This window comes from Mus caroli, unplaced genomic scaffold (assembly GCF_978045245.1).
Source record: "Mus caroli unplaced genomic scaffold, Mus_caroli_1 scaffold_8, whole genome shotgun sequence".
Taxonomy (NCBI): Eukaryota; Metazoa; Chordata; class Mammalia; order Rodentia; family Muridae; genus Mus; species Mus caroli.
This window is the reverse complement of record NW_028227263.1, coordinates 49,354,678-50,508,110: the sequence shown is the minus strand read 5'-3', so window position 1 is coordinate 50,508,110 and position 1,153,433 is coordinate 49,354,678. Positions and strand designations below refer to the sequence as shown.

Sequence of the window (1,153,433 nt, the reverse complement as noted above, 5' to 3'; positions counted from 1 at the left end):
AACAGGACTGCTGCTCTGATTCATGACAGGTTGGATTTACTGCATTTAAGCAAACTAGTAACTTGTTTTTAAATCACTGATCTAGGAGGGTAGAGAAAATATGAAGGCTGGAATTGTCATGACTCTCTCTGCTTTTCTCTCCTTCCCATGAGCTCCTGTCACTACACACATCCCTTCTGCATTCATGTCAGAATTAAGGGAGGATGGGGCAGGGTCTGGGCAGCTCTGTCTCTATCATTTTATTAGAAAGGCAGTTTCCTCAGCTGAGCCTACAAGAGGCTTCTGCTTTCATGTCAGGGTCCCAGAAATGAGCTGCCTATAAGGGAAAGTGCAAAAGTTTCCACTTGGCTCTGAAACTCAACAGTCGGCAGTTGAGCAGCAACAGCAACAGAGCAAGGAGTCAGAAATAGCTTTTGCTTAACCAGTGCTTCTCAACCTTCCTATGCTGTGAGCCTTTAATACAGTTCCTCATGTAAAAGTGTCTCCCCGACAATACAATTATTTTCATTTGCTATTTCATAACTGTAGTTTGCTGCTATTGTGAATTGTAATGTAAATATCAGATATGCAGGATATCTGATATACAGGATATCTGATATTTTACCCCTGTAAAAGGGACATCTATTTGTCCAAGGGGTTGTAACGCATGGATTGAAAACCACTGGCTTAGTCATTTAAGATGCTATCCATAAGAGTGTAAATGCAAAGAAAATGGTGATATTGCTACATGCCGATAAGAAAAGTAATAATCACAGTAGATAGATAGACACAGAGCTTACATCATGCATCATGGAGAGGAAAACAAAAATATTCAGTAAGCATTTTAAAGAATCAAGGACGTAGAGAATAGAAACTGAAGTAAGCTCTATAGAGCAATACCAAATTGGGAAATATTAATATTGGAAAATATTGAATTTTTTGGAAGATGTACAAATGTGCAGACTCTATATGATAGCAAGAGGAATGTGATCCAGACAGACAGACAGACAGACTACTCATTTTTACACATGTTATACTTATAACTCAATCCATGACTCTGTCTCCTAGAAAGCTGTCTACAGCCAGTCATCAGAAGATGGGTGTGAGGACTGCCATGGTACAAAATACTTTTAAAATAAAAAAAAACTTAAAATGATGCAAATATCCATCATTAGAAGAATAAATTATAAGACATTCATACAGTGGGATATAACAAATAATATTTAAAATGTAGACCATGTAAAATGACTTAGATAAACCTTAAAAATCTATAACGAAAGAAAGTCTTTTTTTTTCTTTGTAAATTTGAATTTACTTCTTTTTTTTTCATATAAAACTATTTTTTATTACATCTTTTCCTCAATTACATTTCCAATGCTATCCCAAAAGTCCCCCATACCCTCCCCCCTACTTCCCTACCCACCCTTTCCCATTTTTTTGGCCCTGGCGTTCACCTGTACTGGGGCATATAAAGTTTGCATGTCCAATGGGCCTCTCTTTCCAGTGATGGCCGACTAGGCCATCTTTGGATACATATGCAACTAGAGTCAAGAGTTCTGGGATACTGGTTAGTTCATAATGTTGTTCCACCCATAGGGTTGTGGATCCCTTCAGCTCCTTGGGTACTTTCTCCAGCTCCTCCATTGGGGGCCCTGTGATGCATTCACTAGCTGACTGTGAGCATCCACTTCTGTGTTTGCCAGGCCCCGGCATAGTCTCACAAGAGACAGCTATATCTGGGTCATTTCAGCAAAATCTTGCTAGTGAATGCAATGGTGTCAGCGTTTGGATGCTGATCATGGGATGGATCTCTGGATATGGCAGTCTCTAGATGGTCCATCCTTTCGTCACAGCTCCAAACTTTGTCTCTGTAATTCCTTCCATGGGTGTTCTGTTCCCAATTCTAAGAAGGGGCATAGTGTCCACACTTCAGTCTTCATTCTTCTTGAGTTTCATGTGTTTAGCAAACTGTATCTTATATCTTGGGTATCCTAAGTTTTGGGCTAATATCCACTTATCAGTGAGTACATATTGTGTGAGTTCCTTTGTGAATGTGTTACCTCACTCAGGATGATGCCCTCCAGGTCCATCGATTTGGCTATGAATTTCATAAATTCATTGAAAAAGTAAGTCTTATAAAGAAACTTACAGAAGGCAGGATCTATTATAAGATCCAAAATAAGTAAAATAAAAATCCTTTTTAGAACTACATAAATGGGCAATTATTTTAAATTGTTGTATGTGTATATGTGTGTGTGTATGTATGTGTGTGCACACATATCCATGCATGTGCATGCCACAGTGCATGTGTGTGGGTCAGAAGACAATTGGGCTCAGTTGTCTCTTCTACTGTATGGCTTTCAAAATCACATTCATGTTCTAAAGCTTGGCCACAAGCACCTTTATGTACTGAGCCATTTCACTGGCCCTAAAATAGTTTTCAAATCAGAAGAAAGTTGAACAAAAAATTAGCACAGTTACCCCACGGAGGAATTGGGAAGAAACATGCAGTTCAACCAAGCTGGAAAGCTTTGAATCTAAAGGTGGGCAGAAGCTTCATAAGTATTCATTTAGTTTTATAACTGCCTATACCTTACTTACAGCCCTTTCACTATGAAATACTAGGCTATAAAAATTTTAAGGAAAGTGAGCTATCAAACAGTGGAGTGACACAAAACAACTCTAAATTTCTGAATACAGAAATGGAGATACATGCAAGCATAAAATGTTATATGTAGATTAATGGCTGTTTCCTCCTAGTAATTTTTCTGCCTTGTCCAGAATCCACAATGGATATATATTAGTTGTAAAAAAATATATAGAGAAGTAGATGTCACTGAAAGCTCCTAACTAGAAACTCACATGCAATTGTTTGTGAGTTCCTTGAGTCAGACTTTGAAAATTATCCCTAAAACCGACTTTCTAAAATGTGTTCAGTGACTCCCAAAACAAGTTGCTCAATGACTTTGATTTTCCCCTAGATTTGCATTATCTCTGATAAGAAATAGTTTCTAAAATATTTCTGAGTGATTATCATAGAATAGGATCTTTCATTGCAAATGAGAATGGTAATGTAGTCTATTGTTTAAAAAAAATTGCCTCTACACGGTTTAAATACTCTCTTGCTCTTCTCCTAAGATGGGAGTTTGTGTTTGCTCCATGGAGACAAAAATAAATTAGAGAGCTGAAAGATATTTTAATTGGCTTTGGCTGGTTTTTTCCTAATTCTGTCTTCATTATCTGGGCTAGCAGAGCCCTCCTTGGATCTGTGCATGTGTTAAGCAGCCCTGTCCCTGCTCTCTGCTTTAGATGTACAGGCCTTAGTCAAAACCAACATCAGTGGCTTGGAGAGTTCAAGTTTCTTCAGTAAGGAAGCTTCCCTTTAAGATGAGAATGTGTGGTGCATCCCACAACAGCAAATCTCTTGATTGGGAAAATAGAATCTATAAATTTAAGATGGCATCAAGGGTCTTGTATTTTTATCAAATATGCCACATCTTTTTGGCTATGAAAACATTGCTCACATCCCCATGGACATATACCCTAAGATTCCATGGATTGGGGACTAGGTTTCCAAGACTGCCTCCTCTTGCAGAAGTCAGTGACAAACTCCACCTTGTTTCATCTGTGCTTCTTGCCAGCAAGAAGCACAGCTTTCTATACACCCCTCCTCAGACTTGATTGCTTTCTAGAGGAGTTCAGAGAGAACAAGGACCAACTTAGTCTAGGGCTTTGTTACAGAAGATGATTACAAAAGACATCAGTGACTGCTTCTGTGGTAGTTTGAATGAAAATGGCCCCATGGGCTCTTAGGGAGTGGCACTATTTAGAACTGTGGCCTTTTTGGACTAAGAGTGCTCTTACTGGAGTAAGTGTGGTCTTGTTAGAGGAATTATCTCATTGGAGATGGGCTTTGAGGTTTCAGATGCTCAAGCCAGTCCTAGTGTCTCTCTTCCTGCTACCTGTCTATCCAGGCATAGATATGTCATTTACTTCTCCAGCACCAAGACTACAGGCACACCACCATGCTTCCTACCACGATGATAATGGACTAAGTGTTTGTACTATAAGCCAGCTCCAATTAAGTGTTTTCCATTGTAAGAGTTGCCATGGTCACGGTGTCCCTTCACAGCAATCAAAACCCTAACTAAGACAGCTTGCACCAGTGAGGCACATGGGAAAGGGAACAGGATTTCCTTTCCTTATAGGGTATGGTGTCTGAAACCTCTGATTCTTATGGACTTTTATGGGGTCTACACAGACATAACTGATAAAATCATTAGCCATTGTGAGCAACTCAGCCATCACTTTGATTGATAGTGGGATGTAACATGGCCACATTAATTAGCTGATAGTTTCTCACTGTTAACTTGTAGCATCAAGAAAAGTAAACAAAAGATCTTTGAAGTCCATAATCTAAAACTATAAAAGGTGGGTCTAAGTTGATGATTCAGTGGTTAAGGGCACTTGTTGCTTTAGCCGAGGACCATGGTTTGGTCCCCAGCATTCATACTGGGTGGCTCAAAATTGTCTATAACTCTTGTTTCCAAGGATCTGTTGCTCTCTTCTGGCCTGAGCAGGCAACAGGCATGCATATGATGCACATACATACATACGGACAAAAATTCATATGCATAAAATTATGAAACAAAATCTTAGAAATGTTAAATACTATAAAACTAAAACATTTGGGAGTTGTTAGGCCACTGGTGTGTTCCTGTTGTTGTTGTTGTTGTTGTTATTGTTGTTGTTATTGTGTTGTTGGTGGTGGTGGTGATGATGGTGATGATGGGGAGGGGGTGTAGACCAAAGGTCAACCTCAAATTTTCTGAGTCTTCCAGAGGGCCCAAGACCTGTATGCCCTGAATCCTCTTGAGGCTCAATTTTACACCAGATTCTAAAGGCACCAATCAGTGTCCACGTTCTGGGGATTTATAGCCAGGTTTATGCTCTTGGGTGGTTACATATTTGGCCTAAAAGGAAAAGAACACCTATAGTAAATGGCAGTGTAAAATAAACATTAATTGTGACCCCATGGGAGTTAGGCCTTTGAAACGATTGATTTTGTAGTCTCATGATTTTGTTCACTGAGATAAAAAAGGGCATTTTATCTTACACACTTGTGTACTCTCCCCTGCATTGCTGCGCTCATTCTCCTGACATTTTACTTGGGTTGGGGAAATGAGCAGAGCACAAGGAACCTGTATTTGCCCCTTGTTGGTTTCCCAGCTCTTTCCCCAGATCGCTTGTTTGCAAAGACCCTCCAGAAAACTCTAGTCAATCAACAGGACTCTCAGCACTGACACGGGTTGCAAATCTGCAGGAGAGTAAGCCCTGCTTAATAGTAATAAAGGTGTGATTAAGGAAATAATCTGATAAGTGTCAGTCACATTTTGAGATGTTATTATTCCTTGAAACTTTCTATTAGGGGTTCACTTCTCCCCCCAAGAAAAATTCATTGCCTATGGCCCCAAGTGAAAGCAGTTATACTTCCACTTTAAATGATGGTGTGTGTGTGCACGCAATTCTAACTCCTTAATTTACAGTTCTATGACTACTCCTCTTCTCCAGTCCTTTCTCTCTTTCTCTCTCTCTCTGTCTCTCTCTGTCTCTCTCTGTCTCTCTCTGTCTCTCTCTGTCTCTGTCTCTCTGTCTCTCTGTCTCTCTCTCTGTCTCTCTCTCTCTCTCTCTCTCTCTCTCTCTCTCCACACACACACACACACACACACACACTCCAACAGTATATATAGACATGATATAGATTTGAAGTCAAAGGTTCCCCATCTTAAAAAAAAAAAAAAAAAGAAAGAAAGCTCTAGGCCAGGCTGCAAATTTGTGTTGATGACATGCAGTTATTCAATAAGTGATCAGATAGAACTCAGGGCGACCAATTTACTATCTGACTGATGGATAGAATAAGGTTCTGCCTGGACCATTGTCAAAATGCAAATGAATTTTAGCTCCAAACATTCAGGAAAATGGAGATTGATGGTGGAGCCAGTTATTGCTCCCATTGTTCAAATGGGAAAACCATTGACTGATGAGCAGGGCTGAGGGGCGGACAAGGTCTGGGCAAGACACTGCAGGAGCTGGTATTTTCTGTCACTTCGGCATTTAGCAGGGAACTCTCCTATTATGATAAGGCAAGTTGAACACAGAATCAGACTCTCCTACTAACTTTGTCTTTTCATTGTTGATGATGATGAATAGAATAAGAGGTGGGTAGGAGGGTGGATACAGAGGCAAAGGGGAGAGCACTTCACATTCATTTCTTTACAGTAACCTTTCCAAGATGTGACTTCCATCTTGACCAGGATCTCTTCCTCCCTCCCTTCCAAGTTCTAAGTGCACACACATTCAGAGAGAGAGAGAGAGAAAGAGAGAGAGAGAGAGAGAGAGAGAGAGAGAGAGAGAGAGAGAGAGACTCACACATACACATCTTCAAAATAGGATAGTGTTAATCCTTTGTTAGCTTAGAGAAGAATTCTATTCCCTATGCACACTCTCCTGAGACATTCATTCCCTATAGGCACCCTGAAAACCAAATCCTGTGCCCCAGTATCCTGTGTACAGTATTAGAGTGTTATAGGCAAAACTCAAGTCTTTAGAAAAATTCCCTTTCCATTACTCATGCCTTGCACATGTTATCAAGCTCTCTATGCTCAGTTCTCATGGCCAGAAAACAGTTTATACACTTATTTATTCAACAAATAGAATATGCAAAGTCTTGTGCTAGATGCTGAGGACGATAGTGATCAAACTTTGCCAAAGTAAAATGTTCATGAGAACAATGGAGTGAACATTGAAAACTATGTGTTTTAAAGAACTTACATAGTTATGAAGCAGGTAGACACTCAATAAATAAAGCCAAACTATGCTCAGAGAATCCTGTGATGAAATGAGGTCAGAGACATATAGTCCCTGGAAGTGTTGAGTATGAAATACGTATAACCTGGCAGACAACTGCAGGGAGCACTGCTAGCAGAGAACTAGTAGATATACCATCCAGCTCCATGCCACACTTGTGAGCATGGTGGACGGTGTGTTAGGGTTTTATTGTTGGGATAAGCATCATAACCAAAATCAAATTTGAGGAGAAAATATGTATTTCACCTCACAGATTATAATCTATCACTGAGTAAAGTCTAGGTAGCGACACAAGACAGGAGCCTAGAAAAAGGAACTTTGAAACAAAATCCATGGCAGGGTGATACTGACTGGCTGGCTTTCTCCCCATGGTTTTCTCATCCCAGTATGTTATACTGTTGTGCCTGTTCAGGAAGTGTTCATGAACTCCAAAAGCAACCAAGGACCTGATTCCAAGGCAATCGCACTAGGGTCTTTATTCACGCTCTAGCTTGGGCTCACCGCAGGATGGGAGGGTGAAGCCCCAAGCCCTCAAAAGGACAAGGATTTATAGGAAATGACAAGCAAGTGAGTGGTTTCTACCCTGACAAGCACATAATTGAATGACTATTATGAGCCAACATGGGTGCTCTGGAGCAAAATCATGAATGATCACGAACAGTCTGAAAGTACATCTGGAACGAGCAGACTAATCCTGAGTGGCTGTTGCTAGGGAATAGTTAGGAAGCAGCTCTGGGGTACAGGCCAGAGACAAGTTATGTGCTTCTTCCTGGAACTTGGGTGCAGCTTTGGGTTTAGCTGCAGGTCAAGTCCTCAGGCCCTTTTTAAAAAATGGAAGCCAATCCCAAGATGGAGTAGGATTGGCCTCTCAAAACCATCCAGAACTACCCACCAGGGTGATAATGCCTGCTACGGAATGGGCACACCTAAACAAATCAACAGTCAAGAAATTGTCCTATATGCTTGCCCATAATCATATCAAGTCAGGTTATTTTCTCAATTGAGGTTCCTCCTCACAAATTATGTCCATGTCAAGTTGACAGAAGAACTAAGCAACACAGATGAAGATGAAGCTGGGCACACCAAGTTGTCAGGAAGCTTTATGTAGTGGGCCTTACAAATCTAAGGCTGGGGTATTCAAGTGATGAGGAGATACACATTCAACAACAGGCCCTTTTATCAACAAGGCAGAGATAGTCTGAGATTATTCTAACCTAACTGAAAAGGAAGGACTCAGAGAGAAAATGGAGACAAATGGGCACGCCATTAGTACTGAGGTGAGATCATGAAGACCCGAGCTTGCACAATAACTTTGAGAGTTAAGAGAAGTGTGTGGGTAGAAAAAAAATCAGAGAAACTCACAGACTTAGACACACAGAATGCAAAGGGAAAGTCAAAAGTAATTTAGGCTCTGTCTTGGGTAGGCAAGATCAAAGCCTACCCAGTCTGAGAAGAAGTCAGGATAAAAGGCTGGGATGCAGGGAAAGTCATGCACATATCTGAGTTCCAGGAGGGGAGGACTCTGATGCTTGCTGCTCAATGATTCTCTCCCTAAACTAAACCCAGGTATTTATTACCATATCTTCAGTTGCTGCTTCAATAGGTGTCCAAGAAATGCACATCTGTGGAATGGAAAACAGAAGGAAAGAAAAAATAAAAAAGGAGGGAGTAAAGGGGAAGTGAGAGAGAGGGAGAAGGGAAGGACAGTGGGGGAGGGTGATGAAGAATGGAAGTGAATAAGAGAAGGAAGGGAACTGAGGAAGAGGGAGGAAGGGGAAATAAGAAATGAAGAAAAGGAGTAAATAATAGTGTGTGGAAGGGAAGGAGGGAGGAAGGGAAAGACGGAGGAGGGAGAAAAGGAATGATATGGTGAGAGGGAAAAGGGAGAAGAGAATAGGACAGTAATGGAGAAAAGAAGAAAGGGCCTATCCAACAATTAGATAAGCATCAATGGCTGCCAGCTTTGCCCAGCACCTCATATGCTATGGGCATATAAATTGTGTTCTAAGATCTTTACCAGCCCTACCAAAAAGGTAAATGAGAGAAATGTGAATTTATCAAGTGTGTGCCATTTATGAGAACCAGCTAAATTCCACTTTTCCTCTCTTCATCCTTGCTGCATCCCTCTGCAGTGCTCTGCAGGATTTGCTGAAGACATGTTACACTGCTGGGGTGTTCTGGGCTCTCTTCTCAGGGGATGGCTAATAACTGGACTCTCATAACTGATCCCCTTCTGTTGCTTGATATTTGCCCTTCCCATCATCCCTGCTACAGCTGCTGTATTTTCTGTTTTTAAAACAGATTATAGCACTCAGCTTCCCTCACCATCCCTTTGAGCAAACGCTCTCAGGTACTACCCTAAGAAACAGCTTCTGGTTTCTGACTAGTCTCAACTTGTTGGTCAGCCTGCCAGCTGGAGACTACAAACGTAGGATGACTAATAGAAGCCTGGCTGCAGTGTCTGCCTATGAGCCCAACACGCTCAAAACATTTTCAAGGATGCACCATGGCTCACTTATGGAAGTTGAGCTTAATTGCGCTTAAAATACTGCTAGTGGAGAAGAGTGCTGGCAGGGGCCTGCTGGGTGGAAACAGCCAAGACAGACGAGTCTCATAGATCACACCTGGTGGGACACAGCAGTCCGGCTTGCTCCGGTAATATCCATCAGCACCTGCTCTCCAGCACAATGGTTAGCAGACTACAGACATATACTCGCATTTCTTAGCTTAAATGGCGGACTCTATATCTTACTTTGTGATTTCTAATCATTGTCCTCTGAAATGAGACATCAGGAATCCCACAGCTGATGACGCATCTAATGCTCCACACAGATTGATGTCTGACAGCTTCTGTGTTAGAATTTGGACTCTGATCTAGGAAGGCAGATCACACAGCAGCTATCCATATGGAATTCATGGGAAGGGAGTGATCAAACGTTTTAGTGTCTGAAGAAGCATTTCGTGTGACCCAGCAATTTTCACTGTACAAATGAAAGTGTGCACAGACCCTTTTCCTGTGTTGGTGTGCATCTGGTGGGATATTCATGGGGGACTGACCCTGTAAAAACAAAAGAGATAATGTGGTTTTCCTTCAGCCTTGGCCCTCACTCTGTCTTTTACCCACCTTCCCCCCAGTTCCATTTTTCTCATCTCATTTTCAGCAAATCACGGGGGAACAGGTAAACCATGACATCAAATTCAAAGCCATAGCTGCTCTTTATTAGCTGATTAACCTAAAGCAAGTAGTATGAGCTCTCTTTTTCAATTTGCCTCTGTATAAAATGAAGGCTAGTATCTACTCCATAGAACTATGTAATAAGAGGTAATATGTGCTGGTAAGGTCTAAATATGTTGATATATGTATTACCCATACAGTCATGTTAGCCTATAGTAGCTACTTAATAACAATTAGTCTCTCTAGCTCAACAATGATCTAATAACTCTAATCAATTTAAAGGGGCTAAGATGATCTCCCTTAGATGTATGCCAGAATACCCTTACACGGAGCTTTACAGCTTACCAATATAAAGGCATGTCAAGGATTCCATATTGATAACATATATGGGTGTGTTGGACATGGGTGCTTTAAGTAGTCTGATCACAGAATTTCATTGTTTGCTTTCCTCAAAGCTTAGGAACCCTGTGAACATTGATCATGTCTTGCCACAAGCCTCAGCATAGTGTATTCTGTGATGCCTGTTGCAGGATCAAAAGGATTTTAGCCAGTGAAGAAAGCTGTAGTATGGAGGGTGGGAGCACAGCCCTGCTGTGTTGAAGGAGCACAGCAGAGAACATGGACTGATGATGACACACAGGGATGTGATGATTCAAATGGGCTGGAGTGTACTCCACACTGGACCTGGATGAACTCGGCAAAGTTCTGATATCACTAGGACCCAGAGACACTCTTAGTATCCCACGTTCTACAAGGTAAACTGAGGCCCAGGGAGATCACAGCTCTAGTACCTTGCCAAGTGAGAATTGGACTGAGGGTTTCAGACACAGCCCTGGTTCTCACATGGTTGGCTGAAAGGAAGCTGACACCTGGAGTTCCCTGTGGGCCAGTAAAAAGGGAACTTGACTTTGACACTGGAGACTCAGTGAGTACAGGCTCCCCAAGTGTTAAACTAGGGCAATCAGAGTAGATACCCAGTTGGTCTTAAAATAATATATTTCTAGTGCACTTCCATTACTCCTATTTCTAGCTTTGCTGTCGTCACAATGCTTCTCCAGTTACAACAGAGCTGTGGTGGAGTTCTTGCTGTAATAGCCAAAGAAAATCAATTTAAAAAAAAACATGTTTGTTAGTGTGAATTATGCATAAACATTAATATACTTAAGTATAAATGAATTTAAATGAGTTTCATTTGAAGGTTTTTTAAACACTGCAGATGTATAGATATACAGGTTATATATATGTGTGTGTGTATATATATACATATATATATATGATAGGATTAGGAATATATCTAGAGACTAATAGGCTGCTTAATCATAATAACAGCAATAAATAAAAAATTGCATAATTATCTCATGTCTGACACTGTTACTACTTATGTGAATGATGAGGAAACTTAATATATTATCCCAAAGATCCCACATTATTTGTCATCAGAGTCTGTGCTATTAACCCTGAAGCCAAACACAGCAGACTCTCAGCATACAAATGTTGCATGAATAGACCAAATATTTGAAATAAAAATAGTATCTAATATTTGTGTAAGACTATGCTGTGTACCTGTCATGCCCCCATTTCATTAAGAAATGCTGTCTATTGGGAGCTTAGGTTGTCCTCAAGAAGGTCAGCTATGAATAGCAGGAACAAACTAATAACCATTTGAAAAGAGGATTAAAAAATACAGAGTACATAAAGCATACAAAGGGCCATCCCTTCTTGATGTATGTAAGGATGGCAATGGGTTCTATTAGAGTTACTTTACATGATGCTGAGAAAAGACACCTGAATTGTATCTTGGATACTCCTAGCTTCAAGAAGAAAGGAAGACCAATGTGCAGATAATTCAATCCTTCTTAGAAAGGGGAACAAAATACCCATGTAAGGAGTTACAGCGACAAGCTGTGAAGCAGGGACTGAAGGAATGACTATCCAGAAACTGCCCCACCTGGGGATCTATCCTATATACAACCACCAAACCCAGACACTATTTTGGATGCCAACAGAGCTTGCTGACAGGAGCCTGATATAGATGTCTCCTGAGAGGCTCTGCCAGTGCCTGACAAATACAGAAGTGGATGCTCACAGCCATCCATTGGACAGAGCACAGAGTCCCCAATGAAGGAGCTAGAGAAAGTACCCAAGAAGCTGAAGGGGTTTGCAGCCCCATAGGAGGAACAACAATATGAACTAACTAGTACCCCCAGAGCTCCCTGGGACTAAACACCAACCAAAGAAAACACATGGTGGGACTCATGGCTCTAGCTGCATATGTAGCAGAAGATGGCCTAGTCAGTCATCAATGGGAGGAGAGGCCCTTGGTCCTGTGAAGGCTCTATGCCCCAGTATGGGGGAATGCCAGGGCCAGGAAGCAGGTATGGATGGATTGGTGAGCAGGGGGAGAGGGGAGGAGATAGGAGATTTTTGGAGGGGAAACTAGGAAAGGAGATAACATTTGAAATGTAAACAAAGAATATATATATATATATATATCTGACAAGAACAAAGTAAAGAAAGAGGATTTGTTTTCCTGAGGTTTTATTTGATAGCACAGTCCATCTTTTCAGAGAAGCCATGATGTCAGAAGCCAGAGGTGGCTGGTCACATGGTATGAGCACTCAGAAAGCTAAGAGACTGTGTTAATGTTCTCCTTACTTCCTGTTTCACTTAGTGTGGGACCCAACCTTGCACTGGAATGGTCCTTGTATATTTAGGGTGTGTCTTCTTAATTCAGTTGATCTCATCTAGAAATTCCTGAAGTTTGTTCCTATGGTGATTCTAGAAGCCACGAAGTTGGTAAGCAAGAATCGCTATCATATGCCTTGTAGATGAGGTGCACCTGACATCCCTGAAGGGCCTATGAAGACTGAAATTGGATTGAAGAAGCTAAGCACAGAAAGAGGGGGAAAAGAGATGTGGGAGGGGGGAAACAGAGACAAAGACAGAGACAGAGCTGCCTACCAGTGAGATGCATGTAAAAGGCTGGGAATGGAATGAAGAATTTCTTCTTTTTTTTTTCTTTTTTTTAAAATTAATCATTCCATTTGTTTACGTCTCAAATGATATCCCACTTCCCAGTTACCCTCTCCACCAACCCCCCAATCCCTTGATATCCCACTTCCCCTCCACCAAACTCCCATCCCACATCCGCCCTCCCCCCTCTCTTTTACCTGTATGAGAGTGCTCCCCCACCCTCCCACACTCTCCTTCCCTACCATTCCAGCATCCCTATGCTGAGGTATCAAACCTCCCCAGGACCAAGTCCCCCCCCCCCATTGCTGTCAGTCAAGGCCATCTTCTGCTACATATGTAACTGGAGTCATGAATCACTCCAGGTACACTCTTTGGTTGGTGGTCTAGTCTCTGGGAGAAGTGGGTGGTCAGACCAGCCTATGTTGTTCTTCCAATGGGGTTGCAATCTCCCTCTGCTCCTCCAGTCCTTCTGTCAGCTCCCCCAGCAGGTTCCCTGAGTTCAGCCTGATGGATCCAAGCATCAGCCTCTACTTTAGTCAGTTGCTGGCTGGACTTCCCAAGGAACCGCCACACTAGGTTCCTGTCAGGAAGCACCTCTTGTCCATGGCAACAGTAGAGTTTGGTAGATTCCCCAGGTGGGACAGTCCCCAGTTGGCCCTTCCTTCAGTCACTGTTCCATGTTTTGTCCTTGTTCTTCCTTTAGACAGGAGCATTTCTGGGTTTAAAACTTTGAGATTGGTGGGTAGCCCCCATTCTTCTTACTAAGAAGACTAAACAGATGTATGACTATGGGCATCAAGTGGAATTGTAGGTTCCCAATGCTGAAACGTTGTATTCCTGACTTTCTTGAACTTTTCTTCAATTTCCTAGATGACCATGCCAGATTTAGGTATTATCCCTGAATTAAAGATGACAAAAGTAGGGAACAGAAGAGCTTCAGGAGACACTGGCTGAGACTCTTCCCTTCCCAGAATTTATCAGTAAACATGTTCTTATGTTGTTAGCTAGGGCTTTGTCCTCTGGCAACTCCTAGCTGCAAAGGAGTCTAGGAATGAGAAGAGTTGTCTTCCAAAGATTCTATAGTATTAAGGAAGTAGAGTAGGAATGGAATTTGACTTAGAAGCGGGTACACAGGGTCCCAATAATGGTGCTAATACCGAGTGTTCTCTGTGTCTTCATTCGTGTCCATGCCACAAGCATTTACCTTGTTCATTAGAATGCTTATTACAACAGACCTCAGAAAGTCTTTCTTTTGCTCATGTTAAGGAGATTTACCAGTGCCTAGGTTCAGTCATTTTCCCAATTCAAACATCTGACAGGGGGCAGAAGTGAGCACTTGTACTTAGTTCAAATGTCCATCCACACCCTTTTATGGGAGTTACCAACTGATCAATCATGTGTCTTATTTCTGTGTACTCTCATTGGTATTACTATTCCACAGGTGAAGAAGTGTAATCTCATAGAATTTAAAGTCAACTTTCCTGAAGGTTGCTGAACTGAGTTTCATAGCCTACACTGCCTTCCTCATCTAAACACTTCCTTTCATGCTGTGCTATCTTCAATAGAATTCTAATAGAAAACAACTCCAGGCTACCCTGTTCAATTCACCACTCTCCTTTACTCTCATCTCTGGTCCACTGCTACTAACCAGGGCCAGGATTTCAGCACTGTAAAATAAACCCATTCAGAATCCAACAAGCAATCTCACACATTTTCTTTTTCATATTTCCCTTCCTAAAATGTAAGTCATATTGCCTAACTGTCTGTTTGAAAACTTCCCTGGCTTTCCACTTTTCAACAGGTTTTTCGAATTTCTTAGTAAAACCTGGCCCTCCTGGTTTCCCTACCCTCACTCTTCTGCCTAGTTATCCTTGCTTCTGACTCATTCTTTTGCTAAGTCTGGTGCACAAAGTTTGTTTTTTATAAAAGTACAGGTTTGTTCCAGGTTAATTTATCCAGTCCAGGGAGACCTTGAAATGGAAACTCAAGTTTAGTCATTGCTATAAAGAGAATATATTCCCAGTGGGAGCCAGAGCAGAAGTGAAGGTATGAACCAGGGTGGGAAGATGAAGGATGCCTAGCACTCTGTCCATTAGTCAATGTGTCCACAGAGGCCTAAATGTCATGTAAAGCTTATACCCCATGTACTAATCTCAAAGGGTATTCTTTGGTCTTGTCATTTTCTAATGATTAGGTTAGATGACCCTGCCCTCCTATTCCAAGAAGAGACTTTATAGAAGTCCATGGGAAGTTTTCAGCATCAACCATTTCTGGGTTCAGATTAGGGTGGTAAGTGGCCTTGGGCAGTACTCTGTCCTCCTTTCAAAACCTCAGTGACCCCATCTGCCAATAATTGATAACTGAGCTGTCTCTTGGTGTCACCGCAGGCCTTGAGAAATCCTAGGAAGGAAGGGTAGAAACATTGGTGTTCAAGTACATCCAGATCTAATCACTGAAGTCCCGTGGTTTTGATGGGGGGGAAATTGCTTCAAAGGCGTAACCTAAAAATCACCAGGGCAGGACTCCCAGCCAATCCATAAGGACTCTTAAGATTGCAGTTTGTTTCATCTGGTTTCCCTTTATGTTGAAACAGGGAGAAAACTTACTAAAACACACTCATGACAAGGAAGCCAAACTGCTTATGTGCAGTGGGATGCAGAATTGCTCACCAAGGGTGACTTAATGGGACTAGGAATCAGCAACACAACTACATGGGCTAAGTCCCAGCCTCAGACTGCTGAGCACAAATGGCCTAGGCTTGAGGCTTAGCCCCAATATTAACTTCGATGACCTTGTACAGGTCACAGCAAGCTATCTGTCTTTTACCCAGCTCTATAAAATTGGGCGTGGAAAAAAGATGCTGGCTATAAACATGAAGATGTGAGAGTAATTTTTTAAAATTATACTTAATTTTAATTATTTTGCCATAAAATCACTGTAAAAGGTAAGTTGGATTATGGGTGTTATTAAGTTGGTCCTTCATACAATAGCCAAAGTCATAGGAAGTCCCTTAATAAATATTTCTGTCCTCAGGAACTCACGTTCTAGCGGGAGAGGGTGACATGCGCATAAATCACTCTAATACAAGGTAAATAGTGGTAAGTACTATAGGGAAGGCACAAGCCAAAGGCCCTGGGGATATGGGAGTTGGGAGATTAATTTCTGCAACGCAGATCTGAAAAGGTTTCCTGAAGGAGATAGGATTTGGGTAGGTCCTTGAAATCTTGAGAGAGCTTTGATTTATACAGCCTTGTCTTGTGGCTTTCGAAGCATGTGGCACTGTCTCCTCTCAATTGACTCTGAGTCCTGAAAGGTAAGGACACTGATTATCACCTCCCATCTCTAGCTCCCCAGCAGAAGGTCCAACAGCCAATCATACATTGTTTTATAGATGTTGCTTGAATCTAATTAGTAACTCTTTTTTTAAAAAAGAAAGTGTCAGGAGATGTGGAGGAGCCCTACTAACAGTATCAGTAGTGTTTAATTGATATCGGGTGTGTGTCACATGGTCTAATGCAAGGGCCCGTCTTCATACAGCACACTGTCCATCCCCTGCTTCATTGGATAGGGGACTAAGGTCCAAAGGGAGCATGAATTATCAACACTGAGCCCATAGCTAATAAGTGGTGTGCCTAAATTTTTTTCACTGATCATTTGTATCCTGCACTTATGGTCGTCATGGCATAACACGGCTGGAAAATGAAGATGATGTTTTGCATAAAAATTCTAAGAATAACAGGTTTTCTAATATTTCTAGTGGAGATTAAAATCTGTGAATCTAACAAATGTCTATTGGCCAAGGTTCTCCAGAGAAACAGAATTAATGGGGTATACATCAATAGACAACAGAGGCAGAGAAAGAGACATTGAAGTTTGTTTTACTTTAGCTTTTATTTATTGAAAATATATTCTCCTTTCATATAATACATCCTGGCCAGTTCCCTCTCCCTTCACTCCTCCCAGATCCTCCCTAACACCCCTTTCCTCCAGATCCACTCCCCCTCTACTTTTGTCTTAGTTAGGGTTTTACCTCTGTGAGCAGATACCATGACCAAGGCAACTCTTACAAGGACAACATTTAATCAAGGCTGGCTTCAGAGTTTCAGTCCATTGTCATCAGGGTGGGAGTGTGGCAACATTCAGGCTGACATGATGCAGGCAGAGGTGAGAGTTCTACATTTTCATCTAAAGGCTATTAGTTGAAGACTGGCTTCCATGTGGCTAGAAGGAGAGTCTTAAAGTCACACCCAGAGTGACAAACTTCCTCCAACAAGGCCACACCTCCAAATAGTGCCACTTCCTGAGTCAAGCATATTCAAACTACCACAGTTTCTCTTCAGAAAGGAGCAGGACTCAAAGAGACAAAAACCAAACAAGACAAAATAAGATACAATAAGACAAGGCAAAAGCTCTCTTATCAAGGTTGGACAAGGCAATCCAATCTGAGAAAAAGAGTCACAAGAACAGGCAAAAGAGTCAGAGACATCCCTGTTCTCACTTTTAGGAGTCCCACTGAAACACCAAGCTAAGACCCAAAACATACTCAGAGGACCTGGTACAGAGCCAGGCAGGCCTGCTACCTGCCAATTTAGTCTCTATGAGCACATATAAGCCCTGCTTAATTAATTCAGTGAGCCATGTTCTCCTGGTGTTCTCCAGTCTCTCTAGCCTCTAAAATCCTTCCTCCCCTCTTCCACAAGGTTTTCTAAGCTCAAGGAGAGGGACATAATGGAGACTTGCAATTTAGACTCTTTCTCCATATAATGTCTGGCTGTGGGTCACTGTACTCACACTCATCTGCTGCCATAGGAACCCTTTCTTATGATAGCTGGACAAAACACCAATTTATGAGTATAGCAAAATATCACTAGGAATCATTTCATTGATTCTTTTTGCCTGTTGTGTTTTGTTTTACCCTATGTTTCTAAGGTATCCAATCCCCAGTTCCTAGCTATCCAGGCAGTAATAGGCATGGGCTCCCTCTAGTGGTATGGGTTTCAAGATAACGAGACATTGGTTGGCCACCCCAGCAAATTCTGTGCCACTATTGCTCCACAATATTGTGAAGGCAAGTCAGATTGTAGATCAAGGATTTTGTGGCTGATTGGTGTATAAGGTTCTCTTTCAGTAGTAGCCTGCAGAGTACGGTCTTGCACCAAAGATATTAGAACATAGGGGTAAGGGCTCCATGCAGGCACCAGTTCAACCTATGTTCGATGAGCTATGTGGATGTTATGTTCAGCAACAGGGTTCCACTGTCAGCTTTGCGAAGTGACCCTCTGTCCTAGCATCAGCCTGGGCTCTTTGGGGATCACCATGGAAAACATTGGCTCAAAAAATGGACTTAATTGTCCATTTTTCTATCACTAGGGTCACCATCATAGATTGTGGGAAGTTTCCATTGGACTATTATTGGTTTCTATACCACCCCTAAACAATCACCAGTTTCATCTATCTCTGCACTCCCCCTCCATACCCACTACCTGGTACCTCCTGTTTCTGTCCCTACCTGCCCCAGTTCAGTAGGAAAATCTATTCTATTTCCCCTTTCCAGGGAGATCAATGAGTTTCCCCTACCCTACTCTCTAGCTACCTCTCTGGGTCTGTAGATAACAACTTGATTATCATTTACTTAACAGCTAATATCTACTTATAAGTGAATTCATGCTACCTTTGTCTTTCTGGGTCTGGGTTACCACACTCAGGATGATTTATTTCTAATTGTCTTCCTTTGCCTACAAATTTCATGTCATGGTTTTTTAAAACAATTGAGTAATATTCTGTTGTGTAACTATACCATATTTTCATTATTTTTTACTTGAGGGTCATCTGGGTTGTTTTTAATTTCTGGCTATTACAAATAAAGCCACAGTGAATGTAATTGGATAGGTGTCCTCTTGGTAGGATGGAATATCTATTAGGTATATGTCCAAGGTGGTATAGATGGATCTTGAGATAAATTGATCCTAAATTTTCTGAGGGACTGACATTGATTTCTGTAGTAGATCTACAAGTTTGCAGTCCCACCAGCAATGGAGGAATGTTCCTTTTGCTCCATATCCTTGTCAACGTGAGCTGTCAATTGTATTATTTATCTTAGCCCTATTTACAGGTGTAAGATGGACTTGCAAAGTAATTTTGATTTGCATTTCCCTGATGGCACAGGATGCTGAACATTTTTTTAAGTGTTTCTCAGCCATTTGAGATTCCTTTATTGAGAATTCTCTCTTTAGAACTGTACCCCATTTTTAAGATGGATTATTTGGGATTTTCAATATCTAGTTTCTTGAGTTCTTTATAAATTTTGGATAGTATTCTTCTACTCTTTTAGATAATATGAAGTTGATAAAAATATTTTCACATTTTGTAGTCTGCATCTTTGTCCGATTGACAGTCTCCCTTTACAGAAACTTTTCAGTTTCACAAGATACCATTTTTTAATTATTATTATTCTGTCCAGAAAGTTGTCTCCTGTGTCAACGTGTTGAAGTTTATTCCTCACTTTCTCTTCTTTTAGGTGCAGTATATCTGGTTTGGGTTGAGGTTTTTGCTCCACTTAGATTTGAGTTTTGTGACAAATATTGATCTATTTACATTATTCTACTTGCAACAAACAGTTTGACCAGCACCATTTGCTGAAGCTGCTTTTTTCCAAGTGTGTATTTCTGGCATCTTTATCAACAATCAGGAGACCATAGGTGTGTGGACTTGTGTCTGGATCATCAGTTTGATACCCTTGACCAACCTGTCTGTTTTTATGCCAATACGATGTGGTTTTGATTACTACAGCTCTATAATACAACTTGAAATTAAAGCTGATGATACCTCCACCAGAGCTTTTATTGTTCAGAACTGTTTTAGCTATCCTGTTTTTTCATTGTTTGTTTGTTTGTTTTTACATATGAACTTGAGAGTTGTCCCTTCAAGGTATATAAAAAAAACTGTATTGGAATTTTGATATGGACTGTGTAGAATCTGTAGATTATTTTTGTTGGGATGGCCATTTTTACTATGCAATGCTACCAATCTATAAGCATGGGAGATCTTTCCATCTTCTGTTATCTTCTTTAAAAACTTGGAGATTTTGTCACACATGTCTTTTACTTGCTTAGAGTTACTCCAAGATATTTTATATTATTTGAGGCTATTGTGAAAACTGTTGAATTCCTGATTTATTTCTCAATCCATTTGCCATTTGTATAAAGGAGGGCTGTTGTAGTTGTTGTTGTTGTTAATCTTGAATCCAGTTGCTTTGCCAAAAGTGTTTATCAGCTATAGACGTGCTCCTTGGTAGCAATTTGGGGTCACTTATGTATACTATCATATCATCAGAAAATAGCAATATATTGACTTCTTCCTTGCCAATTTTATCCCCTTGATCTCCTTCAGTTGTCTTATTGCTCTAGATACAATTTCAAATACTATGTGGAATGGGTATGGAAAGAGTGAACAAACACCTTTGTCTTGCTCCTGGTTTTAGGGGAATTGCTTCAAGTTTCTCTTGATTTAATTGGATATTGGCTATAGGCTTGCTATAAATTCCCTTTATTATTATGTTTAGCTATGTCCCTTGTATTCCTAATCTTTCCACAACTTTTAGCAAGAAGCAATGTTGGATTTTGTCAAAGGCTTTTTCAGCAACTAATAAGATGATCATGTGTTATTTCTTTATGTTTATTTACATGGTAGATCACATTAACTGGTTTTGTAGGTTAAACCATTCCTGTATCTATGGGATGAAGCCTACTTGATTGTGTTAGATGATTTTTTGATGTGTTTTTGGAATCTGTTTGCAAGTATTTTATTGAATATTTTTGTATCTAGCTTCATGAGGGAAACTTGACTGTAATTCTCTTTCTATGTTGAGTCTTTATATGGTTTGGGTATCAGGGTAACTATGGCTTCATAAAACGAATTGGACAGTGTTTCTTCTGGTTCTATTTGGAAGATTAATTTTAGGAGTATTGGCATTAACTCTTCTTTAAAAGTCTGGTACAATTCTGTGCTAAAGCCATCTGGCCCTGGGATGTTCTTGATTGGGAGATTGTTAATGACAGCTTCTATTTCACTAAGAGTTGTAGGTATATTTAAATTGTTTATCTGGTTATGATTTAACTTTAACAAGTGGTACCTATTAGGGAAATTAATCATTTTTTACATTTTCCAATTTGATGAAGAACAGGTTTTTAAAGTATGTCCTACGAGTCTCTAAATTTCTACAGTGTCCATTGTTATATCTCACTTTCTGTTTCTGATTTTGTTAACTTGGATACTCTTTCTGTGTCTTTTAGTTTGCTTGAATAAGGGTTTGTCAAGTTGATTTTCTCAAAGAGCCAACTCTTTCTTTTATTGATTCTTTGCATTGTTCTCTTTGTTTCCATTTTATTGAATGTATCTCTTAGTTTGATTTTATCTTGCCATCTACACCTCTTAGGTATGCTTACTTCTTTTTGTTCTAGAACTTTCCAGTGTGCTCTTAACTTGCTAATATGAGAATTCTCCAATTTTTAGGCCCTTAGTACTGTGAATGTTCCTCATAGTGCTGTTTTATTATTGTTGCAAGTATGGGTAGGTTGTGTATTCATTTACATTGAGTTCTAGAAAGTCTTTCATTTAATTTCATTTCATTATTTATTTCCACTTTGACCCATTTTCATTCAGTAGAAAGTTTATCAGTTTTCATGAGTTTGTAAGCTTTCTGTTGTTTCCGGTTTTGTTGATATCCTGCTTGAATCTGTGGTGGTCTGATTGTATGCAGGCAGTTATTTCAATTTGCGTGAATCTATCAAAATGTCTTTTGTGCTGAATATGTGGCCAGTTTTGAAAAAAGTTCCATGAACTGAGAAGAGGGTATACTTTTTGTGTTAAGTTAAATGTTCTGTAAGTATCTGTCAGGTACCTTTAGTTTATAACATCTATTAGTTTCAATGTTTTATGTTTAGTTTTTGCATGGGAGACCTGTCCTTTGGTGAGAGTTGAGTACTGAAGTTTCCCACTATTCATGTGTGAGTGTCAATACTTGATGTAAGCTGTAGTAGCATGTCTTTTACATACGTGGTTGCCCTTGTGTTTGGGTCATAGAAGTTAAGAACTTAAATGTCATCTTGGTGCATGTTTCCTCTGATGAGCATGTATTGCCCTTCCCCATCTCTTTTTATTAATTTTGGCTTGAAGTCTATTTTGTTAGATGTTAAAATGGCTACATCAGCTTCTTGTTTCTTAGGTCCATTTGCTTAAAATATCTTTTTACAACCCTTACTCTTAGATAATGTCTATTCTTGATATTGAGTTAATAAGTCTTGTATGCAACAGAAACCTAGATAATGTTTTCTTTTTTTAATTTTTTGTTAGATATTTTCTTCACTTACATTTCAAATGCTATGCCAAAAAGCCCCCTACACCCTCCCCCAGCCCTGCTCCCTTACCCACTCACCCACTTCTTGGCCCTGGCGTTCCCCTGTATTGAGGCATATAAAGTTTGCAAGACCAAGGGGCCTCTCTTCCCAGTAATGGCCAACTAGGCCATCTTCTGCTACATATGCAGCTAGAGACATGAGCTCCGGGGGGGTACTGGTTAGTTCATATTGTTGTTCCACCTATAGGGTTGCAGACCCCTTCAGCTCCTTGGGTACTTTCTCTAGCTCCTCCATTGGGGGCCCTGTGTTCCATCCAATAGATGACTGTGAGCATCCACTTCTGTATTTGCCAGGCACTGGCATAACCTCACAAGAGACAGCTATATCAGGGTCCTTTCAACAAAATCTTGCTGATATATGCAATAGTGTCTATGTTTGATGGCTGAGTATGGGATGGAATCCCGGGTAGGACAGTCTCTGGATGGTCCATCCTTTTGTCTTAGCTCCAAACTTTGTCTCTGTAACTCCTTCCATAGGTATTTTATTCCCTATTCTAGGGAGAAATGAAGTATCCAGGATGTTGGTCTTCCTTCTTCTTGATTTTCTTGTGTTTTGCAAATTGTATCTTGGGTATTCTAGGTTTCTGGGCTAATATCCACTTATCAGTGAGTGTGTATCAAGTGAGTTCTTTTAATGTTTTCAATCCCATTCTGTTACTCTGTGTCTTTTTTTTTTTCTGAGAAATTGAGACCATTGATACTGAAAGAAATCAATGACCATGATTGTTAGTACCTATTATGTTGTTGATGTTGTTGTTGTAGTTGTTGTTGATAGTGATGATGATGATGATGATGATGATGATGATGCAGTGGTAGCCAGGGTGTCAGTAGTGTGGGTTTCCCTCCTTTTGGTTTTTCCTGGTATGAGATTATTGACTTCCTGTGTTTTCATTTGTATAATTATCCTCTTGGGGTAGAGTTTTCCTTCTCGCACATTCTATAGGGATTTATAGATAGATATTGTTTAAATTTGACTTTAACATTGAAAAATTTTATATAAAAATTTTAATTGAAAATTTTTCTGAGTATAATTGGAGTTGGCATCTGTGGTCTCTTTGAATCTGCAAAACTTCTACCCAAGCCCTTCTGGGTTTATAGACATTTCCTTCTTTATAAACATTTTCTTCTATGCTTTTGTTGAAAATCTTTTCTGTGCCTTAGAGTGGGGTTTTCTCCTTCATATATTCTTATTATTCTTAGGTTTGATCTTTTCATAGTGCCCCAGATTTCCTAGGTGTTTTATATCAGGAATTTTATAGATTTAACATTTTCTTTGACAGATACATGCATTTCTTGTGTCATGTCTTCAATGCTAAGATTCTTTCTTTCATCTCTTGTATTTTGTTGGTGAAGTTTGCCTCTGTACTTTTTGTTTGAGTTCCTAGATTTTTTTTTATTTGCACAATTTTCTCAGTTTCTGTTTTTATTTATTGACTTTTCAATGACCATTTTCAGGTCTTGAACAGTTTTATTCATTTCCTTCAACTGTTTTTTTTTTTTCTTGTCTTTCTTTAAGGGATTTCATTCTTCTAGCTTTTTGTTATTTGTTTGTTTGTGGTTTGTATTTTTCTGGATTTCTTTAAGATTTTTGTTATTTGTTTGTTTGTGGTTTGTATTTTTCTGGATTTCTTTAAGAGATTTATTAATTCTTCTTTAAGGACCTCTATCATCATTGTACAGTTGGTTTTCAGATCTTTTTCTTCTGTTTTGACTATTTTGGAATATCCAGGATATGCTGTTATAGAATGGCTTGGCTCAAATGGAGACATATTGTCCTGGGTTTTATTAATTTTGTTCTACGCTGTCATCTAGGCATCTGGATTTGGGGTGAATATAGGTCTGGGTGCTGATTTCTATATTGGTCTTTGTTGCATGGGTGCTTTCTTCTTTGATTTACATTTCCTTTCTGGATTTTCAGAGAGTGTGTTAACTGTTTTACTGGCCTGCTTGACTCATGTGTTCATGGGTAGTATTTGGTAATGTTGGAGGCTAGGGAAGGGGAGGCCAGGAGATGGGTTGTGGGATCCACAGCAGTCATGAGCAAGGAGATGAGGAGGCTGCAGCTGGTGTTCTGTTGTGGTACTGGTGGTGATGCCAAGGATTGGGTCTAGGGAAACAGAGAAAGAGGGAAAGGTCTATAGGCAGACTACCTGGTTTTCTGTGAGGCTTATTCTGACACATTGTCCAACAGGCAATGTGTGGGAGATAGCACATTCTGAATTCAGAGGGCAGGCTTCCATGGTAAAGACTCAACATTGCCAAGCTTCTCTGTGGTATCTAGGGCACAGACTTCTTTTCTGGAGAACTTCAATCTTCGTTCTTAAAACCGTCAGAGAATTGGACGAAGTGCACCCACACCAAGGAAAGTAATTTACTTTACTTTGATTGTACCTCTTAATCCCTAGTACAAATATCTTCTCAGCCATGTCTACACAAATGTTTGATCAAGCAACTAAAGATCCTAGCCCAGCCAAGTTGACAATCAGCCATTGAACATGGTACACAAAAATGGATCCCAGAAAAAATTTTATATGTAAGCTACCTTTTTCAACACATTTCTGATTTTTTAATTAAAAAATACATGAGAATAACAGAAAGAGTTTGAGAATCTGTGCATTTGTTAAGCAAATTGTAAAATGGCTGCTTTTTAAAAATTCATATAAGCATAAAAAATTCAGAGAATATAAAATGCTTGTGCTTGATTTAAACATCAAAATATTTTATGCATATTTGGTTTTGAGAGGATTGTTCATGGGGAAGTATATTTGACTCTTCTGCTATTTGCTTAGAGAACAGTTTTACAGAGAGTTCTAGAATTTCAGCTCTGAGAGATATTGGGTGTTACTTGAGCGGCCCCATGTGTCACACATGGGTGCACAAGACCCAGAAAGGACCCCCTAGTTACACTAGTGACAACAGGAAGAAGGAGCATCCATTAGACTAATTATCCAATCTTATTACAGTGGGGAGAGGACAAATAAACATACACAAATTCCACATTTCTCACTACTTGTTTGCATGAGCAGTTACCCTGCCAGCTGTGGACTAGATGTCAGTTCTCCTCAAAGGGGCTGCATGAATTGACAAGGATTACAGGGCAAGTGGAATCACTGCCCCATGGAATGAGGCAAGACTGGGGTACTCTGAGATAACTGGCAGAAAGAGCAGAGAAGGGGAAGAAGGAAGAGAAAGTGAATTGTGTGTTGTGACAACATCCTTGAGGTGATCAGAAGACCAAAGCTAGGAGGCCAGAGGACATGTTCTCAGTTTCAGGTTTGCCTTTCTTCAGCTTTGAACTTGCATCCTTGACTTCAGTCCCCTCTTTTAAATGAAGAGGGAGGGGCTTAGCTATATAAAGGGAGGGAAATCAAAAGACCAAGTTATAAAGGCTAGCTCTGTCACTTAGAAATGGTCTGTCTTGAAGCAGTGCATGGAGACTCTCAAGTGTCTGCCCACAAAGGGAAATTAAACCTCTGCCTGGGATTTAAGATGAGGTCCTGTGACGTGTCAGACCCAACATTGGTGTTCTAGAGTGGTGACAAGTTATGGCTCTCTCATTCTTTCCTCCTCATCCTCTCCAGGATGACATCCCAGAGGTCTCAGCTTCCTTCCAACCCATTCTGACTCTTCCTGTTCCTTCTCTAGTTCTCCTCTCTATGCAAGCACTCAGCAGCTCCTCATGGAGGCAGCACTGAGTATCAAGGGCTCTGCCGAGAGCTTTTCCTATTGGAACCAGCCTGTTTCCCCTAAAGCTACAGCCTCAGCTATAGACTGGAGTTGGTCCTTGCCTGCAGAAGAACTATCAAAGCTTCTCCTTGAAGCCTTGCTACATTGTTTCCACCCCAAACCTCAGCTCTGGAAATCTTTGCCAAGTCTGCATGGTGAGAAAGCTAGGAGCCTTGCTAGGAGGCGTGGAGTGGAAGTCTCAGAGTTGCTCCCAACAGCCAGTGCTGCTGAAATATTGATGATTTCCCTCCCACGCTGTGGAATCCAGGTGTGGCTGCCTTTGTGTGTCTCTCCCTTAATAGTAATAGGGTCCAAAGAACACTTCCATTGTTGAGGTACCAGTGAGGTAAGTTCTCTTAAAATGTCTTCCCAGGCTCTAGTGATATCTGTAATCCAGTGTTGAAGCTGGTCTGTGGGGGTCTGATCCACCCCACCACAGATTTGCCTAGTGGAAGCTGAGGCAGGGACCATGAGCTCTCTCTGGCAGAAACTTCACAGTGTGATGTGGGGCCTGGGAAGAAACTGATTGCAATCTGGGTGTCTGAGGCTGGGGACTCACTGGGTGAGTCACACTCAAGTCTGAGCTCATCCAGGCTTCATGAGTTTGCAGCACTGTTCATAAAGCCAATGTGTGAGTTACAGGCTAACAGGGCTGTCTGACAGCTTCCTGTTGCTGAAGCTCCTGATCAGCCCCACTACTCACGCCCACTGTCCAACATCTTTGGTTTCCTTTTTGAAGTCTAAGGCCCTCATTCTGCAACTTTCCTTGTTAGCTTTCTGTACCTGCTCCTTAGCTGCGCAAGAAAATAGGGTGTCAGGTCCTGAGCACAATAGTACTATACCTCCAGACCCCATCCCTAAATAGATGAACAACCAAAATGTTCTCTATCTATTCCCCATGGAACACAACACACCAAGGCCTAAAACCACCAAAAAAAATCTTGGACCCCAGCATACTATGGCCCCATCTGTAGCTCCCAATCCCTTCTCTACTACATAGATGTGGAAACCACACCCCATCACCCCACAGGTACTTAAGAATTAACCCAACTTTCTTCCCAGCTGAGCCACAGGATATAATCAATGCCAGGAAGACAAAAACTGTCTCTAATAGTAACTACCACCCCAGGCATCTTTTAGCATTCCTTTATTGTTTAAAGAAAGAACTGAAGACCAAGAAGAATTAGGAGATTTGCCAAGACCCCACACTGTATGTGTATATAACATACCCATGATCTTGGCCTTTCCACTTCCTGCCATGGCTTCCTCCATGCAAGCGTCTCCTTGGCCTGAGATCTCACCAGGCTCCGTCTGGCTTAGTTTTTGCCCAGCTTCCTAATAAATTAGGCACCAACTGTTCTTTTTGCTTAGTGGATCACATTCCAAACACTCTTCAGGATAGAGCAAAACACTCTCAAGATATTCAAACTCTGTCTCCCTTTGATCTCCTTTGAGCTCAATTATGAATTTTCAATGGTCTTACTCTTGGTGATCCCCCAGGAGGGTCCAGTCTTGACTGAATAAAAGACTGCAACATACAGCAGGCTAAATCTCAGTATTATCTGGGTAAGCCTAACTCTTTCTGTTGGCTCTGGGTTTAGAAAGATGACAAGACACAGGAAAATGTGGCAGAAGAAGTCATTGGAGTATTTGAGTCAAACAAGATAAAACATGTTTTAGGTGTGTGTTTTAGTATGGTGGAACCCCTGCAAAAGGTAGCTGGCCGACCCTGCAGTGCTCCCAGGGACTGGACCATCAACCAAAGAATACACATAGAGGGACCCATGGCACTGGTCATATATGTGGCAGAGGATGGCATTGTTGAACATCAGTGGGAGAAGTGGTTCTTGGGCCTGAGGGTGTTCAATACCCTGAGGGGAATGCCAGGGTGGGAAGACAGGAGAGGGTGCATGGGTGGGGAGCACACTTATAAAAGCAGGGGGAGGGGGAATGGGCTAGGGGGGTCCCGAAGGGGTTACCTGGATAAGGGAAAACATTTGAAATGTAAATAAAGAAAATCCCCCCCCCAAAAAAAAAGAAGAAGAAAAGGAAAAGAACAAGAGAACTCAGCAAAGGAAACTGGTACTATCAGATCACTTCCCTCAATAACACTTCAAAATTCAAAAATAAATAAATAAATAAGGCAGGCATAAAAAAGCATGGCTCCTATAATGTTATTTATTTAAATTTCAGTTGCTAGGTTCATTTAAGATCAAGTCTTATGATTACATAGTTTATTTATGGTCAAAAAAAAAAGAAAGAAAATCCTAGAACTTTGATTGTATTAGACTATTTGCTTTTAATAAAGAGATCAAAATAAAAAGTATTAAACATGGAAAAGAAAAATATACCTGGCTTCTTTGAGCCTCTGGATGCGCCCGGAGAAAATATGGATGCTGGTCATTACCTCTCAGGACTCCTGTGAGCATTTGGGAAATGCTACTGACTCCTCTGTTCTAAGCTAGAATTCTATTCAGAAGATTTTGCTCACTGACTCCATGGTTTTACCTCTCTCTAAAATGGGGTATGTGTGTATACATATGTATAAATGTATGTGTGTATACATATGTATAAATGTATTCATGTATGTAGTCCAGACTCAGTGATAGGGGAACAAATGGTCTCTGCATAAGGTCAAACAGCTTGATGTCAAGACCCTCCCCTCCAAATCAGACATTGTCTTTCTTCTGCCTGCCACCTGCAACATTCCCTGGTACCAATCCTCCATATCTCTGCTTTGCAATGCTATCAGTTGAAAAGCATACACTTACTGAGTCCCTCTTAGGGCTGTTCAGACAAACCAGACACTGTCTTAGTGTTTATGTTGCTGTAACAAAGTGGGTAAGGATGGGTGTGGTATAAAGAAAGGAAGTTTATTCAGCTCGTGGTTCTGAAGGATTGAGAGTGTGACAGTGCCATCTGCTCAGCTCTAGTGAGACTTCCTGCCGGATGGCATCACAATGGTGGGATTGTATGTGGGAGAGAATGAGTAGCATTATAGAATGGCACTTCTTGGGAGGTTCTTACCTCCTGAATGATAACCATTTTTATAGGAACTAACCCACCTCATGAGAACATTAATATCTTCCAAGGGTGAGTCCTATGACCCCATTGCTTTCCACTAGACTCCACCTCTCAAAAATTCCAGTACATAGCAGTGCCACCCTGGGAACCGAGCTTCTAGAGATGCATCTAAACCATCGCAGGAACCATGTATCGGGAGGAAACAATGGTTATGCACAAAAATTCCCAAAGAGTATAAGGATGATATTAATACGGTTCTCTGACTGAGTAAGTTAAGAAACATGGGACTCAAGATTTCTTCCTGCAGGACTCCATGCCTTCCACCTGCCAGTATGCATTGGCCTATCCAAAACTGGAATATATGTGCAGCATCTCTCAAGAATATTTGATATTGAGCAAACATTTTGGAAGCCGTATGATGAACTCTGAACTCGGTGTTCCATTCAGTGGATATGGGCCTGTTTCCACAGCACAGAACTTGCTCACCATCTTCACTCAGCATGCAGTGCAAGAGAAAGATGACGGGGGACCCTGACTCAAACAAGCGAGTAGGTGAGGATTAGCAGCTGTGGTTGTCCTCTTACCTCTGCATTCCCCAAGTGGGCACACACTCTTACACATGCACACACACATATTCTCTCTCTCCCTCCCTCTCCTGATACACACACAAATTAAAAAACAAATCTTGAGCCAGATCATGATGTCATCAAGTGAAAGTACTATGGGATGGCTCAAAGAGCCCCAGAGCTTAGAGATGTTACGTATGGTGCTTCTGAAGGCTTATGAGGCAGTGAACAAAAGTAGCTAGCTTTTCTCTCTTCATTTCAATTTTTTAAACTATGTAAGCAGTGGGAGTTGCCAAAGGTAGAACCTAGTGTGATGGCTTGAGATGCAGAGCCTGTCACAGCCACCGCAACGTGTATAGTCTACTGTGTTCTGAGCAACAGCAATCAGGCTCCGCATCTTGTGGGGTGGGGAGAATTCTCAGGAAGCCCATGCCTGTGGGAGCAGTGTGGGCCCCATCACAGCTCTGTGCTTCCCTGCAAGCTGGCTATTGACCTCTGTGAGCTTTCTATGCTACAACAGACACCCAAGCTCATGGACTCATAAAAGAAAAGACAATGGTCTGCTTATTCTGGCCCACGGCTTGGAACATGTACCTTCCATTCCTGACAGTAGAGTCTTTTGCCTTTGGGCCTGTGGCAAGGGCAGCAAGTCAAGGCAGGAGCACAAGGAGGGTATATAAAGGTTATCATCTCATGACTACTAGGAAGCAAAGGGAGACTGAAGGGACTAGCGCCATCCTAGCCTGCTCAGGGGCATATTCCCTGCTAGGCCCTGTCTTTTAAGTTTTGCAACCTCCTAACAAGGGCAGTCTAGAGACCAGCCTCCCAACATGTGAGTATTTAGGAGCTGTGTGTGATTTGCGCTATTGCTATTCCCATTCAAAGATTGGGAAGCTTCCACCCTGAATCTTCTTTCATGTGTGGCTTTTCGAGAATCAGCCTCCATTCTAAAACAGGGTATGATCTATGTCTCTTGTTTCTTCTTTATCCTCTGGCTCTACCACCACCACCAAATAAACATGCTGTACATAAATGTCACGACCAAGGCAGAATTTACCGAGGAGTCCACAAGACAGTGTTGAGAATTTACGTGACACGCCATCCTTCTCAAAGGGCTTTCTTGATGTTTCTTATCTCACTCAGGCAGGCCTTGATTATGCTGTTTTCTCTGGAACATACCCTCCCTGCCCCCTGAATATACTCATTTATGGAGTCTGAAGCCCAGCTAGCTCTGGGCTTTTATTAGCAGATTAAAGTCCGGGCTGGAGGATGCAGGCAAGTGGACAGCTCGAAGTCATTGACCTTGGTATCACAGAGGCGGTTCAAATCCTGGCTTTGCAACTTCCCAGAGGAGGAATCCTATTCAAGTCACTTTGCTTTTTCTGGACTCAATTTCCATTTGAAGATGAAACTAACAACCCATTTTGCCTGGTCATTTTGTGAATAGGATCAAAGCAAGAGGAGGCAGGGAGCCTGCCACGTGGCAACAAGAAGCCACTCAGTGAATGCAGTGACAGCAACTCAGAGAGGGACTGAGAAGTGCCTGAACACAGATGGTGACTGTTAAAAAAGGAGGTGGGGGAGACAGGTGCATGAGTCAGTATGTCTCAGCATAGACTGTGGCTGCTCTGGAGTGAAAGCAAGCGATGACAGGTCTCCGTTAAAGAGATTAAGTGCTTGGCCTTGCATGAAGATCTGGGTGCCACTCACGATGGAGCCTGACAGCTGAGCATCAGGGACTGCTGTGGAAATAAGCCAGGTGTCTCCCAGGACCCATGGGGGTTGGGGGTGGCAGATAAAGGGTTGAATTAATTAATTAAAATAATAGCTGGAGATCTGTTTGATGTTCATTCAGATAAATGACAAGGCCACATAATTGGTGAAGGTGGAGGGGAATTTTTCATGAGTGGTGTTTGACTATAAGTTGTAAATCATCTTTGGCAAAGTGAGAGTTCTTTCTCTGCTTCATTTGTGGGTGCATGTGTTTGGTGGCGCAGGATAACTACTGAAGTGTAAAGTTGGCTTGTCTTGGCCTAATTCTCAGCCTGGTCACAAGTGACTGAGAAGAGCCTATTGCCAGGCTTAACTACTGGAGAACAGAACAGGAGCTGGAAGCTTCCGGATGCTGACTAGCACTTTGCCGTGGAAATTCTTGGCTTTGAATATTTAGACAAGATCCCAAGTCTGATTTAAGCCTTCAAGTTTGGCCATATTATTTCATATGGGTCTTGGTAATTCTTTCTATGTAGTAGGTATGAGGACTACCTTTCTGGATTTTTCTAAGGTACCCATGAAGCTAACATAAGGAGAAGTGGTACCTGGCCCATGGCTGCCACTCAAGTGCACACTGGTTTGCCTTGCTTAGACATTAAACTTGAAGTACTTACATGTCTGTGTGACTTTATATTGGATAGAGAAGGGGGAACATAGAAGAGAGCTCAGAATTCTATGTGTGACTTCAAGTGCCTATGCTCTGCTTCTGAGTATATAGGTAGGCCAGAAGGAGTACTCAGGGCTAAAGGCATAGTCAAACAATGCAGGGCTTTGGTAGGCTGCATTGCAAGACTGTCACATGACAGAAGAAGGAGAAAAGAGATATGGGAATGAAAAAAATGAGGAAGAAATAAGTCTAGGAGGAATAATGAGTTTTAATGTCTCTGAGAACTGAGGAAAATCAATGTACCATGTGGCTGAAAGATGAGACTGAGAATATGGGTGACACAGAGAAGACAGTCTTGGAGGTACTACTGTATGCTAATGAGCTGAAGTCTGGGATTATCCTCTGCCCTACAGGAAGGATGCTGGAAGGACAGTACTTGGCTCCTAAGAAATATCTGAAATGGCAGACTGGACAGTCTGGCAGGGTAATTATTTTTATCATGGTAGGTGGAAGAGAAAGATTAGGGGACATTGTTTAGTCAACCACCATCTTGATGCCCACCTACTAAAGATCTTCTAAGAAAACCAGGGGAAAACCAGATGAGGCCAGAAAGACCCTTGTTGGTGCACTAGGGGGCCTTTGCACAGAACCCAGACAGTTCCTCTCATGGGAACACCAGTTTTCTTATAAGGCTTGGCTTGAGTTTCCCATATTATTGTGACAGAGAAATGGCTTACCTTAACATGGTTTGATCATCTTGTTTAAGAAGTCTTGGCTCCTTAATGCTATAAGTGTACCTGGGAGGCCTGGAGCTCGCATCAGGCAGAAGATGGCAGAAAGAGCAGAGTCCTTGGACGGTTTCCCAGCACTCCCAACTTATTTACACTGTGACTTGACCAAATAGCCACAAAAGTCTGGTCCTTCGTTTCTCCTCAGCTGAAAACTGAGAGAGCATTGCTAGTAGGGCTCTTTTAAGAAGTCTTGGGTAGCAGAGAGTGTTGTAAAAGCCGATTCAGATGTGAGAAATTATGAATCGCCAGCATGGTAAAGTCAAACACCAGCCAAGATGTATCGAGTTCTGTTAAAAAAAAATTGATCAAACGTCTTCATATTTTTAGACTTGGTTTTCCTCCTTGAATCTCAGGAAGCAGGTGCTGTTATTACTCTCATTTCCCAGGTGGAAAACCGGAAACTATGCCTGTTAGAGCTTACCTGAGCAGGGAAGCCAGAGCCATAAACTGAGCCCATGCCACGTCAGCTGATTTTGCTACTGAGCTGGGCAGACTTGGTCAATCCTGGAAGAAGTTTTCGCTTCTCTGTTCTGCATCGGAAAAATCCTGTAACTGGATTATCCCTGGGTTCTCCACTATTTCCTCCTTCAATACTGGCAGAGCTAGCATGGAAGGCCACTTTGGACAGCAGATGAATTAAGAAATCAGTGAATATTGCTATCTCCCTTTCTGAACCCCAGAAAGGAGAGGGCAGCTATGTTTCTCTAAGTCTTGGCTTAGCCTAGAGTGAACGTGACTGGAGAGGGGCAGTAAAAGAGTGTAAGGGTGGCTGGGAAGATGAAATAAAGATAGTAGAGTGCTTGCCAAGTGAGCAGAGGGACTTGAATTCAGTTACCAATACAGATGTAAAAAAACAGTCAAGTACCTCTATTCCAAAATCTAGGGAGGCTCTCGAGCCAGCCCGTCTAGTGAGCTCAGCAAGCTGCAGGCTCAGTGTGAGACGATGTCTTTAAAAATAAGATCAGCGAGCACAGAAGAAGAAATGCAGTGTCAACCTCTAGCCTCCCCATGCACACATGTGTAACATGAACCTAAACATGCGTGTACCCACACAAATGAAGCAACAGAATAGTTACAAGTCTTGACAAAGGCTAAAAGAACATAACCAGGTGATCGCAGATCACAACAAAGACACAGTGACAAAGGGTCCCATGAGGCAGTGTTCAGATTAGAATGAAAACCTGTGTGTCTGGTGGTGGAGGGAGAGTGCTTTGCATCTCCTGACACGGGCTGGAGGGTCTCTTTTGAGGATGAGGGCCACAAAGAACTCTGGGGAGGTTTTACTTGAGGTAAATAAGGGAGTGACAGTGCTATTGCTTTTGCCCAAAGGCAAGTGTTGCTTGCATATCTATCTAATAAGTACGAGGAGAACTCGGTAAGGCCTAAACAAATCTAGTTTTTCCCCTCCCTCTCTGACCCTGTGGATGTGGCAGTCTAGGGAGGAGAGAGAGATGGAAGCCTCTCTTTTCATCAGGGGCAAAAGAAATGTATGCCACAGAGATGGGTTGGAATCAACACTTCAGCTTCTCTTTTCCCACAAAAAAAAAAAAGATTTTAATTTTAACATGAAAATTTGATGAGCAAATATGCAGCCTTGCCTGGGTCGATATGGACATTTCAGATGCATTTACTGTCATTACTGAGAGAACCTCCAGTCCGTGGACCATTAAGACAAAGCACTGAGGAAATTAGCTAGATCGTGCTTAGGGTAACCACTCTGCGGGCATTGTGGGAAGAGATGCTCTTCCTGCAAGTGGTGGTTGGTAAAGGGATGTTTCTGGAAAATGGCCTTCCGAGGAGGGACAACAGATAATCAGAACAGATAGCTGAGGGGAAGAAGGGGAGAAGTAGGAATTTGTGTAGATATAGCCACAGTCTCCTCTCTGTCACCAGCAAGCTGAGGGACAGATTTGTTAAAGTATTAATTGCGTCCCTACTATATGTTCTCAGTGTGTTCCATGCACGGACTATTTCAGAATCAGCAAATGGAATAAAACCCCTGTCCCAGAGGAACTTGTTACATTCAGGTGGTGTAAAATTGTCATAAAGGAATATGTCTCCCCAAAATGCATATGAATCCATAGGCGTCCAAGTGGCAGGATGAGAAGATGGGGCCTGAAGACATTCTCTAGGAGAAAAGGAGACAGGGTCTTGGGCATTTGTTATAGGATTAGTTATAAGATAGGTATAAAATGAGACAGGGGCACTTTCTCACTCCCATTCAGTCTTGCCAACTCATAGACACACAAGAAAATGGCCATCTGTGAGCCAGCAAGTCACAGGTCTCTCCCTAACCCTGAGCCTGGTCGCACAGCTTCCAGAACTGTGTGCAGATAAACCTCAGTTGTTTATTTCACACCGGCTGCATCCTTTGCCATGGAAGACACAGATCACTAATAAATATGTATTTCAAACACACAGGATGCTACCTCGTGGGAAGTCCTGTGGAGGAGTTGAAGGAGAGGAATAATCAAAATGCTGGAAGTGGGTTGTACACAGGAGGAGGCTGTGACTTTCAGTAGCAACTTTAAGAGACCCCCACTCCACCCCCACATTCTGAGCCAAGCCAATGGCTAGCCACAACACAGATGATAAGAGCCCAATTTTCCACAGTGTTATTTTTTCACCAATTGTCATCAAAGGAAGCTAACCCCCAGCTCCACTTGTCACCAGCGGGATGACATCAGGCCAGTGCTTCACAAATTCTGCTGTGCACTGGGATTACCTTGAAAGGACAATACGGTGGTGCCGCCTTGTGAAGAAGATCTAATTCTCTAGGTCCAGTGTTAGCTTGGGAATCTGCATTTCTCATAAGTCCCCTGCTGCCACTGCTGCCACTGCTGCCACTATTGCCACTGCTGCTAGACTGGGTCCTCATGAGAGAACCTCTGCACTCTATAATAAACCCCTCATTGCCTTTGTTTCTCGACTATGAACTGGGAGTGCTAATTCCTCCATCACAAGGTGGCCATTAGCGTTAGGACACCCAGTTCTCAGCAAGTGATGGCTGCTGCTGCTATTTGAGTCTTGTCAGCAAAGACATAGTGTCACATCCCTTCTCTAGGAGAGAATGCCCTGGGATAAGCAAACAGGCTTGGCAAAGATGGCCCCAGTCTGCTCAGGAGTTAGGGCTACCAGGTGTTTGCTAGAGATAACAACAGTATGAGCAGCAATGGAAATCTTGGCTTCAGCTTAATGGGGAATGGGCAGGTGAGGGAGCTTGATGGGGTGTTCTGAGCAGGAAGAGGGGACAGGGCTGGAAGAGAGAGGATGCTTATTCGGGGCACTGTGTGCATCTGATGAATGTAAATGTGCACCAAGATACGAAGGACTTCTGTGAGCTGTGACAACATGCTTGGTTTTAACCTGAAGTCATGAGGGAACTGATGAAGGATTTATTCAGGAAATCGTGTAAGTGCATCAGACTCCTTAGGGGAAAACTGCTTGAAATGGCACAGAGAAAGCACTACAATAAAAGAGCTGTGTCTGAAAGCTGGGAGACAAATATCACAGATTATAATGGGGAAGGCTAGGAACTTTCATAAAGACCATGTCTGGGAGAAACTGGCACTTGCAATCCAGCCCACCGTTTGATTAATAGATGTCTCTGTCATAAGGCTGGGTTTCACCCAAAGGAAAACAGCTTCTGATAAGTGTTTGCTACAAAAACTTAAAGACCAGAGTTTCGATTTCTAATACCTATGTCAAAGCAAGGCATGGTTGTATGAACCTATAACCTTAGCACAGAGGGTCAGAGATACATAGACCTAGAGCTAACTCACCAGTCAGTCTAGCCAGCAGGTGATCTCCAGGTGCAGTGAGAGACCGTGTCCAAGAAACAACACTGGTGTCTTAGTCAGGGTTTCTATTCCTGCACAAAACATCATGACCAAGAAGCAAGATGGGGAGGAAAGGGTTTATTTGGCTTACACGTCCATGTTTCTTTTCATCACCAAAGGAAGACAAGACTGGAACTCAAGCAGGTCAGGAAGCAGGATCTGATGCAGAGCCATGGAGGGATGTTACTTACTGGCTTGCTTCCCCTGGTTTGCTCAGCCTGCTCCCTTATAGAACCCAAGACTACCAGCCCAGAAATGGTACCATCTAAAGGGGGCCCTCCCCCCTTGATCACCAACTGAGAAAATGCCCCACAGCTGGATCTCATGGATGCATGTTCCCAACTGAAGCTCCTTTCTCTGTGATAACTCCAGCTTGTGTCAAGTTGACACATAAACCAGCCAGTACAATTGGGGAGGGAACAGAAATCGATGAAGATGCCCAGCATCAATCCCTGGCCTCTAAGTGCATAGTCCCACAAGTGCATATGCCCTCACACTCAAGTGCAAAAACACACACTTATAAGATGAACTTTGATATCTTCAAGGCTGATACCATCTTGGATCATTCTTGAAAACTCAGCAAGCTGAAAGGCATCCTATTTTGTAGAACAAGGTACAAACAGCACAGGCCCATGATCCAGCCACAAACTGGAGTTTCCCCCTTCTGGGAATACATTAGACCCTTCTTAGCTCCTTGAGATTGCTTTACAACTTCTTGGATGAAGTTCCATATTACTTATCCTGTGGCCTTACTCACGGCCCTTTTACCACTTTTTCTGGGGAACTTTCTCAGATTCTTGCTGATTCAGTGAGTTGTCTCCTCCTCTGGATTTTTTTCCCCCCAGAAACTCATTCATCTCTGCCACATTCGGTGTCTTATATTTTAATGCACATGTCCATCGTCTCTATCCCCCTTGTTTATTGCTGCATGCCGGCAGCTAGAAGTGAGCCTGCCTGTAGAGCAGGTTATCTGGATGAGTGAGTGAGGGAAGGAAAGGCATCGGTGGGTACATAGAAGAATGAAGATTTTGCTTTGTGATCAAAAAGAAGCCCTGTGCCAGCAGACTTCATATGATGAGTACTTTCCAGAAGTCCCAGGTGGCTGGAGCCTTAGGCTTATTCACCACTTACCTCAGCAGTCATACCTTTCCAGACTCTTCTCCCCAGCTCTTGGTCCCCACCCTGTTCTCCCTGGCCCTGGGCCAGCGCTGCTTTGTTTTTGTGGGAGCTCCACCTGGCTCCAAAATACAGTGAGACATACCTCATTACCTGCTAAAGCACAGTACAGATGCTCGGGGCCAAAACAAACACTCGCATCCTTCTGCCACTGAAGCAGGACTTGGGAAAAGTCACAGAGAAGAGGTTGCCTGATGCTGCCTGCCACATCTTTGGGCATTCTTTGTCTCCAAATTCCTTCCCAGAAGGAGTGGATTAATGTAACAGTACACTGACCATACAGGAAACAGGTTCTTTTCAATGCCATGGGAACTTAAAGAGTTCTAAGCCTAAGGTCTTCCAAATGATGCTCAGTTGACAGCTAGACCCAAATTTGTAACATCAAAAGCGGTTGACATTTATAAAAACTTTTGGAAGTCAGTGCTAAAATAGGACCAGAGCTGAGATGTATACATTTGTCTTTTCACTTTCAATAAAATCTCTGTGGTCCCTAGGAGAGACCAAAACCAAGATATCAACTCACTGTGGACGCCACAGTCTGATCTTAGCATCATTAGTGTAAAGATGGTCAGGATTTTTAATGCTGGAATGGGTACTTGGGGGGATACCCAATAAGTGACCAGAATGAATAAGTAAATCAACAAATAGTAAGTGACCAAATAAAGTCCCTACATCATTATGCAGCAACACTGATGTTCAATAAAATATTTTTACAATTTTCTTTTCCCCACCCAATAACTTTTTATTTAACTTTGACTTCTTCCCTTTTACAAACCTTGGAGACCCCCTCCTTTTTCATCCCACTGTTCTAGTATCATTCCTGTGGTCCAGGCACTTTCTTCTAGGGCAAATGTTCCTGGATGACCCTTTGCAAAAAGGTTTGGTCTCTGTTATTTGAGCATGTCTACCTTTTTGAAAGTGGGTAGTCTAGAACAGACATTGAGAAAATGTAAAGTTGGGATTGGACTGTTTAGCCTCTCTGAAAGGATAGCATGAAGGGGTGTATTGTAAATCCTGCCATGTGAATGGAAAACCAATATTCGATTCTCTTCAGTGGCCTTTCCACTTAGTCCCCTTATGGAAGAGTAAGAAATGGAACATGGGTGTGAGAAGCACTCTGGGGTTTCCTGGAAATTTCTACTCATCTCCTGTCTGCTCCAGTCTTGCACCTTGGATCACAGAACACACCCCTTGTTAGAAAAGTTTGCTAGTAGATCTGAAAACTTGTTCTCAGGTGACTGTGGAGACCAAAGAATCCCTCTGTATATCAGAGTGACAGATTCTTTACTTTGCTCTTAATGGAATGTGTGTGTGTGTGTGTGTGTGTGTGTGTGTGTGTGTGTGACAAGAATGGAGTGGGAGGGAGAAACTCAGGGAGCTAAAGAGGAGACAGGGATAGCACAGAAGCAGGTCAGCTACAAGGTCCACTAAGTGAAGCCCAGTGAGGACTCTCTTCCACAGACACAGTGTGTGTTCATCTGCCGAGACAAGCCATGGAGAGATTTTCTTTGTCTTGCAACAATTATTAGATGTTACTTTATAAAATCTAGATTTCAGGCTCCTCTTAAAATTGTGAGATTGTGGAAGGTGGAGAGATGGATCAGCAGTTAAGTGCATTTCTGCTCTTAGAACCCAAGTTCAGTTCCCAGAACTCATATCTGCTAGCTTAACCTGTAACTCCGGTTTCAAGGAATCTCATGCTGTAGCCTGACCTCTGTGAGCACTGGATGCACTTGATATACATACATACATACATACATACATACATACATACATACATACATACATACACACAGGCTCAGGCACATTCACACACATACATACACATATACACACTTACACATACATGTAAAATAAGGAACAAACCTTTTACAAAATCTGAAATTGGTACAAGCCAGGTGATTGGTGCTATCTTGTATCCCTATGGGGCTCATACATTCTAGTTTGCCATAGTCCTCACCATTCCCATATGTTCTGCATGCCTCTCTGGCCCTCTTCACTCATGAGCACTACCAACTTGGCTCCTGTCAGCTTCTGATTTGCAGTGTTTGAACAAGAAAGAAAGTGAGGATAGGAGCAGCGAGTCTTACTCTTAGCCAAGAGCTCCTAGGCACAGATCAAGTGCTGTGACATCACTGGGCTAAAGTAGCATCACTCCCATTTTAAGCCTGATAAAACTCAGACTCAATTAGGGTCAGTGTCATGACCATGGCAACAAGCAAGTAGATTGTGGAGCTCAGACTGATTCTAAACTCTATACCCTCTCTGAACTATGCCAAGCACTCAATAGCACTCAATGCTCCCGCACCACCTCTGCCTCTGTCTTTAGACTTGCTTTGATTCTGAACTTGGATGCTGACCCAGAAGGTCTAGTTCATTTGCATATTAATTGAATGTGGTCTGAGAGAAGGGTCATCAGTTCCAGAGCACAGTCGAAAGGCACATTTTTAAAAACCCTAGACAAGCCAATGTGTCATTTGCTGGCTCTTGACTAAGGGAAAAAGAAAGAGAAATAATTAAGTTGCCTGAGTGTTTGGACTTCAGTGTTCAGACCACTAATTGTCAAAGGCAAGAGACTGATCATGGAGAGACAGGAGGTCTGCTTTACCACATCCAGAGCCCCTATTGGTTGTAGACATGACAAAAGAAGCTACAACTAAGGAGGAAAGTGTGTGTGTGTGTGTGTGTGTGTGTGTGTTGTGTTGGTGGTTTGAATAGGCTTGGCTCAGAGAGTGGCACTATTAGAAGTTGTGGCCTTGTTGGAGTACATGTGGCCTTGTTGGAGGAAGTGTATCACTGTGGGGGTGGGCTTTGAGACCCAATGCCTAGCTGCCTAGAAGACAGTAGTCTTCCCCTAGCAGCCTTTAGGTCAAGATGTAGAACTCTCAGTTCCTTCTGGTCCATTCCTGCCTGGACACTGCCAGGCTCCTACTTATATGATAATGGATAGAACCTCTGAACCTATAAGCCAACCCCAACTAAATATTGTCTTTTATAAGTTGCCTTGGTCATAGTCATAGGCATGTGTGTGTGTGTGTGTATTTAAATGTCTAAACATATTTTGAAAAATGTGACTTAAGCCCTTAAATGGATCAAAGAAATTCTTTAAAAAACCTGGATCTCCCTGTCACAGGAACCTGGGGAGCCCCACCATGGTTGCTCAGTTTGCTTTCGAATCAGCTCATGATTCATGTACCAAGTATACAAAGATCTTACCATGTACCTGAAACTTCGGGGTGTTTACTTTCTTATCGCAGGGACCTGTAGTCATGCTTCACAACAGGGCTGCTTAGACTTTTCCCATGTGAGACACGTTTTCACTGGAGAAATTTCTATGCGGTGGGATACAAATGTTGAAAATGCATTTACAAATCAAGCATTTACTGATGATAAATCATAATAAATTTTATTTTGAAATAATTATTTGCTATGCAAAGAGCTTTACCCTGTATTAGGATGAAAACAAATCTGCATGCTAATGAGATGTGTGGCTGTGCATGTTGATTTTTACATAAAGATAAGATCTTGGCTGAATATCTGATGCTTCGCAGCACAGACCATCTTCAGAGGGTTGCAGGCTGATCAATAGTTTGATTTTTATGATCATCAATGCTGAAAACTCAGCTTTGCATAAATAAGTAGTACAAGATACAGATGAGTATCTGGGTCATTTGGGTAACTTGGAATTTCTGTGCTAATCCCAAGTTAAACTCACATAGTGATTTGTGTGTGTGTGTGTGTGTGTGAGAGAGAGAGAGAGAGAGAGAGAGAGAGAGAGAGAGAGAGAGAGAGAGAGAGAGACTGAAGTCATCAATTCAAGCAGAAAATTTTATATAAAACATATTAACACAATGAAAGCCAGAGACATACTGATTTGATACTTAAAGCCTGCACTGGCTGGTTTTATGTGTCAACTTGACACAAGCTGGAGTTATCACAGAGAAAGGAGCTTCCCTTGAGGAAATGCCTCCATGAGATCCAGCTGTAAGGCATTTTCTCAATTAGTGATCAAGCGGGTGGGCCCATTGTGGGTGGTTCCATCCCTGGGCTGGTAAACTTGGGTTCTATAAAAAAGCAAGCTGAGTGAGCCAGGGGAAACAAGCCAGTAAGAAACATCCCTCCATGGCCTTTGCATCACTTTCCTGACTTGCTTGAGTTGCTGTCCGGACTTCCTTTAATGATGAACAGCAATGTGGAAGTGTAAGCTGAATAAACCCCTTCCTCCCCAACTTGATTCTTGGTCATGATATTTGTGCAGAAATAGAAACACTGACTAAGACAGAGCCTAAAGACTGACATTTGGAAAACTTTTAAAGTTTTTGTTCTCATGGGAAGGTGGTGGGTCATATAAATACCACATGCCAACAGGTGGCTCCAACATTTTTTTGTTCTTTTAATTAAATCATTACATTTCTAGATGGGCAGTAAACTGAATATGCAGTACAAATGCTGCAGGTCACAAGGTACAGTAGTCTCCTCAGAGAGGAAGTGTGTGTGTGTGTGTGCGTGCACACGCGAGCGCACTCAGAAGTCACGCAGTTCAACATAGACTGATGCTGATAGAAACCCTAGATTCACCACACATTTCATTTTTTATTAATTTTTCATCATTGTGAGTTCAGAAACCTTTACTGTCTCTAATTTTCTAATTAAGAAGCTGGGCTTTCACCTATGTCTTACCCCCATTTCAAAGATGAGAATGCGGAGTTTCAGAGAGATTTAACTAGTACCCTTTCCTCAGTCCTCTTCCATAGCCAACTACCGGCTACTTTTGCTAGAGATTTACCATAAGTTACCAGAGATTTACCATAAATTACCAGAGACTTACCATAAATTACCAGTGCGGTGAGGACAGTAATAAGAGACCAAATTCTGATGTTGGTAACCTAGGCTCAGAGCCTCACGTGCAGAAACAGAAGCCCCTCTGAGAGCTACGTTTCTTGTCAGAAGAAGAGAAACTCTGGGTCCCTGCATTCTTGTGAAAGCAAAATGCAGGATGCGTGTGAGCAACTGGTGTATCCTGAAAACCCCAAAGTTTGCTGGTAAACTTTCATCCTGGGCATGTACACACATATATAAACATATTCTACACCTTAAATATATATTAAAGAAAAGAAGAATCAAAATGAGACTGGTAACTCAGCGGGGATTTTTCCATTATGTCTCCAGGATTTGTGGCTGGAAGTAAGGCATAGAATCAGGAACAAAGCAGAGTTCCAGTAAGGTCTAGGATGATTTGCACATTATATTGCAGAACTATCCTTGTTCTTGCCTGGATCAGCCAAGGCTAATATAATACATAAGTGTACAGGGTCAGAGGATGGATGGGTAACCAACTACATGAGAGAGGCTGAGATATAGACCAGAAGACCAGAGCCAAGTACCACAGAAGGAAACAAGATGCCAGTTAAGTCTAAGTGAAATTCTTTTAAGAGTCAACTTCATCAAAATTACCTGAGCCATTTATCTGGGGAAAAAAAAAAAGACTCATTGTTGGGATACACTCCAGGTATTCTAGATTAGAGTTTGTTAAAGTGCAGTAGTCAAATGCAGAGGGGGAAGTGGAGGAAGGGAAGTGACTGTATACATCTTTCCTAAGTAATTCTTGGAGAACCGGGATTAGAAACCACTTTTTTACTGTCTTCCCCAGTGGGGAAATGATCAGGAAGGGTTTTGGATGGTGGTGCCCAAGGATTAGCCTAGGCACAAGGCCTGTCTCACTCACTCTTAGCTGTCCTCTGGGACAGAACACTTGAGGTGCCAATGTACACCATTGTTACATCAAGAGACACACAATTAACAGGAGGAGCGGTGAGTTCTTAGAGGGGAGGTGCTCCCAGTAAGTACCTAGCCAAGTGCTTGGTGCAGATAAATCTCTAGCAATGATTAGGCACTGCTGGTGGCAAGAGGTTTAAAGGCGAGAGATGTTAGGGCACTCATGGGGACCACAAGAAGTCAACAAAGCAAGTGATCAGATTTCCTGTTCTAAAACTGAGAAAAGACTGTAGAGCTTAGGGTGACCTAGGGCTCAGTCCCTGTTCCCAGCCAGTACAATTTAGGTCCTCCAGCAAAACTAACTGTCCATGCCTAGAGAAAACCCATGACATACTCCAGCTTTAGCTATGATTGGCCTAGGTGGGATTTATATAGCAGGGAATGTACTGCACACAACAAGAAGGTCAGGGAAGGACTGCCCATGGGAAGAAATCCCTCTCCCTAGTGTACCTCAGCTTGGGGTTGGCTCCACATGTTAAGTGGCATGCTGACACCACTCGAGTAGGCAGATAACTTTATTAGATGAAGGGTCAAGTGCAGTAAGATGCTTGGAGGCTTTTAGAAAAAACATTAGAAACATTTACCGTGACGTTATTGACAATCTGGTTAATAAGCTGCCTGGACTGGCTTGATCCTGCTGGAGTCAGCAGCTTGCTCTTGGCTTGTGTTTTCCTCCTCCTCTCGGGGCCCCCCAAGGTACTTGGTGTGCACCTCCTTCCTGATGATTCTCACCTGTGCTTCCATTGGGAGTGACCTCCCACTTCAACTAAAAGGTTTCTTCAAGGGCATTAGATAGTTCTTTCTGTCTCTGTTTCTTTTATACTTAGAACCTATTTCTGTTCTTCCAATGTCTCTTGCTTTCCTATATCTTTCCTTTTTATTTAAATTGTTCATACAGTATATTTCCCCCTATCTATCTATCTATCTATATATATATATATATATATATATATATATACCTATCTCTATCTCTATCTCTATCATCTCTATCTCTATCTCTCGACAAAACCTGTAAATAGAACAAACAACAGCTTCTCGATTATGAATGCAAGACTGTGTCAACTTCTCCACCTTGGTGCCGGGGTTTTGTCTGGTTTGAACCTGGGCCAGTCTTACATGAGCTGCCACCGTCACTGTGAGTTCTTGTGTACATCTTCCCTGCTGTGTCTGAAATATGCTGTTTCCTTGGAATTACCTCCCACCTCTGGCTCTTATATTCCGTCTCCTCCTCTCCCACATAGAAAGGTTTGATAAAGACATCCTATTTAGGACTGAGTACTCCTATTTTCTTCCTTGACTTTACACTCATCCCAGAGCATTTCCCTCTGTTTCTCTGTCTACAAAATAACTGAATGTCAAAATTCATACAGCTTATAAAATGCAACATAGAAGGAAGTCTACCTGATTCTTGCAGGGTAACTAAAGGACTCCTTCTTACCCCAACTTCCATTCTTAGTAGGCAAAGGCATCCTCACACTAGGTAGATGAGTCTATACCTTTGGTTATGAGTGAGTAACTTTCATAACTGCCCACCACTTAACTGTAACTCTGAACTGGTCAAGGTTCAGTTCCCTATGAAGGCAAGCATTCCCATGTCTTCTTGGGCCCAGCATTCTCACATGGAAAATGAAAGTAGAAGCAGTCCCTACATTCCACGCTTGTCTAAATGCTTAAGATAAAACTCTAAACTGAACGGATACACAGGTCTTTCTTTTCATTCCTTCACAGGCTTTCCAAGTTCCAAATACTGTATCCGAACTGGCACATTGGCTAACTGCAGCTGATGCTGTTCAGGGAACATCAAGTGTCCAGTGGACAAAGTACTATCCCAGACACTGCAAGAAGAAGGAACAATGTGTCCCCCTATCTCTGATTCTTCATATTCCCTAAAAGAAGACATAATCACAGGCTTTCAGAACTCTGATAAAAAGTAGAGTGCCCACTGCTCTGAGAATAAAAACAAAGAGTCAGTTATCTTAGAGCACCCTATGAAATTGCTTCAAGCCGGGCGTGGTGGCGCACGCCTTTAATCCCAGCACTCGGGAGGCAGAGGCAGGCGGATTTCTGAGTTCGAGGCCAGCCTGGTCTACAAAGTGAGTTCCAGGACAGCCAGAGCTATACAGAGAAACCCTGTCTCGAAAAACCAAAAAAAAAAAAAAAAAAAAAAAGAAATTGCTTCAAGGCTATATTACTGCTCACAGACATCTACTCTTTTTCTGGGAGAAGAATGTATCCCCAACTGTCATTGATGGCAGACTTGGTCATGTGACTGACTTAACCAAGGAAATGCAGTAGAAATGAATATGCTCTATCTAAGTAAAAATTCAGTATTTGATCCTCCCTCTTCTGATTTCCCTGCACTCTGATACTCAGTTGGTGAGCTGAGCTGTAGCTCCCACAGAAAGAGTAAAAGAATTCAGGGGAAATAAAACAACTCTTTATATATAGTAAGCCACTAAGATAGACAACAGGGCCATTTGTTACTGGAACACAACCGACCCTATTTGGACAGATACAAACTAAAAGATTAAGGTATTCCAATTCCCAGGCAACTGCTGAGCCAAAGAGTGGAAGGCAGAGTGAGCTCTTAGTATCCCGTGGAATAAAGTCTTGCAGAGTGGAATTGAGTGTCTTAAACTGAGCTGCAGATGGCCAAGAATGCACAATCAAGAAGTTTTGACCTTATCAAACACTCAGAGGCCATAAAATCACTTGACCAGAAGAGTGACAGGAGGAGAATTCCTGCCTCAAAGCCAGCAGATGACCTTGCAATTGATCCACTCACCAGAAAGGTGGAGGGGGCTGAGAGCTGTGGAGGGCGGAAACATTGTTGGCTTTGAAATTCCTGGCAGGGTTGCTTGCATAAACCCATAGCAACGATGCCCAGCTCAAAACCTCAGCCCAAAGATATTTATGTGCATGCCCACAGTAGTCTAATTACTCTGTATCAAGTACCATGTATCAAAATACCCTTCAAGATTATAACAGGTTTAATTAAATGCACAGTGAAATCCACTTAAGATGAGCTAATTGGGTAGAACCTGATTTTCCTTCCCACTGCATCTGACAGACCTGAGGACATCCAAGGGAAGAGAAAGCACACACAGAGATGATGGAGAGGCAGGGGTCAGAAGCTGCTGTGTTAGGAGTCATGGCAGGACTGATACTTCCCAGTGGCAAATGTGTGGAGCTGTGAAGGGCTGGGAACAAGCCCAGTGACAGCAGTTGTCTCCTGTCCTAGCTAGGACATTATTCTATTTTGGCTCCTGCCTGTACTCAAATCACCCAGTGTGTCTCACCTGAATGACTGAAATGGCCTCCCAGTCAGCAGCCAGATGAGCCTTTTAGGACCCAAGTCAGATCATGTCAATCCTCTACATAAGATGTTCCAAGGGCTCTGAACTCATTCAAAATAAAGGCCAGGCAAAGTCTTGCCCATGACTCACAAAGCTTTATATTATTTTCTCCTACCCAAAGGAAATTCTCACCCAGGCATGAATGGCCTGGTGAATGAGCTTCCTCCCAGGTTCATGGCAAGCAATGGTTTTTAAAGCCTGATTGCCCCATACTGTTATGTTGCTTAACAGGGACACAGGAAAGGTAGCTCAGCAAGTTTCCAGTCTCTTTGGAAACACACACACATAGACTCTGATACTAGAGGTCAGCCTGACTCCCAACAACTGAAAAGGAGGCATGAAATATTTAAGGGCTACTAAGATTAAATACCCACTCTGGGGAGTCAGTTTTCATGGTGACTATTGGTTTGATTTTAACTATTTAAATAAGGGATTCATTATGAGTTTTGTAAAACTTTGATAGTTTTTTTTTCCAGTTGATTCACAAGTAGTATGTAATGCCTATGAGACATTTCAGACCTAGACACACTAATGTCTAGGTTGGTCCGAGAAAAGCTCTGGTCCGACAATTCCAACCCCTCTGACCATGACATAGTAGCCACCCCAGATAGTACCAGAGCAAAGAACCAAACATGTCCTAAGAGCAAGGCAAAATGCCCTGCCCAAAGTACCAAGACCCCCTGCCTGTAATTCATCTCTATGGACAGAACAGTGTCCTGTGAAGTGTTGGGCCAGACAACCAGGCAGGTCCTGCCAACCAGCTCCACCGTTCACAGGTTCCCCAGATCAGATGAAACAAAATTCCTTGAATCTGGTTTCTCTGGGAATGCTCCCAAAAGGGTCACCATTGCTGCTAGAACCAGCAGCATGTTGGCTGTGGCACTCAGTGCACAGCGAATATTCACTCCATATTAATAGATCAGAGTTTCCTTCTCAGAGTCCAGTTCTCGAACAGAAGAAATTGAAGGAACCATGGTTGTGTATATTGAGGATAAGCATCAGAACAAAAAGACCTTTTGTCTCTGTATCCCTGATAGATGAATGCATGAGAACCCCTGGAATCAAATACTACAATCAAATATTTAATATAGTTCCTACTGTCTTGGTGAAGCTGTGTGGACAGCAGACAGACTATCATTGTGGCCACTGACAAGTCAGAGACACAATGAATTATTTATGATTTTTGTTCCACACAATATTGAAGACTTTGTATTTTTGAGTTTTGCGTACTATTAATTTGAAATATGTTAATAGGAGAGTTGAAGAATAGGAGAGAGGGTAAGGACAGGTACAGGGACTTGTTAAAGTAGGCTCTCACCACCAGATGGCCAAAGGAACAGAGTTATAGAATAGTCTTGTAAATGACCTTTGAACCTTTTTCTCATGTTTGATAATTAAACCATTTCTCCCTTCCTTTTCCTCCCTTCAAAGTGTCACATATCTTTGCTCTATTTCAAATTCATATATTTGTTGGTGTGTGTGTGTGTATGTGTGTGTGTGTGTTTGTCCCTGATAGCACCTGTGCAGTCTCTATAATGTATAATTTCAGGGCTGACTATTTGGTATTGGTATTGGTATTGGTATTGGATAACCAACCCAACTGGTGTGCTCTTCTCTAGTGAAGACTATGTCTCATGCTCTCAACACTCCATAGTCTCCTGTAGTTCTTTATCTGAGACAAGCAGAACAGGAGTTTTGTGAGCCATTTTGCAAAATGAAAAACTGTGTGGATTTTTGTTATAAAAATATTAAAATTTTCAAGATGGGGACAGCACAGCATTCAGTTTAGCCTTGAGTGTGGGACCAGAAGTGTCTGAACAGCCTGCAGACCATGAGCTTGTTTGATTTAAGTTTTCAGCTAATTTGAGCTGAGTTGAAGTAGTCTGAAAGACCCACCTTGACACAAGCAGCCTGCTGGTGGACACCTGCCCTTCCATTAGGCAGGTCTATAACTCCATAGACAATCCTGACTGACTGCCCGAAACCTGTCTTTCTGTGGTTTGAATGTAGATACTTTACCAGAGTTCCCTGTAACAAAGGCTTGGCCACCAACCTATGGTGTTTGGGAGAGATAGTGGAATATTAGATAGTGAAATTTGACTGAAGGAAGTTATGTATTGAGGGTATACCCTTGGTGGTCAGTCATTTGGAGGTTGTTGATCCTTTTGCTCTTTTTGATTCCTGGATGACATGAGTGTGGTGGTTTGAATAGGAATGGCCCCTCATTCACTCATGTATTTGAATGCTTATACATATGAAGTGGTACTACTACTAGTAGGTGTGGTTTTGTTAGAGGAGGCATAGACTTACTGGAAGAAGAGCATTGGTGTGGAGGCAGGATTTGGGTCTCCTATGCTCAAGCTCTACCCAGTACGGAATTTAGTCTCATTCTGCTGCCTCTGGATCAAGATGTAGAGAACTCGGCTTCTTTTCCAGCATTGTGTCTGCCTGCATGCTGACATGCTTCCTGCCATGATGATAATGGACTAAACCTCTGAGACTGTAAGCTGCCCCCAATTAAATATTTTCCTTTATAACAGTTGTCTCGGTCATGATTTGTCCTCCCAGAAATAAAACCCTAACTAAGAATGAAGTTAGTACCAGGGCCTGCAGTATTGCTGTGATAGGTCTGACCAGGGTTTTGTTCAGAAGAACGTGCTTTTGGAGGATCTTGATTTGGAAAGAAGTGGAATGCTTTAAGCAGGGGTCAATGAGCCATATTTGTAGGAACATGGAACACAGTGGTGCTGAGGGTGATTTGAACTGTGGGGGCCTGGATCGAGAGGTTTCAGAGGAGAAGAATTTTAGTATGAAGTCTAGAGCCTGCTCTTGTGATATTTTGGTGAAGAATGAGGCTGGGTTTTGCCCTTGTCTGAACAGTCTGCCTAAAGGCTAAAGTGAAGAGATTTAAATTAATTGCATTGACAAAGGAAATCTCAAAACAGTCTGGTATAGACTCTGTCCTGAGGTTCACTCTTAGGAAAAACATTTTGATGAAACAGACCAGGAAAAAAATACAACATGTATGGTTCAAAGAGTAGTGGGGCACCAGGAAGTGGGATGGAGCTAAATCTTGTGTTCAAGGAAATAAACAGATTAAAGATATTAAATGGAATTAAGGGAATGGTGATCTCAGAGCAAGATCCCACCCAGCTAAGCTTCTATTTAAATTCTCCTGAAAAGAAATGAAAGAAAACCTTAGATCCATGTTTGGTGGTATACACCTTTAATTCCATCACTCAGGAGACAGAGGCATGCAGATCTCCAAGTTCAAGATCAGTCTACAATGCAAGTTCTAGGACAGCCAAGCTTAGGCAGTGAAGAAAACCACCAAAAACAGAGAGCTGGTGAAGAAGTGACTGAATATTCCCAGCAAGAAGCAGAACTTAGAAGCCTCAACCTTAGAATCAAGGATAGAAGAAAGGGGAAAGGGGTCATGGAATCTCACTTCATGCTAAGGAAAGTCTCTGGGGCCAGATGTGTGCATGAAGGCCTAGAGAGGCCATTGTGTGAAGGGGTGAAAGGCCATTTTGTGAAGTTGTGAAGATGAAGCCTGGTTTGCCTTGAAGACCCCAAAAGGTTTAAGATGCCAGAGCTATGGAATACCTGCCAAGGAAAGCTGCTAATAGAGAGTAGGACCAGATCAAGAGAAAGAAGTGTGTTGCAGTCAACAAAACTGAAAGGAGTTGGAAATAGGAAGAACATTTTGACATAAGATGTGAAGATGCAGAGTTTGGAGTTTGCCCAGCTGGTTTTAGTCTAGGTATGGCCCAGTATTTCCTCACTGTGTTCCTTTCCTTAGGTTTTAGAGTGGTAATGTATATCCTGTGCCATGATAGATTGAAAGTATGTGATCTGCTTTTTGAATTTGATTTTATAGAGGATTACACTTAAGAGATTGCATGAATCTCAGGAAAGACTGAACTTTCAAATATTGTTGAGACTGTGATAGACTATGGAGACTTTTGAAGATGGACTAAATGCATTACGTTATGGCTACAAGTCTATGGGTGTCAGGGAGTGGGATGTAATGGTTTGAATAGGTTTGGCCCCCATAGACTCATGTGTTTAAATGAATGTCCCATGGGGAGTGGCACTATTAGGAGATGAAGAGGTGTGGCTTTCTAGGAGTAGGGATGGACTTGTTGTAGAAAGTATGTCACTATTGAGATAGGTTTTGAGGTCTCCTATGCTCGGGCTCTTTCCAGTGTGAAACCCAGTCTCTTTTTGCTGCCTTTAGATTAAGATATAGAACTCTCAGCTCCTTCTCCAGCACCATATCTGCCTGGATGCTGCCATGCATCTCACCATGATAATAATGGACTAACCCTTTGAAACTGTAAGCCAGCTTCGATTAACTCTTTTCTTTTATAAGAGTTGGCATGGTCATAGGGTCTCTTCACAGCTATAAAACCCAAACTAAGACAATGAGTCAGACAACTTTTCCTCTATGCTATTCTGCCTTGCTGTAGACACAAAGGCAATGGCACCAACGGACCACAGACTAAATCCTCTGTGGTCCAGAGTCAAACTCAACTGTAATTACACATAAGGTGGTTTTTCTGGTATTTTTGTCACAGTGGCTTTGAGAGCTACATAGCTCAGGTCCTAAGATTCTGTTCTTTCTTGTCACATCTTAATCTTTCGTATTGTTGTTGCTGTAACAAAATACCTGAGACGATTATTTATTCAGTATAAAAACTTCTTTTAGCTCACATTGAGAGATAAGTTTCACACTGGGTCTTGGAGGAGACAGACTGCATCCAGGACATAGTGCCAAGACTCTGACAAGCAAAGAGAACCTTAATGCCTCTGTCTTTTTTCACTCAGTTCACTGCTGCTATGGGGACATGTGCCTCTGGGATACTGTTAAGATGTGTGGCTTCAAAAGGATCATTTCACTGGTCCCTCTCCTATCTGATCTTCCATCCCTTTCTCAAAAAAAAAAAAAAAAAAAAAAAAGCAGTAAGACTCCCATGGGTGCTATTAGGAAAGAAACAGAAGAGAGAGAAGTCCTCCACCATCCATCCTAAGCCAGCACAGGACTTGGCTTCTGAGCCCAGAAAACTGCTGGGAGCTCAAGAGTTTCCCTTTGGGCCCTAGCATACAGGGCAGTGGACATTCAGTAAAATGGCTCAAAACCACTCTACACTCCCAGGATCAGAGGTACAGATGTGCTGTGGAGAGGCTGATATTCAGTGCCAGTGGCCTGACCTCTGTGTGCCCTGGCTTCACTCCTGTCATTGCCTAAGACAGACCTGTGCTCCACACAAATATTTCTTCTTAAGTGTTCTCTGTACCTCTGGCCTTGCAGCTCGGCCCTGGCTGATTCCTCTTCTAGAAGGAACCACCTACATTGATGGATAATTTCCCCTTAGCTCTCAAGGCCCGCCTTGATCATTGATACCTGATTCTCACCTGTGCTCTGAAAATAATCACCATCACTGATGGCCTAACAGTTTTCTCCTGCCTGAAGAGTGCTTCTTCAGAAAGATCAGTCTCTCTTGTACATTGCTCCAACATTTTATTTGAAACCCTCTTCCATTATGATGCCATGGATCCTTGACTCTTATTGGTTAGCACGCTTCGGTTACAAATCGCTGGTAACTTAGCTTTCTATTGTTAATGGTCCCAGGCAGTTCAGTGGCACATAGCTCAGGCCATGGCATCCTCACGACTTTCCTTGCTCCCCTTGCTCTGGACTGCCCTCATTCTTTTATTGCTTCCTTCCTAATAATAAGAGCTTGAAAAGGTCTTAAGGTTCATACCTCTACTTCCATTGCAAGTAGATCCATGGAACCCTTCAAGTACCCTCTCCCCATAGAGTTGTGATGTGTGATTTTTTTTTCTCTCCTGAAGATTTGGCTTGAGTGTCTCAATCAGATTTTAGAATGAGCGTCTCTAACTCCATGGCAGGATATGGAGCACCATCCAAATAGCAGGGCCCATGAAAAGAGAAGAATTTGGGGGGGGGGGGGGAACCAACACACATTTTGATGCCATAACAGATCTAGCAAACAATTATTGACCAAATGGATGGACTTTCAGTTATATGAATATAGTATGAATTTCTAACATTTAAAATATACCAAGTGCTTGCCAATGTGCCTGTGATACAGTAGGATCACCTAGACGTTTGTTAAATGAATTAACAAAAGAGAAGACACACACTATGTGTCAAGGATGCTAGTCAGTAGCACATCACCTTTCTTCTCTGCTTGGTTAGCAATTCCTCAATACATAGTGTGTATCCTCTTGGAGTTGTTAAGAAGCAGCCTTGAATAATAAGAATTAAGGGGGACCTTGAATAATAGGAGAGAGAGATGATGAGGACTGAACTAAAAGTGAATACAACAAAAGAAGTGGACAGGTTATTTGCAATTAGCTAAACATTAACTGTATGTATGAGCAAAGTCTCCTTCAAACTGGAATGAGCTGCCTATTACATACTCAACTGTAAAATCAGGATAAAACTTTTTTGTTCAGGTTTCAAGACATAGAAATGAATATAGCAAGTATGTATATATCATCTCATTGCTCTTGTGTCTATTTTCATCATTGACATCCCTACTGCTTCAAGAGTATGTGAGTTCACCTCTTTCTTTATGCCAATATCTTTTTTTCTGAGCTATGTTGGCCAACTGTTCATCCTTCAAGTGTGGCTGCCTCTACCAAGCTTTTACTGAAGCCACATGGAGACACCAGCACTTGTCATGGGCCTCTCTCTCTCTCTCTCTCTCTCTCTCTCTCTCTCTCTCTGTGTGTGTGTATGTGTGTGTGTGTGTGTGTGTGTGTGTGTGTGTGTGTGTGTTTTTCTCACTGGCCTGAGATGCCCTCTAGGTCAAGTACTGGACATATTTTGAAATAAATCTCCAGTAACTAATAAGCCAATCTCTGTTCTGAATGTTTGCTATATGAATGAATGAACAAATGAACAAGTTATAGAAAAGTATCTACTCGTAAAATATTAGGCTCCAAGTTGTTTCAGAGATCTTATAACCCAATCTTATTTAGTTAAAGAAAAGGAGCAATGACAAGTCTAGAGCCACCATGTAAAAGCAGATATCAGGACTGGAGTGGAAATACAAGATCTCTGGATCCAGACAATCCAAGCTCTCTAGGAGGCTGCCCTTAGGAAAGCCTCGGGGAAGGCAAACAAGGGTGTGAAGTCACATGAGGGCAAGCCTAACGTGGCATTTCTCCAAGTGTGACTGGTGGAACACTAGCATTAGGACAGGGGTGATTTGATCAAGTGAGTTCCGAAGTTCTATATCTCATTTCCCTAGAGATTCTCAGTACTCTACCACTGGACCAGGAAAGAACCCCATCTAACACAGTTAACTCTGTTTGACTCGAGCATCCTCCTCCTTGTTGTTTTGTCTTGCTTTGTTGTTTGTTTGTATCATTTCCCTAGAAATGTATGTATGCACGTTCCAGGCAATGAGATCTTGGAACAGCCGTAGGGAATATCTGCTTCCTAATCTTGTTGCAGAACTGAGGTCTTCTGAAAGGCAAGATAACACATCCTGTGTCTAACAGCCCAGATTTATCACCATCTTTTGACTGACTTGATCAAATAGTTATCTAGTAGCATTACATGTTCTCAACTCTCCCCCAACTGCTAAAGGATTAAACAGTGGCACTTTATTGGGTTCTGGGCTGAGTTTTACAGTGAGAAGCTTTTGTGTGTGCTGCCTCCTGGGGGTACTGACAATAATAGGTTCCCAAGAATCAAGTTCACTTGTTCCCACCAGGATGACTTAATGTCCTAGACCACGTTGCTATTGTCCATTATAATGCAATTCCCCATTATTCACTGTGATCCAGAGAATGATCTATAATACCTATCCTCTTGACTTCAAAGGAGTCTGTTAAGCACATAGCAAGTAAAAGTACAGCAATAATTAGCAGACAGTAGTTATAAGCAGTGGATAGATAACAGAATATCATGAAATCAAGCATCAGCAACATCCAGCAGAGACACCAAGTAGCCCGATCAAAAGAAATCAAGCAAAAGGACCTTGCAACTGGGTACTTGCAACATTCAGCAGGAGTTGGCTGGGGAAGAAGTAGTCAGCTAGAGTTCACAATCTAGTCATTCTAACAATGAATGACCAACAATAGGATTCTGGTTCCCACTACAGGCATTTTTATGCCATGGAATAAACAGTAGTAACTGGGGAACTGGTTTACTGTCTATTGGTTCTCATGGGCATATAATTTTAATACCTTTAGTTGCTTGCTGTTTTTCTCCTTCCCCATTTCAGACGCAGGGGCCCAGAGTAACTTGGATAAGGGGCCTTGAAAGAGATTTTGAGCCAAACATACCTGTGTCTCAAATGAGGGGTCTACCCTCGTTAGAGAGCCAATATCTCAGTAACTTTAAAGAACATGTGACAGACAGTTTACCAATATGTTGTATATTATACCCATATTTATAGGATGTCTTTCCAGTGGTGACTTCTGATCTCTGTTTTCACAGTGCGAGACTTTACATTATGGCAGGTCCTTGGGTGGCTCTTGATAAATGGTATATAAATAAAATGAAATTTAAAACGACTTTTAAGGCCTTGCCTAACCAAGTTGTCACATGTAGTCAGAAAGAGAAATGGAGAAATAGTCTTGCTATCCCAAAGAGCTTAAAGTTTCTTCTCTTTCTGGGCTCCTCTGCTTTTCTCTCTACATCGTCTGCTGTGGAACCCTGGCATTAGGTGTGAGGTTTGCAGAAACTGGGGTTCCCCTGGCTGCAGTGTCCTTTCTTCCTTTAGCCTGGCTGCAGTCCTAGCTCACATGTCAAGCTAACTCAAAAAGCACCCTCTTTGTTATTAACGTCCCCCAGCAGTGGACTTGGCAGCTGGCTCATCTCCAAGGTGGGGCTGATCAGATCGGGCTTCAACTCTTAGAACCTCAGCTCCCAGTCTCCCCTCACTACAGTGCTAAGGTGTGAGGTCTTCATTCACACCTATCTCCCCTCTAAAGCAGCATTCTGGCATTTAGTATTCAAGCACAGGCTTTGAGCCCAGTAAGATGAAATAAAATTCTAAGGCTGGAGCTGCCCCTTTATTGCCTCTCTATTTCAAGGGTAGAACAGTGTCACCAGGCATAGTCAGCAGTGGCAAGGGCAACTAAATGAGACACCATAAGGGCTCTGCAGAGTGGAGTGAAGTGGAGTGGAGTGGAGTGGAGTGGAGTGGAGTGGAGTGGAGTGGAGTGGAGTGGAGTGGAGTGCACTGGATATCTTGTGTGACTTATGGCAACCTGTATTAGCTTCATTCCCAGCCAATACCCTGATATATAGGCATGTGTACATCCCACAGCCTAGCCAGTGTCATCACCACCCTGCAATAGCTTGCACCTTTCTTGTCCCCTGCACACTCTAAGCCCAGAAGGCACATCTCTAATTTCCTTCTTCCAATGTCACTTCCTTCAAGAGGGACCCCCAGGTCACAGCTGTCAGAGCAGACTCTTCACTCCCATGTTTTAGTGTTTTCTTCGTTTAATTCTGCTTAACTAGTCCTTTTATTGGCCTAGCATCCCCTCTTATCTTTCTACCTTTGATTTTCAAAGTATATTCCCAGTGACTACCTCACAGTCAGCCCTCAACAAGACTGATAAGTGAACAGATGAAAAGCTGAAAGGATTTTACAATTGTAAGACAAAGTTCCCATCACAAAATAAAACCTATTCTCAAAACAATAATTTTGCCCTGACAGAGCTTCATGTAAAGAACGTTTGTGGCCTTGATATGCTAGGCCCCTTCCTGGTTGGAAGAACCACCCGTGCTTGCAGATTGGTATTGAGAGATAGATGGGCTGCAACCCTCCTCTATGTGGAAATCAGAACTCTCCAAATCGTAGCATCTGTCATGTGTTCCCACATGCACAGACCAGGGGCATCGAAGTAACCCTTTCAGAGTTTCTTGCAAATCCTAGCTTGTTCCCCTGGAAGGAAACAGGTTGCTTCTGGTAGGTCTTTAGACCAGGAATTGTCATATTCATGACCTGATTTAATCTTCACAATAAACCCTTGGGGAATCCATGCTGGTTTGCTTTCCTCATACATTCATGCATGTGTGCTAGCCCATGCACGCATGCACATATAAGCCAGAGGCAGATAGCAGGTGTTTCCTTCAATTTCTTTCCAGCTTAATTTTGAGAAAGGACATCTCACTGGACCTGGAGCTAATCAAGGAGGCTAGATTGGATGGCCAATGTGGCCTAGGTATCACCCTGTCTCAGCTGTTCCAGTGGGGTTACAGGTGTGGACTGCTGCACCTAGCATTTTGCATGGATGCTGGGAACCCTAGCTCAAGTTCTCATGCTTGCATGGCAAGTTCCTCACTGGCTGGGCCAAATCACCATGCCTAGTGTTATTTACTAGAGAGAAAGCAGAAGGCTAGAAGACTTGATAAACCAATTATGTGGCTGAACATTTGAATCCAAATCCAGGTCCTTTCTCTCAAGCCATGTACTTCTGATGTCTACAAATCACTTTCTTCTACAAAGCTTTCCAGCAGCACCGGACAGCTGTGGCTTTGTTATACATACCAGATGCACACAGCAGCCACCACCCTCACCTCTGATACATCAAAGCCAGAAGCCCATTCCTGGATTGCAGGCGGTCATTTCTCACTCGTGACTGAGAATTACCTTTCACGCTTTCCCCACTTTGGCAAAACTGTTCTATATTTATTTCATTGTTATTAACATTTTCATCATTCTAACGATTATTCAGTACATACCAGCTGTCTCCGATGAAACATGCAGGAGATGAAAAATCTTTGGGTGGGTTGGTGTGTTTCAAATTGTTAGTGTATTATTCATTGGTATATTAATATTGCATGGGCTGTATTTTTATATGCAATTTAAAGAACAGGTAGTTTGAAATGGGACTGAGACAATATTGTTGGATCAATCAGAAGCTCCGGCTTTCACTCAGAGCTTTTAAATGATCGCTCTGATCTGCTGGGTGAGAGAATATGTTGTCAGGAACGTGATGCATCTGCAGGGGGATGTTCGCAGGAAGGACCTCTCAGCCTATACCGAGAGTGGGACTAATAAAGTAAATGCTTTCTTTCCACTATGCGGACTCAGAGGAATTGGGTCTGGCGGATGGCTAAGGCATCCTCACGGGGAGCTGTCTTGGGCCTGACAGCCACAGGAAAAAATAAAAATAAAAGGAAGGCAGATACTGAGACTGCCCTGTGGTCTCTGCTGTGACTTTCTGAAGCTACTCCCTTATGGAGAACACAAATCACTTGTGCATTTTTATGCAAATCCCCATCTTTATGCAGTGAAACAGAGTATGTGTGCTAGTTCCAATCTGAGAGATCAGGAGAGGCAAGCCCTACCTGCATTCGTGCAGCTCCCAGGGAAAGGGCTGCTTCATGCTGACCATCAAAGGGATGCTATATGGTGACCCATTTCTAGGCACTATTTTACTGAAAGTTACCCCAGACTCTTGAAAGCAAGGAGTACTGTAGAATCACACTATTTTTTGTAGATGCCACATTGAGGTCAGAACCATCTGACACTAGTCTTTGTTCTCACCCTCTGTTCTTCCCACTTAAACATGTTTCATGGAAGCCTCCTCACTATTAGTTACCCCCACTGCAGCTTCAGTCCAAAGACTGCTCATCGTCTGGATGCTGGAATCTGCGCTTATCTCTAGATCGCTGTGTTGGAAGAAGCTTGACATTAGAGAGTCAGAAGCTCTTGATGGAGTCTCAGCTGAGAGGACCCCAACAAGTCTGCCTCCACTCCTTCTGACACGACTTTTGGGGGTCAGAAACTCAAAAGCCTTGGGGATCAGAATAGCAGTGAGGAACCTCACACCAGAATGCATGTTAAATAAATGAAGGATTTTATTGATACAGGTAACAAATGATACTGGAAAGCAAATGGCATGACTGCATAAGCTGTAAACTAGAAGATAATGGTGGGTATTTTTAGCATTAGCTTGACATAGGCAGCTTTACTCACTAAAAGAATTCATTAAGTTTAGTGTGGTATCTATGGATACTTGCAGGCTATAGACAGGAACTCCCAATAACCTACTCAGAGAGTCCTATCATTTATCTGAATGAGAGATATAGCTAAATGTTTGCTTTGATAAGCTGGATGTAGGGAATAGGGAAGATAGCTCAGTCTATAAAGTGATTACCTAATAAGCATAAGGACCTGAGTTCAATCCCCAGAACCCACATAACAAAAATCTTGGCACAGTGGTATGTGTTTGCAGTCTCAGCACTGAGAAGCACAAACAGGTAGATCCCTGAGGCTCACTGGCCAATGAGCCTCATCGACTCAGTGAACTCCAGGCCAGTGACAAATCCCATAGCAAAAGCAAGAAAGAAGATGTCACCTGATAAGTGATACCCAAGACACATGCATACACTGCCCCCTCCCCATGCACACACAGACATACACTAAAGCAGAGATGAACATACATGGAGTATCTTGATGCTGAAAAGAGCCTCCCTGATCATTTAATATAAACTTTATTTTACAAAAGACAGAACAGAGGGCCAGAAAGAAAGACTGGTGGGCCAAGCTTTTCCCATAGTACATAGATCTTACTTGCTACTCTGGGACTCCAGGCCCTTGCCAGGCCCTTGCTGGAGCTTTCCAGGCAACCTGGGATCTGCTGTAGCAGCCAGCCCTGGGGCCTTGAGTCCTGTGAAGGCGCGAAGCAACACATATGGGAGTGGCAGGAAATGACAGCACTTGGAGCTTGGCAAGAGAAAGGTTACAGTGACCCTCTTGTTTAATTATTGCCAGCCATAAAATAATCTATCATTGTATCGCTATCCCTAATGACAGCAAGGCAGAGGCTCACTGGGGTTCTGTTCTTCCTAAAACCACATCCACGTGTTGTGTTCCATGTAGTGGGCAGAGAGCTGCAAAATCTGCTTGGCATTGGCATCACCAGGCTTCCTTCATTCATGTGTTGAATCTTTTATTCACTGACTGATAAAATGTTATTTACAAAATGTAACATATACAATGTGATTTCTTTCAGCCAAGCATCACGGGAAAGAATCTGAGATGAATTAGACAAGGGTCCTCAGTAGAATTTAGGGGAAAACAACTTCATATTTCATGGGCATCTACCTAGGGCCTGGCTTACTGAATCCAGTGTGGGAGTAAAGAGATATCTCATAGATAGATACCTGAAACTCATAAAATCCCTTGCCCAGTATCGCCCGGGAAGCACGCCATCAAATCAAATCCAGCTAGACCTATTTTCTGTATCTTCCACTTACTACTCCAGTATGTAAATGAAATCTTTACCAGACAAAAGTGTTCCATCATAAATAAATGACAAGACAGAGTGAAGGTGGTGTGACCAAAGAGGAAAACAGTCTTATCTGTCCTCCACGTTCTTTCTCACCTGTTTCCTCTTCTTGCTCCTGGAAGCTCAGACACACTAGAGGTTACAGTGATAATGGAGCAAGGTCTCTGCCACTTGAGAAACTGTTTCTCAGTCTGGTCCTGTTACCCATCCTATGACCTCAGCTCCTATGAAAAGCAGATGATGAGTAAAAATAAATAAAAACAATAACAGCTTCTTTCTGTTAAGCAATTTCTTTGCTCCAGGCACAATCATTGCCAAACTTTATCTCTGAACTTCACAGTTAACCTTACATATAACCTTATATTCAGAGTCTTAATACAAGAAAGAAAGAAAGAAAGAAAGAAAGAAAGAAAGAAAGAAAGAAAGAAAGAAAAAAAGGATGAAAGAAAGAAAGGAAGGAAGGAAGGAAGGAAGGAAGGAAGGAAGGGAGAGAGAGAGAAAGGAAGGAAGGAAGGAAGGAAGAAAGGAAGGAAGAAAGGAAGAAAGAAAGAAAGAAAGAAAGAAAGAAAGAAAGAAAGAAAGAAAGAAAGAAAGAAAGAAAGAAAGAAAGGAAGAAGGAAGGAAGGAAGGAAGGAAGGAAGGAAGGAAGGAAGGAAGGAAGGAAGGAAGGAAGGAAGGAAGGAAGGAAGGAAGGAAGAAAAAAGCGCAAGCCTCCATTAGGCTCTCCTGGTCTCCATGGGACCAGGTCTGAATGTCAGCCAGTGTCCTCTATGTGTGCCTTACAGTCACCTGTCTCTGCGCAATGCTTTGTCTAAGGCAGTTACAGTTGTCATTCATGCAGTACCAATTACAGGTCAGATGCTATGCAGTTCTCTAGTATGCACAGAAGGAGGCATTAAACTCAGGAAGAGGTTTAAGGCTCAGATAGTTAGCAATAAAGAGCTAGCAACCTGCTCCATCCTCAGACCCACTTGATTAAACCCTCCAAAGTAAAGCTTTGCATCTTGACCTTATAGCATCTTCTGTTTCAGAGAGCAGGGACTCTATCCTGAGGTTGCTCTCTCCTCTGAGCACTGTCATCCATTCCCAGTCCCCGGTGGGTACCATTTGATGGATTGTCAACTTACATCACTTTTCTATGAGCATGTTCAGGTTTCTCCAACTCTAACCTCCCCTCTGACCTTCTCTTCCTTATTGATGCTCTGTCTTCACCCTTCTACCTGCTGAGAGTTGGCTGACCTTGCACTCTCCCCCCCTCACCCGCTCACTTCGACATCCTCAGCAACCCTTCGTCTGCTGCTCCAGACTGCTAAGGATGTGCCCCCAAAGGCCACCAGAGACCCATTGCTCATCAACCCTGGTGGCCTTTTAGCCTCACCTGTACTGACTTCACGGTGGAACTGGCTCTTGCTGAGCTGTGGCCACCTCCTGCAAGTCTCCCTTATCGATTTCCTGTGACCCTATGTTATTATAGTTTTCATTTAACCCAACCAGCGATTCTTACATCAAGAGGGGAATCTAAATGTCTTCCCATGAAACTGATACCTGAGTAAGGAATCTCTTCAATAGCAACCACTACAGGACGTCACCTTGCAGTTTCCAGAAGCCTACTTACAGTAAAGCAACCACTAGCTCACACCTATTTTCCTGCTCTTAGTATTTATTTATCCATTCTCAGGGGTTCTTGATTTTGATTCCCAATATTTAGGGATATTTTAAATTAAAAAACATTTGCATGTTTTCTAATTAAAGATTAATAAGTAAAAGTCTAATATTTATGCCCCATCCAACTAACATCCGCTGCTTATTCTCAGGCCCATAGAAATGTGCATATTTGCATAAATGCCATTGGTGGTGTTTTACCTTTGAAGTTACCTTCAGAACCTTATGAGAGTTCTCTAGTTCGAACTTTACAAGCATACATAAAACTTACTCCACATGCAGCCATAGCATCTTCACAGTGCAAGCAACCTCTCTTTCTCATTCCCACATCTGAGGACAATTCTATTGGCTGCCAGGATTCTTTCATTGATTTGCATTTATCTGCTGCATTGAGCTTCATTACAAGTAAATCTTTGTGGGCTCACATGTGCACAATGAACCTTCGTCTGGGTCAAATGATTCCTATTAGTGTAGGACTGATTTTACAAAACTTTCCAGGTAACATCGGGGAAAGAGCTAGTTAGCCATCCGCCAATGAGGAGGGCAAGACAGCCTGTCCTCTAACCTCACAATGAACACCTTTGCTGTCTAAAGTGTTTGATGATCTGGACAATAAGAAGTGTCATCTCAAGATACAATTTGCAAAACACATGAAACTCAAGAAGAAGGAAGACCAAAGTGTGGATACTTCATTCCTCCTTAGAATGGGGAGCAAAATACCCATGGAGGGAGTTACAGAGACAAAGTTTGGAGCTGAGATGGAAGGAAGGACCATCCAGAGACTACCCCACCCAGGGATCCATCCCATAAACATCCAGCAAACCCAGACACTATTGCATATGCCAGCAAGATTTTGCTGACAGGACCCTGATATAGCTGTCTTGTGTGAAGTTATACCAGTGCATGGAAAATACAGAAGTGGATGCTCACAGACATCTATTGGATGGAACACAGGGCACTCAATGAAGGAGCTAGAGAAAGTACCCAAGGAGCTGAAGGGGTCTGCAACCCTATAGGAGGAACAACAATATGAACTAACCAGTACCCCTCAGAGCTGTGTCTCTAACTGCATATATAGCAGAAGTTGGCCTAGTCGGCCATCATTGGGAGGAGAGGCCCTTGGTCTTGTGAAGATCATATGCCCCAGTACAGGGGAATGCCAGGGCCAGGAAGTGGGAGTGGATGGGTTGGGGAGCAGGGCCGGGAGAGGGTATAGGGGACTTTTGGGATAACATTTGAAATGTAAATGAAAAAAATATCTAATAAAAAATGAAATGTAAAAAAAAATTTAAAAATTAAAAAAAAAGAAGTGTCATCTCTTTGTTGCTTCAACTTGAATTTCAGCATGGTCATCTTTCACATACTTATTGGTTATTTAAATCTTCTCTTCATAAATTCTCTGCGTATAACTTTACCCTTTTTATTATTTGTTTTTGTGAGTGTTTCTTTTGTCTCTTTGTGCAAGAAATATGCATACAGACATACTTACCTAGGTCCCTATAACCTTATGCTATGATACCTAGCATTGCTTTATTTTGTTTGGACTATGTGGTGTTTTGTCATACAAAGATGTTAAGTGCTTAAGAATTGAAGTAAGATCGAGAATTGACAAGTGGGACCTCATGAAACTACAAAGCTTCTGCAAGGCTAAAGACACCATCAATAAGACAAAAAAACCACCAACAGATTGGGAAAGGATCTTCACCTATCCTAAATCAGATAAGGGACTAATATCCAATATATATAAAGAACTCAAGAAGGTGAACTCCAGAAAGTCAAATAACCCCATTAAAAAATGGGGCTCAGAACTGAACAAAGAATTCTCACCTGAGGAATACCGAATGGCAGAGAAGCACCTGAAAAAATGTTCAACATCCTTAATCATCAGGGAAATGCAAATCAAAACAACCCTGAGATTCCACCTCACACCAGTCAGAATGGCTAAGATCAAAAATTCAGGTGACAGCAGATGCTGGCGAGGATGTGGAGAAAGAGGAACACTCCTCCATTGTTGGTGGGATTGCAAGCTTGTACAACCACTCTGGAAATCAGTCTGGCGGTTCCTCAGAAAATTGGACATAGTACTACTGGAGGATCCAGCAATACCTCTCCTGGGCATATATCCAGAAGATGTCCCAACCGGTAAAAAGGACACATGCTCCACTATGTTCATAGCAGCCCTATTTATAATAGCCAGAAGCTGGAAAGAACCCAGATGTCCCTCAACAGAGGAATGGATACAGAAATTATGGTACATTTACACAATGGAGTACTACTCAGCTATTAAAAAGAATGAATTTATGAAATTCCTAGCCAAATGGATGGACCTGGAGGGCATCATCTTGAGTGAAGTAACACAATCACAAAAGAACTCACACAATATGTATTCACTGATAAGTGGATATTAGCCCAAAACTTAGGATACCCAAGATATAAGATACAATTTGCTAAACGCATGAAACTCAAGAAGAATGAAGACCAAAGTGTGGACACTGTGCACCTTCTTAGAATTGGGAACAAAACACCCAGGGAAGGAGTTACAGAGACAAAGTTCGTAGCTGTGATGAAAGGATGGACCATTTAGAGACTGCCATATCCAGGGATCCATCCCATAATCAGCTTCTAAACGCTGACACCATTGCATACACTAGCAAGATTTTGCTGCAAGGACCCAAATATAACTGTCTCTTGTGAGACGATGCCGGAGCCTAGCAAACACAGGAGTGGATGTTCACAGTCAGCTATTGGATGTATCACAGGGCTCCCAATGGAGAAGCTAGAGAAAGTACCCAAGGAGCTAAAGGGATCTGCAACCCTATTGTTGAAACAACATGATGTACTAACCAGAACCCCGGAGCTCTTGTCTCTAGCTGCATATGTATCGAAAGATGACCTAGTCGGCCATCAATGGAAAGAGAGGCCCATTGGACTTGCAAACTTTATATGCCCCAATATAGGGGAATGCCAGGGCCAAAAGAATGGGAATGGGTGGGTAGGGAAGTGGGGGGCGCTATGGGGGACGTTTGGGATAGCATTGGAAATGTAATTGAGGAAAATATGTAATAAAAATATTAAAAATTAAAAAAAATAAATAAAATGGAAACTCAAAAAAAAAAAAAAAAAAAAGAATTGAAAAATAGTTACCAGCCGGGCGTGGTGGCGCACGCCTTTAATCCCAGCACTCGGGAGGCAGAGGCAGGCGGATTTCTGAGTTCGAGGCCAGCCTGGTCTACAAAGTGAGTTCCAGGACAGCCAGGGCTATACAGAGAAACCCTGTCTCGAAAAACCAAAAAAAAAAAAAAAAGAAAAGAAAAATAGTTACCTTTCCTTTCTGGTGTTGCTTAGGAAAGTTGCCCTGACTCCTAAGATTTTATAAATCTTCTATGTTTTAAGGTCCTTTCTATTTAAACCCTTTTCATTTGGACTTATTTTTGTGTATGATATGAAGAAGAAGATGCAATAATCATGTTCCTGCTTGACTTGAATCTTCAGTCCTCCTCCTTCTGTTCATCTCCCTGGACTAACTCTGCCCTTAGGGCTACCTGGGTCAAGGTTAAGGCTGCAGTGTGCCAAGGCTAGGTCCAGGCTCTTCAGATGTCCCCCACATACGCTGATGCTCTAGCCTCTGACTGGGCTCCAGAGAATCCCATTTGAGAAAACCTGTGACATTTTATTTTAATTGTGGTAAGATTTGGTTTTTTATCTCTTCCTTTACAGTTTACACTTCTTAATGGTAAGATTTCCCACTGAAGCTTAGCAAACGCAAATAGCCTATACTTGTCCCGTTGAATTCCCATCACCACACCTCACGTGTCAGTGCCCACGGCCTCCTGAGACTACAAAAGCTTCCCCTCTGCTATCTGGAGCCACCGCACGTCGGAAAGCATTTTGTCCCATTTGTCCAGGGACAGGCGCATGGGAAAATGCCACTCAATTAAGCCCTTTTGGGTTTCCTTAGAGCTCTTGCCAAAATCATAATTGCATATTAATTTGCAACTCAAGTGAGTTTTCCTAATTGCAGCTAGGGGAGGGGGTCGAGGACCCACGTGTGTATCAGAGGGAAGACAAGATGCTGCTGCCTAATGAGCCTCTGTAGGAAAAGGTCAAGGTTAAAGGCTTGCTTCATCAATCCTTAAAGGTCTGATGGGGGTGGTGAACTCCCATTGGAATTGAGCTCATTTTCATATATATACACTCTAGGAAATAGGATTGAGGGGGCGGATCTGAGCATACACAAGACACTTCCCACCACAGTCCCAGAGTGGAAAATGTAGTGCAAGCCACACCCTCTATCTTACCTTCTCTTGTTCAGTCAGGTTTACATCTTATCATCTGTAGAATGGGAATGAGAATTTTCCAACGAATGGATTCAAATTAAATGGATCATGTAAAATTCCTCACCCCACATGTAGCAATTAAGGAGCCTAATAAATGACAGCTGCTATTTTTATCTTATTGTTCCTATGACTATATAGTGTCAGGAACCACAGTTGCTCCAGCTTTGCAAAACCAAAAAGAAGAAACTCATTTGAGGAATGTGAGTAGAAATGGGAGGGACCAGCACAGCTTTTGAGATGATTTGAGCTCTGGCAGAAGGATGGGTGGGCACAGGCTAGCAATGGAGAATGACAGTTTAGGAGCCAGGGACCTAGAAACAAAGGAAAACTCTTTGGCGTTTTATCCTTAGGATAAAAATGCACATACAACATCTCTCCTTGCCGGACACTTGGGACAGCGACTAGGAAGCAGTGATTTGCCTGAACAGACCATCTCTCTTAGGTGCCAGAATCCTGACTCAGTGTGCATGCATGAGCGTGGGGACTCAGTGTAGGTGGCCCGTTTCCATGCTCAGAAGAGCCCTGAGAAGGCAGATGTAAGCCTTGGCTGTGGGGAGTGTCCACCCTTCTTTACGTTTCTGCTCTCTTGTCTGCCAGATCTCCTCACATAGGCAGATTCTTTTCTTTTTTTTTCTTTTCTTTTTTTTTTTTTTTTGAACCCTTGATGGTGCAGGTGCCTTCACAGTCAGCTTTTCTGGGCAGTTTCTCTACAGACATTTCACAAGAGAAACAGAAGCTCAGACCTTTGCAAGACAGACAAGGTGTTCATTTAATTTCCTCAACGAATATCGTATGCCAAGTGTTGTTCTGGAAATGAGGCAGCTTTGACAAAGAAACCAGGCAATAGCCTGCTCTTAGGAAACTCACTTCAGGAGGGTGCACAATACGATAAGCTTGGGACTGGTAAGGGACAAGAAGAAAAAAAGGCAGTTATAGGGGGCCTGAGGAAGGAGAGATGGTGAAGGGAATGGCAGGAGAGGCCAGACGGAAAGGCATAATTCATAATGAAGAAAAGGAGAGTGGGAAGGAATTGAAGTTGGAATCAACTTGTTTGAATTCTTTTCATTTCTAGAGTTCAGTGTGATATTTCAACATGTGTATACAGTGAACACTATTCAAACACTTTCTCCCATTATCTATGTCCCTCTTTCCAACCCCTAGTAATTACCATTCTACATTCAGGTTGCAGGGAGGGGGTTGTTTTGTTTGTTTGATTGGTTGGTTGTTTTGTTTTGTTGTAGGTTTTTTTCTCTTTTCTTTCTTTTCTTTTAGGTGAGGATAAACCATTAGTAGTTTGTTCATCAATTGCTTGGGGATCTTTTATCTGCTCTTCATCCCCGTTCTTACCTCCTGTCCCTTCTTAATGACTTCCAATACCTCTTTGTCTTCCTCGGACAATACAGAGGAAATAACTTTACCTATATTAATGACAGTGTGGATCAAAAGTTCTGCTGCTTCTGAAAAGACCTCATCATAGGCTCCTTTGCTGATGCACAATACTTCAGAGTTTGCAAACTCACCGGCCTTGTGCCCTCTTATTTCAGTCTTACGACAGCCTCACCTATCATCTAACCCAGCCCTCTGCTGCTACACATGTGGAAGAAAGCATAAAGAGGAGCGTCATGGCAAAGAACGACAGCAAGCAGTAGATAGTAGCCCTCAGGCCTCATTCTTTGGTCTAATGATGCTTTTCTCTCACATTCAGTGGGTTTCTCTGTCAGTCTCCAGCAGCAATGGGGAGAAGAGATGGTGCCATTTGATGATATGTTCTTCACTAAACCAGAAAATAGGACTCAGGAAGCCAAAGGAGCCTATCCTGACTTCTATAGCCGGGCACCCATGTTCAAGTTCTTAGATGTCTATCCATCCTATGGCTGCTTCCCTCCATGATACAGTTGTGGTGTGATGGGAAGAGGTCAAACTATGGTGTCAGACCAATGTGGATTTAAATGATGGTGATTTCCCAGTCTCTGTCTTTTCTACCTCTGTGTCTTGGTTTTTAAAAAATATCCAGTGATACCACAATTGCTTTTGTCAGAATTTCAGAAAAATATCCCCTACGAGCCTCATCTTTATTTATAACGATTCCACTGTTATTACTGACATACTGAGTCACATGTGGACTGGGAATTGGGTGGTGTCTCTTTGCCTGATAACTCCCCATCTTGGTCATATAACCCTTGAATTAGCCATGTTGGGAAAGGGGAATACTAAAGGGTCTCTAGGGTATGCCTTTAAAAAAGAAGGTGCTAACCCTGAAAGACATATAGCTTGGACCTGCAGTTTATGGGCAGGAATTTAGTTGTTCCATGGATGACAGTTGCATATAGCTTCAAAGAGAGGTAGGGGCTAGGTATGATGAACACACCATGGCTTGTTTTCTACACTGCTTCACAAAGAGAATATAAGCATTAAATAAGGGCAGATGTTCAAGTGTCTAGCACAAGGTATCATGAAGTGGCAGCTGTTTGGTAAGGAGGCAGCTGGCATCATGATAACATCATCAGCACTGAAATTGACTCAGGGCCTGAGCAGGACTAGGACAACAAAAAGCACTCAAATTCCCTTCCTTCCTGAGCCCCAACTCACCATGAGCAGGAGGAGGGTGGTAAGGCATTGCTCAGGCTCCTTTCAGCTCAGTGAGGGTTCCCTCTCTGCATGGTTCTAATTAATATTTAGAGTTATACCATTTAGGTGAAATGATCGATCCCTTTTCGGTGATGATTCCAGGTGTCCTTTATAAATAAAGATCTCCTATTTAAATAGGGGTCCTAAGGACTGTAACATCCGAAGAAGGTCTCCTAGGAAGCTGGCTGTCCAGTCAGAACAACAATTTCTGTTATGAGAACCTTACAGGAAGGTGGGTTCCAAGCATCCCTTCTTCTAAAGACAGTTGCAAACCTTACCGAAGATGTTATTTTTGGAAAGGCATCACATGTGATGTCTTTATCAGAGATTCTTTATCTGACTCATGGTACAACTGACTAGCAGGCCTCCTTGCCAACCACAGTGTAGAACAAGCAGTGTAGAATTGGAGTAATGAGTGATTAGCTTCTCATGGACTGACTTTCTGTTTACAGCCAAGCACTATTGCACTCTTTGAGATTTATTCTCCCCGATACTCTAGAATGATAAGTACTGATATTGCACCCTGTTTAAGATGAAAACTGACTCCCTAATGTAACTTACTCATAGAACCCCTACTCCAGATGTTGACACTATCGGGATACATGTATGTCACCTGTGTCAGTTTGATGTTCTTTTAGTGATTAGAGAACACTCAACTACAAGCATACAGGAGGGAAAGCATAATTGGGCATATAGTAGCTATAAACTATAGTTGATGAGAATGGGTGACCATACCACTTCCAGGGTCATGTCTTGGACAGATCCCAGCATTAGCCCACCTCCTAATGAAGAAAAGATCACATAAGAATATCCTGGAGTGCAACAGGGTGAACACTGTTCTGCATGCTTCTGCTCTAGCTGAGACTTCCTACGGACCTGAAGGCAGCCTGGGCAGACTAGCTCACTAATGCCAGCACCGTCCTTTAATCCCTATGAGCTGAAGAAAAGGCCACCATCTCCTCACAGGCAGACTGGTCCCCAGATCCCAGAATCCTGCAGTGGGGTCAATGCTGGCACTGAAACAAAGTCAAGTTAATAAGGAGAGAATGACAGCTGACATCCATCACAGTGACTTCTAGTCACAGGGCACGATTAGTCTCATTCCACTTATCACAGTACCGTCCCTGGGTATCCACCTTCAGATTTATTTTGCACATGAGATAACTGGGGCTTGGTAAAGCATGTGATCAGCTAGAAAGCTTAGCTTCTCTGGAATGAGATCCTATATTATTGATGACAAAATCCTATGTCCACATTCGAACATACAACTCACAGATGATTCGACTCAGGTATATTATTTGCCAAATACTAAGGATATGAAGCCATAGAGAGATGTAAACCCTCTCTGCAAGGTGCACAGGATCTGAATTATATTTTATGAGAAACCTGGCCAAGGGTTAGGAATTTCTGGAAACTCACAGCAGGACAATGAAGAAAGAATGCTGACTTGGCCACCAAAGAGGAGTGGCCGCTACTCCCCACCCTCTGTGTGACAGAGAAAAGACCCATTCCCTGGGTCTCCTTGACTTATAATTATGAGACTAAATTGTTTGTGTTTGTTGCCTTGGTTTCCTCACTGGTAGATGGGGGATTTAATAATGTCTATCTATCTTACCAGTCTACACTGAGCATTAGGTAAGTTAGTAAGTCAATAACTATTGTCAGTCATTCAGTGAGTCATTAGTCACTGTTACTCATTAAGTGAGCTATCACATAATGGCTAGGACAGTGCCTGGCACATGGTTATCATTCCATTCCTATGAGATCCTAGTTTTCATAATATTGTCATCATTAGAAAACTGGACCTTGAGTGGGAACGTCTCCCATCTCTGCACTTCCTACACCAACACAATCATCCAGTCTCACTGTCTCAGAGTGCCTTTGAAAACCCAGGCAGGTTCCTGAGGCATGTCTATTGGATGGCCATAGAGTCTAAAACGAGCCAGAATGGGACTAGAGAGATGGCAACTATGAGGACGTGAGTGGGGATCCAAGACTCAAGTGAGAGCTAGGCATGGCGCTAGGCTTCTGAAACCCTGGTGCTGAGAAGACAGAGAGCCAGATCCCTCAGCCCTCTTACCAACCAGTCTAAATAACTGCTGATCTCCAGGAGCTAATATAGCTATCACTGAGCTCCTCAATACAGCGAGGGACAACCTATGTTTAAAAACAGCAACAACAGTAGTGCACAGTAGAGACAGACGCTCAACATCAGCCTCTGGCCACTACATGGGCATACACATACAGATGTGAACTCACATACACATGAGTACATATACACAAACACACATATACACAACATGCATATAGAGTGCACCAGAGTGGAGAAAGGGGGTAAAGTTCCATAATTAAACCAGCCACCTGTGTTCTTGTTCTAACCCCTCCAACTCCACCTTACCCCCTGCCATCCTATCCTAAGATACTCTTGAGACAGGAGGTTTATTTTACAGGTTTTGCCCGTGCCCTCCTAGAGAAAATGCAGAGTTAGGAATCCAGGATGCTTACAGTCCCTCTTTGTCATATGAATTGGTAGAAGGGGTAGAAGGACAACCTTAAAACACTGAAGAAGTTACAGTGAGTGCTGGCTGAGTTGGACGTGTAGGGAGGGGTTTCAATGACATCTATTTCCTCTGTCCTGGTAACGTGCTAATGAGCTGGAGAGCTCTGACTAAATGACATTTCCCAAAATGAGTTAATTAATAAACTGATTTTGGGATGATTAACAAGGGGGGGGGCACGGTTAACATGATTTTAATGGGAAAGCGTCAGCGAAGCACAAACTCATTAGTGCAAAACTATTTCCTGCCCCAGCAGGCTTGTCACATACTACGTTTTATGAAGGAAGCTGGAAAAGCCAAACTGATAAGGATCGGGCTGTGAGTAGCCCCAAGTCCCTAAGAGTAACACCCACTGAGGAGGAGTCCTTCATGGCCATGGCAGAGTCCGGCAGTTCCCCTAACGAGTGAGGTCCACTCACATCTCCTTGCTTCCATTCATTTGTGGGTTGCTAATATGCATGCTTAATACTTAGGTTAATTAAGCCGTGTGTTATTATCAAAGAACAGAAATAGAATCCTGTATAAACTAGCTGAGATAGCTCCCAAATATGATAAAATAATAGCTGTAGCAATGAGTACTATTATCATAAATGATATTTACAATGCACTTCTTTTCCTTGTCTATAAAAAGGAATCCTAACATTATCATAACCTGAAAAGTCATCACGAGATTGAGGATTGATCCTTTAAATCGTTCCTTCTCTGAGTGCCTGCCCTCTGCCAAATACTGTGCTAGTAGATTCCTTTGGGATGAATACCATTTCAAGATTATGAAACTGAGGCTTAAATGAATAAGGCAGATTCTTATATACAAAAAAATAGTTAATAAAGCTTAATGTGCACATATCTCATCAATGTCTTCTGAGTTATCTTAGGAGATAGGGCAGCCAAGTGTTACTACCCATTGCCCTGGTGTAAATGGAAAGGACTAAGAATGACTTGGCAAGCCTGAGGATGGTATGGCTTGCCCACTGTGTCAATTCCTTTTTCCTTAACTGTCATCAAATACCTTCCAGAAGCAACTTAAGGAAGAAAAGATTCATTATCGATTACAGTTTCAATTCGTCATGACTGGGAAGGCTCTGTAAAGCTCATAGTGGCCAGAGCATGTGCCAAGGCTCCTCAAATCTAGGTAGATGAGGAAGCTGAGGGCTTGCATCTGAGGCAAGATCAGGTTATAACTTCCAAAGACCAGCCTCCAGTGGCCCACCATTACCAGCTATGCCACCTACCTTGACAGTATCACAGCTTCCCAAACAGTGCCAGTAGCTTGGGACTAAATATGAGCCTATTGGAGACATTTCATATTCAAACCATAATACCCACCAATAATAAAGTGAGGTCAGTGTATATGTAGGTGTGTGTGTGTGTAGGGGTGTGTGTGTGTGTGTGTGTGTAGACCATGAAACTACTTGAGGTGACACTCTGAATCCAGTCAGCTGAGGTGCCTGAGTGGTGGGAGGTATATATGACCAAGCCTTGAATATTTATTACAGACCAGGCTTTATGCGTCGCTCCTGCTGCATCCTTACCACAGCCCCACCCACAAACAGGCACAGCAGGAAGAGAAGGTCCTAGGATCTGTCCTACCTTGCAGAACAGAATCCTGAGGCTCACAATGGTTAAGTAATCTGTGCATGTTTTCAGAGTCAAACTGAACTCCAACAAAGAGTCCTGAACTCCCCTTTAACTATCATAGTAAAGGCCTATGTGATAATCAATGGGCCTCGCCCCTTTAATGCCACTGGAAAATTGGTTCAAGTTCTCTTTTAACTCTTGTCAGAAGCTCAGTACTTTCACTGAGATTTCTGACTGTGCATTATCTCTGGACCCCCTTTTGTCTCTCAGGAAGACTACCTTATAGGTCCATGGCAGAGCTCAGCAGGTAAGCAACCTTGTAACTAAGCTCATGAGCTGTTCACTGCCCCCCCCCAAATCCACATGGTGAAAGGAGAGAACCCCCCAAATCCGCATTGTGAAGGGATTATAGCTCCTCAAAAGTGTCCACTAATTTCCACATACAAGCTGTGGCACACATGACCCCTTCATATACAAAAGAAATACATAAAATGTGAAGAAAATCCACATCTCATCTGAACTATTAATTTCTGAAGAAATGCATGTCTCTGGATCTCTTGGCAAGCAGCAAACTAATTTCCAGAGCTTTCCTGGGCTGGGGCATGCAGAGTGAAGTGACCGTGCCATAGTAAGATTTCCCGTTGAGTTTTCTGTAATTCTATGGCTCAGTGAGGTATGTGCATACATCTACATCTGCACAGAGCAACCTCAGTCTCCCATGTGAAAAAAGAACACAGCAGTGTGTCAGCAGCCTCAAAAGCCAACAGCCTGACCCCTTCAGCAGTCAGCCAATTGGCAAGAGCTGCACTTGAACTTTCTCCGCAAACCCTTTCAATGGCTGAGACTCATCACCTCTGTTGTAGTCTGAAGCTTTGTTCATGACGATGGCTGCAAGCTTAAAATTTCTTTGAGGGATTTTTAGTAATCTTCAATCAGCGGTTCTCAACCTTCCTAAAGCTGTGACCCTTTAATACAGCGCCTCAGGTTGTAGTGACCCCCAACCTAAAATTATTTTCATTGCTACCTCACAACTATAATTTTGCTACTGTTGTGTGTGTTATATGTAATATAAATGTCTGATTTGCAGGATAACTAGAATACAACCCATGTGAAATGGTTGCTTGACCCTCTCAAAGGGGTTGAGACCCACAGGCTGAGACCCACTGTCTTAAAATGTCACATAAATGCCCACATCATAGACCATGTCATTGTTTAGATATAAAAATAATGACAATTACTTGTCAATAAACTTATTTTATTTTTTCTTATCTGACAACTCGGAGTTTTAGATAGATAGATAGATAGATAGATAGATAGATAGATAGATAGATAGATATGCCAAAAAGTGTACCCAGAGTTTCTTAACAGTGTACACTCCCTGTCCCCCTGACTTTCAAAAACAGAAACAGAAGAAGGTTGTGATTATTGTCATGCATTTTGGTTGGTGAGATGAAGATGCATTGTGATGAACATACTCATATGTTTGGGCTGTTTGACCCCAAGGCCTGCTCTACTAAACAACCCAGGCTTAATGCTGCTCGCTTAGTGCCCATCTATTTATTTACATACTTTATTGAAAGAAATGTCTATATCTAATTTAATAAAGCCACACTAAGGATTGCACTTAGCAGGAAGATGGTGTAAGAGCCCAGCTTGCTATAAGAAGCCAGAAGCCTACAGCATCTGAGACATCATGCCATCAGACAGAAAGATCCCAGAGGTCTCTAGTCTGTCAGGAGGCCTTGTACCCCTGGAATAACACAGCCTATAGAAGTAGCTCTCTCCAGCTCCTGTGTTAACCCCCCTACCCAAGGTCTCAAGATATCACCATGGTGATTGGTCTGGGATGCAGTGTAGGCAAACACAACCAATAAAAAAAGAAAGAAAAAAACCTATAACTCAGACAGTATGGATCTCAGCAAGCTGTCCTCAGTCATGCATGAAAACATCTCAGGTGATTTGGATAAAACACAAGGTGACATGAGCTCTGTGTAGGAAACTGACTCTTTACTCTCATGGCTGACCTTGCTCTTCTGTGGACATACAGGATAGTTTTCGTAAGCGATAGAAGGCTTTCAAAATGGAGAAAGAATAGCTTCAAGAAAGTTTTTCAGGGGTGGAGGAGACAGTTCAGTCAGTGAAGGGCTTGCCTTGCAAGCATGAGGACAGGAGTTCAACCCCCAGACACACATACAAAAGACAGCACTAGGGGCAGGGCAGAGAGAGAGACAGAGACAGAGAGACAGAGAGAATACCTGTGGTCATAGGCATCACATATACATGAACACACAAACATATGCACATGCACAGACATACAATATTTAAAGCAAAGGTAGTCACTTGTGGCCACCATTAGGTATGACGTTGACACCAGCATGTTGGGGAATCCTAGCAGCATAAGATCCATGAATCCTAACAGCCATGTATAGTGGGAGTTGAGAACATGAGTCACATCAGAGTCAGGCAGGCTCAGATTTAGAATCCAAGTTAGATAATTTCCCATTGTGGGGTCCCAATAAATTATTAAGCTTTCAGCACAATGCTTTTCCCCTCTACAGACCAAGAATAGCAGTGTTTCCAAACAAGCTTAGTGTGAGAATTCATTATGATTGACAGATTTAAAGCTCATGCACACTAAGTTCGAGTGTACCTCCTCCTCCTCCAGCTGTACAGCCCCTATGTTCATGTGGCCATTCTGCTGCATAGGCTATTTCTCCTGACTACAATGACCTCCATCATTTTATGCCTAGAGAAGTCCTCCATAGTCCAGCTCAGAAACGACTTACTCAAGGAAGCCTCCTAGGTTCACCCTCTGCCATTGAAGTTATAGCTTCTACTTCTATTCTCAATAGTCATTTGTTCACACTAGGAACAGGTGAAGAGTAAGGACCTCTGCAGGCTCTAGAACCATCATGTTAAGGGGTTAAGGGGTTAAAGGGTTCAACCTGAATCACGTGCCCTGGTGGAACAAAGTAACCATGTGACCCAAGTGACTGGCAAATAACATGCTGAGTGTGAAGTGTCTATGTCACTAATGTCTCAGTGAGCAATTTGGTCCTTCCTGTGGAAGATGAAAGAGGAAATACTGAAATGGGGAGAAGAAAGAAAGGAAGTGGGGGAAGAAAAGGAGGAAGAGGATGAAGAGGAGAGTAGCTGCCACTACAGGACCAAGCTTATCAACTCAACTACTCAGGAGGTTGAGACAGGGCATCTCAATTTCAAGGCCTACATGGACTACACAGTGAATCTGTGACCAGCCTGGGCAACTCAGTGATACCCTGTATAAAAACAAAAAATAGAAAAGAGGGCTGGGTGTATAGCTCAGTAGAGCGCGTCTGGGGGTGGGGGGGAGGCAGGTGGGAAGCAAAAGAAGAATTCCTTCCCCAAGAGAGGAAAGTCTGAGCCAACTATAGAAGTCAGGTAGAAAGCTAAGCAATCCTTAAGACCATCTCAGGTTGGAGAAAGGAATCCAAGGTGCACTCAGGAACAAGTTTGTGCCTCACACTGTGCAAGGTTGATTTACTGGCGTCAGATCCCAGCCAATGTGAGAGGGAATATCATGCCTCTCTTACATAGATTATAGCTAGCCCTGAGACTGAAGCTAGTTAAACAGAAATATCCAAGGATGAGAGCCTCATAATGGTGGAGTTTCAGTTTGAACCCACTCTGCTCCCTGCTGTTCCCCTTCACACCCCTCTACTCACATTTGCAAGTAGATAACCTGGGAGCCCAGAGCGATCACTGCAGATCTAAGTGACACCATCTCTTTGATTTTTTTTAAAAAGGCTGGTGATCCTTTCATCCCCAGCATTTAGACACAGCATGCAACAGCCTGTTATTAATACACTGACACCCTGCATTAGACTCTGCAGGTCAATACCCACTCATTCTGTCATATTAAATGGCCGTTCAAGTCAGAGTGGACGAAACTCCAGTTGCAGGGCTCTCACTATGAACATGAGGCAGAGCTGATCACTTCTAAGGCTAAACAACCCTGACCGTGGCCCAAGACCAGAACTGTTGGGTAGCTAATTGCCTTCCCCTTCCAAAGAGCCAGGCAGGCAGACAGCATTACCCCCACCTCCTCACAGCAGTTCTTCAGTATTTCATCATTCTTGACAGGCAGCCAGTCCATCACTGGACCCCTTTCATAATTTGTATTGATTTGCATTTATCCACAGCCTAGTCCATTTCCAGACCATTTTTTTTAATGAGCAGAAAAACTGTCATTTGGAGTTGACACAACTTCAAAGCACCCATGTGAAACTCAAGGGTGTTCATCCCACTCACCTTGATGGCTCTGAGATCAGTCTAATACCAGCAGCTTGAAATGATTCAGCCACAAAAGCAACTGGAACTTGGCTTTGACTCTGCAAGTCTGAGACACTTAACCCATGGTCTGCTGTCCAGAACAACCCCATGGAGACTTAAAAAAAAAGCACAGGTCACAAACTGACAGACTAGACCTCATCACAGAGGGCAGGAGGTGCTCTGGGCCATGTGGTATTTTTAATTAGAGCAAGTTGGCAAGATGAAAGATGTTCTAAGATGTCGCATATCAAATTTCCTACTTTCCTTAGCATTTGAAGGTCTGGAAGTGATGAGCTTATGTGACCACCTGATGCCTCTCCGCTGTTACTGGCAGGTTTCTCCTAGGTACACAGGTTCCTAATTCATCACACGTGCATTGCCATTGGTCCCTTGTGACGTTTGAGTGTACAGCCTTTACCTATATGGATATGGATAGGACACTTCTAGTCTGAACTTTGGTTTTCTCACTTGTAAACTTTAAAATGTGGTTCTATTCGAGATTTTCTAATTTAGGCTAGATGTTCTACTAGGCATTAAGAATGTGGTGATAAATTAGAGACCATGCTTACCTCCAAGAAGATTTGGATTTAGGAAGATACATGGACATCATATATTTCAAAATCATGTGTTAGTAAGCATGAATGCAAGGATATTCAGGGTGTGGGGACACAAGGAATGGCCATCTCTTGCTATGTGAAGGAAGACTAGAGAATATTATCCACAGAGGGATGCTCAAACAGGGATCACAGGAGGAACCACCCGTCTTTAGGCAGTGAGACTCACTGAAGCTTTTGGAAAGAATGTGGGAGATTCAGAACCAAAGTCAATTTGGAGAGCACTGGGCACAAGAGCTCTGCCTGTCTTCATGGAGTTCTTGGACTTGGTCCCAGAAGGTTGTTTGAATGAAGAGACACAACTCACTCTCAGAATGGAATTGTGAGTTCTCAGATATTTCCAGCCTGTGACAGATTTGATGGAAAGCAGGTGGATGTGTTCAGCAGGAAGAGATCTTCAAGGTCAAAGAGGCATGTGCGATTTCAGAATTTTCAGACGTCTGGGAGACTGTAAGAGAACTGAATCCATGTGCCAGCTGGTCAAAGCCCACAAGGAACATTGAAATACCAGCTTCCATTCACGTCAGACACCAGGCAGATAATGTAGAGTACTAATCTCATGTTTTCTATTTTATCTCAGAGGTATGGAGGATACATTGGTGAACAAGAAAATTAAAAACAAAGCTTAGCTTTGCAACCATGCAGAAGCATGTTTGCAGTGGTCCTTAACAAGTGGATACATCAGTAAGGATGGAGACAAGCCAGGGATGCAAGGCATGAAGAAAATAAAGCTGGGTGTTATGGTAGGAACTAGCAGGGGATACAGTGAGGATGGGAGGCTGAGTGGAGAGCTTCTCGAGATAAGGCTATACGGGGTTCCACCTGAAAGAGAGGAAACTGAGCTTGGGAAGTACTGAGGGGAGAACGTTGATAATCTCACTGGCCACTAGAGGTGTCCATGTCATTGGGAGACCAGATCTAAAGAAGGAAAGCAAATGTTTTGTGTTGCTGTAGCTTCCTACACGGAATAGTGCAGAATGGTAGTGATTCAAAGACTCCCTTCTACCCCTATGATTTCTTTGAATCATGAAAGAATGTCAGAAGGGAAAAAAACCACCAAGAACCCCTTTAAGCTTCTCCCGTGTCTATTTTGTGTTCATGTTCATATTCCCCATGGTTTGTGGTCAGCCCATCTACATGGAGAACCCAGGAAAATATCAGGATACATCATAGGCTGAGAATAGGTCAGGTGCTCTTCAATGAGAGTAAAATAAGCAAGACCCAGGATAAGAAATCAGAGTATGGTATCATATGACTTGTATGAATTACCTTTGCCTTTCTTGTACATGACAGACATTATTAATAGATTGCTGTTCTCTTTCCTGCTGGGACCAAATGTGACCTCAGAATCCTTCCCAACTTATGGTTTCAAGCATAGACTATAAATCTACCAAATTCAAAACAACAGGGAAGATCTATTTGTTAGGTCACATCTTTAGTTATTCATAGAAGCAGTGGGAGGCATTCTGATATAGCCAGGTGAAAATGAAAAAAAAAAAAAAACTCCTCTTTTACCCAGTTAATGTGTGTGGCAATATCAGATTCACACACACACACACACACACACACACACACACTTGACCATTGATTGCCTTATCAGCCCGCACTTAATAGTCTCCATGTTAAAATAGTTTTGCAAGGTAACTACTACTTTGAGATCTCTAGAGAGGGACATTCACCAAGCCCCATTGAGGACCTGTGTCACTGACTCTTACCATCTTAGTTGCTGCTGGTGGAGAAGACATAAATTAGCCAGGCAGAAGTCTACATATAGTGATCAACTTGCTAAGAATTGAGGCTCTTGACAAATAAAGAAGTGAATACAGGACCCCCAATGAAGGAGCTAAAGAAAGTACCCAAGGAACTAAAGGGGTCTGCAAGCCTACAGGAAGAACAACAATATGAACTAACCAGTACCCCCCCCCCAGAGCTTGTGTCTCTAGTTGCATATGTAGCAGAGGATAGCCTAGTAGGCCATCAGTGGAAGGAGAGGCCCTTGGTCTTGCGATGATTATATGTCTCAGTACAGGGAAATGCCAGGGCTAGAAAGTGGGAGTGGGTGGGTTGGGGATTAGGGTGGGGGGATGGTATAGGGGATTTCGGGATAGCATTTGAAATGTAAATGAAAAAAATATCTAATAAAAAAATTGAGGCTCTGACACCAGATGCCCAAAGTACATCGGCTCTGCCATTTAATAGCTGGATAGTTATATCATCCAACTCACAAGGCTTCAACTTTCTCATATGCAAAAAGGCTAAAATAAATGTTGTCTACTGTGTAGATCTGGTGAAAGGTTATCACATATTTAAAAATCATGTCCAATACAGAGTGAGACATTCATGTGACTGTGCATGAGTAGATTTTTTTTTTTAAGTAGAATTTAGAGGGAGCTATGACTGCAACAAAAGCTAGGTGGGAAGTCTATCTATGAGTAGTTAGGAACCCAAGATAATAGCCAGGAAGATCCAGAGGAGGTTGGGTGGGGGTGGGGTGCTGGGTTTCAATGAAGTAGAAAATAAGCATGGTAGATTTGGTTTCATGATCCCAGCTGACTTCATTTATCACTTGCCTTCTCTGAGGTCTAGTTGTCTCATTTGTGACAGAGGTACAAAGGCTACTGTCCATCTCTTACCCTTGATATCGGAACACATAGTGAGCATCAAACAAGTCCAAGAAGAAACTTAGAAAATGAGACATGCTGCCTATGAGTGGAGTCCTCAGAACCAGGGCAGAAGGAGAAAAGGAATAGAGATTAGAAAGGAAACATGTTGTCGTGTCTTCATAGAGACTGCAGGAGAGAGCTGAGGAGACACTTACTGGTAGAAGCCCCAGTCTCAGAACATGATGCAATCACAGGCAGACCTAGAGATAGAACAAGATGCTGCTCGTTTCTACATGAGATTGTTAACCTGGTGACCAAAGGCAAACATCAAGGAAAAAAATAGGAGTATGACCCTAGGACCATGAAGACAAGAAAAAGTGAGAGACCAAGAACAACATGGTATTACAGAACAGATCTGTTCAGTCACTGGATTATAAAAGGTCCTAGATCCCCTGAAGCTATAGATATATTTCATTTCTTCTTAATGTGTGTGAGTGCATGTCTATGTGTAGGTGTATTCACTGGCATGTGTGCCCACAGAGGCAGAAGTGGGCATTGGAATCCCAGGCATTGAACTTGGATCTATAGAAAAGTGCCGTACTTGCTAACCTCAGAACTCTCTCTCCAAGCCCAGTTTTTAAAAGATTTCTTGATTTACTTAGTTGTTTTATGCATGTGTGTGACACTGATTGTATGATTGCCTGTGTGTATGTGTGTACTTGAGCTTATGTACAATACAATGGGCAGCTACATGCAGAGGCAGAAATGTGTCAGATCTCCTAGAACTGCAACTACATGCAGTTGTGAACTGAGTTGCAGCTTGATGTGAGCTGCCCAATGAGGATGCTGGAAACCAAACTCCTGCAAGAATGGCAAGTGCCCCCAACAATGGAGTCATCTCTCCAGGCCCATGAAGCTGTAGTTTTCTACTTGTATTTTCTTGGTGAATGAGGAGAAAAGGTGCAAGAGAACAGAGCCTTTGAATAGGTTCCAACTTAGTGGTTTTATCGGCTTGGATTCCACAAAGCTTCATTTAAAGGGATAGCTAGGCTACTTTTCAAAACAGATTCAAAACCACAGACTTTAAAGAGCAGAGAGATTGCCTTATAGAATCCTAATAGCTTAGAATCAAATGGCCACCTTAAGAGCCATCCAATCTATCTTCTCCAACGAGGGAAGCATCTCCTATCACCTGCTATGGAATCATGCAGCTTCTTTTTGGGTACACATGCTGGCAGGAACATCACAGTGCAACTTGTCCGACTGATGAGGCAAAATCCCTTCTGTCATCCTGAGATGAAACCAGACTCCCTTCCTCCAACTTCTATCTAGTACACTCTCATCTCATCCTCTAAACCTCAGCTCCTACTGGCTCCACAATAGACCATCTCCTTCTTTAAAGAGCATATCTGCTTATGCCACACCCCACAAGGGTGAGCTTACTGCATAGAGGAACCACGCTGAATCCACTGCAAGGCACTAAGCCTGGGAAGGAAAAGGTATTTAATACATTTGTGTGTGTGTGTGTGTGTGTGTGTGTGTGAGAGAGAGAGAGAGAGAGAGAGAGAGAGAGAGAGAGAGAGAGAGAGAGAGAGAGAGAGAGAATACGGATAACAAAGGAATAAATGGATGAATACGTAGGCCTTTACGGAATATTAGTTCAATATCTTCATTCTGTTAAAGAGCAATCTGAATTCCAACTAATATAAGTTTCTGAATAATGTGTGGTGGCAAAGAAAGAATTGGGCTCTGAATACATAGAGTGAATCTCAGAACTTGAGACATGGCCCTGGGGATTGAGGCTTTGTAAACATGAGAGTTCTGCCACCCAGAACAGAGAAGCAGAAAGGTGAGGAATGGTCTGATGTCACACAGGCCAGTGGCCACTCAGAAACTAGATTCACTCTTCACATGTCATGGTTTGCTGGTAAGTCCCATAATGTTTTATTGAGTATGTGCTCTAAACAAAGCTCTGTGCCAGGCCCTGAGGAGGAGTCAAAGATGATCATATGGCCTCCATAAATGTGTGCATTCATGACTGCCATGGACATTCTCAGGCAGGCTATGTGATACTCTATTGCAAAACCATTATTAGCAAGGGGCTGCGATAAAATCATTCACTCCATTTAGAAAGAGCCCAAGTCTCATGAAAAAACAAGCATTTGACTTAGACACCAGATGATTGAGGAAAGTAAGCCTCAATAGATGAAGTATTGAAAGGACAAAGAAGGATTTGGGCAACTGGACATGGATAGAACCATTGACGGAAAGAATGTTTCAGCAGTGGCCAGATGCCTCACAATGCACAGGTTCAAGACCCAGCTAGGACTTCTTCTGTTACCACCTAAAGGAGTAACAGACGAGTTTGCATGGTGAGACCCATATTTAACAGTGTTGGGGACACCTTGTCCTACAGTTTGTATTCCTGAATGAGGAAGGCTAGATCTGTTAGTCATTAACATTTGTGTTCAGTGTGAATCTGCCATTCAGGCCTTAAAAATGTCCCAAGTATTTTTGGTAGACTGAAAAATTGACATGACTTGGACCATAGAGAGTCACCTCTGAAGCTAGAGGTGGGGGATGGTTGACCATAGCTTCTTTTTTGTTTTATTCGGTATTTTCTTCATTTACATTTCCAGTGCTATCCCAAAAGTCCCCCATACCCTCCCCCCCCACTCCCCTACCCACCCACTCCCACTTCTTGGCCCTGGCGTTCCCCTATACTGAGGCATATAAAGTTTGCACAGCCAATGGGCCTCTCTTTCCACTGACCATAGCTTCTGGCAAACTCTACAACAGGGCTGGGACTGAAGAAGCTTCTCTTTCCATAAGTTGTTATTGGGGTGTCTTTCCCATGGGACACAAGTTTCCCTATGCAGATGTAGTGAAATGGTGACAGGGCCATCAGTCCTTGCATCTTCACTTCTGTCCTCCAGGATCTTTGAACAAACACCTTGAACTCTCTGACCTTCAACCCCAGTTCAAACTAGGAAGGATAACACATATCTCAAATGGGTTATTGAAAGAATTGAAATGTTATCTTACAGACTGCTCTTTCAGAGGACTTGGGTTGAAGTCGCAGCTCCCATATGACAGCTCACAACTATCTGTAACTCTAGGGTCCAATACGCTCACATAGACATACATGCAGGCAAAATACCAAAACACATGAGATAAAAATAACTAAATTTTTAAAAAAGAATTTAAATGTTGAGCCCAAAACTAGCAATAAGTAGGAAGTCCTTTCTCTTCCCCTCCTCCATATAAGAAGCCAAGGCTCCCCTAATTGTTTCTCCAGTACCATGTAATGAGGAAAAATCCCACGAATGCCCATTACCTGTGTGAGTTGAGGTAAGATAGCATCTACACACTTGGCACAACTTGTTCAAAGCTTTTCACCTGACTTTTCCTCAGTTCCTTTCCCACCCACCCCCGAATCTCAAGACACAATTTTCCTTTTTGGAACAAGGGGTGAAGCTCAGTAGCAAGCCTGTGACTCACCATTCTGCAAGCAGAATACTGAATTGATTGCTCTGAGGACTACAGCTGTCACTTAACACAGCTCCTCGCTTCCTCACATTTAATTGATACAGAAGTCAAAGTGCTGTGGATTCCATTTGCCATTGATGCATAAAGTGGTCCAGGAACTCCTACTGGAGCTGAGAGTCTGAGGAATATGAGTCACTCAGGTCTGGAAGGAGTGCTGGAGAGAATCTCGATAGTGCCTGGCATGGTACACAAATGCTTGCAAACCACTTACTCATGCCCATGTATATATTTTGCCTCAAATATTTCAAAACTAACTATTTAAGATGGCAGAGGGGATCAGGAGTTAGTTCAGTTGGTAAGGCACTTGCCTTTCAAATGAAATGACCTGAGTCCCACCCTCCAGCCCCTGCATTTAAAAGCCAGGCACGGTAGTATCTGCTTGTTGTCTCAGCACTGAAGATAGGAGAATGCCTGGCGCTTTCTGAAGAGCCAGCCTGCCTTGCCTATTCAGCAAGGCCCCTGGCAATAAGAGACCCAGTGTTAAAAAAAACAACAGGAATGGCTCCTGAGGAAGAATACTGGAGGTTGTCCTCTGGCCTGAATACACTAACAGATATATACACATACACACACATTCATACATACATACCACACACACACACAATGTGTCTTAAGTCATTGGCACATGTTAGCTCACTTAATCTCCATAGTAGCACATAATTACTTAGTACTTTGTATAAGAACAATTTTTACCTATGAACTTGAGAGCTCCAAACAGATGCTTGACGCCACGAATCTCAGAAGCCAACAGAACATCTCTATCTCTGCTGTCATGCTCCTAGCTCTTTGACCTTGAACAATCACCTGAGCTTTTTGGGTCATCATTCTTTTAATCACAAAATAGATCAGAGCTGGGCCGTAACTTGGCTGGTAGAATGATAGTCTAGACTGCAGAGTCCTGGTTTAGGCCCCCAGCACTGCATAACCAGGACTTGACAGTTACCACTGTGCTCTCCAGGACTAGAAAACTCTCAGGTGGGTCGGAACCTCAAGGTCACCCTCGGTTGTATAGTTTTAGTCCCTATGTGGAGCAAATGAGACCCTAACATGAAAAAATAAGGATGAAATAGTGTCCCTTCGTAGCACTAGGAAAAATCACTAGGATAGAGTATAAAAGTTTACTAAGTCAGCTGGTACATAATACATGGACATAGGATATTAGGAATTATTGATAAGTAATTTACCACGACCATGGAGCTGGTAATAAACCCTAGTCTGCCTGAGCAGGAAGCCAAAACAACCTGCCAGGCTGTCACTTCTCTTTTGCCTCCCTACAACTTGGTGTGATCTTTATTCCCTCAGGCTAGATACTAGAGATCCAGGGAGAACCTACTCAGGGAAGCAGAGCTGGCAGAGTACAGAGCTCATAGCACAAGAGTCTGGACCTCTGCTCCAAGGAGAATGGTTTGTCTCTCATGGCTCTGCTCTGCCTTTTCTTTCTGCAAGTACCCCATGTTCATCATACCACTGGGATATCCAAAACTGAGAGAAGAGGCACAGCTTGCCCAGTGAAGGTCAGGTATTAAGTGACAGAGCTGGGGCTAGACCCATATCCTAGACCATATTATCCTCATTGTTTCTCATGTACATTATATTACAGATCAGAGAGACTGGGATGTGGACAGACAGGCAGACAGATGACAGAAATTGAGCAGAAAGGGACAGACAGATAGAAATGGACATAGACAGAGGAATAGAGACAGGAAAAAAACACAGAAAAGGAGAAAGTCAGAGACTTTCTCTTACTGTATGTTAAAAACACCTTTGAGACTGGTCCTTTGAAGAGGTACTTAAAGTGATGAGGACTTGGTAATTTTAAAGGGAAGAAGGTGAATACTAATACCATAGCAACTACTGGCACGGTTCATTAGCAAGTCTGAGTAAATGGTGGGGGGGCAGGGGGTGAGGAAGAAGTAGGGAAATCAGAGCTTGGTCACACTTACAATCATCCAGTTGGGTGCCTGCCCTCTCCACCCGCCTCCTGCAGAAAGAGCTAGGGCTGCAGTCAGCATTTGCCAGGGACGTTTGTGCAACTGAAGGTGTGAGAATCAACTAATTGAACACTCAGCAAATGGAGATGAGCATTTTGCAGATGTAGTCTCTTGTGGATTCTGGGGGTTATTGTGATCTCACCTGTTCCTGTTGAGCATCAGAGGTGTTCTAAACAGGAGAGCTGGAGGATGCCTGAGCTTCCAGCATCAGAGAGGGCAGAAGAGGTAGTATGATGCAGGCCAATGAACCACCTCGCTGAAACATCAAGCTTGCAGTGCACAACTTGACCAACTCATTCCCAGCATAGCAAGTCCTCTTTACCTGGTAGTTACTGCAGGCTCTATAGGGCATAACTATTTGCTGGTCTTCATCCACATTTATACTCCTAACCCTGGACTTAGGCTTAGGCCTTGTCCTGGTGTACCCCTCTGATTAGTAGTCCCATCCGCAGGCCCAATCCTCCTCTGGGAGCTCGGTCTTCACAGACTCCACTTCACTAGTGATATCTCATCCCTCCCTTCTCTAAATGTCCACACTAGCTTCAAGTTTCTTCTGTTCTTTGAAAACTCATTTTTCATGGGACTATATAAGGAAAACAAAGACACCTAGTGACAGTCCATACTTTCCATGGTTTAACACATGTGTAATTCAGTGTAGACTTACTACACCTAAGGACAACTTGGGCTGACTCATTGCTGCTAAAATCCCAGTTAAAAATACTAAATCAGCCAGTCCAGCTAAATCAGTGTGCTCCAGGCTCAATGAGAAACCATGGTTCAAAAAGTAGGGAGGTACACAATCAAGGAAGACATCCAACATTGACCTCTGACCTCCTTGCATACACCCACATAAACAGGTCCATACAAAACACACACACACACACACACACACACACACACACACACACACACACACACACCAGATTGGCCACTGACTGAATCAGGGTACATAGCCCAAAAATGACTTCATTCATTGGCCAAGCAGAGGCCCATATACCCATTCTGTAAACAGCATATAAGCAGTTGTTTTGTGTAAGGAATTGTTAGGTACTGAAAATGCAACTGTCAACAAAGCAAGGTCCCTGTCCTCTTAAGACTTTATGGCCTTGGAGAAATAGCACTAAGTGAAAAGAATGAATAAATTATAATGATAACTATATATTAAATGGCAGGTTAGTGGGAAGTGCTTTGGAGAAAGAGGAACAAAATGTGTCACCAGGACGTGTGGTAAGGAAGGAAAGTCTCATTGTAAATGATTGACTAGAAAAGTCTTTGTGCTAAAGTCACATTTGAGCAGAACCCAAGGAATGTATATGAGTAAGAGTGTTTATTAATTATAGGTATCAATTTGACTGGGCCATGGGATGCCTAACTATTTGGCCAGGCATTCTCCTGAGAGTTTTTCCCAAGGGTACTTTTATGATGAGTTTAATGTGTGAAGTAGTAGATTGTGGAAGCATATGTCTTGTTCAACCAGATGAAATCCCGTGCGAAACAAAGGCTTCAACTTCTCCAAATGAAAGAGAATCCCTCTGCCTCGTGGGGCTTGGCTTTATTTGGCCTTTGAACTCAGAACATCTCTCCCACATCTTGCTTGCTGACTGACAGCTGTTCTTGGGACCTGGTGATCTGTATAACCACAGTAATCCAGTTCACCATAATAAATCCTTCTCATCCCACATCATCAGCCTTTCATATTTATTGGCCTCATATCCATGGTTTCTATTAACTGCAGATCAGGAAAAAATTATAACTATATTGCACATAGTCAGATATTTTCTTATCGCTGTTCCTTAGGCAACACAATGTAACACGTGTAACACATGTCTCCATATTTATGTTGTATCATTTCAAGTGATCTAGAGATGATTTTATGTAAATGAGAAGCTGTATGCAAATTATACCCAAATACTAAACCACGTTCTATAAAGGGCTTGAGCATCTCCGTATTTAGTATCTACGGAATTTCTAGAACCAGTCTGACATGGTTACCAATGGCTGAATATGCATCCCTTTCTGTTCTATGGAGAACTGTGATTAATACCACGAGCCATGTGCATAGTTTTAGAAGAGCTCCCAGCCATGGGAACAACTTAAATAAACACCTAGAGGTTACAAGCAAAGCTGAGTGACTAAGGAAGGTAGCCAAGGGTGAGGCCAAAGTCCTGGCTGTCTGAGGGTGGAGTCTCTTGAAGCTTATGAAGAAACTGCATTTTCCTCCGCACATAGGGAAATTTTCCAGTGGAAAGGCGATGGGATCTGACAGTGTCTTTTAAAGGCAGCTCTGACTGAGCTGAAGACAAATGGGCTGTTAAGGGGCTGTTAGAGTGATCCAGAGAGAGATGGTGGCTGAACCAGAGAACTGCCAGGAAAGGTGAAGAAATGAGGATATCTAGGTACAGCATGTGTGAGTGAGATGTGGAGGAGGTCTAGGCTACGGTATAGATTATGAGCATCACCATATAATGAAGATGGCTGACATCACCAAAGGAGACTCACAGAGATACAGAAGGTCCAGGACTGAGCCCACAGCCTGCCAACACTCACAGCATCTTAAGTCAGTTCACAGGATAATGAGCAGTACTTCGTCCAATGAAATAGAAACAAATGGAAAATATCACAGTGCTTTGAATGTGGTGTTCCATGAAATATTTTCAACATAGTTCTAAAACAAATGTAGGTTTGCAGATGGCTTGTTTATGTATCTGTGTGATTGATTATATATGTTCCAAGTGAATTTATAGCTTTACTAAATGATACACACACACACACACCCATACACACACAACTTATGATTTAAATATGAAATGTCCATAAGCTGATGGGCTTGAATGCTTGCTCCCCAACTAACAGTGCTCTTTGGGAAGATTTTAAGACAGTTATGAGGTGACACTTTGCTAGAGGATAAATGTCACTAGAGTTAAGTCTTGAAATTTTATAACATGTCTAATTTCCTGTTTAACTGTTTAACCTACAGTTGCAGTATAAATAGCTGGTCTCCTCAGATGCCTCCCCCACTGTATCTGAGTGGGACCCCCTAAATTCTAGGCCAAGCTGCTTCTCGCCAAGAATTTTTGTCACAGAGATGAGAAATGAGAAAAAAAAATAACTAATACAATTTTTACAAGGCAATTGTGACAGTTTTACACTGACGTAGGACTAAACAATTACTTTTGAGACATAGTAGAGTCTCCTTGCTTCTGAGCTCTAAAACCAAACTATCTCTGCTTGCCCCCAAAAGTAAAACCAAGAGCACAACCTCACAGATAAGGAAGCAGAAGGGAGAGGGAATGTTTCTGTGACTGAGAAATGAAGGCAGAGCCAGATGCTTACTCTCTGCAGTCTCCTTCTTCTGTTGTAGCGACACAGTCTAGTTCTGCTCCCTTATGAGCTTATGCACAAAAGCCTATGCTGAGTATCTTCCTCACAGCATGTAAGTTGATCCCAGCAAAGATGTAACTCCAGCAATGAGCCTCACTTCCGAGCCCCTCTATTTGCATATCTGTAAGATGATTCTGCAGCAAGATCCTTGGATATGTTCAGAGGATTGGAAAGCATTTGGGCTCCATCAAATTTTCATTAAATGCTTCTTGGAAGAGGGCACAGCTGATGTTCTTTGGTCCCCTGCAATTTTCTGGGTGTGCTGGTTGTACTGGCATCAATCTTGTGGGTGACAGACTTCAGTCTCTGGGGGAGGCCCAGGCCTCATCTCCCCTCTAGAGGAGCCCAAATTGGTCTAGAGAGCCATGCACATTTAAGTGCCTTGAAACAAAGAAGAGACTTTGAAGGGATGAAGGAAAGGAATGAAAAGCATTAGACTGAAGCTGTGACTGTCTTCCAAGCCATGCTTCTGATTTCTGATTACCAAATCCACCTCTCCTGCATCATTCAGGGGAGATGAACACAGGGTTGTCCTACCACCAACATGGGAGAGAAATGCAAAAACACAGACTGGGTGAACTAGTGGCTCAGAACCAGGTTCTAGAAAAATGTCTCTTCTTTCTCATGGGCTTTTTGTTTTAACCAAAAAGTAAATGGATGGGAACTAAAAAGTTGGGTCAAGAGTTAAAAGCAGAGAGGACCTGGGTTGGGTTCCTAGCATCCACACGACCATCTGTACCTCAAGTTCCAGGGGTGCTCTGAAACACTCTTCTGGCTTCCAAAAGAAGCAGGAATGCCCCGTGATATGTAGATATACACATATCAAAACATACACACACACACACACTAATAAAAATTTTAAATTAACAAAAAATTTAAGTGATGATTTTGTAAGGCTAGGAGGGTGCCTTAATTAGGGTTTCCATTGATGTGAAGAAACACCATGACTAAGGCAACTGTTTTAAAGGAAAATAGTTCATTGGGGCTGGCCTGCAGGTTCCGAGGTGTATTATCAACAAGGCAAGGAGCATGGCAGCATGCAAGCAGACATGGAGCTAGAAATGGAGCTGAGAGTTCTATATTTTGATTCAACTAAGCTAAGTTAGACTGTCTTTCAGGCAGCTAGGAGGAGGGTCTCAAAGCCCACCCCTACAGTGACACACTTCCTCCAACAAAGCCACACCTATTCCAACAAGGCCACACCTCCTAATAGTGCCACTCCCTAGGCCAAACATATTCAAACCACTACACAAGGGCACCAAAGGAAACGTAGGTTACAGGAAGGTAGTCCCACACCATGTTCCTGGGACCTCTCCTATTCCAGACCACAAGTCACAGGTACATTGGACACACTGGACACACTGGAATCAAATGGCCATCACTACCCTATCAAGCTGACAGAGATTGGGCCCAAATCTCCTAATTTTTTCACCTCTAATTTTTCTTCCATGGGCACTACTTTGGCTGCTACTTCTATTCTGTATAACAGCATCCATGAGTGTATATGCTTGGGCGTGGATTTGGGGTAAAAGGATAGTGGGGGAGGGTAACTAAGAGGAGTGGATAGAGGGGATGCTGTGGTTGGGATGTATTGTAATGAGAGAAGAATAAATTTTAATAAAAGTCAGCATGAGATCCCCTGGGTGTGAGCTATCACGTTAGTACTGGGAATAAAACTTGGGTCCTCTTGAGAGAGCAGCAAGTGCTCTTACACACTGAGCCACCTCTCCAGCCATTTGTCCCCTCTAAAGTTCTAGTCGTGTGCCTGTAAGTATCTATTTGCTATCCCATATTTACATATCCATTCATCTTATCTGTGTTAGCCCCTGCTTCTGGCCTCCCATAGCAATTTTCATACATCTCTTTGATTTTGCTTCTAAAACTTAACACATGTTTCTGTCCATTCAAAAAGAAAAACAAACAAAAATCTCAACTTTCCAAAAGACAAGACCTAGAAGCAAACCATATCTGTGATTTTTAGCCTTAAAGGCATATTTGGTGCTCAGTGCCCCAGTGATTTTTCTTGGTAAAGTAATCAATTCAGTTGAACATACATTTATTAAACTTAGAGTGTGCACCAATTGGAAGCTGAAGATACAAGTAATTCCCTGACTTGACATATCTCACACTCCAAGAATGGAGAAAAACATCTGACAAAGAAACCCAAAAGAGTGACTACAAATGCCAAAGTGTATTACAGTTACAAACTCAACCCAATAGAGGAGGAATATTCTAGGAGAGAGTAGAAATTCCCAAAGGGAGCTTACATCTGAGCGAGGCTTAGAAGATAACTAGGTTTTCAACAGATGGCTAGGAGCAGGTGAAGAAGAAGAACTTCGGTAGAAGAGCAAATAATAGTGACAGTCAGTAGCAGAGTCACCCCAACTTCAGCATATCATTGTCAAGGTTAAGGCTATTGCTTCTGTGTTGCAAGTATGGTACCAAGTTTCCAGAGCCTTCCCACTAACTGTCAGCTGAAGACAGTACAGCTCATTTTAGCCTTCCACTTGGGATAAGTCTCAGACACAATACAAACCTACCTTGGGGGCTGTGAGCAGCGAAATAAGGCTGTGTTGAGGATAGTGTGCAGGAGCACAATTGATATTCATCCTTTTCATTCTTTAAAAAACATTTCTTCCTAAGGACAGTTGAATGTAATTTAACATCTTAAGCAATTTGTTCAAATGAGCCTGCCTGCGTTGCGGAGCAGAGGGGGTACTCTAGAGGCTACGCTACACAAGAATGTAACCGCAGAGCAATCCTGTTGATCAAAAATGAATTAACCAGAGAAGGCCAAGAGTTCTGTGATCAGAAAAGATGCCATCACAGGAAGATGAGATCATTAAGGATGTGGTCTTAGGAAAGGCAACGAAAGAGAATATGAACTAGAGGTTCAGTCCTACAATTCAAGGGGTATCTGTGCAGATCTGCTGACTGTGTGTAAGGCCTTTGCGAGGCTATTGAGGTGAAGATGGTGAGGAAAGTTCCTTTTAACTCATTTGTGCTTGAAGGAAGTAAGGAGGATTTGTAAGGAGAAACCAAGCAAACTTGAGCACCCGCTGCATTATCAAGCACTATCAAGACACTCACTCTCTCTCTCTCTCTCTCTCTCTGTATACATGTATGTACATGTTGGTTCATGTACCTGTGCGCATATGGCAAGGCCAGAGAGGATGTCAGGTGTCCTGCTCCATCACTTTCTGTCTTACATTTAGACAGGTTTCATTACTGATAGAGCAGCTTGGCAGATCAGCTAGATTGGCTGGCCTGTGAGCTCCTGGAATCTGTCTATTTCCTAGCACTGCGGCTGCAGGCACATGTGACAACTCCTTACTTTTGAGTCGGTACTGAGGAGCTGAACTCGGGCTCTCATGACTGTACAGAAAGCACCTTTCTACACTGTCATCTCCCCAGCCTTACATCCCCTATTTCAATACTGTGATTTGATTAACTCATTTTTCAGATAGGGGAAATGATAGATAGATAGATATAAAGAAGTGTAAAATAAACCACAGGTATAGTCTGCAGTATATAGTATATGCCTATAATCCCAGCACTGGAGAGGCTAACCTGGACTTCAAAGTAAGACTTTGTCTCAAATAAGAAAAAAAAATCTTTAATGAGTAACTATCAGGCACTGTAACAGATGCTGAGAATATAATAATCAAAGATGAAAGGTGTGGTCTTTGATATCACCCTGTCCATGGTCAAAGTAATAGGCATTCCACCAATTAAACATTTAAGTAAATGTGTCCTTCAAAACTTAATGTCTTGAAGGACAGGAGAAGTAGCTTTCTGAGAAAGTATGACAAATGACTTATCACTTAAAGAACAATGCCAGCAAAAAGCCTCCTGAGACAGTAGTGGCTAAGCTGGAGGAAGGTACTGGAGATAGGCTGGGGGTGGGGCATAGTTGACTGCACTGTAACTATTACACCTTAGCACACACCCAAAACCCCTGTTGAAGGGAAGAGCATGAACTATGGAACTGAAAGCAGAGCTAGAACCCAGGAAGCCAGGGAGGTGAGAGGTTGATGAGGGGCCACAGGCACATGCACGTCTTCAGTTTTGCTCTACTAGAAAGGGGAAGCCATCAGACTGTGATGTGAACTCACTGGCACTTTAAAGAGATAACCCTGGCTGCCATGTAATGTACGTAATGGACTGAAAAGAAGACAGATGTTTGTGGAGTGGCCAAGGCAGAGGCTACAACACTATGTAGGTGGCCTGTGGTTGGAAGCTTGGCTCAGAGTGATGGAGACAGATGCAAGCGGGGTGATTTGGGAGATACCCAGAAATGAGATGGACATTGCTCAGAGATGGCTGAAGAATAATGATGGTAAGTAGAACAGGACAGCATTTGGACAAGCACACACATTAAGACAAATGCTCACGTTGCCAACCAGTGCCTGCTTTCCAGGGATGCAGGACAGGACAAAATGCCACACCTTTAAAACTGAGCACAGTCTAAGCTACAACCACAGATTTCAGGAGTATGAACCTGGGAGCACTTGCCTCGTGGCCCCACCTGGGGTCAACCTTACCTATGAAAAAGTGGGTGTGTGTGTTGCTGATCCCATGCAAATTCTTGTTGCTTCTTACCTTGACCCATGACTTTCTGGATAAAGCCTGCTTGTTGGGAGGAAGTTTCCAGGGAGTGGGTTCTCATCTCAGGATTCCCTCAAGCACGTTTCAGTTCTTCCTGTCAGGGCACTGGCTCACCATATCCCAAAATGCACTTGTTAAAGGAGTGGGCTAATTTTCCAAGTGTGGAAAGGTGTGCTGTTTCCTAGGAATTATCACATGCCTCTTCAAGCTGTGACAAGTTCTTAGTGATATGTTGAGAGTTCTATCATAGAAAGTGAGGAAATCTGAGGAGATCATCTTCTCTTACCAGTTCCTACAAGGAAAATTCTGGATTGACCTTTGCCATCAACAATATTTAAGTAGATATGACACATGTTCAGAAGTCAGGAGTTGAGAGTTTCCAGCTACTAACTCACTACAGACACAGAACTCAATCTCTTGCCCACAGGTCTCCTATCTCCAATGATATGGGAGGGCTCAGTCCTTCCAGAATCGAGATGTATCCCTTCAGCTTCTTGTGACAGAAGGAACATATCTGTCACATGTGGTAGGAACATAATAAGCTTATTCGGGCTATCAAAGTACATACTAATGCTTTCTCAGTGAAAGACAGAATGGCATAAGAACAGGGGACTCTAAAGCTGGAAAGGGTTCTGGGAAAACGAAGCCTGAGTAGTGTCATTGCTATGTAATGGGCATCTTGAAAACAACACAAATCAGAGAGAAGGAGTGAGAAGGGACATGAAAAGCAGCATTTTGTTCTCATTATAATGGTAATCTTTGTGTTGTTTGTTTTTATATGTGTATGAATGTCTACATGCATACAATATCCTCAGGAGGCCAGAAGAGGGTGCCAGATACCCAGAGACTGGCAGTACAGTTATGAGCTGTCATGAGGGAGCTGGGAATCAAACTCAGGTCCTTTAGAAGAGCTGCTGGTGCTCTTTATCACTGAGCCATCTCTCCAGCTCCAATAATGCTAATTTATACTCTGGATCAAAATCCTAGGAAATTCAAAGAAATTTTAAGGCAAAGAAGGATAAGTACCTGCTGACAAAAGCAGACCAAGTTATTATAAGAAGACAAAATAATACAATTGGCTAAAATCTCTGGTGAACATAGACAAGAAAATATTCTCTAGAAAATATTAGCAAGCTAAACTCAGCAGCATGTTAGAAAGGTCGCATAACACGACCCAGTGGGATTTGTCTCTGGAATACAACTATAGTTCAACATGAAAGTCAATTCACAGCATGTTACATTAGCATCAGGAAGGATAAAAACATGTGGACTAGATACAACCAGAATGCATTGTTTGGAAATGTCAAAAAAATAAAAAATAAAAATATTTTCAAAAAGAGGATAAAGACCATAATATCATCTTGGTTAATGCAGTAAAATTTAGAAAATTTAATTACTTTTTATTATGAAAAACTTCACAACAAGCTAGGAATTGGAAAATTTCCATGATATGTGAAAAACCTACTAACAGCATCATGCTCAGAAGTGAAAAGGAAAGAGCTTTTCCTCTAAGACAGTGGTTCTCAACCCGTGGGTTGCAAACCTTTTGGAAGTTACCATAGTCAGATACCCCGAATAACATTTTTATATTACTGTTCCTAAGAGTAGCAAATTATAGTTATGAAGTAGCAACAAAAATAATTTTATGATTAGGTGTCACCACAACATGAGGAACTAAAGGGTCACAGCATTAGGAAGGTTGAGAGCCATTGATCTAAGACCAGCAACTAGGCAAGAGGGAGTCTCACTACTTCTAGTCAATGCTTTATGAGAAACCATTGTTGGGGTGATTAGACAAGAAAATAATCACAATCCACCAAATTAGGAGGAGGTCTATTTGCAGATAAGATTACCTTACATGTAAAAAAACAAAGCTAGATATATTGTAGAATTGTTAAAAACAATAAAAATATAAGCTTGAAGATAGAAAACTTCACATGGAGTGGCCAGAGGGTAGCCTGCTCAGTTGCTACAATCAGGCCCTAGGTATGATCTCCAGGATCAGCTAAATAGGTAAATAGGTAGATAGGTAGATGGGTGGGCGGATGGATAGATAGATAGATAGATAGATAGATAGATAGATAGATAGATAGATAGACAGACAGAGAGACAGGTAAAATTTTTGTACAGAAAAAATGAGTAAAAAAAAAAATGAGCTAGCTTAGCTGGGAGTAAAATTAGGTCTCATTTACAATAGTTCCCAAATGAATAAAATGCTCAAGAGTGCATTTAAGAAACTTAAATACATTACTCATTTCTTTATTGGTCCTTTGCATTTCCTGCAGCACAAACTGGCCTGGAACATACTACATAATTCAGACTGGCCTTCAACTCCTGATCCTTCTACTTTGCCTTGCATGTGACAATTACAGGTCTGTGCTACTAGCCCTGTCAGAAAGAAGTTACAGAGGAAAGAACTAATGAAAACACATCATGTGGTCATAAATTGAAAAGATTAGGACTGTCAACATGTGCATAATATCTTCAAAAGAAGGCTGCACATTCAGTGATGTCCCTATCTAAATAGCAACAGCAAGTTTTGCAGAAACGGTTTAAAAAAAAAAAAACAAAACAGTTTTGCAATCAAAGAGTAAAACTGGATGTATAACATTTCCTGTGCGCTAGCGCTTTCTCTCTCTCTCTCTCTCTCTCTCTCTCTCTCTCTCTCTCTCTCTCTCTCTCTGTGTGTGTGTGTATGTGTGTGTGTTGTGTGTGTGTATCTGTGTGTGATGAGTATGTGACCTCTCTATATATATTTCTGTGTGTGTATATAGTTAAAAATAGAAATACCATATGATCCACAATTATATTTTCAGTATTTATCCAACTAATTAAAATAAGAACCTTGAATTACTGTTAATCTCCTGGTGTTTGTTGCACAGGATAGTCATGGACATATATTGTATATGGTGTACAAATAGCACAAACAAGGAGTATAAATATGTATTAATAGAATAACAGATTAGGAAAGCATAATGCAGAGGATGGTGTGTTATTCGGCCTTAAAAATGAAATTATTTAAGATGAACTTAGGGAACAATATATTGACCAATCCAGACCCAAAACAAGTATTCAATGATTTCAATTATGTGAGCTATTTAAAATTATCATACTTGCATTGGGTATGCCTGCCATTCTTGGCATAGGAGAGAATACAGGAAGGTAAGTTTGAGGCCATCTTTGGCTGCACACAGGGAGAAACTCTACATATACTAAAGAAACTCCTAACTACATATATACAGGTGTAACTGTGGATTAACACCCCCCCCCAACAGGAGAGGAAACCAAAGGAAGGTAATTACAGGTGATTAGGAACTACAAGGGGTGGGCAAAAAGAGGTGTGGGACATGGTAGAGGAAAGGATTAGAGGGACAGCTACAAGCAAGTAGATGAATAGTACTCAAGGGGAGAACCACGAAAGCATACTTTGTTCACAAATGTCATAAAGATAGCTAACAGCCTTTATGCTGATTTTTTAAATGACTTGAAGGGGACATGTAAGAAAGAAGAAGACTATGGTAGGAGGAAGATAAGAGGGAAGAGTTACAGTAATCAGAGTGCTGTGTGTGTGCGCTTACATATGTCAAAGAATAAATATTTTGATGAAACAAAAGAAATAGCAAAACAAGCGATAGTTCACTGGACTCAAAAGTAGGCAAGCAGCCTTAATGGAAGAAAGTAAAGAACTGAGGTTACTAGGATACGCCTAGAAACAAACACCCTTCATTTTCTTCTAGTTCTTCTTAGTAGATCATTCACATTGCTGACATCATACTCTATGCACACACTCTTCTTCAGACATTTTTGTCACATAATTACTAGATCTCCTCCCATGTTGGAACCAGCCTGCTCCTCTTTCCAACCGAGGGTTCACTGACATTGGAAACCACTGTGGTGGAAATGTTTATACCATAGAAACTGGCAAACGGTACAAAGTGAGGGCAGTTTGTTTTATTATGTTTTTATTCAATGACTCTGTTGTGAACTTTATTGTACATCATGGCTGCATCATACGCTTCTCACGGTCTTAGAACTTTCTCTGTAAGCAACTTGTAATCATTATATGGTGATGATTAGTTCTCATTTCTAGACATTATATTCAAATATCTCCATGATGGATAATATTCTAAAGAACAAATCTTAGTATAGAAAATGTATTCTTATCTTCAGTATAGATTCCCAGACCAAGAATTATTAGGTCAAAGAATATTAACATCATTTGTAGGCTCTTGAGATTTCATGAGAATTCTCTTTCCCAGTGATGGAAATAAGATAATGACAAATTTAAGAGTTCATTGAAAACACGGCCATTTTTATTATATAATTCAATAGAAGGGCACACCGGCAGAAGGAAAAAGGCAAAATGGCTGCCTCACTGATTTAGTACAAGACAGCAGTTTTTAAAAATTCCCTGTTGAGAGAGAAATCTCTGTTCTCTCTTCCTGTAGGCCAGGACTTGACTTCTCCACAACTCCCCATCCTATGCATTTAGGGCACAGAACTTGATCTAATGAAGAATTTGGAGGTTAAGACTGTCTTCTTCTCTGATCATGAGCTTACCCACCAGACTATCTGTAACTTTGCACCTCTCAAGAATTGTGAGGTGCTTTATCCAGCTGTCACCAAAGAGTTCCTTCAGCAGGAGATGAGAGCAGATTCAGAGACCCACAGCCAGACATTATGGAGAGAGAGGGAGGGGGGAGGGGGAGAAGGAGGGGGAGCCTCCATCAGGTCCCTCCCTTTGAAGCTCTTGGCACCCAGCAGAAGAAGGGGAGGAAAGACTGTAGGTATCAGAAGGGGCAGAGGACACTAGAAAACATGACCAACTGAATCAACTAAGCATCTCTCATAGAGAGTGAAGGGGCAAGCATGGAACATGCAAGGGTCTGAACCAGGTCCCCTGTATAAATGTTATGGCTTTTAGCTTATGGACCTCATAAAATGAGAATTTTCCTTGCATGGCCCCAAATGAAACTAGGAGACGATTAACTAATTTACAATGTGATAAATACGTTATATGGCAGGCCATTATCTCTAAGACAGAAACAGTTTGTGCAAATCAATTAAAACAAATAAAAGAGCTAAGTACTTGGGCACACTAACATTTGAATTCATTGTCATACCCCAATGTGAAGACCTTCCACAGTTAAATTCAGAGAATACAAGCATAAGGAAAATCTTGAGGTATCAAGGGCTCACCTGGCCAGTTCACCGGCATATCTGGTTATTTGATCAATGCTTGTGATTAGCACTAGAATTACCCAGAAGTTGTTATCTTCTAAATAGAGCTAAATTCCACCAAAAAACACATATTTTTAAAACAACACGAGACCATGTAATTAATAGGCCATGTAGTTCATGGCTCAAAAGACAGAGGAAGGGAAATTAAGGATGCAATAGTCTAAGGACAATTCTTGCCAAGCAGATGGCTCCTCTCTGCTGAAACGGAAGCTCAGTGGATGCTGCTCACCTCCAAGGTTCCTGGAGGCTAGTTCACATTTCCTTGAAGTGTTTGGCTGTTTTCTGAAGCTACAGGAAACTGGAAACGGGGTGAGAGAAGCACCCCGAGCCTTTCTTTGTTCCTGCACAGCAGACTGCTGTCAAGACTCTAGGCTATGTATAGATTTGAACGAGTTAGTCTTCCTGAAAATAAAATTCAGAGCCAGGGAAAAACATATTCTGGTTTATGGTGCATTTTGTTATGTAAATTGCATGATGCCACTTAGGTGAGGTTGCGATCAGTCCCCATGTGTATGCTGAGGACCATTCAGCATCTTTTGAATCAGATGAGGAATAACATCAAAAACATTATCCCTAGCCTCAAGAAACTGAACCTTTGGGTCACTCTTCCATCTGGTCTCAGAAGTGATACCAGGGCTGACTTCTACAGAGAAGGCCTGGGAAGGACAGTGACAATAGTCCAGGGGGAGACCAGGCAGCCAGGGATGGCAAGACCAGAGCCTAGGGGTGACCTAACAGAAGCAAGTACGTGAGCCAATTTTTTTCTCTGCAATTGGCACTTGTAGCCACTCAAGTCAATTAAGGAGCATCCTGAACATGTTAAAAATGTATCAAAAGTAAAAGTTCCCAGTCAGTAGATGTGATGATCCAATGTGGTTCCTAATCTGGTATTTTGAAAGTGAATAAACAGAAACAAACAAAATCAACCATTGCTTTATCCTTACCCTACCAGAAATCAATAAGCCTTTGCTTTTAGTTTCCTTTCAATTATTATTATTATTATTATTATTATTATTATTATTATTATTATTATAATACACACATAACACAAAATTTAGCACATGAACTATTTTGAGTGTGCGTTCAGTAAGAGTGAATGCATGCACATCAGAGAGCAATCGTTGGTCCTGCCCATCTCCAGAATCTCTCCATCATTCTCAGGAGAAATTCTGTACCCATTAAATGAGAGTTCCCCATCCCTCCTATGCCTGGCCCTGAAAACCAAATTTCTCCTGTCTCATTGACTGTAACTATTATAGGTACATCATATAAGTAGAATCATTCTCTCTGTTTTATTTTCACAGTCATTCTCAGTCATGGTCCCAGAAAAAAAATAACAGATGGCATACAAAACTGGGTAGTTGAAAAATTATAATTGATAATTGAATTTAAGAAAAGGAATACAGATCCTTCTCAGCTTACAACAGAACTACATCCTGATGCATCGTAAGCTAAAAAAAAATGCACTTAATAAACCTAACCCACCAGATGCTGTAGCTTAGCCACATGGCATTGAGTCATTTCTCCTTGTGGTCTAGTGGCTGAGAACTGTCACTCACTATGCTGTCCAGCAGCTCCTTGAGTACTGCAAAGATCACCCTTCAAGGATGTGTTCTCCTGAGGGTTTACTGCTTTCACAGCAGCACGAAGTAAAGCATCCTAAATTGAAGTCACAGGAGGAGGACCACATGCATGTATAAGAAACTGTGCAGGTATGAGAATACTCTAGGGGCAAACATGACTGACATGACTATCAAGATCAGGGAACTGTTAGCAACTGGAGATCATGTAAGATAAACACATACCTATGGCTGTGTGGAGAAGGCCACCATCAGGAGCTGGGGTTGTCACAGAGGCTGAAGCCAGCTTCCAAAGATCAAGCAGGGAGTGCACCATTGGTGTTGTCCATGAAGTGTGGCTTCTATGGATACAGTATACCTGGAATCTAAAGAAAAATATGAACCATGTGAATTCCTTTGCCATATACTAAGTGTGCATTGCTGTATGGTGTGCAAAGGTGAATGTGCAGAAATTTAAAAGGCATGCAATATAAGGAAAAAGCTATATGAGAGAGACTACGTGATTATCCGAGTTGAAAAAGTACCTCATGGTCTGCTAGCATGAAACAAACACCCTGAACTAGGCTCAGTAGAGCAAGGAACACCAAGTTTATATAGTTGTCACCACTTTCCGATGGACACCAGGTTTATATAGTAGCCACCACTATTCCATGCACTTCCAGATATGAACAATTCCTAACCTGGTCTTTTTGGATTGCACCATACAAGAGGATTCTGAGCCCTAGAAAAGGTTGCTCCCTGTATCCCTAAAACTCTCACATATAAGGACAGTTAAATTGCAGGTTTCCCTGCCATCTCCTCAGTCCTCACCTCACCTGACTTTTTACTCACCCATCACATCCATCAATATCATACCCCAAACCTCCATAGGGAGACAAAATACCAGAAGGATAGGAAGCTTGCAACCACAAAAAGGAACATGAGTGTCCTTGTGAACAGCAAAACTCAGGGAGCCCTAGGAGAGGAAGAGCCTCCAGATTGCAGGGCTGGGTGCTCAGAGATGCTTCCTGAAAGAGGCCAATGTTGGACAAACCTCTGAGGTTATGCCAGACTGCTGGCAAGGACAAAAAAAAGAAAAGAAAAGAAAAGAAAAGAAAAGAAAAGAAAAGAAAAGAAAAGAAAAGAAAAGAAAAGAAAAGAAAAGCAGACATTGCAGGCTGGCAGAGCACAAGAGCTAAGCATTTTATCATCCCTTTCTTCACACAGTAAATATTAATATGTGCTCTGTCACCGTGGGCTGTGATTGGTTCTCAGCACTTCTGTCCGGGAGCATTGTGTTAGATCCCTCCCCACCCCATCCCCCATGCTAATTGGCTTTCTGTTGCTTTGACATATACCTAAGGAAAATACATGTAAATAAGAAAATTTGTTTTGACTCATGGTTTCGTAGGTTTTGGTCCACTGTTGACACAATTGCTTTTAGTTCTGTGGTAAGACAGAAATGTCAGTCAGAAGAGGATGGAACAGAGTGGGAATACTTACCTCATGAGAATCTCAGAAGCAAAGAGAGAGGAAGAAAGGGCCAAAGGTAGAATATATCATAGAAAGTCATGTCCCCAAAGACCACCTCCTCCAATTAGGCCCACTTCCTAAATATTCTCTCACCTTCTACAACCCTCTCCAGTGCCTCTGGCAGTGGAGTGATTTGTCCATGAGTTCACAGCCACAAAGACACAAGTATCCCTCAAAACCTTTGTTATGCTAGAGTTCAGTGCCTATAACATGTAAATGTTGGCATGTACTTCAGATCTAAATCACAGCACTCCATCAAGCATCCCCCTGAAAAGGAAAAGCTCTCTGGACACACCAGTTGTCTGCTACAAGCTAGAACCAGTGTTCAGGAATCTTGTCTCAGCACTTCCCTAACATTCTTGGAAAATTCCAGGAAGAATGGAGGAAAGTCTTAAAGATGGCATCCCTTCCCCAGACCTGGAAAATCCAGTAGTTTTATGTAGAATCCAGTGGTTGGATGAGATGATCATGAAGTCTCCTCCCAGCTCTGTTGTGTTGGGAGTTCTGCTTCTCATGCAGAGAGCCTATTCTGGTTTGTTCTCCAAATGAATATTCAAATTTGATGCTTCATCTGTTTCCAGAATCTTATAAATCTCCACTCTGCTTTGTCCCTTCCCAGGACTTAACCTACCTTCCTGGAGTCCCCTTCCCCCCTTCCCCTCCCCCAGAGAGAGAGAGGGAGAATGAGAGAGAGAGAGAGAGAGAGAGAGAGAGAGAGAGAGAGAGAGAGAGAGAGAGAGAGAGAGAGAGAGATTGAGAGAGAAAACTAGCTTGCCTGGAAAGCCTACCCCATTCTTTCATGGCCACTCAGACACTCTAGCTCAGAATTTTAGCATGCATTGATGAATTAAGTCCTTGTTTCTCTACCGATTTCTTACTCCAGAACTATTTGAGTCTTCCTCCAATCATCTCAGCAACACTAAAACTAACTCAAGACCTTTTAAAGAGACTTTGAGGTTTAAAGAATGTAGCGTCATGTGGAAGGAAGGTGAGGTATTGGAAGAAGTCCTACAGGGTCATGAGATCACTAACATTGTGACCCCTCCCACCTTCACACTGACCCCGCCCACTGGCTCTATACCTTGGCTTCTTCTTAGCCATCATTTGTCCTCCACCTAACTTTTTCTTGCCATGTGGACCACTAGTAACCCTGCAATCCCCTCTCTCCCTAGTCTTTGATTTTTCTCTAACAGAACCTCTCTGTGAGTGGTTAACTACCTCATACGCCCAAGTTAGTAAATGCCATTGCCCCAGCTCTTTCTGCATCAGATCCCATCATGGGTCCCTAATAAATGTTGACCAGCTACTTTTGATATTTGCAATCCACACTCCTAAGAGGGAAGAGCTATGAACACTGCCCAGGACTTCAGAGACCCAGCATGGTTCCCGAGTTTCCTATAAAGTAGGTCTGATTTATAGGAAGTCACCAAGACTGACTTCTATCTGTAGAGGACAATGTCACAGTGTCAGACTGTTTGGTGATCCCCAAAATAAAAAAGGCATTCTCAGATGCAAATGCTGAAACCTTTGCCTGATGCTCAAAAGGCATCAACTGTGGACGCTGTTTTCAAGGATGACCTTGGCAGAGTGCTTCCGGGTATCACCCAGAGGCCACAGCTCTCAGGTATGTCTGCAGTGAACCCCTCTGTTTTGAAGGAACAAGATGTTGCCATCTGTGTCTTGCTGAAATGAGCATCTAGAATCTTCTCCAAGGACAAGGAAGGCCCTGGCCGAGTGGGACTGGTATAACTTCAGTGGCAGCCCTGTGAGGAGGGGACCTCACCACAAACTGCTTCTGCTCCCAGACACCAGGTTGATTGGAAGATTGATTTCTGGAAGGCCTTTGTAATAAATTGTTCCTCTCCTTGCTCACAGGAGGGGGCCAGCTGCTGCTGGCTTTCCCAGCATGGAGGGCACAACTGTGGATTTAGAACGCAGAGAGAGCAGATGGGCGGCCTCTCGGCAGCTCAAGGATGGCTGCCAATTTGGGTTTGTGCTGCCATTTGATCTAATTTTTTTCTCTCCTGATGTTCATATTTTGTGATCTGTGGAGGAGCATGGTATCTGAGAAAGAGCACCAGGCCAGAGAACCAGGCTGGACGCAGAGTGCCTTCCTAGGTGTTCTTCACAACCCTCTCACTCTAGTTTACAGTGTGGCTGCAGAAATCAGGGCTCTCTGTCCCATTGCTGTCCCTGCTCACTGTTCATGGAGGCAAGCAGACCAGCAGCCACCCAGTGTCATGTTGCAAAGGCTGTGCTGTGCACAGGACACTGTACCTACATGGACTGTTGAGTGCTCCATCTCAAGCAGGCCACTGATACCCATGGAAGACTTGTAAGAGGAAGGGATGCCTCAGTCAAAGGCTGGAAAATAAGTAAAAGAAGATCTTGCCAGACAAATAGATCACTAACTGCCATTCCCTCCCATATGTGTTCCATCAGAGGGTTCTGGGAGAGATAGACACACACTCACATCAAGAGATCAACAACACATCAAAGTAAGCAAGAGGCAGCATGAGATGATGGACACGCCCCAGATCATTAGTCTCACTCCATCCATCTGGGATGCTATGACAAAATACTTTATGATGCATGCCTTATTAAAAAAAATAGAAATGTATTTCTTACAGTTCTGGCAGTTGAAACATTCAAAGTCAAAGTACAAGCAGAATGGGTGTCTGGGAGAGACCCCTTCCATGGGTGGTCCCTTCCCATGGTATCTGTACATGATGAAAAAGGCTAAGCAGCTTTCAGAGACCTTTTGTAAGGGCATTAATATCATTTGTTAGGACTCTGTCTCCCTGACTTAAGCAGTTTCCAAATGTCCCATCTCCTAACGTCACCTTGGAGGATAAGACTTCAACATTTGAAAGTGGGAGATACACAAATTCTAGCTGGAGAGGGGGCTCTAAATGTCATCCTTAATTGCTTGCCAGCTTTGGGATCAGCATTTGGATCCATAAGAAATAAGCTGCGTGAAACTTCTGAGCTTTTCTCTACTGTATAACAGGGAATACTAAAAGATCCCTGGATTAGAAATCTTACCACACAAACATAAAGAATTACATGCACAACACATGCCTGGAAGCCTAGTGGTAGGAAAGTGGACGCACGGGGACCCCAGGATTAACTATCAGCCTTCTAGAAGAGCTGATGAGCTCAGCCTCAGTAAGAAACTCTGTCCCAAAAATTATGGGGGTGGGGAGATTGTTAGAGATACATGGCATTGAAAACTGGCTACCATGTATGCACATATGTACAAGGGCTCTCTATACATTACACACACATGCACACACACAAGCACACATCTAAAACATAAAGAATACTACATATAAGATAATATATTTTTTAGGGCTGTGGACATCATTCACTCCTTTATCAATAAATGTATGGTGTGTCCTGCATATGCCAGAGATGCAGATATGAGTAAGAGATTATTATTACCCTTGGAGTCTCCACTGTAGGCCAGAGACAATCATCGGGGGAGCCGAATAGTAAATCAATAAAGTCAGGACAAAGCAAGCCAGATAACAATGAAGAACAAGAAATTAGAAGTTAGAAACCGGCCTGAGTAGGGCCACAGGCCTCATCCTGCCGGATCAGCGCCGGGGTAGCGGGAGCACAGGGTTGCCTGACACCCGCCAGCTACCCACGACCCCCGCCGCAGGATTTTGGGACTGCTGGTGAGTGGAGCACAGCTTCTGCTCCAATCCAATTGCGCGGGACCTGAGACTGCATTAGTTAGGGAAGCAGAAACCGGCCTGAGTAGGGCCACAGGCCTCATCCGGCCGGATCAGCGCCGGGGTAGCGGGAGCGCAGGGTTGCCTGACACCCGCCAGCTACCCACGACCCCCGCCGCAGGATTTTGGGACTGCTGGTGAGTGGAACACAGCTTCTGCTCCAATCCAATTGCGCGGGACCTGAGACTGCATTAGTTAGGGAAGCAGAAACCGGCCTGAGTAGGGCCACAGGCCTCATCCTGCCGGATCAGCGCCGGGGTAGCGGGAGCACAGGGTTGCCTGACACCCGCCAGCTACCCACGACCCCCGCCGCAGGATTTTGGGACTGCTGGTGAGTGGAACACAGCTTCTGTTCCAATCCAATTGCGCGGGACCTGAGACTGCATTAGTTAGGGAAGCAGAAACCGGCCTGAGTAGGGCTACAGGCCTCACCCGGCCGGATCAGCGCCAGGGTAGCGGGAGCGCAGGGTTGCCTGACACCCGCCAGCTACCCAAGACCCCCGCCGCAGGATTTTGGGACTGCTGGTGAGTGGAACACAGCTTCTGCTCCAATCCAATTGCACGGGACCTGAGACTGCATTAGTTAGGGAAGCAGAAACCGGCCTGAGTAGGGCCACAGGCCTCATCCGGCCGGATCAGCGCCGGGGTAGCGGGAGCGCAGGGTTGCCTGACACCCGCCAGCTACCCACGACCCCCGCCGCAGGATTTTGGGACTGCTGGTGAGTGGAACACAGCTTCTGCTCCAGTCCAATCACGCGGGACCTGAGACTGCTCTGGTTGGGGAGGCAGAAATCCGGCCTACATAGGGCCACAACCCTCTTCCGGTCAGAAAAGCACCGGGGCAGCTGGGGCGCAGGGTCAGCTGACACTCACCAGCTACCCACAACACCCGCCACAGGATCTTAAGACTTCTGGTCACCTGGGCAGCTGGGGCGCAGGGTCTGCTGACACTCGCCAGCTACCCACAACACCCGCCACAGGATCTTAAGACTTCTGGTGAGTGGAGCACAGCTTCTGCTCCAATCCAATTGTGCGGGACCTGAGACTGCATTAGTTAGGGAAGCAGAAACCGGCCTGAGTAGGACCACAGGCCTCATCCGGCTGGATCAGCGCCAGGGTAGCGGGAGCGCAGGGTTGCCTGACACCCGCCAGCTACCCACGACCCCCGCCGCAGGATTTTGGGACTGCTGGTGAGTGGAACACAGCTTCTGCTCCAATCCAATTGCGCGGGACCTGAGACTGCATTAGTTAGGGAAGCAGAAACCTGCCTGAGTAGGGCCACAGGCCTCATCCGGCCGGATCAGCGCCAGGGTAGAGGGAGCGCAGGGTTGCCTGACACCCGCCAGCTACCCACGACCCCCGCCGCAGGATTTTGGGACTGCTGGTGAGTGGAACACAGCATCTGCTCCAATCCAATTGTGCGGGACCTGAGACTGCATTAGTTAGGGAAGCAGAAACCGGCCTGAGTAGGGCCACAGGCCTCATCCGGCCGGATCAGCTCCAGGGTAGCGGGAGCGCAGGGTTGCCTGACACCCGCCAGCTACCCACGACCCCCGCCGCAGGATTTTGGGACTGCTGGTGAGTGGAACACAGCTTCTGCTCCAATCCAATTGCGCGGGACCTGAGACTGCATTAGTTAGGGAAGCAGAAACCGGCCTGAGTAGGGCCACAGGCCTCATCCGGCCGGATCAGTGCTGGGGTAGCGGGAGCGCAGGGTTGCCTGACACCGGCCAGCTACCCACGACCCCCGCCGCAGGATTTTGGGACTTTTGGTGAGTGGAACACAGCTTCTATTCCAGTCCAATCACGCGGGACCTGAGACTGCTCTGGTTGGGGAGAGAGAAATCCGGCCTACATAGGGCCACAACCCTCTTCCGGTCAGAAAAGCACCAGGGCAGCTGGGGCGCAGGGTCGGCTGACACTCACCAGCTACCCACAACACCCACCACAGGATCTTAAGACTTCTGGAGAGTGGAACACAGCTTCTGCTCCAATCCAATTGCACGCGGGACCAGAGACTGCATTAGTTAGGGAAGCAGAAAAACGGCCTGTGTAGGACCACAGGCCTCTTCCGGCTGGACCAGCACCGGGGTACCGTCAGCTACCCACGACCCCCGCCGCAGGATTTAGAGACCACTGGTGAGTGGAACACAGCTTCTGCTCTAATCTTTAAATAGTGACAACGATAACAACTAACCCCAGAGATTACCAGATGGCGAAAGGTAAACGTAATAATCTTACTAACAGGAACCAAGACCACTCACCATCATCAGAACCCAGCACCCCCACTTCACCCAGTCCAGGGCACCCCAACACACCGGAAAAGCTAGACACGGATTTAAAAGCATATCTCCTGATGATGATAGAGAACTTCAAGAAGGACTTTAATAACACACTTAAAGAAATGCAGGAGAACACTGCTAAACAGGCAGAAGACAATGAAGAGAAAGCACAAAAATCCCTTAAAGAATTGCAGGAGAACACTGCTAAAGAGTTACAAATCCTTAAAGAAAAACACGATAACATAATCAAACAGGTAGAAGTCCTTACAGAAAAACAGGAAAACACATCCAAACAGATGATGGAAATGAACAAAACCATACTAGACCTAAAAAGGGAAGTAGACACAATAAAGAAAACCCAAAATGAGGCAACACTGGAGATAGAAACCCTAGGAAAGAAATCTGGAACCATAGATACGAGCATCAGCAACAGAATACAAGAGATGGAAGAGAGAATCTCAGGTGCAGAAGATTCCATAGAGAACATCGGCACAACAATCAAGGAAAATGTAAAATGCAAAAAGATCCTAACTCAAAACATCCAAGAAATACAGGACGCAATGAGAAGACCAAACCTACGGATAATAGGAGTGGATGAGAATGAAGATTTTCAACTCAAAGGACCAGCAAACATCTTCAACAAAATTATAGAAGAAAACTTCCCAAATCTAAAGAAAGAGATGCCCATGAACATACAAGAAGCCTACAGAACTCCAAATAGACTGGACCAGAAAAGAAACACCTCCCGACACATAATAATCAGAGCAACAAATGCTCTAAATAAAGATAGAATACTAAAAGCAGTAAGAGAAAAAGGCCAAGTAACATATAAAGGCAAGCCTATCAGAATTACACCAGATTTTTCACCAGAGACTATGAAAGCCAGAAGATCCTGGACGGATGTTATACAGACACTAAAAGAACACAAACTCCAGCCCAGGCTACTATACCCAGCCAAACTCTCAATTAACATAGATGGAGAAACCAAAGTATTCCACGACAAAACCAAATTCACACATTATCTCTCCATGAATCCAGCCCTTCAAAGGATAATAACAGAAAAAAACCAATACAAGGACAGGAACCACGCCCTAGAAACAACAAGAAGGTAATCCCTCAACAAACCTAAAAGAAGACAGCCACAAGAACAAAATGCCAACTTTAACAACAAAAATAACAGGAAACAACAATTACTTTTCCTTAATATCTCTTAATATCAATGGACTCAACTCCCCGATAAAAAGACATAGACTAACAAACTGGCTACACAAACAAGACCCAACATTTTGCTGCTTACAGGAAACTCATCTCAGAGAAAAGGATAGACACTACCTCAGAATGAAAGGCTGGAAAACAATTTTCCAAGCAAATGGCATGAAGAAACAAGCTGGAGTAGCCATTCTAATATCTGATAAGATTGACTTCCAACCCAAAGTCATTAAAAAAGACAGGGAGGGACACTTCATACTCATCAAAGGTAAAATCCTCCAAGAGGAACTATCAATCCTGAATATCTATGCTCCAAATACAAAGGCAGCCACATTCATTAAAGAAACTTTAGTAAAGCTCAAAGCACACATTGCACCTCATACAATAATAGTGGGAGACTTCAACACACCACTTTCACCAATGGACAGATCATGGAAACAGAAACTAAACAGGGACACAGTGAAACTAAGACAAATTATGAACCAAATGGATCTGGCAGATATCTACAGAACATTCTATCCTAAAACAAAAGGATATACCTTTTTCTCAGCACCTCATGGTACCTTCTCCAAAATTGACCACATAATTGGTCACAAAGCAGGCCTCAACAGATATAAAAATATTGAAATTGTCCCATGCATCCTATCAGATCACCATGGACTAAGGCTGATCTTCAATAACAAAATAAATAATAGAAAGCCAACCTTCACGTGGAAACTGAACAACACTCTTCTCAATGATACCTTGGTCAAGGAAGGAATAAAGAAAGAAATTAAGGACTTTTTAGAGTTCAATGAAAATGAAGCCACAACATACCCAAACTTATGGGACGCAATGAAAGCATTTCTAAGAGGAAAACTCATAGCTATGAGTGCCTCCAAAAGGAAACTAGAGAGAGCACACATTAGCAGCTTGACAACACACCTAAAAGCACTAGAACAAAAGGAAGCAAATTCACCCAAGAGGAGTAGACGGCAGGAAATAATCAAACTCAGGGGTGAAATCAACCAAGTGGAAACAAGAAAAACTATTCAAAGAATCAACCAATCAAGGAGCTGGTTCTTTGAGAAAATCAACAAGATAGATAAACCCTTAGCCAGACTCACTAGAGGGCACAGGGAAAGCATCCTAATTAACAAAATCAGAAATGAAAAAGGAGACATAACAACAGATCCTGAAGACATCCTAAACACCATCAGATCCTTCTACCAAAGGCTATACTCAACAAAACTGGAGAACCTGGATGAAATGGAGAAGTTCCTAGACAGATACCAGGTACCAAAGTTGAATCAAGATCAGGTTAATGATCTAAACAGCCCTATATCCCCCAAAGAAATAGAAGTAGTCATTAATAGTCTCCCAACTAAAAAAAGCCCAGGACCAGATGGGTTTAGTGCAGAGTTCTATCAGACCTTCAAAGAAGATCTAATCCCAGTTCTTCACAAACTATTCCACAAAATAGAAACAGAAGGTACTCTACCCAACTCATTCTATGAAGCCACAATTACTCTGATACCTAAACCACAAAAAGACCCAACAAAGATAGAAAACTTCAGACCAATATCCCTTATGAATATTGATGCAAAAATCCTCAATAAAGTTCTTGCTAACCGAATCCAAGAACACATCAAAACAATCATCCATCCTGACCAAGTAGGTTTCATCCCAGGGATGCAGGGATGGTTCAATATACGGAAATCCATCAACGTAATCCAGTATATAAACAAACTCAAAGACAAAAACCACATGGTCATCTCCTTAGATGCGGAAAAAGCATTTGACAAGATCCAACACCCATTCATGATAAAAGTCTTGGAAAGATCAGGAATTCAAGGCCCATACCTAAACATGATAAAAGCAATCTACAGCAAACCAGTAGCCAACATCAAAGTAAATGGTGAGAAGCTTGAAGCAATCCCTCTAAAATCAGGGACTAGACAAGGCTGTCCACTTTCTCCATACCTATTCAACATTGTACTTGAAGTCCTAGCCAGAGCAATTCGACAACAAAAGGAGATCAAAGGGATACAAATTGGAAAAGATGAAGTCAAAATATCACTCTTTGCAGATGATATGATAGTATATATAAGTGACCCTAAAAATTCCACCAGAGAACTCCTAAGCCTGATAAACAGCTTCGGTGAAGTAGCTGGATATAAAATTAACTCAAACAAATCAATGGCCTTTCTCTACACAAAGAATAAACAGGCTGAGAAAGAAATTAGGGAAACAACACCCTTCTCAATAGTCACAAATAATATAAAATATCTTGGCGTGACTCTAACTAAGGAAGTGAAAGATCTGTATAATAAAAACTTCAAGTCTCTGAAGAAAGAAATTCTAGAAGATCTCAGAAGATGGAAAGATCTCCCATGCTCATGGATTGGCAGGATCAACATTGTAAAAATGGCTATCTTGCCAAAAGCAATCTACAGATTCAATGCAATCCCCATCAAAATTCCAAATCAATTCTTCAACGAATTAGAAAGTGCAATCTGCAAATTCATCTGGAATAACAAAAAACCTAGGATAGCAAAAACTCTTCTCAAGGATAAAAGAACCTCTGGTGGAATCACCATGCCGGACCTAAAGCTCTATTACAGAGCAATTGTGATAAAAACTGCATGGTACTGGTATAGTGACAGACAAATAGACCAATGGAATAGAATTGAAGACCCAGAAATGAACCCACACACCTATGGTCACTTGATCTTCGACAAGGGAGCTAAAAACATCCAGTGGAAGAAAGACAGCATTTTCAACAAATGGTGCTGGCACAACTGGTTGTTAACATGTAGAAGAATGGGAATCGATCCATTCCTATCTCCTTGTACTAAGGTCAAGTCTAAGTGGATCAAGGAACTTCACATAAAACCAGAGACACTGAAACTTATAGAGGAGAAAGTGGGGAAAAGCCTTGAAGATATGGGCACAGGGGAAAAATTCCTGAATAGAACAGTAATGGCTTGTGCTGTAAGATCGAGAATTGACAAGTGGGACCTCATGAAACTACAAAGCTTCTGCAAGGCTAAAGACACCATCAATAAGACAAAAAAACCACCAACAGATTGGGAAAGGATCTTCACCTATCCTAAATCAGATAAGGGACTAATATCCAATATATATAAAGAACTCAAGAAGGTGGACTCCAGAAAGTCAAATAACCCCATTAAAAAATGGGGCTCAGAACTGAACAAAGAATTCTCACCTGAGGAATACCGAATGGCAGAGAAGCACTTGAAAAAATGTTCAAAATCCTTAATCATCAGGGAAATGCAAATCAAGACAACCCTGAGATTCCACCTCACACCAGTCAGAATGGCTAAGATCAAAAATTCAGGTGACAGCAAATGCTGGCGAGGATGTGGAGAAAGAGGAACACTCCTCCATTGTTGGTGGGATTGCAAGCTTGTACAACCACTCTGGAAATCAGTTTGGCGGTTCCTCAGAAAATTGGACATAGTACTACCGGAGGATCCAGCAATACCTCTCCTGGGCATATATCCAGAAGATGTCCCAACCGGTAAAAAGGACACATGCTCCACTATGTTCATAGCAGCCCTATTTATAATAGCCAGAAGCTGGAAAGAACCCAGATGTCCCTCAACAGAGGAATGGATACAGAAATTATGGTACATTTACACAATGGAGTACTACTCAGCTATTAAAAAGAATGAATTTATGAAATTCCTAGCCAAATGGATGGACCTGGAGGGCATCATCTTGAGTGAAGTAACACAATCACAAAAGAACTCACACAATATGTATTCATTGATAAGTGGATATTAGCCCAAAACTTAGGATACCCAAGATATAAGATACAACTTGATAAACGCATGAAACTCAAGAAGAATGAAGACCAAAGTGTGGACACTGTGCACCTTCTTAGAATTGGGAACAAAACACCCAGGGAAGGAGTTACAGAGACAAAGTTCGTAGCTGGGATGAAAGGATGGACCATTTAGAGACTGCTGTATCCAGGGATCCGTCCCATAATCAGCTTCTAAACGCTGACACCATTGCATACACTAGCAAGATTTTGCTGAAAGGACCCAAATATAGCTGTCTCTTGTGAGACGATGCCGGGGCCTAGCAAACACAGGAGTGGATGTTCACAGTCAGCTATTGGATGTATCACAGGGCTCCCAATGGAGAAGCTAGAGAAAGTACCTAAGGAGCTAAAGGGATCTGCAACCCTATTGTTAGAACAACATGATGTACTAACCAGAACCCTGGAGCTCTTGTCTCTAGCTGCATATGTATCGAAAGATGGCCTAGTCGGCCATCAATGGAAAGAGAGGCCCATTGGACTTGCAAACTTTATATGCCCCAATATAGGGGAATGCCAGGGCCAAAAGAATGGGAATGGGTGGGTAGGGAAGTGGGGGGCGCTATGGGGGACTTTTGGGATAGTATTGGAAATGTAATTGAGGAAAATATGTAATAAAAATATAAAAAAAAAAAAAAAAGACTTCTGGTGAGTGGAGCACAGCTTCTGCTCCAATCCAATTGCGCAGGACCTGAGACTGCATTAGTTAGGGAAGCAGAAACCGGCCTGAGTAGGCGCTGGATCAGCGCCGGGGTACCGTCAGCTACCCACGACCCCCTCCGCAGGATTTAGAGACTGCTGGTGAGTGGAACACAGCTTCTGCTCCAATCTTTAAACAGTGACAACGATAACAACTAACCCCAGAGATTACCAGATGGCGAAAGGTAAACGTAATAATCTTACTAACAGAAACCAAGACCACTCACCATCATCAGAACCCAGCACCCCCACTTCGCCCAGTCCAGGGCACCCCAACACACCGGAAAAGCTAGACACGGATTTAAAAGCATATCTCCTGATGATGATAGAGAACTTCAAGAAGGACTTTAATAACACACTTAAAGAAATGCAGGAGAACACTGCTAAACAGGCAGAAGACAATAAAGAGAAAGCACAAAAATCCCTTAAAGAATTGCAGGAGAACACTGCTAAAGAGTTACAAATCCTTAAAGAAAAACACGATAACATAATCAAACAGGTAGAAGTCCTTACAGAAAAACAGGAAAACACATCCAAACAGATGATGGAAATGAACAAAACCATACTAGACCTAAAAAGGGAAGTAGACACAATAAAGAAAACCCAAAATGAGGCAACACTGGAGATAGAAACCCTAGGAAAGAAATCTGGAACCATAGATACGAGCATCAGCAACAGAATACAAGAGATGGAAGAGAGAATCTCAGGTGCAGAAGATTCCATAGAGAACATCGGCACAACAATCAAGGAAAATGTAAAATGCAAAAAGATCCTAACTCAAAACATCCAAGAAATACAGGACGCAATGAGAAGACCAAACCTACGGATAATAGGAGTGGATGAGAATGAAGATTTTCAACTCAAAGGACCAGCAAACATCTTCAACAAAATTATAGAAGAAAACTTCCCAAATCTAAAGAAAGAGATGCCCATGAACATACAAGAAGCCTACAGAACTCCAAATAGACTGGACCAGAAAAGAAACACCTCCCGACACATAATAATCAGAGCAACAAATGCTCTAAATAAAGATAGAATACTAAAAGCAGTAAGAGAAAAAGGCCAAGTAACATATAAAGGCAAGCCTATCAGAATTACACCAGATTTTTCACCAGAGACTATGAAAGCCAGAAGATCCTGGACGGATGTTATACAGACACTAAAAGAACACAAACTCCAGCCCAGGCTACTATACCCAGCCAAACTCTCAATTAACATAGATGGAGAAACCAAAGTATTCCACGACAAAACCAAATTCACACATTATCTCTCCATGAATCCAGCCCTTCAAAGGATAATAACAGAAAAAAACCAATACAAGGACAGGAACCACGCCCTAGAAACAACAAGAAGGTAATCCCTCAACAAACCTAAAAGAAGACAGCCACAAGAACAAAATGCCAACTTTAACAACAAAAATAACAGGAAACAACAATTACTTTTCCTTAATATCTCTTAATATCAATGGACTCAACTCCCCGATAAAAAGACATAGACTAACAAACTGGCTACACAAACAAGACCCAACATTTTGCTGCTTACAGGAAACTCATCTCAGAGAAAAGGATAGACACTACCTCAGAATGAAAGGCTGGAAAACAATTTTCCAAGCAAATGGCATGAAGAAACAAGCTGGAGTAGCCATTCTAATATCTGATAAGATTGACTTCCAACCCAAAGTCATTAAAAAAGACAGGGAGGGACACTTCATACTCATCAAAGGTAAAATCCTCCAAGAGGAACTATCAATCCTGAATATCTATGCTCCAAATACAAAGGCAGCCACATTCATTAAAGAAACTTTAGTAAAGCTCAAAGCACACATTGCACCTCATACAATAATAGTGGGAGACTTCAACACACCACTTTCACCAATGGACAGATCATGGAAACAGAAACTAAACAGGGACACAGTGAAACTAAGAGAAATTATGAATCAAATGGATCTGGCAGATATCTACAGAACATTCTATCCTAAAACAAAAGGATATACCTTCTTCTCAGCACCTCATGGTACCTTCTCCAAAATTGACCACATAATTGGTCACAAAGCAGGCCTCAACAGATATAAAAATATTGAAATTGTCCCATGCATCCTATCAGATCACCATGGACTAAGGCTGATCTTCAATAACAAAATAAATAATAGAAAGCCAACCTTCACGTGGAAACTGAACAACACTCTTCTCAATGATACCTTGGTCAAGGAAGGAATAAAGAAAGAAATTAAGGACTTTTTAGAGTTCAATGAAAATGAAGCCACAACATACCCAAACTTATGGGACGCAATGAAAGCATTTCTAAGAGGAAAACTCATAGCTCTGAGTGCCTCCAAAAGGAAACTAGAGAGAGCACACATTAGCAGCTTGACAACACACCTAAAAGCACTAGAACAAAAGGAAGCAAATTCACCCAAGAGGAGTAGACGGCAGGAAATAATCAAACTCAGGGGTGAAATCAACCAAGTGGAAACAAGAAAAACTATTCAAAGAATCAACCAATCAAAGAGCTGGTTCTTTGAGAAAATCAACAAGATAGATAAACCCTTAGCCAGACTCACTAGAGGGCACAGGGAAAGCATCCTAATTAACAAAATCAGAAATGAAAAAGGAGACATAACAACAGATCCTGAAGACATCCAAAACACCATCAGATCCTTCTACCAAAGGCTATACTCAACAAAACTGGAGAACCTGGATGAAATGGAGAAGTTCCTAGACAGATACCAGGTACCAAAGTTGAATCAAGATCAGGTTAATGATCTAAACAGCCCTATATCCCCCAAAGAAATAGAAGTAGTCATTAATAGTCTCCCAACTAAAAAAAGCCCAGGACCAGATGGGTTTAGTGCAGAGTTCTATCAGACCTTCAAAGAAGATCTAATCCCAGTTCTTCACAAACTATTCCACAAAATAGAAACAGAAGGTACTCTACCCAACTCATTCTATGAAGCCACAATTACTCTGATACCTAAACCACAAAAAGACCCAACAAAGATAGAAAACTTCAGACCAATATCCCTTATGAATATTGATGCAAAAATCCTCAATAAAGTTCTTGCTAACCGAATCCAAGAACACATCAAAACAATCATCCATCCTGACCAAGTAGGTTTCATCCCAGGGATGCAGGGATGGTTCAATATACGGAAATCCATCAACGTAATCCAGTATATAAACAAACTCAAAGACAAAAACCACATGGTCATCTCCTTAGATGCGGAAAAAGCATTTGACAAGATCCAACACCCATTCATGATAAAAGTCTTGGAAAGATCAGGAATTCAAGGCCCATACCTAAACATGATAAAAGCAATCTACAGCAAACCAGTAGCCAACATCAAAGTAAATGGTGAGAAGCTTGAAGCAATCCCTCTAAAATCAGGGACTAGACAAGGCTGTCCACTTTCTCCATACCTATTCAACATTGTACTTGAAGTCCTAGCCAGAGCAATTCGACAACAAAAGGAGATCAAAGGGATACAAATTGGAAAAGATGAAGTCAAAATATCACTTTTTGCAGATGATATGATAGTATATATAAGTGACCCTAAAAATTCCACCAGAGAACTCCTAAGCCTGATAAACAGCTTCGGTGAAGTAGCTGGATATAAAATTAACTCAAACAAATCAATGGCCTTTCTCTACACAAAGAATAAACAGGCTGAGAAAGAAATTAGGGAAACAACACCCTTCTCAATAGTCACAAATAATATAAAATATCTTGGCGTGACTCTAACTAAGGAAGTGAAAGATCTGTATAATAAAAACTTCAAGTCTCTGAAGAAAGAAATTCTAGAAGATCTCAGAAGATGGAAAGATCTCCCATGCTCATGGATTGGCAGGATCAACATTGTAAAAATGGCTATCTTGCCAAAAGCAATCTACAGATTCAATGCAATCCCCATCAAAATTCCAAATCAATTCTTCAACGAATTAGAAAGTGCAATCTGCAAATTCATCTGGAATAACAAAAAACCTAGGATAGCAAAAACTCTTCTCAAGGATAAAAGAACCTCTGGTGGAATCACCATGCCGGACCTAAAGCTCTACTACAGAGCAATTGTGATAAAAACTGCATGGTACTGGTATAGTGACAGACAAATAGACCAATGGAATAGAATTGAAGACCCAGAAATGAACCCACACACCTATGGTCACTTGATCTTCGACAAGGGAGCTAAAAACATCCAGTGGAAGAAAGACAGCATTTTCAACAAATGGTGCTGGCACAACTGGTTGTTAACATGTAGAAGAATGCGAATCGATCCATTCCTATCTCCTTGTACTAAGGTCAAGTCTAAGTGGATCAAGGAACTTCACATAAAACCAGAGACACTGAAACTTATAGAGGAGAAAGTGGGGAAAAGCCTTGAAGATATGGGCACAGGGGAAAAATTCCTGAATAGAACAGTAATGGCTTGTGCTGTAAGATCGAGAATTGACAAGTGGGACCTCATGAAACTACAAAGCTTCTGCAAGGCTAAAGACACCATCAATAAGACAAAAAAACCACCAACAGATTGGGAAAGGATCTTCACCTATCCTAAATCAGATAAGGGACTAATATCCAATATATATAAAGAACTCAAGAAGGTGGACTCCAGAAAGTCAAATAACCCCATTAAAAAATGGGGCTCAGAACTGAACAAAGAATTCTCACCTGAGGAATACCGAATGGCAGAGAAGCACCTGAAAAAATGTTCAACATCCTTAATCATCAGGGAAATGCAAATCAAAACAACCCTGAGATTCCACCTCACACCAGTCAGAATGGCTAAGATCAAAAATTCAGGTGACAGCAGATGCTGGCGAGGATGTGGAGAAAGAGGAACACTCCTCCATTGTTGGTGGGATTGCAAGCTTGTACAACCACTCTGGAAATCAGTCTGGCGTTTCCTCAGAAAATTGGACATAGTACTACCGGAGGATCCAGCAATACCTCTCCTGGGCATATATCCAGAAGATGTCCCAACCGGTAAAAAGGACACATGCTCCACTATGTTCATAGCAGCCCTATTTATAATAGCCAGAAGCTGGAAAGAACCCAGATGTCCCTCAACAGAGGAATGGATACAGAAATTATGGTACATTTACACAATGGAGTACTACTCAGCTATTAAAAAGAATGAATTTATGAAATTCCTAGCCAAATGGATGGACCTGGAGGGCATCATCTTGAGTGAAGTAACACAATCACAAAAGAACTCACACAATATGTATTCATTGATAAGTGGATATTAGCCCAAAACTTAGAATACCCAAGATATAAGATACAATTTGCTAAACGCATGAAACTCAAGAAGAATGAAGACCAAAGTGTGGACACTGTGCACCTTCTTAGAATTGGGAACAAAACACCCAGGGAAGGAGTTACAGAGACAAAGTTCGTAGCTGTGATGAAAGGATGGACCATTTAGAGACTGCTGTATCCAGGGATCCGTCCCATAATCAGCTTCTAAACGCTGACACCATTGCATACACTAGCAAGATTTTGCTGAAAGGACCCAAATATAGCTGTCTCTTGTGAGACGATGCCGGGGCCTAGCAAACACAGGAGTGGATGTTCACAGTCAGCTATTGGATGTATCACAGGGCTCCCAATGGAGAAGCTAGAGAATGTACCCAAGGAGCTAAAGGGATCTGCAACCCTATTGTTGGAACAACATGATGTACTAACCAGAACCCTGGAGCTCTTGTCTCTAGCTGCATATGTATCGAAAGATGGCCTAGTCGGCCATCAATGGAAAGAGAGGCCCATTGGACTTGCAAACTTTATATGCCCCAATATAGGGGAATGCCAGGGCCAAAAGAATGGGAATGGGTGGGTAGGGAAGTGGGGGGCGCTATGGGGGACTTTTGGGATAGTATTGGAAATGTAATTGAGGAAAATATGTAATAAAAATAAAAAAAAAAAAAAAAGAAATTAGAAGTTATTATAAGGGCGCATGTTCTGCTGTATACTTTGGGAAATGCTCCATTTTTTGATCTCTTCAGAAGCCCCCTGTGGTAAAAAGAGAAGAAGGAGACAGGACACTCCTCCATCTCAGAGGCGAAAAGAAATTCCACAGATGACTGACTCTCTGGCCTTGGGACTCAGGGTCTGGTGACCATGCTTCACCAGCCAAGGCTGGGAGGTGTCATCATGAAGATCCTCCCTGACTCCTTCCTCTCACTCTGTGCATTTGCCTTCCTGCTCCTTAAAGAGAATATTCATTTGCTCCTGTGGCTCTGTGGTGAGAGCTTGATTTGCAGGAGACAGGAGGAACTATTTGAATATGCTTTTGAGGGAGAGTGTTTCAGGGAGAAGGCAACTTCATGCTGAGATACCTGTTGGCAAAAATAATTCATGCACAGAACAGGGGTGAATATTTTTTTGAAATTAGGATTTTGTTTCATGGAATATTCATTGCATTTGAGGCTATGTTTTGCAGCATTTTCCTGTCTTGCTACAGATCCGTTGTGAATCACAATTGGGCTTTTGGAACTGTAAGAGAACCTCTATTTTAAGCAATATTCATTTATTAGTTTATTGTTAATGATGATAACAAAGCATTTTGCATCCATCCATTTTTTTCATGCATTCAGTCAACAAATGTTTACTGAGCACATAGCCTGAAGGAAATAATGTTGTAATTCTTTATTGCTGAGACAGTTGTTTACAATGTATAGAGGGGAAGATGTATGTTGGCTCGTGATCTCAGGGATGTTAGTTCTTGGTTGGTTTGCTCTGTGATCAGGAAGCTACAGTGAGACAGAGCGTCATGAGGAAGGGCATGGTAGAAACAAGATGCACACCCCGCAGTGGCCGAGAGGAAATTAAGAAAGAGGAAGTAGCTGGTTACACCCCTAGTGATGTGCACCTTCCAGCTAGGCTCTGCTTCAGAAAATCTCCAACTCTTCCCAGAAGCACCACCAATTAAGGACCAAGCCTTCAACATATTTTATGTTCAAACTACAGCAGGTCCAGTGGGTAGATTTTAGCATATGGTAATAAACAAGACAGACAGAGTCACCAGCCTGGAAGGAACTTAAAGTCCATAGGAAGAAGGCAGTAAATAAAAATGAATATTAGTATATGATCATAATTAGCATGTTGCATATGACTATGGAAATGTATTATTAGTTGCATACACAATGAAAAGCAACTGAAGAAGGGACAACTTGTTTGGGTTGGGAGCTCAGAGGCTGCTTGTTTACATCTGAGTGGATCAGAAATATTAGCACTCAGCTCACATGGGCTCCCCCCACCCCCACCCCCACCTCCCATCTATTTTTCCTGGGTCCCAGTCCCATGGGGTGGAGCCATGCACAGTCAGGATGGGTCTTCCCTCCTTCCTTAAACTTCACTGGCAAAGACTTCAACCAAAGTGTGCCTCATTAATTTCCTGGGTGTTCGTTAATACAGTAGAGGTGACTATTGAAATGACCCATCACAGCAAGGGACAAACATTATTATTGGCATGGCACAGAGGTCCAGCATACTCTGAGAATATGGTACCTGGGAACCTAACCTAATTCGAATTTTAGGAAAGTTTTCTTTGATGATTTTTATCTTTCTGCTGAGATTTGAATGATGAGCAGGTACGGAGTGGAAGAGAACACTTAAATTAGGCATGGTAGAGGTGAGTGTGTTAGAAAGTCTCCAGGAACAAAGGGGTTTCCACTGATATGGAAGGCAGCCAGTATGAGTGTTGCGTAATCAAGAAGATGGAAAACAAACCAAGCGAAAAGCACTGTGCCCAGTGCTAAACGGGCAAGATGGAAGGAGAAGCCCAATGAAATACAACAAGTCCCTGTGGGCAGCTTGACTACAAACAGACCTAGCTAGCATCCCACACTCAAATTCCAAAAGCTTTTGAAAGCATTGCTTTGCCATCGCCTCCAAAAACTTTGGGAGATGATACATCACACAGTCTCATAGTTAAAGAATCACGATACTCATTATACGTATATACACAGCACTGAGACGGTCCACAAGTAGGAGAGATATCCTGGTATTCCCATGCACTAAGGCTCCAAAATGTATGAGGCATTGGCACTTCTAAAGACTCAGTTTAAGGAACTGTGGTTTAGGACACTAAGATCTTAGATTTTGGTGAAATTCTGAGACATTTAATAGCTGTGGACAAATTGTTCCACTTCTTCAAGTCTCAGCGTTCTCACCTACACCATAGCCATCTGGACAGATGCCTCAGATCCTTTCTGTGAGGACTACATACAAAGCATGTGCAAAGTCTTTATTTCACTGTCTAGCATTACAGAATAATTTGAAACTTATAAACATTAACCAAGACCATTTCTTTCATATAGTACCAAATAGACTAGATCACACTTCACACCATAAACCACCATGAAAAGGGTTTTTTTTTTTCAGAATTAAAATCAAGTGCCTACAGTTAATTTTTTAAAAACCTATTATGTTTTGATTCAATATGGACAAAAAGAATTATATCATGATGAATTATGAAGAGAGAGAATATACTAAAATTATAGAGAGAATAAAAAGTAACAAAGAACGTAGGATCAAATTAAGCTCAAATTTATCAAGAATAAGACCAGAAGTTATGACAAGGGAGAGCTGTTTTCAACATTTTGAAAGAAAATCGCTTCAACAATATAGATTCTTACTCAGTTAAACTAGAAACACACACAAAAAAAAATGTTTTAATGTAAATGGTTTGTATAGAACTTCCTTAGGAAGCTGCCTTGAAACATAACTCTTATCAAGGAGTTACAGAGAGTAGAAAAACAAAATCACAAAATAATTTCCCCCAGATGACAGTCAAATTAAGGGCCCTTTACTGCTTATACAGTATCCCCCTTCCAAACGAAACAGAAGGGCAGACTGTCAGAGAGGGAAAATATCCAGGAAAAAATAAATGGATAGGTGGGGTTTTTAAGATTTACTGATGGGTTAAAGTCAGAGATCCTGGAACATGTGAAAGAACACTGAATATATGCTAAAATGTAGAAATGAGAAGTAAAATAATTACTACCCTTAGAGGGTGGGAAGCGAGGTGTGATACAATGAAGAAGATACCGTTCGCTGTGTATAATACCTACAAAATCACAACAAAAAATATCCATCAAACTACTATAGAATTATGTTCCAACATGAAAGGACATCAATGATAGAGAAACAGAGATATGACAGAGACAGAGAGATTTAGACAGAAACAGAGACCGAAAGAGACAGAGATAGGAGAGAGGGGTGAGGGATGGAGAGCGTCTTTATCTGCTAGCCTTCGTTTGCTCCCCGAGGAAGGCAATATCTAAAATTAATGAATCAAGCAGCCAATGTAGGCTGGGAGTTTAGCACAGTGCTAGAACACTTTCCCCCAAATGTAAAAAGTCCTGACTTTAGTCTCCAGTGCTGCCAAAAGGGGGAAAGGAAACTAAAATAAAAGCAGATATTGTACACATATTATTTAGCAATTGAGAGATTAATATCAGTAGCAACCATCAGAAGAGACAAAGCACAGGAGCCTAGAGACTAGTATTTGCTTTCTTTATGTTTTACTCATAAAATTAAATAAAATGCTTATCGCGTGTGTTTATCAGGAGTATACTGTCACTGAGATTCATTCCTTCTACCATATGGGGTCTGGGCAGCAAACTCAAATCAACAGGTTTGGTAGCCAGCACCTTAACTACTGAGCTGTCTTGCTGGCCCAGGCGTGGGGTTTTCTGAGACAGTGTTGGACACTGTTTAAAAATATGTGCCTATTAGTTTGAGAAAAATGTCAAACTCTAAATAAAAACTCTAGATATATAACAACCAAAGTTACAGTTGTGTAAAATTCTGTGTATGAATGGCCAGGGTTGTTAACAAGAGCACAAAGATTTGAGAGCATACGAATAAAGTCTGGGTAAACCGGGCAAATGCTATTGTTAATGAACCATAAGCCAGAATCAGCTGGGTTCCAGCTTCTTGTGTAGAATGAGGGTAAAATGGATCCCCTCTTCTAGGGCTGTTAGGGAGATATCATGACAGACTATATCCTTAGCACAGATTCGTGTCCAATGTAAGTGTGAATAAAGGATGGCAGCTTAAGGAAAGGAGAGAGGGAAGGGACCAGCCTTTGTGCAGCCTAAATTGTGGGAGGAAGTGGCATCCACCCAGCCCCCCCAGGCAGCGTGTCTTCTGTTCAGGCTAGCCTCTTAGTGACCATCCACTTAAAGGAACTTTGTCAAGGTTGACAGGCTCAATTTAATATACATTAAAAAGAACTTAGCCTGTTTCCTCTTGTCCGAACAGACTGTCAGTGTGGGAGAGAGGGTCAGCTTCACTGCCAGGTTAGGAGACATGCTCAAGGAAAGCAGTCCCATGGTCCAGCGCTTCTCTAATCATCCCATTTTGTTCTCAGTGTCCAAGCTCTCCCTTGGAAAACGCATTTGCAACCCCTTCTTTTCTTTCTTTCATCTTTTTTTTTTTTGGTCCCTGACGGCCTGATCCTACCAGGTGAAAAATTCTTCTCTGGGCATGATCAGGCTCTTCCAGGCCCCACTTTACAGTCCCATCTGAGACACTAAGGTTAAAATTAAGTACTACCAAAGTATTCAAGCCCCAAGGAGCTCTCCTGAACTGTGAACTTTGTGATGTCTCCTTTATAAAGGAGACCATGTTTTAGAGGGTGGAAATGCATATGTAGCTATAAGTTGTACAGTGAAGATTAAGAGCCAGATTTCACTCAACTCCAAGTCCTGCATGGGTCTCCAAAGGTCACTCTATTTGACCTTCCAATGTGGTACAAGCTCCAAGGAGAAGGAGAAAGAAATATTGGGTGGATCCCAGCATTTTTGCTTCCTAGTTCTGCAGACTTGAAATAGATACTTGATCTCCCTGACTTTCAGTTTTGTCATCTAAAAAACCAAAACGGGATAATTGTTGAGTTGGTCCTTGCCTTGCTGATCTCAAGGTTAGCACCACCAAAGTGATCAAGATCAACTGCGTGTTCAGAAGCTGAGTGGGAAGTAGTGGTGCCCATCAGTCAAAAGGCCATTGACAACAAGCCTCTTCCCCAAGCCATGCCATAATGCAGGCATGCCTTCTCCACACCAGAAGAGCCAAGTCCTTCGGACCTAGTGACTGTAGCACAGTGAGGCTCAGCTGGCAGCCCCACTGCCACGAGCTTGGATGGCCACCTCACTGCTCACGTCTCTCTAGTGCTGCCATTCATTCTTTGTTTCCACATTTTCTAAGGCTATCCCCAAAGTTGCAGAGCCAATTCCAATTCCCTTTTCTCTCTATTTCATGATCAACTCTACACAGCTTCTATATTTGTTCAGTAGCCACCAGGCATTTTTTTCCCTGTAACAGCCAGACCAGAGGATGGGAGCATAGCCAGCAACCATAAGTAGGGTCCATATCCCTTCATCTTCCAGCTGCTCCATGATGCCCTTCAAATGTCATAATTCAAACTCAGTAGCTCCTGTTATCATTGCATTTATAATTATACCAAAAGGCTATCTCTTGTTTTGCCTTTGTAGTAAATACCTCATGGCCAGTTCTTGATCAATGGCATGAATGAAGAAGGAGAACAAAAAATGCAAGATGATTTCTGGGAGGAAGATGAGATGGGGAGAAGGGAACATGAAGCCTCAGGAGCATAAGAAGCTAGAGCCAGAGGCTAGAAAGCCAAAGAGGAGGGAGGAGCAGGCAGCTCTTTAGCCTTGCCTGCCATTCTGAAGTCATGCATGACACTGGGACAACATGCAACTGTTCCTGCCTTGTTCTCAGCCCTGGGATCTGCTCCCATGCTATCACTCCCTTAAGCAGGCCCCAATGACTACTCATCCTCACTGTTCTTATCTATGAAACAGGAGTGCCATCAACTGCCAGGTGGCATTGTCTGATGATTAAAGTCAGTATGATCAAGACATCAAAAGCAAGGATTTAAGATGCAACATGTAGCAGTGCTCATCCAATAGTCACTAAAAGAATGATCAGTTCTGACAGTCAGGGAAAGATAGCTTCCATGCCCCCACCCCCACCCATTGATCCAACACATTCTGCTGCAGGGGAATGCCATTATTCTAACTGTTGCTCTCAGGAAAGAAGTTTTGCCCTCCTGTTACCGTTCCTCCTGTGACTTCTTTTCATTAATTTTGTTGCAGTTGTTCAAGAAGCATTTTTTTTTAAAAAAAATCATGCAGACTTCCAGATTAGCACTTGAAAGCAGTTGAAAATTCATAAGCAAAGCCATCAGAAGAAGTGACAGTTTCCCCAGGGCTGGGCTTACAGCCTCTGCATCACTGTGGGCTAAAATTGCATGCTAGGAAGTGGGATATGGTTACCTCAAGCACAGCCACAGGTGGATGTGACATCAGTAACTCCAAGTCCTCTTGGTCCACCTCATCCTCCAGGGAACCCTTCAAATTCCTAGCTCCTGAGTGCAATTAAGTACATTAAACCAGTTCCTATAATTGAGTTTGGTTCAATTTCTCACTTTAGACTTGGAAAATGATGTGTAAGGAAAGATTTGCATGCCTTCCTAATCAGCCAGCGTTGACAGGGGGAGGATAAAAGAAAGAAGGGAAACTTCTGATCACTCAGCCATGAGACAAATGCCAGCAATGGTGCCAATCTAATTACTAGTTACTACAGCTTCCAGGATTTTCTAAAGTGGCACCCTAGGTCTGAGGACCTCTATAGTCTAGAGGTCACTGGCTTCTCACTTAGATATTTATTCCCTGCCTTCCTCTCTATAGGGTCACTTCAACTTGCTTATGTTTTCCAATATTTCTCAAAGTCCTCTCTAATTGACCCACCCTTTGTTGGATCCAGGAATTATCCCTGAGTACAAAAAGCCTCAGAGAGAGAGGATCTGTCAGGGTGTGACTCAATCCCACTTCAGCATGGAGCTAAGTTTTAAGACAATAGACAATATTTATTTCATGGGCATTAGTTAGAACAATAAATAATGTACTACATAGCACCCCCAAATTGTGCGGAGGTTACATAGCCTTTTATGTGACCCCTGTCTCTATCATAGTATGACTGGTCCAGCATTAGTGTTTAGAAAGGATGTTGTATGAAGGGATGATGCATGAGATTCACTCTGTGGGTTATTACCTATTCTCTCACACACTGGTCATCTCTGACTTCCACCTCAAGAGCCTCTGACATAGAGACTATGATGTATGGATCACCACTGTGAACATGGAACTTATTTGAGAGATAATTAAACAGATGATATGAAGATCACAGTGGGTGGGAGGGGAGATAGTGTTTGAGGCACTCAAGTTAGAGGGAGGTCATGGTGGATGGGGAAGATGTGGGGTGTGTGTGTGTGTGTGTGTGTGTGTGTGTGATATGTGTGTGTGTGTGAAATGTGTGGTCCTTTCAGACTATAAAAATTACATTTTTAAAAATGAAATGTTATTTAGAATGACTGAGAAAATATGTGAATCAAAATGAATAAGTGAACTGAATGATCTCCAAGATCCTTCCTTACAATTCTATAAAATCCTTCAAATGCTAACATGCATATGCTTTGTATGAGGGACCAAGAAATATAGAAAGGTGTGTGTGTGTTCATCCAGAAAAGGCTTCTTAGAGAAGACGATTCTGTGTCTTTCAAAATATCACCCACTAGTTAACTCCATCATTTTCCAGACTTCAAAAGCAGCGTTCTTTTGACTTAGCTATTGGTTGAACTAAAAGCTTGTGGCCTCTATGCAAATGTACAGGTCCAAGGGCTCAACTGAGATCCATCTAGAATATTCCTAATTTCAAGGGCAAAAATAACTCCGTTCTTCTCTTTTTAGTTCATATTAGCCTCTCTTTTTTTCATTATAATTACATGATCATTATGAAAAATTGAAAAACCCAAGCAAATTTCACTCCCACTGAGAGTTCAGCCACTGTTGACATATTAGCCCATTTCTTCCCAGGATGTTTCTTAAGCAGTTATACTTTTTACATAATGTTATTGGTATTTTTTCCTAAAAATTTGTTCTGCTTGATTTTGCTTAACATTACACCATGAGCATCTAACCATGCCATGAAAACATCAGCTTAAATTGCTACAGAGTGTTCTATGCTAGACAGATGAATCAGGATTTACATAACCAATCCCAGATTGGACATTTAGGTTATTTTCAATATTCATTATTATAGCAAGTAGCCCGATGATGGACATGCTTGTATAGAAAGCTATATTTGTATTTCTGATTAGGTTCTGAGAGCAGAAGAAGAGAATGAGTGGGTCGAAGATGTGGACAGTTTTCACAGTTACTATTCAAGACTAGATGATTTTCTAAATGTGTTTCCCTGAGATGGACTCCATCAAATAGCCAGGAAGGCTGTTTCTCTGCAGCAGCCACTTTGACTCCTATTGTCTCCTGTTGACTTTGCAACTCCACCTTGTCACCACCTCAAGCCTTCCAACTCCTATAACCCTCTCAGCAGTAGAAATCTGCATTGTGAACATTAGTCATCACTCCAAGCTCAGTGTAAGGCATAAGGAGAGAGGAACAGAGGACCAGGGGAAGGGAGGGAAAGAGAGAGGGAGAGAGAGAGAGAGAAGAGAGAGAGAGGGAGAGAGAGAGAGAGAGAGAGAGAGAGAGAGAGAGAGAGAGAGAGAGAGAGAGAGAGAGAGAACATTCAGAGAATTCCCACAATAGCACATGGCTATACACAAATGTATATTTGGCCTGGCCAGGCTGGTGAGATGACCAGTTTGAGTCCCAGAATCTAATATGAAGGAAAGACTCAACTCCTGAAATTTGTCTTTTGTTCTCCACTCCTCTAGACCCATGCTATGGCACATGTGCACCTGTACTCCCTCCTTCCTTTCCTCTCTCCCTCTCTCCTTCTCTCTCACATGCACACAATAGGGATTATTGTTAAAATGTAATATAAAAAAAGTAATCTGGCATTCACATCAAAAATCAGTGCTGCAGAAACCTAACATCCACATATACAGGAATGAACATAAACTCAGCCAACACAAAAAATTAATTCAAAAGAGATCAGAGGCCTAAAACTTTAGAGATCCTAAAGGAATCCTAAGATTATAGGCATGAGCAAGAACTTCTGAGAAGGACTGAACCAGCCCAGGAAATTATCCCAAGAGTTGCTGAAGGGGGTTGCATGAGATTTGGAAGTTCCTCCACAGCAAAGCAAACAATCATGATTGTGAAAAACCAGATACAGAGTGGGACTATAGCTTTCCCAGCTGTCTTAGGGTTTTACTGCTGTGAGCAGATACCATGACCAAGACAATTTTTACAAGGACGACATTTAATTTAAGTGGGACTGGCTTATAGGTTCAGAGGTTCAGCCCATTATCATCAGGGTGGGAACATGACAACATCCAGCCAGGCATGGTGGAGGAGGAGCTGAGAGTTCTACATCTTCATCTGAAGACCACTAACTGAATACTGACTTCCAGACAGCTAGGATGAGGTTCTTAAAGCCCATGCCCACAGTGGCACACCTACTGCAACAAGGCCACATCTCCAAATAGAGTCATTCCCTGGGCCAAGCATATTCAAACCATGAAACTAACTGTACACCTGACAAGGGATTAATGTCTAGACCTTAAAGAACTCTCAAAAAACACCAAAATAGCAATTTATTCAATTAATAAATAGATAATGAGCTATTATTTTTCAAAAGAAGAAATACAATTGGCCAAGGAGTACTTGAAAAACTATTCAGCATCCTTTAACCATCACAGAAATGTAGATTAAAACCATATTAAAATGCTATTTCAACACATCCGTATGGCCACCACAGAAAAAAAAAGAAATGACAAATGCTGGTGAGAACATGGGAGGCAAGACTCTACTCACTACTGGCTGGAACATAAACTTTTGTAGCTCCTATGGAAATCAGTATGGAGGTGACCCACAAAACTAAAAATAGAGCTAGCACATGAACCCAGCCTTCTTACTCCCGAGGGAAGGACCCAAGTCAATTTGCCACAGAGATACTTGCTCATCCATGTTTCTTGCTGCACTATTCACTAGCTAAAACCAACCTGGAAGCAGCATGCCTATCAACAATGAATGAATAAAGAAAATGTGGTACATATACACAAGTCTATTTTAATCAGTGATAAAAAAAATCATGACATTTGTAGAGGAATAAATGGCAGTAGAGTTAATATTCTAAGCAAAATAAACCAGGCTAAGAAAGACAAGCATTGCATGTTTTCTCTCATTCACATTCAGAATCTAGATTGAAATCTGCAGTGGTGTGTGAGTATGTGTGTGTGTGTGTGTGTGTGTGCACATGTGCATGCATGTGAGTCTGTCTGTGAGTATGTGTGCACGTCTGTGGGTGTGCATGTGAATGTGAGTGTGTCATTATGCATTCATACATTTGCATGTGAGTATGTAAAGTAAGGGAGTCAATAAGATAAACAAAGAGCTCTTGGGGGAGGGGGGAGGGGATATTTGTGAATGACTCACCATGCAGAAGGTGGATCTAATAGAAGGAACTACTTGGTGGATCAGCAAGAGGGGGCAAGGGAGATGAGGGAAGAAAGGAAGAGATAAGTAAGAGCAAAGCATACTGACATATATGTATGCACAGTCTTCTAACTGAAAAATTAGTTGAAATTTTCTTTTCAAAAAAGATAATAGTATGAACAGTGGCAATACTGACAGAGAGGCCAGGATGACTTCCTGATGAAGTAAAAGTCAGGGAAAGAAAATTTCCCTTAGACACGATTCATTAGACTTTCCAAGGGCATGGATCAAGTATCTCTATGATGCATGACAGAGCTGAAGTTCAAGCATAATCCTGAAAAGGTGAGCCCGAGAAGAGATGACTTATATATAGGAAGCTCCCAAAATGATCTTTGATCCCAAGACTTGACTCTAGAAATCAAATCCAAGAGAAACAGGTACTGGGGAGAAGGTGGACAGCTGCTGGAGTCAGAGGCTGGTATATCAAACACCTGGTTCAGTTGAAGAAAATACTGGAGAAATTTGTCCAAGACTAACTGGGGACTGGGGGAGATAAGATGGAAGCAAATTCCCATGAAGTGTTCTGTATGCTGTAAGTGCCTGCCTATGGACATGACCTTGGGAATGGAGTGGAAATGTGGAGACTATTAAAGATCTAAAGTTCATCAAGTATTATAAATGATAGAGAGAATCAAAGATTTCTTTGAGATTGCATGACCCATGTAAATTACCTACATGGGACTCTATCAGTTTTATACATGAAAAAGAAGGATGTACACAGTGTACATCACACTGTGAAGTCTTTATCTAGGACCCATGTCATATCTTAGTTGTAGCATGATGCCTTTTCTACATTTCTGCTTTAAGCCATAGTAATAGAATATGTCTAAGACATGGAGTATTTTCTCCACTAAGTTTCCCTCTTCCCATATGAAGCTTGTGTCAAATTGACCAAACATACATACAAAGACTAATGAGTATATCCCCAACTATTAGTTCTGTCTTGAGAGATAGTCTCACTGGCCATGGATGTTTTAGGCCAATCACTGACACTTAATTTCTCTTTCCATTTCTCCATCTTTAAATTGGACAGGACACTAAAGTGGAAACTTTTGGTTTCTTTGGTAAGTCAATTATGCCAAATGATGTTTTGCTGGGGCAAATGGGTGAAAGAATGTTTTCCTGAAGCAGACACAGGTGAAAGGATGTTTTGCTAAAGAAGAAACATGAAGCAAATACAGGTAAAAGGTTGTTTTGCTATAGCAGACACGTGAAAGGATCCATGATGTTTAGAAGGAATATAAATATGATCCCACAGACAGCAAGAGCTGGAGCACTTTGCTCCACCTCACTATTCTTTCCTGACAGTGCGCGTGTATTGGTTCGCCTTACATTGCTTTGCTGAGCTTCACAAGTGGTGACTTGATAGAGAAAAAGTCACCAAAGTACTTCTCATGCGGTTCCTGTGGCTTCTTGCTGCTTCCACAGTGGACACTGGCAAGTTGGCAAGTCTTGCAGTTTCTTCTGAATTGAGATGCCATTGCTGATTTGTGAATGGTGATTGCTGAATGGACTAGACTGCCACAGCTGATTCGTGTTGGTGTTTTGTTAAATGGACTGGATGCTGATATCCTGACAGCTAAGATTGGACTCAGCCCCAAAGAACTATTTCTAAACAGGCCTACTTCCCCTGTGTCTAATGACTTTTCTTTCCCACTACCTCTGAGGGTGGTGAGCTAGAGGAGAAATTTCATGCTTATTAAAGTAGGTTGAGAACATTTTATGCCTACGGGACACCACTTTTTCTGCGTTTCCTTGGAGTCATTTTGAGGGTGGCTGACATAATGTATGTGAAGGATGTTTGTGAATGTCAAAATACTCCTAAACACAAACCAGGCATGTATTTGAGTTATGAGGTTCTGTGAAGGGTGGTAGGGGAAGAGAGAACTGAGTAAAGAAATTTCCAAAGGCCATTAAGAAACTCTTGTAAAAAACCATGTGTGTGTTCCTGTGTTTATGTATACAAGTAAGTGCATAGAAAATGGAGGCCAAAGAACAACCTGAGCTGTCATTCTCCAGGCACTGTCCACCTTATTTTGAGAGGAAAGGGTCCTTCATTGTCCTAGAAAGCTAGCTAGTCAGTTCCTGTCTCTGTGAAATCTATGAGAACGGTCAACTACTCTTGTTGTTTAAAAGCTCTGGTGATAATGCTCATATCCCTGTCAGGCTATTTACTGAATGAGCCATCTCTCCAGGCCCAGTCCCTATACAGTTTTAATTCAGGTAGTAATGGTGTGAGACTTAAAATAAGGTACCACAACAAAGTGAAGACAGGATGGAGATGTAGAAATTCACAGAGAACCACATAGGCTAAAAGGCAGCCTCTAGGGTCAGGAACCCTCCTGCGACCCGGTACTACCTGAGCTTTAATAAGTGATACCTTCTCTCTGAGTTTTGCCTTCAGGATGGTTTTGCAAATTTATGTTAGTGCCTGCCTCGAAGAGCTTCTGCTGAGAATGGAATAAATGGGCTGAGACACAAATAGTGCCTGATTTTCCAGGTCATTTATACTGACAATAGAAGTAAAGATGGGGTATCACTCAGTACATAGAGTGCTTGCTTAAGATGCTTGAGACCTGCAGTTGAGCCTCAGCACCAAATACACTGAACATGGTGTCACACACACACACACACACACACACACACACACACACACATACACACTTGTACTTCCAGCACTCCAGAGGTGGAGTGAGGAGATAAAAGTTCAGAGTTATGCTGGGCTATGTAGTGAGTTTAAAACAGCCAGCCTGGTTTACAAGAAGTCTTTCCACAAATTGAAAACAAAGCATAAATAGGAAAGGGTCTTGGAAGCATTTTAGAAGTAGACCACATTCTTTATTTACAGTTGAGAAATAAGAGATCAGAGAGTCAAAAGGTCCTGGGTATCCATGGAAATAGATATGGCTGCCCTGCCAGAATGTGTGCCCAGTTGTTTTCCAGTAAGAATGCTCATGCTTGACCTGCCCCCCCACCAGGCTGAGGCAAAGAAAGTTAAAATATTTCCTCATTCCCTCTCTCTCTCTCAGATCAGATCCCCTGGCCTGGATAGCTAAAAAAAAAAAAAAAAATACTACGTAAAAAAATCCATAAATTCTTCATCATTTTCTACTGCCATTTATAAAGATTAATCATTAATATTTGTAGACATGACAGAGCTTATGCCTTGGCCAGCCTCTAACAGTAGAGCATTACACATTCTAGTTTTCAGAATACCTCTCTTTATACTCTTATATCCAAGGTAAAAACATTCATCCATTATGATCAATTTGTTGAACAATCTGAACTCAACAGGGCATGAAAAAAAATGTTGAGGTTTTTCTTTTCTTTTTTTTTTTAACAGAATAGCCTTGAACTTACTCTGTAGTTTAGGATGATCTTAAACTCCTGGTCCTGCCTTCTCCTCACAAGTTTTGGGATTACTGATATGTGCCACCACACTTTTTATACTGTTCACATCATCAAAATCAAGACCTTGTACATGCTCAGCAAGCATTCTATCAACTGGCTATATCATCACCCAAAAGTTTTATTTCTTCTATGATATCCACCATCCTTTGATGACACTGATATGAATTCCATACCTCTCAAGTGTAAGGGAACAATCAAAAATGTCCAAACTTGGTTTTCAATTTCAGTCTCACATGCTTATGTTTAATTCTTGCCCCTCCCTTATTTCTCCAGGCCTAGTAGGTCTTGGAATAAGCAGGTTGTCACAGAGATAGACAGAAGTAGGGATACTCAGAACTTAAAGGAGAGATCTCTGACTAGTCTAGTACCATTATGATCATTTGGAGCCAAGCACATTGTCCTCTGCACTGTAAATTTTCAAACATTGAAGCTCTCTTAAGTATACATGAAAATTCTTCAGGAGGTCTGGCAGGCAAAGCTGTCAGATGAGGAAGTGACAGAGCTCATGCCTTGACCAACTGCTACCAAACATATCAACAGTCCAAGCTTCCATCCGAAATAGTCTACCATGTGGCCTCTTGCAGCTAGCCCTTACTCCAACAGCCATTATTATTGGATAAGGCACAAAGGATAACTCTAGACTGGCTGTTGTTTAGAGTAGACTCTATGTCCCATATCTCCCCTTCATGAGCTTCCATACACTGAGAATATAAGCTGCCCACCTGATCCCTCTCTCATCCCAACTATCTCTTCTGATATCTACAACCCTACTTAGGCAATCATACAATACACTATCAAACTCAGGGCAGGGACAGACACAAAATAGAAAGGAGAAGCCTGTTTGCCCTTCTAAGTGAACCCCTAGACTTTCCCTCTGCTTATGGGCTAAGGTAGTGACTCACAGCTGAAGGAATCCCCTCTGTCTCCTTAATCTGTTCAGACAAGTTGCAGTTTCAAGATGTGGTCAAGAATGAGATGGATGACCTTTGAGCATTTTTCTTAGAATATAGCATTTCTCACCCCTCTGTTCCTAGCTCTGGATTCTGGTAGAAAATATCCCCCTCCTTCTAATTATCCAAACAAGTATTCATGATCTTCCCTCTGCCCTTCTCTTGAGTGGAAAGGATCAAATGCTTAGTACTAACTCCAGGATCCTCCTTTTTGGACAAAGCCAGAAAAGGTAACCATGAGAGCACAGGGAGTCCAGCGAGCTTGCTGCAGCTGATTCCTTTGAGAACACCCAGAAGAGAAAGTCTTCAGAGAATCTGTGATGTACAAAAAAGTGCTCGCCAGCAGAGTGGTAGAATGGACCCTGTTTACTGCAGTATCTTGTACAAAATGAACACACTCTAGACTCCAGCATTTGATTGTTCATTGTAAAGAGCTGAATTGCTTGTCAATGACCGGGAATGCCATTTGGAACTAAGACACTGAAATGGGGGTTGAGTTTCAGGCTTCTTACATTGTCTTTGCCAAAGCACAGCTCCAGAGTGCTATTATTCTCATTCCTATTTCTAAAATGTACAAATGAGCCAGAAAAGGGTTAGGAAGATTTTGAAAATTTTTTAAATTAACAAAGAGCTTCCAGACTCTAATTCTAACATCAAGATCTTGTCTTTAAGGCCCGGGGACATGGTGTGTGAAGTGTTTGCTGTACAAACAGGAAAATCTGAGTTTCATTCCTGGAACCCATGTGAAAAAGCTGGACAAGGCGGTGTGCTCCTATGAGCTCTGTCCTGGGGAGACAAAGACAAGAGAATCCTGGATCCTCCTAGAGTTCCTTCACCAGCCAGTATAGCTACATAGACAAGTGTTAGGTTCATTGACAGTTTTTTCTGAAATAATAATAATAATAACAAAAACAATGACAATAGTGTGTAGGGTGTTAGAACAAGAGAATAACTGAGGAGGCTATCAGTGTTAACCCCTGGCCTCCACAAGCACACACATGCATGTACACCTACACACACACACACACACACACATACACACACACACACACACACACACACACACGCATACATATATTTTAAAAATCTTTATTTTAGATGCTATTACTATGTAATATTGAAGAGACAAGTGTACCATAACTTATGAATTATTTTAAAATTGAATGCTTCTAAAGATGTTCTAATATGGTCAAAATCCATCTCTGTAAGTTGAATTGGGGGAAACCTTGAAGATCAGCCTGAAGGGCAGCTAATAGCCCTCAGATGTCTGTCCCTTCACCCTGACTATAGCACCTTATAAACAGAGCTGAGAAAGACCAGTCATAGTTAAATTAGCCATGCCTCTGCATCTGAAGAACCACCCAGAAGCCTCTCCTAGAGAGACAAAATGGCTATTCTTTGGAAAAGTGGAATTACAGATCCTATTTCTAAACATAGGTGCCCAGAGAGTGGAGCTGACTCTGGACTTGAATCTCACACCATTCCACAAAGATGAATCAGCAGCTCTGCAAGCAAACAAAGCAAGCATGAGCTCCACAGGACATCAGAGCTGTGAGAAGCCACTAAAAGCTGAGGCTCTTTCCCAGAACCCCATTACTGGGTGCTGTGTTAATGTCCCTCAGGCCACAAGGTTCAGAATACTCCTGTGGCTTAGCCTGAACAGGGGCTTTCTGGGCTGGAGAACATTCTAATGGAATTTTCTGTCTTCTCATCATGTTGAAAGGTTTCCAAGCTCCTGTGGCTTTATCCACTTCTTCAGATTTCTGAATTCATATCCAGATGAAATACAAAAAAAAAAAAAAAAAAACGCTGTATAACACATCTATCCAAGCAAAATGTGAAAGTGTATATATACTCCAATAACTAATTACTGTTTCTTATAGCTTATTTTTGTTTCTTTTTCCTTTTTTCTTGCATCTATTGTATGCCAGGAAATTTATTACATCTCTTTTGATCCAACTATTGTCCTGTCCAAGCATCAGACCTTTGATCCCCAATTTATAGATGGAAGAAAGAGGATTCAGTGCATTATGACCATTCTAAGGCCTCAAGATGTCTCAAGGCTGATACTGTAGTAAAGATTTAGGATGGGGCTACAGCTACCTCACTTATGACAACACTTCACAGGTAATGCATCTTAGGTGCCCCAACATCCAAATGTATAGTTCAGGTGACAGAGGGCATGAAGCCAACACATTTTGAAATCATTTAAGTTCTTGCTCTATGAAGTGGAGTGGGAAAGCACACTCTACCTTCCCACCCCCACCAATGGGAAGAAACTGTAGAAAAGAAACGGGGTCTCAAGGGAAAGCACACTGATAACTCTGGACCACTCCTCATCTGCACCAAGAGTGAGCAAAAATAGCCATAAAAGCCTATATCAGGTGAGGCGCCATGATATTCAATTCATCCATGATGAATTGAGTCCCCGTGGCAACAAAAGTACATGCACACATTAAAAACTCAGGGCTAAATTATTAATGACACTTTGCATGTATGTCTTGGAGAGGTAAATGGCTTGCCTGGGATCACCTGCTGAAGAGCAGAGATGACAAGTTCATTGTGGTTGTTGTTTCTCCCATTGTTTTATCTGTTCCAACTGGTAACTCTGGTCACATTGTCCTCTCACTGAGAACCCTCCACCATCTCAGAGAAACCTCTAACTCTACCATCATTCCTTACTACCTATTACAGCCCACCCTTTCTTTTGACTTCACTCTATGGGCTTCTGTGGGCATGTGTGTTTTAATTGCTTGGTCCCCAGTTGGCAGTGATGTTTGGGACATTATAGAACTTTCAGGACAAGAGGTTTACTAAAAGAGGTATATAACTGGGGTGGGTTTTAAGGATGTATAGCCTCACTCCATTTCCAATTTGCTTTCTCTGCTTCCTGTGTGTGTGTAATAGAAGTAATCTCTCAGATCCTGCCATGTGCTGCTATACTGTCCAGAGTGATGGACTCTTATGCCTCTGGAACCATAAATGAAAAATTAGTGTGTGTGTGTGTGTGTGTGTGTATGTGTATGTGTGTGTGTGTGTGTGTGTGTGTGTGTGTGTGTGTGTAAAGTCAGGGTACTTTATCATAGAAAGAGAAATATAACTGGAACACTACCTAATTCAGCATGAAGAGCTTGTTATCAGTGCAGGGGCAGCTGGCACACTGTGCTGCTTTCCCATGATGTCTTTCATCTCCTGGTCTTCTACATAGGATGGTCCATAGCATCCCAACATCCCTGGGCTATTCAGGACACCATATCTTATCCTTGTCTATCTTTTCCCTTCCCTTCAGTTGTACTCACTGGTAAGAGCTATTTTGTTCTTCGAGGGTCTTCCCCCCATATTTCAGTTGAACTATAAATGGCTTTTACTAAGGGGACATCTTGGGAAACATATTCTGTGTCCTCTTTTCCTAATATGTTTCCATAGCTAAATGTCCTAACATTACCCCTCCCAAGTGGATTCTGTTTAGCAAAAGGCAAAAGATTCATATGCTCTGAGGAGAAACTAGAGTAGTTTCTTATATTTAAATTGGACATTTCATCTCCTTTAAACAGGACACAGGGCATAGATTCAAGTCCTTCATCATCCTGTTGAACTGTTATAACATTTGTGCAGAAAGAAAAAGGATATTCTAGGTGTTGGAACCAATATGGAGCCAAGTTGTACTGAACTGTACTTAGCATTACTGCCAGTGCTTTAACAATATTATTTCATTTTAGTCCTTACCCATTTTAATTAAATTATTTAATACTATAATCTTCCATTAGCCTATAAGGAGACTGAAGAACTTCATGGGTTTAGCTTTTAGAAGTAGATAGATAGATAGATAGATAGATAGATAGATAGATAGATAGATAGATAATATAACATTTTCCTCTTTTTGGCTCTTCTAAGTGTGTCATGACAATCTTAAATTTTCTAGATTCCAGATGATTTTATGCCTTGTGAAGGTCAGAACTGTAATCTCAATTCCCTTCTTCAAGAAAATTAAAATAATTGGTGTTTCCCTTCTCATTTGCTCTTCTGCATCTCTGTTATTATGCCAGTTGCTGAACAAACATGCCACCTAAAATCATCACATCTCCTCCATTTTCCATCTGCTTTATTGGTTTCTTTAAATAAAATATTGCTGTGGTGAATAATACCACATAATTGCAAATGTGCGCATCACAGTTCACTGCTTCAAGTGGCCTCCCAGAGCACTCTGATGGGAAACACAGACTTGAATGGCTCTCTGAAGTGCCATGAAGTCACTTGGATATGGTTCATAGTCCACCTCTCAGCCATGACAAATGCCAATGCCAACACCTCCACTGTTTATTAGAGCTGGAACTGCCCAAGCACTGAACTAATAGGGCATAGAGCAACCAAATATGGGCACTGTCTACTGCACCACAGCCATCTAAGATGGACAGGGTAGTTAAGTAAATAGTTAACTGAACTAAATATGAATAGACTAAAGGAATGGGTAAGGGACAGATAGTGTGTTAGTTACAGGTCTCATCGCTGCTATAAAACACCTGACAGAAGCTGCTTAAGAGGAAAGAAGAATGTGACCCTTCAGTGGACATTTCAACAAAGCTGACAAGTTCTAGGAGCAGGAGTTTGAGGCAGCCAGTCGCATTGGATCCATGGACAGGAACAGAGAGATGAAGGCAGATGCTCAGGTTTCACTCTCCTTTTTATTCAGAACAGGATCCCAGCCTACAAAGTGATGGGTCCTATGGTTAGGGTGGATTTGCCCAATTCAATTAACCTGCTCTAGAAACTCCTCAGATATGCCCAGAAATGTATCCTCTAGGTGATTCTAAGACCTAGTAAGCTGACAATATTACCCATCTTCAGCAACTAGGTGGTTTGCTAGATAAATACTATGGATGAATAAAAGAAGGATAAAAGATCCTATGATATTCATAAAATCTTACAACTTCAACTGTCATTTGGGTTCGGTTGGGTTGGGTAGAACATATATACATACATACAACACACACACACAAACACACACACACACACACACACACACACACACATATATATATATATATATATATATATATATATATATATATATATAACATTTGAGATGTGGAGGCAGAATGGAATAGAATTGAAGACCCAGAAATGAACCCACACATCTATGGTCACTTGATCTTTGACAAGGGAGCAAAAACCATCCAGTGGAAAAAAGACAGCATCTTCAACAAATGGTGCTGGCACAACTGGTTGTTATCATGTAGAAGAATGCGAATTGATCCATTCCTATCTCCTTGTACTAAGGTCAAACCTAAGTGGATTAAGGAACTCCATATAAAACCAGAGACACTGAAACTTATTGAGGAGAAAGTAGGAAAAACCCTCGAAGATATGGGTACAGGGGAAAAATTCCTGAATAGAACAGCAGTGGCTTGTGCTGTAAGATCGAGAATCTACAAATGGGACCTAATAGAATTGCAAAGCTTCTGTAAGGCAAAAGACACCGTCAATAATACAAAAAGGCCACCAACAGATTGGGAAAGGATCTTTACCTATCCTAAATCAGATAGGGGACTAATATCCAATATATATAAAGAACTCAAGAAGGTGGACTCCAGAAAATCAAATAACCCCATTAAAAAATGAGGCTCAGAGCTAAACAAAGAATTCTCACCTGAGGAATACCTAATGGCTGAGAGGCACCTGAAAAAAAAAAATGTTCAACATCCTTAATCATCAGGGAAATGCAAAACAAAACAACCTTGAGATTCCACCTTATACCAGTAAGAATGGCTAAGATCAAAAATTCAGGTGACAGCAGATGCTGGCGAGGATGTGGAGAAAGAGGAACATTCCTCCACTGCTGGTGGGATTGCAAACTAGTACAACCACTCTGGAAGTCCTCAGAAAATTGGACATAATACTGCCGGAAAATTCAGCAATACCTCTCCTGGGCATATATCCAGAAGAACTTCCAACTGGTAATAAGAACACATGCTCCATTATGTTCATAGCAGCCTTATTTATAATAGCCAGAAGCTGGAAAGAACCCAGATGTCCCTCAACAGAGGAATGGATACAGAAATTATGGTATATTTACACAATGGAGTACTACTCAGCTATTAAAAAGAATGAATTTATGAAATTCCTAGCCAAATGGATGGACCTGGAGGGCATCATCTTGAGTGAGGTAACACAATCAAAAAGGAACTCACACAATATGTATTCACTGATAAGTGGATATTAGCCCAAAACTTAGGATACCCAAGATAGCTGGGCGTGGTGGCACACGCCTTTAATCCCAGCACTAGGGAGGCAGAGGCAGGCGGATTTCTGAGTTCGAGGCGAGCCTGGTCTACAAAGTGAGTGCCAGGACAGCCAGGGCTACACAGAGAAACCCTGTCTCGAAAAACCAAAAAAAAATAATAATAATAATAATAATAATAATAATAATAATAATAATAAAGATACCCAAGATATAAGATACAATTTGCTAAACGCATGAAACTTAAGAAGAATGAAGACCAAAGTGTGGACACTATGCCCCTTCTTAGAATTCGGAACAAAACACCCATGGAAGGAGTTACAGAGACAAAGTTTGGAGCTGTGATGAAAGGATGGACCATCTAGAGACTGCCATATCCAGGGATCCATCCCATAATCAGCTTCCAAACGCTGACACCATTGCATACACTAGCAAGATTTTGCTGAAAGGACCCAAATATAGCTGTCTCTTGTGAGACGATGCCGGGGCCTAGCAAACACAGGAGTGGATCCTCACAGTCAGCTATTGGATGGATCACAGGGCTCCCAATGGAGAAGCTAGAGAAAGTACCCAAGGAGTTAAAGGGAACTGCAACCCTATAGGGGGAACAACATGATGAACTAACCAGTACCCCGGAGCTCTTGTCTCTAGCTGCATATGTATCGAAAGATGGCCTAGTCGGCCATCACTGGAAAGAGAGGCCCATTGGACTTGCAAACTTTATATGCCCCAATACAGGGGAATGCCAGGGCCAAAAGAATGGGAATGGGTGGGTAGGGAAGTGAGGGAGGGGGTATGGGGGACTTTTGCGATAGCATTGGAAATGTAATTGAGGAAAATATGTAATAAAAAATATTAAAAAATTCAGGTGACAGCAGATGCTGGCGAGGATGTGGAGAAAGAGGAACATTCCTCCACTGCTGGTGGGATTGCAAGCTAGTACAACCACTCTGGAAGTCCTCAGAAAATTGGACATAATACTGCCGGAAAATTCAGCCATACCTCTCCTGGGCATATATCCAGAAGAACTTGCAACTGGTAATAAGAATACATGCTCCATTATGTTCATAGCAGCCTTATTTATAATAGCCAGAAGCTGGAAAGAACCCAGATGTCCCTCAACAGAAGAATGGATACAGAAAAATGTGTTATATTTACAGAATGGAGTACTACTCAACTATTAAAAACAATGAATTTATGAAATTCTTGGACAAATGGATGTATCTGGAGGATATCATCCTTAGTGAGGTAACCCAATCACAAAAGAAGTCATTAGATATGCACTCACTGATAAGTAGATATTAGCCTAGAAACAGAGAACACCCAAGATACAATTTGCAAAACACAAGAAAATCAAGAAGAGGGAAGACCAATGGGTGGATACCTGGTTCCTCTTTAGATTGGGGAACAAAATACCCATGAAAGGAGTTACAGAGACAAAGTTTGGAGCTAAGATGAAAGGGTGGACTATCCAGAGACTACACCCCCCGGGATCCATCCCATAATCAGCCACCAAACCCAGACACTATTGCATATGCCAGCAAGGTTTTGATGAAGGGACCCTGGTATAGCTGTCTTGTATGAGGCTATGCCAGCACCTGCCAAATACAGAAGTGGATTCTCACAGTTATCTATAAGATGGAACACAGGACCCCCAATGGAGAAGCTTTAGAAAGCACCCAAGGAGCTGAAGGAGTCTGCAGCCCTATAGGTGGAACAACAATATGAACTAACCAGTACCCCCAGAGCTCGTTTCTCTAGCTGCATATGTAACAGAAGATGGCCTAGTCGGCCATCACTGGGAAGAGAGGCCCCTTGGTATTGCAAACTTTATATGCCCCAGTATAGGAGAATGCCAGGGCCAAGAAGCGGGAGTGGGTGGGTAGGGGAGCAGGGCAGGGGGAGGGTATAGAGAACTTTTGGGATAGCATTTGAAATTTGAAATGTATATAAAGAAAATATCTAATGAAAAAAAAAAAACAGGACACACTTTATAGGAACAGAGGGGAAAAAAAAGAAAGGCACAATCCTTCTCAAACATATGCTAACAGATGTCATTTCTCCCAGCCTTAATTTATCGATCATAGACTCACAAAATGGCAGGCTAAGTAATTTCTTGAAACATGAACCTTAACAAATGGGATGATGCTGATCCTCACTGTCTGTGCTCCCTGGAAATCCATCAAAGCATTGGAACTTTCCAAGGCCAGTGGTTTTTGCTATTGTTGTTGGTTTGTTTCTTTGTTTTGTTTTTGGGTTTTGTCTTAAATTTTTTAAATTTTATTTTATTTTTAATTTATTTTTACACTCCATATTCCATTCCCTGCCCCCCTCCATTCACCCTCTGTCTCCTCCCCACCCTACCCTATCTGCATATGGACACCCCTAACCCCCACCCAACCTGACCTCTAAACTCCATGGGACCCCCAGTCTCTTGAGAGTTAGGTACATCATCTCTGAATATACACAGACCTGGAAGTCCTCTACTGTATGTGTGCTGGGAGCCTCCTATCAGCTGGTGTATGCTGTCTGTTCTGTCTGTTTGGTGGGTGGTCCAATGTTTGAGAGATCTTAGGGCCCAGATTAATTGAGACTGCTGGTTCTCCTACAGGGTCACCCTTCTCCACAGCTTCTTTCAGCTCTCCCTAATTCAACAACAGGGGTCAGCTGCTTCTGTCCATTGGTTGGGTGCCAAATATCTGCATCTAACTCTTTCAGCGGCTTGTTGGGTCTTTCGGAGGGCAGTCATGATAAATTCCTTTTTGTGAGCTCTCCATAACCTCAGTAATAGTGTCAGAAGGCCAGCGTTCTTGACAAAGTGTAGCCCTCCTCCTAAGGCCACCACCACCTCCACCCTCATCAGTATATCCTGGGAAATCATCAGAAATGCAAATTCTTGAACAACTCAATCAAATTGATGAACTAGAGATTAGGCCAGGAATCTGAGCTCTAAATTCCTTCCAGGAAGTGTGGTGTGTGCTAAAAGTTTGAGAGCTACGGTCATAGAAGGATGAGACCTTGGGACACAAGCATTTCTTTTCTAACTGCAAACATTTATAGAAGCTACTGAGGCAAGTCTGAAACTCAGCACTCAAGGAACATTCACAGAGATACACAAAACAGTCCATCCTAAAGAAACCAATAGTCTAGCAAAATTATAAATAATTTTGCTATTTAGCTAGCTAAACTAAGAGGCAGAAGAGTGGAGTGTCATGCTACTGGACAAGAACTGGGCAATAGAATCATCTCTGGGGATTTAAAAATTATGTATCCCAAGTAGCAGATTCAGAAGTCTGGGATGGATTCCAGCAACCTTTTCTTACGTGAGAACACTGGGTCGTGACAATGAGCACGGGTCTGAAGCAAGACTGGGTTGTGCCCTATGTGAGCTCTGTGTCCTTGGGGTAGCTGGATATTCTGCTCACGGACAGAGGGCTAGTACAATGATTACAAGCATGGGCTCTGAAGAGGGACTCCCTGGGTCTGAACTGAAGCACCACAACACACAAATGATGTAGCCATGGGTAAGGTACTTCAGTTCTCTGTGCCTCAGTCTTCCTCTCTAAATGGTAGGGATGCTCAATAAGTTAACTTAGTCTTAAGATTAAGTTGGTAAGATATATATGACTTGAGATATATATGGTATATGTATCATATATACGGGACTTGAATCAGTAATGTAACATAGATTTGTGGTGATAATGATGATGATAGCTTCAAATGAAGATAAAATAATAACATTTAGATTACAGTGTTCTTGGAACAGTATTAGATAATAAAATACAAAAAATAAGGAAAGTTTCTTTCCATTTCTATCTTAGGGTCTAACTACACATTAGTTTTCCTTCTATGTGCATACATCATTCTCTGAAAATATACAGTGGAGAGAAATACTTTGTCAAGGAGTTTTGGGTATCCCAGCCCCTTGCATCCACATGGCCCAATGGATATCTTCACTTCTCTGTAACACTCCTAAGCTTCCGCTTTGCTTTGGACTTCCGGAGAAGATCGGTGTAGTCTATCTCCTGAGCTTTGAGGATTCAATCAGAAGCCTTTCGTTTTAAATAATCATCTCCACATGCTTCTGCAAAGCCCTGTGCTTGTGAATTGCCTGGAAACCTTGATAGAAAGCATGTTCTGACGCGTAGACACAGGACTGGTCTTGCGAGCCCACCTTTAAAATGAGCTTCCAAATGCTGCTAGTTGCCAGCACATGCATTGCATGTGGCCTCCACACTTCCACAGGAGCATCCACATATCCTCAGACTGGTCTAGATTTCATTTGCAAGCTCCTAAAAGCAAAATAGCACAGTAGCAGAAGTTCTAAATCCAGAGAAGGAGGCCAGGTTCTGAATTCTGCCTTATCTTCCCATAAGGCCAGTGACCTTAAGAAACACATTTCTGAGAATTCCCAGTATTTTCTAACTATATCTCCTTAACAGGGCATTATGAAGTCTAGGTGATATGCATTACATGAGAACGATGAAGATCAGAAGTCTTAGTGCAAAATAAAGATCATTGACAAGCCTATTGCAAACTACGCATACAAATAGTCTGGTGCCTTGTTAACCCCTTGAAGGGAAGGAACAGAGCATAAATTTCTCTTTCTTCCTTTCTCATGTTATACTCATTCTTGGATTTGAACATTTCTGAATTATTCAGTACTCAATATAAATGAGGCTGTATCAAGAAAACTGAAGGGGTATATTATGAAGGGATCATCCAACTATACCCCGTAGTTGAATCTGCTCTTAAATCTGCCTTACTGACTGCTTTTTATAAATAAAGTTTTATTGGAATGCAGTCATACACCTATTTGTTACGTATTGCTTAAACATGTTTTCATTCTCCCATGTCAGAGTTTAAGAATTGTATCCGAAACCACATGACCTGCAAAGGCTTAATGATGTTTGTCATCTGAGACTAGGTTCCATTATGGCTTCTAGGACTGTTGAGATCTGAAGGAGGCCCAGTTTCCAGGAATAAGGGTCAAAGCCATAGAGGAGAACTGAGTTTCTATGACTGTGTGTCTGCTCTGCTCAGAAAGATGTAACAATGAGAAGCTGCCTGGCAGAGAACCTAATGGGCCTGTTGATGCCAGAATGGAGTTCCAACGTTGGTTGAGCTCCATATGAATGTCCACAAAGATCTCTGCTATAGCCACATGCAGAATCAAATGTCTCCATGACTCCCCTTCCTTCCCAGCAATAGAAATAGAAAAGGCTCTGTGGTACCCTGTTACATCCTTGCGCAGGTGTACCTTACTAACGAAATCTAAATCACATTTGTGCCTCCTGCCATGAGCATTCTGGGAAAAAGGCTTTGTAGCTTTCAGGCCAGAGCACCGTAATGTGTCATAGAAAGTGATTCAAACTGACACTAGACAAATCGGTACCCCCCCCCAAAAATCTTTGTCATAGTGCAGGATTCTATTAAAAAAAATTGCAATAGGCCTGGGGAGGCTGTTAAGATGCAGATATTTATTTTTCCAATTCTGGAGGTGAGGAGTCCAAAGTCAAAATGCAGGCAGATCCTGTGTCCAGTACATACACCCACAGTGGTTTGAGAGATCTATCTTTGCCTTGTATCTATACATACTAGAAAGAAGAAAGGGCATCTTATAATGCCACTGTTCCAACCACAGGGGCTCCACATTCAGAAGCCAGTTGCCCCTGGTATCATCTCAATAGAGGCTAGGATTCCAACTACAAAGTTTGGAGGAATACAAACATTAGTCTGTAGGAGTCACCAATTGGCACAGGATCTGTCTTCCCTTCCTTGGCTTCTTTTTTTTTTTTAATTTTTTTCTTTTTTTTTAGTTAGATATTTTCTTCATTTACATTTTCAATGCTATCCCCAAAAGTCCCCCATACCCTCCCCCCCCACTCCCCTACTCACCCACTTCCACTTCTTGGCCCTGGCATTCCCCTGTACTGAGGCAGATAAAGTTTGCAAGACCAATGGGCCTCTCTTTCCACTGATGGCTGACTAGGTCATCTTCTGATACATATGCAGCTAGAGACACGTGCTCAGGGGGGTACTGGTTAGTTTATATTGCTGTTCCACCTATAAGGTTGCAGATCCATTTAGCTCCTTGGGTATTTTCTCTAGCTCCTCCATTGGGGCCCTGTGATTCATCCAATAGCTGACTGTGAGCATCCACTTCTGTGTTTGCTAGGCCCCGGCATAGCCTCACAAGAGATAGCTATATCAGGGTCCTTTCAGCAAAATCTTGCTAGTATATGCAATGGTGTCAGCATTTGGAGGCTGATTATGGGATGGACCCCCAGGTATGGCAGTCTCTAGATGGCCCATTCTTTCGTCTTAGCTCCAAACTTTGTCTAAGTAACTCCTTCCATGGGTGTTTTGTTCTCAATTCGGAGAAAGGGCAAAGTGTCCACACTTTAGTCTTCGTTGTTCTTGAGTTTCATGTGTTTTGCAAATTATTTCTTGTACCTTGGGTATTCTAAGTTTCTGGGCTAATATCCACTTATCAGTGAGTACATATCATGTGAGTTCTTTTGTGATTGGGTTACCTCACTCAGGATGATACCCGCCAGATCCATCCATTTGCCTAGGAATTTCATAAATTCATTTTTTAATAGTTGAGTAGTACTCCATTGTGTAAATGTACCACATTTTCTGTATCCATTCCTCTGTTGAAGGGCATCTGGATTCTTTCCAGCTTCTGGCTATTATAAATAAGGCTGCTATGAACATAGTGGAGCATGTGTCCTTCTTACCGGTTGGAACATCTTCTGGATATATGCCCAGGAGAGGTATTGCGGGATCCTCTGGTAGTACTATGTCAAATTTTCTGAGGAAATGCCAGACTGATTTCCAGAGTGGTTGTACAAGCTTGCAATCCCACCCCCAATGGAGAAGTGTTCCTCTTTCTCCACATCCTCGCCAGCATTTGCTGTCACCTGAATTTTTGATCTTAGGCATTCTGACTGGTGTGAGGTAGAATCTCAGGGTTGTTTTGAGTTGCATTTCCCTGATGATTAAGGATGTTGAACATTTTTTTTCAGGTGCTTCTCAACCATTCAGTATTCCTCAGGTGAGAATTCTTTGTTTGGCTCTGAGCCCCATTTTTAATGGGGTTATTTGATTTTTTGGAGTCCATCTTCTTGAGTTATGTATATTGGATATTACTCCCCTACCAGATTTGGGATAGGTAAAGATCCTTTCCCAATTTGTTGGTGGCCTTTTTGTCTTATTGAAGGTGTCTTTTCCCTTACAGAAGCTTTGCAATTTTATGAGGTCCCATTTTTTGATTCTCGATCTTACAGCAAAAGCCATTGCTGTTCTATTCAGGAATTTTTCCCCTGTGCCCATATCTTCAAGACTTTTACCCACTTTCTCTTCTATAGATTTCAGTGTCTCTGGTTTTATGTGGAGTTCCTTGATCCACTTAGATTTGACCTTAGTACATGGAGATAGGAATGGATCAATTCGCATTCTTGTACATGATAACCGCCAGTTGTGCCAGCGCCAGTTGTTGAAAATGCTGTCTTTTTTCCACTGGATGGTTTTAGCTCCCTTGTCGAAGATCAAGTGACCATAGGTGTATGGGTTCATTTCTGGGTCTTCAATTCTATTCCATTGGTCTATTTGTCTGTCACTATACCAGTACCATGCAGTTTTTACCACAATTGCTCTGTAATAAAGCTTTAGGTCAGGCATGGTGATTCCACCAGAGGTTCTTTTATCCTTGAGAAGAGTTTTTGCTATCCTAGGTTTTTTGTTATTCCAGATGAATTTGCAGATTGCCCTTTCTAATTCGTTGAAGAATTGAGTTGAAATTTTGATGGGGATTGCATTGAATCTGTAGATTGCTTTTGGCAAGATAGCCATTTTTACTATATTGATCCTGCCAATCCATGAGCATGGGAGATCTTTCCATCTTCTGAGATCTTCTGAAAGATCAAGAATTCAAGGCCCATACCTAAACATGATAAAAGCATCTACAGCAAACCAGTAGCCAACATCAAAGTAAATGACGAGAAGCTGGAAGCAATCCCACTAAAATCAGGGACTAGACAAGGCTGCTCACTCTCTCCCTACCTATTCAACATAGTACTTGAAGTCCTAGCCAGAGCAATTCAACAACAAAAGGAGATCAAGGGGATACAAATTGGGAAGGAAGAAGTCAAAATAACACTTTTTGCAGATGATATGATAGTATATATAAGTGACCCTAAAAATTCCACCAGAGAACTTCTAAACCTGATAAACAGCTTCAGTGAAGTAGCTGGATATAAAATTAACTCAAACAAGTCAATGACCCTTCTCTACACAAAGGATAAACAGGCTGAGAAAGAAATTAGGGAAACAACACCCTTCTCAATAGTCACATCTAATATAAAATACCTTGGCGTGACTTTAACTAAGGAAGTGAAAGATCTGTATGATAAGAACTTCAAGTCTCTGAGGAAAGAAATTAAAGATCTTCCTTGGCTTCTTTAAGCTTTCCAACTAGGGCTTCATCACAGTGACTCCAAGCCTGTCCCAACAGTGTCCACAAGGGCTCTAGGTCAAGATGAAGTAATAAGTAAAAACTGAACCCAGTCTCTGATGGAGCTTCTCACAATTAATCATTGAGTCACTTATATGTACAGCCTACCCACAGCCACGTGGCCCTTGAACAGCAAGCAGTGTGAATATTCTTAAAGTGTTGGAAAAGCCATTGCTTTTACCACTGGCCTTGATTCTGAGCTAAATGTTTTCTGAGGTAAAACTCCATGGTTCATAGACAGTCATTGGGCACCCCCCAAAAAATAATAATGGGATTTTTTTGAATGCACATTGACCTGAAACAGCTACTGTAAAAAAATCCAGCATTTGATTAGCCCAAGGCAGAGTTAGAGGAGACCTGGAGCTTCAGCGCCATGTGATAGCCAGGCTTTGAATACAGATTAGTGCAAGGCCCTGAGTCCTGCAGGTTCCATTTAATTCCCACATCTACAACCCTTACCGGGTTGGCACTAACCTGTCCACTTGCCTAAGGCTTTAGCCATCCCTCCCAAAATGCCCCAGGAGCCCCCATCTCCCTGCAGTTTCACTCTGAAAACTGAGAAGATGACAGGAATGAGAGGCCAGGAAGATAAAAACAATGTGAAATGTGGAGATTGGGAGCTTATCAGCCAAACAGGACGTGGGAGAGAAAAAGCAATCAACCAAAAGCTCTTATCAAAATCTCCCCCAGGGAAAGGCTTGAAAAATCCTATCGTTGCTCAAGGAAAAATTATCGGATTATTACAACGGAATCAGGTTTGCTATGCTCCCTATACACTGAGGACACACACGTGCTGGAGGCCGCTGAGTGTTTGTCTTAAAAATTACGTTTAGAAACTTGAAGAGGGGTGTCCTTCACAATTAAGACAGAAATCACACACACACACACACACACACACACACACACACACACAGACTCCACTACTGTCATAATGATTACTATACACCCTTAGCCATATGCTAGGTGAATGCTGTTTTGTTCATTTCTCTTCAAATGCACCATGCTAGACATGGCCATGTCATCTCCAAGGTTTAGCTTAGGAGACCAAAGTTTAAGCAAGTGCTCAAAGTCACACAAATAAATGAGCAGACTAGGATCCAAATCTATCTTAGTCTACCTCCAGGGGTCATTTGTATAAATCCAAACCTTCAGTGTAGATGCCCTTCTAGCTTCTTAAATTTCATTTATGTATGTGTGTGTTTGGAGGTGAGTGGGCTGCTAAGGAGAGTCGGTGCTCTCCTCCCAACATGTAAGTCCTGGGAATTGAACTCAGGTCAGTGTTGGCAAGCACCAATACTTAAAGCACCTTGCTGGCCTCACCTCTTCTAATATGTGTGTGTGTGTGTGTGTATGAATGTATATATTTTATTTTTCCTTTTATTGAAAATTGATACTTTTCTCATATAATATATTCTGATTACAGTTCTGACTCCCTCTCCTCCTCTCCACCTTCTTTCCCATCCTGATCCACTCCCTTTCTTTGTTTTTTAACCATGAAATATAGCAGTTAGATTTATTATTCAGAATGTTTAATTAAACTGTAACTTGTTCCATACTGAGTTATCCAAGACTAAGACTTCTTAATGTTGCTTACAATAGCTATTTTTTCTGAAAATATAGTCAGCACTCAAAATTTTTGTTTTGAGTGATCAAAACATAAAATGAATGTATGAGTCATGCTTTCTAAAATTGAGATATTTCTATATTATATATAGTAGTATTACTACAGAGTTGCAGCTTTAGGAAGATTGAGAATCACTGATTGAAAGCCTCAGTGTTACATGCCTGTCGCTCTAGTTATGCAGGGAGCTGAAGCAAAAGGATTGTGAATTGAAGGCCAGCCTAGAAAAACTTGCCCAAGAAATGAAAAAGAGTAAGTTCAACCGCTTGAGTGTTCATACCATCAGAAAAATATGTTGCTGTCAAAATCCTTGGTACTCTTTGGTTTTGTTATGCTGCTGAAGAAGGGTACTCTTGAGGACTTCAGCCAGATGCATATGAAGTATTGATGCCTCTTCTAGTTTCTTAATAAAACTAAAGGAAACTAACTCAAGCTTTGCAAGATAGCCGAGAAAATCCTTTTGTCTAATTTCAAAGTGAAATTCAGTCAGAGGAAAGGAAAGAGCCTGGGGTGAACCCTGAGAACCAGGCAGAGGGAAACAGCAAGCCAGCCAAGGGCTAGACAGAGAGCTGCTACCTGTGGAGCCTTCTGAAGGAAAGCACTTTCCACATTCACTCCTGCCTTCGGAACCTTCAGAATCACACAAGAGTAGCAGGAATAGAGATGTGCTATTTAATTCATACATCCAGCTCTTTGTCCCAAGAAGCAATCTGTGTTCTTTAATTGTGCAAAGTATTCATGATCAGGTGCATTCAAAGTGATGTTGTGTTGAAGGGAAGCTAGTCAAAAAATGTTCTTAACTCTCTGTCATTAAACCTATCTAAGCATTTTACTGGAGGTAGGGGGAGTTCCATAAAGCTGCATGTAGAGCCAAAAGGTAAACCTGGGATGTGTTCTCAGATCGGCCTCCCTGCATAAGAATGAGCTAATTGAGATCGATGCATGGACATCAGACAAGGCTTACCAACATGTCAGTATCAAGGGTATAGAACCCTGGGTCCTAATGTCCTTTCCAAGGGCTACTTCTGTCTCGCTGTAGCTCATAAATTGCTCTGGTCAGAGGTGCTGCTCAATTAACCCCAAGACTCAGGGAGGGAAAGGGAGACCATAATTGAGCATTTTTGATGCAAATGGAAAAATTGCCTTTACTATTAAAAATTTGAAATTGTATTTTAAAAAACAGGACTTTATTGCATGTTTACATTAACAAAACAACTAGAAGATGCCAATGTGCACAGAGCTACTGTTTCAGTGAGATGGGCTCATACACACTCATCTGCTCGTTATTACCCTTCTCTGTGCTTCCGAGACACTCCACAGTTAGTACAACAGCCCCCCGTCTTATTTATAATCTTCATTCTATTTTTTCTTTAACATTTGGTCAATTGCAGTCCAAAAATGGTAAGTGGAAAGTTCCAGAAAAGGCTATTGATACATTTTAAATTGGACACCATTCTGAGCAGACTTATGAGATCTTAGAGAGTCCTACTCTGTTCGCTAGCATGTACCTTCCTTCATTCTGGCATACCTCGCTTCCTCAGGCATCAGATAGCCACCATGGTATATAGAAAGGGTTTGCCTTCAAATAACTCTTAGCTTACTTGATAGTGAGCCCAATGTACACACATAGTTGGATCTGTCATAGAGATTCTTTAAGAGCTTTTTTAAAAGTGAAAGTGTGAAATTTTCCATTTAAAAGCTAGAGGATAGAGGCAGGAGCACATGCGCAGTGGTTAAAGTGCTTGCCCTACAAGTGTGAAGGCCACAGTTTGACTTCCCAAAACCCATTTAAATGCTGGGTGAGAGTGACAGTGCCTATAATTCCCACCTGAGAAGGTAGAGACAGTGCCTGTAGCTGCGGCTCTAGAACCTCCAATGCCCTCTTCCGGCTTCTGCAATCATCTGCACTTGCACGGACATCCACACACAGACACACAAGCAAACACATAAGTAAAAATAATTTTAAAAAAAAATCAGTTTCAAGGAAACCATTAAGAAAAATAAAACAAAAGAAAACGTTTGTCGCCGGGCATAGTGGCACATGCCTTTAAGTCCAGCACTCAAAAGGCAGAGGCAGGCAGATTTCTGAGTTCGAGGCCAGCCTGGTCTACAAAGTGAGTTCCAGGACAGCCAGGGCTATACAGAGAAACCCGGTCTCAAAAAGAAAGAAAGAAAGAAAGAGAGAGAGAGAGAGAGAGAGAGAGAGAGAGAGAGAGAGAGAGAGAGAGAGAGAGGGGGGGGGGAGGGAGAGAGAAAGAAAAGAAAAGAAAGAAAAGAAAAGAAAAGAAAAGAAAAGAAAAGAAAAGAAAAGAAAAGAAAAGAAAAGAAAAGAAAAGAAAAGAAAAGGAAAAAAAGAAAACGTTTGTCAATCTCTATTGCCTCAGATTTGCCAGGGCCGCTGAAACAAAGGACCACAGAACAGGTGATTTAGTTGATAGACATGTAAGCCCTTCAATTTCAGAAGCTAGAAGACCGATATCAAGGTGTCTTCTGAAACTACTCTCCTTGGTTTATAGATGCCATCTTCCCATGACTTCCCACGGTCTTTCTCCTGTACTTCTTTGTCTTAATCTCCCTTTTCGAAAGACCTCTGTCATGTCAGAGTATGGATCACCTAAAAGACCTCCACTTCATCATTGCTTTAAACATTTACCTCTAACTTTCCAAATATGGTCACATTCTAAGCAATCTTGTTAGTCTGCTGAATGTGCACTGTGAGGGAGGGCTGGGGACTCACTACATCATATTATGCCTAGTGAGGTTCTCAGTTAGTAGTAAACGCTAACTGTGCTGAGCCTCCTCAGCCAGGACAGTAAGAAGCACACTTTGTGCTCTGTCACTTTCTTTCTCCTTCACCCCAAGAGACTTACAAACAGTGTACTCGAAATTACAAAGGCTCATAAGGATACTCCAAAGAAATGGAAATTAAGTCTTCCTATTGTAGCATCACTTTAACATCTATCCACTGACTTCAGGGAAAGTCTTTTATACTCAAAATGTCATTCCCTTATAGTTTGAGGTATTTCTCTATTATGCAGTCTCCTAACCATAAGATAATAACAGTCTCACATGTTAAGTATTGACAACATCATGGAAACTGCAGAAAAAGGCATGAAGCCATGATAGAAATGCTATCGCAAGGAATCCATGCCCAGACACCAGCATAAAGGGTGTGATGGCAACGAGATTTGACACATCTTAATTTCGAAATGCCAATTCCTCCTGTAAATCCAGTCGGCCCTCCTCCCTCTGATGTGTTCAGAAAGGAGTCTCAAAGCACACATTTCCAAAGCTTATCCAGAAGTGAGACAAAGAAGGAAGGACAAGATGTCCCTGTGAGCACCCGAAAAGGGTGCTCATTGACTGTTGGCCTAACTAGACATTAATGGCACCTTAGAGGGTGACCTGGACTCCAAAAATTCCTAAGTTGCCACTCAAGAGGCATCAGGGCTAAGGTAATGTTTGATAGGCATTGAAATCCTTTCTTCTTACTAGGGAGTATCATTGGCCACATTATATAACATAACCGCCCCACACACTCTGCTCCTGTGCACATCAAGGTGTTATTCATAAGACACTATCTTAGCAACTGGGAGACCTTTGGGAAACTGTAAACTAACTCCCTTCTGTGGCTACCCCATATCTCTGAGCTTACCCATTCCCACATCAACTTCATATTTAAGTCAGCTGTTTCCCAGACATATATATGGACTTTCCCTCCTCTACATCTTTACATCTAACTGATCCTTTATTTTGGAATATAGCATTATCACAAACCATCATTTGTTTTTAAATACCCAAGTTAATGCCACGTCTGTGAGATTCTACTCAACTCTCCCTGTTTTACTGAACGAAAGCCATGTCTTTTTATCCTGTGCATCTGTAATGTGGATTCCCACGACCTAAAATATAATAGATGAAGAGATGCTAGAACGATCTCACAGTGTCATGGGCCTGACTGTGTTAAGTGATGTAGCATTTTTACATGCCATAGTTTATAATTTCAACAAAAAAAGAGGCTGGGAATGTCAATATCAAGGGCCTAGTAGGGCTTGATAAACAATGACTTTCCTTTTATATTTCTAACCTATGATTTGTTGGTAGAACCAAAGAGAAATGTGGGTGAGAGAAAGTGAGTATCAATAAGCCTTTAGCATCTGTCCTTCAAAGGTTTACTTTGAAAACAATAATAGCATGTGTTATTGATGGACCACTTATCTATGTCTAAGCACATGCTTGGGACCTTTGTAAAGGAGCTTACTGCTAACCTGGTGAACTAAGGATTTGCCCTATGATCTCTTCCTAGGAGCTACAGATTTCACTATTTAGTAGATGACTCTTTGGAGCCAAACCATTTAGGTTCCAGAACTCAAAAAGTTAAGTATATTGGGGAATTTCAATTGGTCACCTCATCTTTGGTTTCTTCATCTGAAAGATAAGAATAAACTTAGGACCCACCTTACATGGCTATTGTGAGAAATGGACGGTATATAATACAAAACCACTGAGATAGTGCAAGTAAGAGGCTCAGCGCAGAACAAAAGCAAAAAGACAGCCATGTTACAGCCCTGGTCTTTTTACACAATGTATATGTAACAGAGCTGAATATGGGTCCAGTATGCCTGACACCAATACAACCCCATGAGACCATTCAATGACACCTAAGTAAACAGTTACTCACCCCATTCTTCTTATAGGAGGCAATAAAAATGCCCAAGGAGTATCCCCATCCATCCTAAAAGAACATAAGAAGATGCAATCTATATCCACCCATTGGATAATATGGATTTCTTTCCAGTTGTTAGTAAAGAAAAAATTCCTCAACGCCACATTATTTGTTCACAGTTCCTATAACTGAGAGAAGTAAAATGTCAAGAAGAGATTTATTTTAGTTTGACTCAAACTGAGAGGAAGGAGGTAGGGGTAGTTTATAATTAGAGTGATCATAGGACAGTTCGCCCTGGAGAGTCCCAGTTTACCCAACTTGTCCCAGCCTGCCTATTAATAGCACTCCCTTTCATTCCCTAAAGGATCCCAGTTAGGACAATAAATTGCATGTCCCCTCTCCAATAATGGAAAAAGCAAGAGCCTTGGAGCCATGGAGATTTGAATTCAAATCTTAATTCTATCCCTCGCTAGTTGTGCATCTGCATTAATTCATATCACCATTCTGGGCTTACAGTCCCCTCTTAAATGAATTCCCCACTACCTGTTTTCTAAGGATTTGTGAAAATTCACAAAATGAAAGAATTCTAGAAACACTTGGCACATAGTAGGTTCTCCGTGCTGGTGAATTCTCCTGCGCTTACTCTTCCCTTGCCCCATTCACAAACCCCACTTAATTCAAAAGCACTTACATCTTTATTTTGCAGTTCATCAAGTGCCTCTCATATATTGGTTATATATTCAGCTAATTCAATTCAGCCCTCATGGGTGGAAGAAGAAATTTCATCTCTTAAAGGTGATACAAGTATTTTTGCAGATGTTATTAATGCAGGGCAGCTTAATATAAGCTCTGTAGAGGAAATAGGGGAGGCCTTAAGGTTCATGACAGAGTGTGGACACCTCTGTAGATTGGACTTTCTGCAGGAAATAGGATTTGGAAGAGGTTCAAAAGTGATGGGTACATCTGCAGAGTTCAAGAAGACTACTGAAGACAAAATAGCCCAAGGACAGGGTAGTAGAGAGTGCTTTCATAGAATGGTGCTAATCCAACTTAACTAAAACACTGGGTACATTGGGAACAGATTGTAAATAGAAGGTCTGAAATAAGCTGTGGTGAGACACTGATGGTCCATGAGGAAGTCTGGTCTTGCCAAGATGAGCCTTGGGAACGGTTCGCTGGCAGCTGCTGAGTGGGAGCAATTACAGGGCCATGCAGAGAGGCAGAAGGTGGGAAGCCCAGCTATGGTGCTATTGTACAAGCATTGTTCAGTCAAATTGACAACCAAGAGTTCAGTTCAACTAACCTCTTCAACCCACAGTTCCAGAAAACAAGTCTCTACTAACAATTAAGGGGGCCAATCTATCTCACTTCTAACTGCGAATCTTAAGAGGAAAGTAGGTTCATTTATCCAGTTTCTAGTCATACATCCAAATTGTTGGCAAGCCTTGAAGACTCACGATCCTCCATCTCATATAGTAAAGGACATTGCCTCCTGTTTCCTTTTGGAATTTCCTCTAATTTTCCCTGTATTTTCCCAATTCTTATAGTGCTTTCATCTCTAGGCTAACTCAAAAACACTCATCTGTGATGTTTTTGTGCTCACTCTGTTTTCCATCTTGGCTGCAATATCACCCTGAACTCTATTCAAAAATGGAGCCTAAGAAAGTGGTCTGTATTTATTCTTGTAGAGTAATATAAGAGAGGAGAGGAAGGAAAGGGCCAAAATAAGAATTTGATAGTGCGTTGATAACCTTAAAAGTAATTGGTTGTCTTTTCAACTGCAGTGATAAAACACCGTTACCAAATATATACATATCACAGGAAGGAAAGGTTTAGTTCATCTGACAACTCTCAGGCCACACTCCATCACTGAGGGAAGACAGGGCAAGGACTCAAGGCAAGACATGAAGCAGAAGCCATGAATGTATGCTGTTCAGTGGCTTGCCCTCATGGCTTACTCAGACTGCTTTCTTATACAACTTAGGGCAACCTGTCCAGGGTTGGTACCCCTGTAATTGGCTAACTCCTCCCATATCAGTCATGGATCAAGGAAATGGTTCACAGGCTGGGCACAGGTCAATACATTAGGGACAAGTTTTTGTTTGGGGTTGTTTTTTTTTTCTTCCAATTAAGGTTCCCTTTTCCCCAATGGCTCTAGCTTGTGTAAAGTTGACAAAAAAACCTAACCAGAACAACTGTTTCTCAATGCTACCAGAACCAGGAACTCTAGAAACTGCAGCTCAGAACAGGAAGAAAGAGAATGGGTTGTGATGAGGTTTGATCTGTTGGTATGGATTGTAATGTTAAATATTCCTCCCCCAATGTCTGGTTGCCCCTAGGCAAGACGCTCTTGTGCCTTTTACTTGGGAATTAAATGATCCAAGGTGAGGTAAAAACCCTAATTAATTTTAACTACAACAAGCATATAGTCTTCAAGTCCTTCCCATTTGACAAAGATGATCCCACATCTGTTAACTGCTCAGTATTTCCTAATTGCACATCTCACAATATGACAGAAAGCACAAGATGACATCAACCAGGGTGTCAGAGACATCCTAGGAAAACAGTAATAGGCACATGACAGGAGACCTACAGTGAGTCGGGTACTGGACCATGTGATCACCTATGCAAGGGTATTAGAATTTTCAGTAAACCAACAAAATTATACCAATTCATACCACAAGTGCCAAAGACACAGAGAAAATCCTAAAGGCAGCACAAAAAAAAATGGCAGACAAGACTGTAAAAATTAATGTCTGCAGACTTCCCATCTTCCAAATGCAGTAAGGGGAGGTCTGGTCTAGAGGCAACTCATTCCAGGTATGACACAATGTAGTACAGGCCTCTGCTGCCTATCTCTCATCGATTTCCCACGTCAACTCAAGTCTTCCTTCAATGTGCAATACAGCCACTTAGGCTCCAGCCACCATGACCACATTTTAATCAACAAAAGCAAAAAAAGGGGGGGGGGTAGAGAATATCCCATTCCATTCTTTAAGGACACATCCCCTGGCCATCACATAAACACTGATAGAATTATGTACATAACCATAGACAAAGGCAAGGAAACTTGGAAATGCATTATTTTTTAAGATTTTAATTTTGAATTATGTATATGTGGGAGGGGAGAGTATATCCATGTGAATTTGGTGACTGGAGACCAGAAGGTGTCTGATGCCCTGGAATTGGCGTTTCATGCAGCTATGAGCTACCTAGAAGGAGCTGAGTACTAAACTCTGCTCCTCTACAGTAGAACCAAGTCTCCTAAGTGCTGAGCTATCTCTCCAGCCCCAGGAAATAAGTTTTTATTCCAGTGGCCATGGATTCTAATAGAACTCCAGGGCTATGTTGTTAAGGAAACTACAGAGAGCAGATATTAATCTTGCCATAAATATTAAGCTATGTAGTATGCATTGATCCCATTCCTTCTTGACGCTATTAATAAGACATAAGCTACAGTAACCAGTAAATCCATGCAGATAAAATTAAGGGGCTGATAAAATGATCTGCAACAGTCCTTCCACTTTTGACTTTTATTTTATGTGTTGCTAGGATACACTGACACATAATAGGTCTTCTTTCATTAGACCAAAAGTAAGCAAATTATAGCCTAGAGGCCAAATCTAATTAATTATAAGATTCGAAAGTAAAGTTAGTTGGAACACAGTTGCATTCATTCTACTGAATATTGCCTATGATTGTTCTCGTGTAACAATGGTAGGGGTGAACATCGTGATCAGGCCATGAGACCTGAAGTCCTTATGTCCTGGCCCTTTGGGAGGACAGTGTGGCAATTCCTGCATTAGACAAATAAAAGAACTCTCATGACCAAGCAATTCAAGAAAACTTTGTTTTCAACAAAATGTGTTTTTCTTCTCCTCCATCCGAGTCTTCTGTAAATTACATTCTATAGTTTGAAAATGAATACACCAGGAGCTTAATTTCTAAAGATTTCAAGGAAAACAAATGCAGATGTTCTGCCAAAAACATGATAGAGTGTTTTCTTGACTCTTGAAAAAACTTTCAACTGCCCTTGAAATCTCAGGTTTAAACACAATAAACTTCCTCCCTTAGAAACCGAGCTGCTGGGGAAATGACTGCTTTGGAGCATATCCCAGAGAAGCATGTACACACAGCACAGAGGCCTCACAAGAGAGATTTGTGTTTGGAGAATTCTCACATTAAAATGAGTGACCATAAACCAGGCTGGTGGTTGAAAGAAGGAGCCAAGCATGGCTTCTCTGGGATCCAGACTAAAGAAAACCATCAGCTAGAGACTAGCTCTGAATGAGGTCACAAAAAGTTCAGACTGTGTGGAAGGAGACATGTGTGACAGATGTGCGGCTGTCCCTTGATGGGTGAAGCTCAGCAGAGGGTAACACCATCAGCACTGCCCAGAGTCAGAGCAGCAAAGCTTGTTCGTGGCTTAAAAAGGAGGGCTTGCTTCAATAAGATTCATGGAAAATGATGGACAGGACCCAGCTCCCTGGGCAGGACACTGAAAAATGCCATTCAGTGTGTCCTTCCCAGCAAAAAGCCACACAAGAAGCCTGTATTTACTCAAGGTCTGTAAGGCAAACACTCAGAACATGGCTTAATGACCACAGAGGCTCAATCCCCTCTGGTAGACCTGGGCTCAAACATAAGCTTCTAAGAGGTGAAGTCAATAGGTTGTTTCAGTGTTTCCATTTACAGACAGAAATTTTTAGATGCCCTACAAAATTGTGATCACTATTCGTAAGTGTTTGACAAGTGGTAGGTGTTGCTGTCACCATCACTATTAACCACCGTCATTACCACTGTTCTCTCTACCGTCATCACCACAGCTATCAACATTGCAGGCCTATACCGGTAAAGCTACCCTGTACCCATTGGTCAAGGCCTATCTTGGGATCTAAAAGCCATGAATTGGAAGACTAAATATATCTTCAACTGTACAAAGGAACAAGGGAAATACCTTAAGAGTCAGAATTCAACAGCAGCAGATTTTGGTACTTTCTGAGATCTCAGAAAGTTTATGTTCCTGTCATGAGATGAAATGTCTATGGGTGTGAGGCACATACAGGGCAAGACAAACAAGGCTCTCTGATCAAATGTTACCATGCCCTGCTCCCTGTCTTTATTCCAGAGTCTGCTCAAATTCTTTTGTAGGCAGCCTTTCTCTGTAACCCCAAACAGGTGTCCCCTCTGGCAAGACTCACCTTCTTCCTCCCTCCTGGGCTTCACTTGCTCTCAAATTCTTATCATTTCCTGATACATTATACATTTTGCTATACATGTATCTCAACGTATGAGAGTGTAAGTTCAATGAGACTGGAGAGTTTTCTTTGTTTTCCAGTGCTTCTGCATATAGAACTGTATCTTAAACATCAAGAGGTATAAACCGTCTATTGAATACTTTTGAATGAACCTAACCCACCTGCCTCCAGGAAAAAAGAAGTAATTTTGTTTGTGGGGGGCATTCAGGGTAAGGGAGATGAAGAGCTTTCTATACAATTGTCAGTACCTGAGCTAGGATGCCCAGAACCCATGTACAGAGGCAGGCAGAGTAGTGTGTTCTTGTAAGTCCAGGTCCTGGGAGGTAGAGACAGGAGAATCCCTCAGGCAGCTACATTTGCCAAATTGGCAAGTCTCAGTTCAGTGAGAGACCCTAACTCAAAAATGGAAGTGGAGGGCAATTAAGGAATGACCCTTGGCATCAGTCTGAAGCCTGCATGTGCACACATGAGTGCATTTAAACACAAACTACATACACACACACACACACACACACACACACACACAAGTACACACATGCACATACAAAGCAGGCATTCTAGAAATAGTAAAGAAAAAGCAGCCTTAGATGAAAAGGAATTAGGTTGTTCTTTGGTAACAAGGGAAGAGTGGCCTTCGCATACTTAAGCGATGGATGGCATTGCTCTACAAAGTGAACCCTAGTCCCATGCTACCCTGCCACAACCTAAAACAACAAGAAAACCAATAACAAGCAAAGAATAATGCTTTTTGTCTCACCAGAAGAAAAACAACTACCTAACTCAATGAGTTTTCAAGCATTTTAACCCAGTAAAGCCCAAGGCTCCCAGCTTAAAACAAACCAAAGCAAAAACAAAACAAAAAAATCTAAAAATATATGTAGATATAGGTTTTTTTCATTTGTTTTTATTTTAAGTTCAAATGTGGTATGGGCTTGCAAAGTCAGTCAGAACAGTCAGGTTGTAATATGGCAACCTTCAATCAACCTCAGTATCAATTTGATTTCCCTATGTTGTGTAGTTTCTTCGGGCCCTGGAATACCCTGACTTGCACTGTAAGTAGCTGTGCAAGGCACATTTTTAATGGCTTGCCTTGCAATCTCAGGTCGCTGCTCAAATCAACTTCTACAGAAACTTCAAAGAGGAGAAAAGGGAAATTTTCTTTTCAGAACTGATTTGCTAATGACCTCTAACGACACCTTGAGTTTCTATTCTTTTTCCACATGAGTACCAAGGACAGGAAAGGAACATCCAAGAATTACAATAAACATCAAAACTGGTCCTAATTCAATAGTTCCACATAACAAAACATTTCAAATGCAACTGCTATTTTTTACCCACTGTCCATTTAGTACAAATGAGAGAGAGCCAAAAATAGAGGCACCTGAGCCTTGCTAGAAATAGATCACACAGCTCTCCACAACACATTCCACATTGCAAGGGGAAAGGAACTCAGGTGGGTAGCATGCAGAAGCCTGACTTTGGAAACAAAACATGTGCAGCTACAACTGTATGAGCTATGATGCACACATTCAAACTTCAGCATGTTTGCCAAAGGCTACAGAGGGCATGGAACCAGCCCTCCAATTGTCACACACCCTACACACACACACACAAACACACACACACACACACACACACACACACACCCCAATCCTCAAACTTATTTGTAAGCCTTTGACTAAACTGGAGATGCATTTTCATCTAGGGGCTGGATCTAGCTTATCCCCTAACAGGCAGGCATCTATCTTTGCAATGTTGACTGAAAAAAAAAATGTGTGTGTGTTTGCTCCCAATCACCTTTGATCACTTTCCACATTCCCAAGAGCTCAGGTTTTTGTATTCTTCTGTTTTGTGAGAAAACAACAACAAAAATCAAACAAACAAAACTTTCCAAACTTTCTAATGAGGCATTTGTAAGACCTATGGCACTTATGTGACATCTTGAGATCTCTGTATGAGTTCTTCTTCACCACTGTACCTGACTGACCATCAAGCTGCATGGTGACAGAGTTCTCCCTTCACAGCAGTTAGCCAAAGAGTAGACTCTGAGCTCAGCCTAGCTCAGCCTAGCTCAGCCCCACTCACCGCATCTACCCCATCTCTACCTTGGAGTCTCAGCCAGCCCCTGCTGAACATTTTTATGAAAGAAAGCTCAACACCCAATTATCATCACCTGTTTTTTAAAATGATTTCTCTGTTTCTTTGAGTTGATATAATTTTTATTTAACAGACCAGGCTTGCTTCCTTTTCTGCAGAACTACCTACTCTGAGAGAGCCCGTGTCTCTCCTGCTATATCTCTCATGTTCTTCATCTGCAGTTCCTTTAATGAATTCCAAGAAGCCAGAGAGGATTAACACAGAACTTGCAGAATTAGGTGATTTCAATGGAAAGTGTTCTCAACACATGACCAGATTAGCAAAAATTGAGTCTCAGCTGTGTGACCTTAGACCCATGATATAAACTCCATATAGCTCAATTTCCTTACCTACTAATCAGATATAGTAATCACAGTTAGGACTCCTACTGGGATGAGCGAGATTTGATGAACAGCAATGGTGGGTGAAGTTGGCCCTCCTTTTATGTTCTGTCCATCCTTCCTAACTAAGATTCCTACATCTTATTCAAATGGCCACTGTTCTAACTTCATGAACAAACCATGTTTTTACTTTGATGTCTGAGAGAGGAATTCACACACACACACACACACACACACACACACACACACACACACACACAAAGAATTTCAGCATTGAGTATAGGAGTTATTGCCCCACTATGGGGTCGGCTTCTCCTCTCACATCTGAAAAAACTCACATCACACATTATTCACAATTATCAAAGCTAAGTGTGACGCATCCCCATTCTTGTGGAGTTTAGTGACTTAACACTAGGGGTAGAGTTGCCTGGGACCAGGGCAGTGGGGTTGATGGGAAGCTGAGGGAAATGTAAATGTAAAAATAAAGACAGAGCATGCATGTTCTTTTGCTGGCATTTGGCAGGAAACAGACCCAGACCACTTTGTGGGATTTTCTTCCTTCTTTGCAAACAAGAGGATTTGTAAGTGGAGTGAGTACCAGGAAAACTTCCAGGGAAGAAGCTCTGAAATAAAGCTCTCAGGTTCCACAAAGCACTGACTTGCATTCTGCGGGGCTGGGTCAGCTAACACAGTACAGTGGGTGTTTCCCGGTGCTCACTGGCTTATGAATATTTAAAGGTAATAAATGTCACAGTAAGTGTTTAACGATCTTGTTTACATGTAAAAGTCCTTGAGAAGGGTCTATTGAAGATGAAGCTGATGCCAATTTCAAAATGTCTTTATTCGCTCATCCCCTCCCCACTTCTTGGGGGACAGAAAGGTGTCCTTTAGTACAACAGGGATTTGGGGAATGCTGAGTCTTTCAACTTGACCATGGGAAAAGTGTTAAAATTAGTAGAGGTGTTAGAATTTTTTTCTTTTGGAGTTTTATAGTTATTCAAATGACACCTTCCCGTACTATTGAAAACAGAGGACAAGAAAGAAAGAGAGGGAAAGAAAGGAGGCGTGAACGGAGGAGGATCTCCTGTTCTCCTAGTATCAATACTTATTGGGGTTCTAGAGTTCATCTAGTGACCAGAGGAACCCAGATTAGACTGTGGATTTGTGAGAAAATAACCTCAGACTTGAGCAGGGCAGAACTGGTAACAGATTGGGAATGATCCTGGGAAATTAAAAGATTCCCAACATCACCCAGTGCCATAATTGTTAGGCAGTAGAGAGACTCCGATTCCATGAAACAACTGAAATTGATGCAAAAGTGCCTGGCACACAGGTGCTTGCCATGTGCTTACTATAACATTAGAATTGCCCAGCATATTCACTGTGCAACCTGCATCAAACAAAAAGACTTAACCTATAGCAAGTGAGCAAATCAACAACATGACCAATGCTATAGACAGCCAATATATGGTTATGGATCTCGAGTAAGAGATTACAGAAAACAGCCACCAAAGGTGCAACAACTTAATGAGTTAGTCATTTGTTGTAGAGCCCTGCCCATGTCTGAGTTAACAACTCAGTGTCAGAGAGAAAAGATCACTGTGCCTAAACCAAGAGTCTGATTTCCAACTCTCCATAGCTGTGTGCAAGAACTTCCCCATGATCTTATTCCTGTCTGAGCTCTGGTTCCCCTACTTATGTGCCAAGGCTGAGGAAAACATAGTTATAATCATAGGACTAAATGGTAAGCTCACAAGAACTGTGAGATATTCCTGCTTAATTTTCCATTACCCCCCCACACACACACACACACTACCCTACTCTAAATTTATTTACCCTAAAAACAAAATTTAATACCTCTAATTCAAGGTCTCTCCCATGGTACAGTACTAGGGAGAACATCACACAGGAGAGCTCCCTACCATAGTCACTCAGAACTGAAGGGTTATCATTTATATCACAAAAGGAGCTGCCTGTTTTCCTCGATGACAAATTTGATCCTTTCTACTCCTACTGTTGACTTGACAAGCTAACCCAACTTTAATTATTTTTCTGTAACTTGACTTTGGTCTTCAAGAACGGTTACAATGAGTGGATACCATATAATGAAAGCCAGTGCATCGTAAGCCACAAAAGTAATTTGGAACACATAAAAAGGCCAGAATAAGCCAGAAGGTCAAAAATAAGCCAGAATATACTGGCTGTCTGGAATGCTAGCCGCATTCTTGAGAGACCCAGTTTTAACTTGAGACTCAAACTAAATGAATCCACCATGATCTCTAGTGATCCTATGACTTTGTTGACAACCATAGCCAAGAAAGAAGCCCCGTTCATCATAAACACTGTTAGGGGAGGAGACTGAGTGTTTTCTACTGAGATACAATCTCCTGGCACTTGACACTTGGGGGACAGCCTCATGAATCTCCTCAAGCGATGTAGTGAAGAGGGACCTCAGCAACTTCCCTTCAGAAACACAATTCTGAAGACAAATAGAATATCATTTATCAATGAAGGTCTAGAAAGTACAATTGAACTGCAAGGCCTTCTTCCAGTGGTGTTGCTTAATCCAGGAACAGCATCTATTGTGGCATCAAATAAACTTGATCTTGAATGCTGAGCCTACCTTCTTTCCAAGGGGCCACAAGAAAAGGGCCCTGAGTCTTCCTTATCTGGGCTCTGTAGGAAAGAGTATGGTGATCAATTAGTGATGCCTTACATGACCACAGGAATCAGAGAATGGTAAAGACTCTAGATGCTAACCTTGGCCTGGAACCAAAGTCTTCATATGCCCTTGGCTGACAACATGCCCAGTAGCCCTGTCTTTTTCTTAAAGATTTAATTTTACTTTATATGTATGAATGTTTTGCTTACACATCTGTATATGAACTGCAACCATGCCTGGTGCCCACAAAGGTCTAAAAGTGGCAGTGGGTCCACTGGAACTGTAGTGGCAGACAGTTGCTAGCTACTGTGTGGATTCAGAGAGTTGAAACTGGGTCCTCTGCAGTAGCATCATGTGTTCTTAACCACTACATCATTTCTCCAGCCCTTCTCTGTCTTCTCCTTGGACTTGAAAAAGTATCTGAGATAAGAAATAAGAGAGCAAGAATAACGGCCAAAGCAGAGCATGTGTTACTTAGATAATAACACTGTAGTTTATAGACAGAAAATTCAGAACCATGTCCACATATTGTACACACACACACACACACACACACACACACTCACTCACTCACCTTGAAAGAATATACATTACCAACTAATTTGATACAGTATTTTCTTGATATCTATGTGTCTTAGCAATAAGGCAAATTTTGATTGTTAAAAAAGAAAATAATAAAGCACATATTATACTTCCCTCTGTATGTCATGGACTGTCTGTGTTGGCAAAGGACCGTTGTGTTTCCTAGACATCACTGGCTCTCCTTCTGTCTGTGTGTGCTGCACAGAGTGCTATATGCACACAGGAGACAAGTCTCCTCCCGTGAGATCTCTGTATCTTGTCTCACTCTTTTCCATTCCATGACACATACACTTAATCTCTACTATGTCTGCTCCTAGATACAGTCTCAAGGGTTGCAAAGAACACATAAGGAACTCAAAAGAAAACCCAAATTCTTACACTTGGCTCTCCAGAGTCCATCTTCTCTGAGTTAGTTTTGCCTTTCAGAACACAGTATGTGAACCTTCCCAAACAGGCTTTCAAAGGCAAAGTGCATATGCTTAATTGCCTCAAAACCTCTTAAGTTTTAGCTGATTTAGCTTGTTAAGCTTTTTGTTGCACATAGGTACCTAGTCCATAGCATCATGGCAGACACTCTGCAATGGAAGTTCTGCATTTTCAGTTTCTGTATTTCCTGCAAGTTGTGATTAATCAAAGGGATGGCCCCTCCACTGAGCACTGTTAATTAGTTGGACATTTAACATGGAAACCTCACAGCAAGGGAGCTGTGCGCTTGTGCCCCACAGAGTCTGACTCAGGCCCTCCTGGGGCTATAGAGAATGAGTTCGTTTGCATGGTGAAGCACCCCCCATTGATCCAAATGAGGCACCCTGATTGAGCAGGGCTTTTGGCAAGAGAGCCAGGATGCTGGGGCCTGTGACCACAGAGATAAGAAGAGCCAGCCCTAAAATACCCCATCCATCTGACACTCTCCCCGTGCAGGCATTCTTATTCTCGTACTGAAAGTCCAAGCCAAGAAATTACAGTCTCTGAAGGTGACCTCCCTAGAAAATAGCCATCTAGAGAAGAAGCCTATGTCCACTCCCCACACAGCTCTCTCTGTGCCTGTTTGCTGCAGCGAGCATCACAGTGGGACCTAAGAGAGACCAATTAAATGGGACCACCCAAGCCCTTCTCCAAGGAATCATACAGTCTAACAAAGAAATCCAGAAAATAACCCAAAAGGGGGAGAGTCAGTGCAAATTACTGTGTAATTAAAAGTAGCCCCTTTTGCTTTTGCTTTCTTATGGAATGGGGCCTAATGTGATGTATATCAGGATCATGTCAGCCCTAAACTCCTTGCTTGAGCTTGCTGGAATAGACAGGGTAGGCAAAAACTGAGGTTCCAAAGTCTCATCCAAATTATTGTTTCTGCTATAGGACAGGTCTGAAATAAATGGCCCATTATTTAGCAGAGCCTGTCATTGAGTCTTCTGACGTGGCAAGATGAGTTTTCAGAAAGGAGGGAGAAGTAAAAAGAGGGGCTAAAGCAGCGAAGCCTTCTGGCAGAATAAGTACCCACTCACCAATGTGTTATGAACAGTAGTTTAAAGGAAACTCAAGGGGAAAGGAGAAATACAGACCAGACAACAAAGGAAAGAGAAGCTGTCCCAGTCACTTACCATATTAAGCCAAAACTGAACATTGAAAGCAGAGGGATGGAGCAAGCTACGGTAATGATGCTCTCAATCCAGAGAGAAAGAGTGGAAGGAGGGAAACAGGATGGAGAACAGAGATGGGAGACATTTGAAGTCCTCACTGCCTCGATTTGCATTTTCAAGTCAAATTAAACTTGAATGCCAAAAGCACAGAACCTGAACTAATCTCCAGTTTATGTGTAAGATGAGTGAGAGAGGCTGAGGAGATAACTTGGTTAGTAAATGCCTTCTTTGCAAGCATAATGATAACCTGTGTTTGGATTCCATAACCCACATAAGAAGTCAGGCTTGGCTGCATATGGTTGTAATCCTAGCAAGGAGACAGAGACAGGAGCATGTCTAGGTCTTGTTGGCTATGCAGCTTAGCCAATCAGTGAGCTCCTGGTTCAATGAGAAACCCTTGTCTCAAACATAAGATAGAGAAGTAGTTGAGGAAGACAGAAGACACCTGGCCTCCACATGCATGCAGGTTCACAGAAACCCACACACCTACACAGATGTGTGAACACACACGCACACACACTTAAAATGTAGACCAAAGAAAGTGTATGCTAAACAAAACAGATAATAATAGACTTTGAACTTACTAGAACACACAGCTTTAAACTTGATTCAAGAAACTATTGACTCATCACAAATAACAGGTTATGTGTAGTAACATAGTTGGGCCTTTATCCAACTATGGTTTGAATGCAAAAGGTTGCCATAGGCTCATATGTTTAAATCTTTGGTCCCTAGTTATTACTACTGTTTGGGAAGGATTAGAAAGTGTGGCCTTGTTGGAGAAGATATGCCACTTGGTATAGATTTGGGGGTTTCAAAAGCCCATGCCAGGTACAGTCTTGCTTTCTCTGCCTGCAACTTGCAGAACAGATGTGAGCTCTCACACACTTCTCCAGTACCTTGCCTCTCTGCCGGCCATAACATATGTTCTTCTTTGTAAGCCGCCTTGGTCATGACGTCTCTTTACAGCAACAGAACAGTAACTAAGAACCCTAAACCAAAGACCCTGCTGTCCAGAATTTGACATTTCTCTCTCTTCAGAGGTTTGTCAAATGTTCTGGATAATTCAGGCTCCAAGGTCCAAGCCTCTGTCCTGAGACTTTTTGGTTCCCCTGTAGGTTATCAATGGTTTTGACTCTAAGTCTTAAACAAAAAGGTAGAGTGTGCTTCAGAGCACATAACACAGTGTTACCTGAACATCTGGTACATCTAAAATATCAGCTGGCCTTCCTGAGGTGAAGCTGGAGTTCTCAGCACAGTTAAATACCCTACTGCTGCTCACCTGGAAGAGAGGCACATAGAACCACCCAGAGTCTGTGGGTCCAGTATCTGCCCTTGGACATTCCTGTCCTCTATATAATAATTAATGTTTCCTCTGTCCAAGGGAGTGAAGAGTGCCTGCCATAACTCTCCTATGTGTCGGATACACGGGATTTTTCCTACAGAGTGGCTGTCAGTCACTCTAAGGGACCTTCTAGGACAGCCCAGTGAAATGCCTGTCAAGACCAGTAAGTGAGACTACCCAAGCCACTGTCCCAGTCCCACAAGTGCACCTTCAGACTGAGTGGCGATGTTTCCCCAGAGTGACATTCTGTCCTGTTTTCATAGCTTGTCACTATTATCATTGCTTTTGCTGTCAGCAAACTTGTCATTCCCAACTTCACTCCAGATCCACAAGCTTCTACCTGCTGCCTTAACAAACTGGGTGGCTTGAAACCCCAGAAGTATCATCCTTGCAGCTGGAAGTTTAAGATCAAAGTCAATATGCTAACAAGATCCTGCTCTTTTTTTTTTTTTTTTTTGTGGGACTCAAAAAGAGAGGGGGCAGAGAGAGAGAATCTGTAACATACTTCTTTCATGACTCCAGTGACTTCTGACCCACCCTGTGTCCCTTGGCATATAGATATGTCACTCTAGCCTATGCATCCACCCTCCACAGTCCTCTCCTCCCCGTGTGCATCTTTTGCAGAGCCCCTCTTGCTCCTCTTTGGAGTAGGACCATCTTAACCTAGGATGACCGCATCTTAGTGATATTGCATATCTAATGGCCTTAACTCCAAATAACATCAGAATCACAAGTTCTAGGTAGACATAAACTTGGGAAGGGGGTGGTTATGGATATGAATGCTATCCAACTTACCAGGAGACTTTTATCAAGTATCGAAAATGGTAAAGAGAGAGACTGCATCACCCTCAGAGATTAGCTCCACATGAAGCCCTGTCTGCTTCATAAATGAAAAAACAAACAAACTAACAAACTAACTAACTAACAAATCATACTGGGAAAAGAAAGTTTATCTGGGACCTTTGTTATATCTGGGTTCTAGTCTGATGCCTGTTCCACATTTTTACTTCAATCAATAGTATTAGAATACTCATTCATACTTATGTTTTGATATGGGAATTTAGTTTTCCCAATAAAGTTAGACTCACTTACTGGTTTATAAGTAGGAGTAGCATAGTTGTATGCTTGGGGCTTAGTTATAGTAAGTACATAATAGAATCAGTATAGTAGCTTTTCCTTTCCCACCTTCTGTTTTCTCCAAACTTCATAGTACCAAACAAGACCCATTAAGAATCATCAATAGGGAGGAGAAGCTGAGATTGGGAGGTAAAGTAAATAAATTAATTTTCAAAAATAAAGGGAAAAAGGAATTATCAATACAGGTAAGGGGTAAAGTACAGTGAATCATGTCCCTGTTCTGACAAATGCTCACTGTCCGCAATACCATCTACTCTCTTCATGGTGTGTGTGGCTAGGCTCCATTTAATTCAACAGCCATTAATTGAGCAGTCCCCATGCATCAGGCACTAGCCTAGGCATTGAGAGCAGAGGCAAAGTATTACAAAGTGGAATCAGATACAGTCCCCACCATCCAACAACGTGGAGTCTTGTGGTGTATTAATAGTGAGCTGACATTCAAATCACAGTATGATGGATGCTTCAGAAGAGGGGAAAGTAGAGTGCTTTGACAGGAGCGACAGTATGATGGATTCTGCCTGGGGAGCAGAGAGGAGTTTTCACCAAGATGCCATTAGAATGGGGCCTCTAAGAGAAACAGGAATGAGGGGGTGGAAATAGGTTCCTGGACAGAGAAAAGAGCAGAGGCAAAACACTGCTAGGAAAGCAACTGGACCTAAGCTAGAGTCAGCATTGTCATGAAGACAGCAAGTGGAGAGTGGTGGGAGATGTGTGGGGAGCTGGGGAGACTGGATCCAGGCCACTGTGAAGGCTGCTCCTTGCTAGAGCAAGGCAGGGATTTGGCTACATCTCATGTGTCTAATACCACTCGTTTTTAATTCCAGTTCCCCACACTTGCCAATGATGTTCCATAAGCAAGTTACTGAGTCTCTTGAAGCCTGCATTCAGCCTGATATGAGGGAATACTTCCACTCCTGGCTGCTGTAAAGATTAAATAAGATCATGACAAATGTAGCACCCAATACAATAAACAGCTACCTGTCGATTTACAAAATGAATTTCTATGTTCTTGAACACTGACTTTTGTTTATTAATGATCGTAGATCAGTTACACGGGGGATGTTTGAGTGTTTGAATGTTGTATCTTGTTTTGTTTTGTTTTGTTTTTATCAGACTGTCAGTAGTCACTAAAAGTTTAAAGCAAGAAGTTCATTTTCAGCCCAGTGATAGGACCATTCTAAGTCGAGACAAGGCTGAGAGGAAAAGCAGGTGCTTTCTGGATAAAGCAGGACCCAGGCTGACAGGATGGGAGCTGAAATGAACCATCTAGACACCACAGAAGGAGAACCAGCAGGGTGTAATGACTGGCGGTACTGTGAGCTACATACCCAGAGGGGTTTCAGTCTTTGAATCATTCATGAAAGCACAAAACTTGAGCAAAAAAAAAAAAAAAAAAGGTTCTGGAAGGAAAGGGGCAAGTCCAATTTTAAGTATCTATGGAAGATCAGGGTGACAATGCCATGCAAGACACTGGTTCTGTGGATAGGGAGACTGGTGTCATCAGCATATGGTAGCAATGTATGAAATGACAGGTCCTACCCACCAAGAGTATGGATTGAAAGATGAAAAGCAGGCAGACAACATCCTGGGGACTCTAAAAGAGGAGAGCCGTTATTCAAACAGTATCTGCCTTGTACATTTTAAGTCAGTTCACCCAAAACAACCTGTCAGCTATTGTCCTCAAGTATATATGAAAAGAGACAAAAATCACGACCCATCCACAGTAATAGTCACAAGTGAGCTATGGAGAGCCTATACTCTTGTCTCTTGACATCAGTGTAGGCTCCTTCTGCTGTGCCATGCTGGCTAGCTCAGGATACAGACAGCAAGAAGCTGTCATGGTAGGTGGTGCTTGTCTGACACCCTTTCCTACCCCAAAAGTCTGCTCATTTTTCTCTGTTGGCAGAAATGACCTGGTGACAGCTCCCAGCCAGCTAATGAACCAGCAAGAGTTGTCTGCTGTGCCTTCTTAATTTCCCCCAAATGTGAGTTCCCCACACGTGGCCACAACTCTAGGCAAAATGCATCATGCTCTCAGCTAGAAGCCCGGAAACCACGGGGAGACTGATGGGGGCACCTGGTGTGCAATCTGTGGCTGTGTACTTGAGCAGAGTCTTGGGTTATGATTAGGAAGGAGAATAAACAGGATTACCCAATATTCCTTCTGATGCCTTTAAGTAGGTCTGTCAGGGCACCCCGCCTCTCAAGCTCTCCTGAGGACAGCAGCAAAGCACCCTCATGTACTGCCTGGGAGTTCACAGGGACCCGTGCACCATGGCCTATGTGCTGTTACTGTTGGGGTCAGTTCACAGACAGGTGCTTTCCTCTACTTGGTTCAAGCTCTGTACTGTACTAGAAAGCATGAAGGGATAAAAAAGGTGATCAGATGAACCTCTGCCTAAAGAGGCTGTTTAGTGAAAAAAGACTCCAGGCCTTCTGACAGACATCTGTCTCTTTACACATATACAATATGTATGTGGCACCTCAATTCCAATGCCCAAAAGCATCTGTTAATGGTGCCAAAGCCAGACTTGTGAGCCCTGCTTCAGGACCCACAGATCTGCTTGCCCCATCATTACCCTTTTCTTGCAGAATGGAGCTTCTCTCAAGCTAGTGGCTTCAGCTGATTTGTAGGTGCTAATTATCACTGCTGTCTTCCCTATTTCGATGTCCGACCATCCCATTGCCTCTTTCTTCAAGGGAGACCTTAAACCTGACCGTCTCCAACTTCTAATCATTTTAGTTGGAGCCATTGTCAGCTATGTCCTTTCTCCAGCCAGATTTCTAACTCAGATGGTCTGATTATCACCACTCTCCAATCTCCCCTAATCTGTTCTCTACCCAGAATTCTCAGGAGCCTCCTAAGGACAACGCAGATCATGTTATTCTCTGTTACTAATCTCAAAGACTCCCGATCCCCCTGTGATGCCTGGAGCAATCTTCAGATACCATCCTAGCTTTCTTTCTCCATTTTTCCCAGGCTGACTACACTCATTAGTCACTATACCCTCAAACCGCTTGACTGTTTCCAGAGCATTTATTTCCACATGAACTTGTATGTGCTGTTTGTTTAATAACCCCTATAATTTAGCACCTCCCCAGAAGCAGAGATTCTGTCTCATATACTATTCTGTTTCTATCATCTGAATAAGATTATTCATATAGTGAATAATTTGGTCTCAGCTAGTAAAAATGGGACCTGGAATTATTGAAAACTGCCATTCATTATAGGATGGAGAGGTCTCCACATACCCCTTCCCCAAATTAAAAATCACTTCTCTGAATGAGGGACTACAAGATTGCAACCACATGCTGGGCAGAAAGACAGTGATAAGACATTAACCAAAATAATGAAAGGCTCTGCAGTTAATAGGACTGTTGTTATTTCTATAGAGACACACCCCCTCCCAAAACGCCCAAAGATTATTTAGCAATAGTGTTGATGCTGGAATTTGGAACAGTCCATTGCAGGGTTTTAATTGTTAGGAACATGAGCACAGCCATGCTCAAGCTCACACAGCCTTTTTAAAAACATTGTTGAAGTGGAATGATACAGAGTTGTCGGATTTTTTAAAAAGAATAACATGATTATACTACTGCTTTTCAAAATGCATGATCCAGACGTGAAGTAGATCATGCCCTATGATATGACATGCAATCATTCTTCAGGGTCTGGCAAATTAAATCCACGCTGTCTTCATGTCCAGAATGTTGAGCTGAAAGAGCCCCTGTGAACACCTGCTTGAAGTTCCTTGGTCTCCAGACATGAAAGCATAGATTCAGGGTACCTTGGTTTCCATTTTGTCCAAGGGAAACTCTCTTCTCTGCTCTTAAAATTTCCCAGACTTGGCAAGATTCTCCCAGCACCAAAGAAAAAGATGGATGTCCAAGGAGGTATTTGAAAGTGTATGATGCCATGCTCAGCATCTTAAGTGGTGAGTGTCCACACGTACAAAATGTCCTTTCCTAGGTGCCTTGGCATTGTATAGCACACAGCAGAGACAGGGAGACAGAAATAGACCTATCTCCCAATAATGGGCAATTATGAGAGATCAAGACAATTCTTTTAAAAGCCAATCTCTTAGAGTAAGAATAAACAAAAGTCGCAGCAAGTGACTAGAGAGTATTTACTAAGCAGTGCTTTGAGGACTCAAGTATAAAAAATTTTGAGCTGACAGTCACGTAGGGGAGGCACTAATTTCAAGTCCATTTTACAGATGAGACCACCGAGGACAAGACAGGCAAAAGCTCTTAGTCAATGTGCTGAGCTAGGGAATCATGGAATAGGATATGAGGATATAGAAGCCTTGCCTAGAGTTGATGGTGTACTCTACCCTCTATACTGATTGGGCATTCAGAGATTAGTCCCTCCAATTAACTGAGAGGTGCCATGTCCCCAGGGAAGGAACACATTCAGAGGAGGAGAAGTTCTGACAGCCTGTTGAGTATGTTTCCTGATTTCCTGAGATGCAAGCCTCATTGACTCCAGGAAACTCTTGTTTCCCTATTATTTTACTAATTTATGTGACTCCTATGCATACATACACATGCATGTGTATAGGTCAGAGGACAACCTTAACCTCAATTGTCTGACCCCATTGAGACAGAATCTCTCATTGGCCTGGAGTTCACCTATTGACTAGATGGGCTGGTCTATGAGGCCCAGGATCCTCCTCTTCCCGCCTCTAGCACTGAGGTTGCCAGAACATACCACCGGGGAAGCATTCTTGCATGGTCCTAGGGCTTACATCTTCATGCCTGCAAGGCAAGTGCTTCTCTCACAAAGCTAACATCCCAACCTCCACTTTCAGATGAATTTATTCTTAGCTGGTAGAACAAACAAAAAAGCTGCACATATTTATGAGGCATCATATAATACTTTGATACATGTACTGTGTATTTTTTTAAAGCATCTTTCTCCTCAAACATGCCTTTGTGGTAGAAACATTCAAATATTTACTTTGAGAAAAGCATTGGACATTATCTTTGGCTGAATAGTATTCCATTGCGTATACACACCACACTTCGCTTATCCATCCATCATCAGTTAAAGAGCACTGAGGCCATTCCCATCGCTTAGTTCCTATAAATAGTACTGTGGTCAACATGAGAGGGTTGATGTCTCTTTATACTGATTTAACTTCCTTTGGATATGTTCTCAGGAGTGAGATTGCTGGCTCGTGGAATAGTTTAATCTTTAGATTCTTGTTTGCTGTATTGAGTATACCAGTTTCAATCCCACCAATAGCATGTAAGAGGTGCCGCTCCCTCCACATCCTTGTTAGCGCCTGTTAACTTCTGTCATTTTAGGGATGCCCATGATTTCTGGACTGTAGGGATACCTCACTGTGCTTTGGATTTGATTTCCATGGTGACAGAGATGTTGGCCATTTGTTTTTCATGTAACTCTGGCTGGTTCTATGACTTCTTTTGTAAGATGTCTATTCAGCTCTACTGCCTAATTTTTTAAATTACATGTATTCTTTGAAATTTTCATATGTGTAAACAATGCATTATGATTTCTTCAAACCTCCACCCCACCCTGCTTTGTCTTCCTTCTACCCTTATCAGCCCCCTCTACTGCCTACTCCCTTTTTCATATCCATGCACTTCTGTTTTGTTTGGAAACCAAGTGAGTTTAACCACGGCCATCTGTGTGAATGTGGGTTTGGAACTCTCCATCGGAGCCTGATGGGATGACCGGTGGTTACTCAACTATTGCCAGTTTTTAATTGGGCTATTTCTGGTTTTGTTATTATTGTTGCTTTTACTATTAAATTTCTGGAAGTCTTCATGCAGATAATTTAACCCCTTGTTAGTGGCATGGATTGCAAATGCTTTCCCCCCATTCTGCAGGCCAGATCATTGCTCAGCTGATTATTTTCTTGCTGTGAATTATCTCTTAATTTGATATAACCTTGTGTACTGTTTGCTTATCTTCCCTGTTTTGAGGTCCTACTTAAATCATCTTTGCCTATTCAAATGTCTCAATGCATTTTTCCGTGTTTTCTTTCTAAAGGTTTATTCTCTAAGGTCTTTCACTTTAATCCATTCTAGAGGATTTTTGTGACTGGTGATGGATAGTTATCTAGTCTTGTTCATGTGCATGTGCACAGCCAATAGACTCAACCAAAAGTCTGTTAGAACCGTTGGTTGAGTAAATGGTGTCCTAGCCCCATTTACTGAATGGGCTTCCCTCAGCTCAGCATGTGTCTCATCACCCATATTAAAACGTGACTGACTGTAAGTGTGCAGGTTGGTTTCTAGGCTCTCTGGCCTATTCTATTGATTATCCTGACTATGAGTGGCACATGTACACTGCTGTTTGGTTACCATGGCTCTGTGGTATATCTTGAAATCAAAGAGTGCAATGCCTTTATACTTTTTATTCAAGATGACTTTGGCTTTTTGGGAATTTTCTAGTGTCATGCCAATTGTAGGGATTTTTTTTTTCATTTCTATAAAGAATGTCAATGGTATTTTAATAGGTTTACAGTGGATTTTTTAATGATATTAGATGGTATAAAAATTTTTACAGTACTGATTCATCTCCTCCATGAGCAAGGGATTTCCATTGTCCTTGTTTGTGTGTTCTTTTTAGTTTCTTTCATCAAGACTATAGTTTTGTCTTACAGACTGTGTGTGCTATTTTTATGTCAACTTGACACAAGCTGACGTTATCTGAAAGAAGGGAACCTAAATTGAAAAGAGCTCCATGACATGCAGCTGTAAGGCGTTTTTTTTTTTGTTTTTTTTTTTTTTGTTTTTTTGTTTTTTGTATTAGTGATTGATGGGGGAGGGCCCAGCCTCTTGTAGGTGGTGCCATCTGTGGGCTAGTGGTCCTGGGTTGTATAAGAAAGTAGATTGAGCAAGCCATGAGTTGCAAGCCAGTAAGCAGCATCCTCCATGGCCTCTGCATCAGCTCTAGCCTCTGGGTTTCTGCCCTGTCTGAGATCCTTGTCTTGACTTCCTTTGATGATTAACATCAATATGGAAGTGGAAACCCAATAAACCCTTTCCTCCACAGCTTTCGTTTTGGTCATGGGGTTTCATTACAGCAAAGAAACCCTAACTAAGACACAGATCTTTAACCTCTTTGATTAGATTGATCCCTATGTATCTTTGTAGCTAGTGTAAATGGAATTACACTTTGATTTCTGGGTTGTTGTTGTTTTTTTTTTTTTTAATATAACATTGGCATATAACCACTACTAATTTTTCTGTAGTGATTTTGCATCCTGAAACTTTGTTGAATTCACTTATTGGTTCTAATAGACTTTTGGTTGAGTCTTCAGATTTTTCTATACACAAGAGCACATAAGATGCAAATGGTGGCAATTAGATGTTTTTTTCCAGCTTAGATGCCCTTCATGATTTGCTCTTGCCCGATGGCTCTGCCTAAAATGGTATTGAATACAAGTGGGAACTTACACGTCCTTTTACAACACTCTCTGATTTCCTGATTATATTCAATGCTCATCGCCAGCCTTTCATATATGGCCTTTATTACATAAAGTGTGCATTTGCCACACTTCTACTCAGATTTTCATGAAAAGACATATTTTCTCAAGTGCCTTTTCTACATCCTTTTACATGATACTTAGTAAAACTTTTCTAACATTTATCATGGGAAAGTAAAAGATATCTGGAATATGAAAAAAAGAGAACTCTATAGTTTTTGAAATTCTAGTATTTTCTAGCATGTTATATATAATCTTGTCACAATCCAGTGAATGAGGCTCTCTGGGGCTCAGGGAAATGAAACTGCCCTCCCCAAGGTCGTGTAACAAACACACAAGTGTTTAACTTCTTTCATCTGTTTGACCCTACAGTCCTTGCTCTAAAGGCTGTGACACACTGCTCCTCTGGTCATGGTCTCACTCTGAGCTTAACTGTCAGTTATGTATTGAATCCTGAGGGCACTCTCCAGAGTATATGAGCAGATACAGAACTGGGTTTTTAAACCTCATGTTGTCCTGGGCCCAATTTAAGCTGGCAGACCTGAAAAGAGCTGAGCTCTCTCAGGCTATTTGTAAGAACAGTCATCACCTGGAATGATTTTTGCTGTATCAAGCCCCTCGGTGTAACAGTGCCAAACTATAATTGTCACATTGAGCCTTGTATGAGACCCACACTCCTCATGCAGCAAGCCATTCATTCTTCCTCCACAACTCACCCCAGTCTTCCCTCCACCATTGGTAAAATTACGATCATTAATCTCAATGAAGAGAAATATCAGACTCTGATTCCCTCGCCATGGGTCACCATTATTCATACTTTAAATATCTGGTAGCACTAGATGACAAGTGTAGAACGAGATACCAGGAGAGGGAAGGCTAGGATAGGCACTGCTTTTATCTACCTAGGTGGCCACCATTGAAATATGAACCTACCTGTTGCCTTGCAGAGTCAAGATCTAATGCAGACTCAACTCTTAAAGTCTCCACAAAGAGAACTGATTCCTTGCCATCAGCCCTCATGGTTGTGTGCACTTGTGCACCAACCTGCTGCCAAGAGCATCATGTTGGTCTTTTTCTGAAGGTGAACAAACTCACACACTCTAAAGACCCATACAAATCCACTTCCCGATCTCTCCAGCCAAAGGAACATACCAAATGTATATCCTGTGGGTAACTCTGCCCAACTCTGCTAGGTTACTAGTTGAGAATCAGCCCTTCTCTGTGCGGGGCTGTGCAGTCCTGGACAGTTCAGTGAGTACTCCCAGCCAGATATATTTACAGTGCTATTGTCAGGAATTAGGGGAAGGGGAGGAGGAGGACAAGGAAGAAGTGAGATCAAAGAAATGCTTTTCAGCTTGGGTTTCGGTGCACGAACAAGCTCCACCTGGTTAACCACAATAGCACACATTCTTGCTTGAGACACCTTTGATAAATGTGACAACAGAAACATTTCATCATTTGACCAGACTCTGCACAGTGCATGGAATGTCTCTTGTCAAGACAGCTCAGAGCAGGCTTTGGCAAAGGCATAAAGAGCCAGGGTCACTATGCTCTCAAACCTGGGATACTGAGTAATACTGTGATATAACCTGGCTCTGTGCCTCAGTTTCTCTTTCATAAAATTATAAATGGCACAAACCTATGTGTATGCTTACATGTGTGTGCACATACACATACACAGGGTGGGAGGAGAGATGGAAGATGGAGGGAGAAAGCTGTGCTTTAAAATACTAATGTCTAAGAAAAAAATGTTCATAAATGGCAAAAGTGAAAATTCCTGGAAAATGAACTTAGTATTCAGCAGCCATCCTGCACAGTGCATGTGTGAGGTCAGTTTCATGCACTCTTATCTTCTCCAAGTATGACTAAACACTATCTTAAAGCAGTGAAACCAATCTGGACCTTTTGTTGCCCCAGCTTTTATTCCCCCCAAGATGTTACAACACTTCTAGGAGCATTTCCATTCCAGAATCATTCGGAAAGGCTAAAAGGACAAGAATCTACGAAACCAAGCCATCCAAGAGACCCAAGTCAAGAAACCACAGTCTAAAAGAAGGCACGCACACCTTCTTAAGGGCAGTAGATTATGAGGGTTCAGTGTGCAGTCTCTAAGCTCACTGCTTCCTCCTACCAATTAGAGAGAATCCGAGGAAAATCAGAGTGTACTTATTACTTTTCTTGTTGCTCTGGGGGAAACTGCATGACCAAAGCAACCTAAGGGAGAAAGGGTTATTCTGCTTCCCATTTGAGGGTACAGTCCATCGTGACATGGACTGGTGGCACATGCCCTTAACCCTCAGGAGACAGAGGCAGGTGGGTCTCTGTGAATTCAAAGCTAGCCTAGCCTACAAAATGAGTTCCAGGATGGCCAGGGCTACACTGAGAAACCCTATCTCAATAAACTGAGAGAGAAGACTGGGGGTGGGAGGTGTCAATGTTAGTTGTTCCAGTTTACTTCTCCTCTTCCATTCAGTCCAAATTTCCAGACCATGAGATGGTGTTACCCATAGCTTAGATGAGTCTCTTCTGCTGTTAACATTTCTGCAAATGGCCTCTTAGACATACCCACCGTGTATCTCCAAGGTGATTCTAAATCCCATCAAGTTGAGAACCAAGGTTAACTGTCATAATCTTCAAAGATCTAGGAGAGAATTACAGGAGTTATGAATGCTTGCCACATGGTAAGCAGCCAGCAGCTATTACTAGCTCGGCAAACCAAGTAGTCCAACAAAAAGGAAGTAGGAAATTGTCCTGGCTCTGGAAATTCACAAGATATGAGGAGGAGAAAGAGTAAACATGAAAATACCCTAGCAGGAGTAAGCAATCAAAATTCACTTGGATCTATTTTTTTTGTTTGATGTTCTGCTTTGGTTCCATGTGTTTGTTTAAACTTTTGTTTAAGTGTGAAATTCCTTGCAAGTTTATTCATTTGAACACTTGGTACCTAGATGGTAGCCCTGTTTTAGAAGGTTGTGTACATTTTAGGAAGTGGGGTGTGGCTGGTGGAATGGCCCAATAGGGGAAGTCCTTGAGGGTTATAACCCTGCTTCCAGTAACCTTTGTGTTCCCTGGTCTACCGAGATGTGAATACGTTGTGGGTCATTCACTGTCATGATGGAAGTTGCTCCAGCTTCCATGCTTATCCTTACTATGATGGACTGTGCCCTGTGCCCTCTGCCCTCTGCCCTGTGCCCTGTGAACTGTGAACTATGAACTGTGAACTGAAAGAACACAGTTCTTTCTTCCCTTCTAGGAGCATTCCCGTTCCAGAATCCTTGTGGAAGGCTAAAAGAACAAGGGTCTAGAAGTCCTTCCTTCCCTTTAAGTGTCTTCTTTCAGGCATTTTTTTCAAAGCAATGAGATAATGATGAATACAGAAGGCGTTGGGTTTGCCTTGGGATTTCTGTTCCTCAACTGGTATCTTTTATTCAGTCATAGTTGCTGCTGGGGTGGTAGGGTGTGATAGGAGCTCCATGGAGGTGTCAAAAATGAGCAATGATAAAAAATTAACATTAGGAAATGCTTTCAAGTTTATATGGCATATTTATACCCTCCAGCTCATTTGCCCCTCAAAGCAATGCATGGAGATGGGCCAGACACAAAATTTCACATACAGCTTAGTACACACAGATGGAGAAAGTGGTTCTGCAAGGAATAAGGAAAGAAGATGAAATTGGAGACTATGGAGCAGTTATTATATGTGTGTTAAATGGCTACCTGAGCTACATGCCAAAGAGACAGAGCTAAATAAATGATGTTTCCTACTTAGGGAAGCTGTCTTCCCTGTAATGGGGAAATATAGAGGGGAAACCAGCCATCTTGTATATGCACAGGACCAATCACAGTCATCAAGGAAGCCCTTGAAGGAAGTGACAGCTAACCTGGGAAAACCTGAGTGAGAGTTATCCAGAACTACAGAGAGGTGGAAAGAGGGTCCCCTAGCATCAGAAGAAGCTAAGCACAGAAGGCCAGTCACCATAGCCATGTGAAGATAAGAATGGGTTCTGGATCCCTGGAGCCAGGGTAAGAGGCAGGGCAGGGAGAAGTGGATTGTGAACTAGACTGATGGAAGGACTTGGGTTACTGTCATTTGGAGCCCTGCAGGTCATCCTAAAGAGGTGGGATGCTGTCTTGTAGGTTATGGGCTATCTTAGATCATTCTGGCAGAAGGAAAAGGAGCAATAGAAAGAATATAAGCTGAAGGCAGGGAGACCCATGAACAGGCCAACTCAAAGGTCTAGGGCAATGCTAATAAAAGCCTAGGCAGGGCCATGGTCACAGAGATGGAAGACCTGAGCTGTCAGGAATTGCTAACTGCCTGGATATGGAGAAAAGAACCCTCGGCATCCTTAAGGTTACTACTGACTTACATACAAGTGTCACCTTGGGAGGCAGTGATCAGATAGAAATCGAAAATATAATGGATGGAAATTTCATGCAACAAACCTCTGAAAACTCAAAAGACAGTTCTGAGGTGCTAACTGCCGCATACTTTTTAGATTTTATTATTGAAAAACTCCTGTTGGATGCTTCAAAAATGGCATGTTAAAAAAAAATTACCTACTCAGATGGAGATCCGCAGGCCCCATAAATTCCTCGTCAGCTTCTGCAGACTTATGACACGCTTTTAAAACATGAGGGAGAAAAAAAATTAACAGGCGAGGGGATAGTGACATTTTGTGCCAATCACTTTACAAACAACCTGACTTTGCTGATGGGAAAATAGACCTTGAAAAAGCCCGATTCATCAATAGAGCAGAGGTCAGACTCCAGTAAATAAAAGAAAATTGCTATAATTGCTGATAAAATGCAGCTTTTGTCATTTCATTTATGCATTTCAATTGCAATTAGATTAACAAGGATTTCAAGGGGGAGAAATTTCCATTGCAAACTACCTTTCAGATGAAACAGGCAGGGAGCTTCAGAAATAGCTCAAAATCTTACAAGCAAGGGGCCCAGAGGGACAGCCAGGGCCAGGTCATTATTTCCATAATCTTCAAGTCACATCTCCAGTGGAGAGGTTTCCTGGGGTGCTTCGAGGAGAAGGAGGAGCCTATCAACCTAATTGTGACACAAGCAATAAGTGGGTACACTGCCTGGAGGAAATTTAAAGACAGCAAGGAACCCAAAAGTCCAGAGGCAAGAGCTGATGGAAACACCATGGAGGGGTGCTTCATGATCCCCATATTCCAGCAATTCTAAACACTATCAGTGATTCCTCCCAGGGGCCCTTTCATACCATAGCCCCTCCTAAAAGCCAGCATTTCTACATTGAGGAATGTTTAGCTCAACTGAGACTACAGTGTTTGATAGACACTCACTTACCCAACTCACCAATTTAGCAGATATTTAAGCATTCCCCTCCTCTTCATCACTATCCTACGAGGTAGCAAAGAATCCCAGGGTCCAGAAAAGTGAACAGACTTAAAAGAAAAAAAAAAGCCAAATCACAGACAAAATCTTAGTTTGAATTCTAGACTACTTGAATTTCATAACCTATCATTGTTTCCATCTTTTCAGCTCACTGACCATATCTGGTCTGATGCATGCTTGCTCTTTGTTCGGAGTTCCATACTGGACAGGTTCCACTCAAGTCTCCCAGGCTTCCTCCAGGACTGTCTGGGATGAAAGTTAGTGGTGTTGGGGAGCGGGGTTGTATAAAAACCCAAATATGATGCTCTTTCACAAATATAAGCCCCCAAAACAGGCATTCAGTACCCCCAAATTAATATGTTTACCGACGCTTATAACGGAAACAGAGATAGTTCTATGCCAGTGAAAGAAGGAAGGGAGAAGAATTGCACAGGGGGTGGGAGGAAATTCATTTTCCAGTGCAGTCAGATTAGGAGACCTGATTCTTTAAAAAGCTGAAAGATGCATGAAGACAATTCAACAGAACTCTCCTGTTCGTGAGAGCGCAATGAATTTGATTCTCCAATGATGACCATGAGGCCAAAAGGCTAGAACACCCATAACTGGGTCAAGGTCCAGTTACCAAATGTCTCCACTAAGGGCTTCTCACGCCTCTTCCATTACACAAGATAATGTTCACCTGTGCTGGCTAGTTTTATATCAGCTTGACCCAAGCTAGAGTCATGGGAGAGGGCAAAGCCTCACTTGAGAAAATGTCTTTATAAGATCCAGCTTGTCTTACTTAGTGATTGATGGGAGGAGGTTCAAGTCCACTGTGGGTGAAGTCATCCATGGGCTGATAGTTCTGGGTTCTATAAGAAAGCAACCAGAGCAAACCAGTAAACAGCACCCCTCCATGGTGTCTGCATCATCTACTGCCTCTGGATTTCTGCCCTGCTTGAGATCTCCTCTTGATTTTCTTAAATGATGAATAGCAATATGGTAGTGTAAGTCAAATAAACACCTTCTTCCAACTTGCTTTTGGTCATGGTGTTTCATCACAGCAATAGTAACCCTAACTAAGACATAAATAGATACCTAATCCTATTCCAACCCCCATCCACATACTGAAAAAAATAAAATATAAAAACACTGTATATTCACTATAGAAATCATATTTCATATGCTCTTAGTATATAGTTGCTGGTAGTTGGTTTTCCATTGTTATGACAAAATAACTGAGCAAAACTACTGAAGGGACAAAGGACATACAATAGGTCATGGTACCAGCCCATCGTGGCAGAAGGGCATGAAGATGAAAAGGTAGGGCAACTCAGTCATAGTGGCTAGAATGTCCCCCCACCCCCATTTTTATTCCATCTGGAATAAATCTGATAGAATGTGGCATGGTACCAACCACATCTAAGGTAGGCTCCCCACATGGGAAATCTCACAAGCAGATAAGTTTTTATCCATCTTCTAGGCATCCAATCAAGTTGACAACCAAGTTTAACTATTGTGTATCATCTCTAAAATCCTGTAATTACTAGCTGAGTTAAGGTCATTTGTAACTTTTGGCTCACCAGCTAACTGTCCCATGATCACTACAGATGGTATGATATGAGTTCTAACAGGCTTAGGCAGCCCGTTCTTATGGCTTTAATGTATGTACACATCACATCTTTTTTGTTTTGGCTCTACTCCAGTCTCAACCATTGCCTACAGATTTCCTTGGCAGAAATTCCATACTACTGGCAACTCTATCATCCTTGGGTCTCTACTTTAACTTAGTTTCCAACCTCAAAGTCTCACAAGAATTACCTGAAGGGGCTCCCTTCAGGGATTCTATCCTGGAACATGTTCCCTAGCCTCCAAGGCTTTCCTTCTAAAATCTTAATATTAATTATAACTCTATAATGCACATATTCTGCATTTGTATAGGCACAAAACCAGCACCATATGGACAGGGCCAACTTCTGCCACCAGTGTGAGCAGGAGCCTCCTTTGCCTGGAACTTGGCTGAAGTTGCTTCCAAGTTCTCAAATGAGACATCCCTGGATGCATGGGTAAAAATACAACACCCAGGGACACTCTCTTCTAAAGAAAAATCTTCAAAGTGAGTTTTGCACCCTGGAGTCTTCTATGGGTAGGGTTTCACCGATTCCTAAAGTGTCCTTAAGGGACCTTACCCATCATTCTAGTGCTTAGACCCCATTAATTAAGGCCTCTTTTTCTGCCTGCCTCTCTGTGTGTGTGTGTGTGTGTGTGTGTGTGTGTGTGTGTGTGTGTGTGTTCTCCCTTTCTGGAGAGCCATCATATTTTCACATATTTCCATTCTGCTTATTGTTCCTGATTTTCACTGGAGGCCTGACTAGAAACATATAGCAGCCCTGATGCTATACCACCTTAAAATTCCATCAGTCCAATAAGGTAGGTCATTACATTTGACTTTGGTTTCATTAGTAAATTATCAAGACACTAGTAAAATGTAGACAAATTCTTGGCCAGGCTATAATTCAAGTTGTCCTTACTCCAGCTCTTATCAGAGTACTTATTCCCATCAGAAACCTCACCAATGCAATTTTTTGCTAGCTGTATTGCTATTGGCATTCTGGTCTTCCAAATTCCCACAAGTACATTCAACTATTCTCTGGTTACAACATTCTCGGGCCTTTAGTCCACAACTCTAGACCCTTACAAATTCCTCCTGTAAGTATGTTTCAGGTTTGCTCACAACATTCCACTATGACATAAACTTTCTATATTAATTACTTTTATTCATGATGATAAAAGTATTTGACAGAAACTGCTCAAGGGTTCATTGAGATACAAAGTTTCAGCAGGATTCATTCCCTTGATGCTTGGTCTTATGGACTTGTACATGGAGGGCATCTTGACAGTGAAATCATGTGGCATAATATATTCATATTCCAGGGCACCATAAAGCAAAGAGCAAAGACAGACTCAATGACCAGGTACAGTTTCAAAGCTCCACCCTTAGTAACCCACTTCCTATAGTTGAACCACGCCTGCCAAGGTCTTACCGACTTCCCAAACAGCACCAGAATCTAGGAAATAAAGATTCAAAGCTCAAACCTGTGGTGGACATTTCGGATTCAAACCATACCAATTACATAAAATGTCAATTATAAATCTATGTAAATAGCTACAGATGTATAAAGATGCAATTTTCAAAAGAACATTAAATAGTCATGCCAAAGCTTAAATAAAGATCTGGCTTTGGTACAATACTGAAACTGAGTTGTTATTAATTTAGACTAAAGTTCTATAAATTAAAGTAATAACCAATTCTTAAATGGCTCCAAAGAAAGAAATTAAAATAGATATTAAAAAATAGAAGCTAGTCAAAACAATAGAAAAATGTATCTATTGTCAAAGAAAACAGGAATGGACAAATTTAGAGTAAAATAAATATGATGTATACATATATATGAAAATAGCAAAAGTAGCCCTTCCATATAAGTCAACATTAAATGTTAATAGTCTAAACTTTCAGATTAAAGCATAAAATGTTTTTTTAGAATTTACTATATACTGCCAATAAGTGACTCATATTAGGCTGAAAGACTGAAATGATAGAATTCTAAAACATATACACAAACAGCCAACATTAGTTTCAAGAAGACAACTAGAAAAAGAAAACTTACCCAACATCATAAACTAACTCTATCTATACAGAATTTAGTACTCAATGTTAAAATTTTAATACTAATACTAATTTTTAATATTTAAGTTCATACGAAGCAGTTTCCATAGGTTAGATTATAAAGGAAATCAATAGACACTTTAAAAAGTTAACATCATACAGTTACCATAATGAGATAAAATTATACATAAATAACAGAAATTAATATAGACTATTAACAAATATGTAGGTCAGAGATTCTCAATCAGAAGTTCCAAGATAAATTAGAAAGTGCTTTGAGATAAATAAACATGAAAACACAACATATTAAAATACAACAGGATGTAGTGAAAGCTGTACTCAGAGGAAACTCAGCCCTTTCAATGCTAATATTAAAAACAAGAGAAATCTCAAATAAGTAAAACTTGAAAAGCTGAGGAAAGAAGACTCAACTCTAACTAAAGCTACCAGAAAGAAGAATATATTAATGATGAAAATAGAGATAAAATATTAAACAAAAATATTATTATGGACAAATCAATAAAACAAAATAATTTTTCTTTGAAAATACCAACAAAACTGATAGATCTCTAGCAAAAGTGAGAAAATAAAAAACTGAAATTACTATAATAAGAAAATTATGGACATTATTACCAACTTTACAACCAAAACAAGGATTATAAAAGAATATAATAAATTTCTGCACGCTAATAAATTAAATAACCTTCATAAAATAACCACATGCCAAGAAGCATCGAACATGCAAAACTGACCCAAAAAAGGGAAATGGATTCTATATATAGACCTACAAATATATTTAGTCAGTAATCAAAAAACTCCACAGAGATGTCGTCATGAGAGCAGACACCTGTAACCTCTGACTGGGGAGGCTGAGACAGCAAAGACATGAATGTGGTTCCAGCCTAGGCAATAGAGTGAGATCAAGCAACTCTGAGACACATAACTAGACCATATATGTAAATGAGAGGGACAAGAGGGGCGGGGCCGGAAACCAACTGTTTCACTAGCGAATTGTATCACACCTTAGATGAATTAAAACCAATCTTTCTCAAGATCTTTCAAAATTAAAAGAGCGGGCTGGGAGATGTAATCAGAGAATAAAGTGCTTGCTGAGCATTGTGGCATGATAGTATACATTTTTAATCCCAACACTGGGGAGGCAGAAGCAGGCAGATTTCTGCGTATAAGACCAGCCTAGTCTATAAAGTGAGTTCCAGGACATCTAGTGCTAGGTAGAGAGACCCTGTCTCAAAAGCAAACAAAAAAAAATTGTTTAAAGTACTTGCTGAACAAGTATGGGAACATTTGAATTCTAATTTTGAATCTTAAGAATCTATATAAAGCAAGAATGTGGACCTGTGATTCAGGTGTTTCTACAACAAGATAAGAGATGGAGACAGGAGAATCTCCACCAGCAGCACCACCAAGCTAGTGAGCCAGGTAGCCTGGCATGTGCAGCAGAGAATAAAAATAGACCCCTCCTCAAATAGATTAGCACTGACACCAAAGTTTGTCCTCTGACCTCTACATGCATGCCATGGCATATATGTGCCTGCACCCACATGCATGAATGTGTGAACACACATGCACATCCATCATAAAAACATACAATCAATGTAAAAAAAAACCTATAAGAAAACAAGTATAGGTGGGAGTGGGTTTACCAGGTAAGAAGCATTTATGGTAACTATATATAGCTAGCAACATATGTAATGACAATCGTATACCATCTCATCTCCCAAGATTATGTACATTTTTTACCTGTTCTATTTAACATAGCTTCAGTGTCATCAGAAAAGATGAAAGTTTCAATGGTGCCTGGGTCATAAGGGAAGAGGTAAAGTCATGCATTTTTATAGATGGCATCTTATAGGACATACTGCAGAGACTACTCTAAAAACCTGTATAACGAATGATTTCAGCATGATTGCAGGGTATAAGATCAATAGACAAAAATCAATTGCCATTTTCCTACAACTTTGCAATAAACAATGAGTTCACACTGCATCCCAAAATTAGATTAAGAAAGCAATTCCATCTACAAGGCAGTAAAAAATAACAAAATGCATGGGAACGCATTTAACAAAATGCACACTCGGAAAATTGCAAAATGTTGTGGAAACAAACCTAAATAGATGGGAATACATCCCACATTCATGGATCAGAAGACAATTTTGTTAGTATATTTCTCCTAAATTGATCTATAGTTTCTATACATTCTCAGTCACAGCACAACTAGATTCTTTGTGGAAGCTAACAAGGAGATCCTAAAGAAAAATATATGCATGCAACTAAAAAAAAAAGCCAAAATAAGAGACAGAAAAGAGAGAGACAGAGAGAGAGAGATAGAGAGACAGAGACATAAAGAAACAGACACAGAGACACAAAGACACAGACACAGAGACACAAAGACACCAAGACACAGTGAAACAGGGAGACAGACAGAGAACTCACACACCCTGGTGTCACAACTCACCACAAAGCAATGACAATCAGAAGAGTGTGGCCCTTCTCAGTGACAGAGGCACTCGTACATCAGTGAGATGTAACTGTCAGGAGGAATGAACCATGAATCCCAAATCAAAGCATTTTCAGTAAGGGTACCTCGTCCATCTAACTTGGTAATAAATATCCCTTCAGGTGATGCTGGAACCACTGCATTGTTCCAAAAAGGAATTGTTTTTAAATGTTAGCTTTTACTTTAGAAGAAAATTAGTGTGATAACATTACGGCCCCCGATGGCTAGTGGAGTATTAACCATGGTAAGGCAAACACAGAACAGAGAAAGAATCTGATGGGTTTGCCTTGATTAATGTTAGAGGACACTATGAAGAAATGCCTACCTTCAGAATGGGAGAAACTATTTGCAAACCTAACATTAAATGAGCATTTAATATCTCTGACATAGGAGAAATAACTCAACAACATAATTTGATTTTTACAATGTTACATGGACTTGGTAGATCTTTCTCCAAAGAAAGTATGCAAATGGCAAAAAGATCACATGGAAAGAAACTCAACATCATTACTCCTTAGGGAGATGCAAATGAAAGCTATGCTGAGCTGGTGGGCTATATGCTTACTCGAATGTTTATTATTATTGAAGTAGACATTAGAAGTTTTAAAAAAAAAACAGTGAAAAACACATTGTTGAGATGGGGAGAATGTGATGAATACTCAAGCTTCATATATTGCTGATAAGAATATGAAATAGCTTAGACATTATGGAAAATAGCCTGACAGTTTAACATAGAATTATCGTGGCCGTTTCACTATTATCCGTAATAGCCAATCTTCCAAATGCTTAACAATTGGTGAATTAACGTTGCCTGTCTATACAATGAAGTGGGTAGTATTTAACCATAAAAGGTAGTACATTTTACAGGGTGAGCCTTGAAAACATGAGAAGAGGAAGATGGTAGGATACATGATGATTAAAAGACAACATATTGCAAAACTTCATAGATGCCAGCCATCCAGAGTAGATAAATCTGCAGTGACTGGAAGATTATTGATTATTAGGGGAGCTAAGTGGGGAGGTAGAATGCTGAATAATTATAGGTTTATTGTAGGTGCAATAGAAATGCACAACATTGTGAGCAAATTGAAAGCCAAGGATGTTTACATTTTGATATAGTTAATGTGGACTGAGGATATAGCTCAGTAGTGGAGGGCTCATGTATAGGGGGCCTGGAGTGAATCCCGGGTATGAAAAGAGAGGGGGGACAAGTAGGCAGCCAGGAAGGGAAGGAAGGAGGGAAGCTGAGGCTGTAGCTAGGTAGGAGATTGACTAGCATACACAAAGCCCTGGGTTTGATTCCAGGACCACACAAATAAGGTGTGGTTGAACACACCTATATAATCCGAACTCTCAAGAGATGGAGGCCATCCTCTGCTACACAAAAAGTTGAAAGCCACCATGGGATAGATAAGGCCCTGTCTCAAAGTGGAAAAGTAAAAAGGAGAAGAAAAAAATAATAAACTAGTGCAAAGGAAAGTGAGAAATAGGACCTTCAAGGAGAGTCGGGACAGTTGCGAGGGTATGACATCTACATGCTTAAATTGGATAAAATGTGACACCCCCCCCCGCATAAAACATAATAATTTTAAGACCAAGGAGAGGAAAACAAAACACCTGACAAAAAAAAATTTTAAATTTGTGAACATTTCAAAACATCAAGAATTGAGCTTTAAGACAGACCAGACCTAAAGAATAGGAGAACAAGTGAGGCAAACGCCTGTGCGTGTGTGTATGTTTGCAGAGACTGGTATAAAGGATGAGCAGTTCCACAATCAATAAAGTCAACCACAGAGAAAGTCTAAAAATGCAGACAGAACAAGGAACACAAGATGACCTCTACTTGAAGAAAAAAATTCAACCACTAGCAATTAAAATGAAGCCAATTAAATGGTTGTAAAAGATTTTCAACCCCTTCAAATTGTTATTCCAATAATAACACTATTAAATAACAACAAAAAAAGCATACTAATCTATTGCATGTATTAGCACAAGCTGCTGCAATCTTGCAATCTGGGAAGGCGTTTAGCTACATGAATCAAGAGCCTAAGTCTATCCAGACATGCTGCAACTATATGCAGCATTTAAAACAAGTGAGGGAAATAGACAGGGGCCAGGATGAAACGATTGTTTTTACTGCAGTGTTATTATCTTTCAAAGTATTCGTGCACATTGAAAAACATTTCAAAAGTGAGTGTTAAAACAATCAACCCAAATCTGATCTTCTAGTAATAACCATCATTAAAAGCAAGGTGGCATTTCATTCTGCTTCTGCAGCTATAGACAGAAAATGGGTAGGTGGGGTTCTTTGAAAAGCACTGGGTAGATGGAAATAGCTTGGAGCAGAGTCACTTGCAATGCTATAACTAGGAAAAACAAGCTATTTTTTTATGTATTTATACACAAAAACACATAGAACTCGACATTAAACTGGAAGATTAGTAAACTTCAGACACCTGATGTTTCACCATAATAGATTTCATTTATGCAACCCTTTTTAAAACACTACAATATATTTGCCAAGCACTGCACATCAAGAGGCTTGGAGCAACAGCCACTCCATGCCTGAGAAGTCTCAGGGTCAAGAATGGGATGTGAGGCTCCCTGGCAGGAAGGAATGTCTGTAATCTCAGCTCTTGAGCAGGAAGATCTGAAGTTCAAGGTCAGCCTTTGCTACATAATGAGTTCTTGGCTGGCCTGGGATACATCAGACTCCATCTTAGGAATCAACAGCTAAATCTAATGAACATCAATTTTTTTTTCAATTTTGCAATTTGGGGAGTAGGGTCAGGTGTCTGCTGGTGAAATCTTTTTACTCCAGCTCCTCACAGCCTCTGGGATGGTCAGATAGATGGCTGGCTTCTTCCTGTGTTCAAGTCTATGCCCAACTTTCCCCCTACTTGTAAGAGCACTGGTCATATTGACTTAGCATCTGCTCCTATGACCTTATTTAAATTCTGTAATGACCCTGTTTCCAAAACTGTCACATTCTAAGGTAATGGAGCCTAGGGCTCCTATTTAAGTACTTCAACATTCAGTAACAAGTATGTAAATAAAGCAAGTCTCCTTCCAGAGAGAATTTTTTTTTTTTTTTTGGTTTTTCGAGACAGGGTTTTTCTGTGTAGCCCTGGCTGTCCTGGCACTCACTTTGTAGACCAGGCTGGCCTCGAACTCAGAAATCTGCCTGCCTCTGTCTCCCGAGTGCTGGGATTAAAGGTGTGCGCCACCACACCCGGCCAGAGAGAAATTTTTAAAAGAAATTTTTAAAAGATTTGAAAATTGTGAGTCTGTTTTCTATTATGATCTTTAAGAGCATCGAATGATCCATTGCTGTGAAAAATGAGAAAATTAGCACTTCTACAATGTTCCCTCTTCCTGTCTTCTTTTTTTCCTCAGGGGTATTAGTAATTTTACTCTATCAATATTTACAATATTTAAGTTCTATGGTATAACAGAATAACTTGCTATGATTTTTCAGCCATAGCTTTCTATTTGTTGAAAGCATTTAACTTAAGAATATTTTCCTTAAATGCTTTTCTTTGTTTTATGTCATTTAAACTGATGGAATACTAATCAGCAGTCATTCCCAGGCATCTGTACTGGTAGAATTGTATCTTATGGTAAACTCAGTTTCATCATCAGCCAAACTATTTTTTTATAACATAAGATTCATATACATTCTAACCTGTGACCCACAGACCACATAATCCCTGGGATAGTTATCACTTGACCCAACACAAAGTCCTAAGCTTGGTTAAACATCATTAGGGCTGGGGATGTAGCCCAGGTAGTAAAATTCTTGTCTAACATGCATGACACCCTAAGTTCTATCCTCAGTACCACATAAATACGTAAAATGGGCCTGGTGGTGCATGCCTATAATCTCACTTTTTCTGTATTTTTACTCTAGAGGTAGAAGCAGGAGGATCACAAATTCAAGGTCATCCTTGGCTACATAGTGAGTTCTTAGTCAGCCTGGCTCGAAAAACCAAAGCTAAAGCTAAAACAAACAAAAGCAAATGAGATTTTTTTGGGGGGGGGCATGTTTTTTTATACTCAATTGTAAGTTTCTCCAGCATAAACCCTGTAACAATGGTGTCTCAATGTCATAACACTCTACGTGCCTATAGATCGGTCATTTCTGTGTCCTCAATGCCTTGAAAATACACCCATTTCCTTCTTGGACTTGTGTAGAAAATATAATTTAGCTGGGCACAGCCACCTAAGGTCACACCCTCTCACTTGATCCTGTAGACATTGTTTTTTTTTTTTTTAAAGATTTATTTATTATATGTAAGTACACTGTAGCTGTCTTCAGACACTCCAGAAGAGGGCGCCAGATCTCGTTGTGGATGGTTGTGAGCCACCATGTGGTTGCTGGGATTTGAACTCTGGACCTTCGGAAGAGCAGTCGGGTGCTCTTACCCACTGAGCCATCTCTCCAGCCCTGTGGACATTGTTTACGCCCTTGACAACGTCTTTTCCTCTCATGCTATACACAACATAAGTGGCCGGGGTTTCAACAGAGTGGTTTTCTCTGGAAGAGTGATCAAAGCTGAGTTTGTATGTCTTATGTTCTGGTGCTTGCTTTGTTGGTATTTTATTTATTGTTGTTGTTATTATTAGTGTATTTGCGTTTATATGGTATGTGTGCCGTATTATGGTGTGTATGTGTGTGAGTGCGAATGTATATGGGTGAATGAATGTGCGTGCCATGGCCCATGTAGAGTGGTAGAAGACAATTTGCGGGAGTTAGATCTCTCCTTCTACCTTCTTAAGGCAGGGACTCTCATGCTGTTTCTGCCCTGCTACCGATAGCTGGCCCAGTTCCCCTCTCTCTGCCTCCAATCTCTCTGTAGGATTGCTAGAATTACAGATGTATGCCATCACGTGGGCTTTTTACACTGGATCCAGGGAATGAACTCAGGTTTTCAGGCTTGTGTAAAAAGTGTTTTTACCTGCTGGATCCTCTCCAGGCCTCGATGATTTTTTTTTCCCCTTTATGCATCCGTGGTGAGTGGTCAAGTACACCAGCGCTTAGTGCCTGTATTGTGGTTCCCTAGCAACACTTCAGGCTCTGCTGTTAGCTTCAGGTGTGTTTGTGTTTGTGGGGAAGTCTGAAGTCAGCTGGACTTCTCTCTTTGAATTCAGCTTATTCTTCTCTGCTTAGTTGCCAGAAAGATTTTTTTCTTCATTTTTGGAACTTAGTGGACACAGGGTATTGTTCGCATCACCTGATCTGTCACAAGGTATCATTCGCATCACGTGATCTGTTTCCCTCAAATGAGCTCCACCCCTTCGATTCTTAAAGGATAGAAGGAACTATTTCTTCTACATCACCTGTCACTCCTCAGCAGAGACGCCATGACTCTGTTGCCCCCTCACTGAGGACCATAATCTCTGTTCTTTTCAGCAGCTTTCATTGTTACTACAGCAAACCCTTTTTTATATGGCAGCAATGCTATTTTCAGCTGTCTAATTTAGTTATTTTTGTTTGTGATTTGTTATTTCCATAATACTGTAGTTTTTCATCATTTTTCTTAACATTGTAAATTTTCTTAATGTCTTGCTGAGTTGGTTGTGTCATTTCTTGTTGAACCTGTTTGATGAAATTTAGGACGTTAATGTTCTTCTAGTGCAATATAAAACAGAAGTGTTCCTTATTCTTTGAGATGTGTTCCTTCATGGTTGGGGTTTCCTTTATCTTTTTGTGAACAATTTTCTTCTCCTCTCCCCCTTGTTTTTCTTCCCGTCACCCCTTTCCTTTTCATGTTCCTTCCTTTCTTGAGGGTGAGATGGAGTGGGGGCCACAGCACATTTATTCAGCCATTGAATGGTTTCTTTGCTTGTTCTGAGCAGTTCTAAAGAGGGTCCCTGTTCCCTGGATCCCTCTTGTGATATCCCCTATCTCTTTTTGTCCCCATTCTAAAATAATGACCCTTGTATGTCAATACTCAAACCTTTTCAATAGGTGAAGGTATTACTTTCCAGCATACATCACAGAATGGACATAACACTCTAAAAACAAGCTAAGCTACCTTGGGGATAGGAAGAACAGCCTAAGAGGTCTTCCCCTGGACACTTTGCTCACATGTTCACATATGAGGTCCCTTCCCCCTATCTGACTTCTAGCCTCATGTGGCCATGTTAAAACACCACCAGCAGGAGCAGAGTATTTCCTTTAATTTTATCACATTAAATAAATATGCTTTCTTATTCGTTTCTAGAGGATTTGGGGGGGCTGTAGAGATGAGCAGATTTTTAATTAGCTGCTTTTTATTTAGTCACGAATTAGAGTGGACCAATTGTGCAGCTGGCATAGTTAGAGTTGTTCCATGTAATTATTTAAATGAGTGAAGAAGCAAGGAGAATCCCACTCTTCAATAACAGAAGATTGCATAGATAAACTAGAATAGACCTTTATAGTTGAGTATTAGTCATGAAAATATGTTTGAATTCAAATGAGAAAATAAAGTTTTCACAATATATTAAACAGGGAATCAAGCCATATGTGCAACATGAGCCAGTTATGCTTGGATTAAATATCTAACCAAGCAGAATAAATCAGCAAACACAGTATTAAGCCCTGAAGTCCCCACAGTGTTGATGGCCATTATTCTGGGCAGTTACTTCACCTCTGGAAAGTTTCAGCTAAACAGAAACTGCTTGAAGCATTTGAGAGGAAAAAACAAAAATGTGCTTCAAGAATCCCTTCCTGGGGCTGAACAGATGGCTCAGTGGTTAAGAGCACTTGCCACTCTTCCAGAGGACCTGGTTTTGACTCCCAGTTCCTACATGGTGGCTCACATCCCACATGCGATTCCAGTTTGGGAGAATCCAGTGCCCTCTTCTGGCTTCTATGGCTCCAGACATGCATGTGGTACACTTGCATATATGTAGGCAAAGCATCCATATGCATAAAGAATTTAAATATATATTTTTAATTACACAGTAGATAAAAACCTAGGAAGCAAAGAAGAGGTGACTGGAAAACTTAATAGCAAGAAAGTGAGAGCCCTACACCTCTGAGCTTTAAAGCAAAGGACAGCTAAGAAGGGAACTGGATGGGGAGATTAAGGGTTTTGGTAGAAATGAGAAAGGTTTCAGGGGCTGATGGGAGGTACATGGGGCCACCGTATCTAATTATATTATATATCTTATTATATTTAAAAATGCATCTATAAAATGACAGTAAGACCCCAAACCAACAAAAACAAACAAAACAATAATAACAAAATAACAAAAATAAACAGAAGATAGCATGATGCCTCAGGGCTGGGTCCCCCATGAAAGTAGCCACAGGTCACAAACACAGTACCCTGCCACCAGCCTACCGCTTCCCTGCAATTAGCCCAACTGAAGAAGACAACCCTGCTACAAAAAAGGGAAGAGGTATTCAGAGGTGAGCGTGAGAATAAAGAGGCTCCCACCAACACTCTCCTTTCCCATGAATCCCATGGCAGGGCTCATTCGGGAAATAATAGATATACAGAAAGCATCAGGACAGGACTTGCCTGGGAAGGGATTAATAACTTTTGGGATTAACGAGGGGAATCTCAGGAGGATGATCCAGCTAGAGAGCAGGAAAGCATTCAGGCAAAGGCTGCCGCTGACTAGATGACTCAGAACCTACATGAAGGACGCTGACTCATAGAGCTTACTGTGCAGGTGTGCCGTCAGCTCCATAATCGTGAGTCCCTACCATGTTTTCTCCACCTAGAAACCCCATGTATACTAAACAGCACCCCACCCTCAGAAGTACCTCAAATAGAGGCCTGTAAAGCTCTGCTTGTGCCCCTGGAAACCATGACACGACACCCCTAATATTTAGGATTTCTTAGCAATCTGCCTCATCCCCTTTTTTCCTCTCATTCTTACAACTGCCGAATGGAGTGTGGGATCATAGCCACCAAACAGCCTCCTTATTAGCATCAGAACTATAGTCAAAACACATTATGCTTGGCTAATACATTTATTTTTTATGTAATGGAAATGCCATCAAAGCACAGTTAATCGGAATTGAATTAAATCATAATTGGAGCTCTTGTGCACAAGGAAGAGAAATTATTCTTTATTGTAGCAGATGGAAAATGCACCCGTTGTAATTTACTTTTTAAGCGAAAAGCCATTTTTATCCAGAGGAGTGCATCTCAGCCGCACTGGATCCCAGTGTCATCAATGCGGAGACACCTCAATGAAGAGCCGGAGCTGGAGCCGCCTGTGGCCTGTGTCCAGGGCTCTTCCTGTGGAGAGGGATGAGGGAAGTGCTTTGATCTAAAGCACCAGCCTGCCCAGCAGGCTGACCTTTGCCCCTCTCTGAGAGGAGAGTGTTCCTGCATGCGGGAAGAGGGGATTCTGTAGGAAGTGAAAAGGATGTATCGGACATACCAGTCTCTAGGTCATTCATAGGAGACAGAAGTATAAAAAGAGGTCCCATTTCTATGCTGTTTGATCAGTCTATTCTTCCAACCATGCTTGACCTTAAGAGTGCAAGAAATACCTTCTAACGTTACAATTAGATACCCACAGTGCCTTCCCACAGTCATCTCAGCAAGCGCTCCAAAGTCATGCCTGGGGTTTTAGAAAGTTCTTTGCAAGCTCCCTGGGCTCTGTCCACAGCAGATCTGGATACTATTCTGTGAGCCTGCAGCACTCTTCATGGTAAAGAGCGACCATGCTTCTGTGGGTTTCCAGTGGACCTATATAAAGCCATGCCTCTTGCTCCCTAATAGCACTTGAGACCATTCATATAACTATATGATAGCGCAGGCCCAGACCAAGCACATACAGGACACATTGGTATACATATGTGCACACATGCATGTATGCATGCACACACACACACACACACACACACACACTGACATTTTTCTGGCAACACTGCAGTCACCAAACTACAGATTTCTTCCTCTGTTCTTCACCTAGGTATCTGCTGGGAGATTTTTTTATTCTCATTTTATTTGAGAACTCCATCTCCTCAAAATGGTTTGAGTATTCGAAAATCATTCTCCTCCTCTGTCATTCATAGAGCGAGAATTTTGAACATTACAAAGAGGACCAAAATCTTGTACCGGGGAGTGAACCGAACATATCACATGACCCAGAATGGCCCTAGGCAAATGCTGTTCCAGCCTTGTGTTCCCAGACTTCTAAGCTAACATCACACACAGCAGAAGGAAAATCAATAGAGGCCCCAACTCCAGGGCTCTCTGAGGCATTGCTGGCTCCCTCTGAATTTTGTCCACGACCAAAATGAGCCAGAAATGGCATAGGATACTGTTGGGTGTTTAAACTTCTTGAGCTCATCTTGCAGGTCACATACCTGCTGTTTGAGTTTGACCCTCAGACTGAGGCATCCTTATTTATCAGATGAGGACAGTGGGGTTCAGGGAACTTGGTTAGCCTGTGGCATTGCATGTGGTGGAATTGGCACAGCAATCACACTGTGTATACGTTCCTTCTGTCTCAAAGTTCTGTATTCTTCCACTAGCATCCTTTACTAACAGGGATACTTATCCCAATAGATACATTGTTTCAATTTTCACTGTTAGTTCTTTCATCACCCAGTCTGAACTTTACATTCTTCCTTGTTCTTTCAAGTGTTGGGACTACAGGTGTGTGCCACACAGTGGTAATGGGTTGTTAAGCAGTTTTGTTGCACAAATATCGTAGAATGCACTTACACAAATTAAGCTGGCCGTAATATAAGTGAGCAGTTGTTGAGTAAATGCTTTTAAGTAGCACATGCAAGACTATATGCGCATCTAGACCAGGAGAGCAGGAAGTACAGTATGGAAAGGAGGAAGAGAACACATATCAGAAAGGAGCATCTTGTGCCCACTCTCCTGCCAAAATCACCGACTGTGGGCAGGGACCAGACAAGGTGAGAGAACCTTCCTAAGAAGGAAGGCTGGGATGAAGGGAAGAGCATGGCCTTAAACTTCTAGTGCTCTGGCTTTTTTCATATTCCAGTTCCCATACTTCCCAGCTGTTGTCCTTGGAAAACCTAACTAGCTATGGGAGACTGATTGCCCATGTACCAAATGGCAGTATTAATAATATTTGCCTCATGGGCTCTGTAATAGATAACAAAATATGTGAGTTCTTAGCACAGCACCTAGTGTGTAGCAGGTACACAGTAAGAAATCACTGAAATGGGTGGTTACTGCATAGTAACAATACTGACAACATTAAACATCATGCTTAGCAGATAATAGAAGTGCAATAAATCCATGCCTTCCCAAACCAAAGCCTGTAGGCTTCCTGCAAATTCAACCTCTGAAGGTCTGGATTCTACTATTAGCTGGTTCTCTTAGTGTCAATATGATATTAAGGGTTGTTACACTACCTCTCTGGACACTAATTATTTTTTCTTTCCCTAAACTTAAAGAATCAGATATTTACCCAAAAGACGCCATACAAACACGACACAGAGATATTTGCACATGGTGTTTACTGTGGCATCAACAGCTAAGTTATGGACCCAGCCCTCAGATCCACCCTTTAAGACAATGGGAGAATGGATGAGAAAACATGGTACCTATGCACAGTGCACTTTTGTTCAGCCGTAAAGTGGAACAATTACAAATCCACAAGAAAATGGATACAACAGGAGATAATCATATGACATGTATTAGGCCAGTCTTAGAAAGACAAATGTCATATGTTTTCTCTCATATTCCTAGATTTCAGATAGATAAAAATGTGCATGAATATATGATATGAAAGCAGAAATAAAACTGTCTAGTGGTACAAAGGGAACCGATGAAAGAGGAAGAGAAAAGAAAGGAGAGGGTGACAGAGTGTAGAGAGGACAATGTTGAATATACATTATATGCTTCCATGAAAACTTTAAAATAATTTAATTTTTAAAATAAAACTTATGAGATCAAGCCACTGGTCATCAGTCTTTGACTGGAGTGTCCAGTGTATAATATGGCAACAGTCTACATGTACCCAACTGTACAGGGAGACTTGTATTCCATACCATCATTCCTATGCCCCAAACAGGCATGGATAAAATCTGCAGACCGCTGGCATCAACAGAACGTGGCAGGATTGCCCTACAGCAATGTTTCAAGCCCCTAATTCAACCATACAGAGAGGGGGTCTGACCTTGAACATGTTTGAAACAATCATTTGCTGTCCTTTCCCCATCAAAAAGCAAAAGAACCACTTGTGGTAGGCAGGGGTGGAAAGAAGAGTTGGGGGGATATTTATTTATTTATTTATTTATATTAGATGTTTTCTTTATTCACATTTTAAATGTTATCCCCGCTCCTGATTTCCCCTCCGAAAACCCCCTATCCCCTCCCCCTGCTCACCAACCCACCCATTCCTGATTCCTGATCCTGACATTCTCCTACACTACCACAGAAAGCCTTCACAGAACCAAGGGCCTCTCATCCCACTAATGTCCGAAAAGGCCATCTTCTGCATCATATGTGGCTGGAGTCATGGGTCCCTCCATGTGTACTCTTTGGTTGGTAGTTTAGTCCCTGGGAGCTCTGGGGGTACTGGCTAGTTCATATTGTTGTTCCTATTATGGGGCTGCAAACCCCTTCAACTCCTTGAGTCCTTTCTTTAGTTCCTCCATTGGGGACCCTGTGTTGAATCCAATGGTTGGCTGAGAGCATCCTTCTCTGTATTTGTCAGGCACTGGTGGAGTTCCTCAAGAGACAACTATATCAGGCTCCTGTCACCAAGCACTTGTTTGTATCCACAATAGTGTCTGGATTTAGTGGTTATATATGGGATGGATCCCCGGGTGGGGCAGTCTCTGGATGACCTATCCTTCAGTCTCTGCTCCACACTTTGTCTCTGTAACTCCTTCCATGGGTATTTTGTCCCCCCTTCTAAGAAGGATTGAAGTGTCCACACTTTGATTTTCCTTCTTCTTGAGCTTCATGTGGTCTGCAAACTGTATTTTGGGTATTCCGAACTTCTGGGCAAATATCGACTTATCAGAGAGTGCATACCATGTGTGTTCTTTTGTGACTGGGTTACCTCACTCACAAAAGAATATACATGATATTTTCTAGTTCTCTCTACTTGCCTAAGAATTTCATGAATTCATTGTTTTTTTTCAAGATGGTTCCACGTGGGAGAGGTTTATTATGCAGGGATAGCGGGGTGTCGAAGAGGGTAGTAAGGCAGAGGAGAGGAAAAAGAGAGAAAGAGGGGGGAGAGAAGAAAGAGAAGAGAGAGAGAGAGGAAAAGGCAAAGTCATTGTTTTTAATAGCTGAGTAGTATACTCCATTGTGTAAGTGTACCACATTTTCTGTATCCATTCCTCTCTTGAGGTACATCTGAGTACTTTCCAGCTTCTAGCTATTAAAAGTAAGGCTGCTGTGAACACAGTCAAGAATGTGTCCTTATTAAATGTTGGAGCATCTTCTGGGTATATGCCCAGGAGTGGTATAGCTGGATCCTCAGGTAGTACTACATCCAATTTTCTGAGGAACCACCAGACTGATTTCCAGAGTGGTTGTACCAGCTGGCAATCCCACCAGCAATGGAGAAGTATTCCTCTTTCTCCACATCCTCTCCAGCATCTGCTGTCACCTGAGTTTTTGATCTTAGCCATTCTGACTGGTGTGAGGTGAAATCTCAGGGTTGTTTTGATTTGCATTTCCCTGATGACTAAGGATGTTGAACAGGTTTTTAGTTGCTTCTCAGCCATTCTGTATTCCTCAGTTGAGAATTCTTTGTTTAGGTCAGTACCCTATTTTTTAATAGCATTATTTGGTTCTCTGGAGGCTAACTTCTTGAGTTCTTTGTATATATTGGCTATTAGCCCTCTATCAGATGTAGGGTTGATAAAGATCTTTTCCCAATGTGTTGGTTGCCATTTTGTCCTATTGAGAGTGTCCTTTGCCTTACAGAAGCTTTGCAATTTTATGAGGTCCCATTTGTCAATTCTTATCTTAGAGCATAAGCCATTGGTCCTGTTCTGTTCAGGAATTTTTCTCCTGTGCCCATATGTTCGAGGCTCTTCCCCACTTTCTTTCCTATTAGTTTCAGTGAATCTGGTTTTACGTGGAGGTCCTTGATCCATTTGAACTTCAACTTTGCACAATGAGATAAGAATGGATTGATTTCCATTCTTTACATGCTGACCGCCAGTTGTGCCAGCACCATTTGTTGAAAATGCTGTTTTTCCCACTGGATGGTTTTAGCTCCTTTGTCAAAAATCAAGTGACCTTAGGTACGTTGGTTCATTTCTGGGTCTTCAATTCTATTCCATTGATCTACCTGTCCATCACAATACCAATACCATGCAGTTTTTAATCACTATTGCTCTGTACTACAACTTGAGATCAGGAATGGTGATTGCCCCAGAAGTTCTTTTATTGTTCAGAATAGTTTTCCACTATCCAAGGCTTTTTCTTATTCCAGATGAATTTGTAAATTGCTCTTTCTGACTCTATAGAGAATTGAGTTAGAATTTTGATGGGGATTGCATTGAATCTGCAGATTGCTTTCAGCAAGATGACCATTTTTTCTACATTAATCCTGCAATCCAGGAGCATGGGAGATTTTTACATCTGAGATCTTCTTTGATTTCTTTCTTCAGAGACTTAGAGTTCTTATGATACAGATCTTTCACTTTCTTAGTAAGAGTAGCACCAAGGTATTTTATATTATTTGTGACTATTGTGAAGGGTGTTGTTTCCCTAATTTCTTTCTCATCCTGTTTATCCTTTGAGTAGAGAAAAGCCACTGATTTGGTTGAGTTAATTTTATAGCCAAACACTTGGTTGAAATTGTTTATCAGATTTAGGAGTTCTCTGGTGGAATGTCTGCAGTCACTTAAGTATACTTTCATATCATCTGCAAATGGTGATATTTTGACTTCTTCTTTTCCAATTTGTATTTCTTTGACTCCTTTTGTTGTCTAATTGCTCTGGCTAGGACTTTGAGTACTATATTGAATAGGTAGTGAGAGAGTGGGCAGCCTTGTCTAGTCCCTGATTTTAGTGGCATTGCTCCAAGTTTCTCTCCATTTAGTTTGATGTTGGCTACTGGTTTGCTGAATATTACTTTTATTATGTTTAGGTATGGGCCTTGAATTCTTGATCTTCCCAAGACTTTTATCATGTAGGGGTGTTGGATTTTGTCAAATGCTTTCTCAGCATCTAGTGAAATGATCATATGTTTTTTTTCCTTTGAGTTTATTTATATAGTGGATTATGTTGGTGGGTTTCCATATATTTAACCACCCTTGAATCCCGGGGATGAAGCCTATTTGGTCATGATGGATGATCGTTTTTATGTGTTCGTGGATTCGGTTTGTGAGAATTTTATTGAGTATTTTTTGCATCGATATTCATAAGGGAAATTGGTCTGATGTTCTTTCTTTGTTGGATCTTTGTGTGGCTTAGGTATCAGAGTAATTGTGGCTTCATAGAGCAAGTTAAGTAGAATTCCTTCTGTTTCTATTTTGTGGAATAGTTTTAGGAGTATTGGCATTAGGTCTTCTTTGAAGGTCTGATAGAACTTTGCACTGAACCCATCTGGTCCTGGGCTCATTTTGGTTGGGAGACTATTAATGACTGTTTCTATTTCTTTAGGGAATATAGGACTGTATAGATCGTTATTCTGATCCTGATTTAACTTTGATACCTGGTATCTGTCTAGAAAATTGTCCATTTCATCCAGATTTTCCAGTTTTGTTGATTATAGGCTTTTGTAGTAGGATCTGATGTTTTTTTTTTATTTTCTCAGTTTCTGTTGTTATATTTCCCTTTTCATTTCTGATTTTGTTAATTTGGGTACTGTGTCTGTGCCCTCTGTTTAGTCTGGCTAAAGGTTTATCTATGTTGTTGATTTTTCTCAAAGAACCAGATCCTGGTTTGGTTGATTCTTTGAATTGTTCTTTTTCTTTCTATTTGGTTGATTTCGGCCCTGAGTTTGATTATTTCCTGACTGGTATTCCTCTTGGGTGTATTTGATTTTTTTTTTTTTTTTTTTGATGTTGCTGTTGTTCTAGAGCTTTCAGATGCTCTGTTAAATGGCTAGTGTATGCTCTCTCCAGTTTCCTTTTTGGAGGCACTCAGAGCTATGAGTTTTCCTCTTAGCACTGCTTTCATTGTGTCCCACAAGTCTGGGTATGTTGTATATTCACTTTCATTAAATTCTAAAAAGTCTTTAATTTCTTTATTTATTTCTTCTTTGACCAAGTTATCATTGAGTAGAGCATTGTTCAGCTTCCATGTGTATGTGGGCTTTCTGTTGTTTTTGTCATTAATGAAGACCAGCCTTAATCCATAGTGATCTGATAGGAGGCATGGGATTATTTCAATCTTCTTATATGTGTTGAGGTCTGATTTGTGACCAATGATATGGCCAATTTTTGAAATGGTACCATAAGTTGCTGAGAAGAAGGTATATTCTTTTGATTTGGGATGAAATGTTCTATAGATATATTTTAAATCCATTTGGTCCAAAATTTCTGTTAGTTTCTCTGTGTTTTTGTTTATTTTGTGTTTTCCTGATCTGTCTGTTGATGAGAGTGGTGTGTTGAAGTCCCCCACAATTATTGTTTGAGGTGCAATGTGTGCTTTTAGCTTTAATAAAGTTTCTTTTATGAATGTGGGTGCCCTTGCATTTGGAGCATAAATGTACAGAATTGAGAGTTCTTGGTAGATTTTTTCCTTTGATGAGTATGAAGTGTCCTTCCTTATCTTTTTTGATGACTTTTGGTTGAAAATCAATTTTATCCGATTAGAATGGCTACTCCAGCTTGCTTCTTATAACCATTTGCTTGGTAAATTTGTTTTCCAGCCCTTTAATCTGAGGTAGTGTTTGTCTTTAACACTGAGGTGCATTTCCTATATGCAGCAAAATGCTGGGTCCTGTTTACATATCCAGTCTATTAGTCTATGTCTTTTTATTGGGGAATTGAGTCCATTGATGTTAAGAGATATTAAGGAATAGCGACTGTTGCTCCCTGTTATTATTGATGTTATTTCTATGTTTGGGTGGTTATCTTCTATTGGATTTGTTGAAAGAAGATTACTTTCTTGCTTTTTCTAGGGTGTAGTATCCCTCCTTGTGTTAGTGTTTTCCATCAATTATTCTTTGTAGGGTTGGATGTGTGGAAAGATATTGTATAAATTTGGATTTGTCATGGAATACCTTGGTTTCTCCATCTATGGTAATTGAGAGTTTTGCTGGATATAGTAGCCTGGGTTGGCATTTGTGTTCTCTTAGGGTCTGTATGAGATCTGTCGAAGATCTTCTAGCTTTTATAGACTCTAGGGAGAAGTCTGGTATAATTCTGATAGGTCTCCCTTTATATGTTACTTGACCTTTTTCCCTTACTGCTTTTAATATTTTTTCTTTGTTTTGTGCATTTGGTGTTTTGATTATTATGTGATAGGAGGAATTTCTTTTCTAGTCCTATCTATTTGGAGTTTTGTAGGCTTCTTGTATATTCATGGTCATCTCTTTGTTTAGGTTAGGGAAGTTTTCTTCTATAATTTTGTTGAAGATATTTACTAGCCCCTTAAGTTGGAAATCTTCACTCTCTTCTATACCTATTATCCTTAGGTTTAGTCTTCTTATTGTGTCCTGGATTTCCTGAGTGTTTTGGGTTAGGAACTTTTTGCATTTTGCATTTTCTTTGACTGTTATGTCAATGTTTTCTATGGTATCTTCTGCACCTGAGATTCTCTCTTCTATCTCTTGTATTCTGTTGGTGATGCTTGCATCTATGACTCCTGGTCACTTTCCTAGATTTTCTATCTCTAGTATTGTCTTCCTTTGTGATTTCTTTTTTTATTATTTATTTTTTTATTAGGTATTTTCCTCATTTACATTTTCAATGCTATCCCAAAAGTCCCCCATACCCACGCCCCCAATCCCCTACCCACCCACTCCCCCTTTTTGGCCCTGGGGTTCCCCTGTACTGGGGCATATAAAGTTTGCAAGTCCAATGGGCCTCTCTTTCCAGTGATGGCCGACTAGGCCATCTTTTGATACATATGCAGCTAGAGACAAGAGCTCCGGGGTACTGGTTAGTTCATATTGTTGTTCCACCTATAGGGTTGCAGTTCCCTTTAGCTCCTTGGGTAATTTCTCTAGCTCCTCCATTGGGGGCTGTGTGATCCATCCAATAGCTGACTGTGATCATCCACTTCTGTGTTTGCTAGGCCCTGGCATAGTCTCACAAGAGACAGCTATATCTGGGTCCTTTCAGCAAAATCTTGCTAGTGTATGCAATGGTGTCAGTGTTTGGAAGCTGATTATGGGATGGATCCCTGCATATGGCAATCACTAGATGGTCCATCCTTTCGTCACAGCTCCAAATTTTGTCTCTGTAACTCTTTCCATGGGTGTTTTGTTCCCATTTCTAAGAAGGGGCAAAGTGACCTTTGTGATTTCTTTATTGTTTCTATTTCCATTTTTAGATCCTGGATGGTTTTGTTCGGTTCCTTCACCTGTTTGGTTGTGTTTTCCTATAATTCTTTAAGGGATTTTTGTGTTTCCTCTTTAAGGTCTTCTACCTGTTTACCTGTGTTCTCCTGTATTTCTTTAAGGGAGTTATTTATGTCCTTGTTTATTTATTTATTTATTTATTTATTTATTTATTTATTTATTTAGTTTTTCGAGACAGGGTTTCTCTGTATAGCCCTGGATGTCTTGAAAATCACTTTGTAGACCAGGCTGGCCTTGAACTCAGAAATCCACCTGCCTCTGCCTCTTGAATGCTAGGTTAAAGGCGTGTGCCACCACGCCGAGCTATTTATGTCCTTCTTTTTTTTTATGTTTATTTTTATTTTTATTTATTTTTTTGATTTTTAATATTTTTATTACATATTTTCCTCAATTACATTTCCAATGCTATCCCAAAAGTCCCCCATAGCGCCCCCCACTTCCCTACCCACCCATTCCCATTCTTTTGGCCCTGGCATTCCCCTATATTGGGGCATATAAAGTTTGCAAGTCCAATGGGCCTCTCTTTCCATTGATGGCCGACTAGGCCATCTTTCGATACATATGCAGCTAGAGACAAGAGCTCCGGGGTTCTGGTTAGTACATCATGTTGTTCCAACAATAGGGTTGCAGATCCCTTTAGCTCCTTGGGTACTTTCTCTAGCTTCTCCATTGGGAGCCCTGTGATACATCCAATAGCTGACTGTGAACATCCACTCCTGTGTTTGCTAGGCCCCGGCATCGTCTCATAAGAAACAGCTATATTTGGGTCCTTTCAGCAAAATCTTGCTAGTGTATGCAATGGTGTCAGCGTTTAGAAGCTGATTATGGGACGGATCCCTGGATACAGCAGTCTCTAAATGGTCCATCCTTTCATCACAGCTACGAACTTTGTCTCTGTAACTCCTTCCCTGGGTGTTTTGTTCCCAATTCTAAGAAGGTGCACAGTGTCCACACTTTGGTCTTCATTCTTCTTGAGTTTCATGCGTTTATCAAATTGTATCTTATATCTTGGGTATCCTAAGTTTTGGGCTAATATCCACTTATCAATGAATACATATTGTGTGAGTTCTTTTGTGATTGTGTTACTTCACTCAAGATGATGCCCTCCAGGTCCATCCATTTGGCTAGGAATTTCATAAATTCATTCTTTTTAATAGCTGAGTAGTACTCCATTGTGTAAATGTACCATAATTTCTGTATCCATTCCTCTGTTGAGGGACATCTGGGTTCTTTCCAGCTTCTGGCTATTATAAATAGGGCTGCTATGAACATAGTGGAGCATGTGTCCTTTTTACCGGTTGGGACATCTTCTGGATATATGCCCAGGAGAGGTATTGCTGGATCCTCCGGTAGTACTATGTCCAATTTTCTGAGGAACCGCCAGACTGATTTCCAGAGTGGTTGTACAAGCTTGCAATCCCACCAACAATGGAGGAGTGTTCCTCTTTCTCCACATCCTCGCCAGCATCTGCTATCACCTGAATTTTTGATCTTAGCCATTCTGACTGGTGTGAGGTGGAATCTCAGGGTTGTTTTGATTTGCATTTCCCTGATGATTAAGGATGTTGAACATTTTTTCAGGTGTTTCTCTGCCATTCGGTATTCCTCAGGCGAGAATTCTTTGTTCAGTTCTGAGCCCCATTTTTTAATGGGGTTATTTGACTTTCTGGAGTCCACCTTCTTGAGTTCTTTATATATATTGGATATTAGTCCCTTATCTGATTTAGGATAGGTGAAGATCCTTTCCCAATCTGTTGGTGGTTTTTTTGTCTTATTGATGGTGTCTTTAGCCTTGCAGAAGCTTTGTAGTTTCATGAGGTCCCACTTGTCAATTCTCGATCTTACAGCACAAGCCATTACTGTTCTATTCAGGAATTTTTCCCCTGTGCCCATATCTTCAAGGCTTTTCCCCACTTTCTCCTCTATAAGTTTCAGTGTCTCTGGTTTTATGTGAAGTTCCTTGATCCACTTAGACTTGACCTTAGTACAAGGAGATAGGAATGGATCGATTCGCATTCTTCTACATGTTAACAACCAGTTGTGCCAGCACCATTTGTTGAAAATGCTGTCTTTCTTCCACTGGATGTTTTTAGCTCCCTTGTCGAAGATCAAGTGACCGTAGGTGTGTGGGTTCATTTCTGGGTCTTCAATTCTATTCCATTGGTCTATTTGTCTGTCACTATACCAGTACCATGCAGTTTTTATCACAATTGCTCTGTAGTAGAGCTTTAGGTCCGGCATGGTGATTCCACCAGAGGTTCTTTTATCCTTGAGAAGAGTTTTTGCTATCCTAGGTTTTTTGTTATTCCAGATGAATTTGCAGATTGCACTTTCTAATTCGTTGAAGAATTGATTTGGAATTTTGATGGGGATTGCATTGAATCTGTAGATTGCTTTTGGCAAGATAGCCATTTTTACAATGTTGATCCTGCCAATCCATGAGCATGGGAGATCTTTCCATCTTCTGAGATCTTCTATAATTTCTTTCTTCAGAGACTTGAAGTTTTTATTATACAAATCTTTCACTTCCTTAGTTAGAGACACGCCAAGATATTTTATATTATTTGTGACTATTGAGAAGGGTGTTGTTTCCCTAATTTCTTTCTCAGCCTGTTTATTCTTTGTGTAGAGAAAGGCCATTGATTTGTTTGAGTTAATTTTATATCCAGCTACTTCACCGAAGCTGTTTATCAGGCTTAGGAGTTCTCTGGTGGAATTTTTAGGGTCACTTATATATACTATCATATCATCTGCAAAAAGTGATATTTTGACTTCATCTTTTCCAATTTGTATCCCTTTGATCTCCTTTTGTTGTCGAATTGCTCTGGCTAGGACTTCAAGTACAATGTTGAATAGGTATGGAGAAAGTGGACAGCCTTGTCTAGTCCCTGATTTTAGAGGGATTGCTTCAAGCTTCTGACCATTTACTTTGATGTTGGCTACTGGTTTGCTGTAGATTGCTTTTATCATGTTTAGGTATGGGCCTTGAATTCCTGATCTTTCCAAGACTTTTATCATGAATGGGTGTTGGATCTTGTCAAATGCTTTTTCCGCATCTAAGGAGATGACCATGTGGTTTTTGTCTTTGAGTTTGTTTATATACTGGATTACGTTGATGGATTTCCGTATATTGAACCATCCCTGCATCCCTGGGATGAAACCTACTTGGTCAGGATGGATGATTGTTTTGATGTGTTCTTGGATTCGGTTAGCAAGAACTTTATTGAGGATTTTTGCATCAATATTCATAAGGGATATTGGTCGGAAGTTTTCTATCTTTGTTGGGTCTTTTTGTGGTTTAGGTATCAGAGTAATTGTGGCTTCATAGAATGAGTTGGGTAGAGTACCTTCTGTTTCTATTTTGTGGAATAGTTTGTGAAGAACTGGGATTAGATCTTCTTTGAAGGTCTGATAGAACTCTGCACTAAACCCATCTGGTCCTGGGCTTTTTTTAGTTGGGAGACTATTAATGACTGCTTCTATTTCTTTGGGGGATATAGGGCTGTTTAGATCATTAACCTGATCTTGATTCAACTTTGGTACCTGGTATCTGTCTAGGAACTTCTCCATTTCATCCAGGTTCTCCAGTTTTGTTGAGTATAGCCTTTGGTAGAAGGATCTGATGGTGTTTTGGATGTCTTCAGGATCTGTTGTTATGTCTCCTTTTTCATTTCTGATTTTGTTAATTAGGATGCTTTCCCTGTGCCCTCTAGTGAGTCTGGCTAAGGGTTTATCTATCTTGTTGATTTTCTCAAAGAACCAGCTCCTTGATTGGTTGATTCTTTGAATAGTTTTTCTTGTTTCCACTTGGTTGATTTCACCCCTGAGTTTGATTATTTCCTGCCGTCTACTCCTCTTGGGTGAATTTGCTTCCTTTTGTTCTAGTGCTTTTAGGTGTGTTGTCAAGCTGCTAATGTGTGCTCTCTCTAGTTTCCTTTTGGAGGCACTCAGAGCTATGAGTTTTCCTCTTAGAAATGCTTTCATTGCGTCCCATAAGTTTGGGTATGTTGTGGCTTCATTTTCATTGAACTCTAAAAAGTCCTTAATTTCTTTCTTTATTCCTTCCTTGACCAAGGTATCATTGAGAAGAGTGTTGTTCAGTTTCCACGTGAAGGTTGGCTTTCTATTATTTATTTTGTTATTGAAGATCAGCCTTAGTCCATGGTGATCTGATAGGATGCATGGGACAATTTCAATATTTTTGTATCTGTTGAGGCCTGCTTTGTGACCAATTATGTGGTCAATTTTGGAGAAGGTACCATGAGGTGCTGAGAAGAAGGTATATCCTTTTGTTTTAGGATAGAATGTTCTGTAGATATCTGCCAGATCCATTTGATTCATAATTTCTCTTAGTTTCACTGTGTCCCTGTTTAGTTTCTGTTTCCATGATCTGTCCATTGGTGAAAGTGGTGTGTTGAAGTCTCCCACTATTATTGTATGATGTGCAATGTGTGCTTTGAGCTTTACTAAAGTTTCTTTAATGAATGTGGCTGCCTTTGTATTTGGAGCATAGATATTCAGGATTGATAGTTCCTCTTGGAGGATTTTACCTTTGATGAGTATGAAGTGTCCCTCCCTGTCTTTTTTAATGACTTTGGGTTGAAAGTCAATCTTATCAGATATTAGAATGGCTACTCCAGCTTGTTTCTTCATGCCATTTGCTTGGAAAATTGTTTTCCAGCCTTTCATTCTGAGGTAGTGTCTATCCTTTTCTCTGAGATGAGTTTCCTGTAAGCAGCAAAATGTTGGGTCTTGTTTGTGTAGCCAGTTTGTTAGTCTATGTCTTTTTATCGGGGAGTTGAGTCCATTGATATTAAGAGATATTAAGGAAAAGTAATTGTTGTTTCCTGTTATTTTTGTTGTTAAAGTTGGCATTTTGTTCTTGTGGCTGTCTTCTTTTAGGTTTGTTGAGGGATTACCTTCTTGTTGTTTCTAGGGCGTGGTTCCTGTCCTTGTATTGGTTTTTTTCTGTTATTATCCTTTGAAGGGCTGGATTCGTGGAGAGATAATGTGTGAATTTGGTTTTGTCGTGGAATACTTTGGTTTCTCCATCTATGTTAATTGAGAGTTTGGCTGGGTATAGTAGCCTGGGCTGGAATTTGTGTTCTTTTAGTGTCTGTATAACATCCGTCCAGGATCTTCTGGCTTTCATAGTCTCTGGTGAAAAATCTGGTGTAATTCTGATAGGCTTGCCTTTATATGTTACTTGGCCTTTTTCTCTTACTGCTTTTAGTATTCTATCTTTATTTAGAGCATTTGTTGTTCTGATTATTATGTGTCGGGAGGTGTTTCTTTACTGGTCCAGTCTATTTGGAGTTCTGTAGGCTTCTTGTATGTTCATGGGCATCTCTTTCTTTAGATTTGGGAAGTTTTCTTCTATAATTTTGTTGAAGATGTTTGCTGGTCCTTTGAGTTGAAAATCTTCATTCTCATCCACTCCTATTATCCGTAGGTTTGGTCTTCTCATTGTGTCTTGTATTTCTTGGATGTTTTGAGTTAGGATCTTTTTGTGTTTTACATTTTCCTTGATTGTTGTGCCGATGTTCTCTATGGAATCTTCTGCACCTGAGATTCTCTCTTCCATCTCTTGTATTCTGTTGCTGATGCTCGTATCTATGGTTCCAGATTTCTTTCCTAGGGTTTCTATCTCCAGTGTTGCCTCATTTTTGTTTTCTTTATTGTGTCTACTTCCCTTTTTAGGTCTAGTATGGTTTTGTTCATTTCCATCATCTGTTTGGATGTGTTTTCCTGTTTTTCTGTAAGGACTTCTACCTGTTTGATTATGTTATCCTGTTTTTCTTTAAGGATTTGTAACTCTTTAGCAGTGTTCTCCTGCAATTCTTTAAGGGATTTTTGTGCTTCCTCTTTAGTGTCTTCTGCCTGTTTAGCACTGTTCTCCTGTATTTCTTTAAGTGTGTTATTAAAGTCCTTCTTGAAGTCCTCTACCATCATCAGGAGATATGCTTTTAAATCCGTGTCTAGCTTTTCCGGTGTGTTGGGGTGCCCTTGACTGGGCGAAGTGGGAGTGCTGGGTTCTGATGATGGTGAGTGGTCTTGGTTTCTGTTAGTAAGATTATTACGTTTACCTTTCGCCATCTGGTAATCTCTGGGGTTAGTTGTTATCGTTGTCACTGTTTAAAGATTGGAACAGAAGCTGTGTTCCACTCACCAGCAGTCTCTAAATCCTGCGGCGGGGGTCGTGGGTAGCTGATGGTACCCCGGTGCTGGTCCAGCCGGAAGAGGCCTGTGGTCCTACTCAGGCCGGTTTTCTGCTTCCCTAACTAATGCAGTCTCTGGTCCCACGTGCAATTGGATTGGAGCAGAAGCTGTGTTCCACTCTCCAGAAGTCTTAAGATCCTGTGGCGGGTGTTGTGGGTAGCTGGCGAGTGTCAGCTGACCCTGCGCCCCAGCTGCCCCGGTGCTTTTCTGACCGGAAGAGGGTTGTGGCCCTATGTAGCCCAGATTTCTCTCTCCCCAACCAGAGCAGTCTCAGGTCCCGCGTGATTGGACTGGAGCAGAAGCTGTGTTCCACTCACCAGCAGTCCCAAAATCCTGCGGCGGGGGTCGTGGGTAGCTGGCGGGTGTCAGGCAACCCTGCGCTCCCGCTACCCCGGCGCTGATCGGGCAGGATGAGGCCTGTGGCCCTACTCAGGCCGGTTTCTGCTTCCCTAACTAATGCCTATGTCCTTCTTAAATTCCTCTTTCAGCACCAGGAAATATGATTTTACATCAGAGTCCTGCTTTTCTGGTGTGTTGGGGTAAACATGGTTTGCTGTGGTGGGAGAACTGGGTTCTGATGATGCCAAGTAGTCTTGGTTTCTGTTACTTATGTTCTTGTGCTTACTTTTTGCTATCTGGTTATCTCTGCTATTAGCTGGTCTTGCTGTGTCTGACTTTGGCTTGTCACTTCTGCAAGTCTGTGTACTCCTGGGAGATCAGTTATCTCATGGAGGAATTTGGGTATGGAGATCTGTGGTATACAGTCAGCTCTTGGGTGTAGATAGAGATCAGAAGGATCCTGTCCCCATCTGATCCTTGGATCCTGTGTCCTGATATCTCTGTGAGGGTCCCTCTTGAGCCAGGAACTGAAGAGAAGTGGTGGTCTTACATGTACTTGCAGGTGTGTAGGCACTCCTGGAAGACCAGCTCTCTCCTGGTGGTATTTGTGTCTGTAGCTCTGTGGCACAGGATGACTCTGGGTACAGACAGAGACCGGAAGACTCCTATCCCAGGCTCCCCTTGGTTCCTGTGTCCTGAGGGTTCTGGGTCTGTACCTCTGAGCAGCAGTGGTGGTCTTACCTGTGCTCACAGACCTGTCTGCACTCCTGGGAAGTTCCCTCCCTCCCATTGCTATTTGGGTATAGAGCCCTGTGGCAGAGGATCTGTTACAGGTGGAGACAGAAACTGGAAGTGAACTTTTCTACAAATATATAAAATGCACTTGAGCTAGCAAATAGACTTCTTAAATCCAGAGTGACTTTTTTAACATTTGATAGTAGAGGCTTAATTCCCTGAGCTGATGACTTCAGTGGCCATGTTTTAAGCACAAATGTATAATATTGTAAAACTGTAAACCCAACACGAAAGAAAAAAGGCATGATTTTTAGTCACTTAAAAATAGTAAGAACTGGCCCCACCTCCACACCTAACTATGCTCTTCACCTTTCTCCCTATGCACTGCTTCATCCAAACCCTCAGGTTAATATTCTCACCCACTCCCCTCAGTGTGCCACTCCCATGCCCACCGTCACCCTTTCTCTACCTCCGTGGCCTGGTATCAGCCTCTCCCATGGGCCCCCTTCATCCTCCTTGCTCCTCACCATCTCCAGTACAGCCAATGGGGAGCTGTGACAGTGTCTTTGTTGTGTGGGAAATGCTGGTTCTCATACCCTGTGGGTTTTACAGGGTGATTTGTCAGTGTCATAAGGGATGAGAAGTCAGAGAAGAACCAAAGGGATTGAGCAAATCTAAGGACCACAAATCGACCATGGAGAATACAGTGGGGAGTGGAGGTTCTGAGGATGTAGAGATGTAGCTTCATTGGTAAAGTGATGGATTTGCAACCATATTGAGTTGGATGCCCAGGAACCACATATAGGGATAAAGGGGGACAGCATGGTGACACAGGTTTGCAGCCCCATAGCTAATGAGGCAGAGACAGAAAGATTCCTAAGACTCAGTTTTCTTACAGCCTTGTTTTGGTAAGTTCTGGCCAATGAGAGATCTTAGAAAAACAAGCTGCCTAGAGCATCTGAGAAATGATAGCTGAGATTATCCTCTGTCCTACACATACACACAGAGAGAGAGAGAGAGAGAGAGAGAGAGAGAGAGAGAGAGAGAGAGAGGAGAGGCACAGTAGCAGAAAGCAGAAAGCAAATGAAAAAAGACCATATCTGTCCCACTTAGAATTTGGACGAGGCTGGCCTCTTGAGCATTATGTAACTTCTTGAACCGATTTAGATGCTGCCTCATTCTAGACAGAGTTTGGGGAATGTTACCAGAAAGAGGGCACAGGCTGTGAGCTTACATGTAAAAATAAAAATATTAAGAAGGGGGACAGCAGAAAGAAGATGTAAAGAGTTCTTTGAATTGGAATGGGAGAACACAATGCATGGGATGGGAGCCTGGGGACTGGATCACTCAAACAGAGAAAGAGATGGACCCCTGGGGAGGGAGTCCTGTGAAGCAGGGGAGCAGAAAGCCCTTCCTGTGGCAGCAAGCTTCTTCCTCTCTGCAAATCAAAGACTTCCTACAGCTTCCACTCCTCAAAGCCTATGGATTAGGAAGCCCTATGCAATCACAGAATGATGGCAGCAGTGGCTACTCCCAGGGAGCTAGTGGAAAGAGGCAAAGCCTTGACCCTGCAGGACAACCCAGGGCTGATGTCAAGCCAGGCAGGCAGGATGCACTTTGACCAAAGTCAGGTTATCAAATTGGCATTCACTTACATAAAAATATTCTATTCTGAAGGTTTGCTTGGTTAGAAGGGACAGGATTATTGAGCTTGGAAATATGAAAAGAACATATTTTCGGGTGTTGCTTATACAGGTGCCCCCATCAAAATATCCAAGTTCAAAAATATTTACAAAGTCACATTTTTGTTTCTATGTTAAAAAAAAAATGCTACGTTGATGTACTTAAGCACCTCCTGGTATATCTCTGACAATCCCTAGAGATATTAGCAACAGGGAACAGGTGTCAGTGGCCCTGTCTAAATCTTGTTCTGAATCCAGTACTCTGGTACTCAGTACTCAGGGTTAGGAAGATGAGTTTAGTACAGAATTAGACTTAGGTGACAGGCAGGGAGAACACCACCACACCCAATCAAGCAGGTTCCCTATCCCTCCCCCATCTCAGTAAGGCTAGAGGAAGGTGAATCACTTGAGATGCAGTGAGATGCTGCTAACCAGTTAAGGGCACTTGCTGCTGTAGCAGAAGACCTGGAAGAACCTTGGTGGTGGCTTGCAACCTTCCATAACTCCAGATCCAGATTAGAAGCCCTCTTCTGGCCTCCATAGGAACTATACACAAGAGGCGCATATGCATACAATGCAGGCAAAACATATACATAAGACAAAAATGAATAAATCAAGAAAGAAAGAAAGAAAGAAAGAAAGAAAGAAAGAAAGAAAGAAAGAAAGAAAGAAAGAAAGAAAGAAAAGAAAAGAAAGGAAAGAAGGAAGGAAGGAAGGAAGGAAGGAAGGAAGGAAGGAAGGAAGGAAGGAAGGAAGGAAGGAAGGAAGGAATTCTGCTAGAAAGGCTAGGGATTTGGCTCAGAAGTACAGTACTAACCTAGCAAGCACAAGACCCTTAATCCAGTCCTCAGCTTTGAGTTTTAAAAAACAAAAACAAAAACCAAAAGAACCGAAAAAAAAAAAAAAACAAAAAACCAACCTGCCCATAGTGAAATTGGTAGTCAACTAGCAGTCCAAACACCCTTGATCATCAAACTGCCACCTCTGTGAGCTTTCTCTTGGAGATTGATCTATGGGAGCTAGTCCTTTTGACTCAGTTCAGGATGCCAGCTTGGGGAATGGTGCAACCCACAGAAAAGGTAGATCTTTCTACATCATTTAACCTAATTTAGACAATCCCTCACAGACTTGCTTAGAGGCCCATATCCTTGGTGATTCTAGATCCTGTCAAGTTAACAATCAATATTAACTATCACAAAACCTGGCAAAAACAAAGAAACAAACAAACAAACAAAAACTACTTTCTATACCTCAGTTTGCTTATCTTCAAAGTTTAGGTACTAATTGTTCATGATTCATAAGGTTTTTGTGAGATTAAATGAAAGAATGTAAATTATGTGCCTGGGACTACCATTAACATATCTAGAATGTTCAGTGTTTACATTAGAGTCATTGTAACTCCTTATAGTCATATCCTGTATAATCCTCTCCTGCGTGAACAATAGGTTAGACTCAAGACACTCATGAAAGAACCATTTTCTCCCTCCTTGGCCATCACTCTTAGAAGGGAAGCCACATTTAAGTCAACTCTGTACCCCCAACAGCATGCAAACACACACCTGACATTGTTCATGGAGACAGAAAATGATTGATAGACATAGAAGTGGTGACTAACTGACAGTTAATGAAAATAATCAACTCATCATTAATGCTAAAGCACTTTTATGTCTGGAATATACCAAGTCCCAAAAGATGCTCCACAGTGATGATGACGTCTTAATATATCTTTGAGGGGGAAATTACTGTTTACTCTTCTCTAACACTCATAGCACCGGATGAAAACCAGTAACAAAACTAAATAAGTACTTGGTAGTGATGGTGGTAATGGTGATGATGCTTGGTGATGTACAACTAGGTAACAGTGATGGTGATGATAATGTTGATGATGGAGATAGTGATGGGGATGATAATTATAACGAGCTACTAAAAGGACCCCACCCATTTCATTCTCTATCTCTCTATTTTTTAAAGAAAAACTGTATTGCATACTGTGCAAAGAACATACAAAAATAAGCTCATTTATCATTCCCCTCTTAACCCTGCAACCTAGTCAGTCATTATCTCCATTTTTGTAAATGAGAAAATCAGAGCACGCAGAGAGCTAAAGTCCCTAATCAGAGGTCAGCCATGGGTGTGGCTTCTAATCTGAGTAACTCCTCCTTCTCATGCCCTCTATACACACCACTAAGACAAATCAGCTTCATTCCTAAGGGCTGCTCAAGGGATATGGCCCTTATAGTCTGAAAAAATGTTCAAAATAACGGAAGACTGATGACTCTAGTCCTAGCTCAAAAGCTTGCCTTCTCTGTAGCCTCGGGCCAAGAGTTTAATCACCTCACATTTTTTGGTTTCCTTCGTCTATAAGCACCAATTTACACTTACCTACACACAAGGGTGCCGGGAAGATTAATCGGATGCGGCAGAAGTGCCTTTAAGATGAAAAATGTGGATTATTTGCATCATTATTTTAATAGTCTTGGACTTTGCTATCCCCAGTTTGCACGGACATGGATAGCTCAGAAAATGGAGATTGGTGAGGTTCATTTTCTCCAGCTTCACCTCTGAGCAGATCAAGGAAAGCACAGCCCCCAAAGACCTGAGGGTTAGAGAGGTTCTCTCTCCGTGAGCCTGGGTGTGCATGGTACCTCAGGACTGATGGCTCCCTGCAACTGTTTGAGAAGCTAGACCTTCAGAACAGTCATCTACCAAATGACTCCGTAGCCATAATATGAGCAGCCAAGGCTGGAACACATTGCTGTCTCTATAGATATAGCCCAGCATACAGTCTCATATGCAGTGGTGCTCAATATATGTGTGTTGAATGAGGGAGTGGGTGAGGGAGTAGGTAAGGGAGGGGTGAGTGACTGAGTAAACAGGGCCAGGAAATGTCAAGTAGAGAAGACACTCAGGAGTCTCCTCTGGGGGGAAAAAAAGTGTCATCTCTCCTAGCATAGACACTGAATTCCCCATCCTTAAGGAATTCGCCGCCTAAGAGAAGAAACCTCACATCCACCATTAGTCATGGTCCAAGGAATTTGGGCTCTGATAGATGTCTAGAGTTTCCTGTGAGCAATTGGTCTCACTGGAAGGCAGTCAGGCAGAGAAGGTAGCATGTTGCTAGAGCCTAATGAGTAGCATCTCCCAGGGATGTGGAAGGAAGTCTGTTGATACTGAGCAGGAACTGCACGGAGGGAAAGTTGATGCAGTTGGTTACTGTATCAGTAATCCTACTTTCTCCTGGAAGTACTGGGACTGTAAGCAGATGAATCAGTATGGGGGTGTATGTGAGGAGTCTCTGCAAGACAGGGCTGACTAACAGAAGCAAACTACACTCTCATAGATGACCAGGAATTCTTTCTTTCCACAGTGAGGCAGAGGTATGCTCTTTGCCCACAAGGGGCAGCTGGCAACCTGGAGTGAATTCCAAAGAGTCTTGAATACCACACTCACATTCAGGAATGTGGAATGTTCCCCTTACTCTGTCCTTGTATGGTTCAATTTACTGTTTGAAGCAAAGGCTTTCTCCTCCTAAGGCTCTCTTTCCTCTGCCAGGCCTGAGGGCACGCTCATAAAATGTAAAATCTGTTTAAATAATTAAACCTGTGGGCAAGAGCGTGGTCAGGGTGGAGGACACCAACCTGTGACACCGTAAATCACTGCCAGGCTTGGGACTTGGCATAGCCTAGCTGAGTGGAGGAAGGCGTGTGCTCAAGCCAGCCTGTGGCCTGTGGAAGAAGCGCCAAGTCAGCATCTCACACTTGGTTTGGGATGAATTATGGAGCTTAGATGGAGACACTTGCAGCCTGCCTTCTGACAGATGATACAAGGCTATGCCTCCCCTCTCCCCCTCTTCAAGACCAGATTGGCTTCCTCTCAGACAATCAGTAAAGGGATACGGACAGAAGTCTGCATAAGAGAACTTTGCACTAGAAAGGGCCTTCTGGATCCAGTCAGACCTAGGCCCTCCTACCCTGGAAGCATACAAAACTCCAAGGGTCTGTGGAGAGCAGAGGACTGGAAAGAAAGATACTGTCACCAGGGTCAGACCCTGTGCTCCCTGCCTTCCCGCAGGGCCTCCCAACTACTCCCTGAGTTCAGACTGAGCTCCTACTATGTGCTGGACTCTACATATACACCATTGCAATCAGTAGGCACACAGTCCTCTAGCAGCAGAGCAAATAGGCAATTCCACCCCTCAGCAATGAATCTGAAGAGGTTGTTTAGCCTCTCTGTGCCTCAGTTTCCTCATCTTTTTTAATTTTTTTATTTTATTTTATTTTAACTAGGTATTTTCTTCATTTACATTTTCAATGCTATCCCAAAAGTCCCCCATACCCTCCCCCCCACTCCCCTACCCACCCACTCCCACTGCTTGGCCCTGGCGTTCCCCTGTACTGAGGCATATAAAGTTTGCAAGACCAATGGGCCTCTCTTTCCAGTGATGGCCGACTAGGCCATCTTCTACTACATATGCAGCTAGAGTCAAGAGCTCCAGGGGGTACTGGTTAGTTCATATTGTTGTTCCACCTATAGAGTTGCAGACCCCTTTAGATCCCAGGGTAGACATTACCTAGGTTGGTAAAGCGCTTGCCTAGCATGCATGAAAACCTGCAAAACCAAACCTGTGTGATCCAGTCACATGCCTATAGTCCCAGCAGAGCAAGTGGGGACAAAGGATCAGAAAATCCAGGTTATCCTTAGATGCCAGCCTGGGATATAGAAGACTGACTTCAAAAGCCAGCAGAAAGGAAAGGAATGCAAAACTGGGATCAGTAAGCGAATAGGATTAGTTTGTGAGGAGCTCATACATGTCAATCACTATGTGTCAATCACTTGAGAGTACTGCCTGCTCATGGGGAAAAGCTGTATAAATGCAAGTGCCAGTGACCACACAATTAGCCAATACACATAGACCATCTGCCCATGCCAAGTTCTGGGATGCATGCCTTTTTCATAACCTCATTCATTCATCCACTTAATAAGTCTTCAGAGCACCTACTACTGGAGCTGGAGAAAGGTCTCAGTGGTGAAAAGCAATGTCTCCGCTTCCAGAGAGCTGGGGTTTGATTCTCAGTAACCACATGGTAGCTCAAAGCTATCTATAACTCCAGTCCTGGGAGGAATCTAATGCTCCCTTCTGGTCTCTATGGACACCAAGAATACAAGCACTATCCAGAAATACCAAGTGGGAGATTTGCTCTACAGGATCTCATTGATTTGTACCAGAGACATTCATGACCTTGGACCTTGGAATCCATGCCAGGTCACACACAGCCTTGGATCTGTGTTGTCTTCAGTTTTATCAATGTTCCCTATATTTGATCCCCAGTGCTGCCATCACAATATGTCACTGACTAGGTAGTTTAAATAATGAAAAGAATTGTCTCTTGCCTCTGGAGACTACAAAATCAAGGTGGTGTCAGGTTTGGTTTCTATGTCAAGGCTTCTAGCGATTTAGAATCCATATTTGACATCACGTAGGTTGGGCATGCCCCACCACCCTAACCTCTGCCTTTATTTCTACCCAGCATACTCTATGTGTCTCCATAACCAAATTTGTCCTATTTACAAATAATCAGACCATTGTGTTTGGAGGACCTGCTTTAATAGCCCAAATTTTAGGCCAATTACCTCTAGAAAGACCATCGGGCCAAATAAAGTCATACTCCGTGCTTCTCAGATCCAAACTCCATCACAAGCCCTTCACAGTAGCCATGCCATCTGTGGGAGGGTATTCATATGCACACTTTATAGCCAAGAGCTATATCTCCAGTATTCGGGTCTACATCGAAGTCTGCACTGCCACTAAGATAGCTACCACCCCAGGAACTCATCTTCACTTTTTCCTGGGTTCCAATTCAAGGGAGCCCTACTTCCCTAGCACTGGGCATCAGACTCACAGAGCTAATAAGCTGGGTAGCCTCAGTACAGCCATCAGTATAGCTCACCACAGAGAAATGGACAGTAGTGTGATTGGTTGTTTTGAGGATCTAAAAATAGCCTGACACTGCCTAGCTGAGAGGGCCATTGGGTGACACAGCCTGTCCCCAGCACACAAAACAATGAGGGCATATTTCAGGCTCTGGCAGAGGATTCATAGGATAAAGTCAGAGGCAAAAATCAATGAAAAGTTCACCCTTAATGAGAAATGACCTTCATAACTCCCTGTCTCCCCAGAGTTCCCTTCACAGAATATTACATTTTTTCATATCTAATTCCATTCCATCTATCTTATCACTATTGTGGAAATATTAATAAAGCTGGTATTGTTTAGGGCCTTTAATTCCGTGTGTATATATACATATATTGGGCTAAAACCTATAAGATGAATTGTCGGCTCCTTCTCTCCCTTTATATCCTTTTGTTTGGTTGTGTGGGATCCTTGATGCTCGTTTTAACATTTTTTAATATCCTGCAGGCTAGGCTGACACCCTGGTCCTTTGCAAAACTTGAGTACCCCATTTGGGGTGCTGGGCACAAGCCTTCTCATCCCACCCTGCCTCAGGCCTGAAGCTCAGACTTGCCGCAGCTTCTCTACTTCATCATCCTCAGCTGGCATGAAGCATTTGTCTATAGCCCCAAATCCCCAGAAGGTCTCAGGTTACCCCATGCAGCCCCACTCCATCCCTCTCAGGTTTTCAGTGAACCTTTATTCCAAGGTAGACACACCTGTCAATTGAGAACATCTGGTTGTGTCCGAGTTCTGTTCTGTGAACTTAGCTTTGGCCTGAGTCTTACCATTGTGTGTACACAAATGCCTGGACATCAGCATGGCCTGCCACTCATCCAACACCTACAGTCCTCCTACTCATTCTGTGTCCTCGAGGAAATGGCAATGTCTGTGGTGTTAGGTTGCTGTTACAGTGAGTAGCTAGAAATCCCCGTGGCTCACAGAAATGATAGATTTGGTTACTAATATAGTATAGCGCCCGAGAAAACTAGTCTTTATCAAATATGGGCTCTTCTTTGTTTTGCTTTTTACAAACAAGGCCAGGAGTAGCAAGGGAGGGAGGACTGGGGATAAAACAACATTGGTAAAGAGCTAACTATTCAAGCATCAGGACCTGAACTCAGAACCCCAGCACCCATGGGAAAGCCAGGTATAGCACTATGCACCTGCAATCCCAAAGCCTTAGAGGTGGAGACGGCAGGATACCTGTGGCTCCCTCACCAGTCTGTCTAGCCAAATTGATGGGCACCAGATTCAATGAGAAACCTTGTCTGAAAGAACAAGGTGTAGAGTAACCGAAGACACCCAACCTGGCCTCCACAAAAGGGCACATACAAACATAAATGCATTCATACACACAGTCACATCCATTACCTTACCTGATAGCACAAGGCAGAGACTGAGCAAGTAACTTAACCACTAATCCATAGAAAAAGAGGCTGACTCTCCCAGAACAGCAGGAAACCAGGCATGGAGGAGAGCTGAGATTTCCTAAGTCACTGACATATCAGTGACTTGGTGATATGTCAGTGACTTAGAAGGTAAGTGATCGCCCAAAGTTGAAGCTAATGCAGTCTCCTCGGTGTCTTTGTTACTCCCAGGATTTCCAGGTGCCATCTATATATCTCACAGTCACACATATTTTAGTTCATAATTAAGTTCCTCTTTTATAGAGTGCTATTGCAAAGTTTGCCATTAACACATTGGCAAAGTGTGAAACTTTCCTCAGACAATCAAATGAATAAACATTCCTCCAGCATCTCCCACCGCCCTTCTCCCACTGCCCCGAAGCAGGGCCACAGTGAAGGTAAGAATGGCTTCTAATGGAAGCTTAGTATTCCTGTGCTCAACCTGCCTGGACCTTTGAGCATCCAGGCTGCCTCCTTTATCTCCTTGCAGTCTTCCTCAAAGCTCAGTGTCCAGCTTACCTTCTCCAGCATCTTCTTTAAAAATAGCTTCCATTCCCATTCCAGTCCCTCCCATCTCTCTTCATCTTCAAAAATACTAAAGGAGGTTCCACTTATTCGTGTGTCTCCTCTTCTCCACCAGGATACAAGTTCTAGGAGAGCCTAACTTGCAGCCTGGTTTGATTACTTCCTTAGCCTTTTGCTGGACCCAATACTATCTGCTTAATAAGCATTTGTTGAGAAAATGAATGAGGGAGGGAGAATGAATGAATGAATGAATGAATGAATGGGCTATATGGTAGCCAGTTATATTATTTATAAAACATTAATTCCATGAAAGTGCAGACAGAGGAATGGCACCTAGGAGGGGTACGTTTTGGACATTGAAAACATGGGATCTTATTTTAGTCTTTCTCCGTTGCAGATCCAGGAGAAAGAGAGAGAGAGAGAGAGAGAGAGAGAGAGAGAGAGAGAGAGAGAGAGAGAGAGAGAGAGAGAGAGAGAGAGAGAGAGAGAGAGAGAGAGAGAGAGAGACGGTGCTCCAGGACCTGGGACTAATCTAGGCAGTTTTCCAGTTTGGGGAAGCAGATGATCTATGTTGGCAGCAGTGAATGCTTCCAGCAAGTTAAAGAAGCATTCTTCGTGTATATTTTACACATTGTGAGATGCTCTTTGACCTAAGGATTCTTTGTTCTATTTTGCAACAGCCAGGCTAGAGATTTACAAGTCCCCCAAAGCCCTGAGTTCAAACCTCATCTCAACTATTCCTTAGCCAGCATGGTTCTCTTTGTTGTCTCCATAGCAAAGGGGGTGTTGTGAGGGTCAAATGAAGCAAAGATTATAAGGTGTTTATCACAAGGCCAGGGACACGGGAAGTGCTCAAAGAATGGCTCTAGGCATCTATTTCAGAGCCAGAAGATCTCCATAGGAACCCCAGCTCCTCTCCTCCCTGGCTGGGTAAACCTCGAAAGCTGTTTAGTCTCTCAGGCCTCAGTTTCTGCATCCACAAAATGGATGAGCACTGTGCCTACCTATCAGAGGCATGGACACTGCATGAGTTAAAATAGCCACAGCACACAGAAACCATCCTGGCATGCTATTTGTGTCACAATCACATCACATATGGTCAAGGCCACCTTTTCTGGGATTAACTTTCAGGTCAGGATGCTTTCAGGTCAGAAATTAGCTTCTTGGGGACTCTGGCAAGTCTCACAACAAACACTTATTGAATCTCTCTCTGTGTTTCCTTCACTCTTATCTTCATATGGGATGTATGCTCCCCAGAAGTTGTCTTCTGAGTTTTATCCTGAAGCTGATGTAAACAGATGCAGAGGCCCACAGTCAAACAATAGGTGGAGCACAGAGTCTTGTGGAAGAGCAGGGAATCGAACTGAAGGAACTGGAGGGGTCGAGGACACCACATGAAGACCTACAGAGTCAACTAACCTGGGTCTATGGGGCTCCCAGTGACTGAACCACCAACCAAAGAGCATACAGGGTCTGAATCTAGGCTTCCTCCACATATGTAGCAGATGTGCAGCTTGGGTTTCATATAGGTCCCCTAACAATTGGAGAGGGGACTGTCTTTGACTCTGTCATTTGCCTTTGGATCCCTATCCCCTAGCTGGACTGCCTTGTCTGGCCTCAGTAGGAGAGGATATGACTAACCCTGCTTCAATTTGATGTGGCAGGGTGGATTGGTACCCATGGGAGGCCTCCCTTTCTCTGCAGAGAATGAGGGAGGGATGAGGTGTAAGGGTGGGACTGGGAGATGATGGGGGTGCTGCAATTAGGATGTAAAGTGAGTAAATAAGTAACTTTTTAAAAAGAATCTAAAAGCCTCTTTCCAGAGGAGGTGACTTTGGGGAACTGTCAGATTGCCCAGTGGCACATTTTAGGGGTCAAGTGGAGACTTCAGATAAGTGAAAGCTACATATTTAAGATTGTTGTTCTTTCTGTCTGGGGAAACTCATGAAGAAGTATCAGGAGGGAAGCCCATGTGAAACATTCACATGAGAGAAAGCCACTCTGGGAGACAGCAAGACCTATGAGCAGGCAGTAGCCATAGGAAGCTCAAGGATGCTGGTGTGAATCAGACTTGAGAGGAAATGGTGTGCCTGAAGGTGATCTAGAAAACAGGACCACCCAAGAGAGAAGCAAGGCAGAGAATCCTGAGACATAACTCCAGGTCCAGACCACACAGACCTGAGCCTTCAAACTGAACTACCCATAAAAGAACAACCCCTGGGCACCACAGGGCCGCTGAGCAACAGCAGGGTGGACAAATGACCCTATGTACCAGGATGAGTCTAAATGGCCTCCTCACATAATCTGTCTTGGGGCACTTGTTGTCCTGTCAGCCTTACACATGTATACTTATACACATGCCGTCACTCTGATACCTCTGTTCCTTCTACTCAACCTCCTGGGGACATAGCATGTAGGAAACACCAGCCCATTGGAGATGAAAACCTCTAACAGGGGAGAGGAGAGTTCAAGGCTCATAGTGCATGCCCTACTGGCCGTCCTTCTCTCACAGTGTGCCCTTGGGAATTCTGATTGTCTCTCTGGAACTCCTTTTCTTCATCTGAAAATGTGCTAGTCTACTCCATTGCATTTGTTGTAAGGATGAGCTGAGACACGGGTCAAGTGCTGGCAGATGGCCCAGTGACAGGAATAATACATCAACTTCTCAATAGATGCAAGTCACCTCGGTTCCTCGTGCTTTCTCCCCAGCCTCATCTTTAGTTACCATCCATTCTAGAGGGACATCCTCCCACTTCCACTACACAGAAGGGGGAAGTACAACTCAGAGAGGGTGATCACTTTACTCCTCTCCGTTTGGATAACTAAGGCAAAGGAGGGGAGGGACTCTTATCCACACTTTACTCTGCATTCTCCAGAAAGAAGCAACAAAGAGACGGGAGTTTGTGGGGAACACAACTTTAAGGAACTCACTCACACTTCTAAAGTCCAGATTCTTCAGCCATTAAATATTCAGGGCACAGGAGCTAAGGAACCCTGGTGCAATGAAGTGCCTTTGAGTTGAGGACTTAGTTCAACAGTCTAGACCCTGGTGACTGTGACCCTCTCAGCTAACTCTTGGTTCCCTAGAGAGAGGGCTATACCCATCAGCCAAGCCTAGAAGCCTTGTCTTTGAGAGAGAGAGAGAGAGAGAGAGAGAGAGAGAGAGAGAGAGAGAGAGAAAGCAACAACAAAGAACTAGAGTTGAAAGTCACAGGCAGGGCCCTTGGAGCCCAGCCCTCAGTGGGCAGGCAGCCTTCCAGCTTGGCATTCTCTTCTGGCACCTCTGTGTCCAGGCACTAAAAATAACACACCCGATCTCTCTGCAGCCAACTGAGCTCCCCAGCAAGGACTTGCGCCCTTTACGGCCAGTGAACATCTGCTGCCTCCTGACTGCTGTTGACAATCAAAGCAGTGGCTTATCTCAGTGGGGACTATTACCTAGCCCAAAAGGAGGCCCCTGAGGCAGCCCCTAGCTAAGTGGTCTCCCAGTCAGCTGTGTGATCGGCCAGGACCCTGCCTGCAGGAGGTTGGCCATGCAAGAGTAGAGAAACCAGGTCACAAAGAGGGATGTAACTGGAGCCAAGAGGGAGAGAATGAAGAAGGGCATAAAGTGCCTCCTTCCAAACCTAGAGCTGTCTTGAGCCAAAAGGGTGGCATGCAGAGGTAGGGGAATACTAATGAGCACAGATGTAACAGCATCCTCTTGTTGGTAGCCATATCTTCCAGACACACAAGTTGAACATTGTACGCAGGCCAGGATGGTGGGCAGGGCTGGGACCTATAGGCCTCAAAGGAAAAGGTATGAGCAGTTAACTTCCCATCACTTTAAGAAAATACCAAGGATAATCCAATTAAATAGAGGAAAAATTTTGCCTCAAGGATGCAGAAGTTTTAGTCCATGCTCACTTGACCAATTGACTTTGGAACTGAGAGCAAGCTCTACATCATGGCAGGAAGCATGTGGCACAAGAAACCACTCATCCCATGCAACCAGGGAGGAAAGAGAAACAGAAAGGCTGGTCTCCCAGTATTTCCTACAAGGGTATACTCCACCTGACCTGCTTCTTGACTTTGGTCCTTGCCACCTAAAGTTTCCATTACTTCCACAACCTCCTAGTAGCAACAACAGTTGGGGACAAAGTCTTTAATGCAGAAGACTTTAACAGTGCACTCTTCCCTAATTCGTGATTCTTGCTGCTCAGTGCCAGGTGTGGCCTTTTCACTCCTTCATCTTGTACTCCAGGCTTCCCAATACATCTGATTTCCCCAATTTGCTCAGGCTGGGGTAGCTCTGCCCCACTCCGGTGTCAAAGGATGTCAGAACAAGCAAAGCTAACTGCTTGGAGACTATGCCAGGCATTGTGCAGTGTGTTTTCTATGCATTCAGTACTTCTCCCATTGCTACTAATGAAGTAGGGTGCAGACCAGCTACGCTATTGTCTATGGCCACCTAGGAAATAACCAAGCTGGGCTTAGGCTTGGTTTTCCTGACTTGAAGGCTCTTGTTCTTGACAACTCAAATTCAAAGGCCATCTGAAGTTCATTAATCTTTGAGGGATTTTATAAAAATGGACCCCATCTGGATTACCCCTTATCTACACCTGACTCCTGCTCAGATTCTGTGAGGCCTCAGAAACTAAAATGATTCACAGTACTCAGCTTGTTCTGCCCCATCTGGGCTTTACGTTCCTACAGCTGACCAAGGAAAACCAGAGGTAGCTTTCCATCATCTTGTGTCCATGTTCTTGGTCCACTCCCAACTCATGTCTGCTAGTCGACCCAAGGTGGAAAGATCCCAGGTAGAAACATGGCTTTGAACTTTGATTGTCTCCAAAGTATGTCAGTGCTTTTGTAGCAGGCTGGTAGAGAACAGGCCTTCAGTATAACAAAGCAGTCTACAAAAAGAAACTAAAGAGGATTCCCCCAATCTTTGGAACCCTGACATATCTGACTCATAGGACCTATCTTTTGAATGTCCTTGTTATACCACGTCACACCCCTGACCCACTTTGTCCTTTACTTTTCCACTTGATATCACAACTTGGTGTCCTTTCAGCATAGTGGCCATCTTCCTCTGATGGCAGCTCTTCAGATAGTTTTTTGTCCTTTGATAGATTGCCACCAATGGGTTAAACCACCTTCAATCCTCTTCCAAAGATCTGTCCCTCCCAGAAGTCATCAATGACAATATTCAGGAGCCAAGGCTAGAGTTAGATGGCTCCCTCCAACACTATCTGCCAGATCCCAGACTCCCCATCTGGAAACATAGAAGACTAGGTAGCTTGTCTCCCTTACACACGGAAGAAATTAAATACAATGACACAATGATAGTAGGCAGTTGTAGTACCCAACTGGAAGTAAGCCTGCAAAGCCTACAATGAAAGTTATGGACATAATCTTCTCCCAACTTGAAGATTTTCATTTGAAACAGGGCCTCACTAAACAGTCCAGAGTGTCCCTGAACTCAAGATCCTCCTTCCTCCAGCTCCTAAGTACTGAGATGATAGGTGTGCACTATCACACCTACCTCCAACCTTATACATTTCTGAGGCACTGTTTTTGTGCTTTGCTGTATCAACAGACCCATGAGGGGACCCAAAATACAGTAGACACTAGAGGAATGTGTTGAGAACAAGTAAAAGAATAAAAGGGTGGATGAACAAAATAGATAAATAATAAGAGTATCCTAGACACCAGAAGGACATCGTGAATCATCCTTCATGCTTATTGGTCTGATTTCAATTTCTAGCTAATCACTATGTGTATTTTCTTGTTTTTGTGGTGCTGCCGACAGAAGAAAGTACAGTCAGTTCTGTTATCTTACCCCATATGTGTTCTGAAAAATCACTGTGCTATGCAAATTCACCCAGGGACTGGGGTGCAGAATTTAGAAGAAAATGGAGGTAGAGCTATAACACTCTAAAATTTCTCCAGTAAAGCATAATTTTAAAAAACATACAAATTGATTCCCAGTAATAAAAGGTAACATTATTTAAACTATTTCAATGGCTAAATAGTAAACCACCATGGCACTTCATTTTGAGAAAGCCCTATAGCTTGAACCTGCTGGTAGAAAGGTGAGATAGTAGAATTATCATCTGAAATTAGGTAGGTGGTTGAAAAGCCAGATGTGCACAGATGTGGTTAATAGCACACACATTTTTTTTAACCTTTCTCATTGCTACAACAAAATACCTGGTATCTTAGATAGGGTTTTATTGCTGTGAAGTGACACCATGACCAAGGTAACTCTTATAAAAGAAAACATTTAACTGAGGATGGATTACAGTTCCCAAGGTTTAGTCCATTATAATCATGGTGGGAAGCATGGTATCATGCAGGCAGACTTGATGCTAAAGGAGCTGAGAGTTCTACATCTTGATCCTAAGGCAGCCAGAAGGAGATTAGCTATCCACACTGGGTAGATCTTGAGTAGATTTATGAGACCTCAAAGCCAGCCTCCACAGTAATACACTTTCCGATAAGGTGACATCGACTTCAACAAGGCCATACTGCCTAATAGAGCCACTTCATGGGTCAAGCATATTCAAACCACCACATTCTATTCCCTGCTCCTCCACCCCCAATAAGATTGTTCAAGCACATGAGTCTATGGGGGCTGTTCATATTCAAACCATCACACCTAGCCAGAAGAAATTTAAGGAAGGAGGTTTATGTTGGCTTATAGGTTTAGGGAGCACATCCCACCTTCTAAAGGGAAGGTGTGGCAACAGGAAGAGGGGAGAGGTTGGCTAATCATACTGCATCCACAGTGAGAAAACTGAAAACAGGCAGTGAGGCTGGGCTATAAATCTTCAAGGCCTGCTCCCAGAGACCTACTTCCTTCAGCAGGTCTCTGTCTCCCAAAGATTACACAACCTTCCAAAACAGTGCTACCAACTGGAGACAAAGTAGTCAAACATAGGATGTTGAGGTGGTCACTTCAAATTCTAACCACAACAACATATGCAAGGAACTAAAGTGGATGAATGATATTTGTGTGTGTGTGTGTGTGTGTGTGTGTGTGTGTGTGTGTGTGTGTTCCCACATACTCTGTTGATTTTAGGCATCACTCTGGGGCTTTCCAGGAGAAATTTCTGTCATGCTCATGTTGCTCACTAGTATCAATTGCATGAGAACAAAGCCATATCTCCAGAATAGAACCATGAATAGGTGTTTTGATACTTGTGGTTTTTTTCCTGTTAGTATTCTTCCTACACTCCAGAGAAAGAGAGAGAGAGAGAGAGAGAGAGAGAGAGAGAGAGAGAGAGAGAGAGAGAGAGAGAGAGAGAGAGAAGAAAGGTCTAAATTATTGTTGCCCCTCTCTCCACATAACCCAGCTTTCAACATGGGCCTACTGAGTACATGCTAACCTGGAACTACAGAGACAAAGTGCAGATGGCCCCTTGCTTCACATAGCTTACAGTCTAACACTGTATTTAAATGAGAGCCAGAGATTCACAGAGTGCCTCAAATGGAATGTTCCACCCCTGGGCAGAGCTTTCCAAGTTCCGTAATGCAGCAATGCTGAGTGCCTCCTTGCCAGGGTCAGCTCTCACTGCCATAAATCCTACTGAAGGTTACAGCTCTGTCTACTTACTGTGTACTCTGGGGCCCTGCCCCTAAAGAACTAGAGTGCTAGATTAGCAAGAAGAGAAGCTACTGCTTCCCACTGAAGGCTGGGCTTGTTCTAGGAATGTGATGGGTCACAGGTGCACCCATGCGGAAGACATATTTGTCTTGACTGCCACTAAGCTTTCTATTTGTCCCCAGGAAGGGTCTTCTTCACATTAGGAAATTGGACCTATGCAATAACAATTTACCCACCCACCCCCTAAAATTCTCCAGCGGCTTTTCTATCTCTTTTTAGCCAAATACCATACCCCTCACTGTGGTCTAAAAGATGCTGTGATTGAGTCCAGTGCAATGTCCAACCTCATTCAACAGTACCCTCCACTCTTGCTGCAGTCTGACCACTGTGGCTGTCTGTTCCTCATGCTCTGATCCTTCAGACCTGTCTTTCTTTCTCCCTGGAATGTCTTTCTTGGACATGGGTCTCTTATCCTTTCTCTTAGAGTAGCCTTCTCGGGTTGTTATCTCAGTGTGATCTTGCCCTTCTTCATAACTTGGACCATAATCTGTAATTGTTCTACCCATTCAGCTCCAGTTGCAGCTGTCCCAAATTGCCAACTGCCTTCAGGCAAAGGAGATTTACTCTGGATGGTTTCCCAAGTGATGGAAAGTCTGATGTGGGTGGGCAGGGCTGCATTCCTTGCAGAGAACTCTGGGACGGGGAAGTCCACTTCCTCTGCCCTCCCACAGTCTAGCAAGAGGGTGCTTTCCTCTGACGTGTGGCCCCTCCCATTTTGGAGCTGTCAGTCACAGCTATTTGACCTCTGTCTCCAAGGCCCTACCTTCCTTGTGACTGAGAGCCTGATGCCTCCCTTTTCTAAAGACTCTTTCGATTGTATCGGACTCACCTGGATAATCCAGGTTAATTCTCCATTTCAAAGCCACAACTTAATCACATCTGTAAAGTGTCAGGTAGCTTTCAGAGGTTCCAGGGATAAAGATGAGGAGATCTTTGGTGGGAGCCATTATTTACACCACCACAGCCTTCTTTCTTTTCTATCTTCCATGTCCAAGCTAAGCCTTAGGAGACAAGGATCTTCTTTATCTCATTCACTGCTGTCTCTCGGGAATGGAACATAAATCCTAGTACATAATAAGTGATCAATAAATGCAGAGAATAAAGGGATTGGTGGCTGAGAGTTTTAGTAAAACTGCAACCAATTCCCACTTCTGAAATAGTGTAAGAATACACAGTATCCTAGTAAAGAGGATTGGGGCTCAGAATGTACCCCAAACCTCAAAGCTAACAGTGTAACTATAGTACAAGTTGCACCCTTTCTCTAGTTCTCTGTGATCATATCTATAAAGTTGAATACAGAAAGAAAAAAACTTAGCTCCAATACTGTAAGTATTAAAGATCATAAAGAAGAAAAATGCCGGGAACCTGGGCCTTCCACTGCTATGCTCATTCCTGATGCATAGATTATAGATGAGCAAAGCTGTCTAATGAGAAATTACAACATAAATAACTAATGCAAAGCATGTGTGTGCTTCTGGGCTGCCATGGGCTGAGGGACAGGGTAGGGCACAGACCCAGAGCTTCCTCCACTTGAGGAGCCAGAGAAGGTGCAGTTGTGGATGTTAGGGAGTGCCCTAAATGGCGGCTGCAGGAAAAACCAGAATGGGAAATGATGAGATTGTTCCAGGAACCACATTCCAATAAATCCCCCCAGCACAGTGGAGGCAGAAAAGGGAGATGCTAAGAGGAGCCATTTGCAATGACCATCTGGCTTGTTAAAATTGATTAAAGGTAAAAAGAGAAATCGAGATCTATGTCGGTGGCATTAAATTACTCTTCAGACAAGCCAGTCCATGAGCTACAGACTCTCCTTGCTGCAATAGCTGAAATATCTGAAGACACGATTTCAATTTATAAAGAAAATTCTTTTTAAAACTCCACTAAGAGCCTGCTTCATTGAGAAATGTTGAGCATTGCTCAACTGCTTTATTAAATCCTTTTTATTTATGTGTTAGGAAGGGCATGGTGACGTGCTGCAAAAATAGAGCAGGCTCTGCGCCATGTCCTTACTGGAGAGTGGAGACAGCACATGCGCATGCATCTTCAACCTTTTTCAACGCTCAAACATTTTATAATGATTTAGGAGAAGAGGAAAGAAACAATAGGCTCTAAGGTAAGACACTGGATCCCCATGCCCAGTCCACTCAGCTCCCTGGCTGTGGGACCTTGCCAAGGAAGGGACGTTTTTGACCCCAGATTCTTCTTCCCTAAAGTGACAACAATCATGACCACCTCATTGTATGACCCGAGTGGTGACAAAGGTAGAATTTACTTTTTGTGTAGCAGAAATGTCACACTAGAAGAATTCATGGAGTCCCCATTCTTCAATGAATGAGAGACCAGAGGATGGTTTAGCACCGTAGATCCCGGTGGGATTGAGGTGCTCTTGAGCCTTAAAGACATGTGTATGGTAGTCCCTTCTCTGGGCCTCTTTTGTCTTCAAGAAAACAAGAGTTTTTGTCTGGGACTCCTGCAACAGTTTCTTCAAGCCTGCCAGTCTCCACCCTCCCCATCCCCATCCTCCAAATGCTTCTGAAGCCATATTTAGATGCATTGATCAGTAAGGATTAGCAGCTTCTGCCATAGACAGGGCTGTAGAAATAGCACAGACCATTTTTATTTTCCCTTTAGAGTTTCTGACTTCTGAAAAGATTGTTGATAGTGTTGCTTCACAGCAGTCCCCTCTACACACACACACACACACACACACACACACACACACACACACACACACACACACACACCCATACACACAAAAGCATCACTAATACTTCTGTCTGCTCTTCAGGCAAAATAATATCTAGTTCTTTTGTTGTTTTTGATCTCTAAATGTGTTTCTATGCCGTGATGGCCTTGGTCTGTGGCAAGGATCTGTTTATGGGATTTTCTGTCCCATTCCACCCTGGGGTCCATGAGGACAGAGGCCAAGAGTCACTGGGTGAAAGCATGAAGGAGGCCACCCTGATGGCTGCATGAGCTTCCACTTTGATTGACCTCCGGCTGGTTCTACCACTCCAAGAGCCCCAGACCTCAGGCAAGGTGTCTGTTTTCTTATCTGTAAAATGCAGTAACAGATCCTCTTGGAATCCTCATGGGAAGTAGAGAAAAGTGGATTTGAGAGACCCTGAAACTATTCAGAGGCTCTGAGAGGGAAAGGCAGGAATGAATAACCCACATGATGAGAAGCTGGGATCATCAGGATGTGGCCAGGGTAAATTTGGGCGGGTTAGCACAGTGCTGACAGTAAAGTCTTGGAGTAGGATGGAATAAAGAGTTCTTTTCCACAGTTCTGCCCCTACCCCTCAAACCTCTCCAATACACACACACACACACACACACACACACACACACACACACACACACACACACACCAGTGCCATGTAAGCTCCCTTTCCTGGAAGGTATTCTTGTTTGATCCAGACTTGTAGATTGGAGAGCTTGCTAATTCAAGGTAGAACACAGGTTGTTACCGGTTTTAACAGCACAGCATTAACGGCTGTCCTTGCTCTTCCTAGCTGCACTGGACATCAGGAAAGTAACTGGTCTTAGCAGCTGGGAAGGATGGAGAAGTCTATGCTCAGGGTAGCATTTACTTTCTTTGATGGAGGACCTCTTCCTCTAGGGCCATAAGGAAGGTTTGGCCATGACCCGCCACAGGAGGGAGCCCAAGAGACTGAGGCTAAGGATAGCAGAAGCTGGAGCAGAAGGACAGAGACCTGCTGAGAACAGGTCATCTGTGTTCTAGGTGAGCTAGGGTAACCCTTGAAAGGCTAGTCTGTGCCACTGAGGCCATAGAGACACGAGGCAAACAATGCAGAAAGCAAGAGTGGGTAAAGGCGGTGATACACCTTGAAAAGCCGTGCGGCCAGGCCTGCAGGATGAACTTAGCTTTCCCAGCTCGTCTGCAAGCTAACCTGAGCAGAGCAGGGAGGAAGCAGGGGACTTGATGAAGCCCCTTGAAGTAGCCATCTATCCCCAAGGACACCCTAAATTCACTCACGAGGGGGAAGCAAGATTGCATTCCACTCAGAGCTGCTTCTTAATACCGATGAGTTGTAAGATGAGCATTAGCACAACATAAAAATTATGATCATGATAACAACAATAATAAAAAGGGTTTAAATGTGTACAGCATGTTATAGTTTGCAAAAATGCTTTCCCATTCATTAGCTTGTATGTGCATCATAATAGCCCCCTGAGAAAGGCAAGATGATGGCCGCTAGCCATTTTATGGGTGAGGAAAGGACTCAGAGGGCTCAGGGATAAAGTGACTGGCTAACAGCTGGTGGGAGGTGAGATCTTTACCCCAAGCTCGGGGCTCTTTGCCAAGCCTTCAGAGAAAGGCTTGGGCAGCCTTACTCATTGCTCTGCGGTTATCACCAAAAGACAGAGTGGGAGCCATCGGTGAAGGAAGCTCAAACTCAGAATGACTTCTCTTAAGCCTCCCACTGTGTGATTTGGCTCATTGGATTTGAAACGCATCGCTGGATACCTCTACCACCACTGGTCAGAAATAAGCCAAGTCGGTAGCAGGGGTTCCAGAATTCAAGCTCCTCTGTTAGTAAATATTTGGGGAACCACACTGATGACTCCTTCAAAGACAAGTGTGCAATTCACCGTTCAGGAGCAAAGGAACAGGAAATTGGAAGACCCCAAAGCTGCAAGGCATCCAGAGAGGAACAACAGAGACACAAAAGAGGGATTGAGGAGAATAAGAAATCTGGTTAAGAAAGGGCAAGAAGGGGGAGCTAGAGAGATGGCTCAGAGGTTAAGATTACTTGTTGCTGTTGCAGAGAACCTGGGTTCAGTTTCTGGCATTCTCATGGTGGTTCACAAGCATCCTTAACTCCTCTTTCAGGAGATCTGACTCCCTCTTCTGACCTTTGTGGGCACCAGGCACATAGGAACTCATACACATAAATAAATCTTTAAAAGAAAATGTAAAGAAAGGGCAGGAAGGATGACCAATAACGAGGAGTGAAAAGGAAGAAAGAGGGGGAGAAGATTAGTTTGAGAACAAAAGAAATAGGCACAGCCACGGAGAAAAAGAAAAGGGGGTGGGAAGTTGCCTGGCTTTGAGTAACAAGGAAAGCATGTGTTTTAAAGAGGCGATTAAATATCTTATTCTCTTGTCCCTAAATGTAAATGTTTCTGTCTCCTTGGGAGTTAATCAGGCTTAAAGCAATTCTAAGCCTTAAGGGCTTGGCTTAACCGCAACAAAGAATGTGTCCAGCATGCTGACCTCTGTCGGGCCAGTATGTAAAGGCAGCAGAGAAAAGAGATTAAAGAGCTGCCCTCACACCGGCGGGGCAGCCACTCCTATCAAGGCATCTCCAGCTCCTACCCCCACCTCCACCACCCACTCCCCTGTCCCCAGCGGGCAGAAAGCTGACCCACCAACGCAGCTGTGAGTCAGGAGCCTTTTAAGCACGCTTCCACACCCTCTGCCTCTCTAACAGCTACCAGAGGAGATGGAAGGCAGCTCCCAGGCTGAACAGAATCCCCATTGGCTGAGAGGGTGGTAGGCGGGGCATAACCCTCAGGGGTGGAGTCTCTGGCAACTGCTTGGCCTTCTGGGCCTGTGGTAATGAATATTATAGGAACTTCTCTAATCACAGATCCTGCTGTTTCTTCTGTTTGCTATTTATTGTATTTGTGGTTTTATTAAAATCCTGCTACATAATATATTGTTGTGATTTTTCTAGCTTAAAACAATTTGCAAGTCAGGAATTTGGAAAGAGTAGCAAAATGGCTGGTCTCTGCTTCTCAAAGTTTAGGTCTTCAGACCTAAAAAACCAAAGTATGAAAACAGCTAGGAACTTCTTCACTCGCATATCTGTGCAGCACATACGAACTATTGGCTGGAGTAAGGCACTAGAGGCTCTTTCTGTGGCGTAGACTCCCTCATCCAACCATTGACATCCTACATCCTTCAAGGAAAAGAAGAACCAACACCCAGATCTTGATAGAGTTGGAGGGGGTGGGGTAGAGGTAGTTTCCAATAGAACATGCCAGGAAAATGAACAGCTTTGAGAATGACATTCTCCTTAAACCACTACACTTCTATCAGGTACCATTGTCCACCTAGGAATGAGGAGTCTGGTCTTTGAAGGATGAAGTAATGTATCCCCGTTTCATCAACTAACAGTAAGCAAAGGGAGAATTTCACCCCAGTTGCTCAAAGAATCCTGATTCCATATTGCCAAAGGCATCTTGAAATGATAAAAAGGACTTCCTCTTGTAGCCCTTGCAGCCACACCGTATGTGGGACAGTGTGCTGAACATACTTTGTTCTTTTCTTTACTGACCAAAAAAAAATGCTATTATATGTTGAGATTACTCTGTGCAAAGACTTGTTTTGCAGCTGGACTTTTCAGAGTCCAGGGTGTGTCTGTTTTATAATGGAGACTAGGGAGGGAAGCAGTCACTTGCTCAACCTCCCCATGTGACAAAGAGTGGCAGCTGGGAACCTGCCTCCTGTTCTCTGACCAGAGAAGACTGTCAGATGGTGCGCCATGCAGAGGCCGTTGTTTGTAAACAGACAGTGTTGAGGGGGCCTGGGGCTCCTTTGCAGAGATATAAACTTTTCTAAGGAAGCCTGAGCAAAAACAGGACATAGAAGAAGACTTTTGTCTCACTTGCAGACTTTCCAGAGGGTGTGTGTGTGTGTGTGTGTGTGTGTGTGTGTGTGTGTGTGTGTGTTAAAATTGTGTGCATCTGTGTGCATGTTCCAAAGCCAGTGGAAACGACATTGGGTATCCTGTTCTACCACTCTCTGCCTTATTTCTTTGAGGTAGGATCTCTCACTGGAGTTGAAGGAGGCTGTCAGCCAGGGAAGCCCCAGTAATCCTCTTCTCTCTGCTCCCATGAGGACACATGCGTGACCATGCCTTGCTTTTTAGGCGCCAATATCTGAATACCAGGCCCTCACACTTGCAAAACAAGCAATCTGGAGAGATGCCCACTGGGTCTATCCCTCCAGACCTGATTCCAAGGTTATATTAGGAGACACCCTTTCCTTCTCTGATCTACATAATGCATAAGTAAGGAAATAAAACCAAAGGCTTTGGGGGTTCTCAGAGAAGAAGAAAAAGTAAACCCTCAAATAACTAGACAAACGGAAGACAGTGACAGAGCATAGAGTGCTATTCTGAAAGAGAAGGGGGTGAACTCTCTAAGAATGGAGATCAAGAAAGGCATCCTAGGATGCATAGCGTTTGAGTGGGGTCTTGAAGATAAAGAGGATTACATGGTGCAGTGATGAAAGACAAGCCTTACTTTCCCAGTGTCTTACTTCTATGTCTTTGCAGAGCTGAATTCTCAAAGAACCATCTCCTTTGAAAGGGTCAGAATCATACTTGTCTGTGAATGACTAGTCAGTTCAAGAGATATTTTCATCAGAGAACTCAGAGACAATCAGGAAACTTATTTGCATAAAATCTTTAATCAAGTTCCAAAACCCAGACCCCAGTCTTACCCAAAGTAAGATTGCATGTTGTAAGACCCATATTTTCCAAGGACAGATGTCACTAAGGACATATACCTTATATCTTGAGATATACCTTATACCATATACCTTATATCATATCTTGAGAGAGCAGTGAGGGGGCAGAAGGGACATCTGTCTAGTTCTGTACTGAACCTTGGAACTCAAATTTCATGTGGCCCCATCATGCACTCTCAGCCAGAACTTCCTACTAGACCACTTGCTAAGGGACCTTCAATAAGTCCTTCTGTTTCCATAAACCTACTTGCACTGCTTTAAGGCAGGAATTGTGTGGAATTAAATACCAAGGTTCTATGGCACCTTTAGGTTCTCAAGGTTTTTGCCAGCCAAACATTTAGAACCACCCCTCACTGACTCAACAGTAAAGAAGCTTACTACCAATCCAGATGGCCTGAGCTTGATTCCCAGGACCCACACAGTGGAAGGAAAGAACTGACTCCTGCAAGGTATCCTTGGACCAGTTCACAAGTTGCACACATAAATAAAGCAATAAATTTTAAAGAAGTCCATGAAATGATATTCACAAACACATAACTGCTTCTTCAAGACACATATCCAAGCAACCACCTACCCACGTCTGTGTTCAGTCACCTTTTCTTGAGGCAATTTTCAAGGGTCTATTTTTATTGTTTCAGTAATGTTGAATGCATCATGAAATGTGAATATTAGAAACAATAATATAAAATAAAAGCTTTCTCTGCCAAGTGCCTAATAACATTGAGGCAATAATAAAGTATAAATAGAAAAAAAAACCTTGTATTGGTATCTTAAATGAACATTAAAGTCTACCTTATTTTGGAATTATACTGGAGAAAAAAATGATAAATAACACAAATTAACAAAATATCCCTGGGTTTGTAGCACAATCCCAGCCCTTGATGAGGTGGAGGCAGGAGGACCAAGAATTAGAGGTTAGCCCAGGTTACAAGATACCCTGTTTGGAGGGAAATGATCAAATAAAGAAAGTAAAAAAGAGGAGGAAGAAAAGGGAGAGAAGGAGGGAATGGGACAAAGGAAAGGAAGGAAGAGAGAAATGGAAAACAGAAGAGAAAGAAGAGAAAGCAAAAAATTAGCTGTGGCAATAATTGATTATGTAGCTCAGAATGTTACCAGGAAATGCCTCTGAGACCTGGGGTGGACATTTGTGAGCTGGTATGAGGTGTGGCTCTATACTTAGCTGACAGTGACCTCTGGCTTCACCAAGCTACCTGAGAAACTTATGAATGAATGTAGGCTACAGGAGATGTGCTGCTCAAAAGGCTATTGTTCACCTCTGGTTTAGTGCTGATGCTGCTGGCTGTGTTAGCAGTGTTGTCAGACCATGGTTACTGTGTCACTAGCCTGGGTTTGAAGGCTGAACATTTGCTGTTCTGTCAAAGCAGAGTATCAGAAGCAACACTGTGTCCATAGCCAAGTCAGAGGCCAGTCCAGAGCTGCGCTTTTTAGTGATGGGGCGGGCTCCACCACCTCTCTAACACTCAGTCCCTACCTAAGAAAAACGAAGACACTGGAAGGGTGACTGATGTCATTGTGTGTGAATTCCTCCATGTGGAAGGGTGACTGATGTCACTGTGTGTTAGCCCCTCCATGTATGTCCTTCACTGTGCATATGTAGAGACCTCCGTTCCTTTTGTGTCACAAGAATGGTTTTAATAATGAAGATTATCAACTGTCTGCCTCATTCTGCAAGAGGACATGGGGTTAAATGGCTCAGCAGAAAGGATTGGGAAAGTGCTGGAAACTAAACCTTTGCCTGTGGCTGGTCCTCCCCTGGGAGGTTGTGAAATGGCATTGCCTGGGGATTTCAGAGCAAGGGTGAGGTGGCTCTCCTGGTTCACTTGGGGAAAGGCTTCACGGAGAGAGAGCTAGTGTCAGTACTTCACAATGCACACAATGCCCAGGGCTCCCTGGCTCACCTTTTCTGTGTCTTTGTAGAAGCCCTTCCTTTTCCTCTCCCAGGAACACCCCTGGTCTCTAGCATAAGGCTCTCCACTAGTCCCCACTGACTGTGATAGTTCACACACAGATTGTGAGAATGGAACCAAAACTTTCTGGGTAATGGCCAGTGCAACCACCTATCTGAGTGGGAGAGAAAGGGCAGGGTAAAACAGCCTTCGGCTCCAGCTCAAATGTGCACTTAAAGGACTGACACCCCACTTAGGAGTTAGGTCACAGGCTGTTTGGTCAACATTGGGATATCTTACTTTATATTGTATTAAACCAAAAGAAAAATATGATTCTGGGTCTGTATCCCCTCCTCTACCACAACTATATGAACCAAAGCTGGTAAGTGACCACCCACCCACCGTGTTTAATTGGGATAAAAGATCTCCAGTTCACAACTGGTGTACCTGCACATCTAGGACAACAGTTCAAGCCCCAGTCTGTCCCCTCTGGGGAGTAGTTTGAAATCTGTAACTAGGTTTATGGACCCTGAAACAAGCGGATGGGAGGTTTAATCATGTTTTTGCCAGATATTGGATTTGGGGTTTTCAACAAATTCCTTAACTTCTCAGATCTTCAGTTTCTTTCTTTTTCAAAACAAATATAAATTAGTTCTAACCTTGTAAATTGTGGGTAAGGGTTGGGATGATACATTTAGTAGGGTATATGTGCACATAGTAGGCACTCAGTAAATACTGTTTAGAATCATTATTATTGTGGTTACCTTCGTCATCACTCCCAAGTTCACTGGGATACCCTGTGAATGTCATTGGAAAAGATTACACACTGATAGGCCAGGAGTCAACCTCAGTTAACCTGTTCCTCAAGCATGGTGCCACCATCACTGTGAACCAGAAAGCACAGGCCAAACCTGGGGAGGATTTAGAGGCACCTTACAGTGAGTAGATAAACAGTTGTACAGAGCACTCCCATCCAACATGAAGGCTCAGCTACACATTGGCATGGCTGGCACTTCTCACATCTTGCTTTAATCAACTCCACGAAATGGGTGCCATTATTGTCTCTATTGCACATACTAGAAAACCAGACTAAGAGAGAGATGGAGTCAGAACTCCAAGCTAAGAGTTCTTTCTTGATGACCGAAGAAGCTTCGGGAAGCATGGTCCCAATAGGGCATTAGAACACAGCTCTAATGTAAAACAAGAGAAACGAATACATATATATAGATAGAGCCGTGATCTTGAGCACCAGGCACCTCAGGGTCTGGAGTGACCTGGAGTAGCCAGGATGATTTCCTGGGAGTCAGAAGCTTAGTCATAGCATTCTTAGTAGGGGTCTCTATGCCTAGCCCCACAGCTTTCTTCTGCAGTAACTATGCCATACGTCTGCTAGAAAATGAACTGAGTTTCTCTTGGTGTACCTAAGTCATTGTATATTAAAGTAACATCGACTGGTGATTTAACTAAGAAACACACTTGTTACAAGTGTGGAAGCTGGAAGCTAGAAGTCCTAGGTCAAGGTGTCAATAGTCAATCTAGTTTTTTGTTTGTTTGTTTTTTGTTTGTTTGTTTGTTTGTTTTGGTAAAATCTCTCTTCCTGATTTACAAGTGGTTGTCTTCTTTTTCTCTTTTGTATGGCAGAGATGGGGAGCTATATCTTTTTCTCTCTATCTCTTATAAAGCCACTAATCTCATCTTGGGGGGGTCCCAGCCTCATGGCCTGATCCAATACTAACTGCCTCCAAAAGCTCCCCCACTTCCAAATAGCATCACACTTCAGAGGACGACTCAACAGATGAGTCTAGAAAGGGACACAATACAGCCCATGGCCCTACACAGCTGCCAGATGATAAGTGCTCTGGCTGATGTGCTGTGTGGTTGTGTCCTGCATTATCCTCAGATGGGGAGTTTCCACGCTCCTGTCCTGCCTCCTCCTGTGCTGCACTGCTGATGTCTTAATATGAAACCTGATACACATGTAAAGGATACAAGAGAAAGAAAGGGAGAGGAACAGCTGTGTGCCTGCAGGGTGGCACACACAATTTGCCAGGTCAGGTGAGTGCTGTCTATAGACAACCCACAGAGGCTGGCTGGTGGTGGGAAGTGGGTATAGTCTCCATGGAGACAAAGAGCCTCTCACCTCCTGCAAGGAGCCACAGGGTTCTACCTTGGCACATAGGATGAAGAGCGCACAGGTCTGGAAACCTTGCCAATTCCTAGACAGCCTTGGGGAACGTACTGTCCCGCTGACCTGTGTGCTCACTATCCACACACTCACTCTCAAATTCATGAAGGCCCAGTTTCCCTCTTCTGGAAATTCCTTCCAAACCTGTGACAGTATAGCGCAGGATATGAGGGAAAGGCAGACTTGGATGTGACCTCTATTTCTGCCTCTTTCTGGTCATGTGACCTTGTCCTAATCACAGCCTGACTGAGCGTTGTTCATATCACAGATCAGACTGAATACCTTCTGCCTAGGTTCATCTCTCACCCGTGTGATTTCTCACTCCTCCACCCAGAGACACATCATTCCCATGCCCTCACCCCCGGTATTTCAGGGTGGGGCCCAGAAGAGACAGATGCTCACTTTTGTTTTCCTTCAGGTACTTGGGCACTTTCATCTTCCACTGTGTTTGAAAGGACAGAAGGTTTTCAGTCTGGTTCTCAGACAACGGTGTTTTGAAATGGCCATGTGTTAACAGCCAGACATTCTCAAAGCCACCAGGATTAAGCCAGGAAAGCCATCATCGTAACCCATAGGATTGTGCCCTTCCCACTCAGCTGTCTTGATGCGCGCGTGTGCGCGTGCGCGCGCGTACACACACACAAACATAGAGTGAAAGCAACACCAGCAGATGAAAGACCAGTCATTGGAGTAGACCGGTCCCTAAGCTACAGACACTGAGGAAAAGAACTAGAAAAGCCCCTTTCATTTCTGGAGATCTTACAACAATGTAGAGGGAAGTAGGCTGGGGACCCTCAGGAACTTAGAGGTGCAAGAGACTTCATTCTGGGTCCCCAAATGCATAGTGAAAAGTGTTACCATGTTACACTTACAAGCAAGTTAGCAGCATGCTTGGAAAAAATTCCAAAACCTTTATTCGGCCTATTCTATGTGGCTCTATCTACTATGTCTCATCACACAAAACTCTAAAGGCAGTGTCTTAGCATAACAGCAAGTAATGTCTATCACATCACACATGGAAGAAACTAAACAAAGCAGAGTCTAAATGGCCTAGCAAAAGAACGTGTTTATAAACCGTAATGTTAGCCATAGTGAAAGCTAAATAGCCCAGAGAACACTCTCTGTAGCCTTGGAATTCATTCCAACATGGAAATCCCAATGAGTCAAAGGAGAAAAAATATGTTTGTTTACCCAGTGATTCTTCCATTCAATAAGCATTTATTAAGCACCTACAGTAAACACTGTACTGGGTCTTGGAACTCCAACAAAGCATCAAAAATACTCTATCCTAAGCCAAGGTGGGAGTAAGAATTTTGATACGACATGTAGTTTTAATATCATGGTATCTTGCTGCATGTAAATTAAACTTAAGCCATATGCTACGCAGGGAAGAGAACCCAAAGATATCTAGGTTCCAACACGGAGACCTTGAGGAGGTAGCCATGGCCAAGAACTGTAAAGCAACTCAGCAAGCTGGGAAAGCACAAGGAAAAGGATCCATTAGCCCGAGTATTTCCTATGTAGTGCACAGCCCTTGCTGAAAACTCAATTTTAGCCCAGTGGGGCCTATTTTGGACTTACATGCTCTGAATCTATAAGATGATAAATGTCTGTTCTTTGGCATCTTTAAATGGGTGCTAATTTGTTATAGCAGAAAAAGGAAACTAATTTAAGTAATTGCAACTAAAATCATTCAGTATAGAAAAGGAAGGGGTTAGTAGAGAATACAGAAAAGACATATGTAATCTAAGTATTTTTTGTTAAGACCATCTTTTTTATTTATTTTTTATTAGATATTTTCTTCATTTAAATTTCAAATGCTATCCTGAAAGTACCCTATACCCTACCCCCACACTCCTCCCCAACCCACATACTCCTGCTTCCTGGCCCTGGCATTCCCCTGTCCTGAGGCATATAAAGTTTGCAAGACCAAGGGGCCCCTCCTCCCAATGATGGCCAACTAGGCCATCTTCTGCTACATATGCAGTTAGAGACACGAGCTCTGGGGGTGCTGGTTAGTTCATATTGTTGTTCCTACTATAGGGTTGCGGACCCCTTTAGCTCCTTGGATACTTTCTCCAAAGGGGGCCCTGTGTTCCATCCAATAGATGACTATGAGCATCCACTTCTGTATTTGCCAGGCACTGCATAGCCTCACAAGAGAGAGCTATGTCAGTGTCCTGTCAGCAAAATCTTGCTGGCATAGAATCTAAGTATTTTAAACGGGGTAATACTTCGATGTACCTTGCTAGCAAGGTGTGCTTCACATCAGTCCTGATGCTTTTTTTTTTCTATATTTGCTCTCAAATCTGATGCACAACTTTAGAAGAGTTTTGGAGATAATGATAACTCTGTGCAATATGCTATACTGTCTGTCTTAGTCAGGGTTTCTATTCCTGCGCAAACATCAAGACCAAGAAGCAGGTTGGAGAGGAAAGGGTTTATTCAGCTTACAATTCCATACTGCTGTTCATCACCAAAGGAAGCCAGGACTGGAACTCAAGCAGGTCAGAAAGCAGGAGCTGATGCAGAGGCCATGGAAGGATGTTACTTACTGGCTTGCTTGCCCTAGCTTGCTCAACTTGCTTTCTTATAGATCCCAAGACTACCAGCCCAGAGATGGCACCACCCACAAGGGGCCCTTCCCCCTTGATCACTAATTGAGAAAATGCCCCACAGCTGGATCTCATGGAGGCATTTCCCCAACTGAAGCTCCTTTCTCTGTGATAACTCCAGCCTGTGCCAAGTTGACACACAAAGCCAGCCAGTACACTGTCCCTAATTTCACAACTTAAGACCTAGACAAGGGACATTCTTCAGCTTCCCTTCTCTTCTCTTGGCACTGAATCCATGACTTTTATGCTAGTCAAGCACTATACCACTAAGCCACACCCCCAGCCCTAGTGGCATCATTCTGTCAGAAGGGAGAGCCCCACTGAGTTCACCAGGTATGAACTGGAGCTATGAAGTCAGACGAATCTGAGTTCAGCAAACTCTGGCCTGATCCTTACCAGCCATGTAACCTCAGATAAGTGTCGCATCAACCCTAACCTCAGTCTGGATCTGTGCAATGGGAAAAACCTGGTGACCTCTACTACTCCATTGAAAGGTGGCTGGGTGTGCAGAGTCCCTGGTGCATAGCAAACTCCTAATAAATGGCTGGAGTTAATGCAGTCTGAATTACTGTTGGGATTGTCTCTGCTGTTGGGATACAATTGCCCTCCAAAGGCTAATTTGCTTCCCAGATAACGTGCCTGCTTCCGGTACCTATTGCACAAGCTTCTTAATAAGCTTAGCAATCTTGTTATTAAGTAGATAGTCTTGCAGGGAATAAAGAAGAGGGGGATTGTAAAAAAAAGGGGGGGGGTCCTTGTAGTCAGAAGGGTGAGTGTCAAGTATCTCAATCATATATAAATGGGACACACAGAAGGGAAATATATGCCACAGAAGACAACTCTGAGAGGTAGACAAAGAACTAGACCCCTTAGACATTTCCAGCTTCTTCCCCAGCACACGAACTGTCTGTGACTATAGCAAAGCATCAACACCATCACGTCAGACTACGATCACTGAGCGCCCTATGTCAACAGGGTAAATACGAATGGTCTTTGCCCCCTCCTCCAGCAATTTCTGCAGCATTGATCTCCCAAATGTAATTTCTGAAATAGAAATATCAAGTATTTGAATACATGCTTATGACATGTAGTGTGGACGTGTGTGTTCTCTGTGCAGCTAACCTTTAAATATTATCTTTCCCCTGCCAAAAAGGTATTGCAGTTAAAGCATGCTCCACCCACCCACCCCCAAATTAAAGAATTATCTTTTCTACCTCAGCCCATGGTTAAACTAAAAAGGCGGTCTCTTCTTAGCTGAGTATAGACTCTTCTTCCTTCTAGAATCCTCTGAGTTGTCAATGTGACACACATTGGTTCTAGGTCCTCAGTGGAACCAATCATTGATCTTTTCAACTGAAATGTAGAAATAATCCCAAATTAATCATTTGTTGGTTAAATTGAGTGACATACTAAGTAGTCAATGGGAGACAGTGAGTGACCCCTCTCACTCAGTGCCTTGAGGAATGAGGAAACCTAGGCATTTTTTGTTGACTTTGGTGAGAATTATAAAAAATTATATACAAATTTGTTAAATATTTTGTACATAAGGCAGAGTCCTTTCCATGAACTTGAAATACTACCTCTGTCCTTCCTAGTAGATAATATTACTGTTGTTGTTGTTGTTAGTGTTGTTGTGTTTATTGTTATGATTATCATCGTGATTCTCAGTTTGTAGATTAGCAAACTGATATTGGGGGAGGTACAATAACTTATTCAAGGTCACATATTTAAGAAAACGTGAAGTCAGAACTTGAACCCTCATCGTGAGATGCCAAACACAGGCTCTTCTCCCCACCTGCCATGCTCCAAGAACGAGACTCCCATGAACCATATTCCACAGAATACACAAACTAATAGGAGAGGAGGGGCAGGAAGCTGCATCTAAGCTCCCAGTCACCTCTAGGTACTGTCAAATATCCCCTCAGTCTACTGGCAAACAGAAGGAAGGATTCTTCCCCCTTGCACCTGAGCATTCCCCCTGGGAAAGAGCCACAGAAGCCGTGGTCAAGTCTCATTTTGAAAAGAACTCTTTGGCAACAATGAGAGTTAGTCGTTACTTTTTATCAAATACCAGGTTCAAATGAGTTTTCTCTCTCTCTTTTTCTTCCTTTAAAAAAAAAAACAAAAAACAAAAAAACAAAACAACCCCACAAAACAAAAGGGCTTTTATCTAAGAAAGTCTCCTCCTCTGGGGTTCCTCGTGTCTGGTTTGTTCTTTCCTTTTGTAGCTTCAAAGGTAGTTGTTTTCCTTTGATTTCCAGGTCTGTTCTCACTGTTACCTTACACTGAGCATACCTTGGGTTCAGAGTTTGTCTCCTCGTGTGTCTCCAAAGGGCAAGCTAGTGCCCTACATGCTGTCGTTGGTCCCCCAGTAGCTCCCTTTAAATGAATGACTCCCCGTTACCTAAAGTGTAGAACCATATGCATTATCATTTTAATAGACAAAAAGTCAGCACAGTCTATGAAAGGATTCATGTGTGTTCTTACACATGTGTACTTACACTGTGTGTTTGTATGTGTGCATATGGTTTTTTTTTATTGACATCTCCAACAGTCCAGAGAGGGCGATCACATTTAGCCTCCCGAACTAGCAACACTGCTGTCCATTGCATGGTCACTAACATCAATCATTCAGCTGCTTGTAGGGTGGAGGGGGCCCTATAGTGGACCTGCTATTGTTCACTCCGTGCTGGAGCACTAAATTGAGTGGGAGCTGGTGTCTCTTTCTCTGGCTATATAAGAGGGAGCTCATTTCTCTTTTTAAAAAAAAAGTAAAAAATTGTGTTTATATTTATTGTTTAACCCACACAACTAATTCTTGGAACTTCTTTCCTTTTTAAAAATGCCCTTTAATGTGTCAAGAGTCATAAGGAGGAGGAAATGAAAGTTAATCAGAAGTTCTTGTTGCTAGAGATGAAATACCAACATACCTACAATTGAAGTTGTCAGTTCCTGTGCCATTTGTAAGTTCAATGGTGACAATTGTAAGGACTCCAGCATTGCCCCCCATGGACTCTCTTGCCACCTACTGCCAGTTGTTGCCATGTTTGCACCCCTTCTCCCTGTCACCATCAGATTACACCTTAGAAACAACATTTCCCCTGCAGCTTTAGTAGAGCATTCAGGGTATAAACCCAGCATGCAGTCAGCCACATTTGTTGGGAACTCTTCCTGCTTACTGCCACAGAAAACCCAAGCCCTAGGCCATCCTTTGTGGGGTGTAGGGGGAGGGGAAGGAGGAGGGGGAAGCAAATGGTCACACCTCAGACATTTGTCTTTCTTCTAGTGTCACTGAGTCCTTCAGAATGTCTCTCCTGAGCACAGGCTGGTCACCCTTCTCACATTCTCCTCTATCTAGGGCATGCCTACCCTGTTGTCTCAGTCGGTTCAGGATGATGGTTAAAATGCTGGGGCCTTTTCCTGCTGGATGCTGGCAAACCCCTGTTCCATCCTTGTCCTACCCCCTTGCCCCCAACAGTGATGCTCTGTCTTACTTAGCCAAGGAGGGGCAACTAAGCCAGAAACAGAACCTGGGTGTCCTGAACAACAGACATTTTCCTCACTGTTTGAAGGCCTTAAATCCAAGGTTAAGGTGCCAGTAGGATTGATCGCTAAGGCATGCTGACTTAGCTTGCAAATGACTGCCCTCTTGCTGATTCTTCATAGTTGGGACTCCCTACAACAGCCGCTGTACCCTTCTGTGTCTCCATCTCTGTTATTTGCAAAGTCACCAGATTGGGTTAGGATTCATCCAAAGGCTCTCATTGTAACTTGTCTACCTCCTAAGGCTCACTCTCAGAGCACAGTGATGTCACAAGGTACAGGGCCTAGAAAAAAAAAAGGGATATCGTCCAGTCCCTGCCATTGTCTTTGTTCATTCTAGCTGGGCTGCTGATTCTTTATTTCCCACCAGGCCTGTAGTCATGAATCTGGAATATGAGACCTGAACCTGCCATGTTCTTAAGTTCTCATTTGCAAGCACAGACTGTGAAATCTGTCCTGTGAAGATAGTCATGACCTGTAGTCCCTGCTGTGTAGCACAAAGGGTGCCATTGATGTTTGGTGACATATTTTTATGTCCTCCCTTCCAAAGAATTTTAAAATAAAGAGGAAGCACTATATACTATAAGCACATATTATATATAACCCTAAAATTAAATCCTCTCCCTCTCCCTCACACTTCCTCTCCATCTTCCTTTCCCTCCCTCTCCCCGACCCCCACCCCCGTGTGTGTCCATGTTCCATGTGCACGTGCATGCGTGTGCATGGGGAGACCAGAGGTCAATGTTAGGTATCTTTTTCTGTTGCTCTCCCCTGTATATCTTTGAAATAAGCTCTTTCACAGGACCTACAGCCCAGCATTTGGGAAGACAGGCTGGTTAGCAATGTTCAGGAGTCTCCAGGTTTCCACCTATCCCAGCAGTAGGTCACAGGTGTGTGCCACCCACCGAGCCCAGGTTTTATATGAGTGCCGGGATCTGAACTCTGCTCCTCAGGCTTGCAAGGCGTGTACTTTACCAGAAGTTATTTCCCCAGGCCCCACATTTTTACATATTCTTTTGAAGACTTGCTGGACTTCTGTTCACATTTCAAGTTAGAGTTTCAAAAGCCAGCAACAGCTTAGGACAATGACCCTTCATACATCTCCCAATGAATAGACCTTAAAAAAAAATTACCACAGACAATGGATAAACTTCATGAGCCTGTGTATGCTGACAGATCAAAGCAGAGGTTCCGGACTCACACAAGCCTACAATCAAACTCTGTGCCTACCATTTATTAATCGCATGATCTTGGGCAAGCTTTGCCCCTCAGTTTCCTGGTTAATAATGGCATCTGGCTCAAGAGGCCACTGCCAGAAACAAGTGAGAAGGCATGCATGGCCTATGTGGGAGCACAGACTGCTTATAATATGGGGCTCCCTCTCCTCTCAGACCATACACCTGCCAGTCAGAACCCTGCCCCTCCCCCTGCCACTCCCTCCCAAAGGGGCTGCCAAGCCCAGATCTTGCTCAGTTCCTAATACAATCCACCCTCCCCTTTCACCCAGTGCAGAGGGTTTGTGCAAATCCTATGGTAATTGATTTCTTTGGCTGATTCACTTGGCAGATTTTTACATCTGAAAGACTATTTGACAGTTTCCCTGGGCATTTCTCTAGCCCCCCCTCACCCAGGGGCTAGAAACCTTTGGGAGACTAACTTCTGGCTCCCCTGGTCCCTGGGGGTCCCTGGGGCAACTCCGGAGAGCAGCACCTTTGCCTCTCTCCCTACCCTTTACAGAGAAGGAAAGGGAAACTTGCTGACAGGGTTTAGGAAAGAAATCTGAAAAGGAAGGAGGGAGAAGACAAACATTTATAGAGCACTGCTTTTAGTCTTGCCAGACTTTTGACATCAGTGACCCCATTTAGTCTCCCCAGCCACTCAGAGGAAAGAGTGGGAAGATTTGCTCCTATTTTATTTTATTTTATTTTATTTTATATCTTTTCAATTGAGACAATTCATATTCCCCTGGCAGGACTCAAACCCATGCACAAGGACAACCTCCAACTTCAGGGTTCTACAGATCTTATGGGCATGAGCTACCACTACCCATTTCTGTGAGTCAGAGCTTTGTGTGTGCTAGATAAACACTCTACCACCTGAGCCACAGCCTCAGGCCAATTCATGCCCATTCTACAGATGAGACAGATTCAGAGAGGGTGGTTAACTAGTGAAAAGCCACACTGGCTGAACTACACTAGATTCAAGGCTGATGCTCTGTAAGATTAAATCCAAGTTCAACACTCTTTCCCTGGGAGACAGGGGAAGTCTCTCAGATCTCCATACAAATTTTCCTCACATCCTCTTTGATCCTGGAATCCCTCATCTTCCTCCTTGTGTTGAAGTTTAGTTCCTTGTAGCTGTGTCTACTGCCATCCACTCTCTGTTCAGGGGTTCACTCTTTTGCTATTGTTGATTTTTGAAATCATATTTTAATTGCAATTATAATTCCCTTTTCCATTTCCTCCTTCCACACCCCTCCCCCTCATATAACTGTCCCTGCTCTGGCTCAAATTCATGGCCTCCTTTTCATTCATTGTTATTGTATATATATATATATATATATATATATATATATATATATATATATATATCCCTAATATGTTTTCAGGACTACCAACTGGTATGCTGTCATTCTTTTTTTTTCAGCATATCATAGGACTTAGGATGTATCTTCAAAAGATGAAGAATTGCAGGAACTTGTGCATAAATAGATGAACATTTACACCTCAGACAACAAATCTATGAATCAGTGAATTTAAAATGATTTATGGGATGTTTGGATGGATGGATTGATGCATGGGTGGATATGGGAAATAAAGTAAATGCTTCATACATGAAAAAAAATGAATGTGTGCATGTTTGGCAAGTCTATAGATTACATGAAATGACAAATAGTTGAATAAATGAATCTTGACAAATAATAATACAATTGAACGTGTCAGTCAGTGAGTGAATAAAAATGTATGAGAATACCAAATGGGAGGATGAATATGTAAGGGAATAGGTAAATTAATAAATAAAGCAATTAGTGCAAGGATGAATGGTGAGTACAGAACAGCTGATGAATTCACACATGCAGGAATGAATGAATGAATGAATGAATGAGGGAAGGAGCCAACAGATTGGGGGCATGGATGCCTTCCCTATTTTCCTAGGACAGTTCCACCCACAGTGCCCTGTGATGAGAAAGCCTGAGGTACTGGGACCAATGAGTTTCCAGCAATCAGCTTTAAAGTTGTAGTTTCAAATCTGGGGTTAAGTCCCACGTGCACACAAAAGATGCATCTGGCAGGAGTCTCCTACAGTTCATCTCTTAGGAGCCACGCACAAGTCAAGACAGTGGAAACCAGGGGCATAAGACCAGGAACGCTGCGCCCAGTGTCTCAGTTCCCAGTCTCAGCACGCTGCTCCATCCACGTCCTGGAGCGCAAGCAGGCACCCACAGGCGAGGAAATTAATTCTTTCCATCCAAGAACAGCCTCTTGTAATGAAGAGGCTGCTGCAATATCTTTGCAACAAGCAGCAACCCACATGTTTGATTACAACAGGTTGAGCCATTCCACGCTCCCCAGTGCCAGGGCTCAGGGAAAAAGAAACGAAAACACCAGCACAAAACATGAAGCAAGAACACACGCTCCCTGACAACCAGTATCGGGTGGGGATGGGAAGAGTCCCGAATCTGGACTCCTTCACTTGACGCCCGGCCACTAAGAGGCATTCTTTCTCTGTGCTTCCTTTTCTCTTCCTCAGACTCTGAACTTCAGCAGTTTTGAATGACTGACGCATCCCTACTTACCCCTGGGACGTAATTCCTGCAGGATTGTGGCAAACTAGTATTTCAGGTTCCCTTGGCAACCCCGGTGCCCTGTCTCCTGAGAACTGTGCATCCCCAGGACCTGAGAAGACCTGACTTCTGGGTAAGAATCTATACTTTTCTGATTCTCTGCTGTCCCCGCCCCCTGCAGCAACCTGACTGCGTCTTGGATGGGGAGGGGCTGGCTGGGGAAAAGGATATGGTTGAAGTTAGAAACCACAAAGTGGAAGGAGGAAGACCCTATGTGTTTCAGTCCCTGGGTGATAGGGCACGGGCACGGCATGTAGATTCCTGGAATGAAAAACTGCTTGCTTCCAGTCTTCAATCCTGTCATTGCTTGTTCCATGATGCAACTTTTGAGTAATCGCTGCCACCTAGGACTGGGTGCCCATTTAGCCTCGGGCGTTTGTCAGTCATTGAATTAATCACTCTACTTTGACACATGCTGGAAGGCGTTACTCTCCCTCATAGCTGTGGGGAGCAGGTGGGGGATCAGGACCTGAGCAGGCCCTGTGGTGGCAGTGTTGGGGGGCAGAGCTGTGTGGATGGTGGAGACTTCCCTCACTGTGTGCAGAGTAAGCACACTTCCCAGGCATCAGGAAGTCTATAAAGCAGGCCACCAAGCATCAAAAGGTTTTGCTTTGTTTGGGGAGGGGGTGGAAGAAGCAGAACCTTGGCCTTGATGACTAACTCCAAACAGCAGCCTCTGAGAAAGACAGTGATGTGCAAATTACTGATTTTTATTGGACACTTTGGGGAATATAGCTGTTTGTCAGGAAATGAAAGAGAATGTTTGTGCTTATAAAATTATATGGAAAATCAATGTGGTGTTAAGTATATTTCTCAGTTGTTTGAGTCAAGGACTGTTCTCTCGCCAATTCTAGCAAACTCCAAGGGGATGGCAAGGTCCCAAAGTGCAGCCATGGGAGTGGATGGAAAGGTCAAACCTCTGTTTCCTACCGCCCTCCATCTTCCTGGTGTGTGTCTAGTGACAGGAAGGGACAGGGTGGTGAAGGCTGGGCTGAATGGCTAGCACTGCATCTCAGCAGCTGCACTTAGCTGCACATGGGAGTCTTGGTGCTCCAGTCTCTTCTGAGTTCCACTTTAATTTATGGATCTCTGTAATATTAAGCTTCTGTTACAGATGGGGGTGACCCTGGGGGAAGCATGTAGCAGGAAAGGAGACCAGAGTTATCCAAAACTTGAGTGAAAATGGAGTCTGCATAACTTCCAGGTTTCAGGAGCCACCTCCCATGGGTAGAAGTGTATTATGGGACACTGGTATTACGCAGTTTGACACAGGAATAAAGTGAGGGTGTAGGAATAGACAGTTCTTTTGCCCTCTTCGTAGGTACTTGACGTTGCTTTATGACTGAGAATCTTTGACTGACTGGGTATGATGCCAAAGAAACTGGACAGAGAGCTCTCAGAAGATCAGAGTATGAAACCTAACAAGCTACCAACAAGAGTTCCACCTGTGACTACAAGTCTTGTAGTTAGAAACCACACTAGATAAAAATATAAATACTTTCAAGATATTTAATGAGACTCACACCTCCATTTCTAACCCATATGCCACCTCCCCGGGTTCCTCTGTGTGGATACTTTGTTTGCAATTATAAGCCTCTTAGTTTGTTTCAAGCTAGCCTTATTCCCTTTATACCATTAGGACCCACTTGAGTTTGTTGTGATCCTCCTGACTCAAATTCTTGAGGACAAGGATAACAGGTATATTTCACCATGCTCAGCCAAAGAAACTTCTTCTTTTTAAATTAATGTTATTATTTGCACTACTCCATGTGCCACAGCACACATATGATGTTACATTACAGAGGCTACACTGATCAGTGAAGATAGACAGCTGACTAGATGAACTGTAAGTTTTATTTTCTCTTACACGTATGCATTTAGTGGGGTAGGGGTGCTGAGCCATGGCACTCCCATGGAGGTCTGAGAACAACTTATCAGTATCTGGCTCTCCCCTTCCACCATGTAGATCCAGGAGATGAAATGTCAGGTTATCAAATGTAGCAGCAAGCTTAATCTCCTGGACCTACATAGTGGAAGGGGGAGAGCCAAGCATTAATAAGTTCTTCTCAGAATCCTCTCTCCATCCCTTCAAATGTTCTTTTATGTCTCTTACTTGCTGTAGGTTAGGCAGGGCACTCCCCTTTTATTGTGCCTTGGTTTCAATTTCAAACTAGGTTTTTACTTGCTTGCTTGGTTGGTTGTTTTTATTTCCCCCTTTGATAAAATTGTGCAGGTAATTAAATGCAGTAATGCATGTCATATAAGTTGATCTTGATATTTCTCACAGCAGACATACACTAGTTGCTGTTGCTACACAGGAAGGTGAAGAAAAACGGTATGTTTAGCAAAGTGTCCTGCTGTTCATATTCAGGGCAACTGTTGTGAAGTAAATAACGAATTTCAAGTGATTCTTTTTCAAAGACCAAATGATCTTTGCAAGTATCTAAGCTCAGTCCAAGGACTACATGCAAAAGATATCCACAGCAAAGCTAAACACAGCGGTAGGATCAGATGGTCCCCTATATCAGGCATCTGCTTCAACATCTGTACATTAGGTTAAAGCCCAGGAACTATTTGAGAATTATAACATACGCACAGCAAGCTTCAGGCACCACATAATGGTATCAGCTATTACACTAGCGATTATTTTTTGGAATTCATGATTTGAAAGCAGAAATATCAAAGAAGCTACAAAGCACACATCTGTTTTTAGCATGACTTCCTTACTACATGGGCACTGATTTTTCCCAGGCTGCTTTTCTTTATGTGTCTTCTTTCATTTGTGTGTATGCATTATGTGTATACATTTATATGATAGTTCCTTATTTTCTAGGCAATGAGGTGGAGATGGCTAGAAATAGTATCTGTATTTTACTCAAGTATTAGAAGTTTCTCAGGCACTCAGCTGTGGTGCAGCCACAGCCCAGGCATTACAGGTTGTGTTAGTAACAGAATTTCCTTGCTGTAGAGCTTTGGAATTTGGGAGAGAAATGTATTTGGTTGACAAGACGTTACTGGCCGTGACTGTGGCCAATTGTAGTCATAGACCCAAAGCATTCTTGCACAGTATTTTCAGGCATGAAAAGAAAAACACATGTCCCTTAAAAATAGAGACACGATCCAGGGATAGAGAATGTCATACTCCTTTAAAACCAGCACTTGAGCCACAGATGTAGGTGGACCTCTGTGGGTTCAAGGCCAGCCTGATCTATGTAGTCAGGACTACACCTTTAGTGAGACCCAATCTAGAAATGAACAGTAAGTAAACAAACGGTCAAGCATGCTCAGCTTCACTCACGTTTCTATGGGTAGAAAGGAGTGTCATAAGATGCCTGTATTCTTTGCTCTGCCCTGGAGCCTGAGAATGAGGATTTGTTAGTGTTAAGTTGAGCCTCGGTTTCAAAAAGAGTTTTGAAAGTTCCTAAATCTCTTAGAGTATACAGAACAAAGTTCAGAATGAAAATATAAGTGGGCTACATATTTTCCAATGTACATACAGCTGCATTTGCTTGCCAAGTTTGCTCTGTGACTTTATGGCTCTCCCAAATGGACCCATTCCTCTCTGCATGGCCAGAAATAACTGCAATTTATCTACAATCTACCTATCTATCTATCTATATACCTACCTACCTACCTACCTATCTACCTATCTACTTATCTATCTATCTACTTATCTAGCTAGCTAGCTACCTATCTAGCTATCTATGTATTTATCTATTTACCTTTCTATGTATATATCTATCTACATCATGTATATGTGCACACACATAAATTTTAAATTGTTTTTCCTGTATGATTAGATTGTCTTCTCTGATTGGGGGAGGGAGAGAAGCAATTATTTGAATGAAAGAGAAAAGTTTTTGTTTTATTTTTAAGAAAAGAAACATATCCATTATAACAAAATCCAAGCCAATTAAACACCAAACCAATTAAAATACACCATGTTACAGGTAGAAATATAACACAATGTGAATTGTGGCTATTTTTGCATAGTAAAACTAAAATTTCCTTTCTTCTCTGTTTTTTCATACTTTCTCAATTTTGTGATATATATATATATATATATATATATATATATATATATATATGTATGCATTTCATTTAAGTAAAAGTTTCCATATTTTTCAAATTATTATATTAAGTGATGGTGCTCTTCCAGAAAAAAAATCTGTTTCTAACTATTAAGTCACATGTACACGTCATCTTTCTGAGAGCAGATGGCTCCTGTGTGTGGTGGCCTACTTCTAAGCAAGTGTCAAGTGTCACAATGTCACACCACATTTTGCAAGGGCTTGGGGGTGGGGTGGGGAGGAGAATACAGCTTAATGGTCGAAAGCTTGCCTAGCATCTACAGTCCATATGAGACTCTGGGTCCAATCCCCAGCAACACCTAAGAAAACAATCGTGCCCTCAGCACCTGACCGCTATGTGTTGCCAGGAGTCAGGGATGCTCCAGCGGTTTTGTCTAGCTTCAGCTCTTGGTTAAGATCGAGGTTAAGATCTAGGCTTGCTCCCATTGCTGGTTCACTTAAGAAAGTTCCCCAACACACGCTGCCACATATTCATATTTCCAGAATACCACATTTCCTCCACCAGGCATTGCCATTACACACTTTCGAGTTTCCTTCACTTTGGTATATGCAATATCTACCGGACATTCTTGAGCAATCAAGATTATATGATGCCTATGTGCCCTTTCTAATGTCATCCCAACCATTCACTAAAATGTTTCCGTGCCTATAGAGCAATACACCTGTTGTAGTTTACTCAAGTAGTTCTCTTTCCAAGATTTTGGCTTCCTCTGAACCAGGTCTTGTTGATAGAAATGATGCTGATAAACATAACTCATACTTCTATTTCTTAAATGATTTTCTTAGTATAGAATTGAAATTTTAAAATAATTTTCTTAAAGTATAGGATTGAAATTAATGGGTCAGAGAACACCAACACTGTAAAACTTTTTAGAGTCAAAAAAACACAAGGCTAGACTGTGTGTCTGTGAGGCAGGTCTGTATACATGAACCTGAGAAGCAGGGCACCACAGCCCACATGCTTACAAACACCGACAAAACTGAGAAATGGGACAGCATAGCCCACATGCTTACAAACACCGACATTCATCTTCTTCACCTTTGACACAGAGCCTGCAAACATTGCTGCTTTCCATATTATTTTCATTTACATTTCTTTGATTGTTCCTGAGATGAAACTCTTTTTCATGTTTATTGCAGATTGTCTATACTCTTAATTTTCTGCCCTTGTCCATTTTTCTGCTGATTTCTTTTTTTTTCCAATTCATGAAAGATTCATCCCTATTAAAGATATCAGGCCTTTGTTGGGTCTATTATAAACATTTCCTTCCTGCTACTTGCCTTTCATTTTTTAATGAATTTTGGGGCATGCAGAAATCTGTTTTCTGTGATTCAAGCATGGCTATCTCACGCTGTGATGCTTTCTTCCCTTTGTCATCCTTAGAAGTGCGCCTGCGTTCAGAAATGAGGTCCCCCCCATCAGCATTTTTAAGTCTTTTTGTCTTTTTAATATAAAAATTAGAGTATGAGCCAAGGCCCAAGATGAGACACATGAATTCAGCAAGAGGTTCTTTCTGCCTCTTGCATCATAAGGACCCACAGAGCACTGGCTTCCCAGAGTGCTTAGTGGTCTGGAGACATAAACACGGGTGAAAGATCCAGCTTGGACCTGCTAAAAATTCCCTGGGATGGGGAATTTTGAATATAGGTATGGGTGTTTGAGTAGCAAGTGTGGTTTTAAGTGTTAATAACTGATAAGGTAAAAACAGCAGGGCCTCTGTAAATAACTGATCCTGAAACGTCAGTCGGCCAGACTAAGTCTGTGAGTCTTCCTCCAGTGAGCCGGGCTGCTGGAGAGCTATGGCTGTGGTCTCAGGTGGCAGAGAGGAAGCTAAATGATTTGGAATTAGATCTTTGCTTTGGGTCGCATGTGATGAAGTCCATTTTCCCTTGTCGTTCTAAGGCAGTGGCTTTCAGCTCAGAGCATTACACACTGTAAATTCTATCCATGGGGGTTAGGGGTGGGAAGAGAGGTGGTCCAGGAACCCCAAGCAAGATAGGCTACAATCAGAAGGAGACTGAACAACAGTTTCTGGCTAGGTCACTTTGAGCCTCAGTTCTCTTACCTATAAAATGGGTATAAGAGGAGTCAGCTTGCCTAGATCTTGTAAATCAGTGGTTCTCAACCTTCCTAGTGCTGTGTCCCTTTAATATCACCACCCATATTGTGGTGATCCTCAACTATAAAATTACTTTCGTTGCTACTTTATAACTGTAATTTTGCTACTGTTGTGAATTGCAAAGCAAACATTTCTGGAGATAGAGGTTTGTCAAACGGTTGTGATCTAGAGTTTAAGAGTCACTATTGTAGTGAGTACACTGCACCACACACAGCAAACGCTCCAAAAATGACTTGCTTCCCAGTGTCTTTGGGGTTCAAACAAGTTGTATGATTCCTGCTCCCGTACATGCTTCTCTTGGGCCACAAAAAGCTTAATTTCCCCCCCCAATCAAAATGTGAAGTTTCCCTTTTAATCTCAAAAAAAAAAAGATTGGTTTTCTTCAAATTGATGATGCAGTATATTTTAAAGGGGGGGCTAGGGATGTGGTTCATTGAGTAGATGCATTTGTTATGGAAGCCAGAGGAGCTGAACTCAAATCCCCAGCCCCCAGATATTTTCAGAGCTGGGCAGGGTTGAGTGCCTGGGACTGTTACCTCAGCACTGACAGGCAGCAATGGGTGGATTCCAGGGCCTCCTGGACCATCCCACCTAGCTAAGTAGCACATTTCTGTTCAGTGAGTCACCTTGTCTCAGACACAAGGTGGAAAGCACTGGAGGGGGACACCAATGTCCTTCTCCAGCTTTCACACGAGCTTGCATGACTGCATGTACACATATGCATAGCCCACACGTGTCATTCACACCATGCATGCACATACCATAAATAAAAAAATAAATAAAATAAATGGATGAATGAATACACACATATGCATACCCCACACGTGCCATTCACACCACGCATGCACACACCATAAATAAATAAACAAATAAATAAACAAATAAATAAACGAACGAATGAATGAATAAGGCACGACAATGTACTCATGCCTTACTGCACATTCAGTGACATCCCGTATTTTAAAAAGTAAAATTCTAAGCACCCTCAAAGTCTTGGAAGAATCAGGTATATGTGTGTAAAGACACACAGTACCCAGTACCTTTGCATTGAGAATGTGTCAAACGTTCCTGGAACTGGCCACCTAGTTCCCTGATTTGCATATCACCCAAGTATTGATTGCCCTGTGGGATGATACCTGTTTGGCATTTCACTATAAAGAGTTACTTTGTTAGGGAGGGCCTGCATAATTATTAATTTTTAACCAATGTTAAATAAACTTTGACATATGATGTATGAGGGAGACATAAAGAATGAAAGAATGGGAAAGCAAAACTGTAACTCTTTACTGAATACCTAAGCGCCAGGCACTGTGCCTGTCTCCTTGGCAGGAAAGAAGGGTCGTGGGATGGAGCAGGAAGAGGCAAGAGTACCAACATTGCTATTCCAGTTCAACTGCATTGGGAGGAAGGTATAAAAATGTGGGCTTTCCAATGGCAATGTCAGATGTAAGGACTCATCTAACCCTCCTGTCTCTTCCTGAATGCATTATGCAGTGGTGTTAGAATTCTTAGGTATTTGTGGAGCTGACCTAGGTGGCACATTTAAAAATCAAAAACAAAAGATCCTGTGGGCTCTTGTCTACATGTACAGAGCTGTGATGGTGCAGGGTCCCCAGGGTACCAGAGACGGAGGTGGAGGAAACAAGTGCTCATACTTCCAATCCCTAATTGCAGGAAGAGTCCCTGGATGCCTACACACTTTCTTCCCTCACTCTGAGACCCAAGAAAGCTTAAACTCTCTTCCTCCTCATCTTCCTCTTCTACCTCTTCCTCCTCCTCCTCTTCTTCCCACTCCTCCTCCTCAAACTCTTCCTCCCCCTCATCTCTGCTCTCTCCTCCCTTTTTCCCTTTAATTTTCTTACATAAGGAAGCAGGTCTAATGACCTGTCTCAGTGGCCCACAGCTAGGAATAGTAGGAGGAAGATGTTGAGGACCCTTTGTGAATCTGAGAAACAGGAGGAGGGCTGCCGCCACTGCTTTTTCTTCAAGCATCATTAAAACAATAAACTTGGGGTGAAACCTCTGTTGTGCATGGACCCCTCTAGCACAGAATTACCCCTGGGTCCTTCCATATTCCGTGGATGCCCCTGATTTCTTCCGTCTGTACACATTACTAAATGGCCAATGAGGGCCAGTTTACCTGTCTTTATCCAAGATAGATGAGCAGTGCCTTCAAGAGATGCCCCACATAAGTGGAAGTGCAATGTGTACAGAGACAAACACTCCTTAGAAAACTGGAAGTCTGCATCATATTGTCTGCCATGCCCTTGGCAGTTGAGCAGCGTTTTGTTCACTAGAGACTAGAATAATGTATTATGTATAGGTTTGCTCAGGAAATTGTTATGTTAGGCATACTAAGTTTAAATGGGCAATTAACATAGATCATGCTTACATGTTTAGTCACTTAATTTACTTTTTAAAAAAAATCTCTAGTGTGATGGGCTAGGGATAGAGCTCAGTTTTTAGTGTGTTTGTTGAGTATGCATGAAGCTCTGGGTCCCACCCCTAACCCACATAAGCCAGGTAACACACACCTGTAGTCACAACACTGGGAAGGGAGAGGCAGGGAGACCTCCTCAGCTACATAGCAAGTTCAAGGCCAGCCCTAAGCTATGTAAGACTCTGTTCATAAAAACAAATGAAACAGAAGGTTGAGGAGATGGGTCAGTGAGTAAGGTGCCTGACACACAAGTATAAGGACGAGTGTCTGGATTCCTAGTTCCCATTTTAAAAAGCCAAGCAGGACTGTGTCTGTCTGCAACCCCAACTCTGAGGGTGGGAGTAGGGGGCCAGAGACAAAAAGATCCCTGGAGCTAGCTGGCAAGTAAATCTAGCTGAATCAGTAATCTCCAGGTTTGATGAAGAGACCGTGTTTCAGAAAATGAAGGTGGAGTGTGATGGAGTAAGAAACTGGGTGTAGGTCTCTGCACTCCATACTTATGTACATACATGTGTGCACTACCCCACAACATGAGCATGTTCACAGGCATGACCTGTGATAAAAATAAAATGTAGTGTGGACACAGACCCTGGAGGGAAACCTTCATCTTCTGGCCTATGCCTGCGTAGGCCCAGTGGGCACACAGCAGAGCCAACCAAAGCGAAGCATAAAGGCCCAGCGTCATCCAGAGCTTGTGTCTTGGCCAACGTTCAACAGAGTAAGAAGTACTCCCTTCATGAATGCTGAACTGGGGGCAAAGGAGAACTTTTAATCATGCTTTATTGGAGACAACTTTTGCCTCGTGGAACCCTGTCTAATCAACATCACTGGGAAATATATATTTCTTCTGACACAGAGTTGCAAATTATGCCTTCACCCTCCCACCCTAACCCTCACCCGGAAAAAATCTAGCAGTGTAGAAATGCTTCCATATGCTCAAAGCTGCTTTCCCCATTCTCATTGAGGGGAAATAAAGAAAAATGGTGCTGAGGAGCCAGTTTGCATATATGAGTAAACACTTGGCTGGGCCACACGTAGAGGGAGGAAAAGCAGGCCACAGTGCTGGCCATAAAGAACGCTCCAAGCCTGTAAGACTTTGCTCATGGTATGTTGAAGCTTTGCTCCAGAATGGCCTATTCACTGGAATGTAATTATAACTTACATAGGTTATGGAAATAATTTAAGACCATAGGGCTCAAAGTTCCCGAATTCTCAAACATCGAAGCAGGGAGTATGGATGATATTATTTGCCAATGTATCACGGAAGGGGGCAGTAATCTAGCCTCTACTCTGGCCTATAGAGTTGGGTGGTCTTGAGCTTGAGCAGGCCACCAAATCTCTCTGGGTTTCAATAGCATCAATGAAATGCAGGGACAATAATTAATGTGTCCGTATTGCAAAATTGACATGCAATTGAGTAAGCAAAATCCTTTGCCCCTAACTCTAAGCTGAGGTTGGCAATGCTGGTGGAGCAGTGAGCCGGCCTTCGGGACCATGGACCATGTTCCTTGAGTACTGTCTGAAGCCAGCTTTCACATGACTCCCACAGAGTTGCTGGTTCTTAGCTTCAGATGTGTCATCTGTAGTATAGGGTCTTCAACTGCACCGAATTCCTCTCACTTGGATGGTCTGTATGGAAGAATCTTGCAAACCACAACCCCCCCCCCAAAAAAAAACCATATCTACATTTGATCTCCAGGGTATACTCTGGGGTTGGCATAGCGGTTGGCACGTTGTAAATACACCATAAATATTTGTGGAATGAAAAAAAAAAAGCCCAGCAAGAGAGCGATTCTCATGTGTCCCATTGCCTCAGACTTTTGGCAGAGCTTGTGATGGGCTCTTTTCAAATGGAAGTCTCCGTCCGATTCAGTTAGTCAAGTTATTACTTGTGTGCTTGTCTCTCTAAAGGAACATGTTGGCCATTTCTTCTCCTCTCTGGTTTGGAACTGATGTCAGAGGGGGCAGGGAATGTGGTTTTCATCAAGCCTTGTGATTTGCCCAGAGACACAAAGCTGCTAAGGTGTCCAGCCAAAAGCAGAACTTAGGTCAGGCTGACACAAAGCTTGCCATTTCGTGTTCTGCTGTGTAAATCCACTTACCAACCTCAAGTTCAGTTGCTGTCCAAAGACACTCTGAAGCTTGCCACCTTCTCTTAGGAGCACAGTGCTTACGAGAGGTCCAAAGGACACTGCAGGTTGACATCGTGCTCTCCTTATACAGGATTGTAGGGAAAAAGCCATCAGTGGCCCCATATTGAGAAATGATTCCATGAGGTAATCATACATTTATATCAAACATCTGAACCATGTTTAATATAATTACCTAATCAAAAAATTTTATGGGTGGGGATACAAACTACCATGCCCAGGCCCCTTCCTTTCAACAGCTAGAAGAGCCTTCTAGATCTTTCAAATTGATATTTTCAATTGAATGTGTGCAAAGATTTTGCAAACCAGCCATGGTGGTAGGTACCCAGAATGCCAGCTACTTGGGAAACTGAGGCAGGGAGCCGACAATGGGCTACCTAGTAAGTTTTAGTCCAACCTAAGGAACTTATCAAGGAAGACTCCTTCTCCAAATGAAAATTTGAAAACAGGCTGGGGATAGAGTGTTTGCCTAGCACAGGTAAGATCCTGAGACCAAAGAATACTAATAACACTAATAATAACAATAGCGATACTCAAATCTCCACACTGTTCCCAGATCTATACTACAGTTCTTGGCAGACAATCTTCCCCCGCATCTTAACCCCAGCTTTAGACATTTCTGCTCATCTGACTAGCAAAGCCAGAACATTTCCCTTCTCTGGAAAGGGTTGCCTGCTTCACCAGAAAGGCCTGACCGCCTGAGGGCTTCTGCAATGGCTGTCCACATGGTTTTCTTCTGCAAAAGAAAAGAAGAAAGTTCACTTCTTGTCACACATGGCTTTGCACTTTAAAACACATTGCATGCAACAGTAACATCATTTCATCTAATTAATGGCTATCTTGGGTAAAGTGCAGAATTCAACTTAGAATTCCGAGCACAAAGTAATTGCTGCAGATCTATGTGCAGAATGTTACCGAAACATACAGTAATGGGAGTTTTGACAATACCGTGCTTTTAAAGCCTTTTAAGAATACCATGGGCATGTCTGCAAGAGAACACTGTGAAATGAGAGTATTTAAAATGCAAATATGGGTATAAAATGGAACTGATCCTTAACCTTTGTCCGTGGCAGCCACTATTGGCTAAATCACTATCCACTCTTCTGCCTTGACCAGATTTCTTCATTTATTTCAAAATTTATTCTTTAAGCACATGCTAGACATTGGGCATATGGTAGTCAACAGTCCTGGCACCCTGAGGTCTCTGGAACTACAGGGGAGACTAATGTTGAATAAACAACTATTTGTAATGCCGTCTTGCTTGAAAATGGGCAAGTATAGGAGTGGGGTTTGAAACATTCTTCTTGGCCTGGCAAGATGGCTGAGTGTTAAAGGTGTCTACCACCTAGCCTGATAACCCAAGTCCAATGCCTGGGACACACTTGATGGAAAGGGAGAACATATTCCTGCAAGTTGTCTTCTGATCTCCACATAGACTTTGAACTGTACACACATGCACCCTGAACATGTACATGTGCACACACCTATATAAATAAAACAATTTCTTTAAAAGGAAGTGTCATTCTCTGGGTCTAGTACAGACTCATCTTGGCTGAGTAAGTGAGTAAGGTAGACTCACTTCTCTATGTGAAATGCCCTGCTCACTTGGCCTGCAGAGAGAACTGAAGCCCCCACCCCAAACACAATAGATACTTTTCTATATTCATTTCGCTGACTACATTTTAAGACCTTTAGAGTTTTTTCTGTGCCTGGCCTCAGTTTCCCCATCTGTGGAGATCTATATTAGTACATAGCTCCTAGGACTTCCTGAAAGGATTTAAAGGATTCATCATACAAAAAGCATTTAAAATAACACCCAAGTTCCTGGTAAACACTGGCTCTTGCTGTTGTTGTACAAATTTAGTCATTTATGCTTGAGTGTTGTGTTTAATTCATATGCCTTCTTCTCTAGTTCATAAAGTCTTGAATTTCAGGACCCTTCATTTATGCATCCGTTCACTCTAGCACTTCGCAGAGAATTTGACCCTATTGTAGATTTCTGCCTCAGTTCCTTTCCTGCTGCTGTGATAAAATACTGTGACAAAAGCAATTGCAAGAAGGAGGGGCTTATTCTGCCTCACTGTTCAAGATACAGTCCTTTGTGTCTGTCTTAGTTAGGGCTTTACTGCTGTGAACAGAAACCATGACCATGGCAATTATTATAAGGACAACATTTAATTGGGGCTGGCTTACAAGCTCTGAGGCTCCGTCCATTATCATCATGGCAGGAGCATGGCAGCTTCCAGGCAGGCATGGTACAGGAGAGGCTGAGAGTTCTACATCTTCTTCTGAAGGCTGCTAGCAGAATACTGACAGCCAGGTAGCTAGGACTAGGATATCAAAGCCCAAGTGACACACCCACTCCATCAAGGCCACACCTCCAAATAGTGCCACCAACACAATGTGCAAGAAGTCAAGGCTGCTGTATCGTGAAGTAGTTGGCTAGACTATGTTTACAGAGAGCAGGGAATGTATGTTCAGCTAGCTTAGCTTTTCTGATTCTGTCCAGCCCAGAATTTTCTCACCCATTTTCTGCCCATGACTAAAATGGTTCTATTTCAGTCAATGATCAGAACAAAGATAATGCACCACAGGTGTACCCACAGGTCCATTTCCCAGATTATTCTAGATTTTGTCAAGTACACTAGAACATGAACCATCATGGTATCTAAGCAGTGTTTGTTATAAGAACATAAGAGTAGTGAATACCCGCAAGCTGTGTGCCTGGATCAAGAAAAGTTAAGTCAAAATATTCTAGGAACACAGTTCATCCCCCTCCCATATAATTTTGTTCCCCTTGTTGGTAAATAAAGAGAGAAAAGAAAGAAGTGCATGAGTCTATGGGACGATCATTTGATATGCTCTTTGTCTCTTCTACATAAATGGGTGTGCTCCTTGAGTTCTGAGGACAACATAGAAAATAACTGATATTCCTTTCGATACAGCCATCATAGTCTTTGAATAGGAGAACAATGTCCTGTCTCTCTTACTTTAATTATACTGAGCTGCATGCATGAGAGTCACATAACACGACGCAATCTTCTTTTTGTCAAGTGCCTTTCATCTGGAGCTACACCCCCAGCATTCAAGTTAAGTAATAAATAATGCAGCACAAACTGTTGGGGGAGGGGAAGAGGGGAATTAAATAACTAAAACAGAGGAGGAGAGCCGTGAGCATAAAGATCCTCTCATCAGATTACAGGGGGCCTCCAACTCCCCATACAGACTGGATTGTTTGGTGGTGGTAGAGACAGAGGAACAGGAATGGAGATGCAATTTAGCAAATGGCTGAAACAACGGTTTTGATTTCATGGTGGTGACATAGTTACGCCACACTTGTCATGCTGTCTTGGCGCTCCAGATACACCACACAGGTTTTTACTCAGAAGGACGTGTCTCAACAGACAAACTGCTGCAGCCCCACCTCCCCACCCCGTATTGTTTAGGGATAATCTGAATGTCAGTAGGGCTCTGATGGGCTCTGTGGCATCCACCCATGTCTAAAAGGGAGAGAGGGAGAGGCCTGATGTTGCCTGGTGGAGAAGGAACCTTTGTCAATACTCACCAGCTGCCAAGTATTATCATAAGGACTTCATAAGCTCTGGTTCAGGCTTGGTAAACTTTGGCCAGATCCAAATTTGTCTGTGGCCTGTCTTTATACAGCCCAAGAGCCAATAATGTATACTTTTTTAAAAAAATTAATTTTAAAATCAAGGATAATAAATGTAAGAATAATTTGTAACTATGGGAGGTACTTTAGCTCGTAGAATGATTATCAAGCATGCCTGAAGCCCTGAGATGGATCCCTAGAAAGGTAGAGGGAGGAGGATCAGGAGTTCAGGGCTATCCTTGTCTACTTAGGGAGCACAAGGCCTACCTAGAATACACGAAGCCCTATCTCAGAAGTAGAGGAGAAAGAGGAAGAAAAGGAAGAAATTATGCGTGATTTGCAAGAAGGCTGCTGGATGCTACTCCAGCACATTAATGCAGCCTGCACAATAACGTGAGCATTTATTATTCTCACTGAATAATCTGGACACTGGGTCTTAGAAAGGCTAAGTACTTACCTGATACTCATGCAGCTCCTCCCTCTGACTGAGAGCCAGAGATCAGAAGCACAAATCCTTGCAGGACTTAAGTGGGAAAACAAAACAAAACACCTAATGTGGACCCAGGAGGACTAGGCCAATGTGGAGGGCACACAGCCCATACAAAAGATGGCTGCAGTCTCCTTGTGCATAGTGAGGCAATAAACATAGGAGTGTAGAAGCCTCTTGAACATAATATATCTTTCCTTCACATATATTAAAAAATAAAATAAATGGGGACTGGGAAGACAGTTCAATCAATAAAATGTTTTCCATATGAGCCTCAAGACCTGAGTATGGTCCTTGAGAATTCAAGTGAGAAACTTGAGCACAGAGAGCCATGGCAGAGGCTCGGCCATAGATACATCAGAGACTTGGCTATAGATACATCAGAGACTTGGCCATAGATACATACCTGCACATAGCTTTGGAGGTCACAGACATCATCTGCTTCACTTGCCTGGAAGTCAGCTTGAGTTGAACTTGCTTCCAGAATGGTGAATTCTAGAAGAGTTGATCAAGTGGCCAAAGCAAGATAAAGATGCCAGAGAGTAAGGATTTCATATTTCTAGGTCATAGGCTATAGGTAGCAACTGACAGAGTGACCCCTGTGGGAGGGTCTTTTGCATATTTCTATGTAGGGAACACAGCATAGCCTTGCTGAGCACTACAGGGAAACAGTTCCATGCTTTGAGAGATTTGTTTTAATTATTACAGTGTGTGTGTGTGTGTGTGTGTGTGTGTGTGTGTGTGTGCACGCGCTTGCCATAGCACACGTGTGGAAGTCAGAAGACAGCTTGTGGGAATTGGTTCTTTCTGTCTGCCACGTGTGGTCCAGGCATTAAACTTAGGTCACCAGCCTTGACAACAAGCCCCTTTATCCACTGAACCATCTCTCCAGCCCTATACCCGGAGGTCTTGTATGCTCCAGCATACCTGCTTAGAATGCCAGAGGGTTGTATTCAGAGAAGGCACTAGAATCAGTGTGGACAGTGAATGATGAGGATACACTTGGCTCAGCAAGCAGTGAAAAACCTGTCCTCAGAACAATGGTAGGAGAGTGGTAGAATCGTACCAAGGACTCCCGAGCAAGGGCATAGTGAAGGCAGGAGTGCCCACCGTCCTGTATATGCACACAGGAAGGAAACAGTGAATATATCATGGTTCTTATGATCTCATTTGTGCCTGAGGGAAACAAGATTGCATGCAATTGGGGCATCCATAGAGATCAATACTTGAAATCTGGTCCTTGTGGTAGCGTCACAGGCATCGCTTGGGAGCTGGTTGACTATGCAAACTGTAGCCGCACACCAGGCCTGCTAAGCCAGAATCTGTACAGTAACAGCGCAATAACAAGATTCTCAGTGGCTTGTGACAACATTAAAGTTTGAGAAGCTCTGGTCTTGTCTGTAGGAGTACTTACTCTGGGGTGAACTAGACACTCTGACCTTGTGACCTGCCATGTCTTTATTGTGTGATAGTGACCTAAAGACTTAACTCTCTACACATCAGCCTGTTCCTTTCTAGAACATAATAGTAAAAATATACATGCACAGATGCCTGGATGCTCAATTGAGACAACATTAGAAGCTCCTTAACATACAATAAGTTCCTGCTAAATATCAACTCCTGTCATAGCCGTCACTATCACCACTATTACCTTTTATAATTCATGACTTTTCATTGAAACATTTATAAAGGAAGATCCTCTCCTTCCATGTAGGCCTCATCATCTTTATCATTGACCCAGTAAGCTTTGGCACCAATCTAGCCAGAAATTGTAATACTGAAAATATATGTGACTGGCATTTATAGATATTCTTCAAAGAAGCAGGAACTAAGATTACTGGCAAGACATCACCCTGGTGGTTTTCACAACTATAAGACAGACATGCTTATCTGCACTGCAATGTTGAGGGTGCTACTCAGGACCCCCAACTCCTTCACAGGTGGGATAGTCAATGACAGAGCCACGGGGCCACTCAGAGAAGGTACTCAAGATTCTGGGTATAGCTTAGTGAAGTCTCTGCTGTAGTCTCCTGCAGCTCATGGAGGTTAAACACATCTTTAACTCTTGTTTCTTCTATAATAACTACCAACACTACTCCACAAGAAAGAAATATTAAAAGAGACACACAACCACAAAGGGAAAAAATAGCCAAGAAGGGAATAGTATTTTAAAACTAGAGCTGGTGAAAAAGAACCAACTGACTCAGCAGACCTGCCAATGTGGCTCCTAAGCTCTCTGTAGGGAGAGCCTGTGGGTATCTGGCTGTCACTGCAGAGCTCCAGGGATCCTTAGAAATGGGAAGCTTGGAGCACTTTTAACAGAACTGGTCTGGGAAGAGTTGAAAGTGGACAGGCTGATGAACTATCTCTGGCTTCACCTCTATCCCACGCTCCTGGGTACCTAGCTGCTTGCCACAGTGCTCGAGACACCCTGGATCCCTGGGATATCTGTCTAATAAAGGAAGTTACAATATGCTGAGAAAAGGAACAAAAGTAAATGAAAACTGTTTACAGTGGTCAGACCAGCTCTCTACTTCTCCCCCATGTTTGGCATTTGGAAAACCTTAGCAGTCAATATCTTCCTCCCTTGAAAGAGACTGAAATACTACTTTCTAAAGAAACCAAGAAGCCTGTTATAGAGTCACCAAGAAAATTACCTTGCCAGGGCATCCCACCAGCAGCAAATATTACTCTAGAGCTTGGACTGTTCAACTGTCTTTTATTGTTTCTGTTGTTGTTGATTGCACATATACACACCTAGACCATCCAAATATGAGCATACTCATTAAGTAATGAACAGTTAAAGGCTGCTCTCATTCTCTCTCTCTTTACATAAACCTGTATTAAAACCCTTTTTCTTACTAACCTCAAATTTAGTGCAAAGGAAAAAAAACACATTTATACTATACAAATACATATGCAAGCAACTCTAATTAAAATCAGTGGGTTATTGACAGAAGAAAAAACTTAAAGTAAGAGAGCTCCCTTAGGAGATAGGGAGAGGGTTCCAGAGTGAGGGGGAGGGTAAGATAAAATTGGGGTTGAATGTTGTCATCATACACTATATGTGTGTATGAAATTGTCAAAGAATAGATAAACCTCAAAGAACACAGAGACAAGGATAAGAATAGCATCAACAGGAGTGTTCATAAGATACATTGTTAGCATCCTTAGAGATGTACCCTGCATGAAATAAGGAGGCTATTTAAAGAGAAGCATTCAAGCAACCAAAACAGGCTCCTGACAATTAAAAACATAACAACAGACGTGAAAATGTCAACAGAAGGGTTAGTAGGCAAAACTGACAAAAATTTCCCAAAAGTAGAGCAGAAAGACAAGAATTTTGAAAATAAGAAAGAGAAAATTTTAAAATGAGAAACCGTCTATAAGTCCTAGTATTTGGTTATGTTAAAATTTGAATACAAACAAGAAAAAGATTACCAAAGAAATAATCAAATAATCAAAGCAAATTTTAGATTTTCTAAAGGTGAAAAAAAAGAACAAAACAAAACAAACAACAACAACAAAAAAGCCAGCAACAACCTAGCACCGTTGATGAAATAAGGCCCACTGAAATAAGGCAAGCATCCTGTGACTTCTGAAATTGAAATCCAGGAAATGGGGACAGGATAGATGGCTCCAAGTCTGGCTACCTGAGATGAATTCCTGGGACCCACATGGTAGATGAAGAGAATTGATGCCAGCAGGCTGTACCCTGGTCTCACCTAATCACCATGGATGTACACACACAGACACACACACACACACACACACACACATACACACTTACTCAGAGAGAGGAAGGGAGAGGGAGAGAGAACAATGAATAATGGTAATATTATTTTTTAATCTGGGAAAAAGTGCTCTTAAAACTTCCAGAGATGGAATAAGGTAAGAGAGTCATACTCACAAGACAAAATCTGGACAAAGAGACAAATATACCAGACTCCTTAACAGCACATAGAAGACAAGAAGCCATAAACATCCTGAGAATGACAGAAAAATGGTTTCCTTCCAGAGTTCTAGGACAAGTCAAATCAGATATACAGGTTTCCATGTCCTGCTGCATGAAGAGTAAAACAAAGAGGAGGATATGTGATCACAGAGGTCTAAGTGCAACCACTAACTAAAGATTCATCACTATCTCCAGGAATAAGGTAAAGGAGATTCTAAAAGAGTGTCCAGCTGCAGGTCAGAACACAACCAGCCCACACTGGGGCAGAGGGGATGATGGAAAATGAGAGAAACACACATACACACACACACATGAGAGAGAGAGAGAGACAGAGACAGAGACAGAGACAGAGAGACAGAGACAGACAGAGACAGACACAGACACAGAGAGAGAGAGACAGAGAGTTGGGGGATAGAGAATAAAGAAAGGAAATTAATAGATTATTTTATAGATGGGATATATCAGGAGGCTTATAGGTTGGTGAAAAGTTGGGGAATCAAATAGTATCGATCCCCAAAATGTTGAACAACCATGAAAAAAAAAAAGACACAACAGGAGAGACACAAAACTGAATACAAGAAAACTATATGTGCACTATAGAAGATGATATGGCTTAACTGAGAATAATTTTAACAAAATCATAGCAATAAAAACAATGACACAAAGTATATTAGTACTTTCAAAAATCGAAAGCAATCAAGAAATTGCAAAGGAGGTGGGTTATTGAGAAATGTAGAAATAAAAATGGTTAGAGACAGCTGAAACAGAAATTATTGCTCTTAGGGAGAAAGGACATCAATCCAGGTGAGATGGTGAATTACAGGGCAAGGAATGTCCATTTTGCACCAGATCCATGCAGGACATTTGACTTTTAAAAACTATGCTCATGAATCACTTTGATAAGAGGAAAAGTTTAAAACTTTGTTTTTGGTCTGTGTTTGGTTTCTACTGGTCTTTACTAGTTTAGATCCCTACGCTCCTGTGAGGTAGCTAGCATCTTCCCCATCCCCAACAGCCCCAGTCCCAACTTCCCACCCCACTGTGGGACAAATCTGAGTAGAGGTATAGTGGTTTCATAGCCCTGTCCACCCACATGCAGATTCTGTGAACAGCAACACCAAATCACTGGCTGTTGGGCTGCTCAGGAATGCTGAGCAGAAAAGGAGCAGCTAGAAAGGGACAGGGCAGGCAATTCCTCCCTAGCCTTTGCAGCTCATGGGAGGAGTAACAGAACTCCCAAGTCCCTCGTGCTGCACACACATACACTGAAATTGAATACTATTTATTTTATCAAATTTCTCTCCAATGTTCAGTTATATGTGGAATCCTAATGGTCATTCACACACTGCTGAAAATAAGTTACTTATGCACTTCTAAAAATATTGGTATTTATGTCTTTGGGTCCCATCCTGAAGGAAGTTCTGGGACAGCATCATAATTAAGGGAGAAAGAGTAACAAAGATCTCTCCCTACAGTCAAACCATACAGTGATGACCACTGAAAACTAGTTTTATGCATGGGCTGGGGCACTCGCCAACAAGTGGGCAGCACTGACTTCTACCTTGAGTTTGTGATCTGAGCTACCTTTTCTTCTTGCTTGCCTTGAACTCATGAAGATCCAACTGTCTCTGTCTTCAAGCACTGACATTACAGAAGTGTACCATGACACCTGGGCTATTTTTCTGACTTATGAAACAATATTCCTATCCTCTCTCACAAGAATGCTGTGATCATGAAAGATAATAAATATTTTGTAAATAGGACAGCACTCAGCGGATGTCATAGATTATCATTATTCTAGCCACGTGTAAGATGGGTAGTTTATAATATTGTAATTTATACCATCTGGTTTATTTTCGTGATTTCTTAGTAATGGATTTTTTTTCATACCAAAATTATAAAATGGGCTCATTGTGGACATTTTGTAAATAATAAAAAGCAAAGAAAAATAATCTAAAATTTATGCTTTATTTCACTATCAAGATTATTACTACTAATCCATACCTCCTCTCTCTCTTTCTTTCTCTCTCTCTTTCTCTCTCTCTCTCTCTCTCTCTCTCTCTCTCTCTCTCTCTCTCTCTCTCACACACACACACACACACACACACACACACACACACACACACCTTGCCTACTTTTAGGAGATGCTAAAGAGTCAGCTTGGAAATCTGGCAACTGAAAGGAAAAATATCAGAAATGTACCCTACCTTTTTAAGATAACCAAGGAGTTCATGAGAAGTCATTTCTCTTTATAGAAGTATTCTGCTAGAAAGTGAAGAGGGCGTGATGGACGATCACCTCTTCACAACCTCCAGTGGAATGATGAATCTGGTCAATGAGCACCAAAGGCTGCTAACATCACAAAGACAGATGGAAGCACACTCTACCATCTATAAAGTGGTCCTGCCAAAAAGTTAACTCTCCACTGGACCAAGCCTCTAGAATGAACTGCAGGTTTACAGGAAAGAAAAAAAGAATATGTTAAAACACTCCCAAAAGAGTATAATCAGTAACTAGATTATAGGACACTCTCTGGGATAAATCAGTAACAACTCATTTACAAGAGAAGAGAAATAGATGGCAGGAAGCCTGTAGATCAAACGGAACCCAGGAGACCTCTCAGTCAGTTGCAGCCTGTGGGATTCACTTGGATGGCTCCACAAACAAACAGACTAGGAAAGAAGACTTGTGAAACTGGGTGATTTGGATAGGCACTGGATACTTTGATACTATTAATGAATTCCTGTTGTGTTTTAATATAAAACCTATTACTGTTAGGCATTGTTAAAATATCTCATATTTATAGTAATGGCTACTAAAATATTTGTGGGCTAAAGGAAATAGTTTCTAGAATTTTCATTCAAATAACATGGGAGGGTGTAAATTGACTTCAATAACGAGACTGGATGTGAGCTATTAATTACTGCAGCTAGGTGATGGGTATAGTCAACTTACCCACTTTGCTTGGAATGTGCTATAATTCATTAAAGAAAAGTCACAAGACTAATCATGGCAAGTCCTTCACAAATTCATTAAATATTGTTCTCTGACCTCTACAGGTACAATATGGTCCATGTTTGTTTTTTCCAAAGTGACCAAAAATCTTACCTTCTTCTTGGTTGCTTAACAATTAACAAATATGAAAGTAACAATTTAATTTACCTACTTAACATTTGAGGGCAAATGCCCTGTGTGTTACCTTATGCTATTTACCTGACATTTATTTAAATGAATATTACCACAGCTTCTGTGATCCTTACGGTCATCTTCACAAAGTGTCACATATGGATATGCTGAAACAGCATATATCTGTGAAAAATAAGGGTGTGTGTGTGTTCGTGTGTGGGTTCAGATAGTCTGTACATAGTAAAGTATTTGGAATAGTGTTAGGTCCTATTATTGTATATATATATATATATATATATATATATATATACACACACACACACACACACTCACACACATTCATGTTGTTAAAGCCAGAAAATATTGGATGATGGTGACTTGGGAGTAGCAACAGGATCTTCAAGAACCTAGTGTGTGAACACTTGTAAAGTGCCTGGCCTGTGTAGTGTGGTGACTCACACCATAATGGCTCTGAGACTTGATTGGAAGCCATTCTTAAAGCTTTAAGTGTTTGCTGTTGGTTCCCTCCTTGGTTATCTCTGCCACAGGTCCTAGACCAATGAAGTTCTCATAAGGCCACAGAATTCTGGAAGTAGGGGATGGAACTGATTTTGCAGAATATCAGCCCCAGCTCCTGACCCATGGCCTACCTCGAGTATACAAGTTAGACCTGTGTAGGTGGCAAGGAAGCCTGTTAAGCCAGTGGCAAGATGCAGCGAGAGGGAAAGTGGCAGGATGGAGGCCTGAGGAGCAACAGCCTTTGTGGAGAACATTACAGGGCATCAAGCAGGCTGAAGAGATGGAAAGGCATTAGGATTCCTTTGAGGAAAGCCCTGGGAACCACAGGTGAGGTCAGCTGATGCAGAACCACTGCATGGTGGGGCGGTGGGGACGGGGAGAAGGTGGCTACTCAGAAGGAATGCTTCCTTCTGCTACAAAATTTTGCCAGCTAGTCACCTTTGACCACGACAGATGCTGCTATTTTCTGACCAGTGTTTTCCCTGCTATCTGGGAGCAAATGTCAGTGGAAGGGCACAATCTGACATCAGAATGATTACGTGCTCATCCGAAGCTCAGCCCCACTGCCGGAACTGCATGCCCTCGAGGGCAGAGAGTATATCGTTGGCATGAAAATGGAGTGAATTAATGGAAAATCCCCAGCTTTCACCAGTGTACATGTACAGAGGCTTTCGTATGCTCTGCTGCACCAGAACAGCAAGATCTCACCTTCATTTATTCATTTCACAAGTATTTACTTAACACCTACTTGGTGTCAGGCATTGAGCACCACAGTAGCTAAGACATAGGGTGGTCATTTCACTCATGCAACTTAAACGTCTTGCACCTTGAAAACAAAAGGCATGTACAAACAAGCAATTGCAACTCCATTGTGAGATTTGCAATGAAGGACATAAGCAGGGTAGTATCATGAGAATCAATGTGTTTGCCTACCCTCAACAAGCTTAAATAAACCATAAATGGCACTTCACTCATTTCCTACTAATATCAATAGTTCTATCCACCTAACCAATGCAGTGTGTGGTCAGGTATAGTCAGTCACCTAACCAGTACAGTGTGTGGTCAGGTATAGTCTCACCAAGCCAGAAACTACCTTTGGCATTCATCAGTCCTTAGACTAGGACCTTAGCAATTTGCATAACTTCTCTGTTTCATTTTTAAATTACATGTATTTATTGCCTATATGTGCATCACACGCATATGTATGACATGCCAGGATACTAGTGTGGACATCAAAGGATGTCTTAGTGAGAGTTATTATTGCTGTGACAAACACGCCATGACCGAAAGCAACTTAAGGAGAGAAGAGTTTGTTAGACTTACACATCACTGCGCATCACTGAAGAAGTCAGGGCAGAAACTCAAGGCAGGAATCTGGAGGCCGGAGCTGGTGCAGAGGCTATGGAGGAAAGCTGCTTATTTGCTGGTTCCCATGGCTCCTTCAGCCTGCTTTCTCACAGAAGCCAGAACCACCAGCCCAAGGCTGGGGCCACGCACAAAGGGGTGGGCCCCGCCCTCCCCCACCAATCATTCATTAAGAAAATGCTTTACAGCCTGCCTGCAGCCAGATCATATAGAAGTGTTTTCTCAGTTGAGGCTTCCTTCTCTCAGATGACTATAGCTTGGATCAAGTTGACATAGCACTAGCCAGCACAAATGACAATGTATGAGAGTTAGTTTGCTCCTATGTGGAACCCAGGGCTCAGTCTCAGGTGGCCAGATTTGGCAGTAAGTTCCTTGACTTGCTGAGAGCCTTTTGCTAGTTCTTGCTTAACGTCCCCGTGTCTCAGTTTTCTCACCTATGTTGTGGAAATAGTGACTGTGTCGATCACATGGCCTGGAGCTACAACTGAAATGAGGTAACCCTCTTTGCTGTTTTTCAGAAGTGTTCAGGCCATGCAGGCTCTATTAACATCCGTTTCTTAATTCAGTGAAGGAATTTTTGCTAAAGAAGTGTAAAAGCCAGATAGGCAGTAAGGAGCAGAGTGGAGGACAAGATCCAACCATTTCCCTAAAAGTGTATTTGTGATGATCCTAGGGTGTGTTCCCCTTACTTGCAGACAGTTTAAGTCGTCATTTATTCCCAAATACCAGCTTCTCTTTCTATCAGGCAGAAAGACAGCTCACGGGTTGAATAGGCAGGCAGCACAGAAATTCACTGAGTCAGCTGGCCAGAGAGTAGTCATGGCTTCCTCTCTTGCTTTTTACAAACGTGGTTGAGCTAGAAAAGGCCAGGAACCTGAGGGTGGGGGGTGGGGGCGTCTTCTGACACCAACTGTCCATACGCTGCGGAGCCAGCGGGGGGGGGGGGGGGTGGGGGGGTGGTCAGTAACTCCCGCGCCCTTTCCTTGGATAGCAAGAGGACCCCACAGATGATACATCCGGGAAGCTCCAGGCCACACCCAAGGACTTCCAGGAACCTTCCCGGTTCTCCTCAGCCTTTCACTACTACTGTTCAGCGTTCAGCTCTGACCATTTCTAGGCGGTGCTCCCTTCTCCATCTCAGGCTCCCCCTCAGGGTGGGTGAGGAATGGAAAGAATTGCAGATGTGGAGGTTGGGGAAAGACGGAAGGACTCGGCTTGCTTGGGTGCTGTGCTATTGTTATTCAGGTTAAGGAACATCCAGGCTCTTATGCTAAATATCTCAAGGGGGTGGGCATTCAATGGGGAGCTTTTCTGGGGAGCTTTCTGCTTACTTTTAGCTGCCTGAAGCCTGGGGGCGTGCCCTGACCCTTTCCTTACCCTCTAATTGTGAAAGTCTGCTGGGGCCTATCAGTGGGTATCTAAATCCTAGGTAACCAGCTTGGCATTTGATGAAGTATCAGACGGACAGCAGGCATGAAGCATTGGCCGTTCTCCCTCTGTGATCCCTTGCCTGGAATTTTCACATCCAGCAACCCTTCTGTAGTACTGCTGGTCTCCAAACAGAAGTTGTTATTTTTTCAAATAAATATGTTTCCTAATTAAAACTTGCCCTTTAAAGACTCACACGTTCTTGGCCCCACTCTATGTTTTCCTTTCCTTGTAACATATTACAGAATCAATAAGGGCAATGCAAATATCTTTAATATATACAGCTCCAACGGCTCTAATAACGCATCTGCCTCCACACAATCGCCCTCTCCCCTCACCAGCCCAGCTGATAATTTCTGCTGATTTGTTAAATGCCTTGGTATTTCACTCTGGATGATAAAGCCTGGAAGGCACTTAGCTCTTCAGGGGAGTGGGGAGGGCACATTGAAAAGGGACAAAGTGGATGGTGGAGGATTCCAGCCATGTCTGTGGTTTTTATGACAGTTCTTATAAACAAGGAACAATTAGTATCCGAGGCAGAGAAAGTACAGGAAGAAAGAAAGAAAGAAAGAAAGAAAGAAAGAAAGAAAGAAAGAAAGAAAGAAAGAAAGAAAGAAAGAAAGGAAGGAAGGAAGGAAGGAAGGAAGGAAGGAAGGAAGGAAGGAAGGAAGGAAGAAAGAAAATGTCTATTACTCATAACCCCACCATTCTCAGTCAAAAATTTGACAATATTTTTATGTTTCTTTTCTTTTGTTCCTTGGTTAATTTTTGCTAGAAGATTTCAAAAATATAATTATCAATTTTGAATTGTTTTAAATTTTGTTTACAAAATAGCAATATCCTAAGGGAATGAAAACTAGACCAAAATATTATTTGAGAGTATACGCATAATACTCTAAAGAAGGCTGTTCCAATATTACTTTTCACACTTGATCTTTTATGCTGTTTTTTGATCTTTTTATCTCTGTCTTCATTATTATAAATGATGTAAATCTTTTGTATATTATACCGTGTCCCAGCCTTTGGTGTAATACACTTACACTGAGAAGGTCTTGTCTTGTCTTGTCTTGTCTTGTCTTGTCTTGTCTTGTCTTGTCTTGTCTTCCCTTCCCTCCTTCCCTTGCCTTCCCTTGCCTTCCCTTGCCTTCCCTTGCCTTCCCTTGCCTTCCCTTGCCTTCCCTTGCCTTCCCTTGCCTTCCCTTGCCTTCCCTTGCCTTCCCTTGCCTTCCCTTCCCTTCCCTTCCCTTCCCTTCCCTTCCCTTCCCTTCCCTTCCTTCCTTCCTCTCTCTCTCTCTCTCTCTCTCTCTCCCCCCCCCCCCCCGCCCCTCTAATGTCATTTGTTTTCTGTGGTCTTAGAGAGCCACACAGGAGCAGGAACCAATGCACTTAGCAACAGAGTTGGACTATCATCTGATGACAATGGACCTCATTTCCCCTCTAACACCTCTACTTCCTTCTGAATTCGTTCCATACTGCAAGGAATTCTTCCATCATCCACCAGGATAAGCAAACTGGAGAAAGACTGTTACCTTTAACTTCTAGCCCAGTCCCCTCTGGGTGGCCACCCAAAATGCCCACCTCACCTTACAAACCTACTTGCTACAAACCTCTTCTCTTCTTCATGACAAATGCCTTAGTTTACATGAATCGCTTACTTGTTCCTGTCTTTTGTCTTCTCAAACTACCCCATTCCTTCTTTTCCCCTCCCTCCTGTTTCCAAATCATCTTGTTTCAACTGTACTCAAGATCACATCCCTCTCAAGCTATGAACCATCAATAGTTTCCCCCCATGCTTCCTTCAGACCCCTTTCTCTTCCAACCATGCCTACTGCTCTAACCTTGATCCAGTCGTGGCCTACAGCTTCCCTTGTGCTTGTGCGGGTGCCTGATGCATTTACCTGTCCTGTACTCTTCCAGGATGAGAACACAGCCCCTCCCACTTCACACTCCAGCCTGCCCTGAGAAGCACCTTCTGCTGGAAGCTTCCCCTTGCCCCCTAAGCCAGGGTGGACAGACCAGGCTCACGATGCCATTTCCAGGCATCACACCTTCTACACTGTGTCTCTTTTTAAAGACAAGGATTGGCCCTACTGTTTCTTTCTTTTTTGAACTTTCTAAACATTTCAGAGGCATGTTTATTTAAATGAGGGGGAGGAGCCTCCTCTCTAACCACCCAAACTAGAAATTAACATGGACGTATCATTATATAATTTAAATTTTCTTTAACCTATGCCAATTCTTCTACTAATGCTCTAGTCAGGCTCACATGTCACATTTATTGTCATAACAACTAAGCTGTTTCTTTATTTGAGACTACCCTGGAGCCCTCTGTTAGGACTTTGCTGTTCTTGAATAGTGCACAGCACTTACACGGAATGACCCTCAGTTTGGAGTTGTCTGACACATCTCAATGATTAGATTCAGTTACTTATTTGTTGTAGAGATACCACAGAGATGGCATTATGTCCTTCGCTATGGACCACACCAGGGGGCACATGGTGCCTGTCACTATCCCTATGGTGTGAACTCTGATGTTTTGATGAAGGTGGAGTATGACAGAATTTTCTGGTCTAAAGCTATCATTGTCTCCTTTGAAGTGATCTGCATCCTGTTTGGAAATACTTTGAGAATGTTTGAATATCGAATTTCTCATCAACATCCACTGCTTTCAAATGCAAGTCTGTTTTCTTACCACCTCAAGAATGTGCAGAAGCTGAAGGCTATTTCCAAAGTTTTCACTCTCAAGCACCCCCTTATTACCCCCACCTCGGACCTGTTGTTTTTTAAAGTCTGTAAGTGCCTCTCTCTCTCTCTCTCTCTCTCTCTTTCTCTCTCTCTCTCTCTCTCTCTCTCTCTCTCTCTCTCTCTCTCTCTCTCTGTGTGTGTGTGTGTTCTTTTTTTTTTTCTCATTATGCTTTTATGAGATATGTCTAGGACACTGAAGTCCAGAAGGCAGGAATGATTGGCTTCATACCTAAGCAGCCAGAGCCCCATTACACACCTGCCAAAGACTAAATGGGCAACAGATACTCATTGAAGGACAGAATGTGACTGCCCTTCATGATGGTAGCCAGCATTTGATGTCTGCAGTGAGGACACATAGTTGATAAATGCCACCCAAAGGCTTGACATTTCAGTTAGTCTCAAAGGCTTTGTCGCTGGTCAGTTTTCACTCATCGTGAGGATTTTAAAAATAGATTGGGCTGATTGTAAGGCAGTCTGCCCACATCGTCCCCATTTTTGCCTTTTTGCATGCAGAAGCGAGGATGTACTGAGACACCTACTACCCTAACTTTGTGATCTGCACAGAGTCTCCAGAGGCACAGAAGCCTCTTGTTGTTGTTGTTGTAATAGCCAAACTTTCCTTCCACGTGGCCTGGGAATCAGTACTGGTCACCTATCCATCCTGAAACACTTTTTATAAAGGTAGTGGAAGATGGGAGAAGGAAGCGACCTCTGAGTACTCTCTATGCACCGCAGTGCTTTCTGTCCATTGTTCACTCTAAGGAGGTGGCTAGAACCTGTTTTATAGGTGAGAAATTGAAGCTAGGGCAAGGGAGTATGAAGCAGGCTTTAAGGAGGGAATTTCTTTAGTTTCTCCAAAAAGCCTCCGAGTTCAAGCGGTGTCGCCATCACAAACAAATGCTCTTCCTTTGGTAATGTGCTAGCAATTACGATCCAGACTCATAAAGGACAGAAATTCCTTGGACTGTATTCACTGTCATCCGTCCTCTCCCCCAGTGATTGCCATCACGACTCCGTAGCTGTTACCATGGTTTTGGGGAAGCTGTCCCAGGAAGGAAGTTCTTTCTTTAAGGCATCTTGCATGCCCAAGGAAGGAACTGTTAATTACTCCTGGCAAAACCAACCCAGGAAAAGTGTTGGAGGTGTGGAAAAGTATTTCAAGGGGTTAGGCAAAGAGCAGGGCCAAGGACTCCAAGAGAGGTGTGATGAGAGAGAAGAGCCCGGCTACACAATATACTAACACCCAACTCGGAGGTGGGGATGAAAACAAAAAACAAGAGGGGAGGAAGTAGAGAAAAGTAAGGGCAGGGAAGGAGAAAGTTTTCGAAAGACTGCGAGGAAAGCGAGAAAGGAGGGTCAAAGAGGAATCCGAGAAAAATACTGAAGCACTTGAGAGAATTCCAGAAAGAAAATGAGATGAGGAAATGGAGAAAGCAGCTCAGAGAAAGGGAGGACGGAGATAAGGGAAGGCATGGCACACAACAGAGATGGGTGAGCGGATAGGAGGCCGAGTGGGCACGGGGGAAGGGGGCGCATCACCTGTGTGGCGCCCCCCGGTGCCGTGGTGAAGCCCTGTTCCAAGCGCCGCTCGGCTGGCCTCGTAGGATTGGCTCCCGCCTCCCATTCATGTAACCTGCGTGTGTGCGCGTGTGTGCGCGAGTGTGTCTCGCTCGCTCGCTCGCCCTGTGTGTAAGAGAGCGAGGGAGGGGGACGAAGGCAGGCAGGCGAGCAGGCAGGGAGGGGAAGAAGAGGAGGGAAGCTATTAAACACACACACTCACACACACCCGCGCGCGCACCCCCGCCCCAACCGCCCCCCCCCCCCCCCAAGCCTCGGGATTGCAGCTGTTACATGTGGGGCAGCAGTGCTGGCAGGAACGCCGGCCGGGAGCGGCCGGGAGCCGGAGCCCGGCGTGCGCGCGCGGCTGGAGGCTCCCTGGGGCTCCGCTCCCCGCGGGAGCTATTGTTGGTCTCGCCGGAGCTGAGCTCAGAACCCGGACCTGCTCCGTCTTGGGCGCCTCAATCCAACTCGCGGAGCAGCGGAGCCAGCGGCGCGGTGCCTCGCCTCCCCGCCGTCCTCGTCCCCGCTTCCCCGGCGGTGGCAGCCTGCAGCCACGGTAAGGCGGCGTGATCAGCTCTACGGAAAAAGCGCCTTGGGGACCACGGCGGAGGCTCGCCAGTTCTGTCGCCCCTCTCTGCATTCGCAGGTCCGGGCAGCTCAAGCAGCTTGCTGGGGGCTCCGGGAGATGCTAGCCTGCTTCCCTGCTCCGCACTGGGGAGGGAGGGAGGAAGAGAAGGAGAGCGGGGCGTCCAGGTTGCCGACAAGGCAAGGAGCCTCCGCCACCGCAGCCCCGGGAGTCCGCTGCGGACTGGAGCCTGGGAACCAGTGTTGGGGGAGAGCGGAGAGGTGGGAGCCGGCCCCAGACTCTGGACCGCGGGTGGGATGGAGGTTAGCTCGATCCAGGTTCGTGTGCTACGCCGGGATCCCCTTCCCTGCCACGGCCCAGTCTCCCGCAGCCCCTCTGCAGACTCGCCCGCCCCAGACTCCCGGAGGGCGCTGGAGGAGCCCACGAGGCGGCGCCGGGCTCCCGCTCTGCAGCCTGCCCTGCGGGGCGAGAGCCGGCTGCAGCGGCCCCGGTGCGCGCTGCGGTTAGAGCCGGTAACCCGGGGACGCGACCCCCAAGCCGCACGCCCTCTGCCACCCGCTTGGCTCCTGCCCATCCTCGCCGGTCGCGTCGTTTCTCGTTTGGTTTGTCTCAGAACGAGTTGAGGACTGCAGGCGCCGGGTAGACTCTCTGGGGGTGCAGGGCTGTGAGTGTGTGACTACTTGCACCTCCAGCTTCGGGAAATATGCTGTGTATTGAAATGTGATCTCTGGGCTCCTTAGTCATTTTCCTAGTGATTTAAAAATGCAGTCTTTGCATCGGAGAAGCGGAAGAAGGTGGTGTCGCGGAGTATGTGTGTGTGTGTCCACACGTAACCCAGGAATATCCCAATAACTATTGGGGGAGGGGGGTAAAGGGTGGTATGAATGGTCAATGCCTCTTGGCGGGTCCGTAGGTGGGTTTCTCTGGCCACTGCCCTCTTCTTCTATGCCCTACCCGCCCCCCCATCCCCCGCCTAAACCAGGTTGGAAAGTACTGGAAATTCAATTGCGTGGTCTCTAACTTTGGAATTTGGTATCCTTTTCAGCAGGAGACGTTAAGACGATTTCTGCACTTGGGTCTGTGTGGACGAGAGTTTTACTCAGGTTAGGTGTAGAATCCGCCTCAGACCTGCACCAGTCCCCTACCCAGTCGTCACCTCCCCTCCACCCCCCACGCACATACAACACAACCCTGGAGAGAAGGTTTGTACACATGCAGTTAACCGTAAGCCACCAACGCAGCTATAAGGACGCAGAGTCAACCCGGGGTTTGCGGGCATCTGAGCGCACTATTGGCGTTTGATTAGCCCTGGAGATCACCCTACTGCTTTGTAGAGGCGCTGGTGGGGCATGCTCGTGATCCCCAGCGCCGGGGCCAGAGGGTGCCTCTGTGCTGAGCTGTGCGGCCGTGCTCGGAGGATATCTGCTGAACAGTATCGCGGGCAATTATATAAGCTGCCTCAGTGATCTCCCAGATCTGTATTGCAAGCACCCGGCTCTTGAAAGACAACCCTGAAAGTTTTACTGTTTGGGGACTGTAAGTACCTGGGAGACCCACTTGGGGAATGGGGAGGTGGGTATTTTGTGCCGAGGTGCCCACTTCTGAGATGTGGGCTTTGGGTGCTAAAGCTCTGTCCCCAAGGAACCGGTTACCGAAGCAGGGACTGAGTGGGTGGAGATCCAAGATTAACCTGTGAAGAAGAACGGGTCAGGATTTCTTTGAGTCCGTGGAGCCCTGAGATTCAGGAGTTGGAGGTGTTGGGGGGGGGGGTGTTGGATGGCCTTCCAGGGAACGTAGTTCTCGGAAAATCGGTGTTCTAGGCAGCCCCAGGACTCTTTTCTTGGCCCCTCCCTGGCTTTAAACCCAGCGTCCTTCACCTGTTTAGTAACCTGCCTCCATTCCCTTTTAGAAATGCCCGGAGACGCCAGGCATCCAGGCCCAGGTTTGGGGTGTTTGTGGTGGGTTAGGAAGTAGAGTACTGGCCTCTACGGGGTGCGGGGGTGGGCAGAAAAAATTATTATACCTAATGCGGATGCTATGAGAATGGGTGCCTGATATGGCTTCTGTTCCCTCGCCTCCCTCCAGGACTGAAAACAGTTTGGTTTCAACTGCGCTCCTTTCCACTCCCCCCCCCCCCCCATCTCGCTGCCTCCCTTCGCTGCCGCAGCCTGTCGCACGTTGATGGGCTTTGATAGAGAACCACAGTAGTGGAGTGTTTTTAAATCTTGTTTTTCGCCTGTAGAGGGAAAAGCTATCCCAGCCCTGGCAGAAAGAACCCTGAGGAGCGCTGAAGTCTGGGGCTTGGTGGCCCTGAACTCCCTCCCCCAAGTCAGATGATAGCGTGCATGGGTGGGGAGGGTTTTGTTTTTGCCACATTCCGGCGTCCTGAAACTCCGCATCCCCTCCCCCCTGAAATCCCGGGTCTGTCTGAGTGTGTTCGGCTCTGTAAAATAAATCCTCCCCCGCGCAGACCTGTGGGGCTGTTCGGATTTCCTGCCTCTGCCATGATCCTTAACAATGCGATTGCAAAGCCAGTGCAGGGCTGGGAAAAATCCCCAGGTGCCGACCAGCCGCGTCTTGACCTTGCTGAAGGCGCCTTTGCCTGGGTTGCCGTAGCGGCTCTGGTCCAGCCGCTGGGGCTGGAGAAGGAGTGCACCCCGGAGGCGGCCGGGTTCTCACCCAGGGCACGGCGGGAATCGGTTCTCCGCCGGTTTGCTTGGGGGAGGGGATGGGCTTGGCGGCAACCTGTTTCCCAGCTCTTGGGGCCCAACACTTAGCTTCCCAGCCATGCTGCTGGCTCCACGTGACTAACTCGCCTCTCCATCAACCTCTAGAAGCCTCCCGGATGGGGTTTCCAGGATTGGCTGCGGCCCTCTTTCCGCCAACCTGGGACTGGGAGCCCTCGGCCTTGGGGCTTTTTTTGGTGGCCTGAACTGAGCTCCGCTCTGAAGGGGTGACGGAGTGGGCGGGGCCTAATCACCGAAACCCGAGCTTTGGCGGCCAAGTTCCGACCAGGAGCGCTTCCCAGTTGGGGAGCACTTACCCCCTCCCTTTCAATGCCTGGCCACTTTCTTTAAGACCCTGGGTGCGCTCCTGGAGGCCTGTAGCTATACTTCCCGGCTTCCCTAAATGTTAAAGTTAAGAAGACTGTTTTCACAGGTGGTGGTAGCGGCAGCAAGCGCTTTCTCTCTCTCTCTCTCTCTCTCTCTCTCTCTCTCGTGTGTGTGTGTGTGTGTGTGTGTGTGTGAGTGGAGAGAGAGAGAGAGAGAGAGAGAGAGAGAGAGAGAGAGAGAGAGAGAGAGAGAGAGAGAGAGAGAGAGAGCAGCGCAGTGGGGTGGGGTGGGGTGGGGGTGGGGGTTCCGATCAGGCCATACTCTAGCCTGAAAGCCGGATTTCTCTCTTTCTAGGAGCTGTGGGACTACTGTAAAGAATCTGTTTTCTTTGGTGGGGTTGACAAGGAAACCCTTTCTCCTAGTGGGACTGGGTCTGTGCTGCTTGTCCGCTCTTGTGACTGTTTAGAGCGGGGGATGCAGCTGTATCTGATTCGGTAGCAGCGAAAAGCTGCTGGAATGGGTCTTAGAATGAGTGGGATTAGAGGCAGGACAGTTTGTGAGATTACTGTTCTGGGGTGGAGAAGGTGTCAGGGATGGTGAGATTCCATTCTCTAGAGATTCCTCATGTTCTTGGGTTGCCAGTCCTGCTTTTAATCAAGTCTTCTCCGGGTGGAAGTAGGCTTTGGGCATTAAGCCATGAAAGTGCCCTGTGGAGGAAAGAGTCAGTCTTTGCTCAGGGTTGGGGGTTCACAATCAGTGCTCAGTTTAAGGAGGAACCCTGAGAGTACAGCAAATGGAATGATCTGGAATGGTAGGCAGTGAGCAGAGGTTTCAACAGAAGGGTAGGTATTGGGTTAGAGGACTCTTTCCATAGAGTTTAATTCCTTTTAGTATAATCCCTTCAGCCTTTTGTGGGAGCTTGTTAATGGGGGTGGGACTTACAGATTTTGGGGATTGAGACTATGAGGTCTTAGACAGGTTTTGTGGGGAGGGTCACTTCTCTTCTGCAAAATATGATACTGCCATCTATTCTGCTGTTCTGTAAGAAAGCACCGGCACCCATTGAACCTCTGGCAAGTGTCACCAGTGAGCGTTCTTACCAGCTTCTTTCAACTTTCTCCAATGATGTACATTTGTTGGGTGAGGTTAGGCATAGAAATAAATCAACAGCGCCTAAAGAACCAGCAACATTGCATCCAAAGTCTATTTAAAACCAGCTTCAAGTGCTTGACACAAAAATATCTTCTCTTTTCTTAGAAAAGTCATTTCCAGTTTTGTTAGAATTTGTGCTTTCATTGGGTCCCTTTTTCCTGACAGAATTCCATCCTTGTGCAGACTGGTGTATTATATAATCTGGTATTTTCAGATCAGAAGTTACAACTCTGGGAAAGGAGGTGATCAGGAATTTAAGCAAAAGATTGCTGGGCAACCCAAATGAGGGACTTGATGTAAGATGCTCATTCACACTCTAACTGGGATGGAGGTTGGGGGAGAAGGAGATTGGGCAAGCCATCATGCAAATGCTCAGCCAAGTCCTCTGCTGCCTGCTGCTCCTATTCTGACAGCTGCTCCACCCAGGCCCAGCCTTCAGATGCTCCCATCCCAGAATATTCTCCCACATCCATCCATCTATCTAAACAGTGACAAACAAAGACACAATGGGGTTTAAATCAACCCCTTGCGGGTTTGATCCGAAAAGCTTCCCTGGGTAAATCAAAGTCAATTTTAGGTCCAAGGGGCCAATTTTTACCTGACTCCTTAAATAGTTTATCACACAAGTTTATTGTAATCGAGAGCCAAATCACTCCATCCACTTTGCTCTGAGAGACAGCTGTAGGAGCCACTTTGAAAGTAACATGCCCTAGATCCCAGGCAGCTAAGCAACACGGATTCCCAAACTTAACAACTTTCCACAGGAAAGTATTTAATAAAACTTGTAAATACAAATGTACATATGTGTATATGCATGTTTGCACAATACATATGTGATGTGTACTGTATGGGATTATGGGTTTATTACTTTGTGGTCCTTTTCTCTGTTTGCTCAGATTACCCAGCTAAAATGTTATCACTGAAGGAATTCAGACAATAGAGACAAAATCAAAATCAAAATAAGTTTAATTGATGTTGGGGTTGCATCTTGAGACTCTATGAGTACAGAAAAAGTGAGATCATATAATATTTTGAATGCTTGTTTATATTTAGTGATAAAGCATATAGATCTACCCTGTACCCTGTTTTAACTCCCCTCCCTCACAGCAACAGTTTCAGGGGCAGTATAGAGCCCAGATGTTTTAATATAGCATGCTTTCATTAAGCCAGTCCATACTTCTTGATTTCTTGTTTATGTTTAGTATTTTATTGTAACATAACTACAACAGTCAACTTTGTACATTTCACAGGATTTTAGCGTTTCCTCAAGACAGATTCCTAGAAAGTAGGGTTGTAGAGTCAAAGGCATGTGCTGTACTGAGGCTCTGTCACACTTGAGAAGCAGAAGGATAAACTGTGTTGTCTACATCTTTTTAACCAGAATCTGTTTACTTTCCAGTCCCCTCTAAGCTTGGGAACTGAAGTGGTGGGGGAGGGGAGGGAGTCACATGCAAACCTCATAAAAAGAATCTGAATAACTTTGCAATGTTTTACTGAACTGATAGGAAAATCCTTTTTTTTTTTTCTCCAAGAATATTTTTCTTCCCTGGTTGTCTTGGAATCACTTTCTCTGAGGCTTCAGCCAGCAGTGGAGTTGAAATATGTAAATATGTTCCTCAGCCTTGTAGGTGGGGTTGGCTTCATGATAAATGACAAACAGTTCCCTGGATAAGTGAGCATGTATTCCAGCACTTGCTGGGAGTGGAGATCCACTCTTTCCTTCTTCTCCTTGACTCAGAGCCCTTCCATTGACCTAGGAGGTCTTAGGAAGGGACAGTGAAGAAGGAGGGTGTGGTCAAAGAAGCATGGAGGCCCCACCTGCTAAATGTCTTTGCACTGAAAATCAGCTCCTTGTTTGTGTTACTATCCCAGGACAACAGTAAATAAATCACTCACTGTACCTTCTTGCTGTTTGAGTTTCTTGTCCCCTCACGATCCACTTCAATCAGAGGGTGCATTTGTCAGGCTTGCTCCTTCCCCCAGTTGTCTTTCTGTGACCCAGAAAAGATTTATTCCCTGTGGTTACAGGACTTGTCACATGACAGAGAATTCTGTGGAACTAGTAGGAGAAGCCTCCCATTTCCAAGGTGTCCTTATCCCCAGCAGGATAAATCAGGAGTTCCCTTAGATCCCGTAAAAAGGTCACCTAAGGGCTATTGAGTGTCAAGTGTCACCTGACATGGAGTGGCTCTGTTGGTCACTGCCTCTGACTTCAGACAAGGTTGAGATGCTGCCTTTGATGCCTATAACACTCTGGATTCACCTAGGGATGTGAGAGAATGTGTCTTGTCTAAACATCAAATCCCAGCTTTCCTTCTGTTTGGAAAACAGAAAAAAGGCCCCAAGTGAAGCAGTCTGTCTGTAGAGCAGTGGCCTCTGCCCACTTCTTTTCCCCGTTTATCCTTTGCTGGCTCTGTGGTGTGGGAGATGGAACATCAGAGGGTATCAAGTGCCATCACTTCACCATTAGCATTCTCTGGAAGTCAGGCTTCAAAAACAAAAACGGAGCTTCTCCTGGGTCAGGAGGCATATATACCTGCAATCCCAGTACTTAGATGCCAAGAGTTCAAGGCCAGCCTGGGCTACCTAGTGAATTCAAGGTTGGCTTGGGCTCCATAGAGAGATCTCTTTTTTTAATTAGGTATTTTCTTCATTTACATTTCCAGTGTTATCCCCCAAGTCCCTCATACCCTCCACCCCTTACTCCCCTACCCACCCACTCCCACTTCTTGGCCCTGGCGTTCCTCTGTACTGAGGCATATAAAGTTTACAAGACCAATGGGCCTCTCTTTCCAATGATGGCCGATTAGGCCATCTTTCCATAGAGAGATCTTATCTCAAAACAACAAACAACAAACAACAGTTTTTCCCCCTCTGAAAAAGTCTATTTTTTTTCTCTATTTTTTTTTCTTGCTGTGAAATAACTGGTGGTTTCTGAAATTTTGGTCTTCAAACCCTTTGGAAGACAAACAAAAGGGTTGGAGCTTTGTATATACCCCGTTCATTCCTCAGTTTTCCTGTCTCTGAACTTACCTTTGGAGAGGAGAGTAGGCTTGAGATACTAGAACCAGCGTTGCTTGGAGTTGAGTATGTATCTATACCTAAAGGACAATTGTGTTTATAAGCATATTCTGGTTGAGTGCGCTGGAGGAATCAAGAACCTGAATTTCTCACCAGTTTGCTGCTGGATTTTAGGCTTTGAGTCTACAGTCCTTACGGAGGGGTTCATTTCCAAGCACCTTCTCTTCTGATGTTCTTTTAGAACATGACAATAATGATCCCTGGACACAGAGAAATCCTAGCTGTCCTAGATTTGGGGGCTTGCATTATAGAGTGTCTTTCCTTTTGGATCTTGAGTAGCATCATTTCCACAGACATAGCTAGAAGGGTAGGGTGAATCATTCTACGCTGTGAAGGAGTGAGAGACAGGGACAAGAACCAAGGGAAGACCTTTCAAGTGCCATTGGTGTCTGTCCTGGGTGAGGGAGCTTGGGAGGGAGGAGCTGTTTGCCCAGCTTCACATGCCTGGGACTAACATTTGATAGTAGCTCTCTCTAGCTCTTAACCCCTCTATTCCATAGAATGGCAGGCTTAAGTCTTTATAGAATAACACGTAATCAAAATCCAATACTTAACAAAGTGTTTGCTTTTAGAAGAGTTTCTCCTTTTGTATTTTTTTTTCTTCTGGGCCAACTTTGGGAGTAGATCAAGACATTTACAAATTTGCATCATTATCATGTAAGCAATTAAAGTGCTTAAGAGCTTAAAAGCAATTTGTTCAAGTTGGTTAAATATCCACCCTCCCCAATCTTGTTTGTATTATTAATTTACTCATCAAACTTGTGATATCAGCTTCACAGTGAAGCCCATTTCAGTATCTGCTTATTGGCAGCAAGGTCCCAAAGAAAGGGGTTTGTTTTGAGAAGGTCCACAGTGAAAGGACCCAGTTCAGGATGAGTCAGGGAAACCAGCATTTAACTAAATAAACTCAGCCCTTCGTTGGCCTTTGGATGAGAACGGGTTGTTTAAACGTTTTATTAAGGTGCAATTATTCTGAGAACCAGTTAGTAATGCAGCTCTTTGCAAACATTAATTAGCTGATCCCTACATCACCCCACATGACTGATAAGTAGCATTAGCCCTCCATTTGAGAGAAAAAATGGACACAAAGAGTTGAGGGGGTAAAAGGCCAACTCTTGCCCTGATGGAAATATGGTAGTGGCAGGTGGAGTTGGGAGACTGAGTTCTTCTCTCACTAATATGTATTGCAGTGCAATCGATAGCACACTGTAACTCAGTAGTCGCTAGTGACATCTGAAGTTAAATTTAACTAGAATGCAATATAACTAAGACATTCATTTCCTCAATCACTGAAGGCATTTCTCAAAGGTTCAAAAGCCACATGTGGAGAGTGGCTACCAGAGTAGACGCTTGCAGTCATAGAATGCTTCCATTGTTGTGGAAAAGACTCAGAGGAAGTACCAGGTTGGATGACAGGGATAATCAAAGAATAACATGAAAGCCCTTGCCATCATAGAACTCAAATATAAAACTTCTCCAAACTGGCTGACACACGAGAAACACTGAGCAGCCCAATCCGTGGCCTGTATACATTGTAAGATTAGCATCCTTTGCCTCTTTGAAGACTTGTGCTACCATTTATCACTTTTCTTATTAGCCAAGATTATTTTTAAGACAATGCTGGATCCTGGAGAGGATGATGGGAGACAGGTACTCTCCTTCCCTGCTGGTGAAAATGCAAATTAATATACCCTTTTAGGAAAGCAATTTGGCAGTAACTGTCGGTAGTCTTAGAAACACTTACTCCCTTTAGTCCAGTATTCCAATTCTAGGAATCTAGCCAAAGAAAATATTCAGAGACAGGCAGAGAAGTTTTAAGAATAAAAATGTTCACTGCAGTGGTATTTATTAGCTTGGGGGTGGGGGTAGGAATAGACTGGACAGAGTGTCCTGGAGCCAGACAGTGGAATAGTATACAAAGATGAAATATTGTTTTATTTTTTTATTCTGTTTTATTTTCCATTCTCCTGCCCTTCCTTCCTCTCTTCCTTTTTGTTTGTTTTGTTTTGTTTTTCAAGACAGGGTTTCTCTGTATAGCCCTGGCTGTCCTGGAACTCACTCTGTAGACCAGGCTGGCCTCGAACTAACAGGGATCCTCCTACCTCTGCCTCCTGAGTGCTGGGATTAAAGGTGTGTGCCACCACTGCCCGGTGGCTTTTGGGGCTTTAGAAAACAGGATTTCTCAGCCCCGGCTGTCCTGGAACTCACTCTGTAGACCAGGCTGGCCTTGAACTCAGAAATTTGCCTGCCTCTGCCTCCCAAGTGCTGGGATTAAAGGCATGCACCATGTCCAGCTTCCATTTATTTTTATTTATTTATTTTGAATCAGGGTTGCTATATAGCTTCAGGGATCCTCCTGCTTCTAGCAACCCAGCACTGGGAGAGCAGGCAAATCTACACTAGCTTTGTCCATGACTGCTGAGGTCCCTAGGCTGGCCTAGCTCTTGCTCTGTAGTTCAGGCTAGTATTAATCTTGCCTTCCTTCCTAGCCTCAGTGCTAGGATTACAGACACACACACACACACACACACACAGAGAGAGAGAGAGAGAGAGAGAGAGAGAGAGAGAGAGAGAGAGAAGGAGGAAAGAAAGAGAGAGAGAGAGAGAGAAAGAAAGAAAGAAAGAAAGAAAGAAAGAAAGAAAGAAAGAAAGAAAGAAGGAAGAAAGAAAGGAAGAGAGAAAGAGAGAAAGAAAGAGAGAGAAAGAAAGAAAGAAAGAGAAAGAAAGAAAGAGAAGAAGGGAAGGAGGAAGATAGAGAAAGGCAAAGAGAAAGACTATGGTGACTTGGATGAGTAAAATAGGGAATTGAGAAGAATATCAACTTTGGAGACTGTGTTCAGAGGAAGAACTGCTTCAGACCCTTAGCCACCACCACCTTTCTGGCACAGAAACCTTGGATCAGCCTTCTGTACCTCTCTGTCCTCGTATATAAATAAATAATAGAAAGTGCAGTCAATCAAGCTCACATATCATGGCAGGGAGGAGCCAGTGCTCACCTTACAAAGATCTAGCCCAAGCATGTGAAGATGCAGAGGACAACCTCAGGACCCGGTGTGTGCACTGTCTAGGATATAGACATGCATGATGCTCCCTGGAGATGTGTAGGACCTTTACTCTCCAGAGGAAAGTAGAAGATGGCTTGTGGTTCTGTGATTCTGACTGGACAGGCTTGTGATTGGCAGTGCTGAACCTGGTACAGATGTGGCTGATTGTGGTCCCCATCTGTCTCTGGGGCAGGCTAGGAAGCGGGTCTTCTGCCTGCCCCATTGTGTTTATGAGCTTCCCAGCAGTGTATAGCACTGAAATGCTGTGTAAGCTCCTTGCTGGCTCCCACCCTTGCTGCGCCTCTCTCTCAAGGAATAAATAAAGCTGGAGTGAGTGCCTTGTTTACAGGGTTGACTGATTAAAACCCAAGGCGCCCCTCCCTAAAGAGTAGTAGTCTTTAGCTGCTAAGTGACAGTGGCTGTGAGGCTCAGTGTGGAGCCACCTTCCAGGAAGTACCTAGGACTGTAGAACAGTGCTCTTACTGCAGCCTTGAACAATCTCCCAAGCTCTCTCCCCTGGTATCTGAAAGCAGCACTGAGTTTGGCACCACCTACTCTGCCCAGCTTCAGTGCCTTCTCTCTGTGGGACCTTGATAAGCTACTTAATGTCTGCATGCCTTAGTTTCCCAGTTCATCAAATGGGAATAATATTGAGAAGTTGGCAGGGTTCTTAGCATGGTTATTGGGAAAGATCGTTTATGACAAGCATAGGAGTCCTTGGTACTGCTGAGTTAACATGAGAATTCCCAGAACCTGAAAAGTGATTTATTGACTTTTAGCTCTGTAGTGGATGGACTTGCCTGGCATTGCAAGGCTCTGAGTTCAATCCTCAGCACCACAGTAAGCAAACAAAACAAAAACAAAAACAAAAACAAAAAAAGAAGAAAGAACAGGAGTTTATTGAGGTATAGCTAAGTTCTGGCTTCCCTTTCCTTTCATTGATGATGGTTCCCTTCTGTGCTGTGGTTTTGTCAAGTGGCTTGGAGGGCCTGGCAAGACTCGGGAATTGCCAACACATGTCACTTGGTAGCTGTATGCATTCAAGCACAGTCCTTAGAAATCTCTGTTCACCCTCTTTTCAGTAATAAAATGGAAAATCAAAGTCTCTGCCTCCAAAAGGTTTGTGTGGCACTTGTATAGTATCTTTTGGTCAGCATCCTTTGTGCCAGTGGTGGCCTTTGGCACTGGCATATTTCTTCTTATTCCCCCATCTGCTCAGCTTCGGGTTTTGTGACCTGCTTCTGAAGCCCGTTAGAGCACATCAGTGGTGGGAACATGTGGGGCTGGGGAGGCTCTGAGACTTAAGAGGGTTTGAAGATGCTGATTTTGCAAGGTTATACAAGCCTAGCTCCAGGAGGACCTTGGATGATGATGGTACCTGTAGAAGGTGAAAGTCAGGGATATGTGGAGTAAGGTGAGCAGTTCACCCTGGTTCAGTATCAACTGTCCTTTTGCTCCTTACACCCACAAAATCATAAAGACTCTCCCTCTGCCTCTCTGAGTACCTACTCAGTGCTAGCTTTAGTTTCTAGTATCACTAGAGGTCTCAACAGGCATTGCTAACACCATCCCTGCAGTAGACTCACCTGAAATGTTCTTACCAAAGACCAGTTTCTTCTTTCCCCATAAATGTTCTCTGTCTCTCTCTCTGTCCTTGTCCCTGTCTCTGTCTCTGTTTATCTGTCTGTCTGTCTGTCTGTGTCTGTCTGTCTGTCTGTCTGTCTGTCTCTCTCTCTCTCTCTCTCTCTCTCACTCTTTCTGTATGTGTGTGTGTAAGAGAGAGAGATGGGGAGCCAGCAAAGCTATACAGCTAAGGCTGAGCAATGACACACAAGAGTAGAGCTTCATTAAATGTTCATTTCATCCCCTTTCCAAAGAAGCAGAAAGGATCCCATATTGGGTAATTTATGTATGAGGTGAGTGACCTAATTCACTAAATCCATGGGACTAGAATATGATAATCAAGGCTTTTTGCTCCGCCCTCCGCCCTGCCACTGGCAAACTGGGGCATCTCAGTGGGAGAGTCAGCATTCTCCCTCCTCCTGTTCTGTTCCCTCCAACAGCTGCTTTCTGCCTGGTGGAAAAGGCCTTGCTTTGCCTGCAGCTGTCAGGATAAGCCTTTGGGCTACTTCTGCTCTTTTTTGTTCTCTCCTGGGCTGTGCCCATTAACCATTCCTGAATAATCCCCTCAAATGTGCAAGGTCACTTCTGGATTCCCCAGGTAGAAGAGAGGATGTCTCATTTCTTTCAGCATGTCAAATGCACATCTCATGGTAGTAACCTTCCAAAGTTGTGCTGAAGACTTGTCATTGTGGAAGAGTCTGAAGACTCTGAAGTTTGAAGGGTTTGGGGATTTTCTTGTTGACAGTACAATTTGTTAAGAAGTCCTTGGCAGGCAAGATGATTTGCCTCAGTAAAAGTGCTTGCTACAAAAGCCTGATAACCTGATTATGAGTTTTGGAGTATATGTAGAAGGAGGTAACATGTTCTACAAGTTGTCCCCTGACCTCCACACATGTGCCATGGCATATATGTCTCTATCCAGTCATGTGCACACAGACAAGTAAATGCTAATACTGTTACTACTAATGATAAAAGTGAAGACATTCTTCACTCCTTTGGATTAATTTTTCTGGAGATCATCTCAAATCTACATCAAACTGGGAAACTGAGTTGTACTACAGAGAGGCCCTTGAATGTCAGATGCAAGAATGCTTTTCTGTAATCTCAGCAACTTGATGTTCTGAGGCAGGAAGATCACACATTTAAGGTCAGCCTGGACAACATAGGAAGGTCTGTCCCAAAGAACAAACAAAACAAAATAACAAACAACACTTGTTTGTTACTTCTTGAGACTTGTTAGGATACAGGTCCTCAGGATGGTAGAGATGACTCAGTGCGTAAAGTGCATGTCACACAAGCAGGACAGAGTGTGGATCCCTAGCACATACATGAAAGCTGGCCACATTGTTTTGCTCCTATAACACGAGAACTGGAAGAGGCAGAGATAGGAGAATCCCAAAGGCTCCCTAACCAGCCTTAACCAAAATGGTGAGCCTCAGGGTCAATGCTAGACTCTGTCTCAAAAATAAGATGTCAGGAGATAGTTAAAGACATCCATTGTCAATCAACCTCTGGGCTTTAAATATATATGTAGAGACACATGTCCTCATATGTCTGTGCACACTAGAATACACTACACACAAACCCCTCGGCATACACACAAACACAGATTCTTGTCCAGTGCATTGGAGAGTTGACTTGAGAGTCTGTGTTTTTGACAAGTTCCCCAGAGATACAAATCCTGATGATGGACATCCCCTTCCTTGCCGAGCAGGGATCTCAAACTTGATCTTTTTCTTCCTCATCTCCCCATGACTGTAAGTACCAGATGTGTATGCATCTGGACACCAGGATTGCTGTGGTGTCTGTCGTGACAGCTGCCATGTGCCAAGCAACATAATAAACAGTGGCCATCATCACCATACCAGGGACAAACTGCACTTACAGCTGCTCTTCAGGCTCCCTTAACATCCTTAAATGCATTCAACTTTGTGACATATTGTGGAGGAGGGAGCAATTTTATTATTAAGGTATTACTTTAAAAATTTTACATATTTTTTCATGTTTGGGAACAGGAAATATAGTTGAATGATAGAGTGTTTGCCTAGCATGCATGAGACCATGGGTTTGATATTCTGCACTACTGAAATTTTAAGAAATCATATTCTTATTCATGTGTTTCTCCTTATGACAGCAGTAACCAGAACATTAAGGAAGCCTAAGGTAATCGCTAAGGGAATGAAAACAACACACAACCCTGTAGCTAAGCAAACACACTTGGTCTTTTCTGATATTGCTCTTCTTTACAACTGCTTGAAAAATGTTTTTAGATTTATTTATTTTTACTTTAGGTACTTGAGCACTTTGCTTGCACGTATCTATGTGCGCCACATGCATGGGGATCAGCTGAGGGCTTCAGACCCCTTGGAACTGGAGTTACAGTTGGCTGTGGCTCATCTCTGTGGCTCCTTGCCTGAAATTCTAATCTTCATCTACTCCTATTCTCCCCTGCCACACAGAACAACTTATATACATTATATACATTACTTTCTGACTTTACTATTAGATAATTTTCCATGCTGTTACATTTTTCTCTCCAGCATGCCACTTAGATTTGTAATTTTCCATCATAAGGATGTGCCATTATTTATCTAATTTCCTACTGCTGTTTCCAGTTCTCCACCACAGTAACTAATGCTGAGGTGCACATAACTGGGGGCTTTCCGTTTATTTCTTTTGCCCATTTTCTTTACTTGAAATTTCTAGGTCAAGGATGGTGTGGCACTTGAGAGCATTTGATGTATGCTGCTCATGGGACCACAGAAGCAAGAAGCCAACTTAGGTTCCCCTAGACTGAAAGGAGCTTGATTGAAGGTGTTGTCATCATCTCTGTGTTAGGTTGGGAGTTGCACCATGGGTACCAGGGAATCTCGGGACATCTTAGAGCAGACAGTGTCATTGCACTCTGCCTCTGGACGTGTGTTCCAAACTGTGTCGTGCTAGGTACAGATACATTTTCATTCCTGAATTCCTGTGTAAGTGAGCAAGCAAAGTAGAGAAGAAAGTTGCTTGTGGGGTCTCCCAAACTCTAGCTTCAAGTGTCTAACCACCTCTTTGATGTTTCTCTTGAACGTCTTATGGCTAACTTGAACTTTATGCATCTCAAACTTGAATTTTATGTGCCTTTTTATCAAATCGTTTTCTGTCAGTAGTCTTTGGCCTATCTTGGCCAATGGGAACTACATTCTCTGCTTCATAGGACCCAAACATTGGAGTTGCCTTTAGTGCATGGTTTTTGTTGTTGTTTGTTTGTTTGTTTGTTTGTTTCCATGTCTGCATACAGAGCCATCGGGATATCTTAAGATGGTTCACCTTCAAAATAGACCCAGAAACTGACATATTTCATCATTATATTTACCATCTGGGTCCATGTTCATCTTCTCTCATCCAGATAGTGGTTTCTTCTTGTCATGGGTTCCCTGTCAGTCCTTGATCCCTTGCAGTTTCCAGTCATCGTAGCAGCTAAAATGACCCTCTTGTTATATCTACATTAGATCCTGTATTAAAATGTAACTCTGATCTGCCCCTTCCCTGCTCAGAGCTCAGCAAGGGACCCATACTTGCCTCGGGGCAATGGTCAATATAGCTCTAAAGCCTCCAAAGCCCTCTCACCAGGCTTCCCACCCTTCTCCTGTTCAGATCACTCTCTTCCTCACTGTGTAGCACATCAGGCCCGTTCTTGTTTGTTTGTTTGTTTGTTGTTTGTTTTGTTTTTGTTTTTGTTTTCGAGACAGGGTTTCTCTGTATAGCCCTGGCTGTCCTGGAACTCACTTTGTAGACCAGGCTGGCCTCAAACTCGGAAATCCGTCTGCCTCTGCCTCCCGAGTGCTGGGATTAAAGGCATGTGCCACCACACCAGGCTCATCAGGCCCATTCTTGCTTCAAGGCTGTCCCTCTGCCTGGGTTGCTTTCCCCTTTATATCCCCATGGGTAACTGCCCACTTCCCCGTCTCTGCTCTAATATCATCTTCTTGCCAAGCCTTAGTCTGACAATCCTGTTGCAATAAGAACCCTGCATCCATGCCTGCTCTACTGTTCCATGACTCCCTAACCCTTCTGTATGTTTTCTTCTTTCCACCATGTTAAATGTTATGCTCTAGTATTCTTAACAAGATCACCCTAGCTGCTATAAGAATAATCTGAAAGAAGGGGGTGGGTCAAGGGCAGAGCATGCTATGTAATTTACTTATTTCCTACCCTTATTGGCTGAAAATAAATAAAGACTACCCATATAGGCACAGGCAGAGACTGTTTATTCAGAGTTTGTTATAACAACAGAGTCAGCCACCATCACTTGCCTTTGTCAGGGCCTCAAAGGCAGGCAGGAGAGTAGGCAGCCTCACAGTGAGAGTAGGGATGGCTTCCGGCTTCTCTGGAGGCTGCTGCAAAGGGAAGTGTGCTAACTAGAAGCCAGCATCCTTCAAGTAGAAAGCAGACTTTACTTTGTTTAATTTCAAGCACGGGTAATAGGGAGGGAAGCTGAAGGGTCAGGGTTGTTGGTCAATGGTTTTTGTATCTGATCTGGCTGTTCCTCGTTCTGTTCAGCTCATTCTCTTGTGGATACTATTAAATCTCCATATATATATATATATATATATATATATATATATATATATATATATATATATATATAGTGTGGGTAGGTGTGTGTGTTCCTCCACACAGAAGACAGTGTTTGTGAGCCAGGTCTCTCTATATACCATGTAGGTCTCAATGATCAAACTCAGGTCATGAGACTTAGCAGCCAGTGCCTTTTCCTGCTGAGCCACCTCAATGGCCATCAATTTAATAGAAGGTCCTGTAGGGTCAGCAGGGACAGCGCAATGTCTATAGCAGCAACCTTGCTTCCCACAGTGAAGTCTTCTTGTTCCTTATTCCCAAAGGTAGTTCAGAGAGGTCGGACATCTTGCCCCCAAAGTCCTGACCCATAGTGAGCCAGAGAACTAGGTCCATAAATAAATCTACTTGGCCCTAAAGCAAAATGCCCCTCACCCACCCCCCCACCCCCGTGGAGGTTTCTACTTAGTTCATGGAAAATGGAGGGGGCAGGGAACTTGCCCAATGGCAGAAGCAAGATTCCTCCCATCTCCAGAGGTCACTAAACTTTCAGGCAAAGCTTTGAGTAGGCTCCTACCTTCATTGCTGAAGCAAACCTTATTTTCAAAATTAATTTGTGCTCTTGGAAGGCCCCTTTAAAACACTTTTTTAAGATTCCAAATACGTGTGTGTGTGTGTGTGTGTGTGTGTGTGTGTGTGTAGTATGGGAAAGTTCATAACGGACTTGAGTTTGGGTGATAGCCCCATAGCATCAAAATAGGCATGTGTGTACATGTGTGCATACACATGTGCATATTCAGGCCTGCCTCTAATTTCCAGAACATCCTTGGAATTCTTCAAATTTAAAGCATTGCCATGGTAACTCTCACGGTTGTCATTCCTTGATCTATTGTTCTCACCCCATCTCAGTTTTCCATCTCTCTAATCATTGCAAAATGAAGTTCATTTGTGCAGAAATGGACTCCAGAGACAAGCCAGCAGGTGTCACAAGGTTCATATCAGAGGCAGGGACTGAAAGCCAGGTCCTCTGCTGCAGACTCTGCTAATGAAGATAGTTAGGCCTTGTGTGTGCTGAGCCATAGCACTGCACCCAGTGTGGCAGCTCTGCCAGCAGCACTTATTATGCTCCATTGTCTGCTGAATGGTGCCAAGTTTGATTACAGGCCTGCCTGGCTTTCTCTTCATTACTTCCACTACTCCAGATCTCAGCAGCACATAGTCAGGACTTTAGGGCTAACTTCTCATGGGATTATCCTCAGTTTTTCCTCTGGAGCTTCAGATGCCAAGGGAAGCTAGGCTGGATGGAGATCTGCCTTCAGTTCAGTTGCTAAGGGCTTGTTCACTAAGTATCAAACCACAGTGGCAGGAATGAGCTTCCCATCCCTGGAGGAGAGCAAGGAGGGGCAGACTCCTGATGGCAAACTTCTTGTAGAGGTTAGAAAATTATGTTCAATGTTCTTTTCCAAGATCCAGGGAGAGAGGAGGGTGGGCTCCTTTTGGTGGGGTCCCTCAGCAGGGAACCTGGGCACCATCCTAGAATATGACTACTTAAGCAATAAGAGCTTGCTGAGTAAGCTCTGCCTTGGACTATATGTGCTGTGAAGCAAAAGGAATAGGCGTGTCTGCTCAGAATTTGGGGTTCTTAGGATCCAAGGAAGTATTTCAAAATACCCAAGTTTGAGTCAGGCTGACCTCTGTTTAAGTGCTGGCTCAGCCCTCTCTGCCTGACGTTTTCTTAACTTCGGCACCCTTGGCTGGGTAATTCTTGCTTGCACTAGTCTGTCTTAATGCATCGTAAGATAATTGATGGTGTCTCTGGATCACTAGATTCTGGTGCCTTCTCCATCACTTGTGACAGGCAACATTTTCCTAAGACATTGTTAAATGTCATCTAGGAGGAGAATACAAGATTCTCCTAGGTTGAGAACCACTGTGCTGTCTTGCATGATCTTGGCCAGTTACTAGAACTTTTCTATTTGGTGTTTTCCTCTTCGCTATGTGGTAAGGAGACCAGCTCAAAGACTAAATGAGAGAATGCCAATTGAGCTTCTAGCATAGAGCCTGGCTCAGGGCAGATGCACTTGGGAAAGAGCTCTCATTCCCACGGTGCCTGGCAGAGGCAGGGGAGGCTTCCAGAAGAAAGAAGTGTTTGTGGTCAGACTGGAAGGATGAGATAGTATGCCTTCCATAAGGACGTAAACTGCTGTGGTCAGGGTTATGCTCTCTCTCTCTCTCTCTCTCTCTCTCTCTCTCTCTCTTTGTCTTTCTCTCCCTCCCTCCCTCTCCTCACGCCCACCCCCGCAAGCACACTCTTCTCACTTGTTCAGCACCGTTTCTTCCCTCCTCTGAAATAGGCCCGGTAGTCTCCTGGCTTCCAGAAGAGGTACATTTGATTCTGGCCCCCATTTAATGCCCCCAGGACCTTCTGCTCCAGATGCTCATGGCCTTGCCCCGTGTGCCTATGCAGGCCCAGAGATGAGGTTGTTTCTTCCATCTTGTTAAGCATAAATTGGGGATTTCTTTCGGAGCCACTCCTCTGCTAGAGAAAATACCCCAAGTAAGCTTTCAGATTGGGTCTGGATGAAACAGACAGAGGCTGAGATGGTGGCTGAATATTTCATGGAGAGCCTTTCAGACCATACACTCGCCTCTCGTAGAGTGTGGGGAAGAGAATGTGGAGTAGGATTCTGTCTCGGCTCAGGCGCCACCTATGAGATGGAACTTTGTGGGGTAAGTCTTTTCATTTCCCAAACCTCAGTTTCCCTCCTATAAAAACAAGGAGTCTTATATCGGCTGTGGGGGTGGTTGGAAGGTTCTAGTGGGTGATACAGAGGACCTGGTGGAGTCCTGAGGACTTAGTCTAACTGGTTGGAACTGCCTTCTCACTTCTAGAATTTGTGGTTTGAGGGACAGCACTATCCTTGTGAATGACATAGACCAATGACATGAGACTCCTTGAGGGACTGGGTTTAGAGTGGCCTTCCCAGTCTTCTCCTTTGAATTTGCACTTTGGGGTTAGGGCTGGAATTTTTGGAGGGTTTACCAGAAGACCAGATGTAGAGAAAGCTTTTCCCGTGTTTCCAGCAGCCCAGCTGAGCAGACTTTGGATTTAAAAATAAGCCAGCCTATCAGGAGGCAGTTTTAAAATATAGCTGTGACAAGCAAATGCCTGCCCTGTGATTGCACAAAAATTAGTCATTAGAAAGGTCAAATGAAGCCTAGGCAGATCCCAAGTCCCAGCCCCCACCCCAGGCCAAGCTCCAGCCCAGCCCAGCCCCTCACTCCTCCTGTTTCTACCAAGGAGCTGAGGCTGTTGTAATAAAAACACGAAGAGTATGGTGTTTTGTAACTATTTTTATACCGACATCAGACTTGATGTTAGTGCTTCTGAATTATTTAACATTTTTCTTTCTCAGCTGGCCTCTGCAGCGAATTTCTCTTCCAGGGCGGAGGGCGTTGTTTTATAGGAAACCAAGGAAGCAGACAGACATTGACTGCAGACCCTCTGCTTTCCCACTGGGAGAAAGACAGGATCAGGTATCCTGTCATGGACCAGTGGCCTCCTATTAAAGGGAGGTGGCAGCTATCTTGTCTCCATTTTCCAGAGAGGTTGTGTAGCTTGTGTGAGCGAGCCCAGCAAGAAGGGTGGGGGTTGAGGTCTTGCAGATTCATGGGTGTTTCTGACTGCAGAGCCTGTGCTGTTTTTGTTGGAAGAGCCTGCGTACACCCTGCTTTACGCTATCATAAGTACATGTAGGCTTCCATCACCTGTTGGCTTACAGGGTGCCAGCTCAAATCACCCCCTGAGAGTGTGAAGGTGAACAGAGGTGAGATCAGCCTCAGAAGGCTGACAAGGAGGAAGAGGAGTGGCCTCGTGATTCTTGTGTATTGTTGTCATCGTCTCCAGGAGATTGCTGGTAGCTGTAGTGGGAGGCTGGCTAGGTACATTCTGCAGTTCTCTAGGGCATTTTAACTTGAGTCTGTCAGCTCTGTGGGCGTGTACAGAGCAGGTAGAGCCCCTCCCTCACCGTCCAGCCTCTGCATCTTGGGCCTCTTTGAAGAGGGTGGTGATTGGCAGCTTCAAACTACCCCTAACAACAAGAAGCGAGGAGCTGGGCTCTTATCTGCTGCTTCTCATAATTAAAGTTCATCATAGACTTTTAGTGGCGATTTGAAATAGACATCTGGACTGAAAAGAGTCCTGCTGCAGATTGGGATGGTCTCACTGCTGCTGCTGCCCCAGCGTTATCTATTTCTTTATTTCAGAGTCAGAGATTAGACATTTTTCTTATTCTGTATTGCTCCAGCTCCTATTTAATTATCAGTGACCCAGAGATGACTCTATTTAAAGCATGTTAAAGTCCTCATTCTACCGTGTGTGAAACCTCAGCTAGAATTGTGATATGAAGTCTCTGGGGGAGAGGGGCCTCTGGAAATTAGCTAGGGACAACTTACTTCAAAAGTGTCCATCATTATGGTTTCAATAACATTCTCCAGGATAAAATAGCTGTTGGTAATGTTAATAACAGCTGTATTTTGATAGGGCTGCACTTTATGACTCTATCAAGCGATATCACATTCTGTTAAATAAAGTAATATTTGACACAGGCAGATTCCATGTTATTAAATTTTAGATAGCTATATGAAATACTTGGTTCTCCTTCTTGCTGGATCTCTCTCTCTCTCTCTCTCTCTCTCTCTCTCTCTCTCTCTCTCTCTCTCTCTCTCTCTCTTTCTCTGTCTCTCTCATACACATACATACACACATGCACACATAGTAAAACAGCTATGCCCTCCCCCAGATGACTTTATTTCTGAAAATGTGCAGACTAATGGAATGACCCCTTTCCTTTCAAGATGGCTTCTTATATGAATAATTTGGTTTTAAGTTTTACAAGAAAAGAGAGAGAGAGAGAGAGAGAGAGAAACTGATCAGAATGTTTTCAAACATCTCTGCCTAGGATTCTGCAAAGAGTACAGAGGAGAGAGAGAGTCACATTTTCAGAGTAAATCCCTTGTGGCAGATGCCTTGGTGTGTGTGTCACAGTTCATCTTATGTGACATAGGCAATGCTGCAGGAGTCTACTGTGTCTTCTCTTACAGGTGAAGTGGCATCTATAAGGACATTACTGGTGGAATTATCATTGATCCTGGGTTTATATGACTGCCTTGCCCCAAAACCCCATCTTGTGTCCAGGGATTTACTGTAAGGCATGTTTTTCCATGTTGTGTGTGTGTGTGTGTGTATGTGTGGTTGACTGGGCATGCCTTTAATCCTATCACTCGGGAGGCAGAGGCAGGCGGATTTCTGAGTTCGAGGCCAGCCTGGTCTACAGAGTGAGTTCCAGGACAGCCAGGGCTACACAGAGAAACCGTCTTCAAACAAACAAACAAACAAACAAACAAACAAAAACGTGTGTGTGTGGTATGTGGAAAGGAGTAGGAATTCCTCGACTGGACGGGGCTATACCTCAGTGGCAGAGTGCTTGCCTTGTATGTGTGAGGGCCTGGGTTCAAGTCTGAGTTTGAGGAGGAAAACCATGTTCTTAATTAATTGCAAAATATCTCTGAGAGAGTATCTCAAGAGTAGGGGGCCTCTGAGGACTGTTTCACTGTGAGCCCTGTGAATTCTTTTTTTTTTTTTTTTTTTTTTGGTTTTTTTTTCGAGACAGGGTTTCTCTGTATAGCTCTGGCTGTCCTGGAACTCACTTTGTAGACCAGGCTGGCCTCGAACTCAGAAATCCGCCTGCCTCTGCCTCCCGAGTGCTGGGATTAAAGGCGTGCGCCACCACGCCCGGCTCTAGAGCCCTGTGAATTCTTGAGTGAACAGGGCTAGAGCTGTTGTTCCTGTCTTAGTGATGTGCTCACACTAAGAACTTGAGATGTCCTTCAGAGACCCATGACAATGACCTCACTTAGGAGGCCACAAGCCTACCTTCCTTACTGACATCTTAGCTGCTCAGATACACAGAATCCAGGTTTGTTATGCCCATTCCCAGCTTATCTTATAGGAAACATCAAAATATATATATAAAGAATAAAGGCTTAACTTTATTTTTTTAATGTTATCCGGAGGGAGAAAAGTTTTACTAGGTTTTTGGGAAGATTTGTGCTGGTAAAGGAGCTAAAAAGGCAAAGATAAGCTTTGAAAATACACTTGAAACAACGAGAACATAATGGATTAGAATAAAAATACTGAAATTCTATTCGATTAAGGGGATTTAAAAACTCCCTTCCTCCACCCATTCCTTCTCCTTCCCTCTCTTCTTCTCTTAGTTAGACATATACATGTACAATGTGCAGTATTGAAAGTCTCACCCTTGAACCCTCTATCTTGTATCTAGGGGGACCTAAGGGATAATTCTCTTATCCACATTGCTGGGGACACTGTGGTCCAGAGAAAGAACGTATTTTAAACCATCAAGCAAGTCTCTTAAGGGAAAATGAGGCCAAGACTTGGATAGAACATTGAAATCTAGTGTCTAAACTCTGACTGTATGGCCAACCTTAACCTGTATGGCCTTACAGCCAACCCATCTGAATCTGATGGGTTCAGAGAGGCTGAGCAGTTTTAAGCAACATGACCCAGGCTAGTAATTATTCACATGGTGGGACTTTAACTCACAACAAGGGCGATGTTAACAGCATCAGATGTGGAATACAAGTTTTTTGATTGCTGGTCCCATTTTCTCCCAGCATTCACTACCTATCCCTGACACGGAGGGAAGAGCAATGGGCTGTCCCAGTTGTCTCCTAGAGAGCTAGGGTTGAGCCAGGGCCCCTCATCCTGGAGCTGGGGTTGCTGTGGGTGCCCATGGGAACAGGAGGAGGAGGAGCAGAACCTGTGGTCGTGAACCTTGGCTTCCTCTTCTCAGTTGCTCAGGTGGATGGGAAGCCTTGGAGTGAATCACACAGAGCAGACAAAGGCCCCTTAACTCAGTGCAGACGGCGGACCTTCCTTTTCAATTCCATATCACCATGGAGTACAGGAGCTGCTTTGAATTCTTTCCTATGTAGTTTTGAAAAGTCTTGTGTGTGTGTGTGTGTGTGTGTGTGTGTATACATATCTCTGACAACTTTAGTTGTGAATTTGTACTGAAGGCAAGGGTATCTCTCAGTTATTGTACTGATGGGCTTCATTCTGTCCTATACTCGAAACATTTCTGGACTATGACCCAGAGCATAAACAATCCAATGAAGTTCTTCCTGCATGGGAGTACCAGAGGGAGATCGTCCACTTATCCAGGGGATGCAGCTATGGCTAAATACAAGGTTGAAGTCATCTCTGGATATTTAGTCGTTCAGTCATTCACTTACTCAGCCTTTCAAGTAATATTTATAGAGAACATCAGATTTTCCAGGCATAGTAGTAGACAGAGTCAGGGGAAGATACAATGCCTGCCTCCAAGGTTGTAGCTTATTGGAAGACAACCGCATGAAGGAGGAGCTGCAGAGGGTGCAAGTGTTCCTAGAGTCACACATCATGTTCACTATTTATACATCATGTTCACTATTTCTCTCATTGCTACCCCTGCCTAGCAGCAGCCAGCAATGGTCTTATGGGGAAGGAGAAGCTTCATAGGGATACTGCTCAGTGTGCAAAGCTCATGTTCTATAAGCACAAGGACTAGAATTGGGATCCCCGGAGCACTTAGATACATTCTGGATGGATGTAGCATCTAATCTGCAGTCCTAATATGTGTTAGGCAGAGACAAGGGATCCCCAAGTGGAGACAGGGGAGTCCCCAGAGCAAGCTGGACAGCTGGACTAGCCAAATTGGTGAGCTCTAGCCTCAGTTCAGAGACATCTCCTTAATATCTGAGGTAGAGAGTGATCAAAGAAGCTATCCAGCTGCCTACCACAGGCTAGGACTACAAGTTTTTAGTAGGTTTCCAGTTATTTCAAGACAGGGTTTCTTGGTGTAGCCCTGACTGCTTATTTATTGTGCTTAAATTTTTCTGTTAAGCCATCCTACTCTAGCAGAGGGAAACACACCATTTGAGGTACATGGTGGGAAAAGAGCTTACCTGGGAGTGAGCATCCAGCAGTTTAGGGGTGACCTGATCTTCCTGGAGGTCACTAGGGAAGACCTCAGAGAATAGAGATGACTCTAAAGAGCCTTGATGGTTGAGGATATTCTCAAGTGAGTGTGTGTGGGAGAAGTCCCCAGGCAAAAGGCAGAGCTTATAGAAGCTTCAGGGAAGCCTGTGGAGCCAGGAAAATGGGGGAGGATGAGGTGGTCCTAGGACTGGGGAAGACCAACTTGGACTTGGTCCTGATGAAGGAAAGGAGCTACCTAGCTGCTGTAGAACTCAGTATTTGGGGAAGGTGAATCTTGAATAGATGATGTCACAGTTTCATTAGAAAAAAAAATGTCAATAGCCCCGCTCAAAATCATAGGAGACATGCAGGCATCCTTTTCAGAGTAATATAACATTATAGACATGGAGCATCAACCCCACAGTTCAAAGCCAGGGTTTTTGAGTCAAAATGAAAGTTGAAATTTGGATGCAGCTTACCATTGTTATACATCATGTTCACTAACTATTTCTCTCAACTTTGTAGTTTTTTTTTTTTTGTAAACCTTTGTTTTATTTTATGTACATTGGTGATTTGACTACATGTATGTTTATGTGAGGAGGGTCTGATTCTCTGGAACAGGAGTTACAGACAGTTGTAAGCTGCCATCTGGGTGCTGGGTCCTCTGGAAAAGCAGCCAGCACCCTTAACCAGTAAGCCATCTCTCCAGACCTCTCCTACAAACCTTTAAGTTCAAATAATACATCCTGCCTCAAGGAGGGAGAAGAGGGAGCCACCTGCATCCCGGAGAAGAAGCTAACCTTAGAGAGCATAATGGGTAGGCTCAAAGCTACTCAGGTTTTCCACTAGTTACACACTAGATGCTTGAACTCCGTCTCTGGGCTAAGAAAACTCTAGATGTGTTTCTAGTGCTTATGTAAGGCTCAAACACTTGAGGCAGCTGCCTTCAAAGAGTAAAAATATAGAGTTCTTTTTGAGTGATTTCTTCAGCATTGCAGAGATGTGCTAAACATTGATGTCTTATGCCAGTCCTTAGATTTGAGGCTCTTACTTAACTGCTTTCCAGATATCTGCTCTGCCTTTAATGTTATCCAGTATTGATGTATTGATCAAGACCTCAGCCACAGTGTATCTTGGCTAACCTGTCCTGTGTTCCTAGCAAACAGGGAATGACTGGGTGAGCGGCAAGAATGGGTCGATGTTACATTTATCTGCAATGTCCATCTGCCTAGTCTGGTTGGAAACCAGTGCTCTGCCTGCGCTGAGCTGGAAGATGCTAGCTCTGCAGAAGAGCCGTGGCAGAGGTCAGCACAGCCTGGATGGCTGGGAGCAGGGCCTGAAAGGAGGCCAAGGAGCCTCTGGCCTCCCTGAGTTTCCTTTTCACATCTGTAAGCTTGGATCGTAATACCATCTGCTTAGAATGTTGTGAGGAGCAGGTGACATGATGCATCTAAAATTCTTACCATTGTATCCATTACAAAGTTGGGTAAGAGTTTATTAAATGCTGACTAACAATATCATTTTGATTAGATAATGATGTCATAGCTAAATAATTAGCTTTGGTGAGTATGTCATAACTGTTCATATGTGTATGCAAAGGCCAAAAGTTGATGCTGGTGTCTTCTTAAACTGCTCTTTCTACTTTATTCTTTTAAGATAGGATTTCTCACTAAACTTGGGGCCCACCAGTTGGGAAGACTGGCTGGGCAATGAGCTTCAAAAATCCTCTTGTCTTTACCCCTGAGAGCTGAGATTAGATGTGTACCTCCATATCTGGTTTTTAACATGGGTGCTGGGGGTCTGAACTTGGGTCCTCAAGTTTGTATTGCAAACACTTTATTGACTAAGCCTTTAGTTTTGTTGTTGTTGTTGCATTTGTATATTTTGGTATATTCTCTCTCTCTTCCTTCCTTCCTTCCTTCCTTCCTTCCTTCCTTCCTTCCTTCCTTCCTTCCTCTCTCTCTCTCTCTCTCTCTCTCACACACACACACACACTCTCTCTCTCTCTCTCTCACACACACTCTCTCTCTCTTTCTCTCTCTCTCTCTCTCTCTTTCAAAATCCAGATTTTATTCCCCTCCTGGTCCTCCCTCTGACTGTTCCACATCCCATACCTCTTCCCCACTCCCTGTCTCCACAAGGATGTCCCGCTCCCCATCCCCCACCCTACCAGAACTTGAAACTCCCCAGGGCCTCCAGTCTCTTGAGGGTTACATGCATCTTCTCTGACTAAACCCAAATCCAGCAGTCCCCTGCTGTATATGTGTGGGGCCTCTTATCAGCTGGTGTATGCTGCCTGTTTGGTGGTCCTGCATTTGAGATATCTCAGGGGTCCAGATTAATTTAGACTGCTGGTCCTCCTACAGGGTTACCCTCCTGCTCAGCTTCTTCCAGCTTTCCCCTAATTTAACCACATGGGCCAGCAGCTTCTGTCCATTGGTTGAGTGCAAATATCTGCATCAGACTCAGCTGCTTGTTGGGTCTTTCGGAGGGCAGTTATGATAGGTCTCTTTTTGTGGGCACTCCATAGCCTCTGTAATAGTGTCAGGTTTGGGGGTCCTCCCTTTGAGATGGATCCCACTTTGGGCCTGAGGCTGGACCTGTTGTTGTTGTTTTTAACTGTTGTTTTAAATAGGTAATCAAATGAATATTCCTCATTAGAGAAATTAAAATTAAAGACACAATGAGATGCCACTTCAAGCTCACTTGAGTGACTGAAATTGAAAGGGTTTATTGCACCAAGTCTTGGTGAGGATATGGGAGAACTTAAATGTCAAATGGAGAGTGCTTCTAGTTTCGAGACTACGTAAGTAGCCTCTTAGAAATAGAAACATAAGCCAGGCTTAAGGTGCATGCCTGTTATCAGGAGTTGGAAGACTGAGACAGGAGGATCACCATGAGTTCAAAGCTACCCTGGGATGCATAGTCAGTTATAGATCTACTTGGGCTCTAGTAAAAGCCTGTCTCATAACAAAGGGGAGCAATACCTACTTCACGACAAGCCCTTTTACTCCTAGGTGCTTAGCTGAGAATGAAAGTATCTTGACACAAAGACCCCCACAAGGATGTTTAGATTGGCTTTGCTTGTTCCAGCTGAGAATGAATTCAGCAGCAAAAATGGCTATTAACCAGTGTATCAGTAATCAAAGGGGAATGGAGCCTTTATAATCCCAATAGAATGGATTAGGCTCAAAACAATTACAATGAGTAGAAGAAATGCCAGATAAAAGGAATATATACTGCGTAGTTCATTTGTTCAGAACTCTGCTTATGCAGAGTGATTCTATCCCAGTAGAGAGTAGGTCAGTGTTGAGGAGAGCAAAGAGGGATTCCAAAGAGGGCAGGGGAGCAGAGAGCAATGCGTGTGCCCTCTCCTGGATTCCATATTTCACAGTGGTGCATCTATATTGAGACTCAAGCTATGCAGTTTAGATGTAGAGTGGTTTGTTGTCTTTCAAATACAGCTTTGTGATGTTTTCCAAATGCTGAGGCTGAAGATGAAGGACAAATAGTGTACTTAAGCTGAAGTTTGTTTACAAGATGACAGACCAGCACAGCTCCCACTTGCAGAGATGATTGACTGCTCAGTGGTACCCTGGACATGGTTTGTAAGCTCTCTGAGCTGCCATCTTTTTTTATATAAAACAGGGATGAGTCCAAGACATCCCAAAGACCTTGGCCTTTGACTTGCAGACAAGTCCTTTAGCATAGAACTCAACACGTATTGGATGTCCTCCTAATGGCTGTCTATAATGCTAGTATTGTTTATTGGTTTCTATTAAGGTCTGTAGATGACTAAGTACCTGCCAACAGATGACTTCCCTATGAATCATCCAGACTGGAAACTGCAGTGAATGTTCTTCCATGCGGCATAGTCATGAGAATATCCAAAGTGCTAAGCCTGTTTGTTCTCTTTGTATGGTTAAATCTGCTTGATTGTCACAGATGCCCATTCTAGTCAATAAATATTGTTCTTCAGTGTAGGGGGACTTCTCCAAGAAGGAGACTAGTCATAGAATCATAGAACTCGTCAGAACTGGAACAGCCTTAAGCTAACCGATCTTCTTTTACTTGTTTTAGGAGAGTCTTGTTATGTAGCCCAGACTAGCCTACAACTCCACATCTTCCTGCCTCATCCTCCCTTGGGATAAGATTATAGGCAAACCCAGACAACATCATAATTTTATGAAGATGACAATTTCTGAGGAAGCCAGGTGCCTTGTCCAAAGTTATCAAGCAAAGGAGTCCAGAGTGAAGCAAGTTTCTTGCCCCTACCCGTGTATGCAGCCCTGTTCCCTAAGCCAGGCTGTCCCTCACAGATTGGACAGAGGCAAGGTCAGATGAGGCCTTGGCTAAATGTGTTCACAAATTTCTACATGAATGAGATTTTCTACTCCTGTCACAAAGCACTCAGGAGACTTCCAGCCACAATTTTGGCATTCCCTACTCAGGACCCAGGCCTGGTTGTGTGGTTGGGTTCCATGTCTCTTTGTAGCCCCTCTGCTACATGTCAGATCCATTCCTATAAGATGACTTTACAAATTCTTTCTTAAAATAACTGAAAACACACAATCTTATTGCCATGGCCATACAGGTGGAGGCCAGAGCTCTGTGTCTAGCAGCAGGTAGCTCTGCATGGCTCATTCTTGGAGTCCAGTTTCAGAAGATGGACACCACAGGAACCTTTAGTCAAAGAAAAGAGACTCATTCAAGCTACTACATTTGAGTGGTAGTTTTCAGGCTTGTTTTTATTGCTTTTTTTTTTTAAAACAGGGTTATTTGTTTTGTTTTGTTTTGTTTTGTTTAGCCATTGTCTCACTGTGTAGCTACGCCTAGCCTGAAACTTACTATGTAGAACCAGGCTTGCTTTGTACTTATAAAGATCTGCCTACCTCTGCCTCCCAAGTTCTGGGATTAAAGGCATGCACCATCCAGCAGTCATGTCCACTGTTATCTCAGGTAGTGATAGGGAATGTTGACATAACTTGACAGCCTTTCTTTCCCCTGGTGCTTGTATCAACTTTGTGGAACTTACAATCAGAACACTTATATTCCTTATGAGACTGAAGGAAGTGACACATGGCCTCTGAAAAACATCCACACTAAGGCTGGAGTGATGATGGCTCAGAGGCTGCCCCTGCAGAGGACTTGGGTTCAATTCCGAGGGCTTACAATATGATTCACAATCTTTATAACTCCTGTTCCAGGAGCCTTCTTCTGGTCTCCTCGGGCATAAGAGAAGCACATGGTGTACATACAAACATGAAGGTCAAACACCACACACATCAAAAAGAAAGAAAGAAAGAAAAGAACACACACACACACACACACACACACACACACACAGGCCAAGTTTTAACCAAGTCTTCCAGCACAGAGCCTGACCCAGTCTGTCATTTTTCTATAACAGCTCTTCTGAATTTTCTCTTAGGACTTTCATCTTGAAGAAAGTGCCTTCTGGTACCAAAAACTCATGTGTGTTTGCTTGCCAGCATATATGTGTATGTGCACAAGAAGAATTGCAGACAAGAACTGGAGCTCTTTTGCCTTTGAGAAAAAAGAAAGTTGAATTTTGAATTGTGGAGATAAATGTGTCCTACAGTTCAGTTCTCCATATAAGGGATGCACAAATAAACTCTGTGCAGAGCCACAAGAAATTAATCTTCCTTTTTCTTAAAATATCTTCCGTGTATGCTTTTCCTGTGTGTATGTGTAACATATGTGGATATAAGTATCCTCTGCACTCTGGACATGGGTCTCTTTATGCACCCAGAGAGAAAAGATTGTTTTTTTATTTTGTTTACATCCTCACAATATGGTAGTTACACCTCAAAACAGAAACTAAACAACAACAACAAAAAATTGTAACATCATAAATAACCATCTGATTTCGAGCTCCCATTACTTTGCCCTGATTGTCCAAACATGTCTTCGTGACTTCTATTTCTCCCCTCCCTAAACTAGTATCCAAACATGATTTATGCATTACATTTGGTTGGTATGTTGAACCAACATTCCTAATAAGCAGTTTTCACGAGCTAAAATCATCTCCAAATTGGAGTGAGCCAGCCCTTTCCAGCTGAGGCAGCTGCTAGGGGCTGGCCAGCAAGGTCTCATGAGAACATGCATGCCTTCCTTCTGATGTGTACATACCAATCAGCAGGAGGGACTGGAGTCCCTGTGCCAAGATAGAGAGGCTCATAGAGCAGGCAGAGGCAGAACTATCTAGGTGGGGTTTTTTTTTTTCTGTTTTGTTTTGTTTTTTTCTTTTGCCTGAAAGCCTGTGGATTCCAAGAGACTGCAAACCAGAGACCTGGAGTCTGTGATCAGTTTCTAAAGAGAATGAGAGCTGCTGGAGGAGTTGGGAAGAGCCTGGAGTGTGAGCTTAGGGTCACCTTGGCAATAGGAGGCATTGCTAGGAGGTTTGAGGGCCACTACGTGCCATAGAATCAGAGCTAGGACTACCTCCTTGGGTTCCAAAGTGCTCAAGCTCTGTGCTTTCACTTGAACCTCTTTTTTGATGTTTCTCATTCCATGTTTTTTAGTGGTAGCTTTTTGAGACTGGACTTGCTCTTCAGATGGCGATTTAAAGTTTTCCCCTCATCATCTGATTACACAGCCCCTGGCAGTTAGAAATCATTAAGATGCTCGGCAGGACTTGGTGCCTGTTCTCTGCTCTGGCCTTTGTTATGTGTTATATCTCCTCTGCTGCTTCCTTCCCTGATGGACCATGTGTTGTCTATGTGCAGCCTCAGTGGGGATGCAGTGACAGCCACACTGCAGTGAAGATGTTCTTGGGATATGTTTCAGTGATCCAGAGTTCTCAGCTCTGTGATCAGGCAGAATACTGTTGTGATGCAGGGGAGAGGGGGGAAGGGGAAGGGGGAAGGAGAGGGAGAGAGAGAGGGAGAGGGAGAGGGAGAGGGAGAGGGAGAGGGAGAGGGAGAGGGAGAGGGAGAGGGAGAGGGAGAGGGAGAGGGAGAGGGAGAGGGAGAGGGAGAGGGAGAGGGAGAGGGAGAGGGAGAGGGATCGGGAGAGGGAGAGGGAGAGGGATCGGGAGAGGGAGAGAGAACACATGCGAAGATATGATGATGTGTTTTCTAAGAGGTTAGCCCTAGGAAGCTACTGGAAGGTGGAGTATTTACTTAGTAAATAGTCCCTGGTGTTTATGATGCTGTTGTGCTTTTAAATCCCGTTGTAAATAATTCACTTTACTTTCTTGTAAACCAAGTGGAGAAGGTCTGCTTTTCTTACTTACCTCACATTTGAAGAAACCAAGGACTAGACTGATGAGGTGACTTGTCCCAAGTCATATGGGATGAATGCATCAGGTAATTTGGCTTAAGTCCACTGCCAGACATCTCACTTCGGCTGAAGAAGGGCTAGATGGGCACCCCATGGTCAGGGAAGTCACTGATAACTGCTGAACTCAGAGCCTCTTCCTGGGAACATTGCTAAGGCTGTACAGGAGTCACAGACAATAGAGGGCTTGTCCCTTAGTTGTTCTGAGGGAGGCAGACATCTTTGTCATTCTTAGGGTTGCAGTTTCTCACCCTGTTAGTTAACCTTTTCCCCTGACAGTCCTCTAGAATGTTCCAGGGCTCAACTGAGCTACCAAGGTACTGAAAGAACTGAAAAGGCTCTTGGAGGATGCCCTGAGGCTACCATTCTTTTTCATAACTTGACTCCCGAAGGTCTCAGCCCAAAAGGAAGGCTGAGCTAGTGGGGGGCTCTACAGTGTGGTTGCCTGAGCCACATCAGGGTCTGCTGGGCTCTTCTGCAAAGTCGGAACTGAGCTATCAGCTCCTACCGATGTGGACTTCTCTCTTGACAGGGAGCATTTGGTGGTGTTTAACAGTGTTGTTTGGTGGTTTGAACTGTTGCCCAGGGCTTGTCTTTACACGTTAACAGAGCTGAAACAGGGCCATGATCGGAGCAGCCTTCCAGAGTTGAGAGCTAACTCAGGGGAGCATTCCTTCTACAGAGCAAGTCTTCCCCAAGCTCTAACACTACCTGCAAGTGAGATGATGGGTAAGCAAAGGGAAACTGGAAGGCGCTCTTCAGCCCTTGGTGAAAGAGAAGCCTGGGGGAGGGAGAGAAGGGCTGCTGTGGGAGATCCAAAGAGGATGGACCAACGCCAAGCCAAAAGAGACGGAGAACAGGAGGCAGAGCCAGGAGGTGCCAAGGAGCCAAAGAACAGTTTATGCTCTGGAGACTCTCAAGTGTAAAACAGGCCAGTAGTACCTACTCAGAAGTACCTGGGTGGTGCATAAATTATCATTAAACAAGCCAGAATGAAGCCATTCAACACAGTGGGGTACTGCTGTGACCTTCAGCCAGCCGTTGGGGTGTTACAGCATTAGCACCACCTCAGGCTTTGAACTTCATTGGGAGTCCAGCAGAGGCAGTGGGTGTACAAACAATCAGACTCCTTAGACCATGTGACCTCTTAACATAGGGCAGTCAGCCTCTCCTACTAGCTATGGACATTTAAGGGCTTAAAGAGTGGCAAGAGAAAGAAATTGAGAGTGGAAGGAACTTGCTCTTGTTAACTGAATGCCATGTACCAGAAACTCTGTATCTCTCTGTATTCATTGCACGCGCACTATGCATGTTAAGACTATTATCACCTAGTTCAAGGAGGTGCAGAGAAGGCAAAGACCTCTCTCAAATCTGACCTCGTCTAGCCTTAGAAACACATCCCTCAGACCTGGTTGATCCCTGGGCCAGGCAGTGGTGTCCATACTTTTATTCCCAGCACTTGTGAGGCAGAGGCTGGTGGATCTCAGACCTCTATGAGTTCAAGGCCAGCCTGGTCTATAGAGCAAGCTCCAGGATTGTCAAGGCTTCACAGAGAAACCCTGTCTCAAAAAAAAAAAGTAACAAGGAAGAAAGGAAGGAAGGAAGGAAGGAAGGAAGGAAGGAAGGAAGGAAGGAAGGAAGGAAGGAAGGAAGGAAGGAAAGAAAGAAAGAAGATAGGGGAAGGAGGGAGGGAGAATGAAAGGAAGAAAGGAAAGAAAAAGGAAATACATCCCTCATTGATTTAATCCCCTCCCAGACACACCTGAGTCCTCCTTTAAATTTTCTGAACACTCTTAGAAAACTCAATGACGTGTGCAGGTGCCACTACTACAGTACCATTCATCTATGTTTATTCCTAATACCAAGTTCCAGCCTTTTTATATATTCTGCTTTTTTAGGATGAGAGCCTCACAAAAGACTTGTCTCTGTGGCTTGTTTAAAAAATAACATCACCGCATACATGCTTGTGAGTCATGTGTGCATGTGCTCCTGTACACACACAAACATACACACACACATTATCCCCCATAGACAACACTTTGCAGATTAGGCAAAGAAAGACCAAAGGGATTGCTTAATACTTCCCATTTATTCTGTTCAACAACAAAGTACTTTAAAAACCCCACGCAATTACACTGTTATTTTATGATTGTGCTGTAGTGAGCTTCAAACAAATCAGATCCCATCGAGCACCTCTGTTTTGCCTGTAAGTCCTTTCCCAGTAGGCAATGCTGCCTCGAAAATGCTGAGTGCTGGAAAGCACAGCCCTTTCTAATCCACTGGCCTTTGCTCCAATGGGCCTATCTCTCTCATCACCCTGTTTTTTTCTTTTTACCAGCCACTATTTCTCATATCTTTTTGCATAGAAAAAGTAGAGACAGGCCGGGGGTATAACTCAGTTGGTAGACTGCCTGCTTAATGGGCACAAACCCCCAAGGTCAGTCCCCAACATTTCTTCAGGTGGGCATGTTGGTACATGCCTGAAAATCCAACACTTGGAGCTAGAGACAGGAAGATCAGATGTCCAAGGCCATCCCAGATTGAGAAGAGCCTGTGATACCTTCTTGGGGGAGGGAGGGGGGAGGAAGGAAGAAGGGAAGGAGGGAGAAGATAACAATATTATATTGGATGAAACACCACTACCATAAGAGGGCCAAAGTACTCCTTTTCAATGAGATAGTCAGTAACAAAGATCACACATTTTCTCTGCGGATCACTACTTGGTGTTATTAGAAGCCCTGTTTTGAATATAGTAGGTAATTGACAGGTTATATACATAGCCTCATACAGTATAATCTTTACCTGACTTTAGCTAACAGCAGTTTTCTCCTTTAAAAATGAGATCAGATCCTGTGGCTGGCTGAAAGTCACACACAAAAGCATAAAAAGCAGGTGGCTAAACAAGACTGTGATGGGGTCTGTCGCCTATTACAGCACTTGTGTCCATAACCTGGTGTTTCTCAATATGTGGTCTTGAGCAGGCAGCTCTCCTGCCTGGGCTTTGCCTGGAAATGCTAGTCCTCAGGCCCCACCCTAGACCTGCTGAGTGAGAACCAGGGGCTGGTCTTCCCAGTTTCTGTCCTAACAAGCCATCTAGGTGATTCCAATACACAGTAGTATTTGGGGAACATGCCACACCCATTGTACTGATACAAGGATAAAATATTACCTGAGCTGATAGGGTTTTTAAGTTGTCCCACCTTCATAAGAATATAATTGAAGCAAAATAAAAATAAAGCAAAACCTCAAACGCCCCTTTTCTGTTCCACTCTGATTGAATATGCCTTACAAAGTTTGATTGGTTTTTAGCTTGTACCAGCTGTCTGGATTGGTATCGAGGCCTCAAGCCCTTTTACCTGTGTGATCTGGAAAAAAACCGCTTAACCTCAGTGCCAGTCTTGGTTCTTAGCTCTGTCTACTGCAGATGGTAATGATCCTTTATGGAATTCATGTGAGGATTCGGTGAGTCAGAGTCTGCTAAGGTGCTTAGCACAGGGCCAAGTCTACGGGAAGTGCCCAATAAAGAGCAGCTAGATGCTAACCATGAAATGATTAATGTGGCTATGATGGCTCTGATGAGAGCCTAATGAGCTAATGGTTTGGTTTGCTTTTTTGGAAGTGCTGGAGATCAAACTTGGAGCTTCATGTCAGCGAAGTGAGTGTTCTTCCACTTCGTTATACCTGCAGCCTAATCAACACTTTGAAATTTGTCCCCTTCTGAACCTCACTTGCGTTCTGTTGCTGTGACAAACACCATGACCAAAAGCCAGTTGAGTGGGAAAGTGGTTGCTTGGCTTGTTGGTGACAGTCAGTCATTGTCAAAAGCCAAGGCAGGATTTAAGGCAGGAGCTTAAGGCAAAGACCACTGAGGAAGACTGTTTATTCGCTTGCTTCTCAAACGTACATGAAGCTATCATTTTTATACATCTCAGCTACCCAGTGATGGCACCCCCACACACATCAATTAGTAATTAAGAAAATGACCCACAGATTTGCCCACAGGCCAGGTTCTGCTGTCAAAACACACTTCGAGATCTTATAAACAAATATCAAAACAAACTTCCATTTCTCTCCCTGCATATGTCACTGCCTAACACTGAAAAATAAAATCACAAGATCTCAAATGAGGTAGGCATGCAGGAGTCTGGCAGTCTTGGCTTAGCTTTACTGCCAGGCTTAGACACAGCAAAGTCTTCTCCCTTAACTTCTAGGGCCATTTATTCCCAAGTAAATGGAGAAGGTCAGGTCCACAAGTATTTTCCAAAAGGGACTGGTACCAAATGGCTGTCTGTGGTACCTAAGCATGGTATTAAATGTCGTTGAATCACATGGTGATAAAGCTGGTTTCAGTTCCTCTTCATTCTTTGTGATTTAGTCGAGGACAGAGCCTGATACTGGGGCTGGTAGATATTTAATACCTCAGTGACGCTCGCTCAGCTCCCTGTTAACAAAGGCCTGTGTCTGGATAAGGAAGCAACAGTATCCACTTGGTTCCCCTGAAATTTATTCTTCAACTCTTTCTCACTGTCCACATGAGGATGTCTCTTAAATGACCACAATGGGATACATGTTGCTTCTTAAAATAAATTAATTCAAGAAACAGTCAATTGAATCCAAACATTATTAGATTAATCACAGTATAGGAAGCCTGTGGGTGTGGCTTGAGATCAAGAGAGTGGAAGGAGCTTCCTGTGAGAAGCTAGAAGATTGCCTGCAATACTCAGGGTCTGAAGGCTGAGACTCTTCCATCAAGATAGCTCATCTGTATAGTCAAGCCAGGAGAAGGGGCCATTGTAAGTCTCAGTACTGGCTACTGTGATTAGAGCCAGAGTCATCAAAGCATGTATCAACAACCCTACCCCCACCCCACCCCATTGGGGATTCTGGTGCTCACTCTGCAGAGAGTTGTGTGCATATTCTAGAAACTCCCATAGGAGATGACCTTGCTAAGTCAGGGTTCTAGATAAGGACATAAAATACAGAGCACAACTTGAGTTCAAAGCTGCTTATGAAGTAGTGAGAGATTGAGAAAAAGTGGGTGGGCAGAAAAGATCACCTCAACATTATATATATATATATATATACACAGGGGCTGGAAAGCATCCATCTGCCCAATGGGAAGAGTTAGCTATGACATCCAGATACAGAATATTATATAGCTGTTCAATAAGGTATGTAGGGACAATTGTAAGATGTGGAAAACATTCAAGGTGTGAGGCCAAGGGAAAAAGCAATCTGCCTACATCATCTGTAATTAATTTTTGTGAGTTTGATTTTTTTTTGCTAATATGTCTGTGCATGTAGTTATGTAGTGTCTTTAGAAGCCAGAAGGAATGGAATTCCCTGGGTCTGGAGTTACAGAAGGCTGTTCGGCACCATGTGGATGCTAGGGATCAAGCCTAGGTCTAGATATTCTGTTCCTTTCTTTTTTATTGATACAGGGTCTTACTAAGTAGCTCTATCTGACCTGGAACTCACTGGGTAGACCAGGCAGTTCTCAGACTCATGTATCTATGACTTTATTTCATCCACATTGGAGAAACACACCAGTACATTTGTGGATGTTAGCAGTGGTCATTTCTCATGAAATAATGATGTCTATTAAAAATGTTTGTGGTATTTTCTAAGCTACTGGTCTACTCCCTAGAAGAGATACAGGTTAAATCTTACTCAAAAAGCTGGCACTGAACAAAGTTCATTCAAATTTTAATCCTGATGCTTACAAGTCACGCTCCTGTGGGATTGTGATGGTGCGTGTGTGCATGTGGTGCTTAGTCACTGTCACTTCTAGTATCCACAATACTAATGTATGGCTATGGATAGTCTGGATGGCCACTAGTGGCTGTTCTGTGGACCAGGGAAGACAGTTGTGGATGAGGATGGGGGAAAGTCCAGGGGCTGTCTCTTAGACACTGGCAACTGCATGGTGATGGAACGGCTTTCCAATCCAGTTTTACTTGTAAAGCGAACAGGGAGCAGAGTACTGGTAGAGGGGTTGTCTTCACCTGACCACTTCCGTAGGGTAAGCCTCAGTTTCTGTATTTGCAAAATGGAGATATCAACCAATACCCCATAGGGGTGCTATGAAGAAAAAGTGAGATAAAAATATGTGTGGAAATATTTTGTAAACTGTAAAGTGCTGCATAAGTGTACCTGATTATTTCATTGAAAAGACATTGTCATGCTGATGTCTTATCCAGCAACGTTTAGCCTCCCAGGTGACAATTTTGTCATAAATGTGCTCTAGGAACCGATGGTTAGCAGGTCTTTGGCTTTATCCAGGTGGTCCATGAGCTGGAAAAGATGGAGAATTCCCTCACTAAAGGGCCATATCACTTGACTCTATTGACAGCATGTCATGTGGAACTCAAAATTGCCTTCTTGAATGCAGATAGATTGCATCTATTAGTTGCTTCTTGCCGTCATGACCTGCCAGACGGGAAAATTAAATGTGCCTACAAATATTTCAGTATCTGTGCTGTGTGAAGGTTTAATATTCATTTGGAGCAGTGAGTTGAGAGAGGGAAAATAACCCACACCCTTTAGGTTGGGCTCAGAAATTGCTAAGTTCAACAGGGGTTCTTTGAGCATTCACCCAAAGCTAGCATGTAAAGAATGTGTTAAGCCTTCGAAAGAATGACATTCAGCTGTAATATTGACAACTCCACCATTATACATTCCTTAAGACACTACAAAGGTTCAAACTCAGGCAGGAGTCTGTCTATTCCAATGGGACTTAAGGAAACTTGCTCTAAAATAGGTGGGCAGCAGAGCAGCGGAAAAACGTGTTCATGAGATGGGAAAGGTGGTAGGGGAATCTGTCTAACCTTAGCAGTCATCCTGTTAAGATGTGGATATGCACTTACATCTGCATGTGGGACCAAAAGATAGACATCAATGGGCTGGAGTCATTAAAGCCATAGGTATCTAGTATCGGGCTAGGAATGTAGATCAGTGGCTAAACACTTACCTAATATATGTGAGACCCTAGGTTCAATCCTCAGCACCTCAGAAAACAAAATTAAAGATGAGAACAATAAAACAAAATGCATTGAGTAGTTACATGGGAAACCACACAGAAATGACTTTTAGAAGTTATGTTATACAAAGATAATTTCATATACATCTTGTTACTGCTATGAAAATAATTCTATTAAAGAAATGAATAGCCAATGAAAATGACTTGTAAAGTGGATGTTGTTGTTACATGTCGATAATTTTAAGTGTCACAAATTTTCAATGTTTTTAGGATGCTGTCATTGTCAATTTTATATCAATTTTATATTCAGAAATTAGTTGGTGCCTTCGTTCCCCTAACCCTGTTTTTTTTTCCATACTAAGGTCCTAAATTCCTCAAGCCTGACTTCTCCTGCCCCAGGGGTTAACAGAAACCTATCCCCCTTGGTTGCCGAGGGACAGCTGTGTTTGAAATGGGGACTGCCCTCAAGGAGCTTACAATCTAGCTGGGGGTAGATGACTTGCACTTGAACACAACTAGACTGTGAGCTTCTAGAGGGCAGGGGCCTTACCCTAGTCATCTCTCTGCTCACTCTGCACACCCTCCCTGTGGGACATCCTCCATCCCCATGGCGCCAACCACTGCCTGTTTGCTGAGAACTCTGTAGGCCTGAACTGTCTCCTGAGCACTGACTCCAGCTCTACAGTGTCTCCAGGCTCCATCCCTGGTTGGGATGCTCCATACCACTGCTGCAACCGAATCAGCAACGTGCAACTCAATGTCAATTACTTCTTGAGGCCAGCCCTGGCTCTTCAGTTCCTGGGCTTGGCCTTCAAAGCAAAGATCCAGGGTTATTGTTTTGGACTGAGCTCAATGTAAAGTGCTTGTGTTTAATGTTGATTAAATTGGAACATCTTTCTCATTGTATATAGACTGGTTAAATAGGTAGGTTGAAAATTAACAAAGAAATGTTCTTGGAATGTATCAGTTATTGTCTCTAGTGATTAAAAAAATTGTTTATGCTTTAATTTTCTGATAATGTGCTTTCTTGATGTCCTGTGATGACTATGTGTGAATTTTATAACCAGCAAAACTAACTCATAAAAGTGGCTGAAAAGTGCTTCAGATAAGTGTCATCTTCTTTGGAAAGTGTCTTTTACTTCTTAATATCCCACATGGAGTCTGAAGCTCTGTTTTGGCCTTTCTCTGTTAGGGGAACTTGTGTTCTTTGTATAAATCTCTTCCCCCTAGAATGTGAGCTCCTAGAGAGCAGAAGAACCATTGACTTATTTGTTCATTTCCCAGTGCTTAGCACAAGGCCTACACAAGTAACACCTTAATGCGCGCTTAGTCTTTAAAGGAAGAGGGGTTGTAATATATGACTTCTATGAGTCACTTGCCTTTACTTCTGGATACTCCTTTGTTATGATTTTTTAGTCTGCTAGTCACTGACTTTTAAATCAATATTTTAAATTGTTCTAATCTATGTTAAAGACTTCATAAATGCCTATCAAGCTCATTCAAAGTGAGGTCTGGCATGTTAGCTGCTCTTTTAAATCTATCTTGGGTAACGTGCCCCCTACCTGAAACCTTAGGCATAAAATTCAGGACTGCAGATGACAGCAGCTCATGGGAAGATATATGTCGGAGTAGATACAATAAGAGAAAAATGACAGTAACCAACTTTAATTCTGTGTTACTCTGTACCAGGCACTGTGCTACACAGCAGCATGCATCATCCTTGTCCCCTTTCCCCTACGAGATAAGTATGGTTATCATCTCCATTTTGTTCATGAGGAAACTGAGGCTTGAGGATGCATTTGATGGGGAGACTAGTATTTGAACTTTGGACTATTTTATTTAATCTTCAAAGTGCACTGTGATGTAAGTAGTCTTAACTTTTCCAGCTTAAAATGGTGAAATCAAAGCCCAGGGAACAAGTAAGGCAGGCCAGCCCATGTATCGCTTTTGAAATGATGGAAGAAGTCGGGAAGAGGGATGCTTGGAGAGAGTAGCCCTGTTCTAATGTTTGTTAGATAATGTTTGTTAGATATGCTCTGCCCTGAATGCACAAAGGTCTCCTCCCAGGTTCACAGTGCTCCCGAAGTTGGAAGGGATTTGTTCCATGGTTAGGCAGTGTTCTTTAAAGGAGTCTTTTGTGGTTTAAAAAAATAGCTAAGGACACGTCGCAAGGACTGGTGAGAACCCGTGTAAGGTCTGTCTCCATGGTGGGAATTTAACCATTTAGTATCAGCTAGCATAGAGAATTGTGGTCTGGAGAGTGTGTGCACGCATGTTTATCTCCTGGGTATGTAGCCAACTAATTACAAAATCAGCCAACAAATATTTATTCAAGAAGTGACCTGATAGTTCTCTCATTTGCTGTCTGTTTAAGGAAGGGTTACTGCCTTGGGTAGAGTTTGGGCTAATGAGATAATAATAATTACCACTTATTGAGTGCAGGTTGCATGTCAGGAACTTTTCTGGGCACTTTCTTATACACAATTCCAATTAATCTTCACAACCTGAAGGAGGAAGGTTTTATAACCTACTCTTGACAGAGGAAGGAACTTACAGAGTTGGAATGGCTCGTTTAAGGTCTCAGTAATTCAATCCAAGCAAGTAGAAAGAGCCCAATTTGACTCCCATCTGTCTCCTCAGATCCACTTTCCCTATCCTTTCTGTTTGGTGTGCAGGGTGCCTGTGGCTTAGGTTTATCAAATTAGCAAACATCCTTGGTGGAATGGAGTCAGTCTTTTTAAAATCTTGACAATTTTTTCCTAACTCTCCACCATGCTAACTCCACTTGACAGCAGCTAAGACTGATTTGATGGTTATATGCAAATCCTATAAAGGGGAAATAAAAAAAAAGTTATAAAATTGCCCAAGATTTTCTAGCCATTCAGCCACTAGCTCTCCCTGGCACAGACAAGAATGTGGTCCTTGGGAGGAGCCCAGTGATTCCCCAGACACATGCCCTTAGCACATTTTACTTCCTAGCTTCTATAGAGGCCAACTGCTTGTACTCTCTAGTGACCCTTAGCATTCTCTGGGGTCACCAGGATGTCCTTCTCTGTTGTCCATGAGTGGCAGCAAGTGTTTGTCAGGAAAGGAATTAACTTTGGACATCAAATACTGAAGATAATGGCTTAGCTCAGGAAAGTGTATAAAGGAGCCTAAGTTTGGCACATCTGTACGGTTCCCCAGTAGCCATGTGGCATGGAGTCACCTGGTTGGGTGAGGATCCTGATGCTCTTCTGACCAGCTCTCTGACCATTTTTACGTCTCCAAGCCCCCTGGGGTTGTGCCCCTTGTGCCATATGTAAAAGACAAATGTAATGAAAAGAATTTGAATACAAGATAAAGTCACAACAAAAACAAAAACAAAACAGTAAACACACACATTTACTGCCTGGTATGTGTAAGGCTTCCATGAGTTTGATGTCCTTATCCATAGACTTAGCCTTTATCATTTTAGCTCAGCTTTTCCTTAGCCCTTGGGCTGTCCCTTTTCAATGCCTAAAGCCAAATCCTGTAACTTAGTGTAACCAGAGTCTGTCCTTTGAACTGGAAAGCTCCTTATAAGGCTCCCTTGTTCTTGGCTAGGCTAATAAGCCCTCAAAAGCAGTATTCAGGAAAAAAATACATTGAGAGAAAGACCTGGGGATGCATCTGAGTGATAGAGTACTTGTCCTGCATGTGCAAGGTCCTTGGATCCATCCCCAACTCTGCAGAAAGCAAAAGGAAAGGAAGGCAAGGTTGAAGAAAGGAAATCAAGAAAAGAAAGGAGGCAAGAAGGGAGGGGAAGGGAAGAAAAGTCAAGGTTACTTTATCAGTGGGGATGACTCAAGTTCCCCCAAGCATTGCCTCATAAAGAACAGCTTTCTCTGTCTGCCTGTCTGTCTATCTGTCTGTCTCTCCTGGTAATTTAGTTACTGAAGACACTCTCATCTTGGTTTGAGATGCATTGGCACTAAGGGACAGAGAGCAGAAAGGGCTGTGGAGCCCCAGCAACCCTACCTGTAGGTTTTAGAAGAGGGCACCATGAGGTCCTGTTCTGGGAGACACTTAGAGGAAGGAGGCAGACATTTAAGCTTGGCCACCATGGGGTTTTGTGCCATCACCTTTGCTCACCCTCCAATCAGAGCGGTCATTTGGCAGCTATTTCTTCTACCTGGAATGGAAGGTCCTTGGCAGCAGTATAAGGAACTGGCTGCTTTGGGAGCCAGAAAGCTGCAAATGGTGAGGCCATTTAGCTCTGGAGACTATAGAGCTTCTGTCAAGGGTTCCTCTGCTTCAACTGTTAGAGAGACTGGCTCTTGAGTAGCCTCGGTCTATAAGGGACTTTGTATGATATCTGTTTTCTCCTCTCTTAAGGGGCAAATCAGTCAGATACTTCTAGAACAAGAACTAGATACATAAAGTATAATAATGCAAAGATCATGAGAGGTAAGGAGCTAAGGTGAGGTGAGACACAGATTAAGGAAGCAATGTTGAACCCAACCACCACACAGTTGGGGGAAGGCCTCAAGGTTCATGAAACTGAAAAATGTTAGCAAGCTAATGAGGGAACACTTCAGAAAAGCAGTCCATGAATCTTCCAGATGTGTCAGCCATGGAAAAGTAGAGATGAAAGGCAAAGATGTGGTCAAGGTGGGGAGGTCAGTTCTGAGCAAACATGGGAAAAAACCTAAGTCCTTAGGCTAACTGTAAAGTACAACCAGTACTGTTGGTCTGCAGTTTATAGATGAGCAAGTCGAGGCCAAGTATTTCTCATTAGCTCTTCTTCTGCTTGAGGGCATAGAGAAAGGTGTGTGTGTGTGTTTGTGTGTGTGTGTGTGTGTGTGTGTGTGTGTGTGTGTGTGTGTGTGTGTGATAAATCTTTGTGTCCAGAATGGGCCTCAGATATTGAAAGTGAAGGATGAAAATCTGAATCTGTCTTTAACTCAGTTCCCCAAGGCCCATGTTACTTGTTCATTTGTGGAATAGACAGAGTAGTAGATGGTGAGAGAGAGAGATGAGAGGAATTTTGGAAAAGCTCAAAATGGGCTTTTGGACTTGATGCTGTAGCCACTTGAAGTCACTGTAAAGACCCTGAGATGTGAGTGATGTGTTGCCTGTGGCCTTTTCTATCTTATGTGAGGCTGTCAAAGCGGAGCTGGTGACAGATTTAGTGGGCCATCTTTCATCTTCCTACTGTACTACCTCCGAGCCCATATATGCCTGGCCCTGCAGAGTCATGCATCTCCCAGGTGCAAGACCTTGTTCAAAGTTCCATCCTTGTGCATCTTTTACCTCGTTGTCTTCCATGCCTGCCCTGGAACAGAATGGCTGTTCAGGCTTGCTTTGATCTATCAGTTTTACAAAATGTGGTCAGGACCTATAGGACTGCATTTCAGGAATATCTTGCTATCAAGAGGTCAGAATTGATTGATTTGGGACTAATAAGAAGGATGGCCAGAGGTACATTCAGGAGTTGTGGGTATGAGTTGCCCCTTCCTCTTAAGTTTGGGCTCAGATCCTCTGTTATGGTACTTCTTGTAAGGCATTTTGGTTGGTAAATTTGTTAGGACTTCTATTTCAAGGACTTACAAACTGGGCATATTAAGAACACTTGGAGTGACTCTGTGGTTTGTCCCTATTTGCATAGCAAATCCACAACAGAGCTCAGAACACCTGTTTTTCAGCCCATCTGCCCTGGCTATGCCATAGGGAAAGGAAGAGAGGATGAGGGACAAGGCCTGGACAGATGCCTTTAGGATTCAAGGACACCAAACATTATGGTCCAGAGGACATACGGAAACATCATATGTATTCATTCTCCTTGAGACTGTCCTTCACTGAGGGAGCTAATGCTAACAAACACACAGCCATCCAGGCTACTGATGTCACCTGCCACTTCATTACCCATCAGTGGTCAGCAATGACCACGATTACTAAATTAGCCATTGAAGCCATTACTTCATTTGCCTTGCACCCTCTGCTCCTAAGTTCACAATATATTCTGTCCGACCCGATGTCAGCACCCATTTTCTGTGACCCAGCAGGACACCTCTGTGAGCCACCACCACAAAGAGAGAATGAATGACTATGGACTAAGGATAGTAAATGAGGCCATAGAATCCCTGCCTTATCTCTGCATCCATCATCTCTGTATCCATCATCTCTGTATCCCTCATCTCTGCATCCACCCTGCAGTATTCCTGGGCCTAAGGCGTGGTAGATGTTGGATGGCTTTAACTTCAAACCTGGCTCTTTCTGTTTGAGTACAGTCTATAGAAATCTGGGCTGCCTATAAGTAAATGTTTGAAATATTAACTCCATAAAAAAGAGGAAAGCTGATTTTATTGCTTGGATCTCAACAATATATTGAATTTTTTCAAAGAGAAATAAAAAGTCATTCAGTTATGGGCAAACACCAATTTTCTGTATCTTTTGGTTGAAGGGAACAATAGGAGTGATTACAGCTGTCCCATGGAAATAATAAATGCATGTCCTCAATCCATCATCCAGTGCCTTGGGGTCAGATATGTTTGGGAATCTGTGTCTTTGGATGTTTGAAGGGAAATAGGTTGCATATACTGTATATTCTATAATACCCCTGGTGGAGTCTGGGGCAGTGTTCTATAATCAAGCCTATTAATTTTTCTGCAGGAAAATGTCTGACTGTCACACTAAGTGGGAAAAATAAAGACAATAAATAGCCACATCACTGCAGGTCAGGTTTTGCCATCAACTGAGTTATTAAAAAAGAGAGAGAGAGAGAGAAGGAAAGAAAAAAATCCAAGCAACCTTTTGGTTTCAGAATTTTTGGAGTGTCAGGCTTGATAAGGGCCTGTGGCTCTCAATGATTAATACCGGCTACTTTACTATATAAACCCATACAGAGAAGATGATTGCCTGTGTGCTGCTGTATAAATCAATTTTCAGTAGTTCATCAAGTTGTGAAGACCTCAGACATGGGGCTGGGTGGGGGACTTACTACATGTGGCATCGCCAAGGACTGAATAGATCAGGCGTAGAAAGGGTGCTGATAAACCCTGGATGGATACATCCCTTGGCAGGCTCCTGGCACTGCTCCTTGACCCCAGTTTGGGTTGATTTACTTAGATCTGAGTAACTGGGCTAGTGGGAAAGAAAATATGAACAGGGAATAAAAGGAACTATAAAACAATGGCAATAGCTTACACTGCTCTGGCTGGATCTTTACGACAGCTTGGTCCTGTGACTGACATCCTACATACATGCCACTCGCTGAATTCTTAAGACTGCAGAACCACTGAGCATCTGTTTTTGTAAATGACTCCCTGAGGGTAGCACAGCTAGTTAGTTGCAGAACCAGTTTTGGGACTTCAACATTTTGCTTCCTGAGTCTATATTTGCAACTCCACTGCATCCTTGTATATGTACACTGAAGCCAGGCTCCAGTGAGAATATGGACTAATAAGGAAGAAGCAACGAAGTAGGTAGTAGTGTGCATCATTGAGACTGAAGTGAGCACTCCACATTGCCTTATGCACTTCTCTCAGCAATTCTAGAAAGTGCAATCCACCCCTATTTTCCAAATGGAAGAACTGTGCTGCAGGACATGTAGGGCTGGAATTCAAACCCAAGACCTCAGGGATTTGGCCCCAGGAGCATAAATGAAGGTTTGGGGCCCATATCACAGATACCAGGTGGCGTTCTGACAACAGTTAGGAGCCACACAGCAATCTTGGTGACTCCTCAAAACAGTGAGAGGGGAATCGACACTGAATCTTTTCCTGACTATGTATTGTCAGCCAAGTTCCAGCTCTTTTCTGCCTCACTGCTCCTTTCTGTAAAATGGGGACTGTAGAGTCTACTTGATTGTTGCAGGGGTTGGCACCGAAGATGATTTGGGGGAAGCAAATGGTATTAAAGTACAATCGCTCTTTTATGCGATATATGCGATATGTCTACACATAGAATTACCGGGAAGTGAACCAAGGGCTATTTGGAAGAGCACATAGGGCCTTTTGGAAGGTAAATATATGAAGAAAAGAGGAAGGTGGACTCTTGTTTCCGACTGAACATGCTGGATCAAGTTCACCAGTATAAACCTGCCAATAGATAGGCTAAGCCAGAGCTTCTCTGTATCCTTCTGTACCTGGTTTGTACAAGTCTTTGGGGTAGCAGCTATAATAACAACCCCTGTCTTCCTATCACGTGCTTGAGGCCTTCACATCTTTATAAACTACCATGATGGTGCTACTGGCTCTGTCTGCTATTAGTAGCCCTAGCAAGGTCTCTTGGACGTCCTCTTGCCCTTTTCTCCCAAGTCTGCTGGCCATCGCCCTGAAGGTTTTTGCTGTATCGCAAACCTCTGACAACTGGCTCCTTCGCCTGCTTCATCCCCACTGTTCCCAGAGAGCCCCTCCCTAAGCCAGGGCAAAATGATGACGGTATTGTTTTCCTATTCATTTCTCTCTTGATTCGCCTCAAGTCTGTCCCAGATGGTTGTTTAGAGCAAATCCTTACCATGTTTCTTTGTCTCCTGCTGAAAATAATTCAGTCACTTCCTATCAACTTCAGCAGGAGTCAGCAACTGTTGCTGTGAAGGGCTATATTGGGCCCTTCACATAGTTTAGGTTTCTAGTCCAATGAGAAGTGAGTATACATTGAGCGTCACTAACCCCCCATTCTGAAATGCTCCTGAACCTGAAACCGTTTGAGTGACAACCTGACACACCACGTCATATAATTCACTGGAAACAGATTTTGTCTTATAAAAATAGTTATTTAAAATAGCATGTTAAATTCCCTCCATGCTGTGTGTATATGGTGTATTTGAAATATAAATGTTGCCTTTAGATGTGCTATTTCAAAGGTATTTTATATATACAAATACTTCCAAATAAGAAGAAAGGTCAAAAATCTGAAATACCTATTTTTGTATGTGTGTGTGGTCTTTGTATTCATGTCCACACGTGTGTGTATGTGAGTACACGGGCCTGTGAGAGTCACAATGTTAAGATAGGTTATCTTCTTCAATAATCCGCCATCTTAATCTTTGAGACACGGTCTCTTTATTGAAGTCAGAGCTCACTGATGTAGACAATAGGTTAGTCTAGCAACCTTGCTTGTTCCTGAGGTCCCCTGTCTCCACCTTCAGAGCACTGAAACTCGGAGCACTGGGTTGACAGACTCATCAGTCATTTACATAGGCTCTGGGCATCAGAACTCTGGTCTTCATGCTTCCTGCTTGGATGGCAAACCCTTTACCTGCTGAGTCATCTCCTCGGACTCTGAAATACTTTCAGGCTCAAAATTTTTATATTAGAGGTGATCGATCTATAGTTACTAATACAGTAAGGGGGAAGATATATTTCTACAAGTCTTTTTTTTTTAAATTTTATTTATTTATTATATGTAAGTACACTGTCGCTGTCTTCAGACACTCCAGAAGAGGGAGTCAGATTTCGTTAAGGATGGTTGCGAGCCACCATGTGGTTGCTGGGATTTGAACTCCGGACCTTCGGAAGAGCAGTCGGGTGCTCTTACCCACTGAGACATCTCATCAGCCCCCTCTACAAGTCTTGTATTGATGAAATTCATTGTGTAGGGAGCACTGAATACATTTTGTTTTCAAAGTTTTAATTTTAAGCTAAAATATAAAAAGTTACATGTATCAGTGGTTACCATGTGACATATATTCATATATATGAATACGTAGATGAGAAAGGAATTTAATTCAGATTAGACATGTACCTCATATACATAGCATTTCTTTATGATGAAAGTATTCAGAATTACTTTTCTAGCTTTTTGAGATGGAAACTACTTAGCCGGTTGTAACTCCATACCCCTGGACCAAGCTCTCCCCATCCTTCTCTGCCACCTGTCCTCAATCCAGCAACCGCCATATGTAGGTTCTGCTTCATGCTTTACATCTGCCGATGAGAAGAATTGAGCTTCTTGGGTATAAAATCAGAGTTTGTTTAATTGGTGTTCATGTCCCCTAATATTAAATTCATTGCAAATATTTCACCAGTGAAAACCATTCTGAGTCCCACAGGCCACACAGAAACAGGCTTGGGCCCAGGGCTACAGTTTTCTAGAATAACCTGGATGATTCTCAAACACACTGATGATGGTACCTGCACCGAGGCCCACATAACAAGCAGCCTAGGTATCGGGATTGTTTGAAAGCTTCCTTGTGTTGCCAGTACTGAGGACTATAAGCCCACAGGACAGACTCTGTGGGATACCTGCCCTGATCTCACAGTGACAACCTCATTTCTCTTGGCTCTGTTCTGTCAACACAAGCTAATCCTTTCTTACTTGGAGGTCTTGCCTATCCTTTCATACAGGGCTGCCCACATCTAGCTCTCCATTCATCCTTTCATACCTCCCCCAAAGGATGAAGAATGTTTTCCTTTTTTTTAAATTCCTTTTTTAAAGATTTATTTATTATTATACATAAGTACACTGTAGGTGTCTTCAGACACTCCAGAAGAGGGAGTCAGATCTCATTATGTATGGTTGTGAGCTACCATGTGGTTGCTAGGATTTGAACTCAGGACCTCTGGAAGAGCAGTCAGTGCTCTTACCCGCTGAGCCATTTCTCCAGCCCCTGAAGAATGTTTTCTTGGCAGATAAAGGATGGAAACACAAGCTAAGTTGGTGAAGGGACTGTTCTTATGTATGCCGGCAGCCCACCGCCATCCAGGAAGCCCATCTAGTATTATGGCGGTCAGGAGCCATAGGCAGTAGTAGGTTTCAAGTTCCTGGTAATCAGGAGTTTATTTTCTGGGAAGCTCATGTTTTCTGTGACTTAGGCCTTCTCTCATCAGAACCTTGGCACTTGTTTTAAGAAAACAAAGTTCGTTTTTTCTTGGTTTCTTTTTGGTCTTCAAAGAATTTCGCTATTGAAAATAAGCCATGTGTGGTTAAAAGGAAAGAAAGTGTGACGCCACATTGGCATGCAGTGGCCACGGCATTCTTCCTGCAGTCCCGGTGCAATCCCCAACAGCAGTGCTTCTGAACTGAGCCCAGCTGAGGCCCACCCTCAGCCTCAACTCAAACCTGAATGCTGTGCCTGCTGCTTGCTTCTGTCCTCTCTGGAAGTGGAATTGTCCCTTCCATTGGTAATGCTGAACCTCCCAAGAATGCTGTCCCAGACCCATGCCTTCTTTCATCCTCAAGATGGTGATTTATGCATAATTATTTTGGTTTGTGTTTGTACCTTTTAAAATGTGAGTAAGAGAAAAAAGACTAAGTGTCCAAGAACCCAGATCATCAAAAGATACTATGATGTTCCAACAGGAAGGGGAAGAGGGAGGAAGCAGAGGAAGAGGAAAGGAAGGCAATGTCTGCAGCATGTAGGCCTAGGAATCTGTAAATATATGTCATGGGAATTTTCTGTTTTAACCTGTACATCCCAGCAAATGAAGGGAAGAAAGAGACATATTAAATGTCCTGCCTAACTGTCCAAGGTTGGTTGGTTGGTTTGTGTTGGTACTGGGAGTGTGAGTGTATGTTTGTGTACAGACTTTTCATGTATTTGTACTAAACATGAAGGATGCTCAGCCCAGTGTAATGTGAACCAGAACATTAACCACTAAATGGACATTACCACCTCCTGAGATCTTTCTTCTACCCTGACCCAGGCTCTGGCTTTCTAACTTCCTGGTAGGTTAACTTCTATCCAGATATAGAACACCATAGTTTGGCCAGTTTTGTGATGATGTAATGGAATCATAGAGCATCAGTTCGGATTGTCTATTTCCATGCCTTGCCCTGTGGTTGTTCCTTCATTATCAACACAGTGTAGCATTGTCTCTGGCTTTATACAAGGTTGCTTTCTACCTAGAGACATTTGCAAATGGTGCTTCAAGAAGAGTTAGTGTGTGAGCCTTTAGGTGCTATTTTGATTTTAGAATTAGAGTTTCTGGGATACATCCATGCCTCTATGCATGCTTGCATGTATGCATACGTACATATATACATTCAGACACATGCACATGTGTATTGTTTACTAGTTTTTCTCAGGTACAGACCAAACCCAACTCTCCAGTAGTGTGGTCTGATTGCCTTGCCCACTCCAAGGACACACATTCCCTAGCATCCATTACTTCCACTTTTGCTATTCTAGGGATCACAATATTGTGTCTTATTGTGGTTTAGGGTTCCTTAGTAAGTATCTGATGGCTGGGAGCACCTTTTACAGGCTTACTGACCCTTGAGATCCTCTTTTGTCAAGTGCTTGTTTATGACTTCCTTTTTGAACAATGAACCACACAGTCTGCTTCTGGCTTCTTATTTGTTTATTTCTGGGAATTCCTGGTGCACTTCAGTATAAATCCCTTATCAGATATGCTCGTCTTCTTCAAGTTGGTGCCTTGTTTGAGTCTTTTTTCCAGTTGCTATAATAAAATACACAGACAGAGGCAACAAGAGGGAGACCAAATTTATTTTATCTCAGAGCTCATGGTAAGGACATCAAGGCAGCATAAGCTTGAAGCAGCTGAGCATTTTGTATTCACAGTCAAGAAACGGGGAGCAGAGAATGTTTGGGCTTAACTCATCTCTTTTTATACAGCCCAGAATCTCAATCCAGGGAATGGTGCCACCCAAAGTACATGAGTCTTCCTACCTCAATCAATACAACCAAGATAATCTCCTACAGGCAGAGGCACAATGCATACCGATTCTAGAGCTCATCTAGGTGACAGCTGAGATTAGCCACAACTGGGTTTTTGACAGGGTTTCTCTAAATAGCACTGGCTGCCCTGAAACTTACTCTATAGATCAGGGTGGCTTTGAACTCAGAGATCTACCTACCTCTGCCTCCTGAGTGCTGGGATTAAAGACGTGTGTTACCATCATCTGGTTGACACCTCTCTCTCTCTCTCTCTCTCTCTCTCTCTCTCTCTCTCTCTCTCTCTCTTTCTCTCTCTCTCTCCATTAATTTATTTATTGGTTTTACATCCAATCACAGTGCCCTCTCCTCCCCTCAAATAGCCCCTATCCTATTCTCCCCTCCTCTTCTCCTCCTAGAAGGGGGAGGCCCCCTGGGTATCACCCCACCCTGGTTAAGTTACTGAAGGACTGGGTACATCCTCTTCACTGAGGCCAGACAAGTTAGAAGAATGGGATCCACAGACAGGCAACAAATTCAGGAAAGGCCCTATTGCAATTATTGGGAGCCCTCATGAGGACCAAGCTGCACATCTGCTACATATAAGCACAGGTTGCAGTGGGGGCTAGGTCCAGCAAACATGTTCTCTTTGGTTGGTAGTTCAGTATCTAGGAGTATGAGGGTCCAGGTTAGTTGAATCTGTTGGTTTTCTGGTGGAGTTCATATCCCCTTTCGATCCTTCAATCCTTCTCCCAACTTTTCTACAAGACTCCCTGAACTCCATCTTATGTTTGACTGTGGGTCTTTACATCTATTTCCATCAACTGTTGGATGGAGCCTCTCAGAAGACAGCATACTCCTGTCTGCAAGTATAACAGAGAATCATTAATAGTGTCAGGGATTGGTGCTTGCCCATGGGATGGTTCTCAAGGCCAGCCAGTCACTGGTTGGCCATTCCCTCAGTCTCTGCTGCATCCTTGTCCCTACACATCTTGTAGGCAGTGCACATTTTGGGTCAAAGGTTTTGTAGGTATGTTGGTTTCCTTATGCTTCCACTGGGAGTCTTGTCTGACTACAGGAGGTGGCTACTTCAGGCTCCCCATCTCCCACTGGAGATACCCTGCTGGAGTCACCCCCATAGACTTCCTGCTGTTCCCTTCTCGGATGCTCTCTTAATGGTACCATTTGGTAAATAGAAATTTCCATTTTGGTGAAGTTGAGTTGATAAAATTTTCTTTATGCTTAACATATTACAGCATGATTAAGAAAACTCTGCCTATTTTGAGCCCATAAAGAAGTTATGTTTTCTCTATAAAATTTACTTTTCTGCCATTTCTACTTGGTTCTATGGCCCATCTGTAATTGGTTTTCCTTTAGAGTGAGAGATGGAGGTCAAAGTGCAGGGTCTTTTGCATATGGATAGCTAACAGAGTTAGAAACAGCTTCTGGGAAGAGCCTCTCCTCCCCTGCTCAGCAGAGTCCTCTCAGTCACACACAGGGAAACTGCACCTGTGGGTCTGATACCAGCTCCTACAGCCGAACATTTTGGTAGAGTGATCTAATTCCTGAGTGTAGCTTCTTTTCATTGTTCTGTTATAGAATTAGAGTCATCGACTCAAGAACATGTTAAGGATGGAAGGACCTCACACACGTCACTGGAGTAGGATTATTCTGTGTCGTCTGATTGGGACACTTTCAAAGTAAAACGTGGCAAATGAGGGTTGGTGGGTGGAAGCATAGGGAGGGTTGGAGAGAGGTGAACAGGAAGTCCTTGGCCCTAAGAGGGAGGTGTAGCGAAAAGTTCTGGTCATGGGCTGTAACCTTTGAAAAGTTCTAAGAGTTTAACCCCAGAGGATGGGGGGAAACACATTTTCATTTTCTACAGCTGTAAAATAAAGCAAGCCATCAGACAAGGAAGTATTTGTTGAATAAATGGAGTTTATAACAGTTTGATTTTAATGAGCGTGCATAATTTGTACTTAGGGATTATTAGCTCTTCAAAATCATGTTGTAACTGGGTTATTAATTACATTTTTTGATTACAGGAGTTAATCCATATATGCTCTTTTCTTAATAGGGGATTACATTTTTGTAAATGAGGTACATAAATAGAGCAGTTAGCAGCCCAGCTTCTTTTGGTTTTCTATAATGGAAATCTCAGTCTACTGTTCTGAGTGGACATGATTAACCATCTGCTGTAAGTTACCCAAAATGCTGACAGTGAACTTAGTCTTGGCTGAACATTTGTATCATGAACAAAAGCTTCAGCCATAGATTCTTGTTTAATCAGCCCTGAGAGTAACCTGGGCTTTGAGACTGAAGAGAGTTCTTCAACAAACTCTAATAATTGACCAAGGTGAAAATCATAGGACAAGGTCAGGTTCATTCAGTGGTGGGACTTTTCTTCATTCCCTACATACAGTACCAAAGTGGACCCCAGATCTGTCCCCTGAAGCCCACAGCATTGCTCAGTGACAAGTGGCTGTGGACCGGGCAGGGAATTCCCACAAATGGCTTTCCCTTACATACACATACTCCAAGGCCCAGTTCCAGGAGAGGACCTGGGAGGTATAGGAAGAGGGTTCCTAGTGTGTACTGATGTAGTAGTATATTAGTGACAGACTTATACTGAAACACTGAGCACAGGAACAGTAGCAAGGTGAGGGTAACAAGAAGACAGGGATGCAAGTATCCCTAGATAAAGGACACTGAAAAAGGATCTGTAGCCTAACTCAATGCAAGGTTGATCCCAAATAGAAATTTCTATGGTTGTTGAGTGAATTCAAGAAGCATCAGGGTGACTTACGGTTCATAGAAGAAACCCTGACTAGGAGGATTCGAACTCAGGCTCCCGAAAGCTCATGCCTGTGCACATCATATTTGGAGTTCAATTGTCCCCATCCTACGCAGTGTAGTCAGGAGTCCCATGGATTCCTGAGTCCCCATCTCAAGTGTATGGCTTTTTCATTCATTATTCATTCATTCACTTTACATCCCAATTTGCATCCCAAATTACATCCCAATTGTTACCCCTCCCTATTTCCACCCCTCACACAGTTCCTCCTGCTATCCCCATCCCCTTCCCCCATCCCCTTCGCTTCTGAAAAGGTATACACCTCCGTCGTCCCCCAGCTATCCCCCTACTGTGGTATATCAAGTCTTTGCAGGACTAGGCATATCATCTCCCACTGAGGCCAGACAAAGCAGTTCAGTTAGGGCAACAGGATCAACAGGCAGGCAACAGATTTGGGGAAACTACCCCATTCCAGTTGTTGGGGGGTTCTGCATGAAGACTAAGCTGAGCATCTGCTATTTATGTGCATGTTGGGGGGTGCTATGTCTAGCCTGTGTATGCTCTTTTGTTGGTGGTTCAGTCTCTGAGAGCCCTCAAGGATCCAGGTTAGTTGATTCTGTTGGCCTTCCTATGGTGTTCCTACCCCTGCTGAATCCCTCAACCCCCCACCCCCACCCCAACTCTTCCATAACAGCCCCTGAGCTCTATGGGTCTCTGCATCTGTTTCAGTTAGCTGCTGGGTGGAGCCTCTCAGAGAACAATTATGTTAGACTCCTATCTGCAAGCATAACAGAGAATCATTAATACTGTCAGTGATTGGTGCTTGCCCATGAGACAGGTCTCACATTGAGCTAGTAGGATACTCTTTTCTTAGGGTTGACAACTTGATCAGGGTTTGGCACAAAGAATGGTCTGAAGACCTTTTGGATAAGTGAATGAATTATTGGAAAACAATTTCTATTATTTGTTCTCATATTTTGTTTATCAGGGATGTAGTCAGCATAGATGTAGTTGTTGAACCCTAAGGTAGAAGATGAACACCCCCTCCTTCCCACAAACACACTGTGCTAGAAGGGAGACCACAGGAACAGTTGTAATCCTGAGTCCCTGCCTCTCTCTAATGCCTTCTACTGGCCAAGACCAACTAAGTGTTGCCAGCTAGGGGACCAGAGTGGTGTATCTATCTACTAGGTCAACCCAGTCTCTGTGATAGGAGCCAAAACATGAAGGTAGAGTATGGCAGGGTCACGGTGGCCACAGTAATAGCAACACATGCATGAAGTGTCTGCTGCAGTGACAGAGGGAAAGTTAAGAGACCCAGTGGCTGCATGTCCTCACTCCCGAACCCTGACTATTACAAGCTGCATGGAAGTAATTAATACCACATCCAGGAATTGAATCCCTGGACCCATAATTACATGTACAAGAATTTTTAAAGATGTGATGGCAGTGGTTTTAATGTCTCATAAATATTCCTCCAAGGATCCTTGGCACAGAGAGGAGTGGTTTTGCTTCTCAGGCAGGGAGCCAGAACAGCCTGTCCTGGAGAAAGAGCGGGAGTTCCTTCTTCCCTCTTACTTTGGCCAGAGCTTTAAGCTTCACTGAGAGCTTAGCCTGTGGGTTCTTCTCTACAGAGCCTCTGTACCTTGGAGTCCCTTGTAACCTGTCTCTCCAGACTGCTGCCACGACAGGCACAGAGGCTCCCTGTCAGTTGTGGAGAGTTATGCTGGGAAGAGTTTCCCAGGAAACTCAATTTGTGTGCCTACATTCTGGTCTGAGCATGCACACAAGGTAGAGGTTTTTATTCCCTCATCTGCAGAGGGCAGAGGAAGGAACTAGAAGGTAGAAGGTATGCAGTAGTAGGCCTGTGGAGATGATTTGGTGGTTAAAGGGCTTGCTATACAAATAAGCAGACCCGGGTTCACCTCCCCAGAAACCACACAGAAGCCAGGCATGGCAGTGTGCTGAAACAGTGAGCTTCAGGTTCTATGACATATCCTGTCTCAAGAGGGAAGGAAGGAAGGAAGGAAGGAAGGAAGGAAGGAAGGAAGGAAGGAAGGAAGGAAGGAAGGAAGGAACAGAAGGAGGGAGTAAGGCAGGGAGAGAGGGAAGGAGGAAGGGAGGGAGGGAGGGAGGGAGGGAGGGAGGGAGGGAGGGAGGGAGGGAGGGAGGGAGGGAGGGAGGGAGAGAGGGAGGTGAACAGAGAAAGATACCTGATGTCAACCTCTGACTTCCACATGCATGGGCAAACACTTGTATGCACACACATGTATGCACACAGAAACCCCACAACATAGACACAAAAGCATGTGTACCTAGAGCCCCAGAATAAAAGTGGTATTGAACAGGCCCTCTGACATGGGCACAGTTCGCTTGGTGAAACTGGCCCAGAAGTGGTACAGACTTAAGTTTGAACCTTTTTTTTTGTTTGTTTGTTTGTTTGTTTGTTTTTGTTTTTTCAAGACAGGGTTTCTCTGTGTAGCTCTGACTGTCCTAGAACTCACTCTGTAGACCAGGCTGGCCTCGAACTCAGAAATCCGCCTGCCTCTGCCTCCCAAGTGCTGGGATTAAAGGCATGCGCCACCATGCCCGGCTTTAAGTTTGAATCTTGACCCTACCTCTTGAGCTCTTTAGATTTGAGAACCGACTATATCGGCCTGATTCTTCATCTTTCCTTTATAAAAAATAATATCATCCTAACTGTGCCTGGATAGAAATAATTTGTATAAACATTTCCATCCCAGAATCTGCCTCACACCAGTTGCTACCTACATGTAAGCCAATTTCAAAGCCACTTTTAGGATGAGCCAGTGCCTCTTCCTTCCTGTGGTCACAGGACTATTTGTAACTTTGTCCCCATGTTAACTGACTCCCTTGCCCTCCCCTCTCCAGCAGACTGGCAGCTCTTTTGCACCTTAATGCCTGGCTGCAAAGTCTGTCTAGAGAGGCGATCAGCCAAGATGTGTTGAATGAATGATGGAGTGCCGAGCAGATGCTGGGGGCTGTTGAAATTCCGAGTCATGTCCTGTGTTTGAGCCACTGCAGAAGCCGTAGTTAAGGAGACAGGGAGTTGGGAAGAGTCCAGAAACCTGATGCATTTAGAAGGCAATTCACACTGGTTCTCTCTGAGTTTTTCAGGCCGTTTAACTTTGGGGATGTGATTACATCTTTGGCTGCAGTCACCATGTGCTGGGGATGGGGGTGGAGGTGGGGTGGGGTGGGAGAGTGTTTATTCTGATGTTCCAGATTGTTCTTGGCTCCCCTTTGTCTGACTACTTAAGAGCTCATGAAAGCAAGGAATTGGTATAGCCTGGGAGGACTGTGGCCAAGGACAGGTGAAGCTGGTGGAACAGAGGACTGTGATCTACACAGTACACAGACCATGTATCCAAGATCCAGGAATGCCTACTGTGTGCTGCTGTCCTGCATTCCTGCCTTCCTAGAGGTTATCTCTATTAATCCTTGTGGGTTGTTCTCATTCTTGCTCTCTTGAAGTTGAGGAAACATGATTCAGGATGGTTCCTCTAATGGCTGTATTCACACAGGCATTCATTCAACCCCAATTCTGACCACAGAGCCTCTACCACTCCATCCCCCAAGGCTCTGGTTTCGCTTTCTGATGCGCTCACACAGGAGAGACGTCATGTTTGAGTAGTGAGGCTGTTGACTTTCTTTTAAGAAAAAGACACAGGACCGGTCTGCTTCCTTAATCAGTTCCCTGGAACTCTTGAACTGGGAGATCCCTCGCTGTGATGGCTTGCCTTGGGGATTCTCAAACTCTTCCCTGGAGGGTCATAGTATGCTTTCCTGAGTTCTACAGAGTCCTGTTCTTAGGAAGCTTCCAGAAGCCAGCCAAGCCTGCATCTTTGTTCCATCTGCATCTTTTATTAGCATCCTAAAGAGTTCTGATTCTTCAGTGAACCCCTAGACCCCCAAATCAGACTGTTCCCAAGGCCTGACCCATCAAGTGTAACTCATAGACCAGAGATTCTCTCATGATTCCACTAGGATCCCTGAAATAGCACTGAATTCTGCCTCTAGGATCTGGAAATTCTGTACAGCTCCATATTGGCATTCTTTATTTCTCTTAAGCTTTTTCTATCTGTCTTAACTTGGATGCAAAATATAAACAGACAACTGCCCATGTTTGAGCAGTTCTTTGCTTTGCTCATTCAGTGTTTACTGCGTTTCTGAGCATGCCTGTGATCCCGCAGAGACAGACAGGTAGCAGTTCTTTTGGGTCCCCTGACCCATAAGCTCTGCCCCCACGCAGTTCCTTCCATTTACTCCTGTCAAGTAGCTGTGAAGGACTGAGGAACCCTTGAACATGGCTAGACCCCAGTGCACCCAAGGCGGAGCTCTCCCCCAACCCCAGGATTCCCTACTGACTTGCAATCTTCATAGCCACCTCAACATTCGAGCTACAAAGAACACACTCACAGATCTCACTATGGGACTACATGAGGGAGACAAGAGGCGAGACTGGGTGTCATGCCCCCATAGAGGACACTCTTGCCCTCCCAATAGTGAGACAGGTGGTTGGCAGGGTGTCACTCTTCCCTTAGAGGAGAACATACACATTAGCTAGGTTCTAACATGCTTTAAAACTTGGATTTTGGAATCATATTTATTTATTTGTTAATTAAGCTATTGGGAAGAAATTAATATATGCACTGTGGCAGGTGCTAGACTATAGTGATAGGAAGAGTATTCTCAACCTACCCTGGGGAAACTTTCAGGAAAAGGCAAGCCTTAGACTAAGCCTATGGGAAAGGCTGTGGGATAAGGACGAGCCAGCTAGGTCCACCTGAGAAGGGGGTAAGCATTTCAGCAGAGTGCCCTTAACGAAGCTATGGAATCACAACTTGGCAAGGCATGGTGGCAAGTCCCTGCAATCCTAATTCTTGAGAGGTTGAGGCAGGAGGATCATGAATTTGGGGCCAAACTGAGTCACACAGAAACACTGCCTTAGCTAAAGCTAAAAAGATCCCTACCTGAAGATGTCACCCAGTGGTCATCTGAGGATTGAGACAAATCTTAGATGAGGACATTTTACACCAAATACTGCATTTTGTTGTTTGAAGTCCACCCTGTAGCTTTCCATATGGGCGAAATGTACCAAAGGAAGAAGATTCTGCATGTCTTTGTGAGGTGACAGGGCTCATCTTCTGTCGGATGGATGCCCTGCTGTCCTGTACATGTGGTCCACGGTGTGCAGACAGGCAGACTGGCCAGCCGTGAAATCTGAATGCAAACTGGCTGCTAATTAGAGGCTTGTCAGGTTTGAAGAATCCAGGCCCACTGTGTTCTTCAGCGTTAACACACCTTCCCTTCAAAACGTTAAAATGCACCTTGCATTTATCACAGTGTGAACGGCTTTTCAATGTGTTTAGGCTAGAGTGACCTGGAGCAGTCCTCATCCCTGCTCACTGCAAAGTCCAACCATAAAGGAAGCCATGTGCAGTCTGCCCAACTAGCTCCTGTCCAGGCGTGTTTGCAAATGCATTTTCCTGCCATCTGATGCCTTCCACCCATTCTGACCTCACCATCTCCTCCAGCCTTCAGCTGTCAGCTGAGGGGCCCCCTAGTTTATTGCATATACATAGCTTTGATTAACTATATGTACATACAATCTGCTTCAAGTCTTTCTTCCTGAGAGAGAGGAGATAATTTCATTGACCCAGGTCCTTAATACATGAGCAGGTAATAACATACACCAAAGGAAATTTCAGATGTCAACTCTTAATATCCAGGATAGATCCATTATGAAAAATATTCTTTAGCCAGTAAATATGTTTTGAAAGAATAAACCTAAAATGCTGAATGGGAGACACAGGAGAAAACGTTGCGTGCAGTCTAACCTCAACTTTATAAGGTTCATACAAATTCATTTAAAAATCTATCAAAATATTAATTCTGGGTAGTAATGCTGTAGAATAACTGCTTTTGTTTTTGTTCTCCCAGGCCCCTTCATGCTCTTCAAAGTTTACTCTGATAAAAAATACGTGACATTAATAACTTTAAAAAATTTAAACTATTACTGGGGATACTTCAAGCCATCTGGTGTCTTGGTCCTTTCTCAAACTCAGCCTTAATCTTCTCCATACACATCACAGGCACGCCCGGATGAATTGGCAGCCCCTACTAGAATGATTTAACCAATTAACTTACTCATTAACTGCCGTGGTATCTTATAAATGCTGGACAAAAGATCTAGAATAATCCTTATTAAGGGATAGACAAAGGGGATATTTGAAATCTCCCTCCATCATTCCTTTTCTGCTTTTCTCATGGAATTCCCACAGGGACTAATACCCGTGAGGATAAAGGATAAAATGGCATTAGAGTCTTTGAAAGGAAAATGAGTTCAGGACGTGCCCATTGTTGATGCCAGAGCAGAATTCCCATGAAGTGTGTGTGTGTGTGTGTGTGTGTGTGTGTGTGTGTGTGTGTGTGTGTGTATTACTAATTATTCTAGGCTTTTGGCTGCACTTACCTTCCTTGTGGTGAATTCTTGAGCTCTGTTAAAACATCACTGTAGTACATATGACACCATTCTCTAATATAGAGCAGTTTTAGATAATCAGGCATCATGCTTCCCATTCTATGACCAAAAGAAAAAAAAATAAATAGTGAGTCTGTGGCAAAATTAGCATCATATCTATCATTTACTGGCAAAGCTGTGATCCAGTGATGTCATTTTTGAAAACTCCCCTTAAGGATACGATATTCAAGAGAAAAAAACAAAGAAAGTTTTATCTCTAAAGGTAGTTCTTCTGCTGTCATCCATAGTAGAGAGAACTTGAAAGCAAGGTAGAAATAAATTTCAGCCTGTCAGGGAGTGGGCTTTCCAATAACTCAGTAGCCTGGAAGAGGCCCTTTGAAAAAACAGCCTTGTGCAAGAGGGGGCACTGTGTATAATGTTGATAGTTTTAGGTTCAGGTTCTAACTTTGGTGTACCAGGAGGTGCAAATTCATGGAGAAAGACTTATGTGCAATGGCTTTGCCACACTGAAATACAAATGTCATCCCCCAGGTCCACCTGAATCCCTGCAAACATCGCTGGGCTCATAGTTAATTACCTATTAATAAGCACATGCTTTGGAGGGGCCCGTATGTTCACTCATCAGGCATTCATCTTAGAAGAATCTCTATCCTCAAGGTCCACTATTTCTCTGAATTTCATTTTGGAAATTTGTCACACAACTTTTGGCTCTGACACCAGATTCACAGAAACTGTCATCTCATTTCCCATTTGCAGAGTTTGGGAGTGAGTTCTAGCTCCTTCTGTCTCGCTGTCTTAGTGTGTTTTACATGACTCTTCTTGGGCCTGGAAAATTTTTAAAAATCATGTTTCATTGCTCTCAAGCAGTGTTCCTCAACCTGTAGGTTGTAACCATCTGAAAACATATATGCCCCATGGTCTTAGAAACTGAAACACCACTCAGTAGTAAAATTACATTTATGAAGTAGCACCAACAACAAAAAGTTATTGTTGGGAGTCACCATAACAGGAGGAGCTGTCTAAAGGGCCACAACTTCAGGAAGGTCGAGAATCACTGCTCTAAAGACTGGTTCTCCACCAGCATAGGACAGGCACCCGACAAGGGCCTTCCTACTGTGACACTCAACAGCAGAAGGCCAAAGGGCAGGAGAGAGTAAGGGTGAAAGGGGAGAAACTCTCCTTTGTAACAAACAGTGGCTTGTGTGGTAACTTGACACTGTTCAGTCTCCGGGACCTCCACAGCTCCTGGCAGGCCCAAGCCCAATGCTGTTGCATCTGGATGATGTTTCAACACCGAAACTATGAAGCGCACTCAGACTCTAGCATCCCCCCTGCCACACACACACACACACACACACACACACACACACACACACTTGCCCATGTGCCTCTGCTCTCCCACCTTTTCCCCTCCAGCCGGAGGCAGTAAGTCCTAGGTTCTCCTTTGGAATCCAGGAACACTCGCTTTCCTGTGCTGGAGGAAGGGTGGGATGTAAATTGATTGAGAGAAATTAGCCTGGACGGAGTATCTTTGCCTTTAACTTAATAACTTAAAGGGGACTCTCTTAGCTGCATGATGTGTTATGCCAGGCCTTGAAATAAAACAACTATTTTTTTAAAAATCAGCATGTCCATCATATTTAAGATATTTTGAAAGGATGCTTCGTACTAGTGAAGAAAGTGCAGAATGTATCAGTAGTATACGACCTGCCTGCCTAGTCCCTTTCCCCTTCTCTGTTTCCTGTTCTCTACCCTTCCCTCCATCCAGCCCATGTTTGCATCTATGCCCATTTCATCCTCTAGCCACAGATGTGCTCACCACATACTTATTAACTACCTGGTACTTAGGAATTGTTCTAACCTTGACTATACAGCAGTGAACTTGACAGACAAATCTATATGTCTTCAATGCCATCCTGTTTGGCGTGTGGTTTTAATGAGGTTAAAAACCCTCTGCTCTAAAGAACAAAACCAGCGAAGCTTCTTGTCCCAAGCAGTGTGACACTCCTTTTGTACTTTTAATGTGCCTGCATGAAGATACTTTATTGTCTTCATGGATGAGTTCCCACCAACCCATGGATGCAGCCTGTGTTTGCAATGCTGGGGTGTGCCATCTGTCTCCCTTATACAGTGCTGGAGACTTTGTCAAAAAGGAGTAATTTGGAGCCAAGATGTATTGAGCAACTACTGCACCCCATGCCATGCCCTGTAACTCCAAGAGCTCCTGTGTCTTTCCACAGGAACAAGCATTTTGTTGCTATTTTACAGGTCAGCATGATTCTTAAATAACTCAAATTACTTCTTCAATTTTTTAAGGATTTATTTTTAATTATTTTGGTATGTGTATAGGTGCATGTGTGTATGTGTGTGTGTGTGTGGGGGGGTGTCTGTGTGTATGTCTCTGTGTCCATGTAGTTATGTGCAGAAGAACACAAGGGCTCACAGGACCTAGAAGGTGGCGTATGATCACCTGGAGCTGGCGTTACAGATAGTTGTGAGTCTCTTGGTATAGAAGCTGAAAACAGATCTCAGGTCCTCTGCACAAGGAGCAAGTACTCTTAACTACTGAGCCATCCCTTCAAGCCCTCTTAACTGAAAAAGAAAAAAAAAAGTATAGTGGTGTTTTGCTTTCCTGTATGTCTGGGTACCATGCGTATGCTGGCACCTGAAGAGGCCCAAAGAGGACATTGTATCCCCTGGAACTGGAGTGTGAGAGTTGTGAGCCACCATGTGGGAATCAAACCCAGGACTTCTGTTAGAGCAGCCAGTACTGTAAGCCACCAAACCATCTTTCCAGAGCCCCCTTCTTCAACTTTTTAAGACTGGTGTTTGCAGGTCAGGATTCACACCTGGTTCCCTGATTCTATTACAGTTCTTTCTGCTTACACCATTGGCTGTGAGAGAAGGTTCAGTGTTGAGTTTCAGATGGGGGCAGTTAACAGCTGTGGGATAGGCCTCATGTCCCTCCCCTTGTTGGTTGAATGTAGGGACTTCGTCCAGATAGAACTCTTCTTCTACCAAGGAGAGCAGGATTAGGAAGCTTTGCCACCGAAAGACAGGCCATTCACTATCTTCAACATATAATTTTAACCTCCCCTCCTTGCAGATTTTCTTATTACATTTTACTGCAAAAGAAAATGGCTCTGCTCTTCAGATCCCATCACACCCTGGGATGTCCATCTAGTAGGTATTGAATTGACCTTTAGAGGCTGAGGCTGGAAAAAATAAAAATAAAATCACCACTCAAAATATATTTCACAAGCTGAAAGAATGATACAAACGTTCATCTATCTGTGCCAAACTTTCAATGACCCTGGCGGAAGTACGTGACATTCGGCTGCCCAGCAAGGGGAGATGCAGGACAGGAGCCCTAAGCTAAGCAACAGAGAAAGTCTCTTTTTCTGAAAGTTACTGGGTGAGGGGTGGTGAGAGATAACCACATTTCCTGTGTGTGGTCCCCTGGAGGTCTCTTGTCTTGTCAGTAACAGCAACTCTTTTTTTCTTTGGTGCCTTTCCTCAAGTTCTTATGGGATTTGGAAGCCAGAGTACCCAGGCTTGTGTCAAAGCACACTCTACCGGAGGTTCTAGGGAAGGAAAGCCAAGAGCTCAGGCTCAGGGGGGCGAGGGGGGAGCAGGGCACATGGGTTTTCTCCTTTGGGAATTTTGTAAGCAAGAGAGCTTTCAGGACTGGAAGGATTAGGGATAATCTCAGCAGTGTGGCTGTATTCTATGATGACAGGTGTTTTCGGTGTGCCTGAGCCAGTGGACCCAGTCCATAATACTCCCAGCCAATGGTTAGGTAAAATCCTGGCTTCCATCCAGTTTCCAGTCTAAGTTGTTCTTATAACTTTTTTTTGTTTTTTGTTTTTTAATATTCAATGAAGTTGTACCATAAGAGCACCTTGAAATTAACAGTCTACCAGGCAACATGACTCTTATTAACATTCTTATTCTTTCTGCCAAGGGACCTGCTAACCACTCCAGGTCTCAGGCAGTGTGGTTTGGTGGCACAGGCGACTGAGGTTCAGGTCTGAAGACAAGCCTACCTATTAGTCCTATTTCTGAGGCTCAGTTGCTGGGTGACCTTGAGCAAAAGTCCCTTGTCTTGCATCTCCTTCTGCATCAGTAAATGGAGGCTAAGTCTCACTCTTGTGGCTTTGGTGAGATCAGATTAGAAGATCTGATTTGCAACTTAGAGAGACTTATGTCTTCCTGAATTGGACTGCTCCAGGCATTTCACAGCCCCCACCTTCCTATCAGATCAAGTCACTCTTTGGTTGGGAAGTTTAGATCTTTCTTTGTCTTTTCTCACTGTGTTGTCCTGACTGGTCTTGGAGCTCCTGACTTCAATGGCCTTCCCACCTCAGCTTCCCGAGTAGGGACTACACGTGTGCACCACCGCATCTAGCCTTAGATCCTTCCGAACAAGATGATTTGCTCAGGCTGAGACTGACCTTCATATGATGCAGAAAACAGGCACTTGAGAGGTGGCTTTCATAAACTACCACTGAAAGAGTACTTAATGTGGACAAAGCTTGGTTGGTGACTAGTGGTTTCCTCCATATCCCACTAAAATCTCCGTGGTTGCTCAAAGAGAAGTGGTACTTCACCTCAACTCCGAGTGCCCCACCCTCCACACACACACATGCACACACACTCGAACTGAAGCTGAGAGAAGTTCAGTAGCTTAGTCAAACACACACAAATCAAGTGACAGAACATGACACTGTGTCAGCTGACTTCTCAATCCATTACATTTCCCAAGGTCTTAGGTGCCTCCCCTATCCTGTCAGAACCTTGAAAACTAAGGCAGAGCTTTCAATTTTTATCAGTCTGATGGTTGTGGCCACATCTTCTTGGATTTTTATATTTTCTTGTTTTGAGTACAAGATCAATTTGCCTGTTAGCTTTAAGGGCCTCTGTTATTGACTTCTAGATTCTTTGTCTATCTGTTAATGGGGGCTCTCAAGTTTTCTTATATTTTGGAAGGAATTTCTAGTAAATTTTAAATATTAATTTTTGTTAGTGGTAGACAAGTATTTTCTCTAAAATGTATATATGCATGTAAATTCCAGAATCTTTGAAATCTGGAATTATTACACCCATCCCTTTTTTTAATCTTAAAATTTATGTTTCTGGAAGTTTAAGTTTTGTTATCCCCCACAAATGAAACTTTCTTCTTTGCTTTCTTTTAGTAACTTTGGAAAGCAAAGCAAGTCTAGACTCGGGCCGTTAGTAGAAGGCCCAGACCTTATGAATCTCAAACTGACCTCATAGTTTTTGTTTCCTTCACAGGACCCTATACGCCAACAGGAAAGCAAGTAGATGAGGGAGGGGCTCTAATTAAAAATTTCCACTTTTTAATTTTTCTGAACTTCAAGGGTGCTCACCTCTCACATCACAGAAGCCATAGTTAATGAGTAGAGGGTCCCCGGGAGCTCTGTACTGTATCAGATCAGCCTCCATCATCACTGTAGTCTGTTGGTCTATGAAGTTAGGCCTAGAGGCACCCAGTAGACAGAAGAAAGGAGACAAGACTGAGGGGTGGGTAACAACAGTGTGGTTGACCCAGGCCTCCAACTCACTGACCCCTTCTCAATGCAGAGGCACCCAGAAAAGCAAGAAAAGCAAGCAGGAGGCAGGCTCAGGGCCAGAGGAGAGCTCTGCTTTTTTGCTGGTCATCCCTCTTTGGGGGAACTTAAACACATGAGTCTGATTTAACAACAATTTCTACAAAAAGCAAACTAGGTTAGGGATTCCAATGTCACACCCTGTGATATATGGTTCCCTTACTAAAGGAGAAACACATACACACACACACACACACACACACACACACACAGAGAGAGAGAGAGAGAGAGAGAGAGAGAGAGAGAGAGAGTGTGAGAGAACAGGTAAGGGAGTCTAGAGTGGCCTATGAGTTGGAGACCTGGGGTCAGTTTTAACTGCTTCCTGGAGAAAAGACTCAAGCCTTGGAGGTAAGCAACCCAGGGTGCAGACTGAGCTCTACCAGGTATGGATTCGTAATCACACAAATAAGCATAGCGTTTTTTTGTTTTTTGTTTTTTTTTTTTGTTGTTGTTGTTTTTGCATGGTGTCTAGTGTTATAGATCTTAGGGGATTTTTTGATCTACTATTCAAAGGTACTAGAAGGAAATTGGCACAGGTCCACAGATAAATCCAAGTTAGCCTGGTAAAATGGGAGAGGTTATTGGATATACAGAAGGATGGAATGGAAAGAAGGAAGGAAGGAAGGAAGGAAGGAAGGAAGGAAGGAAGGAAGGAAGGAAGGAAGGAAGGAAGGAAGGAAGGGAGGAAGGAAGGGAGGAAGGACTGTGAGTTTGGGTTTCTGAAGCTCTCTGTTTCTACGCACCAGTTCTCTTCCCTCCTGGCTCAGGGAGCCTGATAGTAAATTGCTAAATCTGGCAGGAGAGCATGAGGAAAATATCTTTTTCCCTGACCATCAATTGTCTAAGAGTTTCACTTAAAGCCAAGCACATGCTCTACTGAAGCGCTCACCTCTGGCCTCCTCAGCTTCTTTGAACCCTATCACTGGTCCTTGGAAAGGGAAAATGAAAAAGGGGGAAAAAAGGCCCTGAGCGAAAGAGACGTTAATCATGCTGAACCGTAATGCTCCTCTCTGAACCTTGCTAGATGAGAATTATACATGCTGATTTCACCCGCTACTTAACTCAGGGGGTGACAGGCTGCAATTGAAGAGGCTTCAGCCAGTTAAGTGCCGCAAGCCCTTGCCCGGGTTCTTAAGCTGCTTTCAGAACCCTGTTATTCTGGTTGGTAATTTGGTGGTGGCCTTGCTAGTGAGTCTTGGCTCTTCCTTAAAGAAAAAAAAAAGGTTTCATCCCCTGCTAGAATGTAGCCTGCTCTTTTGTTGTCTAGAGACTAGAGACAGTTACAAGCAGAGAGGGTGGGGAAGAGATTTTATAAGGAAAGAAAAGAAAGCCAGAATAGACTTACATGCACCAGAAATAGCCTGTCCATAGAGCTGTCTTTTTACTGGAACTGAGAAGGCAAAGGAAGGGAAGGGAAGGCTAATATTTGTCTGTTGTTCATTGGGTTGCAGATTCCTATCACTCTTGACTTTTGAACTCCACATATCTTCACAAGACAGGTGTTGTTACTCCTATTTTTAGGTTGGAAATTAAGGTTAATCAGCTTGCCCAACACAATGACAACATGGTGGTGCGGATGCTGACAGGGAAGGTAAAGCGGACATTTCTGTGGCAATCTCTGCTTTCAGTTCTTCGTAGGGACTGTGCTCACTGACTGGCTCCTCACAGTACAGGGGCGGTTAGCCTAAGTGTTTTTCCTAAGAAAGCCTGTGTTCCTATCCTTTGCTAGAGAATGGAAGGATTGATGAAAGATGCTCAGTCTGACCAAGGCTTGCGCTCTGACTCCTAGGATGAAAGTGGGAAAGAAGATCCGAAGGGCTGCAAATACACATGATCGCCACACTACACCCTGTGCCTGCTTCTGGGAGGGGACAGTGCTAGGTACAGTGGTCTTGGGGTCACCCGAGTGCTGGCTGCCTGTACTTGTTGCTTCAGCTTTTCCTGTATTGACTGCTCACTGTCTCCCATCCAGGCATGTGGAAACTGACGCTCAGGAGGTCAAGTGATTTACCCAAAATCATACCGCTAATTGGGGCTCTGGGCTACTTTTAAGCTAGATGATTTCCTTTGCTGGCTCATCTCATTAAATTGAAAGAACTATTCCTGCAGGCCTGATCCGTTGAACAAACAGTGGCTCAACAAAAGCTGCACAGCTGCCCTTAGCAGCTCTTGCTGGGGGCCTGAGGTGAGAATGGCTAGGCCTGCCTCAGAGGACTCTTGAGTTTTGGGGTTCACTGTGAACTTGTTCCTTCTTGCTCCCTCCCTAAGGAGCCACAGAGAGCCAGAAATGGCAGGACTTGGCTTCTACCCCTTAAGTAAAACCACAGCAGCCTCCACTTGCCTTAGTCAGATCTAGTTACAGCCAGATAGACATCAATTTTTATTGCTGTTAATTCCACACAATGAGGGTTTAGACTCTTGATCCTGAGAAACAAAATATGGCCCCCAAAGGGAAGATCAAGACCCTTCCAAATTGTATTTTTTTTTTTTTTGCTGCTTTAAGAAAGAAGCACCCGTCCCCCATCCCAGGACATTGGAATTTCACATTTGTTTCCTTTCTCTTATTATTCCACATATTTGAATCAAAATGATGATAAATTGCTCCATTGTAGATAGATTTAGCCGGACATTGATATATTGGATTAATTGGATTAAGACCAATGAGGTTTTCCAAATCCCCAATCCATATAGCCAAGAAAATAATAACAAAACATGTATGTTCACACACACACATATATATATGTATATAATATGCTTATTATACACACACATTCATTGAACATAGATGAGTATACAAATGTATGTATTCACAAGTACCTATAGTAAATAATAACAGTTCTTCCATGGTACGTAATCAATAACAGATGTGTGCCAGGCAAGGCTTGCCATGTGCTATCTCCTGGTAGAAAAAATAGAAGTTCTAAGGAACTATTTTCTTAGACTTTTCTGGAGAGGGTGAGTGAGGAAGCAGGGTAAGGATTGGGTGAGAATGAAAATGATCAGGCACCACAGCCATGCACCATGCTGTGTTAGTACCCTCTTCATGGCTGTTTCATAGGGAAGGATTCAGGTAGCCCTTGACTAGAACATCCTCCATGTTCATGTGGAGGTAAGAAGGGAAGAGAACACATCCCTTCATGCACAGGGATGCCTTTATATGTACACACACACAGATCCCCCTTGGCTTCCCAATCTTACCATGTGATTTCCAAATGGGACTGTCAGAAATTTTAAATGATGGGTATGGCTCTCATAAAATTTCTCTCAGACAACCTGTCTTGGTAGAGTCTGAGCTCAGCAAACTTCAGTCTAGTGGCCAGATCCAGGCCAGCCCCACATCTATTTTTATATGGCCCTTGTACTAAGGATAGCTCCTACGTTTCAAATGGTATGAGTAAATATAATCACAAGAAGAATATTTTGTGGCCTATGAAAGCTGTGTGAAATTCAAATTTTAGTGTCCATAAATAAATGTCTTTTGGAAGACAGCCACACACGTTTGTTTCCATGTTGTCGGTGGCTATTTGGGGGCTGAAGTGGTAACACTGAGTTGTGACAGAGACCTTAAGCTGTGGGCTGGGAGTCCTGTGCCTCCTTACTTCCTTTCTTTGCTCCTGCTGGGTTCTCTGCTCTTCGTGGGCTCCCCAACCTCATTTCTCACATTCCAGCTCTCCAGGCTGATATCAAGGCCACTAACTCTGGGAGGTGAAACCTTTTCCCACATATCCCCTAATACCAGTGAGAATTTGGAACTGGGTACTCAATCTGTCTAAAGTTAAATTTAACCATCTACAAAATAGGACTGCTAACACCTATCCTTTGAGTGGTAACTGGGCATACCTCTCAGCAAGCATGTTCTTAGCTGGTGTTACCAGCCCTGATTGAATGCATGCTACAGAATTTAGTGTGCCCCGAAAGTTGGCCTATCCTACCAGGGTATCATGACCTCGAGTCATTTTATATGGCTTTTCTCTCCTTGAGGACATGTAGAATATCTGTATGTATCTTCAGCCTGGTCATGGGACGGAATCCAGGAAATAGTCTCAGCACATATGAGTCATAATCTCCCTTTGTAGTCACAAATGTCATAAAAGCACACCCTTACCTCTTTTTGTTCACCTCCTTGGAGAGCTGTTCCGTTACCATCCCCTGCCTGGATTCAGGTCCCACACTGTTCTAATTTATTTTATTGACCTTTCTAGTTGCTGCCATGCTGGCAGAAATTTAACAGCCAGCTTTCCGAAAGGAAAAGCAGAGTGGTCTGGGTAGTGTGTGCCAATTTCTCTGATGTTCTCACAGCAGCCAATCTGTGCCTCCTGACATAAGGCCTCCGTGTGTGCAGCTGCAAATTGGGACACACAAATTGGTCTCTAAGCATGTATACGATGTCACACCACAACCTGCTACTCTACGTTCAGTGACTTAGCTGCATCCTGTTGATCTCAGGGAAAAAGCTCCAAGTCCTTAATCCTTAATACACTTACAGACCTCACAAATTAGCTCTGCTACCTATCCCCAGGTTTGTCCCCTCCCCGGGTCTGTCTGTCTGTCTGTCTGTCTGTCTCTCTCTCTCTCTCTCTGTCTCTCTCTCTCTGTCTCTCTCTCTCTGTCTCTCTGTCTCTCTGTCTCTGTCTCTCTCTCTCTCTCTCTCTCTGTCTCTCTCTCTCTCTCTCTCTCTCTCTCTCTCTCTCTCTGTCTCTCTCTCTCTCTGTATAGCCGTTCTTCTGAGCTCCACACACCATGCTCCTCCATTGCCTCTGTCTTCCCAGGTCTTCCAAGACGTGCTGGAACAGCTTCCTTGTCCCCATGCTCTAGGCCTGTACTTTTGGCTATTGCAGTAGATTACTAATCTGCCCAGTTATCCATTGCTACTGCCTGTTTCCCATCAGAGTATATGCTTCAAAATACAGCACCCATAACTCACATTCCATCCTGGGGTCCTGGGTCTCTGGTATGGGGGAAGCTTAGAGAATCCTTATCAGAAGGCTGTAGGGTCCAGCCTTCCTGGGTATTTGATTTCTGTCTTGGGCATAATTTCTAAATACTTGGATTTTATTTACTTTAATATCTTATGTTTTTAGAACTCATGATTTGGTGGCTTCGGGGAGTACTGAGGCTAGCTCCTACTAGAATATGACAATCCTCAGTTGGAGAAAAAGTTCACAAGCTACATTTTTAAGATGATGAAGCACTCTGTCTCAGTTCTTTGGAAAGAAAGTTATCCATCAGAATAGTCCTTCCTTCATGTTGATGGGACAAATATTGGTACTTAACATCCTAGCTCAAAACCCCTTGGGCCTGCCATTTTTAGTGGCAAAAATTGAAAAACAATCTGTTATTCCTATGTTGCTAATTCCATGTAATTTTCTCATGTGTTTTCTCCAAGAGTTGCAATCCATCCCATATTTGTCCTACAGTCAGAGGATTGTGGATTATTGAAAAAAAGAAAACCCCCTCTTTGGGAGGCTTTTGAAATATGTCTCCCAAAGGTTTATGTTTTCCTTTTAAAAACATCTAAAGTTTTGTTTTTTAAAGTGTGCCTATTGCATCAAAAATGGTGCTAGTGAATAACTTTGAGTATCTCTATTCAATTCTCCTGGGAAAGGAGAATTATAAGATGACAAATTCCAAGTGGTTTTTGAGTGAAGGCATAGGCTAACTGTGAGAACATCGTAGCTAGAACTGTGCATGTATGTGAAACTGAAGTAGGGTTAAGTTGCCTCCCTGGCATGTTCTGATGTATGGTTTTGGGGCCCAGTATAACCCCAACACTATGTGATTATAATATTTCAAGGGGTTGATATTGAATGGTGTAACAGGTATTAGTGTAAGAACCATTGCTATTAACAGCGTATGACAATATATTACCTACTAGCAAATTGGCCTTACTTTGATTTTACTATACTTTTCTATACCTATGAGAATTTTAGTTAAATCTATGTGAAATCTGAATTGCTCCTTACAGATATAACTGGGGTTGGGGTGGAGATATCAGACTTAAACAAGACAGAAGTGATAAGACTATGAGGGAGCAGGAGAAAAGATGATGATGAAAAGAATCCCAAGCTCCCTGTCTCATGTCTTGCCTTCCAAACAGAACTATGAAGCTTATGGAGTATACTGAGATGTAAGGAAGGGTGACAGTGAGTTGATGTGCTTGAGAAAGCACATGTAGCCAGGGGCCATAGGGACCAGTGCTGTTCTCTCCACTGTTATATGTCTGTGCCCAGCAATGGCAGGCTCTGACACACAGCGTTAACAAAGCTTGCATGTGTTTAGCAAGTGGTTTCTGTGTCCAGACCAAAGAATACTCTTCCTCCTTCTTCATGGATGGCATTGGAAAAATAGCTCCTCAGTGATGTCCCTTGGATAAAATAAGGGTCACTCCAAGAATTTGCTGTTTCAATCAGCAAAATACCCTTTGCTCTTGGGGAATACCCTTTGCTCTTGGATTGGGCAAGTAGAAGGTGGCTCCAACTGAAAACAGCCATGTCTGTGGATGTTAAGATGAATGGTTAAGACTCATCCCTTTGGACTAAGAATCACTTACCACAGAGCACACGAAGTTACGGGTATGTCATTAAGACAATGGGGAAGAAAGGTCTCCAAGTGTTTCTAGCCATCTAAGATTAGTATCTAAAGAGGAAATATGTAGTCCACTGCTACTTAAAACCATCATAGATGTTAATAGCTTCTCTTCTTAAAGTATGTAGAAGATATATCATCACCATTATTATTATTAGCAGTAGTAGTCTCATTTAGTAAAAGCATGAGAAGTTTCCATAGGTTTCTTTATAATCTTGATCCATTCCCCCCAAATAATTATGAAATGCACAGTCTGTGTAGGTCTGCTACTATGGCCACACACTGAAGTCCCTCATAATGACTGTATCATTTAAACCTTCTCCTAGCTGGGATAGATGTGTGTTTTCTTTCCACTGCTCAGAAATACATGGACATGCATTTCAGGGAGAGATTCCAGAGACAGGCTGTACCACAGAATCATAAGTTGCAGGACCACAAGTCAAACTGAGGTCAGCCAAACTCCAAAATAAAGCCAACATCAATGTATCACAAATTTTCTGACATACATTTTCAAGTGTATGCCGTTCTGCTTTCTGACTGGGGAATGAAAGCTCACATCAGGAAGAATCTAAAATGATTTAAGGAATCAAGAAGGTAAACTAGGCTGGGTAGGGACAGTAGCAACAGTGAACCCACAGCCACCGTTGTCAAGCAGACAGCCCTTGCTCATTATAATAATTTTAAAAAGTAGGTGTTTTGACATTATTCTGTTCATTGTTCCAAGAAAAGTTGGAAAACCAAATTTCCATGTGAAAATTTGTGTTCCTAATGTGTTATCAGTTTATTTGACTAAAGCAAAATATGGTACAAAGTTACAGTTTGGAAGAATAGTTTTAGATGTCCCTTCAAAGGTGTGAGGTGCTGTGTACGCTAAGTCCTCAGATATGGTTATTACAAGATGTGTGCACATTGAAATGTCACACAATGCTCCATAGACATGTACCATTGTTACATAACAATTACAAAACAGAAACGAAGCTAGCTGTGGGGGTATGTGTCTGTAGTCTCAGCTCTCAGGAGACCGAAAAGAGAGACTGTGAGGTCCAGGGAAAACAAGGCTACATATACTATAACACACACATACACACACACACACACACACACACACACAACCAAGGGAAAACCTAAAACAAAATGAGAAGTGGGTTTTTTTTTGAGCAATTGTATCTGTGTGTGCAGTGTGTGTACATGTGTGAATGTTCAGAGGAGAAGATCAGACATTCTGCTGTATCACCTTCCCAGTATCAGCTTGACATAGGGTCACTGACCCTGGAGCTGGGCCGGCAGCTAGCACGATCCAGTGATTTTCCTGTCTCTGACCACCACTTCAGCCCTGGGGTTAAACGCACATGTATAGCCAGCCATGTACAACTTTCTATATAGATGCTTGCAATCAAGCTCATGTGTCCTGCTAGTGTAGCCAGAGTTCTCACACACACACTGCATCAGTCCTATAGAAGAAACACATTTTAAAAGAGAAGAGAAGATAATGGAGAAGAGGGAAAAAGAGAGGTGAGGTGAAGTAAGGGAAACAGAAAAAAAAAGGCACAAGGCAATAGAATATATAGGAGTAGCCTACCCCAGAGTGATGTCAGTGGCTAGGCCTCTATTATCTCTTCATCTGTCTTGTGAGAGTGGTCAGCAGAGAGGCAGTATGCTTGTTCCAACTGTACAGCACACATTTGAGAACACTCACCTGGGAATATTCTTTGGAGTAAGAAAATGGACCACACCAGGAAATCAACTTAGTCTTAATTAAAGTCCATTGGCCACTGATGGATATTGTTGTCCTTGTCTTGTGCTGATAAGAGAACAGGTTTAAAGAGATTGAAAGCCTGAGCCGGGGTCATAAGACTTTGAACTAGCCAGGTCTGCCTGACTTCTATGTCTCTTCTCCTAATCTTTGCACTGTCCTGTCTCCTCTGGGCTCTATAAGCATTGAAGACCTTCTATGGACATTGCTTTATTCAGTGCCCTTTGTTCACCAGGGCAAGATGTCAGAGAGTGTGGGAACTTGTTCTAGAAATAAACACCTTGCCTGGAAAAGCATCAGTCTTCCAAGTAAAGTGCTTTGTGTATCGTAAAACCTTCAATTTAGCTCCATTATATTTTAGGTCCATGAGGAATAGATTGCAGCTCCTGCTTTCCTGCTGATTAGAGCATCCTATTTACGTGTATACAGTACCTATTAGACGGTGAGCTTTGCAGAATTAGCTCCCTGATGAACAGGTATTATTTCCCCCTCGGCTGACACTCAGCAGCTGTCTGCAGTCATTGTGTTCAAGTTCACCTGAGCCTAGTATGCTGGGACAAACAGTGCAAAACAGCTTGCCTTGTAGCCCAGGGATGGGTGAGGCCAAGTCCTTTTGTTACTAGGTGAATCTGGGCAGCCTGTGTAATGTCTGGGCCTCATTTCTTCATCTGTTAAACAGGAATGATCTTTTTCCTAACTGGTTCAGGTCCTGCTCTTGAACTTCTGATGGTTCCACGCCTTTGCTCCAGCCCCTGCTACTCTCCGTCACAGAATCTGTTCTGTGGACTTCTGAGTAAGCATGTGTCGGATGTCTTACTTTTTTATTTTTGTCCAGGTACTGTTTCTGATAGTCTGTTCCTTCTTGACATTGATCGGAACCGTCACTTCCACTGTACATCAAATTGCAGCCTCTCTCTCTTCCCTTCTGCCTAAGCACTTACCTCTAGTGTTCCTACACTATGAAGAACATAGCTTGATATCGGGCAGACCAACTGTTTCTTCTTTCTTCATGGTAGCTCATTTGTGTTGATCAGGGTCTCAGCTGGGAAGAGATGGCCCATCAGAATGGGTTGACTGAAGAGAGTTTTGTCAGCTGGTTATGTGGAGAAATGGGAGCCAGGACATGACAAGCCATGGTGAAGAACTCAGAAGCTAGCAATGGTGAGGTGTCATGGCTACCCTGTGCCTAAGGGATGAGGAGGATATGCAGGACATGGAATAGCCCAGAATGATTTGTGAATGGCATCTGTCTGTCTGTGTCCCCAGCGCTGGGGCTATATGCATGCACAGTCACAGCCAGCTTTTATAAGGGTGCTGAGAATTCAATCCTCTTGCTTTCACAAGTACTCTAATCCACTGAGTCATTTCTCCACCAACCCCCGCCCCCAATCATTTTAAAAGTAGGTCCATTCTACGTATGGTGGCATGTGTCTATAATTCCAGCATTCTGGAGGCTTTGGCAGGATTTAAGGGCAGCCTAAACCAAGTAGACAGACCACCACACCAAATGGAAAAACTGACTCCATCTGTTCCACTTTCCCCCACCTACCACTTCCAGTCCAACCCTTCATGATCAAGACCTCAACCCTTCTCCTCCAACTCATCCTATTATTTTAAGTTGTCTCTTAAATAGTCTAGATGTTAGTACAAAAATACTCAAACTTAAGCGACTTATAAGATAATATAGTAACCTCCACATATTCACCTTCTGAATTCAGGACCTCTCAGTATCCTATTTGTCAGATTATTTCATTTCTAAATACTTTGGTGAGTGTCCAAAGAATTCAAGATTTCCCCTGAAGTTGGAAAAAAAAATCAAACATGAGATTATGTGTTCATTACTACCAAATACTTAGTAGTGTCAGGTGTCTAGGAAGTGCTCATATTTCTCTGATTGGCTTACAGAATTTTATAGTTTGCTATTCCAAATACTATAATTGTTCGGTGCCATAAAATAAATATTCCTTTCACTTAAAAAAAAAGACAGCTTTCAAGATATACAAAAATATAATGAAAGAAAAGGTGGGTTTCTGATAACTAAACCATTAGGAAGAGCCAGCACAATACCTGCCCCATTGTTTCTAGACACAGAGCCAGCATGTGTTCTGAATGGAACCTTTCACAAATGTGTGCTTTGACACTCCTATGGTCACAGAGTAAATACAATCTCCATTTGGTAATAAGTGTTTGTCATCAGGCCTACTGATGATTGATGTGGCTTACTGCTTATCCTCCTGGTCCCCAGAGTCCCCAACCTTGACCACAGCCTCTCCTCTTTTTAGCCCATAGCTCCTGCAGGGAGATCTTCACTCATAGGCTGCTCTGTAGTTATGGCTTCTCAGGCCTTGGAGCAAAGTGATGTAACGCTGGCATTTACTCAGCTGACACTGTGCTGAAGGTCACTTAAAAATATTTATCATTTAATTTCCTGAAATTGTCTAACATATATTGAGGGGAGAGGAGAGTTTTGCAAAGAAGATGAAGAAATAATCGTTCTAAAGACTTGGAGCTTCTTCATGCAGCGGGATGATCTGATTATAGATCGTGTGTAACCCAGGCCCAGAAGCAACGAGCAGGGAGTGCCATACCAGAGCTGTGTGTCTAGGGATAGCCCAGGTCAAACAGCCCTGAGACCAGGCAAAGATTATACATTTTTTAAAGCTGATGTCTGAGCCAACTTTGAAAGTGGCCTCAGATCAGACGTATTTACACCATATCTGCTTATTTCATTTGGTCAATTTTGTGTGTATGTATATATGTGCACAAGAGTGTGTTTGTGTCCATGTATACACAGATGTACATACAAGAGTGTGTGTAGAATCCCGAGGACAACTTTGGGCATCATTACTGCTCAGGCTCAATCCACCTCAGGTTTTGAGATAGGGTCTCTTTTTGTGACCGGGGGCTTGCCTTCTGTAACTGTCTCTCTGGGGACATAGTTGTAAGTGCATTTTCCCACGTCCAGCTTTTAATGTGGTGCTAAAACCTGAACCTTTGAATGTGTGTTACTTTCTGAGCTGTCTCTCCAGCCCCCAGAACCTCATCTAAATCATGAGCCTTGTTGACAACACAAAGACTATGCGGGATTTGAGAGTGTGCTTTTTTTTTTTAAATTTCCAAATAAAACAGCCCTCAGTCAAAGGTCAGGTTATGTTTATTGCTTAATTTGGTGGCAGATTTTATGAGGAACTGTCTACAATGACCGCATGAAGAATGTAGGTGGGATTCACCTACCATGTAGCATGAGGAGACAATTCTTCCTGCTTTCTGCTTCTGTGCTTGCTGAAGGGGGGGGTCGGAGGAGAGAGGGGGAGAAAGGTCTCTGCCTCACTCCCAGGCAGCTTCTGATTTCTATAAAGTAGATGCAACACCCCATAATTCTGCTCTTTAGGTAGCACATTCATATTCCCAAAGGAGACTTCCATGACTATAGTAGACCATGGTGGGGAGGGGCTGTTCTCATTAAACTATGATATCCATTATCCATTATGGATATGTAGTATAGGAACAATTTCTAAGAGCAAGCACCCAGTCATGAAACTAAGTTAAAAAAAAAAAAAGAGTGCATTGTTCTGTCAGACATAAAAATGAATGGCAGTGGCTCTGCCGATAACTCCTTTCCTACAATAACACTTCCATCACTCAGGACTGACAGAGGTAATGATGATAATAATGACCTTGACTCATTTGTGAGCAGCACTTTGCTGTTTACAAAGCCCTAGCGTGTCTATTACCTCACTTGATCCTCCTAATGGCTTTACTAGACAGATAGATGGGGCTTATTGTTTCCATTTGCTAGGGGAGGGGACTGAAGCTTAGGGGGCCTGTGTGCATTAACTTTGGTTCTATGGTAAAGACAGAGTAGGAGTGTGAGTACCCCCAATGTCTTTTTCTAGGACTGGGTGTCCTGCAGAGCACTGTAGCACTGATACAGAAGGCACCCTGTTCTAGGCTTAGGGACAGCATTTCACGGGAATGTCTTTATTTGGTGCCTACAGTCCGTCCTGATGCCTCTTTAGCTAAGAGACTTGGGGATGGAGAAAGTTATCACTTGCCTAAGTTTACCCAACTGGATGTGTAGACTTGAATCTTGAGACCCTAAATCCCTAGTAACCTCCTCTAGCCCTCACTCTGGCAGAAAAGACTATGGTCAAGAGATGGTCAAGGATGCAGTTATTGGTTATTTCCTTGGAGCTATTCCCAAACAGAAGGGACTCACTGGTGAGCACCCATATTGTTTGTTGTCCAGATTTTGCCGAGCACAGGAAAAGATCCGCAAGTTAAGCCACCATTGCCTAGCGTAACCATGGCTTCTGAAGTTGAAGGTATAAAGACCACAAGAGAGGGGCTGCCTCAGGCCTCTCAAGCCTCTCAGAAAATGTGCTTCCCGTTGCTAAGTTTTAGATCCTGGCTGCTAAAAGCATCAGAGTAATTTTCATTTCTCATCTTGACAAACACTCAATTGTATGAATTTGTTCCACTGAGGTCCCATGATTCATCACACTGGTCTCATATGTCAATGTGAGCTGCAGCTCAACTTATAGCTGGGACTTTAGCTGAGGCACTTCATTTTGTAGGTCTGTTTTTCTTTTTCTATAAAAGTGGAGGTTGTGACACAAGCCTCGTCTTTACATGGTTTCTCTGACCATCAAAATCAGTTGGATGAGGAAAATTCTCCATAAGCTAACAGTACTGGGAATGGGACATTGCAGATCATTTATTCTGTTCATGGCAGCATTTCTTTAGGGCTGACTTGCACCTTTGGAATTCAAATTCTGTTTCATGGAGGGATTTCTTCACATGCATCAAAAGGAGCAATATCGTGAATCCTTGAAACCTTAATTTTCCAGTGCACATAACCAGCCAATAAGCTATGGAGTGATGGTTTCAGTTTTGTCCTTGGATGTGTCTGTCAGTCACATCTGTCCATGGGAGCCCTTCAGGATTTGGAAGTGAGCTGTTATATCAACACTGATTCTCAGTCTTTCCAAATAAAATATCATCAGTGCTTCCAACCACATTATTTTAAGGCAGAAAAAAAATATCACTGTGGACTTAAGGTATGAATGAAAGAGCCATGGGTTTGCCCTCCTTGCTCTTTGGGATTTTTTAAACTTTCATTTTTTTTTTTTCATGGAATTATCATGTTGGGGGCAGAAGTCAGTCCTGGTTGTTGTTCATCAAGAGTCATTCACCTTGTTTATTGAGGCAGAATCTCTCACTTAGACCTACGGCTTGTTGGTAGGCTACACTGTGTGGTCATAAACTTTCAGGGATCCACTGTCTCTGTCTTCCCAGGACTAGGGTTATAAGTAGCACACACAACTATATCGGGATTTTTAAAGTGAGTTCTGAGAGTTGAACTCAGACCCTCATGGGTACAAGTCAAGCTTTGTGTACTAGTTGAGCTATCTCTTCAGCCCCTTCATGTTTTTCAAACTTAGTTCTTAGTCTGGTAGACAGCAATTATACATCTGTTTTTTAAATGTAGTAAGATAACGCACAAAGAGAGCAAAATTTAGCCTCTGGGAACAAAAGACTTTGTTGAGTATGGCTTGCAAGTCAGAGATTGTCAAACTTCTTTAAAGATGCTGCTAGTAACTCTCCTCAATAGTGCAAGTTGTACAGCTTCTGTCACAAGCATTCAACTGTGCATTGTCATGGAAAGCAGCCATCTATGACAGGCAAGCAGATGGGTGGGGCTGTGTGCCAGTAAAACTTTATTTACAAAAATTGGCTTGATGGGTGGATTTGGCCTGTAGCCCTGAGCATGCCGGTCTCTGCTCTAAACCATCTTTTTCTCTCATTCTTTTATTTGAATTCTCCATCTCTGGTTGATTGATCACAAGCATACCCTGTGTAGCTTTGCTTGGCAGTAGTTATGTAAGCAAAAACAATTTCTGCAGCTTTTCTGATTTGCTTGATTGGTTGTAAGTGTTTCTCATGAACCAGGCAGCACGTCAGAGTCATTTATGAGCCACAATACATTAAAGATTGTCACAGCCCCAGGATGCCACCTTTATTAGATAATAGAAGCTTGGGAAGTCATAGCTGTTCAGAATCTGGTTTGATGGGTTCCAAGCGAAATACATTTTCTCATCAATGAAAAACAGATCCAGAGCTAGGGAGATGGCTCAGTAGATAAGAGCACTTGTCATGCAAGTGTGAGGACCTGTTTGAATTTTCAGAACCGAGCCAATAGATGGGCATGCGGCATAGCACAAACATCTGTAACCTCATTGGTCCTATGAGTAGATGAGAGACAGAGACAAGAATATCCTCAGAAGCTTGCAAGGCAGAGAGCAGGCATACACAGCAGAAAGGAACAGCGAAGAGATCATGTCTCAAACAGATGGCTGACATTTGAGATCCTTCTCTGACTTCTACATGCATGTTATATCTCGCATATGCCCACATTCATACACATGGATACCCATGTATACACACATAAATTAACATAAAAAGCGTTTAAAATGCAGCTAACAGTGGAGATGTCTGAGATCACAAAGCCTTTGTGAACTTAACCATCAGAATTCGGGGTGCCTCAACAGAAGCTAGACCTCCCCTAGGAAAACTGGTTTATAATTTTCAAGTCAAGGATTACCCTCTAAGAAAAATAAGGTTAAGCCCAATTATTCTGGAACATTCTGTCATGGGTACTAGAGATGATCTTGTCTAAGAGGTTGATGTGGGCCCATCGCACCCACACTTCTGTCCCCAGCCCCCAGCAGACACCATATACTGTATTTTCCCTCAAGCTAAGCCACACATAATGTTCCATAAGGCAAAAGTACTCAGAACTGTCCATCTCCTGTCCCTAGTTTCTAACTGGAAGGCAGATTCATTCCCCATATATGAGACTAAGTCTTATTCTGACATTGCTATCTCCCTATGCTTCTGTCCTTTTTCTGCCTCTTCATCTCTCTAACCCACCTTCTTTCCCTCACATTGCATCTTATTTTACCACCTCATGAGAAAAATTGTGAACACAGAAAATGCCTCAAAATTATTTGTTGGGTGTCCATGTCCTCTCTTATTCCTCTCTTCTGTCTTTTCTTGTCTTCCTGCCAATCAAACTCCAGAGGCCACTGTGGAAGCCACTGCAGGTTGGCCAGCTGACCAACAATGAACTGAGCTGCCCTTTTGCTCACAGTCATCGCCTCAGAACATCCTGCCCCTAGTTTTCTTCTCGGGTCATGCACGTCCCTCTGTCCACAATGCCCACAAATCAATTAGCTGCAGGCAGTCATGCTTTGTGGCTTCTCTCTGTTCTCACAGATGGCAGCTCACTGATCATATGAGGTGCCTGCCTAAAAGAGGGCAGACCAATTGGGTATGATCATGGCAGAGGAGGAAGCTGTAGCTTTCTTTGGGAACTCATCAGCGCCAGAAGGTCTTGGCTTCCCTTCATGTAAATGGCTGGTGTCTGGGTCAGGCATTCAGCTGAAACCAAGACCAGTAGTACTCAAGGTCTCCTATGACCACATACCTCCCCTCTCATCCCTCAAGATCCTCCCTCTGCTCCTCTAAGCACTGCTCATTTGAGCTCCCAAAGTTCTGCTAGTACATGGATAGGTGACATGTTTGGGAGAGATTCATGAACATGGCTCTCCAGAGACCAGGGTCAGCAAAAATTTTTCTTTCTTATTCATCCATTATGCCACAGACATTTCTGGACTCTATATATGTAATCTCATCTCATTTTATGAAATAGCTATTATTATCTTTGTTTTACTGAGCAGAACACTGAGACTTTTGGGTTTGAGAGAGAGTGAAAAACAAACAAACAAACAAAAAAACCCAAGACCTAGACCATACCCTCCATTTTTCATTTGTTACCATGACACCTAAAACTGGCCCGTCACCTCCTTGGCTACAAGGTAAACTTGTCAAATAATGGCACCAAAGCCATGGGTTGTGAGAAATAAAGAATCTTGCCTTGAACCAGAAAAAGGAGGGTCAAAGGAAAAACAGGCTTGTTTCAAGCCTGGCACGGTGAACCATAAAACAATCTCCATGAACAAGGATGTTACATCATGTTGAGGGAAACCAGACAGTAAACAAGTCAGTATGATACACATGAGAAGACTCATAGGAAAGGACATATGGAGGGAATAAGGAATTCTGGGAAGGGATGCAGTGGAGGTTTCAAATAAAAATAAGATGAAGTTTGTGAAATCTTGAAAATATCACCAAGAAGGCCATTCTGGGGTCATGCAGGTGGCATCCATGATGTAGTCCCAGTTCTGATGCATGGGGAGAGATACCCAAGGTGGTAGAACAGAGTTGGCAAGGAAAGTAATAGGAAGAGAAGAATTCTGGAAGCAAAGGGAACACATTGTATAGGGTCACGTGGCCAGTGGAGATGGGTAAGCTTCTACACTGAATATGTTACAGGTCATTGGGGTAATTCCAAGCACTACAGTGTTGCAATTGGTCAGGGTTCAGAAGGATACTTGGTTGCTGGGTTAAGGACACTCTTGAAGGGATGTGGCAGTTTGGGTGCTGAGCCTTCTGGGTGAGAGATGATGTCAGAATCCACAAGATATGAATGGTAGAAATGGCTAGATGGTGGACTTGAGTGATGTGAGTGGTAGCTGTGGTACCCAGAGTGATCTTCCTGGATCAGTAACTAATCCCTGAATGCTCCTCAGAAGGCAAGACCCTCAGAAAGTCAGAAGAATTTCCCCCATGTGGCTTAGAAGGACCCTCATGTGGAAGAACCAGACATAGTTGTGTGCTTCCTGCCACGAGGCACAATTTCGTATACATCTGTCCCTGAGGGCGGACCCTTGTCTGCTGTATTTCCCCAGCCAGTGTCTATCTCAGGTCCCAGCATACTATAGGTGATGGTGGGTTGGTAACATGAGCGCATACGATCTAAGAGCTCTATCTGACTTTCTATGCTTAGCTTTGCGATATGGCTTCACCACAGATTGGGATGGAGAGGACATGAGTGGGATTCCTGACCCTCCTGTGTCCCTGCCATATGTATCTGAGTTCTATTTATACACTTATAAAGTCAACATTTGTTTTTTGCCGTCTTTGTCAAAAATCAAATGACCATAGGTATGCGAGTTTATTTCTGGTCTTTGATTCAATTCCATTGATCAACCTGTCTGTTTCTATACCAATACCATGCAGTTTTTTAAAAATAATTATTATTGATCTGTAGTACAGTTTGAAGTCAGGGATGGTGATACCTCCAGAAGTACAGGATTTTATTGTACAAGAATATTTTAGCTATCCTGGGTTTTTTTTTTGTTTTTCCATATGAAGTTGAGAATTGTTCTTTCAAGGTTTGTAAAGAATTGTGTTGGACATTTTATGGGAATTGCATTGAATCTGTAGATTGTGTTTGATAAAATGACTATTTTTACTATGTTAATCCTACCTATCCATGAGTATTGGAAATCTTTCCATCTTCTGATCTCTTCTTCAATTTCTTTGTTCAGAAACTTGAAGATCTTGTCATATAGGTCTTTCACTTGCTTGATTATAGTTACACCAAGATATTTTATATTATTTGTGACTATTTAAAAGGGTGTTGTTTCCCTAATTTCTTTCTCAGGCAATTTATGACTTATATAAAGGAGGGCTACTGATTCCCAGTGGAAGGATAAGGACACCAAATTACCCACAAAGCCTTCCATCCAAAATGTGTCCTGCTTACAACATGTACAAACAAGGACAAAGATAAAGGAGAATCTGAGTGCATGGCCAACCAATGACTGCCCCAACTTGAGACTCATCGCATGGTCAAGAACCAATCCCTGACACTATTAATATATGTTGTTATGCTTGCAGACAAGAGACTAGCATAACTGTCCTCTGAGAAGCTCCACCCAGCAGGTGATGAAAACAGATGCAGAGACCCACAGCCAAACTTTAGGCAGAGCCTGAGGAGTCTTGTGGAAAAGTTATAGGAAAGAGTAAGGAACCCATACAGGATAGGAACTCCACAAGAAGACTGATAGAGTCAACTAACCTGGACCCTTGGGAGCCCCAAAGACTGAACCACCAACCAAAGAGCATACATAGACTGGACCTAGCCAACACACCCCTTCCACACATATGCAGCAGATTTGCAGCTTGGTTTTCATGCAGGTCCTCCTACAGCTAGAGCAGCAGGTGTCCCTGACTCTGTTGCCTGCCTGTGGATCATGTTCCCCTCACTGCACTGCCTTGTCTAGCCTCAGTGAGAGAGATGTGCCTAATCCTGCTGTGACTTGATGTGCTAGGGTGGGTTCCTCAGGGGAGGCCTCCTCCCTCTCAGAGGAGAGGAGGAGGAGGGGGCTGTGTGAGGGGTGTGTGCGGGGGAGTACTGGGAAGGGGGTGTGATTGGAATGTAAAGTTAATTAATTCATCAATTAATTAATGGAAAAATTCAACATTCGAACATTTAAATAATAATTTGGTAATCCTTGCTCAGAGAAAGCTTCCTGGCTACTCCAAGTCGTCCCCTCCCCCACTCCATTACTCCCACCTTAGTTCATCATAACACCTGCCAGTACCTGAAAGCACTTTACCAATATATTATGATGTCAGTTCACTACAGCTGAAGCCCATGCAGGCAGAGGCATGTGCATTGCCTTGTTTGCCATTAAGCCCAGGATCTGGTACTGCCTAGCACTTGGGGAAGTCCTGAGCATGTGTTCATGTGTCAGTGAGAACTGGGACTTGACCATTCACACACAGACAAGAAAGGAAAACTATTGGTCTAGGATAAGTGTCCCATGTGCGGGCTCAGTGCTAACTCCTCCTGCAGTATTTCTCAAAGCAAACTCTGCTTATTACAGGTTTTGTTATGTTTTAATTGGGATCTTCTTCAAAGGGACATATCTTAACAACTTAATTTAAGATAATTCCAGGTGTGCTATTCCAGCTGTAGACTTTACCTGTGGCTGTCTGTCTCCTAGCAACCTCATTGGGAGCCCGGTAGTACAGGAGAGAGGTGATAGTGCCAGTGGGCAAACCAAATGACAGAGATAGGAAAGAGGACGGGCATTGGGCCATTTTTTTTTTTTTAGATTCTGGGTGGGTTGGGGATTAAATACCCTAGTTTAGACATTCTCTAGGTAGAATATCCTCTGTGAGTCTTATTTCTACAACTCAAGAGCCTCAGGGGCCTCGTCCAGCCCATTACCCTTTGAAGGATATTTCTGTGCCCTTCGTGAAGCCACGCCCTTCATTAAGTATTTGACACATATCACTTCCTCTTCTCTCCATTTAGGCCCTGAGGTAGGGTTGGAGTCATTTTCAGTTTGTATGTAAGGAAGCTGAGGCATGTAGAGGATAAGTAACATTACGTCATTAGTCAGCCTGTGACTACTATAGTACAGCCCCATGCACGTGTGCTCTAGGTGGCTTAGACCAAGAACCTGAGAAGTCGGAGATCAGTGTGTAGCTCATTCTGCTTCTGGTAACCTCTTCCTGCACTCTGGGTGGCTATCTTCTCAGTCTTTCTTGTAACCTTTTCTTCCCCCTTTTCTTATAAATCCACTACTCTTACCATAAGAGTTCAACCCACAAGACCTCATCTAACCCTGCCTCCAAAGTCCATCATCTCTCAAGCCATCATATTGGGTATTGATGGAATTTGGGAATATGTGGGCTGGGGGGCATGCACATTCAGTCTCTCTCAGTCCTACTCCTAGCAAGTAACAAAGCCAAGGCTTAACTCCCATCACCAGCGGGCTCCCTGTTCTGGGTGCTTGGAATCTTGTTCAAGCCCTGGATTTGATAACCTACACCAATGAAGAGGATTCTACAAGGACTGGAAGAGCTATCCAGGTGCAGCACTTGGTATCAGAGTGCAACCGCCATGAACTCAGACACCAGAAGAGTATTGCTCACCACTGTATCCTCAACAAAATCACTGGACCAGAGATATTTCATAAATACAAACTCTACAAATGAATAGATGAATCTGATAAAGACTGATGACTGTATTTGGATATGAAAAGGTTTAGATGGTGGCTATGTTCACATGTATTGGGTCCCTTGATGTCTGTCAAGGCAGGTGAGCATAAGGGTAGCCATTAATGTTATATAGCTTGCCATGGTGGTACCTGTTCATAATCCCAGCACTTGGGGAGGCCGAGGCAAAGAGGGCTGGAAGCTCAAGGCCAGCCTGAGACCTAATGTCCTTGGTCTACATAGTAAGACCTTGTCACAAAACCCAAATAAAAACCTTTTTGCCCTGGCGTTCCCCCAATGGGTGGGTAAGGGAGTCGGGGGGAGGGTATGGGGGACTTTTGGGATAGCCTTGGAAATGTAATTGAGGAAAATACGTAATAAAAAAAACCTTTTTGCATCTTTGAGTCCATTACAACCTCACAAGAATGCATTTTTCTTCATACGTGATGGGGACTGAGCTATGTATGAGACTCACCTCTGAATCAGTACACGCTGCTCGTGTTCGTTGTGTGTAATGATAGCTGTTGTCAGGAGAGCAAAGCATTTTCTAGAAGTTTACAGCCACTTCAACAATGCAGGAATCCAAAGAGATTTTGACTTTTTCTTGGGGAATGTCTCTTTGTGACTTCTCTTACGTCCTTAAGACCGAGACCAGCTGGTGCTCTGAGGGAATAATCTGCTTCTCCCTCAAATTCATGATGTCATATTATAACCCCCACACGAAAAAAAAAGCCAAGAAACTACATTCCATCACATTTCTGGATGACAGAGGTGGAATTCCGCCACACAGGTTTCTTGTATAAGTCTCTACCAATTCAGCCCATTGCAAAGTCACAGGCAGACTCCATTAAAATCCAGTTTGTGCTTACTTGGAATGGTTGTTGAGATGTGATTGTCACAAAGATGTCTTATTAAGTTCCTGCTATTTGCAAGGAACTCAACAACACGTGACATGGGTGCTAAGTTTGCCCTTTTACATGGAAGGCAGTGTGGTTTAGGGGGATGAACTAACCTAAACTCACAGCTTATAAATCCTAAAATGAAAATGTCAACCCTTGCCTTTGGCTCTCACATGTTACTTTCTCTATGTACCCAATACACATTATGAATATAATATTACCCAGTGATTGAAAGATGAAAACTTTGTGGTGGTGATGGTGGTGGTATTGCTACTGCTGGTGATAGTGTCAGTCTGCAGCATTCGCTCACAAGTGTGTGTGTGTGTGTGTGTGTGTGTGTGTGTGTGTGTGTGCATTCACCACAGCACATAAGTGAAGGTCAAAGGAAAAAAATCGCAGATTTTGGTCCTCAATCTATCTTATTTGAGATTGGCTATCTTGTTTTTTTTTCTACCGTGTGTGCCAGGCTGACTGGTCATCAAGTTTCTAAGGATTCTCTACTGTTCCTATAAGAACATATGCATAGGCTACAGTGTTCAGGTTTGTGTGCGCCCTTGAGATTCAACCATAGTCCTCATATTGGAGCAGAAGTGCTTTGCCCACTAAGCCATCTCCCCAGCTCTAAAAGACAGAGAGTCACAATACATCAGACCATTGTTTTTCTTCTGATTATAGAAATAGCACAAAGAAAAATGTGTTTTCCAAATTGCCAGGGCTTTGAGGATGTGAATTTTTATTAATAACTAGATAGCGATAGTATGGAATTTAATGACACTAATACTATGAAGGGTTGAGAGGAGGTAGGAATGTAAATGAACGTGAGAGCAAAGCATAACATTTGTTGTACTGCATGTAAACACAGAGAAGCGAACCCTGGGAACAATGGATATCCATTGAGGAAAAAACCCATGGCATTAGAGAAGAATGAAACAAAGAAAACAGCATCCCTGTTTCTTGGCTGTGCTCCCTCCCCTTTGGGTTCAGAAAATAGAATTGAGACACACCAAAGGGGATGGGTAAAGACTTGGAACAATGAATACTTGTTACCAGCATCAGCTGGGTATCTTGTTAGTGTTAACCTGATGCATTGCTAGCGAGCTGCAGTTACAGCAGTAATTACAGTAAATAGAACCCATTTGGAATCCTCAAGCAAATATGAGCAGGCAAGAAAGATGAGCTGAAAAAAATCCATTACCCTTTGGAAGTTGTGGAAGCTTCAAATGGCAGTGATTTCTACAGTGGATTGAGTCCGACTAGGAAGCTGCAGTGTGAATGAATCTATCTCCCACTCTCAAGTGTGTTTATATGGTAAATAAAATAAATTACCTACCCATTCCAGCCATGTGCAGTTTCCTGGAATATTTGTCTTGGTAATTTAGGTAGAAAATGTAGGTAGAATTGACAATCTCTCTCTTCACAGGTGGTGGGGCTGTACTTGTATATTTTGTGTATGGAAACCAGGAGCCAACCTCTAGTGTGGTTCTTCCAATGCCTTCCTCCTTGTTTTTGAGACAGAGGCTCTCATTGGCTTGAACTTCAGCATATAGGCTGTGCTGGCTGGCCTGACAGTAAATCCCAGGGATCCACCTGTCCCTGACTCCCAAGAGCTGAGATTACAAGCATTTGTCACCATGCTTAGCTTCCTATGCTGTTTCTGAGGATCCAACTTACATCATCATGCTTGCATAGTGAGAGCTTTCCCAATGGACACACCTCCCCAACCCAGGGATAGGACCACCATATCTGGATACTCACAGTCTTTTGGGAGGATGTCCATTCCCTCTGCTTAAGAGTTCCAGACACTTTCCCAACTCAGCAAGAGCAGCAGAAGGACTAAGGAGACCTTCCTCCCCGTCTTTAGCTTAGGCTTGTTTCTGTTCAGGCCCAGACCAGACAGCCCTCTCTGGCTTCCTTTATTCATCCCCCCACTCCTGTGAAAAGATGTCTCCTCCTCCCCCAGCTTCTAGTGTCTTGGCCTCGTGCTCTGAGCAACCCCCTGTTGCCACCATGTGGATAATGACTGAAACTTAAGAGTTACTGAGTGTGGAAACTGAAAGACTTAGCAAGAATATAAACACACACACTCACAGACACACACACACACATCCAACAATAGTTATTAAGTGGAAGCTCTGGGCCAGACATGATCCTCAGCCTGGTTGAAGACCCATTTAATTCCTCATGGGAGCTGAGATGTCCCACAACAGAAAAGTAAAAACACTAAAAACAGCATGTCTGTGAGCATAGCTGAGAGCTATGTGAGATGCTCAAAGTGTCACCTGGTGATTTGTGCCACTGAGTGACCCAACCCTATAGACCCGGCCGTGGCACCAAAGGGTACCAGCCTTGGGGAGCTGCCTTGCCTTACTTTTCACCTTCACCAAATGGCCCCAGTTGGCTGGCCTTCAGCATCTTTTTCTTGCCTGGGTACCAGGACAAAAGTTATTAGTGATGGTAATAATACTAGCAGTTTTTCAGATAGTGTGGGAACTAATCAAAGCAGACATGGGACATATGACGTTCTGGTCTCAAGCTTTTTTTTTTCCCTGTCAGAGTAACTATGCAACCTCTTCAAGCCAAATGCATTTTAGTATGCATCCGTTTTGTTTTGTTTTGTTTTGTTTTGAGACAGGGTTTCTCTGTGTAGCCCTGGCTGTCCTGGAACTCACTTTGCAGACCAGGCTGGCCTCAAACTCAGAAATCCCCTGCCTCTGCCTCCTAAGTGCTGGGATTAAAGGCGTGTGCCACCACCGCCCAGTTTATGCATCCTTTCTAAAAGGGAAATCAAGGGCCTTTGAATCAAGTGGTTACATCTAAATACCCCGCTACCTACTTCACATAGATAGGTAAACATGGTGTCTTTTAGTGTTCCTAAGGAACTATTTGATTAAAAAAAACAATATCCCCATTTTACAGGTAAGAAACTTAGGCTCTGACTGCTTGTCAAAGCTCAACCTCTGGAGTCAGCAGACATGGGTGTGGGACTAAGTTCTAACTTCTATTTATGAAACCCCAGGCTGTGTGTCCTTTTTCTTCCCTGTTCCTATGTATGCTCATCTGTAGAACAGGATGCCTGATTCAGCTAGCTGCTACAGGAGGAATCATAAGAAACTGACTATCATGGTTGCATAGCCAGACAGAAAAGAAAGGCTAAATCAACTGATCCTCTACATCTGGGGCCAGTAGCAAGAATCCATGATTCCCTTGTTCGTAGGCATTCACACTAAAGATGGGTCATGGTGAAACAAGCTTTAGTTATGCTCATGTGAGGAGCTAGAAGGGCCAAGGCCTCATGAGTCCGAGAGTAAAGCCACCAAACCACTGAGACACACTCTGAATGACAAGGACAATGAAGCAGGTGGAGCCTAATCCTCAGACACTGCACAAACAACCCCAAAAGCCCAGGTCACACCAAGGACAGGAAGGGAAGGATCACTTTGTACAGTGCTTCAGGGCTAGAGCGGGGAGGCAGGGAGGGAAGTGTTGTAGCAGGATGGGAAGGGCTGAGGATAATCCCGAGGTGGAATTCATATGACTCTAAACTGGCATTCTGGCCCTGGAGATGGGTCCCAGAGCACAGCTGCTCAGCTGATTAGGGATTTGCAATTTCCCAGAGATCTGTGACTAACCTCACTCCGGGAGAGACTGGGTTCGGTGACTTGGAGTGCAGCCTGCACACTGGAATCTAAGTGTTCTTCAAGTGGTTCTTGTTATGGAGTGAGGGCTCAGAGTCCCCAACCTTGATGCTTGTCTTGGGGCCCCTAAGCTTGTAACTACCAGTCATGCAAGGGTCTTAGAGAAAGGTCAGACATCTGTGGATTCCCATTTCCATTGCTTTCCAGCCACCCACAGCCACTCCCTGTTCCTTCTCTCTGTATCTCTTCCTATCCTTCCAATCCTGCTCCCAAATCCTACATCACCCTGTGCCTTTGGCCAGGAGGCCTTGACTCCATATTCCTCCAGTTTCCTCCTCCATGAGGTATTCTGTCCTTTATATCATTGCTCAGCCTCTACAAAATGCCTCAAAGCTCCTCTCACCATGGGATATTAAAGCTGCATGTTCCTGTGATGATCACAGGTTAACTCAAAGGTTCTGAGCTTTCCCATCTGTAAATGGAAGGACTGGATCTGCCTAGCAACACTGTAGTAAGATTAAGTGTGTGTGTGTGTGTGTGTGTGTGTGTGTGTGTGTGTGTGTGCGTGTGTAGTGAAGGCTTTAGGCACTCCTGGTATCCAGAAGGACCTTGAGAACATCAGCTGTGCCAGGACACAGAAGGAAAGTGGGTGTGACCAGGTGAGAATGTCATGATGAGGGGACAGTGGCTGTAAATGGTGGGATAATGAGTGTCAAGGCTTTAATGTGGTGACAGAAGAAGCAACTGTGTATGCTGTGACAGCTGCAAAGGGAGTCCACTGTGCAGTGTGACATTCCGTTTAAGGAATGCTGACATTCCACCCTGGCTCAGTCTAGCCATCCTCAAGAGTATCACGTTCTACTGGGTAGTGTATGTGTGTGAGTGTGTGTGTGTGTCTGACCAACAGGACCTGGGGGTCCCTGACGCGCTCAGTTGTCTTTATTGCTTTCTCCAGACCAGCCCCCCAGACTCTAACAGAAGAGTGCCCCCCTCCCACCAGTACCCAAGCCTCATCCCCTGACTCTACTTCCTGGAGCTCCTGAGCCTCAGAGCAGAGGATCAAGGCTGGTGATGGAGAACAGAGGCCGATGCCCATTTATTGGAAGCCATTTTCCTCCTCAATATCTTCAGGAGAGGTGGACCGGCAAAGCGACATTCCCGCAGAAATAATTTTTCAATTTCTTATAATAGGACATAAAAGTCGGCCCGGGGAAATTGATTCCGTTCGGTGCTCCCTTTGTAGGACACTTTATCTTCCATTGCGGCCTCTGAATTTCAGCAATTTCTAAAGCCTGAGGAAGTCTCGCTTAATTTTTTTTTCTTCTTTTTTCTTTTTTTGCCACCCTGGCAGAAGGCTTTTGTAGCTCAGCTGAATGTCTCTGCTGACCTGTCACTTCCTCACACTGTGGCCTATGGGCCTGCCTTAGGTCTGAAGAGGTCACCCCACCTCCATCCCACCCCCATCCCCCGACCTGGTAGCAGATTGCTGCCTCCCCAAAGTTTTCTTCCAATGTAATTTAGTCTCAGCCTTTGCTCCTCCCTCCCATCTCTTGCTCCTCCCTACCACCTCTTGCCCCTCCCTTTCTCTTCCTCCTTTGATATTGACTTAGCCTCGGTTTTGCCTTTGCCCACGCTTTCATTTCTCTTTCTTGTCTTGTGACTCTGTCCCCACGTTGCAGTTACTATTTAATAACCGTGGGCCCTAGCAGCTGACCTAGTCTTTCTGGATCTCGGCTTCTTAGTCTATAAGATGGGAATTAATAACACATACTTCAGTGATGTGAGGGTTCCACATTACGTAGTCAATGAGCCCTAGGGAGGGAGGAGAGGACTCAGGGAGGAGGGAAGAGTGTACTCAGGGAGGAGGAGGAGTGTACTCAGGGAGGAGGGAAGAGTGTACTCAGGGAGGAGGGAAGAGTGTACTCAGGGAGGAGGAGGAGTGTACTCAGGGAGGAGGGAGGAGTGTACTCAGCAGGGGAGGAGGAGTGTACTTGGGGAGAGGGAGGAGTATACTCAGGGGCTGAGAACAAGTGCTTGGCCTTTGGTCCTAGACAGAAGTCCCTGAACTTGGCCCTGGCCCCTGGAAGGAACCATGCTGTTTTCAGTATACTAGCGTGATTCACAATGGCATAGTGCTCATCATTTTGAAGGATTTTTTTTTCCTGATGTATTACGGAGTTTGGGCTCTATGACAGTGCTTGGCTAAAGAAGGAATAGGCTCCTATCCTGTTTATAGATGAGAGTCTGAAGCCTTGGCCACACTTAGGCCAGGGAGGCATGTACACAGACACCTGGGTCAAGTGGGCACTGAGCCTGATGTTCCTTATTCCGTGCATCTGGAGAATAATAGCATCAATAGTTAGGCCTACACACCTCTCTCCTACATACTCTGGGAAAAAAATAGAATAAGATCTTTCTCCGCTCTGTTGCCATGCTGGGGTGTGAGACTTGAGAGAGGGTCTAGAGCCTTAGGTCTGTGGAGAGATCCTCTTCAGAGTCCCTGACTTGTACACCAGCTTTGCTCTACAGCTAACTTAAGTGTTCCGACATGCACAGTCAGATGTGACTCAGCCGGCTAGTGTTCTTCTGCAGAGCTCCAGGAGGAAGCTACATGGCAAGGGTTACTTCCCGAGGTCCAGCTGGGACTCGAACCCAGGTCTGGGCTAAGATTTCAGGCATCTTGGATGTAGGGAAGCTAAGTGTGCCAAGTCAAATTTCATTGAGCAAGTTTAGAATTCACCAGGCCACATTCCAGGATGATTTTTTTTAAGGCTGCATGTTTTATTTGAGATAGTTTAGATTGCTTCCATGTGAATTTAAGGCTAGGGCCAGAGCCTTTGGAGAAGAAGTCAGTAGGTAGAAGTTGCCTTTCTATCCATGCAGCTGCCTCTGAGGAGAGGGACGGGCTGGCTGCAAATCCCTTCGGGTTTTTGGTCAGGCAACCAAATCTCTTGCTAGGGATGCTATGAAGGGAATTCCACCTCCTGCCATCTGGGTGGCAGTCAGAGGCCATCCCATTCCAAGGATTAGATAACCCTCTTATATCCAGGCACTGACCGGGAGCTGAACTCAAGCTGATAGCAGCTGTTGTTCACAAGTAAAAATTTGCCTCCAAAGAATCCGGAATCTCAAATGTAGTGGCTCTTTTTTTTTTTTTTTCTTTAGTCTGTGGTTGAGGGTGTGGGAACTTCTATTAATCTTATTATGGTCAGAAAGTCCTGCATCTGATAAATGGATTCAGTCATTCATTTCACACACATCTTTAAGCATCTGCTCTGGGCAAGCCCTGTTTTGTACTATAGGAATGCAGAAGAAAACACAAGACGGCACCCCCTAGCCCAACCCTCCCTCCCCCCCCCCCCCCCCCAGCGCCTGAGACACACACACACACACATCACTTCCATCAGAATCATAGTCTATGGGACATTTGGGAGGCAGGTTATCACAGTTTATCTGTCATATCATATCATTTCCTTCTGAGACTCAGTGGGTCCTTTGCAATTACTCAGAGTCAGACAAACAAGGAGGAGGAGAGAAGATCCTTCTGGAATTCATGTTGGGTTGGCTACAGATGGAGCTGTGAGAGCTGATTGGTCCTTGTGCTTATCACCTCTGGAATGAGGGTAACAGTTATCCACTCTGATCTTGTCCTGCACAGGATCTTGGGTGTCACAGAACACTCACCTACCTACTCAAGCTACAGTAGAAATATGAAGGCCTGTAGTGCCACAGTGAGGTGATCCAAAGACAAGAACCCTATTGCAGCAGAGCTTAACAGAGAGCCCGGAAAGGGCTGTAGGGCACTGAGGTATCTGTGGGTCTTTCTCTTTGTGTGGCTACTCTGTTCTACCCTCTGCTCACCTACCTCCAGAAAGCTCACAGGCCCACAGAGCTTTAAATTGTATTCTCTGATCTTCTCAATACCCTACCAACCCTTGGTACCCCTCTGTTACAAACCACTGCCTCTAGCCCCCAAATTAAGGTACCAAGCATCAGAGGAGGAGCCTAATCAAGACAAACCAAGGCTCCTGAACAGTTAAGGCGTCGTCCCCCTCCAAGGCACAAGTACCAAATCTGTTTTAATTAGCCCTGATTACAGTAGGATATGATCACATGATACAAATATCCCTGGGCTCTACGTGCCATAGTCTCCAGTAGGATGTGATATTGACATATCCACCATAGACTTGCTCCTCCTGGACTGCCTTGACCAGTTCAATGAGGTTTTTATTTGCTTTGTTTTGGTTCTCTTTTCTCTTATTTCTAAGAACCAAGCAGGCTGATTTCCCGTGCACAGCAAGATTAACTAAATGACTACTGTTTCCAGGATGCCGTGAACTGGAAGGTACTCTGTAGATGTGAGGTATGGGAGAATGTCAGGCAAGTACTGATGAACGTAAACATTGCAAAGGCTGGCTGGGCTGGCTTTAAGCCAGTGGCTTTAATCAGGAATGATTTAGCTTGGTAACTTACCTCGTTCCCTCAGCTGTTGCCTTTCCCAGGGGCCGAGGAGACTGTGCCTTGAATGTGAATCCTTCAAAGTAGCTCCATGCTGTGTCCCTGAGTGGGGCCAGGTCTCAGCCTTAGAAAGTATAGTTTGTTTCAGTCTTCTGGGCAGCATGGACTCGGTGCACACTGGTCTATCTCAGTACCTAGGAGATTGCAGGCAGCCAGCAGCAGGAGTGACAGCCAGGGAGCTGTGTCTGTGGAGATCACAAACAGGGTGCAGCCCTACTGGGTCTGAATTTTCACATATTTTACATCATTGCGTCTTCATAGCAATGTCATAATAAATGGGACATTTTAATCCGTATCTTACAGGTGGGAGTAATAAGGCTCAGAATGATTAAGTAATTGATACAAAGCAATAAACAATAAATGGGAAGTCTCTTGGCTCCCACTGTATTGTAGTAAGAACTTATAAACATACAATTAGCAATTCTTTCTGACTACTTAGAGCTCTCTCCTTTGGTGTGCAAATGAGACTTTGCCAGGCTAAGTCTCCACCTGACTCTACTTACGCAGACACACAGACTGAAGGGAGCTGGCCTCATAAATGAAATCTGCCCTCCTCTGACTTTGGTGCTCATAGAGGCCCATTAGAAATGCTTTACAGAGGATCTACAATCTTCAATCCTGATTTCAAGCTTTGCCTTTCCACTGGGGCTGCATGGGAGGTAGCGTGCCAATTCTTGGCTTGGACAGGGTGAAAAGATGGAGTTGTTTCTTGGTTTCTAGCTTCCTTGCAACACTAATCAACCTGCCTTGTAGCGAACCAGCGGTTTCCTAGCAACATCCAATGATGTAGCAGAGTGGCATCTATTTTGAATCTTCCCAAAGTGACCTGTTGACTCTCTTTGAGCATGACTGCTATTGCCTTAGAAAAGCGGCCTTGCTGGCAGGGTTCTGCTGCAGGGCTACCCTGAACAGTACCTCCATTCTGAAAATGGACTCCTTCCTTTTCCCATTCCTTCCCTTCTCATATCCTCCAGACACTACCTGTTGCCCACTGTGCCAGAACTGGTACCTTCTATGGGCATCTTGCAGAGAAGAATCAGGCCCAGTTCATTGGGTAGGAAAGAACATTTTATACCAAGTCTTGTGATATATAAGGAAGAAAATCAAAATTGAAGTTTTCAGAAATATTGTTCTGAAAAGTTCTACGTTGAACCAGACTTTGACACATCAATAGGAGTTATCTAGGGTGAGAAAGAATACACTTGTCAGAGGGGATAGCATGTGTTAATACGCTAAAGGCAGAAAACCCACAGAGGAAAGTGGCTAACATCACTGAGTAACCCAAAATATTTCTCCTTGAGTTGCTATTGGGTGTTTTTCAGACAAGGGATTTTTGTCTCAAAATAAAAACTTAGGCTCCAAGTGAAACTCCCTCAAAGCTGTCTGTGACATGCTAACTTTCATACAGTTCTCCAGGATCATGAAATGTTCTATGGCGTTTTCTAAGTTGCCTCATGTCCTAGGACATTAAGACCAACCCTGGGCTATCCAATAAAGTTATTTCCTGGAGATGCTTCTAGATTAGAAGGCCTAGGCTGAGGGTGGAGTTTGCCTTGAGATGGTGAGAGCTATGGGCACATGTAAACAGGTACAGAGAGTTGGCAGCCAGGAGCTGGATGTAGTACGGGCCACTGTTTTGAGTCTTTGTCATGGATTTGAATATGAGCACCTCTTATTACCTGAGACAGCTCAGGGGACTCAGCACCAACACACACCAATCACAAAGACCCTGTTGGGTGACAGCCTGGTGTCAGTGGCTCATGCCTTTAATTCCTTGGGAAGCAGAAGGAGATGGGTCTCTGAGTTTGAGGTCAGCCTAGTCTACAGAGTGAGTTTCAGAACAGTCAGGACTACACAGAAAAACCCTGTCTCAAACAAACAAACAAACAAACAAACAAACTCTGTTGGGTATCCATACAGGCTCTCACTGACCTGGACTAGTTTCCTGGATGTGACACTACAGTAGAATTAGCAGTTCTTTGCTTTTAAAATGCCCAGGTTATATTCTCTGATTTTGGCAACTGGATTGGTTGGGGTTGTTTTTCTGTCCACCCTTTGCTTCTCTGTCTAGCTCAGCTACATATTCACTGCTATTCGTCTGCAGGACTTTGATGTGTCCAGGACCTCAGAAACCAGAGACAGATCATTCTCTATGCTGAGAAGAAAGTGTCACCAGATATCAGATCAAACACAGTATTCTAAGCAATGGTCCTTTTCAAAGAAAAAGGAAACTTAACAGATACAAATGAGAAAGCCCAGGAGGCAAAAGAAAACTCCAGAGCCAAAGGGCTAAGATCTTACACACCAGCCTTCCTGCTCACAGGCCAGATGAACACAGACAAGCCCACTGGATGCTCTGAGTCTTAACTTTTCTTGGAGGAAAATGAAAGATGTAAAAGAGATTTTTGAAATGTGCCCATTTTTTTTGTCTCATAAAATCAGTACCACCGATATTAGGAATGGTTTCTTTTTCCCTTTTTCTTCCTTAGTTCTTTAAACCCAACACTCAAGAACAGGCATAGTTTAGTACCAACAGCTGTGAAAACAATTTTCACGGTTTTAGTTGAAAAGTTGAAAAGTTGTTTGCGGGGCCAGAAGAGCTGCTGTGAGCAGAGGCTCTATAAGGGGAGTGATCGCCACATCAAAGAGGAATCTTGCCCAGCCACAGGCTTGTCCAGGCTCTCTTCAAAGATCATCCCCCATTCAGAGTCATGGCCATACTGCTCTGTGCTCATTTTAGACAACAATGGTCTGGAAACCAAGTACATGAAGGACAGATGAAAAAGCCTTGGAAATTTTGCCTGCAAAAGATGACGGACAGTGATATGGTAGCCAAGAAACGTGTGCCCTTTAGTAACTACAGCTTTGTCTAGTGCACGGTATTTTCTGTGTAAGCAGTTGTTTGGATAGATGAATGATGGATAGGCAGGCCTTTTGTGGAATCGCATCTCTATCACATGCCAACATTGACTTTGGGGACAGTGTCCAGCCTTCCTGCTGTCAGCTGCAAATGGGAAGAGGGAAGCCTAGGGTGTGCATGCAGGGTGTACGTGCAGTGTGCCGAGTGCACTTCCTGAAGAGTCAGTGGAATAAGAAGTATGCAGTTTTGAACACTTAGCTTCCTACCCTGGGAGATACTTGTGAAATTCTCTGCTATATTCTTTTGTCACCCTTGGCTGTGACCTCTGTCCTCATCATTAAGTTCTAGGATCTCCTAGAACCCAAATACACCATCCTTATCCACTGGGGGAACACAAAAGGCAGCCCAACATGGTAGTGGACTCCTTGCGTTTCTGGTATTGGGTTATCTTGGAGCATGCTCCATTTCTGCTAATTTCTAGCTTACCAGTTTCTCGACTTTTCTGGTCTTGGTTTTTACTATAAAACAAGGCTAGTTGTCAAAACATTTGAGGGTGTGTCTGGCACTGAGGAAACATGGTTTGTGGTCAGCTATGCCTGCTGTGTCAGGGTTTCTATTGCTGTGATAAAATATCATGACAAAAAGCAGCCTAGGGGTGGGGCATGCGCAAACGAGACTGTTGCAGCATAGTTTCAGTGTAGTCCTTCATGAAGTGAAGTCAGGACAGGAACTTAAGGCAGGAACTGAAGCAAAGACCTTGAAGAGGGCTACTTGCTGGTATATGCCTTATGCTTTGCTTTCTTATATAATGCAGGGCCATGTGCCCAGTGGTGACACTGCCCCAATGGCCTCCATCAATCCTTTATCAAGAAAATGAACTACAATTAGCAAAGAAAACACACAACAGGGAATTTGATGGAGGTATTTTCTCAACTGAGGTGTCTCTTCATGGATAATTCTAGCTTATAGCAAGGTGACAAAACAAAACAAAAACAAACAAAAAATCTAGACACTTGCTTCACAGACAGAGAATTGTGCATGCCTCTGAATTTACAGAGTGGGGCAGGAAGGTAAAAGCTCAGTTCACTTTCTCAAGACTAGGGCCATTGAATTTGATCTGTCCTAGAAATCAGCTCTCCAGTCCAAGGAGCGTATCTGAAGGGAGACACTGTGAGATGCTTAACTAGGACAGTATATCACACAAAGATCCGTCATTTCTAATGATCACCCTTAGAAATCTACTGGGGCTATTGGTCTCAGTGTGTCCATCTGTCACTCGGCGACAGCAGTATCCTAGCAAAAGAAAGAAATGCGTATGAAGAATGCTTATAAGTCACAAAGCACTGGGATGTCACTCACCCTTGGAAAGATTTTGGAGAATTGGTATAATGAACATTGCATTGGTCTTTGGTGGAAGACTGGTTTCCGTGTAAAAAGCTCAGGTTGTTTGGCTTGCTTTGAAGAAGGAATGGAATAAGGTGACAGGTACATGTCATCACCTGGCACAGGGGACTGAACTTTGGCAAGCTTTCATATTTCTCACATTCTCTTACACAAGTCTCTTAAAACCCCAAGGCTAGACTTGACTTTCTGGCCTCTGTAGCCACTTGGCTATCACCTCTGTCCTCATTGTTAAGTTCTATAACATGAATATACCACCCTTAACCACTGAGAGAGCTCAAAAATCCGCCCAACGAGGTAGTGGACATCTTGACTTCTGGTATTGGGCTACCTTAGGGCATGCCCCGTTTCAGCTCCTTTTTAGCTTACTAATTCCTTGACCTTACTGCTCTCAGTTTTTACTATAAAATGAGGCTAGTAGTCAATCCTGCTTTACAGCTTATATGGTGACTTGAAGGCACATCTGGAACTGAGCACCTGTCATTTACAAAGCAAAGGGCTCTCTTGTCATGAGAATCAGTGTCATCTCAGGCTGCCTGGACTTTTGCTGTGGACCTGGGCACAAAACTTGACAGATTTTGACAACACTAATTTCAAAACAGGTGCCCTTTCTGCACGAGTAACTAAGAAGTGCCAAAGCTGGACCTGGGAACCAGCTACATGGCAAAGAAGAGATTGGACCTGTAGCCCCTGCCAAGGCAGCCCAACCCATGAGGCTCCCCGCTCTACAGTTCCAGGAAGCACTGTGATTTTTCAGGGCCATTTGGCTGCCTTTGGCCCCAGGATGTGAAGGAACTAATGTGTCACTTCCATTTCTATAACATCTAGATGAGACCTGATGGGATGTCTCCCCCTTCAACACCATCCCCCTCCTGCTCAGCCTACTGATACTGTATACAGTAGATGGCTGAGAACAAACCATCCATCCCTAGGAAAGAAAGAGAGATGCTGGGATCAGCCCTTGACTTATTCTCAACTCCACGATCCCCTCATTGCTCCCCACAGCTCTTTGAGGGGAGAATCCTCCTGAACTCTCACTCTCCAGGCAAGGAGAGAGAGGTGTTGTCTGTTCCAATGAGCTGGTGGCTGCAGGCCACATAGCTCCTGAGTAGTCAGAATGGATCCTAAGCTGGTACTCAAAGGACTGAGTTCCTATACCTCTGTCAGCCTGGAAAAAATGTGTTGGCCATGCAAATGAGTTTTTTAAAAAATCACTTATCTGTCAGGGACAGGTCAGTCTGTCTTCATCAGGGAGTCCCTGGCTATTGTGCTGACCACATATGTAGGCTGTTCCCAGGAGGGCCACCATGCCACCATCACTTTTCCCAAATAGTGTGTGTAGATCATCATTGGTCCTGGGAGACATCACTTGACCAGCTTCAAAGGGAAGATCTGTAATTTGCCCAGTAGGCTTGGTAGGACACTGGCCACTACTATGTCCTTCATACCCATATGGCCCTGCTGCCCCTGCTGCCCCTGCTGGGAACTGACCTACCCTTGGCTGGGGTTGAATCAGCTAATGAGCAATCAGTGTAACTGCTTGGACTGGTTTGAATCCTGGCTCTGGCACATATGAGGTGATGTGTTTATCACAAGGCTCAGCATCCATGACATGAGAAGGGCTAATGTGAGGATGCAGAAGCAGGGGTGCAAAGAGCCTCAGGTCTTCACTCTGGAAGATGTTAGGTTATTTCCCATGGGATTCTCATGGTTCCCTTGAAAGGGAGTTCACACCACCATTCCATTTTGCAGATGAAGGCGATCAAGCATGCATTTGTTTTCACACCTACCCCCTCACTAAATTCTGTCTGTGTGTCAAACCAAGTCCTGGAGCAACAGAGGGACTAAAGCGTGGGTCAGCTCTAGGAACTCTGAGCCTCAAGACACTTTTCTTTCTCCATAGCCTCCTGCTTTTCTAGAACCCAGAAGCCAGAAGCTACTGCAGGCCAGGGAGGGGTTCAGGAAGTGGCTCTTTTATCCATCCTGTCACTCTAGCCCAAACCTCTGAGGTCATCTTTGGTTTCCCTGCCCTACCCACATGCTCAGTGCCTTTACAAGCACTGCTAAAACTGCTCCTGAACGATTGCTGTGCTGGGGTGGGCTCCCACCACCTAGTAGAAGTTTGCTATGCACAGTTCTTCCCATTTCAGCACTCAGTTTCACACTGACAGCTTAGCATTGGCCTCAGTGGGATATTTACTATGAAAATTAGCAATCACAGATGCTCCCAGATGTTTCCTGTCTCTCCATTTCCCTTTCTTTCCCCTTCTACCATCTCAGTCTAAGCCACTGTTACACCATACCCAGGAGGTTCTGCCTGGCTTCTAAACTACCTACTGTCAATTCCATCACCAGTAGGAAAACTACAAACTAGTGTCTGCTACCCATCTCCTTTTAGAAACAGTTATGGTTCCCAGATTGCTGTGGCTGAAAACCAGTCCTTGTTGGGGCCTGCCTGGTATGCTCCATCTGCCCTGTCATACTGACCTCAGCATCATCACTGCTCACCCTGCCTCTGACACCTAGCCTTCTTACCACGGTTGGAAGAACTGACACCATAGCCAAGACATCTGTGCTTCTGCTGACAGAGCTCTGCCCCTAAATCTTTGCATGGCTGTCTCCGTTTGCTCTCTGGGTTGTGTGCTATCTCCTCATAATGCCCGAACACAGACAAGTCCTCCTGTCTGCTTACCCTTCCTGCCCAAAGCATCTTCTTTTACTATTTAATTACCTGCCTCTTGATGACAGGTCTTTGGTGTCTGGGGTGAAAATGGTGGGATTGACTAGAGTGTAGTGAGTATGTGGTAAATGAATATAAAACTCCTGCATGAGCAGATGATCCTGAAAAGGTTTCGCCCACTGCTGATGACTAGGGCTCTGCCTCAGTTTCTTTAAACTCTTAAAGCAACTTGTCTTGGTCCAAGGAAGGATTCCTGTCCTGACTCTTGTATGCATGGTGGAGGTTGTCCTAAATTTAGATAACTTGAAAGGAAATCTCTGTGCTTCAAGGGCAAGAGAGCGTCGAGGGCGAGAAACAGAAGTGCTTCTCTGGAAGCTGAGGATGTAGCTCTGTTGAGTACCTAGTGCCTAGCATTTCTGAAGCCATGGGTCCATCCCCAGCACTGCAAAAGCCTGACATAACACTTACAATCCAAGCACTAGCATTCAGATAGAGATAGAGGCAAGAAGATAAGAAATTCTAGGCCACTTTTAGCCATATACTGAATTTGATACCAGTTGAGACCAGCCTGGGCTACATGAGACCTTGCCTCAAAATAGATAGATAGATAGATAGATAGATAGATAGATAGATGATAGATAGATAGATAGATAGATACTAGATAGATAGATAGATAGATAGATAGATAGATAGATAGATAATAGATAAATGATAGGTAGATAGATGATAGATAGATAGATAGATAGATAGATAGATAGATAGATAGATAGGTGATAGATAGATAGATAGATAGATAGATAGATAGATAGATAGATAGATTCCTCTGGCTGCATATACTTCAGATTCTCCAGGCCTTTGAAGAACTTAGCTGCTCCTGAATGGTGACCAAGAGGCCAGGTGTAGTCAGATGGTGAATTTCCATTGGGCCAGGTACTGTCTTGTCCAGGAAACAGTTTTGTAGACACAATGACTTGTCATAGGAGACTTTATAAACAGTCCCTGGGGCTATGGATAGAACTTCATGGGAGAACACTGACCTAGCACACATGAGGACTTGGTTTCAATCCCTAGTACTACAGAAAGAAAAACAGACAATCTCTAGAGTCCATCTAGCCTTGACCTCTCAGTTCTTTAAAACTGGAAAAACTTTGAACTCTTAGGAACCTTGGTGTTGTCCATGAAACAAGGTTCAAATGGCTTACTTTGCGATGACGTGCTGTTGTAGTGACTAAATGCGATATACTATTTGAAAATGCTTACTTAGCAGGGTGCATAGTACATAGGATTCAATCATTGCTAGTTTTCTTTCATGTTTCTCCAAATGTGTACCAGCACAAGTCTGTTCAACCCACTGGAAAAATGGGCATACTCTTGAAAATGCTATATATACAGACTTTTCTTCCACTCACTCCCTATAGCTCCATTCTGTATCCTTAGTGCCTCCAACTGAGCATCCTGGAGAGAATCCCATAGGTACAGTAGCTGGGGAGTTTTTCAGCATAAGATTCATTGACTTTGCTGGAGTCATCCAGACAGTCAGAGGCACCCCCTGGAGAGCCAGGCTCTGTCTGCCTTTACACTAGTCATGGTTCCAAGCTCTAGTTGAAAACATCCTCCACCTAGCCTGAGAAGGAAGAGTGGGGGTAAATAGAGTGTGGCAGCCCTGAGCTGGCATTCAGAGCTTGCCAACCTCTCTTTAACTGTAAGTAACTCAATGGCCTTTCTGCACTGACTGATGGGAACACAGAGCCTCACTTTGCAGAGCCTCAGCAAGAGAAGGGATTGGGTACACAGAACAGGAAGGCGATAAGCATCTGTTTGTCTTCTTCCCAGGTTCTGGACTACAGCAGAATTTGTGACTAGATTTTAGGATGTGCATGGCAGGTCAGTGCTCAAGTTCTAGAAAGCCATCTTGTTGATCTTATTGTGGGGACATCTTGTTGAGAAACCTTTTCAGGCTGCTGCATTCCTTTAGTCCCCAGAGACACATGAACCTTTGTGGGTTTGAGGCCAGCTTGGTCTACAGAGCAAAGGAAGGGAGGGAGGGAGGGAGGGAGGGAGGGAGGGAGGGAGGGAGGGGAGGGAGGGAGAGAGAGAGGGAGGAAGGAGGAGAGGGAGAGGAAGAGGGGGAGAGGGGAGCAAGAGGGAGAGAGGGAGAGGGAGGGAGGGAGGGAGGGAGAAGGAGAGGGAGAGAGGGAGAGGGGGCCTGTCAGGCAATCTCAGCATGTTTAGGGACCCAGGTGCCTCTTGGCCTGGTGGAGAGCCTAGGTGTCCGGTGAGACTGTAATTCCTTGAAACATTCTGAATTATGCCCTGGAAATACTTTTCTCCACCATTCACAGAATCTAAAGCCCCAGTGCAGAGCATTGCCATTTTAGTCTCCTATGCCAGACAGTGGTGTGTCTTTGAGAACAGGCACAGAGGCATTGGGTGCTAGGACTGAGGTGGCTGGGCTTTGATCCATGTCCCCAATCTGGTTTTTTTTTTTTTTTGCCATTAACATTCTCTTGATTTCTTTAGTTGGTCTGCTTATATGCAAAAGTCACAAATCTGGGTAGTTTCATTTTTATTTTTTAATCTGATATCTAATTCTAGTCTAGCTCTGACTAGATGGTTGAGTGAGCTTGGGAAAACTGGACAATTAACTCACAATGATTCAGTTTCCTTAACTGTAAAATGGGGACTTTGACACTTTTAACAGACTACACTAGGCACTCTAGACTTTACATTGAAATTGACTTAAATTCAATAAGATAAATAAATATGGATAAGTGTCATAGCGCATTTTGTACTGATGGTGATGACAAGGGAATTGTTAAATCATAAAACAATCTTTTAGAATGTACTTTTGCCACTGGCCTTAAACATTCATTTAGTGGGAAGTAGCATAGTGAAAGGTAACTGGCTTCTATGCCTTCCTCATTGATTCAAATTAAACCTCACTGTCATCTGGCAGTGGAAGCCTCAGTCTCTGTCTCAATCAGAGGATTTTATATCTGTAGAAATACAGGACCCATTAAAATTATCTATTTCTTTGGCACTTAAAGCTGTCGACATAGTCTTGTTGCTTTATGTCCTGGCTGACTTATACAACCTCACTTTCCTAAGACTTGGGGAGCATGCCGGAGTGTTTGTGAAGATTAATGTTTTATTTTAAGAACCAGGACTTATGTGTGATTCAGTTCTGAGTAGTTCATATGAACTATTAAATATTTGCTTTGATGGAGCATTTGACAGGGCAAGAAAACTGAACAAGGCAGGGCTGGTGGCCTTCGGCAATATATGGTCCAGGGTTTTCCTCTTTCTTTCTAATTTATTAAATAGTTTTCTAATTTAGTGGTAGGTTTATACTAACACATACAACATTCCTAGTCCTGGGACATCAGGACAGATATGAAGAGACTTGGTTCCCTCCCAAGAGGAGAGTGGGCTGAGGAGATGCAGCCGAAGTAGATGGAGACTGGTGTGACTCTGAAGCCCCATAGTCCTTAGGATGCTGTGCTTCTGCTGAGAGAGGGCTTGTCTCATTATGGTCTGTGGCTGCTGCTACAGAAGCAGACCTGGACCAACCGGTGAACAGGCAGAAAATGGGGACTCACAGTAGGCAAGAATGTGAAGGTTTTGTCACACCAAACAGTTAAGTGTTGTAAAAGAAAGATGAGCCTGGAGCCATGGGATTTCAAGACAGAGATTTCTTTGGACTGGGGAGTCATGGTGGACTTAGGGAGCCTTTGGCAAAGCCTTGAGAACTGGCTGGATACTCCTGGCATAAAGATACAGTCCCTGGGACATTGGTTAGTGTGCTGGCTGTGGGCAGAGGTTGTGAGTTAAGCTTGAATGGCCTGGTTAAGCAAGGTCCTGGTTTGGCCTGGTCTGGGAGAGGTGGAGACTGAGGAGAAAGGGGATCTTCAGAGCTCTTCAGTGTCTAGTGGGAGCTTCTACTTCAGTCTATAGGCAGGGGAGGACAAGGCAGGTTTTGGAGCCAGGTTCTACTTTAGAGCAGTGGGACTTTTGAAAAACTTGCTGATGGCACTCACTATATTAGGAAGTCTCTTCCCCCACACTATGTTCCTGGGATAGGACACACGTTTTCTTTCTGAGAGCGGTGGTTAATAATAGGTACCCAGGGGAAAGTAGGAATAAGAAAAACACACCGAGATGCACACAGGCACATGTTTAATGAGTTCACAAAGTGATTTGGCTTCCTGATTTTTCACAATGCACCTCTCCACCCTCCCACCTGTGTGAAAATCTTTAGTGGAGCTGGAGCCTTGTGCTTCCTGGAGGCTGGCAGGAGCTGGAGTGTGTATGTAGAGGTGGTTGCTCTCAGAGATTCGGGAGCAATTCAGAGCCTCTCTATACCTTTGACCCAGTAAACTGGAAAGTGAGGACCATAATATCTCCACAGAAAAACAGGGCAGGAAGCTGGAGGCAGGAGTGGATGCAGAGTCTATGGAGGCATGCTGCTTGCTGGCTTACTCCTTGGTAGCTTGTGCAGCCTGCTTTTCTTATAGAACCCAGGACTACCATACAGGGATGGCACCACCCACAATGGGATGTCCCCTCACCCCACTCCCACCAATGACTAATTAAGAAAATGCCCTATAGCCAGATCTTATGGAACATTTTCTCAACTGAAGTTCCCTCCTTTCAGATGACTCTAGCTTGCATCAAGTTGACATAAAACCAGCAACCACAGAGCAAAGAGGAGTCAGGTTGAAGAGGGAAACAGGTGGCCGTTTCATTCAAATGGCTGTCAGCTATCATTCAAAAGGGAACACTTCCCTTCTGAGGTTCCACAAAGTGGCACAGTCACTTCTTCTCCAGAGTGTCTTTGAGAGGAAATGGTGATAGGCTTCTCATTAGGTGATAGCTGTGTCTGGAAAGGTCATTATGGGTTTGGAGGTTGGAACCCCACCCCATTCTTAGTTTGGGTACCACTCCCTACTCAGTGATGAGTCAGAGCCAGGTTAAAGAGACCACAGCCATCTTGCCCCTTTGACATTCCACGCCTCTCCCTCACTCCCTAGCCAGCATTGGAGCATCTCAACCATTGATTTGTATGCTATGGATGGCAGAGGAACATGAGTGCACACCCCAGCCCTGTGCTGGTTTGTGTCGGTCAGGATTCCCTGAAGCAATGGAAGGCACAGAGGTTTCTTATGAGAATGCCCCCTTCTGGACCCCACTTTATCTGCCGAAAGCCAAGCAGATGATTGCTCACACTGACATTGCTTCTGGAGAATCCATTTCAGGTACCCAATGTGCTCAACTGTGTGTACTTACCATGAGCATGGCCTCTGGGGAGAGCAGTGCTATCACTTAGGGCACTTCAGAGTGCTCAGGCTCTGTGTAGGGTCCCTATAGGAACGAAATCACAAGGGGCATCTGTCTATCTATCTGTTTCTGTGGATATAGAAGCTTGTAGTGTATCTGTCTGTGTAGCTATTATGCATATGAATTTATTCGCATAAATGCACAGATTTACATCTGTGCAATACGTTTTGAAGGAAGAGAGTTTTTCGAGGAATTGTTCCATGTGATTGTTGGGACTGACAAGTCCAGTATCTACAGGACAGACTGAGCAGCCTGGAAATTCAGGCATCATTTCTACATTAAGTCTGGAGGCAGGGCAACACCTCTATATCTTTCTTGGGAAGAAGTGGTCTTTTCCTTCATAGTCATCTATAGATTGAATGAGGGCTTACTGCATGAGGTCTGTCCGCACTGGGGAGAATAATCTGTATTGAGCCAACATGTTATAAGTGCCAGTGGTATCCACAAATACTTTCACTGCAACTCCAGACTAGATCCAGGTGTGCCCACAGGAACTCCTAGAGCTTAGAAGGGTCTGGCTTTGCTGATGAGCCCCCAGACCCAGGCAGTTTTCACCAGATCTGTAACCAGAAAGGAAGCCAATGTTTCTGACGAACAGCTCCATCTCCAGCCAGGTGGAAAGCGAGCCAGATGAGCTGCTAGAAGTTTGGATCATGGATTCATTTGTCCATTCGCACAACTGTCTGACCTTGTGTTAGGCCTTCTAGGACAGGAGATAAGAAAGCAAAGGGGTTGAGAAGAGCTTCAGGGATGTGTAATCTCATCATGGTAGGTTCTCCATACCTTGGTGTATAGGACAGAACTTTATGGGTATTCCATTAGCCCTGGTTAATGGTCACGATGGGAAAGTGAACACCTTTCACTAGAGCCCAGTGCATCTCAAACCTTGTGGGTCTTGTGTCCATTGGAGAATCCAGCATGAGCCATGAAGCACTTTGTAGTGCTCACACCATAACAATATAAATGGAGGAGATTTTTTGAGGAAATACAGAGACCAGATTGAAGTCATTCAAGTTTTACAAGGCCCATTGGATAAGGATTCTCAAGGAGAAATCTACTTCTTTTTTTCCTTTTAAGGAAGTTAAGAGAGTCGGGGAAAGGGTTCTGTGTAAAAGCCCTCTGTGCAAGTCTGATACCTGAATCCAAGTCCTGCAGCCCACAAAAGCAATGGGTCATGCATCTGTAATCCCAGAACTCCTGCCACACAATGAGAGGCAGAGACAACAGAATTTCCCACAAGCTCATGAACCAGCTAGTCTGGAATGCTAAGCAACACACATGACAAGAGAGACCATGTCTTAGGAGCAATGTAGAAAGGTTTTCAAACATTGTACTCTGACTTACACATGTGCATCTGTTCTTACACATCTCTCTCTCTCTCTCTCCTTCTCTCTCTCTCCTCTCTCTCTCTTAACACACACACACAAACATGCACACATATATACATACATACATACATACATACATACATACATGTACCTGTATATTATGCACATGCACACACTCACCTGTATTAAGAATACATATGTTGGGGGCTAGAGATGTCTCACTCAAGTGGCACCTCCCAACTGTCTGTAACTCCAGTTCCAGGAAATCTGATTCCCTCACACAGACTGAAAATTCAGGTAAAACACCAATGCACACACAAATAAATAAATCCTAAAACAAAATTCATGTCTTGCTACAGAGGGTAGTTTCACCTTGTAAGCATGGAGTTGTGAGAGAAGTGACATCGAGTTCCAATGGCCTCCTAGGACATACTGAGCTACAACTGAAGCCTGACTGCTGAGAGAAATAAGCTAATTCATAACTCAAGTTTGGTGACTATCCCATCCTTTTCTTTCTTATCTACATGTGATCATAGAGTGTTGGGAATAGTTTTACATCCATTTTCTCTGTTTAAATACTCTCTGTTTTTGGAAACTAGGAAGAGTAAAAGAATGAAACAGCAGAAGCACTGCAAGGTGTACAGTACAGGAACCTGTAAGGTATAAGGACAGAGCAAAGGCGTGGGAACAAGGCCAGAAACATACTTGGTGGGGCGCAGTGCAAAGTGCTTACACAGAAGCCCTCATTCAAACATTTGGGCATTAAAAACATCAACAATAAGGCATTAGGCTGAGCCTAGGCTAGCCCAAACTTCATCTATGCACTCAGAACAGACACAGAGGAACCCAGCCCTGAGGGAAGAAGATGCTTCCCAGTCAGGCAGCACTGGGAAAATCTAAGAGAGAGGAAGGATTTTGTCTCCCAAAGCATCATAGGGCTATCTGGGCAGAGAATCAGCAGGTGCTAAGATCTAAGGATGTGGAAGAGGAGTCATGAGACAAGCTTAGCCTGAGATGGTTTGGAGAAGGAAAGATGAAGTGAAACTGACCTGCCAAGAACCAGTAACCTATGGGTTTTGTTGTTGTTGTTTTTTTTTTAATCATTTCCCCCATAAGAAAGAACATGTGACCCTAACCTCACATGGACTTCAGGCCCATGGAGTCCCATTTGAGACACAGCCCAGAATATCCTTAATTGCCAGCTCATCTGCCCTTTGCCCTTACTCCCATTGCCTGATCTTCCCACAGCACATAGGGGGAAGGCCAAACTGTAGCACACGTGAAGTCTGCACAACCATCCTAGCTACGATGGAGATAGTCCCTTGCGAGCCACAGGGAACTCAAACCTCACAGGCCTTGGAGTCTCCGAGAGAACAGGCTTTGTGAGTTTCTGCCGACTCCTTCAATATGTACCAAATTGTCCATCTTATCATTCCCTGTTTGTGGAGAAAGTTGTCACAGGAGCTTGGTGACAAGTTGTTTGAACTCTGACAGATTGCCTATTTCCTCTCTGCTATGGCTGTCTTGGTTCTTGTTGGCTGAAATTGGGTGGTTAATTCCCTTCCTCCTCTCTGGTGGCTTTCTGTTCCTTTACAGCACTTTCTTTGATAAATCATTTGGGACATCAAACCATCAACAGCATTGCTGTAAACCCTTTCTACAGATTCATAAATGAGATCACACTGAGAAGATGCATTAAGCAGTGACTTGGGAAGCGTTTGAGGCTATTTATTTGCCTGGAGACAGAACAAGCAGGGCTGTAGGAATAGCAGGTTGTGGAGTTGAAGGCAGCATTTGCTAAGGAGAGAGAGAGAGAGAGAGAGAGAGAGAGAGAGAGAGAGAGAGAGAGAGAGAGAGAGAGAGAGAGAGAGAGAGAGAGCCAGAGCCTCACCGTTCTTAGAGGCATCCAGGCTCCTATGCAGCAAAGCTGGGATAGGGCTTCTGTTAGAGTCCTGCTCTGTTCTCCAGAGTAAAGCAAGGTGTAGAGAATAAGGGACTTAAGTTAACTGATGTTGTGCAGAGAGCAGGTGACATGCTTCCTCCCAAGTTAGTTCTATTCTTGAAACATGAGAATCACTAGATAATGCATCATCTACCATGCATCTCTGAAGAAGCCTATTGACTTCTAGGGACCTCAGTTTCCCCATATGAGAATAGAAAGCACTTTCTTTTATCACTCCAAAATTGGCAAGAAGTAGCTGAGAGCAGCATCCATGTGGAGTAAGCTAAGTTCCTTAACCCCACAGCTTTGGGGTAGGTCACACAAGCTCTCTGAGCCCCAGGCTTCTCACCTCGGAAGTGAAAAGGTTTAGCAGGATTTGGAACTCAAGTTTTATCACTACCTCGCATATACAAAAATGTCAGCTATTTTCATCTTTGCCATTATCTTCATCATTATTATTGGTACCAAATAAGTGCTTAGTAATGATTATTTTTTTCCATTCTGTTATAGGCAAGAGCTGTAGTGTAGCTGGAATCAGCATTCTCAGCATAAGCAGACAGGGCTTTAAATCACAACTGTGCAATTTATTGGCAGTGCAAGCTTCCCAAATGTCTGAGGCTTGTTTAGCATCCAAGAAGTGGAGTTGCAATAGACACCTTGAATTGCTGGTTATGATGACTGGGAGAGGAAAAAAAACCCAAAAAACAAAAAAATCCCTGGCCTGCCATGTCATTCATGCTGAAAACATTACTCTCCTTTCTCTTTCAACCGTCATTTTGAGTGATTTTAAAGTGAGACACAACCCTCCTCCCAGCCAAGATCCAGAAAGTCCTCCCTGTGTTTGTTGCAACAGAAGCATTGCCTGCAATTTAGGCAGTTTGCATCATGCATCTGTTTCCAACCTGTCTATGCTACGGAGGTATGATGAAAAAGCCACCAATCCAATCCACATGGCCCAGGGATCTTGCTGAAGTTGGTAACAAAGACTTTCACAGGTAAACACTGAGTGCAAATGCTTGCATTTGGTTGTGGTCTTGGCTGGCTCTCCTCCTGGACACTGCAGAAGTGGGCTGTGTCCTTCCTGTCTGCTTTGGACTTTCTTTACCTGCTGTGCTGTGATTGTGATCTGCCTGCCATGCAGGACCCTCCACTGTAGAAGGTAGGTGGTGTACCATATCGGGCAGGAGTTAGACTGCAGGCCCACCATCCATGGATGGAGCATTTAGCATATTGGTAAAAACATCTGCCAAAACACAGGGCAAGCTCAATGGCATGATCACCTGCTATATATACTAGGGGACTCTGGACAAAGATTCAGGACAGCAAGAACTTTACCATGGGGATGATTAGAATTCCATTGGCTTTGCAGAGGGTTATTGTAGGGTCTGGAGGCACGACACGGGAAGGGAGAAGCTGTGATAAGTTCTTTGTGTCTGTGTGATGCAGGAATTTGTCATCGACCCATCTTAGCTATTTACCATAGAGATGTAGCTCACCCCCTATGCTCTCTCCCCGATAAAGCAATGGACGATGATGTCAGTCAGCAGGATACTCAAATCTTCACACCAGTTTGTGCATTGCTGGACATCTTATTGGTGTGTTCCACATTGCCTGCTAGTGGAAGAAGGTGAAGTTGTGCACAATTCATTGCTTTTCCCCCTCCAGTGATAATTACTTTTTTGTAGAAAAACCTGAGTTAAGTCTTAATAATTTAATTGCTTTTATTGTTGATTACCAAACCAAAAGAATCAAATGGAGTGTGCTGTTCATTTCAAAACTTTCTTTATATGCTCCAGGCTATTTAATTTCTAGATCGCAGCAGAGACTGAACAATACTGCTTAAATCTTCAATTGTGAACAATGGGAACAAACTTTTTTTTTTCAGTTTTCCAGATGAGTTTGTCTTGAAGGGAAATGGAATAGTAGAAATAGTGTTTGGCTTATGATGTTAGAGCAATATGCTTGTTTAAGGAAAGAGGATTGGAAGTTAAACATTTCCGCAAACCCACTTCCTTTTCTCTGATTCTAGGCAAGTTGCTTAATGTTTCTAAGCCTTCGTTGCTCAATCTGTAAAATGGAAATGATTTCCCACTTTCAGTTTTGGTCAAGATACTGAGTTAATAAATATACAGCTCTTAACACAATTATAGACACGTGGGAGATCGTGACAAGTCACTCAGCTTCTTTAGGACAGTAAGACTACAGCCATAGCCTTGGCTGCTGCTTTGACAGTATGGGTTCAGAGACTTATGTGATAATCTCTGTGCTAAGCAGCCATCCAGCATCAGCTAGTATACCTCCATCCCTAGGGTACTAAAGGCCCCATGAAGGTCTGCACCCTCCATGCTGGCTGACGAGAATGCATGAATGCATCGTTAATTATTAAGGGATTTGTGTGAGCTAGTTATTAAACACAGTTATGATTAAAAATTAAAGGACATGAGCTTACTTGTAAATAAATTATGTTTAAAACAAAGAGAAAGCACTTGGCAATCACCAGTTCCCATTTCCTTTATTCCATTACCTTGTTCTCCTGAAGTCACAAGTCTGTTTTATCATGGTGATACACACAGCAAGATGGCTGCTTCTGTCTTCCCAGCTCCCCTGTGCTGACTCTGTTTGCCTGGAGCTAGCTATGGTCGGAGTATTTACACCACAGGAATGAGCAAACTCTGCAAATCAGTGCTGTTTATTTATTGACTTATTTGCTTCTCTGGGGAGGGGGGGGCACTAGTTAAATATTTACTAGCATGACTTTGGGTAAAACTTACTAACTAACAAGCAGAGACACTTTATTGTAGGGCAAGATCTGACAGCGAGCCAAAAGGAATCTCCTTCCAGCTGATGTTCTTGTTAGAATTTACAGGGCATTTGTGTTTTTTTTTTTTTTTTTTTTTTTGGGTTTTCAAGACAGGGTTTCTCTGTGTAGCCCTGGCTGTCCTGGAACTCACTTTGTAGACCAGGCTGGCCTCGAACTCAGAAATCCGCCTGCCTCTGCCTCCCGAGTGCTGGGATTAAAGGCGTGCGCCACCACGCCCGGCGGCATTTGTGTTTTTGCTGGGAAATAAAATACATGGTTTGAGATGATGGCTTAGTACAGTTTTGTAACCCCTTATTCACAATGTGTGGGACACCAAAGGTCCGGAGGAAAGTATTATTGTGTAAAATCAACTGTCTTTGTATTCAGATCAGGGGTTTTTAAACTGCCATTTCTCAGAAAAGACATTTCCCTCCAATTATTAACCAGTTTCAGAATGCTTAAACTATGCTATTGAGGAAATTCAACCTCATAGGTGAATCTTACTGAACCTTACCCACTGTGGGAACGATGTAGTTTGGGTTGGTTAATTGTTTGTTTTTTGGATTTTGTTTTTTGGGTTTTTGTTGTTCTTGTGGATTTTTTGCTTTGTTTGTTTGTTTGTTTTCCAGAGTGCTTGATTGAATGGTGGGGGGGGGGGAGCAGGTGTCATCTGGGCCAGCATGAAAAGCTTTCAGAAGACTCCATTCTGTGACTGAGCATCTACACACGCACAAGACAGCACCAAGGGGAAATGTCAGGCAGTGTCGGTGCAGAAGGACCCAAATAAATAAAAGCAGGAGGGAAAGAGAATAGCAAAAAGCCACAGGAAAGGCCACTGTGACACACTAGGACTCTTAGAATTTGAAATTGAAAGGCCATTAGCAGGTTGACCCATGGACAGCTTGATTGACATTTCATGGCCACACATGTTGCTGTTTAGGTTCTTCTTGTATCATTTTGATGAGCTGTGTGCTCTGAGGTAGGCCACTAGACTTCTCTGGGCTTTTTTTCTTATCCCCTCCCCCATCTCAGAAAATAGAAACTCTAGCACTTATCACATTGTTTGTTGTTTTTATTAAATGACATAAAGGTATGAAGGTCCTGGATCATGGAGTTTCTGGTAAGAGGTAACCACTCCCCCTGCCATATTAAGACATGCCAATCATCTTAAAGTCATGAGAAACTCAAGATGATTCTAGAAATGAGGTAAAATGTATAAGAAAATGTATTTTTATAAGTTGGCCTTTGATCATTTAATTATTTAAAATATAAAGTGAAACTGTCTAAGTGGACTTTGTAAGAACTTATTTTTGGAGGAGATGCTGGTCTGATTTTGTAAGACAGACCCAAGACCAGCTACAAGAAGTTGTGTTGAAATATGAACTAACCAGTACCCCCAGAGCTAGTGTCTCTAGCTGCATATGTAGCAGAAGATGGCCTAGTCAGCCATCATTGGGGAGAGAGGCCCCTTGGTCTTGCAAACTTTATATCCCCCAGTGCAGTGGAACACCAGGGCCAAGAAGTGGGAGTGGATGGGTAGGGGAGCAGGGCAGGGAGAGGGTATAGGGGACTTTTGGGATAGCATTTGAAATGTAAATGAAGAAAATATCTAATAAAAAAATTGAAAAAAAAAAAGAAGTTGTGTTGAGCCAGACATGGTGTCCTACACCTTTAATCCCAGCACTTAGAACACAGAGGCAGACAGATTGTTTCAAGTTCAAGGCCAGCATAGTCTACCCAATAAGTTTCAGGACTGCTGGGGCCACGTGGAGAGATCCTGTCTCAAACCTCTCTCCCTCCCCACAAGAAAAGAATTAATGTATTCATTGATTCTGACTCTCTCCCTCTCCCCCACCAATCTCAATCTCTCTCTCCTTCCCTCTCCCTCTCATTCTCCCCCCCTCTCTCTCCCTCTCCCTCTCTCCCTCTCTCCGTCTCTCTCTCTCTCTCTCTCTCTCTCTCTCTCTCTCTCTCTCTCTCTCTCTCTGTCTGTGTGTGTGTGCATGTGTGTGAGTGTGTTCTGTCCCACTCCTTCCATGCAGAATTTACCAAAGTGGGGATATTAAGCTCAGTGTTTTACAAACTCTGCTAGTCTGCAAGAAAATTATTTTGAGTCATTTTTGTCATCTCCCATTAGACATCAATTTCCTAGGCAAAATGGAAATGTAGGACACTGTTGTGTGAGTGAAAAAGCAGACATGTGGCCAGAGGTTAATAACTCCCATTGCCCAGTCCTGAAAGAAAGAAAAATCACAGTGTTACTTCTACTCTTGACATTTGGTTCTGTCATCCTTCGAAGTCGAACAAAGCATCTTTGTGCATTATAAAGAGGCCTCCATTTATGTCTTTCCAAAGTTCTTTGGAGATGTGCCTCTCCATTTTGCATGGAAAGGTAAATAGTAAGTGGAGAGAAACCTTAGAAGCAGTGCAGAGCAAAGCACCCAGAGTATTAACCATAAACCACATTGCCCCAAATTCCTCCTGGGACAAGTGGCAACAAGCCATCAGAAACAACAGAGAGCCCTCCAGTACAGAAAACCACTGCCCACACTAAGAAATATAATCACTGCCATATCTGTTCTCAGGGTGGGGTAAAATGCTACAGAATGCCATTGAACTAGAAAGAAAATCCAAGAGCACTTTCAAATCGCTCTATGGACAATGAGAGATGAGGTCCCCTCTGCCTCAGCAAGCATGCTTGCTTGTCCTTGCCACTGTTGTCCACTGTTGGCTATTACTTCTCTTGCAATATCTGTTGAATGACATCAAAAGCAGGCCTTGTGAATTGTTCTGTTCTGCAGGGCTTTCAGCTGTGTGCCTCTCCAGGAGCCCTGGGGTCACTTTTCCATTCTTGCTGTGTTATGCTGTAAACTTCTTTTCTCAGGCTATCTGTTTTCCTACCTGGTCAGATCCTGGGAGATACCAGATAAGAATCACCAGTACCTGGTCTTAAGAAAAATAGTAGATTCAGGCATTGTTTAAAACGCAGCTCACAGTAATGACTACCCTAAGTCCTGCTTATGACCTCCATGTAAGAATAAAGCTTTCTGTTGCCACCTGGGATGAACTATGACATTTTTAATCCTTTTCAAACCCATTTCATTTTTTGAACCCTTCAAAATGATCTTTCTGATGCATTAGGTTCATTTCATGGCTCATGAAAGGGACACAGCTTCCTGCTGCAAACCCCTGCATTTCAGGCTTTAATGGGCACACAGATCATCGAGGTGCTGGAAAATGGCAGGTTCTGACTCATCAGGTCTGAGATGGGGTCCCTGATTCTTCATTTTTAACAAGCTCCCATGGGATGTGGATGGATGCAGCTTAAATCCTGGCAGTACCTTCAGCACTAGGGTTCTCCAGGGCAGGCTTTGTTCAGCACCACGGACAGAGAAAACCCATGCTTCCTTCCCCTTGCCCCAATACCTGAGCAATCAAACCTATGAGGCACCACACATGTCTGGCTTCTCTGCCAGAACTGTGTCTCCAACTGTCTGGGAAGCAAAAGAACCTTCTAGAGGCTACCTAGTGATACAAACTATGATCACTCTTCCACAAAGGAGGCCTCTTGATCTTCAAGGATAAACACCTTGGAATAGAGACCCTGCTGAGGAGTAGGAAGAGAAGGGCAGGGCTTGACAAAACAGAGGAAAAGCCTTTTGGGAATCAGCTCAGCTCCTTTCAGCATCCTATCACTCTGGCACACTACAGTTTTTACCTACTTACTGTGTCTTTGTCTTCATCTGGGGTCATGCAATAAAGGTGTAGAATGTCTCTCACAGATTTGCTCTAGTGAGCTGTAGTCTCACTCTAGTATACAGCTGTGGTAACAAAACCATTACATTAGTCTGAGACCATGACTCACATTTGATTAAATATGCTTGGATCCCAGAGCACATGTTTATACCAGGAGCAGCTGTGTATTTATACCAGTCTACAATTAGATTAGTCCTTCTTGGTGCTTACCATGTTAGGACCACCTGATAGCTTTGCAAAACTGCTGATAGAAGGGCCTCACCTAACAGCAGTTCCATCAGAACCTCTGAGTAGGAGGTTTCCAGTGTTGTTAGAAGCTCTCTACGTGGCTAGATTATGTGGCCCAGAGCAAAGATCATGGTATGCACCATATTCTCTGTGACAATATAGATCAAGTTCTAGGTACTTTTTTTTCCCTCCTCCTTCTGTTCTTCAAAATTCTTCCCAGATCTTGTCCAATGGGATGGATTCCCACTACATATCTAATGATTAAGAACTGGTGTGACTAACTGACCTGTACCTGTTCTACATGCACAATGAAAGCTACTAACATTTGACTCCATTTCTACCCAACTCTACAAACTTGGGAATAGATCTCACTTATCTCACTCTGAAGTGGAAGAAGCTGAGACTTAGACAAGTTGGCTGGGTCTGATGAGGTCATGCAGGGAATGCCAGAGCCAGAATCTCCATTTGATTCAGGGTGTCCTGGAGCTGTTTGGAACAGGCACCATCAGGCTTCTGAGGTTAAGGGAGACCCAACACCACAGACAAAACTTTGGGTTTTTTTTACCACTATCAATTTTACAGCTTTATGGAAAATACAGTCTTTATTAATATTTTATCGCATTCAGTTCAAAACAATAGTAGCCCTTATTAAGTATGTTTTGTTTGCCAAGAACTATGCTTGGTGATTAGAGCTGTCAATCAGCCCTAGGAGATTGGCTTCAGATCGATCTCCTTGAGGATGTCAAAGGTCATGGACACTCAAGTCTCCTAAGTACAATGCTGTAGTATTTACACATAATCTGTGTTAATCTTTGTACTTAATTAAAATCATCTATGGATGACTTCCAATACCCAAATGTAAATTCTGGGTAAACAGGTGTTAGATGGACTGTTTAGGAGATAGCAAGAATTAAAATTGGCCTACACATGTTTAGTATAGGCATGATTTTTTTTCCCCTCAAATGTTTTCAGATCTGATTGTTTGAGTTCCAAGGTGCAGAACCCAGACAGCCAGCAGTTGTATCCATTGCCTCTTTACCCAACTGAGTTCCATGATGCCATTGCAAGGCAGGTGCTGCTCCTACAACTAGGATAGAAAGAGAACCAAGTCTTGGATTGGGTTAATAAGCCTACCTATAAGGTTAAAGTCAGAAAGTAGCAAAGGCAGATTTGAACCCAGGCCTTCCTGACATGAGTCCAGCCACTACTTAAGCACTCTGCCCATTTCTTGTTTGCAGTGCAATGATGGTGAAATTATCTCATTAGAGCCTTGAGCTCAGAAGGGAGATGGATGACATGGTGGGAGCCAGGTTCAGGGAGCAGGTGCCAGATGGATGCAAGTGGGGATTGACCATCTGGCAGAAGACTAAACAAACAGCATCCACAGGCTAGAAAGGCTTCTTGTAAAAGTAAAATGTCTCTCCCTCTGCTCCCTGCTCCAGAAATTCCAGCATTCTTTATATCCCTCCCAGGACATGAGGAGGCAGGTTCCAGGCAATGCCACCCTTCTTCCTGCTTGCAGAGGAACACAGGGTATCTCTGTTGTTGCAGTTTGAGGTCCTTGATGATAGATGGCAGGTCATTTGTAGAGCCTGGAGCCATCATTCATGAAGGACAATGGCCTACTGGGATCTAACACATTTGGAGAAGAGCATGAAATGGACAAAGGGGGGATTATATGAAACAAAGTCAAAGGAAAACTGTTAGGAGTCTTATTTCCTGAGCCTTGATTCCAGCAGGGATGAAACACTCTGAAAGAGCTGTCAGCAGATGCACAGAGAGCCCAGACTTGTTCTCTAGCTTCCTGGTGTCCATCACTAGCCAGCATTGTTAGGGACTATATAGAATTTAGCAGAGGATTACCCTTTTTGGCAGTCTGGGCTATACTCTGGTGTGGAGAGGAGTCTGGTGTTTGTGAGATCTACTTTACTTTGTATGAGGAACTGGGTCAGTAACTTGAGAAGTATCAGTGGGAGCTTTCTTTGTCTGGAGCACTGGTCCCTGTGCATGGATCTGGGAATGTAAACAGATGAATGACTTTGTTTGGCTTGGCTTGGGAACCACTTTCTAAAATGTTAGAAGCCCCACTGTGTAATAGGAGGGAAGTTAATGCTGTATGTATGAGCGTGGGGTTAAGGATAATAAAAACATTCAAAGTCAGAGAAGTAGTCTCAAGCCTGCTTCTTTGTCTTTTGGCTTTAGATAAGCAAGTATCACTGGCCAGATAGTCTGATGCCTTCTAATACCTGCTAAGGGTGTGGCTTCTGGAAGTAGGTGGATAGCCAGCCTTGATGGTAACAAAGCACACAGCTCCCTACCATGAAGGTCCTGTGGCTTGGAAACTGGGCATATCATTAAATAAAAGGGAGCAGCCCACTTAAGGTCATGCTTAGGTCAGGGTTGTCAGGACTGGGGCACATTCCACCAAGCAGTCATTGTATCTTGGGTCTCCCCGTGATGGGTGGTAGCCTTCTGTGGAAGGGATGTTGGAAACACATTTTAATGGGTAGTGAGTGTTTGGTGCTTGGTGCTTACCTGGCTGCATTCAGAGGTGCTCTTTATTAGCCAATGCCAAGAAAACCCATTTCAGAACAGTATGGCATAGATTGAACCATAAGCCCTGCAGTTGTTCCATCTTGATTGGGTATATTCCTTGGCCTCTCTATAACTTGTGTGTGTGTGTGTGTGTGTGTGTGTGTGTGTGTGTGCACGTGTGTGTGTGTGTGCACGTGTATGTGTGTGTTTTCATCATAAAATACTGAGGCTATTGGGATATAGAGATGGCAGAGCAGTTAAAGATGCCAAGCCCGAGGGCCTGAATTTGATCCCAGGACCCACATGCCAAAAGGAGAGAACTAACTAACTCCTGTTAGTTGTTCTCTGACCCCCACATATGTGCTTTATTAGTGTGTACCACTCCATCCCACACAATCACACACACACACTCAAATAAATGAACAGAAAAGGAATGTAATAGGCCATATTTCATAGGGAGGTTATACATATTAAATTTGCAAAATATATTAATACTTGTAGAGCATTAAATAAGATAATATATTTAAGGTATTAATTAAACTAATATATGAAGTATTAGATAATCTAACAGAGCAGTTGCAATAATATCAGGCACATAGTATTTTATGCCTGTTTTTAGTTATTGTTATTATGTACATATGTGAGCAGGTGCACATATATATGTGGATACATGAACACGTGTATGTGGAGGCCAAACAACAAACTTTGGGGTCATTTCTCAGGAGCTGTCCATAACCTTATTGTTTGAGATATGGTCTCCCATTGGGACCTGGGACTAATCTGTTGGACTAGACTGGTTAGTTTTGGATCCCCAGTGATCCTACTGGCTCCACCTTCCCACTGCTGGAATTACAAGTGCGTGCCAGCACATTCAGGGTTTTTACACGGGTGCTGGGGAATGAACTCAGGGCCTTGCACTTGCAAGGCTAGAACTATACTAAGTCATCATGCTAGCCCTGTAAAACTGATTATAGTGAAAGCTTGCCCAATGCCCAACTTTGCGCTGATGACAGGGATGTATCAGTGAACATCATATGGCCCTTCCTTCATGCACTCACATTGTTGAGAACCAGCCACGTACATGACCATTCTCCATAACCGGAAGTCATACATCCTCTGAAAATGATTCGGGGAAGTGCTACAGGGAGTCATCAGTGGGAAAGATGGAAACCAATCTGCTGAGACAAGGAAAACCTAGAGAAGAGAGTGCTAATTATGAGGTTAAGGACAGGAAATTCTGACCTGGTGAAAGCAGATGAGAGCTTGTACCTGCCCTGCCTCACGGGTGCTCTTGTGAGAGTATAGAGACACTCTGTAGCTAATGAAACAGAATAAAAACTAGAAGCCACTTCTCAAAGCACTGGGGGACTCTGAGGGACAAGGGAACAGCGACTTAAATGACAGGAATGCTGCCCACATGTGGGCAAGGGTGAGGGAGACATGGAAGCATTCAGATTATTCCAGGAGAGAAACTGTCTGCATGATCAAAGGTGCAGAGGCAAGCCTGGCAGCAGTGTGTGTGTGCGTGTGCGTGTGCGTGTGCGTGTGCGTGTGCGTGTGCGTGTGCGTGTGCGTGTGTGTGTGTGTGTGAGAGAGAGAGAGAGAGAGAGAGAGAGAGAGAGAGAGAGAGAGAGAGAGATTTGCATGAAGACTACAGGGCTCATGGAGGGGATTTGGCCCAGGGACTTAGAGGATAAGTTGGAGGGGATGTAGTCCTCAAACCAGAGAGTAGCAGGTGAATTTGATTCCACTCCGAAGATTTTTATGGACTCATAAAACTGTATATTGTGAGCTTGTAAAGCATCAATTCAACCCACAGCGTAGGATTAACAAGGTACAACAGAAGCAAGGTCCCAGGAAATAAATAGTGCATCCACTGTATTTGTCCTTCTCCGTTCATTTTTCTGTTACTTGTCTCTCACACTCAGGCCCCAAGATCTCTGAGATGAGAGTGGCAGAGAGCCCATGAAACCAGCATTTAACATGTTGGGCACACTTCTGGACAGCTGACCTGTATCCTGGGACCACTGGAGACCTGTCAGCTTGAGCAGAGAAGTAGAAACAGAGGGTTTTGGTGGACTCAGGACTTTGGTTTCTTTGACTCCCTAGCCCTTGCCTAACCTGTGTAGGAAGTATGGGAATTCAGTGTACTAATCATTGTGAGATGCAGAGTCTGGGCCCACTATAGGTTTCAAATGCCCTGTGTGCACAGAGCAACCAGAATGGCTTCTATTGTGTGGACTCCCAGGCAGTGTCTGTCCTGGAGGCTGTGAGTGGGGAAATGATTTATTCAAAGCTCACTCCTGCCTCTCCATGCCTAGGATAAGCATGAGTGTGGAGAATGCAAGAAGGAACCCCCACAGACAGGTGCCCAGCTTCCAGCCTGCCTTCTACTCTGTGGTCCTCACCCTTTGCTCTTCCAATCTCCATAAGGCAGGTGCTTCCCACATTCTTCAAAGCTCATGGAGATGCAGTGTGTGAGGTACCCAGGTGGAACCTGGCACTTCTCAGATTGACAGCCACCGCTTAGCTTCTCTCCTTCATTTGTTCCTAAGAGCGACTTTCAAAGAAACCATGGATCCTGCTCACCGGAGTCCTGGCTGTTCTTTGAAGTTCGAAACCCAAGTCTTTCTTATATCTCAGATCCGGGGCCAGTTTTGCATGTTAGCTTGACATCAAGGTGGAGTTGCTGAGCTCTCTCCTAGCAGAGAGTTTATTTGCAGCTTCCTTACTCTGATGAAGGTGGGGATTGACAGGCTGAGTTCCTCACCACAGAGATGTATAGCGCACTCCTGTGTGCAGGCCAGATCTGGGCACAGGGTAAGGATTGATGGATGAGGCAGAGCCCTTTCTTAACTCTCAGACTGATTGCAGGGCAGACGAACCATCAGTGGCCGACCTGCTTGCTGGGTGTGTGCTACCGTTGATGGGGACACAGGAACTGTGGTTTCCAGAAGTTTCACAACTGCTTCTGCACGGAGGAGTTAGGACCAGGCTCTCGCTGTCTGACTCACATGGATCTTTCAGGTCAAGTCTGAGATAGTCAGTTCTGCAAAGCAAGGGTATCGGGTGGGAAAGAATAGAACACTTTCAAAACAAAACAAAACAAAACAAAAACCACTGTTACTGTCACTTTAAGAGTTCTCAGATGAGGAAACAGATGCCATGAGAATTCATGAATACCAAATGATCAACAGGACCCCGGCAAGTCTTTTCTTTTTCTCTGGGTGTCTCCCCATCCTCCACATGAGCATCCCTTCCAGTTCCACAAGCCTTGATGCACAGTGTGTTGCTCACAGCCTGCAAGCCAGTGTGAAGCCAGCTTGGCTCTCAGTCTATTTATCTTATCTCCTATTTATATTTGGAAGCCTGTTTCTTCATCTGTTAGAACTGCCTGCATCGCACGCCCTGGAAATGTCTCTGTTTACCTTGATGTGCCGTGAGCACGATCCAGGGTTATTAATAAAACAGAGGAGCTTCCCAGCTGCTAGGGCTAAACTACTGCTATAAAATCGAGGGCCACAGTTGAGGGCTCTAGTTGCCCTAGAGAGAACTCCCATACGCTCCACAGGCCCATTTGACCTTAGGGACCAGGGTGGGGCAAGGGACATTGAACCAACCTGCCTGGCAAGCAATGCCCTGTTTTACCTTCTCCTGCCTCAGATGGTAGAACTCACATTTCTGAACATCCCATAGACAGCAAACAGACAAGGTTTTGGTTGCTCACTCTGTCTTAGCACAAACAGAACAAAACAGCAACCAATATCTCATCAAAACAACTGTTTCCACTATCTCCTAGAAAGCCCAATTTGCCCATGACAGGCCTGTCTTCCCATGTGGCACCCCCAACATTCTGTACCATGTCAAATGAGAGCTACCCCTTTGTCTACGTTTGCCATGATAAATTACAATCAAATACAACCTGGGTTTATTTGGCTTCCAATAACGGGAGAGAAGGAGAGCAATTTGCTGAGTCGGGGAAAACCTGGAGCAGAGAGTGCCAGTGATGAGGTTAAGGACAGGGAAGACACCCTGAGCTGTGAAAGCAGATGAGAGCTTGTACCTGCCCTGTTTCACAGGTTCTCCTCTTGTGAGAGCATAGAGACACCCTATATATTCCTGATAATGGTCCATCGCTGAAGACAACCAAGGCAGGCTCACAAGCAGAGCAGGAACTCAGAGGCAGGAACTGAAGTAGGGACTGTGGGAAAAGGCTGGTTACCGCCATGCTCCCCACGGCTCACTCAGTTTTCAGTTATTTCTTTTACCTTTAATATCATAATGCACTGCCCAGGGCCACCTGCTCAGAGGTGACACAGTGAACTGGATCCTCCTGCTTCAATCTCTAATCAAGACGATGCCCACCCAGGTCAATCTGATGGAGATATTTTCTCAATTGAGGAGCCTCTTCCCAGATGACTCTAGCCTCTGTCAAGATGACAAAAACCAGTATCCCCTGTCACAGGGGTATGAGGTTTTGTTTGCCAGTCTCCACCCCTCTCCCTCTGCTTCTATATACTCTGTATGGGACGCCTCCCAAGTAAGCTTGCCTCCCTAGACCTGCATGTGATTTGGTCTTCTGTGATACTGTAACTATGTATAATTATTGATACACAGTCCCCAGCTACAGTTAGTCAAAGTAAGAATTTGGGGATAGCATAAGAGTAACACAATCAGTGGAAAACATTCTTGGAATGATGAGGATTCATTTCTCGACAGCTTAGGGATAAACCAGGATACTTTTTCCATGATGCTCGGCAGTGAAGCAAGGAGCTGTCAGTCACACAATCAAAGGGGGAAGCAACCAATCCCCCACAGTGCACTGTTTCTAAGCTAGAGTGGTCAGTAGGATCAGGTGTACTGAGTGCATTTGTGTGTGTGTGTGTGTGTGTGTGTGTGTGTGTAGATGAGGAGTGTCTTCAGGTGTCTTCTTCATTTGTTCTCCATTTCGTTTTTTCAAGATAGGCTCTTCCCTGAGCCTAGAGCTCATTGATTTGGCTAGCCTGGCTGGCAATGAATTCTAGGAATCTGTAGTCTCTGCCTCTCCTCCCCCAAGTGCTGGGCTTACAGATTCACACCACTGTGTCTGGCTTTATGTCGGTGTGGAGGATCAGAGCTTTAGGGCTTTATATCTCACACCTGGCACTTTACCAACATGGCCACTTCCCCAACCCCTTAAGTGCATTTTGACTCAGTAGCATTTTTAACTTACAACAGGTTTGTGAGTTTTGACCCCATTATGAAGAAAAGAGAGTCTATACACACTGCGAAACCTTTCCAGCCATCAAGATCCCCATTCCTATGCATACCCTCATTCTGATCTCACTGCAGCCTGCCAAGGAGGGAGTGGCTATTCCCTTTTCTCGGCTCCAGAAACCAAGTGGAAGAAATAAATGACTGTCCTGTGTTATGGGTTCAGAGAGTCTTACTCGGGTATGGCTCTGCACAGAGGGCAGAGTGTGGCTAAAGAGGCAGCAGGTGCCCATGCTAATGTCTGGTAAGTCATACTTGCCGTGGAGCCCTGTGCAGAGACCTGCCCCTCCCCTTGGGAGCTCAGTTTCTTCCCACTATAAAGTGAGGTTACTGCCCTAAATCAGAGCTTCTTAATGTGAGTGTATGGCCGGGAAGAAAATAACTGAAAGTTAGCATTTTCTCCCATTGAGAATATAGGCAATAAACCACAATAGCATTAGCAGTTTCTGGGACTTTGTTACCAGGAAGAATCAGATATTTTTGTATCCCATTATAGTTATTGGAGATGCCTCAAAATATCATTTGCACTCATCACTACCTCAAGGTTATGATAGTTATTAGACAAGCTGTTAGATCTTGTTATGACTTAGAAAGGAAATAAAAATATAACAATCACAAATTTCTCATTTTAACATTTTGATAACTATTTCAATATAATTGGTTTCCTTTGTAATCTGATTAGTTTTTATTTTGTGCATTTAAAAGTTTTTTTTCTTTCTTTTCTGGGAAGAGGATCTACATGTTTTAAGGATCTGCCAAAGGGGTTTGTGGGACTCCAGAGGTTAAGTCCTTGCTGTGTCACTGCAGGACCCCAGGTTCCACCAGACCCAGGTTCTCATTCATCAGCCTCCCCCCGCCCCTCACCCTAGCACACTCAGCCCCATCTGCTTCCACACCTGAGGCAGCTGCAGAGGTGCTCCCTTGGGCTCCATGCAGCTCAGATGGCATTCAATTTCATCAGACCAGTGCCTTCTGGTCTATAATCTAAGGGAGGCTGATGCTGTCACAGTCATATGGGTTGAGTGGGAGGAAGGAGATGGAGGCTCTAGGCTCAAACACATCTTTTGAGATAAGCAGCATTTCGTGCTCAAATACCTTGGTTTTATCCCTCCCAGCTGACATCCTGTTCTTCTACAGGGTCCTCATGGGAGCATCACAGACCCAGAGAGTATGGGTGTTTCTTTGTGTTTTATAGGAAAGGGCACGGGGAAGGCCAGAGTCCAGAGCCACAAAGGACAAGATGTAGGAAGAAAGTAAGGATGGTGAAGCAATCAAACACACACACAGACACACACACACACACACACACACACACACACACACACACACACACTGGAAAACAGAGCTGAGGACAGACTGGCAGGGGCAGTCTGTTCTAAGGGCACAAGGCACAGAAGAACTTGTGATGGGACCATACCAGAAGTTGAGGTGAGAGATGACTATGGCTTCATGTAGGGTCACAAGTGCAGGCAGAAGTGGAGAGAAGTGGACAGAAGCTGAGAGAGCCTGAAAAGACAGAACCAGATGAGCTAAAGGATAGATAGCTAGTGGATGGAGATAGAGCTCAAGGATTTAGGGCAACCTAGGTGCTCCACTTGCTGACATGGGGACCAACCAAGGGAGGTTCTCTAGTGAGAGACTGTAAGGTACCAACTACTGCCATGTGGGTAATAGGTGGTTCCTAGCATCAAGACAATTGTTTCTCTTTTATGCTAATTACTCTGCAGTTGAGAAAACACATCACCATCCCATGCTTCCATGGCAACTATTAAACTAGGAGCGTAACTTCTACTTTAGGGGTTTGCTGTGATGGTTATTGCAAATATGAAGTAGAAGCATCCGATGCATTATGAGCTGTCCATGGCCCCAGGTGGTCTCTAGCAGTGCTCCAGTCCCCAGGAGTCTCAGGGAATCCCATTACAAAGAGGCACCTCTGGAACATTTCTCACTTAGGGGATGAAATTTGGAGTCCATAACAAGTCTGGTCATGGTGATGCTGAGTCTGTTTTCTTGTCTGTTGGGCGGGAATACACACTTTTGTCTCTAGCCCTTGAGATTGTGTCACACAATGGCATCGTTGGATGGAATTCACATAGTCAGTTTCCAGGATTGTCTCTGTGGCCCCTGGTCAGCCCTGTAAGGTCTCTAGCTCATTAGGACCATTAAAGTTGAAGCTCAGTGAATTAATGTAAAGTTCATGTAATAATTCACCTTACCCAGCACATGGTAGGTACTTAGTAATGGTAACCTCTGTGAACAGCTGAGCAGGACTAGGCTAGAGCCATGAGCTGAATGAGCTGTAGCTCTGGACCCGTCTGCTTCAACCTCCCTCCATCCTAACACCACCATTCAGGATATCTTCCTCACAGCCATCAAGGGGCTCAAGATCAAACTGGGCCCTGTGCATCCATTGGACTGGGCTGGAGAGATGACTTGAAGGTTAAGAGCAGCAGCTACTCTTCCAGAGGTCCTGAGTTCAATTCCCAGCAACCACGTGGTGGCTCAAAACCATCTATAAACGTAATCTATGCCCTCTTCTGGGAAAAAAAGGAACCTCATCCTTCATTTTTTTTAATTTATTTTTTTATTAGATATTTTCTTCATTTACATTCAAATGCTATCCCCCAAACCCCTTATACCCTCTCCCCTCGCTGCTCCCCAACCCACCTTCCTCCTACTTCCTGGCCCTGGCATTCCCCTGTACTGGGGCATATGATCTTCGCAATACCAAGGGCCTCTCCTCCCACTGATGGCTGACTAGGCCATCCTCTGCTACATATGCAACTAGAGACACAGCTCTGGGGGGTACTGGTTAGTTCATATCGTTGTTCCTCCTATAGGGTTGCAGACACCTTTAGCTCCTTGGGTACTTTCTCTAGCTTCTTCATTAGGGGCCCCGTGTTCCATCCAATAGATGACTGTGAGCATCATCTTCTTTATTTGCCAGGCATTGGCATAGCCTCACAAGAGAGAGCTATGTCAGGGTCCTGTCAGCAAAATCTTTCTGGCATATGCAATAGTGCCTGGGTTTGGTGGTTGTATATGGGATGGATCCCTGGGTGGGACAGTCTCTGGATGTTTTTTTCTTCCATCTTAGCTCTGAACTTTGTGTCTGTAACTCCTTCCATGCGTATTTTGTTCCCCATTCTAAGAAGGAATGAAGTATCCACACTTTGGTCTTCCTTCTTCTTGAGTTTCATGTGTTTTACAAATTGTATCTTGGATATTCTAAGTTTCTGGGCTAATATCAGCTTATCAGTGAGTGCATATCAGTGAGTGCATTTTTGTGATTGGGTTACCTCGAGAATTGACAAATGGGACCTCATAAAATTGCAAAACTTCTATAAGGCAAAAGACACTGTCAATAAGACAAAAAGGCCACCAACAGATTGGGAAAGGATCTTTACCAATCCTAAATCAGACAGGGGACTAATATCCAATATATATAAAGAACTCAAGAAGATGGACTCCAGAAAATCAAATGACCCTATTAAAAATGGGGTACAGAGCTAAACAAAGAATTCTCAACTGAGGAATACCAAAAAGCTGCGAAGCACCTGAAAAAATGTTCAACATCCTTAATCATCAGGGAAATGCAAATCAAAACAACCCTGAGATTCCACCTCACACCAGTCAGAATGGCTAAGATCAAAAATTCAGGTGACAGCAGATTCTGGTGAGGATATGGAGAAAGAGGAACACTCCTCCATTGTTGGTGGGATTGCAAGCTGGTACAACCACTCTGGAAATCAGTCTGGTGGTTCCTCAGAAAATTAGACATAGTACTACCGAAAGATCCAGCAATTCCTCTCCTGGGCATATACCCAGAAGATGTTCCAACTTGTAATAAGGACACATGCTCCACTATGTTCATAGCAGCCTTATTTATAATAGCCAGAAGCTGGAAAGAACCCAGATGTCCGTCATCAGAGGAATGGATACAGAAAATGTGGTACATTTACACAATGGAGTACTACTCAGCTATTAATAACAATCAATTCATGAAATTCTTAGGCAAATGGCTGCATCTGGAGGATATCAACCTCATCCCTCCTAATCCAGGTGTTTTGCTGCTTTCTCAGACTCTCAGTGTCTTCTTGCCTGTCTGCCTGCATCATCATGGGTCCACCCACATTCCACACCTCCTGCCTGGAACTTCTGTTGGCAAAGACTGTTCCCAACTTCTTTTTTCTCATTCATTAGAACAGAGCCTTCACTGGGTTCCACTATTGAGCACAGGACCTCTATCTTCCATTTTCTGCTCTAGATACATGTTTTATGGCCAAAATGAGCAGCTGAAAGGTCAAAGTGGAGCTGGAGAGGTGGCTGTCCTATATAAATCCCATAATCTACATAGACATTGTGAGAAAGAGATCCACTTTATAGGTAGAAGATAAGGCTGAGAGGTGCTAAGTAACTTTCTCAGTGTTACATGACAGCTTTGGTACAATCTAGAGTTTGGCACTGTTGATAAGAAAAATGACCATCATGACCTACCCTCTTACTTTAAGAGCTATTAGCATCTCAGAGGTGCTGGGGGGTGGAGAATCATTCTTTTTGGAGGAGCTCTCCTTTACTCCAGTGGATGGCCACATATCCGTGGATGTATGGTCAGTACTACTTGAACTTAGTGGGCTATGAGGGTAGGTTGGAGTTGGGAGAGGCATGTTGAGAGCATATGGGGAGAGTCGGAGGGGAAATTAGGGAGTGGTTGTGATCATATTTCATTGTATACTTGTATTAAAATCTGAAAAATAAGTAATTTTTTAAAGTTGTGATTTGGATGCTGATGAGGCCCACGATTGTAACATTTCTCCCAATCACCAATTCCTTCCATGTGCAGTGCAGAGAACGGGGCTGGCAGCTGTATGCCAAATGGAAGGGCAAGCATGAAATTGCTGGGTGGAGAAGTTGCTCTTCCAAGCAAGGCTCACTTGCTTGAGTTGTTAAAATTAGAAAGGCTCTCTCCTATGGTTCTGTGGGTCTAGTTGAAAAGATCGGCAGCAAAAAAAAAAAAAGAAAAGATCGGCAGCATCCTACAGCATCTTGGATGATTAGTAGACCTCCCATGTTTTTAGATAAATAATAAAAGCCATTATTTCTGTAGCAAACTCCCCCTGAAAGTAATGTAATGCATAGCATCCCAACGGGAGTGCCTGCAGCTGGGGCAGCTGTCTGGAGGACCTCACGAGTCCCTGGAAAGCTGGTTAATGTTCTAGGGTTTCATTACTGGCTCTGCCAGACCTTGGGGAGTTGTTTGGTGCTGAAGGTTGAGACCTCATGTCTACCGTATCTTTTTTTTTCCGTCCTAAATTGCTTCCATCACCCTGACCACACAGACAAGATGAGATCTAAGTGAGAAGGAGTGAGAAAGGACAGGACCTTTGATTCTGCAATGCCCAGGAGAAAGCTCAAGTGAGCATGTTTTGATACCCTAATCAGCAACAGAAGTCCAGGGGTTGAAAATCCATGCCCCAGCAATGATGACCTGGGAAATCACTGCCCATCATTTTCAGGAAGAGCTTCCTCACTCACTCAGACATCTGGTGGCAAGGCTTAACTTAGATCAACAGAGTTTCCACAAAGTACCTACATATGAAGAGTGGACACTCAAAGCTCACACAGCATGCCTGAGCCTTGGGGTCCCTGGACCCTCCTAGATGGAAGCTTCTAGAAGGCTCAGTTTATGCTTTCTTCAGCCTTACTATGCTGTCACCAGGGATGTGACCACTCAGGTCTGGCATCTACCTTGATAGAAGGCTGACCCAGAGAATGTCTCTGTCCTCCTGGTAGGTGGCTAGGTTGAGGTGCTTTATCTTCAGCAGTTAGAGTGATGACTGTGGCCCTCCACCTTCCATACCATTCCCAGCCCTCACAAATTGGCACAGCACAGCTCTGGGGTCCAGCTATGATTTCTCCTTCACATTCTTGCTTCTCACTGGAAATGGAAGGCTTCTGGGAGCTAAGGAGTTCCTGACACTCAGCCTAACCCTATCACAATCACCCCACCATCTGGATTTGTATTCTGATGCTGGTTTGCCTGGGCTCCAAATCCTGGTCCTAGAGGGGTATGGTTGTATACTCTTTCAGTCTCAGCATTCCGGAGGCTGAGGGAGGACAATCCCAGGTTCTCAGGCTATAGACTTAACCCAGTCTGAAAGAAACAAAGAAGCTAGCCAGGCGTGGTGGTGCAAGCCTTTAATCCCAGCACTTAGGAGGCAGAGGCAGGTGGATTTCTGAGTTTGAGGCCAGCCTAGTCTATTACAAAGTGAGTTCCAGGACAGCCAGGGCTATACAGAGAAACCCTGTCTCGAAAAAAAAAAAGAAAGAAACAAAGAAGCCAATAAACACGAGCAAAATCTTGGCTCTATTACTCATTGTATGCTTTTAGGCAATTTTGTAGGCCTTTCAGTATTCTTGTTTCATCTGTAAAATAAGGAAATGACAGCATCTAACTCTCAAAATTGTAAATGAAGATTAAATGGAGTGATATTTATAGAGCATTTAGGACAGTGCATGGCCCACTTGGGCTGCTCTGACCATGCAACTAGAACAAGTTGCCTGTAGTATCATAGACAGGCTTAAAAAAGAAAACCCAGAGCTTTTTCCTGGTGCCTGACACCATGAAAGACAGATCCATGGCAAGCAGTGCACAGGGCTTTGGGAAGTTTCAGGCAGATAGAAGCTGGGAGAAAAGGAACTGTGCTGCCCTGGAAAATATAGTGGCAAGATCTTAAGGGGTCCCAAGGAGAGAGGCACCAGGGGAAGAGGGTGAGCTATACTGTTGGCAACTCAGGCTACCAGACTGCACTCATCATGATGTTTACCAGCTTTGTTAGATGTGTCATTGTTTCAGTATCCCTTTATCACATCTCTGTTAGATGTGACGCATACAAAGACCAAGGCAACCCTGAGGTTCTGTGCTCTTAGTGTCTATCCATCTCAAGTGAAAACATGGGGGCTTACTGATACCACAAATGTTGTCTACAGTCAACAAGCTTGGGAGGGAATGAGAGGCAGGGGTCAACCCCAGAGTCTCACTAAGGACTAAAGAGCACCATGAATGGTCCCCATTACTCTTCCTTAGATATTGAGAAGCAGAAGAGAACTATTTAGAGCTGTGGGAGGTGGGTCAAAAAAAAAAGATATTAAAACAATGACTAGAGTGTTTGGAGATGGGGCGGAGACAAACACGGATACTGGTAGTATCTTGATCTTATTTTCTCCGTGGATACTTGACTTTGATCAGGTCATCAGACAAACTTTGATCTATCTTGGTACCTCCTTCAGGGCTCAGAGAATCCTGATTTGCTGACCTTCCACTTCCATATGCCAGTGGCCTTCGGGGGCTAAAGCAAGTTATCAACATGTTACTGGCAACTGGCATAGATTAATTTGAGACTATTCTAAACGGAGCTGAAGAGGTGGCACCACACCTATTAGCATTTCTTTTCCTATTGCTGTGATAAAAGGGAACTTAAGGGAAGAGGTATTCATTTCAACTCATAGTTCAAGGTACAGTCCATCGTGGCAAGGGCCTTAAGGCAGTGGGAGTTTGAAGCACCCAGTCATATCATACCCACACTCTGAGAATGGTGAAGGCAAGCTAAAACTCAGCTCACTTTCTCTGTCTTATCCAGTCCAAAGGTCACTCTCAGGGAATGGACTAGCCCTCCATTAAGATGGGTGTTCCCCACAGGTGTGCGCGGGGGCCCATATCCCAGGTAATTCTAGGTCTGCCAAGGTAATTAATTGCCCACCTGACTTTTTGTTTCCACCTCTGCGACCCTGTAGGAGAGTGGGTGTGGAGTGAGTTGCTGATTTTGGTGACTGGATGTTGAACTGAAGACGGGGAGCTGCAGAGAGCGGACTAGTGAGATGCAGCCGGAGGAGAGCTGAGCCTCTCTTCCCTATATCTGCTTCTCCCGAGTTAACTCAGAAAAACAACCTAAGAGCAAATGTTCATAAATATGTGTCTCGCTCTATAGAAAGAAAAACTCATCAAATCAATAATTGCAGTCAAGTAAATTTATGTTTGAATATGGGAGGGAAGAGGGTAAATTTGGTGTAATTACTATATCATTTGACTTAAAATGAAGTCCATTGAACATTTATTGAATGTGGGCACAGAGGATAGAGAAACACTGGAACTGCCAAAGAGCTTGTGACGCAGACAGATCTAGCCTTTCTGGCACCCCCAGTTCTAGAACTCTTGTTCCCAAGGTCCAGGCTATGAATTGTATGTGTGAGAAAAGATGTGATAGTCCCTCATGGTTGCTGTAAGTCAGAGCCTGGCATTTCATACAAACCCATTTCATCCCTTGTCTTTTTTGGTCATTATTAAAATCTGGAAGAACCAGGTATGGTGGCACAGACCTGTAGTGCTAGGGAGATGACAGACAGACAGACAAACAGACAGACAGTCAGAATACCCAACATTTTCCAGGTTCTAGAAAGAAATTGGAGAGCCTAAAGGATGCCCTATGGCCTTCAGATTTTGTTTCAGTAGAACAAGAAGTTTTGGGAGTACTCCTTCATTAAAAAAATCCCTCAAACTTGTGGGGAGAGAATTGCAGTACACTGTATGAACATAGTGGGTAGGAGGGTCATGCAGAAATCCACATGAGAGACAATGGTGGCTCAGTGGAATTGAGGAACCCCTTGGGATGGAGAAAATGAACTGACTTAAGGTATATTTGAAGGTAGAATTGATACACTGTGGTGAATAATTGTCCAGGACCAGTGTGACATATAAGGTGGTATCAAAACAGCTGCTGGGACTCTGGTGGAAACCATCAGGAGACAGCGCTGTGACTGAGCACACTGGCGGAGAGCTAACAACAACAGCAGCTGCAGCAGTAACAGTAAAGGAAAAGACACATGGCAAATCCTTTTGTACCAGTACGGAGATTCTCGAGCCTACTCAGAGATGGGTAAAGGAAGGGCAGAGAGCATGTTGATTCCTTAACAATGTTAATTGCTAAGGCATGTGGGAAAACATGTTTACACTAAAGACACAAAGATTAAAATGCCATGGTATCGTGTGTCTACCTCAGTGACAGAGATAAACCAGGATCCTGATGTTTACCATTGAGGAGAGCAAGAGGCGCTAGCTCGCTCATGGAGTGCTGGCAGAGATGAAAGAAGATGTGCTCTTTTGTGGGAGGCATTTACACATTTTCCAACTGTTTGGCAATGTAGCTTAAGTACATAATCAGACTGCCACGTGAGAAATATGTATGAAATATTAATTAGTGAAAAATTGTATACATCTGTCAGTGAGGGATTAATTACCTACCTACATAAAACCATTATAGAGAATGCTTTCTTAGTAAGTTCAAAAGACATTAACCTCAGCATCCATGGTTGGGACCCTTCTTTGTAAACCATCAGAAATGCATGGCATGTGTGCATCTCTTTCTCCATACTCTCATAGAAAGGCTAAAGGGGCCTGATCCAAATCGATACCACCAGGGTGGTAGTACATTTTAAAAATATTTAGTGGATTCTGGTAAAAATCCTGGCTCTTTAAAAGAGAAAGCAATCTATGGGTGTAATAATTATAATGTCGATGACTGTAATAATTGACTAATGTGGATTGGTTAGCAAATGATTCCAGAGAGAGGGTTTTGCTGGATTGGGGGGGACTAATCAAGCCAAGTCTTCTTGAGGGAGTGAGGCTCTGCATCAAGGCAGACTAAGCCACTTCTACAGGCCCTTTCACCTATTTACTCTCTGCTCATAAAAAATTTACAGCAATTAATTTTAACGAATGACAGGAAGTAGGAAGTTAAAGTTCTAACAAGGCCATGCCACAGCCACATTGGCCAGAATCCAGCACAGCCTCTTGGTGGCTGCAGTTTCGTCCTCATTTCCCGTGACAGTGGAGTCCTAGGTATTATGTGACTGGCCCTTTCTATTCCCTTGGTTACTATCTTGGATCTTTGAATAAAGAATCACTTTCAGTCACATTTTCTGAAACCTGGACGCTTCTTACTAAAGTGCCCTTTTCGGGAACTTAAATAGCTATTGATAGGATCTCGTCACTTTATGGAATCGCTGATGATGTTACAGAATGGGCTGAACCTGCCTTGACTTGCAAATAGAACTTAATTAGTGGCCCAATGCCAAGGAGTTATAGATTGGAGCTCTGAGGACAGGTTGCAGGAGAGGGAGTGACTATATTCACAGAGTGCTGGGTTGGGGATAGCCAAGTCCTGGCTCCTGGGTGACCTTGGCAAACCTTTGTAACAGATAACAAAGAGTAAAGCAGTTCTTGTGGCTTTACTTTTGAAATGTGATATCTCTAAGTTCTGAGGCTGCAGAGTAGCCAGGGACCAAATGCCTGCATCCCTCAAGTATAGTTAAAGAAACTGCTAAGAGGTAGCATGGTTGCGGATGAGCATTTTAGACTTCAAAAGTGCCATATTCTAATGAGATACGGACAGATAGGTTACACAGACAACACCTGGACCCTGGGAGTTCGTAGACATTTGTGTGCAGGATGACTCTTGACATTGTTAGCAACCCGTTTGCAATAATCGACTCCATCTTCATCACAAGGTTGCTTTTTAATGGGCCACGGAGAGAAGGGCAAGAAATAAAAAGCTGCAGGTACCTCTTTTAAAACTCCCTTAAAAGTGAAGTTAAGAGCGAGGGAGATGGCTCAGTAGGTAAAGTCACCTGTCACTAATGTTGCTACATGATGTCTTGAGCTTGATTCCCAAATGAACAGGACGAAAGGAGAGAACCAATACCCACAAGCTGTCGTCTGACTTTCACCAACACACTGTAACATGCTCTGCCCCACTCGCACCCCCTCCACAAGCACATAAAATATGTGCCTAAAATGTAAAGTAATGAGATGTTTGGATATGAGGTTAAACAAACAAACAAAAAGGAAAGCAAATAACTGACCCAGTGATGGCCAAACTGTGCGGCGGCAACCAGTGACTGCAGTGGCCTTAGGATGGATGGCCGCCAAGCTGAGCTAGTCTTCTTGGCTGTGAAACTTTCCCAGAGTGGTTCCGAGGACCTGAGAGAACATCTGTAGGTAGTGCCGCCTTGACAGCTGTGACTGGAGGGGCTCAGGGAGATGATGGGGTTCCTTTTCTTTCCCTTGGACTCTTGTTCCTAATTCGAAAGGAATATCTGTGAGTGGCTGCTATCTGTCCCTTATTTTCCAGACGTAGTCAACTGAAGGCTGGGGTAAGTCCAGTGGCAGAAGTCACCCCCCCCCCCCCCCCGCACTCCACTGGACTGAGTGCAGACAATGCTACTGCCAGAGACCAGAGCACAGGCCTGCAAAGAGCTTGGAGAAAATGACAATGAGAAAGAGACACTATGGGAAGGGCAGCAGTCCTGGTCATAATGTGAGGGACATGAAAGGGAGGCCTGTGATCCTACGGTCCACTAGGTTTTATGTACCATTGTCCTGCTCTGAAAGGTAGAGTGTGTGTGTGTGTGTGTGTGTGTGTGTATGCCTGGGAGAGAAATGATTGTAAGAATAATGCTCAAATGGAACTGGAGAGACAGCTCAGCCATTAGAAGCTCTCTCTGCCCATCCTCTTGTAGCAGACCCATTTCAGTTATCAGTACCTGTGCTGCATATCCTACAACCACCTGTTAAGTCGAGGGACCTGATGACTACTTCTGACCTCCAAGGCACTTCACACACACACACAAACACACACACACACACACACACACACACACAGTATGCAGTCATACAAAAGACACACACAAATACACATCAATATAATTAATTTTTTTAATATAAAGATAATGATTTATTTTATATTTTATTTATATGACTACACTAGCTATCTTTAGATACATCAGAAGTGGGCATCAGATCTCATTACAATGGTTGTGAGCTACAATGTGGTTGCTGGGAATTGAACTTGGGACCTCTGGAAGAGCAGCCAGTGCTCTTAACCACTGAGCCATCTCTCCACAACCCTTAATTTTTTTTAACTGAGAATGTATGAGAGCCATGGCTCTTTATACTCTTTCTTCTATTGTCCCTAAAGATCTAGGTTGACATCTATGAAAATCAAAAGTGTGTACCCAGATGCCTGGAAGGCTGATGTTTCCATACAGAGATAGAAGTACTGCTGGTGGCCAGGTTTGACACAGAACCGTCATTGAGCAGTGTGTGTGTGTGTGTGTGTGTGTGTGTGTGTGTGTGTGCCCTGACCATCAGGAACATCCTCTGTTCCATGGGCTGGTGAGTAGGTGGCAGGCAATATTAGGTGTCAAAGTTGTGCTGCCTGTGAGCACAGAGGACACTCAGGGTTCATTGTGGTTGTCTTCTTGTTTTTCAGATGGACAGTCTGAGGCTGAGAGAGGGCTAGTGATTTCTCGGACACTTGGGCAGTAGGTAAGTTATGACGATGAATTGGGCCTGAAATAAAGCAGATATCCGATCATCGGGGCTTCTCCTCTGCAGCTACATGCACCCCAGTTCCCGACTTGTCTGTTTTGGGCAATTTAAGTAAGGAAATGAACAGAACCAGTTTGAAGCATTTGGGTACTAAATGGGTTGTGATTTCTGTTTTATTGTCATGATCTGCTTGAATCATTGTGAAGATCTCTTAGCCCCGTGTTAGTGTTAGACCTTTCCTTAGGGTGGTAGGAGGACTCTTTAGAACCTGGTAAGGTAGACCTGAGTGTTTGTACAACCAGGAGTCAGAGGAGCTGTGTGTGTGTGCTCAGATCCTGCAACAACACATTCTATGACTTCCAGATATGAACTCAGATATGTTCGCGGTCCCTAGTTCCTCTGAATTGTTTTTCATCAGAATACTGAGCTCGGTGCTGGGCACGGAGATTGACGAGTTAATATGGAGTTTGCTGTGCCTCTGGTATATATAATCACTTCCTGTGATCATTATTGCTTCATGGAAACTTCTAACACCTGCCTTGGAGTTCGTGGTTGTAGTATTCATGGTTGTAATGTTTTCCCCAATTGATTTACATTGTATAACAGAACACCATTAGCTAGTGTTATTTGATATAAGCGGTGAACCTATAAACAAGAAAGTATCATGGGTGCGTGCTTGAGATGCGGACTAATGCCTAGGCCTTTTTGGTCTCAATGAGCTTTCCTCCAGGAGTTTCATCTCATAGATGGGAATCCTTTAAAAAGTCTTTAAAATGGACATTTTTAACCTATTCCAACAGTAAGGATGGTGCTGGGGAAAACAGAAATCAAGATAGGTTTATGCCCAGGTAGGGATATTTTTTGTATAGGTTTTTTTTTGTTTGTTTGTTTGTTTGTTTGTTTGTTTGTTGGCAGAGGGCAGTGCCTTCCTTTCCTAGGAGTGAAGACTGATGTGAGCTCTGGGCAAGCCAGTAACAAGAGGATAAACCTACCCAATGCCAGAGACAAGACTCTGTTTCCAAGTGACTGAGAGTTAGCATATCAGAGAGACTCTGCCAAGGGCTGTGGGGACAGTCCCCTTGTTGTGCAGTGACCCTGCTGAAGGCTGCTGCTTCCTAAAGCTCAATGGTTCTGGACACTAAAGCAAGTGCTTAGCTCCTGCCTTTACAGAACTTTGCCTCGGGCACTGCATGGAGAGCGGGAGGGATTAGAGGCTGGGCTGTTTGTTTATATGGAGGACACTTCTTGGAGTTGAAGCTCTTGGGCTCTTTCAAAGTCTGGGATTTCAAAGGGTGCATGAATAACCTCAGGCCTAACCTGGTGTTTCTATTTGAGTGTGCACTGGGGATGGCTGGTGGGTCTATTTAATTGAGGAGACATGCTTTGTGGATTATGAGGGGGAGGGAGGGAGGGAACGAAGAAGGGAGAAAGAGGGGAGAGGGGCTGAGAGAAAGACAATACCTATGTGTGTGTGTGTGTGTGTGTGTGTGTGTGTGTACAATGTTTAGAAAGCAATTCTTACAAGGAAATTTCTTTATCTCCAGATTTACATTTTTATCTTTTCATTCATGTGTCTGTATTAGCGTATGCCACATGCACATGGGTGCTGGCCTCCATTGGATTCCCTGACAGTTGGTATGACAGGCGTTTGTGGTCTTCCAGTGTGGGTGTTTGGCTCCTCCGGAAAAGCAGTAAGCACTATTGCCACTGAACCATCCCTCTAACCTCCAGAATGGCTCTTAACAAGCCTTTTGGACCTCTCTAATGACAATGGGATCCAGCTGTCCCTTCATCCTGGATAGAATTACCAAGATCCCTCTTACCTTCTTCAGAGTCAACTACAGACTCTTGCTTCTTGTATTGATCTCTCTGTGGCAGGCACCCTCCCAGCCTTTGCAGTACCCCCTCCCTTCAGGGCTGTGCTCTTTCCCTCCACCTGTCTCACTCAGCACTAACAACGCAGGTGACCACCTGGCCTGACAGATGATAGCTGCCATACTCTTGGAACCTCATCCCCTGTGATTCACATTGTCCCAGCAAGAATCTTTGGCGTCTTTGTTCAGCAGTTACTCTGAGCTTGGAATCCAGGAACATCTTTCTTTCTCTGCAGGTCACTTTCAGCTGCAGACAGCCAGCAGGGCAAAGCTTTTCCTTGCCAGGTAGGGTTTCCCTTCATCCCACACAGGACAAGGGGAAGGCTTGTTGAAAGGCAGCCTTGGCTCTCCATAGCAAGCACTCTGCCAGGTCTCCCGAGTGGAGCCTGTTCCCAGAGCGATTATCTTTCCTGCATGAGAAGCAGGTGCTTGGTGACAGGAAGCAAGGCAGGCTTAGCAACAGACTTATCAGGCTCTCTACAAGAATGTCGTTCCTGTAAACAGGTCTGAGTCTGTGTTGTTTTGTTCCTCTCACCTGCTCAGTTGTGGGGCTGGCGGCTCTAATTTGCACGGCTCTGCTGCAGAGGTAATCAGTCCCTGCAATGTAAAGTTCTGTTTGCAGTACTCCTGTTTATCCCCCACAGTACTCCAAAAAGGGCCAGGCCAGACAAGCTGTGGTCTCCAGAGAAGACTATGGCCTCTGGCTCCCTCCTGGAAGCCCTAAGGAGTGGTTGTGTGTGTGTGTGTGTGTGTGTGTGTGTGTGTTCCTGCACTTCGTGCTACTTCATCTCTTTGCACAGGCTGTTGTTGCATAGTGATTTTGAAAGTGAACCTTGTCTATGGCTGCCTAAGCAAGGGGACAGAGATGTGTTTGGATCAGATAAAGATGCCTATTCCTTATATTGATCCTTCCAAGGAGGAGGCAGCTTCCCCTCACATACTGTACAACCCCGTTGCTCTCCGTCAAAGGCTGTGATCTCTCCTGTCTTGCTCACAATGGACAAAGCTGGTGTCTAAATTGACAGGATAACTGCTGTGTGCCTGGATCCCTAGCTCCTGCTGTCTCATGTTGTCCTAACAGGAAACTTTGGAGTCTTTATTCACATGGTGGGTCTACTTCTTTCAGCCTCAGTTTCTTCTTCTTCTTCTTCTTCTTCTTCTTCTTCTTCTTCTTCTTCTTCTTCTTCTTCTTCTTCTTCTTCTTCTTCTTCTTCTTCTAATGAAGGGCGGATTGTAGAGCAGATTGCCGGTAATCCTGAAGGTACACCTGACAGATTTGTAATAGCTGTAATTAGTACTTGCCATTGGAGAAGTAATAAGGATGTCAGTATTGATAACGGATCATTTTTATAGAACTTTATATTCTCTTACATTTGATTTAGCAAACCCACAAAAGAAATAAGACTAGGATCATTGTACTGCCTGGAGATAAGGAGAGAGAGAGAGAGAGAGAGAGAGAGAGAGAGAGAGAGAGAGAGAGAGAGAGAGATTTGTTTCCAACTGTTGAGCCCTGGATAGAGCTGCCAAGGGCCCTGTAGTCATAATGTGGGAGTGGAGAATAGGAACCTGAGGTGCTTGGGAAAGCCTAGAGACCCAGCTTTTCCTAGAGCCCTGACCACTTCTTCTCTCTCTTTCCATCTTTATCATTTTCTTCCTTCTGGAGGTCTATCCTATTTATATGAAGCATTCTGCCTGATTCCTGTAAACTGCTTCATCTGTGGGTCTAGCCTCTCATTCCTGGGCTGACATCTTTGACTTACAATGGTCTCCACACCAGCAATGCCACGCACCTGCCTGTTACCTGCCTTCAGAATTTCCCAGACACACAGTCCAGGGCTGGGAGAGCACAGTCACTCAGCATCAGCTTTCTGTATACCCCTGAATGTTCCTGCTTTTAAGGCTTATCCTGCCCTCTAGCCAACTGACATTTATTAATATATACAAGACCTTCTGGTCCATGAGATAAATCAGTTTCAAAAAGTTGGTGAACATGGCCAACTTTCACAATCTTGCAGTAATGCTGGAATTTGTGTTCAGGTATTCAGACTAGAAGCTACAAGCATTTGCCTTATAGGAAGTCTGTAGCATAGGGTAATACCTAGTCCAAATGGGGTGACCCTGACTAGTGCTAGTGCTTTTAGAAACAATGCAGCATCCTAGCCATTGGCTTTCTGTGGTCTTCTTCCATTGGCTGGTAAGGTTCCCTGAGATAGCAACCAGAAGCCCCAGCCCCAGCCCCAGCCCCAAGCCCCAGCAGGGCATAGGTCTATAGCAGCTGAGGGATACAGGATGTAATGATCAACAGTATTAGTAATAAGTTATTGACTGTACGTTAACAGTACATAGCACTAAGGGCTTTCATGTGCTGCTTAATGATGAGATGAGCCCAGAGAACTATGAGATGAGGTGATTTCCTTGTGCAGCCATCAAAGTGTAGATTCTTCTAAATGGCACAGGGTTCAGTCACTCCATATGGCCTCTTAATCAGACATGTAATTAGCATAAATATGTGAGCCTTGTGCTGACATAACATGGCAAACCTACTTAAGTATTTGTAGTAAGTAGAGGTACTCTAAACGAATGATTTAAGAAAATATGCTAAATCAAAGAACTTAAAGCAACTTGCTATCACTTCCTAGTAGTGCTTACTGTAGGCAACGTACAAGCTACACTTTCTTACCTCTGGCAGTGCAATAAATTGTTTACATTATCATCACTGTAATCATATGAATAACACATTGAACTCCACCATGGCAATGATGTTACCACAAAGCAATAAGAGCTCTATCAGCTCAGTTATAATCTCAAGAGGCTGCTATTGCATGTGTGGTCTCTTATTGACCAAAACATCCCTGGGTGACATATGACTGTATTATTTTGTTTAATTTCTGCAGCAACCACTACATTGGATGCTGTAGTTATAAAGGCAATGGCTCAAACACATTGAATCACTTTCCCAGGTCGCACAACTGAACAGTAACAGACTCCAGGAGGAATCTGAGCTAACGGACACAAGAGCTGGCATTCAGTGGATGTCTTGCCCTACTGAGACGTAGGCTTTCTTAAGTAATCTTCCTCATAGACACAGCTGGTAGCCATGGCTGCATCTGTGAACTCCTATGAAACTGTCACTCAAATCTAGTGCCTGATCATCTAAAGCAGTGTTTTCAGACAGCCAAGGCAAAACTGGAAAAGGCTGAGATGCCATGTCATGTATAAAAGATTATATGAAGAGCCACTAATAAAATCGATGTACAGTGGTTGTTCCTGGGGGTAAACCTCATTTGTAACATACGAGTAGGACAAGGTAGCATCAAGAGATGCAATCTAAGTTCATGGAGAATAGTGGGGAAATGTGCAGCCACAGTGTGTGTGTGTGTGTGTGTGTGTGTGTGTGTATTTCATTTTAGAATCTGGCAATTTCTCAACAGCCAAGCCATTGGTGGATGAGGCCAAAAGAAGGGAGGCAGGCAAATCTTGATGCATTGCTCTCAAGGGACCACCTTCCCTTTCCTGTACCTTCCCACAAGACCCCATGGGTCTGTGATGTGTTTCATCATATGGAGTTTCATCTTATGCAAGCCGGCGAAATGGTCCTCCAGCCTCATTGCAGCAAGATAATTGACCCCTTGTGACTTTGTCCAAAAGGTAGTAGGAGCATATACTCATGTAAAGTCAAGCTGCGGGGAAACTGATCTAAGACAGGGAGGAGGGGCTTGGAGAGACTCAAGGGGCTACTGGAATGTGACCAGGTTTCTGATGGAATTCATTAAGCTGCCAAGGTTCCCTCTTGTGGTCTGACTCTGGTCTATGTTCAGTCTTGGAGACAGCAATGGCAAAGGTGCCTTGCTATGTAAGTGCCAGAGCAGGGGCACTTGTTCCGTGAATGGAAAGAGTGACCATGTGATGACCAATGAGCTATGGTATTGCAGACTTGCCTTTGGATAGCATTGTTCTCCGGGTGGCTGTGCCTGTGCACTGAAGGAAGAGACCATTCCTGCACTGCATCCACGCTCTGCAGAGCATCATTAGGGGTCAGGAATCCTCTGTGGAACTTCCATATAAGATAAGCAGAAAATTCTCTTTTAACATCTAGGCCCCAGCTCTGGATTCTCTTCTCTTTATGTATATGTTATGTCTCCATGATGCTGGAGCAGATGTTTAGCTGGGACACCCATGGCACTGCTGTTCTGCAGCCTATACCCATTCTCATGGTCAGTTCTAATTGTCCAATACCCACATACAACAGTTGGTAAATACTTTTCATTTGACTTCTGTTCTTTGTGCGGAGCCAAAGGGACCGCCTCATGCCAGTTGCTCCTCACATAGGTTCAGCAGGAAAATGGCTAGTCATCAAGCCTTTGCTGTGCATAACTAACTATGCAGGTGTGCTGACAAGTGCATTTCTGCTTACCAGCATACCCCAGGGTTACAGAATCACTGGAAAGTCACCAATTCCCATGGGTACATGGGGCTGGTGGATTTGTCTGTAGCCCAATCTTCCCCTTAGATCAAAAATGCAAGTGTCATCGCAGTGGCAGACCAGGGAGCCAGCTCTGTCTTTGCTGTCTCTCCAGTGAACAGGTGGCATCATGCTGCATCACATGACTGTGAGACTCATCCTGCAGAGCAGGTGAGAGCAGCTCTCTCAAGAGAGCAAACTGTGAAGTTTCTCAGACAGAAGCCCCCCTGAGTGCCCCTTATTCATTCTGTTCTAAAAAGTCAAAAAGTAAAAGGAGTGACAGAATAAATGCTCCATAGGGGTAAATATGTGCACTGAGGATCTGGGTAGACCAGGGTTTCTATGCCGGTTCTGCTCCTTATTTAGAGGTCTGATCTTAGGGAAAGGGGTGAATCTCCTGTTTCAATTTCCTGGTCTATAGAACAGGAACGATGATTGAAGCGGCTTTTAATACGTACCATGTGTGCCCAGCAGAATTTAAACCTGTAGATGGCAATCTTGCTGTGATAGATAACAAGAGTCTCTCTTCCGCCTACAGATGGGGAAACTGAGGCACAGATGACTGGGCAACTTCTGTAAAGTCACATGAGCACATGGCAGAGCCAGATGCTTGGTGGCAGAAGCCATAGCTAATCTGTGTGCTTCTCTGGCTCTATGAGGGGCTATGTGGAGATTATAGAGAACATTCCTGGGTAAAGGATTAGACCTAGACTCCATATAAGCTGGTTATGTCTACTTGTTCTGTGTCTATCAGAAACAGGAAGCATTTCTATTTGTACCTATTGCATTCTCAGCACTGTATTCTAAGTCCTGTGTCTCTCATCTCCTTCTAATACCACAGTCTTCCCTCTTGGTCCTGATTAAGTCACACAGGTGAGGGAACAGTAGGTTCCTCAGCCTTCTCAGTAGTGAGGTCCCCGTTGAGTGAGGAGTCCAAGCAGGAGCAGTATGACCCTTGTCCAGCATGTAGCAGGAACTTAGAGTTTGAACTGTTACACTGTCTTCCATCTGAGTTATGCTATTCAATACTCAGAGCAGGATCTGAACATAACCAAAACTCCGGGGTCCCGTGATAACATAAAGAGAGCCAGGGCGGAGAATCCCCTGAGTTAATGCCCATGTCCTTCAGGAAACTCTCCTAAAAGGCGTCGGGAGCAAGAAACTCAGAGTTCAGCCTAGGCTTTGCAATAAAAGTGCTGTATGATGTGGGAATTGTTTGACCTGTCTGTGCCACTTGTCCAAAGGAGTTCGTGCTAACCTTGTTTCACTGTGCCTATTATATTATAAGTTGATGTTGACCACATCATGCTGAGAGTCAGAGAAATATATTCTTAAGGCCCCCAGTGGCATCATTGACCTATGATGATCCTCAAAACTAAACTGTGCATGAGAGCTATCTCATAGTCAGAGACTAGGAAAAGGAATGTCTGAAATGAGAGGAAAATAGCCAAGCCAGCAAAATTTTACCTCTGATATCAGCAAAGGAGAAGAAAGAATGGCAAACTTATCTTCAAGCCTCCTCAACACCTCGGGAAAAAGAAAGCTGATGTGTTGTTCTCATTGACTGGCCCTGAGTGCCTGTTGAGGAATAAGCGAATACAGATGACAAGCTATTAACTAACTAGGCACAGAGACATCGTGCTTATGCAGGGATGGCAGTTCATGATGGATTGAGTGTGGCTAGCCTGACTGGGTCTGGTAGAGATTTCCTTGTGGAAAGTTGATAGGGGTGTTCCTGTACCCAACCTCTTAGAGTGAGACTAGGAGCCAGGACAAGGTGGAGGGAGGGGTGGTGGTGGTTAACTGCAATACAGTCATAGCGGTTCTTCAGTTGACTCCACTGCGAATCATGAGCCTGAGATGCTTCCTCTGATATCCCCCCCCCATCGCATCTAGTGCAGTTTAACTTATTTACGGCCACAGAAGTGACAACTGCAGCTGCCTGCAGGTGACCACTCTCTTGAGCTGAAGGCCACTTCTAGAAAGGAGCTCAACTGAGGAGACAACAGTAGCTCTCCCTGCAGCTGGAAAAGCAAATCTTGGTTCCTTGTACACAGCAGGCAGTTGCCATTCTTGCCTGCCAGCCCTCTGTAGGCACCTCTGGTTAACACTACAGCCTTTACTACTGTGTTTCAGTGAAGTCTCAGAACTTTCCCAAATACAGTGCTCTGGATAAATGCTCTCAATCGCTGGAATCCACTCATGAGAAGGAACTTATTTGTTCCTTTCGCCCTCTCCATCTATAGGGGACAGTTATTGATGAGATCGAATACTTGGCAGACCTTGGACCATTTCCTCAACATGTCTGCTGGAAAATGTGGTTTTCTTGTGTTTTTCCTTATTATCCTCCCTGACCACATTACATTTGAGTGCAGACTTGTTTCCTCTTGCCTCACTCAGTGCCCTTTCCCCACCCCAAATTCATTTCCTTCCCCTTGCCTTTCTGAGATCACACTCTCATTTCAGCTACTGTTAATCTTGCCTGAGTGATGTGGGTCAAACTCAGGTTCTCGTGTTTACATAGTAAGCCGTTGAGACATCTCCCAAGCCCCTGAGGTGATTTCTTAGTGGGGTTCCCTCTTGAGTGTGGCCTGCCTTTGGTTGTTACTCCAAAGTGTTGGTTGTTGACCTATCAAGTCACTGGAAATCACATTAGAGTTGCAGGGCTATCCACCTAGCCATCACCACCAAACACAATGGATTTCTCAAGAACCTTCTATTTGTTTCACCAGCACACATCAAGCTGAACAGAGTAGAGCTCTGTATTCAATTCTATTCATTTCAACTGCAAGGGGCCTTTGGGAATCACAGACTTGCTGTTGGAGCCAGTGAACTGGGGCAGACACCTAAGCCAAGGCAGGGCTGGTAATGACTCTTGATAAATAACACTGTTCTTCGTCCAGCTGTCCAGGTGCCACAAGCTTGGCAGTGCCCCTCCAGGGTTTCTTGGGTCTCTACTCTGCTACTGACCTTGCTTTTGTGCAAGTTGCTTTCGGGTAAGGTAGGATTTTGGCTCTGAGCTGAAAGTAAACGCTACCAGAACCTAAGAGAGATTAGGGCATTTCAGTTCTGTGCCAAGTGTTAAAAAAGCTCTTAGGGACACAGGCATAAAACCAGTGTCCCAGAGTTTAAATTACAAGCATGGTTCCTCAGCCCCTTGACACTGGGTTTTCTGTGTTGTTTGTGGACTGTGGCCTTGGTCCTTGAGACGATGACTTCTCTATATAAAAATGGAATTTGAAATCAGCGTGAGAGAATAAAGAGCACAATTCGTCTTCACTCCTTTCTCTGCTACAGATTTTCTGTGCAATCAGGCATAAGTCACTTGACCTCTCTGATCTTCAAGGTTACCTTGGTGTCTACATATACTGGGTATACTGTATTGCTCAAGCCCCAAAACTTGGGGAAGCAAGAGTATAATGCTGGCATTCTGGGAATGTCCAATGTGTGGGATTCCTGCCATGGACAAACTTTTCTTACAGAACTATAAAAACACTTGATTCACCCCAGTCTGTCACCAACAGATGGATAAACAATTCTATACAAGTCCAACTTGGTGAACCAATGGGTTTACTGAAATTATTTATGGAAGTTTGAGGGGTTTCTAATGCAAGCATGGGTGACCCAAAAGTGGCACATCACCAAATAGTACCAATTTCTGCTCAACCTTCCATGTCCTCTATTCTCTAGCATCCCTACATCCTGTCCTAGCCCTCATTGAGCTGTGACTGCCTCATCACTGTTACTGTAGGCCTAGCAATGACTGGGTTCTTCTGCTCATTTCTTTGTCATGTCTGTGCTCAAGCTCTCCTGTTGGCCAGGTGCTCTGCTGCATGATGGCTGGTGGTCATGCCCCACCGAGAGGAAATAGATTGTTTAAAGCATCTGCCTCCACTCATGACTTAGTGACACTAGTGGGAAAGTACTTACTAGACACTGACAATCTACAGACCAGGACTATTTCCTGGAAGATACCATTAACTCTCCATTGGATGATCTAAGACTTATAAGTCCTAGGGTTTCTGTCTGACATGGTAGTCACTGGGCCCTAAGGGAGGGAAAGGCATACCCAGTTATCCTACCACCATGACTTGGGGAAATCCCTGTTCCTTATGTGAGTCATCACTTTCCCCACAATCCTTCCTCCTAGTGCTCGAGGAGGCTGAGATTCCTGAGGAGTGGTAGCCAAAGCCAAGTGGGATGGATTTCACCCCTTGTGGTGGCTGCATGAAACCAAATGCTCGAGTTCTTTAAGACTAGCTTGTCATCTTCAAAGTGGGCTGTCATCCTTTCCTTGCTGCCATTCTCTGGGAAGTGCATGAGATTGCACAGGTGAGAGCAGAGCGCACACAGAGTGAGCATGGGGCCTGGTGTGAGGATGTGTGGCTGTGGCTTTTTCTTTCTTCTTTTGATCTGAGTTTCTTCATCTGTGCCTTCACCAATAAGTCCCAACAGGAGTGTAGAAACGTCTTTCCTCTGTGCACAGAGCTATCCAACAAGCTCTTGTGTGAATAGAATTGTTGTCACCCTTTCCCAGTGAACTCCATGGAACAATTTCTATGTCTGTCTCCCACTTTTAGTCCTAAAATGTTTAAGGACAAGACCTCATCACTATATATCTGTATCCCCGATAGGTAGTTGATACTCTAGGACTGAGTAAATAAATGAAAAAAAAACAAGCACCCTGAGAACCGGCCACACACTGTTCTTGGGCCTGGAAGGCTTTGTGCAATCCTCATGGTGGCTCTAGAGGGTTGGCATTATCCTGCATCTGAGAAAAGGGTACTGGGGCCCAGAGAGGCATAGACACATACCCAATAGTACATGGTCATCAACTAGCAGCATGAGGGATTAAAACCTCAGTCTCCTAACTTCAAACCTGGGGCCCGTTTTCTACAGTAAGCCCCCTCCCTGTCTCTTTCCTTTTCATATTATTGTTCCATAAACAACAATAATGGGAAAAGAAATAAAATCACCTTCCATCTTAGCACTTCCAGCAAGTCAGCTGTTTCCATTTTTTTCCACATTCCCTACAGTCTCTTTCTTGCATATTTTTTATAATAGCATTATTGAGATATAATTCACATGCCGTAAAATCCACCCTTTTAAAGCACACAGTTCCCTGGTTTTTTACAATACTCACGGAGTTGTGCAACCATCATCACTATCTAATTTTAGAACATTTCATCACCCCCCAAAGAAACACTCATTAGCAGTCATTCACCATCTCCTGCATCCCCCATCCCTGGCAACCACTAATCTACTTCTCTCTCTATGGACCTGTCTATTCTGAAGATTTTGTATAAATGGAATCATACAAGATGCTGCCTTTCTGTCTGATTTCTTTCACTTAGCATAATGTTTGCAATGTCTATCCATGTTGTAGTATGAATTAGTGTTTCACTACACACACACACTTTAATGTTGCTTACGAATTTATCACTTGATAAACATTTAAATTGCTTCTACTTTTTGACTGTTATGTGCAGATTTTTTGTGGATGTATATTTTCAGTTTTTTGCATATATTCAGAGAATGACATTATTGGGTCATATATTCCTTGGATATATCCTTAAGGCCATATTTCTGGGTACTACATTCTTTAAGTTTATTCTGAGTGTGATATTACTGGATCCTAGATCTTTGGGGTAGAACCTGAGTGTGATATTTCTAGATGTTATATTCTTTGGTTATATCCTGAGTGATATATTTCGGTCCAGTATTTTGGGGTATATCCTGGAGATGATATTGATGAACTTTACATTCTTTTAAATATATTCTGAGGGTTCTTTTGCTAGGTCCTATACTTTTTATTGGTTTATCCAAAGGGTGCTATTGCTAGGCTCTACATTCTTTTGGTATATCCTGAGGGTGATATTGCTGTATCCTATATTCTTTAGTTATTCCCTGTGGTTGGTATTGCTGAGTCCTACATTTTTTGAGTGTACCCTGAGTGTGTGATATTGTTGGGTCTTACATTATTTGGGTCAATCTCATGAGCAATATTTTAAGTTCTACATTCTTTAGGGCTATACTGAGGATGCTATTTCTAGGTCCTACATTCTTTAGGTATATCCTTGAGGTGATAATTTCTGGGTCCTACATTATGGTAATTCCATTGTTAATATTTTCAAAAAGTGGCAACCAGTTTTCAAGAGCATCTATACCATTTGTTATCCCTCTAGATATGCATGGAGTGTCTAATATTTTGTATCCTTTCTACTCACTGTTTTTTATTATATATCTTTTTTTTAGACATTCTGGAGGTTTTAATGTAATGCCTTGTTGTGGTTTTTATTTGGATTTTGTAATGACTAATAGTGTCATCTTTATGTGTGACTATGGCAGTTTAAAAAAAATTCTCTTGAAAAAATGTTTATTCTAGTTCTTTGCCCACTTGTTAATAGGCTTGTCTGTCTTTCTGTAGTTGTAAGATTTTAGATATTCTTGATTTAAGTCATTTGTTCATGATTTGAGAGTATGTTCTCTCCTTCTATGAGCTGTCATTTCCCTTTTCTTTCTTGAGAGTATGCTCTGAAAAGCACGTTTTTAAATTTTTTAATGAAGTTCAATTTAGATTTCATTTCTCTTTTGTTGCCTGTGATTTTTGTGTCACATCAAGGAAGTGACCACTTATCCCAAATCATACAGCTTTAGTCTTTTGTTTTCCTCTAATACTTTTAAATTTACATCTAGGCCTGTGATCCACTGTGAGTTAAACTTTGTATCTTGAATGATGTCTGAGTCCACCTTCACTCCAATTATCTCTGAAACATTGATTGGAAATACTTTCCTTTCCCATTCATATGTCCTGCTGCTTCTGTCAGAAATCAATTGAGCATAAATGTGAGAATTCATTCCCGATCTCTCCATTTTACTCCACTCATCTGCATCCTTGCAATGACCCCTGTCTTCATTCTTGTCCCTGCAAAGCAGTTGTAAAGTTGAGAAGTGTGGGTACCTCAATTTTTCTGTTATTTTTTCCAAGATTCAGACTTTTGTGTTTTGTGAATTTACACATATATTCTAGGAGATATTTGTTGGTTTATAAAAATAAAACAAAATAAATATTTTAATTCCAATATAAGATCATTCAGTTTATGAACATAAAGAATCATCCCAATTAATAAAAACTTTGAATTTTTCTGTGATTTTAAAAAAAATTATTCAATATGCAGGTTTTGTCCTTATTTTATTATCTTTGGATAATATTACAAATAAAGTTATTTTCTTGATTGCATTTATGGATTGATTCCAGAGTATTTCTTTCTATACTCTATACATTCATTTTTGTCATCTTGATCAGCTTGTTTTATTAGTTCTATAGTGTGTGAGTGTGTTTGTGTGTGTGTGTGTGTGTGTGTGTGAGAGAGAGAGAGAGAGAGAGAGAGAGAGAGAGAGAGAGAGAGGCAGACAGACAGACAGAGACAGAGACAGAGACAGGTAGACAGAGAGAGAGAGATCCTTAGTATTTTCTATACCAACATCTTGCCATCTATGAACAGAGGCAGTTTCTCCTTTTCTGCCAATCTGAATGCCTTTGCTTATTTTTCTTAACTAATTTTTCTTATAGCCTTTACTCCAGTATTTATGAGAAATATTAAGAGTGAATCATTTGTATTGTTTTTAATCTTAAGGGGAAACTTTACATTGTTCACCAGAGTCTGATGTTAGCTACGAATGCTTCATAGACGGTCTGAATCAAGGGCCGATTACTATTGTTCATAGTCTATTGTGTGTCCTTTGCCATGAAAGAGTAATGTCAAATTCTTTCCCTGTGTCTCCTGGCCTGAGTGTGGGGTATTGTCCTTTGTTGTGTTAATAGGGTATGTAAACATTGATTGGGTTTTGCATGAGGAACCATTCTGATATCCCTAGAGAAATACAACTTGTCCAAGATTCACAATCCATTCTGTATGTTTTATGCCAACTCAATAGTATTTTATTGAGAATTTTTGTAACTGGATTTATGGAGTAGAATGACTTGTAATTGTCTTCCTTTGTGTTGTCTGTGAGCATTGGCATCAGGATCATAAAATGGCTTGGAAAGGGTTCTTCCTTCTTCTACTTCTTGCAAGAATTTGTGAATTATTTGTATACACCTGCTTCTTTCTTGAAAACTTTCAAAAGTTGGGACGAGCATAAAGGTTTTGACAGCTCACGGTTACATCCTTTCATATGCTTGTATCAGAACGAAATAGAAGTCAAGGAAAACAAAAACCTGATGTTGAATTGAATCTTGAACATTTCTCCATGTGCAGAACTGTAAATCTCTTGCCGTTATGCCAGGCCCTTAGCTGCAGACCAGGGTGTGTAGAACAGATGGGATTCCTGCTTTTAAAGAATAAATAACTGCAACTATTTCAGTGCAGATGTCTAAATAGATTCTATGCTGAAGCAGACTTTTCCCCCATCGCTGAGAGGAGACTGGCCTCTCCAAGAGACTCAGAACAGACCAATGCCGGGACGAATCCATCAGGGTCATCCAAGAAAATCAAATCATCGTATTAATAGCTTAGTGTTTAGGGGTTGACCAAAGATCCAGGTTTGGTTTTTGTTACTGTTTAACATGTGAAATAAAGAAAGGAATATTCTTGTCTTGAATGGCTTGTTGCAGAAAATAGACATCTTAGATTATGTTCGTGAGTGCAGCAATTTCACTATAATACAGGTGATTATATCAATCCCAAACATTTGTAATGCAGAGGCTCAGAAATGTGGCCTTTGGCCCACTCATTCAATCAGATTCTTCATTAGTTAATGCAACAATTACTCATCAAGCTCCTTTCCTGTGCCAGTCCCTCTACCAGAGTGTCTGAACGGATTCTATTTGAGTCCCTGTTCCAGAGGAGCAGCTGGTCTGATGTGTTGAGGTATAGCACTTTATATAAATAATAGATCCCAGGCATGGACAAGGTTGCCACCTAGTCATGATGAGAGACCATAGACATATAAGCAGAGAGACTTCAAACCGAACAGTTTCCGGAGAAACCCGTTCCACATGGAGTCCTGAAGGATACATAGGAGTTTTCCCAGACATCCTATGCTACATAGCTGAAGTTTAAGCAGAACAAGGTGTATAAGATCTGAGTCTGTCCTAGAATTCAAAGTCATTCTCAAGGATTCAAAGGAAGAGCTTTAAAGGGATTTGAAGAAACTCAAGAGGCAGATCCTAAAGGGCCTGTGTGTTTTTTTAACCTAATAGAGCCAAAGTTTTAAGTATTTGGGAATTTTTGTCCAAATGGCAGTCCAATAGTGCCCGAGTGTCAGCAATGAAATAAGATATCACAAAAATTATGTTCAGATGTTGAGACATCTTTGGATGCAGGTTTCCTGGAGCCTTCCCATAGACTTCTACCTCCATAGGCCCTGTCTTATCTGTTGTGACTTAATAGGCAATCTCACATAACTAGGAGGTTAGACTAAAAAAGGTGTTCAAATCTGACCCTGACTGTTACTCAAGCTTGTTCTTAACCCCAGCTTTTCTTGCCTGTAAAACACGGTCACTGATTCAACTTCGCCAGTTGTTGGGACAATGAAATGAAAAGGGGGCGTCTCACAAGCTGGATATGGTGGCACACACCTGTAATCCCGGCACTAGGAATGTAGAGTTGGGAAGATCAAGAGTTTAAGATCATCCTCAGTGACAACAGTGAGCACTAAGCCGACATGGGCTTCATGTGACCCTGTCTTACAAACACATAAGCAAAAAAACACACAAAAGAAAAGGAAGAAAGATCCCAAGGGTTTAGGAATCTATCACCAGCTGGATCTAAGATGTGTCCACACCTGTTAGAGATATGCAAGAGTACCAGTGTTGAGAACTGGAACAACCAGTCCCTCCCACCCACTGTCAGTTTGATCCGTGACCATTCATCTCGTTTTGAGCCTTAGATTCTTCCTCCACAAAACAGAAATGACTGTGATGTCCCCTCATGATGTCGCCAAAGAGCGTCAGTGTGAAGAAGATCACGGTACCATCAGGCATGTTGGGTGTCATGTTGCTTCTGAGACTGAATGTGAGCACAGGGTTTTGGGGGTTTTGTTTTGTTTTGTTTTTTTATCCCACCATGCAGTCTCTGAGTCCAAGGCTGCACTTGTATTTCTCAGAGCCAATCTTCATGCTTGACTCACAAGGACAGTCAAATGTTTCTGTAGTTGCATTTACTTCTGGCCTTCCACCCTTTACTCGTTCCAGGTTTTTGTCTAATTGTAAAAAGAATTGACGGTCCTTTTAGAAATCTAAACGAACCAACCAGGAGAAAAAAGTCTAAACCATCCCATTTTATGTATTTATTTTGCTGAGTGGTCCAACTTGGTATTAATCCATTGGGGGGGCTTCCCCAAGGAAGCAGACAAGACCTTCAGTTCCTGTTTGACTAACCCAACCTGACTGTCCCAGTTTCTCAAGCCAAACGACAGGGCTGCGACTTCTCTGCATTAAGGCATTAGGCAGTGTAACCTGGGAGGGATGTGTTTTTGATAAAGCTTCATCTCCCTGGCCCCACCAAGAGAAGAACCTTTAAAAGGTAGAGGGAGACAGCGGTGGCAGGAGCCACAGACCAGGGGTACAAGCAAGGATGCAGGAAGGTGAGAGCCGTTCCCTTGGCATGTGTCCAGGGGTTCAGGGAGGGCATATGACCTTAGCTTGCCCCCCCCCAATCTTGTTCCCATGCATGATATCTAATGATTCTCTTTCCACCTAAAGGCAAAAGGTCAAGCTAAGGGGTCCTCAGGACCTGAGACAGGCTCTAGAGTTACAGTCCCTGCCCACAGGGACTGCCCACTCCTAGCCTGGCTCTGAATAAATGAACTCTGACTTCCTCTGGAGCTGCTAACAGAGAGGAGACAACTACAGAAAGCTTCAGAAGGGTCTTGGGGGGGAGGCTCTTGGAGGCTGTAGTCTCCTGAACTGTGCCTTTGGGAAGAAAGAAAGAAAGAAAGCTCCTGAATAGAAATATCCCGCCTGCTTAAACACTTGAGAGTGGGAGAATTTAAAAAAAAAAATAGAAATATCAAAGGGTCAGCAGGTTTGATGTCTGCTGAGGGCTACTCTTTGCCTCCAACGTGGTGTCCTTTGATGGTGTCCTTATGCTCTATCCTCCAGAGGGGATGATCCCATGTCCATGTGGCAGGAGAAGGGATGGAGGGCCCAACTGGATCCCTGTTTTTATAAGACACTAATCCACTCACGAGGACAGAGCCCTCATGCCCTACTCACCTTCCAGAAGCTCCACTACTTAAGGCTGTGGCATTGGGGAATTAGCTTTCAATATTAATTCCGAAGGGCACGACTTCCAAACACCTTGGCAAGAATACACTCGGGGTATATCTTGAAGGGTAAGAAAGAGTTCACCAGTCAAAGAAGAAAGCAAAGGACATTCCAGAGAGAGAAAGAGAGGGAGGGAAAGGGTCTGGGCTGATCCAGTAGGCCTTGTATATCTTGTTACAAGGGACGTCATTCATTCAATCTTGAGGGGTGAGGAGACCAGATCTCAGATGGAAAGACTTAATAAGATCCACCTGAATATGCCTTAATTTATTCATTGAATAATCATCTAGAGAATCATGACCAGGTATGCCTACCTTGCTACATATAGAAGAAGGTTGTACTTGATCCCAAGCAGGCTAAGTCTCTGTTGTTCTTCGTTCTTGCCTCCTACTGAACATCTTCCTAGCTGGTATCCTCTCCCATGATGCCTATGTCTCAAGGGCTGTTACTCAGTTTCTGCCTGGCACACTTGCCCCATTTCCTTCTACCAAAAAGAGATTAGGAAACATGTTAAAGAGGTGTCTCTTAACAGATGGGAGAGTTCTCTGAGCTCATCAGGTTGGATCTACTACAGAGCAGGTACTCAGCTGCAGAGTTTCTAATACACTGGACTTCTAGATTGAGAGCATTCTCCCTTGCTGCAGGCTACAGTCTTTTTAGGATGCATAGAAGGCTGAGTCGTATGTGTGTGTGTTTGTATGTGTGTGTGTGTCTGTCTGTCTGTCTATCTGTCTGACATTTCATGGTCATGCAAGGATCTGCATTGTGAGAGTATGTACTTCCTGTCCCATGCACATGTGAGTCTGGTCTCAGGTGTGCATATTACATATGTCTGCATCCCTGAGCTCCCAAGTGCCCCTTTGGTATGCTGCAGCAGGATGTGCCTGTGAGATTTCTCTTCAGGCTCTATTGGTTCTGAGAGATGCAGAAGCCCTGCCTCACCTTGAAAACTATCCTGTTGTTTGTGGTTTCCTGATAGTGACAGAATCGCTGCGCATGCCTGTCACTTGTACACATGTACACACATCTTCAGTACCACTTGGGAGCTGTGAATGCAAAAAATTCCCCAGAGACTGCCACAGGCCACTTGAGTGACTCACTAATGGGCCCGTTTCCTTCCTCAGAGAAATAGCACAGGCAAGGTTCTAGAAATGCAATTTTAGTATCAGCTCAACTTCAGCAAACTACATCAAGTGGCTAGAGTCTCAAGGTTTCCTCCTCAGAGGCTGCTCTGATGGGAAAACCCCTCAGATGTTTGCAGCCTGGGAAGGGAATCCTTCCCAAAGGCTCTTGGGAATTCCCTCTAGTTTCCCAGCTGCAAGCAGGCCCTGGTGGTTAGTTCCCACTCTCGAATCCAGATGTTGGTGATGAGGCAGGCTGCCCTGCTGGGTGTGTTTCTGCAGCTGCCAGAGAAAAAGCTCATGGGACATTCGTCAGTCACTGTACCCAGAGATGCTCATTTTAGGGGCAGAAGGTAGGGCTGAGTTAGAACTTCTGTTTTCATGGACTTTACACCTGTTTTGGAACATGACATCACTGTCCTGGAACAAGGTGAGACAGAAGCACACCACGATTAGTCCAGCTGTTTTCTCACACATTGCCTTCTGCTCCCTGTCTCTCTTGGTGCTCTCTCCTCTGCTGTGAGTGGCTCTGGGGCATGAGAAGGCCCTCATTTGCACTCTGCTGCGTTGACAGAGTCAGTCATCATGTCTGTTTTGTTCTTGCCTACTTAGTGGGAAGGGCTTGCAAGCTGTTGAGCTGATCTTCTAGTCAGTCTGGGCTCCAATCTGGGCCATCAAGATGTAAAAGAACCGCCGCACCAGGTAGGGTGGTTTGTACCTATACTCTCAGCACTCAAGAGGCCAAGGAGGGAGGATTGAAAACCCAAGGCCAACTTCATTTATACATAGAGACCCTTTTTCTATGTGGGGAAAAAGAGGAAAGAAGGAGAAGGAGGATGATGAAGAGAAAGGACTTGGTAAACAAAAGAGCAGTCTCTGAGGGTGAGGACCATAAGAATGTTTGAGTTTCTCTCTCTCTTTTTTTTTTTTTGTGAATCCCAGGTCAAGTTCAGACAAGTTCACTTGATCACCCCAACTGGCCTGGCAGCAGGCAAGTGAAGAGTTCAAGTCTAGGCATCCAAAGTCAGCACTCTGCTTCTGTGAGCATCATTATGCACGGCAAAGTAGCACATTCCGTATCATTCCAACCTTGACCTTGGTGAGCCATAGCTCATAGGGCAAATGCCTTCATGGCTTCACTTCTATAAGCCTCAGTGGCCTCATCTGTAAAACAGGATGACAACCTTCTCCTCCTAGAGTACTGCTGGGAAAATGCACTGAGACCATGTGTGTGAAAATTGATACTATCAGATCTGGCTCAGAGAAAATTATCAACAAATGTTAGTGTCCCCTCCATCTGGAAGCTGACAAATTCAATTAACCAGAGCCACCCATTCATTCCCACCCCTCCCCTCCACCCCCATTCCCAAGCCTATCCACAGAATCATAAATTTCCTGTCTGAAAAAAACAGCTCCATAAATCACCTGAAATGGTCTGAGCGGGGGAATTCTGGCGGGAGTTGGTTCCGTGTGTTCCTCAGTCTTGCTGGCTCAGCCTGCGAGCCTTCCTATAAGTAAAAGGATTCCCACCAGCACAGCCAAAAAGAGGGAAAGATGCTGTCGGTGGATTCCACAGAAGGGCTAATATTAGCAGGGCATAGGATGGCTATGGGTCTATATTTAGAATCTGTATCTTCAGCCCTTTTGGATGCATCTGAGTGGAGGGCAGAATGGGGTGGTATTTACAAGAGGCAGGCAGAGTCGCTAGACCAGGCCTTCCTTCTTCTCTCTCCAGGAAGTGGGCAAGCCAACACAAACCTGGGCTGCTGGGGAGGAGGCAGATAGTAGAGGGTACCCCCATAGTGGAACAAAGTAAGGTAGTGATAGAAGTCTTGGGAGAACCCCAGGATTGCTGAGTTTGGCTAATGGGAAGGCAGAGGAATAGACTCTGTGGCCTTCTGGTTTGGGTTGGTAACCAAAGAAGGATGTCCCTGGCTTTATCCTGGAGATGCTTTGGATGGACATACCACAGGGCAATGGACCTAGGTCAGAAGAGAGACGTATATCTTTCACATTTTACAATCCTCCCTCTCACAGGTGGCCTCCTCCTTTCTGTTTGCTTTGTGCTATTCACCCAGAACCTGCCTCTCTGAGGTGCTTCTAGCCCTTCTATATGGACTAAACCAAAATATATACTTCTGCTACATACATGTTATCCTATATCAAACGAGGCCCAAGGAAGAGAGGATGGAGGTGTTTGGGGTTTCAGTTACTCCATAGTGTGGGCTATACTCTGAACAGCCACACACAGAGGCCTTGATATTTCCCAACAAGTACCACATCCACAGATGCTCTCCAGCACCCTTGTCCATACCTCCTTAGGAGACTTCAAGACTGAATAGAATGTCCTGTTACCTGATGTCTGCCATGGGTTCTATTCCGCCAGTTAGGCGGTTTCCTAAGGGGGAGAGACAGTGTTAGGAGGAGAAGGGGAGGGCAAAGCGCTTTCCTAGTGCATCAGGCTTTCTACCCTTCAGTGAGGGAGGTGAACTGGATGCTTACCAGGCCTCTCGGCCTTGCAGTCTATTTATCTGCTGAGTTTTTTGGTGGTATAATGAGAATATAATCAGAACAGCATGTGTTCTCCACCCTGTCCCTACTCCAATAAAACCCATGTGACTCCAAGGAAAATGGAGATGACTTAGGCTTTTTCACAGTCTGGTGTTCTTGTTCATTCCCCTTTCTGGAGCCTTAGACAAGCTCAGAAGGCCTGTCTACACAGGGTGGCAAGGATAACCCACAAGCCGGGATAATCTACTCTCTACCCTTAGGCCCTGTCTGAATCTGTAATTATGGCATGGGCCTGGGTGGGCAGGTGACCCCCATGAGAGGCTAGAGACTATCACGGGCCTTCTGCATGTACTTTCCACCATTATGGAACTGTCTGTTATGGTTCCTGGAGCGTGCTTTCTCTCTTCCCTTCTCATCTTGGAGCACTGTTCTCTCAGTTGGTTTGCTTGTTTGCAGTCTGTGGGCACAGTGTTGTCTCCCCTGCAGACTCCAGAGCACATGGCTGAGTTGGCGTGGACGCAGGCTCACCCCACTTAGCCTACAGGCATTTTTGACACATAAATAAATAACTCCAAGAGCAGCTGATGTTTCCAGGTAAAATGTTTGCACATGGTATATATCTGGGAAGCAGAGGCACGCTCGCACGCATACACACATAGACATTGGAGAATTAAAAACATAACATGCACAACTCTACTACTCACACATGCCTGGCCCCTGGAGATTTCACTGGGAGCTGTTTCTTCCTGCAGATGGATTAGGGGTTTGTGATTTTTAGAATCATAGAATGTCAGGGAGGGAGGAACACAGCAGATTATTCAGTTAGGGGATTTCAAACACACTGACCTCCATCACCCATCTTCAAAGAGAATTTTATAGAGACCTTCGAGATACAAAACAGAAGAACAGATGTGTTCTGGATAAAGTGAAGAAGAGGAAGGAGGGGAGGCCTGGATTCCACCGAATGCAGTGTGAAAGGCAGAATACTCAGCACCCTCCAGGAAACTGAGGCCAGAGGAAGAAAGCCTCTCAGTTGGCGTCACATGACAACTGAATGATGAATTCAAAAATGGAACCAGAAGCCATACCATGGGGAATGACAAATCACAGCTGAAATAAGATGGAAATATAACTGACCTTTGGCATCTATGGAAGATCAGTTCCAGGAAGGCAAGCCATGAATAGCAAGGGCTAAGGACACTCAAGTGCCTCATATAGAATGGCATGGTATTTGCCTATAACCTAGGCACATCCTCTAGGATACTTGGAATCATCTGTTGGTTGCTGAGAATATCTAGTCCAGTGTAAGAACAAAGGGATGATATTGTTTAGGAGATAATGATAGAAATAGTCTACACATCTCAGAATAGATACAATGCTGCCTGAATAGTTTTCTCTCTCTCTCTCTGTCTCTCTCTCTCTCTCTCTGTCTCTCTCTCTCTCTCTCTCTCTCTCTCTCTGTGTGTGTGTGTGTGTGTGTGTGTGTGTGTTTACATGCTTTACTATGGCATGCACATCAAGGCCAGAGCACAGCTTTGTGGAGTTGGAGTTGGTTCCTACTTCCCACTATGTCCTGGATATCAAACTGGACTTCAACCTTCAGCCACTGATCTTTCTCCCCAGACCCTCCTTGGCTGTTTGAGCTTTACTGTTCTTCTTTCCACTGAGTATCAAACCAGCCACCTTTCCGCTATGATGGCTGCTATGGTTTTGTATGTAAATAGCTCCACACACACACACACAATTAATTTTCAGCAGAATCACCCAGCATCATAGACAGGAATGTCAATATATCTGTTTTACATCACTGCTGCTCAGGGCTGGGGTCTTCTCAGAGGAGGGGTAGACATGGAAGCCCCAACCACTCTCTGTTCAGTTAGCTAGGCTCCTTGCTTACCTGTTTGACCAAGATTTCATTGGACAAAACAGAAACAGAGGGAGCTACTTTAAACAAAAGAACATCAGAAAGTCCCATGATATAAGTACCTTCAAAGGAGTGAATCTGGACCCCCATTTACCTGACTCTTTGGAACGATATTGACCTTTCTATGACAATGGACTGAAAGAGCAAACCTTCTTCAGTCATGCAGGACTAGAGTTTGTCCTTTTGGCCTCAGTAAATCTGAGAGAATTTCAAGCTTGGTACCACCTACAGTTCGTCATGGAACTTGAAAACAAACATGGTCCCAGATCTAAACAGAGGAACCCTCCTGCCAATTATCTAATTGTTCACCTTTGACCTACTTAAACATTTAGTACCTAAGGTGATTCTATCAACTCCCTCTGCCTGCAGTTGCCAGCTTGGCCGTCTCAACCGTCTAACCCAATTGATGCTTGACAGCCTTCAGCTGAATACTCCAGACGAGTTCTTGGTTTGCTGGCACCGATGGGTGATTTGGATTTCCCAGAACTGTGTAGATCCCCACCCTGCAGAGAGCAAGGCACTACACCACCTTCACATCTTTGCAGGAGTCTCTCTAATCCACTAGTTATAGTTTGTTGCTGACATTAAATCCAATAAATTCATGTCTGGCAGTTTGGTTCTCCACATGTTTGAGAAGTTTGAAGCTTTAAGGTGAATTAAGGAGACATCACTGATGGACTTTGGGAGTCGACCTATGGGCATAAGGTCCCTCTGGGTAGACTCATGGGTCCAGGTTCCATCTTAGCACATGCTCAAGGGGGAGGCTCAACCTCAGACTGGCTACTTCTTTCTCTCAAAAATGAGGAATATTCAGGAGAATTCAGGAAGGCAGATGGTGAGATGTAGATCAGGTTGGCCTACAGTGCAAGCTTTAGGGCTGTGTAGGAAGATCCTGTCTCAAACAAACAAGGAAAATGACAAACAGGAATCCTTTTGATAAGTATTTATACTACAAAAAGAATAGCTGGTCCATAGTGGGGACCCAGTAAACAGCCATTCTTTCCATCCGGTTCCTAGAATATCTGTGAAGCCTTAGCCCCCTGACTCCATGTAGTGTGACCCAGATCCAAGCTGGACACCTCTACTAAAGAGTACTGCCCAATAACACTCCAGGGTGAAGCTTGAATAGATGGAGGATGTGTGCTAATCAGACGTCTTTGATTTCAAGAGCAATAACTTACTGGTTTCCAAATACTATAATACTCTCACATTGCAGGGCTTCCTATGGCTAGAGGCTGCCATGGCTTATACGGCCTTGTAGGAATTTTCTGCCTTTAAAGAATGGCTCATAAAATACTGATGCTTTCTTATGGTTCAGGAAGTTGTCATTGATCCCACTTCAACTTCATGAAATTGATGTTCAGAGGTCCTTGTGGCTCAGGTCCTATTCTGGACCACATTGCATCACTTATTGTTCTGTGGAACCATTATGGGTGGCAGGGATAGTGAGTCTCACTCATTAGATGGTAAACTGAGTCTCTAACAAGTTAAGGCACTTGGCTACATAGATTTATTAGAGGATAGAATTGGACTAATGTCTATGTGATTCTTGCTATTGTGGGTAGATGTATGTGTTAGGAGGGGGCAGCTTGCTTCTTTTCACATTTTTAGAGCCAGCCCTGAGCAGATCTATGTGCAAGGCCTGAAGGCATCTTCATTTTAATTAGTAAAATAATCTCCATTGACTGTTATCTGCTGTGCACTAAACACATCCTAGACATTAAAGCTTCGCCTATAAACAAGATATAGTTAAAGCTGAAGAAATCCAAACAATAGCAATTCATTTAATGAGTGTTTTTAAGAGCTGTAAAAATGGTACAGGCATATATGAGAGAGGTCCTGGACCCGGGAGAAACTTCTAGGAGGATGTACCTATGATCTGAAAGTTTGGGCAGCTGAGTAAGTTGGGGTGGTGAGGTTCTGGTCTGGAGGACCAGTATGTGAGAAGTCAGAGAAAAAGCACCCACTCGGATAATCTGAGGTTAGTGGAGGGTTCCATGATAGCCAGGAATATGGTTAGTCCTCATCGATATGCACTATAGACACAAAATACACGTGGAGTTAAGAAACCACATGGGAAAAGGTGTCAAGTATCACATTGATGTTTTTTTCTATTTTGATCATTTATTAGAATAATAATTTAAATAAGCCATGTTTGTAAATAAAATTAAAGCCATCTTATTAAAACTGACATTTTTTTTTCTCTTGTAAAATCTACCAGCATTACATTTGTGACCCACAGTGTATTGAGACCTAATCCATCAGGGCATAGGAAGTGTCTCAAGGGTTGGGACCTTGGAAATATAAGTTAGGGAGATTGGGATTAGAAAGTGTGTGATTCTGGTACATTTCCTTTAAATTCATTTACTCCCCAAAGCAGCTCAAGAGGAAAAGATTGTTCAGTTCATGTGTGTGGCTCAGACACAGAGATGATGTACCAAGTGGTCCTCTGTTGGTCTATCTACACATCAGTGCTCACAGCATGCCACTATTAAGGTACAAGCTGAGCTCATGTCTCATAGCCTTTCTATTCTCTACACTCCATCCCTGGCTGCCAGCCAGTTCCTTGGTTTGATTTTCATTTGGGGGTCTGTCACTAGAAAGTCATCATGCTAAAGATTGGCTTTTTCATGCTTCTTGTTTCTCTCCCATTACTAGACAGCATCTGAAAGACCAGCTACCTCTCTCTTAGTTCTATGAGACAGCTCTCGAAGTAAAAGGCTGTCCCATCTAAGGCTGGTGTGTCTAAGGGCATTGGTAGACTGCTCTGGTTTCGGATTACTGTGGCAGCTTCAGTATATATAGTGTCTTCAACTACACTCACGTCAGTGATGTCTGCAGGTCTCTCAGTGACCTGGGCTGCAGGAGCTGTGGGATTGCACTGATAGCCAAAATACAACCTGCTTAGGTAGGTTGGATGGTAGGTCTCTGAAGTCTTTTGGTCTAGTTCGTCTGATTCCAGGTACAAGATGTGAGGTCACTCTTGTGGGCCCAGGTAGGTGAGGCCCAATGTGACTGGCAGTGGGGGCAGGGCCCCTGATAATTTTTGAGTGCTATACTGATGTTAAGTCATACCATGAGTCCCTTTAGTGTCTGTGAGCTGGGCAGGTGACCTCATAGGGCCTTTGGGGGACTAACATGTCCAAGGAAGGCTATCTGGTACTTTGTGAGGCTGAAAATGAGCAAGTGAAAGTGGGCATTGATTTCCTGGGCTTCTGCAGAGAAATGAGCACTCAAGGTTGGTGATGAGAGAGTTCCCTGAAGTCCGCATCATGTCGTATATTGTAGGGAGATGTATGGGGATCAACATCTGAAGTTCTACCTTGTGGGAGAGGCTCATTGCTGGTGCTGTAAGAATCTGTGTATATGTGGAACCATTGGGTTAACTCTGGGATACATCGCAAGAGACACATGGCTGCATTTGAGAAAGCTCACCCACCTTTCCTGTTGAGAAATCCCTGCCCTAGAGCCTTAGGGTCTTACATCAGGACTTTGGGTATAAACAAAATGTTTCTCTTCTCTGAAGAAAGGAAAAATACAGGGAACATAACCAACGAGAGTGTAGGCAGAACCCTCCCAAAGTGGAAAAGGAAGGAGCTAGATTGTATCACATAATTAAGCCACAGACCCAGACTTTAAAGTCAAGTCACAGAGGTAAGAAGGAAACTCATAGGAACTGAGAATTAACTTCTACTGATAGCAGAACTTCACTGTGGTAGAATATTTAAATAGGCTTTTCTTCTGGGAATGGGTATGAGTATGGTTTTATATAGATGTATTGGGGTTAAAATCATTGGTACTAAGTGAATTGTTAGCAAAATATTTGCCTGAATTTTTGGAAAATTTAGAAAAAATATTGTGTTAGTTACCTAAGGTATATAGACAACATTTAACTTAATGTTTAGAATACAGGAATATTACAAATATTAATTGGATACAATTTTAGAAAGCCACTACTATATGCCAAATCCTGTCATACCCAAGTTGCAGGGACTCCCACACCCCCACCCCAAGACCACCGAGGAGCCAATTCCAATGCAAACACACACACACAAGCGTCTTTATTACGAACTCACAAGCAAGGACTATCACCATCACCATCCCAGCAGGTCAGAAGTGAGAGCCTCAAGTCTAGGGGTGCACAGTATTTATTGTGGGTACAGCAAGCTTGGGGGGATTTCCATATGGGTCAGCAAACTAGTATTTTAAAAACTGCATTTCTGGTGTAATCTGCAGGAACAAATCTGGGGCAAAACCTCTTTGGGAGGAAAGACAAACAAGATGGCTAGGTTATCTGTTTTCTTCAGGATGTCATAGGTTGTCTACGTGTACCTTCATCCTGCTGTTATAGCCTGACTGGCTGTTGCTAAGGGTGGGGGGTTAGTTGCCATAGAATGTTTGCTTAAGTGGACTTTGTGGTTTTCCTTCTGGAATTGGAGTTTAGCCGCTGGCACTTCTTCTCAAAAAACACCGAGTAGGTTGGGCTTTACAATGCAAGCCAAGAAACACAGATAGGCCACCCAAGACAGGAGAAATTACAGTAGGCTTCCTGGAGGAGCCTATCAAATCCTTGTAGGATTAGTGGGTACGTGTCAGGGAATATAAATGGAAGGTATTCTAGGCAGAGGAATCATGAACAGCTGGTGTCGCTGTAATAGAAGTAAGGATTACACTGGAGCGAAGCTTAAACCATGGTCAGTGAGATGAATGGAGAAGAGATAACTGAAGAGATGGGATGCAGAATTCAGGGAAAATGTGCCATGGGTCACACTTAGATTTCATACAATGTAGACGGTCTCAAGCCACTTAAGAGGAAGGAAGTATAGGAATTGGATTTAGATGGATGGATGGATGGATGGATGGATGGATGGATATGTAGGTAGATAGATGATAGGAATTTACCTAGGTACAATGCACACACCACATTAAGTGGTGTTTGGATTATGGGACTAGGAGCTAAATTGCTTTGGCTGCAAAATGACAATTTAAAAAAAAAAAAAAAGGAAAGTGCTGGGGAATCATTCCGGATGCTGCACTGCAGTTGTGCATGTGCTGAGCCCTAGTACACTCCCTGGTTAACAAGGCAGCTCAGCCCTCCCTACTCACCTAAACCTTTTGGGAGGAAAGACCTCCCAAAAGGGAGGAGAGCCAGGAGCCAGGAGCAACCTTTCTGGAAGAGGAGACACTGTGGGGCCAGGCTGAAGGTGAAGAGGGCACCAGGGAACTTGGCCATTGGTAGCAGCCACAGAGGAGCCTTAGCCCACAGGAAACCCTGGAAGATGTGGGAAGGAACCTGCTGGGGGTGGAGGGAGGCAAGGCTGGCAGGACACCCACAGAGCAGCCGGGAGAGGAGGCAGCCCAGAAGCAGTTAATCCTGCTGGTTGGATTGTTTTTATAAACGACACTCTAAAATCAAATAGATGCAATAAAAACACAGTGGCCTTTTCATTAAACATGCCACAGAGGCCCCTTGTTCAGCAGCCGTTGTCAATCAGATCTGGGCCATTGTCTCTTTTCCCAACCCCCTATAATTGGCATCTGTCTGGGAACAAACAAATAAATACCAGGCTGGCATTTTAACTAGGGCAGTAGGGAGTGAGGGCCCTGTGTTTCAGAGTCTGCTAGGCCATCAAGGCAAGTGAGGGCCCCCAGAAGGCTGGTTCTCACCCAAGGTAGAGCCCAGCATCAAGGCACAATTAGATACAGCTCCCTGGCGCCAGCTGCTCTGATGTGATCAGGAAGATCCTTTGTCTCGGGCCTCTGGCTGAAGAAGCCCCTCGGAGACCATTTTTGGAAGGCCTTATTTTTGTTTCCCTTCATAAAAAGTTATGGACATAAAAAAGAAGTGGACATGTTCTCTGGCTGACTTCAGATACAACCACTTAATAACGGTAATGCAACAGAGTTGCCAAATTATAAAAGCGGGAACAAAACTATCACGCTTAATTAGTGATAGCATTAAAGCATTGTGACTAACCAGTAATAATAGCCTGTCATAGCACTATTATTAACTACGAGTTTTAGAATAGATTGCTAGCTTCCACCTTGGACCACATATTCATGCAGGTGATTCTCATTATTCACGGCAGCTCTGTTCTACAAAGTTGATATGAACTCTGAATTAGCAAATTCCAACCCTTTGCTGTTAGAGGAAGTTCCGGCAGGCCTCCGACCACCATCCGCCCATCAACCTTCAATGCACAATCTCTTCAATGCATAATAGTATGTGTGTTACTATTTAAACACACCTGATTTAACATTTACTTTTGTGTCATGGGTGTTGAACTCAGGGGTGAAGAGAGGTCACTTAACACCAAGCAGCATCCTTGCAGGTAGGACCACTAGACACTAACCTTGCAAGCATTTTACTCAGGAGAGTCACCAACAGAATTAGAAACATGAACAATGTGGTAGTAAGTAGACTCGGACCAAGAGGCAAAGTGTTGCTGTATTCCACAGAGCATGGTGACCGCATGGAGTGCCTTTGGTTTTCCCTGGGCACACTGCAGACATTCTGCTAGTGCTCAGGGTAGAGTTGCAAGCCCATTTAGTGAATATGCAAATTCACAACCCTGTTTGAGCAGCAGGGTAAGCAGAGTCTCTGAATCATTAGCTCTGACTGGTTCATTTCATTTGGTTCTCACTCTGGCAATACCTCCCACATTAGGGTTCCGGAAGTAAGATTTGAAGAGCTTAAGTGATATACCCTAACATACATTATAGCCTTCCAGGGTCAGGTGGGACAACCCATGGACCTGCAGACTAATTTATGAAAATAGTTTTACTGGAGTACTATTCATTTGCATATTTTGTTAGATCTTGTCTTTTGTGTCGAAGTGGAAACAGAGCAATTGCCACAGAGATCAGACTGCAAAGCCTACAGTTTACAGGCCGGGCCTTTAAGATCCAGGTATAATCACGAATATGTCCCCTCTCTCCTTTCCTTCTCCAGCCTCCCGGGTCAGGTCAGAGGAGGTTTTCTTTGATTCTTATGCCAAAGCCGTTTGTTTGCCATTCGCAGAAGTAATTTGTTTTTCTTTCTTGAACATTTATAACGTTGGAAAGTTTATAACTATATTTTCGTCATTGCATTAACATTAATAAGCTTAAAGCCCAAACAGACTGCAATTCTTCACACGGACATGACAGGAACAGATGTGATACCGGAAGAAAGTTAGGTAACGCCAGCACAGTCAAAAGTGGGATCAATTTGTAAGTTGTACAGGCGTCTGGAACTTTCCAGTAATGAAGTGTTACATCTGGGACAAGGACTGGGTTCTGCAGGAATCACAGTTGTCCCTAAGGAGACAATGACCTACTTTCTATGAATAACCTTTATTCTCTTCAGACGACTATGCTTTGCTGAGAACTTACATGGCAGATTGCCTGGTACCATTTTTTTGTCTCTGTGGTATATGGCTGTGAATCTGGAATGCCTACACCATGGGATCAGATACGATTATCTCCTTTGATGGGATGGGAAGTGAAAGATTGGATACCTGAAGTCAGTGAGGTCTGACTTAGAGACACAAGCCCTGCAGGCTGCTCCCTCACCCTGCCGTGTGACTTGAATGTGGAATGTCCCCATGGGTTCAAGCATCCCTCTCCAGCTTCTCGCAATGACTTGGGTGATTTTGGAATCTCAGGGATGGAACCTAGCTGATGGAAATAAATCATTAGGGCTTGTCCTTTAAATATATACCTATTTCTGGTTCAGGTCTGAACACTTTGCTTCCTGTTAAGCCACCGCAATGTGACTAGACTCCTCCCAGTGACCTGGGCTAACTCATTCTCCTTGTGTCATGCTTTCTCCCTATGATGGAGTGAGATGTTCCTGAAATAATGATATGGGTTAAATCACTCCTCCATGTTTTGTGGCAGCAATGAGGAAGTAACTAGTAAGTCAGACATACCTGGCACTAAAAGTTGATCCCATGACGCTCTGTAACTTACCCAGAATTTCCCTCACCACTTCCCTAACTCTTGAGACGGGAGCTGGGGATTGAGCAATGAGACAGCATCCATATTCTCCTCATATTGGGACACTTGTCTTTAGGTCGGAGTAAAGGGGGAAGCACCCACAGAACACTGAGGTGGAACAAGGGTAGAAACCCTACGAAGATGAGACCTTTAGAGACTGACAAGGGTAGTATCCAAGGTGTGCAAGATGTATGGTGTTGTGTCTGCATAGATGTGATAGGCTACAGAGCTGACAGGGACATAGAACTGGAGATGGTGATAGAGTGGCCTCCACTCCCGGCTGGGAATAGTAGATGAGGGAGATTCAATTGGAGTTTGGTCTCATTAGTCTCAGGAATAGATCCCTGAAGGAGTCCCAAAGCAACCCTTGAGTGATCAGCCTTCTTCTCAACCTCCTTTGTGTCTCTTAACCTGTAAGCATGCCTCTATCCCCCACAAAACTTGAGTTACCAAGGGCAGGGAGCCTTCAGATGTATGGCCCTTTGTTTAAAGACTACAATGGCTTCAATTCATCTTAAGAAGCTAGGGAGATAGCTCAGTGAATAAAGTGTTTGCTGTGAAAGCATCCAAATGAAATGTGGCCATGGCAGCATGTGTGCTTCTAAACCAGTGAAGGGGAGAAGAGACTAGGGGATCCCTGAGGTTCACGGGTCAGTTGGTCCAGCAGAGATGATGAGCCCCAGGTTGGGGGAGAGACCCTGATTTCAATAAAACAATAAGGTAGATAGTAGTAGAGGAAACACCTGATGTGAATCTCCAACCCTGTGAACCTGCACAGACAAAAATCCACACACAACATGTATGCCTTCCTCTCAATGGTTCCTCTGTCTATATGAATCTGACAATCTTGGCAATTTCCTTTACTGTGACTGTAAGAAAAGTGAAAGTCTTGCCTAGGCCAATTGAGGGCTTCCTTCATCTCCATCAGCACCAATAAATTGTGGTTGTCACCCTGTTATTGCACGTCCTAAATGCTTTAGTACACAGTGTTAAGCAGAGGGTTGTAAAGACCTCTGCTTTACAAAATGTCTCCAAGGGAACAGAAGCCAAGAGTAGGACCTGAAGAATGGGCTGGGATCCCCTTGCACCTCATTCTTGCAGGGATATTGTACGGATCTACTGAACCCTGTGCATCTGCTGTGGCCTGGAGAATTCCCCCAGGGCCTGGGAATTCCCAGTAAGCAGATGTTTAGTCGGCTTCACTCATTCCCTTTCCCTAGACTGAGCTTGCCATAGATACAATACTTCCCTTGGAGGAGAGAGAGGCTTCCATTAATTCAATATTCACTGAGCATAACATCAGATTTCAGTCAGGTCTTCGGAGGCAGAGAGGACCACCCCTGCATTCAAGAAGTCATGAAATGGTTTGAAAGATGACTACATGGTTGCAGTATAAGCAAGAAGGCTGGAGTTCGGATTCTCAGAATCCCCATAAATGCTAGGTGAGCAGAGCAGGTCGCCTATTGTTCTGGCTCACAAAGGCTGAGGCAGGATTCTCAGAACAAGCTGACTGGCTCGACTTGGCTTATTGGTGGGCACTGGGTTTATTTAAGAGACCATGCCACATTGGATATCACGAAAGAATGATCAAGGAATATTTCAGACATCACCTTTGGGCCTCCACAGGCACATACACACATATGGATATGTACCCCACATACATGTGAACACACACACATATATATATATAACACCACACAAACACATGAATCATAATAGGTCACGTGAATTCTTGGGAGGGGCAATCATTTGAGCTCAGTGTCTGAAAAGGCTCATGGGAGAATAACACGAGAGATTAAGGGAGGGAGTTTGATCTGGGTCTTAAAGGATGCGTAGGAGTTTTCCAAGCAGAACATGGGAAGGTCATCAGAAAGAGAACAACTTTGGGTGAGAGAGTGGACACCATTCTTGTTGATAAGGACAGAGGGAGATGCCTTCTCCTAGTCCCAAAGAAAATCTAGTTTTCTCCTGAATCCCCATTCCTTCCTTACCTTCTATGGTACTGTATCATCATCCTACTTGAAGACTGGAAGATAGAGATTATTGGTGGGCAAAAATGTTGAAAAGATAATCACACAATAGAGATATGTTTGAGAAAAAGAAGCGGAAGAAAAATACTCTAGGGCTGTACTTTCTAATAGAACTAAAAAGAAAAGAAATTGATAAGATCAGTTTTAATAATACTTAACACATCATATTCAAAATACTATTTCAAGATGTAGTTAATATAAATATTTATTAATAAAAATTTAAGCTCTTGTTCATAGTTTCAGTATATGAAATAAAATGTGTGTTTTTATACTTAACACCATAGATCAGCTTTAATCTCTACACTTCTCAGTGGTTATAGAATCGGGCTGTACAAGCCTGGGCCCTAAACTTCTCTGTTACTCAGCGTAACACTAAAGAGCTAGGACTGTCTGGGATCTCCCTACTTACCCATCCATTCAGCTACCCATGGACCCAGCCATCCATTTACCAAACCACTCATCTATTATCCATCCATCCTCCCTTCCTCCCTCCCTCCCTTCTTTCCTTCCTCCCTCCCTCCCTCCCTCCCTTCTTTCCTTCTTTCCTTCTTTCCTTCTTTCCTTCCTTCCTTCCTTCCTTCCTTCCTTCCTTCCTTCCTTCCCTTACCCACCTATCCACCATCCACCCGTCTACCTCTCTACCCAATGACCCAATCATTTTCCACCAACCATCCACTCAGCTGCCTAGCAGCTTTACCATCTATCCACCCATTCATCCACCTATGCATCCATCTACCCTTTTCATCCATGCATATATCCACTCATCTACCCAACCATCCATTTGCCCATTCAGTTAGCATTCAATGACAACCTACCATGTGCTTAAAGCTTCCAATGGAAAGATCAAATGAAACATGGCCCCGTGTCACCAGAAATTAGCTACAAGATAATGAGCTAGTCACCTGATGTGTACTGGGACCTTTCACTTGTGATCAGACCCTCTCAACCTGGGGCTCCAAGCCATGGGGAATCAGTTGGTTTTTCCTGTCCCTTGTCTCAAACAGAAGAATAACCTAACAGGCATAATACTCACCTCTCTGTTCAGGGTTTGGATCCCTTTACCAATGAGCCTCCTTGTGGGTTCCATGTGGACGCATGTCTTTGAAAACCCTGCATCAGACATCTCTTGGAGAAGCTCAAAGCCTGGGCAACCCCAGCCCATAGAGGCTCTTTTAGCTAGGGTCACACAGTAGGTCATTTCTAACTTCCCATCCCTGACATTTACTCCAAATAGCACTACTTACAGAGGGTTCTTGCATATTCATTAGTCTCCACCACACACCAGGAGCTTGGAGCAAGAAGACAGAAGTCTGCAAGGGCTATGTTGCCTCTTCAAGAACAAAGCCTTTGTCGGTTTACCACTCTGGGAAGATTGCCAAGCTCCAGTATTAATAATAATCCCTTTGTATTTTAAATGCTTTATAATTGCATAAATAAAGCATACTTTCTCTTCTTCAATGGTAATGAGCCTTATTTGACTGATTGGTTGATTAATAACACTCTAATTCCTCCAATGACAAAACACAAAGGCCAAAAGATGGATGCAGAGTTTCAGTGGTTTGAGATGGCAGAGAACCTTCCTGGCCACTTTCTGCAGCTGCCTGGGAAACTCAGTACGAAGGAATGGGCAGTAGGCTCGCTTCACAGTTACTTGTTAATAAGCTAGGAACGCAGTCAGCATCAGGAAAACAGTTCCTGCTTTTCCAGCTGCAATTTCATGGACACTTTTAACTCCACATTATGTTAGGTGAATTCTCCAAAGGCCTATGGGAGAGATTTCTGTGGCTTTGTTGATGGCAGCACTTGCCCTGGATTGCTAGGGCTACTTTTAAACATTTGGGATCATAAAGCCAGTCCAAGTAAATCATGTTTACTGCTTCACATTCATCTCTGAGAAACTCAGAGTCAACCCTAAGTCTGCCCTGCAACAAGTGTTAAGAAGTTTTTGTACCGAAAGTCACTCACATTTGTGGATCATCAGCTGTCTACATGGGCTCTTGGTACTTCTTTGTGAGCAACATGGTCCTGTAAGGATTCTCCTTAATGGAGTGATGCTTTCCATACTGTATGATAATAGAGACACTCATTTCAATCCTAAGTTCCCGAGCACGGACCCCCTTGCTCTTTATCATTGCTGTTTTTTTCGGTCCATAGAGATGAGCTGAGCCCGGGGGTGGCGTGTGATGGCTGTGAACTTGGCTTTCCTTTCCTGAGCTCATCAAAGCCCCTGTTTTCACGATGAGTCAGAAATCACAAGGTTAGGCCAAAGCTCCAGTGAGGGAGATGGCATTAACAGCTTTCACTGTCTTGCACCAGCCCAAGACAAAAGCATCCTGGAGGCTTTTGTCAATCACCTGCCTCCTTGCAGCAGGCTTCAGACAGACAGACAGTAGGTAGAGGGATAGGAAGTGAGTGAGATAGGTATCCTAACCTTCCATCCTCCCTTTCCAACAAGTCTATTGTGCTAGGCAGATGGTCGGGGCAAATCGGGGTTGTAGCGGAGGCAGAACGAAGCTTGCCTTGTCAGCATGAAGTCCTTAGTTGAATTCCCAGCACGTCATAAGCCAAATGGTATGGTCTATAGTTGTTATCCCAGTACTCTGGAGACAGAGGGAGGAGAATGAGAAATCCCAGAAATCCAAGGATATCCTTAGCTACAAAGTGAATTCCAGAAGCCATGGAGGAATGGTGCTTACTGGGTTGCTCCTCATAGGTACCGCAGAATGCATGCACAAACACACACAAACACACACACACACACACACACACACACGTTCCAAGATACCTGCACATGGGTGGCACCACCAATAATGAACTGGGCCCTCCTAAATCAGTTATTCAATTAAGAAAATGTCCCCCCCACACACCCCGTAAACTGGCCTACAGACAATCTGATGGAGGATTTTCTCAACTGAGGATCCTTCTTTCTGTATGACTCTAGTTTGTATCAAGTTGTCAGAAACCTAGCCAACACACTCATCTACAGTAGTTCAAACCAAAAAACAGCATTTGAGAGTCAGAGCACGCCTGGCAGGCTCGGCGGGGCTCCATATCAGGCAGCATGGCTGCGAACTACTGTGTGCACATATTTTTCCTTGGTGCTTCTCTGTCTCTGGAAACAATTCATTCATAATGCTGGTTTTGTTGTTGTTGTTGTTGTTGTTTTTAAGTATCAGACATCCATGAAGGGCTCTGATCACATGTCAGTCCCAGCGGTCTCTGAATCCCTGTAGACCCTGCCCAGGCCTTGCTTTCATCCATCCCAGGGTTGTGGGACGCTGTGTGTTGAAAGTATAAGCCTTTCGTCTGAGGGATTTGAAGGCCAGCTCCAGCTTTTGTCTCTGGGTCAAGGAAGAAATTTGAGAGGCTGTGGAGGAAGGAGGCAGCTGGCTTTGTTTTGTTGAGATCAGTGCTGTGTTTTAAAACAGTTTCAGCTTCAACTGGATACATACTCCCACCAAAGAAAAACAACCCCCCTCCCCCGCCAAGAAAAACCCAAAAACAAACGAATCTAAACAAAAACTGCAGGCCTCTCTGACCTACAGCTATAGGACAAGTGCATCTTCTTGTTCTACACCTCCTTCTCTGTCTCTTCATCCCCAGCCCAGTCCCTCACATCTAGGAGAGAATAGAAAGAACTGTTTTCCAGTGGCCACTGATCAGAAGAAACAGGGACCTATTTTCTTAGTACTTTGGGGGCGGGGGGGGGGGGGGGTCCATAGTGAAGACTCACAAAAAGAACAATAACAGAGGTGCCTAATTCATCTGCATTCTGTGACCCTTGACCCTGGCCTCGGAGCACAGAGTCAAATACTGCCAGCTTTCCCTGCCCAGGATGGTAAAGGCAGTGGGCTAGGGCAGCTCACCACAGTTCAGCAGTGGCACGTGATGTGAACAGCTTCTAATTTCCCAGGTCTGGGTTACTCGCCTCACTGAGAAATAACCCACCAGTTGGCTTCTGCCTCCACCTGCTAGTTCAGGGCAAGCAGGGACACTGTCCCTCATGTCAAATTGCTGACATCTGGTTATATATCCACCTTTGAACACAGGTTTCCAAATAAATTCCGTTGCTCTCTCTGACCAGCCACATATTCTCCATATTTCTTCTTTCTCTGATTCTAAGAAGAAGGAAGAGCCAGGCTGAGGAAACTCCATAGTCCATCTGATGAAGGAACTTTGGGAAGGGGACAGGAGTGGCCTAGGGAGGTCTGGGCATGATCTGGTTTGAATCCTGAGCAGAGCCTCAGATCTACCTATGTAAGGGTAAAGTGAGGGTATCTGGGAAGGTGTGAGGTGTGCCTTAAGGCAAATGGCATTTTTGATAACGGGACAGTTGAGTAGGGCTCCTAAAGGCATCCGGGAAAGCCCGGAGCAGCTCTTGGATTTCCTAATTCTACGATCTAAGGATTCTTATATTCTTTAGTTTCAGTTTATTCTTTTCAAACGAATATGTAAAAAGCATCCACAGTACATTTACAGGAATAAAAGTAATGGATACTGGAGGGCTACTGCTATTTTATTACTGACGAGCTTGAGGTATAAGTGAGACACCCAGAGTGAAATTTAAGCAGGCACTCACAGTTGGTGTCATACCGCTGCAGCAGCACACTGGAGAATGAGTGACACCTTAAAGTGCCCTTGGTTTTCCCTTCATTCACTCCATACTGGTCCAAGCTATGAGATTACATAATGATTAAGATCACTGTTGTCTTTAAAGGAAATTTTTGTACTATTACAATAGTAGCTACCTTTACAAGATAAACAGATGTATGTAAGGTACTATGTTCAGTCTAAGAAGAATCGCAACCTTCTGTAGAAAGCCACAGCCCTCCAGTCATCTACTGTTGAAGAATGAGTAATGCTTGCCTACTGTATAGCCTTACTCTTAACTGTTTCTTACATTGTAGAGAGCTATTTAACCAGTGGGTCTGAGAAGAAGCCATAAACAGATCTCATCCCATGGATCTGTTCTGAAAACAGTTTCATGCTGACCCATGCTGACCCACAGGTTGGAGTTACCTCAGGTACATTAATGCACAGCTGCATAGGACATCCTAATTGTTTATTTTGATTTTTTTTCTCCTGGACAGTGGTGATGCATGCTTCTAACCCCAGTACTTGGGAGTCAGAGGCAGGTGGATCTCTATGAGTTTGAGGCCAGCCTGGTCTACAGAGCAACTTCCAGAACAACCAAGGCTACCCCCCCCCAAAAAAAAAAGAAAAAGAAAAAAAGAAAGAGGGGGGAGAGAAAGCAAGAAAGAAGAAAAATACTTTCCGTTGACTATCAGTGGTTATTTAATGAATACTTGTTGATACAGTTTATTGGTCTAAAGGTGGATGACTGTGTGCACTCACACATAGATGGATGGGTAGGTTTACAATTAGATGTAAAGATAGGTAGATAAACAGATGGGTGAGTCAATGAATAAGGGTTGGATGGACTCACAACCTGTGAATGGATGGATTAACAGGTAGATGAATGAATAGATAGTTGTGTGGATTTACAAGCAGAGGCATGGGAGTTTCAATGAGTAAATAGACAGGTGGGCAGATTAACAAATAGTACACAGGTAGGAATGTAGATGAAGGGATCAACAGGTAGATTCACAAATAGATGGACATGAGAAGAGATAAATGGATAGGTATGTGAATGTATAGATGGACGAGTAGATTTATGGGTAGATATAAAAAAGGAAGATAGATAAGTGGGTGGATAAATAGATGGATGGGTGGGTTTACAAATAGATGGACAGTGGATGGGTGGATGGATGAATGATGGATGGGTAGATTTACTAATATATGGACAGGTGGGTGGACAGATGGCTAGGTGAGCAAATGGATAGATGGGTGGATTTATGAGTAGAGAACAGGTGGGTAGATAGATTAATGGGTAGCTAAATGACTGGGTGAATGAATTAATGACAAGCTGGCTGGCTGGGTTTCAGTTTTGTAAGTTCCCAAGGTACAGTGATTTTGAATATTTTATTGAATGTTTATTGATATTTATGCAACACCCATGACTTATCTATAATAGACACAAAATATTTGTACATTTGTTATTGAGTTATGTGTGAATGTGAGGAAAATGTATAGACGATGCAGGTAGATGGGTGAGTAGATAACCATTCACTTATAAACACCATTCTTTCCATCCTGTAACTATATATGAGCCGTGGTAGTCTTGGGAGCTACATAAGAAGGGCCACCATCTCCTTCCAGAACTTCAAACTCATCCAACACTAAACACATGACCTAACATACTGTAGACGGTCTGCTGGACCACTTAAGACTGATCATCACAAGTTTTGAGTGCTCCAAAGAAATGAAGAAATGGTCGCTGGCCACATGACTTCTCAGTGGAAAAGCCAAAACTAGTACTCACTTTAAGACTGTTCATCTTGGACTCACTTCGGCCTACCAGAGAAGTAATGCCTTGAATCAGGCAGACACAGCATTCTGTGGAGCTGGGGAGCCGACAGGAGAGTGTTTGCTTAGAAGAGACACACAACTTTGCCTGAGCCTCACTGTTTGAAACAATTGTGTCTACTTAAGCCCCTGACTCTGTCAGCAGGCAAGGACTATGTGCCTGGCTAAGAATCTTGGCCATTAATGGATTCACTGTCAGTAAAAATTCCCTGGTGCAGGAAGCTGATGGGATATAGAGATGTAAGCAGTTTTGCAAGTCACTTTTGCCTCCTGTAAATTTGACTCTCCTGAAATAAAGTCTTATTCTGGCCTTCTTTCATGAAGGATGGGGTTGTGTAGAATGGTTGGCAGGGTCAGCCCTTGCATTCACAGACTTGGATTATAGTGGAGGTACCACTTCACACCACCTTAGAGAAGCAGGAAAAGGAAAGAAGTGCTGTCTCCTGGACATCAGCCATACCAGGTCACCTGTAGTAATGTGGAGTTACACTTATTAACACTCCTTCAGATAGAACTCAGAAGTACAAGATACACATCGAGGAAGCAAAGGGTCAGACAGGTTACGCATCCTGTTCAATGTCTGGTCATTAGTCACTGGTAACCTCATTCCAAACTGTGTTACTTAAACATGTACCAGCGCGTGAAACCCATGCCCTTCTCTCCTCCCCATTGTAAGGGGAATAACTAAAACTCCAGTTACCCGCTCTGTCCCGGTAATCAGGTGAACTCTCACCTTCCAGGTGTTGGCAGGAAGAAGGCCTGAATTTTTGCACACGAGGAAGCTGTTTGCACCCATGATGTGGGTGGATTCGAAATGACAAGCCTTTTGAACATTTGCCAGTATCTCAACCCTTCTAATTAAAACCACATTATCCATGATGATTCTTAATGATAGCATTTGTGGAGCTGGGATGCTCTCTGCTCTCGAGTTCAGTGTGAATTTTTCCCATCTGAACAGCACATGTCATGGCCTTGATAATGGGTTGGGTGGAGATTCTACATGACCTGCTCCAGTACTCTATATATTTTCTCTCATTCTAGAAACCTCTATTTGGGGAGACTCAGCCTGCTTGGTAAATTGTTTGGTAGCCATGTGTCAAAGACACATGTGAACTCTTTCTCATTTTTTTATGTTAATTGTGTTGGCTATGGATCCCTTTCCCTTCCAAGGTGCAGGTGTGAAGAAATAAATAGATCAGTGTGTGCTGGCCAGGTTTCTGTTAGGCTGTCCACTGGCATGTCCTTTCACACTAATGAGACTTGGTACCTGTAAGCTTTTTGAGCAACAGCCCATTGTTGACCTAAACCTAGAGGAGACAGGAAAGAGCATCCTGAGTAATGGGTCTATGAAAGTTCACTGAATTATTTATTCTTCAATAAGTCTGAAACTAAATAGAAAATACATTCTTTAAGAAATTTCATAGCATCCCTTTGGAGCCTGACATACAGTCTGAAGGCTGCAATACTGACTGTTTAAGACCATGAGTGTCAGTTTCGTATCAGAGATCTCTTTCCTTACTTCACTGGCCAAGGGTTACTATGACTGGTCCTTTCATATCTTTCCAGCCCATCTCCCATCTAGACAAATTCCATGCTCAAAACCCTGGACTTCTGATATCCTCTTTACTCACTCCTTGCTCAGCACCTTCTGTGCTGACTGGTCTTATGTCAACTTGATATAAGCTAGAGTTATCTGAAAGGAGGGATCCTCAATTGAGAAAATGCCTCCATCAGATCTGGCTGTAAGGTATTTTCTTTATTAGTGAATGATCAGGGAGAGCTCAGCCCAGTATGGGTGGTGCCATCCCTAGGGTAGTGGTTCTAGGTTCTTCTTTTTTTTTTTTTTTCAAAGAAGACTGAGCAAGCCATGATGACCAACCAGTAAACAGCACCCCTCCATGGCCTCTGAGTCAGCTCCTGCCTTCAGATTCCTGTTGTATTTTAGTTAGTCCTGACTTCCTCCAATAGTTAACAGGAGTGTGGAAGTGTAAGCCAAATAAAAATTTTCCCCTCAAATTTGCTTTTGGTTATGGGGTTTCATCATATCAGTAGGAAGCCCATCGAGGACACTTATAGGCCCATCATGAGAACTCCCATGGATCCTTTAAAATGCAGCTTTTCTTCAAGAAGCCCTTGCCACTGATTCAGGCTAGATAGAGCAACCTCTACAGCGCTCATACTGCAGCCAGCACAGATTTCACTGCATGTTTTGCATATTTTGGCCAGTCCTCAATGGCCTGGACAGACCTGTCCTTTGGTAATTGTTCACTAACTGCATGGATGGATGGATGGATGGATGGATGGATGGATGGATGGATTAGAGTGAAAAGGACTGGGCAGTTACTTATATGAGCTTCTACCCTTCTGCCAAGACCTATCTCCACAGTGTCCTGGGGCCCAAGGATAGCCATGAAATCTAAAGGTAGCCTATGTGAGGCTCAGCCTCCAGTATCCATGCCTGGGATGAGAGCCAAGCAGCTAGAATCCAAAAGGCAAAGCAGTGGGTAAGAGTCAGGATTGTTATCACATCTGGTAAATATGGCATGGCCACTGTCAATGACCCACTTTCCGTATACTTTTAACTATCTGGGGAACTTCCCAGAAGATCTTTCACAGTTGGCAGGGTCTTGCCAATTCTGGCGGACTGGTTTGGTTTCACAGCAACATAATGAAGCTGTCAGATGCCAAACTCTGGCAGTAGGCAGCCCTTGCTTGGGTTCCAGCTTTGGCAACTCCTACCTTGCAACTTAGGCAAGTCAGCTATCCTCTTTGAGGCTCTCTACTCCCCTGGAAAATGAGGCCATTGAATAATACAATAAAGGGTACATTTAGAAGCAGATAGCATATTCAAATGGGTTGGCTGAAGGGTTTACTGAAAGGCAGAGTGTCCAGACATGGAGAGAGGTGCAGTTATCCAAGAAAGTACCATAGAGCAAGATCTGAGGTAGAGAAAACAAGCCCTTGCAAGCCTATAGCCGATTAGCAGGTATGTCTGACAGCATGGCCCACTGCATGTCGCCAAGGATAGCTGAAAATGGCCTAACATACACACACACCAAACTTTTAAGAAGTATTACTTTTTAACTTTTGACTCAGGTACAGAGTTCTCAAGCAGGAATTGTATAGATAACAGGGTTGTATAATAATATTAAAAGTCTACTTTACTCATCCAAATATGGAGCCTTCCATTGGCTAAGCCAGAACAGAAGTCAAAGCAAAAGGCATGTGTATTGCTGGAAGCCACTAGGGCAGGAGGGGTAGGGAAAAGAGCCAGAGGGCGGTGGGGACACACCCAAGAACAATCTAAGGAAGACTCCCAGGCAAGCCTCCCCTCTCCCTTATCAACCCCTTCACTCAGACAGGAAAAGGGACCAAAGACAAGATCGGACGGTTCTTTATAGGGCTTCGCCAGAGTGTGGTAAGGATGAAGGTGAAATGGGAAGAAAGAATAAAGGATTTCTAATTGTGATTATCTGTGGATTTCTTTTATCCACCTTATCTCTCTGTGCCAGTAGCTGGGATCATTAGAAACCCATGCTTCCCCTAACTGCGGCTCTTAAATGTGCTGAATTCTTCTTCAAAGGTACTTTTGTAAGAAGCTGTATGCCATCGTTTTTAATTAATTTTAGCTTTATTTTTCCATTTGATCTGATAGAGTTAAATGAACTTTTATTGCCCAGTTATCCCTAGCCAGTGAACTAGGTCAGCCTTTCCAGGAGTTCTTTGAAACTTTTCACATGTATAAATAACTTCTGCCAGCAGACCATGGGCTCTGCAGGAGACCATGGGCTCCACCCACTGGCTACTTCCATCAGAGAGCTTGGCCCACCCACAGGTCTTTCTGAGCACCAGAAGTCTTTCAGCACTTACTGGGTGCTGAATAGAGAAGGGGTCCCCTAGGCTACCTGTATCCCACGGGGAAATAATGTTGAGGACCCAAGGAGTAGAATTAGCAGGCATCTAGCATTTTCCTCCTTAAACCTGCCTTACTGTGGAGGACTGCAATTTGCCATCTCTCTGTCATGGTTTCTGGAGCTTTTCTGCCACCTGTAGCCACTGATGCCTCTTAAAACCCGTCTGCCTTACTTACTAGGCCCTTCCCGCCAACGACGGAGAATCCCAAGATAATGCATGTCATAGAAGGTAATGTCTCTCTAGGACTGGGAGAACTTTTCGAGGTCTCTCCACCTCTCTCTTATCTCTTGCCCCAACCCTGTTGCTTCATAGAGTGAAAAAGTAGACTTGTATTTATTTAGACAACAGAGGTAATTTTGTCCCCTGTCTTTCTTTAACGAGGTTGGTGAGAGCTTGCTCCCCAGAGCTCAGGCCTCCTCCTCTGAGCTGCACCATGCTTTTCCATTGTGTAAATGCACCCAGAGCTCTTCTCAGACATGTGCATAGTTCCAAATGCAGCTCTTACAGACAACTCTTCAATGACCTCCTGATGTATTTGGTGGGAACTGGCTCTGACTATCAACTCACCTCCTATTAACTGAATGCATGGACCAAAACACTTAGCATTTTAGTGGGAAAAGCCAGATTGGCCTGCAAAAACTTTCACTGATGGACACCTCATCAGCAGTGGATGAGAAAGCCCCTTTGCAATAGGCAAACCCTGGGAATTATCTTGCCTTTGGATGTTTGCCAACCTGATAAAGATTGAAAGATAAATCATCTCTTTGATGTTTTGATTTATATTTCTTTTATTATCAAATATCTTTTCATATGTTTATTGGGCCCCCTGCATTTGTTCTTCTCTGAATACGTTTATTTCCTTTGTTTTGTTTTCACTGGAAATAAGTTTTAAATTATTTTGTGACATCAAATGCAGCATCTTAATCACAAGTATTTTAGTGTCATCATTGAATTTATTTTGGCTTAGTTGGAGATGCCAAACCAAAGAGGGTGGGAGGAGGGTCTAGATGTCTCTATCTCCTGCTGCTGTCGCAGGGAACCCACTCTCGGCAACCTCTCAGCATGGCCTGTCAGTCCCACAACGAGTAGAACAAGGCGATGCATTATTTAGGATGCCGTTGGTTCCAACGGGAAACTCTACCCATCAGACCACTCTCTGGCAGCTGCTAAGTACCAGGCACGAAGGCATGAATCAGCTGTGGGACTCCATGTCGTCCATTTAGATGAGGACTCTGTCAACTGCCCATTGAGAACCTCTAGGGGTCACATCCTTGACACCGTCTGCTGGACCATGAAGATCAGCAGCCTGCCAAGAAGTCTGACAGGCTGTGATTATTTTCCACTCCAGTGCGGTGTGTTTTTCTTTTCCCTGGCATGAAGGGGATTCATTTTCTGAGCGAGCTCTTTGGGCTGCAGACATCTCATAAAGGGAAATGGTCCTCTCAGGGGACCTTGATATGTTGGGCCAGACCCTGAGTGTGAGCTTGTGTGCCTGCAGGTGATTTTTTGGTCTCCTAGATGAGTTGTTATCCACTTAATCCATCTATTCTACGACAAATGTGCTGAGATGCAGTTTGCTAATATATTAAATAGTCAGGTTTTAGGGATTCAACAAGATGGCCAAATAGCTAAGGGCAGTTTCTACCAAAGGTAAGGGCCAGAGTTCGAGTCCTAGAACCCACATGATGGAAGGAGAGAACTAAGTATATACACACAAACCAAAAACGCCCAGGTTTTAATGATAGTCTAAATCTTAATTCTTGAACTTACCAAGTGACATTGAACAATCTGTATTGTTCTTGGTACCTATGAAGTTTGCTTAAAATATAAATGGAAATAAATAAAATAGGGTCAGCAGTGTCTATTTCAGAACTGTAAAGTTAGTAGAGCCAATCAGCAATGGTCAAAGTTGAGCTGCAGTAAATAAATACAGGTACTTAAAATAAGCGTCTAGTCGTGTACATATGCCTGAGCATTGGCTGGGGCCTGCTGACCTAAACCTGGTCTGACTAGGTTCACTTCAATCTGCAAGGTACATTCAAGCCTGCCCAGGACTCTCTTATCCCTCTTGGACCAGAGGGACATCTGAGGCATGGAGAGTTTACTGCAGAAGAAAAGAGAGCAAGCCATAGCACTACCTCTGTTCTGTACAGATGTACATTTTATTTCTTAGTTCTTAACATGCCGTTACCCTTTAAGAGGTTGGTCTGGAAGCAATGCTCAGATTTCGTGGGTTCCAGGGAACACAGTCATGGCATTTGTCAGTTTACATGCTAGCTGTCTTTACCCTGCCCCATTACCTTGCTTTGCACAGCTCTGTCAGTTTCTGTCTGTATCTGTTCTTTTGTACTGTGTTGTAGGAAATTTTCTATAAACCTAGTAAATTTGTATGCAACCCTCTCTCCCCCTCCCCCCATGCAGGAGTGTGTGCTTGTATCTTTATCTGGTAAGCCATCTCACCAGCTCTACAGACATATTTTTTTAGTTTACCAAATCTTTAATTGTATCTATTCTTCACTTTCATTTGGCCTCTAAAGTTTAATATAAATGGCTTTTTGGGTTTTTTTTTTTTTTTTGAAAAAAGTGAAGTCTTCCATTATGTTCCACCCCAGCAAGTCTATTTATTTATTTATTTATTTATTTAATTTAATTTAATTTATGTATGTGAGTACACTACGGCTGTCTTCAGACACAACAGAAGAGGGCATCAGATTCGATCACAGATGGTTATGAGCCACCATGAGGTTCCTGAGAACTAAACTCAGGACCTCTGGAAGAACAGTCAGTGCTCCTAACCACTGAGTCATCTCTCCAGCCCTAAATGGGGATTTTAAAAAGAAAAAAAAATTGAGTTTCACTTGTTTATGTTTCAAACCTGCCTTTTTGTTTTCATATTTATAAGAACATAATGCTTTTCCTCTCATGTAAGTTTATCCTTTCTCTTCCCTTCATACTCCATTAGTTACCTCTATAATCCATCAGATTACTTAGTATTCCAAGGATATGAGCTCTGGTTGTTGTGCCTGCTAATAAGAAGTGCTTGGGTGAGCTGTAACTTTGGAAGCTCATTTGTAGATGATGTGTTTCTTGTTCTTTTGGTTGGTTTTGTTGCTGTTGCGGTTGTTACTGTTGTTTCTTGCTTGCTTGCTTGCTTGTTTGTTTGTTTTTATCCTTCTCTCTGTTGGTGTCACTGTAGTCAACGTTGTCAAAAGGCCTCTGCAGAGTCTATTAATTACCACATGCTCCTTACCTGCCTACCACCCTGGCTTCTGGCCAGCTTTCACATTAACTTTTTGTTGTAGAATCCCAGGAACCCATCCATGGTTGGTGTGAACCTAAACTTCATGTTTATATGTAACAGTAGGTTCATTTTTCTAAATACAAGATGTTATTTTCCTCCCCAAATCCCCAAGCAGACACAAGCTTCTTGGTCTCCTGTGTAGCTGGCTGGCCCAAGTTCTCACGACTGGAAGAAAACCCTCCAGGGTTTAGGCAGAAGACAGGGACTCCATTCTAATGCTTGGCCTCACATGGCCTGGAACTGTGACTTATTTTTGCTTGTAGAAGTTTAGCTCCCAGCCCTCAGCTATTAAGGTCCCTGTCTTCTACAATTCTGAACCACCATGGCTCCTGCTTGTATACTTGATACTCTAGGTAAATGTTCTTTATTTGATTTTTTTCCCCTTTCTATTTCATTTTGTCTCGTGTCTTTAGAAGGCTTAATAGAAAAGGAAACCCATGAATTCAGTCGTCAGTATTGGCCAGAGCCACAAGTCCAACACTTACCTGTCCTCACAAAACCACTGTAGGTGGCTTGTATGTTAAGCTCCTCCCCAAGATCTGCCCCCCACCACGTGTTTTCATTAAGTAACCGAGTAGTTACATGCCTACTGGATTTAAAAAGCAATTGAGAATTTAAGCTGTGCCCAGCAAGTTACTGTCTTGAGTTACCTTCTATTGACTCTTGTAATAATTAGAATTTCAATTATTCATTTTCAATTAGAAGTGTGGCATAATCATCACGGATGTCATTAAGAAATTTAATTGTATCTAATGTTGGATTGATAGAAGGGACGTTTCCTAGGAAAACAGACATCCTTAATTAGAAGAACAAGAGTTACAGAAGAACTTTGAAGGAAGCTGAAAGAAGCAGAGGGCAGTAGGCTGGTCTTTAGTGGGCTGAGGAATATGTGGGTCAATGCTCCATTCATGACAAACATTTCCAAGCTAACCACCCCCAGACACAGGGATGAAAATCACCAGAGGTCACTTCAAATTCTAGTTCTACCATGTACCTCAATGGGCACAATGGATGCCATGGTGCCTGCTCTGTGCCTGGTACCCTGCTAATTCTATGCTTCATCTTAATTAGATGATTGTTTCATCTAGTCACACTGCCACAGATCTAGGAATTTTCTTGGATGAAAAATGGTGCAGGATATTGGGAATCATGGTGCAGAGTGAGTGTTGTGTAGCGGATGACTAGAGACACAGCCACCACAGAGAGGAGCCAATTACCTGGTGAGAGCTACCTCACACACATATCCTGGTTTCATCTTCTGAACCAGCTCCGGAGAGTACTCATGTTACAGTACTGAGAAGTTGGCTTGGAGAACATAGGTTACACCATCCAGGACTCCCGGTTAAGGAGTGAGAGATCCACAATCTAAACCTCCATCCTCCATCTTGGGCTTACTGACCTTGTATATAGAGAAATGAAAGAAACTGTCCATTTCTCAAATAAATAATGTATGTGAATTCTTGGGTATGTTTAGGTAACTTGGGGGCTTTTTGATTAATCCCTTTTTGGTGGGGGTAGGGGGATTCGCCTGATTGAGTTTGCTGGGTAGATGGATGTATAATAGGTATTGTTGACAAATAGTAGAGGCTTAAAAATATTTGATGAACCAATCAATTTATTAAGGATTTGATGGCTGGCTTAAGAGGAGTCACTCCTTTAAAAATAGACTAAAATTGTGGTAGAAAATTTACAGGCTAGCTTTGGGATTAGAAGAACCTATATTCAAATTATACTTTCTACTCTAGGCCTGCGGGGAAGTGGAGCCAATCTCTCCATGCCTTAGTTTCCTAATCTGTAAAATGGTACACTCAGAATAGGCCTTGTACAGAGTAAATACTAGATAAAAGGCGTATTTTGTAATAAGCACTCAGATGACAGTTGTCATTATTGTTACAGCATTATGTTACAGTTGTGTTAATGAGAATGAATAAGAATTCGTGAAAACCAAATAATTAGTGAAGGGCATAGATTGATGCTTAAGCTCTCTAAGTGGGCAGGAAGTCTTCATCTGTTCCTGTTCTGAGTGCTACCTTCCTAAGTAATGTCTCCTGTCCCAGAGGGCTTGGAGGACACTGTGTCAGGAGTGGGATGGGGAAGCAGAGCCTTGTCATCCCACAAAAGGAATGGAAACAGTTGGGGGGGGGACTGCAAAGAAAAATCTTGACCGTATCCCACAAAAGATGCTGTAGTTTCCATGGCAATTAATGGTGTTAAGTGCACTTCATAGCTCAAAGGTCTCTAGTGAGGCAGGAGAAAGGTGTGTGTGTGTGTGTGTGTGTGTGTGTGTCTTTTCTTTTTTTTTTTTTTCTTTAATAGTGTTTGAAGGAAAAAAAAAGTGTTTGCTTGAAAACTCCTTTCATTGACTATTAGGCAAAAGTTTAATTTTTGAATTCTTGATAAGATATGCAAAATAATCTTAGTGACAGAATCATAGGTACGGTTACAAGACCCCAAATAGGTTCTCTGCCAGGTGAAGAGGACCCTCCTGAAGGCAATGCTCTGTCCTCTGCCCCTGGTGAGAATTCTCTTACCTAACAGTCCCTGGCCACCCAGAGAAGTGTGGCCTTGCTATAGTGTCTATGGACTCTCAGCAAGGAGAGGTTGGTAGGACCTCTATGGTAGACTAATCACGGGGACACTGTCTCAGCATGTAGCTAACTGATATCTCTTTATTAAATGATTACTCTGTACCTGGTGCTTTGTTGGGGTGACACACAGGTCTCCCAGCTAATCCTAAAAGGAGTGGGAAGATCTCCAATTTAGAGGCTCCTGAGCCTCAAGGGAGACTAGTGAAGTTATGCACTCCACATGAGAGGACTCAGATTTTAGGGCAAGCCACAGTGAGCTGCATGAAACCATGCCATTCTAGGCTTCTCTGTTTTCTCATAGCCAGGAGATCATCCCCATGTTGGGAGGTCAGGCAGCATGGTAGACAGTAAACGTCACTGCAGGGGTCCTCTGGGATCAGACTCATGTTGCATACTGACTCTGTCACACCTTAGCCAGGAGCATTGAAAACAGCCACATAGTTCCACAACTTCAGAATAAATTATCCTTGGCTAATCAGCGGTGTAGTTGTAAGAATTCTTAATGAAGAATGTAAATAACCAAAGTAGATATGGAGCAGTTGTGCCCTCAGGACACAGCCACTATAATGATGTAGATTTCTGTGCTTAGAAGGGTAGAAGACCAAGCCTCTAGGCTGCTCTGCAAGGCCTTCATCAGCCATTTTCCTCTTAGGCTACCTCCCATATGCAATGCAAGTTTGTCACACTTTCTACTGGTGTTAAGGATTTGGGTTGTTTCAGTGTTTAGTGTTAGACACAATGATGCAGATCTACTGGGGTTTTGTTCTAGGTTAGTCCTGGGTCTGACGTCTGCAAGATCACAAAATAACACCATACTTTTTTCCAGAAGTTTCCAGTTTACTGTCCTGACTACTAACTTATACTATAAATAGATGGTTCATCTAGGCTCCCGAATAGAGGTCTCTGACTGTTTCGTCTTCAAAATCAAACCAGTAAAAGCTATCTCCCTCAATTCATCCTGGTACTGGGGATGTTGAGGCATGGCACGAGTTTGAGGCTAGCCTGGACTACTATGTGAAATCCTTCAAGATAGAAAAAAAGTCATTGTATAAAGTTGTTATAGTGGTAGATTGAAATTAACAAGAGGCAACATTTCATAAGCACTCTATAAACCTGGCCCATTCCTCTGCCCCCTTTTTGCTTTTTCTATGGATTATGGGATGGAGCTATAAAATACTCAACCCTGGACAGTGAGGTACTCAGAGGGAAAAGCACTTGTCACACATGTCTGATGGCATGAGTTGAATTCATGGAAAATGGAGATAACTGACCTCTAAATGTTGTCCTCTGTCTCTCCATGCAATGGTTGACACATGCCTGCAGTCTCAGATCTCCTGAACACACATAATAATGAACAAATGATTTTTAAAAGCCAGTCCCAATCTTATCTGCATCCCTTTACCCTGCCCCCATCCCCTCTCTGATGATGCACACTTGTCACACTATTTTGCCCCATTTCTTTCTCCTTCCTCCTTTCACTTCCTAAGATAAAGTTCTGTGAGCTTGTTGTGTGCCCTCTGGCTTATCCTTTCCAACAGTGCCACCACCATGGCAGTTCCAGTCTCACTCCCTGATATTTGGGATAGGAAACTGAGGTGCAAAGAAGCAAAAGTCCCTGACCCCAGGTCCCCTGGGGAGGCAATGCTGGTGGTGGCTCCAGAGACCTAAACCAAACAGGATTCTGCCAAAGGGCATGTGTCCATTAGCCAACTCCAAAGTGTGGCGCCTTGATGACTCCATTCAGAGCCTTGCAGCATATGAGGTGCCTTCCACGGGGAGAAGTCTAGAAAGGGAACTGAGAACTCAGGTAAGCAAATCAGCGTGGTCATCAATGCCTGGCTCTCCCCAGCCTTCAGATTCAGTCTGACATGAAGGCAGTAGCAGAAACTACAGTCTGCACAGGGGGAGGTGCTTTCTGTGCTCAGGTTGAAGTTGAGAGTCTACCTGGTAAAATCCAGGAAGGCCTTCTGGAAGTGGTGTCTCTTGAGGCCCTGTTTCCCCTAGCTGGAGGAGAGTGCATCCCTGTAAAGCATCCCCCCTCCTCCTCCCAGGGCAGCCAAGGATCTCAGTCCTGCTTTCTAATCCCCTGCAGGCTTCTGGTGCTTAAGAAAGGCCAGACTTCACCTGTAAGGTGAGCCTCCTTCCCTGCTCTCCCTTCCCCACCTCTGTCTAGTTCACTGTGGACACAAGCTCCCGAAAGAGACGACTATTTGTTTTATAACAGGAGCTTAACACGATTCATTTCAGATTCCCTAAAGAGTTTTGTAAAGTTTGGACTGAGTGATAATATATTTTTTGTTAAACTCAAGACCTAACAAGAAGGAAGCGGTGTTCAACAACATAATAGAGCTGATATACTGCAGAGCAGGTTTTTATCAGAGTCTTCGGACTTCTCCTACCACCACCTGTCTCAGCAGGGAGATTAAAGGGGTTTTGGAGATTTGCTATACCACACACAAGGTCCTGTCCTAATGCCATTGACAAAGCCTGAGAGAGTCTCAGGACAAGGGCAGCTGACCTCCAGACCTTCTAAGAATGGTGGTCTGGCATCCTGTGCAGAACCAAGGCAGTGCTCTCTTAGATGGCCTGGCTCCCGATCACCCCAAGAGGTTAGGATTTGGAGACTGCAGAGGTTCTTCATTTGGCAAATTACTTATCCAGCAAGCACATGGATTAGAGTTTGAGCCCTCACATACTGTGAAAAAAAAATTGTGAGGTGTCATAGCATGTGCTTGTAATGTGAGGGCTGGAAATACAGAGACAGGAGAATTCTTATAGATAGCTGGCAAGGTAGCCAACCTAGTTAATTCAGTGAGTTCTGAGCCAATGTGAGGCCCTCTCTCAAAACAAAACCAAGGTGGATCTCAAAGAAATGTGGAGCTTTCTCTGTGCTCTAGACATAAGGCTGTGACACCAGAATCAAAGGTGAACTCTGGGTGAAGGAAGAGAGGAGACAACGGAGCAGGTTTTGTGTAAGTACAGATGAGGTTGACTTCTAGCCTCTATGTGAATGGATACACATACATACATACATACATACATACACACACACACACACACACACACACACACACACACACACACCCTAGACCTGCTAAGTCACAAGCCCCAAGAGCTAGACCCAGCATTTGGACATGAAGAGGGGCCTCTGGGTAATTTGTAATGCTTGCTAAGTCCTCTGGGTAATTTGTAATGCTTGCTAAAGCTTGAGAAGCGCTTGCTATTCAAACTGTAGTCCCTGGCCCAGCAGCTTCAGCCTTGGGACAACTCAGAAAGTACAGGCACCAAATCTGACTCTGAGTTTAACAATCCTGCCAGTTGGCTCTTACTCACATGGGCTAGAGGAACATTCCTGTAGCCAACACTGGACACTGGCGGCAAAGGGTCAGGTATTTCAGTTAGGTGTGGGACTTCTTTAGGCCCCAGCATTTTGATGAGGTCATGAATTATGAGGTCACCTCCCACAGCCTCTGCTGCATAGGAGTCACTCACCCTCCTGGTGACAGGGCCCTGTTCCTGCAGCCACCAGCCATGTGTTAAGATTTTCTTGTAATAAAAGGCCCCTGTCGGAGTTCTCATTCTGCTATAGAAATCTTCATCCAGCTTCCTTTTGAAGTATTTCATTGTTTTGTGTAAGTTCCTTATTAGCCTCTGGTCAGGGCACCTCTGGTGACCTTAGAACACAAATCAAGAGTTTCTCTAAGGCCAACTGAACCCGACCCCAAAATCTACCATGTAGAATACATTTAAGACAACTCTCTGACATGCATGGGTACTTCGTGAAAGGAGATAAAAAGGATCCTGCAACCTGATATATGGCTGAAAAAAAATGCTAGCTGACCTTAGAAGCATGCATGCACCCTGCCCCTTCCTTGCATCCTATGGAGTTGTGATATGTAAGGTGACAAGCTTCTATGGAGCCTTCTCTGTGCCCTAGACATAAGGCTATGACACCAGAATCAAAAAGGGAACTCAGGACAAGGAGAGAGGAGACTAGGGACGGGAAGACACATTTTATGTCTCCATGGAGACAAGAACCATGTCCTTCCAGTTCTGGGTCAGGGCCCCAGACAAATAGTGCTTTCCCTTCCCCCCGCCCCAGGAAGACAGTTTAAAAATGCACCTTTGAGGCCAGCTTGGTAAGTGCACCAAGGGGCCCTCAGACTCTACAGGGGGAGGAAGATCACAGGGTGTCTGCGTGACAGTGAAATTCAAGAGGCTCTAAAAAGCCTGTATCCTCCGACCTACTAATTCTATTTCTGGGAATCTGTGCTAAGAAAACAATCTGAGATGTAGGCACAACTGCATCCATACTGGCAACCACTGTGGCTTAGGTTATGAGTAAAAACTGGAAACCACTAAATGCTTCACTGAGGGAGACTCGTTAGGTGAATTATGGCTTACTCGGGGGATGGAGTATTTTGTAGCTGTTAAAAATGATGTTTGCCGAGCTTTTAATGGCAAGGCGCCATGTGTCTTGCAGACCATTAAGTATGAAAGACAGGATGCAAGTTCTCCGAGTTAAAATCTGAGCTTTGTGAAACAATTACAGAAAAATGACAGACAGCACATGAGTGGGAGAAACCGGCTCCCACTGGTTTTCTCGGCACTGGGATTGTGCTGTGTGTGATTTTGTTCCTTCTCACCTTGTTGGATTTCCCCCCATACACACCCCCCCACCCCAGAATTTGAAAACCACTGCTCATCTCTGTTAGGAGATTGTCTGAGACTTGCTTGTGATAAAGCAAATAGTAAAGGCTGGTCCGAGGCCAGGCATGGGATGTAACAGCTGCTTCTATCTTCTAAACATGCATTGCTTTTGAAATGAGAAAAAAAATTCAATAAACATTATTTACCAAATTAAATTCAAATCAAAATAAATAAATACAATAAAGCATCGGTGCATCCTGTGGAGGATGGCCTCTGCTCCCAAAGGAAGTGACAGCCTGTTCCCGGCTTATCGTTTTTGGGGGATCTTCAAAAACCAGCCACTGTGAAATTGACTTCTAACGGATCTTAATTGAGATGGGCTCTAAATGCAAGGATCAGAAATGACATTTGGGCTGTCTGTCCCCATGCTGCTTTGTGGATGAGTCCTGTACCTTTTCTATGTGTCAGAGATGTCTGAGGCATGTAATGGGAACTGTGGTGCAGGTCCCATCCCTGCCTTTCAGAAATAACCCCAGGGCCTGGTACACTGGCAGTAGTTTTTGACAACTCCGAGCAGACTGCAAGTTGATCTTAATGTGCCTGTACCTGCATAGAATTGAGCCTTTCGTCCTCACCTATATACACCTTGATAGTCTTGTCACATGTGCTCTTAACATAAATGGGCTTAATGCTCTAGTGGCAGGTTGCAGGACATGGGCAGGGATTGCCTGTAAATCCCACACTGACCAATGCACTAAGTACTATTAAGTCTCTCTCTGCCTCTGCTTTGTATCCAAGAAGAAGAGCTGATAGGAAAAGGGAAACAGACCACTGATGTGACTTAACAATCCAACAAGACAGCCGGGCGTGGTGGCACATGCCTTTGATCCCAGCACACGGGAGACAGGTAAATTTCTGAGTTTGAGGCCAGCCTTGTCTACAAAGTGAGTTCCAGGACAGCCAGAGCTACACAGAGAAACCCTGTCTCAGAAAGAAAGAAGAAAAAGAACAATCCAACAAGACAACACTCTGTGACTCTGACATGTCTCATGGCCTTAAGGTGGGAGATTTTCTTAGAAAAGTAAACTGTGCAAATTGACTCAAGAAAAATGAGAAAGACTTGAAAGGAGAAAGGTTCTATATTCACAGGGCACATTGCTCATCTTACCAGGGGTTCCCTGAGTAGAAATATTGGGAACCCTTTTGTCTCAACAAAAACTATGTAATCAATACCATCGTGTTCTGTGTCTGTGGGGAAGCTGGAAGACTGTAGACCCCGGGGGAGTGATGCATAGAATTGTAGCTTTCTCCCATTTCTCTGTATATAGTAGACTCAGAGACTGCACTGCACTGTGTCTCCATGTAAATATGGGCAGTTAGGATTTATGAATATGCACCAGCCTACTTTCTCTTCTTGAATGAAATTAAGAGACAGACAAAGGGAGAGACAGAAAAGAAACAGAATGCAATATAAAGGTCAGCAACAAATGGATTTGAGATGCTTGGATGGGTCCAGTAGCCATCTTTATAATGACTTGTTCTTCCCATGTTTAATTGTGATATTTAATGGACACCCTTGCATTGCAAGATGACACTTTTAAAGTAAAATTCTCTCCTAATGATGTCTTGCCTCTGCCTCCCGAGTGGGAGCCCTGCCCCTCAGTGGGAAAATCAGCAGAACCTGGAGGACTTTGTCTGGAATTGACATTCTCTTCTGTGATTTCATTTGTTTGCTTGTTTCTTTGTTTGTTTGTTTACTCAGTTTTCACTGAAAAGAAAGTAAAGATGATGTTCAGTTTCAAACATGTACAAATTGCTTTATTTCAATAAAATTAAATCTGTCTCTGTATCTCTTTCTTTCTCTGTCTCTCTGTCTCTCTGTCTCTCTGTCTCTCTCTCTGTCTCTCTCTCTGTCTCTCTCTCTGTCTCTCTCTCTCTCTCTCTCTCTCTCTCTCTCTCTCTCTCTCTCTCTCTCTCTCACACACACACACACACACACACACAATGGGATTATTTTGAAAAAGCTCCAGGTTTAGAGAACTCAACACCAAATGAGAGAAGCCCAGCACCAACTCTCGTTTGTGTGGGGACAAGTTTCCGTTTGCCCCTTTCTAGTCCTGTATGTAACCCTGGGTGCATGTCTTATTCTCTCTGAATCTGAGTTCATAAGAATCCAGTCCAAGCCAGGCGTGGTGGCGCACGCCTTTAATCCCAGCACTCCGGAGGCAGAGGCAGGCGGATTTCTGAGTTCAAGGCCAGCCTGGTCTACAAAGTGAGTGCCAGGACAGCCAGGGCTACACAGAGAAACCCTGTCTCGAAAAACAAAAAAAAAGAATCCAGTCCAGGAAGCAGTTATCACAAAACGGCAGTGCTGGGAGCTTTCTGGCATGGCTGCCTTAGGTGGTTTGGTCTATCAGCCATGCTGCCGACAACTATTCTGAAGTCTTATTAGACTTCTCTATCTTGACTTTTAAGTGACTTGAAACATTTGGATGACATCATAACAGGAAAGTGTTGAGCATCCCAAAACCCCATGCTTACTTCTTGGTTATCTGTGCAATATGGCCCATTTAGTCCTCAAAGCAACCCCATGAGATGGACTTTACTCTCACCTCCATCTTAAAGATGAAGAAACTGTACGAAGACAGTCCAGAGTGTGCCTCAGCCAAAGTCTACCATGGCAGAGACAGGAATGGAACTGAGCAGTCTGCTCTCAGAAAACTTGGCTACCATGGCTTTCTGCATCTAATACAGCCTTGTATCTGACCTGCCTTTGACAATTGTCCTATGATAGCATTTGCACTGCTCACATGCTCCCTGCACTAATCACACACTCTTATATTTACAAAGTCAGAAATTGAGAGTCATGAAGAGACTTAGTCATAGACAATAGGATACCTTAGCCCAGAACCTAGTCCATTCTCTTTATTCCTCGGAACACTGAGGCTCAGTTTCTGCATTCTTGGGAATTGAGATAAGGATGCTTAGCTCAAAAGGGACGAAAAGCACTTAGAAAGGTACCCAGGAACAGTGTCTGCTAAGTGGATGTCACTTGCAAGTTATTGCATTTGGTACTATCAAATGACATTTGCTTCCTTTGTCTGTCTTGAACACAGAAACTCTGAGATGTCTGAGTCCTTCCTATGCACCCTTACAGCAAAATTAATTGATGCCAGATGTGACGGAAAGCACAAGGGTGAAAGTCACTGCACCCAGGTCTATCTACATCTGTGCATGACAGCATCTCCCTCAAATGATACTTGGTTACATGAAATGAGCCTGTGTATTTTGAAAGTGTCTGATTTAGAATTTGCAACAGCAAATATGATTTCCTTCCCCTTCTCTGGTTGTGTTTTTCATGGAACAGAGCCATATATTTTTCTTTCTTTCTGTTTTCTTTTTATGGAAAGCAGACATTGAAAGACATTCTGCTGTAGCTTTTCAGTGGGACATTTCAAGGCAGGTGTGCTGAGGAAGTGTTAACTGAGCACTTCCTATGAGCACAAGGTTGTGTGGATTGCACAAGAAACACAAAACACGACCTTATGACTCAGTGGAATCAGGTCCTGATGGAGGTATAGCTGCCACACAGACAGGGGGCTAGAACCCCCATAGACCACCAGATAGCTCCTAACTCTTCAGGTCTGCATTAGGCAGGGCTCTGCAGAGACTCAGAACCAAGAGGCTAGTAGATTAAAGGAAGAGAAGTATAAAGAGATTACTCGTGTAATTAATGGAAGTGAAAAGTCTCACCAGCTGCCAGCAGGCACAGAGAAACCAGTAGTGTTGACACCAGCCAAGCCCAAAGGCCTATGAACTCACAGCATGCACATCCCAGAAGAGATAAGTGGCCAGCAGCCAAAAAGATGGTTCTCCCAGCTTGAGCTCCTTGCTTCCCCTCTATTCAGACCCTCAAGGACTGGCCAATGCCCACTCATACCAAGCTCCATCTTGACTCAGTCTACAGAGTCTCCTCCACAAAACACCTTTGCCTTCATCCCCAGAACCACCTAGCTAGACATCTAGTAGATCAGTCAAGTCAATTCATAAAACCAGGCATTCGTGTCCAGTTCCAGGCCAGGGACAGCTTTCTAGGAAGAATTTGTTTGCAAGTAGGTTGAACAATCCAATCCAGACGACACTCCTAAACTGTTAGCTGCATATTAATCTGCAGGGACTAATATCATAACATAATTAGTGCAGCAGTGCTCCCAACTTAATTGAAAATGCTGCATATGAGGGGCAGTTAATGAGAAATGCAGGGTCTGATGATTCAGAACTGCAGAGACTTGGCGGTGTAGCGGGTGTAGCTGGGAAGTGTTGGATTTATTTCCTTTTGCTATTCTCTTTGTACATCTGGACAGGAAGGGTCTGAAAGGAGTTGCTAACTGTATGTATGGTGAGCGAGCTTTGATTATCTGGATGTCCCTCAGCTATTTGGAACACAGCAGAGAGCCAGCCAAGCAGGAAGCAAAAAAAAAAAAAAAAGTCTCTGCACCGACAAAACACATTTTAATTTGTTCATACAACAGTCTTTTCACATTTCTGATAAGAAATCCTCTCAGCCCGCCCCATCAAAATTAATGTTTACATTATCCACAATGTTAGTAAGCCAGGTGATCTGATTTCTGAGTCCTTAGCAGAGCAGCAGCTGCACATCCCAGCAGGGGTGGAGGCACCTACAGGGATGCTTGGCTCTGCATCTCCATCCAGTCTCAGGAGGGCTTTAAGGCACAAGGTTATATTTTGGGTATAGGGAAAACAAAGATATAAGAATCTCCGCTCATATGTAGTCTGTGGGAAGGGAAGACATGATTTAATCTAGTTCTGGCTAGTTTAAACAGAAAAGGATTTAAAGGAAACTATTGGGGTACTTACACATTTTCTTAAAATAAAAACACTTAAAATGTTTTCATTTGTTAACGTATTTCTTTAACTATGTATGTACGAATGTATGTATATAAATACATACATATGTATGTATATATGTGGGAGGGGGCACTTGTGCCATGGTATGCATTTGGAGACCAGAGAAAAACTTGTAGGAGTCACTTCTCTCCATTGGCCTTGTAGGTCCTGGGGATCAAACTCAGGTCATCAGACTTGGCAGCAAATGTCTCTGCCTCCTGAGCCATCTCGTTGATTGGCTCTTTGTGGATTGTCTTGTTTTATTTTGTTTGTTTTAACTTGACCACTTTCAAGGAATGGCAGGGCCAAAGATTGGCTACCACAGGACAGGAAGGCCCCAGCATGGCAAAGTATCCCTCTTGCCCTAAGTCTTTGACATTTAAATTGGAGAACCCAAACCATGAAGTTTCAGATGAGTGGTCATCTCTACCAGTGTGCTGGAGGGAAGGTCCCTGAGAGCAATATCCAGCTATAAGGAAAGCATCTATCCTGAGCTATCTGGTGGGAGGAATCTGTAGTTTCCCATGTCCAGACTGTTCGGAACACACAGGAAGTTGAGGTGGATGTGGAAAGAGTAAGTAATGTCTACTACAAATGTGGACATGAGATGAGAGTCAAGTCCTATTGACATGAGATGAGAGTCAAGTCCTATTGAAGTTTCATTCCAGGTCTAACCTGCTGTTGGACAGGAATACAGTGAAGGGGACACAAAATAACACCTGAGTGCCAGTAGTCAGGGAGGAACTCACAGCATGAGCAGAGTAAACAGAAACTTCAAAGATGCAAGAAGGAGGATGAGTCCATTTAAGAGTGACTTAGGTTACAGAGGCATCACTGTCGAACGCATGAAGGGAAGAGCTGGGCAACAGTGGAGATTGTACTTAGGACACTTGGTGGAGGACAGACAGCTCCAAAAAGCTGTTGAAGATGTTCCGAGATTACCATGTGACTTTCCCCTTGCTTGTAGAGCTCCAGCACCCAGCTGTACAAGAGTTTGTTGCTACAGCCTTTACTCTGCCGTGTTCTCAGGTGATAGAAGGGTTGTGGGAGTACCATAGCCCTGATTCATACTCCTAGAGTAGCAACCAGGGATCTGGATACGAGGAACCCCAAGCATCCTTCTTACAAGGGCAAGTTACCCCAAAGAGAATTGCAGACACTCTCCGAAGATTGCCTCTTGGCTTAGAACAACAGCAGCAGCCTTCTCCCCAGTGTTCAGTGACATACAGAGATGGGTGTGGACCTGGGGACGTTGGGGATCATGGCAGTAATGTGAACAGGTAATCAAGTTCAGCTTTGGGATTTTTCTCTGGGGATGGGGAGGCAGAAACAAAGTCTCCCTTTATGTCCCAGGCTAGCCTGAACCTCACTGTTAGTGCAGAGTGGTCTTGAAGTCAAGGTCCTTTTGCCTCTTTCTCCTAAGTGCTGGGGCTACATGTATGTGACATCACACCTGACTCATCCTTAAAAGAAGTTTTAATTCTTATCTTGGAATTTAGACAGATCTCTGCAAGCTAAATGAAAGTGTGGGGAATAGTCTGGAAGGAGGTAATTGGCCAGAGGGAAAGGTCATTTCCAAAGATCTACAAGCAGATTATTTAACATACCATTCTACTATGTATTTGCACATTTGCATATTCATTTATATTTACATGTTTATGCATCTGTATCTGTGTAGAGGCTGCCATTAAGACTGCTTTCTCCAGCCTCCACTCCCAGGGCTCTGTTCTGTTTTCTTTGCCCTTCCATACTTTGCTGACCTGAGCTCCCCTGGGTCACTCATAGCCATGGTCACGGTCACTGATCACTAGGCTTCCAGCTTCATCACCACAGGTCCTCACCTCAAGTCAGGTAACAAGAACGGAGAGAACCACAGCAGGAACCCTGACTGTCCTCAGCTCCTCATACTTCATGTTATTCACATTGTCCTTTATAGAAGGGACACTTTGGCCTCAGGTGTTAAGCAAGAATGATTGTGGGGAACATTGTCTAGAGCTTCCAGTCTCCTCTTGATGTTGTGATAAGCCCATGACCTCAATGAGCCTTCTATAAGTATGTGTAAATGTGATGTGTGTTTGTGTATACATACTTGTGTGTGTATTCCTTCTCCTGTGGGTGCACATGCGTGAGTGTGTAGGCCAGGGATCAATGTCAGGTGCCTTCCTCTATTGCTCTCCAGCTGATTTTCCAGCTGCACCTGGAACTCATCATTTTGGCTAGGCTGGCTAGTTAATGAGCCCCAGGATCCAGCCTGTCTCCACCACCGCTCCCAGCAACGGGGTAGCAGACATGTGTGCTGTATACAGGTTTTATATGACTGCTGGGGATCCAAACTCAGGTCCCTGCGCTTGTGCAGCAAGTGCTTTATCCAGTGAGTTATCTCCCCAATCTTATCTCTAGAAATCTCAAAGTTACAGCGAATGCTGCTATCTTGCCTAGCCAGTCCTCCTGGCCAGCTGCCCAGAAGAGATCAGGGAGAGCCAACCACATGCTCCGCCAGCAGGGAGGCAGGAAGCAGGCCCACAGTTTCCTAAGGGAAGCACAAGCTTTGGGAAATAAGCAAGCCTCCATTCCCACACAGCAATTATGTGCACAATTACATTTCCAGCAGGTGTCACTTAAGAGGGTGAAACCCATTAACTGTTCAAATGAGAAAGCAAGAAAGGAGTCTCCGAGAACACCCAGGCAAGGTATACTCTGCAACCTAGAGAGGGGACACTCGAGGGCTTCCTCCATGTGTTCCCCCACTCAATCTGAATACTATACTGTGTATCGAAATACATGGGCCTGATGCAAACTAGTGTAGAAATAAAATTTGGCCAGAACAGCCATAACACTTGGGCATAATGTGTGCACACCAACTAGCGAATGAGTATGGATAGCATTGGATGCCTCCCTTCAAGTCCAGAGAGACATCTGAGTCTCTTCATAGCCCGCATCCCCCTCCTCCTCTTCATCCTCCTCTTCCTCCTCCTCACCCTCCTCCTCCTCTTTTTTTGAGGGCATCAAGCACACAGGAAATAACCTATAAGTACATGGTAGGCATTTTTAATAGCAATTTTCTTTTTTTTTTTCTCCATATTGCTTAAATGATGAACTAGATGTTTTGTAGGAACATCTAAGGAGAGAGAGAGAGTTCCAGGCCTGCAAGAACTTGCTTAAGTTGACACTTGCCCTGGAAAGTGACTATGATTGCCCTCATTAACAGATGAAGAGACAGAAGAAAGGAGAAGGACCTCACCCCAGTACGCTTGTTAATGAACTGCAGACCTCGCATTGAACCCAGGCCAGGCTGACTCCAGTGTGTTCTTTGCACTACACTGAGCAGCCTAAGTTGGGACTCATTTCATTACAGAAGTGAAGCAGATGCTCCCTGGTGACGCCATACAGGAGGGGAGTTCAAGGACCAGAGCTTCTTCTGTCCTACTCACTAGAAGGCCTCAGGGCCAAGATGAGACAGAAGGAACTTCCATTTTCTCTGCTCAGGTCAGCCTAGCTTTGATGGTCAAGGAACTGAAAGCTGGAAATGGGGTAAGAAAAGGTCCTGGGCACAGCTGGCAGGCTTGCTTCCTTTCTGACAAAGCCCAGTTCACAATCTCCTTTCTTCAGTCATACTGCCATTAATATGAAGTGGCACAATTGGGTCTATGCCTTGCCAAGCAACAGTAGTTTCTGCACTGTCTAAAATGGGGAGACTGCCTCCTTGTCCAGTCTCTCACCCTTTCCTACCATCACTTACAGGTTCTGACAAGTCCATGTTCTAGTGTGACTATAACCCTTCTGTATTAGTCAGGGTTCTTTAGAGGAACAGAAGTGATAAAGTGTGTATGTGTGTGTGTCTGTTTGTCTGTCTGTCTGTCTGTCTTTGAAGGAAATTTACTAGAGTGGTTTACAGGCTGTGGTCCAGCTTGTCCAAGAGAGGCTGTCTACCAATGGAACATCCAAGAATCCAGTAGTTGTTCAATCAACAAGGTTGGATGTCTCAACTGGTCCTCAGTCAGTATATTCTCCGGTGCTGGAATCCTGAAGAGGTAGACTCTCGGTCCAGCAAAGGAATGAGTTTGCCAGCCAGAGTAAGGACAAGCAGGCAAAGAGCAAAAGCATCCTTCTTCTATGTCCTTTGTATAGTCCATCACCAGAAGGGATGGTCCAGATTAAAGGTGGATCTTCCCACCTCAAAAGATCTGGAGTAAGAGTGGCTCTTCCCATTTCAAATGATTTAATTACGAAAAACAGTTCCTCACAGGTGTACCCAGCTGCTTGGCTGCTTAGGTTTTAGTTAATTCCAGATGTAGTCAGGTTGACACCAAGAACTGCCATCACAGCCACCTTCCCCAAGCCCCTGCCTCTGCTGTCATCTATTCTTTTACACAAGTCTCTTTTGGGTCATTTTTGTTGCTTCCTGTGATACAGTTGAGGGTGAACTTTGTAAACATTTCTTTGTATCCATTCAGCCAGTCATTCAACCTTCCATTCACCCAAGACATAATTACAGGGTGTGAAGATTTACTATGAGGTAGAGTTCATAATTTGAGATGGATACAAAATTCATTAAGAAGTCCAGTCTCCATGTTGAAGAGATGGATCACCACAAAAGGCTACAGGTGAAGGGTAGCCAATGAACAGGCCCCATTCTCCCTGGCAGCCTCTTCTGGGGGAGATGGTTTAACATCTAGGGAACTGTGCTCTTACAGAGTTTTACCTAGCACTATATCTTTGGGCAGCTACCAATATTTGGTTGGGAACCCCACCAGTTTCATACTGCAAGAACAGAGACCAAACCAAAAAGTGCCCTTTTCTACAGGCCTAAAGTAGTCCTGTAGACTATGGGAGGGAACACCAGGGCAGAGAGCTTTCCATTTCTGGTTCCCTGGTCTTATCAAAGCTCCTGAAATCTGCTCTTCAGGTTCTACCCCCCAACCAGATCAATCTATCAAGCCTTGTTTCTGGATGACTAACTTTTTTTAAATATTTTTATTAGGTATTTTCCTCATTTACATTTCCAATGCTATCCCAAAAGTCCCCCATACCCTTCCACTGCCCCACTCCCCTACCCACCCACTCCCACTTTTTGGCCCTGCCATTCCCCTGTACTGGGGCATATAAAGTTTGCATGTCCAATGGGCCTCTCTTTCCAGTGATGGCCGACTAGGCCATCTTTTGATACATATGCAGCTAGAGTCAAGAGCTCCGTCCGGGGTACTGGTTAGTTCATAATGTTGTTCCACCTATAGGGTTGCAGATCCCTTTAGCTCCTTGGGTACTTTCTCTAGCTCCTCCATTGGGGGCCCTGTGATCCATCCAATAGCTGACTGTGAGCATCCACTTCTGTGTTTGCTAGGCCCCGGCATAGTCTGATCAACAATTTTATTCTCCCAAGTACTGCTACTCACAGGTGAGCTGAATCTCACTCAGAGAAATCCATCTTTAGACTTTCTCTGTGGCCACCACTGTGTGTCTGGAATGCTGGCACTCTTCTCTGGAGCTGGGTCAGTCTGTGTGTGAAGAGACGGTCATATGGGATGCACATGAGCCACCTCTGTCTCCTGTGGCTGCTGAGAGCCAGGAACTTGTAGATCATCAACAGGCCAGCTGTCACCTCCTGATCTTCCAGTCAGCTAGAGGAAATGGGAAAAGCCCTCCAGCTGTCCTTTCTGAAGGCAGATGGTGGCCTTGTATTTGGAGCTCGGGCTCAGGGTGGGAGTCATCTGTCATTTGCAAAGGGTTCTTCATCTGAAGAGTCTACCCCAGCTGACCGCCTGGTCCTGCCTTCTCACCTGCCACCTCAGGGTCCCTCGCCAGCTTCTCTTTGGGGTCCTATTCATACATTCACTATATCTGATAAGGCGAGTGTACAGAAGGTGCCCAATAAGTATGCTTTTTAACTAGCTGCCTCCAAATAGATTGTGACTTTTCTATGAATCTGCAGCCATTTGAAGTTGAATTCAAATTTGGAAGTAAGATGACTACTTTAAATATGGTGCTATTTTGCTTTGCCCTGATTTTCATTTATTTGGTTAGTAGAAAAGCTGAGCATTCCCCCACATGTTTATCCACTCAACATACTTGTTGTGTAGTTGGCCTCCTGCCCAAATTATTTATTTCCCTCACATTGGACCCACTTTGCTGAGTGGGTATTAACCTTAATCTACGTTATATCCTACAGATGCAGGTTTTTCAATCCGATGTCCTTTTTACTTATTTTCTTTGTTCTCTGTTGTACAGAATTACAGAGTGGTGTTAATTTTCATTCACATTAAGTTGTATCATCAGTGCCGCACAATCTACACTGAATGTTGGAAGTGAGTCTCCTCAGGCAACACATACTCTTCCTGCCCCAGCAAGCTGGGTGAGCTGAGCAGGTTGAAAAGGGCCACAGAAGTGTTTCCAAATGCAAACCCTTTGTTCCTTATGTCATTGACCCACTGGCTCCTGCACGCAAGTGTGTTGCTCTTAGTTAAAAGGCCAGCCACTTGTGTTAACAGCTCTACTTGATCTTGCTGGAGCTCCCCCTCTCTTCACCTCCTGAGTACTGTTTTCCTTAATCAAATGTCACAGGATCAGAAAACATGAATGGAGGGTCATTGCCTTGCTGATGAGGACCAAAAGTCCTTTCCGAATTGGTTGGGCTTCCCTATGAAACATATGCTGTTGTGCTTGGATCCCTAGGTCTTCTCAGCAGCCCTCTGGCACAGGAGTGGAGGGTTATCTTCCTACAGTATCTGGTGTGGAAAATGAGGCTCAAGGGCTTGGCTCTGTTCCCTACCAGTCAGGCAAAGGCCAGACCTTCCCCCTCTGATGTCAGAACTGCTGTTGTTTTTGCCTTAACATGTTCCTACTATCTGGACATGGAAGTAAGCAGTGTTTTGGTCCTAAACTCAGCTCTAGAAGGAAAATGATCTCCCAACCGCCTGAAGTTGCTAGATTAAATGTCTGGTGACAGTCTCACCTGGGTGCTCCTGCAGGGAGAGCAAGGTGATGTCCAAAAAAAGAAAGAAAGAAAAAAGAAGAAAGAAATAAAGAAAGTGGGAAGGAAGGAAGGAAGGAAGGAAAGAGCAACTGGTGATATCCAGCATGTTGTGGAAAATCTGCAAGAAGTGACTTAACTGGCAGCTTTGCAATCAACTTCTTTGGCTAAGCAGGATCTGTTCTTTTCCAGAACTTCATTATCCAGCAGAGGAAACAGGCAAGCCCAGACCACTCTTAAAAAATGTGGGAAATGCATCAGGCGCTCATGTATTCATTCAGCAGATACTAAGAATTATTTGCTATCTAATGTCCCAGTGTAAAATAATATGAATTATGCTTAACCGTGTCTAGCTTCAAATGGATGAGACTCAAACTGTGATTTATTTATTAAGCTCTGTGCAATTATTGTGGGATGACCCCTAATCTAACTTTCTAATGCTAGACCGACTAATTCCCCAATTGTGCTCCCCAAATACTTGCTGTTAGAATTTTCCTATGTTATTTCTGCTCCAGCAGTCTGGTGACCTGGACAAGAATTTTACTTGGGCACGTGCTGCTGGCCCATCATGACTAATAGAGAGACCTCTTGTTTATCCATCTTCTCCTCTGTGTTTCTCTCTCTCTCTCTTTCTCTCTCTCTCTCTCTCCCTCTCTCTCTCTCTCTCTCTCTCTCTCTCTCTTTCCCCACCCCTCCCTCCCTAATTCCCTCCTTTCTCCGTCCCCTTATGGTCTCTACTTGTGAACCCCAGACTGGTAATTCAAACTCTACCTCATTCTATTCTACCCAGTAATTAGTTATAGCCATTTTTTTAACCAATGGTTTTAAATTGAGAAGTAAGGTTTGCATAACAAAGGCGTAGGTGAGAATTTGCTCCTCTTGGCATAACCAGATCCTGGAGTACAGAATTTAGCATAGAAATTCAAGCAGCACCAGACCAACCCCCAACATCCCAGTAAACACAGCAGACCAAAATCAGGAAGCTTGCAGCAGGGAAGGCCAAACAATTAATAACCATTGTGGTCCACGCACTGAAACCTTGGGGTGGCAGAGTCTCAGGCTTAGAGAAGCACCCTCCATGCAGCACAGAGAAACTGGAATTAAGTTCTACTCTCAAAATGAGGGTTTTTGTGCTATCCTATGACTCTCAATGGGGGGGGGGGCTCAATCCCAGCAGTCAGCAAGAGGGTGGATTGCTTGGTGAAGGAAAGGGTAACAGCATAAGACTGAAAGTCTGAAAGATGTGGGAACTTGATAGCAAGGCTAGAGAAAGTTGTCGAAAACTTCAAGACTCTGTGACACCAGGGCCATATGCTTCCATGACCATGTGCATACCATTGCTGTGAGTCATTATTATGTGAGGGATATTAGCCAGTGGCCTGAGCAAGGGTTCTGACATACTCCTATAGTAACATTTAGACACATAAGAGCATATGTAAGAGTAAGACACCCCTCCTAATCTTCTAGCCTCAAAGAACATCCTAAATGGTGTCCAATAGTGGGTGCATTAGTTCCTGCTTTCTTGCTGCTATGAAGCATCCTAGTTAGGGTTAGTATTGCTGTGATAAAACACCATAACCAAAGCAACTTAGGGGAGGAAAGGGTTAATTTAAATCACACTTTCAAATAACAGTTCATCAAACAGGGCAGGAGTTAATGCAGGGGTCATAGGAGCAGGATGCTGATTGGCTTGCTCTTCGTGGCTTGTTTAGCCTGCTTTCTTATAGAAAGACCACCATCTTCACCAGGATCAGGACAACCAGCACATGGGTGGCACTACCCACAATGGCCTGAGTGCTTCCCCATCAGTCACTCATTAAGAAAAGGCCCTACAGGCTTGCCTTACAGCCCAATCTTATGGAGGTATTTTTTCCCATTGAGGTTCCTTCCTTTCAGATGACTTTAGCTTGTGTCAAGTTGGCAAGCTATTCAGCACAGACTATAACCTAAGAAAAGAAGGGTTTCTATCAGCTGGAGGGGATTCATTCTCCCATGGTAAGGACGGCATAGGAATACTGAATTCCCTATGGTGTGGCGGCTATACAGTGAGGGATATACAGAAGAATATGATGAAAACTGGTGTTGGCTCATGCTCTTTTTATTCAGTCTAGGACCCCAGCCCATGTAATGGAATTTATTTCATTGAAGCTGGGTCTTGCCATTTCAGTAATTCTGTCTAGACTCTCTCTCTCTCTCTCTCTCTCTCTCTCTTTCTCTCTCTCTCTCTGACATACCCAGAGGTTTGTTTCTTAAGAGATTCTATACTCCGTCAAGTTTCTGATCAGCATTAACCATTAGGTGGGAACACCCTGCAATGACCTTTTCATTGTTCTCCGGGCTATCAAAGAGCATCTGAAGAACTGGCCCAACCAAGAGGAACTTAAGGACATGTGAGGACTAAATTGAATTAGGCATCATGGCTGGGGATCCAGGAAGAGAAGGAGCATTAGATATAAACCCTGGAAAGCTGAATAAGCTATAGGTGTTAGTTAAAATAATTTCCCTGCTTTGGTTCATCATCTGTAACAAATGCAGCATAGTAATAGGAAAATTCACTATAAGGAATGGGGAATTCTCTGTACTGTCTGCATAGTATTTTTGAAACCTATCACTTCAGAAATTCTTTTTTTTTAAGATTTATTTATTGTTATATGTAAGTATGCTGTAGCTGTCGTCACACACACCAGAAGAAGGCATCAGATCTCATTATAGATGGTTATGAGCCACCATGTAGTTGCTGGGATTTGAACTCAGGACCTTCAGAAGAGCAGTCAGTGCTCTTAACTGCTGAGCCATCTCTCCAGTCTGACTTCAGAAATTCTTATTTTAAACATGTAAAACATGTATTATATTAATAATGTTTGGGTGTATTTTTTTAAGTAAAGGGGGGAATATATGTAAAACACACATCCCTCCTTGTTTTTCTTGTTTTTCCTATCATTGGGAAGAGCTCTTTCTCTTCTGTCTTGGTCTCTCCTCTGTCCATGATTTTCAGCTTTACCAGGAGAGAACTGGCGGGTGTCCACCTGGGTGGGCCTGGGAGGGCTGAGCAGGTGGGTAAGGAGTCTGAGCTAGAGAGGAAGTCTGTGTTGGAGTCTCAGCCTCGGTTTCCTCCCTGGGGCTAGTTTCCAGGAAAGTGACTATGCAGTGGTTCATTAACAGCCCTGATGTCCCACACCTGGTGGTCCTTTCACTTCCACTGGAGGACATGGAGCCCAGACACTTGGATCAGTCAATAAAAAGGCCACCTGTGACCAAGGCTTGAGCAGAGTAGAAAGCAAATGTGTCCCAAGATCCCAGAACCTCTGCGAATGGTGGGAAGCTGACCTCTGCTGTGAACCTGCCACCCAGAGGACTTGCTCATGTAGAGAGCTGGCTGGGGGTTTGTGCCTTGTTTCTGTTGTCTGGTTGTTTGTTTGTTGATTGTTTTTTGGTTTTTTACTTTGTTTTGTTTTTTCCCTTCCGTCCCAGCTGTTATCTATCTGCTTATACATACTTTAAAAAAATACATTTCAATACTTCTTTACTAACAAAGGCTGTATTGTCTATTAGCGGTCATGCCAACATGCCATTTCTGCTGAGTTGTCTTTGCTAAACTGTCATTGGTTCCATTAAACTCCAGGCTCCCCTGAACTAAAGCAGGACAGCCTGACCTCCCTCAAGAGTTTGTGTGTCACGATGGAACTTACTGGCATTCAGTGGCTTAATAAATGGTTGACTTTCCCCATGTTCATTTACCAGAAAGAGTCATATTTAACTCTCTCTTCCTCTCTTCCTCTCTTCCTCTCTCTCTCTCTCTCTCTCTCTCTCTCTCTCTCTCTCTCTCTCTCTCTCTTTTCAGACACACACACACACACACACACACACACACACACACACGTAAAGACTTGACTGTATGTCTTTACCTTTCTTCCTGCAGAGCTTCCCCCTCATCCCCTGCATGCCTCAGCTACAGCTCATTTCCTCACGGACCTGCCCTCTAGCCAGTCCCATAGTGAGCTCCCCAGCTCAGCCCAAACCCTGACCTTGGTGAACATCAACACATTCTCACCAAGAGTTCCCAAGCACCAGCCACCTGCACATTTTCTCGGTACTTTTATCAGCTCAGGTCCAGGCAAGAAAACAGAAACCATCCCAGGTGTTTCAGCCAAGGGAATCTAATCCAGGAAATCCATTGCAGAATTGAGGAAATGGCTAAGAAACAGTCCAGGGATCAGCTGCGGTGGGCAATCCCTCTCACTTCTAGGCTAGAAGGACGGTGAGGAGGGACCAGTCAGCAAAAATCAGGAGGAGCTAGAACCACTTTGCAGAGTGCCTCTCAGGCCCTGAGACAACAGAGGGTATGTGGTTACTGCTGGACATGTTATCTAAGACGAAGCAAAACAAGGAGGAAGCAAGACCCTGGCTGCTCAGGGACTTTCATAGCCAAACCTGTCCAGGATCCTTTGAGCTAGGGGAGACCGAGAAAACCTATTCTCCCTCCAATAGAGCAGGGCAGAGAATGGCAGTATGGAAAATAAATCAGGAGCCAAAAGCCAAGTAGTTACAATGGCTGTTCAGACTTCTCAGCTAGCTGTACCCATTGGCTTTATCCAGTGCTGAACTGGACCCCTTCATTCCTGAAAACTGATCTTTTCTGATTTCTCTGATCGTGACAGCTGCCTTCTGATAAAGGCCTCCTGTTCCTATGCAATCCCCTGAGATCAGGATTTCCCTTCACGCTGGGGAAGGGGCAATGACCCTGTCCCACCACACACTGGAATCAATAATTCTGACTCGTGTATGTAGCTGCAGTCCCAACTCCTTTAGAGAAGATGGTGCCTCTTTTCTTTCATGGACTCCTCCAGGTATAATGGTTCTATTTGTCCTTACCACCGTGGCAGCCTCCAGAGCTAAGCTAGACCTTGAACAATTATCTTTTGATGTACAATATTACACTCATCACTCCGACCCCACGAACCAGGCACAATATGCTGGCAAGAGCCCCATTCGGGAGCTATTGGGGGAAAACTAGCGGACTGCATCAGGGGCTTCACTTCCTGTCCAGGAAGGGTAATCAGTCCCACCCTTTCAGCTTTGTGAGAGCATTTCCCTCCTCTGCTAACTAAGAGCCCTTACTGCCGGCACAAGAGCTCTGGACAGTGCTGGATGAGAAAAGGAAAAATCCAAAGACAGAACAGAGGAAGAAACGAAGGCCCTTCAGTTGCTGCAGCCAAGGAAACAGGAAATCTGAGAAAGGCTTTATGCCTGCCTTTTTTGTTTTGCTTTGGAGCATTGCAAGAACCCAGGCACACAATTGTGTTTGGATTGGGAAGGAAAAAAGCATAACTTCGCGGAAGAAAATCCTTTCCAATTTTGTTCTGGCTGTTAGGTGGATTAAAGGAAGCTGAGAGAGGAGTGGATTGTGCACGGCAGCAGCATCCAGGCAGGGCCCATCCCTCTCTGCCTGGGATGTGCTAGGACAGCATCTGTAGCAGTGGGATTTCCCGTGGGATTCTGTCTCCATCCTGATAGATTCAGCATCAGGTGGAATCGTGTGTGTCACTTTTTCTTCACTTTAATATCAATGGTAATTATTAAATATTAATAGCAGTATTTACAACAAAATGACTCCCCACAATCTCACAGAACGCAAGAACTAGTTGGATGATCCTGCTGGAGACAAGGAAGTACAGTAGAGTTAGGATGGAGTACTAATCCTGCAGAGTTTGTCCTGTGCTGTGGGCGGCTCCAGTCTGGTTCTCTTGAGCTGTGTGCTCTTTTCTCTATTGCAGACTTAGGATATTACCATGATAAAATATGTGATAAAATCAACTTAAGTAGAGTAGGATTAATTTTTGCTCACAGTTAGAGCATATAGTTTGGTGGCTCTCAACCTTCTTAATGATGTAACCCTTTCATACAGTTGCTCACGTTGTGGTGACCCCCAACCATAGAATTATCTTGTTGCTACTTCCCAACTGAGATCTGCTACCTTTATGAGTTGTGGTATAAATATCTAACATGCAGGGTATCTGATATATGACCCCAAATGGGTTTCGACCCACAGGTTGAGAACCACTGATAGCAAGCACATCATGGCAGGAAAGGCAGGGTGGTGAGAACTTGAGGCATCTGGCTGCATTATGTCGACTCTCTGGATGCTGAGAGAGTGGAACACTGAGGCTCAGGTCACTTTCTCCCTTTATGCAATCTGAAGTTTGAGCCCACGGGATGCTACTGCCCACATTTAGAATGTGTCTTTCTACCTCAATTAACTCAATCCAGACAGTCGCTCACAGAGGTCTCCATGGTGATTCTTCATCCTGTCACATTGATATCAAGATTAACTCTTTTATTCATTGTGTGAGTTTCTGAGGGCGGTTGTACCAAACAGTAACAGGAATAGGACAAGCAACAGGCGTTTATTTATTCACAGTCATGGAGACAAAAAGTCTCAGGTCAAAGTGACAGCAGACCTAGGCTTCCCTGAAGATGCTGTAACGGAGAATAACCTGTTCATGCTTCTCTCCTGACTTCTGGAAATGGCTTGACCTGTGATGACATAAGTCGCATTGTCATAGGCTGTTATCCCATGCACACATCTATCTGCCTCTGTGCCAACATTATCCCCCTTTCTAAGGACACCAGTTTACCCAGATGATATAGTTCTATCTATTTTGATTAGGAATAAAAAGGCCTATTTCCCACTAGGGTTTGGATTATAGTATATCTACTGTAAAGGACACATAGTTGACCTTCTCTCTTTTGGGACCCTGCAATAGCACATCTTCTCAGCCATTACAGACAGACAGACAGACAGACACACAGTTGTATTTGGGCAGCAAACCTATAGGAACTCTTGCAATTCATGGCATGCCATGGCTGACATTGTTAACAAGCCGTGCATACATGTCAGAACTACCAGAAAGGAAATAGAATAGAAAAATTGGCTACTATCTCCAGACAAGAAGATGGCAGATGAGATCTAGCCTTCTTTCCACAGCTGGTTTTGCCCACAGAGGCCCTGCATAAAAGCCTCTCACTCCCTCACAAATGAGGACATCCAGTTAAATATTCATAGAGCTGAGAACTACATATGTATTTAGGAAAATATATATGCACATACATATATATAACAAAATTAAAGAAAATGAGGCCATAAAATAATAAAATAAATTCATAGGGAGATTGCATAAAGCCATCTGCTGCCTTTATTATCCCCACCCTGGGACCCCATGCATTTAAAATATACAAGTGCTCACCCTAAAACTTTCCATCATAGCAATATGATGGAGCATCTGAGTTGGTTGACATTCAAGATTGATGGCAGAAAGGAAGTCAGGTGAGAGAGGAGGCATGTAAGCAAGCACAGGGCTCTTACCTACATCTGTCCCAAGCAGGACAATACAGAATGGCTCACGTTACTGCCATACCCTTTGGAGAAGGTGCCATTCTGGATTTGAGAGAGAATCTGTCTGTGAATTTATATATTTTTGTGTCTGTTTACTCTCTGATCTGAACATTGAATCACCAGCAACTGCAGCTACCATAATAAGAATGATATAATCTGCTTCACTCAGTCTAGAGAGATAGGCTTCAAAGTCAGTACTGCAAGTGAACTGCGGAATGTAGTATGCCTTCTCTTCTTCTGTTGACTTGAAAATTTAATGAACCTGTTTTTTCCAGAGACAGAGAAAGAGAACTTTTACTGAGCATTCATCCTGGTGCTGCACTGGCCTAGGCTGACCCACATGCTCAGCAGAGTGTTTAGATTTAGTTTGGAGGCTCTGTACTTCCTCAGTCAGGTTTTGTAGGCTCCCCTACTCTCAATCTAATCTGATTCTGGGCAAAGAGCTTGGAGAATTGGCGATATTAAGAGGTTATCAAATGGGATGGCATGTGTAATTGGCTTGGATTAGAAATCAAAGCTCCCAGCATAGCAAAAAGGTGGGAAATTGTGAGCTAATGATTTAGACAGTAACAAGCTGGTTTCCTGGACTATCACTTGTATTCTGGAAGGTCTACTTCAAAACAGACTGGTGCTAGGAAATCTCATAAGGGCTGAAGATTGTGCAGCTTGGTTGGGTCTCAGAAATCAGGCATCTAATATGGAAGGAGGATGCACAGATAAGCTTGGAATCCAGAAATGGTGGCCATTGCAGAGGAGCATCCAGAGCTGCAGGAAAGAAAGATGAAACGTTAAACAAGTGCAGGGCTCTGGTCATGCAGGTGAGGCCATAACTGTGAACATCTCAGTAGGGCTGCAGAACTTTCTTCCTCCCCACGCCCATTTCTTCAGCTGGGTTGAAGCTCGGTCACCTTAAGTCTCTGCCATGATCTAATACCCAGCAGAAGCGACTCCAGGAAGGAAGCGCACTTGTCCGGCTTACAGTTTGAGGGAACAGTCTCCCAGAGCTAGGAAGGCCTGGGGGCAGGAGCCTGAGGGCAGCTGGTCACATCGCATCTGCTGTCAGGAAGGGGAGGGAGACAGTACAGATGCTCAGCTTGCTTTCTCCCTTGTATTCACTCTGTCACTCCAGCCCACGGAATGGTGCTACCCGAAATTAAGGTGGGTCTACCCACATGAACTAGATCCTTCACAGGTGTGTCCAAGGAACTGTATCCTAGCTCGTGCTAGATCCTGCCAGATTTAATTAATATTCACCACTACATCATCCTTGCTAAGGAGTTAGCAATTCCCAGAATGTCTTGTATTAAAAGACAAAAAGTGCACCTTAGTGCCTAAGGCAGGAGGATTGTCATGAGTTTGAGGCCAGCCTAAGCTATACAATGAGTCTTTTTCTAAAAATAAATAAATAGATAAATAGACAGATAGGTAAACCAGAGGAGCTATTGTGCTGCCTATTGTTAGTCTGTGGCACTCATTATTTTCGCCTCCATTTAATGAGGATACATAAGAAGCTAGGAGATTGGCTTCAGGCAAGGGAGCTGGTGTTGCTCCAGGAGGGCTCAGGGATGAGCTCACTGTTCAGGGAGGATTGCCTGGAGGACTCCCCATGCACTTGGAGCATCTGTTAAACTTAATGTCACTGTGACAAAATACCCAAGAAAGTCAAGGAAAGTCAAAGAAAGTCGACTCATTTTGTCTCATAGTTCAGAAGTTTCAGACCAATGACAGGTGGAGCCAATGCTTTGGGCCAAAATAGTGAGCTAGTGCATCCATGAGCAAGGTCGGACTGGTGCCCTTGTAGATTCTGTCTCGCACTTGAGTCTCGGTGTGTACAACAGACCTTACTTGGGCTTTCAGAGCCCACTGCTTCAGTGATCACAGCTTTGGCTGTGAGAGGAGAGTGCACACTCTTTGACTGTGAGGACACTGCTCCCCTTCCCCCATGGTGTGACTAAGGACAATGGCTGTCATTTGGGACCAAGGGACAGTTTATCGTTTTGGTCTATGGTCCTTTAGGGGAGAGAATAACAGGAGCCAAGTGCTCTCTGTCAGGATGGCCCCTAAGATGATGGAGCCACAAACATCCTGGGGCATGCAGAATTGGACACATGAACAGAAGCTGGGGTGTTAAGTGGACACGTTGTGTACAGGGTCAGAACATGCTTCCAAGCACACTTGCAAAGGAACAAACAGGTTGGGAGCATGTCTCCCCGGTTAGCTAGCTGAGATTTGGGGGAAGGCAGCCTAGAGCCTCCACAGCCTCCCTCCCTCACCAGCAAGTCAGAGAGGATAATGCTTGCTTCCTGCAGCTACTTAGAAGACTCACAGAGATCCAAATGCCTAACAGTCAGCCAAATGCCTAGCAGATAAAAAGGAGCTTCCTCTCCTAACTGCCTCCTCTTCAGACTCTTCACCTGTCTGTAGCATATCTCCAATAAAATCACATCTCTTCTCAAAAGCCCTCTTGGCCTCCTATTGCTAAGCAGTGCTTGCACATCTGACTTAGTCCTCGGGATCCTGCCTGTTGAAGCTCTCAGATCCTGTGTTATAATGGCTGCTGCCCGGTATATAACCACACTGAGGGATGAGTGCATGTGTTTGCCCTTTCTTCTCTTCCCGTACTTTTACTCCCTTGCTTGGAGAACCCTGTTCTCTCTCTATGCTGTAGCCTATCCTGGGTCAGACTGAATTCACGTGCTCTATTAAATTCCACCCCCCCCCTCAGTTTGTCAGTCAAGGAGACCCTCTGATTCCTGTCTTCACTTATGCTTTATCTGTATCTCTTATGGAACTGCTGGGACATCAAATTTTTTTGTGGTCAAACCTTGTTTTCATTGCCTATGAAGTTTCTAGAGTCAGGATTTTGTCCTCAGATAATCCACCCAGCATCAGGCTCATCAAATGAATGAAAGAATAAATGAATAAATGAATAATGAATGAATGAGTGACATCCATTCCTAACTAGACCTTCCTTCAATGGAATGCTATCACTTTTTCAGCCATTTATACGCGCTGGTTGTTTTCTGTCAACTTGACACAAACGTAGACATGTTTAGGAAGAGAGACTCTTCATTGAGACAAGGCCTCCATAAGATTGGCCCATAGGCAATTTTATGAGGTATAGTTTGGGTTATTAATGATATAGGAGGGCACAGATCACTGAGAGCAGGTTCACCCCTGGGAAGGTGGCTCCTGGGTTGTTTATGGAAGCAAGATGAGAATACCATGAGGAGAAACCCAGTAAGTAGCACTCACCCTTAGACTCTGCCTTTCTTCCTGCCTTCAGGTTCTGCTCTGACGTTCTTTATGACAGACTATATTCTGTAAACTGAAATAAACCCTTTCCTCTCCAAGTTACTTTTGGTTATGGTGTTTATCACAACAATAGAAAGCAAACTAGCATTGAACAAGCATGAATGGTTTGGTTTCATGAACAGTCATTGTGATGTGGACTGAAAACTGAGAATGCAATAACAAAAGAGGTTGCTCTCAGTGAGGCCTTAGCCATGGTGAAGGCAGGAAAGGCATAGAAAGGGCAGTCCTGTGGCTTCTTCCAGTTGTGAAGCCAAGGCACATAGCTTTGGCCTGCAGCCTTTGTGAGCTTAGTGGAATCTTATAATCTGACAAGTGTTCCATCACATATCATCTGCCCACATCAGTGAATGTGACCAGTATTCCAACTGGATCCTTAGGAACAAACCCAACAGATCTAGATCCTAAAAGCCATAAGTCATTTGGGATAGGTCCTGACACAGACACCAGGCATGCTTTACCTTGCCCATGAGCTGAGCAGAACAAGTTAAGTTCCTGATCTCTTAGAAGCCTCAGGGGATGATATTCTCATGAACAAGGTCTTGTAAATAGGAACTGAGTCCTTGCTGGTTAGTTTTGGTCAACCTAACAGGTTAGAGTCACCCAGGAAAATGGAACCTCAGTTGAAGAATTGCCTCCATCATATTGGCTTATGAACATATTTGTGAAGCAATTTCTACACTAGTGATTGATAAGTGGGCCTATCCCACTGTAAGCAGTGCTACCCCTGGGCTGTATCAGAAATTGGGGTGAGTAAGCTTCTATGCCTTATGCTTCAGTTCCTGCTTCCAAGTTCCTGGCCCGAGTTCATGTCTTGGTTTCCTTCAGTATTGGATTGTAAGCTATAAGATGAAATAAACATTTTCCTCCCCAAGTTGTCTTGATCATAGTGGTTGTCACAGAAAGTGAAAGCAAAGGATAAAGTCCCAGAGCCATTTGAGAGGCATAGAATGAGAGTCATATCGTAACTTAGTATATCAGCTTTATATCAGCTTTATCTCTCTCTCTCTCTCTGTGTGTGTGTGTGTGTTCAAGTGTTCCTTGTCATAGTGTTCTTATGTGTGCAGGTGCACAGATGCACATGTGTGTAAAGGTCAGAGGTCAGTCTCGGTTGTTGCTCCTCGGCTGCTTTCCAGTTTTTGTTTGAGTCATAGTTGCTCATTGATGTGGAACTTCTCACCAAGTTGGTTAGGCCAGCCAGTTTCCAGGGGTTGGCCTGCCTCTGCCCCCGTATTCATTGCTGCTACGATCACAGATTCATGATGCCAGACCTGTGTGTGTGTGTGTGTGTGTGTGTGTGTGTGTGTGTGTGTGTGTAGGTAGGTAGGTAGATAGGCAGGAAGACAAGGAAAGCAAGTAGGAGTAAGGTAGACAGACAGATAGATTTTAGATATCCAAACTTAGTCCTTCAAGTAATTGGGCAAATGCTTTAGGGACTGGGCCATCTCCTCAGCCCTCTAATTTGGTTTAGAAGAAGTTTTTTTGTTGTTGTTTTGGTTTGGTTTGGTTTTTAGTTTTTCCTCCAGATTTATTTTCATTATTCTGTAGCAGGTCATGAGGTCAGTAGATCTTGGCCCTGGAGAGGATGGGAGTCCCTGCACTTGGGCAGAGCCTGGAAATGCGCCTGCCTCATAGCTACTCTCTCCTTAGAATAATTAGAATTTACAGTAGAGAAACATCTGAGACACAGGGAGAGTTGGCAAATTTTCACACTTACAAGATTTTTGTTTTTAATGGGAATTACCAGTAATTCCTCACCTTATAAGAGACAATAATGACTTCTTAGCAGGGTTCCAAGGTATATTTGGCAAATATGTATTCAGGGAACGTCTCAAATAATGGCTTGGGAACAAAACTCAGATAAATTAAGTGTCTTGACACCCAGCTCTTTGCCTGAAAGCTCTTTCTGCAGAGGATGCTCCAGAGTGTCTGTTATAGTGCGTGGACCTGCAGTTCTCCAGGGTCTGTGTTCAGATTCCAATTTCTTTTGCTGAAATCACCCAAGGCAAATGACTTAAAACATTGTAGCCTCTCCCTTCTTTATCAATGGGGTGTAATTTCTTGCACTCATTTGACAATTTATTGTGTAAGGATAGCAGTGGGTGCTGAAGAGTCAAATTCATAGACTTTGAATTCTAGGAAAAGAAAAAATTTCTCATGCTACCCAGATCAGAGACCTTCCTTCCTTCCTTCCTTCCTTCCTTCCTTCCTTCCTTCCTTCCTTCCTTCCTTCCTTCCTTCCTTCCTTCCTTCCTTCCTCTCTCTCTCTCTCTCTCTCTCTCTCTCTCTCTCTCTCTCTCTCTCTCTCTCTCTCTCCCCCCCCCCTCTCTCCCTCACATTCGAAAATAACTTTATTTGGTCTAGGGTGCTGGCCAGAGTCCCCTTAGAGCACTCTCTAACAGTGACAATGTCTCCAATCTGTACATCCATGAAACGGAGACAGGTGCACAGACATGTTCTTGTGACACTTCTCAAAATAATTGTATCTTCAAATATAATGGAGATAGTCCCAGCAGATGACAATGGTCCTCTGCATCTTCATCTTTGTCATAACACCAGACAGGATCTGACCTCAGATGGAGACATTACCAGTGAAAGGGTATTTCTTGTCTAGGGAGGTACCCTCCATGGCCTCTTTGGGCGTCTTGAAGCCTAGACCAACGTTTTGTAGTACTGAGGGAGGTTTTCATTGCTGGTTTCTCCCAGCAAAACACACTTCTTATTTTGAATAATTGTAGGCTGCTTTTGGTAAGCACACACCATCTGAATGTCTGCCATCTTCCCAGCAGCCTAAGAAAAGGAGAGGTAGGCCCACTCCCAGCTTCCTTATTCACCACATGAGGTCAATGATCTAACTGAGGCTGAGAAAGGGAATGTGATTTTACAGAGGGCCAGATCAGAGTTCTTCATGGGAGAACCCAGGCCCAAGTGACTCTGTAGTCTACATGGTACATCCCACAGAAGTAGGTCCATTTCCTAAGCCAAGTGCTGAGGCTCCAAGAGCCAAAGTGCTTCACTTATTTTCCCAGCAGGCCACTGATACTGTCACAAGACTAGTGCCTTTGGGCTTCAGCTCCACACTGTGTGCCTTCCAGCTCATCACAGAGCACAGGATCCTCTCTGTCTATCAAACAGTTGCTCTTGTGTTTCAAGCCTTACGCTGGGCACATGTGTTGCAGAGACCAGCAATATAGCCTCTGCCCTGGAGAGCTTGGGTCTACAAGAAAACATACCTGCAGGTAATGACTGTAAGACAAGGTGATGATACTCATAGCAAGATAAATGCAGCATAGGACAAGGCTCTCTCTCGAGCCACAGGAAGCAATGGGGATGACATGTTTATTCAAGGTCTTCAGGGTTAGAACCCCAACTTGCTTCACTTCATGGCCATGGGACCAGGATCAAACACCACCTCCCAACTAAAGTACATTTGCAAAGGGGTTCTGGGGACAAGTCTGAGAGAAAGTATTAGGGACCAATCATGCTTAATCCCTCTTCTTCTCTTCCTCAACAGAACGCATACCACCCTGTTCTCTGGGATCCCATGGCCTTGGAGAGGGGGCTGCAGGGCCCGTGGACACCAACTCTTCCCAGAGCGCTGGCATGGAGCCAGGTCAGTCCCTGTCACCTCCAATGTTCCATCATCAGCTGTAAGCCTGGGGCCTAGTGAGAAACACAGTCTAGGATCTGGAAATGCGTATACTTCTCAGGGTGTGTAGGAAGTGCAGGAGATCAAGTGACCGTGGCAGTGAACTTAATAAGAGGACAAGGGAGGCTGCTAAGAGATGTAGCATCTACTGCATTTATCTGGGGAACAGATGGTAGAATCGTTGTTAGGCTGAAGTGCCTGGCCCCTTCCTCATGTGTCACACATTGCAAGCCTGATGAAGAGGGAGGGGTAGGTGGGGTTGGGCATCCAACAGGAATGACGGTGGTGCTAGCAGCAAGTAGGTACTATCCAGGCCTGTCCAGGACAACAACGGGTGTGGTAGATCAGAGCTTGCTCTTGCATCCAGGAGACCAGGGTGTATGTCCTGGAGCTAGTGGCGATGCCAGAGTCATAGTTGAGCCTGGAAAGAGAGCAGTAGTGGGAGACTGTCAGAAGGGGTCCAAGAAGGCTCCCTGGAAGGCTTTCTTCATACTGCCGTGCAACTTCACAATATGAAGTGGGTAGGAAATGCAGCCAAGTTAGGATAAGGCAGGGCTGAGTAGAGAAAGTGCCAAGATGTTTCAAGCTGGAGGAGCATGGCCCAGAGTAGGACAGCATCAAACATGGAGGCAGAGCCCAATGAAGGAGACTGCAGAGGCAGGAGGGGAGTAAGCTCTTCATTAGAGATATACTGCATGGCACTTGTATCAAGTTCTGATTCTTATTCTTCAAGCAGTCCCATAAGGTGACATATGGGCTCTATTGGATTCCGTACTGCTGGAGTCATGAATCAAGTCCAGAATCCCAGCAGATAAACAGACCGAGTTTTTACTCACAATAAAGGCTTATGTCATCTGATAGAGATCCCTGCACACCTCCTGGAACAAATGGCTACCTTGGTAACCGCTGCAGTACTTAGAGCTGGAAGGTGTTGCCTATTAAGTACTCAGGTCAGAAGTGACACACCCAGCCTCCTAGATCACAGTCGCTTCCTGACATCTAGGGTTCTGTGGTTTATGGGAAGCAGATAATGAATGAATCCTAATCATACTGGCTGGATTAGATAACTACTTCCATCTCACAGACCAGCAACTGGGAGACTCAGAGGCATTTGCTGTACTGCCATGGGGCTCCCAAAAACAAACTGCTGGTGTTTGGATGTTGCATAACCTTTGCATGAAACATTCATGTCGCCATTCAACAAAGACATATGGAGTAGTCACCATGGCCCAGGGAATGACTAAACTGGAGGTGGCTGAAGCGTATGTAACTGCACGGGATAGCAAGTCCTCTGCCTTGATAGAAGGTTCTTTAGGAGGCTCTGAAAGTTTTAACTTTTGCCTAGAAGGACAGTGAAAATGAGACCACATGTATAGAATCCTGATTCACACATCTCACGTAACTCACCTTACCCAGGAGCCAGTTTTCATGGCCCCATTTTTAAGATAAGTAAACTGAGTGTCCCGCGCAGGTAAGAGGAGACACATCAACTCCTTATCCCCATCAATAATGACTTGAGTTCCAGTATAACAGGAGCTGAATCTCTCTGACTCCACCTAAACTCTAGAAGTGCGGTCCCTCGGTCTTCCTAGAAGTCTTCTCCAGTTAGGTCTTTCCTTCCCTGCTTCCTCCATATGCCCAAGATAGCATGTTGCACCATGCAGACACTGACTTAGGTCTGACAGAGGGAGACTGAATTGCTCATCCACATTATGATGCCACCCACAGAGTTGGGCCTGGAACAAGGCTTGTTGAGCTCATCTAGATGAAGGGAAGGAAGGAAGACATTGTTCAAAAATATTTGGTCGAAAGCTCTGTATCTGGCAGCAGGGGGTCACACATAAACCTTGATATCCGTGAGCTTGGTCCAGGAACACTCCCCCTGGCCTTTCCAGCTCCGTCATCCACCACCCCAGCCCTGCACTCTATGCTGTATTTACATTGTCAAATCACTTTTGCCCTTCCCTCATGCCTGTGATTACCTCTGGTAGACTTCTTTCCTTTTTGTGTTCAGCACAGAGGGTCCTGTCACAGCACTCTCAGCTCCTATCACTTGCCTGACAAAACCTCTTGTGACTGTCTACCTCATGCAGATCAAAAAGAAAAAGAAACAACAACAACAACAACAAAACCAAAACACCACCAACAAAAACCTCTCTACAGACCCTCCTTCCACCTTGGGTTCTATTTGGACCCAGGTCCATCTCTAGGCTCCAGGCTCCCATGCCACTCACTTCTTCCAGTTTCCCTGAAGCACAGAATGCTCCTGCTTTGGAGCACTGAACATGGGCCTTCACCTAACCTTGAGAAAACACATCTGGCCCAGGGAACAAAAAGAAGTGAAAGGCATTGTACTTGTGAGCTGGCCCATGAGGGTGAGACGCCTTTAGCTGAAGCACACTAGCTGCCTTGATGGCTGTAAAGCCAGGGAGTTGATGAGGGATGTAGAAGGGCAAAGCCTTCCCTACCCTATCACCTAAGGGAAAGACCACTCCTCCCAGGACAATTCTTTCTTCTAGGGAAACATTTATCTCCACCTAGTACATTACTTTCTGCAAGTTAAGTTTATTTTCAGATGTCTCCCAATTAGCATCTAATCTCCAGGAGAGCAGGTACTTCCTTCTTTATAGTTTTTGAAATGCCTTCATGCAAAGAAGGATGCAATAAAGACAGAGTGAATGAATGAATGAATGAATGATGCAGTAAGGACAGAGTAAGTGAATAAATGAATGAGTGAATGGTGCTATAAAGAGAGAATGACTGAATGAACAAATGAATGAATGAGTGAATAGTGTAGTGAAGACAGAATGAGTGGATGAATAAATGAATGGGTGAGTGGTCAGTAAAGACAGTGAGGGAATGAATGAATGAGTGAGTGAAATGATGCTGTAAAGATAGGGTGAGTGAATGAATGAATGAGTGAATGGTGCAGTGAAGACAGTGAGTGAACTAATGGATGAATAAGTGAATGGTTCAGTAAAGGTACACATAGTGAATGAATGAATGAGTAAGTGAGTGAGTGAATGATGCAGCAAAGACAATGAGTGAATGAATGAATGAATGATGCAGTAAAGACAGAGTGAGTGAATGAATGAACGAACAAGTGATTGGTCAACAGTTTCCACAGTTGCTCACTTCCCAACAGGACAGTCCCAACAGTATTTGACCAATTCTGAGGTCTCAAGCCAGGATACCCCCTTCTTCTCTCCTCCATCCTTCTCTCTGCCAGTCCAAGAGGCTGAACATCACATAAGTATTGTCCCATCCATCCTCAGGTCCTGGACTTTGAGCCTGCCATACTGGGAGGACCTGGTTACTGCTTGTTGGCCTCATCAGGGCAGAGAGGAACTTTCTCTGCAGCTTCAGCCCAGAGCCTCTTGGTTTCTCCTCTTCAAGTTCTCTTTGCCTGGAGTCAAGCACTGGGGAGCCCCTGGCTATCAGCTAGGTCCCCTCCTGCTTACCACCTGTCTCAGAGCTCAGGAAGAGGAGGCAAATGGGACACTAATGAAATTCAGAGCGAAACTAAATCTGGAGGTGTTGCAAACTGCATGGAGGAGGGAGACAGGACTTAAAAGGATCTGTCTGGGACTGAGGGGAGCCAAGGTTGTAAACAGCCAGGATCAGTTTCATACAGACCCATCTTGGACAGTGCATGCAGTGTGACCCAGCTCAAGCTCTTGATCCCTAGGGGTGTCACTTTGCAATCTTTAAATTAGAGACCTGTAAATTGATGGACTGACTCATTCAAGCCTTCCCACTCCAAAAAGAGTTTGAGTGGATTCACAGTTTAAAGTCAATTAATCCAATAATCAAGACAAAAGCATTTAATAAAGGCAGAACATTAGGACAAAGAGAAGGGGAAGAAAGACCAGAAAGGGATGTGTAGGAGAGGGGCTGCAAGCTGGTGTCTTGAGGATGGCAATGACCATGTGACAGATAGCTTAGACCTTGAACCTAATGAGCTTTGGGAATGAGACACTCAGCGGTAGAGTTAGGGCCTTTTCAGATCCGCTGTTCACTCGTTCAGTTACGGGTCTTCACTACTTCACACCAGGGGTAGCCCAGGCTGTGCTCTCTGCGGATCTCATTAAACTCTTTAAAAAGTTCTGCAGGGTGGTCTCTGTAGCCACCAGGGGAACTGGAATCAGAGGCACAGAGTTGCTTATGCTGCCCAGCCTCTCTTGTACCAAAGCTTCCATCTCCTACCTCCTTAAGCCTGGGGAACCAGATACATTTGGGGGGAGGGGAAGGCTGCTGTGCCACTAAAGGCTTTCACAGGAAGGTGAGGAAACCACCTGGAGGGTAAGGAAGAAGGGGTTGGCCACGTCCCATCCTCAAGAGGCAAGCTTCCTAATCTCAGGACCTGTTTTATTCAATGTTCCCAAAGTCCACAGAGGGGTTTTTGTTTAAGCCAATTGTACGCGTTGAGATGCTGTTTGTTTATTTGTCATATTAGTAAATTAACAATTTAAAACATTAAACTGGTATGCATAACTTCTTTAACATGAAATACCAAGCTGTAATGTCAGCATCAAGAGCACAGTTTCTATAAAAACTGACTCCCCCTGCCCCCCACCCTGGGGAGTTGGAGAATAGAAGACTAGAACTGGATAGGAAAGCGTCACTTTATAGCATGGCAGATTTCTTTACTGGTTGGCTCATCCAAACATGTCCTTGCTCTGTTTTCAGTCTGCAGGCTTCACGCGCATTCATGTGGGAGTGGGAGGGAAAATGAGGCTAGAGCATTTTTGGAAATAGTTTGATCTCATAGGCAACCGAAGAGGTCTGGGGACCATCAGGGATCCGCGCACCTATGTTTTGAAAGCCATACAGTGGCACATAAGCACCACGGGCACATATACTACACATATATACCCCCACAAACACCCACATACACACAACACAAGCATATCTTTCCAAGCATACATTTTAATCATTGGAAAGATGGACAGAAACACCAAAAATGTTTATTTTTCCAACTTTTCGAGTCCACTATGGCAGATTCTAAAGACAGCAGCCAATCTCTACGTTTGCATTGCTTCCTTTCAGTGAATATGACCACCGTTAAGATGCAAACCCAAATCACTATCAATTAGAGGTACTAGGGATTCTGCTATATTCAATCAATTGGCTAGATGATATCAGAGACGTCCATTCTGCTTTGTCATGGCAACCAGGGAAGTGAAAGAAACTGGGATGTAAGGTTAGTTTGGAAAAATAATCCTAAATTAGACCCTTGACTTCTTGTATAAACAACAAAACAAATAAGCTTCAGGAAGCTAAGAATGTACAGCCGCATGTAGTGCCAGTGACGTCAGCCAGCAAGGATGAACACACATTTAATGAACTCTTACTGTGGGTCACATCTGTGGTAGACAAGATGCAAGTTTTACCTCTAGTACAAAAGCCTATATATCTGTGTGTTTATGACATAGGCCTTTCCCTATTTTTAAGCTGTGACTCAGAGAAAAAATCTTGCTCAGGAAGGCATAAGTGTGACATGATGAAGTCATTGCTATTTGCTTTGTCCTCTAGCAATGACACTGGGAGGAAATGGTGAGTCTGGTCTCACAGAGAGCCAGGCTGTCACTCTGAGGTGGGGTCCTCCAAGATTCAATAGTGGTCATGCTAACCTCACGTAGGTTTCAGGCTTTCTTTTCAGGCGCTGTCTCTGCCCTGGCTGTGTATCCTGTATTGAGTCTATACCTCCATATTCAGTGGAGACTTAGGACGTCCACTACCTTCAATGCCTCCATCACCTTCCAGCAAATAGCCTTTAATTAATGTTCTCAGGTGAACAAAATACATGTTTAGGCTTAGGGAGAAAGAGAGAATAATTAATCTGAGTAGAAAGCCAAATATTGCCCCTGACTGAGCCTGAAGTCCACAGTTCTGATTGACCAGACATCCCTTGTAAAGGAACCTCTTCTGTTGTCAAAACCTTGTTTAGAAATCTTTCTATTCTTAAGGCATGTCAGGGTTAAGATTAGATGCCTTGAGTCCAGCCAGTACTGCAGATGTGGTTGCCTAGGTTCCCAACCTTTTCATATCATCTTTCATGTTAACCTTATTTACCTTATTGCACAGTGGGAGGTGTGTGTGTGTGTGTGTGTGTGTGTTCTCTCCCTCTCTCCTTTCCTTCTTTTCTCCTACTTCCTTTTCCTCCTGTGTGTGTGTGCATGTGTGTGTGTGTGAGTGTGTTCTCTCCCTCTCTCCTTTCCTTCTTTTCTCCTACTTCCTTTTCCTCCTGTGTATGTATGCATGTGTGTGAGTAAGTGAGTGAGTGTGTGTGTGTGTGTCTGTGTGTGTGTGTGTGTGTCTGTGTCTGTGTCTGTGTGTGTGAATTCAAAGAAATCACAGAGACATTTAGCCACTTGCAAGCTGAATGCCTAATTCACTTCCAACTGGAAGATTGGTGTCATTATCCTTGGTAGATTCAATCGCCAAATCATAAGGCTTGTTGCTAATTGCACCTTCAACCACATACTTCCCTGCCCAATTTGACCAAAGCAACTGAAGCAGGATCTAACTACCCATTTCCAAGGCTTTAGCCCTCTGGTTGTATTGCCTTGACTTACCTACTATGAAAGAAATATGTTTAGCTATCTTTCTCCTCTCATTGCCTTTCTGAAAGTTCCCCTGATAGAAAAGAACAAGTCAACCAGAGGCTCAGAATCCTGTTCCTTAGGCACTGTAACTATAGTGGAAAATCCGTGTGTGCAGAAAACACTCCAGGGGTGAGAAGAGACATTTGTTGAGGGCCTATAAGATGTCAGCCAGTGAGCTGAGCATTTCACAGTCCATTTCACCCTCACAACTACTGGGAGAGGTAAGCATTGTTATTTCTGATTCACAGATGGAGCAGGGAGCCTTAGAGAGGGTCAATGGCTTAAAGTCACATAGCTGGGACATGGGGGAAGCTAGAATTGGCCCAAGGTCATCCACCACAAAGCCCCACCTCTTCCCAATGTGTGGGGGAAAGCAACCAGGACAACTAGAACTAGAACTACCATTTGTGGAGTGCCCACTCTGTGCCTGACTTGCGTGAACCCATTTAACCCCGATAAAGAGCCCATGATATTAAACACTCATCACCCATTTGTCATATGAGAAAACCAGGGCCAAGAGAAGTGCTTTCAGAATGGATAATTTTCTGAGAGTGACTGTTTAGAGGATAAGCCCCAGCAATCTGTCACTGTTTGCTGCTCTGTCATAAGAGGCTCTTAGCCAAATCAGCAAATAAGCAAAGGCATTGCCTATAGGACGTACTTAGTAATCTTGGTGGTTGGTAATTAATTTTGTAGTTTTCTTTGCCCTGGAGTGATTATTCTGGTTGCTACTTGTAGCCCATTCTAGCCAGTGAGTTGCCCTCCACACCTAATAGGTCAGAGGATCCCAGAGTGTTGAGCATCGAGCATAGTTGGAAGCCATGAGCCATGTGACAGAGAGAGAAGACTTTCAGATGACCCCGATGGAGGCCAGTCTGGACTGTCAACTCTGGACTCTGCGAAAGTTATTAGAGCTCTGTGGTTTTGTTCCCTAATATGTAACATGGATATGTGAAGTTCAGACTTTGCTCGATAATTATAGGGACCGAAATTCATGTAAGATGCTTCTAGTCATGGGGTGGCACAAAAAAGAAAAGCCGAAGATGCTTCTCAGTGTGATAGAATGCTTACTTAGAGAATCAGACTTAGAAGATGAGGTAGAACCCCCTTCTATCTTAGCTTGGGAGTGCCAGGCTTAGAGACCGGCAATAATTTGCCCATTATACACAGCACACAGCATTTTTAAGACAACTTGTTGTTGCTGTTGTTGTTGTTGTTGTCATTTTGAGGAGGTTGATAATGATGATGATGATGATGTTTATGACAGAATATCTATGTAGCCCTGGCTGTCCTAAAGTGTGGTATACAGACCAGGGTAGCCTTGAACCCACGGAGATCTACCTGCCACTGCTTTCTGAGTGCTGGGATTAAAAGTCTTTTCTTTCTGGTTCACCAAGGCCCATGCTGATACTGCAGGTCACACTTAGACCCCCAGTTTTAGAACCCCAGTTAGAGAAGCTCATGTTTCAGTCTGCCTTGCTTCTCTGATGGTGTGGTCTTAGTATGAACTTTCCCAGTCCTTGCAGTCTGTGAGCATATCACACCCATTATTTTATTGCCTGTGTCTGACTGCCTTACTACTTACCAAGTGTGGGTCTGGTCATTTTGGTTGCTGTTTCTCCTGACTCTTCAGATGGTGGCTCCTTTGCTTGTATACTCTTTGATTTTCATGAGAGAGTTCATGATTTGGAAACTTCTCGGAGGCATGGTTTGAAAATTCACTGCTGCAGAAAGGGTTTGGCTTTGTTCTAGAAGAAATCACCTTGGGGCTACTTCAAATTAAGGATACAGTTTGGACTTGGGGATTTTGGTTTTTGTTTTGTTTTGTTTCGTTTTTTCCTACAAGTTAATACATTCAAGGGCCATTTTCTGTTTGGAAATTCTTAGAGGATCTTTTGTTCTTTCTCTTTACGTCTGGCAGGGCCATGTTTCCTTGCTGTGTCCTACCGCGGTGTGGGGTTCTGGGCTGCTCTAATTCCTGACACACTGGAGTTAATGATGTTGTCTTCGGCCCTAGCTCTAGCTGAGAATCCCAGCCTGTCTTCCCTCCTTCTGAGGACCTGGGCTTTATTTTCTGTGTTGTTGCCTTATAACCCAAAGCCCCAAGACCACCATGGATGGCGAGATACCTTCAGACCCATCATCACATCCCACACTGTGTAACCTCTGTGGATGTATGGTACCTCATGTTCTTATGGCCTCTGAGGATCTCCTACTTCTCGCCAGCTTAGCTATACAGTTAAAGGTAAATAGTGTATTAAGTACCAGAATTACTTGGGGTGAGTAGGAAGCTGTGTTTCTGGAAGTAGAAACCTGAAGTGTTCATTGCTGGCCTTCCCTGCTATAAATGTATGACTTCATCAGGTAAGGCTTCCCTGGTCATTACATAATAGCTACATAGTGTAATTTTCCTTCTGTAAGTCGAGAGAATAGAGCCATTTCCGAGCCATAGAAATCTCTGTCTTTCAGCATTATTTGTTGTCGTTCTGATCGCGCTTTTGCTCAGTCCCATTGGAACCTTGACCACCTACAGATGTCTACAAACAGAAACTTGTTTGCAAAAAATACCTGCAAAATGGCCACATTCTTAAGGAATCCCTGCATTCTGTTTCTGTGAGCCATCCGGCCCACATGGTTCTTGCATAAGCAGGGCAACAGTGCCAGTCAATGGTATTATCACTCAGTTCATTTGTTCTGCAAACATTTTCTAAGCACCGAATGTGGGCTGTGCCCATACAAGGTTCTAGAATGTACCATTGGGTAAGTTATGGTCCTTCTCATCATAGAAAAAAAAAACCACTTAGATGGAATGTGATCACAATTTGGCATTGCTGTGTGAAAAGGGAACCCACACAGCTTCAGGTAGAGGTACCAGATGAGCTTCCCAGAGGATGGGGAAGATGAAAAAAGATAGAAAGGAAAAGATGGCTGGTCCCTCCAAAGGAAACACTACTCAAAGAAATGGCCCCTCTGAATCCCTTTTAAAGTTTTGGACTGGTTTTCCACCCCAGAAACTGCCATTGAGAGTCACCATTTTTAATTTATGTGTTTTCAGAGGGGCTGTACTGTTCCTAAGGGGTTAAATAGTTACTTGGGAATTATGGGTGAAAAATATTAGTTATTATAATGGTTTGTGTTTTCCCAAGGGCCACAGTATATAAACAGACATGCAGCACTATGGTGCTAAGACAAACAAACAAGAAATGGACAGGAGACAGGGAGGGATCAAGAAAAACAAGTTTATAAAGGCTCCTTGGTAAAGCTGGCAGAGTAACACTGAGCAGAGACACAGAGGCACTGAGTTCGCGTAGTGTTGGAAAGAGCAGCAGCATTGGAGTCAGCCACACCTACATTCAAAAGCTCAGCCCTGTTGAAAGCATATATCCAGGGCAAATTCATCACAATGCACCTCTGTTTCCTCATCTACAAAGTGTGTGCGTGTGTGTGCGTGTGTGTGTGTGTTTGTGGGGGGTGTGTATATGTGTGCGTGTGTGTATGTGTTTGTGAGTGGGGTGTGTTGTGGGGTGTGTGTGTGTTTGTGTGTGTATGTGTGTGTGTATGTATGTGTGTGTGTATGTGTTTGTGTGTGTGTGTGTGTATGGGTGTTTTTGTGTGTGGGGTATGTGTGTGGGGTGTATGTGTGCTTGTTTGTGTGTGTTTGTGTGTGTGTGTGTGTGTGTGTAATCCTCTCTTCGCCATGTGCTTGTGCAGATAGCATAAAGTCACATCTGCAAAGTCCCCAGCATGTAGAGGTAAATTAGAGATGCCTCTGTTCAGCCCACAACCGGCTTGCCCAGGAGAAGGGCCAATGTTATGGATGTATGTTAGAGATACTGCTTTCCCATGAGTCTGTCCTGGGGGCCAGGGAGAGAAGATCCCTGAGAGCTCTTTTCCATGCTGCTTTAAAGACATGCATTGTCCAGAGCCCTTGGCATCACCTGGGATGGCGTGTGGAATGATCTGGGATATTCAAGGTATTGAATCCAAGTGATTTGAGTGGATCTAAGTATCTAAGGATTTTTTTCCTTGGGTTTTCAGTTCATTTGAAGCCCTTAGCTCTTTGTCTCTGAAACATCATGCAAACCGGCGCCCAGGCAGGCATGGTACAGTTGGAGGTGGGCACCTTGAAGTGGGAGGCACTGAAGGTAGCAGGCAGAGTTGATGAAGAAAAATTAGGTTAACATCCCCTGTACCCTGAAAACCTGCTTCCCGATCTGCATCTTTCCTGCCCAGTGAAAGCCTGTGAGAATTACTGAATAATGCCTGGCATAGGCTGGACCCTTGGTACATGTCTGTTAATAGTCAGCTATCTCCTCCCATGACATATAATCAGCATTGTCATTTGTGGATAACTTGTTATTTTGATGCATTTTTTTCTCTTCACCCTCAAAGTAACTCATCCATCAATCTATCATCACCACCACCACCACCACCACCATCATCATCATCACCACCACCACCCCTGTTGCAATCAAGCTTTACTGGACTCCAAGTTCCTCCATACTATATAAAACAGTATGTTTTCAGGTTGTATCTCATTCTAGAAAGTCCGTTTTACAAGAAGTGTTTGACTCTATCTTGACAATACCCCTTTTATAGGCAGGTAAACTGAAGTGCATATGAGATTAGGCATTGCCTCCGGTGAACAGGTTAGAAAGCCAGTGTAAGTGCCCCCTTCTGTGTGTCTTTTACCCCTGAGCTTATGTCCCCTTGGCTGTCCTGGGACCTTTCCCAGAGCAGGGCAGAAGGCTTATTCCATTCTGAAGCCAAGGAGAGAAGAGACAGAGGAGGCTTCCCTTCTAGCAGTGAGCATAGCTGTCTTCCTCCTCCAGGCCTGTCAGAGACACCCCAGCGCAGCTGCCAGCCCTTATTCCTGTCTGGGTGTGTGTATGTCAGGTGTGACAGGCAAGTCACCTTTGCCACGTCAGTGACATATAGAAGATAGCATGCAGGCCCATGTTCCAAAGAGTGAAAGGATGTCACAGGGTCCCCCAGAGCCAGGTAGTAGGGCTTCTGACATCAGCTATTTCCTCACAAGCCTGTCTTCTATAGCAAGGAACAGCGGTTAAGCATTTCTTAGATCTCTGTATAGAACACGTCAGGACAAAAGCCCAGCAGATCCAGCATGAGCTGGGTGACGTGCTGCAGCTCTCCCTGTCTCTTCAGCCCTAGTCTGTACCCGCACTCACTCAGTCCCTGCTCTCTCAACCCCTCTCAATGTCTGCCAAGGAAGCACACAGGGGAAGGGCAAGGCTGGAAACACTGGAAACAAGCTAGCTTAGAAATGGGGAAACAACCTGCTGCTTTTCAGAGCACAGTGAAGGCAGACAGTGTTGGCTGTGTGCTTTCTCCTTGACCTTCACGATGGGCCATTACAGGGTAGGGATCGCTGCATCTTGGACGGGGTGTGGTGCTGTGTATATTCCAGAAAGAGCTTCATGGGCTGGAGACACCTCTAGATCTGGCCAGGTTACGGGGAGTCTTTACAGAAAAGTCTATTCAGGTAACAATTAGCAGAGCTGGAGACGGGGCCCAGAACCTCACTGCAAAGGCCACATTCTTTCCATCACACAGTGACATCTCAGACTGGAGAGAACATGTAGGCTATGGTCTGTCCCTGTCTAGCTCTGTGAACTCAGAGCAGCAGGTAAGAGTTCATTGCCCAGTCAGGAGACATGTTGCTATTTGGCTTCTCTGATGCTACATCTTGTCTGAGAGACAAGAAGTGGGCTCCGGTCCTTGGATACTGTGAATTCTCTAAACCTTGCTCCATCTTTCTGGACCACTGGAAGGTGAGCTCCTGCTAGGTAGACTGCCCTGACATCTTAGAATCCCTTGTTCTTGCCTCTGTCCCACAGCAGGAGTCATCACACTACTCCAGCATGTGTCCCTATTCTCTGGGCAGATACAGGGTATTTATGGATGTCTATGTTGGAAGTTCTTGTGGGTAAGGAAATGTTTGAGAGTAGGAGAGCCCACACTGGATGTTTGTGGCATGCCTCTGTTTTTCTCTTTCTGTTCTTCCCAGGGCTATGAAAGTCATAATAGATATTTGCAAGGATTTAGGCAAAGAAGGCTAAAGCCCCAAGCAGAGCAGTGTGGGAGGTACACAGGAAGCCAGGGCTCCACCTGGCTGCTCTGCACCTGGCAGAAACAGATAGTATCTGGGCCTCATTATCTGCTCACTGGCAACGAAAGTCCCAAACAGCATTGACCTCATTAGAAGAGGCTTCCCGCCTTTGCCATCGGCATTCTGTATTCCAGACTTTCAGGAAGCTCTTTGCTGCATTCTGGGTCTTTCTCAAAGACCATGGGAGATTTTATTACGAGGTTTCTGTGCTCCTATGTGAGGCCTAGAACCTCAAACCTTCTGGTACCCAGGTTGAATTTCCTGTATACCAGACCAGATGCTCAGGGCCTGGCCCAGCACTTCTGACATCCCCTTTCTCCTTCCTCTGTGTAAATTAGGCATTCTTTTTTTGTTTGTTTTGTTTTGTTTTGGTTTGGTTTGGTTTGGTTTTTCGAGACAGGGTTTATCTGTATAGCTCTGGCTGTCCTGGAACTCACTTTGTAGACCAGGCTGGTCACAAACTCAGAAATCCGCTTGCCTCTGCCTCCCAAGTGCTGGGGTTAAAGGCGTGCACTACCACGCCCGGCTAAATTAGGCATTCTTTAGGATGAATAATATGGTGAAAGTCTACATACCTACCTACCCTGTGCAGGTGATAAGATTTTATAGAATATACCACAGACGAGCACAATCCAAAAGAAAGAGTGAATAAAGTCCTTGACTACCCACCAGCTGTGTTAGTATTTTATACTTTCATAAGATATTTTCACCAAAAAAACTGAGGAACACGCACAAGGGACTCTATGAATTGCTTCCCACAAGAGCATTTATAACTAATTTATAAGCTGGATTATAGCTGGATGTATATGTATATGTTAGTTATTTTCTAGTTACTGTGACAAAACACCTGCCTAAAAGCATCGCAAGAAAGGGCTAATTTATTTTGGCTCTCAGTTCAAGGGTACAGTCCCTCGCAGCAAAGAAGAAATAATGGTAGGTGCTTGAGGCAGCTGCCATAGCAATCAAGAGGCAGAGAATTGTGAATTCTGCTGCTCACCTCACTTTCTCCTTTTTACTCAGTTTCACGGAATGGTGCCCCACATTCAGAGTGGGTCTTTCCTCCTCAATTAATCCTGTTTAGAACTCTCTTACCAACTTGCCCAGAGATGTTTTTCCATGGTGATTTTTAAGTCCCATTATGTTGATAATTAAAGTTAAGCACTATAATCTCAGCATACACACACACACATACACACACACACAATTTTTGAGTCAGAGTTTCCCTTTGTCATCCAGCAGTCTTGGAACTCACTCTCTACACCAGATTGGCCTCAGACTCAGAGACAAAGAGACAGAGAGCAGCAGCAAAGATCATGATACCAGGGCATGGTGAGAAACATTGGTGACAAGAGGCAGGAGAATGGAGACAAGGGAGACCTTCACAGTGGGGAAGGCCTAGAGTAACCATGTGACAGTGCTAGGTTCTCATGGCAGCTCCATGAACAGTGTATGCAGGGGACTGCTAAGAAGTGAACATGCCAGGCTCACATTTACCCCAAACAGACCCCGCATAATCTCCACTTCCCAGTTCCTTCTCTAGTCCACAATGTCTTCTCCTCATCTTAGTTGGTGGCCCAGGAGCTTGTGTGCCATTTGATTGCATCTTTACCTGTCCTCCAGTCTAATCATTCACCTCACCTATTAATTCTATCCTGCAGCTCTCAAATCAATCCCAACATCCTTGTTGTCTCCCTCCTGCATCTCTGCAGCAGCTTCCGTGTTGTCTTCCTGTTTCATAGCTTCTAAGCCCTGTTCTTCCTGGTAATTCACGATTCAGTTCACTCCCCCTTAAGATCCTACAATGGCATCTCTTTGCTCTGAGGATGGTCAGAGGGTTGTAGGTCATTTGCCGCACCCTTATCCATCACAGGCTACTGTGAGTCTTGGCTACTACACCAACTATGCCATTGAGCGTTTACCTATCTTCTCTGTCCACCTTGATGCTCTAAGGGCAGAGTCTGTTTATCCAGGTCAGTATCCCCATCATCTAATAAGCGTTCTGATTCATGGTAACTATCCAACAAACTCTGTCTCTCCTTGCATTTGGATAGTCTTGGCAATTTTCAGAACTCTTTGCCCAGTTATCTCTTTCTTTGACCCTCATCTCTGGTAACTTACAAATAGGAAACCCAAGACTCAGAGATGGCAAAGGGCAGTCTAAAGGCCCAACAGTACATGCAAATGACAAGGCTAGACTGGCAATAAGTCTTGCAGAGGAGCCATGACCAGAATCTCATAAGTAAAGCACAGCAAGTTGCTATTTCCTATGACTCCCAAAGTCACTCCTAGATCAGCAGCCTCGGCATTATTGCTATCAATGCAAGGCCATAGGCTGGAGATCGCTCAGTGGGTAAAGCACTTCTGCCCAACTGAAGACCTGAGTTTAGATCTCTGGCACACACACACAGAAGCCAGACACAGTGTATGCATCTGTATGCATCTGTAACTCTGGCACTAGGGAGACAGGCAGATCCAGACCTTGCTGTCCAGCATAGTCAGCAAGTTCCCGGTTCAGTGAGCGGCCCTGTCTAAAAGAAACACAAGGTGAAGAGCAATTGATGAAGACATCTAATGTTAAATGCTAACCCCGACACATGCATACACAAGTTTGTAGGTGTGTGAGTGCATGTGATAGAATATCAAAGTGCTCAAATCCAAACTTCTTAACCACCACCATCCAGGTTGGGTTCTCTGTGCTACATTGCTGAGTTCTTCTGGGCCAGGTAGAACCAAAGCTCTCTCCTACAGATCCTCTGCAGCTTTCAATTAGGTCAAAAGCCACGTGAGGGATAATCATTCCTATCTACTGAGTGTGTTCTGCCAAGACAGATTACTGGCATGTCTCTCCTTGATGAGTCTGGGCATTAAGGCAACCAGAACCTGAGTCCCCTGAAATGCCCCAGGCCAAACAGTCTCCCAGCAAGGACAGAAACTATTAGTGACAAGCAGAAAGTTCAAAGGCTGTGACTACCCCTGAAGCAACAGTTTTGTCCTTTCCTGCCCCCACCTTGACTTTGAAACACTCTGTCACGAAAGATCAACTGAAACTTGAAAAGCATCTATGTGGCAGCTGAGCCCCACAGTGATGAGGAACAAGCCTAAGAGGTCTGGCCTACGTCACTCTGATACATGACCTTGGATGAACTTTGTCTTTCTAGATATGTTTGGCTCTGGTGGCCTATCTCTGAGGCCCCTTTCCAGCTTTGAGGTTAAAAATCATAGCATATTCTTGCAGGACATTTGGACACTGGCTGTAATGTGGGTCTGAAGAAACTTCCCCCCAGTTTCATTCAAGGAGGTCAGTGGGACGTGGTCAGCTTATACCACAGGAGGTTCCCCAAACTCCAACCCTTGAAACTTAAGAGTGTGTCATCTCTGAGAGATGATGAAAGCAGAGATGACCGTTTTCTCTTGAGTCCTCCTGAGTCTCAGAGGCTCTGGCTCTCAAGGGCTTTAAGGGTCACCTTGCACTTTCTATTCTGCCCATCCAGTCTTGTCCAGACATCTGGTTCTCAAATTGCATGGTGTACTTGTATCCCCCAGGGAGTGAGCAATGCTACACCCCCAGAGTTTCTGCTTCAGTAACTCGGAGACGAACCACTAGATAGTTCGTTTCTAGTGTGTTCCCAAGATGAGATAGGACATTTCTAAAGTACTCCCATGTGAGGCTATTGCAGCCTTGAGGGTAACAGTGAAAACGGATACTCTACCACATGGTCCCCAGAGACCTATGGTGACACCTCGTTCTCTTCCAGGTGTCTCCTCTACTCTTTGGCAGCTGTCCCTGGAAGGAGTTTGAAGCCTATCTCCTTGCTTATTTTACCTGCTTAGACTCCACAGCAAGTCACAATGCTTGGGCATGATGGCAGTGGCCTTTGGCACTATTGTCAAGTTCTTGGTTCAGGATTTTATATGCATGTCACCAGCTCTCTATTCTTGGGGGGAGTAGGGGACGTTGTTCTTTCCACCTTACAAGGTCATTACAATATAAAACAAAACCTGTGAGATAACTTTGTGATCGTATACACTGATAAGAGTTTAGTTTCTATTTTTAAGCTTTAATATTTGTTAGCTAGAACGTCTGTCTTATGATACCTCAGAGCAGAACAGAGTAACTGATCACACACACACACACACACACACACACACACAGAGTTGTGGGAGGTTATATCTGTGATCACAGTGTTGGCAAGTTTGGATTCTTGTGAGCCCTTTACCTTTCTTTGCAGAGGATCACCTTCTTGTGCTGTCCTCACCTGTTTGTCTCCCAACTGTGTGGTGTCTGTGTCATAACCTCTTCTTTAGGACACCAGTCAGCATGGATTAAAGGCACACATCTGCCTTCACTTCAACCCAGGGACCTCTTTAATGATTTTCTAAATGCAGCCATGTCGAAATTACTAGGGGCAAGATCTTCTACACATGAATATAGAGGAAAAGTGTATCAATTCTATAATTCAAGATTGATAAATAGCTGTGTGACTATAAAGGAGTTATTTAACCTCTCTGAGCCACCTTTTTTTGTCATCAAGGGCAAGAACATAACACTTCTAAGCACAGTAAGAGGTTTTAAATAGGGAAGAGACCAGATTTAGAGAAGAAATAGTATTAGGATGGACTCAGCCGGATCAAACAGGGTCTCCTTGTTTGGGCATCTCTGAAAGCTAGAAATGAGGCTGTAGCCCACACCGCAGAGGGAGTCTACAGAATCACCAAGTGGAGTGACATGTTCCAGAGCTTCATGTCAGATATGTGGCAGTAGAGGTAAAAGGCAGGACTCTGAAGAAGATCCCAGAAGTGAAACCCAGAGCCTGTGACCTCCCAATCCCCATTTACCACTTCACACAGGGAGGCTGCTGTCATCTGCTCTCCGAATTCTAGAATTTTCTGGAGAGGGAGCCTGTGGTAGATTTTAGAAATAAGCATAATGTCTACCATGAGAGGGAATAAGGTAATGTTAGTCACTGTTATAGTTTAATAGAATACAACATTATTCATTGTATTGTGTTCTTGTCAGCAATCCTCAAGCAGTTATTAGGAACGTGTCTGCACTTTATCCTTGTCACAACCTATGATGGTGGTCACTACTCCTGACCCACTTCAGAGGTGTGAACACTAAGGCTCAGCATCTCTGGCTACAGCCCCAGGACATAAAGTAAGATCATTACAGAGCAAACTCATAGGCTTCATCTTTATACCGTGCTCAGTTTAGGTCCTGATGCAGAAGAGTATGAATGATATAGGAAGGTGCCTTTGATGTGATATCTCAATGGGGGTGGGGCCATGAAGCAAGGTCTCAGTTATGTAAATAGATGTACGGAGAGTATGTGTATACATGGTGTATGGCATATGTGTGTGTGTGGTCATGTGTGCATGTGCTACATGATATGTGTGGGGTATATGTGTATGTGGTTTGCATGCATATGCTATGTACATGTGTGTAGTGTGTGACAGCATGCGAACACATGTGAACGCTTGTGTGTGCATGGTACACTGCTGAGGGCAGAGAGAAAGAATAGTCAGTTGTTATTTCTGAATGAAGGATTACCGTTTGATGTTTTCCATATTACCTAAAATAATGAATAATGGATTTGTTTTTTAAGTGCAAAGTAAAGGATTCATAGAGAGAGAAACTGAGTAAGAACCCTAAGCCCTGCCTCCCTCGACAGACATTCATGATAACCTAGCACCCCATCACTACCCAGCCCCTGGCTCTCTCCAAAGGATTCTGGCCTGACGGTAAAAGAGAGGAGTGAGGGAGCACACCTGATTGAGGTTCTATTTTTGAAGGAGGCCTGCACTGCCATCCCCAGAGACAGATCACAATATTTCCCTGAATAACCACGGCTATTTTTAGAGGCTGCCGTTGAGCTGCACCCCGGGAGTGCGGACGGGAACTGTAGGATGCTTCTGAAGACCCTGCAGATCCAGCCTCAGTTGCTCATCATGCTCTCTGTGTTCCTAGTGCTATGCAGCTCCCACTGTTCTGTGTGCTATGAGAGCATGGGCAGCTGGGAAGCTGGCCCCAGGGCCACTCCCCCTTCCTGTGTGGCATCTTCCTTGTAGGCTGCTAGCCCTGAGAGTATAAGAACTGGTTGGATTCATCATCTACCCCCTTGCCACTGCAGGAAAACAAGAGGGGATTATTGTTCAAGTGTGAAGCCTCAAAGACATGCTTGCGGGAATTATTAGTGACAGACAGCAATCAGCAGAGTTCAGAGCTGGGTAGACTCATGGATTCTTTACTCTGAGGGCCCCTTCTCCAGCCATTGGCTTGGATGTCCTGGTCAGCCTGAGATGCAGATGCAAAGTCAAGGTGCACTTCCCCTGAGAAAGCTTTAGTCTGTTCTAGGCGGTTGACTTCTTTGCTCTAAGAAGTCTCACGTGCCCTGCCCAGCATGCCCGGTGCCTAATGGTAGTTAACAACAGTGGTGAACGTGTACTGTTGCTTCCTATGCATGTACTGCAGGGTCAGGTATATTGTTTCTCCTGGTTTATAGATGTGGGATCTAAGACAATGTCTGGCATGATTGCTATCATGTGGTTATGTGCTTCTTGCTGTGGTCCATGTGCTCATTCAAGTGGTTCTACACAAGCTAATTAGTTTCATCTAATCTTCATCAAAGCCCTCATTATCATTTCTGCTTTAGAGATGGAGGTCAGAGAGGTTAAGTATATAACCCAAGGCCACAGAGCTTCTAAGAGTCTGAGGTGGTGTTTGAACCTGCCCTCTCCAGGTCCTAAGGTCATGTTCCTCACTCCCCTTGCTACCAGCACTGTTCTCTCTCCCATTATTCCCGTGACTGTGGGGAATGTGGGACCCTGCCTACCGTCAGGGCTCTTCCAAGGCCACTCTCTCCTCCTAGTCACTGTGTTTCTGGTGCTCTAAGTCAAGGTTGCTGCTCAAGAGACCTTCCTTCCTCTCACCAGTTCAGCACATTTTACCACATGGTCTCCTAGCAGCCCATCTGTCCGGCACTTAGAACAGAGGCTCCAGGGGCAGGATGGCACTTCTGTCCTCAGCTACCTACCCTGAATGTTGTTGCTTGACTGGGAAGCCCAGGAAATAGGCTGGGAATACCAGTTCCTTTAGAAGGCAAAGCTGTGCATAAATGTAAGGACAGGCTGGGGGCTTCTCACCTACTCACCAGCTTACCCTGGAAAGCTTAGGTGCCTCCCAGCAAACCAGAAAACACCCCATACATACACATGCATAACACAAATGCACCACTTACAAACACATACCACACACACACACCACATACACACACAATATACACACCACACACACATACACACAAACCACATAAACACATACAGACCACACACATACACACAAACATTCTCCCACACACACATCACACATACACCACATCTCTCTCTTTCTCTCTCTCTCTCTCTCTCTCTCTCTCTCTCTCTCTCTCTCTCTGAGTGTGTGTGTGTGTGTGTGTGTGTGTGTGTGTGTGTGTGTGACATACACACACACACACACACACACACACACACACACATACACATACACCTGCATACCCATTGCCAAACTGGTAGGGTCAGAACCTTTGGTTTGAGGATTTTCACTTTCCCTAGCTTGATCTGTGAGATGGTGCTTTGAAGGCCAAGCCACCCACAGAGAGAGAGAGAGAGCCCTTCTGAGAAAGTGAAACCAAACACAGTGTGGTAATGCAAGGCCTTACCTTGATCACAAGGGGGAGGACTGCAAGTTTGGGCTACATAGACAGAATGTTATCAAGAAGAAGAGTGGGGGAAGGGAGAGGTAGGGGTGGGGAGGAGAAGGAAGAAAAGGGAGGGAGGAAATCAGACATGCATAGCCCAACTCAGTCATTCCACACACACCAGAGACCTAATTCAAGAGGCTCCCAGACCCCTGTGGTCTGACGATGGCCTCTATCCTTACCACTTAAAGATGAGCGACAATTACAGTACGCTGAGCACACGTTCAGAACTTTATCCTATTAGCCTGCATCACTAGCTAATGCCACTGCCCTTATACAGAAGGAGACCCAAATCATGTGGTAGGGACTTGGGCCTCTATGAAGAGTCCTGAGCCTGTGTTCTGCAAAGACCCACAGAGCCAAAGCGTTGCCCACAGAGCTGCACAGCCACAGAATTACATGCTTCTCTGTTTCTTCTTCCCTGAGCCTGGTACAGGTGGGGAGGCTTCTGCCTATGTGACTAACAAGACTCTGAGTTAGAAAACTATCCTGACTGGAAGCCCTCAGTATTCTGTGATAGGGTTTAGGAGAAAGCCAGGATTCCCCCATTGGGGCCCCCAGCAAAACAATGCATTTTAAATGGCTCCAAAATTGCTAAGCTATTTCACTGCTTCAGAGGAGAAATAGCTTGGGGGAAGCTATTGGCCCTTTATGCCTTGAACATCAAAACAAAATGCCAAATGGGAAAATGAAATAACAGGAGGTCGAGAGAGTAGGGAAGATTATGTGGGAAGAGTCTGTGTGAGGCGGAGGGAGGGTATTGAACCTGGGATTCTTCGAGAATCTGAAGAAGACTGTGCTTCATGATCTTGGGCTCTGGTGATCCAGGGTCAAGACCTGCCTGGGCTCTGGTGGTCCTCCATGTGACTCACACACTCATGCCTGTAAAACCTTAGTGTTAACCCTTGCATGCAAGGCACTGGTGAGGGAAGGTTGAAAAATGCTATCTTCAGGGGTTTCTAGTTCAGCTGGCCTGGTGTTGGTCCCTCAAGAGACATCTTGAGAGATGTCCACACGTGACTCAAGAGGGCCAAACCTCTACTGGCCACTCCCTACTCTTTCTGAGCCTGTATCTTCACCCATCAAATGGGGTTACCTGAGGAAACAACCCTAGTGCCTTCCAGGGAGCCAAAGAGATCTCTGAGTAGGTGGGAACAGGCCCAGCCTGTTTCTAGTCATACCTTTGACTCTGAGAAGAGCCAATGCCAAACCTGTTTTCTAGTTGGCATAGTTGGGAAGAGGAGCTGCAGTTGGGTTGGCATGGAGCCCTGAGAACACAGAGCATGATTTCTTTCAGCTGGAAAACCCATTTTTAAAAACCTCCAAATTGAAATTGGCTGCTTACAACCCAAGGGGATCTGAGACATACTCCCTGCCTCCCTCCCACCCACCTCCACCTCCACAGTTGTATCCCAGAAAGAGGTAGGACCTCAATCCTGGGACAAAGGCACCTGGTAAAACTGTATAGAAAGTTCTAGAAATGCAGATTGAGCATGTTCTGGGCCAGCAGCCTCACAGCTGAGCCACAAATCCCTAGTCCATAAAAAGAAGAAGAAAGGGATATTGTAGCTTCGAAAACATCCTGCTTGCTGATTGGGAGATTGGGAGAGAAGAAATGAAGACCACGTGTGACCATGACCATGTCAGGAGATGTGTCACCCTGGAGACATCCTTGGGAGCAATTCTCAATCCACACCTGAGCTGTCTTGTGTGCAGCTGGGTTAACAAGAATTACTTCTGACAGAACACCAGGAAGGATGACCAGAAACTGCCACGGTTTCCCACAACAGCACTGGGTAACTGAGTTGGACCTGAAGCCCAAGGGGTCCCAGAACCAGCCCACAGTTAGGCTGGGGTCTGGATGACGTTATGATGCCTTGGCAATACTTCCTAACTTATCTTCTCAGCAACCCTGTAAAATAAGAGAGAATGTCCTTATCTTTATTTTTTGAGTCTCATATAGCTCAGGCTGGCCTCAAACTCACTCCAGTAGCCAACAGTAACCTTGAACATTTTATCCCTCTGGCCCTACCTCTGGAGTACTGGAGGAGTGGCTCACAGGCATCTGCCACCACGCTCAATTTTATGTGGTGCTGCCGATTTTTTGCTCAAGCACTGGGCCAGCTGGGTAAGCTTTCATTTTCATCTCCTTTAATTTCCTTGTGAGGTGCAGAGAGGTCCATGTACCTCCCAGCCTCCTGCGAGACGAAGGAGACAACTGTCCCTGGCCCCTGGCCCCATGCTGTCATGCTCAGTCAATGCCAGATGCTGCTGTGTGCTGAGGGACACTTTCAGGCTCACAGACGCTAATTATCAGAAAGAACAGAAACCACACAACCATCCCCTTTGGAGGCAAATGGTCAAAGAAAACAAGGGTCACTGAGCAAGTAGCGGAAGGGCCAGCCAGTTCAGTCCCATGCTCATAGCCACAGAGTGTGACTCCATAAGACCTAGGGAGAAGGAAAATGTTAAGTGGGTAACTCTAATGGTGAAGGCATCGGTAGTGGTCATGGTGGTGGTGGTAGGTGAGAAATCTCTCTGTGTATGACACCATCCTTCTCTCTGCTTACTTGGGAGCTGGGGAGCTTGGGAGAAAAAGACCACTGGGTTTAGGAAATCTCCTCAGGCTATTCCTTATACCTCCTTCTACATCCTCACCTAGCCTTGTCCTTGCTGGGAACCGTACAAGCAAGGATTGAGGAACTGTGGCAGGAGACAGCTACCAGCAGAAGTAGAAACCTCTGCTGGAAAAATAACCACCCCCCCCCACCTCCATTATTCTCCAAAGCATTGTCTGCATGCCTGAGGTGCTCTGATGTAGGCTTGATACTCAAAATCTTCTTTTAAACTCTAATTACAATTGAAATTGCTTTGCAACACAGGACAACAGTACCATAGTCCTGAGCCACACTATTCATGTTGACTGTTTACATTTTTAAGCATTTCCTTCCACATTCATTCTACTAAAGTCTGTATTTCAGTATTGAGGGGTTGCCTGTATTGAGTCTTCAGGACGTTTCTTATAGAAGTAGAGATGGTATTGTATAAATTCTGACATGCATACTCTGAATATCAACATGAATAATGAGCACCTACTCTTTTCCCTGACCTTGAGCCTCAAGTTAAAAAATAAGTCTAAGTACTTACGGCCTTCAAGGAAGGGTAAGGAGAGGAAAGAGAAGTTGCTATTGACAAGACCCATGGGCACACTGTGTACCTTTTCTCTCTTTGAAACCTGTTGCAAACTCAGAAGCAGGCTGAGACTTGGGATAGAAAGTCAGCACCTAGGGCACTTTCAGTAGTAGTCTACAAGAGGAAAAAAATAAGAGCCTGTGGCTGTCTAGCAGGCTAATCTGAACATCTCTTCGAATATCACCGTGATACCCTGCAAACGAGACATACATGTCTGAGCAAACCCACAATGTGGATGGAGCTATGGGATACACACACACACACATATATTTTCTCCCAAGCTAAATAGAAGGAACAGGGAGAAGAGCAAGCGCTTGGACAGAAGGTTCCAAAAGGTTGCCCAGAGAGAGTGCCATTTCTAGATTGCTGTCTTCATTCTGCTGGAGGTGGGAAGTCATCAATAATACAGAAGGTGACCACTGCCATCAGTAATCTCATTCTACCTATCACTGGCCCAGAAGTTCCACAGTGCTCTGCAGTTTGAGCCCAGAAATGGGACCATGAGGGTGGCCCAACATGTTTTGCCCCTACAAAAACCCATAGAACTTAAACAGTTTCAATCACTACCCTTGCCAGGCCTCTCTGATATTATTCATGCCAACTGTGGAGTCCGGTCAATATTAGCTTTGGTTTTCATTCAGATCAAAGCAAAATCCATTTCACAAATATTTATCAAGGCCCAACAGGTTTTCTTTTTACACAGGTGCCACTTACCCAGAGTATAAAAGAAGAGTGAAGACTGAATTTTGGGTTTGAGGGGTTCTGTCTAAGACAGAAGATAAATCAGGCAGCCCCATTGCTGGTCCCAGTTCAGGCTACCACTTGGGGGCTGCAGAAAGGACCAATAGATTAATTTCTCACTGTTTGATGAGCATCCACTTTATATCGGAACGGAGCCAAATCTGGAAATTAGAGAAGGGCATTACCCAGACCATACTGTTAAAAAAAAAAAAGTCCCAGCCAGAGGACACAAAATTACAGTGACATTTTTGGCATAATAGTGGAGGTGACCACAGTGGGGATACAGGGAGGGTAAGAGGCTAACTCAGTGTGGAGGAAGAGAAGGGGCCAAATATTTATTAGTTTCCCTATTAAATGCTAGAGGTTTACATATATCACTTTATGAATTTCATATATTTAAGTAGGTATGGAAAATATCATTAGTACAGTTCAAGTCACTTGCCCAAATCACACACTATGAAAATCTGGAATTAGTTGCACATTCTACTCCATAATATATCCATGTTTATGATCATATAATAACGTGCTTTGGACAACTTTTTAAGCTTGTACACATACTTCTTACGTTCCCTGCAATTCAACAGGAATGATATCCTACCTAAAGAAACTATGCCAATAACATCGATTCTAATACCTGTAAATTTCATAGTGAAAAGAGCACTGATAACTCTTCACAATTTTGGTGAGCTCTCTAGATACATATTTGTGGGATTTGAATGCTTTAATTAGCACATAATAATTATGCATGATAATGGGCTTCATTATGACATTTTCATCCATGTATATAATACATTTGAACCATATTTACCCCTTCCCCTCTCTTGTCCCCTGTCACTTCCATTGATCCTCACCTCTTCCAAACTAGATCTCTTGAACTTTCGTTGGTGTGCACACATGGTGTGTGTGTGTGTGTGTGTGTGTGTATGTGTGTGTGTGTTTCATTACCATAGCTCAGAAGATCAAATATTTATTTTCAATGTTCACAGCTAACACAGCGTAAGTTGTTCCTGTATCTGGGCCTCTAAGTACTGATGCCTTTCTGAGGTTGGAACTTGGGTTCTGTACTGGCCTTATGCCATCCTCTGCCTGAACTAGCCTTCTCTCACTCGTCACGGGGGCTTTTCTTTCTCCCTGATGTTACATCTTCCCACTTTTCTCTCCAAACATTGGGAGACAAAGTTTCACACACACACACAACTCTAACAGACTGATAAGCTTGGGAGTTAAGATGATCCCCAGCCCCTGAACTCCAATGTAGTGACCTGAACTCTGTTTATTAATTGAATGATAAGAAGGGTTTGAAATGCAGTGGTTACAATAATCCCTTCTTCTGCGCAGAGAATGAGAAGTGCAAGACTAAGAATAGCTGCGTGTATAAATAAAACAGAACTTCTTGCTATCTGTCAGAGAGAAGAGGCGACCACGTGGGTCTGCTACTCGCTAATGTAGTGTCCGCAACTCCTCCTTGGCCCATGGATGGATTCTTAATAATTAATCCTGGGCCTGATCAGCCAGAAAGTGCTTCCTAAATAACCTTCTGTCAATAGTGGTTTGAATTAAGACCAAGTTATAAGTGCAATAGGTTTCCACGGATTGGCATTGTATGGTCCCCTCCTGAGTCACCCCCTCAGGTACGGACAATTTGTTAAGGGCCAAATGCCCCCTTCACTGAGTTCCTATAATGGAGTCCTAATCCCTGGTATCTGGAATTGACTGTACACAGGGCCTTCAAAATGATGATGCAGGAAAAGTGCAGACTTGCCAATGACCCTACTCTAGAATATTATGTGTCCCTGTGAGAGGAGGAGACAAGCACAGACACACAGACGAAGGTACTGAGAAGACACTCAAAGACAACAGCTATAGACTAGCCAAGGAGAGAGGCCTTGGAAGGGAATGCCACACTTGACACCCTGACCACAGACTTTCAGTCTCCAGAACTTGTAGGAAATCAATGTCAGCCACATGAACCACCCTGTCCATGGTACTTTATGGCAGCCATGGCAGCTTATTTGCAGTTTTGCTTATTTGCAAATAGCAGGGTTCCAGGGCACTTCAATTTTGCTTCCCCAAGACAGAAATGTATCCACTGTATATCACTTACCAAGGCTTTTTAGATCTTCCCTTTTCAGTAGTAGCAAGACACTACAGGTGCGTTTAAATCTCACTGGATACAGTGAATTAGAGTGACATTTACTGGTGATTAGGATTTGGGAATTCCACTAACACATTCCTAGGAATCTAAGAATCTAAAAAGACCTCCTTAGGAAAACAGAATGATGAATTATTAAACTTCAAGGGTTAATGGATGTTGCTTTGAAAATCACTGCAAAGACAACAGTGAGCCCTGGTCCCCAACTGATAAAACCTAGACAACACTGCCAGTGAAGTCCCAACATAGATAGAATAATGGAAGAGAGAAAGAAGAGAAAGACTTGCAGGGGCAAGGAGAAGGCAGGGGGAGGCAGAGATGGAAAGATGACAAAAGAAAGGAGAAGAAGGGAAGTGAACAGACTCTGAGAGAGGGGAAAGGGTGTGGCCAGGGAAGGAGGAGGAGGAGGGAGGACTGTGCAGTGCAGGATGTAGGAGGGAGTGAGAGAAGGCTAGTTCAGGCAGAGGATGGCATAAGGCCAGTACAGAACCCAAGTTCCAACCTCAGAAAGGCATCAGTACTTATATTAGTTTGCACTTTTTCATATATGTATGTCTATATACATACACACATATGTACATACATACATGCATGCATACATACACACATAAATTCGTTTACAAAGTAGTGGATTTCCATTAGACTTTTTTTTAAATGCCATGGTAGTTTTTATTTTATTTATATGAATACACTGTAGCTGTCTTCAGACACACCAGAAGAGGGCATTGGATCCCGTTACAGATGGTTGTGAGCCACCATGTGGTTGCTGGGAATTGAACTCAGGACCTCTGGAAGAGTGGTCAGTGCTCTTAGCTGCTGAGCCCTCTCTCTAGCTCTCCATTAGACTTTTCATACATCTTTAATTTTGGTTAACCCATCTCTACTCCCTTTTTTGCCCTATCCCTCATTACCATTCCTGCTTAAACATTAACTGCCAATATTCACTCCCTCTGTTTTCCCATCACATGTGCTCTCTTAGCCCCTCTTAAGTCCTCTTGTGAGTACTTTCTGCTTCTTGACTTCTCTAGACACTCCAAGTTAAATATACAAGAAATATATAAGTCTAAGAAGTAAAAGCTGGGATCCACACATGATAGAGATCACATGGCATTTGGTTTTCTGACCCCAGACTTATCTTAGTAAAACAAAAATTCAGTTCCATTTATTTTCCTGCAGATTTTTAATTTTTACTTTTTTGTTCGGGCTCAATAAAATCCTATTTTGTCTATGTACCACAAGTTCCTAGAGCCTCTCCTGTAGTGACGGGTCTGAACAATTGCTTGGTGAATATATTTGATTATTATTAAAGATTTTGCAGGTGGCTGAATTGAGAACAGGGCTTTTAACTTTTCTACTCACAACTCCTATTTGCCCAAGAAAATGTATGTGACCTCGGGTCTACGGGTATACAAATAGTTATGCAAATCAAACAAACTGATAATGAATTATACATAAGTGTATTTTAAAACAATGGTTTGGTGCATATAACTTCACCATTTATTAAAGATGAGAGGCAATCTGCATGGCAATGAGGTGGATTTGCCTATTTATTTTCTACAAACAGCTAAACCTCACCTGAATATTTGATAGTGAGGATATAAAGCATTGATCTGGATTTTGGTTTTACAATTGCCATTCCTGAGAATGCCACTTCACATAAACATATAGCCCCAAATGGCAGAGGGCTGTATAGAGATATTTTAAAAATGGACCAAAATCCTGTCCTGATCCCTAACCAAAATTCACTGACTGTTCTTTTAATGAAACTCAAGTCAGCAACTCAAACAGCAGTTTCTTTTAGACTTACTCATTTTATGTGTGTGAAATGGCTTGCCTTCATGTATATCTGTGTATCACATGCATGCTTTCTGTCCTCTGAAATCAGAAGAGGGCATTGGATCCTTGAAACTGGAGTTTCTGATGCAGATGAGCCACCATGCGGAGGCAGAGAATTGAATCCCAGTCTTCTGCAAGAGTTACTAGTCCGTCCTCTTAACCGCTCGATTTTTAAAATCAGACATTTAAACATAATATCATGCCCAAAATATACTGCTTTGAAACCTGCATGCTGAGGAATGGGAGTAGGAAAATTTCTATAATTAAGCCATTATGTTTCTGTTAGATGGGGAAGCTTTGTGTATGCAGTAAAAACACTGCATTTTCTAGCATGCAGTAGTCTCAAGTCTAAGCCAGGGTCTTTTAAACAGTGGCTATGGCACAGTGTGGCCAGATCTCATGAGCAGTTCACAGTGCTCATTTTGTGAACTCAGACCAAGGTTGCTGTGAAGCAGTGTGACCCAGGCCAGTCCTGCTACTAACACCTTGGGTTTATCATGTGCTGAACTGAAAACAAATCAATTTTTTATTGTTGTATATTCAACCAACTTTTATGACTGCCATTTTTTATGACATCCCCATTCCATTGTGCATGTCACAGGATGTCATTTACTGTGCATACATATATATACATATATACATACACACACACACACACACACACACACACACACATACATACAATTCCACAATTTCCATCCTAAACATCCAGTTCATCACTGCCTTTGCCAACAGCTAGCTAACATGAGGCTTCTTGCAGTGGTATTACTTACCCAGTATGTGAGGGAATTTTTAAAGGGAATTCAGTATTCAAAAAAAGAAAATATATCTTGCAGTTAGAACTAGATTCAGTCCCTAGCTTTGCCCTTTATCTTAGCCATACGACTCTTATCTACCAATCTCTGACATTTTGTCTCTAGAATTGAGAATTGAGATTGTTTTTTATTCACTAGTCAAAATGGCTAGGAAAATAAAACCTACTGTTTTGTACGTACAACATACCAGATTTAGTCACAGAAAAGACACTCAGCCATGCTGTCGTCATTACTGTGGCTCAGGCTGTCACGACACCTCATTTGCAGATGTTAAAGGAACTATATCAGGAGGGATTCTGAAAAGGAGAGATGCTGAGTGGAGCTAAACTTCTTGTCTTCTAAACTAATGCTTTTTTTCCCCTCAAGAATGCTACAGTTTATGATTCAATTAAAATGAAGATTTGTGGGTAGGGATAAATAAATACCCCCAAACCTTGCACAATGACATATCAGCCTTTGCTTTCACATTGTCCATGCCTGTGAAACTCAGTGAGCAGTCAGTCAGCATTCATGGCAAATAGGCTTTCTGTAGAGATGTCCAGGTTGGTTGTGATTATCTTCTCTGGCACCATGATAGTATGCCATGATTTCAGGATGGTATATGGAAAACAACTGGCCATCCAAGTGGACTCTGCAAAACTACTGTGCCCTGCCTCAGCTATGAGGCTAGAAACTTCTGTTATTTCCTTTCAGAGTCACAGGCTGCAAAAGTGATTTTAAAAGTTACTGGTTCAGAACTCTATGTTTTTTCTTATATTTTAAATATTAGTGGATTTGTATTTCTAAGAATTATACTATAAATCTTGACAAGAATACAACACATTGGACATCTCTTATACAGTAGTATCATATATTGACCCTTTTTGCTTAACCTTTTGAGTTGTAGTGAAACATACGAAGTACTCTTTAATATCCTTACCATTGCAAGAAAATATTTCTGTGGTATGAAACCTCTTCATGTAGATGTGCAAGTGTCTGCTTCCAGAACCCTGTCCATCTTCCCAACTGATGCTCTGCTCTGTCTACTACACACATTAGGCAGTAATCAACAACTGATGCTTTGTCTACTATACACACTAGGCAGCAATCCCCCCTTCCCAGAGCCTCAGCAGCTATATATCCAACTTTATGTCTCTGTGAATTTGATAATCAGCTATAGTTAGAATCGCACACATTTTATAGTTAGAATCCTTTGCCCCAGCTTTATCTCACTTGACATATCTTTCTAAATTCCATTCATCTTGTGGCAAAGACAGAAATGTCTTTCTCTCTGAGACTAAACAATAGCCCACCATGTGTGTATGCAATGTGTCTCCCTATTTAGTCTTTGGGGGTGGGCTCCTGGAGTAATTCATCTTTGACCACTACTGCTGCCATGAACACCTGTGTATGAATATCTCGTTACATCCCTATCTCAGTTCTTTTTGATCATATACCCACAGTGGGATTGTTAGATTTTTGAGATCTGTTGTTAATTTTAGTCTTGATTGCTGAATCAGCACATTCATTGCACATTGCCTGCAGCATCTTGCATTCTGATCAACAGTATACAGGACTTCTGGTTTTCCCACTTCCTTTGAACTGAATATCTAGTGGTTTCTGTAGTCCAGGCCCACTTACCTAATGACGGTGCTGTTCACACTGGCCTGAGCCCTCCTATATCAATTAATTATCAAGATGGTCTCCTATAGACATGCCCACTGACCAGTGTGCTCTAGGCAATACCTCTGTCAAGGCTTTCCCCTCAGATGATTCTAGTCCTAGTTGGCATAACAGTTAAAGCTAGTTAGGACACTTTCTTTTTATCTGTTTTCTGCTTTTTGCTCCTTTCCAAAGACCAACTGCTTGTCTGTGGATGAGTTCTGGGCTCTGCATACTGTACTGTTGACTTATTTGTCTATTCTGTTACCAGTACCACACTCCCTTGGTTAGTATAAATAGGTAGTTAGTCTTGAAGTTAGTTTTAAATGTTGGTTTCTCTAAATTTTCACCTTTTCATATAAACCACCAATCAGTTTGTCATTATCCACCATTCTTCCTAAAACATGGTTGAGGGGGTACTCAACCTACAGGTAAAGCTTAGAAAATACCTTTGAAACATTTTTCGAGACAGGGTTTCTCTGTATAGCTCTGGCTGTCCTGGAACTCATATAGACCAGGCTGGCCTGGAACTCAGAAATCCGCCTGCCTCTGCCTCCCAAGTGCTGGGATTAAAGGCGTGCACCACCACGCCCAGCGTTTCTAGAATGTTTCTTCGTCCTCTCAGTTTCTCTCATATGCTCTACACAGTCTACCATCATTAATGCCATTTCTACTTTCCACACTACACTAAGGATCGGGACACAAGCTGTCACTTCCTCCCTATCTGTTATCGTTCACCTGCATGGCTCCATCAACACTGCTAGCTTCTTCCGGTGCTTCCTGCTTCCTTCTTGCTCCTCTGTATTCTGTTCTGTGTCCCCATCTTCTGCTTACAACCTTCTAAAGCAGTGGTCCTCAACCTTCCTAATGATGCAACCCTTTCATACACTTCCTCATAAGCCATAAAATGATTTTTGTTGCTACTTCATAACTGTAACTTTGCTACTGTTATGAATCATATTGTAAGTATGTAGGATATCGGATATGTGACTCCTGTGAAAGAGTTGTTTGACTTCAAAGGGGTTGATAGCCACAGACTGATAACTGCGCTGTTCTAAAGATTCCCATCACAGAGTAAAAGCCAATATCTGCCTCATATACTACAAGGCTCTACGTAAGGATCACACTGTGCTGGGGGCTCTTCCTCTGCTCTCTATACCCCAGTTTTGCTACATCAGCCTCCTCACCAGCCTTCGAACATACCAGTCTCTCCTGCAACCTCCCTTTGTGCCTGCTAGAGCAGAATTCGGAGGTCCTCTGCAAGCCCATCCTAGATGTCGCCCAATTCTTCACCTCCTCGGAGTGGCCTTTATCAACCTTACTGAGGAACAGAACTCTGATGTCCCCTCACTGCCCCCTCAATGTCCCTTTACTCACCGCCCCCTTCTGCTCTACTTTCCTCTGACACTGACTGACACCTGCTGTGACCTATACTCGCTTTCAGTTCTGCTTTAGACCCAAGGTTATGATAACTGTTTTGTCAGCTCCATGCTTGAACCTGGCCCTACATTATCAGGTACAGATGCCCAAAGGGACCTTTTATGAGAGAAGAGAAGAGAAATAAATTGAAGAGTAGAGAGAAGTCAGCACCCACCTGCAGGGCGATGGGTGTGCCAATCTCTGAAAGTCACGAAAGCTGGAGAGGACTCGCAAACCCCAAGCCATCCTGTGCCAGGAAAGCACTCATGTGACCAAACTGTATTCTGTGCATTTATAAAATTCCCATTGGAACATTAAAATAGTCACAGGGCTTGTCTAGAGGTATTTTAAAGGCTCATTCAAAGCAGCCATCCTAAGTCTGGGAGGCCTCTGGCAAGCTTGGCCCAGGAGAGTCAAGATGCTTTGTCTCTATGTTATGAAGATGATGCTGGCAGGGACGGGGCAGTCAGAAGCAGAACCACAGTAAGAATCCAGTGGAGAAGCCATAGAAGGGTTAATGTCAGAGGTGATAGTGATAGTGTGAACTTCATCCAGAAACCAAAAGGGACTAAGCAAGTGCTCTCCTCCACCAGCCTGCTTCCTGGATGCCAGCATCATGCCCTATGTCCTGCCTTTCCTTCCTGAATGACTAAAATACATGCGATGTATGCCCAACCTAACTCTGCACTGTGGTTACTGAGAAGGTACGACGCAGTACACCTCACTCACTCTGATGGCCACACACATAAGAGCTTGTCTTCACACTCATAGATGCTCATGCAGTTCTGTACTAGCTAATTGCCTTCCCCGAGTCTTCTGGAAGCAGAGGCAGAGGGAAAATGAAAGAGTAAATAATGAGGAGCCTAATAATTAAAAGTACTATTGAGAAAGGATGTCTCTTGAATCTTTCTGTTTTAATTGTTTTTTTTTTTAAATATAACTGACATAGATGTCTCTGAGAAGATGTCGCTGATTGACAGCCTATTTGGTTATTAATAACATGTCATCAATCTGCTAGGAATACATTTCGTGTTCGGGGGAGGGCATATCTGAACAAGACTGCTGGAGTACTGGCAACAGTCTCAGATCGGGACACATGTCTGCCTTGTGGAGAGGCAGAGAACCCTGCACAGAACTGGAATTAGCAGGATAGAAAAGACAGTGGGCCTGGGGATCCCAATGAGTCCTAGTATCAAGGATTTGAAATGCCAGTCTCCTTCAAGGAGGCCAGAGCCGTTGCTTAAATATCTAGCTTTACAGGCTGTGTGTTTCGTAAAATTGGAGGCTGCTAATAAGCAGTTCCTGGATAACATGTCTCTAAAATTATGCTAGGTGGTTTTGAAAACTACGCTTTATTTTGATATTTTCTCACTAGTAAAACTATTTATTCTTGAGGTTTTCGAAACTAAGGATAAGCAAATGGGAGAAAATGAGCAACATTAACAAAAGCATTGCTGATGTGTAGGCAAGTACACGCAGTTAAAGAAAAGGTGTAGGCAAATTAAACTTAGAGTTTATTAGAGCAAACTGCACCCCATGAGCCATGCAACACTCAGAGTCCTTGCCTGGCTGCCTGAATAAAATAGCAGAATTTGGAAGGCCTGAAATAAAAACAAAGTCAGGAAACTACCTGCCTGGTTGCAGTCTGGCATCTGCCTGTGGGACGCGTGGTGTGTTGAGCTGGCTGGCTCTGATTGGCTGAAACCAGATGCTTATGGCTGGCTGAAACTTGGCTGTTTTTATATTTATAATGAAGAGTAGTCAGTAGTAGGTTGCAGTTGGTATATAAGATTTGGAAGTACAGGAACACCCTCAGGCAAACAGCTTTCTGTTTCTTTAATAAGCTTTCTGTTTCTTTAATATGTTTAGCTAGTCTTGTGATCTTCTGTTTCATTGACCAATATACATATCTTTCCCTGTATTTCCAGTATTTACCTACACAATGAGTCATTTTGTGTGGTTGCATAGTATTCCATGCCAGGAAAATCTCAGTTCATCTCCGTTTTTCTTCCTATTGTCTCTGTATTCTGCTCAGTGTAGATGCAATGCCTCCTCTGAGACTCCAGCAGCTGGCACTCAAAGACTCTTAAAGATCCTACAGACTCCTAGGCGCTTGTACCAGTGACTCAACATTTCTGTACCCCTAGGCACCTCTTTGTGCAAATTCAAGGATGATTAGAATATCTGGAATTTAACATTTTTCAGGATATTTTGACAAACTGACCTCTGAATAATTATTTTTGCCTTATAAAGAATTTCATTATGTCCAGAATTATTAGATAAAATAATAATGAACTATTACTACTGGCCTGCTTGGCAAACTGCTCAATAATTCTTTGCTCTTTTATTTTCTTTTTTTTCATTTCTTTCTTTTTCTTTTTCCCCCTTTCTTTGAAAATCAATTCTTCCCTCACATACCTTTAGTATGGTTCCCTCCCTCTCCTCCTCCCACTTCTTTCCACACCTCCCTTCCCACCCAGATCCACTTCCTTTCTGTCTCTCATTAAAAAAAAGAGGCTTCTAAGAGATAATAATAAAATCTAACAAAAGAAAATATTAGACGATAAAAATGAAAACTGTCACATTAAAGATGGACAGGACAAACCAACAGTAGGAAAAGAGCCCAAGAGAAGGCACACAAATCAGAGTCTCACTCACTTGCACACTCAGGAATCACATAAAAACACTAAACTGGAAGCCATAATATAAACACAGAGGCTCTGGTGCAGAGCCATGCAGGCCCTGTGCAGGTTGCTTCAGTCTCTGTGAGCCTCTTCCCACCTCCTCTTCCATTGTGTTCCCTGAGCTCTGAGAGGAGGGATTTGATGAAAACATCCCATTTAGAATTGTGTGTAATGCCTGGCTGTGGGTCTCTGTATTTGTTCCCATCTGCTGCAGGAGGGAGCCTCTCTGACAATGGCTGAACAGGGCACTGATCTGAGTACAGCGGAATAGCATTAGGGGTCATTTTATCACTCTGTTTCCCACTTTTTTGTTTTATTGTTTTTAAGACCAGTATTACTTGGTTTTACCCGAGGTCCTTGGGCTATCCAGTCTTCAATTCTTGGTTATAGCACACCAATAAGAAGTATTGAATGTAGGTTCCACCGCATAGAGTGGGCCTTCAATCAAATCAGATATGGGTTGGCTACTCCCACAAGCTTTCTGTCACCATTGCCCTAGTATATCTTACAAGAGGTACACCATTGTAAATGAAAGGGTTTGTGACTGGCACAGTGTATATCTTTCCATTTTGGTACTGTGCAGGGTATCTTCTGGTACCAAAGATTTTGGGGAAGGCTCTAAGTAGGTACCAGTACAACTACTCAGAAGTCAATGAGTTAGATAGCTGTTATCCTCAGCAATGGGGCCTTGGGAAAGTGTTTTTAGAAAGAGAGAAAGATCCATTTGAAGTCAAAGAAAGACAGACCTGGACATAATGGTTGACATGGAGCTGTCCTGTATTAATCAGGTCCTAGCAAAAAAAATCCTCTACACCATCATATGAGGTTCTGAGGCTGGGGAGGGGGAAAATGATGTTAAGCATGGGGAGAAGTAAGGACAGCCACTAAAGTTAGTGACATGCCCCATGACTGACAACAGCTGAGAAACTATCCTCCGAGGCTCAATGGACAGAGAAAAGGGCAGGTACTGGCCCAGGAGACAGTTGTATCTGTAGTTATGACTCAACCAGGGGGATGGGGAGACGATGTCTCAGAGGTTAAGAGCCCTGGCTGCTCTTCCATAGGTTCTGAGTTCAATTCATAGCAACCACTTAGTAACTCATAACCATCTATAATGTGATCTGGTAATATATAATAAATAAATCTTAAAACAAACAAACAAAAATATTCAATCAGGGGTTATGCACCCTCCTACATAGGAACTTAGCTCCTGCTAATCCAATACCCAGAGAGTAGTCATCCAGAGAAGACATCCAGCTTCATGCTCTGAACTGTCTCAGACTTCCTACCAGTGCCTCTTATTGGATCCATCTAGAAGCCATGAGGAGACCCACTGATCTGCTCATGGTTAGGACACAGATTCCCATGCACGGAGCGGTCTGGAAAGGGTCCGAAAGAAGAGGCGCAGCAGCCTCAGCCTTAGCTGCAAGCACGGGCAGCTTCATTTTTGCTGCTGTTGTCTTTACAGTCAGAAGGATGAAGGAAGAATGGAGCAAAGGGGAAAAATTGAAGATGCTGACAGTGTCCTCTATTGCTGTAGGGGTGTGTGAAAAAGTAGTATGTGTCAGGATGACCGCGCTGGGAGCTTCCCAAACTAGGCTTACTTTTTGTCCCCTCTTGCAAGCCACTCCCAGTGTTTGAAGCATGTTGTTATTGGTGTTGTTGTTTTGTTTTGTTTTGCAATACCTGGGCCAAAGAGCAAAGGGAGGATAAACTGATGGGAGAGGGGAGCCCGGTTTGTCTTATGTAACTCACATCCTCGTGAGAGTTCCGTTTGCTTTTATTTTAAGAAGTACCATTTATGAACCCTCTGGGGGGTTAAAGAGCAGAGGAGATGAGGATTCGATGTCAATAGGAAAATCGCTTAGCTCCCGGGATAAATGATGCTTCTGTTTGGGCTTTCTGTTTTTCAAAAGGACCATCTGTTTTCATAAACAGAAATGAGCCTCTCTAGCCACGTTTCCCTCCATAACCCTCTGTCTCTTTGCACAAATGACAGTATTCCCTTCGTGATTCATTCCTGGAGACAGTCCTCTGAGCTAAGCGCGGCTGCTAAATCTGCGCTTGAGTTCTCACCAAGCCCCACGTGGTTCCCACTCGGGCGGCAACTGTGGTTGGATGGCAGCTTTTGTATCTCCAGAGCCAGAGATGGCACACACTTGGCTTGCCAATGGCTCTGCGTCAGGCTTGAAGCAGGGGCTTTTCCTATTCTTGGGAACATCCAAAGTCTTCGAGGGAGTCCAATAAGTGATACTCCTCCCTCCCCCGAATTTGGATGCACTTACTGAGAGGCAAAGAGTGGCAGATGGAAGCCAAGATACCATGTTGATTGCTTGGGATGAATAACTTAGATCAGTCTGGGTGCCAAACAGACTTGGTAATTGGATTCAGAGTCAGGCAGACTGACCCATCTGGTCACGGGCAGTGATGGGTGGAGCAGAAGAAGAGCCAGCTCCTTGGAACAAGAAGAGGTGTATGCCAACTGCCAGACCTTAGATGGGACTTGAATGAGCTAAGTTCACTCCTTGTTTACTGCTGCTATGACTCATGGCACTGCTTACGGCTGAAGGGACAGAGGGACCGCCGTGGCCCTCCTTCTCATGGAAGTTAGCATTAGAAGTCAGGGATAGGTGTGGTACATGCCTATAATCACAGGACTTGAAAGGCTGTGGAAGAGGACCATATGTTTTAGGCCAGCCTGGAGTGTGAAGTAAGAATTTGTCTCAAACAAATAAACAAAGTATGTCAAAAACAAAGGCTGAGATGTTGCTCAGTGGTAGTTCATTTGCACAGAGGCGTGAGGCCAGTGCCCTGGGTTCTACCCCCAACAGCATAAGCACACCTACCCACCCACCCACACCCACACGCACACACACTAACAACAACAAATAGCATTAGAACTTATGATGAAAATTTCTTCCTAAAGAGACCTCTGAGTAGCTTGGAAGTTAGAATATAGCTTTGCATGAGCCTCGTCCGTGGCATATTCTCTGGATGCCTACATTTTTTTTTTGGTGTGCATTTATTTAATACATTAATTGAGCAAACATGCATGACCAAGATGAAAGGATGGTCCTTGATTCACAACACAACAGAAAGCTGCTGGAAGATTCTGAACAAGGGGAAAGCATAATTTCAGATTTGTGTTTTCGAAGAAGTATTCTCTTTCCTCTCTTCTTGTCTTTTCCCATCTCTCTCTTGTACCCTCTCTTCTTCCCTCCACTCTTCATAAGAGAAAAAAGTGTCTGAGTAGGGTGAGGGAGCCAAAGGTTCCATCTACTACATGCTACTAAGAAGAAATGCAGCAATGCCCAGGACACAATTGGAATCAGAAAAAGGGCACAGATGAACACACAGGCATGGGATATGTAGATGGAGCTGAACGGGTGGGCTGGAGGGCCAGTGTTGGTGTAAGAGCCAGTAGGAGAGTGAGAAGACTTAAGAGCTGTGTTCTTATCTGAGTGACTGGATAGATGGAGATCCAGCTAGGGAGGGCCCAGGCTGGGCACCTGCTTGAATAATCAGCTGAATGAATAGAAACTAGGCTCCCTGGTGTCTCTTTTAGAAGCTACATTGGACTACACTTTATCCTTGTGTGCCTATGGCATATCTGGTTCACACCTTCTGACTGTAGAACACCATTCAGCGGGTTTCATGTTACCCTCTTTTAGTTTCATTTATGTTACTGAAACATTCAGAACCAGCTTCCCCACGCCCCAAAGCAACTTAGGAAAGAAAGAGTGTGTGCTTTATACCTCCAGGTTGAAGTCCACCATTAAAAGGAAATCAAAGCAGGAACTTAAAGGGACCTCATGTATAAATTCCACCGTTAGGAGCAAAGAGAAACTAATATAGCCACACTGGCTTTGCTTAATATTCAGCCAGCTTCATCCAGTCTTATACAGTCCAGAGCCCACCCCATAAATTGGTGCCTCCCATATTCAAGGTATATCTTCCTGCATCAATTCACAGTCAAGACAACCCCCCACAGACATGCCCACCATTCATATTCTTGTAGGTAAGCCTTTGATTGAGACTTTTCTCAACTGGTTCTAGGTTGTGGCAAGTTTGGCATTGAAAACTAACCGTCACACCCTCCAAAGGACATTCTTTAAGTGAGGGAGTCACTCTGGAGCTTGTTCGGGAGTTGTCACTTGTGTTTTGCCTTGTGACAAACACTAGGTAAGGATGAAGTATCCAGCATCAGCAGTCAGGCTGATGAGTCGCCCAAAGGCTGCATCTTCTCTGCTCAGTAGCTTCTCTGATTGTTTTAGGTTACATTCCTCTGTTGTCTGATTTCATTATCCATGCCATGTGGCTCCCACCCTAGGACAGAACTCAAGTTCCTATGTTGTCCTCCCCCTCTTCCACTTCTTCCTCCCTCCGTGATTTTTAAAGCATGCTGCAAGCATGGGCTTGCCACCTCTTAACAGTAGCCCATGATTGCTTTTTTGACCAAAGGCTTTGTGGGAGCACTAACCACGTACTTCCTACTCTGTAGTTTCTTCATAGCCTGGTCTTCTTCCAATCTTGGAACAAAATCCCCACTTGTCCTAGCTCTTAAAATAATCTGTGAAAATGGAAAGAACCACTTTTCCACCACCCCCTTCCTTGAGAATGTCTAAATATACAGTTGTGCCCACGGAGGCTGTAGCATTTCACGCAAATGGCATAGTTCTGTGTGTCTGCTGGCCGAGGCATGCTGGTATTTGAAGGGCATTTGTAGATTGCTGAGTTTTAGCCTCAGTTCAGCCTCCACCTCGCTAACAAGAACATCTCCCTATTCTGAGCTTTCAGTTCCTCGCCTCTAATTACTTCTGCTTTGACACACACTTACATTATGGAAAATGAAGAAGTATTTCATGGGCCTGAGCCTGGCGACACCAATGACCCAGGGTCCCAGCCTTTTACTTCCCATGTACGACTGAAACTCACTTGAGCCTTTACCCAAATGAGTACAAGTCCCTGTGGTTTTCTTGAGATCCCCTTCTGGACCCCTCCTACAACTGAGGAAAGTTGCACTGCCCTCCTGACCTCAGACCACACAAAGGTATCTTGGACTCTTCTTCCATCATCTTGCTAGCATAGGACTGCACCGTAAGGCACCACAAAATGGGTAACTTCCACTACTCACAGTTACCATCTGATGGCTGGGACACTCAGCCAGGTGTCACAGGTGTCACAGGCTGCTGATGTATCTGCTCATCCTCTCCCTTAGCCTCTGCCAGTCTCTGTCAGCTGCGGTACTCCTGGGCCAGTAGATAAGATGCTTCACTCTGGTCCCTCTGTCTTCCCATCTCAAGATGTTGCCCTGGGGCTCACCTACTGGTCCAAATTTCTGTTTATTTGTTCCAGGCCCATACTACCTAGATTTGACCTCATCCTCAATTAGCTGACTGCCTCCACAATGACCCCATTTCTAGATAAGATCCCATGATGGAGGTGCCAGGAGTTGGAATATCAACACGAGAACTTTGAGTAGGTGTACCATAGACCTCCTGAATTGAAAAAGCCCAGAGTGGTAGGAGCTACTGCTGCAGATTGCCTCCCAGACACTGAGAGGTTCAGTGTCAGACCCCTGAAGTAGTGAACAAAAAAACACAGAAGCTGGGGCTGGAGAAGAGAATTAGTAAGAATGGTTATTATACAAGGGTGAAGAACTAAGTTCAAATCCCTAGCATCTGGGTCAAAAACCAGGCATAGCTATGCATGCCCCAACTTTATCCTGTGTTGTATGCTAGAGAAATGTGGATCTAGGTGAGTGGCTAGAATTTCAGATTAGCTGAAACAGTGAGCTTCCAGTTCAGTGAGAGACCCTGTCTCAAAGCAATAAGGCAAAGAATGATAGAGAAAGTCTCCTAATGCCTTCCGTTGCCATCTGCAGGTATACACACAAGCTAATGTACCCACAAGCTCAGATATATGTAGTAACACCACACACACACACACACACACACACACATACACACAAAGAACACACACACAGAGACGCAAGCTAAGGACAGTCTTATGTTAGTTTTATTGTCACTATGACAAACTACCTGACAGAAACAACTGAAGCGAAGACAGATTAGCATTGCTTGCTTTGCCATGACATCAGGGAGAGCATGGTGAGGCAGCTCACATCATAGCAGACAGGAAGTTTAGCTGAGCCACCATAGGAAAGAGCTATATCGAGAAACAATCCCAAGGGCATGTCTTCAGTGGCCTGCTTCTCCAGTCATTCCCCACCTTTCAAAGTTCCACCACCTTCCAATAGTCTATCAACTCCGTGAATGGGTTAGACTATTCAAAAGGTCAGAGCTCTCAGGATCTGTCTCTGGAAATATGCTCACAGGCACACCAAGAGCTGTGCTATACCAATTGCCTAGGGCTTTCTCAAGCCAATTAAACTAACAATCAAGATTAACTATCATGGCTTCATGTGGGTTTAAGCTATGATGTGTTTCACCAATACACATTAACTGAGCAGGTCCAATGCCTGGTACTGGCCTCTGGATACCAAGGTGTGAACAAGCCATGGCTTCGACTCACAAAGACTCCATCATGGATAGTCCAGGTTTTATCAAACAGATTGATAACCAATCTGACAAGAAGGGCAATAACATGTCCAAGATCGAGGAGCTGGTGTCTCTCAGAATTAGAATTCAGATCCCTGTGAACTCCTGTTTTGTTCAAAGTCTAGGTGGCTTTGGGCCTGTGTGACATGGGGAGTGCAGGTCGCAGGCAGCAAATCTTCGTGTGTGATTCTTCTAACTAACAAGCACTTGCCTTTCCCCTGCTCTGTGGCCATAGAGGAACTGCTGGTGGCTTGTGGTTAAACACTGGTCTCATCAGTGTTCTGGGAAGGGGCTCATAGCATATGCTCTGACGTTGCATCAGGTAAAGAAAACCATCTTTGGAAGCCAGGCGTGACCAGAATTTGTTAAATTAACAGTCTCTGGGGAAGCTCGAGTTCCCGCTGTACAAATGTGCTGATTAAAGAGGCAGCCGGGTGGAAAGAGAGGGATTTGAGCCCTGGACTGCACTCCAGATTCATTGCTTGTTCAGAGAGTCCAGGCAGGTTCCTCAGTTTCCTCCAATGTCCATCCTTTGTCTCTGAGTCTTCAGGGTAGCTCAGAAGACCTGTAGGTCTAGAGCAATCTGGCTCGATTCATTCATGCCTCAGATTCAGGCACTGAGTGACCAGACATCTCCATATGCCTAAGGATAAAAATGTTCTTGGGGTCTTGGACTTTCATTTTGAATGTTAGCCAAGTCTGTGGCTGGAGAAAGAAGTCCCTTGGTAAAGTGTTCAACTTGCAAAGATGAGGACTTGAGTTTAATCTCCAGAATCCATGTTCAAAGTGTCTTAGGCCTGCTCCTGCACTTGTTTAGCCCCTATGGAGACAGGCAGATCCCCGGGGCTCTCTGGCCAGTCCACTTATCGTACTTGGTGAATTTTAGGCCAGTTAGAGACTCTATCAATAGATAGATAGATAGATAGATAGATAGATAGATAGATAGATAGATAAACAAATAAAAACATAGTGGGCCACGTGCCTAAGGAAGACCATCTGTAGTTATCCTCTGGCCTATTCCCATATGTACATGTGTGCATAGTACACAGGTACCTGGAAATACATACATATAGGCACATACACACATGCATATATACACACGTGTTCAAATACATGCACACACATGTACATACACATACACAGAGAAAGAGAGAGAGAGAGTAAGAGAGAGAGAGAGAGAGAGAGAACTAGAGAGGATGAGCTGGGTGCCTTGGGTTATCTGGTCGCTCTACTGAGGCTCAGTGTCATCTAAAGCAAAGAAATAGCACCTCTGCAGAAGGCTTGATCATCGTCATCCTCTGTAGGCTGCCCTGGGCTTGGTCCCCTAGGGCTAGATTTAACAGGTGGCATGTCATATCACAGAGGGCTGTGGATGCAGGCAAGACCTGATAGTATACAATTAGTGTGCTCCAGCACTAAAGGCTTTGTGTGCATCTGTAAGACACCTTATCAGGTTACCAGGTGTGACAATGAACAGTCTTGGGTCCTCCCTGATACCCTCTGTGTGCCTTGCAGAACCCCCTGTCTGTCAGGCACAGGCAGCAGAACAAGATTGCATTTCTGCACAGTGTGCTGCTCAGTATGGTCTCAGCACCACCACAAAGGGGGAAAGTTTGCAGCCAGTGACAGGGTTGGTGGTACAGCAGGTGGGACTCTTCATTTAGAATCTCTATTGTGTCAGACATTAGTGCCCCAGCCATAGTCATAAAGACCCAGAGGGAGCCCCAGTCTAGAAAGCAGATGGCCAGCCAGCCTCAGGCTTCTATCCGCACATCACCTTCAAGCCAGTGCCAAGCCTTTCTCTGTGTCCTGGCACTCCCTCTGTTCGCCTCCCCTTGCCCAGGTTTCTATCCCCTAACTGGAAGTCATCAAGTCAAAGTGTGCTTTCTAAAATGCACAAAATATATGTTTCTCTTCTACAGCATCATTCCTAAAGTGACACCGCAACCTCCCACTCCCCATGCTGAGCTACCTGCTAGACTTTCTGCATACAATAGTTTTGCCTCATAACTGTTGATCAAGTTTTCTCTTATCTTTTTCCTGTCTAGAACTTCCTGACCCAGTCTTAACCCATTTTTCTGCCATTGAAAACTCCTACTCATACTTTAAAACCCAGTTCTTCATTCCCTTCTATGATAGGAACTAATCACTACCAGTCTACAAAATTGAGTTTGACTGACAGAGTGTGACCCCCCCTCCCCATTTCACTAGCAGCCCATCTGTCTTAGTTAGGGTTTTACTGCTGCGAACAGACACCATGACAAAGGCAACTATTATAAGGACAACATTTAATTGAGGCTGGCTTACAGATTCAGAGGTTCAGTCTATTTTCATCAATTCAGGTGCATGACAGCATCCAGGCAGGGATGGTGTTGAAGGAGTTGAGAGTTTTACATCCTCATCTGAAGGCTGCTAGGAGAAGACTGGCTTCCAGGCAGCTAGGACGAGTGTCTTAAAGCCCACACCTACAATAACACACTTCCTCCAATAAGACTGCACCTCCAAAGGTGAGGAATCAAGGAACTGAGCTATCCTGACCCAGGGATGAGTCCCTGGGGCCCACCAGGAAGAGTGCTCTTGTTTGCACTGTCTTTTTTCTAAGCTTCCTGCAGCCCTCAGCCATGCAAAGTCCTCTACCTGGTCAGCGGTTGCCTGACTTTACTGGGAATGACAGGGACTTCTCGCTGGGCTGTAGCCCATCTCCTCTGGGACATGTGGGAGACTTTCAGCCAGTTCCACATACTGGGGAGCCTGGTAGCTCAACTCTCAGTGCAGAAGGAGACTGTGAAGCCTCTGAGGGTAACCAGGGTCCCCTTGCTCATCTCTGAGACTGTTTTCCTCACTTGCAAAAGGAGGCTAATGAAGATTTGAGTTGATAAGTTCTGGGGGCTCTAGGGAAGCCAGAACATAATGAAAACAATGCCAGTCATCCCGAGTGTTAGCAGAGACATGGAAGAATCAGAAAGAAGAGGATGATAATAATGAAGGCAGACACAGCACCATCAGTACTAGCCAAGCCTTGACACTCACAGTTTCGTTTAGTTCTCTCAAAGTGCTCTCCAGTAATAACTAATTTAAATGGCACAATTCTGGAAGGAAGGTATTATTATTACCCTCATTTTCCATATGAACAAATCAAGGGACTGAAATCTTAATTTTGCCCACCACATGCAACAGTCAATGGTGGATCAGTCCCTAATGCTGCATGGTATGATTTCAGAAGCCACTGTGACCTTAATCCCAAAGGAAGCTCTTGGTGTGGCTGCACATCTGCAGCCAGAGGCTTGTTCCTACTTCACTGTGGAGTCATGCAGCTTTGACCTTCTGAAAAGGGAAGCTGGGGTCGGGGGTGGGAGGAACAAGATCCCGTTGAACCATAGCAGAAAGCAAGTTTGCTTTCTGTAGGTCACCTAGGGGTGAGGTGGGTCATCTTCCTCCTGCCTGCACTGCACACTCTACTCAGAGATTCTTCATTTTCTAGCTCCCCCTCTGGCTGCTTGTCCACAGTCCTTGACACACTCTGCTTATGGACGCGCTAATCTAAGCTCCTCCTACATCTTCACTAAGCACCCCAATTCTGTCTAGTGCCAGCTCCTTTTTCATGAAGGCTCTCCTTGGATGTAGCATCCACTCTAACGTGCTGTGACTTCATTTTAAACCACTAATTACATCGTCAGAGAGGCGATGTGAGTTTTTAGGGGACTCTGAACTCAAACGAGAGCATAAAGAGAGGAGAGGAGGCAAGCGTGTGCCTCTGAGGAAAGTTTCTCCTCCAGGAAACAGGATGTAGGAAGAGGCATATCCTTTCGGTAGCATGTAGTCCCTGCTGGCTTGCTGCTTTATTAGCACCCCACTGAGGCCAAGCAGGATGCCTGAAATTTCAGCCAAGAGACAAATTCTACCTCCCCAGTTTCTCCAGGAACCAGGGCCATTTCTCTCTTTTTCTTTCATGCCCTGAAACACTTCCTAAACCCCAAAGTCAGCTGATGGTAGCTCTCTCCAAGGCCCACTCTCTGCTGCGGGTGGAGAGGAGGGAAATGGAGAGCACTCAGCTTCTTTTCAAGGGCACAGCAGAGACGTGGCAGTGATAAGCTCTGCTCACACCCACTGGCCACAACTTAGTTGGTGTATCTCTCAGCAAGGGAATCTGGGAAATGTAGTCTCTGGCTGAGAGGTCACAAGACCAGCTAAAAGTCAGGAGAATGAAGGAGATGACAGCACCGAGGGACTATAGGCTTAGAGTATGAGAAACACCCAACACACATAAGAAGCCAGGGCAGAATTGCTTCCATCTTCTGCTATCATATAGTTGGCAATGTCCTCCATGGCGGCAAATGTTCTCTGGCACTGTGGCCTGTCACTAAGGTAAAATGACACCAGGCTGTTCATACCTGGCATCCATCAGCCCTCCTCTTAGGAGGCCTCATATTGCTTTTCAGATCCTGCTCATATGCCCCAGTTTAGCTGAGACCAGAGATCCTGGAGTAGAGAGGCCTTCCAAATGTCCTGCCTGGCTGCCCATGCTACACCAGCCCGCGGAATCTGTACCCCCAGGCACTGAGCTCCCTGCCCAGGCTGCCTGCTTGCTTTCCTGTGTGCTACAGGAGTTTGTGGAAAGAATGTTCTGGCATTAGGGGGTGAAAGTCAAAACAGTAATTACAGGAACATCTGTTCCTGAGTGGAAAGCATGTCCCACACACACCAGGAGACATGCCTGCACAGCTCAGCAAGCTGATGTTCAAATGGAAGAGAATGTTCTGGAAGGGAGGGCTAATGGACCTAGCCAAGGGAGGTTCAGCTTCCTGGTAGGATGCTGTGCTGTGCTGAAGAGCAGAGAGGGAGGAGAAAGGGGCAGGCAGGGAGTGAATATGTGAATGTATAGGAAATGGGAGGAAAGAAGGGGGAAATGATTGAAAAGTGCCAATGAGTTAATCAAATGAGTAGATGAAAAAGGATAAGCAAGAGGAATCAGTGAATGAAAAAGTGAATTAATATATCAAGGAGCCAGTCAGTGAATACATGAGTAAATATATGGAACTGAAATGTGGAGAAATGAATAGGAATGAATGGCTAGATCCATGAATGAATGAAAGTGAATAAATGAATACTAGTTGAATGAAGGTGTGGAGCAATATCGTACACAATGAGAGACTGGGTAAGTGACCGTGTGGTTCTGTCAACCTTCTTACCAACTGGGACAGGCCAGGAGAGTAGGCAGAGTGGGAGGAGTGTGGACACCCTCAGCTTCTCGGTACTGAGAGGACTGGTGGCAGGGTCCACCTCCTCCCCTGTCACAGATGAGGAAACAAAGGACAAGCAGCATCCAGAAGCCATGGGAAGAAGAGCTTGGAGGCAGTGGCTGTGTGGCAGTGGGGAAGGTAGTCCTTTCTTATTTCAGTCCCCTGTCTAAGTGGTGGTGATGCTGCCTCCCACACAGGATGAGATCAAGGAAGGCCCTGTGGGCGCAAACTGTTATTTTCTCCACATTAATCTGATGTTCTGCCCATAGTTGAACTTAGAATCAGTAGGCAAGCTAGGGGTTAGGGAGAGATACAGTGAGAGAGAGTCCCCAAACGTGACTTAGCTGACACACAAAGATCCATTCCTTATTTTTGTCACATGTGAAGGTCATGTCCCACCCCTTCCTAGTAGCTCTTCAGCCTAGCAGTCCTGACTTCCAAGGTCACTGTGGTGGAGTGTCCTGGTTAGTAGTTTTGTTTTTATCAATTTGACACAAGCTTGAATCATCTGGAAAGAGGGATCCTCAGCTGAGAAAGCACCACCATCAGGTTGCATGGAGTCAACCCTGTAGGATACTTTATTGATTAATGATTAATGTAGAAGTGTCTAGCCAACTGTAGATGGTGCCACCCATGGACAGGTGGTCTAGGGTGGTGTAAGAAAACAGGCTGAACAAGCAATGGGGAGCAAGCCTGTGGGCAGCATTCCTCTGTGACATCTACTTCAGTTTCCACCTCCAGGTCCTGCCTGAACTTTCCCCCATGGTGACCTACAACCTGTAAGCTGAGATAAACCTTTTCCTCCCTAAGTTGCTTTTTGGTCGTGGTGTTTATCCCAGCCACAGAAAGCAAACTAAGATGTGGAGGATGAGCAGAATGGGGGTGGGGTGGCGTGCTGGTTCTCTGGGCCCAGGATTGACAGGTGTCCATTCCACAACCCCTTCCTCAGCTCTACCTCCAGGAAGATAAATGGGGCAGTGGCTATGCAGGAAGTATAAGGCACCTTAACTTACTGGTGTTTTGGAGGGCCTTTAGCCATGCTAGAGGTGACCATCTGAACATAAGTATTTATCCATTAATTGAAGACCCATGTAAATGTATAAATGGCCTATTTTGTGGCCAGGAGCTCCTGAAGACTTCAGGTTTTTTTTTTTTTAATATTTTTATTACATATTTTCCTCAATTACATTTCCAATACTATCCCAAAAGTCCCCCATAGCGCCCCCCACTTCCCTACCCACCCATTCCCATTCTTTTGGCCCTGGCATTCCCCTATATTGGGGCATATAAAGTTTGCAAGTCCAATGGGCCTCTCTTTCCATTGATGGCCGACTAGGCCATCTTTCGATACATATGCAGCTAGAGACAAGAGCTCCAGGGTTCTGGTTAGAACATCATGTTGTTCCAACAATAGGGTTGCAGATCCCTTTAGCTCCTTGGGTACTTTCTCTAGCTTCTCCATTGGGAGCCCTGTGATACATCCAATAGCTGACTGTGAACCTCCACTCCTGTGTTTGCTAGGCCCCGGCATCGTCTCACAAGAGACAGCTATATTTGGGTCCTTTCAGCAAGATCTTACTAGTGTATGCAATGGTGTCAGCATTTAGAAGCTGATTATGGGACGGATCCCTGGATACAGCAGTCTCTAAATGGTCCATCCTTTCATCACAGCTACGAACTTTGTCTCTGTAACTCCTTCCCTGGGTGTTTTGTTCCCAATTCTAAGAAGGTGCACAATGTCCACACTTTGGTCTTCATTCTTCTTGAGTTTCATGCGTTTATCAAATTGTATCTTATATCTTGGTATCCTAAGTTTTGGGCTAATATCCACTTATCAATGAATACATATTGTGTGAGATCTTTTGTGATTGTGTTACTTCACTCAAGAAATGCCCTCCAGGTCCATCCATTTGGCTAGGAATTTCATAAATTCATTCTTTTTAATAGCTGAGTAGTACTCCATTGTGTAAATGTACCATAATTTCTGTATCCATTCCTCTGTTGAGGGACATCTGGGTTCTTTCCAGCTTCTGGCTATTATAAATAGGGCTGCTATGAACATAGTGGAGCATGTGTCCTTTTTACCGGTTGGGACATCTTCTGGATATATGCCCAGGAGAGGTATTGCTGGATCCTCCGGTAGTACTATGTCCAATTTTCTGAGGAACCGCCAGACTGATTTCCAGAGTGGTTGTACAAGCTTGCAATCCCACCAACAATGGAGGAGTGTTCCACTTTCTCCACATCCTCGCCAGCATCTGCTGTCACCTGAATTTTTGATCTTAGCCATTCTGACTGGTGTGAGGTGGAATCTCAGGGTTGTTTTGATTTGCATTTCCCTGATGATTAAGGATGTTGAACATTTTTTCAGGTGCTTCTCTGCCATTCGGTATTCCTCAGGTGAGAATTCTTTGTTCAGTTCTGAGCCCCATTTTTTAATGGGGTTATTTGACTTTCTGGAGTCCACCTTCTTGAGTTCTTTATATATATTGGATATTAGTCCCTTATCTGATTTAGGATAGGTGAAGATCCTTTCCCAATCTGTTGGTGGTTTTTTTGTCTTATTGATGGTGTCTTTAGCCTTGCAGAAGCTTTGTAGTTTCATGAGGTCCCACTTGTCAATTCTCGATCTTACAGCACAAGCCATTACTGTTCGATTCAGGAATTTTTCCCCTGTGCCCATATCTTCAAGGCTTTTCCCCACTTTCTCCTCTATAAGTTTCAGTGTCTCTGGTTTTATGTGAAGTTCCTTGATCCACTTAGACTTGACCTTAGTACAAGGAGATAGGAATGGATCGATTCGCATTCTTCTACATGTTAACAACCAGTTGTGCCAGCACCATTTGTTGAAAATGCTGTCTTTCTTCCACTGGATGTTTTTAGCTCCCTTGTCGAAGATCAAGTGACCATAGGTGTGTGGATTCATTTCTGGGTCTTCAATTCTATTCCATTGGTCTATTTGTCTGTCACTATACCAGTACCATGCAGTTTTTATCACAATTGCTCTGTAGTAGAGCTTTAGGTCCGGCATGGTGATTCCACCAGAGGTTCTTTTATCCTTGAGGAGAGTTTTTGCTATCCTAGGTTTTTTGTTATTCCAGATGAATTTGCAGATTGCACTTTCTAATTCGTTGAAGAATTGATTTGGAATTTTGATGGGGATTGCATTGAATCTGTAGATTGCTTTTGGCAAGATAGCCATTTTTACAATGTTGATCCTGCCAATCCATGAGCATGGGAGATCTTTCCATCTTCTGAGATCTTCTATAATTTCTTTCTTCAGAGACTTGAAGTTTTTATTATACAGATCTTTCACTTCCTTAGTTAGAGTCACGCCAAGATATTTTATATTATTTGTGACTATTGAGAAGGGTGTTGTTTCCCTAATTTCTTTTTCAGCCTGTTTATTCTTTGTGTAGAGAAAGGCCATTGATTTGTTTGAGTTAATTTTATATCCAGCTACTTCACCGAAGCTGTTTATCAGGCTTAGGAGTAGTCTGGTGGAATTTTTAGGGTCACTTATATATACTATCATATCATCTGCAAAAAGTGATATTTTGACTTCATCTTTTCCAATTTGTATCCCTTTGATCTCCTTTTGTTGTCGAATTGCTCTGGCTAGGACTTCAAGTACAATGTTGAATAGGTATGGAGAAAGTGGACAGCCTTGTCTAGTCCCTGATTTTAGAGGGATTGCTTCAAGCTTCTCACCATTTACTTTGATGTTGGCTACTGGTTTGCTGTAGATTGCTTTTATCATGTTTAGGTATGGGCCTTGAATTCCTGATCTTTCCAAGACTTTTATCATGAATGGGTGTTGGATCTTGTCAAATGCTTTTTCCGCATCTAACGAGATGACCATGTGGTTTTTGTCTTTGAGTTTGTTTATATACTGGATTACGTTGATGGATTTCCGTATATTGAACCATCCCTGCATCCCTGGGATGAAACCTAATTGGTCAGGATGGATGATTGTTTTGATGTGTTCTTGGATTCGGTTAGCAAGAACTTTATTGAGGATTTTTGCATCAATATTCATAAGGGATATTGGTCTGAAGTTTTCTATCTTTGTTGGGTCTTTTTGTGGTTTAGGTATCAGAGTAATTGTGGCTTCATAGAATGAGTTGGGTAGAGTACCTTCTGTTTCTATTTTGTGGAATAGTTTGTGAAGAACTGGGATTAGATCTTCTTTGAAGGTCTGATAGAACTCTGCACTAAACCCATCTGGTCCTGGGCTTTTTTTAGTTGGGAGACTATTAATGACTGCTTCTATTTCTTTGGGGGATATAGGGCTGTTTAGATCATTAACCTGATCTTGATTCAGCTTTGGTACCTGGTATCTGTCTAGGAACTTGTCCATTTCATCCAGGTTCTCCAGTTTTGTTGAGTATAGCCTTTGGTAGAAGGATCTGATGGTGTTTTGGATGTCTTCAGGATCTGTTGTTATGTCTCCTTTTTCATTTCTGATTTTGTTAATTAGGATGCTTTCCCTGTGCCCTCTAGTGAGTCTGGCTAAGGGTTTATCTATCTTGTTGATTTTCTCAAAGAACCAGCTCCTTGATTGGTTGATTCTTTGAATAGTTTTTCTTGTTTCCACTTGGTTGATTTCACCCCTGAGTTTGATTATTTCCTGCCGTCTACTCCTCTTGGGTGAATTTGCTTCCTTTTGTTCTAGTGCTTTTAGGTGTGTTGTCAAGCTGCTAATGTGTGCTCTCTCTAGTTTCCTTTTGGAGGCACTCAGAGCTATGAGTTTTCCTCTTAAAAATGCTTTCATTGCGTCCGATAAGTTTGGGTACGTTGTGGCTTCATTTTCATTGAACTCTAAAAAGTCCTTAATTTCTTTCTTTATTCCTTCCTTGACCAAGGTATCATTGAGAAGAGTGTTGTTCAGTTTCCACGTGAAGGTTGGCTTTCTATTATTTATTTTGTTATTGAAGATCAGCCTTAGTCCATGGTGATCTGATAGGATGCATGGGACAATTTCAATATTTTTATATCTGTTGAGGCCTGTTTTGTGACCAATTATGTGGTCAATTTTGGAGAAGGTACCATGAGGTGCTGAGAAGAAGGTATATCCTTTTGTTTTAGGATAGAATGTTCTGTAGATATCTGCCAGATCCATTTGATTCATAATTTCTGTTAGTTTCACTGTGTCCCTGTTTAGTTTCTGTTTCCATGATCTGTCCATTGGTGAAAGTGGTGTGTTGAAGTCTCCCACTATTATTGTATGAGGTGCAATGTGTGCTTTGAGCTTTACTAAAGTTTCTTTAATGAATGTGGCTGCCTTTGTATTTGGAGCATAGATATTCAGGATTGATAGTTCCTCTTGGAGGATTTTACCTTTGATGAGTATGAAGTGTCCCTCCCTGTCTTTTTTAATGACTTTGGGTTGGAAGTCAATCTTATCAGATATTAGAATGGCTACTCCAGCTTGTTTCTTCATGCCATTTGCTTGGAAAATTGTTTTCCAGCCTTTCATTCTGAGGTAGTGTCTATCCTTTTCTCTGAGATGAGTTTCCTGTAAGCAGCAAAATGTTGGGTCTTGTTTGTGTAGCCAGTTTGTTAGTCTATGTCTTTTTATCGGGGAGTTGAGTCCATTGATATTAAGAGATATTAAGGAAAAGTAATTGTTGTTTCCTGTTATTTTTGATGTTAAAGTTGGCATTTTGTTCTTGTGGCTGTCTTCTTTTAGGTTTGTTGAGGGATTACCTTCTTGTTGTTTCTAGGGCATGGTTCCTGTCCTTGTATTGGTTTTTTTCTGTTATTATCCTTTGAAGGGCTGGATTCGTGGAGAGATAATGTGTGAATTTGGTTTTGTCGTGGAATACTTTGGTTTCTCCATCTATGTTAATTGAGAGTTTGGCTGGGTATAGTAGCCTGGGCTGGAATTTGTGTTCTTTTAGTGACTGTATAACATCCGTCCAGGATCTTCTGGCTTTCATAGTCTCTGGTGAAAAGTCTGGTGTAATTCTGATAGGCTTGCCTTTATATGTTACTTGGCCTTTTTCTCTTACTGCTTTTAGTATTCTATCTTTATTTAGAGCATTTGTTGCTCTGATTATTATGTGTCGGGAGGTATTTCTTTTCTGGTCCAGTCTATTTGGAGTTCTGTAGGCTTCTTGTATGTTCATGGGCATCTCTTTCTTTAGATTTGGGAAGTTTTCTTCTATAATTTTGTTGAAGATGTTTGCTGGTCCTTTGAGTTGAAAATCTTCATTCTCATCCACTCCTATTATCCGTAGGTTTGGTCTTCTCATTATGTCCTGTATTTCTTGGATGTTTTGAGTTAGGATCTTTTTGCATTTTACATTTTCCTTGATTGTTGTGCCGATGTTCTCTATGGAATCTTCTGCACCTGAGATTCTCTCTTCCATCTCTTGTATTCTGTTGCTGATGCTCGTATCTATGGTTCCAGATTTCTTTCCTAGGGTTTCTATCTCCAGTGTTGCCTCATTTTGGGTTTTCTTTATTGTGTCTACTTCCCTTTTTAGGTCTAGTATGGTTTTGTTCATTTCCATCATCTGTTTGGATGTGTTTTCCTGTTTTTCTGTAAGGACTTCTACCTGTTTGATTATGTTATCATGTTTTTCTTTAAGGATTTGTAACTCTTTAGCAGTGTTCTCCTGCAATTCTTTAAGGGATTTTTGTGCTTCCTCTTTATTGTCTTCTGCCTTTTTATCAGTGTTCTCCTGCATTTCTTTAAGTGTGTTATTAAAGTCCTTCTTGAAGTCCTCTATCATCATCAGGAGATATGCTTTTAAATCCGTGTCTAGCTTTTCCGGTGTGTTGGGGTGCCCTGGACTGGGCAAAGTGGGGGTGCTGGGTTCTGATGATGGTGAGTGGTCTTGGTTCCTGTTAGTAAGATTATTACGTTTACCTTTCGCCATCTGGTAATCTCTGGGGTTAGTTGTTATCGTTGTCACTATTTAAAGATTGGAGCAGAAGCTGTGTTCCACTCACCAGCAGTCTCTAAATCCTGCGGCGGGGGTCGTGGGTAGCTGACGGTACCCCGGTGCTGGTCCAGCCGGAAGAGGCCTGTGGTCCTACTCAGGCCGTTTTTCTGCTTCCCTAACTAATGCAGTCTCTGGTCCCGCGTGCAATTGGATTGGAGCAGAAGCTGTGTTCCACTCTCCAGAAGTCTTAAGATCCTGTGGTGGGTGTTGTGGGTAGCTGGTGAGTGTCAGCTGACCCTGCGCCCCAGCTGCCCAGGTACTTTTCTGACCGGAAGAGGGTTGTGGCCCTATGTAGGCTGGATTTCTCTCTCCCCAACCAGAGCAGTCTCAGGTCCCGCGTGATTGGACTGGAGCAGAAGCTGTGTTCCACTCACCAGCAGTCCCAAAATCCTGCGGCGGGGGTCTTGGGTAGCTGGCGGGTGTCAGGCAACCCTGCGCTCCCGCTACCCTGGCGCTGATCCGGCCGGGTGAGGCCTGTAGCCCTACTCAGGCCGGTTACTGCTTCCCTAACTAATGCAGTCTCAGGTCCCGCGCAATTGGATTGGAGCAGAAGCTGTGTTCCACTCACCAGCAGTCCCAAAATCCTGCGGCGGGGGTCGTGGGTAGCTGGCGGGTATCAGGCAACCCTGTGCTCCCGCTACCCTGGCGCTGATCCGGCCGGGTGAGGCCTGTGGCCCTACTCAGGCCGGTTTCTGCTTCCCTAACTAATGCAGTCTCAGGTCCCGCGCAATTGGATTGGAGCAGAAGCTGTGTTCCACTCACCAGCAGTCCCAAAATCCTGCGGCGGGGGTCGTGGGTAGCTGGCGGGTGTCAGGCAACCCTGCGCTCCCGCTACCCTGGCGCTGATCCGGCCGGGTGAGGCCTGTGGCCCTACTCAGGCCTGTTTCTGCTTCCCTAACTAATGCAGTCTCAGGTCCCGCGCAATTGGATTGGAGCAGAAGCTGTGTTCCACTCACCAGCAGTCCCAAAATCCTGCGGCGGGGGTCGTGGGTAGCTGGCGGGTGTCAGGCAACCCTGCGCTCCCGCTACCCCGGCGCTGATCCAGCCGGATGAGAAGACTTCAGGTTTTAAGGCAGAGTTAGCGAGTCCAGGACAACCTGCATGCCTTCCTCTGGCTTTGTGTTCTTGGACAAACCATTCAATGACTCTGAACTTCTATTACTTTCTTTGTAAGGTGTGTCATAATACATTGTTGGAGAATTCACTGCAACATCATGCATAACATCAATTTCTGATTTATAAACTATAGAAGGCATGATGTTCTTATTGTATTCACCTTCCCAGTTCATACAAGAGGCCCAAGAGTCACTTCTCACTGAGAATCTAATGTTACATTCCATATCCCAAGAGTCTTATATCTTCTGAAGTTTATCTTTGTGGCAACAGCAGAAAGGTGGTATGGTTCATGCTAATATCCAGATGAGGACCTGGAGGCTCCTTGCAGGAAATAAAAAGTCACTAAGGCCTTAGAGTTGGCATGCCAGAGCTAAGGTTCAACCCCGGTGGTCTTATGCCAAGACAACATCTTGCCTGTTTCTGCAGTCTCTTGTGGTCTGACGAACTTTGAAGAAGGAAATCATTGTTCCTTCCTTGTAGAACCAAAATTGTCAGATGCAGGAAGCTGGGCTTATGCTGCTAGCAGGCATCTTATTTGTCAAAACCGTCAAAGGTGAATTTGCCTCCTGTGGATGGTGCACATTCACAGCACATCCTCAGAAAATCCACAGCATTAAATAGACATTAAGGATGTAGGTGCTGGGCTCATAGAGTCTGTGTGAGCCAAGAACAAATTCTGAGGCCAGAGGAGGCTATGGACCAGGTCAGTTGTGCTTTTCTGGAAAAATAAAGGGTAGGAGAAAGACTATTCTGCTCTTCCTTATACATTATGCACAGCTCAACAAAGCCAGAGTGAAGCCATATTCTAGTGGGCATCCCACAAATAGCCCTTTGACACGCAGGATTGCTCTATGGATGATCCTAGGGTACCAAAACTCTGGAACCAAAATAGTGTGATGGGCATGACAGGTCCAAATGTCACTTCTTCAGACTGCCAGGTGGGTGGAGCCTTAGTGCCAATCCCACCCCTCAGGCCTGCATAGTGCAGGGATGACCAGTAGACATTCCTTCTGAGCACAGTGGCTCTTCACATCTGCTGGAAATGGCCTGCCATGACTGCTCTCACCAATCATGAGAAAAAGCAATAACTCACCCCTTGCAGGGAGGGACCTGAAACATTCTCAAGATACATTAGTTCTATGGCAGGTGGCAAGCAGGTAAGATGGGTGTCCTGGGAGATGCAGAGAGATAAGGAATAGAAAAAGAGAAGAGGACTCTGGGATCAGAAGGTTCTAGAAGCAAAGACAAAAAAACTCCAATGTAACCCAAAGCCAATATACTCAGAGTAGGAATGAGGAAGGAGGGAGGAAGAAAAGGAGAGGAGGAAGGAAGGAAGGGGAGGGAGGGAGAAGGGAAAAAGCAGAGTATCTGACTCTACTTGGAAACAAGCATCGAATGTTATTTAAACATCAAATATTATTAAAGTAGAAATGCAGCCAGCTTCCGGAGCCCTCCGCAGTGCGTCTTGATAGGTCACCATTGCTCTGGGGTTAATATGAGGAAATGACATTCTTAAGAACCCATATTAACCTGTCTGTTGTTCTATGAACTGTGACAGCTGCATTTTACATCTTAATGGCTAACCATTTCTTTCACGCCAAAGGGGGGAAAGAAAGAGAAGGAAGAAAAAGAAAGGCATTTTTATGCCTATGAAGCCAGAACTCAAGGCTGGAAACTTGGCTCCAGAAGTAGGCTATGAGGTCTCTACCTGCTGTGTGTCCCTTCACAAGAATCCAGACTCAGGTCTTTCCTTTTGTGGATCCCCTCTACTTTCCTCTCTGAGCTGCTATGGTCTGCAGGAAAGCCATGCTACCCACTTGGATAATGGTTAACTCACAGGAGTAAATAAGGCTGGGAAGGCACCAAGTACAAGGGAGGCCAGAGGAGGGAGGGTCAAGCCAAGCCACCTTCAGGAAAGAAAGGTCTTGACTTACATAGAAATGTCCTTGGTGGGATTTTATTAAGGACCTAGTAGGTGCATGCGTTGCTATAGAGATATCAGCAAAACACATGTTGATGAGGTCACTGTGTGCCTGTCCCAGAGGACAGACATGATTGTGTCTGCTCAGAGGACTGTCATTCAAGGCAGGACATAGACTTTGGTCATAGAATCTCTCACAGGCCCTTCTGACAACACAGGTCTAAACTCCCCAGTATGGGAAGCTGGGCAAAAAATGTGAATTCGAGACCAGCCTGGGCAAGTTAGAAGACCTTATTTCAAAATAAAAAGTAAAAGTGGCTGGGGAGTACTCTGATAGAGCACTTGCCTAGGAGGCCCTAGGTTTACTCAGTGCTCTGTGATGAAACTATTTTCCAACCAGAGAGATCTGGATGTGATTATAGGGCTCTGAAGGAGTGGGGTGAGAGGATGGTCATCCCAGTGTGTGAGCAGAGTGAGGCTCCCCCAGACACTCAGTCTAAGTGAGGCCGAGCGAGTGGAGAGAGGGGTGAGTGCCTCTCTGAAGAAGGCAGCCTCTGTGTCTTGGATGGAGCCGTGGGGTGAGCGAATAGGAAGGAGAGATGCTTGTGAGCCACCTTGAACACAGAATTCAATCTATCCAGTCCTTCTCAGCTTCCAAAGCTCTTCAAGTCCACCACTGTTGTCTGTGAAAGTTGTCAGGAGACTCAAGCAGATCTGGGGATGACAGACCATGGCACTGAAGTTCTTCCAACTTTCTGGAGACCCCTGTGGAGGGGCAAATGAAAGCCAGGATCATTAAGAGAGGCAAGCGATATGAACAGCTTCTCAGTGCACATGCCCAGGATGGGTGATGGAGCACTGTGGCAGTTAGCGAGTTTGCACATGAGGGCAATGTAGAAGTGTTAGTCCTGGGCCTGGAACTGGGTGGGTGCGGGGTATACACTGCCTTCCTCCCCTCCCTGTGAGAAGCATTTTTTAGTTCATTCCCGGTTCCCTCATTTCACCTCCTGTGTCAGTGGTTGGTGGGATTTGACTTGTTTAAGTGGGGAGTGCTTAGAATGGCAGGCAACCTGTTAATGCTTTGACCTGAAACCCAGTCCCCTCTCTTAGCTACAGATGACTCAGCTGGGAGACCTGTCTCTGCCCAGGCACCATGTAGAAAACTGGAGAAGAAACCCTCCCAGGCTTTCTGGTGTTCTGCCCTTAGCCCTGTCCCATTCCATAGGACCTTGGTCAGATAGTCTTTGGCAGAAGGAGATACTTTAGGGGGCTGGGGGGTTTTCCCAGTCAGTAATACACTTGCTGTTCGTGGGGACCCGAGTTTGGATCCCCAGCATCTACATAAAAGAGGTGGCGTATGACTGTAATCCTGGTGCTCAGGGGACAGGGACAAGAGAATCCCTGGAGCTTGCTGGCTGGCCTCTCTGAAAAGTTAGAGAACATCACATACCATGGACCTCACACGTGTGCAACTGCACATGCGCAAACTTGCACACCCAGGCGGACAAAAGAAAGAACTGTTTTAGAATTTATTTACTTGACAAAAATACCTACTATACATTTATTAAAACTTCTCTCGCACACTTCTTGCTTCATGGCCAGGGTGGTCTTTTGAGGTAGTTACTCGTTATGGCCATTTTATAAAAAGGAAGGAAAACACAAACACAATTCTGCTCCCAGCCTGGCAAGACCCGCCTTCCTTGAGCTGAATGGCTCAACCTCTCTGAGTACCATGCTCCACTGGGACTCTCAGAAACAGCCCAGTCGGCTTCTCCCTGTGCCAAGGCAAGCTGAGGGAAGCTATCCTGAAAAAAAAAATGCACCTAGTATTTGTAGAGGGAATCCCTCATTCCTCCTTGAGATTAGTCTCTGCTGTGTTTGGCTTAGTGCATACTAATGCTCATAGATCAATTTAAGGCTCTTCTTTCTTCCACAGTGAATGTTTTGGGTTTCCCTGTAGGCAAACAGGATGATTTAGGCACCTTCCTGTTACTAGAAGAGTCAACTTAGACCCTGCTAGTGGCTTCATCACCGAAGTCATACTTCTCAGGGACACCAGAACCCAGAGCTCCTGTCCCCTCTCATGGCATGTCCACTGGACATCAGTAGATGGATGCCTGCCAGAATGGAAATTATGGCTTTGGAAGGGGACTGGAGGAATGTGGCTGGCTCCAAGCCTCTTCTTTTCCCATTCGACTGGAAGGTTATGTTCATTTGAGCTTTGAAACCAAAAATAAATCATTGTAATCCATTTGCTAATTATACCATGTGAAGTTCTAGACGCTGTAAATTGCAGCTGCAGTATATCTAGATGAAGTTTGGAGAGTTTATTTTTAGTGATACCAAAAGTACTTGGCTTCCTGGAGGCTTCATTTGCTGGTCTGGGAGTGGAGAGAGAGCTGCGTGGACACAGCCCTTCTGGTCCCTCTGCTGATCTCTGGTTGTAGTGACTCAGCCTGAAGCCCTTTCTAAGTTCTGACTCTGATCTTTTGACTGTGGGAACTGGGATGTGTCTGGATGTAGGTCTCCAATGTTAAATTCACCTGGAGCATGTAAAAAACCACCTCACTGACATGTTTGTGAGCCACGGTGCACGAATTTCATGTCCAATGGGAACATCCTCCCCTTTGGGGCTCCTTATCTGTTGGATGGATTTGATATTTCCTTAGTTCCTGGTGTTTTTATATTTATCCACTGAGACCTGCATTTGACGATTTTTGGGTGCCAATGCCATCTTGTTTCCATCGCTGATGTTTGTGTGCCAAGCCCTAGGTTCTGAATGGATCAGGAATGAACTGACGTCACCTTCAAGCCCAGCGGCTGCAGTGAAGATGCTGCAGCTCCTCTTGAACTGTGACATTCGTGATGGATGATGGAATGCCAAGTGAGACTTAGCTAGCAAAGATGATCTGGAGTGAAAGTGGGTTCATTTACACCTCTTAAAGAAAGGGAAGGTGCATCTCTCAAGAATGAGAAGGCATTTGAGTGTGGCTTGATGTGTAAATGGGATTCTAAAATGTGGTGATTGGGTAAGGAAATTGACAAGACCTGGTTTAGTAACCTTGGCAACCGTCCTGGCTAGATAGATCACGTGAATTTCGTCCATGCACAAGTTCTGAGAAAAACTTCTCCCTTACCCAAGCACCATGACTTCTAGTAAGGTTCTCCCCATTATAACAATAGCCTGTTATTGTGTTTCCAAGGGTGAGCATTTAAAAACCATCTTTAGGGTTGCTGGAGAGATGGATCATCAATTAATGCTCTTCCAGAGGACTCTGGTTCAAATCTCAGCACCTACATCCAACACAACTATCCATGACTCCAGTTCTAAAGGTTCCAATGCCTTCTTCTAATATCCATGTATCCTAGACATGCATGTAGTAACATAGAGGCAAAACATGGCTATGCACATAAAATAAATAAATCCAATTAAATTAAAATCAACAATCAAAGAGAGAAAGCAAAGCAAGAACAAAAGAGACACTGGGAACCAATCCCTTTGTTTGGTTGCTTCTATTTAGACTTCTAGAAAGCAGTCTGCTCTGTATGTTCAATTCTTAGGGGACCAATGGGTAGCTTGGGATACAGAATTTTCACAATGAGGGATGGGAGTAGTTTCGTTGAGTAGGCTTGCCAGAGCAGGGCCTGGACCAATGGGTTGTGTTTCAGACCAGAGGCCTTCTGGGGGAGGCAGGATGAGGTGAAGGGAGGACAGTGTAACATCATGGGGAGATGGTAATCTCAGAGTCCAAGAGCTAAGAGGCTGACAGGAGGGAGGACCACAGTGGAGCCTATATGCTCTGGATTAGATGAAACAGGAGTTTGACTCCTAATCTCCCAAGTCTCTGCTGAGTGGTCCTAGGACCTTATAAGACTTTTCTACCCTTCCATTCTCTCATCTGAGAAATATAAATAATAACATCTACCTTTGGTGGTTATTGTGCAAATGAAGAGAAAGAAATGATGTTCAACACATTAGCCGGCATGAAGGTATTGTGCACTTAATAAATGATGGCTTAGGGTCATTGTTCTTTTTGAAATGATTCTAATGAAATCATAGAAATTCAAATTCAAATGCCAAAGGGACTTATTAGAAGATAGAAAAGGCAGGGGAAGCCCGTGGCGTAAATGCTGAGGCAGGATAGTTTCCAGAAGGATGGGCAGTTCCTGTGACTGATGAGTCAGAGAGGCCACCGTGGATCCATCCTTTGCAGTGTCATCGTCACGATCCTGATGAGAACATTCAGCAGATGAGAGCCACACCACAGAGATCTGTGAAGAGCATGCGTAGGCAAGAAAGATGCAGACAGATCTTCCAGCTAAGCTCCGAGGAGAAAAGAGCACGCGGTGGGGGAGGGGGCAAGGTCACCGGAAGGGCGTGTGCTAGAGGAAGATTCCTGGAACTCTGTCAGCTCTGAGCTGCTCTGCTCGCCGCCCACTACCTAACCCCAGCCCTCTTCCAGAATTACATCTGCCAAGGAGATTGCCTCTGAATTTACCTCCTGAGGTTGTATATTAAAATCTTGACAGAATGTAATCTTGGAATGAAGCAGGTTAGAAAGGAGGGCGGCATTGCAGGTGATCAGGGGAGCGGATCTAGAGGACAGTGACTGAGAAGACATAGCTGATCAGGGCAAGGAGGGCAGCATTGCAGGTGATCACGGGGCAGGTCTCACAGACAGTGAGGGAGAAGATGTATCTGAGAGGGCAAGGAGTGACAGAGGGAAGAGTAGGGGATCCAGGTTCCAGTACTCAGGGCAGAGTGTATAACTGCACACGCACTTTCATGCATGAGCATGCATACAGGCGCACACACACATGTGCACATACACACACATCAGGAGTTTCTTCCTTTGCTACCTGTTACCTTTCTGAGTGACACCATGGCTTCTGTTCAGACAGACTTGCTAAGACCCAGTGACAAATGTGCTCATTATTTAGAAACTTCAAATGGTTGGAGAGCATGAGATGCTGTCATTTATATTATTATAAGCAAAAGCTAGCCCAACCTGGGCGGCTTTCGCTTATACTCTCCTTGGTTTTATGGTTTGTTGTTGTTTTTCTGGCTTTTGTCACCAGAACTAAGTGTAATTTGGAGCTGTCTGCGTTGCTCACAACCTCTTTCACCAGCAAAGAAATGGGAGTGTAGAAGGGGCTGAAAGAAACTGGCCTAAGCAGGGCTATGACTAGAGTGCTTGCCTAAAGTACCCAAAGCCAATCCCCACTTAGCACTCTGGAGGTGGGAGCAGGAGGACTCGGTGCTAAAGGTCATCTTCAATTACATAGTGACTTTGTGGCCAGTCTGGCCCTGTCTTAAGAAAGAAGGGTGAGGATAGGAGGGAGAAAGAAGGAAAGAATGGAGAAAGGAAGGCAGGAAGCAAAAAACAAACAAACAAAAAAAAAAAACTGGCCAGAGATCACATCAGAAAACACATTAATATTCTAAGCATATACGCAACATTTACAAAAGTTGACTACATCTTAGTCCATAAAACATTTCCCAATAAATTTCAAGGAATCAGAATCCTACAGACCGCATTTTCTCACCACAATACAATTAAGCTAAAAGTCAATAACAGGAAGATGAGATGTTTTCTATTTTGTATCTTTTAAAACTGCATTGAGAGATTTTACAAACACACTACTAACTCACTCTTGGGTCAAAAAGAAATGACAATAGAAATTATAAAATAGTTATAAATGAACTATCAAGGAAATATTAAATATCAAAAGTTGTGGAATACAGCCAAGACAACACTTAGAGGGAAATTTATGGTCTTCAGTGCTTATGTTAGAAAAAGAAAAGGGCTAAAAATTAATGAATGGCCTATGTATCCAATTTAAGCACAACAATAGTCATAAATCAGTCGGCTTAGAGTTGATACCAGCAGCAGAACCAGAATTCTGGTCATAGATAAAGCTGGCCAAGCATCTCTTGTTCTCATTACTACACCACAAACATGGTTTCAGTGCCGTTTCTCATAACACGCTCAGGGCCAAGAAATTTTGTTTCTCCCACAGAGTTGAAGAGTTAAGCCTATAGGGCAGCTCTCTGTATCAAAGTTCGACGATAACCCTCATTTGTCCACCCTTCTTCATTCATTCCATAGCCCTTGCTCAAACTAAGCACTACTACCTTCATTGTGAGACCTAGCCTCAGCTTAGGGTTACTGTAATGCTCTGCCCCCCCCCATCCCACCCCTTCCCACTCGCTCCTGCAACAGCCCTACGCTTCCAGAATCTTCTCTGACACTTGTAAGAAGAGCAAGCCTCATCAATAGTGACTGATTTCTTTCTTGTCTTTTCCAACAGGTAGACTGAAATTACCATGTGTCCAAATTAAAATTGCGTACTTCAAGGATTATTTGAAGGACTATTCTTAGACCCTTTTAAGAAGATTTTTTAAAAAGTGAGTCAATTTTTTTTCCACTTCAGAGTATTCATGACTTAAGTTAATGTTACAGGTGCTCCCTCCCCCCCCAACCCTGCCTTTTAAATATGCACTAATAGGTAACTTCATCTCCATTTATTTTATAATAAAGGTTTCCCCCCACCCCAAGAACAATGAACAGGGAGGATGGGTTTATTGCTGTAGCGATTTACATATATTTCACAGGCTTATGGGCTTTCAGAGATGAAAGAGTGTTAGAAGTGTGGAGGTTTTGGGGTTTTTTTTTTTTTTCACTCTCAGAGTGGAGATTACTATGGATGTCTGGGCTGGACCTGGAGCTCCAGGAACTAACAGGGTAGCTGATGTTTGTCCGTACTCCAGCCTTTTAGAGCGTTCTCTCGACTCTCTCCATTTGAAACCCACTCCTTCTCCCATCCACCATGCCTTCCCTGCTAGACAATTCTAACCATGGTTATGCAACAAGCACAAGACCCCACCCCACCCCTGACCATTTTCTAAATCCCTTGTTCCTCCAATAATTCCACATAGTTTCATTTCTAGGACAAGTCCTGCCCAGCTCATCTTACCAACCCAGCAAATGTCATCTTGCAAATGGAGACAGCCTAGAACACAAGCTGCAGGCAGGCCACTGCCAGCAGGAGGGGCTGTGCAGAGGCAAGCCTGAGTTCTCATTGCAGTTTTGCTCATGCTGAGCTGGCGGGGAGACCTCTGTGTTTTTCTGAGCTTAGAGAAATGGAGGAGAACTGGGTGAGATGAGCCCACTGCTGTTGCTCCCTCCATCCACATGGTTTAGTTAACTCATAGTAAGTAAGCAAGATGCTGCTTCCGACAGTCTCTGGCAGTGGAATGAGTCAGGATTTGCCAGTCAGTGGGACCTGGGTCCAATCCTGGCTTTTAAGGCTTGCTGACTTTGTATGTGGCTATACACTGTCGCTTCTCATCTCCAAACTTCTATCTCTTCATTTGTGAGACAGAGAGGCTAATGCATGCCTGTCAGAGACGGTCTGTGTTGGGGTAATGGTCACGAGGCACTTAGTACCTGGTCCCTAGGAGATACACAATCAATATGAGTCCTTGAGTTCATTAACTAGTGATGGAACTACTTACCTTTGGCTAAGAGAGGGCAAGAGGCAGAGGCGACTTTAATTTTTAAAAAAAGGAACAAGAAGATACAACATGTTCATTAGACATAAAAGAGAAATGTTCATATTTGAAAAACTCTCACACAAATGTAACTCCAAGCCAAGAAGGTCCATGAAGTTAAAACTCAGAGCCTCATAAGGATAGATTGATTGCTACAGAAACACGCAGCTGAAAAGGACAAATGAATATGGGTTCCAGAGCTGTACAAACTCTCCTACCCTGGGTCAAAGCTCTAATCCTGGACAGCAAGAACTCATGTCCCTGGAATGAGGGTCCTAGACTATCAGGTCAGGGGCCATGTGACGCATCATGTATTTGTGTATGTTTAGAAGGCTATTGGGAACATCGGATGAGCTGATGAGTGGCAAGGAGGGTTGTAAACTGTAAAATAAATGCCCCACACTTTGCGCTTTGAATTATACATGCATTAGAGACTCTTAGTGTTTTCAAAGCAGCACAAGGTAAGATCCAGCTGAGTGTGTACTATACCATTTGAGTACAGACCATAGATTTTTGAGAAAGAAAATCAGCGGCATGTATATACTTATGTGCACACCTAGCATGTGCAAGTGCTTATACATGTGCATCTGTATGTGTGCACAGGGGTTTGTATGTGTGTATGAGAATCTCCAGTCGTTTTAGCATGACCAGCCTCCACACAGTGTCTGGTTCCCACCAAGATGTATAACCTGGGCCATGAAGTCAGTCAATGTGGCACTATTGCCAGTTCTGTCAACTGACTAGCTCCATTATCTTGGGCTAAATAGGATCACCTTGTTTGATAAGAGTCCTGTCCCTGCTTGCTGAAGATTTGACTCTGTGGAGAACGCTGCTCCAAAGGGTTGGGGGAGGGGGAAGGTGAGTGGAACAACCCTCAGGTACCCTAGCTGTGGGGAAGCCTGGATCCGGTGGCCACTGTTGGCAGAGCTAAAAGAGTGTGGCTCTTCCCTGCAGAATATAAAGGACTTCTGGAAGTGTCTTACATCCTTGGGACTATCTGAGAGCCTGCTATATCTCTGGGTAAAGAGCCATATCAGGAAAACATATCATCTATCATTACTAAGTTATTCCACAACTTGTTCATTCCCCAAGTCTTTTCCCTTAGTCTGGGCTAAGGGGCTGGCAGAATTAGCATCTCCGGAGAATTGGATGTTGTTGTCATTTAAGATAGAAAATAGATTTGTCAGTTGGTTTTAACTAAATAAAACTAATATCCTGGCCTTTGCTCTTCAGACAGTTACTGGCTGCAGACACGGAAATGCTCTGACTGCTGTAGAGCCAGCGGGCCCGTTAGGGGAGCTCCAGCCAGCCCTGTGGGAGCCAGACAACCAACTTGAAGCCATTTCCAAATTGTGGGTGGTGATCCATTTCAAGTTATAAAATGAATTTGATGATTCAAGAACATCGTTTATTAAAACTAATTAGAATGACCTATTAACCTACAGAGAAGGTGTATGTATCTGATTGTTTTGTTTCGTTGAAATAGGTTCTCTTTTTCATCCAGGCTTGCCTGGAAATTGTGGTTCTCCTGTCTTAGCCTCCCCTTCCAAATTCACCTCAACCCTGATGCTTGACTCTTCAACAAAGACTACTTATCCAAAATCTATGCAGTAGGAAAGCATCAGCTCTTCATATGAATCAACAACTAAAAGACAAATAGCTCATTTTAAAAATGGGCAAACGACTTAGATGCTTCCAAAAAGAGAGTAGAAAAACAGCCCCCCAAAGCCATGGACACATCACTATTCTTGAGAAATTGATACATGGGAACCACCATGAGATAAACGCTACCACTACCACACTTCCATGAGAAAGGCTTGAATGGAAGAGGTGGATTTTGCCCAGCATCTATGACCATGTAAAGCCACTGGAATGCACTCACACTGGTTGGGTTGAATTAGTGTGCTGACTTCGTAACACTCTTCAGTCACCAACCATTCAGAACCTAGGAGTACAAGCGTGTCCACTCTGTGGAGTGAAGCCACGAAGTGTTCATATAATAATACAAAATCACAAGCCGCACACAGGTGTGCCAAACACATGCCACGCCCAGCCTTGAATGGACAGATGCAGTCAGTCTCTTCCCACAGTGGGGCAGAACATTCAGCAGTGCTAATGATCCTGGAAAAAACGTAAAACTGAAAGACAGAGACCAGGCACAGGGCTTTATAACTCCCCTTTATAATAGTACAAAAGCAGGCAAGACAAATACCTTAGCAGTCTGGGGAGTGATTACCCTTAGGGGAGGAGCTGGGGTTGGGGAGAGAATGGGAAAGGCTTCCAAGGTACTGATGTTGTTCTGGAGGATCTGGATTGGGGTGCCTGCCTGCATCACTGGACCTGGCTCCCATGGGTGTTCTCACTTTTTGAAACTGCACCAAGCTGCTGAGTTTGGATGGGTTCCCTCCACTGTACTTAGATCACACTTTAATAAAAGCATGCAGGTGACAATAATGGAGAACACGTGGTGGGTCAGAAAGGTTGGCATTGTTCAGTAATGGGGCAGCCTGGTGCCTCTGCCAATGTATGTCTGCAGGGTTCGGGTGTCAGATGTATTTCTTACTGTGAGTCACAGGCCATGAGTGAAAACCATCCACATAATTAATGTAAGCTTCCACTTTTAGGTGAAGAACTTGATACCCAAAGAAGAATTAAGAGCTAGGGTAACACAGAGCGAGGTGACAGGCTCTAGGTTTCCAATCTCTGTGAATGGGGAGTATGTAGCCAGTTTTCACCAGATGGGCCTGGGTGGCATGGTGAGGCCAGATGGGTAGGCTGTTCAGTCTGGCACCTTTCTCAAGGGAGGATGTTCAAGATGGCAGGGGTAGTTTTGAGGGGCATTTTTCCATCCCAGCTTGGCTTGGGCTCCCCAAGATCTCTCTCACCTCCTTCCTGCCTCCTCTGTCTGAGTCTGTTCACCACTGTACTCTATCACTTTTCCATTTGTGTAGAACAGCCTTGGTGCCAAAGCCATGCAGCCATGCTGTAGAAGCTGGAAAACAGAAGGAAACAAATAGGACTACTGAGATCCAATAAAGCACACTTCCAACTAGTTTGTGGTTTTGTTCAAGAATTTTGGGCAACAAGACCCCCTACTCTGAGCTTACAAAACCATTGGGCTTTCTGGTTAAGGATGAGTTTATGCAAAGGTTCTGGGACCCTCCCAAAAAGGGTTCATTAACATCACTTGCCAACCCCGCTAACCAGGATCACTCAATACAAGCTACCTGAGAGCTCTTTACTCTGGGCATGTGTCAACCTGCATAAATACAAGGGTAAGGTACAGTATAGAATCCCCAGGCTGATATCAAGGGGGCCAGAGAGGATCTCAGAGATATTGAGCTGAAGCTAAAAACCAAGGATAAGGAATATGCCTGCATAAGGTTGCTGGAGAATCACCATTGTCATATTAGGAAGCTACCTGCAGTCCCACGCAGGGAGAAGAGGCAGAGGAAATGGAGTGGGCAGAGCCACGTGCTGATGGAACCTTCCTGGGTGATGAGGAAAACCTCACCAGAGACTTGTAAGGCAGGAAATGCCTGTCACCTAGGAGACAGGATAAAAGATGCAGGCAGATGCTGCTAGGAATGTTGGTACAGGTTTGAAATTATGTTCTACAGCACTCACTGGCTTAGGCCATCTTTAAAGACCTGTGCTGGTGTAGGTCTGGCTGAAGGCCAGAGGTAGAAAGATGAGTAAGAGATTTCCCAGCATCACAGCCCTGCCAGGGACCCAATACTCAAAAACAGACACAATTTGATGTCATTAATATTCTAGAACAAATATCCTAAACTGTTTCTAGGATACATCAGTCCTGCAGAATAGTCTTTCATGTGTGTGTGTGTCTCTCTGTGTGTCTCTGTGTGTGTGTCTGTGTGCATGTACGTGTGACGTGTGCATGTAGAGGGTGTTGAATGATCTGAGATGCACCATGCATTGAATCCATTTGGGGAGGTGTGCACACTGCTAGCATGCTAAAGGTACTAAGAAAACCTGCAATTGGTGATGTTAATGGTTTGGAGACAAAATCTTCTAATATCCTAAAATTGTCCTAAAATCTCCATATTTCCTGTGAGGTCAGCTAGAAAAGACCAATCTTGAGATGGACCAGAGGCTTCTTAAAATAAGAGAACAGGGTTTCTCTGAGAAGGGAAATGTGGATATTATATAAGGTCCAGCCTGCCCTGATCACTCATAAAATTGTCAATGAAGTGATGGCTAGTGCATTGCCTTGCAGAGAACGTAAAGCTCTCAGCAGAAGCATTGGCATTGTAGAGTTTCTCAGGGAACCCAATGCAGGGCCCCCTTACTCCCTCACCTGCCTCCTCTCTTCCATCTACTTGGGAAAAGGCAAGATGCAGAAAAATAGTTAATCCAGGTGTGGTGATCTGTGTCTGGAATCCCAGCCTTCCAGAGGCTCAGGCAGGGCGTCAGTAAGTTTAATGCCAGCCTGGACTACATTGGAAGACTATGTCTCTGAACAAATAATAAAGGAAACTGGTTTTAGAACATGCACGCTGGAACCAGACCATCTGAGTGTGAATTCGGTGCTGTTTCTCCTTTCTAGTTCCTTAGACAAGTTGTCCAGGTACCACACTTGCAAAGGCAGTGGCCAGCTCAGTACCCCCTGGGATGAAGTATGCCCACCTGTCTCCTAGAAGGCTCTAGCATGAAGCAAACATTGTAGTTGCAAGAAACCCTTCCAGGATGCCCTTTCCAACAACTCCTGGTAGTCCAAAGAATCTCCTATTTGGAGTAAACGACCTGCAAATCCACTTTTCTCATCAGCGTCAGGAAGGGCTGGGTGCTCTTCCTTCCGTGACAATAGGCAGGACTGTTCCAAGTCAGGCTTAGGTTCCACTCCTGGTTTTCAGAGCTGAAGCAGCTGCCAAGGAGTGTGGTCCCAGGGACTCCAATGCATCTATTATTAATTTTCTGCAAGCAGCCGTTGGCTTCCCAGACAAGCTCCTGTCTGTAGATGACTGTAGCCTTCTCAGAGCACTCCTGCCCTTAGTACTTCTCACAAGGCTCGAAGGAAACAGCCCTTCATGCCTCTCTGTCCCTGGGAAGGTGGATTGTAGTGTAAACAATGAATCAAAGGCCCAGGATGGTCATACTGAATCTGACCTACAAGGATAGGATGTCTTGTTTTTTCTTCACACCTCCTGCCTCATGCACGGTGCACAGGCAGAGCTGTAGAGATCTCCTTGGCAGCAAGATTCCATACCCTATTAATCAGAGGTCTGTGATGCCATCTACAGTGTGCCATGCATCCCGTCATCTCTCTCTCTCTCTCTCTCTCTCTCTCTCTCTCTCTCTCTCTCTCTCTCTCTCTCTCTCTCTCTCTCTCTCTCTCTCCCTCTGTGTGTGTGTGTGTGTGTGTGTGTGTGTGTAATGTCACCAGGAAACTCCAAGCAGCTGTCTTCCTTGCCTTCCAATCTGCCCTCCCCAATCACTGAACTAAATCTGAACTGCTTCTTTGTGCACCCTCGGGCACACATTCCCTCTTCCAGTCGCTATCAAATCTCTCACTTCTCTGTTTGGCCTCTGATTTTGTTGTATCTGAATTATAAGCTCATGAGGGTAGGAGCCTGTTCATCTTCTAACATCCTCAGCAATGTGAATCTCCTCCCAGCGACCACTGCAAGAGTGTAACTTACCCACCCCACCTCCTAGCTCAGCCCCCACCCTCTGCCTTCCTCTCTCTTTTGTTTCTTCCTTCCTGCCTTCTCCCCTTCCTCATTTCCTATATTTTTCTTAATTACTTAACAAAGGAAGTTAGAGAGCACCTAGTCAAACAATTCCCTAGAGGAAACCATAGGCCCACTTAAAATAGGGAAAATACTGAACACCCAAGCTCTTAGCCTGGTCAACAACCCACACATTATCTCTCCTAACATAAGAACAAAATTGGTTCTTCTGTGATAAAAGATTTAGACAACTTCAATCTATTCTTATAGCCTCCCCCTCCCCCAGAACAAAACGATGCCAAGTGCCTGACATATACACGTTCAGCCAAAACAAGCAAAGTACTACCCTCATTTGTAGATGCAGGACATGGTCCCAGTGAGCCCAGAAACTTACCCATGCTGGACACACCAGCGTCTAACAGATCCAGAGTCCATGAGAGTTTACACACTCCAGTCTCTGCATGGCTACCTTCCACCTCCCAGGGGCCCGTGTTCCAACCCAGCATGTCCTCAGACAGCCTTTGAGTCCACTGTAGCTGCATGTGCCAAAGATAGACCATTGGGTTTTAATTGGCACCACTTGGTCATAAGCATAGGCCCCTCATTCCTGAGGTTTCCTGACAGTGCAAGAGTGTGTTGCTCATTAGAAAGCACCACATGTGTGCAGCACCCAGGGATGAGCCTGCTGCCCCACAAAGTGTCTTTATGGCTAAAATGAAGTTCTCCATAACCTGAAGTACCAAGTCCCCAATCCTGTCCACACAGGCTGAGTCCTCCTTCTCAAATGTCAGGAATTTCTTCCAAGGAAATCCTAGAGCACCCGGGGAAAGAAGCCAGGCTCTATGCATCTCATGTAGACCTTTACAGTCTCTAGGCTCCCCTGTGTTCCCAGAACATGACATTTTGACTTTCACTTTGGGATGAGGTCGGGCTTATTTTAAACAATAATGGAACTGGAATGGAAGACAGGGAGGCTAAACTCTCACCCCCAACTCCCTTAAGAATTTACTGGGCAGATCACATGGGCTCTCTAAGACTGTCTTCATCTATAAAATGTATATTTTAGATGCTACAATCTCTCTTACCTTGACAAGGATAACTAAAAAATTCTAACTTGGGAGCCCTGCTTCCTGAACTTAAATCCCAGTTCTGACCTGCTAGTGTGCAACATGGAACAAGTTATATGAGTTCTCCCTGGCTCCATGTGATTATCAGTATAATGAGATGATAGTAATAGCCATCTCATAGATTTGTTCTTGGTATGGCATGTAACTCTAGATTGGTGCCCAACCCACAGCACATTTGTTGACTGTGGCTGGTGTCATCATGAATCCACACTGTATGACTCTACACTTTTGTTTGCCAATGCAGATCCACAGTCTTCTAGTGGGTAGCTTCTATTTCCTTTCCTTTCACTGCTTCAGGAAAGACAGGACAGAAAGCCAGTATAAATCTAGAGATGATTGGAGTGAATGTGTGCAGATCATAATAGCTCCCGAGTACATTGTACAAGGCAGTGACATATATAGACAGTGTTTAGAGAAATAGTGTACAGATTCCCAAATCACGCCAGTACCAGTGTGTCTCTCAGTTAGAAACCTCCAATCTAGATTATTGTTTTTTCTTCCAGTTTGATTCACGCATACAATAGGTGCTAAGTCAGTGTTTAAATAGACAGGTATATGTATGTATGTATGGGTGGTTGGATTCACGGATGATTAGATGGATGACAGGTGGGTGGGTAGATGGATAAATCTACTTTATATTTGATTCTTCATTTATCTTAAGAGTAGTAAGTGTGTGTGTGTGCACACGCGTGTGTGCGTGTGTGTGTGTGTGTGTGTGTGTGTGTGTGTGTGTGTGTGTGTATTTTTAGAGAAAGCTCCAGCTATTTCTCTTGTAGGGAGGTAGATGGCCATAGCTGTGTGTTTGCACATTCCCCCATATTTGAGCATATAAAGTCATTTTTCAAGTCTTTTCAGCTGTCTACCTTTGACAACAGATATGCACTTCTCTGTTTCTCCTGTGCCTTCCTCTTCCAACAATGAAGGGCTTATGCTGGGATTATTGCTTGTGGCTGCCTCTTTCCCAAGGTCCCAAAGCTTGGTCTGGCTTTTATCAATGTATTGATAGAGGATGGGGTCTCAGACAGTTGGATTCAGGGAGTGGTGCTGTGGCCTGGTGCCAGCTGAATATGTCAGGCTAAGATGGGTAATTCAGTTCTGCTCTGGATATAGGCAGCTTGGTTACCTGTTATCCAGCTGTTAGCAGCTGTTGCCTTAGAAGTCATCAAACTGTTTTCCCAGAGTTTGCTGCAGGCCTAGAGAACGGTGGGGATCGGCAGGGGATAGGTTGGCCATGGCAAAGTGGCATACAGCTATTCTCTGAGTGTGAAGAACCTTGTCCCACAGGGCAAAGGGCTGCTCTTGCCACTGCCTCTTGGAGCTCCAACTCCCTAATGAGATTAAAATGCCAGCATCTTGCCTCTGTGCACACTTAGGAACGCATTGGCTTGAGAGGCTTAATGAGTGTTAGTCAGGAATCTAAGTGAGGTCTGGGCAGGCGCCTGGCTGATGCTTCGTTGATTAGAATACTCAATGTGCTGCCCTTTGAAAGCCAGCAATTGCCGGAGACCAGGCTCTGTGCTCTGTTTAGAGAATTCCTTAGTAACCCTACATTCCCACAGCTTACAGACCCTTTTAAGTGCCCAGTGATCTGGCATGGGTTGATTGGGACAAGAAAATTGGTAACAAAGACAAAACTGATGGTCGTTATCACCACAGTAAAGAGTGGCTTTCAAACCTGGCGCCCACCAGAAACACTTTGGATTGGTTCATCTGTTTCTTGGGAGATATTTCCTTCTTTTTTAGAGATGGGGTCTCATGTAGTCTAAGATGACCTCAAACTTGCTATAAAGCCAAGATGCCATTAAGCTCACGGATCCCCCTGCTTCTGCCTCCCAAGCTGTTAGAGGTAGTCATTAGCCACCAAGCTCAGGTTATGCTGTGCTGGAAACTGAACCCAGGATTTCATGCATGCTAAGCAAGCACTCTACCAACTGAGCCACACCCCTGACCCCTTGGATAATACTGTCATGGTTCTCTTTCTCTAGACCCAGAGACATGGGAATCTATCTGCTTATTAAAGGTGCTGTGGGATGTCCATGTCCTGGCTGAGCCCCAACACTGGGAACTGTTGTTCAGCCATCTTAGTGACAGAACTGGGTTCTCGAACCACAGTGCTGCCACTTCCTAACTTGTACATCCTTGCACCTGCTGTTTAGCCTCTGGGCCTCAGTTTTAGCATCTCTAAAATGGGATTGGACAAAATGATAGCACTGCTATAGCAAACAATACAGAAGTTGAAATTGACAATAGAATTACAACATGATCCAGCAGCTCTGCTTCTGAGCATACATCTGAAGGAGAAAATCAAAAACAAAAACAAAAACAAAAACCCCAGGAGCTCGAGGAGATAACCTGTGCACACCCATTCCTAAAACCATTCCCATATCCAGAGGTAGACCACATTAAGTGCCTGCTAACAGATGAATGGTCATGGCAGTTCTCTACTACGGAATGTTATTAAACTTTTAAAAAGTAGGTTCACATATTCCACCATGGAAGGAGCTTGAGGACACGATATAAGTGAAGTAAGATGCATACCATGAATCCATTCTTATGAGGAACTAAGATGGTCAGATCTGGAGGTGGTTGTTGGCAGCTGGAGGGAGGGAGAGTGGGATGTTAATTGTCTCATAAGTTCAGAGTTCCATCTGTGCAAGCTGCAGGGGTCCTGGAGCAGGATGGGTATAACGGAAGGACAACTGATTGTATTTTAGTGCCAGAGCTAGACCCTTGCAAACGACGAACGAAATAAATTGTATGCTCTAGGGCACAGTGTCTCTGCTTCCCATCTTACTGTAGGAGAGCTGGGATTACAGACGCGTGTCACCACATCCAGCTTTTAGATTTTTTTAAAATTTTATTTTATGTATATGTATGGGAGTGTTTTGCTTCCATGTATGCCTGTGCACCACATGCTTACCTGCTGCCCGGGGAGACAGAACAAGAGTGTCCAAACTCCTCAAACTGATCTTGAGCTGCTGCATGTGTGCTGAGAACCAAACTAGCTTCTCTGAAAGAGTAGTCAGTGCTCTTAACTGTGGAGCTATCTCTCCAGCCCCCACACTTAGCTTTCTATGAGTTCCAAGAATCAAACTCAGGTCTCCAGGTTTGCACACCAAGTGCCGTTACCAGATAAACCATCTCACTAATCGCATAGCTTAATTTTTTTTAAAGTTCGACATATAGTATCTGCCCTCCAGAATCCCTTTAAGGAACATAGTCAATAGCATCTACAAATGGCTTAGCACAGCTTCTGACACAGCACCTGTATGTAAACATCCCTTTGTCTTCTCTCCATCATTTTTCAAGTATTTTCAAAACCATGTTTAACCTAGGGTCTTTATATGTATGTTCTTATCTCCAGGGATGTGTCTAGAGGGAGCGAGGAAGGGGACACACATTTGTGGAGACAGAACACAAATACTTTTGTGGGGTTGAATGTAATTGGTTGATAGGCCCAGGGGGCATGGCACTATTAGGAATGGAGGCCTGCTGGAGGAAATGTGATGCTATGGAGGCAGGCTTTGAGATCTCCTATGCTCAAGCCATGCCCAGTGTGGCACACAGTCTCCTTCTGCTGCCTTAAGATCAAGATGTAGAACTCTTAGCTCCTTCTTCAACACCATGCCTGTCTGCATTGCCACCATGAGGATAATGGACTGAGCCTGTAAGCCAGCCCCAATGAAATGTTTTCCTTATAAGAGTTGCTTTGGTCATGGCATCTCTTTGCAGCAATAAAACCCTAACTAAGAACGTGCGTACCTAGATGAGATTTAAGTTCAGAGATGCCTCATAGTCACAAAATGAAGGCAAGGCCCATCAAGGCTTTCCTCAACTCACCCTTCTGAGTGGCTTTTGGCCTGCAGATGGCTCAGGAACATGGCTTCCACTCTTCAAAGAGAGCCTGCAAAACGTCACACTTGCCAGTTGGCTTTCATTTGAGGAGGTGGGAAAGTATACTGAGTATCTTCCCAGGAGTCCTTTGTGAATTCTTGATTGAGCCCAAGTCTTGTCTGGCTTTCACCATACAAACATGCTTCATGTCCATGCTTCTATTAGGCCAGACCCAGTGATACTCACAGCATCAAAAAACATCAGCCTATTCCAGAGACTGGGATTGTCTGACACTAGACAGGCTGCAAATCAGCCTTGAAAAGAGCCACCTGCCTACTTAGGCCAAGCAGGAAAGATTGATGGCCCTCAGGTCCAAAGGAATGCTCCTTTTCCTCATAGCGTGTCTAGTGTGTGCCTGGGTCTACAATAAAGAGTTGATGAAGGGGAAAACCATGTGGGAATCCCGTGGTCAGAAGCCCAAGGGTGTGGTTCCTGCCAAAGTCAATGTTAAGACTGGGGTTTTGTTTCAATGAGTGAATTAAATTGGACCACAAACTGAATAGCTTAATTTTCAATATTATCATAGTAAATTGAGTAGTTATCTTCTTAGATAGCTAAGTAAAGATGATGGTGATGATGATGATGATGATGATAAAGTGTTGGCAATATTATGAAGGACAACTTGAATAGCTGAAGCGGAGAGAAAATTGGGTCCCCCCTCCTCAGAAATGTTTTAATTTTACTTACCATAGGCATGACCTGTGCTAATGACATTAAACAGTTGCCCTGTTTCTCTATAAATAGTCAGAGAAGTGTTGTCTCTGCTTTGTCAATATGGAAGTCTGAGACCAGGTGGCTGGTGTGTCTAAGGTTAATGTTGTCTAGAGACGGAACAGGAGGTCTACCTGGCCCCAGACTCTATGGTGTAGACTTACTGTGTCCTGACTGAAACCACAGCTAGTTACGCATCTTCAGAAATATGTGCTTGCTTTACAGGGAGAGTCATTTAAGAAGTAACTCTCACCCAGTGTGCTTTACATAAAGTCCTGATTAGCAAGAGTCACTTGGGGGAGAGCATTTTCAGTCATAGTTTAACCCATTGGTGTGGTAGCAGTACTGTCACAGCACTGCCACCATGTTAAGTGAAACATGAATAACATGGCACCACCCCTTCAGTAACTCTTAGTCGTTAAATGAGCAGAAAGTGGAGCTGGGGTCCCACCATCTCAGCTCTGCCAGGACCAGCCATGGGAGCTCAAGCAAGTGACTTAGCAGTTCTTTTGTTGTTGTTCTGAGACAGCGTTTCTCTGGGTAAGCCTAACTGTCCTGGCATCCATTTTACACGCCAGGCTGGTCTTGAACTCAGAAGCTTCTACCTCTCAGAATGATAGGAGGACAACAGCACACCCTGGACTGCCTCACACTTCTGAGTGTCGGTGAATGCGTGCAACAAACAGAAGTGCACACTCAATGTATGTCATGTAGATTCTGATCCCACAATTCCACAGAGTAAGCGAGGAATTTACTCTGCCTACCCAACAATCAAGCGAGAACACCCTGACTTCCTCCCTGAACAACTCTGGCTAAGCCTTAACCTTTAAGCAGGTTGGTGTCAGTTATCATAGTTATATTGGTTGGCGTCAGTTGTCATATTGGCATTCCATCTTGTGCTTCAGTCTCATGTGATCTTTCTTAGTATCTTCAGATCCCCTTGACATGGGGGAAATAGTTAACATGGGGTCCTTGGTAAGGTCAAGCTGTTATCATGACCCTAGGTTATAGAAAATTCCACTAAATTCTGCCTTTGCCATGGCATTGTTCTCAGGGTAAAGAAATTTAGAGTTCTAGAGCTAAGCTGGCCCTGGAGATCACACGGCAAGACCCATAGCAGGGAGCTCAGCCCCTAAGGGGTAGAGAAGGCAGCTGACTGATACAAAGAACAGGACCTATCCGAGTCCCCTCCTTACCCACAGGCTCTTGTATCCTAAGCAAGCACAATGAAATGCACAAAAGTGAGAGTGTCTGACACCAGTGGGGAACCAACCTCTCCCCTTTCAGATGCCCAGAAGCACCCGCTGGAACAAAGGCAGTCAGTATTCATGTCTGAAATTCTAGAAACAGGTGAGGACTATGGGATAAGATTTAGGATCATTGCTCAAGCGTCCCTGTAGAATCCCCTAGGGAAGGGGAAAGCATGCAAGGGTGGAGGGAAGAGGTGGGATTTGCTGCAGAGATGAGGAGAAATGAAGATCTATCTAACCTTCTTTGTAATGGCAAAAGAATGGAAGAAAGAATTCCTAAGCATACGCAGGAAAAAGTGGTTTCTGCTTGTTTGAGAGTTGGGGAAAGGAGATAAAAAAAGATGACTCAGAGCTGACCAAATCCAAGCCCTTCCCTATCCCTGTCCTTGCCTGCCCAGCTGTGCAAGTTCCTGCTCATGTATGCTCTACCTCAGTCTCCACAGTGATAAACTCACAGGGTATTGCAATTTTCTACTTATATGTCAACAGCGTCTTCTGGTTTACATCATCCACTATCTACTGACTTTATCCCCTGCTCTGTACCGAAGACTGGTCCCCTCACCCTCTCATCCTCATAGGACTGCCCAGCAGAGACAGTCATTTATTTATTATCCGTCTCTCCTGTCAGCACCTATGTTTCACAGGGCAGGGACAGAGGGTCCTGCTCGAGACCCTTTTGATCTAGAGCTTAGAAGAAGGCTCAATAAACACTACATATCTCCTGCTCCCTCCTTCAGAATCCCAGACTGAGAATCCCTAGTCTCCCTTAAGCTGAACACATAGTCTAGTTTCCTAATTATCCTTGCCACAGTCTCAGACACACATTAGACACAGCAATCCAAAGGGTGGTGGCTAAAGAAGTGGGCGGATAAAGATACTGATAATCAGAACCAATTACCTAAAATTGTGGTGTTTGGTGCTCAATAAAACTGTGCCAGGTTTTTTGGTTTCTTTTACAACATAAGAAAGCCATAGCAGTGGCCTCCACCAATCCTGTTTGCTTCTGGGTGTAGGCCCTGGGCAACCTCATGCTTCACACACTGTGAAGCCGGATCTGTTGATGAGGACCAGACCTTAGAAGACTATAAATACCAGATACTGGATTTATGGTTTGTCATGTAAAAACTAAGGAACTACAGAAGGATTCTGAACAGAGGTGACATTTCAAGTTTATCTCACTGTTTCCTGACTGAGGGTCATAAGCACTGGAAAATATGCACAAATACAGAAAGGCATAAAGCCTGGTTAATCTCCTCCTCCCTCTCGCCTTGCAGGCACCCAAACCCACAGGAACTGGCAAGCATTTGGTTAACATCCTTCATCTTCCCAGGTTCATGTCTTTCCGAGTCTCCTAGTTAGGCCAGGACTTCTGCAGCTCTAGCATGGAGCTTTGCTTTATTCAAGTGACATTTGAAGGGGTGGAGAGGAGCTTTGATTTGTTTAGGGAGCCTTCGCCTGGAAGTGAGCTTGTGGAGAGGCAGGGAGGACCATTCATAGGGTTGCCAGTAAGGCATTGAATTGGAGGTTGAGGTGGGGTCTGGAGTTCCTAATGGGTGGCTGTGGAGAGATAGGCAGGGAGCTGGTTCAACACTGAGAAGCTATCCCACCTTTCATGAAAGCCCTTCTTCTGGAAAGAACTTCCAGGATTTGGTGAACCTTTTGGAGGATCTGCAGGTGACAGCAGGTATTAGGAATCCTCAGTCCAATATTCTTCCTACGTGTCAGTCTAAGGTTGAGCCTCCTGCTAGGGGTCAGGTTTTGCATCCTAAGCAGCCTGGGGTACGGCCATGGGGATAGTAATCCACCAGAGAGCATGTGTGGAGGGTCAGGCTTCCCAACATGGGCGGCTCACGCCTCAGGGTTCAGATTTGCACATTTTCTTGGTAATCCCCTGTGCCTGGGCTGGCAAAGGAGAGAGTTAACATTGTCATCGGATCCTTAATTGTGCGTTTCATGAATTTTCATGTTTCCGCTTGCAAGCTTAATGTTGCTTTCTCTGTGAGTTCTTTATACTCAAGCATAAGAGACTCGTAATTACAGAGTGTTGTGGATTGCAGAGGGTGATTAAAATGGATTTCATGAAATCTGAGATTCAATCCCCACAACCCCCCCTCTCAGCACACACACACACACACACACACACACACACACACACACGTCCATTGGGCAGGGGAGTAAGTTGGAATCCCACGATGTTCAGAGAATATAGGAAGGCTGTGAATTTTCTTTATGATTTTCCTCCCTGGATCTTGGATCTGCTCCAAGACAGCCCTCCCCCACCTCTCCTTCCTTCTCCCTTCCTTCTCCAACTCCTCCATTTCCTGAAAGGAGTCCAGCTCCATCCCTGACCCCCAGCCAGCTCTGACCCCCCCACCCCCAGGGCCCTCTGGCTGCCTCTTACTCCAAGAGACAAGGAGACAGAGTGGGCTTGTCTTTGCTTGAGTGCATTTGAGCTTTCTCATCACCACGGTCATGGTCAGCCTCCGTCTCTGTCACTTTGAATAAGGCCTGAAGATGCTGAAGCCAGTGAGGGGTAAGGATTCCCATCTTGTGTGTCTGTCTTTCTTCCTAGGACAATTTGGTTGGTGCCTGGTAGACATGAGGTGTAGTCCTCTCAGCCTTAGTCTAAATCAGGAATGAGCTGTTTGGCTCATGAGTTGGGAGAGTTAGCTGGAAGGCTTCCTTAAGGAGGCAGACTTTATCTTGAATAAAGAGGAACTGGGTCTCCGGGGAAGGCGAGCCGAGAAGTAGGAAACCCACTTCCTGGCAAAGCTGGAAGTGGCCCCTCAAAGGCCCGCCTCTTCAGGTGTGTAATAGAGTGTTGGAAGGGAGCAAAATACTTCTGTGTATTTTGTGTGTGCTCTTGCCAGAGCAGGCTTGAATGAGAACACACATAGCCCGCCCCAGACAAAAGTGAATGTGCACCAAATTAACCCTCTCAGCTTCTCTCATGGAGCAGTAAACCACCTGCCCCATGTTGTGTGGCAGCCCTGGAGCAGAGTGAAGCCAGGCCTTTCTGTGTCTCTGTCTGTGTCCTCCTCGTGGCACATGACCCACGTATGGGGGAGTATCCCTAGCCGCACTCGGGCTGCACTGATGTTTGGGCTGATGGTACAATGTTACCAGCAGAGCCCAGGATGCAGGGAAGCATCTGTGGATCGCTACAAACTCTGCCCAGGTCAGGTTGTGGTCCATTCTCCAGAATCTTATTGAGGCTCCAGCACTGGTGCATGAGTCAAGCTTCATGGTGAAATCTGAGAGAGGGAGAAGCCAGCTTGGCATGCAGACTAAGAAATAGGTATTCCTTATAGCAGGTAAAAGCAAGGTAGGGCTTTTGAAACCACTGGAATAGCGCTTGGGCCCCATGCTTGTTCCAGTGGCATTCCTTCTAAAGCAGACACACACCAATCTAGGTATTACCCAGATTGGGACCCTTTCTGAAGCTCACTGCTCTTTAACTGTGATCTTGGACCTTGCCTGAAGGGTACATCCTCACCAGCCTGGCTGCAGCTGTGAGATGTGCTCTAACAGCAGATGCTGAGAGCAGGTGAGACGTGATCCTCCATGGAGAATGCAGAAGAGAGGGGCTTCTCCAAAACTGGATGGGCCTCATGCTAGGGTGAAGAGGATGGAGACAGGCAAGGTATTCTGGTAGCAGAGATGGTGAAGGCTATATTTTAACAGAGGTAATTAGGGAGGACATCTAGAAAATGAGACATTTAAAGTAGGCCTTCAAGAATAGGAATTCACCAGCAAGAAATATCATCTGGCCTCAGACAATGGAAGGCAGGTAGGAGAGAAAGCAGTAGCAATAATAGCTGTGCTAGTGTTAACAGAAGGCCATCCACGTATATACCCTGGGGTATCTCCATTGACAGATGAGATAGCTAAGCACCAGACTGGTTCAGAATTTTTCAGAGTCACACAGCTTGTATGTAACTAGGCTTCAAAACCAAACTGTTGCTTTCTGACCCACCCTCCCTCCCTCCTTCCCTCCCTTTGGGAGCCCCTGTGCTTGCAACAATCCAGCCAGTGGCTCCAAGCCTGCCAACATGGCTTTCTGGGGGCTTGTCCTTGGCCAAAGTTATTGGCAAACGCTATTGATACATTTAAACACAAGAAGTGAAACAAGTGGTAAGTGGTAATAGTATGCTTCCATCAAAATGCTTCCTTACACACTGTGGAAGTGTTAACATCCCTGTGTAGGCAGATAAGCTGTGCAGAGGAACATACAAATGTATGTAAAGTGACTCTCTACATAAGATGGCCTCCTAAAACCTAGGAGACCAGATTACCCAGAGCCTGCTGAAACCCAGGGTCTGTTTGTGAGTCTGTGTTTAGGTGAGAAGAAGAGGAAGGTGGGAGAGAGAAAGGGGAGGGGGAGGAGAGGGGAGGGGAGGGGAGGGGAGGGGGAGGAGAGGGGGGGGAGAGAGGAGGGGGAGGAGAGGGGAGGGGAGGGGAGGGGAGGGGAGGGGGAGGAGAGGGGGGGGGGAGAGAGGAGGGGGAGGGGAGGGGAGGGGAGGGGGAGGAGAGGGGAGAGGAGGGGGAGGAGAGGGGAGGGGAGGGGAGGGGAGGGGAGGGGAGGGGAGGGGAGGGGAGGGGAGGGGAGGGGAGGGGAGGGGAGCCTGGGAGCAGACTTATAACCCAGGTGCTCCTTGGGTGAACACAGCCACCAGATGTGAACCTGTTCTGGCTACCAGGCACATGGGACATTACCACTGCCCACGAGGGACAGCAAAGGCTTGACTCTACTAGTTACTTAGTTACTCTTTCTTTCTTTTCTTTTCTTTTTTTTTTAAGATTTATTTATTTATTTTATGTAATGAGTACACTGTAGTTGTCTTCAGACACACCAGAAGAGGGCATCAGATCACATTGCAGATAGTTGTGAGCCACCATGTGGTTGCTGGAAATTGACTCAGGACCTTTGGAAGAGCAGTCAGTGCTCTTAACCACTGAGCCATCTCTCCAGCCTACTCTTTTTTTTTTTTCAATTACATTAGAAATGCTCTATAAGTATATGTGGGAGGTGGGTCCCCACTGGAATGCATAGGCTGACTTATTATTAATGATGACTATCTTACAAATGATGTTCCTTTAAGTATTGATTAAGATACTGTGTTGGTCAGCACTGTCCAGGAAAACAGAGCCAACAGAAAATTCTCATGGGTACATACATATATTCTTATTTTATAATCTAATAGATACATATGCATATAGGCTTCTTGTGGGGAATCAGCCCACATGCCTGTGTGGCTATGGAATATGAAGTCCATGGGGCAGGCAGCAGGCTGGAGATTCAGGCAGGAACTACTGCTGTGGTCTTAAGATTAAACTTTCTAAGGAATCACAGCCTTTGCTCCCAGGGCCTAAAACGGATTAGAAGGCGCTCCCCAGATTCTCAAGGTTCATCTCTCTTTCCTCTGATCACAGAGGTCAGCCATACCCATATAACTCCTTCATGTACAAAACTAGCATCAACAGTGGCTTCTGATTTCTCCCATTGCCATCTCCCCTTAGTCAACGGAACTTTGTTGGGAGATATTTCAAGATGGTGTGAATGTTCTATTCTTTGTCTAACCCCTCCCACCTGCATCAAGCATCCATTGCTGGTCCTTCCTGAAAGGAAGCAGTGTTGCCTGTAACCATCATGTAAAGAGCTTTCCCTTGAAGAAAAAGTTTGAGAACCGCCTACCCATGACAGCTCTGTCATTTAGTCAGCCCTGTGGCCTGGTCAGGTTCTCATCCAGGACCACTTGCTCACACAAGGTGGCTGGACTTATGCAACTGGTACAGCATTTGTTAGATATAATAACATGTGTAAAAATGCTGTGTATAAGGAAGATGCCCCTACACATGTATGTGGCTTAAAGAGCCTTATACAGACTCATGCAGCCTTCCGTCATGGCTAAGTATATCTTCAATTAGGAAAACATTTATCTTAGCCCCCCCCCCCGCCCCCATCACAGTAAAGATACAATGAGTTAATTTAAATAGAGACCTTAAGGCAGCAGCTGGCAAGGGTAGAGCAAGGGTTAGGGTCTTACTTGATAAATAAAAGAGAACATTCTAGACATCCGTTCTTCAGTTAAAGAGTTGTTACTGTCCTTGAAGCCACCCAAAACTTTAGCATTAATTATGTTATGTTATGTTATTTATTTATTTATTAATATTTGCTGGCATTTATTGCCACTCTGCCTATACCCAAGCTGTACCACCTCTCTGAAGAGTCCCTAACCTGCTATGGTACAAAGCACAGAAAGCTGGATGCCAAGGGTGTGTGAGCTACTGTCTCATCCCTTCCATGGCCCTGTGCTAATATCTGGACCAAGTTACCCCTCCCTGAACTTCAGTTTTCCCTTCTACTTTGCAGAAGCTAATACCAGCTAATACCTAACCTAAGTGCTGTCTGTAAATGCCCCAAGTAGCTTTAGTTCAGAGATAGTTGGGCCAACTAAACTGTCCAGCACCCACTGTCTGCCATGCATTCCTCATACGATGCTCCATCGGGTCCCCAGCACAGCCTTGCCCTGGATGTGTTAGTGGAGGTATCCCACCAATGCTATGAGATGCTGGATGCCTGTTGGTTATCCTACTGGTAAAGGGTACAGCCAGGACTCAAGTCTGGAGCTGCCCATCCCAAATATTCTTTGCTTTGAGCTGGCTTCCACTATGATCAGTATCTCAGAGATTGAATTTAGAAGGCACCAGGCTCGGCATATAGAAAGCCCCATCCCTCCCAACCTGAATTCTCTGGGCCTCACAGGGTAGAACCATCCTGCTTGGGCTCTTACTGATTCTGTGACTTAGGGAAAATCATTTAGCTTTCTTATGCCTCGGTTTCCTGGTCTCTAAAAGGTGGCTATTTTACACAGTTATGTTGAGATGAGACTTGAAGAGAGCCCTGAAAAATATTAGCACAGTCACTAGGATTTAGGTAAATTGAGCTAAATAGTTCCACTGGGTCAGGCTCCCAAGCCTGCTGTGAAAACAGATGCAACAAGCCATGGAAAGTATATTATAGATTGCGGTGTGCTGTTTATATATGAAGGATCAGGATTCTAAGATCTGACCCTGGAGAAGCAGTTGAAGGCTAACAAGGGTAACAGGAGCCCCAAGGGAAGGTGACCAAGGGAAGGTGACCCTGTTGATTCCACACATTTTTTTTGTTGTTGTTCTTAAGTTCTCAAGTGCAGTTTCCCCAACACCCCCCCGACCCCCCCCCCGACCCCCTCCCCTCGGTCAGGCTAGATTTGTTAGGGGGGGAACAAGTAACATGAGTCTATAAACTTTCAGCTCAACTCAATTACAAGGAAGTGGGAACCGGAAGTGGGAATTCCAAATGAAACCAAACTATGCATTGGCTTTACACCAGCAATTAAGTATGTTGATGGGAAGAAAACAGTGATTTTTACCCTTTTGAAGTAGAGTTGGGGTTAAGGCTGTACACACCTGTGTTGTATTAAGTTGTGGGATCAGTAGGTATAATTACAGAATTTAATTATAAAGTGTGTCTTTACTGACATGTGTATGCATGGGTATACATATTGTAAACCCTTTCAAGACGGTTTATTTAAAACAAAATCATGGAAAGTCAGCTTCTCACTGAAAGGTTCATGATGGGTCTTCCTGAGTAGGGAGGAGCCCAGAAAGTCTTTATTCTCTTGTGTTATTTGAGTAGGAAAATACCCCACTATGTGTCTCTTCCTACCCCTTTCTTTCTCCTTTCCCTTCTACTTCCCTGTTGGATCTCCTCCACCCCCTCCCAGTTGTACTATACATCAAACCCTAGCCTCCTGCACGGTACACAAATGCTCTATTCTTGAACTTGGATGCTTACAAGACAACCATTTCTTTAGAGAAACTTACAGTCCTGTTAGAAATGACAGGCAATAAATAGTCAGAGGATTAGTTCCAATCTCTACTACCTGCTAGGAAAAAAAATGGTGTAGTTAGTTTGAGAACAACCAGGGAAGGGCGGGGTGGTGATGAAACAGACTTCATCCAGGTTGTTGGGGGAGCCAGGGGCACTCGGGCCTCATCTGTGAGATCAGAAAGAGGCTCTCAGGTAGAATGTGGGATGCTCTGAGAGTCTTAGGAAGAAGGATAACCAATTCTCAGCCTGGGGTTTGAGGGCGGGCCTTCTACAGCCCTTAGGGAGTTCAGCCTCTTGGTTCTCTTCAAAAGTATGTCCTACTAGGACTAGTGGTGATAGATGCCACCAGCCTACACCCCCCCCCCACTCCAGCTGCCCTAGAAACCATAACAAAGTTACTGGCTTTGAAGCCTCTGGATGCTCAAGTCTTCCCTGTCTCAGGCAGCTCCCCTCTTGCCAGAGTTCTTGTCCTTCTGTGGAGTCCTGGGCTGCCATTTAGCCTTCCCCAGAGAAGCACTGCAGGGCCAGAGATAAGGCTTTGCATGCTCCAGGCCCTGTGTTCAAGCGCCAGTATCACAGAACATAAAGATAAAACAGCTCTCTCCCAGCCCACATCCACTTACACTTTGTGACTTGCTTCTTGTCCTGCGTGGGTCTAACCTGTTCTATCTAGGGAGTGGAGAGAGGCCTCAAGAAAAGACAAGGAGGACAGGGGCCCCAGGAAAGTTTGCTTTCCCCAATGGGGGGGGGGGGTAGGGATATTTATGTGCTTGTTTGTCTAGATCTTATCTACTTTTATTTTATACATGTATGTATATATGCCATGTGTACACAAGTGCCTGCAGAGACCAGAAGAGGGCTTTGGAGCCCCTGAAAGTGAAGTTACAAGTAGTTGGGAGCCACTGTGTGGGTTCTGGGAACCCAACCTGGATCCTCTGCAAGAACTTCAAATGCACTTAACTCCTGAGTCATCTCTCCATTGTCTGCTGGGAAAACGTGTGCTAAATACTTGTATTCAGTCACCTACCTTGGGAGGGAGTGGGAGGAGTTTCCTCAATATACTGACCCCAAGAACAACATCACTAACTATCATCATGTGGACTTCTAAACTGTAGAGGGTCGTTTCTTGTACAGATAGTTTACTGGGCATTTACTATGTGACAGTGTATCCTAGGCACAGGAAATGATGTGGACAAATTCCCTGAGCTAGGGAGATACTGTTCAGGGCAGGTCTTGTCCCAGCCCTATATCTGCTTTTGATCCCATGTTTGCCATTATTATATACAATAAAGGTTAGAGTGTGGATAATATTAGGTAATAAGTATGGAAGTGCTTGGGAAAGCAGCCGGAAACCTGACTGACTTTCCTTGTAAGCCATTCTACAATCCCAGAAAAGGGCTGGAGCATTGGGTAAGCACACCTGTAGTTCTTTCATCATACCACTAGATGTCAGTGGTGTTCAGGAGGGGAGGAGGACACGTGGTGATGACCTTTTAGCCAGGTTGTGGAGACTGCAAAATAAAAGACTTTCTGTATACTAGATGCTGTCCTGAATGCAGTGAATTTCCCATATCATTTGATGCTTACAGAGGCCCTATGATTTGCATATTCCTATCCCTAGTTTACAGTGCTCAAAGAAAGAGCTGCTGCTAATGTTAGTCAGTTTTCTATCTGAAGCCACCAGACAAAGATTGCCTGAGAAGCAATGTTCAGCCAGACAGTCCTTGACTGCTGCCGACCCACTGTGAACAGTGTCTCCCCATACATGGGCAGCAAATGACTGCACAGATGTATAAAGACAAAAGCTTCCATGGATGTCTGAGTAGAGTGCAGTGCAGGTACTCATTAGACAGACAGAAAGGTACAGGCTGACAAAAGCCTGCAGAGGCAGCTGGGCTGTCTACATCTCCTGTTAGAGAGGTTAGAAATCATAAACACTCTTGGTGGGGCTGGCCAAGGCTTGACATGAGGAATATAAAAAGGTCTCAGTAAGCTTGAATTTGAATGAGCATATAGATAGAGGTACTGTGTGCCATTCCAACAATGACCAGCATGGCAAGACGTAGTAGTGGCACTTATATCTTAGGGGTAACCAGTACCCATCCAGTTGTACCTAAGGCCTACTCAATTAGAGGACATTCATGACTGGTACTGTAAATCTAACCGACTCTCCATGGCTGGTAATGCCATAGACCCTAGAGGAAAACAGTACAGAGAGTATAGCTTCTAAACTATATTCTAAATGCTTATACCCACAGATAAGTATAGCTCTCAGCCCTCACTCATCATAGAAGCTTCTTTTTGCCGAAAACATTACAGAAATTCCAAACTGGTCAAAATATAAGAAAAACTAACTGTGGGGTACCCAGCTCCACTTTATGCATCTACAGCACAACCCCAAACCTAATTCTCAAGAAACATCGCAAAAGTAGAGACAGAAAAATTACTAAAAACTGAAAGGCCAGGACATCTGATAATGGCAGAGTAGCTGAGCCCATGAAATCCCAAAAATGTGGTTGCTTAAATAAGATCTGCACAATGACACCAGTTTACATGCCAGTGTGAACAGGGGAAATCTCACAAGGCTGGAAGAAGAGCTATAGGTAACTAATAGCTACTGAGACGAGGAGAATTAGTATTTCCCATAGACTAGGCCAGCCCCCTGGTAGGTGATCCAAACCCAAGTGGTCAGTTTTAAACATGTACATAGTAGTGACTCTAAATGGGCTCAGAAGGATGTATGTATAATATAATAGACATTGGTTTACATTATATAATAATTTTTAAAAAGGAGTTTGTGAATTTGAGATGGATCTGAGTACACAAGAGGAATTGGAGAAGTAGAGGCTCTCATCTATAAAATTCTCAAAAAAAAATATATTAAATTATAAAAAGAGCTGGAGTCCAGATCTTCCCTAAGCAATGCCTGAAAGTTGCTGAAAGTTAAAGAAAAAGTAGTGGAAAATTCAAGGTCAAAGTTACACAAAGACAGACTGCGTGTAGTAACTGATGATAATTCCAGTCCATCAATAGGCCTTTGGGAGCTGGGGAGATGGCTCAGCTGTTAAGAGCACACACTGGTCTTCCAAAGCACCTGACTTTGATTCTCAACACCTATGTGGGGCAGCTCACAACTACCTATAACTGCAGCTCCAGGGGGCTCCTCAAATACCCTCTCATGTATCTAGAAATATGTATGCATGGTGAGTGCACACACACACAAAACTAAAACTAAAATAAATGATGACATCATCCTTCCCAAGAGAAGACATGACAAAGGCAAGAAAGACACTGCTACATTTCTGTCCTCAACACCCATAGACCTTCAGTTCAGACCCTGGACTATGGCAAGGCAGGGAGAATGATGTGAAGAATGGAACACACCACAGAAGTCTGCAGGGAGGCCTTGCAAAGGACAGAAGAAACAGACTAGGCCTGATTCCCATGAAGAAAAATCAAGGAGCCCTCTCTTAAGTTGAGCCCCACCCAAGGGACAGCCCTGGTGATACCTGAAGCAAACCAATGACTTTGGAAATGGCTGGGCAATGGGGTCACACAAACAGAGGGAGGGAAGGCTCAAGGGGACCTGATGGCAAGATGTCTCTGGGATGTCCAGGGTACCTACTAGCTTTAAGGAAGCAGGTTTGGGCATGGCAGAATAAATGGTTACATTTGTCCCTGTTGAACCATTTATAAGGTCATTTCTACATGTAACATCTCATTTGAGGTCAGTTAGCAAGGAACTGAAGGGGCTCTCTCTGTTCTCACCTGAAGGTAAAGCCGACCTTCGTGCTCATTCATTACCATAGGTTTGGGTGCTGGGGTGAAAATTCTGGTTTTTCTAGTTGCTATGCTACATCGATGTCCCGGAATGGTGATAAAGTTGCTGTTGTTTATGACTCTGAGGCCAGGCATGTTGGTCTGGTTTGCACTGGAAGCCCTGAGCCTCGACAAGGCACATCACCTGCCTACCGTAACAAGAGAATGTGTCTAGGAGAGAGGGGACCAAATGCAAACTAACATGTGCATCTGCTAGTCGAGTGCTCCTCTGCTCCTCTTCTTTGTGGGAACAGGTGTGCCCCTGTTCCTGGAGGGTGGGAGCCTATTCTGGTGGCCTGCCGCCAGCTCTTCTTCAGGATGAGTCTTCCTTAGGCAAGTGCTTGGGAGGGGCCATCTCCAGCTAAGGGCCTGCTTTGGAAGGCAAGTTCTCTGACTCATGCTGAGTAAAGTCTGCACACAAGCAGGTGCCTGACTGGGAGCACATTTCTAGGGCTTAATGAGCATCTGTGAGGGGAGGAGACAGGAGGGTCCTGGGGGCAGAGCTTGGCGATCTGCTAGGAGGAGGGGGGAAGCCAGAGAAATAAGCCTGCACTGGGAGTGATATGATCACATGGCATCCATGAAAGATGACTATCACTGGCCAGGAGATGGGATGGAGGCAACACAGGAGACCCAGGATGATGCTGTGGAAGGCAGCAGATAATGCTACTTGGGCAGGCCACCACAAAAGAGCAGACAGCCCTGAGGACAGAGGATCATGTGAGTTGAGAACGACGTGTGTACCTGCGATTGCTGAGTCCTCCCTTTCAGCCCTCACCAGTTGTGGGGAGGGCATTTCCCTTCTCCACAACTTTTTATGCTGCCTATGTAGGAGAGCCTGGCCCATTGTCACAGTTTATAGTTATCTGTATGTTTTAGTGTTATTGTCTTGTGGTCTGTAAACTCCCAATTCCAAGTCAAGTGGTGTTCATTTTTTAAGGCTTCTTGCCTAGTTTCATGTTGGAGTTCTAAAAAGTATGTGTGACTATGACCACCATGGGAAGCTAGTGGCTAGCCACTGATGTCCAGGTAACTCTAATGGGCACTGTTTGGTACTATATTGACAGTTTATTGTTTGATCTCCCCTTGACTTCTAGTGTAAGATGCTGCTTGTAAATGGTTTTTAGGATTCCTTTGTTCTATTTTGAAGGGTTGAGGGACCTGGGGGTTTTTGTTGTTGTTGTTGTTTGTTTGTTTGTTTGTGAGATTAAAAAATGGGGGAAAATTCTATTTTCCAAATATATGTTCTGGAAGAAGGAATCTGGGCTTTAATTATCTGTTCAGACCACAGAGAGGAAGCACAGCTGGCTAGGAATGCTTTGGAAAGCCAGAGAGGAAGCCACGGTATAAAGTGCAAGGAATTTTGGGTTGTCTGGGCTTTGAGAAGCAGAGACTTTAAGAACTGATAGAGTCCCTCTGTGGCCTTACAACAGAGGTGGGAGCAGCTCTGCCTGGTAAGCTCCTTGGCCCAGAAGAAAGAAAATGGGCCCCTGGGCACCATGTCTTCACCCTGTCCTCCGTGCCAGCAGTGCAGAACTAGTATCTGCCTCTGGCACGTCAGCTTGCCTCTGTTTCCCTATCTGTAAACTAGATGGAGATAACAGAGTCCTCTCTTGGGGGTTGCTGGGAGGACTTGGTGTGATGATAAAGATGAAAGCTACTTCTTTAGTTAACATGAATTTAATGAATAGTGTAGTAATTGCTATTATGTAATACATCACTGAAATTTAAAAAAAAATAATAATTAGAACTTTACTATTAAGAACTCGCAAATAAAATTCACTCAGTGAGCTTAGTCGGTCCCAAAGTCTATACACTGAAATCTTACTAATCATATCCAGGGCCAAATTAAGAGTGTGTGTGTGTGTGTGTGTGTGTGTGTGTGTGTACTCGCACAAGAACTGGTCTTCCAAGAAAAGGGATTTAAAAGTGTGAGAAAAGAGCAGATTGTTCCCTTAGAGACCAGAATATCCTGGGAAAATGTCTATAAGTTGCTGAAACTATTTTAGAGTTGCCAGAATATTCCAAGGAACAGAAGAAAAGCCAGCCAGTGGCCCAGCTGTGGACTTTACTAGGTTGCAGGTCCATATGTTTGGCTAGGTCTGGTCTTCTGGTATCCCAGCCTCGCTGAGTGGGGGACAGATCCCAAGAATTGGCTTCCCAGACAGCTGCTTGCTATCTGCAGAGCTGACTATGGGTAAGGCTGAGGGAACAGGGAACTGATGCTTGCCAGGTTTCTATGGACATAAAGAAGACCATTGGTCACTTACAGGGTGGCTGTTTGTGCTGACAAACTCCTTCTGGGCACCTCTGTAACAGTGGAACTGAGACTATCACCCCAAAATTTTGTCCTCGCAGCAACCTTCCTCATCTCTCTGCAGGGCCAACAGAGCGTTCTTCACCCTGTCTGTTTCCTTACTGGTTCCAATGGAAGCACGGCCATCGTGATCTTGAACATTTATCAGTTGCTTACCTTCGACCCGTGTGGTGCCAGCTGCTTCATGGAAATAGTCAGTTACCTGGGTCAGGTAGCTAGGCAGAACCAGAAACAGAGCTGGAGAGGTTCTTTATAGAGAGTCACACAGCTGGCAAGTAGCAATGGTAATGTCTACATCCAGGTTCAGACTTTAGTGTCCACCCTTGCAACCTCTACTGAATGTTTCTTATTTCCTGGATGTGAGACACCCCCCCACCCCTGCCCTGGACAGAACAACAGAGAGGTGACAATCACATGGCCCAGCCATGGGTTAACCCATGCTAGCCCATTCTTCGAGGCCACCGTGCTGCAGGGAAAGCATAACAGAGTTAGGAGACAATGTAGCTGGGCTGAGCTCTAGGGCTGCTCTACATTAGCTGTGAGTCATAGATCCCTCTGATCTCCTTCAAATCGGATGACAATGTCTACTTTTCCAGGCTACCAAAAGAAACGATGATAACAGGCTGGCCTGGTACATGCTGGGCAGTTGTCTGTAAATGGCAAGTGGTACCACAGTTGCAGGGAACTGAGAGAGTTAGGGCTTTGTTAAACCCCAGGAAATCTGATCCCTCACTGCAGGAAGACTGCGATAGGTCTGTCCCCTTGAGGTCTTGGGCTAACAGAGGCTGCTAGAGGCAAGCAAGTTCCCAACTCTCTTGCAGGCTGCAGGCTGCAGGCCTGGTGTTGGCCCTGGCAACAGAATCCATTTTATTTTCTAAGTATTTCAGGACCAGATGCGTCAGTGTGCTTCACCTTCAGTGTAGCATATGGGGGAATGCAAAGGAGCCTGCTGGCTATTCTCCATGAGGGTTGTTTGTCTTCCTTGATCAAGAGAGAATGGCCAAACGTGGGCAGCTGTGCGGGGAGCTGAAGACAAGAAGCAGAGGTGTGTGAGCACCCTGATTGCCTGCTGCTTACCTTGGGATACCACTTGCCCTCTGGAGCCATTGTTCCCACTTTTGAAACATGGGTCCAAGCTTCTTGGAAGGGTTATCACAGTGGTTGAAGGCTAACTGTAGGTAGTCCCACAAACCACTAGGACCCTACATCCAAGGTTGTCAGGCCATGCCTCCTCTGCCCCTCCCACACCCGACTTGTCTAGCCAGGTAAAAATGGGTGTGGCCAGATATAGCCCTCCTGCCAGACATAGCTGATGCCAAATCCTCTGGAGAGCAGATGGAATAGATCTGGCCTACTCTCCTGGGTCCAGCCTCAGATCTTTTGACCCCTCTCTGGGTCAGTACACAACTTGGGGCTGGGGCAGGCACAGATCTGGGACAGCCTGGAGCCATAAGCAGCCTCGTAAATCAGGCCCAGCCTTGGAGACTTCTGCAAGCTCTCTGTGGAGTCTAGGAGCCCCAGCTTCTTGAAGCTGTATCCTCTCACTCCCACTCCAGTCTGGAGTCCAAGGGGTGAACAGAACCTGATTTATAGAGACCTCAGCCCAGCCTGTGAGGGAGGCCCCAGGAAGAATGGGCTTCCCCTATGACCTGCCTCCCAAGTCACAGATAGAGACAGAGGTGCTCTGTAAGAAGAACCACCTCCCTCTGGGCCAAGGTTGAAAACTATCCCCAACTATCCCCTTCTGGGACTTGGCCTTCTTCACTGGAAAGATCCAATTTGTCCTTTCAGAAATGAATGAAAGGAGGAAACACTTCCAAAACGGCCCCTTGCCACAGAGGTGCTGCAGAAGGATCGATTGGGTCTGAGTTTGAGCTCAAACTCCACCATCCCCAGCTGCATGGCCTTAGACAAGTCTTCTCCCATCCATTCCTGTATCTCACTGTCTTGTCTCCCACATGGCATAGAGCTGGTGTGAGACAACCGGTTAACAGATGCCAGGCACACTGTACATTGACAAGCAGTTGTGTATACTTGAAAAAGCTTCTCTCCCCGACCCCTGTCTGCCTCTTCAAGTCAAACAGGAGACACCAGGTTTGGACCCTTATACAGGCCTGTCAGGTGGGGACTCATGAATTACTCTCTGACCACCTCAAACTTCTAGAACACCACTGACTACACTTAGCCAGTCTCTACATGTGGCTGCTGTGTTCATGAAATGTGACTATGCATTTAAAAACCTTAATTGTTATTTTAACAGCAATTAAAATTAAAATCTATTACATGCTGTGGGTGGCTACTGTGGTAGACAACCCAGGCCTTAACCACACAGTCTTGAAGACCTGGTTCGGCATTGGTTCTTGGATAAGCTTAATTACCCATCCACGCCTCCAATGTACTCATCTATAAGGCAAAGTGTGGGTGGAGTCAGCACGGAAATGCCTCACTCCAGTTACAACTGTAGGTTTTCAAGGATTTGTCATGATTTTTGACTCTTGCTGAGTTAAGAGCAAGGGTAGGCTTTAGAGAAGGCAGGAGCCCAGTTTGGGACAAGCATCCGATTAGAGATCAGCTCCTATGAGGAAGAGTCATGGGGGTGCAGTTCTAATCCTGCCCCCAGTGTTCAAAGGTACCCTACTGTGGCTTGAACCCCTCATGCACTGTGTCTAGCACTTCGTATACCATAAGGATTTTCCCTACAGCCACAGTGCTTTCGGGATGATCTTAGCACCATGTTTTCTGCCATGTCACCTTGCACTCAGTTTACCATGAGATAACATCTGGTTGGAGGCTGAAGCTGTCACCTAGGATAGATTGTGCCTTGGGTGTTGGGGGGGGGCACAGAGATGGAGAAAGCAGAAAGGTCAAGTGGAGCTATATCACCATCCTTAAGTCTGCTTTGATGGGCCACCATGGCCACCTGAGCTCACATTTAGGATAAGAAGGAAATATGTGGTATCAGCCATCACCCTTTCAAGTTCCTTCTACCGGTGAGCTTCCATTCCCAACCGATTGGCCAGAATAAAGTCATGTGGTTACCAATAACCGCAAGGGAGTCTGGGAAAGTGAATAGCTGGCAATCATGAACTAGGCAGGCTTGTTTTATTTGTTAGACAAAATTTGTTTCCGTCTGGGGAAAAGTAGGAAGAGAATGAGTCTTGGATTTGCCAGCAACCACGTCTGCCTTTATAGCCTCTGGTATGATTATTATAATGTTTTCTAAATTACCACATACGTTTCAGATTTGTGATCCTGTTTGAGTTTCTCAAGCTTGTGGACAACAGAGATTGCCTCATATTGGAGATAGAGAGAATGAGGCCATGTGAGGTAGAGTAACTTACTCTGGAAACAGTGGCTCTTGCCGGGACTACCCAGTTTTCCATATTCTTAACCATCCCCTGAGCTGGAGGAGAAACCTCAGAGAAGGAAGTAAGCAAATGGTATTTATATTTATAGCCCAAAATGGCAGCCTTGATGGCCTGGTACAAAGTAGCTATTCAGCTAACCTTTGCTCTTTATAATTAATGTGTTACTTTACTTCTTTATTGACATGGTGGACAAGGTAGGTCAATTCATATAAAGCAGGCTTCTGAGAACACAGCTCAGAACCCAGGGGGTTGTTCCTCAGGGAACAATTGGGAGGAGGGAAGACAGCATTGGTTTCCTTGCCTCTAGTAAGTAGCTTCAAAAAGAGTCAGGTTAGCAAGCATCCTATTTGCAGATCTCTACTGAGAAAACATATTTGTACTCACAGCTCTGTCAGTCTCTCTTTATGGAACTAACTGGGGTTTTCCAAGGCAACCTCTAAACCCCATCTGCACCCCAGGACCCCGAAGCACAGGGACTGAGGTAGGACCTGGAAGGGTGCAAAGGAAAGGAAAAAAAAAGTACATCCCACCGCACTCTTGGATTCACCTTTATTTGTAGTAAGGCAGACCTTTGCTGACCATAAGCAGCTGACCAACTGCTGAGCCCTGAGCTCAGGGAGAGGAGGTCGGGCCTCAGTGGTCTTATGGAAGGGAAGGGGTGAGTTGAGGGGAAGTCCAGCCACAGAGCAGCTGGCCTTGCAGAGTTTTAGCTACCAGTGTTCAGGGAAGACATTCTAGGCAGAGGGCGGTGTATGGACAAGATAAAGGAGAAAGTAGGTGGTCAGGATTGAGCATCGTTAAGAGTGGTGTGTTTGAAATCAGGGTGGAGAGGACATGAGCAGGTAGCAGCAGGTCTTCGGATTGAAGGGTTGATCTGGTTTCCTATAGGTTCAATGCCCACCAGTCATCAATGTCATACAGGAGCCCTGAAAGTCTAGTTTCAGATAAGGTAGAGCCTGAGACTCTGCATTTCATACAGGCTCCAAGATGCTGCTGTGACAAGCACTGCTTACTGGTCAGTGGAATGACAAGGCTCTCAGTGGTCAAGCCAGGCCAGCTCTTCTCCCATTTAGCTGGATGAAGTTACCACAGGGCCATGTCTCAGTCCTTTTTAGAAAAAGTACTCAGAAAGCTGTGAAGAAGTTTCCAGGGCATAGAAGAATGCAGGCAAAATGGGAGGTTTATTTTTTTTTCTATATTCCTAAAACCTAGAGTGCTAGCTAGCTCATAAAAGATAGGCAGTAGGTATGCATAGAAAGAATTGGTTGTCTTTCAGGTTAGCCCAGCTGGGAAGCCAGTGCTCTGTACATCTCTTGCTGCGGTCAGGCCAGATCACTATGTAAAGGGAGTTGATTCCTAATTTGTTTTTAACCATTCATCATCTGATCATACATGTGAAATACCAAAAGAACACATATGTGAAGCACAGAAGTAATTGAGTGCCCGCCCAGATTAGCCCAAGGATGGGGACCCTGAAGCCAATAGACTAGTTCTCTTCTCTCCCCAACACCAGTGACTGCCAAATGCCCACTGCCCCCACCCAACTCTCACAGTTTTGGTTTTCCTGAAGAAGTCAGGCCAGATCTTCTCCCATTTCGCTGGATGAAGCATCCTGCTGCTAGATCTCAGGTAGTGACTGATGTATCTGGATTGGTTCCCCCAACTAAATAGTATTATCCTACAGGATAAAACCACAAAAGCCACATTGGTATAGCTCATGCCATACACAAAACTAGTTCAAATGAGGACCTTGGGAAAGGGTGATGGGAGGTTAATGGTAGCTACAGCAAGTCCCAAAGACAAGGCTTGAATTCACAGAATGCCTCTCCTCCCAAGCAGCAAGGGAGGTGTGGGCAGCCAAGGCATACAGGAGATAAGAGTCATATGTAATACATATATATTCAGTATAACATTTGAGGGCTCAAATCTCAGCTGTGCTGCTTTAGTTAAGTACTCAGAATCTCTGGTCTTGGCTTCTCAATCATTAAAGGAGTAGGACTGGTCCTGCCTTTGGAGATGTGCACTGCGAGAACTGGATGAGTGACTAGATGCAAGCAGAGCTTTTTAAGCTCCACAGCTCTCCCCAGACGCTGCCTCTGCCAGCTCCCAGCCTGCTTTGCTTCTGCACAAGTGTCTGCATACTGTTGCATCTAAGCAAGAAGCATCAGTCACGCTGACAAATCTCTGTGCCCCCAGGTAGTGTTTCTAACCAGTTAGAGGTTTGGCATTTATTCTCAACTGCTTGTTGGTATATTTTTCAAATAGCCAAGTATTTAAATACCATCAGCCTGATTGCTTCTGCAGATTTGTAGCCCTTGTCCTGCATCAGGGAAATCCTCTCACAGGCTGTTGTAACAGAGGCAGCTACCACCTAGTGGAAAGGGCACTAGGATGCAGAGAAAAAGATCAAATTCCACCTCTATTTCCTGCCAGCAAGGTGACCTGGGACTAGACATGTCACCTGGTGGAGGCTTTATTTCTTCAATGGGAATAACACGAATTTGTGTTGTTCCGTTTCAAGGCCGTGTATACCTGCTGGTGTGACACACTCTAAACCCTCTGTGACTGTAAACCTATTATCTCCAAGTTGTAGCCCAAAACATTGAAGTTTATTGTGTAAACCCTCGAATGCCATTTTCCTTAAACAGTGAAGTGATACCATGGGAAGATGGTTCAGTCCATAAGGTGCTTGCCTTGCAAGCATGGGGACTTGGATTGGGTTCCCAGAACTCATGTAAAACACTTACCAAGTGGAGTAGTGCATATTTGCAATCCCAACACCAGGGAGGCAGAAGCAGGAGGATCTCCTGCATGCTGGCTAGACAAGCCTAGCTTAATGGCTGAGCTCCAGGCCAGGGAGAGACCCTGTCTCAAATGTAAGTGGATGCTGCCTGAAGATTGACGCCCCAAACTGTCTTTCATCCTTCACATGTGCACACCCACATGCACATGCATCTTCCCACACATGAACACAGCATACATGCATATGCAGACCTGGAGTGCTCTAGGACAAACCCTTGCTCACCTGATATGGAGTTTATGGAAAGAATGGGACAGAGAAGCACCACAAGGTGGTCAGTAAGTGAAAGCCATCCTTGGGCTATGATTTACATAGCCTTGTCATTTGATGATCACAAAGCTAGGTCTGAAGTCAGCTCTCCTGAGCTAAATGCCATACTTTTCCGTCACCCTCCGACCTGCTGAGAGGAACCTGTGACACATGCTATTCAGGGTAGTATAAAGTCAGATGGCATAGTGTAACTGTCAGTACTGGGTCCAGGTAAGGCCTCTCAGCATGGCATACTCTCAGGGCGGCCTGGGCCATCTGTCAATGTGTAGCCAATCTTGGCATAGGTTTTGACTGTTAAGTTTGCACATTGTCTAGAAGAACCATAGGCCAGGCTATTCTCCGTTCCTCCCTCAAGGCTCTGACTTAAGCACCCATGCTTGAATTCGTGGGAATAGGAAGAGGACGGACCTAGGAGCACTCTGCCCCCACATTAAGCCATAGCAGGGGCACATCTCAAAAAAGTCTAGGCAAAGTGGGCCAGTGTCCAGCCACCTGCCTATACGTGGGGCCTTGGCCTGCTGTGTGGAGTGGGGTGGAGGGACACTAATCCTATTTTTTTTGAAGCTGTCTTGGAGTGGGCACAGAGCCTAAGTCAATTAAAACCTCCTCTTTGAAGGTGGTTTAGGTTTCCCAGAGAAGGCGGGTTGCACAGTGACCTGGGGTAATTGCTCTCAGGGTTTGATCTCCTCCCTGCCGGCCTGAGCTGGAGAAGCACAGGGGCCCACCGTCCCACTGTGCTCTGTAGGGCCCAGTCAGACAATGGTATAGGTCATCAGGAGAAGCAGGACACTAGGAATATTAACAACCCTTGACAAAGGAGGAAGACAGAACCTAGGATGATTGACCATGGTCCATGCCTAGCAAGTTCTAGGGTGAGACCAATACTGCCTGTTCAAATTCATTGTCTAGATCCTGGTCACACTGTATGTCATCACTGACCAGGGAATTTTGTAGGTTAGCGATAGATATTTATCTGTGACTAAGTGAATGAGTCCTGTTAAAAAGAGTTATTTTGTGTCTTACCACAATGCTGAATGGGCTGGAGAAAGCCAGACCTGAATACAAGCTACAGTGAGAGCTTTGCAATGAAGATGAGAAGCAGCCAAATCCAGGGCTGAAGAGACTGCTCAGCCTGTAAAGTGTTTGCTTTCTCACCGTGGACCTGAGTTTGATCCCTGGGACCTACATTAAAAACGCTAGCATTTACTGCTGTTCCCAGTGCTGGGGAAGCAGAAAGGAAGTCCTTAGGGCTCGCCGGTTAGCCAAGTTTGCAAGTTTCAGGCAAGTAAGAGACCCTGTTTCAAATACTGAGGTGAACAGTTCCTGAAGAATGACATCACATACACACATAGGCATACTCTCTACATACACACACAAACACAAACACATACAGAGAGAGAGAGAGAGAGAGAGAGAGAGAGAGAGAGAGAGAGAGAGAAAACCTGTCAAGTGTCAGCTGCAGCCTGCTCTATGTGCTTTTCAATATTAAATCACTAGCCCCTCCCCTGCATCCCTACCATGGAGGAAAATTAGCATTTCCACTTTGAAGAGAAGGCAAAAAAGTGGGGAGGTTAAAGGAGTGTCATGGAATAGCATGTGATACAGTAGAGCACAGATCAGAACCCTGAGCACAGAAGGATCTCTCTCTCCCCTCCTTCCCTTCTTCTTCTTCTTCTTCTTCTTCTTCTTCTTCTTCTTCTTCTTCTTCTTCTTCTTCTTCTTCTTCTTCTTCTTCTTCTTCTCTCTCTCTCTCTCTCTCTCTCTCTCTCTCTCTCTCTCTCTCTCTCTCTCAGGACTGCCTTTCTGTAAGGTAGACACAGTAGTGAGTGGATGGGTGGTCTGTTAAGAGCACTACCCGACAAATGGGGGCTTCTGCTCCCTTAACAAAATCAGGCCTGGCCCCTGTAATGCAGCCTGCTAAGGCTGAGTGGCCCACTTCTCTCCCTCTCCTGCAGAGTGGCCTCCGAGGCTGGCACCATTAATTGAGGTTAACAACCCGAAAGGGCAGAATTGATGGAGTGACAGGCAGCATTTCTTAATGAAAACAAATTTAGGTCTATGATCAAGAGAACAAAGTCCCCAGGAAGCCAGGCTGCCATGACCCAAGTGTAACATTAGACAGTGCAGGGGCAAGGACCAGGGCTTCCCCACAGACTCCGGACCCTCCTGAAAAGCAGAGAGACGCCGTAGCCACCCAAGAGGCAGTTCACAGGAGCCCACAGAGGCAGCGGAGGAATCTAGCTTGTTCTTGGTGTCCGAGGCTGCTGCAAAGGTAAACGCCATTTCAGGTACAGTTGGGCTTCTTGTGGAAGATTGCTTAGGGGAGCTTGAAGATGATCAATTCTCTATAGTAAGCAGAGGGGAGGACAGGATAAAAGGAAGCAGGCATCCGAAACTGGTTCCACATACAGCCTGACCTGGGGCTGAGGAGAGATGGGGCTGTCCTGTGCTCTCCAGTCTGCAGGATGGGAGCCATGTTCCTGGGTCTTGCACGGGGCTGGATGATACAAGTTCATGCAGGACCTCGGCTAGCAAGCATCTCTGATCCCAAGCAGTGGGGTTCATGCTGGTATGCTTTAGCACCAGCTGGGAGCTTATTTTGATCAGAATCCTCTTAGCATGGCGATCGGCATTCCTTAAACATATGGAATTCATCCAGCAACATTCCCTCCTAACTGTGGGGTAGTTACTCATTTCCTCAACTGTCTCGCCCTCAGGATGCATGGAAAATTTAAGGGCAGACCTTTGCACTCTGGGGCAGAAGAACAGAGCTTCATTGGAGTCCAGGCGCTGTTAGCTGTGTAGCCTGGCAACAAAGTCCTTCTCCTATCTTGGTGCAGGTCTTCTATCTGAGACAGCTCAGCTACTCAGAGATGTTGCCTGTTTATCTAGTAAATCAATCAGTATCTATTAAGTGTCTACTGTTTGAGGAGTTTGGGAGCACACAGTTTAGAACATATGGTGAAGCAGTTACCTAAATATAAAATAACATTGGTATAAACAGTAAGTTAATAAAAAAAATTTAAAAGGTCCAAGGTGATTGGTGATCAATTAAATTGCACAAACATGGGGAAGAAATGTACGAGTTTTACAATGTTGCTTTTAACTTGAATCACCTGAGTCTCTTCATCTGTAATGGGAATTATAGTAATATTTATAGAAATTTGTTTGTACAGTGTACTATGGCACCCCAAAATCTAGTGGCTTATACTGGTCATTCATTGGTTCTTATTTCTGAGGCTTACTAATCCAGGCTGGGTATAGCTGGGTAGGTCAGCTCAGTCATGGGCTCCCACATGTGGCTACAATCCAGTAAGAGCTTGTTGCTCCAGCCAAGATGCTAAGCTCTTTGTATGATGCTAATTGTCCAAAAGAAGCAAGAGAAGGCAAGTTCTAATAGTCAAGGTTCTTCCCTGCCTCTGCTTTGAATTTTCTATTGTTCTTTTGGTCCACAAGAAGCAAGGCACATGGCCAGCCCTAGAGGCAGGGTGTAGATACACAGAGTTTGAATACGTTGAGGTGTGATTCCTTAGAAGTTGTTATAGCTGTCTACCAACATGACTTGGAGATTTAGAAAGAAATATGTGGTGCTGGGCCTGTGGTGTTTGTGTTGATGCTGACACCCAGGGTTGGATAAATATGAAGTTGAGCTGCTTGCTTCCTTCTTAGGGAAAAAGACATTGCATAGAGAATAAATGGCAGGTAAAGTGTGTCATCATGGCTAGAAATCATACTACCAGAATTGTCTGTGGTAATGAGACTGCGTCAGACTCTGCCATCATCAATCCTGCCATTAGGAAGGTGACATGGAGTCTATAGTAATTTCTCCCTGAATGTACCTGGTGTCATCTGATCTCCAAAGAGTAGTATTAACCATGAAAAATCCTTTCTTCAGAGGAAGATGGACAGAAAGGAGGCAATGTAGGTGATAGCTGAATCAGGCAAAGGCACAGGAATATTTGCTGGATAAAGATGTTAGATATATACCTGTTGCCATCTGAGCCCTTGGTCTGTGGCAGGCTCAAAGCGAAGTGCTTCCATGGATTACATCATTTAAACCTGAGGACAGCCCTGCATAATGACTGGCACTATCTTCATTTGACAGATGGGGAAACTGAGGTGCAGGCTCAGATACTTGTATTTGTCCAAAAGAGCATAGAAGAACATAAATAGATCCAACCCAATAGTTCAAACCCATGTGTATCTTACTCAAAATTCATCAGTTCAAGACACTTGTTTAAAATATATTATTGAGATCATTGTAGTTCACATACAGAAATAATGCAGAAATACTCTGTGCATCCTTTCAATGATTTCCCCCAGTCATAGCACTTTGAGAAGCAGTAACAAGACAGCACATATCACCACTGGGATCTTGGCATTGGAACTTCATCTTACTCCATTCATCCTACTTGGGTTTCTTATTTTACTTGAGAGCCCTTGGTTAGCTCTATGAAACTTGACAGCATGTTCAGCCAAGTCTATGCAAGAAAGGTAGTATGACATCCCTCATCTCAGGGCTTTCCTCACGGTGTCCTTTGCAGCCATACTGGACCCCATTCCTCTCTGTTCCATTCTTCTGAAGGGTGAATAGATCATTCCCAAAACGTTTCAGAAGTGGAAGTTTTCAACCTTCTTGTCTGTTTTTTCTCTTTTCACTCAGCATCAGTCCCTAGAGGTTCTTTGATGTCATTACTTACTTCCTTTTTATCATCAAGTAATATGCCATGGGCTTCTACCTTGATATAACCAATCCCCTGTCAAAGGCCATAGGGCCTGTTTCCAGCTGTTGGCTATTAAGAGTAACTCTTCAGTGCATGTCGTTGTCAGGCTTTTGTGGGCACATAAGTTTTCATTTTTGAGGGCTAAACACCCGAGAGTGCAATTGCTAGCATGTACAGTAATTGCATGCTCCGTTTTCTAAGCAATGCGCCAAATTATTTTCCAGAGGGACTGAGCCATTTCTCATTCCTCCCAGCAACGCACGGGTGATCCAGTTTCTCTGCATCCTTGTCAGCATTGAGAGTTGTTGCTATTTTTCATTTTATCCCTGCTGGTGCATAGAAGGTGATAGTTCATTGTGATTTTAATTCCCATCTCCTGTGTGGCTAACAATGTTGAACATCTTTCCCTGGGCTCCTTTGCCATCTGTACAGCCTCATTGGTAAAATATTTACTCAGATCTTTGGAGTGTGTGTTTAGCTCACTATTGAGTTTTGGGCTGCTGATGGGGGTCAACATACTAGGCTTTGTTGGGGGTTTGCACCATTTTTCTCCCACTTTGTAGCTTATCTTCTCATCCTCTAGACAGACTTTCACAAAAAACAGAAGAACTTCAGAGAAGTACAATTTATCAATTGTTTTTCTGTTTGAATGGTGCTTTTGCTAAAAGCCTGGATTTTCATTCACTATGATCTACTGCTTTCTAGAGCCTGGGGAAGAGAAGTCCTACCCTGGGAAGAAGATTTTCTTGTTTGTGGGCTTTCTAAAGCAGAGCTAAGGCAAGGCAGGAAATCTCTTTTAAAGAAAACAACTGCTAGCTCACAAGCAGAATGGGCCAGGCAAGGCCAAGTTTGGAGGATGCAATGTGACAGGAGTAAGCACCCAGTCATCAGGGGTCCATCAAGGGCTGGCAGGGTCTGTGGGGACACAGAGAAGCCATCCAAGCTTCTGAAGAGTTTACATTCCTTTCTAAGTCTGAGGATCTCCGATTGGCTTTTAGCTTTTGATTTTTGGAGTTTTGGGGGTTTTTTTTTTTTGTTTGTTTGTTTTTGTTTTTGGTCATCCTTGCTAGAACTGGAATTTTTAACAGACATAGCTTCCATAGAATAACGCTGTTGAGAAATTAAGAAATGCTTTCCATGGCTCAGCCAGGCCCAGCAGAGGCCACTGTTACTCCATTGGGGCAGAAGGCACAGAGGTGAGTAGCTGCTGAGGACTGTTCACAGGGACCACGACCTCTTCCTGGCTCCCTACTCCCCACCCCCCAGGAGCTAGTACCATGTCTGCCTGCTCCACCTCCACCCAGGCAGTCCTTTCTCCATGCTGACTGCCCTGGAGAATTCCTTTCTTTAAGGCACTTAGGAGACTTAATTACTGATGGTGAGTCTTTTGAGGCTTTGGATGAAAGGATGGAGGCAGCGCAGGGCTTGATTAGGCGTGTATGTCTCTGGGCACAATTAGCTTCATGAGAGACTGGTCCTGCCTTTATCTGTCTCCAGTTCTGTGAGACTTACAACAGCTAATTATTGAAATGAAAATCGCCTGGCCACCCAGTTGCTGGCAAGAGGGCCCTAATATCTGCCCTAATGACTGGAAATGGAGGCAGCTTCAGGCACTTAGGGTTTTCCCATCATTAAAGAACTTTTCTCCACCACTTCCAGACTTGAGTGCCTGGATATGCAAGTGAAATTCTGCCAAAGTCACTTCTCTCTGTCTTGCGTTCTTTCTATGTGACATGCCTTTCTGGGATACCTTCATTAACTGACCTCCTGTGTTAGGAGTACCTAAGGGGTTTTTAATCCATGTACCATACAGAAATTCTGGTGCTTGACAGCCCCCTCACCCCTGTCTGTGTGTGATCTTCTCTCTCTCTCTCTCTCTCTCTCTCTCTCTCTCTCTCTCTCTCTCTCTCTCTCTCTGTGTGTGTGTGTGTGTGTGTGTGTGTGTGTGTGTCTGAATGTGTCTCTGTGTGTGTTACAGAAGGCCAGGGAAGTCCTCAGGCACAGATATGATTCCCAGCTTCTTAGATGGCAGATAAAAAGATGGAGGCTGTGGAAGGACCCAAGAAGAAGCAGACAGCCCCTGTCCCTTCACTTTGGAATATAACTAAGCCTCAATCTCCCTCACTATAACACAAAGTCCCCCTTGGTTCTTGGGATCACAGGCTGTTGCTACCTATATACAAATCTCAGGGCTCATGTAGGCTCTAAAGAGAAAGTGGGGTTGGAAGGTACATTAGGAAATGGCTAGGCAGGTGGGTGCAAGGGCTCCAGCCACCTGAGCAGGACACAAGGAGGGTATGTCTTGAGTGCTATTGAGTGGTATGTCACCAGGGATATTTAGGCTGCTTTGCTATTTGGGCTGTCACCAAGCAAAGATATAATCAGAGGGATCTGCAGCTTGGGGTGGAGTTCACACATCAGAGGAGTTTCTGGAACGCTGTGTACTTTTCTCTGCTTTGCTCAATGTAGCAGACCCTTCCTTTGCTTCTAGACTGCCCCTGGCATCAAGATGAGGTAACTGCCAAGAGAACAGATTCAGGTTTGGGAGCTCTTTCTTGGGGATGGAGACATTGAGGCAGAGACATTAGGGGGCTTGCTCAAGGATGTGTCACCTGCTCTAATGGCCTATGAGAGTCCAGATGAGGGATAGAAGGCCGTCTGTAGGCCCTGCAACTATGGTGATAGTGGGACCCAGTCATTTAAGGGTCTGACTCTTAGGGACTGAGAGGATGTAAGCAGAGGGGATAAAAATAGAAGTTCCTGCTCCTGCTGCACCCTGATCCTTGGTCAGTCCTTAAAGCTCTAAGCCCATCATCTTGAAGCCATCGGGCAGCATTTTGGGCCTTGAGCCAATTCCACCCTCAAGACTCAACAGATAAGGGTGAATAGATCATACTAGAACCTTCTTTTTCTTATCAAGTGCTGCAGAGGCTCAAAGACTCTAGGTACATACACACACCCCACTTTCCCAAAGACAGTTTCCAGGGTGTGACAGAGAAGACAGAAGGAAGAGATGTGCCAGTTCCTTTCACAGGTGAAGAATTCCCCCCAAACTCTCTTCAGACTGGAGAATTCTCCATGCTAAACTGGAGAGTCAATGAGTATGATAGCTCATGCCTCCAATCCCAGCATACAGAAGCCTGAGTCAGGGAACTGCAAGCTCAAGTGTGGCTTGGGCTATGTAGCTTGACTCTGTTCATGATATTTAAAAAAAAAAGCAAATTATATTTTCCATGAAAGTCTTGCTATTTCTAGAAGCCTCAAACTGCTGCCTGCTATACAGAGTCTGGTTTCCCTCAGACTCCTCCTCCTCATTTGTTGAAGAGGAAGCCTGGTGGGAACCCCAGGTAATTGCAGGCTAAGGCTTGGCCACGGTAGGGGATGTTCAATTAGTCAGCATCTCTATTCTACTTTGAATATTTTACAGTGCAGGTCTATGCCAAGCCCACTGAAGGTCATGGAAAAACAATTCTGTGATTAGTGGGCACCAAAAGAAACCAAGTTGCAGCCTTGACTCTTGCAAGGGCTTCCTAGGAGAAAGAACATAGGTGCTAGTCTGTGGGCTGATCCTTGGAAGAGGTAGGCAATGTCCCAAGGTGGTGTTCATAAAGAACCTGGAGACCTGGAAGATGACCCCATAGACCAGAGTGGATCTGGCTCTGCAAATCCAATAGGACCAGCTTCCTGGGGTAAGATGGAGAGGGGCGCAGTGAACAAATAAGAGAGGACATCACTCTATAAGGACTCCAGTGGTTTGTCACATAATGGGAGAGCCAAGGGACAGTAAAGAACACCTTCTCTGGTCCACTGGGTAACTCCAGACTCAGCCTGGTGGTTCAGTTCAGGGACCATCTCCCTGAACTAGGCATCAAAGACCTAGAGTTGGTATCTCATCTCTGCTGGTAGGCATCTGTGTCAATTATTCCTTTGCACCCTCTGTGGTGGAACCAAGGGTAGATGTGTTTGACCTGCTGACTACTTTGTGACTCCTCGGAAACCAAAATCAAGACAACTCCTCAGGCTACACCCCAGGATTTTCTAAGGGTCTGGTGAGAGGATGGAAGTACAGACAAATCTTGGGGGAAATTACCAAGAAGGTAAGGGCTTAGAGATCATTGGAGACATGCTCTCTTTGATGGAGAACTCAAGGACACAGATTGGCCCTGTCTTCAGTCTGGAAGGATTATTCTGTGGAATGAAACACTAGACGGATTTCCTAGAATCTCAGGGGATAGAGAGCTGAGACCTATAAAGGGAAGGGAGCTGAAAGGAGGCAGATTTTGACTCCATAAGAGGAAGTGAAAGCTAGCAGGCAGAGCTGTCCCTAGAGATAGTCAGGCTACCAGAGTTGAGATCATGTGATGATCACAGAGTAGAACTGGGACTGAGAGACATCAAGCGCCCAAAGTGAGTGTTGTCTTCTGTCTGAACTCTGAGATGGCATTATTTGTGAAAGGTACTTTGCTGTGGGTGCCAAAAATGGACACAGCAGGAATGTAGACAGTACAACCATCATCATCATAAAACCTTCTGCTGACTGAGGTCCTGCTGTGTCCCCAAGTCCTGAGCATCCCCAGCCCTTTGAAGGGGAAGTCTCTGGCTCAGGATCAGAGTTTCTGCCCTTTGATACCTGGCCTCTGACAAGCCTCCAACAGAAGGCAAGGTAGCTCCTGCAAACAGTGACACCATCTGTCACCTGCCTGCCAACCACTGATTAGAGATGTCCCCACAGCAAGGCTGGGCACAGGGCCACACTCCATCCTGCTCACTCCCAGGAAAGCCCTCTCTCTGGCCCAGTTTTCTGTTCAGTGCTAAGCTACCAAGTAACCCTGTAGGATCCTTTCACCTAACACAGCTCAAATTGGTGGCTAAGTAGGTCCACCAGAAGAAGTAATGCTATTAAAGGATGAACTAACAGAACACTGGTACAACTAGAATAGGGATGACCAGGTGGGAAACAGTATAGGTTGTGTAAAAGCTTGAGTCTCAGGGTAGGACAGCTGAGGTGTGACTCCTGCTTGTACTTTCTTCCTAAAGTGGTCCTCTAAGCAAGTATCTAACCTGTGTAATCCTGGGTGCTCATCTGTAAAGTGTAAGTAGGGCATGGGAAGGCTTAAAGGAGGGAATAGACATGAACACCTTGGCTTAGGCACCACTATTAATATCACTATCTCTCTGCTTAAGAGGTAAGGGGATTCCCACAGTGACAGGGCTAGAGAGAGTTATTCTAGATGTCATAACAATGAACATAAATATGGAAGCCAGTGTCTTGGTGTCTCTGTCCTGGTGTCTCACGAACTTGTATTTCTTTGACCCTGTAAACCTTTCCCAAATCCATAACAAAGAGATGATGATGCCTTCCTCCCTGGTTTGCAGACTCCAGCACAGAGTCTGGCACCCGGATAAGGGCCAGGTCTTCCCCTCTCCCAGCTGAAAACAAAGGATTCTAAGAGCAAACTTTAAAGCACTAAGGAAAGTAAGATTTATGCTTTTCTACATGCCAAGCTACTCCCCAGGACTTTCATTCTGCAGAACACATGTTAGCTCTGAAATGTTTATAGGCCTTTCTGACACACACAGAACTAAAAATACCACCCTCTGCTTATGTTAGGCAAAACTGATAAAATTTTAGCCCAGCAGGAATTCAGTCAATTTCCTGGCTGGTTTTGGGTAAGCAGGTGATAACAACCCTTTTCCCTGTGGGCCGGGGCAGGGGGGACGGTGTTTTAGCAGTCCAGGCCCTGTTGTCTGTGGCTATCTCCCTCACAGATGTTCCATACCCCGCCTCTGTGTAAATACAACTGGAGAAAGGTCCAGATGTGGGGTTCTCTCCAGACGTGGAAGCTTTGTTTCTGAAATCTCCCTTTCTGCATAAGCCCCAGCCCCAGGTCATTCTCCCAGGCAGTCTCAACCCTACCCTGCTGCTCTAGGCATGAGGGTCTGTGACCCCAGCTGAGAGTACCCTCCCTAGGGACTTCCTTTGGTCTTTGGCCAGCATCGCCTGTCACATGAACCCTGCTTCTCACTATCCACTGATATTACAGCAATGCACCTCTTCTAGGCAAGCTATACTCCATACTTCAAGCTTCATCCCCCACATCTTCCCTCCCCGTGGTCTGAACTCCAGGAATAATCCGGCTTTTTTTTCCTGCTCAGGGTCATTCATCCATGCTGTGAGCTACAACAGTGTATTCTAATGTCAGTTGGCAATCCATTACAATTCTATGTAAGTAGAATGGACTTGAAAAATACCAAAATCCACCCTGGCAGTATGGTTTGGCACCATTCCACAAAGCTTTGGGCTTAGTTAGGAATTTGTAATGTAGGAGCTAGGCAGGTGGCCCAGTGGGTAAAATGCTTGATGTGTAAACATGAATACCTGAGTCTGGATCCCCAGCCCGTGTAACCCTAGTGCTGGGCGGGCAGGGGTAGAGGACCCAGGGACCTTACTGTCTAGAGAGCCTAGCTGTAAACAGTGAGCCCCGGTGAGGTAGCCTGTCTTAAACCTCAGGGTCTCGGAGAGTGATAGAAGACAATCTACAGGCACTTCTGTCTTCCACACATACACATGAGACGTGTATGATATATGTGGGCCTTGAATTGTAGTAGCATCAGTACATTTCCACTGTGTATCAGAGCAGTATGGAGGCCATGCATCTACACCTTTTTTCCCTTCTTACCTCAAACCCTCTCCTGCCCACCTTTTACCTAACCTTCTTTGTCCTTGGTTTAGATACCACAGTCTCTAGTAAAGGAATCCGATCATCTTTCTAGTGCTGGCCTCTCTCAGCCTGGCCTGATGGCCCTGTCACTTTCCTCCCTGTCTCTCTCTCCCTATTGAACTGCTTGAATAGAGGCTCCTAGGAGTCACAGCTAAGCTGTGTTCTTATCTCTGATACCTCAAATCTGGCCTGAGACAGGTAGCTAGGGAAGAAGGGAAGATACCCTAAGGGAGCCAGAGGCAGAGGCAGACTCCAGAGATGCCAGTTTGGGCCCTCCGCAGCACTGAGCTAAGAAATGGGATTTAGTGGTTATTTACTTAGTGACCCAGCCTGTGGTACTAGGAGTTCAATGTTTTTCTTGTTTTTTAAACATTTTATTCTGTTTCAAATATAGAACCAGACATGAAGGAACCATGTAATTTTGAGTAATTCACTTTACCCCCTTGAACTTTTTTGACCTCATTGCTAAATCAAGAATAAGAGAAAATATAAAATAAGAGAATAGTGCCTAGCTTGCACTGTTGCCATGGGAACTGGGACTACTATGCACACAGTAACCAGAACACAAGGAAGCATTTAGTGAACAGGGTGTTTGGTTTGTTTTAGGTGGGGTCTCATGTAGCCCAGACTGTGATTAAATTCACTGTGTAGCTGAGACTGTCTTTTATTTCCTGATCTTCCTTCCTGCTTCTACCTCCCAGATACTGGCATTGCTGATTGCATGCATAGCTTCTCTAAGCTTTGTTTCTAATACTGGCAATTTAACCCACAGCCTTGCACAAGCTAAGCAAGAACTCTGGCACCAAATTCAAACTCCAGCTTATTTTTTTTGTTCATTCTTTCTCTGTCTGAAGTGCTATTCTGATCCCTGTCCCCAACAAGTGTGTCTCTGGCCTCCACATTCCAGTTCCTCCAAGACTAGCTCAATGTAAAGGAAAATGACACCAAACAAAGTAGACATAAAAATGTGGTAAGGGTGGTTACTTTAAATGAATTACAACTTGAGTTCAAATCCCTAGCACCCATACAAGAAAAGAAAGGATGGCTATACGACAGCCTATAACCCCAACACTATGAGTCTCTCTGGGCTTGCTGGCCCACCAGCCTACCTCCAGGCTTAGTGAAAGATCCTGTCTCAGTGGAGAGTGATCAAACAGCACACCCAGTGCCTTCCTTTGGCCTCTATAGGCAGTTCAGCACACACTTGTACATATATACCACAAACACACACGATCAATACTAAATGCTGACTTTAAAATCAGAGGGTCTTGGGTTAAAGTCCTAGCCTTTTCCTTTACCCACAGTGTAAACTGAATCAGCTACCCGCACCCTTTAGCCTGGTCTCCATGATGGGAAACAAGGCAATGGGAACGTTATGCTCTGTGCTCAATACATACACCTTCCTTTTGTCCTCCTGTCTGAGCCCCTTTCTCTTGCCACTGGAAGACCACATCTGATACCCATGTCAAAGACTAACCAGGAACTTAGGTATCCACAGTTTCTCATTCATTAAAGCACTTTGCACTGACAGGCCTTCTGCTGACACTCTAGCCAGGCAGAAAGCTGTTATTACAAAGCTTTTCTCTTGATCATCTCTGGAGACACCAACAGAGAGGGACTGGACTATTGCTCTCATGGAAAGGACCTGTAATCACTACACCTTTGTGGTGGTTGGGTTGTAGCTGGAGAATAGTCTCAAAGAGCTGTGCAGCCAAGCCTGTGCCAAGGCCTTGCTCAGTTCCTAGATATGGCCAACATCAGTGTTCTCACACAGGAACCAGTATTCTACCTGACTGCCACCACAGTTGCAGATGCTTCATCTAGCTGGAAGCCAATAGCCAGGCCTACCTTTTATTCCTTGGCTATTCTTTATCTGTCACTAGAGTGCCCCTAAAATCCCCCATCTGCTTAAGTTAGCTCATGGTTTGAATTCTGCCATAATATTATGCTTAAAAATAATTTTTTAAAAATGTTGTTGATGATGATGGTGAGAAGGAGGACAATGACAATTATGATATTAATCATAATAATTTAGTGGCCCAGAATATTGCAGTTGTCAAAGCATTGAAACAAAACAGTATCTTGGCTTGAGAAACCTTCCCAAAGTCACTCCACTAGGAGGTGATCAGAGCTCATCCTGCCTTATTCAGTCAGGGGAGAGAAGGCATGGGAAGCCCATGATGACACCGCTGTCATTTTAAGCTGGTTACTTAACTTCTCCAAACCTCTGCTTCTTCCATAAAATGGAGCCAGAGATGCATAGAGATGCAAAGGGTGAGAACACAATGTGTCCATCGAGCCCTTCACCCTATCCCAGCTGACTGCACATTGTTCTGGAACTCTGTGCTCTGGACAGGACAGTGCTGCCACCTCTTGACATCAGAGAAGCCATGATTTCCTGGAAGAGACTCTTAGAAGCCTGGTACCATTTACACTGAGGACAGCAAGGACTCAGGGGGCAACATAGTAGTGTTGCTGCAACACAGCAGTCCCTGGCCCTCTCTGAGGATATACAAGCAGGTCCAGAGCTGCTAGGAGACTTGAAAGTTCTTCATACTCCTGACAGTAATCCCAGTTAAACTCATTGGTCAACCAAGGTAGACTTGAGTGAAATCCCTTCTTGGGTTTGTCATCGGTGCCCTACCTGGCATAAATAGACATTTGTTCATGTCTCCTCGGGAGAGTTGAATGAAAACATGGCAGTCATGGTTATTAAGGAAGTGTCAGTGGGGATGATGGCTGATAGTTAACCAGCTAGTAAGAGGTCAAGCCCTAGCATGTGACAAGGTCTTTACAGGAAACAGATATGTCATTAATGAAGAGACCGAAGTATGGCAGGCTCAAGGAACCAATCAATAGAAGATGACCAAGGCCTCAAAAGAGCAGGAAGGGGTCCATCTTGGACCTTCACAGGGAAAAATCCTGTGTCAGAGGTAGACAGGCCACCTGGTGGGAATTAGTGTAAAAACAGACTTGCAGAAACTAAAAGAAGTAAAGCAAACACCCATAGACCTCTCAGCAGCCACACTTCAGTCCCTGGCCTCCTTTGCCCCTCCTGCACGGGAACATTACAAACATTAAATGCTCAGCATCAGTATAGGGAATAGGGGAGTTGAGTCATGGCAGGAAGCTGTATAGAGATGGCCTTCTGTTACTGTGATAAATACTATGGTCAAAAGCAACTTGGGAAGGAAAGGGTTTATTTTATTTTAAGCTTATAATCCATCATGAAAGACAGCCATAGCAGGAACTCAAGGCAAGAAGCTGGAGGCAGGAACTAAAACAGAGACCATGGTGGAATGCTGCTTACTGGCTTGCTCCCCCTGGTTTGTTCAGTTTGCTTTCTTACAAAAGCTGGGGTTGCCTCCCCAGGGGTCGTACTGGGCCCTCTTCAGTCAATCATTAATAAAGAAAATGCTTGCGCTTGCCTACTGACTAATCTGATTGATAGTTTTTCACAATTAAGGTTCCCTCTTCCAAGTTGACCTTCATGTTGACCAAAAACCTAACTGACACAGAGACTGAAATAGACACACATGTCAGGGAGAAGAAACTGAGGAAATGAATTGTTCTGGGGCAATAAAAGGACGTGGAAAGAAAGTTTAAAGAGCCAGGTCTAGAAAGACCTAGAATACCTCCCCCTCTTGGGTTTGATGGGCAGTGGAGAACCCAGAGGTTGGTTGATTCCTTAGTCTTCTGCAGTTGATATAGAGGACCACAAATTTATTGCTGCTTGTTTCTCAGGTCTGAAGTTTGGGAATTGCAGTATCAGGAAGCATCATGTGGGCATCTTCTTGCTTTGTGACTATGTGATGGAGGGTATCACTTAGCAGTCTAGAATGCAGGAAAGAAACTTGCTTAGGCATCTCTTCCCTCTCCTTATAAAGCCGCCAATCTCATCTGGAGGTCTCCAACCTAATTAAGTCATCAAGCCTAATTATTTGCCAAATCTCATCTATACAGCAATGGTGTGATGGATGGGGGCCCCTCCTGCAAGCAAGGAGGGGGTGCAAAGCACATTCAAGCAATAGCAATGGGTAAAAAAGTGCCAGGTGTGTGGAAGCAAGGCGTTTCCTCCTGTTTGTTCTCCATCCATGCATGGATCACAAAGCCACTGGTGGAAATAAACACCTTCCCCAGCAAAGCTCCCCATCCTTCTGCCGAGAGCCCTGAGTCACTGCTTGCTTCCAGGGAGTTCTTCTCCATCTCCTTCCTTTTTCTCCCATCCTCTTCTCGTTCAGCTAAATGCCAATTTAAGTGTGAACTCTGTGTGACCCCCTTGTCTCTTCAGAAAAAGTAAATATTTACTGAATTGCTAAGTTATGCTGAGGCTCTCCCTGCCTCTGCTCTGCCTGGGGATGTCTGAGATATTCTTACGAACTTGCATGCAGTTACTGTCTTTATCTTGACGCTGTTGTATTCAGCCAGGAGAGACAAAGATAGAAGTACTACATCCACTAGTTTTGCAGCCATAGTTGCCAATGGTTCTTTGACGTGTCCCTTTTGCAATTGTAACTGACACCTAGTTAAAGCCTTCTCAATTCTGCCTTTTAAAACCGGCTTTCTGACATTAATAGTTAATATATATTGAACATTAATTGCGTGTCTGGGGCATACATTGAAACATTTAATCCCCAGATCAGGCAAAAGAAGCTTTGCCGATAAGGAAACTGAAGCACAGGCAGGTTGAGTGCCTTGTCTAAAGTCACCCAGCAGATCAGTTCAAGGGCACACACTTTGAACACAGGCTGACTACTACTACATATCAAAGGACATGTTTCAGGATTGCCTCTAATTTAGTTTTTATATTCAACTGGGTTAGTTATTACATATTCAACTAAAGTGAACCATGAAAAGCTTGTTAGTGTTAGAAGGAAGGAAATAAGTGCCAACCAAATCTCCATTTGCTTATTACTCAGTTACGTCTGCGAACACTATGAAAGCCTTCAAAGGGAGACGTAGACTCAAAACCAGTATGGAGTTATCTGTGAACAGCATGTCCAACGGGGTCAGGAGAGAGCACCTTGCACAAGGAAGTCAGAGTGGTTCTTGGAATGCAATGAGATGGTCCAAATCTACAAGTTTATTTTTTTCAAGAAGGTAGAATTGGTCCTAGTGGCTAGGCAGGGATGCAAAGGGGGCACAGGCAGATCAGTGGCATGACCTGGGCTTTGGAAATTCACCTGGCATAGCCCAAAGGGAACAAAAGGATCCAAACATCCATGTGCCAAATTCAATTCTCTGGGTAATAACTTGGGCTCTCGCAGAACTGTATGACCTTGGGCAGGAGAATCACCCTCCTCAACTGAAATTTCCATAGTTCCATGACCACATGGCAGGATTGGCAGGATTGGCAGGGAGATCTGATAGCTATCACTTATGATAGCAATTAAAGGAAGCACCCAATTAATACTGGCTTCTAGTACGATTATATTTGCTACTGTTGGTGCTAATTTGGTATGATTATGAGGTGTGTTGGCCATGCGTGTTCATGATGGCTAATCTTTATTATGTGCTTATTCATAGCAGCTGCATCTCTGTCATTCTGGGGATGGAAAAGCCACAAGGGACAGACGCAGTCGTTGTTGTAAATCTTCACCCAAATTAAACCAAAACAGTGCTGTGGGTCAAAAACCATTTTGGGGTTATAATATCAATCTAAAGAGTTATAATCAGCCTCTCTTTAAAAATTAGAAAGATTGAGGGGCTGGAGATATGGCTCAGCAGTTAAAAATTCTTGTTCCTCTTTCAGAGGGCCTGTACAGTCTAGTGGCTCACAGCCACCTTTAACTCCAGTTCTAAGGAAATCAGACCTCCACAAGCACACACGAACACACACACAGACACACACACACACATACACACACACACAGATGTGGGGGGGATAAAAGAAACTGATTTTTTAAAATATTAAATTAGCATGGGAACTATGAGCAAGCATTAGTTATCATGTAATAACTTCCAAAGATTTTCTGCTCCCAGTAACATACTCCACAGATATTTTCACTTACCAATGTATATATGGGTATCATTGCAAGATAGTTTTTAAACTAAAGAGTATGGTAAAGGAATTTTAAAGACCTTGGCATAGAAGGTGTGGCTAATCTCTGGTCTTCCTCGTGGCCATGCTTCTCAGACCCCTAGAACATGGTCTTGGCAGCCAGTATTGGGAGGCTGGGCATCAAGACAGAAGTCAAGACCTGAAGAGATCACAGAATAGACTTCTAGAATCCCTATGTGGGGATCCAATGCCATCTTCTGGCACCAGCCATACACATGGTATATAGAACATTCATCCACATAAAATAAAAGGAGATAGCAGATTTCAGAACCTAGGTTTGGGCCTTAGTCATGTTACTTGATTCTTATGTGACCTAGGTCAATCCACTACCAAATTATCAAGCATATTTTGAGAACCAAGACCCTCCCCCTAAAAAAAAAAAACCCACTCCATTTAACTGCATCTAGGTACAACTTTGGTCTCTCTCATAATTCCAGCTTTGCTACTACTACTGACTCATGGCGTGTGCCAAGGTGGGAAACTGAATGGCTCAGGGTCCATGAAAATAGTCCCACTGTATGCTCCAAGGCTTTTACACAACACCCATAACATCACAAATATCTGTGCTTTGAACAATGCAGGGAAATGTTGGGGAAAGTCCATAGTGAGCACTCAGAATCCACAATACATCCAAAGTGGATGTATAATAATACACCAAGTGCTAACTCCAGATCATCTCCTTGAAAAGTGATTGTGGTATCCTGTTTAGGAGATAGGGTTGGCCTGCATGGGTCTACAGAGCTCTGGAGTAGAGCTAAGAACTACCCTGGAGAGAGCCTTTGAGGTCTTAGGAGGGAAGAGCTGAAGGGCAGATGCAGATGCCAGTGACCACAGGCTACCTGCTAATCCTCAGACCAAACCTGGACTACCACTGGGTTTTGTTTGGTCTGCAACATAATTTGAAATTAAAACTTAAAAATATATTTGCATCTTAAAATTACATGTTGTATTTCAAATTTTAAATTTCTCAGCTTGACTTAAAATTTCAGTAGGCATCCCCTAACCCTTTCTCATCAGCTTATCATAGATAGGCACTGAGCAACACCCTTGCTGGCCAAGTCTGGTCAGGCACTGAGATTTTGGGTTCATTCTGTTTACCAGGGAGGCCCTATTTGGCTACTTCTCTAGCAAAACAGCAAAGAGGAGAATGTTTGTATGCCTGTGTTGCTCTGACAAATGGAACATGGGGAAGCCAGAACTGAAGAGGTTAGAGGCTTCTAGAAACACAAACCATCTCATTTGTTGATCAATTGAATGACATACAGCTTTCCTCACAGACTGAACTCCTGACCCTTTCAGAAGTGGGGAGAAGTTGTGTTTGTGCCCCAGAGCTAAAGAAAGAATCTAGAAGGAGAATGCAGATGCCACTAAGAGAAACACTCTCAGGCTGTCAGTCTAGAGCAATAAAGCCACTGCTTTCTGACCTAGGCGAGACTGAACTCAATGCAATGTTATTGTATAGGCAGAATGGTAAGACACTGAGAAGACAGATAACAACAAATGCTGGTTAGGATATAGACAAGAGGAAGCCCTGATACACTGCAGGTGGGAATGTAAAGTCGGTCACTATTTAAATCAATATGGAGATTGCTACTGGATACAGTAATAATGCCTGCACACCTACTGTGATCTAGTGAGATAACTGAAGAAATGTTTGCTTCCTGGCCTAGCTATAGTCAATCATTTCTCAGATTCCCCAAAAGCCCTTAAGTTCAGGGTTAGGCCCTCTTTCAGCTGATATGATGGGAAGAGCAGGGATTCAGCTTCTACCTCCAGCTGTTACTAGGTACCAGCACCTTGTGGAATCTGGGCATCATTGATCCCCAGCCCTAGGGAAGACCATGAAGCATTCTCAGATAGGCCCGGTAACAGCAAGAGGATTGTTCATGCGAGGCACCAAGTGCCAGTACCCTATGCTACTGACTGTCGCTTAGCGATGGAGCCTGCCCACACCTTGGAAGCCTGGTTAAAGAGTCACTTTGATCCAGGAGTATGTTAAGTGCAGGATAGATTCTGGCATTTGAACCCAAATGGGAATTCAATCTTTCCTTCATTTTTCCCCACTGCAGACCACTCGGCCCTGAGTGCGGCAAGGGCCCAATTCGTGGATGTGGAAGAGCGAGAGCCAGAGGCCATGGACGTGAAGGAGAGGAAGCCCTATCGCTCGCTGACCCGGCGTCGCGATGCTGAGCGCCGCTACACCAGCTCATCGGCAGACAGCGAGGAGGGCAAGGGCCCACAGAAGTCCTACAGCTCCAGTGAGACCCTGAAGGCATATGACCAAGATGCTCGCCTAGCCTACAGCAGCCGCGTCAAGGACATGGTACCACAGGAGGCCGAGGAGTTCTGCCGCACAGGTGAGTGCACACCAAAATGTGGGCTGAACACAAATGTGTACAGGTGTGTGCCTGCGTGAAAATGCAAGTGAGCTGGCCAGGGAGGAGATGCCTCTAGAAAAATCCAAGTTCCTACTGCTTTGGCTCCTGGATGAGGTAAGGGCCTGCCCTGTAGTTCATTGCTAGGCAGACCTGTTGTAGCCCACCTGCCTAGTTTAGAGTGGTGGCTGGAGGCTGGCCTTCAGCCTCAGCCTAGAGTCACGCTCTCCTGCTAAATGAACCTTGTTCTTCTATGTTAGATGGTCATGAGCTGTCTCCCTATCACAGCAACAGGTGAGGGAGGCCTCAGTGGGATGGTACCTTTAAGTTGTAAGCATGATAATAGAAGTGAGCGCTAAACAAATGCTAGTGCTTAGTTTGGGAATTTATTCATTCCACAAGCATATCTTAGCACCTCCCTTGTGTCAAGCTTCGTGAGTGATGTTGAGAGAAAGCAACTCCAAAGGTTAGAGTGACACTTAGCAACACTGGTGTCAGAGCCTCCTTCCTCACTTCTTCCTTACTGTCCTCACCAGAGTCTAGCAATCCCTTCCCAGAATACCTTTCGGCCAAACCCTTTTCTCCTTTTCCTCTGCCATTGTCCAGTCCTGGACATGGTTATAGGTTCTGGAAGATTGACCTCAATGGCCATCCAGCCCAGAGCCATCCATTCAGGCCACACTCCTTCGTAAGCCACAGTGAAGCTTGAGGGTGAATCCATGCACTATCTCCAGGCTCCTCAGCCTGACACTAGGAGACCTTCCCCAGTTTCCCCCTTGTCTTCCTAAATTTTTTTGTCTCCTGCTTCTTTCTCACCTCTCCACAGCCCACCTACATCCACGGCCTAGCCCAGCTAAACCACTGCTGCATCCCATAGGAATGATCACTTCCTGCTGTGGTACCTCCAAGGTTGTTCCACTTCAGGGCCTCTCTGTGAGGCCTGGTAGGTGACCATAGTCCCTCCCAATGGCAGCAGCCCACTGAGATTCTGCCATGATCTTCTCCCCTCCACAGACAGCATCAGCCACCCCAGAGGCTGTGTAATTCAGATATGTTTTAGCAATGCTGTTAAATCCTCACAACAATCCAAGATTGAATCATGTATCCAAGATCAAACAAGTAAGAGGAGCATGCAGGCACATACACTCACACACACATGCTCACACACTCATACTTACACATACTCGCACACGCTCGAGTGCTCACATGCATACACACGCACACACATGCACGCACACAGAACCACCTATGGCCTCATTTCCACTCCCTACCACAGGCCTGGACCCACATGAAAGCTGACCCACCATCGAGGCTGCCTCTCAGGCTTGAAAAATGACAGCCCTTCCCAGCTTGTGGTTAAGAGCTCAGGCTCTGGCATCGGACAGATCTGGATTTGAATTCCGGCTCTGCAGCTGTTACAGCCCTAGGCATCCTCACCTGTGCAGAGGGATAATGTCACCTAATGGTAGGGTGCTGTCCAGGATTAGAGAAGACTGTAAGCAATATCCTAGCCACCAGAGCTTGGCATGTAACTGATGCTCTCTAAATGCTACCTACTGCTTGTTGTCACCTCTGAGCCCCAGTGAAGAGAAGCGAAAAGACCCCTCCCAAGCTTTCCTCTAACTCTGCCCAGCTTATGCTTGACAGAGAGCTAAGTGAGCCTGTGACTCAGAGGCAAGCCTAGCACACCAGGCTAAGAAAAGGAGTCCCTCTGGTCCTTGTGAAGAACAAATGATCACCCTCAAGCACGTGCAGCACAGTTTGCAAACTGCCATCTGGGATCTTAAGAGTTAGATGCTGAAGGAGGTGCAATGGCAGCCCATGCTTTAGGCTCCTCAGGAAGGAGGTCAAATGTCATAAAACAGAACACATGCTGAAAAAAAATCTCCCACCTCACCAGTTGCCTCATCAGGGATTGCTGAACTCTAAGAGCTGGGGTTTACCTTGCATTCCTTCTGTCTCTGGGTACCTCGGCTCACAGTGCCAATTCTGACTGCTTCAGAGGGAATGGGGGGCAAGCAATATGGAAATCAGTGTGGCCCAGACTGTTTATGGCAAATAAATTTGAGTTTTCACTTGGCATAGCAGTCATTCTTTATAACAGAAGTAGCCTCTCTGGAGAGGATTAGCCCAGTAAAGCACAGATATGGGATGGTTGGGGAGCAGAACAGGGCTAGAGGACTGTGCACAGGAGCCAGGACTTGGAATGTGCAGAGACCTGCAAAGGAGATAGGGGGACTGGGATTCCAATGTACACTTCGTTTATTCTAAGAAGGGGGGGGGAGGAAAGCTAAATACAGTATGGCACAAGGGGGTGAGATTCAACATATGGAACATCTGGTCTGGCCCACCTCCCAGCCAATCAGAACCTTTGCCTGGCCACTGAGCGGAGCCCAGAGGTCCCTGAGGCACAGGGCCTGCTGATGTGAAACTATTTGTCTAGCAGCTGGATCCAGGGAAGATAATGGAGAGGGGTGGAAGAAGAGTGGCAACAGTAGCCAGGACAGAGGATTGGAGGCACCAGGGACCTCTGATACTGAACGCGTTATTTATCCATCAGTATGGAAAGGTTTCCATCAGTATGGAAAGGTTTTAGCCTCAGCTCGTGGCTGTGCTAGCTTCTGAACTCTCTCCCATTCCAGGCTCCACTGGCCTGGCCAGAAAGGAACTCCTGGTTCCAGGAACCTAAGTAGGGCTCATCCAAGAAGTTCTGTCCTGATCTGGACTTGTCAACAAGTCCCATTTGCGAGAAGAGACCAGAAACCTTCAATGCAATTTAACACACATGTTATACTGCATGCCCTGAAGATACTGTATTTGGCTGGCGACACAGAAATTTAGAGAAAAACAAGACATAGCACCAGCCTGTGTAGAAGCCACCTTCAGCAGAAGTGGCAGGCTACTCTATCATCTAGTAGCACCAGGGCAAGGCATCTCTCAGGGGGAACTGGGTGCAGAAGACAGTGAACTATAGGCATAGGTAGATAACGGGGAGCTCTCACAGAAGAAGGCAGTTTGAATCAGCTTTCATGCATGGCACTTGGCTAGAGAAGGAGGGGTGAAGGCAGAGGAAGTGGCTGGAGCCAACACAGTGAGTTTAAATACAGTGAGTGCAGCTGTGAATCTAGGGGAAAGGGGCTTCTAGTTTGGAAAACTTGCCCCCTCCACACACACACACACCTTCCCTATGATTATCTTGTTTCCTCTCAGGCACTAATTTTACTCTTCGTGAACTGGGACTGGGAGAGATGACGCCCCCTCATGGGACTCTCTACAGGACAGACATCGGCCTCCCACACTGTGGCTATTCCATGGGGGCCAGCTCTGATGCAGACCTGGAAGCAGACACTGTGCTATCCCCTGAACACCCAGTGCGCCTGTGGGGCCGGAGCACACGGTCAGGACGCAGTTCCTGCCTGTCCAGCCGGGCCAACTCCAACCTCACACTCACGGACACGGAGCACGAGAACACAGAAACCGGTGAGTGGCTCACCTGGCCCGTTGGTTACACGGGGGTTACCGGGGCATGGTTTTAATTATAATATTGATTTCCTGCTCCATCCCTGGAGCTCTGGTGAAGCTGATGAAAAATTGCTTTGCACTCAGTGGGCAAAAGTCAGAGCCTTTTGCAGTGTCACATGAAATACCCACCCATCAGTGACATGTCAGAGAGGGGTCACTGCACTTTCAGTCCAGACTGGGGCAGGGCTAAAGGGCTGGGTTATTACTTACAAGGTAAGGGAGCAGAGAGCTGCAGATGTTGCTAGCCACCCCCCTATAGAGCTGTTTCCTGTGGAGTCCAGAGGGACCCGCTCTGCTCTGAGTCTCTCTAGTGTCCAGTTCTCAGCAGTCCTAGGCAATCTCCTGTCCTATTCCATGCCTTCGGTTGCTCAGGAGGATTATGGACCAAGACTGTCAAATGGGAGCAACTTGGCATTTGGGGTGTAGGGGAGATAGAGGTCAAGGGCTCCAAAGCTCCAGTTAGGAGGAAGAAGCTTACATGACTGTACGTGTGCGGTGTCCAGGAACCGAAAGTCCTGGGGTCAGGAAATGTGTGGCATAGAAACGTGCGGCATAAACACCACCTGGTTTGCCCTGCCAGGTCAGCCCTGTGGAGGGGTCCACTGTGGACCAATGCTGGGGCCTCGGAGAGACTGGCAGAGCCTAAAAGAGCCCCACCTGGGGAGATCTGCTTCTGAGAAGCTCGGCCAAGAATGTGTGTTCATTACTATAACTGGCAGGGCAACACTGGAGATTGTTTTTAAAAAAAACTCAGAATGAGGAGAGCCAGCCAGGTGCCAGTGCCCCCTACTGGCTGCCAGCTCTAAATGCAAGAACCTGGATTCCCAGCCAGCATCTGGGTCAGGATGAGGGTTTAGCCCCCTTTAACAAGACAGCTCCAGCTGAGCTGCAGAAGATCAAAGCCCAGATTAGAGACCAGGCAGCTGACCAGGGTAGTCAGAACCTGGTAGAGGATTTCATCCCCTTAAAGAGCCAGCTGCGGCAGGATTCCAGGTGTCAGTTCTACCCTCTGGGCCCTCTAAGTTCTTTGTAGGAGTTAAGGAGAGGCCAGGCCTAAGAACTAACTTGACAGAGTCACCCATCCCCCAATTCCAGGGAGGGTCCTGTGCCCTCAGCCCCTGTGGATCTTTCCTTCCACAGTTAATAACTTGTACACTTTCATCTGCCACCAAGGCCCAGGCTGAGCTAACAGCCCTGACTCTCCCTAACCCGCTGTACACAGAAGTTTAAACAGTAGGGTCGCTCAGAGAAAATGAGGTCTGGTTGGAGGAACAGGAAGTATCTACTCCACCACTGGCCTTGGCTATGTTGGTTTCTGGCCCTCATTCTCCCCACTTGGTGTTTAAAGGAAGGCCTCACCCCTCATTTTCTGAGCTCGTGGATTAGAAAAGGAAAAAGTCATTTTTTTTTTTTAATTAGGAAAGGGAAAGCGGTTTTTGCGACATTGCAGTGAGGAAACACGAAACACGCATAAACCAGTTTTTCTTGTGCAGGACTTCTCAGAGCCTTTAAAACATTAACAGGCATGCTGATGGATAAATCACCAGCATTTGTAGCACGCTTTGTAGTCTTTAACCACAGAACCCTTTATTCTCAGCTCATCAGGGAGGAGGCAGTGTTCTGATAGCTGCCTTCTGTAGCTTCAAGCCTTGTAGACCTGGGATTCTGGCCATCTAATATTGCTGTGCTGAGGACTAAGGTACAAGGGAGAGTACGAGGGATGGAGAGAGTTAATCACGGTTCCTGATTATCAATGCCCAAGCACGGCTGAGCACTCCAGCCACAGGAGCTCATTTACTGCCTCTTCAACTCTTTGAAGTCGATTTTATTACAACCATTGCACAGAAACAGGGAACAGTGGCCACAAAAGCCAAGAAATCTGCATGGCTCACATGCTAGATGGAGTTAGAACTCTGGCCCTTTTACCAATCTAAAATCTTAACTCTGTTAGCTTTAGTTACTGTGTTGAATTTTCTGTGTAGCAAAATACTTAGGATTGCCTGTTCTTTTGAGGGCTTCTTGCTATGGTGCTAAAAGGATCACTTTCTATAAAGTCATGACAGTGCAAGACACATATCGCCCACGTTACTGTATATCCCTGAGAGCCGAATTACAGCTGAATTAAGGCTCTGTTGGGGGGATAATGACATATGCCATGAGAATGCAGATAGTGGGGCCAGGAGGTTGGTTGCTGGTTCCCTGGCATGCCCCACCCCTTCTTTCCATCTCCACTCAGACTTTAACACTCCACTTAGAGCTCTAAGGCAGCTATACTCAGAGGAACCAGTCAGGAAAAGGAGTGGAAGGAGAGTTCAACAAAGGACCTCTGATTTCTGCATCTCTTTCAGGCTTGGACTCCCAAAGCAGACACCCTACAGGTTTCCATACTCTCTCGAGCCCTGACTCCATTGGGAAGTTTCCATTAATGGCTGTCTTACACTCCAGCCTGAATAAGGATGGCGATCATCAGAATGGCTTGCTATTATTCATTGATTGGGTTTATAGAATTGTTGCTTGGCCAAGGAAATTGAGGATCAGAGAAATGAAGGGCACAGTCCTGTGTGCCTGGCTGAATAGAGGGTAGGCCCTATCCAGAGAGTCTGTTCTCTCCAGGATCTTCTTCCTTCTCTCTTGCCTTCCCATCTGACCTCCCACCATCCCATCCTCTGCCACTCAACCATCCAGCCCTCTAGACCTGGCTCTGTCCATTTTCTCTGAGGAGCACTTGGATCTCATCAGAGGAGGGATTGGATATACTGAATGTGTTAGCTAGTCATCCCATCACAGTGAGGCTACTGCTCAGGAACAAGGGAAATCAGCGCTTGCCAAGGGCCCCAGTGCACACATGGGATAGCCTCTAATCCCCATAACACCGCAATGGCATTCCCATCCTCCAGACGGGGAAAAAACACTCCACAAACAAAAGTCAACTAGCACGACAGCAACTCTCAGCGTGTTGGCAAAGCTTTGATGGGAACGTGGACCTCTCTTGTTTGCTTCCATCTGAGTCACAGGGAGTTTGGGATCTCTCCTTTGAGAACAGCAGCAATGTGAATCCTAGCTCTTAAGGGGGAACCTCCTGATAAATGTAAAGGGCTGAACCATAAACCCCTGTGACCTCCAGCCACAGAAACGTGCACCCCCCCTTTCGCAGGTGGCCTTGCATTAGTCAGTAGTAATGGTCAACAGTATTGACAGCAGTGGGAGCTTTCACTGAGGACACGGGGCTGCTGTGTGTAACTGTCATCAGTAATAACTTTTATAGGGACCATTAAAGCCAGTTTCTGTCCCTGAAAGTTAATGTCAGCCACTTTTATGTCAGTGTTTAATTGAAATAAATACAAAATTGACTGGCAGTATAAGCCTTCCTCCTCAGGACTGTCAGGCAGAGCTAGCCTTCAGGCCCCTCCTCCTAGAAGGTGAAGTCACCAACCTGGGGGGCAGTGAGGATTATCCAGCATGGCAGACACCCAGTGGACATCCAATAAATGTTTTCCAAAGACAGAGGATATGATCAGGGCTCCATTCCCAACACTGGGGCAGAATGGCAAAAATCTCTCTTGTGGATTCATATGTCATTTGTTTTGTGATGGCTGAGTGTCCCTGGCATGGCAGGCATTATTCTAAAATGTAGTAAGCAGAGTAGCAGTGGGAGAAGTGCGAAGTCAGCCACCTGTACGTATAGCAGAGGCATCCCAGATTGGAAAAATCACTGACTTCAGAGACCTGCCCCACCCCAACCCCACAGGAGATCTGGACCAAGTCCCAGCTGCTAAGCCTTGAACAACTTGGTTCACCTTTCTGAGACACAGAAGCTGTGCTTCTAAAGCAGCACACTAGTAGTTATTAGAGATGGGTGAGGGGAGCATAAGGCATGTGATGACTTGTATGTGTTTGGCCCAGGGAGTGGCACTAGTAGAAGGTATGGCCTTGTTGGAGTAGGTGTGTTACTGTGGGTGTGGACTTAAGACCCTCATCCTAGCTGCCTAGAAGTCAGTCTTCCACTAGCAACCTTCAGATGAAGATGTAGAACTCTCAGCTCTGCCTGCACCATGTCTGCCTAGATGCTGCCGTGCTCTCACCTTGATGATAATGGACTGAACCTCTGAACCTGTGAGCCAGCCCCAATTAAGTGTTATCCTTTATATGACTTGCCTTGGTCATGGTGTCTGCTCACAGCAGTAAAACCCTAACTAAAACAAGGGATGATTGTTACTGGCTACAGAACTCCAGTTGGGAGAATGAGGAGGTTCTGGAGATAAACAGAAATGATTGTCATTACAGTATTGTAAACATACTAACACTGCCGAGCTATGCTCTATAATAGGGCTCAGCGTTCAGTAATGTTAATCATCATAGTTCAAAACTATAAAATCTGAGGTCTGGGGTGATGGCTCAGTGCTGGTCAGTGAAGTGCTTGCCACATAAGCACAAAAACTTGACTCCATCCTTAGAACCAACATTTGGAAAAAATGAACAGCCAGGGGCAGTGGCAAGCTTATGATACCAGTGCTGGGGTCATGGATCCTCGGGTCTTGCTGGATACCCAGTATAGCCTAATTGGCAAATCCAAGACCAACTGTATCCCAAAAAGAAAAAAAAAATTAGGGAGACAGCACCTAAGGAACCATACCCACAGTTGCCCTCTGGCTTCCACATGCATGTGTACACACAGACTCATGTGAACCCATAAAAATATGTATGCACATACACATAGAAGATAAAAATAATTAAAATGAAAACATAAGATTTCATGTCAATTTTGTGGTGTTGCTAGCTCGTCCATCTCTGGGAAAGTCCCTGTTCTGTGGGCCCTGAATTCAGGTATCTGATCATGCCATTTGCTTAAAGGTCAGAGGAGCTACTCACTTTCCCTGCGTACGAGGAGGTCAGTCCTCTTCCTCACTCAGGTTCTGAACCTGGGTCTGGAGGGCTGCTATGATCTGATTGAGCGGGAAAGAGAGGAATTCCCAGAGGAGCCCACTGCAGAGCCACACCTGGAGGCATGCAGAGGCCTGGGTGGCCTCTCTGCTTTTATCCAAGGCGCCAACTTAGAAAATCACTTAGAAAATAAAATGAAAGAAATTCAGGTCTTCCCTCTGCTCCCCCATGATTATACAGTCTGGCATCAAAGAGGAAATTGTGAGTTAAGCTAATGAGGCACCAAGTCCACAGAACAGGCGGGTATCTCCAGGGCATGTGAAGAGAGAGCTTACCAAGTCGGCTTGCTTCACCCTCCACACTCCCTGGCCCCAGACTCTTGAGATTTATTCTTACCAAGATCTAGAAGAAAAACTGTCAGGAAGCTCCAAATGTTCAAAGTGCTGCAACCAACTGTCCAGAGAGACAGCATCTTCCAGAACAGGGAGTTGAGCCAGATAGCTGGGCTAGAGACTGAACAGTGCCTTCAGAGTTTGTCTCTTATTGGGCAGGTCACCATGTAACTCCTGAACACACTGTAAGCCCCCAAGTTCCCAAAGAGGCTGAAAAAGAACAAACCTGGTTTAAGTCAGAGAATTTAGTAATAATGAGTTAGAAGAGACATTTTTTTTCATTTTCTAGGCAAGCACATTGATCTAGAGTTCAGTAACATGTTGAAGGGATGGCCACAGCCAAGACTTAAACCCAGATGTGCCTCTTTCCATCATCGTTGTCTTGCTTGGCAACTCCACTCCATGGTGTGCACTGTTTTGTAGAAACATGTGCTCAACTCATAAACTGTGAGGTCTGGGAAATAATTCTGGCTATATCTAGGACATAAATTTCCTTGTCCATGTTAGAAACTTCCAGAGAAGCAAATGAACGTATAGCCTCTCCAATATGATCTGGATATAAAACAAACAAACAAACAAACAACAACAACAACAAAAATCAAACCAGGCCACTCTCAAACTGTGTCAAGCAAGAGAAAAAGTTTAAGAGGAAAGTCCAATTAGAAAGCATCTGAGAAGGCTCCATGGAAGAGGTGCTGGACCCCAGGCCCTGAGGGTCAGGAGGAATTTAACAGATAAAGAAACTGAAAGCAGGGCATTCTGTGTGGACAGCCAGCAAGGGTGTCCCCAGAGGCTGTGCAGAATAGACATTCGAAAGTGTGTTGTACAGGAATCTGGGGGTGGAGAGTGGGAAGATGTAAGACTGAGTCCAGCACTGTTCTGTATGATCTTGGGAATGTAGTAACTGTTCTTTCTGCTTCAAATGAGCGAGTTTATTAAGCTTGTAGCAAACAAAAGTAAAAGAACAAACAGCAAGTAGCATATAGGTAACAAAACCTCATCAAAGCAGATGCTTTTAACATCCAGCAGGGACCAACGGAATAACCTGATTGAGAGAGAGATCAAATACAGGTAACATCATCAAACTGGGCTTACAACATCCAGCAGAAAACGGCTGGGGAAGAATCAGTCTTGCTGGAGTTCCCAGCAGGGAGCTTCTGGCTTCTTATGACAACCACACTTGTTTTTACATTGTAGGATAAACAATAGCAAAGTCTGTTAGGAATTGTTTGCCTTCTACGTGTTCTCAAGGACACCATGTTTTTACATCCTTTGCTCTTTGCTGTTTTCCCCCCGCCCCCCCCCCCCCCCGTCCTTGTTACAAAGCCAGTGAGTACCCTGACCCATGTCAGGATTTGGAGGACGCTTGATATAAACAGGCTTGAGTCTGAGACAAGGGAAGACCTTCTTGATACCACAGTCCACTCTTGGCAAGCCCAAACATCTCATGAGAATTCACCGAGATAATGCATATTTCAGATGCCATGCTATTCCTTGCGCACTTGCCATAGCCTAGGAATGGTTTTAAGTCCTGAGATTCTGTCAATCATCAAAACTTCTCACTCTTAAGAATATTACATTTTAATGGGGAGACAGGTTGGGAAATTAAACTGTATACTGTGTGTCAAGATAGTAAGTGCTGTGCGAACAAGTCCCAGGGTGAGGGAGGAGAGTTGTAATTTTAAATATGGTGGCCAGAGAAGGCTTCATAGAGACAGTGAATCGGGGGTTTTGTCATTGATAACAGGAGATGTGAGGATGTGGGATGAAAACCAGCAGAAGGAAGGACAGCTGCAGGGACCTTAGTGTAGAATGTTAATGGCTTGTTTGAACAGCAACAAAGGGGCCAGTGGGTAGAACAGTGGAGTATGCCAGAGATGGCCTGGAGTGGAAGGTGTGCAGGCTGGCACTAGAACTACTGAGAACTTTGACAGAGGATGGGCAGGGTCTAACCAGTGCATGAGTAAGATCATTCTGGATGCTGCGTTGAGAGTAGACTGCAGCAGGCACAGGTTCAAGTGTGATGCTAGGGCAAAAGTCCATGCAAGAAAGGATGTGGACTCTGACCAAGCAGGCAAACCTTGTAAGTAGCTGGGATTGCCTCTGTGAGGAGCTTCCCTATCCTGTTCTGCTTCCCAGAGATCTCTTCTCCAAAGACCCCTTACTCTTAGTCCTGGGCCCAGTAAGAATTCCCAGGTACTCTAGGGCAAGAGAACCTCTATTTGGTCCTCTAACCACACACCTACTGTGGAACAGTTGCTGGATTCCTTAGCCACTGGCCCATTCCATGCTCCTTCTCTCTACTTTGATCCTGAACCACCATCCCCAGCCGCTCCTCATCCTGGATCTCCATCCTGTTGCTGATCCTCTTGCTTTCTGATCCTGCTGCTTTCCTCCCACCACTGGCCTTGCATTCTCTTCCCCAGGAGGCATGTGGTACACGCTTATTTTGCTAAAACTCCTTTAGCTACAATTCCAACCCGTCCTCTGTCTGCTCAGTGGCCTCAGACTGCTGTAGCAACACATGGCAAGGGACTTCTCCTCTACAGCACTCCACTGTGATCTGGAGGCTGTGGTTTAAAGGCCACGAGCAATTTCTTGGGAGTTCCTTGTTAGAGGACTTTACAAAGTCCGGATCCAGAACAGGTGCTCCCCACCTCCCTCCCACTTGTAAGCTTGGTTAGAGCTAATCAGGCTGTGCCCTGTTTCTGAACTGGGAAAGGAGAAGGAGATGGGGCGAGTCAGACCTTGCTAAATGAAAATGGATTGCTTTCTTAAAACTTGGTTCAGACCCACTGAGCGTGGAGAGAAGTGCAGCAAACAAGAATTTTGCCTTTAATTTGCGCCAACATGACTTTCAATTCCAGTGGAAGCAACACAGTAACCGAATTCCTTCCCAAGATAGTCTGGAGGCATTTTCCTCCTTGTGTAATAAGCTCTGCTTTATCCAGGGCAAGTTGGTTCCTTAGCCTGTTTGAACATCATCTCACTCAAGATGAAAGAATAGCCAGTAGTGGGAAGAGAGCCTTCTGCTCAGGAGAGCATAGTTGCAGCCTCAGCATCCAGAGACAATCTGGTTTCAGAACTAGGCTGTCACTAGCCCTAGTGTGATGCCAAACCAGGTTATTTCTCTTCTCTGAGCACCAGCTAGTCAAATGGGGACTCAGGGGTCTCAGTCAGTGGCGTGGCATGGAAGGAGGGTCTCAGCCACATAGCAACTGAGGAATTTTATGCAAATTACTGAAGTTCAGTGAGGCTCAGTTTCCCCGCCTGCAGCTTTGGGATGAGTTCCTATTTCCTAAAGATATAATGAGAGCAGAAATGAGGCTCTCCATAGAGAAAATAAGGCACTGTTCTCCAGGCAGGGCATGATAACCAACTGTGAAATAAATTCTACGACTTAGGATCATTGTTGAAATAATAAATGAACTAGGAGAAAAGACATAGCACAGAGCCAGATGGGTTGATTTCAGGGACACTGTACACTAGGTCACTATGTAAAATAGATTTCAGGTTTTTCTAAAAGTTCTAAAGGGCCAGTGAGATGTCTTAGCAGGTAAAAGTGGTTGCCATATTAGCCTGACCACCCAAGCTTGGTTTCTTAAACCCACAGTGGAAGGAGAGACCCAGCTCCTACAAGTTCTTGCCTGACCTCCACATGTATGTGGTGACACATACACTGTATGGATGCATTCTTCACACACACTAAGATATGATTTTTTAAAGGCTTAAAAAAATGCTCCACACATAACTGGATTCTCTAAATGTTAATTCCCTTACTTTTTAAAGACCCCTTAGTTGAAAAATTCCCTGATTCACTTCATGATGGGTTTGGCCAAAAACCATTAGCCTACTATCTGGGCAGAGTTTTGGGTTCTGTGATCTATTGGGCTGACTCTAAAATCTCTTGAGCTTGTAGTATAACACTGGGCTCCCTGGCCTGTGGAACCGGTCCTCCCTTCCTTCTGTGCCTCCGATGTGAATGTGGGAATAGATGACTAATAAGCCTAAGGGTGGCCACGAACTGGGAGGGTGGCAAGAAAGGCATCCTCAAACAGGAAGTGCTGCCCTGGAGGCTGGATGAGTCACAAGCCACCTGGACCACTCTGCTCGGGCAGAGGACCCTGGGGCACATTTTTCAGAATACCACGTGTAGCGAGCTAGCATGGCAAGAGGGTTTGGTATCTCCCAAACCCTTACCACAATTAAATTTCACACCAATTGCCCAGGTAGATGGACCACCATGTAGAAACTGCTTTCATTCCTTTGACCTCATTGTGTGGGGGAAACACGGGGTAGACAAAAGGTAAAGGGGGCCCAAGGGGCTCATATGGGCTTGATACATGAAGCTTGATGTGGGCAGGATGACACTTGTTAGCCTTGGGATCTCTGGAGCCAGGTTTAGGGGAAACCCAGAACAAACCTCTTTAAATGATTTAGAGAGGATGAGGCCCTCCCCCAAACTTCCCTCAGTGACAAGGAAGGCCAGCTGTCTCTGATAGGGAAGCAGCCATGCAGAGAAGAGCACCCCAAGCAGTGAGGGGGCTGCGTCTGACTGCTGCCTGGGTGTATTGTTTATCAAATAGCTAGCGTTTGTTATGGCTGAAGCTTTAAGGAGCTAAGAGGTGGGCCAAAGGGAAGCCAGGCTCCCTGATGGTGTGGATAAGGCTGAATCACTGACTTGTATGCAGTGATTTCTTCTGAAAGTGATAGGAAACCAACCGAAGTTTTACCAGGGAGAAAGTAAAGATCCCACCTGTTTCATTTTAGGCTGCATCTAGTGAGACCTTACTCCCAAGATGACAATTGCCTTTGGGTTTGCACAACAAAGCAATCCAGCAGAGAAACCCCACAGGTGTAGCTGGAAGCTGTATTCAGAACACACTGGTCTCAGTTAATCGTGAGCTTGACTCACTGGGGATCTCAGGACCCATCTGCTAAACTTGGACTGAGGTCAGTCAGTTACTTGTATATATATATATATACATATATATATATATATATATATATATATATATACAAGTATATATATATATATCTTCTGCCCCCTTGTATTGATAAAACTGAATTGGTCTGAGTTTTCTAGAGAACAGAGCTTCAGGCACAGAGAAGAGCCCATGCCTTGTCCGGGAGGTATATTTCCAGGGCAGTGGGGACAAGATGAAATGAGGCAAAGGTGATACCCAGAAGAAAGGTGATGTGCTGCCATGCTAATTAGCACTTCATGGTGAGCTGCAGGGACATTCCTGGCCTCTACTCAGTAGGCCTGCTCACTAGGTCCCTGCCAACTATATAGACAAGCCATGCTTCCAGAGGGAAGGAAGGAAGGGAAAACAGAAAGACAAACAATTGAGGATGTTGGGTAGAAGACCTCAGTGAGCACCAAGAAGGTCAAACTGACCACATCCTGCAGGTAGATCGTTTCACTCCAGCAGGTGAAGACTCCAGGAGAAGTAGCAAAGGTGCTGTGTTGGATAGTCTTATATCAACTTAGCATAAACAAGAGCCATCTGAGAGACAGGAACCTCCACTGAGAAAAATGCCCCCAGGAGATAGGGCTTGTGGGCAACCCCATGAGATGGTTTTCTTCAATAATGATTGATGTGGGAGGGCCCAGTTCCCTGTGGGTGGAGCCATCCCTGAGCTGGTGGTCCTGGATGCTTTATGAATGCAGGCTGAGCAAGTCATGAGGAGCAAGCCAGGAAGCAGCATTTATCCATGGCTTCTGCCTCCCAGCCTGGCTTCTTTTGATGATGGACTATGATGTGGAAGTATAAGCTGAAATAAACCCTTTCCTCCCTAAGTTTCTTTTGTTCGTGGTGTTTATCATAGCACTAGACAGGTGCATAACTGCCATCAGCACCACTTGTTCTGCATGGAATCAGAAGTGTTCCCCGAAGGTTCCTGTTCTGAATATTTGGCATGAAGACTATGGCATGATTTGGGAGGTTCTGTAGCACTGAGGAGTGAAGCACGACTGAATGAAGTGGTTCACTGCAGGGTGGGTTTTTGAGGGATATCATCTCTACCTACTTCGAGTGATGCTCTCTCTGCTTCCTCCCCACCATGATGTGAATCATTCTGGAAAGTCTTCCTTGTTAAGGGAAACCCAAACCTCTAAAACTATGATCCAATATAAACCGTTCTGCCCTTAAGTTGTCTGATGGAGGTATTTTGGTCAGAGCAATGCCAAGGAATCATTAATGCACTGGGGTTAACTATTCCCTCTCCCTCCTTCTTCCTGCCCTTCCCTCTCCCTTTTGCTCATAAATTCTACATTGGTTAATAAGGGTGTCCCTAATTCCTGCTATCTATCATGTACATTTACAGGAAGCCAGGCAGTATGGGTGCTTTGTTTCATTTAATTGCCCCATTCAGTTTGTAAAGCCATTTGTTATTAGCATTTTATAAATGGTTAAAATGAGATCTTAAAAGTTTTAATAATTTGCCGGGCAGGAAGTCCCAGAGTTCAGGTCTAAGCCAGGGCTGTCTAAATCCAAAGCCTGAGCCACTTACTGCATTGGCTCATGGAGACAGGAATATGATTTGAAGGGATGACTACCAATGCTTTTGCAGGTTAAAATGATATGGTTGTACCAGACTTACCTTTCCAGAAAAACATAGTTACCCACACTTAAGCTCAGACTCGGGAGCCACGTTGTCAGTATTTGAACCCCATCACCTTCTCTACATGCTGGCAAAGTCCCTTCATTTCTCTATCCCTTCTGTTTTCTTGTCTGTAAAGTGGGGACAATGCTGCTCTATGCTACATAGGAATGCTGTAAGGATTCCATGAGTAAATAAAGTCATAGCAGGTCACATTATTTGGCACATAGGAGGTACTATGTGGGTATATACTGTTATTATTAATTGCACAGCACTTCCTGGATGATAACATGAAGATTTGCAGGATTCTAAGAGGTAGCTATGAGGCTCTTCTTTGGGTAGAAGTGCTCACACATCTGGATCGAAGCAGAGATGGGATTCAACTCCAGGTCTCTCTGACTCCACACCCACGCATGGATGCTCATGGTTCCATCTGGCAGCCAGTCAGCTTGGCTCCCATTCCAGGGATGATTCCCAGGTACCCGGGCCAAGTCTAAGGGCTCCAACAAGCCTGGTTTTTCTCCAGGACTCTTCTCCCAGGCTGCTCCGTGAGAAACAGCCACCTCATTTAAGAAGTATACTTCCCTTCAAATAAATAGGCAACCCCTTCATGTTTTGAACATTGAAGAGGAGTTTTCTCTCCACCCCCAACTCTACAGCCTGGCTCCTAAATGAGTTTGCTACACTTAGTTTTGTAGTACCCTAACTAACTACAAAATAAATTGCTTTTGCGGAGTACACCTCTACGAAGGGAGTAAGCACAGTGTGTGGAACAACCCAGGTTCAAAGCAGGGTATAAACCGAGGGAAATGGTTTGCAATTCCAGTTCCTTGCAAAGATGGGAGAGGGAGGAGAGAAGAGCCATCTTGGGTGTGAAGTGGGTGGTGAAAATGCAGAAGCCACTCCAAGTGGGAAACAAATGGGCTGGAGGCAGAAGGTAGGCAGCAGTGAGAATCCAGGCATCCTTTAGCTGGTAGCTAAGAGAGAGTGTGTGCTTACACACAAGTGTTATAGTCTGAGACCAAGGATACCTGACGTCTCTGGGCCCTTGTACCTTGGCTCAGACATAGAAATGGAGACAGTTATTAAGAAAGGGAAAGCCCTCCAAAGAACGGGGGTGAGCAGGGAAGCCGAGGCAAGAGCATGCACTCAAAAGAACAGAACCACAGGGACTCGTGGCCCCTCATTGGTCTTTTCCACACCACCTACCTTCCCACATTTGTGTGTCAGGGCGGTTTCCAAGCATGGCCTGTTCTTTATGTGTAGGCCAGCTGGGGAAGGGATTCCAGCCTCTCTCTGACAACTGATTTCTTTCCTATGTTAACTTTGCTATAGCCTTTTCTAGTCCCTCCTCCTCCTGTCACACAGAAACTGCCTTCTTCCTGGCTGTACCCTCCACCTTCGCACTTACAACGTCAGCACTACTGTTAGTAAAGCTAAAGGATGGGTTGTATTTGCAAAAAATATTTATGCCACATTTTCCTCAGGTAGAAATGAAAAGGTCTTAGAAATCGGCCCCAGTAGCCTGGCCATTATTATTCACTTTTAGAACAAGCAGAACAACTCTTCATACCTGCAATCCCATAAATGGCTCTACCGTCATCCAGCTCTGAACTCTGACAGTGAAGTTAGAACTTAAAGCAGATGTTGGGACACACCCACAGTTCAGTGACACCCTGGTGGGGTCAGCATACAGCAGGATTCACTGCCCAAAATGTAGGATCCAAGAGACCCAAAAGCAAAACCTCTATGCCAAAGGCATTCGGGGCAGAGTGAAGAAGCCAGCTCCAAGCATCCCTTTGCTAAGTGACAAGTGCTCGTGAGTTATAATGACATCCACATGGTGCCATCTTCCAGGGAAATGCAGGAGAGACCTAGAGCCCAAGGTTTTGATCAGGGGATTGATCATCTAGGTAACACCTGAAATTCCAGACACAGAAACAATACAGGTGTTTAACATGAGCACATTAAGCAGCCCTCGCATCAAGTCACTCTTGTGATTCAGGGAGGGGCTGTTTATTAGCAGGTTCCCAGACTAGTCAGGACCATCCTTGCAAGCAGAAGAAGTCTTTAAGATGCAACGTCAGGTCTGCTGTGGGTTAGCTCTTTTGCATGCTGCCCTTGGATTAGCCTCCTGCTTGATCAAAGAATGATCCAAGCAGACCACCCAGTACATACTTCTCAGGACAGCATTGGAGTTTTTCAACACTCTCTGTCCTTACACACACTCTTAACTAGTGGCTATAAGTTTTAACTGGGAGAACTTGCCTGGTGAGGAACACTGGATGCTAGTACAGGGAAGAAGGGAAGAAGAGATGAAATGATGTCTCTTCAAAGAAAGCAACTTGTGTTTAAACGAATCTCACAGTAGGAGCATGTTTCTAGGTGTGTGGTAGTGGGTGGGTTAAGCTGGGCAGAACAGTGCAGAACTCTTTCTTTGTGTTGACTATGCAGTGGACTAGCTGTGCATAGCTGCAGGAAGTCAGGGGTGGTCTCAGCCTAGGGGCTCATAGTACAGAGGAGACAGTGGACAGCCCCTACGTAGCCACCTTGCAGAAGAACACCTCAGTGCTGGGAGTAGCACTGAGTGGCCAGCAGCCAGCCAATCAAGGAAGAACTGCCACAGAACCATGGGAAGAAGCAGCTGTCCCTAATACTAGGCAGCGTGGGCGCTGTTTGACGTTTTGTGGTTTGGATGATGCTTTTGGGCTTTGCCTGAATTCAGAAATGACCCCAGGGTGTCCTTGTCTTTGGCTTCATCTACTGTAAGTCACATAATTGTCTGGAGCTGGAGTATAAAAGGGTGTTGGTTGCTTAAATCCAACAGGAAAATGCCACAGTCTGTGTAAGCTGAGGGTGTCAGGCCAGTTCCTGGTCACTACACGATTCTTTTTTCCCCTCTTGTATCTTTCTAATTTACTTTTCTCAATGAAATGGCAAGGTACCCAGCAAAAGTCATTTAAGGGAAGGAGAATGTCTTTTAGCTCAGAGTTCAAGCGTGCAGTCCTTCAAGGTGGGAAGGCATCTGAGACAGCTGATCACTTTGCATCCACAGTCAGGAAGCAGACAGGGACAAAGGCCGGCCGTCCTCTCATTTCCTGTTTTATTTGGTCTTGTCCTCTAGCTCATTGAATAGGTACTTGAACTTATGGTGGCTCTTCCTACCTCAGTTAGCCACAGTTGAGAAACTCTTACACGATCCTCCCAGGCTGATGATGAGTATTAACCATTATACTATGCCAAACCAAAAATAAAGAATAGAACATTGATAACAGGTAGGAGAACCTGCATTGAAAGCCTTCAGTGAACTGTATGTATCCTTGACAAGTTCCAATGTTCAGGGGACATAATAATAAAAAATGGCTTATTTAATAATAGTATAATTATACTACTGAATTAAGTGCTATTAAATTTTATTTAATAATATATATTCTGCAGTAATTATTACAGGCCAAGTATAAATATACTCTTTAAAAACCCTTATTTTACCTTCTTGTCTCTATAAAACTGCTATGTTCTTTTTGAGCAGATAAGAAAATAGGAACTGAGACATGTTAAGCACCAATCATGCAATCACTAATTTAATAAGTGGCAGGGACCAAGTTCAAGCATAGATATCTGCATGACTCCACATTCTCGTCACTGTCTGGAGCACTGTTGACTTGCAGATGTCGTGGATATTGAAAGACATGGCTGGCCAAGCTGTTTTCATGAGCCTAGACTAGAGCAAAACCTTTGTGACAAATTTGATGCATGTTCACAGACAGGGAATATACAGGAGCCCCAAAAGGCAGGGGGGGAGGTTCCTAGGAGCAGCTGTCATAGCTGAACCAAGTGAGCTGGTTGCTGCTGGGTATCCTCAGAAAGCAAGGTAAGGATTTGTCTACTGTTTGTTCCTATGTAGCTGGCTAATTAGTATAAAGCGTGCCGCCCATTATTGATCAGTTTCGTATTCCACCACAATGATGTCTTAATGAAGCTCACGGTCTACAGCTCAAAAATGGGGTGAAAACTTTAAAGCGAATGTGATAGTTAATCTGGCTGTCCCCTTCGGGGGTACAGGACAATCTCATGAGGGTATTCTTCAATGAGCTTTTTAACTATGCCTCATGGTTAAATGCATTCTTTTTTCTTTACATTTAACCTTTTTCACAGGTCTGTGTATATCTTGGCAAAACTGTAGCATATGCATCCTCATGGGTTCAGAGCCTGGACATGAGAGTCCATGAATACACATGGGTTTGAAGGCATTCATCATATATCCTGCCCATCATGCCCACTATTTGAGAATGCTAGCTAGAGATACAGGAGAATACAAGATATAGAACTCATACACAGAATACAAGACTGAGTACCTCAGAACAGCTCAATCCCTGAATCTCTCACCTTGCCACTTCTCTGCCACTCTGGATAAAAGAAGACTGGGATGTAGGATGGGCTCTTTCTGAAGTCTGCAGGATCCTTCCTCATTTTCCCCTGGCTTCTGATGGGTTGCTGGCCATTCTTACCATCCCTTGGCTTGCATCATGGCAGCCTCTGCCTTCTGTGACATGGCCCTCTCTCTATCAATGTATGCATTTATTTCTTGACAGTAAGGGCAGATTGGATAAAGGGGCCTCTAGCTCTAGTGCAACCTCATTTTACAATTCTAGCCATAGCAATCTTATTTTCAAATATGTCATGTGCTGAGGTCTTGGGCATAAGACATTAATGTGTCTTCTGAGGGAAAAAAACATCTGATCCCATTAGAAATGCCTGTTAGGCACCAGGCACTCTGGTAGGCACCATGATTTCCCAGGCAGAAGTAGGATTCTTGAGTTCATGGGCCTCATGAACAGTAGGCAAGAAAGAACACTTGAGTCTGAATGATGGACCAGTTGCCACTTCCTACAATGGACTCCAGGGACCCTGAAGCTTTTCCCTACTCAAGCCAAGTCAGACCTCCCAATCCTATACCCTCTTCTTGGTGACTCAGCCCTTCATGGGGGACAGGATGACCCCAGAACACATGCCTGCCTGGGACTACAGAAGTGGCCTGGCAGCTGAGCCTTAGCAACAGTGTGTGTGGCTGAGTACTGACCTGACAATGTGTCTGTGCTGAAACCACTGGATGCAACCACCTGCAAGTGTCAAGGGAAGGTGCACTTGACAGTATGTGAGTTACAACAAAATACGTGTTCAGTGTGGAAACAAATTATGCCAGTGCTTGGGAAGTGTGGTAACAAGTGTGTATGGATTTGAGCATAGATGAGGGTTGTGTGTGATGGAAGGTGAGGGTGAGAGAGAGAGAGAGAGAAAACAAGTAAGGATTTTCTGTTAAATACCTGTTGTATTCTAGAATCAGCAAGCAAAGATGAAGTCTTTCCTCCCATTATGGAAGGAAAGGCTTTGAAAACTTCCTAACTTAAAAAAAAAAAAGCCATCTAGCTAGTGTTTGTTAATTAGGAACAGGTCCCTGGGAAGCTGCTGTACAGCAACACCAATAAATCACTCATTAACTGTCCATGGCTGCCTGCCTCCAAATCAGCTGTATTGCAACTCCAGAGGGAGCTAGGCCAGGAGGATTTCTACTTCAGACCTGTGGGCTGGGGAGAGTTGTGTGTCCCCACCCAGTCCTCCTGTGGGCACTCCTAAGTCACACCAGGCCAGGTAGGGCTGAGTCAGCACTCCTAGATTCCTAGACTTATATCTGTCTCTGCATCCAGTTTTCCAGTCCCCACTTGTAACATCACTGGCATTCCTGTTCCCTGGTCTGCCTTGACTGGTTCCATCTTCATCATGTTCTCTCAGAGCCCTGGTCATGAGCTTCTCTCGTGTCTTATGGCTCCTGTGCCTGTACTTCTACTGACACCTCCCACTACAGAGCGCCTCCTATGGGTACTCCTCTTTAGCCAGCGCCAGCCAATGCTCATAAAGTAACAGCTACTAGCAATGCTTTAAACTCTTATCTTTATCTAAAACCACCATAACCTGGGGAGGATAAGTAGAGTAACTCTTAATGAGAACAGAAACTTCTCTTGGGAGTGATGAGAATGTTCTAGAACCAGGTAGTTGCAAAAGTTGCATGACGTCCATCCAATGCTACTGAATTTTATGGGGACAAAAAAGGACCAAAAAAAAAAAAAAAAAAAAAAGACAAACAAACAAAACCAAAAACAACATCCAAACAAGTGAAAACAGAAGGAAAATCCTAGGACATTTTATCTTCTTTAAATTTACTTACAGTTTGGTGTCTTGCCGGGCTTTGCAAAAGTATGCTTTACCACTGAGCAAAAACCCTCAGCCATCACACATTTATTGGATTCACCCATTAGATTGGTTCTTGGAATATGGAAGTGTTTGGGGTAGGAGGATTCAGGCTAACAAGCTGCAGAATACAATCTATGCGGTCCTCCAAAAACTAAAACACTCCTTCCTATACTTACCTCTACTTTATATACAGAGAAACCTCAGAATCATGAAGCCATGGACCTTGCCAAAGTCACAGCATCCTAAGGAGCTCTGCTAGGATATGGATCTCAGCATTTTGCTGCTGTGTGTGTTCAAGGCCTTTAGCTTCCTCCTTGTTTCTGGCCCAGCACCAGCTAACTCAACCATAGTATGACTAAAGAGTAGGGAAACACAGCCCTGATGAAGGTACCAAGGACTGTGGCTCCTCCTCCTTTGACCTGGAACTCTCCTGGCCAGCCTGCTTGCCTTTGGGTGAGGGCCTTCCATTGAAGCACTTTCCAAATCAGGCTCTGTCTAACATCTTAGCAAGACATTTGTATGAGCACTCTGCCCTTCTGCCTAACAGGGACCTCAAAACCTGTGACGCTGGAATGAAATGCATTAGTATGTTTGTTTTTGAAAATACATGGAATCTGTCTCAAATTTAGAACCTGCTTTTGTGCTCAACTAAAATGTGTTGAATGTTTTCGGGATAGTAACTCCAAAAATTATATAGTGATACTTGGTCCAATGAAACTAGTATTTAATCTGGTATAGATAGGGGAAGGAACTGTCAGAACTGAAAGCCTTTGGCCTAGGGAGCTGAGGACTCTTCGTCTTGGAGCCAAATCCAGATATAACCCTGGAAGCGTGCAGGGTTATAGTTTGGTAGAAAAGGGATAAAATGGGTCATCAGTTCCCCTCCCCAGGGCACTGAAGCAGATAGCAGCAGCTGCATGTAGTTTTGATTGTCATAAGTACAGAAGTGTTTCAGAGACAAGAACCAAAAAGTTCAGTCCTACCCTGAGTCCAAACAGAGACCAGCGGAACACTGTGGGGGAGAGGGGATATTGGGGTGCTAGCATGGGCTATTTTCTTTTGACTCTAGTCAAGTTCCAGTTTCGAGACCTATTTGCCTATTCATTCCTGTATCCTTGCTACTGTCCAATGGACTGTCAGTACCTATACCTGCAGGTCCGATTTTGGCAATTATAGATGGAAACAGTATTTCTGTATTTGCAAGCCTGCATTTGTGATGGAACAATTAGAGGCCAATCCTGGTGTTTCTGTGATTTAACTGGCTTTACTTCTTCTGTTAGTCAGACTTTGCTCCGCATCGTCTCTCAAGGATCCAGAGTAATAGAGATTCCATTTTCTGCAGCAAATGGCTTTCTGGCTGCTTTTCACAGCCCATGGCTCTGCTTAGTCATATGGCTCTGCCTAACTACCAGGGAGCAGAGAAATGTGTAACTACATAGATGAGGGAAGGAGAGAATATGGATGCAGGTTGTGATATAGTTTTTGGCTGTGTGTAAGCACTAGACCAGTGGTTCTCAACCTTCCTAACGCTGAAGCCCTTTAATGCAGTTCATGTCATGGTGACCTCCAACCATAAATCTATTTTCAATGCTATTTCATAACTGTAATTTGGCTATTGTTATGAATCATAACCTGAATATCTATGTTTTCCAGTGGTGGTCTTAGGTGACCCCTGTGGAAGAGTTTCTGACCCACAGGTTGAAAACCACTGCTACCTTGCCCCATCTGGCCAATTATAACAAAATGACTTAGGCTGTAAACTATAAACAACAGAAAGTTATTGCTGGAAGTTCTGAAGTCTAGGAAGTGTAATATCAGAGGATCAGTAGATTCCTCGTCTGGTGAGGGACCTACTTTCTTGGTTCCTTTTCTATGTCCTCACATGGTGGGAAGGGGAACAGTTTCTTCAAGCCTATTTTATAGATGCATTCATTCTAGAAATAAGGGCAGAGTTCCTATGACCTAATCAATTCCTCGAGGCCTTAGCTCTTCAAACTAAGAGAATGCCTGAAATTAGGTTTCAATGTATGAATTTTTCAGGGACATAAACCGTCAGACCAGTTGGCAAGGCAACTGTGGTGATGCAGTGAGGGATGCCAGGGCATGACTGTAGAGAGAGATAATAAGCTGAGAGCTAGACATTGTTATGTCTGAAGGGCCCAAGGAACCTCTAAAGCCAAAATGTTTGGGAAGCACTTGAATATTAGGGCCAGCGGCTTAGGAGAGTTTTCCCACTTTCCCTAGTGGCTCAGAAATTAAAGGTGTGGGAGTGACCTCTGGGGAGAATAGTGCTTGCCTCCGGGGATCTCAAATTACACATCGATCCCAATACCAGAATTGCTTTTTTAAATTGTGTGGCAATCTGGGCGCCTTTGAAATGGAGTCACTTCCTGCTTGACACTCTCCTAAGGCCCAGTCTCCCCAGCTGGGAGAAGTCACAGCTCCCTGGGCTTCTGCCACCCCACCCACCCTCCAGCCCCCCACCCCACCCTCCCGTGGGTGTTGGGATCCTACTCTGTCATTGTTCAGAGGCGGAGTCCCAAGGGGGTGGCATTTGTTCACCAGTCCTGGTGCCCAGGTGCTCAGGTAGAGTTGCTTGAACAAATGAATGAATTAATGACGAGCTATTCAAAACTGCTGGATCCCTTGTGAGACCCAAAATAGTCCTTCCACGCTGGAGAGGCTTTTTAATAAGTTGTAACACAGCAAATTAAAATAAACATTTGTCTAAACTTCCACCAACCAAGTCTCCTGAGGGTTGAACACCTTTTCATCTACAAAGTGCTTTCAAAACAAGAGCTGATTCTCCCCCTCAAGGCCCCTCTGTGGATATTGTAAACAGTAAACACATTCAGAAAGAGATTAGCATTCAGTAGCTAAGTTGCCACAGGCTAGTTTTACAGAACACCTTCTCAGGAAAGAAAAGTGAATTGTCTTTGGGATTTTCTTTCTTTGGTGGGGGGTGGGCGGCTTCCACATGAGGCAGGGGTTGTGTCAAAGGCTTCCAGCATCGTGGTGTTATGCTCTCGAGGCACATGTAGGGCAGGCATTCTGCTTCCTGCTTTAGAGATTTCAAGAACTCTAAGGTTCCAAGTCGTAACTTGTCCAAGGGCACGTAATGGATAGATGAAAACCAAGAACTTCTCTTAAGTTCTGCTAATGCCTCAACCACCGACCTTCACCTCAAAGGTTTATTTCCCAACATTTGGTCTACAGATTTCCCAGACTAACAGTGTACAGAGGGTGAAGCATGGCCCCAGCCAAGATTTATTAGATGAGACTCTAAGGGAGAAGCTCGGGAATGGCATCTTTAGCAAAGCTCCCAGAGTCGTCTTTGATCACCTAGACCTTATGCCCATAGCCTGTCTCACCAACTGAGAGAGATGTCTGTCTAAAGGGATGAGAGGGAAAAATCAAAAGGGAATCACTGGGTCCAAGCACCTCATGCCTCGTGTTGAGTTTGGCAGCTCAGCTCTGTGCACAAACCATGTGGCAACGGCTTCCTCCCCCTGCCTCTGCAGGCTGCGCCGGCCAAGATGGAAAGCTTCCTCTGTGCCCTGCTTTTCATGGCAAGCCTGGGTGGATGTTTTCTCTCCACTCCATATGGATTTTGCAATTAACTCACTAGAAAAGTAAATCACAGGGTGCCTGGAATAATGAGTGCAGTGAGCAGCAGACTGCAGCCAAGTAGACTGGGCCCGGATCCAGCATGACTAAGGTTGCTGGGCGGGCACAGGAAAAAGGCAGGAGGCTGGAGGCTAAAGGAAGGCAAGGGCTGAGGGAGGAGGAGAGCAGCCACTGGGGAAGATGGAGGACCTTTGTGAATGTGAGGTTTAGGTTCGTGTTTCTGTCCGACTCGTCCGTTTCGGGTTACTCCGACTGGCCTACTAATGATATCATTTTGCAGAAAAAGAAGCTGAGACCCAGAGAGACACCATTGCTCCCCAACTTTGAACTTTCCTAGGAAGCCTCAAAACCTATCTCCTGGCCTACAGGGATCTTTTCTCTCATGTAGTAACTAAGTAGGAAGAAACCCTTCCTCATTAGCCTGGGGACAACTGGGAGCCCGAGAGAGAGCTGATCTCGGGGAGGCGGGGGGGTGGGGGTGCAGCTCCTCATTTGTGAAGTGGGATGGTGATTACTCCTAACTGACAGCTATCCAATCTGGTATCTTACAGAAGAGCATGTTAAACCCTGCGTGGCACACAGTAGGGCCTTTGAAATGCCACTCATGAGTGGCGGTTCCTTCACAGTCAAAAAATACCATTGAATGACACAAGGAGCAGAGACATGAACAAGCTATCATAGGAATTGGGGTTTCTAGAAGCCTTGTGGATCGAGTAGGAGATAAGTCATGGGAATCAAGAGCAGTGGCCAATGCCTCTGGACATCCTAGAGACTGCTGCTGGTGCTGAGGCTACTGACTGGGAATCAAAAGGCCTAGGACACTGCCTTTCTTATCATCCTACTTCTCAATGGGCTGGTTTAATCTTTTAAGATGGTGGGTTGAGCCCATCTTTGCCTGTAAAGCTACTGCACTGACAGAACCATGAGATGCAACTTGACTCCACAGGCTCTAAGAGAGACACTTGGGCCAAGCTACTAGCCACTGCAGGGGAGCCATGGGCACACATGCACTTACCATGGGTTCTTTTTTCTTTATTTATGTTTATTTTCAGCAAGAAATAAGAGACTGAGCCGGGGCCTTGTCTGTACAGTGCATATGGTCCACCACTGAGCTATATCTCTAACCCTCCTTTGCTTTTTATTTTTCGACCCCTAGTTTGCTCAGGATGGCCTTTAATTCATTCTATAACCCAGGCAGCTCTTGACTAGTAACCCTCCTGCCTCAGCCTTGCATGTAGCTGGGTTACAGGCCTGTACCACCAGGCCTGGCTACAGGATGACCTCTTTGTCATGAACAGTCCTATCTAGATGTCTGTTATTCTGTCTCCTTACTCTAGATCCATAATTAGTCATCAGAGAAGACTAATAAGAATAGGAAAAACTGATGGCATGATTAGAGACAAATAGAGGTTCTGTTTGCCCCAGCTGGAAAGTTTGGCAGCTGCCAGAAAAGCCTTAACTTCAGACATGAATGCCAATGTCCTTAGTCTGAGAGGGTCTTACCTACTTGCCGGTTGATATGACTCTTTTCTGCAAAGCTGTACTGGGGACCCTGTCCTGGACCTGATGCACCCTTCTCTCTGGCCATCTCTATATCCTGTAGGTTTAGTTTACAAGTCAAATGAAGGTTTCTCTCTCTGCATTTCCAAGCCTAGAAATCAAACCTGGGCCCTTTCTGCTTGCAGCAGCTTCCTGAGCAGACACATCTGAGCCTGATATAGATACAGAAAAGCACAGGGCTTCTTCCTCTGGTGGCTTTCACTCCCTGCCGTCAGCGCGACCAAGCCCTTCAGGGGCTGTAAGGAAAATGAGAGGAGAAAAAAAAAATCAGAGGAGAGAAAGCATGCCCAGGCTCTCCATGGGGTTTGATGATGGTTTCTTTGCCTAGATAGAAAACCAGACAAAGAGAACAGGATTTATAAAGAGCAGATGCAAGGCTGGGGGGCTGGCCAGTACAGAAAGTGCTTGCCATGCCAAAGTGAGGACCAGAGTTCAGGACTGCTCCCCAACATAAAAGCTGGCTGCAGTAGTCTATGCCCACAGTTCCCCGGGGAATGGATAAGTACAACAGAAATTCCCCTGGAGCTTCAGGGCCAGCTGCCATGGCATACTCCATGGAAAAACAACAACACACAGAGACCCTCTGACTACCACATATGTACCCTCCTCATGCAGGTATTTTAAAGGCAGACACAGCCACTTCAGTCAGAAGGACCATTGCTTTTTCAACTGCACTGCTCAGCCGAACCCTCTGCAATGGCTAGATGTCCTATCTGCATTTTCCTGTGCAGCCTCCTGCAGCCTCCTATGGTTACTGAGTGCCTAGGGAGCAGCTAGTACCACCAAGGAATGGCCTTTTCACTTTAATTGACTTAATCCTATGTCTATACTTAAACTGCCATGCATGGAGACTGGAGCGTGCAGCTCTCAAATCAGGGTCAGGGTGTGGGGACAGAATGATTCTTTCATCTCTGTGAGAGCAGGAAATTCGTCCTGTGCTCCATATTCCCCATGCCTAGTACAGAGGTTGCCATGGGCTCAGTCATCCTCAGAAGAGTGACTAGAGTGTGTCGGCGAGGCAGTGGGTACAGCGTAGAAGATGTGCTCGTTAGATTTAGGGTATGTTAAGCCCAAAGGCAAAGGCTGACTCCAACCTGCGGGAATGCAGGCGGCAGGTATTGGTAAGCCTTTCTTTTCTGTGAAAGTCTACAATGTCAGCCCTTCTCTGAGGGATGAGATGTTCCTTCTTTGGCCTTTTCTTGTGACCACCCACTTCCTACATTCTCCCTGCCAAGTTCAGTGCAATTCTAAGATGGCTTGTTCCTGAGTCAGGATTCGAACTAAGTAAATTCCCTTTAGAGCTCCTGGCCTCCTCTGCTTCCCCCAACTAGAAAGTCAGCAATAGAGATAGATGAGCTGGAAGACTTCTGAGACAGTCCAGTTGCCTCTATGTCTAACCCAGTTTCCGTTCTCAAATCCCTAAAGGGACAGGAAGGGTCAGCGAGATGGATTCACAGGTTAAGACACTTGGTTCCAAGCTTGACAAACTGAGTTCAGTTCCTGGGACCCTCTTGATGGAGGGATAAAACCTGTCTATGTCTCTGTAAGTTATTAATATATATTAATATTATATATTATACATTATTATATGTATATTATTAATATTCTATATATACACACATACACACATGACAGCCAATGAAAAGGAGCAGGTAAGAAGTGTCCAAAGGCATCAGAAAGAAAGGAACACTCACACTGAGAGCTTTGTAGATAAGGGCAGTGAGAGGGAGAGGCTCAGATGATTAAAGATGGTGTTGAAATTCCAGAGTCCTGAAGGAGCAGTTTGCAGGGCCAGCGAGTGGGGTTTGATGAGTTGGAATTGTAGATGTGATGAGTTTGAAGCACCTGGGAGGCATCTCAGCCGAGATAATTACTAGACACCTGGAGCTGAATAAGAGCTTCTGGAGATATTGATTTAGACATGATCATGCCCTCATCCCTGTATCCATTCATTCAAGGGAAATGTATGCAGCACCTACTCCATGGGGCTGAGCTGGATTCTGGGCTACAGCGATTTTTTAAAAAGGAGAACCCAGAAAATGCAGCCCCTGACTCTGTTCCTCTCCCTTGGCTCTACAGGATCACTGGTTGTGGTGTTCGTTATCTGTCTCTGTTCTCCTTTTCCTCTAGATGTTCCATTTATTGTTTGTTTGTTTGTTTGTTTGTTTGTTTGTTTTACAAAGGTACCTTGAGACTGGGAAGATGGCCCTTATAAAAGGTAGCACAAGTAAATCCCAGTGTTTCTACAGGGGGATGGTGAAAGATGGAGACAGAAGAATCACCAAAAGTTCATGAGCCCAGTAACCTGACATATGCAGTAAAAAAACAACATACTCTGTCTCAAGAGGCAAAGTGTGGACCAATATCTGAGGTTGTCTTCTGACTTACACACATGAGCGTATATCCATGCACACATACATGTCCACATGAGCACACACACAATTGCACTCGCAAACACACATATACATACATAGGCACACACATGCCACACACATACACAAACACACATACACACACAAAACAGTATTTGGGGACTCTGACTGGATGACAGACATTGGTTCTGGACTATAAACCCTTCACTCCTTTCCACCACGAGTCATTTTCTACTACTGTTGCTCAGGTTCGGTTACGAAGGGAAAACCCAGTCTTTCTGAATATTTTTATGCTGATCAGAGTCATGAAAGTTTATTGGAAAGTCAAGTTGATTTCTGAGATCTGGAAGGATAGGAATAAAAACTGCAAATGCATGTCCTTCTATGTTCTCTGTAGGTTTGAGTTATTTAGGAAGAATGATATTTATAGACAAATCATGGAGAAATACCTGCTGCCCATTATCAGGGAAAATGTAAGGTGCTGCGGTCTATTAAAGTCGTAAGTTATTCTCTAGAATCCAAAAGATTTTTAAAAAGTGAAAAAAGCACAATGAAATACATCATGCTTAACTGCAGAAACTATAGGGACCTTGTCTGAGCTTGGCAGACACTGTCTTACCCTAGAGGAACCCTAGTGGTTTTTTTGATCCTCAGAAAATAGAAAATTCAAAGCTTCTCACCATTTCCTAGGCTGGATGACAAGTCTGGTCATCTAACTGAGTCTCCAAAGGCACTGTCCTCAACATGACCAAGTGTCATGATCACCTTAAGGTACCAGTGAGCTGCCGTTTAAGGTTGATGTTGGGAGGGGTAAGTCTTGGTGAGGTTTACTGGTATAGACCCATCTGCAGAAGCCACACTGGTAGCTGTACCAGTGCACAGCTGCTTCTCCTCTAAATGGCTCTTCTTGCCTGTGTGCTCAGCCCTACCCTACACTGCCGCTGCTTTCTCAAATGGTGCATACTGACCCAGTTGCCCTTTTCCCACCTGGAACTCAGTCCCACCTAGCATCCCTTGTCAGAAGGAACTTTGAGTATAGTTTCTTTCACTGGCTACCCATCTCTGTCCCTCACGCTTCACTCCTCACTTTAACTGGGGTGCCAAAAAATACTTACCCCTTTTGGCTGAGTTTAGGGGTTAGGACTTTGCTTTACTTCTTTGGGCTCTGTCACCCAGTGGAGTGTAAACCCCCTTGTGGTTGCATTTCTGGGATGCCACACCTCTCTGAGCTTGGCGTGATGGTTATGACGTCTCCTGCCTTGCATAAGATGATTCACACCAAGTTTTCTTTTGTTTGGGGGCCCACCATCCCCCAGCACTCATTATCACCGGTTACCTAAAATCTACCTAAGAAAGATGTGCATTTGGACTTTATTGGACTTTCCTGTGGTCCATCAGGAAAGGATCATGATGTAACATTTGGGATAAATAGGAGAAACAGTCCCCTGGGTGTGTTACAAGCTAGGAAGGCCTGCCTCCAGCAGATGGATGCCCTTGGGTCTCGTTCCCAGGGATTACAGGGAACCAATGGACTGAGCCAGTCTAGACCGCCTCCCAAATCCCCTCCTCACATGGCTCTCAGGTACCCAGACACAGGTGAAAGCTGAGAAGCCCTGCCCTAGATTTTTAAGAAAGTTGATTTCAGAGAAAATACTGAGTCCAGTTTGATGCCCAGATTCTTTGGAACGAAATGATCCATGAGGTCTGAGAAATGAAATATTAGCTCTGAGACTACCTTTTAGGATTTTAAGCATCAGCCACTGACTATAACATGGAAATCAATAGGGACATGTCTGTACGTACATCAATGAACAGTGGCTTAGTGGGATGGTGGGGTAGGAATAAAGGAAGACATACAGTTATGAGCAGCTTATTTCTATGTTTCTTGAATTTAAATATATGCATGCATTAGTAATATTTATTGAGAGAAGATATACGCAAACTAACATTTCATAAAGGACAGGCGATTATGGTGATTGTACATTTAACATCACAGTAGAAAACAGCCTCAGAAGCATTGCAGGCATTTCGGAGGACCTTAATACAGAAAACAAACAAACAAAAACATGGTTTTTCTTTTTTGTGTTACCAAGGTAGCTTGGAGAAGTGGAATCATGGGTGATTGCTTTCTTTTTCTTCTTCTTTCTTTTTATTGTCTGAATTTTAAATTTTCCTACAATGGATGTGTATTTTTTATGTTCTAAGGACAAATAGTTATAAGAAGGAATTAGAAAAGAGGATGAGGAAACATCAGCTAATGTCACAGTGGAATTGACAGAGCTTCAGGGTCCAAATAGCTATGGCTGGGGGTAATCTGGTAATTTAAACATGAAATACACACGAAGTGACAGAGGAGTATTAAGATTAGGTGGTAGTTGTGTCTTGAACCTCCTCAGCAAGACAGATACAATCATCACGTAGCTGGGGTACCAGATTCTGGGAGAACTACGGACACCCCTCAAAGGTCAGAGGTGAGCTGGTATGCAGACCTCACAGTGTACCTCTAGCGTTGCCCGGCAACAGTGAAGGCACTGTTGTAGTCTGAAGGTGGGCATGAGGTTTGGGCTGACCCAGAGGCCTCAGTTCCTCCTCTGTTCAGGAAAGGTGACTTTCCACATTTTCAGTGGAGCATGGGAATGAGTTCAGAGCCTTTGAGCTCCTGAGCCTTCCTCCAGGAGCCTCTGAAATCCTAATGAACAACATGAAAGCCAGTGTGCAGCAGAGATTCTGGAGCAGGGTGTGTGGCACAGGGGTAGAGAACTTGACACACATGAGCAAGGGCTTGGGTTCAACTCCCCAGTAGCAGGGAAGGGCTCGTATAAAAGACAATGAAAAATTAGTTCCCCATATATCCTCAGGTAAGAAGGTTCCAGAAAGGTTCCAGATCCCCCTACTGCTGTGTCTACTTTCAAAGATGTGCCCAGCACCTCAGCCTGGTCCCTGCCTGTCCAAGATCCAGGGTCACATGATCACCTTGCCATTGGAATTCCAAGCAACGTCTCACAGCCATCTCAACTGTCCCAAACGATGGCTTTTGAGATGCTTTTTAAAGACGTCTTAAACATATCTTTTTTAAACTTAACATTTAAAAAAAATTTTTTTTAATTAAACTTCTACAATATTTCCTACATGATGGCTTAGGATTTGTTCTGAACATTTTGTTCTTTGAAAGGGATTCTGGAGAGCTAAAAATGTCTGTAATTATACCCACAATGAGAGCAGGATCTCAAGTGCAGGCCTCTCAGAGCTGGAGGTTAACAAGGCTCACGCCTTCGTGAACCACCAGAATAGCATCTGTGGCTAGGCCGACTAAGCTACAAATTACAAGGTCCTTTCTTCCTTGACATGCAGCGGGGAGGGGAAGACACTGAGCTCAGATGCTGGCGTCTGTAAGTGGGCTTACTGTTGTATGCTATTCAAATGGTATGTTTTCTTCCTTCCTTCCTCTTTCTTTTTCCTTTCTTTCTTTCTTTCTTTCTTTCTTTCTTTCTTTCTTTCTTTCTTTCTTTCTTTCTTTCTTTCTTTCTTTCCTTCTTCCTTCCTTCCTTCTTTCCTCTTGTTTTCCATGTACATAATTAAAGTTGTCCTGAAATTAAGTGTTTGCAAGTGGATACAAAATGCTAACCCTTTCCCATCTATAGTGGCCAGTGCTTCCATGCTATGGCTTCCAAGGATAATTTTAAGGCTGTGTTCTTACAGCAGCCTTATATACATTACCTGTTAGCCTCACTTCACCAACTCACTGAGAACTGCTCCAGCAATAGCAGCTTTGTGATTTGACTCTGCTCTTCTCATTCTGTGCCCTGGATTGTCCCCATTACCCTAAGTCACCTACAATGGTTAATGCTCTGCTGAGCCCCGGGTGTCTTGAATAGACCTGAATTTGGGAGATTGTTCAACTATGGTCAGGTCATTAAGCCCTTAGCAGAGTATCACTTACTTGTATCTTTGTAGAAGCTTTCAAACAAATAGCTTCATAAATCTGAAGTCTACAAATCAAATCAAGTCTTTTTAATATTTCTTCTGTCTGAGGAAATAGACTTTTAGTGCTCTGCAGCCAAAGCAAAGCAAGCATCAGCTTGGTAGACCAGAAGACCCTGGCTCTTTGAATGTAATACCATCTCCTTATCAGTAAACTGGAGATAACACAACCCAGAGTCCTGATGATTCAGTTTAGTGGGTTGTTTTTTATTTGATGTTTATATAACCATTCTGCCTTTCATGGTCAGACAGTATTCAGTCAATTGCATGAGACAGGCAGGACCTTGTTATAAAGTAGGTGTTGTATTAACCATAGATGTTGACTTTAACCAACTATAGGCTACTATAGTTAGGTTAGATTAAGGTGAGCATAATGGTGTATACATACAGCCTTGGCATTTGGGATGTAGAGGCTAGATGTCCACAGGTTTGAAGGAAATTTATTTTACATAGTAAGTTATAGGCCATCTTGAGCTACATAGAGACAGCATGCCTTTAAAAGAAAAGAGGAGAAGGAGGAGGACGGGAGGGGGAGGAGGAGGGGGGGAGGAGGAGGAGGAGGGGGAGGAGGAGGAGGAGGACGAGGAACCGTAAAGTAGGCTAGGCTATGATATTTGGAAGGTTGAGTTGGACCAAATGCATTTTTATTTTAATTTACCCTAGTTACATCAAAGGATGGGCTTATCAAAGCCAAGTGCCACCTATACTTTGTTTATAGGCTTGTCCTGTGGACAAAGCCTATCACAAGTGTCTCACACAGAGGAAACAATCAGTAGATAGAAACTTCCTTTGGCATAACAAATATTTATTTTTCTTTCTGGTATATGGCTTTCCCACTTCAAAACCAGCTCTTCCTGTCATTGTTTATCTGTCTCTGTCTCTTTCTGTCTCTCTCTGTCTCTGTCTCTGTCTCTGTCTCTCTCTCTCTTCCTCCCTCAGCCCGTGTGTGTGTGTGTGTGTGTGTGTGTGTGTGTGTGTGTGTCTTTGTAAGTGTGTAAGTACATGTGAAGGGCTAAATGCTGACAGAGTACTTTCCTCAGTCCTTATTTCTCCCCACCCTTAGTGTTTTTAGACAGACTCCCTCACCGAGCCTGGAGCTTTCTCTGATCCATTTAGGTTATCTGGCTAGTGAGTTCTAGGGATGCTCATGGCTGTGCTTCCGCTGTGCTGGAACTGTAGGTGTAGGCTGCAACCTCTGATTGGTTTTAAGTGGGTTCTAGAGGTCGGAACTCAGGGTCTTACCTGTTGCCCAAATTTGCTCAGGCACCACCTCTTCTTAGACAGCAAGCATTTGCCCACACAGATGTTTAATGAGTGCCCACCTATCCTCTGCACCTGCTCTGTGGCTGATTAAGTGACCCCCATCTCTCAGGTCAAGTCTATGGCCTTCAATTTTCACTCAAAATGAGTCAGCTACTGATGTGTCTCCCTGGAAGTGAAGAGACGCCTTTTAATCATCAAAATAAGTCTCCAAGGCCTGGGGAACAGCAAGGAAATGTCAGTGCCCATTTGTAGTGTTTTTTATTTATATTAACAATATTTCTATTAAGTCTTTGAGACTTTTTAAACATATTTCCCCCCACCCAGTTCTTTCCATAACCAGCCTTCTACCATTTATTCCTACCCAGCTTTAAGATTTCTCCTCCTCCTTTTTGTTTTTTTTGTTTTTTTTTAAATCGTGTCCAATTTGTGTTGCCTAGCTAGCCTTGGGAGTAAGGCCTGCCCTGGCATGTGTACTGTCTACCAGGTGCCATCATTAAAGGAAACTGACTCTCCCTCTCCCAGCAGCTTTTCAGGGCAGTAGCTCCTCAGCTAATGGTGAGATCTCATGGTCACCTTCACTGATCCAGATTGTTGTCTGGCTGGAGCTTGCATAGGTCTTGGGTGTGCTATTAATAACTGCCACGAGTCCATATGTGTACCTGCCCTGTTGTGTCTGGAAAAAAAAAACATTTCCTTCCTGTTATCTACTACCTCTGCCTCACTGTCTTTCTGCCACCTCTTCCTCAAAGATCTCTGAACCTTGGAGAAAAGAGTACAATATGTATGTCTCATTTAGGACTGAGCATTCCATAGTATCTTATTCCTCCCCGTTATCCAGTTGAGAGTCTTTGTACTGATTATCATCTATTGCAAGGGGAAGCTTCTCTAAATGAGGGTTGAAAGATGTCTGATTTATGGCTATAGCAAGGAGGAGTCTTGTGTATCCCAGGCTAGTGTCAAACTCACTTTGGAAAAGAGGATGGCTTTGAACTCCTGACCTTTCTCCCTGTGTGTCCCTCCTATCAATGAGATTACAAGTGTAAACTACTATGTGTGGCTTGTGACAATCTTTTCACTAACTAGATTCATCTTTCTTTGGAACTAAAGGAGACACACCCTACTGTAATATTGGTCTTTGGCTCCTTCACACACACACACACACACACACACACACACACACACACACATCTTGGGCTCCCTGATCAACAGTCAGTCTGATGTGAGCTGAATCTGGTTACCTATTAGCTTGCAAGGTTTACAACAGGCCACCTATATACCTCACACCTTCTCATTGCAAGAGGAGCTTCTTGGAAACTAAATTACCAGAGACTCTTTCTCATAGAAAAACCTCAAGGCAGGCAGTGCAGAGATCTGGATTCCAGGCCTGGTCTGCCATTCTCAAGTCCTGAGACCCTGATCCATCACCTCTCTCTTGGACTTCTTTTCTTTACTTGTCAGGCAAAGTAGTGCTCTTTCCATTTTAATGGTCCAGGGTTGTAAATTCCATAAAACAAAAGGGAAGCCCCAAGTGGGGGAAAAGTTCTGGAGTGCCGTTGTGATGGCTGGTGTAACCTCAGGCCTCTGGGTGAGGGATACAGGCTTGTGTCTCTGAGTGCAAACTGCTATCCCTTTGCTTTAAAGAAAGAACGCAAGAGAGCAGCTATCTGCTTTCACATACTGGTGTTCAATCTTTAGCAACACCAGTTATCTTAACTATGATGACTACAGCACTCTCCCTGAGGCCTGAGATTCAGACACAGAGAGGCCCTTGTACTCCCAGAGAGCTGCAGAATGCCCTGATATTTTACAGGCAGCTCTTTGTTGTGGAGTTTGGCTTGTGTGTTGTAGTATGTTAACTGCAATCCTTGCCTTGACCCTAGCACCTCTTCTGGGTTGTAACAGCCAAAAAAATGTCTCCAAATATAGCCAAGTATCCCCAGAGGAAAAATAATGGACCCCTTTTAAGAACTAGATGTCTCCGTACCGGAACCCAAAGTTCTAAGGCCTCTTTAGGCCTCTGTGCCCACCTCACAAGTTGCAAGCACTGTGCCCAGAGACCCAAGACCCCACCTCTAGCCTTGACATTCTCATCTTCCAAGTCTGTTCCCATTCATGTCTGAATTGGTGCTGAATTCTGAGAGAACAGCCATGAGTTCTCACCTCTCTACCCTCCTCCACGTCTGTTCCAAGACTGTGACCATGCTGCCAGCTTTCTGTTCCTCATGAGGCGGCTTCTCTTCTGATGATTGTCCACCCAGATCTGAAGCCATCTTCTTGAGGGCACTATTTGGCCACTCACCTTTTCTCCACAATACTTCTTTCCCTATTTGGATCTGCTGGACCCCTGGCCTGAAAACTAGATCTTTTGGACTCTCCTACTCACAGGTACTTCCTAATATTAGGCAGGCATTTAATAACTATTTGTTGCGTCCAAGACTGGTATTCTAATATTTCCCTTTATTTTTAATCACACTTGATAAATTCTTAGAGTACTTTCTCCTCTCTTCTCAGTCACTATGCTAGGTGCTGGGGATGTAAAAGTGAGCAAAACCAGGCATGGCCCTGTTGGGGGAGGGGGGCTTCATCACATCATCCATCATGCACATAAATGTGCCTTCACCAGCCTTCCTGTCTCCCCACTCTCCCCTCCCCGTGCCTTCCTCCCACTTTCTGTCTTCCTCCTTCCTGTTTTGACCTGTCTCTTATGTCCCTGGGCTCTCTCCATCCTTTACCCGAATCCATATCCATCAGGGTCCTTTCCCCAGGCCAGTAAGCAGCCTCTCAGGTCTGCTCGGTCTCCATCAAGTGCCTGCCAACCTGGCTTTCTCCTTTGCGAGAGAATGGATGTCATTTAAGAGGTCTGCTGAGGTGGTTTGACAAGTTGGCTGGGCTAAATGATAAGTAAGAAGGATCGGCTCTTCCTGGGGATGGTAGGGTCTGAGGCTCATCAGTCATCCACCACAGGCCTAGTTAGCACATGGCTCCCTCTGCTCCCTGTGCTTCTGTGAGAAATTCCCAGCAGTGGAGGAGTGAGGCCTGTTACCCCCAGATGCATGGCCCCGGATGCCCTGCATGTGATCCTGTCTCCTCCCCAATGGAGGCAAAAGACATGCCAAGCCTTTTCAACATTGGTTGGCATATTCAAAAGAAACCATTTCTTCCATGTTTTTGGTTGAGGCACAGCGTCTCTGCAGAGTCAGATCAAGGAAGGAGATAAGAAGTTTCTGAGATTTTTCTGATTCTGAAAAGTTGGGACCCCAACCTGGGCTCCCCTTCCTCTCCAGGCAAACCTGAGAGGGACTCTTCACCTTTAAGATTCCGTTTCCAGATATATATTTTAGAGACTATGAAGCTTCCATCACCCCATGGATGTGAAGAGTCAACTGATGCTTTGCAAGTGATTAGCACAATACCTGGCTCATGAGATGTTTGACACATTCTGGCTCAACACCCACACCCACACCGCCACCACCACCACCACCACCACCACCACCACCACGTGGCTGAGCTGATTTCCCCATCTCCTCCTCTGATTGTATGTATGACTGCTGAACGCCAAGTCTCTCCCTGGATTCATTCCGACTGTCCTGTTGAAGAAGGAGAGTTGTGGCTAGCTACTACCTTTCACTACATTGTCCCAAGGCCCTTTCCCTCTGCTAGAGAAGTACAGCTGTTTAACAGCTGTTAACTTACTCTGCTCTGCAGATCAAGTCCATTGTCAGCCTAGGTCTGATTTCTCTCCATAAAAGACTTGGGGATTTCTTACAACGAAAGCCGTTTCCATAGTGAGTAATGTTATTAATAGGACTTCCTGGAAAAGAGCCCACCTGGATGGAGAGAGCTACTTGTTACAAATACCAAATCGCCCTTGTCCCATTCCACACTCTCAGCTTTTTTCTGCCCTCCTCCTTGGAAGGTAACTTTCTGAATTAAGATTCCAACTGCAAAGGCCCCTCTAGGAATAGAACTGAGAAATGCTGGGGCCTGGCTTTGAGAAGTTCTAAATCACTCTGTCCTCCTGGGCCTTCAGTTCCCCCAGGGGCTCTTGGGTTTCCAAGACAGCCAAACATCTAACGTGAAATAGGTTGCTGTACTTGGCTGAGAACAATTTAATGATGCAGAAAGTAGAGAACTTGGACAAAGGAGAAAGTAAGCCTGTGATCCAGTGCCCTTGGACAGAAAGCAAATGATTGGAGGGTGGGGGAAGCAGACCCAAGCTATAAACCCATCTGCTAAATTCTCCAAGCATGTGTTATCTGGGTCCCAGAAAACACACATGAAAGTAACAGACCAGGCTGTCAAAGGAGGTTAAGAGGAAAGACAGCAGCTCTGGAAGATGCCTGGTATCTCAGCTTTGAGCTCCTTGCAGGCAAAGACTGGCTCTAATATTTGTAACCCTAGCAGGTAGTGAAGACACATGAGAGGAAACTGAGGTGTACCTTGGACCTGTGCAGTATATTACTGACTGTAGTTCTTTTTTTTTTCTTTTGGTTTTTCAAGACAGGGTTTCTCTGTATAGCCCTGGCTGTCCTGGAACTCACTCTGTAGACCAGGCTGGCCTCAAACTCAGAAATCCGCCTGCCTCTGCCTCCCAAGTGCTGGGATTCAAGGTTTGTGCCACCACTGCCCCCGGCGCTGACCGTAGTTCTTAAGTGCAAATCCAAAAGCTGTGTTAACTAGTGCCCCAGGCAGGATCCATGCACCTGTACTATATCTGTCCTGCCTTCTGGGGCTTGCAGGGGTGTGTGGGGTGGGGATGGGTATCCTGCCTTTCTGCTCTTTAGGCATGAGGTAGATGCTATAAAGGGTCTCTTTGCACATGCTGTCTAAGCTCAAGATTCTCATTGCCCCACCAGAGAGTGAACTCAGATTCACAGCTACTTTTTCTTCTGGGAATTGGCTTCACCTGAAAGGAGCTGCCTTGCCCAGTCCAATCCCTGCAGGCTGCCTGGGCCTAGCCTTTTCTCTGTAGGGAAGAAGGAGGGAGAGTAATGTTCCAAGGCCAGGCTTCCTTATCCTGCTCAAGATGACCTGTAAAGGCCAGCTCAGCTCCAGAACTCTCTGGGACACTGGCTGGCATGTGTGCTCTACCTCAAGTTCTTCACCTGCCCAACCCGCCCCTGTCTGTCCTTGTAGGGAGTGCTCGCAAGTGTGGGAAACCTCCTTCTAGAGAATTGCCATTCACAAACCATCTCCCAGAGAAGCTAGGAATAAACTACTCCGAACTAGCTTGAGACACAGATAGTCCAGAGAACTAGGTAAGCTGGCATATGCTAGCAATACCATGAGCAACCACTAATACTGATTTCCTTTCCTTATATTTTAAATGTTTTACATTGAGTTTGCCCTAAATCTTTACAATCATCTTATTAAAAGCAAAAACTGAAACTCAGGAAAATCAGCACTGTGTGCAGGGTCACATAGCCAAGGAGAGGCAGAGCTAGGCTGCAAATACTTACAGTCTGGCCTTGGCCCACTTTTGGACCCTGTAGATAGTCTTCTCAAGATCAAACTGAGGCTTATCCACGTGAGCCCCACTAATCTACAGAAGGGGCTAGAGGTACCTGCAGGATTGTGGGTCTGAAGTGGGTCTCAGTCACAGACATATACCTAGGTCTTGGTAGACCTAAGGAGGCTGGAGCCAAGACAAATTCAATAAGCACTTCTTAGGAGTGCTTCCTAGAGGAAGTGGGTTCCCCACGTCCATGGAAATCTTGGATCTGGCTAGATTCAAAGATGAGACAAGGAATGACCAAGTCAATGAGAGACCTGGGTATAAGGAAGTGAGAGGTAGAATAAACTGAAGGAAAGAGAGTGATAAACTGTGCCCACCTTCAACCCTCAGAAAATGCGATACAGCTAAGAAGAATGCCAGTCTCTGGGACAGTGACAAGGGTTATCCAGGTGGCCAGGTAGGGCCCAGATACGATGGCCACTTCATTCACATAGCCCTCTTCCAAAATGACTAGACTCTGATCCAAAGAGTCTCTGAATCTGGGTCCATTACAAAACAGCTGTGTGATCCAGAAAGAGTCAGTCTCCCCTGATCTTGGCTGCAGTAGAAAACAAAACTGGGAATTGAAGCTTGTGACCATCAAGATGTTCTGGTAGATCAGGAAGCTTGGAGATTAGAGGAATCTTTGCCCTTTCCTTAATTTGGGGAGAATCATTGGCCCTCTGTGGTTTGTGGAGGAAAACCACAAACCACAAAGTCACTCTTAGGAGCATTTTCTGTTCTAACCTCTTCCCTTGAATTTTATAAGACTCTTGTTAGGTCTGGAAAATTCCAAGTTCAACCCTCTGGGCCAAAGTCCACATTTATTCTTTCTTTGCCTCCTCATTCCCCTCTACCTGCCTCCACTTCACATAGGGGCTTGTGTGGGAACGTCTGCTAAGAGTGGGGCCTTACTCCTCTTCGTGTATGCATCAGAGTATTTTAAAAAGCAACACTGGGACCAGTGGTGTATGCCTTTAATCCTAGCACTTGGGAGGCAGAGGCGTGTGGATCTCTATAAATTCAAGGCCAGCCTGGCCTACAAAGGGAGTTTCAGGACAGTCAGGGCTACAGAGAGAAACCCTGTCTCTTAGAAAAACAAAAATGGGGGTGGTAAGCTAGAGACGTGGTTCAATTAGTTCAGAGAGCATACTAGTTTGTTTTTGTTTTGTTTTGTTTTGTTTTGCAGAGAACCTGAAAGTAGTTACCAACACCCATAAATGGCAACTAAAAGTGTCTGAAACTAACTCCAGCTCCTTGGCATCCACTGTTTTATGTGCATAGTCCCTTCTCCCTCCCCACCCCACCCCACACTTACACACACTCACATACACACACATCTAATCATAATTTTAAATGAATGAATGAATGAATGATCTTGAAAGCATAGCACTGGGAAGACCTCAATATGAAGAATCAGAAGAGCCAGAATAATGATCCCGTATCTCACTGAAACCCTGATGCACACACACAGTCTTACACAGAAAGGTTACAGAACCTTCACGGCATAGCTTATGTAGAACAAGATTGTTGATTCCCAAGAGAGTCTATGGACTTTGCTCTTTCGCATGAGTGCTAGAAGCCTGTCCTTTACACAATCACCCTGACTGATGCCTTTTGCCCAGAAAGTCATTCTGTGAGGCTTGGGGACTCAGACTGGCCAGCTTTTCACTCAGCCTGACAAGAAGTCCTGGAACTCCTTCTCTGTAAAACTGGAATAACAATCCTTTCCATTCTTGGTTCTGTTGTAGATCACATGAAATAATTCAGAGAAAGTACCCAATAGGGCCCGACTCTAAAGAGGCACTTAAAATATTGTGACGAGGACTCTCTAGTACCATTGAGCTCTCATTTCTGATCCACTGGGAGATACCCTAACTGTTCAAGGCCCTTTTCACTACACCTTGTTAGTAGGAAGCAGCTGTGTGTGCTGTCTATCTGTGGTATTCTCCATAAACCTTCCTTCCACTCAGCTCCTTGGATACTGAGCCCCAAATTCTGACTGCCAAAATCACGCCTGTTCCTCCCTGCCCTAACAGTGCCAAGCTGGACACCCATTTCCCTTAATCTCATTGTGCTCACTTGACTATTTCTGGCTTCGTGTAGAGCTGGGATACCCTTAAGGAATTCTCTCTCCCTCTGTCTCCCTCCCCCCTCCCTCCAGCCCTCTCCCCAACTATCAAATATACAGCCTGCAATTCTTGGTGTGAGGACACTCACGCTCTGGTTCACACCTGGCCAGTCAAGTGCTGCTCTGACATGCTGTGATTCATTCTCTCTCTCTCTCTCTCTCTCTCTCTCTCTGTACATGTGCATGTAATCAGAAACCAGCCATGCAACTCTCACACAACCTGGACTTGTTTCCATGCTTCCTAAAAGGTTCCCATTACCTTCCATTCAGTCAGTCAGCTCAACAAGCATCTCACTAGGGCACCCAAGTCTGACTGAGACTGCTTGGGCTGAGGAGCCAGATTGCTTGGGCTTTAAATGAAGTTTCTACACACAGGACCTTAGGCTTCATCTAAGGGATAGAGATGATAATAATAGAACTTATCAGGAAGTGCCTACCAATGCCAAGATTTGGATGAGCTACCACTAGCAAAAGATTTGACATAGTTCAGTAAATGACTGAATCTCAGACCATCTCCCAAATAGAAATGATAGTAGTTAGACAGGTAGTTAAGTGGTTAAGAGCATTTGCTGCTCTTGAGGAAGACCCGAGTTTGGTTCCCAGCACCTTCATCTGTGGCTTACACAACCTGTAACTCCCAATTCCAGAGAACTTAGTTCTTGTTCTTCTGATTTCCACGGGCATTTATATACACATGTATACACACACACACACACAGACACAAACACACACACAACACAACGCACAACACACACACACACAACACATACAACACAACATACACAACGCAACACAGACACACACACACACACACACACACATTCAAATAAATTTTGGAAATAAAAGATAATTCTTGCCCTGAAAAAATAACTTGAAAATGTTATTTATCACTGGTATCTGTTACAAAATACACTGTGGCTCTAAGGGCCTGTGACATCACACCCATGAAAGCATGTAGCTATCCCACACTCATCAGTTCAACCATTTACTTCTTCTTGCATGGTTTCCACTGTAATGCCAAATCTCCCTTCAGGCTGGATGTGAGGGAAAATCACGTGAGTTTGACCTAGACCTTGCCCATGGGAGTTTACTGACTTGTGTTAGGGGCAGAGGGACAAAATAACCAAGCTTTTATGGCAACAACAGGGATGGGGGAAAGAACCAGGAGTCTTTCCTTTACCCAGTATCCTCCAGGCTTCTCAAGGGATCCATGGCATCTCAGTGCAGACTATGTCAGGTCTTCCCAGAGCACACTGCGGTTCTTCAGAAGAAGCTGTTTCTAACATTTCTTTTTTTTTTCTTCTGAAGGAAGAACTTACATCCCCATCAATGGATGGTAACATGAACCCTGGTCCAGGAATCTGAAGACCTGGTACCATCCTCCACCCCTACTGCTTTGCAATGTGTGGCCTTTGGCCAGGCCTTCTAGATTCTCTGGGCCCCGTTTTTGCCTGTGGAATCTGCAGAGGGCAGACTTAGTTCTTCTCAATGTGACCTCTGATGTGCCATCATTTTACAGTGATCCCAGCGGTGGTCTTTACAGATCTCTTTTTGTGGCAGGGCTGTGCAGGGCCTTTGAGAAACACAAAGGAGGTAGGAAACGGGATTCCTGCCCTCCTGTTCTTGCCTTCTCATTGAGTGGGAATTGAACACAGATTACCTAAGCAAGGAACATGGAAATACAAGACAATGTATTCTAATTTCAGGATATAATTCCATTTTCTCCAGACTGAGTGTAACTTTTCCATTAGGTTTCGAGTTAACTTCAAAGGTGTATTTCCTTGGATAGGCATCACTTTAGGATAACATGAGGGCTTCTGCTTAAGATACACATATTGATATACATACAGAAGGTGAACAACCTGAGATTAGCGTCTGGAAAGTCAGTGAGGGATGCTGAAGGACCTGGGAAATGATACCGAGCAGCCACTCGCCTCTAGGTGAAGACCCCGCCTTGTCTGTTTGTGCTGCCATCGGCTTCCGAGATGGCACCTTGAGCACTGTGGCCTCTGAACAAGGAAAGCCATGTGAATTCAACACTGCAGAAAGGCCAAAGAGCCTCCTCCCACATCAAGCTATTATAATGTACTTATCTACCCACAAGGTAGGAATCTTTATGACCTCAACACTTCCCAAAAGGTCCCACCTCCTAAAACTGTTACATTAGAAAGTACATTTCTAATGAATTTGGGGGAGACACATTCTAATCATAGTGTGTCCAGAGGCACCAGGAACAATATATTTCAGGGAGGTGAATTGTCTAAGTCAGAGATAGACGTGGACCTACAATCCAGATGTCCTGGCTACTAGCCTTGCTCTGATATCATTAACCAACATCCTTTATATGTGCCATTCTCAATGCATAATGAATAGAGAAATATCTCTGTGGCAACTCTCACATAAACTAACTTCCAAAGCTCATGAACAGATATGCTCCAATATTATTTTTTTTCCACTTACTAACTGAATGACCTAAGAACTGTAGAGTTCTTATAACAGTGTCTACTGTCCCTTCTGCTGTATCACAGGACAAGACACATACCCAGCAATGGCTCTCAGCAATGTCAGAGAGCAAGACCCTCTGTTGTCCTTCAAACCACCATAGGGAGTAGTCAAGTCGTAAGTGTTATCCAAAGCTCCACCCACGTTTGCCCCCAGATGTTAGCCCAGCACTGTGAGCTTTCAGGCACTCCTAAAATCAACCAACCCTGCTCAACTGGCTGCCATGCTACCTAGGGCACAGGCAGTAATGAAATGCAGGGCAGCCCCTCTCTTCTCAGCCAGTTACTGAGCAGCATTTTTACTGCCACATTAATTAAGAACGAAGCAGATAATTGGCATTAGCTTATAGGAGCTGAAAAACCATCAATGGTTCTTTTCACACTGGTTGTCGACCGTTCACTGTGATAAATCTTGATTTGAATGTAATTCACACTCATTTTCATTTATCCCTAATGTGAGGATAGAGGCATATTCTTGACACATGGAAATTAGAAGGGTCTAGTAGCTGCAGTAGGTAAACCCAAGACTGGTGTTTGCTGAATAAATGAATGGATTTTAAAAGTAAATGAACAAATGGAGGAGTAAATACGGTTGTTGGGTTAGCGGTTATGGGTGCATGCTTAAGGTTGTGACTTCATTTCTCTGAGCTGCAGTTTCCCACGTTATACAGAGATACCGAACACCATTGCACAGTTACTGTGATAACCACAAAGTGTATCTGAATGCCGTAACAGTTGGCCTATTTAAGTGCTCTGGGAATGGTGGTTGTTCCTGCCCACCTCATCATCATCACCACCATTATCTTCTTCATCCCCATCTTCTCAATCTGTGCCCCATCACCACCCTCTTCATTGTCTTCATCATCTCTATCTTTTTTTTTTTAACAAGGCTTTATTGACCGTGATCAAAGCTAATCTCTGCCCTTATTGGGAATATCACTTTCAGGAAAACAAAATGCTTCCTTTTGTTGCATATGTCTTTTCAAACCTTTTATTCTGAAATAATTGCATTTCCAGACAGGACCCCTTTATTCTCCAGTCTGAGAGGTAATTGCTGCAGCCACTGCCATGTTGAAAGGCTTCCAGGGTCTTGTGAATAGAGGCATGCATGAGGGTGAGAGCCGTCCTCCCTCCAGCCCTGGAACTGATTATCTTGTTTGCTTTAATCACAAATCAGCACAAAGACCCTTTGCAGGGTATGTTTACTGCCTAGCTGAGCCCAGTAGCACATCCTTTGAAGGGCCATGGAGAAGCAGCTACGGAGAAGGGCACCATGGGGTCACACAATGAGGAACAGACTCACACTCTCCTCGGTCCGCTGTTTACTATTCAGGTTTTGGAGACCCCGTCACTTCATAGGCAAAGTTATGTTTTTACAACGTCTTCCAGGGTGGCTGTGAAGAGTCACAGAGACAGATTCATGTGAGGATGACATTGTGCCATGGCTCACAATCGGTGGCTGGCGAAACACGTCAGATAACCTGGAGCTCCCTGGCACTTCCCGTTGGTGTTCTGGACTTTCTGCCACCACATCCCTGGGTTACCTCTCCCTTCAAGACCTTTTGTCTTTCTGAAAACTGTCTTTCACGCAAGAAGGATTGAACCAACCCAGCTCTATAGCTCCACCCACTCTCATAACAAGGTCTTTTCCTTGCTCAACGCAGAGATGGTAGTTTTCCTTTGAAAATAATTTGTACCATCAAAGCCAGTAGGAGGCTGGCAAGAGCCTCAGCAAGTGAGGTTGCTTACCTCCAAATCTCACGACCTGACACTAAGCCCCAGGAGCCACACAGCAGAAGGGAGAGAAGTGACTTCCGAATGTTGTTCTCTCACCAACATACACACCCCGTGGCAAGCAGAGAAATGCACAGGCACAAATAACAGTAATTTTTACAAAGTTAAAGCCAATAGGATACACATGGTTATATCATACTAGCATTTGGTACATGGCATAGGGAACTTCTTGTGTCTTAACCTCCAGGTACACCATGATGGTTCAAAATCCACACTCCCCCTCTGGATGTTCTGGGGTTTCCCATATCATCATGTGGTCAGAATTACTCATCTGAAGTTGTGAGTAGGTATCCAGTTTATACCCTTGGAGGATGGCAGTACAGCCAGCCCCAACTGTGACTGAGCTCCACCCCCAGATCCTTCTCTAATGTAGATCAGGTATTATATAGGATCAACAACATCCTCCCCGACCCCAAGGGAGCAGCCACTAACCAATGACCGACTGACGTTGCTATGTAAGTACTGCAGCTCCTTTCCTTCCTTTGTTGGGGTGATAATCATGAATGTGTGCCACTGGCTGCCTTCCCATCCCTGCCTCCCATCCCTGTTCCATTAGTGTTTACCTCATCCTCAGAATCTCTGTGAACCTGAGTCATTTCCTCACCAGCCTCTTATAGAAGAGGGACAGCTGCAGGAGGCACAGCCATCCCCTCAGCAGAAGCTGCCTGGGCCCACAAGGGAATCATAAGGGCTTCAGGAGCTTCTACTTTGGGGAGGAGATATGGAAATGTATACGTTTAGGGCCAAAAAACTACCCAGATTGCTGTAAAGACTATGAAAAGAAAGGTATATAAAATATCAGGGAGTCAGTCAATATTCACTGAACAATGGGTTGGATGAATGTGTGTTGCTCACCAAGACCTGAGTTGGTGTAGCAAGATGCCAAGGTGGAAAAGACAGGGACCCTATCCTTGAGGTGCAGTGTACACTAAGACTACACCATCTATAAAGTGTGCAATTGTAGAGAATATCGTAGAAACTCCAAGGAGCAGGCCTGGGCTCAGCAATGACAGCTTTTCTTCCCATGTGGAATGATCATGAGGTGTCGGCAGAGGTGCGCAGAATTTGGTGAAGCTGAACTAAGCTGTTGAGCAGTGAAGAAAGAAGTCAGGGACCCAATAATTCCTGAGTATAACTTAGAGGCACTTTCTTCTTAGATCCTTTAAAATGCTTTTTCAATTTTAATTTGTTTTTATTTTGTGCCTATATGGAGATTTTGTGTAAGTATTTATCTTTACACCACATGTGTGCCTTGTGCCCATGGGAGCCAAAAGAGTGTTCAGTCTCCTGGAACTGGCATTACGGATGATTGGATCCACCATGTCGGGGCTGAGAATCGAACCTAGATCCTCTGAAAGAGCAGTGAATGCTCTAAACTGCTAAGCCATCTTTCTAGCCACACTCCTTTAGAAATGATTTTTAGCATTTACCGAATTCTTTGTGGAAGAGGCTGCACATGTCACCGTGTACAAATGGAGCCCAGAGGACAACTTGAAGGAGTTGGTTCTCTCTCCCATGCAGGTCCCAGGGATTGAACTCAGGTTGCTGGGCTTGGTGGCAAGCAGCTTTACCCACTGAGCCATCTTGAGAGACCTTTTTTATTCTAACATTTATTTATTTGCTTCTTAGACCTTTGATTTCAGAGAAGAAAAAAAACCCACCCAAGAAACCTGAACATTGTGAGTGACAGTAGGCAGCAGAGCCCCAAATGCAAGGGATTTTGTTGTCTTTCTTTGTGTGTGTGTGTGTGTGTGTGTGTGTGTGTGTGTGTGTGTGTATGTGAGGAAACTTCCCATTTCATTTATATTCTAAGGTTTTAAATGCTTTGGGGGATGAGGTGGAGAAGAAGCTGAGCTGTAAGCTATTGTTCATGCTTGGCTAATATTTAATCAGTTTGTTGGGTCGTAATTGAGACCACAGCTCCAATGGCAGAAATTCAAATGATCAAGTTGAAGCCAGTGAGTCTTTCTCATTATTTATCTTACAGTAGAGATAACCTTTTCATTATTGAAATATAATTTCCAAACGAGATAGTTAATATTAAAACAGAATTAACAACATGAGTGTAACGTTTGGGAAGAAATTTCTAATGGCATTTTTTGTTGTTTTTATTTTATATTTTATTTTAATGTCTGTAAAATTAGTGTTCAGTCTTGCTGCAGCGTTAATTGATGATTAAACCGAGCTGAGAGACTAGTCCCAGCCACTGTTGCTAGCAGTGGGGGTGGGGAGTCTCTTGATTCTTTGTATCAATCACATAACCTAGTGAAGTCTATCCTGGCAGACTGGAAGCTTTGTTTTGCATTACATATGGGCTATGATTGGCTGTTTTGTTTAATGAGGAAGTATTGAATTCTGGGTAAGTGAGATGAGCTATAGGTATATGAAAGATGACTGAGCCTTATAGTCCTCACAATGCTGTATAGCTGGCACAGTATCAGGATAATGCAGTAAGAAATGGCAACAGCTATTCCTGTGCTTGTAGGTCTCTGTTCCACCTTCACACCTACCTTTACCTTTCATGTTTATGTCCCCAATTGACAGACACATCAGTGATCTTCTTCTAAGATGCCACTATCTCACTTCTCTGGGGATCCCAGTTTGAGGAAGGTCCTTTGTGTGCCCTCCTCCTTTCCAATCTCAAATTCTCACAGGCCACTGTCTGCACACTCACCTCTCCCTCAGGCTTTTCTCCCCAGTCTGTGAACCAGGCTGACCGAAGTGTCTTGTCTTTGTGCTCTCAACGGCTACCAAAGAATTTGTACATAGCACAGAACATGACATCCAGAAGGTGGTTAGTATATATTCTCTCAAATAATAAGGAAGCAAGAATTGGGGTGGAAGAGTGCTTTGTGAATGAAATGAAGGGAGTTGAAAGTGAGCATCCTGAAGAGACAAGAGACAGATGGGAATTCCAGAGTCAGGGACAGCCATTCAATCTGCTCTACCAGGCTCTGCCATTTTGATTCTTGTTGGGGAAGTAGCACCCTAGATGTGCTTAGGCACAAGAGTTGAGCTTTGAAGGGGACAGGTCGCTCTACTCATGACCTCTGCTGATAGTCATTTCCCCTCATCCTCATGGAAGTGAAAGAGTGGAGGTTCAGTGTGATGCTTTCTGCTAAACTCCTCCTCATATATGGCTTTGGTCCAGGCCCCAAGAACCTACGGGACAGGTCCTGGAGGAATTCCCTCTCCAAGTACAAGCATATGCTGGCACTGCAGATGGAAGAGTGGCTTTCGCTGGGTCACAGGAGTGTGGAGGGAAACAACCCAAACAAGTATTCTAGAATAGATTCTTCCAGAAAAAGAAACCCAAGAGATAGCAGGAGAGTAAGAAAGAAGGACACATGTTTCCATCCTACAAGAGTCCAGCCCCTTTCTGGGTTTGCCCCACTGTAAAAGGTACTCCTGCTAACTCTGTAAATCTATCCCCATTTCTGCCTGTTGGCTAGCCCAGCCATTCTAAGCCTGCTAATTTGAAAGTTTGGGGGAGGGAAATCCATGTAGAACTCATGGATCAAGTTGGCCTTAGTGAATTATCTCCACTCTGCTCGCCCTGCCTGGCTCAAATCACATCTCACGTATTAAACCCATTCGGAAAATGAGGCGGGGGGGGGCAGGGGTGGGGGTGGGGCAGTGGTCTCCAGGAAGCAAGTAAACCTATTCCAAGTAATCTCTCTCTCACCAGCCACTCTTGCCTCCTGAGACAGAGATAAGCACATTGTTTCAATCAGGCCCAAGTTCCATTTCCTTATCTTAAAACTATCTTCTACCACATTATAAATAATCAGCTTACCAGAGAGCTAGGCCAGACGTGTGTGTGTGTGTGTGTGTGTGTGTGTGTGTATGTGTGTGTTACATTTTTGGTGTAGCATACAGGACCCAGGTAGCAGCCTGGATCCTTAAACAGCCCAAGTGAATGAGGCTCCCACCCCACACCATCACAGCAAGGAACCTTAGGGTAAAATTTCCATCTAAACATTTGCAGCTAAGAACCCTAAGGCAGCAGGCACAATCATCCAATGTCAGCTACATCGTGCTTGTCCAAGCTTAGTCCTTGGTATCTGAAACAGCCAGAAGTAGAAGTTTGCTGCACCGAGTCAGGAAATAAGACCTCTAAGACAGAGGTCCATATTTTCTCCAAGCAGGACCTAGTAGATTGTTTATGGGACCAAATGTAAAATGAAAATGCACTTTGTGTAGAAAGAGTAATAATTTCAAGATGGCAGCAGTAGAGAATTAAATGGAGCCTGGAGACCTTCTGAGCTCTGGGATCTGGACAGGCTGGCAGGGCCAAGCCCACATCACCAGCCCTGACCCTCAGGCAGCCTGAACCATGTTTGAGGGCTCCTCGCCTGCCTGCATGCCTGCTAGCACCCACTTCATGTTCAGGTAAATAGTTTGAGCATGTGCTGTTTCCTTGGTTTGAAAGTCAAATGGTACATGGTGACATGGGCTAGAAATGCACTCTGTCCATTTCTGTCTCTTTCCCAACCATTTCTCAGCACTCCTCATCATTCCCCTTAGGTAACTAGCTCTTAGATATCCCTCCAGAGTCCTTTATGCAAATATAAGCATGCTCTTACCTGTGTACAGTTTTGAAGATCCCAAGCTGTATACTGGCCAGTCATTCTGTGCCCTGTTTTGGAACATTCTTCCCAGAATCCAGTAGAGACACACCCTTGCTGCCCCTCTTCTGCCTGCCTTCAGAACCACCCCAAGCAAGGCCGATCCCTCTCCCCGTGTGAAACACTTCAAAGTATGGAAACTGAAGACAGGTCCCTCCTCGACCCGCCTCATCCAGTCTCTACTTCTTTGATTTAGACTATTTCCTTTGCCATTTTTCTCAGGTTATACTATCTGGGTAGCTTTTGTTACCTGTAACTTCCTGTATGCACAGGACCTACAATCAGCCAAAAGGTCTGCCAGAAGTTGAGAAAAAAAAATAGATCTCTTCTATCCTTCTCATCCCTCAATATCTGATAATAATAGGTCATGCAGATAATAACAGTTTTGTTTGACAGTTATTCTGTGTCAGAAACCAGATATCAACATGATATCACCGTCATGACAAAACTATAGGATATTTGGTATAATTGCCCCTTAGAGAAGGGAGGTGAATATACTTGCAGAAGGTCACACAACAAGGCAATGTTGAAAGGAAGGTTCCAGTAGGTCTGTCCAATGCCAGACTTTATCCTTCCCTGGTCCAGAATCACATCTCCCCTCTCAGTTTCCTTGGGGTCCAATATGGGGTTGACAGTAGATATGTTCTTGAAGAACTTCTTTGCATACATGATGTCAACTGTGCAATTCCTCCTGGCACGTTTCAAGTACTGACTCTTCTATCACCTGCCCTGTTACTGACTAGTCTCAGCCTTGACTCTCAAGATGATGTTGTGGTTTCAAGGCTTTAAATAGCACCCAAATTGATAACTTTGACCCAGTCATCTCCTCAGATTCCAAACTTCCATTTCAAAATCTCCATTTACATCTCATCTTGAGTGAGTAGTGTGCCTCCAAATATTACATTAGAAAACACAACTCATAATCATGACCCTGAGTCCTGAGTATCCCCAAGTTTTTACCATCTCACCCTTACAGTAATATGTAAACCCACTGCCCTTGGCCTTGCTGGCTGTGAAATCCACAGGCTCTGGCCAAGGCTGCAAGGCTCAAGGATGAAGACTTTTGCCCACCACTGCTCCTCTGTGTGTCTGCCAGAGCCCACATGCTCTCTTTTGTATCTGCAAAGGAAAAGAGAAAAGGCAATCCTCTCTGCAGAGAGGTAAACACACACACACACACACACACACACACACACACACACACACACACACATACCTTTTCTCCTTGTGAAATCACCAGCTGCTTTTCCTCATACTTTGCTGATCCATGATATAAAATGGAAAGAAGTGGCCTCCAGCGTTTCTCCTTCTTCGGGAAGCAGTAGAGCACCATGTGAGAACAGTTGTGGGTAGCACTCAGCACAGCAAAAGTGTTTGCAATGGCTTTGGCTTTGGGTTTGACTGTGGACAAAGGGGCAGTTGTCTAGATTTAAATCCAAGCTCTATAGCAGTCCTTCATCTCTACAGTAGATGATAAAAACACTGCCTCCTGGGTGGAGGAGAGGGCTTCATGGGTAGAGTAGTTTCACAAATACAAAAATTGAATCCGATCCCTGGCACCAACCTAAAAAGTACAGTGTGTGCTTGTACTTTTAGCACTGTGAGGAGGAAGCAAGAGGCTCCTAGAACCTCACTAGACTTAAACAATTAATGAATTCTAGGTTCAGTAAGAGGCTCTGTCTCAAAAATTAAAGTAGAGAGCAAGAGAAGACACCCAGCACCAACCTTTGACCTCCACACATGTCATCTATATACCTGCACATACAACACACACAGAAACCACACATGCATGCACACCACACACACACATACACACACACACACATACACACACCCCATGCATAACTGCATACACACAAATACCATACACCACACACATCTGTACACACACAACAAATACCTGCATACCTGCACATACCCATGCCACACATACCTACACACATACTACACACAACAAACACCTGCATACCTGCACATATACAAATATCACACATCATACATATCTGCACAACTGCACACCTATACATATACATAAATCTATACACACATACCTATACACATCACACACCCACACCTACACACATCACACACACATCTATGTACATACCTACATACATCACACACACCTACATACATCACACACACATATACACACACCACACATACCTACATATATCACACACACACACACACATATACGCACACCAAAACCCAACCCCCTCTCTCTGTAGACTCCACATGTAAATAGATAGTACCTGGCAGATAGTAAGCAAGCATTAAGTTCATTAGCCTCCAAACTGCAAGCTGAGCTTCTAACTGCTATTCTCTCCCAACAACCTAAAGAGGTATTTTTTATTTCAGTTTAGCACAACAAACATTTCCTATAATCACCTGCCAAGGCCTGCAGATATAAACCCAAAAGATCTCTTGTCTTTTAGGGGCACCACATCTCTCAGAGTAAAGTCATGAAATAAGGGTTGAATCTGGGTTGCTCTTCCCCCCCCCCTAGCCCCCAGGACACTGTGACATGCCCCCTCTCACCCTCACAGTAATATGCAAACCCACTGCCCCTGGCCTTGCTGGTTGTGAAAGCCACAGGCTCTAGCCAAGGTTACAAGGCTCCTGGATGAAGACTTTTGCTCACCACTGTTCCTCTGTGTGTCTGCCAGAGCCCACATGCTCTCTTTTATATGCCTATCGGCAAAGGAAAAGAGAAAAGGCCATTCTCTCTGCAGAGAGGTCCTCTCACTCATCACTGGGCACCTTGGGTGGCTGCCTCTCACTCTCTAGACTATTGGTGGCCACCAAGCAATTAGACCGTTTGGGGCCTAATGAAGTGCAAAGGCAATTCCCTGCCCTGGGCCCCAGAGTGCAACAGTTCCTGGCTGCTGAAGGCAGCCATTAAGGAGAACCATTTTAATTGATTAGAATGTGCATATGCTGTATTGGTTTAGTTTGAGGGCATTTTGGAACAAATAGCACTGTCATTGTGAGCCTTAATTAGATAGTAAATTAATAGATAAATGGATTCCCTAGCTCCACTGGCCTCTGCCTGTTTGTCAGCACCAGCTCAAAGTTAGAGGCTCCCTCTTACACTGCTGAGGAGCTGTGTGAGGGACAGAGCTGAGCCTCTGGAATACTCTCCCAAGGTCCTCCTGCCTACAGCATCCCGTAGACAATGCAGAAGTCAGAGGAGGAGCTCAAGGGCAGCATCTTGCTGTGGAAGAAATGGCACAGAGCCATAATCCCCAACTAGCTTAGAACTTTGTTGCAGTTCTGTTTGTGGGCTTTTGAACAGGCTGGGAAAAAGAGATAGATATAAGTAACAAAAACTCCTGTCTTTGTGGAGAGATAAATGAAATAGGTACAAATGTCATAGTTTGTTAGGTAGTGAAAGACAACAGGGAAAAGTGAAGTAGGAAGGAAGAAAACTGGAAACAGAAGAGGGGGGAAGTTAGCAGGAAAGGAGGTGGAAATTTAAAATTAAATGGTTAGAAAGGTGACTTAGAAGGTGACATTCCAACCAAGAATAGTGAGGAGATGAGACAAGAGGAGCCAGTTCAGAGACTGAGACAGGAGAATGCCTGGTGATATGGAAGAAAAGCAAGGAGGCCTGGCCCATACATGAACAAGAAGCAGAGTAAGAGGTAAAGAGGCCAGAAAAGTGACCGTTCCAGCTAGCTGCAGCACTCGGGGTCAGAGACTGCAATTAAGAATCTAGGCTTTAATTCTCAGCAGAGGACCTGCATTCCTTTCAGGATTTCCTCATCTATGATTACTTACAGTCCGGAATAATTACTTCCAGTTCTGAATAGCAGGCATGCATGCACAGAGCAAGAAACCTTCTCATATACCCTTGGCAGACATTGCTAATGGATCACAGCTCTCTTTCCAGTGAACTCAACTCAGTGAACATTTTGTTTATACAGCCTTCCTGGATTCTACCACCACTTTTAGGTGGTACTCCAGAGAGTGTAGGCTAGACTGGTGTGCCTACTTCTGGGAAAGGATGTTAAGGAAGATGTATAGGGAAATTCTCAATGGGTGCACTTGTGTTGATGTTAGCGTGCTTGCAATTCCCACGAGTGTACCTTTTCTAGGAAGCAGGAGCAGAGAGAATCACACAAATTCCCTTGTCAGCTTTAATGTCAGATTATACCTAATATCCAGAGGCTTGTATAAATTTTACTTGTATCAGTCTGTAGCAGTGTTCCTGGATGGCCCCAACATCTCTTTTATTCTGAGTTTGATTGAGAGACCCGTATTCTTTCTGTGTTGTGGCTCTTCACTCACCTAGCACTTCAGAGGTGTCAATGAAAGAGAAGTAGATGAAGAGGAAACCTATATTTTATCCATTTGGTCTGAGTGATGTCTTCTGACCAATTCCATAATTGAAATCCTGTGCCCTGGGGCTACTTGGGTAAGAGACCTAAGAAACGTAGTCTGTGGATGGAAACAAGTCCTCTGGCTTGTCCCTACATCTAATCCAGTGCTTCAGACTACATCGTCAATAAGACTTAAGCTTCCCCATGTTTCAAAAAATACCACTTCTCAAGAAATGAGAAGCAAATTCAGATTGATAAGCATTAGTTAGGTGCCTGTTCTGTGTCAGATAATGGGGAAATACCCCCTCAGTTTCCTCCTCTATAAAAAGAGTAAACCCTCTCAAACTCTCAGTTATTAATTAGGATTAAGAGATAAGGTTCCTGGGCACATAATGGGTGCTCAGTAGCCAGCAGCACCCATTTCTTTGAAGATTTCACAGGAGAAATCCTGAGAGTAAATGGATGGACTCCTCATAAACGTCCTAACTTGGAAGAGTTTGTTTTGCATAAGGAAAAGAGACTTCTGCCTGCATGGATAAGGCAGAGCTGAATACACAAGAGTGAAACACAGAGGGAGGGCTAGAGAGATGGCTCTGAGGTTAAGAGCACTGACCAATCATGTAGGGAAACAAAGTTTATGTCCTAGCATCCAGATCAACTTCGTATTCAGGACAAACATTGTCTCTTGTCCTCTGAGGGCACCTGCATGCATATAATGCATGTAAACTCACACACACACACACACACACACACACACACAGAGAGAGAGAGAGAGAGAGAGAGAGAGAGAGAGAGAGAGAGACAGAGAGACAGAGAGAGACAGAGAGAGACAGAGAGAGACAGAGAGAGACAAAGACAGAGAGAGAGACAGAGACAGAGAGAGAGACAAAGAGACAGAAAGAGATTAAAAGGACTTATGTAGTGATAGATCTGAATACCCCATGCCTTTTAACTCAAAGCTCTTGAAGATAGGTTAACAGAGTTCAAGTTCATATCCCCCAGTACCATTGCTCCAGTGGGAGTGCCATAGCCTGGACCAAGAGAACCAGCAGTGTTTGGTCAATATTTTTCATGAAGGCTTCACTTGGGCACCTTGGTTTCAATCAGCCAAGTTTTATAGAAAGATGTATGGAAGGGATAACAACAGTCCGGAAGTTTCTCCCAGGAGACAAGGGTGTCATCTCAGGAAAGGAAATAAAGAGAATCTACAGTCAAAAGTAGGATCTCTGAATCAGAATGGTAGTTGAAGTCAAAGGGTGTTTTGGGGAAGACTTTTTTTAAGGTAATATTTAGGCTCCCCATCGTAAGGAATAGTCTCCTCGTTGTCGTGCCTGTTGACTCCATTAATGACTGACCTAGTGTAATATTTCTCTAAATAATGCTCACTTCTGATCCTAAGTGCCTCCCAGCTATCAGAGAAGTAAGGAAGATGTCCTTTGGGGTGCTAAGCTTCCTTCCTGAAGCTGGACAAGGCTGTGAAACAACAGGTTAAGCTAGTGCTCTACCCAACAGCTCGTTGGGTGCAGGCAAGGGATTGGCCCCATGTTCCACACTTGGGAATCTAGACACATATACCATGGCCCTCAGAAAGGTCATCTTAAGATGGAGATTCACAGAAGTAAGGCAGGACTGGCCTAGGACTGCCGTAGTCAGGTTACCAGAGCTGACACACAGATGCAAAATTAAAGCCAGGTCAGAACTGCTTCTCAGGACTCAGAAAAAAACCATGATGTCTTCCTTAGCAGAGCAAAGATACCTGGAAAGACAAGGTCGGTTTTGTGGCTCCGAGTGGGTTAATGGGGGAGAGCAGGGAAAGACAGAGTTTGGCAGAGGAGAACTCTCTAAGGAGCAGGATGGAGCTAATCCTTGCAAGGGCCCTTCTGAACTTCTGCTTGTTCAAACACATTTTTTAAAAAGAGGCTATTCCCAAAAAGCTTAATAAGGATGAACAGAAATGAGAACACACTAATTTGATATCAAACGTTCTATCTGCTTCATCTATTTTTCACAAACAACTTTCTAGAGATCAGAAAACCAAGAACCAGAAGGAAGTAACTTGCCAAATCATCCAGGTAATGAAGGGCAGAGTCTGGTTCTGAGGGCTATGATCTGTCTTCTAAACCACTGTGGACTGTTGCTGGGATTAGTACTTCAGATGGGATTTTGGTCATCTTTCCCTTGCTTGATGGTGAGACCCTAGTGAGATACTTCATCACCATAATGTAAGCCAAATGAGGACTTCTACGCTGACCTCCTCCAGTCTCCCCTGGGCACCAGTGGCCCAGATACTAGCCAAAGTGCACTTCCTACTCCCTGAAAGGCCCTAGCCCCAGGAACTGTGAGCTCTTTTAGAGGAAAACCTTTATTTTTAACTCCTTGTCCAGGTGCTTGACACATAAAAGATATCATAGAAAGCTAAGGAGGCATGACTCCTCCACATCAACCCTGTAGCCTAAGAGTCAGGCTCCTTGGGTCCAGAGACTTTATAAATCAGTGAGTGTGAACCTCAAATGTTGGGTTGCCCTCTTAGGTTCTAGGCACAGCTGCGCTTCTTTTCTTACAAGGAGGGATGTAAGTTGGTCTTCATGTTCCCTGAGATCTGGGTGTAAGGTCGGGCATGAGAACAATGCATTATCAGCTGGTGATCTATAATTGAGTTAGGCAACAGCCTGAGTATCCCACATACCTGACAAAACTTTAGTACCAATCCTTCCTCCCCTAGAAGCTGGGGTCTGAGACAGATAACATGAGGTACTAGGAACTCCATGTGTTCCCCACTGGTTTTGTGCCTGAGAAATGTTCCAGGATTAACAAATGGGTGAAAATCTTCCTATAACTAATACAGCAGACAAGCCTTTCTACCGCAAACACTGCAGTACAAAGTCCCTGCTATAACAGAAAAGGGGCAGATGACACACAAATGAACAAATGCTCAGCCTTGCCATTAACCCCCAAACATATATCACAGTGAGGTGGAGTCCCACTTTGTGAACTATCTGATGTGTTAGGGACTAAAGAACACAATCCACAAAGATGTGGCTATGTAGGCATCCCCATGGAGGGTGGAAAGAAGGCCCAACTGATCATCTCTATGGGAACCAAATTGAAACGTATATCTCAACATTTTAAAATGTAGCCATTGCTGAACCCAGGAATTCTGTGCCTTAAACTCTAAGCAAAGGAGCTCACAGAAATATAGGCAAATTTTATATCAACAGATGTTCATGATGTCATTATTTGTAGTCACACAGACACACACCAGAATCCAGCTCCATATTCAAAAATATGAAAAACAGTAGCATGGATGGAGAGAGAGAGAGAGAGAGAGAGAGAGAGAGAGAGAGAGATCTCAACCTAGTAGAGTATTACAAAGTTACTTAAAATGAGGTCTCTCTACAAAGAGATTCCCACGACTCCAAAATGTTTATCATAAAAAAGTTAAACAAAAGTTATAAAGCTGTGTAGTAGCTATGTTCAAACTATGTCAAAAACATGGGTAATGTGTAAAAGAATACTAAGGCTAGTGTTGTGTTAATGATGTCATTGCAGTGTGGTTTATTTTTTTCTTTATTTTTTTGAGAACTATTATCTTTATTTTTTAAGTGTATATTTTAAAGAAAGATATGGAAAACAGCTTGTTGGCAGGAGAATACTTAGGACCCATTCGTCTTTGCAATCACCAGGGACTGACTGCTAAGGAAGCCGGTTAAACCGGGGGCGGCAGAGCCCCTGTGCCGAAATCACTCTGTCTCTGGAGCATATTTTTTCTTTACTGAGGAAATTGCTTTCCATAAAACCAGCTCTCTGACACCTCCGAGTACCAGGGAACCATGCAAGCCTGCTTTCCTGGGGACATTCTCTAATAGGGAACTCCATCACGTTCCAGCTTGGCGCTTCCAACAAATCCTAGCCAGCCATAAAAATTTTTAGCACCCTGAATGCAAGACTGATTGTGGCGGCCTCATAAAAATCCCGTTCACCAACCAAGAGCTGTAGCTCTGAAAGTCAGAGCTCCCTGCTGTTTTAAAGCCAGTGGCACCACGCATTGCTAAGTGACGCCTGCTAGAACTCCACACAGTAAGTCCGGGCTGGGATCTAGGGCAGAACTAGCAACAAAACAGAACACAGTGGGCCCTTGTGAGGGTTCAGGCTACAGTGACCATAAAAAGCCATCTTGTAGCTGCAGGTTCGGTGGGGTGAGAGGAAAGGAGGTGATTAGGGAAAGATGGCATTCCTTTAAGAAGGGAAAGGGGTTGGGAAGGGTGTTAGAGGAGGAGCGAGCATGGGGACTGCACCTTCACCCATAGCTGCTCACTTGGGATGTGAAAACCCTTTATGGGTCCCAAGACAGAAGCACAAGCTACACAAAGTACCTCTGTCTTCTAGGAGGCACCTTCCTGACTAAGCCCCTGGCTGGGGTTTTATCTCTCCCTCCAGCAGTAGGCAGATGTCCTTGCATTAGGAACACATTCTCTATGCACTGCATGAAGTCTCAGGAGTTGGGTCCTAACACCTGACCCATTCTCTTTCCACACAAGTGGACTCTAGGAGGCCTGTTTTCTAGCCTCTAAGCTCTGGTTAGTTCTGTCATACTAGAGGTACCACCACAAAGTCTTTCGTCCACCTCTGTCCCATTACCCTTTAAGGGAGAATCATAGACTACATTCCCCAGCTGGGTTGTTCCCATCACCTGCCCTCTACTCACTATATTAAATGTTCACACAAAAGGAGCTCAATGCTCCAGTCAATTAAAATCATTTAAAGATCACTGAGATGACTGGCCAGGGTGCTCCAGAGAAACTGTTCTAGTGAGGTGTCCGACTCTATGAGTGACTCCTGGTAAGGGATTAGCTCATGCCACTACAGAAGCTGGTAATCTTAAAATCTACAGGGTGGGCTGCAGGTGTGGGAGCCAGAAAATATGATGTGTCTGTCAACACTGAAAAAAGCTGGGTTTTGCTCTAGTGAGGCAATCTGCTTTACTCCACATTTATCTGCTTAATAATTCATTCTTTTTTTTTTAATCCAGAATAATGTTTGGCTAAGCATCTAACCCAAATGACAAACAAAATTAATCATGACAGAGCTAGAGAGGTAGCACAATGGTTAAGAGCATTGGCTGCTCTTCCAGAGAACCCAGGTTCAATTGCTAGCAGCCAGCATGGCAGCTCACAACCCTCCGTAACCTCAGTTCCAGAGGGCGTGATGCTTTCTTCTGGCTCCCACAGGCACCAGGCATGCATGCAGGCAGGCAAATCACCCATACACATAAAATAACAAAGTGAAAAAATTTAAACAATAATATTATTTAAGAAATAACTATCCATTAATGCTGTCTAAAATATAGGTACCCCTGCTTCTTTGCATTCAGAATTCCAAGTCTATAGTGTGCAACCAAATGTAACAAAGACTACCTCATGCAGGCTTTGAGGCCCATGCTCTGTAGCTAAACTTAATGGATAGCTATGTCAAGGCCTAACACATTCCTCTCTGGGTTTGGAATACAACTGTCCATGTCTTAATTCTCTCCTCTATGAAAATAAGTGAATCATGCCCACACCATGAGGCTTGGGGGAAGAGTCAAATCGTTACATCTTTAAGAAGTGCCTTGGGCAATCCTTGACCTAGTAAGTAGCTCTGCCCTGCATGTATCTGACTGTGAGTTAGACCTGAAGTGTTACTCAGAGCCCACAATGGATATCTGTTTATAATAAGGTCCTAGTGATTGTGTTTTAGATAATACAAGTGAATGCTCCACTTATCAGCATTGGCCCTGACTATCAACCAATGTAAAAGTCCTTGAAAGGTATGGTGCTACTTTGGGGTTCTTTGTTTGTTTGTTTGTTTGTTTGTGTGTTAATTACACGTCTTATAGAATACTAAAAAATCAGAAAGGGATAAAGAGAATCCCTGGGGAATGTTATTCTCATGCCTTGAAAATCAAGTACTCCTGGGAGAGGGACCCCTCTGATGGGTGTAGCTTGTACTTGGAAGAACTAGGGATAGGATGGACATTGCTCTGTTTTGTTCTTTGTGATAGTGGTGGTGATAATTTCAAACATAATTCTGTTATGTTGACAAAACACTGTATAATTTTAATACCTTTAGATTTATTGGTATTTGCTTTCTGGCCTTACACATAACCTAGAGAATGTCCCATATTCTCTCTAGACAGGCGTATGCTTGGTAGTCATTGAGTAGGGCACCTTGTGGACATCTGTTAGATTTGGTGGCTGTGCAGTGTTGGTCTAATCTTCTATAGCAGCAGTTCTAGAACTGTGGGTCACGACCCATTTGGGTAGCACATCAGATATCCTGCATATCAAGTAGATAAATTATGATTCATAGCAGTAGCTAAATTATAGTTATGAAGTAGCAACAAAATAATTTTACAGTCAGATATCACCACAACATAGCAGCATTAGGAAGGCTGAGGACCACTGTTTTACAGCATGCAAGTATTCTGTGTCTGGTTTTTTAGTTGTGAATGGGTTTTTCTTGTTGTTGTTATTCTGTTTGTTTGGGTGGGTAGGTTTTTTGTTTTGTTTTGTTGTTTTTCTTAGATCAGGGCCTGGTGGTGGCGTGATGAAGCTATATCTTCAGCTTCCGAGAAGGCTGAGGTATAAAGATCACAAGTTCAAAGCCCGTCTCAGATGTAGACTGGGTACAAGTCCAACTTAGGCAACTTGGTAAAATCTGTTTCAAACAAGAAGAGAAAAGAGGTCTGAGGCTACAGCTCAGAGGTCCAGTATTTACCTAGTACTTGCTAAGCCTGGCTTCAATCCCCCAGTACCAGAACCACCAAACAAACAAAAGAAATTCATTTTAGAATGAATTTATTTTAGAAATTTATTCACTATTAGCAAACTTTCCTGCAATACTGGCCATCTTCTTTCAACCAAGAAATTCCTAGACGCATTTCTTCTCTTGAGATGTCAGTTGACAGCAGCCACACCAGCCTTGCATGGGTTTCTTGCTTTCATGGTACCAAGCTTTGCGCCTTTTCTCTCAGCCTGTCTCAGCATCAGTCTGAGGTGCATACGCCTCCTATGGACGTCTGATTGTACAGTGATCTCCCTTTCCTTGGGTCATGTTTAATGTCCACGAGATTGGATTTACAGCTGTCACTTTCTTATTTCCTAATTAGATGTATGCTGTCTTTCTCAGTCCCCTTTTCCCGCCCAACCCTTTGTGGGTGAAAAGTCTTCAGGATTGCATTGAATTCTCTTGTTCGTGTTTTAAGCATGGTTTAAGGGCTTATCGTGGCTGCTATGAGATTTACGATATTTGTCCTAATTTATCACAAACACTTCCGATTAATACTATGATTCTGCTAAAGCCCTGGAATGCTGACCTAAGGTGGCTCTATTTCTTCTTTATCTTTCTGCTGTTTTCGTTGTGTATTCAGTGGTATAGTTTTGAAATTAGTTAAGAGGATGAATGAGAAAATGCATGTTGACAAGATTGCTTTTATCAACCCATGTTTTCCATTTCTCATGTGTTAGTCTTCCTACCTACACATTTTAGAACATCCCAGAGCCTTTTTTTTTTCTCATCTAAGAGACTTTGATTATTATATATCATATCTTCATTTAGATCCTGGAGCTTTGAAATGATTATTTTTGTCACCTTTGTCCAACTTTCCAGTTCTTGTGGGGAGGTGGTTTGCTAAGATCCTCATGTGGCCACAGCTAGAAATCCCTCTAATGTTTCTAAACTTCTTTATGATCCATGCTCTCATCTGACTAGTAGACATAGGTGAGGCAGATGTAGCAAGTCCCATTTCAAAGACAGAGGAAAAGAATGAGGGTGCAACTGGAGGGATGGCTCAGTGGCTAAGACTAAGAGCAAACCTGTTCTTCCTATGACCCAAGTTCAGTTCCCAGCACCCATGTTATGTGGCTCATGACCTCCTGTAACTCCAGCTCTAGGGAATCCAAGGTTCTCTTCTAGCCTCCATCAGCAACCATACCACATGACATACATACATACATACACACACACACACACACACACAGAGAGAGAGAGAGAGAGAGAGAGAGAGAGAGAGAGAGAGAGAGAGAGAGAGAGATTATTTAATTATATTTATAAAATAAAATTTGTAGCGGGGGAGGGGGTGAAACTCAGAAAGTCCAGATGACTTTCCATCATTATCCACCTAGAAACTAGCTGGACCAGAATTCTAGGTCAGTTTCCGCCTTTTGGTGTCATTTCTGGTTTGCCTAGATCCTGGCTGGGGCTTTATTGAGCATTAAGGAAGGAAATCTCTTAGCTCCAGCAACATAGCATAGAGTAGGTGGCATACAAAACACGTTTACGATTTAATGCTTAGAAGACTGAGAAATCTGAGATAGAGGCTGATGGGATTTCCCTGACTCTCTAGAGACTTGGTTGTTTCTAGGAACCAGGCTACAAGTAAACAACTCCCTTCTTGATATATCTTAACATGACCTTTCTCAGAGTGTACCCAACTGGGCAAAGAAAGAAGAGAGCCCTTCCTTCTCTTATGCAGCCACTAATATCACCCGTATGACTCCATATGACTGTAGGGACCTTTCTTCTGCAGCATCTCCAAATTTTATCATTTTGGATACTTGACCTTCATTCAATTTAGGAATCTGGAGGCTGCACACAGATTTAATCTATAAAGGAGTCAGCCCAAAGCTGAACCTCTCTTGCTGGCCAAAGCCACAATTGCACTGAGTCTCCGTATTCATGAAGAGTCAAACTTCTGGGCACAGAAACAAAGAATCAGTTGTGCCTGTGAACAGGGCCTTGCCCCTCTTGCCATGAGGTGAGAGCTGGTGATGGGGGTTCTGTCCTCCTTCAGTTGCCCATGAGGGATGCTGGGCCTAGTTTGTGAGCAGCCCATAAATTATAATTGTGGTCCCTATTTTGACTGGACTGAAAATTGCAAAACTCACTTTTATCTCTAGCTCCCTCTGGAAAAGTGACATTTTTCTTTAAGCTTCAGAAATTCATAACACCCAAAAGCTCAGAATTATTTCTTGTCCCCAAAAGTACTTCTATATGCAAACTCTGAAGGTTGGTGAAGTTTTCCCGAGTCTCCGGGAGTATTCTGAGCTTTGCCTTCTTCATAAAGATGCTGCTGCCTCTGAAATAGCCTCAGAATAATTATCAAGGGGTCTAGTCTCATGGAGAGAATGTTCTAGAGAATGTCAGAATCTCTTCCCTAATGAACAAGACTGACACATGTTGGACTTCACCATGTACCAAATACTATAATAGTTTTACTTACAAAAACCATGACCATTCCCATGCCTGTTCAATCTTTGGTCACATTGGATAATAATCCAGATTTTCTGTATTACTTCCCTACCACTAACAACTTTTATAGAGCCAACCACTCATTTGGGGCTTTCAGGAAGCCTATAAATGAGCTTAAGATATGTAGTCATAATTCACATTACACCTGCCATTGCTACACCCTCTTTGCTTGTAGCTGAGCCCTCCACCAATTCTGCCTTGTGGCCAGCCCTGAGTAATCCTAAGGCTGCAGACCTTCCCTGGCAGTGGCTCTGCTCTATAACTATTTCATTGCTCTATAAATACTCTAAGACCAGGATGGAAAGAAGGACTTATATACCACTACATGCTAAATTTTAGTACCTGTGTCCCAGAGCATCTGTACTTAGGACCCTCCCAGCAAGTTTCAGACCTTGCCTGGATCTAGGTAGGAGAGAAAACCTGTCTATCTCATCTGAGTATCCTCTACTGTGAAATGAACTACCACCTATGGCTTAACATAATAACCATCTTTTTTTTTTTTTTTTTTTTTTTTACAATTATGTAGGTTGACCAGTTAGCTCTCGAGTCCCATTCCAGGTTCTCATGTGGTTATAAGGTTGTAGTGGCTGTAGCTAGATCTTCTGAAATGGCTTTTTTTGCTCTACTAAAAGGCTAGAACTTCTTTCTGTCCATGTGGTCTTCTGACTTGCCTAGCTTGACCGAGTTTCCTGAGAACTTGATCTCCTAAGTTGAACATTCTCATAGAAATAAAGCAAACATGGCATTTCTCTTACAGTATAAACTCAGAACCAGCAATGTGTCCCATTAAAGGGATAATGACAAGGTCAGCCAAAATGCATAGGGAGGAAAATAAGATCCATCTTCTTATGGGATAGGGATGGGGATTTGTGGCTATCATTAATCTACCAGCTCCTTTCCTCATTCTTGGGTCTGTTTCCAAAGGAGCAAATCTTATGCTGAGTTCCCTTTCCTCCGGAGCCTCCACAAGACAGCTCTGTGTAAACTCCATAGCAGCTTCTCTATAGATCACTTTTGTATGTCTGTCTTCAATCCAACAAGATAGACCTGATAACCTCTGATGTTCAATGAAGGAACCAGAACCAAGAGGGCATAAGTGATTTACTCAGGGCCACAGACCAAGCCTACATGGCTAAGCCCGGATTTGAATGGCAATCTACCTAACTACAGAACAAAATCTCTTAGTCGCCCCTCCTCTGTGAAACCTCTGGGTCTGTTTTTCTTGTTGTTGTTGGTGGTGGTGGTGGGGCCTTTTTTGAGGGGGAAAGACTGATAATTTTTTAAAGGGCCATTCTTAAGCCAATGTATTTTTTGAAGAAACACACATACTACTTTTCTGCATCTTTTGGATGAGACTTAGACCCTGTAGGATCTATTTTTATGTATCTTGAATTAATATTACTATTATTATTATTATACAAATGGCTCTTACAAAAGGTCTTTCCAGTTCTGGTAGAAGAACATTAACTTCAAATGCCCTTCTCAGGCCTGTAAATCTCCTAGGAGTATTAGATTGGTTGGCTGCCCCTTGGGAGATGTCAAGGACATGAGTTTTCCAGCTCTGGTTTAAAAACTTTCCATAGCTCCTCCCATTGCCCCCAGGATAAAATCCCAGCTCTTAATATGGCAAAGGAGGCCCCCAGAGACCTATCTGCCTCTCTGGGCTCATCTCATCCTGCCATGCTGAGATGCTTCAAGCTTCCTGCAGGGCCCTCGTATGTGCCATTGCCTCTTGATTAACTCATAGTCATTCTTGGAGATATTGTGCAGATATCACAGAGGTAGGGACACCTAACACCTCTCTTCTCCTATGGCACCCTAAGCATGGCTTTGTCACCTGGCTGCTTCATTTATATCTCTCCTAAAATCATGGTCTTGCAGAAATGAACCTTCTCATTTTTTGCCTCCTGTCTACGTCCTTCCTCTTCATAAAGCAATCCTAAGGGCTCTCCACTCTCCAGATTTCTACTCTGGCTATCCTTCAGTGACTGGAACTACCCATCCTATCTGCTAGAGGATGGTGATGATGGGCATGATATATGAAATTATTATTTCCTGAGATAAGCACAAGGTGATACCAAGCTTTAGTTCTCAAAGAGGAAACTGTATGGATCACATGTGTGGCTCTCCCAGCTTTCGCCAAGAGGAGATTTATGAAGCAGCAGAGAAGGAGATATTAAACAGAGCATAGCCACCCTACCAGTGGAGGCGCAGGTGCTGGCATGTCCACAATTGAGAGCTGGTTGACCAGGGAGAAAGGAATCCAAAAATAAAAGCCCTGTTGAGCACTTGCATGCCAGGAATCTCACAAAGCTGAGAGACAGAATAGAAAGGCCTTGTTGAATGCTGTGGACTTTGAGGAGTGTCTGCTGAAAGACCAGGGTTAATCTAGTCAGGAGTGAAGACTATTTTTGCCTTGTTCTCATGGAGTTTAGGCTAAGCTTTGAAATGGCAAAGCTAATCTATCCAGAAATTAATTTTCTCCCTCGGCAAAACTAAACACACTTCTGAGGGAGACAGAAAGACCCAGAGCCCAGATGTCCTAGCACACACTGGACAACCAAAACATCTTGCAGTGCAAAGAAGGGCACAGGACCTATCGCTAAGGAGAGTGAAGTCAGCCAACCATGAGTGAGCAAGGAGAAAATCTCCTTGAAGAAATACCCAAATGGAAATATTTAATTGAACAGTATAATTTTTGAAATGAAAATTTTACCAATACAGTTAACCATTGTTTATAACCTTTGTAACAAAAGGTCCAAACACTTGTAGACAGGGCTATTAAAACTATCTAAACTGAGAAAGACAGAGGAAGGGAGAGAGGTCAGGAGGGAAGGAGGGAGGGAGGGAGGGAGGGAGGGAGGGAGGGAGGGAGGGAGGGAGGGAGGGAGGGAGGGAGGGAGAGACTAAAAGGAGTCTCTAGGTAACTACTACTTAGTATAACATGAAATCAGAATCCTGTACTAGGAGATGGATTTAAATAATACCTGATACGTCCCCAAATTTAACATAATCTAAACTCACACATGCAGAAATCTCAAGAATTCCAAGAACAAATACACACACACACACACACACACACACACACACACACACACACACACAAGATTACTGAAAATTAGAAATATAGAAAAGCTTAAGAACACAAACTGTCCTGTTCCTATGAACTGATTTCTCCTTAGGTAGCTCTCTGTCTTTCCCAGACTCCCTCCTCCCTTCTCCTCAACTCCACTTTGATCCCTCCTTGCCCAGAGCTCTGTGTCTATGAGCCATTGCCTCTACAAGATTTTGGATTTTGATGACTGGAAATCAATTTTTTAAAGTTACATTTAAATTTTTATTTGGGGTGCATGCCCCACAGTGCACATGTGATCAGAGGACACCTTGTGGGGACCTCTCTTTTACCCTGTAGATCCTGGGATAAAGCAGAGATCCTCAGACTTGGTGGTAAGTGTTCTCACAACATGTTGCAATATATTGTCAATAATAGTTACTCAATAAGCAAATTACATTAATGAATGAAGTCTACAAGTGAATAATCATAAGAACAGCACAAATTAGTTATCAAGTCTTGGTCATCTAAATGAACAATTTCTAAGATACAAGGACCCAGGCATTCCTACAATTTCAAAGTAACCATCGCCTTCCAGAATAATACTAGTGAAATCCACAATTTATTGAGTGTTCACTGGGTGGCTGGCATTGTGGCAAACCATTAATAAACACCTAATTAAAGTCATCCTGGGAAAACCGAAGGGCAAACAGTTAAATAAATTGCCTCAGGTCACATAGGTAATAAGTAGTTTTTCTCAACTTGTTCTTTCAGAATTGATTTCAAAAGTCTTCATTTTTTTAAGTAAGTACTGTCTCTCCTCACTACTGAGGAGATATTCCGATGTTTTTTTTTTTATTATTATTACGTATTTTCCTCAATTACATTTCCAATGCTATCCCAAAAGTCCCCCGGACCCCCCCCCTCCACTTCCCTATCCACCCATTCCCACTTTTTGACCCTGGCGTTCCCCTGTACTGGGGCATATAAAGTTTGCAAGTCCAATGGGCCTCTCTTTCCAGTGATGGCCTACTAGGCCATCTTTTGATACATATGCAGCTAGAGTCAAGAGCTCCAGGGTACTGTTTAGTTCATAATGTTGTTGCACCTACAGGGTTGCAGATCTCTATAGCTCCTTGGATACTTTCTCTAGCTCCTCCATTGGGGGCCCTGTGATCCATCCAATAGCTGACTGTGAGCATCCACTTCTGTGTTTGCTAGGCCCCGGCCTAGTCTCACAAGAGACAGCTATATCAGGGTCCTTTCAGCAAAATCTTGTTAGTGTATGCAATGGTGTCATCGTTTGGAGGCTAATTATGGGATGGATCCCTGGATATGGCAGTCTCTAGATGTTCCATCCTTTTGTCTCAGCTCCAAACTTTGTCTCTGTAACTCCTTCCATGGGTGATTGTTTCCAATTCTAAGAAGGGGCAAAGTGTCCACACTTTGGTCTTCCTTATTCATCAGTTTCATGTGTTTTACAAATTGTCTCTTATATCTCGGGTATTCTAAGTTTCTGGGCTAATATCCACTTATTAGTGAGTACATATCATTTGAGTTCTTTTGTGATTGTGTTACCTCACTCAGGATGATGCCCTCCAGGTCCAACCATTTGCCTAGGAATTTCATAAATTCATTGTTTTTAATAGCTGAGTAGTACTCCATTGTGTAAATGTACCACATATTTTGTATCCATTCCTCTGTTGAGGGGCATCTGGGTTCTTTCCAGCTTCTGGCTATTATAAATAAGGCTGCTATGAACATAGTGGAGCATGTGTCCTTCTTACCGGTTGGGACATCTTCTGGTTATATGCCAGGAAAGGTATTGCAGGATCCTCCGGTAGTACTATGTCCAATTTTCTGAGGAACCGCCACACTAATTTCCAGAGTGGTTGTACAAGCTTGCAATCCCACCAACAATGGAGGAGTGTTCCTCTTTCTCCACATCCTCACCAGCATCTGCTGTCACCTGAATTTTTTATCTTAGCCATTCTGACTGGTGTGAGATGGAATCTCAGGGTTGTTTTGATTTGCATTTCTCTGATGATTAAGGATGTTGAACATTTTTTCAGGTGTTTCTCAGCCATTCGGTATTCCTCAGGTGAGAATTCTTTGTTTAGCTCTGAGCCCCATTTTTTAATGGGGTTATTTGATTTTCTGGAGTCCACCTTCTTGAGTTCTTTATATACATTGGATATTAGTCCCCTATCTGATTTAAGATAGGTAAAGATTCTTTCCCAATCTGTTGGTGGCCTTTTTGTCTTATTGATGGTGTCTTTTGCCTTGCAGAAGCTTTGCAGTTTCATGAGGTCCCATTTGTCAATCCTTGATCTTACAGCACAAGCCATTGCTGTTCTATTCAGGAATTTTTCCCCTGTGCCCATATCTTCGAGGCTTTTCCCCACTTTCTCCTCTATAAGTTTCAGTGTCTCTGGTTTTATGTGAAGTTCCTTGATCCACTTAGATTTGACCTTAGTACAAGGAGATAGGAATGGATCAATTCACATTCTTCTACATGATAACAACCAGTTGTGCCAGCACCATTTGTTGAAAATGCTGTCTTTCTTCCACTGGATGGTTTTAGCTCCCTTGTCGAAGATCAAGTGACCATAGGTGTGTGGGTTCATTTCTGGGTCTTCAATTCTATTCCATTGGTCTACTTGTCTGTCACTATACCAGTACCATGCAGTTTTTATCACAATTGCTCTGTAGTAGAGCTTTAGGTCAGGCATGGTGATTCCACCAGAGGTACTTTTATCCTTGAGAAGAGTTTTAGCTATCCTAGGTTTTTTGTTATTCCAGATGAATTTGGAGATTGCCCTTTCTAATTCGTTGCAGAATTGTGTTGGAATTTTGATGGGGATTGCATTGAACCTGTAGATTGCTTTTGGCAAGATAGCCATTTTTACAATGTTGATCCTGCCAATCCATGAGCATGGGAGATCTTTCCATCTTCTGAGATCTTTTTAAATTTCTTTCTTCAGAGACTTGAAGTTTTTATCATACAGATCTTTCACTTCCTTAGTTAGAGTCACACCAAGATATTTTATATTATTTGTGACTATTGAGAAGGGTGTTGTTTCCCTAATTTCTTTCTCAGCCTGTTTATTCTTTGTGTAGAGAAAGGCCATTGACTTGTTTGAGTTAATTTTATATCCAGCTACTTCACCGAAGCTGTTTATCAGGTTTAGGAGTTCTCTGGTGGAATTTTTAGGGTCACTTATATATACTATCATATCATCTGCAAAAAGTGATATTTTGACTTCATCTCTTCCCATTTGTATCCCCTTGATCTCCTTTTGTTGTCGAATTGCTCTGGCTAGTACTTCAAGTACTATGTTGAATAGGTAGGGAGAAAGTGGGCAGCCTTGTCTAGTCCCTGATTTTAGTGGGATTGCTTCAAGCTTCTCTCCATTTACTTTGATGTTGGCTACTGGTTTGCTGTAGATTGCTTTTATCATGTTTAGGTATGGGCCTTGAATTCCTGATCTTTCCAAGACTTTTATCATGAATGGGTTTTGGATCTTGTCGAATGCTTTTTCCGCATCTAAGGAGATGATCATGTGGTTTTTGTCTTTGAGTTTGTTTATATACTGGATTACGTTGATGGATTTCCATATATTAAACCATCCCTGCATCCCTGGAATAAAACCTACTTGGTCAGGATGGATGATTGCTTTAATGTGTTCTTGGATTCGGTTAGCGAAAATTTTATTGAGTATTTTTGCATCTATATTCATAAGGGAAATTGGTCTGAAGTTCTCTATGTTTGTTGGATATTTCTGTGGTTTAGGTATCAGAGTAATTGTGGCTTCATAGAATGAGTTGGGTAGAGTTCCTTCTACTTCAATTTTGTGGAATAGTTTGTGTAGAACTGGAATTAGATCTTCTTTGAAGGTCTGGTAGAACTCTGCACTAAATCCATCTGGTCCTGGGCTTTTTTTGGCTGGGAGACTATTAATGACTGCTTCTATTTCTTTAGGGGATATGGGACTGTTTAGCTCGTTAACTTGATCCTGATTTAACTTTGGTACCTGGTATCTGTCTAGAAATTTGTCCATTTCGTCCAGGTTTTCCAGTTTTGTTGAGTATAGCCTTTTGTAGAAGGATCTGATGGTGTTTTGGATTTCTTCAGGATCTGTTGTTATGTCTCCCTTTTCATTTCTGATTTTGTTAATTAGGATGTTGTCCCTGTGCCCTCTAGTGAGTCTAGCTAAGGGTTTATCTATCTTGTTGATTTTCTCAAAGAACCAACTCCTCGTTTGGTTAATTCTTCGAATAGTTCTTGTTTCCACTTGGTTGATTTCATCCCTGAGTTTGATTATTTCCTGCTGTCTACTCCTATTGGGTGAATTTTCTTCCTTTTTTTCTAGAGCTTTTAGATGTGTTGTCAAGCTGTTAGTGTGTGCTCTCTCCAGTTTCTTTTTGGAGGCACTCAGAGCTAAAAGACAAGGAGGGACACTTCATATTCATTAAAGGCAAAATCCTCCAAGAGGAACACTCAATTCTGAATATCTATGCTCCAAATGCAAGGGCAGCCACATTCATTAAAGAAACTTTAGTAAAGCTCAAAGCACACATTGCACCTCACACAATAATAGTGGGAGACTTCAACACACCACTTTCATCAATGGACAGATTGTGGAAACAGAAACTAAACTGGGACACAGTGAAACTAACAGAAGTTATGAAAGAAATGGAGTTAACAGATATCTACAGAACAGTTTATCCTAAAACAAAAGGATATACCTTCTTCTCTGCACCTCACGGGACCTTCTCCAAAATTGACCATATAATTGGTCACAAAACAGGCCTCAACAGATACAAAAATATTGAAATTGTCCTATGCATCCTATCAGACCACCATGGACTAAGGCTGATCTTCAATATTCCGATGTTTCTTGTGTCTGTTCCTTCTGTTCCTTCAGTCCGTCCTGTGCTTCCCACACTATCTGGTGAGGTCCACTTCTCATCCTAGATCCACACAAAGTCTTACGTCTAGAGGAAAAGTCTGTTCACAAACAACCACGAACCCAGAATGCATGACTACACTGTATGGTAAGCAATAAGAACACCAATTTGAGGCAGACCTTTTCCACCCTAAAGAAATGAACATTGCAATCAAATTGCCTGTGGAGAAATGGGCTCACTGCATGAGAGAAGGGAGCCATGCAGATTTGGAGGATTCTGAACCAATCTTCAGGGATCAGAGAGGACAGCCCAGAGCAAGGCAGACCTGAGCTGAGTCTAAAGCAGCAATTTTCAACCCTTGGCCCTTTAAGGGGTCAAATGACCCTTTTACAGGGGTCACCTAAGACCATTAGAAAATACAGATATTTACATTATGATTCATAACAGTAGCAAATTACAATTACATAGTAGCAATAAATAATTTTATGTTTGGAAGTCACCACCATCTAAGGAACTGTCTTTAAGGGTTTTAGCATTAAGAAGGTTGAGATAAGCTCTGGCCAACGTCTAAAATATCTATGGGAGAAGAAATCACTGTGCTTCTTACAAGAGGACCTGGGCAGACACCCAGGGTCCATGGGATCGTGGCAAGCAATCTCAGAAACTGCTCATTTTTTCCAGGTCTGTCCTAGCAGGCTTTGCTGATCTGGAGACCCTAACAGAAGTCTGTGGTAACTGACTCCTGCTCTTCCCCCACCCCCAGTCCAGGGAACTCAATTCCTTTCAAATAGATCTGCCTTTAAAGTGAGAAGTTAACGGCTCACAATTTTTCAAATTTAGAGGAAATCCATAGTTGTCCCTGCTTTATAGCTTGGTATTATTGGATAATCAAACAAAACTATTTTCGTAAAATAGAACAGGTCTCCCTTGCACCCTCCCAGGTTCTTCCTGTGTACCTGCATAGGCAGCAGGGTGGGGAGTGTCCCGGGATCCAGGTCCAGGTTGCCCTCTTTATTCCAGACTGTGTAATTGGCCCTTGCAGACAGAGGTTGATTTCCTACCGTGAATTCCCTTACCAGAGGAGCCCTGCTCCTGGGGGGAAAGCAGGGAAGAAATTGCTTCCAGGTGTCACCTGGCCTCCTCTGTGGCTGGAAGGGAAGCCCGTGGAACCTGGCAAGGAACAAGGGCTTGGAAAGCCAACCCTATGTTTGAACTGAATCATTTGCTAGCCAAGAGCCTCAAGGTTCAGTGGCATAAACTCCAGCTTTCAACTTACTCATCTGTAAAATGGGGCTAATAGTTCCCTGTGAGCCACGGGAGGAGACCCAGGAGCTTGACATAGTAATTGCTTGAACAAATTCTCCTGCCTCTCAGGTATTCCTTGCAATCCATCCCATGTTTGTGTCTCTTTCTTGGGGAGTTTTCTCCAGAGGGTCTTCAGGAAACCTACTGTCTAAATATTTCCCCTCTATCAACAAGAACAAATTCTTCTTCAAAGGGAACATGAAGATCAACTGGGGGCAGAGACATTCTAAAACTATAATTTTAAATAATCTATGGGTATTTCTTAAAAGGGCATGTCTCCATTGGCATTTTGGGTAGAACATTTTATCATTCACAGCATCAGAGTATTAAACATTAGCAGTAGGCTTCTTAGTCACCGTGACAACAAAAAAGACCTGCACACAGCTGAAGCCATACTCAACACACAGGCCCCCTCATCCCTATCTCAGAAATCATGGACATGTGACACTGGCAACTGATTACACCTGTGCCTTGTTACCCCCCTGTGTCCTTAACATGTTGTGTGGAACAAAGATTCAGATGCAGGACACTACAGCTACTATGTATTAATTTTTAATGTCTTTTTTCTAATTATGCAAATAGTGCATGCTAGGTGGGGGGAAAGTCAGTAGAAAAGTGTGACAAGAAGGGACAATATCAAACACGAAACTCCCCAGCATTAACATTTAAATATTTATGCCATTTTTCTTATACAAGGTCACAAAGTCACACAGTTAAAAATTCAAACAGTGCTTAGGGCTATAGAATGAAAAGCAAAAGACATTAGCATCCACCTCACCCTGCCATTCACGGCTTTATAGTTTATCTTTCTAGTCATTTCTATGCCAAGCTATGTGTCTATACCTTTTTCCAACACTAATAGAATCCATTATTCTGTGATTCAGCAACCTCTGCTGGTGTCTGCTGGGCAGTATTCTGTAGCTCACTCCCTAACAACATGCTGAGACTGTCCTTAGTAAAACCACCACCACCACCACCACCACCACCACCACCACCACCACCACAACAACAACAACAACAACAAGAAAACAAAAACTTGCAGTGTATTCCACAGATCACAGGCCCCTGGCTATGATGTTCTTTCTTCACTGTTGTGGATGGCCCTGCCCTGTTGTTAAAAGGAATAGAAAAAACTTTAAACATGGTGAGGGGTGGGGCACACTTGAGTGATGACCTCAAGAATCTATATGTTTAAAAGTTATGAAATGACCCTGTGGTCCCTGGGGAAGGGGTTGTGGACAACGATCTTGGTGTAGACCACATTCCGGAAGCACCGTGACCTTGGAGAGGGCTGGGTTCTGAGAGGCTGTGTGGGGCAGGAGTGGGGAAAACCCCAGAGAAGTTCGTGTCGAGGAGCCAGAGCTGTTGAACATGAAGACAAGAAGGTCGAGCTGTGATTTAATTACTCTCTGCGTGGTGTCTCTGAAGATGGCTCTTAACATTTGCTCCTTGTGCGTGTTCTCAGAACAGGAAGCAAATGAAAAGGCAGCAAAACGAAAGCAGGGCAAACGTGTGTGAGGTGCGGGAATGTATTTGATTGTCGGTATTAAACAAAACACAGAAAGCATAATTGCTACGGAAGGAGAGCGTGTGGTAACATCAATTATGGCTCAAACATCTGCCTGGGGACAGAGGCAGGGAGGAGCATGTTAGTAGGCTCTTCCCCATGTCCTCTGATTCTTGCGGTCTTTAAATGCTAAGTGCTGACCAAAGCTAACCTTTGCTTAATGTTAATAGAATCTAGCGAGTCTTGACACTGGCGATTAATATTCTAATGAGGAGAGCTGTTATTAAATGCCACTGAACTGATATGCTCTTTGTCTTGCACGGAGCTAATGTATTAATAAACAACGCACAGACTTTTATTTTCTGCGCAATTTCATGTTACAGTTTCATGGCCTATCGGTTTAAGGTTAGGGGCTATAGCTGAAGTATTGATGACTGTTCCTTGACATTAATTCTTCTGTAGATCTAACATGAAAATAAAATTCAAAGGAGCACCATGACAATCAGAAAACAACTGAAACCAAGGCTGTCCATTGGGAATTCCCACCCATATCTTGGTTCTCAAATGAGGCTTTGGAGTCCTCTGACTAAGCCCTGGGGGGCGGTGGGAGTGGGGTGGGGGGAGGAGATGGCTCTGTGAGTAAAGGCACTTGCCTCAGAACCCCAGAACATGAATCTGAATCCCTCACACACATGGCAGCGTGTGTCTGTAATGCCAGCACCGAGGGAGGACCAGGTAGCTCACTGGTCACCAGCCAAGCTAAACCAGTCAGATTCTGGTTCAATGAGAAGGAGAATAAAGTAGAGCAGAGAGATGGAGTACAGAACACCTGACATCTTCCTCTGGCCCCTGCATGCATGCATCTGGGCATACCTCACACACTGGGGGTTGGGGGGTAGGGGGCTGGAGAGGTGGCTCCACAGATAAGAGTGGTCGCTGCTCTTCCAGAAGACGGGGAGCTTGATTCTCAGCACCTATATCGGGTGTCAAGAAACTTCCTCTAACTCCAGGAGATCTGACACTACCTTTTAGCCTTTGACCTACAAATACATGCACACACACACACACACACACACACACACACACACACAGAAACAATCTTCTTTTAAAAGTCACTCACCATTTAATCACTGTGATCTTTCCTTTTTGTATTATTTTGTTCACATGTTTTATAACAAATTACCCTGCACTCTAACTGCGTGGACCATTTATTATGTCAAAGTTTCTGGGGGCCAGGGACTCATTAGCTTGCTAGCCCGACTTAGGTCTCTGCCAGGCTCACAGTCAGTCATCCAAAGATTTGACTGGAGCTAGAGAATCCACTTCTAAGACAACACACTCACTGCTGGAGAGCTGAGGCTGGCCGTGGCTTCAGGTCCTTACTGCATGTGCCTCAGCTCTTTGAGCATCTTGGCAACATGGTGGCTGATTTCCCCATGACAGGTGATTTAAGGAAGTGCAAAGTCTCTTGAGGCTTGGAAATGATGTTCTATATTTCCAGGGTTGGACTTACAAGTCGGCTCTGCTATGACTTCTACAAGGGAATGGATGTAAGGATGGAGGTCGGAGACTAGCCTTCCCATGCAGCCCTAGAAATGGAGATAATGGTGAAGGCCTTAATGAATCAAAGAGCTACCCCCGGCCTGGTCTTATGTGACTGAGTTGCTGGATGCAAAGAATATGACTCGTCTTATACCAGTTTCTTAATTTTCCAGATAGAAATGACAGTACCTATCCCTCGGAGTTGCAAGGGTTAGATGATGAGCCCATCTCACTGTCCCCCAATCCCTGATTTCCACAAGGCTTTCTCACAGGGATGGAGCACTTTGTCAAAGGTCTTCTTGGCATCTGTTCAGATGGTAATGTGACTTCTGTCCCTGAGTTTGTATTTGTGCTATACTGTATTTTCTTCATCTCTGTAAAAGCATAGACTTGGCCACGGTGTGTGACTTTTTTTTTTGTTTGTTTTGTTTTTTTGTTTTTAGAGACAAGGTTTCTCTGTGTAGCCCTGGCTGTCCTGGAACTCACTTTGTAGACCAGGCTGGCCTCGAACTCAGAAATCCGCCTGCCTCTGCCTCCCGAGTGCTGAGATTAAAGGTGTGCGCCACCACGCCCAGCTGTGTGTGACATTCTTAATATGTTCTTGAACTCAGTTTCTGAGTTTATTGTTGCAAATGATTGCACCTGTGAAACTGGTCCATAGTGTTTTGCTGTCGTTGGACCCTATCTGGTTTTGGCACCAGGATAATATTGGCTTTGTAGAATGTGTTTAGTAGAACCCTCCAATCCTGTTTTCTGGAATGATTTGAGGAGCATTAGTATTAATTCATTTTCAGATTTTGATAGAATTTGGTAGTTTGTCTATTGCTAGGCAAACTAAAAAGACTCTTTTTAATTTAATTATTATTTTTTTAAAATAGAGTCTTGATCTCATATATCCCAGACTGGCTTTGAACTCACTAGTTAGCCAAGGCTGGTCTTAAATCCTTGATCCTCCTGTCTTTACCACCTAAATTCTGGAATTATAGACATGAGCTATCATACATGTTTTATGTGGTGTTGCGGATCAAACCCAGAACTTTGTGCATGCTAGACAAGTACTCTACTGACTGAGATCCAGCTTCAGGATGGATGTTGGGAAGGCTCCTTAAAATTGTTTCAGTCTCCTTGCTTTTTATAGATCTGTTTGAATTTTTTTACATCTTCTTGACTTAATTTTGGTATGAGATTTGTGTCTCAAGATTTATCCTTTTTTTTTTTCATTTTCCAATTTTTTAAAATGTAGTTTTCTAAAGAATTCTCCAAGAACTGTCTAAATTCCATTTGCATTTGTTGTAATACTCCTTGCCTCATTCCTAGTTATATTGATTTGCGTCCTCTCTCTTTCTTCTGGCTAGACCAGGGGCAGACCAGGACCTACACTCAGTAACCTGGCCTGTCCTTAGCATGCTACAGTTCTGCTGAGAGTTTGTCAAAGAACTGGCTCATAGTTTCATTGATTCTTTGTGTTGTCCCAATCTTACCTCTTATTGAAAACTATTAAGTAAATAAATGTTAGTGTTAGGCATGCATTACAGTATAAGTCAGAGTCCTTCTGACCACTGAGAAGCATGATAAGTCACTAATGGGCAGGACAGAGGGATGGAGGATGTTTATCATCCTGGAGAAGACATAGAGGGTTAGCATGAGATTTCATCACATTTCTCAGAATCCTGTGCTGCGGGAGTCATTCATTTCTAGATTTCTTCATTTATGGCCTCAAGCTTTGGTCGAGCATAGGTATCAGAAGCCACAGAAAAATGAAACTGTAACTAAAAGGAGTGACTATGCCAGTCCCAGCCATAGTGGCAGTGTTAGTGGTGACAACAGCCGCAGCACTGTGCTGGTACATCTCCTTTACTTCCTTCTTTCTTTAAAACATAACTTCCTGGAAGTCAGAGTCTACTAAGATGAGAATCGGCTGCCTCTGAAGGAACACTGAGTTTCTTGTCACGTCAGCAACAAGATAGGAGATGATCTTCAAGCATTGAGTTTGGGATATGTGGCTACACAGATTACAGTAAGGGTTTGGGTTTTCCTTAATCTTGTGGGTTGAGTCCATCAGTGAGACTCTGATCCTAAGAACCAAATATAATTCCTACCTGTTTATTTTGGGAAAGAAACTGTATACAGAAAGAAAGAAAGAAAGAAAGAAAGAAAGAAAGAAAGAAAGAAAGAAAGAAAGAAAGAAAGAAAGAGAAAGAAAGAGAGAGAGAAAGAAAGAAAAAAGAAAAAAAAAAGTCCTTCTAATAAATCTTTAGGATACCCAGCCTCTCACAGAATGAGGAACTAAATTTTACTGAGTACCAAATATCACTATACTATGGTTCATAGATTAGATTATATCCTAAGCTTTGTATCCACATAACAAGACAGAGCTTGAAATCTCCATTTTACTCTTAGAGAGAAGTAACTTGTTATAGATCACAAAGAATCAGAGATGGGGTTTGAATTTAAATCAAATATTTCTAATTTCAAAACCTGGTCCCATCATTTCCAGATGGGAAAGCTAATTCTCAGAGGTACAGCAAAAGACGTGTCAGTGAGTCCTAGGGGATTTGCCCTGGCTTTGCTTACCTCCCCTTCCTGCTGTTGGAATCCATGACAGTTGATGGGCACATTTCTATTCATTTATTCTAGAAGCCCCTGAGAGTTCTGGTGGTACAGAAAGCCTAGTCCTGGTGAGATACCTTGGATTTGCCCAAGGCACAAGGAATGTTGCTGAGAAGCCAAAGCCAGGGCTCTAACTCCTGACCTGAGCTCCCACCCTGTTTATCCACTTGGCTCATAGAGCCTCAAAGCACAGGACATTGTCCTTCATTAGAAATGGCCACAGAAGTCTCTAAAACAGGAGAGGCAGCTGTAGACGCTGGGCAGAAGGCACTTGGCCTTCTGATTCCTCTCCTAGAATGATGAAACTCCCGAGGGGAATACCTCCCCTCCATCAGGTGTGGCAGAGGTTATGGCTTGATTCGTGCACCTGCATCCTTAGTGCCAGCATAGAGTAGGCCTCACATCTACATGGCAGATAGAATGGATGGTACAATGGAAACACAGAGGAGGGCACAGTTCAGTTTGGCCGAGGTCACCCTCACCTGAGCAATGTTTCGAGCAGGTGCACCATAAAATAACATAACATAACATAAGTGTGCTTGTTGTTTTGTAGCAGATATCAAGCAAGAAGCAATTTGAAAGAAGAAAGATATGTGTGGGCTCCAAGTTTCATAGGTTTTAGTCCACAATTCTGTGAATCTGCCATGGTGAGGCAGAGCATCATTGCCGAGAGAGCATGATGTCACAGAGCTGCTCGCCATCTGGCAGACAGGAAGCAAAAATGATAGACAGGAAGGGGCCAGTAGCAGGCAAGATATGCACTTTAAAGGTATTCCCCCAGTGACCTGCTTCCTCCATCCAGGCCCCCACTCTAATAGTGAAATATAAACTCATCAGTAGATCAAACCATTGATAAACTTAGTACCCTCATGAACCTGTCACCTCTTAACAACTCTATCAGATGGGAGCAAGCCTTCAACACATGAGTCTTCATAGGAATAGTCCTTATTCAAAGCATAACAGCAAATATCCCATGAGTCTGTGAGTTTCCATAGTACAGTTGACCTAGCCCCAGGGACTGCTATGCGGCTTTCAATACTTGTTGAATGAATACATGATCAAGTGAATGAAGACTCTGTAAGTCTTTAACAAATAGTGGGATGTGTGGCCTTGACAGCCTTATATCCACAACCCACCTAAGAGGGTGAGTTCTCCTTCCTCTTTCAAAGAATATGGTATTGGAAATATACTTTCCCAACAGATACTGGAAAGGGTATATCTATCAGATGTCAGAAGAAAAGGCCCCACAAAGGCCAAAGAAGTCAGGACAGCAAGCTCCTGTGAGTAGTCAGTAACTGTGAGCATAGCCATGGAGACCTTCTACAGAGGTCGGCAAGGGCAGTCCTCAGCCTGATTTAACATAAGCTAATCGCAGTGGCTTTATCGAAGAGTGACAACTTTTTCAAAAGAAGCAATAGCAGCAGCAGCAGGCATGACTACCAATGGGTACGCTGCCACCTGGTATGGCTCAGCTGGACCTCAGGAAATGATTTCTGACACAGGGAGTCAGTTATCTGCTGCACTTTGGATAAGCCCTTCTTCAGGCAGTGCACAAGCTCAGGCCTGGCTGGATGGCTGTGTGGAAAACTGGCAGCGAGAAGGTCCCCAGTGAGCATGAGCAGGCTTCCAAGTGCAGGCTCTGTGGGGGTGTTGAGGAAGAAGGACCCTGCTTGAGCAGCTGGGACATGAAGACACTGAGACCAGCTGTGGGCATCCTTTAAGAGGAAGTCAAGATTTGCAGCTACACACCATGCAGAAGCATGCAGGAAGTAGGAGCCCAGGGTATGAGACTGCCGATGGTGGCTTTATCCCTAATAAGATACTCTCTGCCACTGGTTCTTAGAAGAATCAGAGGTCTTAGTGGACCTGAGATGAATTGTGACAAGGCATCCAATAGTGCCTGCCTTGTTGGGCTAGAAGTACCAAGAAAGCAAAGGTTTTATTCACCACAGGTTCCTCATGCCAGGCATGAAGTACTGACCAGAAACTAGTGGGGTTGCTACTGACTCAGGTATGGTTCCCGTGTCTACCCTCTGACACATCAGCTCAGAGACTCATGGAGAAGTGAGGGAAGTGGTGAACAGAGACGGAGAGACCAGAGCCACACTTTGTTGGCAACTGAACAAAGTAGCAGGACTTAGACTTAGCATAGGCTTAGACTTGAGGATACGTCTGAAAACCTCAAGTAGTGGGAGGAAAGTTTTAGGTTACTCGGTTATTTTTCTTATTACTATGATGATATACCTAATAAGAGCAACTTAAAGAAAAGGGGTGATTATTATTGTTTGACTCGTGGTTTCAGAGAATAGGGTCTATCATGCACAGAGAGCACAGTGGTAGAACTGTGAGATAACTGGGTACATTGTTTCCACAGTCAGAAGTCAGAAAGATGAATGCTAGTTTTCAGTTAGCTTTCTCCTTTTTCTACTTGCATTCAGTCTTGGACCCCAGCACCTGTGACAATGCCACCCACATTCAGGGTGGGTCTTTCCTCATGGAAACCTCTCTGAAAACATCCTCAGAGGTTTATCCAAAGGTGTGTCTCCTAGGTGACTGCAAATCTAGCTAAAGTGATAGAGGAGATTAATCTTCACAACAGAAGCCAAACTCAACTTAGCTGTAACCATTGTTATTACCTCAGTCCTTCATTATATCACTTAGCAAGATGTTCTAAGGCAAAGCAATTCCAGACATGGTTTACCAAAGCACAGGATAGCTTCTTGGCTTCTGCTACTCTAATCTCAAGCATTATATACAGATGGTTCAACATATAGGCTTCTCCTCATGTCACACTTCCAAGAGGAGAATGGAACACTGTAATTCTCCAGCCAAAATCTAGCAATGGAGGCACGGAGCAGAGGCCTGGCCCACTGATCAGAGTCAGGATGCTGTTAGCGAGGGCTATGGGTATTGATAGACAACAGAGAGAGGCTGCCACAAGCAAAACCTAACATAATTAGCTCTACTCCTCTGCCTGCAGGGCCATTATGGGATGCGATGAGATAATGGTGTGAAAGGGTTTTCTGCACCAGCAAGGGTTCTGCACATGGGATGGGTTGTTATCATCCTTATGAAATAATTACATTTCTATTATAGAACAATAGCTGATGCCTGAATGTAGTCTTCTGTGCTATTCCTGCCTTTGCTCCCTTTCTTGTCATGCTGTGCCCCTTATATACACATGCACGAACGCACACATGCACACACATACCCCTACACATAAATGCACATATACATACACATGCACACTCATCTCCCACATACATGTGCACACCCCCCAAACAATGCACACACATGTGCACACGCATGCCACACACATATACACACATATACATGCACAGGCATGCACCACACATACGTGCACACACATACCCATGTGTATGTACCCATACACACAAGTCATATGCCAAGAACTTCACTGTAGTGGCTTACAGTGCTCTCTGCAATGCTGCTTGTAAAGATGTCACTCTGGAAAACAACATGCACTGGAGAATCAGACCATCATGGATTCCAGTCCAGCTTTGTGCAGTTGCCATGCTGCATCACTCTATGTACATTACATAATTTTCTAAAGATGTTTTTTTTTGCAAAGTAGGAGCAATAAACTCACTGCCCAGGTTCCTGTGAGAATCAGAGATAAGACACATCAGGTATCATGTCTGGTGCAGAACAGGTAATAAGTGACCACAAATGTTCAAATGGAGCTTTTGGGTCTGTACTCCTATCCCGTACAAGCCGGCAGTGCAGGAGCTAACACTGTCCCCATTCTACAGTGGAAGTGCTGAAGCTCTGAAAACTTAGAACTTCTCACTCAGGATAACACAGCTTGTAAATGGTAAAACAGGTTTGAACCCAAGCAGGTAACTCCAGGCTTCTTGCTCTGGCTGCTCCAGTCCACCATTTCCTACTTGTGCATATCTGGCTGTAAGAGCTAGACTGTAAGCTTCAGAATGGAGTGATTAGCTTCACAGACTGTGGGTCTTCAGCCATTTGGACTCAGCTCTGGTCCTTTCTATGCCTGGATGACCACAGGACCTTGACCAGGCTGATTGAGCACTGTAAAAGGAAGACTCCTCCTCTCTGAAATGGGAATAATATAAGCATCTGCACCGTCAGATTGTTGTGGGATTAAATGGATCCGAAGGCTGCTAAAGAGAAAGGATGGGATCGATAGTAACCACTGTGAGCGTTGTTGTGATTAACGAGTCTTTTTTTTTCCTCCCCTGCATAAAATTCCTCCTGAGAGCAAAGGATTCGGTTATTCAGGCAGAACGCTCGAGGGTGGCTTCTTTCAGAAAATCATAGACTTTCAGAATGGAGTCACTTAACCCGCCTGAACTTCCCCCTTCTCATCTGCTAAATGGGGGTAATAAAGAGGAACTCAGAGAGACAGACTCGGGCCTTGCAGAACGGCAAGAATCAATCTTGCTAGCTTTATTACTGGAGCTTTAGGAGAGCGCTAAAGGTAGCCTTGTCACGTGCTCATTTTCAGCTTCGGGGACGTTTGGTGGCTCAATTCTCATGGTGCAGCTTACTTGGTTGCTGCTGCTGAGTCTAGAGCCCAAGAAGGAGTGGCAGGCAAGATTGTACAGTAAGCTTTCTTAGATCGTAAGTCTCTCCGCTCGTCTCTGTAACGAAAACATTCAACTCATTCCACTATTCCTTAACAGTAGTGTGCTGGTTCCTACCTTTGGACTTCAGCATATGCAGGTCCTTTGGCATGGAACATTGACCAACCTACCCTATGCATACTTAGCACACATCTGTGCCTACCTGCCTCCTAAGCCTGACCCCCCAGCTCACCACCAGGCTTCTGCAAAAGTGTCATCTCCATTAGGACATGGACACTGAGTTGAGGGCCTGCTCTGGCCTGTCCAGCCTCATAGCATTATGAGGAATTGACCTATTGTGCATTTTGTTGGCCTTTAAACCAAGGTCTTTTACAAAGACAGGTAAGGGCCCAGTCTAAGTCTGCAGTTCTACTGGAATATTGGTTAAAACCAATGTGGAACTGTGAGCAATGGTCTGTTCCTGACCTGTGTATAGAAGATCTCTTTAAAAGGAGCCTTGAGCATCTCCTATAGCTGATAATTGCATTCTCTGGCTTGCCCAAGGACCTAAGGCAATTCAGACAGAACTGTTCTAAATGCACACACCTGCCTCTCCCACCTCCACACTCTATGCATTTAGTACAACAGAACCTCCTAAATGTATTTCCTACCCTGCAGGCCCCCCTTTCTTCCCTCATTTTCCCAGACACATGAAACTCAAAGCCAACACAGACCTTGGAATTGGTCAAGGAATGCTGTCCCTCAGGATCCGTTCACAGAACAAATGAGAAACTTTGTACACCTGATGGCGTGCTCTGTGCTCTGCCCTCCAGAAAGCAAGACTCTCTTTTGCTAGTCATGCTGTGGTTCTGCTACCCAGGAAGTGAGATATGATTAGAATGTCTGAACTAGTCTGTCCAGTGCCCTGAGCTTCCAAAGTATAAACTCTATCTACAGATGAGCCTTTTTGGTTAAAAAAAAATCAGAAGTATTTACAGCCTTCCCCCAGCCCCACTGAATCCAGTTTACTCTGTTAGGCTAGGCAGAAAGCCTTGAAGACCAAGCCAATTGTCCATTTTTTGGTGTCTAACCCCTACCACAATGCCACTGATCTCTTAGTGACACTGGGTAGACAGTCTTCTCTCCTTGTGTCTTTTTTCAAACATCATGACTTCCGCCTATCCAGCCCTCATTTTCTTCAGCAGTGAGATGAGGATAACACTTATTTCATAGTGGTGTATGTGGAAGTCCTTTACATGTGAATGGACACCAGCTGAATAAACCTTATGTGGGCAAGGTGCAGCATTAAGGCAGATACCCTTTGGGCATTGTGGGAAGATCTAGATTTGATTTGTGAGTTGTTGCTATAGATCTTGAGCAAGTCACTTGACCATTTTGTCAGTCAAAGAAGACTCTATGCTCCACAAGATGGTATTGTAGGTTAAATTGAGTCCTCCATCACTCCACAGCTTCACAAAACTAGATAGGATGCAATTCTAGCCTCCAGTAGCTCAGCATATGAATCAGGTCACTGTAATAGCTGTTAGCTAAGATGAGGTCATCCTGAATAGGGTGGGACCCTAATTCAATAGGACCAGTAGCCTTATAGAGAGAGAATGCCATGTGAAGACAGAGACACACATGGAGAGTATCATCTGGCAGACAGCAAAGTGAGATGCTGTAGCCATGTTGGAAGTCAAGGAATGCCAAACATTTAGCTAAGAAGTCAGGTGGGAGTCCTTCACAGGTTTCGGAGGCTGGCCTTGGTGGCTAATGTTGACAGTCAACTTGGCAGGACCAAGAATCACCTAGGAGCCAAATCTCTGGGTGTGTCTGTGAGGGAATTTGTAGATTGAATTCATTGTTGTTGGAAGACACACCCTGAATGTGAACACCACCGGTCCGTGAGCTGAGGTTCAGGGCTGGGTGCCAGCACACACCTTCCTGCTTCCCGGCTGGGTAGATACAATGCAGCCTGCTGCCTCAAGTTCCAGCTGCCTTGTCTTCCCCCCTGTGGTGGGCTCCATCTTCAAACTATGAATGAAAATAAATCCTGCCTTTCCTAAGTTGCTTTTGTTCACCACAGCGGCTGAGGAAGGGTGCCCTGGCCCCACCTATTTCTTGATTTTCAGATTTGAATAGTATTGGTTCAATAGGGACTAACAGCTTTTGCGAACACTCTGTGGCAGAGCACACCTAAAAAGCTCAAAAGAATGTTCCATGCACCAGAGGCCTGTGGTAAATGTCCTTCTCACACCAAAGCTCCTTTCCCTACATGATGCAGTGGAGAGTAAAAAGCAAGTCTGTTTCTCCATCACATTCTTCCTTAAAACCTGATCAAGGATCCCTTTTGAAAACCTCCCTCTGGGGCTACCCTGGATGAGACAAAGTCACTGGGAGACAAGACTGCGCAACCTGTCCACTCTGCCCCTAAGTGTTCCTCTTGATTTTTCAAGATGGTCTGGAATGGCAGAAGAGAAATTTATAGGACTTTTGGCTCTTAGTAAAATTATTCTTTTCCTTAAAGTTGCAAGAATCACTAGGGAAATCTAACGGGAGAGAGAGCCTGCGGCCTGGTGAGTAAGGCCAGGGCAAATCAGTCCATTTAGCAGGAAAAGGCACTTCAAGCCATGCTGCTCTCTGAATGCTAACCTTCATCAAGTATGGCTCTCTGTCATTTTGTTTTAACTTTTTATCGAAGTATCGTAGCTATTTAGAAAACCCTGCAACTGGGAAGTATGCCTCTTGCTTCCTAGTTGGTTTTTCACCCAATCCATTGGTAAACACATCCCTGACTCCCATTCTAAGATCTCATGAAACACAGAGTGTTTCTAGAAAGAACTCTAGCTCTGACTTCAGGGTCTGGATTTGAGGCCCAGCTTCTTGTCTCTCCAGTTCAGTGGTTTGAGAACGTGCCTTGATTTTGCATATTATTGAGCTCTTCTGGTACCTAATAAAAGGTACTGGGGAGATGGCTCAGTCTGTAAGGTACTTTCTTATGAGCATGAGTGAGTACCTAAGTTTGAGCCCCAAAACACACACTAAAAAAGTAAAATGTTACACATAGCAAAGCATGCTTGTAATCCCAGCATGGAAGAGGTCGAACTAGGCAGATCTCTGGAGCTTGCTGGCCAGGCTAGCCTAAGAGTGTGGGCTTAGGACCCATCAAAGAACGGTCCACAGCCCATCCTGGCACCCACCATCTTCGTAACCTTGAGCATCTTGCTTAAACATCCTATTCTACATCTGTCAGGGGGTCTACAGACTGAAGGTGATGATTCACTTAAAAATGGTTCCATAGAGCTGGACACACAGTAGGTGCTCCATTACTGTCAGTAACCAACCACTCTACCCTCCAGCAGCTAGCTCTTTCCCCCCAGGGGTTCCATATCTCTTGCCTCTTCCCTCTAGGTCCTAGATTCCCCACATCTGAGTAGTGGGCCTGGCAGTCGGGTTATGCTCTTCCTCGCTTATGAGGCCTAGGATGTTGCAGCTGTGTAAATGGAGTGGGAGAAGGCAAATATCTGGAGACACAGCCCCAGGAAGTAATAAATGATGTTGAGCAGCTGTTTGGAAGTGCTTTCTTAATCACATCTCAGTGTAGAAGTTAAGCTGCCCCAGCCTCCCTGAAAGAGCAGAGCTCTCTCTGTAGCCAGATTGTTTGAGGCTCACCATCAATTTCAGTGGCTCTTTGGTCACATTTGCCAGCATAGTTTGACAGAGAGAAATAATACAGATGGCCTTGCATCTTCCTCTCCCACATTCCATGGAAAGTAGCCTGCTGCCCTATCATAATCCTAGCCTCCAGGGGCCTAGATAAAGGATCTTATAGTCCTCTAGGAAAGGCTGCAAAAGTCCGTGAGAAGCCTCAGTTGGGACTTGAAACTTAGAGCAGCTGCCAGTCACCCTGCCCATCAGGACCTCCCTCACCACTCTTCCCTTCCTCTGCATCCCTGCCCCTCTGTCCTGTAATGTGATGCAATTCTGTCTCCTGCATCCTGGAGGTCTAAGTCCCTCCAGAGTGAGGGCTGGTTTTAGGCTGTGTTTGCAGTCCCATTCAAGGCCCCCACAGAACTGCCTTGGGGTTTGACTGTGGTTGGCCAGGAAATGGATATGAGAGGCAAGAAGGGAGAGGAGAGAAGGAGGGAGGAAGAGAGAGAGAGAGGGAGAGAGAGCATGATGAATATATTTGTGTTCATTTCTTTTTCATGAGACCCATTTTGAGTAGGACCAAATTGACATCCTGAGTTTTTAAAAGATGAAGCAACCTGCTGGAAGTCTGAGTTCCAGGTCTAGAGCTTACTCAACTCCCCTAGGCTAGAGTCTCATTTGGCTCCTTACAGCACAAACCACATCACCTGTCCTCATTTCCCCTACCCATAGAAGGAGAAGGATGGGGTTAGATCAGAGGTGACGACAAATGAGATGCTCATGTGTAAACTGTACCACTATCACATCTCACTGCTGTTGTGATTAGGAGCTTAGGGAGTTATGATCTACTCTAACACTCAATGGGATCCATCCTAGCATGTAACAGACTCCAACTACGTGTGGAATCACTGTGTTGGCTGTGGGCACATGCAATGAATGTCCATCCCTGTCCTGGGAGGACATGACTCATAAGACACATGTGCCTGGTGACCTTCCTTTGCAGACTTTATCCATCTATAACCTGGCCGCTGGGAAGACCTCCAGACTCATCTGAAGTCTTCTCCATATTAATTCCATTCATCTAGCCCAGTTAGTTTCCTTGCTGTGCCTCAAACGACCATGGTCCTGCTATAAGGATTTTGTCATTGCTAAGTTTGCTGCCCGAAGCAGAGGCAATCTCCAGATATTGAATGGCTCATATTTCAGTTACTTTTACTGGCACCTCCTCAGGGAGAGTACTCTTTACCACACTGCAGAAACAACACAGCCACCATATCACACCTGACTCTGTACTCATTTAATATTACTTACCCCCACATTCACTTGATTGTCTTCTATATAGATATTTTCTCATTGATTGTCTTTTCTACTAGAATGCAACTGTTCAGAAGGCAGGGATCTGCCCTTCTTTGCCTGTCTGTAATTCTCAGAACAGTGCCTGGCCAAGTAGGCACAAAATAACTCATTTGAGAAAAATTTCAGGGTTGCAACTGAGTTTTATAAAAATAAAAATAAACTTAAAAGAAAAATCAAATAACTCAACTTAAAACTAGGAAAAGAAACCAAGGAGAAACCAAAGAGAAATTTCTCCAAAGAAGATAGAGACCCAAGTGGTCAGTAAGCACATGAAAGCAGATCAGTTTTACTGTAGGTAAGGTGCCAATAAAACACACCAGAGTAGATGTATTCAGAAAGGTAGGTAATAACAAGTGTTGGCGAGGATGTAGGGAAGTCAGCTGTTAGTGGGAATGTAACCTGATGCCGCCACTTTGGAAAGTCACCTGATACTTCCTTAAAAGGTTAAACATGGAGCTGCCATCTGTCTGTTGCTGAGATAAATTACTCTGACAAAAACAACTTTGGGGGAAAAGGTTTATTTTTAACCTACCGGTTACAATCTATCAAGGAAGCCATGCCTGTTTGTTATTCCAATGAATTGCCTCTAACCAGGGAACTCAAGAACCAGCAAAGTATAGCAGAAATCATAGAGAAATGATGCTTGTTCACATTCATGCTCTGCTAGCTTTCTCATATAGCCTAGGACTACCTGGCCAAGGAATGGCGCCACCCACAGTGGGCTGGTACCATGTATACTAACAATCAATACCATCCTCAACATGCCCATAGGTTGCTCTGATCTGAGCAATTCCTCAGTCTCTTTTCAAGTGACTCTAGACTGTGCCAAGTTGACAAAGCTAAGATAAAACATCCAATCCAGCAATTCCACACCTACATTTATACCCAACAGAAGTGAAAACACACTTCCCATGCAAAACCCCATGTGCAAGAATTTAGCAGCCAGCAATAATAGCCAAGAAGGGAAACAAGTGAGGTTTGAGATGTGGATGATCAAAATCTCACATATCCAACCACTGTAGTGCTAAATGGCGACATAGGGAGATGTGGGTAAAATTTAAAGACATGTTCAGTGAAAGAAGTCAGTCACAAAAGAACCCAGAATATATGATTTCATTTCCTTGAAAATTCTAGAATAGGCAAAACTGTAAGGACAGCGAACAGATCTGTGATTGCCCCCCAGCAACAGGGTCTGGAAGAACCACGAGGAGTGCCTGCAGGTACCTATGATGTTTGTGGATAAAGCCAACACTCTCGGATATATTGCATAGTAATAGTCCCACTGTTCTGTGGATATGTTCAGGCCCACTGAGTGGTGTCCTGGAAACAGGTGGCTTGTAGGGCACGTGAATTATTTCTCCAATAAAATGGAGATTGTATAAAATGAATGTCTTCCTCAAATATTGCTCTGCCACACAGCATACTAACTGGAGAGAGTCTGTCCCCATGTGAAGATCAGGCAAACCTTAAGGCTATCATCTCCTCAGTGTGGAGGAGGAGGATCCTCCTTGGCAAGCCCGTGAAAGCAGAGCTCTGTTCTTCATGAGTGAAGAAAAACAAAACCAAACTCCCTAAGACGCTCATGAGGAGGAGGAGGAGGAGATCAGATGCCCTGAACCTGAGTAATTTACTGTGTCTTATTTCCAAAGACCATTTTCCCAGCGTAAGTCACAGAGACAGATGACCAGGACCTGCTTCTGAAAACAAACTGAGGGGGCGGTTGACAGAGCAGGCGCTGCTGGGCTGGAGCCTGAGAACCAGGGCTTGCCCTGCTCACTGAGCTTGGGACTTACAGGGAGTTCCTCTTACCTGACTTTTTCCAGCAGGGCTCTTGGTCAAGAACTGGCTCCTGAGTTGTTTGTGTTGTCTTCCCTTTAAAATAACTTTTACTATTTGTTGGGTTTTTGTTGTTGTTCTTCAATTTAATTTTATTTGTAATTCATTTTTTACACTCCATATTCCATTCCCCGCCCCTTCCCCATCTACCCTCTGACTGCTCCACATCCCATGCCTCCTCCCCACCCCCTGTCTCCACATGGATGCCCCCACCCCCAACCCCACCTGATCTCTAAACTCCCAGGGTCTCTAGTCTCTTGAGGGTTAGGTGAATCATCTCTGAATGAACACAGACCCAGAAGTCCTCTACTGTATGCGTGTTGGGGGCCCTCATATCAGCTGGTATATGCTGTCTGTTTGGTGGTCCAGTGTTTGAAAGATATCAGGAGTCCAGATTAATTAAGACTGCTGGTCCTCCCACAGAATTGCCCTTCTCCTCAGCTTCTTCCAGCCTTCCCTAATTCAACAACAGGGGTTAGCTGCTTCTGTCCATTGGTTTGATGCAAAATCTCTGCATCTGACTCTTTCAGCTGCTTGTTGGGTCTTTCAGAGGGCAGTCATGATAGGTCCCTTTATGTGAGCACTCCATAGCCTCAGGAATAGTGTCAGGCCTTGGGATCTCCCCATTGAATTTGTTCCTTGAAAAGAATGGGCAATGAAGGAGTCAGGCACTGCGGCTCATGCCTGAATGCTGGCAAGGCTGAAACAAGAGGATTACCAGAGTTTGAGTCTGAAACTGGTCTGTGTTGCATAGCGAATCTCGGGCAAGTGTAGGCTATGAATTAAGACACGGAACAGAACGTCAGACACAGAAACCAAACGAGGAGAAGAGAGGGGAGGGGAGGAGAGGAGAGGAGAGGAGAGGAGAGGAGAGGAGAGGAGAGGAGAGGAGAGGAGAGGAGAGGAGAGGAGAGGAGAGGAGAGGAGAGGAGAGGAGAGGAGAGGAGAGGAGTGAGGGAATGAGCAATGGGTTAGAGAGGATGGATGGAAGGAAGGAAGGAAGGAAGGAAGGAAGGAAGGAAGGAAGGAAGGAAGACATAAAATAAACTCCAAAATTTTACTGTCTTAACATGACTGATATTAAATTTTTTTGCAGATGTGTGTGTCTGTGTGTGTGTGAGTGAGAGAGAGAGAGAGAGAGAGAGAGAGAGAGAGTCAGAAGAGCCTTCATGCAGTTTACACCCTGCCTGCTTTTCTGATTGCCCTGGGTGTGTGTGTGTGTGTGTGTGTGTGTGAGAGAGAGAGAGAGAGAGAGAGAGAGAGAGAGAGAGAGAGAGAGAGTCAGAAGAACCTTCCTGCAGTTTCCACCCTGCTTGTCTGATTGCCATTGTTATAAGCACAGTTAACAGACTCTGTCTATCCTAACATCGCATGCCTGTGTCTTACTTTATATAACTATGCACTTGCTTTTAAAATAAAAGATGTTTAGCCACAAGCTCTTTCCTTTCGCTGCTGCGGCCGCAGCCATGAGTATGTTCAGGCTACAGAAGAGGCTTCCTCTAGTGTCCTCGGCTGCGGGAAAAAGAAGGTCTGGTTGGATCCCAATGAGACCAATGAAATCGCCAATGCCAACTCCCGTCAGCAGATCAGGAAGCTGATCAAAGATGGGCTGATCATCCGGAAGCCTGTGACTGTCCATTCCCGGGCTCGTTGCTGGAAAAACACCCTGGCCCGACGGAAGGGCAGGCATATGGGCATAGGGAAGAGGAAGGGCACTGCCAATGCTTGGATGCCCGAGAAGGTGACCTGGAGGAGAAGGCTGAGGATCCTGCGCCGGCTTCTCAGGAGATACCGGGAATCTAAGAAGATTGACCGCCATATGTACCACAGCCTGTACCTGAAGGTCAAAGGGAATGTGTTCAAAAACAAGCGGATCCTCATGGAGCACATCCACAAACTGAAGGCAGACAAGGCCTGCAAGAAGCTCCTGGCTGACCAGGCTGAGGCTCGCAGGTCTAAGACAAGGAAGCACAAAAGCGCTGGGAGGAGCGCCTCCAGGCCAAGAAGGAAGAGATCATCAAGACTGTCCAAGGAGGAGGAGACCAAGAAGTAAAGCCTCCCTCGTGTCTGTACATAGCGGCCTGGCTGCAGCCTCATGTGGATCAGTCTTTAAAATAAACAAGCCTTTGTCCGTTAAAAAAAAAAATGTTTAACCTTTTGAAAATTTTCTCTAAATTTTTCATTTTTACTGTTACGTGCTAAGAACATCTATAAAAATCTTTCAAAAGTCATTTTTACATAAGTTTTTAGAGGTGGAATTGCTCAGTTAAAAATTAGCTTATACCTAGCTATATTAATACTTTCAGTATATAAATCTGTGTTTATACTTAAGACCAACAGCTCACTTAGCACCTACTAGACACGGATATTTTCATGCTTACTACTTCATTTCCCCTGCAGTTTTAAAACACCGGTTTAAAAGTATGAAAACAACTACATGTGCTCATTACAGAACATTTTTTATGTTTTTATTTGTTATTTATTTGGGGGGGACATGTCTGCCAATGCTTACATGTGGAGGTCAAGTGGCAGCTTGCAGGAGTCTGTTCTCTCCTTCCATCATGTGAGCTCTGGTGCTTCAACTCAGTGTCAGGCTGTATGGCAAGGACCTTTACACACGGAGCCATTTCCCTAGCATGCCATTGAACAATAGATTAAAGATGTAAACGCATGTTCAAATTTAAAATTGTTCACATAGTGATGACATTATAAAGATTTTTTTTTAATTTTTGCTAACCTTTTTTCTAATACATTTACCCAAATTCGTACCTTCTATAAAGATCTTAGGAGCCTTTCCTGGGCTAGAAGAATCTGATCTCCTACTGTAACTGAAATCATTTCTATCCTGCATCTTTTTATTGCCTCTTTTAACCTTCTGAACAACACAGGAAGTATAGGCTGCTGTAGCTTCCATCCTTTGCAAAGCTGGATCGGGGAAGAACCTTGGGAATTAGTTCAGGTGAAAGGCTAGAGGATTGCCAGGTAGTGAGATGCTCGGTTGACATTGCCCAGAGCTCTTGCCTCCTGCTCCATGACTACAGAGTCCTCTGGTGTTGAGCTCAGTGTATACTTCACTGCCTTACAACAGGGTAACCACCTAATACATGGTCCAAATAAGATCCTTTATAAAAATAGGGTGCCATTATGGATTAGTACAGAACAGCAAGTACAAATTGGGGCTGCCTCACTCCCAACAAGTGACAGATGGTCACTCTCCATTCCCAGATTTTCATCCCTTTGAAAAGGAATGAGATGGAATCAATGCAAATAGCCAGGGGAACAAGTTCAGCAAATTGGTACTGATGAGAGACTCTAGGCTGGACCAGAGCACAGAGATGAGCAGTGCATGGCCCCTGGCTGGCTCAAGCCGTAGACATGAAGACAGTTGACTGGCATAAGATGCAGCCTGTGGTGTTGCTGCAAAAGGGCTGCTGACCCTCCACCGGACCCCAGTCTCTTAGGTATTGTCAGTGCCCCTGCCTCTCCTCAGAACTGGACAGGATTTCACTTGTTCCATGGGCAGATAGACAGTGGATGTCTGTTCATGAGAAGAGAGAGAAGGTGCTCCGTCTAGATGAAGTGATTAAAGTGGCGCTGGGAAAGAGATGTTGTGTCACTTTTTAGTGATGCTTGTGAGCTAGGCTCAGCACTTCTATGTTACAGGGCTTCCAGTTCAAAAGTTACCAGGGAGTTCTTCAGATGACCCAGGGAGTTTCTCTGGATCATCTCTCCCCAAAGGCCACAACTAAAACTGTCCAGATAGGAGCTTGTACTTGTTGACACTTTACACATGCCACAGATTTCCCTACCGTAGCCTGGATGGGGTTAAACACTGATCAATACAATTTCCTTTGGGCAGTCAAATGGATTTCTCAGGAATGCTAAGTAAAGGGGGGGGGGCTTCTTGTTAATAGATCTTCTTTGAAAGAAATGAACTTGTCTATCAGCTAATGCCACACAATTTAGCCTTCTGATATATTCCAAAATTATTCTCAGAATCCAGAGTGCTAAAAGATGTTCCTGGGACAACTACTGGACTGTGGTTGGAGGGCAAGGTTCTTTTCTTTCATTCTTTCTCTTTGGGTGTATATTTGTCTTTATTTCATCATTGATTATGGTGGTTGAGACAGGTGGCCTCCAGCTCACAGCAATCTTCTTGCCTCGACCTTCCAAGTGTTATGACACCAGAAGAGCATATACATTGGATTTCAAATGGTTTTCTTTTTAAAGGCTAGTATCAATTCACACAAAGGTGTGATTTAGATATCAGGATTCTTTGACCTGCAGTCTCTCTGTATATCTTCTCTCTCTCTCTCTCTCTCTCTCTCTCTCTCTCTCTCTCTCTTCCTCTCCTTTTCTTTTCTTTTGTTATATCATCAAATGATACAATTTTATAGAAGTCTCATTGGCAGGCTTGCAGAACTCTCAGTGTCTCTTTCTGAAACAGACTTCTTCAGGTCTCTGCGTGGAGAGACAGCAGAGAGAGCAGTATTTGTTGAGCCTTTACAGAGAGCAAGCTGACTCCTGGGCTACTAGTGAGCCTCAGGTCATTAATTCCAGCAACACTTCGCTCGCTCTTGCTCCAGTTTTTAAAGGAGAAAAACAGAGTCGTGCAATGTCACCTGCTAGTAAAACTTAACTTTGGTCCTGGGTTAGACCAGTGGGAAGGAAGATGGTGGTGATTCTGCTTTCTCTGTATTTCTTTCCCTGAGCCTGTATTTTTCTCTGAGCCTCCTTGGGAATCCAAATTAGGGTTCATCAATTTCCTTCTCAGGATTCGGTGCTAAGACATTTTCAGGGACTAGTTTTCTAATGGGTCCCTTTGGCCACAGACAAATGATTTCACTGCTCTGAGCCTCCACCGCTTAAGCTTTCCCATGGGAAATGAAGCAGTATCTGTACTATCGCATGGGGAGCACACACCCATCGCTGGTCTCCTGTAAGAGCTCTGTCACGTCTTCCACCCCAGCCTTGCAGGTGTCTGCTCTCCCTCAGTTTGCCCAATTTTACCTACTCCATGCTAAAGTTGGATTCATTGGGGCCGTATCCTAAGCAATGTACATAGCATATATGTATATATCCAATGAAAGTAGAGGTGACGTTTTCTAGGGGATAAATGAGAAAGGGGAAGGGCAATAAAAAAAAGAGTAGGGGAGAACTGAAAAAATATACTCAAAATACAATATATATAAGAATTAACAAAAATTTATATTATGAAGAAATTCAAGCAGTCTGATATTTAATTGATATGGTTATCCTATAGTTTACATAGATGGGCAAGTTTTTCCTGCATGCATACATAGAAAGAAATACACACAAATACTGAGTGGCACAAAAGCAAATGTCCAGTTGGTGTTAAAAGTGCAAATGTTTCTTCCTTGTCTATGGTCCTTGGAGCTTTTCTGACTTCCCAGATAAAATGAACCCCAGCCTTTCATCCCTTACATCTGATTGACACACTGCCTGGCTTTTCCTACCTCTGTCTTACTTTTTTTTTTTTGTTTGTTTGTTTTTGTTTTTTTGTTTTTCGAGACAGGGTTTCTCTGTATAGCCCTGGCTGTCCTGGAACTCACTTTGTAGACCAGGCTGGCCTCAAACTCAGAAATCCGCCTGCCTCTGCCTCCCAAGTGCTGGGATTAAAGGCGTGCGCCACCACGCCCGGCACCTCTGTCTTACTTAAAGCCCAAGTACATGCTCCTCTCCCCTACCTTTCCACCAGCTCTCCCATGCTGGGTCTCTCGTATTCCTCATCTTCCAACCTGACAGTAGACAGTTGGGTGATATCTGTAGGATGAAGCAGTGTTTACTCTCCATGTGTAGACATCCACTGCTCTAGGGAAACTAAATAGCTAGAGCCAAGGTTGGCATCCCAAGCCTTTCCATCCATAGCAATTCCAATTGCTATGATACAGGTATCATAAAACATATATGACATAGAAACTTGAAATTTGTGAATTGACAAAGTAAATATTTCCTATGATTTTCTTGACTATTGGGAAATTATTCTACCTTGGAGATCACTGAGATGAATGGCTGCCAATACATGCAACAGAAGGTAACATACACAATTCGGACAATGTCTGTCCCTCACAGATGCTTCCCAAACATACTAAAGTTTGACCCTTTGTTGGGGAACTCAGTTAGTGATGAGTGTTCATGGACACCCCATAACCCAAGAAATGAGGAATACAGAAAAGTGTGGGGAATGGGATGCCTTGAGAGATGCATAGGGCTGGACTTGAACCTAGGTCCTGAACTTTGAAATGAAACAATTTACTTAATTATATAATGGTGTAGTTGGTAAGCCTTGACAGTTCTACTGAGAGCAGGGTGAGGGGGCTGTCAGAAGCATTCTGGAACAACATACTCTCTTCCTTAGCTTTGGTCTGATATTGTAACATCTTGGCATGGCGTGGCCCAGTTCATCAAAGGCTCTGATTGGAGATTTAAAAAAAATATGAGAAAATGGGTATATATGTTGCTTAATAAATGCAGCCTGGTAGAGAAAGTTTGCAGGAGGAGAAGATTCATGAACAGGGACCTTGATGTAATGGTTTTGTTACATTTCCTAAACATTTGGTAAGCTCTGACTCTGGGCTCCTATATGCTCTTGTATCCTGGACAGTCACACAGATCATCTTTAGTGCTGATAGCAGCTGCATAAAAACCAGAGTGCAGGGGGAGTGGACAGCTTTCTAACGGGCAAATGGAAGTCATTTCCCCCAAAATCATAGAGCTGATAAAATGGTAGACAGTGATGTAAACCTCGATTCTGTTAAACTTGGGAAGCCCATTCTGAGTGTGAACCATGCCCACAGGATGTATTGCATATTTTAGTGTTGCAGATGTTTAAATTATAACCAAAAAAACCAATGGTATCAAATGGGGAAAACCAGGCCTGTCCAGAGAAAGCTGTGTTCTGCCTTTTGTGCTGGCTGCTAAGCGTGTCAGGGAAGGCTCTCATGGTGAATCAGGAATACTGGTTTGGACAGTTGAATCATAGCCCAAAGTTTTGGGGTAAAAAAAACCAAGAGCCAGAACAAAAAGCCACCCCCAAAAATGTACCTTGGTCACTGATTCCCCAGTTCCTGCATTGTCCTTAATGAAGCTCTGAAATGAACCAGCCAAATGTCATGAAGCAATTCTATGAAGCAGTGACTGGCAGTTAGACTCAGGGGTTGACAATCACATGGTGGGAGCTGTAAAATACAGCTGGACTTGGTGGCTATGAACCATGAGGCCTTCTGTTATGTGTGCCACCCTAATCAGAAGTTCTGTGCCTCTAAGGATCCTGCTAAATGTTCTGATCTGGGACGGGCTGTGTTTCCTGAGGCTATGGCCCTTTGCAGAACTGGCGACCTAGGGTTATGTCTTACTCTACTCATATTCTGCCGGTCCAGGTGTGAGACAGTAACAGCCCTTGCTGCCGGGCAATGCCTGTGTTGTACTGTATACTTGTGTGTGTGTCTGTGCTTACGTCCTCTCTTGTACTCGATGTACTGCATGTGTGGAAAGATCCTCCGCAGACAAGAAGACGAACTCTCTGGAGCTGTCCCTTCCTTCTGAAGAGCTGGGCATTTGTTCCTAGAACTGTTGAAAGCCGTACCCTTAGAACTTTGTAATAGCCCTATATCACAGAAAATCAGAGCCAAGATCTCTGCCTTTTGGAACCCATAAAATGCCAGTGTCTTAATATGACAGACTTAGAAATGTTATCATTTCAACTATCAGAACATAAGGATCCTAGTATATAGGATCTCTAGCACTAATATATGCAACAAATATCTCTTCTGTGCTTTCTGTAAGCCTGGCATTACATTACGCTCTTTGGTTAAGGGAGTGAGTAAGACCACTAAAACCCTTGATTTCAAGAAGTTTGCAAAGAATGTCAGAATTTAAGAATCGTAAAAATGTTAGATCCTCAGAGAACTAAAACACTGGTATGCTGAAGTTCTTAAGCTACTAAAGGTGGGAGAGAGCCTTAGATCATTTTTTCCAGCTCTCACTACCTTTTTATGAGGCCTGGGACTTATTGCAGGCTAGCTGGATTCAAATCTCACTAATAAGAACATCATTTCAGTTCAGTGACATCACAGAATGGCTGGGTCGCAAGGGCTCGGCCTTCACCCAACCCTGGCTGCTCATTTTACCAGAGAGGCCACTGTGGCTTAAAGAGGGCAGCCAGTTGTTCTGTAAAAAAAAAAAGGCTCAGTCAGCAGAAGACAACCCCAGGCTTTCCTGCCTCTGTTAAAGAAAGGCTAAACTAGAAGACCCTCCTGCTGTTTCTGAGGTATTCTGCTAGGCCCACTTTTGTGAGCTCTCCCTGCTCTTCAGAAGGAGCGCTCGCTCGCCAACTTTCTCTGCACAGGGTCAGTCCTTGTGCGGGCCACACGTGCAGTGTATCGTCGCGTTCAGAGCCCCCTCCCCCGTTGATGCGTGTTTTATTTTGTTGCCTCCCCTTCCCCGTGTGCCTCGAAATCGATTTTCATTATTTTTTTTTCTGTCTGTGTTTGTCTTTGTGGCCCGCAGGTGCTCCCTTGCATTGTTCATCTGCTTCATCAACCCCTATTGAGCAGTCCCCCTCCCCGCCCCCCTCCCCTCCGGCCAATGAGAGCCAGAGGCGGTTGCTAGGCAACGGTGTGGCCCAGCCAACCCCGGACTCAGACTCTGAGGAAGAGTTTGTCCCTAATTCATTCTTAGTTAAAAGTGGCTCCGCCAGCCTGGGGGTCGCAGCAAACGGTAAGTGCTTCTCTTTTTTGCTAACTTTTGATAGTTTGTTGCATTTCTTTCTTCTCGTGGGCTATGCCTGCTCTCGACCGCTTGCAGCTTGCAGGGGTGGAGTGGCTTGGTGCATGGTGGGCTTGTGGGTAGACAGGGACCTGGGTAGTTCCGTGGGCTTGGGGTAGGTAGCTCCTGTCTCTGCCCCATGGAGGAGACTTTATCCCGTGACAGGTGCACGAAACAGAGATCACAGACAGCAGGAGACAAACACTGAGCAGAGACAAAGACCCAAATTGGAGGGTGGGGGACATGTTTGACTGATTGGCTTGCTGCTGTGTGCAAAGCGACCGCGCCAGACATAGTCACCTGTTGCTTCATTAGATTCTCCCTACAAGGTTTTGAAACTAGCAGGAATTTAGTGCCCCTCAATAACAATATGAAAACTGAGAGAAAGGTTGTTGGCTGAAGCCCAAGGCTGTTTTTCAAAGTTCCCTAGCCTGAAGTTGCAGGCAGCTACAGAGCTGAGTCTGACCACGGGCAGAACTGTTAGGTTTCATCAGGACCTGCCTGCCCATGGTTCCATGGTTCGCTCCTTTTCTCCGCTTTCCTCTGCTTTCCTCAAGAGAAGGAGGTGTGAGGCTGTAGGGAAAGAGTACCACCCAGATCCTGTACTGTTACACTTGGCCAGAGATACCCACCTGCCCAACGGCAGCCAGTGCATTTCTCCACAAAGATGTTCCTGCAGGGGATCCAAGCCACTATGGGGTGGACATAAGACTGGATGTGAGAGGGCTTGGGATTACAATAATGGCACCAAAGTTTTCCAATTCTAATAGAAGAAAGTAGGCTTTTCCAGCAAATACCATGGGACGATGTATATTGATTTGACAAGCATTTATTTGTGAATGCCTGCACAGGCTAGAGAGGTGACTCAGTGATTAAGAATATATACACTGTTCTTCCAGAGGTTCTGAGTTCAGTTCCCAACACCCATGTCAGGAGACTCCCAACTACCTGTAACTTTAGCTCCAGGGAATCTAATGCTGTTGGCCTCTGTAGGCATCTGTATGCATGCACAGGTATACATACACATATAATTTAAAATAAAGTAAATCTTATAAGTGATTTATGAAACTGCATCCTACACCATATTTTGGGAAAGGAGCAGAGATGGAGAACATGAGGCAGGGTTGTTTGGTGGAGCCACACAGTTCTATCAAAAGCCCTGTGGCTGGGAGCTTTGGACAAATCTCACTGACTCCCCAAGGTTTTTCAAATGTAAAAGCAGGCAGTGTGCTATCCAGGTCTCAGTGAACAGCATCATAGGGTCTGGGGTGGGGGTCCAGTAAATGTAAATGCTTACCCCATCAGCTGCCACTTCCCTGTATCAGACACACAGAGTGTCTCTGTGAAAGCTCTCTACACATTGTGGAGCACTCGGTATGCTAGGAGAAACACCAGAGGCCCTCTCTTTTCTCAGGAACAGCCAGAGAAAGCTAAAGGTGATAAGAAAGGAGGAGCCTCGGGTGCTGGGTGACAGGGTGATTGAGAGAAAGTCTCACCACTGCCTGGGGGAGTTGGAAATGCCTCCTAGAGATGCCGGCTGGGTGGGTAAGAATGGGTCAAGTGGAACAGACTTTGATGCTAGCACTATTCTGGACAGAAGGGTACACATGGACATAGAATCCCGGGTAGGAGTTGGGCAGCCTGCTTCCACTCCTTTACATCTTGGAACCTTGACACAAAATAAGGCACTGACCTGGAAGGGTGCGAAAGGCTTCACAGCAACATCCTTGGAGCTTCTCCAGCGGCTGAACAGAGCATGCGCACACAGGCCCTGCATACTCTGTGACAGAACCCCATGCACCCCAGGGCCCCGGGTTTGGGGGACTTTCTCTGAGCCAGAGCATTCTTAAGAGGACAGAAGCTGGAACCCTGAACTAAGGGTGACAGACCTGAGTTCCAGCTCTCTGGGTCACTGGATATCTGTCCTTGGCAACTCACTGTCTCGCTTCGGGACATCTTGCCAGTGATGAAGCAGTTTCTAAGGTATTCTGGTTTTATTAATGTCATGTGGTACTGCTGATCATGACTCTGCCAGTCAGGGCATGAGCTTGTTGAGGAAGAAGAATTACATGTGTGAATACATATACATATATCTACATATACATACGTGTGTGTATGTATGTGTGTGTGGGGTGTATAATAGTGCACATATGTAGAACAAATATAGATAGATTGGTAGATAACTAATAATGTTCTGCATTCATTTCTGGCTAAATAAGCCTTTCATGAAAAAGAAGAGAGAAGAAAGTCCTTAATCTATCCCTTTGCTACTAACTGACCCATAGCTGCGCCTTTGTCACATGCTCTGATACAAGCTGAGGCACTATTACTTTGTAGTTGTGCAGGGACCACAGGAGGCCGTTGGCCTACAGATGTTTGCTCACTTCAGCTCCTCTGTGCTCCTGCTTCCCAGGGGCCTCATCTTACTCTGGATTCCTTCCCCAGGGTCTCGCTCTGAGAGTGTCTCCCTGACCATCATTAGTAAATGTGGCCTTTGTGGGAAGAGAGAGCCTGGGTTCTGCTTGGTTGTTGTTCTGGGGTAGGTGCCATGAGAGTCTATTGCTGTGCTCCATCATCTTTCTGTCCCTAAAGTCCCACATGGGAATGTCCTGTTGGTGCAAGTGACAATGAGTAAGTCACCACGTGTGGCTCTAGTAAATGTTTGTAAAGTTTAATTTGATTTTAAGGGGGAAGTGTGAATATATTTTAATGAAGTTATCTGTATTGCTTTTGGTAATTATAGAAGTAAGGATACTTATACCTTATAAATATACCCCAGATGATCTAGGAAAGTGAAAGTGACATTCTTACATAATCTGTATTCTAGAAAAAAAACCACTTTCAGCAGTTTTGTCCATGGTCTCACAAATGCTCTTTTTTCAGTATTTGTTTATTCTGTATTGATTAATAAGTGAATGAATGACCCAGTGAGCAAGCTACAGAGCCAGCTCCCCAATGTGCCATCTCAGGAAGGGTCCCCATCCTCCCCACCCCACCCCGTCCCAGTGGACAACCTGCCATAGTTGTGATAGTTTTAAAATAGCAAAGCTGGGTACTGTGGATGAAAATCAGAGGGAGAGAGCACTTTGCTGGCCTGAGAGGCCCTGGGCAGGATCAGAAAATAACAGAGATGGTAGGTAAATGTCCCGACCTCCATACATCATCTTCTGCCACTGAGCTAAGGCTTGAGGCCACCTGAGGCAGGTCAAATGCTAAATCCCCAAAGGGCAGCTCACCTGAGACTTCATTCCCACTGTACCTTAGATGCTATGGGCTGCTTCTCTGGCTACTGGAGGGTGACAGCACAGAGGTTTCTCACTTTCCAGTGGTTTCCGGAGACAGTGGGAGGGAGTTTGCCCCTTGGAACCTGTTTTCTCAGGGCCCAGGCTGCCTTCCCCCTAGAGTCTCTGCCAGCAGATGTGTTAGCTCCAGACAGTGCTGGGACCAGGGTCTGTGAGGCCTCAGAGCTGCCCTGCAGAAATCCCCATGTAAAGCTCAGAAAGAAGTGTGGGGCATCTCTGCACAGCTCATTGTCCCCATGGAAAAGAAGAGAGGGTAACTCGCTCTTTCTGTCATCACTACCCTAATCCTCCCCAGGGCACTCGTACAGAAGTCACCCATGTGAATAGGAAAGATCAACTGGGCACAGTCCAGGAGCTCAGGAAGTAGTTAGGATTAAGTAGATGCCTGTCCTAACCCCATAGAAACGTCCAGAATCAACAGTGTTTCATCAATTGAGCTAATCTGAATCCTAAGCCAGGGGGCTTTGGAAACTTAGGGGTGGGGCTTAACAGGGTCAGGAAGTGAAGAGCCCTGAGATAGCAATAAAGAGCCGTGGAGAGCTTTCCGAAGCCAGAGAAGGCAGGAGAGGCATCTAATGAGCTCCTTCTGTATGCACACATTCCCTTTACGTGCATTATTGTCTCTGGGCTTCAGTTACTTACATTTCATTTGGGGGGAAACTGAGGCCCAGAGATGAGGACAGTGAAGTAATCATGACCCCACTGGGAGACAAAGACTCAACACCAAAGCATGCTTGCCTCCAGAGCCTCTCTACTGTCTGCCTTATTTCTGATGCCAGATTCAGATCTTTCTGTATCCAGCAGAAGACTGACAGGGTAAGAGGACTTCCACCAGAACTGAGCTGGACTATTTGTTTGTTTGTTTGTTTGTTTCATTTTAAAGAACTACAGGTTGTTTGATTCCTATTGCTCACCTCACGAGCATTTATGAAGCACACAGCACTGAGGAGCCTCTTTATCTTAGGGAGTCCTTGGCTCCTCTTATCTATGCTGTGAGCTATTCCAGTCTCTGGGACAAGAGGTAACATGGTCCCGGAGAGGTAAGCCACTTTCCTTTCTCTGCTTCTGGGAGCCCCTGATGATAAGGTCAGATTTGAACTCTAGGCCTGCCTGAGACCAGAGCATGGAATCTTTATGGAATATTTTTATGGGGACTTCAGGGTTTCATAGATAAATTGGGCCAGATATTTGCCACATAAAATATTGTTGCAGATCCCCAAAAGCAAACCCTCCACGTGTCCTTGGCTCCCCCAGGCTCCAGGCCCTTCCTGCCTGGCCTTAGAAAAGGCTTCAGTGGCCAGCAGCAAGGTTGCTGGGCATTTTCATTGACTTGCTTAGGTCTTAGGCAGCTGGGAGTATTTTTGTTTTGACTTCCAATCCAGCAGAGGAGTGTTTATTTTTCTTTCTAAATGGGAAACACTGCTAGGTAGGCAAGCTCCTTCCAAAAAGTGTTTTCTTAAAAAAAAAAAAAAAATTTAAAAATCCAACTTAATTTAGAACCTATGCAGAGTTCTCAGGGGAGTCTGCTGGGTCCTTTTAAGTCAGCTTGTGAAATCAGAAAGCAAAACGAAGCCAGCTTCTAATGATAGAGAGACGTGCCCAGCCAAATTGTCTTTCTTCTTTTGCTGTGAGTCCCATGGAACCCGTGGCAGCCATAGGACTTGGGTCTGCCTGCTTGACACGTTCCCGGAATGAAAGGTTGCTGGGGTGTGTAAAGTTCTCTGCCAATCCTGTCTTCAGCTTCTCTCAACTCTTCTTGCATGAAAAGACACTTGTTGGTAAACCCGTTCTTGTGACACAAGCTGCATGGGGAAATCCGTCCGAGTTCCCTCTTCCCTGCTAGGAAGACACACTGATTCCTTCCTTTCTTCATTCATCCCCCCAAAGACATGTTACGTGTTGGTGGGTGCTTTTCAGAAAGATGAAGGTGAGGAGTGTTATGAGCAGAAAGCTCTTATTAAAGTAAATGAGCCCCTGGGAACCACATGCCTGGCAGACTCCTTTCTTCTCAGATCTCAGAGTAAATGGAGTATCCTGTGTGTGTACTTGTCCTAAAACTCCTCCTGTCACCAAGTACATCAGCATCTCTTCAGAAAAGCAGACAAATCGTTTATACTAGTGGGAAGAAAGGAAGACAGACAGACAGACTCCAGGCCTCCTATCATTTCAAGACACATTTTTGCAACCAAACAAGATGGATTGGTTGGTTGGTTGGTTGGTTGGTTGGTTGGTTGACTGGCTGGCTGGTTTGGTTTCATTTGCTTTGGTTTAGGGTTTTTTTTTTGTTTTGTTTTGTTTTGTTTAAGACATGGCCTTGATGTGTAGGTAGTACAGGTTGGCTTTGAACCTGTGATCCTCCTAAGCCAACCTCCCAAGTCCTAGGATTACAAATATGGCTACCCACACCCATATCCATGCCCAGCTTCAAAGTTGTTATTGTTGTTTAATGTCTATTGGCATGTGTGTGTGTGTATGTGCACGTATAGATCAAAGACAGCCTTAGGTGTCATCTTGAGCAATGTTGCTGTCTTCCTATGGCCTGGAACTGACCACTTCGGTGTGTCTCGCTAGTCAGCGAGCACCAGGGCTCTTCTGTCTCTACCTCCCTGGCACTGTGATTTTAAGTGTTCACCACAGCACTCAGCTTTTTATCTAGTGCCAGAAATCAAACTCAAGTCCTCACACCTGTTAGACAAGCACTTTACTGGCTGAGCTCTCTCTCTCTCTGCCAATGATGTTTGGATGTCTCGCTGTCTTTAGAACAGATACCACCTCTGCTTGGGACTCCATTTCCTGGCCCAATTTCAAGTGTACGGAGGTCAGCTTTGGCTTTGCCTGATTCCTAACTTGAAAAAAATCACAACTACATTGAAAAGTCAGTTAATGTCCTTTCTTCTCCCTTCCCACTTACATAGGACACACAGCCATCCCAGGACCAGTGCACGGAGCCACACAGACACAGCCATGCAGATAGAAACTGGCCCCGGTGCAGTCAGGATTCAGTGTGTCCTCGGTGCCTGTACTCTTTGTCCTCTGCCAGGTGCTCCCCTAACTAGACCTATGCCTCCCACCAGGAACAAACTATTATGGCCCCTAATTGGGGGCGGCAGGGACAGCCTTAACAGGGTCATTTCTATTTTATGTAGTTTACAAAGCCCTTTTTCATGCCTTACCCCGGGCAAACCCTGGTGACTATAATCTAATTGCCACTTTGGCTTTCTAGAAGGTAGGGCTCCTCCTTGACCCTACAAAATAAACAAGTCACACTTTGAATTAATATAACCCAATGTCCAGGGGAAGCCAGGGCCCTCTCATTAGTCACTCACGTGACTAGAATGCAGCCTCTGGCATCCCTTTCCCACTCGTTTCCCCCAAATGCAGTTGTATTAAAAAGTACCAAAATACCACCAGGTTTAGTGTGTGGTTTGGTTGGCTCTCAGGACCCCAAAGCCACCCCATGAGGAGGCATATCAGCCGTGTGTCCTGACTTTTCCCATCTGGAAACAGCCGGCTTTGTGTTCCCGTTGGTATGTGAGTGGCTGGTTCTACAGAGTCCTTATTTACAGCAGACCACATCAGAAAGTGCCTCCTGACAACCAGGGTGCCCAGGCTGTTGAAGAGGAGCCTGGAAGGAAGCCAAGGAGACAGAGGAAGTTAGCATAATTCCCATTCAGACAAACCCCTTTCCTAAAGCCCTCTCACATGCAATCAGCTCGTTTTCTTAGATGCATAGAGCCTCAAGGATGACTGAGCTCAGGGCTCGGCAAGCACTGCATGCTGGAGGTAAAATGTGCAGAGGCAGCTCTGTGTCCATTTGGGATTGGCTTGTACACCGGTCAGTCCTGTCTGTGAAGCACTCTGTCATCGACAAAGCTTACTGTCCAGTTACAAATCTCAGCTGATGGCACTCCCCAGACCTGGATCTGGCATGGGATTCCACTAGTGAGGGGGCTGCAGATCAGGACACCCAAGTGACCCCTTCAGTCTGTCTCTGACCTTCTGTGTCACCCTTGGAAGTCTATGGGTCTGGACACTGAGGGACCTGGACTGAATCAATGTTTTCCAGGCTTTGTCTCTGTGTCCCTGTCACAGCGTGGACCCTCGAACCATGCCTACCTACACCATTATTTATGTTCTTTTAAACTGCCTCTTTCCCCAAACTTTTTGGATTTTACTGAATTTCCTTGTTTTAAGAGGAAATTGTGTACTGGGACTGCAATTCCCTTGCCATATGGCAAGTGTATGATTGGCCATAAATAGAAGCTAACTGTAAAAATAAATACAATGAAAGCAGGTTATCATGTTCTGGTGAGAACATGCCTGCTCAAAGCTGTGGGGCAGAGCCTTGGCTGTCTTTGTTAAACAGGGACATTGGCAAGTGTTGAATGTTAAAGCATACACTGGGTGCCAATCTGAGGTTTCCTCTACTTCATGAAAAGGGTTAAAGAAAGAAGCCCTCCCCATGGGAGAAATACTCAATGGGTGTTCTCAGCAGACACTGAAGACCATACACAGGGGACACAGCTCGGCAGCCTTTTCTAGACTGCTGTCTATGCATTTAGTGCCACCTTCACAGCCTTCCCACCTTGAGAACAAACGTCTCAGGCAGCTCCCCCCACCCAGGCATCTTCCCTCGCCTCTGCTGGGTCTTTGCAGGCCATCTGTTCCTGCCCTCCCCCTCTGTCTCTGGCCCTCTGCCCCTGTCATCAGGTCTGAGCTGGGTGCTTTGAGCTCAGCTGGATCCCCCATTACTGGTTAATAGCTCTCAGTGTGGACCAGGAAACCATGTGGCTTCCTCTGAACTGCCATTATTTATGTAGGTGTTTGAGATTCAGCAACTTTAAAAAAAATCTCTTTGCTTTATAAGACCAGAAGAACCAGAAATGGCACAATGTGGAACCAGGGTAAAGATGGGCTGGGAAGGTGGGGGTAAGTGGATCCCCGCTGTGATGGGTGGCCGCCTGGGATCTGCTCAACCTCTTCCTGTCCTATCTCTTCTTCTGTCAGGTTTATTAGCTTCACAAGATTGCTGTGCAAATGAGAAGACAGAGTGTTTTCTCTACTAGCAATGCCCAGTGAAAGCTGGTTTCCTTCTTGCCCTTTGGTATCACAGAAGAGTCCAGATATCTTGGGGGGGGGGGCAAGGAGGAGGCAAATTTTTTCACTCCTTCCCCTCCTGGCTTAGAAGAACCACAATTAATAACTCTGCCCAGGAGTCCTTAGCTGCCGCCCCCTCACGTGCACACACACACACACACACACACACACACACACACAAGCAGCAGCAGCAGCACCACCACCACCACCACTACCACCACCATCACCACTCTGAAAGATTTCAGGGAGGGAGAAAAAGAGGGAGGGAGTGATGGAGCCCGAGGCAGCAGCTAAACAAATATAGCACAGGGGCCTTAGAAACCATTGCTGAATTCCTAGCCAGAGTTTCTCCACTGTTCCTGGTCCCCACTGGTCCAGCATCCTGATGCCTTTTCCTCCTGGCCAGCGGCCTTCCCTCCCCCCATGGAGTTGAAAGGAGAGGAAACTGGCTGGTAATTCATTTATGCCCCCTTCCCTCTCTCCTGGTAGATCATGTTTCTATAAATAACCCTGGAAAGCTACAGCAACAGCTCATGATAATAGTATGTATATTTATACTTCCAGACCCTTCTCTTTCGATGCCCCAGAGAAAGTTCTCTGAGATGCACACCTGATGAGAACTAGTTTCTACTCCCCACTACCTGTGACCTCGGGAACTCTCCTGTCTCACGCAGTGCCCATCTGTGAAAGGGGGCTGAGGACAGCAGCCTGGGGCTGTCTCAAAGGCAGAATAGGTGAGAGTTCAGTGTGCTCGAGCACATGGCCGCCACTGTCCCCTTAGTCACCTCTCTTATTTATTAGAAACAAATAGGGGGCATTTTCAGGATGAAAAGGTTATTGTAGCTGAAGTGGAGTTTGATGACCTGTCTGCTGTCATCCCGTAAAAAAGTGAAAGCTGAGAGGCTACCCACCTGTTTGCTGATTTTACAAACTCTGCTGTCTTTGTGCACAGTGCTGCTTAGTGTATTCTTGCCCTGAACCATTGCAGTAACATCCTCTCTAGCTTGCTGCCTCCTTCTCAGCCTTCTGACCACTGAGCTCCTTCCCAATCCCGATTTTGCTACCTCCAGGCCTCACTGCCAGCCCAGTCAAAGCCAGCCCAGGCCCTGTGTCCGATGCTTGCCTGCAGCGGATTTCTGACAAATGCCGAGAGAAAAGCTCCTGTACTCTTAATTATTTTAAAGTCAGACCAGGGGGGGATCTGATGAGACTGATACGGAAAGAAGCCTGTTAGCCCCTCAGAAATAATTCAACCCAGCAAATCATGATCAAGTACCAGCTATGTGTCCAGGCCCATGGAGAAGAGCCTCTGGGAGAGGAACTCAAACCTCAACAGCTCATCACTGAAGCAGGCAGGCAGCCAGCCGTGAGGACAGAGCCATGAAGGTTCTGTGCAAACTGGGAGGATCCCTGTACCGTTTACATGCTCACCAGTGGTTAGCCGAACTTTGGTACGTGGCAAGTCAATTGCCTCTATGTAGCCAGATACTCCCAGTTTCGTGCTGGGTCTAGAAGCATTTCCTCTGTGAGCAGCTATGTGAGAGAGATGCTGGGGTGCCCTGGAACCCTTGACAGGAGGCAGGGCTCTCATCTCTGTGGAGTGAAACCTAGTGTGAAGGGTCAAGGCCAAACCCACTCCACCTTCTTCCTTTTCTTGGACAGCCAAGCCTTCTGACAAACTCCATTTTCCTGGGGGTTTCCTATAGGGATGGGATAAGCAGTGCCCTCTAGAGGCTGGGGTGTGTGCTACTCTGCATCCAACTCACATCAGAGACCACTGAGTGAGGGCAATACTTCAGGAACCAAGCAGGGTTTGATGCCACCTTGAGACTGTGTGGCAGAAAAGTGTGTGCCATCCATCACCAAGCACCTGGGGGCACAGGGGTCGTGCTGGGTGCTTTGCCTTTTCTCCTACACACACACACACACACACACACACACACACACACCATTGAGTCTGCCCGGAGATCAGAGAGTGTCAAGCAGGAGACTTGCAGTGTGACCGAATTGCTCTACTAGCTGTGATTAGGGAATGACCAAACTTCTGAGTCTCCTCCTTTCCCCGACATTAGTTAGCATGTGATGGGACTATTACCAAAACACTGGGCTGGTGTCAAACTTGAAAAGGAAATTTCATTTGTAGTGGTTCTTGTTTCTAGTGTCGTGGGCTGACACACATGGTCTTCAGGATCACTCGGATAGCAGGTGCAACGCTGGCCCAGTGCGCCTGGCCTTTCAACCCAATCTCTTGCCCCATTGGGTCTCTTCTTTGGTCATCTAACAGCTTTTGTCCTCCTTTCTTGACAGCCCCCCCACATACACCCGCTCTTGGGGAACCTCCAAAGCAGATGAGAGATTTCTTTTCTAGCCCCCTTGCTTGGAGGGCAAAACTGCCTGTGCATTTTAGCACCAAACCCCAGGCCCTGATCAGAAACCCACTGAATGGAAGTTGCTGAGTTGCACTCCAGTGCTCGTGGCTCTAAGACGCCCTGTTGGGCCCCTATGTGGGTGACAAGATGATGCATGGGATCTGGCTGAGCTGCTTATTTGTCTGAGCTGGTGATGGCCTTTATCCTGAGGTGAGTTAATGGCAAGGGGGCAGGGGCCCCTTAAGGATTGGACAATGGCCTAGCATCCCAGGTCATCTGATCACTCAGAGGCCTGGCCCTAAGTCCCTCCCAGCACAGGAGGCCTCTGTCCCCTCTGCTTCCCATCAGCTCCACTCACCAGCCAGAGGTGTTTCCAGCCCAGCAGGAGAAGCCTTGGGATAAAGCATCAAAGACAACTGTGATAACAAAGGATGTTAGGGTTCTGGGATAATGCGCCCCCACACACACACCCCACGCCCGCCCATCCTGCCCATCCTGCCCATCCTGCCCAGGGCCCACACCCAGCCAGCCCACACTAGATTCTAGCTGCTCTTTTTGATGCAGATTCCAGTTCTACCTTTTCTCCTGGCAACCAGGGCCCTCCAGAGTCCACCTCTTCCTGCTTCCCTGAACCACTTCCCCAGTGAAATAAGTTCCTGGCCCCACTGGCCTTACTAGCTGCCTCAGTTACAGCAGCTCTCCCAACAGCTCCTTCATTAGCATCTGAATAAGATCCTATTTGATGAGTGGTTTGAATATTAGGCTTTTTTTTTTTTTTTTCAAATTAAACTTACTGTTTGTATGCAGATTGGGACTTGAGACTCGAACCTAGCTTTCTCAGTCTGGACTTTCCCCTGATGTGTTTGTTCATTCACCCACTCACTCATTCTACAAAGATATCTGGGATATTTATAGCGTGCCAGACATTGAGCTAGATCCTACCCTCTAAGAGGGGCTTGAGCATCAATGTCCAACATCACTAAGGGGTCAAGAAGACATACATACACATTACCCTATAATATGTTAAATTTTTAAGGTTCTAAAGTCCAATTAAGGAGGAATTTAGGAAGGTGGGGAAAAGGCATCTGGCTGGCTGCTGGAGACCATGACTGAGTGTTTTTCAGGGCACAGAGGCCAATCTCACAGAAGGGCCGGCCGAGAACAGAAGGAGAGCAGAGGCAGTTTAGATAACAGACTCTTGAAGCTGGTCCTGTGTTGCAGGCTGCTTTCTAATTACAAAGGGAGGACGGAGCCCTGTATGGAACTAATTCTAGCAAGGATCCAGTGCCCAAAAGAGCTCTAAGGAGGAGCTGGCTGGGGGTAAGGCCATAAGGAACTCAGAGGTTCCAGGTTGTGACTCAGAGGTTGTGTGTTTGCCTAGCATAGGCAAGGCCCAGGGTTCCATCCAGCTCTGCAAGAACAGGACAAGAAGAGAAAACAATGGAAGAACAGGACACAGAATCCACAGCCGATCACACCACATGTGGGTTCAACAAAGATGCCAACCAGAAAGCTCTCGAGAGAACACATCAGGCCTTCCACGGTGCTGGGCAGGCCACAGAGCAAGACGCTGGACTGTGCTTAGAAAGTCAATGCCATGACAAAGGAGAATTGTAGGTATTTGGCTAGCTGTGAGGTACCTTTAAGATGAAGAGAAACCAACAAAATACAGTCAGATTTCACTCACATTTTGGTCAGACCTTACTACTTTTAATCTATAAGAGAGAATATGGGATCCTTTAGGTATACTGGAACATTGCAGGAACATGGCTTATTTACAAGCCCGCAACTTGCTTTAAAAAAACTACAGGATCTAAGTACTGCAGCAGGGCAGTATATTAACCAGGACTATCTAGGTAAAGAACGTAGGGATGTTTTGTGCTGTCTCGAATTTCCTCTAGGGTTGAAACTTTTCAGATAACGGTAGAGGTTGCGCGTGGGTTGGAGAGAGACTAGAGTTCAGGAAGGGGTTCTTTGAAACAGGTGAGACAGCCCTTTTTTGTAGAGAACACCCACTCGCCCATCACCTTGTCTGCTGGGATAAAGGAACTCTCTGAAGCCTTACAGAGGATCCAGAGCCGAGGAGTAAGATGAAAGGAGTCTGGCTGAGCACAGAGGGGACCTCAGCAAGGTCCTCAGCAAGGCGAGAGAGCCTGTAATAGAAACCACATTGTCAGGGGTGCAGGCAGCCCCACCCACCCCGGGATCAGCTCCTCTCTGCTGAGGCAAGGCTGGAAGAAATTATGTGCGTTCATACTTGTTAAACAGCCTTGGCACCAGAAGTGAGCCCCATAACACTAGCTTTTACAGTGGCCAGGCCACAGTTAAACCTGGGTCAGCCCCATCCCCGCACCCTCTCTGTCAGAGGTTTATGGCTGCGGCATAAAACAGTTCAGCACGGGTTGAAACATGAAAAACCTCCAAACTGCAAAGGAGAACGTTCTTTTGTAAAGTTTGCTGAGGGGGAAACGGGTGGTCATGGAATCTTTTCTGTGCCTTCTGCTTTCCCAGTCAGGCCCCTAGCACACTGGTTTGTGCCCCTCCCCACCTCAAGCCCAGACCACAATCCAATCAGTCTCAGAAGCGGCTTCGTTCTGCGGTTGAGGGTGGGGGAGTGGTTGCTGTGCGAGGGAAGTCTCCTTTCTGAGTTGGATTCCTGCAGCTGTGTGGCCTTGGATAAGTTGATTTTCCTCTCTGGGCTTCACCCTCAATAATATTTAGCACATAGTTGCCAGTCCACACTGATATGTAGTTGTTAGTTATTGAGTGTTCTATGGACACAATATTGGCTTTTGTGTGTGTGTGTGTGTGTGTGTGTGTGTGTCAAAGTATGTCAGAAACAGAAATGGGCAAAGTATTTAAGTATTTGTCCAGAAGTTTTTGGTTTTATCTGAAAAGTAGTCCAAAAAAAAAGTATGAGGTTTTCCTTGTTTGTTTCTTTGTTTGTTATTTTGTTAGTTTTACGTTGATTTCCTCATCCATGCTTGTGTATGCGTGCGTATCCTATGAATGAAAACCAGGTTATGAGGCTTGGTCACAAGCATGTTTACTGACTGACTGATCTCTCTGGTTCTCAAAGTACAATTCTCAGTAGAAGATAAATCATATGGAAAATTTCATACACACACACACACACACACAGAGAAAGAGAGAGAGAGAGAGTCTGATTTTTCTCCTTTCAAGACATTTTGTCTCGGGAAAGCAGGAAGAAGCTTTGAGGCTTTGAAGAGTCACAGGTCTAGATTGAAGCCCAGCTTTACCACTTACTGATGGAATGGCCTGAACAGATCGGTAAACCCCTGAGTCTCAGAAGCTTCCGTTGTGCCACAGAGCGTGACACTGTCAGCCCAGTAAGAGAGGGGTGGTGACCATGAGAGACTCTAGCTCAGATGTTTGACAAACAGAGCCACCATTAGTCCCAAATCTGAGAGAGGCTAAAAGCCCCCTGAGAGCCAGGCCTGTCTCTCCAGAGTGGGCAACCGCAGGGCTAAGCACACAGGCAGAGAGCTAACATCCAAAGCTCCGCCCACACCCTGCCAACCCTGGGATGAAAACGAGCAATGATTGCTACTCTTCTGGAGGTGCAGAGGTGAACCCTTCAAGCGCCGGGGGAGTTGAAGGACTTGGGGGACACTGAGCAGAAGAAACTTCCATTCGTCACTCCAAAGCAAGGTGGCTGCCTCACACCGGCCCTAGGGAACCGATTCTCCTAAGCCAACCCTACCCCTGTTTTTTTGGAGTATAGGCTTCAGGCTCTGCAAGGAGGTTCAGAGCACAGTGGAGTCGGGTGTCCTGTTCATTTCAGCAGCATGAGGCCTGAGTGCTAGATGGCTTTGGAACAGGTTGGCTATTAAATCCAAAGCGTGACAACCTCAGCCCCTTTGCTCAATTAGCACTTCAGGCTCCTTTACTACAGTTCTAGAAAGTCTCCGGGTCCTCTGGACCTCCCCTGCCTTAATACTAAAGCCATCTGCTCTGCTGGCCTCTGTGGGACAAGGCACGTGGCAACGTGAGTACGTAGGAGAATAGGTGTGGAAAGGTGGTCCCTACCAGCAAGTCCTGGTACCACAGGCACATTAGTACCTTTGTATAGCCAGTGCCCCCAGAAGTTGTATGTAAACAGACATGTTGTGAATAAAATACCTGGCAAACGGAGTGAGGAGGAAATGGGTCAGTTAGCTTTTCTGGAGTTTTTGCTTTGTTTTGTTTGTGACAGGGTCTCACATACCCCAGGTTGGCCTGAAACTTGCTATGTAGCTGAGGGTGGCTTTGAACTTCCAATCCTCCTGCCTCTACCTTTAGACTGATGAGATTACCAGTGTGCTTGTTCCTGCCAAGTTCATAGGATCCTGGTGCTCACGCGCAGGGTTTCATGCTTGCTGGGCAAAAATTCTACCAATGGGAACCTGATCCTCAGCTCCTCAGACGTGGCTATTCATGATTGTAGTTTTAATATTATTACGGCTCCTGGATTCTTGGATCCCTCAAATCATCCTGTGGGCTATCCTATCTATACTATCACCAGAGATCTAAGGAAGTTTTGTAGTAAGGGAAAATATAGTTTTGGCCCTGCCTTGACAGTTTCCATTGCTCCAGACAGATGAGAATTTATGAGTGGCAGTTATATGATGTCAATTTGCTGAGTGTGAATTTCTGCTGCTACACATAGGAGGAGCTACGTGAGGAGGACAGATGAGGGTGGGAAGGAGACTGAGTTTGTTTCCTGGCCCTCTGCAGGTGGGGTCAGCATGTCCACCTAATCTCTGCACTACCCAAGATAGGAAGGAGTCCCCTGCTCACAGCTACCCCAAACCTTCACCATTATACCAGGGTGTCCTTTCCCGCTCCACCTCGCTGCTTCCAAAAGTCAGGATACTGCTTTGGGCCATCCCTCAAGCTCCTGGAAACCAGCCTAGAAACTGGAATATGAAATCACCACCTTCCTTCAGGACCTCTCCTGAGCCAGACTGAGTGAGGAATGCTGCATATTGGCAGACGGAAGCCAGTTTAGGGCTGCTCACCTGCAATATGCTCACTCCGGATTGTTCTTTGAGGCTAGAACTGGAATTCTAGCTGGATGCAATTTCTAGGCCAGGAAGAGAGAATCTAAAAGACTCCTCTCTCCCACATTCTGAAGGAATCAATTCATACGATGAATGGTCTGGTGGAACCCTAATTGCACTCCGGAGGCCACCAGCCTCCAAGACTTTTAGGAGTTCCCTTGCAAAGACAGGTGCTATTGTGTCCAGTGCTGACTCGGGGGCCATCCAGAAAGGCTCCAGTTCTCCGCTTTCTCCGTGTGTGGTCACAAAGCAGTAGGCACTTTCTCTCCCTTACCAATGACCATTGTTTTTCTCTTCTGTATAATCAGGATAATTATTCTTATGTGGGGAGAGAAGAGAGTCCTTGGCAAGAGGGATTCAGAAAAGATGAGCAGAGCAAAGGGGACTGGTACCAAAAGCATGGGATGAGTCAACTCTTTGAAGACAGGCTATCACATGGTGCCACAAGCTTGCACCTAGGAGAGGGCTGTGGAAAATCTACCCTCACACTAAAGGAATAACAGCTGCTAGCTTGGTCTAACAGTGTCCACAGTGTCTCCAGTGTAGCTAACTCCACTCTTCTGGTTCTCTGTTTTAAAGGGCCTCATCCCCAAAGTCTCCCACTTGTAGAGGATGAGAACAAACTACTAACTACATCACACGAGTATCACAGGGAACCAGTGAGGTCTGTGCACAAAAGCATGAAGCCAGCACACAGTAGGGGATCAGAAAATGCTGAAGCACACAGTAGGGGATCAGAAAATGCTGAAGCACACAGAAGAGCAGGCTGGATAAAGACAGGTCAGGAATGCAGTCTGGGTTCTGTCAAAGGCAGCTCCTGCCCACTTCAGGGACAGCTTTGTGAGGTGAGAATGAGTCAGGGCAGCCTGGGGAGAGAGTCTGCTCTGCATTGCAAGACACCTACGGGTGGGCTTGGAAAGCCCGTCTGCCCTGGTTCCCATGTCTGCCCGCTGCCTAGCACCTGCATCTAGCAGGCTCCTTGTTGGCTCCCTGCCAGTGCTTGCATCCCTGCCCCCCTCTGCTGGGACCAAGCTGCCTCCAAGTCACACCTGAACCCATGTCATCAAGACCTGCCTAGGACAGCCCTTCCCTGTTTGAACAGTCTATCTACTCCCTCCCTCTCAGCCTAGCTTGGAGCTGTGCAAGGTATCAGCTGTGATGTGGAGGCCCTCCTGCCCGTCCCTCCTTGCTGCCCTTCAGGACCACCTGGTCCCTTGCACGGGTTTCCTGCTAGTACCTTTTCTTAGAGCAGGAGTGCTTTCATGTGTCCGTTCATGGTTCATCTTCGCAGCAATTACAGAACAGAGGCTCAAGTGCGTTTCTAATAGCTGAAGCAACTGAACGAATCAAACCTCACTCTAACAGGCAACTAACGGGAGACGGGCCCCTATGTCAAGTGCCTGTTTGTCTCTGTACCGCTCAAGTGGAGAGCTCTGGAGACACACTGGCGTGGAGTGACATGCAACTCGACCACTCCTAATGGGGGATGTTTATTCATTCTCTCCGTTGACAAAGTGAGGCAATTTGTCAGGCTCTTTGGGTAAGTCTTTGGGGCACAGGTCCTGTGGTGAAGACAGCTCTTGGCTTGCACATCGAAAGGCTTGAGTTTGCTATTTGTGGTAGGCCTAGGACTAGAGACAAGAGCAGAAGGCAGCTGTAGAGATTGGGGTAAGTGCTTGGCTTGTCAGAAAGATAATCTCCCCACACCTGGGTTCTGGAAACACAATCTAGGGCTCTGGGATGCACTTTAATCTGTCACCAGTGTGTCCCCACAGTGACCTGCCCAAGTGAATCCAAGCCTGTGGGGCTCAGATTTCAGGCCCATTCTCAGGGCCCTTGAGTCCCAACAATGCCTGCCTGTCCTCTGGAACTGCTTCTCCCAAGAGGAATGTTAATGGGATGGAATATGGTGGGGGTGGGGCCTAGCTGACTTAAGTCTGAGCCAGCGGTCTAGTCAGTCTCTTGAGTTCCCCTGGAAGCATCTGCTAGTCTTCCATAGGGTCACTTAAACTGTCCCCAGGAAGAAGAACCTTTCTCTTCTTTTCCTGGGACAGAGCATCAGTCTTGCAATGGGAGAGACCTATGTAACTGGGGCCCAGTCTCCATCTTGTCAGGGCTTCCAGTTAACCGAAAGGGTTTCGAAGGCAAAAACACTGGGAACATCAAGGGTGTCCAGTAACAGCAGGATATGGGCAAAAACACTGCTTTCTACCCATGCAGCAGTATTTCCAGGGGTTATTTAGATCTCGGGGATTTGGTTTGCTTTGGTTTTAGTAGGTTTGGTTGGTTGTTGTTTTTTTTCAATGCTGAGAATTGAGTCCAGGGCCCTAGGCATGCCAGGCAAGCGATCTACCAAGCTGCACCCCAGCACTTAAAATTCTATATTTCATGGAAAAGGTATAAAATTCCTCTAGAAGAAACTGTAGAAATGGGATGCTGGGCATGAACCTACTTTACTAGTTTTATGTGCATACGTATTAGAAGGTCCTGTAGCAGGAAGAAACGTTCCTAGCTTTTTACAGGGTACTGAGGCTATCTAATAGGCTTTTGTCTTATTCTTTGTACTTTTCTCCATACATATTGTGATAAAAGGGTCCTTAGAAAATTAATTTCTTAGAAAGAAATTCATTTCCCCTTTACCAACTGACAACCTAACCCCTGACCTATAAGAGCTGGTGGCGTAGCCAAGGCACGAATGCATACAAGCAGATAATGAAAGGACTTGTTTTGTAACAAGTGTAGCGACTGCACTGGCAGGTTGGTTAAGAGCTACTGATTGTTCTGGGAGCTCTAAGTGTGTTTACATCTAATCCTGCCTCTCTGGGAAGAAGGTAGCTGTTAACTCCGTCTGCTTATAGTTACCACGGCTGGGGCTGGGACTGCTGCTGTGGTGGGGACCAAGGAAGGATTGGGAAGGCTGGACACTTCTTGTGGCTCAGACTGTGTTAACTGGGAATTCTCCCGAGCAAGGAAACCTGTTTCAGAGAATGCCATGTCAGAGCAAAGGAGCAAGCATGAGTGTGAATTAATTTGCCTTCCCCCTCATGGAGGCTGGAAAGACCATGGGTGCCTTCTGAAATGAGCAGTCACAGGTTAAGTTTGTATGTGACTCCCTCAGGCAGCAAGAGCCAGGCATCCTGGGCTCGGATATGGGCAGTTCCACAGTGGAGAGAGCAAGCCTGCTTCTTAGACCCAGAAACATCCATCTTTGGAGTCTGAGTACTGCCTGGAAACCGTTTTCTCACCCTTTGCTAGGAGAGAGTTGCTTTTGTCATGTGGAGTCTGGCCTGGGATGGGAGATGGATGTGCACAGAAATGTGTTAACCACACACACCGTGTGAACTGCATTTACCGTACAAGTCAGGCCCCGTTAGCCCAACAAAGTGCCAGAAAGCCAAGGCAACCCTGCTTTTGCCATGTCTGTCATCTACCAGATGAAGACCTGCGGCGCTTGGCACAAGGCTGTGCTTGCTACAGAAGAGAGGATCAGAACAGGGTAGTCACTTGTCCACCGCGCTCCCTCCCTCCAGCTCTGTCCTTCTTATTCAAGCTATTCTTCAAGGAAGTCATGGTAAATCGTGAGTGAGTTTTGGCTGGGACGCTTGCTTTTGAATTCTCCCTTTTATTTTTGTGTCTGGGTTTTTTTTTATTTTATTTTGTTTTGTTTTTGGCTGTTGTTTTTCTTTGTTTGTTTGTTTGTTTGAGCCATTACCACAAAATGGGTCAGTTTGGAGATCACTGAGCCTCTGACTGTTGATCCGTGCTTAATGCCAGGTTTCAGAAGAGATCCAAAGACATAGAGACACGGCAAGGCAGATGATTCAGAGGTGGGAAGCGAAGAGAGAGAGCTATGTGCAAACATCTGAACATTGTCACTGAGGGACACTGGGTAAAATGTATCGGGAAATTCTACACACACACACACACACACACACACACACACATATATATATATACATACACACACAAAACCTTTTGGTGAAGCTAAGATTATTTTTACATCAATAAATCTATGCTGAAACCTAGCATGCGTGGTCATAAACGAGAGGACAGCAGGAGACAACAGTAGCCCAAGATGGTTATTATTTCGAGGTGTGTTGGGAAGCAGCCTCAGTATCAGGCTGGAGAGCCTCTGCTATATTCTAGGGCAGTGGTGCCGTCACAGGGAAGTTGTTGATTAAAAGTAAAGTGGAGTCAGGTTTCCTTTTAGAAAGACCACTCAGTAATCAGGGCGATGACTGCGGAGAAGTTGGAATAATCAAAAGGAAGCAAATAGGAGGACGTGTTCTAAATGCACCTCCTGAAGAGCCAGCCCTGCACAGTGTGTTCGGGTGCTGCTTGGATTAGGGGCAAACTCTGGGAAGAATAAGGCCAAAGAGATTTCCCCCTGCGTGACTTCTCAGAGGCATTGACTTGTTAGATTATGCTCTCTATTGTCTCTAAGCAGGAGAGAATATATGCAATGCCCCCCTTAGGGGGCTACTAGTGGGGTGGGTACATGGGCTTATGAAAAGGTCACCCTCTGATGCCATTCCTGTGGAGCTAGCTACACACCATGCCTTGATACAGAATCCCAGTGTACTGGTTGGTTTGAGTGTCAACTCCACCCAAGCTGGAGTTATCACAGAGAAAGGAGCTTCAGGTGAGGAAATGCCTCCATGAGATCCAGCTGTAAGGCATTTTCTCAATTAGTGATCAAGTGGGGAGGGCCCATTGTGAGTGGTGCCATCTCTGGGCTGGTAGTCTTGGGTTCTATAAGGAAGCAGACTGAGCAAGCCAGTGGAAGCAAGCCAGTAAGTAACATCCCTCCATGACCTCTGTATCAGCTCCTGCTTCCTGACCTGCTTGAGTTCCAGTCCTGACTTCTGTTGGTGATGAACAGCAGTGTGGAAGTGTAAGCTGAATAAACCCTTTCCTCCCCAACTTGCTTCTTGGTCATGATGTTTTGCGCAGGAATAGAAACTCTGACTAAGACACCCAGGATCTTGTACATAGGACCAGGACTTACCATTTACCATAAGCTGGCTGTGTGGGTAGCCGTTAGGCTCCAGGGATCTTCTTGTAGCCACTTCTGTAGCACTGGGATTATAACCACATACCACCATGCTTGGGTGTTTATGTGAGACCTGGGGATGGAATTCAGGTGCTTTTGCTCAAATGTTGCAGATGGAACAACTTCCCCAGCCCCTAATTTCATTTGTTTGTTGTTTATTTTTGTTTGCTTTTGTTGTTGTTGTTTTAACGGTGGTACCCTCCTGGGAACTTCTCACAGGACTTGTATATAGTACAATACATTTCCAGTATTTGTGTAACACAATCATTCTGAAATTCTGCAAATGTAAATACCGTTGGCTCTCACTGTCAAGTGAAGGGAGGACAATGAACACACGGCTCCTTCCTTCTTCCTCAGACCTCCGAGGCCCAGGATTTCGGCACGCCCTTCATGCACAGAACACTCTTCTGCAGTTTTGTGAACAACAGTTTCGGAGATGCCCTGGGCCACATTTCCAACCTCATTTTTAAAAAAATCACAATGATGAAAAATAATTTCCGAAGAAGAAATGTGGTTTTGAAGGGCACTTTAAATGGTGCTTTTCTAATTAAGGGATCTCTGCATCTGAGTGAAAATATATAGCAGTTTCTAGTTCCCTTGTCTCCAGCTTAGGGACTCCATCTTGAGTCAGACCCGCGGGCTCTAATCAGCTGGGTGGTATACCTCTTCCCCAGCTACCTGCTCACTCCCGCACACTGCCTCCTGACAGGCAAGAGCAGTGGATATTGAAATGCTCAAGTGACTGGGCACTTGTGTTTTCGTTCGTTGAGCTTTCTGGTCTTACCACATCTGCTGGCCTAGCATTTGCTTGATATTATCAGGTTAGCTGAGCTCCCTCAACTTTGATTTCCTGATCTTGAGAACTAGAAAGGGGATCCCTGCCTCAGACAACTGTGTAGAATAATAGTTTGAGGCACATAGACTGCACTATCCACTAGTCTCTAAGAGATGGCCATTTTCCAGTGACTAGCAAGCCCCATTCCCCAGTGCCTCCAAACTGCATATCAAGAGAACACAGGTACATCTACACAGCTGCCATTAGCCTAATAAAGCTACTCATTACCGAGTTAATTGCACCCTTTAAGATTTTTATTTATTTTCTCTCTTTCACTTTCCTTTCAATAAAAATACTTAACTTGGCAATAATAATAAGCAGTAAACAACCCTGTAAGAAAGCCATTATTGCTCCCAATTTATAAATGAGGAAAACAGGGCTTAGGTTGAAGCTATATTAAGACCTCGTATTTTCTGGCTCCCAAGTTCATTTTCTTGAGATTGTACCAGGAATGACAAGATCCTCATGTCACCCACACTCCAACTTAACTAACAGTTGTGGGCATGTGCAGGGCGCCAGACATTGAGACACATTCCAGCCCTCTAGGAACTCACCTCCTAGCTGAAGGAGATGAACTGCCCACATGAGACTTGCAAGGCAGCCCTCTAACACCTCATTTGTCCCTCACTGGCGAATGAGCTGCTAGGTTAAGTGGATTTTACAGATGGAATCACAGAACTTTAACTCAGAGGAGCCTTAGAGAGAGCACCGGATGCACAACTTCACTGTCTCAAGGGAGCAAGCGATGCCTTCAGGCCACTGGGTGACTGGTTCAGAGGGTCTGTCCAACCACGGTAGATTTTAGACGAGAATTCAGCTCCTATAACTCCCTGGACAGGATTTTAAAAATATGTTAACAATTTTCTTGAGGCATGCATTTCTTTGGAACTTGGAAGTATGAACTTCTTTGCCAGAGGGATGGTTCCTATCTAAACCTATTTGCACATGTGTTAGTGCATGTGTCAGAGTCTATGGTAGTGCACCGTGCAAGGACACAGCGATGCTTCTGAACTTTCTGAAGAAGGTATGGAAGTTTGTCCTGTGTGCTTCTGTGGGCCAGATATCTGCCTCTTGCCCAAGCTCCTTAGCTCTTGTTCCGCATTCAACATCATTTTTCTGTTTTTTTTTCCTATACATACATACACACATCACCACCAACAACAACAACATCAACAACACACACACACCATACACACATACACACACATACTAGACATACACACCACACACACACACACATACACATCACACACACATCACACACACACATATCCCACACACACTTACTCCATACACACATACACCCACACACAAAATGGAACAAAGCATGCTAACTATGTAATTAAACACATTTGCTTGGCTCATTAGCTTCAAACAAAGTATCTTATTTCTCTGAGTCCATTCCTCACCTGTAAAGTGGGCAGAGTACAACAGCTCTACTCACAGAGCAGAGGCCCAGGGAGTTAAAAGGTTCCTAGGGCTTAATAGATGTTTAGTTCCCACCTTCCCCTTCCTGCTTTCCAAGGGGTCAAGAAACTCTTCAAAGTCACGTGTTTCCTCACTCACAAAGTGCACACAGATACACAAACAAAACCAGAATAAGTGTGGGCCATGAGACACAATCCCCTCTGCACTGTAAATCAGAAGTTCTTTGCCCCCCCTCTCCCCCAACCAAAGCAAAATAATCCACATGGAATATGTCTGGTTCCTTCCTCCCAAGAGAATTAAAGCAGGCTTTAACACAAAGCATAATTCATATCATCTCCTGATCTTGGGCTGTAGCACCTCATGAAAACTATTAACACATCTCCCACCGCCTACTTTATGAACTCATATAAAAGCAGATCAGGTGAGCGCTCTCAAGGTAGTGGCTGGATCCTTGAAGTATGTGAAATCTGACCTCATGTGAAGCAATTGTGTGCTAGTCACTGGGGGAAGTAGGCAGAGCTCATGGGATGTGCTGGAGCGGTCCCCACTGCACCAAAGACTCACTCACAGCACGAGTGGAGAGGAGCCCCTAGTTCTTCTAGTTCAACCCCCAAATGGTAAAGAAATTATGGAGTGGGTAAAAGGGTCTGGGTAAAAGTGCCCGATGGGACTTTGTGCTGAGGGTCCTCCAGCGGCGTCCCTCTGTTCCCTTTTCCAGGGCTGGATTCACTATGAGGACCAGTGCTTCCGTCACTGGCAAAAGTCCTGCCCTGTGCCATGTCGTAGTTAAGACGGTCCTTTTATTCCTTTTAGAGGTAGTTTTCAGAGACATAAGGGAGGTCTAATCTTTACTGTGCCTGGTGCTAGGAGCCCGATGAGCAGATCTCCCTTTCCTCTGAAGGGATTATAAACTCCAGCCTGCAGTCGGTAGATGGAAATAGATTGAAGTAAGGCCCCTGACCTCCTCCTCCCAAGCACAGCCAGGGTGAGGGGAACTCACATTTGTGTTTCTTCTGGTGACAGATAGGTGCTCCTACCGTGAACTACAGGAACAGAGGTCTGGGTACCCTGGACCAGACCCAGAAGTGTCCCTGACACTTCAGAAGCCAGCTGGGGTTGTCACCCTCTGCAACCCTGTTTCCTAAGTAGCTCCTTGGTCTCCCTGCTGCCTCTAAGACTTAAATCAAATGAATCCACAGCAACACTCTTCGGGTGTTGCAAAATCTCATCTGCCTTTACCAGGGTCGAGAGTTGGAGAGTATCCGCATGTCTTGCCTGGGGCTTGAATAAAAGTAACAAGGAACACAGGCCAACAAAGAAAGCAAATGTGGGCAGCCAACCTTGTAACCTCAGCTAATCTTTAATTGTGCCTTAATTGAAGGCTACCAAGTAGATACAGGAAGAGGAATAATAATATGTTGAGTCTATTCAGCATGTTAACCCCCCAAACCTATATTATAATAGTAATTGCTGATGCTTTACTGCGCCCCACCTAGGTACAGGGACTGGGTAACTTCTTTGTAATATCTTTCTCTTCTTTCTCCCTCTGCTTCTGAGGAGAGTAGGGTCCTTTCAATCAGAAAAGGACAACAAGGCTCACTTGTCCAGAGGAGAAGCACTGAGCAGCCCCCACTCCCAGAGTCAGATGGAGGGCGCCGCGGTGGCCCTCTGCAGCCCCGATTTATACGAGTACTGCCTGCAGCAGGCACTTGTGCCCTGAGACTGGGTGCCAACTTCCTTATGCTCTAGTCTTCCCGGGACACCCCACTCAACCTCTTTAGGACATTCAATGGCAACTGTATTGAAACCCAAGCCCAGTGACTTTGTGATGTTTGTCGTACCATCTCCCTTGTGCAAAAGAGGAAGCTAGGATGTAGAAGATTTCTAGACTTAGTTTGGTCAGCCAGTCTCCCAGTGAGGCAGCTGGGCATTGGTGATATTTATTCTGCCATTTTCTTAGAACACTTCCGGGATTCTGCCCCCTGCCCCCCACCCCGCACGTGCAAGACACACACACACTAGCCTGTCATCGCCAGACCTGGCCTGATGAGCTTCATGGTCATGTGGGACTGGCCTAAGACCTCCCAGGGCTGGAGCCTCCACAACTCAGGAGAGTGCTTTTCTTGGTCCATTTGCTTTGTAGGTTGTTCATTTCACTTTGCCACAATTGTGGGTTTTGTTAAGTTCAAGCAGTTGGGTTGGCCATCTCCATGTCTGTTAAGTTCATCTGCTTAGCTCTTCTTCCAAGTGCCAGGCAGTCTACTAGGTGCCAGCACTACTCCAGAATTTTTGTCATAGCCATAGAGGCAGACTGACCTATTTATTTATTTATTTAGATCTCATGTAGCCCAGGTGGGCCTTAAAATCACTAAAGATGGCCTTGAACTTCTGATCCTCCTGCCTCCACCTCTCAAGTACAGAGATTACAGGTGAGCGCCATTACACAGTGCCTGGAATGAAACTCAGGACTTCCTGCATTCCTGGTAAACACTTTCCACTTAACCACATCCCTAGCTCCTAACATCATTTTTAACTGAAGTGCAGGGGTCTTGTTAACCTGCTTAAGGTCACATAGCTAATCGGGAGCGTCTGCTTTAAGAAGCAAAACTTTCCCATTGCAAATGATGATGACTTTACCCCTTTAGCAGCATCAGGACCCGAAGCTAAGTCACCACACACTTATGGGGGACAATAACCCTAACTCCCTGGGTGTTTTGTCAAGATTAAATAAAATGACATTTTGCCAAAAGCCTGTGGACACTGGCAAGTGCCTTTTCCTTCCTTGAGGTCTCCACAGCCAGTACTTCTCACTAGATACATCTGATGCAAGTGCAGGCATCGTTCCCCCACTGCATCTCTTTTATATTATTTCATAGTGGAGAAAGGCAGAGCTCTAGGCTGTGTGCTTTAAAATGGGACAGCCCAGCTCACACATAGTCACTTCCTACAGCACCTCCCTCCAAGGCTTTGGGTATCCTTTGTCATGTAGCGATGCTGCTGGTGGTATTCAGTGTTAGCATGCCTTTTAAAAAGGCTGGCTTTGGGCTAGGGACATGCTTTATCTGGTAAAAATGCTTGCTGCATAAGTAGGAGGACTTGAATTAAGATTCCAGCAATAACATAAAAGCTGGACTTGGCGATGTGTCATGCCTGTAATCCCAGCACCTGGCAGGAAAGGAAGAAATAGGCTTGCTGGGGCTTCCTGTCCAGCCAGTCCGGCTAATCAGTGCAGTTCAGGGAGAGATCCTGTCTTGAATAATAAGAAAAATCCATAGAAGAAGACACCTGATATCATCAGCCTCTGGCCTCCAAACATGCATTATGGACATGGGCAGTCTGTGTGTGTGTGTGTGTGTGTGTGTGTGTGTGTGTGTGTGTGTGTGTGTTTACACAGTAAAAGAGAGATAATGAGGAATCTTGCAGACTATACTAGGAAGGTGTGAGCAGAGTGCTAATCACCGTGTAGTGTGTAGCCTTCCTTGTGATTGGTGGGCAGAGAGAACCCATATAACACTCCAGCACTTTGAGAGCTTCTGGGTAAGTGCCCTGACCTCCCTAAAAGGGAGCATGAATGAGCTCTGGGAGGATTGCTAGCAGCCATCACAAGGACGAAGTGAAATTTCAAATTACATTAGCTGTTTGCTTAAGGAACAACAGATGAGGCCCTGTGGATTCTTAAATCCTGTTGGCAGTGCGGCAGAAGGAAAGTACAACCATTTGGAACCTTCCCCTGGACCCTATGCAGTCTGGGCTGCAAAGATGACCTTTTAATGACAGCATCCTGCCTCCAAACGGTCAGAGTGTGGCAAATTGTTGTTTGCTAGGGGTCTGGTTTTAATCATTGCTTCAGTCAGAAGAAAGGGCTCAGATCCACATCATTCTAGGGTGGGGTGTTCTTCTAGCTAGGTGTCAGGGTGATATTTACCACATTTGAGAGTTTTTGGTTTTGTTTTGTTTGTTTGTTTGAGGACCCACAGTGGCCCATGAACAGAATTTCATCTTCTGAAGGATTCTTGCACTAGACTCAGAGACCTGAAGTCATTATCAAAAATACACATACCCAAAAGAAAAATAACTCTTAGCTCTGTGTAAAAGAAAGGACAAGTGTCTCAAAGCACATATCTGTGAATGCAAAGATCAACCTGAAAGCCACTGCCCTCATTATATGACAACTGACTAGCTGCAGGGAAAGATATTTGTTGGAGCCATAAATGGGTTTTAAATAAAGTAATGTCATCAAAACAGCTCCCAGAAGGTTGATCAATTAGTTTCTTTCTCATTTAAGAATCTTAACTATCATTTCACCATATTAAAACTATACGATGTATACCTACAATAAATGTGTTCATCGTATCAATATGAAAAAGTAGGCAGAGTATAGAAACTGACTGATGTCACAAGCTTTGTGTTTGTTTATTTTAAATATTCATGTTGTTTGCTTTTGAAATTTTAGTTTGTGTGTATATGTGAGTATCTTTGTGTATGTGCACGTGTGTATGCAGGTATGGAGGCTAGAAGACACTGTCAGATTTGGAGGTATCTGTGAACTGCCTAATTTGGGTGCTGGGATTTGAACTCTGGTCCTCATGGTTAAGCAGTAGGAGATTAAACAGGATACTAGATTCTCACATCATAGGTAGTCCTAGAACTTCCTTCCTGGGCATTGCCAGCTCAGCGGGCTCTTCTCTAGTTCTGGAAGCAAATCCCTCTCTATAAGGCTCTCCTCATAAAATTGAAATCCATGCAGGACAGAGGCTCATAGCTGTTCCACTTTGTCTAAGTTTAATCCCGTGAGCAGCCCACAAATGTACTTGTGTTCCCCAGTTCATAATCAAAATTTAATTAGAAGAACCTTTGCTGGTAAAATAGATGGCAGAGAAGCCTTTGTTTTGTGGCTTTTTAAAAAGCACTTTTTTTTTTTTTTTTGTATCCAAATGACAAAGTCTGGGGGTAGTGAACTTTTGACATAAGGAAAATAAATCCTTCAAAAGAAAATCTACGGCCACTTGAGGCTTGGCCTCACCCCAGCAGGAATTTAGGAACAGTTATAACTGGACCCCCCTTACCAGCTCCCTCATGGGTCCAAATCCTTGGCTTAATGCTTGCATTTCCATAATAAAAGCCACCATCTCTCATTTCATCACTAACTTCCCAAGAACCCTTTAAAGACCCAGGCAGCGCCATTGTAGGAGGATTTCCCTGGGTCCTTCTCTGCCCTCCCTCTTGTCCCCTCTGAACCTGTGGGTTTTTCCAAGGGAGAGATTAAAGCAGTAGCAAGGGGCTGTTTAATTAAACTCTCCCCCTCCCGTCTCCAAAGTTGCTGGAGACTTTTTTTTTGACTTCTCCTTGGCAATGCCTAATCACTGTAATTTAGCAGATTCTGTAATTACTTACCACACACGGAAGCAGTTTGATGGCTGTTTCTTTGTCCTGCCTATTCCAACCTCAACTGACAGCTGAGTTCACCCTGTGAATGTCTAAAACAGCCTGGTGGGAGGCAGTGAGGTGCAAATTCGCTGGAGAGCTTTGAAAGAGTCTGGGCTATAAGTAAAAGGGCTAAAGGCATGGACCAGCCCTTTGTGCAGATCCTAGGAGGGTGGTGGTTAGTACTTGCTGAATTTTTGTATCTGTACATTTAGAATAAAAGTCTGCTTGCAGGACAGTTGAGAGCAAAGGGAAAGAGACGTGGCCCTGGCTGTGGGGCACCCAGGGCCCACTCCACCATGTTCTTGCCTGAACCTGAGACCTACAGAGAAGGAAGCCTACTCCAGCCTCAGATGCTCAGTTTCCATTGTACTTCTGAGCAAAGAGGGACCAGACGGGCTCTGGCCATTGCTTGGGGATCCAGTTCTATGTCAAGACCCACTCTTGCTGGGATTCTGTCCTGTGCAGAAGGCCTCTCCTTAGCCCCTACCTAATTATGACATAATTATAGGCTAGACTTAATACCATTAATTGTGAAGGGAAGGATATTCCAAAAGTTATGCAATATATGCAGTCACACAGCCAGGAAATGGGAAACGTGATCTTTCATACGTGGACGTGATTGCAAAGCTACATTTGTAACCTCCACACTTGTGGCTTCTAAAATAATAGTTCTTTTCTGGTTTTCTTTCTATTGTACTTTTAAAAACAAATAGGTTGTTTTCGTATCGTATATTCTGATGATGTTTTTCCCTCCCTCAGCTCTTCCCAGATCCTCCGCACTTCACCTATCCAAGGCCACACCCTTTCTTTCTCTTTCTCATTAGAATACAAACAGGCATCTAAAAAAAAAAAAAAAGATAAAATAAAAACAAACAAACCAGAACAGGACAAACACAATAAACAAACAGACAACAGAAATGAGACAATGAAAAAGCACAAGAAACACACCCAGATACTGAAACCCACGCATCCATACACAGAGAAAACGCGTAAAAATTAAATCAGAAACCATAATATATAAGCAAAAGATATATAAGGGGGGGAAGCCTAAACAAAGCATTGTGAGACAAAAATAAATTAATTCCTCCAAAAATACCATTGAGTTTGTTTTGTGTTGGTCATCGATCTCTGGGCATGGCCTGCCCTTGAGTGTGATTTGTATAGGGAGACTCCGCTGGAGAAATAAGCTTTCCTTTATGGGTGGTTATCAACTGGAAATAGATTCTGGGTTAGGGATGGGTCTTGTGCCTTCTTCTCCTCTCAGCACTGGGACCTTACCTGGCTTAGACCTGTGCAGGCCCTGTGTGTACTGCCACAGACTCTATGAGTTTAGAAGCTGCAGAGTGGTACATTAAGAAAGACCGTGGCCCCATGCCCTCTGCTTACAGGGGCAACCTGGAGCAGAGTAGCCATGATGATGGTAGCTTTGGAAAAAGTAGCGACACCCTTTACCCTGCAATGGGAATCTGTGTATGGATGGAAGGACCAATGGGAGATGGGAGACTGGGATTTGGAGCCTCCCTTATAGAAGACCTGGGGACAGTGGAAAAACAGACTTAGAAGAGGCATGCCCTTCTGCCATCAGGAGGTTGGAATGGGAGCCTTACAGTCTCTAGGGGATTGTAGCACATAGATGGATGGAAAGGGGCAGTGAGTGTGGGATTCTTGGCACTCTTTTCTCCTTCCCAACACTGCTCCATCACCACCTAAACCATGGCCCAACCCAGGTGAAATGTCCCTCATCTGTAATTCCAGCATTTGGGAGGCAGAGGTAGGAAAATCACAAGTTATCATCTTGAGCTATACAAGTTCAAGGTTAGCCTGGATTACAGGTGACCTTCTCAAAAGAAAGAAATCTATGGCCCTAAAAACTACTACCAGCACTGCCTAGTAAGGAAGCCAAGTCCAGTTGGTAATATCTCCAACTCCGGGGGGTAATAATGACCCTTCAAATGAGAAAGGAATTGCCTTCCCTGTGCCAGGCAAGCTTTTCAGATGGACAGAGACCCTATATGGAGCAGCTGACACAGTGATGAGGATCTGCCTGTAGCTCTCCAGTAGCCATCCTTATCACACCTACAAGGAGACTCCTCACAGGCTGTTGGCCCCCTGGATGGATGATAACCACCTAAGCAAATGGCCCACCCTGACTGATGGCAGTACCTACCATGCTCCCCATCCAGAGCTTGCTGGAGGAGCACATTTGTTGCCACTGAGCATCAGAGAAGCCCAGGGCTTCTAAGAAAGACCTCCAAGAGACACACTTAAAGCGGGTCTCCAGCTGAAAGCGCTGCCCAGGCTGCGTCCTCATTCCTTTCCTTGATTTCTGTACAAACTGTGCATCTTCAACTATGGTCTTACTTTTCACCTGATTTCTGTTCTTTTAAATTGATTATTTTTTTATCTCTTACAGTATATATGAAACAAATGCACTTTGCTTGTCTTATATTAAAAAAAATAAAAAAACAGCAAAAGAGACTCTTGTCTGAGATGGAGGGTGATATCTATGCCTGCTCAGGTGCCATCTTTGTAGTAGGAGCTGCGCTTTGACATGTCTCCTGGTCTGAAGGACACCATTAGTGAGGGTGACAGAGATCTTGCACACATCATGTACATTTTCAAAGCAAAGAGCCCTTTAACTTAACAGGAGCACATGAGTGCCAATCATGTACATGTCTGGGACATGAGCAGCCAGCTTGTGCATAGATGGGACACCCATCCCTCCTCGGTTTGGAGTGAAAGCTCCTATAACAGAAACCTCAGGCTCATTCAGCCTTCTATTCTAACCTCATTCCTTCAGGAGGGCTTTAATTTTGATCTGTTTCAACTTTTCTCCCGTTGCTGTCTCGCGGATCTTATCATATTCCCCGGTGCTCGCCTGATTGCCTCTGGTAGAAGACTGTGGAAGCCGTGGCAGGGAGGCAACCACTCTCCTTACAGATGTTGTTTGTTTTTTTTCTAATATAAAGGTAATACATCACCAGTTCTTTCCTTCAAAACTAAATGGGGAATAAATTGTCATTCAATCCGTGTAGACAAAGCAAATAGAGCACTAAAAAAATATAAAAGGGCATGGGACAGCGAGGAAATGGCTTCAACATTAAATCAATCCCCATTCTGGTCGCCGCAATGCACATAAGCAGATAATTCATCAGAAACAAGCTCCGGTCCCACAGCAAAATAATCCACTGTTGTCGAGGGAATTTCAGCATCCTGCTCCCATGTGGACGGCAGCAGGCCAGTTACTAAATATCAGTGCAAGGTGAGCAAGGACGACTTTAATGGTAAGAAGTGAACCAAGTCTTCTGGTGACTGCCAGGGCTTTACAAGAAGCATCAAAAATGAACAAAGTTACAAAGGCTTTACGCTTTGGTCTTCCAACCTGTGGAAGTACCTCCTGCCAGGCCCCTTAGACCTTCAAACTCACATCATAGATGGGTTCCACGTGATCTCCCAATCACTCGTGTTCACTGCAGGATTAGAAAGTTTTATCTTCATCTTTAAACCACCACCCTACACCTCTGTTTATGTGAGTGGTTCTCAACCTTCCTAATACTGGGACACTTTAATACAGGTCCTCATGTTGTGGTGACCCCCAACCATTAAACTATTTTTGTTGCTACTTTATAATACTGATTTTTCTGCTGTTATGAATCATAATTTGAATATCTGTGCTTTAATACCCATGAGGGCGTCGGGACCCACAGGTTAAGAACCACCGGCTCAGCGTGTCTGTGACATTAGCATGACACCTGGTGTTGAAGTGCGAGTTCTCTCACTTAGAAGAGCTTTTTCCTTGTGGTTATTGGCAAATGAAAGTGATCTGTACCCAAAACTTTAGAAGTTTCTATCAAAAGCTTCCAATGACAAAGAAAAGCCCTTGACTCAGCCCCCCTCCCTGGGCCTCTTTCCACAGGAGCTGTCAATTTTGGCCCCCATCTTTGTAGTCTGTGCCATCTACCTGTGTAGGTTTCTCAGCTGCATGCTTCTGTTGCTGTTTCTTCATTTATCAGCTATAAACATTTTTCGTTGATTTTTGTATAAGGGAGGATTCCCACACCACCTGGTCTCTTGCTGTTCTTCTTCCCACAATGCCTCATAATTAGTATAATCAGCTTTGGTTAAATAAACAGTCACTGGTTACATGATTGTGATTATGTGGTACATGGAATTTTTGGTTCTGGTTTTCATTTTTTTTTCCTTCTAAGCCAAGCAGCAGGCTATTGCTTGTACACACCTTCATTTTTCTTTGAGTTACTAATTTGAGTTCTTTCTGAGAAATTCCCATGGCCTCAGTGTGACCAGGACAGAGTGCTTAATACAAGGGATTGGTGACAGATGAGACTGTAAAAAGAACCAAATCTTAATGGACCTTGAATGTCAGGCAGAGAGGCCTGCACTTAAAGGTGATAAGGTCCCAGGGAAAGGCTTCAGGCAGGGACATGCCTTTCTGGAACATTCCTTTGATAGCTTTGTACAAGTACCATATGGGAACTCTCAAAGTGACAGGAAAGTGTTGTGAGAGCATCTGCAGTGTAACCATCTCTCCAGCACAACTGCTGCCATCTTTAAGAAACACCCACACTGGTGAGGGCGTGGGGGAGGTATGTCTGTTGAGCTGCTAACAGGCCCCATCTATCTCCCTGTACCAGCCTTATGTACGGCTCATAGGGTATAGATCCTATCTGAGTATACTATCTGGTCACAAAGCAGTTCATAGAATAAGCAAAAGGAAAACCGTTTTTCCCTTCTCCCATCCACTCTAATTTTTTTTAAAGTAAAAATAACTCAAGTATGAGTGGTGTGAGTTTGTTCATTGCCCATCACTAATGAATTAGAACTTATTCTCTACCCTAAAATTTAACTCATAAGTTGAAACCATACATTTTCATTGCTACTTTTTTTTAAAAGGAAGATTGGACAGTTTCAAGAGACTGAAGTTAAAATATAGAGTAAGAATTCAGATTTGGAAAGTTACACAAATAGAAATGGAAACTAGGATTGGTACTGGTAGTGGAAGTGACTTTTCTGTTGAGCCCGCAGCTCACCTAGTAACTCAGTCTGGCCTTGAACTTGAGATGTTGCAGCTGCTCCCCTCCCGAGTGCTAGGATCACAAGCATGCACCACTGCATGTGCCACCACTGTTATTTTTTTTGTTTGTTTGCAAAATTTGGCCCTAGCTATCTCAGACTATTCCACGAACTTTGCAGTTGGCATTCATTAGGAAGCAAGCCCTACTGCAGTGAGTGGTTGGGGAAGATCCAGATTTCCAAAGGAGCAGGCCTCTGACTACCTCTACAATGTGAGCATGACTTAATTGGTTTTTCTAGTCTTTAGGTTCCATTGATATAGTTATATGTTGTGTTTTGTGGAAAGAACAGAGTTTTATTTTATCATAAAGATTTCTGCCGCCTTCCCTGTAGTTGGGAAAGTTAGCTCATTACCAGCTTATCACCAGGGGATTCAGTGGCAGCAGCTATCCACTGGGTTCAGACACTGTCACCATCACAGTACCTTCAATGACACAGTCCCTGCCATGCACCGAGCACTGTCCAAGCATCGTCTCAGAATAGCTTCCCTTGGTCTCCAATGCCGTCTTATAAAATGTGATTACTCACCCTCATTGTCCAGTCAGTGAGAGAAAATGAGGCTTGCCAGAGCTGTAATGTAAGTAGGTGGCAAGCTGGAGTTCAAATGAAGTGAAGCCCACGTTGTCAGCTCAGAGACTTTTAGCTGTAACCAGCAGCAGTAACACCAAGTTTTGAGGCATGTTATATTATGTCAAAGGAAGCCCAGAGATTGGGTAGGTTGAGGGTTAGTTGCTTAAGTAAGAGATGAAATTGTGAAGGGACCAGGCACTCTCCATCGCTTGTTTCCCCTTGTAGCTGGAAGATGGCTATTAGTAACAGTATAGCCCATTTAATGATGAACAAAGACTGGCTTCATATTTATTGATTAAAAAAAAACAACCCAACAACCAACCAAACAACAACAAAAACAAAGGGTATTTTCAAGAAGCCACCTTTGAGTCTCATTGTTCCAAACTAGGTCCCATGCTCATTTCTGTACCATTCATTGACCCAGGAGATGGAGTCACCTTGCTCTCTCTCAAACATTGTCAGCAGTGGCCACATCCCCAAACAGTCTTACTCCTCTCTGTCAAATGGAAGGATGGGAGTCAGGTGGCAAAGTCTTTTTTCCACATCCAGAATTGCCCACATAATTTATTTGGTCCAGTGTACATTGGAAGCCTAGGGCCCCTAATCAAAACTTACTTGACAAATTTCAAGATGATGGCAGCATATGGAATCAAGAATGATACCCTCTGATTAGACAGCCCTTGAGTGACTGTTAAGATAACACACTGGCCTTAACCACTTGCTTCTTGCTTCACCATGTTTGATTGGCAACCCTGTACCTACTCTGTGATTTGTTCAGTGCCCGGCACACAACAGGTGCGGGGGGGGGGGGGTGGGGGAGGGAGAGGCGACATGGGTGTAGCTGAGCTGTTCCCTCCAGTCTGGGGAAATGGTGGCTAGGATGGTGGACACTGGTGACCTCTTCCCAATTCTGAGAACAGTCCTGAAACATCCCACCTCTCCTGTGAGCCTCCTAGGGAAATCTTTGTATTTTGAGCTTGGAACATTTTATTTATTTTCTTATGTTGGTCTTTGGGGCTATAATGCCCACTGAAGTATGTCATATTTTCGGGACAATGCTCCTCTGGATTGCAATCATACCTTTGGCAAAGGTGACCAGGGTGTCTACACTTGTCATAAGCATTTACTTCTCATCTGTGTTCACCATCTGAGGTGGTGACTGGCCTTTCGAAGGGATGTTCAGAAATGTCAGCCACACCGTCGGTGTTCTTTTCCAACTTGGGAAAGTGGTCCTCACTATGTTGGTAATGATCGCAGTGGTTTTTGTCTCACACTGAGAACTATGTGGACTCTAGGGAGAGTCAGAGATTTAAAGAAATGTTTTGACAAGATGACCTAGTTGGAGACACTGGGCAAAAACACAGGAAGAGTTAAGTAACAAGCCCTGTCACCATAAAGACATCAGGAGGGCAGTGCTTAATTAAATTAATTGCCTCTGAGTGGTGCAAACCACATTCCCTCTATTTTCTGCTTGTCTGCCTCTGCTCACACTGTCCCTGCGTATTATCCATTGTCCCTATCATTTAGCTGTGTCCATCTTCAAGACCTCTAGGGACTGTCTCTGAGGCCTTGAAGAAAGTGTCCTGTAGTGTGCCTGCTGCAGGCTGCCATCCGCTAGTGGTCCGTTGCTTCTCTTAGGTCCTCTCTTCAAATCTGACAAGAGCCTATCAGTCCATTCCAGCCCAATCGCATTGGGCATGCACCCAGGGTCTTACTGATTTCCATGCTGTCTCCAGTTATGGCTCATAGCCCCAAACCTGACCTGTGAGGGAACCTTGGCACCTGAATGGCCCCTCTCTCTACTCCTGTTTCCTGGCCTTGTACATAATAGGTGCTAGTGGCTGACCGGCCTCTGCCTTGAGGTTAGAAAATGGGAAAGATCTATGACTTTGGAGGGTCCCAGAGTTCCCATGATCCTCGGGAAGTCTGAGACCCCAGCTGAAAGATGCAGCTCTCGGACTGGAGAAAGGCCAGAAGAGCGGTGTGAGCTGTTAGCCTCACACCAGGTTCCCCAGAGCTGCTGCCTCTCTTCTTGCCTTGGCCTTCCACCTACATTTACCAGCCTTCCCCATCCGTCTGCTGGGACAACACAGTTCCCCTGGGAATCTGCCTGCAATGCTTTTCCTGCACTGACTACAACCCAGCACAGATGGGCTCAGACAAGGCAAATATGGAGGGCCAGGGAAGAAGTGTCTGTAATTATAGCACAGACCTCAAGTGTGTGCGAAGGAGGCGGGCAGACAATCTTCACAGAGGCTTTGACATTTAGAAATCTTCCTCAGTGCCACATTTGAGTCCTTGAGAGGGAGGAACAGAGATGTCATTTCTGAAGTTCCTTCAGGCGCAGTTCCCATGTGTTTGCACATGATTGCTCCTCTATGGCCTTCCCTGCCCAGACCTCAGGTCCTGCCTATCCAGACGCAGGACAGACCTGGGCATCTGGACCATCCCTCTCGAGTCTTCTGAATACAAGGCTGCAAGTGGTGACCATTGCATTGTGTGTCAGACTTCCCAAAACTGGCTGTCCCCAGCTTCCGTGGGTCGCCCCAGGGAGGACATACTTAGTGCTGGGTTTGAATCTACTTCCTCCTGGGTAGCCTGCAGCTTGCCATTCGTTTCTGCAAGCATGAGTTTCCTCCTGTGTGAAATAGGATGAATGGCTTTAGATCTTCACAGTGCAATAATGTGGAACGGAGAACTCCAATGTAAAGTCTCAACCACCAAGCTTGCCTGGCACACAGGAGACTCAGTGCTCACTCATGAGAAAGGGGGAATAGCACCAAGAGGTGTTCCCTGGGTGACCTGACCCAAAGAAGGATTCTGAGCACATACACAGCTCCCAACATCTTTTTTGTATTTGGAAGGCCTCTCTGCCTGATTTGCATGGGCAGTTAAGAGAATGGAGACATAAAAAGGGTTTTGGTCATATTTTATTTGATGTCTTCCTTTCTGGGGCGATGCCTAATGTGTATCAGCTGGCTGCGTTTGCCTAATTTTAGTCATTAGATTAAGGAGGGATGAGGTAGTTTGTCCTTGGGGATAAAAAAAAAACAATTGATGGGAGTAAGAGTGATTAGTTACAGCGTGCCTGAGTTCTACAGCAGGAGCCGGGGCTGTGCAAAGAGCGCAGAGTTCCAGCGAGGATGGGAGAGGGGCTCACAAGGACCCACCCTCAGCTGGAGGGTTGTTACAGGCAGCGATGGCAGCTGCGAGAGGGAGAGCCCGTTTTCTTTGGGGATGTGGCCACTGTTGTTGCCTGTTCACTAGTGGATGGCTCCACACCCATGCACATTTGGGCACCACTGATTAAACTCAGTGGGTTATAAAAGTGACAACTGACGCTAACTCGAAGTTGGGAAAGCAGGAGGAATTGGAGGAGAGGAGTGGGGGTGTGGAGAAGATTGGAATACATTGTGCACACGTATGAAAGTCTCAGAGTAAATAACAAATATTACATTTTTATAAAAAAAGCACAGATCATGTCACCATAACCCACACACTGGCTGTCCTGCCCTGTCTCCAAGCCCCAAAGCACAGCTGTTCTGGTTCTGCACTGGTCCTGCCCTCACCACTTAGAAGGAGACACCCTATCCTTACTTGGTATCCGCAGGTCATTACAGGACATTTGCTTTGTGAAGTGGAAATGGACATACTTTATTGTAAGGACCGCATGCTCATGAAATTGGCTTAAATGTTAATGAAGTCTGAGACCGTTGTTCCTGTTCACTTGTTCACGCGCCATTTGTATCTACTATGTGGCAAGTGTCAGATGGGGTACAAGTGGCATGACGGTGAATGGGAGCTATCTCAGGGGACCCTCAAACCTATAAAGGACTTTCCTGGATACAGGAGTTAGTGTGTAGCTGTGTAAGGGCAGGCACTTGGGACTTCAGGACCATGGTCACAACGCACGATTGACCTTCAAAAGATAGAGCTGAGTCTATCTGCAGGATGTGGAAGGGCATGGGTATGTCATTTCAGTATCAGAAGTGAGTTTCAACCTCAGGGAGTGAGGAGGGAATCTGGGAAAGACACTAGGGTCACACACCCAAGCCAGAAGGATGAGGGTGCTCACTGGCTGCCTTATTCCACCAGATTCACTGGTTACCAGTAGGGATAGGATGCTGCAGTCCAGAAGTTACCTAAAGGGAAAGAGATGTCAGATAAGCAAAGACCCTATGTAGTAGACACTTGAGGGGCAAAGGTATGGTGAGAAGACATAGTCTCACTCAAGTAAATTCTCCCTGATTTGCCGATGGACAGCATTTCTCCCATTCCCCCTCAGACGACCTAGGCACTTAGAGATAACCCCCACCAACCTCTGGACCTTACAAACCACATCTGCCCAGCCACCGTGTTATGAGCAATGTCTACTGTTGCAAAAGGCCCCACCCAACGTGCAACCATCATTCTACACAACACTGGCAGGCTGTTAGGGCTTCTGAGTAGCAGTGATGAAGTTACCCCATCGCGTGCTGGGTGATGTGCATTGACAGTCAAGGCATGGGGTATGAGCATCAAAAACCCAGACTCCAAGGCTGGACACCTAAGTTTAGATCCTGTCTCAGCCAGCAAACCTGGCTTTGGGCAACCTACAAAATCCTCTCTGTTTTAGTTTCTTCTGCTACAAAATGGGACTCTAAGCCGTAGTCACCCCACAGGGTTGTTACCCAGATTGGAGTAACATGTATGGATCAGTTACTTGTCTCATTGCTAAGACAATGCAACCCGAGGAAGGATTTATTTTGGATCATGGTTTCACGAGGTGTATCAGTCCCTCATGGCAGGGAAGCATCCGTCAGTGGCAAAAGCAGCCTGTGACTTGTTCAGACTTTATCAGACCCGAAAGTGAGGAGTTCTGGCCTCTGCAGAAGCAGAAGTTAAGGCCAGCCCCTAAAAATACATTTTTGTACTTTTGCTAAATAATTCCGAAGAATCTTCTACCTTCCAAAATGGTATGGCCAGCAGAGAACCAAGAATTCCAGCTTGTCCCACGAGAGTCTCTGTTCCCCCGGAAACATCATGAGCACAGTCTTGACTATGCACAATTTATACTGAACCCCAATGCAATGGCTCATTGAGCTCTGCACACAGCATTCTCTGGCTTCCTTAGCCCACAGTTCCTAAAGCTAAAGGCCTAAGAACTGCGTGATCAGTTTTCCCACAGTGAATCCACCCCAAGTACTAATTTTCTACCTTAGTTACTTTTCTTGTTGCTACGATAATAGACTTGACAGAAACAACTGGAGGAGGGGGATTGATTTTGCTGACAGTTTCAAAGGGTCTCAATCCTTTATGGCACTGAAGGCACGGCTTCTGGAGTGGATTACGTCCTCGCCCGTAGGAACTTATGGTGTGACTTGTTTACATCTCAGTAGATTAGGAAGCAGAGGCTTAAGCTTGAACCAGAAAGAGATAGCACTTTCAAAGTGCGCCCACAATGACCCACTTCTACTGAGGTCACTCACAGTCCCGAAGATCTCACCTCCTTCAACAGCTGAGCCTCCCTCACAGTAAAGCTACTGGAGAGCAGCTCACATTCAGCCCTAGCCATATGCACAGAGCAAAGGATGCAGCCAGATTAATTGCTTCCATCTTTCTCTTCTTCTCAAAACCAAAAGAAAAAATACAGAACGGCATTCAGGTGTGAGTCAGGGTTGAGGAACACGCCTCAAGTCCACCTGTGGCCCTGACTTCTCAGGCTGCCAGGCCTGGATAGCCATGCTGTCTCCTCCTCAGTGGCTGTCTTGGTGTTGGTTGCAAATGTTGACAAGAGGCATCTTTCTAGGCCACCTTGGGTGGCATAAATTAGGCAGAGCTCTGATCACTGTGGCTATGAATATAACTGTTTGATTAAGGTGCTGTGCCGGCTGCATTATTTGTTTCGCAAACCTCAGCTGAGCTGATTGGATTTCTTTCTCTTCCGATTTTTAACATAAGTAGATTTTGAAATTGGAGAAATAAAATATTCCACAGCCAAAAGGAAAGAATCCTCTTGGGGAATGAGCCCAGGTGCACACTTTCTGAATCAAAATCAGGTTAGCAGCATCAGTGACCTTGCTGATTCGGAGAAATCGGGACTCAAAAGAGGCCTGTGATGTGGCCAGTCTGGAGAGAGAGAGAGAGAGAGAGAGAGAGAGAGAGAGAGAGAGAGAGAGAGAGAGAGAGAGGAGATTGATTTTGAACCTGCAGCTGCTGGATACAGAGTCATGGTACTCACATGCCCTGAGACCCCACTCTGGGTCCTCATACCTTTTTAGCCAATCTGTCACCTAGGATGCCGTGGCTATCAAAGGGCAAAGATCTGGCATCACTTCCCGGAGCTGTGTGTACCAGAGCACAGCACTGAAGAGACCACTCTCAAATACAAGTGAAAACAATGCCATTTACAGGGTCCCCTCCCACTTGCCAGGGGAAGGGGACAGGAAAGGTAAGTGTGGGAGGAGTATCCTTGCCCTCGCCAGGACAGACAGGTGAAACTAAAGGCATGTGCAGTCCTGTCTGTACAGTGAGTAGCAATGGAGCAAGAGCACACTTCTCCCGTGCGTGCCTCGGTCTCTCCCTCTGGAATGCAATGATAAATATAGTTAAAACTGGCGGGCAGATGTGATGGGTCATGCATTCATTTTCCTAGCTCTTTCTGTGAACGCTGCCCCCTGGAACTAGTATCTCCATGTTTCACATCAGGAAGATGCCACAAGATGAGCTCAGTCACTTGTATGGGTTCACAGCTATTTCAGTCCTGGGCCAGCCTCCTAACACACAGCTCTGTGTTCCTCCTGCTGCCTCAAAGGCACTGGGTACCAATGGTGCTTAACAGTGCCCTACCTTTTGATACTTTGAGGCCATTATTGGTATCAGTGATACATTTCTGTAGCCTGGAGGCAGAGTCGTACACTTTGCAGAAGGCTACAAGAGGACAAGAATGTTTCCTGTTTCCGGTATGACTGACCTTCTGGACACTAACGAATAGAATACCTGCCCACAATATCCTGAACAAGTATCAGGAAGAAAGCCCACACATGATGTGTAGTGAATCATAAAATGTACCTCTCTGGCCTGGGTAACTAGCTGAATGCTTTTGGCCTTTTCTCCCAGGTATGTTGGGTCCTAAAGGAGAAAGGTGTCTACCATGTGAGCAGGATACCACTAGACTTGATTGGGTTGGATGGTGCTATGGTTGGGCCTCAAGGTTTCACATCTAGCTGTGTAAAGACTGGGGTGGTTCCTGGGTCGGCCTCTGAACCCAGGCTTGAGAGTCTCTGTCTATGGGCTTTGACAACTTGTTAAACTACAGAACCATGCAGAGCTCCAGGTTCCCAGTCTTTAAAGCAAAAATAATGTCTGTTTCTTGGTGGTGTTCTTGTTAGGAGGTCCACAGCATCACGGGCTTCAGCACTGGAGTGCTGATGTCAACTGTCAGGAGGTAGGGAGGGTTTTCGGTACTCCAGGCAGTGTGATCCTTTCTTTACACTTGACCCGATATTCTCCAAACTGCACAGGGGACACAGCTGGTAACTGAGGTGGCTGTAAACACTTTATGTTTTCACAAGCAGCTGGAGACAGTTCTCAGAGCTCCTTCAGGCAACAGCCTGTGTTGTAGAACCAGACCTTAGTGCTGAAGGTCAGGGCAGTTTATCAGGTCATGTTTCCTACTTCTCTTTACCCAGAAAGCACCCTCAAGAGGAAAATTCACATCTGTCATGTTCCCTTCTCTTCCTCCCCTTTATTTCCATCAGTAAATTCTGAAGAAATGGCTTTATCTTGTGATAAACTCTGGCACACCCAGGGGATAGCAACAGGCTGGTTAAAAGGACGTGAGATCCTAGGGCAGGCTCATGCGGTACATGAGCACCATGGTTAGGGCTGAACAGCCTTGGGTTCAAACCTCCTCCCACCTCCCACATACTGGGCACATCAAAAACCTTTTGTGGGCCTCCTTCCTCCCATTAAACTGTGTGCTCATGTACTCTGAGAATATGTCGATGACTTAGAGAATTATAGTGGCTTGAAGAACCTGAAGGAAGAGCCTCTACCTCAAACTAGGGAGAGGGCATCACAGAGAGCTTCCTAGAGTAGGCAGCTTCTAATTAGAGTCAGCCTGGTGATGAAGGGAATATGGCCATCCAATCAGAATAGCATTTGCAAAGCTGTAACTGACACAGCTTTGTGAGGCATCTAAGATGGTCTTGCCCTTGTCATCTTTCATGGAGGGGGTGGAGAGTGTGGGTACTATCCTGCAGTGATGGAACTCAGACTTCAGGGTGAGGGCTTTTATCCAGGGGACAGTGGAGTCACCCACAGACTTGAAAGCAGGTAATGGCATGATCCAGTTTGCTGGTTCTTAAACTGGACTCCTGTTGACTTCAACTTCTTGGACTGGTCCTGACTTATCTGTCAAGTGCTCCACGGAGACAATCTACTCCTCTATTTGAGGGAAGCAGGGCTGTTCATCCTGACATCTTCTTTCTAGGGCATTCTGTGAGAGGAGCAAGGGGAAGCCTCTAAGAATCAGACTATCAAAGCCTGGCAGAGTCTAACTACCTCTGTTGAATGGAGGAATCCCATTTTCCTCATAGACAAATTAAGACCCGTCCAAAGTCATGAATGGGTTAGTTGCTTAAAAAGGGAAGTTCTTCAGTCTAGAGCTCTGCAGCAGGGGCTGTAATTGGGCATTTAACTTCCTGGCAGGTAGACTGTGTGGACATAAGCCACGGGGCTTGGAAAGCTAGTCCTAAGCTCTTGGCAGGCTCCTACACACACACACACACACACACACACACACACACACACACACTTTCTTAAAACCCTCTCATTTTCAGGCTGATAGGAGTGATCTTCTTCTGTCCTCATGGGATCTTTTCAAACTCAGGAAGCCAGGGAACCACTAAATAGCCCAGAGGGGGGTCACCCTCTAATGTCTGAGATGATCCCTCTTCTGTGAGCTTCCACTAGCCACGCCACGCCTATCAACCCCAGCTGACAATTGCTTGTGCTCATTTGTAGTGCTTTTATGCACTCTATGGAATATGTATCTGCTCCAAGACATCATACTCCTGCTGAACACACACACGCACACGCACACGCACACACACACACACACACGCACACACACACACACACGCACACACACACACGCAATCACTCCTGTCTTACCATATCAACTATGGCCCTTTGTTGATTTAGGCCTTGACCTGACTGTTTATGGGTCAGACCATTTTTGAAAAGGCTACGGAGGTGAGAGTGACAGGAAGAAAAGCTCACTTGACAGCCACAAAGTTCTCCCAGAACAAATTCCGCCCTGAGGTAGACATAGATTTAAAGGAATGCATACACCCAGAAATGACGCCCCCCCCCCCGCCCCAGTCCCCGCCACCGCCAATGCTTCTGGCTTTAGCTGGCCTTTTTCAATAAGTCTATTACAACTTTACAGCAGAAGCCTGTCTAGCCCACCTCTGTCCTCAGCATCAGTACTTAGGTCCTGAGGGAAGCTTGCAGGAGATGTGGAAGCAGGAAGAAGGGAAGGAGGGAGCAGGCTATGTTTCTCTTTACTTTTTTTGGTATCCAGCCATACAGTACATCCTACACACAGCATGCTGGGAGTATCTTTTGCAACCAGATGCCGATGAGCAAACATCTCAGGTTCAGTCTTGCATCCCAGAATTAGAGACGTCTCCCTCTACTTCCTTTTCCTTTTTATCAGTCCAAGAAATTGGTACATTAGGTGCCTTACTCAAGGTCACAGAGCCATTTAGCTGCTGACAGGGACAAAAGTCATGTGTAGGTGGGTATTTACTGAAAGATAGTTACCCCATTTAGATGGAAGTCTACCAACCTCGCCACACTTAGAAAACATGGGTTGTGACGACCTTAGTTTAGCTTGTCAATTACTAGCACTCTGGGGGTAGAGAATATTGCTAATTGTGTCTCTCTCTATCTGATGGTCTTGGGACACTGCTTTCTTAGAGAGAGCAGGGTCTTCCACCCTACCCCATCCTGAGTCCTGATCCAGCAGGGTATCCATTGCTGGACAGGAACTGCAGGTCCATTTAATGGCCTGGGGCTTTTACTTCGTTATTATTACTACCATTGACTTTAAAAATATGGAAGTCAGAGTGATTCCTCTGAACACCCGTAAAACCACCACCAGATTCCAGATTTGTCTTTTTGTGACCACTCAGTAGAATTCTGCTCCAGGCATCCAGGTCCCCACACCATCTTGGCTGTTTTAAGCCACAGGCTTTGCTCACAGCAGCCGCCGACCTGAATATCCTGTGCCTCCCTGTTGACCACATTGGGCAGAAGCACCTAATTCCAGCCCTTGTTCTTCCTCAAAGTTTCCTAGACAACTGCATCTGCATGCTTGGTAACCTGGAGAAACGTGGGGGACCACGACCTGAGTGCACTGCACTGGACTGAGCAGAGGCATCTTCCCTCAGTCTGCTGTCCTGTGTCAAGCATTGTAATGACCTCACAGTGAGCCAAACCTATTGAAATTCAGCTCAGGGGCAGGACATTTTCAGGCATGCAGTCAGAGGACAGAGAATGATCTGGAACCAAGAGTGGAACAAACAGGAAAATCATACAGTAGCTGTCTACCTGACTTCTGCCACTGTGGGGCATGCTTCTGGGATAAACCATATGCATTTGCCAGCTTCCCTGGCTGTGTCCTGCCAGCACAGCTACCAGGACTCTGGGAAACACCCCTTCCTCATTTCTAGCCCCCTAAGAGGGAAGCACTGTGCCATACAGTGGGGCTTTGACATGCACTGCCCTGCTGTTCTAACCTGTACAATGCACCCATTGTCATAGTCTGGGTGTTTGGTCAGCCTCACATAAATCAGAGAGCAGAGCGACCACCTTGCAACCTGAAGGCTCTGTGTTCCTCCCAGCGTGAGAAGTTCTGCAGGGGCTACCCCACCCCCAGGTCCTTCCCTCTCCCTGTGTTCAACTAGTGTATCAGACAAAATACCATTGAGAATTCCTGTACACTGGCCATTAAGGGACGCCAGTGAAAGTGAACAGCAGACATTCCATACAGGGAGGAAGTAAATGAACAGAAAACATACCCAAGAGCGACCCTTCGCCCTCTGTTCACACCACGGCTTGCTTTTAGATTGGAATCCATTCTAGATAGAAACGTAATACTACTGATAGTTCTCTCTAACGGTGGCACGGGACTTTGCAGTTTGCCAGCTACTACCGTGTACCTCTGACAGGTGACAAAGTTAAAATTCAAGTCAAATAAATTGTCCGTGACACCACAGCTTAAAGGAGGCCGACCTGAGATCAGAAGCGGGGCTGTCAGATGCCGCCGTGAACTGTGGTGACAAAGAACTCTCTGGTCTGTCTAAATTGGTCTTGCAGGCCAAGGTTCATTAGCTAAGCACCCGGCGCCTCTGCATCACCGTCCCACAAGTCAGTGGTGGTCGATGGCATTCTAATGGAAGCCAAATTATTCTTTCTGTTGGCATGCTCGGGCAACTAGAGTTTTTGTGTTTTATGATAATTAAATACCATCATCTTTCAGAGACGGCGATCTTCTGGGCCCAATTAATGACTGCAGTGCACAGTGGGGTCATCATTAACTCTGAAGCAAAGAGAGCTTTGGGCACCTGTCTGTGGTTTGGCAAGAGTTGGCACGTTTGGAGCACCTGACCTGGCACTCTTTCTTGGAGCTATCTTTGATGTCTTTAGGTCTCTGTGCTTGGGTCTCATGACTGAGCCAAAGCTATGAAAGTTTATGCTTTTTTTGTTTTTTTCTCATGAGAGTGGCTTGGTCCACAAGGGCCTACCATGAGCCTAGGAGAGAGAGATTGGTATCGGTCCTCACTTGCTCTGAGAGGCTCATCTAAGGCATCAAGGACCCTTTCCCTTTCAAACCCTAAAGCCTTAGGTACCTAGCTTGGAGGGTCCAGGCCAGGCATTCTGGTCACTTTTCTGATCTGTGTTGAACTCCAGGCACTTTTCTGGCTTCTGGGAGCCAGTGGATTGGCCCCAGTGAAATCCATCAGCCACTGTGAAAGGGCGCTGCCCGCTGCCCGCTGCCCTTCTGTGCAGTATTTCCCTATTCCTCCTTCGCATTTCTTTTTCTTTCTTTCTTTCTTTCTTTTTTTTAAAGAACTTCTGTGTAAAATGCTGAAGTCATCTCCATGGTGACATTTAGTGCTATTTATGGTTTATTCATTCATGTGCCTTTATCATTATTGTGGGCTAGCAGCTACTGTTTGCAGGGTTAGGATGTAGAGCCATGACAGGGGACTTGTCTTGCACAGATGAGGCCCTGGGTTTAGTCCCCAGGGCAGGAAAGAAAATAGCATATAGTTGAAATGCTGTATGCCAGGCACTGTGCTGAGCACCTCACACTCGGCATCTCATTTGAATCTCAAAACACCCTTATATGGTGGGTATTGTCTCTAGAAAGAAATCTCCAGAAAACTACAACTCTGAAGGTCAGTGACTTGATGGATATCATAGAGGTTTTAAAAAAATGCTACATTAAATTTTTTACATTTATTTATGGGTGTGTGTATATGTGTGAATGCATGTGTGTGTGTGTACATGTATATGTGTGTATATATATACATATATATATATGTATATATATGTATGTGCATGTGCCTGTGTGTGTGTGTGTGTGTGTGTGTGTGTGTGTGTGTGTGTGTGTGTGTGAAAGCATGCATGAAAAGAGCAGTCAGGAAACACCTTGCCAGACCCACAGTCACAGCTTGTAAGTAGAGGAAACAAAACTTGACCTCAGAGCTGTGGGACACCAAGGCCCAGCACCTTTTTGTCATCCATGTCTCTGTTCAGCACTCACAGGAACCTCTCTATGCCTTCTGAGAGTCAGCAGAGATACCAGTGTTCAGGGTTTCTGCACATAGAAAATAAGAGAAGATACTGGAGAACCCTAACAACTGCGTGTGCATGTGTGTGTTTATGGCAGAGTCAGGGAAATCCCTTTGAGTTTAAAGTCCATCTGGTTTACATAGTTCAGTGGTCCTCAATCTTCCTAATGCTGCAACCCTACAATACAGTTCTTCATGGTGTGGTGACCCCCAACCATATAATTACTTAGTTGCTACTTCCTTAACTGTAATTTTGTTACTGTGATGAATCATAATGTAGACATCTGATATGCAGGATATCTGATACACCACCCCAGTGAAAGGGTCATTTGACCCCCAAAAGTGGTTATGACCCCATGGGTTGAGAACCTCGGACATAGTTTTGAGAGCTATGTAGGAGTCCTGTCTCAAATGGAAAGTGCTGCTGGAGAAGCGCTGGGCACAGCAAATGGCCCCAGCCACATTCACTTTCTCCATCAAAGGCTGCTTGTTCACTGAGAGAGCAGTGGATACTCAACCTGCCCAGTTCAGATTGACTTCCATGGTCTCACCCCTCCCCTCAAGGGACAACTGTGCTAACTCTCTTCTGACCAAGGACTTCAGCATCTTCAGGGGACAGTGGGCTTCATCCACACTCGTTGGTATCTAGAGACCCTCCTTTCCTGCACTGATGTTTCAGTCCCTTGAACCACCTCCACCACTCCTGACCTTTGGGGGTCGCATGGCTGGAGAAGGTATTGTAGTGGAGCTGATGAGAGAAGAGGCTGGGAGGCAGGAATACCTCAGAGCCCAACCCAGACTTTGGACTACACGTAGCATCTTGGAATATGTCCCCTTTGGATAGATTATCAATCATGTCCTTCTCCCTTCTACTTCTAACCTACTCCCTCAGTTTCCCTCCAGATTTACTTGGTATCTCGTTACCATAAAAGGTAAAGACTGATATATCTTCTATTAATATATTTCGGTCCTGTCGACTGCCAATTTGGTATCATTGTAGTACTATAATCTCGGTAACAAATGCCCTTCCTATTTCACAGATATGAAAACTGAGGCTCAAAGAGGTTCAGTGACTTGTCCAGGGTTGTATGTTTACTAAATGGTGGAATCCTAGACTGGATTCTGACTTCCTGACTTCTTCCCAATCATGCAGCCTTGTGAGAGTAGCTTAGGTGAAGGGGAAAGATTCACTCCTGGACCTGCCATCATTACAGCAAAGTTTGCTTTAGTTCTTTGCAGAGAGAATCTGCTTTACCACATTCCGATAGGAACCCGCATTATCCACCCCAAGACCAGGGTTTTGGCGTTTTATTTTGTTTTGTTTGTTTGTTTGTTTTTAACACATGTATACCTGTTGCTCTGGGTAACTGAAAGGACTAAATAAAATATTTGTCTCAGTCTTCTCATCTGTATGGGGCACAGAACATGGTTTGGCACACAGTGTGTGCTCAGTAAGTGTACTGGTGGGTTTTACGCACCCAGACACAGCATGGCTCACTGTGCTCAAAAGCCCTCCTTGCAGCCCTCTTCTCCCCAAGACAGGTTGCTCTCCACCGTCATGGGGCACGTGCTTCATACAGACAGAGCTCTGCCCTAGCCCTGTGTTTTTAGGTTTGTCAGACTCTCAGCTGTTCATTGCACTTATTTATCTTGTTAATTTCATTTACTATGCACCATTTATAGGATCAGTGATTCTCAAACTGAACCATGCATCCCTTACCCGGGGGCTCTGTAAAGTCAGATTCCTGGGTCCCTATCCCAGGGTTCTTGATTCAATAAATGTGGCTCATGTTGCCAGGCCGTCCATCTCAAACACACTCACTCTCAAGTGAGGAAGCCACTGGTGAGAAACTGGGCTCAAAAGACCCCAAACCCAAAACATGTGACAGATCAAAGGTGAAGTTGTTGATCGGAATAAAGTTGCTGATATTGACAATTGGAGTCTTACATGCCCAAGCCTGCTCTCCCTCTCAAAAAATTATTTCTTATAACTCTCCTAAAGTCTATGTTCAATGGGGTGGGATTTTTTATTTCATTTATTGCCCAGCACATGCAGAGAACAGGAGTTCGGAGCTATCCGTGAACCTCTGATTTGATTGAATGAATTACTATGTGATTTGCTAGTACTGAACACACTGATTCTCTCCCCTGGAGTCTGTTTGTCCCCCAGGGGCCTCACCCAGCCAGTAGCCCACTGACCATGACTGCTTGTTTCCTAGATCATCCCAGCAGCCTGCAGAACCACCCTCGGCTCCGGACGCCTCCACCACCACTGCCCCACGCCCATACCCCCAACCAGCACCACGCGGCCTCCATCAACTCCTTGAACAGGGGCAACTTCACCCCAAGGAGCAACCCCAGCCCAGCACCCACAGACCACTCACTCTCCGGGGAGCCCCCAGCAGGCAGCGCCCAGGAGCCAACCCATGCCCAGGACAACTGGCTACTCAACAGTAACATCCCACTGGAAACCAGGTGGGTCCCAGTGGACTGAGGCTGGGTGGGCATGGGTGGGCTAGGTGGGCAGAGGGCAGACCAGGTAGACACTATGGTCCATTGGTGACCAGACCATCAGGGAGCATGTCTCTACCTCTTATCTGTTCATTGAAGCTGGTATGAAGTGCCTGGCCTCTGGCTGCTATTCTCCAATGGTAGAAGGAGAGAGCTCTGGGAGGCTAGGATTTTAGAACCCACCAGGGCTGAGGTTCAGTGCTAGCCTGCTGCTTACTAAAGGTATGTGTTGGTCCAATTGATAGACTCACGAACATCACCTGCCTTGTCTAGGCAATGGCAATGAAGCTAGCTGGGTAAGGCTTCTTCTATAAGAGCAGGCAAGAGGTGTGCAAAGGAGTGGGACAAGGTAGGCACTCAGTTCCGCTTTGGCTGGGTCCTCAACAGCCAGCAGTGCACAATTTCACTGCCCTGTGCCTAGCATCAGACCATCTGGACTGTGACAGGAACTCTGTGAAGGCCGTTCTCCCCTTCCCATCTCCTGTCTTGATGTCCTGACCCTTCTGCACACAGTGATAGCCCCTAAGGCTTTTCTCTCAACATCAATAACCTAGACTTTCATATTGTCATACAATGCTCATACCTTGAATAGGTGGATTTTTATGTGATGCCCCCATCCAGGAGTTCCAGAAGTTGAAAACCAATGGGTCTGTGGTAGGTCAGATCATACAAGAGGTAGATACATAGCTGGGACTCCAACCTGGGGTGCTAGACTCTCTGTTGCAGACTGTTACTCTGCAGTTCACTGGCTTCTTCCAGGAGTGTCATGGGGTGTTTCCTTCAGCCCAGGGACTGCAGGCAGTCTGGGTCCTGTAGCCATCTTCCTCCCCTGTGCTTAACTCCTGTTTTCTAAAATGGTGTGTGTGTGTGTGTGTTTGTGTATGTGTGTGTAAAAACCCTGCAACTCATGCAACTTGCTTAAGAAATCATAGGAAGATAAAGAATTAGATTTGTACACAGTTTTACCATCTGAATAAAGCACTTTAGGCATGGCCTCTCCCTGTTCCCTAAATCCCAGGTGAAGTGTCCCAGGCTAGCCCAGCAATACTTCTTCTTCCACGCCCTCTCTTAAAGGAAGAACACACGGGTTTTCTTTTCCCAATCTCCTGTTCTTCATGAGGAGTGCAAAGCCAGACCACACTTAAGAAAGTGAAATTAGCCTTCACACAAACCCTATGCACACTTGCTTCTGCCCGGCCCGAGATGATCATGGTGATGATGTAGGCATGATGTTGGGGCATGCAGCTCTACATGAGCAAATTCATAATCCTTTGGTCACATTTCATTCTTGTGGAATCATTTTTCCAAGCCCAAGTTTCTCAGAGATCAGCCAACCATGACTCAGCCCCGTGTCCTAATTATCACCTTTTCCATTCACATCCTTTAAGATGCCTCTCCTGCCCTCACTGGTTACAGAGTGGATTCATTGTTGTCATCCCACAGTGGGAGGGGGGAAGGGGGGTAGCCAATCACGCTTCCATCACACTCAGTGCTCATTGAGTGGGACCTGGCTGACGGAAACTCCTCACTAATCAGTGGGTCGAGTCATCTGCATGCATCATGGCCACCACTCTCACTATTTGGATGTTTTTGTTTTTTTTTTCTTATTTGAGAGCAAGGTGGGACTTCCTCCTTTGAGCCTGTACATTTCTCAAAGGAAAGGGAGGTGGAAGAGGGGCAGCAAGTGAGGTTTTCCAGGGCATTAGTATGTGGTGTAAGATCATCCCAGCTCACATCCTCTGGCCTATCAGCTAGAGCTCCCCTGCCTTGTTGATTCTCTGTCCTCCTATCTCTGTTGCTTAGGATGCAAGAAATTGTGATTTTTATCTTTCATTATTATTCAAATAAGTAATGTCCATCATAGAGCTGCTAGCAAATCAATTAAGCAGGAAGAAAAATGTCTCCTAAGTCTACCAAAAGGTGCATACAGGCACACATACCCTTTCATGTATTCATCAACATACATGCAGCACACCATTATATATGTAATTTGATTATGTGTGTTTAGTGTGAGTTTAAACATATCTATGCATCTAACCTCCTCCAGCCTATGCTCTTTCAGGCTTCTGTTTAGGTCTTTGCATGTCCCCACCAAAGCTGCCCTCTTCTTCACTTCTTGGTCTAGTTGAGTCCTGCTTATTCCCAAAGCCCATCTGAATAGCTGAGGAAGGCTTTGTCTGTGACTCCAAAATGCATTGCATCTCATGATGACCCCCAAACTGAGAGCAGCACCAGTTCTGCTGGATGACACCAACAGAATTCTGCATGTTAATGCTGACCTTAGCAGGCTGATGGCACTAGGCTAACAAGATGAAGTTAGGAGAGAAAAAGCTGTCAAGTCTGGCAGGCGGAATCGGCAACTGAGCATTAGGGAAAGACTGGGATTTTTAAAGTAGATGGGCCATCTTCTTACCTTGGCTTTCAAGCATGCCAAACCTTTTGGCATGACAACATGACACAGCAACAAAGTTCACACTTGAGAACTATATAATCAAGTTACCAAAATGCAAACAGAACAACAAAAACACACACACCCTCATAATGCTTTAGGTAAGTTAATGATTTAAGCCACATTTATAGCTATCTTCAGCCACATGAGACCTGTAATTTTAACTTTAACCCACCATCTTCATCCTCTGGCTTTTCTATCCGTTACATTGCAATATAATGTCTTAGGGGCTCCAGGAATTCATGGTAGTGCTCATTATCATTAAATACTCACCGGATACCTACTATGCGCTACAATATCCGAGAGAACAGTTGCTTGCGAAAGATTGTCATGGCAGAGGAATCTGAGGGACATGCTATGCTTTTATTACTGTGAGGTCCCCAGTGAGTGACACAGTGCTTGCTACAGCATGGGTGGGAGCTTATAATATGAACACACAAGTATAAAAAGTAAAGATGGGACAAATAGATGACTAACTATGCTTAACTGAGACTTGGGTGGGGAAAAGGGACAGCTTCCCAATGGCTCCAGAGCCATGTGACTGAGATAAAGAGAGTCAGAAGTCCCGAGGATACAGAGGGGAAGATGAGGAAGCCCAATAGAGCAGGTCTACTTGACAGGTTATCCCCAAATATTGTCCTGCCCATACCCAGGAGAAGCTCCTAAGTAACACACACACACACACACACACTTCCCTCAATGTTAAGCAGAGTCCATGCTGAGAATCTAAGCAAATGTGCAGATACCATAGCAGCTGGTAGGATGACCAAGAGGGATTGCATTTCATCCTGGCAGAAAAAGAAAGTCTATCAGAAGGGTGGAGAGAGCAGGCTGTAGAACTGCTCATTTCTTATACCTCTTGTACCTCTGCCAATCCCCAAGATCAACTGAGTCCTTCAGGGAGGAGCCTGGACCTGCTTGTTCCCCCTAGAGCTGGAGTAAGCCCTACATGAGCATCTGTAGTTCTTGTGTGTGGAGCCATGTGCCGAAGGTCCCCCAACCTCTGATCTACTTCTTTGACTGGCTGCAGCATCATGTGCTTAATTGATTTCATAGGGACTGTCTGATTAATAACCCATCAGGCTCCTGTCAGATGCAGGGGAAGCCTGAACAGAAGGCTGCCAGACCTCTGCTCTGCCTCAGCTCTTCCCAGGCCTAGTCCAGGAGCCTGGAGCCTTTTTTTTCCCCCCCTTCAAACTGAATTTGGGAAATAGCCTATGTAACCTCAGGAATGAGGGCTACCCAGCAATCTCCAGGCCAACCCTACTGTGATTCCCCAAATGAGACACAATGCCTTCTGATGAGGCAGGGCAACCTCAGAACGTCACTTGACCTGCCTGAGCGTCTTTGCTTTATTTGTATAATGAGCGCTGGAGAGTTTGAATAGGAAGTCTTCTCTGTTGTTGGGTGATTTGATCTCAGATGTATACAAGACAAAGCCCACTGCTATGCAAGAAGCTTCTAGAGGGAGGCAGACCTCTGAAGGGAAGATGGGCACTAATGATGATGCTTGAGAGGAGCAAACAGAAAAGGTATCATTTTATGTGCTTGAGAGCATCCATAACCATGCCAGGCACTCTTCGAGACCTCCCTGGGAGCTTCCGAGTGTTATCCAGACTAGTTCCCACATACAACCTCTTAGTCCCCCTCCCAACTCTCTCACAAATAGTTATGTTTGAGGTCCCCAAGACTACTCCAGGTTTGGCAATTTGCAAATAGAGCTCATGACACTCTGCCATGAGTATGGCTCTGAGTTCACTGTGGTGACAAAACGTTTGGCAAATTGGTAAAGGAAAGGTGTGTAGGGTGAAGTCAAGGGCTTCAAACCAGAGGCTTCACCTCATAGTATCACCCAGAAGAGACACACCCTGATCCCTCAGTGAAAGCTGCCAGGCCGGAGGCACAGGAGGGACCCAGTGCCCCAGGGTTATAATGGGAATTGCCATAGGGGCAGCCTCTGACTAGAACATACTTAAGTCACATGCATACTCTTGGAAGGAAAACATTCGTGCATCATTGAGTTAAATATGTAGTTTGTACACAGTGGAGCAATTACCTGTTATCAGTTCACACGGGAAACCGTCCTGAAGGCCATGTTCCCAGATGGGGGGCCAGTCTTAGCCTTTCACAGTAGTCTGCACCCTAACTCTTTTCTGCATAAGTACTCTCATTAGAGCACACACCACTCATGCACATTCACATACATACATACTCATACACACATTCACACACATAACACACACCACACACATACATTCACACGTACCACACACACAAATATACACACCACTTTCCATTGATAGAGGAAGGACAGGGAGGATCTGAATCACAAAACACTAAGTTACTTGCCTTAGATCCCACAGCCAGCACATGGGAAGGCTAGAACATTGAGCTATCTGACCTCAATTCCCCACCCCACACCCACATCACTTAAAGTTGTCTTCTTGGGCCAGATGTGGTGGGTCAGCACTCAGAAGCCTAAGGCGGAAGGATGGTGAGTGTGAGGCCACATAGTGAGACCCTGTTTCTCAAGAATAAGTAACAAGTGAAGCGGCTTCCCAAGGCATCCATTGGCAGGCGTTGCCAGCAGAGAGAATACTCAGCTCAAGAGAAGCGAGACACAGGCACAGAGCCAGAAAGGAGGAGGAGCGGAGGAAGATGGTAAATAGCTGGGTGAAGTTAGGAGGACAGAGATCTCCTGAGAATGACAGATAGAAGTGAGCAGCAGAGGGGCTCAGGACATTGAAAAGGGGTCCCACCCTTCCTGCAGTCATTAGGTCAGAATCCCGGTAGTTGGTCAATAGCTGTTCACAGCGTCTAAGTTGTGGCATTATGAGGTTGGCCTTTCAGAGGATAACTGTGGTCTGGAAGATCTAGGTCATGGTTGTTGTTGTTGTGGTAGTGGTGGTTGTGGTAGTGGTGGTCGTGGTGGTTGTGGTTGTTGTTGTCTCCTTTCCTCATCCCTGTCTCTGAGCACCAGGTGCATCTCTGACTCCTTGTGAGCTTGGCTGAGTCACTGACACCTGCACACTGTGAGATGTCATCTGCACACTTAGGGTATGATTCCTGCTGTCCTACACTACTGGGAGATGGCAATCAGATGTGACGGTGGCTATCCCAGGGCTTTGTGGACTGAAACACAATCCAGCACACTGGCTTATGTAAGCAGACTGGCTGTTGGGTGGGACCATCCTAAAGATCTATTTCTCTTAAAGGTCTGGCGACTTCCCTTCCCAAAACCACACATTTTTCCCTCTCAAGGTAAACTCCTCCTGCTCTGGATGATACCAGTGGCCCTGGGAGCTCCTGCTTCAGGATGCTCAGGAACTCATCTGTGTGTAAAGGGGGCCAAATCCCTCCCCAATCCTAGAATAACACAGCCCTTGCCAGTCAAACCCAGTGCAGCTAGGGCCAAAGTCAAGGACACCTGCTTTGAACCCCATTCCTCTCTTTTCCTTTCCATGTGACCCTGAAAAGTCTCACTAAGCCTCAGGTTCTAGGTCTGTAAACTGAGGTGGAAGCACTACCCACACACAAGAAGACCATGCCTAATCATAAGTCAAACCTCCATTCCTGAGCTGTCAGCATATGTGGGCAGGGAGCCACACAGGACTATGACCCCAAGTGGGCGCAAGAGTTTGTGTTTCCGTGAAAAAACTCCAGGAACCTTTTATTTCTTGTAGGAGCTAGACATCTAAAGTATTGGTGGGGGTAGAACATTTAGGGGTTTCTTGAGCTGGGAGTTAGGACACCTGTAACTCAGTCTCTGCCCTGCCACCACACTGACTTGTCTGGACTTAGGCTCAGGATGCATGTCTCCATGGTCTCTGCTCTGACACTGCACTGACTTGCGTGGGTTTAGGATCAGGGCACGTGTCTCCATGGTCTACATGATGAATGCCCAGGTTGGCATGCTATCAGAAGCACTTCCAGGAGATCCATCACTGTGTAGCTTGAGAAATTCTTCATCCTGCTCCACTGCCTGTCTGTCCTCTTATCCTCTGGCTCTGGGCTTTTAAGGGACGGTTGTCAGTTCTCTCCCCATTTAAACATGTTTCTATTCTATTTTAAATTGTAAAAGTTAAAACGGGGCTGGAGAGATGGCTCAGTCAGGCACTTACTTTCCAATTGTGAAGACATGGATGTGATCCCCAGAACCCGAATAAAAATTCGGGATGTGATAGCACTCACTATAATCCCACTATGAGACATGAATCCCTGGGGCTTACTGGCCAGCCAGCCTAGCCTAATTAGCCAGTGAGAGATCCTGTCTCAAAGAAAGAAAAAGATGAATGATGCCCAAGGTTATCCTCCAACCTTCACGTGCACTAGCGCACATTAACATCACATGTGAACATGCACACATGAACATGCATAGACACAGATTTAAAGTAAAAATATTTTGATCTAGGCACTTGAAATATCCTATCATTAGCATTTTGATCTTATTTGTTGGGCCTTTAAAACACACACACTTATTTGTTTATTTTTGGTAAGGTGCAGGCTAGACTCTCTAGAATATAGGCTGCTGTCAAACTCCCAAGCGTTCCCAGAAACCGGCTGTGCAGGAAGGCAGCAGAACTCTGCTCAGGTCCCCTGAGCCAACTCTGTGGGGTCTCCGCATGGTGGGTGATGTAGGATGAAGAGAGACCAAAAAATCCTTCTTAAAACAAGAGACTAAAGGAGATAATAATACGCTCCGCCGGCTGCTGTCTCTAGGCACTGACTGTGTGTCTGCCATATGCCAGGCAGGCCCCTCCTGCATGCCCTGAACCCAGCAACACAAAGCTCAGATCTGTTTAGTGAGTGCATGCATGTACTGGGCAATCCTCTCCTCTGGGCACATAGCAACAAGCTGGACATAAAGGACACCTGCCTTGCAGAATTGGAATTATAAGAGGAAGAAACATATTGTGCAGTGTTCTCCAACATCACTCTGTGAATGTGTGTGTGTGTGTGTGTGTGTGTGTGTGTGGTGTGTGTGGTGTGTGGTGTGTGTGTGTGTGTGTGTGTACTAAACCAATGCAAAAGGGTCAGTGAAGAGTGGCTGGGGATAAAGATGGGGAGCTATGGATCTGTAAGAAGTCATAGCTCTGGAGGGAGGTATGATCCAAGGGAATATTTACAGAACAATTCAGGCTTAGCTTGTTTGAGAGGAGCAAGGAAGCCAAATGTGTCTGTAGCCAGAAGTATGACTTCGGAGGAGCAATCCAAACCAGGGCTCATACGATCTGTGGGACTGGTCAGGCCTGGGGAGGGTTAAGGGCAGAGAGAGGATCTGTATATTTCACGTGTGATCACCCTTTGATAGATCCTCAGAGTGATGCAGATGGGGCCTCAATTCCGGATCTGCCTTGTCTCTCAGGCCTCCCATCAGCAGCACCACCTGCCTAGAGTAATGAAGTTTTCAACCCCTGCATACCTCCCAGGCACTGTAGGAGCCTCATGGCAGGAAATCCTGGTCATGGTGGGCTCAGGTTGTGCTTTCTGACCCTCCACAGAGCACAGCCCACTAGCGCCTCATTATCAATGTCCCAGCTACAAACCAGTGTCACTTCGTACGCCGCTGTCACTGGAATGTTGGGACCTCCAGATGGTGCTTTCTCTTAGGTTGAGGAGGTAACAGGCAAAAACCAGGCTGTGTAGAGTTCTGGAGCAGAAGCCCTGAGCTCTGGGCACTAACCAATCCCGCGCCAGGACAAACTCTGCCACCTGTTCACCATGTGAGATGACCTCAGAAAAGCTGCTCCTCTGTTGCAAGGGGAGATGACAGAGCTGGCCTGATAAGCGTGGGGGTGGGGGATAAATGTGAGTCACTCACAGAGCTCTAGAAGAGCAGACCGTGAGTGATGGCTACAGGTTAGGGTGACTGTTGCATTTAGTTAGCATCATCCCAACTGACCCCATGGCAACCATACTGTTATTATGCCCAGTGTATAGGAAGGAAGAGTAAGGGGAGTTAAGATCTGTACCCAAAGTCACACATCAGGAAGGTGGTATAAAAAAAATAAATAATAAAAACCTTACACCTGAATATTTTGTGTTAAGGCCTGGTAAGAGGCACAAAGGTTCCTTGGCAGGACTGGAACCTGGAGCCTGCTTTCTGACTTTTCTCCTCCCTCTAGTATGTCTTATCATGAGGCAGCAACAGTCCTGAAACTAGCTGGAGGGGGGAATCCAGAGCACTCAAGGGTGAATGGCATCACCTAGCAGGTACGGGTGAGGCCCATAAGGGCTAGGGTGGCTGTCTTCATTCTGGGGTATAGTCAGGTGAATGCATAAGTACTGTAATGCCACCACAGACAAAGAGCCCTTCCCTGTCTTCAGGGAACTGTCTTCCTCACTGATCAGTCACTGCCCTGATCTCACACACAGCTGAGGGATGGTGAGACCCTAACCAGGCTCCACATCAACAGGGACTTAGGAAAACTACAGCTTCTGGGCCCCATCTCAGTCCTGGGGCTCTGCTGGGCCCCATCTCAGTACACCAACTGAGTCCCTGGGGCTCTGCTGGGCCTGGGAGGTTTGCAACTCTCCAGAATGTTTCCCAGATGTTGCGTTAGTAAGTGTGGAATGAGTCAGGTAGAAGGGAGCATTGGGCTTTGGATCCAGATATCAAGTGCAAATCCTTGCTTCCAGCCTTGCTTCTGGTGCCCTTGGCGAGTCCCAGGAGAACATCCACATCCCAGTATCATCCTCTACTGTATTGGGATCACCCTGGCCTCCTTGCATAGCATCTGTTTTGAAAATAGATATAATGTACCCAGCCCACTGCTGGGGCACCTGCCGGTCCTGTTCAGTGAGAACTGTAGGTGGATGTCCACAGCTTCCAGCCACGCGGGTTTGTATGGAGAGCACTCCCTCCGAATGCTCTGTGCCAGGTGGATCCCTCGCACATGCGGCTTTGCACACTGACCTGCTGCCTGGAACCTTTGTCCCTGCTGGTCTCATGCACAGCTGCACCCAACAGCCACTCTCATTTGTTTCTCTACTGTCCCCTCCATGGATGCATGACTCATTGCTTCATTCATGTCTCCATGTGTGCGTAGAAACCTAGGCAAGCAGCCATTCCTAGGGACATTGCAGGACAACCTCATTGAGATGGACATTCTCAGCGCCTCCCGCCATGATGGGGCTTACAGTGACGGGTAGGTGGCACCCCTCCCCGTGCTCCTCCGTGTGTGTGCTCTCCCTGTCGCTCCTGCACTTGCATGCAGACCCCTGAGACCTTTCCCTGGGAACGCCTCGGGGAAGTGATGCCATGTTGCATGCACATCCCCAAGTCCATGTTCAACTTGCAAGTGTGTCCTTGAGATATCCCATCCCCCACCCCAGCATATTAACAGCAGTCTCGTTAATATGCAGCTCTCGGCATCTCATCGGCTGCCTTCACCATCCTGGAAACCATCTCACAAAACAATTTTTTTTTTCTTTAACACAGCACAGGCCCATATCTTATGTGGCCTTGAGTGTGTACGCTGTGGTCTGAATGTCTTCTACCCCAGGAGCGGTGGGTTTGTCCTAAGATTGCAGGGCTGTGTGGGATAAGTCATGCAGTCCACCCAAGCTTTGCACGAGTCCCCCCAAGGCCATGGTTCAGGCCACACTGGGCAGGATCTTTCAACACCTCCTTTGGCCACAACCATGCGCTTTGACCATACTCTGCTGTTTTCAAGACTGCAGCTGGGCTACAGGATGGGCTTGATAGCCTGTCCTCCACACAGCTATCACATGGGCTCTGCCTACAGCAGCCACGCCCCTAAGGCTGTGAGGGCATTCATACTAGCCATCCATTCATGGGCAGAACTTAGTAGTGAGCTCTTGGTTTCTACCCCAGAAAAATCCATTTAAAAAAGAAGGGCTTCCAATGCCTTATCAACATTCACTGGAATGCAGGTATTAGAGCAACAGGAAAAAAAAAAGTCCCAGTGGCCTCCAGGAGACTTTCAGGACTTTAGGCATCCCCCTAAGCTACTATAATGGCTTTAGAAAGCAGAGTTTATATCACAAGACCCAGCTCCACTGTTCCCAGGAAAAGGACTTCGGGGCAACCTCTGTTGAGTGGGTAGTGTCTTCGGCCTTGGGTGGGTATTCTTGTGGGTAGCACCGAGTGCTCTGTGGGAACGTGTCTTCTTGTGCCCCGTTTGTGGTCTGGTCTGTGACTCTTCCTGACCCTGTCACCTGCCCTGTGGTGATTCTCTTCTTTTCTCTCTCTCTCCAGGCTCCTCTGCATGCTCCTTCTGCGCCTCTATCCTGCAGGTTGGCCTGGGAGCCTGGTTAGCTGGCAGACCCTGACACCTTCCCACCTCTCTCCATCCACAGGCACTTCCTCTTCAAGCCCGGAGGCACCTCCCCGCTCTTCTGCACCACATCCCCAGGGTACCCCCTAACGTCTAGCACCGTGTACTCACCCCCACCCCGGCCCCTGCCCCGCAGCACCTTCTCCCGACCAGCCTTTAACCTCAAGAAGCCTTCCAAGTACTGCAACTGGAAGTGTGCAGCGCTGAGCGCCATCCTCATCTCAGCTACGCTCGTCATCCTGCTCGCATACTTTGTGGGTAAGCATTTCCTCCTCCCCCACAGCTCCCCATGGCTCCCATTTGGCCAGGGGCCACCAATCGAAGCAGCCAGGGCCGCCAAAGGCCCTGTACCAGCACCACAGTCATAGTGCACAGGCTGTACCAAGAAGCCTTGCACTGGTCTGGCCTGTGTCCACACCATAACGGCAGCTCTTCCAGGCTCTCCGCTCTCTCCTCTGAGGCTGGACTGGGAAGGAATATTAGGATCTGCCTTACATGTGTTGGTTCTCTAGCACTGAGGCACAAGGCAATGAGGACTCTGAGATAGTGGTCTGGGACATGAGTGTCCTAGATCAGAGCCGCTAAAATGAAATAACAACTTAGGAGGACTGGGCGCTAGGTTGCTCCATGTGACAAGGGTGAGAGGCAGGGAGGTAGAGAATTCTATGGGGAAAAAGAAACAACCAGGAAAGCTCCAGGTGAGTGTTAGGCAGGGTGGTTATAGAAACTGCCAGAAACTTCCATGATTATGAAACCACGTCTGAAGCCAAGGAAATTCTGCATGAGAAGCTGCAGGTCCCAGTTAGTGGAGAGCTGGCTGAGGGAGAAGCAAAGGCCAGAGCCACACTGCCTGGGAATTTTCTACCTAACCCCAGGGTACCTAAGAAAGACCTCAGTCCTGTGACTTGTAGTCCTGGCCAGCAGAGTGGATTCTATTTGGCATTCTTTGGACACATTTCTAGCAAAATCTGGTTTCCCACTTCTGATTCCTCTCTTTGGTCTTCTCCTGGGACAGAGATTAATCTGAGGAGCTGTGGACTCAGTGAGGATTCTCTGACCTCTGGGATAATAAGCCTCTTAAAAAAAATAAGGCATCTAAAGTGGGTTTGTTTTAGCTCTTGGTGAGCTGACGGTAGGTCATGGAAGCCTGAGAAAGCCATGAATCTAGGTTAAGGAGTTCAGAGAGAGTTCTGGAATCAAATAGGATTGTTTTCAGTATAAACTAGTAAATAAAAATAGAGCTGACCAGCAGAGGCCAAAGAAAGACAGAATACTTCCCTCTGCCAAGAAGAACCCTCTAGCAAGCTATCACCAGGGATGCAAAGGCAGCCTGTCTTAAGAGGTATTGCCTGCTATCATGAGTGATTAACAGAACATGTGCCATGACTTCTTTGGGCAATGGAAATATGTTTTGGACACAGATGGGGTTCAGGGGATGATGTGAACTGTAAGATCTCTCATGATCACCTTGGAGCAAACAGGAAGGACACCTTACTGTATGGACAATCAAAGAACCATTGAAGAGCTACCTATCAATATTTGTAGGCCACAGCTAGGTTGTAAGCCACAGTGATGCCAGAGCCATTAGAAAGTGGTTACAAAGAACTGGTCAGGAAAATCTGATGGCTTCAACTTAACTAATGACAATGTAGGAAAATCTGATGGCTTCAACTAAAATAATGACAGTATGGGCGTGGCAAGAAAGGAGGTGGATGTAAGATAACGTTAGGAGAATTTATGACTCCAATTAGAGGAAGTCAGTCCACTAATAGCAGTGCCCTGGCTAAGAGTAAATGGATGCTTCTGATAAGAAGCAGAAGGCTGGACTATAGCAACCACACCTAGAAAGATACCAAAGAGGCAAGCCTAGGCATTCTGCTTGTCATGTGGACAGACCTAGCAAGAGCTTGGGAAGAACCTCAGCACCAGACAGCCCTAAACTTTACTCTCAGCTCCCCCACACGGCAACTGGTGACCCCCTAACAGCTCCCTGATGGTTTCCCACAAGGGTGCCTACGAGGCTGGAGCTAAGCACGGCAGGTGAATGCACTGTAGGTATGGGGACCAGCCACCCTTTTCTTCAAGGGCTGGACATGGCAACCCTGGTACCCGGTCTCTTCCAGCTGATAAGGGCTGGAATGGGCATGCGTGCCGGGCCATCTTGCTTGGCCATAATTACAGACCATGATGACTAACTTGTAAGGAACTATCAATTATTAAAAATCAAATTAATTGTTTCAGCCAAGCACAAATATCCTTAACAAAGACTCTTTTCCAGCAGACCAACTGATCTAATCAACAGGCAAAAAAAGCACAGATATTTAATTAGATTTTTGATGAAAAATTGTGTTTAATTTCAAGTATAATCAATTATTAATTACAGTAATGAGTGAGTCTGACTGGGTTTACTAATTAACTCATTTAAAAATTATGAATAACCTTTTCATTTGTAATTATTTTCTACAGCCTATCAAATTCCAGATAAGAATTGCATCACCTTGCCAGCAGAGGGGGAGACAGATGCAAAGGGCAGGAAGACACGTTGCTTCTGCTAATACCTGCTCAGGGCAGCCATATCTGGGTGGTGATTCTGACAGATCTATTTGACATTCAGCCTCTGAGGTGGGAACTGTGCTGAGAAACGAGCAGCCAGTGACCTTTACGTTTCAGACATATTTACTGGTATTTTCATGGGAAAATAGAGAAATTGGAGTTAAGACTCCATGGAGACTTGCCTTTGGGCCATCTGCTCCTACTTTCCTCAGAACGCCTTATGTGGCTAAGGCAGAGTCTCCACGCCCCAGGGAAGACCTTGTCGGGGTCATGTGACGTCTTCAAAGAGGGAAGTGTAGCTCTCTTGCTGTTTACTTTAGACAGGTAACCATGCAGAGACAGGCAGCCACGAGGATGTGCTCACCCTACTTGACCCCTCTTGTTACGGTTTTTAGATCCTCACTGGTCTCCATTGGTTACCTTACCTTTCCTTTTCTAGAGAAGTCTGCTTGCAGAGCAACATGGAGACGCAAGCAGCTGATGCTGTGTAGACGATGCTTTATTCTCATAGCATCATGATTATTCTTAGAACATTTTGAGTAGAACAAATATACATGTAGTGTAGAAAAATGTCAGTGCCCACTGTCTGTCATTCCCAACATCACTTGCTGTTAGTGCCGAGTCTTCCTCGTGCCCCCTTTTACCCTAAACACCTCACTTATATTTTTCCATCAAAATCGCCTAACTCCAGTAGGTTAGGACTCCATTTGCAGATGATTCTGGGGCCCACGAAGCTTAAGTGACTCACTTAACTGTCCCATGATGTCACATTAGGCATGTAAGTCACCCAACCACAGGTATTCTGACACTTTTGAAAAATACTTTGACTCTTTCCAGCTCATGCTGTAGCTTTCCAATCTTGATATTCTGTTGTATCAGAAAAACAAAAACAAAAACAAAACAAAACACCAAACTTTAAACGTGGTCCTGGCATTGGGCCAAACCCAGTGCTGCTTCTCTCTGAACCTTCATAATGATTCTATGGAATCAGTGTTGGTTTTTGTTCATGGAGAATCTAAAGCTCATGACAACTTTCCAGGGTCCCACTGGTAGTAAATGACCTAGCCACCATTCATCCAAGACTTGAGATCTCTAAGAGCATGTGTGCCTCTAGGTGTGATGCCTCCTTTAGGTCCCACCTATGATCTTTATTCACAGGGTAAGGTTGGCTATGGTTCTTAACCTCTTGGGAACCTAGCTTCCCATTTCTGTATTGTTCTTATAGTGGGCACAGATGCCATGATTAGCCCATCTCACAGAAGAGGTAGCCATGAGTGACAAATGGCCCTTAAGAGCCTGGCTTCTGAAATTAGACCTGTAGCTTTAAGACCTCAGCTCCTCACCTACAAGTTTTGCCTCTTTAGTTTCTATGTTTGTAAAATGGAGGCCCAAGTGGTTGTATCACAGAGTTGTCATGAAATTCAAGGAAAAAAGTTTATACAGGGTACCTACCCTGCCCTACTCGCGAGCACGCACACACACACACACACACACACACACATGTACTCACTCATGCATACATGCTCACACACGCACGCCTATCACAGAGTGGACACCCAATGGAAGTTGCAGATTGTTAATACTTCTGTTGTGACCCCAAGGCAGAGAGTATCTACAGCTTTATCTTTTGAGAGAAAACCTGGTCCAATCTTATCTTGCTGCAACCTGCCAGCTTCCCAGCCTGCATTAGTCACTAGAACAGCTGAGAAAGCAAACAGGGCGCATGTCAGAGCACATTTGTAGGGATGTCTAGCTTTTCCAGGAGAGCAGCCACAAAAGGGAACCGTCATCTAAAATGTCCCCACCCCGTGTCTTTTCTCCAAGTAGGACAAAAGTTAATTTTGCTTCACTGACAGTTAACTGTATCTACGCGAAGCTGACAGCTTCTTTCACTTCCGAACACGGTGTAAAAGGCAGTAGATGAGCTGCAGATTGCGATCTTGAGGATGCTTCAAGCACCTATCTGGCCAGAGAGCCTGGGAAATAGGGATGGAGAAAGGCTTTCCATTTAAATGAAAGCCCCCAGAGCACCGTAGGATGCTTCTGGCTCTTCTATACCAAGTCTAAGCCCACCCTAAAGGGTGGGGTGAGTTCACTGTAATGTCTCTATGCAAGCATAGTGCTCCCTGGTAGTATAAGCCATTGAGTCTTGTTTCTACCTCTGCATACTAGAATGAGTAATAGAGTTGCTGCAGCTAGGCTAAGAAGCACAATGGTCAAGGAGACATTGCTTGCTGGTGGCCTTGGAAGAATGCCATTACAGCTCCTTGAACGTCAATTATCTCAGCCTGAGGTTTGATGGATATAGATGATCCCATTCAGCTCTTTCCAGTGAACAATCCCTTGCCTAGAGGAATTGTACCAGAAAATGTTGGAAAGTGTTGGTAGAGCTGCACTTGGGCGATGAGAGTCATTTGCAGAGAATGTGGCTCCTAAAGATCTGACACCTTACTATTTGTTAGTTGCTCTTCTCATCGCTATGGCAGAATACCTGACGATAGCAATTGAGGAGGGAAGAGTCGATCCCGGCTCATAATTTAAGAAGGGATACAGTTCATCATGGCACAGAAAGCATAACGACAAAAACATGGGGCAGATGGTTACATCTTCGACATAGTCAGAAAGCAGACAGTGAGCAGCAGGAAGTGGGATCAGGCTATGTACCCTCAAGCCCCACTCCCAATGACCCACTTCCTTTAGCAAGGGTCCAACTCTTAAAGGTCCGTAGCCTCCCAAGACAGTGCCACCAGCTGAGGATCAAGTGTTCAAAATAGTTTTGGGAGACATTCCTCATTCAGACTATGAACTGCCCTTCAGTGAAGCAGCCATGCCACAGGAAGGGACAGTAGACATCTCATCCTAAGAGCTGCAATACACATTTTCCATGGCCATGTATCTTGTCCAGAGCCCAGCACAAGGTAGCTGTGCTCACAGTGGCTTTATTGAAATTAAGGGCCTTACACAACGCTTAAGTCTGCTATGGGTAGCCTACATAGAAAGGTATGGGCCAAAGCATGGTAACAGAAATGTTCATTTCACCTCCTGGGATTCGGGTACAAATAAGATGGACACGAGAAGACTAGGAAAAGCATTAGGCTTGGAAGCTAGGGTAATCATAGCTCCTCCTCTATTCCTTATCCACATCTGGCAGCCTCCGGTCTCAGATGTCATTTGTTTCATGAGCACAGGCCTGCTACACTTGGGGCCTGGGTGTTATTAGTGAGCAGCTAGGAAAAAATGATTTTTTTTCCTCCTTCCTCTTCAGACTCCCATCAAGCCTTTTGGACAGAAGCCATAGGCTTAACTTTATAGCTCAAAGAGTGGGGGACAGGGAGGGGAGGCCTCCACAGAGCCTGCTCTCTCACAAGGAGGAAGAAGTGATGAAGATACAGGGTCCTGCACTGAAGCCTTTCTCTCTAGGATTGATGCTTCACACCCTTCTGTGGGAGTTGCAAACAGCAAGACATCTATGGGTTAGACTCTCTTCAGCTGACCTCAGACAAATATCTTCCAGCTCCCCAAAGGAAAGCTTAGAGACTGTCAAGTCAAAAACGCTGTTTTAGACAGCAAGCACTCACTCTGTGTAGTTCCAGAGGACAGAGTCAGGCATGGGGCGTAAAAAAAATGGTAGGAGCAGCTTAGGAGATGGTCCATTGGGTATAAGCATGGGGATTGGAATTTGGATCCCCAACATCCACAGAAAAATCCTGGCATAGTTGCACACTTGCCTGTAGCCCTAGTGCTGTGGGGAGGAGGAGACAGAGGGATCTCTGAGACTTGCTGGCCATCAGCCTACCTCCATGGTTGGTTAGAGACTCAGTCTCAAAGAAGAAAGGTGGGCAGTAGTAGAACATGACTCTGGCATCTGGACTAGGAGGAGGGTTAAGTGCCCAGACCCTGTAGACCACAGTCTTGTCTGTGTCATCCCTCCACAGAGACTAGCCTTCATTAAGCTCTCACTTTCCTACTTGTAAGGCAGGAATAAAAATGAACAAACAAGAAACTGGCTGAAATCATGACTCATGCAACATGTTTCAGCTCAGCATGAAAGAAAGTCTTGCAGCCTGCAGAGCTGCCCCACAATAGAACAGTTTGGGGGGTGATCTTCCTGGCAGTAAAATTACCAAGCAGTAGGTTGTTCTGCTTGCTTGCTTATCTGTGTGTTTGATTGTTCATTTGTTCTTAATTGGAGAATAATGTAATAAAGAAGCTAGATGCAAAAGCAAGTCACAGAGTGACTTTGAGTCACGGAGCAGCACGGCTGTGAGCTAATGTCACTGGGTCTTGATATTTCCCCAAGCGTGGGTGATTATCAGAGACTGGAGGCCAGGCTGCTGCTTAGGAAGTGTGGTCTTCGGCAGCAGGATGGTGGTGGTCAGGAGGCATGGGGATTTATGTCTTAATCTCACTTTCTCTCATCCCTCCTGTCTCTTGTTGATGGAACACAAGCAGCAGACAGAGCCCCAGGGAGCCACATAGAGGAACCTCATAGGACATACAGCAGGTGGAAGAGAATTCCAGGGTGGATGGACAGAATCAGCCTCCCATTTTTTTAGGATTCTCTCCCACAGCAATGCACAAGAGCTGCGACTACTAACCTCAGGTCCTAACACTAGCACAGAGATACCACTGCCACCCAGAAACGTCTCCCTCATCCTCACACCCACTCAGACTCAACGCCCTTGCTTCTTAAAGCAGTTGTTGCAATCTGATGAGCACCTAGAACACTTTGCCACTTTGTGAGCTCTGACAGGCAGGAGACCTGTCACCACCAATGTGAGCCAAGCACAGCACATTTCTGTCCTTCTAGAAAAGTCCCCCTGTCTTCATGGTCAGCTCCCTTCCCCACTCCCAGATCTCTGGAAGCTCCCCTTCCCTTCTCAGTCCAGGCACTATTTGTGAAAAGTATGGTAAAGATGGCATTAATTTACAGCTTTAAAATCAGTAATTACCTAAAATAATGCCCCATCTCTAAATGTTGAAGTGCTGAGAAAACACTAAGCTATGCTTCAGTATCTCCAGCTCCTGGAGCAGCAGAGACTCGTCTATGGAGGTGCAGTTCCTCTGGCACTGTCTGTCTGTCTGTCTGTCACTTGGTTTGGTTTGGTTTCTGTTTATCATCAGCCAGAACTTCACCCAAGTAGGCCAGGCTGGCTAGCTCGGAAGTTCCAGGGACCTGCTCATTTCCACGTTCGCAAGTGCTAGGATTACAAGTGTGTACAGTGAATGGATTTTTTTTTCTCTTTTTTCTTTTCTGAAACATGAGTTCTAAGGATGGGACTCTGAGAGTCTCTTGGAGTTTCTGTGTGCTGTGCCTGACTTTCCTTAGGTGCAGCAGCCACCGCCTTCGGATAGCAGGGTCTTTTCACAGGTTGATATTCTTTATCTCACAGGTCATTCTCATGTATGTGTTCTCCAGCATCACACAACTCCCTTCCTTGTCAGGGTCACTAGCTCTATTACATTCCTGCCATGACAACAACTGCCGTCCTCATTGGTTGTATATATGTCACTTTCATGATATTCTCATGTCCCTGCTGTTTCCTTCTTCCTGTCTCCATAATGGGATTGTTGGGTAATCAGTTACAGACAGGTCAGTGCTATAGGATAGGACTAATCCGGGGCCCCACTCGGGTATCCAGTTTCCTCACTGTTGGTAAACATGGAGATTTGTGTGAATCTTGGGTCACTGATATCAGTGAAAAATGTAGGTCACAGGGGACTCTGAGACCCAAAGTAGATAGCAGATCTTCATTCTAGAGGGTTCTATGTGCCACCTATTCTTACTCTCTCTTTGTTTTCAAGACTTTCACCCAAGCCAGGCATGGACATATACTATATACATGGTAGTATAGTATATATCCATATCCATACCCATACAAATACATAAACATATACATATACACATACATACATATAGTATATCTCACATATATAGTATACTACTATAATCCCAGTAACCAGGAGGCTGGTGTAAGACAGTGAGTTTAAAAGCGGCCTGAGCTACATAGCCAGACATTTTCTCAACAAACTCAAATTAAAAACATCTCTACTTAAATGTCATTATTCAAGGAAGAGTTTGACACTCACACTAGGCCAGCAACTTAGTTATATGTCTTCCTGTAGCCTGTGGTCATGTCCACAGTCACATCTAAATCACGGTGACACTGAATGGTGACTATTCATCTCCACCACTGGGCTGCGTGCACCATGGAGAGACAAACGGTTCCCATCAAGCTGGGCTGCCAACACAACCTCTTATGTCCAGGTTCAGCATGTGTCCGGCCAGGTTCTTGGCAGAAAGATAGAAGGAAAAACACTGAGGCTAGAACCAGCAGACACCACATGGGGTGGGAGGGACAAGGAAGGAAAGACTAGAGGTTCCAAAGCTTTTCATGCATCTAAGGCCCAAAGTCTAGATCCCATGGGAGTGAAAAATGCCTGCTGGAAATGGGGATGGGGGAGGGACCAGAGGTGAGGACCAGAGGTGGCTCTGTGGGACCTGCGGGACCCATGCCTTAGTCTGTTCCTGGTTACTGTGCAATTTTATGCAAAAACCCTGCTCTTGATGAACCTCTTTCTCCCGACCTGCGGATGCAGTTAGCAAGCTATTCGGGGGAATAAAGTGACTTGCTGGCACATAGTACTTACTTGTAATAGCAAAGACAGTCTGTCACCATAGCAGGCAGGACACATTGAATCTATGGGCAATGCAGCTCCTGAGTATGGAAATGTCCCAAGGAAGACAGACTCACGTTTATGGGTGCATTCACTTTTAATAACAGCAACCCAGACAATCAAGCCACGTGGAGAGGCAGCATGGGAATGGTGAGCAGGAGGCAGCCATAGCTGCATCTCAGGATGCTCCTGCAACCCCCCCCCCCCCAATGAATGCAGAAAAGCTGTGGTTTTACAGATTTCTAGAGTTCTTAGAAAGAATTTTTTCTTTCAGTCTTGTTTTTGTTCTGGAGTTGCTACTGTGTGGTCACATAATTTAAGTCCACATAAACGGGAGAGACTGGTCTCACTGGTGGCCTTTCTTTCACTTTGTGGCATCTGTAATGGTAAAGTCAGTCCTATCAGGGTGTCACATAGGATGCTGGGGTCTAGGACAGGGCTTGGAAGGAGAGATCAGCTGCTCTTCACGCAGGCAGCAGAGAAGAATGGGGGAGAGAGGGAAGCAGTGGTTGTAAGCACACTGTGCTTTTTCTTCCACTCTGTTTTCTCATCTCAGTAAAACAGGAAGGCCATATACAGCCTTCCCTTCTAAGGACAGCAATACAGTCTTCCAGTCAAAGTGGACTTCTGGTCCATTGGACCTGCATCCCAGGACCCTGCTTTTAAAGTCAGTATTGATTTCCTTCCTTCCTTCCTTCCTTCCTTCCTTCCTTCCTTCCTTCCTTCCTTCCTTCCTCTCTCTCTCTCTCTCTCTCTCTCCCCCCATGTGGTGTGTGTGTGTGTGTGTGTGTGTGTGTGTGTGTGTGTGTGTGTTGAGGGGGTATGCACACATATGTATGGGTATGTGAGCACATGGGGGCCAGAAGACAACCTTATTCTTCCTCAGGCACCATCCATCTTTTTTTGAGATAGCATTTCTCACTGGTCTAGGACTCATCAAAGAGACTAGGTTGGTACCCAGCAAGCTGGAGCTGCCCATCTCCATCTGCTCAGTGCTGAAATGACAAGAGGTAGCTGCCTGGAGTTTTGTTTTGTTTGGTCTGGTTTGGTTTTTGTTTTGGGGTTTTTTTTTGGGGGGGGGGTTGTGAGTTCTAGAAATCAAACTCCAAAAACTTGTGCTTCCAAGCAAGCACTTTGATGAGTCATCTCCCAGCTTTTCTCTTTGCTAATTTTTCAGTTGATATCTAAGAGGTATTTTGAGCCATGGATGAGATAGCATCCGTGAAAAGTCTAGTCTAGCCCAAGGCCCCCCAGGGCTTTGAGGGCATTCAGATCTCACTCTCCTGCAGCTGGGTGTCCAGAAACTTAAGCCTCCCAGGTTCCATACCCTGGGACTGTCTCTGGCTTTTGGTAACCTGGGATTAGTAAGTGGGTCATCCCACACTCAGTGAGGAGTAGCACTGACCCATCCGCTTCACTGCATCCTCCTGGGCTGTGATCGACAGAGCTGGATGTGCTGTTTAATGCCTTGAGTCATCCAGGGGTTCTAGAGAACCAGATGTGCTAGACACTCCTGGCAACAGGGGGTGGCTGTTGACGCTCTTGTACTAGACTTTGAACCTCATCTCTGTGGGACAACCCCCCTCACCCAGGAGACACTAATCCATTCCAGTCAGGAAGTTCAGCTAAAACTCCCAGAAGAGGTGGAGCTTGCTAATCAAGGGAGACATTGAGAGAGAAGATATAAATGGATTTCTGGAGGGAGGCAGGGGATGGCCGATAGAAACATCAGCATTTTGTGGAGGGGGTGTTGACGTGTCCTTTTCTGTGTTTACCTTGCTGGGCCTCAATCTCTTGCACCAAAGGACTCTGGGTATAAAAGTCAAGGTGACTGCAGGTGAATTCCGTTGCCCGCTCCAGTGGAGGAGAAGCCAACTAGGCAAATGCATCATCAGCCTTGCCTTTGTGAGAGGCCTGTCAGGGGATCACCTTCTACAGCATTCCTTGCCCAAGTATAGTTAGCAAAGACATTTGCTGAGGTGGAAATAAAGTGGTTAAATCACTCATTCAGCTGTGACAGTCAGTAGTCTGGAGAGTTGGGTCTAGAAAACAGGACTCATAACTCCATAGAGTCCACTTCTGAGGACAGCCCCAATGCCTCACTCCTGAGTACACAGTACACAAGGAACAGTTGCCTTCCTGTGTGGGGATTTCTCATAAGCCATTCCCAGATACCTCAGAGTGTTGGACCTGATGAGACAGCCAGCAGCAGTGCTCAGGAGCTGTGAGTACACCACGTGACCACACGGCTGGAGGTACAGCTCCAAATGATGCTTGTGGGTTTTGCGTTTGTCCTTCTCAACAATCCCAACCAGTCACGAGCTAGGCGCTGGTTTATCGTCACTTCCAATTTTCAGATGGAAATGAGTCCTACCTACCTTGCTAAGGGAGGGAGACGGCTGGTGCTCTTTTCCCAGGCTGCCATCTTCCATCTGGTGTCTGGACTTGGATGAGGGTGGGAGGACTTGGGCTCTCTCATCTCACCTGAGCTGTGTATAGAGGGGACTTCCTGGAAGAAGAGAAGAGCTACATTTATTATGGAACAAGCCAGAGTGAGTCTGTGTGTCGTAGGGAAGGTGTTTCGAAGGCATGCTTTATAACCTCAGTGTTTCAGAATTGAGCAAACCGGGGTTCTGTGGGCAGGAGTGCTGGGAGCTGTTGGGAGACCATGAGACTGACCCACCACAAGTTCAGCAGCAGCACTGAGGACTCTGATCCTGTTGCTTCCCAAGCTTAGCAGGATCTTGTAGGTTATCACCAAAACCACCTTCTCCAATGAAGAAAGGTCTTCCTGTTAGTGTATGGCAGGAGGCTAAATCTTGATGCCCCTTTATCAGAGTGAAGCTTTTGTTCACAGCCTCCGGGGAAGTAGGGAAAGGGGAACAAATGCCAGGATCATTCATTGTGTCCTGGTCCCCATGCTATCACACGTCCCAAATGTTATCCATCCATTGGATAACATTTCCATAGGATGCTACAGTCAAACCTTCCATGGGAGGCTGCAGTGAGGCCCTGCTACTCTGTTCTGTGTGTCTCAGTCAGTGTGTGTCTCTTTATGAGTGCACACAGTTGCATACAACTGTGCATGCAGCAAGAATGTTAAGAGGAGACGGTAGGAGGGGACAGGCCTTCAGTGAAAATTTGGGAGTAAATGCCATTTTCTTTTTCTGACAACTGCAGAGTCTCCTTTGCCATCTAGTATCTCCTAACTAGCCTCTAAGGCTTAAGAACTACTGAGTCCATCAGTGTTGCACAGGCACCTAAATGTGTGGGTCTGAGACCCTGTTGACAGTTTCACATGGAAAATTTTCTGTCCATCTGTGTACTAAACATAGACTGTATCACATTAGAATATCTGAGTGCTTTCATTTCATTAACCGCTAAGCAATGTGATAATGACTGTTTTCAATAAAATTTAAAGAACCCTCATGAAATTTAATCTGTACAAGAAGCCAGAGGACAGGTTTTGACCATGTTGATTGATGCAGGGGAGCGTAACCACGGGTCAGTGTGGTCGCATGACCAACCTGCTGTTGCCCAACCAGTAAAGGCCAGAGCTGGGGGCCTGGCTCTGTCCATGATGCCACTGCACCGAGCATGAATCTGGCAGGGAAGAGGGAAAGGAAGCACAAATGTACACCATCAGGGCAGTGCTGGGGAGAAGTACAAAGCAACAGGTAAGCGCCAGGGGAGAGGTCCCATTTGCCTGGAAAAAGCCTCAAGGGAAGGGACAATATTGGAAGTAAGCCTTAAAAAATAGTCAAATTGTTGGGTGATGGTGGCAATACAGGCCTCTAATTGAAACAGTTGGGAGGCAGAGGCAGGTGGATCTCTGTGAGTTTGAGGCCAGCCTGATCTACAAAATACACAGAGAAACCTTGTCTTGAAAAACAAAAAAACAAAAAAAAAAAAAAAAAAAAAAAGAAAAGGGCGAAGAGTCATCTAAAAGTTGATAAGGTAGTAGGCATTCCAGGCAAAGACCAAAAGCATGGATTTTGGCTGGACGGGTATACTGAGGGGCATGTAATCGACACAAAGCAAGACCTTTATGCAGGGAGAAGCAACAGAGCTTATCAGACATGATATTACACATGCATTGAAAGCCCTCCTAAAACCCAATCTTTCTGAAGAGTGCCTGTTCTCAGGGAACTATGGCCAGCAAAGTTCATATAATGAAAGGACGAACCCATTTTCCCACCACCTTTATCATTTCCAGATACTACATGCTTGGGGAACTCTGTGGGGTTTGTTCATTCATTCATCCATTTTTAATTTTTGCTTTTTAAGACAGGGTCACAGGTAGCCCAGGCTGGCCAGGAATTTTCTGTGTCTAGACACTGACATGGCATTGGGCTCGGCTTAAAGCCAGCAGCTGTGGTTCTAACCATCGCAGTCATCTTCACTTTCCTGGTCATCATCCTTATAATGCCTGCACTTGCCTCAAATTCCCAAATCAAAGCCGGAACCAAACACAGGGATCAGTGTGTTCAGAGAACAACAGGACCTCACATCTGTCATATTCACAGAAGGGCACAGGAAGGCAAGAAACCAGGAAGATCCCAAGGGTGGGGAATGCCTGGGGGCAGGAGCCAGGAGAGTCTAAGGATAAGAGAGGACATCAAAGGCTGCCCTGTGAGGTTTCTCAGCCCTCATTCACAAACGTTCCCCCTTGCAAAGAAACACCACAAGTCGATAATCTATGTGGCAGCGTCCAGGGCAAGTTGTCTGACCTCATTGCTGTCAAAAGCAAATGTTCCAGTGGGAAAAGCCCTCTACTAATAATAGGTGCCCAAATTAAAACTCCTCAAGAGATGGTGGAGACCACTTCCTAATTGACTTTGATCATAGGAAAAGCAAAGGAGAAGTCACGTGGTTCATGTGCCTAAGGAAATCAGGACATGGAAGCATCGTTCCTGGGGATCCAACTAAAGCATATCGTCCGGGAGATGTGGAAGTGGAACATAGCAACAGCCATCTTCTATCTAGGCACCAGGACTAGCCAACCCCATTGTTTTAATTCCACCACATTGGATATTTTCTGAAGGTGTAGGACGGGTGGCCATAGAGTGACAGGCAGTAGCTTGCATGCAGTCTTGCTTTAGGTAGATTCGCAATCAGTGTTGCAGCTCGGATGCATTAGTGCAGAGAGGAATCTATCCTAGGAGATCTTTAAAGCAGCCTCCCACCCCCTGAGGAAATGACAAGCAGTTTCCCAGACTTCAATGCTGCCCAGAGGGCAAGGCTGCCCGCCCCCAGCTGAGTGGTGTGAATAGGCAGGCTGTCCCTGGGTTTCTCTGATCCCAAGGTCATTAGTGAAGCCTTGACCATAAGGCATAGACAGGCCCTCACCAGGCTTCAGCATGTTCTCTCTGTAGGGTAACTCACTGCCTGCTTGTTCCCTCAGCAGTGGTCTTATGAAGCCACTTTTGTTCGAATTGAGATTAAATAAGGGAGGGGGGCTGTCTGGGCTGTGCTTCCTTGGCAACAGCGAGAGCAGAGCTGAGGACCCAGAGTCCCTGGGGCTCTGTCTGAGGCCATGGCAATGCTTTAGTAAATGGTGCAATTGTAAACAATTAGGAGCCTGCTTTCTTAGAGCTACAGAATTTAATTAATAACTGTGTCTAGCTCTGCTTTGAGACACCTATAAATGGGTTCTATACAACACCATTCTATAAACCGGGTTATAACAGTATCTGCCTTTAAAAGGGTTAAGTGACATGTGGAAGTGACTTCTCCAATATTATACCATGCACAAGAGAACAGTTCTCACAAGGGAGAGCTGCTATTATTTTAATAACAATCTTCACAATGTCTGTGTCCGCCCTGCTTCACATCTCTGGTGCTGTCTGGGAGGGAAACAGCAGGTTTCTCAGCCTTGGTGGGCTTACTGCCCATGCTTTGGGCACCAGGCTGGACTCCTTCTATTTGGGAAGTGCAGCCTGGTGGCACAACAAAATCTAAGGATGACTCTCCGTCTCCCACAGGATTTCTTTGTGACTTCCGGGCACAGTTTGTTGTTGTTGTTGTTCTTGTTGTTGTTTTCTAATAGAAAGAGATCAAAGCTATAATCTGAAGATGTGCGTTTGGGTCTTGCACCCAGATCCTTCCACAAATGCACTGGCCGAGGCTGAGTCTCCTCAGCTGTTTTTTGAAGGAGCTAGTAAGTCTCTGAAGCAAAACACTCAGTGTAGTAACCTTCCCCATTTTTAAACAAAATCTCAGACCTCTTAACTCCCAAAATCCACATAGATCCTTATTTTACTTCATCACGAACCCTGATGTACCGCAAAAACAGTCAGGATGATGTTAGCAGCACTGAAGTACACACCACACCCACCTAACTACCTTCTACCTACTTGAAGGTAGGTACAGGTGCCTTGGCATAGATGGCACCACCTCATGTATAAGGAAACTGTAGCTGCAGAAAGGGAAGTTATGAAGCTAGCACGTCATCCCTAGAGAAGCAGCCACAGAGGCCAGGCTGGCCACAGCCATACATCATTGACATTGCTCCACTGTACAGTCAGCAGTTTTGACAGCTGACAGGGACAAGCCAGATGACGAGTCTGAGGCAGGATGAAAGGGGGAAGAGAGCAGGCCAGTCCCTATTCTAGGAAAGCATGGAAGAGGTCTCAGTTGAGCCTGATGGGGAGGAGATTTCCTAGTCCATTGCTGCAGTAGGAATCCTGTGCAAATGAAGTTCCCCCTGCTTCCTTTTCTCTTTAGCTTGCCTCCACCAGCTCTCTGTGCCTTCCAGTTAAATGGGCGTCCATATTGACCCTGGGCGCACGTTTGCCACACAAAAGTGGCCTTCTCCCCTGTTCTACACAGTGTGGGGAAAAACGACCCATGATGCAACAGTCCATTCTGTAGAAGAAGTGCATCTGTGAATGAGGGACCGTAGCCCTGATTGCTGCAGTCATGTTCTAGCGAGAGACAGGAGGAAACGCAGTATATTTACTTGATTTAAAATTAGCCCCACGTAGCCACCGGTGGGATCCTGTCAGGCTGCTTTATAGCGATTCTACCCTTAAAAGCTGTTTTATCTGTTGGACAAATAACTCTCATTCCGTGCCCAGAGTCTGTCAACTCATGGGAACAAGAGAGTGCCTGCATCTTAAAGGGACCTGCAGATGGTGTGGCAGGGAGTCATGAGGAATATGGAGAAAGAAAGAAAAACAGGACAGGCAACAGAACTGGCTTAATTTCTCAGTAAGTGCAGGAGCTAAGGGCAACAAGGCATCCAGAGGCAGAGGTTATGACAGCTGTCATTCATCAAGCTCCTACTGTGTGCTAGGCACTGCTCTGAGACAATTCCATGTGTTCTCTCATTTGATCCTTTGGGATGGGTGTTATAAGTAAGCTTCATTTTGAAGAGAGGAAGCTGAGAATGAGTGAGGCTGAGACCTTTTGCCCAAAGTCAGGAGACTAGTAAATGAGCATGCTCTGTGCCTTGGGCAGACTGCACTCTGCTCGTGACTACAATCTAACATGCATGCCATTTTGATCATGAAAGTCAGCATAAAAAAGAAAGCCCCTTGAAGTGTCCCAAAGAGCAACTCTAGCTGTGCTTGCAGCAAAGCTTTGTGTTGGATTCCTTTTTTTTATTATTATTGTTTTTTTCTTTTTATTTAATGTTAGCCACTGTAACTCCTCAGAAGGGCAATAACTGAGAGCCTGCACTTTGAAACTAAGATCTGGACTCAAATGCAGCTCCATCACTTACCTGTGTGTCTTTGGAGGTCACAGAGCCTTCTGAGCTTCCACGGTCCCCAGATAACCTGGTATAACTCCCGTTGTCTAGAGTCTGACACCTGCTGGGTTAAGGCCTCTTTCTTCCACTCCATCACCCTTAGACCCATCTTGCCTGAGACTGAGTTCTAGGACCTCTCTTCATATGTAAAACAGCACTAACACGCATATTTGGAAACCACAGAACAAAATGTATCCACAAGCCTAACACAGTGATTCAAGCATGGTGTCCTTTTAATCTATTCCTTTGTTGATTTTTCACATGCATATACAGAAATGCATACAGAAGCACAGTCAGGAGAAAAAAAAATGCAGTTTTATGCCCGTTCCCTTCCCCAACACTACATCCCAAAGACCTTCATTGTGGCTCATAGATGTTTGCATAGAGGTTCCCATGGGTACAGTGCCCTGTACCTTAGCCAGTGTCCTGTGTCAGGTGCCCAGGCTGCTTTCTGGTACTCACCTGCTACATTGCCACACTCCTCTCTGTGTCACTGGTAGCGTCATAGAAGCAGGGATATGAACTGGAAGATGAAAAGTCGCTGTTCTTGTAGGATCTTGCCTTTTCGTCATTGTTGGTGCTGATGCAAAAGATCAGTAAGGACTAGTTTATTCTGAGCCAAAGCTGGTGAGCCTGGCCTGGGAATAGATTCAGATGGCTCTGGTGACATGTTCCATTCTAGATGCAGTCAAAGAGAATCTTTATAGCCACCAAACAAAAGGAAGTCATGCTTCAGTGCATTGGCCAGACACTTTGGTGAGGACAGCAGATTGGTTACAGCCACACGTGGTAATGTGTAGAGGCCTCAGGTGCTCTTTGGTAACTTCGCCTTGGTGTTGGTGGAAGCCAGTGGTCTGGTTAACAGGCTATATTCCAGAGATTTACCTGACAGATGAAAGAGCAAATCTCTCACAGCAGCTAGTAATGGCTATTAGGGGGACTAAAGTCAGTAATTATAGCTCTAGATCTGCAACATTCCAACTCTCCCCAGTCATGGAGTTCTATTCAGTTGAGCTGAAGAACCTTTAGTACACTGTGGCCTTTTCAGGGAATCTTGCTTTGTCCTGAGATTGTCATCCCCCCCCCTCCTTGGAAGTCTGAACACCAGTGACTTTATTTTAACAAACAAAAAAGTCCTAAATCTGAGTACTAAAACGGAAAAGCGGGTGGCCAATCACGTGACCATGGTTCCTACTTTTGAGATTAAAAATGCTACTTGGTAAGCCTGGAGAGATGGCTCAGATGTCAAGAACACTGGCCACTTCTCCAGAGGTCTGAGGTAGCATTCCCAGCACCCACGTTAAAGCTCACAACTGTCTGTAACTCCAGTTGCAGGGCATCCGATGCCTTTTCCTGGCCTCTGGTGGCACAAGGCCTGCGAGCGATGCACAGACCCATATGCAGCCAAACTACCCAAATGCTACTTGGACCAGCAGTTCCTCGAAGTTATAACCCTCTCTACTCCCTCCCCAGCATACATGCAAGTGGGTGTCTGCACAGAGTTTCGAGCCTCCCCCCTACCTCGTGACAGCAGAAACTCCCCTCTCCTAGGCTGGCTTAATGGCTTTGTTAATTGCCTCTCCTAGGGTGGGTGCTAGGGTGCCTTCAGTGTGTCTGAACATCAATGGAGCCTTTTTTTTTTTTTTCAAATGTCAGGACAACGCTTGCACTTTCTGAGCCATCGCTCATGTCTCACTGGGCAGGAAAAGGCGACAGGAAAATGTCAGCCCCAGGATCAGATGGACCAGAGCTGGGGCGATTGAACTTTCCCACCCTGGCTCTTGGCTTTCAGAAGTCATTAACATTTCAATGTGGGTGATCCTGTGAACCCTGCTACTTCTGCACAGCCTCTCTCTGAACTCTTCAAGCATCTTGTCACCTTTTCATTGAATTACAAGTAGTCTAATGGGAAAACCACACTTCTTATCTAGGTCACCCTTGGTATACTTGAACAGGGATTTGCACCTTAGTTATAAATATACAGTGCAGGGTATAATTTACATAATCCTGCAGTGTGCATTGGTGGGTGGTTCCTCTTCATTCTTCAAAGAATGAAGAGTACAATAAACGATTTATGTTATTTGAATGGTCTCCTCTATCCTTAGAGGGCTGGGAGAACCATTTATATTTTTGACTTTTATTATTATTGTTAACCCAGGGTCTCTACTTTCAGAACATTTGACCAAACAGTGTTCACCACTTGATACCGCTTCAAAGGCGGGTTACTGTAGGACAGAGATGAGTGGCCCCATAAACCCCCAGCCTCCAACTCACATTTCAGCCTTTATTTTGTGGGTAGCTTTATGTTGCTTCTTTTATCTTCAACTGAAAGTGAGACATAGAAAGAGGAAGAGCTTGAAGCTTGTTCACCCTTAAGCCAGCTCTGCTATCTGGTCTTGGTAGCTCACCATAACTTCTTTCAGTAACTCAAAGGTCACTTTAGCTCAGCTTTCATTTCAGTACCATTATATACATTCTTCACTAATGCTGCCCAGACCACCGTTTACACGAGCGTGAGACTGGATGATGTCTATAATGTGTTGGCCATGGACCACACTTTCGAAGGATTCTGTTGTTTCCTGAATGACTGTCAGGAATCAGGTGGTGACTGAAGCTTATGGATTCTAAAGACCAAATTCCTCACTGAGCATGTGTGTGTGTGTGGGTGCGTGTAAGTCTATCTGTCTGTCTGTCTGTCTCTGTGCATGTGTCTGTGTTTGTGTGTCCCCTGAAGAGAACACAGACTATCTCTCTTCTTCTCTCTTCCCCGTCTTCACCCAAGACTGTAAAACTCACCGGGCAGTACAGTGATGGAGCTAAGGGCTTCTTAGCATGCCTTCTCTTTGGAGCGCCGGACATCAGGCTAAAGATCCTATTCATTTTGGCTTCAAGATACTATTGCTGACTGGTCCTTTGCTTCCTCTAATTTCACGTCTGTAATTCTCACCTTCCAAAGACCGCAATGGATTTTACTAGCATGCACTAGTCATGCATGATAATGGGCTTCATCATGACATTTGCATGCATGCATGTAATACACTTTGATCATATTTGCCCTCCACTGTTCTTAAGTGCCCCCCACTCCTACTCTTCACCTTCCTTTTCCTAGCTAGTTCCCCTTTAACTTTCATGTCCTTTCCCCCCCTAATTTATAACCCAGACAGTTTGATTATTAGTTTTGCATACACATAGGTGAGAGGTTACTTACAGGAGTTGGAACATCTTACCAGAGGCTACACCACAGCAGAAAATGTTTCTCTCTCCACCAGTAGCCACCAATTGTCTATAAATCTTCAGGGTAGGGTGGAGCCCTTAAAGCCACCCCCCCAGCACCCTCCCTTCATGTCAGGGTATCGATCAGTTCCATCCTGTGCAGGCAATCACAGGAGCTGTGAGGCCATGTCATACCCAGGAGAAAGCATTCCACAATATTCCAACCAGTCCTCCAGCTCCTGGGTTCTTGTCTTCTGAGCCTTGGAGAGAGTGATAAAGATGTCTCCTGTATAGCTGGGCATTTAACAGTCACTTATTCCCAGCACTCTGGCTAGATAATGAGTCTCTGCAGTTAATTCTATGCACTATTTAAAGAAGTGTCTCTGACCAAAGCTGCCAGCAGTGCTAATCTACAGGGGTTGTCATAATTGTTCAGAAGGCAATTTGACAGGCACGTCATGTCCACTTAGCAAGGCAGCAGTAGTACTTCCCCAACCCAGGCCTATGTCCTCCCTGGCCCCGGGCCTCTCATGAGGTTTACGGTGCAGATACGAGTTCCCTCCTGACTGTGGGACTTCCAGTCAGAAAGTGGTTGGTTACCCCTGGAACAGACTTGCTACTATTGCATCAGTGGGTAGCAAAGTATCAGCAAGGTGTGTCTCAGCTCCATCTGGATGGCGTTGATCCTTTTCCCTATCACCATAGTCCTCCATTGTCACTTCAGGGTGGCCTGAGGAGTTTCTGAGGGAATACATCACAAGTGGTTATAAGTGAAGCTTTGCTTTCAGAGGGGCCTTTTCCACAGGTCACGGAGACTGACTACCTGTCACTCTCGCAGCTATGTGAGCCTCTCCAAGGAGGCAGAGCAGAAAGAATGAGATGTCAACATTTACCTATCTACTTCCGGCCCCTCCCCCAACTGTGAACTGCCTTACCCTATTAATTTCCCCTGGGTCCCTGGACTTGGGAATCAGATTCATCTCTGAGACTCTAACCCTACCCCGCCAACCAAATATTGTCCTAGCAGGGTTTTTTTTTTGTTTTGTTTTTTGTTTTTGTTTGTTTCGTTTTGTTTTTTAAAAAAAGGAAAGGCTTGCTTTTGTATTTTCTTAAAATTAAGAGAGAGCTCTGACAATAAAAATGTTTCTTTTCACAGAGCTGGGAGCATTCTATTCATTCTGGAATTAGTTAATTCTTGTGACCTTTTAACAAGACAGCACTTGGCACTCTTAGATAAGATAATTGACTCTAATGGGGGAAGAGGCGCTGCTCATTTAATGGTGTACATCTGAGCTGTGTGTAGTTCAAGGAAGTTCTCCATTACCTTTGGAGTTGCCAATATATAGATTAAAACAGTAGGAAGGTAAGTAGAGATGTGAGCTAATTCAACCTAGGAAACAGCGGCTTCGCTCCTTGAAGGCCGGCTAGCTGTTTTCTATCGCCATCATCACTCAGAAGTGGAAAGCAGGCTACAGCACAGTACTGCTGACTAAAAAGTTGCTCAGTCAGTGGGAGCTGCTATTATCCCTGTCCCTGATATTATCAACCAATCTAATGCCTGGGAAAATACAGTACTTATGTGCACTTGGCAAAGTACCTTGGCACATAGTATTCCTACTGATAATATGGTATGCTAAATCTCAGTGTACCCTTATGACATGGTGCTCCATTGACTGGGTATATAGCACCCTCTGATTGATATAGCACCCCTCTGACATGGTACTGCTCTTGCGTGTTCCTCTGACACTTATCCCTCTGACATGGTATACACCTCTGATATAGCATCCCTCTGACATGGTACTGCTCTTGCATGTTCCTCTGACACTTATTCCTCTGACATGGTATACACCTCTGATATAGTATCCCTCTGACATGATACTGCTCTTGCATGTTCCTCTGACAGTACCACTTATAACTACCCCCACTGACATGGTATATATCTCTGATACAGGGCCCCTCCGCTATGGTATTCCTCTGATATGGTATACTACTTATACAGTACCCCCGTTGGCATGGTACACACCTCTGGTACAGTACCCTCTGGCACACCGCCCCACTGTTTCAGTACTAAAAGCACTGGTGGAATATGTTTCCTCAATTCAGAGAAGACTACTGCAGCCAGGAAACAGAAATTAGTGTTCAGAATCTTTTCTTACCTCTGGTCCCATATCACAGACACCAAAGCAAAGCAAAAGGTCATTTTCTCACTATCACAAAAACACAACCTCCAGGCTGAAGCAACCATGACCCCATGTCCCCATGTACCCAGCTTGATTTGAATAAGTCCTGGAGTCACAGAATATGCTGCGTTTGCCAGGTGCCTTTACCATGTTTCGTGGCCTAAAAAGGCTGTTGTAGGTCCTCAAATCTACCATTTGTGAACGTAGCCACAACACAGCAACCTGTTTCTCAGCATCCTGTGGGAGAGTCCTAGTTCCATCTGCAGATGTGAAGCCCTTGGAGACTGTCTGATGTGCAGGCAGGGGTGTCTTCATATGTCAGCCTTGTGCCTTGTGAGATAGAACTGATAAGAGGCAGCAGCAGACTCAGGGTGTGAGCTTTCATGTCTGGGCAGATGTGAGTTCTAGACCAGCCTCTGCTTCTTCTTGTCCACTGAACTTTGTACATGTCAGTTGCTCCCTTACCTTCAAGTAATCATCTACAACATCTGGCTACAAAAATTAACCTTTTAGGGTTGTTCTGAAAGCCAAAGTATACATTGTTCTGATAGTTTTGACACAGTATGTAGCACATAGTAAAACATCTCAATCCTTGTCTTATAAATATCATAATTTTAACTAACTTTCTAATTTTGTTATTAATCTATACTAACACCTGATAATTTTTAACCCTCTCAAAATTGTGTCTAGTGGGTTGACATGAGAATTAGAAAGAATACATTCATATTACCAGATATACACAGTAGGTAGTAAGTCTAATTCCATAGACCTTCCTATCTCTGTAGATTGGCCCTGCCTTCCTGTGAGCCTCTTCAGGCACCCGCTCCTCTACACCAGGACCTTCTGTGTGGACATCCCAATGCATCTGTCTTTACTCTTGGCCGTGTACTCTGGCTGTCTGAGTCAATACTAACTCTCCAGAGTCTGCCACAGAGAGCCTTTAAAAGATAGGATCATCAAGGAGAGGAAGGGGTACTATGCAGAGCATGGTGTGGGATCCAGGAAGATGAATGCTGGCTCCATGTGGGAGAACCAGGCCACATCCTGGATGTGGCGAGTGCAGACCACTGAACAGGTTCAAGTCTTGTTTCATTTTGGAGAGGATTTGGGGGTTGGGTTGGGTTTTGGGGTGTGTGTGTGTGTGTGTGTGTGTGTGTGTGTGTGTAATGTGGCACTGTGTGAGTGCCAGCACGTGAATGCCACAAGACTCAAGTGGACATCAGAGGACAGTTTTTAGGGGTTTGTTCTCTCCTCCCACTTTGCTAAGCAGAGTTTCTTTAGTTGAGTTTGCCACCATGCATACCCCCAGCACATAGTGAGCAGCTTTTGATAACTTAAGGGGCTGAACTCGGGGCATCAGGTTTGTATAACAGGTGCTTTGCTCTACCGAGTCATCTTTGTGGCCCTGGCTTTTTGTTTTTGTGAATGGGGTCCTCACCGAAACGGAGCAGACTGGCTTCCTAGCTTTATAGATCCCACAGCCTGCCTCCTCGGTCTCCCCCCCCCCCTTGCTGGGGTTACAGATGTGTGCCACCATGCCCACATCAAGAGCTCAGTATTGATTCCCAAAGTGAAGTCCAGAGAGCAGTCACGCACCGATTACAAATCCTTGTGGAAACAGCATTCTCGGCTTGAATGCACACTGTATACTTCACACAGCGTTCCCTCTTTGCCATCTCGTGGCACAAAATAAAGATGTGCAGAATGTCGCCCTCCCACCCCAGCCCTGTAGCACCCGCTTCCCTCACAGGGAGCACCCAGTGTTATGACTGTCTTTCATATCCTTCCGACACTCAGTACAATGTAAAGGCAAAGGCAGTATGTCAAACGCATTCCTCAGCAAGTTATGGTTTCTGTTCCAGAAAAGAAAAAAAAAAGATAAAAATCTTCCTCAGTCTATTTATGATCAGTGCTATTGTGTTGTATGGCTAGATCCTACCTAGCCTCTTCTCAATGGACCAGTTTATGAAATTTCACTATTAAAATAATGTTGTAGTGAGTAACCTTGTAGGTACATCATTTATTAGATATGTGAGTATATCTAGAGGAGAAGTTTCCAGAATTGGGACCTGAAGTCCTAGGGTAAAGGGTGAATATATTTTCAATTTTATGGCTTTTTATTACAGACTCATATATGCTCACACCAGCAAAGTGTGCGGGCACCTGCCTCCCCTCCTCTGCCAACACAGTATATTTTCAGCCCCGTTTATCTTTGCCAAACCATATGTGAAAACTAATATTTCAGAGTTTGACTTAGATTTCTTTCACAGTGAGTGATGTTAAGAGCCTTTTCGTATGATTAAGGGCCTTTGGTATTTCCTATTCTGTAACCTGTCTGTTCATATCCTAGGCCCATTTTTCTACCGCACTGTTAGACTTTACTCATTTGTAGGTATTATTCTTACATTAAGGAAATAATCCTTTGTCATACAAATTATAGTTCTCCTTCCTAGATTGTTATTTGTCTTTTAAACAAAAAGGTCAAGACCTCCTGAAACTGTGATTTTTCCTGATCATCCCTAACATCATCAGACTGTGAACCCCTCGAGGCAAGGTCCAAAACCTTGATTATCACTGTGTCTCGAGCCCTCTTGCAGGGCCTGGTAACTGAGGGTCTGTGTTCCCCGCCCCAGACCCCCTCTGCTTGTGGCTTGGGAGTTCCATTTCCACCTCCGGCAGAAAAAGATGACTTTTTCCATTGCTCACTACAGCCATGCACCTGTTTGGCCTAAACTGGCACCTGCAGCCGATGGAGGGGCAGATGTATGAGATCACGGAGGACACAGCCAGCAGCTGGCCTGTGCCAACGGACGTCTCCCTGTATCCCTCAGGGGGCACTGGCTTAGAGACCCCTGACAGGAAAGGCAAAGGAGCCGCAGAAGGTAGGGTTGCTGCGTTGTCCGTGTTGTGAGTCCTCTGTGTCTGCCTTTGAACGGAGGAGGCCTCCACCATGCACGCATCTGTGCCCGACTCACAGCTCATGCTTCTTCCATCCTCCACACCCCATGCCGACTGCAGTCCACCTGTGTCTTCATCCCAGATCCGGGTCAGCGGGACCCAGGGTGCTCTGCCGCATCTCATTTCATGCCTTCGAGGATGCTTTCAGGGCATCCACATGGCCAGCCAGCCATCTTTGTGTGGGGTCAGGGGGAGCACTTCTGGGAAACCCTGTGGGATCAAGAGGCACGCGTGGGAGTGGGACATGGTAGGGGATGGTGTGTTCCAGGTGAAAGACTCTTAGACTGCATGTTTCGATGGAAACATTTCAGATGATTGCCGACCCAGTGACCAAGTCTCTCTGACCCAGCTTCCTCATCTGCAGTAGTAACAACGGTTACTGTGTACTCACTGTGTTTGCATCAGAACTTACTAGCATCATTTCACCACACACTTTACCCTCACAACCCTGTGAAATGGGTATAATTAGCTATGTCCATTCTTGGTGCGAACACAAATGATCACATGAAGTGACTTGACTCAGAGGACGTCAGAACTGAGCATATGAACTCAGGCCTGGGACCTCAGGGCCCTCACAACTCCCCTCCCCATTAGTTTCCCCACCTGATCTATCCCCATGGTGTCAGGGCCTCAAAGGTGATACAGATGTGAAATTCAGTTGCACAATGAGGCAAAGCCATTTCCATCCATCCATGACAGAAATGGTGGTGACATTCTGTGTTTGGCCTTCTTCAGTGGGAATCCATGGACCCAGATTTTGAACATCTCAATGGTCTTTATCCATAGATACAACTTCCCTCACTGTCATCCAAGAACGGTTCAGGCTCACCAAAATTGGAACGATGTAAGCTCCCAGGCCAGTCCACGTGTCCTTCAGGCACGGTGGCCTTCCCTTCTCCTGCATCTGCTGGGATCTTTGTTGTCACTCTGCTGTTTCCCCGTCGGCAAAGTGGCCATGACCCCTACCTTTGCAGCTCACACCATGTTTTCCCCTTGTCTCACTTAACTCTGAGCTCATGCCTTTTGGCTCTCCGTGTCCTTTCAAAGCCATTGGTTTGGTTAAAGGGGTAACTTGTGCTTACCCAGAGTACCTCCTCGTGACCTCTGCATTGATGATCCTCAAGTTCAAAGTCAGCTGTTGACCTATGGACACATTTAAGGGAAGTGAAAAGAGGAGACTTCTAAGAGAACCAAACCCAAATGCTTACCCATTGTTTGGAAAGGAAAGGGCAGGCCTCTTCCTTTTAAAGATTTTTAAGAACTGAAACACCAGTGGTGGGGTAGGGAAACGGTAGCATATTGGAGTGGGGGTGGGGTGGGGGGGCACTGGTGAAGTCAGGAACTGCTGACTGTGATCTCAGCTTAAGCAAACCACCACACACACTCCCCCCCTCCCGCCAGGCATTCTAGGCTGCACTTTCACTTCCTGTGGCTCAATCAGAAAGCACTGAGCTGTGGGTTCTCTATAGGGTGCATTGCCATTTGCAAGTCCTACAGGTGAAACTTGTACAAGAATCACTCACTATAGGGCAACCTGGCACTCTTCAGGGATCTAACAAAAGTGGCACTATCCATGGTCCTGCTAATGGCTTGCAACACTCACGCCAGTTCATATTGTCTAGTGCCACCAGTGAAGACCCATAGAGGAACATCTGTCTTTAGATCAGCCTGTGAAAACACACCTAAACCATCTTTATCCTTAGAGGAATTGGCAAAGGATCTCCTGTAACACAGTGTATTTTCTTCCCACCATGAATCTCAAACAGACATTCCTTCAGCGGAGTTAAGTCTATCTGAAATCTTACACTCTAATGAAATTAGTTTGTGGGTTGTTTGGGTTCTGTTTAGTTTTTCCGGAGGAGGAGGGGGTGCAGATAAGGGACAACACAAAAATTACACTGCCTTATTGGCTTATTTTAATTGGGGAATTTTTGCTTAAAGGGATTATCGGTTATTACTGATGCAAATGGAAATCCTGTTTCTAAGCCCCTTAAATGGAGGGCAGTACTGGAAAGCAGTCAGCACCAGAAATGATTGCTGAGCCTGAAAAAGCAGAGGAGAAAGCTTCCTATAGTCTCTGGGAGACCACATGGTTCCCCTCACCCTTCCACCCCAATCAAACCAAGGTCTGCTCAGTTTCTGTTTTTAATTGTGATGATAAAACTCTGCGTCCTTAGACTTTATCTCAGTAGTGAAATTCTTCACCCTACTGTGAGGGCACATTGCTGGCCCCTTCTGATGGTATCAGGGGAAAGAATTGATTACAGAATTAAGATTAGCGTCCCTGCACCATGATCATGGGAAAAGCAGTATGATGTGATTAAGAGAGAAAAAAAGGTAGTGGTGGCTTGAATGTGCCTTGGAGACACACTGCCCAAATGTGGTTCTCAACCCAGCCTTGCATTTCTTGCATTAACTCATTCTAGTTACTTCATCTGTTTGGCCTTAGTTTCCTCATCTGTAAAACAAGGATGATGGTGGCTTCCTTGAGAGGAGGTAGGGAGGAGCCACTTGTAGATAGTGGTCATCAGTCCAGCCAAGACCTCTCATCTTGTCTACCTAGTCCAGGAGCATTCCACTTCAGAGCCAAAGATCCTAGAGATGTATACTCATTAACATTTACCCTCATGGGTCTTCCTAAGGTTTGGGGTATTTAAAAAATATTTTAAAGTATGCTTTTTAAGTTATAAAAATTAGATAGATGATAATCCCAGTACTGTGTCTCTTGTGTCTGTGAGAATAACATTAAACTATAATTGTTGCCCTATTTTTCAAAGTGGCTGTAACCATTCCAGGCTCATTATGGGACAGAAACCAAATGTGGCAGCTTCCTGAAGCAACACCCCACGACCTTGTGCTTGCATTAATGGGGAAGGAGGAATGGCTACATAAGCAAGCCTTTCTGATGGTTGACTTGGCGGGCTAGGGATAGCGCTTTCTTTTTGCAATAGAATAAGAATTGCTTATCAGTTTGAACCATACAAATTGCTGCGCACAGGCTCAGCTGGGCTCTCCAAAATGGAACAGCTTATTTTGATAGCCAAATAAATTTCAAACAGTTGCTAAGGAAACTAAGGGATTCTTTGTGCAATCTATTGCATTGAGAATAACAAAAAGAAAAAAAATAGGTAAGGGGATTGTCAGTTGATTAGAAATTTAGAACCTGGATAGATGGATCTGCTCAGGAGAGTGGAGACTGTGATTGGGATGCAGGGCAATTCCAGTTCTTCCAAATCTCCCACAATTGATGGAGCCATCCAGCCATTTCAGCAATTCATTGAGAGATTTCTTTTATGGGCGTGATTGCATACTTGCACAGCGTTGCTCTAGGAAGCCTGAATCTAAATTTACAAAGATAAAGATGGTTATCAATGGAATCTGTGCTGTGAAACTGAATCATGCTGTTGGAAGGGGTAGGGTCTAAGCTTCTTGTACCATTTGGTGAGGCCTAGAGATACCTAGTAGAGCTATGGTATGCTTCTTGTGACTGTCTTTAGACCCTAGCTACTCTGAGTCCTGTTTACAGCTTCCTAATGAATAAAAATGACCAACTTCCAAACCCTGACACTCCACAAAGTTCTTAACTGGACCTTGGATCTAGCTGGCTAAATCTTGACTTTCACCCCGTGAGCCCCACTGGAATCACTGCTCTTTGAGAGGGTCCCTGCACCCCAACACCACCAAGAGTGTCTCTCCAGATTTTTAATTCACCACTCATGTATTTAATCCCCTGAGAAGTCATAGACTAAGAGGTAAAGAGGTTTCTCAAGTGACTTCATCTCTGACTGGCTTCTTAAGCATTCAGAGCCTCCTCAGTGTAGACATGTTCTTAGTGTCATGAGAATCGACTGAGCTCATGTAAATGAGGGCCCTTAACACAGCTGGGACTCATTAACCTCTACCTCACTACTGTGTCTCCTACTAATACCTGTTATCTTCCAGAATGTACATGAAGAGCAGAATTTCATACACAGACTTCCCTCTACCAGTCTCTTGCCTCTTCCCCTTCCTTCCCTTTCCTCCATTGGTGGACTACACTTTGCAGTGGGACATTTTATATCCCAGTCCTCACACTTTGTGCTCAGAATTAAAAACAAGGAATCTTATGATCTGGAAAGACAAAGGCAGGTAGGGCTCTCTCTCTCTCTCTCTCTCTCTCTCTCTCTCTCTCTCTCTCTCTCTCTCTCTCTCTCTCTCTCTCTCTCTCTCTGCCCTGCCTAGCCCTAGCCCTGGCAATCTCGGGCATCTTTCCCATGAGCTCAAGGTAGTAAATGCTATTTACTCTTTCCTCTCAGCCACCAGTCCACACCAATTGGTCCAGTGTGAAGAGAGCATTTTTCTCCCACCTGGGCCACATCCTTGAAGTGCAATGAAAGAAAAAACACCTCTGTCACTTTTGTCACTTTATTAGGGCAAGTGCTACATGCACACACACACACACACACACACCCTTGCCTAAAAACCCTGCTGAGTTCTGGAGGGGGCGGTATCTCTGGACCCATCCTGCCCTGTAAAGATGCCTTCCACACTGCTTCCTCTTTGCTGAGGAGAAAAGGAGCCCTGTTGGCTAAAGTGAGGGAGGAGTTTTCCATTATTTATTCTGAGACAGGGGACATGTGAGTGCAGCAGTTCTCCAGTCCCCTTGGCTCCGACTCCTCCCTACTCTCAGGAAAGCAGCCCTTGGAATTAGCAGGGTATGCCTTTTTCTCAGCCCTTCCTAGGCATAGAAGGTTCAGAGGGTGCTATGCTTTTGTTTGACACACCCCTTTAATTCTGCCTCCCTGGGAGAACTTGGAGCTGAGGCTGTACAACTTTCTACCTGCAGTATAGAAGGGTTACCGTCCTGGGCACCCACAGATCAGATAAAAAAGGAATGGGAATAATTCGCTCCCATCTTAATGTTTTGTGATTTGGGCCCCTGTCTTTGAAGTTCCATGACTCACAATGTGGAGGTTTGTGTGTCTTCATTTTCAAGGTAGAAGTCTGGAGCGCATTCCACCCATAAGGGATTAAATGCAGAGTCTCTTCTGTGTTAATGTTAGAATATCCGTGGTACTTTTACTGACAGCGTGCATTTTAACTTTTTTTTTTGTTGTTGGCACATTTTTAATTAAAATAACATTTAATGGTTTGAAGCTAAAAAACCTGATGTTTCTGCCTAGGAGTTTATAAGGGAATGATAACATATGGAGAAGTTTAACATTTAAATTGAATTTTATTATTTAAAACAGTAAAATATTTTATGACTACAACAATGCCCTGCCAAACTCCATTTCAGCATCAAACATGCTTTGTAAGGAGTCTTGCAAAGCTGAGAGCGGGGTGGGGGAAGACGCTGTAATTTCCCCTCTCCAAATGCTTTTTATAAAAAGTTCCACAAACGTGTTTTCTTTGCAAATGATTCTTGTTCTCTTAGAACATTTTGGAGCATCTCAACCCACATAAAAACCCTTAGACCCAGGACGCCCAGTGGGGGTTTACTACTGACAAATACAGTGGAGCCTGTTGACTTGATTTGGGTTTTTCAGGGTCCTAAGGGTGGTCCTCCCAATACCCCTGCCCCTCCTCCTGACTCATAAGAAGGCTAATGTCTGGCAGAAAGTTAGGGCTTATCCCTTGCACATGCGTGTGTGTTTAATTACTATGAAGAGGAAGTCTGGTAAGTCGCCTTCCTTCCTGGGGCTTGGTGCCCCCCCCCCCCGCACACACACCAGAAGCAGTCACTGCCGAGCACCCTCCACCCTTGTGGTACAGGGCTGAGGGCTGGGTTAAATTTCTAAGTATGCTATAGATTTCATCTATGAGCTTGAGAAGTTTCTTTAACCATTTTAATCCACACTTTAAAAAAAGAAAAAAAAAAAAGGATACCCATTCCCTACTAGAACACAACAGCATTTTCAAACATGTTTCCTCCCTTCTTAAAAGCCTTCTTCTTCATCTTTGTCAGTCTATAGCCTGGTTTCAAACCCAACCCTCCACTCACATATGAAGCTTCCGATTTTCACATGAACATAAAATACCTCCCTCCACTCCCATCGTGCCTCCCACTACAGGGTTGCAAGTTGAATGACAATGCCTTACTCCCTCTGTCCTTTCTACGTTATCATACATGCACACGTGCGCGCACACACACACTCACAAAATCACAAAAGTATTCTCATGTGACCACCGATTATTTTTGGGATCAAAATATACTTTAACAAGATGTGGCATTATGCAGTAAACAGATGGCCCTTTGGGAGGACCCATACGGCTTTGGAAGAATGAATATTTTTAGCAGAACAATTTGAGCATTACTAGGGAGAAAATTCTAGACTGTCTTACTCCAGTGGAAGAAGGGGAGCAGGCTAGGGAGCTGGCTTCAGACCTCTGGGGTGAGAGGCAGAGTGGAGTCCTGGATGTTGGGATGCTGTTTTCTTGTTGTGTGTGGCTAACCAGAACGCTCTTGTCTTCCCTTCCCTGTGTCTCGGTAGGAAAGCCAAGTAGTTTATTTCCAGAGGACAGTTTCATAGATTCTGGAGAAATCGATGTGGGGAGACGGGCTTCCCAGAAGATTCCGCCTGGAACGTTCTGGAGATCTCAGGTGTTCATAGACCACCCTGTACACCTGAAGTTCAATGTGTCTCTGGGGAAAGCAGCTCTGGTTGGCATTTACGGCAGAAAAGGCCTTCCTCCTTCCCACACTCAGGTAACTAGACCCCACCCCCTGAGAGACCTCTTGGGTGCCCACTCAGATCTTAACCCAGGCCTGAAGTGTAGCCAGCTCCTAAAGCCTGAAGGAAATTTCAGGTTACTGTATAGGCGACTCATCCATTGTCCACTAGCGTCCTGCCTTCCAGAAGAGTGAGGTTAGGTCTCTGGATCTTTTTCAGAGAACTCTAGGACACTTCACAACTGCCTTTCCACTACTACACCATCTCCAAAATCCTAGTCAATATGACCCAGAGAGGATACCACATACTGTGCATGAGTCCTCTTGCCATAGGCAATGCAAGCTTGGGTCCACAATTTATCCTCTCCTTGAGAGTTTTGTCATCAATAAAGTGGGAAATAATAGTAACTGCCCTGCAGAATTCTCATAACAGGGAACACTCATAGAACCCTTAGCCTAGGAGCTGGCTCAAAATAAACAGTACTTTCTTTGCCTCTTGCATCCCCACCTTTCTTCAGGATTGCATATTTGTTTGGATACATATACCAGAAACAAAGAACTTAAACCAAGTAGCTGGGAGTTTAGTTCAGGAACAATGCATATGCTTAGCATGCTGGACACTGAATCCTCTCTGACACCAAAAGAGAGGCAGAGGGAAGGAAAAGAAAGAAATAGGATGAGGAGGAGTCATGTGTCAGAGAGAACAGAAGCCTATGCAAAACACACCCCGTGTGTGCGCATGTGCACAAATACTAGCTTTGGAGCTAAAGTCATCAAAACTGTAAATGTCCATCATCCATTCTCATTTTAGCTCCAGTATTAGCCAAAGGTCAGGTCACAGAACAATAGATGAGCCTGGTCCCTGGTGACCTCAGAGCCACTACACAGTCCTGGACTTTACAGTATTAGTATTTTTGTTCAAGGTAGGCTAAATATCTTCCATCTACTAAAATCTAACTAGGTAGCTACTCAGAGTGAGGTGGCGAACTTCAGACCAACAGTCTTGGACCAGTCCGTGCTAGTGTTTCATTGATCGAATGTTGAGCTAATCCAATTCAGCCCATGACTAACCCCACCCTACTCAGTGTTCCATTCCCACTCCAAATTCCTAAGATTCCCATCTGTACTTACATGAACCTCCAGTGACCACAAAGTAGCTAGGTTGTTTCTACTGAAGTACCTGCCACTAAAGTAAACAAACATGTCTATCTTAATGTATACATAATCAAGTAAAGGCTTGCATGCCCCAAAATTAAAACAAAGCAAGAAGATGAATAATCAATTTTGCCACATTCACAAACGAGTTAGAAGAATCTTACCATGACAACTGTAGATGTAGGGAGGACTTGTTTGGTCTGCTCTCCTGCCTTCCCTTCCCCTTTAGACGCCACGGGAGAAGACCTGCATGAAGCTTGGAAGATGGAAGTGTCAGTTCGTTGCTAACTTTACTCCCTTTGTGCTTTAGTTTGACTTTGTGGAGCTCCTGGATGGAAGAAGGCTCCTAACCCAAGAGGCAAGGAGCCTGGAGGGTCCTCAACGCCAATCACGGGGCACTGTCCCCCCATCTAGCCACGAGACCGGTTTCATCCAGTATCTGGATTCAGGAATCTGGCACCTGGCCTTTTACAATGATGGAAAAGAATCTGAAGTGGTTTCATTTCTCACCACCGCCATTGGTAAGCAGCTACCTTCTCTATTAGTGTCTTTGGGTAACAGGAAGGCTGTGTGGACTAAGTTGGTACTGACAAGGGGTTAGAATTGAATATGATTGGAATTGGAATTGAATATCTTTAGCTCTTGCTGAGCATGCAAGGTCATCCCAAGTGGACTTGCTGGATAAGGTCCGAGAACCACCAGCTGCCTTTCAAGAGCTAGGAGGCAAACCTCGCATTCAGATAGGAATCCTAGATGGCAAACCACACAGAAGTCACACATCCCTCATTGGCACTTGCCTCCCACCTGTCTTTAAGGTCTCACTTAGTTCAATTCGCTGACTTGCCATTTGGGTCTGGTTTGCTTTGGGTTTGTCTTTTACTTCTGAAGCCAGCAGATGCTGCACATAAGAGAAGAAAAGAATGACGTGAAGAGAGAGTGAAATGGCAGAGATGGGGCAGGCAGAGCAGGTTGCAGTTGCACTGGGGTTTCACCGAGAAAAGAACTATCCTGTTCTCTGACACAGAGCGTGTCCTGATACCCAGAACTTAGCCAGAACATAGCTCCATGGCCTGGGGCTCTTGGACAGGAGCATTGCCTAGTGAAGGCTTTAGAGTGCATCTTGGCTGGGAGTCTCTCTCACAAGGGAAATGGTGTTAAATGAACATTTCTTGACTTAGTACTAAGTTTCCAGCATTCTTCAAAGATCCCCATTCTCTCTCCTAATCAGCAGTAGTTATTTTCAGCCCATTTCCCTCTTATTTGTAGTTTTGCCTTTAGTATTGAGGCAGAGCGAACCTTTCTGTTAAATGGAGCATGGGTAATACACTTCTGTTATATTCTGCCTTAATATTTTGCCTTGATGGCAAAAAAGCAGAGGTGGCATCCAACAACTGATGTTGATGAAGGAAATGCCCCCTCTGTGTTGTCCTTGACTAGAAGTGTAGTCTGTCATCACGATACACATTGAGTCTCCAAGGGCAATGCCACTTGGTTGGTAAGGAATAAGCAAGAGTGTGACCTTTTCCTGCCCAGGTTTGCTTTAGCAGGAACCTAGGCAGCTCAAGCCTTGCCAGCTGCCATACTATTGGTTTCTCTCTTGCAGTTCTGTCTGTATGATGTAGGGGAATACTGGCTTAGTCCAGAAGCTCTCCCGTGTACCTGACTTTTAACATCATACAGATTCTTATTCTTTTCCATACATTGGTTTCTTGAGATTGTGGAATCTGGGTCTGAAGAGATAGCTCAGCAGTTAAGAGCACTAGATGCTTTTCCAGAAGGCTCAACACCTACATGGTGGCTCACCACTGTCTGTAACTCCAGTTCTAGGGGACCGAACACCCTCACACAGACATATATGCAGGCAAAATACTAATGCACAGATAATAAAAATAAATAAATTTGCTAGGTGGTGGCAGCACATGTGTTTAGTCCCAGCACGTGGGATGTAGAAGCAGGTTGATCTCTGAGTTTGAAGCTAGCCTAGTCCACAGAGGAATTCTGGGACAGCCAGGGCTATTCAGAGAAACCCTGTCTTGAAGAACAAATTAATTACTTGATTAGTTTAAAAAAACATTTTGGAATCTGAAGCTGTGTCTTAGTAGCTATTGCTGACCTGGGGGCCAACATTGCTGCTCTCAATCCCTGCCATTAGAGGCTGGAGGCTGGCCTCAGCAACGACTAGGTTGTCGCTTCTCAAGTTCTGCTGGCAGCAGTCACTACACGTTTTCTTTCTTGCTATGGTGGCTTTAATTTAAAGACACAGTTATCACGTCCCACAGCATCCGAGTTCCCTAGTCTCCTAGCCTGACTCCATCTAGGCACAGTTCACAAGGAGGCGCACAGCACTGGGCCCACACAGAGCTGGGAGTATTTGCAGTCAGATTTCTGTCTTAATAGCTGAGTGCAAATAGGAAAGGTTATTAATTTAAATTCCCCCAAGAAAGCCATTTTAATTAGGGTATGCATCTTAAAACAGTAAGGAAATAGTGGGATGTTCCTTTGCCAACCCTTGGCTTGTCAGAGCATGCTAAACTGTTCTGTTATAATTAAGACCATGGTCTTGCTTTTTGCCCTGGTTCCTCTCACCTAGGTGACTAAAGCTGTCCCTTAACCCTTTCCTGTATGCTAGAGCAGATAGGCTTGCTCATACTTCCTATATATCAATGCACTGAAGAACGACCTGAGTGTCTGGGCAAAATGCAGAATGTACCCCAGCAGGCCTGAGGGAGCAGCACCCAGTGGAACCCATGCTAAGGTGCCTGTTTTAAGCCGCAAGGACTTCTAGCCATGGTCCTTCTCAAATGCTGCTGGACAAAGGAATCAGCTGATGCAAATAGAAGTTTGGATTCCTTGCCCATTCTTCAGAAACCCTGAGTCTGAGGACAGATCAGAGAGCCCAGGGTTCTCTTGGTCAACAAGGCTCTGAAAACACCCCCAAGCAACTGACTTCTGCTCCTCCCCACCGCCCTTCTCCTGTGGTTCCATGTTACTTCTGTGATTGTCAGAAGCAGGCCAGCCCTGCCTGGAAAATTTTCTTGAGTGGTCATTTGCAGTCCACGTTATGAGCATTAGGAAAAAGAGCAAAGAGTTCCTGGTACCCACTGAGCCACTGCATATACCGGAGAGAGGGAAGCAGTCCCTTCGAGAGAGCAGGGTGCCCCCTCCCTCCTCTCCATTTTCTCTTGCTGCCTTTCTGACCTGTCTGCCTCCCTTCAAGCTACAGTGATTGTTTAATGAACACTGTTTTCTTTCTTTTAATACAAAAACAGACTGCTTCTGATGTTGCTATTAATCCCTCTTTCCCAAGAGTCCCCAGGATTGAGTCCCAGCTGTCCGTGATCGTTACCTGTGAGCTGTGAGCTGTAATTTGTCTTGGCAGGTTAATTAAAAGTTTAGGCCTCGCTTTAGCAAAGTCATTATGGTCCCAATATACAATTATAACTCTTGGGTTTGCTTAACACACAAAGTGGAATATGACCCTCCTTTCATTACATGCTGAAACACAGATCAAGAATTTAAGAAGACCTGAGATGTCGGAATTCAGCGTATTTATGTCTGCTTGTAATTAAGTAACAGGGGAAATAATTGTGTCTAACAAATGGCTGCATTGCGTATGTTTTTGCTTTCCCCCCCATTTAATGCAAACCAGCTGATAACTCCCTAAATCAAATGGGTTTATCTTTTGCCTTGGAAAAAATATCTAAAAGCCCTTTCCAAACTGGATATACAAGTATTTCCAGACAGAAACCTAATGTTGACATAGTTCTCACAAAACTGGACCTATGCCACAAATGTGCACGAGTATGCACAAATGCATGCATGCACATACATGCGTGCACACTCCCACCTAAACCAAGCTAGTTTAGAATAAAATATGGCATCTGCTTTCAGAAATAATAGCCTTCCCCTAGCATAGGGAGATTTAGAATCAGAAAGAACTGTTTCTCTCCGACTCCTCCAAGGTGGCAGCCCTGCTGACCACAAGTGTTAAGGATGTCACAGGATCCCACTTGTATGGCAAGGCATACCGGGCCAGCTAAAGGCTAACTCACCTCTTACAGTTTGCAAAGGATTTTTATATTCATCTGTTGAGACTTATACTAACTCTGGAAGGAGACAACCCTCCTACCCATTGCAAATGAGGAAGTTGAGGTTTGGGGATGCTGCAAGAAAAGCTAGGTGTGATCTCACGCCGGCCCCTCTAGAAGATTTAGGCTTTCCCTCTTTTTAGCATGGTGCCTCCTCACCTGGGTCAAACCTTTGTTCAAGGTTTTATTTATATTTGTTTTCCACATATTCATTGGTTCATTTACTCATCAAATATCTGAAGTACATGTAACATGCCCTGGGAACCATGCTTTGTCCTACATAACTGACAACAGCCTTAGACAAGAATGTGTGTGCGTGCATGTGTGTGTGTGTGTGTGTAAGAGAGAGAGAGAGAGAGAGAGAGAGAGAGAACAGATATCAAAAAATAATGTTGGATGTTGTTCCTCCGACAAGGTCTTCCTGCCCTAACCCCCCCCCCCCCCCCCGTTTAGGTTAGGCTAATTAGCCATCAAGCCCAGCGCTGGGATTCTGTATACCCTACACCCAAGCTTTTTTTATGCAAGTTCTGGGAGTTGAACTCAGAGTTCAGAGTCTGGTCCCTGCAAGATAAACACTTCATTCACTGATGCGTCTCCCCAGCTTTGAAAGAGATGTTTTCCCTTCAGTTTAACTTTATAGATGAAGGAGCTGAGGTTCCGAGGGCTTAGATGACTTGCCCAATGTTAAAAGAAAAGCCAGAATGGGAACTTGAATTCTAAATTCCCTTGGGTCCCCACTGTGCAAGAGACTCCCTATTTGTCATGGATATGATTTAATATTTTATTTCTGTTTGTGTTCTTTGAATCATAACTTTTCCCTTGTTAGCTTGCCTCCAATTATCAGTGAGAACCTCACATCGATCCAGGAAGTTTTCTTGAGAAGTCATTAAAATGACTATGGTAAAAAAAAAAAAAAAATCTTACAGTATCTAAAACTTTAAAAATGAGAATACCTTTCCCTGGGTGGCTTGCTTTCCTGAGGCCTGACAGGTTAGCAGCTTGGTATTTTGGGTCTCCAGCTAGCAACTTATCCTTCCCTTTGGGTTCGTGCCAAAGCATAAAAGGACAGATCAACCTGACACCACAGCGAGGCAAGCCAAGCTGCCAAATAACAGAGGTGGCCTACGGTGGATTTAGAAACCCAGGAGAAACAAGAACTGCTGTTAGAAATCACTAGCCATGGGAGTTTTTATGAGGAACATGCGCTGGCCTTCCTGGTGCTAATTGAAAGGACTGGTCTGCTTGTTTATTTTCGGGCAGCCCCTGGAAATCAGTCTGTTCTATGTCCAGGCACTGGAAGTGGTTCAACTCCTTTCTTTCCTTCCATCTTTTCTCCTCCTCACTTCCCATCCATTATCTAACCTTCCTTCCCCCCCCCCCCCCATGCTGAGTACCTGGAGAAAGTAGCTAGCAGTTTGGATTGATGGAGATGGCGTTCAACCACCTCTAAGACAAAGAAAAGAGCAAGGAAGGCCATTCTGGGAGGCACAGATCCAAGGGCCAAGAGACAGGAATGGGGAAGGGTGTGTCCTGCTGAGTAGTCCCAGAGGCTCTTTGGCTAGAGGAACATTTAATCTGGTCCTTAATGCGAGTGTGGCTTAGTCATATTTAAAGAAACTAGAGGGCTAGTGGGTTTGCTCAAGAGGTAAAGCATTTGCTACCAACCCTCATGACCTGAGTTTGATCCCTGGGACCCACACAGTGCAAAGAGAAAACTGACTCCCACGAGCTGTCCTCTGATCTCTATATGCTCAGTATGGTGCCCACATATGCTCAGGAGACAGCACACACTACATAAAAATTTACTTGAAAAGATAGATACTCATTAACGAAGAAGAATAGAAAGTAAGTGGTAAGCCATCTATTCCAAGTTGTGGGGATGGCAAGAGCTACAGGTAGATTGTTAGAAACTTAGGAGCTGGCTGAGAAACTGGGCGACTGTGCAGCTAGAACATGGGCAGAAATGAGTCACCCAGGAAAGCCTTGAGTGGTACCCAAGGAGGAAGCTAACTCTGCAGCAACTAAGCATGGAAATGGGGTTCTGTATATACAAATAAAATGATGAGAACCAGAAGCCTTTCTTCTGAGTCCTGGATAGAAAGCCATGTGTTCATATGGTCCAGGGGGTTGCTGGGGGTTGCAGGCTGTGATCTGGGGCAAGGGACATCAGAGGTGACAGAAGGACTGTTGTAGTGGCACTAACGGTGGGTTCCCAGGATTTCCTCTAGTTTATTGCTTTTTGTTGCAAGGAACACTAGGTTCTTGCACCTACATTTTTGCCTCTCTACTTCATCGTAATCAGGTCCCTCCATGATTATCCAAAGTTTGCTGGACCCTAGTGATTCTTTCTTCCCCTGGCTCTGATCAGGCACCAGCCTTTGAGTGTGTTCACAAGGATCTGGTGATAAAGTGGTTTGTATGAAAACCAGCTGGTGCACTTCAAAGAAGAAACCAAGAAAGCTGATTGAAAATTCATTCTGTCTTTAGTAGGCTTGTCTTTGCCCACCCCCTTCTCCTTCCCTTTGAGTTCTAGTGTCAAGGAGAAAGTGAGCCGTGAAAAAATCTGGCTCTCTTGATACTAAACTAACCTTCTGGTAACTGGCATTGGTACTTTGCGGTATTTCTAATGGAATTACTCCTTTGGAACAGTGCCCCATGAATTTGCCACCCCAGATACAGTGATTCAGTCAGAGCATTGGTATCGTGGGATGAAATCGTAGGTCAAAGGACATCTCAAGTCAGCTTGTTGGAGATCGTGGCCAAACTCTGTTTGGAGGAAGAGCTGGGAGTATCAGAACGCTTCACTACCGACTGAAAAACTAGCCCCACAGTAGCTTCCCCTACTTCCCAAAGGCCCGGCTCCCCATTGCCCTATTCCTGCTGCTGCTCTGGGTATCTTATCACAGACATCTGAGTGTTTTGAAACCTCAAAGACGGGAAAGAAAGAGTAATGGAAGGATGCCAGTGGCTGCCCAGCAGCAGTAGGGTATGCCTGTGTGGGAAGGATGTAGACATGTGGCTAGTGTGTGAAGAGCAAGAACCAACCGTACTCAGGTGCCATTTCAGAGGCATTGATGTCTTCCTGTCACTACTACCCCAGATGTTCCAGCAGTTTGGTGGTTACATCGAGGGCAAGGCTCAGTCTCCTCTGTGCTCTGCCAGTCTTACTCTGGGATCTTTCTTTCTTTCGTTCGTTCTTTCTTTCTTTTTAAGATTTATTTATTTATTATATATAAGTACACTGTAGCTGTCTTCAGATACTCCAGAAGAGGGCATCTGATCTCATTATGGATAGTTGTGAGCCACTATGTGGTTGCTGGGATTTGAACTCAGGACCTTCAGAAGAGCAGTCAGTGCTCTTAACCGCTGAGCCATCTTTCCAGCCCTGGGATTTTGTTTTCATAGTTGCTGCCTCATGGGCATAAGGTAGCTGCTATACACACACACACACACATACACACACACACACACATATATACAACATACATACATATATGCAAATACATAAACACACACATACATATACACACATATATATACAAACACACACATACATACACAAACACATATACATACATACAAACAAACACATATACACCCATATATACACACACAAATACACTCACACATACATACAAACACACATATACAAACACACACACACATATACAAACAAACAGACACACGGTCTCCTAAAGTAAGAGGCAAGCCTGAGAATGCCATGAGCTAAAGCCAGGACTCACCTTCCTTTCAATCAGAAATCAAAAAAGATAGAGGAAAAGAAGAAAGAGGAGGAGGTAAGAAAGCAGGACTTCCCCAAACCTTGTAGCTTAGCATCCCTTCGGCTAAGGTGTGTTTTCTGGACACTCAGGCCTGTAAGATTGTCTGGAATGGAACAATTTTAGCTTGCTGTGTTGGCCCTCCAACCAAAAGTAAGGTTCTTTCAAAAAACAAGGCAAGTATATGGAGGGGAGGCAGTCAGTGGTGTCTCCCTCAGACTTCATCTTTACTGTTTGGTTCAGGGCATAGGTCCAGCCATGAAGCAGCACATGACTTGATCTCGGGTGTGATAGCACAAAGGAGAAGGATGCTGAATGTACGGCTGGGGAAGAGGGGAAAGGGCTTGGCTCAGTTTCCTCACACCACCCAGAGAACCAAGCACTGTGTCCATAACCTTCAATATCAGAGGATAGGCAGGAGTCTCAGAGGCAGAACAGCAACGGCCAGATTGCAAACAGACTGAGACCATATCAGTTTACCTATCTATTTACCCACTGGCTTCTGACTGCCTTTTTATCATCCATGATCCAAGCAGCCATTCTGTGTCGGTGTCCCCTGCACTGTTGGAATCTGTATGTATGTTTAAACTTCTCAAGTTTGAAGCTAGTCCTAAACTCTACATATCACATATATAGAAAGACCCATGACCACAAATGGTCAGTATGTACTAGGATAAGAAATGAAGATACTCTAGAGAGAAGCAACCATGAGACCTGAACTAGACTGCAGGTCGAGAGATATGGCGGGAGCTATGAAGAGGAAGCTGGAGGAAGAGCAGACCACAGGATGGGCGTGTTCCAGGAACTCAGAAGGTCTCATGGAGCTGCATATATCTGGGATGGCTGGAGCAGTAGCCAGGAGCCCATCTGTGAGGGTCTTTCCATGTGGCATGCAAAATTTTACTTTTTTGACAAATCCCAAGGGTAGCAAAGGAAGCCACTGCAGGACTTGGGATCAATCTGGCACATATATTTAAAAGTTACTTCAAGGTACAGGCACTAGGAACTCTGGGAAAGATCTCCCTGTTACCTAGGCAGGCCTGGTGCTAGCTAGCCTGAGACAGAAGTGGGGATAAATGACTTCAATGGACCAGTGTCCAAGCTGTGGAAAGAACTGGCCAGCCTTGCAAGTTAGGATGACTTTGTCCACGGGCGGAAGCTAAACCGGAAGGAGCAAAGAAGGGAAGAGGGTCTGTGTTAGGGAGTGAACGAACGCATGCAGCTGGCAGGGACCCAGGAGGGTCAGAGCTTCAGGGGTGGGGACTGGGGAAACGTGCTGAGGGAAGTCCAGCAGAAAGATCCTGGATGCTCTGAGACTCCATCCTCATCCACGGTGAAACTATGTAATGCCAGAATCTTTCCTTGACATTGCATTCCCAATCTTCTTAAGAGAACTGAGGCTCACTTAGTGAGGCCTCATCAGTCAGCCTGGATCATAATTATAGCACAATGTTGTAGAGCTAGGGACTGTACTCAGTACATTATAAGTTCCTGGACAACTCGGCAGTTAGACTCTATTTCCATGCTATCGATGAAGAACTTGAGGCTCAGTTGTTACTGGTCAAGGTCTCTTAGGTCAGTTAGCAGTCCAACCTTCATGCTCTTCTTATGCATCAGTGGCTGGATCTATATTCAAGTTTCTATCACTGGTGACATTTGTGTGTCCTTATGCAGTCATAGTCAGACCATCATAAAGATAGAAGAGGTTTTAAAGATGGCTTCCATCCTCCCAGATACACAGGATGCTTGCTGACTCTCTCTAGTGCTTGAGGTTCATTTTCCTGGCTGAGCGAGCGTCCCCAACCTGAGCCTGCCCCCTTACCCCCAGCTGAAAGACACGTTCTTTCTTCTCTACTCACCAATCCGACGAAGTTACCCATGGGAGAGGGTTTTTTCAGTAGTGGTTTGATCTTTGCAACTGATGGCTGGGCTTTCTGTTATCTCTTCTCCCTGTCAGTTACTAAAAGCTACTTCTCTGGTCTACAAGAGATGCCAGTACATCAGCCATGAGAGCTGTCAGTACCTTTCCTCTTTCCCTTCATGGTGATACTGACAAAACGTACAGCCCTTTGCCTTGTGCGTATACACTAGCTCCAGGATGAGGGGCTCTGCTGGGACTGGCACTGGTGGTGGCTAGCGAAGGGGGTGAGAAATAAAGAGGCAGTGGGACTGTGCCTGGAGAGATGCTGTGGTCCAGAGGAAGAACAGAGGCTTGAATCTTAGCCAGAGATGAGATGAATTCTAGCTGCCATGTGCAGGAATCATGGGGATTTTGTCTAAGAGGTGTGGAGTTTTTTCCTAAGTCTCAGGCTCACCAAACACTCCTATAAAAACCTACAGCAGGACCCCACAATGCTGTGAAAGCATCAATATCTTCTTATTTATTTTCGTCTTTATTCATTTGCTGAGTTATCTGCATGGGTAAGTGCTGGAGATTTAGCAGCGAATAAAACAAGCCTTACCCTCAAAGAACCTACAATCAAGAGGGAAAACTGACCCTTTCATGAGTAATTACACCATAACGAGGTCTGCAGGAACAGAGAGGCCCGTGGGAGTTCTTGTGGGCATGGAAAGGAGGGCTGTCCCCACTGCCAAGGCTGTAGGAGGAGCTGTGAGGAACAAAGGGCCACTGTGAGGAGCGCTGAGTACTCTGGAAAGCACTGTGTAAATATTTTCAGCAACCCAGGGCCAGAGCAGAGGTGGAAACCCAGAAGAGTATAGTAGTGTTTGGAGGACATGTGTGGGGGATGTCCCAAGACCCCAGTGGTTTTCTGAACCAGTAGATAACAACAAACTCTGTATGCCTTTGTGTGTGTGTGTGTGTGTGTGTGTGTGTGTGAGAGAGAGAGAGAGAGAGAGAGAGACTATGATAGAGTTTAATGTATAAATTAGGCAATGGTAATTAGCAATAACTACTAGAGCACTTACAAAAGTGTGCTGCAATTAAAGTTATTGAAAGTGATCCCTCTCAGAACATATTTTAATAGATAGAAGATTTTGAATGTCTTCATCACAAATAGAAGATTAATGATATGATGGATATGTGAATTGTCTTTGTTTAAATACTGCACACTATGTGGACAGAACAAAGCATTAGTATTATATTTTGCTATTTTACATCGTGTGTGTGTGTGTGTGTGTGTGTGTGTGTGTGTGTGTGTGAATTCAGCACATTTGTAGAAGCATCTCCTACTGTGTGCTGACTATCCTTGGTTGAAGATGGGTGACTGGTGCCACAGAAAACAGCTTTATAAAAGGGGAAGAAAGCTCTCACCAGGAAAAAGAAAGGGAGAAGATGAGGATGCTGGCTTGCTGGGGCTGCCGTGACGAAATGCACAGGCTGAGGTCTTACATTCTTTTCTTGCTGATGTGGAAAGAATTGGGTGTTGGCAGAATTTGTTTCTGTGGGGTCTTTCTTGCTGGCTTGCTTTGACTTCCTGGGGCTCTTTGCCTGCATAAGCACAAAGAAGGCCAACGTAATGTCACCTTGTCCTGAGCTTGATGCCACCTTGCCCTGATCTTGATGCCACCTTGTCCTGAGCTTATAAGACACCTGTCTTGTCAGACTAAGGCCCCCAATGATACCCTGACTTGACCTTTATTACCTCCTCCTAAGCCTTCCAGTCCCTATCTCCAAGTAAATCCAGTCATGTTGGGGATATGAACGTAGTAGGGGAACACAGTTCAGTCCATGACAAGGAAAAACTGAAGGCTTAATGAGAAACAACTTCTTGACAGAGAAAATGACCAGAAAGGGCCTTTGCAACCCCCAAAAGCAGATTACAAAATAAGGATTCTTCCACAATGCAAAATGAAGCTCACACTATTGAAATGACTAGGTATATATTAAATACTCAGTCGCTGGGGGCTGCAGCTGGAATCCAGGTCCACATGGTCCTACTATCTGCACTGCTCTTCTTTTCCTACTGACTGACACACCCCGTGTATCTAGGAATCTGTGAGTGAAAAGAAAAATAAGATGAGAATGTGTGCACCCAGAGAAGAAAATGAAGTCAAGGCCAACTGGGAGGGGCTGTGTTGACCAACTGGGAGGGGCTGTGTCAACCAGCTGGGAAGTCTTATTTTGAAGACAGTAGGGAGTATAAGGTGATTTTTTAGGTTAAACTGTGGCACCCAATGTGTCCTGTGTAGACCTTAGACAGTAGCATATACAGAGATGCTGGATTCCAGGCTGACACAGGGAGACCAACTGAAGGCTGACTGTGGAGTCAGAAGGGTTGGGAGAGGAGAGGGCCTGGCCTGGAGCACTGCCTATACCTTTTCCTAAAGGAGAGGAGAAGTGTTACAGTGTCATAGGCTGTTTTCTTGACCCCTTGCATTTTAGTGTTAAGGAGAAGCACAAAATTTTTATCTTCAAGATTGAGTAGATGAGGACTAGAGAGACATCTCACTTGGTTAAAGACCTGAGTTTCATGCCCAGAGCCCATATTAAAAAAAAAAAAAAAAAAAAAGACAAAAGTCAGAGTTGGTGGCATGCATTTATAATCCCAGCACCGAGGCAGCAGAGTCAGCAGGTCTCTGGGGCTGCCTGGCCATCCAGCCTAGCCTAGGCCATTGGCAGACCCTACCTCATAAAACAAGTGGAAGACACTTGAGGAATGAAAGCCAGGGTTGTCTTCTGGCTTCCATATGGATAAACACAAACACATGGGGAGAGGGGGGAAGAAGCGGGAAGAGCTGAATGGATGAATGGATGAATGAATGAATGAACGAATGAATGAAATTTGCTAGGAGGAAGAGCTATGAAGATGTTATCCATGTTAGATTTGAGCTGCTATCAGACTCTCAGAATGGATGTTAGTTGCTGGCAGGTACCAGTAAGTAGGCAGCTAAAAATGACAGCTTGGAGATAGTGCTGAACTGGAGAGGGAGCCCCAAGAGAACTCAGCATGAGAAGAGGAGGGAGGGGAGGAAGGAGAGAAGAGGAGGGGGGAGGGGAGGAGGGGGCAGGGTAGAATAGGTAAGAAGTTAGAACTGGAGTGGGGCGGGGTTAAAGATGGAAGCCCCACCAAGGACAGAAGACATCTGAAGAGCTTGAACTCGGGAAAGTTAGGGAGAACAACTTCACAAAAGCTGCTAGAGTTGGTCAATAGGGAGGCCTCAGAGGGCACCCTCCGTGGGAGCAGCTTCTACCCCTGGTGCAGGGTGCAGGCAGAAGCAGGGTCACCACAAGTTCAGGAGGGAAGGAGGCAAAATGGAAACAGTTCCTTCTAGACAGAGCAGGCTCAGAGATGATATGCATAACCTGAGGAGGCGGCAGGTTGACTGGAAAGGTTTATGTAAGGTGAGGGGAGCCCTGAGGGTGTTGTCAGTAATGGGAAGAAAGCCAGGAACTGAAAGCTGGAGACCCAGGAGGTGAGTAATAGAAGTGGGGGAGGCACAGGCAGAGGATGAGCTCTGAGCAGGCTTGGGGTGGGGGGTGGGGCAGCACATGAGGTGCTGAGGGAAAAACAGGCCTAAGAGTGCAGAGGAGGAAGATAACAGGTTGGAGCTTATCACTGGGTGACAACCCTTTCTAGTAAGGACAGCCACTCTGCTTGCATCCCCCTCTATGTGAAAACGACCTCAGTGCTGATCAGCTCTCATGCAAAGGACCAGTAGAGACCCCTGGGCACAGAAACTAGGAAGTGCATGTGAGTGGATGCGTTTGTGCACAGTGTGCTACTTATTAGCAGTGTGGCCATGGACAAGCTGTGGAACCCACCAGCTCCTAGTCTCCTCATCTGAAAGCTGATGGTGTTAGCACCCACCCACCACCTGAGGGGAATGATGAAGAGAAACTGATATTTGTAAAATGCTCAGAGGCATGTCCAGCGCCTGAGAGTGGGGAGTTACTACTGGGATAGTCCCCAGGGCTGCCTGTGCTCACCAGGAATCTGAGGTTGGTGACAGGCAGCAGCAGTTACTATATCCTCTTACAGATGAAGAGACCAAGTCCCGAGAAAACAACAAACTTGCCACCCCCCCAGCAGCATTAGGCAGGAACAGAGGTAGGATTTCAACTGAGATTCTCAGATCTATATACCAGTCCCACCCTTTGCCAATGAGCGAACATCCCTTCCCCGTCCCCGTCTCGCTCCCACCGCATGAGAAAGATATCTAGGCTGTACTGAGCTCACAGCTCTCTAATACTTCCCCATGCCACAGAGTTGAGTACCAAGGACCACTGCTTGGGGTGATGGCTCCTTCAGAATCAAGCTATAGTTCAGTGGTGGCAACTTTGACAAAGGCTTGAGCTGGCTCCTAGTGCCTAACCAGAGTTCTAGACCTTCAGCGTCAGTGACAGGATCACGAGGGTTATGGGAAGGGCAGTAGGAAAAGTGAGAGCCAGAACTGCCCGGACATCTGTTTTCAGTTTGAGCTGCTGCCTCTTCCTGCCTTTATCAGAGCACACTCATGTTCCGGGCTAATGGAAGCACAGTTTGTTTCAGTCCTGGCTCATATTACATGTCAGCTTGCCTTTTTATTTCCATCAGGTGTCATAGGTCAAAAGAATCCCTTCGGGGTGTAAGAGATGGACTGCGTAGTTTGAAAATATGAGACGTGGCCATATGCAGCAAAGCAGGAGGGCCAGCGTAGTGTCTGCCACAAATGGCACTTGCATTTCACAGGCCTATTAATGCAAGGCGTTCCTGAGACAGCTTGCGTTTGGGGATATTGATTGTCTTCCTTTTAAGGGGTAGAAGAAGAAAGTACAACCTGTTGAGCTTTTCCTAGTGCCAACCATTACCCTGAGAATAGTGGAAGAACGTCAACTCGCTTGACTCCTCATGAGCTTGTGTGGTCACAATTACTACCCTATATTTCCAAAATCGGCAGTGTTAGGATCCTAACCCAGGAACATCTGGTTGAGGTTGAGACTCTTGCAAATTTCAGACACTTTTTGAGGGCACTGTGTCCTGTGCTGAGAGCTGGCTTCTGTGTACAATGAGTAATGACAGCACTTCTGATGACAATATCGAGTCACAAAAATACTGAAAATTGAAAGAGTGGGGCAAACAGCAGCGTCAAGAACAAGGCCAATCACCAGGCATGGTGGCGCATGCCTTTAATCCCAGCACTTGGGAGGCAGAGGCAGGTGGGTTTCTGAGTTTGAGGCCAGCCTGGTCCACACGTTTCACTGAGCAATGCAAAATAGACAATGAATAATGAGGACATATTGCGTGTTCCTAGGCTAGCAAAGTTGAAATATTCTGAGATGACAATCTGTGGGTTTGATGGAGTGCCCAAGAGGAACCTAAAGGCAACTGTAGAGATCTGGCAGAATGGCTTACAGACTTGTCTAGAGTAGTAGACAGATGAAACATAGGCGAGCTATCCAGAGGAAGAAGAGTGGTAGACCATGTTAAAGATCTCACCACATCATAAATCTACAGTAATTAAAAGAGAATAGGAGCCAAGCAGGTTGGGTGGCACAAAGCTGCCGAGAAATATTACCAATGATGCAATAATGCGGTTTAAAAAAAACCAACACTCACAAAAGCAGGCGTCTCAAGTGAGTAGAGGAAAGACAGTTTAGTCAATAGATATCAATGGGAAATCAGGAGCTTAAGCCAGTGGCTCTGGAGTGCTAAGGAGGGGAAGGGATATGGCTGGTGGACACAAAGTAGTTTTGTAACCCCAAGTATTGGCCCACTATGGACACAAAGTAGTTTTGTAACCCACAGTATTGGCCCACTATTTACAAGATAGATTTTTTTTTTCCAGAAAACTCTCTCTTTGTGGCTTTCCTCAGGAAAATAGGGGCTGTAGATGTCACTCCGTTGTTACAATGCTTATCTGGCATGCCTGAAGCCCTGGTTCAGTCCCCAATGCTACCTAACCAGGTGTGGTCTGGTAGCTCTTGCCTGTAAGACCATCATTCAGGAGGTAGAGGCTTTAAGAATATAATGGCCCAAGCTGGACAGAGGTGGCGCACGCCTTTAATCCCAGCACTTGGGAGGCAGAGGCAGGTGGATTTCTGAGTTCGAAGCCAGCCTGGCCTACAGAGTGAGTTCCAGGACAGCCAGAGCTACACAGAGAAACCCTATCTCAAAAACGAAAACAAAAAAACAAAAACAAACAAACAAACAGACTGTAATGGCCCCCACCCATCATCATGAAGATGGAAGAGAGTACTTCCACTTTTACCATAAGGGCCCCGGTTGTCTCTCTTCAGAGCACCCTGCTGTTCAGTTTGGTGGTAAGAGCTTACCTCTCAGAGCCCCTACCATTATACTACCTGTCTCTGCCCATGGCATCAACTCCTTTTCTAACCACTACAGTCTATCCCAGTATCCCTCTGGTGTCCCTCTGGAACCTTTCAAAGGTATGAGGATCAGAAATTCAAGGCCATCCTCACCTGCACAGCAAGTTCAAGGCCAGCCAGGGATAAAGGAGGCCCTGACTCAAACAAAACAAAACAGGAGCTCAGGAGATGGCTAGTCAGTTAAGGGTGCTCACTCCTCTGGCAAAGGACCCAAGGTTGCTTCCCAGTAACCAGGGCGCCTCATCCATATAACTCCAGCTCCTGGGAATCCGTAGACACCTATGTACATGTACACACACACACACACACACACACACACACACACCAAAATCTTTTAAAGGAAAAAACAACAAACAAAAACAAAAATGATACAAACTGCTAACTTCTCTGCCTGGTCTCCAGAAGAATTTGAACTTTCCACCTTGAATATAGACTTTAGTTCTTTATGCCAAAAATATTCCAGATAAACAAAAGAAATAAATGCTTCACAGTTAAACCTAAAGGGAGAAAAAACGAACACCCACCCTCTCTGCCTCAGAGAAGGGCTTTAAGCTTTAACATTTATTGAAAAGCTGGGAGTGGTGGCATATGCATGCCTTTGATCCCAGCACTGGAGGGTGGGACAGAGGTAGGTGGATCTCTGAAAGTTCAAGGCCAGGTTGGTCTACAGAGTGAATTATAGGGCAGCCAGGGGCCTGGCAAGATGGCACAGTGGTTAAGAGTGCCAACTGCTCTTCCAAAGGTCCCAAGTTCAAATCCCAGCAACCACATGGTGGCTCACAACCATCCATAATGGAATCTTCTGGAGTGTCTGAAAATCGCTACAGTGTACTTACATATAATAAATAAATAAATCTTTAAACAACAACAACAAAAAATTATAAGGCAGTCAGGGCTACACGAAGAAACCCTGTCTTGAAAAACCAAAAATATATTTGCGTATACATATATTATAGCTCATATACTAGAAAATGGACATTTTATTTTAAGAAGATGGCTACAGTGTATGTATAGAAGAATTAATGATTTGAGAGAAAGATATATCAAGTATGTTTCCCCTTAATAGTAATTAAGTATAAACTTAAATAATGGAGTAGCAACCTCTTTTAACCTTGTGAGCTAGAGTCACTCCAAAAAATACCACTCCACCAAGGCTGTGGTATAACTCCTCCTGCATTGTTACTCAGTACATTGTAAATCACTACAGCCCTTTGGGAAAACAAGTTGGCTGTTTGTATCAAACCATAAAAGTTGTGAATGTCAGAGTCTCATGAAGGAATAAACCCATAATCAGAAAAAGTCGTATGCTTACCACAGCCTTGTTTACAAATGTGAAATTTTGGTAACATTCCGAAGGCCCAGTAACAGAAAGCATTGAGGTAGAGCATGCTACATCTGCTTGCTAAACATTAAACGGCCATTCAAATTTTTTATGAAAAGTCTAAAACACAGGGAAATGCCTTAGATATTTGGCTCCAGAAATAGGGCATAGGTGTGATGTTTCCAGTATAAACCTCTCTATTGATAAGGATTGAGGAAGTCCAACTTGAACTCACATCTGTCAAGCCTGAGAGAGCAACACTGTTGCTTTCTCTACTGCATGCTCCCTGCTGTGGAGAGCAAGTTACTGCATCAAGCCGGGTGGTTGGTCAGGCAGGATGCAGACACAGGATCTATGAGGATCGAAACCTCCAACAATTAGGGTTTTCTTAAAGTCCTTCCTCTTCACCTTTGACACAACTGATCAAGTGACCATTCAGAGGCCCAGGGAAAAGACCTGTGGCCCATTAATATGGGCACACCTGTCTCTTGAGCTCTCTGCAGCACATCTGTCTATGTCTGCTGTGTGTGTTTGTGTGTGTGTGTGCTCGGAGATATTTTAGATAGTTTTCTTGGTGTCAGTTGTCCCGGTTGTTTCTTAATGAATTGCATTAAGGTAAAGCCCAGGTCCCAGAAGCGCACCTTCTTTCTAAACCAGCTTTGCCTGAGGTGAAAGGAGAGCCCCCAGGTGGTCTCTAGAGCCCTGCGCCTGCTGTTACCGAACACTGAGAAGGCTTAGTGGGGATTCGCTTTACAAAAGTGAATCTATTTCAGAGAATCCCAAGCTGTGAAAACCTGAGCCTACCTTTCTCTTTCCTGCATCACCCATGCCCAAAACCGGCTAGAACTGTCAGCGTTGCACAGCTCACATGACAGTAAGAATCCCTTGCGTTGTACTGAGCACGCGGCTTACTGAACACAGTGACATCCTGTTTTCATTTTTGTTTTAATCTTCACAACACAGGAAAGTAGGACGGTGCTGGGATTATTGTCTGTATTTCATAGACGGAGCAGTTAAGGTTCAGAAAAGCTAAGGCTCTTAACCGAAAGCTTTTTGACAGCCATGGTCACATCAGGTGCCCGTGTGAGAAGAGGGTTTTTTTTGGATCTATGCTCTTCCTCGCTTTACTCCTAGCTCAGTCATTGTCAGCAGGCAGTCACTCAGTGTGTGTCCCTTGTCTCCTCCTGTGTGTCCCACATTCTGCTCTAGTTAAGCTCCCTGTAGTGAACTGCACCCTGGAGGATCTCAAAGTCTACCAAGGAAGACAAGCTTTGATCAGGAATGTGTTGCAATGACCCAGAGAGGGGTCAGCCTGGGGTCTAGGGCTATGTTAAGCAAGAGATGCTAACCCAGTCAGAATGGGGGTGAGGCATGGCACCTGGCTCAGACTTCCAGAGGCTGAGCTGAGCGGGTAGGTGAGTGGAGAGAGTAGAGAAAAGGGCTCCAAACAGATGCCTAAGGCTGCCCAACTTCTCATAGGTGAAAGGAGAATCAGGAGAGAGAATGAGGATGGGAGACTACAGTGGTCGAAGTGTCAGAAAATATGCCACGTGTAAAGCTGAGGAAAGAGAGGACTTCAGAACAGAGGGGCCAAACGCTCGTGCCGAATGCAACAGAGCCCCCTATGATATGAGCCATGGTTGTGTAGTAAACACACAAGGATAAAGGAAGGATGCAAGTGCTTACCCCACGTGTCAGCAGACTTTTGTGAAGCAGAGGTTGGTTAGAGTTGGGGGCACATGGTGGGTCAAACAAACAATGAGAAGCAGAGTCCAGATAACTTCTGGAAGGGGGTGGGGGGGGAGACAGCAAAGGCAGGGAGAAGACACAGCTGGGATGGGAGACACAGCTATGATTCAGGGGCCATTGCAAGCAGTCTCCAAGCTTTCTTACCCCACACATACAGGAATCTAAGGCATCTTACTCAGAAAGATCAGGGAGGCTTCATCTCTGGCAGCAGGCCTAGCAGGGCAGGGGAGAGTCACCCACAGAAAACGGGAAGTTAGTGTAAGCTAAATGCTGAAAATAACATTTGTAGACCCTGTTTTTGACAGCCAAACACATGTCTTCTGTCTAAGGAAGGAGATTATTAGAAAAACAAATTATATGAGGGAGTGAAAAGCCCCCGTCGATGGTGCCCGTGGGGGATTATTCCCACAATGCAACAGTCCCTCTTTGCGCAGAGAGTCAGCGACTGACAGGGTGGCTTTTGTTCTCATCCCGAAACGTGAACAGGCCAGAAGATTACTGGGAGTCTGAGCAAACCTTCCTGCAAGTGAGAAAAAGACTAAGCAAATAGGAGAAGAAGAGAAATGAAAAGAATGAGACAGAAACAATAAAATAAAGCAAGAGGGGCAAGCTCCAGTGACGGAGACGTCAAAGGAGAAGAGGCAAGAACCCATCAAGATAGTGGAGAAAAGATCTCACGCTTATGCGTGGCCTCAAAAGGCTGTTCAGAGAGGAGACCTCTTTACAACAGCCAGCACTCAATTTACCTAAAACAGCTCCTTCCAGCCTCCACCTTAAACTGTAGGAAGTCTCTCCTGACCCTGGTTTATAGCTGGCTGCCCTCCCTGGCCTCCTTGTATCTGCATGGGGAGCCAAATATTCTAGCATCTTTTGACTTTAACTGGGATGCCTTAGAAAGCGTCCCCTGGGTGAGTGTGAGAAGAAGGCTATCAGTAATGGCACTCTCCAAACAAGAGCAGAACAAGAGCAAAGCAGAGACCTGCACGGCAAACCTTCAGATGGCCAGGGCAGTAGCCACCTTAGCGTGAGCACTCTAAGGCACCTGCGGCTGAGTACTGGGGAATGCCTGCCAGGGCCTGGAGAGCAGAGTGACAGAAGGCCCTGCAGGCACTGACACAGAGGAACTGCCTCTCTGGGATCTGATAGCAGCAGGAGGAATCTGTCCCCTGAAGTGCCCGGTCCATTGCTTTCTGTTCTCAATACCCACAAACCCAACATGACTCCTAATCACCCCCAGTTTTAAATAAACAGTGAAAAAGCCACAGCTGTCTCTGGCTTTCCCTGGGTGTGCAGCGTAGCCCTGGCCACTGGTGCCCACACCCTACCTGCAGAGATAGAACAGCTCCAGTTATAATAATAATAATAATAATAATAATAATAATAATAATAATAAAAGTTCCTCTTATCATGAACAGCAGCATGAAGGCATTCATGGAGAACAGTAACAGGGCACAGGGGCAGGGGCAGGAAGTAAGAGATTTCATGAGATAGGCCCAGTGGATTAGACCCTTGAAAGCCATCTTTCACAGGAAGAGGAAGTTGTGTCTATGAAATATCTGTTGGTGCCCGAGAGGTCAGAGCTGTAGGGAAGAGAGAACTGAGCAGCCATAGTGTGGGCCCATCCCAGTGTGATGTGTGTCCTGCAGGTGGAAGAAACACGATCTCCCATGACTCAGTTGTGTCTTAAAACACATAAGCCATCTCTTTGTGGAGACGACAGTGTGCGAGCATTAATTGCTGCTTTCCCAGGCCCGCAGCCAGGCTCGCTCTCCCCTGGAGTCATAAAGCCTACACACCTGCACGCACACACAGTGTGTTGGGGGCCCTGAAGAAGGGCAGAGAGCTGAGGTCAGCCAACAGTCAGCTACAAAGAAGGGTCCGTGGCCACTAGCCGCAGCCGGTCAGTTACTGATCCAGGAGTGATGCTTAGGTTGGGAACTTTATACTTACTTGAATTTGCAGTAAAAATACTGAAGTACTGAAAAAACCAAGGTGTGGAGCAGAAAAGTGACCCACTCAAGGTTACACGTGGGTGGCACCATGGAATTAGAGACCCAGGGTCTCGCTCCAAAGCCCACTAACTTTCCATTGTACTGCATAGACTCGGCTTGGCACATACATGTGGTTTTGCTTTGTTTGCCTTAGTTTCCTTTGTGTCCCACCACTGAAGCGGCCGCAGCAATCCCTCCTGAGGGCTGTGTGTGCTGCATCCTCTCTACTCCACAACTGCCTAGAAGATACGCAGTGAGAAACCCAGAATTCAGAGCAGCTAGTGAGAGTCAGAGCTGGAATTCCAGTCAGGGCTCATCTGATGGCATCAGCCAAGTTCAGCCTCAAACTGGAGTGCTCTCTGTATGAGCAACCAAATGATGGTAGAAACAGGGCTCTGCCTGAAGAGCTGTGGAAAGACTAGAGAATCAGCAAAGAGGCTGGGGACCTTTGCTGACCCGTGGGTGCTTTGGGCAAGTGGAAGCAACAAAGGGCTAAAGGAAGGCTGGCCCACCACAGGCAACGGCAGGATGCCCAAGGCTGCTCTTTACCCAGGCACACAAAGTGCTCACCGCAGAAGCTAGAGCTGCCCCAACTCCTTCCTGGATACAAAATAGACAGTCCTGCCATGTAGAAGGCCAGCCTGTCACCGGGCAGGTCACAAGACAACCTTCCTCTGGAAGCAAGACCAGTATCTGAACTACAGCCCAGGACAACAGCAGCTTAAAGTCCTGCTACTGTCAGAGGTCAGAAGTAACCAGAAGGTTCTATTCTCTTTCCCAGAGCAGCGGCTCCTTCTCACTTCCTTGTGAGATGTGTAGCGATTGTGTTTGCCATGCGGCAGTGTCTGCCTTGAGGCAGAGAGAATGAGCTGTCTAGGTACCTGGGAAAGCTATAGAATATTGAACATAAACCTATAAGCACACAGCCATGATCTCTAATAGGATTTGGTATTGAGCAGAGGTCTGGCTTGACCCCTGGCCTATAGATATAGATCCAAATTATTATACTGAGTGTTACCTAGTAATAGATAAGAATGACTGTTCAAATCACTGTGCGACTGACCAACACACATTATAATTATTGTAAAGAAAAGTCCACCAGAAGCAGAGAATCCCACCATCCTGCTAACTAATTTCGTGTGTAATGTCCTAACAGAAGTAATTCAAGGACACAGTTCATGGAAACCATGTTAACAGCTCCTACTGAAATAGAGGACTGAGACCCTCCTGCCACGTGGTTAGTTACTGCTGTCTTGAGAGAAAAAGGTTGGTTCCATGTCTAGCCAGATATAATTGGTCCAGAGGAACAGGGCTGACAGTGAAGCCACTGGTTTGGGGAAAAGTTAGCAGACTGAAGTGAACAAGGAATCAAGGAGTCTAGGCCCCACAGAAAAGCCATTTGCCCACGAGGTCAAGACACCAGAAGACGTCAACTATCATTATGCTCTGCTGCTTACAATTTAACAAGCACTGCTTCAGGACAAATCATGGGGCGGCAGAGAAGTGGGGGTGGACCTCAGCCTTCACAGGGATTTGTTGTCTACATGGGTGAACCTCAGAGCTTGTAAGTGACAGCACAGTAGAGACCGTAAGACAAGCAGAGGATGATGTACACTGGCATCAGGGGACGAGGAGAGCCCAGCCTTCTAGAGGACATGTGAATGCTTCAGGGAAGGGACATGGTATAAATTAGGTCTGGGGGCTCGAGTAGTGGCTTGGTGATCAAGAGCATTTACTGCTTTTCCAGAGGACCTGGGTTTCGTTCCCAGCACACACTTTAGGTGGCTCACCACTGCTATAACCCCAGCTCATAGGATCTGTCACCCTCTTCTAGCCTCTGAGAAAACCCACACAAGTGTAACTACGTGAGATTAAACTCACGCAGACACATGCACATGTAAATAAATGTAAATCTTTTGTTGTTGTTGTTGTTGTTGATCCTTTATTTATTTTATGCATGACTGCTCTGCTGCATGTACACGTGTGCCAGAAGAGGGCACTAGTCCTTTTATAGATGGTCCATGAACCACCGCATGGGTGCTGGGAATTGAACTCAGGACCTCTAAAGGAGCAGCTGCTGAGCCATCTTTCCAGTCCCAAAATAAATCTTTAAAAAGGAATAAACTTAGTCTGAGCTAAGCCAAGCAAAGACGGGATTGAGAGGGACTTTTATCAGTGCTGGCTGTTCCTGAGAAGGCGAGTGACCTCAGGAGGCAGGACTATAGGGAATACCTGGTCTGCAGTGTGATGAGGACACCAGGCAGACCGTTGAGGCAAAGAGATGTGCTTGGGTTGATTTTGTGCGGGGACTGGGGAGTGAACCCAGGCCTCAAGCATGCTGAACACACACTCTATAGCAGAGCTAGACCCCAGCCCAAACAAGGTTGTGTAGGAAGGGCAGTGGGCCTTGCCCTGCCTAGTGTTTCCTAAAATGTAGCTCTTGAGATTCTGTTAGATCGCAGGCTGTTGCAGAAATCATGGTTTACTAGCTATAATTAGGAATAGCAAGTCATTGTTTCATAGTGATATTAAATTTTCTGTTTTAAATAAATTTGCTTCAGAAAATCAATAGTTCAAAGAAATGCTCAGTGAAGGATAGGGCAGATGGTATGTGACTGCGGCACCCAAGCAAGCACCTGTGGGAGGCACTGGCCCCGTGGCCTTTGGGAAACTTGGGACCAGGTAGGTGACACCAGACTGAGAAACTTGAGAGTGCCCGTGGTTGACCACAGGGCCTGGACCAGCCATAATTGCAATCAGACTTGTACCGTATCTCACTGCTTCTAGTTTTAAAACAAAAGCCAGCATTAAGATTTTTTTTCCCTCAGAAATCTCCTTGTTGGAAAATCCTGGCACCTGATTCAAAATTTTAAAAACATTGTACAATATGTCCATAGGGGTCCCATTGGTGACGCCTGCTCCAGATGGTGAGGAAGAGACTCAACTTCAGACTGACAGCTCTGCCTGTTACAGCAGGGCTGAGTGAAAATGGGGAGGGGGCTAGAGAGCAAAGGCCAGGCAGAACTGAGCCAGAGGTAATGCAGAGGTAGTGGACAGCCCTACCTTTTAAGCAAGGGATTCGGTTGGTTAGTTTTGGGGGAATTTTTGTTGTGTGTATGTGTGTGTTCCTGTGTGCACATAAGAGGAGGTAGGAATGTGGGTTTACCTTCCCTCCTTGATGGAGACAAGGTCTCCTTGCTGAAGCCAAACTAGCTGGTCCTGGAGATTCTTGAGATTCTCTTGTCTGTGCCTCCCACTCCCCCAGTGGAGCATCATGGGAGTTATAGACACTTGTGCCAGCGTATCTGGCTTGTGGGGGGTGGTGGGGTGGCTGAACTCAGAGCATCAGGCTTGCCCAGCAAGCGCTCTTTCCCACTGAGGCATCCCCAGAGCCACCCAAGCAAAGGTGGGTTTTTATCCTGTGCCAATTACTTGTATGGATCCTCCAACATAGCTGTACTGACCTCAGGGAAGAGGGAGATGTGGCTTTCTGTGTGAGCTATAAGCAGCAGAGAGTGGCTTAGTGCCTAACCTAGGATAAATGATTGGAGAATAACTAGTAAGTCCCCACTCCCCACCCCACTACACACACACACACACACACACACACACACACCTCTGAGTCTGTTTCTGTTCCTGCATTTCCCCGTCCTGGAATAATTCAACACAAAGTGATGCTCATTAGATGGAAATCTCTAGCCAGCAGCTGAGTCGAGCTTTTAAAAAGATGAGTTCTTAAGTAATTTGTCCCAAAGATGGGCTTGACATGAAGTTGGCAGAATGATTAGCAGGTCATTACGTGGGAGCACCAAAAAAAAGAAAAAAGAAAATCCTGGATCTGGCTCTTGGCCCCCATTGAGCTGCTTAGCATTTCAAAAGGCAATCTACTCTGGAAGCTACTCCCATGGCAGATCCTGGAGGTGGAGGAGCAGGCCCTTCTCTTTGGAACTGGGCCACAAGTTCTCTTGCATCCTTGTGTAGCTAGCATCCTCCCGCTACTTCCGGCCTGTTTTCACATGCCTTGCAGGTCTTGGGCATCGGCACCACCTGGGCTCCTACCTCTTGACCTTTGACCTATGACATTGACCGCTTAAGGGGTAGAGCCCAGGACCTCTATGTATTAACAAGAAGCATTGAGGTGGCTGACACACACCAAAAACTGGAAATTACTGCACTCACGCACTCACGTAGGAGCGGCTGATATTCCTAAGGACCTCTGTACCAGGCATATATTTGGCATTAGGTGAGTGGTCACTGAGGAGTAAACTAACATTTGGATGTAGTGAGGAGGATGAGGGTGTTTGCAGAGAGGATTTCCTAATGGGCAAGACTGCCCTGAACATGGTTGGCTCCAAGCCATAATTTGGGGGGCGGGGGGGTTAAGGGAAAAGGAGAGATCCAGATTGCAGGTGCAAGTGCTATCTATCTATCTATCTATCTATCTATCTATCTATCTCTCCTGGCTGCCATGATTTGAACTGTTTGCTCACTCCCTTACTAATGATAGAATGCTTCCTAAAACCATGAGCCACAATAAACAGTTCAAAGCAGAAAACAAGCAAACAAACAAACAAACAAAATACCCAACACACCTAAGTGCTTCCGGAGAACAAGAACCAGGCTCCGGGGTTTCCTGGACATATTCTTCTGATTAGTCTGATGTCTGATTGGAGAATGAGTGGATCTCTATTGTGTCGACATGGAATATACCTGTGAGTGCTTCCTGCTGCCTTTGGAGCCTGGAATGATAGAACTGTTGTAAATGGTCAAAACCCCAAACTGTCTCCCATTGGAATTTACTGGGCTGTGCATGTCTTCTAGGCAGTCTTGATTCTGTAACTAAGCTGAGTTTAGAGGTAACAACAGTGACGTTGGCAGTTGTGCAGGATTCCCCCTAGGGAATGGGGAGTAGAATAATCCAAGTTAAATACTAGTCTGACGCTCGGCTTCTGGAATTCAAGCAACTTCTCTGCATATTCTCATCTATAAAATGGGGGAGTGTACACTGCCCTTTTCTTATGCGTGAGGGATGCGCCTGCATATCCTATATAAGAAAACAGGACCCTGCCCTCCCTCTGGCTTCTCTCTCAGAGCTTCACTCATATACATCCCTCAGCTGACAGCCTGGCACCCTGGACTAACAACACTCCCTCTAACTGGGTTCCCCCTTAGCCATCATGGCCTTTCTGTGTCCTCTCTTCCCATATATTTTTCCTTTTCTGATTTTGTTTGTTTGGTTGTTTTGGTTTGGTTTTCGTGAGACAGGGTGTCTTGTTACCCTCAAACTTACTATGTACCCAAGGATGGCTTCGAACTTCTGGTCCTCCTGCCTCCACCTCCCAAATGCTGCAATTCATTCTTATCTTTAAACCTCCGCACTCTCCGCCAAATACCACATTTCCAATCTTTAAAATACATTCTCAGTTTTAGACGACATACAGTCATTGCCCACTAGGGCGACTAGTGGAACATGGCCATGCACGCACGTACACAATGTGTGATCATTGTCATCAGTCTCTCTGTCGCTCCAGACACTCATAGTTTCTTTGACAAATGTTGAGTGCAGTCAAAGTCCTTTCTACCAGCTGTTTTGAAATATAAAATTAATTGTTGCCAACCACAGTTGCCTTGTCAGGCCAGCAAATGTTGAGAGTTATCCATTCTTTCTAGTCGGTCCCTTGTAGTTCGGCTATGAAAAAGCAAGAACCTGATTGATCCAGTGGACTATAGACTGAGTCCTGGTAGACCGAGACCCAGAGCAGGGTTCAGCTTGTGAATGGGCTCTCCTTGCATGAGATGCTTGGCCTAGGCCTGACAACTCTAGGCAGAGGAAGGATGGTGTCAAGCAGCGTGTGCCTGCTGCTTTGGAAAAAAATTTGAATGAAGCATTGGTTGCCAGAAGCACCTGTGGGTGAAAGATCCGAGGAAGGAAAGCCCTCTCTAAACACTGACAATTCACGACTCTACAGATCCCTGTCCCATTGCCCTGGTCAGTCTTGTCAGCACTTGGCCTGCCTCTCAGGATCTCTTTAGCATATGCTCTCAATCAAAGCAGGAAAGGCCACATTGTCGTTTTCTTTAGGGAACATTGTGGAACCAGAGTGATTAGCCTGGCCATGCCACCTGAGAAAGCCATTGCCAACAAGGCCAGGAACAGAGGCCAGGCTCATCGACAGGCAGCCAATGAGTGCAGAGTTCCAGTGGATTGTAGAGCTGCCCTGAAAGAAGCAAATGTCCTTTCCACCCTCAAACTAGAAACATCAGGATGGCTTTCTCGGCCTTTTCATTGACTTGTATAGTATCCAAAGTAGCGCCACCTGGATTTGACTCACAGGGTCTCAAAGGCTAGACTTAACAAATCATCTCAGCTGTCGCCTTCTCTAGAACACCTCCTAAGCCAGAGAAAAGACTTGCCGAGCCAATTCAATAAATGCTGGAAATTAAAAGAAAGGGCCTGAGACAGGAAGAGGCTTGGTCAAGGTTACTAAAAACTCTGATGGCGGGAAGAGAGCCCATGTTTCTTGCTCTATCCAAGCGTGTTCCTTATACCATGGTTCATACCATAAGTTTCAGGCTTTATCTTTAATCCCTCATTCAAAGGATCCCACTAGTCATTAGTATATCCTCCCCTTAAATATATCTAGAGATTGAAAATGTATGACCTTGTTCTAGCTTCTTTCTGTTGCTATAATAAAGGCCATGGCAAAAAGCAACATAGGGAGTATCTTAGTTAGGATTTTACTGCTGTGAACAGACACCATGACCAAGGTAAGTTTTATAAAAAACATTTAATTGGGGCTGGCTTACAGGTTCAGAGGTTCAGTCCATTATCATCAAGGTGGGAGCATGGCAGTATCCAGGCAGGCATGGCGCAGGAGGAGCCTAGAGTTTATGTCTTCATCCAAAGGCTGCTAGTGGAAGACTGACTCCCAGGCAACTAGGGTGAGGATCTTATACCCACACCCACAGTGACACACCCATTCCAACCAGGTCACACCTATTCCAACAAGGCCACACCTTCAGATGGTGCCACTCCCTGGTCCAAGGATATACAAACCATCACAGGGAGGAATGGGCTTATTGGCCTACATGTTACATCACTGATGGGGGAGCCAAGGCGGGAACTCAGAACATAAACTTGGAGGCAGGAACTGATTCAGAGACCATGGAGGAACACTGCTTACTGGCTTGCTTTATGCAGCCTTCTCAGCCTTCTTCTTTTTTTTTTTTTTTTTTTTCTTTTGGTTTTTCGAGACAGGGTTTCTGTGTGTAGTCCTGGCTGTCCTGGAACTCACTCTGTAGACCAGGCTGGCCTCGAACTCAGAAATCCACCTGCCTCAGCCTCCCAAGTGCTGGGATTAAAGGCGTGCACCACCACGCCCGGCTCTCAGCCTTCTTCTTCTTTCTTAGTCAGGACCACCTGCTCAGAAGTGGAGCTAACCACAGCGAGCTGACCTCTCTTGAATCAATCACTAATCAAGAAAGTGTCCCCCAGCTATGCCCACAGGCCAATGTGATGAAGGCAAGTTCTCAATTAAGGTTCACTCTTCCCAGGTGACTAGTTTGTGTCAAGTTGGCACAAACTAACCGGCACAGGCCTTAAGCCATTCATTTAGTCCTTTGGCTAGTGAGCATTCAGCCAATCCCAGCTTTGTATCAAGGATGATATCATTTACTATCGATTGAAAGGTGATGTGCACTCATCCCGGCTTCAGTCCTCAGTAGTTAGATATTTGCACATAAGTAGAATACAACCCAATCGAGCAGGTAGTGTTCTTCTCTGACACTTACAAAGGTAGTTCTTCCAAAGACTCTAGAGAGTCCTTCCTCACCGGATAAGTCAAAACAAGTCTCCTTCCTATTTCATGTAACATATGTTTTTGGAACACAGGTCATACTGCCAGTTCTCAATCCCTTTGAGAACCTCTTCCTTGCAATGTAGCTCCTGATGCACTCATCTTCCTTCTTGCTCCTCCACGGTCATGCCCCAGTTTATCTTATCTCTTCAATGTGGCTGCCAGATGTGAACTTCTGAACTCTAAATACAATCTGAGAATGCAGTGAAGTCCGACCGACTGCACTGCCTTCATTCTGAGTGCTGCCCAGGTAGAAGAGAGGGTCTTTCTCTACTGACTGCTTACCTACGCTCTCCAGCCTTGTCACTGCCTTCCTTAGTCTCTGATCCCATCCCCTTCCCGTCCTTCTCCCCGTCTCCCACATCATGTCCCTGCTTAGTTGTCATATAGTAAGTGTTGTTGACCATCTAGGTTTGTGTTTAGCCCTCACCAGACTCTTTGGGAAACCAGATGTGGTGTCTGTCTTTAAGGACCTCACCATCTTGCTAATGGAATTTGTCCCCCCACCTCCTGCTCCCCGCAAAGAAATAATGAGTGAAGAACCAAGACACATAGAATCCAGGGAAGACCGTCTGCTAGACGTTTTCCTCCTCAGAGCATCTCTGTAGTGGTTTGGTAGACTTCTGGGTTTGACTGAAAACAGGTCTCCCGGCTCAAATGCCAGCGTGGAGCTGGCATCCAGCCCAGGCTGTCAGGAGGCTCTGTCAAATTTTTGTCATTGTGTTGACCTAGACGGCTGCAGACTGAAGACCTTTGAGTTCCATCATCTGCAAAGAAAGCTGGGGTGCCTACAGGGACTGACACCTCACAGGCCACGGGACAGCTCTCCAGCACCTGGCGCCTGCCCAGCGCCAATCCAGAAAGCACAGGAGGAAAGTTCTTTTAGGTGTTGGCATGAGCGTGCCAGAGTCGGGGCTTCAGGGAGACGACAGGTTTAATTTGCTTTGACAGTGCTTTTCCCCCCGGGAGAAAATTCACCCTGACACCCCGCCCCCTGCACACCAGGAACTCCGCTTGTTTGTGTTCTCATTTTTACCACGGGGAGTTTCTGTATGTTTTGCATGTGTGTGTGTTTACCCCCAATAACCCACATCTCCTTATTTGGATTCATTAGACCAACTGAGTGTTTTGTTGTAGTTCACAAATGGAAGACATGTGTGAATCTTAGAGCCTAAAGACCAGCTCTGCTAGGTTCTGGGCCAGCCACTTCACATGCACAACATGGCCCTGTTTGTTATTCTCTGTGATAGCTCTCTGGGGTAGATGCTGTTACTAACCCCACTTCACAAATAAGGTTGGAGAGATGCCGTTCCCCAAAGACACTTAGGTCATAAGGGACTGCCTGGTTCCAAACTCCATGTTTGGGCCAGGCTATACAGCAGTTCCCAGGACCTGATTCACTTCCCAGATTCACGGTCTTAGCCATGTGAACTCAAACAAGTAACTTTAGCTTCCAGTCTCCATTAAGTCTCTAAAATAACTGAACATGACACCTATTTTGTAATTATTATAAGGATTGAGTCAGACTGTCTGGTTATGTGTTTATAGGTTCATTTAAAAAGATGAGGAGAGTCTCTTAAGAGTCCTCCCTCAACCTGGACTTAAGGTTGAGTTAAATAGTAATGTGGTTGTTTTGTGTGTGCTTTTGGTTGTTTTATCACAAACAGAGTTCAGTCTTTGTCAGGAATAGAGGAGATGCAGCAGGTGTAAATCTCACTAGCTAAAGTCAAAATCATGTCTTAGGGTCAATCTTGTTCACAGCATTAGCTGTCATCATCCGAAACGGCAGCCAGAAGCAGTCATCAGATGATTGGACCACTGGGTGTCAGGCAGACCTCATTTCCTCAGCCAAGTTCTCTCAAGTTTCTGGCACCTACCTTTACAACTTACGGAGAGACCTAGAAGTAGGAAGAAAATGGAAGTAACCACAGGCTCAGTCACATCACAGAGACAAAGTGGAACTAAGGATGCAGAGAGATCCTCTTCGTCCTTGGTGAAGGATCCAACACAGTTCTCCTAGGGTCACAAGGGTTTGCCTGCTCAGACTGGGATCACAAGCAAATGTGCCTGTTGTGCCTATACATGGTGATTTGGCAGAGGAGATGCCCCTGCCCTTCCATCATGATGGCTCTGGGAAACAGGAGGCTCCCGAGTTGCTCCTGTTATCTTCCAGCCAATAGTTCCCTTGGTGAGCCTGGAAGAGCAAGCTTTGGGGGTTTGTTTTTGTTTTTGTTTGAGAAAAGGTTACTCTGTGTAGCCCTGGCTGTCTTAGAACTCACTCTGTAGACCAGGCTGGCCTCGAACTCCCAGGGATCCTCCTACCTCTGCCTCCTGAGTGCTGGGATTAAAGGTGTGCGCCACCACTGCCCGGTGGCTTCTGGGGCTTCAGAAAACAGAAAAATAGAACAAATGCAGGCAGGACTTCTAAAGCATCTGCCTTCAAAGGACGTCAGTGTCACATACTTCTCCTTAACATAGCCATGTCAAGGATTTAGTTCCAGTAAGAAGTCATCAGTAGACAGAATGAGCCCTGCAGTGAAATACCCACGTCCTTGTGACTAATGCCCTCCAAAGCCTCCTTGCTGGGGGGGGGAGGGGAAGGGGCACTTTGTCTTTTCTTTCCTCTGAAGATGCCCATTGGTGTCTTCAGCAATGTTGTGTTCAGCATCCACAGGACATTTCCACTCACAGCCCATGTCCAGAGGAAAAGCAAGGAAACCTTTAAGCTTCACATTCCAAGACTGATGGGAGGGAAAACAAATTCCTGAAAGTCACCATTCCTATCAGGGCCCACTGCTCTGACAGAAAAACAAAAGAGCCAAGGCAGAAAAGGCCGGCATTTTCCAGTTTACCCTATACTCAATTATGAAAATCAGTTACTCACGGGCAGTTGAATTCTTAATTCCAATTCAGGCAGATTGGAAGGTGCACCTTCTACTAAGCAAAAGCAGCTGGAGTGGGAACTTTAAGCAGAGCAAAAAGAATGCAGGGGCAGAGACTCGCCCAACACTGATTGGGAACATACACAAGGTTTATGAAATCAAGTTCACACTTGTCAAGAGTCTGTGACGGTCACTTCAACCCCAGAGTTTAGCACAGAGATATCTAGGTGGTCAGTGGAGACTTGATATTCATGGGATCTTAACCTTTTTTTTTTTTTTTTTAACTGCATTTTGTGTACTTTATTCATGCAGTGCCCACAGAAGCCAGAAGAGGGCATCAGATCCCCTAGAACCAGAGTTATGGATGGCTGTAAGCCATCATGTGAGCGCTGAGAACTGAACTCAGGTCCTCGGCCAGAGCATCAAGTAACCTTAACCACTGAGCTACCTCTCCAGCTCCATATTCATGGGATCTCAGGTCAAGCCCAGGTTGCTCTAAAGTTCCTTGATATGGAAGAAATTCTATTCACATAAACATTTTACCAAAAGCAAATATTCTCCACATGGCTCCCTTCCCTTTCACATTGCCATCTTCAAATTATTTTCTTAAAACTCTGTTTCTTAAAACTATGCCTTCCCCAAAACTAACAGCCCAGGACAAATCCTTGAGAAGCCAGGCTTCTGTTCTGTCAGATTTAGCCGCTGACACTAGACTGTGTCCCAGAAAAAAAAAAAAAATGTGTTTTCCTCACTTTGGTCACTACGGAGGACTTTTGGCAGGTGAGAAGCAGGTTTGAGGCTTGCAGACTTCGTAAATCAGAGTCTTGAAAGTGTATGGGAGCCATCTGCAAGTGGATCCTGCTGAGAACAGCTAGTTGTCAGTGTCTATTGGAGGGATACCTGTGCCTTCGGCTGAGAAGGACTGAGCAGAAGCATTTTAGAGCCGAAAACCATGAAGTGAATGCTTCCAGCGATAGCATCAAAAGTAGACTGAGACCCTTCTGTGGATTCGATCCCAGGGTAAATATGCAAATGAATAATGTCCGTTTCTAAATTCCAAGGTTCATTGTCAACAAAGTTGAGGATATGGTGTTTCCATAGTGATAAGGACTTGGTCTGCTTACGCTGCCAAAAAGTCTTCTCAGAGATTAGGGCTTTAGAATTAGCTCTGGAAGAAGGAACAGAAGTTGCAAACAGAGACAGCTGCTATGGGAAGAATGATCACAGAGGAGCTAGGAAAAGGAAGGCCCATGCCCATGGCCCCCAGCCATTGCAGAGCACAAGGAGACCCAGAAACCAGCCCTCTGCCTCTCTGTGCTGGGCTCCTGCACCAGGGCTAGAGGAGGTGACCCTCCCACTGTACAGTGTACGGTAGTTTAAAGGGAAAGTCACCCGGCCTTGAACTTTACTCAGACTCTTGGGTTTTAAAACAAAATTCAGAATGGTATTTCCTGAGTGACGTTTATTTAGAAATGTATTTATGAAGCCAGTACTGATGTAAACACCTCGGGACGTGGGCCTTTCCAGGAGAAGAGACGCTCAGAACCCATAAGTCTCACTCACTCACAACCCAGACAGCTCACTTAGCCCTGGAGGGAGGCCACATGTTGGAGTGGTGTCTCTTACTCAAGTTCAGACAGTTCTAGAATGTTCTCCTCGCCCACTGGCCCCTCTGCTGCCTTCACTGGTGACCCTGCTGTCCCAGAAGCCTGCCTTCCTTAGCCCCTGGCTTCTGCTCTCGGGTGAATCCCTATAAGGCCCAGAGAAGATGCCTCATGGACTAAGGACCAAACCCGGGGCTTCTGTGAGAGCGATGTGTGCTCTTAGCCTCTGAGCCTCCCTCCAGCCCTGGGGAAGCCCTTTCCATCCATACCTCCTGTTCCTCTTCTGGGTCCCAGGCTATTGCTCAAGCCCTCTCCCCCAGTCATTGCCCTTGTACATCCCAGAGCATTCTGCGGCATTTATGTTTTGATGCCCTTGCAATCCAACTAATCTCACTATAATTCCTGCTATTTTAGAACAGGGAGCAGTCCCCGGGAGTCGCTTGTGCCATCGCCTTCATCATAGAGAGCAGAAAAGCAGGGTTCAGAGAGGGAAAGAAAGTTGGTTTTGCTCATACAGCATGGTACTGGAAGAATGGAGCCCAATACATGCCCCCTTATCCTCAGGGAGAATGTTTTTTCTCTGCCATGCTGCTGACCAGATGACAAGTCACTTGTCACTGTTCAAGTCTGAAATGGCCGTGTCACTTTTATAGATGCTTTTTTTTATTATTATTATTTAGTTGTTCGTTCTGAGAATATTTTTAATAATATGTGTGGAGGGTGTGTACATATGAATGCAGTACCTGTAGTGGCCAGAAGAGGGCACCAGATCCCTTGGAGCTGCAGGGACAGGCAGTTAGGAGCTTGTGAGTACTAGGAACCAAACAGTAGCCCTCTGAAAAGCTACTTCATGCTCTTCACCGATGAGCCGTCTCTTCATCCCCCGGTCTTGGACTCTTGATGGACTCCTGTCAGCTACGGCAAACTGACTCCTCAGTTCTTTTTGCACTCCCGACTCTTAACTCTTCTCTACATTAACTCTTACTCTCCCAGCTCACTCTGCGACCTTGGGAACGCCTGTGCCCATCCTCTAGGTTTCTTTTCTGTTAAGTGAGCACATTGAGCTTAATGGTGTCTTGGAATCTTTTAACCTCTGAAAGTTCTAGAATTCTCTGCCCTTCATTAGTTTCCCTGCCTCTCAGGGCATTGCTTCAGGCCCCTGGCTTCTGCTGTGATGGGAGTTCCTGCAGGGTCTAAAGAGTATGGCATCATGGAAGGATGCTAAGTTTGGAGGCCAAAAGCCTGTGTTCAAATTTTGCCTCTGTAATTAGTAGCTGTGGCCTCCTGCAAACTGTTTTCTCTCTCTTGGCTGCGTTTTCTTTCTAATGAAATGGGAACAACCATACTTATGCTTGTCAGATTTGGTGACATCAGAGAGATTTATAGAACTCCATGGCCCCAAGCCGGTGTTCTCGGCATAATTGTATCTTTGTCCTGTATCCCACATTATTGACAAATGGCGACTTCTGTAAATACTCTATTTAGTAATTAGAGCAACAAACTGCTTAAATTTTTTTTTATTAAAATCTTTCTGAAATCCATGGTGCTTCCTTGACGCGTCACACAGAGTATTTGTCAGAGGGACTCGGGGAGTCAGAGGAAGTAACAGTCCATCTCCACGGCTGGGCGTGGGGCTGAGTGGGGAGAGAAGGAAAAAGAATATGCGCCTTTCCGCAGAGCATGGATTTCTCCTGCAGCCAGTGAGGACTATTGAAGAGCTCTTATTAGCAGAGTCACAGCATCAGGGTTCACCTCACAGAGATCAATCAGGCTGTCGGGTGAATAATTCAGAGAGTGGAGAATTCGAAACGGTCACCCACAGACTGCCATAGAAGAGCCAGCCAGGGAGGGGGGGAGGGGAAAGGGGGAGGAGAGACTGGATGGGTTCATGGAAAACAGAGCCAGATGAAGGCTCACTTGTGTGCTCACGGGATGGAACTACAGATAACCACCGCTCGCAGGTCATACCGCTTCCTTCCAACTGTGTGTAGCTGCAGCACTGACACATACACAAAGAAGATCCGTTTGAGCCGGGCAGTGGTGGAGCACACCTTTAGTCCCAGCACTTGGGAGGCAGAGGCAGGCGGATTTCTGAGTTCGAGGCCAGCCTGGTCTACAAAGTGAGTTCCAGGACAGCCAGGGCTACACAGAGAAACCCTGTCTCGAAAAAACTTAGAAAGAAAGAAAGAAAGAAAGAAAGAAAGAAAGAAAGAAAGAAAGAAAGAAAGAAAGAAAGAAGAAGAAGATTTCTTGGTTTGGTTTATAAATGCTTGGAGACTGACGAGGTGACTCAGTTGATAGAGCGAGTGCCTACCACACACAAAGCCTTGGATCCCATCCTCAGTACTTCATGGAGTGGGTTGAGGTTATGCACGTCTGTGATCCAAAGGTTGAGACAGGAGGATCCAAACTTCAAAGTTATCTTCCACTACACAGCAAATTCAAAGTCATCCTGGACTGTTTGAGTCCTGTCTTAAAAGAAAGAAAGAAAAAAGAAAAAGAAAGAAAGAAAGAAAAAGAAAAGAAAAAACAAAAAGTGTGTGTGCATGTTTGACCCTGGGCTCTGTAGCATGAAGCCATCTCCACTTTCAGCTCTCCCCCTCTTCTCTTCCAGAATCAGTGGATAACTGCCCCAGCAACTGCTATGGTAACGGTGACTGCATTTCCGGGACCTGCCACTGCTTCCTGGGTTTTCTGGGCCCTGACTGTGGCCGAGGTAAGCATTCACATGAGCATAGCGGTAACTGCTTCCCAGACCCTATGGCTAGCTGGGGTGCACATCTCAAAAGGAACTTAGGACTCACGCTGCCTCCTCATGTACCCAAGAAGTACTACAAGAGCAAATCTTCAGTGGCCTGTCAAAGGCAGTTGGCAGGTAGAGCTAAGTCCTATCAGTCTTTGTTATCCAGCTATGGACAACACACATGGACAGGTCAGGACAGGTCAGGACCGTGTTCCTTCCTGGGGTACTGAGGGTGGCAGTGAGGGACCCTATGAGAAGTTGATTCCCTCTTTAAAGGGACCATCAGCCTCTGTCAAGCACCTTCTCCGCCCTTCCTCTCTGGCCTGTGGATGGGAAGCATATGGCATCCCTGCCACTTCTACACAACCCAGGCAGAATCTCAGCTAAGACACCAGCAGAAGATCATGGAGGCCTGGCATCGCTTCTCACACACCATATATACTACTAAAGACAGCAACAAATTCTGAGATGACCTGAAGGCTACCTGAGACCTACTGTGTGCTTTGGGCCTTCATTTCTGTTCTAGAAACATGACGAAGGAAACATCTTGAGATCTGTGGTCCTGAGAATTTGATATTCCCCAGAGAAAGCTCAAAATGGCCTCTTGTCTGGGTTTCTCCGTCTCTCTCTACCCAGAAACCTCTGGCTTTGGGTCCATTTAGGAGTTGTCCTGAGCTAGATCCTAGGCTTATCCCACTGACCAGGCCTGGCGCTCTCAGGCCATTCTGAGAGTAAACCAACCGTTATAAAGCAGCATTAGAATACCTGGAATAGAGGCAGCAAGGTCAAGTGTGGCTGTCTTGGCTAGGCAGGCAGAATATCCACTCAGAAAGGTGGAGAAGAAATAGGGTAGGACCAGAGTCTAAGGCTTGTGGAATTCAAGAACGAAAGTAAGAAATGATTTCCAAGGCCAAGGGAATAGCATCCTACAAATCCCTCCTAGGGTGTAGTGTTGGAGACTCTGCCTACTTCAGCTACTATGAAATAGGCTTGCCCTGAGCCTGCCAAGCTGGCAGCCCTGGGAAGCACAGTGATTGCCTGCTGAGTGTTCTAAAAAGAAAAGACACCAGGTGGGGCCCAGCAAAGGAAGTGCAGAGAGAGCCTAGTCGTTCCTTCTAAGGAGAATTGCTATCTCATCTCAGACGCACACACTCCAGGTTAAGAGTCATGTATAAAACAGCCTTATTGTATTCTCCGTGAGACAGGTGAGCACTTGTCCCACAATGCAATATAGCTTATTTTTAGATAGTACCCTTCATAGAGATGATCACAAAACCTTGATACTAAGAGACAGAATGGGAAGATACTTCAAAGAGCTAAGTTGGGCTCAGCTCTTTTTGTTGGAGGGCTGTGATGTAAGAGGCTGGAATGGGGACCTGTAAGACAAGGGAAGCAGAACCTTGCCAGGGTTAAAGACAACAGTTAGTGGTGATGCAGTGGCGGGGGTTGGGTGGGATGGGGAGTGGTGACAACAGAGGGCTATCAGGAGAGTGCCGGAGAGGCAAAGCAGGCAGCCAGGAGCCCCAGATACTATCTTTTCTACTTATAATAAGAAACAGATGGCAGTTTCCTTTCTGAAGCTCCTGGCAGCCAGGGCGCTCCATCTGAATCAGAGGAGGCCAGAGAAACCAGTAGCACCCCGTGCCAGCCCCCAGCCCCATATCACACACCTTCTCTTCCAACTCCAGAGGTGCTTAAGCTGCAATGAACCATGGCAGGGGAAGTGGGTGATGGGTACACAGGGGAGTTCACTACCAATCAACCGGTGTGATCAGCCGAGCGGAGGAGAGAAGAGAAAAGACACCCATGACAGGGTGCTGGGAAGCGACTCACCCAGGCTTTTGGTACTGTCTCTTCAGCATCCTGTCCCGTGCTGTGCAGTGGGAACGGCCAATACATGAAGGGCAGGTGCCTGTGCCACAGTGGCTGGAAGGGTGCCGAATGTGATGTGCCCACCAACCAGTGTATCGACGTGGCCTGCAGCAGTCATGGCACCTGCATCATGGGCACCTGCATCTGCAACCCCGGCTACAAGGGCGAGAGCTGCGAGGAAGGTGAGATTCAGCCAGCCTGCCTCTCAGGTAGAGGCCAGCCTACTCTGTGGAACGGCTTTCAGAGACTCCGGCTTTGAAATCTGACAGAGCTCTGAGTCCTAGCTCCATCTCCTCCATAAAGCCAGGCTACCTTCCCCAGGCGGCCACTGTGAGGGCTGAACCAAATAGCCCATATCAAGCATTTAGCTCGGTGGCTGACACCTAGTAAATGCTCCATAACTGTGGCTCTTATATCAGTAGCGTTATTATGGGGACAGCCAGGCTTCAGCCTCCTTCACCCAGGGTTTGGAAATGGATGGGCTTTGCCGTTTGCAGCCGATGGGCAATGGATACACTTGCTACCATCTCCTATTTCCTACCAGCCAGCACCGCGGCTCCTTCCCTAGTGGGGCAGAGAGGTTCCGAGGAAGGCTAGTCTTCTAAACCCACTTAGTATGTGACAGAGAGCCTGCATTTACAGCACCATTTTCTCTTAAAAGAGAGAATGTTAACAGACCTAACGTAAGAAGCCAGGCGGGATCAATGTCTGAAAGGCATTTCCTATCTCTGTTACTTATAGCCCTTCAGTGAGCCACTGAGTACTGGTACAGACCCTTAGCTTTGAAGGTGCCAGTAGCTGTTGAGGGAGGATGGCAGCCTGCAGGACACAAGGATCTTCCTTAATTCCCTTTCCTTTAATCACGTGAGGTGAAGCCCCTTCGCAGGAGGGTCTAGTAGGAGAGATTCCTATTAGAACAGTGGGATGTTTCACCTGAGCATGTCCATGTGGCATTCTCCAGACAGAAGGACACTGGACAGTGGCCCACGGCTGTGGGATTTTTTTTTTTTTTCAAAGAGAAAGAAGTAACGTTTAGAGCTCTGATTTACGTTATCCATTTGAAATGAAGTGTTCCTCCTCCCGCTCTCCTTTCTGAAGAGGGCCATCTGGGACTGATCTCTTTTATTATTTCTCGTTCTCTGCTAAAATGTGTTTGTACAGTCTCATGTTTATAATAATGTTTTTGGGGGCCTCCTTCCTCCCTCCTCCTCACCCTCCTCCCTGGGCTCCGCGGCTAACGGGTTTCCCGTTTATAAAACATCAGCTAACAAGCTTACTTTTTTTTCTCTCTCCCTCTTCCTTCTGAAGTTTATAGCTCCATATTTTTTTTAAAGCCCGAGAGAAGGCAAAGGCAGGAGGCTTGAAGGGGGGACCAGGGGAGGGGCAGGAGAGTGCAGACTCAGATCTTTGGGAGTGAAAAGTGAGACTATGCTGCCTTCCCAGTCCTGAAGGGCATCTAATGGCTTGTGTGGTCACTGAAGCATGGAACATTTGGGAGTTGGGGTAGTAGGGAGCCTGTGTTTGCAGCCTGGCCATGTGGGCACCGTCCTCCATTAATGAGCTAAGCTTCTGCAAGGAATTTTGGCTCTGTGAAAGAGAAAAGGGGGACTGTCTGGTATGCCTTCTAGAAAGAATCTAAACCAAGTTAGCCCACCTCCGAAGCACCTCCGAAGCTCGAAATCCTGCTGGTACTTCCTGCATTATGCATAGCTCCTAGGAGATAACCCATGTTCATGAGGCTGTCTCGGTGTGAGGGAAGAAGACAGTTTTATCCTTGGAACTATCCTGTCACCTGCAGGCCCAGGAGGAGGCTACTGTAGCACAGGTAACAGCCCTCAGTTGAGGATCAGGGCTCAGGGCCAATGGCGTTCATCAAGTCTAGCCTGGGTGCCAGGAGCTCCTTGTCCCTGTCACACAGAACTCTGTGAGCTCCCCTATGCTTCTCAGGTCACCTGGAACCATGGAGACCAGATGTCTTAAAGAGACGACCTCTCATTAGCTCATCTTAGTCTTTATTCTCCTGAGACTATGGGGTTCCCTTTGCTGGTTCCCCGGTCCCTCTGTGTATGAAAGGACAGGTCTGCAATGACAAGTACACTTCACCAAAACTGGTACCCTCTCAGGCTGCACACAAGCATTGGATGTGTACAGGATCCACCCTGAGGGCACCCTGGGCTCCTCGGAAGCAGGGTCAGCCCAAAGCTGGGGCCAGGCATTCACAGGATGGGAAATGCTTTCCTAGGTCTCTGGGTAGGAATCGCCGAGTTGTTTGCTGTCAAGTTGGAAAGCTCTCTGAACCAAGGGAATCGCCACAGTAGTCTAATGGGCTGGAATAATCCTTCTGCGGTTCCGGGATCTGAGGCCCGTCAGGAGAATTTATCACTGCTGTTGTCTTTATTATTTTTAATTACCTGAATTTCAGCAGGTCATGCTTTAGCCGTTGTTAAATGGTGTCTGGAGACCATGAGAGAAGAGTCATTTGCCTTCGTTGGGCCTTATTAATCCCCCACACTGTCCTGTTTCCTTCCCTGTTTTGATTTGGCTTCTATTTTTAAACCACTTCATGTGTTTATGTGAGCATATATGCGCAAATGTATTTTTGAACCAGTCAGATTATAAGAGAAAATAGCAAGCAATCTAGACAGGAGAGAGATGATGAAATGTAAATTCCTTCTGTGCTGCCTTGGAAAAATTATTTAATGGAAATAATAGATTAAATAGAGCTACAAAAAAAACTTAATAGCCAAGTGTAGCACAGACAAGCTTCTAAATGAGTGACAACTTTTGCTACTGTCATTACTGTGATTTTAGAAGCTAGTTACTCTTGGTCCCTTGGCCTTCTCACTTACCACTGAGATTGCCAAGTAAAATTCCTTTTAAAAATGAGATGGCAAAAGAGCTGGCTCCACAGTCTGGTCCTCAAAACAAATATCCCAGAATGCTCTCATTCGTAAAGTCTTGGCCCCTTTGTGCCTGTGACTCTTTTATACCCAGACCAGGTTTCCAGGTCTGGGTATAAAAGTCAAATATTCTGGATTATAAATGAAATTAGTTAATACATTTGAATGTTTGAATTATAGATAAACCCATAGTTTGCATAAGCCTCACTACTCAAAGTCCTGAGAGGATGTAAAAATAACCCTCTTTGATGCTATAGTTCATAAGGTCTCTTCTGACCCTCACTGTCACTGCTGGCTCCTTGTAGCAGTCTGAATGGTAGGGATTCTTGACGGTGTCTGTTTCATAGTTAGAAAGCTCAGAGCTTCTATTTAATGAAGAATCCTATCTTAGTACAATAAAGCAGAAAACAGTAGAGGAAGGCACCCAGCATCTTGCTCTTCATAGGCTTGTATATACACACAACACACACACAGAAAGATGTGCACACTCACATACATGTGCACAATTGGGTGCATACACACATACGCATTAGAGGAAAATCCTTTCTGATAGATTTTATCTGTGTGTCCTTCTGAGCCCCATTTCCCCCATCTGAGACTCCTCCTCCCTCATTGCAGTTTTTGCAAACATGGTAGGCTCTGGGTGCCATGCTGATGCTTGTTGGACATTAATACACAGTTTACCTCACAAGCCAAAGGGCAGGGACTTGTAGCCACATTTTTCAGGTGACGAAACAGTCTTGGAGAACTGGGAACTCAGGTCCACCATTCACTGAAGTCCTATTCTTTACTGAACCTGTTACCTCCCCTAGTGGACAGATTAACAGTGTTGTCCTTCCCAAGAGCCTTACGCTGCTGTCCCAATACTCACTGTACCATCTTCCTTCCCTGTCACAGTGGACTGCATGGACCCCACATGTTCCAGCAGAGGTGTCTGTGTGAGAGGCGAGTGCCACTGCTCTGTGGGATGGGGAGGCACCAACTGCGAGACACCCAGGGCCACGTGCTTGGACCAGTGCTCAGGCCACGGAACCTTCCTCCCAGACACAGGACTTTGCAACTGTGACCCAAGCTGGACTGGACACGACTGTTCCATTGGTAAATACCGGGGAAAAGGGTTGGTGTGGGTGGAGGGTGGGTTCGACTGTTACAATTTAACCAGTCAGCACTGGTGGGGGTGTGGCCCTAACTGCAAACTCCTCCTACTATGGAGTCATTTCCTCTTCCTTGCCCTTACCTTCTAATCTTTGATGCCTTTCCTCTTGGTGAGCAGATAATTAAAAATCTCACACCCTCCCCTTGTTCAGCCTTGGGATTCTAAACTGTGTTGTACTGGGCATTTCTGTATAGCTCTAACCAGAATGATGAGAGAGATTGAATTCAAGGAGGAAAGATTCGTGTCGGATCACAGTTTTTCAGAAGGTTCTTTCCAGGATTTCTTAGGGCATGCCATCTTTTGTAGAGCAAGAGCCAAGAGGAAGGAGGTGGGGATACTCACAGGGTGTGTCCACAGCGGCAGTGTTGATTACTTGCCTGGTTGCTGTGACAAAATACATAGTCAGGAAGCCTGAAGAGGAAGTGAGGACAGGCTATAAACCCCCAGGACCCACCCACAATGACACACTACTTCCATTAAGGCTCTACCTCTTAGAGACCCCACAACCTGCTCAAATAGCACAACTAGCTAGGGGCACAGGATTCTAACACCTGTGCCTTTGGCAGACACGTTCAAACCATAGCAGTGACCTGCTGCCTCCAGCTGTGTTCCAGCTCTCCAGGCTTCTAGAACATCCCAAAGTATCATCACCAGATAAGGGCAAAGCGTGTAGCATAAGAGCCTGTGAGGAACATTCAGTGTGAAATGATAGCAAGTGTCGTTTATCAACACTGACAGTAGCTCCTATGATTCCAGATGTGTTTTACTGAGACTTATCTAGTGCAAGGCCACAAGGGGGCCTGAGAGAGCCACAGGAATCGGGGTCATGGGGGAGCACCTGCCCTGCCAGGCTGTCCTTTTAGCTCTGTCCTTTCCTCAGAATGAAAGATGAGCTCAGTATGGATTTTAAGGTCCTCTGAAATCTGCCCCCCAATTCTTTTCTGGCTTAGTGCTTATACTGGACAGCAATTACCATGGTTATGCTGTAGCAAGTGTGTCTGTTAGTGGATACAATCCCAGGACTCAACATAGGCCTGGCCTACTACACCTGCTTGGTAAAGACAGATGGATGGAAGGATAGATAATGAATGGACAGACAGGCAGATGGATGGATGCATGCATGGATGGATGGATGGATGGATGGATGGATGGATGGATGGATGGGCAGGCAGACAGCCACATGATAGGGCATCCGGTTCTACAGAGGGTAATACCATTACCAACCTTCTCTCTATAATCACCCCCCTGTTTAGACCCGCAAAAGAGGATTAAATGAGAACACACGTGGACTACCTTGTACAGTATTGTTAGCAGTAGGTTTTATACACATCTAACAATTCATTTACTCCATACAAACCCCTGAAAGAAAATAATCAGCATCCCCCTTTCCAATTCACACCACACTTTAGCACACCTACTGTGTAATGGGTATGATTTTTAGCTAGATGTGACAGAGAGATAGGAGAGTGCCCGCCTGGCAGTGCACGCATTCTGGGAAGTGGAGAAAGGAGACTTACCTCAAATCACTGTCCAACCAACCGCTCCACACTGCAAAGCTCAAACCAGCTCATTATGGTATAGATTAACAGTTCTGATCATGATCAAGAGAGATGGCTTTGACCTTTTTCTAAAATGAGACCCATGCCGCATTCATGCCTTTAGAATACCTTGAATTACCTTTCGTGCTGAATGGAGAATTGCTGTTCAATGCACTGTCTAAATTGGACTTTTATCCCTGTTTGCAAAGCTCACGTAAAGACATGATTGTGAGCACAGATGTGCAGAGTCTCAGGAATAATTCTCTTTATATAGCTCTGTTTATTGCAATATAATAAATGGTCCTCTTAAAGCTACGCTGCCTTGTATTGTTCATTATGTGGCCGAAAAGCTAATTTACGATGGGTCTATAACCCGAGTCTTGCACTGTTAATCCCCAATGAAACTCCACAGCCTGGGGGGAGGTAGGGATAGCTTCGGCTGAGCTTTCTGAGTGCTCTTCAGTTGTCTGTGAATACAATGATGACAAACCCGAGAGAAGGGGGTTAGAGAGATGGCTCAGTAGGCAAATGCTGTGCAAGCATGAGGATTTGAAGTCAATCCCCAGCACTCCTGTAAAATGCCAGGTGCTACATTATGAATCTGTAACCCCCGGTGCAGGGGGGCTGGAGGGGGAGGGCGTAGACAGGTGAATCCCAAGGGCGCTCTAGCCAGCCAGTGCAGCAGAATCAGTGAGCTCCAGGTCCAGTTAGAAATTGCGTCTCAAAAAATAAATGTTGAAAGCCATCAAGGGAGAAAGACAATATTGATCTCTGACCTCTGTATTCATTCTCATGCTTGTGTGTGTGTACTACCTCCACACCTGTGCATACACACACACACACACACACACACGCACACACACACACACACACACACACTGGATTCATTTGATCTCATCCTTCTTAGTCATAGGTCATCCTCGTGGCTATAGCTGATATCAGACATGTATGTAGACTCATGCAGAAAGACATAAGAGAGTCCGGTGCTGGGGAGAAACCCTGAGGCAGATAGATCTGGGTTCAAATCCTGGCCAAGCTATTTAGTTATATAATTTTAGACCAATTACATCAACCCGTTAAACCAAAATAAATGGAGACAGTGTGATAAGAAGCAGGCTAAACCTTGAACCCAGGGCTGGTGTCTGACTCTCATGGTCCTGACTCACCAGTGTGTGAAATAGCCACCCTAGGTCTTATTACAGGCATGCAGAGGATTCTGCGCTCACCATCATCTCTAGCTTCCATGACTCTGTGTGTGTGTGTATGTTTGTATATGTGTGAATATGTGTCTGTGTATCTGAGTGGGTATGTACCTGTGTACCTGTGAGTATGTGTGTTTTTGTGTCTGTGTGTGAGAGTGTGTATGTGCCTCTGTGTGTGTATGTATGTGTGTGTGCATATCCATGTGAGTACTATCTCCTTGGCTGTCACTTCAGCTCTGGAAGCCAGTACTTCTGCTACAGGCTACTGTATGGCATAGGCAGGGCATGTAACTTTACTTCAGTTCCCTTATCTAAAAATACAGAGACACTAACATGCATCTGCATGAGATATGTCACCATTAAATTAAGTCAGTGTGCACACAGATAGCAATACTCATCCCACACTATGCACGTGATATCTCTCCGTAACCTCACTTCCAAGGGTTCTTTCACTGAGAGGAGCCATGCAAACACTATTTGTGAGGCCAAGCAAGAGAGGCCTCATTGCCTGAACCCACTGTAGCCAAGAAGTTTATGTTCAGGGACCTCGTGAGGGAGCTGTGGCCTCTGTCTGTCACAGAGCCATAATGGAAAACCTTGTTGCCCAGAGCAGCTTCAGCAAGTGGCTTAACCCTTTCAGCCCTTGGTTTTCTCCTACATTCACTTACCCTACAGGCCTGGCACAGTGCTTCCTGTGTCATTTGTGACTCCTACTTCCTGACACATGAGGTAGGCACAAATACCGCCCAGTCTTCATCAGGAGATTCAGGCCAGTGGGCTTATCCTACACAATCCTTGTACCATTAGAGGTACGGACTGCAGGTTGATGGGTTGACAAAGATGGCCATGTCTGCCACCTCCTAGGAGAAAAACCTGTCTCCTCTGTGATGAGTGTCTGGTGCCAAGAACAGGATTTAATGAAGGTAGCTTAAATCAACACATCCTGTAATGAACTGTGAGCTGGGACAGTCCTCAGCACTCTCATAGGATCTGTGGAAACAGTAAAGCCAGATCTTATACAAGTGTTTACTTAGGTCCCTGCTTGTCAGCACCTTGGCTTCTGGCCCCATCGCAGAACCTTCTCCTCCAATCCAGGCTCATCCATGCGGTGCTCCTTCCTGACAAGCCAGACAAGGCCACTGGAGACAGAGTCTCAGAGGCGACAAGGTCCAAATCTCTCACCTCCAGCATGCATGTCTTTAGCTCTGGGCCCAACAGTATGTCACTGACTAAATCATATTGCTGGTGGTAAGGGGATATGATCTCTACCAGTTTTATAGAACGGCTGGACTTTGGGAAGGAGAAATGTCTTGCCCAGCTTAGAGACAGAGTTTAAGTTAAATCTGGGCCCTCTGTACCTAAGTCTTCATCTCTTGCCTTAGATACTCTTCCCATCAAAAAGAGGTCTCCTTGCCAGTATCTGCCTCCTTATGGCAAGCAGTAGTATAGAAAGTTTATTTATAAGGCCATCTCTTTCTTTGTGCTCATTTCATACCAGCCACTGAGCTTTAAGTTGGCCAGGATTTGTAAGACCCCTGAAAAGGTAATTGTGATATTGAGTGTGATGGTGAGTTCAGGCGAATCCAGAATAGTCATGAAAATGAACCTCTGGATATATCTGTGAGGGAGTTTCTAGAGTAGGTCAACTGAGGCAAGAAGACCCGCCCTAAGTGTGAGCCCACCACTCCATAGGCTGGATTTCCTTGACTACATTAAAAGCGGAAAGCTGTCTGAGTACCATCATGCATTGTGTCCTGCTTCCTGACTGAAGATGTTGTGTGACCAGCTAGCTACCTTAAGTCATTGTTGCTGTAAGCTCCCACTAACGTAATAGACTGCACCTTTGGACTGTAAGCCTAAACAAACCCGTCCTGCCCTAAACTACTTTTGGTAGGTTATTTTGCCTTATCAACAATAAATAACAAATATACTAGTGTTACTGTTAATAACACTGCTGGATGAGGAAGCACAAAGCTAGGAAGGATTTTATCAGTACTCACCCTGTTGTTTAGTGAAGGGCAAACTCCAGCCAGAGCTGGCTGGGTGCAATCTTTCCTAAATGTGCTAATCAGGTTTCTGTCACTGTGACAAAAATGCCTGATAATCAAGTAAAAGAAGTCAGGCTTCACTTTGGCTCACAGTTTAGGAAGTTCAGTCCATAGTCACTTGGTTCCACTGCTTTTGGACCTGTGCCAAGGCAGCACACTGTGGTCGGAGCAGGAGCTGCTACGTGATGGCTGCCAAGAAGTGAAAGAGAGGGAAAAGAGTCAGGGTACCGTTCCCTCCACCCTTCTAAGATGTGTCCCAAGTAAACAAATTATTTGTACTTAGTCTCGCTTAATAAAAGGCCAACCATGTCCTGATAATGCGACAGGATGGGGACTAACCCTTAAACATATGGCCTTTGGGGACATTCAGGACCCAAAGCCTAACGTTAAGCACGGTGGTTATCTGAACCCTGCTTTGCAGTCATGTCTCTCAGGACAAACTGTAAACAACAGGAGGTCAGGATCTTGTCAGTATTCTCAACACAGGGACAAACATGTATATTAGGTTCTTGTGACTACTGCATTGAGCTACTGTGATTAAAATGAAGACAGAGCCCCCAAGGAACACAGAAGTGGGGGCTACAGCTGAAGCTTCCCAGGAAGATGGACAGCCAGGTCTCTGGGCTCCCTTCCTTCTGTTTCCATTTCCTCCCCCTTCTCTTCCACTTCTACTCACTCCACAAAGCTAAAGCCAAACCCTAAAGTCCATTTCTATCACGGACCTCATTCCTCTTGGTTCCATACCCTTCTGGACAAGGACCTGCATCGGCTTACCCCTCCCAAGCTCTCTCCCAGGGGAGCAGCCTTCACACAAAGTGGGTACACTCCCGGCCTGTGTCTGACCTCTTCGCCTTGTATTTTACCTGGTTTTTCTTTTGCTCAAAGTAGAAGGGAGAGGAAATTTAACTTCTTTAATACAGTCCTTAAAATCGTCAAAGCACACTTTTCTTTCAGAATCTACAGGCTTCTAAAAACAATTCAGGCTCTTTGGCACTGGGTAGGCACCAGCTGCCCCAGGCCAAGTTCTTCTTGGGTCTTGGTTCCCGCTCTCTCCCCAGAGCCTTGCTCCTCTTTCCCCCTGCTCAGGAAACTCTCTCCCATCTTATCTCCTATAAATGGCTTTTATTTCAGCGGAGGCTGTCGCTGCATTTTATCCCTCTGTTTGGCTGGCTCGCAGAAGCAGTACATGGCAGAGTCTTGCCTGCAGAATGCTCATGCTGGTAGTTTATGATTCTTGTCATCCAATTGCACTTGAGTTTCATGGAATAACAGGTGGAGATGCATTGGAAATTGAGTGGCATGGGTTTGAAGGCAGAATGTGCCATCAGTAAAATCATGTGGGATTTGGAATAGGACCAGGCTCTATGGTCAAGCCTCAACCTACCCATTAATACTCCTAATAATAGCTTCCCTTACAGAACTGTTTCCAAATACACTTGAGTGCATGTGCATAAATTGCCCAGTATGGTGGCTTGCATTCAGTATGCACTTAATAAAGGAAACATGAGAACTTTTATTTGTTAGGCATAATTAGGTCTAAATTAGCCAAGCAGTTCTTAACCTCAAACAAATTCAAGTTTAGGGGAGAGTTTATATGGTCCTCACGTTGGAGTCAGTCTCTTCTCTGAACAGTAGCTTCCTAAACTCCCTACCAGACAGCATCACAGAGCAGCTCCAGGCCTGCATCCAGTCCAGAGCTTGCACACAGTCCTGACAGTCTTCCCCATGTGTCCTGTGTCCCAGCTAAGGATCCAAGAACCTTGCTATCCACTCGGGTCCCAGCCACCATGCATGCAGTCTGCTAAGAACTCTAGTCGGTGTGCGTTAAGGTTAGAAAGTGATGAACTTGCTGAGGAGGTGACCCAGGAAAGTCATCACCAAGGGTTCTTGAGAGCCATTAGGAGGAAGGAAACTGAACAGAGACTACTTGGCACCCAAGAAAGAAACCACACAGGCATCCATGAAGAGCCTTCTGTAAGCCTGGTAGTAAAGTTGTTCTGCACTCTCACTAGAGAGGAGGAGTGCTGGGGCAGAGAGGGCAGGGAGTGAAGCAGGGGCACAGGCAGGGTCCAATTCTACGGGCTCGCTGAATATCTTACCAATTTTTGGATTAGAGGCCAGGGACACAGGTCAATGAGACACTTGGTACACGATCGTGAGGACCCAAGTTCAAGCACCACCACACATAAAAAGCTAAGTGTAGCAGCCTGCACATGTCACCTTAGCACCGGAGAGGCAGACACAGGTGTGTGGGGGGCCCTCTGGCCAGCCTAACCTAATTGGCTAAACTAAACTAACCCAGATCTTAGTGAGAGGACTTCTCTTTAAAAACAAGGCAGGGGGCTCCTGAAAAATGACACACAAAGGTGACCTCTGACTTCCACACATGCATGCACATGCATGCCCTAGTACCTACTTGTATACACACACACACACACACACACACACACACACACACATATCATCATATATGCACACAAACCCTGGATTAAATTCTTTCAATGTACCTGGACTATTTTCTTTGCTCTCCTATCTATCTGGCCTAGGTCCTTTCTGAATTTGGATGGAAACTTTCCAGAACCCAGATTCAGATTCTCTAAGATCCTCTTCTCTTCTCTTCTCTTCTCTTCTCTTCTCTTCTCTTCTCTTCTCTTCTCTTCTCTTCTCTTCTCTTCTCTTCTCTTCTCTTCTCTTCTCTTCTCTTCTCCTCTCCTCCTCTCCTCCTCTCCTCCTCTCCTCCTCTCCTCCTCTCCTCCTCTCCTCCTCTCCTCCTCTCCCCCTCTCCTCCTCTCCTCCTCTCCTCCTCTCCTCCTCTCCTCCTCTCCTCCTCTCCTCCTCTCCTCCTCTCCTCCTCTCCTCCTCTCCTCCTCCTCTCCTCCTCCTCTTCTTCTCCTCTTCTCCTCTTCCTCTCCTCTCCTCTCTTCTCCTCTCTTCTCCTCTCTTCTTCCTTCCTTCCTTCCAGAGAGGAAGGGATGAAGAAAGAAAAATGAAAGAAAGAAAAAGAGAGAGAAGGAAGGAGGGAGAGGAAGGAAGAAAGAGAGAGAAAGAAAGAAAAAAAGAAAGAGAGAGAGAGAAAGAAGAAAGTCATAAAGCATGTAAAAGAAAATAATAGTTGGATAGATTGAGCTGATAAGAAGCTGAAAAGCTCTGTATTAAATGAAGTCACAATTGACAGCAAAATGAACCAAATGCTTAAAAAAAAAAGCTGAAAGTAGCATCCGAGTTAAGAAAAATTAAAGCTTCGAACATAGCCACTGATTAGTGCTAAATTTTGAAAATGGTAATTCAACTTTATTTACGAGGCAAAATATAATTACATTTAAATTTGAGGGAAGAGAATTTAATTCTTATTAATGACAGAAAGACGGAGCAAGATGCTTTAATGCCAGAAAAATTGTCTGATGTTCATGGATGGAAGAGAAAATTAGATTCGGCGCTGAGCATTCTCCCCTGGTACAAGTCTCATTTGTGTAGCCAGAATTGTTCTCTCTCTGAGAAACATTACCTTCTCAGCCCAGAAAGCACAGTGCCGACAGCCAATTAAACATCAAAAGGAAATCATCGGGCCGGGCTATTTCTGTATAGGTATGTTACAAGACGGGAAACTCAAGGTTAGAATTTCACTGGAGAAATAATATCCATTGAGACTTGACATTTCCCATACCCCTTCCCAAAGCCAGTGACAGCCTAAGACTCAAAGTTCAGAATAATAAATATCGAAGAGATTGACATTGGCAGGGAGGAGAGTGTGATGGCAGAAGCAGAGAGGAGTCCACCAGTTGCTTGGGAAGTAACAAGAGATTTACACAGAAAGAGATGGTCAGGTCCTAGCACTTAATCAAAGACTGGAAAACTGAGCCCAGACAGGCACACTGCTAAATACCGCCAGAGTTAAAGGTTGATAAAGCAAGAGCTGGCAGCTTTGTAATTTAGCAGAATTTCCCTCGACAGCCCTGGAACATTTTCTATCAGAACTGGAGCCTTTCAGTATGCAAATATAAGCCCCCCCCTGCAATTGGACTTCAGAGTCAGGCTTCTGTTTGGATGCTCTGGCTGACACTTTGTAGCAAATCTCCAGTCAGCTTCCTGAATCAAACTGCTGCTACTATAACTTGTAATTTAAAAGAAGAAGAAGAAAAAAAAGAAACCTGTCCTTTGAATGGAAATGTTACATTTTAACAGAGCCCCTTCCCATATGTGCTTCATGATTTATTCAAACAACTCTGTAAGACCCTGACAGGGCAGGTGGTGCTGTTCCCAGGAAACCGGGGTTCAAGGAACTTGGGTGAGTTGCCCAAAGATACTTTGGGGAAACCAAGATTCAAAGCCAAAATCCTCTGGCTCATATTTTTCCCTTATACAACACTTTCACTGGCAACTACCAAGGCTTGTGCTAAAGCTGGCAAGACAAGGCAGACATCAGGACTGTGCAATGCCAATCAGTTCATGTAGTGCCTTTGCCATGAACCATGCATCTTACTCTTGTTTCCCGTAGCCATGATAAAATACCCTGACAAAAGCAACCTCCGAGAGTAAGGGCTTATTTTAGCTCACAGCTCCAGCTCCTAGTGCATCAGAGCAGGGAAGTCAAGACAACAGGACTAAGAAGCAGCTAATCACATCATATCAACAGGCAAGAACAGCAGGGAAAGCACACATGCCTCCCCGTGCTCAGCTTGCTTTCTCCTTTTCTTTTTATTAGATATTTTCTTTATTTACATTTCAAATGTTATTCCCTTTCCTTGTTTCCCCCTCTGAAAACTCCCTACTCCCTCCCCCTGCTCAGCAATCCACCCACCCCCTGGGGTTCCTGGCCCTGGCGTTCCCCTACACTGGTGCATAGAGCCTTCACAGGACCAAGGGTCTCTCCTCCCATTGATGACCGACTAGGCCATCCTCTGCTACATATGCAGCTGGAGCCATGGATCCCTCCAAGTGTACTCTCTGGTTGGTGGTTTAGTCCCTGGGAATTCTGAGGGTCCTGATTGGTTCATATTGTTGTTCCTCCTAGGGATGGAGGAGAGATGCTCGGTGGATTAATAGTACTTGATATGCAAGAGGACCCAAGTTCAAATCCATAGCACCCACATTAAAAAGCCAGGAATGGCTGCTCAACCCTACATCCCTGAATCACTACCAGAGTCAGAAACAGGGCTTCCTGGCCACTAATCTGGCTCCCAGTTCACCGAGAGACCCTTGCGGTGCCAATCAGTTCATGTAGTGCCTTTGCCATGAACCATGCGTGGAAGAAATACGGTGCAGTGATAAACCGGGACACTTATGCTCTCCTCTGACTTCCTTAGACTCGTGCACAAGCACACACTCACACACACACATGTATATCGCACATATACATACCACACATATACAAATGCTGGTAGTAAGTCGGAAGATGGCGTAGGACCTCTATGAAGTTTGAAGTACCTAGGAGACATGCAGGTGGCAGTACCTAGGAAAACTAGATAGATGAACTCATGAATAAGTGGAGGAATTAAGCCTTTACACAAGGAGACTGGAGCTAGAGGTCTTTGAAAGATTTATCACCTATCTCTTTACTTCCTTAGGCTCTCGTGGAGGAGTTTGGGATGAGGGGTTTCCGGCCCCAGTCAAAATATGCAGCCTGGTCCTGTTCTTTGGCTTCTCTGCTCCCTGGCCTTTCCTAGTAGTTTTCCTGCCAATTCAGACACCATTCAGAGTCCTTTTCTGGGCTAGGTTTGAAGGCCTCTCTAATCAGGAAGCCAGATATCCTCCAATTAAGATGAATGTCAGAGGCTTACTGCTTCTTGCCACAGGTACTTTGTCAGGACCTGCAATCTGAACCCTGGGGAATAGGTGTGGAGGCCTGCTCTGCCTGTGCCCTAGGTCTCTAGTCTCTGCCTGGTCTGGGGGCTCTCCAAGCTCCCTGAGTGAGGTGAAAGGCCACTCGATTTCCACAGCTCATTAGCTTTCTACCTTCTTGGTCTATGGAGCAGAGCCACGACCTGGAGCAGTTCTGGCTGGAGGGTTTGGGGGAGGTGAGTGGTTCAAGCTTGGCCTTGATGTCCAGAGGAGACTAATTACTGTAGGGACAGCAGAAGCTCGTTCTTGTACCTTTTTCCTCTCATGGTTTCTTCCAGAAACCTGCACTGAGATAAAGCAACCATCTGCTCAGCTTGCAGGGAAGGAAGGCGGGGCTGCCATGCTCGGGGAAAGATAGTTTGCTGGAAACCCAAGGAGATTCTCACCCCTGGGAGAAAAATGAACTGTACTCTAATAACCGACCATGTGCCAGGCAGGTGGCTGGCTTTGTGCTAGTTTGTGCACATGGGTTCCTTGGAGATGGGTCTAATTTTATATTATCTCCACATCCCGAGCTTCTAAGGCTATCATGAACATAGTAGGTGCTTGGCATATTTTTGAATTAATTGTAAACTTCTGGTGGAGAGTTGTCATTGTCACCATCCTATAAATGACATAGATAAGGCTCGGAGGTGGGCAGCATTCGTTCCCCATAGGTAGGAAGTAGTGAAACACCCAGCTCCTTACATGACTGCAGGCCTTCACGCTGTTCAAAGGCATAGAACTTTGGAAAAGTATGTGGCCCACTATGGCCCTCTAACTTGGCAACACAGAGATATAGCAGAAGGCACATTTTCTGTATGAGACATTAGTCTGTGATGGCAGGGTCCTTGAGGCACTATCTGTAGACTAATGGCCCTGAGAGAAGAGTCCACACCGGGGTGTATCGGGGTGCCTGGAACCTAGATGAGACTTCTCCCAGCCAGGATTGAAGAAGGAGGATCCATGGAGGAGCTGGAGACAGAAAGCACGTGTTGACTTGAGCCTATGCAGATGGACCACAGGAGGCCCACATGGGAAGAACCCATGCAGAAGCCTAGAGAAGGGACACCGAGTACAATGGCTGTTCTTTTGTAGCCATTTGCAAAGAAGACTCTATGTGACTGCTTTTCTGAGGCAGCTAACAAGGTCTTGCTCAAGTACTGGCATTTACAGCACCTTTCTATAAAGGCAAGGCACTTTCTTCCTTCTTGCCTGCCTTCCTGTCTATAGCACCGCTAGAAGATTTCTGGGGTGCCTTCTCATGCTCTAACCACAAAAGCTGCTCCCCAGAGTCCTCAGCTCTCCCTTCCTTGACTCTCCATCCACTTTAAGGGGATCTCCTGGTGATAACACGCCACCTACAAAGCACCTTCTGCCGTCCCTGGCTTGCCCACCTTCAGTTCCCACCCATCCCTTGGTCCTCAGTCTCCACCTGGCTGCCTTCTCCACCACTCACTGATTCCCCAGTTTCTGCATCTCTCTTTCATGCCCACCTTGCAATCCCCAGACACTCCCCAAGCAGTCACTGTCTCTGGACACACAGCTGGCTTCTGCCCTCTCAGTTGCCAGATCTCATCATGGGCAAGATGGGCAGCCTCTCTGCCACATCCTGCACTTGTCGCACTCCCCACACTCTGAGAGCTCTAATGTGCAGTCCACAGAGGGGCTACCTCAGTGTCCACACAGATTCACTGCCATTCCACCCGGCAGAGCTTTTTGCCTCCTAATTCCTGAGGACCAACACCATTGCTTAAGTCCTCCTGTGTTATTCTGGATGGTCCTTTACATATCCTGTGCCCCACACACCTCTCTGCCTGTATTTCTATGCCCACCAGAGATACTACTCACAAGGCCTGTCCCTCCAGTTACACTTCGGATTCAGTGCTTGCCAACTGTTCAAAGTCACCTCAGTGGAATCCAATGTCCTTGTTCTCTTCCTAGCTTCTAATCTCCCTTCACTTGGCTACTTTCTAGGATGCAAGCATGATGGATTTTCCATTTAATGACTGTTTGCTCCATAAAAGGTGGGAAGAATATAAAACACCGTCCTTGGACTTCATATAACTGGCCTATAGCCCCAAGATCTTGGTATCTATACCACATACTGCCTAATTTTTATGCAACTTTTGAGAAAGCTGAGGCATAGAGAGATGAAGCAACTGGATCATATGGTTGGGGTGGGTGGGTGGTGACATGCTAAATGATGAAGTAGCCGAGTAGACAGACAGATGGTCTGATGTTTGGGCAGACGGATGGGGGGGGGGGAAGCAGAAGAGAAAGGGCTCAGTGTACTGGGGTTTGGGCTAGGGTGAGGAAGCAGAAGCCGTTTCCAGTTTCAGCACTCAGGTTGTTTAACTCAGGCAATGATCTACTAAACAAGTTATACTCACAAAACCCTGTCTGATTGCATCAGGGACCTCACTTCAACCTGATCCCACAGTTGATGGACCAAGAAAACCAGGCTAGACAGACATCTTTCATTCTAGCCAATAAACGGTTGAGCAAACAACTTCATCTGCCCAAGCTGTTTGCCCAACTGTGATATGGAAGTGAAAAACTGTCCTGAGGTATTAATGAATCAAAGGGGGTATGTGTGGGCACCACCAATAACTTGGGAACACTGAGGACACTTTGTCCCGTCCTCATTTTGACTCACATGCTGGCTAGTGTGACTTAAACTCTCCATCTGCCCAGATCTCAAAGACAAGTAGTTAAACAGAAAATGCTATCAGGAAACATTATCCCTCTATGGAAATAGCTAAGATCATTCTCCTAACCTCAGGTCCTAAGCAAAATAAAATCATCTTTATTATCTTATCAATGCTCAGTAGAGACTTATGAAGACTTCCTAGAGGTCACACGGGTCAGACTCAGTTTCTACACCCAAGGAATTTCTAAACCACTTTCACCTCATTTTTCTCATTCCGTGGGAGTTTTCAGGCACTTGCGGAGGGTGCATTCTCTACCCCCAGTTTTTAATCAATGTATATATTTCCGAATAGACGATACTCTATGAGGAAATTATTCATAAATCTCTCCCATTAGGGCAAAGGCACAGCCTCACCTTCCAGCTTTTTTTAATGAACAGGATTGCAAAGTAAGTCCAGACAAATTAAAACACAACTGTGATAGGTCCCAGGTTTCATCTGGGCTTGTTTGAGGATTAGTGTTTAATGAGAGGAGCTTGAGGCAATCTTTCCCTGATGTCCACACTTCTGGGCATAGTTACAAATAACCAACTCTTACATCTTTTCTCATCCTGTCACCTGTTCCTCGTATGTCCACTTCCTCCCATGCCATGAAAGATGGCAGGTACAGAGCAGGAGCTGGCATGAGGGAAGATGGGCCTACAAGCATATGGACTAAGCCCTTCAACAGTTACAGAGCTCACAGGGGTTGGAGATGGGTGTTTAAAAAGCTTATCTCCCAAGAATATTGAGCCTCTGTTTGAATGTATTTGGTGGTAATTTTTTAATATCATGGCCCTGAGATGGGGTTGAGCTAGCAGACATGCGTCTCCTCCAGGAAGTGATTTTAATATCTCTCTGTTCATTCAACAAATCTTTATGGGAAAGCCATACTGCACCATACCTGTGCCAGTGTCAGAGCCCAAATAGATAAAACCTAGACCCCTCCATGCTTCTGGAAACTGCTCCCGTGTAGCTTGATACCATTTTGACACAATTGTGCCCAGGCTCTCCATCAGTCAATCCTGTTCACAGTTGTTTATGTCTGAGTTTCTTGTGTGGGCCATTTTCTTCAGTTCTACAATTTACCCTGTGCGAGCATCTCCCCAGTTCAGAAACGAAGAACAGTGGCTGAGAAGGGTTAAGGACTTTTTCCAAAGGTCCACAGCTGGGAAGTTGGGTAGTCACATCCAAAACCAAGCCTGCCCTATTGCTTGTGGATCACAAAAGATTTCTCCTAGACCCTAGGGTCTTTCAAATTCAGGCAAAAAGTTTTGGTTCTGATCACATAAGAGTCCAATAGCCATGAGCAAATGTTCTCTTGCATTGGGTGTGAAGCAAGCATTGGCATTCCCTTTTATCTTTTGACATTGCTACATTTGCCCTGTCTCATTTCCTTTTTTATTAAAAGCTAAATAAATAGAACGTGTGAAATTTGTCATGTTCGGACTATGCCAGCCATAGATTCTACGCTAGGGTCTTTACTTTGGGGCATGCCAACTCATTTAACCTGATGGACGTAGGTTACATTGTCTGTGATGCTGGAATACAACTCCTAGGGGAATGGAGAGCAAGGTCTGTCAGGCTTAGCTCTTCAAGCCCACTGTCAGTTTTGCACTTAGGAAGTTACCCATGCGAGAGTGAGTCCTGCAACACTCCCTAAAGTGGCTGAAGCTCCCCCACCCCACTCTCATTTAGAAAGAAGAAACTTGAGGTTTAGAAAGGAGCTGTGACCCACTTTCATGACGACCTTTTCTATTATGTAAATGGCATATGAGCTGTCAAAGCACATTCTAGAGCATTGTCCTGTTTGGTTCTCACCAAGCACACTGTGAAGCTTTATCTGCTTTAATGTCAAGGCAGAATCTGAGAAGGAAAAATAAAACAGTTCCTTTTATTTCAAGGGCAAAAATAATAAATAAAAAGTACTGAGGGGGGAATAGAGACTACAGTCTGAAGCCACATGGTAAAGTAGCAGCTCAGGTTTCTACTCCCATCATGCACTGAAGGTCCCTTCCACTCGGTCAAATAGGCTTTCCTGTGTTACCATCAGTTAGCACCCCATAAACATCAAGGTCACCCGGTTTGGGCCCCTTCCATTAAAATGTACACAAGCTCACAACCAAGCTTGTAAAGGGCCATGGAGGGTCCAGCAGGCACCAGGCAGCTTTAGAGGACAGGAGACCATGCTCAGCACAAAGAAGAAGGTGGAATGCTTAGGTGGTCAGACCAAACTCTGCATGCAGGGGCATCCTGGGGGAAACCCCACTTCATCTCATGGATCCCAGGACTGGACCTGGATGTGACAAAGAAAAAAAAAACCCTGGGACCAGAAGTGGGTAGGAGGGGTCTGCTGGATCTCTGAGGAAGGTCTCCCCAGGACATGCATCTTGTTTATTCTGAGGCTCCATTTAAAGAAATGCCTGCTCTGCAGAACTCCATTGTTCCCAGGATGCTAAAACAAGGAAAATGCACGAGATGCCTGTGAGACCTTACCAAGCATCCTCAGACTCTAGCTCTCAGAAGCCACATCTCTAAGGACAGTAACAAGATATTCTTACTATATTATTGTAAGAATTAGTGAGAAACCATATGTGAGTGTGCTTTGGAAGGTGTAAAACTTCGTAGAAGTGTTAAATCAAAAATACCTTTCCCCCACATTACCTCATTTGATCTAATACCAGGCCTGTGAGAGCAGGGAAGAATTATTACCCCCATTTTACAGAAATGCCAAGTGAGGCTCAGCGGGTTATATAATGCAGTGCAGTTTATCCAGTCAGTAAATGGCAAAGCCACAGGTAAATCCAGAGCATGTCTCCTCCTTAGATGCATGGTTTTAATCCATTGTAACTAAGCAAAGAAGTGCAGACATTAATAACGGCTGTATATGAATATATGTGAAGCTACATATACTATATGCATATATTGAATAATCTTCAGCATGCCAACATCAGTTTGTACTCTCTTGGGGCAGACTTGTATCTTATTGGCCTGTATATTTCAGCACTAGGCACAGGGCTCAGGGTAAGCAAGGATGGGAGATCACTAGAAGTGAATCATGGGAATTCACTGATGCTGGGATCAGGCACTAAGTCCCCTGGGCAGTGGGCTTTCAGCGTTTCCACCATACAAAGGATGGAAAGGAAGCTCAGAGTAGCCAGAGGAGCAGGTCACCAGGCTGGCAAGCCTGAAGTCTGCAGTCAGCACTGCCTCCAAACTAATTAATAGCAGTCTGAAGTGAAGCCCACATTCTGTGTTCATAACTCCTGCATCTGGAGATTGGATCACTGCAGATTGGGAACGGAAGTTGTATCTATGCTGAATACAGATTTTTTTTGTTTTGCCATCATTCCCTAAACAATATTGCAAACAACCATAAATACAATTGTTTGGGTATGACACGGAGGTAGAGATGGTTTAAAGTATAGCGGAGGTTAGGAGAGCGTGTTGTGCTCTTTTATACAAGGAACTTGAACATCTATGGATTTTGGTATTCAAAGGGATAATGGCTCTGGAACCAATCTCCTTTAATACCAAAGATGACCTTACCTGAAGCTAAGACCTGAAGGCCCATAGGCAACTGCAGGGGAAAACCCTCCTTTTCTTCTCTTGGCCCTTCTGCTGCTCTTTGCCCTGCCGCCTGAAACCCAGCTGCTGCCTTGGCCCCCGCTGCTCATGGTCTCTGGGTTCACATCTCAGTGCAAACAGAGGGCTGTTCGCTGTTTACTTTCATACCATCAATTGCCACTTAGAAAAAGTGCTGGGCAAACCCAAACTAAGTCATTCTTCTCTCCCAGGGTGCTCAGCCAGCCTCCAGAGTGACCAGGAAGCACAGCCCTTTGGCTGTGTATAAATAGATGGAAGTGTCAGAGATACAACCTAACCCAGGACTGGCAGGGTCAGGAGCCTGAAGATTACTCCTCTTTGACTTTAGGAAAGCCCAAGATGTCGTCTGAGGGAAATGCTACCCCAGAGAGCTGCTGGATGTGTCATACTGAGTTGTATAGTCCCATCTTCTAGAGATGTTAGACAAACAGGCATGCTGGACATTCAGCCAGGCTGAGAGACGTATACATCAACTTTCCATGCTCAGGTGCCTGTCACATGGAGCACCTTCATCTGTCTATTATTTAATGAGCATCAATTCAGGAAAAGAGGTGATCAGAGGAAGGAGAGGCAGCCCCAGGTTGCTGCTGAGCAGAGAATCACCTTCTGATATGGGGTGGGAAGAAGCAAGAGGTTAACCACCAGTGAATTACAGACAACTTCTTAGAGGAGGAGAGGCCTTGAGCCTTGTACCTGCTGGTTGTAATGTGTAGCAGGGAGGGTATCGTAGCATAGAATCTGTCTTAGAGCCCAAAGGGACTTTAGACATTATCAGGTTCCCCCAGAAGTAGATGAGGAAGCTGACACCCAGGGAGAGGAACTAAGTGACCCTGGGGTCCCAAGACCAGTGACTAAGCAGGCCAAGACTTCACAAGCCTGTTTGAACGCCCAGTGGGAAGTGAGCTGCCTTGCCCTCCATCTTGAATTACTTGAGGCCTTCTGTGCTCTGCTCTTCCCTGAGTACTCACCACCATCTACAGAGTAGCAGTAGGCTGTTCTGGAGCAAGGCTTCACTGCTCACATCCTCCAAACCAAAAACTGTAGCTCCGTGGGTCCAAGGGAGCATCCTACATAGTCCCACAGTGCAGAGGCCCCTGGATGCAGCACAGATCCTGTCTCTGTCTCCAGATGACAACCGTTTCTGCCCATCTGCAGCTGCTACCCTGCCTGCCCCTGGACAGCCAAGAGTTGCCATGTGTACTGCTTGTAGCCATGATCTCCATGCTGAGGTGGCAGCTTGGCAAGATATCTGTGTAGGAAAACAAAATAGATAGCAATTCTTACTGTGCTTCTTAAAATTTCCAGCTCTTTGTCTATGATGATGATGATCATCATCATCTAGGTTGGTAATAAAAGTCAGAACCACTGAGACTCAATTTTTTTTTCTGGTGTGTGTGTGTACGCTTGTGTGCATGTGTGTGAATGTGTGTACTCTCCCTGTTTTATCACTCTCTACCATATTCTGTTATAGACAGGATCTCTTACTAAACCCTAAGCTCACCTCTTTGACTAGACTGGCTGTCTGGGCAACTCTGGAACTACAGGCACTTGTAGCCATGCCCAGCTTTAATATGGGTACAGGGGTTCCAAGCTAAGAGTGTTGAGCTTATGCGGCAAGCATTACTGTGCTGTCTCCCAGCCCTTTGCCATTCCCTTAGCAAAAGTTCCTAGAACGAGAGCAGTTTCTAGACCAGCAGTGCCTCTTACAAGGGAGAAATGGGTGGAAACAGCTTGACACTGGCTCTTCTTTAGCCCAGTTGCAAAGAAATTTAAATTGTTGGAATTTTCACATCCGTTGGAAAACTGTTAGCCATGAGTCAGTCAAGTCTAGGCCTCCATCAGGGCCCTGGAAAACAAGATCCTGGGGTATGTGTGCTGCACAAATTTCCTCAAAAGCAGTTGCAGTTTAGAAACCTTTGGCTCTCCGTTTTCAGTAAGCATGAAGCAGCTGCTGGCTTGGAGCCCAGGGGACTTGTGAATCGTGCCCTGTGTGCTTTGCACCCACACAGACCAGCCTTTGTGAAGGACAAGGCGGCCTCACTCTGGCCATGAGGTAGCCTCCTCCCCCAGCTGTTTACTTTGGAACTAAAAGCTCATTTAGATGGCAGTAAGGGAGAGCATGAAGCTGAAGGACAGAGAATAAACCCAGCATCACAGGATAAACACTGTTGGAGGACAACACCAAAAACCCTGTGAGTGTGTGCTCTCTCTCTCTCTCTCTCTCTCTCTCTCTCTCTCTCTCTCTCTCTCTCTCTCTCTCTCTCTCTCTCTCTCTCTCTCTCCTCTCCACTGGAGTCAAGGCTGCAGGGAAATGCCATGGAGTCCTTGCCAGGCCCACATGCAACTTCATTTGGCGACAGGGACTCACCCTCGCTTTGTTTTCACACATAACTGGTTTTTAATTAAATCTGACTTTTTCTCACATCTGTTCAGAAGGCCGGTCCCCTTTGGAAGTGGCAAGCACAAAAGTAGGGACAGACTGGCAGTAGGGAAAAGCAAACAGAGTGGAGCTGCACAATCCCCCTCCCCTGGTGAGGAAGCTCGGGCTGGCAGGCCTCTGCCAAAGGATTGTTCTTCAGGGTCATTGGCTGGGGAAAGTACTCTGCCAAGCCACTAGAATCCCTACCGCTCACAGAGCCTAACTAGGTGGCCAAGTGTGACCCTTGTTCCCAGCAACAACTGGCTTAATAAGCTTTTGTTCTCTCTCCTCCCACCCCCACCCCTTGGCCCTTCTTTCTTGCCCACAGAGATCTGTGCCGCTGACTGTGGTGGCCATGGCGTCTGCGTAGGAGGCACCTGCCGCTGTGAGGATGGTTGGATGGGGGCCGCATGCGACCAACGGGCCTGCCACCCACGCTGTGCAGAACACGGGACCTGCCGGGACGGCAAGTGTGAATGCAGCCCCGGCTGGAACGGAGAACACTGCACCATAGGTATGGCGGGCACCCGTCCTGGGGCATTCGGGTTGCTCTCAAGACATTTCCAGGGCAGCCTGGTTCTCCTCCATTGCATGTGGATTGGCACCAAAAGTCCTTTCATCTGATGACATTATGACTGGCTTTTCCTAGACCTGAGTTGAGTTTAAACGCACCATCTGTCATTTTCAGCACACGTCCTCCCAGTTTGCATTCCCCAGGTGGCACCTAGCTGGTTAGCAGGTCTTGCTGTTTAGCTGGTCCTGAGCTAAATGCAACACTGCTCTTTGCCCAGCGATGAGTCAAATGGCAGCAATGGGCAAGCGCCATCGCCTCTCGGAATCTGTTTCCTCACCTATAGGATGGGGAGGATAGTGAAAGAGTTTGGCAGAGTGGCACACGGTGGAATGCTCCAAACATGAAGCCATCATTGCATCCCCTGGCTATGTAGCTCCTAGTAGTAGCAGTGGCTCCTGAAGAGGCCTCTAACCTTGGCACAGAGCTCTCCTCCAGGGCCCTTAGGCCACATCTGCATTCCTCTTTTCCTTGCCCCAGGCTTCCATCCTGTCTGCATCTGTCTCCTTTCTCCTCTCTGGGGGCTGTTCCGCACCAGTCCCTGCTGAAGCAGCACCATCGGCAGCTTTAAAAACAAGCTGATCACTTCTTCCCGTCTCTCTGCCTTTCCTGCTGGCTTTGTTGATTTTAAACACAGCCAGACGTTTCGCTTGGTTTATTATCCTGGAATGAACACTCACCAAAAGCTCTTTATTAAATCAACTGCTTTGTGTACTCGTTTTAACTTCTTCCCTTTCCTATTTTTCTTTCTTTCTTTTTAAAGAAAGGGTTTGCAATCAGATGGTAAGCACATGGCTTTTATAAGGCAGAATTCCAGGTGCCTCTCAGCATAGAAACTGACCTCTTGGGTCTCACAGAAATGGCAAGAAAAACCCTAGCTTTTGAGAGACAAAGGAGTTTTAAGCAAATGGTGATACCTTGCATCCGTTCTTTCTGTTTCGCCATTACTTCACATCGTTGGTCCCTTGCAATATCACCAAGTCAATAAACAGCTATGGAACACATTATATTTATTAACAATAATGGCTCCTAATTTTTGAGTATTTACGATGTGTCAAGCACTGTGCCCAAGGCCTTAACTGCATTATTTTACACTTCTAACAATGCAAAGAGGGATGGATTATTTTCTTTTTCTCAGAGACCTGAGAGGAAAGGTCATCTAACATTTTAAAAACAAGAATTAGAAGCTTGATTCCCCCCCCCCTTTCCAGCTGTTTGCCCTACAGCCCTTACAGATGGTGCCCAGGTGATCCAGCTCCAGTCCTGTCCAGATGCCCAGAGACCGGGCAGTTTGTCTAGTATGGCTCAGAGTCCTCCCACTTTGCTTCAGCCCACATTCCTCACATATCCCCTTCAGATTCGTGATACAGCGTTCTCTCCCCACAGCAGACTATGCCATCCCATCTCACTGTATGCTACCTGACAGCTTCTGTATGACGATGTCAGCCTACTTCAGGGCTGCCTTGGAATTCTCCCAGTGAAAAGTGAGGCGAGTTGTCTGAAGGGTCTCTGCTTTCCTCTGTGTTTTCCTCTGAGGGCAGCCTAACCTTTCAGCCTCTTTACCCAGAAGTCCATTCCCATTCAAAGAAAGGATCATGCACCAGAGAAATGGCTCACTCAGTAAACCACCTGCCTTGCAAGCCTTAGGACCTGAGTTCAATCCCCAGAGCTGATGTCAAAGCCAAGTGTGGTGGCCCATGCATCTGACGGCAGAGGCAGGAGGATCTCTGAAGCATAGTGGCTAACCAGTGTAGCCTAACCGGGCAGCTCCAGGCCAATGAGAGACCATCCCTCACATGAGGCAGATGGTGTTCCTAAGGATGGCACCCAAAGCTTTTCTATGATGTCCATGATGGTTCCCAGGCCTGGGCCTACTGTGTGCAGAATTAAAGGTGTGCACCCCCACACCCTGCTCCCCCCCACACACTTTTAAAGAAACAAACAGTACGAACATAAGGAGAATATATTTTGTTTTCCTTCCCTTACTCATAGAGTTATGAGTTTGCTTTGCCAAATTCAAAAAAAAAAAATGTGCCTCATATAAGGCAAGGCTTCTCACCTATGTTAAATGCTAGGCATGGAGGAAACTCTCCCGTGGTCTCACTGCGAGGATTTATGTCAGGGCTTATGGGCAGGCTGGCCTACGTCTGCAATAGCTATTCATCAGCCTAGCTTTAAGGAGGTCCCACTTATTTTGGAACCAAGACGCCTTACCTTCCTTTCTATGTCTCCTGCCTGCTCTGCTGTTTCCTTTAAGAACATGTTCTTCTCTAGTTCCAGATAGTTTTTTCTCTCTAGATAAAAGAAACATCAAAGTAAATGCAGGTAGCAGAAGAGGAAGATTGACAGTCAAAAAAGAACAAATGTCACAGGACACAGAAGAGGTCGAGGGCTGGTCACAGTGGCTCAGATGAAAGGACCTTGGGCTTGGAATTCTATTCTTCATTGTGTGATGAGCATTTTCTTTGTCTTTGTGTAATTTCCCTGCATGGCTCCCTCCTCCTCTTGGGTCTCTGCTGTGGCCAGCTGCACCCCTGTGAAAAACCCCACCCCCTCGAGCTGAAGGAACACGTCCATACGTCTATCCGTAACCTTGTATGATAGAAGGGGCTGGGGGTTCAAGTTAGAGAGACAATGATGGGTCCTCTTTCCCTTGTTGAAGTGGTAAGAAGAAATCCTTTTAAAAATGATTCCCAGTAAGCATCACATGGGGGACAGAGGAGGCTGATGTGGGAAGTTAGAGATGCTAAGCCTTCAGTTTTTATTTGTCTTTAGTTCACTGGGCCACAATGGGTCTAATCCTGTAGCTGGTTCCCACCCTGCAATCCTGTTCTCTCCTAACCCAGAGATGCTAGTACCTTGACACTGAGTAGTGGTCAAGTCAGGGTCAGGGTCGGTTTGTTTATACAAACAGAAACAGGAAGAAGTTACCTTACAGCAGGCAGGAAGGAAGGAAGCACTTACAGACCAAGGTAAGGCTGGGTTCCCTAAGCCAAGTCCACCAGAACCCTTCTACCCAGGTGACACTTTCCAGAGCAGCTTATAGTTGTAGACTTGACAAGTTGTCCTGTAGAGAATTTGGTCTCCCTTGTCTTTCAAGGAAGCTGCTTATTTTTATCTCAAAAGAAGTTGGCTTTCTGGGGCTGGTGAGATGGCTCAGTGGGTAAGAGCACCCGACTGCTCTTCCAAAGGTCCAGAGTTCAAATCCCAGCAACCACATGGTGGCTCACAACCATCTGTAACGAGATCTGGCGCCCTCTTCTGGAGTGTCTGAAGACAGCTACAGTGTACTTACATATAATAAATCTTTAAAAAAAAAAAAAAAAAGAAGTTGACTTTCTGAAGAAGAGGAAATGTGTCAATGACATCTTCCTTACTGACAATACTTTTTATTATTATAAGACTGCTCCACATGTACCCCTCCCCCCTCCCATACCTTCTGTTAAGGAATCACCCAGTCCTAGCACCGAGAGAGGGTAGGTCTCTGGTGAGACTGCCATAGGGAAACTGCACAGTTGTTTGGGGGGGCAGTTTTTCTCTCAGTGGATTCAGAGTGTACGGCTCCATGACTTCACCAGCGATGATGACAGAATTCCAGCCCTTTCCTCTACCACCCGAAGGACGGCATACCAATCATGCCAGAAGTGGGTCACCTGAAATTATCCCCAAAAGAAGAAGGACTCTTCAATTTTGTTTTGGTCTCTCCATACAAATGCTTTCATTTGCAAATGTGGCACTCATTTGCATATAAAACACTCATTTGCATATATGGGGAGCTACCGGTTTTTTCCTAGTCTAGAAGCTAAGGTAGGATGACTTGGTTCTATTCCTCAAGTGTATGGTCCATACACCGTCATCAAAAGCTCATTTTTAGATGTCTGTCCCAGGAATGTTTTGGGTCCTATAAATCCAAGGCTTGACCTCCAATTTCTCTAGAAAAGCTGAAAACTATTGTTAAATTTAAGAAGGTGCTCAATTTCTTTTCCTGTCTGAAAACGCTAACATTCCGGATCAATTCTATGGTGATCATTTTACTCACCTCAGTGCCCCTCACCCACGGAGCCTCAAAACATGTGTGGGAAATGCCAGCCTCTGATTTCATTTATAAAATCCAACCTTGACCCCAAAGCTGTGATAGCGGGAGATGCCAGACACTCAGGATTAGTTACTGAACTTCAGGAGAGCCGTCCAGTCACATAAATCCTGACTCTTAAACAACAGCCTCTTCTGGGAGTAAAGATCAAAATAGCACGCTGATGACGCAACCCCCTGAGTGAACGAAACCAGACTTCACGGTGGAGAGGAATTTTAAAGGAAACCACAGAATCTTCTGAAGCCCTTTGTCCACTTTCGAATGGTAGCTTTCAGGTTTCCCTTGGTAATCACACAAGGGTTCAGAAGTCGCTCAGGAGACATGATGACCCTCTACTACCCATCCTCTAAAGCTCTCCTAACAAGACCTAAGACAGAGACTGTCAGGAAAGGGAGAGAGGGGGAAACTGCACACAAGGATCCACCTGGAATAATGAGAATAGGAGTCTCATTCCTGGTATCTCTGGGAGACTGGTAATGGTGGGGAAGTGGAAGAAAATAAATGAGATTTCTGGAGTCATCTCAGGGTGGGTACCCCTGACTATCCCTCCACCAGTCCTGTATCCAGGGGGGGAAAAAAACCCATGAATTTGTTGGATCTTAACAACATCACACCAGTAGCTGGTATGTGCCAGAAAGAAGCTCAGGTGACTCTCGCCACCTTCCCGCCACCTGCTGCACTGAGCAACCTCTGCTTCATCTGCCTTGTGAACTAGGGATGCAAGTGTTAATTGTCAAGTCAAGACTCCTGGGGGTGTGAGGAGAGGAAGCCTCAGGTCTTGTTCTCCACCACCCTTGATAGAGGCCCCAGTTCTCCAGGGGACCATTGTAATAAACCCTTAGAAAGCCCTGTGGATGTAGGCCAGTGAAAAAAAAAACATTTTCACATTGGTGGTCCCAGAAATGCCAGAGACCTGAGGCCACCCCAGAACCTACTGTCAGTGACTCTGTGATGCCAGTTTCTCTACTTCCTCAGTGACTGAGAGATAGCAAGAGCCCAAGAAACATTTGTGCAATGTCAAGGAAATGACTGCAGCCTACAAGGGAAGATGCTGCAGCTGCAGCTGCTACTGCCGCCGCTGCCACTACCTTTATCCCAAAGCCCTGAGACTTAACCCAAAACACACAGACTCCATGAGCTCTTTAACCACCTTTAACAATGCAAACTTATGGGCTTGCCACCATCTTCTCTAAATGCTTTAATACCATAGATTTCAAATGGCAGTGTTGGAGAACATTCATGTCAAGATGTTTAAGCAGTTACTGTGTGGACTTCTGCCTTTATCTTTTCAGTAAACTGTATTGGACTTCAAAAACCCAGATGTCACTTCCATTCTCAATAGCCAAAGATGGAAGTCTTTTCCTAGTCCAAGAATTCTTGAACTTGGTGTATCAGCTTTTTGACTCAGCGTGATTTATGGTGTCATGGTGTTGTCATAGCGAAGGAACCCCTTTTGATATGTGTACTCGGGATTTGAAATTTTCAATGGCCGCACTTCTCTCCTGAAAACCCACACTCCGAATACAGCCTGAGCTGTCTCAGTTGCTTCTGCTGGCTTCTGTTCCCATCCGTAGTCGGGAGAAATTAGCAAGCATATTTAAAAGGCATTAAAGTATTTGTACTAAATAAGATCTGTATTACTATACAGTCTTTGGAAGTGAAATGACATTCAAAGAGAAAGAACTCTCTGAAGTCAGCCCCGGCTTTCAGGAGATTGTCCCGTGGAGCTTGTATAATCTTCGGTAGGCACTATTAAGTCTGAAGACAATCGAGGATATTCTCTGTTCGGAAAACTCCCGAAAAGCATCAGCTACACCGTGATGGTCATGTGGATCCCAGTGATGGGGACTCACTTACCCTAGCCATTTTGGGGAGAGAAATCACAGCTCATGTCGCACATTCTGTCCCAAGTTTAGAGTTGTTAGAAGAATGTATGATTAGGATCCTCTGAAAGAGCTCTGCATATCTGAAAGCTACGAAATCGACCAGAGCCAGGACATCCTGTGTGTCCTTGCTCTCTGATAGCAAAACTATCACCACACGAGGAGATGTCTACAAAATTTTAGACTGCTTTGCAAATTTAGATTATTGTATACAACTAAAGAAACAGATGAACCAAGAAACAGTGGCATTCCTCTCTTGGCCAGAGACCTCCTGAATATTTTTAAGATGGGCTCTCCCCATATTTCATTTTTTCATTTGGGTGGTCCCCATGTTTGCCATTCCATGGCTTGTGTATTCACTCCTGCTTAGAAGCCATTCTCCCCAGTACCCTCTTATATCCTGCTGATGAACAGACCCCACAGCACCTCTCAGAATAAAGGGAAGTATACCGGCCCTGTTAAGTCCCCTGTTCCCAACTTTCCACTTGGCTAAGCAGCTTCCTGGTGCATATTTCATCATAACAGCTACTGCACTGATACATGAACTAAGAGCAGGGTCTCTCATCTACCAGTGTTTTTGGAGTAAATCGACAGATGATTGATACATAAATCAGTAGATGACAGACAGACAGCAATAGTACCTATCATTTTTCTGAAGTGAGGAAAAGAATGTCCTTACAGTTTATACAATCATGGCTTCCAGATAAAGCTTCTCCATTATAGCTCAGTCCTATCTGGGACTTTTGATTCTCATGTGGGCATTCGTTGCTTTAGAAGACTTCCCGCTCTGTCTGGCCTGTATGAGAACATGGGAAAAAGAGGCATAGTGAGACTGGAGATGGGAGCCTCTTCAATAGCCCAGATGAGGAGACTGAGCATGCTGCTGACACAGGCTGGGACTAAAGAGACCAGTCCTGAGCATTCAGACACAGCTCTTATGTATGCACTGAGTTTGTATATCAGAGCAATGTTTGCCACAGATCTTCACACGTAGACAAGACCTTAAATTGTCAAGTAATTCAAATGGCCTCTCCATTGGAAAACCAAGCATGCGCCATTCTGTCTTTTGAGTTAAGAAGTGGCCAGGTTTCCTTTTCTTGTTCCCACTTTTCACAGTTACATCCATTGACCTCACATTCCTCATAAGATACAGGAAGTAGGGGTACATCTTATTCAGCACACCCAACATTCTGCATTTGAGTCTGTGTAGAAATGACTGTTCCCATATAATTTGAGACAAGCTAGCAATGTCTCAACCTAGGATTCTAGTATGTATCAGAAATGATGCAGAATCTGTATACCTCTAACCTCCAATTTCTCAGGACCCTATCTGCCCAGATAACTTGTCACTCTGATTCCCCTTGAGGGAGGTTGGCCATTGACCTGTTTAGACAAAGGAGTTAGTTGTGATTTTCCCTTGAATGCTAGTGAGCCCGACAGAGCAGACTGTGGCCATTTGTGCAGCCTCTGGGACTTGTTTCTCCTGTTGCATTCCTCCACGTGTTTCCTGTTTATATGACTGCATTTCCGAATGCCTGGCTCCCAGAATGAGTTGACCATTCCTCTCGGCTCTTCATGGAGAATGTGCTTGCTCTCCTTCCTTCTACCCCATGTCATTTTGTCTTTGGTTTGGTTTTTCCCACCATGGCAGAGGCCTGCCCCAAACACTGGGCACCACCCTGACTCCCCACCCTCCCCTAGTGTCTCCTTAACACTTGGCATGGTTACCTGGCAGGCAGTTCTGCACTTCCTTGGTCCTACCTTAAATGTCCTGTCTTTTATCTCCCAAGCTCACTATCTGGATAGGGTAGTTAAAGGTATGGTCTTCCTCTATTTTCCTGTTGTCTTTGTGTCTGTGTTTGTGTGTGTGAGCATAAAACAAGAAATGTGCATACAAAATGTAAATACACACCGTTAGCATGACAGTGTGTTCACGTGCTGCCACACTCCCCACTTTGTCAAAGGATCCATTACTTAATGAGAGTGGGGTTGGGGTCATGGAGTCATAGACCTAGAATGTCATTCTGTGCCCAAGTCACTTAGCTCTGTCTGTGGCATTGTGTTGTAATCCCTCTGTCATCCCTGTGCTCCCCCATACCTTTCACCCCCTCCACCCCATCTCATGTCACCCCGCCCATTCCTTATGGCCTCTGGCCCATCAGAATTCAGACACTGGGAACAAGCCTGGGTGGCCTGAGAAAGGATGAAGCTGAAGAGCAAGTAAAGACAGCATAAGTGGAGCGCCCACCGTGTGCTAGGTACCCAAGCAAGGCTCTGGGAACAACAAATAGGCTGCAGTCTTGAGGGAGTGGGTGCTCTATTGCTTGCTGCCTGTTTTTCCTTACAGAGAAGGCCTGGCTTTGGTAAGTTTGTTCTTTAAAGAGGATCCCCCAGTGACAAAGCAATTTGTAATATTTGAAACACTTGCATGGCTTAGGTGATGTCTTAAGTCTCCACAGAGACCCCATGGCTGTAAGAATGGAGGCTCAGATGGAGACTTGAAAACAAAAGAAAACAGCACTTCCAAAGGAGAAATATCATGTCATAGCTTTTAGTCCTGGGGTCTAAACATAACACCTGGCACAGTACATGTGCTCCTTGGTTAGAGACATGTATTCTGTAATCAGATCTTGAATCCCAGCTCACACATGTGATAGCCAGGGTGACCTTGGGCAGGTCACTTCACTAGTACATATTTATCTATAAAATGAACTTGGAGACAGGCCTGCCTCACAAGATCAGCTCAAGGATGCTGTGAAGCAACGACTACGGAGCACTAGCACATGGGTGAGAATGTCCCTCAGTAGGTTTAAGTTACACTGTGTTGTTACTGTGTTCTTATTCTCTCTATTCACTTAACAGACTCTGAGATAGAGTTAGCATCTGACATTGTAGGGGGAAAAGATAAATTAGCTTTGAAAGAGAGAAGAGTATTTTTCATTATGGTTTTTGTTTGGTTTTTGTAGCTGTGTTTAGACATACCAGAATAGGACATTGTATTGAATTACAGATTGTTGTGAGCCACCATGTGGTCACTGAGAATTGAACTCAGGACCTCTGGAAGAGCAGTCAGTGTTCTTAACCTCTGAGCCATCTCTCAGCCCCAGGATTTTTTTTTTTAATAAAGAAAAAGGTTTGGAGGACTATATTGCTACTTTTATTGTTGCTATGACTGACCACTGAATGGGAAGCAATCTAAGGGGGAAACGAGTTTATTTCAGCGAATGATTTGAGCAGATGCTACCTGTTGTGGTGGGAGTGTGGCAGTAGGAGCATGAGGCAGCTAACCACATTACATCAGCAGTCAGGAAGTAGAGAGCAGACAGGAAGTAGAGCCAGGCTCCAAAAACCAATGATCTACTTTCCTCCAATGAGCTTTCACCTCCAAAAGGTCCCACCACCTTCCCCAACAGCTGGGTAACACATGTTCAAACATATGAGTCTATGGGGGACACTTCACGTTCAAACAATGGGCCAATAACGGACTTAATGTTTCTCAGCTGAGTCAACCTTGCCAATGTAAGGAATGCAGTACTAGGACCCATCTAAATGGGTACCAAGCAAGGTTCCTTGACTGTAATACACTGGCCTTTGCTGAGAATAAAATCATACCAGCAGGGAGTATATATATCTCAGCATCCTCCTGGGACTCAATACACTGTCACCATCCAAATGTAGACTTCATAATGGGATTATTATTCAGTGGGCTACTCCCTACTGAGTGACATATTTTTACAGCCATGAGTCTTGAGAACTGTTAATTTTTTTTTTCAAAGGAAACAGATTTAATGCTGCTAATTTGGTTGAAAGGGGAAGCTGACATTGAGGGAGCTTGGTGGCTAGTCCAGGTAATAGTTCTGGGATGCAGTGAAGTCAGTACTTAAGAGCTTCTTTCTGATAGCTCACACCCCTTCTCAAACCACCTGCTCTGATCTTTAGTCCAGAAAATAATGCCATTAGACCTTTATCTGGCTTAGGTCAGTGAATCAGAACTTGCTTTAAAAGACAAGTATTTCTTGGCAAAATCTGAGAAAGAACCAAACCCCACTGGACTAATCTTCTAGGGTAATGGGCACTGATTCTGATTCTCAGATCCACTTCAGAGACCTGCGAGAGCCTGCTTGAGACTCGGCAGAGCAGAGCCTGTATTTTGCAGTTCAATGAGAAGCCTGCTTTTGTTCACTTTCCAATTGCATTGGTTCAGCGTAAGTAAACACTGTTCAGTGGCCTGGCCTCCTAAGCTGCCAGGAACTGTCCACGTTCCACAGCAGAAATGGCTCTCTTTGCAAAGTGTCTACATTCTCTTGCTTCCAACGAGTACCATAAGGCTAATCACTTAGGAAGGAGATCTGACCAAACTAGGAGGGGGCTTGCAGATGGTGGAATTTGACTTGGGCTCGAAGAGAGCTACTGAAGGTTTAAAGAGCAGGACAGCAGACATTTGTGATTTGGAAGGCTCCCAATAGGCCATTTGTTAAAAAGGAATTGGGGAAGAATATCAGGAACAATAAAGTCAGACGAGTGACATCGTCTAGGTGAGAAAAGATGCTGAGTGTAAATGCAGAGATGTAAAGAGAGAGGATGAGACACAGGGAGAAGGACGTTTGGTAGGTAGGAGGTGCGCTGCATAGCCGCTTGCTACTCTGCAAGATGCTGAACGCTCCTGGCCAGACCTGATGTTGGCAAGAGGGATATTGAGATGAAGTGGTCCCTTGTCACTTAAAGGGCACTGTTTCTTTTGAAAAGCTTAGCCTTTCTCTAAATCTTAAACCTACATTATTTTGGCTCCAGCAAATGCCTGGTGTGAGTCCTTCCATAGGGGATTGTTAATGTCGCCCAGGCGCTCTGAATTATTGATGAGTTTCAGGGTTTGTGGAATTAATGAGCTGCTGCCATGGGGAAGGATGGGCAGATTGCTTTAAGAAAGTCAGCAAGTCACCCTGGAGGAGGCTTCCTCCTGCTGGCTAACGGGGTGTGATGGGCACCACAAGCCAGATGTAGAGTCAGAGTGAACCTTACTCTACTCACAGGCGCTCCGAGGACCCCTCTGAAACCAAAGAGACAGCAAAGGGTGGAAGGTCCTTGGTCTGAAGTGACTGACCGTGGATAAAGTGTCCCTGGGGTCCCCTCCCCTGGGCACCTCTGAGCAGCACAGAGTGTGTGTAGTAGGCAGCCAGAGGAATTCATAAGAACCCAAGAGAGGTGTTGTAGAAGAGACAGGCTATAATAGCAATATTGGGGGTGGGGGGTAGGTGGGTTCCAAGGCCAAGATGGAAAATGCTCTACAAAAATCAAATGAGCAATTCTCTTTAGTAAGGTTATTAATTCTCAGTGTGAAGAATTGAACCGTTTTCTAACTTGCATGGCAGGTATCATTGCCATCACTGTCTTGAAGCATCTACCAGAATCACATAGCCCACAGACCACATCCTCATCACACGGTTTTGTACGTAAAGCTTTATTAGAACGCACTGTGCTCGTAACTCAGCCGCATGCCCCTGCTTTGGCACTACGGTGGCATAACCCTGTGACCATGGCAAATTCCTAACAGCTCACAAGCTGAAATATTTGGGCCTTTGCACAACAAATTTTGTGGGGTTTGATCTAGATAACTGCCTCCATTTTCTACTTGGTCTTTCTATGAGCCCTACTTGTGGTCATGACAGCAACCTAGGGAAGTGTGCACCATACGTACCGACTTCCCAATAGAGAAGGTGACGTAAGTGGAGAATTCTGCCACTGCTTCCCAGTTTGTGCATCTTATATGCCTTACCTATCAGGCTGAGTTCCCTAATGCCCCTGTGCTATAAGTAAGAATACAGGGTTCTAAAAAGTTCATGACATGACTGGACCCCATGTCCACTGAGTCATGGAGCCGGCCTTTGGTGCGCCTCCTAAGCTTGTACTCTCACAAATAAAAGGTCCTTTCTGCATCTTATGAAATGCTGTATCTTATGAAAAAATAAAAGAATCTCTCAATCTCTTTAAAGCTTCACACCCTTCTTCTAAAATGAACCATGATATGAGTGGTTTAATTTAACACAGTCCCTGGCCAGATGAACAAAAATTTAACTGAGACTAATTAAAGGACAGGAGAGTTTTGCCTGCTGAGACCACCCAAGGTACTGATCATGGTGGCTTAGTCAGAGCACAAGGGGAGTCATCTACATGTCACCCATTGCTCCTGGCGCCCATTTTTTTTTTTTTCAGTTTTTTTGATAAGTTTTGAAGATGGCCATTCTGGTAGCCTCCCCCACCTGCTCTCTATGTACTACCAAACTTTCTGTGGTCACCACTGAGTTCTAAGGACACAGTCAACCAGTGTGTCTTCCTTTGAGAGGAAAGGGCTGTGGCTGTATTGACTTGTTGGCAACTCCATTGACCAGCTCGAGGAGAAATAAATATTTGTTTTCTGTTGGAATAAGAGTCAACTAACAAAAGCCCTTGAGCCATAATGGTCTTTAATCTTTGTGTGCTGATTTTAATATGTATTGCTAAAAGTCCTTGAAACACCAGTCTCGGGTTCCTATTGATCAGCTGCTCCATGAGTGTCTATGTGTGCCAGGCCTGGCGGTAGACAGCCACGTTCATCTTTGTTGTCCCTTTTAAAAAATAACAAGTCACAGATATGGGTAGCTCTGCTGACAGAGTGCTTAGCTGGCGCACATGAACCCCATAACCCTCACTACATAAAGTGGACATGCCAGCACAGCCCTGTGATCTCAGCACTTGGGAGGCAGAGTTAGGAAGATCAGAAGATGAAGGACATCCTCAACTGTACAGCAAGAATGCAGTTAATGTGAGCTACGTGAGACCCTGCCTTAAAAAAAAAAAAAAAAAAGAGTGAATGAAAGGAAAGGAAAAACAACCCCCATAAGAGGTGACAGGTTCATTTTGCCTGGTTTCACAGTAGAATATTCAGTTTACAGCCAAATTTATAGGTGTTTGCTGTTCATCATAGTAAAATAAGCTAAGTGTTCTAGGGAAAAAAGTTGTTTCACACTCAAACCTTCCCTGGAGACCAGGCTGGAGCCCAGAAGAGAAGGAAGCCAGGGGTGGCATAGTTTGGTAGCTATGGAACTCATAAAAGAGGGTTGGCTGTTAGGAAAGTAAGGGCTCAAGCGAAGGAATAGAAAGGAAAGGAGTTTGAATGAAAAACAGAAGCTAAAGTGAACTGTGAAACAGAAAATTTCTTAACCGTAAATGTCTTCCCTTTTTAGTGAGTGTGTGTGTGTGTGTGTGTGTGTGTGTGTGTGTGTGTGTGTACACGTTTGCGCACACACATGCACCAAAGCATGCAGGACTTGTACATACCATGACACACACAGGTGGGGGGGGTCAGAGGACAATTTTTTTAATATTTTTTATTAGGTTTTTTTCCTCATTTACATTTCCAATGCTATCCCAAAAGTCCCCCATCCCCTCCCCCCCACTCCCCTACCCACCCACTCCCACTTTTTGGCCCTGGCGTTCCCCTGTACTGGGGCATATAAAGTTTGCAAGTCCAATGGGCCTCTCTTTCCAGTGATGGCCGACTAGGCCATCTTTTGATACATTTGCAGCTAGAGTCAAGAGCTCCGGGGTACTGGTTAGTTCATAATGTTGTCAGAGGACAATTTTTAAGAATCAGTTTTTTCTTTGTACCCTAGGTTACTGAGGTCAAACTCAGGTCATGAGTCTTGCACAATAGTTTTTACCTTTGACCTTCTGCCTTTTACCTTTGTACCACAAACTCCACAGGGCTTGAAAAGGTAGTAATCAAAACTGTGTGAGTCTACTTGACGAGCACTAAGACGTAGCCTCCTTCCTGTACGGTCCTAGCATTGTCCTGTCCTTCCTGATGAGGTCATCTGTGTCTTCTCGGATGGCCATGGCTGTTCCTAGCCCCCTCATCCAGGCACTTTGTTATCCTTTGGTAGTGTGCCTGCTCCTCAAGAGTGCAGCTTGGTATCACTTACCTCTACGCCTATAGCTAGCCCAGAGAAGGTGCTTAGCATGGGACAGGTAGGTAGCAGTTTGCAAACAGGGCAGCCTGTGTGGACCTGCCTTTGTACTTGAGACCAGCAGGATTTTGCCAAAGTTGTGGCAGTCCCCTGAGCTCCTCTTACATAGAACCCCTTTCAAAGTATAATATAAATGCAATGGTAATAGAAGGCCCAAGCCCTTTTCTCAAAACCAAGACAGTTGTCTAGAAGAAATTAAGGCCAAATAATTGAAAAGTTTGAGGTCCACTAAAGTTGTTGACCTAGTAGTTGCAAGAACTGGAAAAAGAAAGAAAGAAAGAAAGAAAGAAAGAAAGAAAGAAAGAAAGAAAGAAAGAAAGAAAGAAAGAAAGAAAGAAAGAAAGAAAGAAAAGCCCAAGTACGATGGCACACACCTTTAATCCCAGCATCCAGGAGGCAGAGGCTGGAGAATCTCTGTGAGTTGTGGGCCAAGAGTCAAGGTGACCAACCACGGGAGAATGAGCCAGTCTCAAGGATGGATGGAGGACATCCCTGGTCAGATTTTAGCAGGCTTGATCCATTAACCGCAGCTCCAAAATGCTGGTCACTTGTGGTGTTCTAGACCTGCCTCGACTACTTCTGACCATACCCTCAGTAAGTCAGTCTCCTTATTCCTGAGTCTTTTGTTGCCTTCTCTGTAAAGTGAAGATTCTTCATGATACCTGCCCCCCCCCCAGGCTGTTGAGATTGATAGACTTGAAAGCATCATACAGACAAGCAGGTCCAGCATGAGTGCAAAGGGTAGCAGTTACTGTCGGGTACCGGTCTTTGACTCTCTGCTTTGTCTTGCAGAGGGCTGTCCTGGTTTGTGCAATGGAAATGGCAGATGTACCCTGGACCTGAATGGGTGGCACTGTGTCTGCCAGCTGGGCTGGCGAGGGACTGGCTGCGACACATCCATGGAAACGGGCTGTGGAGACGGCAAGGACAACGACGGAGGTAGGGCTCTGGCACCCGTGGACCCTGGCCAGTTTCCCCGAGTAGGAGACAGAGGGAAAAGGGTGGACATTGCTGGGTTAGCAGGGCACCAACATCTATGTCCAGAGTGAGAGGACCTTGGGGCACCGAAGACTGCATGGGTGGCCTAAGGAATGGGTGCTCTCAGTAGTTGCTGGATTTTTGATTCAAGTGAAAGTGATTGGCATCTATTGGCAATGGAGAGCAGGTACGGAGAAGCATCCAGTTAACTCATTGGTGGCCAGATTGGTTGCCTGGGCAGGGTTTGAAGAGGCAGCCCTCCTCTGTATCCCAGACACTGTGTAGGTTCCTCCTCTAGGGGAGAAGGTTCACTTACTTTGATCAAGGGCTCTCCTTTGATTCTGGAGGTGACCCTTCTCAAAGACACCAAGGGACACTTTCCTCTCACACTCTCTCGTCCCCGTAGGAGAAAACCTGCCTCTGCTTTGCAGGTTTTTTCAAGTTTTGGGTAGTCAAAGCCCAAGAGATGGGGGGGGGGGGGTTAGTCTTACGGAATATTTGTTAATTCAGGGTGAAAACCCATGTTAATTCCAACCCTGGCTTTAACTCCCCATGCTTCCGTAGGCAAGGTACTAGGTGTCTCTGAGCCTTATTCTCCTCAATTATGAAATAAGGTAGTTTGTCCATGAAAGTTAATCAAGTCTTTATCTCAGGCATAAAATTAGCTTTCAGTTTTCTACTGTGTAAACTTGCATTACAACAACCATAGTAAATTCCACACTCCCATCTAGAAGACTCTGGTTCTACCAACCTCAGGGAGTTCCTGGAAAAATAAAAAAAGACAGATAGATATGTTAGAAATTGGTGAGCTAGAAACTCAGCATCATACTTTTTGGAAATTTCCTACTTAGAATGTTCCCACAGTCTCAAACCCTATCACGGTCAAAGGTCAAGTGTGTAATATTGTAATATTGTAGAATAATATTGTAATATTGGCTTCCGAATCCCAGAACAGCTGCTTTATAGCATTGATGTTTAGCTGAGCTACCCTACAGTCATTCTGCCCACTGCCGAAATCCAGAAGTCAGCCACCCAGATAACCTCAGACGAGGACTATGAGAATAATCATGAACAAGGTACCCTTGTGGTTGGGCCCTGATCTCTAGGCAGAGAGGCGTGTCCTCCTGAAATCCCACAGTGTTGGCATGGCCCTTAATCATGCTGGAACTTGGCATGTCTCATCTGCCCAAATGTGATGAGTCTCTTGTGGATGACCAGGCACAGAAACTCACAGGAAAGAGAAAGCCCGAAGGCTTCATGTTAATGGATTATGCTAAGTGCTGTGGCAGGATTATGTGTTAGTTGTGGGAGCAGGAAAATATTTATCAGGAAGAGGATGCTGGGGCAGGAAGGAATTTTATTGAGTGAAGGGGTCTTTTGTTCTCAAGAGATCTCACAGAAAAGGGCAGGGGGAAGAAAGCAAGGGTATGGAGCATCCTGGTCTTCAGGTGAGAGGGAGCAATCAGGCTGTCTGTGGGAAAGAGGTCAGCTTCCCTTGTCTGTATGATACCCTCAGCATCCCGCTGTGTTTTGTCTGTGCAGCTACAAGGCCGGAGATAAACAATAACATTCATGAAAAAAAAAAAAAAGAAAGAAAGAAAAGAAAAAGAGAACCCCCACCAGGAAGTCACTCCCTTCCCCAGAGTCCAGGGTCTTGGCCCAGCTTTCAAACAGCTGTGGAACATCTGGGCAGCTAAAGAACTAAATGTTTTTGTGATTTTGAGAGAACACATAGTCCCCCACATGCACACATTCAAGAGCAGGCTACAAACCAGGGCTTGCTTGTTCCTCTCCATAAAACAGAGCACCAGACTATACACCCTGGTTGCCACGCTTCAGAGACAGCCAGCCCTGAAAAAAAAGTTTTCCCAGAAAACCTGGACCCACAGTAGCCCAAGCCCCAATGTTATAGGAAATGATCTAGACCTTAGGGAAACAGAGCCTTCTCCAGCTGCTCTGAGAAGTGAGCCAGCAGAAAGAAAAAAAAAAAAAAGAAAAGAAAAAAAGAAAGAATAGCCAGAAAATCCCCAATTGCAGGAGAACATGTAGTTTTTGAAGCATATTATAGAAATGAGTTTGTACGTACTTTGTGGCAAAGCTGTACAAAAGCTGTGCTGTGAGTTTGTTCATTTGCTCCACAAATGTTCACCGAGCATCTGCACTGCATCAGGCCCTGGCTCCCAGGGCTTCGGAAATAAATCTAACAGTCTCTGCCCTTGCAAAGTGTATAATCTAGAAAGAGGAAACGGGAGGTGACTGTGATACTGTGGGCTCCTGCTGTTGTAGAAGAGCATCCAGGCATTCAGCTGATACTGTCAGATGCCTGGAAGGGAACTTAGATGCAGTGCCAGGAAGAATCCTCCCCCCATAGGTCATCATGCCTGGAAATACAGCCATCTTGGGAGGACATGTCTTTGGCATTCGGTTCTCAAATGTGAAGAGAGAGAGGTCTTACCTTACTTTGGAATCCTCTAAGTTTATAAGTTCAGTGGGCTTTCTATCCATTGGGAGAGTTCAGAGGTTCAGAGCGTCCCTACTTTGTAAGGTAGCATGGATAAAAATAAACTACAGGACCAGAAGGGGCCCAAGATTATCCTCATTGGCCTTTTAATCTCTTAGCCTTGCCCAAGCAGAGACAATCAGATTAGAAGAAATTGTTGTCCAAATGACTACATCTAATGGAAACAAAATGAAATAGTCACCTTCATGTCAGCTGAGGCAGGGGACTCAGCATAATGCCATAAAGTAGTTCAGGGTAGAAGGGGAAAGGGCAAGAGGCCCACTGAGTCCTTGAAATGACTCAGGGCTTGAAGGAGAAATTAGCAGAGCTTAATGTTGAATCTAGACTAGAGGGAACTTTATCTCCCTCCTTCTCCTCCCCTGCATGAAATTGACAAGGAGTTGGGAACCCAGATGTGTGACCTCATTTATTTCATTAGAGTCACACAGAAAGCCAATAGCATGGCCCACACTAGGACTCCAGACTCCAGCTAAGCTACTGCATGTGGCCTTTTACATCTAGAATGCTGCTTCTTCCCATATAGACTTCTGCTCTTCCAAAAATGTGGAGATTGTTGCCCAGAACTGAAGAGGCTTTGAAAAATTGTCTCAGAGGCTTCTAGAGCATAGAAGAACTCTAGTGTCATTTGACAGCTTGTAGCTCAATGGTGGATTTGTAGGGTGACATTGAGAGGAACATGGCATTGATGTCCCTCAGCATCTCCTGGGAGAAGGACACAAGAGCTTAGCTGCTATTCTACCCAGATCATGCCACTGGATAAAACAGTCTGCTAGTGTCTCTGAGGCCTGGCCTGACTGCATTACAGCCTTTGCTATACCCAGACCTGGCTCCCTTGTCAACCACCAAGGTCCTTCAAGCTACCTGAGAACTCCCATTTCTTCCTCCCCGCCCCCAACTTTCTAGGCTTAAAGCAATCTTTTTTTTAAATTCAACTTGAATTCCAAGGTTCATTAAGAATGCTATTCCAGTGTTTTTAATCTGTGAGACAAAAAAAATGCCCATATGGTTGAATTGGGAGAGTATTATTGGTTTGTTTTGTCTTCACGTGTGGTTGGTTGTTCTCTGAATTGAAAAGCAGAAAGCATCCTGAATATGACTAGGAAGCAGCTGGTCTCCTAAGCTTCTGTGAGGTTGCTCTGTGCCTCTTGAATGCCTCAGATTTCACCCAAGGGAGCTGGCTGCTGAGTGGGCCCAGAGGGGCAAGCACTAGGACCCTGACACTAGCTTAGCACCAGTTTCTCCGTGAGTCTCAGTTGTGGACGATGGCTACCTTCTTCATCTCTTACCCTGTGCAAATTCCTGTATGAAATGCTATCACATGCATCTTCTCAAATGACACACAGTGACCATCCATGAGAATTCGTCTCACCCCCATCTCAAAGATGGTGAAACAAACAGTAGTTCCTCCATGCAGAGTGACTGTCAACTATGGAGGTAATGCCTCCCTTGCAGGGTCACAGTGAGAACTACAGGTTTAACTTTAAAGTGCCTGTGATGAGGCAACATAACACAAAGATGAAAAGCCTGTCCCCTGGATTCAGATTCCAGGCTCTTCTTACTGTGTGACGTCCAGTGAGTTACTCAACTTGTCATTTGTGTCAGCTCTCTTCCTGATCCTTTCTGCCCGAAATCACAGGGCATTGTGTTTATCATAAAGTATATATTTATGTATAACTATTTTTCATTGAAATTTTGCCCTCTGTGAAGTTTTTTCTGTCTTCTTGCACATGGAGGTGCCATATCTTTTTCATTCTTAGTGGATTTTGACTATTTTTCCAATTTTCTTTATTAAAATCTGTCTTGCATGCTGGGTGTAGTGATTCACACCAATAATTGGGAGACTAAGGCAAGACAATCGGAAGTTTAAGGCTAGCATGGGCTACTAAGTAAGACCTGGCCTTGAGAAAGAAATGTATCCTAAACAATTACGTATTTGTGGAATAAAAAGTCTACATGTGCATCCTTTCACTGCTCCCCCCCAACACACTTGTAGGCAGAAACATTTACATACAAGGACATGGAGTCTAGGAGAAATGCAGTAAGCTATGAAGCCTCACACAGAGGATCAGCAGGAGAGCTAGACCAGGCAGGAGCTATAAAGATGCCAGAATAAAAACTCCGCTGGAATTTAAACAGTCAGATCCTTTTTGATAAGGTTTCTCTAAGCAGCTTCAATGTATAATAATCTCTTCTGAGGCTCTCGGCACCTTGAAAGACAATCATGGGTGGCGATGCCCAAATTGACAGATGCAGCCCAGGAGAAATTTCAAGAAAAGTGAGAGCAAAGCTCCCCATCTCCCCTTCTCCCCCTACCCCCCATCTCCCACTGTGAGGATGGAGCATTCACACAAAGCCCTACAATCTGGTCACCCTCCAGACTATCTCTAAACCACGTTTCTCGTGATAAGAGACAAGAAAGAAAGTGACCTTTAAAAATCTTGTGTTCCAAAGAGCAGATAAAGATTTCACAAGTCCTTTTGAAAGAAGGCACAGAATCCATTATAGCAAATGACAAAAACTTCTCTGGGATGTGTACACAGAAAGGGGGAGGGGCACACCCTTCTCTCCTTCCCCAGGGCCTCCCCCAGGGCTGCTCCCAGCTTCCTGTAGGACAGCTAGCTCTGTGACTGACCGGACTGCACAGAACAGCAAGATGAGGCTGGCTGATGCAAGCTGGCAGAAAGACAGATGGGCTCATCCCTGACTTGCAGCTACCAGTTTAAGGAGCCTGTAAGCAGCCACAGTAAAACTGCTTATCCTTAGCAATCCTAGTCTGCTTTTAAGCAGTCTCTCTCTTCCAGGATATATCCCACCCCAGGCTGGGGTGGATCCCTTCCTGGGAGATCTTCCCCATCTCCTCGGCTTCCCTTCTTCCCAGAGAGAGGGATGAACTCTTCTTGCGTGGCTCTGGCCATAGCTGCCACCCTCCATGGACCTGGCCACACTGATCTATCTGTTAGACTTGGGAGCCTCACACAGTGAGTCATGAGGTACTCAGAAAATAGCAAACCTTTCAAACCACAGAGTCTCCAAAATTACAGACTGATTTCTTCTTCCCCAGGATTTACTCTTCTGTTCCGAAGCATGGCTTCTCCTTGTCATACATGTCTTCTAAAACTTATCATCTCTGCCTAAGAAAATTGAGTTATGCAGGAGCATACACATATACAAAGGTACACACATATAAACATGGGGCCTATTTCAAAATAGGTGTCTCACTTAAATACGGTGGTAGACGAGTTGCCTGCATTTACTGCTCAGCAAACATTTGTCAAGCATACAAAGACAGGGCATCAGCATAACAGGGTACAGGCAAGCAGAATTTCTGGCCTGGTATCAGTCGCTAACCCACTGTGCACACAGTGAGCAATTCCATAATCCAGAAGTTTCTGGTACGAGTGTGGCTTATGTGGTATTTCCTTTTCAATGATACTAGTTTGAAAGCTCCTTGAGAGCTCTAGTACCTTAACTTTCATAAGTGTCACCATAGCTGGCTTTATCCATCTCACTCCTCTGAGGCCACTCTGTACCCAGAATCCTGCCTGGAATGTATGCAGAGGAAGAGATGAGGGCTCCATCAAATGGCAACTGGTTGCCAGGATACCAGGATGCCAGCTAACGGGAAGTCCCTGTCAGAAGCCACTAGTAACTGTCTTTGGCTGAGTCCTTACATAGGAGCTTCTCACTGCCCACCCCTGTACCCCCATTTCATGGCATCTCTGTGAAGTAAGTTTCACATTGATTCATTTAACAGGTGAAAGTAAAAGCTTGGAGCTTTTGCTGGACATTTATTTCCAGCAAAATCCCCAAGTAGGTCATCATAGCACCCTATTGACCACAAGATACAACAATTTCCTTTTAAAACTCAGCAAAGGAGAAAGTGGGGGGACAAGGGTGCCCTGAAACTCAGAAATAAAATGAAACTGAAAGCCAGGGCAACAGGCACAGAAGCTATGACACACTCATGGTGACAGGGTATGTTCACAGTAGGACACTACTGCTGACACCACACAGAAAACTGAAGAGCCGAGAGGCTCGATTTAAAGTATGTGCCTGCTGGAGCAAAGGGCATGGCATGGAGTCTTTTCTCAGTCTCAAAGCCAGAGGACAGAAGAGCCATCAGTGAGAGACAGTGCTTACACCACAAAGGTCCTGGTCTGATCTTGCATGCCAGAGTACTGATGCCAAGCTAAGAACCCCACCTAAGAAGTCATCCTAGGTGAGTGGCACCCTGGCACGGCAGGCAGAAGTCACCAGAAACTATGCTAGGGGAGGTCAGGAGGTGGCTGACCACAGGCTGAGGTTAACAGCTATGGCATACAAGACGATTACCACTCCCAAGAACTTAATCCAACAGCAAGTATACCATAAATAAGCTTTTATATGACTACAGATATAAACTGATACATAAAAAAAAAAACCTAAGGATGGAACAATCCACCATCAGGGAAGGAAAAAGAGGGGGCCCTGTTTAAAAAGGCCCAGAGAGACCATCTGCAAATCTCAAAGTATTGTCACTTAAATTAATGACCCAAGGGACAAATTAAATAGCAGACCAGACACAAATGAAGGAAAAAAATAAGTGAAGTAGAATAGAAGTCTGAGGAAATATATCAGAATGGGACACAAATAAAAAAGGCAGAAATGAAAGGGTTGAGAGGCATGAAATAGGAGACAGCCCCTTAAGCTTTTATGAGTACCCTGAAGAAAGGGCTAAAGAGAAATAAAGGAACATTCCCAGTTTATAGGAGAATTTTCCAGAACTCATGTAAGGCACAATCTTAAAATGCCTAAGTTATGATGCATGGCTTTCTATAGAGCATGCATGCTGTATCCCAGGCTAGAGACAGATTGTCCGTCTACAGCTTTTCTAGACAATCTGTTTTGTTGTCATAAGACACCCAAAAGGAAGCCTCACACCTAGCAGCAGGGCAGATTCGTGAGTCTAAAGAATGAAGCAGCTTTCTTTGTCTGTCATTATGCATAGCTAAAGGTCTGGAGCCTGAGGTTTGGAGACAGTAAGCAGCTTGTACAGGGTCACACAATTCAAAGGTGGATAGGGTGTGGCCATCTGGCTGGAGAGAAATCACCTTAAGTGCCACTGAGCATCACACATTAGGGCATTCTGTGTCCCTGTCCTCCACTTAGAAAACTAGTTCTTGACAGGATGACTCCAAGAAAATTTAATACATCTGAAAGAACTGAGTTCAAATCCTTCCTCGGCTTCTTTACAGAATACCTCTATGAGTGCTCTATGAGTAGTCACCAAGTCAACTTTACCACTTCTGACCTGCGGTTCCTTCCCTGTGAAGTGACAGTGATGACAGTGGCCACCTCTCAGAATAAGTAGTAGCCAAGGTCATCATTGCTCATCAGAAAGTGTTTACCACAGTGCCCAGCCTGGCATCACTGTCATTTGTCAGCTTCATCAACCTGGTGCAGATGAGAACCACCCTCTCATTCCTGGTTCACCTTCTCCACAAATGTAGAGTAGACACCCCGACAGGAAACAGTCCCTCCCAGGTGCCACGAAGGAAGCAGTGTTTATAAAAAGGTAAAAGTCTGGCTTCCAGGGACTACTTTGGTGGTAAACAAGAGCAGGAAGGAGCTAATAAAATTTCAAATTAGCCATGACTTTTCACGGCCCTTCAATTGTGCTAGCTGATTTAATGGTCAACGTCCCCGCTCGCTGGGATTGAATAATGGAGCGTCTCGGCAGAGTTATGGATGCAGCAGCTGAAGCTGCCATGCTAACATCAATAGCAGAATGCAAATCACCCTCTGCTGGGGCTGTAATTATGTGTTTAAGCAACGTCTGATGGGGGCAGCAGGGAAGTGTGGGACGAGACCTGCTGACTCAGGAAAGGGTGGGTGCTTTGCTAGGCAGTGCTACCTGCAAGGGAGAAGACAAGCCACCCAAAATAATACGGAGATGAGAAACACAGGTGGCTCTGCCAGGTAAACACCCATCCCACCCCACCCCGCCACCATTTAGTGAACCATGTTCTAGGTTCAGGGTCAGAAAGGGAAACTATCCCTTATTAACACCCACTGTATATCCCATACCATGTTGGATTTGGGGATCTATGCTATACAGTTTACTGTGGGATGGAAACTTACATGACACTCTTATTAGGCTCATAAGAAACATAGGAAACTGGTCAAGTAAAGTGGTTCCATGGGTGAAGGGACTTGTCACCAAGCCTAACAACCTGAGCTTCATCCTTAGGACTAGCAGGGTAGAAGGGGAGAACTCACATGGACTGTCTCCTTATGCACAGTATGGTATATGCTTACACACAAACACACACACAAACACAAACATATACCACACACACACTGAAGAATGTGTAGGGGTTTTTTGTTTGTTTGTTTGTTTGTTTTTTTTTTTTTTTTTTTTTTTTTTTGATTTTCAAGACAGGGTTTCTCTGTGTAGCCCTGGCTGTCCTGGAACTCACTCTGTAGACCAGGCTGGCCTCGAACTCAGAAATCCACCTGCTCTTGCCTCTGCCTCTGCCTCTGCCTCTGCCTCTGCCTCTGCCTCTGCCTCTGCCTCTGCCTCTGCCTCTGCCTCCTCTGCCTCTGCCTCTGCCTCTGCCTCCTCTGCCTCTGCCTCTGCCTCCTCTGCCTCTGCCTCCTCTGCCTCTGCCTCTGCCTCCTCTGCCTCCTCTGCCTCCTCTGCCTCTGCCTCTGCCTCCTCTGCCTCTGCCTCTGCCTCCTCTACCTCTGCCTCCCAGGTGCTAAGATTAAAGGCAGTAATTTTCAAAAGAGAGAAAGATATAGGAAGCTGAGACCAGATAGTTTAAGTGACTTGTCCAAGATCATAGAGTGGGAATATTCACAGCTGATATTTGGTCCCCGGTTGTCTAGCTCTGGAATCCAGACACTTTGACTGTGCTGCCTGCTAGGAGGACACACACTCTTGGGTACTATACAGGAGTTGGGGGAAGGACAGGGGAATATTGTCAGGGATGATTGTCCCTAATAGACTTAAGGGGGTACTGGGATTCAGTCAACCAAGAAGCTCAGCCTTTGACTAAAGATAAGTTCCCTCAAACACTGCTCATTCTGCCTCTATTCTTCTATGATATAGAAGGGTAGACCAGAGGTGACTGAGCCTATGAGAAGGTGAGGACCTAAGGCTAGCCAATGTATATGTCATGCCCCGTGGATGCAGACTGCACACTCTAAGTCCTGGAAATAGAAGTGAGGCAGGTGTGCCAGCATTACTTCCACATTATTAGTGAGGGCAGTGGTACTCAGATTAGACCTGGCAAGTTGTCTGGGGCCAGTCTTACACACAGTGCTGAGATGTGAACTTTAGTCTCCATCCTAATGATCCTACCATCACATCATTTGATGAATATGGCTGATTGAAGATGTTATTGTCTGGCATTTGCAGACTAGTACTTCATGTTGTCTCCTGCTTCACATGTTAATTGATTGTTTGGATTGTTGTTGCTGCTGTTTTTTTCATTTAACAGCCATTTAAAACATGTCTACTAAGTGCTAAGGATACAACAGAGATGGCCAAAGCACATCTGTATCCAGGGTAGTTAAAGTTTTCCAGTGTCACACAGCTAATAACCAGTCAAGCCTAGATTTGAACCCAGGCCTAGATTGGCACCACATACCCCATCTCTGCCTATAACACACACAGATGTGACTATGGGTTTTTCCTGTCCCTTCTCATGGTCACTATCTTCTAATGTCTGCGTTTGTTACCCATCCTAAATTGTTATTTGTGAACTATAAAAGTACCTTTCAGTAATGAAGCCAAAAAATCTGTATTCAGGGGTAATCTGTCTCTCTGTCTCTCTGTCTCTCTGTCTCTCTGTCTCTCTGTCTCTCTGTCTCTCTGTCTCTCTCTCTCTCTCTCTCTCTCTCTCTCTCTCTCTCTCTCTCTCTCTTTCCATTTTTGGAAAATTAGATGAGCTGGAATAGTTTAGGATCCTGAAGAGCTCCATCCATGTGGTAAAGAGAACTCCATGCAGATGACAACTCACAGAAGGCAGGGTTGGGCCTCTGAAGGGCTGAGGGCTGCACCTGCCTCAGGTCACATGATCCCATAGCTGCGAGAGATGCTACAATTACAGGGTTCTTAGCATCCCTGCTTCATCCTCGCCCCAGAGTCAGGTGTCCACCAGGTCTTGGGTTTTACCTACTCAGTGTCTCTCAAAACCACCTACTGCTCGTTCTCCATTGCAGGCTGCTTGCTCTAAGCAGGCTGCTTTGCTCTCTGTACATGTGACCTCAGCACCACCATCCTTCCCGTGTGGCCTGTGAGTTTTAACAGTGTGCCCCAAATGAAGTCACCTTCTATCTCTAGACTTTAGAGGTACCTATAGCCTGAGGGTAAAATTCCAGCTCACTAGCACGGACCACATGGCCCAGCACGGCTGTCTCAGCCAACACAGCAGCCTCATCCATTGCTCCTCCCAGAACAACAGCGCTTTAGCTTAGCATCTCTGGTGTTCATACATTCTCTCTCCTCTGAAATCTCCTATAAACTCTTCCCACTGTCTCTTCAGAAGAGGGAAGAGTGTGCACACCATATGCTTACTTATCTGTATCACCTATTAGTCTGAAAGGCTGGGGCAAGGTCTGAAGTACCTGGCTCTCCTTGTGCTCAGAAGAAGCCTAGGCTTATGTCTGCATTTAAAGTTGGCCAGTGAGAAAAAGAGGCAAACATGGCTCATTGAACATAGCTGTATAAACAACATGCTCTGTCGCCCTTGCAGATGGCTTGGTGGACTGCATGGACCCTGACTGCTGCCTCCAGCCTCTCTGTCATGTCAACCCGCTGTGCCTAGGCTCCCCTGACCCCCTGGACATCATCCAAGAGACACAGGCCCCTGTATCCCAGCAGAACCTGAACTCCTTCTACGATCGAATCAAGTTCCTCGTGGGCAGGGACAGCACACACAGCATCCCCGGGGAGAACCCCTTTGACGGAGGGTAAGTCCATGGGGCTCGGCTCTAGGGGCTGCTCTTGCAGGGAAGGCTGAGTCCATTCTGGGCATAAGGAGCCTGAGAAGGTGGGTGGGTCTCAGAGGTTCTAAGGAGTTTGTGAGAGAGGCAAAGAAGCAGCCTTCAGTACCCACACTGACAAAACTGCTGTCAAGGCCTTCCGAATTATTATGAGCAAAGCCGAGCTACTCCCACTGGGTGATAGATGGAGAGAGCAAAAAACCAGAGGTCTGAGGGGAATTGTGGATCAATACCCACTTTGCAGTCAGCTCTTTCTGATCCTGTGGTCTCCACATGAGCTGATGGGCTTTGACACTGTCTGCCCTCAGAGCTGATGGAAGACCTCACTAACCTGGAGGCTGGGACCATGGCTGCACCCCAGGCCACATGTCCACACAGTTTTTTCTTCGACAGTTGTATCATGTGTTGGACATTTTAACACTGAGACACACTCTGTGCCTGGTCGGATACTAAAATGACAGAACCGAGCAGGGCACACTGTCTGCTGAGTGGTTACTTACTGTCTACTGGGGTAGAAAATGAATACAGTTATAATGTGCTTGGCCAAGATGTGTGGCAAGGATCCTAAGGGGCACACAGGAGGTGCTCTTAGGCAGGAGAATCTAGGACTTAGGAGAAATAACTCTTAAAGATGAGAGACCATTAAGTAAGCAAATGAAAGAGGAGAGGCTCACAGGAAAGAGGAAAGAGTTCACACAAAGACATGAGGCATGGAGGGATCCTGGAGCCATCAGATGGCTCTGTGTTCCCTGTTCCCCGGGTCAGGGTACTGAACCAACACAGTAGCCAGAAAGAAATATTTACAGTAGTTTCTCTGGCGTGTCTTCCGATATAGTGTTACGTGTGCATGTCTTCACCGTGAATCACCATAGTGAATCTGGAAGTCACCAATCATGTGCCTCCATGTTCAGGACTTCTGGGCCAAGGGGTCCCTATCCTGAGGGGGAAATGGGAAGTGATGAGACTGCCGGAATGAGGAATCAGTGGGGCTTGAATGGAGACCAGTGTGAGGATGGAGAGTGGGGTCTCCTGTGTGGGTGCCTGGGTGGATGGTGCTGTTATCTGACACCAGGATGAGGACCTAAAGCAGAGCCAGAAGGAAGCTGACAGGCTTCCTCTTGAGCAGGGAAAGGGTAAGGTAGGGAGGCTCCCAAGAGGAGGTGTCTGCTGCCTGCTGGAAGTCATTATGGGAACCTGTTACCTCACGGTGCGAGCTCCAGGAGCAGGTGTAGGAGTGGATTCCTCCCACTGTGCCCCATCAGTGGCTCCTGTGGTCCCAGGTGTCAACGGGAGCACTGAAGGCCTCCCCTCTGTGCGTAGTGGAGCTTGGGTACAGCCTTATAATTAACCTCAAAGCCCACCCATGCTACCCTAGCAGTCCTCGCAGTGAGCACAGGGATATGGGGAAATTAAAGGAAAGAAGCCCTCTGCACCCAGAGAGGGTCAGACATACAGCAGCAACCAACAGGCCACCCCTTTAGAGGTGTGGGAGTTAGTGCTGAGGACATGGCTCATTCTGTAAAGTGTCTGCTGAAGAACATGAGGGCCTGGGTTCTGACCCCCAACACACAGACACACACACACACAGGCACACACACACATACATTCACATACATATCAGAACCCACATAAAACCACAGAATCACTCTGCAGGGTACAGAGACACAGCTAAAACTGAAGTTCCAAGGGAAGAGAGACGGGCAGGGACCCAGAGCTTGCTGGCCAGCCACTCTAGCTGAAATGGCAAACTCCAGGTCCAATGACAGACAGACCCTCTCTGGAAAAATATGGCAGAGAGCTGTAGAAGAAGTCACACAAGCTAACGTCTGACCACTCCCCAGCCCCCCACCCCACACACAAAGATTCGTGGGCACATTAGAGGGCACACTCTTCAACACACCCCAAAAGGGGTAGAATGGCTTTCCCACGTGCACAAGTCCAGTCACATGCTAGAGTTAGGAATAGCAAGAGTAAGGGGCAAAGGTGACATTTTAAATATTTATTTATTTATTTATCTATTTTGACCAGAAATGCTGCTTTTGTTCCTAAGCGGGAAGCTGCTGCTATCTTATCCAACTGCGTGGTTTTTGTGTGTATGCGTGTAGCCCTTCCCCTGGCATGAGCTCTTTTAATCAACTGCAGATATAAGTAATATTCTTACCAAGGAAAGCCTTACTTGCTCAGCCTTTTATGACCAGCCCATATGGCATCTGATTAGGGCTACGGCTTGTCAGTTGCCTGTAGCTGTTCTGTTTAGGGAGTGCCCTATTTATGCCAGCCTGCTGTGTGCCAGCAGGAATATGTGTCCGGGGCATCCTCCTGGTTATGTGCTAGACCTGTTGCTTAAGCCCTGTGAGATGCCATTGGACCTTCCCTGGGTTCTCTGCATTGTTTCTCTAATACAGAATGCTCACACGGACATGAGAAGCCAGTGCTAGGGGAACATGCAAAGCCAAGCTCCACTTCAGCTCTTGGCTCTGTCACCCCTGTGTACATGGATCCGATGAAGGACTAAATGAAGTGAGGCACACCAGGATCTGCCAGCCCTCTAACCTGTGTGTTCTAGGAGAGTCTTACGTCTCACTCATAAAGCATTCAGTAGCTGCTTAAGGAATGTGTCTGGACATAAACTGCCTGAGGGATGAAGAGATAAAAGGGAGAGAGGAAGAGAGAGAAGGAAGAAAGTATGGAAGGAAGGAGTGGACAGATGGACACATTACGTAGTTTTCTTGGTTTTATCCTGAGGATTCAGGTTCCAGCAGGGTTAGATCGCCTGCCAGACATCAGACTGGAGCGGAAGCCGGAGAAGACAGCTTTCGGATCCTTGTTTATACATCTGTTCCCTTCAGTTAAATTTCATACACTCCAAAGGCAGAGGCTATTCATCCCTCCACACCCATGACACCTCAGCAAGGGCCCGTAATGGGATATTTGTTCTACAAATGAATAGATAATGGAAGGCTCTGAAATGTTAGTATGGAATTGCTATCTCCTGACATTCTCCGAGTCATGATACCCCCGCTCCTTACTCATCTAGATGCAGAAGAAATAGCCATCCATCACCGTAGATTTCCCAAACGTCCCTCTGTAAAATAAGCCCAGGTGACTAGTCATCAGAAACACCAAGCAGTAGGTGCCTACCCGATGGCCTCAAGTGGGTGCAGACATAAAAACCCTTCCTTCTTGGTGCCACTGGGGTGATGTGGAGTCCACCTCCTGTAAGTGTAATGGGGAAGCCCTGTGTGTCCTCTCTGCCTTTACCATAAGCCATGCATACATGAAAACAGAGTAAACATTCCACAGCCGCCATAGACAAGATTAAAAATAAAAGAGCTATACCTGGCAGGAGATTTTACAGAGAGAAGGTAGCGTTATCATCAAATTAGCACAAGCCTCGCAATCAGACAGACCTGGCCCGAAGGGCAGATGCAGCCTTTTCCCTGCTGTTGTAACCTTGCAGGGGGTGGGGAGCAGGGAGGAGGGGGAGGGAGGCTCAGACCTTAAGCTTTCAGAGGTCAGAGTTCCAGTTCTCATCATCTGAGAGACTGGATAAATAACGTGTGTGTCAGGGGGTTGCCGGGAAAAGTAAATGGAAAGAAGTACACAGAGCCTCGACCTGGAGCACCCACTACCCGGAAACACCTCTGATAATTACCTAGCGGTGGGGTAACAGAGGCCATGGCTAAGTGCTGCCACCTCCACCTCCTTCACCAGAAGCAAAGCTTGAGAATCGGCTGCCCTCCAGAAAAGTCAGGTAGACATACAGAGAGAAATGGGTTTAGACTGTCGAATCACTATCTGAGGATAAAAGAAGGCCATGTTCTCACCAGCCAGGTGACATTGGGATCAGTCAGCGAGGAATACAGTGACATCAGGGTGCAGCTGGTAGAGTGGCAGGCCTGCCTCAGTGCCCATGGGTAACAGCAATAAGCCTGCATCTAACCCATATCCTGACATCCTATATGAAGAGTCAGGAGAGTCCTCAAAAGAAGCTGTATGATAGAGGACACATTCTTTTTTTTTTTTTTTTTTTGGTTTTTCGAGACAGGGTTTCTCTGTGTAGCCCTGGCTGTCCTGGAACTCACTTTGTAGACCAGGCTGGCCTCGAACTCGGAAATCCGCCTGCCTCTGCCTCCCGAGTGCTGGGATTAAAGGCGTGCGCCACCACGCCCGGCTTTTTAGAGGACACATTCTTATGCTTCTGTATATACCCTATCTGGTGCCAGAAGTAATGAAAGAGGTAGGGGTGAGCCACAGCTCCTCAGGAAGCTGGGCTCCATCGGGGTGTCCCGATGGGGGAATGCAGTGGTGGTTGGATGGCTGAGGCAGAAGCACTTCAGAGCAGAATGAAAAACAGGGAAGGCCTTCCCCAGCATTCTTGTTAAAGTTAGCTAGTGATATGTCAACAGATACCTGAGAACACCTTAAATGCAGCAGAGATTTGTTTTGGCTCACGGTTCTGAGGTGTCAGTCCAATGGATAACAGAATCCATTGCAGAGGGCCTGTGGAGAAGCAGCACATCAGGGTGCAAGAGAGTGTGACAGAGCAAAGCTGTTTGCCTCTTAGTAACCAGGAGTAGAGTGAGACTCAGGGAGGGACTTGGGACAAAGACCCTAAGAACATGCCCTTCAGTGATGTGCTTTCTCTAGCTAGGGCCCTGCCTCCTGCAGTTTTCACCATCCCAATAGTATAGGAAATTATTATGATTCCATCAGTGGATCCAGCCATCAATTAGGTCAGAGTCCTTGTGATCCAGTCATCTCTTATTGATTAGGTCCACCAGCTAAGGACCGAGGCTTGGGCGCATGTTTCTCTTAGGAAACACCTCCTATCCAAACCATAACACTGTTCACACATATCCAAGAACCTAACACAATACCTGGCTAAACCACATATTCAGCAATTGATTTAACCAGGACAGCGGTTCTGACACTCTTATACTGCAAGTGTTATGACTTCATAAAGTGATAGAGCTATGAATAACCTCAGGGGATCCTAAAGTGGGGATACACGCAAGCCTAGGCATTACCATTACCAGATTAGGTAGCTTAAACACCATTTGCCTGTTGTCATAGGCAAAGATGATGAGAGACTCTTGCTATTGAGACTTGAGTGAGAGGGAAGGAGCCATTGGGGTTTCTGATGGAAGAAGGGTCTCCAGCTATCCAGACAGAAAAGAAAGAGAATAGGACACCAACCATGGAAGCCAGAATCAGGCAGCTGAGAAAGGGATGGCAGCCTGATGCTCTCCCAGAATCCCCCAGGGCAGAGCAGTTTCTGCTTCTGACCATATGGAGTCTGAGCAAGACCAAGAAGGCCGAGAAGCTGGGTGCAGGGCAGGTACCACCTCTATGAGAAGTTGCTTCTTACGGTGCTAGACAATTTGAAAGACTATAGGAAGATGTATTGACAAAATGACCACCCAGATGTGTGCTGAAGGCTCAGCTATTTGAATGTAGGTGGAGACTACATTTAAGGACCCTGGCTAGGTCTGAGAAACGATATGACATTGACAAGTCTTGCTGGTTGTCAGCTCACTCAGTCAGCACATAGCAGTGGGTAAGATGTTACAAGACTCAGCTGATAGGACACACTGAGCACAGAGGGGAACGCCCAAAATAGTAAGAGGTATGCATGAAGCCATATGAATGTGTGCACATGTGTGTACATGACAGATGTGTGTGACAGTGTGAGGAAGTGTGAGCGTGTGTGAAATGTGTATGCTTGTGTGTGTTTGTGGATGTGTGCATGGGTGTGTGTGTGTGTGTGTGTGTGTGTAACCAAGATGGGGAACAGATGAGTTTCCAGGGTCACCAGAAAACAGAGGACTTTAATGGAGCTGGGAAATAATTAGGCTGATATTCTTGGGGAGGCGTGCTCTAATGTTTGAGGTCAAGATGGGCTTACCAAGTCAAGTAAAGGAACCTGGTTTGTACAAAGGGCCTGTAGGGGAAGGGAACACATGGTAAGGAAGGCCAGGAAGGGGATGGAAGGGCAGGGTCCCAGAAAGGTACACAAGCTACATTCAAGCATTGTGTCTGAGTCAAGGCCCAAGGTCAACTTTGAACACAGGGGAAACAACCAGCATGCCTCTAAGCCCTCAGATTCCTGCTAAGCCTTTAAGTAGAGCCCAAGAAGTTTTAAATATGAGAGTTTACAAAAGGATAAGGTAGTGGGAAAACAGAAATGGTCATATATGTGACGTCATATGCAGGTTATTCCAAACATAAACAACACCCAAGTGTCAGTGCTACCGAGTCACCGGTGGGCATTCACTCCCCACCCCAGAGTCCTGCCCCCACTTCTGTCCCCAGGCCTCACACAACCAACCAAGACCCTCGAAGAGGCTGAGCAGTGAGGACCTTCTAATGAACTGCAGATAAACAGCAGCTTCCTGACAGCTGGCCTCTGAGTGGATTTATTATTGAATTACACTCCTGCACTTTCAAAACAAGCTGAGCTGACAGGCTACCCCATCAGTTACCAAAAAGGGAAGGGAAAAAAAAAAAGGAAAGAAAGACATTGATGAATTACCTACTGGAAGATGGAAAAAGATAAAGATCCTGCTTCCTCCAAAATGTCAGCCGTAATATATTATTCATGTTGGTTTTTAAAAATCCCTCCCCACATTGAAATGAATGTTTATGATGATAAAGCAACAAGGTGGATTCAATTGAGGATGCAGGCAGCGGCATCTCACATCATCCTGACGAGCAGCTAACAACTCCTCCTCGGCCACTTGATCATCCCTTTATTGATTTCAAAAGGAATTACCATCTCTGTTTGCTTTGCAGCTTAAGCATGCTCCTCCTTGTCCATCACAGGAAGCATTAGCACAGGAGGATATGGTGATGCAGAGACTATCTAGTGCAGAGAGAGAAGGGACCTAGAGCAAGGTCTTGGACAAGTGAGACAAGTGACCTTGGACAGAGGAGACTCACTCTGAAGTTTCTGATTGCCACTGGGTTGTTTTAAAGAATCAATGAGATAAAATACCCAGATACTTGTATACAGAAACAACACAAGACATTCACCAATGGTATGTTCTTTGTCAGGCATTGCTAGGAATACTTTCCATAAGTCATGATGGGTTTAGGTCTCCACTCGCAGCTTCCAAAACAGTGCAGAAGGGCTCAGTTGGTGGCTCCTTCTTTAAAACTTGAAGAACCAAGGCACAGCCCAATCACTAAGCCAAAGGTCATAGGCTTGTAAATAGTAGAGGCATCTGTTCTTCACGGCATCATGCGTGTTCCAAGTTCAGCATCTTCAGTTCCTCTTCAGCAAGATGCTGCTACCATCCACATCCCCAGCTGGCTCTAACCATCTCTTTAATGCCGCACAACATAGCACAACACACAAAGAGGCTTCACACTACAGAGCACTGGCTCAGAGTAACCTGGGCTCCCAGCCCAGCCTCCTCTAAAAGCAGTATGACTATAGACACATCTCTTACAGACTTTGGATACATTGTGGTTGGTGCTGAAAAAAAATCTCATTCAATCACCAGGAGCTGACAGAAGACAGTTTAAGGTTTCGTACAAGTCAGGCTTATAAATCCACTTAAAGCACCTGTGAGGTGAGGTGATTTACATAACCAGCAGCAGCAGCAGCAGCAGCAGCAGCAGCAGCAGCAGCAGGGAGCTGCAAACACTAGAAGGCAGGGAAAACGTGCACTTAGAATTTGCTACCTAGATCCCTAATGCTTTCTTCCACGCCCTGAATGCCAGCTGTTTTCACTAAATAACCAAAAAGGAAAGAAGTTGCAGACTCTCTCCCTCCACTTAGCATTTCCTTTACCTGTTTATACACTATACCTCAAACAGTAACTTAAAACCTAGTGATTTCTGGCATTTTTTGTTAATTTTATTTTTCAAACAAGTTACGCAAGCAGAAGCTAAGTGACCTATCCAGGGGCAGAAATTGCCCACCTTGGGAAGACGTTTCAGCTCTCAGCCTGGGGTCTCTAAACCACATCCCTATCAAGATCAAGTGGCTTCAGGGTCTCAGACACTACCTCACCTTCTGTAAGAGAAGCATCTCATATCATGATTCAGTAAATAATTTATTAAAAGCTTATGCCACGCCATGCATTCAAATTCGAGGACAAACAGCCCCTTGGATGATATTTTCCTTTGCCAACTAAAAGTGAGCATCAGCCAATGCTCAGTGCTGGGAACAGAGCTGGAGGGAAATGTGGCATCCACGTGGAGGAGAGTCCACTTTGGGAATAAGATTATCTTAATTGTGTGACTCATTTTCTACAGAAGTATCCCCGAGGGGCAGGAATGGTGGCCACTGCTTGGTAAATGCTGTGGCTGAATCTGCAAGGTGAGCAGGCAGATTTCTAGTACACAAGGTCGGTGGAAGACAGCAAGAATAGCTCAGAGGCAAGAACATGCATGCTATGAACCTCATTAAGATGAAAGCCCCCTGGTCTGAAGGCTGCTTGAACTGTTTGCATAGTGCCAGGTAAAAAAATGATCAAAACTCTTTGAGAAAGCACAAGTTGAAGCTCTTGAGAGTTCTGTTGGATTCTGTTTTACACCAGATCGGGGGGAAAACCTCAGGACAGATAACAGATGAAGGGATGGAGGATCAGAGGTGGGTAGCTCTCCAGAATCGCCTAGATCCGAGTCAGAACAAGGAGCTGTGACTTCCCAACCTCGGCTCTTTCTGCTGCTTTCCCCAAGTGGCATCGAGGTCGAGGCTGCTTTTTTTGATCTGCTCGCTTCTGTTTTGAGGGAGGGCTCGGTAGCAATCCATCTGTTGTCTCTCCGGCAGACTCTTTCTCTTTCCAAAGCCTGGCCTCTGGCCTCAGGAAGCAATCAGGCAGATCAGTCTAGTCACCAGCAAGGGCACCTTGTTCAGGCTCTGAGTGTATAGTTGGGCTAATGCCAGTATATGTGACACCACCCCAGCTGGCCTGGCAGGAGCACTGCCTCCTGGCAGGGTTCACCCAGCCTAATTGCTTGTTTTGTGTCCCAGCTGCCTGACATATGCTAATTCCATGTGTTGACACTCTGATAACAGGGACAAACACACTAAGGCATTTCAAAATGGCTTTTGTGAGCTCTAGCAAGTAATCAAGGCCTGGGATTTATATACCTCAGTAACTCTAGCAGCCAGCAGTGCCTGGCTCATCGGAGGTACCTGGGATTTCTGTGACTGTAGACACATGACACAGCAGCCACAGTAAGGATTCGTACGTGAGAACTAGGCTTAGCCAATTCTGTTCATCTCTGGGTGACCTTGAGCAAATATTTTCTCCGTGAGTTTCAAGTTCTTAGCTGCAGCCCCTGCTTGCTCTGTCTACTAGGAGTGAGTCAGCCCCAGGCATGTGAGATGGCTTTGTAAATGTGAGTGGTGTCATTGTGGGACCATCAAAGCCACAGAGAGATGCTTTTTAAGTATAGAGGAGCCCAGAGGAAAGGGTGATTAACTGTACCAGGAAGAGTTGGTGACAGCTTTCCTGAAGTGCTGACAGTGGGAGTCATTCTAAGGATGACTAGAAAATAATACCTCCTCTCTCCATCATCCCAAGAAAGTGACCAAGGAGAAACAAGAGCCATTGTCCCAGTCTGCTTTCTATTGCTCTTATAAAACACCATGACTGAAAGCAACTTGGGGAGGAAAGGGTTTTGACTGGTTTACACATCCTGGTCATAGTCTATCATGAATGGTTTGGGGACAGGACTCAAGGCAGGAGCTGAAGCAGAGACCATGAAGGAATGCTGCTTGCTTGCTTGTTCTCCGTGGCTTGCTCAACTTGCTTTCTTATACAACCCAGGATCACCTGTCTGCAGTGGTCTGGACCCTCCCACATCAACCATTAATCATGAAAATGCCCTCACAGACTTGCCTGTAGGCCAATCTGATGGAGGCATATTTTCAATTGAGATTCTGAATTCCAAGATGCCCCCAGTTCATATCCAATTGGAAAAAAAAATAACTAACACACACATCATACATACATATAGGACTGGGATATAGAGAAACCCCCCAGAGAGTGACTAGGATTCTCGCCCTGGTCAGTGGTTCTTGCCGTAACACCAAGCCTGACCTTTAATATGAGGATTGAACCAGGGGAATGAAAGCACCGACTCATCTGAGCTCATTAGAACTGATTATTAAATGTTTAGAAATGTGGTAAGCTGGTTGCTAAACAGCAAAGGCTATTCTTCCAGAGGACCTAGGTTTGATTCCCAGTACCCACATGATGGCTCACAACAGTCTGTAACTCTAGTCCCAAGGGATCTCATGCCCTCTTCTGACCTCCATGTGCACCAGGCATGCATGTGGTACACAGACATGCATACGGGCAAAACATTCATATGCGTGAAATAAGATTTTCAATTTAAAATTTAAAAACTAAGCTATATGAAATTGAAACATATTAAAAGATTATAAATAACTCAAAACCTGTCACTTCCTAAGTATTTTATTATATTTTATAATTATCATTGCTTTTGAACTTGTCTGAGACGAATATATCCCTGAGATAGAAATATCACATACTTGCATTCCATTATGCACCTCTTCCCAACTTTGTATCCAGCAGCATGCAGTTGGTAGCTTGAATTCGGCCATGATGGGAGTATTTACACCATAAGAAAGGGTAACTACCACAGATTGCAACTGCCTCTCGCCCTCTCACTTTCCTACTCCCTCACTCTCGGTCTCTCATCTATCCTTAAGCATTTACCAACATCTCACTGGTAGTATCTATTGAATAACTGCATAGAGAAAACAATCACTGGGAAACCTGCCTAGCACACACATCTTTTCAAACCTCCCCTGACGAAAGCACACGGCATGGAGCATATACAGAGACCACCACAAAGTGACTTCCCCATCTCCTTTGCTCCAGGGAAGCCCTAATATTAAACAGCATTCTCTTGACAACTGAAAACCCTGGTTAAACAGAAATAGAATGGAAGTGTTTTCCTCTAGGGCTTGGTTTCTGAGTCAAATGCCTGTCTTGCCATGAGGCCTCTGTGGCCTGCAGGGGCTGGGGGAGTCAACTTAATCTTCTGCAGAATCCAAAGCAATCCACAGGAGCCTGCCCTAAAATTGCATCTGCTCTGGTTTGCCGAATGGAGACTAAATGATAGCCAAATGGCGCTGATTTAATGTTTCCCAACAACCAGAAAATCCCCACAAGAGAGATAAATCAGAGGATGCTGGTCTGCATGTGCACGGGGTGGGGGTAGCCAGAGCAGCCCCATGATGGAAACCACCGACAGAGGGCTGGTTACTATCCAGGCAGAATCCAAAAGTACTGTACATGTCAGAAGGCTGGATCATAGCCAGGATCTGAGGCGCTGAGATCTGTTAGTAATTCACTGGAAGGACAAAGTTCCAACAATACAAAATTCAATTGTCCTCCATTAAAGAAAGCCTCTCTCAGTACCAGCTGAGTACAATTGATGAATAAATCCCTCCCATTAGTGGAAAGATAATTTCACATAAATACATCGGGAGACCTTCAGAACAGGACTGGAAGTCTTTGCTGAGCCTCACCTGATTTACTGGTTTGCCATGTAATTGCATTTAGACCAAGGGCCTCAGAAGGAAAACACTGACTGAATTAGTATTAGCCAGACTTTGCAGAGTGAGGTGAGGTGAGGTGTGTGGTGGTGGTTTGGGGGGGAAAGCAAGGCATGTGGTGCATTGTGGGTAGTTGTTGTTGCCTTCAGAAAGGACAAGCTGACACCAGTGAGACCAGCTGCTTACAAGCCTGGTGTTAATTGCTTTTCTCATCAAACAGAGAAAAGTTTATCACTTGAGGGAAGTAAGGATCTGGGTGCCTAATAAAGATGGGCTGGAGCTTGAGGATTTTTTTCATTAATGCCCACAGGCCTTATTAGTAGCTCTTTCATAGGCCAGAAAGAAGGGCGTGCCTGAACAGGGAAAATGAAGAGAAGGTGAGCTCCTTCATTTTTGCCTGAGACGGGTCATCAATGGCTGTGTCCACAGTGCCCTGATCTCGCAGAGCACTCACCTGAACCAGCACCTTCACTCCCATCCATTGCTCCAATGGATCTAGCATCTAGCCTAGAAATGGAAGGTCCGCACTCCAGACTCCTGCAACCACCTTCCTGGTAGCCTTGGGAAAATATTAATACCTCCCAATCTCCTCGTTACAAAACCAGAAAGGATCCTGACAACTTTCTGGATGGTTCGTTCCCTCAGAGGCTGCATCAAATTGCCTTCGGAACCACCAGCGTTGGGGAGGAATTCTGTCACCATTACATCTAGGGCGGGTCTTCTTTTGGTTTGTTTCCAACTTTGAGGTCCTTAGGAACTGTCATCTAGCAAATTATTCTACTTCTGAAACATGTGAAAACCACCCCTCTAGATGATTGCTAATTGCCCTGTTTATTTGCTCAGTCCTCTATTTTGCCCCTGTGACTAAGTACTCACTAGGCATGGTCCAGGCTCTGCACTACAGAGAAAGCCTTGCCACGCCCGCCCTCACACTGCCTGGTGTCTGGGTGGAGAGGAGAGGGAGGTGCAGCTTAGCAGGACACCAAGGCCTTGGTGTGTGGTTTCGAGGGAGTGAGATGAGAGTTCTGAGCAGGAACTTCACAGAAGTCCTCTGAAGTGGGCACTGAAGGGCAAGACTGTTGGAGTGTGTGTAGAGATGACATTTTAGGCAGATGGGAGAACATTACACAGGCACCGGCACCACACATTCTCCTGGAAAATGCAGGAAAAAAGTATGGTTTGTGGTCTAGAATACAAGGGACAAGGGGGAGGGAGCTGGGAGTGGGGACAAGTCCCCAAGCAGATACTCCCAAGGTGGTGCTATCATCTATCCTTCTCTTCCCAATGCCAGGTAAAAGGAAGTGTAGCCTCCATCCTGTTCTCTTGTGTTCTCACTTCCAGTAATAAAACGATAGCTATTGTTACTTACTATACCATTGTTACATTGTATCTTACCGTACCACTGTTACATTGTGCCTTACCATACCACTGTTATATTGTACCTTACTGTACCACTGTTACATTGTACCAAGATGAAAAAAAAAAAAAGAAAACAAAAACTACAACAGCAAAAAAATGAGGCACAAAAGAACTGTCACATACCTGCACAAGCTCAGAGATTTAGCAAGTAGCAGAACTGGGATTTGAACCCAGGCCACCTGACTCTGTCGTCACATGCTTGACTATACCCTGTTGATCCCTGGAGTCAGCTTTCTCCTCTCACAGCAGATGACAGCCCTAGTGAAAAACTTGAAAATGTTTCCCCAGAGTGATTCTCTCAAGGACACGTTGATACCTTGAGAGGTAGTTTTTTTTTTTTTTTAAGAGATTGTTTGTATGAAGTGAACATGTGGGGCTCCTGGATGTTAGTCATGTCTAGATAACCAGTCTTCTGGCTATGACTTCTGGGGCTTCCCTGCAGACTGTGAAAAGTATTTCATGGTCTTCTCTCTTCTCTTCCCACAGGCATGCTTGTGTCATCCGTGGACAAGTGATGACGTCAGATGGGACCCCATTGGTTGGCGTGAACATCAGTTTCATCAATAACCCTCTCTTTGGATACACAATCAGCAGGCAAGATGGCAGGTAGGAGACCCTTTGTGGGCCAGGGAGAATTAGGGCCTGAGAGTTAGGGGCTGTAGTCTTGCAGCATAGCTGCCCTGGATCGATTATGTGGACAGAGGGTCAGACCTGGACCCAGACAGCCTATATTTTAACACCCCGCTCAGCCACCTACCGTCTCATGACCTGCACCTGCCTCCGGCCTCTGTCCCTTTGACTGTAGATGTAACACCCCCTTCTCATGAGGATCTCACATAAACAGAGGGTTCCTTGTCCGTATTATGCTGCCCAGTGACTCATGGGAATACTCTCATGAATCTACTTTATAATGGATAAGATGGCTCCTTGGAATCTAACCATTCGGTTTCAGTTGCTTAGAAGTTGCTCCCATAGAAGCCATTTAGGTGATAGCAGAATTCTATCCTTTTACTTTCCCTGAGAACCATCAACAGTATGTAGTAAAGCTAAGGTTTCCTTAATGGCCCTAGACCTACCCCCACCGTGTGACTAAAGTATGCTTGGACAAATATTGCCTCTCTGGACCCTCAGCTTCTTCATGAAGCATGATTCTAACACCATCTACCTCATACACTAGGAATGGATAGGACAGTACAGTGGATAAGGAAGCACCAAGCTATAGTTCCTGTCTAATAAATCATTGTTTCCTGCCACACAAGAATTCACTTCCTAGTGTGACACGCAATAAGTAAATAAATAGTGGGTGTAAAAAAAATACTAATTATTACAAGTTGTTGAATAACGAGGACAGAGTAACACAAATATTTCAGAGCAAAAGAAGGCAAGAGGAATATTTAGGCTCTCGGTGGTGAGACGTCCTCTATTTTTAATGAAATCAGGTGATGTCAGTCCATCTGGCTGAGCGTGGGCCCATAAGGTTGATTCCTCACTCTGTGTTGGAAATTATGCTCCAGCCTGATTGATTTTAGCACCTCTTTAATCCAATATCAGATGTGAGCATGTCCCAGCCGAGGTGATAATGAAGCAGGACTCATCTGTTTGGAGACATGTGTGCCTCTTAGACAGCTTGGCAAGCTTGGTGTACAGAGTCTCCCCTCCTCCATGGCCCTGGGAAGGGCACAGCTAGAAGGGGTCTGTGCCAGTCCCCAGGGAGTAGACTGGCCAGGCCACTGTTCCCTGCCCTGAACGGTTTCTGCCAGAGGCCCCTTAGCAAACACCCACCCGTGCATGTAGGAGCTTCCTTTCTTGATTGTGTCTGTCTCCGGGTATGGATTGTACAGAAATGGCAGCCGTGGGAACTCTAGGCCATGGGTATTCTTAGCACGTTACCGCCCACAGGGGAACAGGCATCCAAACAGGAGCTTCTGGAGATTGTTCTTTTTGCCACAAAACTTTCCACATAAAAGAGCAAACTGTCAATCAGTAGGCCCCTCTGGGCTTGCTCAGACTAGGACCATGAACTACGTCACAGTAAGCCTACATGTTGTGACCTTAGGAATCGCCTATTTTTTGGCATCTCTGGGCTACGATTTCCCTGTTTGTGCTATGCTGGCCCTATCTACTGTTTCTTGAGGGCACTGAGCACCAGGAGGGAGGCTTCCTGCATCAGCCTCCCACACTGTGACATAGAAAAGGTGCTGCTTAGAGCTTGCATTTCAAATAAGTCCTCGCCCATGCACCATGGGCCTAAAATGTTCTTTCCAACACAGACATAATGTATGGGAATGTTATCACTTGTTCCCATAGTGTGTGAAACTCCCTCTGTTGTACATGAACAGGGAGCATCTGGCCCACTCCACTCCTCCTTCCTTGTCTCAGTTTCGCTTATGCCTGGTTTATAGGAGAAGCCACAGGCTAAAGATAGTCAGCAGGTGAGAATGAGTGTGTGTGCGCTGGAGGCCTAGGCTGCATTTGACTCACCAGTACAATCTGCAGTTTCTAGGCAGTACCAGTACACTCTCACCAGTTCCCTACCCACAACTTCATACACACACACACACACACACACACACACACACACACGCACACACGCACACACACTACTTGATGTCAAATGTTAACAGTAACTCATACACAGAAAGCAGTAACAGAGAAGATACTCAAAAAGATGGAAAATGCAAGTCATGGAGAAAAACCAAGAGACCTGGAGACAAGAGAAGAGGTTCAGGCTTGCTGACTTGAAGTGTGGGGTTGTGCTGAGCGAGATGCCCAGGGAACAAGTGGCATCCTGGGCTTGCCCATCCATCACTCCAGCTAATTAGTAACCTTGCCAAATGGTTATGATGCTCAGCCTAATTTTAGAGACAGAGAAACTGAAGCTTGGAAAGGTGGTATAACTCACCTGTAATGTAAGAGTGGTGTTTGACCAACAAGAAATAGGCTCCATTTGAGAAACAGGCCTTCTCTCTGGGGTCAAGTCCATGTTCACATCTACATTAGGGTTTCCCAACCAGATGAGTAGGCCTGGCCTTGGCCCATTGCATTCAGCCCCTGGCATGGCCAGCTGCTCTGGCCTGCTCATACCCTTGAAGAAAAGTCTTTTCTTGTTTGTTATCTCTCCCTCCCTATAGGCTGCCTCTCTTGAACCAAGCTTTTGAGTCCAGCCAAACTTGTGTTTGGCTGTTAAAAAACCAAATTAATACAGACACTCATTCGTTATGTGACAGTTTCCTCTAGACAGTGGGTGTTCTCCTAGAGAACATACCCTGAACTCTTAGACTACAATAAATGCCCACCCTTGGTGTTTCTCCATCATCCCTTCCTGAAGGATGGTGCCATCTAACTTCTAAACATTAACACAAAAAGGGCAATGAGCAGTTAAATATGTGGAAAACTCCCGCATAAAGAAGAGTCTGTTTTTGGGGTTTGAGGAACCATAATCAGGGTCATCTACCATGAGCAGAATTTGCCTCTGGGACAGGATGGTTGAATACAAGATCCTTGCAACCTCTAAGGAAGGGAAGAGTGAACTGGGCAGCCAACGCTAACCAAAGTTGTGTGTGTCAAGGTAAACGTGAGATCCTGTGTTGAGGGGTCTCACAAACCAGCGACAGAGATAATCACTGGGTTGATCTGAGTCAGTAGCTAAGGCAAGAAGGGGCTTGTGCATTTAGCAGCCATTTAAGAAGAAATGGGTAGTGTCTCATGTATTCATTCTGTAAGCTAAGTGTCCCTAGAAAGTCAGGAAAACGGGTGTCCTAGGCACTGTAACAATTACAGTGCATTGCAGCGTAGCCTGTCAGGAGTCTCTGTGATACAACAGACCCCTAAGAGGAAACAAGAATCCTGCTTGAGCAAGGCTTTGTCATGGCAGGCTCAGCAAGCATGCCTTACCTAGCTGGGCATGATAGCACACACCAGAAATCTCATATCTTTCAAGGCTGGAGCAGAAGAATTACTAGCTGAAGTGTAGCCTGGTCTACACAGAGAGGCTCTGTCTCAAAAAAGAAACCCACAAAGCTAAATGTACCACCTAAGAGGACTTTGTCCAAGGAGATATTACAGTGGAAGAGGGCTGGCAGACAAAGCTACTGGTCTCATGTTACCATAGCAGATAAAAAAAAAAAAAAAAAAAAAAAAAAAGCTCAATACACAAGAACAAGAAGGAGAGAAGCCCAGACGTGTTCCAAAAACTAAAGACTTAATGGCCAGAATTACTCAAAGATGGACCTGCCCTCCTGTGGCTACAGCAAGCTCTTGGGGACTGGGTCTATGCAAGTGTGAAATGAACAGCCCCTTGCTGGTAGTTCTGTAGAAGGGACCAGCCCTTCACATTGGGAACATGACCTTCACATGGGAACATGACCACTAAGTTCATTTCTGGGGGCTCAGCTATTACATGGCTTCAGATTTTCTTTTTAGAAAAAACAAGCAAACTCTAGGCTGGACTCCCACACACCAAACACAGGGCTTGAAGTGACAGCCAAACCCTGGTCTTGGCTAAGCAGACCTATCCTGCAGGATATGTGCCACACCTTGATTTCCAGCCCCTGCACCCATAACCTGAGCTCTCCTAGCCTCTGATCATGTGGCTATAGAACAGAGGCTGGCCTCCCTAGAGGGCTGGCAACCGGCAGAAACATTAAAGTATGCAAATGGGAACTCACATCCCTTGACTTTCAAAACTGAAAGGCGCACGTCATGGTTTATAAAGGCAATGCCAGGTAAGGTTTATCTGCATGTGGTAGGGGCTGAGGTGCTAGATGCCCAACAACTGCTAGTATGTTACTGGAGGAGTCCTATCTGGGAGTAAGGTACTTAGGGGTAAAGCAAGGAGGATTTGTATCTACATGCTCTCACACAAACCTGAAACAAGAGGCCCAGGGTAGAGCTGTCTGGGGCAGCAAAGGGCCTGGAGAACACAGAGCCAGAACAAGAATCAGGAGCATGCATTACTGCTCAGAACACCCTTAAAGAGCCATGAACCGAATCTGGGCTACTGTCTCTGGACACTTTGTAGCAATAATCTCATTTCAGCTGGGCACTTGGGTTTGCATTTCTCCTTGCACTTACAAGATACTGTGGTTCTAATTACACAGTCTCAAACTGCTTAGCTGCTTAGGACTTCAGAACAACCCCTTTGAGAGGTGGACAGACGACCCAATGGAGAAAGTACTTCTGTGTAAGCATGAGAACCTGAATTTGGATCTCCACCACCCACATAAAAGCTGGGAGGGAGAGACATATGGATCCCAGGGGCTTACTGGGCAGCTAGTCCAGACAAAACTACCAGCTCCTGGTTCAATAAGAGTCTTGTCTCAATGCCTGGACCTGGTAGTGCATGCCTTTAATCCCAGCACTTGGGAGGCAGAAGCAGGTAAATCTCCGAATTTAAGGTTAGCCTAGTCTACATAGTGAGCTCCAGAACAGCCAGGACCATAGACAGACCCTATCTCAAAAATACAAACCAAAAATAAACAGAGTGGGGATGGAGGAGAAAGCTATCTCAAATATAACATACAGAGGCAACTGAAGAAGACACCTCTACCTCTATCAAACTATGGTCCCCATACATACACATACACAGAGAGATGCATGTGTCTGTGTGCATGCACATGCACACACAGAGGGAGAGGAAGAGGGAGGGAGGGGGAGGGAGGGGGAGGGGGAGGGAGGGAGAGGGAGGGAGGGAGAGGGAGGGAGGAAGAGGGAGGGGGAAGGGGAGAGGGAGGGGGAAGAGGAGAGGGAGAGGGAGAGAGAGGGGGAGGGAGAGAGGGGGGAGGGAGAGGGAGGGGGAGGGGGAGGGAGAGGGAGGGAGGGAGGGAGAGGGGGAGGGAGGAAGAGGGAGGGGGAAGGGGAGAGGGAGGGGGAAGGGGAGAGGGAGAGGGAGAGAGAAGGGGAGGGAGAGAGAGGGGGAGGGAGAGGGAGGGGGAGGGAGAGGGAGGGGGAGGGGGAGGGAGGGGGAGGGAAGGGGAGGGGGAGGGAGAGGGAGGGGAGAGGGAGGGGGGTAGGGGGAGAGGGAGAGTGAGGGAGGAGAGGAGGCCGACTGATTTACTCATGGCCACACTATAGTTCATGGCAATAAGGATTCAATGCAGGGTTCTATAATGCCCAGGGAACGCTTATTCAATCTCATTCTGCTGGCCCTTTGTGGGCTCTGGCTGACACAGTAACAGCACCGGGCGCTCTGCAGCAGAGGTTCACCAGCTGCCCTGGGTTCTGCTAAACAGCTCCTGCTGCAGTGGTTAATTTGGCATCTGTAAACTCTCCCTGGCCAATCATCTTGTAGCAACAACTAAAGGTTTCCAGGGTCATTGTCACTGTTTGTGGCTGCAATCCCGGTCTCTGGTTCTCTTCATCTTATTTCTGCTGTTACTGTCCCCCACCCACAGCTTTGACCTGGTCACAAATGGCGGCATCTCCATCATCTTGAGATTCGAACGGGCACCCTTCATCACACAGGAGCATACCCTCTGGCTACCCTGGGATCGCTTCTTTGTCATGGAAACCATCGTCATGAGACACGAGGAGAATGAGATCCCCAGCTGTGACCTGAGCAACTTTGCCCGCCCCAACCCTGTGGTCTCTCCATCCCCACTGACATCCTTCGCCAGCTCCTGTGCTGAGAAAGGCCCCATTGTCCCAGAAATCCAGGTACCCAGGCTCCTTGACTACATCAGGCTATTCTTTTATTTTATTTGGGGGCAGAAGATAATCTCACAGGCAATGGCAAAAGAGAAAGTGCCTGTACGGGCCTGGGTAAGACCCCCCAAAGCTCACTTTGCCAAATCGCACCATGGGCATGGCATCAGATATAAAGACTATCTTACATGCTAAAGACTGGTGCATGCCTCCAGTCTGCCTGGCACACTGGGGCTTGCAATAAACTCCTTGGCTCTTCCTACCCTGTCTCCCTGTTCATTCTTCTTTGTTCTTCAGCTTTCAGAATCTCACCTCTCTTGGTATTTCTGCTCTAAGTACTTATAATAATAGCTTCTATGAATAGGAATAAGCCATGGGACCCCAAGTATTAAGCATTTTAATAAAGAGTAAATAAGAAAAATGTAACATGAGGTACTTAGCATGATGTCTGATACCTACTAAGTGCTCGATAAATTTTAGCTATTATTATTGCTAAGATTATTTAACACATGCTGCCTTCATGCCAATTAAGGATTGCTTTGGATCAAATCTACACACACAAATGGTTTACTTCATTATCATTAAAGGGAAGTAATCGAGAAAAAATGTATTTTAATCTGATGAAAATTAAGATAGATTCTTTGCCTAGCAAAGCCGTTCTGAGTTGGATCTCCTCCATCATCCCCAGTCTGATGTCTGTAGGCAGAAAAGAAGGCCAGAGGAAGAGGGGGAAACAGCAACACAGAAGCCCAGAGAAGCCCAGAGAAGCCCAGGTCACCTGCCTGCCTAATGAGACCTCAGCAATGTGCATGTTAATGGATTGCCCTGGTGCGAGTGGACCAGAGCATTTATACATTTACGTGTGTGTGTGTGTGTGTGTGTGTGTGTGTGTGTGTGTGTGTGTGTGTGTGTTTCACGCCTAGATGAGCAAACACATCGCCCTGGACATCCCCTGTTGAGCAGTTTCCAGTGTCGGTCCCCAATAAAAAAACATAACCATTTCTGAGTTCTCACTGTACAGAAAGCTCACTCCTTCTCGGAGATTCAGCGCCTGTCTCCTGTCTCAGTGGCCAGGCTGACCTTTTGTATGAAATGCTTGTCAGTAGAGACAGAGCTTGCTGGAGAGAAGTAATTTGTTAGTCAACCCTGGCTCGGCTCCAGCCAGACATCCTTTCCCAGGAGCAGGGACTGGGCAACAAATGAGGTTCAAGGTCAGACTCTCTTTACATTGTTCTCTGAGCTGGGTGCCCGCAGGTTCAGCGGGGGCACAAACCTTGCTTACTGTTAGTCCCACCAAACACCTAAAAAAACGAACTCTCTGTCTCCCCAGTCCCATTGTCATTGATGTTTGCAAGGGCTGGGATGTGGAGATTGTGATGGGTGCATTAGCAAAGGGAAATGTTTATGAGAGCATCAGGCCAGCACTCAAGCACTGCTGATGGCTCACCCGGGGGTGTAGCCTTCTTTGCTTGGAACTATAAACTGTGGCCTGAGAAGGCAGCCCTAGATTAAGCCCAATCTATAGCATTTCCTGTGTTTGAAAAAGCATCACAGACAAAACATCTACACCCTGCTATAGGATAAACAGAATGAGAAGGGCTCAGCTCCCCTGTAAACATGGGGTAAAAATAGCCACATCCCTTGAATGGACATGTTAGGCTCAATTGACTTAATGTTCTCTTCTTGAGCAAGAGCCCGGAGCATGGAGCTGTTGGCAATCCCCTGTGTTTGCCTTATGGTGATCATCTGGACTGCAATGACTGGTCCCTTCTTCAGTCTTCTCTGCTCATCTGGAAGGCACTGGGGTTGGGAGCCGCTGTGCACTGAAAATTCCTCTCTGGGGACAAACTGGGACATTGGAACAGGACCTTGTCAGGTTCTCAAGCATTGCCTGCTGATGTATTTGTTCAGCCTAGTGTGGTCTCTGTTGACCGTCCTGGAAAGGATACATTTAAACTACATCTTACTTTAAGAAAGCTCTAGGTAGAAACCATCATCTATCAGGCTCTGATTGCTGTCTACATTAGTCTTTCTTCATGGCAGCCCTGCTCTCAGCTCCCCGGGTACCAGCCATACCCTGCCCTGCCTAATGATGGCTAGGCACTTTGCAGAGATGGCCTTACTGGTATTGATCCAGTGAGGAAATGCAGATTCCCAGATTCCTTCAGTTTTCCTGACTGACACAGCTAATGAATCAAAGCTATACATTGTTGAGTATCCTCATGTGTCCTCTCAGGCCCATGATAAAATATCTTCATTGATGTTGCACTGGAAAGGGGTCCAAGACTCACACAGGTGAGTTTGTTAGTGCAGGTACACCGTGTAGGAACTGGCCCTGGAGACCAGGGCTAAGTCCTCCTTCTGCCTCTCCCATTCTCTTCCCTCTCCTCTCCCTAGCATCTTCCTGCTATTCTTCCTTCTCCTCTTCACTGCCTTCCCTTCTGCTTCCTCCTGTGTCTCCTGAACACCCAAAGGTCACAGGCCTTGGATGTCACTTCCCCCAGGACCCACAGTGATATCCCTACTATGGTCTGTCTGTGCTGTAGGCTCTGCAAGAGGAAATCGTCATTGCTGGCTGCAAGATGAGGCTGAGCTACCTGAGCAGCCGCACCCCTGGCTATAAGTCTGTCCTGAGGATCAGTCTCACACACCCCACCATCCCCTTCAACCTCATGAAGGTCCACCTCATGGTGGCAGTTGAGGGTCGGCTCTTCAGGAAGTGGTTTGCCGCAGCTCCTGACCTGTCCTATTACTTCATCTGGGACAAGACAGATGTCTACAACCAGAAGGTGTTTGGACTGTCGGAAGCCTTTGGTAAGTCTCCCCTGAGCACCTGTGACACAGGTTCCACACATTGGCCGAGACAGAGCAGAACCGAGAAATCCCTCATGAATGTGTCTTCCTTCCTTCCTTCCTTCCTTCCTTCCTTCCTTCCTTCCTTCCTTCCTTCCTTCCTTCCTTCCTTCCTTCTTTCCTCTTTTCAGGTCAAAACCTGCTAGGGCTTAATGAGGCTGTGAAACCTCAGTAGCTATCCATAGCCCAGAGGATACATTGAAAGGCCTGAGTAAGCAAAGCCCAAGCACGGAAAGTGGTTACGGAACCAGAACAGTCCTCAGAAAGCACTATGGCACTGTGTGATGGGCTAAGATATACTGAGTGCCAGGAAAGCAGACTATATACATGTTATCTGGCCACCCTGCATCCATGCTGCTGAAACCTGAAATTAAAATAAAGGGGCCAAGGTTGGACTACCTCCGTATTTTCAGTTATAAGAGCTAAAGTCAGAACTTTGTGCAAGATGATTGGCCTTCCAACTTCTAAATTAGAGCAGGGTCCCAGAAGCTTCAGAGAGAGACAGTCAGTAGTCATAATCCCCAGTGAGACGACTGAGGAGCAAGAGCCCTGCAAATTCCTTCATCTCAAATCCTAGTCAGAGTCAATTGTCTTTGCCTAGCCAAGACAGAAAGGAACTGAGAAGCCAAGTTGCACTTAGGAAGGGAATAGAGAAGGGAAGGAAGGGGAAAGGAGTTGTGGGAGGCAGGAAGGAACTGCAGGGATCTCTTGAGCCCCTACTCCATGAAATACTGTAGATTGAGCTTAATGCATCAGACACATTAGCACCACAATGAATCCCACAGCCACATCCTTTGGAGGATGCTAAGGTACCAACTACAGTGACACCCTAAGGATGCACAGATAGATGGAAGAGAATTAGATCCATCCACATCTTCGTTAGGATTTGCATCCCTACCCTGTGACACAAAGGCTCTCTGGGACCAGAAATGCCATATCTCACCATTCACAACCCTTCTATCATGTGTCATCTACAAAAATATAGCCAAGGCCCTAAGGCCCCCCTCAATGACATGAGCACATTTAGTGCCCACTTTGCAGTTTCAGAAGGTCTGTGCTGTGAGATTCCAGCACTAGGGCTCATTCTGCTGAGATCATCATTGCCAGAGGTAAGGCTCCTGACTGCCACTGAAACTTGGGCACTTGGGCACGTTGTCTAGCCCTACTCCTCTGTTAGGTGGTTAGCAATCTTTTCAGGCGTCTGTGAACAACATTCAGAGGCTAGCCAGTTATTAGATCTTGTCTCAACCACATGGTCAGATGTTGCCATCTAGAAAACAATGCCCTTTCTGAGGAGTTACTCAGAAGAGATAGCTTGCCTGTCTCAGCTGATGCTCACCTAAGCCTGAGCTTCCACAGAGACCAAGCTTAGGGAAACTCATAATGTTTTGAATCATAGATGACTGAAAACAATCAACCTCTCAACTGAGTGTTTTTCTTTAAGCATCTCCTATGACATCAGCTGGTCTTAGTAAACATGATGTCCAGGGGGAGAGTAATATTTCTGGATTGGACAGGATGCGATTCTCATCTGATTGAACATTGTATCACTCTCAATTGTCTACAGCCACAAATAAGGCTTCAGTGAAACGTTCATAGGATACTATAGAGTGTGGGTCCTTAAAATGCATATAAAAGCCAACTTCTCTCCACACACATGTATACACACACCCACACATACATATGTACTCACATACATGTGGATATTACCACAACATATACAGAGCATTTTAAAAGATTATTCCCCAGAATCAACTCACTTGGGTCTTTTTGAACTATTTAACTTTTCCTAATAATGTGCAGTTGTTCTTTAAAAAAAAAAAAAAAAAAAAAAAAAAAAAAAGCTTTTAAGCCCCAGCATCACTGTGTTGGTATTTGGTATTTCACGCAGTTCTAGTTCCCAAGTAGAAGCATGATCCTTTGTATTTGTCCTATAATAGCTAGTCATAGGCCTTGCCTGTGGAGCTGAGGCTCAGAGAGGACACTTTGCTCACCTGTGCACTTTGCTCTTATGTCCCTGTAGTTTCCGTGGGTTATGAGTACGAATCCTGCCCAGATCTGATCCTGTGGGAGAAAAGGACAGCGGTGCTGCAGGGCTATGAAATTGATGCCTCCAAGCTGGGGGGCTGGAGTCTGGATAAGCACCATGCCCTGAACATCCAGAGTGGTGAGTAGAATCACGGGGTTCCTTGAACTAGGCTAAGGTGGCCTCTCCTTTGCTATCCTGTTATCCTCACACACACACACAAAAAAAAAAAAAAAAAAAAAAAAAGAAAAAGAAAAAGAAAAAAGAAAAGAAGGAAGAAAGGAAGGGGGAAATGGGGGAAGCATACAGTGAAAATATGGGCTCCAAGGAGATCCATCATTTAGAAGGTTGTCAGAAAATGACAGGTGAAAGCATAGGATACCAGAGAGACATATAGAAGTACTACATTCTTTGTCATCAAAGCAACAATGGAGAGAGGATCCCTATGCAGCATCCCAAAAGGTCTAGGATTAGTTCTAGTATCAAGTAGGAGATACTAAGAGAGTGAGCAGCCACAAGTGAAGGAAGTGCAGCTCTGAAGAAGAGTTCCTGGAGAGGAGGTCCATTCTCTGTAATTTGGGCTGAGTGAGATGGAAGAAAGAACTCCCAAAGTTCAGGCATAAGCAGCTGGAACCTGGAATAGTATGAAAAGTATGGCATCAGGCTTCATCCACAGTGGGTGTCACTCATATCTGTACATTAAGAAACCCAATCTGACCCTCTTTTGCCTTGGGACAGGAGCCATAGTGACAATGTTGTTATCTTCTGCCTAGTATTCCCTAGGCAGGGATAGTAACAATGATGGTTATTAGGGGTAGTAACAATGTTGCTTATTAGGGGTAGTAACAATGTTGCTTATTAGGGGTAGTAACAATGTTGCTTATTAGGGATAGTGACAATGTTGCTTATTAGGAATAGTGACAATGTTGCTTATTAGGGATAGTGACAATTTTGCTTATTAGGGATAGTAACAATGTTGCTTATTAGAGATAGTAACAATGTTCCTTTCTTCGGACTAGTCTAAAATTGGAAGGATGCTTGTCAATCCCATAGCATGTTTAAAATAGAGGTGAAAAATGTACAAAAGACTTGTACATTCCTATGAGTCTCTAAAACAGGGGCAAAAGACAAGGACTCAGCACATGATAAAGTTAGAAAATGACAACCCAGAGCTGCGTGGTACTGATAGAGAAACAGGTAGAGTTGTGGCAGATCAGGAAGTTCAGAAGTGACCCATGACCAGTAGCACGGGTCAGAGGTGAACAGAATGGTCTTGAAGGAGAAGCACAAATGTCAGCAAACATGAGAAAGAATTGCTTAGCATTCTTTGTCAGCAGGACATGAAAACCGAAACCTAGCAAAGTCTATCTTACCCCAGTCGGAATGGCCAGCATCATCAAGATCAAGTCAGGAAGTGGAGGATAAGGACAGTATATTCAACATACAGTTTATTTTCCTCAGAATTAATATAAAAATAAACCTTTAAAAATAAATGAAATGGAGGAAGGAAAACAATAATAGAAATGGTACAGGAAAGGAAACCCTTATACACCATTGGCAGGAATGTGACTCAATGTTCCTATAGTGCAAAACAGTATGGAAGGTCCTGTGACAACCACATGAGAGGATGCCCCAAAGAATGTTACTCACCCTACCACAGAGGTGCCTAGACATCATGTTTACTGCTACACTGCTCACAATAGCTACATTATGAAACCAGCTTAGCAGTCCATCAAGAGATGAATAGATAAAGAAAATGGGTCTTATATAATGGAGTCTTATTTAGCCATAACAAAGAACAAAATTACATTATTTACAGGGAAATGGACAGGACTGAAGAAGATAATATTAAGTAAAATAAGCTCAATTCAAATACCTTACTTTCCTAATATGAGGAATCTAATTTTCCCCTCAAGTGATGTAGAAGCAGAAAGGTATCTGTTTAGGAACAAAGTGGAGATCAAGGCTAGAGGGGAAAGAGAAGGCAATGGACAAGGTGAATGGGATGAAAGTACATGGTGTGTATATGAAAATGGGGAAAACAAGAAAGTCGGTTTGGCTCTCAGTATCCAAAATTCTGAAGTAATAGAGCTGTGATCAAGCTAAATTTTGTTTCTCACTCACTTGCAAACCCTGGGAGGCAGATTATCTTGGGCTGCAGGCACAGAATGTGTGGCTCCTCTGTTCTCCTTGTTTGTTTGTTTTAAATTTGTTTATTATTATAATTAAGTACGATGTAGCTGTCTTCAGACACACCAGAAGAGGGCGTCAGATCTCATTATGGGTGGTTGTGAGCCACCATGTGGTTGCTGGGAATTGAACTCAGGACCTTCAGAAGAGCAGTCAGTGCTCTTATCCTCTGAGCCATTTTGCCAACCCCTCTGTTCTCCTTGTTCATCGTGGCTTTTACCCCAACGTCACAGTCCAAGGTGACTACTTCAACTCCAGCCTGCGCATCCTTGAGGATGTAGGAACATCATCAAGGAGAAGGAAAAGGACCACGAGTCAGGCCCTTCTAGTGTGGGGATGCTGCCCAGCAAATGATCTCAGCATCGATACTTAGGAGCCACTGGCCAAAACTCAGTGACAGATGAGGCTGCTCCACGTCATGATTGCTCCAGGCAGACATGTTCCCAGCTAGGTGTTAGGAATTATGTTAGCTACAGAAGAGGAAAGGGTGAATGGGCCATCTGTGGATAATGGGGAAAGACTTGCCTTACACCCTGTGCAAATATAGAAACTTCCTATTCTATAGAGAGAGTATCACGTGTCATGAGATACATGCTTCAGAAACTAATACTAGAGAAAACGCTTCAGTGTATTTAGAAAAACTATGCCACACCTCCACTCCACACTCTGTGCAAAATAAATTTAAATAGTTTTCAACATCCAAATGTGAAAGTACTCTAAAACTAATAGAAGAAAGTATAAGCCAGTTTTAAATATCAAGGAAGGATTACAGAAAAACCTAAAAGGCACAGACTTGGATTTAGAAAAATAGCTGGTTAGACTAAGTAAAATTTAGATTAAACCCATTCAATAAAAGATATGGTTCGAGCAAAGCTAGAGAGAGTGTGGCACACAGAAAGGGGATTCTTGTGACCTACAGGATCCCAGTCCCACTCAGCTATCATAGAAACAGGCATAGCAGGAGAGACAGTTCAACCTAGAGGCTGTGGCCATACACAGATGAAAAAGGGTGGTCAGGAATGGAGACAAGTCACCGAGGTCATTCAAATGAGTCCCTTCATTTGGTTAGTGGGAAACTGAGAGCCCAGAACAGTGTGAGTAGTAAAGACACTTGAAATCTCTACAGGCTATAGGATTATCCTGACAACTATAAAACCGGGTAAAAACCTGGGTCCATGCTACTGCGCAGACACTGTGAGCTTCCCTCCTCTCTTTCAGTAAACATTTAATGGTATCTACCGTATGTCAGATGCTATGCTAGGCACTGGGGATGTAGAAATGAAAATGACATGAACTCTACACTTGAAATTGTATTGGTGGAAAGAAGGGCAAGAAAGCATGTACATTTAAGAATTTGTGTCGCACACAGATTCAGACTGAGTCCAGGGGAGAGGTATTAGCCTGGATGGTCAAGAGCTACACCCTAGGGCTGAAGAGAGAGCGCAGTCAATAAAGTGTTGGTCTTTAAAGCACAAGCCTGGGTAAAAAAAAAAATGCCAGAAAAAGGTGGGCACTGGAATGAAGGCCCAGCCAATAAGAGCCTATGTTCTTGTAGAAGACCTGGGTTCTATTCCCAGTATCCACACAATGGCTCATAGACATCTATAATTCCAGTTCCAGGGAATCCAATCCCCTGCCCTCTTCTGGCCTCTACAGGCAGCAGGCACACATGTGATACACATACATACATGCAATCAAAACATTCTTATATATAAAACATATCTTTTAAAATGTTATGCATGGTGAAATAAGCTTTCAATCCAAGCCCTGAAAAGGAGAAGACAGAGCGATCCCTGGGGATCAGTGACAAGCCTGCCTAGCTTACTTGGCAAGTTCCAGGATATGAGAGGCCCTGCATCAAAAAATTAGTTGTCCTCTGGCCTCTATATGCACCTGTACACACCTGCACACACATGCGCATGTACTACCCATGGGCACAAGTGTGTTCATGCAGACACCACACACATACATGAGGGTGGCAGAGGGTAGATATATTTTGGGTCTGCCTACTTCCTGTCTGTGGGGCCTTAGCTAAACTGCTGGTCTATTCCATCTATCACAACAGTGGTTAACAGTGCCACCTCATAGGCCTAGAGTGAGAATTCAGTCAGTAAACAGTGGAGCCTCTCAGGGAACCCTGGGTTTCACTGTAGTAGGATAAGTCTCAAAGTGTCTGGCCACAGCCGCATATGCTTTGCTAAATCAAGATAACATTGGCCAGCCAAAGGAAGAGGGACCCAGCCTCTGTTCCCTCCCTTACACGCATCTCTCCTCATCCCAGGCATCCTGCACAAAGGGAATGGAGAGAACCAGTTCGTGTCCCAACAGCCACCGGTCATCGGCAGCATCATGGGCAATGGGCGCAGGAGGAGTATCTCCTGCCCCAGCTGCAATGGTCTTGCTGATGGCAACAAGCTCCTGGCCCCCGTGGCCCTCACCTGCGGCTCTGATGGGAGTCTCTACGTGGGAGACTTCAATTACATCCGCAGAATCTTCCCCTCTGGAAATGTCACCAACATCCTGGAGATGAGGTATGTAAGGGGATCTCTTCCCTGTGGTTCCTTGTAATGGTCCCTTGCCACTATGAGGCCCAGCAGCCCTACCCATAGGGTCCAGAGAAGTAGGTCAGGACAGAATTGCACCTGCCAGACACTGGGACTTTTCAATTCCCAGCTCCATCAGGTGCTGCCCCTCCTGTGCTCTGTGAGGAAGACAGAGCGTTGTCCTTCATGTCCAGATGATGTGGGAGGCTGCTGACAGCTGAAAATGAGTCACCTCGGAGCCACCAAACCTTTTTTTTCTGCATTTAACCAATAGAATCAGTTACAAGGGTCTTTTTGTAAGGACAAAGGATTCACGGCAAGTAAATGTCACCCATTTTGGCCCTGTTCCTTAGTGTTCCTCAGAGGCAGTTACCTCTGTCTGGCAAGGGTTGAGATAAAGTGAAGCCCAAGGCTGATGTGGGCTCTCTGGGTGGAGCAGAGCCACAGGGAGAGACTCTCGCTCCTGACCATGAATGATGGAGCACAACAACTCTCAGCTGGGGGACAGCTCTTGAGTTTGCATTTTTCCCTATGCCCCTGAGCCAGATCCCTTTACAACCAAAGCCCTGTGATGAGGTGGGCTCTATGGTTAAAGGGAAACTGCGATTCAGAGACAGGGGAGACCTACTCTCAATTTCAGAAGAAATTTTGGAAATCTTTTTATAGCTATCCTGGAGCAAAAAAAAAAAAAAAGAAAAGAAAAGAAAAATCCACCCATATCCTGGTTTGGGATAGAAGGGCATCCTCCAGAGTGGATGGCAGGGCAGTAGGGCTCCTGCTGTTAACCAGTGTGGTGGTTCTGCAAGGCATTGCCTATTATCAACCTTTGGCAAATAGGGGGAAATGAGCTCAGAGAATTTAAAGTGCATGATGTTCAAAGTCCAGCATCTAGAATGGTGAACCCAAGCCTAGAAGACCGATACACAGCCCTGCCACCCACCGGGCATGAGAGCTGTTCCACCTTGTAATGATATCCTCTGCTGGATAAGCATCTTAGGCAGCTTTCACGTAAACAGAGGCAAAGCACGCTGACTGGCTGTCAGACGCCACTGTCCTAAGAGCCATGAGCATCCCATCCCCACACGGGTCAACTGCCCATGCTGTGGGCACCTAGGACATGGCCCGTCAGGGGGGTGAGATACCTGACTCCAGGAGAGTGTTCTTTACCCCTTTTCTCTGTTGTGAGGTTCATGCACAGGCACTGGTCAGGGAAGAACTCCTTGACCGTACTTGCTTCCGTCGGATGAACCTAATGAGGCAAAGGAGCAAAGGAGCAAGGGTCAGCTCAATGTAGCAGAAACGCTGTGTGACTTTAAGCCAACTTTAAATTCAGGGCCTCCCTGAATTTCCATATCCTCCAAATAAGACATCTTAGTTCCTCTCTCTTCTTCCCACTACTGTTGAGAATTAGGCAAGAGGGGATGATGGGAGGAATAAACAAAATTAGGGAAGAACTCTGTATTATCATCCTGACATATCTTCCTGCAGTCTTTTCCTGCTGGGCTTTGTCTCTGTGTCACACCCTCCCTAATTACCCTCATTCTCCAGGCCCATGCCACATTTTGAGTAGACTCTTGGTAAGCTCCGCACATTCTGAAGACTGTCATGGAGAAGCAGGCATGCAGAGACCCGAAACAGCAAGCCTGTATATCTCTCTGAGTGCATGTCTGTGCAAAGAAGAGAATCAACCGCTCCTATCTCTTCCGAGCCCCCGCTGAAGCAGCACACTGTGTCAGGCCTGTCCTCTTCCCAGAGTCAGCGGTATGGTGCAGGTGGAGCCGGGCCTCCTCTGTGATATGTAGCTGCTTATAAGTGAACTCACTGACAAGGAGTATTCAATATAAAATGTATCAGTGTCATGGCTGCTAAGTCTGTATTTATTACAGTGTTGTACAGTACCATTGCTGTCAAGTTTTCAGCTGCTAATAATGCTTCTAACCCTGCTGCTAACACCTCGTTCTTTCTTCTATTCCCTGCTCTCCTGTCTTCTGTCAGAAATAAAGATTTCAGACATAGGTAAGCCAACCAGTGGAGAATTTCCTGCTTCTCCCCTGCCTTGTTGCATGCTGTATGGTAAGCCACACCTGTCAACTTCAGATGTCTCAATGACAAAGGAACCCTGTGTGGTTAGAAGCTGATAGGAGATAATTGATGCAATTAGAACACCCAGCTCCTAGTGGTGGGGTAGGTGGCAAAGATTCGAATTTCTTATACCTGTGGTAAAGTGAGACACTTGTCCTGTAGTCTATAGATGTGGCAGGCTGGAGTAATAGGGGAAGTACTTGAGTGGCACCACCTACTTAATTCTTAGACTAGCACATCATCTAGACTGTTGAGTGAGTTTCTGGCCATGGTGGGAAGTGCCGAGATCTTCTTGCACAGGTGAAGAGTATGAAAACAGATAGGTTCCAGATCTCAAAGTCAGAGCCTTTAGAAGGCCAGGGGTCCCTGAAGAGGCTCTTCCAGACAGGACATCACAACAGCTTCATGCAGAGAACAGACTTCACACAGAGCTGTGTCCGCATGTGGATTTGAAAGCTGAGTATGAGCAGACAGAGCCACAGGGGAGACTCTCAGCAGCCTGCATAAGACTCAGACCACAGTGGTGCATGGGATGGTCCTATTAAAGAAGGCTCTATGGGATAGTGAGAGCCAAACACAGCCTGAACCAGTAGTCATTTCTGAATTCACTCCTGTATGTAAGTAGGTATGCGTGTGTACATGTGTTATTTAAAGCAATAATTCCTGTGTGTACTTGCCGCATAGCAGAGAGTTAGACAGCTCACATGAATACCATCTTATGTCTCCTCTACCCTGTGAGATAGACATCTGCGATTATTTCCAGTTTACAGAGGAGGGGACCGAAGATCCCCAGAGGTATAGCCCCAAAATAATTGCTTCATCTTTAAACTTTCATTTTTATCTTGAAGTTATTAAAAATTACTGTAAGGAACAAAAGGATCTCTGCAAATTATTCAGCCTTTTCAGGCACAGAGAGAAGTTCCAAAAATTGCTATGGAGAGACATGTTGCCAGTGGTTATAATAACTGCTACAATCTCCATTACATTGGTTTTGTAATTAGCATGTTACAATTTATTTTAATTATGATAAGCATGATGATAAGATGCCTCCATCTTTCCCCAAAAAGGGGATCTGAGTCCTCTTATAGCCAATGATACATATAAGAAGGTAAATTCAACAGAGATTGGAACCAAAAGTAAAAACAAGGAAGAATACCAGTGATCAACTTAAACTCTAAGTGTCAGGGTAGCCAGAGCAATCCTAACAACATAACTGATGTCCTGGTTCACACTGTCACCAATGGGAAGGACAGGATTGCCATCTGTTCACACTGAAGCCCATGTCGCATGAGCTTCCTATGGATGAGACTGAGCTGCTCAGGGACCTGTCCTCTCCATTTCTATATTGCAGAGATATGCTTCCTGTATGCCTTAAATTAAAACCTGGCATCTAACACTGAGTCATTCAGTCCATGGTGACATCCCCCCAGGGCATAGATGTAGTACTGGCAGACACAGCTGGGAAGTCTTGCACCATGTAAATTTTCTGGTTTCAATTCTCTATCAGTTGAAAAAAAATCATGATTTTCTGTCTGTCTGTCTGTCTGTCTGTCTGTCTGTCTCTCTCTCTCTCTCTCTCTGTGTGTGTGTGTGTGTGTGTGTGTGTGTGTGTGTGTGTGTGTGTGTGTGAATATGTACAGGTTTGTGTGGCCGTGTGAGCTTCTGACCTTCAATGACCTTTTGAAACAGCCATAGAGTATGGAGTCAAAACCAAGCCCCTGGCTTCTTTCAACCCATTGCTTTCTTAAGTGAGAAAAATTAATCTATAAAGTAATGCAGAGTGGAAAGGGAGACTCACCCATTCCTAATAAGGGGGGGGGGCAGGAAACCTGAATTTCATCTGTAATCTTTGACTGGTACTGACTGATATTGACAAATTCCTTCCTCTCTCTGAGCCTCAGTGCCTGTACCCTTAAGCGAATACTGGTTAGATTAAAGAAGTTCTCAACGTTTCTCTTCGTCATCTGTCAGCTGCTTCGGTTTCTTCCAATAGCGGCATTTGGTTCCACGGGAATCTTGGCCTGTGTGTACACCCCCAGGACAGACTTATCTGTCTTTGACTTTTTCAGTCTCATGCCACCTGCTATCCTGTGCATTCCCAGTAGCAAGAGTCCCTTCAGCATCTACTGCTGTGGACCTGTTCAGGAAACAAGCATCCTTATGACTTCCAGGATTTCTTCCCTGGGGACAGGAAGGGCTGCTAGAAGCTTGTTCTGAGGCATGAAGTTAACCTCCCTCAAACAAAGCTGCACACATTGTACTAACTCAAAGAGCCCCTAACTGTCATGGAAAATAGCAAGGCAGAATTATGTCCAGAATACACAGCTATTATTCACCAACATAAATATTCTAGAGATTTGTTAGGGTCACCAGATTTAGGGGCTGGGGACATAACTTAGATAGTAGAGAGCTTATTTAGTATTATTGAAGAACTGGGTTAAAAAAAAAAGAAATGAAAGAACTGGGTTCGATTCTTAGCACCACAGAAACTGGAAAGGATGCTCCAGTCCTCGAATCCTACTACTTAGAAGATAGAGAACTGAGGGACACAAGTTCAGGATCATCCTTAGCTACCTGGTAGGTTCAAGGTCCCCTGGAATATATATGACCATGTCTTAAAAATTAAAAACAAAACCAAAAAGCCGCCATTTATTAAACATCCTGGTTTTTACTGGAACAGACACTATGTGCAGAGGTTTCTGTTCTTTGTATAGTTCTTATTCTCAAAATAACCTTTGAAGTAGATATGATTGCCCCATTTCTCAGCTTAAGCACAGAGACTCAGAGCAGCAAAGCAATCTGCCCAGGTAAATGTCCTCAGTGGATGGAGTTGGTGTTTGATCCTCTGCCTCTCTGGCCCCAGCACTCACCTCTGCCTACTGGTGGGAGCAAGTGAGCTACTTCCTGTCAGGGCAGCATCCAAAGTGGTTAAACGAGGCTCCCCGCTCAAAGGAGATCTTACTCTAGGACCAAAGGAGGTTTCTCCCTCAGAAGTAGAAAAAAGATTATCTTTCACCACAGGAGACTCCCAAGTTCCAAGTCTCTACCCAGAGCTTCCCCACTTCTTCCTAAAGAGGGAGGGCTGACTTCAACTCACTAACTTCAGGAATGCTTCCCCAGCCAAGATTATACTCCCAGAGCTAGAAGACAGTGTGAGACCTTGGAGTTCTCTGCAGCAAGCTCCAGAGTAGGGCTGTGATCTAGTTCTGCATCTAACCCTGCTCAGGGTCCTGGCCATCAGACCAGGAAAATGCTCCCTGTCCATGAATCTGGTCCTAGGGCCTCTGGGGCCTCTGGGGCCTCTGGGGCCTCTGGGGCCTCTGGGGCCTCTGGGGCCTCTGGGGCCTCTGGGGCCTCTGGGGCCTCTGCCACAGGCCATCCTCCATCACGTGCCTTCAGGCTTTATGGTTTGTAGCACATCCCTAGGCCTTTGGTATGCAGTGCTGATGTGCCTGGAAACCACCAGCAATGCCAGGTCCTACACTATGGAACTGAAATCTGCATTTTGGTAATGTCTTCAAGAGCATCCTCTGAAGTTTGAGGCACTCTGCTTCATGCCCAAGTCTGGCTCTACCTAGGACTCAGAGATCTCAGAGGCAGAGCCCAGCTCCCGTCAGACACGCTTGTTCAGGCTACTTCTAATTTCCAGATGATTCTGAGGCATAGAACCATCAATCTAAGCTCACTAGCAATGGATGCTTCCTGTGTATCCTTCAGCAACAACACCAAGTTCATTCATTCATTCATTCATTCTCCCATAAATTCAGCAGAACTTTTCAGAACATTTCCTCTGAATCTGTGTAATGGGATCATTTAGGACTTGAAGCCAGTCCCTATCCTAAAAGAGTTCAAGATGTTCATTGTAATGGTAGAGGTGGTGGTAGTTTATTTATACGGATGTTTTGCCTGTATGTATCTGTGTACCACATGCATGCAATACACTTGGAGGCCAGAGAGAATATAGCATCCCCTAGGGCTGGAGTTACAGTTGGTTGTGAGCTACCATGTGGGTGCTGGGAATTGAATCAGGCCCTCTGGGAGGTCAGCCAGTGTCCTTAGCTGCCGAACCATTTCTCCAGTTCCAAGTTCAAGGCTGTATTGAGGAAACAGACAACTCAACAGAGAAGAACCCGTGAAAGTGCCACAGAAGAGAGATCTGCCACAGCTCTAGTGGGAACTCGAGGATATAGTGCACTATAACAGAAAAGCGGGGTGGAGTGGGGCAGGAATGGTAGCTCAGGTGAGGGAGTGCTTAGCCGAAGCTCCTGAGACAGGCAAGCCAAAGGGGCCCTGGAGCTCTCTTCCATCCATGCTTTCAAGGATTGCATGGCTCCCAGCAGATCATCGGGCCTTCAGGATGCAGGGCTGAGGTGTTCAGGGAACGGAGGCAGCTGTGTGGGGAAATAGAAGCAGACCATGGAACGTGAAGCACGTGGAGATTGAAATCCACTCGGCAGCTTGGGAGCCTGCTCAGGCACTATCTCTGTCCATCTCGGTTTTCTCAAATGGAAGAAGACAGTCCCTACTTAATGTGTTAGTTACAGGGGGGAATGAGGCCATGTGTGCCAAGTGCAGACACACAGACTAAGACAGAACCCACATCTTTCAGTGTCAGGTACATCCCAATCCATGGCATTAGCTCTGTCTCATGGGCTGCTGGGGCTGCAGCCCAGGAGGTGGGGGTTGGGGGAGCAGAGGAAACACAGATACAGTGCAGCTCCCAGTGCTGGCTGGCACAAGGAAGAACTGTGCAGCTAGGGATGTAGTTCAGTTGGTAGGATGCTTAACACAAAGCCCTAGGTTTGATCTCCAGCACAAATAAAGCCAGGTTTACTGATGTACATCTGCAGTCCCAGCACTTGGGAGGCAGAAGCAGGACAATTAAGAGTTCAGGGCTATCCTCAGCTACATGGTGAGTTGAGCCCCTGTCTAAAAAACAAACAAACAAACGTGTGTGTGTGTGTGTGTGTGTGTGTGTCTGTGCATCTGTGTGTCTAAAGGCCCATGTGTGGGCAGAGCAGAGACCTAACCACTGGACAGCTGATAGTCACTATTTCATTGTCGTACCCCTACTTAAATACTCACCTCCTCCATTCAGAGCAAGCAGTTTTCCTTCCATGCTGACCACCATATAAGCATGAGAGATGCAACCCTAAGTTTTCATAGGATCTAGGGCAATCCTGACAAGGCCACCATCGCCTGGAATTCACCCCACTTGAGAAGTTCCACGTGAGTGACACTTCTCCAGGGCAGTGCAGGGCTATGTGAGCTAGAAACTCAAGGGGCTAATTTAAATGGACAGGGCCCTCCATTGTACTCCCTTGGGGTCCTCTCTCTGCCAAGGTAGATAGCACCAGTTTATCATGAGTGATGCACACCGAAATGAAATAGTCCCCCTGCCTCCTGGCTGTCACAGGGAAGCTGGGAGGCCAGGATGCTCCAGCACGATGGAGCAGAATTTAAGGTCATTGTATTTTATTAAGCTAGGATCAGGGTTGTCTGGGAAGATTAAATTTGTGCCACCTTCTAAGTCCCAAGGGAACGTTTCACAATAAACAGGACGCCTGTGCTATTACTGCCAACCCCATGAGAAGCAGAAGTCAAGCTAAGTGATTTTAATGCAAATACCACCTATATAAGCTGAAAATGGACATGTCATCTATTTAAGAGAAGCCACTCTAAAGCACTGGAGGCTGCAAGTCAGTCATTGGAGATGCAGACTGGATAAAAATCTAGCCGTTTCTCCTTAAAGTACTGAAAGGTGGTATGAAAGACGCCAGGCCTTGTGCTTGGTGTAAGACATACACTAGTACGAACCCCAGGCCACAGAGGAAAAACAGCCAGGGAAAGGTGGCAGAAAAGGTCCCTGGGTGGCTGCCTTGAGAATAGATAGAAGGAACAGAGCAGAAGAGTGGATAGAGGCAGGACCAAATGCATCAAGGGGCCTGGTATGGGTGTTGCTAGTGTGGGATGTCTGAGAGGAAGGAAGATCTGTGCTTCCTCTGAAAGTCGGGAGAGTGTTGCAAACTGAAATATGGAAATAACCTGGTGAGGTTTGGATCCGATCAGAAAAATGGTCTGAGGAAGAGAATCCTGGCCTCATTTGTTAGGAGGCGATGGGATAGCTGTGTGGGGCTGGAGAGGAAATGCCAGTGCAAGAGTAGCATGTCATGTGGACCTCAGGGAAAGAAAACAATAAGAGAGCCTCAGTCTAGACACCTGGCTCTGGCCCAGGAGATACCACTGAAGCAAGGGACGTTTCTACTCATGAGAAGTCAGGGCCAGACTAAGATGCCATGGCCCTAAACACACACACACACACACACACACACAGAGAGACAGAGAGACAATGACAGAGAGAGGTACAGATACACAAACACACACACAGAGACAGAGAGACAGAGAGAGGTACAGATACATACACACAGAAATTGGTGTACCCACACACAGAAATACACACAGAGATAGGTGTACACACAGAGAGAGAGAGAGAGAGAGAAAGGTACAGATACACACACATACACACAGAGATCGGTGTACACACACACACACACACACACACACGTACACCCAACACACACACAAAACATACACACGGTGCCTCAAGTTTCACGTGTGATAAACACCAGTTTATAAAATTAAGTTTTTCAAAGGACCTGGATTAATCTCTATGCTTGATAAATGTACAATATTGACATGCCGTTTGAGTACAATATTGACATGGTCAGACCACACACAGGAGCTGAAAATTGACATCACAGTGGGCTCCCAGTGGTAAGCCCCGCATCTATGTGCTCTAGACTTGGAAGAAGTTGTAATCAATCCCCCTAAGTAGTACAGTCTGTACCTAGCAGGAGATGCCTACCTGAAAGTCATCTCCATAGGCAAGCACAAGCACCACTATTCAGCAGCAGGCATGATTGCTGAGTGCCTTCTGTGTGCCACACATCATACTACATGTGAGACACATGTGGTGTCATGTGAATGGTTCCAATTCTTTTTTTTGATATCATAGTTTAATTTTTTATTAGATATTTTCATCATTTACATTTCAAATACTATCCCAAAAGTCCCCTGTACCCTCCTCCTGCCCTGCTCCCCAACTCACCCACTCCCGCCGCATGGCCCTGGCGTTCCCCTGTACTGGGGCATATGATCTTCACAAGAATGGTCCCAATTCTTAAGCAAACACTAACACCGCTATCTTGTAGATGAAGGAAGCTGGAGGTCCCGGGGCCCACGTTTCAGCACCCACAGAATCCAGACTGACCTGGTTTCAGGCCCTGGGCATTTTCCAAGGGAAATATCCCTTGCACATTTCTCTGCGATCTTACTTCTTTCCCATTACCAGAACCCACCCAGGTTTTGTGACTTTCTTCCAGAAACAGACTCTATCAGCGCTGCTCCTCTGCTGTTTCTTTTCCTTGAGTTTGCTTCCAATTAGAAAGTGACCCTACCTCTCATTCTACCTGACTGCAGGATGGAGACACCTAGGCTCCTGATTAACCCACCCTTAGGAAGGCCTGGAAGTGGGGAGGACACTGGCAACAGCTGGTGGCAGCTTTAGCCAGTGTCTCACCTGTCAGTCTCAGGATGGAATTGGAAGTCGCTGTAAAAACCTTAGTTGTTTAAAGCCAAGCACCTCCATGCTCCTATCTTGGGTTAGCAGGTCTCCTATGACAAGATTCATTGATAATCTTTTATGTTGGACTAGAAAGATGACTCAGTAGTTAAGAACACTGGCTGTTCTTCTAGAGAACCTAGGTTCAGTCTCCAGTACCCACATGGCATCTCACATCTGTCTATAATTCTGTTTCCAGTGGATCCGATGCCTTTGTCTGGCCTCTGTTGGCACTGCACAGTTCACATGTGTACATGTAGGCAAAACACATAAGACAATACACATAAGAGGGAAAAAAAGTATATGTTTAGCATTTGATGTAGGCAATCATTAGCAAGAGGCCTGGTGGGTTTGTTTGTTTTTTTTCATATATATAGTTTGTATATATGTGTGTGAGAGGGCACAGTGTGCACAAGTAGGCATCAGATATGTGTATATGCATATAGAAACCAAAGAACAACCTTGGGTACCACCATATACCCTTTTTTCCCTTTGAGTCAGTCTCGCAATGGCCTAGAGTTCATCAAGGAGTATAGGCCAGCTGGCCAGTGAGCTCCAGGATTCTCCCATCTCTGCCTCCTAAACACTGTGATCACGCAGACATGGCCCCACAGCTGGCAGGGGTTGGTTGGTTGGTTGATTGGTTGGTTGGTGATGATGGTGATGATGGTGATGATGATGATGATGTGGGTATTGAACTCAAGTTCTGGTGCTTGCAAGCACTTTACTGGCTGATCCATGTCCTCAGGCTAGGCAGGGGGGTTTTGCATTAGTAATTGAAAGGGGAGAGGTCATTAGGCCAAGCTCTCAGGCCACCCTCAATGAAGATAGCATCCTCATTAGAGCATTTTGCTTAGATTTAAGTGGGTTGGAATTCATGTTATATATCCCCATCTAAGTATTAAACAGGCCCAACCCTTCTTAGTTCTGAGATCAAATGAGACCTGGCATGTTCAGGATGGTATGGCCATAGTCGTGTTGTGCGTCTCTAGTTATGTGATGGAGAGAACAAAGTGCTCACCCTAGCCCTGCCTCTCTTGCAGTCACAGCCCAGCACACAAATACTACCTGGCTACAGACCCCATGAGCGGGGCCGTCTTCCTGTCTGACACCAACAGCCGGAGGGTCTTCAAGGTCAAGTCCACCACAGTGGTGAAGGACCTGGTGAAGAACTCCGAGGTGGTAGCAGGGACTGGTGACCAGTGCCTCCCTTTTGATGATACCCGCTGCGGAGATGGTGGGAAAGCCACAGAAGCCACGCTCACTAACCCCAGAGGTAAGGCTTTGCTTTTAAAACAGTAGCATGTGTTTGTCATTAAAATTGTGTCTGTCTGTCTGTCTGCCTGCCTGCCTGTCTGCATGTCAGTGTGTTTATATTTGATATAAGCAATTATCAACAAGAAGCCTGGGAGGGGGGAAGTGTGTGTGTGTGTGTGTGTGTGTGTGTGTGTGTGTGTGTGTACAGAGGAATTGTGATAATTCTACCTGCTGGAAACAACCCCCCAGTTAACAATACCTGTCTTTCCTCCTGTCTTTTTCTCTGAGTGTTTGTGCACATTAGTCAGTGCAGTCAAACAAGATGAAGCATCAAGCACACTCTGTTAGCAAGCTGCTTTTATCTAAACGATGCCAAATGACTTCTCCATGACAGTAAATAGTCTCCTAGCTACTCATTTTTAACAGCTGTGTAGGATTCTAACAAACCAACGCTCTATCCCTTGAGCAACTCCCTCCCATCGGATGTGCAGGATCTCCCTCCATCATTGCTACGCAAAGACATTGTCCTGTGTCTTCCATGCATATAAGGTAGACTCAGAGATGAGTCTCTAATTTTTCATTCACCAAGTATATGCCAAGTGCACAGAGCTTCAGAATGCATAGCAAAGCTCACCGTAGCAGAATCGTTGACACTTGGATGGTAAGCGCTCTGATAGAAGAGAGGAGATACATACCCTGAGATGCAAGAAAAAAGAGCTGTCCATGGGGGCTCTAAGCCAGGAGAAACCTGAATGCCTGGAGACTGAGGAAGCTTGACAGAAGAGAAGCCATCGTTACCAAGAGGTGTCCTTCAGTAAGGGCATTTACTATGTAGCAAGTCCTAGCCAAGGACTTGTAGCCTCTAAGCCTCAGGGACCTACTCAGTAAAATCAGGGTAATAATACCATCTACCCCTACCTCCTAAGATTGTTTTGGGGGTCAAAGTTGACATATTTCACATGCTGTCCTGTAAAACTGTTAGAAATAATTAAAGAGGACCTGGTTTCAAATCACAGCAGTAGACTCTTGAAAAATCATCTGTTCAAATACAGGCATTGTTATCTAGTAACTGTGTGATGTTAGTTTCCTAACCTCTCTGAACCTCGTTTTCCTCCTCTGTGTTATAGGATATGCACAGTCATACTCCAATTCAAATGTCAGGAATATAAATGTCTAGGACAGATAGCTAGGTACATAGTAAACATATCCTCACAGGAGATTCCCTATTAATATCACTACCATGTGTTAGGTAACCATGTAGCATCGTATAGCATCGTATAGCATCGTGATAGACTGTCTACCTAAGTAATGAAATGGTCAGGTGACAACCCTACAGGTAAGCATTGTGTCACCAGTGGTTCAACTCTCTGCTAGCTGTGATTCCTTGGTACTGACTGAGCAGTGAAGAGCAAGCCCAGGCTTGCATTGTAGATTTTCTCTGTCTCTAGATGGCCCTCAGACCTCCTCTTCTCTGCCTCTAGACGGCCCTCAGACTTCCCCCTTGGAACCTCAGTTCCCCAGTTTGTGAGTAAGCAGGCTAAGCTAAATGATCCCGAGGCCCCTGTCAGCTGCACCATCCTACTCTCTTCAAATTAAAACCGTTTCTTGCTGAGAGATTTTTCTTCTCTCCTGGAATCTCTCCGTTGTTCTGCATGCCTGTGGTCCCCTCCCTCACCCACACAGATGGAGTGGCAATACCATTGCCCAAAAGCCTGTAATTAACCCAGACAGAAATGACAAGGGTGCTGCAGTTTGCAGTCACTTTGCAGGAGGGAGGAGAAAAGATGTCCATCTATTTAGCACAACAAAAGGAGAAAAAATGAAGTAATTAATCAGGGGATAGATCACTTCTATTAGCCTGCGCAGCCAACTTTGTAAACAAGAAACCCAATTGTTCATGGAGCGCTCATCAGTCCTGGCAGATGGAAGAGAGAGACAGGGCATAGCCAGGCAGACAGGCGGCAGGACTGACTCACGTGCTGCTGCTTACAGGAGGAAATTAATTGACATTCTAGGCAGGACCACAGCAAAGACTCCCAGCCCTGAGGCTGCCTGTGCATCGGTGTGAAGTCCTTTCCAGCTTCCTGGTCTCTTAAAGAGGGATGGAATGAGTGTTCTGGTGTGGCCATCACTAAGAAGTCCCTGGAGGCCTTATCCCATCCTGATGGCCTGGAAGCCACAGAACATTGTTGTTGCAGTCAGAATGGTCATTAATGAGTATTGGGAGCTAAGAACTCCAAGCCAGCTGTTTCTTCCCAAGCTGCTACCGTGTGTGTGTGTGTGTGTGTGTGTGTGTGTGTGTGTGTGTTCTAGACACAATCATGTGTAGTGTTTGTAGGAGGCCATGTGTACAATCACGTGTAGGAGACCAGAGACCAGGGATGTCATTCCACGATTTTGATTTTTATTTTCTGAGACAGGACCTCTCATTGACCCAGAATTCAGTGAGCCCCAGATCCACCTGTCTCCACCTCCCCAGTGCCAGGATTGTAGGAGCACTCCCATACCTAACTTCTCTCAGCTCCCCACTTTACCAACTGAGCTCTCTCCCTAGCCTCCCCAGTCAGAAGCTGTCATTCCACACAGCAACGAGGAGGCCAAGAGTCAGGGGTGATGCAACTCAGCCAGGAGCCCCCTAACTCAGCAGTGCCCCCTCCCCATGCCTCATCTAACCTTTCTCCCATTGCCTGGCCAGAAGACAAGAGAGCGTATCAAGATCGATCCTTCATGTCACCACCTCCCTCCTGGACCTGTCATTTCCCATGGCGCTTCATGCAGTTCTCACTCAGTCCTGTGCCTCCATTTCAAAACCTGTCACCCTTCATGGGTGGCAAGTACCACCCAGAAATTCTAAAGACCCTGCCATCTCCGGGGTGGTATCACCAGAAGTGAGGCCAAGAAAAGCCCCTTAGGTGGTTCTGAAATGAGTCCCTGGCCAGGAGGAATGACCTCCTGTGTGGCCTTCTATACCACCATCCCTCAAGGTGCCCTTCAGAAACACAAGTTTCTCATGGGGTTTTCTCAAGCATCCACCTGGATGTGCCATAGGCTCCCTGCAAGTCCTTAGGCCTCAGGCAGAAATGCAGGCACTAAGCAGTCCTTTGATCTAATAAGTAAACAGATGCCAAGAGGTCCAGGGACTGGGCCCCCACCCCCACCCCCCCACCCCCGTGGAGAAAGCTGGCAGTATGAAATGGCCCAGCAAGTGAAAGGATGCTGAATGACAGCCGGGACCCCATTGTCAGGGTGCCTTCCTCAGATCCTAAGTCAACAAGCCCATTCTTGATGCAGATCCGAAAGATGCTTTTCAGTCTGTGTTCTTATAATGACCAATGAAACCGAAATAATAAGGGTAGGTAAACTTAGAGTATGATTGTCTTGGAAGAAAAGAGAAATTGTTACTAAAAAGATGATCCATGACTGTCGTGTTTGCAGGACTTCAGACATAAGGTAATTTAAATAATTCACAGAGACACTGGAAATGTCTTTCCTACCTCGACTTCAAGTCCTTCACAAACCCAGTTCTCTTTGTACCCAAGTGAAAGATAGGAGCCTCTTATAGCAGCAAAGTGGGAAGACAGAGCCTGAGGCCTAGGACACTGGATTTTTATTCCTGGTTCATAAGACCCTCAGAGCCTTGGCACCTTCCTTGCTCCCTGTTCATCTGTAAGAGATGACTGGAGTCGTTGAGAGTGTAGCTCAGTTGGTAAAGTGCTTGCCTGACATGCACAGAGCCCTTGGTTCAATCCCCAGCACTGTGTAAGACTGGGCGTAGCTGTGCACACTTATAATCTCAGCACTGGGAAGGTAGAGGCAGGGAGGTTCAAAAGTTCAAGGTCATTTTCTCTATCTGAAACTTGAGGCCAGCCTGGGCTATATGAGATCCTGTCTCAAACGATAATAATTTTAGATGTTGTTCTTATTTAAAAGTAAACAAAAGTAAGTAACAAATAAACTGTTAAATAACACAGAAGGATCTTGAGGGACTTGGGATTGCTCAGTGCTACAGTGCTTTTAGTACAGATCCCAGCAGAAGAAGCCGGGCGTGGTGGTGCACGCCTTTAATCCCAGCACTCGGGAGGCAGAGGCAGGTGGATTTCTGAGTTCGAGGCCAGCCTGGTCTACAAAGTGAGTTCCAGGACAGCCAGGGCTATACAGAGAAACCCTGTCTTGAAAAAACAAAAACAAAAACAAAAAATCCCAGCAGAAGGACAAAGAGCTGGACAGGAGTAGATGTTAAATCTTCTGTTTAGCTCCCTCTCAGATCCAATGCTGAATTCCTGTTTTGCCTTCTCCATCCCAGGAATTACAGTGGACAAGTTTGGGCTCATTTATTTCGTGGATGGCACCATGATCAGACGCGTTGATCAAAATGGGATCATCTCCACTTTGCTGGGCTCCAATGACCTCACCTCGGCCAGGCCCCTCAGCTGTGACTCTGTCATGGAGATTTCTCAGGTGAGAAGACATTGTCTCCCGGAACCCTGTGTGCATGTGTGTTCTTCCTGCCTCTTGTCACCTGGTCAGCCTGATGACTACTCCTCTTGACACTGTTCACGCCTTTGAATGGAGCCCACTTGGTTCAGGGCCTGTGTTGAGTACCCAGGAGAAGAAACCTCCCCAACCCAAATGCCCTGGAAGTTCACCATTAGCTATGACAAGTGTGTGGCTGGAGTGGGAACTCAGAGGACAGTGGAAAAAAAAATCTTCCTATGGCCAGCAGACCAGTATGAATTTAAATTCCTATCTCTGAACTTCCTCTTTAACAATACATGCAGACACCTATATACTTTCAATAACATATGCTGCATAAGACAGGGACTCTGCCTGCCTGTTACCTCCTCTACTTTAACCAAAGTACCTGGGACACAGTCAGAGCTCAGCCAATATTTGTTGAATAGTTGTTTGGACCCTAGCTGTAGATCCTTAGCTACCAAAGCCTTGGGGCATGGGTGGGCTAGTGAAATCTTTTGAACTTCCTGTATGGTTGTACGATGAAGTGATTGACAGGCGTCTGTATGGCGAGATTGCCTGGAAAACACATGCTGTGTATGAGCTCAACCCTGCTCATCCCTTCAGAGGTGGTGAATAAAAAAGCATCGACTTTCAGTAAGGAGGAGACATGGGTACCAGGTTTGGACTCTGGGTTTGCTGAATGGCATGAAAGGACAGAAAAGTGGTAATAAGTGCAAAGAAAGATGTCACTAAGCCTAGTGTGAGCCTGGGGTTGCAGCCCAGTTGACAGATTAGCATTCATAAGCCTGGGGTTGCAGCTCAGCTTAGCATTCATAAGGCCCCAAGTTCAATCCCTAGTTCCATATAAACTGGAAATGATGGCATGCTCCTGTAATCCCACATCTGAGAAAGGGAAACTGGGAACCCAATGGTCAAAGCCATTCTTGGCTACATGCTAAGTTCAAAGCCAGCCTGAGATAAAGACTCTGTCTCAAAGAACATTGGAAGGTCGAATGCCAAAGCAGAGGGCACTTTGAAGGGAATTGAGATAGGAAGCATGGGCTAGAGCCACTGAGAGGAGGTGTTCCTGTTGTGCCAAGGATTCTGGGCTTCAGTAGGTAGACAGCAGGAATGAGACCCAGTAACTGGCTATCCAGGGTTTCCTGCATATATCCTGTGATGACTTGGCAAGGACCAAGTCCTTAACTGCCAGAACCTGGGATCAGAGCTTGGCCTGAGTTTGATCCGTGAGCATCCATCCTGCTAACATTATCAGAGCCTAGGGCATACAAAGAGGCCGACAGGAACCCTCTCTCTCAGCCTCACTCACTGTGCCTTCATCGGTCACTAACACATATCTCTGAACTCCGTTCTCCAAGCCCCATGACCACCCTGCCGGCATTCCCAGCACCCACAACCCGGCCCAGCCTGATGCTGGGCTGGTGTCCCCCTGTGCCAGCTTCTGTGAATCTGTTCTCTGCCGCTTGACTTTGCAATTTGGCAGGCTTCGCCTTGCTGGCTTGAGAGTTTCCCTTTCCAGTCTGTGAGCAAGCTAGAATTACCCGGGAGGAAGCCGCCAAAAACCTAAGGATGTGCAGATGAGTATTTTTGCTTCTCTAAATGGGCCCTCAACCAGCCAGCACAGGGCGCCGAGCGCTTTCAATCCACACATTGGAAAGTTGTTTAGGTTTAGAGAGAAGCACTGCCAGGCACTCACACCAAAGACTTGGAAGGCAGCTAGCGTGTCGAAGGAGAGAAAACCACAAAAGCCACATACTGAGAAATCACGAGGTAAAAATCTCTACTCCTGGTCCTTGCTTCCTTTGTCTGTATGTAAAAATTGGATATTTTCCTCCCACTGAACTCTTAACACAGGCATGTATTTTTCCATACACATAGGGAAGGTGGTGTTTGGGTTCAGAGCTCCCTCTACTCAAAACACCCAGGTTTCCCTGTGGGAACCGGGAAGGAAAGTCACAAAGAGCATGGCTAGAGCCTTCAAAGGGAATAAGGAGAGAGTTTGGGGGATGACAGAGACCAAATCCCAAAAGACACTGAGAGAGGCATGGAGTGGACCAACAGAAGTCAGGGCCCCATCCTGGAAGGGAGTTTGGCTCTCAGCTCCGCAGGTAGGGCCTCCACCCTGTACTTTGAAGCCCAAATGAAAACTTGCTGTGTGCCTGGTGCTGACTAGAAATGAGGTCAGAGCTGAATACAGCTTCTCTTTTCCTATGTAGTTGCCACCTTAGTCCCTGGGGTAGAATGTAGGAAACTGAGGCTGAGCGAGAGGAAATGCCTTTACAAGCTCCCTGCGCTGGGTTTCATCAAGGATGGGGAAATGAATCTCTCTAATGAGACCAAGAACGTAATTGCCTAGCGCAGAGCTGCCAGCTGGTAATAGGATGTAAATATTAGTTCCCTGAACATCTACAAAGAATTTCCTGGTATATTGTCTCATTTGCTGCAACTCCTCGGGATAATGTTGATACTCTGATTTACATATGGGCAAAGAAGCTCAGGATCTTAAGAGACCTGAGTCAGGTGACCCATCAGTGACTGTAGAAGCAAACAGGAAGTGAGGTGCCCTGCCCCCACCCCTCCCGCTCATTGGACACACTCATTCATTTATTCCTGTGACGATGCATCTGTGCACATTCGCCACTCTGTGGCAAAGCAGTTGGCTCAAAAGGCCTTCATGGAGATACAGAACACTCAGGACAACTGGGCAAAGGAGTCCCCTCCACAAGTCCCCTGAGCTCAGAAGCCTGAGGACCACTGAAGTTCTCAGGTCCAGTCCCAATGTTCTGACGGTAGGAATTGAAGCTCTGGCAGGATCATCACTAACAGGAGGAAAAACCAGAAAGCCTGGAGCCGCTGAGCACCGTGGCCTTCTTTCCTGGGCACACCGTAACACAAAGCAACATGGAAAAAAATGCTAAAATGCAAAATGCTCTCTCATTCATTTATTCTCTCTCCCCACTGGACTCCCTCTCTGCTCTTTCCCACCCACCCACTCATCAGGACGCCATCTTTTCATCATAATGACAAGCAGAAAGGTCTCTGCGAGTAAGTCCCCAAGGTGCCACAGGACCAGAGGGCATAAAATATTTAGCAGCCAGTGTTGACAAGAAATGGGTTTTAGGAAATTGAAAATTCTCCTGTCACTTTAGAGCAAACTGTGTTCTTGATGTAGCCGAAAGCTGGCAGGACCATACCCCAGAGAGCATCAGGGAATGTATGCAGCAACCCAACTGTAGCTCTGGAGAGTCTGCAAGCTCCCCTGTCCTGCACATAGACAGGGGCTGGGGCTGGGGCTGGGGCTGGGGGAGGGACAGAAGGCTTAGGACAGAGGAGCTGAACACTGGCTATTTTGGCCCATCTTGGGAATGGCTGTTAAGCTAAGAGAACAACCTCAGTGTTGTTGTTTTTGGTGGTGGTAGTGGTGGTGGTAGTTGGGTTGTTTGGTTTTGTTGTGTTTTTGGAAATAGGTTTTTCTCTGTGTAGCCCTGGCCATCCTGAAACTTGCTCTGTAGACCAGGCTAGCCTTGAACTCAGAGATATGCCTGCCTCTGCCTCCCAAGTGCTGGGATTAAAGGTGTGCACCACCACCACTCAGCTTTTTTACATTCACTAACAACCACATGTACATTACAACAACTTTAAAAAAAAAAAGTAAAAAGAAAAATTAACATCATCCTTGATCCCAGATGGCTGCCATTGTAGTATGCCTCTTTCTAGCTTTAATCTCCTCTTTGTCAATAAGCTAACTTATATATTTCCCCTAGCTGATGTCATTCTTTTCCTGCAGCTCTTTCTACTTAGCATGGAGCAAACACGTCACCCCACATCATTACGTATCTAACTAGAACAGTGGTCCTCAACGCGTGGGTCCAAACCCTTGTGGGGGTGACATGTCAGATGTCCTGCATATCAGATATTTGTATTACAATTTATAACAGTAGTAAAATTACAGTTATGAAGTGGCAACAGAATAAGTTTACGGTTTGGGGATCACCATCCCAAGGAACAAATAATAAAGGGTCACCTTTGGAAGGCTGGGAACCACCACCCTAGAGGATCATGTTAAACGATTATTAGATTAGTATTCTAATCTGCAAGTAAAGTAACTGTGCTACGACTGTCTAGCCAGTTCTCAGTCGTTGACCATCTGAGTCAGTTCTGTTTGGTTTGGGGTTATTGCTTTGGTTATTGCCATTACTAACATGATCGTGACAGATACACTTGTAGAGACTAGCATGCTAGAGCAAATTCCTAGGAGAGAAACTTTCCAATTGCATTATTCATATTGTTTGAGGAGCCCCAAATTGGGCCAAATGTTGGGTGTTAGTAGGAAGCCCAGGGATGTCAAAGTGATGAGTCCCTCAGGAAGAGCTGGAAAGTCAGCTGCAAGACACCCTGCTCAATGTTTCCAGACCGTGTGTAGTGTAGCTACGCCTCTTGGGGAGACAGTCAGCCAAGGGCTTCCCTTAGTGCCAGTCCTTTCCAGTCCGATACATCCAACAGTGCTTTGGTAAAACATTGGTCACCCAGACCTGATGGCTACCATCCCCTAGGCATTCACCACGACTTCAGCCACTGTCCCAGCCTGGCTGAAGAGAAACTCAGTGCATGGCTCCAGGCTTTGAGCCTAAGTCCCACTGCAAGTGTCATTAACCCCTTCCAGGAGGACCCAGTCTGTGAAGCCCTAGAGACACCCCCCCCCCATCTATCAGGCTTCCTGAGCGCCAGTGTCCACTCAGTCACCTGAAGGTCACCTGCAGGCAGATCCATCTTCAGTAGGTTTGGGGCAAGTTTACCATTGTGCATTCCTGATCAGCTCCAGGGAGCTGCCAGTGCTGCTGATCTGATGAGAAGAATCGGGTGTGGTTCACCCAGGAAGTTATTTTTAAATAGGCCCAATGTGTGGACCAACTACACTGGGGATCTGGCTTATCTGACTACTCAGAGTGGCATTTGAGCATCAGTGCTTTCTAAAGTCTCCTTCTAGTCTGACTATGAGGCCAAAATGAAGAGTCACTAGCCTAGGACCACATGTCAGGCAGAGGCATGAGGTTTCCACGTTCATACTCCAAGCCTAACTTCATGTTAAGTCACCTTCATGCATGGGTCATGCCAGCATTCCAAGATCATTTCAATCCTTTGAAGAACTGCCGTGTCAGCCTCCAGACTCCATCCTCCTCTCCCTCACACTTCTGTAACCATTGTCTAAGTTTGAGCACTCAACTATGTCCCAGGATGTAAAATGTCATCCCTATTTTCCCAATATGAATATTGAAGCTCAGAAAAGCAAAGTAACTTGCCCAAGGTTGGAAGTGGGTGTAGGTTAGGAACCCAAGCTTGTCTCTGTCTCACCGACTTCCTTTTTAAGGCTGTGATCCCCTTCTTCAGTGTCCATAAGGCTGGGTCATACTGTATATGAAGGCCCTTTGGACACAATAGTGGGTTATTGGGAGTTTGGGGGTGACTAATGATGGGCATCTTGGCATCATTTGAGTGTCCGTGTCTCCATTGTCAGGTTCGCCTGGAGTGGCCCACAGACTTAGCCATCAACCCAATGGATAATTCTCTCTATGTCCTCGACAACAATGTGGTCCTGCAAATCTCCGAAAACCACCAGGTACGCATTGTCGCTGGGAGGCCCATGCACTGCCAGGTCCCTGGCATCGACCACTTCCTGCTGAGCAAGGTAGCCATCCATGCGACCCTGGAGTCAGCCACTGCTCTGGCTGTTTCACACAATGGAGTCTTGTACATCGCTGAGACGGACGAGAAAAAGATCAACCGCATCAGGCAGGTCACTACAAGTGGTGAGATCTCACTGGTTGCTGGTGCCCCCAGTGGCTGTGACTGTAAAAATGATGCCAACTGTGACTGCTTCTCTGGAGATGATGGTTACGCCAAGGATGCAAAGCTGAATACCCCATCGTCCTTGGCTGTGTGTGCTGACGGGGAGCTCTATGTGGCCGACCTGGGAAACATCCGAATTCGATTTATCCGGCAGAATAAGCCTTTCCTGAACACTCAGAACATGTATGAGCTATCCTCCCCCATCGACCAGGAGCTGTACCTCTTTGATACCAGCGGCAAGCATCTGTACACTCAGAGCCTACCCACAGGGGACTACCTGTACAACTTCACTTACACGGGGGACGGGGACATCACACACATCACCGACAACAATGGCAACATGGTGAACGTCCGCCGAGACTCTACCGGGATGCCTCTCTGGCTGGTAGTCCCAGATGGCCAGGTATACTGGGTAACCATGGGCACCAACAGCGCACTCAGAAGTGTGACCACACAAGGACACGAGCTGGCCATGATGACCTACCATGGCAACTCTGGCCTCTTGGCAACCAAAAGCAACGAAAATGGGTGGACAACGTTTTATGAGTAAGTATCAAGTTGTATTCTACGAGATGTGGTGTATGATTGAAAATGAGTGAACTGATGACATGTGTTTTTTATTGATTTCATTTTAAATCAGGAGTGGGTGTGAAAACCATTATCAATGACAGGTTCTGCATGTTTATATTCCAAATGATTTCTCCTGAAAGGGAAATGGGATGGTGGGAAAGACATGAGTTTTAGACTCATGTGGGGCTTCCATCCCAGCTATAGGTACTATGTTACTCTCTCTAGGTCTCAGTTTCCATACCTGTAAAATAGGTACAGTAGACACCCAGATTACCACAAAGATATAATGTCAACCAGAAGTACTTAAAGTGTTATATCTTCGAATAAACAGCAAGGTGACAGATAATAGGAAGAACAACTCCATGTGGGTGGATTCTCTACATAACTGATGCTACATTTTTTTTTTTAATTTTTGGATTGAACTTCTGACATTCATTATATGTCTCCTTTCTCAAACACATGATATAAACATCACCTGGTCTTTCTTTCAATATGTCACGTTCATTAAGGAATGATAACAGTTACATATCATGCTGTGCTATAGAAATAACTTCCAGAAGTGGGCACACAAAACCCTTCACCCAGGAATGAGCCAATGACTTTGATCTAGTTGCTTCTTGGCTTTCTCGCCTAATGGGTTATGGTTCGACCTTGTCCTCGCCACAGCGTTGCAGCTCTCTGTTCTCAGGTGTAATTCACACCTCAAGTAACTATCCCCTGCTCTACCTGCAAGGTTCACATCTCAGAGCAGGGTGGCCAAAGAGAGGCAGAGTTTCAGCTCATTACAATCCTAGGCAAATAACTCACCTCACATATGGATAGAAGACCAAGGTGCTATTTTAATGAATGGGCCTTCTAATATCTCTTTTTCAACTTAGACTTTTTTTTTTTAAGCTTCACTTCTTTGTCATGTTCCAGACAACCGAGCCTGCTGAATATGTCAGCATTCCAGGCTGCTGGAGCTGGCGAAGAACTTAGTCTTGTTGAACATCAGCTATGTGCTAGAAACAGAGTCATTGAGCTAATCTTCACAGCAGTGGGGGTGATGGGTAATATTTTCTCTTTTACGGAAACAGAAACTGAGGCTAAGGGAGGCTCATTTGCAGGCTAGAAGAAAGTGAGAACCCTGCAGGGAAACAGGAGTTCTAAACACAAGTTCTAGCTTGTCTGGAGCTAGAGTTTTAGTTCCGAGTTGGGCTCCAGGACCTTCCCAAACCTCTCCCTGAATCTGCAAATCCCAAATGAGTTTAAGTCGTTGGATCATAAGGTTTTCTCAAATGAAATAAATATCAGCTCTCACAGCTGTAGAACCCAATGATGGGGGTAGGGGCTATAGTTGATTTTTAAATATAATTTACATTTTAAAAAAAGCCACAGCCCTATGTGCAAAGTTCACTAGTTAAAGTCCTTTCTCCAAACAGGGGCCTTGTTAATTGTAAAAAAAAAAAAAAAAAAAAAAAAAGACAAAGATCCAGGAAAACAGCAATTATCTTGATTAACTCGTTGAAATGGAAATACACTAAATAATTCAATTTTCCCCATTGCCTGGTGGAAACTTCTTATACATTATTTAGCCAATACAGGGGTTTCTTTGTCAGAGCAAATCTGTTCACGCAATTAGTTCCCAAGGTCACTCCTCCCAAGTCCCAAACGGAATGCTAACACACCACCACCACTGTCACTCCTGCCATTCCTGAAAACTAAAATCCCTTCCTATGTGTACGCCAAAAAAGGAGCCCTCCCTCTCTGTCCTCCATGTAAGCCACAGTCACAGCCGATGGCAGGTTAACTATGACGCCGCTATGTGAATTCATGTGTTTGCTTGGATGCATTTGTACGTGCAGGTACATGTGCATATGTGTATGGAGGCCAGAGAACAAGCTCAGGCATCCTCAGGAGTGCTACCCACCTCCTTTACGGTCTCTCATTGGTCTGGTGCTCAGAGACTGAGCTAGCCTGGCTGTCTGGCCAGCATCAGGCCACAGGAGCCGATTGTCCCCACCTCCCAGTGCTGCTGCAGATTACAAGCCCTCACCACCAGGCCCAGCATTTTTATGTGGATTCTGGGGCGGTGTGTGTGTGTGTGTGTGTGTGTGTGTGTGCGTGCGCGCGCGCGAATTTAGGTCCTCATATTTGATAAGCACTTGACCAATCTGGATATACCCTCAGCACCCACAGCTCATATCTCAAGGAAAAGAAACTGTTACAATTGTATTTTTTAAATAGCATTAAAAATCTTTTAAAGTCCACTTTATATTAAAGCACTGGAGGAATGTTGATCATTGGCATAAACCAAAAGTGAAGGTGCCATATATAACATTAAAGGGAGACTCACATTTTTTTTGAGATCCTACTGTGTGCGAGACTCTTCCCCCAATGTCTATAACAGCTCTGAGGGTTTGCAAGCCCCTGGGTCTGACACAAAAAAGTAAGTTGACAAGGTTGCCTCAGTCAGTAAGAATTGTCATCTGCACATTCTTTTTCCTGTGAACACACTACAGCTCAGAGAACGTACATAATAAGCTCCCAATCGTGCTTAGTAGGTTTAGAGTAAAATCCTACATCCCTGCCACTCCTGCTACACTGGCCCAGCATTCTATGTGCTTCCTGACTTACCTGTATGGCAGGGACTAAGTCAGTGAGTGGTGAGTTCCTAGGGATAGTCTAAAGTAGGGAATCTATGAGATAAAATATGGCAGGTTCAGTGATAGCTGCTGCTGTTCTTTCCAACAACACAAAGCACTGGCAGTTATTAGAGAGGCAGCATGCAAGGGAAGCAATGCAAGCAACAGAAACAAGTGTTTTATTAGAGGTGGAAATCAGGAGTCAGGCAAGGAGAATGGAATCAAATGTCAAGTCTGAGAGGTCAGGAAGACCCAGGAAAAGAGTCAGGTCCTAGGAGTATCTAAGATGGACTAGGAAACGGGGTGCACTGCGGCCCCAAGCAAAGTGTTCCAGCTCACACTGGAAACAAAGTGAGGGTGTAAGACACCAGCACTTGCCGGCAGTGGTGGCACACTTTAACCCCAGTACTTGGGAGGCAGAAGCAGGCAGATTTCTGGCTTCAAGGCTAGCTTGGTCTACAAAGTGAGTTCCAGGACAGCCAGGACTACACAGAGAAACTCTGTCTCAGAAAAAAAAAAAAAAGACACCAGCACTCACTAGACTGTAGCCATGGAGCTGAGAATAGACTGCAGCTTTCAACGAGTCTCCCAGTCTCCACCACCCAGAACTGTCACTCTGTTTAGGGCCATTCTGAGCATCAAAAGACTCGATAATTCTCTTCTCTCCATCTCTGTCCTGCTGTTTCTCTGGCTGTCCACTTCCTTTCTCTCTGAATCTCTGCCCTGTTTCTCTATCTCTTTAAGTCTCTGTCACCTCTCTCTGGATCTCTGACCTGCTTTCTCTCTGGGTCTCTGTCCTGCAGTCCCTCTGGGTCTCTGTCCTGCAGTCCCTCTGGGTCTCTGTCACCTCTCTCTGGGTCTCTGTCCCAGACTCTTCTCTGAGAGTCTGCTTTCTCATTTTCTAGCTTTCTGTCCCCCATTTCTTGTATCTAGTCCCTTCTTTCTTTCTCTCTAAGTATCTGTCTCTGTTTCTCTCTGCCTCTACCTTTCTTTCTCTCCCTCTTGGTCTCTGTCCCCTTTTGCCCCCTCCCTCTGTGTGTGTGTGTGTGTGTGTGTGTCTGTCTTCTGTCTTTGTATACTTCTTTCTGAGACTCTAAAACTACATAAATACACAAACATGCATACATACACACATACTTTCTGAAAGTGAAATTACTTCATAAATGATGAAACCAGCTAGAAATCATTACAACATTCTTAATTAAGAAAACTCCCACATATGGAGTTTTCCCAATGAACCATTTGTTGAAGTAGGTTTCCCCTTTAGCATCATGAGGCAGTGTAGTGGAGTCAAATCCCATGCTTATACATATAAAGTGCAGGGATGCTTGTGGGATGGGCTGTTCCTGAAACAAGTTTTAAGTTGGTTTTATCAATCCTCACAGCACATTAAATAAAACATCTAATATAAACAGTATATACTAGAGACACTTGTCTCAGAGAGTCTGCTGTTGTAGAGAGGCAAAGTTACTTAGCCCATGTCTATTGGGAACCCTTCTAGAAGACTACAATGCAGTCCTTGGTTCTGTGGAGTGGACACCATGGCTTTCAGACTCAACTCCAAGTCACACAAAACATGATGGGAAGGAAAAAAAAAGTCTTGCTAAAGCCAGATGTGGTAGTGTATAGTTGTAATCCCATTACTCAGACAGTCTGGGCTGCCTGCATAGTGAATTCCAAGCCAACCCATGCTACATAGTGAGACACTGTCTCACAGACAAAAGCAAAGAAGGAAGCTGATAGAATGGGGCTAGTCCCAAAAGGACTTTCTGGGTGGCAGTGAGCAACAAGCTCGCTGTGTTGCATAAAGGGAAGTGGCTCTAGCTGCCCACAGGCCCCTGGGACAGCCCCCGTTATAGTTATGCTCACATTAAGTATGTGAGCCCTTCACTAATTTCTTTACATTTATTTCTGCTTTAAGTTTGGGGCTTTGCCACCTCATAGGTGCTCAGTAAATATTTTATGAATGAAATGTAGATCCAGGAGAGCAGGGAAACAAAGAAGGAACGCATGCGCAGAGAGGACACTCCATTTAGACCCTGGCTCCAGCATCATCCGTGCATCTGGCAGGACGGAGAATTCAATTCACACAGTTCAAATAGAATGTGTGTCTTTCGGTCTGTGCTGGAGAAATAGGAGAGCTACAGCGAGCACTGTTCCCAACTTTACAATGAAAATAAGCCTGACAAGAGACAAATCCATGAGTTTGCCTTGAATTCTTTCTCTAAGGTCACAGGGCAAGCAACAGGCCCAAATCCAAGAAGCAAACTCCACCTACAGAAAAGAACCACATTTAAGCTTCCAGTTTACTGGGTGGGCACAGCCAGACACTAGACGTGGTAGTTGAGCTACAGCTACAGAAACTGGGGAGACAGGGGTGCTTATGTCTTCTTTGATGATCTACCTGACCTCCCTACAAACCACAGCAGAGGTTCTACACACACAAACATAGTAGAGAGAAATTAAGGAAGTGTCCCCCACAATTGGCATGATAAAGGGCACAGCAGATGCTACTGGGGAACACAGTGCCCACTGGCTCCACCCACTCCTTCGTCACCCTGTCTCCCCTAAGGAGCAATAGAAAATGGCAGCTGTGCACCCTCCTTAGACACTGTGTGAGAATCCATACAGCTCATGAGAGATGGAAAGAAAGGGAACATGATAACTGCAGCTGAGAGAGAAGCAGGAACAGTCTTCAGCCCAGAGCTGCTGCCTAAGAAGGGCCAGGAGCACAGAGCAGAACACAGTCCTGAAACTCAGGGACCCATGGACCTGTCAGAACAATAGAGAATGCTCCCCCAACACCCACAACTGCCTAAAATCCTGAAGCAAAACAAGGGGAAGAATACAGTAGGAAAGGGGATACGGAGTAAGCCAGCACTGGAAGGAGTCGTCCCTCTAAGATACTACTTAGGCAGGATCTAAAGCTGGGACAGAGTGACTTGGAGACAGAGGAAAATAAATAAATAAATAAATAAATAAATAAATAAATAAATAAATAAATAAATAAATAAATGCAAGCTCTGGCAAAGCAGTTTCTCAATCAAATTATTGCTAGAAGAGCTTAATGCCTGTGACACACCAATGTTCACCATAGAAATAGTGAACCTCAAAGCCAGCCTGATTCCTGAGGCCATTACCTCACACACCCTCATTAAAGACCTCACAGGAGGAGACTCACGTCATCTCAGACTCCGCTGTGCTGCACAAGATGTCACATTTTCCACCTGACCGTGTAACAGGGCAAGAAAAAGCAAGAAATGCAGTCATCCGACTCACATTCAGCTCTGACACAGATGTTGAAAACACCTTTCAGGGAATTTAGAATAACTGTAATTATATTAACAGCGCTAATGGAAAAGGTGAGCCGTGGGCAGATCAGATGGGTATTTCAGCAGAGATGGGGAAGAAAAAGAATCAAATGGAAATGCTAGAACTGAGAAGCCCAGCTACAGAGATGAAGAATGTCTTTGAAGGGCCCGCAGCTCTTGATGACAGCATGACACAGCTGGGGAAAGAAGCTAGGTCAATAGAAATTACCCAGACCAACACACAAAGGAGAAGAGATAAACCCACAGAGCAAGAGCTATGGGAGAATATCAAATGGTCAAATGCACATGTAATAGAATTCTAGCAAAGAGAAAATAGGCAGATCAAGTAATGACCGTGCAGTATTCCCAATTAGTAGCAGGACACAGTTTTTAAAGAGCTCAGAAAGTATGAAACAAAATATGTATGCACATACATACATACATACATACACATACATGTAGAAACTTCTAAGTGTGTCATATTCAAACTATTGAATTGTTTATAAAAGGGAATTTTCGGAAAAAGGGATAAGAGCCACAGCAAATTCTCACCAGAAACTATGCAGACTAAAAAACAGAAGAACAAAAGAAATGCAAAAAAAAACCCCAAATATCTGTCCACTGGGACATGATTCCTAAAATAGCGTTTTAGTGAAGGTACCTACAGGAACAGGTAAGGATAAGGATCACAGAAAGGTGCTGCGACCCATCGGCACCTAAGGAGCCATCTAAGCAGCCATCACTAGCCACCTTTAAGCCTTTTAGCTTAAGGTGAGCGTAAAACAAGTTGCTGGAGTGGTCACTAGGGGGAGAGAAACCACCCAAAAGAAGATGTTGGTACAGCTGTAAAAGGACTAGGGGAGAAAAATGAAGGAATATGTGTCCTGGCTCGTCTCTTTCCAGTGTGTGCCTCTTATTTGAACCTAGTGAGGCAAACCAGCAGAGATGCCCAGTCCACAGTCTATAGCTGCTAGCCTCCCCGGGGACAAAGAATGGCAAAGAATAGCTTTAGGAAGGAGCAAAACACTCAGAATAGACACTGACTGACGCCATGGCATGGTCCTTGTAAAAGGGAGAACCAGGATTCTACCCTAGCTGGACCTGACTCCTAAGCACCTCTCCCCCACTTCCCCCTCCCCCAGAAGACACCTGGCCTCAGAACAGCATCGGTAAGCTTATGATAAGGTTTGCAGATCTTACAGATCTCGGTAATCCTGAAGTCTAGAATTTGTTGTTGGGATTTAATCTTGCAGTAAATACAAGTCATGACCGGAAAATGCAGAAAGTACTCCGGCTACGACTTGACTTAGGAGTGCCCAGTGATGTAATATCCATTACAGTGACCTGGGCCAACAGAACTACTACCACAGCCAGCTTTGAACTCTGTTCACAAATGACACAGTGACCACGTCTTTGCTGGTGACACTGGTATTTAGAACAACTACAGATGAAAGTCATAAAAATCACATCTTTGTTATCCAACCGAAACGTCAGGATGAGTGAGACTTGTGTACCAGAGAGGGGTTTTGGCATTTCCTCGCTCGCTGCACGTAGCAAGTGGCTAGCGATGAAGTATATGGTGTGAAGAAAACCTTCCAGCGCGTGTGAAGACACCCTTTAGTGGTCCCCTTCTGGAAGCCGAGTTCATGGCAGCTCCATGAATCTTTTATGTGTTTTCTCTCACCGTGCTGTAAAGATGCTTCAGAGAACTGGCGTGAAGAAAAGTCAGTGGAAGGAAATCACAGAAAGCCAATCGTCTGGCCATCTTTACCTCCCCCCTCCCAACGGGGATCTGGCTCTGCCGCTAAGTGAGCTGAAGCCAGAGCCAAGCAGAACTTGTCTTGAAAACTGTCAGTCTTCTTGACCCACTCGAGACTTCCAAATAGAATTGTTTTCCCCTTTAGCACAGCGATAAACACAAAAGGTTTTGTTGTTGTTGTTGTTGTTGTTGTTGTTGTTGCTGGTTGTTTGTTTACCTGAAGCAGCATCATTTTAATGGAAATTCTAATCAAAGAACACAATCTCCATGGCCAGGCAGACCTGGTTGTGAATCTTCCCATGAGCTTTGTCTTTAGGCAAGCTGATCACCCTCTCCCAACCTCTATCATTGCCATTTGTAAAATGACAATAACAATCTCTACCTGGAAAGATGCTTATGAACGCAATGCATGATACCCAAAAGGCTCTGTGATTAATAGTGAGCTCTTCTTTTCTCATATAGAATGGAATATAAAGTAGAAAGTTGCTCTTAATCCGCTCAAAAAAAAATCAACAAAAAATAGCTACCCTATTCCCTTATTCAATCAGTGAACCCTGCAGTGTAGTGTCTCCATGCGGTGTCTTCTCTAGGCACTGAGAATATAGGGAAAGTCCCTGTGCTCATGGATTTACATTCCAGTACAAGAAGTCAGGTAAACAGATAGCAAGTATAATGAAGTGGATACGGTACAGTCACGTGGTAGAGGTGGTGGCAGCATGACTGTTTTGGAAACAAGAACTCTCTGTGCCATCACTAGAAGGGAGAAAGCATTCTCTACAGAAACAACAGCCCCCAGCACAACTCCTGGGCTCAGCATGTTTGGCACTGAAGCACAGCGAATTCAATAGAGTTCAGAAAAGCAATTTCCCCTGCAAAGTCAGAATGAGAGACAGGAAGGAGTCAGGTCACACAGCCACCCTTCACTCACATTATTTAAAGCACTCGGCATTCAGCAGTGATCAGCGAATCCTGGCCTCTGGGGGCTGACATTCCACTGAGGAAAGACTCCTAGGACACTGAAGACCCTGGTAGGAAGTTCAGATCCACTGGAAGTACATGACCTCTTTTGGACCTCACTTTATCTATGACATAGGCATTGGTGTTGCCACTCATGGAGTGGGGAGCATAGCCGCCAAGGCTGTACTATGGAGCCTGCGCATAACCACTGGCTGTGGGGAGGCTTATGGGTTAGGAGGCAACAGGCCTGAGATCTGTCCTCCAGAATCACCCCTCTGTCAAAGGTAAAGATAAGATCCTCTAGCCTAGACTGTGCCATCTCTTCTGGTTTGGAAGAAAACATGGCCAGGGTTCTGAGAGCTTTTGTAGTGCAAAGCAGGACAGTCAAGCCAGAGTGGTGACACACGTCAGTCATCCCAGCACCTGTGACGTAGCCGCAAGAGGATCCGCAGTTCTACGTCGTCCTTCGCTGCACAGCCAGCTCAAAGTCAGCATAGGCTACAGGAGACAAGGGAAAAAAAAATCAAACCAAACCAACAAATAAAAACGGCATGATAGTCAGAATCAAAGCAATGTTCCAGCTCCAACCAAACAGAGCTGGGGCTCGGAAAACTGTCTTCCCTGATTCCTAAATCCTGCCGCAGCAGCTCTCAGGCAGTAGCTCTCAGCAGGTCTACGCCATGCAAAACGGCCCCGCAGAGGAGGCCCACAATGCAGAGGTCTCAGGACCAAGAGGAAGGAGGCTCCATCTCTTCCAACTCACTGAGAAGGAGCAGCACTCGGATGGGACAATCACAGGTATCGATCCGGAGGCCAGGGAGCCCATCGGCATCTCCCAAGCTCTGGGAGATACAGAAATTAATGAATAGGAGACAAACATGTATACATTGGCAGCTGCATCTGATGTTCATTTAATTAAGATGTGTAGTCCTTCTACCAGAATATGGGGAGAGTGGAAATGGCTGGGTTTGGGCTGTCACATATAAAATGTGAACCAGATCTTGAAGGCACACGGCCTTTTCATTGTATCTTCCTCTGGCTCGATTTAATTATGCATTACCTTCCATAATAATTACAATTGTCTGCCTTCATACAAAGCCTCCTTCTGTTTGGAGACTAAAGCTCAGGGGAGAAGCCTAGGGAGATTGCTGAAGTATCATTTAGTGAGAGCAGTTGCCTCTAGCTTTGTGTTTCCAGCAGATGTTTATCTTGTACCTACTGTGTGCCGAGGTCTGCCCAGTCTTACAGGAGGCAGGAGTGAGTGGACCATGGTCTCTTTCTCCCCAGACCCATTCTACATCCATGTATTTAGACATTTTACCCCCATCTCCTGGCTGCTTTCTTGATGTCAGTCTTAAATGATACTTGAGTAAGGATGAACTTGGGAGCCAGCACACCTGGGTCACAGTAGTAACAGATGACAGAACCCAGTTGGTGTGAGTCTGAACTCTCAGCCTAGCAGCCTGACCCACTAAGGCTTCCTTGACCTGGAGCACACAGAGTCCCAAGAGGGAACTGACTCATACACCAGCCCTTCCAAAACTAGGAGAAAGCAGAAGCAGGGCACTTCCCTGGGGCTCTTCCTGGTCATGCTGAGCTGCAGGCATGGTAAGGACTAGGAAAGAAAGATTCGGAGAAGTGATTCATTTTCCTGCTAGATATCAGCTAGGTACCAGGTAAAGTTACATCTAGGAAAGTATGCCAAACCTTGGACAAGGAGAAATTAGAGGCTCTGGAGGAGACCCAGCCAGAAAGAAAAGGCAGAGTGTGCAAAGCCATAGCTAGAGATCGAACTCAGCTAACCTCGGCTACCTCACTCTTCTGTTTTGCTCTTCGTTGCTGTGATCACAGCATCAGTGGTCAAAACTAACTTGGAAGAGGAATAGGTGTGATGTCACTGGGTTCGGAGCCGATCCTAATACCAACACTAAGTTTGTATCAGTTTGGCAGCTGAAGCTGACCATGACATGTACAGTCATACTTCTGACCCTAACATGCCACCCCTTTCTTTGATTTCTAGGTATGACAGTTTTGGTCGCCTGACAAACGTGACCTTTCCAACTGGCCAGGTGAGCAGTTTCCGAAGCGATACAGACAGCTCAGTGCACGTGCAGGTAGAGACTTCAAGTAAAGATGACGTCACCATAACCACAAACCTGTCTGCTTCGGGTGCCTTCTATACCCTGTTACAAGGTAAGTCAGCCAAGGCCTGGGGACTTTGAGACCCAGAGATGAAGATGACCAGAGGAGGAAGCTACTACAGTAGCTGGCCAAGATCAAGAAAGCCTCTTGCTTTGGTTTTTCTCTCTTCTGCTACCTCATTTGCAAACATGCCAGGCAGAGGCCTATAAATTGTCTCTCAGAGGTTTCAGAGTGATTTTTCATTGTCCCATCCTATTATCCTCAGAACAAAGGGGAGAAAATCCATTAGTTGTTAATCCAGGTGACCTCCTACTCTGCTGTTATAATGGCTCCCAGATTTAAAAAAAAGAAAAATGTTAGCTCACACTGGTGTAAGAGAGACAAAGGCCACCAGTAATTACACCTAATTGTGGCAGGAATTTGGGTGTACAGAAGTCCTTCCAGGAGCCAGGGAGACAATTGTTCCTCTGCCTGGACTCCAGGGTTTCCCTTTCTGTGCAGCCATTGAATCATCTCAGATAGGGATTGGTGTTTTAGCTTCAGGCCCCTGAGAGTGAGGGAGTCTTGCTGTGAGCCCACTATTTTGACTGTTCCCATGGGAAGTAGTGACCACTGGGGCAGCACCCACAGCTTTGTTGAGTTTAATAACCTAAAAGGAACACCAATGTCACTTAGGGAAGCCCTGTCTGACTTTTTCTCTTTCTTCCCTCATCTGATACACTCCCAGATCTCGGCATCTAACAGCTAAAGGAGCTCGGCTCTGGGTGTCCAAGATCCTGTTCTAGCTCTGCCTCTGTCACTAAGTGAGACCACACATAGCCCTTGGGTTTCTTCTTCAGGGAAAGAAAGCATGCTGAAAAGATGTTGGGTAGTATGGAACAGTCCCTGGATGGACCTGAGGCACCTGTGCCTGCTGGAAGGGGAGGTCACTCTTGTTCTCTGAGCCTCAGTTTCTTGATCTTGGAAATGGGGCTACATTAGAGACTGCCACACAGAGTTGCCTAGACATATCTAGAGACAGCATTCATAAAGCATCTTGGGCCAGGCACAGAGCTCTGCTCAGAAACTGTTTGCTGGACTAACTGACTAATTAAGCAGTTGGATTTACCACAAGAAGGTAAATGTTTGCATGTTTGCATTATTGCTTTTGTTCCCAAGCATAGTTTTTGTCTTTCAAAAAGCTAGACCGAAAATAGAAGTTATTAAAGAAAGAGAGACCATGTCCAGAAATTTCTTACTCTAATGAGGAGTTGGGACACATGATGCTATGCATGCTCTGGCAGGGTTATTACCAAGAGAAACTACCACCTGATAAGAACCCTACCCAGCCCACCTAGGACAGTGACTGTTAAGCTGTGTGACCTTCAACCCAGTTTATTCCCTCACCATGCATGGGTTTTCTACCCACTTTATACTGCCAGGCCTGCTTTAATACATTTTTATGTTCAGGCAACTTTTTTAAAATTCAAAAGTGCAACACTCCTCAACTTTAAAACGTACCACCATTTAATCACTGCTTTCTGGATGGAGGAGAATAAAAGCCCAGTGTTCAGCATCATGCCTAGATTGTAAGACACACTTCAATTCCAGGAACATTGGAATGTAAAGACGAAAAGCACGTCCTAGAATCCAGGGGATACAGTATCAATAGTCTGCCTGGTACCACTGCAAGCAAGCTCCCTGTCAATTTCATGGTCGTTCCAGGCTCGGGTGCCCGGCCTGTCCGACACCTCAGCAGGGTCTTTGTAAGAAGCTCTTTCAGCTTCATCTTAGGTCTGAAAAGTGGGAAATAATGAGAAGTAGCTGCTAATGAGTAGCACCCTTGGGCAGTCACAGCCAGCATTAGCTGGGATCGTGTGCGGTGAACCTCCCCACATGCTGGCCCATCCAAAGTCAACAGTAATAGACGTATGTGCATTCCGGGAGGAGAAGCCTTACGAGATAAATTGACACAGGCTTTTTCACTCTACGAATGGAAGCAAAATACAGATTGTCAGTGCATGATGCATAGCAACGCTGAGGCAGATTTTAGAATCCCCGTGAGCAATAAAGTGTGGAAAGATGGAGTGCAGGGGAGAGAGAGGAGAGGCCCAATCTGATGTCATTCTAAGGGGAAGATTCAACGAGGGTTTCCCATGAAAACTACATCTTTTAAAAAAGATGTTTTCATTTTGCATAATGTGTATGAGTTCTCTGCCTGCATGTATATATGCACCACATGCATGCCTGATGCCCATGGAAGCAAGAAAGAGGGGTCAGATCCCCTGGAACTGGAGGGACAGATGGTTGTGAGCTGCCATGCGGTTCTGGGGGATGAACTCAGGTCCTCTGGAAGATCAGCACTGTCTCAACCGCAGATCCATCTTCCCAGGCCCCGGCACTATATTTTTATGGCTTTACATAGCCTAAGACATACTTAATTTAATCCAGCAAATACCGAACACATATAATAATAGTAGTGCTAGCTATGTTTTGAACACTCATCAGCTAAAAAGGACTGGTGGCCACTTGTGTCTAACTCCTTTCACTTACAGTAATATCAATAATGCATTTTTCTTGCAATATTACTTGTAGTTGAAAAAACTGAAACAAATTAACTATCTACTTGGTATTGTTAAATACATTGTATTTCCAAATAATGGAAGACTGAAGTTATTTTTTTTGGTTTTGGTTTTGGTTATTTTGTTTCGTTTTGGTTTTTTGGGCTTTTTAAAAATGTGGGTTTGTTTGTTTATTTTAAAGATTTATTTATTTCATGTATATGAGAGCTCTATTTGTATGTTCTCCTGCATGCCAGAAGAGGGCATCAGATCACATTATACATGATTGTGAGCTACTATCTGGCGACTCACAGTTGAACTCAGGATCTCTGGAAGAGATCTTAACTGCTGAGCCATCTCTCCAACCCAAAGGCTGTAGTTATTATGAAAAATGTTTATTACAAGTATTTAACAGCATGATATGATACATTGGCTGATGGAAAACCTCTAAAATAACTATTTGGCTCTGTAAATGCATTAAGAAATACTATAAAATCTACAAATCTACAACATATTTCCAATGGTTTTGAGTACTGAGCTTATATCGTCTCCAGATACCTTCCTAGTTTTCTTCAATGATAAAGTATCACTTCCATATTTAGGGGTAAACACATTTAAGCCCCCACCCTAGCCTCCATCCTCTCTCCTCTTAAGCATCTTCTCTCTTCTGCTTCAGACCAAGTCCGGAACAGCTACTACATTGGGGCCGATGGCTCCCTGAGGCTGCTACTAGCCAATGGCATGGAAGTGGCTCTGCAGACTGAGCCACACCTGCTGGCTGGCACTGTCAACCCCACTGTAGGCAAGAGGAATGTCACACTGCCCATTGATAACGGCCTCAACCTGGTGGAGTGGCGGCAGCGCAAGGAGCAGGCTCGTGGCCAGGTCACCGTCTTTGGACGCCGTCTGCGGGTAAGCGGAGGAAACTTGCAGCCATTAATCCCGGTGCAGGGGTTGGGTGTGTGTTGGGGGGGGTAGTGTATTTAGAGAACGGGGTCCCATTTTTGAAACTCTCCCCAGTTTCTTCATCTACCACAGGGAGAACCGAGGCCACAAGCCACGTGTAACAAAAGGCTGTGGGCCATCCTTTCCGTTTTGATCTGTGTGAACATGGCTGGCCTTGGGATGGGCTCTGAACTGAGTTGCCAGCTTGTATTCCACGACTGAACTCGGACATGTCAGTCACCTTAAAGCCTCAGGGTCAGTCATTGGGAAGTAAAGCCGATGTTGCATGCTGTTTCGACACGCAGTGTCTCACACAGAGCTTGGCATACATCAGGGTCAGTAATGGCTGCTGGTGTCCTTACCCACTCGCTACACTGCTTGTTCTTGTCACTGCTAGTATGTCCCCAAGTTTATTTCAGCCACTTAAAAAATGAGCCACATTTGCCACTCTTTCTGAGTCAGTTGATCCTTTCTAATGATCAAAAGGACTGAGTATGGTGTCAGGGAGATCACAAGTTCAAGGCTACCCTGGCCTATGTGCCAAGAACCTGTCTGTCAGGATGATCTTAGCATAGCTGTCACTGTGGATGGGAGGAGCTGCCTCGAAGACTGGTATTTCGGAGCATTTTTCATTGTGGGGCCCTCGGGTACCTTGTCTGCTCCCCTCCCGTGTTTCTGTAGAGCTCAGCCTTGGCCCAGCTGCCTTCCTCTCTAGGTTCAAAAAGCAAGGTTTAAAGGGCAAAGAGTGCTAAAGCGGGAACTTGGTGGGTGAGCACTTTCCTGGCAGGCGATTAAGCTTGGAAACCAGGGCTGAGGGAATGTAGAGCTGCAGTTCAGTGGCTGCAGATTGCCCAGTAATACAAATGACAAAGCAGAAGGGGAGGGGCTGTACAGGGGGACAGCTGGTGCCCCGGGCCTGGCTCTCTGCCCAGTACCTGTAGACCACAGGTGCTCAGCACACCGCTGCCGAGCCGAAGGGAACCGCAGAAACATCCTCACCGCAACAGTGGACTCTTGAGTCCCTGCCTCTCACCCAAGGAAGTTTCTATACATTCCCTTCTTCTACATGGGCAACCAAGGTCAAAAGAATAAGTGATTGTTTGCGAGTCACACAGCTAGGTGGTTGTAAATCCTGGGAAACCGATGCAGGGCAGAAGCATGGTGGCTAATGACTTACCCAACCGTGAAAACCAGAGCCTGGGAAACCAAACTTCTTTTGTACCCTCAACAGCCAAGAACTCTATAGCTAGCTAGCTAGCTAGCTAGCTAATGTGGAAACCAGCCTCCTACTAGTTCCTGTGGAAGGCCCAGCTAGCTCTTTGTTCCCTGCCACCATCTGGGGTCTCACTGAACTCATCTGCATTCTCAAGAGCCCCTCCTACACTTCTGAGGCAGTGTGCCAAAGGGGAAGTTTGACCTAGGTTGGATTCCCGCTGGGCCCCGTGTGTAGCCTCCAGCAACTCCTCTGAGCCTAGGCTTCCTCTGCAGATGCAAGAGGATGATGTATGTATTCAAAGCACCTAGCCCAGAGCTGCAGACCCCAGGTGCTCAGTAAAGGGCAGTGATTAGTGCTATTAGGAGTTTCTCTCCACCGTGTGAACAGGACCTGAAGTTTCCCAGGCTTTAATTGGTCCCTCTCCCAGCCGGAGATAGATGATACCCTAGTCCGGTGGCCACATCTCCCGCTTCCTCCCAAAATAAATGGCCACCAACAGTGGCAGTTTGTGGAATGAGACTGTTAGCCGGGTGTGCCTCCCCATAATGGAGCTCATTTTTTATACAGCTGGGAATTTTTTTTAATAAAGAAAGATGTAAAATAATCTCATTGCCGCCTCTGCCGAGCACAGGAAGCATAAGGTGCTTCCCCCAGCGAACTGTTCAATTCAGTTTCATTAATTTTGTCACAAAGGTACAGATCTCCTTCTTCACTGGGATCCTTGGGGGTAGGGGTGGGAGGTACTGTCCATGTGGCACCAACACTGGTGGGATAGGAGGATCTCCCAAAGGTGCTTCCAGAAGGCTCCCACCATTGTTGACAGCATGTCCCCCTTTTCATACGCCCTCTCTGCGAAGAACATGGCTTGAGCTTCCAACGCCTCTGATTTTTCACGGGAATTGTCTGCCACACGGTTTTTGCTTCTGCAATTGTGTTTGATTACCCTGGGGAAGGCAAGCTTATTATAACCAGGCCATTCACAGCTAAAGCCGCCTCGGCATCATCATTATAAATCCTTATTTTCGGGGCCTTGGCATTTGTATGGGGAGAGTGGGAGAAGACACACACATCTCTCCTTCCTCTAAGACTGACCGTGATCATGTGCAGTCATTTAGTGGAAATAGTTACAGCCATCTATCCAGTGCCTTCTATGCACCTAGTTAGTAGTCCACGGAGGCTTTACTCACAAATCTAGGTGTATACACCGGAAGAAAGTGAGTCTCTGAGAAGTAAAGGCACTTGACCAAGGTCACACAGGAAGGCTAGTCACAAAGTTGAGGTTGACATTTCAACCTTAATCCTGACACCTGCCTATACCCAAACCCTCTTCTAAATATACAGATCCCTAAAGGATCTTTTATTTCCTCAGGCCACACATGCCATTTTACATTGTGTGACCTAATTATCTGCTTTCCCTTTGGGTCGTCTTGGTTGTCAAACTTGCTGAATGACAAGTAGAAGAGGCAGCAAAGGTGCCCCCTGTGCCCTGTAGGGCCAACTCCCTCCCTACCCCCAGCCGGATGCTTTGAAAAACTTACTAACATTTGGGGACAGCCTATGCTGAAAGGTCCAATCCAAAGGCTCCAAAGCCTATTTCTTTATTAAAACATGGAGCAGGAGACCTTGGGAAATGGCTCACTCAGTAAAGTGCTTGAGGGCCTGAGTTTATTCCCCTGAACCCATTTGGGGGAGGGAGACCAGACATGGTGACGTGTTTGTAATCCTAGCTCTGGAAAGGCAGAGAAGATAGATCCCTGGGGCTCACTGGGCAGCCAGCCTAGCTTAAACAGAAAGTTCCAGGTCCTCGTGTATCCCCATATATACATGTGTGCTCATATAAACACATACAAAGCTCCTGCTTTCAGCTACCTCCATGAGGGCCTATAATTCTGACTCAAAAGGGAAACTGAGTTGGTGGTGGCCTCACAGACCAGAGGCAGATAACTGGGGGGGGGGGGGGGGGTCCTGGTCCTGGAGGCAAAAGGAAAGTACTCTAGAGTTAGGACTAGTTCCAACAGGACTACAAAAGAAACCACAGGGAATGAGAACGCTCCTGTCTCTCAGCTGCCTCTGAGGAGAAACAAGAGGGGACAGCAGGTGACCTAGAAACCTTGCCTGTGGGCAAATGCAGGGGAGAACCAAAGAGTACCAAGTATAGAGGCCCCCGGGAATGCTAAGACTTGCTCAGAAAACCATCAAGTATCTGCTTCACTCATGAAAGCAAAGCCCACACTTGGTCATACATGAGCCACAGATCTGTAGCTTCCATGAGCTTGGTTATCTTGAAATCCAACACAGCATGTTGTCTGGCACAGAGCGGATGGGTGAGGTGTTGATTTGCTGGGCTGGCTTGGTAGCTCTCTTTTTTGGGATAGAGTTAAGAGGGATCTGACTTCTTTATTTTTAAGTCCCCATTGATACAACACATGATAAAAATCGTCTTCGTCAGCCAACGAACCCATGTACTCATCCATCACTCATGTTGACTTTATTCTTACAACAGGCCTATAAAGCTGGTTTTATTTTATTTTTTTTTCCTATAGTACAGATAAGGAAACTTCAAAGCACTAACAGATGGCAAGGTGAGGTTTGATGCCCACAACCTGTGCTGCTTTCTGTTCTCGGGAGCTCAACACAGTTGGTTGGTCATCAGATCCAAATTCTCAGTGTCCACATCTACAGTCTCTCTTTCTTATCCCTTCCCCAGGTTCACAACCGAAACCTCTTGTCTTTGGACTTTGACCGCGTCACACGCACAGAGAAGATCTACGATGACCATCGCAAGTTCACCCTTCGGATCCTATATGACCAGGCAGGGAGGCCCAGCCTCTGGTCACCTAGCAGCAGGCTGAATGGTGTTAATGTGACTTACTCCCCTGGAGGTCACATTGCTGGAATCCAAAGGGGCATCATGTCTGAGAGAATGGAATATGATCAGGCAGGGCGCATCACATCCCGGATCTTTGCAGATGGGAAAATGTGGAGCTACACGTACTTAGAGAAGGCAGGTGTCTGTCTGTCTCCCTTCATCACTGGCCTTGCCATATAGAAGCTTGATCACTGTGGGTATAGTTTTTAAGATGGGTACCACTATACTACCCAGGTGTACTTGAACTCCTGGCTCCTGGCCTCAACTGACGCTCTTGGCCTGGCTTCCTGAACAGTCGAAGTCATTCACTACTACACCTGCCTTTGCCATTGCTCCCCACGGCCAAGGCTAGACTGCTAAGCTCAGTAGGATAAATCTGACTGTTGTAGTTTCCGAAAGTGGAGGTACACATCTTTCAAAAGGAAAGAGGGTCCCGGGGGTATCTGGACGGATATTAGGTTTAATGTGCTGAGAAGGAGTTCCAGCCAGGGAAACACGAAAGTCTTGCTGATGGAGAAGAGCAGGTCCCACCCTAACTGGTCCAAGGGTGCTGACCCAGGACAAGATTCTGCTCCCAGGATGATCACACATACTGCCAATTCCCCACAGAGGACCAAGCAGAAGCCTGGGGGTCACAGATCTGAGGTAGAGCAGGCTTAATCCCATGGGGTCAGATCTGAGGTAGAGCAGGTTTAATCCTATGGGGTCAGATCTGAGGTAGAGCAGGCTTAATCCCATGCTGCTAGAACTGGGTGTGGGTCTCATAAATACCTTTCACTTTGAGTTAGGATTCATTTCACCCAGAAACTAGGAATCAAAAATTACCTAGATCATAAAACATGTTTGGGTAAAGTTTCTTAAAAGTACCTAAATTCAGAAGTTGGGGGGTGGGTGGGCATGGTCATTTTGATAGCTAGATCTAGGCTAGTTATCTGATGACTAGTTATCTAGATCCAGACTCTTTACTTTGTTTCTTGTCCCACTCAACTGTTGCGGGTCCCAGACTCTGCTTGTCTCTGCCTATGCGAGAGAGCAACGTACTGTTATAGGGCTACAAGACAGATGATGGAGGTCATCCCATGCCCTGAAAAGCCACTCCTGGAGAGGGCAGACATTGGCGCAATGAGAGCACTTATAGAACAAGGTTGTCCCTTACCATTCCAGCCTGCCCTATCCCAGGGTGGGCCCATGACTTGCTACCACATAAAAAGTGAGGAGAAGTCTAAAGTGCCTTTCCCAAACATGGTCTATATGATATAGGCACAGGGAAGCCACAGATGCTGTTTAGGCTTTGAGGGCATCAGGCTGTGTTTTAGAGTCTCACTTGCTTGAATAGAAATACCAAGGTCAGAAGTCTGGATCAGGGAAGGCCATAGGGATGCAGAACACCACTTTCTAAGCCTTCCGTTTCTTTCCTTTAAGTTGCGGGTACTTGGGCTATCATTCCTTCTCCCACCTCCTTCATCTATGATCTTCTTCTCCCTCTAGTCCATGGTGCTGCATCTCCACAGCCAGAGGCAGTACATCTTCGAGTTTGACAAGAATGACCGCCTCTCTTCTGTGACCATGCCCAACGTAGCTCGGCAGACGCTGGAGACCATCCGCTCAGTGGGCTACTACAGGAACATCTACCAGCCCCCGGAAGGCAACGCCTCAGTCATTCAGGACTTCACTGAGGATGGACACCTGTTACATACCTTCTACTTGGGCACCGGCCGCCGGGTGATTTACAAGTATGGCAAGTTGTCAAAGCTGGCCGAGATTCTGTATGACACCACCAAGGTAAGCTTCACCTATGACGAGACCGCAGGGATGCTGAAGACCGTCAACCTACAAAATGAGGGCTTCACCTGCACTATCCGCTACCGTCAGATCGGGCCCCTGATTGATCGGCAGATCTTCCGTTTCACGGAAGAAGGCATGGTCAATGCCCGTTTTGATTACAACTATGACAACAGTTTCCGGGTGACCAGCATGCAGGCTGTGATCAATGAGACCCCGCTGCCCATTGACCTCTACCGCTATGATGATGTGTCAGGGAAGACAGAGCAGTTTGGGAAGTTTGGTGTCATCTACTACGACATCAACCAGATCATCACCACAGCCGTCATGACCCACACCAAGCACTTTGACGCTTATGGCAGGATGAAGGAAGTACAGTATGAGATTTTCCGGTCACTCATGTACTGGATGACTGTTCAGTATGATAACATGGGACGGGTAGTAAAGAAGGAGCTGAAGGTGGGACCCTATGCCAACACCACCCGCTACTCCTATGAGTATGATGCCGATGGCCAGCTGCAGACAGTCTCCATCAATGACAAGCCACTCTGGCGCTACAGCTATGACCTCAATGGGAACCTACACTTGCTGAGCCCTGGGAACAGCGCACGGCTCACACCACTGCGGTACGACCTCCGTGATCGCATCACTAGGCTGGGTGATGTACAGTACAAGATGGATGAGGATGGCTTCCTGAGGCAGCGGGGTGGGGATGTCTTCGAGTACAATTCAGCCGGGCTGCTCATCAAAGCCTACAATCGGGCTAGTGGGTGGAGTGTCAGGTACCGCTACGATGGGCTGGGGCGCCGAGTATCCAGCAAGAGCAGCCACAGCCACCACCTGCAGTTCTTCTACGCAGACCTGACCAACCCCACCAAGGTCACCCACCTCTACAACCACTCCAGCTCTGAGATTACATCCCTCTACTATGATCTGCAAGGACACCTCTTTGCCATGGAGCTGAGCAGTGGCGATGAGTTTTACATAGCTTGTGACAACATCGGGACCCCGCTTGCTGTCTTCAGTGGAACTGGCTTGATGATTAAGCAGATCCTATACACGGCCTATGGGGAGATCTACATGGACACAAACCCCAACTTCCAGATCATCATCGGCTACCACGGCGGCCTCTATGATCCACTCACCAAGCTTGTCCACATGGGCCGACGGGATTATGATGTGCTGGCTGGACGCTGGACAAGCCCAGACCACGAACTCTGGAAACGCCTGAGTAGCAACAGCATCGTGCCTTTTCATCTCTACATGTTTAAGAACAACAACCCCATCAGCAACTCTCAGGACATCAAGTGCTTCATGACAGGTGAGGATTGAGGTATACCCGAGGTCAGGACCTACCCCATTGCTCCTTGAGAAAGCTGGTATGGGGTCATGGGAGACACTGGCTGTCTCTAAAGGCATCATCTCCCAAAGTCTATGTAAAGAAACGCTAGTTTGGAGACTATTCTGAAAATAATGGCCACCATTATCATTTTCGTTTTTTTAGAAAACTTTTCCTTTTCATTTATTTTCTCTTATATCACATCCTGACTACAGTTTCCCCTCCCTTCTCTACCCCTAGTCTTTCCTCCCCACCTCCTCTTTTCACCCCATAATCACCCTACCTTCACCTCCCCTCAGAAAAGAGCAGGCCTTCCAGGGACATCAACCAAATACTGTGAAACAAACTGCAGTGACACCAGGCACATCACATCGAGGCTGATGAGCCAACCAGTAAGAGGAAAAGGGTCCCAAAGGCAGGCAAGAGAGCTAGAAATAGTCCCCGCTCCTTCTATTAGTAAATCCCACAAGAACACGGAGCTACACAACCATAACAGAGGACAAAGTCGGACCTATTCAGGCTCCCTGGTCTTCATGAGCCCACTTGAGTCCTGGTCAGTTGATTCTGTGGGCCCTGTTCTTGTGGTAGGACAGCCATTCTTAATTTTTCATACTACACTTCAGTTTATGAAGGCTCTAAGAGGCTCTGTAGTAAAAAAGTGCTCTTTGGTTTACTTACCTACGTTTCTAAATTATTTCTCCATAAAGTCCTAATGCCTCACTAGAAACAGCCTTTGGAATGCTCTCTGGAAGTTTCTGAAATGGAAATCAAGCTGGGTATGAGTCCTCGGGAATATCAGTTAAGGTGTGTCTAAAATAAAATCAGATGTTTTGACTTATGATGATGGAAAATACAGATTTTTTTGAGGCAGACAGAGCTAAGGGAATGGACCCGCCATTTCTTAACTGTGACATATTATTTTACTGCTCCTAAGTTTTAGTTTCCTGGGCTTAGTTTAATAGAATACCACAGTCTGTATGGTGGTTCACACTGTGATCCCAGCACTGAGGAGGCAGAGGCAGAGGCAGAGAGGCAGAGGCAAGCAGGGGTCTCTATGAGGTCAAGGCTAGCCTAATCTATATAATGAGTTCCAGGTCAGCCAGGGCTATATAGTAAGACCCTGACCCTGTCTCAAGATAAATAAAATAGTTAGAATACCTGCTAATAATTCTGTTTGGATAAATGTTCATATGTTATGCTAGAGCAACTATTAGAAACCTAAAAACTAAAACAGATAAGCTAAGGGTGTGGTGGAGATATAGGGGTCAGGAGAGAGTTCTAGGCCAGTCTGCGCTGTTGAAGACCCTGTTGAGTTTTTTGTTGTTGTTGTTGTTTTTTAAAAACTGAATAAGACACAAATAGACATCATTAATAAGTCAGCAATCAAAGATAAACTAGAAGATTAAGAAAACACCCATTGTTCAGTTGGTAGAGTACTTTCTAACATGCACAAAGCCCTGGGTTAGATCCCAACATTCAGGAGGTTGAGTCTGGGTGATCAAGAGTTCTACATCATCCTTGACTGCTTAGTGAGTCTGAGGCTAGCCTGGGATATGTGACACCACCACGTCTCAAAATGTGTATGTGGTAGTGGTGGTGGTGGTGTGTGTACATGCATACCATACATATTATATGTATGTATATATGTATGCATGTATGTATGTATGCATGTATGATATGTATGTTCATATACACACCACCACCTCCACCAAGGGTGACGTGAGATACACATGCCTAGCACAGCTCATGCTGGTTCCCTTTCTGCCCTTTTGCTTTAAAGGGAAAGTCACCTTTCATTCCTCTGAAACCAACTTGAGTATAAAGTGTCTCAAGGGTCCTGCAGATATCTCAGACTGCTACCGTCCCTCAGCAGGCGACACAGGGAGAGTCTCTATGGGATCCACATAAAGCCAGCCAGGTCCTTGTGAGAATTTACACTGAGAAAACCTGCTAACCTCGTGATCGAGCTGTTCACCCCCTTTTTGCAGCTGTTCCCTTCATCCCACCCCTCCCGGTTCCAGGCATGAGAATAGAGAAATGATTCCCACCCTCCAGAATTCCTCACTATCAGAGGAAATGCACACTCTGGTCCATCGTGAGGGGCCATGAGGAAGAGTTGCACAGATGGCCATTAAATCACAGAAGGCTAGCAACCGGCTCTGCCCACAGGGTTCTGGGAAGCCTTCAGGGAGTAGCGGCTGATCCTTGAGGCCGGCTCCTGTATAGGTTGCATCAAGTAGTAGGGAGGAAGGCATTCTAGAGAGTGGGGTCAGCATTCACAAAACTGGAAACAGGGTATTGCGGCTAGCTCACAGATGCTATAGCTGAAAGCAATAGGAGAATTCCTTTTTTTCCAGGGGGAAAAAGCACCTAGGTTGTTCTATTAAGAGGAAGAGTCCCAAGTCAAGGACTAGAAGGAGACCAAGGTGGTACACAGATGTCATGGAAGCATACCTGGGACCTGGGGGGTAAACACATATATTTTGACAGCGTTGCCAGCCTTTGCCATGCTCAACTTGGCTGCTAGCACTACAGAGCCTTGTCAGATTAGGGTGACATTTCCATTACATCTGTCTGCACAAAGCACGCCCCCTGCCTCACCCTCCAGTGGGTTTCCTGTGAGACATTTTGGCATGTTACTATAGCTGGGGAAAAAAAAAATACTGTAATAGGAAATGTAATTTTCCATAAAAAAAATTGTTAAAGCTTGCCAAAATATTACTGCCCTCCCCCTCTTCCTTTGTACACAACCATATGCATATAGTCTCCTTCCAGAACAGCGCTGGCGTGGTGAAACCCTCCCTGCCGAGCACTCGCAGATACGGTCTCCTTTAAGCCTGGCAACAGCTCTGTGAGATCACGACAGACAATTATCTGCATTCTACAGATGAGACACGTGAGACCCTGGAGGACCAAGGGTCTGCAAAGAGTCACACGGAACAGGGCTCTCTGATTTCAGAACATTTCCCGTGATAATCACCCAGCCTCTAAATCCTGCTTTCTAACACAGCTCTCAACTATCCAAGGGGCACCTTACATTTTCAGTTTGTGTTTCATTTCCCAGACAGTTAAATCCAGCAAATATCATATTGGTTATATACCTTCTCCGTGCCAGACCCACGCTAAGGATCCAAAAGGGAAGAAGGCTTGGCGCCTGCCTTCATGGAACACATGCCCCCTTTCACAAATGTCTTTGACTGTGAGCCCACCTTAAGAAAAAGAGTTGTGAAGCTAGAAACGTAGCTCAGTCTGTAGGGTGCTTGTTAGCATGTGTGAAGTCCTGGACTCCGTCCCCAGCACCAAATAAAGTAGGTGTTGTGTTTGCATTCCTGTAACCTCAGTATTCCAGAGGTGGAGGCTGGAGGATGGGAAGTTCAAGGTCATTCTTAACTACACAGCCTGAATAGGAGGTGAGAACCTACCTCAAAAAAGAAAAAAATCTATTTTATATCACTATAAAACACTAAAACCAAAGGTTTGCACAGCAGTCCTTAAGTTTGGTATCTATATATTTTCCAGTCTAGTGTATTCCACTTCAACAAAAATACTGGTCATGACCCCAAAATTGATTTTACCTACGAAGTGGATCCTGTGGCACATGAAAAAGATATTTGCCATCTAAACAATCAAGCTTTCAGAACATCAGAAATGATTTGCAGTGGCTAATATGAAACTATGATTCTGCTGACTCTCATTATACCTTACCTTTTACCTTCTCTGTGGGCTAACTGTATCCTCAAACAAAGGTCCTGAGGTGTACTCCGGTTAGGTAGGCCTAGGTCATGAGACAATGGAGCAATTACCAGGATTGAAGAGGACAGAATGCACTGGTTGGATGATCCTGGATCACATGGTCCAACAGAGAAAGAATGCAGAATTGGATCAGGGGGAGGCGACCCTAAAATGTCCACTATGGGTCTGTGTCACACATCATCGCCCTGAGTCTTGGCCTGAGACATGCGCTTGGGGGAAACCCACACAGACAGTGAAGTTCAGGAGTGGTAAAGTAACCCTTTCACAAAGACACTGGGAAGCCAGCCTTAGAACCTGTGGTGTCAGACTTCAAAATACTTAGTGGGTTTTGGGTTTTTGTTTTTGTTTATTCTAATACATTCTGTGAAGAACAAAGGCATGCACTGGTGAAAGGGCTTCAAATCGCTTGTGTTTTATTCCTCCCCTGCGGCAGCAGTGCCTTTCGGGACTGACAGGTAACTCACGGAGCTTTTCAAGAGGAAGGAAGCGCTTGCCCCTGAGGTTGTAAGAGTACAATTCCCAGCTCTTCTGAAAAGCCTGGTAGGAAAGCTAGCTAATAAATAGATCTCTGACATTTTCCTGAAAGACATGATAGCAAAGCTTCCGTCTTCTGTCTTCCATCACTCATAGTTCAAGCCCAGCCCTCTCCTGTGCCCCCTGCTTTCCTGGGGACTGAGCGCTATTCCAGATAACCACAAATCCCTATGCACATTCTCAGCCTCAAGCAAAAGGGCTTTGTGAGGTGTTCTCTCCGTGTGTGTGTGTGTGTGTGTGTGTGTGTGTGTGTGTGTTCTGTTTGTTTTAATTTCCCAAAGATCCGTGTGCAGAGACTCCTAGGATGAGGGGTCTTGGGATACATAATGACAGAACCCCCATCCCCCCGTGAGCCAGTACCTGATCTGGATATTATACACTAAATCCAATGTTTTAGGGGCAAGCTTGGAACTGCTTCTGCTACAGAGTAACTGCTTCCAAATTCTTACTATTCTCCTTATTCTTTCCAGAGACTTAGTCAAAACCATTCCTATTGTCAGTATGCAAACAAGGGAACTAACTCTCAGAGAAGTTAAGATTCTCCAAGTTCACCGTTGGTACCCTGAGAAGCCAGCATGTGGGTTTGTGTGACCTTAACTGCCACTCTTTCCCTTCCTGTTTACAATCTGGATCTGCGCAGCAAGGCTGAGTGAGAAGTTAAACCTGGATCCTAGTGGAAGGGCCTAGGACAACCAAAAACCAACCAACCAACCAACCAACCAACTAACCAAACAACCAAACAACCAACCAACCAAACAAACAAACAAACAAACAAGGCAAAGACAAATGTGAGCTGCCTAGATGGGAGAGATACATGGGTCACAGGAGTATCATGAACACAACTGTTGACACCCACAAGGCATTCCCTCTCAGCAGCTTCCAGAGGGCGCCACTTCCTCCTTGGCCTAGGTCATCAATGGGACCTCCCAGCAGAGATGTGTTTCTGTTGGAAAGAAACAAAAGGCACCTGGCTCTGAGGCAGGCCTTAAAACCTTGTACACCACCACCACCACCCCACTCCAGTTTTCTGAGTCTGTTTAACACCTCCTTTGTGGCCCACCTCAACCCCCATGGAAGGTCATGGCTTTTGGTTTCTCTATTTGGTTGGTTACCTAGATGGTCTGTTGTCATCCTCGGTTTTGCTTTGCTTTCTTTTGAGATAGGTTTCATGTAACCTAGGCTAGCCATCAACTCACCATGTAGCCAAAGATAACCTTCAACTTCTGCTCCTCCTGCCTCCACCTCCTGGGTGCTGGAATTTCAGGCATCATTCTGCGGAGTTCTCAGGACTGAACCCAGGTCTTCATGCACGCTGGACAAGCACTCTACCAACCCAGGATCATAGACTTCTGGTTCCATTCTTCAATGAGTCAAATGCCCACCAAAAAACCTTATCTATAACTCAAAACTCCTAGGAATGTGATTAATAAGCTTAGAAGCAGGCAGGCTAAGGCACTGGGAGGTCGAGTGACTTCCTTGTGCTGTCAGAAAAGACAAACAGGAAAGCCCTTTGATCTGAACCAGCCAGCACCATGCCCAGAAGCGCTTTGGCCTGAGGCTCTACCAGCTACAAAAAGGGTGGGGAAAGGAGGGGCAGCTTGTTTCTTAAGTGAATTTTTTTCTTTTCAGAGTCAGCCATTAAAATCCTTTCTTGAATCTGACTGACCTTTGCAAGGGTTTCCTACTGATGAAGGGGCTGGGGGTGGGCCTGGGAGAGCTGCATCCAAGAGCACTACCTCTGGGTAAGCAGATGAGGGGTGAGACTCATGAAGACATCCGGAAGCTTGGGCGCTGCCTAGGCTTCATCTCTCTTGGATCTACCCCTTTGAGGAGGGCTCTGGGCATGCACCTGGCAGAGGGATTGCTGGGACCCAGCAGCACCGTTGGCTTTAAGACCTACCAGGCAGTCAGCTCTGTCACCTTCCCCTTGTGGCCCCTGGTCATTGGCTCGCTTACTCCCCAAGCTAATTTCTGCTTCTCTCCACCCAGATGTCAACAGCTGGCTCCTCACCTTTGGATTCCAGCTGCACAACGTGATACCTGGCTATCCCAAGCCAGACACAGATGCCATGGAACCCTCCTACGAGCTCGTGCACACACAGATGAAAACTCAGGAATGGGACAACAGCAAGGTAACGCTCCACATGACAGCCACCCATTGGTCCGTTCTGACCCTGACACAGGGGCCCCACCAATTGTGCAGGAACACCAAGCCAGGGATGGAAACTGAGGGATGCAGCGCCTTCATGGCTCCTACCAGACAACTTTCAACAGAGAGAAAACTATGGCTAGGCAGGCCCCAGGGACCCAACTGTAGCAGCACATGGACACCCACAGGCTGCATGAAAGAGTTTTCGTAATCCACCGTGTTCAGAGCACAACAAAAAATAATCAGCCTTTGTCACCATGTGGGCAAAAGCCCTGAGAGAAAAGGAGTGTTTCTGAATGCAGATGGGATTCTTTTTTGAGCACCCAATGAACTTGGCTTTGAGTAACATTCTACTTACGTTAGCTCACAAATATGCCAGGCTGTTATTCTTCTCATTGTACAGGATTAGTGCTTGTAACCCCTCAAACCCAGATTTGTCCGTTTCCTGTCATCTGGCTGAGCATGACTAGCAGGGCCATAAGGGGGGTGGGGGGGGTTACTTTTTCTTATCTCCCTTTTATGACCAAATTTCAAAGACTCTGAATTATATGGCTGGAAAAAATCTTTTATAACAATCTCGTCACACCTGCTGATCACTTCACGTGTTGCTCATGCCAACCTCAGCCTCCATTCATAAATTCTGTATCTGGATTCTGTGTCCAGCCTGATACTGTGGCCCATGAAATGCAAGGGTGGGTTAGCATGCAAGGGTGAGTTAGCAGAAACCAAGCCCAGGGGATGCCAGCTTAGAGACGGTAAACTCCGGGGAGGGGCCGCAATGTCACATGGCCTGATCCTGTGCTTGGAAACCCCTGCCACCCCAGTTCTTTTCCTCCCCTTCCTGCTCCTCCTACCTCGGTACACACACCTCCACTCTTTTCAGAGAGACATTGCGTTCGTGTGCATCCCTCTCTGAACCTGGAGCTCACAGATTCAGACAAGCTGGCCAAAAGGTCCAGTGGTCTTCCTTTATCTGCCTCCACAGCCCTGATGTTACAGCCATGTGCCTCCATGCTCGGCTCCTTACCTGGGTGTTGGGGACCTGAACTGAGGTCCTTATGCTTGTGGGGTAAGCTAACTGAGCCAGTCCCCCAGTACCATGTCCCTATTTCTTGTTCCAGGCTAAATCCATTAGGCTCATCTGAGCTACCTCCTCCCAGACTCTGCTCAGGTGGTGTGCTCTGTTCCACCTTTGTTTTCTTTCTTATTCCTTCACTAGATTCTAAATCCCAACAGGCTAAGTTACAGGTTAAGGGTCTCAGTCAGTGCCCAGCATGCAGGCTAGCACATTGTAGGTGCTTTAGTGACTCAGTGACTGAACCATGTAAACAGCCCATTTCATAAAGAGGCTAGGCTCAGGGAAATTTACTTAAAGGTGTTTAGCTGAAAAATGACAGAAGGTGACATGAACCTAAGTCTGCCTGGCCACACAGCCCATCCTCTTTCTGCCCTAGCCTGTCCCAGACCTAGACCTAGACCCAACCCCAGCCCCTGGTCCAGATGTCCCAGCATTTGCTGTCCCCAAGCAAATTCCAGCCACACAGTACTTCCTCCCCCTCCAGGTTTCTGCTGTACTCTCCAGAGTCCCCTTCCCTGGCTGCCTGTTTGCCAACCTCGCCTGTCAATGAATTATTGATTTCTGCCCTTGGCAAGCATTGGAGATCTTTGTTGTTGAGTACTCCAGCTTTTGTGAAACTCTAGGAAATAATTGTTCACAGACAGGGTTCTATTAATTATAAAGAGGACTTAATTTCAATGGGAGGCTGATGGGTCTATTTCTAAAGCCTGTGCCCCGAGTTGCTGATGAAGCCTGGAGCCCTGAGCACAGCTTCCCTGCGCTGCCAGAGAGTGGGAGGGGTAGACAGATGGCGCACCAACCAACGGGGTCCAACCTGACCCCGCAGCAACCAAGCTGGGGGTACTTGAGGAGGCCCAAGGAGGCACTGTGGGGCAGAGACCCTCCTTGAAGTGTGGAGACTTAAGAGAATTCATGGCTTTCCTAATGTCATGCATTTCTTGGAACCCTGCCTTTTCCCTCTCTTCTCCACCTTCTGAGTCTTGTTTGCATCTCACTCCTACAGCTGCCCTTGACCCTGGCCCCTAGAGTTACACAGACCTGGCTTTGAATACTAACATGGAGTGAGTGGTGGGACTGTAGGCCGGGAATGAGCTGTGTAGCCTTAATTCCCTTAGAAGTAAGCTTGAAGCTGAGTGCAGTGGCTCATGCCTTTAGTCCCAGCAGAGGCAGAAGTAAGTGGATCTCTCAGAGTTCAAGGCCAACCTGGAATAACATACTGAGTTCCAGGACAGCCAAGGGCTACATGCTCTGTTTGTTTGTTTGTCTGTTTGTTTGAAATGAACTGAAATAATAAAAGTATCTATTATAGGGATCAAGCAGGGTGTTAAATGGTAATTCTTGAGTTGAAGATCAACGAATGTTACCGTATCTATTAGCTGTGAAATGTTTTGGACCACCAGTCCTTATACTTAGCTGCAGTATTGTCATGTGTGTCTGGGCCTATGAAACCATGAGTTCTTTGAGGGCAAAGACAATGCCCAGTTCATTCTTTATCTCCACTGCTCAGCAAGGTGCCTGGCCAGAGTAGCTGCTCCCTGGTGTGGCTCTGAATAGAAGGGTGTGGGGATGAAGGGATAAAGGATGGCTGGATGTTGAGGATCAGCACCATGGAGACGGATGTTATAAGCTAACTGCAGATTTGACTTCACTGTCCCTGCAGATTTGACTTCACTGTTTAAACTGATTCTCTGCACTCTTGGGGTTTGCATCCCCTTTGTCTTACACTCTCCCTCTCTCTTTTTCATGGCCCTCCCCCATCAGTCTATCCTCGGGGTACAGTGTGAAGTTCAGAAGCAACTCAAGGCTTTCGTTACCTTAGAACGCTTTGACCAGCTCTACGGCTCGACCATCACCAGCTGCCAACAGGCCCCTGAGACAAAGAAGTTTGCCTCCAGTGGTTCCATCTTTGGCAAGGGGGTCAAGTTTGCCTTGAAAGATGGTCGAGTGACCACTGACATCATCAGTGTGGCCAACGAGGATGGGCGGAGGATTGCAGCCATCTTGAACAATGCTCACTACCTAGAGAACCTTCACTTCACCATTGATGGGGTGGACACCCACTACTTTGTGAAACCAGGACCTTCGGAAGGTGACCTGGCCATCCTGGGTCTCAGTGGGGGGCGGAGAACCCTGGAGAATGGGGTCAACGTCACTGTGTCCCAGATCAACACCGTGCTCAGTGGCAGGACTAGACGCTACACTGACATCCAGCTGCAGTACAGGGCGCTGTGCCTGAACACCCGCTACGGGACAACAGTGGATGAGGAAAAGGTGCGGGTGCTGGAGCTGGCCAGGCAGAGAGCTGTGCGCCAGGCTTGGGCCAGAGAGCAGCAGAGACTTCGGGAAGGGGAAGAGGGCCTGCGGGCCTGGACAGATGGGGAAAAGCAGCAGGTGCTGAACACGGGACGGGTGCAAGGCTACGACGGCTTCTTTGTGACCTCCGTCGAGCAGTACCCAGAACTGTCAGACAGCGCCAACAATATCCACTTTATGAGACAGAGCGAGATGGGCCGAAGGTGACAGAAAGGGCCACGGCCTGGACTTCTTGCCAAAGACAGCTACTCTTCTGTGGCCGTATTCCTGACTGTGTTGTACTTAACAAAAAAAACAAACAAAAAAAACAAAAAAACAAAAACAAAAAAACAAAGCCTTTTTTTTAACAAGTGCAGAAAACAGAACAGAAAGTTACTTGTTGCATTGTTAATTCATGCAACATCCTTTTTTTTTAAAGAAAGAAAAACACAAATTTGGCCTTCACACATTTTTTTTTTTTTTTTTGCAAAGAATGGAAGGGTTTTTTTGTTTTGTTTTGTTTTGTTTTCTGTAGTGTGATCATGATGATAATTTTATTGTCTTTTGTTCCCTTTTTTTTCCTTGAGGAATTTTCCCTGTTGTTGGGGGTACATTTCTCCTCTCTTGGGGGAGCGCATCTCCTTGGGTGTGTCCACATCCACCCCTAGGTACCCAGTGTGATGTGAGACACGAGTGTCTGTGCTAACTTGTCTCGTGTGTAACCCTTTCTTCTCTGACTGGAGTTGGGCAGGAGTGAGGGGTGCACAGAGTCACAGGCCCGGTGGGACCTTGGGAGCTCTGGTTAGGCTCCCACAGAAGTGGTGAGTTGCTAGTCACCATGTTTTGTGCCTCCTGAGGACCTACATCATGCTCTGGATGTTCAGCACCTTTTCAAGCCACCCCAAACTCCTGTCTGAGCTTTATATTTTGATGCTAAATGAACCCACCCACCCCCCTTTTACAAATCTCTAGTGTAGCTGTCAGTGCCGCCCCCAACCCATAATGAAATAGAGAAAGTGTGTCTCCCAGGCCCTTTCCCTAGTCTGGACTATGAGCCCCATCCTTTCCAAGAGGTGAAAGCACCCAGGATGACTGTGAGTTGTTGATCCTCCATGATGCCCCTCATCTCCTCCTCTCTCCCAAAGTCAGTTGTGAGAACCAGCAGTGCGCAGCAAGTCCCCAACGTCCAGGGAAGTAGAGGGAACCCTGTCCCCATGGCTTTGGGTTATCCTCCCTCCAGTGCTTGATGCCACCACTGATGATTGGAAGTGTGGCAAGAGATGCCTTTGATCCTGGAAAGATGTATAAAAAACCAAGTCAGCCAAAGACAGGAGTCAGCAAAGGCATGAGCCAAGCACCCTAGTCAGGTCCTGGAGTCTCCTCTGCCTCCCCTGTTCAGGCTATTCCCTGAAGGCTAGGCCTTCAGGAATTTCCTATGGAATTCTTCATTAAAGAACCCCAGGCAGGAGTGGTTTTGGTTTTGTTTTTAAATAAGAAGAAAGAGCTCTTTGGTTTGGCCTAGCAGGGTCATACAACCCCACTGAGATCAGGGATGGTGGTGCCAGAGCTGGTACCCATGGACCCAGAAGGCCAGGCTAGCATTGTTCCTGTGAAGACCTGTGTACATGGCATTTGGACGAGGGTAGGCACAGGCGCAGCCAGCGCTGGAGGACCGCCCAGAGGGAGCCAGCAGGCTGGGAAGTGTGGCGGGCAGAGGACTGTAACAAGAGCTAGGAGCTCACTGGAGGATTCCGTTCCTGGTTTGTCTGCCTAGATACCATTGTTATTAGCACTCCCAGTGTCTGGGAGACTGGGGAAGCCAAATGCTTCCTTTTGAGCCTGGCTTCTTAGAAAATGGGACTTTTATGGGTTACATTTACATTAAGTGTGGAAAATGAATTCCAAGTCTAAGCTATTCCCCGTGGGAACCTTGTTGGACTGATAAAGCTCATGGCACCTTTATAGCCTTACAGAGTCTTAAGAATATGACATGAGTTAATGAAACCAAGAAGGTCTCTTACCGCATGAGAATCGGAGCAGTGTGTAGTTCTGCCTGGCAGAGAGAGGTGTCCAAAGCGTGTTGGGGAGGGGAGATCTCGCCTTATGTTGTCCCACTGGGATAAGAGGATGTGTTTCGTTAAGTGCTCTTCCTGATTCCAAAAAAAGAAAAAAGAAAAAAAGAAATCCGTCACGCTGTTGCAACCGTGTGCCACAGCCTGCTCTATCCACTGGTTGCTCATTGCCTCTGGATCAAAGCTCTGCTGGGTCAGATTTGATGCCCTCTCAGGCCCACAGTACCCAGCTCGAGCTGTAATGCAGACCCCCTTCTGGCATGATCATTCTTGGGTGGGACAGAAAATAGTTTGACCTGAAACACACAGGTTTTTCTGTATCCAGCAGACATATGCCCCTCAAAATGTACCTCTGCTGTAAGGGTCCTGCGGGCAGGGTTGGCCTGTGAGTTGGCCTAGCTGATCTGTCCCTGTCCCATACTGGCTGCCTGACATTGGCTGAGATCCACCAAGGACATTTACTTGTAAGACAGAGAGACAGCATGTGACCCAAGGGAACTATATCCCTGTAGCTGTCCAGCCTGTGACTTCCTCCTCTGTTGCCTCCCTCCCTCAAAGACTATATTTTTAGGCATCAGTGAATACCATGAGCTATGGGGTATTCTTCTTTAAAAGGAATGATCCCATATTCTTCCTGGACTGCCATCCCAGAGAGGAAACAGGCAAGCATCCCTGAGCTGTAAAGGACCTCAGCTGTAGGCCAGACAGTGCCATGTGCCTCCCTTGACACTGATGCTGTCCTCCCTGAACTCTGACCCTGGCTGCTTTCAGTTGGATTCCACCTCCCAGGTGGGTTTAAAGGCACAGGCCACAGTTCCTTTCGCCTATTTAGGAGACTTTGAATATAAAATGCCATCCTGGACAGCTCCCGCTCTTTCAACACTCATTACATCTATCCACTTGAGAGAGTGACCGGGTCTTCCTCACTGGTGGAAGTTTGTGATTCTGATGGGAGTTAGCTTCTGAACCTCTAAGGATTGCTTTTGCATAGTTCCCACCTTCTCCACCCTCCACAACTGCCAATTAGTCCCCCAGCCTCAGCCCCTCCTCCAAGACCTTAAACAAGACTTTATTAGTTCCTGACCTCGTCTTTTATACCCTGAGACCCCCTTTGTGGTCATCTCCCAGACAGGCATCATTAGACGGTATTGTGGTGATATTGACTCCATAGTAAACCACACTTTAGCCTTTAACACTTGGCTCAGAATCACTGGTGGAAAACTAGCCCAAGGTCCACACCAGTGCCTGACTCTACTGAAGGATGCTGGGCTTGAAAGAAACCCTAGGAAGCTAACGGGAGACTGAGGCTGGACAAGTGCCTGAAAATAAGAGGGATTGCATGGGGGGGGGGGGCAGATGATGCAGAAGAGCTGAGTAAACTGGGCAGGGCTTTATAGGCTTGAAGCAAGGGAAGAAGAAGAAAGGGCCTTACAGCTGTGACTTAAGTGACTGCCTTTATAGAGAAGGTTTTCAGTGTGACATCTTGGAACACATCTTTGCCATTTGCAGCCCTTGTGTTTCTGCTGGCCATGTGATGTGGTGAGAGCAGTGACATTGGGCTTTGTGCCCAGGGAGATGAGCTGGCTGGCTTCCAGCAGAGGGCTGGGCTTTGGGGTTAAATCACCCATTACACAAAGATGAGTGTGTCTTTCATCCCTCACATCAAACACTTAGCCCAGGTTATGCCGATTCTGGGGTAGGAGGATTCACCTCCCATGGGGTCCCAGTCTCTCCTCTTTCCCGGGATCTTCATCAGGACTAAAAGCCCTCCACGAGAGGCGCACCGTCCCCAGCTAGGTCAAAACCATTGTCTATATTTTGTGAGAGGGGACGGAAGTAAAAAAAAAAACTCTGTGGTTCAAGACCTTTTTATTTAGCCTTCCCAAAACAGCAAACTCATTTTAAAGACTCATTGCTCAGGTGACAGAAACTTTATCCTCTCCAACCCTTCATTCTCAAAAACCAGCCTTGTGTACTTGACTGCCCGGAACAGTGGCGGGCTATGCGGTTTCACGGTGTTGTGGAAGATCAAAGGTGGGGAAGCATGGGATGGGAACCCTGAGTTGTGTTTCCGAGGCCTCGGTGGGGCCCTGTGTTGTATTTCTTACCCTCTGGGGAATGCCAAAGGTGTTAGACTGGGCTATTTCCTAGTCCCTAAGAAAAATGTGATTGATTCTAAGGGCTGATGGTTCAGGGCTGACTGCCCATGGGCAGGCTCGGCTGTCCCCGCAGAAGCTGACCCACAGATGTCTGGTGGTTCCCAGCAGCTCTAATCCACTCATCACCAGAACCCCACTGTTCTAAATGTGCCCGTCATTCTGAGGACTTCTGAACCCGCAGCTCTGGCAAAGGACGATAATGAGCTGCCTCTGGATGACCAACACTGGAGACTCTGGCCTTACCATGTGGAAATAGTTTTCCTGAAGTCTGGAACTAATTTTGAGAAGTTTTTTTCTCAACACTTTTGTGTTTCTAACACTGTATTCTTGACTGTGTAAATACCAACAAGGCTGTAAATAAATGCAGATGTAGATACCTTCTAGAAAAAAAAAAGGGGGGAAAGCATAAAAACAAAACCAGAAGTGATCCCGTGTAGCCTTCGTTGACAAATAAAAGACTATTTTGTGTTTAAAGGTGTGCAGTGGCCTTTGTTGGGAGACAGTGGCAGTTACCGGGAGGGCTGGAGGAAGACCCCCATCTTAGTCCCAGAGTCCCTTGCAGGTCCTACCTGTCATGAACAGAGGTGTCTGGAGGATCACAGAAAACCAGAGGCCTCACTTACTAAAAGATGAGGTACACACAGAGGCAGCTCTCACCTTAGCTAGTGCCAAACTGCCCTAAGCTGTGTCCTAGCCTGGTTCTTATGCTCACTGGCTTCAAAGACAGATTCCAAGAGGCAGGAACGCCTGGCCCCATCCACCACCAAACGCAGGACCTGCCACAGAGTTACTGCATCTTACAAATGAACGGGCGCATGTTCAACTGAGACGTGATAATAACCACGTAGTACAACTTAGGGAGAGAGGAGAAAACTCCTTGAGTAGTGGAGGTGTTTTCCTGCTGTGTTCTTTTCTTTCCAGTCTAACGTAGTTCTAATCACAGTGCGTGGGAACCTCTCTCTTTGAATCGCACACTTAAGCTATGAGACCTCAGCGCCAGGGATGAATGCTGGTAGTTTTGAAGAGGTTATTCACTGAGCCCAGCTCCCAGGTGTACGTGGCAAACTTTATGAAAATTCAAACAACCGTCCTTCTAAGTCAGAAATGCCATCCCACTCTTATTGACCCCAGGTTGGCCCATGCTAAGCTCTAGGGAAAGAAGGGTCAAGCTATAATAGGCCCCTTCCTTCCATGCAGGCTGGATGGAGACGTCACTGCAGAAGTGACAGGCAGCATCAGCAATGCAGTCCTCCACTGTGAGCCACCTCAGCACGGACAGGGGTTCCCATGCTATGACCTGACCTTTGGTCACTGAGGTATTCTGCACTCCAGATCGTGCATCTCCATGAGGGGATGGTGACACAGACCTCCTGGTCGATTACTTCTTGTGTCACTTAAAGAAGGAAGTATGTAAAGTAGCTCACTGCTCAGAACACCATGCCCCCTCTGCCCAGTCCAGCCAACCCAGACCCTTAACTGCTGTCCAAAGCTTAGCACTCTGTATACTATAACAATGTTTTTCAAGCTTTGACTTGCAGTTTATGAAAGTATAGCACCCCTCCCCCTGAATTCCCGAATAAGCAGGCCTGAATAGGTAGCCCCAGAACGTGGAGTTCTAATCGGTTCCCAGGTATTACTGCTTTGAGAACTGCTGGTAACTATGCTACCCTCAATGTTGTGTACATAATAAACTGTTTAATGTGTGTGACACTTCAGATGCTCTGAGTCAGCAAAACCTCCCCTTTCTCCCAGTGGGCAGCTGCACTAGCCTCCCCCTCCCCCGACACCCCTATCCCATCTACCTTTCTCTCTGCATGTACCACAATGGGCTGCCTGAGCTCTTGGACCACTCAGTCAAGCCCCAGACTTTCGCCTGTCAGTTGTTCACACACAGTCTTCACACCTGGCTGAAATAAACTCAAAACCTTTTTGACACTCTTTCTGCTCTCACAAGATGCCCCCAGTGTGTCCTCTAAAAGTGACCTGAGCTGTTCAAGATGGGACCACTTCAGGAGTGAGCTCCCCCAGGTCAATCAAAACTAAATTTCATCCTCTGTGTGTTCCCAGTGTCCCAAATACAAGTCCAGCGCCTCATCCGTTGAAGGTTGGCCTCTCTTTGATGTCAGGGTCCAGTCCCTCCAGTGGAGAGTCATCAGTCCACGGCTGCCCCAAAGAGCCAGACACTTCTGGCCCTCTCTACACTCAAGTAAAAGTTGCCAGAAGAGCTCACCAAGACTCAGTGGGGTTGGCTGTTGAGAATGAACACACATGGCCTTCGGTCACCTCATTCAGAGAGGCTGGTAGAGTCCTGTGTCCTGCCCCAGAGTGAATACGTGATGAGGGTCCGTGGGTTAGAAATCAATGCAGCCAAGATGACAGGACATCCAGTTAGCAGTGGATGGGGCTCTGGGTACCTTTGCTCACCAGTTTCCCCTGGGTTCTGCCACAGGAAGCACTCATAGATATGTTAGATAAACGGTGCACACATCTCTGATTCTGCAACAGCCCAGCCCACCCTCTGCCAGGGTCTCTGGACCTCTCCCCACTTTGATTCCTATTCTGTAACTCACTGCAAAAGCACACAGGAAGTGCTCCCCACTGAGTGAGTGCTACTCATCTCTGAGGCCAAATGTCTGCCCCAGCCTCCCTGATGCTTCTGGGGACAAGCACTGTGTGACTTGACGGTGAGATCTCAGCAGACCGAGTAAGAGTCGCCTCTAGACAAGGTGCTGTCTGCATTAATCCTGATTGAACCACACCACAGGCAAGAGGTGGGATTGGCAGGCGAGCTGTAGGTTCATGACTTGTGTTTAAGGATGGAATCAGAATGTGAGTCCAGGATTCCCTAGTGCCACATTCTAAGCTATGTTAGTATTAAAGTTGGGGAGCCAAGGAATTTCCCATATGAAGAGACTGAGGAATGAATACCACCTTTCATGTGTCCAGAAGGCCCCCATCAGCAGACACAGGATCTCCTGAGACTGTATGCCACTCCCATACTTGGAGCCAGCCTCATGGGCAGTGACCAGAGCTCCATGACCAGTGCAGCCCCACAGAGCTCCATGCTTAGAAGGGCTTGGCTCTCCCTGAGTTCAGTGTTCTGCTGTCACCATCTTGAATGCCTGTTTCTTCTTCTTTTCAAAAGGGAACTATTTTCATCTTATCCTAGATTATGCAAACTATGTGACCAGTCATGCCCATATCGCTTATCCAGTGTTGATAATCTCTCAGAATTCTAGGACATTCTCAAGACCCTGAGACACAGAGGACCCTGGATTCCCAAAAGAGTGGGTATCCAATGGGCAAGAAAATCCTTGCATGTTAGGACTGACTAAAATCAGCTAAGATCTTTGTATCAAGAGAACCCAGGAAACTCACACCTGATGATAAACATTCGAGCTACAATGCCCTTGCACACCCCAGCATGTGTCTGAAGTCCATCTCCATGTCCACCCAAGTCTCACTAGATGAGGACTATGAGTCTCTCTCCTCAGAGATGTTTGCCAGTTTTCCTGATCATCCAAGTCGCACACATGATTTCTTCATGCTCATAGCGCCACCTTGTGGCCACCTCTAGCACTTTCCCTCCCCCAGCCTGAGCTGCAGAACAGCTGAGTAACATGTCTCCCGCCCAGCTCCTTCACTTCCTGGGGTTCAGGAGACCTTCAGACAACATCCCTTGTGACTTACAGCCAACCGTTTAAACTTATTACATCTACACGGCTTCTCTGACTCTCTCCCCCTTAGCTTTCTTTATACTTCTGAGCCAAGAAGAGAAATTCTTACTAATGTGTGAGCAGGCAAGAGTTGGCTTCTTATAATAAAAAAAATGTGACAAAAGCCCTCAAGATGCCTCAGCAGGTAAAGGTACTCGCTGCCAAGCCTGGTGACATGAGTTCCATCCCTATGACCCACACGGTGGAAGGAGAGAATGGGCAACTGAAAGTTGTCTATTGAACTCCAGCCCAGTGTGCATATAAACACATATATACCTATATCTATATCTGTATCTGTGTCTGTGTCATCTGTATCTGTATCTATGTCTATATCTATACACACACACACACACATGCATACACGTGACACGTGTAATACACACAGACAGACAATGTTTTAAAAACTAACAAGGTGAACTCCTTGAGGGTTCAGGCTCCACTCTGGTCTGAACAATGACTCTCAGAAGTTGCTTCAAAAAACATTAAAGGCTCGAGAAAGAAAACAGAGGAAAATAAGCTTTGGGGTCCTTTCCTCTTCTTTTTTTTTTTTTTCTCATTAAACTTGTTTTAATGGTCTCAAAATTCTGTGACAGATTTTTGGTCAAGTTGTTTCCATTAAAAAGTACTGATTTTGAAAACTAATAACTTAAAACTGCCACACACAAAAAAAAAATGGTCCACAAAACATTCTTTCCTTCTGAAGGTTTTACGATGCATTGTTATCATTAACCAGTCTTTTAATATTAAACTTAAATGGCCAATTGAGACAAACAGTTCTGAGACCGTTCTTCCACCACTGATTAAGACTGGGGTGGCAGATGTTAGGGGTAATATTCATTTAGCCTTCTGAGCTTTCTGGGCAGACTTGGTGACTTTGCCAGCTCCAGCAGCCTTCTTGTCCACAGCTTTGATGACAGCCACAGCAACTGTCTGCCTCATGTCACGAACAGCAAAACGACCAAGTGGAGGATAGTCAGAGAAGCTCTCAACACACATGGGCTTGCCAGGGACCATATCAACAATGGCAGCATCACCAGACTTCAGGAATTTGGGGCCATCTTCCAGCTTCTTACCAGAACGACGATCCATCTTTTCTTTAAGCTCAGCAAACTTGCATGCTATGTGGGCTGTGTGACAATCCAGAACAGGAGCATAGCCAGCACTGATTTGGCCTGGATGGTTCAGGATAATCACCTGAGCAGTGAAGCCAGCTGCTTCCATTGGTGGGTCGTTTTTGCTGTCACCAGCAACATTGCCTCGTCTAACATCTTTGACAGACACGTTCTTTACATTGAAGCCCACATTGTCCCCAGGAAGAGCTTCACTCAAAGCTTCATGGTGCATTTCAACAGACTTGACTTCAGTTGTTACATTGACTGGAGCAAAGGTAACCACCATCCCAGGTTTGAGAACACCAGTCTCCACTCGGCCCACAGGGACAGCGCCAATGCCTCCAATTTTATAGACATCCTGGAGGGGCAGTCGCAGAGGCTTGTCAGTTGGACGAGTTGGTGGTAGGATACAATCCAGAGCTTCCAGCAGCGTGGTGCCACTGGCACTGCCATCTTTGCGGGTGACTTTCCATCCCTTGAACCAAGGCATATTAGCACTTGGCTCCAGCATGTTGTCACCATTCCAACCAGAAATTGGCACAAATGCTACTGTGTCAGGGTTGTAGCCAATTTTCTTAATGTAGGTGCTGACTTCCTTAACGATTTCCTCGTATCTCTTCTGACTGTATGGTGGCTCGGTGGAATCCATTTTGTTGACACCAACAATCAGCTGTTTCACACCCAGGGTGTAAGCCAGAAGAGCATGCTCGCGGGTCTGCCCGTTCTTGGAGATACCAGCTTCAAATTCATCAACACCAGCAGCAACAATCAGGACAGCACAGTCAGCCTGGGATGTGCCTGTAATCATGTTTTTGATGAAGTCTCTGTGTCCTGGGGCATCAATGATGGTCACATAGTATTTGCTGGTCTCGAATTTCCACAGGGAGATGTCAATAGTGATACCACGCTCACGCTCAGCTTTCAGTTTGTCTAAGACCCAGGCGTACTTGAAGGAGCCCTTTCCCATCTCAGCAGCCTCCTTCTCAAACTTTTCGATGGTTCGCTTGTCGATTCCACCACATTTGTAGATCAGGTGGCCGGTTGTGGTGGACTTGCCGGAATCTACGTGTCCGATTACGACGATGTTGATGTGAGTCTTTTCCTTTCCCATTTTTGCTTTGAATTAGCGGTGGCTTTCACAACACCTGCGTTCTGACGGCAAACCCGTTGCGAAAAGCCTTTCCTCTTCTTCCATGATGCCTTGCGACCCTCAAGCCACTGTGAAGAGAATCCCTCCATAGTAAATATGATGTCCCCAGCTCTCTCCTGTAGTCATGTGCAGGAGCCGCTGCTGAGCCTGACACTGGAAGAAGGCAGACAATGCAGTGTCCCTGAATTATGTCGCTTAGAGACTTACCCTGAGCACCCTCAAGCTATCGATGCCGACAGTGATAATAAGGAGAAAGAACTTCCCTTGCTTAGGAGCCACGACAGGAGGCAGGCACACTAGGCACATCTCCTTTGATGCATCTTGCAATTGCATCAAGGCTTGTCTCAGAAAGCAGTCTGCACAGACTGGGAACCTACAACATGTCAGATGTTTGCTAAGCACTCTGAGTACATCTGCATTTAAACCTGGCCACAGTGCATGCAGAGGGGTGCCATTAATATCTCTAGGCTTCAATCGGAGAAATAGAGGTATATTTAGAAGGATGCCATGCTGGCAAATGGAACGACTGAGACTTGAACCTAAATAATCCGATTTCAGGGGCTAGCATGCTACCGTTAGCTACCTCTTGAGCCTAGAAACAGAAAGGAAACATACAAACACTGATCTAGATCCTGCTAGGCAAGGCCAACTGAATAACCACAGCGCATTTATTTAGTCTCTTAGTAAACTTTCCCTGAAGGGCGTCTGATGTCAGGTATGGATGATACATAAGTACAGTCTGCCTCGAGTCTGGGAGTAAGAGCTGAACCAGATGGAACTGCACCTAGGGGCTGCATGATGGGGTGGAATACAATGGGATTCAGGTGACAAGAAGCAAGCTCCTGACACCGCTAAGTCAGGAAATGCTTGAACACTGGTTTAGTTGTATCTAAGATTTACCTCTCTGTTCTGCAGATAAATTCTAAACAAATTTATTATATCTAAAGACCCCACTAACTCTAACCCTCAGCTTCACGCTGCCTTCCACCTTAGAAGAGAGGAATGCTGCCTGCCATGGGTCAGGCAACTTAACAAGTCCAGCATCTCATGGTTCCGGGATCTACATAGACTGGCCTGATCTGCCATCTAGTGGTTGATATGTGCATTACATAAGGTATGGGTGGCATCCTGCCTTTCTGCCCAGGTATAGAGGGGATGAAACCTAAGCTAGAATCCTTAAGTCTGTAAGCAGCATTAAGAAGGTATCTCCAATGTTTTACAAATAAGGAGACTGAGATGGGACTCTGAGATTTGATTGATATAGTAATAATTTTATCCATCATTTGCCTGGCAGCATGCTAATCTCTTCACGTTGACCTCCTGGCGTCATCTCATGAATACCATAACGACATTTGTTTAGCCTCCCTCATGCCTGCTCTATTTCTAAATTCCATCTTGTAATGTCCCCCTTACTTTGAATGCCATGTATTTATAAGACCTTGCAGTGACACTGCAAACTGTCATACAGTCTGAATCAGGTCATCCTTCAGAGTGACACTTCCTATGTTCTTGGCCCTCCACATATCCTACATGCTCCTTGGGCTTGCATCGGATTTGATTGTTGTAAACAAGACTGGTGTGTGTGTATGCTCTTCCATATCTGAACAGGTTGGGCATGGTAAGAGTTGGAGGTGTCGGTACAAGGTAAAATGCTGACCACGGCTTCTCCTTCACTTCTTCCTTCTTGGTTTGTTTTGTTTGCTTGTTTGTTTTGTTTTGTTTTCAAGGTATGGTTTTTCTGTGTAGCCTTGGCTGTCTTGGAACTTTCTTTGTAGACCAGGCTGGCCTCCAACTCATAGAGATCCACCTACCTCTGCCCCCAAGTGTTGGGATTAAAGGCATGCATCACCATTCCCAGCAGGAAGAAGAAATTTTAGTGGAGAAAATGACTCCATAGGACTGGTCAAGTGCTACTCATCTCTTAGGCCAAATGTCTGCCCCAGCCTCCCTGACCAGATGCTTCTGGGGACAAGCACTGTGTGACTTGACGGTGAGATCTCAGCAGACTGAGTAAGAGTCGCCTCTAGACAAGGTGCTGTCTGCATTAATCCTGATTGAACCACACCACAGGCAAGAGGTGGGATTGGCAGGCGAGCTGTAGGTTCATGACTTGTGTTTAAGGATGGAATCAGAATGTGAGTCCAGGAATCCCTAGTGCCACATTCTAAGTTATGTTGGTATTAAGGTTGAGGAGCCAAGGAATTTCCCATATGAAGGGCTTCTGAAGAGACTGGGGAATGAATACCACCTTTCATGTGTCCAGCAGGCCCCCATCAGCAGACACAGGATCACCTGAGACTGCATTCTGTTCCTACACTTAGAGCCAGCTGCATGGGTGGTGCAGCCCCACAGAGCTCTGTGCTTAGAAGGGCTTGGCTCTCCCTGAGTTCAGTGTTCTGCTGTCACCATCTTGAACGCCTGTTTCTTTTACTCTTTTAAAGGGGGACCCTCTATTTTCATCTTATGCTGGGTTATGCAAGCCATGTTGCCAGGCAGATTGGGGGCACAGACATGAACCTGGAGTCCCTCTGAGCTGACACTAAGTGTGCTTGTTTTCACTGTCAGAAAGCCCACAGCCTCAGCACAAAGGAACTGGGTATCCAGAGTGAGTTTACAGGAGAAGAGACAATTTCAAATGAAAGAATTGGGAGAGGGGTTTTCCAAAAGAGCCAATCTTGGCTTCAGAGGCCCACAGATACACTGCAGTAATATATGCTAGGTAATTTTATTTCAATTTGACACAAGCTAGAGTCATCTAAGAGGGTGGAGCCTTGTTTGAGAAAATGTTTCAGGCTGTAGGCAAGCCTGTAGGGTGTTTTCTTAATTAGTGATTGATGGTGGAGGGTTAGTGGTGATACCCCTGGGCTGGTGGTCCTGGTTTCTATAAGAAAGCAGGCTGGGGAAGCCACAAGGTCCAGGCCAGAAGGAGCACTCCTCCATGGCCTCTGCATCAGCTCCTGCCTCCATGTTCCTGCCCTGCTTGAGTTCCTGGCCTACATTCCTCCATGATGAACTCCCATGGTATGCAAGTGTGAGCCCTTTCCTCTTCAACTTCTTTGGTGATGGTGTTTCTTCCCAACAGTGGTAACCCTAATTAGGACACAATGGGTGCTTGTCTGACTGGACAGGGGTCTAGAGAATGTAGGGAAGCCCCCTTGTATCTCTCCAGCTTCCTATCCATCGTCCCCAGATGCGGTTTGTACGGTTGCAGGAAGTATCTGTCAGACAGTGATGAAGAATACTCAAGATTTGTGACTAAAACTGAGAGGGATGTTCTTGGGGAAACAAAAAAAAAATATTAGCGTTACAGTAGCAGGCAGGAACTCACAACACGGAACCCATAAAGCTGCCGGTGAGCACGTGGTGGTTAGACATCCCCTGGCATCGCAAGCTCCCATCAGATCCCTAAGTCTTAAGAACTAAACTAAGAAGACCTCAGCCTGATTCTGACTCACCCAGTGACACACATGCAGAACCAATCCAAATAGCTTTGCAAAGTCTTTGAAAACCAGTTTAGGGGCCACAGTCTACAAATGGTTCTTCATAACTTGTTGTCTATATTCATCTTGGTGGGTGTACCTACCTCCATGACAGAGCCCTCATCTAACATGAGCAAAAATCTATGTTCAGTCCTCAGCACTACACAAAAGAATAAAGAAATGGACCAGGGTGGTGGCATACCAGAGACAGAGACAGGCAGAGCTCTATATGTCTAAGTAGTGAGTTCTACATAGTGAAACCCTGTCTCAAAGGGGGGACGGGCAGTATTAAGTATAAATTAATGAAAATAAAGTCAGTCTTTAAAAACTCCCTCGAATTTAAATAAGACCTAACACTATATTTATATACAACCTTATCCAGAAATCTCAACTTGGCCAGTTCTGAGATGACATCAAGATGGGAATTATCTAAAGTTCTAAAGCAGATATTACAAACGGGTTCCAAAGGTAAGGACGGAAACTCTTGCAGCAGCTGGAAAGACAGAATACCTGAAAAACACAGAAGAGATGTAAAGCAGATGCAACTGGAAACACAACAGCTGAAGTAAATGTAAGCAGCAGCCACACCCATCCACCCCAGCCTGGGCCGGGCATAGTAGAATGGAAAGGAAAGGAAAAGAACCAGTGAGCCTAAAGCAAACTGATTAAATATTCTTAATCTGTGGTTGATGGGGATGAGCTCAACCAGAGGATGAGAGGTTGTGAGGGCAAACTAGAGCCTTGGGGTTCACTGGGGCCATTTGAGGGGTGTGTGTGTGTGTGTGTGTATGAGAGAGAGAGAGAGAGAACAAACAGCAGGAAGCACACCTGATGAGATGAGAGCTAACGACTCCCCAAACCTAAAGAAAACCATGACCTCATGGAGTCAAGAATCTCTACAAACTCCAAACAAGGTACTGGAATCTATGCCCAGACGCATTCTAACCCAAGCCGTGGAGACCAAAGACACAGAGATGCAAGGAAGACACAGGGGTTAGGGAGACAGCTCAGGGGGTAAAGTGCTGCACACACAAACACGGGGACCCAAGTTCAGTTCCCAGCAGCCCAATAACAGCCAGGTGCAGTGACACACATGCCTGAAAACGTACACGCAGGAGAAACAGAGGGAGTCCCTAGATGAACTCCAGGCTCAATGAGGGACCCTGGCTCAAAAGACAGAACACTCAGCATTGATCTCTGAACTCATGCGCGTGCATGTGTGTGTGTGTGCGTACACACACACACACACACATGCATGCGCGCACACACACACAAATGTATACCTACACATGTACACATATGGGTATGTACACACACATTAAAGAATGTTTTTTTCAGTTGAAAGAATTCATAGGAAAACATAATGCATGACTTGCAGGGAGACAGTGACTGGAACGGCTGTCGGGACACCTAACGTTTCTAAAGTGCCGAAAGAAAAGAAATGTCAGCTCAGAATTCTGAGTGTAGTGAAAAGAACCTTCAGGAATGGGGATAAAATGAAAGCTGGCAAATGAAGGGAGCCAGAAGAATTGAGCTGCTCAGGCCATTCTTCAGCCAATGGGAATGAGGCCAGAAAGAAGCTTGAAACCTTGGGAGAAGAACAGCAGGAATGGGAGCTATTTCTCTAAACAGAATAAACTACCATTTAAATTCTTTCTGCAAAAAAAAAAAAAAAATCTCTTAAAAATCTGGAACGCTTTACCAATTTGAGTGTCATCCCTGTGCAGAGGCAGTGCTAATCTTGTCCATATCCTTCTAATTTTAGTGTATGTGCTGCTGAAGTGAGCACTATTTTTTAAGTTCTTTAAAATACGTTTCATTGTTGAAAGAGGAAGGGTCAGCACTCTGTGATGGACTTCCAGTAAGAGCACAGGAGAGATCTGTGCAGCGTACTTGGACACTGCCCTTGAAATAATCAGGTGTTGTTTCCAGACAGAGCAAGGAGGGTGTCTGTTTTAAGTCCTGAAGCAATGACTAAAAAACAAAGACATGATTTAGAGAGAGAGAGAGAGAGAGAGAGAGAGAGAGAGAGAGAGACTTTTAAAAGCTCAAAAGCCCACAAGAAATCAAGGAAAGTTGGAGAAAATAACACAATAAAAAAGCCTAAATGTAAATATGACAGTGTTAGCCTCAAACATAAAGTGGTATAAACTCATCAAAATAAAAGAGATTCTGGAGCACAGGAAAAAACATACGAGCTGACTAGACTATATGCGTGGTGAAGCAGTCACTTCAAATATAATGATATGCATAGGTTAAAAGTGAAATGATGGGAGAGGATATACCGTGAAAACAGTAATCAAAAGCCAGACAGAGTGACTACAAGGACATCAAACAACACAGACTTCAAAGCCGGGGTGGGGAAGGGGAGACGAATTACCATGATAAAAGAGTCAGTCCACCAAGAAGACATAATGTACTTAATTGTACATGCATTGAAAGTGGGTTCAAAATCCAGGAGTGGAAACCTGGCAGAAATGAAAGAAGATAGAGACAAATCCACAGTCATAACTGGAGATGTCAACATGCATGCCTTTGTTAGTCATCAGTAGAATTAGTGGGCAGAGAATCAGTAATGTGGTAAAACAACCGTGGCAACCATCAACCAGCAAGATCTGATGGACTCAGTGCTCTGCCAACCATCAACCAGCTGGATCTGATGGACTCAGTATTCTGCCTAGCAACAGTGCACAGTGCATGTTCTTTTCCAAAACAGGTAGGACAGACACCAGACCTGAGTTATAGAATAAAATCCTCCCAAACTTAATGTAATTGAAGCTGAGTATGGTCTCAAATCAATATATCTTCCACCCTAAGGAACTGGAGAGTAAGGTCCAGAGGAACATAAGGTAAGCAGAACGGAGATGATGAGGAAATCAATTAAACAGACAATAAATAAACAAAGCCCTGAAAAATCAATTAAACCAAAACGTGTTTCTTTAAAAAAATATATGAATAGAATTTGATAAACCAAGAGAGGGAGAAGACATTATTAAAAGAAATGAAATGGGGATTATTATCATAGATTCAACAAAAACTAAAAGAAAAATGAAAGAACACTATCAACAACTTTATACACACACGTTCTACAAAGTCCACAAGATGGACCCATTCCCTGAAAACCACAAACCACGCAAACTCACCCAAGATAAAATAGATCGTTTGAATAGTATTGTAAAACCTGAATCTACAGCCCAAGATAAAACAGATCGTTTGAATAGTATTGTAAAATTTGAATTGAATCTACAGTTTTAATAGTTTGAGAAGAAGAGCTATCCAGGTTTAGATGTTTTCATGAATGCATCCTTTGAAATATTTACATTAGTAGGAGAAATGAGTTGCTGGATGTTGTAGGGCATGCCTGTAGTCCATGCACTTGGGAACCTGAGGCAGGGAGGTCACCAATTTGAAATCAATTTAGGTTATATAGCAAGACTGTCTTACAAAAAGAGAAATGCACTGTGAGAAATACATAATCCCATGACATGGGAGTCTGAGAGTCTCAGACAGGAGGACCACAAGGTTGAGGCCAGACTGTTCTATATATTAATTCCTAAGCCACCCTGAGCCACAAAGTGCCTTTACACTATGGGGGAGGGGAAGGGGGAATTAAAAATCTCTTCAAGACAACAAAAGAGGACTACTTCCTAGCTCACTTTCTAAATCAACACTACTTTGATAGTAAAATAAAACATAGATTTCATGAAAAGAAAACTATAAGCCAACATCCCTCATAGACATACAAAAATCCTCAGCAGAATATTAACAATTCTAATAATATGGAAAAAGTATATACTACAACTATGAGAGGGCTATTCCAGCAATGCTTGTCAGGGTCAATATTCAGAAATGGATCAACATTATCCAGTTCCTTAATAATCTAAAGACGAAACTACATGATCATATCAACTGATAGAATTTTAACCACATTCATTCAATATTTGTAATTAAAAAAAAAAAAGCCTTGAGAGGCAAGCTTGCCACCATGCAGCATATGTGTGCTGCAGACACCCAGAGGCCCGCCTGCCACAACATGCAGCCTGGGACAGGCAGAAGACACCCGGAGACCCATTAGCCTCATGGCCTGCCTCGGCAGGAACCACTACATTGGGCAAGTGTGCTGTGGACAGATGGACAGATGGACAGATGGGAGAGAGAGAAGCAGAACAGTTTGAACGTTATGAAGAGAAGTGGAACTGGAGATGTGAGGGTGGAGAGGAACAGCCTGTTGTAAGGAGCCTGCCCTGTCACCTGAGATGAGGGTGAAGTCCCAGTCCATGATGCTACTAGGGGCCATGTCTAGATCTGTGGCCATGCAGCAACGTGGGTCTGTGTTGATGTCCATGGCTCATATTACCACTAAAGACCATGCAGAAGCCCTTGGTCTGGGCTGCTGCCTGAGACTATGGTTGTGCAGAGCTGGCCCTGCCCCTCATTGGCTGTGGCACTCTGGAGAGCTGGCCCCACCTCTCACCCACGGCAGCATTCAGGAGAGTGGGCCCTGCACCTTCATCAGGCATAACAGAGAGCTGGTGGCCTGACACCTGGAGGGCACGACCACGGAAGAGCTGGCCCCACCACTCACCCGCTGTGAGGTGGCAAGGGTGTGATGCCCCCCAACCTGAAGCAGCCAGGAGAGCTGGTCCTTAGGTCATGAGAGTGGGAGAGCTGGCCTTGCCCCTCACCTGCTGCAGCACTGAGGAGAGCAGGCCCTGCATCTCGCCTGGGCGGTGAGGTAGAGCTGTCCTTGATGGCTAAGGTGCAGGTGAGTCAGCCTGGAAGTGGGAGAGCAGGAGGGCTGGCCTAGTCCTTCACCATCTGTGGCACTCAGTAGAGTGGGCCCAGCCCGTTGCCTGGGCAGTGCAGTAGAGCTGGCTCTAGTGGTGTGGGTGAGAATGAGCAGACCCCAAAGGCAGGAGAGCAGGAGTGCAGACCCTGCCCCTTGCCAGCTGCCACATTGGGTGAGCTAGCCAGGGCAGTGCTGGAGGGTTCACTCTGATGGTGCAGGTGCCAGAGAGCTGGCAACCAACTCAGCCACTACTCCGGCCCAGATCCGGGGCTTTGAGTTGGCCCAACATCTCAATCTCTATGCATGGCTCATCTATGCATGGCTGGAGCATGTGAAAGGGCAGGTCCTGCAGAACCAAAGCTGCAGGATCTCCATGACACCAGGCAACAACAGGATATCTGCGACGAGTCCTGGTGAGGATCCAGTATTGATAGAGTAGCAGAAGCCAGAGGCCTAGAATCAGACAAATGACTCACTGCAGTGAACATTCACAAGTAAAGATGTGTGGGCAGAGGGGGACTGTGGGACACACTGACACTCTACAGCTGCCACAATGAGATGTTTTCAATGTTTTGTTTAGCTTTTAATTTTTGTTTTTTCTTTTCTTTTGGGGAAGGGGAAAATTGCAAGGACAGAGGGATTGGGTTGCATTATGTGAAATAAAGAACCAATAAACACTTTACAAAACCCTCTTGTCTAATAAAAAAAAATTGCTTCAAGTTGACAAAAAAGAAAAGATAGCCTAAAAACAAAAACAAACAAAAAAATTGGAACAATATTACAGTTAATGATGAAAGTCTAGATTCTTCCCTTTGATCAGAAATAAAACTAAGATGCCTGCTCTTACCATTCCTAATTAATACATATTTCATGCCCCAGCCTATGTAATAAGGCAAGAAAATAAAATACATAGAAGGAAGTGGTGACAGTAAGGAGACAGCCACAAGGATCATAAGCCTGACAGGAGCATGACTTTGAGGCCAGCCCGAGCTACATAGCAAGTGACTCAAAAAGAAAAAAGGAATACTGGCCCTGTGTGCAGACAAAATTATTAGCTACATAGAAAACTTCTCCTTCATCAAGGCATCTATTTTTATAATCCTGTAGCTGACAAGTGAATTTAGCAAGGTTGCAAGTCAATAGGCAAAATGAATTTTATTTCTGCATGATAGTGATTTATCCACTGAAAACCCCAAATTTTAAAACTGTAGCTACAAAAAGAGGTAGGCAGAAATTTGATAAAGTACGCACAGACTCTGTAGGCTGAGACTGTAACACACTGTTAAAGTAAACTTTACAAAACTGGACAGATGGAGAGGTAAATCATATTTAAAAGAAATCAGAGAAATTACTAGAGATACATACTATGTTCACCAGATTTTCCAATCTGGTTCAGATAATAAAGAGACTTCATAGGGTTGCTAGACACTGGATTCGATAACACAGGAATTCCTTTGCCATCTTATCAGCTCAATGGTAGAGACTTTGCCTAGCATGAGTGAGGCTTTGAGCTCTGGCACAAGGGGAGAAGTCTGCACCACCATTGTTTAGGTTGATCTTGGAGCTATATCACCAAAATTGCCTCAGACATTCACTCTGATGCTGGTATTGCTCTGCGGACTCCTAACTTGAAAATTCATGCATGAACTGAAAGAGTAAGAGATAATTACATTGACAGGCAACAGTCACAGCTGCGGATCTCTGTCAGCAAGGCCCCCTGAAAGTAGAGAAAAGGGTTCCTGGTAGCTAACTAAGATTTATTCCACAACAGCTGTCCAATAAATAACCACTATATCCACCACTAACCCCTTCGTTGGGGCTTTGAGTCATAGATAGCAAATACTTTGTGTAGCACAGCTCTTTCCAATATCAGCTTAATCCCACCCAATACTTTTGAGTACCTAGTATCACAAGAAAAGCCACCTGAGCAGTTTACCAGGACTTAACATGCAAAGTAAACCTACCTACTAAATAGAATTTAAATACTCTCATCACAAGCATCCATGCCTGCTGTAGCAATCAACAATTCTCAAATAATATCAATTCTTGAAAGAAATGCAACCAACACAGACATGTGACAGAGGCAAAGAAGGGGGTGAGTACACAAGCATGCTTGAGCGTGCTTGTGTAAGTGGGAGTGTTTATATGTGTGTGTGGGATGCTATCATTTAATTGTGTATATGAATATGTGTATAAGTGTGTGTGTGACTATGTGTTAGTGTGAGTGTAGTGAATGTGAAATGGTGAATAACTGTGCATAAGTGTGTTTGTGTGAGAGTGTGTACAAATGTGTGAGTGTGTGTGAGTATGGACGTATGAAGGGTAAAAGCATGAGTATGTGAATTTTCACTCCACAAAATCCCCTCCACAACCAAGAAACTACTTGCAGTCACTATCTTCTGGGGAGGGAAGATCCGTTTTCTCTAATGGAGAGTCACTGTGGATATCAATCACTGTCCAGGGCAGGCCCCATGCCAGGAGCAGTTGAAAGACTATATGGCTTTGTGTGTGTGTGCTTTCTGTTTTTGTTTTGTTTTGGATTTTTCTTATTGATTTTCTGTATTTAGTTTGTCCTTTTGATATTCTTTTTATTAATTTGGTCAGTTAGTTAATTTTTGTTGTTTATTTTGTTGGTTGGTTGGTTGATTTGTTTTGCTTTGTTTTGAGAGAAAGATCATGAAGTTGGGTGGTTAGAAAATTGGCTAGGACCGGAAAGGAACTGGGGAAGTTGGAAAAATGTGATCAAAGCGTATGAAAAACTAAAAATTTAAAAATTATAAGGATCTCCTTTCTTTCCTAAGTTGCTTGTTGCTCAGGTATTTCATCACAGCAACAGAAATGAAACTAGGACAGATCCCACTAAGAAAGGTCTATACTCATCCCTAGACCTTAGAGTTCCATGTCACCATATTTCCAATCATGTTTCTCCCAAGCCCCTGGCCATCCTACCAAACCATTATCTATAGCCTACAGCTCTGTATAGATCACATGCTTGCTCATTCCCAGCAAAAGTGAATAACCAAGTGTGCTAGGTAGTTCCTCCCAGCAAGAGTCTCGTCTCTTGTGGCCATCCTTCCTGGCTGTGCTATAAAAATGGATACATTCTCTGTGTATCTTCAGGTGATGCTTGTGTGTCTTTAGGCAACAATCAGGCTTGAATTTTCTCAAATTTATCTTTCTCTGTTAAAGGCTTGTAGGGCACAATCCCTGAGACCATAGGACATGCTGAGAGCAAGAATGTATTGTAGCAGTTAACAGGAACTGTGAACACTTGGGTGGCTTCTCCATGGAACTGGCTTAGCCTTCGGAGTCAATGCCATCCTTGTCATATGTGCATTAGATCCTGCTGAGCACACCCTGCTTTATGGCTTGATGGTTCAACTGATACTAAGTTTATGGTGGGCAGCTCAGATTGATTGGTTGATATGTTGGTGTCCCATGGCTAAACGTTTGATCTCTGTGGCCTAGTAGCTATACCTACCTAGCCATCGGTATTTTATAAAAATAAAAAGGATTGTACACAGAAGATATTATGCTTTCCTTCAAAATCCTAAAGGACTCTTCAGTGGTTCATTGTAGGAGTTTGCCAAAGGCTCCAAACAGCAGCTCTATTGGACATTGGACATTGGAATTTCAGGCACCATTGGTAATATGGTCCAAAAAGCAGAGTATCCTGGAACTTCACAGAGACGTCTCTTAGGCTAGCCTCCACTGCAAAGCTAGGAGCAGAGTTTTAGGCCACGTGATATAAGGAACAAATATGAAAAATGAGGAATATTATTTCCAAAGCCCAAAGGAGTCTACTACCTAGTATATCTTTTTCTTTTCTTTTTCCTTTTCCTTTCTTTTCTCTTCTTTTCTTTTTCCTTTCTCTCTCTCTCTCTCTTTCCCTCTCTCTCTCTCCCCCCCCCTCTCTCCGCCATGTACACCATCTTTCCCTGTATCCCAGGAAACATATCTTCCCCACATGAAAGGACCATTAAAATTTCACTAAGGTTACTTTTATTTTATGTACATGGATCTTTTGCCTACATATAAAGTGTATATATGCATTCATATGTGCAGTGCCCAAAGAGGTCAGAAGGGGATGTCAGATTCCCTGGAACTGGACTTACAAATGGTTGTGAGCCACCATGTGGGTGCTGGGAACCAGACCCAGGTCCTCTGCAAGAGCAGTAAATGTTCTTAACTGCTGAGCCATCTCTTGGGCCCCCAAATCTCTGAATTTCTGTCAAAATGTTTCCCATATTCTGTCACAGACTAACCAATAAGCCTGAAACACTTTCTTTTTTTTTAATTTTTAATATTTTTATTACATATTTTCCTCAGTTACATTTCCAATGCTATCCCAAAAGTCCCCCATAGCGCCCCCCACTTCCCTACCCACCCATTCCCATTCTTTTGGCCCTGGCGTTCCCCTATATTGGGGCATATAAAGTTTGCAAGTCCAATGGGTCTCTCTTTCCAATGATGGCCAACTAGGCCATCTTTCGATACATATGCAGCTAGAGACAAGAGCTCCGGGGTTCTGGTTAGTACATCATGTTGTTCCGACAATAGGGTTGCAGATCCCTTTAGCTCCTTGGGTACTTTCTCTAGCTTCTCCATTGGGAGCCCTGTGATACATCCAATAGCTGACTGTGAACATCCACTCCTGTGTTTGCTAGGCCCCGGCATCGTCTCACAAGAGACAGCTATATTTGGGTCCTTTCAGCAAAATCTTGCTAGTGTATGCAATGGTGTCAGCGTTTAGAAGCTGCTTATGGGATGGATCCCTGGATACGGCAGTCTCTAAATGGTCCATCCTTTCATCACAGCTACGAACTTTGTCTCTGTAAATCCTTCCCTGGGTGTTTTGTTCCCAATTCTAAGAAGGGGCACAGTGTCCACACTTTGGTCTTCATTCTTCTTGAGTTTCCTGCGTTTAGTAAATTGTATCTAATATCTTGGGTATCCTAAGTTTTGGGCTAATATCCACTTATCAGTGAATACATATTGTGTGAGTTCTTTTGTGATTGTGTTACCTCACTCAAGATGATGCCCTCCAGGTCCATCCATTTGGCTAGGAATTTCATAATTCATTCTTTTTAATAGCTGAGTAGTACTCCATTGTGTAAATGTACCATAATTTCTGTATCCATTCCTCTGTTGAGGGACATCTGGGTTCTTTCCAGCTTCTGGCTATTATAAATAGGGCTGCTATGAACATAGTGGAGCATGTGTCCTTTTTACCGGTTGGGACATCTTCTGGATATATGCCCAGGAGAGGTATTGCTGGATCCTCCGGTAGTACTATGTCCAATTTTCTGAGGAACCACCAGACTGATTTCCAGAGTGGTTGTACAAGCTTGCAATCCCACCAACAATGGAGGAGTGTTCCTCTTTCTCCACATCCTCGCCAGCATCTGCTGTCACCTGAATTTTTGATCTTAGCCATTCTGACTGGTGTGAGGTGGAATCTCAGGGTTGTTTTGATTTGCATTTCCCTGATGATTAAGGATGTTGAACATTTTTTCAGGTGCTTCTCTGCCATTCGGTATTCCTCAGGTGAGAATTCTTTGTTCAGTTCTGAGCCCCATTTTTTAATGGGGTTATTTGACTTTCTGGTGTCCACCTTCTTGAGTTCTTTATATATATTGGATATTAGCCCCTTATCTGATTTAGGATAGGTGAAGATCCTTTCCCAATCTGTTGGTGGTGTTTTTGTCTTATTGATGGTGTCTTTAGCCTTGCAGAAGCTTTGCAGTTTCATGAGGTCCCACTTGTCAATTCTCGATTTTACAGCACAAGCCATTACTGTTCTATTCAAGAATTTTTCCCCTGTGCCCATATCTTCAAGGCTTTTCCCCACTTTCTCCTCTATAAGTTTCAGTGTCTCTGGTTTTATGTGAAGTTCCTTGATCCACTTAGACTTGACCTTAGTACAAGGAGATAGGAATGGATCGATTCGCATCCTTCTACATGTTAACAACAAGTAGTGCCAGCACCATTTGTTGAAAATGCTGTCTTTCTTCCACTGGATGTTTTTAGCTCCCTTGTCGAAGATCAAGAGACCATAGGTGTGTGGGTTCATTTCTGGGTCTTCAATTCTATTCCATTGGTCTATTTGTCTGTCACTATACCAGTACCATGCAGTTTTTATCACAATTGCTCTGTAGTAGAGCTTTAGGTCCAGCATGGTGATTCCACCAGAGGTTCTTTTATCCTTGAGAAGAGTTTTTGCTATCCTAGGTTTTTTGTTATTCCAGATGAATTTGCAGATTGCACTTTCTAATTCGTTGAAGAATTGAGTTGGAATTTTGATGGGGATTGCATTGAATCTGTAGATTGCTTTTGGCAAGATAGCCATTTTTACAATGTTGATCCTGCCAATCCATGAGCATGGGAGATCTTTCCATCTTCTGAGATCTTCTATAATTTCTTTCTTCAGAGACTTGAAGTTTTTATTATACAGATCTTTCACTTCCTTAGTTAGAGTCACGCCAAGATATTTTATATTATTTGTGACTATTGAGAAGGGTGTTGTTTCCCTAATTTCTTTCTCAGCCTGTTTATTCTTTGTGTAGAGAAAGGCCATTGATTTGTTTGAGTTAATTTTATATCCAGCTACTTCCCCGAAGCTGTTTATCAGGCTTAGGAGTTCTCTGGTGGAATTTTTAGGGTCACTTATATATACTATCATATCATCTGCAAAAAGTGATATTTTGACTTCATCTTTTCCAATTTGTATCCCTTTGATCTCCTTTTGTTGTCGAATTGCTCTGGCTAGGACTTCAAGTACTATGTTGAATAGGTATGGAGAAAGTGGACAGCCTTGTCTAGTCCCTGATTTTAGAGGGATTGCTTCAAGCTTCTCACCATTTACTTTGATGTTGGCTACTGGTTTGCTGTAGATTGCTTTTATCATGTTTAGGTATGGGCCTTGAATTCCTGATCTTTCCAAGACTTTTATCATGAATGGGTGTTGGATCTTGTCAAATGCTTTTTCCGCATCTAAGGAGATGACCATGTGGTTTTTGTCTTTGAGTTTGTTTATATACTGGATTACGTTGATGGATTTCCGTATATTGAACCATCCCTGCATCCCTGGGATGAAACCTACTTGGTCAGGATGGATGATTGTTTTGATGTGTTCTTGGATTCGGTTAGCAAGAACTTTATTGAGGATTTTTGCATCAATATTCATAAGGGATATTGGTCTGAAGTTTTCTATCTTTGTTGGGTCTTTTTGTGGTTTAGGTATCAGAGTAATTGTGGTTTCATAGAATGAGTTGGGTAGAGTACCTTCTGTTTCTATTTTGTGGAATAGTTTGTGAAGAACTGGGATTAGATCTTCTTTGAAGGTCTGATAGAACTCTGCACTAAACCCATCTGGTCCTGGGCTTTTTTTAGTTGGGAGACTATTAATGACTGCTTCTATTTCTTTGGGGGATATAGGGCTGTTTAGATCATTAACCTGATCTTGATTCAACTTTGGTACCTGGTATCTGTCTAGGAACTTCTCCATTTCATCCAGGTTCTCCAGTTTTGTTGAGTATAGCCTTTGGTAGAAGGATCTGATGGTGTTTTGGATGTCTTCAGGATCTGTTGTTATGTCTCCTTTTTCATTTCTGATTTTGTCAATTAGGATGCTTTCCCTGTGCCCTCTAGTGAGTCTGGCTAAGGGTTTATCTATCTTGTTGATTTTCTCAAAGAACCAGCTCCTTGATTGGTTGATTCTTTGAATAGTTCTTCTTGTTTCCACTTGGTTGATTTCGCCCCCGAGTTTGATTATTTCCTGCCGTCTACTCCTCTTGGGTGAATTTGCTTCCTTTTGTTCTAGTGCTTTTAGGTATGTTGTCAAGCTGCTAATGTGTGCTCTCTCTAGTTTCCTTTTGGAGGCACTCAGAGCTATGAGTTTTCCTCTTAGAAATGCTTTCATTGCGTCCCATAAGTTTGGGTATGTTGTGGCTTCATTTTCATTGAACTCTAAAAAGTCCTTAATTTCTTTCTTTATTCCTTCCTTGACCAAGGTATCATTGAGAAGAGTGTTGTTCAGTTTCCACGTGAAGGTTGGCTTTCTATTATTTATTTTGTTATTGAAGATCAGCCTTAGTCCATGGTGATCTGATAGGATGCATGGGACAATTTCAATATTTTTGTATCTGTTGAGGCCTGTTTTGTGACCAATTATGTGGTCAATTTTGGAGAAGGTACCATGAGGTGCTGAAAAGAAGGTATATCCTTTTGTTTTAGGATAGAATGTTCTGTAGATATCTGCCAGATCCATTTGATTCATAATTTCTGTTAGTTTCACTGCGTCCCTGTTTAGTTTCTGTTTCCACGATCTGTCCATTGGTGAAAGTGGTGTGTTGAAGTCTCCCACTATTATTGTATGAGATGCAATGTGTGCTTTGAGATTTACTAAAGTTTCTTTAATGAATGTGGCTGCCTTTGTATTTGGAGCATAGATATTCCGATTGATAGTTCCTCTTGGAGGATTTTACCTTTGATGAGTATGAAGTGTCCCTCCCTGTCTTTTTTAATGACTTTGGGTTGGAAGTCAATCTTATCAGATATTAGAATGGCTACTCCAGCTTGTTTCTTCATACCATTTGCTTGGAAAATTGTTTTCCAGCCTTTCATTCTGAGGTAGTGTCTATCTTTTTCTCTGAGATGAGTTTCCTGTAAGCAGCAAAATGTTGGGTCTTGTTTGTGTAGCCAGTTTGTTAGTCTATGTCTTTTTATCGGGGAGTTGAGTCCATTGATATTAAGAGACATTAAGGAAAAGTAATTGTTGTTTCCTGTTATTTTTGTTGTTAAAGTTGGCATTCTGTTCTTGTGGCTGTCTTCTTTTAGGTTTGTTGAGGGATTACCTTCTTGTTGTTTCTAGGGCGTGGTTCCTGTCCTTGTATTGGTTTTTTTCTGTTATTATCCTTTGAAGGGCTGGATTCGTGGAGAGATAATGTGTGAATTTGGTTTTGTCGTGGAATACTTTGGTTTCTCCATCTATGTTAATTGAGAGTTTGGCTGGGTATAGTAGCCTGGGCTGGAATTTGTGTTCTTTTAGTGTCTGTATAACATCCGTCCAGGATCTTCTGGCTTTCATAGTCTCTGGTGAGAAATCTGGTGTAATTCTGATAGGCTTGCCTTTATATGTTACTTGGCCTTTTTCTCTTACTGCTTTTAGTATTCTATCTTTATTTAGAGCATTTGTTGTTCTGATTATTATGTGTCGGGAGGTATTTCTTTTCTGGTCCAGTCTATTTGGAGTTCTGTAGGCTTCTTGTATGTTCATGGGCATCTCTTTCTTTAGATTTGGGAAGTTTTCTTCTATAATTTTGTTGAAGATGTTTGCTGGTCCTTTGAGTTGAAAATCTTCATTCTCATCCACTCCTATTATCCGTAGGTTTGGTCTTCTCATTGTGTCCTGTATTTCTTGGATGTTTTGAGTTAGGATCTTTTTGCATTTTACATTTTCCTTGATTGTTGTGCCGATGTTCTCTATGGAATCTTCTGCACCTGAGATTCTCTCTTCCATCTCTTGTATTCTGTTGCTGATGCTCGTATCTATGCTTCCAGATTTCTTTCCTAGGGTTTCTATCTCCAGTGTTGCCTCATTTTGGGTTTTCTTTATTGTGTCTACTTCCCTTTTTAGGTCTAGTATGGTTTTGTTCACTTCCATCATCTGTTTGGATGTGTTTTCCTGTTTTTCTGTAAGGACTTCTACCTGTTTGATTATGTTATCCTGTTTTTCTTTAAGGATTTGTAACTCTTTAGCAGTGTTCTCCTGCAATTCTTTAAGGGATTTTTGTGCTTCCTCTTTACTGTCTTCTACCTGTTTACCAGTGTTCCTTTGTATTTCTTTAAGTGTGTTATTAAAGTCCTTCTTGAAGTCTTCTACCATCATCAGGAGATATGCTTTTAGATCCGTGTCTAGCTTTTCCGGTGTGTTGGGGTGCCCTGGACTGGGCAAAGTGGGAGTGCTGGGTTTTGATGATGGTGAGTGGTCTTGGTTTCTGTTAGTAAGATTATTACGTTTACCTTTCGCCATCTGGTAATCTCTGGGGTTAGTTGTTGTCGTTGTCACTGTTTAAAGATTGGAGCAGAAGCTGTGTTCCACTCACCAGCAGTCTCAAAATCCTGTGGCGGGGGTCCTGGGTAGCTGGCAGGTGTCAGCCGACCCTGCGCTCTAGCTACCCTGGTGCTGGTCCGGCCCGAAGAGCCTGAAACACTTTCAACTTCCAGCCCACTCATAAACAGACAGGAACATAATAGATCAGCAAGACATTCTGAAGGAGGAAAAGGCAAACGATGACCCCTGTGTTATGACGTGGGGCTAGAAAGTTGATACACGCCTAGGGAAGGACTGGGAAGGTGTACTGCTAGCTGTACCAGCTGAAAGAAAACTGCTTCTTGAAGTCCTTATTAGCAGAGAAAAATAGGAAATTGGATTTGCTGAATTCAATTGCTGTACTAATTTATTGGATGAAACCACACCTTGTATAGCACTTGCAATTAGAGCCGTCACCTGTTTAAACTAGCAAAGGTCTCTTGTTCTCTAGGTTCTGTCTCCTTAAGAAGCTGATTATATAATTTGAATCAGAAGCAAATGGGACAGCATCCATGAATTTTCAGGCCGTTGATGGTGACACGAAATTCTGCCATCCTTCCTGGGATAAAGCATTGTTTGGGGGCTTGTCATCTCCCCAGGAAGGTGTGACTCAACTGTGTCAATGAGAACTATTTCTTGTCACCATGGTGACCAGCCCTCGACAGGTGCGAAAGCCAGGGTGGAGATCCTGTCAGCTGCCCAGAGTGTCTACCACAGTTACACTTCAATAAGTGGGGAAATGGTCACAGGACAGGTCCAAGGACTCATTAGGCCCATTGTAGGATGAACCCCATAATTGCCTGACCTCTGCAGCTCCTCCTCTGTGGACTGCAGTGATGTTTGGGATCCGTAAGAAATAGGGTCAGTTTGGAGGTATTGTGTGATAGAATCCAGAGCTTCTGAGTGTTTTCTTTTCTCAATCCTAGTCACTCAGATAAAAGGCTGTGTGTCCTTTGTGGGGAAAGCCCAAGGAAATGCTAACCATATCAATTTTTAGTATTTTTCCTTAAGGGAATCCAGTCTCCCTTTCATCCAAGAGATTCTCTAAGAGTCCAAGTCTGAGAACTGACGGGGGGGGGGGCAGGGTCACAAGCCTCCTTTTATGATTCAGATTAAACTTTTCTTCCCTTGACCTAGAAATTTCTGGCTTATGAAAAATCAAACACTACCACTTGGCCCCTGCCAAACCCAGAGAAGCCTTTCAGTTTAATATACTACAATATTTCTTGAGTGCCTACTGTTTATTTATACACGACATACCTGAGAGTTAAGCATTAAACGGTAAGTTTTCTTCTCAATAGACATTACTGGGACCAATAAGATAAAATACACCTTTACTCCGAGCTCCTTCTTCTTCCCAGCTGGCCAAGCCCATCCAGAGAGTCTCATCAGGGGGCCTTGGTCTGTCAGCATCTTCTGGTTTGCCTGGGACTACTCCTAATTTTGCCACCAGCTCACTAGATGTCAAGCCAGCTAAGCTCCCCATCTTTACATATCTCCTCTTTGTTGCCAGGTTCAGAGCTGAAAGCACAAAACAGCAAACGCTATTTATGCTGGGTTTATAGCTTTGGTTTTCCTCCTGCCTGATGCTTGCTTTTTCATTTGACTTTTCAAAAGAAGGGAGAAAGGAAGAAAGCCTCTAGACCTCTTGAAGCGATCAGACCCCTTTGCCTTCAGAACGCCTATACTGTCAATATTTTAAAACTATCAAACTAAACGGCACGGATTTGTATGCACGTTTACAGATTAGGATCGTGTCAATATGTTCCGGCTAAATGTCAGAACTGGATAATGTCAACATTAATCAGAATGGCCAGCTAAGAACTGAAATCATGTAGGAACTGCTTGAGTCCCCTACCACTCCTGAGGTAATGTCACATTCGCAGATGTCAAAGTTAAACAGTGTTAGCTAACTAAGCATGTGACTGTCTGTGCAGATGGTGAAGGTTAGCTGGTCAGCACTGATATTAATCATACTTTGGATAGTAGACAGACAATCTATAAACACTCGGTTTCATCAGGGAAGAAAACTGATGTTATCTTCTTCCATTGCTATTGAAGCCCTGATCATATTTCTTGAAAGAAATGTATTGATCAGGTTCCATCTCCACCTTGTACATACTTCTCTGTTTAAAATTCACTGCCATCTATTCTAATTACTTTTCTCTCTCTTTTCCAACCCAGCATGGAAGATTCTGGAGGGATATGCTTTGCTAACATCTGTAAGCCCCCAATGAAATAAAGCAAGGGGTTTGAGGTAAAATAGGCTTGGCTTTAAATCACAAACTGAGAATGTACAGTGTCATTCTGAATAAATACATAGATGTGTATAATACACATCTATACATATATAAAATAGAATATAAAAATAGAAATTAATAAAACATATGAAATTGAGTCTCACAGTGCTAGTTTCTAAGGAAGATGCTTTGGTGCCTACATGGGATTGTTGGTTGAGACTGGAAGATGAATTGTATTGGATCTTTACAATAAACACTATATCATTAAAATTCTTCAGTTATAAGCAACAAAAAAAGCTCTGGCCAATGAGGAAGAAAGACACAAAAATTAAATGGATAATGTGGGTTTGGATCTTAGGTCAGGGAGAACTTTTATATAAAGAATATTATTGGAATAATTGGTACAATTTGAAAAATAGAATGTGTATAATGAAAGAGTAGTAATCTTAAAGTTTCCAACTTTTTTGCAATACAGGGTTTTGAATAGCCCTCTATAACCTTCTGTATGGCCCTATAAACCAAGCTGGCCTCCACCTCACTGAGATCTGCCTGCCTCTGCCAAGTGCTGGGATTAGAGGCATGTACTACCACTACCTGACATAAATTTTCTAAGTTTTATCATTGAGTTCTGGTTATATAAAGGCAAGCCTCAAGGATATCAGGGCAATCTGGCTGCAGCATCTATCGCCCATCGATTGCCAGCATTGGTTCAGCCGACTTGGGCAGGCATTCTCTTTCAACACTTCATGAATGTCCCTTTGACCTTCTGAAGCGTCGAAGTTAGCAGTCAAGAGTGTGTGTAATGGTTACTTTTCTACTGCTGGGATAAAATGCTGATAGAGTGAAGGAAATAGAGTTTATTTGTGTTTGTAGTTCCACAAGAATATGAGTCCACAATGGGGAGTGGAGGCACAATGGCTGGACCTAAAAGCTGAGAGCTCACATCTTAAAACCATAAGCAGAAAACAGAAAGTGAACTTGGACTGTCTTGTGGCTTTGAAACCTCAAAGCCTGCCCCAGTGACATACTTCTCCTAGCAAGGACATTCTGCCTAAGCCTGCCCAAACAATATCACCACACCTGAGCTATCAGGCGTTCTCATTCAAATCACTACAGTATACAAGTAGCTGTTCTCACCTGCTAGAACTTCCAAACAAGCCCTCAAGAGAAACTCCTGAGTGCAGCACAGAGTTTGGAAATAAAGAAGCATAATATCCGAAACTCAAACAGATCAGGAAAAACTATTCGTCAATTCGTCAACACATAAATATTATATATATATATATATATATATATATATATATATATATACACACACACATATATACACATATATGTATATATACACATATATACGTATACATATATACATATATACACAATATATACATATATACACATATACATATATACATATATACACACATATACATATATACACATATATGTATATATACACATATATACATATACATATATACACACATATATACATATATATAATATCCTAGCATGCATCTGTATATCTATCTGTACATGTATAAAGACAGAAATCAATAAGATATGATATCAACTGTTCACATAACTTTATATCACCTTTAAACAATGTAAAATTTCAAAAATTTTAAAAGGAAGAAAGGTTAATTTATTAGAAGAGTCATCAAACTCTCCAGATGAACAAACTTGGAAACTTGATAGATACTGGGGCAGGGATTACTCCATAACTAGAATACAGTATTGGTCAAAATTATTTCTCCTTATTTTCATTAATTCCACATGACTCCCAAGCCTAAGAGAGAAGAAGGAGAGAGAGAGAGAGAGAGAGAGAGAGATTGGTTCTCATGGATATTCCAGAATGCTTCATTATAATCTCTCTCACAGCCTAGAACAATAGAACAGCAACTGGGTGAGCACACAGTAGGCATTTGAATACATATTGAGTGCATGCTTACACTTACAGATATAATGGGTGCATAAGAAACCCATGCAGGGAGTTTTAGCTCTCTTCCCTATGGCCAGTAAGATAGCCTTAGCCCACAGACTGTTTCTGTGACTGTTGAAAGTCAAGAATACTCACATATTTAAGTGTTCTCTATTAATTTATTTTAATTATATTTAAAATTAGCAACTGTATATATTAATAACATGATTGATGCATATTTATGTCGTAGAATGATTAAATCAAGGAAATTAACATATCAACTCATATATTTATTTTTTGAGATGAAAATGCCTCTTAGCAATATCTAAGAATATAGTTCATTATTTTCTAAGTTACTTTACATTTAAGCATACGGATGTTTTGCCAGAATGTACGTCTGTGTACCATGTATGTGCCAGGTCTTAATCAGCAGAGGGTGTTGGATCCCCTAGGACTAGAGTTACAGATGACTGTGAGCCACCAGGTAGATGCTGAGAGTCCAACCCAGGTCTTCTGGAAAACAGCCAGTGCTCTTTTGGATGTATACCAAAAGTGAGGTTTTGAAACATCTGGTAATTCTATTTTTAATTTTTGGTAGGGATTTCTTACTGCTTTATAATAATTTATAATTTCATCATCAACATGCCAGACTGTCCCTTTTTTCCTGTATCCTTAACAACACTTGCTGTTCTTTGTCTTTCTGATAAAAGCCATTGAGCAGATATAAAGTGACAGCACACTGAATGTTCATTCACATTCATTCCCCTGATGGTAGGTGAAATGAGCTGTATGTACGTATGCATGTATGTATGTGTGTGTATGTTTGTATGTATGTACATACTCAGCCATTTATGTCTTCTTTAGGAAAATGTCTATTCCAGTTTTCTACACATACAAATCAGGTTGTTCTCTGAATGTTGAATTGAGTATTATGTTTTTCAGCTTATTAAATATTTGGGTTTCAATAGTCTGTTGGATTGATCATTTGCTATGCAGAACTTTTTAACTTGAGAGAACTCCATATCTCTGGATTTGCCTTTGTGGCCTGTTTTCTGTCTTAATGTTGAAACAAAAACCATTGCCCAGAGTGTTGTAATGGAGTATTTTTTCTAGATTTTAGTAGAAAATTTCTACAGTTTTATTCCAGTTTGAGTTTGTTTGGTAAGTTTCATTTGTCCATATGTAGTAACCCAGTTTACCCAGCTCCATTTATAAAAGAGGCTGCCCCTACCCCTGGAGTGTTCTTAACACAGTCATGGGAGATTTGTTAGCCATACACATGTGATAGCTTTCCTCTGTGTTTGAGCATTTACAATTTTGAAGAGGTATAGACAAATTTAAAATACAAGAAGAGTTAAAAAAAAAAAAAAGTGAAGAAGCCCTGAGAGGCCTGCGAAGCCTGCAGTGTTTTACTGCCTTCCCTGACACAGGACTGTTTTATCCACCCCGATCGCAAACCTCAATCCACTTAAAATTTTGTTTGTTTTTACTTTTCAAGAACACTTCACACGGTATAGTAATTATATCCTGCTCTGCCGCATTAGGAGACACGCAGCATGTCATTCGCCCACATTTATCGGTGTTTATCTTAATCCATTTTCAGCTTGACTAATTCCTTATACATGTTCCTCGCAGTGTTTCTTCTAGTGGTTTTAGTATCCACTGATGATGGTTGCCTCAAGTTTTCACTTAAAGTTGCAAGGGGCTGGTTTCCTTCTTCCACCATCGCCCTGGCCTTCATTAACTGGAACTTTTCAACCAAGAAAAACACCTTCCTTGGGTGTGTTTGATTTCTCTGAAACCCCCTTGGTTTCTTTCTTTTTATGAAAGAAGTGTGTGTGTGTGTGTGTGTGTGTGTGTGTGTGTGTGTGTAGAGGTAGCAACAGAGGCCAGAAGAGGGCACTGGATCCCCTGAAGCTGAAGTTACAGGCAACTATGAAACATCCAACCAGGGTGGTGCACATTGAACCAGGATCTTCTGTAAGAGTGGCAGGCAGAGCTAAGCATGGCAGCACACACCTCTAACCCCAGCACTCGGGAGGCAGAGGCAAGGCAAGGCAGATCTAGGCAAGGCAGAGGCCAGCCTGAGCTATAGAGTGAGTTCGAGGACACTCCAGGCTACACAAAGAAATGCTGTCTCAAAAAATCAAAACAAACAAACAAGCAAACAACACAAAACAACAACATCATCAACAACAACAAAAAGAGCAGCAAGTCCTCTTAACCACTAAGTCACCTCTCCATCCCGCTTTTAAAGTTATTATTCTTCACTCATTTTTAAAACATTCCTTTCTTCCTTTCTTCCTCTTCCTCCTCCTCTTCCTCTTCCTCTTCCTCTCTCTCTCTCTCTCTCTCTCTCTCTCTCTCTCTCTCTCTCTCTCTTTCTTTCTTTCTTTCTTTAAACTCCAGATTTTATTCCCCTCCTGGTCCACCCTCCAACTGTTCCATATCCCATACCTCCTCCCCATCCCCTGTCTCCACAAGGATGTCCCACAATAATAAACTATCCTAACTGTTGGAATCCAGGAGTTGCCTGACAAACCACATGAATACCGATCTCAGTCAGAAAGGGTTGGTTTATTGAATACACACCCCAAGACTGATCAATAGCTAAGAATTTGGGGACTGAGGCTACAGCCCAAACATCTTTCTCTGTCAGCTTAAAAAGGCTAAAACCACATTGAACTCATATGCAGGTGCAGGAAGTGCTGTCCAATGGTTAGCTCTGACCCAAGTCATTTTAGACATAACAGTTCCTATTGACCTTTAACTTGATGGCTCCTAACATAAAGCTTTGCGGAATTTCTTAAGGTTAACAAACCTCATGCAGAACATAACAGGATATGTGATCAGCATGACATTGCTCTGAGTCAAATTATTTTTCTGTGCCAATGACTGCCAGGCATATTACAGCAACAATATGGAATAGCTGGCAGGCATGGAACAAAATGGCTACAGCTGTGCTGAGGCTGGGGGCAGTCCTCAACACTAACAAGCTCCAGAACAAGAAACACTAGGTCTTCATTTTTAACATTTTTAAACTTTGGGGTGTTGGTGTGTGTGTGTGGGGGGGGTTGGTCTGTGGTGGGGAGACAGGTCAGAAGACAACCTCATGTGTAAGTTCTCATCTTCCCCTTGTTTGAGACAGAGTTTCTCATTATTTGCTGTTGTGTATGCCAGGCTCTCTGGCTCATGAGCTCTTGAAGATTCTCCTGTTTCTGCCTCCCATCTCTCCATAGAAATACTGGAATTACAGACATGGACTTCTGCACCCAGCTTTACATGGGTCCTGGGGATTTGAACTCAGATCCTCAGGCTTGTACAGCAAAGACTTTATCCCTTGAGCCATCTCCTAAGTCTCACTAATAGGATTTCAATCAACAGCAACAACAAAATAAGTATGCGATATTTCAGCTGTTAATTTTCTTGTGCAGTTGAAATAAGTGTCCCAATTATATTGGCCACCATTTGATCGATCGCTCTACTGACTAGATAACCAACATTTCATGTGAACTTCTCAACTGAAGTTTAACATGTATAGCCAGCGTTTGTTCCACTTCACCTTTTCCATTGTTCTTTATCTTTGGGGACTTGTCACACTTGTGTCTAGGGAATATCATTTCCACCTTTAGTGTGGGTCTGGTAGCCAAGGATATGTTCTGTTTGTCACATCTAAAAACTCCTATTCATTCTTACTATTGAAGGCCTTTTCTAAGGCATACAAATCTAGGGTGGCAGATACCGCCTGTCAATATTTATCAGACAGGACAATTGCCTTTTGGTTCTGTTGTTTCTATTGAAGTCAGTCACTTGTAGTCTTATTTTTAATTTCTTTGAATGAGTTAATAATTTTAAAGATTATTATCATTTTGTTTGGATTTCAGTAGCTTTGCTGCTATGCTATATGTGTTTTCCTTTGTACTCATCCTTCCTGAGTCTTGCAGAGATTCTTGAATCCATAGTTCCATATCTTTCATTGGTTTTAGAAAACACTTAGCTATTATCTTGTCAAATATTACTCAGTGTGTCCACTTCTTTCTGAATCTTCAATTATATAAATATTAGCCTTTTCTACTTTGGATGTTTCACCTGTGTATTTGCCAAGTAGATCAGTAAGGCAGTGAAGCCTGCAAAGTTATTAAATCAGAGGAAGTATCCATAGCCAACTAGGAGCACGCCCTAGGAATACGACTGCTTTTACATATTGTCTTAGTTTGGGTTCAATAGCTATGAAGAGACATCATGACCAAGGTAACTCTTATAAAAGCAAACATTTAATTGGGGTTGACTTCCAGTTTCAGAGGTTTAGTCCACGATCATCAAGGTGGGAAGCACAGCAGCATCCTGGTAGACATGGTGCTGGAGCAGGAGCTGAGAGAGTTCTACATCTGGATCTGCAGGCAGCAGAAGGGGACTATGTGCCACACTGGGCACAGCTTGAGCACAGGAGACTTCAAAGCCAGCCCCGACAGTGACACACTTCCTCCAACAAGGCCACACCTCCTAACAGTGCCACTCCTTATGAGCCAAGCATTCACACGCAGGAATCTATGGGGTAGGGAGCATACCTATTTAAACCACCACAGACAGCAGGAGTTCCCCAAGTTGGAAAACTAATCTCATTCTCACAAAAGAATTTTGAGAAATCCAGTTCCAAGCTATACTGATAATTTGACAATGGATAGTAAAATATGGATAATTATCTCACAGATATAATAGTTAAAATACTCATAGTCTTTACAAATTAAATAAATCCTTTTATGTATTTCCTAAACTAGAAACCTTAAAGCAATAAGTAGGAAGAAGCAAGCAGGGGGGTAGCAACACAGTGCTCAATAGTTTCTTGAGGCTTCCTTTGTAACTATGCAATGTGCTGATTATTCTTTCTGCCTTTAAAGGGGATAAAGGTGTTGTTTTTCCTTAGATAAGTTCATCTTCTAACCATTTATTAACTTTTCTTTTTATTTGTATGCATATGTGTCTGCATGAATGTATGTGCCCCACCTACCTGCGTGTAGGTGCTCATGGAGGCCAGAAGAGATCAGATATCAGATGCCCTGGAACTAGAGGTTCAGTAGTGAGCTACCTGATATGGGTGGTGGTACTGAGCCCAGGTCCTCTGCAAGAGCAATAACTGCTATTAACCAAGCTATCTCTCCAGCCCCACAAATGAGTTCAATTTTTTTTTTTTTTTTTTTAGGTTTTTTTGTTGGCTGTTTTTTGTTTTTTCAAGACAGGGTTTCTCTGTGAAGCCCTGGATTCCTATATCTCACTCTGTAGACCAGGCTTGAACTGAGAAATCTGCCTGCCTCTGCCTCCAGAATTCTGGGATTAAAGGCATATACCACCCACTGCCCGGATGATATTTTTAATTGTTTTTATGTATATGAGTGTCTGCCTGAATGCATGTTGTGTTCTACCTTCATGCAGTACCCACAGAAGCCAGAGATGGCATTGGATCCCAGATGACTAGAGTCACCAATGGTTGTGAGCCCCCAAGTGGATGCTAGCAATCAAACCCAGACCCTCTGCAAGAACAGCAAACACTCTTAAACACTGAGCCACCTCTGCAGCCCTATGTAAGTTTAATTTTAAGGGCAACCATACATTGCCAGCATTGGATGTCCTCAGCCATAAGAAACACTCTATAGTGGATTTTTAAGGGAAAGAACTTACTCAGTTTTCAACTGTATGATAATGAAAAATATTCCACATCTCTGATTCTAAGGGTATGAGGTGGAAAATGGATATTACCCATCCACCTCCAAAGAATTACATCTGAATCTGAAGAAATTTGGGTTTGCTTTCCTAGGGAGAATCTGAAAGCCTTCAGATTTCTTTCCCTGATTCTCTTACTACCATGAACTAGCGTTATGAATGTATTTCATTCTATGGATCAAAGGAGGTGGGAAACTGTGAGAACTAATATTTTGCATTAAGCTGAGAAGAGACACATTTGCCAGAATACAAGTTACCAATTACTATGTAAGACTTTACTCCAACAGGGCTGGGGAGCCGGCTCAGTGGGTAAGCACTTACTGTACAGGCTTGAGGATCAGAGTTGGGAGCCGGAACCCATGCAAACTCCAGAGGGGTGTGGTCCTGCCCCCGTGATCTTAGTATACAGGATGCTTAGTCAGGATCCCCAGGGTAAGCTGACTAGCTAGACTAACCAAATCAATAAGTTCTGAATTCAAGTAAGGTATTGTGCCTCTCAATATATAAGCAATCAAGGAAGATACCTGATGTCAACCTTTGACTTCCACACACATGTACACTTGTGCATGTGTGTCTGTACACATACATGTGCCCATACACATTCAAATATACATATACACATGCACACATATACACATGTCCTTAGACCTCTCACACTATGCACATTTATATTTGCATTCTTTTGGTTACATGAACTAATTCGGTTGATTAATGTGGTAAAAATACACAAGGATGTAAATACCAGAATGCAGAGATAAGTCACTAAAAATTACATTTCCCTATCAATTAACATAGAAGATTCTAAATAGGAAAACTTAAATAGGAGCATAAAGCAGTGTTTGGAGGAAACCACATTGCCCTCCAGTCTTCCTGACCACTGTCTGTATGCATGAGTCGAACTCAAGGAAATTGCAATGAAAAATAAATCTGCTAGGAAGCATCCAATTCCCTGAGTTTCTCAGCATGACTGGTCATATAGAGAACCAGTGTGCTATTCTGCTCCAGTACAAGGGCTGAGGAGGGGAAGAAGCTATCAGAGGGTTTCAGTACCATGGTGTAGAGGTACTCAGGTCATAACCGGCTTAGAGATCCTGCCAGAGACCCTTAAGTACCGTTATATTTTGTTCTACTAACCCAGGTTCATTAACATAGAAACTGCATTCCTCCTCCAGGACAACACAAGTCCTTCCCCGTTCAGCTGTCAGGTGGTAGCTCTGTTGTTTTATAGGGCAACCCCTGAAAGAGAAATTATCTGCTACTGTTTGAGGTGGAGGCCATGACCTGGTCAAGCTTGTTCTAGAAGTCATCAGATGGGTGCTAGGGTTTTCCTTCTTATAAAAATAAAAAATAAAATGCTCAGATGACTGTCTGCTCAATGTATACCAATAATGAATACTGACAACTTGGATTCTAGGAAGACCATGCTTCCAAATTCTCTATCATATGCATGAAGCTTTCTCAAATTTAGGATTTGCAGACTATTTTTTTTAAAGCAGAGCCAGAGACATAACTCACTATTGACAATATGTTGCAAGGGTTGAGATTATACCACGAAAACAGCAATCCTCGAGAGAATTAGGGAACTTCCCTATGGGATGGTGCATTCCTAAAAGTTCACAAACCCTATAATCAACAGCAAAGCCATTCCCTGAGTGGAGAACTGGGAATGGTCTCCTCAAGCTGTAGACAATAACTTTGTGCATAATTATAGAAAATGTAAGGAAAGAGATAAACAGATCAAAGGTTAGGATTTACAATCATGAACTAAAACTAGATCACTGACAGAGCATTGATTCCCTACAACAATAGGGACATTTGTAGAATTCACTCTCTCTGAAGCATATCCTTTTTGTTCATGTTTTGGGCAACCTTGGGGGAAAATTGTTCTTTCTTTTCAATTTCACCCTATGAATGGGAAAAGCTGCAAAATGCAGGTATAATAATGAAAAGGCTTCCAAGACACAGTGGGGTGCTCATTATGAAGCTGTGTATGCAGTAAGACACATTTTCAAAAGCTATTCACCACCTTTGAAGTTCTGTACAATTCAAAAGAAAATATGAACACAGGAGGGTCGGCTCAGATTTTGTTATCAGCTATATACAACTTTACTGCTATGAATTATATTATTTTCTGGCTTGAAGTTTTAGAAGTTAATCATGCACAAAAATATTTGCAAACAGCGAGATCCAGCTTTGAATGATGTGTGCGCAGCCACATCCCAAGCTTTGTAGATTGTTCTAGGCAAGTCATCATCAGAGATGAGCCTTAGCCACACGACAAGGAGCACAAAAACGTAAAGAAATAGGCATTTCAATTTTAAAAACCCACTTTCAAAGAACAACAGGTGAAACAACAAAAGATGTGGGTTTTACATTATCAGAAACAAAATATAAAGTATCTTAATAATGTTCCTTAAGAACTGAATGTTATTTCTAAAGCAAGGGATAAGAAACATATCAAGGTTTGCGATCCCTCTGTCTCCTTTTTTTTTTTTTTTCATAACATGTCATTTTTAAAGGCAACCCACAGAGTTGTAGAAGATCCTTGCCATGCATTTAGCGGAGGAGAGCTCATATACCCAAAGATACACCTTAGACTTTGTATAGATTTAATTAGAAAAATCTGCAAGAAGAAATAAGAGCATTCAATTGAAAATGGGTAAAATACACTGTCAATTCATGCAAGAGCATTCAATAAAAACAAACACTGAAAAGGTGCTCAGCAAGAATAAAGATCGGAGAAGCGCAAATTTAAAGTGCTGGAAGAAATAACTAGCAGACGGTAACTGCCTTTACCAATACAGATGCATTAAAACATCTGATAGAGGTTAGAGAGTGGTTCAACACTTGAGAGCTCTTATTGCTCTTCCACCGAACCACAATTTAGTTCCTAATTCCTATATCCTATGAATGACTTACAATAACCTGTAACTCCAATTCAAGGGCACCAGACAGCATCAGGTCTCTATGGACATTGCACACAGATATTGTGTGTTCAAACAAGCAGGCACATACATGTACATACTTTATTTTTAAATCTGAGAAGGAGGTTGGGAAAGTATCTCAGTGGTAGAGCATTTATGTAACATGTAGAGAGCCCTGAGTTCCACCCCAATGGACACACACACACACACACACACTGGTAAGTTAAAAGGATGTTAAGTACACAAAGTCTGGAAGATGACACTTTGGTAAAGCTGTTTTCTTTTTCTTTTTCTTTTTCTATTTTTTTCTTTATCACAGCCAAAGATTTAGAATCCTATACTATAGTAATTTAAGTCTTAGAAGTTATTCTAAAGTTAAGTGAAGCAGTATTTATATTGAGTTTGCAACAATGTTACTCTTAAGAGCTCTAAAGTAGAAGCAAACTAAATGTCCATTAACAAAATGGATTTTTAAAAATGTAGTTATTGCTCTGGCTTCAGAGTAGGTTGTCCCTCAAGGGTTCATTTGCTGGAGGCTTGATTGCAGTGTGCAGTGGCATTAAAGGAGAGTGAGGCATTGAAGAAATGGATCCTGGTGGGAGGTGATTAGGTGACTAAGGGCACTGCTCTGGGAAGGGATTATCTCTGCTGTAATGGAGTGAGTCTGTTCTTAAAAGCATGGCATTCTTTTCTGGTTAGAAGCTTGAGGTTAGTTATGCATAAACATAGTTACAAATAGCCAGAACCCGTCTTGAATAATGCATAGTGAAATTTTAAGCTTTAAGTTTCTTCCTTGAAGCTCGCTGTACAGACTGGCATGGACTAGGCAGGGCCAAGAGCAAAACAAAACAAAACAAGACCAAAAAGAAAATCCATGGGTTCCAAAACTTCCCGTGACTTCCTAACACACCGTGGTGTGATCTCTTCTTCTCACACACTCCCACAGTGACGCCACCCACCACGGCGTGACATAAGCTAGGGGATTTCACCAGAGTTCCAACAGACAGAGCTGCTTGCCCTTGGACATACAGCCTCCATGACTGAATAATGTCTTTTCAGTAGACATGATTCAGGATCAGATGTGTTTATTTGTTTAGTTTGTTCAAAGAACCAAAAGATGGGCTAATGCTGTTACATCGGCTAAATGAGATAATACACACCATGAAAAAATGAACAAGCTTCAGTACAGATCCTCGTACTTGAGGGTATCTTATAGTTCCCCCAGTGAATGCCTGAGGCCAAATAGCATCCCAAACCTCATATATACCATGGATGTTTGCATATGTGTATGGTGTGTTCATGCCTGTATATATGTATGTCCACATGGTACATGTACATATGGAGGTCCAAGATTGGCAGAGAGTGTCTTTCTCAGTCACTCACCATCGTATCTATGGAGGCAAGGTCTCTCACTTGAACCAAGAACTCTCCTCTTTGGCTAGGCTGGTACACCCCCTTCCCTTGGGGGTTCCCCCTCTCAGCTTCCCAGTGCCTAGGGATTACGGGTCAGCTGCCACAGCTGCAAGGGACCCAAAGTTTGGTGCTCAGGCTTGTATGGCAAGCACTTTACCTCTTAAGCCATCTTCCCAGCCTTATACTGTGATTTTTGATTCGGTAAATGGCATGGCCACAGTGACTAGCAGACAGATGGTGTATATACCGGACAGAGATGGCCCATGGGAGAGGGTGCAGACTATATGAGAGTTCATGTTGTTCTCAGACTAATATCCTACTTAAGACCTTTGAATTGTTTCTGTAATTTTCTGTTTAACATTTTGGCCCACAGGTCAACCTGAAATTATAGAGAGGGAAGGTGAAGATGAATGAAGGAAAACTACTGTGTAGGTAGAGGCAATGATATACCTGGGCTGCATGAAAATAATGTTGAGCAAATAAGTCACACACAGTTGGAATACATTCCGCAAGATTCTATTTGCAGGAGTTCAAATATAGGTAAAATGAAATTATAATGTTTAGGCTACATAGTTAGCTTGTTAAATTATAAAGAAAATTACAACCAAAGAAAGGTTCCATAATTAGCAACCCCGGTGGGTAGGAAAGCTGTAACTGAAAAGGTGAACCAGCTAAGATACTGCCTGGCAGTGCCCTTTGCCTTGACCCACATACTGTTTATACAAGTTCCACTTTACAAATACTCCTTAACGGCACACTTATGTTTTATGCATTTTCTGTTATTCATGGAACAACAAAAGCATTTTAAACCTTCTTTCGACCTCAGCAGTGAAAACTCAGGCAATTATTTTACAATTTACCCCCAAATAATAAGACATAAAAATCGATGTACTTCACACACTGACCTATTTGCAGTGGAAATTATAGTTCACATTCAACTCCATTTTAGGCAATGCAAGCATCTGCCAATGAGTCAGCTAGTTGATAAGTATCTAGAATTAACAGAACAAAATTGAAGTTAGTAGCAATTTGTGTCTTCCAGTTATGCCCAATCACTCCTAAATGTAGAGTCCCTTTCAAAAATCTCAAGCATTCAGGGTTTCTTTACCTGTAATATGATACATGACAATGCAGTAAGATAAACGTATATGCTGAGAATGATGGCATGTGCCTTTAGTCCCAGCACTTGGGAGGCAGAGGAAGGTAGATTTCTGAGTTTGAGGCCAGTCTGGTCTATAGAGTGAGTTCTAGGTTAACCAGGGCTATACAGAAGCATATCCCTTACATTCTAAGCTGTGAACCTCACAGCCATATGCGGGGCAGTGGGTGTGGGGGAAAGTGGGAGTGAGAGAAAATCTGTTTCCCACCAGAGTTCCGGTGCTCTGGGCAGGCGGACGTGGAAGGACTGCTGCATGCTTTCCACACGGCCCCAGGTGGGTATCTGGCTGTGTGAAGCCATGAAATCCCAGCTCAGTTGGACAAGGGGCAGTCCTAGATAACAGGTTCTCCATCTCTGGCATCCCATGCTGGGTACCGTGGAGGAGCTGAGAACAAATAGGGGCCCTGGGGGCCACTCGTCAGCCCTGGGGCCAAAGAGAGGAGAGGGCAGGGGGAGAGGGGTGCTGGGTGGTTTCTACACGGGTGTGAGTCCCTGGTTCTGTGGCTGTAGCGTAGGAAGGCTTTCTCTTGGGAGGTTAGACACTGCTTATTAGGGGAAAGCCTATCCCATCCTTCAAGCACAGCAGGTCTTGATGAGCAGAGACAGTCTATGGTTTTAGAGTTTTATTGTAGAAAGTCAGGGAGAAGGAGAGAAGGTAGAAAGAGAGAGGCTGGCCATGGAGAGAAGGGGGAAAGGAGAGAGAGAAAGAGGGCTAGAGATGAGAATAGGAAAGGTGAGGGCTTAAAGAGAGCAAGGAGGGGCCAAGCAGTTCCTTTTATAGTGGGCTGGGCTACCTTGTTGCCAGGTAACTGTGGGGTGGAGTCTAGCCAGAATGCCAGAAGCTTGGGACATTGTCTGTGTGACTTATAGTCACAGAATCATGGAGTTGGAGGCTCTGTGGTGTCAGACTCTGGGAACGTGGCTTGCTTTTCCATCCCTTGTAGAGTTTTCTACTGGGTCATCGAAGCAAGTCTCATTCAACCAAAATAGGCTGCCTATCACAGTCCCACAGCCATAGTTAATAAAACACCTTGAGGTCACTTAAGACTGCTATCCTACTGTGTACTCAGCCTGTTTATTTAACATGCCTTTAAGAGAATAATAACCAACCTTACTTGCCTTTTTTTCCCATCTAATCAGCTTTATAGCCTAAGTTAATACATATCTGTAATTTTAAACTATGTGCTTTTCCATGACCCTTACCCTTGAGTAATGTCATAAAAATCATTTAACTGAAAACAGCAAACAGGATGAAATTGGACTCATAAAATGAGTACCCATTATAAATGTTGAACATAACATAAAGAATATTGCTTCATAAACAATGATGTTTGTAATATTGTTTGTTATCTGGGTCAGCTGGAGTCAGTGACTTAACCCCTTGTAAAACACTACTGAAACATTTTGTAAAGTATCCTTCATTCCTTCTCCATATGACACTTTCTTTTCCAGTGAATACAGAGCAAAGCCCCTTGTTAGGAACATACACAGACAGTCAGATTTGACAGCTTTCAGGCAGGCACAGAGTCAGACCCCTACAAGAGATAGCCAGGAACAACAGAAGACCCAGGGAGAGAGAAGTAGGAAATTCAAATCTCTGTTAAAGTACATCAAGCAGCAATGCCCCCCAAACTTCCTTTCCTCCATGCAACACTGACACATTATTGGTGACTCTGGGTTTATAATTAATGCACTCACACTGGTCACAAGTATGTTCCAATTTCTGAGGTGATATGAACATCTATTTGTAGGCATAAATTTTTTCCAAGCTACTTTAGTAAGGGTTCAACTTCTCCTTTAGGCCACCGCCCACCAGAGGTAGCAGAAGAGAAAAGTTATTAGGACACGGGGAAGTAGACCTGTTTAGAAATCGTTCTTTGGCAGAGAGTGCCATCTTCATTGTCAAAATATCAGCAGTTCAGTCCAGTAGCAAACACCACATATGAATCAGCAGCTGCAGTCCAGTTCTCTGGGCAGACACCAAGCACAGACCAGCAGCTGAATTCCAGTACACTTGGCAGACACCACGCACAGACCAGCAAGAGCAGTTCAATCCAGAAGAAACCCCAAGGCTCTCCAACTGGCTTGAGGCTGCAGAAGGAGCAAGAGCTGCAGGAACCTCACCAGACATTCTTTGGCAAGTTTCTTCCAATGTTGTCACTACAAGCAGAGCTCAGCACCGCAATGTAAGGTGAACCAATACATGCATGTCATTCACAAAGAACAGAGGGGCAGAGCAAAGCAAACCAATGCTCAAGCTCCCACTGTCTGTGGGGTCATGTCTATATTCCTTCTGAACATCATGCATCCTTTCATGTGTTTGTTATAGTAAAACATACTGTCACTTGTGTCTGCTTCAGAGAAACATTTTTTTTCCACACGTCTGCTTTAGCAAGACATCATTTTGCCTGTGAGCCCCAACAAAACATCATTTGACATAACTGACTTTCCAAGAAACTAGAAGTCTCCACTTACTCTGTTCACCTCAGATAGGGAACCATAAACAAAGCAAAGAGTCCACCCATATGAGGCTTAGTCAAGCAGTGAGACTATCCCCACACTAACACCCACATCCTTCATCTCCACCCCTATGTGCGTATTTGAAAGTTCAAGTGACTTCCTGAGTTCCATCATGGGTCATAAAGACAAGACTTAAGCAAGGACTTCTGATCACCAGGTTCATGACTTTGTTCATTATGCTATTGAAGGAAGAAAAGATGGAGTTATGCTGAAATGGAATTTTGATGAACAGGAAGAAGAGAACCAAAGCATAAACTTCTGAAACACTAATACACAAGGTTTCCCTTGTGGTTAAAAAGTAGAAAGTCTAAGTTTAACAGTTGTCATCGAAGGTAACTGGGAACTGCTACAGCTTGTCAGAGGGCATATAAATTGGATCATCAACTCAGAAAACAATTTTCCAGGGCCTTGTGAAGTTCAAGATGAATATGCTTTAGGCTACAACACTGAAACAATCTTTTAAATGTGTCCAGTATGTTAGTACAATTTTTTTTTTAAATCAAAGTCTTATCTAGTTTCATGAGACCTGAGCCTTCTTAATCTGGGGTATTCTTCTCAAGAAAGAGAACATATTATAAACATAAGTAGTTGTCAGCTTAGAACAGAAGGAAGAATTGTAAGATGTTTCTGGCTTAAGTTAGCTAAAGTGTGTTGTGTAGAACCCTGTCAAAAACCTTCCCAGAGAGGCTACAGAGATGGCTCAGTTTTGAAGAGCACTGGATGCTCTTTAAGAAGACCTGGGTTCTATTCCAAGCACCCAAATGGCAGCTCATAACTGTCTATGACTCCAATTTCAGGAGATACAACATCCTCTTCTGGTCTCTGTGGATACCAGGAACACATTCGGTACACAGATAGATACACATGCAGGCAAAACACCTATACAAGTAAAATATATATATTGTATATATATATATAATATAAAATATATTATATATAGCATATATATTACTTAAAAATAATCCTTCACAGAGTTCAGGGGTAACACTGATAGAATTCATTGCACAGATAAAAAAAAAAATACCAGAGAGTAACACCATAGACATTTCATTTCTGATTCTCACTCCAAGCCACTTCAGGAAACTTTGTGAATCAGAGAAAGTCTGGTAGCCAAGTCTTTATGTTGTAAGAGGAACAATTCATGGGTGTTTAATCACGAGGGTAACAAAATGAGTAAGAATATGGATGAAACAAGACTGTGAGTAACGTGGGGTGTACGGCAAATGCTCTAAACTTCAGTTTCTTCTAAGCAAGAGTGGCTGTGATGATGGAGTTAAGACGCGAGGAGTTCTTGGCATGGAACAGCCACTCTGTGACACTCTACCTATCATTATGGCTGGCACGATACGACATTCACGTTAGAAATGTCATTCCTGCTGCTATCGGGAAGGCGATGAATCTAAAGGCAGACGTGTGGATCCAAACACTGAAAACACATCAGAAGATGATAGAATCTGACACAGTAAAGGATAAACGGGAACGGTTGGGTCTGAGCACGAGGCTTGCAGGCATTGATCAGCTTTCACTGCACACTTTAGATTACCCACTGCTAGTTTCCCATTTCACCCACTGGGGTCCCTTTCCCTTGAGTTACTGAACTATGGTTCTCTGCTTAGTTTCCTAATTAACCCTTTGCCGTAAGTAGAGGAAGATAGTCTCCCTGAGACTTAGCAGAGCAAAGAGGAGGAAGGAAGAAGATGAGACAGAAAAATTAACCTGAAGAGAAATTGAGCTTGCTGGTTGCTGGTTTCACTTTTTTTTTGGGGGGGGGGTATCTAATATACTTTTATACTTTAAGATATAAGCTATATCTACATATTCGGAAGGCTACAAGTTTCTGCTTTTTCCTTTCTCAAGGTTCCAGAAATACCCCAAAGTATTTTTACTGGAGATATTTTCAAGTCTTTCCAGAGAAGAGTTTCACAATTCTTTCAGGCCATTTTCCTTCCCAGCAGATTTTCCTGTCCTCCTCTTACAGGAAAATTTCTGACATTTTCATCTGGAAAAATTCTAACCTTCCTCAAACTCAGCCTAATTATCTCTTTCTCTGGGTTGCCACTCCACTTACCACACATATATCTATGTGTGCTCTTGCTGGGTATAATGCAATGGTTTCTCTCTGTTTCTGTCTCACTGTCTCTTTGTCTGTCTCTGTGTCTCTATCTCTCCCTCTCTGTCTCTGTCCCCCAACCATCATCTTTTCATCATAAGCTCCTTGATGAACAGGACTATGTATGGTGTCTCACTGTGGCAACTTAATTAGTCCTTATTTTGACCTTTTCTTGTTTAACTAGATAGAAACATTATCATGTGTCTCACTGAGTTACGAAAAAATAATTTTTGTGTAAACTTAAAACGTAGCTGAATATATGCAAAGGCCATTGTTTCCAGTTCAAACAAATGCAACTAAGAGAAAAGATTTGCCCATTCTGGCAGGCAAAGCTCCTTTTTAAGCAACGAAGTGTTTGGCTACCACCCAACAGTGACTTCAGCAAGTTCTACGTCTGGAGACTGACTTCCCAGAGCTCAGAACTCCTCTTCACCCCTAAGACTCTGCACAGACACTTGCCTTCTGCATCTGTCAATACTGCCCACAAGTTTTCCTCAGTCTCCCCAGCGACGACCCGACAGAAGCTATTTCTGAGAAACCTGAGAAAGCCCTTGCTCCTTAGTCCCGCCCATCTCAGCTCCTGCACCGCCCCCATCCGTCCCGCGCCTATCATCCTGCCCCCTGGCCCGCCTCACAAGCTCCGGGACACAATCACGCATGCTCAGCCTCAGACTCCACCCAGCGTGATGACGTAAGAGCGAGCACGGGGTGACGTAGCTCAGTTGCAACGTGCTTTAACTCTGGGTCTTTGCTCCGGTCCCACGTACCGTGTGACACAGGCTGCTGTGTTCCGTATAGTCGAACCTTCCGTGCTTTCGAGAGCGGGACGCGGAGGTGGGGTCCCGTGGGAATTGCTCGGGGCGCGGAGGGAAGAGCGACAGGAGCGCATGACGGCAGGACTGCGCGGCTGAAAAAGGCTGCTCTCGCGGACTGCGAGCCGGGACGTAGCCCGGCGTCCCGTGGAACCCTGGCCGGTCTCGCCATGCTCGGGGCCCGGCGCCTGCTCGGCGCGCTGCGCCTCTGTTCCTCCGTTTCCTGCCCCAGGCCCCGCGCGTCTGCCAAAATACGCGTGCGGGACGCCCTCAGGGTCCAGGACGCGAGTGGGGAGTGCGTAACGGTGCAGGTGGGTGTGTGGAAAGACTGCTGCCTGAGCTTGCTTGACTTGACTGTCTCCAGAGTCTACACTTCTGGGACCGCACTGTTATTTTTGCAAATCGTTCTGACGATCACAAGTGCAGCAGCTGAGTTTTCATAACACCTAGGGGTTTCTTGTAAACACTTTAATCATGCGGAAAAGTTGAAATGAACACTCCCCTATCTATCTATCTATCTATCTATCTATCTATCTATCTATCTATCTACCTACCTACCTATCTATCTATCTATCTATCTGTTTTTATAGTAATAACTTGCGATGCCTTGCCCTAGTTCCTTGAGAACAGAAATTCTGTCTTTCTCTTTTTCCTGTTCTCCTGGCTGGCAGGAAATAGTGGTTCCAGGTGTGTCCAGCCTTTTGACATTGCAACATGAGGTCTCCACCTACCAAGTTCATACTTGAGTTACCGCCTCTACCCTCCAGTTAAAAAGTCTCAAAGTTTAGAAGCCCGTGTTGGGCTGCATTCATAGCTATCCTCAGTTGCTCACTGCGGCTCATTGTACACAAGTTGGACACAGGAGAACCCATGCCTTTTCAATTTCAGTCACTTAGGCTCCTGAGGTTTCCATGTAATTAAACTAGGAAAAAGCAGAATGTTGTAGTTTGACAAGCTAAGGGCTGCAGTTGCCTTGGCTTAATTCGCTTGCCCTACTTTGTAGCTTGTTACTTATGGGCATGTCACGACAGTGCCTCAGGCCCCAGTTTCTCTTATGAAAATGGAGATAATAGTCCATATTTTGGAGAGTTCTAAATATTAAACGGGTTAATGAATACAGGCTATTTAGAACAGAGGCCTCTCAGTCAGTGTTAGCTGCTGTTATTTGTGGCAGCTTTGAATAGATTCCTAAAAGCACAGAAAGAGTAAGACGGGTGCTTGGCTGTTTCCTCTTGAATTACTGAAACAAACTAATTGGTCTCACCCATATTCCTGATATCTGGCACCATGACCAAGCTGTTCTTCCTTGCGTTTCTTTCGGTTTCTTACTTGTTCCATGATCCCAATCAAAAGTTATCAAAACTGCTGTGCTCTTTGTACCTTGATTTGTGTGATGAACAAAAGAAGAGTCAAAGATGAACTGAACCTACTACCCAGGTAACAGGCCTTCTTTTACTTGGGTGCTTAGTGGTATAATATGGAAACTGCTAGCCACTTATGGCTCTGAGCACCTGAATGTGTTTCAACTGCATGGAGGTGTGTTGTAAGAGTAAAATACATAATAACTTTGAGGAGTAAAGAAAATAAAAATATAAATATAATAAATATATTCAAAAATAAAAATATTTTTATATTGTTTACATGTGAATGATATTCAGAGTATAATTGACTGAATAGCATGCTATTCATTACCTATTTTTACTTTTAATGTAAGGACAAATCTTTTTAAAGATTAATTTTATCTTGTATTTGTGTATGTGTGTCTGCATGAGTTTATAACACATAGATAGGAATACCTATGGAGATCCGTAGGTGGTGTCAGATCCCTTGGAGCTGGAGTTACAAGGAGCTGTGAGCTTCCCCAGAAGGTACTAGGAACCAAACGTGGGTCCTCTGAAAGAGCAGAAAGTGCTGTTATCCTTGGAGCTAACTTTGTAAAACTCACATTATATTGCTGTTTAGCCCTAGTTTACAGCAATGTGGTAGTTATGAGTGGTGCGAATAAAAGAGCTCTAAGAAAACAGGGAGTTCCTGAGCTGTGTGAAGCTCAAGAAGGTGTTACCTGCATATCAGGCTGTCTTGGAGGATGGTATCCCCAGGTAGGGTAACTGATGGACTGGACATAGCAGCAACATGTGTTCCCAGGCAGAACGGGAAGGAAAGAGCATTCTAGGGAAGCTTGTTGATACTTCAGAATAGTAACTGTATTTGAGTTCCAAGTGTACTACCTGATAATTTTTTTTCTACCTGGATTATCTTTTAAATTTTTTTCTAAGTGTCTGTTCTTTTCACAAATGCCCACAGCCACTTTGTTTAGCCCTTGTAAGGATTAAATAGCACAGTACTTAGAATTTAGGACAGAAGCACATCAGAAGTGCTCCATAGGAACTTTCCAACAAATGAACATACGAGTGGTGCTTTGGAAGTTACCGTTGACTGAGACTGAGCAACTGTGGGTGCCTTTGGGGGCTGGGTGCGATGAAGTGCCCTGTACATGAGACTGAAGTAGGTTACACATCATGCTCTGCGGCCCCGCTGTAGTCACATAACCTTGGGTTCACACGTGAACACCAGTTCATCAGCACTGTACTTAACAGCCCGGAGCCACCGTTTACTTATTTGTAAGAGAGGTGTGATAATCATTAGGACTTTTATGAGATGGAAACAGTATGAGACAGTATATGAAGGAAGTAAGCTTTTATTTTTAACATGACACATGTCCAATAGGTAGTAGATATTCTTTCACTTAAAATGTGTGTGTTGGAGAGATGGCTTAGCAGTTGGAGCACTTGGTACTGACCTAGAGAACCAGAATTTTTTTTTTTTTTCCAGAGGAGCTGAGTTCATTAGTAGACCCTAAACCGGGAGGCTTTCAACCACCATAAGTCCAGCTTCAGGGACTCCAGTGCTCTCTTCTGGCCTCTCTGGGCACCTGCTCTTACATATCTATCATGCACGTACACACATAAGTGAAAATACAGAGGCAGAGTGTCATGGTGCACACCTTTAATCCCAATTCATGGGAGGCAGTGGCAGGCGGATCTCTCTAAGTTCTGTGCTGGACCCCAGACCTCGCCTCAAAAACAAACAGCAACAAAAACATTAGATTGTTATCTATGTACTAGCAATAAACTTAAAAACAAGTAAGTGTGCCTCTTTCCCTTAAAGTATTTTGTGCATACCTGTAATAGTGTCTGTAGGTATTGCTGAGCGACAGACATGGTAGTAATAGGAGTGTGTGTGTGTGTGTGTGTGTGTGTGTAGTCTCATCTCTTGCTTTGTACAAGCCTGGTTAGTAGGAAGTATTTTTTTGTATCCAGTTCTATACATTTAGGGGATACCTCACACTGTATCTTTGCTTTGAAAGCATTGTTCTCTGTTAACTCCTGTGCTGTTTAAATTCAGGTTGGGAATGTAGCTGTTAGCAGTCTTGTAGTCTACTTAAAGACTTCTCATTTGTACATGCACATACCTGTCATTTAAGTTAAGTAAGTCTGTCTTTGAAGTTTATGTATCACTATGTGTTCATAATGAGACTTTTCTTTTGTCATAAATTTTTATTTGTTTGGTGTTAACGTTTCTGTTCCTGCTGCAGAGCAATTTTGCAGTAGCAAAAGATCACTGTTTTGATAATAATATTGTTAAAATGTTAATTTTTTTGGTTAACATACAAAGAAATGGGTTTCAGGTGCAGGAGAGATGGCTCTGTGGTTAAGAGTACTCACTATTCTTTGAGAGGAATAAGAGGACAAGAATTTAGCTTCCGGTACCCACATAGGCTAGCTCCTAACTGTGTGTAACTCCAGCTCTAGGGGATCCAATACCTTCTCCTGGCGCTGCTATACACTTGATGTATATAGACACACAAATAGTTTTTTTTAAATCTAGTATGAACCCACAAGAATTAAAAAAAATAGATTTCTTTCATTGTGACATTTTAATATGTATATTTCATTATACTTTTTTCCTTTGTGTTTGAGACCTAGACAGCTGCAGAGTCAGAGTCCGCCTCAAACTTGGGATCTTCTTGCCTTGGCTTCCCAAGTGCTGGGTCACAGGTGTATAGTACTGTACGTATCTTCATGAGACTGTTGGTTTTTAAGAATTTTTGTGTGATAGTTTGTAAACACAACACAATCTTGTCTGATATTTCAATCTAATGCTCTCTCTGGCTGACATAAGAGAAAGGCACAAACATGTAAATTTTTTTTTTTTCTTGAGAGATTGTGAATCCCTCTAGCGGTCTTTTTCTGAATGTGTAATGAAAATGTAAAGTGTTTGGTTTTTAAGCTCACATTTAACAATACTTTTCAGGGATGGATCCGGTCCGTCAGATCCCAGAAGGAAGTTTTGTTCCTGCATGTAAATGACGGATCTTCTTTGGAAAGTCTTCAGGTTGTTGCAGATTCAAGCTTTGACAGTAGGTAGGTAGGTAGGTTTGTTTTATCCTTTTTTTTTTTTTCCTAAAGAGTTCTTTGCTTTTTCTTTTCTAGTGTTCTCAACTTCCCTAATTGCGTGTCTTATTTGACACCTGAATGATTGATCTTTCTAAGCATATCTGTGAAAAAGAGCTTTGAAGAAAATTCCAGATACTTGGAACCAGGAGCCCTTAAGCTCTAACATTTTCACATGCTGGAATCCTCTGCCCATGCTTTACTCCAATCTTTTTAAACCTAGTCAGACCTCCCCTAATTGTTGTCTTCTGACCATGTGCATGTTGGTCCCTCAATCTGATACAGTCCCAGGTATATAGTTATGGTTTCAGTTTAGACATCATCTGGTGTCTATATCCTGTGATCATGGCCGGTGCTTCTCTGCTCCCATAGTATCCTGTACCCATTCTTCACAGAATGATAACATTGTGTGGAAATTAATTAGTAATTAACTTACTAGACTCTATTAAGGACTCAGTCTTTGAAGTTAAAAATGATGTATTCAATTTTTGTTCATAGCTTCTGACACAGTGTTAGAAAATAACCAATTATTATTGAATAACTGGAACTTTTATTTAAAGATTTATTTATTTATTTTGGTTATGAGTACACTGTAGCTGTCTTCAGACACACCAGAAGAGGGCATCGGATCCCATTACAGATGGTTATGAGCCACCATGTGGTTGCTGGGATTTGAACTCAGGCCCTCTGGAAGAGCGGCCAGTGCTCTTAACCGTTGAGCCATCTCACCAGTCGAGAATAACTGGAACTTTTATGGCCTCATTATCAGATGTCAGAACTAATAACATTTTGTGTTAAAGTATAACCTCTAGGGAGCAGAGCACAATTCTGCTAGAATAAGCACTTTGCTATTCCAAGGACTGTTAGGAATAACATATTACATGTAAGACTGATGGGTCTCAATTGGGCAGAAAGACAAAATCTGTCCTAATTACGTTTCTATTGTTGTGATACCTTAACCAAAGCAACGTATAGAAGAATGAGCTTGAGGGGGAGGTGCGCAACAGTTTCATGTTAAGAGTCCATGACCATCATGTTAGGGAGCATGGCAGCAGGCATGCACACTGCTGGAGCGGTCATTGAGAGCTTCACCTTGTTCCACAAGTATGAGGTAGACAGAATGAGTGCACTAACTGGGAATGGCTTGGGCTTTTGTGCCCTTAAAGCCCACCTCCTAATCCTTGAGTGACACAAAGCCACACCTCCTAATCTTCAAACAGTTCCACCAACTGAGGACCACACATTTAAATGGATGAGCTTCTGAGGGCCCTTCTTACTCTCACCAGCACACTGTGCCACGTGACCACCTTTAAAAAGAGGTTTGTGTTCCTCTGATGATATCTGTGAGCGTAACAGTTGCATGGCTCTGTTTAGCCCTGCTAAAGCAGGAGGCAGCTCATAGCTGCCCAGGACAGTCTGAAGCAGCCCCACATCCCCATATCTGGGAATAAAAAAAAAGTGCACTTCTATTTCTGTTTTTTAAAGAAACCCAAATTCTCACTACATGGGACCTCCTCTTCAAAAACAACAACAAAAATCTACATGTGCGAGGTGGTGGTGACATTCCTTTATCCCAGCACTGGGGAGGCAAGTGTACGTGGATCTCTTTGAGTTCCATACCAGTCAAAAGAGTGAATTCTAGGTCTTTCTCCCATTCCCTCCAAAACTCATGGAGTTCCATACCAGTCTACTGAGTGAATTCTAGTTCTTTCTCCTCCCACTCTCTCCAAAACTCCTATCAGTTATATAATTTATTAATTCTAAATGCTTGAGCAAATTGTTAACTCTCCTTGTTCCCTTTTTAAAATTGAAGGAACTCATTTTTACAGTCCTGGTCCTGCAAGAGTGTCTGCAGATTATTTAATTAAGGGCACTTTGGACATTGTATACTTTAGCAAGATTGTAACTGAAATGAAGGCTATCGATAGTGTCTTTTCTGATCTGAGATATTTTTGTTACTATAGAGAATTGACTTTTGGGAGTTCTGTGCAAGTCCAAGGGCAGCTGGTCAAAAGTCAATCCAAGAGGCAAAATGTGGAACTGAAGGCAGAAAAGATTGAGGTTATTGGAGACTGTGAAGCCAAGGTATGTTTACTGGTAATTTTAGGGGGCTGTTTAGGTTTAATTTAAAACATGAGTGGTCTATTTAAGTCTGTTGCAAGAATGGCACTTAGAGGGAGTTTCATTTGTGACTTCCCTGATCACTGAAACAGACCACAGAGCCTAGCGTGAAGTTATAGTGATTGCTTCAGCTTCTGGGAGTGCAGTGTTCATTAGTCCGTGCATCTCTCTGGTACCTGTCCCTTCTGAAGTCTGTCTTCTAGACGTTGGCTTCTTGTTTTCGCTAGAACTGATTTTAAATATCTAATGGGCATAATTACTGTCTGTTGGCTTCTATTGCTTTTATGCTTTTGGCTTAGTGTTATATATTTATTTTAAATTTATATTGTTCCTAATCCCAAATCCAGGACCTCACCCTGTACCCTGTACATGTGTGGTACCCCCTGCCTGCCCCTGCCCTTGTGGTGCTCAGAGTCAAACCCCAGACCCTGTCATGGGTAAATGCTACCCCTCCCCTAGCTGAGAGTTAACATGTTCAGACATGAGAGAATTGGGACTATAGTTTACCTCTAATAAGTGTGATACCTGTTTCTATACAACATAAAAACCAATATTTATCCAAGATCTGAAGTACGGAGGAGACCAGAAGCAGTGTGCTGTCTTTTTAACTTTGCTGTTATCTTTAATTGAAACTTCAGGTTTTGTTTGAGAAGATGTTTGTCTTGTTAGTTTTGAAATCGCTAAGTATAGACGGGTTGGAAATGTTTCAGGCTAGAGTGATAATTTCCTTTAATTTTTTTCCCAATCTTCAGTACTGTGCTAAATGAAAGAAAGCTGTTGGCTCTCCCTCTTGCTGTTAGATGATAAGTTGACAAACCATAAAGCAACCTTAATCAGTTATGCTTGTGGGCTTTCAAGACATTGGGAGAAATACCAACTGTGTGTATGTGTAGTGGTAGAAAGCCTTTTATGCCTGTAGTGTTATGAGCTCACATGTCAAAGTGAATTATTTTGAAAAATTACATGCAAACCCCTTTAGTTGTAAGAAACTGACAGCTAATGGGTAGAAACTTGGTAAGCAACAGGCAGGCCTCAGTGACATTGAGTAATTTAACTGCTAAGTAGTAAAGCTGGCTGTAGCCCAGCATCTACCTAACTCCACCCCACTGTTGTGATTACCTGATAGGAGTAATTGGGTTACAAGCCATTCTGTTAAGAAATAGGTGCTAGAGAGAGCACCAAGGATAAAGATGCTTATCTCCACGCTTGATGACCTACATGCTTGAAAGAGAACCAACTCCAAGTTATCCTCTGATCTTCACACATTTGGCGATGGTGGTGTGTGTGTGTGCACGCATGCGTGCAGAAATGTGCAAATGCACACATACACATACATGTAATTAATGTTTTTAAAATAATAAAGAGGGAAAGCATATTCCCAAAGCACTACTGTTTTTGTTTTCTTCTAAATCTTCCCCATATTTTTGGCAGGCATTCCCTATAAAGTATAAGGAGCGACACCCTCTGGAGTACCTGAGACAGTATCCTCACCTGAGGTGCAGGACTAATGCTCTGGGTTCTATATTGAGGGTCCGCAGTGAAGCCACAGCTGCTATTCATTCCTACTTTAAGGTAAGGCGTTCAGCTTCCCATGTGTTCTTTCTAATGCAGAATTTGAATAATTGTAAACCTGGCGCATTTTCCTGAAAGATCTCATTTGTTCTAAACACTCTATTCCATAAAAAATTAAGTGTCATAGACATGCGTATGTGTCCTCTCCCCTCCCCACTTCTCTTTTCTTGTATGTGTTTAATAGCATTGTTGAGGAGTAACTGACATAAAGAACTGTGCATACTGAATGCATATGGTCTGATGAGTTTGGACATGACTATACACATGAAGGCCCCAGCACTGTGAAGGGATGTGTCTGTGACCCCAAAAGTTTGTATCTGTAATACCTCTTATTTTACCTTCATTTTGGAATACTTTTTAGGATATAGAATTGCAGGTTGGTAGACTCTTGTGTATATGAGTGTCTGACTATTTTGCATTCATATATGTGAATGTGAGTGTCATGTGGAAGCCAGAAGAAGGTGCCAGATTCCCCTGCAACTGGAGTTACAGACAGCTGTGAGCTTAGAGAACTGAACATCCTATGGAACAGCAACAAGTGTCCTTAACCACTGAGCCACAAGGTCTTTTTAAATAGGCTTCTCCTAAAGTCATGTGTAGCCCAGATAGCCTCAAACTCAAGCTACTCTTGCCTCAGCGTCCCAAGCTTGAGGGCTACAGTCATGAGCCCAGACTCCTAATAGCTGTCCCCGTGCTTTCTCATTGTTTCTAGTGAGACTTGATGTCCTCTTTTAACTTGGGTCCTCTGAGTCATACCTTTTTCCCTTGGCTTCTCTTTTTTATCAGTGTTTTGTTTGTTTGTTTTAAAATCCAGTTACTGTGTTTTGGCTTAGTTTTGTTTGTCTCTGTCAGGGCTGGCTAAGTTCTTAGGTACATAAATTGGTCATTTTTATTGATTTGGGCTTTTGACTTTCGGTTTTTATTTGCTGTGTTACTGAGGCTTTCCCAGCTTTTGCGATTCTCCTGATTTTAGTCCCCTTATAGCTTGCCATGTGCCATCATGCTGAGCTCCTGAAGGGTGCTTTTAGCCATCAGTTAAAAAAGAATATTTTTTGTTGTCTCTGAGTTATCCCTGTGTTAGACCACTTAAGAGTATCACGCTGCTCACTGAGTCCAGGGCCTCAAGCATGCTAGAGAACTTTGCATTGCACTTGTGGGCAAAAGATCCATTTTTAACCCTTGTTTATTGCCCAGGATGGCCTTGAACTTGTGATATTCCTACCTCAGCCTCCTAAGTAATTAGAATTACAGGCTTGCACAACTTCACCCACCTGGGACTTGTTTTTTATGTCTTTTCTCTCTCTCTTCCCAAGGGCCTCTCCTCCAATTGTTGCCAGCTAGCCATCCTCTGCTACATATGCTTCATGGAACCGTGGGTCCCTCCATGTGTACTCTTTGATTGATGGTTTAGTGGAAGCTCTGGGGCATCCAGTTAGTTGATATTGTTGTTCTTCCTACAAGGTTGCAATCCCCAGCTCCTTCATTCCTTCCCCAACTCTTCCATTGGGGTCTCTGCGCTCAGTCTGATGTTTGGCTGTGTGCATCCACATCTGTATTGGTTGGTCGCTGGGAGATCCTCTCAGGGGACAGCTGTACAAGGCTCCTGTCAGGAACAGCTTCTTGGCATCAGCAATAGTGTCTGAAGATGGGATAGGTCCCTAGGAAAGCGGTCTCTGGATGGCCTTTCCTTCAGTCTCTGCTCCACTCTTCATTTCCTTTAGACAGAAACAATTCTGGGTTAAAATTTTTGAGATAGGTGGGTGGCCCATCCCTCAACTGGGGGCCATGCCTATCTACTGGATGTGGTCTTTACATGTTCTATCCCCTTTGTTGGATATTTTGGCTAATGTCATCCCAGTTGGGTCCTGGGAACCTCCTGCTTCCCTGGCATCTGGGACTTTCTAGTGGCTACCACAGTTCCCCATCCGCCACTGCTACACACCTCCATTCAGTTTCCTGACCCTCTGTACTTCTCCCTCTCTCCTCCCACATCTCATTCTGCTCCCCCTTTCCCCTTCCCCTCCTCTCTCCTTCCCTTTACCTTCCATGATTATTTTGTTCCCCCTTCTAAGTTGTACTGAAGCATCCAACTTTGGTCTTCCTTCTTCTTGAGCTTCATATGGTCTGTGAGTTTTATCATGGGTATTCTGAGCTTTTGGACTAATGATCCACGTATCAGTGAGAACATACCGTTTGTGTGCTTTTGTGACTGGGTTACCTCATTCAGGATGATATTTTCAAGTTCCATCTATTTGCTTGTGAATTTCATGAAGTCATTTGTTTTTAATAGCTGAGTAGTACTCCATTGTGAAAATGTATCACATTTTCTGTATCCATTCCTCCATTGAGGGGTATCTGGGTTGTTTCCAGCTTCTACCTAATATAAATATGGTTGATGTAAACATAGTGGAGCATGTATCTTATTACATGTTGAAGCATCTTCTGGGTATATACCCAGGAGTGGTAAGCTGGGTCCTTAGGTAGAACTATTTCCAATTTTCTGAGGAACCGCCAGACTGATTTCCAGAGTGGTTGTACCAGCTTTCAATCCCACCAGCAATGGAGGAGTGTTCCTCTTTCTCCACATCCTCCCCAGCATCTGCTGTCACCTGAGTTTTTGATCTTAACCATTCTGACTAATGTGAGGTGGAATCTCAGGGTTGTTTTGATTTGCATTTTCCTGATGATTAAGGATGTTGAACATTTCTTTAGGTGCTTCTCGGCCATTCAAGATTCTTAGCTATATACCCCATTTTTTAAATAGGGTTATTTGGTTCCCTGGAGTCTGAACTTCTTAAGTTCTTTGTATATATTGGATATTAGCCCTCTTTGGGATGTAAAGATTTTTTCCCAATCTGTGGGTTGCTGTTTTGTCCTATTGACAGTGTCCTTTGACTTACAGAAGGTTTTCAATTTTATGAGATCCCATTTGTCAATAATTGATCTTTGAGCCTGAGCCATTGGTGTTCTGTTCAGGAAAATTTCCCCTGTACCGATGTGTTCAAGGCTCTTTCCCACTTTTGTTAGATTCATTATGTCTGGTTTTATGTTGAGGTCCTTGATCCATTTGGACTTGAGCTTTGTACAAGGAGATAAAGAATGGATCAATCTACATTCCTCTGCATGCTGACTACCACTTGAACCAGCACCATTTGTTGAATATGCTGTCTTTTTTTCCACTGGATGGTTTTGCCTTCTTTGTCAAAGATCAAGTGACCATAGGTATGTGGATTTGTTTCTGAGTCTTCAATTTTTTATTATTTTTTTTCTTTTTCGGTTTTTCGAGACAGGGATTCTCTGTGTAGCCCTGGCTGACCTGGAACTCACTCTGTAGACCAGGCTGACCTCGAACTCAGAAATCCACCTGCCTCTGCCTCTGCCTCCCAAGTGCTGGGATTAAAGGCTTGTGCCACCACGCCCTGCTCCTGGGTCTTCAATTCTATTCCATTGATCTACCTGTCTGACTCTGTACCCATACCATGCAGTTTAGGGGTGTTTTTTGTTTGTTTTTGTTTGTTTGTTTGTTTGTTTGTTTGGTTAATCATTGTTGCTCAGTAGTACAGCTTGAGATCAGGGATGGTGATTCTGCAGAGGTTCTTTTATTGTTGAGAATACTTGTTGAGAATATCCTGGGTTTTTTGTTATTCTAGATAAATTTGAGAATTGGCTCTTTCTATCTCTGAAGAATTGGTTTGGAATTTTGATGGGGATTGCATTGAATCTATAGATTGCTTTTGGTAAGATGGCCATGTTCAATATATTAATCCTACCAATTCGTGAGCATGGGAGATTTTTCCATTTTCTGGGATCTTTGATTTCTTTCTTCAAACAAATTTTAAAAATGGGGTACAGAGCTAAACAAAGAATTCTCAACTGAGGAATACCGAATGACCGAGAAACACCTAAAAAAATGTTCAACATCCTTAATCATCAGGGAAATGCAAACCAAAACAACCCTGAGATCCCACCTCACACCAGTCAGAATGGCTAAGATCAAAAACTCAGGTGACAGCAGATGTTGGGAGGATGTGGAGAAAGAGGACCACTCCTCCATTACTGGTGGCATTGCAAGCTGGTACAACTACTCTGAAAATAAGTCTGGCTGTTCCTCAGAAAATTGGAAATAGTTCTAACTGAGGACCTAGCTATACCATTTCTAGGTATATACCCAGAAGATGCTCCAACATGTAATAAGGACACATGCTCCACTATGTTCATAGTAGATATATATAGATTATAATAGACAGAAGCTGGAAAGAACCCAGATGTCCCTCAACAGAGGAATGGATAAAGAAAATGTGGTACATTTACACAATGGAGTACTACTCAGCTATTAAAAACAATGAATTTATGGAATTCTTAGACAAATGGATGCATCTGGAGGATATCATCCTGAGTGAGGTAACCCAATCACAAAAGAATACACATGATATGCACTCACTGATAAGTGGATATTAGCCCAGAAGTTCAGAATACCTAAGATACAATTTGCAAAACACATGAAACTCAAGAAGAAGGAAGACCAAAGTGTGGATACTTTTACCCTTCTTAGAAGGGGGAACAAAATACCCATGGAAGGAGTTACAGAGACAAAGTTCAGAGCAGAGACTGAAGGAATGACCATCCAGAGACTGCCCCACCTGGGAATCCATCTCATAAACAACCACCAAAACCCAGATACTATTGTGGATGCCAACAAGAGCTTGCTGACAGGAGCCTGATAAAGCTGTCTCCTGAGAGGCTCTGCCAGTGCTTGACAAATACAGAAGTGGATGCTCATAGCCATCCATTGGACAGAGCACAGGGTCCCCAATGAAGGACCTAGAGAAAGTACCCAAGGAGCTGAAGGGGTTCGCAGCCCCCTAGGAGGAATAACAATATGAACTAACCAGTACCCCCAGAGCTCCCTGAGACTAAACCACCAATCAAAGAAAACACATGGTGGGGCTCATGGCTCTAAATGCATATGTAGCAGAGGATGGCCTAGTCGGTCATCAATGGGAGGAGAGGCCCTTGGTCCTGCAAAGGTTCTATGCCCCAGTATAGGGGAATGCCAGGGCCAGGAAGCATGAGTGGGAGGGTTGGTTAGCAGGGGGAGGGGGGAGAGGGTAGGGGATTTTCGGAGGGGAAACTAGGAAAGGGGATAATATTTGAAATGTAAATAAAGAAAATATCTAAAAAAAAAAAAAGACTTGAAGTCCTTGTCATACAGATCTTTCACTTGCTTGATTAGAACCACACCAAGATATTTTATATTATTTGCGACTATTGTGAAGAGTGTTGTTTCCCTAATTTCTTTCTCAGCCCGTTTAACCTTTGAGTAGAGGAAGGGTACCGATTTGTTTGAGTTAATTTCATATCCAGCTGCTTTGCTGACGTTGTTTATTAGCTGTAGGAGTTCTCTGGTGGAATTTTGCGGGTTAGGAGAGTTGCTTTGATATCTTGACTTCCGCCTTCCCAATTTTAATCCCTTTGACCTTCTTCTGTTGTCTAATTGCTCTGGCTAGAATTTGAGTTCTATATTGAATAGAGAATGGGCAGCCTTCTCCAGTCCCTGATTTTAGTAGGATTGCTTCAAGTTTCTCTCCGTTTAGTTTGCTACTAGTTTACTGGATATTGCTTTTGCTATGTTTAGGTATGGGCCTTGAATTCCTGATCTTTCAAAACTTTTAACAAGTAGGGGTGTTGCATTTTGTCAAAGGCCTTTTCAGCATCTAATGAGATGATCATGTGGGGTTTTTTTTTTTTTTTTGAGTTTGTTTATATAGTAGATTACATTGATGGATTTCCTCATATTGAACCATCCCTGCATCCCTGGATGAAGCCTACTTGATCATAGTGAATGATCATTTGATGTGTTCTTGGATTCAGTTTGAAAAACTTTCATTGAATATTTTCATATTAATACTCAAAAGGGAAATTGGTCTGAAATTCTCTTTCTTTGTTGCGTCTTTGTGTGCGTTAGGTTCAGTGTAACTGTGGTTTCATAGAACAAATTAGGTAGTGTTCCTTTTGTTTCTATTTTGTGGAATAGTTTGAAAAGTATTAGTATTAGGTCTTCTTTGAAGGTCTGATAGAATTCTGCACTAAAACCATCTGGTCCTGGGCTCTTTTTGGTTGGGAGACTTTTAATGACTGCTTCTATTTCTTTAGGGGATATGGGACTGTTTAGATGGTTTATCTGATCCTGATTTAACTTTGATACCTGTTGTCTTTCTAGAAAATCATCTGTTTCATCTTGTTTTTTCAGTTTTGTTGAGTATATGCTTTTGTAGTAGGATCTGATGATTTTTAAAATTTATTCAGTTTCTATTGTTATGTCTCCCTTTTCATTTCTGATTTTGTTAATTGGATACTGTCTCTGTGCCCTCTGGTTAGTCTGGCTAACGGTTTATCTATCTTGTTGATTTTCCTATAAACCAGCTCCAGGTTTTGTTGATTCTTTGTATAGCTCTTTTTGTTTCTACTTGGTTGATTCAACCCTGAGTTTGATTATTTCCTGCCTCCTACTCCTCTTGTATCTATTTGCTTCTTTTTGTTCTAGAGCTTTCAGGCGTGCTGTTAAGCTGCTAGTGTATGCTCTCTCCAGTTTCTTTTGGTAGGCACTCAGAGCTGAGTTTTCCTCTTAGCACTGCTTTCATTGTGTCCCATAAGTTTTGGTATGATGTGTCTTCATTTTCACTAAATTCTAAAAAGTCTTTAATTTCTTTCTTTATTTCTTCCCTGACCAAGTTATCTTTGAGCAGAGAGTTGTTCAGCTTCCATGTATATGTGGGCTTTCTGCTGTTTTTGTTGTTATTGAAGACCAGCCTTAGTTCTTGGTGGTCTTATAGAATGCTTGAGATTATTTCAATCTTCTTGTATCTGTTGAAGCTTGTTTTGTGACCGATTATATGGTCAGTTTTGGAGATTGTACCATGAAGTGCTGAGAAGAAGGTATATTCTTTTGATTTAGGGTGATATGTTCTGTAGATATTTTTATTCCCAGATCGTGGGATTCCCAGAAGAACTCTAAGAACTGCTGACCTGATGTAGTGAAACAAAAGAGCCTTTTTATTCCAGTCAGACTCGGATTGCAAACCTTCCCACTGCCCAGGATAGGAGTGCAACCCATGTCTAGGGGCTTGATGGTTTTATACAGGCATAAACAGGGATTCTTGGACTTCGGGATGAAGGAAGTATGGGGGAGGTGACAAGGGAAGTTATCCTTCAAACATGATATCGTTTGTTCAGGCAGGGGGGCAGGATCCTGCAACTAGGAAGGGGTGCTCTTCTGACCTGGGAAAAGTCTTTATGGTCCTATCAGGGAAGTAACTTTATGGTCCTATCAGGAACTAGTATGGTTTTGTTTTGTTTTGTTTTTGTTTTTTTACAAACTGGCCACAGCTGTCTGGAAACGCTTAATTGCCCTCCTCTCATGGCCCAAATGTGAGGCATTTATTATCTCTTCAAGAATGTTTAGTCTTCAATTCTCCCAAGGACAGGTACCACCTGCACTGGGAAGTGCTACCCCTGCAACACTGGGCTGAGGGATGTTTATTCTTAAGCAGGCATCTGTCACTCCCAGGGGGGTTGTGTGTGTGGGGTGTTCCTTAGGGAGTGCTACCATGAAAATGGGATAGCAGTATCTCCATGCCAGATTGGGCCCTCTCTGAAAAGTGGGGAGGGGAGGGGGAGTTCTGTGAGAAAGGCTGCCTGCACCCCTTCAGATATATCTGTTAAATCCATTTGGTTTATAACTTCTGTTAGTTTCACTGTGTCTCTGTTTAATTTCTGTTTCCATGACTTGTCCATTGATGAGAGTGTTGCATGAGGTTCAATGTGTGCTTTGAGCTTTAGTAACATTTCTTTTTCTTTTTTTTTTTTTTTTTTTTTAAAGATTTATTTATTTATTATATGTAAGTACACTGTAGCTGTCTTCAGACACTCCAGAAGAGGGCGCCAGATCTCGTTACGGATGGTTGTGAGCCACCATGTGGTTGCTGGGATTTGAACTCTGGACCATTGGAAGAGCAGTCGGGTGCTCTTACCCACTGAGCCATCTCACCAGCCCCACATTTCTTTTTCAAATGTGGGTATTCTTGCATTTGTGGCATAGATGTTCAGAATTGAGAGTTCATTTTGGTAGATTTTTCTTTTGATAAGTTGAAGTGTCCTTACTCATCTTTTTTGAAAACTTTTGGTTGAAAGTCGATTTTATTCAATATTACAATGGCTAATCCAGTTTATTTCTTGGGACCATTTGCTTGGAAAATTTTTTTCCAGCCCTTTACTTTGAGGTAGTGTCTGTCTTTGTCACTGAGGTGTCCTGTATGCAGCAAAATGCTGGGTCCTGTTTATGTATCCAGTCTGTTATTTCTGTGTCTTTTTATTGGGGAATTGAGTTCATTGATGCTATGAGATGTTAAGGACTAGTGATTGTTGCTTCTTGTTATTTTCATTGTTAGAGGTGGAATCATGTTTGTGTGGCTCTCTTCTTTTGGGTTTGTTGTGAGAAGATTAATTTCTTGCTTTTCCTTAGGTGTAGTTTCCCTCCTTTTGTTGGAATTTTCCTTCTATTTTGTAGGGCTGGGTAAGATACTACTTAAATTTCGTTTTGTCATGGAATATCTATGGTTTCTCCATCTATGGTAATTGAAATTTTTGCTGGGTATAGTAGTCTGGGCTAGCATTTTTGTTCTCTTAGGGTCTGTATGACTTCTGCCCAGGATCTTCTGGCTTTTAGAGTCTCTGGTGATAAGTCTGGCGTAATTCTGATGGGTCTGCCTTTATATGTTACTTGACGTTTTTCACTCACAGCTTTTAATACTCTCTCTTTGTTCTGTGCATTTGGTGTTTTGATTATTATGTGATGAGAGGAATTTATTTTTTGGTCAAATCTATTTCTTGTATGTTCATGGGCATCTCTTTCTTTAGGTTAGGGACATTTTCTTCTATAATTATGTTGTAGATGTTTGCTTGCCCTTTGATTTGGGGATCTTCACTATCTTTTATACCTATTGTTCTTATGTTTGGTCTTTTCATTGTGTCCTGGATCTCCTGGATGTTTTTCATTAGAAGCTTTTCACATTTTGTATTTTCTTTGACTGTGTGTCAATGTTTTCCATGGTATCTTCTGCTCCTGGGATTCTCTCTTCTATCTCTTGTGTTCTGTTGGTGATGCTTGAATCTATGACTCCTGAAAATTCCTAGGTTTTCCATCTCCAGGCTTGTCTCCCTTTGTGATTTCTTTATTGTTTCTCTTTTCATTTTTAGATCCTAGAATGTTTTGTTCAATTCCTTCACCTGTTTGGTTGTGTTTTCCTGTATTTCTTTAAGGGATTTCTGTGTTTCCTCTTTAAGGGCTTCTAGCTGTTTACCTGCATTCTCCTGTATTTCTTTACGGTTTATGTCCTTAAAGTCCTCTGTCATCATCATGAGATGGGATTTTTAGATTAGAATCTTGCTTTTCTGGTGTGTTGGGATATCCAGGGCTTGCTGTGGTGGGAGATCTGGCTTCTGATGATACTAAGTAGCATTGATTTCTGTTGCTTATGTTCTTGAGCTTGTCTCTCACCATCTGTATATCTCTGATGTTAACTGGCTTTGCTGGCTTTGACTGGATCCTGTCCTGCCTGTGAGCCTGTAAGCCTGGGTGTGTCAGAGCTCCTGGGGGTCAAGCTGTCCTGGGTGTGTTTGGGGTGTGGAGGGCTGTAGCACAGGGTCCACTTCTGGGCACAGATGTAAATCTGTGCAGATGCAAATCAGAAGCTTTTCAAATACAGAACACAGGCCTAGTTTTAAAATTATGAACTTATATATGTTTAATACCTCTCCTATAAGTTAGTTTTGATTAATTTGTTGCATTTTTCCTCTTTGTATACCTTTTGATTTTCAGTGCTACCAGATGATGTGGATTTTACCTTGTGAGTACAGGGTATATATAAAGGTCCTCAATTTGTGTTCTGGTATATCATTAAGTTACTTGAAAACTGTTCAGTATTTTTGGTCTATCATGTCTAAAAGAGGGCTCAGTGTCCTACTGATTATTTGTTATGGTCCAGGCCTCAACCTTCCTAAGGCTGCTGTGACCCTATAATACAGTTCTGCATGTTGTGGTGACACCCCCCACCATAAAATCATTTTTGTTTCTACTTCATAACTGTAATTTTGCTACTGTTGTGAATCATAATACAAATATCTGTGTTTTTTTGTGAAAGGGTCATTTGACTCCCAAAGTGGTTGCCCCACACTGATGGAGGCAAGCCTTCCTGATTATTCTATCTGGCTGTGTGAGCATCCAGCCAACAAGCAAATACTGGTCCCTTTCTCTGCCAATCTCTGTGGACTATTCTGTTCACAACTTTGCATAGTTTCTTCTATCTTGTGCTAATCAGTTCTGTACCTGACACACCTGGGCAGCACTCTAGCCACCTAGTTCCCACCTGTCTGAGATTCTGCCCTTTGAACTGCAGCCATTTTGTTTCTGCAGACTCTTAACAGTTCCTTGACAGTGTTCAGATAAGAGGGTGGATCCAGTCTCCCACTTTGGTCATATTTGTGGGAGGACAGTGGTGAGCCAGTAGATAAAGCCTATGCTGTTTTCCTGTGTCAACCCCTTCAGACTCTGGGGCCATGTGAACACATGGAGTTTCAGTCTAGTTCTACCTCACCAGGACACTTCTTGCTTCTTGGAAAGGTCCACTAGAGCTTATTTCTGGAAGACTACCAAAGAGCATCATAGCTTTAAGGCATATAGTTTTGATTAAACAGAGGAAAGTAAATTATAAGTATGCAATTTTATCCCATTATACTTTAAAAGGGTCTATTTACATGTCATCTCATAAATTTATTTATTCACCTTTTATATGACCTATAGTAGTAGTACTTGACCCAGACAAGTATAAAATCTCTCTAGAGCTAAAAAGAAAGGGTGGTGGCAGCAGTGGTGTGTGTGTGTGTGTGTGTGTCCCAGACTTTAAATAACTGAGAAAAGACCTGCTTTAAAACAGTTTTATATAGTTTTGGCCACTAGATGGTGCTATTGACAAGCCATTGATCCACTGACAAGTAAACTTTACCTACTTTTTATATTTCTTTATTATTTTGAGCTTTCATAAATATGAAAATAATTTAAAATATAGAGCAGACTATACAAATCTGACATAAGAAAAATAGTTAAATGGTTGGAAGTAATTTTAGCATTGTTAATAGTTATAAAGTCAAGACACTTAAATGCTGTAAATTTACCTTTTAGTTTTTTAAAAAATATATTTGATGTGTATGTGTGTTTTGCTTGTATGTATGTGTGTGCAGCGCATGCATTCTAAGGCCTGCGAATGCCAGGATGTGGCTTGAGGCCCCCAGGAACCAGAATGAAGAAAGGGATGTTCGTGAGCACCATGTAGGTGCCGTGACTCGAACCCAGGTCCTCTGGAAGAACAAGCATGCTCTTAGCACTGGCCAAACCATCTCTCCAGCTTCTCATTTTAAAGTTTTTTTTTTTTAATATTTTTTTATTAGGTATTTTCCTCATTTACATTTCCAATGCTATCCCAAAAGTCCCCCATACCTTCTCCCCCCACCCCCCTACACACACTCCCACTTTTTGGCCCTGGCATTCCCCTGTACTGGGGCATATAAAGTTTGCACGTCCAATGGGCCTCTCTTTCCAGTGATGGCCGACTAGGCCATCTTTTGATACATATGCAGCTAGAGTCCAGAGCTCAGGGGTACTGGTTAGTTCATAATGTTGTTCCATCTATAGGGTTGCAGATCCCTTTAGCTCCTTGGGTACTTTCTCTAGCTCCTCCATTGGGAGCCCTATGATCCATCCACTAGCTGACTGTGAGCATCCACTTCTGTGTTTTCTAGGCCCCGGCATAGTCTCACAAGAGACAGCTATATCTGGGTCCTTTCAGCAAAATCTTGCTAGTGTATGCAATGGTTTCAGCGTTTGGAGGCTGATTATGGGATGGATCCCTGGATATGGCAGTCTCTCTAGATGGCCCATCCTTTTGTCTCAGCTCCAAACTTTGTCTCTGTAACTCCTTCCATGAGTGTTCCCAGTTCTAAGAAGGGGCAAAGTGTCCACACTTTGGTCTTCATTCTTCTTGAGTTTCATGTGTTTTTCAAATTGTAACTTATATCTCGGGTATTCTAAGTTTCTGGGCTAATATCCACTTATCAGTGAGTACATATCATTTGAGTTCTTTTGTGATTGGGTTACTATTAAAAACATATAATCCTAATGTTTCATTTTGTGGTGTCTGCTTGTGTACATGACACTTTGAAATGTATATTTTCAAGAAGTCACTAGAGCCAGAGTGTGTTGGTTCATGGCTGTAATCTCAAGTACTCAGGACACTGAGGCAGGCTTGCCAGAAGTTGTGGTTAGTAATTACCACTTCAACCAGGGCTGCATAGGAAGATTATGTTTCAGAAACCCACAAAAAGGGCCGTTGTTGTACTTATTAATAATGGTTACATATTACCTAGTATTTGCTATTGTTTCTTTGATTTATTACTGTAAGCTTATAAAAAGATGGTTCCAGACCTATCAAATTTGTTAATATAGTAAAAACTGGGGATTTGAATCTTATTCTAAGCTAGGATTCTGTAACTGTCTAAGTCATTCTTTGGTTTGAATATCAAAAATGGTTTTGTGCAGACTGGGGCTGTGGTCGGGCTGCCCTTGTTCTGGGAAGGCCTCAGTCACTCGCTCAGTCAAGGCGGACACTGCGCATCCACCTCCCCTTGTGCTCACTCTGTGTCCATCTGCGCCTTTCTCGCCCACCGTCTCTTCCTCAGACTTTGCTTGTGCTGCTTGTACTGCCCTTCCTTTGGGTTTTCCCTGTTACAGCTTTGGTAATGTTGTGGATTTGGTGAGCTTTGCTGGCAGCATTAAAACTTGCAAACTGATGGCCTCCTGGAGCAGCTCGATGCCCGCCCGCCTGCCCTCCCGCCTGCCCTCCCGCGTTCTGTCAGCTTTGTGTTGTTTACCTCGCATCTGCTGCTGCTTCACACGGCAGCTCCCCAGCGCTGGAGCTGGCAACTGTAGTCGGCCGGCCATTACGTTTCTTCTCCCAGCCTCGTTTCCTTTGGATTTTTCACTTCCTTTCTTTGTTTACTGTGCTCATGCTCAGAGTTGCCTGCACTCACATGGAATAAATGATTCATGTCCATAATTCTTGGTTCATAAGAAATACAGTTTTTATGCAATAATCTTATTGATTGTATTTCATTGATCCTTTCTAGTGTGCTGTGTGCGGCACCTTTAAGCACGCTGCTTTCAGGTTAAGTGCATATTTGAATAATTTCTGGAAGCCGTAATTTATATCTTGAATGTTTAACCAGTCCATATCTATGTAAGTTGTTGGTTAAATAATTTCTTTTGTGGTCAGAACTCTTGAATTCAGAGAGGGTCGTACTTGGAAGGTCTTCCTCTGATTATGCCTAAAGATGTTTTTACGTTCTACTCAAGATAGGCAGAACCTGGCAGGGATGTAAATGCATGAATTTATTGTATTGATTTCAAGGCTGAAATTCTGCATTAAGTAGATAGCATTCTGCCTGTATACTGTAAAGTCTCTTTTGGCTGTCTGCACTTCCATCCTGCCACATCCATTCTGAATGTAACCTTTTGCCTACATGCATAGTCGGAATGAGAGAAGCATAACCTTGAAGGTGATGGGTTATTTCAATCCTGCTAGCAACAGCGTTTGTGGTTCACTAATGGAAATAGTCGCAGACTTTTGATCGGAAGGACTGCAGTTGGGCGCCTCTGTGATGGATGGGCTTGCTCCTCTCACAATGTTCTATAAGCAGAGGAAGTGCGCTCACTGCCGTTGTCATGTGCAGTATGCGCTGTACCATCGATTCAGTGACAGAGACTTGTTAGATCCTTCCTCCCTCTTCCTCTTTAGTCCCTGTTTATCAGCTGTTATCTTCTCCTTCTCCTTCTCCTTACTGCTGAGGCTTCATTTCAAGATAACTTCATATTGTTCATTGGCATTCTGTTAGCAGTGTGGGCAATGCCATTCCACAATAGCCTTGGATGGAAGATCATCCTCATTATGTCAGGAGTGAGCAGGAGAAATAGCATTAGAGAGAGAGAGAGAGAGAGAGAGAGAGAGAGAGAGAGAGAAAGAAAGAGGGAGGGAGGGAGGGAGAGAGGGAGGGAGGGAGGGGGGGGAGAGAGAGAGGGAGGGAGGGAGGGATGGAGGGAGAGAGAGAGAGAGAGAGATCATTGCTAAAGAGCCTGTGCTCTACCCCTGGCCTAGCTACTGACTAGTTGCCTAACTTGGAAATTCAGGAGATCTCTCTAGAATAGAGATTGCTTATTTTTGAAATTAAGTAGTTAGACAAGGTACATCTAAGTCTGTTATATATTTGAATTTTTTGTATGCTTCTAAGCATAATTAAGCACTCAACTCTCCAAGTATGATAATGAATGCATATAATCCCAGCACAAGAGGCTGAGAGACAGGAGGATCAAGAATTCAAGGCCAGCCTGTCGTATTCCATAGCAAACCCCTCTCAAACACCCATAAACAAAAAAACCCCACCCCACTTGCCTGATCTTTGAACCGTGTTGTATCTGGAGAGTTGTGGAGAGCTGCATGTCGGCAGGATGTCGGTGCCATTTTAATAGTAAAGTGCAGCATTGGGTCTTGGGGTTCTTCCACATACAGATGTACTGAAGAGTTCTCCTTCTCTTCCAGGACAATGGCTTTGTGCACATTCATACCCCAGTACTCACATCCAATGACTGTGAGGGGGCCGGAGAGCTTTTTCAAGTGGAGGTAAGCTGTAGTCCCCTCTTACTGCTGCTTAATATTTTTCTTTAAGGATTTACTTTAAATTTAATAATGGTTATGTGGACTGAAGATCATGGCTAGCACCTGAAACTTTCAGTAGTAATCCTTGAACAACATTCACACAGCTCCCATCTCCTGTTATTCCACTGGAGCTAGAAGGGGTGAATTTTTAACTTAGCATTCTGTTTGCTTTTTCATGGAGTATATATGTCAGTTAAATCAGAAAGGGGGGAGTATTTACAGTCAGGAAGGGAACCAGGGAGGCGGGACAGGAGAATGACAGGAAGAAGGGTTGTAAATAAGAACAAAACATTACAATATATGCATAGCTATAAAATGTCACAATGAAGCCCATTTCTTTGTATGCCAATCAAAAAAAAATGAAAAAGTAGAGTAAAAATCTAAGTAGATTAGAAAAATAAAAGAGTACAAAAGTATGCATATAAAGAAAGATTTTTCCAAAATTGTAAAAGAATATATTTTTTTCATATGATATGATTCACCTCCTAAAATAGTTTTTTTCTCTGTTCAACTTTATTTTAGTTTTGAGCATATTTTCCCAACATGTCTCCCACCCTCTTCTCTGTACCCTGGTTTTTCCACTTTGTCCCCTACACAGTTTTGCTTCTGCTTTCAGGTCATATATACATACGTGTTTTATGTACTAATATAAAATCTAGAAATCAGTAATGAGATAAAATGTGATATTTGTCTAAGGTAGACTTAATGTCATAGCCCTGCCTACATCCATTTTTCTGCAGATAGCATCTTTGTTCTTTATGACTGAAAAAAAATTCCATTGTGTAGGCAGGGAAATTAGCTCCTTTGATAGAATACTTACCAAAGCCTTGGGTTTAAATCCTACTATCTCATGAACTAGGTGTGGCAATGAATATTTGTAATTCCAGCACTGGTGAGATGGAAGTGATGGGATCAGAAGTTCAAGGTGATCTTCAGCTCTAAAGCAAGTTCAAAAGTAGTCAGGCTACATAAAACTTGTCTTTAAAAGACTCCCGTTGTGCATATGTACCGTACTTTTGATGATGAACCCTTAGGTGGTTTTATTACTTAGCTATTGTGAATAGCGTTGTAATAAACATTAGTGTGCAAGAATTTCTTTGAAGTCTTTCAGGTAAATACCTAGGAGTCGTGTAGGATGGCGAGTGTCAACGGCCCAAAAGAAACAGGCTCCGTTGTCCTTAAGGTCCAAATCAGGACCAAATTGAGGCCCAAAAGTTTTAGACGTTAGGTCTCTCATTAAGGTCTCCTGTCCATTTGGAGAAGTTTTTGGTTTTTTTTTTTTTTTTTTTTTTTTTTTTTGCATTTCTCTATTTTATTTTATTTTTTTTGACCTATCAGTCTGCTTTTATTGATATAACTGAGGAGAAGATTTTTATACAGGGTATTTGATGGAGATTTGGGTTCATTTTTCTGCATGTGGCTATCCATTGTTCCTGGTAGCATATGTCAGAGAGGCTGCATTTTCTCCAGTGAATAATTTTGTCGTCATTGTTAAAACTCAAACGGGGTGGTTGTGCAGGTTTGCATCTGAGTCCTTTTTTACTCCATTGATCTGTGTGTCTATCTTGTGCCAGTTCTATGCTGATTTTATTAGTTAATACTATGGCTCTAGCTTGAAATCAAGTGAGTGATACCTATAACGTCATTCATATGTGTAGAGGTGTATAGTGTGTGTTCGTGTCTGTGTGGGTGTATTCACATGCAGCTTCGTGTGTCTGCATGTGGAGGCCAGAGGTCAACATGAGATGTCCTCCTCCATTTCTTTCTATCTAATCTTTTTCAGACAGGGTCTCTCACTAACCCTGCAGCTCATCAATTGACTAGGCTTCAGGCTGGCCAGTGAGTTTCAGGAATCCAGAATCCACCTGCCTATCACCCCCTTCCAGGGCTGAAGTTACCTACATGTCCTGCTGTCCCTAGCTTTATGTAGGTGCTAGATACTCACGTCCTCATACCTGCACACCGGGCACGTCAGTAACGGAGCCATCGTCTCTGTCCCCAGTATTCTCTCTGCTCAGGGTTACTTGGCCATCTGACATCTTTTGTGCTTTCATATGAATCTCAAAGGTGTTTTATCTATTTCAGTAAAGAATGGCATTGGGATTTTTATGAGATTTCATTGCCTCTATAGATTGGTTTTGATAAAATGGCCGGCCATTTTTGCAATATTACTTCTTCCAATCAATGAATGTGGGACGCCTTCTTTCTACCTTCTGGTGTCTTTTTAGTATTTTTTTCTTCTTCAGTGAGTGAGTTTTCATTGTAGTCTTTCATTTCCTAAGGTTTATTCCGGGGGTTTTTGTTTGTTTTTAATTTTAAGACAGTTGTGAATGTGATTGTTCCCTTGATTTAGTTTTCAGTTTGTCATTGGTATATAGGGAGGCTTCCAGGTTTTGTATGTTACTTGTGTAGCCTGCCACTTTTCCACTGAGCACTTATCACTTAGCTGGAAGTGCTAAGAGTTTTCTTTAGGACCTTTGTGGTGGTTAAAAAGAGAAGTGTGCCCCATACGCTTAGGCATTTGCACACTTGCATACAGCTACCCTGAGCAGTCTGGGAGGTGTGGTCTTGCTGGAGGAGGTGAGTCATGGAGGCAGGGGCAAGCCTCCAGAGTTTAGGGCCCTGCCCAGCTTCCAGCTCCTTTTCTCTGTGCTTGTAGTAAAACCTGTGATCTCTCACTTCCTGCTCCTGCTGCAGTGCCTGCCACATGCTGCCATGCTTTCCCACCGTAATGGATTCCGATCCCTCTGGAGTCCTAAGCTAAAATAAGCCCTTCCTCCCGTTAGTCACTTTGATCATGTTCTTCTACCACACAGCTGAGAAGAAACTGAAGCACAGAATCCTGTCATCTGCAAACAAGGGTACCTCGTCCTTCCTGTCTGTACCTCCTTTGGCTTTCTACTTTCCTCTTGTCTTATTGTTCTAGTTAAGATGCAAAGACTTTTCGTTTAATTATTTTTGAAAGATTTATTTTTATCTGACATGTGTGAGGGTTGCCTGCATGTATGTATGTGTACCTCCTGCCTGCCTGATACCTGTGGAAGCCAAGCAAGAGCTCCGGATATCCTGGTACTGGACTTACAGATAGGTGTGAGCTTACATGTATGTGCTATCAACTAAACCTGCCTTCTCTTCTCAGCAATTGCAATGAGCACTGTTAACCACTGACCTCTCTCTCCAGCCTCAGTTCTCTGAGTTCTTAGCCAGACACTGTAAGCCTGTCCATATTGCAGGTTAAAATAAACGAAAAAAAAACCCAAGACAACAACAACAACAACCAAAACCCACATATTACAGGCCATGCTCGATGCTTGTAATTACATTCATGTAATTCCAATCCTCAGATAAAAACGGGGAATTGTGCATTTCAGGGCAGCACAAGACTGTGCCCTGGAGTAAAATAAAGTGCTCAGCCAGCCTTTCTTACGGGTGAGCTTTTGAAAGCCACTCATTTACCAACTTTACTGTTCCAGATCATTATTTAGTTGTAGACCAGTGAAACAGAGAGCCATGTTGTTGAGTCATACTTTTGTGCTTCCGTTGTTTATTTATTTACGGGCTTAATAGGTCAAGACTTGACCTATTGAAGGCATTAATAAGACCACGAATCGAATGTTGTCCTTTATACAAAAGTTGAGGAAATCTTGATGATAATCGGCTTTTTGGGAAAAGAAAATAAAAATTACTTGAGAGCCAAAGGAGGTATAGTGTTCCTGTAATACTAGTACTTAAAAAAAGAGAGAGAGAGAGAGAAAAGAAAAGAAAGGAAGAGGAAATAGCCTTGTTGGACATTGGAAGTGGAAGTGTTAGCATCTGCATGCATGCATTCAAAGAGCAACAAAGAAAACGCAGCAGTATTCCCAGAACTGTTCTTCCAGTTGTTCTTCTCCATCTCTTAGTATTCTGAATGTGAGCTGAAGAAAAACTAGCCACCTTAAATACACATCATAATTCCTTAATCCAAACTACTTAATAGTTAAAAGGATGAGGATTCAAGTTGTTACAAATAAAAAAGGGAATTTTTAAAGGAACTCAGCCAAGTGAAAAACTGTCTTTCTTTTACCTTTTTTTTTTTCCTTTCTTGAACCTTAATGATAAATTTGGAGATAACTGATTTGCTCCCAAAGAAATCTTTCAAGCAGATCTGATCGATTACATCATATGTCTTCTGACCCTAAATCATGCAGAAAGGCAAGTAACCGGATGAGTATGACTAAGAGGAGGAAAATACAGTTCTAAAGCTAAACAAATGAGAAGTGTTCTGTGCTCGTGTATATTATTTCAGGACCACACACAGGAATTTTACATGGTGAAGTCAGACTCTGGCTGTTCAGAAAACCATAGAGATGTGCTCTGGAGTGATGCTCTTCCTACAGTCGCATAGGCCGGACCTCAGCCATCTGTAGTGCCGGTGCTGGGTATGCCTTGCCTTCTCTTTACCTACAGAAGTTCACCACTAGGATGTAACCGGCAAGCCCTCTATTGTTTGGAAGAAGAGCCTACCAGGGTCACTTTCCTTCACCCTGTCCTTCAGGATTCATTGTTAATCTCCTCCTAGCTGCTTGTTCAGGCTTAGGGGTGCAAATCTTGGCATGTACTTTTAAAAAGGAGTGGACTTTGGTATTTAAATGTTTGCTTTTTTTAATGGGGCCCCCCTCAGCATTGATCCCTAAGCATTTAAAGATAGCAATACATAGTACGCAGCAGTTTGAGGGCAGCATTTAGTCACCTTGAACAATCAAAGTAAGAGTATGTTCTTGTAGTACTCATTGAGAAGTGAGTACATGCCCTGTTTTAGTTTTGTTCTTTCTGTTCCTATCTGAAGACTTGGATAGTTGTTAAGATTTAGGGACTATTACATACATATATAAGACGATTTCAGGGCTTTTATTTGTCATTCAGCACACATTTGATACCATCTGTGTTCAAGATGCTGTGTTAAATACTGCACAGACTATGATGCTGTAGTTGGGACTCTGGTGTGTAAACTGGTAAGTTAGGACATGATAAAGGCCTGATCGTGCTTCCTGTCATCCTTCATATCTATCGTACCCTGTCTGAATCTCTTCCCTGGCTGCTCACAGTGACTTCCCAGCTGAAAAGCTTTTGCCTTTCTTACTCTCTTCTCTAGCTTTCCTTCTCTCTCTTCCTTCCCCCTCTCTACACGTGGCTATGGCCGGCCTCTCTCCCTCTTTCTACCTTTTCTCTTTCTCCCTGCCTTTCTACAATAAAGCTCTAAAACCATAAAATACAAAATAAAACAAAACGAAACAAACAAAGAAACAAAAAAACCTATGTTTCATCTTCACAATTCTGGAGCATCTGTGGGTGGACCCCAGTTTAGGATGGATCCGTTTGGGATTTTTAAAGCTGCAAAAAGTGATAAGCATTCAGCAGTAACCAACAGAACTTTGGTCTTGCTGTGCTAAAGCCTAAAGCTCTAAACATGCTAAACACTCTTACTACTGAACCCTTAGCCTAGAAACCATATTCTGAAATTTAATCTTCTTTTAGGCTAATAATATGTGGTAGGAATATTTTTTCTTGATTTTGGGCAGTAGCAGCAAGTCACAACTACCAGTGAGCTCTATGATACTTGGTACACCAACTCTACAGTGTGGTATGTTGCTAAGTCATAATATTCAATGGGGTAGATATATTAAATGTATTTTTTTTCAATATTTGATACTAACAGTTGATGAGGGACTTATTAGGATGCAATCCCAATGTCAGTCTGGAAGCAGTGGTTTATTTCCAAGATAATAAAAAAGATGGCATGAATTAGAGGCTATGCACAGAGAATGAGGTGAAACTATAGGTACAGTTGAGATGCCACTGTTACCAATTATAGGTGATAGGGAATCACAAACAAAATTAGGTCAGTGATGATTAAGTAGATAGAAAAAGCTTGAGGGCCTGAAGAGATGGCTCATCAATTAAGAGCCCTTAGACATTTTGGAGAAGACCCAGGTTCAGTGCTAGTACCCCACATGGTAGCTCACAACTACCTGTAGCTCCAGCTTCGACTTCTGGCCTTTGGGGTTGTCTGCCTGTTTGTGGTATAGATATTCTTCTTACACACATACGCATAAATGAAAAATAAACAAATTTTAAAGGTCTTAAGTGAACATGTGAATTGACTGTGCTTCAGAGAAGGTGTTCCAGGGAAAGAAGACTTAGAGAATTGAATTTACTGGGGGCTTTCATTAGACTCCCAGTGAACATATGGAAAGCTGCCTGTTGATGGAGTATAGAGGATAAAGATGGACGGCTTCAGGAATGAGGAGTACAGGAGTTTTATTGTATGTCTATTTTAAAAAATGTTTTGTTGTGACTTGGGAGGATTCTTGTTCCACATACACAAAGCTCAGTTCGGCTGGACGTAGAAGGACCAGAGTTAAAGTCATCCTCACTGTATTCTGAGGACAACCTGAGGGGCATGAGATGAGACCCTGTCTGTAAAACAATGTGAAAACACTTTTTGAGACATGTTTCATGTACCATTACATTTACTCCCTTAAAAATACAGTTCCATTGTTTGTAATGTGCTGGGTGAGTTCCATTACTTTAGTGTGTTAGGCAAACCCAGAACTCACTAGCAGCCATTACCCACTCCTGTTTGTAACTCCCACTGATTACTTTACATAGATTTGCTTCTCCTGGAATATTTCATTTGTTGTAGTGTTTGAGGTTCATCCATGCTGCGGTGTGTATCAGTACTTGTGTGTTTATATCCAGTCTGTATTCTAGTGTGCGGGTGCCCACATGATGTGTATCCATCCATCAGCTGATGAACAGTTGTGTTGTTTTCGACTTTGGGGATAATATGAATACTACTAAGAAAAGGTTAGTGCATTTTTTTGTTTGGTCTGGATGGACATTTTCATATCCAATAAGAGCCCCCAGGAAATTCAATTCTCTAAGATCTGATAACTTTCCAACATTTCAAAACCTGTCACAGTATTTTCCAAGGTGGTTGTACAATTCTAATGCCACTAGCACTGTTAAGGGGGCTCCAGTTTCACTGCATCTTTACCTATGTGTGTTATTTTCATTCCCTTTGATTATAGTTCTGGTGTGTGGTGTGGTTTCTTATTGTGGCTTTAATTCCATTGTCTTAATTACTAAGAAGGGAGAGTGTCTTTTCCCACATGTATTGAATATCTGTATATCTAAGCCCCTTGACCTTTTTGGAATTGTGTTGTTTGTTCTTTTGTTGGAGGAGTTCTTTTACATAGTCTAGAGATATGAGATTGCTTACCACCATCACTCCCCCATTACTTCTGCCCAGCACTGTGAAGACTGTGTGCTCTCAGGAGCACAGCCTTGGTCATGTCCACATTACACAGACTGTGCACTTACTAACTTGGGCAGGTTTTCTTTGGTTGTCTCTTCTCCTGACCACAGGCTCATTGCTTTATAATTTTCAACAAAGTCATGAGCCAGAAATTGCATCATAAAATGATTCGATCAAATACAAGCTCCTATGTGGGGATCATTCAAAGCATGCAAATTTGTTCTGACCTCAGAAGAACTGTTCTCAGCCAACTTTCTCTGTTTCTTCCCAGCACGCTAATAGATCTACAGTTTAGCCTATCCTCAGTGGATCTACCAGTTTCCCTTTGCCTGTTGCTGCACTATTGATGCAGTCACTGCCCTTCTGGAGAGCACTCTTCCATGTGACCTTTCCCATAGACTGTTGCAAATCATGACCTTTAGTACAGATTTGAACTGATGCTCCATGCCCTGTGTCTCTGAAGAGACAAGATCTTGGAGCCAGGGTTCTAGTGCTCCAGGCAGACACATTGATGACTCTGAAGAACTTCCTTGTTTAGAAACTGAGTGCTGGGGGGAACAGCAGCTCCAGGTGTCCTGGGTGTGCCTCACCTGGCCTGGAGTTCAGGAACTGGAGCAAGAGCCTTCCACCTGGGTGGGTCCTGTGGGGCAAACAGAGGCATGTGGTTTGGCTGTATCAGTCTAGGTCAGTGGCTCTGAACCTGTGGGTCTGGACCCCTTTGTGGTTTGCATCTTAAATATCCTGCATATCATATAGCCATACTATGCGTTATAACAGTACCAAAATTATAGTTATAACAAAATTATTTATTTATTTAATTATCATATTGTGGGGTCACCACAATATGAAGAACTATATTAAAGGGTCTCAATGTTGGGAAAACCACTGGTCCAGGTAGAATTTCTGTCATACTAAGCTGTGAGGAAGGGTAAACAGGACTGACCTCCAATGCAAATGCTATAGGCTTCTTCATCCATACTAAGTTTTGGTAGATTGTTCTAACTAGATCTTTCTTTGTTTGCTGTGCATTCTTGGACTGTTTCTAGTGATCCTAATGGTTGTTTTCTTTTGTCTTTAATAACTCTTACCAGTTTCACTGAGGAATAGGTTGGAAGACCATCTTACAATCATACAAGAAATAAGGGAAGAAAAAGGCTATTCACTTTACCCCTATATATTGACCTCAGTTTTCTCACTTACAGGGTGTGAATGGTGTCATAGTTAGAAGTTATAAGAATTAACTGAATGGCATGCAGGAAAACTTCATCAAAAAGTACCATAGATATGCTGATGACAGCATTTTCCTTTCCCAACTGTTGCTGTACTTTCTAAAATAAAAAGATGTAACTTTAATTTTTTCAAACCTTATTTTTAATGATGGTTCTAAGATGCTTTAACCTCTCTTGTAGCACACCAGGCTACAAGGCACTTACCAGAGGTAGTGGGAAAGCAAGGACAGGGGGAAGTGGACCTGCTTAGAAAGATTCTTTGGAGCAACTCTGTGTTGTCTGGGAATTGGCAGTTCAGTTCATAGGTCAGCAGTTCATAGGTCAGCAGTTCAGTTCATAGGTCAGCAGCGGCAGCTCGATCCACTCGTAAACACTTCCCGGATACACCAGCAGTCCAGTTCAGTAGAGTAGGGATAGCAAACAGGAATCAGTAGTGGTGGCACTGCCTTGCAGAGACAGCCAGGCTTCAGCCTCAACCCGAATCAGCAGGAGGGACCCGAGAACTTCTCCCCTGTACCTCTCTCAGGGAAGCTAAGACCAGCAAAGATCAAGACCCGCAAGTGTTGTGCAGCCTCGGTCACTGCCCATTGAGTCCTATTTATACTCTCTCCAAACATCACATGTCTTCCATATGACTACCCAAATAATACTGTTTTCAATGTACTATATCTCCTTTCTTCACTTATCAGTAGTTCACGCTGCTCTTAATGAGAATCTGCCTTATTCCTTTACTATTCCAGAGCACTACCACATGTGCCTTGGCATATTGGAGTTATTCTTTACTGGTGGAACTTTAACTATTTCCACTCCTTCACTGTCGCTTGTGAAGTTTCATTGAATATTACTATGTCTAATTATTTTGCACACATGAATATAGTTATGGCACTGTATTAATTACTTTTATGCTGCTGTTATAAAATGCCCTTACAAAAAGCAGTAAAGAAGAGAAGGTTTGGTTTAGCTTAAATTCCCAGAGGGATGGAGTCCATCATAAGAGGTGAAGCATGGCATGGTGGCCAGGAGCTGGGTGCTCATGTTTTTATCCCCACACAGGAAGCAGAAGTGGGTATGAGATGGGGTGAGGCTGTGAACCCTCAAAGCCCACCCTAGTGATGTAACTCCTCCAACAAGACTATCTATACCTCCTAAAGGTTCCATAGACCCCCCCCTCCGCCCCCCAAATAGCACTACAGACTGGGGACAGAGTGTCTAAATACGCTGGGGGACTATTCTCATTTAAATCACTGCACACTGCTACAGTGATGGCATGTGGGAAACACATGTGTTTTATGTTTTGATTGACAGTTCACCGTTATTTACTTCTACTAGTGATAATTATGGGGGAGTTGTTTTGGGTTTAGATTTTAACAAATCAGTATGGAACCAAGTTTTAATTTTTAAAAATTTAATATTTTAAAAATTTAAAAAGTTTATGTTTTAGTCTAAGTTTTAAGAACTTTGAAAGAGCTAATTTTAATAAAAAACAGAAATGTCAGATAAAGAGAAGTGTGTTAGGTTACGGCACTGGTCAGTGCGTGAGACCCAGTATGAAGTGCCACAGCTTCAGTCTGCTTGTTATTTGTTAACATTGTTTTCCTCCTTTAAAGAAAGACTTTATTTTTATTCAACCCCATGTCCCCAAGCCTCACCATCTGATCTTAAGAGTAGCAGGCCCTTTTGTCTTTTATTTGTCTTGTTCTTTCTCAGACGCTCAGCAGGAAAGCAGACAGTTTACAGTCTGAGCTCATAACTTCCTTCCCTGTACAGCAAATAGTTGCCAGGATGAAACCTCTCCCAGCTGAGCATGGGTGTTCTTGTTAGTGGGTGTTCTGGAATGCACATGGCCCTAATTCTAAGGCAGAAAGGTCGGTGTATACCAAGATACACATTTGTAGCAACTGAAACACAAAAGGAGACTGGCCTTACTGGAGTGGCTAGGCAGGGGGAGTCTTGTTAACAACGTGCTTGGCAAAGTGAAGCGCAGTTCACTGCCGCTCCTGTTCCCTTGCTCTTCATTTCATTCTACGATGCCCTCTAAGGACTTGTCAGGACAAATTCCTGTAGCACTTCTCGAAGCCTATTTGAGCAAAGATGGATAGGAATCTTTTATTTCCCTATTACCAAACTGTAAATCCTTGGAGACTGCATAGCAAGGTTTGTCCTTAAATGCTCAAAATTCTATACTTTGGTGCTAGGGAGATGGCTCACTTGGTAAATTGATTGCTGCCCAAATGTAAGGACCCCAGTTCAGATCCTCAGCACCCATGTAAAAAATTGATACCTGTAACCCCAATGATGGAGGCAGGGGATCCTGAGGGCTTCCTGGACATCCAGCCTAGTCAAAACAGTGAGCTCCATGGTCAGAGACATCCTAGCTCAGAAAATAAGGTGTGGAGGTGATTGAGGCATGCATACACATAAGGTCACCCCACAGGTGGAGGTGAGGGAAAATTCTATACTTTGGAATGGGTTTTTTTTGTTGTTTTTTGTTTGTTTGTTTGTTTTGTTTTTTCGAGACAGGGTTTCTCTGTATAGTCCTGGAACTCACTTTGTACATCAGGCTGGCCTCGAACTCAGAAATCCTCCTGCCTCTGCCTCCCTAGTGCTGGGATTAAAGGCATGTGCCACCACGCCCCGCTCTTTGAAATGATTTTTATAGACTCATTCTGGGCCTGGCAGTGGTGGTGCACACCTTTAATCCTAGCACTTTAACCACACAGATAAATTCTTTAATCTTGCAGAGGCAGACAGATCTTTGAGTTTGTGGCAAGCTTTGTCTCTGAGTTCCAGGACAGCCGGGACTGGCGGGAACTACACAAGAGAAACCACATCTAAAAGAAAAGAAAACAAAAAATCATTCTGAATACCATTGCCCTCATAGTAGCATTATGGAAAAACAAGCAATATAGGAACAACCTGGAGAGTAAGTACTCTAGTCATTGTATTGATGTCTGAGAACCTGGACATGACATTTGACCTAACACTTCATATTTCCATTTTAAGCAGTGGTGTCTAAGTTGTATATAGCTAGGTCCTTTTGAATCTTTATTATATCTGTATCATGAAACATTTTAATAAAGCATTCCAAAGTATAGAATTTTCCCTCACCTCCACACCTTATTTTCTGAGCTAGGGTGTCTCTCTGACCCTGTAGCTCACTGTTTTGACTAGGCTGGATGTCCAGGAAGCCCTCAGGATCCCTTGCCTCCATCATCGGGATTACAGGTATCAATTTAGCCTTCTTGGAATCTCTCAATTGAGATTAAAACAAGTTGCGCCCCCCCCACCCCCACCCCCGGGCATGGAGCATGAAGACGGTTACTATTCGACATTTCCTTCATGATCTTGAAGAGAAGTTGCAGATTGGAATAAACAGGCAACAGCATGTAGTTTTGTCTGTAGACCTTTCAGGCTTGTGTGGCATGCTGCTGCTCTACCCATTTTATTCTCAACTTTTCCATTCTGGGATTATGAGGAAACAGAAGTGAGGGCGAGGGGACAAAGTAGAGGACAGGAAAAGCATGGGGCTGAGTAGCCTGTGAGCGCTCACTCAGCTGGCCGTGGAGGTTAAGTAAACTTTCCGTCACAGACTGCGTTCTTTTCCAGTGTTAGCTCGCTGCTGCTGGCTTCTCCTCCCTGCACTTCACACGGAGACAGCTGACTTGTGTGGGTTTTTCTACAGCATTCCCTCGAGACTGAAACTACTCAGCTATATTTGTTCTGCTGTGAGAACAGATAACCGGGAGGCAATTCAAAACATTTGTTTAATATTTTCTTGGAAATCCTTAAAGAAGCAAAGGGTTTTACACCTTGATTTAAAAAAATAAAAATAAAAAGGTCACTGGTTCTACGCATCCTAAAATGTTTGGTGATTCTTAGTTTTCTGTTTCTTTCAATGTTTTTTTTATTTTTTATTTTTTTAGCTTCTACTAGCAGAATAACCTAGGAAAGTGTGTTGCTCTGATAACTTTTATATGACCAGGGAGAGGTTGGTTGGCCCATAGAGTAGCATGGGAAAGATTTTAATGTCATTTGTTGCATTAGTTTCATACATATTTGCCCAAAGGTCTTGTCTAAATAAAATCTAATATTGAGACTCAATCTATAAAGGAGATAAAAAGTGGTATTAACGAGGTAGCTTATGTCTGGATTGTGTAGGTAATCAATCATGAGTGAATGACAGTAGGGACCTGGGAGATTGTGGAGAAAGTCTCCCTACATTTCCTACAAATTGATATTTTTTTTTTCTAGGGAACATTCTCATAGTCCAGTAGTAGAAAGGTCTTGAGACATCTCCTATGACAGTGTGACTTCTGAGTCCCTCCTGAAAGACCTGCCTGAGGCTCTTCTTGAGCTGGTCTTTCCTGAAATACACTTGTGGCTTGCTGGTGTCTTTGGTTTCTTGTTCTGGTTTTTGTTTTTATTAGAGATTTCCATGAAAGAAAATACATCATGAATATCTCTCTCCACTAATAAAGACCTCCCATTTTTGGGGTCCACATTTTCAGGGATGTGTGTGTCTGTGTGTCACTGGGGACAGGCTTTGAAGTTTCAAAAGCCCACAGCATTCCTAATTAGCTTCCTCATTTGCATGCTTGCATGTGTCACCCCTCCCCCACTTGCTGTGGCTCTGATGCAACCTCTCAGATACGTTCCTGTGCTATTCCTTCTGCCATGCTCCCGACATGATGGTCATGGATTCTAACCCTCTGAAACACTGAGCCCTAAAATCAATGCTTTCTTTTGTAAGTTGCCTTGGTCATGGAGTCTTAGCACAGCAATAGAAAAGTAATAAGACAAGTCTCTTGTAGTTCAAACTATCTTAACACCCACCCTGTAGCCAAGATTGACCTTACACTCCTATTTCTTAACTTCCTTAGCTAGGATTATAGGCATGAGCTACCATGCCCAGCCCATTACAGTCTCAGGGGACTATATTGTACATGTAGTCTTTTGTTCACTAAAACATAATTGTGAGGTACATGACTTAGTTGAAACAGTCAATATGACACCTTTTTAGACTGGCTGAAGTGTAGAACTCATTCAGAGTTCATCCATATCCCTCCTGGGATTGACGGCTCTTTTCTTTTACGTGTTGGGTTCCTCTGTATTCCAGCCTCCGAGTGTACAGCAGCTTATTTACCTTCTAAAGGTGTCTTAGTTGCTTCCTAGTTTTGGCAGCTGTGAATAATACAGATATAAACATCCCTATACAGTTTTCTTTTTAATACAGACATGATATTTCAGCCCTTGTGGGTAAAATGCAAAGGGACACAACCACTGCTTCACGGCGAGAGTTTGTTGGTTTTGTAAGAAACTAAGTGTGTTCCAGAGCAGCTGTGCAGCTCTGCCTTCCAGTCCACAGTGAGCCTACTGCTTCCTGTCCTCTCCAGCATCCAGTGCTGTCTGTCAGTGGTCTGGATTTTGACCTTTGTCCTAGGTATGTGATGATCTTGATGGGCTTCTGGGTGTGTGGCCAGCATCCTGGTGTGAGTCATTCTCTGTGGATCGCATGGCTCATCCCCTCCCACCTCGCTAAAATGAACAGCAGTTAGTGTTTTCAGCAGTCTGTAACCCAGAAGTTCTTAGTATACCTGAGTAAGCAAGAGGTTAGGAAGAGTTTTAAGTCCTTGAGACAATATACCAGTTAGTAATGAGTGACTCAAAACGAACTTCATCAGGATCCAGACATTCTACTTATGGGGCTTTTTGTCTGTTTTTTTTGTTAATATTGTGTGTGTGTGTGTGTGTGTGTGTGTGTGTGTGCTTGTAGGAGTCAATTCTGTCCTTCACCTGGTAATATACAGAAGTATCTGTATCAGATCAGGTTCCCCTCTACCCTCCACTGCCCCGCCATCCTGTCCACATTCCCTCCCAAGTCTCTCCCTTCCTCCCTCCCCACTTGTGATTGCTTTCTTCTCTCTCCCAAGTGGGACTGAGGCATCCTGACTTGGGCACTTCAACATGTTAAGCCTTTTGAATTCTGTGGACTGTATCTTGTATATTCTGTATGGGTTCTTTCTCTCTCTCTCTCTCTCTCTCTCTCTCTCTCTCTCTCTCTCTCTTCCTTCCTTCTTTCCTTTCTTTTTTTCTTTTCTTTTCTTTTCTTTTCTTTTCTTTCTTTCTTTCTTTCTTTCTTTCTTTCTTTCTTTCTTTCTTTCTTTTTTTGGCTAATATCTACTTATTAGTGCGTGTATACCATGTATGTCCTTTTTGTCTGAGTTGCCTCACTCAGGATGATATTTTCTAGTTCCATCCATCCATTTGCCTACAAAAGTCAGGATGTCCTCGTTTTTGATAGCTGAATAGTATTCCATTGTGTAAATAAACCACATTTTCTGTATCCATTCTTCTGTCGTGGGACATGAGTGTACCAAAGACTTGGGAGGTGAGAGACTCCCAGGACTCATAAGGAGGGACCTTTGATGAGGTGCTGGACAGTGGGGAGAGGGAACTTGTGGAGCCCACCTCCAGCAGGAAGGCAGGACATCAAGTGAGGGAGGGGGTTGCCATCCCACAGTCACATCTCTGACCCATAATTGTTCCTATCTGAAAGAATTACAGGGATGGAAATGGAGTGGAGCCTGAGGAAAAGAAGGTCCAGTGACAGGCCCAAAGTGGGATCCAGCTCAAGAGGAGGTCCCAAGGCTTGACACTATTCCTGAGATTATGGAATGCTCACAAAAAAAGGGACTTATCGTGACTGCCCTCTGAAAGACCCAACAAGCAGCTGAAAGAGTAAGATGCAGATATTTGCACCCAACCAATGGACAGAAGTAGCTGACCCCTGTTGAATTAGGGAGAAGCTGAAAGAAGCTGATGAGAAGGGCGATCCTGTAGGAGGACCAGCAGTCTCAGACCCCTGAGATTTCTCAAACACTGGACTACCAAATAGATAGCACACATCAGCTGATAGGAGGCCCCCAACACACATACAGTAGAGGACTTCAGGGTCTGGGTTCATTCAGAAATGATGCACCTAACCCTCAAGAGACTGGAGACCCCAGGGAGTTTAGAGGTCAGGTGGGGTGGGGGGTGGGGGTATCCATGTGGAGATGGGATAGGGAGGGGAGGAGATGTGGGATGTGGAGCAGTTGGAGGGTGGGAGGGGAGGGGCGGGGAATGGAATATGGAGTGTAAAAAATGAATTAAAATAAAATTAAATTTTAAAAAAGTATCTGTAATTGAGGTGGTACACAAGTTTAGTTTTCAGTGGTAAGAACATGAAAGAAAATCTCCATGAGGAAGACAGTGATTAAAAATGCTTGAGTAAGTAAACATTAAAACACAGTGTAAAATTCCTAAATGAAAGTAGTGTGGTGGGGTTGGGGAGGTGGTCAGGCACTGAGGACACTTTTAGCTCTTACAGAGGACTCAGAATCCAATCCCAGCACCACATAACAGTGCACAGTCATCTATAATTCCAGTTTCAGGAGGCTCAATCCCTATCTGCATATGTGCAGACAAAGGAGAGAACCTGGGAACCTAGGGTAAAACCAAATACTACTGGTCTAAAAAGAAAAAGTAGCAACTAAATGACTCCTAATGACATTCTGCTATACTCATAGGTCAGTGCTTTGCTCAGCCATCATCAGAAAGGCTTCCTCCTGCAGCAGGCAGGAACAGATACAGAGACCCACATCTCAGTGCTATACAGGGAGCAAGAGACCTTGAAACACTCAGCCCTAAATGGGATATCTCCATCAAATCCCTCTTCAGGGCTCAGAGAACCCTGGAGAAGAAGAGGCGGAAAGAGTGGAAGAGCCAGAGGGAATGGAGGAGTCCAAGAAAACCAGGCCCTCTGAATCAGCATGATCAAAGCTCATATGGACTCCTAAAGTTACACTGAGGCAGCATGTGTAAGACCTCCACAGTCTGCACCAGTTTCTCTGCAGTCTTCTTATGGCAGAGTTCTCAACCTGTGGGCCAGATGACCCTTTCACAAGGGCTGCATATCAGCTATCCTGTATGTCAGATATCTGCATTACAGTTCATGAGAGTAGCAAAATTACAGTTATGAAGTAGTAATATAAATATTTTTATGCTTGGAGGTCACTACAACATGAGCTATATTAAAGGGCTGCAGCATTAGGAAGGTTGGGAACCATTGTATTATGGCTTCCGGTTTAGGGTTTTTATGGGATCCCTGAGTGTGTAAGTGGGTTTCTGTTTCTTGTGCCTTCTCTTGGGCTTTTTTCCTTCTATTTGTTTGTTTGTTTTATCCAATTTCAATTTGTTATTTTTTGTTTTATTTTACTCTATTTTATTATTAACCCTTAGAAACCTGTTTGTTTTCTAATAAAGGATAGAAAGGGAGTGGATATGGGTGGGAGAGGAGGTGGGGAGGAACTGGGAGGAGTAGAGGGAGAGGAAACCATAATTGGTATATTATGTGAGGAAAACTAGTGTCCATAAAAGAGAAAAAAAAGAAATGCACTGTATGTGTGGAGGTCATAGGACAGCTTGCTGCGGCTCGGTGCTGTCCTTTCACCGTGGGGGTTCCAAGGATAGAATTCAAGTCTTCAGGCTTGGTAGCAGGCATTTTCACCCAGCGGGCCATCTGGCTGGTCCTATATGTGTTCTTAATTTTAGCAAGTTCTGTAGAATAAGCAGTAACTGTTTATACTATGCCAACATTCCCTACTGGTTTCTGTTTCTTATGAAATAATTTTCTATTGCTTTATAACAAATTATAACATTAGCGACTTCAAACACCCTGTAGTATCTATTTTACAGTTTTATAGGTCAGAAGTAATAGCATGGCTGGAAGGTGACAAAGGCTGAAAGCCAGGTCTCAGCAGGCTGGGTCTCATCTAGAACCTCTCTACTGGAGTCTGTTTACCAGAGCTCAGTGCATTTGTAGTGCCCAGCCTGTTCTCTTGCAGCTCTCTCCCAGGTTGCCCTCAGCTGCTAGAGACTGAGCTCAGACCCTTTCATATGTCCCTGCTCCCCCTGCAAGCAGCAGCAGCAGCAGCAGCAGCAGCAGCAGCAGCAGCAGCAGGTCACATCCTTCTTACAAATCTCTGACCTGTGAAGCCAGCAGGGAGTGTAAGATATACCCACGTAACCTCTGGATCTTGAAGCTGATTGGTATGGAACTTTAATTGAATTTGTAAGATCAGTTTACACCAGTAACTGGTATTTGAAAATAGCCAGGGTCTGGGAATCATGGGACAGACCGTTGAGTTCTGCCTGCCACGCTGATTTTCACCTGTACTTGATCTTATATACCTGCCTGATTTTTAGCAATCTGGTGTTTGTCAAGTGTTCTTAGCATGCCTTCTAATAATTTGTTTGTTTTTTTTTAATTTCTTGATCAGTTTGAGAACTTCTTAGCCATTTAACCATGCTTTTCTATCATCTCCTTGCCTATTTAGGGTGCAGATTATTTTCTTTCTTGTTTTCTTGGCAGGAGGTATTCTATGTATTCTGCCCATTAATCACTTAATAATTTTAAAGATTTGTTTTTATTTTTTATTAATGTGTATGTGTGTAGATCTGTGTGAATATATGCTATGTGTGTGCCTGGTACCCTCAGAGGCCAGAGAAGGACATGGGATACCCTGAAAGTTGAATTGACAGATGGTTTTGAGCCATCTGATATTAGTTCTGGGAACCAAATACAGGTCCTTTGGAAGAGCAATAATCTATCTTTTGCGGGGGGGGGGGGGTGTTCGAGACAGGGTTTCTCTGTGTAGCCCAGGCTGTCCTGGAACTTACTTTGTAGACCAGGCTGGCCTTGAACTCAGAAATCCGCCTGCCTCTGCCTCCCGAGTGCTGGGATTAAAGGCGTGCGCCACCACGCCCGGCTCAGCAATAACCTATCTTAACCAATAAGCCATCTTTCCACTACTATAGCATGAGCTGATTTTACATGCTGCAAATATTTTTTCTTAATACATCATTCTTCTTTTAGCCTTGTCTATCTTTGCTTTATTGAACAAAATTCCTTACCTGTCATGTTTTCCAGTTCATCTATCAGTATTTCCGATGGGTAGTAACAGAGGTGTTTAGAATTACAAATTTAAGATTGCAACCTTAACCCTAACGCTAGCCCTAACCCCCCAAACCCCAGGGTGATAGTTTCTGAAATGGAGAGATTAGGACTTACTTTTACTCTTGAGTACCTTGCTTTATTTCCCAGGTCCCCTGAACTCATGGGTGCAAGCCATCCTCTTTCTCAGCCCTGGGTAGCTGAAAAGATGTGTGCTCCTGTACCTTGTAGATGAGTACATGAGTTCACTTTCCATATATGCTTATCTAATTGAGGCAAAATTAATTTAACGTGCATATGTATGTGGAGGGGATATGCATACTCGTAGTCTGCATGTGGAAGTCAGAGGATGATGTTTGGGAGTTAATTTTCTCTTTCAGTCATGTGAGACCTGAAGCTTAAACCAGGTTGTCAGATCTTATAGGTACCTTTACCATTAAGCCATTTCCATGACCCCAGAATTAACCATTTCTCTATTATGAATGTTTCCTACAGTGGAACTATACAATAAGCATTTATTTTAAATGTATGTATTTAATTGCTGCATGTATGTCTGTGCATCACATGTGTGTTTGGTGCCCTTGGAGGCTAGAAGAGGGTATCAGATTCCCTGGTACGCCACTCTGTGGGTATGGGGAACTGAACTCAGCTTCTCTAGAAAAGTAGCCAGTTAACCACAGAGCCAGTCTCTGCAACTCCAATATGTGTTATTTTAAATGTATCTTATCTTACTTTGCATAATGTTTCCAAGGTTCGTCTATGTTTTCATATAAAAACATATACTTAAATATATGGAGATATATGCTTTCTTATGCTTAATAAGACTATTTTGCACATATCACATTTATTTATCTATTTTTGCATTGATGGATATTAACATTGTTTTTCCCCTTTGGCTGTTGTGAACATTTTTGCTCATATGCTGTTAAAAGCATTTGTGCACAAATATTTGTTTAGTTATTGGATTGCAAAGTTACACTTTGAGATATGCCCCACAAGAGTAAAGGAGAAGTGAAGGATGAGTAACCCCTTACCCTCAGAAGTAGCCTGGAGGGTGAAGGGGTCCCTGCTGGATGGATGTGCAAAAAGGGCCCCTACAGACTCAGAGAAAGAGGGTGCCACGGCTGCTTCCAGAGGAAGCCTAATGGGACCGCTCTTGGGTTCTTGCTTCTTTCTCCTTTTTCTCTCTCTGCATGTACTTAGACCCTCGGCTTTCTCATTTTCTTCTGAAAATATTCACCTCAGGTCATGGCTATAGCCACAGTCCCAACACGCCTCAGTTTTGTCCTTTCATTCTGTCTCCAAGTATTTATTTTAAAACCTCATTTTAATTCTTACTGATGTGTACCTAGAAGTAGAGTTGCTGAGTAATTATATTTTAAAATAAGAAACCACTAAACTCTTTTTTTCCTTGATAAATATGCCATCTTTCATTTCTGTGTTTTTTGTTTTGTTTTGTTGTTGTTGTTTGTTTTGGGTTTGATATTGGTTCTTTTTTTCTATTGTGATCAGTGAAAACTGTATTACTCCAGTCCTGCAAAGTTTTATCAGGCTTGTTTTTATAGATTACCAAGGACTACCTTGGACATTGGCCCACTCATTCTCCTGCTAACTGAATCCTTCTATTTTTAAGTTGCCATTTTGTTGATGTAGCATCCAGTTGATTATTATAAGCTTCTGACTGCTTTCGGAGTTCTCCAGTCTTTTCTCCTCTATGTTGCAGAGGATAGGCCTATGGAGTATTTCCCTCTGTCTTAGTTAGGGTTACTATTCCTGTGATGAGACACTATGACCAAAGCAACTTGGGCTTCCTGGTGGGACCTGGGGGGTTTTGTTTGATTTGACTGTGTCAAGTGAGACTGTTGAGGCAGCAAAGGTGATGAAGGAAGAGACCCCTCTGGCTAGGCTCACATGATAGGTGTTCTCTGCTGTAGGAAGATTGCTCACAGGAGAGTCACCACTGTGACTGAGGGTAAGACAGGCATCTCCAAACCCAGTCACCTCCTGTTTCCTTTTTGCTTCCCTTTCCTCCTCCTTGGCGTCTTTAACATAGCCATTAGCATTCCCAGGGCTCTTTGGTTTCACTCTCTCTGGGTTCTGAGAACTGGATGATAACTGCATCTTCACCCCCACCCCCACCCCCGGGACTTTCTGCAGACCCACATTTTATGGACATTACTCTTAGGGTATCTGCCTTCCTGCCTGCCTGCCTTCCTTCTTTCCTTTTTTATTGTTTGTTTTTTGTTTTTCCAAGGCAGGGTTCCTTTGTATATCCCTGACTGTCCTGGAACTCACTCTGTAGACCAGGCTGGCCTCAAACTCAGAAGTCTGCCTGCCTCTGCCTCCCAAGTGCTAGAACTAAAGACATGATCCACCACGCCTGATGGAAATATTTCTTAGTGCAAATAGTTCACAATGCTTTTTTAATACTATGAAATAAAAGCTTATATACAATATAACTTAATAAAGACAGAAGTATAAAAATCAGTGTAATAATTTAATTGTAATGTAAGGAAAAATAAGCTATCTTATAATGCATGCATTTCATCCTATAAATGCTTACACATAACATTAGAAGACAAAATGAAGTAAGATTATGTTTGCAGCTACTTAAGTAAATTGGATAGATGTAAGTGTAAAATTCTTTTTGCCCAACTGCTGATAAAATGGAACATTGAAATCTGCTTGTAATTCCACCAGAAAACTCTTAAACCTAAAAGGCACTTATAGCAAAGTATTTATTAACATACAAAAACACAGGAACTTTTCTATGTCCCAGTAATGAGCATGGTAAGCAAGAAATCAAGTAAGCAATACCATTTATAGTAGCCTCAAAATAGATACTAAGTGCCTAAGAATAAACCTAATGAAGGAGTTAGAAGACCTCTGCATTGAAAACTAAACAGTAGAAACACTAGAAGAAAACACTAGAAGATTGAACCACTGTTCATGTTATAAATTGGGGAGAATTAATGTGACCAAAATCAGTATACAGATCAAATGCAATTTCCCCATCAAAATTTCAATGGCATTATTCAAAGTACTAGGAAAAAAATCCTTAAATTATATAGAAACATAAAGTACTTCAGATAGTCTGGGCAGTGGTAGCACATGCCTCCCAGCACTCAGGAGCCCGAGGCAGGCAGATCTCCAAGTTTGAGGCCAGCCTGGTCTACAGAGTGAGTTCTAAGACAGCCAAGACTGCACAGAAAAACCCTGTCTCGAAAAGCCAAAACAAAAAACAAAAAAACCCTCCAAATCTCCAAAACATACACTCCTGAGAAAAGGGTGATGCTGCAAAAGCCCATGTGAGTGGTTTTTATGTTGTTTAGGAGGTAAGAGTGAGGTGGGGAGGAAGTAGACATTTAATACAGACAATTAAAGTACATGTGCAGTCTGAGTGAGGTAGACATTTAATACAGACAATTAAAGTACATGTGCAGCCTGAGTGTAAATCTTGAAGAGGCTGTGGCCACAGAGACTGGCAATAACTGTGTCTATAAGTTTATAGTGCTTTTATAAGAATCTAAAATAAGGGGGCTGGAGAGATGCTGAAGAGCCCTGGCTGCTTCTCCAGAGGACACAGGTTTGGTTCTCAGCACCACATGGCAACTCACAGCCATATGTAATTCCTGTTCCAGGGGACACAACACTCTCTTCTGGCTTTTATGGGCACCAGGCAAGCACTCACTAGACTTACACAATTGCAGGCAAAATGGTCATACAGGTAAAATAAAAATAAATAAATCTTTTTAAAAACTATAGTAAAGATACAGTTAATACTTTAATAATATGGCATATACTGAAAGCTACTCCCTGAGAAAATTAGGTCATAATTATAGCTCAAATTTTGTGAATGGTCATATTTAATGTTTTAATTTATAATCTGTTGCCTTGGTTTGCTCTTAATCAGAAGTAAACTTTAGGGAAAAATTCATGAAAATGCCTGTCTTAGTTAGGGTTTCTATTCCTGCACAAACATTACAAATGCCTATATCCTATATCTACTGTGTTTTGAAATTTCGTGGTAAGCTCCTTGGCTGTTAGAACTGTCTACAGTATATTATAGGTATATTCTGTTTTAGGCATATGAACTCCTTTTATTTTGCTGAGAAGGAATAGTCCTTACACAGACTTAACTGCAGTATTGCTTTTAGCTATGGGTCATGTGTGGTTATGAAAAGCAAAATAAAATCCATAACAGCTTTTTGTGGCTTGTGTTTTTTATTTACAGCCTTCAAGCAAAATAAAGGTACCCGAGGAGAACTTCTTTGATGTTCCTGCTTTCTTAACTGTCTCAGGACAACTTCACCTAGAAGTGATGTCAGGGTACAGAATTTTATTTTTCTGCTTATGCTAATTGTGATTTGGGGCAGAATGAAGGGGCAGGAAAGATGGCTCAGTGGTTAAGAGCACTTGTTCTTTCAGAGGACCTGGGTTTGGTTCCCAGCTCCCACGTGGTGGCTCACAACTGTCTGTAACTCCAGTTCTAGGAGATCTGTCACTCTCTTCTGACCTCTGAGGCCATCAGGCATGCATATGTACACACACGCAGGCAAAATACTCATACACATAAGAGAAAATTAGAAGAAAAGAAAAAAGAAATAATCTCTAAATATTTTCCAACTAAAATCATACTAGTCTAGACTTCTGTTTTTAGTAAAAGGTGTAAAAGCAAAGTGTGAAGTTGTAATTTTTTTATTCCTAATGATTCTTGCTTAAATCCTAACCATATAATCAAAATTTCAATGTGATTTAACATATGCATGGAGGTAAAGGCGGTTCATAGTATATGTCTGAGCCACACACTAACTCATTTTATTTGAAAAAAGGTAGGAAAGTAGGAGATGTTCAGTAATTGTGCGTGTGTTCATGCCTGTCTGCATGTCTGTGTTCAGAAGAGGACTTTGGATCCTCTTGAACTAGGGTTGCAGGCATTGGAGCTGGTTTGGGAGCTGGGAACTGAACTCAGGTACTGTGTAAGAGCAGCAAGCACTCTTCCCCACGGAACCATTTCCCCAGACTATCAGCAGTTGAATTTTACTGTACTGTAATCCATTAACAAGTTAAATTGAGTAAATTTCTGCCACATCAAACTTTTGGAAGATATCTGTGTATTCCTGTGAGCCCAACTTCCCCTTCCTTCAAGATGAGATTGGACAACAAACTCTGTAGAGTTTAGAGCTGTAATCCTAGTACTTCAGAGATAGAGGCCATTATATGTATTCACAGACAATCCTAACAACTGGACAATTAAGAATTCTGTATTAATTACAAATGGTTTGGTGTCCTATAGACCAATAAACCCTAACCTTCCCCCCACCCCACCCCCCACCCCGAGACAGGGTTTCTCTGTATAGCCCTGGCTGTCCTGGAACTCACTTTGTAGACCAGGCTGGCCTCGAACTCAGAAATCTGCCTGCCTCTGCCTCCAAGTGCTGGGATTAAAGGCATGCGCCACCATTGCCCAGCTCCAGTATTGTTTCTTATAACTGAAAAAAAATTGTTATATTTGAGGACAAAATATACAAATTGATAAGTATGTAATATAGAGTATTTCCTTTCACAGTAAAGAGACAACAGAGCCAGGGCATTCTCCTAAGTGATGGCCTTTGCATGGATCTGTATTCTCATACTTTATCCAACAGATATTACTTTTAAAATTACCCTTTGCCCTATATTCAAGGTATAGGTAAGCTTTATAAATAACCCTTTTAGGCTCGGTACTAGCCTGTAATCCCAGTGTTTAGAAGGTGGAAAAAGGAGGACCCGTAGTTCAATGTCAGCCTTACCTATACCTGAGACCAGCTTGGGCTCTAGGATGCATTGTCTCAAAGCAAACCAAGCAGTACTAATTTCTTTAACCTATACTGGTAGAGGTAAGGTCTCTCTCCCTCAGAAGGATCGTGTATGGGATGTAAGTTTACCAAACGCTTGTATTATAAAACTGTTACTGTAATAAACATGCCTGTAAAGTACAGTGATCTACAGTGTATAATGAAACTTGATGAAGGATTAGTTTGTGGAATATTAGGTCTTAAATTTATAATATGTATTTCTAATAATGCCATGCAAATGTTCCTAATTTAATATGCATAGTTCTAGCACTATTAACATACAGTACATCATGTTTTGTGATTTACTCTAGTAAGAAATTTTTATCATTCGTTCTCTTAGCTTTGTGTTTTGTTTAAATTTATAAAAAGACTGTTAGAAGGCATAAGTGTGGTTAAATTTAGAAGGCTAGCATTTTCCAAAGAACCTCTGTTAGTCTAATGGGTTTATGACTGTCTTCAAGGTTTTTCATTCTTTAAATAGATGCTGTTCTGGAATCGTCTCTGGATGTCTATAGACAGGTTAGAGATGCAGTGTAGTTCCCACCTCCCCCTGGCTGTTCCCTCTCACCTTCCATTACTGTGACACATTTGTCAAATTGCAGAGCGTAATGTTAATGAGCAAGTGTTAAGCAGATTCGATGCTATATTTGGGTTTCACTAGTTTCTCTATTAATAATGTCTTCTTTTTCCTGGATTCAGGACAAGACATCTGAAATGTAGTTGTCCTGTTCGCAAGCTTCTTCTTGTCTGTTGCCCTTTCCCATTCTTCGTTTTGCATGACCTGTAGAATGGAACCTAATCTTAGTTCATCTGATGTTTTTTTCCAGATTAGACAGGGATCTATGCAGGTTTTTGGAAAGCCTAGCACAGAGACAAAGTGCTTTTCTTTTCTTTTCTTTTCTTTTCTTTTCTTTTCTTTTCTTTTCTTTTCTTTTTTTTTTTTTTTCTTTTTTGGTTTTTCGAGACAAGGTTTCTCTGTGTAGCCCTGGCTATCCTGGAACTCACTTATAGACCAGGTTGGCCTTGAGCTCAGAAATCCGCCTACCTCTACCTCCCGAGTGCTGGGATTAAAGGTGTGCGCCACCACGCCCGGCTAGTGCTTTTCTCATTGCAGCCTCTGAAGGAGTATATGTCGTATGTGGAACTGTTGACTGCACTGTTACACTAGTAATGATTGTTAGATCTCTTCAGAAAAAATGTACTGCCTTCTTTCTTGACTCTATTCTGTCTAAGAGAATCCCTAACTCTACTCAGGTGAGAACTTGGGGTGTAGGAAATGACACTTCCCAGTGCTCCTTGGTGTGGGAGGATATCTGGAATTCTGTACAGAGGGTTTGTTCATTTTTATTTAGTCTGTCATTTTCATCAGAGTGGACTCAGGTGCACCTGTCCTTCAGCTTGAGTTAATATTGTTTTATCCACTTAGTTTCTAAAGTACTTTAGCTGTGGAAAACTTAGTACCCATTGAGTCTTCTCTGCCTTTTATGTGTCTGCTATCCCATGAGTTCTTTCATATCCTGATACTACAGGATGTCTCAGTGTTTTCCTTTTGTTTTTATGTTTGTTTTCCACCTTTACTATTATCATCTCTCCCTTTGATAAATCTACACTGACACATAATCACCGCCTGAAACCTGTAGTTCATGTGAGCGTTCTTTCTTAGTGTTCTGCTCTCTGTGGCCTTTGACATGTATCCACCATTACCACATACAGAATCGCTGCCCTGCTGTGGGAATTCTGGCATCAGGCTGCTTTGTATCTCTGTAGCTACATACTTGGAGTCATACATTATGCATCCTTTTAGTGTGGCTTCTTTCCTTAATAGTATGCATTGGGGTTTCTCTGTGTCTTTTCATTACTTGATACCTCATGGGTTCATGGTTATGCACAAATATTTATTACCTCATAGACTATTGAACAAGGCATGCTTTAAATAAGGAGTTGTAATTATGGTAGCCATTACTTAAAAGATTGTCCTATTCACAAGAGCAGATCTCAAGGGACCTTGTGACCTTGCCAGTGTTGAATGTAATTTAGAGGTAATATTATTTTAATTATCTACATGACAGTATATTTTAAAATGACATTCATATTTAATGGTTAAGACTTTTATATTTGATATGATACCTTGCTTTTGTATTCTTAAAACCACATAAGTTCAGTTTTCTCCTCATTATTATAGAGCATCTATAATATATAATCTTTAGCTTTGCAGTACATGTTTTCTCTATTTGTCTCTAGATTATCTTTTGTCCTGCTGCATGTATTATTGAGTGAATTATGTTTAGACAAATCATTAACATCTAGAAAACTACATAGCTTCTCTGTCCTATTCCTTTATCAACTTCCAGGTTTTTAGAATCTATTATTAAACTTCATATGAAAGAGTTATGACTTTGCCGTATCTCCAGCAGGGATAATGAAGGACACTATAAGCCAAAGAAGTAGTTGAAGATTCTGGGTGTATTTAGCATAGGAAGACAGAAGAGGGATGATTTTATAGGTGTTAAAGTTAGCTTCATGGCTTTCTATAAGAACACTGTGTTTAGATGAGTAAATTATGTATTTTTAAGAACAACTTTATTGACATATCAGAAGGTTCACTTCTTTAGGCTCGGGAAATGGTTCAGTCAGTAAAGTATTTGCCATGCAAGTACAAAGACCCAAGTTCAATTCCCAGAACCCATGTGTGTGTAAAAGCTGGGGATAGCAGTGCATGATGGTAATCCTAGCACTAGGTTATCAAAGACAAGTAGATCCTTGGGGAGTATTAGCTAGCTCTTTAGGGAGATCTGGGCTAGGGAGAGATCGTCTCAAAAACAACAAAATATTTTAAAATGAATCAACAAAGAAAAAGAAAACAACAACAACAAAAACCTGGTATGTTGAGACCTAAGGAATGATACCTGGGGTTGACTTCTAGCCTCTGGGTATATACATACACACATGTACACACACAGAGCCTCCAGTCTATCCTTTGAGGGATGGTAGACATAGAACTTACTGTTCATGAAGTCCAATGCCTGTTGGTGCTGTCAAGAAGCAGCTATTGATTAGTTAAGTAGGAAACATTAAACTAATCCTTAGTAATTAGGTCCATACGTACAGTGATTATAACAAGTAAAGCAGATATTGTTACCTCTTTAAATTACTGTCCAATTTGCTCAGGTAGTTTAATTACTTTTTTAGGAGAAAAAAACTCTGTGTATGCTTTGTGCTTGAGGAATTTTAGTTAGATTGAGAATAGTTTTTGTCATTTTGATTTTTTTTCCTCACTAGTTTTCCTTAAGAACAACCGTGGTTACTCGTTTACTCAACAGTGGCTTTACTCTTCACATAAGTCATATGTAACTGTTGGATATCCAGAAGGGGATTGAGCACGGAGAGGGTTACTAAGATGCTAGGATAACCATGCTACCCAAATAAATGGTCCTGTTAGCTGAAGCCAGTGCAGTCAGAGAGGTAAACTGGAATTCTGTCTTCTTTTCATAGTTAATAAGCTTAATGTCTGAGACTCCACTTATAATCTATAAACACAAATTATAACAATTACCATTCAGAGCTGTTGTGAGAATTAATTGGGTACCTGTAAAGTCTCAAATTTGCCACAGTGTGGGCACTCAATTGTTAGGTACTCCGCTGGTGGCAGTGCTGACAGCTGGGACCTCTGGAGGATAGGTCTAGCTAAAGTAGAGTTACCTGGAAGAAACAGCTGACAGGTAATTTTCAAGTTGTTTTACAACAGAATAAAACTAGAGTTCCCAGAAAGCAAGTGAGTTGAGATAGTGAATGAGTCTGCCTGGACTCAGAACTCACAAGACAGGTCAGGTTAAGCCAGACCTGCCTACAAGGAAGGAATGAATTAAGGCAGAGAGCTTAGATACCTCCAGAGACCACACAGAACTATGGCAGGTTTAAGAGCAGAGTAGACTGCGCATGACTCCAGCTTGAGGGGGATCCAATACTCTTGACCTCTAAGGACAACAGCTCTTGTGTGCACATGGACATACATATACATAATTAAAAAATAAAAGTAAATCTCTTTTAAAAGCTTGGAATACTATTCTGTTGGTGTACTGAAATATTTTAAGTATGCCTGATATATGAAAATGAATTCTTATTTATTGTTTCACATAATAAGTATGAATTCCTTTTTGTGTTCATTTCAATCTTTTGGTTTTTTTTAAATTTAATTCACTCAAAGCTAAATTTTTTTCTCTAAGCTGTACATGAATTATAAAATCATTGACTTGTTTCTGTATATCTATATACATTTATATATCTGTATATATTTAACTGAAACCTACCATGACAGACTTAAAGAGAGATTGGGGCAGATTGAGTGTCTATACAACTTTAGAAAATCTGCCAACTGGCTTCCTGAAGTAAGTCTCTTTCCTGTGACCAGCAGTGGGTGAGAGGGAGTGAAAGGAACACTGGTGCTCATCCCAGGCCAGCGACCGTAAAGCAGCTTCTGGCCAAACCAGGGTCATCCTAACCTAGATGACCATGAATACAGTAAATATCTACCTTCATTAGTGTTCTATTTGTTTTAAGGGGAATATTTAATAGACGGCCTGATAGGCCTTAGTAGAAATGTAAGAAATGTTATGGAAAGTATTAATAAGCTTTCTTTAATATAAAATAAAGGGCACTGGGGCTAGAGAGATGATGGTTCAGTGGCTAAGAACATTTGCTGTTCTTATAGAGGACTCCAGTTTGTTCCCAGCACCCACATGGGAAGAGCCCAGTGTCCTCTGCCCTCTAGGCACCAGGTTCACTAAGGTGCACATACACATAGATATAAGAAATCACCAAGAACAGGGCAGTAAGGGATTTCATCTTTGCTCCCTTGGAAAAAAATGCTAGGGAAGAAACTTGTTTGATGTTTTTCTTTCTCTCTCATGAGCAAAAGCTCATAATAATTTTGCACAGGTATTGGTTAATCTTGTTTTCATCTCTCTTGCCTCTACCACCTACTATATCTCCTGTGATATATTGTATCCTGAAAAACAAACAAAACATGTTTGCCATTTGAAACAGGTGGGTAGAATAGATGAGCAGATGTGGAGTTACATAAATCTTTACAATTTGGAGAGTAAGCAAAACCTACCTAGAAGCCTTATTTCACATTTTAAAATGTTGTTGTTCTTGAGAATTCCTTTATTGAGACTGGTTTTTATTTCTGGAACATTCATTTATTAATTTTACTTCGCTTTTTCAGCTGAATAATTCTGCTCTTTTCCTTCTTGGTCTACTTCAGGACAGTGGCAGGAAGTTTAACAACAACAAAAACCCCTGAACTCTGGTAGATGTTATTTTAGGACTGTTAATTACGCCAAAAGGTTTTCTCTGCATATCTCTTTTAACCTAAACACACATTTGATTTGAAACTACTGCTATTTGCTTTATAGCTATAAAAGGTTGGGTATAACTTGGAGATTTGAAGATATTAATCCAGTAGTTCAACCCAGAATCTCTCTACCTTTCATGTAAATTTTAACAAGATCTATATCATTAAGCGGTTTTGTTTATTGTGTTTGTTTGTTTGTTTAAGGCAGCATCTCATAGCCTAGGCTATCCTTAAACTCACAGTGTAGCCAAGGATAACATTGAACTTCTGGTCTGGCTTCCACCTCCAGTGTTCTGAGATCACAGGTTGTATACAACCACATCTGATTTTATGTGGTGCTAGGAATGAAAACCAGAGCTTCCTGCATTTGAGGGAAGCATTCTCCCAAAGGAGCTATCTCCCCAGTTCCAGACACAGTGTTGATAGAGGAAGCATTTACTAACCATGTGTCTTTGTGTCCTGCAAAGCCTATTTATATGGAAAGCCAAGCCAGGAAGCAGAAGTGCTGACCGCTTCATCTTCCCTCTTTGGAATGCCTTACCAATGGAGATCCAGGGTCTTTGGAGAATTGTGGGTGCACTGTCATCCTCAGAGATTCGAGCCACATGGCTTGTACAGCTTTTTTAAAAATGCATATATTTGAAAGTTAACAAATACTGCAAGCATGCTTTACTAAGTAATCCTTGAGTGCATATCAGAACCTTTCTAAAAGAAGGCCCTTCTGTGGGAGAAGCTGTGCTTACGTGCACAGAAAAGTAAGGCTTGTGCCCTGTAAAGCAGTAGAGAGGAGAGTGAGGGCCAGGGACCGTGGGAAACAGCAGAGCAGTTCTGACTAGACCTAGGAACAGATGCAGAAGCTCTGCCTGACAGTCAGTCCTACGTGCTGTTACCCAGTGTCTGAACAGGGTATCTTTTTCTCCTTAGTCAATCCTCATTTTGCTTTGCTGAGATTTCAACAGTCTGTTCTGATGCTAACAGACTTACAGCAGTAATAGCCATGCTCTGTAGCTATTGTCCAGCATGGACATCACCTGCCATGCCTCTTGCCTGAACTTGGAGTGTGGTATGTGTGGCTGCCATATTTCAAGAACTAAATTTTTGTTAATTTTATCTAATTATAACTAAATTTAAATACCCCTATGTGGCTGGTGCATATATATGTAACAAAGAAGATCTGGTTGGCACCATATGAGACATTTATATCACATAAAATTTGTAGGTTTCTCTTGCCCAGAGTAGCTAGACAGATAAAGTCCCTAGTATACGTTTGTTGAATTGAATGGGCAATAGGGAGGAGAAGGATTTGGAAGCTCCTGGACTTAGTGCTGGCCTGCTGGGTCCTTTGGGCTCAGTACTTTATCATAATTTACCACTTTTACTCTCTGCATTACCTTGTTCACTCTCTCTCTTTTTTTTTTTTTTTTTTGGTATCTAAATATTATATAGGCACAAATTTAGATTTTTAAAGTATATACACAGGTACAGTGTGTGTGTGTGTACGTGTATTTTTTTCCAACAGCCATCCTCCTACGTTTCACTGCCTTGCTGTCTTGTATAGAGGTTTCTTGGGGTCAAATGTCTGGACTCCAGGGAGGCTCTGGACCTGAAAGGGTGGGAAAAGTGTTTGAGAAGAACCATGTCCCTCTCTACTTAAACCTCTGAGACTAATGACAAATGGTCATAGGTAAACACTGTAAAGTACAGTGTGTGTGTGTGTGTGTGTGTGTGTGAGAGAGAGAGAGAGAGAGAGAGTGAGTGTGTGTGTGTGTGTGTGTGTGTGTGAGTGAGTGTGTGTGTGTGTGTGTGTGTGTGTGTGTGTGAGATGCGTGCCTTTCTGCAGGCCAGAAGTCAACTTTGGGTGTTTTCCACTATTGCTCTCTACCTTTTGAGACAGGGTCTCTTCTCACTGAACCTAGAGCTCAGTGATTGGCTAGTGAGGCTGGGCAGCTCAGCAAATCTACTTGTTTTCCTATCCCTTTCTCTCCTCCAGCCCCTGAGTCCTTGAGTTACAGACTTGCACCACCAAGCTCAGCTTTTACATGAGTGCTGGAGATCAGAACTCAGGTCCTTACGCTTGCACAGTGCTGTGCCATCTCTCCAGCCCTGTCTTACCACTCACTTTCTTATGTCCTAAAATGGAAGGCAGAGATGTCGCAGTTAACCATCAGGACCATGAGAAGGGGCTCTGGGTTAAGGGAAAGAGCAAACGTGAGGAACAAGAAATGGCTGCCTTGGAGTTGACAGCTGAGTGCAGGTGGGAAACAGCCTGTGGGTGGTGACTTAGCTTTGACCCTGTTGTCTTCTATGCCTCTGAGAGCAGCTTTTTCAGAAAGGTGCAGAAGCTCTTAGTGACTGCCTTTACCAGCCCATTCCCCTGCCACCATCCCAATTCTATCGAGAGAGATTAGCATATTTCATAGAAAGTTATCTCGTTTGTTTGACAAATAACCAGGGACTGAGGGATACTGTAGTGAACAATAAATAGTGAAGTCTATTAAGTATAAAACAAAGAAACTGTGGTGGGAGTTGGAGAGATGACTCAGTGTAAGACCACTAGCTGCTCTTCCAGAGGGCCCAGGTTCAATTCCCAGTACCTACATAGCAGCAGGTGCAGGGGATCCAGTGCTCTATTCTGACTTCCTCAATACCACACATACCCACGGTGCACAGACATATATGCAGGCACACATAAGATACAATTTTAAAATTTTCTAAATGAATTTTAATTTATCACAAAATTCGAAATCTCATACAAATGGAGATTAAATGATCACTGAACTGTATGTATGTAATTTCATATTTTAAAAGGCACTGTGAACAGCAGTTCATAGTGTTATTAAAGAGGAGGATTAATCTGGAAGGGTTGGAGAACCCTGAAGACAAACTGTGACCTTGGTAGAAGAATGAGTTCAGCTTTTGTTAAGGGAAATAATTGGTTAAGTGGATAGATACATGCATCTGGACCATAGAGAAAAGCCCCAACAAAGAGTATAGGATTGTGAATTGTAGGTAGTTAAGTGAAATTGTTGCCTGAGAAAGATCATGTGGGGGCAGAGTGAAGAAAGAAGAAAAATCTAGGACTGGGGATAAGGCTCAGTGGTAGTATTACATGCTTGGAGCCCTAAGTTTGAGTGTCAATATTGCAAAGAAGGTGAAGTTTTAGGACTAAGCTTTGGAGAATGGTTTTTAATAAACAGGTAGAAAAAGTAGCATGTAAAAAAAGGCAGAGACAGAGGCCAGATAAGTGGGAAGAAAAAGCTAAGAGAATAAATACAGCATTAGGTATTTCAAACAAATGGGATGTTTGGAGTAACAAGTAAAGGCCATTTGTCCCTTATCTTGGAGTACAGGGAAGGTTCTTCATGTCTGGCTGCTTGCCATCTCCTTGACCTCGTCCCTTACCAGTCACCTTGCACTGGCCTGCTCTTGCTTTTTGTGCATGTCAGGCTCTTGGCTATCTGATAAGAGCCTCATGTTCCTTTTACTGGAAAGTCCTTTCTAATCCTGTTGGAGAGGAGGGGCTGACACTTCTGCCCCTGTAACGGGGTCATTGCTGGAAGTTGTTGTCGTTCATTGTATGATTAAAATTAAATTTTTCCTGAGACTCAAATTCTGTTCCAAGTAAAATATAAATACATGTTAAAGAAAAATAAGTCTTTTATGACATTTATTGTGTATGTGTCTGAATGTGTGTACACATGTATGCGCACGCGTGTGCGCACACACATACACACACACACACACACACACACACACACACACGTGTGCGCGCATGAGTGTTTGAGGACAGGTTATTGAAGTTAGGAATTGGTTTTCTCCTTCCATGTGAGTCCTAGGGACTAAACTCAGGCTATACCTCTACCCATAAAACTATTTCACTGGTCCATAGAGCTTGCACTATGTGGCAGTGATGGTTTAGAAGAACTTTTAGGTTCCAGAAAGCAGTCTTTCCTTAAAGCATCTGGCCTGTTAAAATGATGAGGCTATACTTTATACCTTCTATAAGTGCAAGATTTAGAAAAGAAGGAGGAGGAGAAGAAGGAGAAGGGAGGAGGAGGGGAAAGGAGGGGGGAGGAGAAGGAAGAAGAAGGAAGGAGAAGACAAGGAGGAGGAGGAAGAAAGAAGGGAGGAAGAAGAAGAGGAAGAGGAAGAAGAGGAAGAAGACTGAAAGTGTCTGCAATCTGCTCTTGGGCATATATCAATATTAGATGTCAAATACATTGCAGTATTGATAATGGGCATTGGCCACAAGACAGGAAAATGGACTATCTTTTTTCAGTGCTAAAACTTGAACTTGGGTCCTCGTGTATTTCCTTCTCTTAATTCAACTATAGGGTCCTCAACTTCAGTCCAATGCTTGGGTGTAAGTATCTGCTTCTGTCTCAGTCAGCTGCTGGTAAGGCCTCTCAGAGGACATCCATGCTAGGCTCCTATCTATAACCACATCATAGCATCAGTAATAGTGTTAGGCCTTGGTGCCTGCCCATGGGATGAATCCCATGTTGGGCTGGTCACTGGACTGCCTTTTCTTTAGTCTCTTCTCCATTTTTGTCCCTGCATTTCTTTTAGATAGGAACAATTCTGAGTCAGAAATTTTGACTGTGAGTTGGTATCCCTGACCCTCCAGTTAGGTCCCTGCCTATCTACTGGAGGTCAACTATTTGAGTTCCCTCTCCCCACTGTTGGACAATTTGACTAAGGTTACCTGCATTGAGACCTGGAAGTCTCTCATTTCCCAGGTGTCTGGGACTTTCTAGAGGGTCCTCCCCCCTCCATCCCCCAGAAGCTGCATATTTCCATTCATTCTGCTGGCCCTCTGGGCTTCTCTTCTGTCCCCCCCCCCCCCCCACACACACCTGATTCTGTTTCCCTCTTTCCTCCCATCTCCCACCCAGATCCCTTCCTCCTTCTGTTTCCCATGATTATTTTGTGTTCCCCCTTCTAAGTGGGATTGAAGCATCCTCACTTGGGTCTTCCTTCTTGTTAAACTTCTTATGGTCTGTGGGTTATAGCCTAGATATTCTGTACTTTTTGGCTAATATCCACTTATCAATGAGTACATACACATGTTCTTTTGGGTCTGGGTTACCTCACTCAGAATGATATTTTCTAGTTCTATCGATTTGCCTGCAATATTAATAATGTTCTTATTTTTAATAGCTGCATAGTATTCCATTGTGTAAATGAACCACATTTTCTGTATCCATTCTTTGGTTGAGGGACTTCTGGGTTGTTTCCAGTTTTAGGTATTACAAATAAGGCTGTTATGAACCATTTGCCCCTGTGGCATGGTAGAGCATCTTTTGAGTATATGCCCAAGAAGTGGTATAGCTGGGTTTTCAGGTAGAACTATTTTCAATTTCCCAAGGAACCACCAGATTGATTTCCAGAGTGGTAGTCCCACCAATAATGGAGGAGTATTTCTCTTTCTCCACATCCTTGCCAGCATCTGCTGTTGCCTAAGTTTTTGATCTTAGCTATTTTGGTTGGTGTAAGGTTGAATCTCAGGGTCCTTTTGATTTGCATTTCCCTGAAGCACGTTAAACATTTCTTTTTTTTTTAAAGATTTATTTATTATATGTAAGTACACTGTAGCTGTCTTCAGACACTCCAGAAGAGGGCGCCAGATCTCGTTACGGATGGTTGTGAGCCACCATGTGGTTGCTGGGATTTGAACTCTGGACCTTCGGAAGAGCAGTCGGGTGCTCTTACCCACTGAGCCATCTCTCCAGCCCCAGCCATCTCTCCAGCCCCTAAACATTTCTTTAAGTGTTTCTTGGCCCATCAAGATTCCTCTTTTGAGAGTTACCTGTTTAGCTCTGAACCCCATTTTTAAATTGGGTTATTTGTTTTTTTGGAGGTTAACTTCTTGAGTTCTTTATATATTTGGATATTAGCCCTCTATTGGATGTAGGGTTGGTGAGGATTTTTTCCCAATCTGTAAGTTACTGATTTGTCCTATTGATGTTGGTGTCCTTTGCCTTACAGAAGCTTTTCAGTTTCATGAAGTCCCATTTATCAATTGTTGATCTTAGAGCCTGAGCAATTGGTGTTCTGTTCAGGAAAATATCCCCTGTGTCCATGAGTTTGAGGCACTTTCCCACTTTCTCTTCTATTCAATTCATTGTATCTGGTTTTATGTTGAGGTCCTTGATCCACTGGGACTTGAGCTTTGTGCAAGGTGATAAATACTGATCTATTCTCATTAATCTACATTCTGACCAACCAGTTAGACCAGCACCATTTATTGGACTCTTTCTTCTTTCCATGGTATGTTTTTTGGCTTCTTTGTCAAAGATCAAGTGTCTATAGGTGTGTCAGTTTATTTCTGGATTTATCAACCTGTCTGTCTCTGTGCCAATACCATTTGGTTTGTATCACTATTACTCTGTAGTACAGCTTGAGGTCAGGGTTGGTGATTCCCCAAGAAATTCTTCTATTGTTGAGAATTGTTTTGGCTATCCTGGGTTTTTTGTTTTTCTATATGAAGTGGAGAATTGTTCTTTCCATGTCTGAAGAATTGTGTTGGAATTTCGATGGGAATTGTATTGAATCTGTAAGTTGCTTTTGTTAGGTGGCCATTTTCACTATGTTAATCCTGCCTATCCATGAGCAGAGGAGATCTTTCCATCTTCTGATATCTTCTAAAATTTCTTTCTTGAAAAGACTTGAAGTTCATGTCATACCATTCTTTCACTTACTTGTTACAAGTTACACCAAGATATTTTATATTACCTGTGTCTATTTTGAAGGGTGTTGTTTCCCTATTTTCTTTCTCAGCTTGTTTATCATTTGTATAAAGGAAGGCTATTGATTTGTTTGAGTTAATTTTATATCCCTCCACTTTGTAGAAGTTGTTTATCAGCTATAGGAGTTCGCTGATGAAATTTTGGGGGTCGCTTATGTATACTATCATATCATCCACAAATAGTCATATTTTGACTTCTTCCTTTCCAATTTGTATCCCCTTGATCTCCTTTTGTTGTCGAATTGCTCTGGCTAGGACTTCAAGTACTATATTGAATAGGTAGGGAGAAAGTGGGCAGCCTTGTCTAGTCCCTGATTTTAATGGGATTGCTTCTAGTTTCTCTCCATTTAATTTGATGTTGTCTACTGGTTTGCTGTATATTGCTTTATAATGTTTAGATATGTGCCATGAATTCCTGATCTCTCCAAGACTTAAGGCGTTTTCAGCATCTAATGAGATGATCATGTGACTTTTCCCCTTGAGTTTATTTATATAATATATTACATTGAAGGATTTTCATCCCTGGGATGAAGCTTACTTGATCATTGTAAATGATTGTTTTGATGTGTTCTTGGATTCAGTTTGTGAAAATTTCATTGCATATCATTACACATATTCATAAGTGAAATCAGCCAGAAGTTCTCTTTCTTTGTTGGGTCTTTGTGTGGCTTAGGTATCAGAGTAACTGTGGCTTCATAGACTGAATTAGATGGTGTTCCTTCTGTTTCTATTTTGTGGAACAGTTTGAGGAGTATTGGTGTTAGCTCTTCTGTGAAAGTCTGGTAAAATTCTGCTCTAAAACCATCTGTCCTGGGCTTTTTTTAGTTGGGAGGTTTTTAATGACTACTTCTACTTCCTTATGGGTTATTGAACTGTTTAGTTTACCTGATCTTGATTTAATTTTAGTACATAGTATCTGTCTAGAAAATCCTCCACTTCATCTAGATTTTCCAGTTTTGTTGAGTATAGGCTTTTGTAGTAAAATCCAATGAATTTTTTTTTTTAATTTCTTCAGTTTCTGTTGTTATGTCTCCCTTTTCGTTAATGATTTTGTTAATTTGGAAACTGTCTCTTGTGCCCTTTAGTTAGTTTGGCTAAGGGTTTTCTATCTTGTTGATTTTCCCCAAAGAACCAGCTGTGGTTTTGTTGATTTTTTTTTTTTCATTTTCTTTGTTTCTAATTGGTTGATTTCTGCCCTGAGTTTGATTATTTCTGCCATCTACTCCTCTTGGGTGAGTTTATCTTTCTGTTCTAGAACTTTCATGTATGCTGTTAAGTGGCTAATATGGGATCTCTCCAATTTCTTTATGAAGGCACTCTGTGCTATGAATTTTCCTCTTAACACTGCTTTCATAGTGTCCCATAAGTTTGGGTATGTTGTGTCTTCATTTTCATTGAATTCTAGGAAGTCTTTAATTTCTTTCTTTATGTCTTCCCTGACCAAGTTATTGAGCAGAGAGTTGTTCAGTTTCCATGAGTATGTGGGCTTTCTGTTGTTTTTGTTGTTATTGAAGTCCAGACTTAGTCTGTGGTGCTCTGATAGAATGCATGTGATTATTCAATCTTCTTGTATCTATTGAGGCTTGTTTTGTGTCCGATTATATGATCAGTTATGGAGAAGGTTCCACGAGGTGCTGAGAAGAAGGTATAGTCTCTTGTTTTAGGGTGAAATATATGCCTATAGATATCTGGTAAATCCATTTGGTTCATAACTTATGTTAGTTTCACTGTGTCTCTGTTTAATTTCTGTTTCAATGACCTGTCTATTGGTGAGAGTGGGATGTTGAAGTTTCTCAATATTAATGTGTAAGGTTCAATGTGTATTTTGAGCTTTAGTTAAAATTTCTTTTATGAATGTGAGTGCCCTTGCACTTGGAGCATAGATGTTCAGAATTGAGACTTCCTCTTGGTGGACTTGTCCTTTGAGCATGAAGTGTCCTTCCCCATCTCTTTTGATAACTTTTGGTTGACAGTCTAACAGTGGCTTTCTGAATGGTGGAGGAAACAGTCAGCAGTGCCTGTTTTAGGGGCCAGGGTAAAGCTGCCTGTGTTTCATTTCCTGTCAGTATGCTTGTACTCAGCTGACAATAGAGGGTGACATGGAAGTTGGGGGATTAGAAAGAATGCTGATTGGTCTCATGCAGATTCAGTTCTCCAGCTAAGAACAAAAAAGTCCTATATTTATAACTACGGAGCCTAGTTCTCCAGAAAGAATAAATGGTCATACATTCAGTGACCATTTTATCTATTAATCTATTTAGCAATTTGAGGGCTTCAGAAAACTCTACATGAGAGCAAAAGCAACCTCTGTAATTTCACTCCCCCCGCCCCCCCACACACACACCAAAAAAAAAGATGTTTTTGTAGCGATCTTGATTGATGGTTATTGGATGTTCTTTTGTTAGCTTAAACATCTACTCTAAGCCCAGGACTTTCCTTATATAGCTCTCATCTCCCCAGAATTTGGCACGAAAATGGTTTTTAGTGCTGAGTGTTCTCTGCTGCTCTCCTCTCACAGCAGTGCCGGCCTTTCACCTGGTTTTGTGTCTTATTTTAGAAATTGTCCTTGCTCTTTGGTTTTATTTTAAATGTTGGTTGGTATACACTTTGCTACACTTGATATAACCAAAAGGCTAAGAAGCAATTTTTGAGCCTTGCTGCAAATGGCTTCATGGCTGTGGAAGGCAGAAAAAAAGGAGGAAAAAAGGATTATATTAAAATGAATTCTTTAGATCCAGAAACAAAATTATTGCAAAATACCTTATCTACACCAAGCCTCAACTACATAAGAAATTTGAGGCCAGCCTAGGATATGTAAGCCTTTGCCTCAAATAAATAAGCAACAATTGCTACTCGTTCCATAGTGTTCTACATAGAATTGCCAGTAAGAGGCAGTTACCATTGTGATTTGATCTTTTTTTACCAGAATTTTTTAACATGAGTAGCAAATATCTTTTTGAGTAACAAGCTTTTCCTTATATTTCAGAGCTTCCAAAGTAAATTTCAGCTTCTCTGCCTTTGTACTTATGGAAAATTTCAATAAGATCCACTTGAACATTTTTGTTTATACAGTGTATCCTTGTGAGACAATGCCAGAATTATCATTTTTTTTTTTAAAGTGGATACTATTGGCAGCCAATCTCAGAGAGCATAGCCCTAAACTGGAAACTCAGTTTTTACCATTTACATTGGTGCGTGGAGCAGACCAGAATTATTTGATCCATTTTAGATGCCTATTTCTGTATCCATTTTAGGTACTAAATAGCAGCCTGAAAAGGTCTCTGGAGTGTTTTGCTCTTTGTCATGCTGCTGATAAGGATGTGCGCCTTCCCAGCTGATGTTGAGGAAGCTTGGTGTCATTAGTGCTCATTCATCAGCATGAGCACCTGGTTTAAGTAGGCACTGGAGATGCAGACATGAATAAAACATGATTCCTGTTCTGGAAAAATTTATAGTTCACTGTGGGAGAGTTTAAAAACATAATTACATATCAAAGTGAGACATTTTATATAATAATATATAGATTAAGTGTTGTCATACTGTGTAGGAGGGAAATAAGTTGGGGGTGATAACATTTCAAAAATGAAAGATTTTTAGGGCAAATTTTGAAAGTTGGATGGGCATTTGTATTTAGAGAAGAGCAAGGGTGGCATAGAGAATATTCTGTGCAGAGACAAACAGCTCAGGGACATGTAGGTAAGAAGAAAGTCTACAGAGAGCTGTAGAGAAAGGCTACATGGGGGAAGGATAGGAGTGTCTCTCCTTTTGGAGAGATAGTCATTTAAGATTTTTAAATTGTACTGGTATAATCAGATTTGACTTTAAGAACTCATAGTAATTTGGAATCAGAGGAAGACAGGAAGCAAACACGAGTCAAAAAAAAGTATCTGTTGGGCATGCTTGACACATAACTCTGATCTCATCGCTTGGGAGGCTGTGTGTAGAATTTTGAGAGTTCAGTGCCTTCTTGTGCTGCATAATGGGACCTGTCTAGACTTCTTATTTTCAAGGAAAAGAAAGGTTTACAGTAACAACTACTGGGGAGATAGGAGTCACTAGACTTGAGAGTGTTTTTGCAAAGTGTAAACCAGTAAAATTTGTAATCAAAATGATAGTGGACTTGTTGGCATCAAGGGGTGGGAGGGAGGAGTGAAATCTGCCTTACAGACTAGCAGATTAGCAGAGCTGTTCCGGGAAACTTGTAAAAAAAAAAACAAGGATTGTTCATCTTGCACATGGTAGACATGGTCTTTTTAGATACATTCCAGTAGATGGGTCTGGATCTTAATCATGGGAGAGGTATAACTATAGAAATATTTTTACGATTTTATTATTTACTTTTCCATTAAATGCTAATGTTCTCACAGATTTACTGATTTTGGTCTCAGGAAGGTGACTGCAGAATCAAAATGTAAATTCCTGAGCTTTTAATCAACTGAAAAGGCCTCGGGGGGGGGGGGGGTGATGGGGGGGGGGACTTGTAGGATTCTATTACAATTATTTTACCTTTTTTTTTTTTTTTTTCCGAGACAGGGTTTCTCTGTGTAGCCCTGGCTGTCCTGGAACTCACTCTCTAGACCAGGCTGTCCTCAAACTCAGAAATCTACCTGCCTCTGGCTCCCGAGTGCTGGGATTAAAGGCATGTGCCACCACTGCCCGGCATTATTTCACTTTTTCACTTCCCCCAAATATCTTTTGGGAAAAAAATTGGCTTGTATTTTTAAATTCAAATACTTTCTAAACTATGTGTACTGATCATGACAAAGTAAGTTTAAGACCACAGAAAAGGGAGTCTTAAACCTTTTGTTGTTATAAAAAAAATTTAAAATTAATTTCTTCAGAAATACTAATTTTTAATTTTTATACTTATTTAATATCAGTTGTTGCCTTGACTGAATATGAGGGAAACTATCCATATTAAAGAATGAGGCTGCAGCATTTACCTCTAGGAGGAATTTAAAAACTAGGGCACTAGTCCATTTAAATAGTTGAGTTGTGTTCTTTTTTGAAATTGAGAGGGTAGATAGTTCTTCAAAAGTCTTCCCTAACCTCAAATTTTATGTCACTTAAAAGATACAAGTGTAGCCAGGCGTGGTGGCACACGCCTTTAATCCCAGCACTCCGGAGGCAGAGGCAGGTGGATTTCTGAGTTTGAGGCCAGTCTGGTCTACAGAGTGAGTTCCAGGTCAGGTCAGCCAGGGCTACACAGAGAAACCCTGCCTCGAAAAACCAAAAAAAAAAAAAAAAAAAATAGATACAAGTGTTTGTAAAGAATTTAGGTAGGCCTTAAATAGGTGAATTGTTACTATTTTTTATTATCTTTTATTCATTTTTTAACAGTTCCATATGTGTATACAGTGTATCTTGCACATATCCAACTCTCACCTTCCCCTTCTGGGGAATACCCCCAACATGTCCCCATCTCACCTTCATGTCTCTCTGTCTGTCTCTGTTTCTCTCTGTCTCTGTGTGTGTGTGTGTGTGTGTGTGTGTGTGTGTGTAGCCCAGTGACTCCAATTGGTGTTGCTGGCTTGCTGGTCTTGACCAGAGCTACAGTAAGTCCATGAGTGCAATGGTCAAGTCATGACCAGAAGACACAAAGCATTCCTTTCTATCGTCTGGCTCTTACATGTTTCCTGCCACGTCTCTGACATCCCTGAGCCTGTGGTTGGGGTTGCAGACAGAGCATCCCACAGTTGTTAGTTACTGTGAGTACCTTGATTAGTTACAAGTCTCCACATTTACAGCCCAGAGCAAGAAAGGCTTCTTTGCATAAGTCTGGGAATATCCCACTGATCAATGGCTATAAACATAAATACCTAGGAAGTAACTTAGTAACATGTTTAGTTAGCAAAATAACAGTAATAGTTTCCCCTTAAGGTCTATGACCTTCCAATCCATGGGCTTTTGGCCAGGTTTACAGTATAAGGTATGAATTGATTCCTGTAGAGCAGGCCTGAGAGCCTATCAGAAAGCAGTTGGTTACCCCCTTCATGCCACTGTTGTACCATTGGTCCCATCCTGTGCTGGGTAAGACCATCAATATCTTTTTTCCCAAAGTGCTTGCATAGCACCATTTAGTACTTTTTTTTTTTTTTTTAAAGATTTATTTATTTATTGATTATATGTAAGTACACTGTAGCTGTCTTCAGACACTCCAGAAGAGGGCGCCAGATCTCGCTGCGGATGGTTGTGAGCCACCATGTGGTTGCTGGGATTTGAACTCTGGACCTTCGGAAGAGCAGTCGGGTGCTCTTACCCACTGAGCCATCTCACCAGCCCCATTTAGTACTTTTAAAACTAGTTAGCAGGAACTTTTCAAGTCAGTTCCAGCTTGATTTCTCTGTCATTGCAACTGAGGTGTGCTATGTCTTTGTCAAAAGGTCTTATAGATTAATTATGGTAGACAACCAAGAGCACTGTATTTTGGGGGCCTTTTAGGTCTCCTTGATCAGCAGCTCATAGGCATGCTATGCCTGGTACTGAGATTTTAGTTCAATAATCTATATCTGCCGAGTGTGTTACATGGTAATGACATCCTTTTCGTGTCTTATCCACATGAAATTATAGTTTTCATTGTTCTTAATTCTGCCTCGGGTTGTGCTGTTTTTCCTTTACTTTGTTCTTGATTGCTTTGAAATGCAGTTGCCTGCTGTTTAAGGCAGCTGCAGTAGAGTGCACTCAGAAGTGGTTATATTTCTATATTTAGAAAACCATAGGGTTTATAAAGCAGTTGCAGATTCCTTTGGGATAAAATGGTTTCTATAAATGTAACATTTTTAATGAAACTATTATTATCCTCCATTAGAGAAATAGAGCAATGACTGTGTGTGTGTGTTTGTGGGCTCAGCATAGATGGAAAACATTTTTTTCTTAAGAGCTGAGGGTATTTTAAATACTTACAATGAATCATGTGTATTTTATTTTTCTGTTCTTAATCTTGAATTGCAGAGCTTTTACCCAAGTATTTACCTTTGGTCCAACATTCCGAGCTGAGAATTCTCAGAGCCGGAGACACCTGGCTGAATTTTATATGGTTGAAGCAGAGATGTCCTTTGTTGAAAGCCTTCAGGATCTCATGCAGGTAGGTATACAGTTTGTCATTTTCAGGAATCTCTGACATTGTAGTACTTCTGCATTATAGAGATTTATGGGGTGGAGAAAATAGGAATCCATTTAATTAGTATATCTTAATTCCTACTTCACAGAGCAGTTGAAATCAGGCAGAGGTGTGTGTGTGTGTGTGTGTGTGTGTGCGTGTGCGTGTGCGTGTGTGTATCTGACTGATAACTTACTAATTACTCAGAAAAAATTAACTGTTACTATTTTAAATTCTATCAGTAATATTTGGGTAGTCTCTTAGCTTGGATTTATAATGTTCAATTTAACTTAACATAATTTAAAAATAATGAACTGTTAGCTTTACTTTCTACTCATTGTATGTCTTAAACTCCTATTCACCTAGTAAATGAGCATTTTAAACCATAGGCACTAAGGTAGGGTAGAGCCATGACTTTATGGCCACGTCCTTTTCTCTTAAACTCTGTGACAGATTTATTGCCATCAGAGTTCTTTTCTTGTCTTTTTTTTTTTTTAAGTCACATGTAAGAGGTAGAGACAGAGGCAGACAGAGAGACAGACAGACAAAAATATTGAGAAAGAATGAGACTAAATACCCAAGCAGGCCAGAGATCTTGGATCCCCTTGGAGCTTGAGTTACAGGCAGTTATAATCTACCCATCATGGATGCTGGGATCTGAACTTGGATCTTCAGTAAATAACATCTGAGCCATCTCTCCATCCCAGGTTTTTGTTTAAGATTTTAATTTTATTTTATTTTAAATGTATGAGTGTTTTACCTGCAAAGCCAGAATAGGGTATTAGAGCTGCTGGAACTAGAGTTGCAGACAGTTGTGAGCCACCTTGTGAGTGCCAAGAATCAAACCCAGGCAAGTGGTCTCACCTGCTTAGACATCTCTCCAGCCCCTGCTGGCAAATGTTTCTATTATTATTGTTATAATTATATATTTTTTTTTCCGAGACAGGGTTTCTCTGTGTAGCCCTGGCTGTCCTGGAACTCACTCTGTAGACCAGGCTGGTCTCAAACTCAGAAATCCGCCTGCCTCTGCCTCCCAAGTGCTGGGATTAAAGGCTTATGTCACCACCGCCTGGCTATTATATCTTTTTTTAAAGTCCACTTGTTATCCCCATCCCGATCCGCCCACTGACAGTTCCTCCTCCCCTGTCTCCAAGAGGATGTCTCCACCCTTCATCTACCCCATCAGACCTCCCCACTACCTGGGGCCTTAGGTCTATCCAGGGTTAGGTGCATCTTCTCTCACTGAGGCCAGACAGGGCATCCTCTGCTATGTATGTGTTGGGGGCCTCATATTAGATAATGTATGCTACCTGGTTAGTGGCTCAGTGTCTAAGAGATCTTGGGAGTCCAGGTTAGTTGAGACTGCTGGTCTTTCTGTGGGGTTACCCTCTTCCTCAGCTTCTTCCAGCCTTTCCCTAATTCAACCACAACAGTCCCCGGCTTCTGTCCATTGGTTGGGTGTAAATATCTGCATCTAACTCTTTTAGCTGCTTGCTGGGCCTCTCAGAGGATAGCCATGCTAGGCTCCTATCTGTAAGTACATACATCAATAATAGTGTCAGGTCTTGGAGCCTCTCCTTGAGCTGGATCCCAATTTGGGCCAGTCACTGGACCTCCTTTTCCTCAGTCTCTTCTCCATTTTTGTCCCTGTAGTTCTTTCAGACAGGAACAATTATGGGTCTTAATTTTTGACTGTGGGATGGGAACCCCATGCCTCCACTTGATGCCCTGTCTTCTACTGGAGGTGGACTATACAAGTTCCCTCTCCCCACTATTGGGCATTTCATCTAAGGTCCTTCCCTTTGAGTCCTGAGAGTCCTTCCAGGTCTATGGTATATTCTAGAGGGTCCTCCCCCCACCCCCCGACCTCCTACCTCCTAAGGTTGCCTGTTTCCATTCTTTCTGCTGGCCCTCAGAGCTTCAACCCTATTCTCTACCTGCCCCCCAATACCTGATCATGTTCCCCTCTTTCCCTTCCTGCCCCCTCTGCTACCCAGGTCCCTCCCTCCCTCTGCTCACCGTGATTGCTTTCCTTCTCCCTCCCAAGTAGGATCGAGGTGTCCTCACTTGGGCCCTTCGGCTTTGTTAACTAACCTTCTTGAGCTCTGTAGATTGAATCCTGAGGATTCTGTACTTTGGTTTTGTTTTGTTTTTGTTTTGTTTTTTTTTGTTGTTGTTGGGTTTTTTTTGGCTAATATCCACTTCTTAGTGAGTACATACCATGCATGTTCTTTTGGGTCCGAGTTACCTCGCTCAGGATGATATTTTTTAGATCCATCCATTTGCCTGCAAAACTCAGGATGTCCACGTTCTTAATAGCTGAGTAGTATTACATTGTGTAAAAGAACCACATTATCTTTATCCATTCTTCCATTGTGGCACATCTGGGTTGTTTCCAGCTTCTGGCTGTCACAAATAAGGCTGCTTTGAACATGGTGGAACACGTGCCTCTCTGGTGTGGTGGGGCACCTTTTGGGTATATGTCCAGGGGTGGTATTGCTGGGTCTTCAGATAAATCTATTTCCAGTTTTCTGAGGAACCTCCAGGAATGCTCTTGAGCACACTGCCTGTAAGGAAAGGATCAAAGCAGTGAGGAGAGGGCAACGTTGAACTTTGATACATCAACAGAGATGGCTTCATTTTCCATGAAGACGTCAGAAGCTAGAAATAACTTTTCCTTCTGTGTACAGGAAGGAGGGTTTTTGTGCTTTCCCCTATCACCCAGGTATTTGACGTGGTTAGCTAGCCTTAAAGAAACACACCCTTGAGTAAGGCAGTGCCTTTGGGCTGGCAGTTCCTGAAGAGTCAGTCTGTCAGCAACTAACATTGCCAGATAATGTATTTGGCCATGCATTGCAATGCCTTCCACTGCTTATGTAGGTCAGTGTCACTCATGGGACATTGCTGCTTATCCTTAAAGGAGTAGGTGGTGATGGGCAGGGTAGTTACTACCAGTATGTAATGGCCAGAGCCACAGATGGCTTTCAAGGCCTTATCACTCGCAAAATGTCTTCTCTTCCTCTGAGGGATTATCTAGTTCAAAATGCTAGTAATGTCTCTGGAAAAACCCTGGTGCTGACTATGTGCAGTCAAACTCTGAGCCTTAAAGAACGGTATGCATTCCTTAAACAGCTTTATTTGCGCCCACCACCCAGTGTTATTTTTCTTCACTTAGATACTGAGTGCACTGTGAGGAAAGGAGCCACTCTCAGACCTCCCCATATCTGCCTCTACCCTATTTCTACTGCCTCAACATAGACACCAAAGGGAAAGGTTATGAAGATTAATATGTAAATTGTTAGACACGTGGCAAGATTGCAAAATACTTTCATTTCCTCAAGTTTTTTTCATAAGAACATTGAGAAATGGATAAGTAAGTTCCACTGTGGTGAATGTAAACAGAGTGCAGTTCCGGTTTTCATGCAGTGGGTAAAGGTAAGTGCTGCCAAGCCTGACGACTTAAGGGTGAGGCCTGGGAGACTGGCAGAAGAGGAGAGCTGACCTTCACAGTAGTACTGTGGCATCACAGAATTAATCCACAAATGTAGCACTGGCGTTGGAGATGGTTCTATGGTTACGGACAATGGCTGCTCTTCTAGAGGACCTGGGTTTGATTCCCAGCACCCATGCAACAACTCACAACCGTCTTTAAGTACAGTTCTAAGGGATCTGATGCTCTAGGGGTTATGGTTTCTACAGGCACCAGGTACACACATGTGCACAGTCATACATACAAGCAAAACATACATATAAAATAAAAAATAAATCATTTTCAAAATGTAATAAAATTTAAAACATACTTGAGCGTATCGTTACTCCATTCTATTTTCTCTCGTTCATTCATTCTCTGTTGTTAGAGTTGTTTATAGATATTTTAGCTGATGGATTTTTAAGCACTAGTGATAAATACTCAAGAATAACGTGAACCATAACATCAGTCATTTTATCACCACCCTAAGATATTCTTGCTGGTATTATTATATATATACATATATATGCATATATATATAAGTTTATATATATTGATATATAATAATACCAGCGATATATATGTGTGTGTATGTATGTATGTGTATGTGTGTGTGTGTATATATATATATACACACACACACACATATATATATATATATATATATATATAAGTCTGGGAGTAATATACAAGGTCAGATGACCCAAGAGGGATGAGCCATTGTGTGTCTAGTGGCTTTGGATGAGGAGACAACTCTCTGACACTATGAGAAACACACAGTGGTTTCCTGTGACAGTTTTGATTTATGTCTGTTTTCTTAGTATCACATTCATGTAAACTATAAGTTTTCAGGCATATATCCACCTGGTACTATGACTACAGTCAAATTATGGAACAATTTTGCTCTTACAAAACAGCTCCGACTTATTGCTGCCTTGCATTCTAATTCCTCCCATTGTCAACTGCTCATCTTCTCTGTCTCTCTTGAGTAATTTGCCCTTTGCAGACTGCATGTGTCCAATGTCATGTGGACATTCTTGTGTCCATACCTGACTGTCTTCTGCTGTTTAGTATACTATATATCAGACTCTCCTGTTGTCTGGGTAGTTCCCTGACACAGGCTCACCACAGTCATTTACCATTCCTACTGAAGAACATTTGTATTAGTTCAGTCTTGAAAAGCAATGAAAAAAGTTTCTATAAACCTTCCAGTGCAGGTTCTGTGAGAACATAGTTTTCATCTCTCTTGGGTGAGGTCCAAGGAGTGAAGAAGTGAGATCTAAGGTTGATGTTTGTTTTTTTTCAGGAATCTGTCCGGTTTACAGGGTAACTACACTGTGTTACATTCCTGCAAGCAATATGCAAAGACTAGTTTGTCTACTTAGCACTAGTAGTTAGTCAAGGATGTGCTTGTATCTATGAGTCTGTGAAAGAGACAGATATACACTAATTAATGAATATGTGTGATTCTATTACCTATGTACCAGCATCATGCTGTGATTTTATTTTGTATTTCCCCAGTATATCTTGAGGGTTTCTGTGTTAAACATCTTGTCATCTGCCTAGCAACTATCAATTTCTAGTGTTAGTCAAGTTGCCTGTTTTCTTGTTGTTGAACCTTGATTGTTTTGGTTTTTTGAGATGGCATCACTGTGTAGCCCTGGGTGGCCTTGAACTCAGGCATTCTGCCCCTCCACCCCCTGAATTCTGGGAAGATATGCACCTCCACACCTGAACCTTTGTTGTTGAGCATTGAGATTTCTTCATTTTCAAATATATATCCTTTTTCAGATACATAATATGAAAATATTTCTCCTAGTGTTGGCAGTTTGTCTTTCCACTCTTTTAGCAATATCATTCACAGAGAAATGGTTTTAGCTATGGTAAACATTAATTTGCCATTTTAGCTTTGGATATGATCGCACAAAGACATGACTGGAGAGGCAGAGGCAGAAGGATTATAAGATCCAGGCTAGTGTAAGCTACAAAGTGATACTGATTCAAAAAGACAAAACAAGAATTACCATAAAAAGTAAATCTTAAAGACCCTGTCTTATATTTAAAAATTAAAAATAAAAAGAAGAACACCCATTTGGGCAGTTTCCTTCATAATTACACAAGAAGACCTCTGACTGATTTTGTGAGTCTTGGTGCTGACTCATGCAGTCAGTGACAGCTCAGCACTGGGATTGGTAAGGATGAGGTGTCAGCACCAGCAAGATGGCTCAGCGTGGATAAAGTTTTTGGCCATGTAGTCCTGATGGACTTCAAGCCCAGGAAGCCTCGGAGGAAACGGAGAACCAGCTGTGAAAGTCGTCCTCTGCCCTCTGCCATGGACCGCCGTGGCGCATGTGTGTCGGCAAGGCCAGGCAGTTAACTGTACTCATGAAACTCAGCATTAAGAGAGAATATTGAAGTTTGGGTGGCAGATTTGCTACTTAACTCACTCTACTAGTGGGACTCAGCATCTGTTGTCGAATGACTCAAAATATAAATCTTTTTTTAAACACAGAAAAAAGTAACCTCCTGCTTCTCCTTTTCTCCCAGTGCACTTAAGTTTTGACTCGGTGTTATAAAATTTTTTATTCATGAATCATAAGTAATTAATAAAGACTATTTTAGTAATTTTTATAAACATCTTGTACTCACCCCTCATCGTAGTTCCTGATTTTATCAGATGTGCTTCTAGAACTCAGTCTGAAGGTCAGAGTTTGGGATGGAGGGCAGGATTTCCATCTTCAAGTTAAAGTTTTTACTCCTAAGACAGCAGTTAACAACACAGGCAGTCAGACTCATTCTTCCACAGTCCAGCTGCTCTTCCCTCCTCCTGCTGTTTACTTTGCTCTGTAATTGAGGGACATCACGCAGGTACTTGGCTTTATCTGTCTCACTGCTGTCTTGGAAGGTGATAGAGGCTGGACCTGGATGTAGAGGGCCTTTAACCGCCAGTTGGTTGCTCTTCCTTTTCTCAAGTCCCCTCATTCTACTTTCTCTCCACTGAGAGGTCTACTTTTCTTTTTATTTTAGAATGTAAACAGTCTGCATATGGTCCTTTTAGAGTTTTGGTTTTTTTGAAACAGGCTTTCATATATCCTAGAATGATATTGAGCCCTTGATCCCGTCTTTACCTCTCCGGTGCTAGGGTTATAGGTGTGCCTGTAACTGCCACTGCCACGCTGTCCAATTTGTGCAATGTTAGGGAGCTAAGCAAGCACCTCCCAGCTAAACCACACTCCCAGCCCTCCACATATCAATAGTTTACGTTTTATATTGCACCTATAGTCAACTGTAGAATATGAAGGCCTTCGAACACTTTGGCCTGGTTTAATCGAGTCCCTTCAACTTTTTTTTACTCTTATTTCATTTGTGGATTCTTCTTGTTTTTCTACCCCCCAAATTATTGTCATAACTACTTATGCTATTGGTAACTCAGAAACTCTTGCCTGGGTGTGGTAACATTAATAATCCCGGTCTTCTCTGTGAGTGCGAGAGCAGCCTGATCTACATAGCGAGTTCCAGACCAGCCAGGGCTGCTGAGACCCTGTCTCAAAAGATATGAGTAATTAAACAAGTAAAATACTTCAGAAATATTTTCCATTCTCGTAACTGCTTTCTTCTAAGGAAAACAGGTCACCCATGAGTCTTATGGGGATATGCTTAATAGAATTAATTCTCATATACTAATTTATATTTTAACAAATAAACATATATACAATTATTATTTAGATGCATGTTGTTGCTTCTTAAATTTTCAAGTTTCCTTTCATTTACCATTGACTGACCCAACCACTTCACAAAAAGTTCTCTCTTCACAAAGTCTAATATCATGAATATTTCTCTGAACCAAGAGCTAAGCTAGTATACAGGGTTATTTAATATAATTCTCACAACAGTCCTGTGAATGAGGTGCCATGATTGTTTTAATTCTGCAAGTGAGTTTATTGATAAGCAAAGAGACAGTTAGTCAGTGATGGCTGTTCATTTGACAGCTCATAATTCATTCAGGGATTAACAAGCTTAGTTGAGTTTTAGTTGCTGGAAGCTAGAGGAAAATCCTTCAAGCCCTGAAGCCTTGGAGGTTTTTGTATAAAACTAATGCTCAGGCAATTGTGTCTCATTCCTCTTAGGTCATGGAGGAACTCTTCAAGGCGACCACCGAGATGGTTCTCTCACACTGTCCTGAAGATGTTGAACTGTGTCACCAGTTCATAGCTTCTGGCCAGAAGGTAATAAGCTTGTGGATACAGCAAAATACATAGCTCCTTAAGTATATTAATTATATATAGTGAATATAATTCATTACATTTAAACTCTGTTGTCTTTTGTCTTATCAAGGGCAGACTAGAACATATGCTAAAAAACAACTTCCTAATGTAAGTAGATATTATGATTTTTTTCTGGATTTTGATCATACTTGACTACTGTAGCATATTGAGTTATAATTTTTGTTAATGTATCTCTGTGTTTATCATACCAGATCAAGGCAAGACCCAGATTCTAATTATTTTTATTGCTCTTATACTTAGCTCATAGTTGAAAACCCATGTGTTATTAAATAAATGAATCATACCAAGATATAAGAAGGTAGAAATTGTGGTTTATATTACTAAAATGTATACCTTGTATAGTAATCCCTTGACATCCCTGGAAATTGGTTCCCAGAGCCCCAGATATACTAAAATTTGTATGGTTGAGGCCCTCTATAAAATATCATACTACCTGCATATAACCCATAGGCATCTACTATATCACCTCTAGAGTACTTATAACTACCACAGTGAGTATGTCAAATGCCATGATTAGATCCCCAAAGTAAACTAAGTAAATCACAACGCTTTTCCTTTTTTCCTCACTTTGGAAACAGTTTCTGGAAAGGCAAAGAAATATCCTTTATGCATATCAAGAAACATACTTAGAGAGACTTTAGAAGCCCATTAAGGATATCCAGTGTCAGAGCTGTAATCTGAACTTGAAAGCCACGCTTTAATTAGGAGGGAGTGGGGGAGGGGAATGGAGATCGTTATCCCCAGAAGAAATGTTTGGAATCATTAGTTCTTCATAATGAAACAAAACAACTGTATAAAAACTATTGCTTCTTAACGTTTCTCAATGTAATTGGTAGAGCATACAAAGTAATTGACGGGCTAGAACAATGTCTAAGGAAGGAGCTGCAGACAAACTCTTTCGTGTACAAATACTTAATTTTTGAATGTACTTATCATATTATAAAAGTTAAACATGTTTTAAGTCAAAGCAATTAATATTACTAAGTAGTGGAGTCAGAAGACCACGGTGCCTGTGACTCTTACTCTGGAGGAACACATGACAATATAAACATTAGACACTCTCTTAGCCATTGAAAGCAGAGGCTGAGTCAGCAGACTGCCTCTTACACAGGATAGAGAGCTCTAGCAAGTTGCTCATGTTCTCCCTAAGCTTTAGATTCCCTTCTGCACAATACTCAGCTTTAATTATTACTCCCACAACCAGCCACCACCACTGCTTGCTTAGAAATGCACAGAGCGTAATTTGAATAAAATGTTCACTCTAGAACAAAGTCTGTCACTCAAAACATGGCTTTGGGAGCTGGCTTGCTTTTTTTTTTTTTTTTTTTTTTGTACCGTAAAAACATTTTCTAGTTCATTTGTATAGGTGTGAAATTCAGAGCATAAGTTTGTACTAGGTAGATTGAGTTCAGGGTTCTTCAGAAAGCTTTGTAGATTTAAAAAAAAAAAATCATCCGGAGCACTGTCACAGTATCTCTTATAATTTGCAAGGAAACTGGTGTGTCTTTGCTACGAACATGTTCATATGCTTCTGGTCCATGTACATACATTTTTTAATGACCTTGTGAAAGGGAGGCCATTAAATTTGGCAGTATACTTCAGAGTACATAAAAATTAGGTTTTGACCCAATAATCCTGTTTCTCATATGCACTAGAGAGGTGTTTAGTCATGATTTAGAGTAGCAAAAGATTGAAAACATCTGAAATACCATTAATGGGTAATTAGTTAAAGTAAATAAACACACATAAATATACTTAGAATGTTGTGTTTTAATTCAAAAAATGAAGTTCCTACCAAGTGGTGGTGGCACATGCCTCTAATCCCAGCACATAGGAGGCAGAAGCAGGCAGGTCTCTCAGTTCGAGGCCAGCTTGGTCTACAGAGTTCCAAGACAGCCAGGGCTGCACAGAGAAACTGTTTCAAAACAGGTTTTGGCAGTGGATGTAGCTCAGTTGTTATCGAGCTTCTCTCACAAGCATGAAGAATGACATCATGTTCAGTCCTCAGCATCACATAAAACTGCATGTGCTGGCATTTGCTTGTAACCCCAGTGCTCAGGAAGTAGAGGCAGGAAGATCAGGAGTTCAGGGTTACCTTCAGCTGGCCAGGGCCACATGAGACCTTGTCTAATGAAACACAGTTTTCATTGCAATACAGTGTTCAATAACATACAATCTTGAGTAAAAGTGTATATGATATATGCTCTGACATTTACTAAAATAGGTGTTATAAATATTCACATACTTATTCATAATCTTGTAAAAGAGTACACAGGTAGTGCTAACAGTGCGTATACTATTAAGAGGAGGGACTGGGAAAGTTTCTCAGAAATTCAGAGCACTTGCTGTTCTTACAAAAGGACCCAGGTTCAATTCTCAGCACACACACATAGTGGCTCACAACCATCTAAAACTCCAGTTCCAGAGGTTCAGTGCCTTCTTGTGTCCTCCATAGGCACCAGCACACATGTAGTGTACATACACATACATAATCATAAATACAACATAAAGTAAACTTTAAAACGTAAGAAGAAATAAATTCTGTGCCTGGGGAACAAGGCAAGAGATATATATGCTTTTATTTTCCCTCCCTCCCTTTCTTCCTTCCCTTCATTTTCTCTCTAACCATCTTCTCCCTTTGTTGCTCAGACTAGCCTTGAACGCCTGGGCTTAAGCAGTCCTCCTACCTCAGCTTTTAGGTGTGCACACTCATGCAATGGAGTTTTCTCATGGTAGGCATGAGAAGTTTCTTAGTGAGAAAACCAATACTAGTTTTCCTCAGCAGTCAGTCCTAGAATGACTAGGACTATGTTAAACTATGTTACAAAGGCTTTTACCAGGGCCTGAAGAAGTGCTCACGATCTGACTGCCTTCTTACCAAATTCCTTGGGATTTCCCCCTGGCTCAGTATGCTCCAGTCACGCTGACCTTTTTGTTCCTTAGTGGGACAGACTGTTCCTCACAGAAGGCCCTGGACTTGCTATTCTTTTCATCTAGAATATTCCTCCCAGTTATTTATACAGCTCTTCCCCACCCCACCCCCGTTTTCTGCTGCAGGTTTCTCTTCAGATGTCACCAACTCAGAGTGCCTTTCCTGAACATCTCCTCTAAAATGGCAGACACCTGCCCTACTGTATCCCTACTGTATTTTTCTTTGTAATAGTTCTCTATCACTGTTGTTATTTGTTTAGTTTGCCCCACACCTCAACGCACACATCTTGGCCCCAAGAAGGCAGAAGCTTTATTTTGTTTGTCATTTCCCAGTACCTAGAGTAATGCTTAGCATCTAGGAGCTGTGACATACATGATTGCTAGACGAGTAAATAACTGATAACTTCTAGAAAGGCCTTTTACTCTTTGAGCCTCAATATTCCATACCTTTTAGTAGAGCATTGACACAGCATGGGTACTGAGAAGCTCTACTTTCTGACCGGACTCTTGTGTCCATTGCATGCTGGCCAGGAGTGGGACTAGTAAACAGCCACTTCTCTTCATGCAGATCTCATTTCCGTAAGGTTAGGTCAGCCTGAACTCCTGATTGCCTGGTACTCACTCATGGCCTCACAGATTATATTGGAATTGGTTTGGTTTTCTGGTTTAAATGGGCCTAGTGTAAAAATCTTCTGTGGTGTTAACCTTTATTCACTTTTGTGTTGTTTTCTCCCAGCATTTCTTATACGGAGGCAATTGAGATCTTAAAGCAAGCATCCCAGAACTTCGCCTTTACACCCAAGGTAGTGTGTGTGTGTGTGTGTGTGTGTGTGTGTGTGTGTGTATGTATTGGTGACATGAGAATTTGTGGAACTGTGCATAGACTTAGTGAGTTTGGTTTTTTTTTTTTTTTTTTTTGAACATGGTTGAGAATAACTTTGAGATGAGTCTCACTGTGAAGCCCTGGCTGACCAGGAACTCATTATGTAAACTAAGCTGGCCTGGAACTCACAGAGATCTAGGTTTAAAGGTGTACACCACCATGTGTGGCAATAAAAATGATTTTAGAAGAGAATTCTATCATTTGGAATAGAAATAATTAAAGGCTTTAAAGGAATATACCAAGTTTAACAAGATGAAAATTCAAAAGGGAAAATGATAATTATAGATTATTACTGTATAAATCAAGTAGTGTTTGCACATGTATATTCTAAATAATGTTGAAAGCTGATAGACAAAGAAGTTATAGGATGAAATGTATTTGGGCAAAATATTAAACTGAGGCACACAAACCTAGTAACTAATGAAAGCCTATTATGAGCGACTGATTATCACTGCAACAGATGAGAATCTGATCCAACAAATCCAGTGAGACGGATTCATGGGAGCAGTTGTAAGTGGCGGGTGTGCGTGCACGCTCTGTGATACAGACGTCAGGACATGTCCAGACCTCTTTTCTACAGACCGAGAGTACATTCTCAGTTAGGAACTGCAACTTGGTTCCACCAAATACCAACTACTACAGCAATGTTTTCTTTTTCTTTTTCCCTCTTTCAGAAACTAGATTTTTTTCATATAATGTTCTGATTATGGTTTCCCCTCCTCTATTTCTTTCAGTTCCTCCCTTCCCCTTCCATACCCTTTCTGTCTCTCATTATAAATCATGTGAGTTTCTAAGAGATAATATAAAATGAAACATAATAAGACAAAACAAAAGCTAATATATTAAAACTGGACAAAACAAACAGAAAGAAAGTCTAAGAGAAGGCACAAGAAGCAGAGACCCACTCATTCACACTCTTAGGACTCCCATAAAAACACTAAATTGGAAGCCATTATTCATGCGGGCCTTGTGCGTGCTGCTTTAGTTTCTGAGTTCATATGAGCTTTGATCATGTTGGTTTAGAGTACCTTGTTTTCTTGGGAGTCTTCCACCCTCTCTGGATCTTAGACTCTTTCCACTTCCTCTTCTGCAAGGTTCCCTGAACCCTGAGAGCAGTGTTTGATGGAGACATCTCATCTAGGGCTGAGCCTGTCTGTGGGTGTCTGTATTTGTTCCCATCTGCTGCAGGAGGAAGCCTCTCTGATGATGGCTGAGCAAGGCACTGACCTTTGAGTATAGAATGTCATTAGGAGTCATTTTATTGCTACCTTTTTTTAAAAGATCAGTAATATTTTACCCTAGATTCCCTGGGCTATTTAGTCTCTGGTTTTTGGTCACCAAACAGTGTCGGGTATAGGTTCCAGTTCGTGGAGTAGGCCTTCGGTCAAATCAGATATTGGTTGGTTACTCCAGCAAGCTTTGTGCCACCATTGAATTAGCATATCTCACAGGTAGGACTGCATTATCAATCCAAGGGTTTATGGTTGGGCTTTTACTTATGTGTTTGTTTGTTTTGGTAGCTTGCAGAGTACCTTCTATGCCAAGATGACAGAAATTAGGGGTAAAGTTCTTCATATACAGCAGCTCGACTTCTCAACATTGAGTGAGTTATTCAAGTGTTGTCTTTAGCAGTCGGGGCTTCCATCAGTTTGTGGAGAGCAGCTGATAGTCTAGGCACTAATCTGGGTCATTTGGTGATTCCCATGAGACCCCCCACACACACACCAATAGTGCAATTAGATGTAACCTAAACCCAGTACTAGAAGCTTCATTTAATGACAAGAGATAGCCAGTTGGGGCTCTGTCCTTCCCCCATTATTTGGCAGTTTCAGTTATAGCATCTTCATATATATATGTCTTCAGTGCCTGAGATTCTCACCTCCATCTCTTGTATTCTGTTGATGAGGCTTGCCTATGAGAGTCCTGTTGCATTCCTAAATTTTTCATTTTCATATTTTCCTTAGTTTGGGTTTTCTTTATTGATTTTATTTCCACTGTCAGGTCTTAAACTGTTTTACTCATTTCCTTCTGCTGCTTGTTAGTGTATGTTCATAGCTTTCTTTAAGGATTTTTTTTCCTTCCCTCTTTAAGAACATCTATCTTTTTCATAAAGTCTTTGTCATATGGTTCAGCTATGCTAAAATACTCAGGACCTGCTGTGGGCTCTAGTGGAGACATATTGTTCTGGTTGTTGCTGATGTGTTTTTACATTGGCATGTAGCCTTCTGAGTTTGGAAACATTGTAATTCTTCCCCACGATATCTGGTCTTGTCATTGTTGGGTGGGTGTTTTGTTCTTCAGCGATACTGCTAAGTGTGGCCACTGAGGGTTCCAGGTAAAATGTGTTTCTAGGTATTGAGAACTGACCCAGGAATGAGGGATGATCTGAGGGTGGGCTGAGGGGGTCCCCGGGAGAGAGAAGCAGGATGTTCCACCAGGATCTGCTGGGTCCTCTCGGAATGGAGGTAGAGAGAGTAATGAGAGGCTACCACAAGTAGTCTGTTACAAGCTGAGACTGGGGGATTAGATTTGGAGGAACAAAAAGAGGTGAAGATACATGGCCCTGCCTACTTTCCTGGCTGGAATGACCTGTGGGTTCCCAGGGAGTGCCTAGTAGGTTTGCGAGCTGGGATAAAGTAATGAGTTAGAAGTGAGAGATCCGTATGACCCACTGAAGAGCATGGCATGGCTGCGGCAAGTATTTTGCTACAGAGCTTGGGGATGAGACTGGAGGAATGGCTTTAGGGTAGCTGGGGAAGAGGTTACTAACTTTAGTTAGCATAACTGCTTCCCTGGCTGGAGTCTGGTAATGCTGTCTTCCCTACCCCACCCCTGGTTTCTCTCTGTAACCCTGGCCATCCTGGAAGACCAAGCTAGTCTCGAATTCAGAGATTCACCTGCCTCTGCCTCCTGAAAGCTGAGATTAAAGGCGTGCACCATCACTGTCTGGGTGAATAATGTTTTCTTACTTTTAAAAAATTTTTTTTCTTTGTTTCCATTCCTTTATTACACATAACTGATGTATGTTGCTTTTTTTTTTTTTTTAATTAAATTGCCAGTGGATGTTTTGATTAACACCAAATGGAGATATGGTAGGGGAAAATATTGATTGTGTGATATTTCCTTTCTCCATGAATAACATGTTCATCCAGCTTTATCTTCCAGTTAAGTTATTTTTATGCTCATTTGGTGCAGACCTGCTGCATCTTGTTAGTCTGTAGCATACAAACATACAGGAGACCCCCTGTGTCTTTTGTGGCCAATCAAACATCTGAGAAGTCAAGACTAAGAACAAAGTCATGCTGACCTCAACAGAAAAACCTAGTAATACAAATAAACCACCTGGATTGGGGAATTGTAAATTTTTTAACCTACCTTTATAAAATCAGGGGCAGTTTTATAATTTTTGTTTATCTATAACCATTATATGCAGGCCAATCTATATTTAAGTAGGAGAATTACTCTTAAGAAAATGAATCTAAAATAGTTTTCCCTAATTCCTCATCTTGTTCAAATTTCCTGTTTAAAGTGTTTGGGGTAGAGAGTATTGCCAAACCTGTGGGAATAGTAAGGTAATATGATGTGCTATCTATGCCTTTAAACAATCCTTTACCATTGTCCCGTCTCAAGCTGTCATATGCTCTTAACACAGCTTATCAGTAACTAGAGCTTCTTTGCTGGATCTCATGCAGGTCAGATGGCCTCCAGCTTCCGATAAGGGTGATGCTGATTGTGTCTACCTCCCAATGGCTGGCATTATAGGTGTGTGCCACCAGCCAGCAGCACTTGTGGGTTTTAAAGTCAGTTAATTCTTTGTGTAATTTCTTCTTTGATATTTTCTGTCAAGCTTCAGGAAGTCAAGAATGATACCATTTTGGGAATTCTTTGCTTGTTTAGTTTTTGGGTTTTTTAAACTACCATATCGAGTACTTAAAATGCCACCTGGAATTTAATAGTCACAGTAGTATTTACTAAATAAATAGACTGAACAGTATTGCTACATAGTCATCAAAGAACATCTTGCATATGAATTGACTTTTACTAAAATAGAGATTGAGAAAAGCCATCTTGATAGGCTCAGTACTATCGCCCATTGTTTAATTTCCTGAGACTTAGAAATAGTAACTAGGGGAAATGCTCTAGGTAATATTAATAAAAATGCCATAGTTATGCATCAGTTTTATCCTTTTAGAAAGTGTTTTGTTTTCTTGCCTGTGCTGTGCTTGCTGATGCTACTCCCTGAGACGGGGCACAGAAACAATAGTGTTTATCTACTGATTTCAGCTTTCATCTTTCCGGGCCTTCTGCTGTTCTTATTCTCAAGCATTCCCCCTTTGGTTTAGTCAGCTGTGTGACCTTGGCAGACAGCTGCACACATCATTGAGCTCCAAGGGCAGAAAGCTGGTAAAGGTTGTTTTCATGTGTGTACTATAGCCCTTTCTTCTTGTTTCTTGTTACAGTGGGGTGTTGATCTCCAAACGGAACATGAGAAGTACCTGGTGAGACACTGTGGCAACATACCAGTCTTTGTCATTAATTATCCATCAGAACTCAAGCCCTTCTACATGCGGGAGAATGAAGATGGTCCTCAGAATACAGTAAGACGATTATACGTGTGGTTCATCTTCTGAATCCGAATCCTCCTCGCCTTGTTTCATTTCATTAACTTTAAAAATATTCTTAAATTATATCCATCAGTCCTCCCACAGAGCCCAGTGTTCTATAAACATACTTCTCATTTTTCTCACAGGAGGGGGGGTCTTAGTTTAGCAGATTCAAGTGTGAGTGGGTTTCATTTTGATTTTGATTTTCTTTGAACTACTGAGTTCAGGAAGTAGCCTAGAACACTGGACAACAGCACCAGGTTGATGTCAAGTTCAATATTGATTAGGAGACTCCTGGGAAAGTAAGCTTGCTGGAGCATTGATAGTATCACTGGCATGATCGGGCAGAAAAACAGTTGGCTTAGAGGTCTTTTGTCTCGGCTATATATAGACACGATGAGGGGAGGCAATGGAGGGATTGGAGAGGTCTTAGTAGATCACCTGTCAGGGGCCTCATCTGCCTTCTCTGTCTGCCTGTATTGGTCCTCTGATTCTTCACTGTTTCTAATTGATTTTACTCTTCTAAGTTACTTTTTCTTTATTTTCTTTCTGCTTACAAGATGAGATATAATATAAAAATACTTTGACTTATAAGACTTATTAAATTGTTTTATATGTAACATTATTAGTTATGTTTGTGAGACAAATATGTTTATCTCAAAATAGGTCAAAACCTAAATTTTGTTGACCAGTATCTCAGCACTTTTAGAAAATGAAGGTTCAGCCGGGCGTGGTGGCGCACGCCTTTAATCTCAGCACTCTGGAGGCAGAGGCAGGCAGATTTCTGAGTTCGAGGCCAGCCTGATCTACAAAGTGAGTTCCAGGATAGCCAGTGCTATACAGAGAAACCCTGTCTCAAAAAACAAAAACAAAAACAAAAACAAAAAAACAAAAGAAGAAGAAAAAGAAGGTTCTACTCTAGCCCACAAGTAAGCAAAGCATCCCCGCCTTCGGTACACAGGTATCAGACTGAAAGTGTTCTGCTTTCTTCTACACTGTTATAAGACTGTGTCACAGACTGCCAGCTTGTCTTGAAATCTTAGAGCAATTTTGCTTAGAAACTTTTCTCTATTTACAAATGAAAACTTACAAAGATAATTTAGCTCTACTATCCCTACCCCACAGTTGCACAGTGCATTCTCGTGTTCTGCCCCTCATCACTGTACTCCATTCTAGACCGTGGTAAATCCTCTGCTTGAGCCTTTCCTTCTCTGTAAAGATTTGATTTAATTCGGGTTGCCCAGCCACGGGGAACCACCTCACATATCTGTGTAGCAAGTGAAGAATTGGTAACATTATAGCAATGCGTCTGTTTCCCACCTAAATGTAACTTTCTTGGTCTCCGCTGCTCTCCCTCCTGATTGAGCCCTGTCTGCTTGTTTGCACTTTTACATCAGCTACATTTTCTGCTTCTTTTTGTTACCTGGATAGTTTCCTCTCTGCCACCACCTACTGCAGCAGTTCCTGTTCAGCTCAGTAACCACTCAGTCTTCATCTATCTGCAACTTCTTATTCTTACAACCCTCTTGTCCGTCTTGTCTTGACTTCGGCCTCTTGTGGCATCATGTCCTCTCAGTCATCTCTCTTTTCACTGGTCACTCTAATTACTCTCTACAGATTTTTTTCTCCAAGTTTATAAGATGTTGGAATTCCTTAAGTCTAATCCTACATCTTTGCCCTTGCCAGGTGATTTCACATGTTCCAATAGCTTATCATTTTTTCTAACATAATCGGAAATTCACTTTATATTTAGCTTCTCTTTAAAATTCTGGACTCAGATCTTTATTATTATTTTTGTTGTTATTTATTATTCACTTATTTATTGGAGGGCACACATGCATGCTGCTGTAAATGAGTAGTGTTCACTGTGTGGAACTCAGAGATCCACCTCAGGCCATCAGCCTTAGTGGTGAGCACCTTTATCCCCTGAGCTGTGTCATCTGCTCTGGACTCTCTCTTACCACCTCGTTGATTACTATGTTATGCTAAAGCAACCAGAACCAAGTGCATGACTTCTCGCTCCCCTCCCCAGCCATCTTCCATCTGTTCTCGTTCTTCCTTTCAGTAGGGTCTCACTGTATAAGCCTGGCTAGCCTGAAACTCAGAGGAGAGCTCAGAGAGGTCCACCTGCCTGTGCCTCTATCTCAGCCCCCTTGGAACTTAGGTTAAAGGCGTGTGCCATTGTGTTTGGCCATGAACTTGTAATATTTTCTTTCATTGTGATTTCAGGTGTAATCCCACACCTGAGTCATCTCTGAAATTTCTTTCTCACAGTGAAGTGCAAATCATTTCTAGATTCTGACATTTTACATTCTGAAATGTATCTCAAATCCACTTGTTTATTTTAATTTCTGCTTTTACCTTTTAGATTAAGATCTCTTCTGTGTCTTGCCTTCATTTCCCTGTGGCCTCCTAACTGTTCTTCCTGTGTCTGCTCTTTCCTTCACAGTCTCTGTCTTCATTTTAGCATGAGCTTTTGGAAAATAGAAGTTAAAGCTGGGTGTGTTAGCCCAATTCTGTAATTCCATCACTTGGGAAGATGAGTTCAAGTTATCTTCATCTACATAGTTTGGGGCCAACTTGGACTAAATGAGACCCTATTTCAAAAATAAATAAATAAATAAAATCTAAATCTGATCATGTTAACCCCTTTCTTAAAACCAGTAGCCTCCTGCTGCTCCTGCTAAGCCAAGTATAACTGTTCCTGACTCTGAGGCTCTGTTACATCCATCTTTGTCACCTTTCTGCCAGTTTGGACATCCTCCTACCTTGGGTTCCTGCATATGCTTTATTTTGAATAGTCTTCCACACCTACATAATTTTATTTTTTTTCCAGATCATGTTTTTCTCATAAGAACTTTCTTTGACCATTATAATTAGTCATAACAGCATTTTTACATGCTGTTAAGCTTCAGACCTAGAACTGCTCACTTGTTAAGATTTAATGTAACTTTTTATTCATTCTTTGAGAATTTCCTATCCGTATGTAATATATATATATTTCTAGAGGCCACACTCCTAGAGAAAAAAGTCTGACTCTTCCCCCAGCAACCACCAGCTGCCAGTTGTGCCTCAGGGAGGGGTGTGGCCTCAGGAACCCCTCCTCCTTCTGTTGGAATGCTGGCTGCCTCAGGGAGGGGTGTGGCCTCAGGAGCCCCTCCTCCTTCTGTTGGAATGCTGGCTGCTTCAGGGAAGGGTATGGCCTCAGGAACCCCTCCTCCTGTTGGAATGCTGGCTGCCTCAGGGAGGGGTATGGCCTCAAGAACCCCTCCTCCTCCTCCTGTTGGAATGCTGGCTGTCTTGGTCTTGCGCAGGTGACCACAGCTGCTCTAAGTTCCATGGCCCTGTTATAGCCAGAGGACAGCATATCACAGCAGTCTACCCTCAAACCTATACTTCCCACCATCCTCATCCATGATGGTAAATGAGTGTGAGATACATGTCTTCTTTGGGGCTGAGCAATCAATCCACAGACACCTGTTTTCTGCACTTTGACCAGTGCTGAGTCTCTGTATTAACCACTGTCCACTGCAAAAAGAAGCTCCTCTGGTGAGGTCTGAGCCCTGCACTGCTCTATAGGTGTAAAGCTTAATGTTTAAAAGACATTTTTATCCTTTTAGCAACGTAGTAGTAGTAGGTTCTCTTCTAGGGTTTATTATCTCCATAACTACAGATTCTTGGCCATGAGCCCTAAATCCAGTGAGCAAGTGATTGGTTACCCCCAAAACTCATACCATTGTTTTACCAATGAGCATCTTTGCCAAGCTACTAACTCTTAATCCATCCTAACCTTTAACACACGGTTTTTTACTGACACTGTCACTACTTAATGATTTTCCTTGACCTATAGATCTATTTTTTACTTATCGATACAGCCTCAGTGCCTAGCATAAAGCCAAGGACATGGCAAGTATCTAATAATCTATTTTGTGTCGGGACAGGTGATTGGATGGATACAAACCATCAAAGCTTTAGACACAGGGTGAGCACAAATTCGTAGTAACTTGATTTGTTAAGGAAAGTGGGGCCAGGCTGGCTAGGAATTTTTACTATAAATTTCTTGAGCAGTGGCAGGAATATAAAAGAAAATATAATGGCCCAGAGTTACATACTCTTGGCTTCAAGTTACAGATCCGTGTGTTATACATTATGTGGTTGAGCTAAGTGTGGTGGTACATACTTTTAATCCCAGCACTAGAGAGACAGAGGTAGGCAGATATCTATATCTTCAAGGCCAGCATGATCTACATAGTGAGTTCCAGGTTAGCCAAGGGCAACATATTGAGACACTGTCTCAACAAGACAGACATCAGCAATAAAAATAAACTATGTGATTGATCTTAGGCAAGACACTGAATCCCTCTGAATTTTAATTTAAACAATACATGTCTGTGATCACTCTTGGTTCCTAGAAGTTGGACTGACCCAGCTGGGAAAGTTTTAGGTGGGACCGAGACTATCTAGGCCTGTGGATTGGTAATGTATGAAAACTGAGAATTACTGTTTGGAGTAGTGGGAAGTTCATAAGTATGGCATGGCGTTGTCTCTCTTCCATTTTAACTTGTGATAGCTTTGTTGTGAAAGATACTGTAATGCCCAGTGTCTGTGTGTGTGACACCGTAATGCCCGGTGGCCTGAATGTGTCCTTCTTACCTTTGTACATTCTAGGAGGCCAGCAATCTCTTAACAGTGCCTCAGATCATGCAAGCACTGTAATGAGACTTTGGTGTGCTTCCATAGTTTCTGGAGTACTGTAGCATATAGCTTCTCATTACCATATTATTTGAACATCATTTAACTAAGATATTTTCATTAGCCATAGATAGTACCATTTATATTACCAATCTCCTTTTTTTCCTGTAAAAAGTGCCTGTTTCTACTCCTAAAAAACTTGAGTGGTGAATGTACAAACCTTGGCATATGAATAAATAATGTATTTCTTTCAGTGGGACTCTAATTACAGGTTTGGGGAAGGTTTGTCAGAGTTTATGCAAGAAATTTCTCCTAGTTAGCTTCAGCTGTCAACTAGACAGCCCACAGATATCTGGGGGAAGTCTCCATTAGGGGATTGCTTCCATCAGATTGGCCTTTGGGCATGTCTGTGGGCTTTCTTGATTGCTAATTGATATGGGCAGGTCCGGTCCACTGTGTAGTACCATCTCTAGGCAAGGGATCCTAGGCTGTTTAAAAACTCTATCTGGTGTGGGCTCAATGGTTAAAAGCACTAGCTGCTCTTAGAGGACCCAGGTTCAATTCCCAGCACCCAAATGGCAGCTCACAACTGTCTGCAACTCCAGCCCCAGGCCTCCATCAGCACCAGGTACACATGTAGGTAAAACGCCCATACACATAAAAATAAATAAAAATTTTAACTTTAAAAAGAAGGCTAACGAAGGAGACAGAGGAGTTAAAGAACAAAGAAAAAGCAGGCTGAGCAAAGGCTAGGGAGCAAGCCAGTAAGCAGCTTCCTGCATATTCCCACGTAAAACAGAAGTGTTTCAATGCTGTTTTCTCCAAGCAAGTGAAAGACAACGGCAGAGAAATATTTAACCTGTTTTTAAAACTTTGGGCTAGAGTAATAGATAGAAGAGTGGTTTTCAAATTAGGGTGTTCGTTCATTCCACCCACTCAATAAAATGAGGATATACAGACTTCGATAATAAAAAGCACACTAGATTGAGAGAAAGCTGGAGGTTGGAACTCTAACACTCTTACAGCGTATCTGTATGACCTTTTACAAGGCTCTGCAGGCACAGGCACAGAGCCTTAGTATCTCCCTCCTTACAGTCAGAAATTTGGTCTAGACCTCTGAAGTGCATCTCTAAGCCTCTGATTTCATGTAACCTGTTTTTATTTACTGGCATATATAAGAATAACACATAAGTTACAATGCATAAGTTTGTAATTTGAAGGCCTAATATAATGAATCTAAGGAAACAGAAAATACCATGTGCTCTTGGTTACGGGACATTGATTAAAAACCCTGAATGTAAATGGAAAATATGCAGCTATATGAATGGCTTCTCGGGGAATAGTCATTCGTAACTTCCACATGTGACTAGGAAAAGTAACCACCCAGCATTTCTGAATGAGATGGATTAGGACCACCAGGTGGGGTTAGGATTCTCAAACTCTTGTCAGCAGTATTTCTATTACTATGTTTTATTTAGTATTACATCAGAAATGATGAGACATCGATGGCCATTCAGTGAAGTATACACTGCGTAGTCTCTTGGACAGGCAACCAAGGGATAACTAGTGAATTTCCCTAGCCTAATGAACTATACTATGTCAAAGTAACTTGATCCTTGAATCGACAGAAATAGTAAAGAAATTGTTAATTTTACTTAGTGATGACTAATGATTTTCCTGGCAATTTAGATCAAATAAAAGTATGTACTGCAGCCTATCTCTGATTGTTTTCAGGATCTTTGTAATGATATGTGTACTTTGGATTGTAGATTCCTACAATCAAGAGAGAAATTTGAAACTTTGACGTGTGTGATAGATTTGTAAACTTTTATTGCTGTTCTGTTTCTCTCCATTTCAATCTCTTCATTTCCTTATAGACAATGAGTTTAGTTAAAGCAGTAGACATAAAAGAGAATACAGATGTCTTCTGCCTTCAGGTAAAGTAGAACTGTAAAGGAAGTTGCACTGCAGGCTAGAGATATGACTCAGTGGTTAAGAACACTGACAGCTGTTCCAGAGGACCCAGGTTCAATTCCCATCTCCCACATGGCAGCTCACAACTGCCTAGCACTCCAGTTCCAAGGGATCTGACACCCTCACACAGATACCCATGCAGGCAAAATATCAGTGCACATAAAATAAGTCATTAAAAAAAGGAAGCTGCACTATTATAAAGAACAACAAAGAGAGTAGTTCAGAGTAAAGGAGTGACTTACATCATCCCACTTAAATGACTAAACCCATCTTGCAGGAGTAGGACATATGTTAGTTAATTTTCTCATTGCTGTGACAAATAGCATCTTGGAGAAGAGAGGGCTTGTGTTGCTTATACTTTCAGAAAACAGATTCCATAGAGGTGAGGTATGAGAGTGAGACTTCTCTTCAACAATTGCAGATGTGTTGGAGTGTTCATTACTGCTGTCTGCAGCTTTAAATCCGTCCACTCACTTTTCCCCCCAGACTCCACTGTCACATGTTTATATTCCACTTTGTGCTTTTTCTCCCTGTAGATCTATGTAAGACCAGTGAGCAGTAGCCATATCACAGCCTGATTGCTGTGCTGTCTTGAAATTTCCTCTGCCAAAGATATTAATCCATTACTTTAAAATTCAGTTCTACATGGGTTCTCAGGACACAGGCAGAATGCAGTCATATGCCCTCCAGCCACTGCAGTTCCTGATTGAGTCCTTGTTCCCCTGAAACCTCAGGACCTGGCCCACTACTGTTCCATGTTTCTGTCTGCATTCTCGGGAGAACTATTATAGAAGTCACTGGAGAAATGCGTTATACTTCTGTGAACTGACAACCCTCTACTGGGTATCTGCCTTCTTCCAGTTGCATCTGTGGATTAAATCTTTATTCAGACCCTAGGGAGGCAGAAATCATATTCAGCTATCATGGCACTACTGAGCGTTATGTGACAGGATATAGCAATGAGAATAAAAAATCAATCAAGAGGTAGTTAATGAATTTCTTGGCTGAGACTAATAAACTGCATCACAATAGCTTGCACATCAGCCCAGCAGAGTGAAGAAGCCGATGTCAGCATGAGAGTCCCACAAAGGCAGCTTTCGGTGCAAGGATCCAAACTCCAGACCTGTGCTGTTTATACAGAGTTCAGAAAAGCAACTTCACCATGTATGATCGTAGTCAAGAATAACGTAGTTCTTTGTCGGGGCACAGAAGGACTTTTTGGAGTGTTACTCTTATTTTGCTTTTTGATCTACATTGGTGACACAGTTTGCTCATTTTATAAAAGTTAATAGAATCATGCAGTTTATTTGTATATTTTTATACATAATGTTATATTTTAAGTAATTTTGCTTCAATGGGGAATGCTGTCCTTTTATCACTGCAAATGGTATATGAAAGTCAAAAGAACTAACATTTACAAAAATGTTACTTATCTTTGCAAACTAAACTCTGCAACAATATTAGAGGTACCACCAAGATGGCTCAATGGGTAAAGGTACTTGCCACCCAAGCCTGACAGGCTGAGTGGAAGGAAGAACAAACAACTCCTACTTACACACACACACACACTCACTCACTCACTCACTCATTCACTCACACTGTTCTAAAGAACTAGTGATGGTCTTTGAACTGAACTGGAAGGTAGAGGACTAAGGATGCGTCTCAGGTGGTTCCCAGAAGTTGGATTTTTCGTTCTAAAGGAGGTATTTACAGAAATCCTTTCCTTTCTTCAAGAGGAAGACCTCAGGTAACTTGTATGTGTATGTACCTCTCTGCTGGCTTCTGCTGGCTGGCTTGGAATTTAGAACTCCTGAAGGAAAAAAGAAGTGCGGTCATTACCTTGGCCCTGAGGAAGCATGTTTTTGAGACAAGGTGAAAATTCCATTCCTTTGAAACCATTAGTATCTTTGAAAGCTATAAAACTCTGCCTGTTTAGCACAGTAATGAGACTGATTTGAGATTCATATGACATAGCTAACTTCAGCCCCTTCTGTCTGCCAGTCCACCTGCATCTTCTAGCCCTGGCGTCTGGAGGATGTTTCCTCGTTCTCCCTTCTGTTCAGGGGCAACAGAAGAAAAAACATTCAGTTTTCCCTTTCTTGAAAGTAGCATAGAAGGGTCGTACATCAAAGGCTTTTTTCCTGTTTAGCCTATTTTTTTCATCGAAAATTTAAGTTTTATTTGAGTATCCTGACTGGAATCAAAGAGTCAGAGTCAGAAAGGAACATCATAAATAGAAACCACGGTTCACTCAGCTTGAATACCAACATGAACTATTTCGAGACAGCTTGCTGCTGCAGCTGTGTAGCTTAAACAGAATCAAAACTCATATCCATGGAGGAAGATGGGCCAGGAAGCATTCGGAACCTAGAAGATGTATAGAATGAAACAGGTTTGTTTAAGCTGTGAGAGTTAACTGTGGCTTCTGGTATTTCCTTAGCAGGAGAATAAATGGGCAGCAGAGCCAAAGTGCTTCCACTATTAAAATTTCCAGGCTGCATTAAAAACAAGGACATCATGAATTTCAGGGGCAAATTGATGAGTCTAGAAAATCCCAAAAGCTCCAAATAACCAGGATACAATTCACAGACCACATGAAGCTCAAGAAGGAAGAGCAAAGTGTGGGTGCTTCAGTCCTTCTTAGAAGGAGAACAGAATACTCACAGGAGCAAATATGGAGATAAAGTGTAGAGCAGAGACTAAAGGAAAGTTCACTCAGAGACTGTCCCACCTTGGGATTCATCCCTTATACAGTCACCAAACCCAGACACTATTGTGGATGCCAGGAATTGCATGCAGAAAGGAACTTAATATGGCTACATCCTGAGAGACCCTGCCAGAACCTTACAAATACAGAGGCAGATGTTAGCAGCCAACTATTGGCCTGAGCGTGGGGTCCCCAATAGAGGAGTTAGAGAAGGGGCTGAAGAAGTTGAAGGGGTTTGCAACCCTATAGGAAGAACAACAATATCAACCAACCAGATCCTGGAGAACTCCCAGGGACTAAGCCATCAACAAAGGGGTACACATGGCTCCAGCTGCATATGTAGCAGAGGATGGCCTTGTCATGCATCAATGGGAGGAGAGGCCTTTGGTCCTATGAAGGCTCGGTAGATGCCCCAGTGTAGGGGAATCGAGGGCAGGGAGGTGGGAGTGGGTGGCTGGGTAGGTGGGTGAAGGAACACCCTCATAGAAGCAGGTGAAGGGAGGATATGATAGGTTGTTTCTGGGAGGGAGGGAAACAGGGAAAAGGGATAACATCTGAAATGTAAATAAATCAAATATCCAATAAAAAAAAGAAAAAGAAAAAAGAAAATAAATGAGGTAACCCAGACCCAAAAGGACATGCATGACAGGAACCTAACATAACTGTCCTCTGAGAGGCTTCACTCAGCAGCCAATGGAAAGAGATGCAGAGATTCACACCCAAACAGAAGATGGAGCTCGGGGAGTTTTACAGAAGAGTTGGGAGAAAGATTGAGGGACCCAAAGAGGACAGGGACTCCACAGGAAGACCAACAGAGTTAACTAACCTGGACCCTTGGGGACTCCCAGAGACTGAATCACCAGCCAAAGCGTGAGCACTGGCTTGATCTAGTTCCCATGAACATAAGTAGCAGATGAGCAGCTTGGTCTTCATGTGCATCCCAGAGTAACTAGAGCAGGGGCTGTCCCTGAGCCTTTGCCTGCCTGCCCATGGATCCCACACCCCTAAATGGACAGCCTTGTCTGGCCTCTGTAAGAGGATGTGCCTAGTCCAGCAGCAACTTGATGTGTGTTGGGGGCGGGGGGGGGGTAGGGGGAGAGTGTATAGTGGGAGGGATGGGGTGGGGCCTGGGGAAGTTGATAAGCCTCCAGAGGGAGGCTTCCCCTTCTAAGGGGAATGGGAGGAGGACTTACTTGAGAGAGTACTGGGAGGAAAGGAAGGGCTGATGTTGGGTTGTAAAGTGAATAATAAATACATTTAATAAAAAGAAAAAATTTCCAGGCTTCAGAGAAACACAGTGGAGATTTATACTTAAGGGACTCAAACTAGGTCATCTTTGAATTAAGACTTTTTTTTCCTGCAACTGACAAATTTATAATAAGATGGTTAGCTCCAGTTTCTGATCCCAGAACTACCAGATCTACACCAGTGTTTTGTGTTCTGATCCTGTATTCTGTTCTCTCAGAATCTAGTTTCTTCTTTAAAGTACAAATGATTGTTAATACAGAGGATAGTTAAGAATTCAAGGTCATGGGCTGAATTTTTGCCTATGATTTGATAAATCCTAAGTAAAAGACTAACAGGGAACACTGAGGGTTCCTGTACCATTCATTTGTTGTTCAGTAGTCATAATGAAATTTAAAAGTAGAAATAAAAAGAAGTGTGCCACATATTTAAAAGATATATTTTTCAGAGAGAATTTTCAAAATTTGCAGCTTTTGATGATATGCTGTAGCTCAGTGGTTCTCAGCCTTCCTCGTTCTGCGACCCTTTAATATAGGTTCTCCTTCATAACTGTGATTCTTCTATTGTTAAGAATTATGTCAATATCATAATATAAATATCTGAGATGCAGGATATCTGATATGTAGCCCCTGTACCCACAGGCTGAGAACCACTGCTCTAGCTGGCTTAAATCATACTGCCAAAATCTAGCTGTGTCCACAGCTGGGCACGCAACAGCTGACTGGGCAGATAAAAGGTGCTAACAGGCTAGTTTCAGAGTCACCTTTACAGCGGGCACATCGGAAATAGTAGTGAGGAATGTTAGTGGTCATTTGATATCAGGACTTTTGATAATGATTCTAAACTGTGATTATTTATGGTACTTTGTATTTTTCTTGTGGTCTGATGGAGGAAAATAAGAGAATAACTATTCTGTCCTCCATTGTAATAGATAGTGAAGAACCTGTTGGAACAATACAAGCGAAAGAGCCCTGGTAGACGAGGAAGGAGCTATGCAGTGGACTCTTGCTGTACATAAGTTTCTGCTTCTCCCTCAGTGCATGTTACACTTTCCTACCCTGTTGGCATGAGCTTTGTCATGGGAATTGTATTAGCCGAAGGATTATGAGCAGAAGTGACATTTTTTCACATATGCTTTTAACAGATTTCTATATTCTTTTTTACTGTCTGCTTCAAAACTTTTAAAAGAGACTTTTCTCTCAACTCCAGGGCAGTTTAAAAAGGCAGATTAATTGTAAACTAGTAGGTTTTTTTACATTTATTTTTTATATATACACGTATGTGCATAGCCAAATTAATTGTAAAATAGTCGTTCATATATATATATATATATATATATATGTATATATATATATATATATAATGAAACACATGTATGTATTATGAAACACATGTGCCATGGCACATATGTGGAGGTCAAAGAGCACCTTAGTGAAATTAGTTCTTACCTTCCACCGTGTGGATTCTGGATCAAGCAGAGGTCGTTGTGCTTAGCAACAAGCACCTTTTACTTGGCACCCCATAAACTGGGAATTTTTAGTTCGGATTGATAAGCCTTCCTTTCTCTAGCCCCTTGATGACATTTAGCAACGCCTGGAGACACTTGGTTTTGACACACAGGCTAGTAGTATATCTGACATCTCGTGGGTGGAAGCCAATCATGCTGTTAAGTACTTAGCACAATGGACTTAGTGCAGTGCAGTACATAGAGACCTTAAGTTCTACCCCCAGCACCGAAGGGAAAATAAAGTTCTACAATACATTCTTAAGGCCCTAAAACTAAACTTACCTAGTCAAAGATGTTATGAATGCCAAGACTTGAAAAACCATGGAGTTTTATGATGATAGCCTACTTCTAGCCTATTCTAATATAGCCTCTGTCACCTCAATTTTGTAATAGTTAATGCAGAAGTAGTTGAACATAGGCAGTTAGATATCCTTGTAATTAAGACAGGATTAGAGAGTTTTTAAGTATGAATGAGTATAATGCATGATGTACATTTTAAAGGTGATTCAGGGAGCTAATGAGATGGCTCAGTGACTAAGAGTGCTTGCTGCGCTTATGGAGAGCCCAGCTTCAGTTCCTAGCAGCCACATTAGGTGACTCACTCACTGCCTGTAGCTCCAGAGGATTCTATGCCTTTTGACCCTGTGTGGGGATGGGGGGACACATATAAATAAGAGTAAAAAGCTAAAGGTGACTATTGCAAGTGTTATATGTTCCAGATAAATAAAAACCACCCAGAATGCCTAAGGAGTGCTGTGGTCACATTTCGAAATTTCCAGTGAACTCATGTATCAAGAGGTGTGCAGTCAAAGATGAGTGTTGGTCCTCTATGCTTCTTTTTTAAAAAGTAGAATTATAAAACAAAAAACTAAGTCCAGAATTACTATAATTTAGTTCTGTGAAAAGTGTTAAGATGCCAGAAGTATGTTTTCTATTTGTTTTGCTTATATTTGCATCAGAACCAAGCAGGGACTGCAGTGTGGTTGTATATTCATGGAGAACCAGAGCAGCCCAGCGGGCTTCTCACTCTGTACTTCCCACCTGCACAGGTGCTTCTCATGCGTGTTTGGAGACAGTTACCTTTTTAGTTTGAGTTATTCATTTTTGTATGTTCTTGCAATATAACAAGGGATTATTGCCACGCTTCTTACATGGAATTTCCCCAGTTTAATCCTTGCAAATTATAGTGTGTGTGTGTGTGTGTGTGTGTGTGCATCTTTTCAGAGCAATACAGAATGGCAAAGTTCAGAGACTCATTTGGTTAACTATTTCTTCCAAACCTAATTGCCCATAATCTAAATATAAAACTCTAAATTAAAGTTGAGAAAAAACTTTTCAGGTTATGTTGGTAAAGTGCTTATATAGCATGCACAAAATCCTTGCGTCTTTAGCACCACATAAATTAGGTATGGGGATGATGGGGATGCAAGTCTTAATCCCAGAACTTGGAAAGTGGAAACAGAAGGAATCTTAAATTCGAGGTCAAAGTCAGCAAACTGGCTCAGTAGGTTAAGGCTTTTGCTTCCAACCATAACCACCTGAATTGGATTCCTAGAGCCCACAAGATGGAAGCAGAAACCCAAGTCTTGAAAGCTGTCCTTTGACCTCCTTGTGCACACTCCGGAGCATATAGCCCCACACGTATATACATATCCATACCCACACAAAATACCTGTTTTTTAAAAGCATCCAAAGAATTAAGTCACAAGGTAATACAGATTGCAGGTAAACTTTCTAAAATAGAAATAGTTGCTAAGGAGTTAAGAGAAGTTGTTATAGCAGAGGACACAATTTCAATTCCCAGCACCCACCTGGCAGCTCACAGCCGTCCATAACTTCAGTTCCAGAAGATCCATTGACCTCTTCTAGCCTCTGCACGCACCAGACATGCAGTGGTACACATACATACATGCAAGCAAAACATTCATATACATAAAATAATTTTAAAACAAATTAAAGTACCACTAGTAATTGAATACTATAAACTCAAGTAGCATACCGTCACTTTCCTCTACTAAAAGTTTTTTCTATTCTCTCTGATATGTGTAACATCTTTATTGTGAAAAGGAAGAAATTACAAGTAAAGCTTTTAAATCTAGATTCCTGTAAGGGTGGGACGCCATTAACAATGTTGTTATGTTTATAACAGTCTTCTTTCCGTGCCTAAAATGTATTTAAGAGTCTCTGGCTGATCACACTCGAATTTTTGTAACTGGAATTGATGCAATTTTAATGTCCTCCACGTTAATCTTTCTTGTGTCTTTGATTGTTCTGTAAGACCACTTGCTAAAGTTGTCATTGCTGACTCGGGATTTGCATGTTGAAATCGTAGTTGTCTTTGGCCAACATGCTGAGCTGGAACTGTTGTCTCAGGTGTGAGGGCATTGCCGGATCAGTTCTCTTTCATGTTGCTTATGTCTTTTACTTTTCTATCAAGATAAGGAACTGAAAAAAAAAACAGGGGTTTCATTGTTTCAGTTTTTACTTCTTCAGTTAATAAACAATGCTTGATTGATAACTATGACATGACATACAAAAATTAAAGAAGTTTTTCCACCTTTAGAATGTAACAAAGCTATAGAGTCAATTCCCCAGCAGGAAGGAAAAAAAAAAAAAAGAAAGAAACTTGTTTCCTTAGTCATGAAATAACGAAGTTGTACATATAATGTCCAGCAAAGAGTTATATACTCTCAGAGAACTGAGCGCTTGCCAGGCATGCAGTACTCTCTCCATCCTCAACACTGAGTACAAGGGTAGTGGTACACAGCTGCATCCAGCCCTCAAAGGGTAGAGACTACGTGTCAGGAGTCAAAGCCATCCTCAGTTGCAACTACATCATGAGTTCAGCAAGACCAAATGAATCTGTGTGTGTGTGTGTCTGTCTGTCTGTCTGTCTGTGTCTTGCATTTGTGTATATTCAGGTTTGTATGTGGAGAGGTTGGGAGCAGATGGTCATGCACTTGTGAACTGTGTGCATATAGAGGCCAGAGGTTGACACTGGGCATCCTCAGACTCCCTCTCCCTCGTGTATATGAGGGCTTCAGTCCTGGCTTCTGAAGCCACAGCTGCAGATTTCAGTAGTCTAACTAGTAAACTAGGACAGGGGTCCTGTCTCCACCTTCTGAGTGCTGGGATTACAAGGTGTGTGCCACCACACCTGGCAAAAATTATGCTTTTAAACAATAAACTATGCACTGTTGAGACATTTAAAATATGTAAAGTGACTTTATTAGCATTAGATTTTATTTCCTTAAAATATAAGGTGGGGAAATTAGAATTTTACAAATGTAATTTGATCTCTAACATACTTTTTTTTTATATGTATAAGAAAACTTAAAAACATGCTGAAGTCTAACTGTATCTGCCTACTGGATGGTGATTTTAATCGTTCATAACTTTAATTTTATTTTATGATAAAGATATGAAAAAGAAAACACGTTTTGATCATTTTGTACTCATTTATTTATAGAATATTAGGATTTTGCACTTGGGTATAGACAGTGGTTCTATTCTAATGTTGAGCTTATGATAGTAATTGAGTCCATGGTCTCTAAAGAAATTATTCAAGCTAATTTGCTTAAGATGGAACCTTTTTATTTTGTTTATTATTGTGGAAAATTTACAAAACTCAAAAAATATTAAAAATAGGTAATTGGTCAGGCATTGTGGTACATGCATTTGGAGCAGCATTTAGGAACTAGAAGCAGGTGAATGTCTGTGAGTTCTAGGCTAACCTGGTCTATATAGCAAGTTCCAGGCAAGCCAGAGCTACACAGTATGACCTTGTCTCAAAACTATAAACATATAATTTATAATTAATGTCTCTTTACATTGTATATGCAGTACTCAGATGAGTTTTTATTGAAGACCCAAAGTGCACTTGTTTCTAGTTCATGTTGTCTTTCTTTGGAAACACCACAACTTCAGATCGTTTCCCCTCAAACAAGTACTATATTGTATGCCAGGTTATTTTATGAGCTTTATCAAGTCAAGTTTATGTGTGGCATGTTCTTCAGCTATTGCACATCTTTTATATTTATTTAGTAGTTCCCTTCAATGATATTCAAAGGGAAGAAACTAGTGCCACATACATACAAATATATGGTTTACCAGGCTGATATAGTCAAAGCAGCACCAGCAGGTCACCTAGTCCCAGCCCCTTGCCCTTTCCTGGTCTGGAAATATAGAGAAACCTTCCTGTGACTCTTTTGTCCCTAAACAGTACTTATTTTAGAGCCAGGCATAGTGGTTTATACCTGCTAGCACAGCACTTGGGAGGCAGAGATGAAATGATCACTGAAAGTCCAAAGCCAAATTTTGAAGTCAGTCTAATCTGCATAGCTAGTTCTGACAAGCCAGGTTATAGAGATTCTTTTTTCAAAAAGAATGGGGGCTGGAGAGATGGCCCAGAGACAGACAGCACTTGTTGCTCTTACAGAAGACATGTGTTCAGTTCCCGTGTGGATCCATGGTGGCTCACAATGCTCCTGTGTCCTCTTATAACCACTGGATGCACCAGGCACATGGGCTGCACATATGTACACCTTGGTAAAGTACTCATGCACACAAGATAAATCTAAAAGTTGGCTTCTAGATTTTAATTCCTCATAAATCTTATTGTGCACAAGTCTGTACTGCCTTCTTCACATGGGGCCTTTGTTCCCATCCAAGTGCTGTTCGCCAGAACTCACTTAAGTCTTTCTCTTCGCTGCTGTTTCTCTCGTTCTTGATGGTGGGTATTGCTTGCAAGACTTTCCTTGAATTTTTGATAATCACAAACTGTAAGGGAGACGAACTCTGCCCATAACTTACTGCATTATTATAATACTAGTTTAATATTGAAACAGAGAACATGGACAGTGGAGGAGAGTCTTAATAGTCAAACAGCTAAATTGTTTGTAAAAACAATTGTAAAATTGTTTCAAGAAAATGTTGGATTTGTTGAAAATCTGAGTGTCGTTGGAATCACCAGAAAGTACAGTGTTGTTCATGGTTGGTTGTTTCTTCTTTAGGTTGCTGCTGTAGATCTTCTGGTTCCTGGAGTTGGGGAGCTCTTTGGAGGTAGCCTCAGGGAGGAACGGTACCACGTCCTAGAGCAACGACTAGCAAGGTTAGACCTCAAAGAAGCACACTTAAGTAGCTGGGGTGGGGTCCTCAAAAGTGGTCCTTGCACCTGACTGGCCTGGTGCTTGGGCTCCAAGTGATCAACAAAGGTTGCTCTAACATCTGTATCTCCTTTTTGAAGACAGCATCTATTGGCAGGTGTAGTAGTTCATGCTTATAATCTCTGCAAGTGGCCGATATAAGAGAAATAATTTCACAGGTTGCAAGCCAGCCTGAACTAGAGTCAGACCCTCTCGATAGATAGATAGATAGATAGATAGATAGATAGATAGATAGATAGATAGATAGAGACAAACAGCATGCTTGTGGGTCCAGCACCCAGAGCAGAAGCAGGAGGATCATTTTTATGTTTCAAGGTCATCCTGGTCTCCACAGTGTGTTCCAGGTCAGACACAATTATATAAAATTTAAGACCCTGTCTTTAAAAAATATACAAGCAATATTCCCAGGCCCTTGAAAACCTCTCCCTCATTTTTCTCTTACTTGTGTCCTTTTTATGTCCTCAGTTTTATGAATGTCATGGTCCCACTGGGTCATAAGGACAGACTGAACTAAGAAGAGAGTAAAGATAGAAAAGTGCTAAGCTAGCATTTAGCAGTACATTTTCTTCGAGTTCTCTACTCTACACAGTCCTGATTTAGCTGTTTGAATAACTTTGTTTTAATTTACTTTTTGAGATGTGGAAAATGAATCCGTAGATACATAAAACATTTTGGAGATAGAAAGTAGGGAATCATTTCTACTGATTTGACTTTCACTGCTGTATATTTACAATCTGCCATAAAACCATGATGACTTCCCAAACTGGCCATGGTTATAAACCTTTGTTTTCTGATTTCCTCCTTCCCTGTACCAGGCATCAAAACATTCTTTTCTCAAGTCTGTGTTAGTTAGTCCTTCGCTCCAATAGTACTGGGTTTTGTCACTGGGGGGGGGGGGGTGCATTTTGAAAATATCTTGTTAAATTAGCCATTTTTAAAGCCAGCTTTTCCTAATGGAGCCATGTTTGAAAGTTGATGCTTTTCCAAGATCCCAAGCTTTAAATGTCTTGAATAACTTGGTGTCGCAAATCCGACCTTCTTGGCTACTCTACTTATCTTGGAGATGAGGCTCCAAGAGGGTGTTGTGGAAAATTCCTTTATTGATTAGACAACTGCCTCCTTGCTGCCTCTCACGGTTAGGCAGTCCTGGGGAAGGGGAGTTGTGGAACTAAAGTGAAGGTCAGAATCTCTAGATGAAGGAATTTTAACTTTCTCTAATATATATATAGATATAGATAAGCATAGTAAAAATTGCACATGCAAGAAGCCTCATTTGTTGAAAGATTCATCTGCCCATTTTCTTCAGTTGCTTTCTTCCTTCAGGAAACCTTCCCTTCATAACATTAAATGCTTACCTAATATCTGATAATATCCAGTGTTTTTCTTCTCACTGACGTAGATATGTTCCTCTGTCTCATGGAACTGTCTGTGGCTGTCGCTCACGTTTTCTATACTTTATAGAACATCTCATGTTTTCTGTACTCTATTGAACATCAGTGGTCCTTGCCATTTCAGATAATAGTCCTAAATACCTTTTTAAAGGGCGGAAGTTAAGTTTAATGACCCCTAAGAGCTTAAAATGTTATTCCCATTTCTCTAGACAAGAGCCATATTGTTGTAGTATTATTATGAAAGCAACCTCAGACTTGCACATTGTTGTAAATGTCATGGAATAAAAGTCGTGTCCAGGTGTTTGCCGTCTGTGTGTGCCTCCAGGCACCTCGACTAGTACTGACTGCCTGACTTCCTTCCCGGTCAGCCAGCTCATGTCACACCAGTCCCTTCAAATCCTCTTTTCATCTACAGCATTTATTACCTACACCTCTTGTCTCATAATACCTCATTGTTTACTGTTAGCATCGATTACCTTATTAATAGAAAGTCTTCTCTCTGAAAACTAAACCTCCTCAGTCCTGTTGCATTGATTGGAGGGCACAGGCTTCATTCACTATGTCTATTTCCTTACAAAAGGCCCTGCATATATACCCCAGAATAAATGTTTGGTGGTTGATTAATGTTTGATTGCTTTTGACACAGTTTTTCTTTATTTTCTGTCCACAGATCAGGACTTACGAAAGCCTACCAGTGGTAAGGATGTGGCCTATTCTGAGTACCGTGCAAAGGATTGTTACTTGTACTTCCATTCCCCTGTAAGCAATGCTAAGAGCTGAACATGAGGTTCACAAAACTGTCTGTGAACAACAGTAAAACTGATGGGTGCCATTTAGCTACTGCTTCTGATGTATCAGAATAATGCTCACCATTTTTTGTTACTTTATGTAGTCATCACAACCCTTAGAGAGGTAGATAGTGCTGTCATCCATTTATCACCCCCTCTCCCCCCAGACAAGAGGCCTTGGCACATGAGCTGATTATTGTAGTTAAGATGGAGCCGAGAACTCCGTAAGCCAAACTCTTCCTTATGCTTTTGTTCATTTACTGCAACAGGTCTTACTGCATAGGTCAGCAGAAGCTTGAGCTCTCATTCATGATGCTTCAGTTCCCTAGGTTTGACATTGAGAGCTTGAATTAAGTGACGCCTTAGGTATCCAAGAACTACAGAGCCCTGAGCTGCTTAAGAACAACCACCTGTCACGGTCACACTCCCTTCCGCAAAGTTGTTCTCACTTGGGGTTTTTTGGTTTTGTTTTGTTTTTTTCAAGACTCAGCAAGCGTAGACAAATAACTTACATGTCTACATAGTGCTGTTTTAGGATCTTACTAAAATATCAGCAATATTTTTAACCACTTTGTTGTTCTGAGGGCAAGGAAAGACAGATTATACTCTTGCCTTTTGGTAAGGAAGGAGATAGGATTCAGAGTTTCAAAATCCAATTAATGGTTTCTGATTGCCTGGTAGTTGTCAGCAGTATTGTTAATAATCTTGCTCTCTTTTAATTTTTTACTTTTCATGATTATAAAATGAAGTGATAAATCTGCTGCAGAGTTATGGTAGAAATGGGAAAGTGCAGACATTGTATTCACACAAAGTAGAAGCAGTTCAGTAAACACTAGTTTTTAATCCCCTTTTAAGCTTTGCTATTTAGTAGGTAAGTCTATTGAGCCAATTATACTGTTTGCACTACTCAGATTCTATCAGTTAATATTCATAGTGTCCTAAAATTTATTTAAACAACAACAAAACTTACTATATATTGGTTAAATAAGTATAATATTTATTAATCATGTCTATACTATTTTTTTAAAATATGTTAACTGTGTTTTGGGGTAAGAAGAAGATTCACATGCCACAACTAGTGTGTGGAGGTCAGAGGACAGCACTTCAGAGTCAGTTTCTCTCTCTCTCTGCCCCTTAGGTCCCAGGCTAGAACTCAGGACAGCAGGCTTAGCTACATTTGCTCTTACCAACTGAGCCATCTTTCTAGCTCCTATACTATTTTTCTATCTGAAGACTTCACACTTAGGATCTTTAACTAGAAATACTTCTGACTTGACTTGACTTCCTCTTGTGTGGTGGTCATAGTCTGTTAAAGGTGAAAGGAACTTGAGAACGCTTTGCATCCATGAGCTCTATGAAAGTCCCTCTGTACTAGGAGAAGCCAGGTGTCTGGGAGTGCACTCACTCCTATTTCTTCTTGTCATATGCAAATAAAATTAGTAACCAGTTCCATATATTCCTTGGCATTTTTTCTATATCTGCTTGCCCAAAAAATCAATCTAATTGTCAAAAAATACAGATCTGAAGCATGGCATGGTAATAAACTGTGGTCTAGCACTCAGAAGTCCGAGGCAGAGGATCTCGGGAAGTTTGAGGCCAGCCTGGTCTACATAATGAGTGTCAGCTGACTGGGATAACATAATGACACCTATTCAAAAAAAACATCCACTTTTTAAATTAAAAGTAGATTTTTGCTTTCTATATCAAAACGAAGTCAGGCAAAATTTAGTAAGCCAACTTACTAAAATTGCCAACTCGGCTTATGACATTCATGTCAGTGTTTTGGCCATCAGTCATGAGAAATTTAGAGACATGAAACCCATTTCTGAACCACTGCAGCCAACGTGGGTCCTGCAGCTTTTGACAACTGGTTTGCTGTACCTTCACTTCAGATTGTCAGTGAGTCAAAGTGTGCTTGTTCCATGCTTTGTAAACCTGCGGTGAATTCAGCCATCGAAACTGCACTTAACAAGATTGTGCTTACGCCATTTATTCCCTTAGTTCTTCATAATCAGAAGTGTTCTAATAACCTCTGTCATATTGATCTCACTTGGATCCAGCTCATCCAATTGCTATTTGCTTTTTATGTTAGAATCTTTTCCCTAACGTGTGAATGGACCACTAGTGTGAATATACTAGAACTGAAGAGCCGAATGGCTACTCGTGGTGCTTTTTTAAGTCTTACTATGGAGCTGATTTACAAAGTGTTTGAGAAATTATGAACTTGTTTTAATTCATGTATATAACTCAAGGATTTTCAAGCTAGGAACAGTGAGATGGCTCAGTGGGTAAAGGAACTTGCCACCAAACCTGACAATTTTAGTTTGATTCCTAGGCCACTATGGTAGAAGGAGAGATAGGACTCTTAAGGTTGTCCTTTGACTCTTTGTGGGCTGTCCTTTATCTTTACTCCCCAGATGACTTTATTCCATGCTAGTTTGTAGGAATCTGAGTTTCAGTCATAGCTGTACCATGTTTTAACTATGAAGACTTAAGTGGGAACAGAACATGCATGATAAGCAGTGGAGGTGATCTCCCATTCCAGAAAAGGATGATCACTACCCTTGATCATGATCGCTGTGGAATGAAAAGATAGATCTACTCTGCCCCAGAGACAAAAAACAAACGGCTGTAAAATACGTATAAAATATACGTATGAAATATACGAAACTCCCATCAATGCATTTGACCAAATTTATAAGTAATGACTCTGTCTTTAAAAACAGGTACCTGGATCTTCGCAAGTTTGGATCTGTGCCCCATGGAGGCTTCGGGATGGGATTTGAACGCTACTTACAGTGCATCCTAGGAGTTGACAATATCAAAGATGTTATCCCTTTTCCAAGGTTTACTCATTCATGTCTTTTGTAGCTGAAAGACTGTTTAATGGAAAGTGCTCCATCACCTCATCTACACATGAGTATGTGTAGAAAAGACTGGGTGTTTGCAGTCTGGAAATGTGGATTTCAGTGCACAATTCTTGTGCTTTGAGACGTACTCTATGAAAAATAGAAATGGTCTTGATCATCTTAAGTCAAAGGCTTTTCATGGACAGATAAACTCCTCCAAGGAGAAATACTAAGAGCAAGTGGACTTTCAAATCTGTTACCTCAATTAGGACAAAAAAAAAAAAAATAGTAGTAGCTGGGCATGTTGTCCAGCTAGTGGAGAAGCCGGTTCAGGAGAGTAACTTGAGCCCGGATAACATCTCAAGAAAGAGAAAAGGAAGACATGGAAGTGTAGGATCTCAGAGTTCCTCAGGGACTCTGACCTGATGGCCATGTCTCACCCTGCTTTGCCTTTCATTGGTAGCTCACTTCCCCTTGTTGTTTGTTTTTTAACAACTAGTGGCTAAAAATAAGGTGATGTTGACCCTTTTCTTCCTTGCCATTTAAACTTACGTGACACCAATCTTATTCTCTGTGCTTTACTCAACTTTATAGAAGAAAATATCCCTTTAAGGGTCTAAATTGACTAATGAAGTGGCTATTCTGAATTGAACCATTCATCATTGGGTGGTGAAAAAAAACACATTTAATAACTGTTGATCTTTAGTTTTAAAAGTTAAAGAGCTAAAATTAACCATTTAAACTTGTCAGTCATTGTTCTAGTTCATTTATATTAGAAGTTTGTAAATATTCTAATAGTCATTAAAATTCTTTTAAGTTAATACCTATGAAAGAAGTTATTTTTTTTAATTTATTTTTTATTAGGTATTTTCCTCGTTTACATTTTCAATGCTATCCCAAAAGTCCCCCATACCCACCCCCCCCCAATCCCCTACCCACCCACTCCCCCTTTTTGGCCCTGGGGTTCCCCTGTACTGGGGCATATAAAGTTTGCAAGTCCAAAGGGCCTCTCTTTGCAGTGATGGCCGACTAGGCCATCTTTTGATACATATGCAGCTAGAGACAAGAGCTCCGGGGTACTGGTTAGTTCATATTGTTGTTCCACCTATAGGGTTGCAGTTCCCTTTAGCTCCTTGGGTAATTTCTCTAGCTCCTCCATTGGGAGCCCTGTGATCCATCCAATAGCTGACTGTGATCATCCACTTCTGTGTTTGCTAGGCCCCGGCATAGTCTCACAAGAGACAGCTATATCTGGGTCCTTTCAGCAAAATCTTGCTAGTGTATGCAATGGTGTCAGCGTTTGGAAGCTGATTATGGGATGGATCCCTGGATATGGCAATCACTAGATGGTCCATCCTTTCGTCACAGCTCCAAATTTTGTCTCTGTAACTCCTTCCATGGGTGTTTTGTTCCCATTTCTAAGAAAGGGCAAAGTGTCCACACTTTGGTCTTCATTCTTCTTGAATTTCATGCGTTTAGCAAATTGTATCTTACATCTTGGGTATCCTAAGTTTCTGGGCTAATATCCACTTATCAGTGAGTACATATTGTGCGAGTTCCTTTTTGATTGGGTTACCTCACTCAGGATGATGCCATCCAGGTCTATCCATTTGCCTAGGAATTTCATCAATTCATTTTTTTTAATAGCTGAGTAGTACTCCATTGTGTAAATGTACCACATTTTCTGTATCCATTCCTCTGTTGAGGGGCATCTGGGTTCTTTCCAGCTTCTGGCTATTATAAATAAGGCTGCTATGAACGTAGTGGAGCATGTGTCCTTCTTACCGGTTGGGACATCTTCTGGATATATGCCCAGGAGAGGTATTGCTGGATCCTCCGGTAGTACTATGTCCAATTTTCTGAGGAACCGCCAGACTGATTTCCAGAGTGGTTGTACAAGCTTGCAATCCCACCAACAATGGAGGAGTGTTCCTCTTTCTCCACATCCTCGCCAGCATCTGCTGTCACCTGAATTTTTGATCTTAGCCATTCTGACTGGAGTGAAGTGGAATCTCAGGGTTGTTTTGATTTGCATTTCCCTGAAGATTAAGGATGTTGAACATTTTCTCAGGTGCTTCTCAGCCATTCGGTATTCCTCAGGTGAGAATTCTTTGTTCAGCTCTGAGCCCCATTTTTTAATGGGGTTATTTGATTTTCTGGAGTCTACCTTCTTGAGTTCTTTATATATATTGGATATTAGTCCCCTATCCGATTTGGGATAGGTAAAGATCCTTTCCCAATCTGTTGGTGGCCTTTTTGTCTTATTGACAGTGTCTTTTGCCTTGCAGAAGCTTTGCAATTTTATGAGGTCCCATTTATCGATTCTCGATCTTACATCACAAGCCATTGCTGTTCTATTCAGGAATTTTTCCCCTGTACCCATATCTTCGAGGCTTTTCCCTACTTTCTCCTCTATAAGTTTCAGTGTCTCTGGTTTTATGTGCAGTTCCTTATTTTAAATTCCTCTTGATCCTTTCCCAGTGAAATTTGGAAGAAAGGTAGCTTTAATCAAAGGTGGTGTTGGAAATGTAGCCAAACCTACGCAATGGGTAATTTTAGAATATGGTGTGGCCTGATAAAATGTGACCAGTGCCCCTTTGCGTGCTTAAGACCTGACACTCCAGCACCTTGGACAAAAGCAATTACTTTGTATAAACTAAAACATCATTTCTACAGAGTTCTTACAGCGCTTGGACACGCCTATATTTGCGTGTGTATTTAAAACCACACTTGAACTGGAAATGCATCTCAGAGTTAAGAGCATTTGCCTAGCATGCTTGGGGCTCTGGGTTTGATCCTTATGTGGGTAGGAGGAGGGGTGTCACACTTTTAAAAACTCTTGTTTTAGTCTTTTCACCAGGCTTCATTTATGGAGAACTATTGTTGGTTGTATATTCAGTTGAATTTATATGTATCAAATAATTATAAAATGTCATGCATACCTAAAATAAGTTTCAAAGTTTCATTAGATACTCTTGCAGGTTAATTACTTTTTAATTTAATTTCATGTGTCTGGTTGTTTTCACTACATGCATGTATGTACACCAGTTACATGCCTGGTACCACCCACAGAAACCGAAAGGGGGCATCTGATCCCCTGGAATTTGTAGTTAGAGATGGTTGTGAGCTGCTGTGTGTGTGTGTGCTAGGAATAGAACCTGGCTCCTCTGGAAGAGCAGCCAGTCCCCTTAACTGCTGAGCCATCTCTCCAGCCCTCTTAGGTGAATTCTGTATAGCCCTGACTGTCCTGGAACTTTCTAAGTAGAGCAAACTGCCCTTGACCTCACTTGGGCACAACCATGCCTGGCCCTCCCTTTGGTTAGTTTTTAATCAGTTTAGGTTGTGTTTCTTAGCCTAATTCAAAGTTAACATCTGAAGAGTAAACTTTAGAACCTCAGGGTTAAAAGACACCTAAGAGGTTGACTGGGTTGACCTGCCTAATGCAGAGAGCACCTCCTGCCTGGGCCATGTGTTTGGTTTTTTTTTTTTTTTTTTTTTTTTTTTGGTTGTTGTTATTGTTTGTTTGTTTGTTTGAAAAGATTTTTTTCTTGAAAAGAGTTTCATTCCACTGCTGAATCTTTATAATCAGGATAATTGCTAAGTTAAAGTCCCAGCTCCAATCTACTTTCCTTTGCATACTAAGTTTAGGAACCAATGAGAGGGATAATAGGGCTTTCATAGGACTCACTGCAGCCATGATTAGAAGAAGTCCATTTGTGTATTCAAAGAATACTGTTTGAGCTTCTTTTGTGTGTCAGTACCATGCTAGGTGCTAAGCAGTTATGAACAGAACAGAAATGACACTTCATGGCATTTATAACCTATTAGAAAAGACCTATTTGTGAAAAAGGATGAAAATACTGGTTAAAGAGGCTTGTGGGTAATATAACATGCTTGCCAGCAGCAAACATGTAAATGACTGTATATGTCTGCATATAGAGAATACATAGTTATAACAATAGAATAAATAGTTCAATCAATCACTGGGCAAAATTTTTAAACAGGCAATTCTCAAAAGAAGCACAACTTTAAAAAAAAACACAAATGACCAATAAATACACACACACACACACACACACACACACACACACACAGAGCCTTATCAACATCCTCAGCTATAAAGGAAATGAAAATCAAAACTGCATTAAGAATCCATTTCACCCCTTCCAAAATGGGTGTCACCAAGAAAATAAATGTTGGTGAGGATGTAGAGAAAAGAATTCCTTATACACTGTGAGAAGAGATGTAAGTTAGTTCAGCCTCTATGGAAATCAATTTGAAGATTCCTTATATATATATTTAAGGCAACTAAAACTACCATATAGTCCTGCTGGACATACACAGAAGGAATCGGAAGCAGCATAGCAGAGGGACACCACACCCATACTCACTGTTGTGCTGGTCATGGTAGCCAGGATGAGAACTGGCCCAGGTGTCCATATGCAAAGAAAATAAGTCATATATGCTCAGGGAGTACACCATCTACCTTAAATGGAATTGTGTCATTTTCAGGGAAATGGGTAGGACAAGAAATCATGTTAAGCAAAATAGTCCTAGTATCACATATTCTCTCATATAGAATCTAGATTTTTGCTTGCTTATTTGTGTGTTTGTTTTGAAACAAGTTCTTACTATATGTCCCTGGCTGGCCTAGAACTCAGTTTGTAGACCAATTGGCTTTGAACCTCAACCTCCCCAGCTCTGGGATTGAAGGCATGCACCCCTGTGCCTGTAGAGTACAGTTTTGTCTGGTTTGGTTTTTAAAATACAACATAGAAGGGGCCCATTTAAGAGAAAGGGAGCCAGTGGGAAGGAAGAGAGAAAAGAGGGTAAAGGGGGGATATGAATGTGATCTACGGACATTTTATGAAAATGTACATGTATGAAAATGTCATGGAGCCCAGCAATTTAAAAGCTCACTGTGCCTCAATTAGTCTGAGTATGTGTCTAAAAGGATCTGTGGTGGTTTGAGTGAGAATGGCCCCAGTAGGCTCATATGTTTGAATGCTTTGTTGACAGTTGGTTGGAATCATTTTGGGAAGGGCCAGGAAGTGTGGCCTTGTTAGAGGAGGTGTGTCACTGAAGATGGGCTTTGTGGTTCAAAGCTCACTCCAAGCCATCTCTTTGTGTCTCCAGCTTGCAGATAAGATGTAGGTTCTGAGGTACTGCTCCAGTGTCATGCTTGCCTGTGTGCTGCCATGGTCGTCATGGACTCACCCTCTAAAACTGTAAGCAAGCCCCCAATTTAATGCTTTTACAAGTTGCCTTGGTCATGGTGACTCTCCACAGCAACAGAAAAGTAACTAAAACAAGGTCTCATCATAAGGCTGGCCTGAAAGAACTGATCCCTTGCCTTAGCCTCCTGAGCGAGCGCTGGTATTTACAGCCATGTACACTAACCTACACCTAGCACTACACTGATAATTTGGGAGTGGGAGGTATAATTTAATAGTATAGGATTATATAATATTCTCTCTCTGCATGTGTGTACACACGTGAATAGATTTATAGACGCCAAAGGAATTTGTTAAATTCTCAGAGCTGTAGTAGCAGGGATATGAGGGGGGTTGGGGGTGAGATATTGATCAATCTCTGGTCCTCCTGTTGGGTAGTAAACACGCCTAACTGCTGAGTCATCTCTGTAGCCCCATAATAATGTTGTTATAATGTTCTATATATTAAAAGGTTGGTTTAAGTTGAGCTAGGTTTTTCTTGGAAAAACCAATTTCCAATGGGAAAGAAATGAAAATCGATTTTCCCAACCTTTTCAAATATCACCTCCAAGTGATAACCCCAGCAGTTCAAGAGTATAATCTAAAAGGATATTCTAAAGTGTATATGTTTTTTTGAAATTTCCGTTTGACTGTCTTCTTTGCTGGTGGCAGTTGTCATGTTTCTTTGATCTAGGAGAATGGGGTGGTGTGATTCATGCTCTCTATACTGTACTCTCACGGTCTGACCCATCACAGAGACTACTGAACTGTCACAGATCAGCAAGCAGCTCTTTGACCTGTGCCCTTCTCCAGCACGATCTGTCAGATGCTTCCCTTTCCAGTTCCAATGGTTTACATTCACCTTCTGCCATCCGAGCATGACTGAACAGGCCCTGAAGAAGCCTTTGGTGGAATGGAATAACTGCCTGCTCGTTTGGATTGCATTGCTGTTTATTCATAGATTTGTGTTAGTAAGTGGATGAAGTAAGAACATAAAAACAGTTGAAAGACTGATTAAATTGGTAAATGTGTGGGGTATTTTGGCTTCTGATGAATATTTGTATTCAGTCTACAATCCAAGCTATGTATAATTAAGAAAGGCATAGGTAAGAAATATCCAATCGTAACTTCTTCCCAGTTGTTAATGGGAAATTAAGAGTTAGGAAAAGCACTAAGAAATGAGCCAATGTCATTCTTGATCACCCTGTATTAAAGTGAGTTAGTAGAACTTCCCTAAGTACATTTTTCCAGGTTATGGTCAACACTGTCTCATAGAACCTTGGGTTTCTATGGTAGCCAGGAACTCTGGATTCTTTTATCAGTTATGGTTCCAGAAATCTTCTTCAGAGTTCTATCTGGCATGAATTTACAGCTTTTATTAGCACATGGGGTATTTTCTGGTGGCCTTTAAGCTGCCAGGTGCTTCCTAAACTGACATTGAGGCAGACAGTCTTCAGTAACTTTTTCTGAAAACCCTAAATGTATGTAGTCATTAGTCTTATGACTGTCATTTGGGCATCGTTTTATAGTTTCTAAAATGTTTCCATGTGTATTATTTTCTTAATTCATAAAACAGTAGTGTGTTAGTTAGGGTTTTATTACTGTGAAGAGATATGACCAAGGCAACTCTTATATTGGGACATTTATTTGGGGCTGACTTACAGGTCCAGAGGTTCAATTCATTATTATCAAGGCCAGAGCATGGTAGCATCCAGGCAGGCATGGTGCTAGAAGAGCTGAGAGTTTTATATCTTTATCAGGAAGCCAGGAGCAGACTACTGTCTTCAAGACAGCTAGGAAGACCATCTCAATGCCCACTCCCACAGTTATACACTTCCTACAACAAGGTCACACCTCATAATAGTGTCACTTCCTGGGCCAAGCATATGCAAACCACAAGTATATTGTAGACCTTGTTCTCTTTTATTGGAGTGGTCTTGAAAAGATAGCTTAACTAAGAGAGAGAACCTACAAATAAAGTCCACAGCCATCTGCCTCCAAAGAAACTAAGGCCAGAACTTTCTTACCACAGAATGTTGCATTTTATACTCAAGCATGTTGTAAAGTACACCTTTTGCCTCTAATTTCTTTGTTCTACAGAGGAAGAAGGGAATTAAAATTGGAAGGAAAAAACACACCGTGATTGAACTTAAATACATTGTAGTAAAAAGAAACTGAAAATGGGGCAAAGGACACTAGGTCAAGCAATTCACTTAGGCTTACTATTACTTGGTTAACCTCAGAATGGATGAATGATGGATACAGGGTCACATTGTGTAGCCTAGGCTGGCTTTAAACCTATGGTCCTCTCCCTTCACCCTCTTCACCCCTTCACCCACATGCTGGGACTACAGGCATGCTCTGCCTTACCTTTGTTCCCTCCCTCCCTCCCTCCCTCCCTCCCTCCCTCCCTCCCTCCCTCCCTCCCTCCCTCCCTCCCTCCCTCCCTCCCTTCCCTCCCTCCCTTCCCTCCCTCCCTCCCTCCCTCCCTCCCTCCCTCCCTTCCTTCCTTCCTTCCTTCCTTCCTTCCTTCCTTCCTTCCTGATAGGGGCTTATGTGGCCCAGGCTGGCCTGGTACTTAACATGTAACTAAAGATGACCTTGAACTCCTAATCTTCCTATCTCTGCTTCTCAAGTGCTGGGAGTACAAGTTTGCACCACCACACTAGGTTATGTGGTCCTGGGTATCAAATCTGAGCTCCCTTTAATGCTAGATAAGTACTCAACAGCTGAGGACCATCTCTAGCCATTCTCAGTTTCTTGAATGAGTTTATATTTCCCCTGTTTTCATCTTTGGACTATCTTAGAATGTACATAGAAAAATGGAAGAACTTGGATGAGAACTGCTGATAGTCTCCCAAAGTGAAGGATATTTGCTATTTGAAAAATATTCCTCTGGTAATAAAAGCTTAGCAGACCTGACCAGTAAAAGGGTTGGCATTTTGTTTCACTTCTTTAGTTATAGGTTAGTTTAGCAGCACTATATATATCTAGCAGAACCTGGACTATTTCCTATTATAGCTGATACAGCCTTCTCCATATGCTGGCTCAACAAGAAATGCTGGTTCTCTCATTTTTGTTAGGACCCCAGTTAAAACCAAAACAAAACAAAAATCCTCTTATTGGATATCATATCCATTTCCCAGCCATCACATATAAACTGCCCTCTTTATTTCCCCATTCTGGGTAATTTGCCAGCTGCCCTTGTGAATAGTAAATAGCGACTCACTGCCTTGATTCTACTCCAGTAGAAAGGAGATTGGTGGTTGCTTCCTGTTTTGTTTGTTTGGTCAACTGCATACTGGCAGTTGAACCCAGGACCTCACACATGCTAAACCGACACTCTCCCACTTACTCCACTAGCCTAAACACACCACCCTAAGAGAACTTTCTATCTTTAGAGTGACTATTAGAAACCCCTGCCTGATAGTAACTAAACCAGTGTGTAGCTTGTTAACAGCTTAGAAATGTGGTGACACTTAGCTACTCACAAGCATTCTCTTCTCCAGTACAAAAGTAAGCTGGATAACTTATCTTTTCCTGGGGCATTATCCCCCTCCAGGTCACTCCGTAGAGATGTATCCTTCAAATGTGGCTTTTGGGGAACCGCCAGACTGATTTCCAGAGTGGTTGTACAAGCTTGCAATCCCACCAACAATGGAGGAGTGTTCCTCTTTCTCCACATCCTCGCCAGCAACTCCTGTTCACCCCAAGTGTGTGTCCTGTGATGACACTCTTGGTAGGAGAACTATGAAGTCACCTATGCATCACTGTCTAATAAAGCACCTATATTGTTGGGAGAAGCTGTGAGGTTATATGACAGGGCTTCATAAATTGAAAGCACAGCCTAATCTCAGGTCTCTTAAGGGAAACTCTTAGAAAATTAAAAGTAAAAACATATTTAAATTAACATATGTCAAATGAAGTGTTTACAGCTAGTAAGGATATGAGAAAAATATGCCAAAATTTTTGAACAGTTTTAATCTGTGGGTAAATCTTGAATACAGAAAAGAAATAAGTTATTACAGTGCAGTGGCATTGTGTGACGGGCTTTTAAAGTATTCAGTGCAGGTCAATAAACTTCTACTGACCACTCACTGTGCCACACCCTGTGATGCACTCTCTGATAGAGATAACCGACAATCCCCAGTTCACTCAGGTTTTGTCAGAGGTTATGGGTTATATATTGAGTATATCTGGGATAAAACAGCCTATAATTGACATTTTTGTCAACAGTCATGTCAACTAAGACGTGAGAGTTTATATCTAGCTATGTAAGAGTTTCTGCACAGAGAGAAGTTCCGAGGGGGTTTAATTCTCTTGTATATGATAAAGGATGCGTAATCATACACGTGTCCTACTCATGTGATAGTGGGTTTGGACTCAGTGTTCTCTGTTGTTGCTGTTACTTGACACTTGTTCTTACCATGTTAGCCAGACATATAGGGCAGCCTGCCTCAGTCTCCCAAGTGCCAAGATTAGAGGTATTTACAGCCATGCTGGTTTGTTCCCTGTACTTTTAAGCTAGTTTTTAAGCTACCACATGAAGTAGAAGTATGATAGCTGATGGAAACCCATGCCTCACAGTCTGCTGTAGCTCTCATCCCACATTGCTTCTCCGACACTCCCACGTTTTCTCCACTCTCTGTGTTTTCTCCCTCCCGGTTTCTCTTATGCTAGCAGTATATCAGGGTCCAGGTGCTTCCCCTTCCTTTTTCCATGCCAGCACCCCTGGGCATGTCAATTGAAAACAACTTCTTTCATTTTCCTAGATACTAACGTGTATGAATTAGTATTTAAAAAAAAATCAGAGTGAACTGTTTGTGGATTAATGATAACCAAACATCCACAGACTCAAAAGCAATAATTGAAACTAGTACTGGGGTCTGGGAGTGCTGCTCTGTGGGAGGGGTGCTTGTCAAGCACACTTGGAATCCCCACTGTATAAGCATAGTACATGCCTGTGGTCCCAGCAGTTAAGAGGTAGCTACAGAAGAATGAAACATTCCAGCTCGTCTTCAGCTACATAACGAATTCAAGTCTAGCATAAATTGCATGAGGCTCTCTCATTTAAGAAAATGTTTTTAAAATGTAATAGACGAAATCTGGCATTATATGCCTAAAATCCCAGCACTCAGGAAGCTAAGGCAAGAGACTAGTAAGTCTGAGGCTAACCTGAGTTTCACGAGATGCTATCTCAAAACATACACAAAAGGGGCTGGAGAGATGGCTCAGAGGTTAAGAGCACTGACTGCTCTTCCAGAGGTCCTGAGATCAAGTCCCAGCAAGCACATGGTGGTTCACAATCATCTGTAATAGGATCTGATGCCCTCTTCTGGTGTGTCTGAAGATAGCTACAGTGTACTCATATAAATAAAAAAATAAAAGAAAAAAAAGTACACAAAAATTGGATGTTCAACTAATAGTCTGTCTCTGGGTTCTGTGTTCAGAAAGGTGACTTCTGTGGCATATCTCTTGGCATTGCTTCTTGAATACAGTTACTGGCAGGTGACTTCTCAAGGATGGATCTGACTGCTCACCATTATAACTGCAGGGCATAACAAGGTGCCACTGAAATGGTATTCAGTTAATACCATTCAATGAATATATTCAGCTGAAAAAATTCAGAAGCAGGCTCAGATGGATTAGGCTGAAACCGCTCAGATTTTTCAGGTAATGATTTTCTTTAAGCTATCTTTAATCCTAGACAAGTTTCTTGTCTCTAATTTAAAGTGGTAACTTATATTCTCTAATTCAACAAATTTCCATTGCCTAGATGACCTGAAAGAGAATTGAAATACGAGTCCCTATTTCTTTAGTCCCCATAGAGGTGGTGAATAATTTCTTATTGCATCTAAACATACCTCATAAAACCCTGCTTAGGTGAGGGAAAAGGACTGAAACCCTGAGGACCAGCAGAAAGAATGTAAACAGGCAACCTCAGAAAATAGGAGGTTGGGGCACTCCTCCAGAATGCACCAGAGACCTAGGAGGTGAGAGACTCTCAGGACTCAAAGGGAGGGACCTTAGATGAAATGCCTGACAGTAGAGAGAGGAAATTTATAGAGCCCACCTCCAGCAGGAAGACAGGACACCAAGTGAGGGATGGGTTGCCATCCCACAGTCACACCTCTGACCCATAATTGTTCCTGTCTGAAAGAATTACAGGGATGGAAATGGAGAGGAGCCTGAAGAAAAGAAGGTCCAGTGACAGGCTCAAAATGGGATCCAGCTCAAGGGGAGGTCCCAAGGCCTGTCACTATTACTGAGGCTATGGAGCACTCACAAAAAGGGACCTAGCATGACTGCCCTTCAAAAGACCCAACAAGCAGCTGGAAAAGTCAGATGCAGATATTTGCACCCAACCAATGGACAGAAGCAGCTGACCCCTATTATTGAATTAGGGAAGGCTGAAAGAAGCTAAGAAGAAGGACGATCCTGTAGGAGGACCAGCAGTCTCAATTAATCTGGACTCCCAAGATCTCTCAAACACTGGACCACTAAACAGCATACACCAGCTGATATGAGGCCCCAAACACACATTCCGGGTCTGTGTTCATTCGGAGATGATGCACCTAACCCTCAAGAGACTGGAGGCCTCAGGGAGTTTAGAGATCAGGTGGGGAGGGGGGTTGGGAAGGAGGTATGGTATGTGGAACAGTTGGAGAGTGGATGGGGAGGGGAATAAAATATGGAGTGTTAATGAATTAAGCAAACAAACCTGCTCAGGCACTGCTGCAGAGGCCTGCCCAGAAGGATCTGGAGTTTCCCAAGAAACCTTTGTTCATCTTGGTCTTGTGTGCTCGAGATGGTAGTTTCTCAGCAAATCCTTCCTGAGTGTCAAATACCATTCACACAAATAACCATTCCTAAGTCACGTGTATTTGGATATAAGCATAATATTTTGTATTTGAAAGAAAGGCATGCTTGTCTAAGTGGTTTTGAAGTCAAGTGATAACTAGATACACACTGAAAAAAGCTGGGTCGCCTTTTATACCTATCACGTTTTTCAGGCCTGAAGTGGTAGTACATTCTTGTAAGCCCAATACTTAGAACCTGAGCTAGAAGGATGAGCCACATGTTTGAGGACAGCCTGTATACCAAGACTGTCTCAGAGAAGGGGAGGAGAGAAGGGGGCAGGACTGGGATGCGACTCAGTCAGAGAGCACTTGCTGAGGACTCACTAAGCTCTTGTTTGGGTCCCAGGACCTCATAATTGTTTATTGCTAAGTTCATTAATTGGATCAGAGGAATTTCAGAGGAGAATCTTTGAGGTTTTTTCCCCTAGAACTTTATGAAAATATTAAATTACAGTTGCTGCCAACATACTTCTAACTACTCTAGGACAAGGAAACTAGATGAATCTCCCACTCTTAAGAGAGACACTGGACCCTGGATATGCTTGCATGTCATTTGACTTCGGCTGCTTTCCTTTTTTACTTATTGTGTTTAATATGGTTAATAACTCCTAATCCCAGTGGAGCTGTCATTTAGAAAGGGGCTGAGCCGGAAGCTGTTTTAATTCTGGCTTTTGTTTCAGCCTCTAAATGTAATGACACATGATTGTTGAGCCAACAGTAATCCAGTTTTAAAAAAAAAGAAGAGTCTTCAGAGTTATGACATCATCAGAATTAGCCCTGATTACATCAAATTATGTTGAAACAGACCACAGCTGTTTGCCCTGTTGCAGCAACTGCCTGAGGCCTCATCCAGAAGATACATCTGGGTGTCAGGAAGATGTTTGGGGGTTATTTTTGTTCCACAGTACTAAGGTACCAGGGAAACAACCTGTTCTCTTTCCACTGCTTGGTAGGAGCTGAAAACTTTGTGACTGCCCAGCAGCAGTTGAGAATCAACCTCCATTACCAAAGAGAAGGGACCCAGGACCTTTTGTACAATTTTCCATAAGTGGAAAACGTTTAAGGAAAGTCAACATAACTGACTAGAGAAGAGGGGGTCAGAGGTCATTAGACTGTGTGCCTCTGAGTGCTAGAGCTGCTGGCTCAGGACAGACATTGTTCAGTTGGAATTTACCTTGTATGTCGGTTGTTAAATAATGTTTAAATTGTAACAATTTAATGGAATCAGAAAAAATGTAGACAGATTGGAGCCCTGCTCAGACTTTGCAGGTAGGTGTGGCTGCTCTGGACAACAGTCCATCAGTACTTAAGTGGTTGAAGAGGGGCCTGGAGAGAGCTTACTATTCCTGCAGAGCATTTGGGGGCTGATTCCCAGCACCCACGTGGTGCCTCACAAATGCCTGGAATTCGGTTCCAGGGTTCTGATACAATCTCTGGCCTCTTTGGGCTCCTGTGCCTAAGTGGTGCACATACACTCAGTCAAGCATATGGTCATACATAGAAAATAAGGACATAAGTTTTTAAAATTGAACAGAGCAGACCCCCCTGGACTGCTGTTACGGTTTGGGTTTGAAATGTGCCTGCAGGTTGCACTTCTGAGTGCTTACTCCCCAGGGATTGTTTGGAAGGCTGTGGAACCTTTAAGAGGTGGGGCCTAAGTGACCAAAGTAGGTACTAGGGCCAGGATTTTGAAGACTGAACCTGCCCTGAATCCCCACCCTGTTCCTGCTCCGAGCTCTCTTCCTGGTTCTGAGTCTGGGAAAAGTTTCTGTCACAGGCTCTCACTGCTGCCAACTGCTCTAATCTCTGCATTCTCCACCATGACAGCCTGAAACCAGTAACCAAACTAAATCCTTCTTCTCTAAAGTTGGGTCACCATGATGCAAACAGCTAATGCAACTACTTTGTGAGGCCCTATCTAAAAAATTAAATAAAAAGTTGATCAGAAATCATGTGTTTACATAATGTGTCTGTGTTTTATGTCTTTATCTTTATGCTGTAAATAACAATGGTGTGTTTGTGAGCATCTCCAAGGACTCTGTATTCAAGGACACTAAATTAATTGATAGCCTGAAATGGTTTGCAGGTGGAGGATGGACGAGTATTTACTGGCAAATACTCTAAAGCAACCTCCTCCCTCCCAGAGAGCCAGTTTTGAAAGCATTCAACATCTCACAAGCTTTGGGCCAGTCATCTTGGGGACCTGGAAAGAAGTACTAAATGAGGACGGGGGATCAATTGAGGCCTTTTTGATTCCGTACAAAACGAAATATACAGAGTGACAAGCTGCAGACTTACATAGTATGGAATGCAACTTGTGCAGGGGAAGTGGTGTTTCCTTTGGGGGGGGGGGGAGCTTGCCATTGGCCAGGCAAGCCTAGCAGTTCTTCATAGCTTAGGCCTCCAACCCATGGCAATCTTCCTCTGTTTATTTCTTGAGTGCTGGATTACAAGCATCATGAACCATCACGCCCAAGAGTAATCTCTGCTTATGCTCAGTGAAATCACTTTGAATCAGGGGATGTGATTTCTCCTCCTTTCCTAGTTCTGTGAGGGTAGAGAAGTTTAGTGCTAGAACTGAAGTAATGTTAGTAAAGCCAGGCATCAGAATAACCAGAAAGATTCAATGCTTACTCCCTAAGAGGAAGAAAACTGGATTTGGAAACCAAAGGTTAACAGAGTTAGCTCTCTGGAGCCTGAGGGTATAAGTCAAAAGGTCAGAGGAACTGTGGATTTTGAAACTCCTCAAGAGTTACAGCTGTTAATTAGACCAGCTCTGTAGCCCTAAACTACACTCTTAAGCTATACAGTCATCTTCATGGGTCAGGGGTCCTTGCATCTGCTCAGCCTGCCCATCTAGGGCGGTGGCTATAGTAGGACTTCTCTAGGATTCTGGGTGTTCCCAGTAGTCCACAGTCATACTTGTCATCCCTTTTAAAGGAATGACCATGTATTGTGAATCTGGCCTCAAAAATTAAGATATACTCCTGCCCTCAAGGAACTCATAACTGATTGCTTGCAGTAAAGAAAGTGTGGTAAGTGCTGGGGAAGTGGGTCTTGACGTGTCTTCAAGGTCTAATTTGAGCTGCCTCTGTGGAGCAGGTAAGGAGCTG

The 1,153,433-nt window shown here is 44.1% G+C and overlaps 2 protein-coding genes, 2 long non-coding RNA genes, 1 other non-coding gene and 2 pseudogenes across 12 annotated transcripts; 4 read left to right on the top strand and 3 right to left on the bottom strand.

Moving 5' to 3' along the window:
* Positions 1–264,677: 264,677 nt before the first annotated feature.
* On the bottom strand, positions 264,678–278,509 carry LOC110297534 (uncharacterized). Its single transcript, XR_002378295.2, has 5 exons — positions 278,339–278,509; positions 277,608–277,683; positions 274,847–275,087; positions 269,091–269,179; positions 264,678–265,323 (listed from the first exon to the last, which is right to left on the bottom strand). It is a non-coding gene; the product is annotated as an uncharacterized LOC110297534 (long non-coding RNA).
* A 6,628-nt stretch (positions 278,510–285,137) lies between these two features.
* Tenm4 (teneurin transmembrane protein 4) lies at positions 285,138–988,537 on the top strand. 2 transcript variants are annotated; one of them, XM_029479435.2, is made up of 34 exons: positions 285,138–285,504; positions 422,065–422,120; positions 502,272–502,370; positions 619,401–619,688; positions 622,917–623,186; positions 719,170–719,379; positions 768,730–768,985; positions 778,520–778,618; positions 779,793–780,028; positions 804,859–805,029; positions 811,579–811,793; positions 813,223–813,433; positions 849,066–849,167; positions 851,054–851,248; positions 854,864–855,064; positions 874,771–874,956; positions 882,780–882,806; positions 889,785–889,931; positions 901,233–901,449; positions 914,936–915,055; positions 920,842–921,103; positions 923,638–923,905; positions 925,968–926,111; positions 930,442–930,691; positions 932,699–932,719; positions 941,450–941,682; positions 945,967–946,121; positions 951,655–952,532; positions 963,228–963,400; positions 966,566–966,801; positions 970,758–971,054; positions 972,408–974,022; positions 980,317–980,459; positions 983,316–988,537. In XM_029479435.2, the coding sequence occupies exons 3-34, from the start codon at positions 502,361–502,363 to the stop codon at positions 984,072–984,074; spliced, it is 8,595 nt and encodes a 2,864-aa protein (XP_029335295.1). In that variant the 5' UTR covers positions 285,138–285,504; positions 422,065–422,120; positions 502,272–502,360; the 3' UTR covers positions 984,075–988,537. The 2 variants fall into 2 exon arrangements, with proteins under 2 accessions (XP_029335295.1, XP_085697643.1); XM_085841517.1 differs by lacking the exon at positions 719,170–719,379 and having other exon boundaries at positions 285,139–285,504.
* On the top strand, positions 712,098–712,693 carry LOC110297533 (large ribosomal subunit protein eL19 pseudogene; annotated as a pseudogene).
* A 3,791-nt stretch (positions 988,538–992,328) lies between the features above and the next one.
* Positions 992,329–994,076, bottom strand: LOC147002934 (elongation factor 1-alpha 1 pseudogene; annotated as a pseudogene).
* Positions 994,077–999,216: 5,140 nt separating this feature from the next.
* LOC115031704 (U6 spliceosomal RNA) lies at positions 999,217–999,323 on the bottom strand. Its single transcript, XR_003837363.1, has one exon. It is a non-coding gene; the product is annotated as a U6 spliceosomal RNA (small nuclear RNA).
* A 33,807-nt stretch (positions 999,324–1,033,130) lies between these two features.
* Positions 1,033,131–1,139,079, top strand: Nars2 (asparaginyl-tRNA synthetase 2, mitochondrial). Of its 7 annotated transcripts, none has more exons than XR_003837109.2 (15): positions 1,033,131–1,033,544; positions 1,037,220–1,037,303; positions 1,037,548–1,037,657; positions 1,039,652–1,039,772; positions 1,041,240–1,041,380; positions 1,056,083–1,056,163; positions 1,078,954–1,079,048; positions 1,099,609–1,099,741; positions 1,107,353–1,107,451; positions 1,107,561–1,107,598; positions 1,111,179–1,111,245; positions 1,115,786–1,115,923; positions 1,133,067–1,133,164; positions 1,135,281–1,135,369; positions 1,138,125–1,139,079. XR_003837109.2 is itself a non-coding variant. In XM_021167574.3 (15 exons), the coding sequence occupies exons 1-15, from the start codon at positions 1,033,404–1,033,406 to the stop codon at positions 1,138,267–1,138,269; spliced, it is 1,518 nt and encodes a 505-aa protein (XP_021023233.1). In that variant the 5' UTR covers positions 1,033,131–1,033,403; the 3' UTR covers positions 1,138,270–1,139,078. The 7 variants fall into 7 exon arrangements, 6 of the variants coding, with proteins under 6 accessions (XP_021023233.1, XP_029335036.1, XP_021023235.1 ...); XM_021167574.3 differs by having other exon boundaries at positions 1,135,281–1,135,307; positions 1,138,125–1,139,078; XM_029479176.2 differs by lacking the exon at positions 1,037,220–1,037,303 and having other exon boundaries at positions 1,037,548–1,037,661; positions 1,135,281–1,135,307; positions 1,138,125–1,139,078.
* A 471-nt stretch (positions 1,139,080–1,139,550) lies between these two features.
* Positions 1,139,551–1,152,269, top strand: LOC147002933 (uncharacterized). Its single transcript, XR_015047849.1, has 3 exons — positions 1,139,551–1,144,431; positions 1,148,911–1,149,133; positions 1,149,621–1,152,269. It is a non-coding gene; the product is annotated as an uncharacterized LOC147002933 (long non-coding RNA).
* Positions 1,152,270–1,153,433: the final 1,164 nt, after the last annotated feature.

Excerpts from the sequence above, each read along its gene's own strand:
- Nars2 (XM_021167574.3), top strand. The coding sequence starts at position 1,033,404 with ATGCTCGGGGCCCGGCGCCTGCTCGGCGCGCTGCGCCTCTGTTCCTCC. Across the intron at positions 1,079,049-1,099,608 it reads CACCTAGAAGTGATGTCAGG|AGCTTTTACCCAAGTATTTA; the intron begins GTACAGAATTTT and ends CTTGAATTGCAG. Across the intron at positions 1,135,308-1,138,124 it reads CTTACGAAAGCCTACCAGTG|GTACCTGGATCTTCGCAAGT; the intron begins GTAAGGATGTGG and ends CTTTAAAAACAG.
- Tenm4 (XM_029479435.2), top strand. Across the intron at positions 619,689-622,916 it reads CGAGGAGTTCTGCCGCACAG|GCACTAATTTTACTCTTCGT; the intron begins GTGAGTGCACAC and ends GTTTCCTCTCAG. Across the intron at positions 966,802-970,757 it reads TCTTTGGACGCCGTCTGCGG|GTTCACAACCGAAACCTCTT; the intron begins GTAAGCGGAGGA and ends TCCCTTCCCCAG.